Here is a 1,153,433-nt window from a genome sequence, read left to right on the forward strand (position 1 = left end):
GAGTCACAATGCACCAGATTTGGGGGAAAAAGGGGGACAATAGCATGTTTAAGGAGGATGTTGAGCAATGGGAACTCTCATCCACATCTGGTAGGGATTTAAATGTGTACTATTACTTTGGAAAACACTTTGGAATTGCCTAGAAATTTGAACACTCATAGTTTATGACCTCGCCATTCCATTTCTAGGTGGAATTCTAGTTCAGAGACTCTTACATACAGTCACCAGGAGACAGGTTCCCCCAAAATTATACCAGTGCTCTTTGCAGTAGTCCCAAACTAGAAAAAATAAGCGTGTTGATCAAAATTAGAATGAATAAAGCAGAGTGGACAAGTTCAAATGGTTGTCAAAAGCAGAATAAATGAATTCATATGCTGAAACACTACACAACAGTGCAAATAGTGAGCTACAGACACAAGCATCAACGTGGATGAATTCTTAAAATATAATTTTGAGCAAAAGGATTAAATTCTAAGCAAATATAAATATAATAATTTATTTATATAAATTCCCCCCAAAGGCAAAATTAAACTATAGTTTGCTTAGGGATGTATGCATGCATGTGAAAACTAAGAAGAAAAGCAGGGAATGATTAACAGAAAAGTCCGGAGAGTGGTTACCTCTGATGAGGGCTTGGGGAAGAAATTGTTGAGGTTCATGTAGGAGGATTTAAACTACAGGTTATGTTCTAGTTTTAAAGCTGGGTGGTAGGTAGGCAGATATTCATTTTATTGTTATCCTCTATAGTACAGATGTATTTTAGACAGTTTTGTGTATGTACGGTACACTGCACACTAAAAATAAATAAATCTATGTTTACTTCAGCTTGTTCACTTCCAAAGGCTCCCCAAATACCTTATTCTTTGCCACTGGACCACTATGGTAGGAAATGTTTAAAAGCCGTGTCTTAAAGTTAATCAGTGCAAATGATTTAAGGTTTGGAATGATGAGATGATACATACTGAGAGAGGGCACTGGCTGCCCAGGGTAACAGGAGGCAGCCAGTAGGGTAACAGGACAAGAATTTAGTGGGTGCCACTGTCGACATGCTTCACATGGTTAGTAATTTCGCCAAGCCCTGTCCTTGCCTGAAGAATTGCCACAGGTTGGAAATTCCACATCAGTCACCACTTCCCTGGTGATATTAGTTGTTCATGTAAATTCTGAATAATGGAAGGCTGTATTTTAATCACAAAATAGAAGGAAATGGAAAACAAAGACAGCCTGGGAAGGGGAAGGCAAGTACTGGGGTTTCTCCCTAAACTTCTTTCCTTACACTTCTGTTGATGTTCTCCTTGGTTAAGTATTTGGAAAGCACATCATATTTCGTTTGTCCCCCCTAAAAAGAACAGTTTGTTCCCATACTAGGAAGAATGACAGTGTTTTCTTTCCTTATGACATGAAAGTACCATCTGACACCAACAAGCAGTAATTTTGTTTAGGGATGCATACATATGTGTAAAACTATAAGGGGAAGCTGGAAATAATTAACAGGAAAGTAAAGAGAGCAGTTACCTCTGACAAGGGGATGGGGGAGGACATGATCACTGAGATATACTGGGTGAAGGGAGTGGTTTTAAAATACTGGTGATATTTTATTTCTTACTATAGTTGATAGGTACTCAGCCATTCCTTTTATTGTTATTCTTTAAACTGTACTAAAGCTTTTATAGCCCCTTTTGTACATATGTTTCACAATACAGTTTTATTAGTTTTATTTTACCTGAAGTCATGTCTAGATACACAAAAAAAGCAGAGAGGACCCTCCAAATTCAGATGACCACCCCCCCCCCAAAAAAAGGTCCCAGAATCAAGCAGGCAGGTGTGAGACTTTTTATGCACACTTGTACTTTTTTTCAGATTTCAGTCTTTCTGCATACACACCTTTCAGGAGAGACATTTTAAATGCTTTCCCCCTGACCTGAACAAATAACACACCTTGGCTGAGATGCTGTGAGTTCAGTGAGAAGGGAGAGGAATACTAGCAGAAGAGAAGCCAGAGTTTGCTACCCAGCTGGCCCGCAAGAAGCAGCTTGAGAAAGATTCCAAAAGCAGCATGTCAAACAAATGCAAAACAACACGCTGTCAACTAAATAGCTACCTGAAAGAAGGGTGACTATTTGTACCACTTCACCCGCTAGAGCCCCATCAATGTCTTCCGTTTCAGAATAAGTATTAACAGCACCCCCCTTTTGCTCTCAAAAGTGTCCCAATTTGACAATAAAATAGGTGGTCATTCCATACATAAAGGAAAAGATATAATGGTGCAGTGGGAGTTGAAGGGCTCATCCAGCAACACACTGTAAAAAGGAAGAATCTGGAGCTTAGATGTTACGGCTCTAATTGGCAAAGATGAATGGAGGAAAAAAATTAAATCATCAGAGAGAGAGAAAGAAGAGGAAGAAGAAGGGGAAGGGGAAAGGAGAGAGGGAGGATGAGAAGGAGGAGAATTATTTGTGTTTGTTTAGATCAAAAAAAGAAATACAATGGGAGGAGCAATTATTTCCTTAACCAACTTTTCTTCGGTTTTGAGCTTCTGAAGGGTGTACCTGGCATTTCTTTCACCTCAATTCCCTTTTCATCCAAGATGAGTAAAAGAAAGAGAGTTGGGAACTGGAATTATCAGAGTTGATTTAGACAGCACAGAGGGGTTCGTTTTGAGCCTTCCATCTCATCTGCGGAGAAAAGGATGGAAGCTTCCCCTCTCATCACAGGCCGACCTTCTGACCTGCAGTTCTTGCTATTTCCCAATATGCATTCTTGTGGCTTTGTTAGTTCATGGAACTAACACTATGGCGTTCATGGAACGCTATAATTCCTGACCTGTCCTCTTTTGACTCTTTCAATGAATTCATCAACATTCTCCAATTTTATTAACAAAAGGAAACTATTTTTAGGTGTGATGACCACATAAGGCTAAACCAGGACCACCCCAAGCATGTTGCGATGTTGCAAAGTGGTTCTGTGAGGCTCTTTCTCCTACATGGTCTCAGCTCTGAAGTCATTGTTTCGTAAACCTTGTCCTAAGACGACCAAATCACAAAGCTTCTGTTTATTTTTTTCCTTCCAAAATCTCAATTTCCACATAACCATCTAGTGAATAAGAGCTTATAGAAAAAGAGGGAAGGGACAGAGAGATAACACAGAGGAAGAAGGATCACACAGAAACTGGAAAACTACAAATTATTAAGGTGGTTCTTCCATTTTTCTTCTTGTATTTTTTTTTTTCTAAACAGTGCCTGAATTGGGATGGGCAAAATCTGATTGGGATCCCAGACGCAGTATCTCTGTGGATTTGTGGATGAGGAAGGTGAGGCATGAGACCAGGTAGGAAACTCTTGGGAAAAAATGGGATTCAAATGATCTGATTTCAGTATTGCTCAGGCAAACCCAGCCTTAAGATCTTAAGAAAAGCATGAATGGTGGAGTCACTAGGAGATGAGCAGTCTAATTTGACTCAAGAGAATGAGTAGGAAGAAATGCCCAGGTTCCCAGCTTTGGAATCAGGACAGTCCTAGGAGGGAAAAAAATGCCATTTGCTAATTTATTCATGGTAGTCAAAGTGAATAAATACAATCAAATTATGGTTTAGCTACAAGGGGAAAACTTTATTTACTGGTTCCAGGTATTCTAAGCTCTGGGTGTAGAAGGATCACTGAGAAATATTCAAAAATTATGCACTGTATCCAAGAAATATCCTCCACAGCAAAAAGACTCACACCACCCAAGATTAAACATATTAATGCCAACTCTAATGGCTCAGTAAACATTATCAGTGATGTCTTCATTTTGTTTGGTTTTAAGGCTGCCTTTTTTCTACATAGGGAATTCAGTTCTCCTTTTTAGTCTCAGCTTAGCAAGAGATGGGAGTCATGAAGTCATATATTTAAGTATCCCTGGCCATTTCATGGCCAAACGGATATTTACCCAGTATTCAAACTTATGAACATAAAGGAGAATGACAGGGAAACCTACAAGAATTTCTCCCTGTCAATACAGACTCCAATAAATGTCACAGTAATTAACTTGGGAAGTAGACACTTTTCAGTAAGGAAAGATACTGACAGAGTTCAGCCTGGAGCAGGGAAGAGAGGTAGACAATTTGTGTTTTAGAGCATGGAGGTCCACCATATACATACTTGTTCAATCCTCATTAAGGCAGTGTGCCAAGTGTCTATTTTTCCCAACTCCTTTTCCAAATAATGGGCGAGGTCAGTTCTTTTCCAGAATGGAAAAGGTGGTGATGGCAACTCCCCCCTCAAGAAACTAGCTGAGCCTATTAACAGAGATGCCAAAGGGAAGCCACCCAGAGAGCAGGCTTCCAAGTATTGGGACAGGATCTTCTCTTTCATATTCAAGCTCATTTGCTTCTCTAGACAACGGTCAGTGTTTCCCCTTTTTAAAACAAATACACTTGGGAGGAGTACTCATTTTAAGTGTTGTTGACATTTGAATTAATTTTGAAGGGGTGTCTTGGTAGAAATTAGAACATAGTCAGTGAGAACAAGCATGACTCTTTCAGGAGAGTAGACAACTACTGCTGGGTGTGGGATGCAGAGGAAGAAGAGAGATGGCAAAGACATCAGGAGACAGAAAATGACAGAAGAGAAACAGGGAGACGAGGAAGATGAAGATGAATTTCACTGATTTAAAACTTTGATCTGAACTGGTTCTGGCCATTCTAGGAATTAACACGTGCAATGCCATGCAATACCCATTCATCTGGCAAACCTGTGTTGAACACCTGGTATGTTCCAGACACTCAACTAAAATCTAGGGATTCCAAACTGAACAAGACATATGGATGGCTTTTAACATGGATTATATCCCAGAGGAAATTACATCTAAATTGAGCTTTGAGGAATAAATGAGAATTCAGAAGAGAGGCAGTAGTGTGTAGTAGGATATGGTCATTTGTGGTTAATCCAGTCCAAGTGGACCCTCAAGTATTGCTTGCAGTTCTTTCACTCTTCCTCAGATTAACTCTACATTTGGTCTCCTGGAGGCTTCAACACTGCACCATATCTACTTACTGTCAGGAGATGACCTAGTCCTAGTTTCTCAGAAGAAGGACAGGCCACCATTCATAAAATTCTTCAATTTCTCTCTATCACCCATCAATTTCTTCCCACTCCCACCCCCTCACATTGTCTTACAGGAAAATGTATCCATCTCTCCAAATCTTTCTTTAAATCACTGAGACTTGGACCTTTCATATTTCATCTGGAACCTGTGATACCATTCTCTCATGGGTCTGCATCTTCTTCCTTTGCCCTAGTTTAGCATGAAAGCAGCTCAGCTCTTCTCCCTCTTAAAAAGCAAACACACACACACACACACACACACACACACAGACTCACACAAACTTTTATTAAAACAATTCCAGTCTGTTGTTCCTCTACTTGTTCTTAAATTGCTTTATTAATCTCCTCACTGACAAATCAATGAACTCTTCTCAAAATACAATCATTTCTTCCTTCTTGCAATGGTCTGTCTTCTAAAATATTAACTCCGTACCCGTTCTCTTATCCATCTCAATATTCCTTCTAGATATATTATCATTCTTTATCCTTTACAAGTTTGTAGTCCCCCGAGTTCAGGCGTTGGCCTGTTTCTAATTCCATTAGCTATCCCAAGTAATTTTATTTACTTTTAGGACTTACTGTCTCTGAATTCCCATGCCCAACCAACAGAAATTTCTGTTAGATCTTCCTTCTTTGTATTTTTCAATTCTAACCTCCTCTCTACATTCCAACTTCCTATCATTATTCAGTGTACGCCGCCCTTGTCTCTCACCTGGGTTAGAATAAAAGCCTCCCAATGCATCTCTTTGCCTCTATTCTGATGACCCTCTAATTCTCCTACGCTTTGCCAGAGTGATCTTTCAAAGTGATGAATCTTATTTTGCTCCGCTGATTAAAAATTCTCATTGTGACATAGAAAATCATTTAAGATCTGCCCCCAATCTATTTTTCTCATGTCTCTTCCTCTTCTTTATCTTCCAAGCATAAACTTGGTGAAAACTTTCAACCATGCCATGATTTTCACACCTCATGTTTTTGCTCCTGCTTAAATTTGAACCTGGAATATCTGTCCTGAATTTCTCAACCTGGATAAATTATAATGATTCTGCAAAATACAGAAAAATAATTACATCCTCTCTAAAGCATTTCTTCTTTCTTTTTTTAACATCTTTATTGGAGTATGATTGCTTTACAATGGTGTGTTAGTTTCTGCTTTTTAACAAAGTGAATCAGCTATACGTATACATATATCCCCATATCCCCTCCCTCTTGCATCTCCCTCCCACCCTCCCTATCCCACCCCTCTAGGTGGTCACAAAACACTGAGCTGATCTCCCTGTGCTATGCAGCTGCTTCCCACTGGCTAGCTGTTTTATATTTGGTAGTGTATATATGTCCATGCCACTCTCTCACTTAGTCCCAGCTTCCCCTTCCCCCTCCCCGTGACCTCAAGTCCATTCTCTACATTAAAGAATTTCTTGATATTCCTCCCTCCACCCTATACAAACCCATCTCCCAGGCAAATTGAATTAGATTCCTTCTTCACTCCTACAATACTTAATTCATTCCACTACCTGTAGCCCTTGCCAGATTGTTTCACGGTCGTATGATAGCTGTGTTCCTCCTGGGAAATTAAGGTCCTAACCCAGCATGGCATGGATAGTTCATGTCACTATTGGAACAACAATGACCTAGAACACTTAAAGCCAGTGAGCCATCTCCTATGCCATGTTGTAAGAATTGGCATCATCCTGCCAGAAGGGAAAGAAGTAGATTTGATAACCTCTGAAAGTCTCTGCCTGTACTACCATGACTCGGAATAATTTCTTTCACTATTGCTTCACCACAGAATCCACGCAGCTGATGCCTTTGTTTTCTAAAAGCCACCCTGGGAACAGCAGTAGGAAAACCAGCATCTCTCTTACCACATCATAGGCACCGTTACTGAAGGTGACTTCTTGAGAGTGTTCAGGCTTGCTGGCATTCCCAAAGCTGGATAAACAGAGTGACATTTTTAGAGCTGTCCCATAAACTGAATCATTCTGAAACGGGCCACAGTTATCTGAGTGGTTGGCTTTCTGAGTGGTGATTTACTGTGGCATACAGAGTAGCAGAAATGAATTTATTGTGCTTAAATGACTTGTTAGATCAAAAGGTCTTTCTGAAGATCAATCCAGATATGAAGGTGCTTTTGAGATCTAAAGAACTTTTTCTTTTCTAAAAATGGGAATTGTGGGACTTCCCTGGTGGTGCAGTGGTTAGGAATCTGCCTGCCAATGCAGGGGACATGGGTTCGAGCCCTGGTCCGGGAAGATCCCACATGCCACGGAGCAACTAAGCCCGCGCGCCTAGAGCCTGTGCTCCGCAACAAAAGAAGCCACCACAATGAGAAGCCCACGCACCGCAACAAAGAGTAGCCCCAGCTCGCCGCAACTAGAGAAAGCCCACGTGCAGCAACGAAGACCCAAAGCAGCCAAAAATAAAAATAAATTTATAAATTAAAAAATAAAATGGGAATTGAAATGAAGATACAGCTACCAACCTAGTGAGATTATACATTGGGATATTGGGTTAGCCAGAAAGGTCTTCCGGGTTTTTCATTCACAGCTTTCATTCACAACCCTGAACGAACTTTTTGGCCAAGCCAATATGTTGGTTTAATTGCAGGTATCAGAAAACCCAACCGAGCATTTACTGCGTGTCAGTTAAGTAAAATATAAAAAGACGCATGCCTGTGCAAATAGCAGTGTTTGTAAAGAATTTAAACTCCCTGGATAAATTCTTGGTTAAACTCTTTTAAGCAACGGTTTTATAATACAGAATGGAAGCTGTAGACTTCATGTGAAAAATACGTGATGCACACAAAATTGTACCAGCCCCACTTTGAAACTTTACCTTGTCCTTTTGGGGAGGTGGTGGAGTAAAGGATGTGGAAAAAATTGGGTCTGAAAGTTGAAAGGAGCTTTAGGTCTCTTATTACAGTTCTTCTCTAACTGCTCATATGACTTAGAGGAAGACAGCCATCTGGTGCTTAACATTCTCCAGTAAAGTACAGGTAAAAACATCTGCCTCACAAAGAGACTGTGCATTAAGTCTGAAGAGTGAAATGGTAGTTACCTTGGCTCTTAGGAGAAGTCACCCCACTATAAGGCCAAGGTATGTGTATCTCTATTGTATTATTCATTCATTCAGCAAATAATGATTGAACGTCTACTATGGGTGGAGCACTGTTCTAAGCGTGAGGATGAGCAGAGAACCAAGAGGAAAAAAGTCCCGTCCTTTTAAGAGCTAACATCTAGTGGGGGGGAGAGAAAAGCAAGCAAACAAAAGAAAGAAGTAAAGAGTATATTAGAAGATGAGAAGATGGTAGGTAGCATGGAAGAGAAATAAAACAGGGAAGAAGGTCAGGAAAGTCTGGGGTTAGAGGTGGATTTCAATTCTGAATATGATTCTCAGAGAAGACCTCACAGAGAGAGTGACATCTGAAAAGCACTTGAGGAGGTGAATGAGATGATGTGTGAATGTGAGGATACATGGGGGAAGAACATCTGGGCAGAGGGCTCCCAGTCGTGAAGGACTTGAGGTGGGAGCACAGCTGTGTATTCAAGGAAGAGCAAAAGTCCAGGGTGGCCAGTGGGTAGAAGGAGGTCATAGCGTTAGCAGGAAGCCAGATGCACAGAGCCTTGTAACCAACACACTGAAAGGATCTGTTTCTCTGAGGGTGATGGGGAGCTCCTGGGGACCCCAAGCAGAGGAGGAAAGTGATCAGACTTGCATCTTAAAGGTATCCCTCTGGCTGTTGTTTTGAGAATAGATCTGTAAGGGCATGTCCAGGTAGAAGCACTTAGAACCAATGGTGGCAGTAACGTACCAAGGGTAATCTCTTGGTTTGGATGGTTGTATTGTGGTTACATAGGAGAATGTATGGTTTGTAGAAAGGACACACTAAAATATTCTAGGGTTGTAGGGCAACAGGTCAGCAACAGATTCTCAGGTAGCATCAGGGAAAAAAGTCTCTGCAACGCCCTTGTGACTTTTCTGTAGGTTTGAGATTATGATTTAAAAGATGCAGTAATGCAGGTAGTGGTTCAGGCAGGTAGCAGTGGAGGCACCGAGAGGTGGTCAGACTCTGCGTACATTTTGTAGGGAGGGACCATAGGACTTCTTACCGGAATGAACTTGGGTGGTGAGAGAAAGAAAGGAGTCAAGGTTGACAGCATGGCTTTTGTCCTGGGGAATGGAAGAATGCACTGGTCATTATAATTCCACTGGTGTGACAGTTGCGGGGAACTTAAGGCAAATAATTTAACATGACCTCTTCTTCTGCATTTGAATATATCTTTCCAAATGGTAAAGTAAATATACACAACAGAGAATTTTTAAAGATTTTCATTGAAGGATGCTATATAATAAAAAAATTTCCATCTATATATTAATTTGGGTTTTAAATAAATTTATTTATTTATTTACTTATATTTTTGGCTGTGTTGCGTCTTCGTTGCCACGCATGGGCTTTCTCTAGTTGCGGGGCTACTCTTCGTTGCGGTGCATGGGCTTCTCATTGTGGTGGTTTCTCTTGTTGCAGAGCACGGACTCGAGGCAGGCGGGCTCAGTAGTTGTGGCTCGCGGGCTCAGTAGTTGTGGCACACGGGCTTAGCTGCTCTGTGGCACGTGGGATCTTCCCAGAACAGGGCTCGAACCTGTGTCCCTGGCATTGGCAGGCGGATTCTTAACCAATGTGCCACCAGGAAAGCCCCTATATATTACTTTAAACGGCTCACTTGATCCCAACAGAATAGCTATGATATAAAATGTTTTATGAAGAAGATCCATGAGGGCTTCCCTGGTGGCGCAGTGGTTGAGAGTCCGCCTGCCGATGCAGGGGACGCGGGTTCGTGCCCCGGTCCGGGAAGATCCCACATGCCGCGGAACGGCTGGGCCCGTGAGCCATGGCCGCTGAGCCTGTGCATCCGGAGCCTGTGCTCCGCAAACGGGAGAGGCCACAACACTGCGAGGCCCGCGTACCGCAAAAAAAAAAAAAAAAAAAAAAAAGAAGATCTATGAGAAAGGAACAATCAATAAGGTATTATTACCCAGGTTTTACAAAGGAGGAAGTCAAGGCCCAGAGAAATCGTCATGCAGCTAAGTCCAGGTTCTTCTGATTTGTTCTCCAGAGAAATTTCTACCACAAACACTGCCTCTCTGACCACGTTAAGCCCCATGCGTTGTACTTTCATAATAAGGGTAGTGATTTTCTATAGACAGCCTCTTGAGTTTTAACAACTAATAAACACCTCATCTAGAGAATACAGATGACTATTACAAGACACAATATATTACCAGGTTTCTTTTCCCTTAAATCTTATTTCCCCATCCTTCAAGTTAGAAAGTTTTTAACCTGCTACTTTTACTGTCCCTTATGTATCAAAGCTAAAATGTGAAGGTTGACCTGAAATGCAAATGCTGTTTCAACATATTTCCAGAAAAAAACACTTTTCAGACAAATGATGAAGGGTGTGAGATACACAGATTGGAGTTCAGTTATTTTTCTCCTTTTCGACTCTCTGCTTGCTATTCTAGCATGTTTTGAAAGGCAGCAAGAAGAGAAAGTTTATAATGATTTGTATTTCCTCAGCTGTAGGGCAAAAAAAGCTCAAATGTCGGTTTTATAGTCTTCTCTGCTCTCAAGGGAATTTAAGTATGCAGAGCTTTGGCTGAGATAGGAAAGAAACAGCTCAGAGGTGGGGACTGATGCTTAAAATGTTCCTTTGTTTAATTTTTTTCCTGTTATTGTATATGGAACTTTGAAACCATCCTGACTTTCCATTCCAAAGGCACATGCCAGTACAGGTGCCAACTGTGGCGACTGCTTGGATGAGAAGTATTCGTGATTACTGATTTTTGTGGGGCTCAGAGTGAAAGCAGAGGGGGTTTTCATGAAGATTCATTATGAGGTTAAGGTATTTGCCTTGTTAGGGTAAGCTGGCACCCTCTGTCACCTTTGGGTGAAAGGTGTCCTGTAAGAAAATTCAACAGGGAAGATCTCCAAGTTCAGTACAAACAAGCATTAAGCAGGGTCCCGGGAGCCCAAGAATTGAGTGGAAACTCAAAGGCTGTGGATTCTAAACTCAGTGTGTGTTCACTTGCTTGGCGAGCTGGGGAAAGTGTCTTTAAACTACCCCTGCCTCCGTTTCTTCAACTATTGAGTTGGATATGCCATAGGGACAGGTATTAAGTAAATACACACATATCATTATTTCTTGACAAATAAATGCTTTGTTTTACCAACAGAGCTCTCTTTTGTGTAGAATAGGGTGTAAATCAGAGTCCTGGGTCTCACTCCAAATTGTTAAAGATATTCTGAAGATGTTCTGGAAAAGGTACTTTCTTTTTAATGCATTACCCAACTGCAGCTCAGAACCAAGGAATATCTCTTTAATGGCAGGGTTGGGAAGACCTGTTTTATTTTTCTTTTTGATAAATCCCTCTGAAGTGATGAACTTATAGATCTGCTGGCCTGCCTTTTCTGCTCTGTAGAACAGCAAATCCCACCATTATCTTGCTAAATTCATTTCCCATACTTTCCCCTAAACCAACTCCCCTCCCAAACACACACACACACACACACACACACACACACACACACACACACACATGATACCTCCCCACACTGGTCATTTGCAGGACCTATACAATATCATTTAAGGGATGCCAAAATACTTCCTGCCGCCACATATATGCACCCCTAAACTTTTCTCCTGTTATGACATTGAAACGTGTTATTTAAATGGAAAGAGAGTCAAACAAACTCCATTGTTGCTAATCGTATCAGATTAGTGTTAAAAGTGTGGGCACTGGGTTTGAATCCCAGCTCTATCCCTCACTAGATATGTGACATGTCTCATCCTCAATTTCGTTTTCTGTAAAGTGGTAACAGTAACAGTACGGACCTCTGGGGATGGCTGTAAAGTGCTGCAACATGCTTAAAATATTGCCTGACACATAATAAGCACACAATAAACAACATGATTATTATTGGCTAGCCAATCTCCAGCTAGAGCCAAAAGGAACGATACAGAGGAAGGGAAACCGTGATGGTGAAGAGAGGCAGAACAAATTGTATATTTGCCCTGACCGTTTATGAGTTTTTAGTCTTTATTCTGCTCCTGCTGATAGTAAAATTTTAAGGGCTTGCAAGAGCTGCCTTATCCTGTAGACAGAATATTCTAATCATGTTGTTGCTAATGACTGGAGTGACCTCTAGTGGTACTGAATTTTCCATCCTGGGGGGGGGAAAAAAAGACAACCAAATTCAAGGTCACTGCTAGCATCATCTTACTATTCTGCTCGTAAACTCAAAATTCAGAAGTTGATTAAATGGGAACAAATGTATAGTTTAATTGAATTGGCTAATTTATTAATGGGAACTTTACCTCCAGATAATTTCAATAATCCCTCGTGAATACCACTACATCCTCACTTTTGACCGGGTTTCTGTCCATTACTACTGAGCCATGGGGGTCATTCATTCACATTCAATTAAAAGGTTTTGGGTGTCAGACACTGTGCTAGACAGAAGGAGACATAGTAAGATGAAAAATGGCCAGGTTCCTGCCCTCAAAGAGCTCCTTATTTGGTTGGGAGTTTGAGGAGGGACGAATGTACTAAAGAAACAAACAAAAACCAAAACACTAAAGTAGATGTCAGTACAAAGAATTTTCACCATTTGATGCTTTCTGGCTTTATAGATAACCTTTCCTTTCCTGATAGGAGAAGAAACAGACCCTCTTACACTAAAGCAGAATAAAGCATGTGTATCCTTTGACATCTAAGAGAATTCTCTCTCATGGGCTGGAAGATATTAGCCAAGAATAGATCCAGGTATCAAAAGAGAAAAGTACTCTCCTATGGTTAAAGAAAATCAATGTTAAAGCGAAATTCAAACTTCAGAAGTCTTCTAAAGCAGTCATTTAAAATTTGTCTTGTTTATTGAGCAGCCGTATCTCACTTATTTTCTGGGTAATTCTACTCTCAAATAAACTTACTCCTTTCTAGAAAGCAAGGCATTAAATAAGCAAATCAAAAGGATAATTTTTATGACTTTACATAAATTTTCATAGAACTAAGTTCACAAGTCAGAAAAATATTTTGTCAGATTCTATTTTATCTCGTAGAAGATTGGCAATGTAAGCCTAAAGAAGTAAGATTCCCAAAGAGAATGTTAGTGCTCTGATATAACACCCATACTTTGAGCATTTTTATTTCATGGCCATATGAAGCTCAAGAATATTTTTAGCTACCCATGCAGAGTATGACTGTGTCTTGTTTCTCTTCTCATGAAGACCTTTAATGATGTCTAGTTGACAAGCTAATGGCCTTACCACAAAGAGCTGTTTATACTTGGCAGAAATTTAGAAATTCCTCAAGCCTAATTCTATCGAAAAGCCTCAAAATGAATTCACAAACCTTCAAATTTCCTTTTATAACAACTTTCCTTGGTCACAGTACATAGAGGATTTACTATGCATACAATGTCACTGGAATTTTCCTGAAACATTAGGCTCCATCACTGGGAATTTTGTTTCTTTTTAGGGTTTATATTTAGCATCATTTATGTCTATTCTTATGTCCTGGGAGTATAGAATGGATCATTAAAAGCCAATTAGGAGCATAGAAAATAGGATGGGACAAACATTTTATAAAGAAATATTTCGAAAAAGATTTATAGGGAAAAACACAAGTTGAAAATTAGAATGTTGTCTGCTTCTGTAGAGTCTGATTTCTCATTGTCAAATTGTACTGATTCAATTTTTATTTGCTTTACATTTAAAACTCCATTGACTTCACTTTGCTGTACACCTGAAACTAATACAACATTGTAAATAAACTATACTCCAATAAAAATTTTAAAATAAATTAAAAATAAGTAAATAAATAAATAAATAAAACTCTATTGACAATCTAATAATCTTTCATAGGCGGTTATATTCTGAGCCACTATTGAGTGGTTTGTACACAGTTAAACAGCCTATACTTTTTTAAGCATTTGTACTAAGCAGTGGGCTGATATGTCAATATATTTTTTTTTCTGTATTGCTGTTAATTATTTGAATTTAAGTATTACCACTTAAAACAACTATAAGCACAGTTCTAAAATAAATAAAAGAGATTAACTGGCAACACAGGTTTAAAGACAACCTTTCATGATGACAGACAGAAGCTATGATATCTGGATACCTATTTTTGACTCCTGAGAAATAATGAAACTGGAGGTGGCCTTCATTAGGGTTAGGGTCTGTTCGGTGTGTAACTGCTCTCTACAGTGTGAAGGTCAGAAGATGTAGCTTCAAGAAGCTTCAGAAAATATTGGGAGATATGGTAAGTATAGTTATGCCTTTGAAACTGGCAACCAAGTGTGTTCTTTCTTATCGTTCAGTTTTATCCACACCCATATGCACCATCTCCCTTTGAGAATCATGAAGAGGTTTGAGCTTCTTTGTCCTTTGGCTAATTGTTTATCTCAGCAGTTTGCTGCCACCTAGTGTCCAGGAAAGACTGTCTTCTAGTAAGGTTTGGTGCCCCAAGGACAAACTGGACACTCCTTACCGGAGGGCACACAATGCAAAAACCAGCATGCATGGGTCGTATGATAATGGTTCCCACATTGATCCAAAAATGCCATCACAGGAGATTCAACTCTCCTTGATACATGTCTCACAGTAGGAACTGGGGTTGGGGGGTCAGTTCCAGTTTCAAATTAAGTTAGAAAACCACCTTACACATTTCCAAGCCTCCAAGTTGCAAAGTGCACGAAGTCAATTATGAGAATTCTCATAGCCCCAGCCCTATCACATGAGTTTAATTAACAGAATTACAAAAGTTTTGGTAGAATTTCAGAGGGATTTGCATTTTCCCATTGTCTTCTATTTTTAGGGATACTTTCTGATACGAGGTCCTTGTACAAAGGCAATTTCTCCCTATTTTGTCTACAGAATTTTAGACTTCCTCCACTTAAATCTTCCATTTACATCCGGCTACCACTGGATCCTGTATTCCTTCTGAAAGTCTACTTGTTACTAGACTTTCAGCATTTGACATCCAGTTTCTTTCTGAGCCTGATCCACTTAGAGCTGTTCTGAAGAACAGATTTCATTTTGGGAAGAGAACACAGTGATGTTACATAAAGTCTGATTGATGGGCGTTAAGGTGGGCAGAAGTTATCCAAATCTGAAGATGAAGTGTGTTTGAAGGGGAAGGCATGTATTATCAGTAAAAAGGTGGGAGGACAGAATTGCCTGCTCTGACTGAATGATGGATTGCAAGCACCAGCCTCTATTGTAGATCCCAAGAACTGAGCCCAGTGTCCTTGAGAACTTGGGCTGCGCTGACCTTCTCAGAATACTTGAAAGCTGCTTGTCAGAAAAATCTTCTTCAGCAATCCATCTAGTCACAAGCAAAGACTTGTTTGTCATATGTCACACTGGACTAAAATATTATAATATTAGAACTTACAAAAGAAGCAACTCAGATCCAAAAATGAATTAAGGCAATGAGAAAGGGAAAGAAAAAATTCAGCTTCACTGTTACAGTCACGCTAATCTCTCTCTCCCTTCTCATCTGGCCCCTTCCTCCCTCCTGAGCCCCTCAAAATTCTTACACTTATCCATGCTTGGTCTCCCTCATATACAGATACAGGCAGTCACAACTTTATCTCTCCTCTTTCTTTTCTGCAAGAAGTATGTGCCCCAGAATCACTCTCCTGGTAGCAGAACAACTATTGAATTATTTCAAACCTACAGTTATAAATTTTATTTCTATTCATTAAATTTCCAAATTGACTGCCCATCTTCCTCATCCATTTCCTACATGGATATAGACTTAAAATGCCGGAGCATAACACAGAGGATCTGTGAATAGAGCAAACATAAAATTTATCTTTACTTTTATAATTCTGAATATTTTTATTTTAACAGTCTCATTTACCAAGTTTCACTCCTAGCAAAGTTGAGACTCTTTCTGTGTTTGGATCATTGAAGTACTTGCCTAGCTGAAGGTAGACTGGATTTTGGATGAAGAATTCATCTGATCTACTGGCTTTTTGTGTCACTATGTGTCTGATGACATTCTTAATGAAGATAGCTCACTAAACCTATGATATTGATGAAAAATACTTAGATGATAAACAATAATGTAAATTCCATGTGTGGGGGGATATACATATTACAGAGGTGCTGAAGCCAGGAACAAGAATCTTGATTTAAATATTAAGCAAATAAAAACTTTTGTGAGAGAATCATCCTGAAATATACTTTTCTGGTGCAGAACTTGAGTTACCAATTGCTAGTATTCATAATAAGCCTGATGATAATGAAACGTCTATTTCTTGCTTTAAAAAATATCTGTTGACACCTGCAGTGTTACATAAAGAAGGCGGAGATTTTTTGGCACACTGGTCTGTCAATATAACAGAAAATATCCACCAGATGTGATGGTGATTCTATTGATGTGTCCCTGGTAGGATGTTAAGAACAATCCTTTTTGTAAAAGGATGAAAAACAAAAACTTTGAGCAGTGAAAGATTGCACATTCCAAGAAGATTAGCTAATTTCCTGCAACGGGGCATAATGAAAGGGCATGCAGACAGTGTGTGTTGTTGTGATTTATCTGTAAAAAATTAAAATAAAAAAGAAACAAAAGCATCACCACGTCTTCTGGTATCTCGATATAAAATTCCCTGACTTACACAGTGATTCTGAGCAACTTTGAAGAGGTCATCAATATTGTATGCTATTTTAAACAACAAAACCTTTCTCTTTGTACCTCAAGCAAGCTTATATTTTAATGAAACGGACTCAAAATAGCACAACGCATATTTCTAGGTTTTGATCATTAAAATTCTTCATCTGTAGATTGCCAGCCACAAATAACCGACTTGAGAAAATAAACCAAACTAGATGACTTTCTTGTTTCTTCTAACCATTTGTTTTTTTCTTTTAACCTTCTGTTCCTACTTGCTCAAACAAAGATAGCCTAAACAAAGAAAATCCAGCCATTTGCCCAATCTTTTCAATCCAACCCTGCCTAAATCAAACTAGAAGTGACCTTATTCCTTGTTTCACCAAAAAGGACTTAGTGACATATCGAAACCTCCCCCTGGAGAAGAGAAATGGTATTGTCCAGAAAGATAAATTATAAACCTGTAAGTCAAAATTTACCATTGAGAAACAACAGGAAATATCTACAAAGCTGTTTACAGCTTGTCAAGATGACTAATATGACTACGTAAGTGACTTACCTTGACAATAGTTGGAACTCTGGAATTTCCTTCCACTGCAGTCAATTTTATGGTGCCCTTGAGCCAGGGAAATAGCATGCTGTGCAGTGAGAGACACTCATTTTGCTGACAGACAAACCGAAGTGTGTATCCCCAAACAGCCACTTACCAGCTGGGTGGCTTTGGCATTTTTTTTTTTAATTTTTATTTTATATTGTAGTTGATTAAAAATGTTGTGTTAGTTTCAGGTGTACAGCAAAGTGATTCAGTTATACATATATAGGTATCTATTCTTTTTCAAATTCTTTTCCCATTTAGGTTATTACAGAATGTTGAATCTGGACTTCTTAATTGAAATGGGTATAAGAATCTATACCTATCGTTACTGCGTGGGAAACTAGAGATAATTTACGAAAAGTACTGAGACTACATCTTTAACCATTATTGAGAGCATTATGGGAGTTGACTACAGGAGAAGATTCTGCTGAGAACACAAGTAGAAAAAGGCTGGGAATTAGGATAAATCAATACTTGTGGAGCAAAAAGTTTCTGTAAAACCCAGCTGGCACAAGGAGGCAAGGAAGCTATATGACAGAGAGTTTGTAAAGGTATTGCACTGCTCTAAACCAGAACTGTTCTGCTATAGCCTATCACATCGCAGATACATTTCCAAATGACCCTTGTAGAGTAGGCACTGTAAAAAGCAGTGCTCATGGGGAAATGTCATTCTGCAATAATCATGCTTAAAATCAGCCTTATGAACTACAATACCATCTTGGCAAACACTAATTTTCATCACCCATTAGGCATATCCCAAGTTGACATATTCAGAATTTCATCTGTTATTCCATCTACACAAGGTACTTTTATTTGGACATTGTTTTGCTACTTTATTGAGTTAAGAGACTAAGCATTCAGCAAGAATATAAAGTTAGGGACTTTTATTTTAATTTGACACTGTGGTCATTGATGCAAAAGTGTTGCTATCTTTTAAGCAAGAGCTGAAGTGAGGTGCCTCTCCATACGTTTTGGCAGAATTGCTGTGTCTGTAAGATTCGGTGCTGAGCCCTGCATGCCTTCGCACAACAGCTGCACAAATCAGTGCTCTTGGATTGATCACCACATAACTTTGCAGCAATAAGTCAGAAATTTTAAATCCACTGGATGAGGCTGGTACTGGAAGTGTAAAAGCTGATTTACTTTTGCAAACATCTATTAAGTATCTTTTCGTGCAAGTCACTGCATAAACATCATTTAATTTTTCAGCTATCTTACCCAGAACTCTAAAAATCTGCAAAAAATATTTTATTTTACCTCAAAAAACCATTTCCACTGGTTAAAAAAACAACATACAAAGTTTCAAAGCTTCAAAAAAGGAAAAACTATTTCAGAAGCCTACCAATATTCAGTGGTATGATTGGAATTGGATAGGCAAGGTTTTTTGAACAGAATTTAAAAAGCACTACCACAAAAAACTGATAAACTGGACTTTATTAAAATTAAAAATATATTATTGTTTAAAAACTCCATTATGAAAATGACTAGACATATCACAGACTGAAAGAAAAATGTTTATAATACCTATCTGACCAAGGACACATACCCAGAATATATAAAGAATGACTACAAATCTCTGATTTTAAAAATGCAATTAACATCGGCAAAAGTTTTGAACAGACACCTTCCACAAGAAGATACACAAGTAGCCAATAAGCACATGAAAAAGTTGTAATCATCATTATCCATTAGTAAAATGTAGTTTAAAATCAATAGAGCATCACTTTACACTCATTAGAATAGTTAAAATTAAACTCTGACAATATGAGAAGTTGGCAAGGATGTGGAGCATCTGGAATGCTCATCCACTGCTGGTGGGAGTGTAAAATGGTAAACTACTTTGAAAAACAGCAATTCCTGTCCTACATATTTACATAAGAGAAATGATAACTATGCCCAGAAAAAGACTGACTTGTACTAGAATAATCATAGCAGTTTTATTCATAACAGCCAAAAACTGAAAACAGCCCAAGTGTTCCTTAACAGGAAAATGGATACACAGATTGTGGCATATTCATATAATAGAGGAGTGATCAATAACAAAAAGGAAAGAACTACTGATACACACAACAACCTGGATGAATCTCAAGTGTCATACTGAATGATAGAAGCTGGGCAGAAATAACAGTGTTATGGTGTGACTCCATGTACATGAAATTCAAACTCAGACATAACTAACCAACGGCTATAGAAATCACTTAGTGGTTGAGAGGAAAGGTGGACTTGAATGGAACAGAAAGAAAAGTTCTGTGGAGATGGAAATGCTCTCTATCTTGTTTTGGATGAACACAACGGAAGTGTAAACAATGTGAAAACTCAGGGACTGAGAGGGTTCCACCTTTGGTAATAGCCAAGTTGCTCCTACCAGAACATTCCATGCACGGACAAGAACTATAAACGCTGGACAAAATGTAAACTGCAACTACCAGAAGGCATCAGAGAGCAGCTAAGTCAGACACTGGAAGATGGGTGACACTCGGACAAAGAAAACAAAACTGAGTACATTTCATGAAGGGCAAGCCATGGTCTGCACCATTCAGAGCAGCTAAAACTCAAATATAAATGTGCTGTGCTATTAGCTTGAAGAACAAGATGGCAGGCGTTGGGTTGACCACTATAGCTGGGGAGTGAAGGGAAAACACAGAAGAAACGGACAGAGAGAGTGAGTCTCAAATACTGTGTATACACTTTGCCCAAACCTTTCATTGGTTCCAAAACATGGATGCAGCAAACTTCTAGCTGTTCAGCTGAGTCTAAAGGAACTGAACTGAAATTTCAGTTACCAATCAGTTTGCTGTTTGAGTCCGGTCAAGTTATCTGCCTAACACTGAAAATCAGTATTTTGGCTGAAACATTACAGAATTCAAAGTGTCTATAACAACATATCATTTGTCCAGAATATAATCCAGAATTATTCAATAAAGAAAGAGGAAACTATTATCCACACTCCAGAGAAAGGTAATCCATGGAGACTGGTCCCAAGATGATCCATATATTGGAATTAGCAGGCAAAGAATTTAAAGCTGCTATTACAGCTATTGCTAACGTATGTAAGAGAACTCATAATAAAAGAAAAGACAGGAAATACAGAAGAGAAGTTGAAACTAGAAAAAAGAACAGAATGGAAATTCTATAACTGAAAATTTAAATATCTGAAATTAAAAATTCAATGAATGAGCTTAATAGCAGATTGGGAATTGGGGAAGAAAGAGTTATTAACCTCTAAGACAAAGAAACAGAAATTTTCCAATCTGTAGAAGAGAGAGAAAAATATAGTTAAAAATAGTGAATAAGGGGCTATTGGGGTCATATCAAGAGGTTTAACAGAAATTTTGGAGCCCAACAACAAGAGGAAAGAGAGAATGAGTCCCCCTAAAAATTAGTTGAAGAAATAATGGCTGAAATTTTTCCACATTTGGTGAAAAGACAAAACCTGTAGATTCAAGAATAAGCCAACCCTGAGTCTGAGTGGCAGGACATGGGTGTTCACTATACATGTATCTCAATTTTCCTCTGTGTTTGAATTTTCCTAATAAAATGTTGAAAATAATATTAAAAACTCATCAAAATGAACACAGGTCTGTATTACATTGTATATTAATTATATCAATTTTAAAGTAATCTAATTCTAGGCTATATCAGGTGGGTATTCAAACTTCTAGCTTAAGAAAGATACAATATTCAACACTTTGATGATTCCTGCTAAGAGAGGTAAAGTGTGGACCATGGAAAAAGGGGTGGATGGTTCACATTATCTGATATAGGGTCTACTCCCAAATAATCTGTTAACACATCAATCCTCCTGTTAGTAAAAGTTCTTCGTCGCATCTCATGGATAAATATGGACATCTGATGAAAAGATTTTCTTTAAAAAGACAATGAAAGGAGAGATGGGAGAAAACACTATGACATACACAACAAATTCCTTCCCCCTTTTGTGTTGGTGATCTGTGTTTCATTAGCAAGAGTGTACATTAAAAGGATATAGCAATGCACCCAATCTTTCAGGTACTCGGGCATATGATGACAGAGAACACTGGTCAGAAGGTTAGTGTTCTAATTCTGTCATTAACTAGTTGTGTGACTGTAAGTAACCCCTAAATGTACTCAATATTCAGCTTCTTCTCTACAACATAAATAGTTTAAGAATTGCTCTCGCCAACCCCTTTTGTGTCTAATATTTGCTGTCATCACTGGGCTCTTTTGAAAAGAATAGTAATTCTGTATTTCTGAGAATTCTCTCATGATGCAAGATGTACCAAGTCTGTCTGAGATGATCTCTTTGGCTAAAGTCTAGGACCAAGTTTCAGTTGTCCCCATATGAACCTAGCAGATTTGAACATTTTCAAGTAAGCATCACAAACTCTTAACAATTGTTCTTTTTTAAAAAAGGGAACTGACATTAGCAAGCAGGTGGGTTTTAAAAGATATGAAAACCCTCGAAGAAAAGGTAATGTGCTATGATTAATTTCGTACAGAACTGACATCATGAAGGGGAAAAGGGAAAAAACCACCTACAATCAAATGTTATGCGTGTCCCTGTTTTCAATTTCCTCCCATGCATCCACTGCTTCTGTTGAAACCTGTTATTCCTAAAGTACTTTTTTTAAATCATAAAAAGAGCTACAGTTCTAAAAGAGACTATTGGCCCCCAAATTCAGCTTTGGTGTTAGAGGCAATTAAATTGTGTTTGGTAATTGCTTTCCTGGGCATTTAATATGATTACTGTTGTCAACGTGCCCAGGAGAGCAGTGCTTTCTATTAATCATAAATAGTGTAACAGATATTATACTAATTTTTGAGTATTTCTTTTTGAAGACAAAGAGCTAGATTATATCAAGCTATAATGGTAGAAATAAAAGCAAAGATCCAGATACTGGTAAAAACATATATGCTCAATTGCTAATCAAACATATAAGTAACTATAAGAGGCTCTCATTTCCTAAGTCAAGGTGATAGAAATGCAGAAGGCTGCTTGCAGAGTAAATCTAAAATATAACCTAAATCCCCATTTTAAAAATATAACACCTAATTTAGACTAATTTTCTGATTAAGTATAGATGAGCTGATGATCAGTTACTTAACCTTTTGGAAATTTACCATCATTGTGGCTCTGATCTAAACTATTCTCCCTTTCATTCTTTCTCTCCATAGGTATAAATAACACCAAAGCAATTTGAGGAAATGCTGAAATCTGTTTATTTCATAATTAATACACTGGGACAGCCTTTTCTGAAGCTTTTGTCTTGAGCACTCAGAATCTCTGGCCTATAACTCTTTTTTTTTAGGTAATAATTCTATCAGCTCATAAATATAATTCAGAAATCATTTTTATGCTAGGACTGAAAAAGACAGTGGTTTCCAAACTCTGCTCCTAGAAGCCCCTTAAGTTTTAAAGAGATGTATCAAGGGCCCAGCCCAATTCAAGCAAACAGTCCCACATTCTGTTTCTTTTAAAAAATAAAATGGATGGAAAGCATGGGTTTAATCCAACTCCCTCATTTTAAAGTTAAGAAAATTGAAGCCCAAAGACATGCAGTTGCCTTTTATAAGGTAGTTCAGCTAGAGGACTTAGAGGACTTAGACAATGACTTCACCAACAAATATGAGAGAAATAGAGACAGAGACAGAGAGAGAGAGAGAGAGGGAGGGAGGGAAGGAGGGAGGGAGGGAGCGCGAGCGAGCGCTGGAAACAGTATCCCACACTGTACATCATTTTTCTTAGTTATCGTGGGTTAATTTCACTCCCATGAAGTATCTCATGCCGATTTTGTCCTTTTTGTTTGTTCCCTTCACCTTAGTTTAGCCTTATTTGCTCACGCTGGGACTAGACCTGGTCCCCCTCATCCAGGATCTCCTTCCCGCATCCTTCTAGCATCCTGCTACCAGACTTCCAACTGAGCATGTTCCTGCCCTGAGGAGAGACCTCCAACGGCTCCCCATGCCCTCAGCACTGCTTCCCAGGGTGCAGTCCCCGGACAAGCAGCTCAACACTACCTGAGAACTTGTTAGAAACGCAATTTCTCAGGTCCCACTTTAGACCTACTGAATCCAACGCTCATGGACTTGGAGCCCAGGAATCTGTTTTTTAACAAGCTCTGCAGGGGATTCTGATGCACCCTAACATGTGAGAACCCTGGTCTGCAGAATAAACTGCAAACTCTTTGTACAAGTATTCAAGGTTGTGCATTATTCCTTTCCAACCTGCCTCTCCATCTTATCTCCTATTGCTTCCTAAAGTGTAACCCATGTTCCACATAAGCTGCACCATTCCTTTGACCCATGACTGAAGTTTTCCTGCTTCCAGGCCTTTCCTCACTCTGCTGCATTATCTAGAAGTCTCTTTTGTTCTCTTTCATCTTATTTTGAAAACCCACCCATCTTTCAAAGGCAACCTCAACTGCTCTTTCTAGGGTACTTCACTGGGTACAAACTATTAGGTATAAAACAAGCTACAAGGATACATTGTACAGCATGGGGAATATAGCCAATATTTTATAATAACTATAAACAGAGTACAACCTTTAAAAATTGTGTATGCCCGTAACTTATATAATATTGTACAGCAACTATACTTTAATTTAAAAAAAAAAAGTACTTCATGGTATCCCTGGTGATGTAACTTCTCCATATTCTAAATACCTACAATACTTTGCCCCACCCCCTTTGGTTTTCTCTATCCTCACTGAATTATAATTCTTTGTGTATATGTCTTATCAAGGCTACTAGATGCTTTAAGCCCTCAAGGTCAAAGGCTGTGTTTGTTTTATCATTTTGTCCCTCGCAGTGCTTTATACACTATATATATTCAATAAATATTTGGTAGATAAAAGACTGAAGACTTCTTTAGGCCAAGAACCATATCCTCCTTGGCATCAAGCATAAGATATTACAACTAACAGGTGCTTAATATGTTTATCACTTGAATGAAAACTGAAGAATAGCAGTTTGCTTCAAAGGTCTGGTTCTGATTTGTGGTAACACTCTGCATGATGTCCTCTCTATGTGTATTATGGGCAAAGTACTAATAATGGAGAAGTTAAGAAATCTGAATTCTAGACCAGCTCTTGGCTAGTATATGACTTTACCTAAGTCACTTAGCTGGGTTTCAATCTCCTTATTTTTAAACTGACATTTTTAGACAACATGTTTTTTAAAGCTATTCTACTGTTTAAAATCTATAATTTTACAAATTAGCATAACTGCAATGAAAAGAACCTCTAATCAACAGATACTGAGGACCATTTCTTTGTTAACCATTCTGTTAGGCACTAGAAATAAATTTCAGTAGAGGTTCAGCTCTGTCATGGACTAGCTTTTTGTTAATCAAGCTCCTTAACTGGTCTGGGACTTCAATTTTTTCATTTATAAAATCAGGAGATTTTACTATATGTCCTTTACTGTGAAAGAGCATCTCTTCTTTTGTACTTTTTCTAACTGTATCATACTGCCTTGTATTGTAGCCATTTGAGCAGTCTTGTCTAAAAATGTCTTAGAAAGACAAATACTCTATGATATCACTTACATGTGAAATCTAAAAAATAAAATAAATGATTTATATAGCAAAATAGAGACTCACAAACATGCCTTCTATCATTCCCCCAAGGATCTGCAGTAAAGAAAACCTTTAAATTTATTTTCTCAGAATTATTGGATAAACCTGTGGGGATGAATGTCAAAAGGAACACAATTCAGGGTGATTCCACACAGTAAATCATGGTGATTTTAGAATAGCTCTACCTGGGAAAAGGTAACAGGGAACTTGTCACTGTGTATGACGGCACCTGTACTTGCTTATATAAAGAGTTAGAATTTTTTGTTGGGAAACACAGCATTCATAAGAAAAGTACATACAGCCAAAGAATGCTTTGCACTCCAGTCTAGTCTGAATAGCATCCTGTTCTGGAAACTTTGGACACGGTCTTTGTACCTTTGGCCTAGATGAACTTCCAAGCCCAGAGCACTGGTAGACCTCTCAACCCTTGTAACTTTGTTTGAACCACCAGTGAGATCATTGCCAAAAACTCATAGGATTGAGCCAGAGGGATATGCCTAGATTGACTGAATATTTAATTGAGTTCCCTCTACTCCAAATATTAGTAATGAATGTATGTTTTGTTTTCTTTCTTATCTTATACCTCCAAGGAATTATACCTTCCTTATACCTTCAAGGAATTATCACAACAAACACCCATATTACTACCTCCTAATTCAAAATAGAGATTTTTACACCCTGGAAAGCACCTTCATACCACTTTTCAATCCTTACCCACTTTCTCCTCTGCAAAGGAAAACATCAACATGGGTTTTATGATAATCACTTTCCTGCCTTTTCATCATAGCCTAACCATCTAAGTATGCATTACAAAAATGTTTTTTGAATTTTATATAAGTAGAATCATCAGTATGTGTTATTTTGTGTCTGGATTCTTTGACTCAACATCACATGTTAGAGATTCATGCATGTTTTTCGCATAGTAGAAGTTCATTCATTTTCATTGCAATAGCAGTCAATTATAAAAATATACCATTATCCATTCTACTGTTGATTAATATGAATATTTTTCACTTTTTTTCAGTTTTTAAAAAATACGTGTTTTAGGGCTTCCCTGGTGGCACAGTGGTTGAGAGTCCACCTGCCGATGCAGGGGACACGGGTTCGTGCCCCGGTCCGGGAAGATCCCACATGCCGCAGAGCGGCTGGGCCCATGAGCCATGGCCGCTGAGCCTGCGCGTCCGGAACCTGTGCTCTGCAACGGGAGAGGCCACAACAGTGAGAGCCCTGCATACCGCAAAAAAAAAAAAAAAAAAAAGTGTTTTGAATAAACAAAGTTTGGAAAAGATTGAAATTTATTCTGGATAGGCCAAAAACCTATCAAAATCATTCTTTCCAAATGCCTAGTTTCTCATAAAACTAATGCCATGTATTTTGGTGTTAAAAACAAAAATGGGGAAAAAAAAAGTAGTCCCAAAAATGATGCTTAAAACTCTCTGGATTTGGATCAACTTTCCTAGCCCCATTTCCCATCTTTTACCTTAACTCTGACTTTCTCAAGTGACCAGACACCTTGAAGCAATGACCCAGGGAGGCTGCTGGGCGATAGGAGAGGGAAGGGTTGGAAGCAAAGAAGGTGAGACTCATATAAAGCATGAAAATCAAGAGTGAGCCAATCCGGGGTAAGCACAGCACATGGGCAATGGGGTGGAATCCTCTTCAACATTCTTCTCTCAAGTCCCCCATCTGCCACTTCTTTTTACCAAGAGGGTGTGTGTGTGTGTGTGTCTGTGTGTGTGTCTGTAAAAGATAGGGAAGCATTAAGGCTTTGATAAATGTGATAGTGAGAACAACTCATTGTCTTCTTATTAGAGTGATAGGCAAGCTATCACTTAGGCAATGCCTGGGACATATATGGGACAAGAAAAGCAACCCCCAGGCTCCCTAAAAAGATGGACTATTTCTGAGCACAAGAGAAGGAAAAGGCATATTGTACAAAATGTGTACATTTTTAGGCATGAGGACATCAATTTATGCCACTAACTAAGCATAATTTTTTAACAGGAATCTGTCTAACCACTTTTCCACATCCTCTTCTATTAAGTATAGGTTCTATTACATTTCTACTTATCTCCATTTTAATAAGAAATTGAAAAATATTTAAGTGCAATTGAAGAACAGAAAGCGTGAGGGAAACCCCTGGGTGAAGACAGCTTTCAATTAAGAGGAAAAAATAAGAAAGGCATGAGTAGTGCATATGTTTGCCACGTTTTGCTGTGACCTGCGATATAGCCACTAGGTGATGTGAACAAAGGAGATATTACACGTGGATATTTTTTTTTTAACATACCAAGAGTTTCTTTGTTGCAGGGCATGTCTTAATATGTCAATATGCTTGTCAACCTCCCAGGGAGAGGGAAGGGTAGAGTACATAGCCCTTCCCAAAGTTTTTTTTTTTTTTTTTTTTTGCGGTACGCAGGCCTCTCACTGTTGTGGCCTCTCCCGTTGCGGAGCACAGGCTCCGGACATGCAGGCTCAGCGGCCATGGCTCACAGGCCGAGCTGCTCCGCAGCATGCGGGATCTTCCCGGACCGGGGCACGAACCCGTGCCCCCTGCATTGGCAGGCAGACTCTCAACCACTGCACCACCAGGGAAGCCCTTCCCAAAGTCTTTTGATCATCAAGTCCTTGTTTTGTGAAACATCTTGTAGGACTAGTGTTCCATGGAATCCACTTTGGGAAACACTTATCTAGGCACAGCCCCTTGAAAACTTTCATGAAGATTCTTTCCCCTCCATAAATATGTTTTAAAAATTTTTGACATTTCCTCATGAAAACATAAGACTCTTCTTGAATAGTCCCTTCTTAGAGATAGTTACTACATATTCAGTTGTATTCATAAAATGTTCTTGTTTCTTTGTAGTTAAAGAAAGTTTCCTTAGATTAAAAAAAGTAGCCTTGCAAATCCAATTTTTATCTGCATTTCTTAGAAAGTAGAAGAGTCTGTTTAACTAGCAAGGCTGTGTTTTATGCATAGATATTCACTTAGTTCTTTTTAATAGTCATTTATCACTGCTTTATAAAGATGACAAGAATATAATTTTTTTCTTTCTGTCTGACATAACTTTTAATTATTCCTAAAGGCAACAAGGGAGTATTTTTATTTGTTATGTTGACCTAGTACTTTTGGATTTTGGCTTAAATTTTAACTAAAACTAATTCCAGGCCACTATTACATTAGATTTTTTTGAATACCTGCATTGCAAGCTGACCTTTGAAATAAGGGCCCAACCACTTATGTACAAGAAAGCAGAGGTGAAGTCCTTTCCTCCAGGGTATGTGCCTTGTTAGTGCCTGAACTGGGAGGATGCCGCGGTCTCCTGACAGACTCCTAGTCAATGCACTTTCCACTCCGCCTAAAATTCTCCCACCATTTCTTCTAGTACATAAATGGATATGGGATTTGTTTCATTTGTTTTGTTTTGTGGATTTATAAATATGCCCTTCCACTCCTAGGTGAGAAAGTAAACATATGTCCACACAAAACTCACACACTAATGTTCACAGCAGCATTATTTACTACGATAGCCAAAAAGTGGAAACAATCCAAATGTCCATCAATGGATGAATGGATAAACAAAATGTGGCATATTCGTACAATGGAAATATTATTCATCGATAAAAAGAAATGAAGTGCTGACACATGCTGCCACAGGGATGGACCCTGAGAATATTATGCTAAGTAGAAGAAGTCAGGCACGGACTGATTCCATTTATATGAAATGTCCAGAATAGGCAAATCTATAGGTACAGAAAGTAGATTCATGGATGTGTAGAGCTGGCGGCAACGGGCAGGGGGCTTGAGGTGGCGGTTTAGAGGAATGCGATTTCTCTTACGGAGTGACGGCAGTGTTTTACAATTGACCGTGGTGACGGTTACAGAATGCCTTAAAGATACTAAAAGACATTGAATTGTGCACAATAAATGTGTAAATGGTATGGAATATGAATTATATCTCAATAAATCTGTTAACAATATGCCTCTGTTGGTGCTCACTTTAAAGAAAATTCAGATTTATATCAACATTAAAAAGAGATGAAATATCCATCAGCAACCACAGACATAAACCATTACGAAAAAATAATAACAGACGGCCCAGAACTAAAAGAAATTCATAGAATATGCTTTCCTGCGCTTTACCTTATTTATTAGACCCTCAGTGTAAGCTGTGCTAAGAAATCATTCGAATGTCCGTTTACCGCTGTGTGATAGGCTCACTCAGTCTGCAAATATTACGGACCATCTACTTGTTGCCAGAAATTGTGCTGGACTTTGGAGGTAGAATGATAAAAAAAAAAAAAGAATATAAGATCTGCTCAGGGAGCTCATGGCAAAGATTCGAATGTTTTAGTAGAAACCGAAGAAGTTAGCATTTATTGAACACAATCTATGTGCCAAGCACCATAGAAAGCATTGCACATAGGTTTAAAGTTGTACTAATGGCCAATTGAAAAACCATTTCTCACGCTGCAGTTAATATTGCTTGGCTGTGAAGATAACTGAAGTCGTTAAACCGTTCAGTTGATTATTTATTTCATAAATGAAGTCATTCACTGTTTTATTCATCTCTATCTCAGGAACCTATGCAATGAATGGTAATAAAAATATAGTTCATGATAAAAATGTGTTGAACTCTCAAAGTGGTTAATGATTTAGTGATATGATGGTCTTGTGACTGTGGTTCATTAAAATCCAAAGAGCAGTTGAACAGTTATCTTATTGATTCTTTTAATCTCCAGTTCAAGAGAGCAGAGAAAGGAAAAATATTTGCAAAGGTAGAACATGGAGAATTATGGGCATACTTTGTAAGCCTGGGTAAGGCCAATGCAATTTATGGCCTTATGAATATTGTGGTCTGATGATTTTTTTCAAACAATTTGTAAGGCTAACCACCGCTTTCTGCTTTATTTCACATGGCTCCCAAGGCTCCCTCAGGCACAAGAGTTGCTTTATTCTTTTGTATTTGAGCTTGAAAAGTGAGTTTCTCTTTATTACATATGCCTTTGGTACATGGCATGTGAAGGCCGAAGAAAGCTTGGCCGGTGACGACATTTGCCCCTACTGCAGTCAGGTGGATAATACTTATCCTTCTAAGTGTGACCTTTCTTCTGAGCACAAAGTGCTTTACAACTATTATCTGACCAAGTTCAGAACCCCAGCAGGGAGACAGGAGCTGGGGACTAGTAGTAAACTATTTCACATCTGAGGAAATCAAAGAAAAAGAGGTTTTCCAACTGAGATGTAAGGACATTTTAACCTTTTAAATACTCAAGGCAAATGGTCCAAGAAGTAATGTGAGAACGAGTTTGACTTTTGCATCCTGACAATGGCAACACAGCCTGCAGACTTTGGGAGGATTCTGCTTAAACTGCAGCCAGCCAACCTGCACAGATCCTGGCATTGCAAATGCATCTGGCACAAGGAGGTGCCTGACAGCAGTTCCTGAGCCCAGTGGGCTCTTAACAAATGAAGGTTGAGTTGATTTTGGAAAATGTGGAAGTGATTCTGTAGCATAAATATAGAACATTAGCTATAAGCATATGCTGCATAAGACAATCTGCAATAATTGTCACTGTGACCATAATAGGGAGATGTTAGCAGGATGAGGTCACTTCCAATGGACTTGGATTGCATCTACCCATAAACGATTTTAAAAATTTACATATATACACATATATGTCAATTAAATATACACATATTTAATTCAGTCAATCAATAATGAAAGAAAAGTTACAAACAACCAGGGTTTGAATTAAAGCAATTTTTAAATTAATTGATCTCCATGTGTGGACATTTTTACCAGGTTGTTCTTTGGAATCATAAGAAACTAAGAAATAATATCACTTCAGCCTGGGAAGGTTAAGGTTTCAGCTGAACAACTGATTTTCATTTGATAAAACTGAGAATCTGGCTCTTGCATTTACTAATTGAATCTCTCTCTGCCTCAGTTGCCTCATTTGCAAAAGGGCAACATTGGGTTATTACAAAGACTAAATGAGTTAATACAGTAAAGTAGGCGTAACAGTGCCCAGTACAGCACATGCTATATAAATGCTAGTTATCTCTGTTGTTACTATTGTTGTTGTTATCGCTCTTATTACTATTATTTCATTCATGTAACAGTACTTAGAGTCCAACAGTAAAACATACATTAAGTAATTACTATAAAGTGTGATGAGTATTAGTATGGGGAATTATAGGATGTTCCTTGTTCCTGAGTAAGTACCAATACCTTCTCCAGCTATTTAGTTTTCCTTCCTCATTGCTATAGCGGGGTACTGGGGTTCAGATTCTGGTGAAAAACCCAGGAGGGAATATCCCACCCTTAAATTCCCGGCAGACAACTTTGACTCATGGATAATGGGGAAAGAATTCTACGTGGGAGATTTTCTCCCAACTCTGTTCCCTTAGAACAAACGGACTGAAGTGGAAAGAGCAATAAAACCCAAGAGAACTATTGCAGCAAAATTTCCCTAAAACTTGAAGAAGAAACTTACCAGCAGTATTGGAACCAGCGATGGCAGAGAAACAAGACACGCAAGGACCAGATGGTGGCCATCGGTGGCCTCTGCTGTCAGGCATCAACAGTCTTGAGAAAAGGCAGCTGTAGGGCTCGGGGTGGACACCTTGGGCAGGTATCAACAACCCAGCAGGATCTTGAATTGGCATCTATGGCACAGGTGTCCTCTTTGTCACTGGCAGCAAGATAGCAAGAAATGAGGGAACTGAAGGATGCCAGCTGGTATCCAGGAAGGTCTGTGTCCTGTCTCACTCTTCACGAACCAGACAAGTCTTAGGGTGGGTCATCAGATACGCTTGCATTTGAGGGCTTACCATTGCTCTGGGGACTCCCAGAACAACTGGAGTTATTAGAGAGGAGAGGTGACCTGTGCGGAGCAAAAGGGACAGTGTTTTGTTACAAAAATGGTGGCACTATTTTTGCCCCAGATCACTGTTGTCAGAAAAAAAATACATTCACTTTTCAAAGGATAATATTTTTAGTACTTTTAAAACCCAAATATGAAAATCCATGTGTAATTATAAAATAATGTTGTATTTTTCTAATCCTATAGTACTAACATGAAAAATAAACCCCAAAATTAACTGCAATAACGTTTCCTATAGGCTTCTAAGTGATACTGGGACTGTAATTTTTTTAAAATAGCCTTTATACGGTAGAAGTCTAAACGGTCTGATTTTTGTTTTGGCTGTCAGGATTATTTCAAAGATGTTATCATAACCAGTCTCAGTCAAGGGAAGATTTATGGTACAAATTATGAAATAATATACGCCTGTCCCTTATAACTGTTACTACAGATAATGTAGTCACTGTTTCTATGTATCTTGAAACTATCATTTCTTTTCAATGCTTGAGGATATGATTTTTTTTTTCATTTTTCTTTAACTTGTTGGTAAATTTACTTTTACATTGACCAACGTGTCTAAATGCCTTTGTCCTAAGTCATGCTTACCAGGATATATACTCAGGGTTGGTTTTAGATAAACTCATGAGTCTGGTTACCCAGTCTGTTTCCTAGCATTCTCCAATCCCCACCTCCCATCTTCTCTCCGGTCCTCCAGAGAGAACTGCGTCTGTACCACCTACCTGATTTAACCTATCCACGTCTGTCTTGGAAATAACTACTGAAACTGATGTACCATTACTTCCTTTTATCTAAATGTATGTCACCACAAAGTGATAGCTGTATTTTAACAAGAAACAATGCCTGAGCTTCTCATGTCAGGGTACCTTTAATCCTACAAGTACATTTGGTCTGCCAGAGTATGCAGTCTTGGGGAAAAAATATGGTAATCTTCTGGAATGTAAATATGAATTTGTATATTAAAACAAGCATGGTTTTATAAATCCAGATTGCAAAGAACCTAAGAATTGTAAAGACAAAACACAAACGTGTAAAGAAATCTTATATTTGTGATAGGCTATTTGAGCTAAAGCCCCCACAGCATCTCATTCCTCTGTTATTTGTTATCATGTCCCTCTGCAATCATCTAGGCATCTGTAGAAAAATTTAAGTAGCATAGGTTCCAGCTAAAGGGATGAAGTCCTAATGTGAAATTTCAGTACCATGCAGATGGAGAGATACCAGAAATAAGCAAGAGAATGATGATTCTTAGGTAACAGAAAGAAGTTGAAGTTCCAACATTTACTGTGTGACTTTGGGCAAGTCACTTAACTTCTCAGAGTAAATTTCCATTAAGTGTGAATTGGGAATGAAGACTCCCAGTTTGGCATTCTTCACAAGAACTGGTGGAGCTGAAGGAAGACATCTGTGAAATATTATGAATTATAAAATAGCTACATAAATGTTAAGTTACTCTTGTTTCTGTTTTTGCTCAATGATTGGTTTTGTGGAAATGGTCACAGCCCTTCTCTGAACACTGGAATTTTGTCCCAACAGCAGGGCCCCTTCCTTCCAGCTGCTGATTGATAACTGATCTCCTGTTCTGGTCGGATGCACGTCTGGACTTCCGAATGTAAGCTGAGAATTGCCTAGGGTAGAGTGTCAGAATTTGATCATAAATAATTATACTTGTTGTATATTAAGATTTTACACAGAAATAGAAGAAAACTGGTACATTTTAAAGAATCTGTGCATGATTTTTGCTCACATCCCTCCTCCATCTGAAGGATCTGTAGGAGCTTGTGAGGGATGCAGAACTGGTTCTAGTAATGCTTGCTGCAGAAATGGAAGTAGCTCAAGAAATCACATTTCCTTCTTTGGGACTAAGATACATCTATCTTTGGCTTACATGCCATCTGTGCTGGTAAATCTTTGGAGGAGAGATAGATATACAGCTCTAGATTTGAGGCCCTCAATTAGGTATTTATAAAAACAGAAAAATGTCTTAATGTGAACTTGGAATTCCTGGTAGTGGGTTTGGATATAGAGAATCCCACTTCCCATGGAGCAAGGCATGTACACACAAAGAAGGGTCATGCAGGGTCTTCCACTCCTAAGAGGTAGAGTCCAAAAGCAACTGTTTAATAGGAACAATTTTCCTTCCAATTGCTACTTCATTCTCCTCAGTGTGTGGACACCTGAGAACTTCAGTCAGCCCTAGGGAGAGACGCAGATGACAATGTTGTCTCTGAATAAATACAGTTTCACTTATAAAAAAAAATTTACAATAAAGCGAGATGCACAATGCATGACCATTTTAAAGCTCCAAGAATAGCACCTCTCAGGAAAAGTTATATTAGTCATCAGAAATTGAGTGTGGCTTCCTAGAGATTCTTCCAAATAACATGATCTGATCTATTCTGCTTAAATTTGAGAGCACATCTGTCCTCTAATCTCACTTCTACCACTAATTGTTCAACTGGTAGATGGAGCCAGGCTCCTGCCCAGCTGGCATGCAAGGAGACTTTGGCTGAGATGGGAAAGGCGGACGAACATTCTAAGCGGATGGGAGCAATCCCAGATCTAATCTTTCCTCTAGCTTTGAGCAAGTTTGTTCAAATTCCACAAACTTACTTTCGGTTCTAGGACACATGGCTCTTAACTTTTTTTTTCTTTTCCTTTGAGAGATTATTTTCTTTCACATTATTTTATTATTATACAGATAATACATGCTCATTTCCAGAGAACACAGATAGATACAAAGAGGATAATTAGAAGGCTTCCGGGAAGATGGCGGAAGAGTAAGACGTGGAGATCACCTTCGTCCCCACAGATACACCAAAAATACATCTACACGTGGAACAACTCCTACAGAACACCTACTGAAGGCTGGCAGAAGACCTCAGACCTCCCAAATGGTAAGAAATCCCCCACGTACCTGGGTAGGGCAAAAGAAAAAAGAATAAACAGAGACAAAAGAATAGGGACGGGACCTGCACCAGCGGGAGGGAGCTGTGAAGGAGGAAAGGTTTACACACACTAGGAAGCCCCTTCGCGGGCGGAGACTGCGGGTGGCGGAGGGGGAAGCTTCGAAGCCGCGGAGGAAGGAGAGCGTAGCAACAGGGGTGCGGAGGGCAAAGCGGGGAGATTCCCGCACAGAGGATCAGGGCCGACCGGCACTCACCTGCCCCAGAGGCTTGTCTGCTCCCCCGCCGGGGCGGGCGGGGCTGCGAGCTGAGGCCCAGGCTTCGGTCGGAGGCAAGGAGAGGACTGGCGGCGTGAACACAGCCTGAAGGGGGTTAGTGCGCCACGGTAAGCCGGGAGGGAGTCCAGGGAAAAGTCTGGAGCTGCCCAAGAGGCAAGAGACTTTTTCTTACCTCTTTGTTTCCTGGTGCGCGAGGAGAGGGGATTCAGAGCGCTGCTTAAAGGAGCTCCAGAGACGGGCGCAAGTCGCGGCTAACAGCGCGGACCCCAGAGACAGACATGAGACGCTAAGGCCGCTGCTGCCGCCACCAAGAAGCCTGTGTGCGAGCACAGGTCACTCTCCACACTCCCCTTCCGGGCAGCCTGTGCAGCCCGCCACTGCCAGGGTCCCGGGATCCAGGGGCAACTTCCCCGGGAGAACGCACGGCGCGCCTCAGGCTGGTGCAACGTCACGCCGGCCTCTGCAACGTCACGCCGGCCTCTGCCGCCGCAGGCCCGCCCCGCACGCAGTGCCCCTCCCTCCCCCGGCCTGAGTGAGCCAGAGCCCCCGAATCAGCGGCTCCTTTAACCCCATCCTGTCTGAGCGAAGAACAGACGCCTTCCGGCAGAGGCGGGGCCAAATCCAAAACTGAAACCTGGGAGCTGTGAGAACAAAGACAAGAAAGGGAAATCTCTCCCAGCAGCCTCAGAAGCAGCGGATTAAAGCTCCACAATCAACTTGATGTACCTGCATCTGTGGAATACCTGAATAGACAACGAGTCATCCCAAATTGAGGAGGTGGACTTTGAGAGCAAGATTTATTATTTTAGAGATTTATTACTTTGAGAGCAAGATTTATTATTTTTTTTATTATTTTTTCCCCTTTTCCTCTTTTTGTGAGTGTGTATGTGTATGCTTCTGTGTGAGATTTTGTCTGTATAGCTTTGCTTCCACCATTTGTCCGAGGGCTCTATCCATCCGTTTTTTTTTCTCTTAATAATTATTTTTTCATTTTTATAACTTTATTATATTTTACTTTACTTTATCTTCTTTCTTTTTTTCCTTCCTTTCCTCTCTCCTTCCTTCCTCCCTCCCTCCCTCCTTTCTTTCTTTCTTTCTTTCTTTCTACTTCTACTAATTCTTTCTTTCTACTTTTTCTCCCTTTTATTCTGAGCCGTGTGGATGAAAGGCTGTTGGTGCTGCAGCCAGGAGTCAGTGCTGTGCCTCTGAGGGGGGAGAGCCAACTTCAGGACACTGGTCCACAAGAGACCTCCCAGCTCCACATAATATCAAACGGCGAAAATCTTCCAGAGATCTCCATCTCAACACCAGCACCCAGCTTCACTCAACAACCAGCAAGATACAGTGCTGAACATCCTATGCCAAACAACTAGCAAGACAGGAAAATATTCACACCCATAGCAGAGAAGGTGCCTAAAATCATAATAAGTCCACAGACACCCCAAAACACACCACCAGACGTGGACCTGCCCACCAGAAAGACAAGAGCCAGCCTCATCCACCAGAACACAGGCACTAGTCCCCTCCACCAGGAAGCCTACACAACCCACTGAACCAACCTTAGCCACTGGGGACAGACATCAAAAACAACGGGAACTATGAACCTGCAGCCTGCAAAAAGGAGACCCCAAACACAGTAAGATAAGCAAAATGAGAAGACAGAAAAACACACAACAGATGAAGGAGCAAGATAAAAACCCACCAGACCTAACAAATGAAGAGGAAATATTCAGTCTACCTGAAAATGAATTCAGAATAATGATAGTAAAGATGATCCAAAATCTTGGAAATAGAATGGACAAAATGCAAGAAACATTTAACAAGGACCTAAAAGAACTAAAGATGAAACAAACAATGATGAACAACACAATAAATGAAATGAAAAATACTCTAGATGGGATCAATAGCAGAATAAGTGACGCAGAAGAACGGATAAGTGACCTGGAAGATAAAATAGTGGAAATAACTACTGCAGAGCAGAATAAAGAAAAAAGAATGAAAAGAACTGAGGGCAGTCTCAGAGACCTCTGGGACAACATTAAACACACCAACATTCGAATTATAGGGGTTCCAGAAGAGGAAGAGAAAAAGAAAGGGACTGAGAAAATATTTGAAGAGATTATAGTTGAAAACTTCCCTAATATGGGAAAGGAAATAGTTAATCAAATCCAGGAAGCACAGAGAGTCCCATACAGGATAAATCCAAGGAGAAAAATGCCAAGACACATATTAATCAAACTATCAAAAATTAAATACAAAGAAAACATATTAAAAGCAGCAAGGGAAAAACAACAAATAACACACAAGGGAATCCCCATAAGGTTAAGAGCTGATCTTTCAGCAGAAACTCTGCAAGCCAGAAGGCACTGGCAGGACATATTTAAAGTGATGAAGGAGAAAAACCTGCAACCAAGATTACACTACCCAGCAAAGATCTCATTCAGATTTGATGGAGAAATTAAAACCTTTACAGACAAGCAAAAGCTGAAAGAGTTCAGCACCACCAAACCAGCTCTACAACAACTGCTAAATGAACTTCTCTAGGCAAGAAACACAAGAGAAGGAAAAGACCTACAATAACGAACTCAAAACAATTAAGAAAATGGGAATAGGAACGTACATATCAATAATTACCTTAAATGTAAATAGACTAAATGCTCCCACCAAAAGACACAGATTGGCTGAATGGATACAAAAACAAGACCCATATATTTGCTGTCTACAAGAGACCCACTTCAGACCTAGAGACAGATACAGACTGAAAGTAAGGGGATGGAAAAAGATATTTCATGCAAGTGGAAATCAAAAGAAAGCTGGAGTAGCAATTCTCATATCAGACAAAGTAGACTTTAAAATAAAGACTATAAGAAGAGGCAAAGAAGGACACTACATAATGATCAAGGGATCGATCCAAGAAGAAGATATAACAATTTTAAATATTTATGCACCCGACATAGGAGCACCTCAATACATAAGGCAAATACTAACAGCCATAAAAGGGGAAATCGACAGTAACACATTTATAGTAGGGGACTTTAACACCCCACTTTCACCAATGGACAGATCATCCAAAATGAAAATAAATAAGGAAACACAAGCTTTAAATTATACATTAAAAAAGATGGACTTAATTGATATTTATAGGACATTCCATCCAAAAACAACAGAATACACATTTTTCTCTAGTGCTCATGGAACATTCTCCAGGATAGATCATACCTTGGGTCACAAATCAAGCCTTGGTAAATCTAAGAAAATTGAAATTGTATCAAGTATCTTTTCCGACCACAACGCTATGAGACTAGATATCAATTACAGGAAAAGATCTGTAAAAAATACAAACACATGGAGGCTAAACAATACTTAATAACGAAGTGATCACTGAAGAAATCAAAGAGGAAATTTAAAAATACATAGAAACAAATGATAATGGAGACACGACGACCCAAAGTCTATGGGATGCAGCAAAAGCAGTTCTAAGAGGGAAGTTTATAGCAATACAATCCTACCTTAAGAAACAGGAAACATCTCGAATAAACAACCTAACCTTGCACCTCAAGCAATTAGAGAAAGAAGAACAGAAAAACCCCAAAGTTAGCAGAAGGAAAGAAATCATAAAAATCAGATCAGAAATAAATGAAAAAGAAATGAAGAAAATGATAGCAAAGATCAATAAAACTAAAAGCTGGTTCTTTGAGAAGATAAACAAAATTGATAAACCATTAGCCAGACTCATCAAGAAAAAAGGGAGAAGCCTGAAATCAATAGAATTAGAAATGAAAAAGGAGAAGTAACAACTGACACTGCAGAAATCTCATGAGAGATTACTACAAGCAACTCTATGCCAATAAAATGGACAACCTGGAAGAAATGGACAAATTCTTAGAAATGCACAACCTGCCAAAACTGAATCAGGAAGAAATAGAAAATATGAACAGACCAATCACAAGCACTGAAATTGAAACTGTGATTAAAAATCTTCCAACAAACAAAAGCCCAGGACCAGATGGCTTCACAGCCGAATTCTATCAAACATTTAGGGAAGAGCTAACACCTATCCTTCTCAAACTCTTCCAAAATATAGCAGAGGGAGGAACACTCCCAAACTCATGCTATGAGGCCACCATCACCCTGATACCAAAACCAGACAAGGATGTCACAAAGAAAGAAAACTACAGGCCAATATCACTGATGAACATAGATGCAAAAATCCTCAACAAAATACTAGCAAACAGAATCCAACAGCACATTAAACGGATCATACACCATGATCAAGTGGGGTTTATTCCAGGAATGCAAGGATTCTTCAATATATGCAAATCAATCAACGTGATACACCATATTAACAAATTGAAGGAGAAAAACCATATGATCATCTCAATAGATGCAGAGAAAGCTTTCGACAAAATTCAACACCCATTTATGATAAAAACCCTGCAGAAAGTAGGCATCGAGGGAACTTTCCTCAACATAATAAAGGCCATATATGACAAACCCACAGCCAACATCGTCCTCAATGGTGAAAAACTGAAAGCATTTCCACTAAGATCAGGAACAAGACAAGGTTGCCCACTCTCACCACTCTTATTCAACATAGTTTTGGAAGTTTTAGCCACAGCAATCAGAGAAGAAAAGGAAATAAAAGGAATCCAAATCGGAAAAAAAAGTAAAGCTGTTACTGTTTGCAGATGACATGATACTATACATAGAGAATCCTAAAGATGCTACCAGAAAACTACTAGAGCTAATCAATGAATTTGGTAAAGTAGCAGGATACAAAATTAATGCACAGAAATCTCTGGCGTTCCTATACACTAATGATGAAAAATCTGAAAGTGAAATCAAGAAAACACTCCCATTTACCATTGCAACAAAAAGAATAAAATATCTAGGAATAAACCTACCTAAGGAGACAAAAGACCTGTATGCAGAAAATTATAAGACACTGATGAAAGAAATTAAAGTTGATACAAACAGATGGAGAGATATACTATGTTCTTGGATTGGAAGAATCAACATTGTGAAAATGACTCTACTACCCAAAGCAATCTACAGATTCAATGCAATCCCTGTCAAATTACCACTGGCATTTTTCACAGAACTAGAACAAAAAATTTCACAATCTATATGGAAACACAAAAGACCCCAAATAGCTAAAGCAATCTTGAGAACGAAAAACAGAGCTGGAGGAATCAGGCTCCCTGACTTCAGACTATACTACAAAGCTACAGTAATCAAGACAGTATGGTACTGGCACAAAAACAAAAATATAGATCAATGGAACAGGATAGAAAGCCCAGAGATAAACCCATGCACATATGGTCACCTTATCTTTGATAAAGGAGGCAAGAATACACAGTGGAGAAAGGACAGCCTCTTCAATAAGTGGTGCTGGGAAAACTGGACAGGTACATGTAAAAGTAGGAGATTAGATCACTCCCTAACACCATACACAAAAATAATCTCAAAATGGATTAAAGACCTAAATGTAAGGCCAGAAACTATCAAACTCTTAGAGGAAAACATAGGCAGGACACTCTATGACATAAATCACAGCAAGATCCTTTTTGACCCACCTCCTAGAAAAATGGAAATAAAAACAAAAATAAACAAATGGGACCTAATGAAACTTCAAAGCTTTTGCACAGCAAAGGAAACCATAAACAAGACCAAAAGACAACCCTCAGAATGGGAGAAAATATTTGCAAATTAATCAACTGACAAAGGATTAATCTCCAAAATTTATAAGCAGCTCATGCAGCTTAATAACAAAAAAACAAACAACCCAATCCAAAATGGGCAGAAGAGCTAAGTAGACATTTCTCCAAAGAAGATATACAGACTGCCAACAAACACATGAAAGAATGCTCAACATCACTAATCATTAGAGAAATGCAAATCAAAACTACAATGAGATATCATCTCACACCAGTCAGAATGGCCATGATGAAAAAATCTACAAACAATAAATGCTGGAGAGGGTGTGGAGAAAAGGGAACCCTCTTGCACTGTTGGTGGCAATGTAAATTGATACAGCCACTGTGGAGAACAGTATGGAGGTTCCTTATAAAACTACAAATAGAACTACCATATGACCCAGCAATCCCACTACTGGGCATATACCCTGAGAAAACCATAATTCAAAAAGAGTCAGGTACCAAAATGTTCATTGCAGCTCTATTTACAATAGCCCGGAGATAGAAACAACCTAAGTGTCTAACATCGGATGAATGGATAAAGAAGATGTGGCACATATATACAATGGAATATTACTCAGCCATAAAAAGAAACGAAATTGAGCTCTTTGTAATGAGGTGGATAGACCTAGAATCTGTCATACAGAGTGAAGTAAGTCAGAAAGAGAGAGACAAATACTGTATGCTAACACACATATATAGAATTTAAGAAAAAAAATGTGATGAAGAACCTAGGGGTAAGACAGGAATAAAGACACAGACCTACTAGAGAACGGACTTGAGGATATGGGGGGGGAAGGGTAAGCTGTGACAAAGTGAGAGAGAGGCATGGACATATATACACTACCAAACGTAAGGTAGATAGCTAGTGGGAAGCAGCCACATAGTACAGGGAGATCAGCTCGGTGCTTTGTGATCGCCTGGAGGGGTGGGATAGGGAGGGTGGGAGGGAGGGAGACACAAGAGGGAAGAGATATGGGAACATATGTATATATATAACTGATCCATTGTGTTGTAAAGCAGAAACTAACACACAATTGTAAAGCAATTATACTCCAATAAAGATGTTAAAAAAAAAGAGGATAATTAAAAGAACCACTGTGAACATGTTAAAATATTCCTTTCAAGATTTCTAGCAGTGTATATGCATGTGTTTAAAAACTTAAATCATAACACACAGAGTCACTGAACATTTGCATTTCTGCTTTACATTTGCCCCAATTTTTGAGGAAGCTTCATATTTTTCTGATTGATGTGAAAACATTTATATATATATTAAAGATTGTAACCTCTTATAAATGTAGCAATGTTGAGACTGGTTTATTCTTATTCTTTAAACTCATTAATTTTTTAAGTAAATGTAACCATAATTGTTTTGAATGATAAAAGAAAATATGTCACTGTGGAAAAAAATCAGCAAATATCAGTAAGTAAAAAGAAAAAATGTTGCGGAAGAAAAGCCCACATTAATCTACACCCTGAGATAACCTCTATTAATACCTGGCTTGTGTCTTTCCTGTTACATGTATCTATATGTGCATATATTTCTTTTGACCGTATTTACCTGAAAATTATTGCCCCTTACTTTTATTTTTGACTTAGCTGTGCACTATTACTTTAAATCTGTGGCTTCAAAGCTCCACATAATTGGATTCTGGATTTATTTTTCTCTAATTTGAGAGGCTTAATACAGCAGTTAAAACCCCTAACTCTTCTGCCATGTTTCCCCCTTGCTATTTCTTTCTGTTTTAGTCTTTTACCAAATGAACTGTTTCCATCCCTCTCTCTTTTTCCTGTACTTTATTTTTTTATATAGCTTGTTTGTGCTTTATTGGTAATCACATTTTATTTTTAAATTTATTTTTCTCTACTCCACAAAGTCAAAAATGAAAAAAGGACTTCCCTGGTGGTGCAGTGGTTAAGAATCCACCTGCCAATGCTGGGAACACGGGTTTGAGCCCTGGTCCAGGAAGATCCCACATGCCGCAGAGCAACTAAGCCTGTGTGCCACAACTACTGAGCCTGCACTCTAGATCCTGCGGGCCACAACTACTGAGCCTGCGGGCCACAACTGCTGAGCCCGTGGGCCACAACTGCTGAGCCCGTGTGCCTAAAGCCTGTGCTCCACAACAAGAGAAGCCACCACAATGAGAAGCCCACGCACCACCATGAAGAGTAGCCCCCTTTCACTGCAACTAGAGAAAGCCTGCGCAGCAATGAAGACCCAACACAGCCCAAAATAAATAGATAAATTTATGGAATAGAAAAAAATCTCTCAATTCCTCCTGTGTGAGATGAAAAATACGAGTGTTACCTCCTCCTATCCTTGATATAATCTGGAATTTTAGACCCATATTATTTTTATGTAATTATTATTCAATTAGCTATTATTAGTGTTTTAATATTATATAGTTTCCCTGAAAGGAACTTCCGACATTTTTATTATGTTGTATGTGCATATTTATGTAAGTTAGATGTATCTCTACTTGTTTTCCACATTTTCCAGTTCTCTATTTTGATTTCTTGCTCAGTTAGCTAGACTAACTGAGAGAGACCCAAGTCATCTTTCATCACCTTTGCACACAAAATACCGATAAGTGGTCTTCACTCTTTATCATCAGTACGTGGTGAGCCCTCCTCATCTGCAGGCTCCAGTGCTCAGGAAAATGTTCTTCTCTCTTCTTTGATCACTGATTTGGGATCATCAACAGCACTGTCTCCCTCTGAAATGCAGATCTACATCAATGTGAGCTCCTAACTGTGCTCTGCATTGTTCCCGTTTTCTTTCTAATTCTCTCCCCCATTTTTATCTCTGTACTTTCTGCCTTAATTTCAGGAAAAATTCTTGAGTTTCTCTTCTGGTTCAGAAATTTTATTTTTTCAGTATCCAATCTACTATTAATTGTAGACATCGTGGTTTTTATTAAACACTTGTGTTTTTCATCTCTATATATACCACTCTGATTTTAGAATGTCATGACTACTTATTTAGGATTCATATATGCAAACTCTCTTAAGGCACGCTGAAAGCACACTCGGAATCATTGAACTTTTTTCCCTACTGTCTCCTGAGGCAAGTCTGTTTCGGAGGGTAGCATTTGCACTGATTCTTCAGAGCTGTTCCTTTTATTAGGTTGAAGCATTTAAAATTGCTAGGATTCTAGCCATTTTTAAATTTATAAACATGGCGATTTTATATGGTTTAACCTAAAATGAATGTTTAATCTTTTCCAGGATATGTGATGTACTAAACCTTCTAGAAACAAGTTATTGCTGCCCATCTGACTTATAGTCAAGTCAAAGTGAAGATGAGTTTGTGAGAGATAATGTGTCCTTGTTACTAATTCTTTGGGTCCAGGTAAATAGGGAGAGTAAGTATTGTTAGGACAAATTTACACTGTCAGTTGAGCTGTCCTGAATTCTGGGTGGTGGGGAAAATATCGGCACCACAAACAGTCCCAGCAGTCAATTTTGTCCAAGTCATTTCTCCATGTGATTGTGGAGGATGAACGGTAGAAAAACCCTACATCTCCTTAGGAGTGCTTAGTTCCCACTTTTCTTTTCAGTAACTATGGCAGACAAAACCAATGGTCAGTGTGTTCTTTGCTGCTACACATGGTTGCCAGGTATGGCAATTAAAAATAGAAGATGCCCAGTTAAATTTGAATAAACCACACAATTTTGCAATATTAGTGTTAATATGTCCTGTGTACCTTTGGAACCGACTTATACTAAACAATTATTCATTGTTTATCTGAAATTCAAATTTAATTCTGTCTCCTGTATTTTACCTGGCAACCCTAATGCTCATCCCAGTCATAGCACTAAATTCTTCTCAACACAAAGAGGCAGTCAGTATAACTCAACTGGAGTTGATGTGTGAGTAGATGTCCATTTGACATCTCACAATGGAACTCAACTGGTGAGGTGCAAATCTTGCCAAATAGGTCGTGCTTGTCTCCAACCCTTGCTTCTCTGAGTTTTTGGAGGCTAGCCAGTGTTTGCCAGGATCTCCTCCACTCACGTCCGGGAACACTGGTCTTTTACAGGAGGGATGGTGTGGATCCCTCTCTAGAACTCTCTCACCAATCTGGGTCCATCTCACTACCTCTCCCATAAATTTTTCAGATGTTATGCAAGACCCACAGTGCCCTTCTCTAGTTCCCAGTGGCCATGCAGCTTCCTATTCATTATTTCAAAGGGATTGGGGGAAGGAGAATAGTAGATGACTGTGATAAGTCATTTTACCACCTAACTTGGATAGTCAGGATAATTTGCTTGATCTGAAACAAAATGGATTATTGCACAGGGTCAAACGGGCAAGTTCATGTTCCACCATGAACTTTAATAATCATAGAAGCCTAATTGTGATGCTGATCGATAAAATGGTCAATATTTTTATGAATGGATTGTTCTTCTGGTTGTAAAAACACAGACTTTTTGGAAAGGGTAATCTCAAAAGAAATTGCTTCTTGCTCCCAAGTTGGAGTGTGAGGCAAAGTGCAGACCCTAAGATTTGCTAAATGAGTATTGTGAAATAGGACCCTTTAGAGAAATACACATGAAACTTTGGGAATTTCACATTAAGATAATTTCTTATTTCAACACTCTGACATCAAAATTCAAATGAGATAACATTGAGAATAAAAATCAAATCATTTAGGCAGAACCTCTAGAATGATCACACATTACCTTTCCTTCTCTTCCTTTGTCCCTTCCTCTCCATAGATGACATATGACAGAAGAATAACAATATGTAGCATTCAATCTGATTTCATCATTATTATAATCACATGCATATCAACATGTCCTACTCTTGCTTTAAAGCATACAGATCACAAGGAGAGTATTCCTTTGGAGAATTCAATTTGTTTCCCCAACTTTTATGGATATTTCAGGCTAGAAAAATAAGATTTTCAGTAGAAAAATAAGATTTTCAGTAAATACTAACGCCATTGGCCAAACCTATTATGACATCCTAAACACAATATGAAATTTGCAATTAGATCATTTTCAGGTAAAAAAGCATGCTGTTAATAACGTCCTACTGTTCCTACACTATAAGAAGGTTACTTTTCTTTCTTGGTATAGAAATAGCTTTGATTTTTTTTATTTTAAGTTTTATATGTAATTCATATTCAAAGTAAAAAAATCAGAAGGTATAAAATGGTATAAAGAAAACATGAAAAAGTTACCTGTAATTCCAACATTATGAAATAAACTTTACCATTATGTTGGTATATCCTTCTGAGCTGCTAGCTGTTCACGGTTAGAAATGTAAATGTGAACATATATATGAATACAAAAGTACAATGAGAATAATTGACTTTATTTTAGGTGCAGTGTGCTTCAGAACTTTATATGAATTCCTTTCTAATTTTAAATGCCACCCAAAAAGTAGGTACTGTTATTATTCCCAATTTAGAGATGAAGAAATTTTGAGGACAAAAAAACTCAGCTTTCCCAAAGCCAAATGCTAAGAGCTGGCGAAGCCAGCATATAAAATGAGGGAGTCTGTCTGACTCCAAGTCCACAGTACATTAGGCATTGTTCATGATCTCCATTGTTCACCTAGTGAAAAATCATAGGTATCTTTTCACATTAACACATGTCAAACTGCATACATCTTCTTATGGCTGCATAGTATCCCATTAGATGATATAAATGATCTCTTCATGGAGATGGAGTTTAGTTTGGTTTTTTCCCCCTCATCATTTTTTATTTCTAAATGTTCTGAAGAAGACCCCTGCAATATATCTCTGTTAAATTTTCTGATTACTTATTTAGGATAAATTCCTAACAACAGAATTTGGGAGTTCGATTTTTGAGATACGTTGTTAAAATTGGTTTAATCCTAAAGATTAAACCAATCTATGCTTTTGCAAACAGTTCATGAGAATAACTTTTCTCTACATCTGCTCCACTTAGAAGAATGATTCTTAAAACTTCACATTCCAAGACACTTTGAAAGCAAAAATCTCTTTCCTTAGTGAGTCATCACTGTAATATGCAGAAAGCCCAATTACTTTAAGTACTATGATATTTTATCTTTGGACCAATGCTTTCGTATGTGACACTTTTCCAGTGTCCAGTTGTCCCATCGTGGCCAGCAGGCGGTGCTCACACACATCAGAAAGATCCCTGTGGTCACATTCACTCTAACGCACTAGGCACCATTCATGTCATCTCAAGCTCTTGAACCATCATGGGCTGCTTGCTGGAAACCTAGGTCATGGTTTGTTCAATAATCTGTGAAATTCAAGTTCATTGTTATTCTTCTTATATCAGTGTCTTGGCAATGTTAGCAATGTCCAAATACCACTCTGACTACGAGGTCCATATTTACTGGCAATAGCTCCCTAGGACCAGGTGAGTTTTCAAGCATTTGATCTTAAACAGGTACCAGCCAAACTTAACCTCCCACCTCCTTATCTGTACTTCTTGTCTATAAGGAGTGGCATATGCCAAAACACCATCTAATGCTTTTTCTTTTCCATACTTCACTTTTTTGAAACTATCACTCATTTCTTATTCAAAAGGTGGCTTAAGTATTTGTCATTGCAAGCCTGAGGCAGGTGACAGTTTCTCAATGTTTTCCTTCCTACCACAGCCCAGTTTTTTTTAATATCTTCATATTTGTCTTCATAATTATCATACCCTGCGCTTAATATAAGAACATTTCTGACTCCTGTATGGTTTGGTTGCTGACACCTTGAAACTCAGAATTCAAATGGAAAGATTGAAAAATGTGACTACACAAAATTTAAACGTTTGAAAATCCAAAATATCAGAAAATTTGGGGGGAAAAATATTTACAACAAATGTGATTTACAAAAGGTGATGTTCTTAAGAGATAAAGAGCTCGTTGTGTCTATTAAAAATGTTAAAACCCTAACAGAAAAAAACAGTCAAGGGGCTTGAACAGAACTTACAGAAGCACAACTAAAGATGTACTTTAAGTGAATATTTAATTTCATTAGTTATGAAAAATACAAATTAAAATAACCTTTTTTCAAATTAGCAGAGTAATTCAATGTTAGCAATGGTGGTTAGGACACGGCAAAGGCCAAAGTCACACCTCACACATGCTTAGTAGAAATATATAGCCATTCTAGAAAGGAATTTCACAATGTATAGCAAGACCATTAAAAATTTTTATACCCTTTGACCAGTAATATGTCTCTGAAAATTATTGGAAACTTAGTCAAAGAATTTGTATGAAAAGTTCATTCTGGCATTATTTACTCCAGCCAAATATTATATACCACAAATTATCCAATATTGCATTATTGGATAATGCAATTATCCAATAATGTAATATAATTTAAATATACATGTATTTTAATATACCTATGCAGAAAAAAGAAAGGAAGAAAAATTTATCTAATTTGATATTGTTTTCTCTGGATGTAGAATAATAGTTTTATTTTTAATTGGTTCTTTTTTGTTTCTCACACTTTGTAGAGGAGATTGCATTATTTTTACAATTTAAAAAAACTACAGAGTTAAAAAATCAATTTGATTGAGGTTTAATTCCTATACAAGAAAATGTAGACAATTTAAGTGTGGAATTCAGTGAGTTTTGGCAAATGGTACCCTAATATAACACCCATTACAACTGAGAGAGAGAATATTTGCCGTCAGATCTGTCCACCTCTACCCCAGCAACCCCACCGGTCAGCATTCCATCCCTATAGGTCATTTTAGCCTTTTTGAAAATTTCATGTAATTTAATCATACAATATGCAGCGTTTTATGTTCACCTTCTTTCCCTCAACATAATGTCTTTGAGATTTAAACATGATGATGCGTATGTCCATAGTTTGTTCCTTTTAACTACTTAGTATTGAGATTAAAGACAAACGACAATTTATCAAACCAAATAATGATGGACATTTGGGTTGTTTCCAGCCTTTGGTTATTATAAATAAAGCTACTACTTACATTTGTGCAAAAGTCTTTCTGTGAACATACGCTTTAGGTTTTTTTAGGGAAATAGCTTGGAATGGATTTTCTATATAGCATTGTAAGTGAATATTTAACTTTATAAAAAAAACTACCAAACTGCATTCCAAAGTAGTTACACCAATTTTTTTTTTTTTTTTTTTTTTTTTTTTTTTTTTTTTTTTGCTGTACGCGGGCCTCTCACTGTTGTGGCCTCTCCCGTTGCAGAACACAGGCTCTGGATAAGCAGGCTCAGCGGCCATGGCTCACGGGCCCAGCCGCTCCGCAGCATGTGGGATCTTCCCGGACCGGGGCACGAACCCCTGTCCCCTGCATCGGCAGGCGGACTCTCAACCACTGCGCCACCAGGGAAGCCCAGTTATACCAATTTATCTCCATAACAGCAATGTATGAAAGTTTCAGATGTTCTGCCCTCTCACCAACATTTGGTATTATCAGTCTTTTTCAGTTTAGCCATCCTAGTGGTAAGGAGTGGCATCTCTTATTTTATTTCCCTGATTACTAATGATTTTTAGTATTTGTCCATGTGCTTATTGACCATCTGTACATCTTATAAGTTAGAAAACTTATTACTGAGATATAAGAGTTCTTTGTATGTTCTAAATAAGATTCTTTCTGATATGCATATTGGGAATATTTTTCCCAGTTATGTGACATGCCTCCTAAACAGTGTCTTTTGAAAAGCACTTCAGGATTTTAGTGAAATACAATTTATCGATATTTTTTTCTTTTATGATTTATGTTTTTTAAGTCATATCAAAGAAATATTTACCTCCCATGGGGGAAGAAAATGTTACTATGCTATCTTTTTAACGTATTGTACTTTTGGCTCTTGTATTTATATCAATGATCCATTTCTAGTTAATTTTTTTATTATATTGTTTATATAGATTATATATATTTAAAATATTAACTACTTTACAATATATTGTGAGGTAATTTGGAGATTCATTTTTCATATGAATATCTAATTGTCCTGACATCATTTGTTAAAAAGACTATTTTCTCCCTAATGAATTACCCTGAAATGTTTGTTGAAAATCAACCAACTTTTTTGAAATATAGTTGATTTACAATGTTGTGCTAATTTCTGTTGACTTTAACAGTCCATGTCTTGATCTGCTATTCTGTTGCACTATCCTTATAGTCCTTATAGTCCTATATCCTTATAGGACTATCCTTACACCAGGAATCATCAGCTTTAACTTTTCTTTCATCTGCATATGGATCCTTTGTTGGACACTAAAACCACCTAATACCATGCATTTTATAATGGGAAGAAATTTCTCTTGAACCTCAGCTACTCCTCTAACTACCAAGAACACGAGCAAGTCATTAAATGTCTCCAAACCTTAATTTCTTCACCCATAAAACAGGTTTATGAGTACTCACTTGCAAGGACTGTTTTGATAATTTAATGTGATGATAGCTTAAAATGCCTAGAGCAGCACCTGATACCGATGAGGAAACCAAGATAGGTCAGTGTCTCTTCAGTGATCTTGGTCAGTCATGACCCTTACGTGAATGTCAACGAGGGGTAGAGTAAGATGCATTTACCATTGGAAAATATTATTCAGCCATTAAAAAGAATGAAATATTGCCATTTGCAGCAACATGGATGGACCCAGAGATTATCATACTAAGTGAAGTAAGTCAGACAGAGAAAGATAAATACTTTAACAATATCACATTTGCAGAATCTAAAAAAAATGATACAAATGAAAACTTACTGACACAACAGAAACAGACTCACAGACACAGAAAACCAACTTATAGTTACCAAAGGGGAAGGGAAGGGGGAGGAATAAATTAGGAATTTGGGATTAACAGATACACACTACTATATATAAAATAGATAAACAACAAGGACCTACTTATAGCACATGGAACTATATTCAATATCTTGCAATAACCTATAATGGAAACGAATCTGAAAAGGGATATATATATATATATATATATATATATATATATATATATATGAATCACTTTGCTGTACACCTGAAACTAACACAACGTTGTAAATCAATTGTACTTCAATTTAAAAAAATGCATTTACCATTGCGATTTCTAGGCCTTATTTTGCATTTCCAGTCAACTCATCATCACTTTGATTCTGCCACTTAATTATGTGATGACCCTTTGGCAAGTTATAAACTTTCTCTGGTTCTCAGTCTCTTCCTCTGAAACATTAGGTCACTAATCGTTCTCAATAGTTACTTCCATCTTCCACATCTAACCATTAGGATTCTAGAGGAGGTTCTGTTATTACAAGATTCCATGCTCTTTAAGTTGTGTCTGGGGGCTTGGGGTTCAAAATAGGATAGTTCTCTATAAGAGGACATTAACAAACTGGAGTGCATATAGAGTATCATTGCCACAATAGCAGTCTGGAAGCCAGAGCACATGAGGAACGATAGAACAAGCTTAACCTGGGAAAGGGAAGACTGAATGGATACATGATAATGAGCTTCAAAACTCTGACCATCTGTCATGTTGGAAGAGTGAACAGATTAGTTGTTCCAGAGGATAATATTAGTATCAAGCAAAGAATATTACAGGAAGGAGAAATAAATTGCTGTAATGTACATTTATCCATATTTATGAAACAGTCTGCTTTTAGTTGAAGTGAGCTCCCCATCATGAGAGGTGTTCAAGCCAAGGTCAGATTATCATCTAACAGTGATGTTCTATCCATATAAAGGATTTTTGCAATGGGTAAAGAATTTTTGTAGAGAGACTGTAAAAACCCTTCTAGCTCTGCAAAGCTGTGATTCTGTAGAAACCTTGCAAGAACTCAGCAGATACTTGAAAACTTACATAATAAAAAATTCACAGCTTCTAAAGCCAAAATAGCCTATGAATAGCCATCTTTATCACAATTATACCAAAATAAAAAAAGAATCAAACTTTACTTTTTTTGTTATCTCTGTAAGTAAAAAGACAGTGTCTCAGACCCTGAAGTACTGAGTGCCTTCCCCATCCTCCCCTGGTCCAACATAATAAAAATAAAAAGATAAAACACGTTGAAGAAAAGAGGTCTATCTTTTTGCTCTGAAAATTGAGTTAACTAGGTCCTACTAAGACTGGAGGGAAATTAGGCCACGAATATAGGAAATTAGACTACAAACAGGAACTTTAGAATACAAAGAACCATAGAATCACTATATTTATTACTTTGTAGCCTGTACATATTCATTAGCATCAAATGTATCCATTGCACACAAAATCTCTACAATGAAGTTCAACTTTCGTAATGTTTTTTAATTAATTTTATATTTTGAATTTTTTGATTAATATAACTCTGAATATTAAATATTAATTTATTATTGCATGTTGTAATCATCAAAGACTTTTGTAAGCAATGGTCAGTGCTTTTGATTATCCTGAGAAAGCCGGGTTAACCTAATAGAACTCCTGCAAAGGATGTACTGTGGTAGATGAATTTCATTATGGACCCAATTCTTTACCCCTTCTTGTTTGCACACCTTTTTTCAAGTGACTTTAGCATTCCTCCTCTAAAGATGGTGTGTTTCTCCAACCCATGTGCCTTGTTTTGACCTGTAGAATGAGAAGTGATGGTGCTCTAGTTCTGGACCTGGGCCTTAAGGAGCCTTGCAAGTACCTGCTTGCTCTTGCTTTCCTGCCGTCCCCATGAGAACATGCCCAGGCTAGTCTGCCAGAAGGTGAGAGACATATTGACAAAGCTGAGTTGCCCATCATCTCGGTCATGGCCAACCCAGATCAGCCAATTCCCAACAGGTGAGTGAACTCAAACAAGATCAGCAGAGACTCCTGGTTAACTCAAAGCTGATCCCACATGATAAACACACATCACTGTTTACTATAAATCTTTGCAGAGCTTTATAGTTGCTTGTTATGATGGCAATAAGTAACTGAGATAATTATCTTGTGAGCTTTCTTGCATATGGTGTAATGTTACCTCTTACACTTTTAAACACATTGAAAGTAATCCCCAAAATGCTTTGTTTCCTTGAATATCATCAGAACCTTGGGTATTCCAGCTTGCAAACAAATCTCTTCCGTATGTGTGATCACAACCATTGTTACAAATCTGTCAGATGTGAGTCCATAAAACACAAAGCAGGAATGGCTGCCTTCAAACGTTGTCTTGCTTACTTTTAGTCTCAAAAAACAATTTCTAAGTGAAATACAGCCAATAAACTTGGATTCAATATAGATGTGTGTAGGTATATGCATATATGTGTGTACGTGCTTGTATTTCATATTCCTATTTTTTAATGTCCTTGAAATATTTTTAAAGGATCATACACTAGTCCAGAAAGAAAACTTTAATAAATTCTGAGAAATATAGTTATATAGACTATTTTCTCCTATCTTATTACATTAACACCAGAAATTTATAAAAAGTTTAAACCAAAATATCAAATTAAACTCTCCTAAAATATTTTCATGCCAAACAGAATACAGTCCTCTTAAATTATTAGTTAACTAGGGATAACAGTATATTTTTTAAACATAATAATTTAGCCTAGAACCAGAAACTACACCGCACTTAATGAAATACTTGATTTGTCACATCACTAGCAGAAAAAATTAACAAAATATATCATGGCACCACAACTATTTATCAGTATTCTGACGTGACAGGTCATATATTAAAATAAAGAAAATATATCAATATTAGAAAAAATTATCATTATTTGAAAGTAATAACTTTTTCAATATAAGATACTCAAGAATATTGATAAAAATATTTAAAGTCATAAAAAGTTAAATAAGTTTGACATCAGACAATCCAGCACAGCATTTCAATTCAATTATCATTGGGAACTGATTGAAATCATCTGGAAAAAGTATGCCGTCTCCCAAACAGCAATTTCCTATTCAGAATACTAAGAAATGGAACTTAATATGAGAATTTTTAAGGACTTGAATATAAGGTAATACCCTTTTTATTGGAGGATAATTTGGCGGAATACTATCTCAGGTTTTGATATGTGTGTGTGTGTGTGTGTGTGTATATATATGTGTGTGTATCTATATCTATATATCAGCAGATAGATATTTATATAACTTAAAATAACCAAATACTTATATATAATAGGAAAAAAGAATCTATATATCTCAATAGATGATATATTAGGTAAGAACAGTGATGATAGATAGAGAAAGATTTTTTTACAAATAGAATTAATTTCTATAATATGCTAACATTGTTGAGAGAATGTTGAAAAATGACCATGGAGGAAATCTTGGAATAAATTAAGACTTGATTGAGGGCGAGTTTTACCATCAGTTAATGCAAGGAAGACTAGCAGGATTTAGGCAGGGCACAGAAAAAGTACTATGAAGTAAAAAATAGTTAAATCCTTATTGTATTTTTTTCCTATGCATATTATACCATGCACATTATCAACTAATAGAAAACAAAAAGAGCTAAAAATGTATAATGGTTATCAATATTTCAATTTATACTGCAAAGTCATTTGTATCTGTGATGGTGAATATCCACATTTGTATAATTATTTCAAAGTCAGCAGTACTAGAAAACAGCAAAAAAGTGAAAAATATTTATTGTTTTTAACCATGCCTGTAGCTATAACAAGCATACACATACACTCTTTGTTTACTCTGTATGAGGGGTATGTTATTTTCCTTTTGATCTCTATTTTTTTCACATGAGCATTACGCTTGGGTTGCATAAGAATCATTTTTCAGTAAGAAGCAATTCTACTTTGCACTATGAATTCAAAAAGTTCTCTAGCAGTGCATGCGAGGGTGGTGAGATTCATGCAACAAGACCACAGATGGACGGATTGGAGTTCATCTTCTCTTCCTCCTTCAACCTACTGTCTGGTAGAGGTGTTAATGAACACTGAAATGACCATATGCTTGGTACAGCCAGGAGAAACACAAAAAAAGAAAAAGAACCAATATAGTCTGCTCCTGAAAATTCAAGTGTTTGCTAGGACCTAAAGACAATCTAATAGATATTAATCATTAAATAGAAAACAAAAAATGATATAAGTATGTGGAAAGCAGATCAACCTTACCAACAATGAAAAATTAAAACAATGAGATATAATTTTTGTCCACTAGATTGGAAAAAATCTTAAAGACTGAAAATATTCAGTGTCAGCAATAGTGTGGGAAAATGGGCACTCTCATAAAATGCTGGTGGGTAGATAAATTGATACAACCTTGTATAGGACAGTTTTGTCTGTGCGTAATAGAAAAACCCAACTAACAATGGATTCGAGAAACGGTGGTTATGTTTAAAACATAACTGTCTGGGAGGTTGAAAGCTGTTGGCCTTGGTTTAACTGCTGTCTTTCAATCTTACTGCCTCATCATTTCAGAGTTGTGCCTCTTTATTTCCATGCTTATCATCCCATGATGGAGAGGTGGCTACTGCAGCTCTAGGCTGCTACATGGGAATATCAAGCAGGAAGAAAGGTCTAGGGCCAAAGACCCAGGTTTCTGAGGCTCTGTCCTCTTTAAGGAGAAATATCATTTGGCAGTCTTCCCCTTGAGTCTCATTGACCAGAACTGACATACATGTCCACTCCTAGACCAAAAACTACTGAAGAACTATTAAAGATACACAAGGCCTATCCTTCCTGACAGAAAATAACTCTTTATTGGGTCATGAATTTGCATCAATTATAAATTTTTGTGACATTTTGGTAGTATCTACCAAATGCATAATTAAATGCATAAATGAATGCAGAAATCTATCACAGTATAATATTTCTTCTAGAAAATTAGGCCATAGATACTTCCAGAAATACTGTGCAAAAATATATCCATCTGTGTATGTTCTTCTGGAAGTATTTCCATGTGTGTATATGTATGTCCATCTGTATATCTTGGCATACTGCTTCTGGAAATACATATATTCATATGAGCATAATTAATTAAAAAATGGAAATAACTTATTACTTAAATGTCAGTTAATGCATGTTAAACAGTACAGTACCATGTACAATAAGAGCTAAATTAATATTCAACATTCTTTTTGGTTTCAGTGTAAATTTTTGTTCTGTTTACTTTATCTCCTTCAATAGATTAGTTAAATCAATTGTAGACATCCACATATTGAAATACCTTGCAGCAATCAAAAAGAATAATCTAGGTTTATATTTGCTGACATTGAAAGATATACAATATATGTTATTCAGAAAAGAATAATGCAAGTTTCCTAATAGTGTGTGTATATCATCTTATTCTTCATTAAAAAAGCAAAGAAAAATAAAACTTAGGAATATAATTGGGAAAGAGAGTTTACACTTCAATATTGTCATAATTTTTAAACAAGTAAGCATTACGTTTTTATCCCTCTGAATGATTTTATATTCCTCTTCATTTTCAATAGCTTTAATACGATAAGTGTAAATATGATGTGTTTTGTATTTAAGCTGTTTAGAGTTCTTATCACTTCTTGAATATGTAGCTTGATGTCTTTCATCAATTACATTTCTCCAAAGAATATATACAAATGATCAAAACATACATGAAGAGTCAACATTATTGGCCATCAGGCTGACACAAATAAAAGCCATGAGATATCACTTCATACTCAGTAGGATGGACATAATCAAACAGACAATAACAGGTATTGGCAAGGATGTGGAGAAATTGGAGCCCCCATACATTGCTAGAAGGAACATAAAATAATGTAGCTTTGGAAAATAGTCTAGCAGTTCCTCAAAAGTTGAAGCATAGAGTTATCACATGACACATCTATTCCACTCCTAGGTATTTACACAAGAGAACTGAAAATATATGTTTACACAAAAACTTGTGAATTATACAATATTCTCGATAGCCAAAATGTGGGAAAACCCTAATGTCCATTAATTGAATGGATGAACTAAAGTAGCATATCCATACAATGGAATATTATTCAGCAATAAAAATGAATGAAATACTGATACAAGCTACAAGATGGATGTATCTTGAAAACATTATGCTAAGTGAAAAAAGCCAGTCACAAAAGGTCACATAATGTATGATTTCTTTTATATGAATTGTACAGAAAAGGCAAGTCCACAAATCATAAAGTGGATTAGTGGGTGACTAGCACTGGGAGTTCAGGTTGAAGAAATGGGAATTTAGTAGTAATAAGTATGAGGTTTCTTTCGGGGTTATTGAAAGTATTCTAAATTTGATTGTGATAACAATTGCACGATACTTTGGATAAACTGAAAACCATTTAGTTGTATACCTTAAGTGAGTGAATTGTATGGTAGTAGATTATATCTCATTAAAGTGGTTTGCATGTGAACTATATTTCATTAAAGCATTTTCTAAATGATTGGCTAGGTTTTCCAGTATAATGGGTAAAAATAGGTGCAAACAAGGCACATTGCTGCCACATTTCAGAATACCAAGGAAAGAGAAGACTCTATAGACTTCTAAAGGAGGAAAAACTGGTTAAATACCAAGAATCAGAAACCTGAATGGCCTCAGACTTCTCAATAGCACCCACACCATTAAAAAAATGCAGCAATGCTTTCAATGTTCTGAAGGAAAATATCTCCAATCTAGAATTCTATAGTTAGCCAAACTGTAACCAAGTATGAGGGTAAGATGATGACATTTTCAACATGCAAGATCTCAAAAAATTAGCCTTAAGAACCCTTTGAATAAGAAGCTACTGGAGGATGCGCTCCTTTGAAATGAGCATATAAACCAAGACAGAGGAAGCATGGATACAGGAAATGGGTCATCCAATGCAGGAGAGAGGCAAAGAGAATTCTCAGGGAATTCCCAAGGAAAAGGGAAATCTCAGAATGATAGTTATACTCTAGAAGACAACGGTCCAGTCTGAAGTAATGTGCCTCAAGCAATAAATATGTAGAAAGTAATCTTGATCAAGATCCCTACAATTTAATCCAACCCAGAATGCCTGGATGTGCCCACTCCAGATTCTTATGTGTCTTGGATTGCTTAGCTACATGCTGCAGAAATTTTTGCTCTCCCATCCATGCCCCAGTATTAGATCATCTAAAGACACTCATTTCAAACCAGAAGTGTGCTTGATTCACCTTTACCTGGAGGCTAAAAGTAGGCAAGATGACAAGATGTATTAATCAGCGTATCCATGGTTATGCTGTGTAACAAACTAACTCTCAAATTTGGGTGACCTATCTCTCTCACACTACATGTCCACTGTAGCTTACGATGGATATTCTGCTATACACAGTCACTGAGCACCCAGGCTGATAAACACACTGATTCCTAACATCTTGTTTCCACAGTTGCTGTGAAGGGTTAAAAGAGAGTTGGCCTATTACTTGCTCTTTAATCTGCCACCCAGAAGTAACATACATCTCCTACACTCCCTGCACATTGGCAAGAACTGGAAACATGACCCACCTAACTGCACTGGTTCTAGGAAATGTGTCAGACCACATGAATATACGGTAAGCAATAAATATGTCTGCTTATAAATAAATACATATAAATAAATAAATATAAATAAATAAACTGGTAAGCACAAAATGCAAAGCAGCCCAATCTCTCTGACCATATTTTTGTCAGGTATCCAGAACCTGGCCAATCGTTCGTATCTGCCAGATGCCCCGTCTTGGTAGGCCCTGTATTTCCCAGGATTCAGTTGTGACCTTGTCCACTTATTTCCCCAAAGGAGGCAGCTGTTATTTCTAAGGGAAGCTGAAGGCAGAATATGACACGGGATGTTCAGCTTATGTTTTCTTCATCCAATGAGTCCTTTCCTAATGTAAGTAGGTTTGTACTTGCTACTCAGATTTTCAAAACTAAGAGCAAGTTGATAAGAGAAAGAGAGAGAAAGGAAATGCTCAAGTCAAGAATAGTGGTTATCTCTGGCAGAGAGAAATGGTAATACATCTGGGAAAACTAAAAAGGACATAATATAGTCTATTGCTTAATCTGGGTGGTGAGCACGGGCAACACAGTTCTTTGTTTTATGAAAATTCTTAAATCTATCTATCTATCTAGTCTACTTATATGTAGTATATCCAATTTCCTGTTGTGCACTAAAGATTAACTTGGACCACAGAAAGTTTTGGCCCTTAACTAGCTCTAAGAGGTAACCCCTAAGCCCTTAGAATGCCCTGCCTGGTAAAAGTGTGTTTATCATCTAGAGGCTTTGTGCCATGCAATATCAGCTTGAACTCTGGAGAGGCTGGAGATGAAGGTCAGCCATGTGAGCAGTCAGTCATGCCCATGCGTCTGGCTCCCATGAAACCCTGGACACCAGGGCATGGTTGAGTTTTCCCGTTTGGCACTATTCCATGCACGTGGAATTGACACACATCGTTGCTGGAATAGGAAAGCCCTGTCCATAAGACTGCCCTGGAGAGGACAACAGGAAGCTGACACCTGGTTTCCAGGATGCTGCCCTATGCGCCTCTTCCCTTTGCTGACTTTAGTCTGTATCCTTTTGCTGTAATAAACTGTAATTGTTAGCACAACAGCTTTGCTGCATTCTGTGGCCCTGGGGAGCCCAGAACTGCACCTGTATGTAGATATCTTTCACAATTAATTTTTATAAACTATAATAGAAGAAAATTTCCCTAAGTATAGGAAGAACTAAATCTGTGAGACACAGAGACATTTTGTGTTCTGTGGAAGGTGTATTTTAATAGAAGATCTACATTAAGACATGTCACAAAGAAGTTACTAAACGTTAAGTATAGTGAGAGAAAAGAAATCTTTAGTCATCCAAAGGAAATGCAATTTACTTACAAAAGGAAAAATCACTGCTGTTAAATTCCAGGAGATCATATAAAAACATTTATAAAAATCAGAGGAAAATCAATAATTTATTATTGATTTATAAATAATAAATGTTATTTATTTATACTCAGCTTACATTTTTGCTCAAGTATTAAACTAAGAGACAGGCATTGTTAATCTGGAAATTATCAGAGGGTAGTATACCTGTAGGTCTTTGCTGAAAGCAGTGACTCCAAAGTGAAATGCATGCAGTCAGAAGATGAATCAAAATAAAGTTCTCAGAAAGGGAGACAACTATTGGAATTATGGGTGTAGAACAGAATGTAGATGTTAAAACTCTTAGTTAAATAAATATAATAAAATAGAAATCAGGATGTGATTGGGAAGGAGGTGGGAGGGAGGAGGGAGAAAAACATGATACATTTCTCCACCTTTCATAGGAGGAAGCTATGAGTTTTTTTCAAAAATGGACCTAACCCAAAAACATGACTACTATCTCTGATATTTTTCATAACCAGTTTTCCATAAAATAAATCTGTATAATTGAGCTAATACAAAAACCCCTGACATTTATGAATATATATTCTAGGCTCCATTCTAAATGTTTTGTTTATATTATCTCTTTTTACCCTCAGAACACCCTATGATTGAGGTACTGTAAGTCCTGTTTTACAGATCAGAAATCTGAGACACAGAAATATTAAGTAAATTGCCCAAGTTCCCATAGAAAGTTAAGTGGTAGATCCTGGATGTATGGAACCAATTCTATAAACTTTGAGTTCCGTTTGTTTCCCCCTCCCCATTATATTATAATTCAATGTGAAACATTTTAATTAAAATTATATATATACCATATGTCTGTAGATTAGGATTGACATATGTACACTACTATGTATGAAGTAGATGGCTGCTAAGGGCCTACTGTATAGCACAGGGGGAAAAAAAATAAAGAAGGTACAATCTGTTTGCAGGACATATATTAAGTTAACCTTACAAATGCACTCCAATATATTATACATTAGATGCAGACAAATACTGTTTGATTCCACTTATACAAGGTACCTTGAATAGTCAGATTCCTAGAGTCAGAAAGTACATTGGTAGATGTACCAATGGGGGGCAGTGGGAAGGGGAGTGGGGAGTTAGTGTTTCATGGGGACAGAGTTTCAGTTTAGGAAGGTGAAAAATTCGGGTGATGGACGATGGTGAGAGTTGCATAACAATGTGAATGCACTTAGTGCCACTGGACTGGACTGTTAAATATGGTTAAAATAGTATGTTTTATATTATGTGACTTTTACCACCATAAAAAAAATTTAAAAATAATATATATATACCATAGTCTCATTTTTATAAAAATTTTTGATTTGGCTATATTTTAAACTGTATATATATGCATAGAAAAATGTTCAGGAATGCTGCTCACCTAACATTAGAGAAAGTACTCCAAGTAGTTAAATTTGGGGTGATATTGTGCTCTCTGCTCTATAATTATCTATATTGTTTGAACTTACATAATTAGTAAGGTATGTAAAATTAATAAAATATTCTTTAAAAGCATCTCCTAATTAAAAACAAACAAACAAACATGCTTCTCTTGCACCAATACCAGGAATTTTTAAGCAGCTATTTAAAGTACTAGTGTTGACTGTTAGGATGGCTATTACCAAGAAGACCAGAGACAATAGGTGTTGTCGAGGATGTGATGAAACAGACACCCTTGTACATTGTTGGTGGGAATGTAAATTGCCACTATGGGGGTTTCTCAAAAAATAAAAAGAGGTCTACCATACTATTCAGCAATTCCACTTCTGGGGATACACGCAAAGCAAATGGAAACAGGATTTTGAGGAGATGTATGTACTCGTATGTTTATCACAGCATTATTCACAATAGGCAAGATATGGAAACAACCCACATGCCCATCAGTGAATGAATGGATAAAAATGATGTGGTAGGGGACTTCCCTGGTGGCATAGTGGTTAAGAATCCACCTGCCAATGCAGGGGACATGGGTTCAAGCCCTGGTCTGGGAAGATCCCACATGACTCGGAACAACTAAGCCTGTGTGCCACAACTACTGAAGCCCGCGCACCTAGAGCCCATGCTCCGCAACAAGAGAAGCCACCGCAATGAGAAGCCCGTGCACCGCAACCAAGAGTAGCCCCTGCTCGCTGCAACTAGAGAAAGCCTGTGAGCAGTAATGAAGACCAAATGCAGCCAAAAATAAATTAATTACTTTAAAAAAAAAAGCTTTAAAAAAAAAAAGATGTGGTAGGTATACACAATGGAATATGACTTGGTCATGAGAAAGGAAGATATCCTCCCATTTACAACAACATAGATGGACCTTGCGCATATCATGCTAACCAAGATAACTCAGACAGAGAAAGAAAAGCACTGTACGATATCACTTATAGGTGGGATCTCAAAAAGTTAAACCTGTAAAACACAGAGAGTAAAATGGTGGTTACAAGTGGCTGGCGACTGGAGTGGGGTGGCGGTAAGAGAGATGGTATTTAAGGGTACAAACTTTTATTGAGTGGTAAACAAGCCATAGAGATCTAATGCACACTCTAATGAATATAGACAATAATATTGTACTGTAATTATGTAATATGATAAATATTGCTACATCAGCAATCATATTATAATATATAAATGTATCAGAGTAACAGGCTGTACACCTTAAACTTACCCAATGTTACATTTCAAATGTATTCAATAAAAATAAAGTACTAGTGTTAAGACTTATTAATAGGTAAACTTATTTTGTAAAAATAGCCAATTTCCAATATAACATGAAAAATGCATTTAATTATGTAAAATTAAATAGGGTGTGTGGGTGTGTGTGTCCGACTGACATAGAAGTATGTTTTCCAAGGTATTAGCAGTGGTTATATGTGAATATAAGGATTTTAGGTAATTTTTACTCTATTGTTTATTGTTTTCAGTGCTGGTCAAATTATTAATGATAAGCATGTTACTAATTCAATTAAAACTGAGGGGAAATTAAAAAATTAAAATTTGGGGAGTGGTAAAGGTAAAGGATACATTTTTATTTGTCCCTCAGAGAGGTTGCCTGATTTCTCTATTCTCACTGTTCAGCAAATGTGTGGGTGTTTGGATTTTTTTCCACTATTTTTCCCTCTGCTGCTGATTACTTAAAACCTCATTCTTGATAACACAGTTTGAGATTTAAGACAGCAGGAGTCTTTCAGTATTGAGTCATTTTGCCTTGGAGGGGAAAAAATGCTCCAGGGCAAGGTGAAGGACAGGAAAGGAATTGATTATATTTTTGACTTGTTGCTGCTCTATTAGTTGAATTTGACCAGCTTTGGCAAGACTGCCCAGGTACGCTATTCTGCTCAGGGAACACCTTGTTCTCACTCCTTTTCTAGACTGACTTAGCCCCTTGCTACTTAAAATGTGGTTTATAAAACAGCAGACTCGTTCTCACCTGTAGCTTATTAGAAACGCAGAACTGTGGGTCCCACCTCAGACCTGCTAAGTGTTATCAACATCCCAGGTGATTCTGAGATTCATTAAAGCATGAGAATCACCGACCTGGAGAATGCCATGCTCCTGATTCTCTCTGCTGGTTGATCAATGTGAAACCGCACGGAGGTTAGAGAATCATAGAAGGTTAAATGGGAAAGCTCCACATTCAGGAGGAGAAACTGGGAGCTGAGAAGGAACTGACTTAGAGGAAGAACTAACCCAGGCTCCTTGCTGCAAACCATGCCCTGGACAAATCCACTCTCGAGAACCTACAAAGTCACAATTCAGAGATGTAAACTGACAGCTCTAGTTAGGACATCTGAAGGCTGTAACATTTACATGAGAAATTGGAAACTAAAGACCACCTTACTTAAATGTTCTGTGTTGCCTCTTCAGGGTGGGGATTTCCAAGCAGTGCCAAGCACATTAAATAAATACATAAATATAAACAACCAAAAAAACCCACTCAAGAATTTATAAATACATGAATCCTAGGTTTTTAACTAACCCAATAGAGAATTAGAGGATCTTAAAACAGAAAGAAAACTGAGACACAGAGTGTGACAAACCAGCCCAAGCTCAATGCTAGTTAAAGGTAAATCCAGGATTTGCATTTAGGTCTTTTGATTCCTGTTCATGCTTTTTCTACCTCCCTGACCTGATCTTGCTTTTCTACTTGATTTCCTTTTATCTGCTCCTCTACCATCAAAGTAATAAAACAGATCCAATGGGAAGTTGTGATTATCACAAGAGCGGCCGAAATAACTGTTAAAAAGCCCCCATCTTTTCCTGCTCCTTAAAATTATCAGATTAATGAATGCTTAACAAGATTAGATTATGTCAAGTATGCCTGGTGCTGAAACACCATATTTAGGAAAAACACAAGGAAAATTAAAAAATAAAAACATTCACCATGAGCAACAACAAAACTAAAAATTATAGACTACCTGGGAATAAATTTAATAAATTCAGTGTACTTCTAGTTAAAACTGATGCCGAATCTGGCCTCTGTACCCCAATACCGACTTAAACCTCAGAGACAGAGTTTTGGGTGAAATAGAAAAGAAGAGCTTTATTGCTTTGCCAGGCAAAGGGGGCCACAGTGGGCTAATGCCCTCAGAACTGTGTGTGCCCATCCACATTGCAGGGGGGTGGGGTGGGGGGTGGGTTGTGAGGAGACATAGCCCAGGGGCAGGGTTGCTGATAAGGATCCAGGCGCCTGCAGGGCCCACATTCCTTCAATACAGAGATCATCTGGCCTTAGGTGGTCATGGGTGAACTGTGACCCTCTCTGGAATGAAGAATGCTTCATCAAGTAGTTAAGTCTTCCATTTGTTGGGGGGTTTAGTTCTGCAGAAGAGCTCAAAGATATTGTTATGTGTATCCCTTGATGGAAAACCAGGACCCTGCCCTAAGGCTGCACTATTGTTTCTTGACTGCTCCTCCCGTGTCTCTGCATCGCCTCCCTTTCCTGATTAGCAACTGTTTGAACCTGCCCTTTGGAACTCAGGGAAGGGGACCCAGAAAGACTTTTGTGGCCAGGAGCCCCACAGGGTCTCTGTTTCAAAACTCCAACAAAATGTTTTTAGGAGTTGAAAAAAAAGCCTAAATTTAACCTGGAAGAAAAAACAAGGGAAAACAGTAAAATTCTGAAAGAGAAGAGTAATTGAGACTTACCCCCAAGATGTCAAGCATTTATGATAAAGCTACTGTGAATAAAACAGTATCTTACTGGTGAATTTAATTTGTAGTTTAAATTACATATTAATGACATTTTTATAACTGAGTCTTTCTAGCTAAGAAAAAGCATGTATCTTCCTTTATTAATCTGTTAATACATGTCACTCAGTAGAGTTTCATAACATTTTTGTGTATTTGAATCTTATTAAATTTATTTCTAGCTATTTCATGTGCATTACAGTAGCTGTCTTGTTGCTGTCACAATTTGTGTTGGGCTATTATGAATGGCTCTTTTCCAACTTTATACTTTTCACATCTCATAAAAAAGCAATTCAATGTTTAGGAATTAAACCTGTAGGAATACCTGCAGAAGTTAAAGATATGTATACATAATGTTTCACTGCAGCGTGGCTTGAAATAGTGATAGTAGGGTTCTGATAAGTAAATTGTGTTCCACACGTACAATGACAAGACTATGAAGTCATTTTTTTAAATGACACGTATATAATGAATTGACATGAATTACTGTCCAAGATATATAGGAAAAGAGGGTTAAAAAAAAGCACATAAAATATACGATCTCTGTTAAAATATGGATATATGTACATGAACGGTAATTTTTATTGAATAAATAATGTTAGGCACTTTATGCAATGTCTAACTATCATTGACTTTATTTCACAAACGACATAAATGAAATGAGGCCTAAAGAGATTATGTAATTTTCCTAAGACCACACAACATAGTTGGAATCAAACTCAGGTATGACTAATTCCATGCTCTTAACATTTATGTGATATGGTGTGTGTGGCCGGTGTGTGTATAAAAAACATAGTAATTTTCTCTAAAATATCAGATAAGAATTTTTATTTTCTAATTATGAATGTCTATAATGTTTGTATCTTTAAATAAAAGCTCATAGTTTAATTAAGAAAAAATAACAACGGAATATTTCTAGTACAATGCACAGTCTATTGCAAGCATTATAGTTAACTTGAGAGAAATAAATAAAAGTAGTTTAAGAAATTTGGGGGCTTCACTGGTGGTGCAGTGGTTGAGAGTCCGCCTGCTGATGCAAGGGACGCGGGTTCGTGCCCCGGTCCGGGAAGATCCCACATGCCGGGGAGCGGCTGGGCGCATGAGCCATGGCCGCCGAGCCTGCGCGTCCGGAGCCTGTACCCCGCAATGGGAGAGGCCACAACAGTGAGAGGCCCGGCCGCGTACCGCAAAAAAAAAAAAAAAAAAAAAGGAATTTGATCATGAAATATTTTAAAACACTGTAATCCCATGATCCTGCCCCAACCAGTATTAATATTATGATGCATATATCCTTATTTTTTTCTATGCTAACTTGTGAGCAAACTACACATAGGTCTGCAACTATGAACGTGCTGGCAATATAATATCCTCTTGTGTGATTTGCCATTAATTACTTAACCTTTCTCCTATGGTTGGATACTTAGGTTGTTTTCAAGTTTCTCCATCCTAAAGAAAATATGATCTTCAAGCAAACAGTAAAATTTATTAAGTTTTCATTTCAGTTGACTTTCATATTGAAAATCTCAAGATTGAAGTCACTGCTGTAGAATTCATAACTATACATAGATATGTGCCACCAGGCGAGTATTCACTGGGGAAATGAAACGTTCATCAAAGCTATTCAGATACTTACATAAAATGGCTATATGACTCAGTTTCGAACTGACTTTTATCTGAAATGCTTTATGTGCTTGATACCCAGAATAATTTAGCAGGTGGCAATTGCTTTGAATCACAAAGATCAGCTGTCAGTTCTTTTTGTTGACTTTGAAGCAAGAATTCAAAAATGACCTACAACTAGTATATAGGGAAAAGGCCTTAATGTTCTTGTATTTTATTCTTAAATCTCCACGTAATTAACAATAAAAAATAAATAAACAAAATTGATTTGAATAGTAGAGTCCACTAAAAATAAGCATATTATTATTAAAGGCCACTGCCGAAAACAGTGATTTCACATGTTTCGGCAGTACGAGAATTTGAATGTCTTTAATGAGAAAAATGGAACTATAGCACACTGAGCCAATTATGTGATTGTACCAAATTTTCCTGGAAATCAAGCTCAGAATGTTTATTTAGGAAAGTAGGTGATCTCCAAGGCTGCACCTGCAACTTGCCTGATTACACAAATAAGGAGAATATTGTACATTTCTACGGAAGTTTTAACTGCTTCTTCTTCTTCTCACCTTCACAACAGTCCTGAGGTGAGTATAGAGTTGGTATTTATATCTCCATTTTACAAATGAAAAACCGACCCCCAAAGAGGTGAACTCTCACCCAAAGTGACGTTAAATGCGACCCAGATATGTTCTATCTAAAGATCAATGACTCTCCATGGAATGTGGGCTCTGATTTGTCTAGAAAGCAGAATACTCATTAGACAGATTACTTTTAAAAATTAAAAGGATTATGTAAATTTCCAACTACTTTAAAATGATATAAGCAGTCAAGAAGTCCTTAAGTGACATTTAAATGTGAATTTTAAATCTAAGGTGGGTGAAAAGCTAAAGTCTGCCTTTGTGGAGAGGGGGCAGGATTTATAGGAAAAAGTATAAGGGGACGGTGATATTCTAGACAGAAGGGCGGATAGATAGATAGGTGACAAAGGGAATATAGTAAAATTTAATGGTGGAATCTTGGCGCACATTTAATGTTGTAAAATTCTTTCAATTTTTCTGCATGTTCGAATATGTTCTGCATGTTATAAAAATATAATAAAATGTGTCCAAAAAGGCAAATTCTTTTCAATGGCGTTTTAAGCTAATTTATGTTAGAAACCCATGTCTACACATACAAATTACCTCTATCTGCTTGAGAAACAATTTGAAAGATTGTACATAAAAATTATATTCTAGTGAGGCATCTGGGACCTTACTGTGTATCTTGGGAAAATGCTGATTTGTCCAAATTGCACTTTAACCTTACTAAAATGAAAGCTGAGATTTGTTTTTTCTGGAAATTTGAGAAGTATACTTTGTGTTTGGGATAATTGATTATTAATGAATTTTATTACTCTCCTTGTTGTCAACAACCGAATGTACATGTCTAAATTATTTTATTTTCAAATACTTATAGAAATTTAATTTCTCTTTCATTCTCTTTTCAAATGATCTCATTATTCTTAGGACAATCTGGAAAGGGAGCAAAGCAAAAAGGTTTCCTTTTTTAGTAATTTCGTATGTCTGGGATAGCCTTTCCATCAAGTGTGTTTGCACTGCTCTTTTTCTGGAGCAATGGAAAAAAAAAAAAACTTCCTCTTTCAAGGCGACAAGCGCCAGTGACAGACAGCTGCCAGTGCTGGGTGAATTAGCTTGCATTGGCTTCCTCCATTCCACTTGTCTTCTGAATTCACAGTTCAAGGACAGAAGGCAAAAACAGACCAAAAAAATCCTTAAATAGTCCAAGTGTAACTCTCAAAGGAAACTGTTTGGAACAGTCTCTTTAAAATAATAGGTAACAATTTTTTTTAAATGACCTTAATTATGTAGTATTTTTGCTTTTCTAAAAATAATGGACTGAAGAAAGATGTGTGTTTTCTCACTTTTGTTCTATCAGACACATGTATGTACTCGGGGATAAGTATCATGTAGGCATGCAGATGTAGGCATATATCATGCAGATGTAGGCATATATCATGCAGATGTAGGCATATATCAGATGTGACTCCTGGATTTAGCATACTAGCCTCCTGTGGGAGATATCACAGTTTCATTAGTTACCACAATATATTTTGAAAGATAAATGGCACAAGAAGAGTCCTGATAATGTTCTAAGATGGCTCAAAGGAAAAGTTCACATACCCAGGTGAGGAGATAAGAAAGGTTTAATTGAGGAAGTGATGTTTGTCTTTGCCCTGAATAGCATTTTATCTCTAAACACTCTATGGAATGCATTCCTGGCACAGACACTGTGCTCAGGGAAGAAGCAGGAACACTGAAATATAGTTTGCTTTAGAGCGAGAGATGGATAGAAAAATAAGATGATACTATATTACAGAATCCCTTGGAAACCAGAGATTTTACTTTGCTGTTGCTTTTGTTTTCTGGGGCTTATTTTTTTCTTTTTTCTTTATTTGGTGTCAATAGAGAGCCACTGAATGTTTTTGAGAAGAATATCATTCTGGCAGCAGTGTGTATGCAACGTTGGGAAGGTGGATCGGCAGGAGATGCTGCTTTAATATCTAAGCCAAGGAGAAATAAGGACCTAAAGCCTCATGATGTCTATGAGAATAGGAAGGAGGAAAGTGATTGGAGGGCTATTACAAAAGTGGAAGAAAATAACCTGGCAAGTGATTGTATTGAGAGACACGTTGGAAGAAGTCAGGGGGCTTGAGTAATCAGCAGGCCAGTAAAAATGGTCATGAAAATAGAGTCAAGAGGAAGACAGACAACAGATGAACGGATGAAAATGTGATACATATATACAATGGCATAGTACCCAGCCATAAAAAGGAACGAAATAATGCCATTTGCAGCAACATGGATGCAACTAGAGATTGTCATACTAAGTGAAGCAAGTCAGAAAGAGAAAGACAAATACCATATGATTATCACTTATATGTGGAATCTAAAATATGATACCAATGAACCTATATATGAAACAGAAACACAGACATAGAGACTAGACTGGTGGTTGCCAAGGGGGAAGGGGTGGGAGAGGAATGGATTGGGAGTTTGGGATTAGCAGATGCAAACTGGTACATATAGAATGGATAAACAACAAGGTCCTACTGTAGAGCACAGGGAACTATATTCAATATCCTGTGGTCAACCATAATGGAAAAGAATATGAAAAGGAATGTATATATGTGTGTAACTGAGTCACTTTGCTGAACAGCAGTAATTAACACAACATGGTAATTCAACTACACTTCAATCAAAAAAAAATTATAAGAGTAAGATAGAAACTGGTTTTGTAAGGGTTTGAGGTTGAAATTTTGACACATTGAAATTTAGAACCCCCAAATAAAGATATCAGACAGTAAAACAGAGGTGTGGAGTGCAGTCTCAGACTTTTCTACAGTGTTAGAACATGGAGCTCTGCTCCAAAATCCTCAAAGAACGAGAGCATGACCCAAGAATTACAGACTCACCCAAGCCATCTTTTCTGTATAATGACAACAAATATTTTGGAACATGCAAAGAACTTGGGGACTATAGTCCCAGACACACTGCATACAATGAATTAAGAAGCTATTGGAGGGACTTCCCTGGTGGTCCAGTGGCTCAGACTCTGTGCTCCCAGTGCAGGGGGACCAGATTCGATCTCTGGTCAGGGAACTAGATCCCACATGCCACAACTGAAAGATCCCACATGCCACAACTAAGACGGGGCACAGCCAAATAAATATATATATTTTTAAAGAAGCTATTGGAAAAAGAGAGTGAAACGTGCATTTGAAAAAGCAATAAATACATAAGCAGACATCCCTTCCTTTTCTATTACCCTTGATACATTTGGAGTTAAACTGAAGTTTGTTTCCTGCCCAGAAAACTAACTACACGTGAAAAACATTATTTCTTTGGGGGAAAAAAAAAGAGTTCCAAACTAATTTTCAAGAGAAATTTGTGAAACAAATTCATTCTGAGGTTGGAGATTGCCTTGACTGTAAAATCAAAATTAGCTTGTACTATTACTGATGTATAACTGACACAATATATTACTTCCAATTCTAACCTTACTTTAGTAAGGAAATGAATGATTACAGCTTAAAAGTTCAACTTCAATAACGGTATGTTGGAATTTCTCTCAAAAAAAATTGTTTTAAGCTGCCTAGTCTCTTCTGTGTTTGAGGAAACCACCTTATAAGTTCTCAGAGAGGCAGTCACCTCCCAGTGAACACCGAAAACAGCAAATGCTTGTTTCGCCAGGCTCCCTTAGAGACAGCTTGGGCACCTACCCAAGGCTTGAACCATCAAATGTACCCACGCAAGATGGAATGAGGTGCTCCAGATGAAAAGCTGTCCCTACCAGGAACTTCTGGTGATGGGCAGCAGCCGCATTACATTTTCAGGGACCACACTGGCTAAAGTGCAGAGGACCCACCCAATAGTAGTGCTGGCGTAGCAGGGACCCAACCTGTGGCATAGATTGTTTAGGGGTGACGGTAGCAGTGTCCCCGCTTAACTCAACTGCAGTGAGATTGCAGCAGTGGTCCCAGTTCTGACCTTTTACCCACAGCCACCCTTTTATCTACCACGGTGATCCCTGGAAATTCCCAGGTCAGCAGAACACACATATATATACACATAACATAGGAGGAAAAATCCAGAGTTCAAATATCGTACCAGCTCACTTAACATAAACTTTCAGGGGCTTCCCAGGTGGAGCAGTGGTTAAGAATCCGCCTGCCAATGCAGGGGACACAGGTTTGATCCCTGGTCCCGTAAGATCCCACATGCTGCGGAGCAACTAAGCCCGTGCGCCGCAACTACTGAACCTGCGCTCTAGAGCCCGTGAGCCACAACGACTGAGTCCGTGTGCCACAACTACTGAAGCCCACACACCTAGAGCCTGTGCTCCACAACAAAAGAAGCCACCACAATGAAAAGCCTGTGCGGCACAACTAGAGAAAACCCGCGCACAGCAACGAAGACCCAACACAGCCAAAAATAAAAACAAATAAGTACATTTAGAAACAAATATTCAGTTGCATCTCCCATTATTCCTACACTCTACCGGCTAGATGACGTTACTCGCACTTTTCCACTTTCAAGCCCCTGGTATTCCTGGCCTGGGGTAAAGTTTCCCTTTCTTTCCGATGACTTCTGCTTTTGGAAAACTTCTCCTCCTTAACAAAAGCAAACCAGAGGACCCGATGGTCTCAACATCCATAGACTGTAAGAGGACTGCACAGCTTACCTGGAGAGAATCCCGTTTTGTACTTTTGGTGGGTGGTGGCTCCCTGCTGATTCCAAGGTGCTGGGTCACTGACATCGTCCAGAGAGCAAGCACGAGTGGCTTATGGCTTGAAGCAAGTGAGCTTGTTCCCTACCTAGTAATGAGTGGTAGGGGACACCCTCCCATCTAAGCGGGTGAATCTCTTCCTAGGGCGCTTTCCTACCACTTTTCTCTCTCCTCTCATGGCGGTTCCCTCTGCAAAGTGCTGGCCCTAATAAAGAACCCGGTACTTCACTCGCTGGTACACTACCACTGCAGGAATGAGCAAAGAAATTAGTCTTTTTTAAAAAAAAAAAAACTACATTTGTAACTGCTGTTTATTTTTTGCTGTATTAAAAATAAAAGAGAACCCACATTAGATGATACTCCAGAGCCCATGTCTACCAGCGAGACCTCTCCTCAAGTTCCTGCTTAAACGCCAGGTCCTCCTCTTGCTTTTCCTGACCTCTCTCCTGCCTATCTCCCATCCCTACTACCTTCAATCCCTCCCGTTGCATCACCCCGTCAGTTAGGGCTTCTATTAAGCAATTACAATTACAATCAGGTGTAACAATTACAAATGATGAGTTCTTGAAACCTTGGTGGGTAATTAGTCAAATCCATTTCACCTGCCTTCACTAATCAAGGTCATTTTAAGGCTCGCATGACCTTCAAACAGCATCCTTTTGCCTGAGTTATTTTCCAGGAACTTGGAGTCAGCTGCGTCTAGTTCAAGCTGAGCCAGTTAAGACCGGATAGGACCACGGGCTGTCCAAAATGGGCATGCGCAAACGTCACCTTTTGTTATCCGAAGGCTGAAAACTCCACCTTCAGAATGTGGAGAGGCCCGTGGCCTAGTTACACCTGCGTAGAACTACAATTATCTCACCTGATTCCAATCACACTTGCCCATGCTTCCCAGGCTCTTCACGCTGCCCACGCCTCAGACCGCCATGCTTCTTTATTCTTTATCCCATACCTTCAGGGAAGTGGATTTGAGATGTGTTCTCCCATCTCCTAGCTCGGTTGCCTTGTGAATCAAACTTTCTTTGCTGCAGACCTCGGCGTCTCAGCGTTTTGGCTTAGTGTGTGTCGGGCAAAACAAACCTGTTTCAGTGACGTTCTCCTTTTCTAACTTTCCTATTCTTACCTCTTTCCTACATCTTAAGTTACCAAAGGAAACTAAAAGCTAGAGATGTTCACAGTCAGTGAGTCATTCAACAATCACTAGCGGAGCGCGCCCTCTTGCAGGCACTCTGCCTGGCTCTAGTCGTGCCAAGATGAAAGTAATAGATTCTGACCTCAAGGAACTCAAATCCTAGTGGGAGAGAGACGTAAACATTGCCAGCCATTATTGTTAGTTCAAGTAGAGGGAAAACTACAAGTTATGGGATCCTAAGAGATCCTGTAACCTACCAGAGAGGGCTTGGGGAGCAGGAGGATGGAACTGTGAAGACTTCCTAGGGAGGTAGGATTTGAAGCCTTTCTTAAAGGATGAGAAGAATATCAAAATGGGGCGGAGGGTAGAAGAAAACTTTCCAAACAGACGAATAGCGTGAGTAAAAACAAGAAAGCAAAACGTGGTCTGTGTGTTCAGAAACCGCTAGGAGTTCAGTGTCGTTTCAGTACAAAATACAGAAAGTGAAGCTGGAGGGGATACAGGAGCCAGACACGGTGGGACACATGCTCCACGTTAAGGAGTTTGGGATTCATCCTGCAGGTACCTGGAAAGCCAGCGAAGGATTCCAAGGTGTGGAATGACATAGTTGGCTTAATATTTTGGATAGATCACCCTGCTGGCATTGCACAAGATGAATTTGAGACGGAAAATGCCAAAGGCTGGTGAAGTGATCGCGGGCTGGTACGATATTCCTCACCAGAGGGTATCTGTTCTAGGATAGGGCTGGTAAGGTGAGAGAAGACATGATGGCTTGAAGAGACAATTAGAAAGTGAAAAACCGATTGGGTTTAGAGGTTTATTTTCTGTGGGAGATTAAGAGGGATGGAGCAGTTAAGGATGCTCCCACGTTCTGTTGCCTAGGAGATGTTGTCAACCTAGAGAAAATGCAGGGTACCAAAGAAGATGATGTCAGTATGGGACCAGTTGAGTTTAGCTGTAGTGGAGCTATACCTGGGTGGAGCTTAGGTCCATCAGGAGTTAAATGCCTGAAAATTCTGTGCTAGATAGATCTGGGACTCATCAGCATCTAGGAGTTGGTTGTGCACATGAGAATGGGATGAGAGAAAAACATTGGGCTGAGGGCAAACAAAGGGCCCTATACAGGATCCCGAGATAAAATGTTCAGAAATGCATGAGGGGAACTGAGAAAGTAGAGGTTTACAGTGAGGGAGTATGTGATAGTGGCCAATCAGAAGAACAGAAAACGTTCACTAAGATGACAACATGTCAGTGCGTGGGGCAGGAAGCTAGCAGCAAAGCTTCAGAGAGCTGAGCAGTGCCTGTGTGTTTGAAGTCAATCCTTTCAAAGAACCACGCTGGTGCGGGTGGAGAGCACGTGGACGATAGAGCAAGACCAGAAGACTTGGGAGGTGATATAAAATTAGCTTTGCAGACTTGAAAATGTCCTGTCTCCAATCGTCTGCAGCCCCATGAGAGCCATCCCTTGATCCCTGACCTTTGGCCATCCCTCAGATAATGAGACACAGCCAGCAGCAGGTGTTCTTAGGATGGAGCAAGGTGGCTCACCGATGCGGATGGTGAAGCAAGTGCCTCACAAGGTTGATTAGAATGGACAGGCCAGGGCTTCCCTGGTGGCGCAGTGGTTGAGAGTCCGCCTGCCGATGCAGGGGACACGGGTTCGTGCCCCGGTCCAGGAGGATCCCACATGCCACGGAGCGGCTAGGCCCATGAGCCATGGCCGCTGAGCCTGCGCGTCCGAGCCTGCGCTCCGCAACGGGAGAGGCCACAACAGTGAGAGGCCCGCGTACCGCAAAAAAAAAAAAAAAAAAAATAGACAGGCCAGCCATGTGTCCACTTTAAGTTTGCTTCAGTCAGCATTGCTATAAAGCTGAATCATTAGGCCAGTGGCCTTGGTTCTCTGCTAAGGCATTTCGCAGAGACAGTTTTCCAAGAAACCCAGGCAAAGAGGCAGTTTAAGAAAACCCAGGGCATATCAAAAGGCTTTTAGGTCTATATTTTGGTCTCTGCATATCCTGCTGTGTTTACTGCCTTCTCATACCCTCGCCTACCTGAGAGCATGACCCAAGAATTATAGACACACCCAAGCTGTCTTTCGTGTTTAATGACAACAAATATTTTGGAACATGCAAAGACCTCAGACTATAGTCCCAGATATACTGCATAAATGTGAATTAAGAAGCTATAGTGGGACTTCCGTGGTGGTCCAGTGGTTAAGAATCCACCTTCCAATGCCGGGAACACGGGTTTGATCCCTGGTTGGGGAACAAAGATCCCACATGCTGCTGGCCAAATAAGCCCACGTGCTCTAGAGCCCCTGCGCCACAGCTAGAGAGAAGCTGGGGCACCACAACGAAAGATCCCACATGCCACACCGAAGACCCAATGCAGCCAAATAAATAAGTAAATAAATAAATATTAAGCGTCCTTCCCTAAAGAGTTTAAAAAGTAGAAGAAGAAGAAGCAATAGTAAATGGGAGGAGAGATAAGTGTGTTTGACAAGCAATTAACAGAAGCAAACATCCCTTTTTGTATTACACTTAAGATACACATGGACGAGAGGGAAGAGATATGGGAACATATGTATATGTATAACTGATTCACTTTGTTATAAAGCAGAAACTAACACACCATTGTAAAGCAATTATACTCCAATAAAGATGTTTAAAAAAAAAAAAGATACAAATGGATGCCTCACACTCCTGTACATTTTCTTCACTTTCCTATTTTGAGACAGATTTACAGATGCTCTCACACCAACTGATGTTCGACGGTAGAAGTCATTTTCTCTGCTTCAGTGCAGCTTTTTCTGACCAGCATTCATAATAAACATTTGGATCTCTAGTGAAAAAGGCAGAGAGAAATGCTAAATGCCTGAAGGCACCAGTCACAGGAGACTGATTTTTTTTTGAATTGCCAGATTTGCAACATGTTAGGGTTCACTGGGACTGTTATTATATTGACCTTGAAATCCAGGCTTTTAAAATTCTGAAATGATGGCCAAGACCCTTTTTGAGGAATTCACTGAGCCAAAGTGTTCTCTCTCCCCTCCTTGGACAACTGGGCAACCTGGGGTGAACTCTGAGGACTGCATCTGACTGTCCAGCAAGGATCCCACTTGGTGGCTTTCTGAGGGTCGTGAGAAACTAGCGAGAAGCGTGAAGGGGGTGAAAGGCTGTGCCTCTACTCAAAGCACAAGGAGTTTCTCAGTCTTTTGCTCCTATGTCAAAATTTACTTTCTTAATGCTCAGCACACCCTCTGGCTTCAGGTATGCATCCTCTGATCTCTCCATTTCATTCGTAGACTTAACTTTCTCTGCTACCAGGGATTGGCTGGGGTCTCAAACTGAGCAAGTGGCAACTCTGAATGGGCATCACGTGCTACCCAGTTAAGGAATACAGAAAAATTTATATACGAAATGAATATCCCAAAGGAGAAAAGACGCCTTGAAATTTGGGTTTTCTTTTTCCCCACTTGCTTGGTTCAGGTCCTTATGTGTTAAGAAGGAGAAGAAACGTCAATCCCTCTCGTTTTCTTTGCTGGAGCAGCGAACAGCAGCATGGTGTCCGGCAGGGTTTCCTGGTACAGCAAGACCAAGCTGTGTAGAGACCCATCACCAGGCAAACACCAGAGCCAACCCCACCACCAATGAGGTGTTCCAGGCAGCAATTAAAACATGATATTCCCCCACACACACACACCCCTCCCCACTTCCACCCCAAATCCCAGCTCTCTTCCAAGTGTGGGAAGCCCAGATAGGATTACTAGGTGCCAGGAGGCCATGTCAACCCACAATGCCAGCAGTTAACAGGACCCTGGATCTCAGTGTTGAGTTTAGGAAAGGGGGAGAGGTCTCCTGCTCAACAGTGAATTCAGGTACTGGTCCAAGTCATGGTTTAAAAAAAGTTGGAAACAATGTGCAGAAGAAAGATGAACAAGGAGAATAGAGCAGAATATCATTCTCCACAAAGATTTTAGAGGAGTGTGACTTTCCCTTCAATCGTAGAAGTGGAAGCATAGCCCTGTTTTGAAGACCATCTTCCTTTCCTGGCACACAAGCATAACAAGGCAGCTGGAATGCTGGAAGGAGGTGGTCAGGTATGATAAAGGCCCTCGTGTGAGTGTCCCATCAGATGAAGCAGCAATAGCAGTAGCAGCCACCCTAGAATAGCCCCCAAATGGAGTAGAAGTGCGAGAGGGTCAAAGCTGACCATCAAGTGGTCAAGCCATCGATAACGCTTCTAGGGAGATTTTAATCAGGAAGACTTGAGTGGAATATGAGGCAGGGGAGAGAATAGGAGCTGGGCAGTAAGTGGGAAAGGGCTGTGAACTGTGAAGATTTTTTAAATATGAGAAGAGCAAGTACTCTGGAGAGAAGTTGAAAAGATCAAGAAATACATAGTGAAGAATGTGAGGTGAAAGAGAGCTCAGGTGAGAGAACAGAAGAGCAGAAATGGATGAAACAAGGACAGGAAGAGGGAGAGAAATACAAGAAAGGTGGGGGTAGTCATGGAAGAAGTGCAAGAGCTGGTAGGAAATAGGCAGAGGACAGCTTTGAAAAGAAAGTCCCTGATTTATGATAGTCAGATCTCTTGGACACGGTTAATGAATTAATGATGGAGAGTAGTTTGCTAATTGTAACTTTGCCTTTTAAAAACACTTAAAATGCAGCAGTAACTGGCAGAAAAAAAAACAATGTAAATTCAAATTATTGAAAGTGATCAGAAAAAGGCAGTAATGGGAAATAGGAGGTCTTATCTTGCTCTAAGCTCTTGTGACCTGAATGTCACCCAGCTCTGCAAGTCTACTGCTGTTGCTGTTTCTATGTCATCAGTTAATATATTTGAACAGATTTAATTACAGTCATAAGAGCCAACTAGGCCAACATATAATACAGCCCATCTGTATTTTTTTTTTCTCCACAGCTTCTGAACACAGAGATAGATTTTTTTTTTTTTTTTTGAGTTAAGTTGATTTACCTAGATGTTCCCCTTTGGTGACATCATTTCATAGGGCCCCAGCTCCACCTGCTTATTAAATTTCCTTCCAACCCTGATCTAGTCCTAGGCCTCAGAGGGCAAGAGTAAGAGGGAGGAAAGGGAGAAACTGGAGGAAATGCTTCTATCTTACCCATCACAACTCAATACATGTCCCTAGAGAGCAATTCTAGGGGCCAGGGTATCACCAGGGGAAGATATTTCAATATTCCAGGAAATAGATGATTATGGTCTGTGTTAGGGTGGAGGATGAAGCAGAGAGAGACTGCCAAACTGAGAAATACTTACGGGGTAACTGGAAGGACTAGCTGGTTTTGGATGAGAAAGAGGAAACAAGAGACTTACGGCTTTGAGCAAACTGAGGAATATGGTGCTTGTTACTGACCAAGGAACAAGGAAAAGGAAGTTGTTTGTGGAGTGAGATGATTAATTCCATTCTTGATACTGAGCAGGACCCTGTGGGGCTCCTGGGCACAAAAGCCTTTCAGTGTCCCCCATTTCTTGATTACAGGAAATAGGCTTCATTCGGCCTCCATGACCTTCCCTGAGTTCCAACAGCAGGTTCAAACAGCTGCTAATCAGAGAAGGGAGGGGATGCAGAGACAAGCAGGAACAGTCAAAAGAAACAATAGTGTAGCCTTGGGGCAGAGTCCTAGTTCCCCCTCAGGGGATACACATAATAATATATTTGAGCTGTTTTGCAGACACTGAAACCCCAGCCAGTTGGGAGAAGGTAACTGTATGCTGCCCACAAGCAGGTAGACCCCAGACCGGTTGGAACCAGAAGGTTGATGATGCCAACTCCCACTTACCTCATCACAACCAGTCAGAAGAATGTCCACGAGCTGATCATGCCCTCTTTGAACCATTACTCTAAAACTTCTCACTACCCCTTCCAGGTCGGAACACACAGTTTTGAGAGCATTAGCCTTCTGTGGCCCCCTTTCCCTGGCAAAGCCATAAAGTTATTCTTTTCTACTTCACCCAAAACCCTGTCTCCGAGATTGAATTTGGTGTCGGGGTACAAAGGCCGGATTAGGCTTCATCCTGAATCCATTGAATGTGAGGGGCCTGAAAGATGCCCCAAGGGGACTACCAGTAGGAAATTGGATATATATACATCTGAGGCTCAGCAGGCAGGTCATAGCTGGAAATACAGAAGCTAGGTGGCAATGAAAGCTGTGAGACTGTATACCAAGTCCTTCAGGGACCATAGAGAATCCACAGAGTTAGAAGAGCAAAGGGCTATAAGAAACTCCAACATTTAAGGGACTGGTAGAAAAAGGAGCCTAGAAAACTGAAAAGGTGCAGTAAGAGAAGTAGGGGAAAAAACTAGAAGGAGTTTTTGGAATGCAAACTGAGATAATAGTGTTTCAAGAGAGTCCAGAAGATGGTGGCAGGACGCACAGCAGGTTAGTTTTTAGATCTTCCTGAATTCCCAATATAAAAGGAGATAGAGAACCTAAATAATGAAGCCAGAACATGTGGACAACATGTAGAAGAAGCCTCAGTGACAAGATATCCTTAAGAACTCCAAAATAGGGAATTCCCTGGCCGTCCAGTGGGTAGGACTCTGCACTCTCACTGCCCTGGGCCCAGGTTCAATCCCTGGTCAGGGAACTAAGATCCCACAAGCTGCATGGTTTGGCCAAAAAAGAAAAGAAACAAAAAAAGAACTCCAAAATACAAGGATGTGACAACAAATCATCAACAGTGACAAAAATGCATGTGATTTCGGCATCTGTGTGGGAGAAACAGATGGAAGCAGCAGGGCACCCAACAGACCTGAGAATAGCAGAACCCAGATAGAGCCAGAAATTCACTGGAAAGTACGATGGGCCAATTTGAGAACAGCAGTTGAAATGGGCAGGGATTTCCTTACTCTGAATAGTCTTCATTTCTCAACTGGAAATACCCACAGTAAGAAGGTCTTAAGGAGTTGGAGTAGCCTAGCCCCTCTGAACTCCTGAAACATAGGACAGAGCCCCACACTGGAGAAGTGAAATCAAAATTGAGCATATGAAGAAGTCTAGTTCAACGTAGGGGAGAAGAACAGAGACAGGAAATCTTAGAATACAAATCACTCTGTGAGAATGACAGAGGGGTTCTAAAAGTTAGAAAAGCTATCAGAACCAAGCTCCTTTTAAAAGTTCAGAAAAATTAGGTTGCTATGAAAATGAGCAAGAGAATTATCAAGTTCAAATATTTTACAAAGTTTCTATAAGAGAATAAGGAGCAGAATAACATTCTATAAAGAATAAAAACAAGCCAAAAGTATGTTCAAAATAGATCAAAATGGTTACATATGTAAAATGTGCTGAAAGACATTAAGAAAATTACACAGGTCAACATATATCAGAATTAGAAAACCTCACATGAGGTGACAGCATTCAAAAATGATTAGAAATAAAAGAAAAAGTCATTTTAGAAATGAGAACTAAACTGGAAGAAACACAAGAGTGAATAAACACAACAGACACTGCCTTAAGATAAATAAAGTGAAAAGGCAGAAATTTTTTAACTCTAAAAGAAAGACATTTTTAAAAGAACTCAAGAGAAAGTGACAAATATTGAAGATAAACAAAGATGATCTAATAAACAGAAAATACCAAAGAAGAAAAAGAGAACCAATAGCAAAGGAACAGAGCAAATACTTAGAACAAAAATTCAAGAGATTTCTAAAATTCAAAAAAAATATGAGGTTAGATATCGAAGGAGCACAAGAGGGCTTCCCTGGTGGTGCAGTGGTTGAGAGTCCGCCTACCAATGCAGGGGACACGGGTTTGTGCCCCGGTCCGGGAGGATCCCACATCCCACATGCTGCAGAGCGGCTGGGCCCGTGAGCCATGGCCGCTGAGCCTGCGCGTCTGGAGCCTGTGCTCCGCAACAGGAGAGGCCACAACAGTGAGAGGCCCACGTACCGCAAAAAAAAAAAGAAAGCACAAGAACATCTGCAAATATAGATCCAAAACAACCAACAGTAAGACATATTCAAGGAAAATTGATGCACTTTAAGGAGACTTATAAGGGAAAGAAAATTAGTCTTCAGACTTTTTGACCTCAAAGCTTTGTACTTATAAATATAAAGCATAAATATGGAATAAAATACTTTAAATATTCAAAGGAAGTGATTGTGAACTAAGGATTTTATACCCAGAGAAACAGACCACCAAGTACAAAGGGCATGGAAGATATGTTTTCACTAGGAAACAACTAAGGAACGCCTATGATCCCTTCCAAAAGAATCCACAAGAGAGCAAGTTTTGATCAAATAACTAGAGAGCCAATGACATGAAGACAGGTGATGAGCATTCAACATAGAGCAACTTGTAGAACTAACACCAAAAGGGGGTTAAAAGGAAGGGAATTTAGTGTGTAATGGCTATATGATCTGACAATGTAGATTTGATAGTCATTATTAAGAAACAACCAGATATAATGTGCCTCCTGAAAAAAAGAACACACTACCACCCATAGCCTTGCCAAAGAAATCAAACCCGAGTCGTATCAAGTGTCTGAGCCCAGCTGCCAATTTACAAGAAATAGAGCAGACAGAGCAACACACCACCCTGCACCAGGAGTGTGCAATCAGCAAAATTCAGACTGTGGAGCAATCTGCAGTGAAATGGCCAGGGTTCTTCCACAGTCAAACTGTAGCGGAAAGAAAGGAATGGAAGAGGAAGGTAGATGAAAAGAACTTAAATGCTGCATCCAATATTTTGAAAGAGCAAGACTCAGGTATAGTGTCTAGGAATGCGCATGAGTAATAAAACCATACAGAAATGCAAGGAAATTATTATTATAAGAGTTAAAAGATAGAGGTTACTTATGGAAGGAAGGACTGCTGGGCAGTAGGCATAGTTCTGTTTCTTGGCCTGTGTGATGTGTACCAGGGTGTTCAACCTATAATAATGCACTAAGTTATACATTTATTCTCTGTGATTTTTCTGCATCTATTTAACTTTATAATGAAGAAGTTAAAAGGGAGAAATAGAGAGGGGAGGAGTCGTTATCAAAAATGAATATTTCTCAATTTTCTCAATTTAGTCATTTTTCACCTTAATGAGTTTCAGTGGAATGGTATATGGTTGGCCAAAAAGATCTTTCGGGTTTCCGTAAGATGTTATGACAAAACCTGAATGAAGGTTTCGGCTAAGCCAATAGATGAAAAATAGACCGAGGTAGGGTGAAGAGTGAATGAGAGAGAAGAAATGGGAAAAGCAAATATAGACAACTTTTCCAATAAATGTAGCTTTGAAGGAGAAATAAGAGATGTGGTAAAAGAGAATTGTGTCTAGAAAGGAGAGTTAAGCATGTTTAAATGCTGGTGGAAAGCAGTAAGCAGAAGGGGAGAGGTTAAAGATATAGGAGAGACTGCCAATGACCAAATCTTGAAAATTTGAGCATTAAAATAAATCATGATAGAAATAGTAACCCATTTTTTAAAAGTAAAATCCATAAGTCCATAGTAATGTAATAAATTAATTACCTAATGGAGGAGAAAGGAGAGTTCTTCCTTTCAGTTAAATGTCAGCTAATAAATATGGAAGGAATGATAGAGATAGAAAATAGGCAATTTTCTATGGAATAGAAATAATAGGATGCTAAAATTCATGAGTGAGATACTGATGAAGAGCAGGGTATTAATATAGTCTCAAATTGTCTCCCCACAGATAACTTATAAATTACAAAGGGAAAAGTAATAACTTTACAGTGGAGAAATATGGCAGATACCCCTCTGACCAAGTTAATATTACCCATACTGGGACAAACCGACATCATGAACCTCCTGACAAAGTGCACTGAAAAAGATACAACATCCTGTCTGTTCCATTCCAGCCAAAAATGAATAAGCTGATTTCAAATCATATGGAAATAACCAACAAATCCAAATTAAAGGACATTCTAAAATTTAACTGACGTTTATTTGATAAAACTGTCAAGCTCAAGAAAGATAAAAAAAAATGCGTGAGGAACTGTTCCAGATTAAGAGATATGACAATTAAATCCGAGAGTCATCTGAGATTGGATCCCAGGAGAGGAAAAGAATATAGCTATAAAGGACATTATTAGGAAAGCTGATGGAATGTGAATGCAGACCATGGATTAAATAATGGTATTGTTTTCAATGTTAAACTTCATGATTTTGATCACTGAACTGTGGTTAAGTCAGAGTGTCTTCGGAAATACACCCTGCAGTATTTAGGCGATAAGAAGCATGCTATCTCTCCAATGTATCTGAAATGATTCCTTCTGAATTGAGAAAGAGAGAGAGAAGCAGATGGGACAAAATGTAAACAATTGGTGAATCTGGATATAGAGTACATGGATCTTCTTGTACTATTCTAATCACATTTCTCTGAGTTTGAAATTATATCCAAATAGAAGTTTGAGGAGAGAGGAGGAATGCTTGACAGACTGAGGTCACTTGTAAAAGGAGGGAAGGGGGAAAAGATGGGTTCTGACATCCACCAGATGAGTGGAGGGAGGAAAGGATTGGTTTTTATAATCTTATTAGCAAGGACATAAATGTTTATATTACTCTCTTCCACTTTTGAAAATTGATGAAGGAAGGAGAAAACAGGAGCCTGAAGTGGAAGGACCATTACTTAGCAGAGGGTTTTAATGAATCTTTGGGTATCCGAAGGAAGATTTGAGGCTGACCCTGTGAGCTCACGGCACAAGCCCACTCCTGTGTATGTGGGGGAGAGATTGGGAGAAGGAGAGATCAAAGAACGGAGGAGAGCCTCATTCTCACTGTAACTGGAGAGAGAGTAGCTCAGAAGATAGTAAGGCAGTTACCATCCATCAGTGCCCCAGCTAAGCTGCCGGGCCCGATCCTCCTTATCATGGCCGCTTAAGCCAGTTTTCATAGAATGAGCCTTTAGGCTATTTTTAAACTAAGGCATAAAATGTGTTTTACCTGCAAATTCTTCATATAACTATTTGCCTTAGTCACTGCTCAAGTCTAAAACCTATTTGTGGAAAGATGAAAGTTTACAACAAATAGTGCAATGTTCTAGTTATAAACCCATATCTGTAAGTAAGCAGCATTACTTACATGGTCTTCTACGAAAATGCCCCAAAGAGACCAATAGCCAGGATAGATGCAATGCAATTTCACTGAAAATAGTGCTTTTCTTCCCTTGAGCCATAAGCTCAAAATTTTCACCATTACCTCTTTTCAGCTTGTTAGAGCAATGATATGATCAATTGGAAGATGCACTATAAAGACTTAACAATAAAAATTTGGGCTCCAGAGGTATATTTTGCCCTTATAATGGTGAGACTATTCAAGTACACAGTTTTTTTTTTCCTCCTGATTTTTCAAAAAAATTATTTATTATTTATTTTTGGCTGCGTTGGGTCTTTGTTGCTGCATGTGGGCTTTCTCTAGTTGTGGCGAGCAGGGGCTACTCTTCGTTGCGGTGCGTGGGCTTCTCATTGCAGCGGCTCCTCTTGTTGCAGAGCATAGGCTGTAGGCACGTGGGCTTCAGTAGTTGTGGCTTGTGGTCTCAGTAGTTGTGGCTCACGGGCTCTACAGCACAGGCTCAGTAGTTGTGGTGCACGGGCTTAGTTGCTCCACAGCATGTGGGATCTTCCCGGACCAGGGCTTGAACCCGTGTCCCCTGCATTGGCAGGTGGATTCTTAACCACCGTGCCACCAGGGAAGTCCCAAGTACAAAGTTTAAGTGTAGTGTTCTTTACCCATGGGAGAATATTAGGCCATCAGAATTTTTTTTCCAAAAATAAGAATTTACCCGTTCAAATGAAGGAAAAACCTCTTTGTATAATTTTGTAAATTGGACATTTTATTGACTGGATGTTTCTAGGTCCTGATCCTCTCAAAAAAATTTACTGAATCAAATGTGTAGATTCACCCTAGATTCTACCAGAGAAAGAGGCTCAGTAAGGTCCTTCTTAGGCAGTTTAATGTTCTCAAAATTTCTTATTGTCTGGGTCTTTCTAATGGGAAAATAGAGTGGCCTTCTCTCTTATGAACACAATAATTGCCCCGTTGCTCAAAGAATTGCTGTGATGTCTATAAAGTAACCCTACTGAAAAAAACAAATATAACAAATGACAATACTAGAGTATTTGACTATATAAAATGAAAACTTTTATAAATAGGAAACATCATAAATAGAGAGGGGCTGAAAAGGATTAGCACCTTTACTATACAAGACCCATTATAACTCAGAAAAAAATCATCAAAAGTCATGAAGCAGACTGGAAAAATGGCTCATAAACGTGTAGAGATATTCAAGCTTAGTATCTAGAAGTGAATACGTAACAAATGGAACGCTCTACTATATGTCTCTCAGTAGGAAAATTGTGTGCGTGACCCCTCTCAGTCATTGACTGACAATGTAGAGAAACACAATTGAGTAAGGTTACTTACGGAATTAACAAGTAAAGAATTCACACCATCTTATTTTAAACTTTCAAACATAAAATCATTTAGTCACGTTACCAAAAATATTTCCTACTATTTATGGGACATATAAAGTAAAATTCAAAACAAAATGAAATAAATCCCTCACCAAAAGTTTTTCAGTTTCCTACTGATGTTTCTTAGTACTTAAAAAAAAATTTTTTTTAATAAGAATTGATTTTATGACTTAAAATGTCTGAAAAAAATGGATCATAATGATTGTATCTCTCATTACCTTGCCCTCCAAGGAGATTTTCACTCTGTTTTTTGTTTGTTTGCTTGTTTTTAATTGCTACAAAGATTGTTTAGGCTTCAGATGCGGAGGTGAATAGGGGAGGGTGCTTAGTGAAGCCCAGAGGGAAGCAGGCTACATCTCCCCTCTGGGAAGCTCTGGTTTATTGTGTGATGCTACAACTGCGAATATGTTTCTTACTTTCTGTTAAAAGTTAAAAACAACCAGCTTTAAAAAACACATTGTTGTACAGTAATCTATAAATAACTACTGCATCACTGCAGCACAGCTATTTTCCTTTTTGTATATATTCTTCTTCTTGCAAAGATTTTTCCATATAGTTCTAATGACAATTTATGCATCACTATTTTCTATTTTTTCTGATTATATAAGTTATATCAGGTCAGAGGAATCTGGGAATCCTGGCTTGGGTGGCAGTCCACGAGTCCTTCTTATTTCCTCTGATGAAATTTGCCCAAAAGTTTGACAAATGACACCTACTTCTAGAAACAGGAGAGCTGTCCCCACACAGCTGGACCTGGGTTTCCCCAGAGATGGTTGAGTGCGTGGCTGTTGAGGGAGAGGCATCTCTGCACTATTGTGTACAATGCCGGTGGAGAGGTGGAGAAGGAGGGAAGAAACCACGGGAGAATTTGTACTGTGGAGGGCTGGGACAAATACATTTCTGGGTTTTTTTAAGAGTAGATAAACAGATGTTTTTATTTTGTTTTTATTTTTTTGACCACACCCAGTGGCATGTGGGATCTCAGTTCCCGGACCAGGGATCCAACCCATGCCATGCTGCCTGAAGTGGAAGCGCGGAGTCCTAACCACTGGACCTCTTGGGAATTCCCCAAACACATTTGTATTTGAACAGGCTAAAGACAAATGGTTTAAACATGACAGTTAAAACTATTAAGACAGTTTTAATATTTCTCACTGGAAAGAGAGACATATAGTATAGCTTTCCATTTGTTACGTATTCATTCATTACGTATTCTAGATACTAAGCTTGAATATCTCTACGTGTGTATGAGCCATTTTTCCTGTCTGCTTCATGACTTTTGATGATTTTTTTTCTGAGTTATAATTGGTCTTGTATAGTAAAGGTGCTAATCCTTTTCAGCCTCTCTCTATTTATGATGTTTCCTATTTATAAAAGTTTTCCTTTTATATAGTCAAATATTCTAGTATGGTCATTTGTTATTATTTCTGTTATTTTGATGGATTGAAAGTTTCCCCCACCCAAATATTTATTAAATATTCACATAAAATTTTCTCTTGTTTTTGATTGTTTCATTTTTTTACATTTATTTTTAAAGTCCATGTGGAATTTCTTGTTATATAGAATAAAATAAAGATATAAATAGAGAAATGGTACATAAAACTCATACTAAAAAATAGAGCATATATTTTCACTACTGTTGAACTATTTCCTTATGATAAATTCTTAGTATCACTAGGTCAAACTTGTCTTTGGCTTTTAGATATGTTCCTTTTTAAAAGGACTGTATTAACCAAAATGTAAAATGAATGCTGTTGGCACTTAGTTCTGTAAGACTTTGTTTCACACATCTGCACACCACCCACCCTCAGAAATGTCGTGCCACAGGTGAATATAATATGTTTTGTTGGAAACAAAACTGTTTTGATATGGCCTTGATGTTATGTGAAATATTCTATATGTCAGTTTCCTGATGGGAGCAACACAAAATTAACAGAAAGCATGAACTCATCTCTCCAGGGGCTCTACAAATGCTATAGGAGTCTAAATTTTGTGGACAGAACAGTGATAAGTAAAAAGAGGTAACTAGTCAACTGAGTATAATAATACGGAAAATATTATGGAAATAATAATACGGAAAATAATTTAGGAAAGCAGGATGCTTTGTTAATAAAAATTAAAATGATAGGGCTTCCCTGGTGGCACAGTGGTTGAGAGTCCACCTGCCGATGCAGGGGACACGGGTTCGTGCCCCGGTCTGGGAAGATCCCACATGCTGGGCCCGTGAGCCATGGCCGCTGAGCCTGCGCGACTGGAGCCTGTGCTCCGCAACGGGAGAGGCCACAACAGTGAGAGGCCCGCGTACTGCAAAAGAAAAAAAAAAGATAAAAATATACATAGACATACATATTAGAAAGATAGTAAGGTAATGAGGGTTTCCACATAGGACAACTCTAGGGGACACAATTCACATTGAATTCTGTGTAAATGGTGTATCCTAGTGCTTTGCAAAACTGGATCTGCAGGTGATACTTTCATTGAAACTGAAACATTGCTTATGGACAATAGGATTAAGAATTATTTTTACTTTTTCTGTATACTGTACGTATTTTGAACTACATTTGAAAACAAAGTTCTAGTACTTTAAACATATATTTGAAAACTACTGACGTAATCATGGCATTTTATAATCCCAAAGAAAGCATGAACAGGGAGCATCTGAACTGGAAAATATACCTAAGCCACTTATTCTGTTTGATAATTAAGTCTGGAATTTAAACTACACGGTGACTGGATAAAAAAACAAATTTAGCCATTGGGTCATGTATTCATCAATCCAGTTATTCACCTATCATATATTAAATGTCTGTTTCAGGAACTGTATCAGCTGAGCAAAAGCAACCACATTCACTCATAACTATAAGAGAACACCATAGTGTAATGCAACATGCAATAGGAGTACAACTGATTTTAGAATCGGTCCTGCCACCTAGCAAGAGCCCAATAGATATGTATAAATGAATGATGGATGGTGAATGAATGGACATAATACCACCTCAGATGTCAAAGCCAAAGTGACATTGGGATCTCATATACAGTTCATTTTATCCACCAGGAACGAGCTTAAAGGAAGGAGGATGGTAGGAGACTCAAATACGGGAATCAAGCATAAATTGTGCACAACAGCGACAAGACAATGCGTCAGACATGCTGTAAAAGTGTATTTGGATTTATGACCATTATAATCAGATGACACCTGAAAGCCAACCATATATCTTAAAGACAAAATTCTTAATATAGGCCATCTAAAAGGCAAATATCTAGCAAATGCTGCGATGCTTTACTCATTCATTCTATAGACAGTATTATGTTTGAGGCCCTGAGTTAGAAACTGAGGATAAAGAATGGAAGAGTTCTTTTCTCAGAAAGCTCACAGCCTAGAATGAAATACTTGCTATCATCACCGTCATCTTCATCACCATTGCCATACAGTGCATATGTACAACAGAAACATGGGCTAGTATTATGTGAGTATCAGAGAGGGCTACATAAGCAGGGGCTTAACTCAATCTTTAGGAATCGGTGTCAGAGTACTAAAGGATGAAAGAGACTTATTCAGGGAGAGAAGAGTACCCTGGGCAGAAGAAAAGCATGTACAAGGGCAAAGAGGCACGAAAAAGCAATATGCCTTTAGAAACCAGCAATTTTGGTCTGACTCGAGGGGTGATGTTTGTGGAGTTGCAATGACATGGGACAACTGCTGAAAGAAAAATATCTAGAGGTCCTTTCTGTCTTACTGGAGGGTTTGAACTGTATCCTGAAGAAGGAAGGACTCACCAAAGATCACTGCTCCTAAGCAAGGAGCAAATCTCTCTGTTTTGAGGGCTTCAGACTGACTTCTTAATTTAGGGTTGTTTAAGATAGAAGATTCTGAAAGGAAATGGATTTTGAATGACCTAAGTTTACAGTCAGAAGCTGTGTATGAAAAGACAGGTTGACCCAGCAAAGATGACCTGTTATTGAATTTTTGCATGTAGAATATTTATCTCAACCACTTACTGGAATGCTTAGCACTTTGCTTCTTTTCTTCTGTGAAATTTTTATTGTAACCACACTTTTCCGGATTTTTTAAACAATTTTTCTTTGTTTGCTGTTGATGTGTTAACTGCCGTTTTTCTTAATTGTCTTCTTCAGGATCAAATCCAAGTGGTCCCTCTGTAGGGACCAGGGATAATTTTCTAGGACAGTGGTTCATAGAGGCTCATGTAGTTTGAATCAGTGCCAGTGACCAGTGTAAAAGCTAGCATCAGCTTCTGCAAGACACCTAGGCAATAAGGAGAGACTGACATATTTCAATTATACATGAATCTCTCGCCCTCACGGCGGTAGTGGCACCAGTGTAACGGTTAAAGTTTGGGTTTGTCTCACGTTCATAATTCTTTGACAAAGAGACTTTGTCTGATTATATTGATAGTTTTCTCAGCATCCAAAAGATTATACCAGTTTCTACTTAGGAAGCCATTAGTAATAACATTTGCTATACCCACTGTATTGGCAAATCTTTAACCCCCCCAAAAGAGTCATTATATTGAATTTGATTTCATATACTTAAATTTTAAAAATGTATTCAGATTAACACTGTGTTCCCCAAACTTTTGGATGAAAATATTTGTTTACAGCAATGAGGAGAGCTCAGTCTAGGTTTGGAAAACAACATTTGCAATGGCCCTCGGGAGTGAGAGTGTACAGAAGATTTCAGAAGACCATGTGGCTACAACCTCTGGCACATCTGAGAAGCGAGGCTGGAACAGAATGTGGCTTTGTTTACCATGGTAAACAAAGAAAGGAGTGAGAGACACATCCTGTGGGCTGGAAACATATTAGTGAAGGATTTCAGGCAAGTTTATGACATGCTCAATTTGAATTTTAAGGATTGATTCTATCATTGTTGAGGGAGACATGCCTTAGATCCCAGAGACCATTAGAAACCTATTCAAATAACTGAAGCGGGGCTTCTCTGGTGGTGCAGTGGTTGAGAGTCCGCCTGCCGATGCAGGGGACACAGGCTCGTGCCCCGTCTGGGAAGATCCCACATGCCACGGAGCAGCTGGGCCCGTGAGCCATGGCCGCTGAGCCTGTGCGTCTGGAGCCTGTGCTCCACAACGGGAGAGGCCACAACAGTGAGAGGCCCGCATATCACAAAAAAAAAAAAAAAAAAAAAAAAAAACTGAAGTGAAAAAGATGAGGCATTGGGAACCGACGGTATAAAAGATACTTATGAATAGGAAAAATTGATTGTACGTAGTGATTGTCTGGATCTTTCCGGAAGGAAAAAATTCAGACATTTAGGATGCCTCTCAGCTTTCTGGATGAGATTCCCTGGACGATGATGTGCCCTTTACAGAGAGAAGAATACAGGAGAAAGAATAGGTCGGGAATACATAGTGATAACCACGATTTATTCAGCGTTTATTCACCGCTCACTGTGACAACCTCTTTGAATTACCTTATGTCAAATGTGAGTTCTCTTTTGGACATGATGAGTTTGAGAGGTCTGTGACTCTCCAGGAAAATATCCTGACCAGCAGCATCAGGAGGATATATGAGTCTGCAGCCTCGGAGACCTAGTTGGTTTGGAGATCAAAATTTGAGAATCGTGAGAATAATAACAGCTAACATTTATCGTTTGCCACATGCCTGGTACTGTTCTAAGCACTTTATGTGCTTCACCCACTTAATTCTCACAACATCCATATGACGTTGGAGCTATCATTAACTCTTTTCATAGAAAAGGAAAAAGAGGTCTAATAAGAAATGTGATTTGACTTGCCCAAGGTCACAGAACTAATAAATGGCTGAGCCAAAATCTGAATCAGGGACCATGTTCATAATTCCTAAACCTTGAGATTGAAGACCCAAAGAAAGTTGCTAAGATGAGAACCGTGAACCATACTTGGGCTCCTTTGAAAGTAGATTCACTCTTTTGCATTTCCATCATGTAGCAAAGTTCTACAACCCAGGGAGCCAATGTCCTGTCCTATAGAGAATTTAGGTTAAAACACTGCATTTGAAATTCTTTGTGTGATTTTAGGCAAGTAACTTCATCTCTATGAGCTTCCATTTCTTTTTTCAAACTGTCAAAGTCTGATCTGTCAACCACCTAAAAGGATTTTTCTGAGAATGAAATGAAGTGGATGTATTTGAAAGTGGAGCACACAGTGAGCATACACTAAAAGTCTATCATACATTCAACTCTCTGCAATCTGCAATAGCCTGTTCACTTCTAAATGTAGCCACCCTGCTCAGGGAACAGGAGTGGGAACAGACGGGGCACAGGGTGGATATTACAGAATGGGCTCCGTTTTCATCTTGGCAAAATTAACCTGTTCAGGTGAGAAAAGCAACAATGCTTGTATCTAACCTATTACAAGAATTGGGGTGAGCGGGTAATTATGCCTATTTTCTAAAGAGAATTCTGGGATAATACAACTTCTCAGGCCAGTATTCTGTGTCTTTAAGCTGATATAATGATTTCTTTAAAATATTGCAGCAGATATTAAGCCATGTGTAGCTGTTTTGCATTCCCAGTATTAACTGTTGTCATTCAATTTTTAGAACCTTGAACTTTATGACTACAGATTCTCTCAATTTTTAAGTGCAATATTATTGTATCTTGAAAATAAAACATTTTCCCTAGATGCACAACTCTAATTGTTTTTATTGAATGTTTAAGCTCTTCAAGGACAGAGAGAGAGATTCTTGCAATTCTTTCATACCATCCAAAGGTACCCAGGGTAATTTGAAGGATTTAACAAGCAGCTATTGATACAAAAATGCAGGCATGATATAGAACATTTCATAGGGCTTCCCTGGTGGTGCAGTGGTTGGGAGTCCGCCTGCAGATGCAGGGAACACGGGTTCGTGCCCCGGTCCAGGAAGATCCCACATGCCGCGGGAGCGGCTGGGCCCGTGAGCCATGGCCGCTGAGCCTGCGCGTCCAGAGCCTGCGCTCCGCTACGGGAGAGGCCACAACAGTGAGAGACCCGCGTACCTCAACAAAACAAAAGAAAACCAAAAAAAAATTTCATAAAGAATCATTCTGCTGGTAGGTCACTTTTGAAATTACCACTTTTTTTTTTTGGGGGGGCTCCACCTCATGGCATATGGGATTTTATTTCCCCGACCAGGGATGGAACCAACGCCCCCTGCAATGGAAGCGCAGAGTCTTAATCACTGTACTGCCAGGGAAGTGCCTGAAATTACCACTTTAATTATAACATGATTCGGGCATTTGGAAAAATCTTATCACAATCAGTGAGTAATGCATTCTGAGATAAAGAACTTCTAAACTTTTGGGATCTTTTTGCATAGTTGGAGCTAGCCTGACAATGGATAAGCTATACGCTTGACATAATTTGCAGAACTATTTAAAAATACATGGCTTAAGCCTTTCTCCATTCTTGGAATTGAGCATAATCTATCTGATTAAATTATAACCCAATATAAGTAGTACTTTCGAATCAGTCAATACTTCCTTCTCCCCAGCTTGATCTCCACGGCAGAGGCATAAAGTGCCCATCATGCTCTGTAATTTAGGTATTAATCTTTGACTCATCCTTGACATCCTACTTACACCTACACAAAGTCTTTCAGTCTTACAAAATGCCATCATTTCAAGGTTTAGCAAATCGAGGCATACAGCTCTTTACCACTGGGAGAAAAATAGCCCTCCTGACTCCTTGCTCCCTCCCTCTCTCCCAAACTACTTCAACATAAAACAAGTTTTTATCCTGTCTCTGCTGACTTTAAAAAAGTGTTGTGTAAGTTTTCTAACAGAAATTCTTGCAAGTTAAGCTTAATAAGAACTCAAAGTTTTCTTAAAGAATATGCCATCTTTTATGTCATCACTGATACCTTCCAGAAATTAAAATTACCTTCACACCATCCACTGCACAGCAACTAAGGCTTCTATTGATAATACAGCCCGGGCTTCCCTCGTGGCGCAGTGGTTGAGAGTCCGCCTGCCGATGTAGGGGACACGGGTTCGTGTCCCGGTCCGGGAAGATCCCACATGCCGCGGAGCGGCTGGGCCCGTGAGCCATGGCCTTTGAGCCTGCGCGTCCGTGAGCTTGTGCTCCGCAACGGGAGAGGCCACAACAGTGAGAGGCCCGCGTACCACAAAAAATAAAAATAAAATAATAATAATAATACATCCCTAGCATTATACTCTCATTATTTTAAAAAATCCTCTTATATTTCATTGAATTTAGATTTCTGCTTCCCCTTAAGACTTCTTAGCATGATGATACTTTTCCCTAGTTATACATTACAATCACCTTGGGGAGCTTTTAAATTACTAATGCCTGGGCCTCGCCCCAGAACAAATAAATCAGAATCTCGAGGGGTAAAGTCCGAGCTTCAGTATACTTTTAAGTTATGAAGTTTCTTTCAATGTGCAGCCAGGATTTAAACTACTGCTTGAGCAATTCAGGGGATACTGGGGCTGGGTTTGGCCAGGTCTGCCCAATTATCTTCTAAGAATAACCCATGATCTGTGCGATGGTTAGACCCTGGTCAACTAACATATGAAGCAGGGTTTAAACGTTAATGTGCATGGATCTCACATGTGAACCTAAGTCAAATGCAGATTATGATGCAGTTCGTCTGGGGTGGGGCCTGGTTCTGCATTTCAACAAGCTGCCGTGGGTGACACCAAGGCTGCTCTGTGGAACGCTGTATCTCCTAAGTGAACCCACTCGTTTTCACTGTTTCAACTTCCAAATATGCTGAGTGAGAATCCATATCTATAGGTGTGACCTCTCCCTTTAGACCCAAATTTCTTTTTCTGGTTTAAACACCTACGCTTGAATGTTTCTGAGACATTAGAAATTCAAAGTATCTCCAACTAAATTTCACTGTTGTAAGTCAGGTCCTTATCACAGTTTGCCTGGACTTTGTCAGTTGCCTCTTAGCAAGAGTCCCTGCCTCTAGTCTGGAGAATGAAGCCAGAGTAGGATAGCCTTCACGATGTGGCCCCAGCTTACCTTTGCATATCCTCCTCTTCCAAGACCTGAGCCTGTCTGGAGGAGGCTCTCCATCTTTTATTCCTCTTGAAGTAAGCTAGGCTCTTCCGCGTTTCCATGCCTTACTAAGGCCGCGCCCTCTGCCTTAAGACCCGCTTCTTCACTTGATTTTCCTGCTTGCCTGCGACGTAGGTCAAACAACACCCGTCCTCTTAAGCCCAAGATGAGTTGATCAAATCCCCACTTCCAAGTCTCTGCTAAATCACCTTAAACTTTGAATTGCAATTGTTGTTTGAGGACACTTTCTTTAATGAACTCTGCACTGAGAAAGGAACTCTGTGGTTTCTTTGTTATTTAGCACCAATCCTTGAGTCAACTAAAGAAATTGCAAAATGAGTAGGTAGCCTTAAATGGTCACTCATGTTGCCTTCTTTGACTCTCTAAAAGAATTCAGGTTTTGTTTGCTTCATTCTTTTGTTCAAGAAACATTTATTTGTTTAAACTCAAATTGATTGCTTGGCTGCCCTAGAGAGCAACAGAGTTAAGAGAATGTCAGTTTAGCAAATAGAAAAAACAAATACTCATGCATTAGGATGAATTCAGGTGCATAAGTTGTGGGTTTTTTATTAAGTAATGTGGTTGCTTGTCTCTGTATCCTTCATTCCACTGTTAGCTCCAGATAAAAGTGCCGTGCTTATCATCATAAGAGCAACTCAAGATCTGTCCACAAAAGGTTAAGTGGCTTCAAGGGTATTTTTATTGTATTATGCTTTAAACGCCTTTTCAGCCACCACAGTTTGAACAAAGCCCAATTTCCAAGCTAAATTCTATAAGTGGAAATCGGAGGCTATGGTTAAGTGAACAGAAATAGAATTGACAACCTAAATGCGTCAACATTCATGAAAAATGACATCAGCAGGTTTGCTGGGCAATTGCTTTCTTTTTTTTAAAGGTGAGTAGGTGTTTGAAACTTTTCAATGTTTAGAAAATGTCCTCTTCAGCTTATTTTTCTTTATGTAATTCTTTTTAACAAGAAGGAAGTTCTTTGCAAGGATTAGAAGACCTGTCAGCACCAACAAATGTAAAATCGTGTATATGGCTAAGAAAGGGGTGTCAAGAAAGACTATGGCCATCTCCCAAGAAATATAATTTGGGGATTATTATAATAATCCCAGGTAATTAGAAGAGACCTCTGCACCTTTGATCTGAGAGTGATTCTACAGAGCTGACTGCCATGGAACAACATCATCGCTTGGTCCTGCAAGAACCATTGGACGACAGACTCCTTACTGATATCCGAAGGACTTTTGAGTGAATTTTTTTAAGAGGACAGAAAAACAGTTTAAAGTTTTTGAGCACAAAAAGATGAAAACGTTCCCAGGCGATTCTCCTCTATCATTCTGCATAATGTTGTTGATGCTATCACCTTCAAAATGAATATGTGAGCCCAGGAAAGAAAATGTAGATTTGTTTATCAAAATATTTACCCTTGGAAATTCCCTGGTGGTCCAGTGGTTAAGACTCCACATTTTCATTGCCAGGGGCATGGGTTCGATCCCTGGTGGGGGAACTAATATCCCACAAGCCGTGCAGGCAAAAAATAAAAATTTTACCCCTATTGGTGAATAGCAGTAAGTAAAATTCCTGTTGAAATAAAGTTAATCCCTCCATTCTCTTTGCCCCCAAAGTACCACGTACCTGTCTCTATTATAGAACATTCACGTTAATCACATTTTGAGTCTGTTCACTTCAGTAGGCTGTGAATTCTTTGAATGCAGAGATCTTATTTTTAATCATTTCTGAATGTTAAGCACCTCACCAATGCCTGATGCTTTTACAGACCAAAAGTGGTTCAATACCAGCAATTTCATATTGTTTAACAAATAATTGTTCAGTATTTAATGAGTGAATACTCAATTACTTTATATTAACATTCCATTTAACAGTGTTGGATTTTCAAAAAGAAAGCCAGTATTTATTCCATGAATTTCATGTTTTACAATTATGAAATGACACAATTATCAAATAGTCAATTTCTCCCTTAATACAACAAGGATTTGCCCAGTTTTTATGGCATAAAAAAATTGAGCCCTAATAAAGACCAAATAAGCCCTTTGTGCCTCATTATATTCTGATAAATTAATTAAAATTTTGTAGGGAATTCCTTGGTGGTCCAGTGGTTAGGACTTCACACTCTCACTGCCGAGAGTGTGAGTTCAATCCCTGGTCGGGGAACTAAGATCCCACAAGCCTCATGGTGTGGAAAAAAATTTTTTTAATTAAAAAAGAAGAAGAAGAAGAAGAGGAAGAAACAAATAAAAAATAAAATAAAATTTTGTAGCTCCTTTGAGTTCGAGAATATTTGTTCCTAGGAAGAGTTTTTCATTTAGTATGTGCATGTTTGAGAGATAGACAGATAGATATAACCTTTTCTCAACATTTCTTAAGAGCAAACAAGAAACTAAAATGGAAAAAAAAGTGAACCCTGGAAGATGTGAAATGTTCTCCAATGAATGTTCTATGTTTAAATGAGCTTTTGGGAAAGATGCTTCCTCTGATGACAGCTTCAGAGAAATTCAGACCAGCTGGTAGCTAAAGGACACCAGAGTCAAAATCAAACAGGATAGAGCCATGTTTCTGTTAATTGCCTTGCCCAAGTGATGATATGAGAAATCCTTTACACCATTTAACAATCTATTTCAACAGTTGCTCATCCTATGAAACAAAATAACCACCTAACCATCCCAAAGTACCATTTTTTACTTTTCGATATACGTTTATATCTAATTCAATGACATTTTGACTCTGAAACCACTATGATTTAGCCTAATATCTCAAAACTACACCTTCCTTGATATAGTTACCTCTTTTAAGACCAGTTTACTTCTAGCATTAGTGTTCAAAATGACTTGCTGCTATGAAAAATTATTACAGGAAGAATTGCTACTTGTCGAATGTAGGAGCTTCACAATGGGTTATACATGTTTAAGAGTAAGAAAGATATGCTATAATCCCTTTCTGAGCAATGAAAATACTGTTGGGCTGGATTAAGTCTCTAGAAGTCAGCCTTTCAATTTCCCAGATCATTAACTATAAGGAAGAAGATAGAAAAATGAACATTAAAATCAATTATGGTATTAAATTTTCCTTCAATTAAAAAAGAATTTTTTTGCACTGTTGATGGGAATGTAAAATGGTGCAAACAGTATGGAAAACGGTATGGCAGTTCCTCGACAAAATTAAAAATTGAGTTACCATGTGACCTAGCAATTCCACTTGTGGGATAAGACCCAAAGCAGGATCTTACAGAGATAATTGTGTACCTATGCTCTTACCAGCATTATTCACAATGGCCAAAAGGTAGAAGCAATCCATGTGTCCACCAATGTATGAATGGATAAACAAAATGTGGTATACACATACATTAGAATATTATTTAGTCTTCAAAAAGAAGGAAATTCTGATACGTACTCTAACATGGATGAACCTAGAAAACATTACGCTAAATGAAATAGGCCAGTCACAATAACACAAATACCGTATGATTCCACTTACATGAGGGACCTAGAGCAGTCAAAATCCATAGAGACAGGAAGTAGAATGGGGCTGGAGGGAGGGGGAATGGGGAGTTATTCTTTAGTGGGTAGAGATCTAGTTGTGTAAGATGAAGGAGTTCTGGAGACAGATGGTGGTGACGGTTTCACAACAGTGTGAATGAATTCAATACCACCGAACTCTATGCTTCAAAATGGTTAAGATGGTAAATTTTATGTTATGCATATTGTACCACAATTAACATTTAATTTAAAAAGAGCACCCCCAAGAAGGCACTATCCATTGTTCTGATCTTTGACGTCAACACGGACACACAGATCAGCAAGTGGGCAGCACGGTAAATATTCTAAATCAAACACAATATGAAGGCAATGATCTAATACTGGGTATGGCTCCCAAATGTCCAGGCTTTTCTTGGGCTCTGTGACTCATGAGCTCAAACAAGTCAATTTAATTCTCTAGGCTTTGAATCTGATCCCTTCTGTAAAATTAAGTAATAATTCCACCCCGGATTTCCATGTGATGCTGTCATGAAAATCATCAGTGATGATTTTTAAACTGAAAAATGCTATGTCAAGTTGGGAGGTGGGTAAGGTCTGAGAAAGGGTTTCTATGCCAGAAGACTCTATCTGTTAATAAACAAGGGATGGGCTTCCCTGGTGGCGCACTGGTTAAGAATCTGCCTGCCAATGCAGGGGACACGGGTTCGAGACCTGGTCAGGGAAATTCCCACATGCCACGGAGCAACTAGAGCCCGCGAGCCACAACTACTGAGCCCATGTGCCACAGCTACTGAAGCCTACACGCCTAGAGCCCGTGCTCCGCAACAAGAGAAGCCACGGCAATGAGAAGCCCATGCACCGCAAGGAAAAGCAGCCCCCGCTTGACGCAACTAGAGAAAGCCTGCGTGCAGCAACAAAGACCCAACGCAGTCAAAAATAAATAAATAAATTTATTTTAAAAAATAATAAAAAAACAAAGGAGGTTTAATGTAGAGAGTCTGAAGAAGGCCTCGTGGACAGTCCTTCCCCCTCTTAGCTGACTAGCTATACAGGGCAAGTCTACTTTAAATCTGCCTCGGTTTCACCACTAAATAACCTACCTGTTGTGTGACTATAGGCAAGTTACCTAATCTCTTTGCACCTTGGTTTCCTCATCTGTTAAATGGGAATAATAATCAGGGTGAGAGGAAGGTGAACCATGGTGCTGAACACAGTTCACCTTGCCGCCAACGTATTTATCACTAGAAATACAGCCTCTGTAAGTACTTTACGGCAGTGGTTCTCAATTTCCCAAAGAGCTGGTTAAAATACAGATTCTGAAGCAGTGGGTCTGGAGTGGAGCCCAAGATTCTACAGTTCCCAGGGACCCAGGTACTGCTGAAGCTACTCATCCAAAGACACATGTTGAGCAGTAAGACTTACCGTGTGTCCCCACTTCTATATGTTCTGGTCCCACTTTATTGAAAGAAAAAGTCAGAAAGCTTTCATCAGACCCCGATTCTACTGATTTCAGCTCTGGAAATTCTAGACTTTTTGAGCAATACGATACCTGAGACTTAGAGACTAAATAGTTTAACATCTCCAGCTTACAAGTGAGGGAAAGGAAAGCCCGGAGCTGATAAGCACCACATCTTACATCACAGAGCAACAGATCTGGTACCAGCATCTGGGTTTCCCAGCTCGCAATCCTTACACTTACCAGGAATACAGTGATTGAGGACGAAGTCTTAACAAAACACCCCCCTAAACAAACATCCTCATTGAGGAAGCATGGCGGACAGACAGACAATGGCGGCCTCTAGAGAGAAGCCAATAGGGGTATGGTGCTTCATTCTGATCCAGAATGTTCCTCTGAACCTTCCCCAAGGAACAGAGGTGAGTGACTCGTCCATATTTTGTCAATATATCTTAGAATCTAAGCAAGATTAAATGCAAAATATCCCAGGCCATTTTCAACTGAAAATGATTTTTCTTTCCCTTGGAAATTTTAAAAGCACTCAGCCAGGATTCAGCCTGTCTTTACTTGGCCTTTGCATCTTTGAATGCCAGGCTTCAGGTTCTTGCTCTTTCAAAGAACAAGCCCTTCAGGAGAACAAAACCACTGGAGTCCTCCTTGAAGAACAGGCAGTAATGATGACAGCCAGCTCCCAGCGCTATGAGACAGTCGACACAGAGGGGGTCTTTCTCCATATCCATGACTAACCACTCCAGCTTCCTGTGAACGTGTTATAAATGTTCCCGGAGATGCACTGCAGCCCAGTGGGTGCGTTTTGGCTCTGTCTCTCCACATATGTTATCTTCATGGTAGCTGCTCCCAAAAAGGGTTGTAACTCAGAGGAATCTCTTCACAGATTCATGTCTGGCTTTAAAACAAGGAGCTCTCAAACCTGTCAAATCAGGGAAACAGACGGTGTCTCTATTTTGGGGTACCTTTCCCCTCTGGGTTTGTAAAGGTTTCCTCTGGGAGGACTCGTCCCTTTTACATGTATTTGATTGCTTGCATGTTGGAAAGCAACCGTGAGTCTGGAAAAGAGCCTTTTTCAAGGTGTACAGTTTAGGGAAGTTCAGGTTGAATCCATAGGGACGGAGGTAGCAGAAGGTGGGAGAGGAACACAGCGCACGGCTTAATGTACACAGCATGTAGCATCAGTTGAACACTTCTGTGGTTGCCATAGGAATGAGAAGACTTTTGATTTTAAATCATCGCTCCTCTGGAACTACGTTAAAAATGTGACAGTGGGTTCTTGCTGTTTACCACTACCAGCTTTTTAAATGGGGGCTCTTTTAAAAATGCAGCCCACATGTTTACTCTACCGAAGGAGGTCACACTAACCTGAAACAAAAATGTCACTCTCAAGGCCCAAAAAACTAAAGAACATGGACTTCTCCCAGGTACCTTGGGCTCCACAACTTCCAAGCTGATGAAACACAATGTAGTTCCGATATTTTCTTCCCCAGACGGGATTTGTGAAATACACAAAAGAGCCCGTGGTGGTAACTCAACCAAGTTAATTATCATTCAATTGTTGTGGGAGAATATTTTAAAACCAAACAATTGGTTTAAAACCAATAGCTCTTGAAACCGTTCTAGAGATTATCTGTTTAAAACATGATGGCGCACATGCTCCACCCTCACCCCCTGTATGTTTGCCCCACCAGTTAGCCCTCTAATCCTTTTCTTTGCTAATTCAAAGTTCTGACACCCAGTACCAACCTGCAAACTCAGCTTAACACACTGCACTAAGTTTCATTAGTAGCTGCTCCTCCCTTCTCCCCACTGCCAACTAGACACTGTGTTGTATTATTCATCTAATCTGAAAAGTTATGGAGAAATTAAATACATTAAGAATTGAGCACCTTACATAAAGCTTCCCGACTGGCACGCCAGGTTGGGTCCCTGAAGCTGACTGCCTCTGGACACATCTGCTGAATCATGAACTAATGTGATCATTTTCAAATACATGCCTTAATATGAAAAAAGTTGGGAGAATCTAAGTTCAGCTAATTTGTAATCTCCTTGAGAAGAGGAGTTGGTCTAGTTTATTATTTTAACCCTAGCAGCTCGTGCAATGTCTGGCATGTAATGAATGATAAACAATTATGTGCCAATAAAGAGTTATAAACTGGGCTTCCCTGGTGGCGCAGTGGTTAAGAATCCACCTGTCAATGCAGGGGACATGGATTTGAGCCCCGGTCGGGGAAGATACCACATGCCGCGGAGCAACTAAGCCTGTGCGCCACAACTACTGAGCCTGCGCTCTAGAGCTCGTGCTCCGCACCAAGAGAAGCCACCGCAATGAGAAACCCGTGCACCGCAACGAAGAGTAGCCCCCGCTCGCCGCAACTAGAGAAAGCCCGCGTGCAGCAACAAAGGCCCAACGCAGCCATAAATAAATAAATTAAATTAAATAAAAATATATTTAAAAATACTTATAAATAAACACATAGTGACTGAACGCTTGGATTAGACAATATCTGTGACACAGGCCTGGAAGAACAGAAACATTTGTTGACTCTCTCAGTACTCAGTGGATAAAGTTCCTACTCTGTGCCCGGCATCTACACTTAACTCGGCTGAGGAAAGAGAAGATGAGCTTATGAAAAATAGTGGACAAAATTCTGCTCTAGTTTGTAATTCCCTGTTGCAAACTTCTCTCAGGAAAGCAGAGTGGTAAAAAGAACAACAAAGGCCCTTTTGGTGGAGCTATCTTGACATGGGTCCTCAATGCTCCTTACTTTGCATGACTGTCCAGAAAAAGCACACACATTAAAGAGCTCACTAAGGGCCACCAGCTCTCTGTGAGGGAAAATAATTATAATAACTTACACTCTTGGAGTACTTACTATGAGCCAGGAACCATTCTAGATGTGTTACACCTAATAATCCTCATGTATACATGATTAACTGTAACACAAGTTAGAAATATAGACCAAATACCATGGGACTTCAGAGGACCAAGAGCTTATTTGCAGTGAAAATGATGGAGGTAATATTTTGACTGATATGGTGGACAGATGCAGCTGCGGTGGGGTTGTCTCACCCCCTGCAACTCCTTGCATTTGTAAGCTGTTAAAAATATTTCAAAATAATACCTAACCTCAATACTTCCTGTGTGTCAAGTGCTGTGTTGTCTACGTAGATGATCCCTTTTGATTCTTATTTTTATTCCTGTACTACAGAGCTGGAAACTGAGGTCTAAAGAGGTTAGCTTGCTCAGCTAAGAAGCTGCAGAACCGGGAGTCCCAAGCTCGTACTTTTAGCTATTTTACTACATTGTCTCCTGGATAACATTTCTTTGGTGTTTATTATACAGCAGTGAGTGCTGTGAGGCTGAATATTACATTTTTCCCCATATACTAATAATGCTTGTGAGAAATTAAAACTCAATGAATACCAATAAGGTTCTCTTTGTTTCAGAAGCAAGTGCTCACCTACCATCACCCCCATTTTACGAGCATCAGGGAGGGGGTGTTTTCTGTTATCTTCAATCCACTAGGAGCAGAGAATGCTGATTTGGAAACTTGGTACCTAGGATATGATGCTCCTCGGTACCTTCAGGTGATATATCCTAAAGACATTTAACTCTGAAATTAAACCAGAGACTGTATCGTGAATAATAATATTTGTTATGCAAAGATATGCCTCAAATACCCTTGCACAATATGCATAAGGAAAACATTTAGTATCACTATTTAAGCACATAAACCCTTGCTATAGAATTTGTTAGTGTATTCAAAACCTAAAAGGAATGAAACAGTTCCCAAAGTTCCTTTGACTTACACTGCTTTGGTTTTTGACCTTGGCATTTGGGAACACAAAAAAGGTAGTTCAAAGTCACTACTATGCCTAAATTCATCTTGATCATTTTCTTCTATGAATCTCTACCTCTATCCTTGTCTCCATCTCTATCTCTTTCTAATCTCTACATCTACCTCAATATTTACCTATCGAATTTGTCTATCATCCATCCTCACTGTGCATAGTAATGTGAGATTGTAAAAATGACCTCACAACGACCTAAAATTGACTTTTACTCTTTTGATACAATTCACTCTCTGGGGGCTCCCACTGGTATAGCCAAACCTCTTTTCCTAATGTGTTCTGGAAGTTCAGGGGTCATATCTTCTGTGTAAGGTCTGTAGGACTCATGGCACATAGAAATCATTATTCTTTCTTTCTTCAACATGTTTTTAGTTACTTTTCAGGTTGCCATCTGGATTTTTAGGAGGACTAGGAAAACACAGTTGAACTTGTGATTAATTTTTTCAGCTTCCTCTGGGAAAGTTGAACCAAATTACACACATACACACACATCAAGAATTGAGGGCAATGTGATTTTCTCGCCAGAGGGAATGAAGTCAAATTTCACTCTTACGTACCCTCGAAGTGGTGCTTAAAGAAAGAAAAAAAAAAAGAGTTGCTACTGTCAACACATTTCTCCAACATTAGTTGGCCATTTTCATGTGTTCATATTTAGGGTTTTGAGAGTTATGGTAAGTAGAGAGTTGCTCGAGAATTCCTCATTTCCCTACTCAACATTTCTTCATTTCCCTATATCCAGATCAGTAGATAAACACTGAGATAGAGATATAATTCATGAGTATTCTTTCTGACAAGCCAAGAAATTTCCACATTATAAGCAAGATGGGCTTACTAGAATCCAGTTGGCAGAGGGCAAGATGAGATTTTGAACTTTTGTTCTTCACTCTGTGAATTGACCCTTCTACAAAGTATTAAAAGAGAGGAAAGGATATTTTTAGAAGTGGGCAGCAAGTGGAACCAAAGGCTTTGCTGCTCTTGGCTCTGACCTTTGCCATTTTGGCCAATGCAGCCTCTCTCCTAGTGTGGATCTCTCGAATGCAGTTTCAAGAACAGAAGCCTGCATGATTTTGTTGTGAAGAATTTTCCTGCTAGCTGAGGATGGGCCAAAGGTGAAACTCCTTTGACATAATGTTCTTGAAATAGGATTTAGGAGTCTGTCTCTGGTCCTTTAAGGGAGTTTCAAGCCCTGGTCCAAACTAAGATGTTTACAGATTTAACGTCCTTATTTGCCAGCTGAATACTTGGTACCTTATATGTAAGTAAGCCCTCAAAACATGACTACATGCTTACATGGAATAAAATTAGGTTCCTCCTCCCTGTGAGACTTTTTTTTTTTTCTCAGTCCATCTTTCCAACCCTCCCAGCTTTCTTTAGCTTTCTGACTATCATCAAAATCTTTTCACAAGGAAAGATTGGAAATTAATTTATACTAAAGTAAAAGTAATTGATGATGGTTTAACATGTTTCCTTTCCCAGGGAGATTTCAATAAAAATAAAGCCCCAGATAAAGTGTCTGCAGTTCCCCTACCATCTAAGGACAAGCTTTACTGAGGAGAGAAGGAAAGATTCTTTTCGAGTGTTGGATCAAGAGATAAGAGAGTGACTTGCCAAGCAGAGAGAACCGGCTGCTGTTGAAGCATATCATTCTCAGGTCAACTATTTGCAAAAATAAATGAATATATTATTTTCTATACTTGTTTAGTGAGCTAGCAGTTAACCAAAGATCTTCAGTCTAGGTACCACCCCCCGCTCCCCGCCAAGGGGTCCAAAATATCCTCACACTTTGAGATCTCCTAATATTTTTAAAGTTAGTTGAGTCTTTTGGGGAAAAAGGAACTTCCCCAAGATTTCATGCAGGTAGAAGGCAGAACTTCACGTAGTCCAACACAAATAAAAACATGGTCTTCTAGAGATCTCTGGAATATAGTAAAGCAATTAAACAAAAAAAAATATGAATTGTAAAATTGTCAATAACACAAACTTCTTTATCTCTTAGCAAACAGAGTAAACCCAGACTGACTCTGATGGAAGTTGTTTGGATGATATTAAAAGAGCAAATTGTCTAACTGCAAATCACGTGAACCTCTCTCTCGGATCGTCTGGGTCTTATGCCATCCAATTGTATAAATAAGTACACCTCAAAGATAAATTAATACAAGCTGTTATCTTTACTGATCTCCAGATTCCATCTTGAAATATGCCTTCATTTTTTAATTAATCAAACGCTTCTTCCTTTTGTATATAGAACGCTCACACACATATTCTCTTACCACCAAACTGGACAGAAAAGTATAAACATTTCTGCCAAGTCATGTATTTTAAATAATACGAGATTATTGATTTCATCCTTACAGCGCTAAACTTCCATATTGTAATGCCATCGATGTAAAAGACGTAACTCTGGCTTTTTAAAAATGATTGTTTATCTCTAGCTCACTGAGCTATGTTAACACTGTCTGAGTGAGTAAGGAGACAAAAAATTTTGGATTACTATTATTTTTCATTTATATACCACGTGTTTGGGTTGTTTTTGTTTTTTGTTTTTTTGCGGTACGCGGGCCTCTCACTGTTGTGGCCTCTCCTGCTGTTCCGCACAGGCTCCGGACGCGCAGGCTCAGCGGCCATGGCTCACGGGCCCAGCCGCTCCGCAGTATGTGGGATCTTCCCGGACCGGGGCACGAACCCGCGTCCCCTGCATTGGAAGGCGGACTCTCAACCACTGCACCACCAGGGAAGCCGTGAGTTAACTTTTAGAGCTGATGTCTCAAGGATGTTTTGGGCTGAATCGTTCAGTGACGCATAAGAGTTATTCTGAATACTTGCTGTAACCTTGCCTTCTTCTCTGTCTGGTTCTATTATATCTCAGAACAATGGGCCATTATAAATGCTGCTTTTGAGTAGATTAAAGTTATAAAACAGAGCTGAGCTGATCAGATCTTGACATTGGGTTTTGAACATTACAATACTTCCCCACCTTTAAAAGTAATGCCTCACACAGATATTGCTATATGTGGTCTACAGCTATGCTCCCCAGAGAATAAAATCATCTTTTGTATCTATTTCGGAACCTGGTCATATCATGTTAAAGAACTCAGCCGTTAATTACTTAGTAAAATAAAGTCACTTCTTGCAAGTGAATAATCATCCCCTTCCCAAATACATTTCTTTAAGTTGAAATTTTCCTCTCCAAGTTTTCTTTAAAGCATTGCCCTTTCACATTATATGTTCATTTTGTAAGACTTCAAATTCCCTTTCTTGGTCAACTCTCCAGAAATGACTGACTTCCAAAGTCATCCCCCAACCCCTGGGGATCAACTCTATTTTTCGCATTTCCAATTTAGCATCTCCTTTTCAATCACACATTCATCTGGGCTCACCAACAGTAGATGGTGCACTCTCTCTCTCTCACCTCTGAGTCATTACAATTTCAGTAGAAGCACAATAGAGAGTTCAGAACCTGTCACCCACACCTTAAGCTAAAGGAACCAGAAGACAGCTTTCTCCTTTTGTAAATGTCAAGTGTTCAGCATGTCTCCACTGGGGGCTGAACAGAAATGTAACCTTAGAGAAGTCAGTCCTTGGGTCTGGGCACAGCTCTGAGTATTCTGAGTCCAAAGTTGGCTCTTCCTACAAGGGCATGTGATTGGTAGTTTCAGCTTCCTCTTTCATCAGGCTTAACTCTGTAGCACCAGCTTGGTGTCTGATTTGTTCTGACTGGGTGGGAGAGCCCATAAGATAAACAGAAGGAGATGTTCAGGTTTGTCTCAAGAGTAGTCCACAAAGCTGTGTATATGGGAGAAGGGAGTCTGGTAGTTTTCCTTCCAAGGCTTCTTAAATTCAGCTTCTCTTTTCTTAACAATACAACATGCCACACACCACACCACACTTATTACTAATTCTGCTTGGTCAACAAAGGGTGCAAGAGGGTCATGGAAAACCTACTACAGATCTTGTATTTGGCTATCATTATGCCTTTCATGAGTGGATCTCAAAGTATTATGCCTAAAAGTCCTTACTGAGGTTTGGTAAGGAGGCTATTCTACCAGAATAAGCTCAGGTATCAAACCAAAGTTTCTTTTTGCTGTGAGGTTTTACTTTGTTACATTCAGACAGAGTGAAACTCATTTAGACAAATTGGCATGATTGAGGCTGACGATTTGACCAAGCAATCAGAGGCTGGAAGAGGACGAAAGGCCAGAGAAGAGGGAGGGGGTGAAATCCAATGTTCACTCTGTATTTCACTCCAGAAAACAGCTCGCAATTATAATTCCCCACCTTGTTTTGCAGCTCAGAATAAAAGTGGCATTGCACCAAACCCTGCCCAAGCAGCCATTGTGATTAGAAAGTACTCCACACCTTGGAGAACCAAGGAGCCACGAGCCTAATTTTAAATGCAAATTAAATTGAGGGGGTAGCAGAGAGAACACATAAAAGACAGTAAAACAGAACCTTTCAATTTTCTTAAATTAGCAGTCTAATGTGTTCTAAAGAACAGCTCCCCTCAGATCTCTTCTTAGGGGTTGTATTTCATCACAATATAAAATGGGCAAAACCATCACTTGCCTCTGCTTGGTGCTCTTGAACTGAGATTGAAGGAAAAATTAGAAGCTGTTCATTTGGGCTTGTGGGCTCAGCGGCGTGAGGCAGCTTCGTTTTATGCTCTACGGGGTCCTATTGAAAGGGGCCAACAAGTGCTGGTGAGTATCTGCTAACTGCAAGACTCTTTCATATATATCTTTTTGGGTTATCTTTCCTTTACCGGGGGGGAAATCTCCCAAAAGATTTATGTTATAATGCAGCTTTCAAAACCTAGGAAATTCCAGACAGTTTTCTAAGCTTCTTCCAGGGACTGATTTACGCAAGGGGAGAGAGTTATTTTCAGCCCAGATGCTGGTGACTGATCCGTGTATTAATTATAACAGGGGAATGTGTAACTGATGCTAGCTAAAACAGCCTTTCCCCACCCCCCTTAGCCTGCGTTAGGGTAGGAACTGGTGCCCCGACAACTTTTCTACCATATTAACTGCATAATCGTGTAATTGTGTTATAATTGCAAATAAAACTGGGACTTGGAGCTATATAAATAATTAAACCCAAAGCATTTTTTTAAATGACTATGACAGTACTCTGCCTAAGAGATGGGCGGCGGCAGCGGGGGGATGGAGGTAGGGGTAGGGGTCGGGGGCGGGATGGGGCATCGGACCCGCGTGATGGTGACATGTAGATTTTGACGGTGATGGTTTTCTGCCAAAGTTTTACCCGAGAACCTGGTCATTTCCTTCTTTCGCAGTGGAGGATACAAAGAGACTGAGGCTGGCGTCACCTTCCGTTGCTAAGGTAACGTGCTCTGGCCATTTTATCTGATAAAGGAAGTCCAGCGGACGGTATACATTATTCATCGCCGATCTAATCAAACAATCAAAATTGTTTACTTTCACCGGGAATGTTTAGTGAGATCAAAGACACGGTGGCTGAAATTGCTCCTGCTCTTAACTGCCGGCAGTTAACCCTTGATTTTATTTATTTTTCTTTTCTTTTTTGCAGTAAGTATGACTTGCCGTTGGGGTAGCTTTGGATATTTTTTAAAGTTTCCGCCTACCAGACTTGGTTTCTTAAATTAAAATAAGCACTGTTAGAAAGAAAAACCAATTGGATTATCCTTCTGAGTTTGATTTTAATGACTTTGTCTTGTTAACTCTTTCCAAAAACATCCTGCAGAAATAGAGATACTTCATTTGTGCAAGTATGGGGGAAAGGCTACAAATGCTAGAAAGAACCTAACAGGCTGAATGTTTTTTAATGAAGCGTATTAGCTTCCTGACAAGCTAGTGCACGATAATATCCCGGGGATCATTGCAATTCTGAAATAATTGTCGTTGCTCTACAAACCAGAGTTCTTTCTCAAAAGCAGCCTGTCAGAGGCAAGCAGGTGATGATCCTTAGCACTTTATAAAACGTGCTAGAGGAAATCGCTAAAAGGAAGGAGTGCGAGGCATTTTTACAGCAAACATGTCAGCCTGTGTCATAAACGCAAGGCATCTAGAGGTGGAGGCTCTGGTTCCCGGGAGATGCTCGCTGCTCCGGGGGAATTAGAACTCCCTGGATCAACTGAGGATCCATACTCAGAATGGCTGATACTTAATGATGTCATTTATCAGACAGACCTTTTGAAAACAGAGAGCATGTAAATTTAAAAGTTTATTTTCCGGTTAATACACAGCAAGGAAAGACTGGTATGTTATCTCTCTTTAGCCTGGATCATCTGTATTTTCTGTGTAGCATATATTACTTTTAATAAATGTTGGTGAAAGGCTGCATTTTCTCCTACAGTAGGAAAGCTCTGTTGAGGGATGGACTTAAAACGGGGAATGTCAATCAAATAATGGGCTATTATAATGGGGTATCTCTTCTTCCAAAATCATATTTGACAGTCTAAAATACTGTGTATTTTCTTCCTCTTCCATAGGCAATACAAGCGACTATTTTGTCTTAAAACTGTTTCTGGAACATCGAAGATGGATTATCCCAAAATGGATTATTTTCTGGATGTCGAGTCTGCGCATAGACTCTTGGATGTTGAGGCAGCTCAAAGATTCTTCTTCAGCCAAGGAGCTCAAGGTAATTAAATGGGAGAAAGAGAGGAAACTCCTCTCATTTGCATGTTGGTTTTATATGAACAGTGCAGTGTGGACTGTAGCAGTGTAAGCTCTACTGCAGAAGTAGATTGGGATTTCCCAATCGGTAACCTCTACCGAACTGTTTCTGGAACCGAGGCAGGCATGCAGTAGAATGAATACATCTAAACTTCTTGATGTAGTTAAAAAGCAACCTACCCAGCTTTCACACAAACAACCCTTGGAAAGCTATGTTAGAAAATTATTCCAACTCCTTGCAACCAAAGTCTAGGTTTGAAAGGCTTCGAGGATGCTTTCAGCCACAGGAAAAGGTTGAGTGCGCAGCTACTGCACTAGAGAAGTAGGTCTAGGGCACCCTGACCTATCGATGGAAATCCAGCCGGAGGAGGGGCTCCTGAGATAAGGTTTGAGCTTCTACAGCTGTCTTATCTAGTTTAGATGAAATCAATTACTGCCTCAAGGAATTAACAGTGTGCTTGGGAAGCACTAAGGAACACGCCTGTTGTGAAGTGTGGCTGATAGGTACCTTTTTATTACAGATTTCAAGATGGTCAGTTAGGCTCCAGTTGGCTTGTTCTTCTGTTCCAGGGTGCACTTAGAATGTTCTGCCAGCATATTAGAGTACAGGAAGAAGATGGCGAATTTACTGGGCTCTCCTGACAGGCAGGAGATATTTTTAAAGCCTATTTTCTCTTCTCCATAGAATATTTAGGGTATACAGTCAAAGCAACCTGATGATGGGCATATCCCAAATGGTACAAGTAATGCACTGAGAAGAAAGGCAACTTTCATTTTCTTAGAGAAGTAGTTCAATTCTTCAAAGCCACGAGGCAGGACAGAAAAGGAAATGCTGTTTTGGTAATCCTGGCACCTTTCACTGTTATGTGGTAATGGGTACTTCACACAGGGGTGCTTCACAGAGGGCGCTTATGATATTCTGCCTCGGCTTCCCCAGTTGTCTTGTCTGAAGTGGTTTTTCCCTAGCTCTTAAGCCAATTTCTCATGGCAAACTCAAGGGCTTGCAAGCCTCCTTCTCTGCTTCCATTTTCCTGGGCAGGATCCCGTCTTCTTCAAGTCAAGAGGGGCTGGTAATCATCTGGTTGATTGGCTGGGGTCAGTATGCTCATCAGCAGAGCCTCCATTAGCAAAAGTGAGACAATAGCTAATTCTCCTCATTCCTGTGGGTGTGTGTAGTCAGCGTTCTCCTTTCAGCCACTTAAAGGGACATGAAAATGTTACTGAGGTAGAAGAAGGGTGAGAGACTGGTCAGAACTTCCAGCCCCTTCTGGGTCTGCAAGTCAGAAGGTGCTGGGAACAGATGGAGAACGGAGGCCAGAAGGAGAAGGGGGCTGAGGCAGGGCTCAATCCCATCTCTGGCTCTGAGTTTAAACATTGCTGCATCTGTCCATTTCCATTTGAACAGGAGAATAACATCTGGTGCTGGGGTCAGACACCCGAGCCGTGTCTCTGTTGGCAGAGCAGAGAAGGGGAGTGGCAGTGAATTATAGATAATAAAGATGCCCATTTTGCCTTGCAGTAGACACAGTTTAAGCCTTTAAGAGGACTGTGGGCTCCAGGCATTTATGGAAGGCAAACAGTCAGGGTGTGGGAGACTCAGAGGACGCAAGGCAGTCTGGTGGTTGCCGCCAGATGGAGTTTGGGGTGGAGTGGACAGAATTGTCGCCATCAGTGACTATGGTTTAGACACCAGAGCTGGAAGGACTGGAAAATGCATGGGAGGTGGCAGCATAAGCTACTGACTGTGGCTCGTTCATTTTAGGGTAATCAGAATGATGTTGCAATCAGGGAATCTTGGATCTGTAGTGAGAGTGAGGGTTTCCTAAACAACCCCCAGGCCTCCTGAATCAGAAATCCAGGTATAAGTCTTAGAGGTTTGCCTTTTAAGCAAGAGCTCCAATGACAATTCCCCAGCTCTCACACTCTTCTGGGGACCAGCATTTAAGAACCAGTCCATCCTGTCTGATTTCTCTCCTTCCACCCCAGAATGGGATGTCCCCAGCCTCAGAGGCAGGATAGTACAGTGGTTACAACCAAATCCTTACTGCCTAGGTTCAAACCCTGGGTCTGCCACCGTCAACCTGGGAAAATTAACCTTTGAATTTTTAATTTCCTCCTCTGAAAAATGGAAACAATAATAGTGCCCAATTCATAAGTTGTTAAGAGCAATAACGAGGTAAGAATTGAAAGTGCTTTAAACTGCCACATGGGAGATGCCATACATAAGCAAATCAATGAAATAAACACCTTTGCAAAAGGCCATCTCTCCTCTGTTGGAGATTTCACTGCCTTGCAAACAAGAATGTTACCTGATAGGAGTGAACCTCCTATTTTTAGCAAAAAAAAAAAAAAAGAAAAATTAATTTTAAAACTAAAATTTAAAAACTAAATTTTTAAAAATTAAAAATTAATTTTAAAAAATTAATTTGAAAAAAACAGTGATTGTTTTATTGTCACATCAAAAGCTAACTCGGGGCAAAACTGAAAAATAGGGAGAACCAAGACCAACTTCTACCATCTACCTAGTCCTACACGTCACTTGAAAACTGAAAGCCCCTCTCCCACCAACACCTTCCCCAGAACCCCACCACCTAGGACCAATCACCCCCAGGGTCTCCTTGCTGGAGTTTTGCTGCCACTATGATGGGAGGCTTGTCACTGCGTTATTCCACCTCCTTCACAGCAGCTCCCTTCCGCTCAGCACCGACGCCATAGTCTTTCCTGGATAACAAGCCCCTCGGCCTGATAAAGGGCTCCCAGTGAATGGGCAGAGGGCCGAGGACCATGGCTTACACCCCTCCCTTTCTGAACCAAATGTGCATGTAGGTGACTAAAGCCCGTATCTCACCACTGGCAAGATCCCAAGAACCAGTGGAAGGAGGGCAGCATGGCGGCTGGCTCTTGAGAAGGGCATGTGAGGCAATTAGGGCCTTGTGCTGCTGTTAAATCATAGCACATGGCAGCTTTCTACTTGGCCAGCCCAGCCCAGGTTCAAAGAGATATTACTGAGGTCAAGGAGCCTCCACTGGATACCCTCTTCTATGAAAAAGGCCCAAATGGAAATACAGTATTAAGTACCTGGAATGTGGATGTCCTAGGATTGATTCCCTTGGCTAAACTGGTGTGTGGTTATTGCATTCTTGAGATGTCCATTCTCGAGGGAATGCAGACATTTCTATAGACTGATCAAGGACAGGTGTAAATACTTTTAAAGGGGAAAGGAAGAAAATAAGACTTTCATTTTCCACATTACTATCCTTGCATCAGTTGATTTACAAATTCATATACTTTTGGGGATCCAGCACCTTCTATATTAATTAATGCAAAATGGTTATCCAAAGCAACAGTATCAGAATTAACAATGTTTCTGACCCCATCATGGTTGTTTTTCAATTATTCTTGGAAAGTGGCAAAAAGCCTGTCGCTAGGTAGAGGATGTTTTGAGCTAGTAAAAGCAAGAGGAATCCAGGAGGATAAGAAAAAGAAAAAGAAGGAAAATGATCTAATATCTATCCTGGGACAGATTCTGCTGAAATTCCCAGAGATTTTCAAGTCAGTCCTCTGCTCTGCTGAATAAAACAGCTTGTTATTTTCTCCCATCTCCATTTTTCCTTGGAGGTAAGGAAGGTGAGCCCAATTCTCTGGGGATTCTGCTTAGAAAGCATGATGTGTTGCGAAGAGCAGAAAAAAGTCCAGGGTCATTCTGTTCATCTCCTGTCAGTGAAGGGTGCTCTCCCAGTTCATCTGGGAGTGCTTCGCCAACAATAAGCCCTGCTCACACGGAGAGTCCGTGAAAAGTCGCCATGAACTCAAAGGGAGAATTTTGGAGGTTGAAGGTGCACGTGATATAAAGATCAACCATGTCTTGACATCACATACCTTGAGTTCACCCATCTTTCATGTTTCTGACAATGATATTCCACACGCTCAACTACAGACGCTGTAATTTTTTTTTACAGAGCCGTTAAACTGGGAGAGAAATCATATTATAAAATCACAAAATTGGCATCATAGGATTTTCAGGTTGAAATGGACACTATAGTTCCATGACTTTTCTTGCCCCTCCCTAAACCAAGTAAAACAGAATTTGTGAGGGCCAGACCCAGGTCCCAGGGCTACATTTGCCACAAGCCGCTGGGTTATCCTGCTGGACACTGAAGGTTGAGAATTGTTATGGAACACTAATTACTCAGTTTGATTCCGGACTAGCAGCATCAGCTTCATCTGGGAGCTTGTTAAAAATGCAGAACGCAGACACCCCAGACCTAGAGAATTAGAATCTACGTTTAACAAGATTGCCGGGTACTTTATGGCAAAGCTTGAGAAGCAATGATTGAATCTAGTGCACATTAGAAACACCTGGTGAGCCTTTATGCCCTCGAGGCTGGAGTCCCAGGGCAAAAGCAATTAAGTCAGAATCACTGGCGGTTAAGTCCCATACTTGGGAATCTTTTAAATTGTCCCCGGTGATTCAAATGTGCAACCAGGGCTATGAACTACTGACCTCCCGTTTTATGGTAAAGGACATTTTAGCACATCACGCAGCTATTCTTGCCTGAGTTTCTTTACCTAGGTCTTTCCCTTTAAATAAGTCCAAACCATTGGAAAGGTGCAAATGGACTGTTTTTTTTTAAAAAAAGGACTGGACTCTGTATCAGGTGCTGCCTTCTGTGTATTCACTGTATCTGTTAGTCCTCAAGGAACCTGGGGAAACAGGAATTATAATGCTCATTTCAAAGATTAGAAAGGACTCCACATTTAGATAGTAGCATAGCCAGGGTTTGAATTCAAGTATATCTGACTCCAACAGCCCCCCACGTAGTAAGGGTAACATTTGTGACCAAATCACACTTCCGGAGATGGTGAAGCTCAGAGTGGTTCAGCCACATGCCCAAATCACACAGCTTCTAGTGAGAAGGTGGAGACTAGAAGTAGATCTCTTCTTACCAACGAGTGCCCATTCTACTGCTTTAGATTTCTTTTCTCCAAGACCATCAATGTCTTTGGGTGTTTTAAGTTATATGCAAGGGGATCCCACTACTGGGCATATACCCTGAGGAAACCATAATTCAAAAAGAGTCCTGTACCACAATGTTCATTGCAGCACTATTTACAATAGCCAGGACATGGAAGCAACCTAAGTGTCCACTGACAGATGAATGGATAAAGAAGATGTGGCACATATACACAGTGGAATATTACTCAGCCATAAAAAAATGAAATTGAGTTATTACAAATAATAAGGTGGATGGACCTAGAGACTGTCATACACAGTGAAGTAAGTCAGAAAGAGAAAAGCAAATACCGTATGCTAACACATACATATGGAATCTAAAGAAAAAAATGGTTCTGAAGAACCTAGGGGCAGGACAGGAATAAAGACGCAGATGTAGAGAATGGACTTGAGGACACAGGGCGGGGGAAGGGTAAGCTGGGACTGAGAGAGTGGCATGGACATATATACACTACCAAATGTAAAACAGATAGCTAGCGGGAAGCAGCCGCATAGCACAGGGAGATCAGCTCTGTGCTTTGTGACCACCTAGAGGGGTGGGATAGGGAAGGTGGGAGGGAGGGAGACGCAAGAGGGAAGAGATATGGGAACATATGTATATGTATAGCTGATTCACTTTGTTATGAAGCAGAAACTAACGCACCATTGTAAAGCAATTATACTCCAATAAAGATGTTAAAAAATAAATAAATAAAATAAATTATATGTAAAGGGGAAAACACATTAAAAGGCAGCCATTTGACTAACGTTACTAGACAATCAAATTTATGACTCCTGCCCACAATTTCCCCTCTTTGTCATTTTAAATAAGTCTGGGCGTTGGAACCAGGTGCTGTAGTCATTGTTACTTCGTCATAATGCATCTTTTCTGTCGTCTACATTGTCTTGTTCAACAAAGGGAAATGCGGTTTTGACCACTGACGAATGCCACAGTGAGCAGCCAAGAGTCTCTCCAAGTTGTATTTGGAAATAGAAATTCACCTACAATCCCCTCTCAACCACTTCCTCCCTGCCCCTCCCTCAACCACCTTCCAGCTCTGCCTTTCCTCCACCCTGGGAGATCTGTCAGAACAGCTGGTTTTTCAATCTTTAGCTTTGAGTTAAATGTACTCTAAACTTAAACTCTAAACCTCTGGGACTTCTTCACACGGCCCCCGGAGACAAAGACATTTGGTTGCACTCAGTTATTTGCAAATCGTTGACAGTAGTCATCTGCACAGAATGTGTTTGTGCTTTTTTTTTTTGCTTTTTTTGTTTGCTTGTTTGTTTGTGGGATCTTAGTTCCCCAACCAGGGATTGAACCCACGCCCTCGGCAGTGAAAGCACGGAATCCTAACCGCCGGACCGCCAGGGAATTCCCCAGTTCATGCTATTTTGTTTCCTGCGTTTAAGACCCAGCCCCAATGTCACCTCCTCTGTGAAATCTTGCCTGACTTTTCCAGGACTCTCTCCCATAATCTGTTCAGCCTACATTCTAGCCACTAGCATGCTGTATTATTTTGCTTCCACCGCTTAGTAGATGCGTGAGCTCACGTACATGGCTTCACTTCTCTAAGCCTCAGGGTCCTAATCAAAATGCATGTAACACTGGCTCCAAATTCATAGGGGATTTTGAGCATGAAAGCAAGTCTGCCTATGCAGTGTTTAGTACATTGTTATTATTGATTAGCTACTGATGCTATTGTTTTGTTATTAGGTGCCTGTTGCCTACCTAGATCATGGTGATCTCCTTAAATACCATTTTCTGGGTGCCTAGTACCATCCTCGGTACACAGTAGAAGTATTGAAGTACACAGTAGAAGTATTAAAGGTCTCTGTTGAACTGAAGGAATGAAAATGCTTAAATCTGCATTATGAAGAGAAACTTGGGATTCAGGGAAAGGACTTCTGACAATTCATGATTGAGAAAATAGAACTTCCTACGACCTTTAAAGAATTAAAATCTTCAGTTGGAAATACAGACTCTGCTTAAGGCTGAAGGGAGGGACAGATAAAAATAATTTTCAAATACATGGAGATGCAGGAAATGGAAGAAAGTCATCAACTCTAATATATCTTCTATAAACCAGAAAAAAAAAGCAGAAGAAAAAAAATGCAGCAGGAGGGAGTTGGTGTACTATTGAAGAGAATTAACCTTTTAAAATAGATTTCCAAGGGTTCCTGAATAGTACCCTTCTTAGAAGGACTTTTTAGTGTACAACAGTCTGTGAGGCTGAGTTCTTACTCTGCCTAAAAGTAGAATTCTGGAAGAGGGGAACTCTTCAACGTAACTCTGATGAACTTAATTGAGATCAATTCAAAAGTTGCTCTGAACATCTTCTGGAAACTAGCTCTGAGCTGTACCTTGGTTAAGATTCCTTTCCCCTTCCTTCTTTAGACCTTTACTGCCTAGTCTATTCCTTATACTTTGGGGTTGATTAATCCTCAAACCAGCTACCATTCCCACTCCTGCTTCCGACCAGACTCAATGAAAGGTGACCGTAGATACCCACCTAAGCCCCATACAGGAGGCACACGCCTTGAGAACCACTCGTTGAAAGCCTGGCCACAGTGTTTCTAGGAGTCTTGCCGAGTGGGAGCCAAGTTGTCTTCCTTCTCCTGGCCTGTCCCCCCAAAACTTTAATGTCATGGTCTTACATGTGACTCATATCTGGACCTTAGGTATCAGGACCTCATATCTAATTTGCTCCTTAAGGATTGAGGCAAAAACAGTGATCGTAAAGCAACTGTATCCTCATTTGGGGCACAGTTGCCAGTTGGATTGTCATCTTTTCCATTCACTGATCTGCCCTTCAGAGTCCTGCTAGGCTCAGCACAGCAAAACTGGCCACATCCCCTCACTGTGATGTCCTAACCAAGTAGTTTACATGTCGTCGTACTATTTTTCGGACCCTTGTCTCTGAGATGTGCTTCAGATGACGCTTTTCTTATATAGTTTCCAGCCTTGTGTTTATGGTGCTCAAGCATCACCTGCAACAAATACTTGCTTTGGGTTTTTTTTTTTTGGTTGCTTTTTCTTTCTATAACTCTAGCCAGGAAGCAGCCCACTGTACTTCAGTCATGGATGACAAGCTAACTACCAAGCCTTATCCTCCTAACTTCCCACACACTCCATTTTCGACCTCTAATTGCTCACATTCAGGCTCTCCAAACCTGTGTTTAATGCAGGGAACATTGTGAAGGAGAGGATGAAGGCAGATCAAGAGAAAAGATACTGTGGAGCTAGCCAGGCTGCCAATTCTATCCATATACAGATGACCGTGAAATCCAACCTTCCATTTCTGGAGTGTGCCCTTGAACGGGACATTTCTCTGTACACAGAGGAGCATTCTTGGTGTTGACCGTTTACTCACACACGGCCTTCCAATGCTCTTTGTGCTTTTGCCCCCAGCAAGCATCTGCTTTGTCACATATTGCGATTCAGGGCTCATAAGAAGGGCATGAGGACAAGAGACAAACAAGAGAGAGGAGACGAGAGGATGACAGAGGAAGAAAGTCAGATGAAAATACAATAAAATAATTCCGCTCAATTAATAACTCCTCCTTTCACATACAGCATAGAGAGTGGATTAAAGATGCAGCCCACACACGGTCAGCATCAGCTATGACCCAATTAGCATAAACAATTCACAGGTGCTTGGAAAAATTCTCACTCCTCATCGCTCGAACAAATCTGTTTTCCTAAAAACTTTCAGTACCACCCTCTGTGACTGAGCCGGCAGAGGCAAGGATGGGGCGCCTAGCACATCAAAATCAGCTCATGGCTGATACCATTCTTAATATGTTTAAGAATATTTTAATAGCAGTTAGATTCACACAATTTTACAAAACCACTGAATGAATAGTGGTATTAAATTGAACTTCTGAAATGTTGGGACTGAACAGAGAGATTATCTTAGAGATCTCTGTAACTTTTTCTTTCAATCAGAGCAAAACAAGAGTAACATTAATGTCTTTGGGGAAAAAATGGAAAGGAAAGTCAACCCCACACATCTATTTTAATTTTTTATTTTACTTTCAGTCAATTTCAGGCACATTCATATTTTTACGGTTACAATTACAGCATATACAAAATTGGAGGTATGAGTGAAATCTTTCCCAGGGCTGGCTGAAGAATGTCATCATATTTTAGGGCTTGGGTTTTGGAATACTACAGATCTGAGTTCAAACTGTGAGTTTGAGTTTGAGTTCAAACTTCTCAGCTTATAACATTAGGCAAGTTATTCAATCTCTTTTTGCCTCACTTTTCCCTTTTGAATGCAAATGATAATAAGCATTCTTAACCCAAAGGGTTATTTTGAGGATTTAAATGAAACCAAGTGTCTCACAAACTATGGTCCAATATATGATTTTCAGGTAATAATTGAACTCTTTTATAATAATAATGTATTTATTTTATTATGTTTTAGAAAAATGTAAAGTGAGAAATATTTAATTGAAATATAAAAATATATAACTAGACTTCATACTTACGGACTACTGCTTAGAACAAGAAGAAAAAAGAAGGATGACTAAAGTCCATTTAAGGAAAAACATTAAGTAATTAATAGTGTGGATGACACTTAGAGGTAACAAAATCCATAAAAGTGATACAGGAATGACTAACATTTGGAAACACTGAACAAATAAGTATGAAAGCAAGCAAAATGTCAAGTACCTAATATGCATTTAGTAAATATTAGCTCTTATGTTCATTAGTTTGTTTGTTTGGTTGGTTTTTTTTTTTTTTTTTGGCTGCCTTGGATCTTTGTGGCTGCACGCCGGCTTTCTCTAGTTGCAGCGAGCGAGGGCTATGGTGCGTGGGCTTCTCATTATGGTGGCTTCTCTTGTTGCAGAGCATGGGCTCTAGGTGCACAGGCTCAGTAGTTGTGGCACACGGGCCTAGTTGCTCCATGGCATGTGGGATCTTCCTGGACCAGGGCTCGAACTCGTGTCCCCTGCATTGGCAGGTGGATTCTTAACCACTGCACCACCAGGGAAGTCCCTTAATTGGCTTTTAATCTTGTCAAGCCTCAGAGGAAAGTGGCAGGGCCTCTAGCTCCCCAAGAGAAACCTCTATCCTGTCCCATCTCTGGCCTTCTCTACAACCATTTATTCCTAATTCAAATTTCCAAGCCCTTGGAAAGGTGAGCCTGTCTTAAAACACAAGAACAAGAAAAAGCAAAAAAACTTTGATTTTTAAATTAAATTGCTAACAAATCCCAAAGCAATCCTCTTTATGGTTTTACTACTGGGAATTTTCTTCCTGCAAACTCTCTTAAAACAAGGGCTAAACTGTACTGATTTCATCTGAATTTACAGCAAACTCTAGTTTATCGGAATGTGGCTTCCAAGAAGTGATTTAAATCAGCTTTAGGGAGGTTGAAATGTGTAAAGGGGGTCAACTGTATGGTGATGGATGGAAACTAAACTTTTGGTGGTGAGCACATTGGAGTGTATACAGAAGTCAAAATACAATGCCATGCCCATGAAACTTATATAATGTTATGGATCAATGTTGCCTCAGTTTTTAAAAGTGAGTCACCACTTACCCAGGAATGAGGAAATAGGTTTGGGAGAATCCACTTTAAATCATATTTCTCTTTATTTTTAAAATTTTTTTCCCTTAAGAAAAACATGGTAGTGTGAAGAAAGTGACATCAGAAACTCCTGGACGCTAATTCTGTTCCAACAATTAAACAGCAATGTGGCTGGCTATTCAAGTGGTGAACCTCTATAAGCCTTTGTTTTCTCGTTTGCAAAATGGTAACAATGCTTGCAATATTATTAGTAGAAGGACAAAATGGCATAAATTTAGATTGGTGGGTTCTCAATTTAGATAGCAGATTCTCAATAAATATTTGTTTAAGGAGTAAGTAAATTGCGACAATAAAGAATTGAAAGAGCACTCATTGAATAATTGTTCTGTGTCTTCAAGAAGCTCAAAGACGATGGGGGCTTCCCCGGTGGCTCAGTGGTTAAGAATCCGCCCGCCAATGCAGGGGACACCAGGTTCGATCCCTGGTCCGGGAAGATCCCACATGCTGTGGAGCAACTAAGCCCGTGCACCACAACTACTGAGCCTGTGCTCTAGAGCTAGTGAGCCACAACTACTGAGTCGTCATGCCACAACTACTGAAGCCCGCGTGCCTAGCGCCTGTGCTCCGCAATAAGAGAAGTCACCGCAACGAGAAGCCCGTGCACTGCAACGAAGAGTAGCGCCCGCTCGCCGCAACCAGAGAAAGCCCGCGTGCAGCAACAAAGACCCAACGCAGCCAAAAATTAAAAAAAAAATAGAAGAATAAATTGAAAAGAAAAAGAAGCTCAAGGATGATATAATACAATACCAAATACCATTATAGAAGCAAAAAACAGATCTAAAAGGGGGAAAGGAAGAAGCAGAGACTTACTCATGGAAGTGTTGTTACCTAAGCTTCATCCTGGAGTTTGCACAATAGTGGGGCTTTCCTTGCAGAAAAAGCCAGCATGTATAGTTCTTTCTATAAGCAATTCAGCATGACTGGATCAGAAAATGCAAGCAGGTGAAAGTGACACCCGAAACTGGAGGGAAAAAAAAGGGTTCAGGGAAAGAGACCTTGAACAGCAGACTAAGAAATGTGGCATCTCTTCTGTAGGAAACACAGAACATTTGAATGATTTCTAGAGCTCAGAGAGCTTCTAGACCAGGTGATTCCAAACCTGGTTACATATCGGAAACAAATTCTACAGCCCTTCCCCGGGTATACTGGTCAGAATCTTTGAGAGTCAGGTGTGGTAATATGGGTTTTTCCTAGTTTTTTGGTCATGCCACATGGCATGGAAGATCTTAGTTCCCCGACCAGGGATCTAACCCATGCCCCCTGCAGTGGAAGTGTGGAGTCCTAACCACTGGACCGCCAGGGAATAGGTTTTTCCTATTTTTAAGGGGTTGTTTTATTTTTGTAGCTCTCAGATGCTTTAATGCAAATAGTGTGAGATGTAGAATTTGAGACCCATTGACTAGTCTACTCTTCACTTTCATAAATGAGGAAAATGGAGCCCAGAAAGGTAAATGAATGAAATGCAGTAAAAATTCGATTATATTCATTGAAAATTCACTGTTTTTTTGAACACTATCTATAGGCTGGGGATTCAAACTCAAAACAGATAAAACCCCTGGCCTCATGGAGTTAACTATCTAATGTAGAGACAGATAAAGCAATGATTTCAGTTGCAAAAGATACATGCTAGGAGAATCTGCACACTGGGAGTTTTGTAAGCACGGATGAGGGCATCCAAATGAGAGAGAAGTGTGTGTGTGTCTGTGTGTGTGTGTCTGTGTGTCTGTTGGGGAGAAAGTTAGATGTGATTCCAAGTTAGTGTCCAAAAGGAGATGACAGTTAACCTACGTTTGAGTTAGATTTAGGTAGAAGGAAGAAAAAAAAAAAAGAATGTTTCGGGCAGTGTGAACTGGCATGTGATAAGGCCTGGACATATTGAGTATAATATCTTAGGGGAGCTGTACATGTTACAGAATGAGAGGTATATTGTAGATATCTAGACTGGCAAGAAAAAAAGACTAGAATAGTAGGCAGAAGCAAAGACATGTAAGGCTCTGCATGCTTAATTAAGGAATTCCAAACCTGACATTGAATCCACTAGGGAATCTAAAGCAGAGGAGGTCTGTCGTCAGATCTGTTGCAGTAAAATCCCAGCAAGAAGTATAGACAGTCAGAAAAGGGAATTGACAGAGTGAATCCAGCAGGAAAGAGGGATTTTTGAAATATTAGGACGGTTCTTTCCAGATTACCTGACGGTAAGATGAATACACTGAGTGTGAGGAAGGGGTACATGCCATGATCCCCAGATGTTTTACATGGACTCATTGGATGGATAATGAAGCTGTTCACTGAGAAAGAAGATAAAGGAGAGAGTAAAGATGGAGGGGGAGGGACTTCCCTGGCAGTCCATGGTTAAGAAGACTCCGCTCTTCCACTGCAGAGGGCATGGGTTCCATTCCCGGTCGGGGAGCTAAGATCCCACATGTCGCAGCCCAAAAAAAAAAAAAAAAAGATGGAGGGGGAACATAAATTGAATGTAGAATATATTGAATTCGGACCCTATAAAATATCCAAACATAGATTACCAGCAGGGAGTAAGCTCTACAGATATAAAGCTTGGAAAACTATTCAAAATATTCTATGTGCCTAGGTAATTCCTAAGATAATTTCACTAACATGTTTTACAACTGCCTCTGAATATGTGGTTCCTCTGGGCCTTTAATTTTCCTTTCCTATTTATTCGAAGGGAGATTATTTAACGGAAACATTTATTTTCTAAATTAAAAGTTGTTCCTGTAAATACAGTATTTTCTCCCCAGAACTAGTACTTAAAATTAATAGTCCATTTGAAATATTTATAGCAACCAAATGTCTGAAGTTACCAATATTACTCAAATTCTGGCCTGTGTTTTCATAAGAAGAAAATTCCAAGTTAACGCTTATAAGAACATCTAAAAAAACAAGTTTAAAGAAAAGAAATCTCAGTGCAACTCAATCGCTTTAGAGAACTATAGGCTGTCTCAGAACGTTGCAAAGGAAGAAAAAAAGAGATTCAGCTATAGCTGGTTAAAGATAGACCTTACTTTTCTTTTGAACCTACGCAGTAAGATCTGTTCCATTTAGTTGATTATGCACTATTTGGTGACTAAATTTGATAGGTGACAGGTGGAGAAAAAGTTACTTGGCTTGGTCCCAGTTTAATCCTTGTCTCTGGAAAGCAAGAGCACACTTCACACATCATACTGGAAGGCTGATTTTTCACATTAGTCCCACATCCTATGCTTGCTTAATAATCTGGACATGCACACAGAAGTTGCAAAAGGAAATGACAGCGAGAAGAAGACCCACGTTTTCAGTGCCAGGGGCTTGGTATTTATTGTCTCATTTAGTCCTAGAATGGGACATTTGTGACATACTTGCTATTATCCCCATTTTACAGATGAAGTAATCCATGTTTCCAATCATCAAGTAACTTCCCAAATTCACAGAGCTGTTAGGAATGGAGCCAGAATTATAATCCTGAACCTTGTGACTCTTCCTACTACATCTTGCCGTCCTGTAGGATACTGGTGTCCGTGGCAATACTAAGAAACACTTCCAGGAACAGAGATGCAAGGATGCGAAGAAGTTTATGTATTTCCACACATTCAAATGGCAGAATGTCTCAATGTCGTAAGATATAAATGGGGCAACTGAGTCATTCTATGTAACTAGATCCTTAGATTCAGTTTCTTAAAGTGAATTTTTACCTTATTTACTTGGGAAACTGTCTGTAGGGGGTGGTGAGACCTCTGTCCTCTAGGTTGAATTGCAGGAATGGGTGATGGAGAGGGAGGCAAGTTGCCTACATCCCCATGGGAGTTTCTTATTATACTCAGAACTCGTTTTTCCCTCTCACTACCAAGGTAGCACATAACAATTACAGAAAATTTAGAAAATATAGACGAACAACAAAACACACACACACAAACTCAACTAGCCCCATCATCTAAAAATAGATACTCTTTACAACTTTGTGAATATCCTTACATCCTTTTTACACACATGGGCACACACTCATGCACACACATATTTTTTCAACCTAAATCAAGCTCTTCAGATTTATTACTTTTAGTTTACTCTGTCTTAATTTAAAATAAATGAATAATTTGTATCTTGGGGTAGTTGATTCTAACTGACATAGAAAATAATTGGGACATGGTTTAGTAGAAAAGAGGAAAAGGTCAACCAACCCACGCATTGTTTTTGCCTCAAGGGTGACTTTACCAGCTGGGTTGATGTTACTGGGTCTGTTCTGCTATTATTAACTAGACAGAGTCTCTGACTAATACCCTGTGATTTGATTGCTATCACTGGCGCATCTGTAGACACAACAGAATGCAAATTAAATAACTGCTGAATCTGTACTGGGCAGGCCTTCTTCTTAGACACATACATTTAGGAATTTTTGTATTTTCCCTTCTCCACCACCAAAAATATGCTTTTATTCTTATTATGGCCAAATATAGCACTTCATTGAGTTCCAATATCGAGTGCCATTTAACAGTGTAGTTCCTATAGTAACAAGACATTAGAACCAGCAGTAACTTAATTCAACTGGCCCATTTTACAGGTGAAAAACTGAGGCTCAGGGAAGAAAAGAAAAGCAATAAAGTGGTTATGAAATACCTACCATATACTAGAAGCTATTCATATTTATTTCATTCAAAATCACAAAACCATGAGTTAGATATGACTGCCCCCAATTTCTAGGAAACTAAAACTCAGCAGAATCACAGAACTCTGAAGAGGCAGAGCCAGGATTCAAACATGAATGCTGACTCAGCTTTCCCCTGCAACATCCTGCCTTTCTGGAAAGAGGTGATTTATCTAAAAGAGACAGCAAGAATGATGGCAGACCTGGAGTTAGAACCTCGTCTCCTACTGTCTAGTCTGATGCCCGTATCTCTACATCCTGTTATTGTACGTGGGGCTCAAATGGAATTCAAGCCCATAGTCTTTGCCCCTAAGATCACTTTGCAAGTGACCAAGCCCAGCAGTTTGCCATACAAAGATATGTCCAAGTATTTGTCACCCTTTCGTTCACTGAACAAGAATTAGAAATATTAGAATCTTTAGATTTCAAATGATGTCATTAATTACAGCAACTATATTGAAAACTGACCATGCAGAAAATACAAATAAATGAAAATAAAATAAATAAGGTTTAACATTACCTGTACTATTAAGCAAGACTGGAAAAGTGACTTGTGTATCTTAACCAGGCATGTTCAACAATAAAAAGCTGTTTAGGTTTATGTCCAACTCAATTCAACACACCAAGCCTGAAACACATTTTCTTTTTTGCATCTAGCATGTTTTAGCAGCCAGCCCCCAGCCACTCTGCACGGTATCTACTTTAAGAAGCTGAGAGCAAAGGAAGCAACGAACATTTGTTGCCCGCCTACCATTTGTCAGGCTCTGTGTTCGGTGTTTTACATTTATTATGTAATGTTTTATCCTCCCAAGGCCCAGTGAGAGAGTTTATTTTATTTCTAGTTTACATATAAGGAAACTAAAGCTTGGAGAGCTCACTAACTTTTTTCCAACATCTAATAAGCATTAAGCTTGGGAATTATGCCAAGGTTTAATTTCACAGTGACAGCTTTACTTGGAGCTGGCTAGGAATAATAGTTTTAAAATAATAAATGTTTATTGGGAATTTCCTTTGCTAAAGACTTTACATAGATTACATGTTTGAATCCTCACAGCAACCCTAAGAAGTACCCTTACGTACCCTAAGCAACCCTTACTATGTAAGGCCCATCTTATAGATGTATAAGGGGTAAGTGACTTGCATGAAATCATTCAACTCTTAAGTATGGAATTGGAGTACAAACTCAGGAAGGCTAACCTCAAAGCCTGTGTAGTTAACTTTTATTTCATATTGTCTGGAAGGAAAATAACATCCATATTATTTATATATTCATACAAAGGGAAAGTTACAAAGTGCCACAGGTAGAGACAAAGTGGAAAATACCACATTCTCACATTGGTGCTGGATTGGGGGTGGGAATAAAAACATTTCAGCCGTAAAAGATGGGCAGGGTTTAGACAGGCAGTGATTGGCGAGGAGAAAGAATAGAGAGGTTTTCCAGCAGAAACACTGGTACTGTCATTTGATAATGTTTTCTTAATTTTTGTTTGGACCTTCTGTCTTAGAACTTGCCAAGCAATCTATCAAACTGGTTAAGATTTGGGTTTCGTGGTAGACATAGATGGCATGTAAGCATTCATATTGATGATCTCAGCCCATTGAGAACCCATGCGTATTACTTACCTAGTGCTGCATGTCAAATTACCCCATGGCTTAGTGGCTGAAAACAACAAACATTTATTATCTCACAGCTTCTATAGGTCAGAAATTCAAGAAGGTCTTAGTTAAGCAGTTCTGGCTCAGAGTCTGGGTGGCTCACAGTCAGGATGCTGGCTAGGGCTGCAGTCATACAGAGGCTTAGCCTCATACAAACGGCACCTGACAGGAGACCTCAGTTTCTTGCCACATGAGCCTCTTCATAGGCTTCTTGGGTGTCCCTGTGACATTGTAGCTGGCTTCTCCCAAGACCCAAACAGAAAGCAAGGCAGAAGCTGCAATGTATTTTATGATACACCATCACTTCCACCATATTCTAATGGTCACAGAGACCAACACTGATTGAATGTGGGATGGGACGACACAAGGGCGTGAATACCAAGTGTTGGGGATCACTGGGCATCATCTTGGAGGCTGGCTATCACAACATACAAGTTTTTATGGAAGCAGAAAAATCTCCAGAAACATAGAGAACAGGGTCCCCATACTTGAACAGGTATTGCTAATAGATCTCATATCAGTTAAGTAGTTTTAAAATTAGGCACAATTTTACATAAACCACAATAGTAGTCCTTCTGGGGGAGAAGCCACTATGCATTGTTATGGTAGCTATCCAATAGTATTAAATAGTATTGAATTCATCTTTACCCAGGTATCAATTCAAGGAGAGCTAGGTATTCAAGTCTTAAAAGAAGAGTCAGTACAAAGTCAATGTTAGACCCAGATGGTTATAGGAAACAGGGCTGGCCTGAATGCCCACGCATGGAACCATCTCTTGGGGAAGCCACCACCTTTGGGGTATGACTGCACAAGTTGTGGCCTTCACAATTCCATAATTCTATTTACATGGACTGTGGCGTGAACGGTGCACAGCTACCCGAAGTTGCACAACGCTAAAGACCCAAACTGGGGCCAGTAGGAACACTGAGGGGCTGGGATGTTGGGGAGCAGCGGTCAAAACTAGACAGCCATTCCCGCTCCTTTGTGGACCCTGCAAAATTAGCCGATAGAAAAAGGAATCAATACCACAACTGTGTAGGATGGACAGCTCCCTTAATTACAAGTTTAAGCAGAAAGAACTAAGATGTACCAATAACAATTCCTCAGATTCTTGGTTCTCTAGCAAAGCATGCATATGTATAGAAAAGAAAAAATATCTCAGCAGCTACATACTAAATTCAGTTATAATAAAAAGCACAAAAGACTTTTTGGTACATTTGTGTTAAACCTGTTTAAGATATGCAGGCTACTGCTGCAATCTTGCTGGCTTCATATTGTAACTAATAACACTCATCTTCGTTATTTGCATTTTGTATTTTCTACATGAATGATTTTCAGTAACATCACTCTAATTAATGACATCATACTGGGTTTAATTGCAAGGTGTAAAGGTTCTTATATTTCTAACTCACGTTAGATATGCAAACAGTAACATATACACTTCATCTATACAGCCCAGATTCTTAAGGTGTTTGACAATACTATACCAGAATCAATTTTTTAACAAAAATTCAAACACCTCTAGCATAAATGCAGAATCAATTACCCTTAAGATCAATACTGTATTTATCCGCAGCCTGTGGGGATGCCAGACAATGACAATTTTTCAGAAGGATTTAAAGCAAGATGGGACATCGTCTCTAGCGCTTGGAAAATTTGTCAATAGAAAGAAATAAACATGTTTTTACTAGTACTTTTAAACTTTTATTGGAAATAATTTAAAACTTATGGAAAAGTTGCAAAAATAAAATAGTGCAAAATACTTATGTACCCTTTACTCAGATTTGCCTGTTGATAACATTTGACCTCATTTGATTAGCATTTGCTGTTTCGTCTCTAATGTCTCTTTATCTATCTATCTATCGATAGATGGATCAATTGATCTATCCAGAGAGGAGTATAAAACTGTATACATAAAGATAGGGAGGGAGGGAGGGAGAGAGAGAGAGAGAGAGAGGAAGGGAGAGACAGAGACAGAGGAACAAGAGAGGAAGAGAGAGAATATCTGTGTATTATAATAATGGTTTATCATTCATTAGTGAACTTAATTGTTTTTGTGCTCAAACTGTCCCAATGCAAGACCCTTCAAGCTGGCTCCTTTGTCTTTGTGACATACCTCCTTTATTTGGGGGGAATGCTGCCTTGTTTCTGGCATAACAAGAAGTCCACTGTCAACATTCTTTCTTTATTCCTTATATACATTTCCAATCTGGTTATTTTTCATTGGTTTTAATGCAGCACACAATGATGCCGGGAGCAGAATATCTAAAAGATTATGGTTGTAAGAGATAAATATGATGATAGGCTAAAAATAAGGCTGAAACAGAAACAAAACTTATAGAATTTCAACACAGTGGAAGGTTGGTATTCACAAAGATGGCCCAAGACATTAAGAAATTATTTTAATTAATCAAATCAAGTCAAATTAAATTAAATTGTTATTAGTAGTGTGGTTTTATAACTGTTTGGTATTTAAATGCAATAATTCTCAAATTTATTTTGTATCTTAATAAGTTGGAAGCTTTTTTCACTGTCAAAAAAGAACTTGATAATTTATTTTTAAATTGATAATGGTTGATATCCAATAAGTATGATATTCCACATACTATTATTTTCACCAGGATGTATTTGTTTATAAGAAGCATGTAACTATTTTATTCCCAAACGTGTAGCTGATGGTAGCTTGCAAATTTTTGTTAAAGTAAGCATAATTCTGTGAGCTGGAAGCTTTCTAAAATTTACTTTTAATGATATAAACATATGTAGAATGATGTACACAAATATAAAATGTATAACTTGATGAACTTTTACAAAAGTACCCACCTTTTCTAAAAGGTATAACCACCACCCAGATGAAGATATAGAATATTTCCAACATTCCACATGGTTCCTTTGTGCCCCTCCAAAACAATGTCTCTGTAGTCAATCTTCTGTCATTATGTTAGCTTTGTTTTCTCTGTCACTATATGTTAGCTTTGTCACTATATGTTAGCTTTGTTTTTTCTTGAACTTCATAAATGGAATATATACATATTCTTACAGTATATACTCTCTCAGGTCTGATATCATGCCCATGAGATTCATCCATGTTGTTGCATATAGTGATAGTTTGTTCCTTTTCACTTTTATGTACTATGACACTGTATGAAGATATTACATTTTTGTACATTTTCCTATTGATGGTCATTTGCTTTGGTTCCAGTTTGGGGACATTATAAATAAATCTGCTGTGGACATGCTTGTCCATGTCCTAGGGTATATATAAGTTTACCTATGTATAAACATAGGTGTACCATGTATATAAACAGTTTTCCAGAGTGATTTTACAACTTTACATTGTTGTAATGTACGAGAGCTGCAATTCCTCCACATCTGAACCAAAACTTGGCACTGAAGGATTTTTAAGGTTTAGCCAGACAGGTGGATGTGAAGTGATATCTCATTGAGGTTTTTATTTGAATTTACGTTTAGGTAATGATGCTAGGCATCTTTTCTTATGCTTATTGGATATTTGGATATCAACTTTTTCTGCAGTGTCTATTCAAGTCTTTTGTCCATTTATTAGAAACTTGAGTGGAATTGTCTTTTCATTATTGACTTAGAAGTTCTTTATAGATTCTGGTTACAATTTCTTTGTCATATATAAAATTGAAAATATTTTCTCCCAGTCTTTGGCTTGCCTTCCCACTCTCCTAGTGATGTTTTTATTTTAAAGAGTGTATGTTGTTGAATATATGAGCATACAGATTTTTGTAGTGTTCTCTTGTTATCCTTTTAATGGATATGAGATCTATAGTGATTATCCCTCTTTGATTCCTGATATTGGTGATTTGTACCTTCTCTATTTTTAACTTTGTTAGCCTTGCTAGAATTTAATCAATATTATTGGTTTTGTTTTTCTAATAATGAGTTTTTTTTTTCCTTTAACATCTTTATTGGAGTATAACTGCTTTACAATGGTGTGTTTAGTTTTTGCTTTATAACAAAGTGAATCAGTTATACATATACATATATCCCCATATCTCTTCCCTCTTGCATCTCCCTCCCTCCCGCTCTCCCTATCCCACCCCTCTAGGTGGTCACAAAGCACCGAGCTGATCTCCCTGTGCTATGCAGCTGCTTCCCACTAGCTATCTATTTTATGTTTGGTAGTGTATATATGTCCATGCCACTCTCTCACTTTGTCCCATCTTACCCTTCCCTCTCCCCATATCCTCAAGTCTATTTTCTAGTAGATCTGTGTCTTAATTCCCATCTTACCCCTAGGTACTTCATGACCTTTTTTTTTTTAGATTCCATACATATGTGTTAGCATATGGTATTGCTTTTTCTCTTTCTGACTTCCTTCACTCTGTATGACAGACTCTAGGTCCATCCACCTCACTACAAATAACTCAATTTCGTTCCTTTTTATGGCTGAGTAATATTCCATTGTATATATGTGCTGCATCTTCATTATCCATTCATCTGCTGATGGACACTTAGCTTGCTTCCATGTCCTGGCTATTGTAAATAGAGCTGCAATGAACATTGTGGTACCTGACTCTTTTTGAATTATGGTTTTCTCAGGGTACATGCCCAGTAGTGGGATTGCTGGGTCTATGGTAGTTCTATTTTTAGTTTTTTAAGGGACCTCCATACTGTTCTCCATAGTGGCTGTAGCAATTTACATTCCCACCAACAGTGCAAGAGGGTTCCCTTTTCTCCACACCCTCTCCAACATTTATTGTTTGTAGATTTTTTGATGATGGCCATTCTGACCAGTGTGAGACGATATCTCATTGTAGATTTGATTTGCATTTCTCTAATGATTAATGATGTTGAGCATTCTTTCATGTGTTTGTTGGCAGTCTGTATATCTTCTTTGGAGAAATGTCTATTTAGGTCTTCTGCGCATTTTTGGATTGGGTTGTTTTTTTTTATATTGAGCTGCATGAGTTGCTTGTAAATTTTGGAGATTAATCCTTTTGTCAGTTGCTTCATTTGCAAATATTTTCTCCCATTCTGAGGGTTGTCTTTTCATCTTGTTTATGGTTTCGTTTGCTGTGCAAAAGCTTTGTAGTTTCATTAGGTCCCATTTGTTTATTTTTGTTTTTATTTCCATTTCTCTAGGAGATGGGTCAAAAAGGATCTTGCTGTGATTTATGTCATAGAGTGTTTGCCTATGTTTTCCTCTAAGAGTTTTATAGTGTCTAGTCTTACATTTAGGTCTTTAATCCATTTTGAGTTTATTTTTGTGTATGGTGTTAGGGGGTGTCCTAATTTCATTCTTTTACATGTTGCTTTCCAGTTTTCCCAGCACCACTTACTGAAGAGGATGTCTTTTCTCCACTGTATATTCTTGCCTCCTTTATCAAAGATGAGGTGACCATATGTGCGTGCACTTATCTCTGGGCTTTCTGTCGTGTTCCATTGATCTATATTTCTGTTTTTGTGCCAGTATCATACTGCCTGGATTACTGTAGCTTTGTAGTATAGTCTGAAGTCCAGGAGCCTGATTCCTCCAGCTCCATTTTGCTTTCTCAAGATTGCTTTGGCTATTCAGGGTCTTTCGTGTTTCCACACAAATTGTGAAATTTTTTGTTCAAGTTCTATCAAAAATGCCAGCGGTAGTTTTATAGGGATTGCATTGAATCCTTAGATTGCTTTGGGTAGTATAATCATTTCCACATTGTTGATTCTTCCAATCCAATAACATGGTATATCTCTCCATCTATTTGTGTCATCTTTAATTTCTTTCATCAGTGTCTTATATTTTCTGCATACAGGTCTTTTGTCTCCTTAGGTAGGTTTATTCCTAGATATTTTATTCTTTTTGTTGCAATGGCAAATGGGAGTGTTTTCTTAATTTCACTTTCAGATTTTTCATCATTAGGGTATAGGAATGCAAGAGATTTCTGTGTATTTATTTTGTATCCTGCTACTTTACCAAATGCATTGATGACCTCTAATAGTTTTCTGGTAGCATCTTTAGGATTCGCTTTTTATAGTATCATGTCATCTGCAAACAGTGACAGCTTTACTTCTTCTTTTCCGATTTGGATTCCTTTTATTTCTTTTTCTTCTCTGATTTCTGTGGCTAAAACTTCCAAAACTACGTTGAATAATAGTGGTGAGAGTGGGCAACCTTGTCTTGTGCCTGATCTTAGTGGAAATGATTTCAGTTTTTCACCATTGAGGACGATGTTGGCTGTGGGTTTGTCATATATGGCCTTTATTATGTTGAGGAAAGTTCCCTCTATGCCTACTTTCTGGAGAGTTATTATCATAAATGGGTGTTGAATTTTGTGGAAAGCTTTCTCTGCATCTATTGAGATGATCACATCGTTTCTCTCCTTCAATTTGTTAATATGGTGTATCACACTGACTGATTTGCGTATATTGAAGAATCCTTGCATTCCTGGGATAAACCCCACTTGATCATGGTGTATGATTCTTTTAATGTGCTGTTGGATTCTGTTTGCTAGTATTTTGTTGACGATTTTTACATCTGTTTTCATCAGTGATATTGGCCTGTAGTTTTCTTTCCTTGTGACATCTTTGTCTGGTTTTGGTATCAGGGTGATGGTGGCCTCGTAGAAATAGTTTGGGAGTGTTCCTCCCTCTGCTATATTTTGGAAGAGTTTGAGAAGAATAGGTGTTAGCTCTTCTCTAAATGTTTGATAGAATTCACCTGTGAAGCCATCTGGTCCTGGGCTTTTGTTCATTGGAAGATTTTTAATCACAGTTTCAATTTCAGTGCTTGTGATTGGTCTGTTCATATTTTCTATTTCTTCCTGGTTCAGTCTCAGAAGGTTGTGCATTTCTAAGAATTTGTCCATTTCTTCCAGGTTGTCCATTTTATTGGCATAGAGTTGCTTGTAGTAATCTCTCATGATCCTTTGTATTTCTGCAGTGTCAGTTGTTACTTCTCCTTTTGCATTTCTAATTCTGTTGATTTGAGTCTTCTCCCTTTTTTCTTGATGAGTCCAGCTAATGGTTTATCAATTTTGTTTATCTTCTCAAAGAACCACCGTTTAGTTTTGTTGATCTTTGCTATCATTTCCTTCATTTCCTCTTCATTTATTTCTGATCTGATCTTTATGATTTCTTTCCTTCCGCTAACTTTGGGGTTTTTTTGTTCTTCTTTCTCTAATTGCTTTAGGTGTAAGGTTAGGTCGTTTATTTGAGATGTTTCTTGTTTCTTAAGGTAGGATTGTACTGCTATAAACTTCCTTCTTAGAACTGCTTTTGCTGCATCCCATAGGTTTTGGCTCTTCGTGTTTTCATTGTCATTTGTTTCTAGGTATTTTTTGATTTCCTCTTTGATTTCTTCAGTGATCTCTTGGTTACTAAGTAGTGTATTGTTCAGCCTTCATGTGTTTGTAGTTTTTACAGATTTTTTCCTGTAATTGATATCTAGTCTCATAGTGTGGTGGTCAGAAAAGATACTTGATATGATTTCAATTTTCTTAAATTTACCAAGGCTTGCCTTGTGACTCAAGATATGATCTATCCTGGAGAGTGTTCCATGAGCACTTGACAAGAAAGTGTATTCTGTTGTTTCTGGATGGAATGTCCTATAAATATCAATTAAGTCCATCTTTTTTAATGTATCATTTAAACCTTGTGTTTCCTTATTTATTTTCATTTTGGATGATCTATCCATTGGAGAAAGTGGGGTGTTAAAGTCTCCTACTATGATTGTGTTACTGTCAATTTCCCCTTTTATGGCTGTTAGTGTTTACCTTATGTATTGCTGTTCTCCTATGTTGGGTGCATAAATATTTACAATTGTTATATCTTCTTGGATTGATCCCTTGATCATTATTTACTGTCCTTCTTTGTCTGTTGTAATAGTCTTTGTTTTAAAGTCTATTTTGTCTGATATGAGAATTGCTACTCCAGCTTTCTTTTGATTTCCATTTGCATGGAATATCTTTTTCCATCCCCTTGCTTTCAGTCTGTATGTGTCCCTAGGTCTGAAGTGGGTCTCTCATAGGCAGCATATATACGGGTCTTGTTTTTATATCCATTCAGCCAGTCTATGTCTTTTGGTTGGAGCATTTAATCCATTTTTATTTAAGGTAATTATCGATATGTATGTTCCTATTACCATTTTCTTAACTGTTTTGGGTTTGTTATTGTAGGGCTTTTCCTTCTCTTGTGTTTCCTGCCTAGAGAAGTTCCTTTAGCATTTGTTGTAAAGCTGGTTGGGTTCTGCTGAATTCCCTTAGCTTTTGCTTGTCTGTAAAGGTTTTAATTTCTCCACCAAATCTGAATGAGATCCTTGCTGGGTAGAGTAATCTTGGTTGTAGGTTTTTCCACTTCATCACTTTAAGTAAGTCCTGCCACTCCCTTCTGGCTTGCAGAGTTTCTGCTGAAAGATCAGCTGTTAACCTATGGGGATTCCCTTGTATGTTATTTGTTGTTTTTCCCTTGCTGCTTTTAATATGTTTTCTTTGTATTTAATTTTTGATAGTTTGATTAGCATGTGTCTTGACATGTTTCTCCTTGGATTTTTCCTGTTGGGACTCTCTGTGCTTCCTGGACTTGATTAACTATTTCCTTTCCCATATTAGGGAAGTTTTCAACTATAATCTCTTCAAATATTTTCTCAGTCCCTGTCTTTTTCTCTTCTTCTTCTTGGATTCCTATAATTCGAATGTTGGTGCATTTAATGTTGTCCCAGAGGTCTCTGAGACTGTCCTCAGTTCTTTTCATTTTTTTCTCTTTATTCTGCTCTGCAGTAGTTATTTCCCCTATTTTATCTTCCAGGTCACTTATCCGTTCTTCTGCATCAGTTATTCTGCTATTGATCCTTTCTCCGTCCCAGAGATGGAGATCTCTGGGAGATTTTTGCCATTTGATATTACATGGAGCTGGGAGGTTGGTCCACAAGAGTGAGGACTAATATCCTGAACTTGGCTCTCCCACCTCATTGCACAGCCCTGATTACTGGCTGGAGCACCAAGAGCCTGTCATCCACATGGCTCAGAATAAGAGGGAGAAAAAAAGAGAAGGAAAGAAAGAAGAAGATAAAATAAAATTAAATTAAAAAGTTATTAAAATAAAAAATAATTATTTAAAAAATTTTTTTAAGTAATAAAAAAAAAGACGAGAGCAACCAAACTAAAAATCAAATCCACCAATGATAATAAGCTCTAAAAACTATACCCAAAGAAAAAAAAAGGGGGGGACAGATGGAACCCTAGGACAAATGGTAAAAGCAAAGCTATACAGACAAAATCACACACAGAAGCATACGCATACACACTCAGAAAAAGAGAAAAAGGAAAAAAAAAAATATATCCTTGCTCCCAAAGTCCACCTCCTCAATTTGGGGCGATTCGTTGTCTATTCAGGTATTCCGCAGATGCAGTGTGCATCTTAGTTGACTGGAGATTTAATCTGCTGCTTCTGAGGCTGCTGGGAGAAATTTCCTTTTCTCTTCTTTGTTTGCACAGCTCCCAGGGTTCAGCTTTGGATGTGGCCCCGCCTCTGCCTGTAGGTCGCCTGAGGGCATCTGTTCATGCTCAAACAGGATGGGGTTAAAGGAGCAGCTGATTCGGGGGCTCTGGGTCACTGAGGACGGGGAGAGGGAGGGGTATGGATGCGGAGCGAGCCTGTAGTGGCAGAGGCCGACGTGATATTGCACCAGCCCGGGGCGCGCCATGCGTTCTCCCAGGGAAGTTGTCCCTGGATCCCGGGACCCTGGCAGTGGTGGGCTGCACAGGCTCCCTGGAAGGGGGGTGTGGAGAGTGACCTGTGCTTGCACACAGGCTTCTTGGTGGCGGCAGCAGCAGCCCTAGAGTCTCATGCCCGTCTCTGGGGTCTGCGCTTTTAGCCACGGCTCGCGCCCATCTCTGGAGCTCCTTTAAGCAGCGCTCTTAATCCCCTCTCCTCGCGCACCAGGAAACAAAGAGGGAAGAAAAAGTCTCTTGCCTCTTCAGCATCTCCAGACTTTTCCCGGACTCCCTCCCGGCCAGCCGCGGCGCACTTACGCCCTGCAGGCTGTGTTCACGCAGCCAACCCCAGTCCTCTCCCTGCGCTCCAACCGAAGCCCGAACCTCAGCTCCCAGCCCCTCCCGCCCTGGCGGGTGAGCAGACAAGTCCCTCGGGCTGGTGAGGAGCCATTATACTACTCTTGCATTTTGGGGCCATTATAAAGTAAAATAGGTTGGTCCTGATCCTCTGTGCGGGAATCTCTCTGCTTTGCTCCCCGCGCCCCCTGCACCCCTGTTGCTGTGCTCTCCTCCGTGGCACCGAAGCTCCCCCCTCTGCCACCCGCAGTCTCCACCCGCGAAGGGGCTTCCTAGTGTGTGGAAACCTTTCCTCCTTCACGGCTCCCTCCCACTGGTGCAGGTCCCGTCCCTATCCTTTTGTCTCTGTTTATTCTTTTTTCTTTTGCCCTATCCAGGTACCTGGGGGGTTTCTTGCCGTTTGGGAGGTCTGAGGTCTTCTGCCAGCGTTTAGTAGGTGTTCTGTAGGAGTTGTTCCACGTGTAGATGTATTTCTGATGTATTTGTGGGGAGGAAGGTGATCTCCGCGTGTTACTCTTCCTCCATCTTGAAGCTCCTCAATAATGAGCTTTTTGTTTTACTTAGTTTTCTGTTGTCTTTATGTTTTCAATTTCATTGACTTCTGCTTTTATCTTTATTAGTTCCTTCCTTCTCCTTGCTTTAGATTATTTTTCCCTTCTTTTTCTAAGTTCCTGAGTTAGGAAATTAGATAATTGATTTGAGACCTTTACTCTTCTCTAATATAAATGCTTAGAACTATAAACTACCCTATTAACACTGTTTTAGCTGCATCCCGCATATTTTGGTATGTTGTATTTTTAATTGTCTAGTGATGAAAAGAAGTTTTTAATTTTAATGGCACCAAAATACCTATTTATCCTTTTATGGTTAGTGCTTTTCATGTCCTGTTTGAAAATCTTTGCTGATGTGATAAAATATTTTTCTCTTAAAAATTTTTCTTCTAGAAACTTTATTGTTTACCTCTTACATTTAGGTCCATGATCCATTTGGAATTGATATTTGTGTATGCTGTGAGGTAGGGATCAAAGTTTATTTTCTTCCATTACATGTATATTCAAGTGTTCGAGCATTATTTATTGAAAAGTCCATCTTTTCCCCCACAATACTGCAGTGGGACTCTTGTCACAGTCAGGTGACTATTTATATGTTGGTCTATTTTTAGATTCTCTTCCATTGGCCCATTTACAGTAGTCCACGCTTATCTGTGGGAGATATATTCCAAACCCCCCAGTGGATGCCTGAAACCTTGGATAGTATTGAACCCTATATATACTATTTTTTCCTATATATTCATACCTATATTAAAGTTCAATTTATAAATTAGGCACAGTAAGAGATTTAAAACATTAACTAATAATAAAAGAGAGCAATTTTAACAGTAGAATGTAATAAAGTTTATGTGAATGTGATCTATCCCTCTGTATTTCAGAGTATCTTATTGTACAAATTTAATGCCTTTTCCATCTTAACTAAGCGTTTATCACACACTATGGCTGGAACTTATTCAGTCTAAGGTAAAACAGCAAAACTATCACAAATTGTTTTTTCCTTCTTCACAATTTAAAGGATGGAAGATTTGTTCTTTCTGTCAATCTTAGCAACCTCAGCATATAATCTTTTTCCTTCCTTATTAAGTCAAGAACATTCACCTTTTCACTTAAAGGAAGCACTTTATGGCTCCTCTTCGGTATATCCAAATTGCCAGCAACACTACTCTTGCATTTTGGGGCCATTATAAAGTAGAATAGGGGTTACCTGAACACAAGCACTGCTGTGCTGCAACAGTAGATCTGATAACTGAGGTGGCTACTAGGTGACTAAGATTGGGATATGCTGGACAACGGGATGTTTCACATCCTGGCCTGGACAGAATGGGTGGGCACGAGATTTCATCATGCTACTCAGAACAGCATGCGATTTAAAACTTATGAATTGTTTATTTCTGGAATTTTTCATTTAATATTTTCAGCCTGCAATTGGCCACAGGTAACTAAAATCCAGAAAGCAAAACCATAGATAAGGGGGGACTACTGTATCTTACTTTGTTTTTGAATTCTATACCTTTATAATGTCTTGGTATCTTCTACTATAAATAGTCCAGTTATTTTTTAATTTGTCAAGATTTTCCTGACTAGTCTTGGCCCTTTGCATTTTCATATATATTTTAAAATCAGCTTGTCAAATTGAAAGAAAAAAAAAAGGATGGGGGTTTCCCTGGTGGCACAGTGGTTCAGAGTCTGCCTGCCGATGCAGGGGACACGGGTTCGTGCCCTGGTCCGGGAAGATCCCACATGCCGCGGAGCGGCTGGGCCCGTGAGCCATGGCCGCTGAGCCTGCGCATCCGGAGCCTGTGCTCCGCAACGGGAGAGGCCACAACAGTGAGAAGCCCGCATACCGCAAAAAAAAAAAAAAAAGCTGGGATTTTGATTGGAGTTTCGTTGACTCTATAGATCAATTTGAAGAGACTGATGCCTTAACACTAGTGGGTCTTTCAGTCCGTGAGCATGAGCATGGTATATTCACCCCACTCCCCACTTACTTAGGTCTTGTTAATTTCCTTCAGGAATTTTTTTGTAGGTTTTCATGTAGAAGTCTTGCTCACCAACTGTTAGATTTATTCACAGATATTTGATGGTTTTGATGCTATTGTAAATGGTCCTTTTAAAATTACATGTTCTATTTTGCTAGTATATAGAAACAAATCATTATTTTATACTGCTATTATATCCAGTGATGCTGTCAAATTCACTATTTATAATAGTCTAGATCCTTATGGATTATGTACATATACAATCATAACATAGATGTCTAATCACAATTTTATTGTATTTTTGCTCTCCAGTTATGATACTTTTTAATTTCTTTTACTTACTTTATTGCCCTGGCCAAGACCTCCAGTATAATATTGAACACAAGTGATGAGAGTGGACATAGTTAAGAATATTTTGAAAATCTAGGTACCCGGGTCTTATCCCCTCAGAATTCCATAGATCCAGGTTGGGAGCCTGAAAAATGTACATTTTAACAAGTATTCCAAGTGATATTGATGTAGAGGTATCCTAGAAGCACACTTTCAGTAACATTTTTATTTTTATTTTTTATTTTTTTGTGGTACACGGGCCTCTCAGTGCTGTGGCCTCTCCCGTTGCAGAGCACAGGCTCCGGACGCACAGGCTCAGCGGCCATGGCTTACGGGCCCAGCCGCTCCGCGGCATGTTGGATCTTCCCGGACCAGGGCACGAACCCATGTCCCCTGCATTGGCAGGCGGACTCTCAACCACTGTGCCACCAGGGAAGCCCTGAGTAATATTTTTAAAGGATAAGCTTCTCACCTGAAGAGTTAGTCAGGATGAAATATTACACTCTTCTTTCTTCCTCCCCTCCCCATCTCCATCCTCTTCCATGCCGGTGATGGATGTATAAAATGTTATTTTTTGAGCCCCTTATTGTGCTGCCTCTCTTTTTCTGACTCTAGCTCTGGATATAACATGCATATAAGTGTCTTTAGTGTTAAAATATTGACTGGCTTTAGGAAAAAAAAGAAAACAGAAAGAAACAAAAATGGCCCTTATCCTGAGTCAGCAATCACATTCAAAAAGAGCAATCTTAGAAAATAAAAACAAACAAACAAAAAAACCCACTGTATTTGGAAGTTGTTGAGGTCATGGTTGAATTCAATCCCTTCTATACACACACCCACATCCACACATCCATACACACGCAAACCACCAACAATCATATGGGTGTTGCCACCTGATGCAAACAGTATGAGGAAAAAGAAACAGATTCTAAAGGATGTATAGTTACATAAAACAGAGTTGAACAATATGAAATCACTTGAGAGAAGTATGGATACCATGTGGTTTCCTAAATATAATTGGTTACAAATCAAAGGAACAATGTATTTTCTTAGATTAAGAGACAAAATATGCCATGGATATTTATGGAAAGAAGTAGAGATACAAGAATAGCTGTAAATACTTATAGAGTATTAGAGTTCGGTAGGGCCTTAAGGTCACGTTGTCTGATGCTCACATTTTTTTCCTACCAGTTTTATTGAGATATATACAGCACTGTATAAGTTTAAGGTGCACAGCATAATGATTTGACTTACATACATCATGAAACGATGACCACAATAAGTTTAGTGAACATCCATCATCTCATATGGATACAAAGTAAAAAGAAATATATTTTACCTTGTGATGAGAACTCTTAGCACATACTTCTTAACAACTTTCATATATGAGATACAGCAGTGTTAATCATATTTATCCTGTTGTATATTACATCCCTAGTACTTATTTATCTTATAACCTGAAGTGTGTACCATTTGACCACCTTCATCCAATTCCCCATCCCACTCCCACCTCTGGTAACCACAAATCTGATCTCTTTTTCTATGAGTTCATTTGTTTGTTTATTTTTGAAGTATAATTAACCTACAACACTATGTTAGTTCCTGGTGCATGACATAGTGATTCCATATTTCTATACATTTCAAATTGGTCACCGTTGATAAGTCTAGTTACAATATGTCACCATACAAAGATATTACATACTTACTATAATCCCCACAATGTACATATCTTACCCATGATTCATTTATTTTGTGACTGGAAGTTTATACCTCTTAATATCCCTCACCCATTTCTCTCACTCCCCAATCCCTTCTCCCAGCAACCACCAGTCTATTCTCAGCATCTACAACTCCACTTCCATTTTGTTATGTTTGTTCATTTGTTCTTCATATAAGTGTGATCACATGGTATCTGTCCTCCATCCCATCCAGGTCCATCCACGTTGTCACAAATGGCAAGACCTCATTCTTTTTTTATGGTTGAGTAATATTCCACTGAATATATATACCACATTTTCTCTATCCATTCATCCATTGATGGGCACCCAGGTTGTTTCCACATCCTTGACACTGTAAACAGTGCTGCAGTGAACATAAAGTTGGACATTTCTCAGATCCACATTTTTGTTTACTTTGGACAAATACCCAGGAGTAGAATTGCTGTATTGCACGGTAGTTCTATTTCCAACTTTCTGAGGAACCTCCACACTGTTTTCCGCATCCTTGACAACACCTGCTATTTGTTATCTCCCCAATAAAAGCCATTCTGACAGGCATGAAGTGACGTCCCACTGTGGTTTCAACTTGCATTTCCCTAATGACTGGTAATATTGGGCATCTTTTTATGGGCCTGCTGGACATTTGTCTTCTTTGAAAGAATGTCTGTTTTACATCCTCTGCTCATTTTTTAATCGAGTTGATTATTTTTTTATGTTGAGTTGTATGAGTGCTTTGTATATTTGGGATATTAACTCTTTATCAGGTATATCATTTGCAAATATCTTCTCCCATTCAGTAGGCAGCCTTTTCATTTTGTTGATAGTTTCCTTCACTGTGCAAAAGCTTTTCAGTTTGGTGCTGTCCCATATGTTTATTTTTGCTTTTGTTTCCCTTGCCTCAGGAGACATACCAAAAAAATATTGCTAAGACTGTTGTCAGTGGGCATACTTCCTATGTTTTCTTCTAGGAGTTTTATGGTTTCAGGTCTTACATTTAAGTCCATTTGGAGTTTTTTGGGTTTTGCTTTTTGTTTTTGTATATGGTGTGAGAAAGTAGTCCAGTTTGATTCTTTTGCAGGTAGCTGTCCAGTTTTCCCAACACCACTGATTAAAGAGGCTGTCTTTTCCCCATTGTGTATTCTTGCCTCTGCTGTCATGGATTCATTGACCGTATAAGCGTGGGTTCATTTCTGGGTGCTCTATTCTGTTCCTACAACCTATGTGTCTGCTTTTGTGCCAGAGGTTGCACTTCTCTAGCTGAGGGGACAGGGTGACTTACCCAGTGGTACTTGGTGAGGTAGTGGTAGGACTGGAAGCAGCCTCCACCAGCCCTGATTCCCACCCCAGGGCTCTTCCCCTGATGTTACTTAGTCCGATATTTTATGATGAAAGGTCATATATATGAAAGGAATCCAAGAATAAAGAATGTGGAAACATTGGGACAAGCCCACAAGAGTAAGAACTTCATAAAGGAGTGAATCCTTCATACAGGATAAGAGTGAGATACATGATCTGGGACTGACTGTGTAGGGGAATTATAAAAAACTAAGAAATATGGGAGAGAAAAAGAGAGGCAAAGTGAAAAGATAATGGGAAAACTTAGGTGAGACAAAGAAGACAGTAAATTATGGAAGCCAAAAAACTGGAAGGTAATAGAAATGAAAATATCACAAGATAATTCAAGAACATGGGGATAAATGTAGTATTTTTATGTCTCTTTTGAAAAAATATATCTAGAATTATTTCAATAGTAATAGTCCATATGAAAGAGATAATATGAAAGTACATTTAAACTCTTTTGAAGAGAGGTAAACCTAAAATTGTAGCATTATTAGTTCCTAATCCTCTAAAATGTTGAATGAATAAGAAACAGAAATTCAAATATTTATTTCTCTATGTGAAGAACCATTATTATGTAACATCAAAGAAACAGAGAAAGCTAAGACTAGGTATTCCTTCAGATGACTTTATTGTTTTTTTTTTTTTAAAGACATGGCTGATGAATGAAAATACAACGGGTTGGGGAATCCCAGACAATTTGAACAATCAGATAGCACTGCATTAATTCAAAGAGAGGTATAGTTTATACAGTATGCAGAACTGTTGGAGTTTATTTCCCTACTTTTGCACGTCCTTAAGAGCTTGCACCTAAATGTTAAAATCACATTGGTTTGCAGCCTGATTAATCATCGAAAAGCATTAACCTTCATGGTTCATTTGATGAGCCAAATACCCCTGTTGTTCCTCCTGGGATAGGAGGCATCCATTTTTAATCTATGTTTAACAGAGATAAATGGGAAATAATAAGGAGGCAAGTATCATAGAAAATGAATTTAAAATATGGATAGTCAACCAAATATATCTACTTAGCAAATCAATGTACTGGTTAAAGACAGGATTTGAGGTCAGGCATGGATTTGGTCCCCAATTTAGCTACTCATTTACTCATTAGTTACATAACCCTCCTTCACTCCTTTTTTCCCATTCTCTCCTTCCTTGCTCCCTTGCTTTCTCCCTCTCCTCTCTTTTTTGTATTAAAAGAATATCTATTGAGCATTTACTATGTACTGGATTCATGCCACAGACTAGTGGGTCAGTTATCTCACATTCCTGAGGGAGAACATGGAAAGTTGATGGGGAAGAAATTCGTGGTGTACAAAACAAGGAAATGTACAGATGCAGAAATGAGTCAGCCTTGTTTGGACAACTCTGAACAGACTGTAGGGAAATAATGAGATGAATTTGGAAAGCCAGATGGAAGTCAGGTCATAAAGGGCCCTGAATGCCAGGATATGCATTTTCAAATTAACACGCAGGGAACCGGCTATTAGAAATCTAGTGATTAGGAAGTTAGTCTAGTACAGGGAGGCCAAAGGAGGAGATTATTTCAAGAAGGATAGATTACTCAAGAAAGAAATGGACTTAACTGTTGAGAGGATGTTGATGACCTTTAAAGTAACTTTGACTGAGTGGTGGGGATAAAAAGTAGTGGTAGGGATGCAAGGAGGGGATTAAGAGTGAAAAAATGAAGCCTATGGGGCCAAGCGTTCCACAGGAAGGGTAAACAGAATGGGAGAGAAATAGTATGGTAGAGATTGAGGAAGCGGCAAGGCTAGGGCAGTTGGAGAGTTACTACCTATGTGTGAAGTAAGAGACCAGCGTAAAGAGACTGAAGATTCTAGGGCGGGCGCAAGGATACAGGGTGAGAATTAGAAACGACAGGTGAAATGGAGAGGGAAGTCTTGCAGAGCTGAAGCAGTACTTCATCCTCTGAGATTGAAGGGCATGAATTGACACTGAGATTTCCTTTGCAGCAGGGAGGGAATCAAGGTAACATTTATCTGTGTACTCCAGGTGGGCTCTCATTAGAAAGAAATGTGGCAACATCGGGCCACAAGAAGACGTGACTGAAGCTGCCGGAAGACAGACATCAAAGAGTTGAGCCCATCAATAGGTTCAGTAGGGGCAGCGAACCATTGTGACTCACACTCCAGAAACCTTTCTAGGTTTGGCTGCTGTGTAACATGGGAAGGTTGCAGTGCAAACATTCAAAGAAATGTAAGGTGCCCTTGATCTTCACCCTCTCCTTCAGAAACAATGGTAGAGAGTTATAGAGATTACAGGTCCAATCCAAAGACTATTATTCATGCTCTAAATAGCCAAATAAAAAGCCGAATGGGTACTTCCGTAGAGATAAACATATCCTAGAAACCCGTGGTGGTAAGAAAGCCACTCAATTCTGCATGAATATGTCTAGTCTACATTCAGAATATCAACTCTAGAAACTTTACTGCCAAACTGCCCCCAAAGTTATATACACTTTCCCTCTGTCCTCCACCTCTAGGGCTCAACGGGGGCCTGCAAGAGAGCTTCCAGGGAGTCCAGATCTGGTTCCATCTCTATTTGAGCTCCAGGTTGGGGAAGAGGGAGCAGAGGGGTACTCGATATAGCGTGCTCTCTTCCATGACCAGCTGGGCCTAGGCTCGCACCCCAGGAATAATAACTCACGCAAGGAAAGCTGAAGCTGGGCTATCTGGTCGGGCATCCTCAGCCCAGAGAATCCTGTGGGTTAAGGAGACCCTCGTGTGCACTTGAAAAGCAAGCGGAGTAAGTGCATTTGGCGGGAGAGGGCACAGTGCTGACTGGGCATCCTTGCTTTGGAGTCCTCCCTTTCGCATTAGCCTACCTGTGCCAAGAGCTGAGAACTGGGGCTGCAGGCAGGAGGCGGGGTGTCCGTCCGGGGCACTGGCCCGTTGGCCCTGTGGCTGAGTGCAATGAGGGGGAGCCCTGAGCACAAGCCGGGCCGGGGCCGATCCCTGCTCCAGTCCATAAATCCTTAACGGGTTTTCTTTCTCTCCCCTCACCCTTTTCTCTCCTTTGCTCTCTTTCTTTCTCTCTCCCTCTTCTCTCCTTTCCCCTCTCTTCCCCCTCCCTCCCCGCCCCCTTTCCCTTCCTCTCCCATCCCCCTCTGCCCTCCCCCTTGCCCTGCGGGTGAGCCTCTTCCTTCCCCTCCCCCCCTTTTTCCGCCTCCCTCCGTCTCTCTCCATCTCCTCCCTCAGCTCGCCGGGCGACCCTGCTTCTGCCTCCCACATTAATGGCGGCATCTTCGGAGGACGATATAGACCGGCGGCCCATCAGAAGAGTCCGCTCCAAGAGCGACACTCCGTACCTCGCGGAGGCCAGGATCTCCTTCACCCTGGGGGCAGGTGAGGACGAAGCTCTTGCCTTGCTCTCTCCGCCACGCCGCTTCCTTCCCTCCTCCCCGGCTGGCTCGGCCCCCAGCCCCTCCTGTGGTCCCCCTCCCCCTCCCGGCCGTGCCCTCCCCTGCGCCCCACTTCCTACCCAGCCGGGTCCCTGGCGCTCGCTCGCTCGCTCTTTGTGTGCCGAGTAAGGAGGTGTGTGTGTATGTGTGTATTTGTGTGTGTCTGTGTGTGTGTGTCTGTGTGTGTGTGTGTGTTGAGCAGGTGGGGGAGGGTAGTGCGTGGAGCCCTGCCTCCGCTGGGGAGTCGCACGCGGGCTTTCCCCTTCCTTGAAGCGAAGGATGTGTTGTCACTGATAACAATGATCGTAGGCGTAGCCGAGAGCTGGGTCGGGATGCTCCACCTGCTGTGGGCAGAGGGTTTGGCAAGGCTCCGCTGGTGTGGTTTGCTGGTGGGGCTACTACAGGGTGGAACTTGTTGGTGACGTTCAGACTCTGGTGATTTCGCCGGGTTGATACACGCCTGCTGCGGTTTTGGAGTGAGGAGGGGCCGGGCGGGGATCACAGCTGGGAACGGGACCAAGCACTTGGCAAGCAACCGTAGTGATGATAATAATAGGATGGTCTATAGGATGCATATGGGGTGATGATAGGAAGCTGTCACTGGAACTGGTGCCCAAAGTGGCCCAGATGGAATTAAGTGAAAAGGGTAACTGACGTGGAGGAGGGAGGGAAAGAAGGGGGAAGGAGGAGAGAGGAGGACAGAGGAAGGAAGGGAAGGAGAGAGGGCCGGAGAGAGGGAGGAAGGAAAAGGAAGGGAGGAAGGAAGAAAGAAGGAAGAAATGAACCACAGAGAAGACTGAGGGATTCAGGGAGTCAAACTGAGAGCTGTCAGGGTTACCTGAAAGGAAGCACCCAGTGTCCGCTGTCTCCACTGCTGCTGCAGCTCCGGATTCACAGGCAGACCTCACCTCCTGTTACTAGTAGATGGTCACTATCACCCAGAGGAAGTTGTTCGCTACTAACTTCACTGGGCTGCCTTTTCTGAAAGACTGCTAAGTCTCTCCCTCCAAGCTTGTGTCTCTTCCTTTCTAGAATCCCTTGGTATTCTCGCAACTCCAGTGCAAAAAGAGTGAGGGCATTTCCTGAAGATCCTCCTTCAAAATAAGTTTAAAAAGAACATGATATCAATACCTTTTTCTTTAGGAAACTCAGCACTTGAAAATGGAACTGAATCAAACAAAGTGTGTGTGTGTGTGTGTGTGTGCTGGAACAAAGAGAAACTTCAGATAATGACTATTTTACACATTATTGAGAAGTTTGAACAAAAGAGAAAACTCTGCATAAAGAAACAAGATGTGTTGGCTAAGGAACCATATTTTATGACCGATAGGATGGTAACTGACTGTGCCAAAGTAGCCAAGTTCTTTGGAGTGTAATTTTCCTGTCTCAATGATTTTGATTTTTTTAACCCTGTGTTTTCTCGTCACCCCTGAAATGTTTGCCTCTGGATTTGGCACTGGAGAAAGAGGACTTTATTGGAGGAGGCTTTGACAGTTTTTGTGGCAGGCTGTAGCAGCCTATGGTCTTCGTTTGGAACTATTAATCCTTCACTTGTATGTTCCAGGTTCAGAATATGATGTGAGGGGTCTTGGAAAGGACTGAGAAGAGTTCCTTTTAGGATTGAGATTGTTTTCTGACCCAGAGAAATTAAGAATTATTCCTTTGCTATCAAACTCTGGTATATCCCCTTGGTGTCTTTGGCTTGGCAGAGAAGGAAGGGGGCTTAAGAGGCAGTTAATAAGGTTGTTTACCTACTACTGGTGCTTTTACAACAAAACAATAAAATAAAGCACTAAAAAAGAGTTTCAAGTTTCTGCTCCTGTTGAGTTGGGCTGAACCCTTTTGCCACCAGATTAAAGCCAGTGACTTGCAGTCTTTTATCCTGCGTAAATTGCTCTGGAGGCCAATGAAAAGATTGGACTTTTCAGACAAGACTTGTCTCCCTTCCATCTGGAAATAAACAAGCCAAACGAGCTCCCAGTCCCTTATGAATATGTTCCTTAGAGTAGCCTTAAAAGCACAGTGTCAAGAAAGACAGCAGCAAGAAAGAGGAATGTGGTGGGAGAGGATGTTTCTCAAGGACGGAGGAGGGCAGTTGTTGAGGGTTCTGCTCTGCGACTAGGGGAGCTGTCCTCTCGGTGGTGCTGAAGCCAAGGGCTGGGTGAGAGGCGTGACTGTGAGCCCGACAGCAGAGGGAGGGGTGCTCAGTCCCTCTCTGTGATGGAATCCCAGGGAAAACGCGCACGGTCTGGCCACCGAAAACTTTTCTATCCCTGCCCACCTACGTTTGCCGCCTGTTTACTACGCCTCACGCCCACTGCTCCACTGCTCACATGGGAGGTTTTGCTCTAATTTTGTGCCGGCAGCTCACTCCTGGGGCTTTGTTGATTTTCCAGCTGGCTTCGGGCTGCTTTTCTGACATAGTAAGATCTACTCGCAGATGTGCCTTTCCCTCGCGTTTAAAAGTAATTGTAACCCCCGGTTTAAAAAGCAAACAGCCTTGTTTATCTCCGTGAGCAGCAACTTGCAATTAAACTATTAGCGTCGTTATCAGCATTGCTGAAGAGAGGAGCCTGCATACTCTGGATAAATTACATAATTTGGGCATAGAGAGAATTTTGTTTGTCTCTTAACAACAATTTATAAACGATTAAGCAAGGAAGCGTTCATCTGCCCTTTCTTCCCGCTCCTCTCCTACCCCTAGTCACTTACTCTTTATTCTTTCCAGAGAAATTCTTTATTGGTTTAAACTATTTATGCTTAGCATTCCCTTTCTCACACCCACTCATTTTATATAAGCCCATGTTTAATATTTGAGAGGTTTAGTAATGCTTCAAGGAAATAAATATACACATATTCATTTTACTTGGAAATCATGATATCATGAAATCATCTGGGGACCAACTCCCTTAAAACTAATGTGTACACTTGCCAGATAAAGTGGACTGAGCATTTTGAATATTGATTCAATACTTAAGCATTCCTTCAACTACACCCTGTCCCTGATGGTACTTATTAATATCATTTCAGAAATAACTCCACAGCTTGAGTGAAGCATATAATCCTACAGTCCCAAGTCCGTCAAAGAATAGCAGCAAAATGTGGGTCTTCCATCACTTTATGAAGATGCTAATTTCAAGTTCAGTCTAAATTGAGAGAGTAGAGAACACAATTTTTTTCTGAACCATGACTTCATTTTTCGAAACGAGCCTCTTTTGTAGGCTTTTTACCTTCTATTTAGCATTTAGTATATGCAAACATTGATAGTTGATTGTTTGCTGAAGATAGTATACATGCTAGAGAGAATGAAGCCAACGTATTTGCTGGAAGTTACTCAGACACGTTAGATCTCATTTAAAACACTGGAAGAAGTTTTTTTTTCCTGAGAAATTCAAATGTGTTAAAAGGACATCGTGTAACAGAAGAGTGTGTGCACACTATTCGTAGCAAGTGTTTCTAATTGTGTTCTCACTCCGTAATGAACATCACTGGCATTTAGCTCGTAAGACCTTACCCTGCCTCATGAGGTCGTTCATTCACCGTATTGAAGTGAATGCAATGTAGATTTGCAGCTCATCTAGCAAATATTTCCCCATGGGCTAGTTTATTCTATTTATTTTTACTTTAACAGTATATAGAAGAATATTTGATACATAGAAGGTACTGAAACAGAAAGGTTCTCCATAATTACACACCAAAACGAATGAAAGTGTTGTGATACATAGAAGATTTAAGCACATCTAAAAGTTCTTAAAGGGATGTCAAAAGGAGGAAAGCTAGTCCTAGGATGATATAGGATTGTTTAAAACACAAAACCAATATTTTGCACTGTTGAGAAGAGTAAGTACTTCTCTAATCGTATGTATGTTTAACCTTTGTTGACATCTCAGAATTGCTTTGTATGTATGGAGGAGACTTTAAATTAATAGCGTCGTCAACCCCAGAATACTTATCCTCTTCGGAAGGCTGAGATCTGTCTTTGTCCCTGATGTTAGCCAGAGGTATTTGTTTCTGACTCCCATTGGTCTCCTCCACTCTTTCAGGCCTAGAAGAAAATTGCAGTCAGAAGTGGCTTTCCTCTGGCTACTTTTTTTTTTGCGGTACGCAGGCGTCTCACTGTTGTGGCCGCTCCGTGGCATGTGGGATCTTCCCGGACCGGGGCACGAACCCGTGTCCCGTGCATCGGCAGGCGGACTCTCAACCACCGCGCCACCAGGGAAGCCCCCTCTCTGGCTACTTTTAAGAATGGCTGGGTCAGTCATATTAAGTTTTAAACTGAGATCCCTTTTCTACCTCTCTTGAGGAGGAAGACCTTTATCCCTTAGCTAAATTATAAAAGTTCTGATATTGAGAAGTGACATCTCAGAATGCGCTATTGTCATTTAGCAATGAGGACTGTCTCTAGAAGAAATTGTGAATATTGTCATGCTGAACCAATCTGAAGGTCTTGGTAAACATTCTCCTTCACTCTTTCGCTGAGGAATGCCTATGCATGTATCCCTCACAATATTTTTGTTACTGATTTCAAATTGAAGGCAGAGCATGTGGGTCTGGCTTTTATATGGTGGACCCCAAATCTCCTTTAAAGTATTGCTTCTAGCTTTCAGTAGCCAGAATCCAAGTAGCTGACCATGTAGCTGACCAGGAGCCTCTATTGTGGGGCTCTCTGAAGGTTTGTCCTCCTTCTGTGTCACTGGAAAAGTTAGCTAACCCAATAATCTCACTATGTCATGCATTAAGGTGGTACTAATGAAGACCACTCCAGATAACATAAATAATATACACGAGGTACAGAAAAGTGAGTAATTAACACCAAGAGAAAACAGGAAACCCTTTGTCGTGAATGTTTAACTTGTCTGCTTACGATGTCATCGTTTCAACAACAATTCATACATTTATGAGATAACTAAAACATGAAATCTGAGTTGCATGGTTCAATTTTCTTAGGATCTTTTGATCTGGGCGCTGTTAAAAAAATTTTTTTTAACATCTAAGTATTGTATTTACTATTATCACTAAATGCTAAGTTTCTTGTTTGGTTTGTCTGTATATGCCCATATATTCTAATTTCATGGAAGACGATGGAGGTGTGTCTTATATAAAAAATAAGATACAGGAGTCAGAAGAACTGATTCTAATCTCTTCCTCTAAGACCGTAGGCAAGTCATTTAACCTTTGTGGGTTTGATTCACTCAGCTCTAGATTTTTAAATCTCGAAAGTCCCATCCAATCTAAAAAAATTGTGTGAATAATCGGCCCTTCTAACTCTGGCTGTGCTAATGGATACATACTATGCCACTGATTTTATGTATAGTCTAATTTATGGTATAAAACATATAGACTAGCATAATTACAATAAGAATTAAAATATTTGATCAAAGAAAAGTTATAAAAATAAGTTTGATTAAAAGAATAATTAATATATATTATAGTAATTTAAAATAAATTATTAATAATGAATAAGAATTGCCAGAAGGCACATTTATATGTACCATATTAATCAAAATGTTTTAAATTTGAATATTCAGGGATTAGAGTCTTGAACGCAGTTGATGCTCCGTAAGTGTTTGTTGTGTGGTTGAATATGGTATTAGAGAAAGCTTAGCAATAAATGGAAAGTCAGGAAACTAAATATTAATCCAGTTCCCAATTGGCATTTTAAGTCTCGTAGCCTGTTCTTTCATAATTAAAATGAAATGAGTATACCTATAAGATCTATAGTTTCCCTTTATCCTTTTAAATTACCAGGGAAGGGAAATATGTGTGCAGACTAGCTAAATGGCAAGATTCAATCACGCTGCAATGTACCCTTTCGGAATTCACAAATAGAAGAATCCTAACTTCTAGGCACTGTCTGCGAAACTTGACCATGAACTACCAAGAACTTTGTGTCCTTTTTCTTGGCAGGCATATAAGCTGACAGGAGCAAACAAACTGTTGGTCAGAATAAGTGCACATTAATAGATTTACATACATACATTTTAATACTAACCAAAACTATTTTGAAGTTCCTTACAGAGTTATTCTTTGATATATGCAACTTCAATTCGTCATAATTTATTGCGCAAGTAAAATAATTAAAATTCAAGTGGGAAGAGAAGATAACTTGTAGAGCTATTTTTCTCTTTGATTAATAAAGTGACATAGGGAACATACATTATAGCCAGTGTTACGTATAAACTGAAGAGGGCCTGAAGGGACAAATAATAGATATAAGTTTTTCCTCATTGTATGATACAAGAAAAACTCTAGAATTTTCATATTTTGTTTCATATCCCCTCCATCCACTTTAGTAGGTGATAAAGTGGATATGATTTCCGGGGTGTGGGGGGGAAATGTGGGCCATGTTGACATTTTAATTGCTTTAATTTATAAGTCTTTTATATAGTGAAGGATAGTTAAAATAAAAGGCAAAATCGATTTTGTGGCCCTTTTGAATGATGATGGATTCAGTTGCATGACTTTCACACAGGTTATCAAAGGACAAGAGGAATAATCTCATGATAGTAGTTATTTAATATTTATGAAGGCAAGTATTGTGTAAAAGCCTGTAGATTTCCTATTGATCTTTTCACATTTGTATACCTTATACTAACAATTCAGTAGCAGAATCTTTGAACATTAAATACCTGGGCTGTAATTGCAGACATGAGGATTCAATATACAGTCAACCCTTTGTATCCATGGTTCTGAATCTACGGATTCAACCAACTGCGGGTTGAGAGCACATTATTTCTGGATGTTTATCAATCAAAGGGCAACAAGTTGGTTTAATACTCCATCATGGTTTATTCAAAAATACAGAAAAAGCCTTGCTATGTTTGAATTTATCCCTTATTCCATCTGGGCCTGTTTTGGAGATGAGGGGAGGATGGAGGAAGGTGAGAAGAAATAATAATATAGAATATTCATTCATTCAACAAATATTAATTTAGAAGTTGAGACAACTTTTTAGACCCTTGGGATACATTCGTGATGAAAACAAAAACATCTTACCCTCATGAATTTTAACTTCTAAAAGTGGGTTATGGACAGTAGACAATACCATAGTTAAGTAAGTTGTATAGTATTTCATAGGTTAAGTGTTAAGGCAAAAATAAAGCAAACTAAGAGTATAAGGCATATGGGGCAAAGAAAGGGATGGATTGCAGGATAGGCAACACTGAGAAGAGGGAATCTGAACAAAGTTCTCCGCAGTAGAGGAGGGAATGAGCACTGTCAATATGGGGCGGAAGAGAAGGCGGAGAGAACGGAGGGGAAGCAAGTGTAAAGGCCCTAAATCAGGAGCGTTCCCGGTGTGTTTAGGACCTGGCAAGGAGCCCAGCTTGGTTGGAGAGGAGTGAATCAAGTGGTAGGAGGGAACGGGGACTAGTAACAGAGGATCCGGTGGGCCATTGCCCACTCATGGTGAAATGTGGTACAAGGCAGGGATTTGAGCACAAGAGAACATGATCTGAAATAGATTTTAAAAGGATCACTTGGGCTGCTGTGTTAAGGACAGACGATAGTGGGGCAAGGAGGAAGCAGGGCAGCTGGGTTGGAAGCTATTACAGTAATCCAGAAAGATGGTGCTGGCTCAGCAGCAGGGTACAGCGGAAGCAGTGAGCAGTGGTCAGATTCTATAGGTATTTGAAGGTAGAGCGAACAGGCTTTTATGGTGGATTGAATGTGGGTTGTGAGAGCAGGAGAGGAGCAAGGAGTACCTCAAGGTTCAGCCTGAGCAACTGAAAGGATAGAAAGGGCCATTTAGGGGCGTGGGGTATGGTCAGGAGTGCAAATACAGACATAGCAAGTGTGAGATGTCTACTATACATCCGAGTGGAGGTATCCAACAAGCAGTTATACAGGTCTAAGGTTAAACTGAAGTCTGGCTCAGAAATGAATATTTGAGTTGTCAGCATATATAGAGGGAGCCCTTACAGAGGGCTTCATCAACATTTCCTCACTTATTTTTCGTAATGACCCTATGAGATTGGCATTATTATTACTCTCCTTATTTCATCCATGTGAAAACTAAGCCACAAAGAGGTTAAATAACTTAAGCTAATAAGGGGAGTAAGAGGAAGAATTAGAATTCAGACCCTGTTTTATATGACTTCAAAAACTGTATTTTTAATGGGGATGATTTATTATAAGAGAGCAAGCTTACGTTATCAGCTTTGCTTTGAGGTTACATTTGAAGCTGAACATGTCTAAGGGAAAGAAAGAGATGGAACTAGGGGTGCATCCTAGCTCAGTATTTTATAAAATGTTTGGCTAGGATTCACTGTAAGAAGTGCATTTTAGATCACCTCACATACATATTGAGAATTGGAATAAAATGTTTCTCAAAATACCCTTATAAGTCACAAATGTACTCTGATGTTTTCTATATTATCCTATCCCATCCCTTCCCACTCTGTTTTATGCTAACATATTTTAGTTATAAGAATGCTAGTTTTAACTCATCTAAATGATTTTATAACCCCCAGTTTAAAAAACATTACTTGATAGTTTTCTTGGAGTGATTTCTGAACTCGGAAAAAGCTTTTGCAAGGAAATCCCTCTTTAGGACTTCCACTATCCCTGTAAGAGTGTGGTCAATTCATTCTCTTATTGTGAATGTGGTAAAAGAGAAAAACCCTAAGGTCTGGGCCAACTTAGCTACCGGACACAGTAGACACAGAGCCCAGGTTCACAATACATTTAGAGGTCCACAAAAGTGTTTTAAGTTTTTAAAGTCAGAAGAAAAAATAAATATAATTCAGCCTGTTTTACATATGTCTTTATACCAACACATAATATTTTGTAATACTTATAAAGTATAGTTTAAAAATGTTTTGTGGTAAAAGACAAATGTGCATAGGACCCACAAAAGTCATAATGAATCTCTACAAAGGGTGGAAAGAGAAGCAGTGAGAAAAAAATTGTTTTTCAACGTAGGATAGTGTCTATAAGAATATACTCTGGAGCTAGACTTTTTTGGGTTCAACTCCCTACTTTATCACTTACTAGCTGTGTGGCCTTGGGCAAGGCATTTAACCCCACCCTGCCTCAGTTTTCTCACCTGTAAAATGGGACAAATAATGGAGACCACCTTAGAGGTTTGTTAAACTTGGAGCCGGGGAGGGATAAATTGGGAGATTGGGATTGACATATACACACTACTATACATAAATAGATAACTAGTAAGAACCTGCTGTATAGCACATGGAACTCTACTAAATACTCTGTAATGACCTATAGGGAATAGAATCTAAAAAAGCGTGGATATATGTATATGTATAACTGATTCACTTTGCTGTACGGCAGAAACTAACACAACATTGTAAATCAACTATACTCCAATAAAAATTAATTTAAAAAATGTGGAAAAACTTAGAATAATTCCTGCCACATAGTGAGTATTCACTACACAAAGTGAAGAATGAACTCCATTATTCCTTTATGTTTCTGTGTTCTGCCTCACCTTTATTCTATTCTTCTAACATACTACCAAAAAAAAAATTGCCTCTCTAGGTACCACATCTTACAAGACCAAATGAGCTGCAGATTCAGAAAGTCTCATATAAGGAAAAAATTTTCTTTACTACATTTTACCCCTATTCAATCCTTCTTGCTTACACTACAGAATGAATAGAACCTGCCCAAAATGAGAAAGTCACCCTCAAACTCTGAAAGTTAAGGAAATTTACATTAAAGATAGTCTATTGTCCAACTAGAGTTAAATGGATCATCTTTGAAATGTCTTTCACAAATGGCCACATGGAAATGGCCACCTGAGGAAAAACCTACTGGACTTCCCAACAATCCTCTAAACTTGGAGGAGGTGGTGTGAGGGGAGAAGGAAAAAAGAAGAGCAAACGAAGAAATACAGGGAGAGAAGAGGAGGGAGACAGAAAAACAAAACTTCTCAGTTTGAGAAAGGCATCCATATAGGTCAGGAGAGCACATCAAAAATCATAGAATCTTGGCTTTTGAGCGTGAAGGGGAATATCTTCTCTTCCTTGAGTAATCAACACAAGGGTTCTGTGCTGTGGTTGGAGATATGCTTGTTCCCAAATCTGAGTCTGCTGCTTATGAGCTGAATCGTCTCTGAATCCTTGAACCCTGGGAGATGGGGTAACACTCTCTGTCTAATCCCCACTGTTACTTTGAGGACCAAATGTGAAAATGCTTTGCCAATAGCTAAGTGCCCTAAAAAGGCAAGAAACAGATGTAGTCTGGGTGAATGGGACAGCTTAAATGCCTAGCTCTGACACAGATAAAGCACAAGAATAAAAATGTGAAAAATAGACTAATTCTACTTAAAATAATGCCTCTGCCGTGGCCAAAAATTTAATATAGCCTAACAGTCCAGAAAGACTGAATCCAGCATCTACCGATTTATAAATGTAGGCTCTGTTCATGCCTCCACTGTCAATCTCATTATTGTATGAAATGCAGTCACTCTAGGATACTATTATCCATCCATAAGAAACAAAGGGCTTGAATTTTTACAAGTGTTGGTGAATTGCAGAAGTTTTTCACTTCTTAGTGTAGTCCCAGGCTCACTTCAACTTTCCACTTGATAGTAGTTCTCGAGAAGGTACCTGTCGTATTCAAGCTATAAGTAACTGTACTGCACAGTAGAACTGCCAGCCAGTGCCGTGTGGGGTATTAGGTCACCTTGGCCTTCTGCAGACTCTCAGACAAATGGCTCTTCTTTCACAATCTCCTCTCCCCTTTTCTTCACCCTCTCCCTCTTCCCCCAACTGAATGTCCTGCTTATTTGTTTTGACCTTAAAAAATACAACCAGCGGTTTCAAGGCAAAACCTTCATTCCTAAGAGAGAGAGAGGGGGTTAAATGTCCTCAGTGTTCTCCGTGGAAGTCTAGGTCTGTTCCTTACCTCCCCCTCCAACCACAGAATTATAGTTTGCACAGCTGTGGGACCAGCTGCTCTGTATTCACTCCAGACCTCGCACCAGGCGGCCTTCCAGCAACATCCTTGCTATATCTGGTCATGACGCTGGCAGTCATCAGCTAAGAGGCAACTATTTCAGTAAGAAAAGTGACTTCTACCAGCAGTTTTGGCATCGGGCTCAGAGCTGCCCTACATGCAAGGAAACTTCTCAGTTCTAGAAACAATTTCCCCATGTTCAGTTTGTTCAATAGAAATAGAACAGGCGGAAACAAAATTAGGAGTGACAAAGTTTTTATTTTTATTCTTTTTTGTCTTTGACTTTTACCGTTTGGAGGCTCCTTCTAATCTATGGATTTCATTCATATAAAAGCAGAATTTTTCAGCCGATATCTGGGTCTGGAGCTATGATGGGTAATGCAGACCACACCAAATTTTGGTTAGCCATAGATTTCCCTTTATGCATAATTTATGATGCCCCATGACTTTCATGAGTGTATTTTACTGCATTTTGACATGTAAAGATATTTAGCTAATAGACTTAAAGCACATTGAACGCTTGATACGTTATTACAGTTTTGTGAAACTTCACAGTGACTAAATCTTTCTTCAGGTTGTGCAGTGCCTGAGGTAGTTTTCTTTTATCCATTCACATAAGTAGTTCATTCTCATTATTCAGGAATAAATCATTAGTGTGGTTTCTGACCTTTTAGCCAAAGATGGCCCTTATAACCCCATGTACCACTCAATTCTCACCACAAAAATCCTCCCCATTTTATGAAGCAAACAGATAACATGGGCAATGGTCACTGTAAATAATGTTTGGTTTGCTTGTTTAATTGATTTGAAAATTTGTCTTTGTTTATCAAAGTTTATTCATGTGTTTGCACCTGTAGTTCAGATCATATCCTTTCAGGGATCTTAAGAACACACGTATTTCTCAAAATAGAAGATATGCTTATTTTTCTTGTCTACCAGGTCTGAGTCAAACCGTGTCACCACTTGTCTCAGAGGATGGCAACCACATAGACGGAAGTGGGTATTAAGTCTCAGACCAACTAGAACCATCCATAAAAATAATACCAGGTCAACCCAAAGTAAGCTCAGATCAGCCTTAAAGTCACTTCATTGGCCTCTCGGTTACAGCTCATATAATATGATCTGCATGAAAGATTTCTGCTGTAACGTTACCTCATAAAGAAATACATCATCTACAGACTCCTTTTATAAACCCAATTACAGGAACAATTCAGCAGAGTTATAGCTACTAGGATCTGCATTCCATCTCCTCCTTGATTCCACTTATTAAAGACACTGAACTGGAAATATTGTAGAGGAAAGAAACAATGACTGAATTTAGCCAACACAGAAAAGACTGGTATAATCACTCAATCAGGCATAACTTTAGTTCTCTCTTATTGCCATGTCATCAGCTTCATTTATAATAGGTGATTTGTCTAAAGAAAAACTATAAGCAGGCCCTTTGTACACCAATATGAATATATTTTCAATATCTCACTGACTTATTTGCAAAAAATTGTACTTGATTAATTCAAAAGTATTAGTTGGGTATTTCATTTCAATTCGACCATCATAGTACTTTGATAACTAAGATCTTTGGTGGCAAGTGGCAGAGAGCAAAATAAGAATAACAATTAATAAACCATATCATTAATTAAAAATTGATAAAAAGATATTGTTGGGGAAAAAAGTCCAATTGTGAAAGATGTGATTCCTTTTAACTTCATACCAAGGCTTAGACCAGCAGGGACTCATATTCAGTTTGTTATCTCAAACAGAGCTGAAATGGTGATACTGGTTTTGGGAAGAAATCACATGTTATAATAAAGCCTAGAAAGGGATCAAGTAGAGAAGCAGATGTCATGTTCAAGTGAAATCTTTCCTGCAGCACGACTCATCATTCAGAACTGGGGAAAAATGAGAAGCATGTTACGGCTACTCGTACATTGAATCCAATATTTGGTGCATTCGCTGCAACTGGACAGAAACACTCAACACTGGTGTATGTTAAAGCTGGTGTAAATCTCTTTCCAGTTGCTGCTTCTCAGTGGACTTTGTCCTCTGTCAATCTCTAGAAAGCTCAACTACGGTCGAGTAACCACAATGAATCCTGAGGGCATGCTAGTGTCTTTTTAAGATTATAACTCCTTTCATCTCTCTCATGCTTGCTCTTTAGTGACCTAAGGAAAAACAATTGTATTATTTATGTGAGTTCATGAAAATATAGATTTTTTCCTGTAAGGCCTCAGTTTCCATAAATCTGTTGCTGGAGTTCATTATTTTCTTCCCCTAAGTGGGAAAACAGTTTCAGGCCTTAGGTCCACATAATTTCTCCCATTACATTCCTATCTCTGCCTAGTGTTAGAATAAAATGCCTCACTGTCATGAAGGTCTAGAGGCCGTACAGTTAGGAGCAGATAAAGAAAGTACAGTGGCAAGTAAAAGAGAGCTCTGGTTTTCCCAGGGGTGAACTGCCTAGAGTGCCTACAGATTTGTAATATATCATCATACATAGAAGGAGAAAAATGTCTAGTGAGTATTGGTCCCCGTGGGAACCTAAGGTCAGGTAAGATGTAACAACGCTTCTGACAGCTCTTGAAACATTGCGGGTAGAGGAATGACCATGGCCTTGTGTCAGACAGACCTAGGTATGAATTCTGACTCTGTTGGGCAAGTTTAGGGCAAGTTGATTATATTTATGAACTTCAGCTTGCTTACCTATAAAATGAGAATACTAATTTCTCAGAATTGCTGTGAGAATTACATGAAAGGGGGATATAAAGCAAAGTACCTGGCATAGTAGGTGCTCAATAAACACTATTCAAACATTTCAAGCCAGAAACATGCTCAGTTTAGTTTATTAACCTAAAATCTTGATGTTGTATCACAGTGATAAATATTTTATTAGATTACCAAAGACCCCTTCTCAAACCTGGACAAAATTTTAGAAAAAGAAAGGATGACTTGTTATAGTTTATTGTGACTTATTTCATTAAATAACAAAAAAACAAACATTCATCAAAGGCTCAACATGGATTTAATGTTTCATCAGCAACTAAATCCGGGACTTTCCTGGTGGTGCAGTGGTTAAGAATCCGCCTGCCAAAGCAGGGGACGTGGGTTCGAGCCCTGGTCCGGGAAGATCCCACATGCCGCGGAGCAACTGAGCCTGTGCGCCACAACTACTGAGCCTGCGCTCTAGAGCCTGTGAGCCACAACTACTTAAGCCCACGCTCTTAGAGCCCATGCTCTGCAACAAGAGAAGCCCCTGCTCACCGCAACCAGAGAAAGCCCGCGTGCAGTAACGAAGACCCAACGCAGTCAAAAATAAATAAGTAAATTTATTAAAAAAGGAAAAAAACCCTAAATCCATCAGTAGGAACATTAACATCCACTGGACTCCAAGCTTTCTGAGGGAAGGAACTGTGTCGCCTGATTTGCTCCTGAATCTTTGGTGCCTAGCATTGGCCGTGGCCCATAAGAGGTGCTCAAAAAGTACTTGTCATGAAGAAATGCATCAGGGTAATGGCCACTTTGCTATCAGTCAGTCATCTTTATACCAAACTAGTTGGATTTCTTCTACATATTTTTTAAAAGGACATTATTTTTTTCATTTTTTGTTGAGACATAATTGACATATAACATCATGTAAGTTTAAGGTGTACAAGGTGTTGATAAAAGGACTTTATTTTTTTAAGAGCAGTTTTAGGTTCCCAGAAAAATTGAAAGGAAGGTACAGAGATTTCCCCTATGGCCCCTGCGTCGACACATACAGACACCCCATCACCTACATCCCCCACCAGGGTGGTGCATTTGTTACAACTGATGAACCTACTTGGATGCGTCCTGTTCACCCAAAGTCCATAGTTGACCTCAGGGTTCACTCTTGGTGTTGCACTTTCTATGGATTCGGTCAAATGTATAATGATAACTGTCCACCATTATCGTATCATATAGAGTATTTTCACTGCCCTAAAAATTCTTTGTGATCAGCTTATTCATCTCTCTCCCTCCCCCCGAAACCCCTGGCAACCACTGATCTCTTTACTGCCCTCAGAGGTTTGCTGTTTCCAGAATGTCATATAATTGGAATAATAGTGTGTAGCCTTTCCAGAATGGCTCCTTTCACTTCCATGCATTTAACGTTCCCCTATGGCTCTTCATGGCTTGATAGCTCATTTGCTTTTAGTGCTGAGGAGCGTTCCACTGTCTGTAGGTACCACAGTTTATCTATCCATCCACCTGCTGAAGGACATCTTGGTGGCTTCCACGTTTTGGCAACTATGAATAAAGCTGCTATAAACATCTGTGTGCAGGTTTTTGTGTGGACATATTTTTCAACTCCTCTGGGCAAACACCAAGGGATGCGATTGCTGGATCATATGGTGAAAGTATGTTTAGTTTTATAAGAAACTTCCAAACTGTCCTCAAAAGTGGCTGTACCATTTTGCATTCCCATCCGCAATGAATGAAGTTTCTTTTCCTTTTTTAGGAACATCTATACACATCTTCAAATATCGTATCCTTATTTCCTTCTCACAATTTCTGGAAGCAGAAGCAGAGGGAGGAGACAAACTTACCCCCAGAGCTGCCTCCAAACCAGTCAGGCCTCTCAGACTTGCTGTATCCAACTCTTCAGCCCCTCCTCCTCTGGGGAAAGGTCCAGAGGCCTGATGTTCTCTATAGTTTTTGTCTGGCTTCTGAAAAATGTGGGAAAAAGGGTTATGTTGATTGTTACTCCCGCTCCATTGTCATTGCAGTAGTACTTGTGATGATACCACTAACTTTCTCATCAATATTCAGTTCATGGTCCCCGCTCAAGTAATCCCCTAGACAGGAAGAAAGGTTTAAAGTGCAGTTCTTGCGAAGGAAATGAGCTGTTTCTTCTCCCATGCATCAGAAATAGGAATGCCTTTGATTTTGCCAATTTTGAAAATGCGGAAGTAGAAATGAAGCGGGCACAGCCAGTCTTAATGTGTTTCTCCTCTCTGACCCAGCATTTTATTTTCTTTTTGAGCCATACTATAGGAACTGACATCATTGTGACAAGATCATAGGATCCTCCCTTTTTACATATTTCTGAAAACTATACCTAAATTTTATAAAATAAACCTTACTAAAATAGGAATAACATGTTCTGTGTTGGAGGTCATCCTTCATCTCCAAGTTCTTAGAGAATAAACTTGGACTCAACAGAATTTTTTTTTTTAATTTTGGAGTCAGATTCAGGCTGCCTTTAAATTCAGAGCAGGGAAATTATTGAAATATTTAACGAATTGAGCTTAAAGGAAGTTTAGAGGTTATCTGTTCCAATTAACATATCTTGCAGGTAAGGAAATTACATCCCAGAGAACTCTGTGGTCCCCAAGAAGAGAAAGAAAAGACAGTGAAAGTGAAATTCCCCAGAATCTAGACATTTAAAAATAACTTAGTCCCAGGGGTGAGCTGAAGCCAGCTCATATAAGGTCATGAGAGCCAACTAGGCACATGTCTTCCCAAGTCCACATTCAGTGACATCATATCAGTAGTTTGAAATCAGCCTTGGAGGGAGTATTTACAGCCATGGAAATCAGCAAGCACTACTACAAATCAGAACTTTCTTTAGAGAGCTGGTTGTTAAACATTTACCAGCACACCACTGCTCAACTCACAGAACTGAGCCTAATATTTGACAGGCATAATTTAAGCACCATCTGAGTATAATACATAAGTGGTTTAGGCATGGTTTATTAGATGCTGAGAATATCAAAGGAAAAGTAGCAGACGGGTTTTGCTTGATCAATTTAATTTGACAACTTTAACATTCAAGTGTTTATTTACTTCAGTGGCTCTAGGAACATGCTGATAGGTCAAATTACTATATTATTGCTTTACTGTTATTTAAATATGGAATAATCAATATGGCTACGGTGACGGCTATAAGCATGTCTATTGAAAATATGCTTTCATCTTTAAACTAGACATAAATACGTATGATACAATTTAACAGTTTTTCATAGAAAATATTTTATCTTGTTACCCTGTCATTTGGCCACTTATGAAGAGGAAAGTGGATTTTTTTTTGCAGTTCATTTCATAAGATCACGTGGTCAGCATTCCAACATTTTATGCAGCATTTCCGTATTTCCCAGCTAATGTAATACATTAACTCGGTTTGGAATCCAGTTTCAATCAAACTAATGGTGAATCAGTTATAATGTCCCCATACCAGCCTTACCAACTGGAAAGGTGCATCTTGAAGCAGGAGTCAACAGCTATTTAGAATTCTCCTAGCCTTTCTGTCCTTAGCACAATTACTAGATGTATCAGATTTTTTTTTTTTTAAGTCATCACACGTAGGCTTTCCAAAGAGACACTTCTAAAAATAGATTTCGGTTTCTGCAGGTCACATGTATTTTTCAAGCAGTGGAGGGAAAGCTTTTTTGTTGTCTTCTGAATACTTGTTAATGGATCGTAAATGCAGCTATAGATGAAATGAGCGTCCCAGAGGAACACCTGTCTTGCGGTAGGGAATTTGAACCACCCCCTTTACACCCTTCTTTCTTTTTAAAATGTGACTCAGGGACAATCATAAAGAGGTACGCGTGCATACACTAAGAAACCAGACTAGAACCTTGCAATTTATGCATCAGGGTGGTATATGGTATTAAATGAGAATGTTTGCGCTCTTGGTGAATTTTAAAGCTCTCTGGGTCATTTCCAAGCATTCTGACATCTAGAAGAAAACGTGTAAAGGGATTCAGAAGGAGAGGTCATTAATTAGGAAAATGGCCAAAGGATGGAGAATTCCAGGAAAAAAGACAAACTTAAAAGGCGTTAATAAATCCTGTTTGAATTACTTTAACATATTCTAGCCGAATACATAAATCAAGCAGAAAACGTTAGTGTCACGTGGACTAAAATGATCTCATAATGGGCTTGGCATCTTACTTTGATATAAAGAGGGAGACCTGGTGGATTGGAACTATAGATACGTCAACTGGGACCTGTAATTACCTGATTTTGACAAGTTTGATGTGACTTGGTACAACAGTGTTTCTATAGGGACAGTTGCTTTGAATGCTGTCAAACCCCTTTTAGGGAACAGATCCTGGGAAGAATGATTATCACCATCAAACCCTGTCAGGCAAAAGAACCTGAGAAGAGATTGAATTTTTCCTTGGTTAAGGTCTTGGTAGGATGAATTCATATGGATGGCCAGAGAATTTCTTTTCACCTTTTGAAAAAATTTCTTTTCTCTTTGAGAAAGCAGTGAGTTCCAATCTTGGTCTTGGTTGGCGTCTGTGGGTTAGACCATGGGCTGTGGAGTGGGACCCCCTGGGTGTGCATCCCATTCCGGCCCTCACCAAGTATGGGACCTTGAGTTAGCTGCTGAACCCCTCTACGCCTTCCTTCCTTTTCAATACATCAGGGATAATAATAATAATACCTATTTTACAGTTGTGAGGATTAGATAAGGCAACAGGTGTAAAGTTCTTAAAGAGTTTCTGATACACAGTAAGCACTTGGCAGGTGTTTACTAGTATTATTAGTAGGAACTGCTGGCCCAGGATGCTAATCAGCTTTAGAGCCTCAGCACCTGCTGGGGGCGGAGCACAGACAGACTTGGGGCGGGCGCAGGGAGCTGGCTCAGCTGTGGGATCCCTCTGTGAGTCGCTGCTTTTGCATGGCTCCCAGTTCTGCACGGATCTGCTCAGAGGAAAACCTCTTTAACCCCCTAGTTTGAGTGTTGGCCGAGGCAAGCTGTCCCAGGCCATTCAGGCTGTGACTAAGCAGGTTCAAGATTACAGCCTCTTTTAGGTAATTTGGGTAATTTGTGGGGCTACGTAGTTAACTCAGTAGGCAGGTCAAAGATGTGATATACCAGTGTTTAGTCACTTCTGACTGCTTGAGATGATTATGCAGTTTGAAATGCCACGAGACGTGGGAAGCAGGGTATGAGTCGGTGAAGACTTAATCCTTTTGCCCTTTCATTTGGAAAGCCTCCTCCTTGGTGTGTCCTCCCACTGTGCAGACTCTTAAACTTGGTTTCACAATTATCCCGGAGGGGTGATAGTGGAGCCAGTGTTCTAGGTGTCTATAGAGCTATCTTACATCCTACCTCTGTTTAGCATCCCCAACACCCAGACCCTGGGCTAGGCACTTGGAACAAAAAGATAGGTAGGCAGACCCCTAGTTCTTAGGAGCTTGAGTCTGCTTGGGTAGAGGAAGAGTAAACAGACGGTTCCAATGGAAAGGGACGGTGTCATAGTCTGGGCACAGACAAAGCATCACTGGACATAGACAATGAAGAGACCAGCCCTGCCAGGGAGAGTTGGGAAATCCTCATTGAGGAGAACACTTGAGCTGATCCTCAGAGGATGAGTAGGATTTTTCTCATGGATGAAACCAGGTGTGGAGGCACGTTGGGGCGGGGGGGAAGAGTTTCAAGAATTGAAGAGCATTCTAATCAGAGGAAACAGTCTGCACAAAATACATTTGGCCTTTAGGTTTCACACGTATTCCTTAAAATATGCACATATGATCTGCAGTGCGTTGAACTGGGTATCTCTGCCATTATGGAGCACAGACGAGAGAGAAGATGGCTATGGAAGGAGACTGTGACATAACGTAAGTGCTCCAACTGTCAGCAGGAAATAGGGATATCAGCCGGCAGAGCACTTGGGATCCAGTGGAAACTCACAGTGAAGGTGTTACTTGAGTAGGGCTTATGGAATGAGTGGTGTCCCCCAGGAAGGCAGAGGAAAGAATGTGTGTGAAGGTAAGAAGGCAGTTCGTGTGCACACACCACAGACAGAAAGAAGATGGGTGGGACTGGAGCACATTGCGTGAGTTTGAAATTGTAGAGGGGAGACTGGGTAGGATCAGAGGATGCAGGGCTCCCTGTGATATCAACAGCAATGAGGACGATGCATTGGCCAAGGCCGGAGCTGGAGGCAGGGAGAGACTTAGTTCACCTTTAGGGTTTGGCAAAACGCGATAGAGGCCTGAGCTGGGGCAGTAATAGCAGGGATGGAAAATCGATTTACAATCCAGATATCTTAAAATGTGGACTAGCCACGACCTAGTAACCAACTGATTATGGAACTATAGGAAGGGGAATGGAGGCCCTCTAAGTTTCCCCCTTGACCTACTAAGTTCTATTCACCAGTTCAGGGGACAGAGGCTGGGGCAGATACTCATGGGACAGGTTAAGGGGCTTATACATACGCAGGTGTGTTTTAGGGTGTCTGTGTGGCATCCTGGTGGAGGATGCCTCAAGAAGTGAGCACATGGGTCAGGAACTAGGGAGAAGTGTTCATATTTACTAAATTCATACATGGGTAAGATTTCCCAGGTCACAGATTTTTGTTCAGTGGCTCATCAATGATTGTATTGTGCCAAAGTATGGATACCCTCAACATCGTATTAGTTTTAGGTGTACAACATAATGATTCGACACATGAACATGTGGTGAAATGAACAGCACCATAGGTTTAGTCCGTCACCATTCTTTTCTGTATTTGCCATGACCTAGCAGAACATTAGGAAGCCTTATGCTAGGGAAACCGTGGTGAGAGACAGAAGAGAATTGGCAACACCCCGCACAAGGAACATCCATTTTAAAGGGGTTCAGAGAGAAGAGGAGGCAGCGCTAGCATCTGAGGAGGACAGAAAGACAGAGGGGAATCAAGAGGAAGCCAGGGGCTTCCCTGGTGGCGCAGTGGTTGAGCGTCCGCCTACTGATGTAGCAGACACGGGTTCGTGTCCCAGTCCAGGAAGATCCCACATCTTCCGCGGAGTGGCTGGGCCCGTGAGCCATGGCCGCTGAGCCTGCGCGTCCGGAGCCTGTGCTCCGCAATGGAAGAGGCCACAACAGTGAGAGGCCCGCGTACTGCAAAAAAAAAAAAAAAAACAACAACAGAGGAAGCCAGGGGAGAAAGGGGTTTTCTAGCAAAATGCAATGGCCAGCAGGTTCACATGCAGCAGAGACCCAGGGAGGGCTGACTGTGGTCCTTTCCTTTGGTGCCTTTATCAAAGGTTGTTTATCAAGTGATAGAAGCCCGGTTGCTGTGCACGGAAGAGTGAACAGGGGTTAGAACCTGGAGTTACTGAACATTGATTCGTGGTTCAAAGGTGTTGGCTAAGAAAGAAAGGTGAGAGCAAGTACCCTAGCTAGCGAGAGTGGGACAAACGTCAAAGAGGTCTGGTTCTGTTTTTCAGTTATGCACAGAACTGTAGCTAATCTGATTTCCCTGGTTAGGTTACAGGGAAGCAACCGCGTTGCCCACAGTGCTGGGCATGGTCCAGACGCTAATTCAGGATATGCAGATTTACGTGCTGATTTTTGTCACAGAATTATTCAAACAACATTAATTATGTGTGCATCAATTTAAATGTAATTTCTGAATACATTTACAAATATATGTATAGAAACATTTCATAAGGCGAGAAAGCAGGTTTTGGGAAGTTAACTAACAATAATGAAGCTATCAAAAGTATTGTGGTTCAACAGATAATTATGTTCTTTCTCTTCTTTTATCTGGACTTACTTGAAGGTGTAACAAGATATTTTGTGCCCACTTTTCTCTACACACTGGCCTTTCTCCTACATTCATCTGTTAAGTAACATTTTCTCTACCATAGTGCTTGGACCATATGTTCCCCTTCTGTAGTGTTTTGACTTATTTTTGGTGGGGTAAATGGTACTTGGGGGTGGGTTTCATCATTCTCAGATACCAAGTAACTCTACTAATTAGTCTTAAGCACGAAATCAACTCTTCCTGGGCAACAATTTGTTGATCAAAAATAACACCCTATCTTCGCTCTTAAATTGAAAGCTATATATTGGTTTATATTGGGTAAAGCATGCCCCCCAAAACATGTTTAAAGTTTCTGTTTGTACTAGGATGTGTCATTTAAGCTCAGGAAAGTGTTAGAACTGATTACAGATCATAGTAAATGGACTCTATTTTCAAGTCCCATTTTTTTTTTTTTTTTTTTTTTTTTTTTTTTTTGCGGTACGCGGGCCTCTCACTGTTGTGGCCTCTCCCGTTGCGGAGCACAGGCTCCAGACGCGCAGGCTCAGCGGCCATGGCTCACGGGCCCAGCCGCTCCGCGGCATGTGGGATCCTCCCGGACCGGGGCACGAACACGCGTCCCCTGCATCGGCAGGCGGACCCTCAACCACTGCGCCACCAGGGAAGCCCTCAAGTCCCATTTTTAATTTAAGCTTGTACCAAATCTAGTAGGATTTCCAGACATTCATACAAAGATACAATATGGACGTGAGAAGAAAGAGACCTTTAAGTAAGAAAAGATGCCCTTTAAAATAATAAAAAGAACTTTAAAATCCGGTGAACTGATTGAACACATAGCAGAAGCCTCTCATTAGTAGAAGTTTGAAAGTACATAGTTATTAGTGTGTGGTGGTTTCTGTTTGCATTTTCCTGAAATGAAATTGGTGGTAGATATTAAATAAAAAGACTGGTTATCTCAGTCAAATTCCATTTTATGCCGAGGTTTCTTAACGGTGTTTTGTATCTGGAAGTTGCCCCTTGTATATGTGCTTGTATACTCTGCGTCGGCTAATATTTTGAGTGCTGTGACGACTGGTTCTACGTTCCCCAATTAACTTCCAGTTAATATAACTTGTACCATTTAGTCTCATTTGAAACACTAGTGTATTTTTCAGACGTACACAATTTTGTCACCTTTTTAGAGGGACGGGAAATGCAATTTTATTAATTCTATTACCTTGTTTTAAATCAGATGCTTGAAAAACACCCCATTTCAAACTAGCCCTAAGAACCATGTGCAACAGAACCAGAAGGCTGTCAGTTAAAGCCGCATCTCAATTCTAATATCAAACCTCAGATTTCACAGATCTCGTAATATCTGAGCTGTGAATATTTGCTTCAGACATCAACTTGGCATTTAAAAAAAATCTTTAAGACCACATGGACATTTCACTTTGCCAGAATATCTACTTCTCATATAATGCTCACAAATATAACAGTTTAACTAAAACATCCAATTTTATCACATTCCGAGAGTCAGACATCTCTTTTTGTTTGTTTTTCTTCTTTCCATTTCTAGGCTAGAGCATACTTGTCATCCATTTTATATTGATTGGGTAATTGATTAGGTAATCAAAATGACTGCTCAAAAATGCATTCTAAACACAAAAACCATTTTTCTCTTAGAATTTTTGCTCAAGACTTTCACTCTAGGAAATTAAAGAGTATAGATGGAAGTAAAGGACAGAGAAAGCTGTGGTGGGGAAAAAGAAAGAGGTTCAACTGGAAGGTGAGAGAATTAATAAAATGTAATATTTGAGACAGTAGCGTTTCTTCCAGATGAGATGGATACTTTTTTTTTTTTTTTTGCGGTACGCAGACCTCTCACTGTTGTGGCCTCTCACGTTGCGGAGCACAGGCCCCGGACGCGCACGCTCAGCGGCCATGGCTCACGGGCCCAGCCGCTCCGCGGCATGTGGGATCTTCCCAGACCGGGGCACGAACCTGTGTCCCCTGCATCGGCAGGCGGACTCTCAACCACTGCGCCACCAGGGAAGCCCGGATACATATTTTTGTACTGGGAATACTCTGTGTTTTATATTTACCTATATTTTTGGTATTATATGTAATACCACAAATATGTATGTAATACATATTTGTATGTAATATTCATGATGAATGTTTGCATAACCCCCTACACTTTATAAAGCCGCTCTCAGATCTTATCCTATTTTATCCTATCATCTTACCTACTGCAGTGGCAACGCCTGACAACCCCGAGGCATGTCTGTATTTCCCTGACACATCACAGAGATTTGAATGTAACCAAACTGATAATTCTTTGAGCAGTTAGGTATCTGCGGGGTATTTAAGTGCAATATCTCACCCACAAACACAGACATATTATAGTCAGTGTTCAGTGGAGGCTGCAAGAAAGAGGTGCTGACCTTGACATCAAATCCAGTTTAGTTCAAAAACAAAGTCATTTCCAAATAAAGTAAGAACAGATGTTGCTGAGAAGTTCCTGAGTCACTGTTACAGTGTGTGTCTGCAGCTGAAGGACCCATGAGTTTTTATTGTCTCTCCAAGAAGACTTTCCACTTAGGAAGTGCTGAAGGGATGAGCATGTCAGGCAAGAGCCTCCCAGGGCCTCAGCAGCCCGAGTAGCCTGTTAAAAAGATGAGCAAGGGATTTTACTGTCCTTCTCCCCAGGAACAAACCTAGTCTCTTAAACTTTTTGACACATTAATTACTCAGGAACTCCCATACTATATCACATCTTATTCAATTTTTCAAATAACCAGTATCCTAGTATTTGTAATCCTACGGTAAACCAATGTTCTTCTCCCAAAAAACACCCCTAATGAAATGACATCTACTATTTTTAAAAAGTTACAATAAACATCTTAAATTTTAAAATATTTTAATTTTTATTTTTATACAATGTTAAACGTTACTTTCCATTTACAGTTATCACAAAATATTGACTGTATTCCCCGTGTTAGACAGTACATCCTTGAGCTTATCTTATACCCGATTTTTTGTACCTCCACTCCCCTACCTCTATATCATTCCCCCACCCCCCAACTGGTAACCACTAGTTTGTTCTCCATATCTGTGAGTTTGCTTCTTTTTTGTTATATTCACTAGTTTGTTGTATTTTTTAGATTCTACGTATAAGTGATATGACACCGTATTTATCTTTCTCTGTCTGACTTATTTCACGTAGCATAATGCCCTCCAAGTCCAACCATGTTGCTGTAAATGACAAAATTTCATTCTGTTTTATGGCTGGGTAGTATTCCATTGTATAAATATACCACATCATCTTTATCCATTCATCTGTTGATGGACACTTAGGTTGTTTCTGTATCTTGGTAATTGTAAATAATGCTGCTATGAGCATCGGGGTGCATGAATCTTTTCAAATTAGTGGTTTTGTTTTAAATTTTTAAAAAAACGTTTATTTAGAGGAAGTTGGATCTGGCCATCTGTTGCCACATAGTTAACTCGTAATGTAGTAAATGCAATATGAGGACATAAATCTATTTCTGTTCACTAATTCATTAATCATGGGCCCTAATGTAACTGCACAGCACCGCTCGCAGTTTAAACTTGGATTATGATGGTAAAGGCTAGTTCTGGGATACATCATTTATTTGTGATTGCCAAGTAACAAATTAAAATAAAATTCAATGTTTTGGGGTTTTTGAATCTCTCGTGTTGGAGAAAATATGCAAATTCATGTGAGATGCAAAACAGGATGAAATGCAGTTTGTACATATGGGAATCCAGGAGCAGGTGGTTTTCTTTTGCTCTTACTCTAGCAAATTTTTTAGAAGCTTGGTATTTTAAGATCTCAGAGTCTAAGAGTTTCTCCTGCCAATAGTTTTGACTAGAATATACTGTATCACCAGGCTTACCTACTTCCAGATCTAATAGAAGACAGGAGATTCTCAACTATTTTCATAGATTCTTGGGACAAGAAACCATTCATCAATTTTTACGTTAAAATCAATTAAAATTAAATAATTAAAAATAATTACTTCAACAGTTATTTATTACATGCTCAGCCTATGCCAGGCGTTATTCTAGGAGGTAGAAAGACAGTGATGAACATTATCCCCATATTCCCTGTTCTAATTAATGGCTCTTACAATCTTAAAGGTCACCTTAGTCAAATTTTACTCAAGTGATGTATGAAAATTGTTTTAAAAAAGAGCTGTTTTCTAAAGATTTCTTTTCTTAAAAATGCATATACACTATTTTAACCAAACATGAGTATTTTTCTCCATCTTTTGGCCATTTTTTTTCTTTTAACTATTCATATCCCCGTCAACAGAAGAAAGTATTGGTTATGTAGCCAACACTGTCTTTATTTTCCTTTTCCTGTTTACTTATAGATTGAAGGAAAAAGTGAGAATTTCTTCTGTTGTCTTAACAAATGCCTCATTACAATTTACAGATTTAAGTTAGTCCAAAATAAGAAAACAATCTTTCTACTTCTGCTGAAAAACTTACTCCGTAAAACCGGAATCACTGCTTTCAGCAGCCTCTGTTGAACTAGGTGCTGGATCATGTCCACCAGCTGACACTCCCAGTGTTGCATAGCCCCATCCTGCAAAGGTTTCCACTCAGCTTTGAAAAGCATTAAACAGTAGTTGTCATTGGGCAGATGTGGGCTCCGGTTCTAGGGAAAATCAGAAATGCCTTGTGTATAGTATAACCAGTTCTTTTACTCCATTTTCACATAGTCTGAATAAAATCCTGCCCAACCATTAAATAGTTATTTAAACAAAATGAACATATTATTTTAAAGTTTGTTTTTATTTTCATTAATCATTCATACTGTCTTCTCTAACTTAAGAACAGAAGAAACTTCAAGTACTAGTTATGTAATCAAATTGGTCTTTACCTCCTTCTTCCTGCTCACTCATAGATTGAGGAAATATGATGCTGGACTGTAGATTCTTTAGAAAAGGAAGAAAACCAGGTAGGGTCCTTTACATGATACAGCCTGGTGCAAAGTATCATCTTTATTGGAAATAAGAAGTTATGACCCATACTTTTCCCACAAAATAGCCAATGGGCTCACAGAGTAATAATTTTCATTCATTTTTAAGTAAAAATGCTCACTTTTGAGGTTAGAAAATTTCAAATACTCTCCCCTGCTCCCACTGTAAAGATGTGCATGGTATGCATATAGCATTTGTATTTAATATCCATTGATCTGTGGAAATGATGAAGAATTGAGTAATACTCAAACATTTTTGTGCTTCATTCAATACAAGAGTATTTGTGTACATCTGAAGAATAATAGCATGGACGTCTTGGAGATTTATTCAGACTACAGTTAATGAATGGTACCTACTCATGGATGGGATGACTGCCCGTAATAACTCTGTGGTCCCACAGCACTTCAAAAGGCCCAGGTGTAGTATGGAAGGTATAAGGGAGTTCTCAAGGTTGAGTAATGTATGGATCCTTTCAAAAGAAAAAAATTACTGGACCAAAATTACTGGAATTGACTTAAATTATTTTTGACATGTACACATGCAACATAATAACCGTGTTCAACCTGTACATATGCAAACCTGATTGTAAACTCCTTATACTCGGAGCCCTTGTCCAACCGTAATATCAAAACAAATTAACAATCAAATAGAGAATATAAAATCAATTAAGATCAAATTAACAAAACTAATTTAATGTGGCAAAACATGTTGTTGGGCTGAAATTAAATTACCACTCAAAACGTGACTATGGTATTAACTATTATGGCAACAGGGATTTTGATTTCAGAATGAGTATGGATTTCAAGGGCCAGGTGATAGTTTTCTGGTAGAACATAGTGAAGTCTTCATTTCTTCTTTGGATTTACTTGGTGCAGATAAATCATTGACTTATTAGGTTCATCTTATAGTCCTCTTTAGTATTACCTTTTACTATTGCAGAAGAGATTATGTTATTTTTTTAGACTATCATCTGAATAAAAGCATCAAATCTAATCAATTCCTATAGAAAATTTGCAGAATCTTAAAAACATGTCCAAGAACTCCTGCATCCCCTTTCTCCATGACCACAGACACCTGTTTGAAACCAGTGCCCTAGAAGATAGTGTTCAAAAGCAAAATTCAGCTAAGTTTGAAAATCTAATTGGCTTTATTCAACAATACATGAGTTGAGCAGCATCCCATATAGCAAACAGAAAGAAGCTCTAGAGAGCTACATAGAAAGGGAGACTTTTATAGGCAGAAAGGGACAAGGAAAGAGTGTATTACCTCATCTTTCTTTGGGGGATAAAAGGGGTCTATCAGGCAGGTTACCTCACTAGTGCTGACCAAGAAATTCCAGATTGTCCAGTTAAAGGTTACATTCCTGGGAGAGGTTGAAACTGCAGTTAGGTTAGGTGTTAAGTCTTGGTTTGCTGACGTGGAGCTTAGCACAAGTGACTCCATTTTGGTCCTGTAGTCCTTTTTTTAAAAACAATAGTAAACTTGTTCTGAACCTGTACTGTGTGAAAGGGTAGTCTCTGTAAGAATAGCACAAAAGTTTGAAATTCAGTGTCACGTTACAAAGCATTTAAATGCAGTGTGATTTTTCTACATAGTATATTGCAGGTTCACTACTAACCCGTATTGTTCTTTGTGAAAATTAGAACCGGGTGCCCCTCCCAGCTGCCATAGTCCCAGGCAGGGCCTTAGCTACAGGGCCCAGGCAGGGTTTCAACAGGATCTGCCCTCTGGCTCTGCCCCCTGGCTCCATGCCTTCATGCTATGACAACCTGCACAGCTGTACATGGCAGACCAGTATATTAAAAAGCTAAGGAAGCAAGAATCCTCTTCTTCTTTTTATTTTCCAAAGAAAGAAATCCCGACTCTCAAACTGACTCATTAGCTAAGATAAACCTCTTTGTAATGTCATATTTACTTCAGTTAATTAAAGCAAATGCACTGGGAGATACTCCATGCAGTTTCCTTCAGGAAATTATTCTTGGTAACCTCATCTTAAATAAAAGACACCTCTACCCATGAGTTCCATTTCTACTAATTTCCCTAATTTCATTGCATGCTCCCCATTCTTTTCCATTTGATATAATTGACCAAAGTCCAACCCTAATTTCAAGCTCCCCACACCTTCTTGGTTGCTTTTTATTTATTGAAGATACTATTTCCTTGCTATCTGTTACATTGTGGTTTATAAGAAATATATATTTGGCCATTCAGACAGCCAAAATATATTTCTCATTTATATTTGGTCTTTGTTCAGGATTCCTGGCTGGTAGCTCCTAAAACCCTTGGAATATCCTGTGATAAAAGCAATAAAGGTATCTTTTGTTATGTTAATCAGGTGACTTTTGGAAAGTCTTTAGGTAACTTAAGGCTGGGGGCTGGTTGCCAAGAGAACCAGCCATGTCATTAGAGGGTTGGAACTTTCAGTCCCACTTCTGGGAAGGGTTTGGAGATCAAATGAATCCATCAATGGCCAATGATTTAGTCAAGCAAGCCTATGTAATGAAGCCTCCAGAAAAACTCAAAAGGATAGGGTTCAGAGAGCTTCCAGGTTGAAGGAGACTTGGGGAGAATGGAGATTTGGGGAGAGTGGCACCCTCAGAGAGAGCAGGAAGATCCACACCCTTTCCCACATACCTTGCCCTTCCATCTCTTCCATCTGAATGTTCACCTGTATCCTTTATCATGTCCTTTTATAATAAACTGGTAATCCAGGAAGTAAAGTATTTCTGAGTTCTGTGAACTGCTCTGGCAAATAAATTGAACCCAAGGAGTGGGTTGTGGACTCTCCAATCTATAGCCAGTCAGTCAGTCAGACACACAGGTGACAACCTGGGCTTGCGACACCCTCTGAAGTTGGTGGCAAACAGGGGTGGAGGGGCAGTTTTGTAGAATTGAGCCCTTAACCTGTGGGATCTGATGCTATCTCCAGGGTAGATAATATCAACATGGAATTGAATTGTAGGACACCCAGCTGGTGTCCAAGCATCGCTTGTTGGTGTGGGGAACCCCATTCCACACACTGGAATTGGTCATGAGACCGCTGATTTATTATATGATAGGGGCTAGAAAGAAATGTTTTTACTATCTTCTATGACAGTGTTTCTCAGTAGCAATACAGGGATATGTATTTTTTCTCTCTTTTGCTCAATATATATATAGCTTAATTTAAGTAAAGTGTCCTTTTCATACAGATAGAGCATTTCGAACAGGAATGCATCGTGGAGAGTTATGTAACACTGTTATCTTGACTATTACTCACTGAGCTTTCAAGTGCTATTTACAGGTCATTTCTCAATGGGCAAGCCCACTTGTGTTCCCACTCTACTCTAGCCCAGAAAAGAGGAGGGAAGAGAGAAACATATCAAGAAACTGAGGCAGGGATCCCTCAAATGACACCTTGGGGATAGAAATCAGGAAGTTTAGCAGGATTTAGGATTTCAAGAAGCTGACTGTGGAAAAAAAAAAATATATATATATATATTTTTTTGCGGTACGCGGGCCTCTCACTGTTGTGGCCTCTCCCGTTGCGGAGCACAGGCTCCGGACGCGCAGGCTCAGCGGCCACGGCCCACGGGCGCAGCCGCTCCGCGGCACGTGGGATCCTCCCGGAACAGGGCACGAACCCGCGTCCCCCGCATCGGCAGGCGGACTCCCAACCACTGCGCCACCAAGGAAGCCCGAAAATATTTTAAAAATATTAAAAATAATAAAAATGATTGTTACTGTTGCTTAAGTATTTAAAATCTTTGACAGGTATATGCCTAATAAAAGCCCAGTATCTAGAAGACAGAGCAATGGAAGCATTCCATTTTGCATGGGGAAGGGGGTTTGGGGACAGAGAGAAGCCATTCCATTTTGTGTGTGTGTGCATGCACATACTTAGACATTCTGCAGTGGCAACTTTATATATGAGCATCAGGGCCTGATACACAGAAACAGATAATTGCTGTTATGTGATTGTGAGTTTGTATAGTAAATCCTTTCTTCTCTAAGCTTCAGACCCAGCAGAATTATGCAGAGGCAATTCTACTTAGTCGATTAGAGCCATTATCACAGAGTAAGTCTTGCCAGAGCCCTTCCAAGGCATAGAGCACACGGAGCTGCCTTCTATGTACAGTCAAAGCCTTGCATCTACCCCAAATACCTTCATTCGCGCACATAATGACCTCCTTGGGTCAAGCAAATAAGCAGCTGCGCACTCCTGCACGCTCAAGGCAGGTACTTTGACATGCTGCTTTCCTGGTGTTTTCATACATTCGTTCAAGGTACCTTAAGGTCATCTAAACACACCTAAGCAAAAGTTATAGAAAGGGATCTCCAAAACTTTTAAAAGCTATAGAAATCTCAAATGGCTAATTTCTGAAATACTAGAGTGCAAACCGACTCCAAACTTCATCCTTGTCGTCCCCTATGGGATAGATGGTTTTGGAGGACAGATAAACTGGGGAAAGGGTCAGGGAAAGGCATAGTTTTGCTCTCTTTCCCCCTCAGCTACAGAAGGACCTTTAGCACAGTTTGACACTCACACTATTCCCAGGCAATTGCTGGAAGTCACTCATGAAAAACTGAAATTCTTCATTCCAACTAGGGATGTAGAGGCCTCCCATTCCTTGTAACTCTTCTCAGGAAGACTGGGATACTTGAAGAAAGGAGATTATTTTTTGACGAATTCTCCAAATATTTTGGAGTCCCCCCTACTATGTTCTGTACACGGAACTTAGAGGCTGGTGGCTCTAAGTCTTCCCCTTGTCTCCCACATTCTGCATCTGGGATGATTCTGGCGTCACTGTGAGTCCCATGATAATTTTCGGGTGGAGAATCCAGACCCCTTGTGCACCTGCTGTTGATGATCAAGTTTGTGATTGTTCCTTCACTGCTAAATATTCATTCCACCCAGCATATGAGCCTCTAATGACAACACCATTTTCAAATCAATTCTCGCTCATAAAGAACTGTTGGCTGCCTTCAGATGTTTGGCAGGCTTTTTCCCAAACAGGTCCACAAAGGTTCTAGGGTTGCCCTGATCAAAAGAACACTTTCATCAAGCCTGTCCGCTGTTAGCTAGGGTATTCATTCGGAAGGAACAGAAAAGCTCAAAATGGTAATGTCAATTCATGGGAGATTATTTTAACGAAAAGCATAGCTATCGGGAGGCAGGCAGACCAAGATCAATCACTGTCTATGCATCTTCATGGTGGGTCCTCCAGGACAGAGCAGTTCTTTCCCATCTCATTGCCACTTCAGCTGCAAGAGCATTCATGAACCTTTTCTCCGGTGCCCTGCTTCTGGCCATCTCTACTTCTTCCTGGAGGGAGCTAGGCAATACATTCTTATTATTCTCTCATTACCAATTGGCTGTTTATTTCAAATTTTTTCTTTTCAAAATCCCAGGAGAAAGAACGTGTTTGTCCTAACATGTGAATATTGACTCTACTGGGGCTGGGCTTCGGTACTAGGTCATCTCCTAGGTTTCTGGTCAACCTAAGGTTTGGCAGTCAGCCTCCCCTACTTGGTCAAATTCATTAGATCTAGAGGTTTAAAACATGGCACAGAACGTGAGCCCCTGCACAGCGTACTGCCTAAGGCTGCTTTCTCCAGCAGGGCATGTGGGCAACCGATGTCCTCAGAAAGCGCATTAGATGTGGCAAGTACCATGACTGACCCTTCTGGTATAATGTCAGACCATAAGAAGACTGTATTCATGAGGAAGAAATACAATCCAGCCTGTGTTTCTAATCCAGTTTCTAAGGTTTTCATAAAGATTTGTAATATTGAGGACGTGGCTAAGGTTTTTCGTAAAAATATTGAGTGGCATAAATTTTTTTCCACCTAAGTCTATAAATGTAGCATTTTACTTTTGATAAACTTGGATTGTGGTGCACATGGGATAATTACAGGAAAAGAAGTAATAACAGTTTGCTAGAACTGAAAGGAGATGTATTTAGCCTTTAGGGAATGTTAGGTAAGGCTGGAGAGTGAACAGCAATAGAATTTAAAAAGAGAATTACTATTAATTAGGCAGAGTAACAGAAAAACAGAAAATAACGATTCTGGATAGCACCCTGATGATAGGAAATGAGGGGCCGTGTAGCTGTCAAAAAGAAGAATTATTCAATAGACATAGTAATTATCTTAGTGCCTATTCTTTTATGAGATATATAGCCAGCTGGAAACTCAATTGGGAGATAGAGAGGAGAAAAATAAATATTTGTTCTCAACTTGTTTCATTTTGGAGTCAAATCATTGTAAATATTTGAAAAAAATCAGCTTTGAATATTTCGTATGAACTGTGGCCTCCTTTACTTAGCCATGTTTTAGGCAAGGTAGATGAAACACTTTGAGTTTACATGAGTTATGAGAATGTCTGAGCTGTGGACTGAAAAGTGAAGGCTGTCAAAACCTATTGCTCTTCTTGTGTATTACATGTTTAATGTCAGGAACCCTGGTTTCAAGTCATCGAATTGTCTTGTCATCTCTTTGCCTCCATTGCCCTGGTGGATGGCACCAAACGCACAGATTCTTTTGTGTTGTGCATCCTGGCAGGTAACTAGGAAGACACTGGTCAGAATCTGTGAGGGTCTAATGCCTCACATTTATGGAAATCAGATCTGCCTTGGATGAGAGTTGGTTCAAAATATGAGAATTATATGTAATAACAATAATTTTTCAATGTGCTTATTTAAAGACATATTTCTTTGCTCTCTTTGTGCTCAGAAATACATGGGACACAACCACGACTAAGGTGCAAAGGTGAGGTAAGAAAGGCATAGAGGATGTGAGCAGGCTTTGCCTGTGGTCTTAGGACAGTGGATAACTTTTTACTTTATTTTTAAACTTATTTTGCTATAGTTCAATGTAATAAACACATATTTATAGAGTGCCATCATGTGCTTGCTGCTTTGATAAACAAATCTGTGGTGGATTTTAAAATAGCATTTTTTAGCCTCAAAGAGCTTTTGATCAAATCGTGGAGAAAGGCAACCATAAAAATCTGTCATTGCAGTGAACGTTCATTGCATGCTAAATGCTTTACATGTATTTCTAACCATATACAAACATATAAATTACTATCTCATTTTCACAGAGGAAGAAATGAAGAGTTAGCAGGGTTAAATGGCAAGCCTAAGAACCGGATATAGGATTCAGATTCAGGTTATCTGACTTTAAGTCCACCTTTTTATACCATATCATGTTAAATAAAATTGTCTAATAATAAATGGCAATTGTATGGGTAATTACTCTAGAAATTCAGAGAAAGGGAAGATCAACACAAGAGATCAATTAGTCCTATAGTACTTGTTTGATAGCTTTTATAGGAGATAAAGCTAGAATGCATGACACACATATATGCATATACATATATTCACATAGATGCATACACATATACATGATATATACATGGATATACATGTGCATATATACGTACAAACATGATATATATGTGTACACATACATGATGATATAAACACATACACATACAGAGAAAGAGAAGACAAAAATTAAATTCCTCCTAGAAGTTTATGTTCTAAGAAGAAATATAGTACATACCCATGAAAACAATGGGTTTTGCAAGAGCTGACACACAGACAAGTACTGAACCTCACCAACTGTAATTGAATATGTTGCCTTTGGATAGAAGAGGCTGCTGGATCCACCCCCTGCCTTTGTCTCGATTGCTATTCCACAGAGAGCTGTTACATAGGGTAGCAAATGCAAGTGTGTGTATTAGGTTGACATGTAATGGTAGAGAGTTTTTTTTTATATTTTGCCCAGATGGCAGATATGTCTTATTCCTGGATGTCTCAAAACAATGTACAGGAGCAGTTCAGGGTTAACCAGCTCACTGCAGACCTGCTAGGCTAGTCACTACACACAGCGGAAAAACAGAAGGAAGATTCAAATTTCTTCCCTTGTGTTTGAAGCAAGAGTGCTTTTACAATGTGTTGAGTCTAGACTCTGACTCAACACATTAATTATATATTAATATATATTATAATATATAATGTAATAACATATATATAAATTATATATATATTATTTATATATTATTATATACATTTTCATATATGTTTTTTACACATTAATCATTCCTCATGGTTTTATTTATTTACTCATTCATTCAACAAGTATCTATTGAGTTTCTACTTTGTGCAAGGTAGTGGGGAGTACATTTCACTGATTGTACCCACCCTATTGCTGCTGTCTATTCTCACATCCCTGACAAAACAGCCCTTCAAAGGTCAAGGGTTGTGTTGTGCTCATAACAGCATAGTAGTTTTGAGATTTTAAAACCATGAATTGAAGGGAAAAGAAAACCTTTTCTTCTTAATGCAATTTTCCCCTCTTCCTTTGGTACTCAAAATATATCAACATGGTGATGAGAGAGTGCATCTTCTTCCAACAAATGGGACCTTTGTTATAATGGTCTGGGCACAGAACCTTTAGTGGCTTAACTATAACAAAAGGTTCGACCATAAAGGAATGTGACCGACTTGCTTATGCTACCCATAAACTTGATGGTAGTCCAAAACCGGGAGCTCAAATTTTTCGTGTGTGTGTGTGTGTGTGTGTGTGTGTCTGAGCAGTGTCAGCATTACAATTTATAGCTTTCTAAGGTGTCTCTTTTTTTTTGTTCTACAAGTGTATTTTATTATTATTTTTTAATCAAAGTATAGTTGATGTACAGTATTATATAAGTTACATGTTAAGGTGACTCCTTTGAATAGGAAAATAATTCTTAATACAAATTCTGGGGTTTGTTAATAATCAATTTCAAAGCATCAAATATAAGGCTTGAGACAGTCCAGAGTGTGATGTTTGCTACATGATTGGGTCTAAGGCTCAGAAGTGTCCCTCATCGGATGAATGGATAAAGAAGATGCGGCACATATATACAATGGAATATTACTCAGCCATAAAAAGAAACGAAATTGAGCTATTTGTAATGAGGTGGATAGACCTAGAGTCTGTCATACAGAGTGAAGTAAGTCAGAAAGAGAAAGATAAATACCGTATGCTAACACATATATATGGAATTTAAGAAAAAAATAGGTCATGAAGAACGTAGGGGTAAGGCAGGAATAAAGACACAGACCTACTGGAGAACGGACTTGAGGATATGGGGAGGGGGAAGGGTGAGCTGTGACAAAACGAGATAGAGGCATGGACACATATACACTAACAAACGTAAGGTAGATAGCTAGTGGGAAGCAGCCGCATGGCACAGGGAGATCAGCTCGGTGGTTTGTGACCACCTAGAGGGGTGGGATAGGGAGGTTGGGAGGGAGACACAAGAGGGAGGAGATATGGGGATATATGTATATGTATAGCTGATTCACTTTGTTATAAAGCAGAAACTAACACACGATTGTAAAGCAATTATGCTCTAATAAAGATGTAAAAAAAAAACCTCTAAATAAAAAAAAAGAGAAATCAGTGTTCAAGTAAGGAGAGTAGAAAAGGGAAAATAAACTGAACTCCTTGTTTCTGGAAAGTGTCGATCGTTAGTCACTGTACATATATGCTTCAGGTTGCTTGGGATCAGTATTAACGGACAGATTCCCTCACCACAGTATTTGGAGTATTGAAGTGTCAAGGAAGCTACCAATCTGGAAATTGCTGTTCTGAAGCTGAGTTCAAAGTGACAGCTGTTTCCAGAGCACACGAGCAAACCTCTCAGTGCCCTGCCATCATCAGTCTTGATAAAAGTAGTCATTTTGTTTGTTTTTTCTCCTATTTTAGAAGCACTTAGCTAAGCCCCAGTGACAGGAGAAGGCATACTTGAAATGATGGTCATGTATAAAAAGATTCCATCTGTTAAATGACATGTTTTAAAACTCCCAAGTTAAATCACCTATGGGAGTGAGTTTTGAGAAACAGAGGGTGGGACAGACATCCCAACTATCCTAACTTCTATAACGGAGGGAAAATGATAAGTTTTATATAAATTCAGAGAAGTTAGGAAATAAGCTGTTCAGGCATGAGCAAAGTACTACTACCAAGGAACATATTTCAATTAGTGAAGCCACTGAAAATCAGGATGATTTTCCAATTGACTGAAAAAGAGGTAATTTGAATGGACAGTTCTTGCAGAAGATAAAAGGGAGCTTGGAGATCACTCCCTCATTTTACAGTTGAGGAGATCGTGACACGAGAAAGCAGGAGGCTGAATCAAGGGTTCATGCCAACCCTAGGTGTAAGGCTGGGACAACTTGTTAGTTTCATTCTACTAATGATGTCTTTTTAAGTTAGAATAGTTTAGAACTCAGGTATGAGATTAAAAGCAAGTGTAAAGCATGAGAATTTTGAATTTTTACTTCATCTCAACACAGTTAAACTTTCTCTGTAGAAAAAGACTGGTTTGTTTTTGGGTTTTTTTTGGCTGCATTGGGTCTTCGTTGCCGCACACGGGCTTTCTCTAGTTGCGGCGAGCGGGGGCTACTATTTGTTGCAGTGCGCGGGCTTCTCGTTGTGGTGGCTTCTCTTGTTGAGGAGCATGGGCTCTAGGCACGCGGGCTCAGCAGTTGTGGCTCGCAGGCTCTAGAGCGCAGGCTCAGTAGTTGTGGCGCACGGGCTTAGTTTCTCCGCGGCTTGTGGGATCTTCCCGGACCAGGGCTCAGACCTGTGTCCCCTGCATTGGCAGAAGGATTCTCAACCACTGCACCACCAGGGAAGCCCTCTTTTTTTGGGGGGGGAGGGGGGCACACGGCTTGAAGGATCTTAGTTCCCTGACCAGGGATCAAACCCACACCCTCGGCAGTGAAAGCATGGAGTTCTGACCACTGTACCACTTCCTTTGAAAAAGACAACAGTATCCTCCCATGACTTGAATGTGAAAGGCAAAAGGGTCTTTTGTGGAGCAAATCTTAAATATTCAAGGCCAAGATGGAAAAGGTCTGATGCATCCTGAATAAATGGTTTCCCAAAATACTGGTGCAAAGAACAAAGATATATTGGGGGAGTTTATACCAACTTGCCTTTACACAAAGGTTAAGAAGGCAGTGAGAAAAAGTTCAATTTGGTTCTAATTTATAGTCAGGCTCCCATAACAGGCCAGCAGATGCTACTCAAAACCCATCACACGTCAGGCTGGGGCCAGATGCTAAATCATAGCACCACTCCTCGAGGGATTTTAGCAGGAACAAGGCTGGTATGTTGCCACTTCTGGTTCCAGGGCTTTTTTTTTTTTTTTTTTTTTGGCGGTACGCGGGCCTCTCACTGTTGTGGCCTCTGCCGTTGCGGAGCACAGGCTCTGGACGCGCAGGCTCAGGGGCCGTGGCTCACGGGCCCAGCCGCTCCGCGGCATGTGGGATCTTCGCGGACCGGGGCACGAACCCGTGTCCCCTGCATCGGCAGGCGGACTCTCAACCACTGCGCCACCAGGGAAGCCCAGGTTCCGGGGTTTTTATCATTGCACTTCTCTACCCAGAGTGACCTTTCTAGACCGGAACCAGCACCTCAGGATGAGTAAGGGAGCAAACTGCAGAGCCCATGTCTGCACTGGCCTAGGCGTGGGGTTTCAGGAGGGTATTTGGGTCCATTAACAGCAGGTTCAGGCAAAAACTAAAGGAGAGAAACTCAACACCACTACAGCCAAGGCTTTCCTCCCCAAGTTCCCCACTACATCCGCTGGTGTGAGTTACCAGTGAAATTTTTAATTTGCACCATTTAGCAAAATGTGGACTTTGCAGGAATGAAGCCCCTTCTCTTGTTTACAGAAGAAAAACCTAGAAAGGATGGGCAGGAGAGGAATATTATCTTGTCAGAGTTATTTTTAGGGATTTTGAATGACCTATCAAAGACGTATGAAATTTCATATTTTTAATGAGGACTTCATGGGGCAAAGGAGAGGAAGGAAATATAACAAATGAGAGAATTTCATCAGGACATTGAGGATATGTCGGTCTCTGATTTTCTATGAAATTTTATTTCATGTTGATATACTGTTGTGATTTTGACATGGAATAAGATACCAATATTAATTTTGTACTTGTTATTTATTCTTATCTATCAAAATATTAATAAAGTGAGGAATTGGTTAATTTATCAGAGAATATATATTAATCTGACAGAGAACAGCAGCTAAGACCTTGTCGGGTGCCCATTTTGTGGGTAATATTCTAGTACTCATTTATAAGAACACCAAAAATATTTAAAACATCATCTCTGCCTTCTAGGAGCTAATAATTTTGGAGACAGATAAGACACATAAGAGACGAGTAGAGTAACAATGTGAGGTGGAATTTGATTAAATACTGAATTGAGGGTATAGGAAATAAATGCAAAAACACATCTTCAGGGACAAGAGGGGTAACATGAGTTGGACTTTGAAAAAAAGAAACTGGAGAAGCAAGAGTATTGGGAGAGGGAAGAAGTTAAGAACTAAACAGCTGTGTTACGTTTCTATCTGTTGAGGTTCTCTAGATGATGCAATCATTTCTTTGTTCTTCTTCGTTCACACTCACAGTCCCCAATTCCTCTGTTCTCATTTCCTTTGAAATCACCTGGGTTCACATTTTTGCCTTCATACGTCCCTGATACTGGTTTTGCTGAGACCACTAAGGCCTACCATCCTATTAAATCTAAACAAAGGTCAATTCCTATATTGCATTTTTCTAGACCTGTCTGCATCATCTGGGACCACTGATCCTTGTCTGTTTTGTTCAGTGCTAAAGACCACCTAGTAGGTGCTCAGGAAATATTTGCCGAGTGAATGAACAGAGACTGAACATGGCTATAGCTTTTGGAAAAGGGGATATTATTGGAAGCACATGGGATGGATCAAAGAATCTAAGTGATGAACTAGGCTTCGAGAAAGACAGGAACCCATCTCCTCAGGTCCCTACCATCGGGGTAAATTGTGAGCTCCATTTGGATCAAGGTTGAAATTCCAGAAAGAGAACTTCTGATTGGCCTAGATTGGTCACCTGCCTGACCCTTGGCCAGGGGAGGGTGGGGCAACTCGATGGACTGTTCTATCAATACTGGATCAAATAGGGAAAGACCCATTCCTACCTTTAAAATTAGAATGTTGTTATTCTATTTAATTTTATTTGTTTATTTTTTTAAACATCTTTATTGAAATATAATTGCTTTACAATGGTGTGTTAATTTCTGCTGTATAACAAAGTAAATCAGCTATACGTATACATATATCCCCATATCTCTTCCTTCTTGTGTCTCCCTCCCTCCCACCCTCCCCATCCACCCCTCTAGGTGGTCACAAAGCACTGAGCTGATCTCCCCGTGCTATGCAACTGCTTCTCACTAGCTATCTATTTTACATTTGGTAGTGTATATATGTCCATGCCTCTCTCTCACTTCATCCCAGCTTACCTTTCCCTCTCCCAGTGTCCTCAAGTCCATTCTCTACGTCTGCGTCTTTATTCCTGTCCTGCCCCTAGGTTCTTCATAACCATTTCCTTTTTTTTTAGAGTCCATATATATGTGTTAGCATAGGGTATTTGTTTTTCTCTTTCTGACTTACTTCACTCTGTATGACAGACTCTAGGTCCATCCACCTCACTACAAATAACTCAATTTCATTTCTTTTTATGGCTGAGTAACATTCCATTGTATATATGGTTATTTTAAAAGGGAGAATGAATAATAAGCAGACAAATAAAATAGAAGTCTATTCAGTAGTCATTCAACAAACACTGGTTGACCACTAACTATGTGTCATACATGGGGCTTCACAGAGGGGGGTCCAGGGGAGGAGCAAACAGTCATGTGAGTAATTATGTGTAAAAAATAGGCTAAGCTTCAATGGGGACGTAGAAAAGCAAGTGACTGATTCTTTCTGCAGAAAGGGAGGAGAGAAGTAGGTGAAAGTTTTTAGAAGATGGGGAGATATTTTACTAGAGAGGATCTCAGCAGTCTCATCCTTCATCCCTCTCATGGCATTTTGAGGTGCATGCTTTTGTTCTCTGCCTGGAATTGGAGGAATCTGTTTAAGGAATTAGATCAGCCCAAATATCTGGAGATGGATAAGACCCCAGGAACTTGTCACTGATCTCACTTCCTCCACAAATGAAGTGACCTGGGCAAAGCTTTACAGTGACCATGAGCATGGCGTCCTCGGGGAGAAGTGAAGAAACCAAACCTTTGGCAAAAGAAGGTGCATGCCCAGTGACCTTAGCAAAGGGACAGAGGAAGGAGGGAGCAGAGTTGAGTGGTTGAACGCACTGGCCGACGGGGATGTGCTTGGGAGAGTTCCTTCACCTCTTTAAGGCTCACCTCTAGAAAGGCAATAATAATATGCCAAGGTCATCATCTTTTCAGAAGATTAAATGAGACCATAAGTTGCTGTGTGCAGAACGACTAGCGTGAGGTCGCACACAAAATAAGCAGTGTTCCATATTCATTCTTTCAATGAATGTTTGTTGAAGACCGCTATGTCCAGCTTCTGCTCTGGGTGTAGCAATGACCAAGAAGAAAAACTGCTTCTCTCCTGGGCGTTACACCATAGTAGGAAAAGCATAATATGTTTCATATTATGGCAGTGGTGATAAGTGTCATGAAAGAATAAATAAATAAATAAATAAATAAATAGGCAAAAGGGATAGAAAGTCATGGGTTAGATATATGTATAACATATTTTTATATGTTTTACATTTTTTACATTAACATTACATTAATTTTACATTAACATATTTTTATATGTTTTACATTTACAATATACATTTTTGCTGTACAGCAGAAACTAACACAACGTTGTTTGTCAACTATACTCCAATAAAAATTAATTTAAAAAAGACAAACACAAAATGTACTTTTCTACTAAGTAAATATTTTTTCTGCTGCAACAAAAAAAAGAAAAAAGAAGGAAAGAAACGGGGTAGAAATGGGTAATATTTCATGAAGTGGGGGGATCAAAGAGGACCTCTCTGATAATGTGACATTTGAACAGAGATCCAAAGGAGGTATTAATATATACACATGTAAATGTACATATGTATATGAAAGTAGATGTAGGCATATACATAAATGTGTATATTTACTATGTAACTACAAATATGAATATATTTTCATCATAGGTTATGATTAGAAATAAAAGAATGAAGTGTTCTTCCATCATCCTGAATAAATTTAAATCTACAGAATCATTTTTATTACTGAGAAAACTCAAATACAATGCCGCAGACATCACATTTATGCCCATGTATTTCATGCTATATCTATGGTTGGGAAAATGTCAGTGTTTTTGTGTCCTAGAAATTAGTCTCTTGTGCTCATATTCTTCCAATTTCTGTTCAGAATCCTGAAAATGTAAACTCAGGCTAGGATTCTTTTGGACTGTGAGGCTTTTTAGACTCCATTAAGATGGAATTCAAGAATTAGAGATATTGGGACTTCCCTGGCGGTCCAGTGGTTAGGACTCCATGCTTCCAATGCAGGGGGCATGGGTTTGATCCCTGGTCGGGGAGCTAGGATCCCACCTGCCACACGGCCAGAAAATTAAAAAAAAAAGGGGGGGGGATTAGGGATATTAAATAAAGCTGTGCATTCATGAAGCTTGATATCCCCACTATATTTGTATCTTAAAGTTTTTTTCAAGGAGTAATCAAAGGAATTCTGAAGCTTTTCTATCTTTACACCTACATGTTTGCTATTATTGGCAATCTCCCTCCTAGTTAAAGCCGTTGCTTAGATTTTAGATTTGTCTTGCTTCCAGTCAAGTTGGTGAGATTTGTCATTTTCATTTTATTTTCAAAGTTGTATTTCTCCCCTGAGATAATTATCAAGGTCATTACCAATTCTTGCCCCATGTTAACAAAAAGAAAAGAAAAAAGAAAAGGACAATTACTAGGTATCGTTCACATTAGGTGTTTCATTCTTTGCTGACCTATTTCTCAAGTGCTCTGATAAACGATTATAAAGTCTGTATTTCATGAGTGTTTTAGAGTCAAAGTTGAATATATGTCAAGTGTTTCCTTATGTGAGAGTTGGCAACTGTTCCCACCAGTACTGATTCTAGAGTTTTGTTGGGTTATAAAATCTTGTAACTGAAAAGCTTTGTATATAGTTTTTCCATTATTCAGATTTGTTATTTTTTTCCCTCATTGGCATTTTTTAAAGAAAGCTATTTGGTAAGGGATAAGGCTTGACTAAATAGGATATTGCAGGATTTCAGTTCCTGTATCTTTTTCTCCATCCTTTTTGTATATCAAGTGAACACAAGGAGAATTCAATATAATGTCATTTTTATGCTTCAAGATTCAAAAGAAATGCAAAATCACAGAGAAAATTAAATTTTTATGAACCTTTGAGGTGGAAGACACATAGTGCTCCAAACTCTGATTGTATCACATAAGAACCCAAACCCAGAAGGTGGATGGCTTTTTAAAGTTGGGTTAGTGGTAGAAGCCACATCAGAATCCAGGATTTGTGATTACCAACTTAGTGGTGTTTCAGCCATAACACTCTATTTCCAAAGGCAAAGGAAAAAAATAAATGAATAGTGTAAATCAGCTTTTCTGAGATACACTCACATTTCTGTTTTCTCTGATGAATAGTCATATTTCCCATATAATCAATATCACTTTCCCAAAGCTTCCTCCAAAACTAACCTATGGCTGTTAGTAATTCAAGTGAGAGTATAAAGTGTGAACTAGAAATAAACTTAATCTAAAAAGAACTTACTGTGCACCAACAGGATGCCAGGTACTGTGCTAACTCCTAGAGATACAAAGAGAAATAAGATGGAAAGGGCACGGTTCAAAGTTCGAGAGCCTTGGATTTGGATCCTGGTTCAGCCACTTAGCAGCTGTGTGGCCTTAGAAAAATAACTTAACCTCTCTGAACCTCAGTCCACTTATCCTACTTGTGAGGACAAAGTGGAACACGACACTTTGTAAAATGCCTAGATCACTTCACAGATATTAGACCCTCAGATGTGAGACACCACTCTCCTTTAATTCACAGATTAATCAATCTGGTAAGAGAGACCAAACTGTGAAGAGATGACAGTGATACAATTTGATAAACCTACAGTGAGTTACTCCTGAAGTGCTGAGGGCGTCCTTGCTTTATCCTGAAATGAAGTGTCAGTGAACTCAGAGGAGGTATTTGAACAGGGAAGACATTTTCCTGGCAGACAGGGTAAGGGGGAAAATTCCAAACCAGGAGCATTGCCTGAGCAGATCACAAGCCTGAATGTGTTGGGTATAGAGCAGCGCTGTTCAGTAGAAATAAGTGAAACTCTAGATTTTCCAGAAGCCACATTTAAAAAAAGCAAAAGGAACAGTGAAATTAATTTTGATACTGTATTTTATGTAGATATGTGTCTAAAATAGTATCACGTCAACGTCATCAATGTAACATAATAGAGATTTTACGTTGTTTTGCCCATACTAAGCTTTTGAAATCAGTGCGTATTTCCCACTTAGAGCACCTCTCACTTTACACTATTGCTCAATAACCACATGTGGCTGGTGGCTACTGCAGTGGACGCCTGGAGTAGTGGGTGTGTGGGTGTGAAAGAGATCAGTGGTGAGAGAGAGAGAGAGAGCAGAGATGAGAGAGAGGAAGGCAGGAACCCGAAGACAAAGTGTAGCCAGGTTATAGAAATGGACGTGGCATGTTTAAGTAGGAGAATTATGTACCAGATCTGTAATTTACAAAGATCACAGTGTAGGAGGAGGTTTGCGAAAGACCATCGCTTAGGAGGCTCTCACAAATGATCTAGATAGACTATTGCTTCTCAAACTTTGATGAGCACACCGATAATCTGAGGGTCTTGTTAAAATGCAGATTCTGACTTTCTAGGTGTGAGGTGGAGGCCTGAGATTCTGCATTTCTCATAAGGTCCTACAAGATGCTGATCCCACTGGTCCATTAACTGCACTTTGAGTAGCAAGGATTGAGAATAAAAACTAAAAAATAGGGCTTCCCTGGTGGCGCAGTGGTTGAGAGTCTGCCTGCCGATGCAGGGGACACGGGTTCGTGCCCCGGTCCGGGAAGATCCCACATGCCGCGGAGCGGCTGGGCCCATGAGCCATGGCCACTGAGCCTGCGCGTCCGGAGCCTGTGCTCCTCAACGGGAGAGGCCACAACAGTGAGAGGCCCTCGTACCGAAAAAAACCAAAAAAACCAAAAAAAAACCAAAAAAATAATGTAAAGGATTATTCTACTTAGAGAGAAGGGAGAAACCCTGGTTAATAATCAAAATGTAAACAAATGACACTAGTACTTTACAGTCCAGAACTAACTACTTAGCACTGGTCTCCTTTTGAAGTCACCCTTCCCGGGTAACTAGCTGTGTCAAGTAAGGTTGCGAATGACAACCATTATCTTGCATTTCAATTTTCTTAACCTTTCCAGGAAACTCATTAATTCATGTTAAAAGGATAAAGACATTCTGAGCACAAACGGCCTGTGATTTAATGCTCCTGGGGAAGAACATTTTGATTCACAGATGAGTTGGAAACCACGGGACTGCAACAAAATTGCCCAAGTAAAGGTGAAGCGTGATTAATGGCTGCTAATACCTGACGTATGTAATGGGAGGTGGCGTGGCAGCAAAACTGGTACATTTTTCATTGTGTCCATATAGGTTAAGTAATTTGGGAGGTCAGTTGATCTATATGGAGAGTAACATCATGATTTTTGAAGTTTATTTTATATACGTTTTTATTCCTCCATTTTTAAAAGGGCAAAGTAAATTAGTCCACTGTATTGACTTTTTTTAGGGGGGGTAAAAATGTGAGAATTTTCTTCAGGGAGAATTCTTGACAGAAAACTCGTCTTCCCTTAACCAGAACTTATATTTTAGGAAAATGAATCTTCAAGTTTATGAAGGAACATAAATTATTGTTTTCATTTTTATTATTAGTATTGGGGTATAGTTGTTTTACAATGTTGTGTTAGTTTCTACTGTACAGCTAGGTGGAGTTCCCTGTTCTATACAGCAGGTTCTTATTAGTTATCTATTTTATACGTATTAGTGTAATTATTGTTTTCAAAATTCATTAAAGATTTCCAAATGCTTCTTGGCCATTCTGTGAAGTTAAGTAAATAAAGAATTAATATTTTAAATTAGAAGAATTCCAACATATATGTCTGTTCCTTGGGAATCCGAAGATTTAAACTGTATCATTTACTTAAACTTTGCCAAGGCCAGAAAGCTGGTTTTCTTTTTCTCAAATAAGTTGAAAGACCTTGGGAAAGAAGGAAAAAACCCAGCATTTTGGGGATGTATGGGGTGGGGGGATTTCATTGCTATCATTTCTAAATACTTGCATTTTCTTGTACAATACTTTGAGTACCCTCTGACTCAAATAAGCATGTATGCTTTTTGGTTTATAGCAATTATATATAAAACTCAATTTGGATCAAAACAATTTGGGCAAGAAAGCATTTTCTTTTTCCCAGGACAAGCTGCTTGCAAGATTGCTTATGCCTGGGACTGTCTGTTATGTTGTTATCTCACGAGACCTGGTGCTCAGCACAGACTGAACTGGCAGCAGTGTCTACCCAGGTCGTATCTTTGATTTCTAGGTCAGATTCCCAGCATACGTGCTAGGCATGGGCACCCAAAATTTCCACAAACATCTAAGGAGAGAAAAGAGGTGGGAGGGGTAGTTCAGCGTCAATGGAGGTAACATCATGGAAGAGACTTTCACGGGGCCTTATGGCACGTGAACAGCAGGACACTCCAAGGCTAGAGTCCATGGGCAGGTTGAAGCAGGAGCAGAAGGAGGCAACTAACATCTCTCTTGGCCTGTTGTATTCCAGAAGCTGGGCTGGGCACTTCTAAAACATTCTCACATACGCTGCACACCAACACGGAAGAGCAGTTATTATCACTTCCGTTTTACGGAAGAGAAAATTGAGACACAGAAATACTAACTCACTCACTCAAGGGCACAGAGTTTTTCAGTGGAAGAGCCAGAACTTAGGTTTGGTATATCAAACTCAGGAAAGCCTAGAAAAAGCCTAGCACTGTGTGTGTGTGTGTGTGTGTGTGTGTGTGTGTGTGTGTGTGTGTGTGTGAAAGAGAGAGAGAGAGAGAGAGATTTATAGGAGGGTGTCTAATGACAGAACTCCAGCTGGAGACAAGAGAATTGATCTTACAATACCTGAGAGCCTCCAGGAGTAATGGAGATGGCTAGTCTAGGGTGTGCACAATAGATGCAGTGAGACAGATTGATGGGGTGAAAACCCGCTGGTAATTCACTAGTATCCAATACAAATGAATTTAGTTATAAAACAGAAATAGAGTCACAGATGTAGAAAGCAAATTTATGGTTACCAGGGGCGAAGGGGGAGGGATAAATTGAGAGACTGGGATTGACATATACACACTACTGTATATAAAATAGATAACTAATAGGGACCTACTGTATAGCACAGGGAACTCTTCTCAGTACTCTGTAATGACCTATATGGGAAAAGAATCTAAAAAAGAGTGGATATATGTATATGTATAACTGAGTCACTTTGCTCTATAGCAGAAACTAACACCACATTGTAAATCAGCTGTACTCCAATAAAAATTAAAATAATAATAATAATTCTGTAGCATCCAGTTTGCAAGCAGCTAAGGGGTAACTGGGTACTTCCACAAGCCCCTGGGAAAAGGGTGTTTAGCAGAGATGAACAACCAAAAACATACATTAATAGACTGCTATTGTGTCGTGATTTAAGAACGAGTACTTTCATTGAATTTTCAATCTGGTAACCAGTAAATTTGTCACCCACTGGCCCTTCGGTTAGATAATGGCAGTGGCTCTAACTATGGGACACATGAGCAAAAGGTAACTCATTCATTACTTCTCTCAATAAATAATTCTTTGAGCATCTTCTTCATAATATTTTGGGGCTTGTAGACTAGAAGGAAAAGGGAATAAGCATTAATAATGCAAAATAACAATTTAATTGCTTTGATGGAGGAAATATCAAGGGCAGTGGGAGTGGAAGTCCAGGCAGGTGTAAGTTTTACTTGTCCCATGGCCAGTGGAGATGCTGTTCCGTTTCAGCCCAGCTATGGTCCCAATCCTTCCTTAGACTCCATTTTCCCTCCCTCACCACACTCCAGCCACACTGACCTTTTTGTCAACACATCAAACTCATTCTTATCTTGGGGCTTTTCACCACCTGTTCTCTCTACCTGGGACTCTCCCTCCTTAGATGATCATAGGGAATTTAGATCTCAGCTCAAATGTCACTTCATCTAAAGATCTTTCCAGACGACCATATTTAAAGTAACCTCCCTCTACTCTCAGTTTTTATTACATTTTTATGATACCACCATTTAACATAATACCATTTCTATTTGTTTCCATGGTTCTTTTCTTGGGCTTCCCCCCCCTTTCTCAAATGTGCACGTGTGCACACACACACACATACACACACACAACTATACAAGTGCCAGAAACAAGGTGTTTGGGTTAATTACTGTATCTGTCCTCTGTCTTCTGTGCCTGGCACTGTGTTTATTACAGAGTCACCAGTCAATGAACATTCATTGAATAAGTGAGAGAAGGAAAGAGGGAGGAAGGGAGAGGAGGAAGGAAGGAAAAGGAAGAGAAGCTTTCACTGAAGGGAACTGAGAGGTTTGAGTGGATGTTTTTTGAATAAAACAAGCAAAGGGGTAGGGGGAGAGCAGCCATATATAATGGATCTCAGTGTTATAATGATATAGACGAAGTGAAGTTTCTACCTCTGCCTGAGGTGGGAGGGACAACCTAGGAAAGAACTGATTTGAGATTCCAAAAGATTGATGTGATTCAAAAAGTTAGTGAATATTGGAAGGGCATTCTAGGCCTTCTTAACTCTTTTTTTTTTTAAAGGTTTGTTTATTTATTCATTTATTTATGGCTGCGTTGGGTCTCAGTTGTGGCACGTTGGATCTTTCATTGCAGCGCAAGGCTTCTCTCTAGTTGTGCTGTGTGGGTTTTCTCTTCTGTAGCTGTGGCGCACGGGTTCCAGGGCGCGCGGGCTCTCTAGTTTGTGGCACTGTGGGCCCTAGTTGAGGAGCACAGTCTCAGTAGTTGTGGCGCGTGGGCTTAGTTGCCCTGCAGCATGTGGGATCTTAGTTTCCTGACCAGGGATCGAACCCGCGTCCCCTGCATTGGCAAGTGGATTCTTAACCACTGGACCACCAGGGAAGTCCCTCACTCCTTAACTCTTAAGTAAATAAAGCTTTATATCACAAATGACTTTGAGTAACAAATGACCAATTTAAAGCGAGTGCTTGGGTGACAGCACCAACTGTTTACTTCTCAAGGTTTTTCATAAAGAGCACACATCCTGCCTTTTAATTAAGGGAGTGGTGACTTGTCCTGTATACTTTGGATGGTCACCTAAAAGGTCAGAGTATTGCAAAGGAAAATGTGTGTTTTTTTTTTTTTTTTTTTGCGGTATGCGGGCCTCTCACTGTTGTGGCCTCTCCTGTTGCGGAGCACAGGCTCCGGACGCGCAGGCTCAGCGGCCATGGCTCACGGGCCCAGCCGCTCCGCGGCACGTGGGATCTTCCCGGACCGGGGCACGAACCCACGTCCCCTGCATCGGCAGGCGGACTCTCAACCACTGTGCCACCAGGGAAGCCCAAGGAAAATGTTTTTAATTCTGGACTAATTTTCAGAGCGTACCTTCGTACTGTTATTTTTTGATGCATAATTAGCATATGTACCATGGTACAGTGTTTAGAACAAATTCATATGATTTCAAAACGTCAACAGTTTATGGGCCTTCCCTGAATCTGTACAGTGGCAGTGGACAGTCTCTTTATTCTTTTATTCTGGTTGGTTCCTCTTTCCAAAAAAAAATTCCACCAGTCCCACTCAAAAGAATATTCAGATTCTTTCACTCTAAAATTGTTCTCCTTTCTTTCCTTCGTGAAGATCTCCAGGTAGCAACTTGAAGCATTTCATTGACTGAAGATTATGTCAAATTGTGAAAAGGCTGAGTGACACCTTCTAAATGTCATATTCTACCAGAGTTACTTTGGGAAAAGCAATATCCATTTTTAAATTTGACCTTTCTTGGGAACATGTTTGGTACATGTGATTCACTTCATTAAGGCATTTGCATAAAAGATTTATAAAAGGATCTCTACAAGAGTGATGTTTCATCATGATGCATGGAAAGGATGTTTTCCAAATGCTGGCGTGTGATGAAAGGTGAGGCCAAGCATTAAGCTGGAGCCAGCCACACTGTAGATGACACTCATTTGGAGAGAATTCACCTTCACATCTTTTCGTGCAATATCTCGTGTAATACCACCAAAATCAAAACACAGATGTAAATGGGACATCATTAGCTTTCAAAGCTAGAACCAGTTACTAGGTATACAAAATATTAGATTTTTTCATAATTATTTTTCTGGGTGAAAAATAACTGTGTTGTCTTCTTGCCGTAATAAAAAAGGCATCTCATAATGCTAGATGCCCTAATACCAATATTTGGTGGGATTCCACAGGAAGTGAAATTTCTTTGGGGAGTGGAAAAGAGACCCATGAAGAAGGCACCTACATCTTGTAACTCAGATTCATTGCTAGAAACTGACATGTTACAAATTTATGATGTGTCAGTTATCTTGATGGTCCTGGCCAAGCTGTATGGCTGTGTAGGTAGACTTTCTGACCATCTAGTGTCAATGATTTCGTCATCAGGTAACCTGAGTTTAATATGACCTTGAAAATAATAAAGGAAAAGGGATTTGGATAGAATGCTCATGGGCAAACTTTCGTCCTAGTGGCCACGTATACTCAAAGACATAGAAGAAAGGTAGCTGAAGATGATAATAATAGTAATAATAACTCAGAACTCATTATGCTCTACTGCTATAGACCATGGTATACAATTTTGCAGTTGACCAAAATTTTTCACATACGTTATTTCCTTTAATTTTTCCATCAACTCTGTGTGCAAGTTTTAAAATATTCTTATTATTTCCATTTAATTGTTGAAAACATTAGTGCCAAAATAAATAAACCACAGACACAGCACTCGAACTCAGGTCTTCTGACCTTCAACCCCATGTTCATTCTATTACTCCATCAAGAAGGAACAAAGAAGCAAGAAGCAGTGACAAAGAAAAAATTTAAACTCCTTAACTTGACCGTCTCCAGGCGGGATGTTTATTCTTTTCTTTGGTTAGAATGAGTTTTAGGGGATATAAATCCCTGGAGTTAATTTTGTAAATCCATGGGTTATCATTCAATGCATGCAAGAGAAAAATCTCATAGTCTGCGCATCTCACCAAAAGGTTACAACCTAAGAAGAAGACTATTGAGTGGGTAACACATTCAGGCATACTGACTTGACCCTTTTGGTATTTTGCGCAAACATTTCCTAGGCTCGAGAGAAACAAATTGATTTTGTCTTATTGTATGCCATTGTTTTTTCTCTTAAAGTCAACAGAGTGATTCCTAATTTTAATACGTGTAGTTCATTAGGGCAGTCGTAACAAAGAGAGGGAGTTTTGTTTTGTTTTTTTGCGGTACGCGGGCCTCTCACTGCTGTGGCCTCTCCCGTCGCGGAGCACAGGCTCCGGACGCGCAGGCTCAGCGGCCATGGCTCACAGGCCCAGCCGCTCCGCAGCATGTGGGATCTTCCCGGACCAGGGCACGAACCCGTGTCCCCTGCATCGGCAGGCGGACTCCCAACCACTGCGCCACCAGGGAAGCCCGAGAGGGAGTTTTTTGGTCTAGAAAATATTGAGTTAAAGTTTAAAAGTCAATTTGAGTAATTCATTTCCCTGGGTCCCTTCCAGTTCTCAGTTTCTAAGCAGTGGATTGTGCCAGTAAATTTTTTAGTATAATAGTTTTAAAAAATTAGGTGAAACTACTGGCAAGATAATGTACAGTAATTATATATTGGAATACGTTAGGGCCTTTGAACTCTGTGTTCAAGATACTGAAGCTAACGACAAGTGTAACTGTGTGACTTAAATTAATAATTTGTACTGGTAAAGTAATTTGGAGAAAGATTTTGAGCATGTTAATATATTCTGATAATAGTCTAGAGGGGAGAATGTACAAAAGACTGAAAAGATGGGTACAGATGAATCCCGGGAAAACACAGTCTACTCTGGTGATAAAGCTCAGTTGTGCATGTCATATTAGTGACATGGTCAGCATGGCCACAGGACTGATTGTCTAGGCTGCAGGATTGAGGCCACATGCCCTCTTGGACGAGATGTTGGCAGATTTCACCTACCCAGGAGCGTATGGCTTGGGCATTTCCTTCTCATAAGGAACGTAGGCAAAGGAGAACGAGTTCAGAATGAGGCCGCAAAAGGAATTATAGGGGTTCACACCTAAGAATAAAAATAAAAAAGAACAGGGTATCCTCTCTGCTTGGCAGACAGCTGTGCCAGGGCATGGATGGCAGAAGTGGAAGGAATTAATTGCAAAAAAGGAGCTAAGAAGTCCGTAGAAGTTTAGGAAGGAAGCATTTAGCAGAATCCTGGAATTTTAAAACTGTAAGGCATCTTAGAGTTCATCTGGAGATTTGGTTGGACTTAATGAGGCTAAATTAAGCTGGGCAAGCTTGAGATCAAAAGCAAGAAAAACCTTCTGTGAATGAGAACTATTTAATAAAGCTTTATTGAGCGAAGTAGAAACTCTGCCGCAGTTCTTTCCCAATATCCCAGAATCCTAAAATATCAGATTCTTCTGCAACATTTAAGCCAATATCTTTACTTATACGAATCAAGGATTAAGCCCCTGAGAAGTTAATAAATTGTCGGATCTAACCTTTTGATATCCTAGTTTAGCATTACTTGTACCATATTGGTAGCCTCATGGGATTCAAATTAATGGACTTGCATAGAGACAACATAACTTCTAGTTTCTGGTGTGATTATTTAATCTCATATAACCCCTTGGATTCATATACCCCTTAAAATCATGGGAACAATGAGCTATGTGTTATTTTATGTAATTATGGTAAAAGTTACCTAGCCAGTTAATGCCCAAGTTGATGAGTATTGATAGATACTAACTTCTACCTATACTTTTCTATTTCCAGCCTAACTTATTTACTGAAAGAAATAAATATTTTTAGTGCTCATTAGTTTATAGTCCTCATTAGCAATTTATGATAATGTAAAAGAAATAAGCAATCTTAGGAACAAAAAGTACAAAAGAATTAATCATTTTTATGTGCTGGCGAATGGAATACACAACTAAGCTAAAATAGAAGCAGAACAAGAAACAAATTTTAAAAAGGAGCAGTATTAGAGCTGACCTGCCTGATGCAGTGATTCTAGGAAATTTAGAAATCGTATACTTTGTTTCACTGAATCTACAATGCCATCAGTTGTAGGATGTACCATGATTTTCTCTGCCACCCAAAAGAAAACCAGTTAAACCGTGATACAGTGCCTTTTAATCAGATCAATTATAAGATGCATCCTACTTTCTTAAGTGTTAAAATGGTTTTTTTTAAACTATGTATAGTAAAATCAGTGAAATGTGATATCTTAAACTTGACCACAAAGGAATTGATTGCCTCTCTAAACTTGATGACCTTCCCCATGCAAAGCCCCATCCCACCCGAGGGCTTCATCTCTACCATTTTATTCTGAGAGGAGAAGTTTTTAAAGTGACCACAAGTTTGGGGTATTTTTTTCCCTTTTTAAAAAGAAAATCAATTAAATCCATTCTCTGCTTTTGGGTGATAAGAGCGGCCAAATAAAAACCTTACGTGAAGATGTCATATCTGCGGCATTTTTAGGGAGGAGACATTCTATAATGTTATCAAGATGAGCACACATGTTAAAACATCAGGCTGCCCTTTCGAAGCTTGTGTATTAAATTGTGATCTGTTGACAAGCTGCACTGTCTTATCTGTGCTCTGCTGAGCTTGACTCTGTTTGGTCCCATTATTTGATCACTTCTCTGTGTGTTCTCTTATTTGAAAGTTGTATGTGTCAACACGGCTGCACTCAGTAATTCACGGAACTCTGGAGCCAGGAGTGGAACTTAAGGGCTGGGAGGGCTGTGGCGGGATTTTCAGGGCTGGCCTGTCTCTCCCGTCTCTTCCCTTCCTCCCTCACACCTGCGCTGCTCACTCTGACCGGGCCCACCAACCTTCACAGGGAATTTATTCAAAAATGTTATCCTAATTTACATGGTTCTTGCTACAGAATTGGACAGTAGCAACAATCACTACTTCACATGCCATTCAGAATCTCACCCCTCTTGTCCTCAACATATGTATAGAGAAAGAATTTTTCTTTTTGGTTATACATGGATGGTTCAGGATTTGGCTTGTTAAGATTTTTTTGTAAAGTTTGGGTGTAAATCTATTGTTATCTTGTTAGCTAAGTCAGAAAATTTTATCTTGGAGGAAATGACTCATTTGTGCCTTGAAAATATCACACTTGGCATTCATCATTTACTGTGTTATATGGAAGTTATTTAACAGTGCTTTGGGGGGTGTCAAACTCTTCAACTTCTTTTTAAAATAAATCTCTTCTTAAATGATCTGGTCTGCTTGAGGTCAAAGGGCCTCAAATATTTCACTTTTCTAAAAGCATGAAACACTTGTGTCACTTGAAATTCTGGCTCACATTCTCTTAAAACAACCCTCTTCAGCCCTTCGAACCCTCCCCTTGGTCACCTCCTATTCATACCTCAGCCCCCACAATGTCATTCTCTGAAAGACACTGATAACTTACTAGTTGTCAGCGTGAATGGCCTCTCATTTGCTTCCCTCTGAGTTTTAGTAGCATTTGCCACTGTTGACTACAGTTGCATCCCTTGGCTTCATAATGCTGTTCTTCTCCATCTCCTGCTTCCCAAATCCCAAGTTCCCAATCTCCTATTCCCCTTACTAAATACATCTCCATGTTGTATATTAGTCCCAATTCTCCCTATATATTTTCTTCATTAGCAATATTGTCCAGTCTCAAGGCTTTAGTACCAAATACACATCTTTTGAGTTCCCAGTCTGCATTTTGTAACCTACGTGGGCCTCCATCTTCTACATCTGTACGACTAAGTCTGCCGTCCTCTCTCTCGGATATGCTCCTGTTCTAGTCTCACGAGAGCAGCGTTGTCTTTGCTTTAAATCCAGAAGAAAGTTTTAATGCCCCTTTTTCTTTCATGCCACATATTGTATCAATTACCAGTCAAGTAGGAGGCATTCGTGGCGTCTCTGATACCCCTTCCCTTCCTCTTCAGTCTCCAGATCCTAGTTCAGGCCCTTGGCCCCTGCCTTAGGGACTAAGCACCTCTCTGACTTCCTCCCTTTAAACCAACCCTACAAGCTTTTACTGGAACCCACTACTTTATAAAGAATGGCTCTTTCCTCAGTTATAAAATGGGAAATGGCCATACCTACCCCACGCTCAGAAACCTTCGTGGTCCCTCCGAGCATTCAATGCCTTCTACTTTCTGACCTCAACTACCTGTATCTACTATGTCCCACACTCCAGCTAGCGCAGATGATGCGTGACTCCCTGAATATATTCCACCTGGGCCATCCCTGTGCTTCTGCTTGTGGTCCTTCAAGTGTTGTGTCAGAAGCATCAGGAGCACCTGAGAACTTGTTAGAGATGCAGATTCTCAGGCCAACCTGTCACCTGCTGGATCGGAAACTCTGAAGGTAAAGCCAGCAATCTGTGCTTTAATATACCCTCCAGGTGATTCTGGTGTGTGCTAACATTTTCGAACATGAAATGCCTTTTCCTCCTCTCCCGGCTAAAATGTTCTCCATCTTTCGAAGACTGCTTAAATAGGACCTTTTCTATGAGGTTGTCTCTGATTCTCTGCTCTGCTCCCACAGCCACCTCTTGTGTCTTTCTCGTATCATTTTCAATGTCCTTCCTTGTTCGTCAGTCACATGCATACGTTCGATCTCCTCTGGTAGATTCTAAGCTCAAGGATAGGGAGCTTAGGTATGTGCCTCTGTGTGTGTGTGTTTTCTACTTTGCCTTGTCTTATTATTTTGTCATTTGTTTTCTATTTTTTAAAAATAGAATTGAAAGCAGTGAATAAAACTTTTCTAATTTGTGAGTGATGTAATCCACCAGAATCCAGAAGGTTATCAGGAGAAATGAAATACCACTTAAGGACTTCCCTGATGGCTCAGTGGTTAAGAATCTGCCTGCCAATGCAGGAGACATGGGCTTGAGCCCTGGTCCGGGAAGATCCCACATGCCATGGAGCAACTAAGCCCGCGAGCCACAACTACTGAGCCCGTGCGCCGCAACTACTGAAGCCTGCGTGCCTACAGCCCGTGCTCTGCGAGAAGAGAAGGCACTGCAATGAGAAACCCGTGCGCCGCAACGAAAAGTAGCCCCCGCTCACCACAACTAGAGAAAGCCTGCACACAGCAACGAAGACCCAACACAGCCAAAAATAAATAAATACATTTATTTTTTAAAAAAAGAAATACCACTTAAAATTTGGCACAGTAGCTTTAATTTTCTAATAAAATAAACCCACTCTTTAACCTCATATGCTTATTCAACTGTGTCAGGCCTGTTTGATACTGTGGTATTGACTTCAGATCATTTGGACTGTTTGATCTCTGGAAAAAAATTCCACTGCACAGTATTATCAGAGAGACAAGAAGTTGTGTTTTCAGGATGTGCCTTATTCCACACAAAGCCCACAGCTACCGTTGCTGTTTTCACAATCGTTTTATCCAAAGGGGTGTCTGGAGACAAAGAACGTTTTCCCAGACATGCATGAAATTTAAATATTAAAACTAATACATCTAAATTAACCCAACTGACCTACATTTGTGATTCAAACTCTTATTCCATTTTGTTCAGTTCATATTTATTGATTCACTTAAAGTATTATTCAGTTATAAGACTAAGTCACTATGACTGTGCATGTATGATTAATATAAAATAATGTTTACAGGCCTAGGTAGGGAGAAGAATGGGTGGCGGAGGGAACAGAAACAGAAAAGGCCGAAGGGAGTAAGATCTAATGGTGTCACACAGGTGGTGGTAACCAGTCCATATCTTCTTTTTTTTAATATAAATTTAGTTATTTAATATATTTTAGTTTTGGCTGCGTTGGGTCTTCGTTGTGGTGCACGGGCTTCTCACTGCGGTGGCTTCTCTTGTTGCAGAGCATGGGCTCCAGGCACATGGGCTTCAGTAGTTGCGGCACGTGGGCTCAGGAGTTGCAGCACACGGGCTTAGTTGCTCTACGGCACGTGGGATCCTCCGGGACCAGGGCTCGAACCCGTGTCCTCTGCATTGGCAGGCGGATTCCCAACCACTGCACCACCACCAGGGAAGCCCCCATTCCACATTTTCAGAAGTAGTCATAAACTGCTGAAAATCTTGCTTTGGTTTGTTTCTTTATTTGAGATTGGCTGGGCAGTTAATGTAGCGGCACAGTTGCTCTTCTAATGATTGATCAAAAAGAATTCAAGGTAATGCTATCTAAGTTGTAGAGTATTTACTCTGTATCCAGCACTTCCAAAATGGCACTTTAATTCTTAAAAGCCCCAAGAAAGGAGAAGCAACATCCCCATATGACAAATGAAGATGCCCAGGCGAAGGGAGGTTAAGACCCTCATGCCGGGTCTGCAGGCTGCACCCGGACTTCAACCTAAGCACTACTGTGACCCCCTTAAAAGATTAACTCCGGTCATGCTCAGCCTTCTTGTGCTTGCAGCCCTTTGGAATTCTAGACATGTTGGCCGTGCATTTAAAGTAATTCAGAGACTCAGAACGACCCAAGTCAACCCTAACTACGGAGTAAACTCATCTCCAGTAAGCAATGGCTGAGTGTCCACGCAAGCAGCCTCAGCTGTCCTCCTCTTATCCATGAGTTGCTCCCCTCTGGGTCCTGTGGGTAGTGAATAGAGCTATGTGTGGTGCCCCCCCCGCACTCTTAGATCCAAGAGTCTCAGCGCTGCAGTGAGAGCACTTTTCTTCGACGCAGCTTGAAGTTGACTGCACCTTTCCCCTCTACACTTTGTCATAGATCCTCTCAGCTCAAAACTGATCCTCAACACCGAGGGCTCCTGGAAGACATCATCTCACATCTTTTGAACGTTTATGGAATAGAATATAGAGGTTTGGTCTGTTATATAACAGAAATGTGGCTCACGGAATATTTTAACCGATGCTCATTGGATTTTTTAATGTCTTTTTAAAAACATGGCTTGTGCTATATACACCATGGTTTACTACTAGAAATTGTTTTTATAGAGCATTATTTAGTCAACAAATTTTATAAATCAGGTCTGCATTATACATTTGCACTAGTAATAGCTATAAATTCAATCTTTAGGATGATTCACATACCATACATCAGATTCCCTGGGCAAAATGACTATCCTTAAAAAACACAGCCAGTAGGACATATATTTTCAGAACTGTGAATTTGTTTGCATGATAACTGCAATTACACTGTAGTTTTTAATCTAGCAATCAGATGACAAGTTGAGTAATTACCATTCCATACTTAACTATTTTTATGATGACTTTTTTTTTCAAAACAGCTGTTGTGGTTAAAAACACAAAGATTCTTATTTTTTCTTCGCATGCTACAGTATTTTGGCAAACAAATCTCTTTTTCTCAAAACATGAAGAGTCTGCTTCTTCAAGATGGTGTTGTAGCACATGTGTGCTCTCAGATTTTCCAGCGCTTAATTATCTTGTAAAGATGGGCTTTTTAAAAAAAACCTCACACAGTGCTTAGGACAGAGTGGGTACCCAATGAGTAGGTCATGAATGGATGAGTGAATGATTAATATTTGGATTATTTAACCATATCTTTCTAAAAGCAGTTGTGTATGTATGATAGTAACTAGAAAAGAAAAATCAGAATATTTATTGATGCCGGTTTCTTTTCTTCTCCCAGGCTGATGACCTTAAAGAGGTAGACAGTGTTTCTCTGGAGAATTTCAAACCAGGAGAGAGACTAGTGTGCATTGGATAGTTTGATTCTCCACGATAATGATAATTCACAATGTTAATTATTGTGTCAACCCATGGAAGCACGAGGAACTGAGGAAAGATGGACAGTGGGTAGATGCAGGCTGTTGATCAGTGTGGTTTCAGGTATTTCAGTTTGTCAGTAGACTGGTTAGAAGAGAGGCGTGTGAAATCCTTACAAAAAACAGGCAGAAACTCTGATCAAAAATCTCACACCAGGGCTTCCCTGGTGGTGCAGTGGTTGAGAGTCCGCCTGCCGATGCAGGAGACACGGGTTCGTGCCCCAGTCCGGGAAGATCCCACATGCCGCGGAGTGGCTGGGCCCGTGAGCCATGGCCGCTGAGCCTGTGCGTCCGGAGCCTGTGCTCCGCAACGGGAGAGGCCACAGCAGTGAGAGGCTCGCGTACCGCAAAAAAAAAAAAAAAATCTCACACCAACACAGTCTTCCTAGTGAATCTGTCTTAAAATATTCATCCTTTATAAAGCCTTCAGTCATGTTCCACAGGCATAGCGTGTTGCTTCCACTCATCCCTGTGTCTTGCACTTACTTACATGTATCCTAGTACTTGTTACTCTGATCCCCCAAATATTTATGTGATGTTCTCCCAATAGCCTTGTGATAAGCTTTAATGGGTGAGACCATGTCTGAATAGTATTTTCATCCACTGTGTTTGGCATAATTTTGTTGCCCAGTGAAGTTTGTTGAATTGTTCGAGTGAGGGTAAATATATTAGATATTCACACTTCAACCTCAGTTATTTTACGGAGATTTACAGTTTACAAGTATAATCTTCAGAGATTGAATTTTCCATTTAGGCTACAGAATTGCTTCCATAATTTTAACAGGTTTGGTTTGGTTTGAATTTATATACCAGGTCATATTGGAAGCAGGGATCTCACTGTAGAATTCTGCTTTTCCTATTTGGGGGAATTTCTTCTTATTTTCTCTGCGACATCTCAAAGTAGAGTTCAGTACCAAGTCCTGACCCACCTAATGAGTCAAAATATTCATGACAAGCAGGTAACTCTTCCATTATACCTTTGTGTTTTAAAAAAACGTACTTTGTTACCCATATAGTTCCAGACATGACATAAAAATGATTCATTGTAATCACGTGTGCAGAAACCAGTTTTTAGAGAACTAATTGCTAATCTATACAACAGAATTCTTTATCAGTCTCTTAAATCTTAGTATTCTTCAGTCTTTGGGCACGTTTAAAAATATACTTTCAACTTTTAAAATGTTGATGAGAATAAATTTTTATAGCATTTCAGGAGGGCTATTCATCAATACACATCAAAACCAATTTGCACTCACTTTGATCTAGCAATTCCACTCATGAAAATTTATCCTGAAGTAATAATCGTGTAGGTGCCAAAAGATGTAGCTATACAAATTTCATGGAATTGGGGTTATTAAAATAGTAAAAGTTAGAGACCATCATAGTATACAGGAAGAGTGGTTAACTACATAAAACTGGTACAATAGAAAACAAGGAAGATATTTTAAATGACATAGATTTTCATGAGATATGATCAAGGCTAAAGCATCAGGTTACAGAATTACACGAGCACAACCCCTTTTATAGAAAATAATACGTGGACAGAAAAAGGGGAAAGGATATCTATCAGTGTTGTCATCTCTCTAGGTGATAGAATGGTGATGACTTCTGCTGTCTTATTTGTACTTATCTGTATTTTCTAACTTTCTACAGTGAACAGGGATTGCTTTAGCAATAGGGAAAATAAAAGCTATCATTGATATTTACTTAGAGTCTTTCACATGAAAAGAAGGGAACCCCTCCCAGTGCAGCAATAGCCAATACTCCCCACCCAGGCAGGCACCACTCACCAATCTCGGCACTTTGCCCTGAGCAACCTTGATGAAACCCCAAGTTTTCTCCACACAATACTTCTGGCAGCCGTTATGCATTAACCCAAGTTGGCATGAGACGTGAAACCTATGTGCCAACTCTACTCAAAACAAAACAAAACTGTTCCCAAGAATTGAGATTGATTTTTTCATACAATGGAATGTTTTAATCTCTCCATTTGTATAAACTTCTCTTTCCTTCCAGAGAACTAATATAGACTAATCAAATGGTAGATGTGAAGACAGATGTCTTTCTTGGAGGAAAAAAAAAGAAAAGATGCTTTAAATAAGTGTTATAGTTCAATTGCTCTTACAAGATCAGATACAGATGGAAAGGCCTATGGCTTAGAACTTTTTCTCCATCCCTCCCCGCAAATATAAAGTTTATCAAACATTGTCTTTCGTGGGTAGCAAACCTTATGATTTGCTTATTCTTCTGACTAATGGTAAGAACAATAAATATAGTTTAAAATAATTCTTATCTTCTTGGTGTTCAAGTCCAAGGCCTCACCCTTGGAAAGACCCTAATACTAAAAGATGAAAATATGGACTAAATGAACTGGATTTACTTAAAACCTGTATCTAGACAGCCTACTTCCATCACCTGGCTAGTCATATTTGCTTCTCAAGAATTCTCCTAAGTCTTATATAGATTTGGTTTTGAAGGCTGTGGAACAGAGCTAATCAAATGAAATCTATCTGGGTTAAAAATGAAATGTTCCCTCGGATTATTTCTCTCTTCATAAGGTACACACATTTCAAAATCTAGGTATTTTAAACTCATTTTTTCTCACTGATAATTAATTTTTAAAAGAGGGCTAAAATTGCTCCCTAATTTGTGACAATTTAGCCTTGTTCCTGCATTATTTTTTTCCCTAAAATAATTCATAGTGCTTTTCCTGAAGACCTGACACCCACTCCGTATCCCCGGGCATTTATAAAGATGCTGTCAGTGAATTTCATGTAAGACGGAATTTGTGTGAAGCTCCTTCATGTTTCAAGAAATGGGGAGGCACTTAGATGCTCTCAGTGGATGGAGTTTCTGGTACAGATCCCTGAGAGGTGTCGGCAGCTGCAGAACTGGAAGGCTATTTCCTCTGTCGGGAGGTGACGATGGCTTCAATTCCAACGTCTTCTCCAGAGAGACCCAATAGTATCTGTCTTGGAGTGCACTGCTCATACCTCTATGCTGTCGACTCTGCCTCTTTCACTGACTGCATCTTCTTCCCCCTCTACCTTCAGCTACCTCCTTGCTGCCTCCTTTCCCTGTTATGGTTTTTGCTTACTTCCTTCTCTCTGTGCTTCTTTGCTCCTGTCCCACTCTATTGTGTGCCCCTTCTCTCTGTGAGTCTCACTCAGACTCCTCAAGAAAGAGCACGTGTGGCTGTCCAGTCACCCTCGGGTAGCAGACAGAGAATTCCCATGAAGCAGCAGGCTTCTGGGGTTGCTGCCCAGACTATACATGGCTGGCTCAGTGTCAGTTGTCCATCTTCTTGCCTATTAGGTGCTCCTCTGCCTAAGAAACACTTGAAATGGCTGTGGATTCAGCAAGACTGCTTCCATAGCATGTCCAGTACAAGACTGATTTCCTAGATTATTTTGTGAGTTGTAAGATGTCCTGGGATTTAGCATGATAGGAAGATGCCTCATCACTTGTTTTACTGTCAATCCTAGATTGCATAAGGGAGCTCCCGAAATCATAGGAGGAAGGAAGTGTAAGAGTTTGGGAAAATGTTGAAAAATGTAGTGGGTTACAGTTTGCCTGGTCACATAAACCTTCAAAATAGATGCACGACAAGTTCTAGCCCTGGGTTTATTTAAAACCATTACATAAATTACATCCCTGATTATATAAGGCTATGCTAGAGAGTATAGTTTCATTACTGAAAAGAACTGGTAGGTTTTAATAATTTGACTTGTTTAAAGGTTACATGTTTTCTTACAGGAGACATTCTATGTCTTGACATGGGTGGGGATTACAAGGATATATACAAATATAAAAGTCATTGAATTATGCAGTTAAGATTAATGTACTTGATGCATTTTGTCTGCTATCCTTCAATCTGGAAGGATATCACATAAGTTATTTCTAACTTCTCATCCTTATCTTGACCAAATCGTCTCCAGTTTGGGGCTCTAGCCTAAATACACCCCACAGTGCCCTCCCTTCTCTTCCTGTCGTCCTACCCTATACGCATCACCTCCTCTGAAGCAGCCCTGGTGTGGTTCTGACTTTATTTGACTTGTTCAAATAACTCATGGGTCTGTCTCTTCCTGCCTACTTAGCAGTACACTTTCTAAAGGCAGGAACCATCTTTTATTTTTTCTCTATGTCTCTCTGGCCACCAGTACAGGACTTAATACATAGAAGGATTTCATTAAGGACATACCGTGTCAGAAAATGCCAGAACTGCAAGGAACCATAGAGGTTCGTGGCCCTTCCTTTTTTTCTGAAAGAGAAAGCTGGTCTGTAGCGTGTGGGGAAACAGATGAGCAAGCGCTATTTTTTTTTTATTAACAAAAAATTTATAATTTTTATTTTTTTCACGTATGCACAGAAGATCAAGTGACCGTTTTAAAGTATACAACTCAGTGGTGCCTAGTACCTTCACGGGGCTGTGCAACCACCACCCCTATCCAGTTCCAAGACATTTTCGTGGCCCCCCAAAAAACCCTGCGCCCTGTAAGCAGTCCCCCCAGCCCCCAACAAACACTCATCTGCTTTCTGTCTCTATGGCTTTGCCTGTTCTGGACATTTCATATAAATGGAATCATACAATAGGCAACCTTTTGTGTCTGGTTTCTTTCATTTAGTATAATGTCTTCACGTTTCATCCACAAGGTATTAGTGCTTTATTCCCTTGTATGGCTAAATTGCTACCATTTTTGAGCACCAGATACCGTGCCAGGTATACTTTACGCATGTGATCTTATGGAGTCCTTGTAACAGCTCTAAGATTTAGGTATCATTATCCCTATTTTATAGATCTGGAAACTAAGGTTCAAAGAAGTCAAGGGTCTAGCCCAAGTTTATAAAGCAAGCAAACCAGCCAACCAGGTCTAGGACCCAACTTCCTGACCCCAAGTGCAGTGTCCCTTCACTACAGCTGTCCCTCTTGCCAGTTCCTGAATGTCTGTAGCTCGTCCAGCCCCGGTATCTGTAGGATCCTTACTTCACATCCACATCTGTCTCTCCTTTACCTGCTGACATATTAGTGATACAGCCCCACATTGCAGAGTGGGCTAAACAGACCCTTGCTTATGCTTTCGCTTGTTTGAAATCACATGCATTAGGTCTCAATATGGATACCTAAAAGATGATAGAAATTCCCATTGCACTCCCGTGCTGTGTAATTGGAGTTTCATGCAGTTGAAGCCTGAAAGCAATTTTCTGTCATCACCTGGCGATCATCAGAGATGAAGGCCTCTTCAGGTTCTGTTTTAGACTGTTGGATGAGGCGTTGGGGGGTGCTTTAAATATGCATGGGCTTCACCAATCACCCACAGCAGAGGTGGATTTTAATAATTAATTCATTAGGCCGATTTATTTCTCTAATTGGTTGTGAAGCTTTGTCAAGTAGGAGACACTAAAAAACAATTACACATTTTTTTAAACGTAAAACTTGGTGGAGTTTGGGTAATAACAATGCACAGAGAGATGAAAACAGACAGGAGGGCCCTGACTATTTCTTAAATAGGTGGTTAAAGATTTACAAATTGCACTTCAATGAAACTTGTTTTTATTTTTATAGATGTGTGCTCTCTGTATTTCTTCTGGGATGTGGGGTTCCAAACACAAGTTCTGAGAGTCGAAGGGCAGCATTCTTAACCTTGGGGTCATGAACCAGCTTCATGGGGTCTGTTCATACCTTGCAATTATCTGGAAAATGTTATGTGTATGTGCATTTTTCTGGGATGAATATGCAGAGTTTTTGTCAGATTTTCATAATTTAGGAACTACTGCGTCACAACTTTCTCTCTGACTCTCTGAGGCATCAGCCAGGTCTGTGGTCTACCAGTCTAGGGACCCGAACTCCTCTACAGCATGAGGAGGTGTATCTGCACCGTGTGAGGGGTACTCTACCATCCCAGAGTCCCTGATGGCCAACTGACCTCTTGGCCGGGGTTCGGAACCCTTCCTCTTGCTCTGACCTTGGAATGGTCACTCTCCACTTTCCACCTGCCCCTTTGTTAACAGTAAACCAACTCATACAACCAGTTCAGAGACTGCAGCAACCACTGGCAGCAGCTGGATGAAGGTGAACACTAGAAGCAAGTGAGCTACTGGCGGCAGTTTTCTGGAGGCGCCGAAAAAGAACGATCAGAGCCTTGGATCTCAAAGTGTGGTCTGCAGACCCGCAGCATCAACATCCCCCCAGGATGTGTTAGAAATGGAGAATCTCAGACCCCACCCAGACCTACTAGGTCAGAATCTGCATTTTAACAAGACGCCCAGGGGATTCCTAAACATGGCAGAGTTTGAGAAACACGTGTGCTTTGTTCTGGATACCGCTGTCCATTTCCAGCAAGCGCCTTCGATTTCATCTCCCCTGTGAAGCCTCATCCTCTTCCATCTCCATGCTGATTCTAGCTCCTCTGTGTCACATGGAATTCCTATTGTTCTCTCACGTCACCTAAGGAAACAGCAGTTTCTAGCACTTGTGGTGTGAGCTCTAGCCCCTTTCTGGTGCGCAAATGCCCGGGACTGCCCTCTCTTGATGGTGCTGTGATAAGAAGAGAGAAAGGAATCAGAAGATTAAGTTCTCCAGGCACTTTCTCCATGAGTGATATAGTCATAAGCAAATCACAACCTCCCATGCCTCAGCTTCCTCATCTTCATAGGGTTGTGATAAGGATCAAAGAGACTTATGCGGCTTCCCTGGTGGCGCAGTGGTTGAGAGTCTGCCTGCCGATGCAGGGGACACGGGTTCGTGCCCTGGTCCGGGAGGATCCCACATGCCGCGGAGCGGCTGGGCCCGTGAGCCATGGCCACTGAGCCTGCGCGTCCGGAGCCTGTGCTCCACAACGGGAGAGGCCACAACAGTGAGAGGCCTGTGTACCGAAAAAAAAAAAAAAAAGAGAGATTTATGAAAAGTACTTTGTGTTTCGCACAGAGTAGATGTTCCAAAAATGTTCCTTTTCTATAAAAAAAAAAAACCCACCTTATTAAGATATGTTTGACAGTAAAAAGGTATACATATTTAATGTGTATAACTCGACAAGTTTACACTCATAATTATACAGTGTGAACCCATTACCACCATCACCTCCCCAAAACATAGCCATCACTTCCCAAAGTTTCCTCCCGCCCCCTTTATCATCATCATTGTTATTTCGGTGGTAAGAACACTTAACATGAGGCCTATCTCCTTAGCAAATTTTAAGTATACAAAGTATGCTTAATATGTACTTATCTATTACTTTTTTTGCATTTTTTACCACAGTTTAAAAAGAGAAAAAAATGTACCGTCTTTGGAACAAAAGAATCATGGTAGATGTTTAAAGGAAGGATATATAATCAAAGAACACAGTGTGGTATAAAAAGTATTCTCTGTTTATTTTATGTTTTATTTGTATGTTTGTTTCTCTTCTTCATCTCGTTACAGTTCCTCTACTAATAAATATGCAAAGTATACATACATATGTATACATACATACATTGTACGTATACATACATACAGTGTAGCTGTACATTGATAGCTATAGGTACTAGTCTGTACAGTAGATCTCTAGAACTTATGTGTCTTATTTATTTTGTGTAACTGAAATTTTGTATCCTTATTCAACTCCAGAAAGGGAGCTGAATTGAGAGCTAGTGGACCTGGGTGTTTTGGTACCTAATCAGGCTTTGACTAGTTTTGTGTGAACTTAGCTAAGTCCCTTCACCCTCAATTTCCCAACCTATAAAATGAGGCTTTGACCACAATGTTCCTTTTTGACTTTGTCATTCTATGTATTGCCTCCCAGAGGAAGCCATCACCCACCAGATGTTCTACAAATAGTGAAAAAAAGCTGTACTGTGTAGAATTCGTCAGACTCTTGAAGGGTATCCCTTGAGACAAATATACTTTCATTGTTCCACTTCCGCAGATATTAATCCCCCTCCATTAGTGATTCTGAGTTGCTGTGATTGCTTTATGTAACCCAGAGCCCAAATCCTTGGTCCTTTTTGAGATATCCTCCATTAAGTTTGTCTCAAAGCACAGCACACTTAACATGCATTGAGCACAGTTGCAAATTCCTCTGTGACAACATGAAAAGATTAATTTTGAGCTTCAATACTTTGTGTTTATCCGTCATGGTACCAACTGTCATTGTAATGATAGTCTCCCGTGCAGACAATTAAAAATCATGCTCAAGGATTCTGTTCTAATTGCCTTTTGCTTTGAATTCTAATTCGATGTAGACACGTCGCCCATGCAATAGGAGGGCCACCATGCTTTGTTTGCCGTTTCAGAAAAATTTTAACAACCTATAGATACTGTTTTTTCTCTCCAAAGCATCTCAAGGAGCCCCAAACCAGGGAAATTTGAAGAGCAGCTTTGAGTAGTGACCAGCATTCCTTTTTTCTCTATCCATAGGCCTCCGTGCTGCCTCTCCCCCGAGGCTATCCAAGATTCTTTTCTCTACTGAGAACCACACATTTGGAATTTTTTCTTCTTGAATCTCCCTACACCAAACTTACCTGTTCTGATCATTCTCTCTGAGGCCAGGTCACTGCTAATAAACAGCGAATGTGGCAAATCAATCTGTTCCCAGGTGTTTAGTGAGTGCTAGTGAAATTGCTCTTACTTCCTTGTGCTTTAGAATAGAAAAGGAAGAAAATAATCATCTCCTTTTTATTGGGTGTAGGTTGGCAGTTGCATGGGAAGGAGGAAGTGGAGCTGCAGAAACAGTCTACTTAACTTTACTTTCTCCCAAATTAAGTCAAATTCCAGAGACCCCAGCTCACATCCAAAACAGGAGGCCAAATACCAGTCTTTGGGGAAAGTAATTAAGGAGGGATCTCTTTAATTGTCCTTCATTTATTTTTTCTCCTCTCTATTGTCTTTTTGTCTCTTTTGTCCCTTTGTCTCTTTTCTGGCCTAGCCTACTTCTATTACCTAACAGTATGTAGAGCCTTTTCACAAGAAACGAAGAGTTTCTATGGAGTAAAGTTAGTTCCCTTCTCCTTGTGCATGACCATCTTCTAGGCGAACGAGGCAGGTTGTCATGGGCCAATGCTCAGTTTCCGAGGGGAAGAATCTCTCCAGTGTGGATAGGACAAAAGAAAGTTAAGTGAGCACAGCTCTTCACCCCTGAGAATGGACCCTATTAGATATGTGAACAAGAGCTGTACATGAATATTATTATATTCTAGAACCTTCCACCAATGCTACCGTAAATGACTCCATGTCAACTCAGAACTGGAACTGAGTAAATGGTTTCTAATTTAGAGATTCATGAACTTTGGCATTTACATGAAGAAGCTGTCAACTTATCTTCTTAATATACCTGATAATACTTGCTATATTCAAAAGAGCAATGAACCACGTACGCTCTTATGAGAGATGTCTCAACAGACCCATTCTTTTTGAGTTTCAAAGAATGGATGTCATCTCTTAAACATTTTATCCCTCTATTAATTTGAAGTTCTCTCCAAGGTAAATTCAGTCATTCTCTTTAGTCTTCTAGACTTATGTAATTGAACTCTCTGGATGTGTGCCTTGGGTTTCCTGTCAAGGAGAGATAAAGCCTGTTTAGGCTCACTCCCCAGGGGAAAGTGATTACTCTGAGACAGGACACTTTTTGTTCTTGGGGCCTTGCATTATATTACATCATGGTTCAGAGACATCTGTCTCTGTGTGATTGTCTGTCAGAAATCATGTCTGACAGCTTTCTTCTATCCTCACAACTTTAAAGTATTGTACAGTTTTTCAGAAGTGGTAAACTTGTTTTTGTCTTTATAAATCGCGATAGCCACAGCTCAAAAAAGAGGCTTTGATTTGTTGTGTTGTTGCTGTTTTTAAAAATCTTCCCAATGCTATTAACAAACCAGGGTTGTCAGAAGGATATGTTCACAAAGTGTCAAAAGACTTCAGGAGTCTTACTTCAAAAGAATTCCAAATTATGGCTTGTCTTAACTGTGAGGGTTCCCACTGGGTTTATCCATGAGAAAGAAAAAAAAAACATGCATTGACTCAAAAGAATACTCATAATTTATATTGAAGAAGGGAGAGAAAGAAGAAGTGGGGCAGTGTGTGTGTGTGTGTGTGTGTGTGTGTGTATGCATGAAACAATCAGATTTTTTCGGTGGTAATATGGTTTCCTTGATTGGCAGAGAAGTACAAGTTTGGTCATACTTGTATAGTGGTCTAAAGACGATAATTTTTCATACGCCATCACTGCCTTTTGGTATTTTCAGGGAGTAGTAGGAGAATAGACTCTTTAACAAAGGGGACTTTAACCAAGAAACAGTTATAGAAGTAAAATTATGAAGCAGGTAAAGTTTATCATCATATCTTCTGTCTCCTTTTTCTGCAAACTTTTTACTGCTTTTTATACCTCTCTAGACTTTTCCATTCATTAAATTCCAGGAAAATTGTTTTCAACTTATTCATAGCAGTAATAAATGGCTTGGGAAGCCATAAATTAAAATGGTTAGGAATCAGATCTGGGATTGACTCTTTGCTCTGCCACTTACTATAGGATCTTGGATAAGTTTATCTTTCTGAGCCTCAGTTTCTTAAACTAGAAAATGGGAAGAATAAAGTCTTCCTGGCTCCGATTGAGATAATGCATCTAAAGCACTGAGTACAGTAGCTGGGATACAGTAAGTGCCTAATAAATGATAGCTTTTGTTATTGTTATATTACACTGTCCAGAAGTGAGAAAAGAGATTTCAAATCTTTGGGATCTTTCTAACAGTAAGTTGGAAGACTGGTTATATTTTTCAGGAAAGGTGAGTACTGAAATCAAACCACCAGGATATCTCTTCAATATCCTGTTCTCATTTCCTCTGGATATAAACCCAGAAGTGGGATTTCTGGACCATATGGTAGATCTATTTTTAATTTTTTGAGGACCCTCCATACTGTTTTCCATAGGAGCTGCACCAATTTACATTCTCACCAACAGTGCACAAAGGCTTCCTTTCTCCCTTTTCTCCATATCCTTGCCAACACTTATCTCTTGTCTTTTGGATGATGACCATGCTAAGAGGTGTGAGGTGATATCTCATTGTGGTTTTGATTTGCATTTCCCTGTTGATTAATGATGTTGAGCATCTTTTCATGTACCTGTTGGTCTTCTTTAGAAAAATGTGTATTCAGTTCCTCTGCTTATTTTTTAATTGGATTATTTGGATTTTTGGAATTGAGCTGTATGAATTCTTTATATATTTTAGATATAAACCCCTTATCAACTATACGATTTGCAAATATTTTCTCCTATTCAGTATGTTGCCTTTTTATTTTGTTGATGGTTTCCTTCGCTGTAGAGAAACTTTTTAGTTTGATGCAGTTCCACTTGTTTATTTTTGCTTTTGTTGCCTGTGTTTTTGGTGTCACATCCAAAAAATCATTACCAAGACCAATGTCAAGGAACTTGTCTTCTGTGTTTTCTTCTAGGAGTCTTACATTCAAGTCCTTAATCCATTTTGAGCTGATTTTGTGTGTGTGGTATAAGATAGGGGTCAATGTTCATTCTTTTGCATGTGGCTGTCCAATTTTCCCAGTACCATTTATTGAAAAGTCTATCCATTCCTGGTTGTATATTCTTGGTTCCTTTGTTGTAAATTAATTGACCATATTGTGTAGGTTTATTTCTGGGCTGTCTATTCTGTTCTATTGATCTATATGTCTGTTTTTATGTCAGTACCATACAGTTTTGATTACTCTAGCTTTGTAATATATTTTGAAATCAGGAAGTGTGATGCTTCCAGCTTTGTTGTTCTTTCTCAAGATTGCTTTGGCTAGTCAAGTTCTTTCATGAGTCCATACAATTTTGGGATTTTTTTTCTATTTCTGCGAAAAATACCATTAGAATTTCAATAGGGATTGCATTGAATCTGTGGATTGTTTTGTATGGACATTTTAAGCAAATGCTTACTTTTAAATTATTTTCCTTTTGGGATGTGTGTGAATATTTATCAGTTAGCATTTACTATGCAAAAAACTGTGCAAAAACTTAGCCTAAAACAACATTTATTATTTCTCATGATTCTGTGAGTTGCCTGCATTCTTCTTCTGATCTGGACCAGCCCTGCTGGAGCTGGGTAGTCAAGGATGGTCTCACTCACATGTCTGGAGCTTTAACTGGGACAGCTGAGATTGCTGGACTGCCTGGAGCCTGTGTCCAAGTGGTTTCTCATCCTATAGGAGGCTAGCCTGGGCTTGTTCATTTAATGGCAAAAGGTTTCCAACAGCTAGAAAGGGCAACCCCCAATAGGCAAGCACTTTTTAAGCCTCTGTTTGCTGATCAGCCAAAGTAAGTCACATAGCTAACCCAGATTGAAAGAGTACAGCCTCTACCACTTGGTGGGGGTTACTGCAAAGAACTTTTGGCCATTCATACTCCATGATACAGGGGTTTTAGGTTAACCAGTCCTTCTAATCTCCTTACACAGCTATAATGAGAGTTCTTTAGAATATTCTATAGTCTACAACTTTGCTCTGATAAAAAAATCAAAACCTTTAGAAAAAAGTGAAACACTTCTTAGGATACAGAATCATTATCTACATCTACGTCTTGGCTTTTTGACCACTACAAATGTAGGTATAAAATTTGCAGGGTGATCGTAGCCAAAACAGATTGGTCCAGAACTTTCTACACAAGGCAGACTCCCCTTTACTCTTTGAAAAACATGTTGAGAAGTGGAGTGATTCTGCATCTCCACATTCATTCAAGAAAATACAGGCAGAGGAAATGTCAGAGATGTTTTTGCAGGGGACATTAACTAGAAAAATCAGAGCTTGGAAAACATTTGAACTAAGTAAACAACACTGCAGCTGCACCTTTCACAGCGTCTCAGCCAAAACACTAAATCGTGGTGGCTTGAAGACTATGAACATCAAGTATTCCATGAAAACACCTTGACCTCCTGAGATTGATCAGTGTGTCTAGTCTTCAGCTCTATTTCCATATCAGGAAATTATTTTCTTTTATTGGATTGTATGGATTTTTATAGGTTTTTTATGACTCATCATTTAATATCTGAGAGTGGTGATGAGAAAAGAGACATATGTCTGTGTCACGTGAATGGCAAATTCTCTGCAGTTACAACTTATAGCTATACTTTCTGTAAACAGAATATTCCATGGAGTCACTAGATTTTCTCTTTTGCTCTGTAGTAGCTCTTGTGGGGAATACTAGGGCAATTCAAACAGCCAGTTTCCCGGTCCCTCGTGTATTTCAACCACACAGGACAGAGTATTTGAAATATATGATAATTTCCCACTTATGGAATAAGATGAGAATCTGGAAAAAACTTGGGTACTAATTTAAATTCATCCCTTCTTAGTTGTGTGAATTTGGGCATTACAAACTACATCACTGTGTCTCAATTGCTTCTTCTGCTAATTGGCAGCATAAATTCTTGCCTATCCCAAGAGGTATTGTTGAGATGATCAATGAAGTCATGTATGGAAAAGTTATTTGTAAATAATAAAAATATTTAGAGAGATGACATTGTTGTTACTATTATTATCATTATTAGCTCCAAAAGGTCTGTAATCATTCAAAGCAGTAAGTGACTCAGTAAGCAGTAATGTTGGTTTCACCATTTTCAGATTAGGATAAATGATAAATCTAAACTGAAGAGAGGAGCAAAAAAGCCATCTCAGTTTCAACTCAGTCATCATCCTCATTCTGGCGTATTCTTGGGATTATCAAAGTACCAGAATTTAATTATCCAGATCATGGATTACTTGCTTTCAGTTGCTGCCTAAATTTTCAGCAACTCCTTTCGTAGGAAACCACTCTACACATTAGCAGCACTGATTCAGCAATTGGAAGGAAAGTAAACAATAAGAACTCAGATATTTGAGGAGATGGAGTAGGGGTGAGTGTTTCATATGAGGGTAAATTTCCTATTATTTCCCTAACCTTTTGCCCACGGGATTGAATGTTCACTCTGTCAGGACGTCATCAGCGAAAAAGTATTCTTAATGTTTCTGAAAACAATAAAAACGTGTTTCAGAGCGAAGAGATGCCTTATACAATATCCCTGTAATCCTCACTTGTATGTTTTTCCTCTCCTCCATTCCTTTCTCTCACTTCCACTCTGATCTCTTATCTTTGGGTACCGTATCCTTACAGCAGTGTTACTCGCCAGACAGATTTACAAAGGCACAGCTTCCACTTTGGCAAGGGAAAATGGAAACTAATTTGAGATCAAAGAGCTAAACATTTCATTTAAAATTTGAATTCTTTATTTTTTCAAACTTAAAAATATATTCCGGGAGTTCCCTGGCGGTCCAGTGGTTAAGACTTCACGTTCTAATGCAGGGGGTACGGGTTCGATCCCTGCTTGGGGAGCTAAAATCCCACATGCCTCGCAGCCAAAAAGAAAAAAAACAGAAGCACTATTGTAACAGATTGAATAAAGACTTTAAAAATGGTCCACATCAAAAAAATCTTTAAAAAATATATATATATTCCAATGTACTTCTTCTGATTAAGAATAGAAACTGAAATGCTAAAATATGAGAACTACCTGTATAAACTCTCTATAAAAATAATGGTTATCATCACCAAAAACCAAGCCAAAAAATAAAAGAAAAAAATATACAAAAGGAAACCTCCCATCGCTCTTGAGTGATGACAATAATGCCTTATTTAATTTTTCCCTTCCACCTTTTCAAACCACTTTCAAATATTTTCTCATTGGAAAACCTAGTATGGAGATCTCAACTTTTCAGGAAAGACTTTTAATTTGTGAGCAATTATATAAGCTAGACAATCTTTCTGAGGTCTACCAATGTGGTTGTGTCTTAAATACTCAAATGAAAAAGGACAAATGCATGAGAAGTTAAGCATCAATGGACATGACTCGGATCTTAAACCACATACCAGAAATCCCAGGGCATTTCTCACCTCTAACTTTTCCAGACTCCAATCTGCAGCCAATCACTTAGTCTTTCAATGACTATATATAAATGGAAGCGGCTCAAAGGATATTTTGTGGAAAAAATTTAAGGATTTTTTTTTAACGATAATACCTATAGTTTATTGAGTGCCTTCTATGTGCCAAGATATTGGGTTAAACGCTTTACACACGTTTTTGTCAATGTTTAAAACATCTCTAGATATTATTATCACATTTTACAAATCAGCAAGGGAGGTTAAATAAGTTGCCAAATTCATCCAAGTTGGTCCATATCTGAACACAGAGCTGTGAGTAAATGAACTCAGCCATCAGATTTTACTGTCTTTGTAAATAGTGTTCGGTAATCTGAAAATTCCTTGAAAGAAACTTTGGGGGAAACTGATTTTAATTGTTAGCCACACAAGGAGACCATAGTTGATGTGCATCCCCCTGACTTCAAACCAAATAAGAAAAGCTTAAAAAAAAAAAATCACAAGAGTTTGTTATGTGTCCTATGGTGCTGCGGGACACAGTGGGCTGTTGTAGAATTTCATCCTGAAAAAACATAAAGGACAAGAACCTGACTATGGCCACAGAATAGAGGTCTGCAGTTTTATAAGTCATTGGACTCTTATGAAATAAAAATCAAAGGGGTGTGTTTCCAGAGGACAAGATGTGGGCAGAAATAGAAAACTAGTCTGGAGCTCTCCTAAATGGATTTTGCCATAAAGGACCTCCCAGAGGGGCAGTGAGACCCCAACAGGGAAAGCCTGTGTGATGACAGACTCCTGAGAACCAGAGACCTAAGGGGCAGCCACAAGGAACCAGCCAGACAAGGCAGAGAAACCAAGTGATGAGAGCTGGGGGACAGCTGGGTGATGAAGACCTCCCAACAAGCCACAGAGTTCCGCGTGAGAGAGAATGAACTTTAAAACTCTGCCATGGCCAGGGGAAACCAATGCCAGCTCACAACACTTCTAAACAGCTACGAAATTCCCTGCTCTTCCTGTCTCTCTTCTTTCCCTACCTTTCTCACACCCTGGAAGAGCAAGGGCATCTGGTGAGTGTGTGGCTAGAGGTCAGCGGCAAGGGCAGTAAGGCGGACAGAAGCTCAAATCAGAAAAGAAAGGAAGCAGATTGGCCTTTTTTCCCCAGGATAGGCTTCTGGTCTGCAGTAGTCCTGGCCCACAGCTTTGACTTCAGCTAATGGTCAGCATGTGGATAATAGCCCAGGCTGGACATATTAATTATTGAATGGAGACTGTTTCAAGGTTTTAGTGAGAAAAGTATTTTTTGCTTTGTTTGAGTCCACAGAGAGAGTTTTCAAGAGAGTTTATGGGATGGAGAGGGGAATGCCTTTTGATTTTACCCTCAAGTCCTCCTTTAATGGTAACATTTAGGTCAGGGATAGGAGTGGCTTAGCAGTGACAACAAATAAACCTCATGGTGCCTTGATAGTGGATTTACTGAACAGTATATAATGGGCATCTCGATGTCCTATCAGGAAGGGTTGTATAATATATCAAGGCGAAGTCATAGCATCTAACCATCTGTGGACACCACCTAATTGCAGAGGCTCTGTCATCTACTATCACCCAGATGACCTTGAACAAGTTACACACGTTCTCTATGCTTAGATTTCTAATTCTGCAAAATGGAAGGAATAATGTCACTGTTTCATAAGATTTGGGGAGAGGAACAAATAAGTTCCTGTATTTAAAGTGCTTAGAAGAGTGAATGACACATGGGGAGCATTTAATTTGGAATTTTAAGTGAACTTAATGAAAATCAGCACAGTGAAGCCAAGAAGTTAAGTGAGAGATGAGTTTAAAAATAATAAAATAGGGCTTTTCTGGTGGTGCAGTGGTTAAGAATCGCCTGCCATGGCAGGGGACACGGGTTTGTGCCCTGGTCCGGGAAGATCCCACATGCTGCAGAGCAGCTGGGCCCGTGTGCCACAACTACTGAGCCTGCGCTCTAGAGCCTGTGCTCTGCAACAAGAGAAGCCATCGCAATGAGAAGCCCGCACACCACAACAAAGAGTAGCCCCTGCTCGCCACAACTAGAGAAAACCCACGCACAGCAACTAAGACTCAACGCAGCTGAAAATAAATAAATAAAATAAAATATAAGAAATGTTCCACTAATTCAAATACCAATAAGAGGCATGGAATTTCTTGAGTAAAGTGGAAAAAAATTGTTTACTGTACTTTGTTGGTTATTATGGGCATAGCAAGCGTGCCTATGGATTTGGACGGATCTGTCCTGCTGGTTTTTGAACAGATTGGAGATCTGTGTGGATGTCCTAGAAGCAAGCTGACCCCCTTTCATGTTCAGATCACAGTGTTGTATTGAATTACAGTAATTGATTTTTTAAAATTTATTTACTTATTTGTTTTTGTTCTTGGCTGTGTTGGGTCTCCATTGCTATGCGTGGGCTTTCTCTAGTTGCCGTGAGCGGGGGCTACTCTTCGTTGCGGTGCGCGGGCTTCTCATTGTGGTGGCTTCTCTTGTGGCAGAGCACGGGCTCTAGGGGCACGGGCTTCAGTAGTTGTGGCACGCGGGCTCAGTAGTTGTGGCTTTCAGGCCCTAGAGCGCAGGCTTAGTAGTTGTGGCTCACGGACTTAGTTGCTCCGCGACATGTAGGGTCTTCCCGGACAAGGGATCCAACCTGTGTACCCTGCATTCGCAGGCGGATTCTTAACCACTGCACCACCAGGGAAGCCCACAATAATCGATTTTTAGAAGATCTCTTTCTCAGTTGGAACTTCAAGGTTCAGTCTCTATTTTGATTCTGACCAGGGTTTCGACTGTTATTATAATACAGCAGAAATCGTTTCCTAACACTTTAGAAGCTTCTACTTAGTGCTCATCATATCCATCTTCTTTCCTTATTTTGCAGACAAATACAAGCTAAAATTCACGAGCTATTAGGGGTCATTTGCTGCTTCGTTGGGTGTGACTATATATTGATCTGATGCATTCCTGAAATAACTTTGTCATGATTTTCTTTCCAAGGAAAAGGAAGTGAAAAGTTACCTGCCCAACATAACTTGAGCAAAAGTTACTCATTTTTCCTTCCAAGGAAAGGAAAATTCTGTTGCCTGCCTGATGTCCCTAATGGGATTATACCTCTGCATACTATTAAAGAAGAGAGAAGCCATATAAATTCTTTCCATCCTCAATCTACTTCTCTGGAGGAAGGTTTATGGATGGAATTCAGAAAGTTTGAAGGGGATAGTGAAGGCAGACATGGAGGCTGGAAAGGAAATAGATAACGCTGTCCTATTTCCTAGCACTATTTTCATTGCACACTTAATCCCTTCTTGTTCTTGTAATAATGGAGCCTGTTAATGTATTTGGGTTTTGAAATTTCCGAGCATTAACATTAATATACATGTTCTGACAATGTGTGTTTCAATCTGACACATACTGTAGTGGTTAAGAAAGCACAGGTTCTGGAACCAGGGTACCTGGGCTTGAATCTGGGCTCCATCCTCATTTACCACCCCCGTGGCCTCGAACAGGTGACTTTTGCTGAGTTCATATATTTGGCTAGAAAAATGGAAAATTGATCAGATTTAGTAACATTCCCAATGTATTCTCTGCCTCAGCTTATAGGACAGAGGGACCCAACTGTAGCCAGTTTGCTATTTATTCTCTCTGCCACTCAAGAGGAAAATACATGGGAATTCAAATGACTGTGACATAGTCATAGGATAGCCTTAAATCTTCTCTAATTCCTTAAGTACATAATTTATAAACTTCATTACATTAATATTAATAATCAAAATCACTTGCAATATGTCTTAAACATACTGTGCTAGAGAACTTCCAGGTTTGCACAATTCTCAGTGTTCATAAATCAATATGAAGGAAATGATGACTCAGTTAAGGACAATTAATCTTGAAATCAAGGTCAAGTAGGAATTTCTCCTGGGACTCTTCATGAAAATGAGCTCACTCATTGCATCATATTGATGCAATGAATAGCTTTCTCCATGACATCTTGACATAAGTATCAAGAAGTTCCATTGGACTAATTCTTTTAACAGCCTTAAAAATGGGATGCTATGGAATCTAAAAAAAACAAAACAAAAACAAACTTATAGATACAGAGAACAGATTGGTGGTTGCCATTGGTGGGGATGGGAGGTGGACAAAATTGGTGAAGGTAGTCACAAGGTAAAATCTTCCAGTTATAAAATAAATATGTCCTGGAGATGTCATGTACATAACGGTGACTATAGTTAACAATACTGTATTGTTTATTTGAAAGTTGCTAAGAATGTAGGTCTTAAAATTTCTTATCCCAAGAAAAAAAATTTGTAGCTATGACTGGTGGTGGAGATTAACTAGACTTACTGTGGTGATCATTTCACTATAGATATATGTATATACATATATATGCATATATATATTCCTTATACACCTGAAACTAATACAATGTTATATGTTGATTACATCTCAGTTTAAAAATGGGCTGCTAATAATATCCTCATAAGCACCTATATAAAGGCAATTCTGTGGGACACCTACATTTCATCACTTGTCATCCTCCTTAACTGTTTACGGTCATATAGCTGATTGTCATTAAGCTATCAATTATGTAGGCAACCAGCACATCTTGAAATTATGTTACTGACTAAAATTCCTACACTTTTCTTGAAAAACTTTTCCTATCTTTTACTAGCCAAATAGCTGCTGTAACTTTACTCCGTAAACATGAAAGCAAATTCACTGTTGTATTTAATGTAATGCAAGGGTTCTTAGACATTTTGGGGTTACAAACTCTCGAGAAAGTGATGAAAGCTATAGACCCCTTCCCCAGAACAATGCACAAAGATTCTTAATATTAGATTTTACATATGATTTCAGAGATTTTGTAGACCTCCTAGAGCCCTCACAAAGGCCCTCTAACTCAAAGATGCCACTTGTTCTGACTTAACTCTGATTATTTTAAGATATGTACACATAAATGAAAGCCTGTATATGGAAAATCTTGCTCTGGGACTTAATTGGAAATGACCACACGTCAGCGTCAATAGTCAGATTGCAAAGGTATTTTCATTCACGTGAAAGGCAACGTAAATACCCAACACAGGTGAAGATCCGATTTACCAGAATTAACAGAACCTGATTTTTATGACTACGATATTCCTGGAGCTGCCAAAATATAATATTTTATGGAAGCAAAAGCCAGCTTAGAATTGTCCACCCCTCCTGAGAAGACTAGCCCTCAGCAAGCATACCAGTGATACGAAAGAGGCGGAAATGGATTCTAATATAACCTTGCGTCCACACTGTATGACAATATAAGAGTGAATAGAAGAGATCCATTTTTTGTCTTCTGTGAAGGAGGGGGTCCTGCAATAAATAGAATAGTTAGGATATATTATGATGTAATAGTGGACCTTTTTGATACTCATTAGTCACTTTGGTTCTCAACAATTGTGTGATGTCTCTCTTTTTCAGCAGAAAACTTAATTTTGGAATGTGATTGTCAGGTTAATCAGCGCTAGCAGTATCTATACAAAGAAGTAGCTGTGGGCTTTGATTATTTCTTAACAAATCACAGTTGACCGAGTGGGTAGGTAATAGAGTTGTCATTCTGTGATTTTGCAGCATATGATGCCAATGAGCCCAAAAGATTTATTTATAGACAGTCATGAAATTCTCAATTTAGAGTGGAACATTATGCCTCTCTATTCTCCTACTAATTAGGATTTGCCACTGAACTTCTGCAGTTACCTACTTAAATATTAGAACGGATACTGTACATTTTCTGTAGCATATCTATATGTATTCAGTACAAAACCATTGCACGTGAGAAAACCCGGAGATTGAGATTGAAGTAAATTTAGATTGTATAAAATAATGGGGATGGGTGTGTTCTTTTTATAAGAAAATGACTATGAGAAGTAGACAATCAAGGGTATTCTATTATATTTGTAATAATTGGTGTCTTAGTATTACTTTAAATCCACATTTGGGAACTTTGAAAAGAGTAATATTCTTATAAAAGGAGAAGGAAATACGTGAGAATTCGACTGTAGTTATCTCTAGACAAGTAGGATTATGGGTGATTTCTATATCCCACTGTTTCTTTATCTTTCTTTTCCAATTTTTCTGAAATGGAAATGTATTGCTTTTGTAATGAGCAAAAAAGCAACAAAAGAAACTTCACTTTGGGGGTAAAATAATGCTCTATTGTAAAAGATGCAGGTCCTTTTAAAAAGCAACTTGGAATAGAGGTAAGATCTACACAGCAGCCTTTGGTCAAGGGGAGTCATGACAGAGGCCAGGCCAGGCAATGCCTGATATAAAGGGGTGTGAGTGCGGTTTCTAAAAAAAAGACAGAGAGAGAAAAATACAGTAAAAAACACCCATTTAGAAGTTAGAGAAAAAGCTCTTCTAATAGTGTCTTTCTTGTAGTGGAAGGAAATATTTACATGAAGTTGAATCTCAGCCTAATATAGCCTTAGGCTATAGAAGAGTTTGGGACCACATTATAGCTTTAAGTACAAGACCAAGGAGTTTTGCACTTGATTTAGGAGGTAATGAGAATTAATTTGGAAGCATTTGAGTAGATGGGTGATAATATTCGTGCTATACTTTAGAAAAATTAATCTGCAACCCTGGGTTAATGGCTTGGGGAATGGAGTAAAAAGAAGAATGAGCTTAATAAGGTGTTGAGACTCTTTAAAATGGCCCAGATGAGATCTTGAATTGGGCTCTAGTTTTATGAATGTTATGGGTGAGATGAATAACAGATTATAAAAGAAAAGTAAAGGTGTCCTTAGTTCACTTAATCTAAGACACACCATTTATTTATTTCACAGCTGACTGAATCTAAAAACTGGAAATAAAGTAAAAACTCTAATCGAGTTTGATACCCAGCTGACCTGGTTTCCTAGAATCTTACTCTATTCTCTTTGTAGATTGCCATCAGAAAAGGATTCAAGGGTCTTAGGAAAAAGAAAAGGTATTGATAGTAAGATATTTGCTTAAGTTTCTGCTTTATGCAATCAACATATTTAAAGCTCACATTGATCATTTCTATATTGAATATGTAAATTAAGATGATGAACTGATGGAGAAACAGAGACAGAGACACACAGAGAGAGAGAGAGATGAAAAAAACTAAAAAATGAAGAACATGGAGTTTAGGCCACCAATCTGTTATCACCTAGTAGCAGCATATACTAATTGATGACTCAGTTCTTCTAAGACATAAACAACATTTTAAAAAGTTATGCAATCCTAAGCTTATGAAGATAGAAAAGAACTATTATATATCAGTTTCCCCCAGAGAAAGAAAATAAAGTTGAAATGTTTCTCTGTATTTTCTGATTGAAAATCCATTACAATGCACACAGTAGGTGCTCAGCAAATATCCACTGAATAACTAGATAAATGAGCAAATAAATGAATAAACATTGAGTTGTGGTGCATTTTTTAAAGCTATGTGAACACTTAGGGATACAATCTTTGTTGTTCATAGACATGAGGTTTGTTAGGAAATAGGGAGTGTCATGGTACCAAAATGAGGAGAATCATCCAGAAAAGAACCCTTCACTCAGGAGCTCAGGTACATATTAATTGTGGCTTGCACCTTGGTGACCTAGAGCAAGGGATGACATCCTTAAAATAGGAGGAAGTTTCATCTATCATTTCAAAACTAACTTTGTATCCATAATTGGGTACAAAGACATAGATCGGATGTCTGCCCCTTGTTTGAATTCACATTGGATGCTCCAGATGTGGTCTGAAGTGTTTTTTGTCTCTTAGGAGACTTTGGCCGGACTGGAATTATTCTCTGTTCTATCACGTTCCTTGACGTAACAAGAATGGCAACCACCATATGATTCAGAACCATCAGTGTTTAATGCTCTCACAGTAATTGCATTTACTCCTCTTAGCAAATTGGACAACCTAGAAGAAATGGGTAAATTCTTAGAAACATGCAACCTACCAAGACCAGGTCATGAAGAGATTAAAAAATCTGAACAGATCATTAATGATTAAGGAGATTGAATCAGTAATTAAAAACTTCCCAACAAAGAAAAGCCCAGGACTAGATGGTTTCACTGGTGAGTTCTACCAAACATTTAAGGAAGAATTAATACCAGTCCTTCTCAAACACTTCCAAAAAGTTGAAGAGGAGAGAACACTCACAAACTCATTTTATTAGACAGCAGAAATTCTCTTGTTGTCAGGCACACAGTAGTACCAATAATAGACTCAGGGATGTAGAAAGATAGGCAAATCTCTGACGATGCTAAATGCTAAAATACTTTCTCTCTCCGAGCAAAGATATTTGACTTCTTTTCCATCACAACCAAAGTCTTAGAACATGTGAGGTGCTTATATGTAAACGGTCTTTCTGAGATTTTCTTTAAGTAACCTGCGGCTTTAGAGTACCGACTATAGTGTGGTCCAAATGTCAAATTCCAAATTAGTAATGAGCCTCAACATGGTGAGAAAGACAGGCGATGAGGAGATGTAGTCTTTGCTCTGAAGCCAGTTAATTGTATGTCTTTGAGGACGTTATCCTACCTATAAGGATCAACGTCTTCTGAGACCCCTTGTGAGTAACGTCTGAGACCCCCTTCTACCTCGGAAATGCTATGATGTAAAGTAACGATCCGCATGCTCTTTGGCCTTTTACTTCCTTTTCTGTGTTAAAGCTGGGTACATCTAAGATATCGTTTGATATACCAGATAATCACTTTTCTAGGAACCTCTGTTACTCGAATAACATAATCTGAATGTATCTACTTCTCTCCATCTTCACCACTATCATTGTGTTTGAAAACACTATGTCTCATCTGAGTTATTTATTTATTTATTAACATCTTTATTGGAGTATAATTGCTTTAAAATGGTGTGTTAGTTTCTGCTGTATAACAAAATGAATCAACTATACATATACATATGTCCCCATATCCCTCCCTCTTGCGTCTCCCTCCCGCCCTCCCTATCCCACCCCTCTAGGTGATCACAAAGCACCGAGCTGATCTTCCTGTGCTATGCGGCTGCTTCCCACTAGCTATCTATTTTACATATGGTAGTGTATATATGTCCATGCCACTCTCTCACTTCATCCCAGCTTACCCTTCCCCCTCCCCATGTCCTCAAGTCCATTCTCTGTGTCTGCATCTTTATTCCTGTCCTGCTCCTAGGTTCTTCACATATATACAATGGAATATTACTCAGCCATAAAAAGAAACAAAATTGAGTTATTTGCAGTGAGGTGGATGGACCTAGAGACTGTCATACAGAGTGAAGTAAGTCAGAAAGAGAAAAACCAATACCGTATGCTAACGCATATATATGGAATCATCTGTGTTATTTAGTGGTCTTCTGCTTCCATTTTTTCTTTCTTTTTTTTTTTTAAAGAAGATGTTGGGGGTAGGAGTTTATTAGTTTATTTTTGCTGTGTTGGGTCTTCGTTTCTGTGCGAGGGCTTTCTCTAGTTGTGGCGAGCGGGGGCCACTCTTCATCGCAGTGCGCGGGCCTCTCATTATCGCGGCCTCCCTTGTTGCGGAACACAGGCTCCAGACGCGCAGGCTCAGTAGTTGTGGCTCACGGGCCTAGTTGCTCCGCGGCATGTGGGATCCTCCCAGACCAGGGCTCGAACCCATGTCCCCTGCATTGGCAGGCAGATTCTCAACCACTGCGCCACCAGGGAAACCCCCCTGCTTCCATTCTTGCACGTGTGCGTGCGCACACACACAGAGACAACTTCACACACGATCTGTTCTCTGTGGCAGCGAGAGTGAGCCCTTTTATGTATAAATCCTCTGATGGCCTCTTACTAACTTGAAATAAAATCCCAGCCCCTTAACCTGCCTAGAAAACCCTGCGTGATCTGCTCCCTGCCTTCTCATCTTGCTCCTGCCTTTTTCACCAGGCGCACTTGCTCTGGCTTTTGTTCTGCTTCTCACACATGTTGAGCTCATTCTCAGCTTAGGGCTTTTGCGCTAATGGCTCCCTCTATCTGGAATCTTCCCTGATCACCACGTGGCTGGGTCCTTCTTGTGATTCAGGTCACAGCCTGGATGCTGCCCACCCGCCTCAAAGAGCCTTTCCTACCCACCCCCATCCTGGCAGTATCCTCTAGTCACTTTCCACTTGGTCATCTGGCTTTAGTTCTGCCATAGCATTAGTATCTAAAATCATATTCGTTTTGTATGTGTCCACTCATTTGCCACTTTTATTCCCACCCACCCCAAAATAAAGAGATTTGCTTCTTCTCTCCATCAGTGGAACACTGCCTAGCACATAGTGGTTGCTCTATTTCTATTTTTTGAAGACTTTAGAGAATAAAATATGTTCCATTTGGGTGAATTAATTTAGTTTAGTCAACTCTGGGGCCTGATGGGCACAATAGATCTATAGATAGTAGAAGAAACGTCTCAATCTTCTTCCCTGGAGAGGCCTGAGCTGGTGATGTCTGGTTCTATAAGTTGAAATTTCTGCAGATTGGGCAGAGTTAAACAAGTTTAAATTCATGGAGAGACATGACAGTTTTAACTCAGAAGTTAAAATACAGGGTACAAGGTGTCTTCATGTAACTTACACTTTTAAATCACATTTAGCTATCTGCAAATTAAGCACCCAAGAATAGACCCGATGCAAAAGGTGTCTGTTTCAGACAGAGAATTCACACAGATGCAAAAAATATGGTCAGTACATACTTAAGTCCAGATACCTATAACAGTGGATGGAAACAAAACCATTAATGATTCAAGCAAAACATGATACTAACACAGATTATCCTTCCTTTAGGAATATGATGGTCAGAGCCATCAATTTAGGAAATGAGAGTGTGAAATCGGGAGTCAGAATGTATACATCCAAATAAATGGTTCTCTTAATATTGTCTTCAGAATGAGTCAGAACATCATAGTCATAAAGGTTTTTCCACTTGTAGGCAAGTAGATTGAATCAGGCTCCTGATGGTGACTTGTTTCTGATGAGTTGCTAGAACAGCGTAGAACATCCTAGAACAGAATGATGGATTACCAACAGAGGAAGCACCTCCACTTCTTCAAATACCCCCTTTCCAAAGATCTTGATCCCCAGAAAGGTGAAATGATTTGCTGTTGCCTCATAACCGGTTAGCAGTCAAGGGAATTCAGAAAAAGTGAGTGATGAGTTCGGGTGAAAAGCTTTGCAGATGATAGGAAGCCTGGGCCTGGAGGACATGTGAAGAGCTGGGCGAGTCGGGGGTAGGTGGGCAAACCCAGAGGAGAGAATCTGTGGACAGAGGAGAACTCGACTGGAATGTGTGCTGAGAGTGAGAGTATACCTGTCAGAGGAGTGAGAAGTCAGGTTGGGTATAGTGGGTCAGGCCAAATTATGAAGACATTTCTTCTTTTCAACCCATCAAAGGGATCTGGCCAAAGGAAAATGAGACATTTCTGGGGATGCCTGTGTCAGAGCATGAGACATGAGACTCTGGGGACAGGCAAGTATAAGAGAGAGGAGGTCTGAACTGCTGGCTTATCTAATCCTCTGTCTGGAAGGTGACTGTTTCAGTGTGCCACGCCTAAAGGAAGGTCAAATAGAGGAAGCATTCTTTTTCAACATTTATTGGCTTTAGTTTTATTTACTTATGTTTGGATAGACCATACATTATATCATTCAAAATTCAAAAGTTTCAAAAGACTATGCAAATGAAAAAAGTCTCTTCCCACCAACTAATGTTATACAAATTTTATAGACCCCTTTTGGGAGATATATGATGGGGGACAGATTGAATATTTAAAATGTGCTATGTTTTCTATAGTGGTTTATCCTTTACCATAGTTTCGTGTTATTCTATCAACACCCTGTAAGGTAGACAGGACAAATATTATTTCTATTCTACTGACTGCTTCTGTTCCTATTCCACTTTCTTCCATTGGCTAGACAATTTATCTGAATTCTGCTGGTGGCACAGTTTGGTGAATTTTAAAAAGCAAAGTCAAAAACTAGATTTCTTTTGAGTCTTAGTTTTCAGGGCTTTATCCCTTTCAGAATGAACCAATAACATTAGTCCAACATGCAGGATTTTAGGCTGAATATAAGGGTAGAAAGTCTCCAGCAATATTTAGAGAACCGAAAGGTAGAGAGGCATCCCTGAGTACTAATCGAACTATCATCCTTGCAAATTTTTGAGAACAAATGCAATAAAGAATGATAAAAAGAAATACTGTGTATTTCAGAGAAGGACTCATTTGCCTTTGGTGTCCATTTCTGGGAATGATAATTGAAATACGTTCTGTGTAATATTGCTAGAGTCTAAATTACATACTTGTGTCTTTTAGTTACAAAGAAGAAAGACTTGTTCTAAGAAAGCAGTAATTACTTCCTCAGTCATTCATTTATAATTTAAAATCTTTAAAATTATTTCAAATGTTAACTGCATTTACAAGTTTTTCTCCAGGGGGCAAGGAGTTTCTTAAAGGCATTATCTCATCAGTCCTATTAGTTCTAATGTGATGAAAAAATGGAGCAGATATTTTAAAATCTTTTTCATACTACTTATGGAGAATAAAAGATAAGCAAGAGACACCCTTTATTTACCCAACTTAGCATATTTTGACTAAAACAAAAGATAAGACAAACCACAAGAATTGCTTTCTAAGAATTACAACCCTACCTCAATATAGCTGAATAGCCCTAGGCAAGTTACTCAATATCCCCAAGCATCAGCTTTCTCTCTGGAAAAATATGAATAAAGCCTTCTTCCTAGAATTGCTGGGAGTCTTGTAAAGCTATATATGTGAAAGTAACAATCCAGTGAATGACAGTAATAGATGTCAGTGTTACTTATCTGGAGCTGCATAACAATATTATCTCAAACTTAGTGGCTTAGAACAGCACACATTTATTATCTCACAGTTTCTGTAGTTAGGACTCCAGGCATAGCTTAGCTGGGTCCTCTGCTGCAGGGTTTCACAAAGCTACAATCAAGGTTTTGGCCAGGGCCACAGTCTCATCTGAAGGCTTGACTGTGGAAGGATCCACTTCCAAGCTCACATGATTGTTGGCAGAATCCAATTCCTTGCAGTTGCAGGATTGAAAGGCTTGGATCTTTATGAGCTGATGGCTGAAGGATCCTCAGTTCCTAGAGGGCACCCTCGGTTCTTTGCTATGTGGGCCACCCCAACAAGGGTCACGTAATTTATCAAACCAGCAAGGGAGAGAGTCTCCCTAGGTTACCTAATCACAGATGTGACATCCCATTACCTCAACTATATTCTATTGAGTAAAAGCAAGTCATAGTGCCTGCCCACACTCAAGAGGAAGGGATCACACAAGGGTGTGAAAACAAGAAGTGATGGATCAGGGCCCACCTTGGGTCTGCCCACCACAGTGTCCAATACCCAATTCCTTCTTTCCTATCTTACCATCCCTTCCTTTTTTTTAATTCTTAGGTCAGAAGACCATGACCTCTGCTGCCTATAAAATTCTTCTTTGTCTAAGCAAAGACAGTACTTTAGAACTTCATAGAAATAAAATAGGAAAAGACAGCCTGCGGTGGAAAATATTAAAATTAGTGTTTTCTAACAAGTTAAATTGTATTCAGTAAAATGAATAGTTAAGTAAAATGTCATAAAACAGAAGGCTTTTTGTTTTCTCCTGTTTGTTTATGCTTTTGATGCCATTTTGTTGGAGTGTGTTCAGAAAATAATTGTGACTCTAAATCAATGAGTACCAAAGCACTCATGAAACACAGGCACTCGAAGAGAATTCCACTAAATAGCTGAGAAATGGCTGTGGGTTTTGTTCCCCTAAATGTGGTTAAAAGTAGCCACAAGACCCAACATGAGGCAGAACGGCATCAGTGCAGGAATTGATCACCCTGGGTAGTTTGACCGTGTTTGGTATGCCCTACCTGCATCTCTGGTCTTTGCAGTCTCTGGGGACTAGGGTCTTCCAAAGATGGTGGGGATTTTAATGATCATAAGACTGTTGCTGCTTCTACTGATGATGATGATTATAGTGACAGCTAACTTTTGGTATGTGTTTATCACATGCCAATTATTCTAAAATGCTTTGTATATGCAATCCAATACAACCCTGTGAGAAAGGAACTGTCATTACCCCTGTTTCACAAATGCAGAAACTGAGTCTTAGAGAGATTAATGTCACATAGCTAGTAAGTGGCAGGGCCTGGATTCTAACCATAGAAAGGTCCAGTCTCAGAACCTCAGAACTTGCTGTGAAAAACCAAGAACTTTAAGACACAAACAAGAAGACTAAAGGTGGGCCCAAATATTCTCTTCAAAATGTTATAGGACTATCTTGTTGAAGATGGATAAGAGTTGTACCTATGGCCAAGGAATAGTGTCGGCCCTTGCTCTGACTCTCACCCCATGCTAGCTGCTGTGAACGTACACCCTGACATCAACAAGCTGGTACCCCTTCTCTCAGAGTCAGTCAGTGGGGAGTGGAGCAGGATATCCACAAACCCCTCCACCCCCTACCATGTCCTTAGTGGGATTCAGTAAGAGTCGGGCCTGTACTATGGCAGGAAGCAGAGTAGCCAGGGTACTTTTTGGCCCTTCTCAATACTTCACAGGTCCTATGGGCCCTTCTACCTGGTCCCAGTGGCCCAAAGTATGTGTACCCAGGATACCCTTAGCCTTTCAGGCCTTAGCCTCCCAACTTGATCCCAAAGTCGGATGCAGTTAATAAAAGCAGAATACCAGTCACGAACAGATCAAAATATACACAGTTTGAAGGACGGTGAGTTCATCTATATCACATGATACACATCTCATTAAATTGAAATGAAAGAAATAAGACCAGCTGGCAATACTCCAGGTGCTTCACCTCAGTCAGATGTAGTGAGAGTAGGCTGTGCAAAAGGAGACATTAAAGGTCCGTGGCAAGAAGGCGAGAGTGTACCACCAAGCAAGAACAAGGGATCGTTACCTTATTCCTCTGTTACCAGAGATCACTCCCAGCCCCAAAGTAGAGGAGTTACATATATTGATGAGAAATCACGCACTGAGTTTTGAGGTGGGCGTCCTGTAGGAGACTTCAGGGAGATCCAGTTCTGTCTCACTAACTTTAAAAATTATTTTTAAACATGGGTATTCTGTTCTTTTTGATGTTAATTCCTCAAGAATGCATGGTATAGATCTTTATAGAAATTGATCTAAAACTGCAGAATAACTGATTTTAGTCAAACTGGTATTTTGGCATGTCTAGTCTGTTTTCTTTACATACTGGCTGTTCATTCCATGAACTTGCTCCATTATGCTCACAGTCTAAGCATAACAGAGAAGAAGCTTTTGTGCATGAGAAAGGGGCCAGGGAAGCTTATGTCCTGGGATTGCTTTGTAGAAGCAGACTTCCAGACAGCTGAACATGCAGAGACCTTCTCTGCACTGCTGCTTGGACCTGCTTCCTCATCCACAGAGAGAAACACCAGTGCGTCAGCAGTAGGGGAACTTCCTGGGCTACCTTATAATGCATATTTGAGTGAAATCCTCTGTATTAATGAGTAATATGGGCATGGATTTTCTATACCTATGCCTATATTGTCCATATCACTATCTCTGCCAGAAAAAAAATGCATAACTCCATACCCTCCACTCACCAACTTATGTGTCTTCAAAGGTAGTGACCATTTCTTCTTGCCTTTTTAAAAACATTTCCGGAGGTGTTATCAATGCTTTGAAAAGAGCACTGTGTGTGAAGGAAGCATTCAGTAAATGCTGTTGCATTGAATTGGTAAAGGAAGTAACGCTGCAGACTCTGAAGCTGAGCTGACTTAGTGGATGACATGGTCCTTCTCTCAGCCATGCTCAGACAAGACCTTAAACAGGTGACACTGTAGGTGAGCGTACCCTGGCTGCATTAGAGTGAATTACACTGAGAAATATGATGAGAACTTTGTTGTTTTACTGTTTTTTGCATAGTAGGCTCTGTGTTAAGCTCTTCAAATGTGTTGATAGTTACATCATTTCATCCTTACCGCAAGTCTTTGAGGTGTGAGAGAGGGAAACTGAGATTTGGAGAAGTTAAGTGACACAGTCAAGGTCAGACTTTAATGTTGACAGACAAGGCACTGACCCCACCTTCCATTAGACCAGCGTGCTGCTTCCTTCTCGTTCTCATTTGCTGCACAGGCTCATCCTACTGAAGATCAAAAGTGCTCCCCTGCAATATTTGCCTAGGGTGAAATGAGCGGGCCACTACCTTGAACTTGCCAACTTCTAGGAGACTATCATTAAGATTAAAGCAGGCAGGACTTCAAGCTCCACAGCTCTGCACACTTTTACTTACAAGGAAAAGAGCATGATATATATGAATTGAGCATCAGATATCAAGATTTTCTATTTTGTTATATGACTAGGCAAATAAGATTAATTTTGATCTGCTCATGACTAGATTAAAATCAAATTTCCATCATGCTTGGGAAGAAATGTTAGCCAAATGGAATAATTTAGTATTTCATTGTTTACTGTAGCCATCCAGCGCCCAAAAAGGGAGACTAGAAATGATGGTTTTAAAAATAAGTACTCGGGCTTCCCTGGTGGCGCAGTGGTTGAGAGTCCGCCTGCCGATGCAGAGGACACGGGTTCGTAAGCAAAGTTCCCTTTGTCTTTCATTGAGAACAAGTCAATTTAATATTTACATTTGAATAAAATTTTATATGGTCATAAAAGCCCTTTCTTTCTTTCTTTGAATAAGTATATTGTAGTAGAAATTAAATATATTTTAAAGTCAAACAGATGTGGGTCTGAATTTCAGTTCTGTTCTCACTAGGTGTGTGACCTTGTGCAAAGCTGTTGATGTCTCTGAATCCCAGATTCCTTATATGTAAAATTAGATTAAAAATCTGACTATAAGAATCAACTCTGCATCTATGAGGATCAGTGAGGTAAATGCACAGGTCTTGGTGTCCTTTGCAATGCTCCAGGCATTGTTCTAAGCATTGAGGACGGAGACTAAGCATACAGACCAAGCCCTTACTCTTAGGAGTTTATAGATTGGTAAGCAGGTTCAATAAATTATAGAATTTATTAATATAAGCAAAACACTACTATAGAGTGAAGTGAAATGCTAGATGGGATATCTGCCTTCTAGAGCCTGAAACTGTTCAATAAATATTTGAGAAAAGAAGTAAATGTGAAAGAGAAGAAAAACAGCAGCAGAAGGTACTCCTGGAAAAATCAGGAAAGAAGTGGCTTGGGGATGAAATCACGACCACAATTAAAGCAATCTGTAGGCTTAGTAGGGGAAACATGGTTAGCCCTCTACTGGTGGAAACAAATAACTACACTCAAGATTTGAGCCCCCCAGGTAACCACAAATGAACTGGTTGCAGAAAGGGACACCTATGTTGTCTCAGTTCTCCCCTGGGATAACATTTTGAAGAAAAAGAAATTAAATAAAACTATAATGGTGCACATGTGGCGTGTGTGTTTTTATGTGCATGTTTACGTACAGCTGCGACTAGGAGTCTGTATTTTTCAAAACCATGCTTTTTTTATTTACAGTTTGATTATGTGCTTAGACATCTTTGCATGATCTATATAAAGGAAAGTGCAGACATGCCCTAAGTTATTTTGGTCTCTTTTCTTCTTCCCCAGCTCTTGTGATGCATATCCCATCACATATGCTACCAGATCTTTTGTGAATCCTTCCCCACTCCCTCCTGTGCATTAGAGGCTCTGCTGCCAGGTCCTTGCTCATCCTTTTGCAGGGCAAAAGGAACGGAGTGCAAAGCTATCATTGTGAAAAATCCCCCTTAACGCTGAGCATCTCTTCTGCTGCTCTGCAGCGTCAGATGGCAGTACTAGCACCCACAGCACAGTAGATATTTCACCTCGGCGGATTACTATTTCTGTTCAGCATGGAGACTGTCTAATGTGCTGAGATTATTATCATATATATGGCTTTTGTGTACTGTTTACCAAAAAATACTCCTGAAAAGAAGATAACTGCTGGGATTAATGCATCTGTTTAGCATGCTCCCCACATGCCTGAGTACTAGATCTTTACAATTTATTAAGTTCTTTCTATGGGCTCTGATAGGGAATTTTTCACATGCATCCTTGCCATGCACGTTATCTTATTCCTTTTAAAAGGCCATTTGTTTCACCAGAAGACAGCATTCTCTTAAGAGTCTGTAGGACTGACTTTGACCTCTTTGTTTAAAAGCGCTCTTGTGGGCTTCCCTGGGGGCGCAGTGGTTGAGAGTCCGCCTGCCGATGCAGGGGATGCGGGTTCGTGCCCCGGTCCGTGAAGATCCCACATGCCGCGGAGCGGCTGGGCCCGTGAGCCATGGCCGCTGAGCCTGCGCGTCCGGAGCCTGTTGCTCCGCAACGGGAGAGGCCACAACGGTGAGAGGCCTGCGTATTGCAAAAAATAAATAAATAAATGAAAGAGCTCTTGTATTGAGCTTAAAATTTCTTCTAACAAAGTAAGCAATTGTGAGCAGACCTCATGTGTCGGCGGAATGTGTCTCTCTTCCTTACCCTATTCCAAAATCAAGCCAAAGAGGTGAATAGTTTAAACGTAATTTGTCTGCAGATAGCAAAAGTGAGGACTGTGGAAAGGAGAGGACTTTATGCCCATTCTGAGGTTATTTTTTTTACAAAACAAAACGACACCGAAGCCTAAACGCTGTGGAACGCAGGCTTCTATTCAGAAGGATGAGTTTTGCCCCATGTTGATACTTTGTTGTTCAGTGTGTGTGCTGTACCGCCTGGCAGACAGTAAGAGTTTAATAAATATCTCCTGAGGGATTGCATTGATGGATAAACATTCACGACTGAGGTGGAGATCTTAAATATTAAATGCAATCTTAAATGTCGAAAATTTAAATTTGATGCCATATATCAAATACTCGTCTTGAGATTATATTGCACATTTTCTTCAAAAACAGTGACAGTTCTAAGGACCCTGTACTCTAATAAGTCCAATTTCCTTTCACGTTTTAAGGATCCCCGCTGCTGGATTAGTGAACCTTATGGGAGGATGCTCTTTTCCTAACAAAGCCTTGAGTCCAAGATTCAGAGCTGCATGGCAGGCATGATGTTGCTTACTAATCAAAATCAGATTTCTAAAGAGTAGAGTGTGGCGGGAACTTTGGGCTCTTTACTGGGCTTTTTGGTTATACATTTGCTTGTTAACTTTTTTTTTTTTTGACATCTTTATTGGAGTATAATTGCTTTACAATGGTGTGTTACTTTCTGCTTTATAACAAAGTGAATCAGTTATACATATATCCCCATATCTCCTTGCTTGTTAACTTTTGAAGTGATATTCTTGAATGATAAACTGAGGACTATGAAAAATTTTAAGAGTTTCTTTTGAGCAAAACTTGATTCACATTGGGCAATGCAAGCTGGAAGTGGTTAGGAACAGTCCGCAGACAGGAGGTAGGGGCGAGATGTTTACAGAGAATACGTGGTAGCCAAGCAAGGAAATTATTTGATTGGCTACAGGTTTAGCAGTAGCGTTATTTGACAGAGCCCTGTTGGCTGCTTGTGACTGGTCGTCCTTGGGTTTTGATTTCTTAACCTCGATGCATTTTGGGCTTAGGTTTTGGTTTGCTTAGGTAGGTTGCTAAGGTATTAGAACCACCTCAGGCTGATGGCCTCCTTCTTTAATTAATTTAACATTATTAACCCTGTGGAAAATTTCAAAATATAGAAATGTATAATGCCATCATCTTAACCCAATAATGAATGCTTCTTTTCACGTATTTCTCGTTGGCCTTTTTCCACAACTTTAGAGAATTTGTGATAATTCTAATTATAGTTTATATACCACTCAGCATCTTGCTTTTTTTTTTTTAGATAATGTTCCATCATAAGCCTTTTATGTTGCTGCATAATCATCACAGTTGTAGGTAATTCTACAACAGCTGGTATAATCACATTTGGTGATGTCATTTTTAACATCAGCTATATACATCTATCTATATATATATGTGTATGCATCTATTAACAGATATAAATAGATATGAAAAAATAATCTCCCCTCAACTGTTTGGAAATCAGATATTCAGCAACCTCATATATGGCAAATTGATGAGTCAAAAGACAAGAAGGGAACAAATTAAAAAGAGCTTTCAATAGCCAAACTAGACGACACAGAGCTTATGAATCTTAATCATATTAAGTACTTTTCTGTTCTCAGTCATAATCTATTACTCTTATTGTTTGTGCAATTCTAACACACTTAGTTATTTGTATTCATGTTAATATTAATATTGATATTGATAATGGCCAGGATTTATCAGCTTAGAGAGAAAGAAACAGTAAAACTATGAAAATAAGCATGAAACCTCAATGAGAACAGCAATCCGAGAGCATGTAACATGAGAGAAAAAATTACAAAGCACGTCCCAGGATGTTTCAGTGGCAGAATATCAAGGCAAGAAACATAATTTTTTATTTTAAAATATTAAAAATGCTACTTTATATTCAGGATGTGTATTCTATTTCCAAAGGCAAGGAAATAGCTGATATATTTTCATCTAAAATTGATTTTAAATAATTAAAGTGAGATTTTAAAGGAACAAAGCAACATTCCTCAAAATTTACTTCTTTAAAACAATGTATTCCTCAATGATACCATTTAGCTGAGGTTTTAAAAATAGTGTTCGCTATTTCCTATACATTACCTTTTTTGTGTATGTGGACGCGGGCCTCTCACTGCTGTGGCCTCTGCCGTTGCGGAGCACAGGCTCCGTTTCTGCTTCTGAACTTGTTTTCAAATGGCTTTCTGCTATCAGAGAACACTTACATGAACTCCCCTGAGAAAGAAATCCACCTCAACTTAAAGGAAGCAAAAAAAAATTTCTTTAAAGAAAGTGCAGTGAGATTCTGGATTAATAGCTGAAAAAAAAGAATCAAAAGACATTCATTAAAACCACTAAAATGCCACTAAACGTATGTCTCAAAGCATATTTAATCTGACTGCCTCTAATTATCAATGTCTGTTCTAGCTAGGATTTCTAAGACAGGGAATATTCTCCTTTGCTGCAAGTCAAATCACTTTGCAGACGGTGCCTAATTCACTGTCCACAGTGCAACTCCCTGTAAAGGTGAGCTGGATGCCACTCCTCCCCGGCAGGAAGTCCCAGCGGTGGTATTGAGGAGACCGCTGAGTTAGATGCTACAGTTCCTCCAGCTTGTGGGCAATAAGAGAAGCTCCCTGGGAGCGTATGAGAGAACGAACCAGTTAGGAAAGCCCTGCCCCATTGTTGGTGGTTCTGGGAGACTTAATAGCAAAGCCCCCGAAGACAGTGACAGATGGTCTGTGACCCCTGTGGAGAAGGGCTGCAGGCAAAACCCAGTGGGCACATGGATTATTGGTCGGCTCTGCAGAGAAAGAATACAGGAGAGGTAGTCTGTGCACTCCTAGAAATAACCGCGTGGACCTTAGGAAGCGGCCAATGACTCCATATGAGGAGGACGGGCAAAAGCCGGGGAGTTTTGAGATGTTGCTGTTACTATGATTCCATTGCTATACTGGTGCCGGTGAGGCCTGGGATAGGTCGGATTTCACCAGCTCTGACACCAACATTATGTTCGTAACTATTATATTCTGTGCAATATTTAATGATATCCCCAAACTCCAAATAATCAGAAAATCATGGTGAACAAGTCTCCCTTCCTCTATCCCCAGGACTCCTAGGAAAAATTAAAATACAAAACATACTTACACAATTCCTGGCCACAGAGTTATGTTAAGAGGTTTAAATTTCCAGAAAATAAAGACACAAGTTTATTCAAAATGAAGTGAACAGATTGCTTAGGGCCACTGAGGTTTCCTGGGCAACTTCATTCTATAAACATCAGTGTCTGCTTCTCTTTCCTGGACTGGCTTTGAGATCCAGGCGGTTTCTTGTCTTCTATGGCCCTTCTCCCAGCAGGTCACGGGATTTGACTGCCTGGGCTGAGATCTGGAACAATCAAGGGTCCTTTTTCCTTTTGCCTCAGTCCAGTTTTACCTCTTCATCGCTACTCCGCACTCTTACCCCCAAGCCTACCCCGTATGGGATCTCCTTGCCCCTTTACAACCGCCAGGAAAGAACTAGAGTAACAACAGTTGCTGCTGCCCTAGCCTGGTACCTACCCCTCCATCCTCTGCCTTCCCTTCACTGCAGGTTCTCCTAAGGGATGTCTGCAAAGTTTCCCACCAAGCCTGGATACAGATGCAAAATCCCTCTCAACGTGTGCTCCCAGCAGCCACTACTAGTAGATCAACTTTGCAGACAAGACAGAATCGATTTGCCATTCCTCCTGTAAGACATTACCTGGAGAAGGAAACTTTACCTCATCATTTGTCTTCACATTAGCAGAACATCACTTTTTAACCCAATTGGGTCTCCCAGGGGGCTTGGACCTCACTCAGTATTTGTATTAGTTTCCATGAGCTGCTATAACAAAGCACCAAAAACCGAGTGCCTTGAAACAATAGAAACTTATTGTCGCACAGTTCTGGAGGCTAGAAGTACAAAATCAAGGTGTCAGCAGGGCCATACTGTCTCTGACAGCTCTAGAGGAGGGTCATTCCTTGCCTCTTTCAGCTTCTGGTGTGTGCCAGCAGCCCTTGGTGTTCCGTAGCTTATAGATACATCACTACTGTCACATGGTCGTCTTTCCTCTGTGTGTCTTCTCATCAGCTTCCCTCTGTGCTAGTCTGTGTCCCAATTTCCCCTTCTTATAAGGACCCCAGTCACATTGGATTAGAGCCCACCCTAATGACCTCAACTTAACTTTCTTGAATCTGCAAAGATTCTATTTCCAAATAAGATCACATTCTGAGGTACTGGAATTTAGGGCTTCACTATATTTGGAGGGGGGCATAATTAAACCCATGTCAGTATTCCAGTGCCCTGTTTTAATACATCCATAAGGTATATATTATTCTTCCCAATTTTATAAAAGTTCTTGTGTTCACACATTTAAAAAAATTCTACCTCACCCAGATTCCAAAGACTGGATATGATCATTCCACACTCATACATAGACAACAGATTCATGGAAACTCAACATGCCCCTGCGTGGACGGATCAACAAGAATACTTACCACATACCAGGGAAGTGGGTACTGAGCAGGAGATGCAAAGAGCATAAGACAGAGCTTTGGACCTTAAATCCCTACTTACAGAGATGCTTAGGAGATAAAGCATGGATGAAGATTTAAATAACAATCTAGGACATTAATAAAGTAATACAGTACTGTTGAGAATAGGAGTGGGTTGTGATGGCATTAGAAAATATTATTGCAAGGGAATCCAAGGATACTCAAATCTTTCCTTTTCAATTAATCAACCCCCCGTAAGTTTCCTAAAGAAGATGAATATAAGTAATAGTAGTATAATGCAATAAAAATACGCTTTTATCATTCATTACACAAGTACCCAATAACTCAGAAGGCAGAGCAATGGTAAACCTAAGTTAGAACACAGAATCCAGCATCTGAGTAATAATACGTATTTCACATTCCTCTGCTTTGATTTTTCAAATCACTTTAATAATCTGAAGATTTCACCTACTTATTCTAAAGCATTTTAACTTTAAACTCTGAATTTTCTTTTTTTAAAAAGGAAAATTTTAAACAGTTAGACACTGCTGTCCTGAAGGTTTTTCTCTCTTGCCATGTATATCATGAGCTTTGGTACTACTGCTTGAGAACAGCATTTATTAATATGTTCTAAGATGTGGTAAGGAGTATTGAGTTCCTAAAGAGAAATTCCTGAAAAGCCAGTTTAAAGTGTCAGTGACCCAACTATGGCCAAGCAGTGGCCCAGAGCTGGGATGACTCATGTCTTCCTCCCTTCCTTCCACCCTAACCTATTAAATACACACACACACACACACACACAAAACACACACACACACACACACACACATACATACATACATAAAAAAACTAACAAAAGAAAACAATGAAAATCTTACAAAGGAAAGCTATAAACTCAATCAGAAGAGTCTGACTTAATATATCTATGATGTGCAAAGCTTCTAGAACTTGTTTTGAAATACAAACTCCTTATCCATCCATGCTAAGATAGCAAGAATCTCTAGGAATCATTGGCTCTTGGATCTGAAGAGTGCCCAAGAGATGACTAAATATATCACCCTTGCTTCAACAGAACTGGACATAAAGCATCCTGCACACAAGGGTTGTAACCTGTGTCCTAAAATCTCTAGGCAGGAAATCCCTGGCCTCTGTCAGAAACCCTTCCATCATATCACAACCTGAATAAGCAATAATCCATCCTTAGTTCTAACCTAAGTCTCCAGCATTGCCCCTTATAATGCAATTTATCCAGAGAATGTATATTAAGCACCTGCTAAATGTAAAGAAACAAGACATTGTAGAACATATAAAATCAAATAAGAAATAGTCCCAGAAATGGCAAACCTATGGCAAGTGTGCCACCACTGCCCTGTGTCCCTTGCATACATTATTAACTGATCACTGTATTTGTTTTTTCCCACTGGTGGACACAGTTTCAGAATCCTCAACACAACACCTAGGTAGGCAAAAGACATTGATCAGATTTGCCATAAGAGGTAAGATCTATTTGTTAACCACTGTCGCATATCACCAGTAATGACTCAAGATAATTTTTTTTAATGTTTCAAAGTTTAGCGCCTCTTTTATTGATTGAATAAGAACCAAAACAGAGCTATAATATATGACAGTTTATCTGTTTTTTTAACATCTTTATTGGAGTATAATTGCTTTACAGTCAAGATGATTTTTTTAATGCTAAATAGAGATTCAAGTAACGTGCTGTGAGAGTGAAGAGAAAGAACAATTTATTCTAAATCGTTGGCGCAAAGAAGGCTTCATGGAGGAGAATGTATTTAAATAGACTTTACAGAATGAATAGGATGTCAGTGGACAGATGTTTGGGACATGAACATTCGTGACTAGGACAACACCAGGAACAAAAGCATATGGGGCATGTATATGCAACTAGATGTATTGACAGCTCCATAGGACTGGGTGTATATAAGGATATAGTGACAACCAAAAAGTAACTTAAGAGTCAGGCCATGGAAGACCTTCAGTGTCTTAGGAAAGTTAACTTTTTTTTTGTCTGAAATAATAAAAGTGTTTTGAGGGGACAATAACGACATATTACTGTAATCAATTCATTTAAAATAGAACCATAAATATCGGAAGAACCCATTTCTCCAAAGAGTGGCCAACTGCAAGCGTCCTCCAAAATCTACTTAAAGTTTTGTCATGGAAATGTGTATGTTTCTTTTTTTATTTCATTTCCTCAGATGTAGGGTAGTAGGTCAGGCTAATAGGATGTGTTTTGGGTTGACCTGTTTGTCTCAAAGGATATTTGTACCTTGTTTTCATTTTCCTTGTTTCTATCAAATCTTGATAGAATGCTTCTTTGTGTACCTATGGAAATGTCACTGGGTGATGGATGGCTTCTGTCCAAGGGCTTCCTGAATACCTAATTTTTAAAAATGTGGCTCAGAATCTGAAAGGGACATGAGAACAATGGTGACATGAGAATACAGGTTATAAATGTATCACTTTGGCTACTTCCTGGCAGAGTGGCTTATAACGAATTCCCGATTTCTCCTAATTCCAGAGCCTTACAGCCCAGCACATAGTAAACCTTGAAATTAATAGTCACAATCAAAAGCTGCTACACTGGATTAAGAGTGTGCTAAAGATAATATATATTCTTAATGATGAAGGTTCTATGTGAAGGTATCAGTGGAAAAGCTAATCTGAGTTCAACTACTGCCCTATCTTCTTGGGTCCCCAGGGGAGTATAATTGTTTAGTCTTTTCAAATCATTAAGTCACCATCTACTTACGTTTAATTCCAAAAGTTCACTCTTTCTTGAATTATCTAAAAAAAAATAACTGCACAACCAAATGCCAATCTTCCTTTATGATTAGCCAAATATATGAGACCTGCCTGTGATTACGAAGAATCCCGCTTCCTGCTGGATTTTTGTTGTAACGATCCCGTTTGCCACCGGCTTTGGCTGTTTGCCTCAACCCGTTGACAGAAGCATCCAGGAAAGGGCAGTGACACACCATTGGACAAGCTCTCAACAGAATGCTGTGTTTACATGAGAAATAAGCCAGAAGGACCTGAGCATACTCCTCTTAACTAATGACCAGAGAACGTGCTCTCCTGAGCAGTGGGACCACAGAATAGGGCCCCGTGAGAGTAATAGAACCTCAGAATTCTTCTCAGTCTATGAAAATGGAGGCCTCAGTCGTTTTTGTTCTCTGTTGAAACTGGGGGTTAGTCTGTTTGGGGAATATTGTGTTTCAAACAGACCAAGCAGACAACTGAGAAAAGTATGATTCTGAAACACAGAACCTGAAAACAATCTCCTGTTCTCAATAAGTAGCTCTGTGTTTGAGGTGGACCAAATGCTGATTTTATTTATAGGATATTTGTATTTCTTTTTCCTATCAGCTATTTCCTGCTTATCGGCCACAGTTAGATGGGAATTTATTGCTTAGATAAAAATTAGGTCAAATGTCATCATAAGAAAAAGATCTGTAAATTACACATAAAGCACTTAGAGCCAGATTAATGTAGTTACAGGCATGCACATTCGTACCAATCAGCATTCTCCTAGGCAGGGATAGTGCTCAACGGGTGATAAAAATAATCAAGTGAATCAGCTAACAATATGAGTTTGGGGTTTGGGGTTTTTATATCACTGAAGCTTTATGCTATATCTTTCAGTCCTTTACCAGGATTAATGCCTATCAGGACTAGGTATAATTTTCCTACTCTTAAGATGAGATTCAATCAGCCTTCTTTAGCTAAAGTCTGTGGAAACCAAATAAGGGATTTGTATTTATAAGATCTAGGTTTAGGTCCTGAATTCACCATTTATTCACTGTAATCTTGGTCAGGTCATTTCAATCATTCAACAGACAGGTATTGAATTCTTCCATGCCGGTTACTGTGCTAGGCATTTGGGAGGCAAAGATTAAAAGATAGAGCCTATTCTCAATACATTTACAGTAGAGTGGAGAAGCAGATATAAAATTACCCTGCAATGTGAGAGTTAAAATAACGGAGGTTATAGAAGCTGGCATGGAAAGTACACAGTGAGTTTGGGAAAAGACTGGGAGGGGCTTCTGAAGGGACCTTAGAAGGTGACAGTAATATTGATAAATTCCCCAACAATCCGCATGTCACTCATCATTTCAGACTTAGAAATTCTCTCTGGTCAGGGTCCCAGTGCCCATCAGGTTCCGGAAGACCAACACATGCTCTTCGTACTCTGAGAAAGCTGAAGTATTTATATATAAATCATAAAACCAACTTGTTACTTTACAGATAAACATACAACTGCCCAGAGGATTGGATAATCGCACCTGACACCTTAATTTCTTATCTGTCAACATGGCAATAATAATAAAGACAATACAGTCCCTATATACCTCTTAAGTATGTGGCTAAGTTTGGAGATGAAAGTCTAGCTATCAAAATATCTAACATTCATTGAGTGTTTCAACCAGGTGCTGTGCTAAGTGCTTGACATGTGTCCTTTTATGCAGTGACGTTATGTAGTCCATTCTTTTCCTCCGTGTTAAGATGTAGACATTGTTCTGCCAGTTTTACAATGGAGGAAACCAAGGGTTAGAGAATTTAAATAATTCTCCAAGGTCACATAACAAATTCAAGGTCACATAACAAATCAGCCTCACAGCCACCTTTTGAGGCTGGCTTATTCTAAAACCTGTGGTGTTAGACAGGAAGCAAACAATTTCCCATGAAGTAATAAAAACATATCTGCAAGAACTTTATTAACTGCAGACACTTTTACAAGAATGACTCAATAAGATGTGACAAGAAACAAGGGAAAGCTAAGGAAAATAATAGCTTCACAAGTTACTGGCTATTCTTTATTTTTACCCCTTACACGTACTTTTTTGTCTATGGAAATATATAGCACTTGGGATATAACCATGAAAAAGCTGTCCCAAGCCTGCTTTATATCAATAAATAGTATGTACAGCCAATATATGTATTATATATGGTAAATCTATACTATTTATGTAGTAATTTAGAGCTTTTCCTTCCTGTTCTATACAAATTGGTGAGACTTTGCCATGGCTTGTATATTTCATGAATTCAGTGTTGTACCATTAATGTTGTACTAACTGATATCTAAATCTGATACTATGGTGCAATGAGAGAAGATAGCAATCTAGGGGTTTTTTTTGTTTGTTTGTTTTTGCAGCAGTGGCAAGCACACTTCAAAAACCATGTGTGCAGAGTTCATTCTTAGGGATCAGGGCTATGAATTAGAGCATCACGCAAGTAGCCTGCTTGTCCCACGAATGACTGAGCTCTCCTCTTGCTTATGGATGGTGCCTTACCAACCATTTTTCTGTACCCTTGCCCAGAACCAATGCGTTCACCATCATTAACTAACATGGACTCTAATACATGAGGACAACAGATGGTAATTCCAGAGAGAACCTTTTAAAAGTTGCTGGTATTATTAGACACAGCTTTCAGAGCTGAGAAACATCAACATCACTAAGGCGCCACATGGGTTAACAGTGGTATCTTAAGTGCACCGTTCTCCCAAGTTTATGACATAAGGATTGCTTAACAGTTAGAAGATAAGTTGTTGGTGTATTACATAAACGATACCAATTTTGTTGGACAAGGAAGGTAGCATTATAAAGTAGATTTGTAGTCTCAGATCACTCACATAATGTCATTGCCCAGCACATGTGGTCCACAGAAGTCTATCACAGGGGGCCATGCCTCTCTTCCCAAAACATCACACACACTTTTGATATGCTGGTGACTGAAAACTATTTCCTTAATATATTAGAAATGAATTTCCAAAACATAACATTTTTGATCATGTAGGAGTTTAAAAGTAAAGTCAGTGGGCACACTCTGTCTCACATGGAACTTCTTGAGCATCAGGAACGTGCCTGCTGGGCAAATGTCATGGCCCTGACTTCCTAAGAGACAGGTCCCAGGCAGAGGCTTGAAAACGGTCACCCAGCACTCCTGTGCAAGAGAGGAAAAGCAGCGTGCGTTGTGATCTGCCAATCTGGTTCTCATTTGGACTGCCCACAGGTCCTGGTAAACCAACACATGCAAATAATGGTGATAAGGCCAACTCCCAGTCTTCCTGAGACTAGAACAGTTGATGCAGGAACCTCAAGTTGAAACAAGCCTTTTAGCCTCTTGTAGTGAAATATACATGGAGATGAAAAGAAGAAACAGAAGCTGAGGAAATGCTTCACCCAGTGACCTTCCATCACTGTGCTGTTCTAGACAAATGAGTTACTTGGCTGTGAGAGAAAAGCGTATTGAAAGAGTATAGGGGATCCGTGCTGTATGCAAAGGACATGCATATAATTGTCCTCTTTGTTTTATTGTCAGTTGTGACAATGCAGTTTACACAAGTTTTCCTTCTCAGTTGTTTTCTTTACCTTGTCTTTAAACCTGTAATTAACCATACTCTCCAATGTAGACATAATCAGTGCAAGATCTAATATCATCTCTTCTGGCAAGCTAGAATTCAAATGCACATTTTGACCAAAGCCAGAAACTGGCCCTATACCACAATAGAAAATTTTGATTAATCTATTTAATTAACATGTGAAGTAAATATGTAATATGTACATATAAGCACACATTTGTAAATATATATGAATTTATATATATATAATTATGCTTTACATAAACGTTACATATATATATATATATATATATATACACATAGTACTTTACACACTCATATCAATACTAGTATGTAGCAGACACTAATAGATAGTTTATAACCTGTGCAATTGGAACAACTCTGTTGCAGTGGACGGAACAATGACCTCTGCTTAGGAAGACATGGGTTCCACCCTAGTGCTTCCCCTTGCCAGCTGTGTCCTTGAGCAAGTCATTCAGCTCCCAGAACCCCAGTTTTTCACCATTAAATGGGGACTCCCAATAATCCATGAAAGGGCTTTATGAACTCTGAAATGATATCATTGTCAACAGCATTTACTAACCAGCAGTGTAGATAGAGAAGCTATGAATGTGGAACCTTTACAGTATGTGTTACCCAGCAAGGGCTTGCAGCCCGAAGTGCATAGAAGCCAATACTATTGCACCGGCTTTTAGGAGAAGAAAGAGTTTTATTGCAAGGTCGCCTGGCAAGGAGACAGGAGGCGGGGCTCAAATCTGTCTCTTGGATCTGGGATTCAGTCAAACTTTTATGAGTTAGGGAGGACAGGCTGGTATGAGGAAGTGCTGGTGGGGCAGGATTTGAACGAAGGGCTTTATACTTGGCCCTTGAGGTATGGGATGGTGAATTTCAGCACCGGACCTTCCTGGACCACGGACCCCTTGTTTCTGAAAGGGTTCGGGTCATGTTCTAGTTTTCTTGGTTCCTCGGGGATGAAACATGGGTTCTGAGTGTTATTTGAGGAAGGCTTTCCTCCTCTGGGCATGCCCAGATTACGACTTGCAGTTTTGGCTCTGCTGTCTCTGCAAGACAACTAGACATCCTGTTATCCACAGAGTAGGACCAGTGTGAGCTGGTCCTGCAGTTGCGTATGTATCCATCCATCATCTTGGGCTGCTATAATAAAATACCACAGAGTTGGTGGCTCAAACAACAGACATGTATTGCTTACAGTTCTGGAGGCTGGGAAGTCCAAGATCAAGGTGCTGATAGATTCAGTGCCTGGTGAGCGCTCTCTTTTTGGCTTGCACACGACCACCTTCTGTCTGTGTTCTTACATGGTTGATAAAGCAAGGTCTCTGGTCTTTCTTCCTCTACTTATAAGGCACTAATCCCATCATTAGAGTCCCCCCCCAATCATCTCATCTAAACCTGATGATCTCAGCATAGGCCTTCACCTCAAATACCATTATATTGGGGGTTAGGCCTTCAATATATGAATTTTGGAGGGATACAGTCTATAACACCATCATGTTGAGATAATCATTGTTTTGTTAACCCAAAAGAAAAAAGATAATGACTTGAGGTTATGAAATGTCTGGAATGAGTTCTTTCCATTCAAAGCACAAGCCAAGAGCCCCAGGCAGGATCTGACCGGAGGAAGACAGCCTGGTAAGGCATCCTCAGGAAATAAATGTGCCCTTTAAATTGATGTTAAGAAAATCAGGTTTGGGTAATCATGATTTCGTCTTGCAATATAGGATGATAATTGATTTGGTATTTATCTTTTTCATAAAATATACTTGTTATGTTTTTCCAGATTTTAAAATAATAAAATATCTTCCATGTGATGCTAAAATAAATGAAAAGCCCAGTTAACTCTTTGCAGAATTGCAGGAACAACCATGAGCTAAGTGGCAGTTCAGGGAAGGCTGGCTCTATAGCAGTTCATTATTTATGAGATTAACTTGTGAGCAAACATAGGAAAGGTAAGTTAGGAGCAGAGAGGATAGCATTAAGTTTCATGCATAGATGCTAAGGTGTGATGAATTTGGTACCATGAAAAATACTTACTTTTCTGTCTACACTACTGGTTAGTAAATGACGTTGACAGTGATATTACTTTAGAGTTCATAAAACCCTTTCATGGATTATTGGGAGTCCCCATCTAATGGTGAAAAACTGGGGTTCTTGGTGATGATATCCAAGATCTTTAATCACCTGTCCTTGACATAGAGTAGTAATGTAAAAGCTGGACTCAACACTGGAATTCTGTGGGTGTCTCACTAATCCACTGAGTATCAATTACAAGTAAGGAAGATAGGTTATAGGTACATTAATTCAGTGTTTCTCAAATTTTTGCTGCATGCATGAGAGTCACCTGAAGGGGTCATACAAACCCAGATTGCTGAGTCCCATCCCCAGAGTATCTGATTCAGTTGGTCTGGGGTAGGGCCTGAGAATTTGCCCCCTATGTTCCCAGGTGATACCAACGTTGCTGGTTCAAAAAGGGTGATGCTCTTTCAAACTCCACGTAATTAAGATAGAAATTACACCCCAATACTGAGTGTTAAATTCTAAGAAAGAACTCCTTAAGCTAATTAGTGCTTTTGAAGAGATCAGATGAAAAATCATGAGAAACATGGAGCTCTCCACAGATTAGCACAGGACTTAGTTTCCATTGTGGGTTTCTTCAGTAGGTTAAAGGATTTCAAGTTTCATTTGTATAGCCCAGCACTTTATAATCAACTGCATTCTTTGTTCTTGATTCTCTATTTTGTGTCATTGATTGAATATTCGTCCTCTCTGTCCACACAACTAAATATGGTGTGTGGGTGCTAATGTGGTAGAGCTAGGTAGAGCTAGCCTAGGGCAAGAAGCAGAGGGTAGAGGGAGAACAGGTGGAAGGTTGGGTCAATGACACATCCCAATTTGGCCAGGTACCATCCCAGCTCTTAAAACTGAAAGCTCCCCATCCCAGGAAATACCCCAGCCCCGGCAAACTAGGATGGTTGATCACACTAACAGAAGGTTGCCAATGACCTTGGGGGAAAGTGGAGAGAAGGGAGGATAATAACTACGGATCACATCATTATACTAGCATCGCTGCTGCACACTGGTGAAATCCTTTGACAATTATGGCATCCTAGGAGCAAAAAATATCCTTCAGAAATGACGAATTGATCTGACAAATACCAGCAAGGTCATGCCTGCTGCCTTCTGTCTAGATTCCAGGGGGAAGCTATTGTTGAAATACCGTGCAGCTGCTTAATGGGTCCACATGTGTACAGACAGTCCTCCTCCCTAAGCTCTTCTCATCTCCAGCTCCCTGGTCTTTTCTTTCTCTCTAGTGGGCACCTATGTACACCCTTTCCGCAGTTACTGCACTAGTCTTTGGGTAGTCTAGAGCTGTCATAATGTGCCGTTGTGAAAGCTTCCTCGTTCTCAGTGCTATTCAAATGTAGCTTGCAAAGCTATAAAATTAAAGGTTTAACTCCTTGATTTCCCAGGACAGTCCCACTTTCAGAGAGCTTGTTACATTGTCCCCACAAATATCCATGGCCTTTTTGGATTGGGGGGAGCAATTCTTGGCATGGGAAGTTTGATATTATGTTTTCCCACAGCTCTGAAACCTTATGATTCTATTCGCCAAGGAATGCAAATGACCCAGTAATGAAGCTCAATGGGAGAACTTGAACCTTTGTGCCCTTCCTTCCATCCTTTAGTTTTCGCCCTTTCTCTCCTCTACCCTCACCCTAAGAAAGGCGCTCTCGGGAACAATTGAAGGGGCCCTGAGTTACTGTCTTTCTGACTGAAAGAAGGAGATACACAGCTTTTTCAATTATGTTTGATGTCACCTGTGAATAGGCACCATACCCAGCAAATTTCAGCCTGAGCTACCATTTGGGGGAAGAAACATTGTGATAAATACACCAAGAGTGTGTACTTTTGCTGTGTCTAAGTCATTCAAGCTGAGGGTGGGGTTTGTGACTTGCAGAATTAAAGCTTTTCACTTCCTCTCATCCAGAACAAATGGTGTATCAAGCCAGCAGATTTCATGTGTTACAGGACCTGAGCTTTTCCTGGTAAAGGAAAGAAGTTCGAAAAGTATTCTGGTTACCTTTCAACGTTCACTCGTGGGCTATTTTAACCTCTTCCTCTCTCCCTCCACCCACATCCCTGGTGAAGGACTGATTCCACGCAACTCTGAAGTTCTCTCATCTGTTCCTTTCTCCCCAAGAGACAATGGAAAAGTTTCAAGAATTCTCCCCTCCAGCCCAATGCTGCTATTCTGTTTCTTGGAAAGAACTTCTGCCTAAAAGGCTGAGCCTGTTCAGTCCTCTCTGCCCACAAACATGCCATGTTTCTGCAGGTTGAGCTGGGGTAACTGAAAAGGCACATTCAGAAGGTTCCATTTGTGTTCACGAAGGTTAAGGAGCCCCTGCAGGGCACCTAACTTCCCTCTGCAAATAAAACATTCTGCAAGTTGCCTTGTTGAGAAGAGACTGTGTTTTGGTGACAGAAAAGAACTACCAGCAATAGATGGAGGTGTTTTCCGCAGCCTTGTATGCTAGGGAGTCAAGTCACCGTAGGTGCCAAGCTAGTCTTTCTGGTTTTCACTGCTGTTGAGCTAAAGTAAAGCTTTCGAAAGAAACACGTGGTCCCTCATGGGTTCCTGAGCTCGAGTCCCACTTTGCAGAATGCTGTTATTTCTCCTCTTATCCCCTCCTCTCAATTGCCTGTTGTGTTTACAACATCTTGAGTGTAGCAGATCGTTAGGAACTGGTAGTGGGGAAAGAGAGAGAGATAGGGGGAGAGGGAGAGAGAGAGAGAGGGAACATAGGAGACGTAGATATAGAGATAGAGAGAAAAGGAGAGAGAGGGCATAGAAGGCACAGATACAGAGAGAGAGAAGAGAAACATAGAGATAGAGAAAACAGAAAAAGAGAAAGATATATACAGAGATCCAGAGAGAGAGAGAAAGAAAAACGTAGAGAGAGACAGAGACAGAGAAGAGAAGATACAGAGAGAGAGAAAGAGGGAGACATAGGGAGAGAGATAGGAGAAAGGGGAGAGACAGAGAGAACTGGACACAAATGTCCTCTGTTCTGGGAATGACAGATGACCTCTACGTGGACAGCTCTTCTGGGCAGGGTAGACAGGATGTAAGCCAGAAGGAGGTATGAACCTGACTCATGTAAGTCACAGTCTGGAGAATCACAGAATTTAAGGAGGAGGTAATCTATCAATAGTTTAACCACCAGCCTTTGTAGGTGAAGTGAGAGGAGAGTCTAGGAGAGATTTCATGGCTTGTGTGGACTCAGGTAGTTAATTACCAACAGTACAATTTGCAAGACTACTAAGCTGCTTCAGGCACTGGTGGAAAAACAATAAGACCCCCAGCAGAGGGGGATTTGCAACATGTTTGGTCCAGGGCTCCCTTTGACCACCAGCTTGGTCATTTGGTGGCCCTCTGGCCTTCAGTTTAGAGGACAAGACCCAAAGCCAGGTCACGTCACCCATGTGCAGCTCTCTGATCATATCGGCAGACTCCACCCTGTGTGTCTCCTGGGGTCTTTGGCTGCTTTGAGGGACCGGAGGAGAGCCGAACCTCACTAGGCTCACTGCATACTGGAAATAAAAATACCTAACTGGCCAGGCTCTTCCAAGGATTAAATGAGAAGTCATTTAGCAGATACTTGTTGAGCCCTTCCTCTTTGCCATGCTCTCCTGAGTGCTTAACATGTATTAATTCACTTATCCTCATAGGTACAATAATGATTCCAGCTCAGTCATCGTCCCCACTTCATTGATGAAGACATCGAGGTACAAAGAGGGCAACTGACTGGAGCTAGAGGTTAATTAATGTGATGTTGAACAAGCTACTAGAAAATGGGGGAGTTAGGATTTTAACCCCAGCAATGTCACTCAAGAGGCCCAGCCTAGTAGCTCATCCCTATTCCCACACCTGGCACAGAGCAGCTCCTCATGAAACCTGAAGTCGCTGTCATTGTCAACAGTAAGAGTTTTGGAATCATATTGACCTGGAATGCCAATAGGGAAAAATAGAGCTATACAGGTTGCTTTTTTTTCACTCCTTTTGTTTCTTGCTTGATTTAGCTAGATTACTGGAAGAATGAAGGAAGGAGAAGGAAGAACTGGCCCACGATTCACGTGGGGTTGAAGAGTCTGTGTGCCAAGCCCTCTTGTTTTCAGACTAACGTTGCCACACAATTCACAGCAATTAATGTTCCCATTTCAAATGGCAGATTTGGTTGGACTGAGTTTATATGCTGACCGGGTGCATGAGAGGACCCCTCGAACACTTATCTCTTCAATTCCTTAAAGAGCGATAACCATCTTTTTTTAATTAATTTTTATTGGAGTATAGTTGTCCTACAATGCTGTGTTAGTTTCTACTGTACAGCAAAATGAATCAGCTATACATATACATATACCCCATCTTTTTTGGACTTCCTTCCCATTTAGGTCACCACAGAGCATTAAATAGAGTTCCCTGTGCTATAGAGTAGGTTCTTATTGGTTGTCTATTTTTTTTAATTTATTTATTTTATTTTTGGCTGCACTGGGTCTTTGTTGCTGTGTGCGGGCTTTTCTCTAGTTGAGGCAAGTGTGGGCTACTCTTTGTTGCAGTTCACGGGCTTCTCATTGCGGTGTCTTCTCTTGCTGCGGAGCAGGGCTCTAGGTGCGCAGGCTCAGTAGTTGCGGTTCGCAGGCTCTAGAGCCCAGGCTCAATAGTTGTGGCACACGGGCTTAGTTGCTCTGCGGCATGTGGGATCTTCCTGGACTAGGGCTTGAACCCGTCCATGTCCCCTGTATTGGCAGGCAGATTCTTAACCACTGCACCACCAGGAAAGCCCTAGTTGTCTATTTTAAGCCATCTTTTTAAATTGTTTTTCAGGATGCTATCTGAACCTACACTCTAAAGATGTATTCTGTATAAAAAGACATTTCTGGAGATGGCAAACTCAATAGGGAGGTGGAGGAGAGGATGCATGAAAGACAGAGGGGGTGGGAGAAAGTCTATAGTCTATCAAGACATATGGATGAAGACTTTCTCATCAAATTTCACCAAAATAGCACCAGGGGCAGATAACGGACACACTGAATAGAAATACAACTTGGAAGAGAGAGAAAGAAGCCGGGGAGGGAAAAGAGAAGAAAGCTATCAAATTCTTTCTTACCATCCTGGTCTTTTCCCAGAGGATCATGCAGAGATTTAGAAAGAGGGTATGAAAACTTAAGGACAGTTTAAGACATGCCCAGGATCCAGACCCCAGGCAGTCATCCCGTTCATTTAGAACGATGAGAAATTAATATCTTTGAGTAGTCCCTTCACCAAAAGTCAGGAACCTCAATCCTATCCATAGAGTATCTAGAACCTCTTAACAGTGAGAGTAACCTAGAACATGCCCCCTGTTAAGATCCAGGTCTTGAGTAACTTGTCCTCATGAATTCATTACATAATCAATAGCAACGGTCCAGCATCCTCTCTTCTTCATCCAAGCCCCTTCCCACTGCCACCCACATCCTCCTTCAGATCTGCATCCACCTCCTTCAAATCTGAAGCCATGATTGCACTTCAGCAATAATCGCTCTGAGCCAGGAGAGAGACTCACAAGGCAGTGATATATTCCCAGCCTGGAGCTGACAGTGCTTCCCCAGGGCATACAGAATGAGGAGCAAATTTACTATGACATTCAGGTCTTTCTCTCATCTATCTCCGCCTAACAGCCCAGCCCTATTTCCCACCCTTGCACCATCCTCCTAATAACCCAGGCCAATCTCATATTCCCTGGACCTCTACCTAATAGTCTAGTCCTATTTCCCACCCCCTGAACCTCTACCTGATATGCAGCCTTATCTCCACTCCCTAATATTATAGCCCCATCTCAACCTCTTGTACCTCTCCCTGGTGGTCCAGCACTATCTCCCATCCTTTGTACTTCTCCCTAATGATCCAGCCCTATCCCCACCCCCCCTACACCTCTACCTAATAGTCCAACCCACCTCCCACTCCTGTACCACAGTGATGGTCCTACTGTAAGCCCACCTGCTGGTCCAGCCCTATCTCACATCCCCTGAAACTCTGCCTGAGTTTCAGCCCTATGCCCTTCATTTCAACTAAACTGGACCCTTTGCTGTATAGCAAGCCCATCCTCCTCTTTCCTGCCAACCATGGTGCCTATGTTAATAATGTTTTCTCTGCCTAAATGCCCTTCATACTCTCTATTCTTGAAATTTTACCACCTGTGTGAGATTCCTTTGGATTGGAATCTCTCCTTCTGTGTTCTCTGTCTATGGCTCTTCTTAGTTACCCTGCTTGAAGTATTTAGCACATTCTATTTTAATAATTATACGCATTCGTGTATATCTTTCGCACACACACAAGATCGTAAAGGCGAACTTGGGTGCAATGCCTTAGATCCTTTTAACGAAAAGTCCCTGAGCTCCTCCTCTGTGCCAAGGATTGTCCTAGGTGCTAGGGTTATAGGGTGACTAAGACATGGCCATATATGACCTTATGTCATAGTCTGAGAATTTATATGGCCCTAGAGCATCTGACAAAGTGCCGGTAACAGATCCTCAGTACCTTTTGTTGGATAGAATGAAAGGGGAAAAACAGATGAGCTGGCTGAATGATCACTGTAGCTGAAGAGGGGCGCAGCAGAAAACTCCAGCGCTTCCCATGCATCAAGAGCATCCCTAATTGGCTCAGAGAAAACATACACATTTTCTTCAATACGTTGTCAGAGACTGTGGCAGCACCTGTAGGTGTAATAACACGTTGCTCTGTCAATTCAAAGAGATTCTTTGACACACTGATTTCGGGGAAATGTGTATCTTGTTTGGAACACTTTTCTTTTCCTTTTTTCCCCTTTTTTCAGAATGTTGCTCTACAACCTAATTCCATTCATCTAAGTGGAAGATTCATTAATGTATGATTACGTGTTTCATCAAGGGGATTTTATGAATCCCCTGTTTGGAGAGGGAGTTGGTACAATGATTTTTATTAGAAAATGCCAGCCTCTGAAAAGTTTAAAATGATCATCCTCCGGAAAACACAATGGAGCCTGATCCCTCGGGAATTTTACCTGGAGGGTCTACAACAGGTACATGCATCATTGCACACGTCACACACATGCATTCTTCTCTTTCTCTTCTGAAGAACATGAGATCTCCCCTTCTGAGTATGTCAAAGCTTCACAACCCCATCCTCATAACACATACCTTCCCTTCCATCTGAAAGTAAAGAGCCACACGTGTTCCTTTTATGATGGGGATCCTTGGCCTGGTAAGAGTTGGAAGCTAGCTTTTATCAGCTTCTAAAGGTCTTCACTGAAGTGATTTTTTTTTTATCAACTTGCTCTCAAAACCAAGTGCTAATATCATTCCCTGAGGAAAAGTAGTTCTCAAAGCCAGGAAATAAAATCACCATCTTGGGACTAGAACTATAATTATCATCTATAAGGAATGAACTTAGGTTCGTGGAGAAGTCACAGGAGTCACAGGAGACTGTCAGTAAATATGTGACTGAAACACAGAGACCCAAATCTAGTCAATCCAGGGAGGAATCAAAGGCATATGATGGTCACTATGAAAGTTGAAGGCTAAAGAAGAAGAAAGGCTTCCTAACAGAATAGGAAGCCAAATTCAAGCAAAAGGGGACAGATAAAGAATTTGCCAACATTCACTCAGCTCTGGGAGCCGTTGACCTTGGCACGTGAGTCTGTAGATCTGACACCTGATTCACTAGGCTTTGACATGTCTCACATGTACCCCCCCCAAAATGCCTCAAAACTCTTCACTGTGTTTAAATGTCCTATCTCACAATTTTTTTTTTACAGTTGGTTTGTTCTAATCAAGATCCAAAAAAAATCTCACATTGCATTTGGTTCGTACACCCCTTTTCATTCATAAGTCTCCCCCCTTTATCATTCCATTTATTGTGGAAGTAACAGTAGAATTTTTTTTCTTTCATCTGTAGAATTCCCCACATTCTAGATTGAGTTCACTTCATCCCTGTGGTGTCATTGAACATGTGATTCCATTCCCCATATTTCCTGTAAACTGGCTCAGTTAGATTCAGGTTCAGTCCTTTGCCATAAGTGGGTAGTCACTTCATGGGTAGTCATGGACTATCTGCTTGTCCCACTTTTAGTGATGTTAAGATGGATTAATGGGTTTAGGTATCATCAGCCAGAAGTTGTCAAGTATTGTTAGGTATTCTCATCCATTCTGAAGTTCTTCATCAAATTTACATCTAAATATTTTAACAGCCATTAATGATTCTTGCTGAGATTCACTATTTTATTTCAGGTTGAAATGGTCTTTTATAATGCGTTCATTTCTTCTGCATTTATTAGCTGAATTTCTTTTTTAAAGAAAAATGTTCCCTCATCCAACTTCTGGTTACCTCGAAATACAATTTCAGGATGTGTGAAAGGCAGGCTGTATGATTCATTATATTTTTCCTTTTGTTTATAAATAGTCAGAATAATGAGTTGGTGACCAGTGAGTCACCACGGGTTTTTGTACCATTATGAACACATGGGTTTTAAAATACCAAATGTGTTTTAATCCATTGCTGTCATCATTCCTTTTGATGCTCAAACTGTGTCATGTTTGGCCAGTAGGAGCCCCTTCAAGTTAGCTCCTGTGCCTTTTGAAATGGTTCCAGTAGTCTCTGATAGCATCCTTGCTTTCTGGCCTAATAAGATGTCCGGAGCTCGTTTTGTGCATTTCCTATCCTATTCCCAGTGTCATCCATCTCTCCAAGGAGCCCTCATTCCTTTTTAATGGAAAGTGACATTTTAAAACCACAATTGAGATGCTAGGGGTGCTTATTACTACTGGATCTTCAGTGCTTCTTAGCTTTATCATTGGACAGAACTAGGAAATACATAAGGGTATGGTGACTACAATAGAAAGAAAACTTATCTGTTAAAGGTGTGCACTGTAGTATTTATTAGTGATATATTATAACACGATGGCTTGGATTTGTTTGAAAAATCCTAACGTTTTAAAAGCAGAGGGGTGGAAAAAAGGTTTGGAAAATGTTATTGGAAGTGAATGATGGGCATGTTTTTCAAACTATTTACTCCACTTTTACTGGATGTTTGAACATCTCCATGATAAAAAGTTTTGAAAAGGGGTTATATCACACACACACACACACACACACACACACACACACACTCCTACCTTTTCACTTTTCTTTCTGATTTCATGTACATAGAGCAACATCTTAATCACTCAGTTCTCTTAGTATCTTGATACAAGGAAGAAAGTAGGGGGATACACAGCGTGAATATTTTAGACCCTAAAAAGGAGAATCCCCTATTATACATTAATGAATTGTGAACCTGGTTTGTTTCAATCCTGTGACTTGTTTAGTTCAACCTTCCCTCATGTTGTGAGGATGCCCCTGAAGTTCTTCATCATTCTTGTTCTTTGCTATAGTGCTTTAGATGTGCTGGATCCAGGTATACCCTCCTCAAGGTGGGCAGGGGCCACATCTTTGTATTTTCAGTGCCTGGTACTCCCATGTTGTGCGATTCTTCTAGTCCATTTTTCTCTTGAATTCTAAATGTATTTCTTAAAGTAAGACCAGTTTAGATCAGAGATGAAAAAGTAATACATGTTTATTTGGTACACACTGTATCACCGTGCTGGGCACCAGATGTGCAAACATAACTAAAACACAGTGCCTGTTCAAGGAGATTACATTTTCAGGGGAAGGAAAGACATGGAAACCAGTAGATGCCCACAGAGGCTTTAAGTAGCTTGGAAGTTAGTGGAAGAGAAAAACTTTCCGTGTGAAGTACAAGCACTGCATTAGATGCTCCTGTAAAGGGTTTTTGAAACATAAAGGAGGACCAGTTAATTCTGAGGAAGCACAGGAAGCCTAGAAAAGAGGTAGTATGTGAAATAAGCCTTTAAACATAAGTAGCAATTACCCAGACAGTGAAAGGAAATGGAATCAAGGGAAGAGGAGAGGATTATTTAGGGAGGGGGAGGTGAATGTCCACAGGCAGAGGAGTATGAACCAAGAAGGACATAAGGCAAGGGACTTTGTTTTCTGCTTTGTTCAGGAACAACATATGGCTGTGACTCTCAGCCCCACAGGCGAAATCCAGCCCCCCAGCCCCCTGTGTTGTAAATAACAGTTATGGGAACACAGACGCCACAATCCAGCCCCCCACCCCCCCGTGTTGTAAATAACAGTTATGGGAACACAGACACACCAGTTTGTTTACAGAGAGTTGATGGCTGCTTTCGTACGACAATGGCAGAGTTGAGTATTTGCAACAGAGACCTTCTGGTGTGCAAAGCCTGAAATGTTTACTATCTGGTCCTTTGCAGAAATAGTTTCCCCACCTCTTCTCCAGAACCGTATTTCACAAACTTTAATGTGCATGTAAATCACTTGGGAATCTTGTCTAAAGGCAGATTCTGATTCAGTAGGACTAAGTGGACCTAAAACTCTGAATTTCTAAGAAGCTTCCAGGTGATGCCAACGTTGCTAGACAGTTGGGGACACTCTGAGTAACAAAGGTCTAGAGAGACTCTGGATTCTCAGAGCTTGTTCTTCTGGAAGGACAATCTGTCAGAAAGCACCTGAGAGTTGTGGATATAGACAGAGCTGACCTTATTTCTGGATACAACCTGACTCACTGCAGTTCACTGAGATGCAGAGCCCTGTTTCAGTAACTACAGCTTAAGCTATTAGAAGAACAGTTTCAGAAACCAAATGGTCATTCATCATGTCTTTCTTCATCCTCAAAAGAGGGCTATACCATAGTACCATATGCCTGCATCCATTCTCTCCACTTCTATTCCTTTTCAGCTAAAGCTCTCCTCATTGGTGGGCTACACAAGGCTCCCTCCCATTTACTTCATCCCCACTGGACCACCCATCTACATGCCTTTCTTAGCCACAATAATATGGTGCCCAAACATTTTTCCAAATGTAGTATCAAACTAAAAGGACCTCTCGTAAAACGTAAGAAGAACAAATCCAGTGGGTCTCTACCTTGAACCATAACACATAGAATAGCAATCCTGATTTCCACCTACCCCGTTAACAAAATCCTTATAAACATTACAGAAAAATAAGAACGCATATTCGAATGACTTAAGATATGCTTTGCTTATTTCAGCTTGCTGTTCTGAGAGTTGAAGTTGGGACAAGCCCCTACTCTCCTCTTCTTTTAAAATAGAGCATTAGGGACTTCCCTGGTGGTGCAGTGGTTAAGAATCTGCCTGCCAGTGCAGGGAACACGGGTTCGAGCCCTGGTCCAGGAAGATCCCACATGCCACAGAGCATGCCCGTGCACTGCAACTACTGAGCCAGCGCTCTAGAGCCCGCAAACCACAACTACTGAGCCTGTGCGCCGCAACTACTGAAGCCCGTGCGCCTAGAGGCCGTGCTCTGCAACAAGAGAAGCCACTGCAATGAGAAGCCCGCGCACCACAATGAAGAGTAGCCCCCGCTCGCTGCAACTAGAAAGAGCCCATGCACAGCAACAAAGACCCAATTCAGCCAAAAATAAATAAATAAGTAAATAAATTTATAAAAAAAATAGAGCATTAGAACTAACTCAGATCTGGCAGATATTGAGTCTGAAAGAAAATTTTAAAGCATCTGGCATTCAAATGTGTTTATTCCTGGCAAAGAATTTCCTATTTTTTCATCAAAAAAAAAAAAAAAAAGAACGAAAGAAAAAAGACTTATGTAAAGAAGCAAGCTTTAAGGGCACTTTGGACATCAATAGCTCTCAAAAGAATAACATTTAGATGAGTTAACTCCAAATGACTCAGAAACATAAGGACTGAATTCCCACAGAAACTTTACATGTGGACTTTATACTTAGTGTGTTCAATAGAGTGCATGTTACAATTTATCTGGAAAATTTTTTTATCCCTTATCATGACAGCAAAGGTTTCTTGGTTCTCCAAGAGCCCTGGGCCAGGAGCCAAGAGTGAGAGTCTCCACTCTGTCACTCACTCAGTTATGTTTGGCAAGTCACTTAAACTCACCAGCTCAATATCATGACCGCTGAGGCCCATTCTAGCTCTAAGAGCGGAATTGTTGGATTTGCCCAAGGTCACTGAGAGCCAAGTAGGGCCAATACTCAAGCTCAGCCTTCTGATATCAAGTCAAGGGCTTTCTTCAATGTTCTGTGCTGCCTCTAGGAATAAAAATCATCCATTTATTACCTTGTACTTGACAGACCAGTAAACGGAAGCTGCCTAGTCCCATTTGACCTGTAAGTATAACCCCTCGTGTTATTCAGCTGTTCTTCTGTTTTCTGGGCTAACACTGGAAATCTGGGCTAACACTGGATATTTATGTCCGCTCCCATGCAGCAATGGAGACTTTCAGTTAGTTCAGATCAATGGGGAAATTGCTAAATAAGCTTGGCTTGCATTGTCGTGTGTTTCAAGCTTTTTGGAGAGGAACTGAAGAAACCAGTGTGACCACATGATAACAGGTGCCTTAAGTGTCGCTTGTGAGGTGGCAGCATTCTGTGTACAAGCGCAGAGGAAGACCAGAGACCATGCATGGAATGATGATGGTGGTCTGGTCCACCGTGTGTTTCTTGGCTACCTGTTACGATAAAGCTGTGCAGGTTAGAAACATGACAGGAGATTGTGGACACTTCATAACCAATCTAATAAAGCTTTCCAGTGTGTCTGTTTCACAAATATTTCTCGATGAACAGAAAAGAAAGAGAGCAAAGAAGTGCAGGTGAATAAGGACAAATTCATCGCCTCTACAAGCAGGGCTGCTGCTGGTCCATCCAGTGCCTCTGTGCCAGTCAGGAAAAGGCGCCCCTCTGCACACACAGGGCTGCGTGAGCAGAGCAAAGACTGGATTTCACGCATACTGTCTGTAGGGCCTCCTATACAAAGAACAAATATTTAAATGCTGCTTACAATGTGCCTGGTGTTGTCCTAAGTGAAAGCATATGTTAATTTTGTAACCTTCATAATAATCCAACGATGTGTTATTTACAGTTGCAACAATACTCATATTAGCATCATTATTATGCCCATTTCACAGATGAGGTAACTGAGGCAAGAAGCAGGTAGGAGACTTACCCAAGGTCACACAGTTAGTGAACTTCAGAGTTAGAATTCAGCTCTGGTGAGAAAATGATCCTCTGAGCTTCAGCGTATCCCTGCCTGTAGGAATGAAAACACTTCACTGTCTTGTCAAGAAAGACGTCTCCTGTAAGGCTGAGCATGAAGATACTTACTCTGTACAGTCAGATTAAAGAGACTCCACCCAGGCTCAGAAATATTGATTCCAAAATTTACATCATGGGATAAAGTGCCCCAAACGTGCCGCACCCTTAGCCTAAGCTCATAGAAAAGCCATCTGTGTGGACATCGAAAGCCACCAACCACCTGCAGTAAAATGACTTGCAGGTGTGCTTGTGCTGTTGTCAAGCTGATGATGTGTGTGTTTTGGGGAATAGGAGGCTGTTTCCTTCTGAAGTTCAGCAAATGATCCTCAAAGGCTTGGGTGTTGATTTAGAGTAAAAGTAGAGTAGTTTTTGAGACAATGCATCACCTGGAAGAAAATACTAAGAAACACTGCATAATGGAAGGAGGCACATGATCCAGTCCTAATTAACCAACTGAGAACAGAGAACGCCTGCTGTATATCAGACCATCCAGTATACAGAGGAACCAAACGCATAGAGTCCTAGAGTCTGGTCCCTTATCTACCCCTCAGCCTTGCTTCACAGCCATCATCCTGTTTAGCACACAGCACTCCGGACGTGCCCTGAGTGTGCTCTGGGCCTTCACACTCATGGCTTTGCATTTGCTCTCACTCCTTGGAATCAGCTTGTCTACCTGGCAAACTGTTCCTCAGTCATTGGGTGACTCTTACATCACCACCCTGTGACACCTTTCCTGTCTCCCTCCAAACGTTCACCAGAGTAGTTTGGGTTTGGTGTCAAGAATTCAGGCTTTGGAGTCAGATGCTGTTTTCTCCCACCCAGGCTCGTTCACTCTCCAGCATCAGCTGATTCTTGGGCAAATGAGGATGATCCGTGTACCCATGTTACAGGGGGGAAAGTGCAAGCGAACTTCTCATGTAAAATTGCAGAAAGTCTCCAACTGTGTTTCCTACTCCTATCGTGTTGGGCATAGTTGTCTCTTTAATGTCTGTCACTCCGTAAGGTCAAAATCATACCTTTTCCCCTTGATTCCAGAGCACTTAGCAGAGTTCACGGAAGAAGTCTTCAATGAATATTTAGTAAATAAAGGGATGAATAAACCTTAGGATCTCAGGGAGGATCTTATCTAATGCTCTGCCATGTGTATAAGGAACCCCTTTATAAATCATAATTCGATGATGCCCACAAAATCATAAATACTTGAACTATCTGCAGATTGAGAAAATAATAAGGTACTATGAATGTATTGATCCAAATGCATGAATGGATGAACTTTTTTATGGAAGAACTTTTGAAAGACCTCTGCTGTTTGCCAGGGGCTTATAGATATAATTCAACCCGTATAATTGAAAGATAGAAGGAAATTGGGATTGAAATTATTACCGGGGTCATAGAATCACTGGGCAATTGAGATTGAGTCCCTGATTCCAGTCCTCGAGGAACTGACCATCTTGCAGGGACGGGATGCCGAGCTAACTTACACATGGAATACTGTGGATAACCAAGGGCTGAGTGAGGAGCCCACAAGTACAAGTGCAGCTGGAGCTCAGCCTGGTAACGTGGTTGCCCTGAGGATGTTAGAGGAGTCCCTTGAGAATTAAATCACTTCTGCAATATTTAGAGCACCTGTGCAAACTCAGCCTCATCAAGTTGTCTTCCCTCTCTTTTAACTTCCCTTGGAAGTATTAGATATTATCCTTTGGAACCATTGTCTAAAACGGGAGGAGGTGGATAAAGAGCCTGGGACAGATTCAGACGCACTGTTTTCAGTGGACTCATTTGGAATTTATGGCTCCGTGCAATCAATCTTTCATCCACTTAAAATTTCACCTCTGCCTCTTCTCAGGTCAACAGCATTGCGATGGCATGTGTAGCACCAGGGGGTTGTTGATACTCTGGAGATGCCGTGCGGTGGTTCACAGTTTCAATATTTTAATACGGTTCTTGCTTGCAGTCATGTTTTTCAAGCAGGTTAACTTTGCTCAAGTGCAGAGAGGATGACAGAGGTGTGGCTGGAGGCTATGGCGAGTTTGGGGGGCTGGAGCAATCATCTGAGCAGGAAACTTGCACAATGAGTTGGAAACAAGGCCGAGGCGGTGGGGCAGATGGGGAGGGGAGAGACCTGGGAGAGGGTTAAGCTCTCTGGGGAGAGAGCCTGGGTCTGTTTCGCCCAGTTGAATGTGGAAATTGAGCAGGAGGGTGGAGTCAAGAGGAATGTCATTGTCCAGGGCCACTCAACCAATTTAAATGTAACCCGTGCAGGGAAGCCTCTGAATCAGGCGACTGGGAGGGAGGCTCCTTTCTGCATCCTCCCCTCACTTTTCTCAGGTGCCCAGAATCCTCTGGAATCTTCCAGAAGCTTCCAGAAGTTTCAAAGCTCCTGTTCTAATTCTTTCCTTCCTCGTGATTTCCTTCAAATCTGATCTGTGCCCCTTCCCTCAGGACCTTTGTGCCCATGTCAGAGCCATATGCAGGGCCGGATCAACAACAAAACATAATGATATCAAAAGCCAACAATCACTGAGTACTAAGTATTTTACAGTTATCTTTATTGGGTCCTCATAAGAACTCTCGGAAGCAGATAATATTATCATCCCCACTTTTCAGATGGTAAAACCAAGCAACACAGAGGCAAAGCATCAGGATTTGAACCCACAACGCGCACTTTACTACCCCACTTCATACATGAATAGCAGGTGATGAATCTGGTCCGCTGTGTCAGTTCTTCTGTTCTTATGTGGGTACTTCTATCCATCTTCATAGTAGTTAGAAGACTGCTATGCATATATTTATTGATTTGAATGAATCAATATTGAAAGGATATTAATGGAGACCACATTATTCCCCAAATACCATGCTAGGCTGGGACGCGAACAGCTGACGATCACTGAATGTGCACACTCTGCACTAGACTGACGACATGCGCTAGACTGACGACATGCTTATGTGCACTCGCTCATTTGACTTCATCACAACCCTGTGAGGTAATGACTATTAGCATCAGCTCTCGCTTATAGACAAGGAAATGGACAGATCACATGACTGCCACGGACAGGTCTGGGATTCGAACTGAGATTGTCCACAGAGTTCACACTTTCAGGCATCATCCTCTCCTGCAAGACAGGTTTGCTCACGGTTACGTTGAGGAAACTTACGCACGATCAAGAGCCACCCCCCAAAAATTGACCCTATTTTTTGTGGGTTTTCATGACCTAAGTGAATGGAGAACACGTCATTGAGGAGAGGAGAGAAGGTGAGGCGAGATCTGAACGAGCAAAGTGAAAAGGGCAAGGAGGTCAGGGTGAGAAAACATGACGGGAGGAAGTGAAATGGATTTACTGATTAGGAGAGTCAGAGATCTGATGCTGAGAGGAACGGGTGAGTTGCAGTTCAAAAGAGAGTTGGGGGCCTTTGTTTATTAAGCTGAGAAACGTGGTCTTTTTCATGACAATCTTTTCAAAAGAAAAGACAAGACATAGTGAAGGCCATGATCTAGGGATATACCAAGCCTCAGTTTCTTCATCTGTAAAACAGAGCTATTCGCACTACCCTGTGAGTGGTGTGAGCTGATGTGTGCAAAGTGCCAAGCACATGCCTGGAATAATGTTAGGTTCCCAGTAGATGGTAGTTACTCATCTGACTGTGGGTCACAGGCTGAATTGTGTACATAGCAACCTAGCCACGGGGGCTGCACGAAAGGGCGGAGGGTTAGGAAGCAAAGGGCGCTAAGGACTCTTACTGACACTGAATATTAGAAAAGAGGCCAGTGGTAGGTGGTAGGTGACTCCTCAGTTTCCAGCCAAACTGGCACTAACAGAAGAGGCAGAGAAATCAGGAAAGAGAGAGCGAGCCAGTGTTTGTGAAGCACTGAGTTTAGCTGCAGACAAGCAGTACCTGCAGTGACAGTGAGTGTAGCCAGGAGGCAGGGGGCGGCGGGAGGGGGGAAGGAACGCTCTTTTTAGGAGCCATGAATTGTGGCCCTGAGTTCAGGGTCATCTGTACAGATGTCATCTGTCCTCGCTCCGCTTCCTGAATACTCTTCCCCCAGAGATGCCACGGCTTCTTTATCATTCATAGCTCAGCTCAAATGTGACCTCCTAAGAGGAGCCCTCCCTGACCCTCAGATAGGATAGCAGCCCCCTGCACTCTCTCTATCCCATTACCCTGCTTTACTTAGTTCATGACACTTAACCACTCTCGGCAGCTGTGATGTGTCTGTTGTTCACAGTCTTTGGCCCCCAGGAGGCTTGGTTCTGTCCCCACTGGATCCAGGACCTAGAGAGGTCTCGGGGACATAGCAGGACTCAGGATTCCTAGTAAATAGTATTAAGCACTGTTAAACTCAATAAATATAAACATATTTGAATAAACAAATAAATGAAACTATAATGTTGGATGTAGGCAGAGGGAAGAGAGGGAAGACCAGAAGGTTACGATCCAATCCCTTGGAAATATTCACTGTGCAGGAGGCAGGGACGAGATAAAGAGAGTCAAAGATCAGAGAGGTAGGAAAAGAAGCAAGATACAGAAGTGTCCCGAAGACCAAGGGCTGAGTATATCCAAAGAAAATAATAATAATACAAAATTCAACATAGTCGAATACTGCAGAGATGGCAAGGAAAGTGAACTGCAAGAACGAGGCTTTCCTGGGGGCTTAGGCTCCACTGGACGGTGCACACACACCTGAGCACAGGGGGAGACAAGTGTGATGGAGAGAGGCAGGTACTGCTACCTGCCCATCCCTGGGCATCTCTGAATGGGAAACAGGGTGGAAAAGTTAAGATAGTAGCTTGAGGGGAGAAAAATGTAAGAGAAAGCAATTCCTAGACAGGAGAGGATTAAGCATGAAAAGGGAGAGATTGAGGATGCTTAAGAGAAAGGGACAATGGTAACAAGGCAAGGACATCTCCCCACAGGAGAGGCAGACGTGAAACTGACAACCGAAATCCACATCATGACCTTTTGATGACTTGTGGAGATCTGTCTTGTTACCATATAGTCAGACCTCTGAAGACAAATATAAAAAGACATAAAAGCAATACTAACGATGCCATTGCCGTATGGAAAGAAATGTTTTCACCTGCTTAAAATCAATTTAGGGGCAAAATAGAGCATCAGAAACAAAATGAGAAAATAATTTGAGAAAGAAAAAACTAGTTAAAGTAAAGGAAGGAAAGAGAAGTACCAGGACTCTCGCCAGCATGTTGGCTATAGCTCCCTGGTAGAAGCAAACTCCTCGCCCTTCTGGAACTGTGACCATCCGTTCTGGGAAACGAGATGGTTCCTGGTCTCTTACCTTCTTTGACAGGTTTTTGCATAGGTTCAACAGAAAAATAATGTGCTGTAAGGCAGTAACCGTAAGGCTCTTAGAAATATGTTATAAATGAACGCGAGTGGTGCGGTAATGCTTAACAGTGATTTCGTTATCCCAGATGTAACAAGATAGCTTTGTGAACACCCTTTGAGAGGTAATTGATGGGTCTCCAGCAACCTCCTGCAAAGAACTTTGAAAGCACCTGTTCAGAGGAAACGTTGGACCAACAGGAGGCTTAATGGCTCTAGTGGGATGTTCCTGCCCCCGGGGGCAGGAATCCAGCGTTGCCAGCAGTGGGGTCCTCCCCGCTATTTATTCACCCCAGTGATAAATCCAAGTTATGGAGAGGGAACCTGACGAGAGGACACCCACTGCAGCCTGCCCGAGGGAGAGCCAGGGAGAGCCAGCTCCGGAGCACGCATACTTAGGTAACTCAAAACAAGAATGTCAAGTTTCTTTTTAAAGGTATAAGATGATTTTTTAAAATGTGCACGGTGGAGAAAAAGAAATGCCCCAAAACTCTAGGCCCCCAGGGATTTGAGTTCTCAGAGTTCCAGGCTCTCCAGGGATGGTCTATTTCCTGCTGTCCCCTCCTCCCCTACAGGGTCAGAGCTGGCACAGGTGGCTGAAGCGGGGGCTTTAGGGCTGATGGATGATGGCAACTTGATGGTGGTCCCATCCCACTCTCTCTCTGGTTTCATGTCTTCTCCTAGCCCTTTTTCTTTCCTCCTAAATATCATCTTTTTCTCTTGTACTAGTCCTTTGGCCTCATCATGTCCTGTCTTATAAGATCACAGTCTATATATGTTTTCATCTGCATGCATTCTCACAGCTGATCGTAAGCTTTTAAGGCAAGGACCTATGCCACACATCTTTATCTTCCAGGACCTGGCACAGTTCTGTGCCCAGAAAATCTATATGAATTTTACTTCCATTTTCATTTCTTTTTATACATTCATCAATTAGCACAACATTCGTTAAAGGGATCATAGACACACAGAGATGAGCCTCATGACTCATTCCAGAAAACTGCAGAATTAGATGGTTGAAATTTTGGAATTTCTTACACCTCAAAGTGGCACCAATACATCATCTATTCATTCATTCATTCATTCATTCAACACCACCGAGTGCCTGTTATCTCCAGGCACTATGCACAGTACACACATTACACACACACACACACACACACACACACACAAATCCCTCCTCTCTAGTAACTCAGTTTTGTTTAAAATAAATAAATAAAATGACTAATCATAAATAGTTACAGGATGGCTTAACATATGCTAAAAAAAAGTGGTGGATAAAGGAGCCACTGAATTTGCCTTGATAATTAAGCATTAGGCATAGGGGAGTAGGGTCCTGAGGGGTGAATAGGAGCATCCTTTGACTCACATGAAGACAGTGCAAGTCTGCAGTCACCGCTGATGTCACAGGCTGGAGCGAGGTTACCACACATCCCTGTGGAGTACAGGGAGCTTCCTTGGAATCCCCTTGCATCAGGGCCAGACAGCCCCATGGTAAAGAAATGCTTTCATCCATCTCCAGAGTAGCCTTTCTGCTTCATCTGGTGCTGTTTGGGAAAGTATTTTGGGGATGGTTGCCTGCAAGCTGTCCAGATCCCTGCAGGCTCCCAGAATGCTGAAGAATTTATGAGCTTGGGTGTTTAATGTAGGCAGTTTGAACTATTTGATGGGAAATACCTGTTTGCCTTTGATCAGAGAATTCCTATTATCTGGAAAATTGGTTTTCTAGTAAGCTGGGGTGGGGTGTTTGAGGCTTTGCCTTTTTGTTTCACTTTGAGGTTTAAAATTATAGTCTGGCTTTAAAAATGGCAAAGATGCATTTTCCTTCTCTCTTTGCCTCTCCTGCAGGTTTTGTTTTGTGAATCACTTCCCCAGGATTGTTGTTTGAAAGTTTCCCTGACAATGACACGGCCACTTGTCAATGGTGTTCCTAGGAGAAGATACTGTTCACTTTCTACATACATTCTTACAAGCATGGAAAACTAGGGGGGATCTCGTCTAATGACAGGGACACAGGGAATAAGGTCTGGGGACACAATTGACCGCTAAAACCCTGTCTGGGGAAGCAAAATGCAATGGAAAAGTGTTCTCTGATTCTATGACCTTAAGATACAGGCTCATTGTAGTCTTGTGATAAAGCAAATCACAAGTGCATGTACCCTCACGTTAAAATCGTTGTCTTATTGCTAAAAAAAGCATCTTAAAAAAAACATATTCAAATGTCACAGATTTACATTCCTGAAAATGAAGGAACATTTTTGCAAGTTAAAAGGTCACTCTCGGGTTTCCCTGGTGGCGCAGTGGTTGAGAGTCCGCCTGCCGATGCAGGGGACGCGGGTTCGTGCCCCGGTCGGGGAAGATCCCACATGCCGCGGAACGGCTGGGCCCGTGAGCCATGGCCGCTGAGCCTGCGCGTCCGGAGCCTGTGCTCCGCAACGGGAGAGGCCACAACAGTGAGAGGCCCGCGTACCGCAAAAAAAAAAAAAAAAAAAAAAGAGTCTGAGGCAGGTGGAAACTTAACGAATGCAGATCCGTATTATGCTTTAGCTACCACTTCAAAAAACAGTAGAGGGAAGAATAGAGGATGGAGATCATGAGGCATGAAAGTTGGGTTCCAAGCATGGGATCCCAACGGAAGTGGCTGGTTGCCTTCAGACCAGTGTTCAGCTCCACGTGATGAGATGTTTCCTCTCCTCTACCTTCATCTTCTCACTTTCTCTTTTTCATGAGCTGGAGACTTTCTCAGTCAGCCATGCACAAGGGGGCTTCCTTTTCCTCTGGTTTAGCAGGTGCCTCCCTCCCAAGTTTGAGAGATCAAGCCATCTCCTGAGCTCCCCAAGCCCTCATGTCCACCTGTCCCTCTCCTCTTGGGCTTCTGGGCTCTTTTGAACATGCACCAACAGGAAGAAGGAAGGGACTTCCATGCCGGAACAGCCAGTGCCTGCAGACAGTGAAGGGGAGTTTTGATGTTATAATAAGCTTAATACATTGCAGCTTTCTGCTGAGTCCTTAGAACTGTGCAGCGCAGCTCAAGGCTTCTGTTCTTCCTCTCTCCGAGTCGTCCTGGCTAATCCAAAACCCACCAGCAAGGCTAAGCACTCAGGCCCTCTCTCCTCCGCTGCATCACTGACCCTCATCATCCGGTCTGCCCATCCTTGTGATGTTTCCTTTCTAGTCCAAAGAGCAGCAATTCTCCAGCACTGAAGACGTGATATTAGCGCTTTATTATTACTTCATTCATTTGCCACGTGCTTTTAACAAACATTTATGCGTTCTGGTATGTGCCAGGCATTTTTCTAGGTGCTGGAGATACAAAGATGTCTATTACACAACTCCTAATCTCAAGAAATCTCTCATTTAATAGAAAAGTTTTGAACAGAAATCCAAATTTTAATCAACTATATCTAGGGTAGCACTTTATAATTAATCATAAAGTTTAAAAATCCAAAGTTATCCAAAAAAGGAGTTTTATTTAACTCAGCCATTTGACTCTTTTTAAAGACCATGAATTGAGTAACCCATTTCTGGTAAATAAAACGTGTGTTTTTAATTAGATTTGCACTCTAAGAAATAAACCCTTTAGCTATCTAGAAAATGCACTTCTCCAGAATGACTTTATGTTAGTCAGTTTGGCTGTAGTAACAAACAGCTCCAAGAGCTCAGTGGCTTGTAACATTTATGTCTCACTCGTGGTACATGTGGGCTCTCTTAGAAGCTGTGGCTCTGTTCCATGTCTCTTCTGATTTCAGAACCCGTGCCAACGGTATCTGGGCTCTGCTGAGCTTTTGAGAGAGAAAGAGTAAGGGAGCTAGTAGAAACATACAGTGCCCCTCAAAGTGCCTTCACGGGGTGCATGTCATCCTCAATCACATTTCAGTGTCCAAAGCAGGTCACAACATCCAGGTCAAAATCAGTGGGGTGGGGATGTATTCTTCCCACAGGCAAGGGGTGGAGGAGGAAGGCTAACGTTTACTGAATTCCCAGGGCTTCCGTAAGCCTGTTTTGCTGGATAGATGGGGCTGCACCTGTATTTATATCTATGTCTATTTCAAAGATATACAATGATCAAACTTGTACTAGTCAGTGCACGCTGGGAGAATCACAAACGTCAAGAAAGCAGGATACTTGAGAATGTATGCTAATCTGACACCAGCGTGCTAACGTGCTTCCACCTTGCACTTTGGAGGCCCGGAAAGGAGCTGAAATGATTTTGTCAGCCTTCCCTTCGATGTCTGTGTCGTTTGGGGGCAGACGGCAGCGAGAAGGATCCACTCATGAGCCAAACGATCTTCCTTTAGCCAGTATTTCATCGCCATTTTGATGCATTTCTAGTGTTAATTTTCACAGATCCATTCATTTAATAAATGAGATAACTCCAAGTTAGACTTGACACCTGATGACAGCGAAAATCTTCCATGGTTCCGTTTTTCTTTTTAAGTCTCTCCCCAAACTAGCAGAGCTTGACCGGAGTCAAGCTACCGGGATCCCACTTTTGGAGCTCTGGCCTGTCGGGTTCTCTGGCTTCTCTGCTGCCGCCTGGTCCAGGGCACCTTCAGGTCACCTGGGCTCTTGCCTCATTCCCCTGGTACCTCTCCTGCTTACCTCCTTGCCCCCTGCAGTTCTCAGCATGGCAGCCGGAGTGAGCCTTTGAAATCAGAAGTCAGAGCAGGCCTCCTGTGCTAACACCCTAAAAGGGCTGCTGTTTCATTCAGAGCAAACGCCAACCCCTCCAATCATTTCCGGGGTCATACTTGACCTGGGCCTTGACCCCTGCCATTTCCTTCCCTCTGTCCCCACTCACTCTGCTCCAGCCTCTTTGGCCTTCTTTCTCCTGGAACCAAATATGTCCCCATCTTAGGGCCTTTGCTCTAGGCATTCCTTCTCCTTTTGCCTGCAGTGATCTCCCCCTAGGTATCTGCTTGGTTAATTCCCTTACTCGAACATGCGGGTCACCAACTTTGATTATGAAAACTGCCCCACTCCTTCAGGTCTTCCTGACACTCCTCTGCTTGTTCTTTTTTCAATAGCAACCTTATCACCTTTTAACCTTCTTAGTAGTTTGCCTACGATGTTTACTCTTAAATACCTGCCTTCCCTCTCTCATATAAACTTGATGAGACCAGGCGTCTTTATTTTGTTCACTGAAAAATCTCCCAATTGCCAACGTTCATGCTCGGCACAGAGTAGATGTTCCACAGCTTTTCAAACAAAAATTATAAAAACTTACTTTGCACCTGAAATATTCTAACATAAGCCTTTATTTATCATGGCTGAGTAAGGAGCAATTTCCAAAGTGGTGTCAATTTCCCCTGGGGGAAAAAAGCCCCAGCATGTGAACATTATCGTGTAACATTCGGGTGATGAATGTGAAAAACTAGACTTTACTCCTCCCATCTTGCAGATCATACCCTTGAGCGCAAGGGGTAGCTGTAAAGTCCCCTGTAATTGAATCCATATGAAAACCCTAATCTTTTTAAACTACCCTCTTCCCAGTGGTTTACTCAAACGTGAGTTGAACGCCAAATAGAGGAAGGAAAACTCCCTCGTGCTTTGACTTTGTTACGAAAAGTCAAAACCAGGCATGCTGTCACTGCCTGGTTTGGGAAATATCTGCATTTTTTCATGAAGAAAGAAAGAACTGGAATTGGAGGGTGCAAGCGGAGCCTTCCAATGGGTAAATCTGACCAATGGCTGCTCCAAATAACTCCCATTTTTTCAGGACCTAACCTACCCTGCTACCAAATAGCTTTCCTGATCCCCCTGCTCCTTCCACAAAGTTCCATAATGCCTGGTGCTTCTGTTAGAGCATTTGTGCCCCCTGTTGACAGCATTTTTCAGAGTCTGTATTTTACAAACATACAACCCAACCTTGATTAGATCATGAACAATGAACCAAAGAGAGTCTGGTTTTACTAAGTCTTACAAGGTTTGCACGTATAACAGTTCACTCTGAATCAAACTGGGCTTGAATTCCATCCACCTGCTGGGTGTGTAACCCTCAGCAAGTCATTTCAGCTCCCCAAGCCTCAGTTTCCTCATCTGTAGAATGGGCATACTTTAGGGTTGGTGGACGATTGAATGAGATAATACACTTACGGCTTCTGTTAGTTCTTCCACCAATCTTGTCCAAGTAGAACGTAAATAGTCTACATGAGAGAGATGCATTTTCCCTATAAAGCGACCAGCTTATTAAATGGGGATATGCTAAAAGTCCATATTGGGTACATGAGCGATAGAGCACTCCCCTCGAACTCTCAGCCTCTCCAAACAAAGTACTGAAAAATCGAGCCCCTCTTGTTTGCTAGACCCAATGATAGGAGCAGGCAAGCAGTTTCACTGAGTTTGAAGTCTCTCGTCAAAGTTAGTAGTCTTTGCCGAAGGAGCGCACTAGAGAACATTGTCCTCTTTGTAAAAAGAACTGAAAGGCTCAGGGCAGTGTTCAGATCACTTTAATGCATTTAATGTGGGCTGCACCTCATGCAAATAATAGACTCCGCACGCGTAACTTCTTTTGCCTGGATAGTGGCTCTTCACATCTGGATCAGATTAAGATAGAGCTGCATCTGGACCTGTTCGAGGGAAGTGGTGAAACATACACACCCATATGGATTTATAGCTGTGTTGGGGGTATTTTGGACTTAGTTGCAAAATCTTAAAGTATAAGATCCAGTTTGGTTGTTAAAATAATAGTGTCTATTAAAATGTTTCCTTTTCTTTGCATCTTGAGCTGACGGTAAAGCAGAGCGGCAGCAATGGCAGGTAGCATTTCAGACACATTGACAAACACGTCTTTCCTTTCCACGGAGACAGAACAGTATGAGTGATCAAAGTTCATCCTTCTACTTATCCAGAGATACGAGAACCTGTAAGACATTGTCATGCATATAGGCATTACCATGTGTAAAACAGATAGCTAGTGGGAACCTGCTGTACAGCACACGGAGCTCAGCTCTGTGCTCTGCGGTGACCTAGGCGGGTGGGATGGGGGTGTGTGTGTGGGAGGGAGGCCCAAGAAGGAGGGGATGTATGTATGCATGTAGCTGATTTGCTTTGTTGTACAGCAGAAACTAACACAACACTGTAAAGCAAATATACCCCAGTTTTTAAAAAATGGAAAAAAAAACAACATTGTCATGATCTTGTCCTCAAGAAATACAAAATGTGGAGTAAGGGAGGGTAGGATTACTGAGTAGGACAATTCTACAGGTGATGTGACTAATGCTAGGAAAGGATTATAGGTTTTATTGGAAGGCTGTTCAGGGATGGGGTGATAGGTCTCTGAGGAAGAGTCAGACCTACCTGCACCAGGCTTTCAGGTAAGGCTGGGATTTCTTAAGGCAAAGGAGGGAGGCTTCCAGAGAGGGAAGAGGAACTGGAAAAGTACACAGTCTTGACAGTATAAAGAGCATCCAGGCAAAACTTAAAGTATAAAGAGCAAACGCCAACCCAGCATCCAGGCATCCAGGCATCCAGGCTGAAAATGAGGTTGGAAAGGAAGGAAAATCCCATTATTTGAGCCCATACTATGGGCTGGGCTGAGGTGGGCACTTTATAAACATGATTTCCTGACTCTGCCTGTAAACCCCAGTGTACAGGTGAGAAACCAGGGCTCTGAGAGGTCAAAAAGGGTCACGTGGCCACTCAGGTACAAAGTTGAAGCCAAATCCATGTCCGTCTGACTCCAGAGCCTATGCTCTTTGCATCAGATACACAAATGCTAGGTAGGCTGGGAAACTGAAATCCAAAACTAGAGTCGAGGGGAGCTCAAGACTTTGCTGTTATCTTTCAATGAACTTGGATTTGTCAACGGTAGAAAATTGCTGCTTTAAGGTTCTGCTGTCCCTACCTCTCCAGATTCTCCATAGGAGTTGCTACCAGGATAATATAAACAACAGAATGGCTTAAAAGTTAGCAAGTAGAGAGATAAGTCACAAACTGGCCAGCTGCTCCCAGGACAGGTTGTAGATATGTCAAGATGGCCCTGGGAGCCCTTCATTGTTATATATATGATTTTTTAAATGTTTTGGGGTCCCTCTCATCCCTCCTCCTTGTGACCCGCTGTGCCTGGGGCCTCTGCAGCCTGCGTGATGATAACACCAATAGCTTTCAACCCAAGTGACAGCCCCGGGTTTCCAGCCTCAGGCTGATCAAAGAAACCGATTTCATCTTCTCCCCTCTTGGGGACAAACAGCTGAGGTCCTCTCTACACAGGCAGCTCACTCAAAACCAAAACCCCTTTCTGCATCAGGAGTCACATGGGCCTCCAGATTCCTCAAAGCAGCCCCATTGCTCCAGGCAGAGAAGATTCAAGAACCTGCATCCCTAGTTACTTGAGGCCGGTTTTGCCCTCCACCCAGCAGGGGTAAGGGAGGGAAGACCCCAGGCAGAAAGATAGCACGTGTGACAGTTAGCTCACATTAATGGCAATTTGCATGGGAACACGTCTTCCACTCCTGACCTGTGGAATTTTTACTGAAAAAAAAAAAAATCCTTTAACTTTCACTTTTTAAACGTTATCGCCATCTCGTGGCTTCTTTCAATATTGCATGTGAATGATTCGGCGCAGGTTAACCCGATGTTGCAAATCAATTCACTCCTTTATTCAAGTACTTTTTATGCCCCTGATATCTCAGGCATTGCACAGAAAAGCAAGCTGATAAAAGGAAAGAGTAAGAAAGACTATGATTATTACTGAAATTAGTACTTAATTCTCTTTAATCCTCGCAGTCAGGTTTGTATGGCCAGGTCTGAAGAGACATTGAACTTCCGCAGCCTCCAGCTGCCGGTTCAGCCCCTACAGAGCTAGACAAGTCCTGCTATGTGACAGGTCACTTAACATGTTCCCATTAGAGTTGTGGGGTATCTGAGAAGCAGAATGGAGTATACCTTATATACATAAATTACATAAGTGATAAATGCCCAGCATAGAGAAAAAATCCAGAACATGAAAGAAAATTAAAATCGTCTTTAATCCCATCACACAGAGATAACTGTCTCGATTAACATTTTAATATAAATCTCCCATATTTTTATGGACATGTGTTATAAAAGTAGTATCATAACACGCATTCTGTTTTTAAACTTCTTTTTAAAAATTGTTAATGCTTCTTTCTTGCTCACTGCTATATAGCTAGAGCCTAGAACGATATTTGGTACCCAAGGGGTTCTCTAAAAGCCGTTGTTAAATAAGTGACTGAATAAACAGTTTGCATAATTGCTTTTAATACTTGTATAATATTCCACTTTGGGGCTACCCCATATTTATTTAACTAATCTATTCTCATCTGATAATACATTTATTTTTATTTTTATTATTAACAAAACTATGATAAGCAAGGGCAGTGGAGTTTTGAGTTTTACTGCATAGCGGCAAAGGGGTCCCTCAGCCAACCTTGTGATTATAAGATCAACGGCGATCATGGTGGTGATTGCTTTCTAAATAAAATGCAAGTTCTGGTGCAGATTTACCCATCAACGTGCAACCAAAGTGACATCATCTTGTTCTGAACCTTAATCCATGATTTTTAAGTCTGTCTGCAAATTAAAATTACTGGGGAAATTTTAGCACTAAGCATGCCTGGGTCCCAGCCCCTGGAGATTTGTGATTTAATTGGTCTCAGGTGGATCTCACTAGGGTGTATTTACCAGAACTTCAGGGTAATTCTAATATGCAGCCAGGGTAGAGAAACTCTACTTTAAATGGAGTTACCCACAGAGTTCATGTCAGGGAGACCTCACAAGAGGGGAGACAGCCTAATCAAGAAGCCCTCGGTGAGTGCGTGTCTGAAGATGAATCCAGAACACCCAGCGTGACGTATTTCTCAGAGACAACAAAGCAAGTTCTGTATCCTCACGCTAATTGGAACCACTCAGAGCTATTGTAGGGAATTAACAGAGTAATGCAAGTAGGTAAATATCTGTTAGGTAACCTCCAATACCACAATGACTTTACATGCATCAATCATAACCCTTGTGTGCATAAAGATGTGGACTGCATCTCTCCATTGTAGTATAGTAAGCCCTTCAGCAGGCATTACCTTATAACTCAACATGAGTACTAACACAGGCTTCAGTTGCAAGGCAGAGGAAATTAACCTGGGAACTGCAGACGGCACATATGTTGTAATTGGTTTAGAACCATTTGGTAGATTTATGAGGGAGTTTCTCTTCCCTTTTCTTTTGAAATATAGACCACATATTCCTTTGACAATTCTCTCAGCCTGATTACTGGTTGCTCTCGTTTTACATACACCAGACTTCTGAGCATCCTTTTCTGAACTGAGCATGCCCAGATCACCTGCCCCCTCCCACCCCACCCCAAGGTACAGTGAACGCTTCACATGGGACCAAAATGCCAGACAGTCCCATGGGACAAAAACCAGATAAAGGCATTGGTGTAGTCTGTACTCCCTGGGAGACTGTAGTTAAAAATAAACGTAAACAGCAGAGAAACATTCTTCAGTGCCGAAAAGAGTTCTAACCATAATTCTTTAGGGAATAAAAGTCTCGTTTTTAAAACTCCAGCGAACTGACTGTTCCTTATATGTTTTTCTTCCTACGCAGTTGGTTTTGATCTCTGTAATTCTATCTTGTCTTTTAAGTACCACTCCTTTGTTTTAGGGGAGTGATGGGAAGATCTCTCTAGAGAATTGGCAAGGTCAGTTTTGTATATATCACCTGTGGGCTAAGGGTAGAATTCAAAGGGAAGTAGCCGAAAGTTCTATTGATCCCTTCTTGACATTGGACTGTAAGGTCCCAAGATGCCATCTTGAGCAGTGTGCTGTCACAATGAATTCCACCTAAATCCAGTCACTTGGGTCAGCAGCAGATGTGGAAAAGTTGGATTCAAATACAAGTCCTCAAGTCAACATGATCATGTCCTTAAAGGAGCCGTTTCTGAACACAGCACCTAACTGAACTGAATAATAAATGAAAGTCATCGTCAGCCTTGGTTTCTGTGTCCCTTTGCTACATAGTGGACACAGAAAATATTTCACAACCTCGCCTTCTACTCCCTTCTTCTAGAAGATTTCCATTTGCATGAAACATGCCCAATCCCTCCCACGCTAAAAAATAAAGCCCCCTTCAATCCCACATCTTCTTATTATTGCCACAGGCTCTCAGCCTAACTCCCCCTACCCATGACACACACACACACACACACACACACACACACACACACACACACACACACACACTTCACCTAATTTATAGTGTCCACTTCCTCCCCTTACATCCTTCATCACTTACATCCTCAATCTGGCTTTGGCCTTTATCACTCCACTAAGTCCTCTCCACCCCAATGACCCCTTATGTCTTGTTCCAAAGTGTAAGGGGCACTTTGGTGTCTTTACTACTTGACTTTCCAGGCAGCATGAGGCACCGTGGACCATTCTCTCCTGGAAACACCATTTTCCTTAACTTCGGGCCACCACATTCTCTGGGGATTTTTTCTCACTTCTCTGGCCATTCCTGGGGTCCTGTGTTGCCCCCTGTGCTTCCTTCTGCTCCCCTACATCTTGTGGTTACACACTGCCCGGCCCTCTACCCTTCTCTCTCCTCTCTGCAGGGTCTCTGCCTGGGGCTCCATCCAGCCCCATGTCTCCAAATACCAGCTGTGAGCTGATGTCTCTCAAACTCCACTTTAGCCCTGATTGCATTCCTGTGCCCTAAAACCATATATCCACTGGACCCCACAATCTCAGCGTGTCCCAAACTCGGCTCTCCCACTCACTTCCATATTCCATGTCTCTGTGAGTGGTGACCCCAAAAGCCCATTTGTCAAACCAGAAACCCAGCAATCATCCTTGATGACCAAAACACCCTATCCTGTCAAGCCTACCTTCTAAATGTCTCAGACACGACCCCTCTCTTCATTTGAGCTACTGTCTTAGTCCATTCATCCCACTATAACAGAATACCAAGACTGGGTGGCTTATAAAACAACAGAAGTTTATTTCTCACCATTTTGGAGGCTGGGAGTTTCAAGGATAAGGTGCTGGCAGATTCCATATCTGGTGGAAGTCTACTTCCAAGTCCCCAGATGGCCGTCTTTTCACTACAACCTTACATGATGGAAGGGATGAGGGAGCTTTCCAGGGTCTCTTTCATAAGGGCACTAATCCCATTCATGAGGGCTCCACCCTCATAACCTGATCACCTCCGAACACCATCACATTGGGAATTAGGCTTCAGCATGTGAACTTGGGGGAGGGGGTTTGCAAACATTCAGTCTGTAGCGTTACTACCGCTTTAATCTAGGCAGCTAGTGTTGTCTTGCACTGGGATCATCTCAGTCACCTGCTGGCAGGACATACCGCTTCCATTCTCTTTTTTGCTTTTTGCAAGTTGCTATAGCTATTTCTTTTTTTTTGAAGTTGCTATAGCTATTATTTTTAACGTCTTTATTGGAGTATAATTGCTTTACAATGGTGTGTTCATTTCTGCTTTATAACAAAGTGTATCAGCTATACCTATACATATATCCCCATATCTCCTCCCTCTTGCATCTCCCTCCCACCCTCCCTATCCCACCCCTCAAGGTGGTCACAAAGCACCAAGCTGATCTCCCTGTGCTGTGCGGCTGCTTCCCACTAGCTATCTATTTTACATCTGGTAGTGTATATATGTCCGTGCCACTCTTTCACTTCGTCCCAGCTTCCCCTTCCCCCTCCACGTGTCCTCAAGTCCATTCTCTACGTCTGTACCTTTATTCCTCTCCTGCCCCTAAGTTCTTCATAACCATTTTCTTTTTTTTTTTTTAGAGTCCATATATATGCGTTAGCACGCGGTATTTGTTTTTCTCTTTCTGACTTCCTTCACTCTGTATGACAGACTCTAGGTCCATCCACCTCACTACAAATCACTCAGTTTCATTTCCTTTTATGGCTGAGTAATATTCCATTGTATGTATGTGCCACATCTTCTCTATCCATTCATCTGTCAATGGACACTTAGGTTGCTTCCAATGTCCTGGCTATTGTAAATAGAGCTGCAGTGAACATTATGGTACATGACTCTTTTTGAATTATGGTTTTCTCAGGGTATATGCCCAGTAGTGGGATTGCTGGGTCATATGGTAGTTCTATTTTTAGTTTTTTAAGGAACTTCCATACTGTTCTCCATAGTGGCTGTAACCCGCTTCCATTCTTGCTGATCCAGTCGCCATGGTGCAGCCAGAACGCGCTCTCTATAGCACAATCCATCCTAGTTATCAGGACCTCCCCATTGCTTGTAGAATACAAACCTCTTGGCATGTGCTCTGCAAGATTCTCTCTGACCTCCCTCCGACTTGTCTTTCCAGCCCTCTGTGTCACCCAGCACCACTGCACTGAGGACTCAGGCACTTGCCTTACTGTGTGTCCCCTCAAGTCCTTTGCATATGCTGTTCCCTGGATCTGAAACACCCCCTCCAACAGAGCTCCCCATCCACTCCTCTGCTTTGCCTACTTCCCATCTACATATCCTCACATACGGCCTCCCCAGTAAAAACCTCCTGCATCCCCCAAGGCTGTGGTCTTTGCCTTCTGTGTTCACCCAGAGCATGTATGTGTCATTCCATCATATCATCTATTATACTGGACTGAAATGGCCTCTTTTTGTGTCTTCTCGCTTTAAGAAGCCTGTAAATTCCATAAAGGCAGAGTCTGAATCTTATTCATCACACAAATCTATCACCTGCCTGATGTACAGTAAGTGATGGATAAATATCAATGAATAAAGGCAGCATGATTTTACTTTCCTAGTGCAGGGTGGTATATGGAATCCTGATGGAAACAATCATTTTAAAGACATAAAAATAGTAAAACTAGAATAAAGATGACAAATCAGTCCTTTACCTGTTACATCCCCAGAAGAAAGATGACTGGGCTTCCCTGGTGGCTCAGTGGTTGAGAGTCCGCCTGCCAATGCAAGGGACACGGGTTCGTGCCCCAGTCCAGGAAGGTCCCACGTGCCGCGGAGCGGCTGGGCCCGTGAGCCGTGGCCGCTGAGGCTGCGCGTCCGGAGCCTGTGCTCCACAACGGGAGAGGCCACAACGGTGAGAGGCCCACGTATCGCAAAAAATAAATAAATAAATAAAAAGAAAGATGACAAATCAGCCCTTTATCTGTTACTCTAGTTAATGCATTGATAATTTTTAGTCATGTCTGTATGCCATAAACTGTTAAAATTACCCAACGAATATGTTTCATTTAATTTGTCCAAGTGAATGAAATTATAAATGAAGGTGTTTCTCTATGAAGATACTTGCAGCCATTCACAAAATTCTGACAATAAATTAAGCAGCCAAGTGGAGGAGGCAAGCTAACATTTCTTAGGGATCAACGTGTGTTTGCCTGCGCCCTCTGCTGGATGGACTGAGAACAGCTTAAGTGTGGAAAAGACTCCATAAGGAACGTTTAGGACCCACCTAAAAGCATGGCTCTAGGTTCTCAGCAACTCAGACTTTGATGCGTAGCGGACAACCCGGGGAGGAAAGTGTGCGACATTACCCTTAGTCAGCAGACTGTGCTGTCCTGCGGCATCCTGTGAGCTCATTCTGCAGGAAGCCCCGCTCCCTGGTCTGCACCCCCAGAGCTCTGCCTTCTTCCCTCCAGCTGAGAGGTGTGGGCTTCAAGGGGGCCCCACGGAGACCTCGCCCCTGGGCACGCACACCGGCCCTTTCACCGCCAGTGGCCTCTGCGCTGGCAGCTGAAAAACCCAGTCTGGGGATCCCCTCTGCCCGGCTGGCCTTCTTAGAGGCCTGGTTGCCAGATTTAGCAAATCTCTGGCAAATGTTTTATTTTATCTGGCTGCCCCGTCTCCAACATACCCATCTATACCACCTCCTAGTCCCCTGTTGGTGCCTCGCTTCAGTTTTTCAACCCACTTGAGTTTTTCTCTTTTTTTTTTTTTTTTTTTTTTTTTTGTGGTACACGGGCCTCTCACTGCTGTGGCCTCTCCCGTTGCGGAGCACAGGCTACGGACGCGCAGGCTCAGCGGCCATGGCTCACGGGCCCAGCCGCTCCGCGGCATGTGGGATCTTCCCGGACCGGGGCACGAACCCGCGTCCCCTGCATCGGCAGGCGGACTCTCAACCACTGTGCCACCAGGGAAGCCCTCACTAGTCTCTTAAAGTGCTTGAACTTCAAAAAAAAAAGTTGTCTTAATCCCTTCCCCATTCTTTGTTTTTAGTTTATTGTTTTACTTTCTATTCATGTGTTTGGCTGTTTCTTTTCCCTCGTTCTTTCGTTCTTTTTTTCTGATCGCTTTAGCGATTTGTTCTTATTTTAACCTTACTTTTACTTCTCATCTTTTCACTGAGAGGTCTTCAGGCTTTAGATTTCCTGGTTGCTTACATGATGATCGCTTTTATATGGTCTTTGCTTATTGTAGTATTTTATCCTTTTTTTTTTTTTCACTTGAAGCCCAGTTTCTCTGTTTGACTCCATAAATAAATGTCTCTGCCTTGTGCGTACTTTATCTACTTTTCATTCATCATCCCTAATTCTTGTGTGTGTGTTTTTCATTTTAACTCAACACTTTGCTTGCCAGCTTGACGTGTAAGCCTCCTTTGCTTTGTTTTTCTTATACTGTTCAGACAAGTGTTATCTTCTATTTTTATTTTTAAATTGGTATTTTTTCCTCTGACTTTGCCAGGGGCAATTCAAGAGGCATGCTGATGAAGGAGACAGTCAGAAGGCTGCCCTGTGTTTTGAGGGAGAGCAGACAAGATGCTTGTCCTCCCCCAGCCAGAGGGGAGGGGCTGCAGGAGCCCATGCCGGTGGCTCCCCTTCGCTTAGCTTTTTGTGTGGATAAAGAAAGAAAGAACGCTGAGTCAGGAGTGAGGCAAAGAATGGGTTCTTGGGTGCCCTGACACTCTGAGTTGGGAAGCTAGCTAAGGAGGATTCTCTTTTCTGCTTATAAGAGCAGTTTTGCAACAATGTCTACACAGTACTGCCAAGAACATGATCACAGGTAATTTTGGTTTAGACGCAGGCACCTTGGCCTTCATAGGAAGTGAAGAAAGTTGAGGAGACCTGAGAACAAGAGGATCCTCTTATAATCTTCCCCAAAGGTGGTAATATATGTTAAAAAAAAAAAAGAAGAAGAAGAGGGGGAGGACAGCTAATGCAAAGGAAGGAAGAGAGGGATGAAGGGAGGGAAGAAAATGAAAATGAAATTTCAGGAGTTTTTCTACCAACCTTCTTATTGTACAGCCTAAGAGAGGAAAGAGAGTCGGCACCTTAGATAGACCCAGGCCCTGAAAATTCAACTCCAGTGTCTAAGCCTGAACGAAGTGGTTTTCAACAGGTGGTGGAGGGGGGCAGATTTTGCTCCCCAGGGGACATTTGACAACGTCTGGCAACGTTTTTGGTTGTCACATCTAGTGGGAGAATCCAGGGTGCTGTTAAGCCCCCTACATTGCACAGAACAGTCCCCCACTCAGCAAAAATCACCGCCCCCGCCCCCCCCCCCCCCCCCCGCCACCAAATGCCAGTAGAGCCAAGGCTGAGAAAACTTTGCTCTAAGGACAGTTTTCCTAACAATCTTCCTCCCGTCTTACAGCCTCTTCTATTCACTCCCATTTGAAGACTTCTTTCCCCCAAACCCCCTCTAGTGAACACAGCATCAGCTCCATCAGCCAACCATGTCTCAGGTATCCCAGTGTGTCTCTTATTTCTCTGCAAATTATTTCTCCACACACCTGCCCAGGCCGAGGAGCTTAGACCGGGACTTGCTCTGCCCAGCATCCGTTTCTTCCTCTTGAGCTGTAGTTTAATCAGCCCACTCGCACGGAGAAGGCATATCTGCCCCAGGGAACATGCAGCTTCTCTCACCACACAGAATGGACTATCTGTGCTTTGACGAGAGCCCAATACACCCCACTGGCCATCTCAACAGGTCACTCCCCAGCAGCCCAGCCCCGGAGAACCCTGAGCTTCCCAAGGACGACAGCTTGGGAAGTGACTGCTTTCTTCCACCAGCTCTGAAGCTTCCCAGCGGTTCCCACCCACTCAGTTCACAGGTCTGAGGCAAAGGGGAATGAGGAGTGATGCACGAAGGGAAGCAGACATCCACGTGGGAGGGGAGGGGAGGGAGGGGAGGGGAGGGAGGGGAGGGGACGGAGGGGAGGGAGGGGAGGGAGGGGAGGGGAGGGAGGGGAGGGGAGGGGGGAGGGGAGGGGAGGGAGGGGAGGGGAGGGAGGGGAGGGGGGGAGGGAGGGGAGGGGAGGGAGGGGAGGGGAGGGGAGGGGAGGGAGGGGGGGTGAAGCACATGGGCTCTGGGGCCACAGCACCTGCAGTCCACGCCCAGCTCTTGGGCACATTCCTTCACCTGTCTGTGCCTCAGGGTCCTCAGGTGTAAAGTGGGGATAACTTACGGGGCTGTTGTGAGGCTCGAGTGAGTCAGGACCAGGGCAGCACTTAGAACAGGGTCAGGCACAACCACTGCCTGGTAAAGGTAGAGGTGACTCAAGGGAGGCTGTGCCGTGAATCAGTAGCCAAGAAGTGAATGTCCTTGTCGCCAATACCACCCTTAGACAGCGTGTTGCAAATACCTCAACCAGATGGTCAGCAGGACCAAAGGTTGCCGCTCTCCAAGGTTAAGTGAAAAGCTGAAGGAGTTTCACCTCCTTACAAGGGCAACGGGACTGGACTTGTCCTACTCCCTGATTCTGTTTCCTCTTTGCTATTTAAGAATGAGTACACGGTGTACAGTTCTCTCAGCTTCCCACCGCCTTCTTCCCAGCACCTTCTCCTTGGCCCCAGGGGAGTTCATGGCTTCCCCCTCATAACGCAGAAACACAAATGAAATGGGATTTTAATTATTTTATGAAAGGGCAGAAATACGGCAATCCCCAAAGGTCGTATAAAACAAAATAGTTTTAAAATCATTGGCCGTAGTGATATTTTTCCACCAGTTGCGTTTTAAAATATGTGAAAAGCCTGGGGTAAGTGAAGAGAGATTTCAGCCTATTAACATTCCTAAACAGTTCTAAATAGGTCAAGAATTCAGTTCTGATAGCTATGACTTTTTGGTTTCTTCTCATTTCTTCATGATACCACATTTTCATAATTTAACATCTTTTGAAGGAGGTAACTGCCTTAAAACTTTCAAGGATAAAATCTTGCTTTGAACCTTCAAATATATATTTTTTAAATGGAAAGTTTGTTGATTAACAGAATACCTACATTTATTTTAGGATTTAGGGGGTAATCAAGCTATTCTTTTTTATATTCCCAGTGTGTAATACTGGAACATCTGGAACAACAAACATTGATGTTTGTTGAATGAATAAAACATACATAGGGATTAACAAGTCAACGAGAAAAGCCATAGCTAGGGTTTTTTTTTTTTTTTTTTTTTTTTTTTGGTGGTGCTGTATTTTTTTAGCTAGCTTCTTTTATAGAAACTGCCTATCACAGTAGTTTCCCTGGCATGAGAATCACATTAAACATCAAACCGTCCATGTTATTTTTCTGACACCTCTTTGACCCAGGGAAGGATAAATAGCTCAATACCTATAGGGTGAACCAATTATATACCCCGAGGTCACTGACCAGTTCTCAGTCTAGCATAATCAGAATCCCATCCAACCCGCACAGTATACCATTATGTAAAGGACATGGTCTGGCTTCTGAGAAAAGGGGATCCTAACCCAGGCTCTGTTCCTTCTTAACCCCCAAGGCTCATTTCCTTAGCATAGAAGGAAACAATTGTGGTTTTGTGGAGATGATGTATGTAAAGTGCCTGGCACATGGTAAGCCTTCAGTATTTATTTTATTTATTAGGCCATTATCCCAACCACCTCCACAGAAATAACAGGAAAGTCATAGGAAAGCAGATCTGATAGTAGGGAGCCTTCTCACCCATTGGCTAATTCGGTGTTTCTCAACCCTTGACTAAATGTTGACATCACCTACTGAACTTTTGAAAACTTCTGATGCCTGGTACTCACCCCCAGGGAGGCTGATTTAAATGGGCACAAGGGATCTATATGTTTCTCAAGTTTCCCCAGGGGATTCTTTTTTTTTTTTAATATTTTATTTATTTATCTGGTTGTGCTGGATTTTAGCTGTGGCTCTCGGGCTCCTTAGTCGCGGCTCGCCAGCTCCCTAGTTGCAGCATGTGAACTCTTAGTTGCAGCATGCATGTAGGATCTAGTTTCCTGACCAGGGATCAAACCCAGGCCCCCTGCATTGGGAGCTCGGAGTCTTACCCACTGCGCCGCCAGGGAAGTCCCTCCCCAGGGGATTCTAATGGCCATCCAAGGCTAAGAACTACAGAATTAACAGGTGATCAGGACCTAGGGTACCCGCACTCTGGTAAAGCAGAGGTTTGGTGGTAAGCAACCATTCAAGCACCTTTTCATGGTGAGATCCATTTGAATGTAGTGTGTTGCATATCTTTTAAGAAAGGTCTTCAATGCTGATTCTAGAGCTGGAATCCGCATTCGTGTGTTCATGTAAACACATAATTCATTGAACGTATGTGCCAGGAACTGTGCTATTCTTGTGGGATCTTTGCCTGACACAATCTTTGCCTCATGTGGCTCCCAGTCTAGCGGAGAAAACAAAGGACAGTGACAGTTGTGTGTGATATGTCCCCACATCGGTGTGCACTGGAGAAGGACCACTAACCCAGGGTTAGGGAAGGGGAGGGCCTGAGAGCAAATTCAGAGAAGGTGATGATAAGGATGAATAGGAATTACCTGAACAGAGAAGAGAGGTCCAAAGACAGGATGTTGGTGGCACGAGTGGGAAGGAGAGTTTGCCAATTTCATATAACAAGCATGATTTATCTTAATTTGTCTTAAAATTATTAGTGTAAGTCTGTGGACACCTATCATACATTTGGGATAGTATTTGGATAACAGGGGTTTAGAGTATCACTACACAGCAACATCCCATTAGTTACATTTCCTGGAAAATATATATGTGTCAACATCCTGACAGTATGTTTTTAAAAGTTGAATAAATGACTTCTAATATTGTTTCTAACTTTTAAAGTTCTAGAATACAGGTAGAATTACTTTGCAAATTTTTTTTTCTTACTTCATTCCCACCTTTCTGTTTATCTGATAGGCTAATGAAGACAGCTTTTATGTGCCTATCGTTGTCTGTATATGAGACAGAAGAGTGGAAAGGTTAGTTGTGCTCTGAGTATAAAATCAATTCCCAGATAGTTGGCCTGTTGACAGCTCTGATTTTAACCATTTAGTCAGAATGGTTTAAAAATATATTACTTCCTATGTTCAGTGGTATTCGACCATAAATAATTGAATTTAGGAATTGGGAGGGACATCAAAGCATTGCAGAATTGACACTCGACTTAAACTCCACATACATTATGCTTCCATGTTCTCATTTCCTATTATCATATAGTTAGATGACTCAGGGGTCAATTTTTTCCCTTTTCCAAAACCTCCTGCTTAAAGACGCTTCCAAATCTGTAACTGAAAAGCGCTATTGATAATAAACTAGGATATTTCCTTCCCTCAGATAATCTGTATGTTATAGCTTTGAGAGCTAAAAAACACAATTCAGTGCAGGATATATAAGGAGTCAGTATGCTTTCCTTTGAAATTCAAACTTAACTAAAAAATGGGAGAATTTGTTGGCTCAGGAGATAGTAATAGTTCAGGCAAAGATGGATGCAGAGACTCAACCGATGTCATTAAGACTCTGTCTGTGTCTCTTCATCTCTCAGTTTTGCTTTTATTCTCTAGCAATTTCCCTCTACGCAGAGGGAAAGCTAGACCCTGACAGGTCCAAGGCCTGAATATGAATACACTTCGTGGTAGCTGAAAGAGAAACTCTCTCCAGGAACCTTCCAAATCCCCAAAAGAACTCTGATTGGCCCTGGTTGGGCCATGTGCCTACTCTGGACCAATCACAGTGTCTAGGAAAATGATGTTTTCTGATTGACCCTTGGCTCCACCACTGTGGTGAGACAGCATCCTTGATGGACCAGCCCACCAGAACCATAGGAGGGGAAAAGAGTAGTTCCCTTGAGAAAGGACATGGGGGCAGACAAGTTAAGAGATGACCATTACTGGTAGCCTTCCTCCTTATTATAGTGTTTCTCTTGTTCTGCCTTCAAAATTTTAATATTTCCACTAAGTAAAAAATAAAGATCCAATAGAAAAATTTACTACATTTAGTGGGACTTCTTCCCTTTTGAAAATCCTTTCAGCTACTGACACATTTGTTTTCAGCCTATTGTTTCAGAACAATAGGCTTTTTCTGTAACATCACAAACTCTTTTGTTATTCAATTGCTGAGAAAATTCTTAGTAGTTCATATAACTAGTATATCAGAAAAAAGAATTATGGTTTTATAAATTAAAAATAAATAAACCAAACCTAATTACCTGAGTTTATTATTTCTCCAGAGAAGTAGATGGGGGTTGGGGAGGAAAGAGATAAGGTTGAAAATGATAAGCAATTTTATTTTTGTGCTCTTCATTGTGTAAAACTTCTATGAAAAGTTGTTAATGTAGGGACTTCCCTGCCCGTCCAGTGGTTAAGACTCCGCGGTTCCATTGCAGGGGGCATGGGTTCGATTCCTGGTCGGTGAACTAAGATTCCCACATGCTGCACAGCGTGGTCAAAAAATGTTAAAAAAAAAAAGTTGTTAATGTATTTGTATTTCTGTATAGTTATTGCAGTGTGAAAATCATTGGTTTCTAACAGGATAGAACTACCTTGGGAAGGTCAACTTTGGTCTAAGGATGGTCTTCAGCTTTGAAGATCCAGAAATTTTGTTTTCCCCCAATACACTCAAGCATTATCAGTATCTCCAAATCTGGCTAATACCAAACTCACAGAAGAAACCTGAGAATTTTCTGGAAACGTCCCTTCATGTATATATCTACAGTGATCAAGCCCTCCTAATTCTGTCTTCTTAATAACCCCTCTCCCCATTCTCATCCTCTCTTTTTTGCCTCTACCACATACAGACCCTCATAATCTCTAATCTAGGCTATGGTTCTACTCTTCTGATATCCCAACTCAATCCTTCATCCTTATTAAATCCACTCTTCACACTAAAGTCAATATCCACATTCAAAATGTAAATCTGAAATGAACTTCCTACCCTGGAACACTGGGACAAAGTAAGCAGGTCCTCAATTAATACTTGAAATGGTACTACTATTTGCAGTGGCTCTTCAAAGAGGGGATAATCAACGATTTCTCTCCGTCAGAGGAAATTTCTAGGAGAAGCCAAATTTTAATCTCAATGTTGCTTGGCGAACATGAAACATTAGCGAGATCTATTACTAGGATAATCTTAACGGCTAGTGGTGACCATCTATGCCAGTTTGATGCATGCCTACCCTCTTTGTGGGTAGACTGGATCATTAAGCCAGCTAGTTAGAGAATCTTCTCAGGCCTTAAACTCTGAATTTCTCCTTTTCTTAATTCTACTTTTTTAAGATTCACATTTACCATATCCCTTCTGCTGGTGTATTTTTCTTTAGAAATGGTAATGGAACCAGTTGGACACTATTTTTCCAATTTTAGCCTTAAAAGATAATTTTAAGGAGATTATAATATAGATTAGATAGGAAGATAGGTGATAGATGCTAGACAGATAGATAATAACCTTTAAAATATTATATATGTATCTGATTCCATTCTTCATGCATGGATTTCAACTAGTTTAACTAATTGACCCAGTGAGACCTTTATGTTATACTGTCTAAAATAGTATCTGGACGCTGCTGCATAAATCTTTGTTAATGATGGTATGATGAAGAAGCAAGTACAAAGAAGTACAAATCACCATAAGAGAAAACAGATTTACGAATAGCACATAGAACCTTACAGAAATTGGGCAGCAGGAGAAAAGGATTTAACACTTCAAATATCTACCAAAATCCCGAACTATCCTAACCCATCTTTGCAGTAACTTCTAAAGATAAGCCTTAACATACTGTCATTTCCATAGACCCTTCTGTTGACTGATTGCCCTGAACATGAGGTGGGCATCTGTCTAGCTGGTTGGACTGTGGTCAGACTTATAGGTGGTGGCACAAAGGAGTCATGTGTCCCTAGGTGACAACAGATGTGAAGTGAATATGAAATGCCACCATTTGGCTGGCGCCTGCTTGGTGATCCGGAAGATTCATTATCTTGAAGGGTGTTTCTCCAATACTGTGGTGTATCACTAGAATGACTGGGAGAGTGAGAAAGCACTATTAGTGTTCTGTTCAATAATGCAACAGACTTCACTCAGAAAGCCAGTTTCTCTGTCCAGAGCGTAATTTGAAGGACTTTGCCTAATTTGCAGGCAAAATGGATTTTCAGGCACATCACATTTCAAGTAGCCATAGACATCCTTCTTTTCTTTTTTTTTAACGTCTTTATTGGAGTATAATTGCTTTACAATGGTGTGTTAGTTTCTGCTTTATAACATAGTGAATCAGTTATACATATACATATGTTCCCATATCTCTTCCCTCTTGGTCTCCTTCCCTTCCACCCTCCCTATCCCACCCCTCTAGTGGTCACAAAGCACCGAGCTGATCTCCCTGTGCCATGCGGCTGCTTCCCACTAGCTATCTATTTTACATTTTGTAGTATATATATGTCCATGCCACTCTCTCACTTTATCCCAGCTTACCCTTCCCCCTCCCCGTATCCTCAAGTCCATTCTCTAGAAGGTCTGTGTATTTATTCCCATCTTGCCCCTAGGTTCTTTTTTTTTTTTTTAACATCTTTATTGGAGTATAATTGCTTTACAATGGTTTGTTAGTTTCTGCCTTATAACAAAGTGTATCAGCTATACCTATACATATATCCCCATATCTCCTCCCTCTTGCATCTCCCTCCCTCCAACACTCCCTATCCCACCCTTCTAGGTGGTCACAAACCACCTAGCTGATCTCCCTGTGCTATGCAGCTGCTTCCCACTAGCTATCTATTTTACGTTTGGTAGTGTATGTATGTCCATGCCTCTCTCTCACTTTGTCACAGCTTACCCTTCCCCCTCCCCATATCCTCAAGTCCATGCTCTAGTAGGTCTGTGTCTTTATTCCCGTCTTACCCCTAGGTACTTCATGAACTTTTTTTATTTCTCCCTAAGATTCCATATATATGTGTTAGCATGCGGTATTTGTTTTTCTCTTTCTGACTTACTTCACTCTGTATGACAGACTCTAGGTCCATCCACCTCACTACAAATAACTCAATTTCGTTTCTTTTTATGGCTGAGTAATATTCCATTGTATATATTTGCCACATCTTCTTTATCCATTCATCTGTTGATGGACACTTAGGTTGCTTCCATGTCCTGGCTATTGTAAATAGTGCTGCAATGACACATTTCGGTACATGCCTCTTTTGAATTATGGTTTTCTCCAGGTATATGCCCAGTAGTGGGATTGCTGGGTCTATGGTAGTTCTATTTTTAGTTTTTTAAGGAAACTCCATACTGTTCTTCATAGTGGCTGTATCAATTTACATTCCAACCAACAGTGCAAGAGGGTTCCCTTTTCTCCACACCCTCTCCAGCACTTACTGTTCATAGATTTTTTCATCACGGCCATTCGGATCGGTATGAGATGATATCGCGTGGTAGTTTTGATTTGCATTTCTCTAATGATTAATGATGTTGAGCATTCTTTCATGTGTTTGTTGGCAGTCTGTGTATCTTCTTCGGAGAAATGTCTATTTAGGTCTTCTGCCCATTTTTGGATTGGGCTGTTTGTTTTTTGATATTGAGCTGCATGAGCTGCTTGTAAATTTTGGATATTAATCCTTTGTCAGTTACTTCACTGGCAAATATTTTCTCCCATTCTGAGGGCTGTCTTTTCGTCTTGTCTATGGTTTCCTTTCCTTTGCTTAAAAAGCTTTTAAGTTTCATTAGGTCCCATTTGTTTATTTTTGTTTTTATTTCCATTTCTCTAGGAGGTGGGTCATAAAGGATCTTGCTGTGATTTATGTCATAGAGTGTTCTGCCTATGGTTTCCTCTAAGAGTTTGATAGTGTCTAGTCTTATATTTAGGCCTTTAATCCATTTTGGGTTTATGTTTGTGTATGGTGTTAGAGAGTGTTCTAATTTCCTTCTTTTATATGTAGCTGTCCAGTTTTCCCAGCGCCACTTATTAAAGAGGCTGTCTTTTCTCCACTGTGTGTTCTTGCCTCCTTTATCAAAGATAAGGTGACCATATGTGCATGGGTTTATCTCTGGGCTTTCTATCCTGTTCCACTGATCTATATTTCTGTTTTTGTGCCAGTACCATACTCTCTTGATTACTGTAGCTTTGTAGTATAGTCTGGAGTCCAGGAGCCTGATTCCTCCAGCTCCGTTTTTCTTTCTCAAGATTGCTTTGGCTATTCGGGATCTTTAGTGTTTCCATACAACTTGTCAATTGTTTTGTTCTAGTTCTGTGAAAAATGCCAGTGGTAGTTTGCATTGAATCTGTAGATTGCTTTGGGTAGTATAGTCATTTTCACCATGTTGATTCTGCCAGTCCAAGAACATGGTATATCTCTCCATCTGTTTGTATCATCTTTAATTTCTTTCATCAGTGTCTTATAATTTTCTGCATGCAGGTCTTTTGTTTCCTTAGGTAGATTTATCCTAGATATTTTATTCTTTTTGTTGCAATGGTAAATGGGAGTGTTTTCATAATTTCACTTTCAGATTTTTCATCATTAGTGTATAGGAATGCAAGAGATTTCTCTGCATTAATACTGTATCCTGCTACTTTCCCAAATTCATTGATTAGCTCTAGCAGTTTTCTAGTAGCATCTTTAGGAATCTCTAAGTATAGTATCATGTCACCTGCAAACAGTGACAGCTTTACTTCTTCTTTTCCGATTTGGATTCCTTTTATTTCTTTTTCTTCTCTGATTGCTGTGGCTAAAGTTTCCAAAACTATGTTGAATAATAGTGGTGAGAGTGGGCAACATTGTCTTGTTCCTGATCTTAGTGGCAATGGTTTCAGTTTTTCACCATTGAGAATGATGTTGGCATGTTGGCCATATATGGCCTTTACTATGTTGAGGTAAGTTCCCTCTATGCCTACTTTCTGGAGGGTTTTTATCATAAATAGGTGTTGAATTTTGTCAAAAGCGTTCTCTGCATCTATTGAGATGATCATATGGTTTTTCTCCTTCAATTTGTTAATATGGTGTATCACGTTGATTGATTTGCGTATATTGAAGAATCCTTGCATTCCTGGGATAAACCCCACTTGATCATGGTGTATGATCCTTTTAATGTGCTGTTGGATTCTGTTTGCTAGTATTTTGTTGAGGATTTTTGCATCTATGTTCATCAGTGATATTGGCCTGTAGTTTTCTTTCTTTGTGACATCCTTGTCTGGTTTTGGTATCAGGGTGATGGTGGGCTCGTAGAATGAGTTTGGGAGTGTTCCTCCCTCTGCTATATTTTGGAAGAGTTTGAGAAGGATAGGTGTTAGCTCTTCTCTAAATGTTTGATAGAATTCGCCTGTCAAGCCATGTGGTCCTGGGCTTTTGTTTGTTGGAAGATTTTTAATCACAGTTTCAATTTCAGTGCTTGTGATTGGTCTGTTTATATTTTCTGTTTCTTCCTGGTTCAGTCTCGGAAGGTTGTGCTTTTCTAAGAATTTGTCCATTTCTTCCAGGTTGTCCATTTTATTGGCATAGAGTTGCTTGTAGCAATCTCTCATGATCCTTTGTGTTTCTGCAGTGTCAGTTGTTACTTCTCCTTTTTCATTTCTAATTCTATTGATTTGAGTCTTCTCCCTTTTTTCTTGATCAGTCTGGCTAATGGTTTATCAATTTTGTTTATCTTCTCTAGAACCAGCTTTTAGTTTTATTGATCTTAGCTATCGTTTTCTTCATTTCTTTTTATTTCTGATCTGATCTTTATGATTTCTTTCCTTCGCTAACCTTGGGTTTTTTTGTTCTTCTTTCTCTAATTGCTTTAGGTGTAAGGTTAGGTTCTTTATTTGAGATGTTTCTTGTTTCTTAAGGTAGGATTGTATTGCTATAAACTTCCCTCTTAGAACTGCTCTTGCTGCATCCCATAGGTTTTGGGTCGTTGTGTTTTCATTGTCATTTGTTTCTAGGTATTTTTTGATTTCCTCTTTGATTTCTTCAGTGATCTCTTGGTTATTAAGTAGTGTATTGTTTAGCCTCCATGTGTTTGTATATTTTACAGATTTTTTTCCTGTAATTGATATAGCGTTGTGGTCGGAAAAGATACTTGATATGATTTCAATTTTCTTAAATTTACCAAGGCTTGATTTGTGACCCCAGATATGATCTATCCTGGAGAATGTTCCATGAGCACTTGAGAAGAAAGTGTATTCTGTTGTTTTTGTATGGAATGTCCTATGTCCTATAAATATCAATTAAGTCCATCTTGTTTAATGTATCATTCAAAACTTGTGTTTGTTTATTTATTTTCACTTTGGATGATCTGTCCATTGGTGAAAGTGGGGTGTTAAAGTCTCCTACTATGATTGTGTTACTGTTGATTTCCCCTTTTATGGCTGTTAGTATTTGACTTATGTATTGAGGTGCTCCTATGGTGGGTGTATAAATATTTACAATTGTTATATCTTCTTCTTGGATTGATCCCTTGATCATTATGTAGTGTCCTTCTTTGTCTCTTGTATTAGTCCTTACATTAAAGCATATTTTGTCTGATATGAGAATTGCTACTCCAGCTTTCTTTTGATATCCATTTGCATGGAATATCTTTTTCCATCCCCTCACTTTCAGTCTGTTTGTGTCCCTAGGTCTGAACTTGGTCTCTTGTAGACAGCATGTATACGATCTTTTTTGTATCCATTCAGCCAGTCCATGTCTTTTGGTTGGAGCATTTAATCCATTTACATTTAAGGTAATTATTGATATTTATATTCCTATTACCATTTTCTTAATTGTTTGGTGTTTGTTATTGTAGGTCTTTTCCTTCTCTTGTGTTTCCTGCCTAGAGAAGTTTCTTTAGCATTTATTGTATAGCTGGTTTGGTGGTGCTGAGTTCTCTTAGCTTTTGCTTGTCTGTAAAGGTTTTAATATCTCCATCAAATCTGAATGAGATCCTTGCTGGGTAGAGTAGTCTTGGTTGTAGGTTCTTCCCCTTCATCACTTTAAATATGTCCTGCCACTCCCTTCTGGCTTGCAGAGTTTCTGCTGAAAGATCAGCTGTTAACCTTATGGGGATTCCCTTGTATGTTATTTGTTGCTTTTCCCTTGCTGCTTTTAATATTTTTTCTTTATGTTTAATTTTTGATAGTTTGATTAATATGTGTCTTGGCATGTTTCTCCTTGGATTTATCCTGCTGGGACTCTCTGTGCTTCCTGGACTTGATTAACTATTTCCTTTCCCATATTAGGGAAGTTTTCAACTATAATCTCTTCAAATATTTTCTCAGTCCCTATCTCTTTCTCTTGTTCTTCTGGGACCGCTGTAATTCGAATGTTGGTGCATTTAATATTGTCCCAGAGGTCTCTGAGACTGTCCTCAATTCTTTTCATTCTTTTTTCTTTATTTTGCTCTGCAGTAGTTATTTCCTCTATTTTATCTTCCAGGTCACTTATGCGTTCTTTTGCCTCAGTTATTCTGCTACTGATCCCTTCTAGAGAATTTTTAATTTCATTTATTGTGTTGTTCATCACTGTTTGTTTGCTCTTTAGTTCTTCTAGGCCCTTGTTAAACGTTTTTTGTATCTTCTCCATTCTATTTCCAAGATTTTGCATCATCTTTACCATCATTATTCTGAATTCTTTTTCAGGTAGACTGCCTATTTCCTCTTCATTTGGTTGGTCTGGTGGGTTTTTACCTTGCTCCTTCATCTGCTGTGTGTTTCTCTGTCTTCTCATTTTGCTTAACTTACTGTTTTTGGGGTCTCCTTTACAGGCTGCAGGCTCGTACTTCCTGTTGTTTTTGGTGTCTGCCCCCAGTGGCTAAGGTTGGTTCAGTTGATTGTGTAGGCTTCCTGGTGGAGGGGACTAGTGCCTGTGTTCTGGTGGATGAGGCTGGATCTTGTCTTTCTGGTGGGCAGGACCACATCTGGTGGTGTGTTTTTGGGTGTCTGTGACCTTATTATGATTTTTGGCAGCCTCTCTGCTAATGGGTGGGGTTGTGTTCCTGTCTTGCTAGTTGTTTGGCATGGGGTGTCCAGCTCTGTATCTTGCTGGTCGTTGAGTGAAGCTGGGTCTTGGCGTTGAGATGGAGGTCTCTGGGAGATTTTCGCCATTTGATATTATGTGGAGCTGGGAGGTCTCTTGTGGACCAATGTCCTGAACGTGGCTCTCCCACCTCAGAGGCACAGCCCTGATGCCTGTCTGGAGCACCAGGAGCCTGTCATCCACACGGCTCAGAATAAAAGGGAGAAAAAAAGAAGGAAAGAAAGAAGAAGATAAAATAAAATAACGTAATTAAAATAAAAAATAAAGGTATTAAAATAAAAAATAATTATTAAGAAAAAAATTTTTAAGTAATAAAAAAAAGAAAGAAATAAGAGAGCAACCAAACCAAAAAACAAATCCACCAATGATAACAAGTGCTAAAAACTATAGCAAAACCCCCCCCAAAGAAAACAAAACAATAAAAATGGACAGACAGAACCCTAGGACTAATGGTAAAAGCAAGCTATACAGACAAAATCACACAGAGAAGCATACGCATACACACTCACAAAAAGAGAAAAAGGGAAAAAAAAATATATATATCCTTGCTCCCAAAGTCCACCTTGTTAATTTGGGATGATTCGTTGTCTATTCAGGTATTCCAGGGATGGAGGGTACATCAAGTTGATTGTAGCGATTTAATCCTCTGCTCCTGAGCCTGCTGGGAGAGATTTCCCTTTCTCTTCTTTGTTCGCACAGCTCCCGGGGCTCAGCTTAGGATTCGGCCCCGCCTCTGCGTGTATGTCGCCTGAGGGCGTCTGTTCTTCGCTCAGACAGGACCAGGTTAAAGGAGCAGCTGATTCGGGGGCTCTGGCTCACTCAGGCTGGGGGGGAGGGAGGGGCACGGAGTTCGGGGCGAGCCTGCGGCGGCAGTGGCTGGCGTAACGTTGCACCAGCCTGAGGCGCGCCGTGCGTTCTCCCGGGGAAGTTGTCCCTGGATCCCGGGACCCTGGTGGTGGCAGGCTGCACAGGCCCCCCGGAAGGGGGGTGTGGAGAGTGACCTGTGCTCGCACACAGGCTTCTTGGTGGCGGCAGCAGCGGCCTTAGCATCTCATGCCCGTCTCTGGGGTCCGCGCTGTTGGCCGCGGCTCGCGCCCGTCTCTGGAGCTCCTTTAAGCAGCGCTCTTAATCCCCTCTCCTCGCGCACCAGGAAACAAAGAGGGAAGAAAAAGTCTCTTGCCTCTTTGGCAGCTCCAGACTTTTCCCCAGACTCCCTCCCGGCCAGCCGTGGCGCACTAACGCCCTGCAGGCTGTGTTCACGCCGCCAACCCCAGTCCTCTCCCTGCGCTCCAACCGAAGCCCGAGCCTCAGCTCGCAGCCCCGCCCGCCCCGGCGGGTGAGCAGACAAGCCTCTCGCCTGGTGAGTGCCGGTCGGCACTGATCCTCTGTGCGGGAATCTCTCCGCTTTGCCCTCCGCACCCCTGTTGCTGCGCTCTCCTCCGTGGCTCCGAAGCTTTCCCCCTCCGCCGCCCGCAGTCTCTGCCCGCGAAGGGGCTTCTAGTGTGTGGAAACCTTTCCTCCTTCACAGCTCCCTCCCACTGGTGCTGGCCCCGTCCCTATTCTTTTGTCTCTGTTTTTTCTTTTTTCTTTTGCCCTACCCAGGTATGTGGGGGAGTTTCTTGCCTTTTGGGAGGTCTGAGGTCTTCTGCCAGCATTCAGGAGGTGTTCTGTAGGAGTTGTTCCACATGTAGATGTATTTCTAATGTATCTGTGGGGAGGAAGGTGATCTCCACATCTTAGTCTTCCGCCATCTTGAAGCCCCCCCCCCCCCCAATAGACGTCTTTAAGAGGACACTTTCCAACTAGTGTGAGTCAAATTTCCTCTGGGGCTTAATTTAGATAACAGAAATTTGTTCTTATGTGGCTTTAATAATATAAAGAAGCTAAATTAGGGACTATATAAGGTTTGGCTGCTGCAATAAAACTGGAGTTTATAAAGAGAGGAAAAATGATCAGTTAGCTTTGTACTACCATTATGGTCCAGCATCTAAAATTCACTGTAATCATTTTGTCCATCCCATACTACTGCAGAAAAAATAAAAGCAGCATAAAATGATGTAATATATGAAATCTTGTATAGTGATGGGTCTTTCACAACTGTAATGAAGTCTTTGGAAACTTTATGGTATGAATTCCTGTTGTTTCTCAAAATGTACAGGTAACTCAGCAAAAGCAAAAGTCTCAATCAAACATTTGAATGAATTCAAACTATTAATTGAAAATAAAAACTGTAACCACAGTCTTGATGCCATCTCAGGATCAAGTTAGGAAAGTGAAAACTTTCTTTTCACTTCCATCTTCAAGGATCATTAGACCACACCCCAGTAAACATGAAACATCATTTGAAAAAAAAATCAAAATCTTAAATGTTAAAGTATGTTACAAATCTTTCTGAACTACATCATATATTCAGTAACTATCCTGGTAAAAACAAGTACTGATATCCTTAATATTCAATAATTATTATCAAGCATCTGAAGGGAATGACATAGGCAGATTCGATTCCCAACAATTTCATGTATGGGTTTATTTTCTTTGAGATATAGACAGCTATGATAATGGAACATCCGTGCCATGTTTTAATCATTATATCACAAGATAGACAAGTGTGGTCATCCACTTGATACTGGAATAATTCCTACAAAATTTTCAGCTTAGCCTAAATACCTCAGTTATCACACACTCAGTACCTGTCTCAAGAGACAGCTGATTCTGTCTTTGAACAGGTGACATTTAGGATGCTCCTTATATTGATCCACTGTCTGTCTCACTGTATCTTCCATGCATCGACCAAGCTTCACACGCTGGACCAGGTAGAACGAGCCCAAATCCTTCTCCGTATGACAACCTTCAAATACTGCAAGACAGTTATCCAGTCCTCGTATATCTGTTCTTTGTTTTGTTTTGGTTTTTTGGCTGTGTTGGGTCTTCATTGCTGTGTGCGGGCTTTTCTCTAGTTGTGGTGAGTGGGGGCTACTCTTTGTTGTGGTACAGTGACTTCTCTTGCAGAGCACGGGCTCTAGGTATGCGGGCTTCAGTAGTTGTGGTGCATGGGCTTAATTGCTCCGCGGCACGTGGGAGCTTCCCAGACCAAGGTTCAAACCCGTGTCCCCTGCATTGGCAGGCGGATTCATAACGACTGCGCCACCAGGGAAGCCCCATCTGTTCTTTAGACCAAAGTTTTTCTTTATCAAAAATAGAATTTCTGATCATATAGAGACTGCCTATAGATCAAGCAGTGAGCTAAGTTCTGGTGTAAAGATTGGTGGCAGGACTTCCCTGGTGGTCCAGTGGCTGGGACTCTGTGCTCCCAATGCTGGGGGGGGGGGGCGGGTTCAATCCCTGGTCCAGGAACTGGATCCCACATGCCACAACTAGGAGTCCGCACGCTGCAACTGAGGATCCCACATGCCCACAGCTAGGGATCCTGAGTGCCGCAAGTGGGACCCGATGCAGCCAAATAAATAAATAAATAAATATTAAAAATAAATTAAAAAGTAAAAAGAAAGGAGTCACTATCCAAAAAAAAAAAAAAGATTGGTGGCTATCTTCAACAGTTTAGAGTTTAGCATAGGACACAATGCATAATCAAAACGAATTAAAAATATGATAAGTGCAGTTGCAGAGATTAAAAGCAAGATGCTGTGTGGCAGTAAGATGGAGGAGATAACCCTTCCTGGAGGAGTCAAGAGAGGCATCACCAAGGAGATGAGTTTGAACTGAGTCTTGAAAGGCAGATAGGAATTGGGCAGGTGCCTATGGGATGGAGCTTGGCAGGGAGAAGAGCCTGGCTGCCTCTCCATGTAGAGGGAGCGCAGGCAAAGGCAGTCACAGGTTGGGGCAGGGGGTGGGGTTAAGAGCAGTGTTTTCATGGAACTGCGAGTCAGCATCTGGGCGGTAGGGGGAAAGGGAGAGAAGAAATGGTACATGATACAAAGGAAACAGCATCCCCAAGGTACTTACAGGTTTGCTTGGCAACATGATAATCACTTATCCTACAAGTCATGAAGAGCCACTGGGTGACTTTTAGCAGAGAAATGACACTGTCAGATTTTCACTTTAGGAAAATATGTCAGATGTTTGTGTAGAGAGGAGAAGAAGGGATGGTGGGACAAGGGGAAAGGCAGAAAGATTGGTGTGTAACGTACCTGGGCAATGGGGATGGAGGGGCGACATGGGGGCCCAAATTATCAAGCAGGTAAAATCCTCGGGACCCAGTACCTGACTGGGTGTCAATAAAATGCATGTTCAGGAAGGTTTTTTTTTTGTTAGACTCCAGCCTTTTCAACCATTCCATATCACACTGTTTCCCATCTCCTCACCATTTTGGTTACTGTCTTGTTACTGATGGAACCTGATGACCCTTCTACCATAGCTTAATTGCAACCTATTCTTCCTCACAGTGTAATGATCCTGAAATACTAGCAATGTCACTGTTTATATCACAGTGTCAACTTAAACTGCAATTAAGTCACATTTCTGGGCTATTAGGAACTGTTCTCATAATAGCTATGAGTGCCTGTAACTGCAAATGCTGGGTTGTGAGATATGGAATTATATGCAGATTATATACAGAATTATATTACGATTAGTTTTAAATTTATTTTTGTAATCATGTTAATTGAACACGGAAGTGAATCAAAAAATTTGAAAGGCAGGACATTGAGCCTGTTGCAGTGTCTTCAGAATCAGTAGATTAAAGAAATGAGTATTACCAGTAGCTGAAAACAAACCTTGCTCATCTGTAATAGGGCCATGTCGATACAATGACCCATGCACCCCTTCCAAGTTCAGTGCCTGTTCAGTGCATTTGCCACGTGGAGTCTTCACGAGAGTCACTTTGAAAATGGACCCATGTCCAAAGCAACAGGAGGGCATCCTGGTTGTCCTGCTGAGGCCTGGGAGCGTTCCCTCAGACATCACCAATGAACACTTGAAATTTCCCCAGGAGTTATGCTCAGTAACTCCTGAGCTAGACTCACCACTCACACATGCCCATCGTCTGGCCCCACGACGCCCCGCACTTCTAACAAAACAAACAACCATTTGTGATCCTTCCCAGTCCCTCATCCTAAGAACCCAGTTGTCCTCAGTAGCCATCCAGCCCTGTCCTGGCAAGCTGTGCAGCCCTTCTACTGGTCATAGCAGTGAGATCTGTGGAATGGCGCTGCTTAATCTCACTTGGCCTGGTACCTTAACGTGTGCCCATCTGCTCTTCAATTCTGCATAGATTAGAGCCCAGTCCAGCCTTTGTAAACACTTAGGGGACCCAGGCCGGCCTAGAGAGAAGACTGGGCAGGTTCTTTTCTGCATGTCTTCTTAAGACCAGCTCTAGGTCGATAATATAGGCATAATAATATATATGCCAGAGAGCTGGTAAGGAAAAACTTTCTGAATAAAATGCTTGCAATACTGAATCATCTGCTAGAGGGCAACCCCTGGTAAATAATAACGTGACTGTTTTTCTGGGGGATGTGACACAAGTTTGTTTTTGTTTGTTTCATTGCTTTTCTGTGTGTTTGTTTTGTTTTGTTTTGTTTTAGTTCAAAAGCAAGGTCCAGAGTCTATAGGATACTCAAATGGGTCTTTGTTTAAAAATCAAAATCCACAAAGCCCATAGGCGTCTCACTGGAAAAACAGCAGCATTTGAGTTTTTGCTGTTTCTCAAAGGGTTTAGAGTGGACACCTTTATCATTGCTTTTGTCCCCTTTCCAAACAGATTCACACAATAACCTCCACATGATTCAGGGCAGCTAACCTTCTCCACCACCAACTGTGAAATGCTCAGCTGAAAGCTCTATTAACTTAACTACCTGAAAACCAACAGATGAGATAGGAAGATTGAAGGAAAATACATAATTGAGGACAAAGAGACATTTTATGTCTTGTCCTTCCCCCAAAGCGTTTAATCTCAGGAGTTGACAAGGGCAGGCTTTTACGGGACCCCATTTCTAAAACTAATCAGAGGGTCCGTGTGAGTGGTTTTATTTCATTCTATGTGGGGCATGCACAGATTGTGTTATCCAAAGAGAGAATCCGTTGTTTGGTTTTACTTTTGTTTTTTTATTTTTTTATTTTACTTATTTATTTTTGGCTGCGTTGGGTCTTCATTGCTGGGCGCGGGCTCTGTCTAGTTGTGGCGAGCGGGGGCTACTCCTCGTTGTGGTGTGCGGGCTTCTCACGGCGGTGGCCTCTCTTGCTGCGGAGCACGGGGTCTAGGCGCGCAGGCTTCAGTAGTTGCAGCTTGCAGGCTCAGTAGTTGTGGTGCACGGGCCTAGTTGCTCTGCGGCATGTGGGATCTTCCCGGACCAGGGATCGAACCCGTGTCCCCTGCATTGGCAGGCGGGTTCTTAACCACGGCGCCACCAGGGAAGTCCCCGTTGTTTGGTTTTAAAAAGGTTTTGTCGGCTGGTAGTATTTACACGTGTCTGTAAAGCCAGGATATGCCCGTGTAAGAAAGGAGATGCTAGGGAAGCAGCCACTGTCCATGCCCAGGTCATCTTGGCCACACCCTCCACCTCCCTGACCCCAATAGCTGGCCTTCTCTAATACACAGTTTCTGTTTAGTCTTTGTGTCTCAAGAAATGACAATTTTTTAAACTGGCATTTAGAGCCGTCATAAGTACATTTCATAGGATGGCTTCATCCTATTACAAAAGGCTTCGTATCTGTCCCCCCAATCCCTAGGATGCATAGGTGAGCATATCAGGTGAGAAACCAAGTATCCTACAGAAAAACCCAATGTAGACATATGACCAAAACAGAAAAGTCAAATGACCCCATCTAATAAGGGCACAGAAGATGATGTCCTAGGTGTCAATGGAGAGACCATACAGAATACGGAACAGCACTGGATCCGGAGATTTGTCAAGTGACTTGTCTATGCAGCTATGCTGCCAGGCAAATTGACCGTGAGTTCTCACTGTGTCCCACGGGCACATAACGTGTCAAAAACTGCATGCAAATTTCAGCACTCAAAGTCCCAAGACCCTCTTGTTTCAAATCCAAGAGCTGTGTGCCAATTAGGCACTGGGCAGCTTGGTATTTGGTACGACTGATCAAATGCCAACAGCTTGCGTCTGAGACCAGATCTCCCCGGGAAATGTCTGAGTGATGAGACAGCTCTTCAGTTCACACCAGCGGCGTCCAACTGACTCCAGATCCACTCTGCACGCCCCTGAGTCCAAGGAGACTCCTAAGGGGTGGAGTTATTTTTCCGGTATCCTTGCTAAGCTCCACCGCTGGAGTGGCAAAAGGCATCGCACTCTTGTTCCCATTGCCTTCTCAGTGTCAGAGAGGATCTCAGGGCCTCATATCCCAAGGGACGTGAGTGCTTTTTATAGTCCAGAGGCACCATGAGCTGTGGGCCTGTGGATGTATTTCACAGTGAAGCAAAGACCATCATACAGCAGCTATCCCTTAATAATCGTTCACTCTTAGCAAACGGGAAGTGTTTGTGGAGGTGACGAGTTTACATTGGGGATGTTGTTCCTGAGAACATCGTGAACTTCCAAGCAAACTCTGAAGATGAACTGCTTCTGTTGAGTGATCTGAGACGTTGTCTCCTTCCTTGGCCTCTGTTGGCATGTAGCAAGAGGAGAAAAAGCACAACTCAACGTTCGACACCAGGAAGAGAAGCTTCCTTCTTCCTGCAGTGTCCCTCCAGCACCCTCTACTCACAGGGTAAAGGAGAAATACTGACAGAGGCCAGTTCCTTCTGGCAGAGCAGGTACTGAAGGGTGACTCTGGAGCTGAACAGTAATAAATTGATGGCTGGGGTGGTTGCCCGAACTAAACTCCTCCCTCCCACTCCCTCCCTCACCTTCAGCTATCAAATCTTGCGAACACTTAGCAGATAAATGTCTCCAGAATAGAATCCTCTCTCTTACCCCCAACACCTCTGCTGTGGTTTGTCCTCTCCTCAGCCGTCACATGGACCTTGGCCATGGCCTTGTGACTGGTCTTCCTGCCACTAGGATATCCCGACTCCAGTCCTATCGGCACACAAATACCAGGAATCTTCCTAAAATAACCAAAGCATCCTTATTATGCTCTTGCTTACAAACCTCTGCTGCCTAATTGGCTGAAGTCAGATGTTAATAACAGGAAGGACCGTTGGGCTGGGAATATGAGGATTCGCCGTACTTTCTGCTCAGTTTCCTAAAACGACTGTAGAAAACCAAGCAAGTCTATTAACTTAAAAAACCCACCTCGGGCTTCCCTGGTGGCGCAATGTTTGAGAGTCTGCCTGCCAATGCAGGGGACACGGGTTCGAGCCCTGGTCTGGGAAGATCCTGCATGCCGCGGAGCGACTTGGCCCGTGAGCCACAACTACTGAGCCTGCGCGTCTGGAGCCTGTGCTCCACAACAAGAGAGGCCACAGCAGTGAGAGGCCCGCGCACCGCGATGAAGAGTGGCCCCCGCTTGCCGCAACTAGAGAAAGCCCTCGCACAGAAACAAAGACCCAACACTGCCAAAAATAAATAAATAAATAAAATTCAAAAACAAAAACAACAAAAAAAACACCTCTGTGGTCCTCCTTTGCCAAACTCCTTCTCCTGGCATCAGGTCATTCCCAACCTTCATGTCATGCAGCCTCATCTTTCCATTCTCACCAGACTGAGTTTCCCATACCAAGTTTCCCATACCAAGCTCTGAATTCCCACGGCTCTCCTTCAGAACAGGGCCTTCCCTTTGTGTGGAATACCTTTCCTCGCTTCCTTCCTCTGGAAAACTTCTACTCATGTTTCAAGTTCCAGCTCAGATGTTAACTCTCAGCAAAACCTTTCCAGCAACCAGGACAATCCAGTTGTTCATCTCCCTCTGCTCTCATTTTATTTCTTCACAGGCAATATTTTAAATTACCTGTTTACATGTCAGACTTTGTCATCGGCTTACAAACTAGAGGGCAGGGACTGTTTCTTATTCAACTCTTTATCTCCAGCACCTATTACACTGTCTGGGGTAGAGTAGCCACTCAATAAACGTTTGCTGAATGATGAATGGGGAATGAATGGGCGATCAGAGGAGCATCAAGAGTCTGGGTGACACGGTTATTGCCACGTCTGTGCAGCTGGGAGAACAGTATCATTTAGGGAGTCAGCATACGTGTCTTGTGGGGTTGGGGGAATAATAGATCAAAGTAAAAATGCTAGACATTCCTACCTATGCACCCTTAAAAGTATAATGTGGATAATCTGGAAATTTACAATTGCTAACTCAAAATGATTAATAACTGCTAACTCTCAGGAGAATTGGATGCTTCTGGGCCTGGGCTCCTGCGTAGAATAAGTTGTCAGTGATACAGTGATTAATGGTTTCTACTTTCAACATATCAGCATTAGAGGCTGTTGTAGCACTTCACGCACAGTAACTCAGAAATCGGGTTGTTTCTAGTTCTATGACGTTTTAAACTTTAGTTGGAAAATGAGCAGCACGGGTAAGCAGAGTGCACATATGTGATTATAATTCTGGCTTCCGCTAATGAGTAAGTGTACCAGCTATTTACAGTAGCCAGGACATGGAGGCAACCTAAGTGTCCATCAACCGATGAATGGTTAAAGACGATGTAGTGTATGTATGTGTACATATATATATATACATACACACATAATGGAATATTACTCAGCCATTAAAAAATGAAATAATGCCATTTGCAGAAACATGGATGGACCTAGAGATTATCATACTGAGTGAAGTAAGTCAGATAAGGACAAATATTATATGATATCACTTACATGTGGAATCTAAAAAATAGTACAAATGAACTTGTTTACAAAACAGAAACAGACTCACAGACATAGAAAACGAACTTATGGTTACCGAAGCAGAAGGGAGAGGGGAGGGATAAATTGGCAGTATGGGATTAATAGATGCACACTGCTATATCTAAAATAGACCAACAACAAGGATTTACTGTATAGCACAGGAAACTATATTCAATATCTTGTAATAACCTATAATGAAAAAGAATAGAAAAAAGGAATATGGATCTATACATATGTGTATATGTATAACCAAGTCACTTTGCTGTACACCTGAAACTAACACAATATTGTAAATCAACTATACGTCAATTAAAAAAAAAAATTAGTGTGCCCGGAACTCAGTGCTGCACGTGGATTCTCTCCCTTAATCCTCACGTTGGTTTAATCAATCCCTTTTTCCATGACTAGGGACAGCTCTTCAAGTAGCACGCCAGTGTATTATTTTCAGATCAGCCTTCCTGTGAGTGAGAATGCTGATAAGTATTCTTGAATGAATTTGTCTCAAGGAGACGGGCAGCAGAGCCGGGGTTTTTCTTGTTTCATGCCATTGCACAGGACAGGTTGGAGCCCAGCTAAGACCTACAGCTTCTCAGGTTGACCCTAAGGAGGGACTTGGCAGAAGAATCATCCGTGTTCCTTGTGAACTTGCTGCCTTTGGTCAACTCCAAGGACAGACCCACAAATAAAAGGCAGTTCAGGGCTTCCCTGGTGGCGCAGTGGTTGAGAGTCCACCTGCCGATGCAGGGGGTTCGTGCCCCGGTCCGGGAAGATTCCCACATGCCGCGGAGCTGCTGGGCCCGTGAGCCATGGCTGCTGAGCCTGCGCGTCCGGAGCCTGTGCTCCGCAATGGGAGAGGCCACGGCAGTGAGAGGCCCGCGTACCGCAGAAAAAAAAAAAAAAGAAAAAAAAAAGGCAGTTCAAACAGAGAGCTGGATGTTGCCTCTCATTTCAACACCGACCCTCATGCACTGAGCTGTGCTCAGGAACCCGGAACGCGGGGATGCAGAGGTGACTGGCATCCAGGCATTGCTATTCTGATGGTAGCACTAAAAATAGAATTTTGTGCTTGATGCGAAGCAAAAATAACTACAAAAACATGATCCTGTCTTCTAGGGCATGAAGCTTAGCACCCCCCATCGTGATAGGTACAAGAAGAGCATACCGGCTCAGAGCTTTCATCCCATGCTCTCCCTACGTGCCCTGTTAACTCCTTGCCAAACAATAGCACTGCACGATGGACCACCTTTATAAGTCAGTCCAGGAAAAATCACTCCTACCAGAAGCCACAGATTGGTCTCCACCAGACAACACTTGTTCAGGGTCTTAGTTGGAGGGCTGTCCATTTGGCCCAGTCCCAAATCGCCTCCAAGTTTTCCTCCTTTATCTAGGAGTTGTTGACAATTCCAATCTAGGGACTGTCAGCCAGCTCTAAGGAAACATGGCGCTGACATTTAAAAACGCCCATTACTCCTTCTGAGCAGCCAGAATTAATTACTTTTCATACTGTAGCCATTGTCATCACGCACACAGATCCATAACCTCAGATTGCAAACACAAATTGTTTTATACATAATTACACCTCATTTAGTGAAAGAAGTTGAGCACAGATTTTGACAGCGCGTTTATAACTGTGTTTGTTGACATTGAGCTGCCATGTACATAAAATTAGCCGTGTTTTGTGAGAGCTGTCACAGCTATTATTATTTCGTGTTGCGTGTCCTCGGTAAGCAAGCGCCCTAAACTTGCCTGGCCAGTGCCTGAACCATGTTGGACATGTCATTAAATCTAAAGAGGGGAGCTTTATGCCTTCAAGTCCAGGGAACCTGAAAACAGTACCCCTAATACTAATTGTTCCCAATTTGGGGTAATGAGCTATGTTTCAAACACTGTGCAAAACACCTCATTTATCCTTGAAACAATCTTTGGAGCTTGACACTGAGTTTGGCATTTTGAGTTTGGTACTAACTAGCTCATTTTATAGAAGAGTCTTAGAGAAATGAAGGAACTTGTCCAAGGTCCAGACCAGGACTAAACAGAGGCAGATGAGGTGCTTAGGGTGCAAAATTTAAGGAGGCATTACTTCTCAGGTTTGTGCAAGTTGCCATTGGAAAGTGAGTGCCTCCTTAAATTTTGCACCCCAGGTACCTCGCTGGCTTCACTCTGGTCCCCACTCTGCCAGGATCACACAATTAAAAAGAAAATGGTCAAAGGAGATTTTTTTTCTCCAATTAATCTTTTTTTCTCATCTTTATTGAGGTATAATTGCTTTACAATGCTGTGTGAGTTTCTGCTGTACAACAAAGTGAATCAGCTATATGTATACATATATCCCCATGTCAAAGAAGATTTTAGATCTGACCCAAAGTTCATGTTTTTGACCACTCTGTTAGGTACCTGCTCAGGTAATCGTGCTCTGCTTTCTGGAAAGTACATTCAGTAAATAAGGAGCACCTCTTTAATTTATTAATTCAATCTTGAAAAATGTGATCACCAAATACAAATTGTGGTTTTTATTTTTTTGAAAGTATTTTAGAATATATAAAAGATTTGTCCTTCAAGCTAAACTGACCTATAGTATAGATTATAGAGACTATGAATTCCGGGTAATGTGTGTATGTATATAAACACATATATACACACATATTTTTATGGATATGTATAGATATAGATAAATGTGTTTATGAGTGTACACACATATATACCAGCATGTGTAGATTCATAATTATTTAGGTTATTTAAACCATATACAAATAAAAATACAAGTTTATTATTGGTTTTATTTTGTGTTTCTATAAGCAGCCACGCTAAACTTGTTAAATTTCTCATTAACACTGATTTGCCAAGCTTTTGACAATGCGCTAATTTCCATGAATTCTTAATGAGATATAATGTGAGATGAAAATCGTTAAATTACAGTAAGTAATCATGTTCAGCAGTTGCTTACACTCGTTTGGACCCATCTTAAAAATGCATAAGTGCTTTTTATTATGCATTTATATTACAAGCTGATGATCACAATGGAAATAGACATTTTCAAGTCATTTCTTTTTGCATTACCCTTCAATACATACCATTTATGATGGAAATCATCTGTGAGAAGCTCATTATGCCAGCATGGATTGTTTCTGTGGCTTTGATTCTCTTTCAGATATATCACCTAAGTTGCTTATTTATCTTGGCATATGTTTCCTAGCGGTAGTTGCTAATACAGATGCACAGATGTCATTTTTATTTTATATACAATCAAATATCTCATAGGAAATTTGTGATGCAGATCTCAAGCACAAATAGCTCCCAACAATTTTATCACCTTTTTATTGAGGGCTCAACTAACCTGTTGATATAAGAGGTTAAGTTGCGATATCAGCTATAGGTTGAAAGTGAAATTTTCTCTTTTTCTTCCAGATTATAAATATATTTGAGTAAAGACAAGAGCCTATTAATTAATCAATAAGTACTGAGAGCCTATTAGTTGCTCAAGACTATGGAGCCTGGGATAAAGAAGGGGTATAAGATGTAGTAACTACTCCAGAAGAATATAAAAGTAAACAAAAAGAAATAATGCTCATTACTATGTTATACTATCTGGGGGATGAACAGTCATTCAAGTCAACACTTTCTAGTTTGTTGGACACTGTTGGTCATCTCATTAATGCTATGAACACTCTCCCAAGTGCCACATATACATATACAGAGAGTTTAAGAAAATATCAAGAGCTTCATGTATTCCTAGGTTAAGAACCCCTGTTCTGAGACAAAAATTCCTACATCATAGAGTGATTCTAAAGATTATGTTAGATGATGTACGTAAAACTTCTAGTCCATGGAGTGGAATTTCGCATATGTACAATAAATATTGGTATATTTTCCCTATTCTCCTTAGTATTTGGAATTCATATTTTATTTCAGCAGTCCTAGATTTGGCTGATGACTATTCCTATTAGAAAAACACATGAAAATAGCATCCCATCTTGCAATTACATGGAAATTATAGAAGCCTAGACTTAAAATCCAAAGGTAAACAAAAATGACATATTTCTCTACTATCCAATAAAGGCTCTCTCATTTCTCTGCCACCCACAGCAGAAATATATAATCCATTTCTAGGAGACTCTCTCTTATATATCTTCAAAGTCATACTAATAAACCCTGCCTTCCCCTCGAGCTATTATCATATGTCTCTTTTTCCTTTCTTCACTAATATCTTTGAAAAGATAGTCTATATTCCTTCCTTCACTTTCTTCCCTTAAATTCACATATCATTCCCTCTGCAGTGTGGCTTCTGACTTTACCTCACTACTGAAGCATCTTTAGTTAGGTTCCCGTGAATTCCTAAATGCTACCTCTCAGATCTCATACTGCTAGAACTCTGCAGCTGTTAGCCCTACTGGCCTAACTTCTTCTTCTTCTAGAATTATGGTTGCCCTGATGTCTTTCACTCCTTCCGTTCTCTCTCCTGGATCTTCTCTACCATTTTGGATCCATTTTCTCCCAAACTTTGTCTCATCTTCCCTTCTATTCCTTTATTTGTGTTTCCAAAATATTGTCTTGGATCATCTCTTTTCATTGCATACTTTCCCTGGTGAATCTCATTTATTCCCATTGCTTCAGTTCTGCCCCATGAACTGATGACTTCCAAATCTATGCCCTGATCCTCACCTGAATTCCAGATCCATATCTGTATTTGGATTTTCTACAGGTACCTCAAACTTTATGTTCCTCCAAACCCAGGTCCTTGGCTACCCCCAATCCCTGCCCCACCTGCTTCCTTCTCTGTCTTGCAACATCAGTATCCATCAAGCCTCCCAGGTTAGATGACTTAGACTCACCTTAGACTCATATTCCTTATCTCCATAGAAAGTTGCCCGTCAAGTCCTGAAGCTTCTTCCTTTGTAGCATTTCTTGCTGTGGCTGCTTCTCCATCACAACCTGCTTTGGGCCCTCATTCCTCTTATCAGGATTTGTAGAGTGGCCTTCTCTCTCTACTGTCTGTTTACAAATCCATAACACAAATACCTCGCAGGCACTGAGCTCAAACAGAGCTGATCATGAGCTCACAGTGCTTATAGACAAAAGACCAACCTCTTCTGTGTGACATTCAAGGCTCTTCACACTCTGGTGCCACCAGGCTTTCTAGCCTAGAAAGTCACCAACCTCTTCCATGCCGCTGTGCCTTTGTTTCACTGCTCTTTCTGGCAAATCTTACAAGGCTTGTTAAATCTACTCGTTGCTTAAGATACAGCTCAGATGCCACCATCCCTTTGAAAATTTATTTTATTTTTACCACCCCAAATATAATGATCAGAGTTTTGCTAATGCTACTGGCGAAGCCCATAACATATGGTCATTATGTACGGTTGTTCAGGTTGTTCACTGAGCGAGGATACCTGGCCAAGAAAGCAAGCATCTAAAATCCAGTCCACTGGCAGGAGGAAGCATTGATTTTTCTTTTTATTTTATTTTATTGTCTTTATTTTTTTGCTGTCCATTGCATTTATTTATTCTTTAATTTAATTTAATTAATTTATTTTTTAAACAGCAGGTTCTTATTAGTAATCTATTTTATACATATTAATGTATACACGTCAATCCCAACCTCCCAACTCATACCACCACCACCACTACCACTTTCCCCCCTGGGTGTCCATACGTTTGTTCTCTACATCTGTGTCTCTATTTCTGCCCTGCAAACTGGTTCATCTGTACCATTTTTCTAGATTCCACATATATGCGTTAATATATGATATTTGTTTTTCTCTTTCTGACTTACTTCACTCTGTATGACAGTCTCTAGGTCCATCCACATCTCTATTTCATTCCTTTTTATGGCTGAGTAATATTCCATTGTATATATGTGCCACATCTTCTTTATCCATTTGTCTGTCAATGGACATTTAGGTTGCTTCCATGACCTGGCTATTGTAAATAGTGCTGCAATGACCATTGGGGTGCCTGTGTCTTTTTGAATTATGGTTTTCTCTGGGTATATGCCCAGTAGTGAGATTTCTGGGTCATATGGTAATTCTATTTTTAGTTCTTTAAGGAACCTCCATACTGTTCTCCATAGTAGCTGTGCCAGTTTACATTCCCACCAACAGTGCAAGAGGGTCCCCTTTTCTCCACGCCCTCTCCAGCATTTGTTGTTTGTAGATTTTCTGATGATGCCCATTCTAACTGGTGTCAGGTGATACCTCATTGTAGTTTTGATTTGCATTTCTCTAATAATTAGTGATGTTGAGCAACTTTTCATGTGCCTCTTGGCCATCTGTATGTCTTCTTTGGAGAAATGTCTATTTAGGTCTTCTGCCCGTTTTTTGATTGGGTTGTTTGTTTTTTTTAATATAGAACTGCATGAGCTGTTTATATATTTTGAAGATTAATCCTTTGTCCATTGATTCGTTTGCAAATATTTTCTCCCATTTGGAGGGTTGTCTTTTCATCTTGTTTATGGTTTCCTTTGCTGGGCAAAAGCTTTTAAGTTTCATTAGGTCCCACTTGTTTATTTTTGTTTTTATTTCCATTGCTCTAGGAGGTGGGTCAAAAAAGATCTTGCTGTGATTTATGTCAAAGAGTGTTCTTCCTACATTTTGCTCTAAGAGTTTTATAGTGTCTGGTCTTACATTTAGGTCTTTAATCCATCTTGAGTTTATTTTTGTGTATGGTGTTAGGGAGTGTTCTAATTTCATTCTTTTACATGTAGCTGTCCATTTTTCCCAGCACCACTTATTGAAGAAGTTGTCTTTTCTCCCTTGTATATTCTTGCCTCCTTTGTCATAGATTAGTTGACCATAGGTGCATGGGTTCATCTCTGGGCTTTCTATCCTTTTCCATTGATCTATATTTCTGTTTTTGTGCCGGTACCATATTGTCTTTATTGCTGTAGCTTTGTAGTATAGTCTGAAGTCAGGGAGTCTGATTCCTCCAGCTCCATTTTTTTCCCCTCAAGATTGCTTTGACTCTTCAGGGTCTTTTGTGTCTCCATACAAATTTTAAGATTTTTTTGTTCTAGTTCTGTAAAAAATGCCGTTTGTAGTTTAATAGGGATTGCATTGAATCTGTAGATTGTTTTGGGTAGTATAGTCATTTTCACAATATTGATTCTTCCAATCCAAGAACGTGGTATATCTGTCCATATGTTTGTGTCATCTTTGATTTCTTTCATTGGTGTCTTATGGTTTTCTGAGTACAGATCTTTTACCTCCTTAGGTAGGTTTATTCCTAGGTATTTTATTCTTTTTGTTGGAATGGTGAATGGGCTTGTTTCCTTAATTTCTCTTTCTGATCTTTCTTTGTTAGTGTACGGGAATGCAAGAGATTTCTGTGCATTAATTTTGTATCCTACAACTTTACCAAATTCATTGATTAGCTCTAGTAGTTTTCTAGTGGCATCTGTAGGATTCTCTATATATAGTATATGTCATCTACAAACAGTGACAGATTTACTTCTTCTTTTCCATTTTGGATTCCTTTTATCTCTCTTTCTTCTCTGATTGCAGTGGCTAGGACTTCTAAAACAATTTTGAATAATAGTGGTGAGAGTGGACATCTTTGTCTTGTTCCTGATCTTAGAGGAAATGCTTTCAGTTTATCACTATTGAGAATGATGTTTGGGACTTCCCTGGTGGTATAGTGGTTAAGAATCGGCCTGCCAATACAGGGGACATGGTTTTGAGCCCTGGTTCGGGAGGATCCCACTTGCCATGGAGCAACTAAGCCTGTGCACCACAACTACTGAACTTGCGCTCTAGAACCCACAAGCCACAACTATGGAGTCCGAGTGCTACAACTACTGAAGTCTGTGCACCTAGAGCCCGTGCTTGACAATAAAGAGAAGCCACCACAATGAGAAGCCTGCAAACCACAATGAAGAGTTGCCCCCGCTCACTGCAACTAGAGAAAGCTCACGTGCAGCAACAAAGGCCCAATGCAGCCAAAAATAAAAATAAATAAATAAAATATAAATTATATTAAAAAAAAATAAGAGAATGGTGTTTGCTGTGGCCTTTATTATGTTGAGGTAGGTTCCCTCTATGCCCACTTTCTGGAGAGTTTTATCATAAATGGGTGTTGAATTTTGTCAAAAGCTTTTTCTGCATCTATTGAGATGATCATATGGTTTTTTTTCTTCAGTTTGTTAATATGGTGTATCACATTGATTTGCATATATTGAAGAATCCTTGCATCCCTGGGATAAATCCCACTTGATCATGGTGTATGATCCTTTTAATGTGTTGTTGGATTCTGTTTGCTAGTATTTTGTTGAGGATTTTGTATCTATATTCATCAGTGTTATTGGTCTGTAATTTTCTTTTTTTGTAGTATCTCTGTCTGGTTTTGGTATCAGGGTGATGGTGGCTTTGTAGAATGAGTTTGGGAGTGTTCCTTCCTCTGCAATTTTTTGGAACAGTTTGAGAAGGATGGGTGTTAGCTCTTGTCTAAATGTTTGGTAGAATTCACCAGTGAAGCCATCTGGTCCTGGGCTTTTTGTTTGTTGGAAGATTTTTAATCACAGTTTCAGTTTCATTACTTGTGATTGGTCTGTTCATATTTTCTATTTCTTCCTGGTTCAGTCTTGGAAAGTTATACCTTTCTAAAAACTTGTCGATTTCTTCCAGGTTATCCATTTTATTGGCATAGATTTGCTTGTAGTACTTTCTTAGGATGCTTTGTATTTCTGCAGTGTCCATTGTAACTTCTTTTTCATTTCTAATTTTATTGATTTGAGTCTCTCCCTCTTTTTCTTGATGAGTCTGGCTAAAGGTTTATCAATTTTGTTTATCTTCTCAAAGAACCAGCTTTTAGTTTTATTGATCTTTGCTATTGTTTTCTTTGTTTCTATTTCATATATTTCTGCTCTGATCTATGATTTCTTTCCTTCTAATAACTGGGTTTTCTTTGTTCTTTTTCTAGTTGCTTTAGGTGTAAGGTTAGATTGCTTATTTGAAATTTTTTTGTTTCTTGAGATAGGATTGTATTGCTATAAACTTCCCTCTTAGAACTATTTTTGCTGCATCCCATAGGCTTTGGATCATCATGTTTTCATTGTCATTTGTCTCCAGGTATTTTTTGATTTCCTCTTTGATCTCTTTGGTGATCTCTTGGTTATTTAGTAACGTGTTGTGTGGCCTCCATGTGTTTGTGTTTTTTATGTTTTTTCCCTGTAATTGATTTCTATTCTCATAGCCTTGTGGTCAGAAAAGATGCTTGATATGGTTTCAATTTTCTTAAATTTACTGAGGCTTGATTTGTGACCCAAGATATGATCTATCTTGGAGAGTGTTCCGTGTACACTTGAGAAGAAAGTGTAATCTGCTGTTTTCAGATGGAATGTCCTATAAAGATCAATTAAATCTGTCTGGTCTATTCTGTCATTTAAAGCTTGTCTTTCCTTATTAATTTTCTGTCTGGATGATCTGTCCTTTGGTGTAAGTGAGGTGTTAAAATCCCCCACTACTATTGTGTTACTGTCGATTTCCTCTTTTAGAGCTGTTAGCATTTGCCTTATGTATTAAGGTGCTCCTATGTTGGGTGCATATGTATTTATAATTTTTAAATCTTCTTGGATTGATCCCTTGATCATTATGTGTTGTCCTTCCTTGTCTCTTCTAACATTCTTTATTTTAAGGTCTATTTTATCTGATATGAGTATTGCTACTCCAGCTTTCTTCTGATTTCCATTTGCATGGAATGTCTTTTTCCATCCCCTCACTTTCAGTCTGTATGTGTCCCTAGGTCTGAAGTGGGTCTCTTGTAGACAGCATATATGTGGGTCTTATTTTTGTATCCTGTGTCTTTTGATTGGAGCATTTAATCCATTCACATTTAAGGCAGTTATCGATATGTATGTTTCTATTACCATTTTCTTAATTGTTCTGGGTTTGTTTTTGTAGGTCCTTTTCTTCTCTTGTGTTTCCCATTTAGAGGAGTTCCTTTAGCATTTGTTGTATAGCTGGTTTGGTGGTGCTGAATTCTCTTAGCTTTTGCTTGTCTATAAAGCTTTTGATTTCTCTGTCAAATCTGAATGATATCCTTGCCGGGTAGAGTAATCTTGGTTGTAGGTTCTTCCCTTTCATCACTTTAAATATATTGTGCCACTCCCTTCTGGCTTGTAGAGTTTCTGCTGAGAAATCAGCTGTTAACCTTATAGGAGTTCCCTTGTATATTATTTGTCATTTTTCCCTTGCTGCTTTTAATAATTTCTCTTTGTCTTTAATTTTTGTCATTTTGATTACTGTGTGTCTCAGTGTGTTTCTCCTTGGGTTTATCCTGCCTGGGACTCTCTGCACCTCCTGGACTTATGTGGCTATTACATTTCCCATGTTAGGAAAGTTTTCAACTATAATCTCTTCAAGTATTTTCTCGGATCCTTTCTCTCTCTCTTCTCCTTCTGGGACTCCTATAATGTGAATATTGTTGCATTTAGTGTTGTCCCAGAGGTCTCTTAATCTGCCTTTATTTCTTTTTATCCTTTTTTCTTTACTCTGTTCCACAGCAGTGAATTCCACTATTCTGTCTTCCAGATCACTTATCTGTTCTTCTGCCTCAGTTATTCTGCTATTGATTCCTTCTATTGTGTTTTTCATTTCAGTTATTGTATTGTTCATCTATGTTTGCTTGTTCTTTAATTCTTCTAGGAGTTTGTTTTTTAATTCTTCTAGGTCTTTGTTAAACATTTCTTGCATCTTCTCAATCTTTGCCTCCATTCTTTTTCCGAGGTCCTGGATCATCTTCACTATCATTATTCTGAATTCTTTTTCTGGAAGGTTGCCTATCTCCACTTCATTTAGTTGTTTTCCTGGGGTTTTATCTTGTTCCTTCAACTGGTACATATTCCTCTGCCTTTTCATTTTGTCTCTCTTTCTGTGAATGTGGTTTTCGTTCCACAGGCTGCAGGACTGTAGTTCTTCTTGCTTCTGCTGTCTGCCCTCTGGTGGATGAGGCTATCTAAGAGGCTTGTGCAAGCTTCCTGATGGGAGGACTGGTGGTGGGTAGAGCTGGGTGTTGCTCTGGTGAGCAGAGCTCAGTAAAACTTTAATCTGCTTGGCTGCTGATGGTTGGGGCTGGGTTCTCTCCCTTTTGGTTGTTTGGCCTGAGGCGACCCAGCACTGGAGCCTACCTGGCTCTTTGTTGGGGCTAATTGTGGACTCTGGGAGGGGTCACACCAAGGAGTACTTCCCAGAAGTTCTGCTGCCAGTGTCCTTGTCCCCGCAGTGAGACACAGCCACAGTCTCCTCTGCAGGAGACCCTCCAGCACTAGCAGGTACGTCCGGTTCAGTCTCCCATGGAGTCACCACTCCCCCCACTGGGTCCTGATGTGCACACTACTTTGTGTGTGCCCTCCAAGAGTGGAGTCTCTGTTTCCCCCAGTCTTGTCGAAGTCCTGCAATCAAATCCCAGTGGCCGGGCTTCTCTGGTGGCACAGTGGTCGAGAGTCCACCTGCTGATGCAGGAGACACAGGTTCGTGCCCCGGTCTGGAAAGATCCCACATGCCACGGAGCGGCTGGGCCCGTGAGCCATGGCCACTGAACCTGCGCATCCAGAGCCTGTGCTCCACAACGGGAGAGGCCACAACAGTGAGAGGCCCACATACCACACACACACACACAAAAATCAAATCCCACTGGCCTTCAAAGTCTGATTCTCTAGGAATTCCTCCTCCCGTTGCCAGACCCCCAGGTTGGGAAGCCTGATGTGGGGCTCAGAATCTTCACTCCAGTGGGTGGACCTCTGTGGTATAAGTGTCCTCCAGTTTGTGAGTCACCCACCCACCCAGGGGCCATGGGATTTGATTTTATTGTGATTGCCCCCCTCCTACCGTCTCATTGCAGCTTCTCCCCTGTCCTTGGATGTGGGGCATCCTTTTTGGTGAGTTCCAGTGTCTTCCTATCAATGATTGTTCAGCAGTTAGTTGTGATTTCCGTGCTTTCACAAGAGGGAGTGAATGCATGTCCTTCTACTCTACCATCTTCTGTTTTTCTAATTCACATAAAGGTTCGGTATAGGCTAGTGGTGACCCAGTGTCAAAAGGGACATCTGTTTAGTGCTCTTGAATACATCTGCCACTCTAGACTATGACTTCTTTAGAACTAGATCTCCTTCGCCTTTTTCCTCAATGTACAGTCTCTCGCATAGACTTGCAAAGATTGTCAATTTTGTAAGATTAATAATAGTAACAACAACAAAAATACTGTCAACACTTTAAATCCCTTATAATGCTGTAGGAAAAACTCTAAATGTTTTTGCATGGATAATCTCACGTAGTTAACACAATAAGCCGATGAAGAAGGTACTCTTATTACTTCCATTATAGAGAGCATAAAACTGGGGCTCAGAGAAGCTCAGTTATTTGCTTAAAGTCACACAGCCAGGATTTGAACCTTTTTTTAAAATTTATTTATTTATTTAATTTATTTTGGCTGTGCGGTTCTTAGTTGAGGCACACGGGATCTTTTAGTTGCAGCACGCAGGCTTCTTAGTTGCGGCACGCGGGATCTAGTTCCCCGACCAGGTATCTAACCCGGGCCCCTTGCATTGGGAGCACGGAGTCTTACCCACTGCACCACCAGGGAAGTCCCGAAGCCTGGTCCCTTATACACCATGGGGAATAGAATAGGTACGTGCATGCCTACACCAAATGCCCATGATGACAAAGCCTGGGGCTCAGGACCATTGGAGAATCTGAAGTGTTTTTGTAGAAAGCAGTCTGATGAAGGGCAAACCCAGGAACGTCCTGAAGCCCACCTGTAAGCAGGTAGATGTAACCTTTCTGCACAGGAAAAGGGTGAGTTTAGCCCCTGCTCTCCTGGGAGTCTAAGCGGAATCATCCTCCCGGCAGACTAGCACATCTCTGAGTTACGAGGGCGAGGCCTCCGGTGCTGCCTGCGGGTGTCTCTTGCTCTGCCTCTTGCCACTGGCAACATCTCACTCTTACCAGCAATGAACCTCAGCTGGGTTGTTGGCTCTCATCCAAGTCATGGTCACATGCAGGCTCTGTGTAAGCTTTGGAGCCCCTCTGTCAGGCTCAGATGAGGAGGGACAGTAGAGCCATTGATAATTACCAGCTGGCTGGCTCCGTTCCCACATGCCCCACTCTTTCACCCGGGATTCATTAACAAGTTGAGGGGGAGAAGGACAGATACCTCCTGAGAGGAAGGCCCACTGATGGGTGAGTGATCATCTTCAGACAGCCACAGGGGAATGGCAGGATCTCTTTCCAAAGCAGTTTTCACTACGTGTGTTAAAAACCACAGTTAGTCCTTCTGGCAGGCTGCTGAGAGCAGCACTAAAAAACACCTGGTTCATCCAGCTTCCATCCTGCAACCCACCCCCCAAACTGGCTTGAAATTAACCTCCAAGATTCTAGAATGACGGAGAAACTAGAACAGTACAGGAATTTGTTTATCTTTTTCCTTCAGAGTCCTGGTTTAATTTACACCTTTCCCTCAAAGTCTGCTCCAGCCCTGAAGGACTGCTTCCTGCTCAGAGGCCCTGGAGAATTTGTGTCTGTACCACTCATCTGAAACACTGCAGTTCCACTCATCCGTTCATTCACATAACAAACCCTGACATTGTCCTCTGTGCTAGGCACTGGGATAGGGGCCAAGAGAGAGACAAATGAAAACTGTCCGTATCCTCAAGGGAGAGCCCAGTCCAGTGGGCACGGTGGATGGGTAGAAAGACCACTTCCATAGAGGGTGATGGATTCTACAACAAAGAGAGGCGAAAGTGCTAAAAGAGAGCAGAGCTGATGTGTCCACCCACCCCGAGGCAGGGATACAGAAAAGCTGCACGGAGGAAGGGTGCATAGGTCTTGAAGGAGCAGAGGGGGATGCCTGAGGATTGAAGAAGTACAGTGGTATTTGTTAAAGCTCTCCAGGAGGTCCTGCCCTAAGCAAAGTAGAACTGCTCCATCTGGGAAGTTATGCCCACGCACTCACCCTCCACTCATGCCCCAGCCAGGGCAGCTGGCAGCAATGAATGCATGACTAGCACAGAGGGACAAAGGGCTGGCCCCCCGGACTAAAGGTGGGACCAACTCTGTGGAGCTGTTCGTGCTTCAGAGCTTCCCCGTGGGTCAGGATGGTGCCACAATCCTTCCGAGGTCATATCCTTGCCTTTAGCCCCTAATCTGCCCCTACTCACTCTCTCTCCTGAGAGCATTCACCTAGCAAGTCACACACACCTGAAACGCCATCTAGGCTCTGCTGATCCCCCAGTCCTTCAAACTATCCACAGTAACACTCGACGTGGATTTATTGGTAGTGAGGGTGGTAAAATTTCCCAGACAGAGGATGTATGGACTCTAAAATATGATCTGCAAATGATGCATTGTCCCTTTATTGGAAGAGCGTAGAGGGCAGTGGTTCCATCCAAGGAAGACTGAGGCAACACAGTGACTCTCAGGTGTGACACAGACAAATCTGAAGAAGCAATGACTCATGGTTCTTCCGTCACACCACATGAGCAGCGCCAGGCTCACCTCTTTTGAGGACTGTTTATTCACAGCCAGAGCCTTCAACTTCTTCACTATATTACCTTAGTTTAGAAAAACACATCCAGGATCCCCAGATAATATTCTTGAATAGTTTCTAACTGATCAGCCTCTACTGAGATTGCTCCTTCATTCAAGCTTGTCGGAAGTGATCATTTTAATTTTCTGTAAATGCCTCCGTGGCGCTCCTTGACTGAGTGATCATTGTTTTAAAATGTTGATGCAAATGACAATATCTTTTGAGTCACCAGCGTGGCTATGGCTGCCCTTTAAATATTTGTGCACTACTTTTTTTAAAATAAATATTTTATCTCTAAAATGCTGCAAGCAAAAGACTTTCTCTCTATTGATGAAACCTCCAAACACTCCCTTCAAACAGAGCTTTTTTGTGTGTCTGGAGGACTTCTTTGAGGATGATACAAAAAGAAAGAGAACTGTCAGAGAGCTGATGATCGGTTCTCAAACAATTACTCAGGTATTTGGTAATCACTGTCTTTGCTTGGATTGTTATAACAGCTTGTGTATATCAGGATTACCAGCCACATCTGTCCTTCAATATTTATTTGTCCCTTGGACAAGTACTCTAGGTTATAAGTCACTACAGAGGAGGGCACGGGGGACTCAATCTGGAACTCTGATTGGAAGGGGTGGAAACAAATACCAGTTCAAGGCCAGTTCTAGGCATAAGAAAGAATGTATCAGTACCATGATTCTAAAAGTTTGAGGTGACTAACACAACATTGTAAAACAATTATACCTCAATTAAAAAAAAGAAAAAGAAAAGTTTGAGCTGAATCTTGAGTCCAAACGAATGCAAAAGACAGCAATGTAGGCAATTGTATTAGTTAAGGTAGAGGCTAAGCTGCTATAACAAAGAGGCCCCAAAATACGGTGGCTTAAGCAAGATAGAAATTTGTTTTCCTCTAACGTAACAGCCTAGGAAGGAGTGGTCCAGGGCTGGTGGAGCGGCTCTGCCATCTTCAACATGTGGCTTCCAGGATTGTTCCAGCCACTCTCACTTCTCAGACAGTGGGACAGGAGAGAGGAAGTTTGGGGAAGCACGTTTCTCTTTAAAGTAGGTAACCCCAAAGCCATACACATTACTTTGATTCATCCCCTTTTAGCCTGAATTTAGTCTCATGGTCAAACCTAGCTGCATGGAGGGTTGGCAAACTTACCCACAATTTGAGCACAATTGCTATATGTCCTACTAAATTGAGGGGGTTCTCTTACTAAAAGAAAGGGGTCAGTAGTCTCTACCATGGTAAGTTAATATCAATGCCCAGGGACCCAAAATAAATCCAGGAGAAGACTGGAAGTAGAGTCTAAGTAAGCACACACCATAGTACATAGTTTATGTACTCATAAACACTGAGCACGTATTTAAAGCCTGGCTTGATGGGTGAATGAGTTAAGGGATGAATGAAATGAAAATGTTCATGTCAGCATCCCGAGACTCCAGCTAAATAGAGGTGCTATTCACAAAGCAGAATCCCGCACAAACGGATTCACATAAGCACAAAGGCCTAGGAGTGTGCACTCTGGCTTGCCCTTGTATACTTCCTGCAAAGTGCAGACCAGCAGAGGTTGGCAGGGGTGTGCTGAGGACAGAGAGGAAAGGGTTTATCACTCATTTCGTTGGTGATCTCAGCGTCTCATCACTGGGAGATTCAGTCAGCTGGGACCAAGGCCACCACTCTGGCATTCAGACATCACTCAGACAGTAGGACTCTTCCCCTCTCAGCATCCCTTTCTCTACAGATCAGTGGTTCTCAGAGTATGGTCTCCAGATCACTATATCAGCATCCTCTGGAAACTTTTAGAAAAGCAAATCCCAGGTCCCACACCTCAGAACTATTGAATCACACATTCTGGGGGTGGGGCCCAGAAATCTGTGTTAAATTAGCCTTCCAGATAATTCTGATGTCTATTCAAGTCTGAGGACCACAACTCTAGATAACTGCTTTCCTTTGATTACCTGTATTCTCCTGCCTGTGACTGAGCCATTACTGCGTGATGTCTTCTGAGAACAACAGTGTAGCCCAGGATGTAGCTTGGCTTGGCCTGGATCTCACAGGAAGAGAGTGACGGATCCTGTTCTGGAATCCTAGTTTAGTATGGAATTTCAAAAAGCTCTCTTATTCATCTGCCTGTCTCTATAGTAAATATGCAGACCATCCAAGATAGCAATAGTGACCAGCAGTATTCCTGGATATCCCCAAGGATGGGAATCATAAGTTCTCCTTGTTAGCTAGTTCCAGTGTAATCAGTATTTAGGCAATATATCTTTTCTTTCTTTCTTTCTTTTGTTTTCTTTATAACCAAACCTCTTCTCATTATAATGGAAGCCCATGTATTCTTTAATCTTTTCAAGAGATCTCCAAATCTTTTGTCATTCTAGTTATCATTTGTATACTCAAAGACATTTGTGAAATCATTGTTTATTCTTCTCTCTTCTAAGCTAAACAATTCCAATTCCTCAAATAATAAACTTCTTTCAATGATCCTGATGGTTCCTCTAGGGTCTGAATGTTTGTGTTCTACCTCCCCTGCCAAAATTCATATGTTGAAATCCTAACTCCTCAAAGATGATGGTATTAGAAGATGGGGCCTTTGGGAATCATTAAAGCAAAATTCTCATGAATGAGATTAGTGCTTTAGAAAAGAGACCCCACAGAGATCCCTAGCATCTTCCACCTTGTGTAGATACAATGAGAAGTCTGTGATCTGGAAGAGGGCCCTCACCTGACCATGCTGGTACCCTGATCTTGGACTTCCAACCTCCAGAACTGTGATAAATAAATTTCTATTCTCTATAAACCACCCAGGCTGTGGTATTTCATTATAGTAGCCCAAATGGGCTAAGACAGTTCCTTAATCCTTCATCAGCATTATCTCATTAATCCTCATAATAACCCTAAGAAATGGGCACTGTTATTTTATCCCATTTTACACATAAAGAAACTGAGGTTCAGTAAGGTTCAACTGCTTGCCTGGGCTTACAGAGTTTGGAAATGGCGGGGCAGGGGGGCTGAAATTCACAAGTCATTACCCTTGATCTTACATGTCTATCTGTATGTCTAGCATTCATTCCAAATCTTAATGAGGTATTGACTTCATATTTTTCTTACGGTTGGCAATTCAATCGTAAGTTATAAGCTGTAAATGTCCCACAAATATCTGCATACTCAAGAATGAGTATATGAATTAAAATGTTCATGGGAAAAGACATTTCACTTAATAAAACTAGTTGTTCTAAAGGGATACTTCAAAAAATGATGGTCAGATCATAATCTGAGAATCTAAATGCCATGGAAACTAGGAGAAAAGAGGAGACAAAGGTAGCAAAGAGATCTGTTAGAATCCATGACACGAATGGACGTCTCCAAGCTGATTCTTTCTGTTATCTTCATTGAGATGAGCACCAACAGTATCAACTGAATCAAAGTACTTTTTTCTTTTCAAACTACTTCATGGACAATTCCCTGCTATGTCCCCAGCTCTAGAAGAGGGCCATGCTATTAGCATGTGTTCACCATGTACTTGTAGAAAAAATAAACATGGAGTTGACTCTTCATCTTCAAAGAGGACTTCCAAAAAAAAAATCAGAGTCAGGTGGCCCTCAACATCTGCTTGTTGGGATGAGAATTATCTCTAGAGACCTGCTAGTCCATCCTCTTTGTTTTCAGATGAGCAAACTTTACATAACATGTTCAATGTCCTATAGGTGAATAGGAGTAGAGCTGGAATTAAAAGTCAAGTTTTCCTACATGGGTTCTGCCCTTGTCAAAACTCAACAAAATGACTCTTAAAATGTGTGCATTTCTCTGTATGTAAATTATATGTAAAGAAACCCCTCAGTTTTCTCAGTTCTTTTTTCTGTCATCTCTCTTCCATTATATTTCCCTGCTAAACAGTAGATCAGGAAGAAGGTAGCCGATACAGCTCTGGGCTACAAACAGCCTAACTGAGAAGGTCAGACTTTGAACTTCCATGGAACAGATTATAAAATTTCAATAAACAATCAGGGATTGGCATAGGAATACCAACTTTGTTTATTTTGTCCAGGAAGGCTATTAAAAGAAAAAAAACTTACTATTTAGAATCACCTTCATTTCACAAAACAAAGGACATGTTAACATTTTAAAAATAGAAAAGCATAATCTCAGAATAAAAACAATATATCCCCCAAAAGGACTGTTTTTGTTAAAGATCTGCGAAGATTCTTGATGGGCCAACACAGGACAGAGTCTGGAACTCCAGCGCCAAATCAGAAAGAGCCAACAAATGAGGTTCATGCCAGGATATTAGATACCTGACTACACCTCAGGATAGCTTTTCTCCTTCTGATCTGGAGGCACATCTTAATGTCTTCATATTCCCAAAAGGTCCAGACTTTTCCCTTTTGGGGAATATGGATGAAGCAAGAGTGGGACTGAAGCTGAATCCGGCCCCTGTACCCTGACACCGAATTAAATCTCGGAGACAGAGTTTTGGGTGAAGTAGAAAAGAATAGCTTTGTTGCTTTGCCAGGCAAAGGTGACCACAGGGGGCTTATGCCCTCAAAACTGTGTGTCCCCATCTGGAAGGGGTAGTGAGAAGTTTTATAGCAATGGTGTTCAAAGAGGTCGTGATCAGCTCGTGGACATTCTTCTGGTTGGTTGGTGATGAGGTAATTGGGGGTCAACATCATCAACCTTCTGGTTCCAACTGGTCTGGGATCTACATGCTTGTGGGCAGCAGAGAGTTAACTTCTCCCACCTGGTGGGGTTTCAGTATCTGCAAAACATTGGAAAGATATTGTTTTGTGTATCCCTTGAGGGGGAAGCAGGACCCTGCCCCAAGGCTGCTTTATTGTTTCTTGACTGTTCCTCCATTGTCTCTGCATCCCCTCCCTTCCCGAATTAGCAACTGTTTGATCTTGCTCACTGGAACTCAGGGAAGGTCATGGAGGCTGAATGAAGCCTATTTCCTGTAATTTCCAAGAAATGGGGGATACAGAACGGTTTTTGTGCCCAGGAACCCCACAGGATCCTGCTCAGTTTCAGGACCAGCAGTGCCAAACCTTGAGTGGACCCTTCGACTAGAGTTGCATTCCCTAGAAACCATGGACTCCTCAAGAGAGCTCCTACATAAACTACATTAGCCCATACCTACTGGGGTCCCAACTGCAGCTGGGCAATTCTTTACTCAGCATGAGCCTTGTTTAAGGAGCCTGTAGAAGTCAGAGAGTATCAAACTCTTAGAGGAAAACATAGGCAGAACACTCTATGACATAAACCACAGCAAGATCCTTTTTGACCCACCTCCTAGAGAAATGGAAATAAAAACAAAAGTAAACAAATGGGACCTAATGAAACTTAAAAGCTTTTGCGCAGCAAAGGAAACCATAAAGAAGACCAAAAGACAACCCTCAGAATGGGAGAAAATATTTGCAAATGAAGCAACTGACAAAGGATTAATCTCCAAAATTTATAAGCAGCTCATGCAGCTTAATAACAAAAGAACAAACAACCCAATCCAAAAATGGGCAGAAGACCTAAATAGACATTTCTCCAAAGAAGATATACAGAGTGCCAACAAACACATGAAAGAATGCTCAACATCACTAATCATTAGAGAAATGCAAATCAAAACTACAATGAGATATCATCTCACACCAGTCAGAATGGCCATCATCAAAAAATCTAGAAACAATAAATGCTGGAGAGGGTGTGGAGAAAAGGGAACCCTCTTACACTGTTGGTGGGAATGTAAATTGATACAGCCACTGTGGAGAACAGTATGGAGGTTCCTTAAAAAGCTACAAATAGAACTACCATATGACCCAGCAATCCCACTACTGGGCATATACCCTGAGAAAACCATAATTCAAAAAGAGTCATGTACCAAAATGTTCATTGCAGCTCTATTTACAATAGCCCAGAGATGGAAACAACCTAAGTGTCCATCATCGGATGAATGGATAAAGAAGATGTGGCACATATATACAATGGAGTATTACTCAGCCATAAAAAGAGACGAAATTGAGCTATTTGTAATGAGGCGGATAGACCTAGAGTCTGTCATACAGAGTGAAGTAAGTCAGAAAGAGAGAGACAAATACCGTATGCTAACACATATATATGGAATTTAAGAAAAAAAAAATGTCATGAAAAACCTAGGGGTGAAACAGGAATAAAGACACAGACTTACTAGAGAATGGACTTGAGGCTATGGGGAGGGGGAAGGGTAAACGGTGACAAAGCAATAAAGAGGCATGGACATGTATACATTACCAAACGTAAGGTAGATAGCTAGTGGGAAGCAGCCGCATAGCACAGGGAGATCAGCTCGGTGCTGTGTGACCGCCTGGAGGGGTGGGATAGGGAGGGTGGGAGGGAGGGTGACGCAAGCGGGAAGAGATATGGGAACATATGTATATATATAACTGATTCATTTTGTTGTGAAGCTGAAACTAACATACCATTGTAAAGCAATTATGCTCCAATAAAGATGTTAAAAAAAAAAAAAAAAGAAGTCAGAGAGGACATTTATTCTTTGATCTTGTATAAAAAGGGAAAATACGGGTTGGTGTGTATATTGGTTTCCCAGGGCTGCTGCAACAGTGTACCACAAACTAGGTGGCTTAAAACAACAGAAGTTGATTCTCTCACAGTTCTGGAGGATTGAAGTTCAAAATCGAGGTGTCAGCAAGGCCACGTTCTCTGTCTGAAGAATTTACGGAAGGAACTTTTCTTGCCTCTTCTAGCTTCTGGAGGCAGACTGCAACCCTTGGTGTTCCTTGGTTTGTAGAGGCATTACTCCAACCCCTGACTCCATTGTCACATGGCCTTCTCCCCTGTGGGTCTCACATTATCTTTCCTATGTACACATCTGTCTTTGGCTTTCTTCTCTTCCCATTAGGACACCAGTCACATTGGATTAGGACCCACCCTAATGACCTCATCTTAACTCGATTATATCTGCAAAGACCTTGTTTTCAAATAAGGTCACATTCACAGGTTCTGGGGCTTAGAATTTCATATATTTGGGGGGGGGCACAATTCAACCTGTGACAGTCCATAAGACTTACTCCATGGCTCTGATGAGCCATGGTTTTGAGGATCATTTCAGATTTGCATCAACTCCCAAGGACCCTGGCAAAGCATGCATTTACTCACCAGATGGGTTAAACGCTAATAGTTTTCTGCTAGCCACCTTGTATGTGTTTGTACTGCTCTTTGAGGGACACTCAAGATGTACAAAACCCTGTCTCTACCTCACCAGGTTATGTACCCCTCTTGTGCCTCAGTTTCCCTATCTGTGGCATCCTCCTCACAGGGTTGCTACAAGGATTAAATGAGATAATAGTCACTGTGTGGACCATAGCAAAGACTCAATAAATGTTACGGATGGCTTCAAACCAACGTGTGAACAAAATGCACCCATGGTTTAGAGAACAAATAACGAAAAGCACAATATACTACATATTGATGTTACAGTATAGAAGTTCAGATAAAGGGAAAAGAGCGTCTCAGATATTGATTTATTATTTATGGCATGCACGTGTTTGCATGTGAATATGTAGATGTTGGTAACTCTGTATGTGTGTGTGTTTTGGTTTGGGGGTAGTCTGATAGGGGAGAAGTAATCTGGAGGATGAATATCTTTCTTGGGACTGAAAAAGACCTTAGGACCCTGTCTTCCTCATTTTATTTCCATCTAACCATAGGGTTCCTTCAAAGCTGCAAGAACGAACTCAGTTCTGTGTTGGGCCCTGCCCTCATGGTGGCTGCCAGCCTGTGTGTCTTGTGTGAGAGGCAGTGGGCTTCTGGAAGATCTCTTAGACTTGTGCCCTGAACAGGGAGGTCACCCCGTGGCTGAGATATGTCTCCTTATTTTGCCTGAACCCTAATGCCCTGACAACCGGCTCAAACTCCCTGTTCATTGAGAGCCATTGATCAAGGCCTCTGCTGTGAGATTTCAGACTAAGGGTTGTAGAAAAGAAGATAAAGAGAGTCGTGTTGTTCCTTAAAGAGCTATGCATGCTTGCATCAAAAAAAAAAAAAAAAAAAGTATTGACTTAGCACCAAAACAAAACCGAAAAAAAAAAAATCCAAGCCCGTTATGTGCCTTTAGGATTTGAGGAAGAATCTCGTTTTTTTTTTTTTAACTTCAAACTAGTCTGAAAGAATTTTCCACAGCCAGACTCCTATTCAGAATTAAAGTAATGGATCTGGAGCTACTGTAACCACCTATCTACTTATATTTCTATTGCTATCATAGTAATTGTAATATTAATTGATTCATCTAGCCCAGGGCACTCAAGTGTCTGCACTCAAAATTAGAATGTAATTGCAACAATAAAGAGATCAAATGAGATAATTAAAACATAAAAGATGACAAATGCTAATTCAGGAAGTCTTTTGTATACATTGCAACATGTGCTACTTATTTATAAGGCATTGTTTGGAGATTCCTAAGGAGAGAGTTCAAGGCAGAATAAATTCTGTGATCTGCACATACAAAGATATCAAATAAACGGACTCACACAAGGATTGATTGCAATACGATTGCAGGTCCAAGCGTACCTTCCACAGAGTGTTGTTTAGATGCATCTTTTTAGAAGATGTAACACTGAACTGACCTTAATGCCATGTCCACATTTCTCCTAAAGCTTCAAACTTGCAGAAATAGCATCTACAGGACATGGCAGGAGGAGGACAGGACAGGCACATGGAAGCAAGTCAACAATTAACTTCTTTGAGGCTTAGACATGTAACCTGCATTCATAGAATTCAAAAGAAGGAAAAAAGACAGTCTGGGCAGGTCTTGAGTTACCCAAGCCAAAACCAATTGGTTTCACTTTACAGGGCCCCTGGAGGGCAAGGGTAACTTTGTACCCTGGACCCAATTTTTAATCCAATTTCCCTTCGTATTGACTGTCAAAAGAAAGAGTCTAGGGATGCGTTCCACCAAAGCCTACATGTTCACAACTTTCTAAAACTTTAGATTTCTATTCTTCATCAGTTTAGTAACAGTCCCAGGCCCTGATCTTATTTTTTCAAATACATTATTCAGGCTATGCAGTCTCTAACTCCTGCAGAGCCAGGAATGAAGTGAGATTAGGACTCACTGATCTGACCAATTTCCGGTCTTCTTTTTGCCCAGCTATCTATGGGGTTAGGCCAGCTGCAGCGATCGCAGGGGACCATGGACATATACACGCTACCAGTATGCACAGTGCCATGGTGATGGCCAGCTACCACCATACTGCCACCACCACCAAGGAAGGTTCTTGGAGATAATGCAGTCATTCATTTATTCAACACTCAACCCACACTTCTTGAGTGACTTTTATGTCAGTGAACCCAACAGACCAAGTTCCCTAGTCTCAGGGAGCTTATGTTCCAGTGAAGGGAGACAGAGTAAACAAATAAGGAGATGTATACAGTAGCGTCAGACGGCGATAAGTGTCAGGGAGGAAAATAAATCATAAAGTGTCTCACGAGTGACTGGGGAAGGGGCGCTGTTTTAGAGTGTGGTCAGGAAAAAGCTCCCAAAAGGGTTGCTGAGTAGAGATCTGAAAAACCTGCGTGAATGAGCCTTACTTTAATATGGCTTAAATAGACTAATGAATTCAAATCTTATGGGAATGAGATGCAAAAGATAAAACAGAATCCTTTCTCTGTGGTTCTGGGAAAATAATAATAAGAGCTAGTTTGTATTAAGAACCTTACAAGGATTAACTCATTTAATCCTCACAGCAACACTGTGAGACAGAAATGAGTATCGTCCTCCTGGAGACGAGGTTAGTAACTCACCAAGGGTTACATAGCTAGGAGATCGTGAGGCTGGGTTTCAACTCCAGGCCCCTTGAGGTTTGGGGGAGGGTTGTTTTTTGGAACAGCTGTATTGAGGTATAATTGCTATGCAATAAACTGCACGTATTTGAAGTGTAAATCTGAGAAGTTTTAGCATATGTATATACTCATGAAACCATCATATCATCAAGATAATGAATCTGCCTCACTCCCAAAAGTTTCCTCACGCCTCCTTTTCACCACCTCTTCCCCAATCCATCCCTTTTCACACTCCCGTTTCTAAGCAACCACTGGCCTGCTTTCTGTCATTATAAATGAGCTTGCATTTCCCACAGTCTTATACAAATGGAATCATATAGTATGAACTCTTTTTTCGTCTGGCTTCTTTCACTCAGCATAATTAGCTTGGGATTCATCCACATCACAGGTATCGACAGTTCACTTCTATTGCTGAGTAGTGTTCCATTGTATTGGATATACCCCAGTTCGTCTCTCCATTCACCTGTTAGTGGACATTGGGCTATATTAATAGCCATTTGGGGGCTATTACAAATTAAACTGCTATGAACATTCACATACAAATCTTTGTGTTAGACCCACACTGTTGATCACTACATAATACAGCTTCTCTTAAAAAAAGGTTAAAATAGGACACATAGAGGCTGCATCGTGTGGCAAAATCACGATGAACCAGAACCGAGAATTCTCGATTCCAAAAGCTGTGATCTTTTGCTAGTCCGAGGTTAGTGAGTAGCACTGAGAAGTGCAGGTGTGAAGCCTTCCATTCAGATGGCGCCTGGTTTCTCTGTAATCTGAGGAGAGATGGCCCTAGATGACCTAGCACAGAAATCCCTGGTTTGCACCCTCTCCCACATTTACTAACCGTGTGACTGTCGACAAGACACTTGTCCTCTCCAGAACTATTTCCTCATCTGTGAAATCCCATCCAAGTCTAAGGCTTACTCATGGCAGGTACTAATTAGAGGAAAGCAGTAGATTAGCCAAGGCCAATCTTCATGCCACCCCACTGCTGTGTATTGCTGTACCCTCCTGATCACAGGGTCCTAGTATCTCAGAAATGCATGCAACCTAAGAAAGCACCGAAGAGAACCAAGGCCCAGGGAGTGAGGGGCGTGCCCGAGGTGGCAGGGGGACCTCAAATCCAGGTGTCCTGACATTGTGTCCAAAACTTTTTCTTCTACACCAAACTGCTGCTTGTTGGTTGCTCAAGTTTTATATCAAGCAAGGGGGCTGAATTAAATGAGTGCCGTTTCTTTTCCCATTTTATCATGAATTAGGGTGGCAATCATCTGTCTCAGTTTGTTTACTATACAATTTGTGATCAAACCGCAGACGCTTCAGTCCTTAGGACACAGAGTAACACCTCGCTAGCTAGGTAAATGCTACAAAAAAGGAAACATTTTGCAGCAGAGGTGTAATAAGAGAGACAGATAAATGATTCCTTTCCCCTCTGCTATTGGTTTAAGTTGTAGTCACCCAAACTTCAAAAATAAAACCTGAAAAGCATCGCGGTCTCTACCCCACATGGCTAGAGCACACCCTGTTGTGTCAGCTCAAGTCTCACTTTTAACAACTGCTGTTTTAGGTTTAGACTAATTAAGGAATGTTTCTTGGTACATGTATTCCTACCGCAATTAAATAACTCACAGTGTAGGATGGAATTGTTCAGGCTTCTTAAAATTGCCTTTCATCTTTCAGTGTTAAAAGATGAATTTCTCATACAGAGTGCAGTTGTGAGAGGTTTGCGTTCTAACTCATGGAAGCCTCAATATATTTGTTTTAGAATGACTTTTCTTTAGTAACAATTTAAATAACAGAGTAATAGGCTGGAAGAGTTTCTATTTAGGATGGTGAAATATTCAGTGGAGATAAAATTGCTTTATAGATGGCTGGCCAGAATTCAGTTTAGAATTCAAACACTTTAGAATTTCAATACAGTTCAAACCTTGAATGGAAGAAGAGATGAGTTCTCACAGAGCTTTGGGGACCATGTGGCTGCCAGAAGGGACTGAAATGCCCACTCCCAGCCTCCCTGTGTCATGTCCTGCATACAGCTCGTCCTCGCTTTGCCATGTAAAAAGCAAACAGTTTGGAAATGTTTACGATGATAGCCGTGTTTAATGAAACTCTTAAGTGTTATGCTCGTTTATACCATCTACGTTTCTCAGCCTTTTACGAATAGATGAATTCCAATGTTTGGACACACTTGCCCCCAATATGTATCATTTGGACAGAGACACTTGCTGTCCTATCATTGCAGGTGCTGGGACAGAAAAATAAGGGCAGACCGAAATGACTCTTGCTACCTTCACCCAAGACAGTGGTGGCTTCCGGATATTTATATAGATGGGCCTTGGGAATTTCAGTATGGTTTAAAGTAGAGGCTCGTTGGGGATTTGGTTTTTCAGAGGTGTTCGCATTAACAAGCATATTGTTTTCACTTGGATGTTATGCTTCCTGGGGTCCCTATGGTACCAATTCCATGTGAGCCATCATTTGCTACTGGCGAGGGTTACGGCCAAGGTCACTCACCCATGCCAGTCCACCTACGGAAAATCCTTGGGCCCCTGGTACATTTGGATAAACCTTCAGTTGGTGAAACGCTAAACCAGACCAGCAGTAAACATCCCTTTAAGGAGTATCCCCAGAGTGGCAGCAAATTCGTGACAAGTAAGTGATGGTTAACCAGCCTCCTATATGGTGTCCATCACTTGGCCCATTGCATGCGGTGCTCTTAATAACCATTTGTTATGGCATAAATCTCCCCTGTAAAGTAAAGGAAGCGTCTTCCTTGCACAGTATAACTGTGAACAGAAGCATGTAGAAAACCCTGGTGCAGGAGGGCTGACTGAAAGGAAAGAAGAGATAAGCAGTCTTGACACCCAGCTCAGGACCCTTGGGGAGCTTGCAGCTGGACGCCACTCCTGCCCTCTCACCGCTTCCTGCCTCTCTGCTTGAATCTCATCTAAAGCAGGTGGGAGCTAAAAATCCTTAAAGTGTAACCCTGGGATTCCGGGGAGCTGCAGAGCTGTGAATTATGTTGAGACGGGTGAGCCATTGCAACGTGAGTCAGGGACGTAGTATTGTGAAAATGGGGAGTGAGTGCTTCTTGGCTACACGGTCTCCTTTTTGGTTGATTAAAATATTACTGAACTAGAAAGTGGTGCTGGTTGCACAACATTGTGAATGTACTAAATGGCGCTGAATTATACTCCTGAAAATGGTGAATTTTATGTTATGTGTATTTTACCCTAATTTTTTAAAAAGGTATTATGGGGCTGGAGTAAGATGTTCCATGAGATACTTTTTAGGGGTTCATGGATGTGCATGACACACTCATTCTCTATCCTTGAAGGATTTAGAAATGCAATGTCTGATGGAATGAAAAGGTCTTTCCTGCTCTTCCATGACCATGAAGATGCCTTTGCTTTGGTGACAAATGATGTAAACAGTCAAATAACTGCTCCACTGGTGGTTGAAGTGACACCTGTCAATACATGATGAATTATAGAGGTTGTAGAACATGTGGGAATTCATAAGCTCTGAATGGCACATGTAAATTTCTTTTCTATTTAAGATTATAGTCAGGAACTTATGATACTGTAAGTCTGTAGACCTTCTATGCATCTGGCCTTGGACTTTTCTTGCTTTCGCTGGGAAGATAGAAAAATGACCGATAAAAGATTATTGTTCTCCGTATTTAGATCCTAGGTCATTTTATGGATTAGTAACTTTGCCAAACTGCATGTGGAATTAATTGGAAACAATTGCAATGTTCTCACTACATTGCACCACTTCCTTTCTTTAATTAAGAGACATTACCCTCTGTTCTACAGATGACAAAACGGACAGCTCTTCTTTTATTACCAGACAGCTGCCACAGAAAGAAAAGCAGAAATCACAGTGTGTCTGGGCATTAAGGTAGTGATAGCAGAAATCCCAGTGTAGTGCGTACAGGGAGAGAGGCTGATTCCAACTTCTGGGCTCTTAGGTACGCTCAATTCTAAGCATCTAGTTCAATCTGCCCAGTTACAGTTTTACCTCTCTATTTGCTTGATGACAAAAGCCAGCTGCCTGGGAATGGAAAACATGTTAAAGAGGATTAAACAGCAATGGAGTTAATTAAGAAAAATCACCTCACCATTCACAATGACATATCTATAGTTAATTTTTTAATTAAAAAATAAATTGGAAATAAAATTAATTAAACGTCTATAAACATAAACTTTTTAAAAAAACATAAACTGAAAATAACTCCCTTATTTTGAATTTATTAAAAGTGTTGGGGGTTTGTGTATGTATGTGTGTGTGTAGCTGTGTGCTTCAAACAAACCATATCTGTCCCCTTAAAATAATAGTGCCATCAGATTATTATAAGGCAAACAGCAGTTCCATGAGCATTTATTAAACATGCACTTTGTAAGCCAGAAAAAGTAGAAAGGACAAAGGCAAATTCTGGGAGTGGAGATCAAAGGGGTATTGAAGACTTCCTGGTGACCTTTGGGTTGAGATTTTTTTTCTAGTTCCTCAGTTATTCCCACACTTGCTCTGGTTTCAGGACCTTCACACAAGCAGTTGACCCTGCCTACATCACTCTCCCTTTCTGCCCACCTTCCATCTGGCTAACTCCCACTTCTCTTTCAGTCCCCATATAAAGCCACTTCCTCCAGGAAGCCCTCTTTCACCATTCCTCCAGACTAAGTCCTATTACTAAGCACAAATCTCTGTTTCCCCTTCAATAGCTCTTTACCATTGTTGTATGTTTAATTATCTGCCCTTGAGCAAAACTACAAGCTTCATAACAGTAGAGACTATGGAAAAAAACACATGGAAAAACAGAATGTTTATTTTTGAATGAGTGATGTATTGAATTAATGACTTGGGGGAAAATCAAAATCAAAAGTAGTGAGACTGGGGCTTCCCTAGTGGTGCAGTGGTTGAGAGTCCGCCTGCCGATTCAGGGGACACGGGTTCGTGCCCCGGGCCGGGAAGATCCCACATGCCGCGGAACAGCTGGGCCCGTGAGCCATGGCCGCTGAGCCTGCGCGTCCGGAGCCTGTGCTCCGCAACGGAAGAGGCCACAGCAGTGAGAGGCCCGCATACCGCAAAAAAAAAAAAAAAAAAAAGTAATGAGACTGTTCATGTTTGTATGTCCACAGCCTGGCAGAGAGAAAGCTGTTAATAGCTATTTGTTGAATGATCGAATGAATATACAAAGGAGTTAGTGAATGAACAATGAAACTCTAATGCTGTTTCCAATCTTTCTGAGCCTTAATTTTCTCCTCTGTTGGCTCAGTGTAGGTACTGGATGGGCCCTTCCACATCACGGAAGGAAATGCTGAGTTGAGTGGTCCAACAGACATAGATAGATGGGTCTGCATCCTTAGTCAAAACAGACTTCCTGCTCCAGAATATTTGCGTTTCCTAGGTAATGATGACTAAGACAGTCAAAAACATTGAGGGCAAAGTGATGGCTGATTCCGGGTGAGCAGGATGAAGGAGTTAAGACTGATTGGATTTTTTAAAACAATTCCTCATGATTGCGACATTAGCGTGAAGGCTGAGAAACGCAATTGTACAGATTATGGGTTGAAGGGCACATGTCTAAATAGAAGAAAGTGTGATTAAAGGAAAAGGGGGTATATTCTCGCCAGCTCTAAGGCCTTAGAAACAAAACTCATTGTAATGATTAGAAGAGTTAGTGGTAGTGATGACGGTGATGACAAACAATATCTAAGATGTGTGTCTGCTCTGTGCCCGTCACGATACTAAGAATTTAACATGGACCACCTCATTTGCCCTGACAATAATCCTATGACCTAGGCATTATTATTATTATTATTTTATTTTTATGCCTGCATCGGGTCTTAGCCATGGCATGCAGGATCTTTTGTTGCAGTGCACGGGCTCTGCATTGCGGCATGCGGGTTTTGTCTCTTCAGTTGAGGCGCACGGGCTCAGCAGTTGTGGCGCATGGGCTTAGCTGCCCCGCGGCACGTGGGATCTTAGTTCCCCAACCAGGGATCGACCCTGCATTGGAAGGCGGATTCTTTACCACTGGACCACCAGGGAAGTCCCTAGGCATTATTTTTATCACCTTTTTAGACATGTGCACTTGTTAAGGGTCACAAGCTGAAGTAGTAGGGTCAATTTAAACCCTGGCTCTTCCCAGTTCCCAGGTCTGATCCTTGAACCCTATGTTACATTGCTCTAGGAGAGTGTAACGGAGGCCATGATTCTCTTCCAATCATGGTTGTTTTGGGGTTGTTTTTTTTTTTGTTTTTTTTTGGCTGCACTGCATGGCATGTGGGATCTTAGCTCCCCGACCAGGGATCGAACCCGCACCCCCTGCAGTGGAAGCGCACAGCCTTAACCGCTGGACCGCTGGGGATGTTCCCCAGTTGGGTTTTGTTGTGTGTTATCATCTACATTCCATCAACATGGATCGAGAGCTCAGGAAGGGCTCAGATGTGTGATTTTTGGCTCTGGTCTCTCTTGAGGTTGCCGTCAGTCAGTGATGTGGGGTTGGGGGGAGAGAGTGGGGCTTCTGGAAATTCTCTCCATGGTCTCTGCACATGGGCCAGGTTGGGCTTCCTCATAGCATGGTGGCCCCAATGCAGTCACCTGCTTACCCGCCAGCTGAAGGCTTCAAGAGCAAGTATTCCAACTAATAAGGTGGAAGCTGCCTTGCCTTTTATGACGTAGCCTCTGTGGTCCCACAGGAAGACTTCTACTGCACAGGCTACAAGCACGATCCAAGCGCCCCTCCCCTCCCCCGGATTCAGAGGGAGAGGAATTCGATCCCACCACTTGACAGGGGAGTGGCGAGGTTCTAGACCAGTATGTGGGATGGGAGATACAGTTGTGTCCATCTGTGGAAAATATAATCTGCAGCATGGAGATCTGGGGCCGGGGCAGGGGGGCAGGGGTGTAAGAGGGAAGACACACACATGTGGTCTTTACCCTTCGCTGGAGGTTTCATTTAACTTCCGCCAAAGAACTTTACAGAAGGAACGTGGCAGTCTCTTTACACTTTAGACATGAAGAATGGAGGCTCTACCCACCTGGCTGGGTCATTCTGCACCTGCTCTCCACCAGGCCACCTGATATATGCTTTACAGACGTCACCCCAGACTTCCCCCCAGTTTATTATCATTAGCATCTCATACGGGAAGAACGGAGGCCAATTACTTTGCCTCCAGTGAGCAGGGGGCAGGACTAGAGTTCAATCCCAGAGCTCTCTCCACCGCATTCTCCGCCTTTCAAAACCTCACTCGCCCCATTTTTAAGGCCACTGTGTGTCCCCTCTCCCCTCTTGTGTCTTTCTTGGGTCTTTAGTCCTTTTTGGACACAGGTCATCACATAAATCCCACATGGTGCTTTGGAGAGAATTAAAGGGTATTTATCTTGTAGAAAGAAAAGGGAACTGCCTACCCCTCCGGGAAACTGCTTTTTTCTCTTGTTCGCACAAAGTAGAGCTGTCACATGGACACTATGCTGGGCTGGCCAAAAAGCAATTTGAAAGATGGCTTTTGAGATTGGCAAGTCGCCTTGACTTGGCAGGGAGTGAGGTATTAACTGCTCTCTTATAGATTATGCCTGAGGCCTGAGATCTTCCTCCTGTCAGGCTCTGTCTTCCTTCTGGGAAGCTCTGTGTGAAGCAGCCCCCTTAGCTGTGAACAAGAATCTTTTGACCTGCTACCTCTCTTATTTATGGTATTGCAGATCTTCCGAGAGAACAGAAACAGGCTGGTCTAAGTTTAGTAACCTGGTGAGCTTAACGTGGCTTTGGCAAGAAGATCTCAACACAAAGAGTCTTAGTTGGTTGGCCAAGAATAGCAAGGGACAAAATAAGCTCATTTAAAAAATAATAACTGGAAAGAGAGAGAGAAAGAGAAGAGGTGGGGGAGGAAAAAAGAAAATGAAGAAGGGAGGGATGGACGAAGGAAGGAAGGAAAGAGGGAGGGAGGGAGGGAGGGAAGGAAGACAGAGGTCATGGAAGTCGATAAATTCACCATCTCAATATGTGCCAACAGCAAACTGAGTAGAAAGAAAGCGTGGTGAGATAGCAGAAGGGGGGTTCACACAGGCACTGCCATCATTTGAGCTCCCTAACGGCATCTCCAGTGCTTTATTATCATCATGTAATATCTAATAATACGTAATACTAAGAGTGAACATTGTCCATCAGTTAACACTGTCGCTGCGTCAGAGTGATTATAGACATGATCTCGTGGAACACTCACCGTAACCCACAGTACCCTCGTCCCTTTTTACACATGAAGAAACTGAGGGCTGCAGGGCAAGTACTTTGCTCAGCAGTTAGCCCCGCTCTGGGCAACGTATTGTAAATCCGCCAGGTGGTGACCAAGGGCTGGTCCCCGAGGGCACAGAGAGCATGTCCAGGCTTGAGTCAAAGAGAGAGTTAAATTTTCTCAACTTAGCTGCTCTTCTAGCTGCCCCCCCCCCACAACCGCCAGACCTTCCAGGGCAACCCCTCCTCCAAGCCTGAGGCCGTCCCAGGCTCCAGAGTCTCCAGAAACAGCCTCAGTAAGAGGTTTTCTGTTGACACTAAAGCCATTATGCTGTGTCTGTGGGTGGAAATACGTATTTATTATTCGAAGCACTAAGTGTGTTTTCCCTTCATTTCATTTAAACAAGAATTTATTAATCCCTGAGCATATGCCGTTTATTTAGTGGTGTTGTGGAAACAAAGTGGAGAAAGCAATTAATAAATTTGAGCAACTGACAACCTAGCAGGAAAACAACGTGTACATCAAGCCAGAAGCCAGTGAGCGCAGTCCCTGGGCACCCATGGACAAGCCATTCTCTGGTCCCTCCACTTTTTTAAAAATAGATTTTATTTTTTAGAGCAGTTTTGGCTCACAGCAAAATTGAACAGAAAGTACAGAGAGTTCCCGTATACCCCACCCCCACCCATGCGCTGGCCTTCCTCGCTGTCAGCTTCAGGCACCAGAGTGCTACGTGTGTTACAACTGAAGCATCTACACTGACACAGTACTACAAGGACTACCCTGACACATCTCTATCACCCAAAGTCCTTAGGTGACATAAGGTTTCATCCTTGGTGCTGTCCATTCAATGAGTTGGGACAAATGTACAATGACATACATTATCGTATCATATAGAGTAGCTTCATTGCCCTAAAAATCTCTCTGTGCTCCACTTATCCCTCCCGTCCTCCCAACTCCTGGCAACCACTGATCTTTTTACTGTCAGCATTGTTTTGTCTTTCCCAGAATGTCATGTAACTGGAATCGTGCCTTACGGAGCCTTTTTGGATTGACTTCTTTCACTTAGGAACGGACATTTAAGGCTCCTCTGTGTCTTTTCATGGCTTCATAGCTCATCCTTTTTAGCGTGAATAACATGCCATCGCCTGGATGCACCACAGTTTATTTATTCATTCACCTGCTGAAGGACATCTTGGTTGCTTTCAAGTTTTGACAATTATGAATAAAGTTACTCTAAACATCTGTGTGCAGGTTTTTGAGTGGATATAAGTTTTCAGTCCGTTTGGGTAAATGCCAAGGAGTGCAATTGCTGGATTGCAAGGCAAGAGTATGTTTAGTTTTGAAAGAAAGCACCACACTGTCTTCCAAAGTGACTGCGCCATGTCTCATTCCCACCAGCGATGAATGAGAGTTCTTGTTGCTCCACATTCTCACCAGCATTTGGTGTCGATCCCCCTACTTTTTAAAGCACGACTAAACTGAATTATGTGGAAATGACTCAAGAGCCAGATGTAAACCCCAAAATGACTGAGCAACAAAACTAAATGTCACATCCTGTGATATCGATGGGGCAGGGTTTCTCATGCCCTTACTCAAAGCCACCATACTCTTATTCTGCGCAAAATATTACTAAGTTAGGTTTTCTGTTTTCTCAGCCCGCTAAGAATTGGAAGCTTTGAAGGGATGGAGAGACTAAAACTGTAAAACAAGACACATGCAGTAGCCTGTTGACAAATGAGTTAACGATCAAATATGCAATCTTGTGTTCTTTAGAAGCATACCTGCATATCTACTTGTCATAACCAGTGTTTCTAAGAATGACCTTAAAACACCTCTTGAAAGAATGAAATGGCATTCAAGATACCACCGCTTTTAAAAATCAAGGCTAAGTTCCTACCTCGTAGATTTGTTGTTGGAATTAAATGAAATTTATGTAAAATGCTTAACACAGTGTCTGGTACACAGTAGTACAAATAAATATTGGCTGCTATGTAATGATGGTGATGATGTACCATGTGGTTAGACAATTAGAAGAAGGAGAAATGGAAAGAAAAGAGTATTGGAATCCCTTAGGCATTTATTGAGATCCTGTTATGTCCCTAGGTGAATTCAAAAGTAAGTGGTCTGTGGTTTCCCTTCTTGAGGAAATCTTTGTCTAGCATAGCATATAATTATAATAGAACGTGATAAATGTTATAACACATCTGTTTATAAAAGTGCCATGATAACATAGATGAGTTGGCTGTTAATTTTGCAAGATCAAGGAAAGCTACAGTAAATATTGGAGCTAGGCTGGATGGATTTTGCTGTTTGGTGAGGGGTAGGCATTTTAAGGAAGGACGTTCCAGGCAGAAGGAACAGACTTTAAACAAAGTCATGGAGTCATGGAAATCATGGCACAGCCAAGAATGTAGACCTGGGTAAAATTAAAGAATGGTTAGCCAGGAGATGGGCCAGAAAGTTCCCAGAAGGCCAGTTGATGATTGCCTTATATCGTGACAAGGAGTATGGATTTTATTTGAAGTTAGCAGGTTGCTATTAAAGGCTTTAAGCTGAGAAGCTCCATGAATTTTTTGTTTAATACTTATTTTGGCTGTGCCAGGTCTTAGTCGCGGCACACGGGATCTTCGTTGCAGCATACGGACTTCTTAGTTTTGGCATGCATGCGGGATCTAGTTCCCTGAACAGGGGTCGACCCTGGGCCCCCCTGCATTGGCAGCATGGAGTCTTACCCACTGGACCAGAAGGGAAGTCCTGAGAAGCTCCATGATTAATGTCTGCTTTCAGTGCATGTTTACGCTGAAGGCAGGATAGAATATGAACTTGAATGGGTGGAGAGTGGAGGCAGGGAGACCAGGCACGAGTTCTTGGGTTCATCTAGATTATCGCAGAAGTCCTCAGACTTGAAAAACAATGAGGGGCTGATAGAAGAGGGCAGAGAGAGGGGGTACATAGAAAGGACAGTCAGCATGACTCTGAGGTCCCTAACTTGGGCGATTGGGACAACCCAAGGAAGGAACTTTTTATAAACCTGAGGTTTATTGTTTTTAATCTTCACGATCCTCTGGTGGCACAAAAGAAGCTGAATCTTTAATACTATTTCAATTCCCAGTTATTTGATATTTTCTTGCTCCACCCAAGAGAACACCACTTGAATTATGCCATAAAGCTAGAACCAAATGAATGCAATTCATTTTTCTAAAAGTTCCAAGTAAAGATAGACAAATGTGTACTCACAGAACAAATTTGAAGCCAAAATGACCAAATATAGCGTGAAGCTGGTCCATCTGATGTGGTAGCCACTGGCCGCTTGTGGCCATTGAACACTTGAGATGTAGCTACTCTTAACTGAGATGTGATGTGAGTGTAAAACACACACAGTTCATAGCAGATTTCAGAGATTTAGTACGAAGAAAAGAATATAAAATACTCTGTTAATAATTTTATATTATTACATGTTGAAACAATATTTTTTAAAAATTTTTAAAAATTTAATTAATTTATATATTTTTGTCCGTGTTGGGTCTTCGTTGCTGTGCGTGGGCTTCCTCTAGTTGCGGTGAGCGGGGGCTACTCTTCGTTGTGGTGCGCGGGCTTCTCATTGAGGTGGCTTCTCTAGTTGCGGAGCACAGGCTGTAGGCGCGTGGACTTCAGTAGTTGTGGCACGTGGGCTCAGTAGTTGCGGCTCCCAAGCTCTAGAGTGCAGCCTCAGTAGTTGTGGTGCACGGGCTTAGTTGCTCTGCGGCATGTGGGATCTTCCTGGACCAGGGCTCGAACCTGTGTCCCCTGCATTGGCAGGTAGACTCTTAACCACTGCGCCACCAGGGAAGTCTGAAACAATATTTTGAATAGATTGGATTTGAGGTAAGAGGTAGATGGGCCCCTGGGCTGGACAGCTGGTGTTTGTCAAGCAGATATATTACCAAAATTAAGTTCACCAGTTTTTTTTCTTTTTTAACGCAACAGCTAGAAAATTTTAAATTACATACGTGGTTCATACTGTATTTCTGTTGGACAACACTGGTCTAGGAAATTTGATTTTTGCAGTGTCAATATTGAAGGACTATATTCAGACCAAAGGTATATTTTGCGTTATTGCTTTTCTTCCCATGACTAGTATGGGTCTCACTGTTGTGGTCCGAACGTGGGTTGGAAAAGAATTTCCAGACACTAGGCAGAATGTAAAGAAGATCGAATTTATTAGAGGGAAGGGTCCCTGTCAGATCAGCAGGCCGACTTCCTAGTAGTCTGGGAGGGACAAGCCTGAACATGTGCTATTGATCAGTTTTTATAGCCAGAAAACAAAGGAATGGTCTGAGATGAAATTTTCGTTTACTCATTGGTCGAGGCACATATATCTTCCTTCTATAGGGTGGGAGTGGGACAGGGCAGATGCCTTTCCTTATTTGGGACAGGTCCCATCACCCAGGTGGGCTCAGGAATTTTGTAACCATCACAACATGGCAGGGAGTCCGGTATGGGGTGTGAGACGCTGACATTTTTTCAGGCAGCGTTGTCCTTTGTCCTTAAAGCACCATTGTCCCTGGAGCACCACACTCACCACCTGATGTTTTCTAATATTTTACTATGTAGCCTTATTCTCATTAAGAAAGAAGTGGTTACCATAGCAACTGCCACAATACATTGTATTTACCACACCTGGAGAGAAAGGTATAAACAGACATCAATCTGTCATTCAGGTTTACACATTCATGTGTTTTTGTTTTTGCTTTTTCATGTGTATCTTGGTCTTCCTTTGTAAAATAGAGCTCTGAGAGTAGGAAACTTGACTTCTAATTCTCACCTATATTACTGGCTTTCTTTGGGTCTGGACAAAGAGAATAATAATTATCCCATGCCCACTTCAGAGGGATATGTGGATAGATAGTTACAAAGTATTTTGCAAGCTATTCTTTGGGCACAGTATCAGTCTAATGTCACACAGTTTAATATAGCAATGGTATCTACTGTTAGTACACTGCTGGAGTCTGGCGGGAAAGACAGGGTAATTTCCTTGGGTAGATATGAGTGAGGAAATGCAGAAGGGAGAAAAGAGCTCAGACCAGGAAAAACCCAAAGAAGGTGACCAATATTAGCATTTGTTCCCCTAGACTTTAACAGCCATTTTGGAGTATATCCCATATTCAGCAATGTCTCCACTGGCTGGGAGGAGACTGGGAGCCCAGATCCTCCAAGGCATACAGTTCATCTAGCTTTGACATGGAAAAAGCAAACAGGTTGGAGTTTTTTAACGTTGATTATTTCATGGTGCTTTAAATGTTATGCTTATTTATGCCACCTAAATTTCTCAAAGATCTCATTCGTGGGTCAATTCTGTTTTAACATACTTGCTCCTCAATATATATCATCTGAACAGAGATGACAGATGCTAAGAAGGGGAAAATGGGACTGAAATAATTTTTTTACTTTCACCCAAGTGCTGGCTTCAAAGTATCCATCTAGATTGGCCTTAAGGATTTCCACATTGTTGATAGTAGAGAATGGGGCTTGGCCATTAAGTGGTGTTTGCATAGCAAGCATGCAATTTTCAGTTGGATGTTATGTTATTTGAGGTGGCTGGAGAGGGTCTAGGAAGATTAAGGTCAGGGCAGGGGGTTGGCTAAAGACCTCTCAACCCAATCTACCCCTTTGACATTTCAGGGAACTTAGATACTGTGGCTAAAGTAATAAACATTCTAGGCTTTGCAGTTCATTTGCACAGGTGCTATAAATCTACTTGAGGCTGTTCAACTGATGATAAGCTCTGTCATTTGCAAACCCACTGGCTGATTTACCTCATCTGCAGACAGCCACCCTAAATGAAAGTCAAGGAAACTGCTACAGTTACATCTTGAGATGTTACATCTTGAGAAATCCCTGCTAACTCAGCATTGGCATTTAGGAAGTCCTCTGCCAGAGAAAAATCAAACCAAAGGGAAATAAAAATACACTGCAAAAATGCAGCAGCTCCACTGAAATTTCTTCTCTTTTTAAACATTTTTTTTGATGTGGACCATTTTTAAAGTCTTTAATTTGTTACAATATTGCTTCTGTTTTTTTATGGGTTTTTTTTGGTTTTTTGGCTGCCGGTCATGTGGGATCTTAGCTCCCTGACCAGGGATCGAACCCACAGCCCCTGCATTGGAAGGCGAAGTCTTAACCACTGGACTGCCAGAGAAAGCCCTCCACTGAAGTTTCAAGAAAGATTAATTTTCATTGTTTGGTGTTTTGAGTGCCTCTCCCTCCACGCCAAGGAAGCGGGAGAGGGGAGACGGGGGAAGGGGAGTGTGGTTTTCTGATCAGAACTCAAGTAACACAGTTTGAATTATATAATGGAGCTGCTGTGAGTCAGGTGACAGACTCACTGAGTAATTCCCTGCAGAAGGAGACAAACTGCATGTTAAAAAGCTCAACAAATACTAAAAAAAAAAAAAAAAAAAAGCAAAGCCCAGGCCGTGAGTTCCAGACTTGCAAGCTGCAGTTTCCTCTGAATTCTCTCCGGGCTGAAACAGCTGGGCGGGCTGGCTGAGTCCCAGGACTCATAGAGGCTACGGAGAGCCAAAGCCAAGTGCAGGTCGGGGGTCTGGCCTGGGTTCCCGGGTTACTTTCTGTTTCATTTAGAAATGTGCCCTGTTTCTGAAACTGGTGGCTTCCAATGTCAAGGAAAACGCAGAACTCCTTGGAGGCTCCAGCCAGGCTTTTAAGAACCGGGGCTTTGTAAAGGTAAGAAGCTATCCGCGTCCTGCAGGCTGGGGGTTGCCGCCTTGGAGGGGTCTGGGTGCGAGCCGGGGACGCCAGGAGGAGTCTGCCAACTTGTTCTGGGATCTGAACGAGGCTGGAGAAACCTTCTGTGGAGGGGTTTTAAGGTTAGGAAAGGGATAAGATGGACCCTTCCCGCCTGGATGGGTGGCCCCCCGGTCCTTGGTGACTTAAATTGATCCCCAACTCCTGTCTGCGCTCTTCCCTTCCCCAGTTCCATCCCATGGAGGAGTTGCTCTCCTGTCGGGGAATTGGCATGGGCTGGCCCGGGGCTGGGAAGGAAGGAGAAGGGGCTACCTGGCACGAAGAGGCTGTCTGAGCGTGTGTAGCATGTGTATTTCAGAGCCTGACACTTGAGAAGACTGTTGCTCAGGCTAAGAAAACATAGTTTTTGGGGAGCCAGAGAGCAGAGGCAGCGGAGGATGCCTGTGTGAGCGGAGAGCTTTGGGAAATCTGTGAGGTAGGCATTTGAATCTTAAAGCATTTCACTGCTGTTTGTGTGCCCTTTAGTTGGATTTTATATTGCTTTTGTATTTTGTTCAGTTTGGGGACTTTTCCCTTTTTGGAGCTGCCGCTATCAATTGATTTGGTTTTTCAGTCCTCGGACTTGGTTCACTGGATGTCTTGAAACCCACTGGTGCCCTTGTAGATGTCTGGAAGTCAGAGATCGCTTAGGAAACTGGTGCTATTTTTTCAGATCAGGGAGATTCACTTGCAAATCTCACTGCCATGGAGACTTGCTGGGAGTCCTGAACGCCTGCGGAGGCCGCCAGCGCTTAGGAACCTAGGGAAGTTTCTGACTTAAAGAGACAGGAGAGGGAAAATTGAATGGGCGATTGTTAATTCCCGGAAGGTGGGTGCAGGGAGAAGTTGTCAAGGATCAAAAAGAAAGACGACTGGGAAAATGAAAGGATAAGTAAAGGAATGGGTTTGGTGGGATCCCAGCTGGGGCTGTGGCATTTTGAGGTTTACAGCATGGGAATAAAAATCAATAAGCAAACTGATAACAGCTCACTTGGCATGAATAAGATTCTTTTTTTCTTTTTCCCCCACTGGGTCCTAGAGAACCGGAGAAATAGGCAGGATGTGAGTTTGGAAGAGTTCTTTTTATTTTTTTAATCTCTTTATTGGAGTATAACTGCTTTACAATGGTGTTTTAGTTTCTGTTGTATAACAAGGTGAATCAGCTGTACATACACATATATCCCCATATCTCCTCCCTCTTGCATCTCCCTCCCACCCTCCCTATCCCACCCCTCTAGGTGGTCACAAAGCACCGAGCTGATCTCCCTGTGCTATGCGGCTGCTTCCCACTATCTATTGATTTTACGTTTGGTAGTGTATATATGTCCATGCTACTCTCTCACTTCATCCCAGCTTACCCTTCCCCCTCCCCGTGTCCTCAAGTCCATTCTCTACATCTGCGTCTTTATTCCTGTCCTGCCCCTAGGTTCTTCAGAACCTTTTTTTTTTTTTTAGATTCCATATATATGTGTTAGCATATGGTATTTGTTTTTCTCTTTCTGACTTCACTCTGTATGACAGACTCTAGGCTGGAGAGGGTGTAGAGAAAAGGGAACCCTCTTGCACTGTTGGTGGGAATGTAAATTGATACAGCCACTATGGAGAACAGTATGGAGGTTCCTTAAAAAACTAAAAATAGAACTACCATATGACCCAGCAATCCCACTACTGGGCATATACCCTGAGAAAACCATAATTCAAAAAGAGTCATGTACCACAATGTTCACTGCAGCTCTATTTACAATAGCAAGCTAAATGTCCATCGACAGATGAATGGATGAAGAAGATGTGGCACATATATACAATGGAATATTACTCAGCCATAAAAGGAAACGAAATTCAGTTATTTGTAATGAGCTGGATGGAAGAGTGCATTTCTAATTGCTATTCTTCTTGACTACAGAAGATGCTCTAAACAAAATATGGGGATGTTAGAACCAGAGGGAAAATGTGCTTAGAATGATGCCTACAAAGATGTGTTCAAGTTCCTGCTGCCCTTCCCTTCCCCTCTTTCCCATCCTACTCCCAGTTTTGGGCAAATTATGTGATTTGAATATGTCTGGTATAAACAACTCCTTAGACTGATACAGTTATCACTGCGAGAGGATATTTGGATACTAGAATAAAAATGATCTTGAGTCAGTGGTTCTTAAATCTTTTAGATCATGGACCGTATTTGGGAATTGAAAAAACTTAGCTGATGGTGAATTTCTAGAGTCCTCTCTGTACTGTGGCCCTGACACCCCCATCTTCTGATGCTGAACAAACAAAACTAAACAATGACAGCAAAACCAAAAGGCGTAGCATAGCGAGGTTTCTAATTAAAGCCCACTTTTGAAATATCGACAGCATAACATTATAAATATTCATAATATAAGAAAACAGTTCATGGAGCCCCTTTTGCAAGCCATGGTAGTCCCTCAAGAAAGCACCGCTTAAATAATTAATGTCAGCACAGTGAGTTCCTTTCATCCAGATTTCTATCTGTTGAAACTTGCTGGAAATCTGCATTTCTGCACTTCAATAATATAATGAGGATAGAAATTCATAAGGGTGACTTCCAGACACCACAAGATCCAGCAGTGCCTTCTAAATCACAGAAGAGTACGTGATGCTCTGAACACTTTGTGTTGAGTGCGCTTTCTTCCTCTCTAATTCTCGAAAATTTGGTAATCTGCTTAAATTGTGGTGCCCATATATTTCACACCAAGACTCAGGACTTGTGGTCTTACGGAGGATTTTTATGTTACGTTACTTTCAGTGTGAGGGACAGTTTGGGAAATGCAGTTCAGATGCCAGGTTGCAGTTTAGATGTCCGTCTCGGGGACAGTTAAATAGTTTATGGGACAACTGGTCAGAAGGTATGAAATTGAGAAGCTCTTGAAAATCCAGTTCTCATAGAAATATAGATGCTTTGGTTAAGAGCATAAGTTTTTTGGTGTTCCGATTGACTTAGGTTCGAATTCCAATTCTGCCACCTATTCAGTGAGTGACATTGGGCAAGTTTCCTGACCTTTCTAAGGCTCAGTTTCTTCCTCTGTAAAATTGGATAGCGATAGTACTTACCTCAGAGGTTATATGGGGGTAAATAAAATACCGTGTGAATACAACAGCACCTAGTATGGTATCTGGCACTGTTAGCGTCTAATAATCAGTATCTGCTGTTACTATTGTTATCACTTATGGTACCTTTTGATATGCCAGAGACAAAGCATATACTGTGCAACTTTATTTATTTATTTATTACATCTTTATTGGAGTATAATTGCTTCACGATGTTGTGTTTCTACTGTACAACCAAGTGAATCAGCTATATGTATACATATGTCCCCATATCCTTTCCCTCTTGTGGCTCCCTCCCACCCTCCCTATCCCACCCCTCTAGGTGGTCACAAAGCACCGAGCTGATCTCCCTGTGCTATGAGGCTGCTTCCCACTAGCTATCTGTTTTACATTTAGTAGTGTATATATGTCCATGCCACTCTCTCACTTCATCCCCGCCTCCCCTTTGCTGTGCAACTTTAGATCAACATTGGTGATCCTCAGAATGTTCTGGAATTAAGTCATTAGCACGTCTATTCCTCTCTATGAGGAGGCATCGTTATCCCCATGTTTTACACAGAAGAATCCATTGAAGTAGTTGAAGGCACCCAGGACATCAGTGGCAGCATCAGATGGGGGATATTTGTCCCCAGACTCTGTGCCCCACCCCTGGATCACACCCCTCCTGATCGTCCTGCTGGGCGTCCACATCAGGGGTGGTTTAACAAGGGCAAAGTAGCCCTTGTCTCTAGAAAGCCTCAGATAACCTTCCCAGGGAAGTATTGTAGTTTGGTGCTGAAGGCTTGGTTTTCCCTGCTTCAGCCCTGCTATTAGTTGTGGCTCTTCCCTTTTCTCCTCCTGAACTTGCTGAGTGCAGAGTCCCTACAGGTGTCTCCTACTTGGCCAGCTCATGCCGATGGGTGGTCGTGACCATGAGTACCCAGTTCCAAGTGTCCACTGGGGACAATACAGAATCTGCTGCCCTTGTCCAACTCCTTAAAGACTGTGTTTCTGTTTTCTCTTTGAAGACTTCTAACATAGGGATTTAATGCCTCCCATAAAACAAACTCCCCATCATATACTATAAAGTCCAAAGACAGTCATGTAATTAATCTAAAGGGTAAAGATGCCAAAAGACCTTTACTTTTGCCTTCCATAGGTATTCAGTTTCCTGCAAAATTCAGAATCCACTGGTACAGGGAAGGGGTTAAGAGAAGGGATTTCATAAAAGGTCTTCTAGGTATCACCTGGGTTTCTCAAGGAAACTAACTGAATAAAAAATCCCACTTGGGATAGGTCATAAAATGGCAGAGTGAAGAATAGCATAGAGTGACTTCTTCTAAGAAATCTACCACAAGGACAATACCAACGTCTAAAATTAAGAGAAACAGAAAAAAATCCAATAGAATTTCAGAAAAATAAGATTCTAGATTCAAAAATAACAAAGCAAATTTTGAAATGTAAAAGCCCCCCAAATTTGGAAATATTATAATGCTAAGGAAAAAGGGGAAAAAAAGAGTGGAACGTGAGAGAAACAGCAGAGAGAGTGGGATTGAAAGAATTGGTTATGAGTTCAGTCCTGGGTCAATCACTCAGTTGAATCTGTTTCCTCATTTATGAAAAGATGACAATAATTCCTACCCTACACTCAAGGCTACTGAGAGGAACAGATGAGATACTGTGTCAAAACTAGAGAGATAACAGACCCTTAGAACATTCCCCTCCACAATGCTGAGAACTTGAACTCCATCTGGCCCTATCAGGCAGGTGTCCATAACTATACAGTATTAAGGAAAATTGACCCAAAAGGAAAGAATGTGTGTATGACTAAGAAACAGAATTTTCTTCTTAATAATGCAGAAGAAAATCCCTTTGGATAATCCATAGCTAATGAATAACCAATTACTGTTATACTAGGGCTTCCATAACAAAATACCACTAGCTGGGGTGGCTTAAAAAACAAAAATTTATTTTCTCGCATCTCTGGAGGCTGGAAGTCCAAGATCAAGATGTTGGAAGAGTTGATGTCTGCCGAAGCCTCTCTTGAGGATGGTCACCTTCTTGCTGTGTCCTCACATGGCTTTTCCTCTGTGTGTGCAAATCCATGTGTCTTTTCCTCTTCTTATAAGGACACCAGTCCTATTGGATTTGGACCCCACCCATATGACCTCATTTAACTTTGATTATCTCTTTCTAGGCTCTATCTCCAAATACAGTCACATTCTGAGGTACTGGGGGTTAGGGCTTCAACTTATGAATTTGGGGGAAACACAGTTCATCCTATAATAGCTATTAATTAAAAGGTATATTCTTGTTCTAGGAATTTAGAAGGTTTATAAAAGAAAATGGCATCTGTCTAAAGGAAAATGATATCTCTGAATAACCATAGGGAGACCATGCCTTGGAAGGTAGCCTGGTAGACCTGGGCCAAGATTCAGGAGTAACTTGACTTTCAGGCATATTTCAACTAAGAGGAAAAGTGAGGACCTTGTGTTTTTCACTTCCACCTGGGTGTTCTGTCAAAGAACCAGCAGATTGTCCCTAGCAAGTTTGCATCTCTATGGTGAAAGCTATTCTTGGAGGATGAATTTAACATTGTTTGGGATTAGATGCTCCTCTGAGGTCAAAAGGATTATGGCATTTCATGGGCTAGTTTCCCACTTCCTTTCCATATTCTGTCTCTTAAAGGAAGTCAAAAATTGATCCTACAACCTGGGTTCCTGCCGTGCGCAGCGTGGTCATGCATACTTTCCACAATTTCCTCAGTCAGTCCCCAACTTTCCCAGTTCCCTTTCAGTAGGAACCATGATATTCAGTGATATGGTTACCTGAAATACACACACACATACACACGTACACACACGTGCACACACGCACCTTTATTTATTCCACGAACAGAATTTGTGGATAGAGAGGAAGATGATTTGTAAGTGATACGTACACATCACTTTCTTCCTAAATTTCAGATCTTTGATTTCAGAGAAAGGGATATGGGGCCCAGCTCGTGGCTGAGATGACCCCACAAATATGGGAAGTGAGGGGAGCTGATGCCTATTCTAAATTCACAGGCGTGAAAAGGCATGAAGGAGAAAGTGATGTCAGGGGAGGAGCAGGTGATTCGCAGGTGTACACGGATAAGGGTGGGTGTGCCCCTCCCTTCCTCTCCCCCTCCCCACTCGCAGCTGCCCCTTTGGTTGGACCACTTGCGTCCTCTGGTGGGGCACATTGTAGCTCCCTATTAGCAGTGTGGCGGCTAGAGCCACACAGGACACATGAGGACATCGTGCAAGCAAGACACGTACCTTGAGTTTCCTTTTTAAACAACTGATGGTGGTGAAAAATTATACTGGGAGGAACAAAGAAGCACATATTTAGTAACTTGTAAAAACCCCATTGTGTCCTTTTTCCTTAAAAATAAGGTGTGCTTCCAATGCCCAAGAGGAAAGAATCAGTTCCCCAAGCATCATGATCATACCTCCTGATCCTTCCCAGTACCATTTCAGCACAAACAAGAACTCACTCCATTACTAGTAGCTTTCCTCTTTCACCAGGATCCATTCCAGAGGCAGGGGAAGTCATGGGTTAGTGCACCAAATCAGTCTGCCCAACTTTCAAACTATTTGGATGCAATGTGCTCTCTAAGTGTCAAGTACTCTCGTTTGGGTTATTAGAAAGGAACTGTTGAAAGGAACTATGATGTAATTCAGAATATATCAGTGCCTGTATTATTTAGCCCTGATTTTAAGGTTCATGACTTGCCAGAAAAAGGACCTAAAGGCTAAAAAGGATAAGAATGCAGACTCAGGAACAAACCATCAGATTTTAAGAAAACCAGTATTGGTTCCCTTTGGCTTTCATGTAAACCAATAACATAGATTAGGAACTCTTATTTAAGTTGGTTTGTTCATATGTAGACTTTCTCAAACAAAAATGTGTTTGGTAAAGCACAAAATAAAACATAACTACCTTGGAGTTTTTTTTTTTTTTAATTTTTTTTTTCGGTACGCAGGCCTCTCACTGTTGTGGCCTCTCCTGCTGCGGAGCGCAGGCTCCAGACGCGCAGGCTCAGCGGCCAATGGCTCACAGGCCCAGCCGCTCACACGACATGTGGGATCTTCCCGGACCGGGGCACGAACCCGTATCCCTTGCATCGGCAGGCGGACTCTCAACCACTGCGCCACCAGGGAAGCCCTACCTTGGAGTTTTTGTTGTTGTTGCTGTTATTATATTTAATCAGTAAGCACTTACTATCTACTGCAGCTAAGGACAGGGTGTTATGCCAAGAGTTTTGCAAGGTAAGATGAATCAGATCTACCCACATCTATCTAGAGAAATAAAACATGTCCATACAAGTTTTAACAAAGTATAGAAAATGACAACTTCACGAGAACAGAAAAAAATGGTTATTGAGGTTGAAAAGAGGGAAATATTAATTCCAGCTAGAAAAGCTTTTAGAAATGTTTCTAACTAGAGTCTTGAGGGCTGAATAGGTATATTTCAGCGTGAAGGGTGAGGGGGCAGAGGACATTTCCAAGAGAGGAGAGGGAGTAATAAGCGGGAAGCAAAATTGTAGAAGAAGGCACACCTGGATTGCACGTGAGGCCAGGAGGCCAGGTCAGTTCTTTTGGAGGAGAGGGTGAAGAAAACAACCAGTTGTAGAAACATTGGAAAAAACCTGAATATCCAGCAGAGAATGGCAGGGTCGGAGCTTGAAACTAGATGCAGGGCGGGGTGAATGGAGAGAGATGGTGAGTGCACCCTGCGGTTACATCGCAGCTGTGGTGGTGGAGAACATGGTAAAGGTTAACAGTAATGATCATGATCATAAATAGGTCTCACTTGTTGAGTGCCTAGTAGCTGCTGAGCCTTTTCTTTAGATTATTGCCTTTAATCTGCACAGCAAACCTCGAGACAGGTACAAATACAGTCAGTTCTCATTCTGCACAGATTCTGTATTTGCAAATCTGGCTTATTCGCTAAAATTTATTTGTGACCCCAAAATCAATACTCTTGGTACATTCTCAGTCATCCATGGACGTGTGCAGAGTTGCCCCACATGTACATTCCCAGTGAAGTTAAAGAAGGTGATACTCTGCCTTTTTGTTTCAGCTCATACTGTAAACAAGTGTCATTTTTGTGGTCTATTTAGTCTCATGCTTTTCACTTTTTTTTTGCTTCTTGTTGGTGATCTCTCTGTTTAAAATGGTCCCCATGTGTAGTGCTGAAGTGCTGTCTAGTGTCCCTCCATGCAAGAAGGCTGTGATGTGCTTTAGGGAGACAATACGTGTGTTAGATATGCCTGTTCAGACATGTCATAGTGCCGTCGGCCATGAGTTCAAGGTTAATGGATGAACAATATATACTAAACAAGGTGTCTTTAAACAGAACCACACATAAGACACAATACATTGATCAGTTGATGAAAACACTGTGACCAGAGGCTCCCAGGAACCTAACCCTATATTTCTCCTAGGAACAATGGTTCAGTGTTCACTAATTCCGTTTTCACAGTGACTTCATAGAACAAGGCTACTTTGAATATCAAGAAGACTCTGGTTGGGCTTCCCTGGTGGTGCAGTGGTTAAGAACCCACCTGCCAAAGCAGGGGACACAGGTTCGAGCCCTGGTCCGGGAAGATCCCACATGCTGCAGAGCAATTGGGCCCGTGCACCACAACTACTGAGCCTGCGCTCTAGAGCCTGAGAGCCACAACTACTGAAGCTCGCGTGCCTAGAGCCTGTTCTCTGCAACAAGAGAAGCCACCGCAATGAGAAGCCTGCACACTGCAATGGAGAGTAGCCCCCGCTCGCTGCAACTAGAGAAAGCCCACGCGCAACAACAAAGTCCCAATGCAGCCAAAAATAAATTAAAAATAAATAAATAAGACAATGGTAACACCCTCTCCCCAGAGATGTAAACTGGGGTCGGGAGGGAGGGATAAGGACCTTGCCTGAGGCCACACAACAGGCACAAACCCAGTCTGTCAGATTCGAATGTCATATTGTGATGATATAGATTTGTAATAACTTAACAAAGGCCTGGACCAGGTGTAGCAATGAAGAATGGAGGGGAGGAGGTGAATTACAAATGGTTTAGGAAGTAGAATCAACAGGACTTGGCCACTGATTGCACATGGAGGGCAAAGAGCAGGAAGAGGTCTGAGAGGAGTCTGAAGTCAGGTGGAGGTGATAACCTATTGGAATCTGGAGAGCCTGAGGGTGGATGGTTGCAGGAAGGGTAAACAGCAGGTTCAACTGGGATTAAGGGCTGGGGCTTGAGAACAGAAATGCCAGTTTTAATTTTTGAGCACTCACTGTACTCCAGGTATTGTTAAGTGGCTCTAGCTAAATGATCTCAGGAACTATTATGCCCATTTTACAGATGAAAAGAGTGAGGCTCAAAGAAGTAAAGTGACTTGCTCAAGGACACCCTGCTTATAAACAACAGAACAGGATTCAAACCCAGGCAGAGTGACCCTGGAGGTTGTAATACCAAAGAGAAGTTTTGGAATTTGGGATCTTAGAGGAAGAGAAGCATTAATGTTAATAATACCGTATCTTGTTCTCTAGTTTCTTCTTTTTAATGTTATTTTTTCCAATATTCTGTCTTTACACTGCATATTTTCCTACTTTCATGTTTTTGTTCAAATTCTTCTCTCCCACAAGAATGTTGTTCTTCTCTCCTAGCTTTTAGCTTTTATTCTTTTTTGTCTTTTTATGTTGCAGAGGGGTAAACTTACTTGGTAGCTTCAGAAATGGGACACTTTATGTTATATTGTGCTGTCTAATTTAAAAAGTTTGAACGTTTCAAGGATTCCTAGAACGTAATACATGTTACTTAAGAAAAATTATTCTCTGAATATTACTCAGCCATAAAGAAGAATTAAATGTTGCCATCTGTAACAAGATGGATAGATCTAGAGGGTATTATGCCGAGTGAAATAAGGCAGACAGACAAAGACAAATATCCTATGATTTCACTCATATATGGAGTCTAAAAAAACAAATAAACATAACAAAACAGAAACAGACTCATAGATACAGAGAGCAAAACTGGTGGTTGCCATGGGGCGATGAGTGAAATAGGTGAGGGAGAATAAAAGGTACAAACTTCCGGTTACAAAATAAATGAGTCCTGGGGACTATAGTCAATAACATTGTAATAACATTGCATGGTGACAGATGGTAACTATACTTATCGTGGTGATTATTTTGCAATGTATTAAAATATTGAATCACTATGTTGTACACGTGAAGCTAATATAATAAGTCAATTATACTTCAATTTAAAAAAGAATTGTTCTCATAATCATTCTTACAATTCACATTAATAATGTTATGGTTTATTTACAGATGTTCTCATTAACAGAGGAAACATGATTATGCTATTTGTGTATTAGATTTGGAAAACCTGGCATAAAATAACATGATCCTTGTTTTGTGTTTCCTCTTGGATATCAGTTACCTTTGAACTTTTGTAAAGATATAAAGTCTCTCATTGTTTCCCAAATCTGTATCATCGAGACTTATTTGCCTATGTCCTTGAGACACTAAGAAATTAAACATTCCCTCAACACTTAGGTATTAAGGGTTATTTCCACAGGACTCCTAGTAGTACTGTGCCTGGAGATATAATAGTATCCAAAAACAGAGGGTGTTTCGTTTAAGAAATGCCAGAGCTGTTTATTATATTAAAAAACTTTTAAACAGTATGTAATAGGAAAAAAAAAAGACTCCTGTCGGAATCTTGAGTTCCTTCTTTCTTTCTAAATGCCCCCCCCAAGATGTCCAGAAGGTGAGCATTCTTTCTGGCCACAGGGAAAGTGCCCTCCAGAACTGTGAACTCCATCAAAAATGCTTCTGCCCAAAGAGCTCAAAGGCCAGACATTTTGAGAACAGATAGCTTGGATCTCTGTAGGTACGTGGGAAAGAGTTCACCTACAAGGGAGTTTCTATTCTTTGAAATAACCCAAGTCTGAAACCCTTCCTTTGTAAATTAAAAAGAAATCTCTTGAACTATTCTGAAACCAAAAGAGAGAGAGTTGCAATGCTGCTGGCAACTGTACTAGATAGTCAACTGTGACTCTTAGGTGAACAAATTCTGCATTTGTATAGAGATCTGGTAATTTAGGAACAAAGGCGAAGACAAAGGAACCTTAAGGAATCTTTGTCTTGTTCTTAAACTGCCACGGCCTGAAAGGGAACTAGGGAAAATGAAGCCATGTTTGATTCGACAAACACTTGAAACCATCCTTCAAATATTCTGGACGGAAAACAGTCCAAAGTGTGTTTTTGCCAAACCCAAGGGAAATTAGCTCCATATGTTTCTGATTTATTTACAGTTTAATCATCAAAATATTGCTTTGCAAGGACTGGTTATGTCCAAAAAACCTTTTATGAGCCATTTTAAACAGTATCTTGAGAACAGGAAGCCCTGTTTTGCCAAGAGCCAACAGATGCCTGAGCAGAGGTTCTGGAGTTGGTAGCAGGGGCAGAGCCCTGGGCGCTGCGATTTCCAAATCTGACAGAGCAGACTTCATACTGGTTTTGGGGAATCTGTGCTCCACGCACTAGAATTACAGAAATCCTTCAGGGAGGATAACCTGAGGGGAAGGTGGCTGCTGGCTTCCATGATTTCCACTCAAACTCATTATCTTTTATGGAATTTCATATTCCTTTCACCACATTCCATTTGCTAAATGATTATTCAGGAGATAACTTCTCTACTGAAATTATAATGTTAGTATCTGAGCCCTTACAAACCTGAGGTAGAATTTCTTAGAAAACAGCGGCTTCGAAGGAGCCATTGTCTGAACGAATAGGACAAAAATTTTTTCTCTTTATTTTCGAGTTTTTTCCTTTTTGGGTTTTTTTGGGGGTTTTTTTGCTTCTCTTTCTTTTTATTCTACTTTTCCTTTTCTTTCCCTGGGAAGTTCACCATACAGTATCAATCATCCAGAAGACATTTAATAATAAATTGGTGATTATCAACATTATGTACATATATATGTACTGTACAAGCCTGGGTTTACTAGTTGAGGGGGAAGGCCTTTATTGAAAATACGCGTTTGTAAGGGATTACCCACTTTTTTCTCATTCTCCCGAAACTTTACCTAAAACCAAGCATTCTTTCTCTAGACTTTATTTTTTTAACATCTTTATTGGAATATAATTGCTTTACAGTGTTGTGTTAGTTTCTGCTGTATAACAAAGTGAATCAGCTATACATATACATATATCCCTTCCTTCTTGCGTCTCCCTCCCACCCTCCCTATCCCACCCCTCTAGGTGGTCACAAAGCACAGAGCTGATCTCTCTGTGCTATGCAGCTACTTCCCACTAACTACCTATTTTATATTTGGTAGTGTATATATGTCAGTGCCACTCTCTCACTTCGTCCCAGCTTACCCATTTCCCTCCCCGTGTCCTCAACTCCATTCTCTATGTCTGTGTCTTTATTCCTGTCCTGCCCCTAGGTTCTTCAGAACCATTTTTTTAAATTCCATATATATGTGTTAGCATATGGTATTTTTCTCTTTCTGACTTACTTCACTCTGTATGGCAGAATCTAGGTCCATCCACCTCACTACAAATAACTCAGTTTCATTCTTTTTATGGCTGAGTAATATTCCATTGTATATACGTGCCACTACTTCTTCATCCATTCATCTGTCAATGGGCACTTAGGTTGCTTCCACGTCCTGGCTATTGTAAATAGAGCTGCAATGAACACTGTGCTACATGACTCTTTTTGAATTTTGGTTTTCTCAGGGTATATGCCCAGTAATGGGATTGCTGCATCATGTGGTAGTTTTATTTTTAGTTTTTTAAGGAACCTCCATACTGTTCTCCATAGTGGCTGTATCAATTTACGTTCCCACTAACAGCACAAGAGGTTTCCTTTTCTCCACACCCTCTCCAGCATTTATTGTTTGTAGATTTTTTGATGATGGCCATTCTGACTGGTGTGAGGTGATAACCTCACTGTAATTTTGATTTGCATTTCTCTAATGATTAGTGATGTTGAGCATCCTTTCATGTGTTTGTTGGCAATCTGTATATCTTCTTTGGAGAAATGTCTACTTAGGTCTTCTGCCCATTTTTGGATTGGGTTGTTTGCTTTTTGATATTGAATTGCATGAGCTGCTTGTATATTTTGGAGATTAATTCTTTGTCACTTGCTTCGTTTGCAAATATTTTCTCCCATTCTGAGGGTTGTCTTTTTGTCTTGTTTATGGTTTCCTTTGCTGTGCAAAAGCTTTGAAGTTTCATTAGGTCCCGTTTGTTTATTTTTGTCTTTATTTCCATTTCTCTAGGAGGTGGGTCAAAAAGGATCTTGCTGTGATTTATGTCATAGAGTGTTCTGCCTATGTTTTCCTCTAAGAGTTTGATAGTGTCTGGCCTTACATTTAGGTGTTTAATCCATTTTGAGTTTATTTTTGTGTATGGTGTTAGGGAGTGTTCTAATTTCATTCCTTTACATGTAGCTGTCCAGTTTTCTCAGCACCACTTATTGAAGAGGCTGTCTTTTCTCCATTGTATATTCTTGCCTCCTTTATCAAAGATAAGGTGACCATATGTGTGTGGGTTTATCTCTGGGCTTTCTATCGTACTCCATTGATCTGTATTTCTGTTTTTCTGCCAGTACCATACTGTCTTGATGGCTGTAGCTTTGTAGTATAGTCTGAAGTCAGGGAGCCTGATTCCTCCAGCTCCGTTTTTCTTTCTCAAGATTGCTTTGGCTATTCGGGGTCTTTTGTGTTAACATACAAATTGTGAAAATTTTTGTTCTAGTTCTGTGAAAAATGCCATTGGTAGTTTGATAGAGATTGCATTGAATCTATAGATTGCTTTGGATAGTGTAGTCATTTTCACAATGTTGATTCTTCCAATCCAAGAACATGGTATATCTCTGCATCTGTTTGTATCATCTTTAATTTCTTTCATCAGTATCATATAGTTTTCTGCATACAGGTCTTTTGTCTCCTTAGGTGGGTTTATTCCTAGGTATTTTATTCTTTTAGTTGCAGTGGTAAATGGGAGTGTTTCCTTAATTTCTCTTTCAGATTTTTCATCATTAGTGTATAGGGATGCAAGAGATTTCTGTGCATTAATTTTGTATTCTGCTACTTTACCAAATTAGTTGATTAGCTCTAGTAGTTTTCTGGTAGCATCTTTAGGATTCCCTATGTATAGTAACATGTCATCTGTAAACAGTGACAGTTTTACTTCTACTTTTCCGACTTGGATTCCTTTTATTTCTTTTACTTTTCTGATTGCTATGGCTAAAACTTCCAAAACTATGTTGAATAATAGCAGTGAGGGTGGGCAACCTTGTCCTGTTCCTGATATTAGTGGCAATGGTTTCAGTTTTTCACCATTGACGATGATGTTGGCTGTGGGTTTGTCATATATGGCCTTTGTTATGTTGAGGTAAGTTTCCTCTATGACTACTTTCTGGAGAGTTTTTAATCATAAATTGGTGTTGAATTTTGTTGAAAGCTTTTTGCGCATCTATTGAAATTATCATTTGTTTTAATCCTTCAATTTGTTAATATGGTGTATCACATTGATTGATTTGTGTATATTGAAGAATCCTTGCATTCCTGGGATAAACCCCACTTGATCATGGTGTATGATCCTTTTAATGTGCTGTTGGATTCTGTTTGCTAGTATTTTGTTGACGATTTTTGCATGTATGTTCATCAGTGATATTAGCCTGTAGTTTTCTTTTCTTTTGACATCGTTGTCTGGTTTTGGTATCAGGGTGATGGTGGCCTCGTAGAATGAGTTCGGGATTGTTTCTCCCTCTGCTGTATTTTGGAAGAGTTTGAGAAGGATAGGTGTTAGCTCTTCTCTAAATGTTTGAATAAATTAACCTGTGAAGCCATCTGGTCCTGGGCTTTTGTTTGTTGGAAGATTTTAATCACAGTTTCAATTTTAGTGCTGGTGATTGGTCTGTTCATATTTTCTATTTCTTCCTGGTTCAGTCTTGGAAGGTTGTGCATTTCTAAGAATTTGTCCATTTCTTCCAGGTTGTCCATTTTATTGGCATATAGTAGCTTGTAGTAATCTTTCATGTTACTTTGTATTTCTGCAGTGTCAGTTGTTACTTCTCCTTTTTCATTTCTAATTCTGTTGATTGGAGTCTTCTCCCTTTTTTTCTTGATGAGTCTGGCTAATAGTTTATCAATTTTGTTTATCTTCTCAAAGAACTAGCGTTTATTTTTATTGATCTTTGAGATCGTTTCCTTTATTTCTTTTTCATTTATTTCTGATCTGATCTTTATGATTTCTTTCCTTCTGCTAACTTCAGCGTTTTTTTGTTCTTCTTTCTCTAATTGCTTTAGGTGTAAGTTTAGGTTGTTTATTTGAGATTTTTCTTGTTTCTTGAGGTAGGATTGTATTGCTATAAACTTCCCTCTTAGAACTGCTTTTGCTGCATCCCATAGGTTTTGGGTCGTCGTGTTTTCATTCTCACTTGTTTCTAGGTATTTTTTTATTTCCTCTTTGATTTCTTCAGTGATGTCTTGATTATTTAGTAGCATATTGTTTAGCCTCCATGTGTTTGTATTTTTTGGTTCTTTTTTTTTCCCTGTAATTGATATCTAGTCTCTTAGCATTGTGGTCGGAAAAGATACTTGGTACTATTTCAATTTTCTTAAATTTACCAAGGCTTGATTTGTGACCCAAGATATGGTGTATCCTGGAGAATGTTCCATGAGCACTTGAGAAGAAAGTGTCTTCTGTTGTTTTGGGATGGAATGTCCTGTAAATATCAATTAAGTCCATCTTGTTTAATGTTTCATTTAAAGCTTGTGTTTCCTTATTTATTTTCATTTTGGATGATCTGTCCATTGGTGCAAGTGAGGTGTTAACGTCCCCTACTATGATTGTGTTACTGTTGATTTCCCCTTTTATGGCTGTTAGCATTTGCCTTATGTATTGGGGTGCTCCTATGTTGGGTGCATAAATATTTAAAGTTGTTATATCTTCTTCTTGGGTTGATCCCTTGATCATTATGTAGTGTCCTTCTTTGTCTCTTGTATTAGTCTTTATATTAAAGTCTATTTTGTCTGATATGAGAGTTGCTACTCCAGCTTTTTTTGATTTCCATTTGCATGGAATGTCTTTTTCCATCCCCTTGCTTTCAGTCTGTATGTGTCCCGAGGTCTGAAGTGGGTCTCTTGTAGACAGCATATATATGGGTCTTGTTTTTGAATCCATTCAGCCAGTCTCTGTCTTTTGGTTGGAGCATTTAATCCATTTACACTTAAGATAATTATTGATATGTATGTTCCTATTACCATTTTCTTAATTATTTGGGTTTGTTATTGTAGGTGTTTTCCTTTTCTTGTGTTTCCTGCCTAGAGAAGTTCCTTCAGCATTTGTTGTGAAGCTGATTTGGTGGTGCTGAATTCTCTTAGCTTTTGCTTGTCTGTAAAGGTTTTAATATGTCTGTTGTATCTGAATGAGATCCTTGCTGAGCAGAGTAATTTTGGTTGTAGGTTTTTCCCTTTCGTCACTTCAAATATGTCCTGCCACTCCCTTCTGGCCTGCAGAGTTTCTGCTGAAAGATCAGCTGTTAACCTTATGGGGATTCCCTTGTATGTTATTTGTTGCTTTTCCCTTGCTGCTTTTAATATTTTTTCTCTGTATTTAATTTTTGATACTTTGATTATTATGTGTCTTGGTGTGTTTCTCCTTGGATTTATCCTGTTGGGACTCTCTGCACTTCCTGGACTTGATTGACTATTTCCTTTCCCATATTAGGGAAGTTTTCAACTATAATCTCTTCGAATATTTTCTCAGTACCTTTCTTTTTCTCTTCTTCTTCTGGGACCCCTATAATATGAATGTTGGTGCGTTTAGTGTTGTCCCAGAGGTCTCTGAGACTGTCCTCAGTTCTTTTCATCAATTTTTCTTTATTCTGCTCTGTGGTAGTTATTTCCACCATTTTGTCTTCCAGGTCACTTATCCGTTCTTCTGCCTCAGTTATTCTGCTATTGATTCCTTCTAGAGAATTTTTAATTTTATTTATTGTGCTGTTCATCATAGTTTGTTTGCTCTTTAGTTCTTCTAGGTCCTTGTTAAATGTTTCTTGTATTTTCTCCATTCTATTTCCAAGATTTTGTATATTTACTATCATTATTCTGAATTCTTTTTCAGGTAAACTGCCTATTTCCTCTTCATTTGGTTGGTCTGGTGAGTTTTTACCTTGCTGCTTCACCTGTTGTGTGTTTCTCTGTCTTGTTGTGCTTAACTTAACTGTGTTTGGGGTCTCCTTTTCACAGGCTGCAGGTTTGTAGTTTGCATTGTTTTTGGTGTCTGTCCCCAGTGGCTATGGTTGGTTCTGTGGGTTGTATAGGCTTCCTGGTTAAAGGGACTGGTGCCTGTGGTCTGGTGGATGAGGCTGGATCTTGTCTTTCTGGTGGGCAGGACTGCATTTGGTGGTGTGCTTTGGGGTGTCTGTGAACTTAGTATGATTTTAGGCAGCCTCTCTGCTAATGGGTGAGTATATTTTCCTGTCTCGCTAGTTGTTTGGCATGGGGTGTCCAGCACTGGAGCTTGCTGGTCATTGAGTGGAGCTGGGTCTTAGGGTTGAGACGGAGATCTCTGGGAGAGTTCTTGCCAATTGATAATACATGGGGCTGGGAGGTCTCTGGTGGTCCACTGTCCTGAACTCGGCTCTCCCACCCCAGAGGCTCAGGCTTGACACCCGGCTGGAGCACCAAGACGCTGTCAGCCACACGGCTCCTGTTGCTAGAGAATCCACATTTCATCTGGAAAGTACATAAATCTGGTAATCTCACTTCAGGCCTAGCCCTTCCAACTTTTTTCGCTTTGTGCTTAGTCTGTTTCTGTTGCTCATAGCGGGCCCCATGCAGAGGCCTTGCCCCAGCCCTTCAGACCAGAGTCCCTTGTGAAACGGCTGAGCCAACACCTCAGCTCAGAACATGCGCTGAAGCTCCTCACAGGACACTGAACCCAAGACGGCCTATTTTTGAGTTTTTGAAAAATAAACTAAAATTCTTAGAATTTTTAAAAAGTCTCCTAAAATGGCTTTGAATAATGTTTATTCTGTTTTCCCTCTCAATGCTCTTCAACAGTGGTTTTGTAGTTTACTGATCAGCTTCACCTGGGAAATTGTTAGAAATGAAAATTCTGTGAGCTCCCCTCACACTGAATGCTCCCAGTGGTTTTCAAATCACACATCCATCGGAATCACTTAGGGTCTTGTTAAAATATATACTGCTGAATTCCACCCCTAGAGTTTCTGATTCAGTAGGTCTGGGTGTGACCTGACAACTTGTACTTCTAACAAGTTCCCAGGTGATGTTGCTAGTCCTGGAGCCCTACTTGAAGAACCATTCGTCTATACTGTTCCCACTTCTCACCGCTGACTTGCAGTTGAGTGGCAGGGAGATGGGTATTAAAGCAAGTGGAGAGCACTCCAGGTGCATCCACTAATGGTTACTTGGGGACGTGTTTTAATGACTTAACAATGATGCCACCTCTCGAAATTCCTGTGGACTGTTATTGATGGCCAAAGAAATGAAGTAGTTTACATAATTATTGGAATGATTGTGTAACTCTGTGGCCTCCACAGAGATTTAGTTTATGAAATAAGAGTACCGCCAAGCCCATTTATATAGAACACCTACAATTTTCAGAGATTTTTGTGAATTAGATTCTCTACAGGCTTTAAAATTATATGTAAGTAGGAACTAAATGCATGTGGTGACATGAGCTTTTTCTGTCATTAAAGTGTAAGAGGACTTTCATTGCATGGGTTCTTGATTAAGGAATATTGGGCGTATCATGGGGAAAATGTCTTTGGTGAGAGTTGTATAGTTGACACCAATGGACTATACTGATCTTCAGGCACATCATGAAGCTGGGGCTCAGTTAAGGCATTTCACCAGAGAGATCTGCTGACGGGCTGCTTTGTCATGAGCTGACAATATGAGGAGCTCCTAGAACCTTCTTTTAAAAAGTGATTCTCGAACTTGCAAATGCATTATAATCACCTGAGAACCTTTTTAATAGCAGATGCTGATTCAGCCGGCCTGGAGTGGGGCTCAAAAGCACTTCATTTCTAACAGTCTCCCCAGAGATGCTAATGCTGCTGGTCCCTGAGCCACACTTGGAGAAGCAAGGTTCTAGAATAGTGGTTCCCGACCCCAGGAAACCCTTAAAACATTCTAAATCAAATGTTCAGGGTAGGACTCTGGCGTAAGTATTTTTAAAGCACCCCAGGTGATCCTAGTGTGCAGCCAGCATTGAGATGCTCTGACCTGGAAAAGCAGAGTTCGTTTTTCTAGGCTGCCTCTCTCAAAGTCAGGTGTCTCACCTGAGTCTTTGGTGAGTATTAGATTGCAGGGCATTCATACTTGACTTTTCTAATAAGAGCCTGAGTGCCTATTTCTATGTTGCTGATAAAAGAAAGAGCCAGATGCTTTAGATTCCTGATGTGCTGACTGCAGAGTTGACATTCAGCTATGAAAATTTAGCAACTGGTCTTGTATTCTCTCCTCTATGGAGGGTCTCCCTATTTACTCTCATAAGTGAGCTACAGATACAACTAGGGGGTACAACCAACATTTTGATACTCAACAAAAAAATGTGTATATGCTTGAGTACTTAGACATATATTTGAGAACTCAGAACCCTGCACAAAAAAAAATCAAGTCAAAAATTTGCTTTAAAAACGTCAAGAGCAGATGTTACAATCCACTTGTCTCCAGCATAAAATAAACATAATATTACTTCTGTGGAACATCGGATTCTGGTTATAACTGCACCCCAGTGGACCTTATTGGATGACTCACTTACCAAGCGCACCCATAAGTATCTGAAGGTGCTATCTGTGGTTGGGTAATTAAATATTGTACACTTAAACATGAGGGACCGGCTGCCAAATACAATTATTTCAGTTGTAGCCTGGTTGAAGCTGAACTTCTCTTTCTCACAATAATTGGCCAACAGGGGCAGTTACTACTTTTTTTTTAAAATAAATTTATTTATTTTTGGCTGTGTTGGGTCTTCGTTGCTGCGTGTGGGCTTTCTCTAGTCGCGGCAGGCAGGGACTACTCTTTGTTGCAGTGTGCGGGCTTCTCATTGCGGTGGCTTCTCTTGTTGCAGAGCACAGGCTCTAGGAGTGCCAGCTTCAGTAGTTGTGGCACACAGGCTCAGTAGTTGTGGCTCGTGGGCTCTAGAGTGCAGGCTCAGTAGTTGTGGTGTACCGGCTTAGTTGCTCTGTGACATGTGGGATCTTCCCAGACCAGAGCTCAAACCCGTGTCCCCTGCATTGGCAGGTAGATTCTTAACGACTGTGCCACCAGGGGAGTCCCAGGTGCAGTTACTTCTTAAGTTCACTCCTCATTTCTGATTAAAAAAAAGAAAATCCAAACTATGGCAAGGTAGAAAAGGATGTACCCTTATTTATCCTGGTAGATGTTTACAGACCCAAGTTGTCTAATAACTGTATCAAGTTATTTAAATATTAAATCCAAAAGAAGAGGACCTAAGTGCCCAGCATATTTTAGAAGTTGAATTAATCCTCCCCAAAGCCATTCTTCTCCCATCCCATATTTTGGCCAGTTGTATTATGATGACAGGTGGTAAAGCATTAAGATTTTGGATGCCATATAAATGTTTCCCATTTTATGCTATGGGTAGTTCATGGGCATGAATCTAAGAATGACAAAAACAACCATCATTGCAAAAGTTGTCTTCGAAACCATATCTCCGTGAATTGAAACTGTATAGAGATGATCGGTAGAATGATCGGTAATAGAATGGACATGGCTGGGACAGTCGGGAAGAGATATTTCTTCTTCAGTGCAGTCCATCCACTATTTTGAGCCCGTGTGCTCTGCCCTGGCCCTTGCAGTTAACTTAATGCATTCACGTACCAGAGCGAGCAGCACAAACCAGCTAGTGCTGAAGGCAATATTTTGGGATCCCTTTTGTTACCAAGCAGGGTTCTTTGGCCTCCTCAGTCAACAGAAAGTGATCAGGAGGGAACAAGTAACAGGTTCCCTGGCTTGCGTACTCAGGGAGCTGGACGGGGCGAGCTGGTTCCTTACCTGCTTTTGCTCCGGGCTCTTCAGAAGTGGCAGTTGAGTTCTTAGTCTTTTTGTATCTTGTTGTTTATAATTTGCCCCAACTGCTGCATGCGCACAGCTATTTTTAGTCCCTTATAGTTTCTTTGTATTTTATTGCTGGAGGAGTTGTTTATCCAGGTGCAAGCACTGCAGCAAAGGGTACCAGCCTGTCTCACTTTCACTTGTTTCTTCTCTGATTTCATCTTCTCTCAATGCTGGCCTGGTGCGCCTGGTATTCCAGGGCCTGAAACTCATCTCTTGACCTCTTTGGACATCATACTTTACCTGTGTTCTTGTCAGTACTTAGACTTCAGATTCTCTCACAGATGCAGGCTTGGCCACCCTGTGGCTTATGACATCCCCTACTGCCCCGGTTAGAAATTTCCTGCCCAAACTTATCCCCAGGGAACCCGTTCCCATGGTGACAAAAGCCAGGCCCCCCCAGCAACAGTACAACAGACCACCTAGAAGCCTGGGGTAAGCAAAATGGAAAGGATCTGGCCCTCAGATTACTGAAGACACCTATGTGGTATGGAGGGAAGGGGAAAGGGGATGGGAACCACCTTCCATGCACTAGGGAGCTGATGGGTCCCCGGGGACTTTGGGTCCATGTATATTCATCTCTAGAACAGTGGGCCTTCTCACCACTGAGACCAGAGTTTTGGAGTGGGGCTGGGGAGGAGAAGTGAGAAGGGGAGCATTTAAATTTGTACATTCTTGAAAAATCATGATTTGAAAGTGTACCCTTTAAATTTCAGTTCCCTGTAATACTGGAAGTTCTAACCAATAAAACCCAGGTCCCTTCAGGGATACTGAAAAAAGACCCTGTTTTTCAGTTTTGAGAAAAGCTGATATAGAATTTTGAAGTGATGGCCAGTAAGCTTATGAGTGTCTATTTGCTTAAATAGTGAAAGTTTCTTCTTGAGGCAAGGGTGAACTGCATTTGGAATCCACCTGAGGGAATAGAGATTGTGGTTGTGTAGGGCTAGGGTGAGAATAAGGAGTGATGGTAAATGGGCACTTGTTTTCTTTTTAGACTGTTGGAAGTGTTCAAAAATTAGATTGTGATGATGGTTGTACAACTCTGTAAATATACTGAAATTCATTGAATTGTACACAAAGTGGGTGAATTTTATGGTATGTAAATTATGTCTCAATAATGCCATTAAAAATCGAAAGGCATCTTATAAACCCTGATAAGAAGTTTTGATGTTCTCCCAGTTGAGGCAGGAAGGTATTGATGATGAGATTCATACACCTGCATTTTAGAAAGCTCCCTGTGGGATCAACCTCTGCTGTGCGAGGTTGAGGTGAAGTAAAGAGACCTGGCCTCTGTGGAGCATCTGCTGTAAAATAAACACTGCAGAGACCCCTTATACACATCATCTCATTTAAACCTCACGACAACCTACTGGTACCTTTATTCTAGCTGGATGATTTATTGCTGTTGCCATAGAGATGTAATTCTACTGGATCTGAAATGCAGACAACCACTGCTCTACCTATGAGATAGTTAAGGCTCAAGGAGGTGAAATAACCAGCCCCAAAGCACACAGACAGTAAGGGGCAGAGCCAGGATTGGAACTCAGAGGATGTCTGATTGATCTAAGGCTTTGCTTTTTCTGCTCCACCCTGCTGCCCTGAGATTGGGCAAATTAGAGTGCACGGCATGGGTTGAAGGAGCCCCTTGGTAGATTGTTCAGCATTAATTCTTTCACATACCCCTTGTATTAGTTTCCTGTTGCTCATGTAAAAAATTACCACAAATTTAGTGGCTTAAAGAAACACAAATTTATGCTTTCCAGTTCTGGAGATCAGAAGACCAAAATCAGTCTCAACGGGATAAAGGCAGAGTTGGTTCCTTCTAGAGGTTCTTGGGGAGAATCCATGTCCTTGCCTTTTCCAGCCTCTGGAGACCAGCGTTCCTCGGATCCTGGTTCTTCCTTTGCAATGGGATCACTGCAACTTCTGCTTCTGTCATCGCATCTCCTTCCTCTCTGACTTGACCTTCTCACTTCCCTCTTATAAGTACCCTTGTGATTACATTGGAGCATCTGGATAATCCAGGATAATCTCTTCATCTTAAGAGCCCTAATTTAATCACAACTGCAAAGTCCCTTCTACCGTGTAAAGTAACATATTCACAGGTTAGGGGACTAGGATGTGAATATCATTGGGGGGGGCATTATTCTGCCTACCCCACACCCACCCTAGAAACCTATGTTTGAAAGGAGTCTCGGAATAAATGTAATCTTCCGTATTTTGACCTTGAACATAAACTCAAAAGCTGCTCTTTATTCATAACAACCAAGATCAAGACTTGAATCAAATAATACTAATTATTTGTCTCCAATTTGTCTCTTGAAACTTTAGAGGAATAAAATAAATTAAAACCTTGATGAGGTGCCACTAAGTATATTACTTTCCTTTGAAGGTGTTATTATTAGTCGATAAATTGCAGGCTTGCTTTAATATGTCAAGCCCTCAGAGAGATCTCACATCAAAGGAACGAGGATGTTTGGACAAATGAGGACGAATGCACAGGTAGAATAGTATTTATATTTGCTCGTAAACTGTTTTGAGGCACGCTTTCTCTTCTACAGTGTCATTTAAGATGACTGTGTGCTTCATAAGGTACTTTTTAAATAGGTCAGGGTCTTATTTTTGAAAGGTTCTCTGGTGCCTGTTTGGCTCCAGGTTTACTTCCTACAGCAACAGCTGAAATTGTCAAAGTCAAGGGCCAAATTCCAACAGAAGATGAAGAGCAAAACCTTGACCCTGCTGACCAAAAGCAGAGTACAGAGAAAGGGGTTTTTCTACTATTATTCCAAGGGTCTGGGGCTTGAAAGGGTTGTTCTCCCAAAGGTGGGAAGACTTACCATATTTTTCATATACATTCAAAATATTGAGTGGTAGGAGTTTGAGAGTTGAAGACGATGCAGATGTTCCCTTAGCTCTTATGAAGATTTTCCCGTATATTCTCAGCACTCCTTAACTAATAATGATACCTTTCTCTATAACTCCTGTCACCCTCACAGAATATATCATCCTCTTAATTTTTTGTTCTCTTACACTCAGCATATCACCATGGACTTTTTCTAGTCTTCTATTCAAATCCTGCCACAGACTTCTGCTAAAAGTAGTATTTTGGTTCAAAAATGTCCTTGGTCCTTAGCCAGATTTAAGTCTTACTCTCCAAATAGAATCCTGGGGGGCTCAAGGTGTTTGATCTTTGCCACTGATTGCTTATGTGACCTTGGGGTCAGTCTGTCTGGATCTCAGTGTTTCCATATGAAAATCAAACCTATCAGGGTTGTGTCATAGGACTGTGAGGTGCCTTTCAGTTCCAATGTCTTAGAAGCTGAGAACATTTAGTGGTTATGGGAACCATGTGTTAGATTTTGGTTTGGGGTTTCCAAGAAGTTGACGCAGAGATAAGATTTTGAGTACAAGTAGTTTGTCTGGGAGGTGCACTCAGGAAGTACTGGCAGAAGTTTGGGGAAATAAGACAGAAAAGAGAAGGAGAAAAGAGAAGGCAATAAAAGGTGTGTTGTCAAGCCAGTTACCATCGTATGCAACACACGTTCAAGTTATTCCAATTGAGAGATGTGGAAACTGGGTATTATTCACTCACTCTTTCTCCATCATTGGTTGAATGCTGCTTTGAGGGTCATTGTCTCTCCAGCACTTCTTGCTCCTTTTCTCCTATAGTCAGAAAAAAGCCCTCTGTGTAGACTTGCAGGCTTTCCCAGTAAGTTTTCTAATTACCAGTAGGATATGGGCAGGGTGCTGACTACATCCGCTACAATGTGTGTGAGACCTGTGGGGGAAGTATGGGAAAGAAATGGTCAATTGGGAAATGAGAAAGCAGTGGTCTGATGTTTTGGTTTCTTTTAAACTTGCCATGAATGTACCAGAAATTCCAAGCCATTGTTCTATAATGTTTAGCAGTGTGTGCATGCTACCTTCACAGTGGGCACAGACAAGAGAATAAATTTGTAGCTAAACATTAAAGAAGAGCTCACCAAAATCCTGACCAGAGTGAAGAGGGTGTATGTTAGTAAATTACGGATGCTTTATATAATTTACATAGAAATACTCTTAAAAAACGACGTTGCAGGGACTTCCCTGGTCCAGTGGTAAAGAATCCGCCTTCCCATGCAGGCGACGTGGTTCAATCCCTGGTCGGAGAACTAAGATCCTACATGCCACAGGGCAACTAAGCCCTCACGCCACAACTACTGAGCTCGCGCACCTCAATGAGAGAGAGGAAAAAAACCTCATGCCACAACTAGAGAGAAGCCCGCATGCTGCAATGAAGACCCGATGCAGCCTCCCCCCAAAAAAAGATAGAAAATAAATAAATAAAATATTTTTAAAAACCCACTACGTTGCAAAAATCTGCGATGAAATTTCCTCTCACTACCCATTCTTCAGGATATCACATAAAAATGTTATGACGCTGTGACATTTTAACTAACAAGGAACTCATTTTTAATTGCTTAGTATCGAAGGTTCAGTTTGGCCAAGAGCCTTCTCTCATGTTTTATGGGTCTTTCCTCTAATGCATAGCCAATGCTTTGTGTGAAATGGGCCAGTTGGTTCTATGATCATCCATTCCTCCTTAAAATGCTTCAGCATTCAGATATGCTCTTAGAAATAGGATAATTCAATTCATTCTTCCCCTTCTGAACTTTCTGAGAACCCGACTTGCCAACATCTATGAAATATAGAAGAGGCTTAGCAGTCAATCACGAGGGAGGAGGTGATGGAAGAGGAAGGCTGGCCAAGCAACTCTAAGCTTCAATCATTTTGTATTTCAGGACAAGAGAGCAGGATTGCTGACTGTTAGATTTCCTTTGAGAGGTGGTATGTGAAGGGCATATTGAATATGCCGATAAAGCCAAGTATAGGTGTAACTTCTTTAGGAAACAGTCAATCTGGTAAAAAAGTGAAACTCCTTGGGTGAATATTAAATAAGATTTGACTTACATGATACTTGGACTCTTAGAATACGAACAGAGTTTCTAGAGCATCTAATTCGACTCTCTTACTTGACTCAAGAAGAAACCAAGACCTTCAAAGGTTCAGAGATTCATCCATCAGGACCCCAGAGCTTATGGATTCAAGTATTCTGACACCTTATCCAGTGTTCTTTCTACTCCACCACATGGCTCTATATCTCCCCCCCTTCCTTCTCCTCCCCCATCACCCTTCCTTCACCCCCACCCCTCTCACACAGACACACACACACACACACACACACACACACACACACACACACACACACACACACACACACACACACACACACACACGAAGTTCATTTAAACAGCAAAACACCTAACTTGAAAGGACAAGGATCTAGGATTTCTTTCTTTCACCTTATCCCTACATGTAACAGCTTCGTACAAAACCCCCCAAGAAAGTTATGAAGTTGCCCTTGGCTTTACAATGATAAATGTAAAATGTTGAAATCCTCCAGTCAAATAAGGTCTGCAAGGATTTGTGCTGTGGAATCTGTTTAACACTAAGAACAAAATAACTGACAGTTACGGAAGGACAGAGGTTGAAGGAGCACGCCGCTAATAGAGAAAGGGACTGGGGGCTGATGTCACAGAAAGTCTTTTCCAGACCTTGTCTCTGTTTGATCTCTACAACATACCATAGAACATTTAGTTTAAAAAAGCAATATTTCTGTATTGTCTGTCTTGCTTCTCTCAGCTTCTCTTTCCCTGACCCACTCCAATGTCATTGTCATTTAACATCTCTGAACCTCAGCTTCCCTGTGTCTGAATCATACATCTTGTTTTGGAGGGGTCTTTCTAAGAAAACATACAAAAATGTCTGACGTTGGAAATTTAGTAAATGCCTGGGAACACCTTGCTAGGTCCCCTCCCAGGACCATGGAAGGGGCCCTTGCCTAATTTAAGCATCATAACCTTCACGATAAATCTGCCCCTATGTCCCATTGTCCTCCACCATGTTTCCTTCCATCCCAAGAAATCTGGCCGTATCTTGTCTGGCTGGGTTGAGGGCAGCAGCCCTGGCTTGTCCCCTGCCTGCCTGGAGTCCACTGCATGGGTCCACCCCGCACTGGCTGCCCAAGTAAGTGTTCAAAGTCTAAATCTAATCATGTCACAGCCTCATGTAAATTTCCCGATTCCCCAATATCTTAAGGATAAGCCCAAATTCCTTAAAGGCGTCCGAGGCCCTCCGGAAGGAGCCAGTCCTTGCGTTACTGACCCAGGTTCTTGGACCCTTTAATCAATAGAAATTGAGAAGAGGCCAGATGAGAAATTCAGGCAAGGCTTTACTGGGACTCGTGCTGCAGCACAAGAGAGTGAAAAACCAGTAACAGGTTCCCTTGCTCGCTCCCAGAGAAGGGGGCAAGCTCGTTACTTAATGGGGTGAGCGTAGGGGCTGACCCGTGGGTCGGGCCAGAAGGGAGGCTTAGTTGGTCTGCCCACTCACTTGGTGGTGCTGTGTGCAGGGATCATGTGTAAGACCCTGATTTTGCTCCCAGCACCTCAGAAGTGGCAGTTGGATTTTTGGTCTTTTTTGTGTTTTTTTTTTTTTAAATAAGTTTATTTATTTATTTTTGGCTGCGTTGGGTCTTGGTTACTGTGCACAGGCTTTCTCTAGTTGCGGCGAGCAGGGGCTACTCTTTGTTGTGGTACGCAGGCTTCTCATCGCGGAGGCTTCTCTTGTTGCAGAGCAGGGGTTCCAGGCCCGCGGGCTTCAGTAGTTGTGGCATGCGGGCTCAGTAGTTGTGGCTCGCGGGCTCCAGAGCACAGGCTCAGTAGTTGTGGCACAGGGGCTTAGTTGCTCCACGGCATGTGGGATCTTCCTGGTCCAGGGCTCGAACCCGTGTCCCTTGCATTGGCAGGCAGATTCTTAACCAGTGTGCCACCAGGGAAGTCCTTCTGTATCTTACTGTTCATAATTTGCCCCAACTGTGCATGTGTGCAGTTATCTTTAGCCCCTTGTAATTTCTTTGTATTGTGTTGCCGGAGGAGACGTTTTTCCAGGCGCAAACCCTGCAGCAAAGGGCCCCAGGCGCCACCCTGTCTCACTTGCTCCTCCAGTACTTTTTTTTGCCAGCCTCACCTCCACACTCCAGCCATCCACAGTGGCTGCTGTTCCTGAAGCAGGTCGGGCTCTCCTGCCTACGTGCCTGCCTGTCCCACTCTCAAATCATCTGATGGTGAGGTCTCTCCAGGATCCCCAGTAGAGATGGGTCCTCCTTCCCTCACTGCGCCCACCTTCACATACCTGTGTCTTAACTCCTGGGACACTTGATTGTTCTGATGAACTTCTCTATCTCTCCCCCTACAAAGCTTGAGGACAGAAGTTAATAAGCTGAAGAAGAGGGCTTCCCTGGTGGCACAGTGGTTGAGAGTCCGCCTGCCGATGCAGGGGACATGGGTTCATGCCCCGGTCCGGGAAGATCCCACATGCCGCGGAGCGGCTGGGCCGGTGAGCCATGGACGCTGGGCCTGCGCGTCCGGAGCCTGTGCTCCACAGCGGGAGAGGCCACAACAGTGAGAGGCCTGCGTACCGCAAAAAAAAAAAAAAAAAAAAAAAAGCTGAAGAAGAGAGTGGCCTGGAGACCTCTCACCTGAAAGGTGAGGCCAGATGGCTGTCTCCCCTCTCCACCTCCAACCCAGCCACCGAGCACATTGTTCCTGAGGGATCAGGGGCTGCCATGGCCAGGAACTGTTGTATTTCTCTTTCTTCAGGTGGGGGAAGAAGGAGAGTGAGCCCTCCTTTTCTTTTTGCTGCTTGAGAAATTCCACCTGCTCCCGACTTTCTCCCTTTGCACTGATTCCTTCTAATCATTATGATAATCATCAGATGTGTTTCTGAATCTATTAAGTGCCTCTCTCAATGTGGCAATGCTGTTCTAGGCACAAACTAAGAACATAGAGCAGCTAGTGGATCTTACTTTCAGGAGCTCATAGTGCAAATATGCTTAAGAGAGAAAAGTCGTTGAGGTCCAGGGGGCCCTCCTGAGCTCTGCTTTGCAGTTGGCGGTGGGTTCTCAGATGTGGGGAGAGACTCCGCCCCGCCTCCCCCAAAGACTGGCAGTGTATCCAGCCTGCGTACCCCTGCAAGCCTTCCTTGCTTGCACTGTGTGGTGCTGGCATAAGTTGGGTAGCATTGTGAGCTTCACACACAGGCATCATTGTTTCAAGAAACATTCCCTTTCTATGTTTGCGCTGGAGGAGATCCAAGACAGTGAGTTTTCCTTTCAAGTCAATGACCCCCACCAAAAAACCTCCATGCAACCAATGTTAGAGTGTATTCTCGGAATTCTGTAAGACACTGTGAGTCTCTCCAAAACAAAATCAAAGGATGAAAGTTTGCCCATCCTTTAGCTGTCAAATGCTTGCTAAATAACACAGCTGATCTGGAATGAGTGATTTAAGACTTGTTTCTCTTTCCGAGGATGGCTCTCCAAATGGTTCCTTTCTGTTTGCACAGGAATGAAATCATTTTCACAGTTAGCATGATTTCTTAGCCATGAGTGGAGAGAATACTCTTCACGATAGATAGAAACGTTCAGTCGACTGCTGGTAAAATGATGACATAATTATGATAGCCTGGTCAAATTATGGAGGGTTGTTTTGTGTCGCAGCACAAGGAAGGTGGGAGAAGTCCTTGATGTAACAGAGTTTCTCATCTACAGTGTGAAAATGCTGGGGCCTCTAAACGCTTACAGAAAAAAAATCATAAATCATGTGTGTGTGCGTGTACACGCGTGCACCCGCGTGTGCGACAAATGCTAGAAGGGTTTATCACTTTGCCTCTTTCACTTGCTTTGCTCCTACACATCCATCCCCTCAGAGGCCTTAAGGTGACCAGGTTGAGAGGATGATTCATTATCTCCCACCCCTCACCCTGCCCTCAACCCCAGCACTGCCCAGCAGCACATGTGATGCGCTCCCCGTAGAGGGGCGATGTGCTTTGTGCCTGGTGACCTCTCTGCTTTTGCTCACACTTTGCTCCGTGCTAAAAATATTCCTTTTCCCTCTTCCCCAAGGCTGCCGGCCCACGTCTAAGTGTGACCTTCCCCAGGATTACGTACTGATCCACCAAGCCAGATGTTCCCCCTCTAGTAACAGTTGGTTTGGGTCTTTCTTCATAGTCATTCTTTGCACTGCTATTATTCTGCTATTTGTGTTCTCGTTTTCATACTGTACGTTCTGGAAGGGAATGAGCTTTCCTTGGGTTCTGCCACCAGAACGGCACAGTACAGTGCCTGGCACGTGCTTAGCAGTGTCCAATAAGCACTGGATTGAGTGCGTAGGAGAGTTAGGGGCTGAAACTGTGGAGAGTTTGGATTCATGATTCCTGAGTCCTAAGCAGAAAGACCTCTATGTGTGGTCGTTGCAGGGAGGATAGGATGAAGTGGGCAGGTTTTTTAAAAAAATGCCCACTGTGTGTCCATGAAAACTGTCACTTGAGACGCCCATCTCCTAAGTCTTACACAAATTCTTTTTACGGTTTCCTAGAGACATGGGTGCAGACCAAAGATAAAGATGGCCGGGAGATAGTCTTGCTGTTACTTATATGGTTGAAAATAGTTTTCCTTAGTCTTATTTTAATTTTTCAGAAATTCCCAGGTAGGACTGAATCTGCCTACACAATTGCTTTAAACTTAAATTTGGGCATCAGTATTCATAGCTCCACCTACTCTTCCTGCCATTTCTGAGCTGTGCGCAGGTTACACAGATGTCTGGGGATGTGCTGCCATTCTGTCTGACGTAAACCTGACCAGCTTCCCCCGAGTTTACTGGTGGGAACGCTCTCGAACAGGGTTACAAATTGGAAGTCCTTTAGCCATGCAGCCGGCAATGGTGAGACCCGCATAGTGCTACATTTTTGGGAGATGGTGTGAATACTGGCATTTTCCATGGCTAATTTTGGAATTGCCAAGAACTTTGTGATTTTTTAGGGCAGGTTTTGTGACTATACCTGTATAAAGTACTCATGCAAAAAGTAACCTGAATGAAGATGCTAAAGACAATACCATCAAGACTGTTCCCGACGTCTGCCTTCCTTGCAAAGTGAACTAATGGGAGCTGCTCAGCCACACGTCTTCTTATTGTTGCATGACTCGGCTCTTCCTGGTTTCTCCCATGAATAGCAGAAAAACCTCTAGACTGAAAGAAATGGCATACAAGTCCCTTCTGCTGTTAGAATGTAAGCTATCTGAGAAAAACGCACCTTGGAAAGATTTCTATTTTGGTTATTTAGGAAAAATTCTGCAAAGCATCCCCGAGCATAGGTACTTTTCTTTACATATTATTTAAATTGTAGACATTTTCACCCTAGTTAAAGGGTTAGGAGTTCTCCAGTTCAGAATCTTAACTGTGGGATAGCTGTCTTAACCCATGTTCATTTCCAGTCCTCACTCGGCCATCTCATGATCAGTCGACCAGAAAGTTCCTGAGCTACAGAAGGAGGAAACGTCAGGGTACAAACCACAGAGAAGTGGACTGTTGTAGTAACTTAATCATGGGCCTCAGCTTGTCTTGACATATATATTTATATACATATTTTTTTTAGTCCTTTGTGTTTTATCCCCAGGGTCTTGTTCAGGTCAGAAAAATTAAGCAGTTACTTGACCCACATCAAGTTGTTTGCATCCCCCGAATTCATGTTCCTATATCTAGTTGGCCTCTCTTCTTTCTTTCCAAATCTCAACAGGCCTCTTTTCCTGATTGTCTTTGGAAGGAGATTAAGCGATAGCATATTGACTTGAAATTGAGTAAACTGTAAAGTCACATTTCATCTAAGTGGCGGGTCCCAACATCCCTATTCTTTTTTTTTTTCTTTTCTTAATTGAAGTACAGTTGATTTACAACGTTGTGTTAGTTTCAGGTGTATAGCAAAGTGATTCAGTTATACATACATATCTATCTATTTTTTTTTCAGATTCTTTCCCCTTGTAGGTTATTACAGAATATTGAGTAGAGTTCCCTGTTATACAGTAGGTCCTTGTTGGTTATCTATTTTGTGTATAGTAGTGTGTACGTGTTAATCCCAACATCCCAATTCTTAAACCTTTTCATCGTGCCACTTACCCTGAATAATCCGGCCTCTTCTTGCTACGTGCTGCTGCTTTTGCAACACCACGCACCTTATATTCTTCCACCGGGAACTGCCCAAATTTCATTCCCCAACACAACTTTTTCAACCACTGCTTAAATCTATTTTTAGTTCTTTTCTCTGGGACATGAGTGATGACTTTTCTACTGCCTGTCAGCTATTTACTTACTGTAACGATTAACCTATCTAAAGCTCCCTTTCTAGGTTTGCTCTCAAGGGATAGTTTACCTGCATAAAAAAACACTAGACTTGGACTTCCCTGGTGGCGCAGTGGTTGAGAGTCCGCCTGCCGATGCAGGGGACATGGGTTCGTGCCCCGGTCTGGGAAGATCCCACATGCCGCAGAGCGGCTAGGCCCGTGAGCCATGGCCGCTGAGCCTGCGCGTCCGGAGCCTGTGCTCCGCAACGGGAGAGGCCACAGCAGTGAGAGGCCCGCATATCGCAAAAAACAAAACAACAAAAAAACCCCCACTAGACTTGAAATCAATCATCTTGGGTCCAAGCTCCAGATTTTACCGCTATTAGAACCTCTATTTTCTCGTCTGTCCAGTGCATCAATTCTTGACCTTCAAAAGTTCTTCCTTTGTAGCTGCAATAAATGAGGTGTACATTCACAATAAGTGTGTAAGTAAAGATCTTATATTCAAGGTAAATGAGAGAGTTTTAAATTTCTTCTTTGATCATGAAAGCTAGGAGCCCCTAAAGATAATGAAGACCGATTTCTTGATTTTTACAAGTGAGGAAAGTGATGTCCCAAGATCCCACAATCAAATCAGACACTTACTAGTGAAGCTGAGAACAAAACCCATGCCCCGAGATTTCCAGTCCGTTGGGTTTTTTCCTATATAATATTCTGAGTTTGTGGATTCAAATCAATATAAATTAATTTAGTGCTTGCTGCAAGGAACAGTTTTAAGCACTGAATAGAAAGAAAGAAAGCCTAGTTTCCACTCTCAAAAAGATTATGAACAAGTAGGGGAGACAAATATGTCACCTGCTAACTAATACAAGGCAGGTTGAAGGAAATGCTAAATAAAGGCAAAATATGTTTGTAATTTTTTTAAATCAAAGAGGAGATGGCATAATGGCATCTTGATGGTTATGAAAAGTTTGGATACATGGAGAAGTAGGGGGTAGGAAGCACATCCCAGGCAGAGAAAATTACAGAAGTAGAACTGGAGACTTGAGGGCGTCCCTGGTGGCGCAGTGGTTGAGAGTCCGCCTGCCAATGCAGGGGACACGGGTTCGTGCCTCGGTCTGGGAAGATCCCACATGCCGCGGAGCAGCTGGACCCGTGAGCCATGGCCGCTGGGCCTGCACGTCCGGAGGCTGTGCTCCGCAACGGGAGAGGCCGCGATGGTGAGAGGCCCGCGTACCCCCCCAAAAATCCAAAAAAACTGGAGACTTGAAAGTGCTTGGTGTGGACTGGAACATAGACTACTGTTAAGTAGAGTATAGGATTTCTAAGGAGATATATTTAGAATTTAGATTAAAAACATAAACAGTTCGGGGCTGTATCATCAAGAGCTTTGGTCCTTTAGGTAAATGGACAGGCATTGTGGGTATTTGAAGAGAATGGGGTATGAGATAATTTAACACCTAAAAATTTAGTCCAGGTTGGGTTGGAATGGCCAAAGGGCATGGATGGTGGTAATGGAGAGAAGAGGGTAGATTGTAGAAACATGCCATGTCAGGCCTGAATGGAAATTCACAATTCTAAACTTAGGAACATATATCATTGCTCACTTCTAATCTGTTCCCCCCTGGTGTTCCAAAAAAGAGTATCTTTCAATATACTATTCACCTCCATGGAGATATAGATATGTACAGACATATGTAGAAACTAGTTTTATCCAATATTCTATAAATGAAAGGTATAACCTGGTTAGTGTCTGTGAGATGACAGAATCAAAAGTAGTGATCATATTAAAGTCAATATGCAAACATTTAATCTCCTTCCAAAGACAGTCAAGAAAAGAGGCTTACTGAGATTTGGGGCAAAAAAAAAAAAAAAAAAAGAGAGGCCAAATAGATGTAGGAAAATGAATTCTGGGGATGCAGACAATTTCATGGGGTTCCAGTAACCGCCAAGTCACTTTGACCTGAACAATATGATGCCAGTATATTAGAAACCCAGGGAAGATTGGGGTTGGGGAGCAGGATTGGTCTTACCTGTGAGGATAGGATTTAAGGAGAGCTTCACAGGTGAGGTGGTATTTGGACAGCTCTTGTGTCATGCTCATTTGAGAGGACCTAGCAGCGCCATAACATTCAGAGGGAACGATGTGAGTAAAGGCCAAAGGATGCGAAAGCGGTAGTGGGAGACACATGTGAAGGACACCTACCAAGATGCTAAACGGGGCTGCCTCAGAGGGGTAGGTTTTTTCCTACTTCTTTATATAAGACTATCCTTTGCATATTTTCTACAACAAGAATGTACTGTATTCACAATCAGAAAAAATCTCTATATATGCTTTTAAAAGAAATGTAGTTTGGAATATTAGCTCACTGTCAGTGATCTATTGTGACTGGGTTAAGAAGGATCCAGAATCCTAAAGACTTGGATTTTATTCTATAGGGAAATAAGAAATGAGAAAGGCCTTTTTACAGAAGAGTAAATTACCAACCGAAACACATGGAGAACAATTAAAAACAGTATTTGGTTCAGCTCCAAAATGTGTTATATCAACATATGCTATAGGTCAGAAAAGAAAATAGCATTGCAGACCAGAATGTGAATGATAGACTTTATGGAAAGACATGGAATCAGAGCTCATCTTGAAAAGATTTGTGACGTGTAGATAGAGGTTAAAAACAGGGAAGAGGATATTTTAGGCAGAAGCGAAGTGTGAGTAAAAGCAAAGTGATGAGAACAAATGTTTCTGTTTGGAAATAATGAGATCTGGGCTGCATAGGTGGAATCATGGCAGTTTAAGACAGCTTCTAGTTCCAGAAGAGAGGTTTTGGACTTGACTGTGTAAGCCAGGGGAGATTTTCGAGCAGGAGAATGATGGGATAAAAATAGTTCTTGAACAAATAGGGCTCATTCGGCAGCAGTGTTCCAGGAGATGTGGTGGGAGAAGCACTAATAATCTCCATGTGGGTGATGACAGTGGCAGCAGTAGGAATGGAGCAGCAGAGGTAGCACATTTTAAAATTAAAAATCAGTTGAATGGATGAAGATAAGCTAGAGATCGAACGAGAGCAAAGAGCTCGTGGTGCTTCCACTGTAGAACAGAATTCTGGAGTCCTGAAGATGACTCTAAATTGCCGTAGTATCCCAGTCACGTGAAAGGGGCAACACACATCCCCGTCATGTGGGCCTGAATGTCATGGATGTTTTCAGCAATTGTGCTGGATTGGATTAACCACTCCCTTGGTGGCCCATGGTGGGGCATTTATAAAAGGGTCATTTAGCCTATGACCATGGGAAAGTGCAAACCTACCTGATAATAGGGCATATCTCCAACTCTAATCTTATGCATACCATGTGACAGCCAAAAAAGGTAGTTAATGTGAATTAATATTGGAAATTAAATGGTTTGGGCTCCATTTGCAGTGCATATTTGTGGGCAAAAGACACAGGGAATAAAGGCACCCTTTCCTTCAGAGCTTCTTAAAAGATGGAGGAATTATCGTAAGTGGTTACAAATTAAATAGTCTTCATCCAGGCTGATTGTTGTAGATGACCTGGAAATCATCTCAGAGTATTTTGTGCCACAAGGTCACATCACACAGATAACCAGCTACCATGGGTAGGTAGCAAAAGGGTGTAAAAAGTGCTTGGATGCCATGTTAAATATTCATAATGAAGTCTTGAAGCAGAAGGTTCCCCTTCAATCCTCAGCTACAAAATTGCAACAGTGCTCATGGGGGTGATGTATTATGAATGCACGTAAATGACATGTCCATGAGACAGTTGTGGAAAACTACCACCAAGATACAAAATGATAATATCTTCAAAGTATTTATGTATCCTTTTAATTCCTTGATCTTACCTCCTGACTGTGTAGAGTACATTTTCCCTCTTTTCAGACAAGAAATCTAAAAAGATTGATGACGGGGTGGGGGGTGGTGGTGGGTGATTGGGATTGACATGTATACACTAATATGTATAAAATAGACAACTCGGGCTTCCCTGGTGGCGCAGTGGTTGAGAGTCCGCCTGCCGATGCAGGGGACATGGGTTCATGCCTCGGTCCGGGGAGATCCCACATGCCGCGGAGCGGCTGGGCCCGTGAGCCATGGTCGCTGAACCTGCGCGTCCAGAGCCTGTGCTCTGCAACGGGAGAGGCCACAACAGTGAGAGGCCCGTGTATAGCAAAAAAAAAAAAAGATAACTAATAAGAACCTGCCGTATAAAAATAAATAAATAAAATAAAATTCAAACAGAAAAGAAACCAAAAAAAACAAAACCAAACAATAAATAAATAAAAATAAAAAGATTGATGAGAGGTTAAACAACTTGGCCAACATCAGGACAGCAAATGTATAGTGGGAAAAAAATCCAAGTTGGCCAAGAAGGTCATGTTCGAAATTTTGGGGACCAGGGATGCATCAATTAATCTGTCTTGTTTTATTTTGCTATAAAATAAAAGAGCCTACCCATCTCACAGGGTTTTGAGAGGATCAGAGAGATGATGGATGTGAAAGCAGGGTTCAAATGCAAGACAGCATCAGTGTGACTAGAATGGAAAGCTCTCATATACATGTTTGAACTTCACACAGCCCACTAAGAGACATTGATCCCCTAGAACAGTGTGCTTCTTGATCAACCTGCTGCTACAATAAAGGCTTTAAAGGAAACTCATGTTTTTAACAGCTCAGTATGAATATTTAACATGGCATCACAATGCCTGCCATAGAGCTTTGTGTCCTATACATGGTAATTAGCAATCAGCATATGGAATTCTACTACGTGAGGTGACTACCAGGTGGACAAACCATTCGTTCATTTTCCAAACATCACTGCTATTCCAGGCATCCAGGCACTGGAGATATAAAGAAACACAATACGTAATTATTCTCCGTAGAGTCTCCAAGCCTACAAGGGGAGAGGGAGAGAGAACCACATATTCGCAAAGCCAAGTGAGAGCTGAGGCACAGAGGGAAGAATGAATAATTGTCCACATGGGCAAGAAAATCTCATCTGGGAGATGACCTCTGAGCTGCCGGTCATACCAATATCCAGGAGACCAGCTAGATAGGATATTAAGACGTTGGGCTGTTTACAGCAATATAATTCCGGGTGCCTGACTCAGGCCCACCATCCTAGGATAATCCCTTCAGTCCTCTACCTCATTGACCCCCACTTTGGAGCATTTTTCTTGACATTTTCTAAGACCTCATTAGGCGCCTGGGACTGGAGAGGTATCTGAATGGGGAGCCCTGGACCTGGACCAGAACCCATGTGGACCTTGGATGCCTGTTTCTCCTTTTTGGGATATTCTCCAACCCTCAAACTCCATGCCACCCCATGCCTGGCATGTGAGGTTGACCAGATGTCCTAAGGAGCTCAAAGCTCCCACTTATGGGTGGGTGGTGGGCCCTGTGGCCTGTTCCTTGTTCCAGAAGGGTGGCCTGCCTAGCAGTTTCCTCCCACTGGCCAGCTATTTCTTTCATAAATCAGGTGAGATCAGTGCTAATGTGCTGATTTGGAGTGACTCAAATAGTTTCTATAGGCAAGGACTGTGCACGCTCTAGGGATGGCTGTGGTTTGCAAAGCAGTAGCATGGGTCTCCACAGGCTTGCCCCACATGGGAAAATTTTCCACTTACAGAGCTGACCAATAAGTCAATGCTCAGTAATTACAACAGCTCATTCCATTATGACGAAAATACTTGCCCAACAGAATGCTTTCTGAAGAGGCCAGCAATACAGAAAAGTTGGCTTTTGCCGTTTCTCTGATTTCATTACAAATATTCGGTTCAGCTCTTTGGTTTATTCTCTGACACAGTCCTGTTTGTACATCTTTTTCTTCCTCTAAAAAAAACAAAAGCAAAAAAAACAACTATAACTAAAGAACTCAAACTACTTCGTCAGCATTGTGTTGCTGTACAGAGCTGGCCAGCCTTGGAGGAATAATACGAGACTTGGATGACAAGGCACGTTATCCAAAGTGGCCAGCACACTATGGTGAGCTCAAGAAGGAAATGGACTTAGTTTAATTAGAGTAAACTATCATATCTGAGCCAAGGAGCTCAGATAATGAAAATGTCAAGTACTAACGCGATAAACCTGCAAATTTCACATCAGAATACATGGCCTTTCTCAGTTGTGGCATTGACATAACTATGTTTGCGCGCACGCGCATGCGTGTGTGTGTGTGTGTGTGTGTGTTACTATCATTAAAGGTCTTTCAGTAGCGATTAGTATTGCTATTTTTTTGCATCCAAAATTCACTGACAACACATGCATTTTTATTTACCATGTTCAAAAGGTAAACAACTAACTTAAAGTTCAAGAAAAGGGCGTGTTCTAGGTTAATAAAGGACAAGGCTCTTCTTCCCTCTTTCTCCCTCCTCCAATTCCCCGCCCCGATCCCCTATGACAGATGTTGAAGGACAAATCAGAGTGCCTTCCTCTTGCACTGTAAGCGATTTGAAAATGAAGCACCCCGGTATTTTTAAGAAATTGAAGATCTGGAAAGATGTTAATTAAATCGCCAAAAAGCTTCTTGCCTCGTTTCAGTGTACTGCATAACTAGGTAGCCAGAAGATATATGTAGCACCTGAGTGCTGTTCTTGGGTTTTAATACAGTTTTAATTATTTAATTTCAACAATGTTTCAAACAGTGAGGAAGAAAACTAGTTGAATACCCGGTCAGAACAGTCAGGTACCACATACGTCTCCAAGTGTCTTTTTCCAGTCCTCTGAATTCTCAGACACATCTCTTACCTGTGTCTTGGAAATATTCTACTTTGTGCTGCAAGTGACAAGTTGTAGAAGACTTTTACGTAGATGTCAAACTCACCTAAATTAAAGCCATTCATTCATTCATTCACTCATTCATCCATCTAATATTTACCAAGCTTCTGTTTACGAAGTTTCAGGACTATGCTAGAAGCTACGAGAGCAGAGCAGAGCCAAAGGATGGGTAATAAACTGTGGTCCTTGCCTTAGAGATGCTTAGTGACCAGTGAGGGAGACAAACATGTAGAGACTCAATTAGAAGGACTTTTAGCAGCACAGCCGGCTCAACTGATGTTCCATTGGGGTGCCTGGCCTGCATATACACCCTAGACACTGAGGGCTGGAGTTTCAATGCCCAATTCAGGGACAGGAGAAGTGTCCTTGGCCTTGCTTGAGGCCATGAGATAAGACCCTGCTTCAGGGAAGGTTCCTCAAGGGTCTGCCCAAACTTAAACCAGGAAATAGGAAAATGAAGGCAAGAAAACTGGCTGTAAGGGCAGGGAGGTAGTGAGGAACTTTAAGCTCTGGGAATGTGAGTAGAGGCAGGAAGGCCCCTGAGAGAAATTCAAACTGCAAGCCCGTGCCACTCTTTATGTGGTATTCAAATATATCCTGCTGATAGGATTCGGGAACCCCAGCACCAAAAATGAACATAACTTTTTGTCCTGGGCCATTGGAATCACTGGGATACTGATAGAAGCAAATGAAAAATTATAGGGAATTAAAAACCATCCTGTTGAGCATAAATTCACAGTGACAAATTCCAAATCACATGAAGAAATAGACCACAATAAGGAGAGTCAGCAGATACAACGAAGGAAGAGCTAGAAATAGGAGAAAAATCTATTTCTAAAGGTTATTGTAAAATGTAGATACTTACAATAGGAAAATTAAAGAGGTACTAGAAGTCATCATGAAAGAATAGACCCCTAGGAAAAAACAAGCAAACAAAAGACAGACTAGAAAAGGAAAAAAAATACAACATCTAGAAATGAATAAACAATGTAGTCTTTGAAATTAAGCATGAAGTGTTTGGATTAAATAGCAGAGTGGACACAGCCAAAGAGAGAATTAGTAAACTGAAGGATCTGAGGAAATCACTCAGAAGGAAACTTAGAGTAATAAGAAGAAAACTATGATGTATTAAGAGACCTGGAAAATAATAGTAATAAGGATACCTAACTGTTGTTAAGTCCTTACTGTATACCAGGCTCTGTTCACATTGCTTCTCTAATAATTAATAATTCATTCAAGCTTCATAATGACCCTCTGGGGTAGGTACTATTACTAGCCCCAATTTTACAGATGAGAAAACTCATGCAGAGTAAAGTTAAGAGATGGGAATTAGGGTCAAGGAGGGAACCAGGCATCTTCTTCCCAATGAACTGCTCCAAAGTCCCATTTCCCCATACTCACCTGGGATCCACCTGCATTGTCTCCTTTTGGCTCATTGTGAAGCAGTAGCCAGTGCAGCAATGCATTATTTAACATCACTTCCCATCCTTCTTTGCTTTGCTTCTCCCTTTTATCACTCTTATAGCCCTGGCTTTGTACTTTTGAGATAAATTGTTAGCACTTAATTGATGTCTACCATAATAGATCATTGATAAAAAATATTATAAATTAGTGAATTAAGAGAGTATTATAAGCACACTATTTAAAACCATGGAGGTAAATACCGTAAGGAATAATTCTCCCCCAAAAGTTGAAAATTGTTATTTCTGGGGAAGTGAGACTACTACATTTAGCCGTATTAAAAATTTTAAGCTATTTACATATACTTCATGGATAATTATGATTCAGTTATACAAGATTGATGCTGAGCTAAAGATGTTTTCAGACAGACCCTGAGTTTACTATTCATAGACCTGCACTAAACAAACTAACCACATATTATTCAGAAAGAAAGAAATTGAACCAACAAAGAAAGAGTGGAATTCAAGGAGCAGATATGAAGTTGGCAAGTATGTTTGTAAAAGTGAAACAAAACCAAAAATGCTGGAATGTTGGAATGTTTTTTAAATAAGGGGGATTATAAACAAGGTAAGATCAAGGCCATAATAACATGGAAGGTGGAGAGGGGTGATTGGATTCAAGCATTCTGGGGTTATTCAGGATATATTGGCCTGATAGATAAGTCCAGAATATGTTAAATATTTAATGGTTACTCTAAAGAAAATAGAAATAAAACATATAACTTCCAAACCAAAGGAAGGGTGAAGAGGAAGAAAGAAAACTCTATCAATCAGAGACCAAGAGGTGCAGAAAGCCCAAATAATACAGGTTTAATTATTTGATTAATAATTAAAGCAGAAAGCCCAAATAATATGAATTTTCAAACAGAACATAGGCGACAAATGTATATAACCTCATCGCGGGAAAGAATTTCTTTAAAAGTCCGAGAACAGAACAAATCATAAACAAGTGATCGAAATGGACAAAAATATGAGCAAGCAATTTACAGACCAAGAAATGTGAATAAGAGATTATCAGGATATAGAGATTAAATCATACTCAGCATGCTGAAAAATTAAAATATTGGTAATACCCAGTGGCAGTGACGTGGAAATGGAAACTCTCATATGCTATTGATGAGATGGTAACTGTTACAATCACCTCGAGAGCTATCTGTCAGTATCTAGTTGAACTAACGATGTGCATATCCTATGACACAGCTATTCCAATTCTAGTTATATTCCTTAGAGAAACTATTGCATAAGAAGAGCACAAAAGAGAACTTCATCAGGATGCCCACTGGAGGATTGTTTGCAATTGCCAGAAACGTAGATACCAGCTAAATAATCTTCCATGAAGGAATTCATAAATAAATTGTGATATAATCCTATATTGGAATACTAATACAGCAGGAAATACGGATGACTACATTTACATGAATCCACGTGCAATAATCCTAAAACATAATGTTGAATTAAAGAATATTACAAAATGATTCTTAAAATGTGATACCCCTTATGTATATTTGAACCCACAAAGCGATATTACATAATGCTTGCAAATGTATCACATATGGTAAAAATATAAAAATAGATGGGATACACAAACATCAACTTCAGGATAGTAGTTGCCTCTGGGAAAGAGGGTGGGAAAAGGGAAGATTGACGGTCTTTGGCTATACCTGTAATTTTTTTTTTTTTTTTTTTTTTGCGGTATGCGGGCCTCTCACTGTTGTGGCCTCTCCCGCTGCGGAGCACAGGCTCCGGACGCGCAGGCTCAGTGGCCATAGCTCACGGGCCCAGCCGCTCCGCGGCACGTGGGATCTTCCCGGACCGGGGCACAGACCCGCGTCCCCTGCATCGGCAGGCGGACTCTCAACCACGGCGCCACCAGGGAAGCCCCAATATACCTGTAATTTTTAACCCTTTATATTTTTAAAGCCTAGAACACAATGTCAGCATTTTAAAAACTGAATAATGCACACGCGGATAGTATAGAATTCACTATCTTTTTCTGTATCTGTGACATACATCATAATTAAGAGTTTAATATTTACAGGATGTTACAGTAAGCTTTCGATCAGCAGTCGGTGCCAAGGTGGCGCTGAGGAGAGAGCTGGTAGCTCTGTCTGCCCGAGTGTGCTGAGCACTCAGCGCTGTGATAAGAATGAGAAAGAAGCTCCTGGGAGCGGGAAGGGGAAGCTCGAGGAGGAGATAGCATGTGGGATAAGGCATGGCATTGTGGGAACTGTGAGTGCCCTGGAGTAGCTAACCGCGAAGTGGTAGGAGATACACAAGGTGGTGGAAGATGTGGCTGCAGAGGAAGATCAGACCTGGCTTAGCTGTTGGTTGAGATTTGATATCTTAGAAAGGTTAAACGTTCACTGTAAGCTCTTACTTAGAGTGTCATTTTCCTTTTCCAACACAATCGATTCTTTATGTTTCTTTCCTCCTGGACACTTCCAATCGTTGCAGTTTAACATCTCCTAGAGTCAAAGAACTGCATTTTTGGAAAGACCTTAGCAAATCATCTACTGGTCCAATCCCTTCATTTTATCCACCAAAGAACGTATTGGTCACTTTGAGGGCAAACCACTCTGAAAGTTTTTAATCTTTGCAATCCAAGTTAACTCAGTTGGCTTTTTGGAAGAACTGATTCCTAGGAAAGAGTCAGGGAAAGACTGTGTCCAGAGAAGTTGTTCACTGGTAGAGGATTTCATGAAAGTAATATTGTGATATATACAGATGGGTGCTTAATAAATTACAAATTATTTTGATGGATTCTTAATTATGAAAATTAATAAAAGAAGTTGTCTCTAATTCATTTTCTGAAGAATGAGATAGGGTACCATCTCATTCTACCCCTAATTTGGGGATTTTTATCATAAGTGAGAGAATTAAGGTAAAGAACGCATAAGGCTTGGTCACTGTATGCAGAAGATGAAGACCATAGATAACACAGAGGATTCCAGTCCAGGTGACTGGGAGGAATGGGGGACCTGGGAAGGAGCAGTGGTTTGCACAAGGAGACAATGAGAATGGTTTGCGTTCAGACTGTTGAATTTCAGGATATGACTACACACTCCAATTTGATGCATGCCCCTTCCACAGCACCACAGCTTGCGGTGGCTCAGATAACCATACTCAAGTCCTTCTCAAGCATTCTCTGTAATGTTCTGAAATATGGTTTCTACCAGAAAAGGACAATCTCTTCCTTTTCTTGATTCAAACTCCATCTCTCAAGAAAAATTTGGCAGCCTGAAAAGCGAAATCTAGTAAATAGAATGCCCTCGCTTTAGGGAAGTGCTCTCTTGTTTCTGGTCTTTTTTCCTCTCACTTTGGTCAGAAATCCTTGTTTCGCGATCCTCCATGTCATGCCTAGGCCATAGGTAAATCAGAATGTCCGTGAAGAATTCCTCTAGTTTATCAAACCACCATAATGGAAGACTCGGTCCAGGTGAAAACTGACAGGTGATTAGGGTAGAGAGTAGCAGTAATCTGGGTTTGAAGATGAAGATTTTATTGACTCATTCCTTCTTTGCTCCAACAATTAGTGATCTCAACAGTTCTGGGCAGTCTCTTCATGTTATCAAACGTTGGCTTGTATTTATACGTAACACCCAAAACCATCCATTTGCAGTTAATGGACCCATTCTTTCCTGGGTTACGGATCTCTCTCCTCTTTATACAATTTTGCGCTAAGGTCATTTTGGAAAACACAACAGCACACTGCTCATCTTTAGCAAACTACAGTGTCTCAGGTAAAGGCAAAAATGCCCACTGCTTTAGTTCAGCTGTCCAATTTCTTTCTTGACTTGGCAGGATGCCAGCATTCACTGCAAAGCATTTTATACATTTTTGCTCATTTTCCTTCTTAGTTGCCAATATTTGTTCGAAGGAAAATAGCTCAGCTCTCTCTTTATTCCAATATTACTTGTGGAAATATCTGTATCTATCCTTATTTGCATGTTAATGAAATATTTAAGCAAAAAGCATTTCCTATGAGTCTTGTGTGTTTCCCGTATTACTCTCGTGCTTAAAAGCACGGCAACACGAATTACAAAGCCTGTTACTGACGGAAGGTATCCCTAAGATTGAAGCAATCAATGTTCAGCTATTGGTTCATGCTGTGCAACTGTCAAAATCTAAGCTTAGTGTTGCCAATACCTGTCTTGGGAGTGCAGTCTAAATGAATTGAATGATGGGTAATAGTTCCCAAACTATGTGCAAAATGTTCGGAACAACTCAAGTTGACTTAATAGTCTCCATTTAAAAAAAAACATAAGCAAAAAATAAATAAATTAAAAACAAAGAAACATAAGCAGATGCTAATCTACAAACATGCTAGTGTGTCCTGTATGGGCCCAGGAGCATATTAGCAGGAAAGCTTTATGACTGATGCTTGTAATTCATATGCATTAATACCTCTGTGCATGTCTGAGAACTCTGGAACGTCAGGCAGGCTATAGGGCAATGCCTACACCATTCTCTTGCAAGCAAAGCGGGAGTGTTTAATTTTTTTTTTTTTTTTTTTTTTTTTTGCGGTACGCGGGCCTCTCCCATTGCGGAGCGCACAGCCTCAGCGGCCAGGGCTCACTGGCCCAGCTGCTCCGCAGCATGTGGGATCTTCCCGGACCGGGGCACGAACCTGTGTCCCCTGCATCGGCAGGCGGACTCTCAACCACTGCGCCACCAGGGAAGCCCAGGAGTGTTTAATTTTTAACGTAAAGTTGAGATTAGGATTTAGGAGAATAAAAGGCTTCTTTGCCTTTAAGGACTTGATAGATTTGGGGGACGGGCACTAGCCTGAGAAGGCATGGTTGTTTCCTTGAAATCAGGGGAGCTTAACCTGGCTCTCCAGGGCTCCCCTGACATATTGTCAATTTTGGAAAAGAAAGAGAAAGGGAGTGTGGAAAAAAGGAATTCGCATACTTAAAATTTTTGAAAAGTTTATTTTAAATAGTTTCTATTCATTAGGTTTGATAAAATATAACAATATATTGATTTAATATCCATGGATTCTGAAAGTCTCCTTCATTTTTATCATAACTCACACATTTTCTAAAAATTGATCATTTTTGTCAAGGTTTAATAATTTTGTTTTTTTTCACCTGCTGAATTTCAAGGGAAAAAAATGATTTTAAATGGTCTTAAAAATAATTTACAGATTGGGAAATGAAAGAATGTTCATTTCAGTAATTTTTCTTAATCCATAAAATGGAAAGATGGATTTGCTTCCAGTGTAACTGGGTAGATCCCAGTGAATGTGAACAGGTTTGCCCTTCATCTTTAAGGAAGTCCTGCAGGAATTTCTTCCAAGGTTGGCTTGGAAAGGTATTTTTACCTTCAATATACCCTCTTTCCTATGTGCACATTTCTGGACAGCAGCATGAAATCGTGGAGAGTGACTGGTCTCTGAATGGGAAAATCTGCGTTCATTTCAGGTCTGGGGCCCAACCTTGTCCGCATTGGACAGCTTTGAGCAACTTCTTTCATCTCTCTGCCTTCTTCACTGTCAGGTGGTGGTCAGAACACCTCAACTCTTGGAATTGTTATGAGGATTCAATGCTAATTTTTTAGTTAAAATATTAAAAAATAAATAATTTTATGACATTTAGTGTTCATATATAGTATTTACTATATTTATTATCATGTAAATATATTTTATAAATGAATGCATACATTAAAATATTTAATATATACATCAGGAAAAAGCCCAGTAGAGTTTTTTAAACGTACTAGAAGCCCAGCCAAGCGCTATGTCTCTCTCTGCCTGCCTGCTACAATGGACTGTCTTCCCCTGCAAACGAACCCTTGTGATCCTTTGTGAATAGCTTTGAAAGCATATCTTTATCTACGTATGCTGTGGATCTGTTCTTTTACTCTTAAGTTCCAATTACTCGCTCTAATATGATCTCTCTTTAGACTCTTCTTAGCTTTTTAATTTCCCCTTCCATTCCTGTAAATAACATGTCCTTTTACATGTAAGATGGCAACAAACTATTACAATAATTTGTGTGGATAAAATATGTTATCACAGAGGAAAAAAGCTCTGTTGACATAAGATGTATAAACATAAATAGAATTCCTCTTCAGCATGCTTCTCTATTATAAAAAACTGTTTTGGAAGCTCATGAGATCACAGGATCCTGGCTTGTTGGGAAGATGAGTACAACCTGGCTTGTTAGAAGCAGAGATATTCCTTTGATCATTCACTTCACAAGTCTTAGTGCATATCGTAATGCTTCCCTCAGTGAATTAGACCATCTTATTTTCCGAGAGAGAAATAATTTGCATGTCACACATTTGCACACCCGCAATACCCACTTAGAAGCTCCCTGTAGCGGGCTACTGACAGCAACCCCGCACGCTCAGTTGTGTTTCGTGTATAACCGAAGTTCTGCCACTTGGAAAAAGGGCCAATCTGCATTTCTTGCCAGTGTTACATTATCCTAGTACCTGTTCCTGCACCTGCTCTGTACGAACAAAATTGTGATTCTGTCCTAATGGCCAGTTATCATTAGCTGATCATGAGCTTTTGTTAAACAGCCCTGAGGTGCCCAACACACTGTTGATACCATCCCGCCCTAAAAGGATAACAGTGAGCATTAGCTGCTGTCTGTTTTAAAGATGGAAAGGGCACAAATCTGCCAATAGAGATGATAGGTAAGAACCTGTGTGTCCTATTTTTACCCCTGTTCTCTTTACTACCAGCAGCTAGGCTCTGCATGGCAGGCAAGGTTTCTGTGTCCCGTGCCTGCCGTCTCATACCCTTTCTTGGTTGGGTTTCATGATGCCATGTGCGTCTGCCCTAAAATAGTGTTGAGGGTCCTCTGAAGAAAAACTACCTAGCAGTTCTCTGTGTGCCAGCGGGATGGTTGGAGAAGGAAAGGTGTGCTTGGCTGTTACACATATTTTGTATCAGATTTCTACTTGGCAGAATGCTAATTGTGTAACCTGGGGAATTTATTTCACGGTATTGAGATTCTGTTTCATGAAGCATAAAATGGAAATGATGGTTCCATCTTACAGTGTTGGTGTGATGATTAAATGAGGTGATCTATAATATACAAATGCATCCCCACACATCCACACACACATTTGTCATTGATGTATTAGTCTTGATAGGCTAGATTAATCTTCAGTAAAAACAACTCCAAAATTTCAGTGGCTTAAAGCAACACAAGTTCATTTTGCATACTACATGTCCCTTGCCTGTCAGCAGGCAGGCTCGTTTCACTCCATAACCCAAAATGTAGCAGCAGCCATCGCCTTGAACTTCAGCTCATCACACATAGGTCAGAACTGGTCACCTGGTTCCACCCACCCCCAAGGGGATCTAGATGTACAGACTACAATCCAACCATGTACCTGAAGCCTGAAGATAGTAAATCAGAAATATCTGGAGGACAGTCTTAATGCCTACAATATTTGTCTTACAAAAATGAGATAGTATTGTAGTCAGTTCTCTGGACATTAATTTCCTTATTAACAATGCATTGTGGAAATCCTTCCAAGCCAACTTGTTCAAATATAACTCATTATTTTTAGTGACATCATGCTATAAACATACTATAATCTATGCAGCCATTTCTTTATTGGTGGACTTTGTTTTATCCATTGCAATATAAACACACCTATGTTATATTTATAACATCTTTATACTCTGGGGCTTTTCTTTCTGTAAGCTAAATATCCAGAAGGATCTAAATCTGCCAAAATTAACCTGGTTCGGAAAGGAAAGCATAAGGCTATGTGTATAAGCCTGTAAGTCTCCGTTTAAATGGGATTTGTCATTTGCGGCAAAATGTAAAGAAACTAAATAGTTCAGAACAACAGACCCCTCACTTAACTACACTTCAACAATCCACAACCTGTACCTATCTATCCTCTCTTTTACCCTGGGAATAAGCAGAAATATCCGATCCCAAATTTTAAAATTTAGACTAAGAGTCTTCTTTGGACACTGGCAATACAGCCTTTAAAGATGCTTGACTTGAACAAGACTTTGCAGAAAATGTCCTGCCTTCTTTGATCAGTCACAGAGATTCTGTTCACTCTGAAAGCATGGCCCATTATGGAGAAGGTCCTCTTATTTGGACTAAAGAACTAGACCACTCCAGTCCTCTTCCCACCCACGGCAATGCAGAAAAAGAAAGAAACATTCCAAAATAACACTGTAATCAAGAAACTACAGGAGTTCACTCTGATGATTTCCCCTTGATCACCTTTTTCTACCTGTTTTGTGTAACTGCTTCCAATCTCCCCTTCTCATTAGGTTGCTATCTGCTAAGTATTTGCCGAACAATTTGCACAGAACAATCCCTTAGTAAGCATAATTATCACAAACCTAGAAGGAAAATTGCTTTCTATTCAGAGTTTTAGGAGAAAAATAGAAAAAACAAATCCTTAGCTAAAATTAAAAAAAACACACGCACACCAAAAGACTGCTCACATCATTTAGATGTCTTTATATTTTTAAGAGCTTACGTTCTAAAAACAGAGATATGAAATTGTTTCTTCAAACCTACTGTCCACTGACCTCTTCCTGGCTCTTATACCAAAAACCCATCAGGTTGGATTAAGAAATAATAAGGGAAAAGCTTGGGCCAAAAGAATTTTTGCTATAGGCTCTTAAACACAGTTTAAAGAAAAACATTGGGGTAGAAAGCCTTCTTTTAGGAGAATCAAGGCTTGCCAATTGTACAGATGGTTTCTAACCTCTATCTGCAGGAGTGATATACAAAATATTTAATAACTAGACTTGGCAAGAGTCAAAGAGACTATTAGAAAAAGATATCAGCCGTAAGCAATCCATACAGCTGTACCAGTGCACAAGGGCTGAATGTGAGCTCTACTGATACATCACTGAATTGCCTGAAGAATTTTTACCAGTCTCCCACAGCAAGCTCTGATCACGTCTCCTTGCTCAGAATATAAATGCCGTCTACTAAGTGTGAAAAGGCCTGGAAGCTGTATGCCCGTCTTCAATGACAGTCTACTTCCATTGCATTTCATACTTCCATTCCAGCATCAGCAAAAATAGAAACAAAACACTAAAACAAAAACAACACGCGCACACACACACACAGACGTAGCAGTAATGTTGCACAATTCTGTGTTCGTGATCCGTTTGGAAGTAATTTTTAAAGCTGCTCTTAAATTTGTACTTCGTAGATTAGCTTACAGCTCTGGCTTTAACACAGTACACATTTAGATCAAACTTAGAAAAGAATAGATGCTATTCCTCTGTGAGAAATAGAATAGATGCTCTTCTTGTATGAGTTAAGAATCAGGGAGTGTGTTAGTTCTCTAGGACTGCGGTAACAAACTGCCGCAAAGCTGGTGGCTTAAAGCAACAGGCATTTATCTTCTCGCAGTTCTGGAGACCAGTTCTGTCTCTCCTCTGTGTGTCTTTAATAAGGACGCTTGCCATTGGATTTAGGGTCCACCCAGACGATCCAGGAAGATCTCCTTACCATGAGATCCTTAACTAAATTACATCTGCAAAGAACCTTTTTTCCAAATAAAGTCATATTCATGGATTCCAGGGATTTGACATGGACATATCTTTGGGGGGCCACCATTCAACCCACTGTAGGGAAGATAGGAACAAGAAAGGAGACGGACAGATGGACAGAAGCAGGAAGAAAATTTATCAGATAGCTTGAGTTTAAATCAAAGAAAAAAAATTAAGGAAGAAAAGAAATGTTGAATCTTTTCTTCCATCAGATGTGTATAGTGATATTCTTCTAAGTACATCTCTCTTTGAGTGGTTCCGCTGCTTTGTCTTGTATTGACACTATTTTGTATTTTGACTCTTTTTCATAAGAGTTAAAGCGCTATATGAGCATTTCCAAATTTCTACGCTTAACTTTGATTCTGACTTCCTTTGAGCCTAGTAACTGTTGAGCATTAAAAGTAGGATGGAGCACAGACAAGCAGATAAGCGGAACAACATCTCAGTCTGCAGTTGCCTTCCCATCCTCATAACGGTGGCGTCTTCTGGAGAGCTCAGTTTTCACCCCCTGCCTTGCTGAGTGTAACTCTCCTGCCAGACTAATGACCATCCTTGACTATCCCCTCCCCCACTATGAACTCCTTCTAGCCAATGAGCTTGTCTTCACCCCACTGCCACCACCACTCCCACCATTCTGACCCCAACTGGTGCTGATGAACTTTCCCGGGGAAATTCTCCTTCATCAACTCCATCTCGTCCACATTAAATCACTGCAGAACTCCCTTTACACACGCTCACACTCAGATAGTAACTGTACTTTTCTCCATGGCTGCTCCTAATTATAAGTTTACACACATGTTTTCAGTTGGGTGTGTTGTGTTATATGTCCTTGCATTGAGTGCGTCCTCTCTCCTCTTAAATTTTAAGCTCTGCAAGATCAGGGGTCCTATCTGCTACTTTCTTCAGAATCAAAAAATGTGCTCCACTGGTAGGCAGTTCATACTATTACCGGGCTTGATTCCTAGCAGGTGCTTGTCAAACCTTAATGTGCCTCTGAATCACCAGGATGATCTGTTAAAATGCAAATTCTGGGGTAGAGCTTGAGATGCTGCGTTTCTTCCATCCCATGTAGATCATCTGGGTAAAACAGCACATGCAAGTTACACAGGCTCTGTGTTGAGAACCCCTGAGGTAGGTGATAGAAACGCTCTGGACTGTCTTTCCCTTCAATGTTTCCCTCCTTTCTCTTAAAAGTCAAAAAAAAAAAGCCACAATACCATCTATATTTTCCAAGAATGCCGTAGGATGACCATTTATTTTCTCCCACTGTCAATGCAGGGAGATGATTATCAAAGGCAGCAATAGAGCTGAGCCGTAATTACAAGGATCATAATTAAACACAGGTTTGTCTTATGGGATGCGATGAACACAGACTCTGTGTGACATGTCTTGGCATCGAGAGCTATAGGGACATTAGGGTAATGGGTGGCAGGAGGCAGCTTTGCTGAGGCAGCATTCAGGGTACAGAGCAGGATCAAGAAAAAAATGTCAGGTGTGTGCACACCTGTTCTGCCTGCTGCGGGTCAGAGGAAAGGGGGTGCTGGCAGCCACCAGACACAGGCATCTTCTTCCAAACTGCAGCCAGCACTAAGGTATATTCCCCTCTCCACCCACTTTCTGTTGTAACAATAGAAGACTGGGCTTCTCAGCTTTTTAATTCAGGCCGAGACACTAACATTCATACCTTCTAAGAGGAGCAAGGTCTTATAGAACTTGCAGCGCTGATGGAAATGTTCTACCACCTGGCCCGCCTAATACAGTGGCCACTACGTACATGTGACTATTGGGCACTTGAAGTGTGCCAGTGCAACTGAGGCACTGAGACTGAATCTCATTTAATTTTAATTTACTGAAGTGTACATATCCACATGAGGCTCGTGGATACCATTACTGGCCAGCATAGTTAGAAGCTGCAGATTCAGGGAAGACTGTTGAGGAAGATGAACCACCGAACAAGGGGACAGCTCTCTGAGGTTCACCTTAGGCCACTACACGCTAAACCTGAATAAAGAGCCCCCGAGCTGCAGGGCATCACCATCAATATTTGAGACTAAGCTGGTGGTCATGTCAGTGTTCTCTCTACTACATCATAACTTGGCCAGTTAAGACAGAGACACCTGAGCTCTCAGGTGTGGTTTAGTATTCAGCAAGCGAATAAGACTGCTTTGGGCTCCGTTGATTTAATAAGACCCTGCGGGGTTTCTGCAGGTCTGTTGTTCTCATCTGTGGGCAGAGAGGTGGGAAAGGCATGCAATTTTAAAAACCTCGTTTAAGAAAAAGATGTATGTATATTTTTTCTTTTCAGAAGGTAGTTAAGAGGTGATACAATTTGGGAGAGGGATCTACGATTTGAAAAAGAGAATAAGAAATATTTGCCCAAAACACAATGCAATAAATTCCCTCATACACTTCTCCAGCAGAGCAAGTGCGTCCTTGGCCACCTCTAAGAGGAGGCTTATAATCAGGCAGGGACCAACTGATGTGAATGTGACATGAGAAAAAACAGATTTATCTGTGGCTGCTTTGGCTGGTAATCCAGGCGAGAAGGGAGGGGTCCCTGAAGGCCCCGCTGGGCACAGGGAGAGACTGGGTTGTGATGTAATTAAAGGCAGCAGAACTCTAACCCTAGGATCCCCTGACTTCTCCTTCTAGAGCAGGCCATGGCAGCTGGACACCTGGTGTTCCAAACTACAGCATGCAAATGAAGCTTGGAATGTGCTGATTTGGGCAGAATGCTTTGCAGATGAGAAGTAATGTAAATGACCGGGTGGGAGAATTGTGGTGATCAGAGCATATTATAACACAGTAATTTAATACCCCCAGTGGGTGGTTGACTCACTTCTCTATGAGGTGAGTTGTACGTGTAGAATTTGCCCAGTGGGAGGAGAGAGTAGCAATGACCTGCCTTTTGTGGTAGTGGAAGACACAGGGTATTATGAAATTCACTTTGGAGAAGTTCCTGGAAACAGTTGGTGGTGATATCTCATCCTTTAACTGACACTGTTTCAATGTCTGGAAAGGAGGACAAGCGTTCACAGGGAATGGGGCGTGGAGGGAATAACAGGCACACCTGGCTGTAAACACCTGTTTCCCCACTTAGGCTTTGCATCAAGATCACCTGGGGAGCTTGTTAAAACTACAGGTTCCTGAGCCCTGCACTGACCTACTAAGCCAGGATCTCAGGCCTTGAGGCCCCCAAAGTCTCTTTTTAAAATAAGCACACAAGGTGATTGTGCTGCGAGGATTCTCTAAGCCTTAGCTCTCCAAAAGGTGATGTAGGATTCACAATACCGGAGTCAGGATTAATTGTGTAAATATAGCGTCATTAAAAAAAAAAAAAAACAGGAAACGTGCAGATCAAACAAAGGCTCGATAACTTGTAGCTGTTATTATTATTGAGCCATGGGTTTGCCTTAAGACACTCTTCTTTCTTTAGAGCTTTCAATTGATGTCATTTGCCTTGCTAAGCCTTATTCACGGTGTTAAGACAGCGGGGAATCTTCAGCCAAATTAGCTGGGATCGCAAAGTTGCAAGTTGTCGTTCCTGAGGATTGACGAAAGCAGCCTTTTCTGTCCCTTTTCGCTCTAAGTTTTAATGATACTGGTGTAAGGCCGCCCTTCAGGTCGGGGAATCTCTATTGAACGTGAAAACATCAATTGTGTTGTAACAGGTTGTCGGCTCCAGTGAAAGTCAAGGGCTGTGGGTTGGACCCACCCGAGAATGGTAATCTGGTCCCAGAGAGGCGCTTGCACCCCGAGGGCTCCCAGCGTAGCAGCCTTCTGTGTGGTGTATCTTGCTTTCATTTGGCAGCGGGAGGCTCGAGGAAAAGGGGGAGGGGAGGCTAGCGTTCTGCCCTGCAGCTCGAAGAGAGCGAAGGTAGCTGCAAACCCCGGCAGGCTCAGGTCGCTGGCGCTGAGACTTACGGAGGGTGGGGCTGCCGGTGGAGGATGCGTGCGTGAGACCACGGGGGAGGCGGGAGTGGAGCATCCCAGGTGGGACCACTGAGTGCCTTCCGGAAACCCTACTCGGGCCTCGGGATCCGGATTGGCTCGGGCAGGGAGGTCGGCGAGGTCAAGCCCCTTTCGGCGCCTTCTTCTGACCCGCCCCGCCGCGGTCGCGCCGCTGTAGAGACGCGGGTGCGGGGCGTGGCAGGGGCATGCTGGCCAGGCGGCGGGGCACGAGTGGCAGCGCGCGGGGGCCGGAGCAGCGTCCGGCCCGGGACGCCCGGGGGCCGGATGGCGGAGCCCACGCGCACCGCGGAGCCGGGGAGGTTTGCGCTCCGCTCGCCGCGCTGCAGGGAGGGCGCGGTGCCAGGCGCGAGCTCCCAGAGACCCAAAAAGAAAGCTTTTTATTTGCTGAGTTTGAAGCCCCTGAAGGAGCCCGCCCCCAACGACAACAACAACAACGTGTCCTTTGTGATCCATTGTCAACTAGGCAAGGAAATCAAACACATTTGCAGCAACTGCAGTCGTGGGGAGGACGCCCGGGACGGTGAGTGCCGGGGCGCGTCGGGGCGGCGGCGAGCGCGGGAGGCGGCTGTGCCGGTCCCCGGTTTGGGGGCGCCGCCGGCGTCTCTGCCCCGAGAACTGCGGGGACATCCGCCTTCTACCCAGGCGTGACGCCCGCCCGTCCGGCACTTTGCAGAGTGCCGCCCGGAGCCAAACCCGGACCGTATCCGTGCACAGACCATTGATGGAAATGCTCCCCTACAGGAGGTGTTTGAAACACTTAAAGCGGCAACTCTGGGATTTTTCTCTTGGGGAAGGTGGGGCTTTAGGGGCTTCACAAGGGGCAAGATTATTAGCTTTAAGAAGATGCTTCCGCCAGTTTTCTTAGCTTTCTGGGCTTCTTAGCTGTTCTCCCATTGTTGCGTTAGGATAGGATATAAGCTTTGCTGGGCTGCGTTACATATGTGGCCTTCGGGTGGATTCACTTTGGAGCGGTGGTTGGGCCTCGGCCACAGCGCCCTGGAGACTAGACTTGTGGAGTTGTTGAATGATGTCCGCTCCGAGTGGAACATGGCCGGGATTTTGGGAGCGCCGCCGCTGGTCCCTCTTGCGCTGGTGCCTAAGGGCCAAAATGTGGGAGGTGGGGGAGGAGCGGCGGCGGCTTCCTCCAGGTGTGCCCTGCGAGCCCAAGAGCCCCCTCCGAACGGTCCGGAGCGGGGCGGTGAAAGGGGGCCGGGCTGCCGGCGGCTCTGGGCAGAAGGCGCCACGGAGGAGGGACCGCGTTGCGCGGACCGGGCAGAAGCCTCCGCAGACGTGGACGCGGCTGTGGGGCGGTGCATTTCCCAGACGGTTCGAAGCAGCTCAAAGAGCAGACTCCGGAGGGCCACTGGAGGTCTTGGAAAAGTTTTAGGCAGCAGGTTTTGCAGGGAAAGCATTAGCTACTGGCCAGCCTGAAGCTCATCGCCTTCCTTGACACTCACACCTGCTTAGACAGGCAGATTTTTCCTATCCACCAGGCCGCTTCGCTTGTTGCCTTCGGAAGAACGCGTTATCACTTAGAATTTCTCCGGTTCCTGCTGGCCTCTGAGGTGCAGCGTAATGAAGCGACTGGTTTGGCTAATGTCTTTTCAGAATTAGAGTCCTGCTAGCGTAATTATACTTTTCTTTGATTAAACAGCCAGAGAGGCTGTGCACGATGGTACCAGGCATCCGAGGGGAAAATCGTGCACAAGGAAGGAAGGCACACAAAACACGCTGAGGCAGCTCCGGTTAGGTTTGGGGGAGGATATCTGTTTATGAGAAGCACACACTGACATGTGTTTGGTCCTTTGGTTACTCTATAAGCTGCGGACGCCTAGGGAATCTGAATGGATTAATGGGGCGATCTAAAGCCAGACTTTTTACCATTTAATGTAATAGAGCATGAGATGCAGGCTAAAATATTTCTTAAATGAGTCACTCTGATGACTGAATTGCTTCCCACATGGGCTACTTCCACAACCTTGGGGGGTTATTTAAATCAGGATCTCTGAACATTGCTACAGTAAGGAAAGGTTTGTATCTACACTCAAGGATGTGTGTTCATGTGTGTAATTATGAACACCATGCTTCCGCTTCCAACACGCCTCATCTCTACCACCTCAGACACTCCAGAATGTCTTACGGGGCTACTTATGGATGTTCACATATTACCTGATAGGACTAAAGCATTTGATTTCAAAGGATTCTTGTTTAGGGGAGACCTCATGTTGTGGCACCTAATTTTTGCTGAATTCTACACTTGCTAATCCTGCCTTCCAGTGTGGGGTGTGCTTCGTCAGTCACTGAAATAAAATGAGGTCAGGAGCTTAACCCTGCCAGGGCCCAAAGCAGCACTGCCCACTGTGAAAGGAAAGGAAGTTCGCATGAATTTCACTTTCTGCAGAGATTGACCTTGAATGATAGTTTGCCATGAGTGGATGTTCTGTGAGCTAAGCTCTCCAGAAGCTGTTTTCAATTTGAGTCATCTTGTCTGCATGCCAGCTCTTTTAAAGGAAGTGTGTAGTAAAGATTGTAGTAATGCTCACAGATTCGGTAGGGCTCCATAGAGGAGGACGTTTCTTGCGGTGGGGTGTACCTGCATTGTGTCCAGCGCCATAAATGTGTTAGGTTTCTCCTCAGCACCACTGAGGTCATTTAGTAGCCATCAAGGACAATACTGGTCCGGCTGGAAAGCCCTTTCTTGAAGTTTTATGCAGGGAAAATTTTATAGAGGCGTTGCTCACTGAGTCTCATTCTTAATTTCCTCATATATAAAATATATTGAAACCTATTTAAAGCATATTTTAATAACTTTCAGCCTGAAGACGATCTATAACTAAAAGTATTTGGCTGATATAGAATAAATTTTAAAAGAAAGAGTATCCCTGGCTCAGTGGACATATGAAAGTTGAAATTACATTTTGGCATTTGCCATTTTACTTCAGAGTAGTTTTTTAAGTTCCGGGTGTCCACTAACTAGTACCAGGGATGCTTTGCTGACCTTAGTTTTAAGTAGAAAATTACTTAAAAAAATTGTAGAACACAGTTCACCATTAATGGCCAAAGACAGTTTGTGTTTGCTTCACCTTTGCCGTTTTGGTTCAATACCGAAGCCTTTTTCAGATGAGGAAACAAGCTTATGTAGCACTTTGGTGTAAAGGCCACAAACAAGTGAAGGGTAGAAAAAACACTGAAATCTTTCTCTGTTCGTCTTTGAAACTAAGGTGCTTTCCAGTGCGCCTCAAGTTGATTATTTTTTTATATGGCACCTATACTGAATGTAGAAAATTAAGTACTGTTTTGTGTGTGTGTGTCTGTGTTATATACATGTGCAGTCTTGATAAGCCAGGTTTATTAAGCTATAGAACTAGAAGGAACTACGCAATTTCCTAGTACCTTTAATTTTATCTGCCTTACATACTTGATAGAGAGGCTGGCATTGGTAGGAATAGAGAGAGAGAGAAATTTTTAGCTAAATAGATTAGAAGTTATGAACATAATAAAGCTGCAAGAGGGCTTCCCTGGTGGCGCAGTGGTTACGAATCCGCCTGCCAATGCGGGGGACACGGGTTTGAGCCCTGGTCCGGGAAGATCCCACATGCCGTGGAGCAACTAAGTCCGTGCACCACAACTACTGAGCCTGTGCTCTAAAGCCCGGGAGCCACAACTACTGAGCCTGCGTGCAACAACTACTGAAGCCTGGCTGCCTAGAGCCCGTGCTCCACAACAAGAGAAGCCACCACAATGAGAGGACCGCGCACCGCAACGAAGAGTAGCCGCTGCTCGCTGCAACTAGAGAAAGCCTGCACGCAGCAACGAAGATCCAATGCAGCCAAAAATTAATTAATTAATTAAAAAAAAAAGCTGCAAGAGACATAGCTAAAGTATCACCTAACTTATATTGGAAGTCAATAGGAGAATATGATTTAATTTACAAATAGTTAAAAATCAACTCTAGGGAGAAATCTATTCTAGAAAACAAGGTATTTCTCTATATAATTTCATATATATTTTCTATTCTTATTTGAATTCCTTCTGAGTCTATTAGTAGTGAGGAATTATTGTAGGAATTACAGTGTTATTAATTGTGTATTAAAATGTAATTTCAAGTAATTTTAATAGAAATGAAACATTTTAAAAACAGTTTTTAGAAATATTTTGAAGCCTCTGTCTTATAGTGGCCTGTTTAAAAAGTAATCGAATGATAGATTTAGAAACAAGACATATATATATATTTTTTAACATCTTTATTGGAGTATAATTGCTTCACGATGTTGTGTTAGTTTCTGCTTTATAACAAAGTGAATCAGCTTTACATATATCCCCATATCTCCTCCCTCTTGCGTCTCCCTCCCACCCTCCCTATCCCACCCCTCTAGGTGGTCACAAAGCACTGAGCTGATCTCCCTGTGCTGTGCAGCTGCTTCCCACTAGCTATCTATTTTACATTTGGTAGTGTATATATGTCAGTGCCACTCTCTCACTTGGTCCCAGCTTCTCCTTCTCCCTCCCTGCATCCTCAAGTCCATTCTCTACATCTGCGTCTTTATTCCTGTCCTGCCCCTAGGTTCTTCATGACCATTTTTTTTCCTTTTTCTTAGATTCCATGTATATGTGTTAGCATACGGTATTTGTTTTTCTCTTTCTGACTTACTTCACTCTGTATGACAGACTCTAGGTCCATCCACCTCACTACAAATAACTCAATTTCGTTTCTTTTTAGGGCTGAGTAATATTCCATTGTATATATGTGCCACATCTTCTTTATCCATTCATCTGTCGATGGACACTTAGGTTTCTTCCATGTCCTGGCTATTGTAAATAGTGCTGCAATGAACAGTGTGGTACATGTTTCTTCTTGAATTATGATTTTCTCAGGGTATATGCCCAGCAGTGAGATTGCTGCGTCGTGTGCTAGTTCTACTTTTAGTTTTTTAAGGAAACTCCATACTGTTCCCCATAGTGTCTGTATTAATTTACATTCCCACCAGCAGTGCTAGAGGGTTCCCTTTTCTCCACATCCTCTCCAGCATTTATTGTTTGTAGATTTTTTGATGATGGCCATTCTGACTGGTGTGAGGTGATACCTCATTGTAGATTTGATTTGCATTTCTCTAATGATTAGTGATGTTGAGCATCCTTTCATGTGTTTGTTGGCAATCTGTATGTCTTCTTTGGAGAAATGTCTACTTAGGTCTTCTGCCCATTTTTGGATTGGGTTGTTTGTTTTTTTGATATTGAGTTGCATAAGCTGCTTGTATATTTTGGAGATTAATCCTTTGTTAGTTGCTTCGTTTGCAAATATTTTCTCCCATTCTGAGGTCTGTCTTTTCGTCTTGTTTATGGTTTCCTTTGCTGTGCAAAAGCTTGTAAGTTTGATTAGGTCCCACTTGTTTCTTTTTGTTTTTATTTCCATTTCTCTAGGAGGTGGGTCAAAAAGGATCTTGCTGTGATTTATGTCATAGAGTGTTCTGCCTATATTTTCCTCTGAGTTTTATAGTGTCTGGCCTTACATTTAGGTCTTTAATCCATTTTGAGTTTATTCTTGTGTATGGTGTTGAAACAAGACATATTGATTGTAGCTGCTACTCAGTGCCTTTTACATGTGATTAATCAATATTTCAAGGTTGTTTTCATTTCACTAAATATGATTTCTATTCTTCAAATATTCGTAGACAAATTCGCTAATCCGTTGACTCACTAGATGCATTTCCAAATTTTGTTTTCGGAGTTTGAAATATTTCACACGTTATTCTAATGGATTCCAATGTGAACTTTTAGAACAAAAACAATTTGCCACAATACTTCTCTGTTACTCTGTAGGGTTCATTCCACAAGACAGCTTTTTAGAAAAGAATGCCTTATGAGTTTCTGTGGGTCAAATCCTTCTTTTTGCAGATGAGAAAACAGAGGTGCATCAAGATTAGGTGAGCAGTCCTCCAAAATTCAGCCACCATTTGGTGTCAGGGCTACTCACAGAACTGTTCCTTCATGAAGAAGTTTCTAGTGGTGGTCCAGAGGGGGCTCCTGGAACCTCACTGCCTGTTTTCAAATAATGGCTCCTCCACTTGCTAGCTGGGTGACTTTAGGACACCACGGTATTATCTACTGCGTGGCGTTGTGAGGATTAAATGAGATAATTAGCACAAAGCACTTAGCATGGTGCCTGGCAAGAGAAAGTGCTGGAGAAATATTAGCTGTGATTACTGTCGTCTGTATTGTTACTGCCAAGTTCAATTTCGTCTTGGATTTTTCCTCCCGCTATTGTGTGCTCTTTGGTCTCTTCCGTAATTAAACATCCCTGGATTGGGTCCGAGATGAACGCACCAATTCTACTCTGAATTTAACAGTGAAAACATATTTTTAATAAAAGCAAGTAAAAGTGAGGTTGGGGAAGAGCCCCTTCAACATTGTGCATGTCAAAAGTATTTTGTTGTGCTGGTTTTAGAATTTTAACAATCATGACCAGTTCATTCTAGGTAAAAGGGCTCACGTGTGTCTAAATTTACAATGACTAAGCACTTTTTGGTCAGTCGGGTATTCCAGAAAATAGGCAAGGTGAGATCCAGTTGTTTCTCCGGAAGAGGAAAAGTGAACAACTGGATGAAGTATTGTTACTGTTGTACTGTATTGTTCTCCAGAACAATAATTACTGGAGAATTCTATCGACATGGGCCCAATGGACACTGAGAGTAAGAGGGACAGCTAGGGAAGATGTGACCTGAAGCAAGGGGGAGAGGCGGGAAACTGCTTGCATGAAGTCAGGAGAGCTTAGGAAAGGCTCCAACTTGGGCAGGGTGTAAAGGTTCTTTGGAACCCTGAAAAGAAAAGCATGTGCTCAGACAGTAGTGAAGAGAGTGGAGAAGGGCTTAGTGGGGTGTTAGGAAGAGGTGTAAAAAGGGGGGGAATTCTAATGAAGGTGGGCTCTTAAAATTCTGCTGAAGTATCCACGTACAATTGTCCCTCAGTATCTGTTGGGGATCGGTTTCAGGCACCCTCTGCAGGTACCAAAATCCAGGGATGCTTACGTCCCTTATATAAAATGGCCAGTACAATGAATACAGTCCGCCCTCCACATCTGTGGGTTTTGCATCTGCGGATACAGAGGGCAGACTGTACTCACACAACTGACCTATTGATTGATTCTCTTATGTTTGCTTATAAAATTAGCAGGTTGTGTGTGCAGGGCCCCCTCAGATACCAAGAGGTACAATAACCAGTTGTTGCCTTTGAAGAATCGACCTTAGAGCAGCAGGAAAGTAAACTGCTAAATTATTGGAGGAAGCCATTAACACTGAGTAAGGTAGGAGGGCTTCCCAGAGGAGGTGATATTTGCACTAGGGCCTAATGGAGGAGTTTTCTCAGATAAATAAGGAAGGGCATTTTGGTAAGAAAAAAAAAAAAGCAAATGGTTTAAATTGCAAAAGAGCATAGCTTGCCCAGAAAAGGGGAGAAGTTCAGCAGGTAGAATTGGTGGAATGTAGGGAAAAATGACATGAGGTAGTCTAGAAACATATGTAGGGGCAATTCTTCATTTTTTTTCCGATGATACATTTCTGCAGCAATTTTATGTGCCAGGTTAAGCATTGGGAATATAAAAATCAGTAAGATAGCATGGTCTTTGTGTTCAAAGATCTTAAATGTAGCACAGGGACATAGGTAGACCGATACATGCACAGTTTTAAAAGTGTTTGAGAGTCCGCCTGCCGATGCAGGGGATGCGGGTTCGTGACCCGGTCCGGGAAGATCAGCCATGGCTGCTGAGCCTGTGCGTCCGGAGCCCGTGCTCCGCCACGGGAGAGGCCACAACAGTGAGAGGCCCGCGTACCACCAAAAAAAAAAAAAAAAAAAAAAAAAAAAAGTTTGAGAGAGGTAGGTGTGTGGTTTTTTTTAAAATAAAATTTATTTATTTATGGCTGCATTGGGTCTCATTGCTGCGCACGGGCTTTCTCTAGTTGCGGTGAGTGGGGGCTACTCTTCGTTGCGGTGCGTGGGCTTCTCATTATGGTGGCTTCTCTTGTAGCAGAGCATGGGCTCTAGGCGTGTGGGCTTCAGTAGTTGTGGCACATGGGCTCAGTAGCTGTGGCTCGCGGGCTTTAGAGCACAGGCCCAGTAGTTGTGGCTCATGGGCTTAGTTGCTCCACGGCATGTGGGATCTTCCCGGACCAGGGCTTGATCCTGTGTCCCCTGCACTGGCAGGTGGATTCTTAACCACTGCACCACCAGGGAAGCCCGAGGCAGGTGTTTTGGAGGCAGAAAGTAGAGAGTGTCAGGCCCGACTTGGGCAAGAGGGAAATCAGGAAAATCCTGGTACAGTTTATGAAGGAGTTCATATTTCATTCAGCGAGCACTGTAAAAATATTAATAAACAGAAGTCTCAACTAAGTAGAGTTGGGAGACCGGACAGGGGAGCTTTCATGCCCTGGGAGGATAGCAGAGCCCAACAGGAAAAAGAAAGTCTCCTCTTCTTGCCTGGCAAGGATTCAGCCAATGAAAAGCCAGGGACTCTGTTTACTAAGCCCTCCCAACTTCCTTTTCCCTTCTATAAAAGCATCCTCCTTTCCTTGCTGTTTGGGGACCTTCACAGGTTGTAGACTCCCAGTTGCATTTCTCTGCTGATCCTGAATAAATCCACCTTTTTGCTGGAGAAGTGACTGGCAGTCTGTCTGTTTTAGGTCAGCTACACTGAAGGTAGCACAGGGATTTTTAAGCAGAGGTAGCATGATTAAATTACCTAAAAAAAGAAAAAAAAACTAAACTTATAAAAAATTATGAAAAACATATACAAAAGTATACAGGAGAGAGAATGATCTCTATAGATTCATCAGCTACGTCCCCCCACTCCTATATTATATTGGAGCAAATTTGAGTAGGTTTTTGTGATGGTGTTGCTGGTAGAGCTTAAGCAGGGACCAGACGAGAAAGGGCCTGGGTCCAACACTCATAGCCAAGAAAGGTCATTTCAAGACCTTAAGCGGTAAGTGTCAAAAGACCAAGAGTCTGCTATTCTGTTACAGACTCATAAAAAGGCCCAGTAACACTTTCAAGCACCAGCAATTCAAAGTCAGTTTGCCTTATTTTCAGCATAACTTTGAGCTCATATGTAATTTTGCAAATAATTTCCCCTTCTGCTCTAATATCTTTCTGACTTATAGACATCTATAAATATTCACTCAGTTTAGGAGAAGAAATGTTTAAAATATTTGTAAAATCTATAGCTTCAAATATACCCGTATGTCTAAAGGAAATTTAAAACGATCAGTAGATAAAATATACACATACAACTGTATTGAGAGGGGAAGGATCAAAACTTGTTTGCTAGCCCCCAATAGTCATTTCTGTAGTTTGCTAGTTAATCCAAATGGTAAGAACTTTTCGGACGTGAATAGGTGTTTATAGAGTTTGAAGACATGGCTGAAAGGAGGGGGCCTGATGATTTGATTTTTGTGTAGGTTGTAAAATAGGGGTCCAGTTTAATTTCTTTTGCTTGTAGCTGTTCAGTTTTCCATTTATGAAGAGTGTCCTTTCCTCCTTGTACACTCTTGGCTATACTGTGACACATTCTGCTTACCCACTGATCAGTTGATGGTGATTTGTGTTGTTTCCATTTTTTGGCTATTATGAATAATTCTTCTTTGAGCATTTATGCTCAAAGAAGAATTTATACACAAGTTTTAGTGTAGATGTATGTTTTCATTTCTTTTGGGTATATACCTAGGGGTAGAATTGCTGGATCATCTGGTAACACCGTGTTTAACCATTTGAGGAGCTGCCAGGTTCTTTTTCAAAGTGGCTGCACCATTGTATGTTCCCAACAGCAATGAAGATAAAGTCCCATTTCCAATGATTTTCATTATCTGTGTTTTGGATTTTTGTCGCCCTGGAGGATTAAGAGAGAGAGTGAGAAGGTTCTGAGTTGATGGTCAAGAAGAGAGCTGATTCAGTCTGTTTAAGAAAACCGATAAGTTTAGAAAACGTAGACACATAACTCTATTTATGTTACACTTTATAATTTGCACCTATTATTTCCTTGTAATCGTCAAATTTCCTTTTAAGGTTGGAAATACTATTGTGACCGTTTTAGGGAGGAGGGAACAGAGGATCAGTGGTCATGGCTTCCTCCGTGTCATCTGCTGTTGCTACTGTACCTGGGCCATCCCTCTGCTTCCATCTCTGCGGCCATGGCTGTGTGCTTCTGAGATGTGAACCTCTAAGAAGAGACTACTTGTTTTGGCCAATGAGGTTTAACATCTTAAAGTGATTAATTACATACGAAAGTGATTCTTGCAGGAAAATTCAGGTAAAAAGGAACACCAAAAGAAAACTGTCAGTTCATTAAAAAGCGCAAGAGGAAATTATATGGCGGAGAGTGCGTTTGGTTAGAATTGGGAAGCCTCAGGGGCCGCTGATACCCTCTATCTGCTCTCAAGACACCTCTGTCCTGAGTTTCTTCCACATGTGAGATATTTCTCTTCCCTGAAGATGTTGCGATGCCTAAAACCCATCTAGATCAGGGGTTGGTAAGCAGTGATCCCTGAGCCCTCCCTCTGTTTTTGTAGTGGAGAATGTTTTTTTTTTTTCCGATTACAAACGGCTGACAGAAATCGAAAGAAGAAGAATATTTCATGACACAAGACACTCATATGAAATTCAGATGTCAGTGTCCATAAATAAAATTTTGTTGGAGCACAGCCATGCGTAATCGTTTGCGTACAGTCTATGGTGGCTTTTGCACCACAGCTGCAGAGTTGAGGGGCTGCAGCAAAGAGCCGCACACCCTCAAATATTTCGTTTCTGGCTTTTATCAGAAAAATTTTGCTGACCCCTGATACATCACAGTTCCTATAATTAGGAGATACCGATACCGACCATTTTAACACCACATCTAATCTTAGGATTGAAAGGGACTCAATCACATCTCAGTGTCATTCACCAGAACTGCAGTTTTAGTCCTTTTCAAACGCTATAAATGATGTCCTAGTGTACGCAGAGGGACAGATTTAAAATGCAAATCAAGCTAAAAAGAAACGACTCCTCCGAATGGGGTTTGTGGAGATCTTTCCTTTCCCCACTCCTACTCTGACCTTTATGTGGGTTTCAGGCTGGCACATGTGACAAAAGGGGATGGATTTCTAATCCCCACCTAAGAGCTAACCATCCTGACTCTGCTTTTGTTTCGGTGTGAACTTTAGAACAATCGCCTCTGCTATTTGGGCAGATGGAGATTTGCCTCCATAGTAATTATTTTGCAACCCACAAAAGTAATTATAAAATCAAATTATTAGCTTCTAAACAAGCTGTAACCCCAGCAGTGACTCTTGGGAGGGGAACAAAGTTCCTGTTCTTTAATTTTCTTTCTTTTTTTTTTGCGCTACGCGGGCCTCTCACTGTTGTGGCCTCTGCTGTTGCGGAGCACAGGCTCCGGACGCGCAGGCTCAGCGGCCATGGCCCATGGGCCCAGCCGCTAGGCGGCATGTGGGATCTTCCCGGACCAGGACACGAACCCGTGTCCCCTGCATCGGCAGGCGGACTCCCAACCACTGCGCCACCAGGGAAGCCCTCTAATTTTCATTTTCAGGACTGTCACCTTCTGCTTCCCTTGCCCCCTTACCTCAGTTCTCGAGTTATTTTAAGTCGAGTAGCAGTCTTCAATGAAGCATTAGCTGCTTTTGAGGCAACCATCTTAAAGAGTAGGACTGCTCCAAGGTTATGAGTGGAAAGACAGAGAAGCAAGCAAGAAAAAGGAAAAGCAAAGCCTGATTTGATTCTTCCAGTAATAGGAAATCAACTTTAGAAAAGGAAGAACCGCCCACCAGACTCGGTGCCTGGCGGGTTGGAATTATCGGGAGCTGCACTGTAGTGAAGCCTCCAGATGCTGAAGGTGTTCTCAGGAAGAGTTGGCACTGCGATTTCCTGGCACTAAGTGAGGAATGCAATCTGCCGCACAGTTAGCGACCATCCATCACTGACGACTGGGCACATACCAGCACTGCCTATTTCTTGAGAGACTTAGAGTCTGTTTACGGGCAAATGTTTGTCTAACGCGTGCAGCAGATACTGTAGATAATGTTTATATGTTTGGAAACGTACTTGTCTGATGAACCGGGCTGCTCCACATGATGGAAGTGTGTCCAGAAGTAGATCTTGGCTACGGGCACCGTGATAGATTTGCTGCATATTCAAGAAACGCCGCTTCCAGGGACTTCCCTGGTGGCGCAGTGGTTAAGAATCTGCCTGCCAGGGCTTCCCTGGTGGCGCAGTGGTTGGGAGTCCGCCTGCCGATGCAGGGGACACGGGTTCGTGCCGCTGACTGGGAAGATCCCACATGCCGCGGAGCGGCTGGGCCCGTGAGCCATGGCCGCTGAGCCTGCGCGTCTGGAGCCTGTGCTCTGCAACGGGAGAGGCCACAACAGTGAGAGGCCCGCGTACCGCAAAAAAAAAAAAAAGAACCTGCCTGTCAGTGCAGGGGATACGGGTTCGAGCCCTGGTCCACGAGGATCCCACATGCCGCAGAGCAACTAAGCCAGTGTGCCACAATCACCGCAACGAGAAGCCCCTGCTCGCCACAACTAGAGGAAGCCTGTGCGCAGTAACGAAGACCCACGGCAGCCCAAAATAAATAAAATTAAAAAAAAAAAAAAAAAGAATCGCCCCTCCAAATCTCAGTAACTCACTGATTGATGGGTCCCTTCCCCAGCTCACTAAAAAGCCAAACAAGCCACCGACAGGAGCTTATCATCCCCCAAATGAACACGCAGTGAACCTTTTTGCTTGCCCAAAGCCCTAATGTTTTCATAGCCAGAATGAATAGTATGCTGCAGTTTCCAACTAGCCATGATATGAATTTTTCAGGCACTATTAAGCAGGCTGTGGTCAGAACGCCACCACCCAAAGTAAAACTGAAGACAAAGGAACAGATTTTAATACATGCAGCTGAAGGAGCCCTTTGCAGTGGAAGTAGAAATGATGCGCTATTGGACCCCTCCCATCCTTGTCCCGGTCTTTGAGGTGGCATCAGGAACGTAAACATAGATTTCTTGTGGTAAGACAATAGAAGTAGCTTGGAATACTGGTGCGTGTGGTAGTCGTTGGGCTGTGTGCCTAGGTTAATGTTTCAAGTTTTTCTAGAAGGCAGAAGAGGGAATACATAGAAAAAGAAGCATCTATGTTCAAGAAATAAAAGTAAAGACGAGGCATAACCAAAGACAAGAGTTACTCTTTGGAAGAGGAAACTTATGAGTATCTTGGAAGACCCCCATATATAAACCAGATAAAAGAGGGAATGCTGGTTTAGGCCGGGGGAGGGCCTGTCCTCACAGAGTGCCATAGAGTCCTAGAGCTTTCCAGAACCACAGGTTTAAAGTTGTTCTTTGCTCTACTCCATTTAGATGAGATACAGTGTAGAATGATTAATTACATTTCTACAAGGTAAACATCAGCTCATAACTGGGGACATTATATCCCCAATTTTTATCCTGTGAAGATGATGAACATCTCATAGAGCAGCTTGTGACCTAAATCAGGTATAACCAAATAAGGTGTAGGTTTTTCATGTGTCTGTAGACGGTACAACCTAGAATAGAGCTAATTTGGGGGAAAGTGTATATATTGGCTGCAGATTTGCATGACATCACATATAAACGGGTAGTAACATAACATCTTTAGCTTCAAATTATTTCACGAGGAATGTTTAATCTCGTGCCAACATTAATAATCACCTCTTTTAAAAATGGCAACTGCTCAACATACAATTGGATGAGGTGTACAGTCCTTTTTGCTTCCTCCTTAACATTGTTGATGGAACGTTGTTGAATTCACCACTGGATTTATGAGCAAGTGTTGAGGACCAAACAGGAATGACACTTAGCATTTAAACCATAAGTAGATGGGTCAGTGTGTGTTACTAGCTCAAAGTACATAATTCGCCATGAATGAAATAACACAAATTTACTTTGAAAATATCATAGCCTAAATTATAGTAAGATTTAACTGGGAGGATTTCCACCATGCTTTTAGAAAGCAAACATAGCTTATTTTTTGTTTGTTTTTGTTTTTTTTTTTGGCGGTACGCGGGCCTCTCACTGTTGTGGCCTCTCCCATTGCGGAGCGCAGGCTCAGCGGCCATGGCGCACGGGCTTAGTTGCTCCGCAGCGTGTGGGATCTTCCCGGACCGGGGCACGAACCCGCGTCCCCTGCATCGGCAGGTGGACTCTCAACCACTGCGCCACCAGGGGAGCCCCAACATGGCTTATTTTTATTGCACAATCCTAAGAGTGCAATTCCTGGCAATGTTTACCAGAGAGAAGGAATTAGCAGCCTCCAGGGGAGGGTTAGGGAAACAAAGCATCCTCTGGGAATCCGGCCCCTAAGTCTTGGTGCCAGTAACCTTGGTACAAACTGGCCTCAGACAAATTTCAGTCTTGGCCTTTGTTTTCCTTCTTGCGAAAAGGGGTGAAGGAGAGGAGGATCGTGCTTGTTTTTCCAGAGGGTGTTGAGAAGATTCAGGAGGCTTCTGGAAGGTTTTCAAAAATAGAAAACACAGGGGGTTTTGTGCTTTTAAATCCGTGGTGCTAGCTTCCACATTCTAAAGGGATGAAGGAACTAGGCTTCCCTTTTCTCCTTGTATTCTCCTCTCTGTTCGTGGTGATGGTTGGTGGAAGGATGGAGGACCGAAAAGGCTTCCTGGCTTGCGGGACTGGGAAAACAATAGTCCCTTTCTCTCAAGGTCAAAGAGCAGAGGGACCCCCTGAGCTAGATGAACAGATGACTCTGCCATCTGCTTCTGCCTGCGTGTGGCCTCCCCCCATGCCCAGCCGAGCCCTTTTCAGACTTGCAGGTCACAGAGCTGTGAGCTCTGAAGAGCAGTCTCCTGAAGCCTATTCCAGAAACCCAAGTACCTTTGCCCATGGCCGGCCCCCCTGCCCAAAAGACGGCAGCTGCCCAGTCAAGCCAGAGCGGGTGGGCTGAGGCCCCTAAGGAATTACAGATCCTCTTCAGAATTCAGTCCTCTGCCGTCTGACTAAATCCATAGATATCACAGCATTTTTTTAAGTGTACAAATACGTCCGTGACTTAGGCATAAAAGATGTTAGAGTGGATTATGGACTAGTTAGGAAGCGGGTGGGAAAATCGGGGTACTTTGTACCTTCACCTTTGCTTTTAATTTACTCCTTTTGCTTCCTTATGGACATGCAGGGTCCTATTTTGATGGGTTCCCCCGGCACAGAGAAGTTTAAATTAGCCGTATTGCTTGTGGGAAAATAATAATTTTCTGCCTGGCATCTACCTATATTGAGGTCTGTACTCTTAGAACCAGTCCAAGGTAGCAAGGCAAAAAAGTTCTCCCATGCCATTTGGAAATATGGCCTCTGCCCGAATTCCAGGGTCTGTGCCATTCCAACAGAGACCTGCGGAAGCACTGATCTTCCTGCCAAAGACGTCTTACGGTAAAGGAGGCTGTGTCACGCTTCTCTGCTACTGAGCTTCCCAAAGCAGCTCTGATTACAGAGTGAGAAATTTTAAAACTCAAGTTCTGAAGTTCAGCATTGGGAATTGTTGTCAACTTTAATGAGATGTTTTCCAAAATGTGTTCCGTAGAACACGTGCTCCATGGGATGGTAATAGATGGTATGTGGAAAATGTCAAGATCAAACTAACTTGGAAAACTGAGCTAAAAAACAAAGTTAAGTAGATTGTTTTAATTTCTGAGCCCTCGGTATGCCCGTGTGCCTAGTGAAACGTCAGGAACAGAGTGTTTATACCTCTTTACCCAAATGTATTTTATCATACACAGTGGTTTTTTTTCGAGGAGTGGGGAGCCTCACAGGTGATGAACGCCCTAGAAAAAAATTAATGTATGGCTTCAGAATCCTCCCGTAGAAAATACTCCATTGATTGACTCCTTCCCACTTGTGAAAGATACAGAATCACACAGAGGTTTGTTCATGAATTCTTCTTTCTGACCAGAAGCTCTTGGCATGAAACTTCATAGTACTTGGGAAGAAATACTTCCACTTTTGCTGAACATGTTTAGTGATTTTTGGTTAAAAGAGTTATGAATGCAAATTATTATACCTTTGTTTCAGTCAATCCAGGAATTAGGTACTTTCTCTATTTCCCTAGTTAGGCGATGTGATAGAACCGTATGGCAGGTCTGGGGTTTCTAGAGACCTGTGATCTCAGTGTGGAATGTTTTAGGTCAGTGTTGCTTAGTCTCATGACTGTTGACATTTTGGACTAGATAATTCTTTGTTTGGGGTGGGAAGTGGTATTCTGTGGATTGTAGAACGTTTAGCAGCATCCCTGGCCTCTATCCACTAAGTTCCAGTAGCACCTACTGTCTTAAAATGTACCTGGGGTTTGTTCTAATCAGGTATGGTAAGGGGACAGACAGGGAGATAACTGCCTTTGAGAGAAGAGTTCATTACAACTCCTAAGGGGAAGGGGCACCCCATCCATGCAGCACCCCCTGGGGAAGTACCAGGGTTGGTCAGGAGGCAGAAGGACTCAGGAGAGAACATAGCCCAGAGTTTTATTTGGATTGCTTGGTTTGCATAGGACAGGTGCCCTGGCAGGCAAGTTGTTTACTGTCTCTAGGAATTAGCTAGTTCTGGGAGGCGCAGCCTCTCCAGGCTCCAGGATGTCAGCGCCTCATCAAGTACAGAAAATATTTTAAAACATGCTTCATACACCCACCTCCCACTTGTGACAACCAAAACTGTCTCCAGACAGTGCCAGATGTCCCCTGGGGGCAAAGTTGCTCCTGGGTTAAGAATCACTGATTACCGGCCAGAGTGGGCAGTGCCAACCATGAGTGGGTTCACCAAAGCAAGAGATCAGTGTGGACTAAATCCCAGGAGGGGGGTTTGTGTGAAGGGGCTGATGTGGGTTGGCAGAAGTCAGGAAGGAAGAGATCCTAAGTGGAAGGGTTCACAAGAACAGGAGCCAGGAGGGGGAGGAAGCGTAAGTGTATCATTGTTAGATAATAACAACAGTAATGTCTTAGTCACTTGCCCAATGCCAAGCCCTGTGTCAGTGATGGGAAATATGGGCTTAATCTTCCCAAGAGCCCCATGAGATAGGTACTGTTTATTTCAGCTTGGCAGAAAAGAAAACTGAGCCTCCGAGGGATTAAGCAACACGCTGGTCTCACCGGTAATAAGTGCTGGGGTTAGGATTTGAAATCAGGTCTCTTTTTAATACAAGGTAAAGTTAAAAGATATTAAATTATAGGCAGAAGTGCCTAGACTTAAAGCGATGTGCTACACGAAGTGGTGGTAGGTTCTTCAGCAGAGGAGGGATAACGTGCAAAGCGTATTTTGGTTCAGCTCGTGGCATCAGCTCTGCAGCAGGCACCAGGAATTGGTTGCGGGTGGGCTGAGGCAGGGTGGTGCCGAGAAGGATCAAAGCCGTAGAGCTGTGATCGGCGCTTAGCCAAGGGTAGTGGCAATAGGATTGGAGCAGAAAGGGGTGTCAGAGATGTTTCTTGACAATAGGAACTAAAGGCTGAAGAGATGAAGAAGGGAAGAAGAACGGTGGTCCTCTCCCATCCCCTTCTCCCCAGTGGGAAGGGTGCAGGTGTAATAGAAAGGCAGGCTGGGATCTCAGGAACAGGGTAGAATATGGGCTCCCTTAAAGATTTTGGTTTTAGTTCATTTCTATGCCTCATTTTTACTTTTCATAGTAGTGTACACTTGTTCTACTTTCTGAGTTGGGCACTGCTCTTTGTACTTTCCATATGTGAACGCACTTACTCCTCACGATGACCTCTGCATGCAGTCTCCATTTGGCACGTGAGGAAGCCAAGGCTCAGAAGGGTTTAACAGCTCGCCCCAAATCTGGCTCCAGAGTCTTGCCCTTTACGTTCTCAGCTTTGCAGCTTCTGGAGCACGTTATTAATGCCCAGCTGCTAGGCATTTTGGCAATGTTATCTCCTATCATCACTGGGTCCACTTACGTACTTCTCGGTTTTCCCAACTACAGAATGAAGGGGCTGAGCTTGTAAATCCCTTTTAGCTCTGTCGTTCCATGTCTGAATAATAGTTCTACTTATTAAACAAGTCAGACTGAATTCTGTTATTTATTATAATGGAGACCTTTTTCTTAAAAAGAAATGTCTTCCTTTTCAAAAGTCTTCCTTTTGAGGCCTTGGTTGGCCCAGGAAGAGATACCCCTTCCCTGGATTCCCAGGCCTCTGAGCATAGTTCATGGAAAGCCATTCTGCTTTCTGTGCACCGGTTTCTCGTACTCACCTGTGAGCTCCTTGAAGGCAAGATGGTGTTTTACTCATTTTTGTATTCCTGGCTCATAACGTGTTCCCAGTAGAAGATCAGTAATTTTGTGTTTTGTTTTTGCTTTTTAACGATTTCAGACCAAGGAAATCAGATTTCATACATTGCACTTGGTGTATAACGTTACCATGATTCAAGTAAACTCTTTCCTGAAGAAAAGAATAGTATTAGCCCTCAGGATGGCTACAAAAATAGATGACACAGGAGGTCACATTGAGAGGAAAGGAAGCTTCTTACCTAGGAAGTAGAAAGCAAAGGGCTTCAATGTCTAATAGTATGAGCACAAGCGTCGAGTTGATGTTACTTACTATTGAAGAGTTTAGACAGTGTCAGCAAATGTCTTCTGTAAAGGGCCAGGCAGTAAACGTTTTAGGTTTTCACCGTAAGATATCCGTGGCAGCTCTGCTGTTGTAGCCCAAAAGCAGCCACAGGCAATAAAGAAATGAAAGAGTGTGACTGTGTTCCAAGAACATTTTATTTACAAAGACAGGCAGCAAGCTGAATTTAAACTGGGGGTTATAGTTTGCCAGCCCCTGGTATAGACTCTCAAGTGTGAGAGAGGGTGCAGATCCCAGCTGTGCCACTTGCTAACTGAGTGGTTTTAATTCAGAGTACGCCTCAGTTTCTGCATCTGTAAAATGGTGACTCTTTTTTGAAAAAACTAAAATTTATTTATTTTGGCTGCGTTGGGTCTTCGTTGCTGCGCGCAGGCTTTCTCTAGTTGCGGCGAGTGGAGGCTACTCTTGTTTGCGGTGCGCAGGCTTCTCATTGTGGTGGCTTCTCTTATTGCAGAGCATGGGCTCTAGGCGTGAGGGCTCAGTAGTTGTGGCTCATGGGCTCTAGAGTGCAGGCTCAGTCGTTGTGGCGCACGAGCTTAGTTGCTCTGCAGCATGCGGGATCTTCCCGGACGAGGGCTCGAACCCATGTCGCCTGCATTGGCAGGCGGATTCTTAACCACTGCGCCACCAGGGAAGCCCCTGTAAAATGGTGACTTAACAGCATCCACACTTGGGGCTGGGATCAAATGAGATAATATAAATAAAGCACTTGGCACTGACCCTGGAATACAGTAAGCGCTCAGTAGGTTGTGGCCATTACTGTAATTATCCTAAGTGTTCTTTATATCCTCCCGGCTTTTTTCCTTCTTGCTTTGCATTGTAGTAAATGAATTCACATTGAACTCGTGCTTGTGAGTGCTATGGTCAGATGTTTTCTTTGCAGCCCTCTTTTTCTATCTGCAGATTTTTGAGTTTAAAGAATAATAAGAAAAATGGTATCTGTAGTTCCTACCTGTGAGGATTGTTGTAAATATAAAATTCACGTGTCGTAATGCACGCAGTGCCTGGGACATGGCACTCGATATGTCGTAGCTAATAGGAAGAGGAAGAAAAGAAGTTGACAATGTAAGTTTTTTAAAATGAAGACTGTAAAGAAATTCACTAATTAGAAATCTGGAATTTCAATTAAATAGGAATTCTGATGGGGAAGATTTTAGCGTTCATGGTGCATAAATGACTTAGTTTTACATTTGGAATCAATTAATTGCTTGGCTCTGTTAATCAGTGATTTCCTAAAGTGGAATCCAGTGCTCATAAACTAGGAACTTTAAAACGAGTTGAGATATTTGCTTTTCAAAACGATTTGTTCATATTATAGCAAAAACAGGACAAATCACACAAGCAAAACAGCTGTCTGTTGGTCGTGAAGCACAGTCTGTGTTACATGTTGGGAGCACCCACTGTGAACAGTCACGTATGTGCTGAGCCAATGATCCAGCAGTAATATATGCAAGAGGTGAAAGCAGAGCTTGTTGATCGGGTCCTGGCTTCTTCTGAGTCATGTGTTGTAAGTTATAGGGAACAGGATTTCTCACCCTTGGCACTATTGATATTTTGGGCCACATAATTCTTTATTATGGGAGGTTGTCCTGTGCATTGTAGGATGTTTAGCAACATCCTGGCCGCTACTCTTAACTGGAAACTACATTTATAAGGAGAAAAATCTGTGGAGAACAGCAGCTGATTAACCAAATGAGCTAAAACTTCTGCGCAGTTGTATAAATACAGCATTGGTGCATTTTCTTGTCATCAAAAGGACCTGTGGCTTCGTTACTCAATGTCCCCCTCCATCCACCAGATCCCCCCAAATTAGGACTAACTCAAAATCATCTTCAGACTCTGAAACATTAGATTTTTAATGTCAGCAAAATATTTACCGTTGCTTTTTGGCAGGGAACTGATAATAGAGGATATTTTTTCTTTTTTGTGGCCCCAAATAAATTGCAGACATGTAACTGAACTCATTTTTCACTTTCAGGATACACTTGACCTATTATAGTTACTGTTAACATGATAGCACTGTATCATGATGTCAGGCTAGCATAATAGCACAAAAGTATTATTGCCAGAGTTTTATGGACAAGTTGTCTTGTATGGGTACATTCTGTTAAAATGTACCATTATATCATTGATTCTTTCTATAAACAGCCATACATAGCATGTATTGACAATTAGACAAAAAAAAATTTTAGGACCAACACATAATGTTGTTTATTTCCAGCTGTTTATCCTCATTGGTCAAGCTCAGAACCAGACAGGAAAACCCTGTATATGGTATTGATTCAATCTGTCAGAATTTTTGAAGCTTAATTCATGCAAATCTGACTACTGTCATTCTGCTTCAACTTTTGCAGTTTGAACTGTTCTAGAAAAGAACTTTCTTGGTGCTATAAAGATAGAGCTCACTTGCCTACTCCTGTCCCCTTAGCTCGCTAAGTGCTAGTTTATGGGGGTTTTTTTGTGTTTTTTTTGCGGTACACGGTCCTCTCACTGTTGCGGCCTCTCCCGCTGCGGAGCACAGGCTCCGGACGCGCAGGCTCAGCGGCCATGGCTCACGGGCCCAGCTGCTCCGCGGCATGTGGAATCTTCCCGGACCCGGGCATGAACCCGTGTCCCCTGCATCAGCAGGCGGACTCTCAACTACTGCGCCACCAGGGGAGCCCTAGTTTATGATTTTTAATAAAATTGTCTATACTAAATATGATAGAGCAAAACTGTCTCAAGAAATATTTCTGCTAAAATTTCTGTACAACCTACCTTCAAGAAAATCTGAAAATTGTTTTCTCCATGTCTTATCGAAGCTATTAGATGACTGTGTGTGTGTCTCACAATATTGTGAGTACTTCTGCAGAGCTGAGGCTTATCTTTTTCTAATTTACAAAGCTGCACAGAGTACAGATGCTCAGTAAATGTTGAACTGAATTCATAAAAGGTGGTTTGATAGGGAAACCAATTTTTGTTCAAGTACTTAATATAGAAATTTTTTCCCTCCAAACCACTTCCCCTCATATTTTATCTTAGAGGTTCAGTTATTGCTCTCTTGGTGAGCTGAGAAAGAGCTAAAAATAAACAGCTGTTTTTTTTCCCCCAGTGGGTGTGTAGCTGAGTTCTCCAGATAATATTTTTTAAAAATCCTGTTATTGGTTTTGGGGTCGTGGTTATGAGTATCTGAGTGTTACAGAGAGGACTTTTTTGTGAGACTTAAATTTCCTGTGTCTTCTCCATTTGCAAATAAGGATTCTTTTGACCGGGTTTGTTCTCCTGAGTTGAGTCTTCTCGAATACATTCAATTATGTTACTGCATCTAATTTTTTTTTTTTTTTTTTTTTTGCGGTATGTGGGCCTCTCACTGTTGTGGCCTCTGCTGTTGCGGAGCACAGGCTCCGGACGCGCAGGCTCAGCGGCCGTGGCTCACGGGCCCAGCCGCTCCGCGACATGTGGGATCTTCCCGGACGGGGGCACGAACCCGTGTCCCCTGCATCGGCAGGCGGACTCTCAACCACTGCGCCACCAGGGAAGCCCCTGCATCTAATTTTTAAGTAAACGTAAAAGGAAACAGTTATATTTGCATTTGAGCCAGTATGCATGGCAAAAATTTACTTTTCTGGGGAGCAGAGAGCCAGGAAATAGATGAAGAAATTACCTTCAATGTTCCTTGAAGGATAGTTCAACAAATATCAAATACTGTTGGAAAACCTCTGAAAATACTGACTTTATGGTGTCGTATTTCCTTCTCCTTAGTGGATCTACCCCAGATCTCGGGCAATTCCTATTTACATACACGCCCCCGAAGCCTTCATAGGATGCGTGGAGTGTCTGCTTTGTGCACTGCATGGTAACGGTGTGAATATATTTGAATTACTCTTTGCTTTTGTAGTCAACTTAGCGCTAAGATTAAAATCCAAATTATTTTCCCCAAGACAAAAATTAATTTTAACTATGTCTTATTAACCTAGTGGGTTAATAAGCTAGTGGGGTTTTAGCTAGTGGATTTTTTTGTTGTTTATTAATCTATAAAGACTATACTTCTTTTTTTTCAGTAGAGTGCCATTTTCATGTAAATTAAATCCTATAGAATAAAGATGAATTTGGCATCTAACTAAATTTGAACTTATAAAGAGCCCCTTCCCTCCCCCATCCACTTTTTAGAAAGGAGTTGATTATCTCCTTTCAAAATATTAATATTTCAGAAAAGTTTAATGTGGCAGATTTTTTTTTTCTTTTAACCCAGGAAACCATTTTAGTGCACTGTTCCAGTTTTTGGTTAAACTACAACTCTTTTTTAAAATGCAATAAATTTGCTAGGTAAGAATTATAATTAGTGGAATGTCAAGGTAATATTTTTACATTTAAAATATAATTTTATGATGAATTTGTAATAATAATAGTAATATTTGTTGGGGTCTTAACTATGGCCAGGAACTGTATTCCACATGTAAGTACATTATCTTATGTAATACAAAAACCTGTAAAGAAGATGATATTATTCCCAATTTAAAGTGGAGAAACTTGCTTTAGTTCATGAGGCACATGTCTATTCACTCCAAAGTCAGGCTTTTAAATGCTGCATCACACCTACCCCAGTGATAGCCTCTGGCAGGAGAGGTGACATTCAGTTATCAGTAATTCCTTTATGCCCCATACACTCAACCACACCTCCACTAAGTACCACTTGTAGATTTCTGTTACACTTAACCACAAATGCAATATTCACGTTACAATAATGGCAATAAACTTTTCATAATTGAATAATCACAATGGCTGATACGCTAGATATAAATGCTTCAAATATATTCATTCTTCATAACAATTTAAGAGACAGGTTCTCTTACTTCCTCTCTTGTACAAAAGAATATATTGGGGCTTTGTATGTGGTTTGTAGATGGCAGAGATGGGATTACATCTAATCTACCCCCCATCAGAAAATAGAATTATAGAGAAATTTGAGATCATCTCTGACTTTATGACCCAAATAGAACCACTGTTTAGCCAAGTTTCTTCTTCCAGATTCTATGCTTATGCATAGATAGATAGGTAAGTAAACCTCTTTTAGAAAAATCAAATTATACCATATATAATACTTGACAACTTACTTTCCACTGAATAAGAAATCATGGCAGCTTTCATGTCAATAATTAGAGGTGTCCATCATCATTTTTAATGGCCACATAGTTTATGTTCAGTGCTTGTCCCTTAATTAATCCCTAGTGATTGGACCATTTGGGTCACTGTCTTTTTATGCTAATAAAATACACAGGGAGTTTAGTTTGTGATGTTACCCTTCAATAATATATCAAACGTGACCCAGGTCAACAGATCTCTTGTGGCATGTGGGACAAACTTTTGTGAAAAGCCAGTGACTGAGGTGAAGCAAAATGCCCAGTTCAGTTAGATTTGGGATAACACTTACAACTAAGACAACTCTTCTAAGAAACAGGAAAATGTGAGCGAAATCTCCCTGTGTCATTTCTTCCCTGTGGCTTTTAGAGGTAGACACTGTCTCCTCTGCCGCAGCCCCACATCCTGCCATGGCTCTGCCTGCAAGTAAATAAAGAATGAATCTCAACTACAATTGTTTGTCCTCACCATGCGCATTCCAGGGGATAGGCTCTGGTTTGCATATATATAATATTTCCTATCGTGTCTTTTTCTGAGAAACATTCATGCATTTATTCACTCAAAAAATATTCACTGATCATTTCCTAGGTGCCATAAATGGCCCTTGCTCTCCAGCGTCATCAGTCTAGTAGGGGAAGGTCAGTTAGGATGCTTTTGGCTACAGTAAGGGAAGAAAGACCCTGGACATCTTGGCCTTAAACAATTAGATCATCTATTGTCTAACATAATAAATTCCTAAGTGGGACAGGCTTGAGCGTGATCCCATTGCCCTGTGATTCTCTCCTCTGCCCTCTTTGGCTTCAGGACTCCATCCCCAGGCTGGTTGCAAGATGCTTATAACCGTTCAGACCTTACATCCTGATGCCACAGCAATCAGAGTAGAAATAGGACTGTCTCTTGGTGCCTTTCTCTAAGAGGAAAGAAGCCATTCTTAGAAGCCCGACCGCCTATATAGGCACCCCTTACAGATCTCAATGGCCAGGTCTACGTGGGCTACCCACCTTCCGTCAATCACTGATCAGAGATCCACCCACTAGTGCTGGGGGCGGGGCCTCCAGGAAGCTTGTGGTCCTGTGGAGAAGGGATAGACAGGTGAGCGTGATGATGTGGGTTCTGTTAGAAGGGAAGATGGGCAGAAAAGAGTGCAACATTCTCTGTTAAGGAGGAAAGTGGTGTTCAGAAGTGAAACAAATAATCATCCAGGCAGAGGGAATGGCAGGTGTGAAGGCCTTCTTGCAGAAATGATGTGTTTCTTGTTGTGTCTGAGGAAAACAAAGATGAGCTGGGTCGGAGTCAGTGAGTGGGGCAGCTCGTGTCCCTCGGTCATTAGGAAAAAAAGTAAGAATTTAAATAAACTCTAAATTCTTTGTGAATTCAGAACTTCTTATGGGGAAAAATGAACCAAAGACTTTCCTTGCTGAGACCTCTTTGGAAATTGAACATCTTTCATGGAGAAGAATAATCAAAGGTCCTCAAAGGAATTATTGACAGGACAAAAAGAATAGGCCATTTACCTCTGAAAAAAGACTAATGGAATTTAATTTCTGTGTTCTGAAACAAGTGAAATTAAGAATTCCTTATGAAAGAGGCAAAAAATATATATATAAGCAGTTTCTTACTTTTTGAGTAAGGGTCAAGGCGAGGCCCGAGTTAGAGCTACTTATGGTAATTACTCACACATGGAAAAGGGAAAGAAAACAGGGATGTTTATCAAGGACCTTCATTCCTGCTAAAATATTTTTTTTCCAGAAGTACTATTTAGATTTCACACAGTCACTACACAGATGACAAATGGCACTGAAGAACTGGTCTATGAGCTAATGGGAGGTAAATAAGAAAACGGTGTAATGTCGTCAGTGGAAGAAAATGAGAAGTCTGAGCTTAAGAGGAAGCAGACTCAAGAAATGATTCTTCAGGGGAACGTAAGGCTTCATAAGGTTCTCTGTCACGCTATATTCAATAGGTAACTGAGTGACTCTTATTATGAGATCTCGGAATGAGCTCAAGGGAGGAAAAATGCTGAGAAGTGTATGAACCTTGATGGTATTACTGGAGGGAAAGACTGTTGGAAAAGGGTCGAATCCAGTAACCTACACACCCTGGTCTTAAGCATTCTCAAGCCATCCAAGAGATCCGAGGTGTGCCTGACAATTGACCCATCTCTAGACTCAGAGCCCTGGACCACTTTAATTCCTGTGTGAGCTGGCATATTCCGGGCAAATCAGTTGACCCCTCTGTGTCTAACTTCCTGCATCTGTAAAAAGGGACAAAAAAGACACTGCCTTGGCATTTTCCAAATTTTGTTCTGTGGAACACTAGTCTATGATGAGACCTCAATCGTGTCCCACAAGGAAACACCAAACAACCATATTTGCGATTAACTTAAGTTTGGGAAACAAAGGGTTAAACAAAAGGTTTATCCCGGACCTTCTCCAAGTCTTAAAAAGGCTAAATTGTGGTGTGATTCTTTGCGATGAGAAAATAGTGTGTCAATCATAATTGTAAGGAAACAAAGTTAGGAAATTTGATACCCTACCTACATAACGGGGAGGTTATGAAAATCTAATGAGCTAACAGATGTAAAAACACTTGGAAATAAAGCACTCCACGAGCATTAGACATCTTGAAAGAATTCTCAGTGATCTGAGGATTTGGGGGCCGGCTGATGGCACTGAAGTATGACCTAATTTTCTGCACTAGGGATCATTCTCCTTAGCCAGCCACTCAAAGGCTATGGATTCAACTGGGAGTAGGAGTCTAGGCTTCTGTAGGAATGCTCTATCTAGTATGTTTCTCCAAGTGCGATTCTTGGAATGCTGGCATCAGAATTACCTGGGCTACGTATTATACATTCACATTCTGGTTCAGCAGGTTTAAGATGGAGCCCAGCGATCAAAAGTTTCATAGGTACTTACTTCGGTTGGTTGTTACATCAGTCTGGAGGGTCTCAGCATAGTTCAGAGATTCCAAAATTTTAAAAATTCATGTAATTCCTTAAGGGACATCCTAGGGTGAAGAGGTAAGGGACTGTAGCCCTAGAGGAACCCTCATTGGCCAGGTGGTCTGCCTGGTACCAGAGGAGACTTCATTTTTAGATAACTTTTATTGAGCTCCTCTTCTATGCCCCCAAAGAGTGTTTTTAAGTACATACCTGTTAATCCTTACAAGTCAGTATTGTCTTTATTTTACGGGAGAGCAGACTGGTGGTCACACAGTTAATTTGTTAGAACTCTTTTGGTTGCAAGTGAAAGCGAACCCAACCCATGCTCGCTTAAGTAAAAAAGAGAATTTATTGGTTCATGTAAGGCAGATGTCCAGGGTTAGAATGGTTCCAGGCATGGCTGGATCCAGGGGCCCAAATGATATAATGAGGTCTCATTCTCACCTGAGCCATCCCTCCCTCAGCCTTTTTTTTTTTTTTCTCTGTTGGCTCAATTCTGAGGCAGCCTCTCTCCTCCAGATGGCAGAAAGATTGCCAGCAGCTCCATGCTATAGGGCAAGTTTTGGCAAACTGTAGTCCCAAAGGCTGGCTGCTTGGGTAAAGAAAAATTTTTTGGAACACAGCCATGTTCATTTGTATGTGATTGTCTGAAGCCGCACTCACGTAGCAACAGCAGAATCGAGGATTTGTAGCAGCGGTGTATGGCCCATAAAGCCCAAAGGATTTGATTTGCCTTTATGGAAAAAGTTTTGCTGACCCCTGCAGGAGAAACCACATTTCATTGCGGTTTGATTTGAATCTGAGAGGCACTGTTTATTTACTTCGAGACCCAGGGTCTGAGGTTTTAAGACGAACAAAGAATTTACATTATTTAAAGATTATTACTTTGTATTAACAAAAGACTTGAGAGTTCGTTTACAATTTAAATACACAAGTTCCATTCCCAGCACAAGTATGTAGATTAAAGGAACGATAGAATGTTTTATAAGTTTTTTTAGTCATTACATGCTTTGGTGGTTGAAGGTTAGATTCCTGGGACGTGAAACAGAAATTTTGTTTTGAATATCTCAGGAAGAACTTCGCAGATAACATACACTATCTCAATAAATACACCACAGACCTGTGTAAATGTAAATAAGACATTTCCCCACCTGTCTAGTCTGTTAGCAACGTGCTTTGTCCCTTGACTGTGTTCGTGGAATGTGAATATCCTCTCAGCACAGTTCTTAGAAAATAGAAAGTATTTGATGTAATAGAATTGTTTCCTTTCAAAGCATATGAATTACCATTGTGCCCTAGAAATTATTTTAACATTAACCAGGTCTGAGGGAAGGTTTTAAAGTTTATGGGCCCTGCTTCGAACAGACTTAGAGCCTAATATACAGTCCCAGTTGAAAGAGCACGTCTATCAGTAGCCCCAACAAAATCTGTAATGGAGTCTCATTGCCTGGAGGGACTCAATTGCTCATCCCTGAATGGATTACTAGGGGTGGGAGGGTGGGTGGAGAATGAAATGTTCTGATTCGCTGACACTGGGTCCCATGCCCACCTCTGGTGTCAGGAGTGAGATCATCCTTTACTGAGCTGCCAGGACTGGAAATGGAGGAGAGGTCCAGGACTGGAAATGGAGGAGAGATCCTCTGGAGGAAAATCAGGAAGCCCAGGCCTCCTGCCTGGAAGGCAGAAAGAACCCTTATCCACCAACAGCTATTAGGCAGTAGATTGTAGATCTGAGCCCACATCCTCCTGGTTTCAAAACTAAGATTCTTGCCACCACCATACACAATGTATAGCCTTTTCCAGGCCAAACTGGTACCTGCTGAGTTGCTAATTGTAGCCTGTGGCATAAGTGCTTAATAGAGAACTTCCTACACATGGTTCCGAATGTGCTAGTGACCTCGGGTGGGTATCGTCCAGGGCATATATGCTTGTATTTTATGCATATGCATTTTATATATGCGTATATTTTATGACATTTTAGGATAAGACTGGTGACACCACTTTTCTGTTGCTAGAGTGGGATCCATTTATATTGGCATCTGTTTTGTAGCCTTTGCAAAATGGAGCTCATTTTCTCCCTGTCCCTGAAGCCCTCCTATTACTTTAGTCACTAACACAGGGATTTGAAAAGCAAGCCTTTCATAGTGTAAGAAGGGATTTTTGAAAATAGACAAGTCTTCATTTAAAGCCTGGGTTTCTCTTTCCTGAGAATCACATCTTCCTGTTCATTAAGTTTCTCCTCAGTTTCCCCACCTGTAAAATGGAGATAATAATAGCACTACCTCATAAGCTTAACGTGAGGATGACATAAGGTAATACGTATCGAGGGTGGAGGTCAAGTGCCTGGCAGACTTAAGTGACTAAAAATGGCCGCTATTATTGATACGGTTACCATCATCATGATTACTGTCATCATTGACGTGAATGCCCACGGAAGCACCATCCTGTTCAGAATCTCTCTTCCTGTTACAAGGAACTGATACCCTGTTCACAGTCTGCAGAGTTCTGTAGACCATGTTAGTCATAGCTGCTTATACAGTGGCCTACACTTTCAGAACCAGGGGAGCTACCCTCTTCAAAAATCAGTACATCTTAGGGCACAGGATTTAGGGACAGTCTCATATTCCTCTTGGATTTCAACTACTGCTTCAAGAGCAGATTAACAGAAACATGACTTGGGCCGTCTTTGGTCCCATGGGATTCATGAATTCCCCTCTCTTCCCTCCATTCCGTGCTGTCATAGCATCCTTTTGCCAAGGTGCCAATAAAGGATGGCTGTCCCTGGCGTGGAAGGCAGTGGCAAGCCTGGGAAAGCCCTTTGGGGCTCGCTTCCAGCAGTGGGTGGACTACCCCCTACCAGGCAGAAATCTCTGGAGCCAGAAAGAAAGGAGGAAGTTGGCCGGTGCCTGAGCAGATATGCTGAGAAGTATGGGCCCAGGCACATGCAGCCTCAGTTTCTTTTTCTCCCTGCTCCCAGCCCTCAGGACTGTGTTGTCCTGGGCCATTAAGACACACCCCTTAATGGTTCTTCCTCCGTGAAGAATACCCTTCCTGTAACAGGACTGATTAGCAACCGTCTCAATATAAACATTTTCCTGTCCCTCCAGAGGTGCAGTGGCTAAGACTCAAGTGTCCTAATGGTGTGTGATGGTTGCATCTGGAGTGTGGGTACTGTTTTGAGGGGCATGTGATTGGTTTTTCCTTTGGGGAGACCCAAGTAGAGAAGGCAGCCACCTGTGTGTCCAGGTAGCCGAGGGCCTCCAGAGCTTCTTCCCCTCCTCGTTGGGGCCAGCACTACTCAAGTTAGCCAGCCTTTAGATTAAGACGGACAGAAGCCTTTGGTTAATGCAGCTGTGTTCTCATTAACATTGTGCTACTCCAGTATCAGTGTCTGTACCTTAATTCTAATATGCAGATGGGATCCATCTTTGACTTGGTGGTGAGGGATATAGGGCGGTGGTGAGGGATATAGGGCGGAAGAGGGTGGCACGCAGAGGGTGGAGAATGTGTAAGGACAGTGAAGGTCACGGGAAGGCCAGAGTGAGAAGAGAAGGTGTGAACACTATACGTCCTTGCCCTCAGCAGCGTTAACGCTGGTGTGTTTTCAGGCACTGCACTGAGCCCTTCAGTAGCTCCATGGGCAACGTGGCAGTGTTGCTTTACCTCTCAGCCCTTTTAGGCTTACATGTGTTCTCTAAACCGGGCAACCTTCTTTGGACAAAGGAGCCTCCATTTGCCCCCCTGGCCACCACCTCTAATGCCCAGTCTCCTCCCCTCTGCACCCCCATCTCCATCCCATTCCTTACCTCCTGGGACTAGGCAGTCTCAGGATTTTTAGAATAAAAATGCATCACTGGGCTTCCCTGGTGGCGCAGTGGTTGAGAGTCCGCCTGCCGATGCAGGGGACGTGGGTTCGTGCCCCGGTCTGGGAAGATCCCACATGCCGCGGAGCGGCTGGGCCCGTGAACCATGGCCGCTGAGCCTGCGCGTCCGGAGCCTGTGCTCCGCAATGGGAGAGGCCACAACAGTGAGAGTCCCGCGTACCGCAAAAAAAAAAAAAAAAAAAAAAAAAAGCATCACTCTTCTGTTTTTTAAAGACACCTCGTAGTTAGCACAGATGAGTCCTAGGTTAGACAGAAACTCTTCAAAGAGGTCTGACCTCTGTAGGAGAGCGTGCCATGACTTCTTTTGGAGTGAAAAAGGGAAACTACTGCCCTCTTATGCCTGTTCATTCATAGCAATTCTCCATTTCCCTGTGATAAGGTGTCTCTGTAGAACTGAAAGTGCATTTTAAAAGGGGAAAGCCATAGTCCTTGAGAACTTTCTAAATGGCTAGGGACTTGTGTGACATCGTTTTGCAGCTGTAAGCAAAGGTAATGCTGCTTGAGGCAGAAAGGTGACAGTTTCAGGCTCCGGGCAGCTCAGTGTAGTTAACTGACAGCTATCCTCACCTCCACCCCCATCTTGGGCTGCCATTCCTAGGCTGGTGAGATATGATGAAAACATAACCCCTTCCCATGAGATTGGAAGGAAAGTGAATGTTATCAGATCCTGCTACATAAGCACTCTGTTTGGGGCATTGCTTTGGGTTGAGAAGCACATGTCCAACCTGGGAGCATCTCACGTCCCCCCAAAATCCTAAGAGCACTTGGCATATGGGGAGATCTAGAGCAGGGGCCCCAGATGTCCTGGCCCTTCTGCCTCTTCTGTTGACTAGACATCAGATAGCCCAGACACTGCGACTTCCTTTTTTCCAAACTTCTCTGGGGGGCACTGGATGACTAACACATTCTAGACCAGCAGGACACCAAAGTTGGCGCTTTCTTTGGATAAGCCTTTTGAAAACTAAGCCACCGTGAGAAATACCATGGTAAGGTAAAGCCGGCTAAAGTGCCCCTTGCCCACTCCTCCCCACTGCATCCGCTAAGAGCCCGCCAGGAGCAACCCCGGGCCGCCACGACGGGTGGCTTCAGAACACACCCAGACACAGCTACTTGGCTTCTCGGTAATTACAACAGTGCATCCATCAGGAATTTTGTCTCCTGCTTTTCTAAAGAGAAAGAAAAATCACCTCCCAGCCACTACCCTCCCTATGATAAAGCCACCCCCAGTCATGTCATGAAAGGGAGCCCAGACCGTCTGGTCTGTTAGGAGGGTGTTTGTTTGGATGGAAGCACTATGAAGACCCCAGAGGTCATCTGGTCCAGGCTTCGCCTGCCCCCCTCAGCTCTCTGAATGAGCTCAGCTGCTAGCTTCCTACCTCTGGGGGTCAGCATTCTCAGTCCTGGCGGTGGACACTCGAGCTGACTCGTGTCTAAGTGAGCATTTTCTCCAGACCGCCGTCTTCTCTCTCGGCAGCAGGAGGAAGCCACCTTTGAGAGCAGTGGGCTTGGGCCAAGCAGCTTTTTCTTGATCTGTTTCGACAGAAAGCTGATTTCATAAACACACCTTGGCTCTGCTCACCTTCACGCTGTCCTCTCTCATGTCCCTGCGGTTGGTCGGATAGAGACCACTTGATTCTCAGCCCTGTTCTGTTTTCTTACTTTTCTTCCTCTTCAAACTGTATTTGCAGTTGGTCTCTTTCCTCACTGTCAAGCCTTCCACATTCGTTATGTGGTGGCAAAAAAGTTTGAGGTCTAGGCCCTCTCATCAGATGGACTGGGGGAAGAAGTCACGTGGATGATTAAACATCAGCCAGTTAAAGTAATCCAGTCTGTTCAAAAATCTGGACTTAAGGGCTAAGCATCTTGAATTTACTAATATACTTCTTAAGGCTTCATTTAATGATAGAGTTACAGTTAGGCCTTTATAATGTTTGTGAGCTCTTTGCCACTCTAAATTTCTTAAAAGGCACTCCTAATTTCTTATAATTGTTTTCTGTTTGTTTTTAAAAAATTTTTATTGGCGTATAATTGCTTTACAATAGGGTGTTAGTTTCTGCTTTATAACAAAGTGAATCAGCTGTACATATACATATATCCCCATAGCTCCTCCCTCTTGCATCTCCCTCACACCCTTCCTATCCCACCCCTCTAGGTCACACAGCACCGAGCTGATCTCCCTGTGCTATATGGCTGCTTCCCACTAGCTATCTATTTTACATTTGGTAGTGTATATATGTCAGTGCCACTCTCTCACTTTGTCCCAGCTTCCCCTTCCCCCGCCCCGTGTCCTCAAGTCCATTCTCTACATCTGCATCTTTATTCCTTTCCAGCCCCTAGGTTCTTCAGAACCATTTTCTTTTTTTTTTTTTTTTTAGATTCCATATATATGTGTTAGCATACGGTATTTGTTTTTCTCTTTCTGACTTACTTCACTCTGTATGACAGACTCTAGGTCCATCCACCTCACTACAAATAACTAAATTTCATTTCTTTTTAAGGCTGAGTTATATTCCATTGTATATATGAGCCACATCTTCTTTATCCATTCATTTGTTGATGGACACTTAAGTTGCTTCCATGTCCTGGCTATTGTAAATAGAGCTGCAGTGAACATTATGGTACATGACTCTTTTTGAATTATGGTTTTCTCAGGGTATATGCCCAGGAGTGGGAGTGCTGGGTCGTATGGTAGTTCTACTTTTGTTTTTTTAAGGAACCTCCGTATTGTTCTCCATAGTGGCTGTATCAGTTTACATTCCCACCAACAGTGCAAGAGGGTTCCCTTTTCTCCACACCCACTCCAGCATTTATTGTTTGTAGATTTTTTGTTGATGACCATTCTGACTAGTGTGAGGTGATACCTCATTGTGGTTTTGGTTTGCATTTCTCTGATGATTAGTGATGTTGAGCATCCTTTCATGTGTTTGTGGGCAATCTGTATATCTTCTTTGGAGAAATATCCATTTAGGTCTTCTGCCCAATTTTGGATTGGGTTGTTTGTTTTTTTAATATTGAGCTGCATGAGCTGCTTGTAAATTTTGGAGATTAATCCTTTGTCAGTTGCTTCATTTGCAAATATTTTCTCCCATTCTGAGGGTTGTCTTTTTGTCTTGTTTATGGTTTCCTTTGCTGTGCAAAAGCTGTTGTTTCATTAGGTCCCATTTGTTTCTTTTTGTTTTTATTTCCATTTCTCTAGGAGGTGGGTCAAAAAGGATCTTGCTGTGATTTATGTCATAGAGTGTTCTGCCTATGTTTTCCTCTAAGAGTTTGATAGTGTTTGGCCTTACATTTAGGTGTTTAATCCATTTTGAGTTTATTTTTGTGTATGGTGTTAGGGAGTGTTCTAATTTCATTCTTTTACATGTAGTTATCAAGTTTTCCCAGCACCAATTATTGAAGAGGCTGTCTTTTCTCCATTATATATTCTTGCCTGGTTTATCAAAGATAAGATGATCGTATGTGTGTGGGTTTATCCCTGGGCTTTCTATCCTGTTCCATTTATCTATATTTCTGTTTTTGTGCCAGTACCATACTGTCTTGATCACTGTAGCTTTGTAGTTTAGTCTGAAATCCGGGAGCCTGATTCCTCCAGCTCCATTTTTCTTTCCCAAGATGGCTTTGGCTATTCGGGGTCTTTTGTGTTTCCATACATATTGTGCAATGTTTTGTTCTAGTTCTGTGAAAAATGCCATTGGTAGTTTGATAGGGATTGCACTGAATCTGTAGATTGCTTTGGGTAGTACAGTCATTTTCACAATGTTGATTCTTCCAATCCAAGAACATGGTATACCTCTGCATCTGTTTGTATCATCTTTAATTTCTTTCATCAGTATCATAGTTTTCTGCATATAGGTCTTTTGTTTCCTTAGGTAGGTTTAGTCCTAGGTATTTTATTCTTTTTGTTGCAGTAGTAAATGGGAGTGTTTCCTTATTTCTCTTTCAGATTTTTCATTATTAGTGTATAGGAATGCAAGAGATTTCTGTGCCTTAATTTTGTATCCTGCTACTTTACCAAATTCATTGATTAGCTCTAGTAGTCTTTTAGTAGCATCTTTAGGATTCTCTGTGTATAGTATCATGTCACCTGCAAACAGTGACAGCTTTACTTCTTCTTTTCTGATTTGGATTCATTTTATTTCTTTTTCGTCCCTGATTGCTGTAGCTAAAACTTCCAAAACTATGTTGAATAATAGTGGTGAGAGTGGACAACCTTGTCTTGTTCCTGATCTTAGAGGAAATGGTTTCAGTTTTTCACCATTGAGAATGATGTTGGCTGTGGGTGTGACATATATGACCTTTATTATGTTGAGTTAAGTTCCTTTTGTGCCTACACTCTGCAGGGTTTTTATCATAAATGGGTGTTGAATTTTGTCACGAGCTTTTTCTGCATTTATTGAGATGATCATATGGTTTTTGTCCTTCAATTTGTTATTATGGTTTATCACATTGATTGATTTGCATATACTGAAGAATCCTTGCATTCCTTGGATAAACCCCACTTGTTCATGTTGTATGATCCTTTTAATGTGCTGTTGGATTCTGTTTGGTAGTATTTTGTTGAGGATTTTTGCATCTTTGTTCATCAGTGATAATGGTCTGTAGTTTTCTTTCTTTGTGACATCTTTGTCTGGTTTGGGTATCAGGGTGATGTTGGCCTCGTAGAATGAGTTTGGGAGTGTTCCTCCCTCTGCTATGTTTTGAAGAGTTTGAGAAGGACAGGTGTTAGCTCTTCTCTAAATGTTTGATAGAATTGGCCTGTGAAGCCATCTGGTCCTGGGCTTGTGTTTGTTGGAAGATTTTTAATCACAGTTTCAATTTCAGTGCTTGTGATTGCTCTGTTTATGTTTTCTATTTCTTCCTGGTTCAGTGTTGGAAGGTTATACTTTTCTAAGAATTTGTCCATTTCTTCCAGGTTGTCCATTTTATTGGCATAGAGTTGCTTGTAGTAATCTCTCATGATCCTTTGTATTTCTGCAGTGTCAGTTGTTACTTCTCCTTTTTCGTTTCTAATTCTATTGATTTGAGTCTTCTTCCTCTTTTTCGTGATGAGTCTGGCTAATGGTTTATCAATTTTTATCTTCTCAAAGAACCAGTTTTTAGTTTTATTGATCTTTCCTATTGTTTCCTTCATTTCTTTTTCATTTATTTCTTATCTGATCTTTATGATTTCTTTCCTTCTGCTAACTTTGCGGGTTTTTTGTTCTTCTTTATCTAATCGCTTTAGATGTATGGTTAGGTTGTTTATTTGAGATTTTTCTTGTTTCTTAAGGTAGGATTGTATTGCTTTAAACTTCCCTCTTAGAACTGCTCTTGCTGCATCCCATAGGTTTTGGGTCGTTGTGTTTTCATTGTCATTTGTTTCTAGGTATTTTTTGATTTCCTCTTTGATTTCTTCAGTGATCTCTTGGTTATTAAGTAGTGTATTGTTTAGCCTCCAATGTGTTTGTATTTTTTACAGATTTTTTCCTGTAATTGATATCTAGTCTCATAGTGTTGTGTCGAAAAGATATTTGATACAATTTCAATATTCTTAAATTTGCCAAGCCTTGATTTGTGACCCAAGGTATGATCTATCCTGGTGAATGTTCTATGAGCAGTTGTGAAGAAAGTGTCTTGTGTTGTTCTGGGATGGAATGTCCTATACATATCAGTTAAGTCCATCTTGTTTAATGTGTTGTTTAAAACTTGTGTTTCCTTATTTATTTTCATTTTGGCTCATTTGTCCATTGGTGAAAGTGGGGTGTTAACGTCACCTACCATGATTGTGTTACTGTCGATTTCCCCTTTTACGGCTGTTAGCATTTGCCTTATGTATTGAGGTGCTCCTATGTTGGGTGCATAAATATTTACAATTGTTATATCTTCTTCTTGGATCGACCCCTTGATCATTATGTAGTGTCCTTCTTTGTCTCTTGTAATAGTCTTTATATTAAAGTCTATTTTGTCTGATATGAGAATTGCTACTCCAGCTTTATTTTGATTTCCTTTTGCATGGAATGTCTTTTTCCATCCCCTCACTTTCAGTCTGTATGTGTCCCTAGGTCTGAAGTGGGTCTCTTGTAGACAGCATATATGAGGGTCTTGTTTTTGTATCCATTCATCCAGTCTCTGTCTTTTGGTTGGAGCATTTAATCCATTCACGTTTAAGTAATTATCGATATGTATGTTCCTATTACCATTTTTTTAAAATTGTTTTGGGTTTGTTATTGTAGGTCTTTTCCTTCTCTTGTCTTTCCTGCCTAGAGAAGTTACTTTAGCATTTGTTGTAAAGCTGGTTTGGTGGTGCTGAATTCTCTTAGCTTTTGCTTGTCTGTAAAGGTTTTCATTTCTCTGTCAAATCTGAATGAGCTCCTTGCTGGGTAGAGTAATCTTGGTTGTAGGTTTTTCCCTTTCATCACTTCAGATATGTCCTGCCACTCCCTTCTGGCTTGCAGAGTTTCTGCTGAAAGATCAGCTGTTAACCTTATGGGGATTCCCTTATATGTTCTTTGTTGCTTTTCCCTTGCTGCTTTTAATATTTTTTCTCTGTATTTAATTTTTGTTACTTTGATTATTATGTGTCTTGGTGTGTTTCTCCTTGGATTTATCCTGTATGGGACTCCCTGCACTTCCTGGACTTGACTATTTCCTTTTCCATATTAGGAAAGTTTTCAACTATAATCCCTTCAAATATTTACTCAGTCTGTTTCTTTTTCTCTTCTTCTTCTGGGACCCCTATATATAATTCGATTGTTTTGTGTTTAATGTTGTCCCAGAGGTCTCTGAGACTGTCCTCAATTCTTTTCATCCTTTTTTCTTTATTCTGCTCTGTGGTAGTTATTTCCACTATTTTATCTTCCAGGTCACTTATCCGTTCTTCTGCCTCAGTTATTCTGTTATTGACTCCTTCTAGAGAATTTTTAATTTCATTTATTGTGTTGTTCATCGTTGTTTGTTTCATCTTTAGTTCTTTTAGGTCCTTGTTAAATGTTTCTTTCATTATGTCTATTCTATTTCCAAGATTTTGGATCGTCTTTACTACCGTTACTCTGAATTCTTTTCCAGGTAGACTGCCTATTTCCTCTAAAGTTGTTCGGTCTGGTGGGTTTTTACCTTGCTCCTTCATCTACTGTGTATTTCTCTGTCTTCTTGTTGTGCTTAACTTACTGTATTTAGGGTCTCCTTTTCACAGGCTGGAGGTTCGTAGTTTGCATTGTTTTTGGTGTCCACCTCCAGTGGCTAAGGTTGGTTCAGTGGGTTTTGTGGGCTTCCTGGTAGAGGGAACTGGTGACTGTGTTCTGGTGGATGAGGCTGGACCTTGTCTTTCTGCCGGGCAGGACCATGTCCAGTGGTGTGTTTTGGGGTGTCTGTGACCTTATTATGATTTTAGGTAGCCTCTGTGCTAATGGGTGGGGTTATGTTCCTGTCTTGCTAGTTTTTTGGCACAGGGTGTCCAGCACTGTAGGTTGCTGGTCGTTGAGTGGACCTTAGCGTTGAGATGGAGATCTCTGAGAGAGCTTTGGCCGTTTTATATTGCATGGAGCCCAGAGGTGTCTGGTGGACCAGTGTCCTGAAGTCGGCTCTCCTACCTCAGAGGCACAGGTCTGACACCTGGCCGGAGCACCAAGACCCTGTCAGCCATATGACTCAGTAGAAAATGGAGAAAGAAAGAATAAAATAAAATAAATTATTAAAAATTAAAAAGTCATTAAAAAAAAGAAATGAAGAGAGCAACCAAATGTAAAAAGAAATCCACCAATGATAACAAGCGCTAAAAACTGTGCTAAAAAAAAATGGACAGACAGAACCCTAGGGCAAATGGTAAAAGCAAAGCTATCCAGACAAAATCACACACAGAAGCATATGCATACACACTCACAAAAAGAAAAAGGAAAAAAATCTATCTATCTATCTATCTATATATAAAGAGGGCAACCAAATCAATAAACAAATCTACCAATGAGAATAAACTCTAAAATACTAAATTAAGATAAACATAAAACCAGAAACAAATTAGATGCAGAAAGCAACCCCGAAGTCTACAGTTGCTCTCAAAGTCCACGGCCTCAATTTGGGATGATTCATTGTCTATTCAGGTGTTCCACAGATGCAGGTACATCAAGTTGACTGGGGATTTAATCCTCTGCTCCTGAGGCTGCTGGAGAGATCTCCCTTTCTCTTCTTTGTTCTCACAGCTCCCAGGGGCTCAGCTTTGGATTGGGCCCCGCCTCTGCGTGTAGGTCGCTGGAGGGCGTCTGTTCTTCGCTCAGACAGGACGGAGTTAAAGTAGCCGCTGATTGGGGGCTCTGGCTCACTCAGGCCGGGGGAGGGAGGGGCACTGCGTGCGGGGCGGGCCTGAGGCGGCAGAGGCCGGCGTGACGTTGCACCAGGCGCGCCGTGCGTTCTCCCGGGGGAGTTGTCCCTGGATCCCGGGACCCTGGCAGTGGCGGGCTGCACAGGCTCCCCGGAAGGGCGTGTGGCTAGTGACCTGTGTTCGCACACAGGCCTCCTGGTGGTGGCAGCAGCGCCCTTAGCGTCTCATTCCCGTCTCTGTGGCCCGCGCTTTTAGCCACAGCTCGCGCCCGTCTCTGGAGCTCCTTTAAGCAGCGCTCTTAATCTTACCCTCTTCTCGCGCACCCCGAAACAATGGTCTCTTGCCTCTTCGGCAGCTCCAGACTTTTTCCCAGACTCCCTCCCAGCTATCTGTGGTGCACTAGCTCCCTTCAGGCTGTGTTCAGGCCGCCAACCCCAGTCCTCTCCCTGCGCTCCGACCGAAACCCGAGCCTCAGCTCGCAGCCCCGCCCGCCCCGGCGGGTGAGCAGACAAGCCTCTCGGGCAGGTGAGTGCCGGTCGGCCCTGATTCTCTGTGCGGGAATCTCTCCGCTTTTCCCTCCGCACCCCTGTTGCTGCGCTCTCCTCTGCGGCCCCGAAACTACCCCCTCCGCCACCCGCCGTCTCCGCCCGCGAAGGGTCTCCTAGTGTGTGAAAACCTTTCCTCCTTCACACCTCCCTCCCACTGGTGCAGGTCCATCCCTATTTTTGTCTCTTTTTTCTTTTTTCTTTTGCCCTACCCAGGTATGTGGGGCATTTCTTGCCTTTTGGGAGGTCTGAGGTCTTCTGCCAGCATTCAGTAGGTGTTCTGTAGGAGTTGTTCCACATGTAGATGTATTTCTGATGTATTTGTGGGGAGGAAGGTGATCTCCACGTCTTACTCCTCTGCCCATCTTGAAGGTCTCTCCCTTATAATTGTTTTAACATGGTAATTTCAGAATAATTTTTACTCATTTTTGGAAAATGTGATTATGAAGCAGGTTTTTGGTCCTTGTGGTACATTTTTCTTAAGTCGAAGAGTGATGCTGATTTTCATACCTCAAGATGGTGTGAAGGAGCTGCATCAGATGCTCTCATTCATTTACTTATTAAACAAACCATTAGGGAGTGCCAACGATGAGAGCAAACTCGTGTCAATCCTGAATAACTTGTATCTTGGTTTTGTTTTTCATTGTTTATCTTTTTCTGGCTTTAGTATATACTCCCTCCCTTTAATCCGTAGCAGAGGATGTTTTAAGTTGGCTGAACTCATATAAAGCCTCAACTGGGATGCTTTAAATTTTTTACGTTTTGTGTCTTAGTCTGTTTGGAGACTCAAAGATGGGAACTCTTCCAACCAAATGTAGATACTCAGATAGACATGAAATTTTGTGTATTTTTTCGGGGGTTTGATCCCCACCCCCAAAGCCCACTGGGACCCAGACAGTGTTTCATTTGGGCCGCAGCATATGTTTAGAGAGGTACTGGAAGATCATTCTGGGCAGGAGCTCAGGCAGAGTTTCCTGAAGGGCAAAGCAAGAAACGAGAACTTTCTACTGTAAGTTGTGTGGACTCCTTGAAAGTCTCTGAGAAGAGTGGGCTTCTGGAAGAGTAAGCTAGCAGCAGTTCAAAATACAAGTTTGAAGGCAGGAGATTAGGGTTGGGAAGGTAGGTTTGGAGACTTGCAAAATGTGGACAGGTAACAATGAGATTAGCAACTGAAGCAAGAAAATTTTAAAAGGTGATGCGTAGAAAAGAGAAAGGGATCTTGTGGGAATCAGATCACCAGACTCTCTTGAGTTGGTTTGCATCCTGGACTCAAAACCTCCCTGCTGTGGTTTCCCACAATTGTCGCTGTGTGGCTCTTCCCAGCTACTGAGCGTTGTTGAGGGAGCACCAACTCCAGCAGCTGATACCCTTTAAAGAGAATAATTTCCAAATTCAGTGTTGCTCCAGAGGCTGTTCACTTCCTCCGTTTGGCTTCTGTTTACTCATTGCAGTTCGTTCTTTAAAACAGTCTCCTCAGCCTCTCTGTAACCCAAACTTACTTAAAGTCACCTCAGTCTTTATCTTCTTCCCATCAGGCTCCAATAATCCATTTTATCCACTGCTACCACATTAATCCTTCTGAGGCTCCCATCTGATCTGTGCCATTTGTGACCAGATATCTCAGTTCAGATGTTCAGTGACTCAGAGTAAAGTCCTCCGATGACGAATTTCTATAAGCACTTGTCATCCCACCTCTTCTCCTCCCTAAGAACCTTGTTTCACAAAGTTCTCAATCTCTTCCCTACATCTTCAGCCTCTTACTCTGCACTGGCTCTTGCAGCTCAGCCTACTGACGTGATCCCGTCTCCCCATCCTGACACATTTCCTTCAGTTGTGCTCCGTTACCTTAAGAAATAAAGTCCGACTCCCTAAAGAGGTATGCAAAAAACAAAAACAAAAACTGCATTATCTGGTTCCAAACCCCTTGTCCTTGAGCAACCATCCTGTTCGGCTGGCTTCTTCCCTTTATACTCAGAGTTCGTTAAAAAATGTAAAGTCTTCGTTATCTCCCCAGTCATGGAAAGCAAAAACTTAATTCTTGCTTCTTTGTCCTCCCCCATGTGTATCCGGAAAATTACCAAGATAATTCTTCCCCGTGCTGGATTGCATCTTTTTCTCTGTGTCCCTTCTGTCCCTCCAGACGAGTGCAGTAGCCTCCTCATTACTTCCTCTGCCACCTGTTTCTTCACACTCCAGTTAAGATGCCATTGCTGTGAAAATGATTCTCCTAAGAAGCACATCTGGTTGTGTCCTGGTGGTAGGTCTTCTCGGTCAGGCTGATTAAAATTGAGCCCCTCCTCCACCAAGGCACTCTTGATCTCATTTAACTTGTATCATAGTCACTTTTTTTTTCTCCCCCAAGCAAGTATCTTTTTTTTTTTTTTTTTTTTTTTTTTTTTGCGGTACGCGGGCCTCTCACTGTTGTGGCCTCTCCCGTTGCGGAGCACAGGCTCCGGACGCGCAGGCTCAGCGGCCATGGCTCACGGGCCCAGCCGCTCTGCGGCATGTGGGATCTTCCCGGACCGGGGCACGAACCCGTGTCCCCTGCATCGGCAGGCGGACTCTCAACCGCTGCGCCACCAGGGAAGCCCAAGCGAGTATCTTCTACCATACTCTGCAGTTGATTTAGCTTGACTGTGGAATGTCTGCTGCTCACCCTACCTCCCAGGGTAGGCTCCCTGAGTTGGCATTTTTATCTATTTTGCTTACGGACATAGCCTAAGTGTCTGGTACAGAGTGAGCTTTCCATACATATTTGTTGAATGTCATAATGTCAATCCCCATTTTCGAATTCTCTTCCTTCTCCCTCTGGGTATAGGATAAAACCCAAACACCTAATAAACTTCCCCCAGGCTTGCAGGATCTGGCTCCAGCCCCCTCTCGCACCTCTCACCTCTGGTTCCCCATCTTGGCTGACACTCCGGGTTTCTCTGGGTTTCTTGAAGCTCCCAGACATGCCATGTTCTTTCAGGCCTCTCTGTTCCTTTTGGGTCTCTTCCTCTTTCCAGGAATCCACTCCTCTTTCTTCCTCACGTGGGGAGAACAGTTCCTTTTCTTTCAAAATCTAGCCCCAAATGGTACGTGGCACGCCCGGGGGGTGTTTTCCAACTCTGTGAAGCAGAGTCAGCTTCTCTTTGCCTCCGTTGAATTTGGCGGAGTTCCCCGTCACAGCAGTTTTCCACACTGATGTCTCTGACTCTTCCGCTAGGGTCTGCTCAGCCGTGTCCAGATCTTCTGTGCATCTGCTCCAGAAATAATCAGTGTCTGGCGCACTATTAAGTGGTCACTTAAGACAGTGATTGAAAAGAGGGGATTACCCATTCATTGAACCACGTCAAGTCAAAAGTTCAAAGCGGGCGTCCCTGGTGGCGCAGTGGTTAAGAATCCGCCTGCCAATGCAGGGGACACGGGTTCGAGCCCTGGTCCAGGAAGATCCCACATGCCGCAGAGCAACTAAGCCTGTGCACCACAACTACTGAGCCTGTGCTCTAGAGCCCGCGAGTCACAACCACTGAGCCCGTGTGCCACAACTACTGAAGCCCGTGCACCTACAGCTCGTGCTCCACAACAAGAAAAGCCACCGCAATTAGAAGCCCGCGCACCACAACGAAGAGTAGCCCCCGCTCGCCGCAACTAGGGAAATCCCGTGCGCAGCAATGAAGACCCAACGCAGCCAAAAATAAATAAATAATTAATTACTTTAAAAAAAGTTCAAAGTGCCTTCGCCATGCAATACGTCCAAATCGTTACTGCCTTCCCCCGCCCAATTTATGTCCCCCATGTTCCCAGCTTCCATGAATGAAGGGGGCCACTCCGCCGATGTGAATGTGGCCATCAGGAATGGCCTGCCTCCTCTCCCTCAGCCACCCAGTCAGTCCCAGGTCCTGTTGACTCCTGGCTTCCCAGATGTCACTCAGATTCAGCTACTTCCTTTCCGTCTTGCCCGGGAGCCTTTGCCAACCTGTCGTCATCTGTCACCATTGCACACGGCCCGGCATGTGGTTGAGGGTTCCATATGTATCTGTTGAATGATTGAATCTCCTGGTTAAAACCATATTGGATGGTGGCAGGTAGAACATCAGGCTGTAAGATCGAGATTCCAAGAACAGCCTGTGTTGCAAAGTCCAGGAAATTTTTCTGAAGGATGGTGTCAAGAGGCCCAGCAGAGTGGTTCTGGATTGGCCGCAGCTCTAGATGTAATTGGACTTTCTGGAACGGCAGGTCCCTCCCACCTGCCTTGATTTCGCCAAGGAGGTTATTTTCTCAGATTATGCCTGTCATAAAAATTCAAGTCGGGGCCTCTTTACCTCACTGAGATCTATAGATGCTCATGTACGTTGGAAAAGAGTTTTATTCCAAGTGATAAGCGGTCAGAGTGCTTGTGGCCCTTAAGAAAGGGTCCCCTGGGCATTATGAGTTTGAAGGTCTTCATGTCCTCAAAACGTCAAGCTGTTGGGATTAGGCTAGATGGTACCTAATGTCACGCTCAACTCTCAATTTACAGGAATTTTTTTTTTATTAAAGCAAAGCACCAGGAACAAAAAGACCTAAACGAATTGTGGCAATTGTAAAATCTTATGAAGTGTAAGTGTTTCTAAACACGGTCAGTGGATTTTAAGGCGGAGGCACTCGTTCAGTAGATGCTAGTACTTCTGCAGGTCTGGGTGAAGCATGGTTGTAGGAAAGAGCATTGTGGGTGGTGGAGATGTTGGCGCTGGAATAGGCGGTTGATAAATGTTTTCTCCCTCCTCTTTTCTCAGCTGACGGTGTTATAGTGATGGCATCTGTCAAGTCTTATTTGAGAAAGTGCTGGGCCAGTAGCTACACTGTCATTTGACTCTTTGGATGCCCTGTCCCTGCCTCGTAGGGGAGGCTCCGATGGGTCAGGGGCGCTCTGTTCCTCCTCCAACACCTCATCCTTTTGCTCAAGCCTAGGTGAAGGCTGGGCAAATTTGGTTGGGGTGCTCCAGATTCCTAGGGTTGGGCTGACTGTCACCAGCCTTTAGAACACGTTGGTAGGACTTCCATTCCAAAAGGCAGAAAGAGAAACGGAAGTTGGGTCATGTGGTTTCTGTCATCTGTAACCATGGCAAGCATTGGCCATCTGTGAGGCTCCCATTTTAACACTTTTCCTTCTCTCGCTCTTTTCCATCTCTTTCTCGGGAAAACAAGCTGAGGAAGTGGAGAGGCTGGCGGCAATGCGATCTGACTCCCTTGTCCCGGGTACCCACACCCCACCCATCCGGAGGAGGAGTAAGTTTGCCAACCTGGGAAGGATTTTCAAGCCTTGGAAATGGAGGAAGAAGAAGAGTGAAAAGTTCAAACACACGTCTGCAGGTAAGGTTATGTTTTCCTTTGTTTCTCATCGGGCGTTTGTTTTCTTCAGCTCTGTACGTTCATTCGTAGAATTTAATTACCCTAGGCTGTCGGAACCAAAGGAAGAGAATCCAGCCTTAGGCTTGCTCTTGTGTTCAGTGATCCTTCAGAATGATGGAGATTGGCTTTTAGGTCCTATGTGTGTTCTCATGGCTCAGGTTGTTGGTTGTTGCTTTGCAATTTATAAAACCACCACTTCTATTTGATCTATAAATAGCTGAACTTAGAACTCCACCTTTCCCATACCTGTATGCTTTCATTCTAGCGTCGACAGTCCATTTCTCATTTTTCATCCTTATTTTCCCTGCTCCCATAAAAATCAACACAGGAGCAGAAAGTAAGTTATATATGGTTATTGGCAGATAGGAATAGGTTATTTCATGGAGACAAAAGCTTGAGTAAGCGAAGCATCATTGTAATGACAAAGATAACTATATAGTTCATAGCCGAGTGGACGGCAAAGGAATCTGGGTAAAGTCAGCGTGGCAGGGGTGTGAAGAGCACAGACTCTGGAGTCAGACTGTATGAGTTCAAGTCCCAGCTCTGAAACTTGGTGGCTGCATGACCTTGCTCAATTTAACTCTGTACCTGTTTCCCACCTGTAAGATAGGGGTGAAAATAGTACCTTACATGACTTAGTGTTTGTGGGGTGTTTATGGCGGCACGTTATGTGGGTATTTTTTAATAAGTAAGAGTATTGCAGAGGGAGATGTATAGGGAAAGAAACGTGAAGAGTTCTGATTTGACCCTGTCGGGTTTGACATGAGGTGATGGAGGAGCCGTGCAGATTCTTTTTGTTTGTTTTGTCCTGATTTTGGTACCCGGGTCATTCCAGGGATACTCTGGGGCTTTTATTTCCTTCGTCCTCTGTGTCCTCAAAAATTCAGCCTGTTCTCCCTCTTCCTCAGAATCATCACCTCCTCTGTTTCTTGGTCCTCTCCCCGCTTTGGCTCACGTCTAAACTGTGAAATAGGCGATGATCTGCTTCTTGTACATGAATACTCGTCCACAAATCTGAGAATTTTCATGCTAGCTGCTTTGGGGAATGAAAGAGAAGAACAAACATAGGAAAGTTGGAATCTGAAACAGTTCTCATGGTAGACATCCCCAGTTTCGTGCTTTCTGACTGTTTCTGAGATGGAAACCTCAGTGCCCTGTGGCTGTATATAATTTGTTCATTCCTGAGATTACAGTGAACCTCCGAATTCCATGAATTTCTAAATTGTCACGCCGCTGACATTTACCTGACTACACCCCACTCTTCACCTGACTGCATTCTCCCTTTTGGTCATTGTACAGACTTGTTAAGGTGGCATAAAATGTGTACGTCGCTTACGTATTTGTAAACACTACTGAGAGATTTACGTGCAAGGGAAACTCTAATGGATGACTCCTCTGTGTCCCCTAAGAGTGAAACAGAATAGGGCACTTACATCATGGCCTTGGAGAGGAGAAATCTAAATGAAATATATTTTCAGGCAGAGTGAGGGGTAAGACATGTGAACAGGAAAGAAGAAGGGAATGTTCTGTAAGCACTGGAAAAAATAACAATAAAGATTCCACAAGTTCCAGGCTTCCCTGGTGGCGCAGTGGTTGAGAGTCCGCCTGCCGATGCAGGGGACGCGGGTTCGTGCCCCGGTCCGGGAAGATCCCACATGCCGCGGTGCGGCTAGGCCCGTGAGCCATGGCCGCTGAGCCTGCGCGTCCGGAGCCTGTGCTCCGCAACGGGAGAGGCCACAACAGTGAGAGGCCCGCGTACCGCAAAAAAAAAAAAAAAAGATTCCACAAGTTCCTTTACGATGGTCTTCCTGACTCTGCTATGAAAATGGTTTGTAATAATACACACATCCATTTAAATAGTTGCCATTTGTCAGCATGAATTCCCGCATGACGGTGGCAGATGCATTTCCTCCTGGCATTCCAGAGCTTTGCGTAGTCCATTTGGCAAGACCACAGGGCGAAGGTCTGGTGCTTCTCATGTGAAATGGCACCTGAACCGTCGTGCAGACTTTTTAAGGTGTCGGAGGGCTTCCTTGGTGATGCAGTGGTTAAGAATCCGCCTGCCAATGCAGGGGACACAGGTTCAAGCCCTGGTCCGGGAAGATCCCACGTGCCACAGAGTAACTAAGCCTGTGCGCCACAACTACTGAGCCTGTGCTCTAGAGCCCACGAGCCACAACTACTGAGCCCGCCTGCCACAACTACTGAAGCCCACGCACCTAGAACCCGTGCTCTACAACAAGAGAAGCCACTGCAATGAGTAGCCCCGCACGCAGCAACGAAGACCCAATGCAGCCAAAAAAAAAAAAAAAAGATGTTGGAGAACTTGTCCTTTGATGGATGCAAGTACAGTGGCATCAAACCACTCATGAACCATTAAAAGTCTGAAAATGTTTTCATTTAAAACTTTTGAGGGAAAGAATTAAAACATGAGACAGGCAAAGTTGCAGCTTTAATCCTTATTATTAACTATTCTTAGCAAGTTCTTGTGATCTCGAGGGCCAAACTGATTAATTTGGCAACCGAATGCCATATTTGTATGTGGTTTTATTGTATTTTATTTTTTTGTATGTGATTTTATTTTAAAGAGACATATTCAGCTCCTGAATTAGAGAAAATAGAGGATAGACTAGAGCATATCCGTATATTGTGATGGATGGTTATATGATATAACAAGCTATTCTAGGTTTTTTAAAACCAGTGGTTTACACTGTAGTATCCTTTGTTCTTAACTGGATTCAGAAATATTATTCCTTATTTTTGGAAATAAGGAGAGACTTTCTGTGCTAGTTTTTAGCTCCAAGGAGAAAAATACTGACAATTTAAGGATGTTTAGCATGATAAATTATATATATGTTCAAATAGTACTTTGAAGTGCAGACTTTCCTATGTGTGGATAAGAGTCAAATATTAAATATACAAGAGGGTTGACTGTGGGAATATTAATTGGTTGGCCAATTTTAGCTGTTATGCATTTACTTGTCTTATATGTGTGTGTCTGTAATGTCCTTTCATATGTACAATAATTTCCACAATTTTAAATACAAAGAATAAGTCCAGATATTACATTTATATTATGTATTTGTATTTAAAGTTGTGTGCTTTCTTGATTACATGAAAGGTTACATGATTACAATGCATACTTGGCCTGTTATTATTTCCACAGTGAGTTAGTTACCTTTATAATTTGCCGCAATTAGCTATACTGTAGTTTTACTGTAACTCAAGTTACAGGATGTATGTGCCTGTGTATGCAGCATTTTCAAAGGTGCACCCAGAAATCTTGCTTTGTAAGTCATGGTAGCAATAAGAAAACTACATTGGAAAATTATGATGTCAACATTTTCCTTAACTTTGGCATCAACAATTACATGAATTTTTCAAAGACCGATCTCCACGTCCCATGCTGCTCAGACATCTTCCTATTGTAAGCTGGAGGCTGGTGTCCTTAAACGGCCTTCAGCACTGAACTCTGGTGGAGAAAACACTACAGGACAAAAAGCTTCTCTCAGAAGCATCCCCGCATCACACGACAGTAGGAGTAAAACAGTAATGGATAGAACATAAAATAATGGGTCCTCGGGAGATCTCAACATGCCTTTCAGCCTGTCCTCAGAGGCTCTGTCCAGGGCCTGTGAAGCAATTAGCCTGACATGTCCAACTTCTTCTGTAGAATCAGCGACAGGGGTCCACGACACATTCCACACCTGCCCCAGGAGCAAAGACAGATGACAACATCCCCTCTGAAATAGAATCGACAGGGCCTCCCCAAAATAGTCAGCTGCAGCCATCTTATCCAGATTCCTTGGAAATGAGGATTGTATTTATAGAAAAGCAGAACTGGCAGGAATAAGCTGTGAAGACGCCACCGAGTTATGCTTTTATTTCCTCTTGAAAGAAAATCATAAGCTGCGAGAGTTGGCCCTGGAAGCCTACAACGTGCCAGAATTCGCTTTGTGCTTCTAAGCGTTCCTGCACCCCTAGGGCCTTGAGCAAAAAAATTAAAAATAAAAACCTCTTCCGGAGTGCCTATCACTTACTGAAACTGGCCGTGGGAGTATGACTGCGAGCGGAAACTGGACCTTGTCGGTGAGCTCATGGCATGCACGGTGTCTCTGGAGAGACAGTCAAATTACAAGAGTAAAGGTTAAGATCACAGCTGTGATAAGGACAGTGAAGGGAAGCTACTTGAAAGAATGAGGGGGGCGGGGCTTGGGGGAGTAGGGAAACTTTCCTAAGAAAGAGAAGTTTGAGCTGGGATGTGAAGGAGGCGTAGGAATTTAGAAAATTAGCCTTCCAGGTAGCAGAAACAGCATGTGCAAAGGCCCTGTGGTGGAAGAAGCAGGGGTCAGCCAGCTAGGAAAGCAAGGATGACCAGTGGCTGGAGAATGGAAAGCAAGGAGTGTGGGGTGGGCTGAGGATATCTACCTGGCCAGAGGTTAGGATTTCAGACTTCTGTAAACCGTAGGGAGTTCAGAAACGATACCCACTTGGCATGTTGCGCTTATGTATTTGCCAAGCACTGCCACCTTCGCTAAAAAAAGGTAACAGTGCAGACAGACATCTCCCAAAGGTTATGGTCTTGAGGAAAAACAGGTAGTTAAGCCAATACTCACAACAAAGTATAAGCAACAGGAGACGCGCAGGGGCTTCAGGAACTCAAAGGAGACAAACCCAACTGAGCTGTAACTTACTAGGAAAGGTTTCCTAGAGAAATGAATGTTTAACCAAGGAATTAGGCAGTGAACGTGTGGAAGTGTTCTCTCCCAGTGGAAAGAACAGGATGTAAGAAAACCTGGAAAAGAGAGGAGGAGAGATTGACAATCTATAGCTTGGAAAGAGGTTGTGGTTTGGAAAGGACTGTTGGGCAGGGAGGAGTACAGAGTACTGAGAGATGGGGTTGAAGAGGTGGGCAAGGGTCTGCTCATAAAGGTTCTTAGTAGAACGTCGTGGAGTCTGGGCTTTATCCTGATGCATTACCCTAATGAAGCTATCAGAAGACTTGCCTTTCTGAAAGATCATTCTCTATGCTATGGGAAGAGTTTGGAGTGGTACCCAATGTTATTTTCAAGTTGTTAACATAACTTCTTCCATATATTTGTGTCTGTAATGAGAGAAAATTTACTTGTGAGAGAATTAAGAAGATACCTCGTTGCTGTCACATCCAACGGAATATTAAGTGTGTCTGTTGATTCTGGCAACAAGGAAACTGGTTAGCAGGTGGTTAATTATTACTGTTGGGGAGAGATGAAGATAACCTAGGCTAAAAGAGTGGCATTAGGAGCTACAGGCTGTGAACAGTTGCAAGGGATATTTAGGAGATAGAATGAGCAGGACGTGATTACAGGTTGGATGTGGAGGATAAAGGAAGAATAAGAACCACGCTCTTGTTTCTCTCTGAGCAGTGACCTGCCGTTAGATGGATGGAGGTACCACATACTACATCGGGTTTATGGGCAAAATGAGCTTTTATTTGGGGGCATGCTGGCTTTCATGTGGTTCCAAGATACCCCAGTTGGAGGGATATTTGTTGAAGCCATGGGATGAAAACTCCAAAGGAGAATTTGACATGGGAAGCAAAGAGGGGTTGTGGCAGCCCCCTGAGGACCACTGACCTGCAAGTTATGAACACAGGCAGCAGCAGAGTCTACAGGGAAGGCAGATAAGGCCCGCCAGAGAATTAGGAGGAAAACCAGGAGGGGGCCATTGGTATCTCCTGACCGGAGCAGGAGAGAGTTCAAGAAAGGAGGAGGGTCCACTCTGCCAGGTCCCGGCAAGATGGTCAGGACTGAGAAGTGTCTGGAGCGTTCAGTGACAACTCATTACTGGTGCCCTTGGGGAGAACAGTTTCGGGAAGCTGCATGGCTGGGAGTTTAGAAAGCATATGGTTATGGTGTGAGTGAGACTTGAGGAAGCAGACTACTTCTTTTAAGGAGTTCGTCTGGGAGGGAGAAGGAGAAGTATAGAGTAATCACCAGAAGGGGGTAGAGCTTGAGGGAGGTGTTTTTTTGTTTGAGATTGGTTGGATTGTGTCAAGATGCAGAGTTCACCTTAACATGGCTTTGGCATTCCAAGGGGAATAGAAACACCAGCGCAGCAACTGTGAGGCCAAATAACTGTATTTCCACGCATTTTTCAGTGATGACAAGTCTCATGACTAGGAGAAAGACATGCAAATAATCAGAGCACTGTTGAGCATCTGATCTTAATAAGAAATCATCAAGTTGTGTAGCTTTCAGCACCTGGCTGGATCACAGTTCTCTTTGTACGATTGGAAAACTCAGTTTCTTTAAAAAAAAAAAGAATGAGCATGGACAGGCACAGAATCTTCTTACCTGCGTATCCATCATGACTCACAAAGGGAACATCTAGAGGTTAGAAGGCAAAGTAGACTTAGAGGCCCTATTTTTTTTTAAGAGTTTTTTTCTTCTGTTTTTATTATTTTTTTAATGAATTTATTTTATTTGTTTATTTTTGGCTGCGTTGTGTCTTTGTTGCTGCGCACGGGCTTTCTCTAGTTATGGCGAGCGCGGCTACTCTTCATGTTGGTGCGTGAGCTTCTCACTGCGGTGGCTTCTCTTGCCACTCAACATGGGCTCTAGGCACGTGGGCTTCAGTAGTTGTGGCACGAGCGCTCAGTAGTTGTGGCACGAGCGCTCAGTAGTTGTGGCTCTCAGGCTCTAGAGCACAGGCTCAGTAGTTGCGGCGCATGGGCTTAGTTGCTCTGTGGCATGTGGGATCTTTCCGGACCAGGGCTCAAACCCATGTCCCCTGCATTAGCAGGTGGATTCTTAACCACTGAGCCACCAGGGAAGTGTAGAGGCCCTATTTTTAAAGGACATCTCTAGGAGGTACAGGCTAAAGGTTGTGGGAATCGGCACCCTCCCGGAGTGGGGATTGTAAAGATATCATTGTTACCTCTCAAAGTGCATGTTATCCAACACTCTTTGCTTGCATGTCAAGACTATATGGTCCTTGATGATAGCGATCCTGCCTTTGCCTCTCTGTCCCCCAGCATTAAGTAGAGCACCTGATGTAGCGGGTACCCGAATGCGGTGGCCAGCCAACCGTACTGTTGAGGTCCTCTGTTTAATAGGTCTGAAAGGGGAGAGGTAAGGACAGTGATTGAAGCATAAGCTGGAAGGTCCCGGCCTTGGAAGAACTTGCCATCATCCACGAATGCTTTTCAGTTTCTCAGAGCTGTTCACAGGTCAGGTTATTTGGGCAGCACTGTTGCTTGGGTTATCTGTTGCTATGGGACCAAACACCCCCAAACTTAGTGGCTTAAAGCGACAAACTCAGTTGTATTATGTTCTGTGACTGGGCTCAGCTGGGTGGTTGCTCAGCTGGTGTCGCTTGGGGTCTCTCACGTGTTTGCAGGCAGATGGGATTGGAGTCATTTGGAGACTAACCAGGCCATGGGGAGAGCTGTAGGCCTCTCTCCTCCAGGCATTCTCAGTGCCAGTCCGTGTGGTCTTTTCCCGTGGTCTCTCCAGCAGGATGACTCAGGGCCCCCAAGAATGTGAAAGTAGAAGCTGCCAGGCCCGTTAAGACTCAAGTCCAGAATTGGCGCAGTATCCCATTTGCAGTATTCGGTTGCTTAAAACAAGTCACAGGAGCAGCCCAGACTCATTGTTGGAGCAAACGAAACAAGGGTGTGAGTGCCAGGAGCATGGTTCATTGGGTGCCAGTATTGGAAGCCAGCTACCTCCATTGTTGAGGTCTAAGAAAACTGCAGGTGCTCCTTATTCCCTTCTTTCCAGGTAGACTGCTTTTACAATTTTATACTGACAACAACAACAGCAGTTGCTGTAATCTGTTGGGTTTTCTGTGAATGTGACACGTGCATGACCCTGTCCAGGCGTTATTACTTTACTTTCACAACAGACCTACATAGTGTTATTAAGCCCATTTGGCAGGTGAAGAAACTGAGGCTTAGCGCAGCTAAATACTTTCCAGTTAGAAATGGAAGAGTTGGAACTTGAACTTAACCTGGAATCTTATCACTTACATTGTGTTTTGGGTCCATGAGTGTGGGAACTCATAATTCAGATGCTTTAAAACGTATCATTCATCTGCACTGAACAGTGATGTGACAGGACACTTTCCTTTTCTGACTTATCTCTAGAAAGCTGAAATGTGAAGGAAGAGAATCGCATCAATAGGCACCAACCCTGGAGGTCCTAACGTCTTTCTTGAATGCCCTTAGAGGCAGGGGTTAACAGCTTACCCATCTTCGTATCATACAGTATCTAGTTCAATGCCATGTATACCACAGGCACTTCCTGTTTGTTGAATGGCTAAGAAAGAATAAATTGACACTGGCTGCAAACAAATACCATTCAAAACCATTACATTTATGTTTGCAGTAGAACAAGATGTCTTTCTGCTATTTGGTACATAGAAACAAAAGATGCATGGATTAGGTAAGCAGACAGTGACCACGCAGACCTCTGGAGCAGGTGCTAGATTTAGGGCTAGACATTTGCAGAACTGATTCTGAAAGGACACAGGCCTTACAGCATTTGTCATAAGGTGTCTGCTTGGCCACTGACTTCCAAGATAATCTGGAGTTCTATGTGAGGAGGTCGTGTGGACCACTGGTTAGGGCACAGACCCCACAGCCTGACTGCTGAGCTCTCTCAGGCAGGTTATTTGTACTGTCTGAGTTCAGTTCCCTCAGCTAAAATAGGAATAAAACTGACACTTCCTAAAGCTGTGAGGGTGGAAAAAAAAATTAGTTGTGGAAGCTCTTAGAATCACACCTCGCATGTAGTAAATTTTTTGTAAGTTTTATCTACCATTATTTCTTTTTTAGAAATGCATTAAAAAGTAAGCAAACATCCAAGAGGAACAAAAGACTTCTTATTTCATAGTTTCAGTTTTTGGATGGTGTGTGTGTCTCTCAGATGACAATTCTCATGAGCTCCTCTTAGATTTTGGGAATGTTTGTTCAGGTACTGGGTGTAGGAGTTTGCTTTTAGACACATCGTACAATCCCACCAAGCTGGAGTTTACGCCGTGTTTTCCTAGGTACCAACAAGTTAGGTCACTAAAGTATTTCCTCTTCTCTAAGAATTTACAATTAAGTGGACACACACAGTGGCCCCTGAGGAAGTGCTTCATCCTGTTTTTCCTTTGCTGCATCGTAGGCAAAAATACTGATGTATGAAGAGGTGTTCTGGGGGGAAAAAACAACGAGCATGTAATCTGAAAATCAGATCTCTGTGGCAAGTCAGAATGCTCAAAAGTAGAGAAAGACGTAGGCAGGATACCGTGTGCTTTATTTTCCAGACCTGGGCATCTTTGACAGTAAAATGAGATGCCATTACTATTTCTGCCAGGATAATAAGCGCGAGGTGGGCCCGTGCCAGGCAAGGCGGGGAGAATGGAGACGCTAAAGCCACATGGACATAAGTTGCAGACCCTGAGGCCAGTTCTGTTCTGCAAACACAGTAGAAGTACCAGTTAACTTGCAAGGCGTAGTGGAAAGAGCCGTCGGGACTGAGACTCATAAAAACATTCAGACAGCCCTCAACTGCCTGCCATTTCAGTGGAATCCATTAATGGTGGTTGAGTCCCTTAGCATAGTTACAGAAGTAAATTTCTTTGTTCCCAGCCCTCATATTGTGTGTCTCTCTCCTCTCCCGCACTTCTGCTGGGTGTCTTGATCGGAAATTTTGTCCCAGGGCCAGTTTCTTTGGCTAATCATGGATTCTGTCTTCCTTCGACACCTCTCCCCGCGGTTCTTGTCTGTGACCCTGGTCAGCTCCCAGGCCAGCAAGCACGATGCCTTCCCCACCTCCAGGCCCTCCAGGAGCACACCTCACGCTCTGCTGCCACCTCTCCCTGGACCAGCCCTGACGGCCATGCTCCACTGGCCCTGAGCGCTTCCCGGCTGGGCTCACCACATTCTTCTTTCTTTATGCTTCTTCCTCGCGTCCTTTCCCTTCTCATTCTTCCCCTCCCCTTTCCTTCTGGGAGCACTCATGTGTCCCATCTGAAGCTCTGATGTCTCCTGAGTCCATTACATTCTTAGTCATTTGCTGGCTCCATCGATATGGTGGCAGTGGACTCAGATCTCTGGTGGCAGGTTCAGCCTCTGCCCTGACGCTAGCCCTTGGCTGGACCTTCCCACCATCACCTAAATAAGCATGTGTGCACCAAATGCCTCATTTCTGCCCTAACAGGCTTCCAGTCCGGAAGCACCCTGACTCTCTGAATCATCATTCACTTTGGGGACACTGGAAATCAAGCATCTATTGTAGTTCCTTATTCAGTCCAATTGCAGTGTGCACTCTTCTCTCACGACTGTCGCTTTAATATATAACCACGCCTCGTTTCATCTTGCTTCGCCTTATTGTGTGTTGAAGATGATGCATTTTCTGCAGGTTGAAGGTTTGTGGCTACCCTGTGTCCAGCAAGTCTATCGGCACCATTTTTAAACAGCATTTGCTCACTTCCTGTCTCTGTGTCACACTTGGGTCATTTGTGCAATATTTCAAACTTTTTTATTATTTGTTATGGTGATCAGGGATCGACTCGCTGAAGGCTCAGATGACGGTTAGCGATAAAGTATCTTTAAATTAAAGTATGTATGTTGTTTCTTAGAATGCTATTGCACACTTCATAGACTACAGTATAATGTAAACGGAACTTCTATTTGCCCTTGGAAACCAAAAAAATGTACGTGGCTTGCTTGACTGTGATATTTGCTTGATTGTAGAGATCTGGAACCGAACCACAGTGTCTCTGAAGTCTGCCTGTAGAGATTCACCTTCTGTGTTTCCCCGGAATTCTTTGACCTTTTCCCTTGGACTTTATTCACTGTAAACACAATAATAACATATTACCACTAGTAATAACAGTGGTAGTAGGGGATAGCTGGGTGCCCACTGCATGGCAGATACTGAATGAACTTCGATATAGTTCTCACAGCCTTAACAGTCCTGGGCAGTTACTCCGAATATCTGTTTTATACATAAAGATAATAAGGCTTAGGGCTAGTAACTTCCCAGGGTCCCTTGGCTGGTCAGTGGTAAAGCCCTAAACGATATGAATGCAAGCCCGTCTCACACCGAAGTCTTCTAGGCTTTGCTCGGAAATTTCACCGTTACACGTGACTTGGAAGCAGAAAGAGTGAAAAGGTTACGATGTATGTATATCTAGGTAGACAGATATTAAACACACTTGAATTCAGAAAGCAGATCCCATTAAGAAGACAAAATAATATTGGAAATAAGACTTGGTGTTCAGTGATTAATGCTGGCATTTCTCAGGCAGAGAACAATACCTCTATGATGTATATGAACGTGTCTTTTAAAAAAATGATTTCTTTTATGTGTTGGTTGATTTGTGGTGGTGTTGGTTTCCTCGTAAAGTTGTAGGAGATAGAGGAATGACATTAGGCAGTGAATCAATTATGATTTGGGGCTTGTTTGCCTAAAACAAATATCAAGTAACCTTAATAAGAGAATACACAGCCCACACATGATTCAAATTGTTTCTGAAGGTCAGTTTTAAAGGTCTTCCTTCTTCTTTTGGTTAGCCCAGGGGTGAGTTAGAGTGGGGGCAATGCGTGAATAGAATATAAACTGGGTGAGGTATTCATGAAATCATATGAATGAAAGAAAGCATTGTGTACCGAGAACCGGCCTTGAGTGGCAGTCTGACCTGGGGAGGGAGGACCTGGGTGATAACCTCAAATACCACAGAGGACTTTCCTGTCTCGTCCCAGTGAGTTATAATGAAGCGATGCTCTGAGAGGTCTTTGTGGAGTAGAAGAGAGGAGGGCTGATGATGTTCAGATGCAGATGTGATTTCGGCATAGAAGACTGTTGTAACATTTAGTCTATTTTTGTCCTCCAATAACCAAGCGTGAGTTTCTAAAGAGAATGAATGTCTCTTCTGTGGCATAGCAACGTCTTCGTGTCCTTGGAAAGGCTGCTTTGTTCCATAGTACCAGGATTTATGTTCTCTGGCTTCTTGGGAGCCGTGAAAGGCTCTGAAATTGTAGGAAGCTGCCTCCTACCACTGCACCTGGTTGTCAAGGGCGCACGTGAAAAGGGCCTTTAAATGCTTCCCAGCCTCCGGGAAGGGGTTGTTTAATGAGGTAGTTTGAGCAGCATGGTAATTACAGTTCCAGGTGTTTCTATGAAGATTCTGTGAAGCAACTATGAACTGTCATTTTACAACATCATTTTATAATAATATATTCCTAAGTGAAAAAAAGTTATACAGTTTCTCCACTGTAGCACAAAACTCTGTTTCGTGCATGGACAACTGGAAAGATTTATTAACAGAAAATTTGCCATTACAATGAGGATCATTCTTGCCTGCCTCATGAATGACTGAAACTTGATAGATTTGGGTCAGGTCGATATTTACAGAGATACTCATGATAATGGGCCTTCCATGATGGCTGTAGTCACATCAGTTTCTGGTTGTTTTGTAAAGACAACTGGGCTCTTGTGTGTTGAATGCTAACCGTAGATATATAAATATCTCTAAAAAGAGAAAGAGTCATGTTATGGTATTACCACAAACTGCCTCCCCGTGTAAGGTAATTAGTGTCATAATTTTGTATCTAGATTCTAAATAAGAAAACTTGAGATTTTTTTTTTAAATAAAAGATTCCATTAAAGCTTGAAAATAGAAAATTCACCCTTCATCCTTGCATGCTGACAAATTATGATCATTATACATATCTGCTTACATTCATTCATAGTGACTTCACATAGATGAAATCAAAACATAACTCAGCTTCGTGTGCCCGACACACAGTGAGGCCAAACAAACTGAAAAGTCAGAGTTTGGAGCACAGAAAGGTTTATTGCAGGGCCATGCAAGGAGAATGGGTGGCTCGTGCCTCCCCAAACCCTGAACTCCTTTAGGGTTTCAGCAAAACATTTTTAAAGGCAAGGTGAGGGAGGGGTGTGGCTGGTTGTTGCAAAATTCCTGGTGTAAAATCCTTTGTTCTTTTAGCTGTCTAAGTAGGTCCTGTAAACTTCCAACAAGACAAATACTATTCTCTGTTCTGCAACTTTTTATCTCTATGTGAATGGAAAAGTGTTATATCCTTAAAGGTCACAGCCTTGAGAATGGGCTCTCCTGTATATTTCAGGCTATAAGCAACATTCTTAACTCAAAGCAAAAGCAATAGAATACAAAGGTTAAAGTAAAAGAAACATCTAATATGGAGTCAGATTTGTTCTTCCCTATTACATAAATATAATTTGATCTCGCTCTCATTTTAATTTTTTAACTTAATGTTACGTTGGAGTAGAACTCTTGCTCATAGCCAAGTCACCTTCCTAATGACTGTAAAATATTCCCTTGGGTGTGTGTTGTTATAAATAACCCTGCCACAGACATCTGTGTTTGTAGCATTTCTTTCCTTTGTACTTTTGTCTTTAGGGTAGAAAATTGGTTCTGGAGCACATTGAGGGTAAATATTTTTTGGCCCTTGCATTCCAGAAAGGTTGTAATGTGATGTGGAGGGTAATGACTTCACCCTCAGCAGGGCTGGAATATAGGGATGTGTAGTGGTTAGTTCTAAGTGTGGTCAGTGAGAAATCAAGCAGGGAGGAGTAGGCTGGGATGTCTAGGATATTCCAGCATCGGACAGTCTGTGCAGAGTGGCCCTCGGGGAAGCTCTTGTGATCTTTGGCCTCTATTTGGACTAATTTCTTCTTTTATGGTTAACTTTAAACTCCTGGTGTGAATGTTGCAATCCACTTGTAGTTGAACATTTTCCCCATCAAACGATTGAACTTTAGTGAGCATTTAGTGAGAGCCAGCTGGAAGATATCTAGATATCATTACCAGTGTAAACCAGCAGAAACCATGACAGACGTATTATTTATAAATGGCCTCTGATAATAGGATTAATAAGAAACAGAAAATACGCCAAGAAATTGTTGGAAGTTTCATAATAGTTCTTTATCTAAGGTGAATTGTATGAAAATTGGAATTCCTTCAACCAGTCACCCCGTGAGTCTTGACTGAAGTTGAAATGATGCAGACTCGGAACCACAAGCAACTGGGTGTTACTAGACCGTCAATTTTGAGGCATGGGTAACAAGTACATGAGAGAGGAGGCTTAGAAGGGACCAGACCATATGTTAGGGATTCCAGACCTTATCCTATAGGCAGTGGGTCACCATTAAAGGTTTTAAGCAGGGTTTTAAGCACAGTTCATATTTTCAATTTAAAACAAATTGGCAAAGGAAATAACTAGCAAATCAAAGAAAAGTATAAATGCCCCATAAATATAAAAATATATCACTCGCACTCATAAATAAACACAAATTGACATGAGTGAGATACTGCCATTTTTCGCTTATGATTTTGGCAAAGATAAAAGAAATTGATGACCACACTGTGTCAGCAGGTGCAAGAGTAGGTTGGGAAACAGCCACTCCCATACACTGTTGGTGGAAGGATGAATCAGTCAGTGCAAGCTTTCTAGAGGACAGTTCGGTAAAAGTAATCAAAAAAAAAATTTGTTTTAAGATGTTGGGGGTAGGAGTTTATTAATTAATTTTATTTTTTTTGCTGTGTTGGGTCTTTGTTTCTGTGCGAGGGCTTTCTCTAGTTGTGGCAAGCGGGGGCCACTCTTCATTGTGGTGCGCGGGCCTCTCACTATCATGGCCTCTTTTGTTGCGGAGCACAGGCTGCAAACACGCAGGCTCAGTAGTTGTGGCTCACGGGCCTAGTTGCTCTGCGGCATGTGGGATCTTCCCGGACCAGGGCTTGAACTCGTGTCCTCTGCATTGGCAGGCAGACTCTCAACCACTGTGCCACCAGGGAAGCCCAAGTAATCAAAATTTTAAATGCACTTACCCTTGACCTTACAATTCATCCTCCGAACAGAGGATGGTGAGGCAGGAAGAACATTCCAGACAGAAGATGCCGCAAAGTTACAGATTTGAGGAGGAGCATGCCCAGAAGGAGTCACACGTTTCCAGGGATTTAACCTACATGTGTGCTTGCAGTAAGATGGATGTGCAAGGCTGTTCATTACAGATTGTGCATTGTATCAGAAAACTGGAAACAAGACAAATGTCGTCGGTGGAGGGCTGGTTATATAAATCATGGTCTTTCTACACAAAGTGCCAGTGAGCCACAAAAAAAGCCTAAGGTACATATCTTCAGATACGGGGAGAACCTTAAGATGGACGGTTAAGTGTAAAAAGCCAGGTGAGGTGCAGAACAGTAGGTGTGTTGTGATCTTATTCATGATAATTTTATTTTTTTACTTCTGTATTTCATCTTTTTAATTTTATTTTTAAATAGAAGTTATATATATTTAAGTTGTACAACATGATTTGATACACATGTAATGAAATGATTATTTCAGTCAAGCTAATTAACATATCACCTACTCATACAGTTACCATTTTTCTGTGTGTGTGATGAGAGCACCTAAAACTTACTCTTAGCAAATTTCCCTTAATAATACTGTACTGAATACTGGACAGATTATACGTAGACATGTTGGTTTCTGAATAAAATTTTTTTCTGCAAAAATATGGAAGAAACATTTAGGAGTGTAGTGGGCTTTGGGGAACAGAACTGAGTATTGTAGTTAGATGAAGGAGGAGGGCTTGCATTTCATCGTATTCCTTTCTTTGCATTTGAATGATTGCCCTAAGTATATGTTACTCTTATGCAAAATAATTATAAAAGATACATTCTTAGTGAATTTTAAACAGACATCATCTTTGCCTGATTTAATCTTAGTTCATCGACACATATATCACTTATGTGCCATTTACTTATCTAAGCTCTTCACATGTATTAACTCATATTAATAATCACAGACCCATATAAGACCAGAACTATTTTTATTCCCATTTTGCAGATGAGGGAACAAAGGTGCAGACAGGTTAAGCAGCAACTTGCCCACAGGTCACACAGCTCTTAAAGAGTAGAAACAGAACTCGAACTCCAGTAGCCCGGCACCCCAGCCCACTATGCCTTCGTTCAGTCATTTTAATTGGTCGACATTGAAACAGGAAGCTGTTCCTAGAGTAAGGTCTTGGTAATATATACGATTACTTGTTACTAAGTTGAAGTACTTTTTGTTTAGTCTCTAAACAGTTTTATTTATTAAGCGACTGAGGTTGTTTCTGGCCTCTGTTCCAACAAGTGCCTCTTTTTCAGGTGCAGAATTTGTTCAGCCTTCATCTGCCCACAATGAGGCCATTATATAAGGTGGGAAGCCCCTCCTTCGTCTTTATCAACCCTGGTTTTGCTTTCCAAAAGGGAAATGCACAGAGTTATCCCTTCCAGGCATGCTGTGAGTCCCCACCAATGGGTTGGCTAGGACACACTCACATCTGTCTTCTATCATCTCAAGCTGCAGGCTTCCAGCCTCAGCTTCCTGACTACCCCAATGCAGAAAGCTTTATAAGCTCAAGGTCGTATGCCAAGGGGTCTTTTGGCTTTCTGTCTACCTACATCAAGCTTGGAAAACAACATAGTGTAACTTAAGCTGGATCTGAAGCCAGGGTGATAAGATGAATGCAGCTAAAACTTTCACTCTTTTCAAACTTACGTCATGGAAATGACAGTAATATCTGATCAGGTAAACCTTCATAGCAGTGGAGTATTTGAAAAAACAATGCAAGGGAACATCTTTCTTTTTCTGACTGTCTGATGCTACTTAATGGCTCACGGTGCCCCATTGTCGTGTAGCTGAGGTTTCTCCTCCAAATTCCTTTGTTCAACAAATACCTACCCAAGATCTCCTAAATGCCAGGCATAGAAAATTGAGAGCTAAATAAGACAAAAGTCTGCCTACACTGAACACACCCTAACGGAAGAAAGAGAACTGGCAACCAGTAATTCCAAGGCTGCCAAATTAGTGATCATGAAGTATACAGAGTGTCTGGAAGCACAAAAGAAGTAGTTCCCTGATTGTCTTAATTTAGTTCCAATTGAGAATGACTGCATGGGGAAATGACCGGAAGTCTCCATTGGGAAATACTTGGGTTTTTTCAGTGCCTGTGCGTGCATGCACGCAACAGACACTTATGTAGCACCTAGAAATGCAAGCACTGGCAGCTATATGAAGACAATATGATAGTTATTGCCCGTTGAGAAGTTAAACCTTCTAGTGGCTCACCATTTGGTCTTCTGTTTGTTCTGTGAGCATTCGTTTTGTACTTACTAAATGTTAAGCACTGAGTTAGGCCCTCGGACAGAAAGATGAAAAAATCCAGTTCCTACCCTTAGGAACTTGAGCCTGGCCCCACTGGTGCAGGAGGAGAGACTGTAGTAGAGCACGGAGGAGCGAAGAAGACCGAGTAAGGTTCTATAAGGACTTTGGAATGGGCGTTGAAGTTCTGTAAGAGAGACGAGATATTCCAGGTACAGGAAAAATGCTGCAAAGTTATAGAGAGACAGGTCCAAAAGAAATGAAAGAAGAAACTTGGGTCTTTTTTTCTCAAAGAGTTTTTTTTTTTTTTAATTCATTTTTGGCTGTGTAGGGTCTTCATTGCTGTGCACGGTCTTTCTCTAGTTGTGGCGAGCGGTGGCTTCTCTTGTTGCGGAGCATGGGCTCTAGGTGCGTAGGCTTCAGTAGTTGCAGCATACGGGCTCAGTAGTTGTGGCACACGTAGGATCTTCCCGGACCAGGACTTGACCCTGTGTCCCCTGTATTGGCAGGAGGATTCTTTTTTTTTTTTAAACATCTTTATTGGAGTATAATTGCTTTACAGTGTTGTGTTTCTGCTGTATAACAAAGTGAATCAGCTATATGTATACATATATCCCCATATCCCCTCCCACCCCTCTATCCCACCCCTCTAGGTGGTCACACAGCACCAAGCTGATCTCCCTGTGCTATGCAGCTGCTTCCCACTAGCCATCTATTTTACGTTTGGTGGTGTATAAATGTCCATGCTACTCTCTCACTTCATCCCAGCTTACCCTTCCCTCTCCTAGCGTCCTCAAGTCCATTCTCTACATCTGTGTCCTTATTCCTGTCCTGCCCCTAGGTTCATCAGAACCATTTTTTAAAAAATATATTCCATATATATGTGTCAGCATACGGTATTTGTTTTTCTCATTCTGACTTACTTCACTCTGTATGACAGACTCTAGGTCCATCCACCTCACTACAAATAACTCAGTTTTGTTTCTTTTTAGGGATGAGTAATATTCCATTGTCTATATGTCCCACATCTTCTTTATCCATCCATCTGTCGATGGACACTTAGGTTTCTTCCATGTCCAGGCTATTGTAAATAGTGCTGTAATGAACAGTGTGGTACATGTTTCTTCTTGAATTATGGTTTTCGCAGGGTATGTGTGGCAGGCGGATCTTAACCACTCTACAACCAGGGAAGTCCCAGAAAGTTAAGTGTCTTAAGAGCAAATTAGTTGGAATGCTATTCAAGGTCAGGGGAGAAAGCTGTTACCTTCAACTCCCACAGAAGTGTTTGTGAATAATAGATGAAATTTAGTGAGTACTTAATCTGCCAGGTACTATTATTCTAGATGTGGTCCATGCATGTTCTTATTTAATTCTCACCGTAGCCCCACAAGGTATTATTATCCTCCTTTTGCATTTGTAGAAAGTAAAATGCAGGGAAGTTCAGTATCTTGTTGAGGTCACGTCTTCGTGAGTAGGGGGGCCAGGATCGAGCTGGTTCTTTGCCCTCCAAAGCCTGCAGACTTAACCATGGCACCACAGCCACAGTCCTTAAACAATGGCTAGACTTTGGACAGAGAGAACGAGGGGGGAGGCGATTCAAAACAGAGCACATGGGATAAGCAGAGACACAGCGGTGGAAAGTCAGAAGCGTGTTTTACAAGTTTGACTTAGTTGGAGCGAGGGTTCATAATAGACAGGTGCTGGGACATATGTTAGGATTAGATCGTGGAAAATAGTAAAGACTGTGGAGCTGGGCTTTTATTCTCTTGCCAACTTTTGAGCAAGGAGGTGACGTAATCACAGCTGGCCTGTGGGTGACTCACTGGCAGTTACAGATGTAACCGACGGGGACAGTAGAGAGCCTGGCAGGGGGAGGCCAGTTAGTAACAGTCTAGGCAAGAGATAATTGGAGCCTGCCTGGGGTGGTGTCATCCCGAAGGAAAAGGAGAAGAGAGATTTGAGAGACACGGAGGAAGTCGAAATGACAAGACTTGGGAGACAGATATGGGGGCGAGGGAGAATGAGAAATCAAAGATAGCGTTGGAGCTTTGACCCTGGGTACCTCATGATTGGTGGTACTTTTTTTTAACAGGAATAGGTGAGGGTTGAATTCAGGCGATGAGAAGAGAAAGGGCATTTCATTTTTGACAAGGAATCCTCGTGGCCAGAGAGGGCCTAGAAGGCCCCCATCACACAAGGAAGGAGAGGCCATCTCCTGGGAATGCCAGGTGCCCAGGCTGGGTTCCGTTGTGTCTTGAGAGAACAGCTTTAACTGCATGAGGCAGGGGTGTGTGTTTTCTAGGGCTCCCACAACAAAGCACCACAAACTGACTGGCTTGAACGACAGAAATTTATGGTCTTAGAGTCCTGGAGGTTGGAAGACCAAGATCGAGGGAAGCAGCAGGCTTGGTTTGTAGGTTGTGGAAAGAAGATCTGTCCGTGCCTGTCTCCTAGGTTCTGATGGTTTGCTGACGACCTTTGTCATTCCTTGGCTTGTGGGTACGTCACCCTGGTCTCTGCTTTCATCTTCACTGTGTGTGTGTCTGTGTCCAAATTTCCCCTTAGTATAAGGATTCCGGTTAGACTGGATTAGAGGCCCATCCTACCTCGAACACCCACTCATCTTAGTCTGACTCATCACATCTCTAATGGATTTATTGCCAAGTAAGGTCACATTCTGAGATACTGAGTAGGACCACGACGTGTGAATGTGGGGGGAATACAATTCAGCCCACACCAACAGTGAAAGAGATGAAGGCCTTCTTGCTCTCAGGTTTCTCTTCTTCTTAGGCATCTTCTGGAGGTTTGTGAGCAAGTCATCATTGGCTTAACATGTTTTATCATGTCAGTAAGAGCTGAGGTCTGGTGGCGACTCCTTACTGGACTTGCAAATATTTTTAATTAGCAAAGGAATGTCAGTACCTCACTTATTCCCATGAACGGCATCCTCCTGGCTTCTCAGCTCTAGAGCACTTCTAAGCAATGGCAGTCCTTCTCCCAAGAAGGACTTTTCCTCCAGGAAAAGTAGTGCATAGCCAGGAGCACATGCCTAATAGCTAGAGTACTCTCACTTGGGAATAAACTGCTTGAGAGAAAGGACAGGTGAAAACCAGAGCCCCAGCTGGGGGGACCCAGGGTGTTCAGGTGCAAAGAGAGTCCCACAGTCAGTACCCAGTAGAAATGGATTTGTGCCCATATTTTTTCTGCTTCGGACATCAAGCTTTGTCCATAAAATCGTTTACAGCTTTTAACTCAAATTGGTTTTCTTCTTCTTGGAAAATGAATTATTTCACCTTGTTGAAAAAAAAAATAATATCCTCCCCCAAATTTTGTTAAGGTATCTGGTTTTTCCAGATTCACACTCATCCTCATAAGGCTTCTAGGCTGGTGTGTCCAAGCAGGATCAGAGGAAAACACATTTGGATCATGATACGTGGCCCTTCCTCATGAAATGCCAACCCAAGGAGACCTTGGCTGTGCTCTGTATATCAGATGGCTATAAGTTTGGGCATCTCAGATGGATGGGCACGCATGAGTGAATCATGAAGAGCTCTGCCCTGGGTGTTTATAATTCAGATCCAGTCCTTCCCTAAATAGCTCTTTGGTGGTTTTCCATTTTTCTGTTGGTATATTTACATTTATACCCCATTTATATGATTTTCCAAAGCTTGAGGCTGATAGCTTAAACCTTTCCCTTCACTTCCAATTTCATTGCTCTTCCAATCTCTATAGCCCTGAAAATGAGCTTTTCTGAGCTCCTCATTAATTTTTCACTTCTCTCCCTGAGGGAGATGCAGATATGCAGTACTAGGATTGCAGGCCAAAGAATGTTTGGCAAGCCACTTCTGTGCCCAGTGATAGGTTTCAGAAACATATCTCCAGGGATTTTGACAAGGGATATGCCCAGAATCTGCTCACACTCTATTTATGGGGTTCCTATTAGTCCTTGAGAAAGTTGCACTATATCCCAATATCAGGGTGTGCAGTGATTTGCTCTTTCTTTTTTTAGTTGGGTGTTACGAGTAGCAGTGCCGTATCTTAGCAAGGTCACTGGTCTAGCTCTTACTAGCTGTATGACCATGGACAAGTGAGTTCACCTCTCTGAACCTTATCTCTTCATCTTTAAAATGTGAGGCTTAAATTGGACCATGTCCGAAGGTCGGTCACATCTAAGCCTTCTCTCATTTTGACAGCAGCCGGGCATTCTTCTCTACGAGTATAGAGAAAATCATTTAACCAGTTTCTCTCACTGTCACTATTGCTGTAGCCAAGAACAGATTCTATGTGTTGGAAGGCTAAAAAATTCACTGGCATCCAGCTTTATGTGAGAAACATGCCCCAGAGAAATCCTCCTGTTAGAACAGCTCCGTTGCCAGCACTCTTGACATTGAATACTGTCTCCAGACCTTCCCTGCCCTCCTTCCCACCAGACCCACACAACCTTCACTCCTGATTTAGAAGACTGAACACTTTTCTTTAGGGATATTTTAAAAAGTTAAGTCAGATGCTGGAGTTTCACGTTCTATAGGACAAGAGTGGGCCAGAGACTTCTGAAATAAGCCTAGAGGCTCTGTGAGCACGAACGTGCTTCATTGGTAAAATTAACCTTATTGAAATCCTTACCCAGTTGCCTAAATTGGAACTGGGATGTGTACAGCGTCCAAATGGATAAGGCTTTCAGGATGCTAAAGTAACCAAATCAATGGTGCACGTGATTTCCTTCTGCAAAGTCCTCTAAAATGAGATAACCTTCCGAATATATAGATGGTCTTCCAAGACCTAATAATTCAAATGCTCAGTGAACAAAATAGGATAAATGCTTTTTTTTTTTTTATTTCCCCTATTTTCAGCACTGTGCACTGCCTGTGTCTGATGTCTAGAAGTAGTAATCTTGGGAATAAACTTTGATCAGGAGCCAGAAATGCTGTCTGTGAAAATGAAATTCCCTTACATTGTCCTTGAGGACAATAAACAATGTCACAGGAAGGAAAATATCAAAAGAAAACCTGGTGGAAAAGAGGATAAAGAGGTGTTAGGGATTAGGTAGTACAGCAATGTTAGTTTTGTAAAAGTTTTTTTTGCGGTACACGGGCCTCTCACTGTTGTGGCCTCTCCCGCTGCGGAGCACAGGCTCCGGACGCGCAGGCTCAGCGGCCATGGCTCACGGGCCCAGCCGCTTCGCGGCACGTGGGATCTTCCCGGACCGGGGCACGAGCCTGTGTCCCCTGCATCGGCAGGCTGACTCTCAACCACTGCGCCACTAGGGAAGCCCTTTGTAAAAGTTTTTAATGGCTTGCTTCCTTAATAGAAAACCAGAGGATTTTTCAAGCTGAGCTAAAAATGAGAATATTTTTAGAAAAATACAGCAAGCGCTCGGAGTACAGACAATTTGTTACATCAACATTAAATCAAAATGTGTTGGATAGCAATGGATTATTTCCCCACATAAGGAGAGAGTAGGATAGAGTGCAATATTTAAAATACTGGGTGAGAAAATCCTGAGTGTCACTCTTTTCATGTACCCAAAAAGTGTTGAAAATAAAAAAATTAGAGCAGTAATTATTATGAGTGAAGCTCTGCCTGATGTCTTGGTGTATCCCCATTTTCCTTCCGGAATTGGGTTGTTCTCCTAGATTAACTCCCCTGCTGTTCTGTTTCTCATGCATAAAGTGAAGGGTTTGGAATAGATAGTCTCTGAGGCCCTGGCCAGCCCTAACACTCTTTGGTTTTAAATTAACACATACGGGAAAAACATGTCAAATTTTATTAAGTTTTCTGTTACATTCAAATATAGTAACAGCAGAAAAGATAGACAAAATATTTGCAAATGTTAGCAAAATATCTCTTTGCACAACAACTTCCCCAGCTGCTGTTCCAGGTTATAACTATTTGAAAAGGCTGTATGATGTTATCTGAAGACTTATGTAAATAAGAAGCCAAAAAGAAGTGTGGTTTGGCCCTTTAAATGCTATAGCAGTAGGCTACCCTTACAGGGAATTTAGGAATATGATAACAAATGATGGCCCACTTGTCATTTCTTGTTCCTTTCCTAGTTTGACTAACAAGTCACAAAGAATTGCAGGTAAGATAATTCTTGCCACCCTTTCTCTTGAGCCAGAGCAGATGTTAATACTTAAACAGAAAGAACACTGTGAGCCAAGAAGGGATAGTTTAAGGTCTAGGCACAGACTTTTGGGGATACCACTGATGGCCCTCTATCATCCACTCCACATTATTCTACCTCCTACCTCTGTTTATCATAATGTTGCCATCCTTTTTCTTCCTTCCTTCCTCCTCGTCTGGTGCCCTCTCCATGCTTTCCTTCTCCTCCACCCAGTCACCAGTGGCCCTCATAAGGCATCACTTCGCTCCAAGTCAGCATACTAGAGATGTCTGACTATTGAAGATTATATCATTAGAGTCCTGAGGGGGAATACTGTTAACCAGCAATTCTGTGCTTGGATAACCTATCATTCCAGTGAAATAAAAACATTTTTAGCAATAAAAATCTAGAAGAGTTTACTATAAACAGATAATCACAAAAAGAAATGAAAAAATATAATTCAGGAAGAAGAAAGTAGAATGCATAAAAAAGGAGTAGAATGTAGGAAGCAATAATGAGCAAATAAGTTGGTAAAACCTTATAAATAAGCACTGATTGTTTAAGAATAAACATGATTATTATGAGCAATTGGAGGGTTAATTAAATAAAGGCAGAACTAGTATACTAGATAACAACATATAAAAAAGGAGGGCAAGACCTGAGTAAAGACATTCTAAGTTTACAGTATTATATGGGAGGTGAGGATAGAGATTCATTTTGAACTTTCAAAGTCAAGTAAGCATATTAAATATTTAAGGCTGGGCTTCCCTGGTGGCACAGTGGTTGAGAGTCCGCCTGCCGATGCAGGGGACACGGGTTCGTGCCCCAGTCCAGGAAGATCCCACATGCCGCAGAGTGGCTGGGCCCCTGAGCCCCACTGAGCCTGCACGTCCAGAGCCTGTTCTCCGCAGCAGGAGAGGCCACGGCAGTGAGAGGCCCGCGTACCAAAAAAAAAAAAAAAAAAAAAATTTAAGGCTAACCACTAAAAGAACAGAAGCAGATATATAACTTAAACTAGTGAAGAGAGAAAAGGAAAAAGAAAAGAAACCTCATCTCTCTAAAAGAAGGAAAAATAGAAAGAAAAATCATGATAGCATGAATAAGAGTAGAAATAAATCCAAGTATATCAGTGATTATAATAAAAGTAAATGGTCTATATATACCAGTTAAAAGATAGAGGGTGCTAAAAAGTATATAACAAAATTAGGATATAAGTTCTTTATGAAATATACCTAAAACATAAGAAAAGTTTAGAATAAAAGGACATAAAAGATATACAAAGCAATATTTTTTTAAAAGTATGCTAGTTTATCTACATTAATATCAGGTAAAAATAATTTAAGTCAAGAAACATAAAGTTGGATCATTGTGTATTGATAAAAGGACCATTCAGTAGGAAGATGTAACAATTCAAAATATGTATGTATCTAACCTCGTAGTCACAAATATATACAGCAAAAGTTGGTCAAACACAAAGATAAATGAATAAACCTATTAATATATGTCGATCATTGATAGGTCAGGCCGACAAAAAGAAGTAAGGATAAAGAAAACAAAAATACACAATTAAGCTGTAAGATGGCCAAAGGCCGTCGTAAGTTTAGAAATTAAAAATTAACATCTTTCATGGATTATTTTATGGATTAAATGTGTTATGAGTTATATTTTATGGATTAAATACAAATTTACTTTATGGATGAAAGAATAAATTATACTCAATATTAAATATTTAGAACTGACTGAAAATATATTACATGTCAGATATATGTGAAATATAGTTAAAGCAGTAAAGGGAAGTTTATGACCTTAAATGCATACCTTAGAAAAGAAGAAAGATTGAAAAGAGCCAAAGTTAATGAATCAGAAAACAATGAAACAGGGACTTCCCTGGTGGCGCGGTGGTTAAGAATCCACCTGCCAATTCAGGGGACACAGGTTTGAGCCCTGGTCTGGGAAGATCCCACATGCTGCTGAGCAACGAAGCCTGTGTGCCACAACTACTGAGCCTGCGCTCTAGAGCCTGCATGCCACAACTACTGAGCCCGCATGCCACAACTACTGAAGCCTGTGCACCTAGACCCTGTGCTATGCAACAAGAGAAGCCACCACAGTGAGAAGCCTGTGCACCACAATGAAGAGTAGCCCCCGCTTGCGGCAGGTAGAGAAGGCCCGTGTGCAGCAATGAAGACTCAACACAGCCAAAAATAAAATAAATAAATAAAATTTAAAAAAAGAAAATGAAACAATAAATAAGATCTATAGACAAAAATACAGATGTACAGAACAAACGTATGGACACCAAGGGGGGAAAGTGGCGGGGGGATGGGGGTGGTGGTGGTGGGATGAACAGGGAGATTGGCATTTACATGTATACACTAATATGTATAAAATAGATAACTAATAAGAACCTGCTGTATAAAAAAATAAATAGGGCTTCCCTGGTGGTGCAGCGGTTGAGAGTCCGCCTGCCGATGCAGGGGACACGGGTTCGTGCCCTGGTCCGGGAAGATCCCACGTGCCGCAAAGCGGTTGGCCCATGAGCCATGGCCGCTGAGCCTGTGCTCCGCAACGGGAGAGGCCACAACAGTGAGAGGCCCACATACTGCAAAAATAAATAAATAAATAAATAAATAAATAAAACTAAAAAAAAATCCAATTCTAAATGATTACTGAATTAAAGAAAACTTTATAATAAAAACTAGAGAATACTAAGAAATAAATGATAAATAAATTATTACATATTAAAAAAGATCTATAAAACCTAAAAACAGTTATTTGAAAAGACCTCTGAATTAGATAAAAATCTAGCAAAAGTAATTACATAAAAATGAAGATGACACAAATTTTAAAAATACTAGAAATGAACGTAACTACAGAGTGCAGGTTTTTATTCAGAAGAAAAAGCTGAACTATTTTATGCCAGAAATTTAAAACCTAAATTAAAGACTTCCTAGAAAATAATATAAGTTGCCAAAATAGGAGCTAGTAGAAATAGAGAACCTGAATAAACGATAACCAGTATCCCAATTAAATGAGTCGTTTAAAAATCATCCTTTTCTAAAACTTTTTTTATTGAGGTATAGTTGACATGCAGTAAATTTCGCCCTTTTTCATGTACAGTTCTATGAGTTTTGATAATTAAGTATAGAAATGTAAACCCCACCACAATTAATTCATAATGCAGTTTTATTGCTCTTAAAAACTTCCCTCATGCCCTTTTGTAGACAACTCTTTCTCCTACCCTAGGCCCCAGTAACAGCTGATTTGTCTTCTGTCCTCATAGTTTTGTCCTTTCCAGAATGATACATAAATAGGATCAGAAAGTTTGTAGCCTTTTGAGAATGTATTCAGATTCATCCCTGTTATGATGTGTGCCAGCAATTCGTTCTTTTTTCCTGTGAGCAATATTCCATTGCGTGGATACGCCGCCGTGTATTCATCAAACCAGTGGGAGGGCTTTTGGGTTTTTTTTCTAGTTTTTGACAGTTACGTATAAACATATTTTTGTTTCACCCAGGTGAATAACTGGGAGTGAGGTTGCTGAGTCATATGGTAAGGGTATACTTAATTTTATAAGGTATTGCCACACTGGTTTCCAAAGTGGCTGTACCATTTTGCATTCCTGTTAACAAAGTAATGAGTTCTAGTTGCTTTGCCTTCTCAGCAACACTTGGTATTGTCCATTCTTTTCCTTTAGCCATTCTACTAGGTATGAGTGGCATCTCACTGTGGTTTAAATTTGCATTTCCCTAATGATTAATGATGTTGAGAGTCTTCTCATGTATTTACTTGCATTTTTATATCTTTTTAAAGATCTTTTGACCATTTTTTTAAACTGGATTGTTTGTTTTTCTGTTCTGAGTTTTCAGACTGCTTTATATATTCTGGATAAAAATTACAGTAGTTTAAAATCACCCTTCTTTAAAAAAAAAAAAGAAAAGAAAGAAATAAAATATAGGCCTGGGTGATCATTTAGATGAATGCTACCCAACTGTCAAGGAACAACTGCAAATTACATATTCCAGACCACAGAAAATGAGAGAAAGCTTCCCAATCATTTTATGGTATAATCACAATGCCAAAAACACATTGTGAGAAAGGAAAATTTGTAGATCAGTTTTACTTGCGAACATAGAATAAATACTATCAAACTAAATCCAGTAAGTGGGGAAAATACGTCCAGTTGGGGTTTATCCATCCAAGTATGGGTTAACATTAGAACATGTATTCATGTAATTTACCATATGACCATGTTAAGGAGAAAATCCTATAATTATCTCAAAAGAAGCAAAAGCATTTGATGAAATTTAATATCCATTTATGATATTAAAGAGAGAAAAAAAGGTAGCACATTACAAATAAAAGCAGGCTTCTTTAACCTGGTAAAGTGTACCTACAAAACACGCCACACTAATGGTGAAATATTGGAAACATTTTTTCTGCTGATAGCTCAAAGAGAAGAATGTTCACTCTCACTACTTCCATTTAACCTAGTCTGGAGGTCCTACCTAGAGAAATGAGATATGATGATTTCTACATAGAGAATCTATGTGCAAGAGAATCTATAGAGAACTTAGAACTAATATGGAAGATTTGGCAAGATTGCTGAATATAAGATTAATATATGTGTGTTTATATATTAATATATATTGATATGTATATGTGTATATATATATAGATATGTATATGTGTATATATAATCAATAGAGGTCATATATATCAGCTAAAAGTAATAACAAAACATAATGATAATTTTTAGAGATTCTATTCTTGACAGCCCAAAAAAACCACTGGGAGCTGGGATTCTGGTTTATATAGTTGATTCTCCATTTCACCCCTAAAGGACCTAAATCTTCTGACTTCTTTACAAATATCTGTTTCCCGGTTCTGTCCTCTGTATGTGTATATCTTGGTTCTTTTAATTTTATTCCCAAATCTTTATAAATAATTACTATGTTTCAGGCACTCACTTTTATCCAGCACCTATGTAGCAGGTTTGCTTTTTTAGATCTGGAAAAATTCCTCCCTATGTCTGCTCTCCAGTGCCTTCTAAACATGGATCAAAGAGTCTTTGGTTCGCCCCTACTCTCTGTATATGACATTCTTTCCTCCCAAACTTTGCCCACCTTTGATTCTGAGCCTTTTGGATATCATAAAATTGTCCCCCCAGTAATCCTGAAAAAGGCCTTCTAAAGTCAACTTCAACATTTTAAATGACTCCCTCGTCTGCAGGAGGACAGAGGATACAATGTAATACACAGTAAAACAGCTCCTCATGTGCTCTCAGGGCTGGGACAGTGTGACACTATTCAACCCTGTATCCTCTGAGCCTAACAGGGACTCTGGCAAAAACAGGGTGCCAATTATATTTTTTAATATACAGAACTTCAGAGGACCAGAAAACAGTGATTGGTTTTAGATTTTCCACAAGCAGGTAGGAAGGTGCTGCTTCATCCGCCCTCTCTCCTTTACCTTTGCTGTCATTGTTCAGTCATAAAGTGACCTCCAATTAGAGTCCTCCACTGTGAGTTGTCAGGTCTGGACAAGAGTACAAACGCAGTCGCCCTCCCCCTTGGCCCTTGGGTTGACTCCTCTTCCCACATTAGGCCCATCCCCCCACCACGAGGAGCCTCTGGGGCACAGGTGTGGACACCCACCAGAACACCTGCCCAAGATCCATCTTCTTGAAGGTCTTGGCCATCTAGGCAAAGAATTAAATGGTCCCAAGTACCCAATACCCAGAATATGGTTTAAAAGGGGATGCATACTTCAGGTGGGCAGACTCCCTTGGCCCAGACATCTTACCTGTATGGAGGGGCAGAGTTGAGGGCAGGTGTCCTTGGGTACCAGGCTTAGGACAGGTTTTTCTCTGCTTCCTGCATCAGGCATAGATCAGCTTGTTTCCTGAAGAATTCTGGCTCAACATACTGTCATCTTTTTAGGAATAATCATAACATGTAAGAGCTTGAAAAGACCTTTGAAGTCATCTTATCTGAACTTTTCATCAACTGAGGAAACCAAGGCCAGAGAAATGAACTGACTTGCCAACAACAGTCATACAATGGGGTCAGCACTAAATAAGTAATAGAAAACCAGGTCTCCAGATTCCAGATGGTATTTCTCATTCCTGTCCTTCTAGCTGTGTGTTCAGTGCCTATCACTGTAGTTCCAGAATGCTTTGGCAAGCTATGTTGCTAGAGAATAAAACTGGCAAATTGTAACCACAGTGGAATGAACGCATGTGGGGAGGGCAGGGGAAAATCAACCCACATGCCCTGCAGCATCTACATAATTTAGGTTTCTCCTAATTGTGAAATATGTGATGAATGGGATATGTCTTTTAGAATCAGAAGTGGGCACCAGTGGACTTTCAGATAGGTTGTAATGTCGGAAGCCAAGTAATACAACAGAAGGGAGTAGCACTGCATTGTTGGCTTCTTTTTAAATCCATTTTTATCCCTTCAAAGGTCCCTCCGGAGTAGCATCCCCAAGACAACTATGCTGGATCCAACTTGGCATCATAGGTCAGCCATTGCTCAGCCTTGAACGCTATAGCTGTGGTTCACTGAGTGTATTCTTTAGTCAAGTGAGATAAGAAGGAGGAACATAGCTTGGGTCTCTTTTCATTTTTATATTATTTGTTCTTTCAACAAATATTTATTGAATACTTTGTATGTACTAGATCGTGTGTTAGGTAATAGGAATGTAGAGGTGAGCAACGCAGATATAGTCCCTGCTCTTAAGTAACTTCCAGTCTAATGAGGAGGATTATATGAGATCTTCAAGAGGGAAAGGAAGTGTGTGAAAAAGCTAAACCAAGATTTAAGAAGCGCCTGGTAGAGCAAGAAACAAAAAGGAATTCTACGTCTGTGAGTCTGTGTCTGTTTTGTAAATAAATTGATTTGTATTATTTTTTTAGATTCCCCATATAAGTGATATCATATGATATCTGTCTTTCTCTGTCTGACTTACTTCACTTAGTATGATAATCTGTAGGTCTATCCATGTTGCTGCAAATGGCAATATTTCATCCTTCTTTATGGCCGAGTAATATTCCACTCTCTCTATATATGACATCTTTATCCATTCATCTGTAGATAGACATTTAGGTTGCTTGCATGTCTTGTGGTTACCAAAGGGGAAAGGGGAGGGGGAGGGATAAATTGGAGTGTGGGATTAATAGATACACACCACCATATGTAAAATAAACAAGGATTTACTTTATAGCACATAGGACTGTATTCAGTAACCTGTAATAACCTATAATGGAAAAGAATCTGAAGCTGTATACCTGAAACTAACACAATACTGTAAATCAACTGTAGCTTAATAAATAAAATACAATTATAAGGAGAGAGAGAGAAAAGGAAGGAAGGAAGGAACAGTTGAATGAACGAACGAACTCTGCCTGTTAGCAAGCGGTGGTGGGATGCTAGGTGCTTTGCCGCTGAACGTGGCAAATGCTTTTCACCTTCATTGAGAACATGGTGAACTACAGCCTGACAGACTCACAGGGAGAATAACATTTCCATATTTCACAAGGTTTTAGAATAGGAAACAGACTAGAGGAGATTATGGAATCTTCTTATCTGACGAACTTTAAAATAGACCCAGTAGCCTAGAGTGGTTTAGCCAGGATCTTGTTTGTGTCTCTGAGTGATGAATTTGGGAAACCCCTCAGGGTCAGTCCAAGCTTGATTTACCTTTGTATGGTTGACAGAGTGATTGATGATAACAAGCAATAGGTATCTACTTTGTTATTTAGACACTGGTGTTAGGGGTGCTGGAAACTGCTGTGAGATTTCTGTGAGCTCTGGTGAGGTATAAATGAATCAGAAGCACCTGGTTTTTTATTGTGCTTACTTCTTAGTGCATTAATATGAATTACAAAGAGGAGGTGTCTTCTGAGCCAGCCACGTGGTTTTATGTGTATATATTTTTTACAATAGTTTAAAAATATGTTAGTATTTAGCTGTGTTTAGCCAGAAGAATACCACATGTATCCAAGTCCATAAATGAAGAGTGAAGTTAAAAGTTACGTGAAAAAACAATGTTTCCAATTATTAGAAATGTTCAATACCTAATTGTTATCATCATTCCTTCACCTTATCACTATTATTGCTATTCCAGCCAGCACGCCACACCAAGCACTATGGCAGGAAAATTGCAGCCATGTTCCATATTTTAGGCCAATTTCGTTAGTAACTATACCCTCAGCACTGATTTGTCCAGCTTAGCGCAAATAAGACACTAAGATAACAAACTGAAAACAGGAGCTTCCATGCCTTCAATTAATTCGGTTGTGACTAAAATTGGTGTTTCAGTCTGTATCATCTGTGTTGGGTTTTAGTCAGGTTCTTTTGTTAATATTACATTGATGAAAAGCATTAGGCAAAGACAAAAAAAAAAACAAAAACAAAAACCATGGACTGAAAACCAGAATGGAAGTTAAAATAGTCCAGTAAATAGGCTTGGGGGCAGGGCTGAATCTGTTAGTGAAGAGCCATTCTTCCAACAGGGTCTGCTGTTTTTATTTTAGGTTAAAGTTAGCTGAGCAAACTTTCCATTTTAAAATTAAAACATATTATCTGCTTCCTACTTTTTTCCATAATTGTATTTTTTTTAAATGGTAATGCGTCTTCATGGTTTAGAGGAGGGAGCCAGGATATAGGTAAGGAACCCAGAAAAAAGGCTAAAGATAAGAGAGATGGAAGCACCAAACTGATAAGCGTTTTTGAGAACACAAATCAACTACAAAGTTTTGACACAGATGGGAGGATAAAATTCTGTACATTTGGTTACACTCCTGTACCACAGAGGTCTGCAGCATTATTTCATCCCTTCTTTCTCCTTGGTATGGACTAAATGTTGTGTCCCCCAAATTCATATGTTGAAGTCCTAAAACAAGAAAATAAAGGACAGAACATGTTATCTTTCAGTGTGAGTGATTTAAATTGTGTGTTGATGGTAGATCTCATCACCATCCTTGACTCTCTCTGGCTCACTTTTCGGGTTGCTCTGCTAGGTCTACAGGATGGAAGTAGAACAGGCATGGTCTCTGCCTTCCTTGGGTTTTGGTTTATTTTAGTCATTGAATAAAGAGAATGTGTGTTATAGGATCTCCAGAATATCCTGACTCTAGAGTGGCATTCCTATGCAGGGATAAAGAGACTGAAAAAATAAACCTACCCACAATGGGAAGGCCATCCAAAGATTTATGTGCATGAAGGTGAAGAGTGGATGGAGAGAGATGACCTTGAACTTAATTTGGAAATGTACTTGATACTAAACTTTAACAGTTCAAGTGGATTATTTTGAAGCTTTCTGTTAGATCAAAGACTCGTAAAACTAACTGGATGACTTGGGTTCAAAAAGAAGACTTGGGTTTTGATCTATTGGCTTATCTCATTTCATGTCTGTGTGTTAAGTCATGTAAGTAGAAGAAATTGAGTGGATAGGAACAATTAGTTTTTGAAACTCAGAAGGTAGAAGGGAGATCTCTTTTGATCTATGTGTCTTTTTTTTTCTAACTACATGCCTTCCAACAGCTAGAGTCTGAAATAATCACAACTGGGAATGACATTCTTTTCCTTTGTGCTCCCTACTTTTTCAAACTCATCCCCACAAATGATGGGAACTTTTGAGTTTTTTATGCCACTCCACAGTCAGCCAGTGTATTAGGCCACCTACAGAGGTTCAAATGAGAGTCTTTTGAACCCACACTTTTATCTCCCTCTTTATCCCAACATGCTTTCCTGGATGGAAATCAAGTTGATAAATTAAAGAAATAAATGTGACCGTGTCTTCTCCACTCCCCTGGTATTAATTCTGTTATCCTAAGAGTAAATAAGTGATGGGCTCATTCACAAGACTCTAAAGGTAAAAGAGAAATTCCTCTTCTGATTAGAGATTAAACTAACGCCTCAGATCCTTCAAGTACACAGCCTAATTAGAAACAGTTGGACAGCCCTTAGAAAGCAGAGCATGGGGAGGGAAGGCTGCTTACGTATGCGTCATCATTCTTACTCTTCAAACAGAGGGAAATCCTATTTGGGGAAAGCAAATCAAATGACACTGGGTGCAAATTAATAAGTAGTTAGACTTGTGAGGTTGCAGACATTATAAAAAAAGATACGCACTGCAAGAAAAAGAGCAAGTGAAAGACCGAGGACATGACAAAACCCAGAGAACTGAAGCTAGTGCAGAAACGTCAGTGATCTTCATTTTTCATTTGTTTCTAAAATATTTGGATTTGAGGTATAAGTCAGTGTTTTGACAGATTTGTTTATTAAGCGTAGCTTTTTGTATTACTTTTAGGGAAGGGCTCCGGATATACAGGTGCCAGGAGACGTAACAAGCAGATTGGATATATTCTGTGAATAGTTTCACGAGGCATGTAGTTTCTCTCTGCTGGCGTGCACGACTTCTCAAATAGTGAAAAGCTCTTTTATTTATTTTTTAAATCTATGCTTGAATTTCTGTTTTCTTTGGATAGATTTCTAGATGGTAATTATTGGATCAAAGGCCATACAGTTTTTAAAAAGATTTTTCCTTCATTTGCACTTTTCCAGTCTATTTTATTTTAATTAATTGATTAATTCATTCATTCATTCATTTTGGCCACAACACGAGGCATGTGGGATCTTAGTTCTCCGACCAGGGAGCGAACCTATGCTCCCTGCATTGGAAGCATGGAGTCTGTTAACCACTGGACCACTAGGGAGGTCTCGTGAAAAGGTCTTTTATTTATTTTTAAAATTTTTAAAAAATATTTTAGACATTCAAATAAAGTATTTGGGTTTTAAAAAATATAAATTTATTTATTTTTGGCTGCGTTGGGTCTTCATTGTGGTGCGCGGGCTTCTCATTGCCGTGGCTTCTCTTGTTGCAGAGCATGGGCTCTAGGCACGCGGGCTTCGGTAGTTGTGGCGCACAGGCTTAGTTGCTCCGCGGCATGTGAGATCTTCCCGGACCAGGGCTCGAACCCGTGTCTCCTGCATTGGCAGGTGGATTCTTAACCACTGTGCCACCAGGGAAGCCCGAAAAGGTCTTTCATTGCATCTGTGCTCCACAGGAAAAAAACAAAGGTGGTAGAGAAAGGCAGGGTAGTATAAGTTTTAGATGCATGGGGAAGAGCTAATCTGATGTTTCTAAGACTCAGCTTGTTGGTTGCCATAAGCATTCATAATTGGAAACTGTGTTTCCCATCAATGCAAATTTAGACAAGTCAGGCATACACTAATTTTCCAGAACAAAGTGAGCTCCTTGCAACCCACAGGCTGCAGATAGGGTCAGTTTGAGTTTCCTTGAGTTCTGCTGGTATTCTGGTTAAGGAATGCTGTTTCTAAGTCTCCAAATGGTCTACTGGATTTCATGTTATGTTTTCCATGCAGAATGGGAAGCATTGCACCAGTTAAAGAGGGGTTTGTTTCTAAGAAAATATTATCCAGGCTGAGGCAAATTAATCTATGGCTTGCCCTCCGTGATCCTTTCCCCCGTCCTTACCACTCCCAGACCCTGCAACCTTCTTCACCTCCTGCCCAGCTGCCACCAGGAACAATGTAAAGCAGTGATTGTACTCTAAGATAATTCATTGAGGGCTAATTTATTGTTATTTTTATGCTTTATCATGAGTCACTTGTAGTAAAATTCTGAGATTTTATTTCCTTGGTTGTAGAGCAACAGAAAGTTATTTTACTTTTGAGCCGTACAAAACGGGAAAGCTATAAGGCAACTGGCTTAAAACTGAAGAATGTCCCTCATGCCCTGGCTAGCTGGCTAGAATGGGCACTGAGTAGTTCATAATCAGTTTCATATCCAACCACGGCAGAACGCCTCCCTGTAAGCCCAGCAGCCTCACTGTGGCTTCAGTGCCACTCGGCAACCCTATTGCGTTTCTCTAGTATGTCCATGGTCCCATTGTCCTCAGTGACTCATCCTTCCGCAAGTATCTCAGTGCCTCCCTGCTCGTATTCCCATCCCTGCTTCTAGCCCCCTACTCTCGCCTCCTGGATGCAATTTTACCTTCTGAGCCTAATACAGAGGATGGTAGCCCTCGGGGGGGATGCTCCCAACTTCCCACTGTCTAATCTACCTGTTCTCTGCGTTGTCCTGTTGTGATAAAAGAAACATCCCTTTACCTTTTAAATTTCTTTTCTTCTTCTTATTTTTTGACTATGCCGTGCGGCATGCAGGATCTTAGGTCCCTGCCTAGGGATCAAACCTGCGCCCCCTGCATGGGAAGCGTGGAGTCTTAACCACTGGGCTGCCAGGGAAGTTCCCCTTTACCTTTTAAAGAACTCTCTGGATACTAGTCTCCCATCTAGTCAGTATCTTCCTTCCTCTCCTTTCTCTCCTAGAACTCACGTTTCATTTATTACTGGATCTTTCCCTCAGCCGGTCAAAGATGCTTCGGCACCTCACCTTTGGAATGCTCTCCCTCGACCCTGTAGCTACCAGTGCAGGCATTTTCCCTCTCATGGCTGAACTTCTGGAGTTGCTCCCTGCTTTTCTGAAGCTGCTCTTTAAAGGGTTCACACCATCCATGTTGCTCCTTCTAAGCTTTCCTCTACCTTAACATCCCAAAGACATTTGTCCAGTTGACCCATCCCTCCTTTTTAATGTCCTTTTCTCTTGGCTTCTGTTTCATTGCATTTTCTTGCTTTTCCTTCTCTCTCTCTGACCACTCCTCCATGTGTTCCCAGTCCTTCACTGCTACAGCCCCTGTGGGTTTGGTTCTGAGCCATCACCTCTTGCACTTCCTCTCTAGAGGGTTTTGATCACACATGTGGCTGCAGGTACATGCTGACAAAACCCAAGTTTATATTTCCAGATTTTTTTCTAAGCTCCAGACTCATACTTGATATCTCCTCTGTGTCTCATGAGGGCCTCGAATTTGTTACCGAGTCTGAGCTCATACTGCTTGCCACAGGACAGGTCAATAAGTTGGGAGATCAGGTGTTGGGGCAAGGAGTAGCGACTTTATTCAGAAAGCCAGGAGACCGAGAGGATGGCGGACTAGTGTCCCAAAGAACCATTTTCCCTGAATTCGGGCTGCTTCTTATACTAAAAGGAGAGGGGGTGTGGTTAGTTGCTGCAAACTTCTTGGTGCTGGAAACCTTTGTTCTTGCAGCTGTCCATGTGGGTCCGGTCACAATGTTCCTATAAACCTCCAAGACAAATGTTCTCTGTTCTGCAACTTTTAATCTCTATATGAATGGAAAAGTGTTATACATTTAAAGGTCAGAGCCTTGAGAATGGGTTGTCCTGTATATTTCAAGCTATAGGCAACATTCTTAATTGTAGCAAAAGTAATAGAATATAAAGGTTAAAGTAAAAGAAACAGATCCAGTATGGAATTAGAATTAGATTTGTTCTTCCCTATTACAAATTCAGTATGACCACAATCACCTTCATCATGCCTCTCCCAAACCTGATCTTCCTTCTGTGTTTCTGTCCTCCATTGACTCTTACTCAGGGTATACACAGAGAGCGATTCTGAACACCTACTTGTCTACCACCTCTCACATTGTCAATCTCTAAATCCTGTTAATTTCAGCTCCTATTTATTTAAAGGTCATGTTCACTTTTTTCTAGTTCCAATTACTCCTTCCTAGGTCAACTACTATGTTATCTGTCTGGAATTTCACAATAGCCTCCTATGGTCTTTCTACATACGCTTTGGCATTCTGCAATCATGTCTCTGCCCTCTAGCAACAGTGATGACATAAAAGTGAAAACCTCGTCATATTCCCTCTTTAAGACATTTTGGTAGCTTCCAGTACACTTATAGAGTCCAGAGTTCTTGGCGTGGCCAGAAGGCCCTGCTTGAGCTAGCCGTACCTGCAAGCCTTCTGCACTCCCTGCCACCCTTCCCTGGCCCCATTGCTCCAGCCACACAGCCTACCCTGTGCTCATTGTCCCTACTCCACTGCCTTGGCACACACCTTCCCAGTCTTCATCTGAATGAATCTTACGTATTCCTTCAGTCTTGTCTCACGTCCCTTGTTCAGATATCCTCCAATTCAAATCAGGCACCACTGTCACAGCTCTTCATCATACATTTTTGTTTTCATAGAACTTTTTCAATTTACAGTCACATGTCTCCTCTTCTGATGACCTAACATTTGTAACCCCCAGTAAACTGCAAGCTATAGGCCCTCTGACTCTTCAGTCCTAGATGCTCCTGGCATAGGGTAGGTGCCCAATGAGAGTTGTTGAATGAATCAGTGAGTGAGTGATGAATAGAAACGCACCCCCACCCCCCGGAACTGAACTAGACGCCGGGGGCTCACACTGGCGCCTTTGGTGCTGCTGGTGATGGGACGAGCCCGGTTCCCATGGTGCTGCATCTGAGGCATATTAATGAGTGTTCCTGCTTCCCATCAAAACTCACTCCTAATGGAGATATTCTGTTTTTATAAACATGTGAGCCCTTTTACCTTCTGCCTGTGAAGAGTGTTTAACCTTTAAGAATTTCTAAATAGACATGAAAGATAACCTATCTGCTAAAATCCAAACATAGTTATATGGGCCCAGTAAAATGGCATTAACTTGGAATGTTTCAACAAGAGCTATTCATGCTTAAACACATTTTTCAGCTTTAACTTTACCACGATAGTACATAGGGGTTTTTTTTTAATTGGGAAAAGAAATACGCATTTGAAAATTAGCACCTGCCCCAAAGAAAGTCCTCTATAATTTCTAAGTGTTATGGAAGAGGGTAAATCAGGAAGGGTGGCTGATTTAATGTCACAGCCAGGGTTAGTTCTACTTTACTTGACTGCATAATAATCAGGAATATTTAAACAAGCAAACACTGTGCTGTAAAATCCTGGTGGTGAGGGAAGGAATAATATAAATAAAATTAAGAAAAGGAAGCTGTACACAAATGCAAAAGACTGAAGCCCCTGGCAATAGCACTACACCCAAGGCCGCTCACCAGCAGAGTATTTCATATTCTCTTGATTAAGCAAGGTTGTGAAACTTTCACATTGTTTCTGTTCTGAATCTTTTTTTTACCTGTCTCGTTTAATACAAACAATTCAGTCAAGATACCGCTTGAAACATCTGAACAGTCACGTTATTCCAAGAGCCTAAGATTTCTAAAATATTTTTCTAGGATTTGCAAAAAAAAGAACTACTAGCCTCAGAGACCTGGCCAACAGTTTAATTCTCAACCCTGAAACCTAATGAATTGTCTGCCTATGGTGGATACATCACAAAACTATGGAGACACGCTATTCTGTAACTAATTGGAGAAAAATTCTCTTTTCAGCTCTGCCTACTTACCTTCAAAATTCTGTGTCCCTGTACCCTAGCCCCACATTTATGCACTTTGTATATATTTATTGATTCCTCTTCTACCCTATAATGGCACTCTTGATGTTCTTATTTCTCAGCTTCTTAAATCCCAAATTGTGAACTGGCTGGTTGCTTGGTATTTTAACGTCACGGTCCTTACCACAGTATGTGATTATCAGCTTCGGGAAACCCTCTGTAGGTTGAACTCATAAATTGACAAGCACTTACTGTGCAGCTATGAGCTTTAAATGAGGACTCTGCAGGTGATAAGATGCTTGAGCCCTGTTCTTACCTCCCCAGATACTTAACAAGGCTCAGGTCACTGGGGTAAAGAAAAGGGTAGAGGGGCTTCCCTGGTGGCGCAGTGGTTGAGAGTCCGCCTGCCGATGCAGGGGACGCAGGTTCGTGCCCCGGTCCGGGAAGATCCCACATGCTGCCGAGCGGCTGGGCCCATGCAGTTCCTCTCAAACTTTAATGTTCATCTGAATCTTTTGAAGATCTTGTTAAAACTCACGTTCCTGGACTTCACCACCCCGCAACCCTCCAAAGACTCTAACTCAGTAAAGCCCACATAAGGGCCCATATATTGTCATCTTTAAAAGCTTCCAGGTGATGCTGCTACCGGTGCTCTGATCACACTTTGAGTAGAACTGGTTTAGTCTGGCCAACAGCAGCAGCAGCTGACACATGATTTTCCTCCCTCCATTCTTTTGCCACTTTTGCAATCCATCTGTGCTCACAAAGGAGGAGTAATAGCTGAGAAAACATAGGAGAACCTCTGGTTATGTAACTCCCAGAGCTGTGTGGTCAGAATATGGTGGGCATGGAACTTCAAACAATGTATTGAGTAGTGACGGTATTTCACCATTGGTCCAAGCAGCACCCACACTGACCATGTGGAAACTACATTGTACATCCAGATGCAGAAAGTACATTGCCAGAATCTGAATATGTGGGAAAGGACAAGACAGCTCTGAAGAGATTAAAACAGGAGCTTAACTTTTGCAATAGGAATGCCAGTCACAAACTTAATGGTAAGGCTCAACTGTGCTGCTTAAAATCAACACAGAGGGCTTCCCTGGTGGCGCAGTGGTTGAGAGTCCGCCTGCCGATGCAGGGGACACGGGTTCGTGCCCCGGTCGGGGAAGATCCCACATGCCGTGGAGCAGCTGGGCCCGTGAGTCATGGCCGCTGAGCCTGCGCGTCCGGAGCCTGTGCTCCGCAACGGGAGAGGCCACAACAGTGAGAGGCCCACGTACTGCAAAAAAAAAAAAAAAAATCAACACAGAGCTCTCGACCCAGTGGAGGCCCACGCTATCCTTGGAGGAGCTTCTCTGGGGGAGACAGATGCTTAGATTGCTGAGTTTCCCTGGAGGGTTCTTGCTGCCCATGGGTTAATACCCCCACTTTCAAAGAGGTCCCACTGGACATCCACTTTCTAGATATCCCGGAGAGCCTCTGAAAAGGCTTTCCTTACCAGCTTGTCAAAATTGGGCTAACTGGGAAAACATTGGTATTGCTCGTTGACCCAGAGCTGCACCTCTGCAATTAGAATAGCGCTTTCTTTTGTTTTCCCTGAGGGTGAAGCAGTTGCCAGGTAATTAACAGGCAGCTTCTAATAAGCCGCATGCAAGGAGCTATCGATTGGGCTGGGGGAGAGGCAAGTACAATTAAGTTTCAGACTAATCATCAGAATTCAACATTGACTGACTTGTTCCAGAGATTCATTAAAACCGCTCTCCTTGGCCTGGAGTATGGGAGTTTCTGGGTTTGTTGGAACGGGTCATCTACAGTGTGAAAAACCATGGTTCAGCAGTTTGGAATATTTTCTTATTCTCAAAGATCAAAAATGAAATGAACAAAAATCGTAGATCGCCATAGTAGGTTTTGTAATTAGAACTGAAAGACAGGGAGAATATTAGTATTTAACAGCATTGTTTGTGAATTCACAGCAGTTACACTGAGAAGTATATTTATTTTTTGTCTTTTTTTATTTTTTTGTCTTGGAAACATTGCAGAGCAACCAGAGCTGTTGCCACATCAGTTGTAGATGTCTGGATAGATTGAGTGCAAACTTGAGGATGTACAGAATTGGGTTGGAGGGGGAAAAATTGTTTCCATATGTATACTTGCATTTAGCAGCAAAAACTTATTTTGAAAAGTTCACAAAACATCCTGGGGTGATTGCAGTGTATACAACCTGGAAAATGTAATTGATGTTTCATTATATATTACTCATAAGCAAACCATGCCTTTCAAAGTAATCTCTAAAGTGACAGATGGACGGACACCCACTGCCTAGTTTTTGGCCAGTCAGCCTCTATCCAGGAAGGTTGCTCACTAAAGGAGCTCACGACCTTAACTTCACTCTGCAGCGTAAGGCAGTCCAAACTGTGCTATTTTATTTCTTCATGGAGTGGCTCAGCCTGCCCAAGCTCAGATGTGATTGGAATTCATTTTATGATACTATCAAAACAAAAAAACATAAATTTCTACTTACTTCTACCTACTAAGGTTTATCATACATATGGCTTGGAAACATTCGAAATAAATTACTTTGCCCTGTTGGAAAAAGTGCCATGCTGTTCATTTTATTGCTTTTCTGGCAAGTATATTAGTGTTAAGCACTCGGTCTGATTGGAGGCATAGTAGAAATTAGATGTGACCACTGCAGAATACGAGCTCTGTACCAGCTTTAGATACAGGATAGCATCTGAGTTCTTTTCCAAGGAAAAACAGGAGAGATGCAGACACAACCCTACCAGCGGTTGGTTCATTGTTGCGAGAATTTGCAAATACTTTCCACAAAGTTTGAAGGGTGATCATATTACTTTTATAATAAGAAATTGTAGTAAAAATAACAAGTGATACAATTTGTAGGACTACCATTATTTCACCGACACCCCAGTACCTGTAGTAGCTTCTTAAAATGAACTTTTCTCTTTCTAGAACCAGCTGAACTTGTAAAAAATGTCAGAATGTTAATATGGGGTAGAAATGTTTCTTTGTTTTGAACTCTTTATTTTGAACTAATTTTAGGCTTGCAGAAAAGTTGCAAAAATAGCACACCTACAGAGCTTCCTCATATCCTGAACTTTGCTTTACTTAATGTTGGCATCTTATATAACCATAGTCCACGATCCAGGACAGGGTATTAACATTGGTATCATATTATCAACCAAACTACAGTTTATTCAAATTCCATCTGTTCTTCCATTAATTTATTTTTTCTTTTATGGATTTTTTCTTTTCTAGGCCCTCAAGTTGAATTGAGCTGCTGTTTCTCCTTAGCCTCCTGTAACCTATAACACTTCATTCGTCTTTCTCATAAAAATGTTTCGTAGATTTTTTTGTGCATTTGGTGAAATATATGTGGGAAGATCATGTGTGAGTTTTGGGGGGTGGGTATGATAGTTGAATAGGAAACACTTGAACTCCTTGTTTGCTTGAACAAAAATATTCCAGAGGCCTTTCCAATACATTAATGATATATGATGACTTAGTGTTATTCAATAAACTTTACTAATTCAGATTAATATTTTAAAAGCCACCAAGATTTGGTTAAAAAACAAAGGTTGAATTTGAATTTTAAAATATATTAAAAATAGATTGGGTTTCATTTCATTAGTTTTAGAAAACTCTAAATTGATATAGATTTTTCATTCTAACTGTGGTCTAGGAGATATTATTACCTGTAAGGCCAGTTTATAATTAGCATAAGTATTATTTGTATATAGTAGATTATTTCAGCTTCAAAAAATAATTTTATTCCTTAAATATTCTCCCTGAGAAGGATCTTACCTTTTTTTTTAATTATAAAAAAATGTTGGCTAAGCAGAGATGAACCACAATCAGAATCTTGCCCATATACTATAAATTTCAAATTAGTGATTCAAATGAATAGGTTTTTATAATATAAAAACTTAAAGTTGTTTACTAAAATATGATTTTGGTGAGCAGTTGAACCATTTATAAACTCATCTATTCATCTTAGTACCTTGGTCCTCAGCCTGTTTTCTCCCAGCACACAGTATACACGAGGGTTATGAACGTAGTCCAGTGGGTAAAAATTTCAGGAATTCTCGATGCTGCACCTCTTCTTGTACATGACTGTTGAATGGATATACACACATGCCCCAGTTCCACAAACATTGTTTTATGCTTCCATTCTGTTCCAACTATTCTGACACCAACTGGGTATACTGCAATTCAGGTCTGAACTAACCACCCAGAGTTAGCTCAGACCCCACACGTTAAAGGACACAATCCACAAGGTTGCCCCGACTTCAGAGACCAGCAACAAGTGGGACCCCCAGGCCACGTGCACTTTTGACTGACTCCTTACAAATCCAGGGGAGCCCCTTTCCAGTTCAATAATTTCCTTAACGGAGTCACAGAACTCAGGAAAGCACTTACACTTGTGACTATGGTTTTATTATAAGGGATACAGATGAGGAATCATCAAATGAAGAGAAGCATAGGGTTGGATCTGGGAGGGTCCTGAATGAAGAGTTCCCATGCCCTCTCCTCCTGGAATTAGGGTGTGTCATCCTTGCAGCACATCCATGTGTTCACCAACCAGAAAGCTCCACTGAGTGGTGTTTTTATTAGGGTTTCATTAGGAGGGAACATTGACCACTTAATTGAACTTAATCTCTAACCCCATTTTCCTTCCCTGGAAGTTGGAAGGTCAGGCTGATACCATGTGGCTCAAAGCTTCAATCCTCTAATCATATGGTCTTTCTAGCATGACTATCCTGAAAGTATCCGGAGGCCCACTGTGGGTCACCTCTTTAGCATAAACTATCAGGGCCAACCATGAATAACAAAGATACTCCTGTCACTCAGAAAATTGCAAGGATTCAGAGGCTCTCTCCCAGGACAAAGGCCAAATTCTGTTTTGTTTTTGTTTTTCTTAATTTTTTTTTTTCCTGAGAGTAAAATATGTGATATAGCATACTGTTTGGAAAATACAAAAACTATCGGTGCCAAAAACTCAGCCCCTGTGCACCAGTGCTGAATCAAATCTTAGAGGCAGAGTTTCAGGTAAAGTAGAAAAGAATAGCTTTATTGCTTTGCCAGGCAAAGGGGGACACAGCAGCCTCATGCCCTTCAAAGCTGTGTGTCCCAAACATGGGGATGGGGGGGATTTGGTGAGGAGTTTTATAGGAATGGTTCAAGGGCGGAGTTGCTGATAAGGACCAGGGTGTGTGCAGGGCCTGCCTTCCTTTAATCTGGCCTCAGGTGGTCTCCGGAGGTGGATCTTCTCTCTGGAATGAAGAAGTGCTGAATCATGTTAACATCTTAAGATGTAGTTAACATCTGCCATTTGTTGGGGGTTTTAGTTCTGCAGATCCTGTCCCAAGACTGCACTGCAGTTTCTTGTCTCCGCATCCCCTCCCTTCCCTGATTAGCAACTGTTTGAACCTGCCCTTTGGAACTCAGGGAAGGTCATGGAGGCTGAAGCCTGTTCCCTACAAATAAGGAACGGGGGACACAGAAAGGCTTGCATGCCCAGGAGCCCCACAGGGTCCTGCTCGGTTTCAGTATTAAGAAAAAAATAAAAAGCACCCATAATCCTACACAGTGATAACACCACTGAATATTCTCATATACATTTTTATCATTTTTTTTCTCTGCATTATTGGGGCTTAGTTTATAGATTTTTTACAGTTTGTTAAATTATTCCCAAGTATTTAATGTTTGATGCTGTTGCAAACGGTGTTTTTGAAAACTTCATTTCCCAACCATTTACTTTTAGTATATAGGAATGCAAATCATTTCTGTACGTTGACCTTGTCCTTAGGATATTCTAAACATACAATCATATTGCCTGCAAATAAAGTTTATTTCTTCCTTTCCAATCTGTACTTATTTTAATTTTTTGTCCTGTTCCATTGTGCTGGCTACCTAGTATATTTTAAAACACATTTTATAATACAGTACAATGTTAAATAGAAATTGTGACAGTGGACATCCTTAGAGGAGATATTGTTCAGTCTTTCACCATTAAGTATGATGTTAGCTGTAGGTTATTCATAGATGCCCTTTATTAAGGAAGTTTCCTTCTATCCCTAGTTTTCTGTGAGTTTTTTTCAAATCATAAATGGATGTTGCATATTGTCAAACCCCCCCCCCCTTTTTTTTTTTTTGCGGTACGCGGGCCTCTCACCGCTGTGGCCTCTCCTGTTGCGGAGCACAGGCTCCAGACGCGCAGGCTCAGCGGCCATGGCTCACGCGCCCAGCCGCTCTGCGGCATGTGGGATCTTGCCAGACCGGGGCACTAACGCGCGTCTCCTGCATTGGCAGGCGGACTCTCAACCACTGCGCCACCAGGGAAACCCTGTCAAACACTTTTTTTTTCATCTTTTGAGATGATCATTTGATTTTTCTCCTTTGTTCTGTTAATGCAATAGATTGCAATTTAAAGACTTTGGAATGTTACACAACCTTGCATTTCCTGGGATAAACATCATTTGGTCATGCTGTATTGTACTGTTTAGATACTGTGGGACTTACTAAAGATTTTCATATTTATGTTCTGGAGAGATGTTAGTCTGTAATTTTCCTGAAATGTCTTTGTTTGGTTTTGTTATCAGGGTAAACCTGACCTTGTAAAATGAGTTGAAAATGGTTTCCTTCTCCTCTGTTTTATGAATGAATTTTTAAAAATTGTGATTATTTTCTTTTTAAACATTTTATAGAATTCATCAGTGAAGCCACTTGAACCAGAGTTTTCTTTGTGGGAAAGATTTCAGTTTCAAATTCAATATCTTTAATACATATAGGACTATTTGCATTTTTTTCTTTCTTATATAAGTTATGATAATTTGTCTTTCAAGCAGTCTGTTTCATGTAAGTCGTTGAATTTTTTGGCCTAAAATTTTTCACAATATACTTTAGTTATTCTTTAGTATCTAATGATATTCCTTAGTTTTTCCTTCATTCCTGATATTGATAACTTTTAAAATTCTCTTTTATTCTTGATCAGTTTTACTAGAGGCTTATCAATTTTACTGATCTGTTCAAAGAATCAGATTTTATTTTGATTTTTGTTTATTGTCATTTTCTTTCTCATTGATTTCCAGTCTTTATTATTTTCTTTCCTCTACTTACTTTTTCAATTCAATTTTGCTTCCCCAGTTCCTTTAAAATGGGAAGCTTATATTATTGATTTTTTTCTGTAATTTAAGTATTTAAAGTTTTATTCTTTTCCCTTTAAGCACTGTGTCAGCTGCATCCCACAAGCTTGATAGGTTATATTTTCATTGTTATCCAGTTTCAAATATTTTCTGAATTTCCTTATGATTTCTTCTTGGACCTATCCGTTATGTATATTGGTATTAATTTTGTAATACGTAACTATTTTAAAATAATTTTGCTTTTGACTTCAAATTTAATTTCATTATAATCACAGAACACATTTTGTAGGATTTCAGCTCATTTACATTTATTGAGACTTATGTTATAGACCAGTATATAGAATATCTTGGTGAATGTTTCACGTGCCCTTGAAAAGAATGTTCACTTTGCAGTGTGGGGTAAGGTATCTTATAAATGACAATTAGGTCAAGCTGGTTGACAGTGTTGTTCAAATTTTGTTTTTTTTTGTAAATCTACTTTTCTAGCAAACATGGCAAAAGGAGTTTTGAAATTTTCAAATAAAATTATGAATTTGTCTATTTCCCTTTTCCATACTGTCAATTTTTTTTAGATTTATTTATTATTTAATTAATTAATTAATTTTTGGCTGCGTCAGGTCTTAGTTGCAGCACGCATGGTCTTCATTGAGGCATGCAGGATCTTTTCATTGCGGTGCACGGGCTCTTCGTTGTGGTGCGCAGGCTTCTCTCTAGTTGTGTGCTGGTTTTCTCTTCTCTAGTTGTGATGTGTGGGTTCCAGAGTGTGTGGGCTCTGTAGTTTGCAGCTTGCAGGCTCTAGTTGAGGTACATCAGTAGTTGTGGCATGCAGGCTTAGTTGCCCTGAGGCATGTGGGATCTTAGTTCCCTGACCAGTGATTGAACCTGCGTCCCTTCCATTGCAAGGCAGATTCTTTACCACTGGACCACCAGAGAAGTCCCTGTCAATTTTTTAAATTTTTATTTATTTATTTTTTTGGTAAGCAGGCCTCTCGCTGTTGCGGCCTCTCCCGTTGTGGAGCACAGGCTCCGGACGCGCAGGGTCAGCAGCCATGGCTCACGGTCCCAGCCGCTCCGCGGCATGTGGGATCCTCCCAGACAGGGGCACGAACCCATGTCCCCTGCATCGGCAGGCAGACTGTCAACCACTGTGCCACCAGGGAAGCCCCCTGTCAATTTTTGATGACTGTATTTTGAAACTCTGCTGTTTAAGATTGTTATATATGTCTTCTTCAAAAGTTGACTTGTATCATAATGTAATGGCATTCTTTATATCTGGCACTATTCCTTGTCATGAATGTTAGTTATTTTGTCTGATACAGTGTAGCCATTCCAGCTTCCTACTATTTGTGTCTGAATAGTGTATCTTTCTTCCATCCTTTTACTGTTAACCAATCTTTGTATTTATATTTAAAGTGTGTTTTGTTTGTAGTAGGTAGTGTGTAGTGGGTCTCTGCATTTTAATTTGGGTGTTATTTTAGTGGAATTATCAGTATGGTTGGATTTAATCTACCATTCTTGCTTAGTTCCCATTTGTCCCATCTGTTCTGTGTACCACTTTTTATGCTTTCTTTTGGATTGAGTTTTTTTTGGACATTTATTTTGCTTATTAGCTATATTCCCTTGTTTTATTACTTTTGGTTGCTCTAGGATTCACTGTATTTACAGACGACCTTTATGTAATATTATGGCACTTTGTGTGTAATATAAGAACCTCAAAACAGTAAACAATACCATTTCTCTTCTCAATCCTCACGTTACTGTTGAAATACATTTTATTTCTACCTACATTATAAACCCCACAGTGTATCTTTATTACTTTTTCATACAGTTATTTATCTTTTAAGTAAATTAAAAACTGAGAAAAAAGTTACTATTTTGCTACTCTGGTCTTTTGTGTAAATCTGAGTTTTATCTGATATAATTTTCTTCAGCCTAAATGACTTCCTTTAATATGCTTTAGAGTGGAGGCCTACTAGCAATGAATTCATACAACTTTTACTTATCTGAAAATTTCTTTATTTTACCTTCAATTTTGTGGGATATTTTCTCTGGGTATAGATTTATAGGTGATGGACTTATTTTTTTCCTTTTGCAATTTAAAGGTATTATACCATTTTCTTCTGGGTTGCATTATTTCTGATGAGAAGTTAGAGATTATTCTTATTTTTGTTTACCTGTATGTGGGATATCTCCTTAACTGTCTACTTTTTAAAAGACTTTCTCCTGATTATTAATTTTGAATAATTTGTGATGTATCTTGGTGTTACTTTATTTTAACGTGCTTGGGTTTGTTGAGCTTTTTGGATCTGTGAATTTATACTTTTATAGTTTTTTAAATCAAATTTGGAAGAATTTAACCATTATTTTTACAAAAATGTTCGGCACCTTCTCCTTTCGTTTTGTCGTTTAGAACTCAAATTATGTGTGTACTAGGACATTTAAAATCGTCCCATAGGACTTCTAGGCTCTGTTCAAATTTTTTGTCTCTTTTCTGTTTTTCAGTTTGGATAGTTTCTATTCGTATGTCTTCAAGTACACTGATCTTCTGCATTTGTTTAATCGTCTATTAAACCCATTCAGTGAAACTTAATTCAGATATAGTATTTTTTAGCTTTCCAAGTTTTGGGTTCTTTTTTAGATCTTAAATTTTTCTCAGTTTCTCTTATGTTCATGCTTACTTTTCAAGCCTTGGGTATAAATAAAATAGTTGTTTTTAAGTATCTGTCTGCAAATCTCCATTATTTCTAGGTCTGCTTCTGTTGATTGATTCTTCTCCTGTTTATAGTTTACATTTTCCCACTTTTTCATTTGCCTAGTAATTTTTGATTGAATACTGAGCATTGTCCTGTCACATTGTTGACTCTCTGTGTTTTGTTTTACTCCACTGTAGAGTACTGAGTTTTGTTCTGGCTAGCAGTTATTTGCACAGTCCTTCCAAAGCTTGTTTTCAAATTTGTTTTGGATGGGTCTAGGGTGTTTTTTTCCTCCAGGGCTAGTTTAGCCCTTCGAGTACAGCCTTCTGGAGTCTGTACAGAATGCTACAGGTGTTCAGTGAATTTTCTCTCTTCTTAATGATCAGAATTTAAATGAATCTGCCTTTCCAGTAATTTTTCTTTCCCCAGAGGTTGTAGTTTGCTCAAAGCTTTGAATATCAGCTGAAAACTCAAGAGAATTTCTGCACCTCTGCTCTGTGTAGCTCTCTCATCTCTGGTACTCTAATTCTCATATTCCAGCTTCCTCAATTTCTGTCTCTTCAACTCGACAGGACCGCTAAGCTCTACTTGATATCCAGGTATCAGTACCAAATCTGTAAAGTGCTTCGAGACAGGAATCTGGGGAGATCTTAGGGCTCAGGTCTTTTTTTTTTTTTCCTTTTCTCATAGATCCCAGCCTTGTTCAGTGTGTTTTAACTATTTGAAAACAGTTGATTTTTAAGTTTTGTCCAGATTTCTGGTTTTTTACAGTCACAGGTCAAGTTAGATTTCTCTGTCATGTCTGAAAGCTGAAATTCTGCCCTTCCTGCAGAGTTTTGTTCTCTAATTTTTTCTTTCTTTCTCTCTTCATATTCTAACCCTTTTCCATGCTTTTCAGAAATTCTCTTGTGAATGACTGGAGAGCAGTCTTTCGAGTGGATATACCATCATTTACAGAAGACTCGCCCATAATTTACACAAGAACATTGACCCCAGTTGTAGTGCGTTAATATTAATGTACATTTAAAAAATTATTTCCATAGGATAAAGTGAAATTATGTCAAAGGAAGTAGACATTTGCATGGCTCTTTGCACAGATTACCGAATTGCCATCCAGAAAGATGACTTTAGCTTAAACCCAACATCACTATATGAGGTTGTGCATATCACCATGACCTTGCTAGTGCTGGATATTAAAATGATTTTAAAAGAATCTTCAGTTTAAGCAAAACTTGCTGTCTTATTGTTGGAACATCGTTCATCTGGACATTCATTATTTTATTATTGCTATGCTTGAATTTGCATAACACCTCTTGGCCTTTTATTGAAGCCCCATCCAGTTAAATTATGTACATGTTGTAAAGTATCAAATAGTGCAGGAGGTCTTACGAGGAAAACAGCATCTCCCATCCCAGACTTCATTATTCCAGCCCTGTTGCTCAAAGGAAACCAGTTTTAACTCTGGATTTCTAAATTAGATCTTATAATGCTACTGTAATATAATGCTACTATTAGTATTAATATTTACTCTTTACTTCTTATTCTTTTAGGTTAGACTCTTACTCCAGTCTTCTATCTTTCTTCCCCAGTCTTCTCAATATACTTGTGTAGTTAAATCAGTAAACACTGTTTACATTATTGTGTCTGTGTAATGATGTTCTCTGCAGAGGTGATACGTTACTACAATTCTCATCTCAGAAAACTTTTTGCCTTCCTGGAGTTTTAAATTGTTTTTCTTTTCTTCTTACAATGTCTTCCTTAAAATAATTTTATTTTTTAGCTCTAGCGTATTTATATTTATTGAGTGCTTCCCTTTTTCTGAAATGTTAAAAAGGCATTTAAAATCAGGAAAAGAGCAAGGATGCCCACTCTTCAGCCTTCTGTTTCATCATTGTACTAGTGGCCTCAGTCAGTGTAGTAAGAACATTGCATTAAAATTATGAGGATTGGAAGCGCGGTAACAAACTGTCATTGTTTGCAGATTAAGTGATAGTTTAGGTAAACACACACAGCTCTTAGACTAGTTATTAGAAGTAATAAAAGTATTGAGCAAGAGAAGCGACAACTAATCAGGTTTCAACTGTATAAAAAGCAATAAAACTTTATTAACTTTAGAAAAACAAAAATACTAGGAAAATCCAAAATGGAAACAGAAAGATCTGCAAAAACATTTCACTCACAGCCATGCACAGCACAGATTTCTGATGCTGAAAGGAGCCGAGCGCCAGGCACAGGTTGCTGGTGCCACTCAAGCTTAGCTTTCATGCCCTCTAGTTCCATAAGCAGAGTCATCCCGGTGGCTTCATTTTCTCTTCCCTCTGCCAGGCACTGTTCCCGCTGCTCTCGTGGGTTAGCGCAAGAGCAGGAAAGACTAGTTCTTTTCTTTCCAAAACCTCTCTGTTACCTTGAGACCACTGAGAGAGGTCTCCAGAGTAGGGAAAGCAACTGGTCTGAGTTCATCCCTAGAGCTCCTGGTCTTGGTACCTACATAAGAATAATTGCTTGGTCCTCACAGGCTCAGGTGCTCCTTTCTAACTTGATGTGGGGCATCTAGTGACATCTAATTCCCCCTGGGAAATGTTATTCTATTAGAGGATGAGAGGATCAAGATACCGTAAGTATTAAGATGTATTATAAATATTAAACTTGCTAAGAGACTGATCTTAGTTGTTGCCACCTCAAGAACAAATGATGTGACTGGATAGGGGTGTTAGCCAAGTGGCAGTCCTATTGCAGTATAAGTGATCAAATCCATGTGTTGTATACCTTAAACTTAAACAATGTTATATGTCAACTATATTTCAATAAAACATTATGACATATATGCTGCATTTGGAAAGTTGAATACTAAAAAAAGTGTTAAGAAACCAATATATAAATATATATACAGCAGGAAGACAATTTGTCGCATGATACATTTCAGAATCAGTAATCAACAGGTTTAGAGTTAGAATCTAATTTCTCGAGCACCGTAGTTCACAACTGAGGCAAATGTCCCGGGGTCATTTGGCAATGTCTGGAAAACTGTTAGTTGTTACGGTATGAGGGTTTGGTGGTGGCAGGTGTTGGTGCGACTGGAATCTGATGGGTAGAGCCAGGAATCTTGTTAAACATCCTACAATACAAGCCCCACAACAAAGAATTTTCTTCCTCAAGGTATCAGTTAGTGCTGAGGTTTGAGAAACTCTGCTGTAATCCAACAACTCCCAGAAAGGTTATAAATTTAAACCACCATCACAATAATAACAACGAACATTTATTAAACACTTACTATATCCCATGCACAGTGCTAAATAAATCGCATACATATTTTCATGGAACCTCCACAGCTATTCCTAGGAGGAAGGTACTATTCTTATACCTGTGAGAAAACTGAAGCTTAAAGAGGTGTAAAAACTTTTGTAAGATTACCTTACAAAAAGTTTACAAAGTTTACAAAAGCTTTGTAAGATGATCACTTACTAAATGCTAAAGCTGGAATTCAAACTGATCTGTCTGACCCCAGAGCCAGAAATTTTAACTAGGCTTACCTGCCTCCCAAGTTAGGGCCAGTGCCCTCATTTCGTAGAAGACAGAACTGTGTGCGATCCTAATGTAAGCTTGTTCCTCTGTCCTTATAGTTAAATGCTCTAATGATGTGGGGCAAGTTTAGCCCAGAGTTATTTTTATGCTCCCAGAAAGCTGTTTGGTTGAAGATCTTGTTTTACTAATACATGACTTAACATACAGTGACCTCTGTGGCTGGTTAAAGGTAGAACTGAGAAAAGCCCTCCCCCAACCCCTTCACACACTCCCAGGTATCAGTCTTTACGGCACTTGATTCTGTCCCCCACAAAGGAATGCCTTCCAGAGCTGCTACTCCTTTTCCCTGACATCCATGTCTTAGTTTGCGATAGCCTGAAAGCAGGGCCTGGACAAGGGTTTCGGTGCAGGCATTCTATTTGGCACATGAGCTCAGGAAATGGGAATGAGGCAGAGTAAGTCAGGGAGAGAGAAAAGCAAGTATAAAGGTGCGTTATTAGATTACCAGCATGTGCACTGGGAGCTCCTGTATGTATTGCTTTAGATCCACCCATTTCAGGCTCCTCTTGCACTGGGGTTGAACATTAAAGGGCTTGGGACAGATAGTGGGATGACGCAGATAAGCGTTGTATCCTTGAGAAGGGATGATTTCAGTGAAGTTGGGTCTGAGTTCATGTGGAACCATGCTCTGAAGCTACAGCTGAATTCAGAATTAGACCAGAGGATATGAACCTGTTTCTTCTGAAAGGTTCACTAAGCCCAGGGACAGAACAGCAGATGCGCAGTGATCTCTCCACTAAGTCCTCAGAATATTCTTCTGCTTCAGACAAATAGAAAAAGATCTGCTGGTGTGACGTGGAGCTGTTGGGGTATGGGATCAGGTGGGTCCCTGTGTATAGACTTTCTTCCTGACACATTCTCTCTTCACTTTTTTTTTTTTTTTCAAAATGCTGCTGGAAGTATCTTGTTTTTCTATAAAAGTGTTGGACAAATCCAGCGAACAAGAGGCAATATTAAGGCTACATTTCCTCATGGCTGCTCTCGAGGGTGCTTACGATAGTAGTTAACTAGACTGAAATTGGAAGGATGTGCCTTAAATTAATACAGTTTTACAAACCCGGTGCGCTGTGGGGTCTGAAAACCATATTCAGAATGGCAAATGCAACCTGGTGATGCCCTGAGACAGGCTGAGTGAGAGACGTTACATGTAAGTGCAGTTACGGAATGAGATAGAAGGAAGCAGAAAACTGCTTGAGTGTACCTTGTATTTTCCTTAAAAACCAGTAACCAACATTTATCGAGCACTTGTCGTGCATTAAGTCTTTTAAGGCCACCTTGAGAGAATATGGTAGTCTGTTAGAAGACAGAACAGTGTTTATTTTCAGGAAGAATAGAGGCACTTGGAGTGGAGAAGAGCCATGTGAGGGTCCTTCGTGGAGCCGACAAGGTTCTATTTCTTATTTCTAAGTGGTGCTCACACACATGTGTGAGCATAATATACAATACATCCATGTTTTATATACCTTTTTTTTTAAGTGCATGACCTTTTGCAATTGAAATAAAGTTAAAATATTAAACATGTGTTTAATGACTAGATAGAAAAGCTATAGCTTCTGAGGAGGAGAGAAATAGTGAGAAACTTGTAAGGCTTCTATTTGCATTATCTCATTTCATACTTACAGCACCCTATGAAGTAGATGACAATGTTATACCTGTTGTCAGATAAGGAAGCTGAGGGACAGGGAGATTAAATGACTCGTCCCAAGTCACACTATTGTTTACCAAATGCAAGTTCATGTGCCTGAAGCACAGTGAGGCCAAATGAGCTGAAACAGAGTTTGGAGCAGAGAAAGGTTTATTGCAGGGCCGAGCGAGGAAAACAGGGGGCTTGTGGTCAAAATACCCCAGACTCCCCAGTGGGCTTCAGCAAAGCATTTTTTAAACACCAGGTAAGGAGGGGCTGGTCACAGGGTATCTGATCAGCTCATGCACAGTTCTCTGATTGGCTGATGGTGAGGTGACAGGGTGGTGTCACAGGTGTTAACACGATCAATCCTTAGGCACAGCTAGGTCTGGGGGCTCATGGTCATCAAGTAGTTCATTTCTTCCGTTTGATGGTGGTTTTAGCATCTGTAAAACAACTCAGCAAGTGTGCACCAGGTACTGTTACCCAGGTACTTCAGAGTGGAGCTACTGCAGAGGATATGGGGGAGGTGTCTGTCCCGGGAAGGCCCCATAGGGTCCTGCTCAGTTACACTATTTTCAGCTGGTGAGTTTTGTTATTTAGACATGATGCTTTCACTCTTTAAAGTGTCACAGCTGTCCCATTGAAGAGGTGCTCAGCAGCTTTTTGGTTTATTCTCAACCTGAGCCAACCTGCACTAACGTAGCCACTCACTGATGGAGCCTTGTGGCCCAACATGACAGGAGCAAAGTGGCCCAGTGCCCCATGGGAAGAACTTGGCCACCATGTTGTTTCAGAGCAGCTGACATTTTTCTGCAGAAACCAGCCACTCTCCTCATCTCTTGGATTTTCCTTTACACTAAAAGCCACCAGTTAATTGTAGCTACAAAGGCAAGAGACCCCTTAATCTAGTTTCTGTAGGCTTGACCCCCCAGCAGGGTGCCATGTTGATTGGGTTTGGGATTTGGTTTCAGTTGATAACCTTTCCATCCTGTCAGGTCTGGTCGCTTTCTGGAAACAGTCTTTTCTTCAGTACCAATGTCATGGGGATGTGTTTGTGAAATGGGTGTCTGAATAATCTCAGGTGACTGTTCATAAAGGGCAGTTTAAATATCAAATTAAGATACATCCTTAGCTCTTAAAGGGCTAAAATTTGAATCCCAGTCACCACCTGACTTGCTTGATACAATCAAGCAAGTGTTTATTTGGCATCTGTTTTATGACAAGTCGGTACGTGTTGTAAGTTTCACAGAAATGTGGTCTTTGGTCAGGAAGATGGGGTATGTGTGAATGTGTGTACGTATTTTAAATCCTGCCAAGGTGGGCTTTGAAATTGACATATAACATAATTTTCAGTAATTCACCTGGTAATCTCAGCTCATGCACATCACATTTCTCCATTCTGTTCATCGGTGATCGTAGCACTCTCTCCTTCTGTCACCCTTTGGGTATTGTAATCATTTTTAGCTACCTTCTTTTTTCTGCCTTTTCTCCTCACCCTTTTAGCACCTCACACAGAGCTCTGCACCTGGTAAGTACTCAACAGATGTCTCAAATAAATTAATGCACACCAGAGCCTCTCCACTGAATGCTTGATTTCTATGAGCAGGAGAATTTTAAATATTCACGTTGCATGTAGAATCTCACATTACTCTCTTACTTAAACCAGGATGCCGGCCTCACTGCTGGTCCTCGAAGCTAGATGGAATCAAACGACAGACTCAATTTTCAGTCAGTTTCTACCTAGGAATCAAAACTTCAGAGAAATATTTTAAACTTTTCTAAAATGGAAAAGTGAAATGATGGTGTTGATCGATCTTCTTCTTTGTCCATTTTTACTGCTGGGAAGCACCTAGGCTTCCTGGATGTACATGAAGAGTTGCGTGTTCTCCATCCGTTGCACCCAGGCACTGTGGCTCCCTCTATCCTTCTGAAAGGCCAGAACAGAGGCATTGGCCTCAGGAAAGCAAGAACCCAAGAAGCCGGTTTCCTGGGACTTTTACCCAAGTCCTGGGGGCTTTTGTACCTCTCCACGAGGTCACTGCTCTGATGCATGCTCCAGCAGGGCCCTTTCTCACAGGGCAGTATGGTAGGGAGGAAAGAACCTCCACACTGGAGCTAGAACCACCAGGGTTGCACCTCTGCTCAGCCACATTCTAGACTCAGTCTTTTGTCACTGTTCCTGCAATGCTGAGCCTCAGGTGCCCCATCTGTAAAGTGGAAACTAGAGTTCTTATAATGCCGGTTGGTAGTGAGGGTACCTATGGGTTAAAAGCTCCTAACACGTAATAGGCCCTGAACAAATACTTCTTCTCCCTTTATTGGAGAGTTTGTAAGAAACCTCCTTTCCCTGTTTTCCCTTTTCAGGCTTTCTCTCTGTTTTTTCTAACTCATAAGGAACAGAGTGAGGTACTTTTTTTCAACATCCCCTCTTTTCCTTCCCAACCATATTATGCATATGGCGGAAGATATAATAGCAAATTGGGCCTTGTGCATGGGAGGAAGAGCATCTCTTCTAGTGAAATCCCGGTGGCGTGCAGTGTGTCTGTGAGAACCCAAGGGGATTAGTTTAAGCTCGGGATACTGGTTGGAAAACACCCGTTGGCTTTGGAACTGGCTTGAGCTTTTTCAGTGATCAAGATGAGCAGTTTCCTGATCATAGGTCACTTTTCTCATGACATTGGAAGGCCACCATAGAGCCCTGCACGTATTATGAACCTTTTTTTAAAAAAAATAAATAAATAAAATAAATTTATTTTCGGCTCTGTTGGGTCTTCGTTGCTGCGCGCGGGCTTTCTCTAGTTGCTGTGAGCAGGGGCTACTCTTCATTGCGGTGTGCGGGCTTCTCATTGCAGTGGCTTCTCTTTGTTGCGGAGCACAGGCTCTAGGCGCGCGGGCTTCAGTCGTTGTGGCACACGGGCTCAGTAGTTGTGGCTCGTGGGTTCTAGAGCGCAGGCTCAGTAGTTGTGGCACGTGGGCTCAGTAGTTGTGGCTCGTGGGCTCAGTAGTTGTGGCTTGCGGGCTCTAGAGCACAGGCTCAGTAGTTGTGGCGCACGGGCTCAGTAGTTGTGGCTCGCGGGCTCTAGAGCGCAGGCTCAGTAGTTGTGGCGCATAGGCTTGGTTGATCCACGGCATGTGGGGTCTTCCCGGACCAGGGCTCGAACCCATGTCCCCTGCCTTGGCAGGTGGATTCTTAACCACTGCGCCACCAGGGAAGCCCCTATGAACCTTTTTAGTTTAATTATGAACCCCAAATTAGAGGAAGTCGATGCTGTCTGATGCACAGGGAGTGCCGAGGGCTCCCCACACACACATCTCCGCCTACGGTGGCCTCCCTGGGCCGCTGGATCAGGACAGGAGCTACAGCTACAGCACGTGGTTGAGTGTGTTCCCTTCTCCGCTTCCCACCAAGGAGAAGTCTCAGGTGGCTGCGCGTGCGGAAGCATTAGCCCCTGTGATCTCGAACACCACACCTTCAGCTACAGGAACGCTTCCAGCAATACTGACATGTGCCTGAAAAGCTGACCCCTCTTTTTCTTTTTCCCATTCACTATTGCCCGTGTCATCTCTGAGGAATCTAAACTTGTAGAGAGAAGCCCGGAGTATGCTGAAGGATCTTTCTTGCATGGAGGCACCCAAGTCAACCCCACCTCTATTTGATGACGAGGTGGCTTAGTGAAGATGCACCCTGTCAACAGCAAACACCAGCTTGGGGCCACGGTCACGTGACCCATCTCTGATCCTAGCTTCTGCTTAGTCTTAGTTCTGGAAATTCCTTTCTCTTGTTCCCCAGGGGAACAGTGCTTCAGGGGCATACAGAGCTTTTATGACTTGTTCCCACACATAAAGGATAAATACAGAAATAGAATAAAGAGCTTCTCTCCTGGTCTACAGTCTAGTGTTTTAAAATAACCTCTTCCTCCCTCCCTCCATTCTGTCCTCCTTTCCGAAAAGGAAAAGAATCCCTTTAAACGAACTAGGAAAACAGAAGGCCCAGTAAAGTTGAGTGATGAGGCGTCCTGTTGGGGCATCGTACACCCACACTGCTGAGATGCTGAGATGCACCTTCTTGGCGTGCAGGGTTGATAGGAAAATGATGGCTCGAAATGAGCTCAGCAGAGTCAGGACGGTCTAACTGTTGAAGTGTGTCGCTGGCCCGCTTCTGTCCCCATTGGCGTGAGAGGGGGTGGGAGGGTGGCGATTTGAAGGAGACACGTGGGGAGAGCTGGTTTCCTTTCTTCTTCATCCTGAGCACGCAGCACGGGGCGTCGCTTCCTCTTCCGCAGACTGCTGTGTGCATGTCTCGGTTAATTCTGCAGGACAGGGATGGAGATGGTGGTGCAGGACAGGGATGGAGATGGTGGTCCAGGACGTGTTGCCCTTCCTCTCCTCCCTGCCATCACCCAGTCATTTGTAGGAAAAGCAGAGTTTGAGGAAAGACCAGACGTAGTTTGTCAGGACTGATGTAGTTCTTGTTATGGATGTTATTTTAAAGTCTGTGTTTGCTGCTGTTAACGAAAACGTACCCAACATTGTGGCCTGTGGGGTCACCCTATTCCTTCCCATTTTTATAATTCAAATCAGTAACCAGTAGTTGAGAGCCAGCTTCAGCCCTCCGGGTGATAAAGAACAAGTCGTGCTCCCCAGACTAAAGAGCGAATCGTTTGTGTGGTGTCCAGACAGGTGTGCAGTGGATGGCAACACCGCGCAGACCCGGAGAAGGTGCAGAGGCGCTGGAGGAGTGCTTAGTGGAAGACGATGATGTTAACTCAGGTCTGGGCAGTCCGGAGAAAGAAATTTTACTCCCTGGCATTGGAGGTTTTCCAGGTGAGGGAGACAGTGCCAGCCCAGAAGCACCGTGTGCCTGGAGGGGGTGACTGGCGTGCTGGAGGGGTTAGGGGTAGAGGCACCAAGAGGGAGGCCTGTCAGGGGAGACAGGAGAGCATAGTGGTTAGCGTCCAGACTCCTGAGCCGGATGGCCTGGGCTCAGCTCCCAATTCTGCCACTTAATAGCTGGGTGACCTTTGGAAAGTTACTTAACCACTCTGTGCTTCAGTTTCCCCCTCAGTAAGATGGAAATAATAGTACCTCCTTCATAGGGTTGTTGTGTAGTAAGCACTCTAATATATCAGAGATCTTATATTATTGATCATATAATATGTAATAATTGTATAATTTTATGTAATACTATACATATAGTATAGTGTAATAGTTGACTATTATAATTTGAGGTTCTGTGGCATAGGGCCTAATATGCCAATCTGATGAACGTCAATTTATTCTGTAAGTGATGGGGAGTCTCAAAAGGGGCTCGAGGTGCATTTTATATGGTCTGATGTGGTTTCTAGAAAATAACTCTGGCAGCAGTGTGAGGGAGAGGGGGAAATGGGTGAGACTGGGTGCAGGAAGATACATGTCAGATGCCTCTCTCCCTCGAGACAGGGTTTCAGAAGGTCCGTAACCAGGGCTGCAGCCGTCCACCTGAACAGGACTGTGGATGAAGTGACAGAGAGCATATGAACAAGATTCCCCCCTGAGTGGATGAGGGAAGCAGGTGGAGGGGGACTTATTGGATTCAGTTTGTATTCTGTAACACGAAGTTCAGGGCTACTCTGGGCTTTAAATATATATATTTACATGCATGTATATATGTGTGTGTGCATATATAACTGTGTCTCTGTATCTATGTGTGTGTGTGTGTGTATATCCATATACACAGAGTCTTGTAAGAGAAGTTATAGGCAGTATTATGACCTGCCGTGTGTTTATGGTGTGATTGTGTGTTTGCCTCTGTGTAATACCGGAGCAGTCTGTCCCTGAGCCCTCCGGCCACCCCTCGCTCATCATGTGTTGAAATGTTTGCCGGCATTTTGTAAGTAGTAAAAAAAAAAAAAAAAAAGATCCAATGACAATTAAAACATTGAAAAAAATGTTTGAAGAGTTTAAAAAATTACTTTGAAGAGTTTCAGTGCACTTTTTTCTTTCATTTTGAAGGAGAATTACACTTTGGGGAGTTGGAAGATGCTATTAGGAACCATTCCTGAGAGAGGATATGGGATGATTTTAGGGCCACTGGAAAGACCCCTTATCCTTCAGCCTGATGTTCCCACCAGGCTGATACTGACTCCATCAGTTCACATCATGCCTTGAGCCCTTTTGAAGATGAACAGGGGTTACCACCTGTGAGTTTACACAGTGCTCCGCAGATATTCATCAGACAGCAGCAGTTTGCTCTGGTTTATTTGTTTAATGAACAGGCTCCTTTAGAAGCCAGAGGTGTGACATTTAGGCTTCCCAGGAAATGACTCATGGGATGAATTCTGAAGAAGTAACATAAAGATCGAGAACAGAGCAAACTGTCCAAGGAGGGTGGCTCCCAGCACTTGGAAGGAGAAAAAAGGACCTAAAAAAGTGAAAAAGTAGTTTCTATGCTGAAGACAAATGTTTCTTTCTTAATTTCTACTAAAGCTAGCTCAGCTTGTCTCCAGCTCCTGGGTGCCGGTAATGATTTAGAAGGGAGTTTTATTGCCTTTTCCTTGAGTGGCCAGATTACAGCTAAGCTCCCAAGGGATCAGACTGAAGTAGTGGGAACATTTCAGAGATGTTGGGAGAATCCAAATCTGCATATTCTTTTTTAAAAAATAAATTTAATTATTTAATTTTGGCTGTGTCGGGTCTTCGTTGCTGTGCCCGGGCTTTCTCTAGTTGCAGCGAGCCAGGGCTTCTTCCCGTTGCGGTGCGCGGGCCTCTCACTGCGGTGGCCCCTCTTGTTGCAGAGCACGGGCTCTAGGCACTCGGGCTTCAGTAGTTGAGGCTCGTGGGCTCGGTAGTTGTGGCTCATGGGCTCTAGAGCGCAGGCTCAGTAGTTGTGGTGCACAGGCCCAGCCTCTCCGCAGCATGCGGGATCCTCCCGGACCAGGGCTCGAACCCGTGTCCCCTGCTTTGGCAGGTGGACTCCCAACCACTGCACCACCAGGGAAGTCCTGCATATTCTTATAATTGGAAAAATAGGGAGCACTGAATGGGGTTGTCACCAGAATATAAATGAAGGACAGGGAGGGAGAAGCTTAACAGCGTGTGTCTCTCTCTCTCCCCCCAGGTGCAAAGCATTAAACATTTAAAGGCTTATAATGAGTGTGTGTCTCTCAAAATGAGAGCTGGAAGGCCACTTAAATTCAGATCCTACAGCCAGCTCTGGTTGGGGAACATGAAAGTTGTTAATATCTTCCATCACATTGGCAGACCTCTGTCTGTCCTTGCTGGTTTGAGGCAGGGTTGGGCACAGATAAAAGAATGTCAAGTTGAAATCAAGAAAACGCTCATGAACTGCATTTGCATACATTGCTAGAAATGCTGGCCCTTATCATATCCCTTTCATTACCTGCATCTCACGCTGGGTAGATGTCACTTGCATTCAGGACATCGCAGTAGCCTGTGGTCAGGGGTTGGGGGCTCAGACAGCCCTGAGGGGCAGTGTTTCAAATTGCTGCTTTGCAGATGAAGGCATTGAACCCTGCTCAGAGGTCAGACAGCCCAAGTCTCAAAGGGGCAAGGGAGCTTGCTATCTCGAGTTTAAGAGGGGGACAGGTTCCCCCATATTCAAATAACCCAAGGAGATGCCCCAGCATTTAAAAGGCTGAGTAAGATCTTCATCAAAGGGTCTGGGGGGAGTTGAGCCACAAAGAGCTCATTTGTGAGCAGTGCTCCAGCGTCTGTGTGGGTCTCTCTCTGCCCAGTGTTTTAACCAGATGCATACCATTGGGATCGTGAGGTGTGGATCCTGGGGCAGGGCTGCATCTCCAACCAACTTGGAAGAACCACAGAGCATGTCTTCCAGTACCATGGGATTCCCCAACCAGTGGTGTTCACCAAGGTTCAGTTCACTAAAAGCAGTTGTAACGTCTATTTCCATTTATTTTCTTAACGAAATAATTATGTGTGTTCCCTATGAGATGAAACCACTTGCGAGCATTCAAGCAAGCATGTCAGTGGTAGTCCAGTGTGCAGGCTCGTTATGACTCAATTACTTGGTCAGTTTATTGTCAGTGGTACCCCACTCACCTCTGTGCCTTGTGGCCACTAGTGCAATTCAAATTTGTTTTGATTCTTAGTCAAATATTGTTTCATTTATATCCATAAAGGCTTTTTGATTAAAGACAGCATCTTGTGTTAGGCATCTCAGGCTGCCATAACAAAATACACAGACTGGGTGGCTCAGACTGAAATGTATTTTCTTGCATTTCTGGAGGCTGGAAGTCCAAGATAAGGGTACCAGCACGGTCGGGTTCGGGTGAGGACTCTCTTCCGGGCTTGCAGATGGCCGCCTTCTTGGTGTGTCCTCACGTGGCAGAGAGAGAGAGACAGAAAGTTCTTATGAGGACATTAATCCCATCATGGGGACCCCACCCTCATTACCTCATCTCCCAAAGGCCCACCTCCAAATACCATCACACTGGGGCTTCAACATATGAATTTGAGGAGGGGACACTAATTTTTAATCTGTGACAAGACCCAAATCTTGAAGTGCAAGTTAAGGGCATCCAGGTAACATGATGGACTGAACACATGACTTTGTCCCCACGCCCTCGTGAAACACCAGTAAATGATATTAAAGGGCAGCAGAGACATGAACCTACTAAGACAAACAAAATAGTGGAGGACAGAATAGCAGAGGGAAAATCCAACAAAGTTTCAAAGTTGAAAAGCAGATGAATGTACTCAGCAGACCAGAGAAAGGCGAAAACTAACTCCTGGCAGTGGGGAAGCCACGGGCCAGACCGTCCTTCCTGCAGAACCCCAGAAAGGTTCAGGAGCTGGAGGCTTCAGGCACCTCTAAAGACAGGGGTGCAGGTGGGGTTAGAAAAGGTAGATTCTTTGAAAGATCATATAAGAAGCGATTAGATCTCTGGATCCCGTCATTCACCCCATGCAGAGAAACAACTGCTCCCCTGCAGTCCTGGTAAAAGAAATGACACTCAGTCATTGTGGAGCTTGAACCAGTGATTATGGACATAGGGGCCATGCCCACTAGGGTAGAGGAGCTCCGTAATGAATAAGCATGACTGCATACTGACCTGTGATGGGGCTCATCTTTTCTCCCACCCCCAAGGGCTAGGATACCAGCAGCCAAGGCTTGTGTTTTCTAAGAAGGCTAGAGGACCCAACCAGGGGGTGTGTTCAGGCCACAGGAAAGTCTTCCAGATGTGGACAGTCTGGGCTCCTTCACTAAACAAAGGGGTCTCTGCCTGAAGCCCTTCACCTGACACCCACCTCACTCTGTACCATTCAGTACATTGACCCTAGCTACAGAGCACTTGAAAAGTGGCTAGTAGGATTGAGGAACTGGATTTTATTTCTGTTTCATTTTTAATGAACTTAAATTTAAATAGTCACAGGTGGGTAGGGGCTACCATACTGGACAGCACAGGTCAGGACAACTGAGAATTTGACTTAGTTTTTTTTAAAAGTTCTGACCTCAATTTTGACTGAAGCAGTGGTATTAAGTTTTATACCCACCAAACAATTCCTGAGGAATTTCCCCTCTGCCAGGCGAACACACTTACTGTGTAAGTCAGTGATCTCGTTCTGATTCCTTCTTTTCAAACCCTTTCCACCACTGCTGGATTTCCATATTTCTGCGTCAGTGTAACATCATCTATTTATGAGTGAGTAATCCTTCATCTGGGTTCGAGATTCCATGTGTTAATGTTTATGTGGTTGTAGATTTGGGCCTCATCTTACAAAAAAGGCATGATTCCTTCCAAATCATGTTCCTGTAATCAAGTATTATACTTAAGGCACTAGGGCAATTTAATGATCACCCTATTGTGGCTTCTTTTGTAATGAGAATAGAGTTGAGAATTATTCACAGATTTGATGTTTGTGAATTCACCTACTCACTAACATTTATTTGTAACCCCAAGATCAGTACTCGGGACACTTTTGCAATCATCTGCAGACATCTGCAGAGCAGTGAAAAATTTGATGTCCTCAACACACACATTCCCAGCTGAGGCCAACAAGGCGATCATCTGACTTCTTGTTTCGGCTCTCGTATGGTGAATGTGTCCTTCTCGCAGTCTGTTTAGTGCCATGTTTTTGTGTTTTAATGCTTTTTGTTGGTGGTTTCTCTGATTAAGATGGCCCCTAAGCGTACTGCTGAAGTGCTGTCTAGTGTTCCTCAATGCAGGAGGGTTGTGATATGTCTTATGGGGGAAATACGTGTGTTTGTAAGATTTTTTTCAGGTATGAGTTATAGTGCTGTTGTCAGAGTTCAAGGTTAATGTGCCAACAACATGTATTAAAGAAATATGTGAGGTGATGGCTGTGTTAATGTAATGGAGTCCTTTCACTATGTATGCATATAGCAAATAATCATTTTGTACTCGTTAACTATCTTAGAATTTTGTCAATTATACCTCAGTAAAGCTGAAAAAAAAATAAAGAAAACCCAGAAACACACGTGAAACACAATCATGTATTGATCCCTTGACAAAAACGTTGTGACAGAGGCTCGCAGGAACTAACCCTGTATTTCGCCTAGGACCAATGGTTCACTGTTCATTAATCCAGTGTTCTTACAGAACATAACAAATAATGGGCATTGGCTGTAATTACTTCCTGCTATATGTGTAGATTTATGGTGGTTTTAGGAGGAATCTTTTTTGAACATTCTTGTGTACTTGCTCTGCTCTAATTTTGATTTGTATTCTTAGGTTGTAACTAGTAAACTCAGTGACACTCTTTCTATTACAATTATTTATTTATTTAATTTTTATTTATTTTTTTAACATCTTTATTGGAGTATAATTGCTTTACAATGTTAATTTAGTTGCAACTGTATAACAAAGTGAATCAGCTATACGTATACATATATCCCTATATCCCCTCCGTCTTGCGTCTCCCTCCCACCCTCCCTATCCTACCCCTCTAGGTGGATGCAAAGCACCGAGCTGATCTCCCTGTGCTATGCGGCTGCTTCCCACTAGCTATGTATTTGACCTTTGGTAGTGTATATATGTCAGTGCCACTCTCTCACTTCTTCTCAGCTTACCCTTCTCCCTCCCTGCATCCTCAAGTCCATTCTCTACATCTGCGTCTTTATTCCTGTCCTGCCCCTAGGTTCTTCAGAACCATTTTTTTTTTAGATTCCATATATATGTGTTAGCATATGGTATTTGTTTTTCTTTTTCTGACTTATTTCACTCTGTATGACAGACTCTAGGTCCATCCACCTCACTACAAATAACTCAGTTTCGTTTCTTTTTATGGCTGAATAATATTCCACTGTATATATGTGCCACATCTTCTTTGTGCATTCATCTGTCGATGGACACTTAGGTTGCTTCCATGTCCTGGCTATTGTAAACAATGCTACAATGAACATTGTGGTACATGACTCTTTTTGAAATATGGTTTTCTTGGGGTATATGCCCAGCAGTGGGATTGCTCGGTTGTATGGTAGTTCTATTTTTAGTTTTCTAAGAAACCTCCATACTGTTCTCCATAGTGGATGTATTAATTTACATTCCCACCAAGAGTGCAAGAGAGTTCCCTTTTCTCTACACCCTCTCCAGCATTTATTGTTTGTAGATTTTTTGATGATGGCCATTCTGACCGGTGTGAGGTGATACCTCACTGTAATTTTGATTTGCATTTCTCTAATGATTTAGTGATGTTGAACATCCTTTCATGTGTTTGTTGGCAATCTGTATATCTTCTTTGGAGAAATGTCTATTTAGTTCTTCTGCGCATTTTTGGATTGGGTTGTTTTTTTGATATTGAATTGCATGAGCTGCTTGTATATTTTGGAGTTTAATCCTTTGTCAGTTGCTTCGTTTGCAAATATTTTCTCCCATTCTGAGGGTTGTCTTTTTGTCTTGTTTATGGTTTCCTTTGCTGTGCAAAAGCTTTGAAGTTTCATTAGGTCCTGTTTGTTTATTTTTGTCTTTATTTCCATTTCTCTAGGAGGTGGGTAAAAAGAATCTTGCTGTGATTTATGTCATAGAGTGTTCTACCTATGTTTTCCTCTTAGAGTTTTATAGTGTCTGGCTTTACATTTAGGTCTTTAATCCATTTTGAGTTTATTTTTGTGTATGGTGTTAGGGAGTGTTCTAATTTCATTCTTTTACATGTAGCTGTCCAGTTTTCCCAGCACTACTTATTGAAGAGGCTGTCTTTTCTCATTGTATATTCTTGCCGGCTTTATCAAAGATAAGGTGACCATATGTGCATGGGTTTATCTCTGGGCTTTCTATCCTGTTCCATTGATCTATCTTTCTGTTTTGGTGCCAGTACCATACTACCTTGATTACTGTAGCTTTGTAGTATAGTCTGAAATCCGGGAGCCTGATTCCTCCAGCTCCATTTTTCTTTCTCAAGATTGCTCTGGCTATTTGGGGTGTTTTGTATTTCCATACAAATTGTGAACTTTTTTGTCCTAGTTCTGTGAAAAATGCCATTGGTAGTTTGATAGGGATTGCATTGAATCTGTAGATTGCTTTGGGTAGTATAGTCATTTTTCACAGTGTTAATTCTTTCAGTCCAAGAACATCTCTCTCCATCTGTTTGTATCATCTTTAATTTCTTTCATCAGTGTCTTATAGTTTTCTGCATACAGGTCTTTTGTCTCCTTAGGTAGGTTTATTCCTAGGTATTTTGTTCTTTTTTTTGCAACGGTGAATAGGATTGTTTCCTTAATTTCTCTTTCTGATCTTTTGTTGTTAGTGTACAGGAATGCCAGAGATTTCTGTGCATTAATTTTGTATCCTGCAGCTTTACGAAATTCATTGATTAGTTCTAGTAGTTTTCTGGTGGCATCTGTAGGATTCTCTATGTATAGTATCATGTCATATGCAAACAGTGACAGCTTTACTTCTTCTTTTCCAATTTGGATTCCTTTTATTTCTTTTTCTTCCCTGATTGCTGTGGATAAAATTCCAAAACTATGTTGAATAATAGTGGTGAGAGTGGACAACCTTGTCTTGTTCCTGATCTTAGAGGAAATGGTTTCAGTTTTTCACCATTGAGAACGATGTTGGCTGTGGGTTTGTCATATATGGCCTTTATTATGTTGAGGTAAGTTCCCTCTATGCCTATTTTCTACAGAGTTTTTATTATAAATGGGTGTTGAAATTTGTTGAAAGATTTTTCTGCATCTATTGAGATGATCATATGGTTTTTGTCCTTCAATTTGTTAATATGGTGTATCATATTAATTGATTTGTATATACAGAAGAGTCCTTGCATTCCTGGGATAAACCCCACTCGATCATGATGTATGATCATTTTAATGTGCTGTTGGATTCTGTTTGCTAGTATTTTGTTGAGGATTTTTGCATCTATGTTCATCAGTGATACGGGCCTGTAGTTTTCTTTCTTTGTGACATCTTTGTCTGATTTTGGTATCAGGGTGATGGTGGCCTCATACAATGAGTTAGGGAGTGTTCCTCCCTCTGCTGTATTTTGTAAGAGTTTGAGAAGGATAGGTGTTAGCTCTTCTTTAAATGTTCGATAGAATTCGCCTGTGAAGCCATCTGGTCCTGGGCTTTTGTTTGTTGGAAGATTTTTCATCACAGTTTCAACTTCAGTGCTTGTGATTGGTCTGTTTATATTTCTGTTTCTTCCTGGTTCAGTCTCACAGGTTGTGCTTTTCCAAGAATTTGTCCATTTCTTCCAGGTTGTCCATTTTATTGGCATACAGTTGCTTGTAGTAATCTCTCATGATCCTTTGTATTTCTGCAGTGTCAGTTGTTACTTCTTTTTCATTTCTAATTCTGTTGATTTGAGGCTTCTCCCTCTTTTTCTTGATGAGGCTGGCTAATGGTTTATCAATTTTGTTTATCTTCTCAGAGAACCAGCTTTTAGTTTTACTGATCTTTGTAATCATTTCCTTCATTTCTTTTTCATTTATTTCTGATCTGATCTGATCTTTATGATTTCTTTCCTTCTGCTAACTTTGGAATTTTATTGTTCTTCTTTCTCTCATTGCTTTAGGTGTAAGTTGAGGTTGTTTAGAGATTTTTCTTGTTTCTTGAGGTAAGATTGTATTGCTATAAACTTCCCTCTTAGCACTGCTCTTGCTGCATCCCATAGGTTTTGGGCCATCGTGTTTTCAATGTCATTTGTTTCTAGGTATTTTCTGATTTCCACTTTGATTTCTTCAGTGACCTTTTGGTTATTTGGTAGCGTATTGTTTAGCCTCCATGTGTTTGTATTTTTTACATATTTTTTCCTGTAATTGATATCTACTCTCATAGCATTGTGGTTGGAAAAGATACTTGATATGATTTCAATTTTCTTAAATTTACCAAGGGTTGATTTGTGACCCCAGATATGATCTATCCTGGAGAATGTTCCATGAGCAGTTGAGAAGAAAGTGTATTCTGTTGTTTTTGGATGGAATGTCCTATACATATCAATTAAGTCCATCTTGTTTAATGTATCATTTAAAGCTTGTGTTTCCTTATTTATTTTCATTTTGGATGATCTGTCCATTGTTGAAAGTGGGGTGTTAACATCCCCTACTATGATTGTGTTACTGTCGATTTCCCCTTTTATGGCTGTTAGCATTTGCCTTATATATTGAGGTGTTAGGTGCACAAATATTTACAATTGTTATATCTTCTTCTTGGATTGATCCCTTGATCATTTTTAGTGGCCTTCTTTGTCTCTTGTAATAGTCTTTATTTTAAAGTCATTTTGTCTGATATAAGAATTGCTGCTCCAGGTTTCTTTTGATTTCCATTTGCATGGAATATCTTTTTCCATCCCCTCACTTTCAGTCTGCATGTGTCCCTAGGTCTGAAGTGGGTCTCTTGTAGACAGCACGTATATATGGGTCTTGTTTTTGTATCCATTCAGCCAGTCTATGTATTTTGGTTGGAGCATTTAATCCATTTACATTTAAGGTAATACTATGTATGTTCCTATTATCATTTTCTTAACTGTTTTGACTTGTTATTGTAGGTCTTTTCCTTCTCTTCTGTTTCCTGCCTAGAGAAATTCCTTTAGCATTTGTTGTAAAACTGGTTTGGTGATACTGAATTCTCTTAGTTTTTGCTTGTCTTAAAGGTTTTCATTTCTCCGTCGAATGTGAATGAGATCCTTACTGGGTAGAGTAATCTTGGTTGTAGGTTTTTCCATTTCATCACTGCCACTCCCTTCTGGTTTGCAGAGTTTCTGCTGAAAGATCAGCTGTTAACCTTATGGAGATTCCCTTGTGTGTTATTTGTTGCTTTTCCCTTGCTGCTTTTAATATTTTTTCTTTGTATTTAAGTTTTGATAGTTTGATTAATATGTTTCTTGGTGTGTTTCTCCTTGGATTTATCCTGTATGGGACTCTCTGTGCTTCCTGGACTTGATTGACTATTTCCTTTCCCATAATAGGGAAGTTTTCAACTATAATCCCTTCAAGTATTTACTGATTCCCTTTCTTTTTCTCTTCTTCTTCTGGGACCCCTATAATTTGAATGTCGGTGCATTTAATGTTGTCCCAGAGGTCTCTGAGACTGTCCTCAATTCTTTTCATCCTTTTTTCTTTATTCTGCTCTGTGGTAGTTATTTCCACTATTTTATCTTCCAGGTCACTTATCTGTTCTTCTGCCTCCGTTATTCTGCTATTGATCCCTTCTAGAGAATTTTTAATTTCATTTATTGTGTTCTTCATCATTGTTTGTTGGCTCTTTAGTTCTTCTAGTTCCTTGTTAAACGTTTCTTGTATTTTCTCCATTCTCTTTCCAAGATTTTGGATCATCTTTACTATCATTACTCTGAATTCTTTTTCAGGTAGACTGCCTATTTCCTCTTCAGTTGTTAGGTCTGGTGCGTTTTTATCTTGCTCCTTCATCTGCTGTGTGTTTTTCTGTCTTCTCATTTTGCTTATCTTACTGTGTTTGGGGTCTCCTTTTTTGCAGGCTGTGGGTTCGTAGTTCCCATTGTTTTTGGTGTCTGCCTCCAGTGGGTAAGGTTGGTTCAGTGGGTTGTGTAGGCTTCCTGGTGGAGGGGACTAGTGCCTGTGTTCTGGTGGATGAGGCTGGATCTTGTCTTTCTGGTGGGCAGGACTGTGTCCGGTGGTGTGTTTTGGGGTGCCTGGATCTTATTATGATTTTAGGCAGCCCGTCTGCTAATGGGTGGGGTTGTGTTACTGTCTTGCCGGTCGTTTGTCATGGGGTGTCCAGTACTGTAGCTTGCTGGTTGTTGAGTGGAGCTGGGTCTCAGCATTGAGATGGAGGTCTCTGGGAGAGCTCTCAGCGATTGATATTACGTGGGGCTGCGAGGTCTCTGGTGGACCAATGTCCTGGACTTGGCTCTGCCACCTCAGAGGCTCAGGCCTGGTCCCCAGCTGGAGTTCCCACACCCTGCCAGCCGCATAACAGTGAATGTGGCAGTCTCCATCATGACGTCAGATTATAAGGTTCTACAATAGCTGTTCAGCTAGAACAGGCTGACTTGGGAGCCCTTTGTCTATGAGGCTGTCTTCAGCAGCTGGTGGATAAGAGTAGGTCTCTGCATGTGCTGCCAGTATCTTAAACGTTTATATAGATGTCTTCACTGTGTTCAGTCACAGATTTGGTACAGGTGGTCTCAAGAACACCTTACTCTCTCAAGGTTGTGTGCTTGAAACAGCTCCTAAGCCTGAGGGTCTACTAGCTGCAAGAAGACGAGACCACCTCGGGTGGCCTGCAAGCCGTGATTCTTGTCGCGAACCCTGCCGTTGCTGTCATGGCATCTGGCTTCCCCTGCCGCTCTGCAATGAGTTTTCAGTGAAGCTTTCTGTCTGTGCTGAGGAGATTCATGCTGCCTGAGTTGCCCAAAGCCATAGAGCACATAAAACAATAGAGCACGTATACAAACCCAGCAAATCTGTCTCCAAAGTCTTTGTTAACTCATCCTGTCTGAAGCAAGGTCCTGGCGCAACACCCCACTATATGTGGCAGATGGTGGGCAGGACATGGCCCACAATTATTTTTATAACTTGATTTTATCTTGTTTTCAAGGCCAGCAGCTTTTTGAGGGTGTTCTAGTTTACCTTTCAGTTATTTTTAATGTTACAATCCACGGAAGAAACCCACTGAAAAATCAGTTAGTCCTAGGACTTCATCTTCTATCTCCCGCCAACGGAGGAAGAAATACATCATTCCTAAAAGTCCATTAAAATTTCACTCTGTAGTAAAGGATTTAAATGAGAAATTCCCAACATTTAGAGCCGTAGTTCTTGTGTCTTAAAAAAATATTACATTGAACATAGTCCAGGTTAAATAAATGCCTTTTGTGTGAAGATATTTCCACATGGAAGATGTCCAGATCATGCATCTGTGCCTGGTTAATATTTAATACTAAGAATTTGATAATATTTAGTAACATTTCTTTTATGCAAATAAGACTTCTTCTTGGGGTTCAGACCACCATATAACCATGCAAGAAGAAGAGAAAAAGACACAAAAGTAACATAAATGATATGACTGAGTTAGCTCTATTTATGTGTGTATGTGAAGTAGAAATTATCTCAGTCTACTAAATCGTGAAGATGCATTATTGCATGTATGTTTAAGTAATAATAAACATCAAAGCATCTTGAATCTGGTAAGTACCAGATCAGTGTTTGGGGTGGGGGAGGAAAAAAGGGGAAAGGGAGAGAATGAAAGAGAAGGAATTTAGCTACTTGATTCTTCAGATGGGCAGGAAAGAAAATAACCACAGATGCCTTTATAATACTGCTTGCTAATGGAAGAGTGCTAAATGCTGGATACACCTCTTCAAGTCAGGAGAATGGGTGACTGGTTTCTACCAAGAGATGGAGGCCTGGTTCCCACTAAGGATTGGGATGGCCTTGAATAAGCCTCTTAGCCCTAGAACCAAAACGTGTAACCCACCACAGTATCCAAGCTAAATGTCCAGCATGTGTTCAGTGTCTGCCTGCTCGTTTAAACATCAGAGTCACCTTACGTGGCAAACATCATCATTTCTAATCTACAAACAAGGAAACTGAGGCTCAGAGAGGCTCAGTAACTTGTCCAGGGTCAATGGAATTTGAACTCAGGTCTGTTGGACTCCAGAATCTGTGTTCCTCACCTCAATCTGTGTATGTCAGAACTTTCCCATACACCTCCACCCATTTTTCTGGATTTGCGTTTGAATTGTTGGAGATAAGCATCAATATATTTTTTAAAATATTGATTTATCTTTGGCTGCGTCGGGTCTTAGTTGCAGCATGCAGGATCTTCCGTTGCAGTGCACGGGCTCTTTGTTGCGGCACGTGGGCTTCTCTCTAGTTGTGGTGTGTGGGCTCCAGAGCGCATGTGCTCGGTAGTTGCAACATGGACTTAGTTGCCCTGTTGCATGTGGGATCCTAGTTCCCTGACCAGGGATCAAACCTGCATCCCCTGCATTGGAACGTGGATTCTTAAGCACTGGACCACCAGGGAAGTCCCAGCATCAACATTCTTATTTGCCTTTTCTCTCTGTAGTAGGCGCTGAAAGTCGGGGGCATAAATTAATGTATTTTAAAATGCTCTGTACAATGCAGACAATTGCCGCTATTTCTGAAGAATCATATAGAAGTAGAAGTTGTCTGAACAGAAGTTTTTTTAACTTTGGCAGATACTGACTACCTCAAGAAAACTATTAACCTTTGGGAAATCCTTCTTCCTTTTCCATTTCCCCCACCTGACTTCTTAGTACAAGGTCCATATGAAATGCCTGTCTGGTTGTTTTGAGGGAATAAGAAGACTCGAAGGATGAAAATGGAAAGTAAGAGAGATTTGTGTAGTCCATGCATCTGACCTTCCTGAGACTGATTCTTGGTGTGGTTGAAAAGTATCCTAGAGTTTTAGCTTTTGGTCATAGTTGCTTGGTGTTAAACTTGAGCATGTACATCATTGGAATCTCTCTCAGCATCTGTTTTTCAGAAGATTGGAATAGAAAGTCCTTGACTTCTCATCCATTCGTAAAATATATGATTTCATATCTCTTTGATATTTGTCATGTATTAGTATAATGTGAAGACATGTACACTAGCTTATAACTTATAGAAAAAATTTAAAATGACTTATGTGTATGAAAATACAAACGTATATCTATCTCTGATGTTGTATTGCATATAGATGATTCACTATGCTTGAAGGCCATGGTTTTTGTTGTTGTTGTTTTGTGGTCCGTGGGCCTCTCACTGCTGTGGCCTCTCCCGTTGCGGAGCACAGGCTCCGGACGCGCAGGCTCAGCGGCCATGGCTCACGGGCCCAGCCGCTCCACGGCATGTGGGATCTTCCCGGACCAGGGCACGAACCCGTGTCCCCTGCATCGGCAGGCGGACTCTCAACCACTGCGCCACCAGGGAAGCCTGCCATGGTTTTTGTTGCTTTTTCTGTGCTAGTCTTTGTCTCGTTTTGGGGTTGAGTGGCTTATACAAAAAAATGGCTTATTTTGAGCCATACTTGCATTCTGTCATGTTTGACCAAAGAGGATATTACTCACAATCAGAGACCGGTAGGACCCCCAAGGTATCCTCTTACTCTCTAAAGGGTAGATGGCTTTAGTGACAGCTCCCAGAAATTTTAACTGCCACCGGCCTTCAGGAAGCTCAATGTAAATGAACTAGGCTTGATGGTCATGATGTTGTAGAATTAGAACTGTGTCCTGGCTTCGTCACTTTGAGTGATTACTCTGAACTTCAGAAATACGTACTAAAGTTGTTGACGTGCTTAGAAAATAGTAACATCAGCGTGCCTGTATTAAATTGTTCATTTCTTTGATGTTTTCAATCAAGCGCAGGCACGGTGTTACATCGCTGTAGACATAATCCTGTCTCCATGTGATTTATGTCAATTTACATCATTACGGAAATATCATAATGCTTCATTAAGCATTAGGGAATTAGGGGTTGTGCGTTAGTGATTTTACCAAAAGATTATCTCTCTTAAACGCCTTAAAGAATTAAAATAATCTTCAATAGTAGTCTTTTTGAAGTATGTGTTTTCCCATTTCTCCTTAGAGTACAGTAAACCTAATTTTATATTTTCTTCATGCTTCAAGGTCTTTATTAATACACTTATTACTATGCGTGCCCTGAATAATGATGCTCTCGGGCTATTAAGGGTGTAGGACAGTTCGGTCTTTTTTGCTTTAAAATCCCCTCCCCCATCTCTATGTCTCTGAGATGCTACTTCTCCTATCAGGCTGCCTCTCGCTTTGTAATTTACGTTTCTATGGTCTAGAAAACCAGACAACCAAGCCCATTTAACTTGTAACTAAAATTAAAGTAAACTAGCTAGGAGTGGGAGCTTGGGGAGCCCTCAGAATGATTTAACTGCATGAGTTTTAATGCATGGATTTGTGCCATCCATACTGCTGGCTGCGTTGCTTTTTTGGCTTCTTGCTAGCTAGAAACTTGACTCTGATTTAGATTCGTGACTTAAAACTCTGGAAAGTATTTTAAAGTAATGCCTGGATTCATACAGAGGAAGACAATTTGTTGAATCTATTTCAAATCATTAATAAAGGTGAAAGCCCTCTGAATTAAAATACATCAATATGAAGAAAAAATATTATCTGAGTTTCAGAATCATATTCTCATGTAACTGGCTTACCAGCTATTCCAGTGGTTTCTTTAAACTGAGAAGAAATGGACACGTATGGAAGATTTTTCTTCCTTTAGCTTCAGCTCACAATCTGAGAGGACTTTTTTTCTTTCTTGCGTAGTTTTGCTAAGCAACTATGAGCCCATTATAAATTTTGCAATTCCATTGAGGCAAATTAAAATTTTAACTGAACCTTCTCGTAAACTGGCAACGTGAGGTTTGAAAATAGTTTAATGACTTCATTAGAAAATTCATCCAACCTGTGATTTTAGACAGATGCATTTGAAAATAACCTTTTAGGTGTATTCTAAACGAACAAAACCTGGTATGCTCTAAAGGGAGCTAGTCCTGTAAAATTTCCACCTCAAATTTGTAAGCTGAGACTTAGATTTGAAGAGGAAAAAAGGGTTAGAAAAATCTCTCTCTTATCTTTGGGGTCTTGATAGGAGAATATGACTGGATTTTCTCTATATCTGAATAAGTCAATTGTAGGCTAGTGTTCATAGGCAGATACATACGAGTTTTGAATGTGTAATTTCCTTATTTAGACAGTTAAAGTGTCTTTTCTCAGCTATGCAAGTTAGGAAATGACAGTAACTTTAACATGAGCATTTAAGAAGGTAAAAATTCTACTTTGAATATGAACGACACAGTAAATCCTTAAGGTGCTGTTCAAACAATAGTTCAAACAACCCTCATATGAAATAGAGGACCTCTAGGAAATAGAGTAGTAGTACTCCTTAACATTCAAAACACCTAGAATTTGTTACAGCCCACTTTCCAACAACTTTACTTTTCCCCTCTCACTTTTTTTTTTTTTTTTGCGGTACGCGGGCCTCTCACTGTTGTGGCCTCTCCCGCTGCGGAGCACAGGCTCCGGACGCGCAGGCTCAGCGGCCGTGGCTCACGGGCCCAGCCGCTCCGCGGCATGTGGGATATTCCCGGACCAGGGCACGAACCCGTGTCCCCTGCATCGGCAGGCGGACTCTCAGCCACTGCGCCACCAGGGAAGCCCTCCCCTCTCACTTTCGGTGAATATTTTTCTTCCAGTTTCATCACTGTGATAGTCTCTAAGGCTCAGTCATTGTCTTTCTGTTGTTTCTCGTCCACTTTCCCTAGGAAGCCCGTTCTCTCCCTTAATTTTATACTGAGACCTCTTTGGTTGTCCCTTTGCTTCTGATTTCTTGTCAGTTCTCCAATTACATATATTCAGTTTGACCGTAAGACATTTTCATTGGGATATCCCAACTCATTCAAAAGATGAATCGATCCCACCCCCAGCCCAAAGCAGACCCCTTCCTAACCTCCCCATCAGGGTTGGGGCATCACTGAAGTTCAGTGCAGAAAGGGATATGATATAAGAAATGAGGTGCTTACATCACTAGGAGAATGAAAAGGTAATGGAAAGTTATCTGAATCCATTTAGGTAGGTGGGTCATCAGAGTCAGGAAAGAACACAACAGAAACTCAGACACAGGCCTGAGGATTCAAGTACATGATTGCATTCCCTAGCAAATATCCTCAGGAAAAAAATCCCTAGCAAAAGTGAAAGAAACAGGAGAATCTTAGTCCTTAAGAATAGAGTTCAAGGATGAAACTGAGAAAAGGACTCAGTTACTGCAACTGGGGTTCCAGGATCAGAATACTTGGGCACAGCAGGATTAGCCACAGGTTTTAATACCAGAGCCTACCTGTGTGCCTAGGACATAGGATGTGGTAAAATCAACACATACCAAGTAGTTTTTTTGGAAGAAAGAATGAATGAAATCCACAGATAAAATATTCAAAATTGGGCTTCCCTGGTGGCGCAGTGGTTGAGAGTCCGCCTGCCAATGCAGGGGATACGGGTTCGTGCCCCGGTCCGGGAAGATCCCACATGCCGCGGAGCGGCTGGGCCCGTGAGCCATGGCCGCTGAGCCTGCGTGTCCGGAGCCTGTGCTCCACAACGGGAGAGGCCACAGCAGTGAGAGGCCCGCGTACCACAAAAAAAAAAAAAAAAATTTCAAAATTTGCTCATTGACTTGAAGCAGAGCAGACAGTTGAGGTTTGGTTGTCCTTCCTGTTAGTGTAAAATCCTATGATGACTCAGGGCACTGGAAGGCAAGCAGAATCAGCCTCTGGTTGGGAGGAATCTTCCATTGAGATTGAGCACATCTGGTGGGACCTGTCCCTGGTATTTCTCTAAAAATAACTTTAGTCACAAGCTATGTAGATGCTACAATTCCTATTACTCTCAATTAAGTCAAGAGCAAGGTTTATTTTTAAATCCTTTCCATTACTATTACCCTGTTTTAAAAGCCTATTCAATTTTTTATGAAATTTTAACTTCATTTTGTTTGACAACATGTAGCATTGTGCTTTTTAAAATAATAATTAAAATATTTTAAAAGCTTCCTTAGCTTGTTAGATCTGTTGGGTAGACCTGTTAAATATTTTTAAGGATTCATTTCAATGATTTGATTAAACCTCAAACACAAACATGTAATCCTCTCATGTTCTTTTAATAATGTAGAAAGGAGCTTTCGCAAAGCCAGAAGTTTAGAAAAAGGAGCTTAAACTCAGATGTCATTCAAAATTTGACTTCCGTGAAATTCCCTAATCTCTTTTCTTTCCATATCCTTTCCAAGAACCATTGTAAGTAAAACAGTGCACTAGACTTTTCTTTAAGAAAAGAAATTAATGTAAAATAGTTATCAAAGGGCTTCCCTGGTGGCGCAGTGGTTGAGAGTCCACCTGCCGATGCAGGGGACACGGGTTCGTGCCCCGGTCCGGGAAGATCCCACATGCCGCGGAGCGGCTAGGCCTGTGAGCCATGGCCGCTGAGCCTGCGCGTCCGGAGCCTGTGCTCCGCAATGGGAGAGGCCACAACAGTGAGAGGCCCGCGTACCGCAAAAAAAACAGTTATCAAGGATCTACTGTATATCACAGGGAACTATACTCAATATTTTGTAATAACCTATAAGGGAAAAGAATCTGAAAAAATAGATACATATATCTATGTATAACTGAATCACTTTGCTGTACACCCGAAATCAACACAACGTTGTAAATCAACTACACTTCAATTAAAAAATAGAACTAAAAAAAAAAAAATGAAATTATCAAAAAGAAAAGAAATTCGCCTGGCCCCTCACCACATGACTGAAATGGATGTGAAACTGAAGATTGACTCACATCTCAGGCATCAGTTTCTTCTATTAAAGTAGAGGTTCATGTACTAATCCTCTCAAAAGAACCTTTCAGAATCATTAACTCAGAAGAGGTTACAATAATAACTTCCTGGCAGAACTGGTTGAGGCCTTTGTTCTAGTTCTGATTAACCAGTGGAACTTTCCTGGCTCAGTTTATCACACAGCTGACTTCTGCCTTCCCTTCCGATCCCAGCTGAAGTCCCACCTGGCTGCACCTACTAGATGACTCGTCCCTCCCCTGAACTCACAGCAGCCCCACCACCTGGCCCTGAGCTGGAAAGCCTTCCCCAGAGACCTGTGCCCTCATCTACACTGCACATCCTGCAAACACGGAGGCCTCCTACCACCCTCCACGTCCGGCTCATACACAGTGATGCCTAGCAGGTGTCCATGACATTGTGGTCGATGATGTAGTGGTGATGATTACTATTTATTTCATTAAAGGAGAATAACCGTCTTTGGGAGGCAGTACAGAAAATTAGCAGTTAAGGCTGCTGAATTAAGCAGTGGACAGTCTTTTGGGCCCCGGAAGCCTGGAAGTATGAGGCATTAGATTTGGGATCGGTTCGGTTCTGTTCTGTTTGTACAGAAGATAAAAATTAATTTTTCAAGATGTACCAAAAAATCAAGTTAATGAAATGTGCCAACCACCTAAAACTAGTTCAGTGTCTTAACTATAAAGATACTCAGTTTTTGGTGACCGAATAAGTGAATGACTGAATGTGTGAACTAGAGTTGGACACAAGCCATCTGAATTCAGAGGTTCTGCGTACAATGGTACTTTCAAAAGTTGCCTCATGGGCTTCCCTGGTGGCGCAGTGGTTGAGAGTCCGCCTGCCGATGCAGGGGACACGGGTTCGTGCCCCGGTCCGGGAGGATCCCACATGCCGCGGAGCGGCTAGGCCCGTGAGCCATGGCCGCTGAGCCTGTGCGTCCAGAGCCTGTGCTCCACAGTGGGAGAGGCCACAACAGGGTGAGAGCCCCGCATACTGCAAAAAAAAAAAAAAAAAAAAAAAAGTTGCCTCACTGGAAGGTTTAAATTATTGGGATTAAGTCATCCATATACCTTTTCCCCCACCCTCTTTTGTCCAAAGTAAAAATAAAGTAATAGTCTGGTTTCTATATTTGGTAATGCCTGTGGTTTGAATCCTGTGCTATTGTATTGTACTAAGATGTGGTTATAATACACAGGTGGCCCGTGCACGTGGTGACGGGGAATGAGGATGAGAATGGGTGGGTCTGTTCCTGTTGTCATTCACCTGGACAGAGAGGCCCATGGCTCTAGAAATCCGAAAGTGAGAGAGCAGGCTGCAGGTGGTGGGAGAGGAAAACATGTCTCTTGGGCTCACCTGTGAAGCATCAGTCAGAGAGTCTGCTTGGGCCTCTTGGGATTGGAAGGGGTGATGTGTGTAAAGACATGCTAAGGAAGATAAGAGGAGGGAGTTTTGTTCCTCTTGGGGCCTCAGCATTAAAGACTGAGCAGTGTCTCCTGAAGGCGGTGTGGAGAAGTAACTGTCAAAGAGAAAGCTGGACATTAGTTTCAGGCCCTAAGACAGTTTTTATTCCTAATTACTGCAATAGTAAATAGAACCCCGTGTAACACTGGGTAGCTAAAGGAAAAGCCCTGAAGGCCAGTAAGGGGTGTGATCGGCCGTCTGTGTCTGTTCACTGGCTCTTGCTGAAGTTCAGCTCCTACCCTCCCACAGAGACCGGAAGACAGGGGCTCGGTCCTTTTTGATGATTATGTTTCAAAGGAATGGCTTCCATATCCTTGAGAAGGACACTCCTGGGTTGTAGAAGATATGTATACATCTGCCTCTGTCTCAAAGGCACAGAGAAAGGATTTACTATTGTCAGTTTTCTAAAGTAAATGCCCAAAGAAAAGGGAGCCCAGGGGCCTGTGTCAGGTTTCGGCTGGAACAAACAGTAGGTTCTTTGGGCAGTACTCAGCTTTCTCAGGCAGGTACTTTCGGGAGCTATCGTCATCGTCCAGGGGATGCAGCCTTGAGCTGCTAGAAACTATGTGTTGCTTCAAGTCTCGTAGTGTCAGGGGTGGACAAAATCGTTAGTGTTGAAAATTGAGTTCTTAGAGGCCAGGTCAAGAAGAGGCTTAGAGGAGTCTCTGGACTAGAGTTTGGCCAAGTAGAGAGCCTTTCTCACCACTTTGGGAGAAACTCCAAGGGGAAAACGAGGCGGATGTCAGAGGGATTGGTCCAGCGTTTCCTTCCGGTGGTTACCTTGCAGCCTCCATTTGTAGTTAGTGAGGAAAACGTCGTTTCCTCACACTGACAACAAGAATTTGTTAAGTGACTTAGGATGAAACGTGCCATTTCTACCCGAGATTTTCTTCTTTGTAAAGTTAAACTTTAGCTTTTGAAGAAGTTAGGATTTCAAGGTTCGACATCCGAGGTTCTGTTGATTCTCATGTATCATAAGCTTCTTCAGCTCAAGGATCAAAAGTATGAACATGACATGGAGCCCGGAAATGCATTTTTTTATATGAAAGCCACAGTTTTATACTTAGTTTTGAAAGCAATGATGTCAAGAAGGTTTCTTTTGCCGTTTGTCTTTTTTTTTTTTTGCCACACAGCTTGAAGGTTTGTTCTTCCTCCTTCAACTTATGGGAGAACTCTATAAAGTTCTTTCTCTTGGGTTTTCTACAACAGGGATTAGCAAACTATGACCCACAGGCCAAATCCGTCTCCCACCCTGTTTTTGTAAATAAAGTTTTATTGGAACACAGCCACCTTATTCACTTGTGTACTGTCTAGAGCTGCTATGACGGAATTGAGTAGTTTCTTAAAGACTGGTGGCTGTCTGTCCTTTACAGAAAAAGTTTGCCAACACCTGCTCTACATATTCACAAACTAATTCTTTTTTTCATTATAAATATATTCTCTGCCTGTTTGAAACATAGAGTTGAAATGCTTACAGAATCCATACTTACTACCTTTGAACGCAGTTGTATTTCCCCCAAAATTTTCATTTGAGGAACTCAAGGTGAATGGACAGCATTGTTTCAAGCCCCATGGAAGTTTCAAAGAAAGCAACCATGTGCATACCACGTAGCCAGGTTTCCTCATAAACTAGAAACTTTGGCTCATATAATTAAAGACTTTCATCACGCACAATGCAGAGAGGTACAAATATTTGCAGTGTAGCTACTGTCCTTCATGAATTATAAAGACACTTGTGGATAAGTTTCTATTTTGGAAATAAAAATGACAATAACAACAAAACTTTTTCTCTGAAAAATGTGAACTTTCCTCTTAACTTATTCATCCTTTCCATTAAATTTATCCCCACTTTTCCTCTATAAAGAAATCAAGTCTTATAATCCCAGAGGGTCAAAGGAGACCTTTAGCTTGTGATATTATTTCTGTGATCCGAGGTGAAGAAATGGCAACTTTTAAAAGCATTTAAGCTCATGGCCAAACATTAGTCATTAGAGTCTCATAATTTTCCTCTCCCTGAGTTTTGACATCTTAAAACTAACTTCATCCCATCACACCCATTAGGATAGCTATTTAAAACCAAACAAAAAAAAAGATATAATAAGTGTTATGAGGATGTGGAAAATTGGAGCTTTTGTGCACTTTTGGTGGGAATGTAAAACGGTGCAGCCACTAAGGAAAACAGTATGGTGGTTCCTCAAAAAATTAAGCATAGAACTGCTGCATACATGATCCAGCCATCCCACTTCTGAAGCAGGATCTCAAAGAGATATTTGCACACACATGTTCATAGCAGCATTATTCACAATAGCCAAGAGGTGGGAGCAACCCTAAGTGCCCATCGACAGATGAATGGATAAACAAAATGTGATATATACACATACAATTGAATATTTATCCAGCTTTAAAAAGGAAGTCCTGTCACATGCTACAACATAGATGTACCTTGCTAAGTGAAATAAGACAGTCACAAAAAAAGACAGATATTGTATGATTTCATTTATATGAGGTACCCAGAGGAGTCAGATTCATAGATACAGAACGTAGAATGGTGGTTGCCAGGGGCTGGCAGGGGAGAAGAATGGGGAGTTATTGTTTAATAGGCATAGAGCTTCAGTTTTTCAAGATGAAAATATTGGTTACACAATAATATGAATATACTGAACTACTGAAGTGTACCCTTGGGAGTGGTTACAATGGTAAATTTTATGTCACGTGTATTTTATCACCATTTAAAAAATGCTAAGCTGATCGCATCCCTGAGCCAGTAGCTTTGACAGAACGTGTGACAAAGTCCAGACAGTTTCTGTTTTGTCTCTGTCTTCACGCTTTCACAGCGGTTAGCTTATCTAGTTATAGCGCTGCCAGGTGACAGGATGTTTTGATAGGAAAAGAAATCAAATCAAGCTGATTGATCTGTTTTCATGGCTCATTCCTGTAACATTGTATAGACACAGCCTCGGGCAAGGTTTTTCTATTAACTTGTCGATGAGGCCAGCAAAGCCACTTTTGTGGGTTTGTGAGGAAGAAAGAAAATGGGTTGATGGTTTACTTCGCCTCTGAACACCATTGAGATCAGCTAGATTCCCATCAGGACCACGGCCATCAAATCCTTCATCCCCTCCCTCACTCAAGCCCAGATGGTACTAAGAATCAACATCTGAATTCTAAGTTGCTGCCCTGGCCCAGACATTTCCTCAAATCAGAGTCAATCCCTAGAATTAAGAGACTGCTGGGTAATTTTATGGAGGAAAAAAAAGTTCCATTCATGATGTCATAAAGAATCAGTGTCAAGCAAATGAAAGACATTGAGTTCTGCTATTTCCATGGGTGAATTAAGCGTTGCACATTTGTTACCTTTCACTCTGCACGCGACAGTTACTTCAAAAGGAGCACAGAAATACCCATCAGAAACAAAACTCGGAAGTTGCGATCACAAAGGAGGAACAGAGAAGGCTGCGTGTTCATTTAAGGGAGCAACGTGCTGCTTGTCATGTCTCGCTGCTTTGTCATAAAGGGAGGGGGTATTGATGGCATCTGTGAGAACAAGCAGAGCCTCAAGGAAAGCTTTGAGCAGCCTGTGCTTCTGGACCTTTGTTCTTCGTTTCATACGTTAAGAGATTTCTGCTTCTTTTGGCAGTGGTTATGTTTTTCAGTTTTTCCAATTGCTGCTTGGGTAAATGTTTGATTCACACACCTGCTATTCAAATATTCTGGGATTTTCAGGGAATAATATCTAGGTACTAATGGTTGAGTTTTTCCCCCTATTACAGATTAATAACTCTCTTCACCTATTTGTAGATCATGGCTATTTGGCCATATTGGGTTTTTTTGTTTTGTTTTGTTTTGTTTTGCGGTATGCGGGCCTCTCACTGCTGCGGCCTCTCCCGCTGCGGAGCACAGGCTCCGGACGCGCAGACCCAGCGGCCGTGGCTCACGGGCCCAGCCGCTCCGCGGCATGTGGGATCCTCCCGGACCGGGGCACGAACCCACGCCCACCGCATCGGCAGGCGGACCCCCAACCGCTGCGCCACCAGGGAAGCCCGGCCATGTTGTTTTATCATTAGCTGGCGGATGCTTAGATAAAGAATAGCCAAACCCGGTCTGTTTCTGGGTGAAGCATCTTATCATGCAAGAGGAGAAGGTTGAGACAGAAATGAAAAAACGTGTTTGGTATGCAGAGTAGGAAAGGATGTTTCTAAATTACTTGGACTTTCTCTTAGATTGGAAGGTTTTGTTATTTAATTATATGCAGTTATGCATTTCTTCTTCGTGAGCATTTCTGTTCTGCTTTGGTATAAAAGGCTCGATGCAGCTCAGTGTTTCAAGGACATAGCAAATGTGCACATTTCTTACCTTTATAAGTCTCTCCATCGCAAATGACTGATGGGAAGTAACCGGGTGGATATTTACCTTCCAAAACATGGATGTTACTTAACATACGCATATAAAAGAAGAGAGTGAAATTATAAATTTCTGTGTGACTCTGTATTTCCTTTGGCCAGTTTAACTTTTTCCTAAAGTACAGCGTGATCATAAAAACAATCGCACAACTTATTGAGTTTTATGCGTGAGGCAGGATGCTTTGTCTTCATTTGTGAAACCTCATTTGGTGACAATTAAGTCACTGCTAAACTTTAATAAGATGATTTAAGAAATGATCAGAGTTTACAGGCTACAAAATTTGGCCCAGAAAATAGCAAAAGGCATATCTTTCGTTCTTCTGTATATGCACTGTAGCCTATCTGTACGTGTTTGTTTATTTACGGATAGTCTCGATGAGTTGTCGGGCGACGGGCAGTATAATGTCATGCTTAAGTTTTCACACACTGGAATCACACGGCTTGGGTTCAAGTCCAATTTTGCACCTTGGGCAAGTTACTTAACATCTTGTTTATCTGCAAAATGGTGATAAGCCTCTGGAGTTGTTGTGAAACTTACAATAAAGTACTACGTGGAAAGCGCAGTAAGTAGTTCCTAATGCAGTGTGAGTGTTACCATGGCAACGGAAGGGAGAAATCAAGTCTTCACACAAAAATGTCCCTTTCAGACAAAATATTTGTCTGAGTAAACATTTGACGTAACTGTATATAGTTATGGTTTTTAAAATTTTTGTTCAAAATCATTAGTTGACTTTAATCTGACTAGATACTAAGAGCAAATAAATTCCCTCAGTCTAACACTGCTGTCTTTCTCTGTCTTATAAAGAATCAGAGAAGTAAGATTTTAAAGCCTAAACATCTTAACACCACCTTCTAAAGACTTCATTGCAGCAGAGTTGATTGGACCATTAGAGGAAAAACAAGCAGTGAAAGAGGCAAACCTATTTCCATTAACTTGACAGCACAAAACCCTTTGAACAACGGCCCTATTATCTTTGGGGTAACAGGTGGTACCTGGGCTATTAAGCTGTTCTGGGCAGGATTTCAGATTTCCTTCTTCAGTGCTTTGGGCGATACCTTTCTGTCATAAAGCAATCAGTAATAATTAGGTGTCTAGAATGAAATACAGTACAGCATTATGCTTCCTACATCTGGAAGAGAAAGTCACTTAACTAGCTCTAAATCAATGAATTTTCTTTTTTATTCCTGACCGGAGTGTTAGAGGTAGCAGAGAATATGATGGAAATGTGAATTGTAGCTTGGTACACAATCACAAAAAAAATTAGATGTTAGGACACACTTCCCTGCAAGTAAAAGAAGCAAACACCAAAACATCAAACCTTTATTTCTAACATAAATACTTTCATTACATTGCATTCTCTATCACCGTAGGGCCACCTGTTCCACATTTAATGAAATAAAGTCCCTTGTAATAGGTGATATATAGGTGAAAAGACAAAATGAAGGTTGTAAACAGGGCTTAACCTACATTACTTTTCAGATCTTAGTTTTATTAAATCATTGTTCTACCATGTTCCCATAAGAGGGGACCAATAAATGGAGAAGGAATTATTTCTACCGTGTCTTGTAAATCTCCGAAGAGAAAACTGATAGTTATTCTGTTCGAATTTGGTCTGAGTTTTCCTGTGCAGATTGGGGTAGAGAGAGAGAAGATGGAATCTGCCAATTGTAACATAAGCTTTCCTCGGTGCCCTCCCAAGAGTGTTGAGCCTGATCCTTGCAAAACTAATTCCCCGAAGTTGCTTCTTACATGCGACTTCAAGGATGGACTCCAAGAACAGTTCAACCTATTTTCAAAAATCAGAATACTTACTTCTGCAAAATTACTCACCTCGAAAACTTTCTGCCAGCTTTCTCCCCCTCAAACTTCAGGTCCCTCTTCTGCTGCCCAGATACCTGCAGGCATTAAGAGCAACCATTCTGTGCTCGTATCTGAACTATTTGAAGAAATGACCAGGAAAGAACTTGTGGCTTTTATTGCCTATGATCACCCTTTCTTTCATCAGCAAGAGTTGTCTGCTGGCCAGCTGTATAATTTCATTCTGTGGTGGCTGAGTTTTTTACTCCCCTTCAGAGGCTAATACATCAGTGAAAAGAGAAGCAGAATTAGTAAGGAGGTCCTTTGAATGCTTTTGCTTTGGAAAATAAAACATACATTGAGAAAATGCATTAAGCATCAATGTACAGTTTAACAGATGGTTATAAAGTGCATATAACTGCTGCCACATCAAAAAAAAAGAAAAAGAAAAAATTGACGGTATCTGGGAGCCCCTTAATGTGCCTCTGTGATTGCAATTTCCCTCCCCACCAAAGGTGGCCGCTGTCCTGATTTTTTATTGTCATCATATCCTTTTCTTTGTAGTTTTAAAGTTTAGAGAGATGCATCTCTAAACCATATATTTAGTTTTGCCAGTTTTGAACTTTATATAAATGGAATCAGTGTGTGTGTTCTTTTTCTTGCTCTTTTCACTCAGCATTACTTGTAAGATTCATTCATTTTGCGCGTTTACATTTTGAGAATTTTCAAACATGAGAGAATTGTGTATAATGTGTATAATGATATCATTGCACAGTTTAATTGTAGAGTTATATAGCCATCACCTAACAGTTACTAAGATGTGGCCATATTCATTGCTTTTTTTTTTTTCTGAAGTGTTTTGAAGTAAATGACAGACATCTCTAATCATTCATCTCTAAAAACTCAAGAAAATGTCCTCTGTAACCCCAATTCCATTATCATAGGTAGCAAAACTAATAGTAATTCCCTAAAATATCATCTAATACCCAGTTCATATTCATATTTTCCCAACTGACCCCCAAATGCTTTGATAGCTAGTTTGTTCAAACCAGGATCCAATCAAGATCCATGAAAAAGGTGCTTTTAACAGCACAACTTACAGCTTGAAATGAGTCTGTGATCCTTTTTCTCCTACACTTCATCAGTGGATAAGGCTCCTGTGGGACCTGACTGCAGGCATTTCTCCCACAGTAAGAGGGAAATAAATCGCCTTGTCTATGCTAATGACATGTCCAACTCTCATGCTCTCCGACTCCAGAGGAAATTATACTGTCTGCATTACTGTCAGAAAGAAGTACCTAATACCAATTATGTCAAAACCCAGATTGTTGTTTTGGACAGATACTCTGAAGTATTGAGCTGATCAAGGTTAAGTCTAGTCTTTACTTATCTGGAGAATGGATGGGGGACTGCCCATCCGGGGAGGTCACTGGAATGCAGATGTCTACCAGCTGAAGTCTCTACCAGGACCGCAGGAGGACTGGTAGATGGATGGCTGGTCACTTTGCTCTATTAGGATCTTTCTGGATCTTTCAGTCATGCCTTTGCTCATTTAATATTGCAGGACTTTAGGTTTTCTGTTGTGTTTGATTCAAACATTGACCAGAAAACTCCTTATGAAAGATCTTGGCCCCCCTGTGTCCCTGCTGAGTTAGAAAAGCTGACCTCCCTGGTTCCTTTTTACAACAGAACAACCACATTTGCTTCCTGCAAGCTGTAATATAGATCATTGTTTCGCAGAAGATTTTCCTCGGAATGAAAGACCCATGGTACTCCATGAAAGGGTCATACTGTCAAATGAATTTGGGAGAAACACTGGGTTAAACTGAGTTAAACTGGTTTCTTTAGGTCCTCTCCTGCTAACGAACACTGTGATTCTCCAGTGGTACATGGCATTTCCCAAAACTATTGTCCTCCAACCCTTTCCTCAGAGCATCTCTGGGGGTTACTATTCTGCAGAACAGACTGTGGAAAGTGCTGATCTAGATGACTTGGATGTAATCACAAACAACAGTAAATAAACAATCTCATCTCCTACCTCATGGGCCGGGAAGAGTTTATGTAAGCTGGCTACTCAGTGTTGCACGAGTACATTGGGTAGGTTACCATGTTAGAGATGAGGAACCTTATTCATGCACCCCATCCACTTGGACCATCGCTGGAGTTCACGCTGTAACAATGTGAATCAGGATCTATGCTTATTATGTGATGAGGACAATTACACCTTAGATTCAACCTTTTAGATGAAATTTCCACATGGTTTAGATTTTTAGAGGAGAAAATAGTTCTAAACTGGTCAATCTCTCTGGTTTTTAAAAAAATTTTTATTAAAGTGTAGTTGATTTCAATGTGTTAATTTCTGCTGTACAGCAAAGTGATTCTGTTTATATATTCTTTATATATTCTTTTCCATTATGGTTTATCCCAAGATATTGAATATAGTTCTCTGTGCTATACAGTTGGACGTTGTTCAGTCTTTCTGATTTTGAGGCTCACTCGGCCTTAATTGCCAAATATGTTAAAAGCGATTTTTCATTTTGAATTAGTAATTCAATAAGCTTTCTTTGGATAATCGAGTAATCAAAAACCTTCTTGCCTAGTGAGTCTACGTTTAGCAAAATGTTTAGCTGTTCATAGGACCCCTCAACATCATCTGTTGGTAAAAGTCGGTGCTCATACAGATTGCTTCTAGATTAACAGGACTTCTTGAATGTGTTCATCATACCATTCTGTCTGAAACTAGACGTTTAAAATTGCATTCTTTTCTACTTCTTTCTTCAACACAGCATTTAGATTGACAACCTTGTTGCTTTTCTCCTTAATTTCCTTATGAAATAGAAGATCAACTGGTATTTGTCATCTGATCTTTTGAAATGGAAGACCTCTGGATTTATCCCTTCCTCCAAATCCTTGCTCTCCTTTCCCCTCTTTTATATATTGTATGTATACATTTAATTTTTTTTTTTTTTTTTTTGCGGTACACGGGCCTTTCACTGTTGTGGCCTCTCCCATTGCAGAGCACAGGCTCTGAACGCGCAGGCCCAGCGGCCACGGCTCACGGGCCTAGCAGCTGCGCGGCATGTGGGATCTTCCCGGACCGGGGCACGAACCCGTGTCCCCTGCATCAGCAGGCGGACTCTCAACCACTGCACCACCAGGGAAGCCCGTTTACATTTAATTTTGAAAGAGAGTCTCTTCATCTTAAGGAAAATGGATGCATTTTCTCTGGAGATAGTGTAAATGTGGGTTGGTTGTTTCATGTTGGGTCCTTCTAGGATGTAGTGGCATCATATTAATAATTTTCCGTATTGATGATGTCAGCTGGGAAGTGGAGGTAGGTTCCTGGTTCTGCAGGCTCACTCCATTTGCTACTTGTAGATCTCTAGCATAAATTCACTTTCACTGGAGTTGTCAAATTTTAAAGGGATAAAAGCTACGGACTTTACTTGCAAGTTGACTATTCTAACCACTGAAAGCATACGACTCTGCAGTAAGCTACTGCAGACTTCATCATTTCTCCATTGTTTTCCCCCCTTCAAACTTCTATCCCATACAGAATGTAATTTGAAGGCAGTTGAGCCGAGAATTCAAGAGAGAGATTATCCTAGAGAAAAATATGAACAACTCCCTGCTCTGGTACTCTGAGAACCAGATGACTGAAAAAGCATCAATATTACTTTTATTCCCCATTTCCTCATTTTATGAAATACAAGAGTTTCTTTCTTCCGTCAGTATGGGGAGCACAGCGAAAATACCCTGCCCAGTAAGCCTAGTGATATATTTTAGAAAAATTCGTTTACCTGTTCACATGGGTGCCTGAACAGGCATAGTCACAGTAGCAATATTTGTAGGCCAAAAATGCAAAGCAACTTAAATTTTCTTCAGCTGCAGATGGTGAAATAAGTTCTGGCGCTTATATCCCATGTCATGGTATGTGGTACTCAAAAAGAATGAGGTGCTTCTGTATGTACTGATGGGAAGATCTCTAAAACATATTTATAAATGAGAGGAGAAAAAAGAGTTTTAAAAACTGTATTTATATAGTTTTAAAAACTGTATTTATATAGTGTTGGGTGTGTGTGGGAAAGAGGGAGAGAGAGAGAGGGAGGAAGGAAAAGAGAGAATGAAAATATCAAAGAAGGGCAGTAGTGAGACTTGATGAGTTGGGTCTATGGAAGGAGGGACAATGAAAAAGGAGTTTGTTTTCTGTTTCTTGAATTATTTACAGTGAAAAGGTTTCATGTATTTTTATAAATAAAAAAATTAAAGAACACGTGTATGTGAGCACATGAAAAAAATAAAAAGAGAATGTCCTAGTTATTTTTAACAAAGTCATCCATCGCAGGCATTCACTAAGCAGAACAAGCCCATCCAAGATGCCTGTTTTAAATTCACTGATGTTAAAGAGCATAGGATTCCGTGGCTTAGCACGTACCATGTGGATAGGGAGACTGAAGAAAAAATAATTAGGGGGAGGTGATGGGGAACGGGCTTTTAGTAAATATGGCATCTACTGCAGTGGTGGCTCAAAAGAGGTTTACGGTAGTGATTAGAACTGCTGTCACTCCATTACCAGAGTTAGTCTCTGTGCTTTGGTGGAAGTTACTGCTGAGAATCGGTCCTTCACCAGACTTTCTGTGACTAAAGCACTCGCTCAAATGTAAACAGACTTCAGAGCAATAGAATGGAACATAAAGCTGTGAAAACCAAAACCCTCATTAGTTTTTCCCTTTGTTTACAAACCAGTGCAAGAATAGATGTGTGTTAAAATGTAGGCTTTATTATTATTCAGGTATGGTGAAGCCCACAGGTCAAGAGACAATTGCCATTGAAAAGAGAGTCTGTTACATTCACAGATCCCGAAGAGAACGGGTCATGCCAGGCCATGGAGAGCCACGTGGAGAAGCCCCAGGGTTGTTCAGGAAGCAGAAAGGGAGGAGAACGTGGGCAAGAGCCTTTATTGCCGTTTCCACAGAAAGGAATGTGCGGGACAGGGTTAGCAGGTGTGCCTGGCTAGGGTGAATCATTTTAGTGGCTCTGGGGCATGAGGACTGTCTCTAGTTGTCTGGTACCTGGCCCTGGGGTGATGAGGGCAGGAGAACCTTGGCCTGTAGTGCAAGGACTCCGTAAAGGAGATGATTGAGGATAGGGGCTCTGGAGTGGTCGCTTTGCATATGAAAGGCAGGCTCACAGGCAAGTCACTTACTATCCGTAGGAATCTGTTAGCCCTGGGAGGGGCTGTCTGTCTCTAGGATCAGCATGGCTCCTAGATGTCAACGTATCAGAAGTACGAAAAATAAAAAGGCACGGTCAATAGATGGTGATAAAATGCAAGAATACCTGTGCCAGCAGCCGCATAGCACAGGGAGATTAGCTCGGTGCTTTGTGACCACCTAGAGGGGTGGGAGGGAGACACAAGAGGGAGGAGATACGGGGATATATGTATATGTAGGGCTGATTCACTTTGTTATAAAGCAGAAACACACCATTGTAAAGCAATTATACTCCAATAAAGATATTAAAAAGGCCTTTCAAGGTTTTCTGCATGGTTTTTATATGAATATTTTGTTTAATGACAAGCTTCGAGAGCCTTCCTTGGACATGCCAACCTTTTAATATCATTTTGGGGGGCCATTTGGGGCCATTTTTGGTACAGTAATTGAGAAGTACTTCTCGCACTCATTTCAGGAGAGAAAGAGGGGTATGTGAAGCTTTTTAAGATGCGTTTGGACCTACTCAACTAATTCTTTGTCTTTGTTTGCCTCTAAAAGCCAGCCAGTCATTTTTAGCCTTTTCCTCTTCGGGCTGTCTCACATGCTGGCATAGAATTTTAGACCGGGTGTCCCTGCAGTAGCCTTGCACATTTGCTGGTTTATGCAATTTGGTTTTGATGTTTCAGTCACCACAGGCCCATCCCAAAAGCCTATTACAGGGCTTCGCTGGTGGCGCAGTGGTTGAGAGTCCGCCTGTCGATGCAGGGGGGACACGGGTTCGTGCCCCGGTCCAGGAAGATCCCACATGCTGCAGAGCGGCTGGGCCCGTGAGCCGTGGCCGCTGAGCCTGCGCGTCCAGAGCCTGTGCTCCGCAATGGGAGAGGCCACAACAGTGAGAGGCCCGCGTACCGCAAAAAAAAAAAAAAGAGCCTATTACAGTGTTCTGCACCTCCTACCGCCTGGAGATTTGGTTCTTTTCTAAAGATCCAAGGAGTTGCGTTGTTGTGCTCTGAGCTGTATTTTCATTTTGGGGGGAAACCAGCTTCCTGCTTTTTCTGTTTTGTTTCTATCCTGTTAGAGGTTAAAATAATTGTTTTTAGAAAGTTACTTTTGTATGCTACGTATCTAATCCTTGTATTTTACTGTTGTCCTCTTGCTGACGGTGGCCTAAAGTTTAATTTAATCGTCTGCTTAGATTTACTATTTTTGTTTTTAACTCATGTTTTTGCCCTGGTGGTCACTATTTTTTTTTTTCATAACAGCTTGATTGAGGTATAATTTACACAACATAAAATTAATGCTTTGGACGAGTACAGCTCAGTGATTTTAGTAAAACGGAAGAGTCGTGCAACAATCACTACGTTCCAGTTTCATAACCAAAACGTTTACACCAGCACATGCCCATGTGTGGTCACTCAGATTTTATTTGCCCTGTGCTTTAATAACTGAATAATATTGGAGTGATCCTTATATAGTAGATCTTCTTATTTTAAACTAAGTCCTTACTTTATTTTTTTATATAAAAATGTTACCTACTTGTGTGCTTTTTGCCACCAGTTTAACGAAGTAGCTTTTCAGTTTTATTTTCCTTTTAAGAGATAAATGATGTTGTTCTGTTAACTTCCATTTCCCATCTCCCAGAGACCAACATCCCCCAGTTAATCAGCTCCCTATCACACCTCGGTGCGCACTTAACCTGATTTCTTCCTCCTATCCTTTGGACAGATGCAGTACACGTTATACTTTCTCTTCTCCGATGCATCGTTCCTCGTCTTCTGACTTCCTTAACTTTTCATAATCTCTTCTCTTCTCTTCTTTTTTTGTCTTTGTTTTACCCAAAGCCAGAATTGTTGGAGAGGGAGGATCGGACCTAGCCTTGGTCGCTGAAAAGGAAACCGTTATATTTTCTTTCTCCCCACATGGAATCCTCTTCCCCCGGGGGTTTATGGCTTAGTAGTAGCCCAGGGCAGGTGATTTGAGTTGTCCTCCTGCCCCAAGAGCCCATTTTATTTCACTCCCTCGGGCAGTGGGTGAGCTTGTCTTTGACCCCAGTTACACTTAGCTGGAACTTTGGAGGAACTGCTGAAAATAAGATTAGCAGAGAGGCATCACGTATACCTTGTTAAGAGAGAGAGTGAAGAGTGCCTTAGAAGAAGCTCCTGAACCAAAGTGTAATTATGTTATTTTACTGTGATGCTCAGCCCCAGATAAACTAGTAATAAAATTGCCTTCTATTTTTAAAAACTTATTCCCTTGAAGTATAGTTGGTTTACAGTGTGTTAATTTCTGCTGTACAGCAAAGTGATTCAGTTATACGTATATATATTCTTTTTCATATTCTTCTCCATTATGGTTTATCACAGGATATTGAATATAGTATCCCGTGCAATAGGACCTTGTTGTTTATTCTTGCCTTCCATTTTTAAAGCAGTATACATTAGATTATATTTAGAGCCTATATACATAATAACAATCTCCATAATAAAGTGGTATTGTGGAGGCAAAAAAAACCCCCACAGGCTTTAAAGTCTCTTTCTGCTCTTCTACTTACTGCTCTGTGACCCTGAGCAAGTTAATTTTGCTGGGCCTCAGGTGCCACATCTGTATAATGGGAATAATAGCACTTCGCAGGACTGTGGTGAAGATTAAATGAAGTGACATGACATCCACCCTTCTCACAATGATCTGTGTATCCTCTCTGGGCACAGGGTTCTGCACAGGAAATGGACAAAGCCAAGGTATAAATAAGCCACCTCTTCCCGGAATGTCAGTTAAAGGTGGAAATTGGTGTGCATGTGGGAGAGGGTGGAGGGGGGGTACTTTCTTATTTAAATAAGAGCAGATATATTTTGTGAGCTCCACCTTCGTTCTTAAGGAAAAACTCAATACATTAAAGAAATGGCATGCTTGGGACAGGCAACTTCAGTCATACCCTTGGAGCCCCTGGCCTTACTCCTTTACCATTAGGAGTAATCACATGGAAAAGTTTGAGAAACACTGCCACGTACAGGACAGTCTCATCATCCCTGTTTCATGATGTATCCCACTACATTTCCCGAGCACATACCTGATAGCTCCTTCTGGGTGTTGATGACATTGAGCTCACCATCCTCCCTCCATGCCTGATTCTCCTTCTGTGTCCCCTACCGTAGTCATTGACACCACTGTCCATTTAGTTACTCAAGTCAAGAACCAAGGAGTCCTTGTTGACCCCTCTCTCCCCCGCACACCCCATGGCCAATCCTTACCTTTGGGTCGTGGCAACATTGCCACCTTCACGTGTCTTGAGTGTGTCCCTTGTCTCTGTCTTCAGCATCTTAGGGTAGCTGCCATCGTCTTCTGCCCAGACTTCTGTAATCACCTGGTAACTGGCCTCCCTCCAACCCATCCTCCACACTAAAATGGGCGTTGGTCTTTCAGATACTTAAATCTGATCACTTCTTCCCATTTCCCTTCGAATAACATGGTCAATAAGGCCTTTGCATGGCCCAGGCCCCCTGCCCCTTTGGCCACATCTTAAAGCATCATTCTACACCTGGTGCTGGTGGTACAGTCATACCAGATTGCTTTCTGCTTGTCCACGGCACCCTGATTCCTCCGTCAGGAGCCGTTGCCAAGCTTGCTCTATCTGGAGTGTTTCTGTCAGCTCCTACCCAACTGCCCTGGGCTAAGATAAGGTATATTTATCTTTCAAACTCAGCTCTGGGGTTTCTTCCTCAGAAAAGCCTTTTCTAACTCCCCAGTGGAGGAGGTTATTTATCATATGCTCTGATGGAACCATGTCTTCTTCTTTTTTAAAAAAAAATTATTTTATTTTTGGCTGCATTAGGTCTTTGTTGCTGCATGCGGGCTTTCTCTAGTTGCGGTGAGTGGAGGCTACTCTTCCTTGCGGTGCGTGGACTTCTTATTGCGGTGGCTTCTCTTGTTGCGGAGCACGCGCTCTAGGCGTGCAGGCTTCAGTAGTTGTGGCGCACGGGCTCAGTAGTTGTGGCTTGTGGGCTCTAGAGCACAGGCTCAGTAGTTGTGGTGCACGGGCTTAGTTGCTCCACGGCATGTGGGATCTTCCCCGACCAGGGCTTGAACCCATGTCCCCTGCATTGGCAGGCGGATTCTTAACCACTGTGCCACCAGGGAAGCCCCAAGGAACCATGTCTTCTTTTATGAGGCCCATCTCAATTTGCAGTCACACATTAGGCGATATCATCATTTGATGACTGAATCACACATTAGTCTATAATCCCTGTGAGGGAGGGGCTGTCCCTTTGGTCACCATCATCTCCAGTCCCTGACAGAGTAGCTTTGCACTCTAGGCAGCTGGTCCTCAGTTGTTGAATGAGTGCGGAGAGACAGCAGAGGTCCGGATACCTAAGTGGTTGGCCTGACAGTGACCGTATTCTGCTGGTACTTGAGATCTCGGACCTCTGCGTCTAGGCTCTGTCCGCCTCGCTGCAGATCCTTCCCTGAGTGCCGTGGGTCAGGTTCATCCTCTTTACTCCACGATTTTGAAAAGCCCCTGGGAATCCTCATTTTGTTGAAGAGAAATCTGTTCATTTACATGGTTCAGTACAGGATGGCAAAGCACCTGTTTATTCACCCAAAAGATCGCTAACAAACTTTTTACTTAAAAACCCCCGCTTCATCTTGCCTGTTCCGTCTTTCCCACCGTGCTGCTGAGCAAATCTTTTTTAAAATCAGGCAGAACTTTCTAACCGAGCTGCACGCACCTCTCTTCCCCTTCCCCGGGCATCCCTCTTCTGCACGAGAACCCCGTCTGCCCTCTTCCCACCATATCTTGCTATTTGGGTTGGGACATAAAACTCCTTCACCTCCCAAAACGAACACCGCTCCATTGATTCTCCCGCTCACCTTTAACCCTTGCCCTTCCGTACAACCTTCCTGCCCTCACGTCTGTGGGTAAATCGTGGTGGCTGGGGTGGGGGCACCAGTGTCTTCCCAGACTGGCACAGTGACTTGATTAAGGGCACACAGCTAGTGGGTAACATAGTTGCAATCACAATTCTTGTTTCCTTGCTTTCTTTCTAGTTCTTACTCCTATTCTTTGCATGAAATTCTCTTGAGGGGTGTGTGTGTGTATGTGTAATCTGCATCTAAATTTGTGTGCATAAAATTGTTTCCTTATTTTATAACTGGTATTTTCCCCCCTCGAATAATTGTGTATCCAAAGGATATAAAGAATCTCAAGTTGACAAAAGTGATTGCTGTCACCTCTCCCCTCCTCCATTCCGTGTTTACTGAAATGTCAGCTGCTGGAATAGCTTTCTTTCCTCTACAGGTTCTGCTGGTTTCCCCTTCCCTACCTGGGGCCACAGGCCTGCCCTTTCGTGCTGCCCTCACTTCCCCACTCTGGGGCTCTGTTTCCACTTGCCTTGCCCTCCATCATACCCACTGATCGGAGAGGAAGCGCTCCCTCTTCCCCCCTGCAGCTCCCACCTGCCCGAACGGTTGGCTCAGGTGAATGGCTGGTCAAGTGGAAGTGTGTTTGGGAACTGAACAGTCCGTTCCTTGTTTGGAGCCAAGAGAGGAGAGCAGTGGGTGGGTGTCGCATGGAGGTCTCCCACCGCCCCCTTGGCTCTCCTCGGGAACCTGGGTGCCAATCCAGGGAGCTTTTTAGGAGATATTTTCAAATGACTTTTAAAATAGTTGGGAAGCAACAAAATCCTCGATGAGACATGATCTGTATGCACTAGGTAATTAAAAAAGAAATCCCACCTGTGAGGAAAGGCCACACTCAGGAAGATGTGTGATGCAGAGGTTAAGCTGAGCGCAGAGGTAGTGTTTTCTGGCTTTGAATCCTGGATGCTCTTCTCAGTATGACTCTGATAGGTTGTTGAGCTGCTCTATGGTACAGTTTCCTCAACCATATATCACGGTTAAATAAAATGAGATTAAAAGTGCCTACCTCATAGGTAATTTGATTGTCTTGATGATTAAATAATTGGATTAAAATGCTGATCATAGTATCAAAACGTATTAACTGGTATCATTAGCTTACATTAGTAAAGTATAACTTACGGAAGCTTTCCCATATATGACATTTCAATACATCTTAAAATACGATGCTTTTTAGAAACGTCTTTGTTACCTACTCACCCCTGCTTCTCTGTGTTTTGCTCGCAGCCCTGGAAAGGAAAATATCGATGAGGCAAAGCAGAGAGGAGCTAATAAAACGAGGGGTCTTGAAGGAAATCTATGATAAAGGTAAGGGGACCACTCCAGTCTCCATGAGCCAGAAAAAAGCCGTGCATGGAATCTGTGTGCATAGTTCTTGGAGTTGGATTCCGTTTTCTGTATCACTTTATCAGAGTTTGAACCTTTAAAACTCCAGACACTTCTGGAGAGATCAGAGGGTGTAGCAGACAGCGTTGAAGTGATTGCTATTATAGAGGGAACGAAAGCTCCCTTTTTCTCAGCACTGGAATCAAACCATAGGATGCTGAGACAAATGATGTGGCCCAAGGAATGGTGTCAGTACTGGTGGTGAGCCTGTTGGTGTCTGAACACACACAGCTGGGGTGAATTTAATTGCTCAGGCTCTTTCAGGCACTAGGGGTTCCCAGGACAAATGTTAAAATCCACAAGCACCTAGAATTTCTCTAACAGATTTTTTGGGGCCGTCCATCTCCCAACAATAGGAGAAATCAAAGTGGAGAAAATTATATATAATTTTATATAAATGTACACATGTTTCAAATGATAATATTTCCAGTGATTACAAATGCACTGTGAATGTGTCCAAAAGTGTCTGCTGGTGAACTTATCCCGTGTCTTTTGCTGATTGAACTACTGCCTTTAAATACGAAGGTATGCAGTGGTTTACCCATTAACTATTCTTCCCTCCCCTCCCCTTCCTCTCACCATCCTTCATTTAAGGCTTTAAGAGACATGATGAACTGTTATTCCAGTCTTGTTACAGTCATCAGTAATAATTGTCTGTTCTAGATCTTATTATTTGAGGCCAGTATTATTTGTTGGGCCAAATTATTAAATCGCATGTTCCGCTTTAAAGGTCCACCCTGATCATCAACGTGATCCTGTAATTCTGACCGTGCAGTCAGTTTTCCATGTTTTTGTAGGTCTTCTACATGCCTAGTTTGTGTTCTGATACAGAAAGGCAGGCTGTGTTTCTAACTTGGGCGCTTCTGTCTGATTCCACTGTCTTCAGTGAGTTGGTCCTTACTCCTCTGGTGGTACAGTTCACCCCATGCATTCCTGCCATGGAGCCTCCTGACGGCACTTTGGAAGTATTTTGTCTTAGCACACGTTGCCACCCTGAAACGCTGCAAGTAGGAGGTGGCGCTGCTCTCGCCCTAGTGGCAGGGGATGCAGCAGGTAGGGTGTGAAGCTGTACTGTTTCAAACCGCCTTCGTTCATTAGCAGAGCCTCCTGGCCCCAAGGCATCCCTTGGCGAGTCACATCGTCCTTCTACTTCTGGGCGAGACATACCAAGATACAGTTTCTTTGGTTGATTAAGCTCTCCAGAGAAAAAAGAATGCATCATTTTGTCACTTTTCTCCAATGTCTTATTTCTGTACAGGCCCCCCAAACCCTCCCTTGTACTGACCTTAAGTTTCCATGTTTCATCTCAAAATCCTTTCTCTATATTCCCTCCCCGGTGAAGATGGGAAGTGTCTGACCACAGGTATGGTATTACACGGTCAGCATCCCAGGGCTTAAATAAAGATTACTGTCCTAGCGAAAGCCTGTTCAGATCCAGTTAAATGATCCCTCCCCCTCCCTCCTTTCTTCCTGCAAACTTTATGTCTCTTACAGGAAAATTTCAGGAATCCTTTAAAGGAGAGGATACATTTAAGTATAGTATTTATTATTTCCATCATACCTAATAACTGAGTTAGGGTAAATATTGCCGGAGTAACTTCCTGACTTAATCAAAGAAGCCATAGACTGTTAGAGCAAAAGCCCATTTTATAGGGGAAGAAACAGGGGACATTGAGTCTGGGGCCTGCCAGCCCCCATTAGGAGTTGCCCGAGGATTCGGAGCTGTGTCCTGTTTGTGGTCTCAGTAACTGGCTGTGGAGGAAAGGACCAGGCTGGCCGCCGCCTGTCACCACAACTTCCGGTTTTATTTTTGTCTTTGCATTATCGCTGTCTGCTTTTTTCTGTTCTGTTGTTGGCCGGCTTTCCTCACTAGCACGTTAACTCCAGGAGAACATGGACTTCATAAGGCTTGATGCCAGACCCCCTCAGAAAGTGGCTGAGATAGATTGGCTCAAAAAATGCTTATTGTTTGTATGATGGGAATGGGAGTAGAGGGAAACTAAAATTGCACATCGTAGATATAGAAGTTTGTATTTGCTGTGGGTTTTTCTGATAAAAGCATCCATTTTGTATCACTATGGATATTAATCACATTACCTTGTATTATGTTACATCAGCTGTTCAGAACGTGAGTCCTGTAATCATTGCTTGGATTCAATTCCAGTTCCACTACTGAGTAGCTGTGCAACTTTAGTGAAGTTGCATAACTTCTCTGTGCTTCTATTCCCGTATTTGAAAGTGTGGATAATATTGTAATGAGGATTACATCAGATAACATATCTGTATTAGTTTGCCAGGGCTACCATAACAAAATACCACAGACTGAGTGACTTAAACAACAGAAATGTATTTCCTCACAGTTTTGGAGGCTAGAAGTCCAAGATTCAGGTGCTAGCAGGATCGGTTCCTGGTGAGGCCTCCTCCTCGACTTGCAGACGGCTGCCATCTTGCTGTGTCCTCACACGGCCTTCCCTCTGTGTGTGCACACTCCTGGTGTCTCTTCCTCTTTTCATAAGAAACACAATCCTGGGGCTTCCCTGGTGGCGCAGTGGTTGAGGGTCCGCCTGCCGTTGCAGCGGACACGGGTTCATGCCCCGGTCCAGGAAGATCCCACATGCCACGGAGCGGCTGGGCCTGTGAGCCACGGCCGCTAAGCCTGCGCGTCCGGAGCCTGTGCTCCGCAACGGGAGAGGCCACAACAGTGAGAGGCCTGCGTACCGCGAAAAAAAAAAAAAAGAAACGCAGTCCTGTTGGATCAGGGCCCACCCTTAGGACCTCATTTAACCTCATTACTTCCGTAAAGGTCCATGTCCAAATACAGTCACACTGGGGGTTTGGATTTCACATATAAATTTGGGCAGGGGGGAGAGGGGGTAACACAGTTCCGTCCATAACAACATGTAGAGTAAAATATTGGCTATCATCCCATAAGTTCTCAAGAAATTGTTGACACCCCGTTATTAGTAGTAGTATCATCATCATCCTTTATATTTTTTAAAACCCTTTATGTTCCTTAGCCTAGTTCAGGCCCACGAGTTAGGAAGGGACATCATTGTCAGCTCTTAAGTGCAAGGATCTTCAACCCCCCCTCACAATGGCCTTACCAACGTGGGTGGCCGAGAACCTAACCCCTTGGTATCTGATTTAATTACATTCTCACCCCTCCACCCTGTCTCCTCTTTAGTCTCTAAACATGTCGTTTTCCTGTCATTCATCCTTCCCTTTTCTACAGCATCATTCAACTTGCTGTGTCTGGGATTCTAGTGAGTAAAACAAATGAACTTTTATTGCCACATCCTGAGTGAACAGCAAGAGGCAAAGAACCTTTCATCATTTTCCAAGTTGTTTGCTGCAAAGATAAATTTCTTAGATTTTCGACAGTCCTTCCACATTGCCCGGCTTGGTCATTCCTCATTTTGCACCCATGAGTCTGGTCTCCTGGCAGCAAAACGGTTTCCACCAGAGATGTATGGTCCCTAATGTGCAGTTACTGTGTCAGCCCATCCACGAGGGCCGGCCCCTGTTCATGCTGCAGTTACACTGTTTTGTATATGATATTGCTAAGGTGGTGGGAAGCAGTTTATCTTTAGTAGATGAGCTTTTCTCTTCCAACTCTTTATGTTATTGATTTTGCTTAATAATGCCGTACTCGTTTGTAGGAAGCATTAAGATAAACTGTAGGGATATGAGATTTGTAACTGGGCACGGCAGACTTAGAACGAATGAGGTTTTATTATTATGAGAGTTCTCCTCGAAATTCTTTATGTTTTTCTTAGCAGGTTAAAATCCCACACTAGTCAATAAATTTAAATCAGGCAAAATGAGAGCTTGGATTGAAGAGGGGAAATGTTCTCAGTATCTCTAGAAACTAGTTCAGGAATCCTTCATTTAATGGAATGTAGATATAAAGAGCTTCAGTTACCGGATGGCTTGTATTTTCTTATTGGTTTCCATATACAACCACATGCATTTAAAGTTCAGAAGAGGACTTCCCTGGTGGCACGGTGGTTACGAATCCGCCTGCCAATGCGGGGGACACGGGTTTGAGCCCTGGTCCGGGAAGATCCCACATGCCGTGGAGCAACTAAGCCTGTGTGCCACAACTACTGAGCCTGTGCTCTAAAGCCCGGGAGCCACAACTACTGAGCCCGCGTGCCACAACTACTGAAGCCTGGGTGCCTAGAGCCCGTGCTCCGCAACAAGAGAAGCCACCACAATGAGAAGCCCTTGCACCGCAACGAAGACTAGCCCCCACTCACCACAACTAGAGAAAGCCCGGGCACAGCAACGAAGACCCAATGCAGTCAAAAATAAAAATAAATACATAAGTAAATAAATTTATAGAAAAAAATAAAGTTCAGAAGAAAGTTTAGATAAAACTTTAAAGATCAGAGAAAATCGTTTGATCTCTGGATATATCAAGGCCATGTAAAAATGCAGCAAACTTTAAAAACTACAAAGAAGACTTTAAATTGTTAATCACGATGTAGAGGAACATAAAATTTTAAATTCTTTTTCTCCCATTTTCCACAATATGGATATAACAATTTCGTGAAAAACACAATGAAACATTACAGTGAACCGTCATCACTCTAAAGAGTAAAAATGTGAAACCAACTACTGATGGAAAATGGTCTATAATTTTGTAGACAGCTTATTTTTAACTATTTAATCCCCGGTTCCGTAGTCTGTTTTTTTAAATTAGAACTTAAGGGTTCTCCTAGACTCCTGGAACATTTGTTCATTCATTCAACAAATTGGTACTGAATCCCCCCTCTGAGCCAGGTGCTCTAGTGTTGAGCTACAGTGATAACCAAAAAAGCAAGATTCTCACCTTCTCAGAGTTTACATTCTACTAAAGGAGATAGGAAATAATTAAATAAGCCTATGATATATTGCCAAGGAGTGATGAGCACTACGAAGATAAACAAAGCATCAGGGTAAGGAGATAAATTCAGAGGGGGAGCCATGATTTTATATAAATGCAATGGAGGACCTCTGGAGGAGGTGATATTTGCACAGAGACCTAAATGCAGTGCTTGGGTGGCTGAAACAGGAGCATTGGTCTTACTACTACTTCTAAACAACCTGTAACCTAATTCGTGAGCCCTTAAGTTCCTTAAATTGACTCAGTATGTTTCTTTTAAATTAAAGCCTCTGTATTGCACTTGCCTCTCTCTCAGTTCTCTGTAAATCAGAGCACAACACCTCCTGTTCAGAGCCTACAGTGGCTCCCCACTTCACTCAGAGAAGTTTCAAGCTCCTCCGACAGCCTACGAAGCCCTCCACGATCTGCCCTCCAACCCCTAAGTTTGCTTCAACTCCCTGGCGGTACTTCCTCATAACGTCCTCTCTGTGGCATCTTGCTAACCCTGCTTTCCAGCCCCTGATGTTGGCATTGGCTTCACTCTCCTCCTAGAACCCTCTTCCCCCAGATATCCATCCACGTGGTTCACTCCTTTTTCAAGTCTTTGCTCAGATTCCACCTTCTCAATGGAGCTTCCCTGGGACCTCCAGGTTTTAAAGTGTCACCTCCTTCCATAGGTCTGTAATCCCCTGACCCTGCTCTACTGTGTTCTTTCTTTCTCTCTTTTTTTCCTTCTGTCTCTTATCACCTGCAATCTATACATTACATATGTGTTGTATTAGCCTTTTTCTCATCGGTCTCTCCTTACTGAAAGGTGAGCTCCACCAGGCAGGGCAGGATCTCTGTCTGGTTTGTTCACAGACGTTGTGGCATCCGACTGCCTACAGTAGCACTATGTCCTATTGGGACATAGTCAATGCTCAGTATGTTTATTGAAAAACAACAAATGCCAGGCTGAGGCTATCTGCATGTACACACGACTTGGTCTGTACACCTGTGTTGGCAAAATCCAGAGCACACTAGAACTCTGATCCCTCTTGTTTATTCATTTGTTGGTTCGTGAAACGTTGTTGCCAGTTGTTTAAATAGGCGGTATTATATTGGGCGTATATTCATGTATATGGATGCCACATACTCTACTTATAAACAGTGGTTATTAGGTGTTATGGAGAAAAATATCCTGAAAGCAGTGGACTGTTTGGCCATCAGTAAAATCTTGATGGTATTTCTCAGGCTTAGCAAGGATCTCAGGAGGTCACCTGACCTGGCTTCTGTTATTTTTCCAAAGTAGAGTAGAAGCAGCTGCAGCCCAGCGAGGTTATAGACTTGCCTGAGGGTTCACGGCCAGCGAGCGTGGACTCTGAAAACCCCTGCTAAGACCTTCTGTCCTTTGTTTGGAATTTATAGGAACACAAAAAACCTTTGTAATATATTGCCTGTTGGTCATCAGAGGATATTAATAAATAATGCTGTTAGTGGTTATTGCAAAAGAGCTCTACAAATAAGCATGATGTTGTATATAAAGGATGTTAGGGATGACAATGGCGGTTGTTCCGTATTTTTCAACACTGGATCTTCCAGTGAAACCTCAGTTCTATCACAGTCCTGTCACGTGCTTTGTACAGTATGGGTGTGTTTAATTCACATGAGTGGATATATCACTTATGAGGAGGGAAAAGAGGGAAAGGAGACCATCTCTCTGCGTGGAAGGACACGCTGTCGCCCCTGTATATTACACACCGCCACACCCCAGATGGGGGCAGGGAGCTGGGAGGTGTGGCCACCTGCAGGGATGGAGTTGAGGCCGCTGCGGCTCCCCTGGTCGCCAGGTGGTTGCTCACTGCAGTCCCACGAAGACCTGACGGGAGAGCTAGCCCCACCGGAGCAGGAAGACCAGGGGTCACGGAAGAACAGAACTGACTGTGTGCAAATGAGCAACTTCCCTTTTCACTGTGCGCTGGGAATTAGCGATAACATTTCACAGCAAATAATAAAGTGCACCGAGGTGTGCTTTTTTCCGTCATCAAGTTAGAGCAACGTTTTGGAAGGTGTTATTTTTAATTATCAACGCAAATAGCAGCTCCCTGAAATGGATAACTCTCTTATGCAGAGGCTACAGTTCCCCCCTTCTCAGGCATTCATGAGAAAAAAGGCTGGTATTTAAATTAAAAGGCCATCATCTTTTAAAAATAAAAATAACAACTCTCCCCTATATCAGAGGAGACGAATTCTTAGACTTGAGCCTTTTAAGTCCCGTTGTTTATCTGGTGTCCCAGTTGTGTAGACTTTTCAAGTCTTGCAGTTTGTGGGACATGCTTTTCACAGCCTTGACCGGACATTGTTATTTTGTCACATTTTTAGCTGTTTCTCATGTCTCACCTAGAAATGGCATCTTCTGGAAGCTGTGATTCGGAGTAACTGTGTGAAAATGGAAAGAGTGTTTACTTTCAGACTCAGTGACGTAGAATCATTTATGTAGCGTCTCAGCGCCTAATGCAGTGGATTGCCCTAGTGGGGTAAATGGAAAGCAGATTAAATGAAAACGGATAAAGAGAAATTGTGGTCCACATTCTCTTAAGCAACAGTGTTCTTTCAGAAAATCACTATCCCAAGGCAAAAAATTAATGAAGTTATTATTATATCAGTGAGCAAATGTTCCCAACAAAGGTATTTGTCTCTTGCGTGTTTGTTGAATACCTGTTATGTTGCAGGTGTCGTTCTGGGCGCCAGGGATGCTAGGAGGGTCAAGGTGGACTCCCCTAACAGCACTTACGGTCCCGTAACGGGTTCAGGTGCTTGGCAGTTATGATGAGGAAAGTACAGGAAGTTCGGGGGTGCGTGGAAGCGTCACCCACCAGGCCTGGAGACTCAGGGAAGGCATCCTGGAAGGAACAGTGTCTGAGAGGAAACCTGAAGGGTGATGAGAATTATCCTGGAGAAGGTGGGCTGGGTTGGGAAAATGTTAGAAATAGAAGGACTAGCACATGGGGAGGCACCACGTTGGGGATAATGAAAGATAGAGGGTGTCCAGCTTGTGTATATGGTGAGGGGAAGTCAGGGCAGATCTTGCAGGCAGGAATATGATATTAGTTGCTTATCCTTTGTCCTGAGAGCATTGATGAGGATTTCTGGAAGGGTTTTTTGCACAATCGGACTTGCAGCCTCATCCCTCTGCCCGTGGGAGAGAAAGACTTGGAGGGACACCAAGGCATGAGTCGGGGAGACCAGGTGGCGGACTGTTGCTGGGATTCAGATGATGTGACGGTAAATGGCAGGAATGAGGGTAGTAGGAATGGGGGGAGGGGGAGAGGAGAGACTGGAGAATTGTAGGAGGTAGAGTCAGGAAGGCCTGTGACTGCTTAGATTTGGGGAGAGGAGGGGAGGTTGAAGGCATGGCTGACATTCAGGATTCTGGCTTGGAGACTTGGTGGACAGATACGGGGGACGGGTACAGGTCCCCTGAGCTGGGGACCTAAGAGAAGCAATTACAGAGCACAGAATATCGCGATGGTTTGACCACATTGCGTTTGAGATATCCAAATGGCTAAGCAGAGCACTACATGTACAGATTTAAAACTCAAGAGGGAGATGTGGGTTGGAGATGCAGGTTTGGAATTGTGCGTGTGTAAATGGTCATGAAGTCGTATAGATTGATGATATTTCTCAAAGAAGATGTAAAATGAGAAAATAAGTGGCACTGATAGAAAACACCTTGGCACCCCAGCATTGAGTGATCTGGAAGTTAGAAAAAAAAATGATCTGGGAATAAGAAAACCCTCAAAAACTGAGAAGTGGACAGAAAAATAGGAAGTAACCCAGAAATGTATAGCATTATGGAAGTCCAAGGACAGTGGCGTAGTGTGGAAAAAATTCCCCGAAGTGTCAAATACAGACACATCAAACGAGATAGGAAGCGTCCTTTTGATAATGTTTATGCTGTTTAATTATAGGCTCCTTAGTTACCTGTGAAGCCAGTGTGCAGTCAGCAGGGTGTAAGTTAAAAGGCCTATAGTTTCAGGTAACTAAAAACTTAACTCAAGGAGGCTGCAGCAATAAGCAAATTTAGACCAATGATCTTCCTGTGTTTTGTCCTCTGCAGCAGTCCCCAGCCTTTTTGGCACCAGGGACCGGTTTCGTGGAAGACAATTTTTCCACGGACCTGGGGGAAGGGGGATGGTTTTGGGATGATTCAAGTGCATTACACTTATTGTGCGCTTTATTTGTATTATTATTATGTCAGCTGCATCTCAGATCATCAGGCATTAGATCCCGGAGGTTGGGGACCCCTGCTATTAGTGTATCCCAAATGCCTTGAGCAATGCTTGGCATTTGTCAGCGCTTATTAATTTTTATTGAATCAGTGAGTGAGTGAGTGAATGAATGAATCTCACGTCATAAAATCCAGTGGTAGGGCAGCTCCAGAGTTGGTGAATTCATCAGCTCAGTAACGTGGTGAAGGGATGCCATTCTCAAGCTATCACCCCTCATGGTAACAAGATGGCTGCAGTAGTTCCAGCATTACATGCAGATACAACATCCAGATGGGAGAGAGAGGGCTATCCCCCTTCTTGGTACCTCTTTCTAAGAGCAAGAAAACCTTTCCCCAAAGGTTCTCCAGAATTACCCTCATTTCTCATTGACCAGAATTTTTAGAGATAACCCCTGGATATCTTTTTCCCTAATTTTGACAGATGTTTCCATAAACCAAAGTGTTGCAGGTACAGTCAGCTCCTGAGAGCTGCTACCTAGTGTAATTTGTCCTTGGAAGACCCACCACGGTATCACCCTTCCAGCTGCCTGTCCCTGGACCCTGCCGATGAAATCAGGGCAGGGCAGGTTACCTCAGGCACGGTGAGCATCCCTGCCCACGTCTGATGCTTGATTCCACAGCCACTGACCTGCACTGGTGTTTGTCATGAGAAGGCAAGCCAAACTCTGGAAGGTAATAGCTAATAAAAGGAAAGCTAGTTGTACTTAAAAATTTTTTTCCTGATTTCATACGTTTGCCTAGGACTCAGATAAAGTCAAATAAGTCAGGGGGGCATTCAAGCCTTAACCCCACATAAATATCTGTAAAACAACTGAGCTCTCTTAGGAGCCCCAAGCCCAGGATTCTGGTCCCAGCTCCCTCATCTTCTGTCTGTAGAAGGTACAGGGCAGCCTCTTATCTCCCTGGACTCTGCTTTTTGTTTGAACGTAACCCCAGGATCTTACTGTGCTCCAACCAGCAAAGCCATGCTTTCCTTTGATCCTCTCTCACTACTCCCAGCCCCCAGCCTGCTTGATTGAAGACAGCCTGTTACCAAGCAGCTGGTCCTCCTAGATCTGGGTACACCCCTGGAGGCATACTCTTCAACTCCATTCTGCCCTTGCTCGTCTTCTCATGGGGTTGTTGGAGGATCAAGGGACATAATTCAATCTGGGCTTTTAGACCGTTGCCTGCCCAGAGTACGTGCTCAATAAATGTCAGCAATGGTCTCCACCAGACATGTGACCTGGGCTGCGCCTCTGCTCTTCTTAGATGCCTGTCTCCCCTTCCCGGTTCCCCTTCACCCAAGCCTAGACTCTCTCTGCTTCCACCCGCCAGAGCTGAGATTCTATCCTGAGACTTCGGGACTTCTCCAAAGGCCACGCCCACCTCTGTAGCTGTGTGTTGCTACTCTCAGGGCCCCGACATGCACACGTGCCCTAGAGCACGTCTTTCCTCCCTGTGGTGCAGCCTTCCCACCACTGCAGCTTCTCTAAAGGAAATAGTATCCACTGAACTGACCATTCATTGTGATGTGGACCAGTTTAGCAACATCATTTTAATCTCCCAGTTCCAGAAATGGGTTCACTTTCGCATATTCATAGGCCCATTATCGTGATGTTTCAGTCTGTCTTGAGCAGTGCTGTCCTGTAGACTTTTCAGCAATAACAGGAATGTTCCATCGTCTTTGCCAGGCAGCACAGCAGCCAGCAGCCACATGTGGTTGTTGAGCACTTCAGATATGCCTAGTCTGACTGAGGAACTGCATTTTAAATTTTAACTAAAACAGTAACTGTACGTGGCAAGTGGGTACGCTATTGGAGAGCTCAGCTAAAGAAACAGAGCTGCTTACATTTTGAAACGCCCAGCCCGTATCACTTTCCTTCTCCAACTCTAGCCATTAAAGTTTTCTTAAAAAATCTTGGATTCCCTATTAACTCTGAAGGGCCCCTTGCACAACGAGGTATGATTCTGTGAGATTCACACTCTCATAAAATAGCATAGGAGAGAAACTGTGTCATTCCATCCATTTTATATTCAGTCTGTGCCCCAGTTGCATTTTTGATATCAAAATGCCCAGGAATAGCAAGATGGTAAATCCTCTTTCAGCTACAAACCTTGGAGACGAGTAATTATTTGGAAATAGTGGTCGGAACCATCGTACTTCATCAGGATAGATGATGTAAGAACCGATGGGCTTGGCGTGAAGACTGGTGAGGAGGTATAACTGTACCCAGAAAGATGAAAGAAACACCTCTGGGAAACAGACACCACGGTTTGATGGGATGAGGTGTTTGTGATCGAGGAAGCAGCTGAGAATTCACATGAGCTGTGGTTTGCTGACCATGAGGTCCAGTAAAAGGCAGAAAATGCTGATAAATCCAGCAGGGTACAGCCACAAGGAAGTGCAACTGAAAGAAGCTACCCAAGGTCAATACCGCATCTGTGATAGGAAGTCACTGCAACTCACATACTTAAGGGTTTTAGGCAAAGACCTCTGAACAAGAAGGGAAATATTATTAACATCAAAATAGGATATTAAATCCAGAACAATAGCAACTATTAAAAAAAAGTAAGTTGATTCCCCAAGCAAAAAAACATGTACCATTCCATTCTGTGTTTAAAATCATCCAATCAGAGTAGCACGCAATTGATTACATTCTGAGATTGAAATCCATCTTGCATAGATTTTCAAGGTATTAGGTTCAGAAGGGTTCTCTGAGTTGCCAAGGTGCCTGTGTGAAGACACAAAGGAACCTCATGGCTCTTGCAAAATTGTTCTTCCGTGTAAACTGGTCAGAATAATCCAGAGACTTCTGGCTGCAAACAGACATGAAAGATAAACTGGAAGATAACTTACGGATTCCGGAAATATAGGTTCAGCGATCCTACAGAATCCTGCAGTGTCTGCCCTAAATCCTAGGTGGCACAGAGATACTTTTAGACACACAGACACACACTTATAGTGACTTTTCCTCATTCAGAAAGAAAATACACCAGAAGAGACACAGACAGAGAGACACACACTGTAGTTTTTGTTTGTGCAAATAAGACTCTCAGTTTGTCTTTTTATTTTTATTTTATTTATTTTTTATTTTTTTGCTGTATGCAGGCCTCTCACTGTTGTGGCCTCTCCCGTTGTGGAGCACAGGCTCCAGACGCGCAGGCTCAGCAGCCATGGCAGCCGCTCTGCGGCATGTGGGATCTTCCCGGACCGGGGCACAAACCCGTGTCCCCTGCATCGGCAGGCGGACTCTCAACCACTGCGCCACCAGGGAAGCCCAGTTTGCCTTTTTAAATGCTCAAGATTCAAATACATTAAGTAGTAAATATGCAGTGTTACTAGAAATGTGTGGCTTTCGATGTATGTTTAAAATTCTACACAGTGATATCTGTAGCACCATTTAGTTTAATGACATCACCTCCCTGAACTCAGGCAAACTGAAGAAAATACTTCCAACGGCCAGGGAGCCATTTCCAACTTCTTAGGTTCAAAGCTTTTAATCTTTCAATGAAATCCTTAGATAAATTATTTCTTAGCTAAGTGTTGCTCCGCACATCATTTCACTGACAATGAGAGCAGCTAGTGGCTTTGATTGCAGTGATTTAAAAGGTCATTGGGATTAACAGAAGCTTTTCAAAACTCTGTATATTGTTGCAAAAATGACACCTCTGTGGGTTACAAAACAATGGCTGTGCTCCCTTAATGGGTGAATTTTTTTGTACTGTAATGGAAAAAGTATATCAGTGTCAAAAACAAAAAAAAAAGACATTGAATGAAGTCTTTGTTTCATAGCTCACCACCACCAGAGTGACACTTCTTGGGAAAACACCTTCAGCTCTGTGGGGTAACCCTTCGGCCACTCAGTGGAGATGCCCTTTTTGGTCAAAGAGCACGTCTGGGGGCTTCCCTGGTGGTGCAGTGGTTGAGAGTCCACCTGCCGGTGCAAGGGACGCGGGTTTGTGCCCCGGTCCGGGAAGATCCCACATGCCGCGGAGCGGCTGGGCCCGTGAGCCATGGCCGCTGAGCCTGCGCGTCCGGAGCCTGTGCTCTGCAACGGGAGAGGCCACAACAGTGAGAGGCCCGCGTACCGCAAAAAAAAAAAAAAAAGAGTATGTCTGGGAAGCTACAACAGCAGCTCTTGTCTCAAAGGGAAAAAAACAATTAGCAAACACTTGCATTAGGGCTCTTGTTCCCTGTCCTCACAAGATGGTGGTTTGCTTTAACATAGGTAGCTTCACTTTTTGATTTTGCTGTAATTATAGCCATTGGTGATCGCCAGTCAATTAAAATGTGTTTGAATTTTCACAGGCCCGCATGTGTGAATTCTACACATTTGAGTTAACAGCAGAGATGCAGCACAGCGAACACTTCCCAGTGTTTTCAGTCTAAAATTCTCACATGGCGCTTCACGTACATAGTCATTTTTCTTTATAATGGAAGCACCAGTGTGACCATGATTTCATTTCATTATTCTCCTCTACTGCAAGTTTGCTAACAGTCTTTCATGCAGAAGTTGCATCCTAGCAATGAGGTAACTGTGGAGAAGGGGTAGGAAGCCAGGCTCAGGGAAAATACCTCCTCAAGAAACCAGAGGAGTGAGGAAGGCTTTCTCCTCCAACAAAACTATTATGTTTTCATTTAACTTAACAAGGTAGCATGCCATTTTTTGTTTTATTTTTTTATGTATGTAAGCATCTCCACAGGAAAAAAGTTAATGATCATTAAGCTCTATTCATATCAAAGCCAAAATCACTTCAGAACTCTGCCAGCACGCCTGCATATTTCATCTTGAGGGCATTGTAATCAACATGTCCATTTTGTTCTCTGTTCCTGCTTTTGTACTTGACATTGTTTCAAGCACATTTGCAGGGTTCAGCATCACCCACAGGGTCATTTCACTCGCATTTCTTTCATTGCCAGCCAGGCTGTGCATGTCACAAGTGGCCCCTGGGACTTGATTTTTATTTATTTGTACAAATGCTCTGCATACTGGGAATAGCCATTATTTTATTAGCTATGTTCATATTTCCCCATTATGCTGCCTTTTTTTTCTTACATTGGGTGTACAGCATTTTATTTTGTAAATTAAAAATGTAAACGTTTATGAGTAAGTTAAAACTATCCATCTGGCTTCCTTCTTATGCAACCTAAATCAATAAATATGTATGTGAGTATATATGCGTGTGTATGTATGTACATGTATTTATTTAAACAATTTATCCTGGTTTTTTGTTTGTTTGTTTTTTTATACTGCAGGTTCTTATTAATCATCAATTTTATACACATCAGTGTATACATGTCAATCCCAATCGCCCAATTCGGCACACCACCATCCCCACCCCACCGTGGTTTTCCCCTCTTGGTGTCCATACGTTTGTGTCTCAACTGTGTCTGTGTCTCAACTTCTGCCCTGCAAACCGGTTCATCTGTACCATTTTCCTAGGTTCCACATACATGCGTTAATATGCGATATTTGTTTTTCTCCTTCTGACTTACTTCACTGTATGACAGTCTCTAGATCCATCTGCATCTCAACAAATGACTCAATTTCGTTCCTTTTTATGGCTGAGTAATATTCCATTGTATATATGTATCACAACTTCTTTATCCATTCGTCTGTTAATGGGCATTTAGGTTGCTTCTATGACCTGGCTATTGTAAATAGTGCTGCAATGAACACTGGGGTGCATGTGTCTTTTTTTTTTTTTTTGCGGTACGCGGGCCTCTCACTCTTGTGGCCTCTCCTGTTGCGGAGCACAGGCTCCGGACGCGCAGGCTCAGCGGCCATGGCTTACGGGCCCAGCCACTCCACAGCATGTGGGATACTCCCGGACCGGGGCACAAACCTGTGTCCCCTGCATCGGCAGGTGGACTCTCAATCACTGCGCCACCAGGGAAGCCCTCATGTCTTTTTGAATTATGGTTTTCTCTGGGTTTATGCCCAGTAGTGGGATTGCTGGATCATATGGTAATTCTATTTTTAGTTTTTTAAGGAGCCTCCATACTGTTCTCCATAGTGGCTGTACCAATTTACATTTCCACCAACAGTGCAAGAGGGTTCCCTTTTCTCCACACCCTCTCTGGTATTTGTTGTTTGTAGATTTTCTGATGATGCCCATTCTAACTGGTGTGAGGTGATACCTCATTGTAGTTTTGATTTGCATTTCTCTAATAATTAGTGATGTTGAGCAGCTTCTCATGTGCCTCTTGGCCATCTGTATGTCTTCTTTGGAGAGATGTCTGTTTAGGTCTTCTGCCCATTTTTGGATTGGATTGTTTGTTTCTTTAATATTGAGCTGCATGAGCTGTTTATATATTTTGGAGATTAATCCTTTGTCCATTGATTCGTTTGCAAATATTTTCTCCCATTCTGAGGGTTGTCTTTTCATCTTGTTTATGGTTTCCTTTGCTGTGCAAAAGCTTTGAAGTTTCATTAGGTCTCATTTGTTTATTTTTGTATTTATTTCCATTACTCTAGCAGGTGGATCAAAAAAGATCTTGCTGTGATTTATGTCAAAGAGTGTTCTTTCTATGTTTTCCTCTAAGAGTTTTATAGTGTCCGGTCTTACATTTAGGTCTTGAATCCATTTTGGGTTTATTTTTGTGTATGGTGTTAGGGAGTGTTCTAATTTCATTCTTTTACATGTAGCTGTCCAGTTTTCCCAACACCATTTATTGAAGAGACTGTCTTTTCTGCATTGTATATCCTTGCCTCCTTTGTCACAGATTAGTTGACCATAGGTGCGTGGGTTTATCCCTGGGCTTTCTATCTTGTTCCATTGATCTATGTTTCTGTTTTTGTGCGAGTACCATATTTTCTTGATTACTGTAGCTTTGTTAGTATAGTCTGAAATCAGGGAGTCTGATTCCTCCAGCTCCGTTTTTTTCCCTCAAGACTGCTTTGGCTATTCAGGGTCTTATGTGTCTCCATACAAATTTTTTTTTTTTTTTTTTTTTTTTGTGGTACGCGGGCCTCTCACTGTTGCGGCCTCTCCCGTTGCAGAGCACAGGCTCTGGACGTGCAGGCTCAGTGGCCATGGCTCATGGGATCTTCCCGGACCGGGGCACGAACCCATGTCCCCTGCATCGGCAGGCAGACTCTCAACCACTGCGCCACCAGGGAAGCCCTCCATACAAATTTTAAGATGATTTGTTCTATTTCCATAAAAAATGCCATTGGTAATTTGATAAGGATTGCATTGTATCTGTAGATTGCTTTGGGTAGTATAGTCATTTTCACAACATTGAGTCCTCCGATCCAGGAACATGGTATATCTCTACATCTTTTTGTATCATCTTTATTTTCTTTCTTTAATAGTTTTCTGCATACAGGTCTTTTGTTTCCCTAGGTAGGTTTATTCCTAGGTATCTTATTCTTACTGTTGCAATGGGAAATGGAAGTGTTTCCATAATTTCTCTTCCAGAGTTTTCATCATTAGTGTATAGGAATGCAAGAGATTTCTGTGCATTAATTTTGTATCCTGCAACTTTACCAAATTCATTGATTAACTCTAGTAGTTTTCTGGTGCATTTTTAGGATTCTCTATGTATAGTATCATGTCATCCGCAAACAGTGACAGTTTTACTTCTTCTTTTCCAATTTGTATTCCTTTTATTTCTTTTTCTTGTCTGATTGCTGTGGCTAGGACTTCCAAAACTTTGTTGAATAGTAGTGGCGAGAGTGGACATCCTTGTCTTGTTCCTGATCTTAGAGGAAGTGCTTTCAGTTTTTCACCATTGACAGTGATGTTGGCTGTGGGTTTGTCATATATGGCCTTTATTATGTTGAGGTAGGTTCCCTCTGTGCCCACTTTCGGAGAGTTTTTTATCATAAATGGGTGTTGAATTTTGTCAAAAGCTTTTTCTGCATCTAGTGAGATGATCATATGGTTTTCCTTCTTCAATTTGTTAATATGGTGTATCACATTAATTGATTTGCGTATATTGAAGAATCCTTGCATCCCTGGGATAAATCCCACTTGATTATGGTGTATGATCCTTTTAATGTGTTGTTGGATTCTGTTTGCTAGTATTTTGTTGAGGATTTTTGCATCTATATTCATCAGTGATATTGGTCTGTAGTTTTCTTTTTTTGTAGTATCATTGTTTGGTTTTGGTGTCAGGGTGATGGTGGCCTCATAGAATGAGTTTGGGAGTGTTCCTTCCTCTGCAATTTTTTGGAAGAGTTTGAGAAGGATGGATGTTAGCTCTTGTCTAAATGTTTGATAGAATTCACCAGTGAAGCCATCTGGTCCTGGACTTTTCTTTGTTGGAAGATTTTAAATCACAGTTTCAATTTCATTACTTGTGATTGGTCTTTTCATATTTTCTGTTTCTTCCTGGTTCAGTCTTGGAAGCTTATACCTTTCTAAGAATTTGTCCATTTCTTCCAGGTTGTCCATTTTATTGGCATAGAGTTGCTTAGGATGCTGTGTATTTCTGCAGTGTCTGTTGTAACTTCTCTTTCATTTCTAATTTTATTGATTTGAGTCCTCTCCCTCTTTTTCTTGATGAGTCTGGCTAGTGGTTTATCAATTTTGTTTATCTTCTCATAGAACCAGCTTTTAGTTTTATTGATCTTTGCTGTTGTTTTCTTTTTCATTTATTTCTGCTCTGATCTTTATGATTTCTTTCCTTCTGCTAACTTTGTGTTTTGTTTGTTCTTCTTTCTCTAGTTCCTTTAGGCATAAGGTTAGATTGTTTACTTGAGATTTTTCTTATTTCTTGAGGTAGGCTTGTATAGCTATAAACTTGCCTCTTAGAACTGCTTTTGCTGCATCCCATAGGTTTTGGATTGTCGTGTTTTCATTGTCATTTGTCTCTAGGTATTTTTTGATTTCCTCTTTGATTTCTTCAGTGATCTCTTGGTTATTTCGTAACATATTGTTTAGCCTCCATGTGTTTGTGTTTTTTACGGTTTTTTTCCCTGTAATTCATTTCTACTCTCATAGCGTTGTGGTCATAAAAGGTGCTTGATATGATTTCAGATATTTTAATTTACTGAGGCTTGATTTGTGACCCCAGATATGATCTATCCTGGAGAATATTCCATGCGCACTTGAGAAGAAAGTGTAATCTGCTGTTTTTGGATGGAATGTCCTATAAATATCAGTTAACTCTATCTGGTCCATTGTGTCATTTAAAGTTTCTGTTCCCTTATTTATTTTCATTTTGGATGATCTGTCCATTGGTGTAAGTGAGGTGTTAAAGTCCCCCACTATTATTGTGTTACTGTTGATTTCCTCTTTTAAAGCTGTTAGCAGTTGCCTTATGTATTGAGGTGCTCCTGTGTTGGGTGAATATATATTTATAATTGTTATATATTCTTCTTGGATTGATCCCTTGATCATTATGTACTGTCCTTCCTTGTCTCTTGTAACATTCTTACTTTAAAGTCTATTTTATCTGATATGATTATAGCTACTCCAGCTTTCTTTTGATTTCCATTTGCATGGAATATCTTTTTCCATCCCCTCACTTTCAGTCTGTATGTGTCCCTAGGTCTGAAGTGGGTCTCTTGTAGACAGCATATATATGGGTCTTGTTTTTATATCCATTCAGCAAGCCTGTGTCTTTTGGTTGGAGCATTTAATCGATTCACATTTAAGGTAATTATCGATATGTATGTTCCTGTTACCATTTTGTTAATTGTTTTGGGTTTGTTTTTGTGGGTCCTTTTCTTCTCTTGTGTTTCCCACTTAGAGAAGTTCCTTTAGCATTTGTTGTAGAGCTGGTTTGGTGGTGCTGAATTCTCTTAGCTTTTGTTTCTCTGTAAAGCTTTTGATTTCTCCATCAAATCTGAATGATATCCTTGCCGGGTAGAGTAATCTTGGTTGTAGGTTCTTCCCTTTCATCACTTTAAGTATATCATGCCACTCCCTTCTGGGTTGTAGAGTTTCTGCTGAGAAATCAGCTGTTAACCTTATGGGAGTTCCCTTGTATGTTATTTTTCATTTATCCCTTGCTGCTTTCAATAATTTCTCTGTCTTTAATTTTTGCTAATTTGATTATTATGTGTCTCGGCATGTTTCTCCTTGGGTTTATCCTGTATGCGACTCTCTGCCCTTCCTCGACTTGGGTGGCTATTTCCTTTCCCATGTTCGGGATGTTTTCGACTATAATCTCTTAAAATATTTTCTCTGGTCCTTTCTCTCTCTCTTCTCCTTCTGGGACCCCTATAATGCGAATGTTGTTGCGTTTAATGTTGTCCTAGAGGTCTCTTAGGCTGTCTTCATTTCTTTTCATTCTTTTTTTTCATTCTGTTCCGCAGCAGTGAATTCCACCATTCTGTTTTCCAAGTCACTTATCCGTTCTTCTACCTCAGTTAATCTGTTATTGATTCCTTCTAGTGTATTTTTCATTTCATTTATTGTATTGTTCATCTCTGTTTGTTTGTTCTTTAATTCTTCTAGTTTTTTGTTAAACATTTCTTGCATCTTCTCGATCTTTGCCTCCATTGTTTTTCCGAGGTCCTGGATCATCTTCACTATCATTATTCTGAATTCTTTTTCTGGAAGGTTGCCTATCTCCACTCCATTTAGTTGTTTTTCTGGTGTTTTATCTTGTTCCTTCATCTGGTACATAGCCCTCTGCCTTTTCATCTTGTCTATCTTTCTGTGAATATGGTTTTTGTTCCACAGGCTGCAGGATTGTAGTTCTTCTTGCTCCTGCTCTCTGCCATCTGCTATCCTACTTTTAAAGTTTGAGTTTTTTGATCTGTGTGAAATTTATTGCAATAATCGTTCAATATACAGCTGTAAAGCAATTCTTTATACTCATATTCAACTATTGTTTATCAAGTAAGCAATTCTTATCCAACTAGAAATACACTTCTAAGCATAGGATTTTATATAAACCATAGTGCATATCCTAAAAAATCAAATTCGGTGGTGAGCTTATTACTGAGTCCAAGCTTGTACCGCTCGCTATACAACAGGCCAATAAATTGAGAGACAAGTTGTTAGGGCAAGGAATAGCAACTTTATTTAGGAAGCCAGCAGACTGAGAAGATGGTGGACTCGTGTCCCAAAGAACATCTTCCCCAAGTTGGAATTCAGGCTTCTTTCCTACTCAAAGGGGGGAGGGTGTGTAGTTGGTTGGTGCAAACTCCTTGGTGCCAGAATCCTTTGTTCTTGCAACTATCCACATAGGTCCACATCCTATTACAATGTTCCTGTAAACCTCCAAGACAAATGTTGTTCTCTGTTCTGAAACTTTTTAGCTCTTTATGATTGGAAGAATGTTACACCTTTAATGGTCAGAGTCTTGAGAATGGGCTCTCCTGTGTATCTCCTTACACCTTTAAAGGTCAGGGTCTTGAGAATGGGCTGTCTTGTATATTTCAGGTGCTAGGCGACATTCTTAACTTGTAGCAAAAGCAATGGAATACAAAGGTTAATTTAAAAGAAACAGATCCAGTATGGAGTCAGATTTGTTCTTCCCTATTACAGGCTTAAGTTTATATTAAAGTATTTTTGGTTTTCAGAATTAAAATTGAGACTCTTTTGTCTTAAGCTTCAAAGGGCCATGATCCCTGAGCTCTCTCAGAACAAAATGTCTAACTTTCATGCAATTTTTCAGAGTAGAAACCATTATCATGGAGGTATCCAGGAGAACCCGAAAGGATTCCTGTTGCCCATTCCCCATGGCAACATTCATCTACTTATTAGGAAAAAAACACAACTTATGAACCTTAAGCTTTGAGAAATTAAATTGATCAGTAGTTGATGTCAGTCGCCCTAAAACCGAGAGTATTCCTAAAGCAAAACAATAACAATAACAAAACAAAACTTTTTTGGAATATAGTCACGAAGGTGACATCCAGTGATAGGTGGATGTAATTCCTCAATAAACTGAATTAGAGCAAAAACAATATTTTGAAATATATCTTTTGAGCCAATCCTCTGGAACACAACTTTTATATAGACTGTATTTTTAGAACGTTAAGAGAACTTTATGCAAGAGAAGATCCTCTGTGTGATCTCCATCTATTCTGAGCACACACATCTTCTACCTTCCTTCACCTCTTATTTTTCTTCATCCGTATCTCAGGGCTTAACTTCTCACTCTTGCTTCTTTTTCTCAACTCTCACACCAGCTAACTTGCACAAATTCCTCCCTGTCTGCCTTTCTGCATCATGTCTTGGCCCACTCTTTCCCCAAGGCATGTCTGTTTTCTCCTTAGCATTTGGCACAATGCCTGGCTTGTGGGAGGAGAGGCAGGGCGGGGTGTGGCTCACCTCCAGGGTTTGGAGCCAGCAGACCTGGCATTAGTTTCTCCATGTATATCCTAAGGAGCTAATAGCAAATCTATTTCTGACGGTTGGCGGTTTCTGGTATGTGATCCCTGTTGTTAATGATCAGATCTCAACAGGTGTTCGTCAGTTGAATGAATTCATTCACTCTCACCTTTCCCTTCACTCTTCTTGATTTGGTGTCAGCCTGATTGTACCAGAGTCTTCATTTCTTGTGCCCCACAAGAAAGAGAAGACAATGGCCATGGCCAGTTCTCTGTCGTAATCCATTGCCTTCTACCGCTCATCATTTAAGTCATGACATTGACCCGCACTCACTTCTGCATTCTTTTCTCTACCAGTTCTGTGACCTGATTTTACCTTTTTAGATATGTCTGCATCTGCCTTACATTTCACTTTTCTTCTCCACCATATTGCTCTCTCCAGTCCCATTGTCCTTTGTGACAAGTTCATAATCCATGGTTAGACAATACAACCTCCTGCTTTCTCTTTGAGATTTAAACCAACCATCTTTTTTTTTTTTTTTTTTTTTTTTTTTGTGGTACACGGGCCTCTCACTGTTGTGGCCTCTCCCGTTGCGGAGCACAGGCTCCAGACGTGCAGGCTCAGCGGCCATGGCTCACGGGCCCAGCCGCTCCACGGCATGTGGGATCTTCCTGGAGCGGGACATGAACCCGTGTCCCCTGCATCGGCAGGCGGACTCTCAACCACTGCGCCACCAGGGAAGCCCTAAACCAACCATCTTTGTTCCATGTTAGCCACGTGAACAACATTCCCTGCCCTAAACCTCATCGTGAAAAGGCACTGTTGCTATTCCAGGTTCTCCTGCCTGTCCGATCCTTACCTCCAGTCCAGTGGTTCTCTGAGTGTGGAACCCTAAGCAGCAAAAGCAGCTTTGGCATCACGCAAGAAGTTATTAGACATGCACACTCTCAGTCCCATCCCCAAACCTACTGGGTCAGAAACTCTGGGGATGAGGCCCAGTCATCTGTGTTTACTGCCCTCCCGGAAACTGTGATGCCCACTAAAGTTTGAGAACCATTGCCTTAACCCATCTAGTCTCCTGCCTTCTCCCTTCCTCCTATTCACACTTAATTCATTCTAGCAGGAAACGTTTTATGCTTGGAGGTAATTGCACCATTTTGAAAACCATTATTCCAGATAATTTTAGAAGACCATGTAAAACATCAAAATAATTTCCAATACTCAGTGAGCTCTTTCTCGTTCATCACAGCAAGAGGTGGTGATGCTCTAGATAGATGAAAGTACAAATAGTCCGTAAGACTCATTTTATTCAGGAGGGTTAAATTCTTCCTGGGGGGAAAACACAGTTTTTCTCATGATGCTGGTAAACAGAGCTGGCAATAGTAAAAAGACACGGAGAGCCTAAACAGTCTTAGAGATGCAAACTATTTTATATAGAATGGGTAAGCAACAAGGTCCTACTGTGTAGTACAGGGAGCTATATTCAGTATCCTGTGATAAACCATAATGGAGAAGAGTATGTAAAAGGATGTGTATATATATGTAAAAGTGAATCACTTTGCTGTACAGTAGAAATTAACACAGCATTGTCAATCAACTATATGCCAATTAAATAAATAGTCTTCAGATTAATCAAACTTGGAATTACCAAGCATTAGGAATTCCCAGCTAATTCCTTAGCTTGGTGATGAGTATAAGGAGTCCATTACATTAATGCTTCTACTTTTGTGGACATTTGAAAATGTCATAAGAATTTTAAAATAACAGTTGCTTCACAGTAGCAGCGTCATTTTATCTCCGTGTTATATGAATCCAGTTCAGATTTCAGTTTTGTCACTTCCATCTTAGTTAGTCATAAATGATATTAATAATAAATTTGTACCTATTGCATGGTTTTAATTTATTTCTGCTAGATATGTATATACATATATTTATGTAAGTAGGTAGGTCAATAGGTAAAACATGGTTATCAATGTAAATGTTGAGGAGATGACCAAAAGCTAAGAAATTTGTGTGGTCTGTATATTGCTGCTGTGTAAATCGACCAACCCTGTAGGAAAACAATTTCACAAGATCTAGGTATGTGTCACTAGACATTAAAATAGTAATACACATAAATTTCATTTACTGGAATCTCTCCTAAAGGGGGAGAATTCTAATTGCAGAAAAGATTTTATACAGGAAGGTAGTCAGCAGAGATTTCTGCTTTCATAATAGTATAAAACACTGGAAATCCCTTTGTGACCAACCACAGAGAGATAACTAAATAAACATGTATATTCATTCAGTATAATTTATTAAATGATAACTATACAAATTATAATGCTTATAAAAGTTTTAAAAAACAAAACACAAAATAAAATTTGTTACAACTATGGAAAATATTGAAAAACAAATTTTCTGTTAGGGTAGAGATATGATCAGTGTCTTATTTCTTCTTTTTTTCTCCTGTTTTCATTTTTTTAATGAAAATGTGTATTTAGAAATTATGACAGTGGAATTAGCAAGATTGTTTCCTCTCCGAAGTGGTTTGAGCCTTTGTGATTTAGTAAAGGCACTTTTAATCCATAGGGAGCTAAATTTTTTAAGAGTTAATCAGTCCCAAGAGGAGTGAGTAATATTCCTTCTGTTACCACCAAAACTTCTAGCACTAAGCTAACTGCCTTGATGAAACAGAGGTTCATAGAATCTAACGTAATGCAACTTCTGTTGTATCTTTTTTTCCCTGATATTGCATCTATGGTACTTTTAACAGTTAAAATGTATAGCAATCATTCCATCACATCTTTGCCCCAAAGAAGCAGAACATGGCAACAGCCCTGAAACCCCTTCCTCCTCTGGTGGTCTTATCCAAGACTACACTTGGAACATCAAAAATCAAAGTGGCTTCCCAGAGATGTATTAAACCTAATGGCAGCTACATCATTATTCCACCAACTGGGAATTTGAAGTAGAGCTACTTCCCACGGTGTTAGTTTGAACAAGCTAAACCAAAGCATGTTAAGAGGACCAGGGACCATCCATTATGGGACGCTGATGCACTAACGCTCACACCCACAGCCCTTCCCATCCTGCGTACGCTCAGTTCAGCTGTGTACTTTCCATAGCATTGGCCTGAGAGTCTGCACTGCTCTTCTCCTATTAAGAAGTCGTCATATTGTTAATCACAATTATCGTGACTGCTATTACCATTTGAGACACATAAAAAGGCCAAGTGAAAAGAAGGGAAAAAAACCCACAATCTTCAAGAATCAGTGCTTTATATTGTCTGCTTCAGATGATTTTTTGGTGTCCATTATATATATATTTTTTCTATGTTTATAAAAAATTCAGATCAAATATCATATGTCCTTGAACCATATGCTATCTAAAGCCTGTTGTTTTGTAAATTGCTCTGTTGAACATACATTTCATCAGGCCAATTCTAATTGGGGGCAAAGGGGGTGGGCAGAGGAATCTTTTGCGGCCATATTATCACTGTGTATAAAATTAAAGCCTTGGGAGGAACATAGCGAAAGGAAAGGATTATTTATCCAAGATTAACCTTGGAGTCATTTTACTGTTTTATTTCTACAAGTAAATGATCCATCTTCCCATTTTAAGGCAGGTAATTGCTTTGCTGGCTTCTGTGTTTCTACCGAAACATAACTTAGAGTCTTTCGTCTGGATATTTATTCATCTGACTGGAATAGCTTTCAGTCCTCTTTAAAAATTAATTTGACTTTAATGTCTAGTTATCTAGGACTCCCCGGGGCTAGGATGAAATCACACTGGGGGAATTTTGATTTGACAAACAGCCATTGTGCGGGAGCCTTTGATCCTCCACCATGGTGTTAACTAGCTGCCCCTCGTCTTGCTGAGCTTTGAGCAAGGTCAAAGTCTGCACCCCGCCTGGCAGGATCACTGGTGGGCACTGGGAGAATCCTGGCACCTCCCAGAGTCTTTGAGCTGCTGCAGCCCTTCAGCTGGAGCTTAGAGCGCTCCTAAACATTTAGAGAAATTGGATGTGCGCGGAGATAAAGAGAAGACAGGGTGAGTTTTTCCTGGGGCCTTGGTGTAGCGTGTCCTGGTGCTTGTTGAGTGCTTGAAGCCCTTTGCTCTTCGAAGTAGGAATTCCTGACCTGGTTTTCCAATCTCTGAGTCCTGCTCAGGTTTTCCAGGTTTTCAAAAAATTATGAAGAAAAATTTATTTTCATTTCCATTTAAAAAACACATAGAAAATATAGTAGATAATGATTTTTACAAATTTTTAAAAATTGGAGTAGAGTTGATTTACGATATCATGTTAGTTTCAGGTGTGTACAGCACGGTGATTCAATTATACATATATATGTGTGTTTGTGTGTGTGTGTGTATATATACACACACACACATTCTTATATATGTGTGTACACATATATATGTGTACACACATTTTTATATATGTATGTACACATATATACACGCACACATATATATTCTTTTTCAGATTCTTTTCCCTTATAGGTTATTACAGAATATTGAGACTAGTTCCCTGTGCTATACAGTAGGTCCTTGTTGTCTATTTACTTTATATATGGTAGTGTGTATGTGTAAATCCTAATTTATCCCTCCCCACCCCCTTTCCCCTTTGGTAACCATAAGTTTATGTTCTGTGTCTGTGAGTCTCTGTAAATAAGTTCATTCATATCTTTTTTTTTAGATTTCACATATAAGCAGTATCATATTTGTCTTTCTCTGTTTGGCTTACTTCACTTAGTATGATAATCTCTAGGTCCATCCATGTTGCTGCAAATGGCATTATTTCATTCTTTTTTATGCTTGAGTAATATTGCATTGTATGTATGTACCATATCTTCTTTATCCATTCATCTGTCGATAATTAGAAGAATGGAGAGAAAACAGGCATATTGCTGAAGATCACTGGAAATTGTCGCCCTGGTGGTTAGATCTTAAAAGCAAAAGAACAAGTGTAGACTTTCCATACTGGCCTTGATACAGATTGTTCAAAAGCATCTAGACTCATGTAGCAGGCTGTAAGTGTCACCCTTGCCTGGAAGGCAGGCGTGGTCTAACTCTGCGCTCTCCTCGCTCTGACAGACGGGGAGCTCTCCATATCGAATGAAGATGACTCCCTGGAAAACGGGCAGTCCCTGAGCTCCAGCCAGCTGTCTCTGCCCGCCCTGTCCGAGATGGAGCCAATCCCGATGCCCAGGGATCCCTGCTCATACGAGGTGCTCCAGCCTTCCGACATCATGGATGGGACAGGTAATGCCCCTGGTAGACATGGAACTGGTCCCCGGCGTGCGGTGTTAGGGGGCTTCAGCCTGGCTGGACTTTGGCTTCTATCTTGAACCACCCTGAACATAAGGATCTCCTGGAAATGGGGATGAAGGTGACCAGTTAGTACGCGCTGAGTGTAAAAATATGGAGGATGTGTCCATTTATTTTTCTACAGTCTTTAAAAACACTTTTATAATCTTAATCTCTTTAAAGAAGATATGTCTTGTTTTGTAATACTGATGATTTAAAATGTCTGTTTTCTAACCCTCGTTTCTGTTAAGGTAAAGCTAGAGAGTCCTGTGCTTCTGTAGGGCACCCGTCTAAGTCCACCTGGTCACAAGGCCCTGGTATTCCTTTGAATCCTAATCCCAATATACCAGTTAATAGTTATATCGATTTAGTAAATTGTGCCAATTTACTATATAAAATCAATTAATGTGTTAATCGTCTACAATTTACCGGTATCCTGCTGACAGATCATTTTGATGCCGTCTGTCACTCCCTCTTTGGTCCAAAGCCCTCTGAGTGGCCGGTCCTCACTCCCTCGCAAGGTTTGCACAGTGGTCCTCATTAGCCAGAAGACGGTACCCTCCCAGCAGCCAGTAAGGAGAGGTCCTTGCTGTCAGGAGACAAGCCTGGGGGATGGGGCCTCTGGGAATATCTGGAGTCTGGGGAGGAGGCCACGGCCTCCCCCACACCGTGTGCAAAGTCTGCGTCACGGAACTCAGACGGGAGGCGAGCAGGATGGCGTTTCAGAGTCAGCGCCATGCTTCACTTTGGGACCCAGCGAGTCGCTGCTCCATCGGTGTGTCCAGCGCTGATGACAACAGTGACCCCTGAGACAGGGGAGAACCTGGTTCCCCTGAGGATTGTGTACAGGGCTTTGACTGCCGGAAACACTGCTACCCAGAGTGGGGAGAGGGGGGAGGGCCAGAGAGGCTTTCTCCCCGTAGCAGTGATGGGGGTGGGGGGGAGAGAGATGCATCTGAGTTGCATTTCCCTCCTCCTCCCCAAGCTGGGGAGATCGTTCCAGCTAAAGCAGTATATTGAGACTTCTTCCCAGCCTTCCTTGTGACATTGGGATCGGATGGATGTGATGGCTGTAGTGAGATCTGTCATCCCAGGGAAGTCGTAGAGTCTCATTCTGTCATTGGCTGGGTTGCCAGCATGGTAGGAGAGCCTGTGCTACCACCCGTGACAGCTCTTAACTGGAGCCGGTCCTGGTCCCCCCGCCCTCCGCCCGCCCCACCATGGGGGAGAGGAAGAAGCAGGCCCGGGGCAGAGCAATGAGAAGTGGGCAGAATCAAAACCAGAAAACCGTGCTTCTGGCGAGTGCAGGAGAAAGGAAGGTGGAAAATGAAAAGGGTGTTGAGTTGGAGCATCCTTCACCTTACCCAGGTGTATCGGAGCTGGCAGGAGCCCTTAAAACTGCAGAGCACTCCCTGGATGCTGCTGCCCAGCTCGGATGGCCCCAAACCTGGAGGAGCAGCCGCTGCCCCAGGCATGTGGGGATCACCTGCCCAGTGTCAGCCTCTAGGCTGTCCTCAGACCCGGGGAGCAGGGACACAAGGAGACCCAGCAGGCAAAAACAAGACCCCGGAATGCATTCTCTCTTCCTTCCCAGCAAAGGGCAAACAGGCCCGAAGGAAGATGCCGGCGTTTGGTGCTGGTGTGGTTCAGAGGGGGCTCCTGGTCCTTGATCCGCTACACCTGCCGTCTGTCGGTTGTCGCTATGGTCCCATGAGTCACATTTTGGAGCACCCGTAGAATTTGCATTATAAACACCAAGGTTGAAGGGATGAAGCCTTGGATGGTTTGAGGAAGTGTCCTCTTCCTTCTTCTCCCTCTTCATCCTTCCAGCTCTCTCCGTTTTCTGTCTCTCCCTCCCCGCTACTTCCCCCACCCTCACCATGGCTTTATTGGATTTCTGGCGTCCTCCCTTTAACACCCCACTTTGACAGCCTGGGGCAGTCGGTGCTCTGCTGTGTCGCTAACCCTGTCCTGTGTGCCCTCCGGCTTCTGCCGGCCGCACCTGCACTGCGTTTGTGTAATGTCGCTGTGTGTCATGTGGTTGTCCCCTCAGTGTCTGAAGAGAGTCCCTCTGCCAGTGAGTCTGGAGTCCTGCCCCAAGATCCTTCAGCCAAATCCGTCCTGCTCCTGCCCCCCAAAAAACCTGCTGCTTTCCCTGGAGACCATGCGGAGACCCCAGTGAAGCAGCTCTCTCTCCTCAAGCAGCCCCCTGCCCTGCCTCCCAAACCCACTACCAGGATTGCCAACCACTTAACAGGTGAGTCAAGATGTCTTCTGGGGACCCGCAGCCGTGCCTTCCCTTCAAGGGATCCTTTCTTGTGCTTTTTTTCTTTTTCTCTGGGGCCCGATGCACCTCTTTGGTCAGGTCACTCTGTGGGACATTTGAGGGTTTCTGTGTGTGTCTTGGTACATGCCGTCGTGACCTGGGTTTGTGTGTTCGTGTCCAGAAGCATGCGATGTGCACCTGCCAGTCGTAGGCTACGAGGCTGCAGTCCTGTGCATTTGTAAACATGTACATTGGCGTTTATGTGGCTAAGTAAAGATTACCTGCCCATGTAGGTGAATTAGATTCACCGTCAAAATCTTTGCAGAGATCAAGAGTAGCGCCTGCTCCCTTCATAATGAGTTTGCCAAACTTTAAATTTTTTGTCTTTAAATAATTCGTCTGAAGCCCAGTGTATTTCTTCTATTAAAATTTATGTCTGTGCTGTTCTCTTTGGGGTGGGGGAGAGAAAGGCAAAGACAGTAATTTGCAGAGTATTGTGGGAAATACTTTTAGAGAAGAGCAAGCTGAGGAATGTTGTCCTAAAATAACTTTTTAAAAATTGAAATATAGTTGATTTACAATATTGTGTTAGTTTCAGATATACAGCAAAGTGACTCAGTTATATATATCTTTCAGATTATAATCGGGATTAACAGATACAAACGACTATATGCAAAATAGATACATGACAAAGATTTACTGTATAGCACAGGGGACTATATTCAGTATCTTGTAATAACCTGAAATGATTTTATATTTTCATTGTTCGAGTGTTATTTAACAAATGCACCCACAGTTATTAAATTGAGCATTTAGTGAAATTGCACTTCACGGCACATTAGCACATGAATCGGTCATGACTCTGTGATTTAAGGTTGTGGTGTAATCAGAGATTCAAGATTTCAGAGGGGTGTTTCTCCAACCTTGATAATAATCCCACCTGATACTGATCGACTTACAATATGTTTGCTATTTTTATAAATAGTCTCTATTGATCTCTATATACTTTTGTAAGATGGGATGGGGATGAAAGAATAGTCACCTGTCTTATCATTAAAAACCTGAGGTTCAAGAAAATAAGTGACTTTTCCAGGGCTGGCAGGAATTCTGCAGTAGAGCCGCCGTTAGACCCTGTGTTTCCCTACTCCTAGTTCAATGAATGTTGTTTCCACGGTGGCAGGATGTCTCTCACATGGCACTGAGTTTTATTAGGTTACAATTTAAATTTAAGTTTGTGTCAAGCTCCTCTATCAATGTACACATCCAACCAAGTCAGGATTTGTGGTTCAAAAGAGCAAATTTCCTTCAACACATTAGTAACACTTTAGTGCCCCCAAATTTAAATGCATAGAAAACCACAAAGGAAAAAAAGCCCTTGTAAGCCCCCCTCTAAGGCATAACCACCGTCCATCTATCATTTATCTCATAAAAATCAAATACTGCTGCACATTTTCTTTTATCACCTGCTTTTTGCTCTGAGTGATGACTTATGAACTGGTTCTCACGTTAGTGAATATCCCACAACGTGATTTTGTTAGCTACGTGGCGGGGATCCCGATTGACATGATGGACCCCTCAAGAGGTTTCCATCTTCCTTGTTGTAAAAAACGCAACATCTCAACAGTGTGCATGTATTTTTATAAGCATCTCTGAGTTTTTCCTCACTTATTCCTGGTACAAGAATTGCTAATTCTAATTCTAGAAATAAATGATGTACGTTTTAAGGGCTGTGTACCTTTTAAGACTTAGATGCCAGATTTCCCTTGAGAAAGATTAAATGTTGAAAAACAAACTCCTGCATATAGTACCTATTTATTCAGCACATCTAACTCTAGGCAGAATACTGTGCTAGGTATCAAAGTGGGTACAAATACATGAGGGTTCAATGTATAAGTATATGGTATATATATATGGGTATGAATATATATTTTAAATATCCAGAAATAGAGCCCCAGAATAACTACCGTTGGGTATAATACTTGTGGTTCAGCACAATCTGATAGAAGGGTTCTAGGAGAGCCTGAAACTTGAGCTCACCCTTAAAGCATGAAGGACTTTTATAGAGAATGAGGAAAGCACATTCCAGAAAAGAAGACCTGCACGAAGGCTCAGAGGTGGCCATGCTTCGGGCCGGTGACAAGGAGGCTGAGCTGGGCTGGCGGGTCCGTCTTGGGGTCTATTGAGAGAGAGCGTTCACCAGGTAGGGCATGCGAGGATTTAGATTTTATTCCCGTGGCGCTGGAGAGCCTTCGGAGGTTTCTGAGCTGGGGAGTGGGTGGTATGATGAAAACTAGACTTTAAGGTCTACTCCTGGGTCACTGTGTAGAATGAACAGGAAGAGGGGAAGGTTGAAGGCCCAACAGAGAAGCCGCCGAGGCCTGCCCTGTGTCTCGTTCTCCGAAATCACTGGTTGAATTAAATCGAACAACCTGAGGCAGGGAGACACTTTAAGAGGCCGCTGCAGTTGTTGAAATAGAAACTCAAAGCATCTGACTGATGGCAGTGGGAAGAGAGGGAATGGACCAGTAGACAAGGCATTTTCAAAGAAGAATTGACAGCATTTTTTTAAACTAACATTAAATCTAATGTATCTAGTTACCTAATTAATAGACGCACGTGTCACCTTCAGCCATGAGCCCAGAACTTGGGTGGCCTGGTATCCGCAGGCCTCTCTTGCTCTGTCAGCCCAGTCTCTCCAGCTTCCGTTGTTCTTTCCCCAAGAGAGCGGGTTTTATCTGTTATCTGTACATCTCACCTCCATAGAGCTTGGGTCAAATGGATAAAAATACATAAAAGCTGACGGTCTTTGCCATATTGTACCTGGTAGCCTCTTAAATATGCGGAAGGCAAGACAGGCACAGGGGTGTGTGGACTGCGAGTCTGGTGCTTCCCTTTTGGGTTTAAACTCCATTAGACTTGCTTCATTTTTGTAAGACAGCAATCAGTCATAATGAATCTGCCTCACCATGAGGCAGCCCCGTTAACCCTGTTCTCTTACTCATTAGAGGCACCTGGGCCATGTGAGCAGGAATTAATAAGCTGAGAATTCTAGAACTCTTAAGTTGAGAGTTTTAGCATGTTCTCAGTGTCCGTCGTTCTGTTGACATTTTTGAAAGGAAACAGTCAACAACTTGAAAGGAACCGAGCATGGCTGGTAAAGAGTGACAGTGGTTACTGGTCCAGTAGATACTGGAGGAAGCGTGAGCCTGGGCGGAGGCTATCTCTGGGCGCACGATCAGGGAAGGGTATGCAGAAATATCTCTGCTTTGGCATTTGCTTCCATTTGATCAGGAAAATCATAATTAACTTGGAGACTATTTGCCTTATACGTTTTCTCTGTTCTTTAGCCGGATAGAGGGAAGCCCTCTTGCTGTCCCAAACTCCTCTTGTTGTCATCTTCATCCTTCTTATCTCCAACATCAGTATGCACAGCGGCCTGTATCACAGGGTCAGGAGTTGTTGGGTGTCAGCTTCCCTTCCATTCCGGAAGGACAGTGCCCAGCAGAGCTGGTTGTATAACGAATATGATCTGAGATAATGATTCTCAAAACGCATCCTTCTTGGAATAATGGCTGACCCCAGAGGAGAAGGGTAGCGGAAGCAAAAAATACTGTCTCCTACTTTTCTAAGTCTCCATCAGTCACCTCTCCAGCCATCCTGGCTCCAGGAGTCAAATGTTAAACATTGCGTGAATAATCCAGTCCTTCTGCATAAGGTACCTGTGATTAGGTAGCCCACAGGTGCCATTGGAAGGAAGGATAATCAACTTCTGTGATAGCTGAGCTTCACAGTCTGACAGTCACACTTGGGTAATAATGGCAGGTGCCATTTTTGGAGAAATTTACAACGTACCATTTAGTCCTATGAGGTAGATACTATTTTCTTTATTCCTTCCTTTTCACAGAGGAGGAAAATGAAATTCAGAGAAGTTAGATTACTCAGTCATGGTGACGTAGCTAGTAAGTCCAGAGACAGACTCTACCCATTTGGTTTTACCCCAGAGCCCTCCTCTTAACCGTTAGTTTATACCATCTCTACTAAGATACCTATTCTTAAAATTCGTAACAATGGAATCTCTACTAAGAGATCTCCGTTGTGAGATGCTCTAACATCTCTACTAAGATACCTATTCTTGAAATTCGTAACAACGGAGTCATTAGTTTTCTTTGGGTTTTGTTTATTTATTTTTTGTTTTGGTTTGCTTTTTTATTTTCTCTTTGGTTTTTAATCTGTTTAAGAAATTAGAAAATCTGCTTTGTTTGTATAACTCAAAGACAAAAAAACTGCCCAGTCTTTCGAAAATAAGTAATGTTCTTAAGGCACTCGATTATAAAGAGTTTCAAAGAACATGCTAGAAAGAGACAGTCTAAGAATCAAGAACGGGGCCGATCACATGGGAAGCACCTGACCACAGTTAGAAACCGACAGCTCAGCAAAGAAAGGGAACTCTTGCTGATCCTTAGAAACAAGTCCTTCTGCTAATGTGGACGGGCCCAGGGTATAGTTGCACTGTCTTTAGAACCTGAAATACAGGGAAGCTTACTGTATTATCAGAACTGGTTGATTGCTAGTTTCAACGTTATGAAGTATTTGCAACTGCAAATTTCCCTGCCAGACAGCAGCCATGCCCCGTGGTATTTTTTCAGCCCCAGCATGTGTCTAATGAGAATCCTCTGTGCAGAGCTTGTCAAGGTAAAACCAGTATTTCTATTTAGAGCTGTCTCTCTAGTTTTGAGGACAGTGTCTACAGTGAGCTGTTCTATACCCACATTCTGATCTGTAATTTCATTAGGTTTCTCTGTCCCCATTTCTCCTCAATATATCCCAGCCCACCCTCTTTGTTCTCCTCTTTCAGCTTCCTCTCCAACCCTCCAAAATCATCTAACTACTTTTGTCTCTGTCCTTGCCTTCCCTCCTGGTATTCTACTCAGAAAGTGCAAGAAAACTGATGATTAGACCATTGAGACCCTGGACCTCATCTGTGCTTTTAAACGGACAAAATGAATCGTAACCCAGAGGCCTCATAAAGAGGTTTAAGGTTCACAGTCTCTCGATAACTGCGATTCTGAAGGAATGGGAAATTTGCCTGAATTTACTCTTTATACCCATTTCTCCATAGTATTCTGGTCTTGATTTTCTTTTCTCAAAATGCAGAAATTCTTTTCTTAGTGCCTCTAAGGGCTATCTATGGATTAAAACATGATTAAAAGGATGCTTTCTGCTCTGACATCTATGATCAAGGCAAAGATTGCAACAAAATACCTTTCTTTTTTTGGAGCGCTGTTAGGTTGGAGATTTAATTCACTTGGCACTTTTTGTGGTGAAAACACATAATATAAAATCTGCCACCTTAACCATTTTTAAATGTACAGTCAGTAATGTTATGTATAATCACATTGTGCAGCAGATTTCCAGAACTTTTTCATCTTGCAAAATTGAAATTCTGCCTATTAAAAACACCCCTTTCTCTTTCATCTCCCCTTAGCCCCTGGGAACCTCCATTTTACTCTTTGTTCCTATGAATTTGACGGCTCTGGGTACCTCATATAAATGGCATCGTACAGTGTTTGTCTTTTCGTGGCTGGCTTTTTTCACCTAGCGTAACGTCCTTCAGGCTCACGCGTGTTGTGGCATGTGGCAGGATTTCCTTCCTTTGTAAGGCTGAATGGCGCTTATATTTTGTGTATTTTTTGCACCATGAGCAAAGTGCTCTTCCAGCCCTGGTATCATTTACAAAAAGTGTTTTCTTCTCAGAGTTGTAGGTGGTTGTAAGCTACAGAAAATGTTTAATGTGAAGACGTATAAACATGGTTCTAAAGAAATTCAAATAGTAACAGATCAAATCCTTTGGGAGGAATCAGGAAAAGCATCATGGAGGAGGATGTATGTTTAAGACAGGCCATAAAGATAAGCAAAACTAGTAGGGATGTGGGTAAGGAGCTTTCCAGGAAGTGGGAAGCAGGGCTCACAGAGGCACATGCATGCAAGGCATAGCATGTTCAAGGCATAGCAAATAGCGCAGCTTGGCAGGGATGTGGGATTCCTGTAGGGAAGTCGAGAAAGATCAGGCCAGCAGTGGGTTGAGGGTAACTGTGGAGAACCTTGAAAGCCACAACGAGGTATTTAACTTCGGAGGAGGAAGAGGGCATCTCTTGTGGACGTTTAGCAGCATTTGCTTGATGTCAACCAAGCCTGTCTCCTTGATGTTCGGATAAGATGGATGCTACTGCTGCTGGATGGATTTACAACTGGATGGATGAATGTAACTGGGGCTGCCCTTGGCTCTTCCTCGTGGACGTTGTTTCAGTGTCCGAGGGGGAAGTGTCCCCGGGGGTGGGGATTTAGTCTGCCTTGTTCCCTGCTGTGTCCTTAGCTAGTGCTGTTCTGCAGGAGGACAGGAGGCCATGAGAGGCATAGAGCCCCGCTGCAGAGGCATTGGAGGAGGAGCTGGGTGGTCATTTGCCCATGAGTTCTTGGCAGGACACTTGCTTCTTTAGGAGAAGCTGGGCACATTGTTCTCCGGCTCTGAGTGCTGCTAAAAATGAAATCTGATTCTCGTGGGTTCTGTGGTGTCTGAAGGAAGCATGATAACCCAGGTAGAAAAGCAACTTCCCGTAAGGGTAGCAGTTAGAACATGACAGTCATCCATCGGGCAAACTTGTGGTCAAGCCTTAGGTGTCAGGGAGGACACTCGGAATTTCATGGGGATATGGGGATACCCTGCAGATGGTTAGACCAGCTACCACCATCAGTATAAATGCAAGAAATCTGAGTGTGACCTCTGACAGTGAATAAATATCGTGCATCAGATGGGTGTAGGGTTAGAGATGAACTGTAGTTGCCCTCATTTGCCTTTATAAGATTTATGGATCTAGGGAATTCCCTGGTGGTGCAGTGGTGAAGAATCTGCCTTCCAGTGCAGGGGACGCGGGTTCGATTCGTGGTCGGGGAACTAAAATCCCACATGCCGTGGGGCAACTAAGCCCACGCACCACAACTACTGAGCTTGTGCGCCTCAACTAGAGCCCGTGTGCCACAAACTACAGAGCCCAGGTGCTCTGGAGCCCACGTGCCACAACTAGAGAAGAGAAAAGCCTGCATGCCACAACTAGAGAGAAGTCTGTGCGCCACAACTAGAGAGCCCACATGCTCTGGAGCCCATGCACCACAACTAGAGAAGAGAAAAACCCGCACGCCACAACTAGAGAGAAGCCCGCGCACTGCAACGAAGACCCGACGCAGCCAAAAACATAAAATAAAATAACATAAAACATTTTAAAAAAAGAAAAAAGAAAGAATCCTCTCTAGGGCCCACATGCTGCAGCTACTGAGCCCGAGTACTGCAACTACTGAAACTCGTGTGCCTAGAGCCCGTGCTTCGCAACAAGAGAAGCCACCGCAATGAGAAGCCCACGCATCGCAAGGAAGAGTAGCCCCTGCTCGCCACAATGAAGACTCAATACAGCCAAAAATAAATTAAGACTTAAAAAAAAAAGATTTATGGATCTAGCTTGAACTTCTTGATACCTTCACCATGAATGTACTAACTCTTAATCGGGATATGCTCTAAGTAGTATTTCATTGTATGTGATCTAAATTTACTGCTTAAAACTTCATAGATAGATCCCCTGGTTCCCATGTTCTGAGACCAGGCGAGCATGTGTATGTTTGCCTCCATGACTTTGTGACTTTGATTTGACTCGCTCTCAGCTTTTGCTGGATGCTCAAGATAGCAGTCCTCCCTGGTGGGCACCGTCCAGTCCAGGCTCCTCTCCATTGCCCATTGTGGACCTTCTTGCCTGCCTTCACACCTGTCTCGTGGAAGGCTCGGGTTCAGCCACCCAGTTGTCAATTGCCTGGCCATCTCCTTGCCTGGTCTCCCTGGGAGCACTGACACTAGTCTGCATTGCTGCAAAAATAAACGATAGAATGTGTTTTTATCAATGACTTACAATTTCTAACAAAATACCGATCTTATGAACAGGTGTTTGTTCTTGTGATTATAGAGACATCTGCAGTTTTGACTCTTTGAGAGCAGTTTCCCGACAATGAATAAGGTGTAGTTTGACTTTTACAAAATCGAATGTAGTTGTGGCAGAGCTGACATGCCCAAGTGACCCAGTTAGCTGGTGAGCCACGCCTCCACTGCCCCATGTCACCATCTCAGGGAGGCACTCACTTCCCTACTTGCTGTCATCTCCCCAGGTGGCCTTGGGAAGGGTCCAAAGACACACAAAAATGTGTCTTTGTGGAAAGTGGCTCTGAAACAGTCAGGTGCTGGTGATGCGAATATGATCACGGCCCTCATTTTAAGAGTCTGGAAGGTCTCAGGACACAATCCCCACAACGTCAGGTGTTTGCTGAGGTTTCCGTGTGCTGGGCTGGCTTAGGAGAGCAAGCCAGGCTGAGGGCATTGAACACAAATCACTTGATACTCTTCTAGCACTTTCACCACGAGGGGTCAGTCAACATATTTTTGCCTTTCCAGGCATCTGGCCAAAAAATAAAAAAGGCCAGACTACCTTAAAATCCCCAGGATGGCCCAAAGTGATTGGTGGGGCTCCTATAAGTACCTTTCTTATAGCCAGGGGAATCTGATTCTGTGGTTTCGTGGTACTGGACTCTTATTTAAGTTCTAAGTACACTTCTTACAGACTCTTCATGTCCTTGGATGGATGCCTGTATCTATGAAAGGAGATCAGAGATTCTAACCCACTAGAACCAGGTGGCAAATGACTGAGAAATTCTTACAACACTTTTGTTCATTAAGACATTAAGTGCTACTATCATTGACAAGTGTATCTGAATCGTCTATTATAAAGTGATAAATGCGTCTCCAGCTTCTCCAGCTGTTGTTAATTTAAAAAGTGAGGAGAGAGGCTAGGGGCGTATTCATTTAGCCCAGACTCATTCAGTGTATAGACTACAGTCCTCTGGCACCAGTCTCAACTACAAAAGTAATCGGGGGTTTTCACTTTCTTGTGTGAAGTCCTAAGCCAGAGGTGTGTCAGTCTTGGAAATATAGCCGCCTTGGCTTTTCTGGCTCTGTGACGTAGTTTGGGTTTATTTTTCTTGTTCTCTGGAACTGGTTGTTTTTGCTCTTTCCACTCTATCAGCAGAGACAGTTTTATGAATATACTGCATTCTCGATCAGTCTGGCTGCCAAAGACTCATCCATTTCTTTTTTTTTTTCTTTTTTTTTTTTAACATCTTTATTGGAGTATAATTGCTTTACAATGGTATGTTAGTTTCAGCTTCACAACAAAATGAATCAGTTATATATATACATATATTCCCATATCTCTTCCCGCTTACGTCTCCCTCCCTCCCACCCTCCCTATCCCACCCCTCCAGGCGGTCACAAAGCACCGAGCTGATCTCCCTGTGCTATGCGGCTGCTTCCCGCTAGCTATCTACCTTACGTTTGGTAGTGTATATATGTCCATGCCTCTCTCTCGCTTTGTCACAGCTTACCCTTCCCCCTCCCCATAGCCTCAAGTCCATTCTCTAGTAAGTCTGTGTCTTTATTCCTGTTTCACCCCTAGGTTTTTCATGACATTTTTTTTTCTTAAATTCCATATATATGTGTTAGCATACGGTATTTGTCTCTCTCTTTCTGACTTACTTCACTCTGTATGACAGACTCTAGGCAAAGACTCATCCATTTCTAAGTCAGCAAGCAGAGAGCTTTGTGTGTGCCCCAGCAGGAGCAGCCACTATCGTTAAAAATGCAAGAGGTAGTGTGTGTCCTCCCATAATCCGTACACGTCGTGCGTCAGAGCGAGGCAAAGTATTGTATTCAGGGAGGTGCTATCAAGGTAAAGAAGGCTTTTTTTTTTTTTTTTTTTTTTTGCGGTACGCGGGCCTCTCACCCCTGTGGCCTCTCCCGTTGCGGAGCACAGGCTCCGGACGCACAGGCTCAGTGGCCGTGGCTCACGGGCCCAGTCGCTCCACGGCATGTGGGATCTTCCCGGACCACGGCACGAACCCGCGTCCCCTGCATCGGCAGGCGGGCTCTCAACCACTGCGCCACCAGGGAAGCCCGAAGAGTTGGAGTTTAATCTCAGCTCTAAGACCAAGAAGCCCTGTAGCTCTGCCTAAGACATTTATCCTCCCTGAGCTTCAGTTTTCCCGTGTATGTAACAGGAGTTCAACAAATGTAGTCTTAATTCATTCTGAAATAATAATAATATGATATGTTGCAGGCTTCTCCCACAGGTCATTGTGAGGGTCAGACAAGATAATGCGGACATGCTTTGTAAACTTCATGCCCCGGTCCGGGAAGATCCCACATGCCGCGGAGCGGCTGGGCCCGTGAGCCATGGCCACTGAGCCTGCGCGTCCGGAGCCTGTGCTCCGCAACGGGAGAGGCCGCAACAGTGAGAGGCCCGCGTACCGCAAAAAAAAAAAAAAGATGTCATAAGAATATAAAAATAGGTCTTGCCAAGGTACTGCCAATCTGAGCTTCCCAGGCTCTCCTCAGTTATCCACATGTTATAGAACGATGGGGGCTGCAGAGCTAATTCACTGAAAGTAGACAGTTTCACTTGACTTTAACCTTTTTCTTCATTTCCTCTGTTTGTACCACATCCACTGAGCCAAAAATTATTTGACATGATTCACTTTCCTTCTCTACCCTTATTTAATTGGTGACCATGTGCAGTGAAACAACCGGAAGAGAGATGCAGGTAGGAAAGGAGAAAAAGGGGTTCTCCATGGGCCCTGGCATGTGTTTCTTAGATCAATGAAAGGAACCACCTCCACTAAATTGATCCTGTTGGTCATGTCTTCCTTGCCTGTTTTGTTAGAATTCCTGGCATCCACTTGGTCCATTTTTCTGGTGATGAAGCCAAGTAAGTTTTGCTGTGGAAGTAGTGGCAAGAAATACTGTGTGTGCAGAAAGTTGTAGCTTAGCAAGATGGGTGGAATCCATCGTGTATCACTGACCCTTCTTAGGCAGACAGTTCCATGCTGCCCTTCTGCCCAAGCAAATGAGTCCCTACTGCCTTAGACAACCAGACCCACAAATGAAGGAGTCGTGGGTTAAGGGTCCCTGGATGAAAACCCTAACACTTCAGGACACATTGTACGTGCTGGGTCTACGCTATGGCTTCCATAGGAAGCCTTCAGTGTACCCTTCAGTAACAGGACCCAGACAGGGGTGCTGAGTTTCTGCATCTCAGCCACTTTGGAATTAGCACTGCCTGCTTTGGTCCTGAACATGCTGACCTTGTGTCCTGTGCTTGGAGGCTCACAGGAACAGGATGAGCTGTCCAAGTTTCTATTTCTGAACAACATGTAAATTTATCCCATAGCAGAGCATCACAGCTTTGGCTCATTCTGTAAACGTGTTGAGCCTCCTGCTAGGTGAGCTGGGCACTGTACGAGATGCTGAGGCTATAATGACAAATTATTCACGGTCCTTGCTCTGTGTGGGAGGAGATAGCTGCGTAAACAGGAAGAACGGTGCAGTGTCTGCAGAGTCCAGGGCTATCATCTGTAAAAAGTGAGAAGATCATAGTGTGTACGTCACTGGCTTGTTGAGGGGATTAAGCTGGTGAGATAAGAAAAGCACTTAGAACACTGTCTGGCTCATGGTGGGAGGGTTGGCAGTATCTATCACTGTCATCGTCATCGTCACCATGGTTGTTGGCACTGACCTACCACCTGCCCACAGTGGGTCCAATGGCTGCAGAATAGGGGGAGTGATGTAACCCATCAGGAAGGTTCTCAGTGGAGGTAACGTTTGAGCTGAATCTTGAAGGGAGAGTAGGGATTGACCCAGAAGACAAACCAGAGAACTGAGGGCAGGTAACCAAGGCTCTGGGGTTTGAAACATCAGGTGGTTTGGGGAACCCAGCAGTTCAGGAGTGAGGGTGGTTACCTGGGGTGATGGGGAGAAAAGAAGGCCGATCCAAAGAGAAGGAGGGGCCTGAAGCGCCCTCCTTGGGCTTCTCTGTGAAATAGGAGAGGTAATCTGTGGAGGTGAAGAGCCTCGAGGCCACCAGTGGAGACACAGCAGCCCTTCTGAGCATGTGTGGGACAAAGGCCAGCCAGGGACTTAGCTGAGGAGGGAGACTGAGCGTGGGTCAGCAAGGAAGTCAAACCCACAGGAGGAAAGCAGGCCGTGTCCCAGGAGAAAAGGAGCTTTTCAGGTGCAACAGGCAAGGTTATTTCTAGCCGGAGGAACTAGCACAGACTCTATAGAGATAAGGTGGGGACACAAAGAGGCCTTGATGATGTGTCAGGAAGTTGGGCTTTATTTCCAGGCCATTGGTAGGTTTCAAACTGGAGGGCAACAGGATCAGATTTGTGCCAAAAGAATGTCATTCTGGCAGGACTGAGGCTGTCAAACTGGAGAAGGCCACACTCAGGCAGATAGTTGGAAAAAAATCGAAGGCCTCAGAGACCAAGAGGCAGGAGCCTGCAGTGCTCCCGGCATGGACAGCGGGTGTGAGGTCACACACACGCCCCGCCTGCCACTGCCCTCTGGCCCGGCTTCTCCCAGGTGGCCTGCAGCCCACAGGACTCAGCCATGGACCCGCAGTCCCCAGGGCTAGGTGATTTTTAGGAATGTGAAGTCCAGACAGGGGACTACAAGGTCAGCCCAAAGACACCCTGAGGGCTGATCTGTCTGACCTGGAGCCCCCCTTAAGTTGGAGCATCTCTGGGAAGTTTCAGTGCCACCGTCACGGAACCAAGGGGTGGGGTGGGTGCAGGTACCATCAGGCCCCCAGAGTGCCTGTCGGAGCCTCCCGACAGTGGGAAGAGCCCACCGTGGATGCCACGGGAGTGGTCAGCCCAGCCAGCGTGCTCACACTGAGGCCCGGCACGGGGCACCTGAGCCCTCTCTGTGACCACAAATCCTAGAAAGCCTCCTCTCCGGTGGGACGAGCATCCCCACATGAGGGAATTAAGGTTGGTGGCATTAAAGTCACCGCTGGAGGAAGACACTCTTCGTGGACTTGAACCCAGGGCTGGCTGCTAATCCTGTGCCTGTTAGAAAGCGCCAGCCGAGAGGGTGTGTCCACGTTACGGTGGCGCAGTTGTCGGCGTCGCACATGTCCTAGCAAAGGTCTCTTTGAAGGTGCTTGGGTTTCCATGAGCAGAAGAGCGCATTCCCCCTTTCTGCTGGTGAGCTCCAGCCTGGCAGCTGTGTGACACACGCCACCGACACCTGGGTCCCTGAGGGCCCTGGGGGGCAGCGTGCTTCGAGCAGGAAGTGAGAGCTGCTGGGTGCTTGTGGAGTAGCGCTCACCTGCCGGTTCTTCGGTTGAAGCGTTTCATCTCAGGGGCCCGCCTCCAGGACCACGGTCCCCGGGTGGGCACCTGTGGTGTGCTACGTTTTTTCTGATGCCCCCAAACTCACATCTGCCTCTCGCCCTCCTTCTGCCGCAGATCCTGGCGCCCCTGTGAAATTGCCTTGTCTGCCAGTGAAGCTGTCGCCTCCGCTACCTCCAAAGAAAGTCATGATCTGTATGCCCATGGGGGGGCCAGACCTCTCGCTGGCGTCCTACGCGGCCCAGAAGAGCGGCCAGCAGGGCGGGGCCCAGCACCACCACACCGTCCTGCCCTCCCAGATCCAGCACCAGCTGCAGTACGGCAGCCTCAGCCAGCACCTCCCTGCCACCACCGGCTCCCTCCCCATGCACCCCTCGGGCTGCAGGATGATAGATGAGCTGAACAAAACGCTGGCCATGACCATGCAGAGGCTGGAAAGGTAACGGAGGGAAGGGGTGAGGGCAGGAGAGGAGGGCTTGGCGCTCCAACCATGACCAAGGAGCGAGAAGACCAGCGCAAGCAAGGGCTCACACCCACTTGGGCGGGGTGGGATTCGGGAGGGGGGGTGAAGGTAAAATCAGACCGGAATCTGAATGTCAAGGACAGTATGGAAGAAAAAACTGTTGACAGTTGCCAAACTATAGAACAGTCACGTTTATCAAAAAGAAAAAGTAGTGCGTATGTATACATCTGAGTATGCGTGAGTGGGCGGGTGGATAGATAGATCGTACCTATCGTGCTTCTGTAGACCTTAACGTGGTTTGGAAGCAGGTGCACGTCATCATTAATGTGGTAACCCCTAGGGCAGGGAGATGGGGAGAAAATCTTTTGTTTTTGTATCTTTCTGTACTGCTTAATTTTTTACTTTGTGTATATTACTTTTATGATGTAAAAAACAATGTGAATGTAGAATAAGAAGAGATGAGAGCTGGCGGGGCGGTGGTGGAATAACAGAGGGAAAGGTGGAGAGGTACGCCCTCGTTCTTGCCGATGGAGGAAGCGGCAGACGTAGTCTGATTATACGAGTTTGAGCCTCAGATATTTACCAACAACTGGTGAAGTCCCCTCTTTCATCAGAATCTGCCTCCAGTAGCATTGCAGGGAGAACTGCCAAGGGTATTCCAAGGGCAGGCCTGCAGCGGAGACCGTGACTCCCCACCACCCAGGGAGATCTCTCGTGCTGGTTCTGGATCGCTTGCGTGTGTGTGTGTGTGTGCGCGCGTGCGCACGCGTTCAAATACCACCTCGCTTGTGCCCAGGAGGTGGCTGAGATTTCCCAATGTGATTCCAACCCAGTCTAGTTAACTGGGTCCTGCAGACCAGATAGGAAAACTGCAGCCTGGAAAGCATGCAGCCGGTCACCGGGCGGAGAGCCAGGGGCGAGATGGACACAGCCGAGAGCTTTCTGTTGTAGTTTCCTGACTCTCAGTGGCTTTTCCCTCCGTCTGTGTCAGCCAAGTATTCTATGTTTGGAAAATTAATGACTCCAAGAGAAGTTATCACTAAGAATTCTGACTTGATAGGTTCACGTTAATATCTCCCTTCACTGAAAAACAAAATGTATTTGGCCGCTGCCATCATTTCCAACTACTGTTACTGTTAATGAGGACAGTCGTAATTTACAATCTGGATGGCAGTTCGTAGTCTATTATGAATACATACCTTTGTTATTATCTTAATCCTCACACCACCTAGGGAGACCTGAGTCAGCCAAGAAACTAAGGAAGGCTGAGTTCCCCAATGCCAGCCACTCAAACTTGGTGCCCATCTGCAGAAATTGTACAGAAATTGAGAACAAGCTTTTAGATACCTTCATAGCAATTTGACAGGATAATTTTTTGTCTTACGATAAAAAGGGGTTTTATTTGTTGTGCATTTTTATTATATTTTTGAAAGCATCAGTTTGTGATGGATTAAAAATTAAAGTATGTAAATCAACCAACCGACCAACAAAACTGGTCCCTCCCCATAGACATTTTTTTTTTAACATCTTTATTGGAGTAGAATTGCTTTACAGTGGTGTGTTAGTTTCTGCTATATAACAAAATGAGTCAGTTATACATATACATATGTTCCCATATCTCCTCCCTCTTGCATCTCCCTCCCTCCCACCCTCCCTATCCCACCCCTCTAAGTGGTCACAAACCACGGAGCTGATCTCCCTGTGCTATGCGGCTGCTTCCCACTAGCCATCTATTTTACGTTTGGTAGTGTATATATGCCCATGCCACTCTCTTTGTCACAGCTTACCCTTCCCTCTCCCCATATCCTCAAGTCCATTTTCTAGTAGGTCTGTGTCTATTCCCATCTTACCCCTAGGTTCTTCATGACCTTTTTTTTTTTCCTTAGATTCCATATATATGTGTTAGCATATGGTATTTGTTTTTCTCTTTCTGACTTACTTCACTCTGTATGACAGACTCTGGGTCCATCCACCTCACTACAAATATCTCAATTTCATTTCTTTTTATGGCTGAGTAATATTCCATTGTATATATGTGCCACATCTTCTTTATCCATTCATCTGATGATGGACACTTAGGTTGCTTCCATGTCCTGGCTATTGTAAATAGTGCTGCAGTGAACATTTTGGTACATGACTCTTTTTGAATTATGGCTTTCTCAGGGTATATGCCCAGTAGTGGGATTGCTGGGTCATATGGTAGTTCTATTTTTAGTTTTTTAAGGAACCTCCATACTGTTCTCCATAGTGACTGTATCAATTTACATTCCCACCAACGGTGCAAGAGTGTTCCCTTTTCTCCACACCCTCTCCAGCATTTATTGTTTGTAGACCTTTTGATGATGGCCATTCTGACTGGTGTGAGATGATATCTCATTGTAGTTTTGATTTGCATTTCTCTAATGATTAATGATGTTGAGCATTCTTTCATGTGTTTGTTGGCAATCTGTATATCTTCTTCCGAGAAATGTCTATTTAGGTCTTCAGCCCATTTTTTGGATTGGGTTGTTTGTTTTTTTGTTATTGGGCTGCATGAGCTGCTTGTAAATTTTGGAGATTAATCCTTTGTCAGTTGCTTCATTTGCAAATATTTTCTCCCATTCTGAGGGTTGTCTTTTGGTCTTGTTTATGGTTTCCTTTGCTGTGCAAAAGCTGTTAAGTTTCATTAGGTCCCATTTGTTTCTTTTTGTTTTTATTTCCATTTATCTAGGAGTTGGGTCAAAAAGGATCTCGCTGTGATTTATGTCATAGAGTGTTCTGCCTATGTTTTCCTCTAAGAGTTTGATAGTGCTGGCCTTACCCCCATAGACATTTTGCCAAGCACTGTCCTAGGTAGTAAGTCAAGTGGCCGAGCCTTCAAGCCTGGATCGTCCTCCTGCAAATCCAGAACTCCTTTGACTATAGCATAACCGCTTTCCAAAAGACAGCTAGCAGTGAATGTCATTTACTGCCCTCACGTCTCCTGTAACCCCCAGTATATTTTTGTATCTCTTCCGGAGATAATAAGCATCTGAAAAAGATACTCATGAGAGCATATTAGTAGGATATTGCTAAATACATTTGCATCTAAAACATGCCATTTAAAGCTTCCATTGAAAGTACTAACCAATAAGTTATGTGATATTCCTCAGTTCAGTAATTTCCGTGTGTATTTATAGAATATTTCAGTCGAGTGTAAACCAATGCATAGGTCTGTTGGACCTACACTGGGTCAGGTTCTTTATTGAAATGAATCAAAGACAGCAAATGGGCAAGGAAAGGAAGGCGATATCGGGATATTGCAGGTGGAGGAGGTTGGAAGAAGGGCAGCATGGTCTCGGCAGCTGAGCCAAGGCAACCTCCTGTGCTTTGTGTCACCCCCAGACCCTCCTTACCTCCTGTCTCCCTCCCCACCAACCATAGGCCAAGGCATAGTGTTGTTCTGGTGAACCAGCCAGGACACAGGGAATTAATGCCTACATCATCAGGATAGCCCTACAGAGGGCTTCCCTGGTGGCGCAGTGGTTGAGAGTCCGCCTGCCGATGCAGGGGACACAGGTTCGTGCCCCGGTCCGGGAAGATCCCACATGCCGCGGAGCGGCTGGGCCCGTGAGCCATGGCCGCTGAGCCTGCGCGTCCGGAGCCTGTGCTCCGCAACGGGAGAGGCCCGTATACCAGGAAAAAAAAAAAAAAAGATAGCCCTACAGAGAAAGCGAGGTCTTCTTGCCAGACAAAGACTGAGAATGTTTCTGAGGACCCACGTCGTCTTCCAGGAGTCCTGGAAGGATCTGGGAGCAGAACAGGTCATGGGCCACCTTTCAGTTTCGTGCAGGAACTGCCGCTGTCTCCAGTGATGTCACCTTTCTTTTTACGACCTGGAAATTCTCCCTCCTACCTGTCAACATGATTTCACTCTTGTTCTGGCCAAGTTTCATCCAGAAAGGATGATTTCCTTTTTCTCCTGACAATTTCCAGTGACCCCAAAAAGCACTGCAAGAAGGAAGGAACATTACTGAATGCATAGGCATTCTGCCCGCAAAGAACCTGAGATCTCATAGAACGTTCGTGCCCTACGGGGTGTTAGTCCAGACCCATGGTCTGATCCTGGTGAAACATTGTGGGTAATGCAAAAATCGAATGATGAATTTAACAGCATGAATGCCTGACTTAGGACTATAAATTTGAATAAATAGTCATCTTGTAATTGAAAGGGACCTTTAAGACCAAGGCAGCCAGCCTGCTGCCTGTTGTAGCATTTCTGACGATTTGTCCTCTGGTCTCTGTGGGAATGGGACCCTCCCTAGGTACCAAGATAGCCTGCCCCACTGTCCAGAAGGTCTGATTACTACGAAGTTCTTTCTTATGTTAAGTGAAAAGTGTTACTTACTGTAATCCCTTGTCCCAGTCTTATTTCTAATCTTCCTTTCCTGTGAGAGGCTTTCAAGTCTTTAAAAATAATTACTGTTCCCTTTATCTAGTGGCTTCTCTCTTTCAGGCTGATAATCCCAAATTCATGGAATCATCTGTTGAGACGGTTTCTAGATCCTTTACCATCTTGTTCCTGCTCTCCCAAGATTACTCTAAATCTGTTTGGATTTGTATGAAGACGTTCTTAACTGTTAACCTAACCTGACCCTACTTAATGACATTGAAAGATCACATTAGTTAGTTACAGCGCTGGCCCGCCAGATTTGGGGGGAAGGAGGGAACTAGAGACCAGCTTCCGTGTTTATCAAAGTCACGAGGCAGCATGGCCAATCTGGAGGCAGCCCCTGCATCATGGCTCTAATTGCCAGGGTTTCAGTCTCAGAGATACCGCTTCCTTTTTGCCTTTGATTCCTCATCTTTAAAACAGGGATAGTAATAACACCACCATCCTCGTCGGGGTTGTTTGTGAGGAACAGGTGACAGTCTACATCAGTCGTCTTATTACATGGCATATAGTAAGTGTCCAGTAAATGACAGTGAATGTTGAGCAGAATTCAACACACAGAATTGACCTTCAGTTCCCCTAAAAGGCATATTGCAAACAGATTGGATCCAATCTTGTTGGAAATTTCGTGTCGGTTTCCTGGAATTCGATCATCTTCATTTATTTTCTCTTCACTGATGAGTCACATCTTCTTTGGAGGTGACTCCACAGGGGTGGCCCTAGGGCCTCCTTCCACAGCAGCGTGGTTGCCTCGCAGGGCCACCCCTTCTGCCCTGGTCCTCATTCTTCAACAGGGACTCGGGCTTGAGCCAGGCGAGGACCCTCACTCTTAGCTGCTGCTTCTCCACCAAGGAGAGAGATTGAGCCCATCCCAGAAGAAGAGCTGGGAGGCATGGGGGTGTGATATGAGAGCCCTGCCTCCTGCTGCTGCAAACCAGTGTTCTCTTCCCTTGCCCGTTTGGTGATGGAGAGATGATGCTGCGATATGTAATGTCCGTGCCCAGTAAGTCGGGGAAAGAGGACAGTCAATAAGCACGGCTCTGCTCAGAGCTCCTAATGTGGCCCTTGGGAGCCAGGAGCAGGTCAAAGCCTCTAGGAATCCAGGCACTGCTGGAGGTGGGAGGGAGCCAGCCTTCTGTGTCCCTTTCCCTCCCCTCCCTGCCAAGCGTTCTGCGACCTCCTTATACTCAGAATCTTCTGAGCTTGCTGCTCTACTGGGTGGAGACAGGGTCCAAAGAAGAAAGGAGGATGTGTAAGAGGCAACCCTTCTTCGTCCTCTGGGGTAAATGAGCTTGACTTGCTACAAATGGAGAGAACAAAGGCCTCTGATTTTTAGTTTCCATTAAACTATTAGAGAAATATACATATATTTCTATAAATTTTTACGTCTTCGATATGTCTGTGCAATCCATTCCCTCTGCCCTGAAGCCTGAGCGAGCACATGAAAAAGCTCTGAATGTGTCCCGTTCAAAGGCATTAGTCAATTAAATGATTCCAACTTGAAAAGAAATGTATTATTCGATGTTTACTTTTAATATCTGCAGTCAGCTCTGTGATCTAGGTGGCGTCCATCCTGGAATTCAGACTGAAAGTCCTGATCAGACACTAACTTTCTTTCCCGTCTTAGTTCAGTTGATCAGTTCTGTGTGCTCTGGTTTCCGTCTTAGTAAAATGAAGGCGGGATGTGTACACGTGTGGACCCTGAAAGAATTCCAGGAAGAGTCTTAAGGGAACGCACTTCAGACAAGTCCTTCCCTTCTCAATGACAGGAGACTTCATGCTTGCAGCGGCTCCTGCCAGAAATCTCGGGGTCACCCTTGACACCTTTCTTTCTCTCATACCCTGTGGCTGAGGGGTCAGCAGGTCCTAAGAGGTCTGAGAACCTGTCTAGGCTGGGCAACCTCCTACGTGCTCCTGCCGCCCCACGGTCTCAGCCCCCGTGGTCCCTCACCTGGTTTGCTGGGTCCCTGCTACCTGGTCTGCTGCTTCCGCTCCTGCCCCCTCGGTCTGTCCTTAACATGACAGTCAAAGAGATGAGGTTTAACGAAAATCTGATCATGACTCTATTCATTCGCTAGGGTCGCCATAGCAAAGTACCGCAGACTGTGGGGCTTAAACAGCAGGAATTTACTGTCTCACAGTTCTGGGGGCTGGAAGTGCACAGTCAAGGTGCTGTCAGGGCTGGTTTCTCCTGAGGCCGCTGTCCTGGGCTTGCAGACGGCCGTCTTCTCCCTGTGTCCTCACACGGTCTCTCCTCTGCGGGTCTGTGTCCTCATCTCCTGCTCTGATAAAAACACTAGTCATTTGGTTAGAACCCACCCTGCTGACCTCATTTTAACCGAATTACTCCTTTAACATAGTCACCTCTGAATAAGTCACATGTTGAGGTGCTGGGGATTAGCATTTAAGCACGAATTGGGTGGGAGTGGAGTTCAGTCCATAACAACGTGCACAAGCGCTCCTTGGCTTTCCGGCTCACAGAGAGTAAAAAGCAAAGTCCTCGCCTCAGCCCAGAAGCCCACCACGGCCTGGGCCCCTGTCAGCCCTATGACTACATCTGCTGTCCTCCACGTTGCTACTCTCTCCTACCACAAGGCCTGGACATGCTAGGCATCCTCCTGACAAAGGGCCTTTGCGTTGGCTGTTCCCTCAGTTGAGACTGCTCTTCCCTCCTGTATCCTAAAGTCTCCCTCCCTCACCTTCTTTGAGTCTCTAGTCACCTCCTCAGTGAAGCCCTCCCTGATTGCTCTGTTTCAAATCACAACTCTCCTCCCAACACAGCCTATTCCCCAGTCCCCCTTTGTTCTTTCGTACATTTTTCACCATCTAACATTCTACGTTTGCCTTTTACTTTCCTTGTTGCTCTTTCTTACCTAGTAGAACGTGCAGTCTGCAAGGGTGAGAACCACTTTGAATGAATGAATGAACGAATGAATGAAGAATGAATGTAGAGCCCCTAGTAGCTGCTATGGTATTTCCTTATTATTAACCCACTTTGTCCTGATGGATATTTAGGTTGCTTCTGCTGTTCTTTTTCATTTTTGAGCTTTGAGTTCTCACAAGACACACATTATGTAAATACTAAGTGGTGTTGATCGTGCGGCAACCGTGTCTTTAACCTTTTGTATTAATTTTGCTCATGATCCTAAAATTTTTGAATGAATCCCTCTGTCTGGAATTCACCCCATTTTGCAAAGAAAAGTTCTGCTTATTTTTCAAGACTTTATTAAAATACCACATCCTCTTGTGATCGCTTCTCAGATTCCCAGAGGAAGCTCTGCCTGCACATCCTCCTCTTGCACCCACTGCGTCCTGTTGTGCGTTTCTTGGTGTATTCTCTGTTAGATGTGGGCAGGAGCCATCCTTGCCTTCCCACTCGACTCCCGCCCCCCCAGTTCATCACAGGACCCATGATACAGGAAATATTCAGTAAACATTTCTTAAATGTATTTTATCAAAAGTTCTTATGGGGCTTCCCTGGTGGCGCAGTGGTTGAGAGTCCGCCTGCCGATGCAGGGGACACGGGTTCGTGCCCCAGTCTGGGAAGATCCCACATGCCGCGGAGCAGCTGGGCCCGTGAGCCATGGCCGCTGAGCCTGCACGTCCGGAGCCTGTGCTCCGCAGCGGGAGAGGCCACAACAGTGAGAGGCCCGCGTACAGCAAAAAAAAAGTTCTTATGATCTTTGAAATAGAAAGGTATTTTAATCTGTGAGCATAATTAATGCTTTTTTTGGTCCAGTTCTATTGAGATATAATTGACATACAGCACTGTATAGGTTTAAGGTGCACAGCCTAATGATTTGACTTACATACATCAAGAAACGATGACCGCAGTAAAAGTATAGGGAACATCCATCATCTCATATGGGTACAAAATAAAAGAAGGAGAGAAAAGATTATTTTCCTTGTGATGAGGACTCTTAGGATTTACTCTCTTAAGAAACTTTTATGCAGAACAGACAGCAGTGTTCATTATATTAATCATGTGGTACATGACATCCCTAGTACTTGTTTATCTTATAACTGGAAGTTTGTACCTGTTGACCGTATAAAGATATGATATGATTATCGACTGTATTCCCCACGATGTACATTTCATCTCCATGACCCATTTATTTCGTTACTGGAAGTTTGTACCCCTTAATTTCCCTCACCTGTTTCACTCATTCCCCCACCCCTTCCTCTCTGATGTTTTATTGGAAACTCCCTTAATGATGCAAATAGGCTCTAGCAGTGGGTACGCTCCTCAGCCCGTTGCTCAGTTGTGCCCATTTTGTTTTGCTTTTGCAGATGTTAGAAGCAAAGAAAAAAGTTCATCCTTTAAAGTTAACCCTAGGTCTTTGCTTGTGGTCATGTCAAACTAGAGTTGAAGATGCTGTAACTTTGATTACGAACTCTTCCCACTGAAGTTCACTGTTCCTTCATTTTCTTGGAGCATAGCCAGCATATATGATAAAGTTGGGGAAAACGATCGTCTGTAGCTCCTCCAGCAAATTGTTGAGTTGTAGAGATTTATCATTGACCGTTCAGCATCCTTGGACTGAAACTAAAATTAACTTTCAGGTTTTTACAGCAAGGTCTGGAAGATGGGAACAGCCAGGTGAAGGGGCAGGAGAATGAGTGGGACACCCTAGGCAGAGCTGTGCGTATTAGGAGGATGTGTATTAGATAGTAAAGCAGGTAAGGCCACATGGAAAGAATAATTGAAATCTCCGGGTTTAAACTAAAAAAGCCAGATATTGAGTTTGTGTCACTATTATCATTTAGGTATATCAACAGCCAATTGATATTTTTAATGTGTTTTATTTTCACTCACTGGGTTTTGGTTTAAGTATCATACATTTAATCCTAGAGAGAGAAATTTACTTCCTACATATGAGCCTTAAAAGTGGACAAATAGGGCTTCCCTGGTGGCGCAGTGGTTGAGAGTCCACCTGCCGATGCAGGGGACGTGGGTTCGTGCCCCGGTCTGGGAAGATCCCACATGCCGCGGAACAGCTGGGCCCATGAGCCATGGCCACTGAGCCTGCGCGTCCGGAGCCTGTGCTCCGCAACGGGAGAGGCCACAACAGTGAGAGGCCCGCGTACCGCAAAAAAAAAAAGAAAAAAAAGTGGACAAATAAATTACAGTTCTGATAAACTCATGCTGCTTCTACCTTTTCCTCTCCCAGAATCCCTGAACAGTTAGATTAGAAAAGCTGGGACATTTGCCAGCAGAAAATTTAATCCCAGGAGAAAATTTTCATGCAGTCGCTGAGGCTAAGGATTTATACACCTTGAGTGAAAAACAGGCCCAGCGAAGAAAAAGGAAAGTATCGGTGTTTCCTTAGCAACCGGAAGGTCCATCAACAATTTTTTATCGAGCACCTTTTCTGAATGGGGCTCTGTGCTCGGCACTGGGGATACAGCGGTGAACAAAATATAGAGGGCGGCTGCCCTCGGCGTGGCCTAGAGTCTGCTGGGAGTGTGACCTGGGCGAGTCAGTGCCAGCGAGGGAGCTGGGGGGAGGGGAGAGCACAGCAGGGGGTCAGCTGGTAGGTGGGCTTCTCTGGAGAGCTGCATTTAAACTGAAATCTCAAAGATAGAAAGAACCAGGAGAAGACGGAGAAAAGGGATGAGAGAATATTCTAGGCAGATTAGAGGAAAGAATGATACACTGTCTCCAAACGGGTGATGAGATTTTTAGGAAGAAAAGGCAGGAAGTTGACAGTTACTCTCCAGCTTTTTAGAGGGACAATTATAGAGAATGAGAGAAATGACAGAAGATTGTGATCTGATGTAAGGAAGAGCCTGGGAACCATTGGAGAGAATACAAAAGATCTTTTGAAAAGATCAGGCTAGCAGCTGTCCCAAATGGTTTACTTGTAGGCTTCCTAAAGAAAAACCCTACAGGTGAGATTGTCTGCTAATGTCCTGTCCAACCCTGTAACTCCATGTCAGTAATACTGAAGTTATCTCTAATGTGAATGTTTATAGAAATAGAGTGGTTTTACCTCTCCTGGGAAGTTAGCTATACATTGGTGTTAATACAGATAGTCCAGACCAACAATGGTCAACCAGAACCAGAAAGGCTTCCAGAACCATCTTGAACTCTTGCCAACACTTACTGAGTACTGCTTACATTAGCTAGGGATTAAATTACTACCTGTCAAGATTATTGAAAAAGGAACAATTTCAGCATTGGACAGAAGAAATTGAAATCAGTAGCCCCGCAAACCCCTTCAGTCTTTAATAATTCTGTTATTCCATAATTAGACTTTTCAAAGATGACAGTTCATTTATAATCTTAGTATAAAAACATTTTGGGGTGACAGTTACTTTATGTGGCCTTCAGGGTCACAGGAAAGTCTAAAGAAGGATTCTCGGTCCTGAACTAGATGGTCCCTGGGGTTTCTTCTAGCTTTAACAGTCTGACGTAATTACCGCATTGGTTTATGTCAGTGTTTCCACCTGCAAATCAGTGTTCATGATGATGAGTAGCTGTGCCTTGGTACCGGAGGAAAAATGAACCTCTGAATAGCTAAATGTTGTTTGCTTGTGAAATGACATTTATTTGAGGAAGTTCGGTATTTTGTTCATCGTAGAGCAAATGGCATGTATTTTCGAATGAACTGTGTTTCCAGGGAAAGATTCTCTTTCTTATACTGATGACCGTCTCTTCAACATCTCCTCCAATTCTGGTGAGACATTTGTCCCTGACCCTTTGAGGCCAGAGTTATCAATGTCTTACTTTAGGTCAGTACTTGGATTTTACAGCAGGTATTTATCATCTGTAAGTGGCTGCCTGTAGCTGTTGTTTTGCAATTTAACTGCTGCTTTAAGAGGCAGAATGAGATTTCAGAACAAGGTAATGTCACCCTGAGCAAGACAGGTCCTCCCCTGCAAGGCTGGTGAGCCACCTGGTCAGAAGAAGGTTACAATGAGACTAGATGAACCACTGACATCTTTCAAAGTCTTAAGAGGATAAAAAAGGAAATGTATTTTTATAAGAGAGAATCTGCCCCTGAATTCCTATGTGTACATGAGTAGAAACCCTGCCCTTGCTTAATGAATAAGTATAGATGCTTCGATCTTCTTGGAAACCCTTGTCCAAAAAGATTTTGCAGGCCACAGATATTTAAAAAGCTAGGGAATTCCCTGGCGGTCCAGTGGTTAAGACTTGTTGCTTCCACTGCAGGGGGCCTGGGCTTGATCCCCGGTCGAGGAACTAAGATCCTGCATGCCACGTGGCACGGCCAAAAAAAAGTTAAAAAGCGAAAGGAAGTGTTTCGCAATGTGGCATCAATGTTAACTTCTCGGTTTTGACAAATATACCATGGTCATGAAGGATGTTGACATGAGGGGAAGCTGGCTTAAAGGTATATGGGAATTATCTGTGCTTTCTTTGCAACTCTTCTGTAAAGCTAAACTTATTACAAAATAAAAAATTATTACAAAACAACCCCCCCAAAAAGAACCAAAAATAAAATCCTGGCATCACATCCAGCCAAGCATGACCTAGGACATTGGCTGAGGTCTAGGGACAAAGGCCTGTGGAAAAGCCACCAGTTTGGTTCCTCCATCAGAAATGGAGGTTGCTGTTGGTGAGATTCTGGGTGTCTTACGGTTTTATTCATCACATCCTGACCCCAGACACTGTTTCAGAAGTGTGGGTCATTGGTCCCTGGAAGGACAGACAAAGGGATGTGAGTGACCTAATTTACATTCATTACCGTGGCTGGAAAAAAAGCAGCTCAAAACACATCCTCCACTCAGGGAAGCTCAGTCCCCTGGTCTATATATAGAATGGCATCATTTCCTGCTGACTAAGGTCCAACAAAAAAAAACACAAAGGCTCCAATGTTGAGTTTCTTATCTCAGAAGGCTGTGATAGAGCGTACAATGTGTGCCTGCTTTCCTAAAATGAAGCTGATTAACTGTTTTCTTGGGTGTCAGAGGTTACTTCCGTCATTCTCCAGCCGCAGGCGCTGCAATTTGTAGCATAATTTCTCACACGTTTTTGGGCTCCGAGGAGAAAACGTCTGACTGTTCCCTCTCCTTTCTGAAAACTCTCTTTATAACTCTGTGCAGTCAGAAGGACGAAAGCTGTCCCTGTTGACTTTCATTTTCAGCATCATATTGGAGGGTAATAAATGTTCTCTGTCCTTTCAAGAGATTATTGTCTTTTTTTTTTTTAACAATAGGTGCAGTTGAAATCATGTGTGGGAAAGCAGTATCCCTTTATGACACGTTTTTCTTTAAAAATGGTGGTGAAATGGTTCCCATGTATTTTCAAGGAAGAGGAAGGATTTAAAATAGGAATTTTTCATTTCAGAACCTGCCCCTGATTTCCTAGCAGAGTATCAAAGGTGCTTGATCGTGGGTAATCCCGTGCCCAGGGATGGGTCACGATGCTCCACTATGCATCTACCTGTTATCATGTGATGGAGACGCAGTGATGGTTATAAAGCTCCCTTGGAAGGGAGCCAGCTGTTTACTGACCCTGAGTTGTTGTAGATGTCTTGCATTCATCTCTTGATGAATTATTAAAAATAAGCTGCCTCTCCCTCACCAGTAACGAACAGGAAAGGTAAAACAGTCTCTTAATGTTCAAAGTCTAGGGATTTCTTAGAAACATGTGACTGTTTAGATGATAGGAAAATGCGGTGAAGGGGGAGGGAACCTGAGGCGTGCCGTTGTGTTCTCAATTTATGTCTCTCCTACTTGGTTTAGTAGAGTCAAAAAGGAGAGTTGAATTTTAAAAAAAAAAAAGAGTTTTCCAAAAAGGAGACGCATTAAACGTTATTCTTGTTGGAGACAGGACCAAGGAGAGAGGACACGGCTTTTCACTTCCCTGGCATGGCGTGGGGACATAGTGAAGGCAAAGAGAGTTTGAAATGAGTGCTTTTTACTGATTTAGGACTGGTGTTTTACTCTCAAACTTTCTGAATCCTGTTTTCGTGTGTCTCTTGTAAATGGCAGGCGTCCTGTTTTAGGTACACTTCTGTCTGTTCTTCCTGGTTTATTCACTTTTTTCATGAAGGAAGACATTCAGGCACTTCCATCCTCTGGGGAGAAAGCGGGACAGAACAAAGTTGACATCCTCACACACTTACCTTTCAGTGGAGGAGACAGGTGATACACTAATGAATATCTTATATGCTGTGTATATACATCTATACACTGAAGAAAATATAAAGCAGGGGAGTGGGCATCACCTATGATGGTGATACCTTTCTGTCCTCGAGGAACTGCGTCACTGATGTGGCCACAGTAAACCCACTGCATCCCTTCTTCTTGTTGGTGACGCACCATTACGCAAGACTAGACTATCCAGCCTCGTGATTATTCTGCCCCACTCTCTCTTGTATCCTGTTCTCTCTGCAGCCTACTCGCCCCCAGCCACGGGCTACTCACACAAACACGGATGTACCACCCACGTCAGGAGTTCAAACCTGTCTCTGTGTCCCATCAGAGTCTCCAACCTTGGGGCTCTTCCCAGCAAAATTCATAGCAAAAAAGGAGCTGAGTTCTGTGAACATCTGTTGTCCTTGCTTTTTGTTATACGATAATTAGTATATTCCCATGTTTTTTTTTTTTAAATTTGTGGTACCAATTGCATTTCATAGTCAGCATGTCCATATACAAGAAAATAACGGCCCTGAGGGTTCTTTGGGAGAAGACAGTGTGGTTAATGGAAAGAACACAGGCCCTGGAGGGAGAAAACCCACATCCATATCCCTGTTGTGATCACAACTGAGTGATCACTTATTTCCTCAGAAATGTAACATCCTCATCCATAAAATCAGGATAATAACAATACCCTTCCTAACTTTGCAAGTTTTGGGAAGATTAAATGAGATAACGAACATTTACGAAGTACTTTGATAGGACCCATACAGGACCCTATGTGTTAACTGTTGTTGCTGTTTTGAAAGATGGCCTGCTCCTTTGTCCTGATTTGTGGAGCCCCCTGGTGTATTTAATTACTAGAATGGAAATATTCCAACATGGTGCGACTGACCAACATCTTGCAAATGTTACGGAGCGCTCTCAGGTTTTTGCATGTTCATCCCTATTTCATTTCTCAGGAAAATTACATCATTTGGAGCGACCCAGATGGGGAACAGAATCTCATCTTCCCCCCCGCCCCCTCGCCGGACAATAATTTAGGACCTTTGGTGTTAATTTAAATTTATCATAGAATGTCATACAAGAAGAAACCTTCTAGATCTTATCTAGCCCAACTGCCTCACCTTACAAAGCAGCCTAACTCTGGACAGCCTTAACTGAAGTGGCCTGAGAGCGTAGAGTTAGGAAGTGTGCTGACGTTAAGCTGTCTCTGTTACGTCTATACTCACACCGTCCTGGGATGGAAGGCACGCGGGTACCCTGGCATTCTTCCTTGCACAGATCTGTGCCTTATCTCTTTGGATTATCTTCTTGGGAAGAACTCTAGATCACTATTTCCACAGCTTTAATTCTCCTTTCATAGGATATTTTCCCTACACAGCAAGACTATCTAAGGGTCAGGGATAATTATTTTAGTGAATTAAAAAGATGCTAAGTATATTATGGCCTACTCTGATTACTAGAGACTTCAAATATTTGATTGACTTTTCCATCAGTTCCCAAAACGTGCACAAAAACAGGGCTGAGATATGAAGAGAATTAATAATCAGGCTCTGTCTTTGACAGGCTTACAGTCCATGGGGGCAGGGGGTAAATGCTTAGATGTGTGATTGTAACATAATGCGACAGATGCTGTAACAGGTGGGAATGGAAGCTGTGGAAGCACAGAGAAGGGACTGTTTTCCGCTGAAAAATCAGAAAAGGCTGCTCCAAAGAAATGGCATTGGAGCTCTCGTTGAGGGTGGGTGGACTGCTCCAGTCAAACTCTGAGGGGCTATTTCTGAGGTGGGGGGATGGCAGGAAAGCTCACAACGTGCTCGGGAGGCGACAGGTGGCCTGGTGGCTGGAACACTGGGTGCGCGGTAAAGAATGGCAACAGATCAGATGGGGAGGAATTATGGGGCCAGGTGGTGAGGTGCTCCCTAGGCCATTCCAAAGAGGGTGATGAGGTTTATCCAATTGACAATGAGACCCTTCAAAGGTCTTTTCATTGGAATTATATGACCGGAACTGTTTGACAGCAGTAGAGAGAGGACTGGGTGGTGGTGAGGAAGAGAGAAGGTTCTGGAAAAAGAGTAAGTTTTGAAGCCATTTCAGGGCTCTGCTTCTGTCCAGATGACACCAGTACGAGCTCAGGCTCTACAGCCCCTACTGCCCGAGTTCAGTAATGCCTGCACCCCTCTCGCTGTGACCGTGGCTGCGTGCCTCATTTTTCCTCTCTGAAGTGGAGGGTAACAGTAGTACCTGTCTAATAGGGTGGTGGTCGTTAGGCTTAAGTGAACCCATCCCTGGCACTATGTGAGCATTTAAAGTGTTAGCTCTTTTCACCATTATGTGCAGCGATCCAGGAAGAGCTAGGGAGGCGCCGCCTAGGAGGTCAGGATGAGGGTCTCCACGTTTACCTGCAGTTTTAATTCCTGCTCACCCACCTGGAAGAGGTACAGTGACCACAACCCCCACGCGATGAGATCCGTTTGAATTCCAAGCAAACTCAGTGCTTAATCTCTGAAGAGTTTTGACGTGAATGGTCCAGAATAGATCTGATTATGTGAGTCATCTTTTCCCTGGGGACTTGGACAGGTACTCTGGAAGATGTGGTGACTCTTTCGGGCCACCGGAGTGTCATTTTGTACATCACTGATCTGGGCCACATAATGAGAAAAGCTGCTTCCCTCGAATTGGTTTGGAGCTCTCGCATTAATGGGGTAGCTGCTCAGGGACTAGAGCAGCGGCACAGATAACATGCTCAGCGGAACTGTCATGGTGTCAGATCGTTGGTACCGCCCCCAGAGCAGCAACCTGAGCTACAGCAGGTCAGGAACTTAGGAGATGAGATCTGGGCAGTTCATCCTTCAGCAAATACTGCACATTCCTGAGAGTTAATACCCAAGTTGCATGAGAAGAGACTCAGGTGGTACAACTCTGAAGATGCAGCAGGTGGCAAAGCTGTCATGCATACTCCAGGCCAGTGGTTCCCAAATGGGCAGTTTTGCCCCTCAGAGGACATTGGGCAATATCTGGTGATATTTTGGGTTGTCACCACTGGAGGAGATGCCACTAGCATCTAGTGAGTAGAGACCAGGTTTGCTGCTAAACAGCCTACGATGCACAAGACAAGCCCCCCCTACAAGGAAGGGTCCGGTCCAAAATGTCAGCCATGCCGAGGCTGAGAGACTCTGGCCTAGCCCGACATTTAACCAGAATGTGATATATACGTCATTGGTGGTACCCAAAGTGAGTTTAAGACGAGCTTTTTTAAGTTTTAATGGACACGTACTTATTTTAATGTAAGTTGTAAACACACACTTAACATAAAACCAGTGATTACAAAGATATTGTTGCTTAAGATGAGGCTAAATTAGTATTTGAGTTTTTTTTAAGTGTTGACTTAAAAATACGAAGTAAATAATAGCGTAAGTGGACATCAAATATGGCTAAGGAGTGTGGGATGATGCAGGTTAGAAGCCGTTGGTTTGGACGAGGAGTCAGAAAACTTTTTCTGTAAAATAACTGGGTAGTGAATATTTGAGGCTCTGCTGCAACCTCTCAACCATTTTGGTACAAAAGTCACCATGACAATAGGTAAACAGCTGAGTTCTTTTCCCATCCTGACTTTTCTAAACCCAGTGTCTGATGCATCCTTTAAACTCAGTGCCCCAGGTATGGCCTGACTGTGGCAGGAGAAGACACTCTAACTTACCCTGGTTAGTAAGATTTAAAATATTTATAAAGTCATGATACCCGTTTTGTACACATGTTGTGGACAAAGTGTGATGTGTTCCTCACTTTGCATGTGTACAGTTAGTGCGGTTTGTGTTTAACCAAAGTACACAATCTTACAAGTATCACAATTCAGTGTTTGGATACAGCATATTGAAATAGAGTGGGTTCAAATTCCAGCTCCTCCCTTTACTACCTACGCCCTCATGGGCCTATTACCCTCTCACAGCCTCCATTTCCTGCTTAATAAAACGAGGATAGTGACACCTCTCCTGCAGGGTTGTTATAACAATGTAATGAGATGTGGAAGTCTCCAGAACAGTGGGCAGCACATTCAGTAAATGTTTACTGTTTTCCTTTTCTGCCTTAGTTCTTCCACATATTTGATTCTGTTACTAAGCCATTAATAAAAGTGTCAGTCAAGTCAGGGGCACCTATACAATACACTGAATATACACTGAAAATACAATACACTGAAAATACTCCCTGAAAATTAAAGAATGATCTCTGCACTAATACCCTTTGAGTATGACTCGTCAACCACTTAAAATGCACCTAGATGTCAGTGATTCCAGCCCATCTTTGTTTCAGCAAAAACAATAAACAATAACTGAGTGTCCACTTAGTGTCAGCCATGGTGTCAGGCCCCTGCTACAGACATGAAGAAGATATGGTCCCTGCCCCTGGAGGCATCAACTGCTTGGTTGGGGAGAGGAAGCTAGTAAGCAAACAGATGTTCCCAATTTCCACAATTGTGGAATCTCCTGAGAACCTAGGCAAAGTGTTGCCCAAGACAAGTATTGAAAGATAAATAGAAATTAACCAGGTGAAGGTGAGATCCCTTCACATCCCAGGCCAAGAGTGTGCAGTGCATTGTTGCATGTGAACGAAGGGTGAGTTGTATGGGGACAGAGGCGTGGAGGGGTTGCAAGGCTGGGTGAATAATACAGGTCAGATTATGCGAGGCGTTGCATGGCAGGCTGTGTCTGAATTACTGCTTCCAGGCTAACGGTTCTCCCTCTAGCAGTGACACCTTTTATTTAGAGCAGGTCTTCTAAGTGACAACTCCATTCTAGAAAACCAGCGTTACTAAGACTGTTGGACTGGTGTCCCCCTTCCTGCCCATTACCACCAGCGGTGGAGGCCAGATGTAAGACGCGGCTACATTTCAGTTGATTTAGTTCTTTGCTGTGAATAATATAGCTTGTAATGTGGATTTTTTTGAATTTTCCATGTGTGTCACTCTTGAAGCACTGGTTTTGTAGCCGAGGCAGGCATTCAGGGTTCTAACAGATGAGATGGCTACATCTGAGTTTCCGAAAGTTGCTTTGACGACAGTCTGGAGGATAGACTGAAACGGAGAATGTTTGGAAACCACTTGAAGGGCCCTTTCTATAAATAACAAGTGAGGGGCTCCCTTGAGGCCATGCCAGTGGGACACACGTGCACCAGACCTACTAAAAAGATACCGTTGACCCAATTTCACCCAAGGAAACTGAGGCTCAGAAAAGTTAATAATCTGCCCAGTGTCATGAGAGAGTCAGTGACGGAACTTGGACTTGGAGCTATGTCTTGACTGCTCACACCGAGGCCCCATCAGAACCTTTCCGGCCTCCTTCCCAGCCAACTCTTCTATCCCCTTGTGTCTTTGCTTGCTACCCTGTGGTCCTCCAGAGCTACCAGATGTGTGGAATCATCTGGTATTTGTCTTCCTCCTTCTCAGCATTTTTCCTAACACAGAGTTGGCATATATTTATCAATAGAATATTTGTTAAGACCCTTTTGGTGGATTCACCCAGCTTGCTGGAAAACACTTTCTTCGTCCTTATGGAAACTGGACATTCTGTCACATGCTAGACTGGCCGGATCGGCCAGGCAAGGTCTTCAGCTGTTGCTGTGATGCCCCAACCAGGCAGTCGCTGGTCTCTATGACTGGTCCCTATTTTCCAAGGCGGGCAGTCTTATATGTAGGACCTGCCCCAGGGGCTGAGGGATCTGCCTTATAAGCCCCTTCTTCTCACGGTTTCACACTTCCCGTAGATCATTTTTTTCTTTTAATACATTTATTTATTTTTATTTTTTTTATTTTTGGCTGCGTTGGGTCTTCATTGCTGCACGTGGGCTTTCTCTAGTTGTGGCGAGCGGGGCTACTCTTCATTGCGGTGCGCGGGCTTCTCATTGAGGTGGCTTCTCGTTGCGGAGCACGGGCTCTAGGCACGCGGGCTTCAGTAGTTGTGGCACGTGGGCTTCAGTAGTTGTGGCTCGTGGGCTCTAGCGCGCAGGCTCAGTAGTTGTAGTGCATGGGCTTCGTTGCTTCGCGGCATGTGGGATCCTCCCGGACCAGGGCTTGAACCGTGGCTCCTGCATTGGCAGGCAGATTCTTAACCACTGTGCCACCAGGGAAGCCCCTCCTGGTAGATCTTTGAGAGAGGAGAAATCACAGTCTCCTCTTTATCATAGACTACTTGGGAAGCTGAGTTTCTTATCTTTCTTTGCATAGTATTTCTCCTTTCTCTGTCCTCTCGGGCAGGTTGGAGCTGTCACCTTAAGGAATTCTTGTGCTTTCTAGTTTCCAACTTTTATTTCCTCAAAAGACTTTTCCCACCAGACATGAACAGCTATTGGCTTCTTTTCATTCTTGCTCTTGTCGTATCCCCAGCGCCCTGCCTTCACTGGAGCCAATAATTAAACTAGAACTGGCAGGGAGGGGAGAGAGCAGGGGTGGGGCAAAACAGGGGCCATGGAGTTACAGTTTTGCTTCTTCCACACCAACTTCCCTTAATACCCAGTGTAGAAACCCAAGCGCGGTTGGAGCCCGGTGTCGTTGTCTGATGGAAGGGCCGCCTCGGGAGGTGGTGTAGTCCGTCACCTTTCAGCCAGCTCTTGGATTTGTCATGCGAGACCATCCATTCTGTACTCCACCTTCTTGTTCTCACTGCCATTCCTATTAAACTAGGTGGCAAATGGGCCCCCTAACCTGCTAATGTCTAATTAAGATGCTGCATTTTTATAAACATGTGATTGATTTAATCTTATTCAGTGGTTGAAGTTTTTTTTTTAAGTTGATTTAGTTCATTTCCTTGAACACCATAGCTCATGATGTGTCAACTAGATTTGCCATTTGTGTCACTAAAGACTTACGAGAAAAATACAAAGAGAAAAACAGCCCTTTGGAAACAATGGAAGGAAGAAAGTGAATTGAATTTAAATTAGACATAGCAATCAAGTGTAATGAGGGATTTCCCTGGTGGCGCAGGGGTTAAGAATCTGCCTGCCTGTGCTGGGGACTCGGGTTTGAGCCCTCATCTGGGAAGATCCCACATGCCACGGAGCAACTAAGCCCATGTGCCACAACTACTGAGCCTGCACTCTAGAGCCCATGCGCCACAACTACTGAGCCCGTGTGCCACAACTACTGAGCCCATGCGCCTAGAGCCCGTGCTCCACAACAAGAGAAGCCACTGCAGTGAGCAGCCCACGCACTGCAACGAAGAGTAGCCCCCGCTCACCGCCACTAGAGAAAGCCTGTGCACAGCAACAAAGCCCCAAACACAGCCAAAAATAAATAAATAATTTTAAAAAAAGAAATAAAAAGCTGAGATTTAGAAATTAGACACATTTTTAAAAAAATAAAATGTAAGGAAAGTTTTAAAGGAGACCTAGCATGCATTCACATGTCCTTAAGAGTTTTCTTTTAGATAAGATGTTCTAACGTAAAATTATTGCTAGACAGCATAGCCTCACATTCCGTTTCTTAACACGTCAAACACTGTTGGATGGTAAAATGCATTCAGTTTCCTATGTTTAGAAATTCCTTAAATGAAAGACATAAATTCCACTTGAAGTTCATCTGAAAAAAAAGTTATAAAATTTAACTGTGGGTTTCAGGCTCCATTATTCTTGCTGGACTTCATTCAGAGCCGGTCATAAAAAGGATTCTAACTTGCTGTAGGAACCTTGGATAGACTCTAATAAGAAAATAACTAATTTTCTTTATTTTTGATAATACACATTTCCTGATTTTCTTACAATGAAACTCATGTGGCTTTTATTAAGAAGCAGATCATTTTTAATTAAAAAATATTTTTTATCTGAGTTGGCTCAATTAAAGAGGTAAAACCAAAAATACGATCATCATTGCTGCTGGGAACACTGACCTGCTGAAAAACCAGACTGGCGTTGCCTGTGTCTGCTGAGGGTCTGACATGGTCCTTGGGAGAGAACTTGGTCTGAGTCGCCCTTGCCCATGTCCACCCCGATGTCATGCGTGGGTCTCCAGCCTGATGGTCCCACCTCTTCTGTTTCTCTGCATCTCCATCCGTGACATTTCAGTCAGCCCCTACCAGTCATGCTGTATAGCTTTGAAAGCTGGAGCTTCATGTATTGTCTCTTTCTTTCCTGGGTCTCTCACTTCACCATCAAATTAACCCTTTTACTCCTTTAAGACATGTGGGTTGCAAATGAACCTTCCTTTGACCATTGGGGTTGTTGCTCTTAACCAGAAATAAAAAGAGTCAAATTTATTTTTAAAATTTTTTATTTTTTAAATTGCAGTAAATACACAGGACATGAAATTCACCATCTTCCCCACTCTAAAGTATACAGTTCAGTGGCATTCTCGTACATTCGCATTACTGTGCTACCGTCACCACCGTCCATCCGCAGGGCAGTAGAATTCTCATTTCCTATTCTGTGCTGCTACCACCATCCAGTAACTCAGCTGCCCCTAAACAGTTAGCTGTTAGGTGAGAAATGAGACTTGAATTGCCCAGTAGACCTTTTGTCTCTTAGGACATAATGGCTAAGTTTTTAAAAGGTTCTGATGCATTTAATATGACACGTTAGACAGAATAAATGTGCTCTTTTCTCTTTAAACAGCTCTGAGCAGCGGGTACCCTGTTCTACTTCTTACCACAGCTCTGGTTTGCACTCGGGTGACAGTGTCACAAAAGCAGGACCTCTGGGCCTTCCGGAAATAAGACAAGTGCCAACTGTTGTGATTGAATGTGATGACAATAAAGAAAATGTGCCTCATGAATCAGACTACGAAGACTCTTCTTGCCTGTACACAAGAGAAGGGGAAGAGGATGAGGACGACGACAGCTCGCTGTATACCAGTGGGTGCATCTAAACTCTTCGCTGAGGGTGGGAGGGGCGTGGCTGGCGGGAAGAGCTGCCCACCTCTGTGGGTTCTAATCTGAGGTCCGAGGTTACTGTTTCTTCATTAGTAAGACGAAAGGGTAACTGTCCTCTGAACAGCCTCAGAGCTCTAAAAATGACAGCATCGTGCTACCATCTCTCGCCTCTTTTCGATGTCTCTTTTTTTCTTTGATGGCTTCCCTTGGGCTGCAACACCCCATCAATTAAAAAAAAAAAAAAAGCAAGGAGGGGAGGCACCTTAAAATTCAATTCCAGTCTACAAAATATATAAAAATTACTAACCATTGTATATGGAACCAATTCATTTTTAAGCATACCTCAACCACTGAACTTAAATTTCAGTGATCAACTTTTTAATGCGTGAACTTATATGATAGCAACCTTTTACCGACTGTGTGCCTGACGATATGCTAAGGTTTTATTCTCATCTACATCTGACAACACTCAGGGGCATAAACTACTGCCCCATTTTACAGGTGAGGGGAGAAAATGGAGAGGTAAGGGACTTGCCCAGAGACTCACGTCTACTAAGTGGCAGTGCTGAGAGTTGAAGCTGCCTGTGTCTCATTCCAAAACCCACGTTCTAAAAGCAGTGGCAAAAGAAGGAAGATAAGTACTTACTATATAAGGTCCAAAGGAGCCCCCCAGACTTGCTGCTTCCCGGTCTCTTCCTCTTGCCTCACAACTCACCAGGCCTCAGACAGCTCGCTAAACCTGAGTGATGGAAATAGTCCTGGTGTTGAGGAGAGAACCCTGGAGGGGCAGCCGAAGGCCCACATGGGCCGTGAGGGAAGGAGCTGTTGCCCAGCCTCTGCTCACTGTTTCCTGCCCGGAGAATGGAACGCTTTATACCAGGGTTTCTCAACCTTGGCACAAGTGACATCTTGGGCCAGATAATTCTTTGTCATGGCGGCTGCCCTGTGCACTGTAGGATGTTTGGTAGCATCCCTGGCCTCTACCCACTGGGTGCCGGTAGCACCCTCCCCAGCAAACTCGAGTTTGACAACCAAAAATGTCTCTAGACCTTGCCAAATGTCCCTGGTGGGGGCAGAACTCACTCCTGATTGAGAATCATGGATTTATTCCAGATGTGAGGAAATAAAAGGAAAAGCAGACCCAGAATATTGCCTGTTTCCATGAGCTTGCCCCCTCTCCCACCCCACACGGACCCCACTTTGCCCAACTTTACTTGCCTGTACCCTCCAGCCCCACTGTAGCTGATCTCTTTTGTTTCCTGTGATTCCCCCGCCTATCCTTCACCTCTGAGCGTCCACACACGCAGATGCCCACCGGCCTGCTGCCTGTTGGCCTCACTTACCCTGCACGTGGCGGCCGCGCCTCCTCCGCCCTTTGCATTCTGTTCTGCACTCCGCAGTCTGTCCTCCCCTCCTTTGTGATGTTGCCCACATTGGGGGGGGGGAGTTCCTGGGGAGCAGAGATCCAATCACAGGCTCTCCATGTGCCCCGCACGTGCCCAGCGTACCGCGAGGTAGAAGGGACATGCTGATTGCAGGAACGGTATGAAAGTCACATACTGCAGCTTTCCTCCTTTGACCGAGGTCTTGACCGCGCTCAGGTGTTGGGCTCTTATATCTGTCTCCCCGCCTCTCACCTTGTGGTCCACGGCTGTCCCTGGGGGGAGCCCGAGCAGGTTGGTGACAGCCTTATTACCTCATGTCTCCCTTCCTGCAGGCTCCCTGGCCATGAAGGTGTGCAGGAAGGACTCCTTAGCCATCAAACTCAGCAACAGGCCCTCCAAGCGAGAGCTGGAAGAAAAGAACATCCTTCCGAGGCAGACGGACGAGGAACGGCTGGAGCTGAGGCAGCAGATCGGCACCAAGCTCACCAGGTAGGACAGCGCAGCCCCCGGCTGCACGGATTTCCGTGCAAGAATTCAGTCTCCATCCTCAGATCTGTTTTGAGTGTCTCTGAAGAGCTCCCTGTAGAAAAAGTCCGTGGAAAATATTCCATTTCTTCTGCAGGATTGCTTTTATGGTCCCCTCTTTTTCACTCATCAAAGTCTTAGAAATTTCACTCGACTAAAGGTTCAAGCTGAGAGGAAGATTTCTAGGGAGAATAAGCACCTGTAGAACAATTCCCATCATCCAGTAGAATTGAGGACCTATATACCTAGGCACTGTGGTTTGCTTAAGCACAAAGCAATCGAATAAGTGGACTTTTCTACTAGACTGTGCAACTAGAAGACATCAGTGGTGGGTAAAGTTGCCTCATTACTGAGCTGGGACTCTTCTTGAGTGATTGCCCCTATGAGTGGGTATTACAGACACAGGCAAAGCAGTATGTCATATTAATACGTTAAACACTTACGTGTGTGTTCATAACCTAGTGCATCTTTATGTGGTGTTAGCTAACATCTGTGACACACTTATTAGCCAGGCATTCTTCTAAACATTTTATGTGCGTTCGTTCATTTAATCTTTGAGTTTCCCTATGAAATGGACATTTCTATGCCCATTTCACAGATGAGAACACGAGAGAGAACTTGAGTTACCTGCGTAACGTCAGACAGAATGGCTGTGGAGAGCTCCCTCTTGGCCATATATGATGCTGCCTCTGTAATGATAGTCACCAGGTGAACCTTCACTTTGGCCCAGGCACCGTGCTCGCTGTTTGGATGCAGTGTGTAGAGGTCTCCCAGGGTTTCCTCCTGACTTTCCCACTTACTGCCCCATAGCCTCGTGTAAGTCACTTATTCTCTTCCCCTGTGTTTTCTGCCTTTATAAGATGGGGAGTTGTAAGAATTAAACAATATAAGTAAAGCACTTAAAACAGTCTCTCTAACTTCCTCTAGGGAGCCTGTCCCATGGTGGAAGAGCCTGACTTTAAACACTGTTCCTTCTGTTGAAGTGAAATCTCTGTCCATGCATTTCCCACCCATTGGTCATATTCTTTTCTTTCTGCAGCTACCTCACTCCTCTTAACACACATGCTTTCGGGCACTTGGAGGCAACGGTACTGGCTCCCCAAGTCTCCTTTCCTACACTGCATATAGCCGCATTCTCTCTCTGGGGTTCAGTGGATTGGGTGGATATAGTTCTAGGCTGCTTCCTGAACCAGCTTGTTCAATTTTACACCTGATACAAATAGGGCTCTCCATTGGGGGACTAGAAATAAGAGAAGAAGCAGATCCTTGACCCCAGCCCCTCTTCCCAAAAGTTCATTTCCATTATCCTTTGACTAGGACAAAGGAGCATGGGTATCCTTTATTCTAGTTCTTTCCCTCACTTCCATTTTCCCAGCTTTGTGACAGTATAAGCAGAGCCCCAGGATTGTGGGGAAAATTGAAAACTTCTCTGCAGATGTATGTGAGATGCCAACACATCTAGCTGCCCAAGGTGGCATCTTCTGTGGAGAGAGAGACAAAGGTGGGAGATATGGAAAGCAGATGTGTGCAGCCGGCCACTCTGCTTGTCCACCACAGAGCACCATCCACCTGGAGGAAACTGACAAAGCGAAAAAGGCCATTGTCCCAGAACACGCTCCTAAAAAGACACAGCCCAGCTTCTCATGCCTGAATCCATACCAGCATCCCACCACGATTAGCACGTGGCTATGGCAGTGACACAACCAGAGGTGGGAAGAGACACAGGCCACCATGCACTGCAGGAAGGTCTCTGCATTTGAGGATTTATCCTTGGAAATCATCCCTTTCCCAACCTTTCCTCTTCTGGATTCATAAAATCCACTGAGCGTTCACCATAGTGATGTCTATTCCCAGCCCTCGTTCACCCTGGTCAGTAGAAGAAGACACACTGACCAGGGAGAGAACGATGGAGGTAGAGAGAACAGCATTGGGCATATTCCAAGTGTTGAGCTCTGACTCCATTTCTTCTTTGTTCACTCTTTCAACTAGGGAGTTTATTTCCTTCTGGTCTAACCCTTGGCATCTCAGCCAGATTACAGGAACTGGGCATCAGGAAAGGACATCAGGAGTGTTGAGCAAGTCAACAAAGTTGTACAGAGTTCAGCAAATCTGGTGGGGAGGCCTAATCCACGTCTCAAGGTCTTCTTTAGAAAGGAATTTTAAGGACGATTCGCTTTTGAATGAGAACCCAGCTTGGTGCTTCCAGCCACTCATTTATCCTGAAGCCAGGGGAGAACGAAGGAGAAATCTGAGAACCGGAAGGTGACCATGGTAGAGAGAGAACTAATCTGAGGCCCAGGGCCTTGGCTTCTAGCTCTGGTTCTGAGGGTTTCCTAAGCAGATGTTTGCTCACTCTGGGTCTGCATTTCCTAATCTGAGGGGATTAGGTCATCTGATCACTTTGTGCAAACCGTGAACTTCATTATCATCAAAAGTAACTAAAAGTCTGCAGGAATCCGTTGTAGAGTTTGCATCTCCGAAGCTACAAGGCTGCGGCTTTCTTTGGCTGTTATGTGAGGTAGTGAGATGTACTGGAAATATCAAGCTCTTCGAAAAGCCTACGGCCAGGCCTGCGGTCCTCGCGCAGTGAGCAAGATAGAAAACATAATTTTAGTCTGACAGTTTTAATAGCATAAAAGAATAATGTAGCACTCCAAGGATAATCCCAAACTGGGGGAAGGGAGCAGAAACATCAAGTAAAATGATGTCAAGTGTTAAGGGAGAGTTTCTACCTAAGAATTCCAAAATATCGTTCTTCCAAAAACGTTTTCTCATTGATGCTATTGGGCAGACTCTCCTAAACCTCGGTCGTCAAGTCATCTGGGTGCTTTGATGGTAAATAACTGTTTCAACCAACCGCCATTTGAGAAGTGAGGGCTGCCCTTGAGACATGAACGTTGTCAGCTGGGTGTGCGTTTCTCTGCTCCTCGTGTATTACAGACTCAGGCCGGTTGCAGAGAACCAAGGGGTCAACACGTCCGTCCGCTGGGGTGTCCGAGGGATGAAATAGTAGAACTTCGACTTAAATTTATTTTATGTCATTCTTTTTAAGTCGATTGTGTCTGTGTTATAATGCACATATATATCAATGCAGTAGTATCAGTACTTGTATATAACTTATAAATAAAGAAATGGCATGTGTGGGGATACGTGCTTAAAAAATTAAATTGATGGAGTTCTCAAGAAGCTTCGAGCCCACAGGTCTGAGGGTCCCTTCTTAGGGCTGCGTGAGCAGGTCCTTTCCTCTCCAAGGACCTCTCTAGTCAGTGGAAAGGTAGAGACCTCAGGGCCATCCCTCACCCCTGCAAAGCCCCCAAATTCAGGATGCTGCTGCTTTCTCTCTGAGTCTCTTCTCTGGGCCCTTCAACCTGAACCCTAGGAGGTGGTCAGCCTGTGTGATCTTAGCTCTCCAGTCCACTTTCAGCTCCCTTCATTTACCAAGCTTTTTACTCCCCTAAGATTAATATTCATCCCACATGACTCCATGTTATTTATTTGAAATACATCTTACTACCCCCTCCTCCCCCCCAAAAAAAAATCATTATTTAAAAAATTAGACATGGAGACATACTTCTCAGTGTTCATAGTGAGGATGACCTCTTTCTTGATCAGTCAGGGGACAGCTGATATGGCCTAAGCCACTTACTTTCCAGCTTGGGGCATTGATTGAAGAAATGACCCCCCACACACAACTAAAGGATGGCGCTCAAGACCATTGGGAATGGAGTTTTGAGGGACTAAATAGAAGTCTGATGCCTAAAGGAGTTGTCCTTTTGCTTCTGAAACATCCTTTAGAAAGTGAATCATCCTGTAAGTCACTAAGACTACTTATTTTTTTAAAAAGGAGCTAAGACCCTGAAACGTGATCTGTTCTTGGTTACTCAACAGCCAGTGCGCCTAAGCCTTCTCTTGGGAACAGCCAGCCTTTCAGACCCAGCTGTCCAGTCCTCTCCAACTGAGGCCCCTCCCTCAGTCCCCTCCAATACCTTCTGTAAGGTTTGGATCAGACAGGGGGAGAGAAAGCCTGGGAAGGACAATAGAATGGGAGGTGCCTTGCAGTATACGTAAGAGTATATTAATCTAAATTAAGCTCAGGAATAAATAAGGATTCGGGCAATTTGCCTCCGTGACATACTTGTTCCCCTAAAATATCTCTTCACCCTTAAGATATCCATGTCCCACTCGGGTGAACTGTCATCATCTTTTTTTTTCCTTTTTTTAAACTTTATTTCTATTATTTTATTTTTTATACAGCAGGTTGTCATCATCTTTTTTGCAGTCATGGTTGACCACGATGTTTTCAGCCTCCCTCTGAGCTGGAGCAGGCATAGCCCTGCCTTAAAATGGGAAGCATCCCTACGGGGAAACTCTTTGGAAACCGTGCTGGGTTTTGGAAAGGATGTTTCTCCTGTGATGTCCTTTTCCTAGGCCAGACATAGCTGGTGGTTCAGGCCACTCACCTATGATTCTTGCCAACAATCAAAGGAGATGCTGACTTAATTTCAGCTGCTGGGAGTATTCATTTTCTAGGGCTACCATAACTGAGTACCACAAACTGAGTGGCTTCCACAACAAAACTGTATGGTCTCACAGTTCTGGAGCCTGGAAGTCTGAAATCAAGGTGTCGGCAGGGTTGGTTCCTTCTAAGGGCAGTGAGGGAGAATCTGTTCCAGGCCCCTCCCCTGGCTTCTGGTGGTTCACTGACAGTCTTTGGCCTTCCTGGTCTCTGCTTTCATCTTCTCCCAGCGTGTGTATCTCTGTGTCCAAATTTCCCCTTTTTATAAGGAAAGCAGTCATCTTAGATTAAGGTCCAACCCTCATCCTCTTGTTTTAACTTGATGACCTCTGTAAAGACCCTATCTCCAAATAAGGTCACACTCTGAGATGCTGGGGGTTAGGACTTCGACATTTGTATTTTGGGGGGATACAATTCAGCCCATACCATTTGGGGAAGCATAAAGTGGGTCTACCTAGAAAAGGAGCCACAAACTCAAATGCACACCTGGGGCCAGGCAGGTATTGAACATAAGGGAAGCAGGCAGTTCTAAGATTGTTAACAGGGAGTGCTGGGAACTGGGGTGAGATGGAAAGTCCATCCTTTATCAAAAGGGGTCACCACTCTTCAGCTTCAGTCCCCTCTTGTTTTGGAGAAATGAAAGACCAGTTTGTCAGATCTTATTTTAAAAAAAATCTGGATTTTTTTAAAATGAAAATTCCGAATTTTTTAAACATTGGACAGACCAAGCAGAATATAATTATGGGTTACGTTTAGCCCCGGGATCATGTCTCAGCCTGTGCCCCCTGGATATAATCTCTGACCTAGAAACCATAGGTTTTCCTATCTACCGTATAGTCCTAAATTCTATGGGCGTGCACTGTGCACTTTGATGACATGAGATAGAACTCTTCCGTGTGTGATAAATGTCAATGTGAGCATGTGCATGTGTCTCTCTGTAGCAGTTGGGAATTCACATCTTCTAGGGTCCAAGTTAATTTGAATGTGGTTATGTGGATTAATCACTAAAGCAATATATACTCTATTCCTAGAAAGAACTTTGACCCAGCTTTCAGGGGTTTAGTCAGTTGGTTTTCAGAGTGTTTGTGACTATGGAAAAACACATTAAGTTGAATGAAGAAGTTGGTTGAAATAGCTGTCACTGCTTTCTTTTCCTTAATGCGTGTTGAGTCTGGGAATCAGAAGGGTTTAAGGTTAAAGCACTGGTAATTGTTGATAGTTGGAATCTATACATACAGCATGAGACCCACACCAAGCATCATAGGGCAGATGAGATGTAGGACCCGCCTTTGAAAATTACCAATATTCTCCCTCTTCTTTCCTCCTTGGTATTTATGATGGCCGCCTCTTAAATAGCTGTTGTCTTTGCGGTGGCAGGGGGGTGGGGAATGAGATAGGGGAGGTGGAAAAGTGGAAAATTGATGACCTGATCATCCCCATGAAACCTAATGTGTTATTCTCTCTTATTCAGAATTTAATATGCTAGAAAGAAAGAGTATTCTAAACCTGTATTTTATGCTCCTAAGTAGTTCACACTATAGGCAGAATATAAAATAATATGGGGCTTCCCTGGTGGTGCAGTGGTTGAGAGTCCGCCTGCCGATGCAGGGGACGCGGGTTCGTGCCCCGGTCCGGGAAGATCCCACATGCCGCGGAGCGGCTGGGCCCGTGAGCCACGGCCGCTGAGCCTGCGCGTCCGGAGCCTGTGCTCCGCAATGGGAGAGACTACAACAGTGAGAGGCCCGCGTACTGCAAAAATAAAAATAAAAAAAATAATAATATGTACAGAGGATTATGTGCTGCTTTAAATCATAATACAGTGTTCAAGGGAGAAACTTGAAATCCATTTTTCATGCTTATAGCACAGGCAATAAAATGCAGTAGTCCTGACTTCTGACTGTAGCTTGCATACTGTTGGTGGTTTGGGAAAATCAGTGTTATGAGTCTCGATACACCGAAGCCTAGTTCCAAGGTGGCAAATAGTATCTCCCCCCAAATCTAAGGGCTGATGGCTAAGTGTGAGCTGGTACCTTCCCAGGCTAGGTAATTTCTTCTGCTGCAAAAGCACTTTCTAAAAAACGGAATAACAATCAAAGGCTCTATGAATTCAGTTCAACTTTGGCTGACTGAGGGTGCCCTGGACGTGTGTCCCTGTGAATCACTTGAGAGAAAGAAGGGAGGAAAATAGACCTGAGTGAAGTTTAGGAGGAGCTTCCTTGTCCGCCTGGCTTTTGCAGCCTTGCAGCAGCATCTGCACCCTCCTCACCTTTGACTGTGATGAAGGATGGAGTGGAGAGGGGACCAGAGAGGAGAGCAGAGAGGGAAGAGGGCACTTGTGGGCTTCCCTGGTGGCGCAGTGGTTGAGTGTCCGCCTGCCGATGCAGGGGACACGGGTTCGTGCCCCGGTCCGAGAAGATCCCACATGCCGTGGAGCGGCTGGGCCCGTGAGCCATGGCCGCTGAGCCTGCGCGTCTGGAGCCTGTGCTCCGCAACGGGAGAGGCCACAACAGTGAGAGGCTCGTGTACCGCCAAAAAAAAAAAAAAAAGAGGGCACTTGTGTCCGCTCATCTTCACATCCGCAAAGCCTGGGAGGGAATGGCTCAGGTCAGTGGGCTTTTTCTGTGGATTCTGAACCCTCCCATAAAGAAAACTGAAATTAAGTAGCAGTCACCAAGCTGAACTGAGTGATCAGAACAAGCTAAATCGGGTGAAATAGGACGAGAATGGAGTTATTGAATCCTGCAGCATTTGCATAACTGACATGTGGAATCTTCGAGCAGCTCAGTGGCTTTCAGATCATTTGACATCTCCCATTAACTCACTGGGCAAAATAGAAAATCCTCTCTTAAAAGCCCTCCAGAAAGGCTGACATCTTCTAAAAGGTGCTGAGTTGAGTGGAGGCTACAGTGTGACCTGACTGATAGAAAGTTAAGGGCAGCTACACATCTGTTTCTGTTTGTTTGTCTGTTATTACTGATTGCCATTCTTTTTTTTTTTTTTTGAATTTTATTTATTTATTTTTTATACAGCAGGTTCTTATTAGTTATCTGTTTTCTACATATTAGTGTATACATGTCAATCCCAGTCTCCCAATTCATCCCACCACCACTACCACCCCCTTCCCCCCCACTTGGTGTCCATACGTTTGTTCTCTACATCTGTGTCTCTATTTCTGCCCTGCAAACTGGTTCATCTGTACCATTTTTCTAGGTTCCACATATATGCATTAATATACGATATTTGTTTTTCTCTTTCTGACTTACTTCACTCTGTATGACAGTCTCTAGGTCCATCCACTTCTCTACAAATGACCCAATTTCGTTCCTTTTTATGGCTGAGTAATATTCCATTGTATATATGCACCACATCTTCTTTATCCATTCATCTGTCGATGGGCATTTAGGTTGCTTCCATGACCTGCCTATTGTAAATAGTGCTGCAGTGAACTCGGGTGCATGTGTCTTTTTGAATTATGGTTTTCTCTGGGTATATGCCCAGTAATGGGATTGCTGGGTCGTATGGTGATTCTGTTTTTAGTTTTTTAAGGAACCTGCATACTGTTCTCCATAGTGACTGTATCAATTTGCATTCCCACCAACAGTGCAAGAGGGTTCCCTTTTCTCCACACCCTCTCCAGCATTTTGTTGTTTGTAGATTTTCTGATGATGCCCATTCTAACTGGTGTGAGGTGATACCTCATTGTAGTTTTGATTTGCATTTCTCTAATAATTAGTGATGTTGAGCATCCTTTCATGTGTTTTTTGGCCATCTGTATGTCTTCTTTGGAGAAATGTCTATTTAGGTCTTCTGCCCATTTTTTGATTGGGTTGTTTGTTTTTTTAATGTTGAGCTGCATGAGCTGTTTATATATTTTGGAGATTAATCCTTTGTCCATTGATTCGTTTGCAAAGACTTTCTCCCGTTCGGAGGTAGAATGAGATGCTAATTAATTTGTTTGTGGTCATCATTTCACAATATAGACATTTATGAAAACACCACATCGTACACCTTAAATATATACAATTTTCATTTGGCAAAAACAACAATAAATAAAAGGCTTTTCACATTGGCTGAAGGAAGAAGGTAGCCAGTTGGTGGTTGCTGTGCACAGTCATGGTTCATCTGAAGGGAGCAGATCATGTGGAAAGTTTGTGAGGGCCTGTGCTGGGGCCGACATCACTACATGCCCATGAGCTGTGTCAGTGAATGGACTGCTCCTGAGGGCCAGGAGATCAAAATAATCTCCATTAGAGAAAAATGAGGCCCAAAATAAATACTGCTCATGTTTAAAGAAAAAACTAGCTTAAGTACAACTGGGAGATCTCAGAAAGGAACAGTGTACCTTGAGCTGAATAAGTTTGTTTTCTGTGGGTTTAAGGTTAACTTTTCAGGGAAACAAGTTACTAAGGGAGACCATGGAACCTCGACAAATTGATTCTGTTGGAATTCTTTTAGAATTGATGGTGCCCAACACTGTATGAGGTATCATTTAAAAGGTAGCTGGAGGGAGCTCCCTGGCGGTCCAGTGGTTAGGGCTCAGTGCTTCCATTGCAGGGGACATGGGTTCGATCCCTGGTTGGGGAACGCAGATCCCACAAGCCCTGCAATGTGACCAGAAAAAAAAAAAAAAAGGTAGCTGGATAATCCTCCTTCAAAGAGATTAGTCAAGGTTACCCATCGTTCTCTGTTTTAGCCTGGGAAAGAGATACTGATGGCAGGTTCTGTGGGGAAAGTGGGGGTCCTTCTGGGCCACATCCTTTTATTGGTGGGAATGTATTTTAGACTATTTCTCTTTCCATTTTTTTTTCCTTTCAATGTTCCTGGGAGAATGCGGATGGGACAGGGCTCTGGATAACTTAATCACTGAATAATCTAAACATTTATGTGTTAATAGGAACAACTTCAACTTGAGTTGTCAGACCATTTTTCTTGTAACATATTTTTTTTCTTTCCTACAATCTTTTGATCCCTCTATAAACTAAAACAGTCATAAGGATGTGTCATTGCTATCAAACTTTTATTCATGAAAGGAGCTCTCAAAGCCATTTGTGAATCTGCTGGGAGGCAATGAATAAACAGTGAGTTAAATCATCTTACGAAGCACCAGACTTTGGTTGAAAGATGCTTCTGTCACCTGGAATAGTACTTCAGAATCTGGTCTAGTGCTTTCAGATTAGCTTATTTGGAGGTTTTTTTTCCCACAGTGAGCTTTGTACCTATATCACAAGGAGTCTATTTGTGAGTTTCTTTACCTCCTTCACAATTGCATCTCCTGAATGACTGCCTCTAGCACCCTTAATTTTACAGTTAAAGAAACTGAGGCCAAAAGAAATTAAGCTGCTAGCCAAGTTCATACAGTTATCTGGCTACACTGGGATCTGAAACCAAGACCTCTGACCCCAGCCAGTGCTAAAAATTAATATCCCCCAGAAAGGGGAGAGATGTATTCCCTTCTCACTGGAAGAAACAGGCCAGTTATTTGTTAGAAAGTATGACAAGTCATAGATCTCAGTTGATTTTCTCAATTCATGTCTGAAAGAGAGAGAAATGACTCAAAGGTTTTGAATTAAATCTTTAAGAAACATTTTCAGAAGTTAAAAAGCCCATGAATAAGGAATCTGTGAATCCTCTCATAGGTAGTTTCTTTCCTGGGCACTGTTTCCTCCTCAATCCCACATAGCTAAAAGAACATTTAAATGAAGTGCCCAAGTGAGAGACATTTCCCCATCTTAATAGTTAATCACAGCTGAGAAAATCTCGTTAATAATTTTTGAAGACTGATCAGGTACTTTTGAAGATTCTGTATCTGATGCCTTAGTTTGGAGTTGGCCTGTTCTAGTGATTCTGTCATTCAGATGATAAGTGAAGCTCTAATCCGTTATACTTAGGAAGATTTCTTTGTTCTTTGTTTCAACGGTGAAGTTGGCATTTCTCGTCTCCAGGATAATTTCCATGGTATGTAGAGTACTTTCTCCCTCATCCACCAACTTTGGCTGCAGGTTTGATTGAAGGTGATTTTTCGACAGCTCTCCTTAGACCTTGCACACAGTCCTGAATATTTAAATAGCAGAACTGGATTACAGCTGAGACATTTGCACAACAGTTGTTTTTCATAGGTCTCCTCACATCTTTGTTGACTGGCAAAAAAAAACCTAACTCTCATGCAAAATGCTAATAAGAGTAATTCATTTTATTTATCTTCATTATATTCATTTCACTCTTCTTGGTTTAGAATGCAAAGATTTTTAGAATAGCCTTGAAAATTGCATATATGCTAACTAAACAGTGATTTTTTTGACAGAATATAAGCAAGGGAAGTCATCCAAAGATACAAACCCTGGAAAATCGCTTTTCCCTCTGATTCCGAAGGCAGTTCCTTTGAAATATAAGTGAATACGCTTCTATTTTAGGAAGTGTGATCATGAAAATTTTATGTTCTGTGCCCAATGAACCACTAAAACAATAGTTCTTCAAAACGGGCAGCCTTATTAGTGCCTTGGGAAAAAACAGCAGGCAGACAGATAAATACTGGGTACTGACAGGTGATCAGTGTGTTGAGAAGAGCTTTACCTACGGTCAGTCCAAGCCTCCTTTGGACTCTTATGATTTTCCTCGTGTTGCTCGTCTGCGTATTGTAACTTATCAAGCTCCCCCTTGAAAGATGCTGAGAGAGGTCATTACCTCTTCCTGTGAGTTAAAATGAGAGCTGCCCTCCCCAAATTTGATTGAACCAATGAGTCTGCCACCTGCACATTCCACCCCAAGCTGCCCAGGCAGTGTCCCATCCACGGGAAGCCTTCAGCTCACCCTCCCTGAGTGACCTGGTACTTCCTTTAGATTCGCGGAAGCTGAGTGAGGCTGAGCAGGTACCTTCTGCCTGGAGCCTGCTGTGTCTGCGCAGCACATCCTCGGAGCATTTCTCCATCTCATTTCTCTCGCGCGTTACCCTCTCTCCTCACAGTCTTTAACCACATGTAGCCATTTGGGGCCACAGCCTATGAAATCTGATTCTCACCCCACAGTCAACAGCAGCACCTGGGTAATACTCAGGCGTTTCCCACGAAGGAGCTGTAAATTCATACAACTTTGTCCAGGCAGAAATAAAATAAGCTTATTCATTAAAAAAAAAAAAGCCTATATATAATGTCAGGTTTAGCCTACCTAAGAAAGTAGCTTAAATTTGTCCTGCATTTACATTGTGTGTTACATGGTATGTTTCCTAATTGATTAATAATAGAATGCTGATGTATGTATGCATGCGCGCGCACACACACACACACACACACACACACACACGAGAGAAAAGGATATGGCCTACTGTCCACCACGCTGGGAGCTAAGGATCCTATGTTAGACATGTGCTACGAATTCATGGTCTCTTTTTGGGAACATCCTTGAGGGGATACAGTCTCTTCTTACAAGCTACCTGTCTCCCAATCCATTGTACAGATAAGGCCAAGAAATTAGTAAACGCGTTTATATTTGTTTCCTGTATAGTCAAGGTAAAGTCGGTTGAAGCAGCCGTATCACGCTCCATTTTTACATTCTTTTTCTTCTTTGCCTTTCCCATATTATAGATCCTTTCCCAGACAAATAGACCCATTCCATTATTAGAACTCCATTTTTCCTGATTCTTTTAGAATTAACAAACAGATTTTCAAAAAATGCAAAAGTGCAAATCCAAACTGGTTAGACATTCCTAAAATCCACCATGCTGCTGGGGGAAAAAGATGTATGTGTGTGTGTGTATATATACACACATACATACATATATATGTGTATATATGTACGTATATATGATGTCTGTTACATACATATATATGTGTATATATATACGTATATATGATGTCTGTTACATACATATATATGTGTATATATATACGTATATATGATGTCTGTTACATACATATATATGTGTATATATATACGTATATATGATGTCTGTTACATCATATATATGTATTTTATGGAATTTTATCATGGTTAAGCACTTCTACTTTAATGAGGATACCTATATTCTTTACCACTCTTTTGTTCTACAGGACTAATGGTTTTAAAATGAAGCTTTATGTTAAAATTGTGGCGTCACAGATGAGGAAACAGTATGGAAATGAGACTTCTAACAAAGGAGAATTATAGAAAACCTTGCAAAGTCAGATGATCAAAATTCCCTCTACTGGAGCCTCTGGGACTCTTTGGGGGTTTTTTGTGTTTTCATCTCCAGGTTTCTAAACAGCGTGAAATCTCATCTGAGCTGGAGTTGTGATTTGTTCCAGAAATAGGAGCTCAGAAGAGGCCCTGAGAGGCAGCTGTAGGCAAATAGCTGTAGTCCTGTTGAATGAAGAGGAGAGAAGGGGCTGGGGATGCTTGACGGCTGTCTCCCAGCCTCTGTCTCACATAAGACCCTTCAGCCTCTCCTTGGGAGGTGCTGATGGCCCCAAGATGACAGATTGGCCTTTGGGGGGAACAGGAAAAGAGCGTGAGCTGCACAGACCCTGTAGGTCCTGGCGTCGCCCAGGTGTCATAGTCAGAGCAGGCACAAGAGGAGGCATCAGGGGACCTACTTCCAACTCTCCATCCCTTGCCTTGCTTTGGAAAGTAGTCAAGCGTTTTATACATTGTTTATTGACGCCCAACAAAGCAAGGCATTGGGGAAATCTGGAACCACAGTATTTTGTGGATGAATGAGTGGATGAATAAGTATATATTCTTATGACATTTCTGTATTGTCTAGACTGCACAAGTCATCCTAACCATGATACTGTCCAGGACAGTCACTCAACAGTGAACCCCGGAGTTTCCTCTTTTCATTTGAATCACTTTTTGTCCTTGTTCCAGAGATCTGTTCATCAGAAGCAATATTCTTTAAAGAAGTAAGGACAAGAAGTACAGGGGTACCTGGGGGAAGGCTCAAGTTAAGAAAGGAATATCCAGGTGCCGGTGCCCTTGTTCTCACACTTGAATATGCATGCAGATCTCCTGAAGATCCGTATGTCATCATGTCCTGTGTTCAAACAACACAGCCTGCTGGGTTCCACCCAAACGTTCCTAATTCAGTAGGTCTGGCGCCCAGGAATTTGCCACAGTTAAGGAGTTCCCAGCTACTGCTGAAAAATGACCTAGGAAGCTTTAAAAAGTATATTAACAGTGCTTTACCCTCAGATATTCTGACTTAATTGGTCCAGAGCGTGGCCCAGCCATCGGTCTTTTTTAAGGTAATATGGGTTATTCTAATGTGCTACAAGATTGAGAACCACTGACTCAGAAACGGCAGAGATCAGGAGAACAGACAAAACGCTATAGGAAGAGGACCAAGGATGAGCTTGAGTTGACAACTTGAGGATATTTTTTGTTCCCACTTGACTGGTGAGGTGTGTGGTGCTTAGGGGCTGTACTGATGCACTTGTTTTGCCTCACTCTTAATCTTTTTTTTTTTTTTTTTTTTGCGATACACGGGCCTCTCACTGTTGTGGCCTCTCCCGTTGCGGAGCACAGGCTCCGGACGCGCAGGCTCAGCAGCCATGGCTCACGGGCCCAGCCGCTCCGCAGCATGTGGGATCTTCCCGGACTGGGACACAAACCCGTGTCCCCTGCATCGGCAGGCGGACTCGCAACCACTGCGCCACCAGGGAAGCCCTCACTCTTAGTCTTTTGCCTTGACCTCTCACCAGATCATACTAAACTTGTTGAAGATTCTGATGGAAGTTTATTTAAAAATGCTTTGTGTTCCTAGGGAGAATGTTAACTTTTACAGTAGAGCTATCTATTGAAGGATTAAAAACAAAACAAAACAAAAATAAAGGCTAAATTTCAGTTTTTAATGTTTTGGGAAGAGGCTAAGGACAAAAGATAAAACACAGTATATATCTGATGGCAGAACTTTATCATATCATCCATACCCAGTCATTCTTGTTAATATTGTTAGTTGTTATGCTTAGCTCTGATTGAAGGCCTAGACCAATGTCTGGTATGTAATGGACAGATGGACAGATGGATGAATGGACAGACTCACTCATGAACAGGCAGATGCATGGGTGCATGGACAAATGGACGGGTGGATGGACAGACAGATAAGATAAAGCTAAAGGTGACCAAGTCTCCTCAGTCGCTTTCAAGTAGAATAGAGGACATTTATTTTTAGTCCCACATTCCTTATCCTTTGACATCACATTGATTTAGCATTTCTTTCGGTTGATTCTTCGTGTAAACATGACCTTATTAAGATGAGTATAGTCTTAGGTTAACTTCTTTAACTATCTAATTTCTATAGTAACAGCTCATATACTCTTTCAAAGTGAAATCTTCCTGATTGCTCATTGGGGCTTATATCTAATAATCTTAAGAACACTAAAAGTATTCAGGCTGTAGGCTCTCAGTTTTTGTGCTGTTTGTTTTTTTGTTTTGTTTTGTTTTTGTTTTTGTGGTACGCAGGCCTCTCACTGTTGTGGCCTCTCCCGTTGCGGAGCACAGGCTCCGGACGCGCAGGCTCAGTGGCCATGGCTCACGGGCCCAGCCGCTCCGCAGCATGTGGGATCCTCCCGGACCGGGGCATGAACCCGTGTCCCCTGCATCAGCAGGCGGACTCTCAACCACTGGGCCACCAGGGAAGCCCTGCTGTTTGTTTTTTTTAGTTTGATGCTATGCAACACACACAGTCCCATTGTTTTCCCCAAACTGATTTCATCTCAACACGACCAGCATTATTCCAATGTTTTTTCTGATTTGATTCCTTACAATATTTTATCTTTGCCACGGGGCTTCACACCGGGGCCACAGCCTCCAGTGAATAAAGCCAAAACCATTTCTCTCTTAAGAGTAACGTGTTTAGCTAGTTGAGGTGAGAGGCTTTTTTTCAAGTTACCAGAAATAATATTTCATGCTTTATACTTAATCTTAAAGGCGACTCTCACATCTTCTTCTCATTCAGTTCTCTCAGATTGTTGTTATGGCTGTTTGTCATTTGGCGAAACTCGGGTGCAGGGAGAGGTAAAGCACTGTGATGTACCCAGGGGGCCTTCTGGCTAATGGTGGACATAGGCCAGGAGGGCAGGGCTCCAAATCCCAGTGCATTTTCCCCAGCCTGTGCTCTTTCTTATGCTGTAGCCAGGCTATTTGTTAACAGCTTGAGGGCAATGAGGAGGAGGGGATAAAAGGGGGAAAATTATGGACTCAGATTCCTGGAAATCGGGCTTCCCTGGTGGCGCAGTGGTTGAGAGTCCGCCTGCCGATGCAGGGGACGTGGGTTCGTGCCCCGGTCCGGGAGGATCCCGCATGCCGCGGAGCGGCTGGGCCCGTGAGCCATGGCCGTTGAGCCTGTGCATCCGGAGCCTGTGCTCCGCAATGGGAGAGGCCACAGCAGTGAGAGGCCCGCGTATGGCAAAAAAAAAAAAAAAAAAGTCATGCTGCCTCATTTACAGAGAAGAAAGGTAGAGGGCAGAGTACTGAGGTGTAAAAGCAAAGTGCTGCCCAGCTTCCCCGAGGAGCCCCTCCGGGAGCAAGGGGTTCTGGTCATCCCCACGGGCACAACAAGGCTGCAGTATTATGACTTGTCCCTTCCACGCACCAGGCGCTCTACTAAGTCTAGAAGCACAGAGGTAAATAAGACATAACTTGTGCCTTTGAAGCATTCGCGGTCTGATTGAGGAGGTCTTTGTGTAAGTGGATGTTATCAGTGTGGTGGATGAGGCGTGCTCAAGATGGAAGGACACGGCAGAGGGAGTGACCAGTTGTGCCTGGTGGAATCAGAAAAGGCATCCTCCCCCATCATGACAAATGTCCCCAGACATTTCCAAATGCACCCTGGGGGGCACAGTTGTCCCTGGTTGAAAACCAGCACAATAGAGTGGTGTGGACAGAAGCCAGATTGTGATGGGCGGTTGAGACCTCAAGAACATTCAGCTCCAGGCACGGGACCCTTCTGAGTGGGGGGTTTCTCTGCAACTGCCCAGGTCGTACACTCATGAACCAGCCCTGGTGGTGGATGGGCAGACATGGCCGCACCTCACAGAGCTTCAGCTCTGGGCTCCAGTGGACGAGATGAGCAGTAGGAAGAATAAGAAGCACCAGGATACAAGAGACACAGGACTATTGTCATAGACTGTGAAAGCACCTTAACCAAAGGCTGAACAGAGGAAGTGATATTTGAGGTTTAAGCTGCAATCTTGGGGATTATTGTCAGTTCGCCAGATAAAGAGGAAGAGAAAGGATATTTAGATGTAAGGAAGGGCATGCAAATCTGGAAGGAACCAAGAGGAGGTGGGTACGACTAAAGAATAGGGCGGGGTGATGCTTGGCAGGCGGCCAGATCACAAAGAAACTTAGAGGACATTTGGGTATTTTGACTCCTCCCTGCAGGCATCGGGAAGGTGTGCATAGCTTTCAAGCCGGGAGTGCAGGGATCAGATGTGCCCCTTAGAAAGACCATTCTGTCTGGGGTGGAAGAGGATAGGGTGGCAGCATGGGGGAGATGCTGGAGGCCTGTTTTCTGGAGGAGGTGGTGATGGGATGGAAGGAAAGATGGTTGGGACTTGGTGGTTGAGTGACCCCCGGGGGTGAAGTACACAGGGGATAATTCCCAGTTTCCTGGGCAGCTCCCTGGGGGTCAGAATATTATTGGTAGACAAAATAATGTGTCCAGTTGGCAAAACTACCTTCATAGGAGGGGAAGAAGGTAAATTAATTCCTTTGGGACCCTTTAAGTTTGATGGCCTGTAAGAGTCTAAGAAGGCAGTTGGAAAGGTGTCTGGAACTCAAAAGTACGATTAGGGATATGGAATCTGGAGTCCCTGGCATGCAGATGCTAACTGAAGTCGTGAGTGTCATGACGTCATCCAGGGAACATGTGTGGCATCAGAACTCGTAGGATCTGGGTTAGATAATTACTAAATGAGCACCTGTGATGGTCTCGGTGGTCTCCTAGGAACTGGCGATGTAGTGATGACCAGGACCAGACAGAAATGCCCCAGGCTTCATGGCACTGACAGGTCCTAGGGAAAGATGCCAAAGGAGGTGCAGGGGATGGAATTCAGTGCTTCCCCCCTTTACGTGGCCCCAGCGTGCTTGTCTTATATGGGAGGGAACCCCCATCTTCTCCTGCCTTAGGAAAGAGGACCTGGCTTTCTGTCAATCTCCACGAGCACCTTTGCCTTTTCTCTTTCCAACTGTCTGAAAAGGCAGTTACCTCCCTCTGAGATGCAGCAAACAAACCGAAGTCAATTCTGCTTTTCTTTTTTCCTGAAACGCAGATACAGCTTCAGAGATCCAGGCTTTGAAATCAGGGCCCTCCAAACCATAAGCAGTTGTAAATACTAGTGAAAGCTGTGACCTTGCTGTTCCGAAGCCTGGAGAAGGCTCGTTAGATCCGTGCCGCAGAACGAATCCTTGTCGGCGTCAAGTCAAACCAGCAAAACCTACAAGGGTCGTGTCACTTCTCTGGGGAGATGCTGTAATGCTCGAAGACAGCTCTCCGCTGCTCTGCATATATTTAAAGCATCTTCCTGCTGCATTTGCTAGCAGTCTCCTCCTTCCAAGGCCAACACACCTGAGTGCCATTTGTTTGGGGTTGGTTGGTTGGTTTCACAGAAAAATGTTAGCTTGTTTGCTTTTCTCTTATGGTCAGTGGTGTCGATGGAGTTGTTCAGACTGATAAAGAATAAGATCCATTCTTACATTTTGAAAGAAAATAAAAGGCTCGTGTGTGGCAGTGGATGGCAAGTGGCACTTAAATGGGAGCCAGTGATTTTCAAGTTCACGGTGAGTGGAAATCACTTAGCCGTGATCCACGGTAAAGGAGAAATCATTTGAGGCGTGCAAACTGTTTTGCTGCTCAGAGATGTTGTGTAAACCAGGGTCACATATATAATAGCAGAGCTAGTTAAACACATCACTTGAAAGGACATTAAACCTTTACTTTCGGGTAATTCACTCTATATAAATGTTTAGCTCCCAAAAAAGGAGTTTCCTGTGTCATCTAGCATGTGAACGGTCATGTCTAAATATCTAATCAGGAAAAATTTTAATTTAATGTTAGCCTAAATCGGATACAATTACTTAAATCTACTGTCAAGGTGAGGATAGCGTAAGAGATTCAGTGCATTCAGAAGGCATCTCTGCTTTTCTTCTCGGAATTATTAGCTCCTCGGGATTATTCATAAAACTGCCCATTTCATTAATACGGTCATCGTGCCCTTCTGCTCAGCTTTCTATTAACCAAAGCTTGCACACAAGGTAGATCTTAAAAGGAACCAAGCAGGGCTTTCCTGGTGGCGCAGTGGTTGAGAGTCCACCTGCTGATGCAGGGGACACGGGTTCGTGCCCCGGTCCGGGAAGATCCCACATGCCATGGAGCAGCTGGGCCCGTGGGCCATGGCCGCTGAGCCTGCGCGTCCGGAGCCTGTGCTCCGCGACGGGAGAGGCCACAACAGTGAGAGGCCCGCGTAATGCAAAAACAAAAAAACAAACAAAAGGAACCAAGCAGATGGCTGCTTCACTGGTGAAGATGGCAGGCTGCCCCGGGCGTGCCCCTAAAATTCTGGTGACTGAAGCTAGAGCTTTACCCGTTTGCTTCGTGAACTTGGCTCTGTTCAAAGACAAATCCCTCAAGGAAAGGTAATATTTTAAACTAGTGTAAGTCATCTTTATTACAGTCCAACTTGAAAGAATAAGTACAAGCCATCAGTTGGGAGCACCCTTTTTTCTTCCGATACCAAACAGACAAACCTCCATACGGCGCACTTTCTCCTGCAGCCTCCTGTCACGGTGAAGGGCTGTCCCTCCTCCAGTTGAAAGATAAGGTCTTCTCTGCCCCTAAAACCCCAACCCCTCCTGCCTTCTCAGGACTCCTGCACTGTCCGTGGAGCCTCCGCCCTCCTTATATATTTAGCTTCTCACCGGCACCACCACCACTTAATCTGGGTTCTTTCTGTTAAACATGTCAGTCTCCTCCCATTAAAAAACTATAAACCTCACCTGAGCCTCCTTCACCTCCAACTCTCTGGTCCCTTCAAAACCAGGCTTCACGGAGGAGGCCTTCCTACTTGTTGTGTCCATTTTCTCACCTCTGTTCTCAACCCACTGCAGCCTGGCTTCTGTCCCCACCACCCCCTGGAAGAGTTCTAGGTGAGCTCGCTGAGAACCTCCCCGGTGCTAAACCCAGTGGGCAGTCTTTCCAGACCTCGTCTGCCCACTTCATTGGCCGCACGCGTCTTCCTCTGCCTCCAGGATGCCATGTTCTAATTTTCATCCTGTCTCCGTGCCCTGCCCCTCCTCTAACTCCCTGGCAGGTGTGTCTTCCTTAGTCTGAGAATTAAATATTGGAATTTTGTAAGGCTCCATCCTAAGCCCTCTCCTCTTCTCTTTCTATGCTCTCTCCATACCCCTGACTTCAAATATTATCTAATTGCAAACTAGCCACAGATTTCTGTCACTGGCCTAGCCATCTCCTCTCCACCGAGCTCTGTATATCCAACTGCCTACTGGATGCGTCCACTTTGACGTCGCACAATCACTCTGACTCAACAGATCTAAACTCAGACTCATGGTTCCCTTCCACCCTTCCCTTGTCCTCCCCCAAAATGCCCCAGTTCCCTTCCAGTGTTTCCCGCCTTCTGGGTGAGTAGCATATAACCATCTGTCCAGCTGCGTAAGTTATGGAACCTAAGAGATATCCAATATACCTCCTCCTTCCCCCTCTGTCCGTAGGCGCTGTGTCTCCATGGTCTGTCAGCTGGACGCCCTAAGAACTTGCACATCGACCATCATAGCCTAGCCCAGGTGTCCGTCATCCTCTACCAGGTGTGCAGTAGCCTCTGAGGCTCCTGTTTAAACTGCCTCTCGCGTCTCCCAACCCATTCTCTGTACAGCAGACAATGTGATCTGTTGTAAACCTGAAATGTTCATTTGTTCCTCCCCTCTCCTATCCTTAAATGTAAACTCTTCAGTGACTTCACTTTGCTCCTTGGGAGATCAGATTCCTTAACATAGCCTCCATGGGCACATGGCCTGGCTCCTGGCTTGTTTCCCACCATCCTTCTTCCCATTGCTTTGTCCATTCCAGGAACCTGGCTTCCTCCATCCTCCAGATCTGCACCCAGACACAGTATCACTTCCTCTGGGAAGCCTTTCCTGACCTCCTAATTTTGTCAGGTCCCAGTATCACTGCCCCAGATGCCTCACCATGGAACCTCTTACTAGAGTTTTATACTTCTTTCTATGACCATGTGAATTTTTTTTTAATTTTTAAAAAATTTTTTTGAAATATAGTTGAAATAGATAATCAACAAGGACCTACCGTATAGTACAGGGAACTCCACTCAATATTCTGTAATAACCTATATGGGAAAAGAATCTGAGAAAGAATAGATATATGTATATGTATAACTGAACCACTTTTCTGTACTAACTAACACTGAAACTAACACAACATTGTAAATCAACTGTACTCCAGTATAAACTAAAAAATTAAATTAAAGAAATATAGTTGAATTACAATATTGTGTTAGTTTCAGGTACACAGCAAAATGATTCCGTTATACACATATATATTCTTTTTTTAGATTCTTTTCCATTATAGGTTATTACAAGATGTTGAGTATAGTTCCCTGTGCTATACAGTAGGTCCCTGTTGGTTATCTGTTTTATGTATAGTACTGTGCATATGTTAATCCCAAACTCCTAATTTATCCCCCTGTCACTATGTGATTAATGACTGCCTCTCCCAGCCTCTTCCAGTCTCTAAGTTCCCGAAGGGCAGGACCTTGATCTGTTTCTGCCAGTCCCCGATGCCCAGCACAGAGCCGGCACTCAATAAATAATTTGTGAAACGAATGAATGAATTTACATTTGAATGTGGCTAAGTATATAGCATCTGTTTTAAGAACCGGTCTTGACAGGAAGGACATAGAAAGAGTGATGATGTAATTCCAAGAACCTGAGAGGGGAAGGGTCCAGGAGACAGAACCCTGACAAAAACATGATCCCCTTCACAATTTTGCCTGGCGCCCAGCCCGCCTCGCACACATCTGCTGATCTGTTTTTGGCTAACCCTCTTGCTAGCCAAGCTGAGACACTGAGAGAGTCTGTAGCGTCTTCTAAACTGCCATGAGGGTCTAAATCACGTCCAAGTTGCCGGCCGTTTCGAGGGCATTCTATTGCAGTCTAGCTCCTGAAAAGTATAGCTCCAGTTTCAACCTGCAAATTTTCATCACTAACGCGCACCTCTAGGCTTTGAGCTCCTAAGAGCTATCAGTGCTCAGTCCTCAGTGAGGTTCTTAGTCAGCGTTGGGTAGATGGGTGGATGAAAGAAGGAAAACAAAAGTGAGGATTCTTACGACTTGATGATCTTATCCAGGGATCTCAAACTCAGGGCCAGGAATGATTGGAAAGGAAGAAAGCAGGACAGGTATTATCTGAGAGAGGGTTGGGGACCGGGCTAACTAGAACAAACATACCCTCTCTAAAGGCATTCAGGGGGGCAAAAACTGTAACCTCTGAGCAAGGAGAAGAACTTGCAGAGTCAAATGCAACCCACTGGACATCAGTTTGCAATTTCTGACGCGTAGGGTACTATGGTTGTGGTAGACAGAATATCTCCCCCTCCCAAAGACATCCGTGTCCTAATCCCCAAGCCTAGGAGCCTATAACCTTTCATAGCAAAAGGGACTTTGAGGCTGTGGTTAAGAATCTTGAGTTGAACAGATTATCCTGGATTATCTGGGTGGGTCCAGTGTTATCACAAGAACGCTTGCAGTCAGTCTGAGATTGGAAAATACGACACTGCGGGCTTGGAAGAGGCACAGGGAAGGCAGGGCACTTCCGGAAGCTGAAGAAGGCAAGTGAATAGATTCTTCCCTTCCTCCAGAAGGGGTGCAGCTCTGTTGACTCCTTGGTTTTAGCCCATAGACACGCATTCCAAACTTCCGACCTCCAGAACTGTAACATAATAAATTTGTGTTGTTTTAAATCACTATATCTGTGGTACGTTGTTACAGCAGCAATAGGGAACTAGTACACTGGTTAAGAGTGTTGAGACTGTTAGAGCCCAGGTGCCTGGGTTTAAGTCTTGGCTCTGCCCTGTGCTAGTTCTGTGACCCGGGGCAAGGTATGCAACTTCCTGTGCCTCCCTTTTCCCCTTTGTGCAATGGAGATGCTGATAGTACCACCTCCAGGGGCTGACCTGAAGATTAAATGAATTAATATGCGTGCAGTTCTTAGAACCACGCCTGTACTTCTTAGGCATTAAATCAGCATTAGCTTATTCAATTACTCTTGTTATTTGCAGAGAAAAGAACATAGGGCTGAGCGGGTCCAATACCTTGTCCAGGTGGGTTCAGGGCAGAGCCAGGAGTGGAACCCAGGTCCCCTAACTCCTGAGCTGTTTAGCACTTTGTCATTAAGCCACAATATCATTTTCCTACCGAATCTCATTTTCAAAGTCAAAACAACTAGTTATAATACGTGCCCTTCGGGAGGGCTTAGCTACATTTTATATCTGTGATTAGCCTGGATGTCCTCAGACCCTTTCGAGAGAAGTGAAACGTAAATAGAAGGACTCATGTGAAATCATGTGTGTTTAATGATAAGGCTGCCTAGTTAGTAGCAGCATTTTCTCTGGTTAGATTTCAGTTACGCATTGTTTTGTCCCCTTCAAACATGTCACATAAGAAGAACAAAAACAGAAAAAGGCCAGAATAGAAGCAGGCAACGCATCTGGTCGTGGGAGCCACGGGCTGCTTAGCACAAGCCAGTGAGGGAACCTTCTGCAGACACTTCAGGGCATAAGATTCCAAAACGCTGCCCCCCCCCCACCTTCTGAGATGCAAACTCCGCCTTGAGTCTGGAGGGCTTCTTCAAAACATACGGCCCCCAAACCCAAGCTTCATGTAAAAACCTGGGTTTTACTAAATGGTCCCAGAAAGGTGGCTGTGCGTCCCTACCAAAGAAACCAGTTTTCTCAGGGAAAATAAATTGAAAGGTGAGGCAGAGCCTCTAAGGAACTCATTCTAAGTGGAGTCAGGAGTTGCATTCCAGACCTATGACACCAGCTTGCCCAGCTGGGTAATCTCAAGTTGCTTCCTACAGTCTGAGAATGCTGTTTTAGAAAGGACAGGAAGACTGCTGAGTCCAAATTTGGAACCTCCAGCATTGTGAATTTCCAGATACCCAGAGGGCCCTTATCAGGGTGGATAAGTAATCCCTTCATGGGATGTTTTGAGAAGAAAATGAAGAATAGACGTGAAAATGTTCTTACAGACTTAAAAACACTTTGGAATACCATTTCCAGCAGTTTCCAGGGTGCTAAGGGGTTTGCAGACAGGTATCTGATCACAACTCCTTTCTCTGGCATTGAGGCCCATTCCCTGTCTACAGCCTAAGTGGTGATGATATTGGGGAATCACAGAATCAGCTGTCAGTGAGCACTGGGTTTAAAATAGTTACACTTGGCAACTCCGTGGACTTCTTATCTTCACTCTGGGTCTCCAGAGTCCATGGTGTAAACATCTTGCCAACAGTACACGCCAGTTGCCACTGTTTCGGGAGGGGCTGTAGTCTCTGCTGCCGGGACAGCACTCTTTTTTACCCCTTAGTCCCGTCGGAGGACTCAGAGGGGCCTCAAACGCCTTCCACAGTTTTCTCGTCTCACACACACCTCATCCCAATGGGGGAAGCAGAATGCTGAGTAATTAGCTGCAGGATTGTTAAATAATTTTCAAGAGCCTCAGAAACACAAACATCTCTGTGATGCTGAGGCCCGTTGTGTGATCATTCCTGGAACTTTATCCGGGCATGTGGTTCTCTTTTTCTTTTTTTTAAATATAAGTTTCAGGTCTACAGCATTATAATTCAACAGCTGTATACACTGCAACGTGATCACCACCACAAGTCTAGTTACCATCCGTCACCATACAGTGACCCCCTTCACCCATTTCACCCCCCCCCAGGTCCCCTTCCCCTCTGGTAACCACTGATCTGATCTCTGTGAGTTTGTTTCTGTTTTATTGTGTTTGTTCGTTTCTTTGGGGTTTTTTTAGATTCTAATAGGAGTGAAATCATATGGGATTTGTCTTTCTATGTGTGACTTATTTCACTTAGAATAATACCTTCAAGGTCCATCCATGTTGTTGCAAATGGCGAGATTTCGTTCTTTTTCATGGCTGAGTAATATTCCATTGTGTGTATGTACCACATCTTCTTTATCTATCAGTGGACCCTTAGGTTGCTTCCATATCTTAGCTATTGTATATAATGGTGTAGTGAACATGGAGGTGCAGATATCTTTGCAAATGAGGATTTTCCTCTTCTTCAGATAAATACCCAGAAGTGGAATAGCTGGGTCCTATGGTAATTCTAGTCTTAATTTTTTGAGGAACCTCCATACTGTTCTCCATAGTGGCTGCACCAGTTTACATTCCCACCAACAGTGCACGAGGGCTCCCTTTCCTCCACATGCTTGCCAACATTTGTTTTGTGTGGTCTCTTTGATGATAGCCATTCTGACGTGTGAAGTGATATCTCATTGTGGTTTTGATTTACGTTTCCCTGGTGATTAGTGATGTTGAGCATCTTTTCATGTGCCTGTTGGCCATCTGTTTGTCTTCTTTGGAAAAATGTCTATTCAGATCCTCTGCCAGTTTCTTTTTGTTGTTGTTGTTTAGCCTTTTTTTCTTGTAAAGCAACATATTATGTTTATTTATTTATTTAACATCTTTATTGGAGTGTAATTGCTTTACAATGGTGTGTTAGTTTCTGCTTTATAACAAAGTGAATCAGCTATACATATACATATACCCCCATACCTCCTCCCTCTTGCGTCTTCACCTTCCCTATCCCACCCCTCTAGGTGGTCACAAAGCACTGAGCTGATCTCCCTGTGCCATGCGGCTGCTTCCCACTAGCTATCTATTTTACATCTGGTAGTATATATATGTCCATGCCACTCTCACTTCGTCCCAGCTTACCCTTCTCCCTCCCCATGTCCACAAGTCCATTCTCTATGTCTGCGTCTTTATTCCCGTCCTGCCCCTAGGTTCTTCATGACCTTTTTTTTTTTTAAGATTCCATATATATGTGTTAGCATACGGTATTTGTTTTTCTCTTTCTGACTTACTTCACTCTGTATGACAGACTCTAGGTCCATCCACCTCACTACAAATAACTCAATTTCATTTTTTTTTATGGCTGAGTAATATTCTATTGTATGTATGTGCCACATCTTCTTTATCCATTCATCTGTCTATGGACACTTAGATCCTCTGCCCATTTCTTTCTTTTTTTTTTTTTTTTTGTGTTACGCGGGCCTCTCACTGCTGCGGCCTCTCCCATCGCGGAGCACAGGCTCCGGACGCGCAGGCCCAGCGGCCATGGCTCACGGGCCCAGCCGCTCCGTGGCATGCGGGATCCTCCCGGACCAGGGCACGAACCCATGTCCCCTGCACCGACAGGCGGACTCCCAACCACTGCGCCACCAGGGAAGCCCCTCTGCCCATTTCTTAATCGGGTTGTTTGCTTTTTGTTATTGTTGAGTTGTATTAGCACTTTATATACCTTGTATTTTAACCCCTTATCAGATATGTGGTTTGCAATTATCTTCTTCCATCTGTAGGTTGCCTTTTTGTTTTGATGATAATTTCCTTGGCTGTGCAGAAGCTTTTTAGTATGATGTAGTCACACTTGTTTTTGCTCATTTCCCTTGCCTTTGGAGTCAGATCCGTCAAAGCATCTCTAAGAACGTGTAGTCTCCTCTTCGGTGCCCTTCCCATTCTCTGGCAACTTCTGCCCCTACCTGGTGCCGCCCATTGTCTGCCCCCGGCCCCTGCTGTTGCACCATAGCAAGTTCACATCCTGGCTGTGATGTTTCACTTGTTGTGGCTAAATTACGTGCCAGCACCAAGTGTCATTTCTGTTCCTGTTCATTTGCCACCTTGTGTCTAATAAGGCTCTGGTGGCGATGGGTGGGGACCAAAAGAGCAGCTATTGTTCTCTGCAGACAGACGTGCTCTCTCCCGTCTCCATGGGGCCGTGAGCCTCTTTGTGTTCTGAGTCTGCACAAACGTGGCAAGAGGCAAGCTCTAGCCTCGGGGCCGGGGGGAGAAAAGCAGAGGCCATGCTCCCGAAGTTGGGAGGCCACACGAAAGAAAGGGACTTCTGTGAGAAGAGTCCATGCGCCTGGAGGCCCGGAGGAGCAGGGCTGGGGAGGGGCCGATGGAGGGAGGGGGTTCGGCTCCACGTGACATCACGTCGGTGCCTTTCCTGGGGTTGAAAACGAGGAACTCAGGAGGCATTGGTGGTGAGCGCCAGTCTTTCAGGGCACAGGATGGAACAGGGCCTCCAGCCACTGACCCTACCCCATGTATCTGCGACGGCCGGGGAGATTAACGACCCAAGGAGGCTATGATATGGTCCAAAAACTTTTCCTGGATTTCTTCCGCAGGCGACTGAGCCAGAGGCCAACTGCAGAGGAGTTGGAGCAGAGGAACATTTTGAAACGTAAGTGACCGAGCCCGTGGCGAGCGCTGCTGTTTCGTGGTGGCTTTGGTTATTGTTTGATGGCAGGCCACAGGGTTTCTCCTGTGTGGTGGTGTGGAAACGATCGAAACCCTCTCTGGTGGTGGAGGCTTCGCCCTTGTGTGTTCGAACATCTGAGAGAGCATCCCCACAGAGCAGGCAAATTCGAATGCACTTGGTTCGCGAGGACCTCAGGGTCTACAAGAACCTGCCCTTTAGCGGGCTGCCAAGTCAGAGAAGCTGAAAGGTTTGAGTGAGAGAACTTACTAGTAAGTGAGAGTTGGGGTCACCTTTAAAGCCAGACTGGCTGAAAAACTGCAAATATGATACGGATGGCTAAAATAGGGCAAGTAGCCATTTGAAAATGAAGACCAGAAAGTGTGACTTTCCACTGCAGCCAGCTGCTGGGGATAAAATCCCCCCTCCCTCTGAGCATTAAACCTGAAGTCTAAGAGAGCATTTTCAAGGGGAAATCCTTCCTGGCCTCCTCTCAGGCCTCCTCCAACTGGCCGCTGGTATAGCTGCCCAGGCTGTCATTGAAGAAAACTCGCTGTCACTGTGTCTGTGGACAGAAAAGGCCGACGAGCCTCTTGTTTGGTTCAGGACACAGAGATATTTGCCTAAGTACAGAGAGTCCATGTGGTGCTTAAAATACCTATTTTTAAAATGCTGAAAGAAACCAAGCATCTCATGGGCACCAGCCAGTATGCCTCAATTTAGGGGGAGATATGCAGCAATTAAAAACTAAAACCTCTCCGCTTCATCATGCTACACTCTCACCGACACTGCCCTCTAGATGGTCAACAGATATTTTTAGTTTAATTTCAGACCCTTTCTCCCCACACGTCTATCCCTTTCTGATTTGCTCCAGAAAAGAGAAATACATGCTACGCAGAGTTTTACAGAACTTCTGTGCTATGCACGCGCACGCACGCACGCACGCACGCACGCACACACCCACGCCCCGGTCGCGTGAGGCCCCTGCGTGAGTAGCTGGGAATTTCCACTTCGACCAAACGAAAGTGTTCCTGATTTTGCTTTTCTCGCCTTGCTCGTTGTGGCCTTGCGACTGGGTCCGCGCCCAATGGTTTGCTGTTGAATGTCACGGGCGAGGGCTGTGATGGGGGGGCCGGTGTCGTGACCCACAGCACCCGTGCCCCAGGGCACCCACCTGCGTGCCCTGTGCCTCCACCGTCATCCTGCCGCGCTGCTCCGGCTTCGGCCACGCCCTCGCCTCGCGGTGGCTGTTCCTTTCAGCCTTGACCTTCCTCAGTCCTGAGGCCACCTCCCCCATTTCCCAGATCTCTAGGAAGTTGTACGTATGATTACATTCTTCGTAACGAAGGGGGTGCCTTTAAAAGTTTCTAAGTTTACTTTGCCGTGAAACAGAATTCGAATGCTTTCAGATGATTTTCCTGGTTGGGGAAGCATTTGGCCGGCGTGTCTCCCTTTCTGCCCCAACTTGATAGCTGATCCATTATAAATTGTCTGCCTTAGAGAGAAAGAAAAATAAAAAGGTGTCCGTTTGTTCCTAAAGCCAGAAATCTGGTGAACGGGCTTTCTTCTTCTCCTTTTAAACGTCTCCCCCAGATGTGCCTCACACGCATCTGTGGTCCTGCCGAAGGAATCTCTGTACAACTTTCTTACAGGGCCACACGGTACCTGGGGTCCCCAGCCTAACTCCTAAATGTGAAGGGGCTAAAAACGTCTGTGGAATTGTTCATGTTTCAGAAGACAGCACTTCTCTTGGCGAGGGCACAGGTTTTGGAAAGAGAAGGCAGAGAATCCCCAGCTCACCTGCTTCCCAAAGGCACCAGCTTCCACGCCTCGTCTGCCCAGATGGGAGGCGGCGGGCAGGCCCCTCGAGTTAGGTTTTTCTCACCCTCCAGAAAGACACTCGGGTCTTAGAGACAGTTACTTGCGTCCAGTGAGCCTGGGGGCTCAGGTTCAGGGGAGCCAGGGGCTTACAAGTTGTTCCCACAGTTCCCTTTCGTTGTTGCCTCTTGCGTGTTTGTCCATTTGAGTAGTTGCAAATTGAAGGATCACTTGACCACATTCAAACAGGGTCATCATGTCGCAGTTTCAGAACTTTCCGGAAAGGAGCTTATTTTTCCTGTTGGTATTTTTTTTTTTTCCTCCTGCATTCTGAAATTTTGTTTTCCGAAATAGCTTTTTCTTTCTCTTTTTAAAATCTTGTGTGATTGTTAAACAAGAAATGTTTCGTGGTATCAGAGGACAACCCTCAAACAGTGTATTCTGAGAATTATCATCTGGGCTGTAAGTCAAGGGATGAACCACATCTCTAAGTGTGCAGGAGAGAGGCCCAGAGCAGTGGCTTTGCTGGGCGGTGGAGCTCTGCAAGCCGACTTCCACCCCAGGCCGCCCGGCCCTGTGGGCAGTACTGGCTCCACTGGGCAGCCAGTGAGACCCTGGGCACATCTGAGCACACAGTGCACTCTCTGATGGTGGCAGCAGGCCGTGACCTCGAGGGCTTTTCCTGGTCTCCCTTCCCACTTGCCCAGTGGGGCTGTCTTGGTCCCCGCTGCCTGAGAATTCATGACCCTGGGTTTGTAAATGGCTTTGAACTAAAGGTATAGATTCCGTAGGTGGTAGCTTGGGGCCCCTAGCCCTCAGAGGGACCTCAGAAACACCTGTAGGCGATGAGGGCTCGGTGCTCTGGGCAGGATGTCGACCTTCACGGCTCGGGAGGGGGCCTGTAGGAGGAGGCAGCTCCGAGTGGAGTCTGAGGCCAGTAACCAGTGAGGAGGAGAGGGCTGGCCCTGAGCAAAATGGGATAGGCGGAGGCAGCGTAGCCAAGCAAGAAAAGGAGCTGGACTGTTTGTTAGCCACGGAGTGTGTGGCCAGCCGCTCAACCCCCCTGGACCTTCCTATCCTCATTTCCAGACCACGAGCAGTGGCCTAGGCGGTCTCGTGAGCCCCCCCTGGCCCTGACATGGCTACAAGTCTGTACATTCCAACCCAGTGCCCTCGAGCTGCCCCCCGGCCGCTCACCATCCACTCTAGACCTTTCCTTCCGTCCTCCCTCCCACCTGCAAATGCAGCTCTTGGGGGCTTCCCTTCTCCTGCGGCTGGCAGTCTGCCTCCCAGTTTCTCTCTGATACATTAGTTCATACTAAGATAGTGATGGCTGACTAGTTGAACAGGCTTCTATCCAAGAGAAATTCTCATTTTTAAAAGGAACCCTGGGGCGGGGTGGGGGGAGGAGGACCTTTCAATTCAAAGGAAGGAGCTCTCGCGTGGGGTTTGGGGCAGCGGGGACCCCTGGGGACTTTGGCCCACGGCAGGATGTGGCCATTTCTGGAGCTGCCCTCGTCCAAGATCCTGGTCACCACAGGCAGTCACACTGGCCAAACCGTGCCCCCGGGGGTATCGCTCAAGGACGTGAGTTGTGCTCTGAGCCACCGCCGTTCCTTCTGGCGGGAGGTGTTGCCACCTGCGGTGTGAGTTAGCTGAGGCTGTAGTTGCTGCCATCAGGCTGGCAGGAGGGGCGAGGGCACCGCCCTTCTAGGCACAAGGGGGTCCCTGTTTTAAAGCCCTGTCCTGTACTGAGACCACTCAAGGGTGAGTGCGCACTGCGTGGCAAGTTAATGGAGTTATGGAACCATAATTTCCAACGGTGACTTCAAAATGAGGGAACAAGGGCCCTTTTGATGCAGCCGGTGCAAAATCAAGTGGCAATGGTGGTCTCTCTCTGATGCCACCCTCAGTTCAGTAGACAGGAAGCAGAGGCATGGGAGCCAGGCTGACGTTCGTGATTTTTCTTCAAATTAGACAGTATTATGCTGTGATCCGTGCTTCCATCGCAAGGCCTGGGAGGAAAGTGAGGTACCCAAGGTCACTGCGTTACTTAGATACTCCCGCGTTCTGTGTCCTCCGAATCTCTGCTCCCTTCGGCGCTTTACACACCTGATGCTAGGTCACCCCACATGTTGAGCTGAGAAGGTTTAAGCTCTGGGGTCTGCTCTCCTAAGACGCTCCTTAGAAGTCTAAATGTAGGCAGTTGTATCCCACACTGTGGCCTCACACGTGCTCTGTGGACTTCTTGGAAGAGTCAAAGAATTCATGGAATCAGGGCTTGTGAAAGGTGAGCATTTTGAAATTCCAGCCTTGCGTTTGGCATCAGCCGTGCCTCGTTTTGTTTCTGTGGCAGGTGGCAGGCGCCCCCGCGGGGCCTGGCTTCTGTTCCATCCACGCAGGGCACCGGGCACCAGGGCCACATCACAGCGAGTCCCCTTCGGTCGCTGTGAGGCTTGAGGCAGAGCTGCGTGAGGCCCAGGTCTTGTCCAAAGAAGGGAGCCTTACCTCTCCCCGGATGCCTGTGTCACTGCAGACAGTACCCCACTCTTTCAGGACCTACCTCCTTGCCTCGTAGCCCCTCTTCTTGGCCCAGCGTTTCGGCCTGCAGACTTGAAACCCCGTGTGACGTAAAACAAAATAAGGTCAACCCACTCACCACCCATTTGAAACAGTACAGGCAGTTTGGAAAGTGTCCCCACAAGCAGAAAGGGTGGCCAGGGTAGGGGATGGGAACTCTCTCCTCCTTTTCAAACTGAGCTGCTTGGGGCTTCCCTGGTGGCGCAGTGGTTGAGAGTCCGCCTGCCGATGCAGGGGATGCGGGGTTCGTGCCCCAGTATGGGAGGATCCCACATGCCGCGGAGCGGCTGGGCCCGTGAGCCATGGCCGCTGAGCCTGCGCGTCCGGAGCCTGTGCTCTGCAACGGGAGAGGCCACAACAGTGAGAGGCCTGCGTACCACAAAAAAAAAAAAAAAAAAAAACTGAGCTGCTTGGCCTAGAACCTGCAGAGCTTGCACCTTTGTGCGACACTGCTACCAAAATCTAAAGCGTCTTAAATGTTTCTTTCAGCTCGGAATGAACAAGAGGAACAAGAGGAGAAACGGGAGATCAAGAGGAGATTAACTCGGAAGGTGAGACGATTCTCCATGCTGAGCTGGGGCGGGACAGGGGGCCACCCTCCCCTGCTGTGCCCTGTGTTGGCCTTGCAGCTGCCTGGCCCATTGGAAGTGACATTAATGGTTCCATTCCTTGGATGTCAGGGCATGCAGCTCTCTGGACTCTCTAGGACCTCTCCAGGGGCCAGTGGTCCACTCAGCTTCATGACCCTCAGTCCTTTTGGCTGGTGACACTGGCCTACCCCCAAGCAACTTGATGTCAGGTGCATTCTATCTGCAGGTACAGTGAATATTTTGTTTTTAAAAATTCACCGTAACCCCATGAGGCAACTGGAAATTCATTATCAAAATCACAAGTTCAAATGTATCAGTTATTTGCTATGACCCTGGGAAAGTGCGAGTTTTCCTTGTCTCCACTGGTACTCTTCCTGACCTGTTACCTAAGAACTATTTGAGTTTATTATGCTAAATCCGATTTGAATTACTGAGTTAGGAAAATGCCAAAAGTATTGATAAATCTAATGAAGATGTTTGAAAAGCACTTAGATAAAAGTCAGAAAGCTAGAATTTTTATATGTTTTTAACCCCCAAAGTAGATGGCTTGGCAATGTCATGGAGACCCAAGTGGATCTAATTCTCCGAGTGGCCTCTTTGATAATAAACTCTTATTTGAGGCTCCTCTTTGATAATAAACTCTTATTTGAGGCTACTCTTGGAGGATGTTGACAGCTTTAATTAATGACACAGAAGGTGTACTACTATATTCTGTCTGACTAAAGTGTTTTTCATCAGCCTCCTACAGTGACCATCTTGAGAGAAAGATACTCAAAGCTTAGAGACAGTTAAGAGACCCATTAAAATTAATTCTCTAAAGGTTTGTTCATGGATTTTTCTCCCTAGAAATATTATGCAAAGGAAGAAATTCAGAGATCCTGAAATATCGTACCAATTATCAAGGTGATGATTTGTGTTTCTCAACACGCTCTTGCCCTTAGAGCATCCCAAACATACGGTGACAAGCCAGACACCATCCCAATTAAAGGGAGTAGGATAAGCAAGGGCCTGACAAGCCGCTGACGGGCTGGTGTCCCCTGGTGGGAAACTCGAACAAGAGCTAAGGGCCCTCACTTCATCCAGGTGCCCTCACTCCAGTCAAGGTCTGACTCTTAACATCCTTAAGACCACCCAGCCTTTGGACGCAGGGCATCCCTTTTCCTGAGACTGAGTAGTGAGGGGGACCGGGGGAGATGCATTATTCTAAGTGTGTCTTTGAAATGATGAGGTTATCAAGGGGAGACTGGTGATGGCCCCTCATTTCTGATAGAGAAAGGTCTAGACATTCAGAAAAAATGTTTAATCAGATTTTCATAAAGTTCATTGGACTTGATTGCTGGGACCCCAAAATTCTCCTAAACTGTAGGGTTTCTTGCTAAAAACTAGTAATAGGGAAAGATCTGGACATGCACCTAATTCTCATCTCTTTAAAAAGAGCATTCGATTTTGCAAGGGAAAGCTTGACTAATTGCATAGTTTGGCAGGACGGGGCGAGAGAAGAGGGTCTCCTCCCACACCCATCTGCCCCGGGAGGGGTAATACTAGGGGTGGGGTTTCTGCAGGTCCTCAAGTCTATCGATAAATGCCTCTTCCTCCCCCTGGTTACCTCTCTTTCCTTCTCCCAGGAAAACTGCCTTGTAATTTCAGCATTTGCCTCCCCTGGGACTGGCTTGGGGAATTAGAAATAATGAGCCTGAGTGAAGGGATAAACTGTTTATGGGGGAGAGACCAGAAGCAGCGTTCACATCTGGTTTTGTGAACAGAGATGTGGAGCGTGCCAGCAGGTAGGGAATCCATATCGCCTCCTGGCTCTGGGCACGTTCTGTTCCTCGGGAGCCTGTATCACACCAAGACCAGAAGCCAGTGGTGGGGGATGCTTTGCACTTACCCTCAGCCCGAGGATTTCCTCAGTATCGTTCTATTTAAGACACTGAGAAAAATAAAACACAGTAGCAGATGCTGAGAGCCACAGACCAGGCATTTTCTTCAGCCAAATTGAAACTAACCTAAAATTTCCATGCTTTATCTTGGGATAAATGCCTGCTTCCCACTTCCAAAAACTCGCTAGCTGGCTGGCTGGATGGATGAATGGGAAGAAGTATTGGAGGGAGGATGGCTGGAAGGGAGGAAGGAATGGAGGGAAGGAAGGGAAGAAATGTACCTGGGTCAGGTTGTGTTAATAGTGGAATTGGGGTCTCAGCGTACCCTTTTGTTGAGTAATTGGTTGCAAACGATATTATTGCTGCCATAGATGGAAACATAACGCTACCCACCTCTGCACCCCACCCCTTCTTCCAGCCCAGCATCCGCAGAAAACCAACTTTGGCTGCAAAGATAATTTCCTTAGTGTCCAGGCAAGGAAGTTGGGTGCACGCACCCCAAGGGCTAGAGCCATCCAGGAGCCAAAGGCACCTCTCCTGAGCCCCGTGTGGCCAGGGGTGTGAGCCCTGGCTCACAGCAGAGTCCGGGCAGTGGTTCTCCCGGCAGGAGAACTCGGCGTCCTCCTCACTCACTCCCTGGTGGCACTGGGGCCCGGTCTCTTACTGATCTGGAGAGGGTCGTGTCCAATCCCCACCAGACTCAGGCATGAAGAAGAGCCCCTCACCTTCAGAGCCAGCCTCTAGGTTTCTGTTCACTCCAGACTCTACATAGACAGGCTATTAATAGAATCCACATCATGACTGTGAGAAACTGAAATTAGAAATTCCGACTTTAACAACCTTTCTCCTGTCATGGCGTACTGAGAAAATAGTACTGTTTGTCTAACACCCCAGGGCGAGCTAGTAAGTCCTTAGAAACACAAACTGGGGCTTGGAGTAGAAGTCTTCATGCCTTGTGGTATTACGGTAAATGCCTACGTACTCTAATGACAGTACAGAGCGCCCTGCACTCACATCTTGGAGTCAGGATAGGCCACCAGTTTTGTTTACAGCACCCCTAACCATAGAGCGTGGGAGACCTCTGGTTTCCTGTGACGGGTCACAGCTGATGCCAAAATGCCCTGTCCCGGGAAAACCAGGGCCACCTCGGGACAGACTGCAGCCACTCTGAGTGGGGGAGCTACACAGCGTCTAGACAGGTGACCAGTGCCACAGCCCAGTAGGCCTCTGAGCCCCAGGTTTTTCCTCCCTTGGCCAAGGGGGACCCACAGGCTGCTTTGGTCCTGTCCGGAGCCTCGCAGTAGCTGTCACCGTTCTGCTCGGCACCAGCCAGGCAGTCATCTAACGATGCTCTTCCATCGTAGGCCGGTTGGTAGCAAGCTGGGACACTCTGGCACCAGCCAAGGTGTATGGCAGCTGCGTGGTATACAGTCAAAACAGCCGGGGTGGTTTGGATTCACTTGCGTGTGTTTGTTTTGTAGGCCTTTGTGGTAAGATTCTATTTGACTGGATCTTCTGTGAATAGAATTAAATACAGTCTAGGGTTTAGAGAAAAATTGCTTTTAACTAACATTGGTTGAACATGAATTGACAGCATCCTAAAGAGAGAGCAACTGTGTTGCTCCAGAAGAAATAAATCTGGTGACAGGAAGAGATAATAGAAATGTCAGCCTTATGTTGTTAAAGTACAAAGGAAGGATGCTAGCGGGTAACACTGGGAGATGGTTGAATAATTCACTTGTTTCCTTCCTTCACCACAGACCTATCCAAAGAGCCCGTCTGAGTCTTCTTTGGCATCAACGCGGGCTAGCTCTGCCTTTGTGGACTCGCCTTTCATTTGAGCTATTGAGGGGTAGGGTCTCCCTGACTTCATAAATCAACATACTCTCATTCCTGCACACCCCGGAGTTTGCATACCGTTTGCACATACACTTTCTTTGTGTCTAAGACACATACACAGAAAGTATTACAAACCCATCTTGCAGAGAGCACTAAGTTTAACACACAGATGTGGATTCACAAATCGAGAATATAAAACTGTTGTGTGTTGGGCTTCCCTGGTGGCGCAGTGGTTGAGAGTCCGCCTGCCGATGCAGGGGACGTGGGTTCGTGCCCCGGTCCGGGAAGATCCCATATGCTGCGGAGCAGCTGGGCCCGTGAGCCGTGGCCGCTGAGCCTGCGCGTCCGGAGCCTGTGCTCCGCAACGATAGAGGCCACAACAGTGAGAGGCCCGTGTATCGAAAAAAAAAAAAAAAAACTGTTGTGTAAGATTTCTGTCCCCTGATGGGAAAGGTAGGACAGACGTGGGAAGACCCACAGCCATGCACAGACACCCCGCGTGTACAGACCGGGACGCTGCAGTGTTATTAAGAGACAGCCTGGCTGGCTGGCTGAATAGGCCTGGAGGCAGCTCATGAGTTAGTAAACTCCTTCACAGAGTCCTGGAGAAGTCCAGGAATCAGGAGCCCTGTGTCCCCTGGGCCCTGCCCCTCACGTGTGTGTGATGCGTCAGCTGCCTCTCTGGACCTCGTCTTCCCACCTATAAATTCACGGATGGACCAAGTGATCTAAACGTCATAGGCTGACCACATCCATCTCTCCGTCCCGCAGCTCAGCCAGAGGCCCACAGTGGAAGAGCTGAGAGAACGGAAGATCCTCATCCGCTTCAGCGATTACGTGGAGGTGGCCGACGCTCAGGACTATGACCGCAGGGCCGACAAGCCCTGGACCCGCCTCACCGCTGCCGACAAAGTAAGAGGGGCGGGGAGGGGGCGGGGCCACACGGCCAGCCGGATGCTGGGTCTCCAGCTTGCCGCCCGGAGACTGCGTGGAGCCTGCGCGCAGAGCCAGGGTGCCGGTGCCTGGGTCGGTACTGGGGGCTGAGTGGCTGCCGGGCAGGCTGCGGTGCTGCTCCCAGCACCTTTCCCCAAGGGCTCCAGACAGCGTGCAGAGAGGGCGCTGAGCTGGTCCTCCCCTGCTCTGGAGAAGGCTCAAGACAGATGCCTTTCATCCATACACGTATCTAAGGGGACCTCTGCTTGGGGATCCTTTGTGATTCTTATCCAGGCACCATGAGGAACTGGAGGGTAAGGGCCTTTTAAAAAAAAAGTGTAAGACAATAACGCGGTACAGTGTGCAAGTGACAATAAGGGGACTCGGGTACACCGGGGACCTTCTCCTAGAGTCCTGCCTTTGCCCCATCCCTTCCCGGGGCAGGTGGCTTCCTCACAGGCCATGCAGGAGGTCACCCGGAGCCTGGCCTCTGGCTGGAGTGTGAGCCCAGGGAAGCCGCTGCACTTGGGAGGCGGGGAGGGGGAGGAAACTGACGAGGCCAGAGGCACCTCCCAGAAACCGTCCCCCTCCCCCCGCCCCGCCCGGGGCAGGCCAGCCCCCAGGTCCTGACGAGTGGAAACCTCACCTCTCCCCTCTATAGGAATCATGGTGAGCAGCCCCAAGAACCGGCACCCCTCACCTCGGGCAGCAGACAGGCCCCTCCGTCCCACCCCAGGCAGTTGTGTCACATAGATGTGACCTCGCTCTGTTGTTCACACTCTCACTGCAGCGTGCTTGCTGACCAAGGCTGAGGGAACTGGCAAACGTCAAGGGAAGGTACCAGCTAGAATCCTAAGCAGCTGTGAGGGAGCCTATCCAGTTCCTCCGGGGCTGCTGGGAAGCAGTGCCCACACCTCCCACCCCCGCAGCCAGGCACTTTAACCGAGTGCCTTCCTAACTTGGGAGGAGCCATTCTGATCCTATGTAAAGACTTTTCCAGGGGGTGGTGGGGGGATGAATTGGGCGATTGGGATTGACAGGTATACACTGATGTGTATAAAACTGATGACTACTAAGAACCTGCTGTATAAAAAAAATTTTAAAAACGAAAACAAAAACAAATACAGGTCAGGAGAGAGGTGAGACAGGCACTCACTCTACACTAAAACTAGTAATTGTAAGACAAAGATAAATTTTTGGAGAGTAGAGCAATGTATTTTTTTGTTTGGGATATTTACCAATTGCTGGTATAGTCTTCTGGTCCCATATCAAGGGCTACATCTGGAGGACTCAGACCATAGCGTTCCTTCCATGGCATAGAAGACATTCCCATTGGTCTCTCTTAGACCATGTGGTTTTACTGCCTTAAGGAAGAGGAGCTTCCTTGGAAGGAACGAAGAGGGAAGCCCCCAGCCAAGAAGCGGGAACGTCAAGTTAGCTCCTTCCTGCCTGGGGGATAGTGGGAAGGAAAAAAAGAAAAGGAAGCTTATGGAAGTACCTTGTCAGGGTTCTTAAGCTCCTGTCTTCAGTCACATTTTTGAGGCAGAATTGTGAGAGTAAGAGTGAGATGATACGGTTGAAATTTTCAGAAAGGAATAGATAAACTGGAGGACAGCCACACCAGCAGCAAGTGTGGTACCACGTCCGCATTGCTCTGGTAGACGGAATTGGCTAGGCCAGTGGGCCTGAGGTAGTGGCCCTCGTTGCTAACGGTTTGATAAGGAGATAAAAACGCTTTGAGGACTAGCGGACCAGCAGCCTCAGAAGCAGATTGCCTGGACTTCAGCCGTAGGTGAGGACATGAAACGATGATTGTGCTGGAGCATAGCGCTCTGGGATCAGGCTGGATAGAGAATACAAAGTACTGAACACAGTGCTTGGCACACAGTGCACGTTAATGATCACAGTAACAAGAATACGGTCAACTATCGTGTGACCATTAAAATGTTTACAAATAACTTTATCTTAGGAAGAAACACTTGTGTTATTACATTTTTATTGGAAGGGTACAGAGTGTGTATCTTTAATATAAAATACGCACAAAGAGGACTGTAAAGAGAAATACCATAGTATTTAGAGTTACGAGTCTTCCAGAATGTATCCACCTGCTTTACTGTTGCTGGACAGCGCTGCTGTGATGAAAATGCTGCTATGAACGTTCTTTTTCCATGTCTTTTCATTCACGAGTGCACACGTTTCTGCTGAGGTTGAATCTAGAAGCAGAATATGTGTGTCCTGCAGTGTGGAGAGGGTTCGCTGCTTTAGTAGTAATGCCAAAGAGTGTCCCAAAGTGATTGTATGAATTTACATGCTCACCAGCAGCTTATGAGAGTTCTCATCGTTGCCTATTTCGGTGAACACGTGGTATCATCTTAGCCCTTTTGGGTGGGTGTGTAGTGGTTTCTCAGGACGGTTAGTTGCATTTCCCTGTTTTCTGATGAGCTCAAGCCCCTTTGCATATGTTGACTGGCCTTTTGTGAATGTCTGTTCAAGTACCTTGCCCATTTTCTCACGCATTACTTTTATAATCATAAAAATTCTCACATACACAAAAACAAGAAGTATTAAATTGCTTTCTGCCTTGCCCTTAATCTTACTTATACAAGCAGTCTGACTGAGGGGTGGCATCTTAACTGGCTCTCCAAAAATGGACGACCAACTTGAAGTAGAAATTGTTTTATCTGTTCCTTTCTAGAGATGCCTATCATTTTATAAATTATTATTTATGCACTTATGTCTTCTGTTAGACTGTTAACTCTCAAACAGTGGCAACTTTTCTGATTCCTCTTTGCATAATACACCTAGCACAGTACAACTGCACACAATAGAAGTTTTTTGGATGAATGGAAAAAAAAGACTTTTCCATCCTCAGACTCTCCGTGCCCTGATTATCTTCCCATCAAAGCACGTATCAACCTTAGAAAGAGCTATGGGAATGGGCCCACGTTTAAATTTTCAGCCCCGAGGAAGAGGTAAGGTTTTCTCCAACCCCAGACGTTCTTTTGCTCCGGTCCTCCTTCCGCCTTCTCGGTGGCCCCAGACGATGGCCACATCTGTGACTGTGAGGACGAGGTCATTCAGGTTTATCTCATGCGTGTTTGAGGTTATTCAAAACACATTCCATACCCTCCATGGTGAAATATATCACCTCAGAGTCAACAGACTTGTAAAGGAGCCAAGGCTTCATGAGTCAAAGGGAAAGGGGGCAGCTGGCCGTCACCCCTTCGTTTGGTTGGGGAATTTCACACACCTCCTCTAGAAGTATCCATCCTGAGGCGTCGCTGTGCCTCTGATGAGCTTAGATTCACCAAAGAAAGATATGTGCACTCAGGACCCAGGAGTGTGGGCCAGGTGGAAGGGCCCTCGCGCTGCCCAGGTGGAACAGCTCTGGGCAGGATCCCAAATCGGAGTGCTCGCAACTTAGATTTAGGGGGACGGGACTCTGCATAGGCTCTAAAGGAGACCTCAGGTGATTTTGTTTCTCCCGGTGGAAGAATCCGTTTTGTGCACGTGTATGTCTTTGTCGAAGAAAGAAAGCATAGGAATAAAAGAAGGTGAGCTGCTTTCCATCCTCTGCACTCTCATGGGCTTCTCTTCCTTGCAGGCTGCCATTCGGAAGGAGCTCAATGAATTTAAAAGCACTGAAATGGAAGTTCACGAATTGAGTAGACATTTAACAAGGTTAGTATCAAGTGGGTTTGTTTTCCCCTCCAATTATAACATTTACCCGCAAACTGAGCTATCCTAGCTGCTTCTGGAGGACAAGTGGTGAGGTGGGTGCAGTGGGGGGAGAAGATAAAAGAAAGAGCTACGTGAGGATCCACGTGTTCCACTGTGGTTTCTCAAAGTAAGGGAAGGAGCAGGAAAGGCCCAGGCTGAACGCAGCCTTCTCAAAGCCTAGTTTTTAACTCATTCAAACTGAAGATCTGCTAAATGCCAGACCACCAACATGGTGGGTAGTTATGAGAACATAAGCTGAGGAGAAAAGATCACTTGCCAATGTACAGCCAGTCAGCGGAGACCAAACTAGGATAAAGTACCGAATCCACATGGGACTTGGGAAGCGGGATCACGCCTGATTCCATGTCGTTCTCCCAGACAGTCGTGTGTGATGCTACCTGGGGAAACTGAAGCACAGAGAGATAGGAGGGGCTTATACAAGGTCACAGGGCTAGTCAGCGACGGAGCCGCTGACTGAGTTCTTCTGACCCTCTCCTTGGGCGAACATCTGGAGAAACAGTGCCTGACTCGGAGACGCGAGGCTGGGGTCCCCACCTTGCTGCTGAGTCCTTGCCTGGGCTGAGGGCCGGGAGCTCCAGGCTAAACTTCTCCAAAACCAGAGGTGAACTCGGTGGGCCTACAGTTCTTGAGGGGTCCTGTGGAGAGTTAAGCCTCCCCGTGGCTGTCAGAAACAAGGAATTCGAGGATGGAGATCTGGAGTGTCCAATCCGACACCTTTCGCAGCCCCCGGGTCTTGATTGAATTATTTGTTTTCCTAGGTTTCACCGACCTTAACAGTCGAATTCCTCTTGAGTGCTATGCTGTCTTCAAAACATAAGTTTATAAGAACCATAAGTGCTGGTATTTATTCACTTCCCCATTACGATGTAAATCTTCTGAACGACCTTTTTTTAAAAGAAGAAAAGGAAAAGGAAACACAAGCAGGATGGCGATGGTTACGGCTCCGTGGTCAGAGGTGCTGGTGCCACTGCTGATAAGGGACTGTGCCCTGCCCCGGGCAGGGCCGAGGACACCGGAGACTTTCCAGCACTAGGAGAAGCCCTGGGCCTCTCCGGCCAGGCTGGCAGGTACCACGTTTGTTCAGGCTCCGGCAAGCCTTAGGCGACAGACACTTTGGAGGCAGAGTCCAAGGAAAGCCGAGGCGGTGGATCTGGCCTGGGATGACTGTGCAAAGCGGGCGAGCCGGCTGGCCTTCTAGACTTGGCCAGATACACTGGCTCCAGGTGTGCCATGTGGTTTGGGGGGCCCTGAGGCGGCGGCTGCTGAGGGAGCAGCGTCCTCCTCTCCCTCCAGCTATCACCCAGGCCGTGAACTGAAGGGAGAGCCCTTTTCTGGGGGAGCCTGTGGCTGACAGTGCGTGCTCCAGGCCTGGAAGGCTGGCACGAGCGCCTGTCCTGTCCCCTCAGGCTGAGCCGGGCTGCCTTCCAGGAAGCTCTGGTTTAGAAGGGGAAAGTTGTCAGTAGCAAAGCCCGGTGTCACGGGTGATCTTACGCATACCAACAGCCACGGGCGGCGTGGTGGGATCACACGTGTGAGCATGAGCCCCCTTTTGAGGGCATAAAGGCTGGGGTGACAAACTGCTTGGCCCATGTTCTTCATTTTCTCTGCGTGCCCCAGGGCTGGTGACCGGGTGGCTTGGCTGTTAATGGCCCTTGAGTCGAGGACCGATGCCTGCAGGCCAGAAACCATTCCTGAAAGGCTGAATTTCCAGCCGCTGGTGGACTGGTCCTCCAGAACCACCTGAGGGCCTTCCAGGCTTGCTTTGCACTGAAGAGTCTGTGCAGAAGCCCCAGCGCTGGGCAGACGCCAGCCATACCTGCTGTGCTGGACCTTCCATGCCTGCTTCTCCGGGGAGCAGCCTTCCTCTCCCCCTTGATGCTGGTGAGGGTGACTGGAGATGTATCTCTGACCACCCTCCTCTCTCGGGACCACAGGAAAGCAGCGGTGACAGGGTAGGTGAGGGTAGGATGTGCAGTGGAGGAGGGGCCTCTCCAAACCCTGACTGCGCTCTGAAGGAGGCCGCTTGAGCTGCTTCCGGTTTCCTTCCTGATGGAGCCTGTAGGGCCCTCAGCCGTGCAGCTCTGCCTGGCGTCCTGCCGTGATCCTGTAGGTCCTACCAGCTCTCCCAGTGACGGCTTGCTCCCCGCCACAGAGGCCCAGGCTTTAGAAAGATGCCAAGCTTGGGCTTCACAAAAAAAGAGTTAACTGGTCCCCACCCCAAAACGCGTGGGATCAATTTACTCTTGGGCCCCACAGCCATGGGTGAGGCCAGTTCCTTTTCCGCTGGCGCTCACGGCCCCTGTGGCCGGCATCACCGTGCACTTGGCAGGGAGCTTGGGGCAGCGTTCCAGGCAGTGCCCGCCGGCTCGTGCCAAGCTGGTGCACGCTTTCCTCGCAGCGCCTGGCGCCCAGCCCCAGGAGGACGTGTCACCCCATCCTTTTTTCTCTGAATGGTGAATCCGCATAGCTACGGCCGTGGGTGGGGTGACTGATTCAGGGAAGATGCGGCCAGGGCTGTAGCGTGGCTGTAAATGGCGTCTTCCCGAAAGGCTTACTGACCTTTGAAAGTGCAGGTGGCACGCCGAGGGACGTGGGGCTCTGCCGTGTACCTCCTCCGCGGTGGGCGCGTCTTCCAGGCTGAGGTGCCCGCCGGGCCAGGATCTGAGTCTGGGCTTCCTGTGGCTCGCGGTGGCCTGGAGCGACAGTCAGCCTGCCCCTGGCCCAGGAGCGAGTCCTAAGGGACCTCACTCCGCTGCCTGGACGCCTCGCAGAGGCCAGTGGCTTCTCTGCTGGCCTTGGTTCCGGACCTTTCAGATTCCCCGGGAACACGATGCCTAAATCGAGTTCCCCGCAGCTAGCCAGCGGTCCCGGGTTCCCGCCCAAAGTGCCCTACGGTTGTAGCCACTTTGTGCATGGAAGAAACTGAACGCAGTTTCCACTTCTCCTCCTGCAGGGCAGCCTTGTCCCGAAGTAACTCCCTGCAAGTGGAAGGGTGCCCCTCCCGTGTCACCACCCGCGAGCTGGGCTCTTCCAAGCCCGCTGTAAGCAGCTCAGCAACTTCCGTAGGTCACAGGATGAGCCCTCTGCTGTCTTTCCTTCCTTGAAATCTTGAGGTCTTTATAGAAATCTATCCAAATTTCCTTTTTGCCACATTGTTATGACAATTGAAAAATGTGTTTCTTTCTTTCCAAGATGACGATTCCATATTAAGGGGGAAAGAGAAGATGGGCTGGCTGGTTTACAAAGCATCCCTTTTCTGGAAAAGCTGCAGTTAGAGCCTTTTTCATTTGCATTAGCATCAGAAGAAAAACGTTGAGATTTCTCAAAACGTTCCCCTCTCGAAATCAAATCGCCCAAAGTCCCCACCCCATCCATGACGGAAGAGACGGCCATCAGCCTACTTACTGTTTCGAAATTGTTGATATTTTCCTCCCCAAAGGCCCTCAAAGCTCTGTAAAACTTTAGCCTTTATGTCAGATTAGAGAAACCAAACGACGTGACGGTTGATGTGATGAAAACCTCCGAGCTTATTTTTCTCCTGCTTATCAACGTGTATTTATATTTGCCGAATGAAAATCATGGTGTGTGCTTCGGTGAATGGAATTTCAGGCTCTCCCTGTGCACAGCCAGTGGGCGAAGGTCACCTTAAACAACTTTTTCTTCCCAGTTGTCTGTTGATCCCCAAACCGGTTGCTTTTTTCCAGTTGCTTCCCGGGTGTCTGTACATAGTTTGTCTTTGTATCAGAGCACTCTCCTGTGTTCTGCTGTAACAGCCACCGGCTGTACGAGGAAGACAGTGTGAATAGAACACAAATTAAACTGGATCTCTATGGCCTAGGTTTTGTACATACAGAAACTGCATGGTATTTAAATTATTGTTTGTCTCTAATGATGTATGCAGTTTCTTTAAAAACAAACCAAAAAAAAAAAGTCTTAAAAACAAATCATTTCCTTGACTCCTGTGTTGTTTTATCGACCACCAGCAGGAACCACCGAAAATTCTTGGTTTGGCTGGGGTAGGGGTCGGGGGAAGGGGTAGGTCAGCGCATCGGCACAACAGCAAGTTATGAGGACACAGAACCAGCTCATGTTATTTGGTGTTATCGGTGAAGGAAGGACTGTTGGACACAAATAACTTTCTAGATGAGTCCTAGCGTACCAAAGTTTTTTTCTTCCGAACTTCTAAAGAATATCTAAATGTATTTACCAACTTTCTGTCCTTTAGTAACCTGGGAATGATGAATATAAGTTACTGCCCCGAGGGAAGGCCCCAGGCAGCTTTGTTCTTTGAGTACTTACGTCTGCCCCCTTTCTTGAGCAACCTGAGAATTTGCTTTATAGGACAAAGACCTTCTCTGCTCAACCTTTTGGTCCTGTCTTGTCTTTTTGAAGGTTTTAGGGGAAGCAAGAAGGGCTGCAGTGCTTGCTGGCTGCGTTTTAGGTGGTGGGATTGTTGATAATATGCCCTTGGTCTGGTAACCTAGGAAGGTGGCTCTGGGAAAGAGGACCTGGCACAGCGCCGTTCCCCTGCGCCACTGCCAGGAAGCACCTGGGCGTCCTTTCAAAGCGCAGATGCTGACTCCGAGGTCTAGGTGGGCCTGGGATTCTGCATTTCCAACTAGCTCCCGGGCCATGCTGATGGCCCTGGTCCAGGAATCACACTTCTGAGCAGCAAGGGCGTGGGAGATCAATCCAATGGGAACCACCTTCCCTGTGCCTGGGAATCACCAGCCTCAGAAGATCGGCGTGACCACTCCTTGTAACAAGCGGGGTGCACTGTTTTCTTTGCTGAGCAGCAGCGGCAAAGCCCTATTGGGGGGTCCGTGTGACTGCATCACAGTCTGCGCAAGCTCTCACCTGTGCAGGAAGAGGGACGCCAAGCTGGCGGGGCCACAGCAGAGGGCGGCAGCAAGCGGTTTACAGAAAGGATTGCAGGTTGCAGGCTAAGAGCTTCTTCATCATTCTGCCGTCTCCTCACTCCAGAATTCTCGACCTTAAGTCAGAACTTGACTGCAGCTGCCTAGGGGAGTGAAAGGACTAGAATAAGAACAGCTCCAACAGGCTCTGGCCTGCAACACAGAAGGAAACTGGCCATCATCCTAAGAGAAAGCTCTTTACGAAGAAGGTCATGGCTACACGTTCTCAACAGGTAGAGGACCTGGTGTGTCCACCCTTGGATCATCGTATGACGAAGTGGTGGCCCTGCCACGACATCTAACTGGACAATTTTGGCCAAGTCACTTAATTTCTCTGGGCATCAATGTCCTCCTCTGGAAAGTGGGGACACTGAACTAGGTGTCCTGTAGTGTCCTTTAGGACATCAGCTTTCTAAGATTTGGGTTTATCTGAATTTTTCAAACACTAAACTTAGTCTTTAGCAAAGAGTAAGCTTTGGGTAAGTCCTGCTGGGGAAGGCTCTCGGAGAACAGCTTGGATGCCACACCTGCCACCCCTCCCTGCCTTGGGCTGGCCTCCTGGAGGGCTGCTTGGCACTGGGACCTGCGCTGTCTCACGTGTCTTCGTGGGGGCTTGTCCCAAAGCTGCTGTCAACCCGATTATGCCGTCCCGCCTCCCCCTTCCTCTGGGCAAAGCATCCTGGAGGGGCTTGTAGGCTTGAGCAGTGATGCTTAAGAAACGGCCCACTGTCCCCTACAGTGCCCCCAAGTTCAAGGGCACCTCAGATGTGGGTACTTACCCCTGATTATTAATGCAAAGGACGAGTTTGATGCTGGGAACGTTTCCTGGCTGGCTCCACGGGGCCTAAGTGCTGTCCTGGCCTCAGATGACTCCATGTCTACAGCTACCACTCAGATCCACCCTGAGCTCCTGACCCAGGTGTCCAAATGTCACAGAGCAGCAGTGTGGGTCAAATCGATGCCCTGGGCTCAAATTCTGGCTCTTCCACCCCTTACTAGCTGTGCAGCTTTGGACAAGTTACTTAATCTCACTGTGCCTCGGCTTCCTCATCTGTAAAATGGGAATAATGGCACCTGTTTCTAGCCTGGCAGGATTAAATATGCGTAAGGTGCTCAGCACAGGGTCTGACACAGAGTTAGGCCTCACTGCATGTTAGCTCTCGAGGACTTGGCCGAATGGCAGAGCGGGAAGACGCTGAGCTCACCTCCTCTCGTGGGCACAACAAAATTACAACTGTTTGCAGAGCCACTGCTGATGAGAGAGACTGGAATCTAGCAGAAAAGATCTTCTACCACTAAAGATATAAAGAAAGAACCACAAAAAGACGGTTAGGAGGGGCAGGGGCAGGTTTAGCCAAGACCCACACCCCAGGGTGGGCAGCCCACAGAAGGAAGGATACTTATAATGGCAGAGGTTCTCCCCGAGAAGTGAGGGGTCCGAGCCCTACATCAGGCTTCCCACCCTGGGAGTCCTGCACCAGGAAGACAAGCCCCCAGAACGTTTGGCTTTGAAGGCCAGCACGCTGACTTTGAGGAGAGCCAGGGGGCCATGGGAAATAGACTCCAATTGTAAAGGGTGCTCACAGAATCTCACACGTCAGGACCCAGGGAAGAAGCGGTAATTTGAAAGCAGCCTGAGTCAGACCCACCTGCTGATCTTGGAGAGCCTTCCAGAAAGGCAGGAGGCAACTGGAACTCACACTGGGGTCACAGACACTGTGGCAGCCATTTTTGGGAGCTTGTCTACCAGGAGAACACCAGAGCTGGCAAGCACCATTTTGGAATCCTCTCTAGCTTCTTAGCACCAGCTTCTTAGCACCAGCTTCTTAGCACCAGCTTCTTAGCTGCTCTGCCAGTCAGCCTGTCAGGAATAGCACTGGGACACCTCAGGCCACGCAACTAACAGCGTGGGGATACAGACCCACCCACCAGCAGGGCTGCTGCCTTAGGACCCCCTGAGCCCACAGCTGCCCAGGGACACAGCCCTGTCCAGAGGGCCCAAGAACTAACCCCATACACAGTGTGCCAACACTAGCCCTGGGACCCACCCACCAGTGGGCCAGCACCAGCTCCAGGACCCCCAATCCCTGCAGCCGGACACCAGGATCCAGCTCTGCCCACCAGACTGCCAACACTAACCCCAGGACCAGCCCCACACACCAGGACCCCCTGGGGCATGGCCCTGCCCACCAGCAGGTCAACACTAGATCTGGGAACCCCAGTCCCCACCCCCAGAACGCAGCTCTGCCCACCAGTGGGCCAGCCCTAGCCCCAGGACACTCTGAGATTCCACAGCCAACTGTCTCAGGACCCAGCCCTACCAACCAGCAGCCTGGCAACGAACTGGACCAGGGGCCAGCCGTACCTACTAGACTGCCAGCAGCAGTCAGCTGACCACAACAGGAGAACCCAGGCAGCCCACATAGGGGGCACCCCTACAGCATACATACAGCTCTGCTGACCAGAGGTGAGTGCACTGCTGGGATGCACAGGACGTCTCCTACAAAAGGCCACTTCTCCAGGGTCAGAAAATGTAACCAACCTACCAGATACATAGAAATAAAAACAGCAAATTAGGCAAAATGAGGAAACAGAGGAATGTGTTACAAGTGAAGGAACAAGATAAAACCACAGAAGAAGTAAGTGAAGTGGAGACAGACAGTCTAGCCAATAAAGGTTCAAGGTAATGATCACAAGGACGATCAAACAGCTCAGGAGAAGAACGGATGAAAACAGATACAGAAGTTAGAAGTTTCGAACAAAGAGTCAGAAAATACAGAGAAGAGCCAAACAGATGAATACAATAACTGAACCTAAAAATACAGTAGAAGGAATCAACAGCAGATTAAACGATAGAGAGGAACAAATTAGTGACCCACAAGACAATAGTGGAAATCACCGAGGTGGAACAGAAAAAAAGAGTAAAAAGAAACGAGGACAATTTCAGAGACCTCTGGGACAACATCAAGCATGCTAACATTTGCATTATAGGACTCCCAGAAGGAGGGGGGGGAGAGAGAGAGAAAGGGGCGGAGAACATATCTGAAGACATAGTAGCTAAAAACTTGCTTAACTTGGGAAAGGAAATAGACGTCCACCTTCAAGAAGCACAGGACCAAACCAAAGAGGATCATACCAAGACACATTGTGATTAAAATGGTAAAAATTAAAAATAAAGAGAATATTAAAAGGAAAATGAAACAACTTATGTACCAGGGAACTCCCATAAGGCTATCAGCTGACTTTTCAGCAGAAACTCTGCATGCCAGAAGGGAGTGGCATAATATATTTAAAAGGATGAAAGGGAAAAAACCTATAATGAAGAGCACTCTACCCAGCAAGGCTTTCATTCAGATTTGATGTAGAGATCAAAAGTTACACAGACAAGCAGGGCTTCCCTGGTGGCACAGTGGTTGAGAGTCCGCCTGCCAATGCAGGGGACACAGGTTCGTGCCCCGGTCCGGGAAGATCCCACATGCCGTGGTGCGGCTGGGCCCGTGAGCCATGGCTGCTGAGCCTGTGCGTCCAGAGCCTGTGCTCCACCATGGGAGAGGCCACAACAGCGAGAGGCCCGCGTACCGCCAAAAAAAAAAAAAAAAAGTTAACACAGACAAGCAAAAGATAAAAAGAGTTCAGCAAAAGATAAAAAGAGTTCAGCACCACCAAACCAACTTTACAAGAAATGTTAAGGGACTTCTCTAAGCGAAAAAGAAAAAGCCACAACTAGAAACATGAAAATTATGAATGGTAAAAGCTGATTGGTAAAGGCAGTACAGTAAAGGTAGTGAATCAACCACATGTAAAGCTAGTAGGAAGGTTAAAAGACAAAAGTAGTAAAATCATCTATATCTGTGATAAGTAGTTAGGGGGATACAAAAAGTTGTAAAATATGATGCCAAAAAAAAGTAAGTGTGGGAGGAGGGGAGTAAAAATGCAGGGTTGTTAAAATGTATTTGAAATTAAGAGATCAGCAATGTAATTACATATATACATATAGATTGCTATATATAAACCACATGGTAACCACAAACCAAAAATCTATAATAGATACACACAAAAGAGACAGGAATCCAAACATAACACTATAGGTAGTCATCAAATCACAAGGGAAGAGAATAAAACAAAAAAGAACTACAAGAACAGCCCCAAAACAATTAAGAGAACGGCAATAAGTACATACCTATCAATAATTACTTTTAACTGTAAATGGATTAAATGCTCCAATTAAAAGACAGAGTGTTTCAATGGATACAAAAACAATACCTGTATATATGCTGCCTACAGAGACTGACTTCAGATCTAAAGACACACAGACTGAAAGTGAGGGGATGGGAAGAGATATTCCATGCAAATGGAAATGAGAAGAAAGCCAGGTAAACAATCCTTATATCAAAGTACTGCACCAGTTTACATAGTGACATGCTAGGCCACAAAACAAGTTTCAGTAAATTTAAGAAAAATGAAATTCGTATCAAGCATCTTTTCTGACCACAATGCTATGAGGTTAGAAATCAAGAAAAGAACTGCAAAAAAAACCACAAACACTTGGAGTCTAAAACAATATTCTACTAAACTAACAGTGGATTACTGAAGGAAAAAAAATCAAAAAATACCCAGAGACAAATCAAAATGTAACACAGCAATCCAAAAATCTATGGGATGCAGCAAAAGCGGTTATAAAAGGGATGTTTATAGTGATACACGTCTACCTCAGGAAACAAAAATCTCAAACAACCTAGCCTTACACATAAAGGAACTAGAAAAAGAACAAACTAAACCCAAAGTTAGTAGAATGAAAAAAATCAAAGATCAGAGCAGAAATAAATGAAATAGAGACTAAAAAACAATAGAAGAGATCAATGAACCTAAGAGCCAATTCTTTGAAAAGATAAAATTGATAAACCTTTAGCCAAACTCATCAAGAAAGAGGGCCCAAATCAATAAAATCAGAAATGAAAAAGAAGTTACAACCTATAAACAGAAATACAAATGATCATAAGAGATTACTATGAACAACTATACACCAATAAAGTGAACAATCTAGAAGCAATTGACAAATTCCTAGAAATGTACACTCTCCTAAGAATGAACAAAAAATAAAAAATATGAACAGACCAATTACCAGAAATGAAATTAATAAAAAACTCCCAATAAACAAAAGTCCAGGACCAGATGGCTTCACAAACACTTAGAGAAGAGTTAACACCTGTCCTTCTCAAACTATACCAAAAAATTGCAGAGGAAGGAATGCTTCTGAACTCATTCTGTTAGGCCAGCATTGCCCTGATTCCAAAGCCAGAAAAGATATCACAAGCAAAAAAAATTACAGGCCAGTATCACTGATGAACCTAGATGCAAAAAAATCCTCAACAAAGTATATTAGCAAACTGAATTCAATATTGCATTAAAAGGATCATACATCATGATCAAGTGGGAGTTATCCCAGGGATGCAAGTATGGCTCAACATCTGAAAATCAATACGATACACGTTAACAAACTGAATAAAAATCACATGATCATCTCAACAGATGCATAAAATTCAACATTCATTTATGATTAAAAACTCTCAAAGTGGGTATAGAGGGAACATACCTCAACTTAATAAAGGCCATATATGACAAACCCACAGCTAACATCATACTCAACAGTGAAAAGCTGAAAGCATTTCCTCTAAGATCAAGGATGCCCACTCTAACTACTTTTATTCAACATAGTATTGGAAGTCCTAGCCACAGCAATTAGACCAAAAAAAATAAAAGGAATCCAGATTGGAAAGGAAGTAGTAAAACTGTCATGTTTACAGAAGACATGATACTATTACTTAGAAAATCCTAAAGATGCCACCAAAAAATAACTACAGCTCATCAATGAATTTGGCAAAGCTGCAGGATACAAGATTAATATACAGAAATCTGCTGAATTTCTATACACTAACAACAAACTGTCAAAGAGAAATTAAGAAAACAATCCCATTTATCATTGCATCAAAAAGAATAAAATACCTAGTAATAAACTGACCTAAGGAGGTAAAAAAATCTGTACTTGGGGAACTATAAAACACTGATGAAAGAAACTGAAGACAACCCAAATAGATAGATATATCGCATTCATGGATTGGAAGAACGTTGTTAAAATAATCAAAATACCCAAGGCAATCTACAGATCAAATGCAAATCCTATCAAGATACCAAGGACATTTTTCACAGAACCAGAAAAAATCTAAAATTTGAGTGGAAACATGAGAGACCCTGAATAACCAAAGAAATCTTGAGAAAGAAGAACAGAGCTGGAGGTATCACACTCCCTGATTTCAAGATATACTACAGGGACAAAGTGAGAGAGTGGCATGGACATACATATACACTACCAAATGTAAAATCGATAGCTAGTGGGAAGCAGCCGCGTAGCACAGGGAGATCAGCCCAGTGCTTTGTGACCACCTAGAGGGGTGGGATAGGGAGGGTGGGAGATCCAAGAGGGAAGAGATGTGGGGATATATGTATATGTATAGCTGATTCACTTTGTTATAAAGCAGAAACTAACACACCATTGTAAAGCAATTATAGTCCAATAAAGATGTTAACAACAAAAAAGATATACTACAAAGCTACAGTAAGCAAAACAGTATGGTACTGGCACAAAAACAGACACAGAACAGAGAGTCCAGAAATAAACCCAAGCACTTATGGTCAATCTACGACAAAGGAGGTAAGAATGTACAGTGGGGAAAAGACAGTCTCTTCAGTAAGTGTTGCTGGGAAAATAGAACAGCTACATGTAAAAGAATGAAATGAGAACATTTTCTCACACTATTTACAAAAATAAACTCAAAATGGGTTAAAAACCTAAATGTAAAACCAGAAACCATAAAACTCCTAGAAGAAAACACAGGTAGAACGCTCTTTAACATAAATTGTAGCAGTATCTTTTGGATCTGTCTCCTAAGGCAAAGGAAACAAAAGCAAAAATAAACAAATGAGACCTAATTAAACTTAAAAGCTTTTGCACAACAAAGGAAACTACTGACCAAACAAAAGGCAACCTAAGGAAGGAATGGGAGAAAATATTTGCAAATGATATGACCAGTAAGGGGTTAATATCCAAAATATATAAACAGCTCATACAGCTCAATATCAATAAAACAACCTGATTAAAAATGGGCAGAAGACCTGAATAGACATTTTTCTAAATAAGACATACAGATGGCCAACAGGCACATGAAAAGATTCTCAGTATCGCTAATCCTCAGAGTAATGCAAGTCAAAAACACAATGAGATATCACCTCACACGTGTCAGAATGACTATCATCAAAAAGATCACAAATAACAAAAGCTGGCAAGCATATAGAGGAAAGGGAACCCTAGAACAGTGTTGGTAGGAATGTAAATTGGTGTAGCCATTGTGGAAAACAGTATGGAGGTTCTTCAAAAACCTAAAAACAGAATACCATATGATCCATTAGTTCCACTCCTGGGTGTATATATGAAGAAAATGAAAACACTAATTTGAAAAGATACATGCACCCCAATCAATGTTTATAGCAGCATTATTAACAATAGCAAAGATATGGAAGCAACCTAAGTATCCATCAATAGATGAATGGATAAAGATGATATAGTATATATCTACAATGGACTGCTACTCAGCCATAAAAAAAGAATGAAATGTTGCTATTTGTAACAACATGGATGGATATGGAGGGTAACATGAAGTAAGACAGAGAAAGTCAAATGCTGTATGTTATGACTTATATGTGGAATCTAAACTTAAAAAGAAAACAAATGAATATAACAAAACAGAAAGAGACTCAGATATAGAGAACTAGTAGTTACCAGTGGGGAGAGGGAAGGGAGAAGGGGCAAGATATAGGGAGGGGATTAAGAGGTACCAAAAGTTAATTAATCTTCAAAAACATGATTCTCTTGACTACAGAAAGAAAACAGTGTCTTTAGATTTTAAACTTCAAGCTTTGCTATCGTGTTTAGCAACTATGGTTTATGACTTCCTTACAAAATAATGTAAAATTTGCAACACTAAGCAAACCTACCAAGAAACAATTATCCGTAGTTCCCCCACTGGATTTTCATATCTGAGTTATCTACCAAGTTTTATCATTTGTACTTTTCACAAAATGTTAATTTCATATGTGCTTACACTTATATTCTACTTTTTCAATTACCTTTCTTATGTGAAGTTTTTTAGTCTTTAATTTTTTTCATCTTCTATAATCCAATAAAAACTGATATTCCATAAAAAAAATTTTAAATAAATGTTAGCTCTTATGCTTGACACACGTTTCACAAGCACCTCAAACTCTGTGTCCCAGACTACCGTTTTCCTATGTTCAGACCCCACCCCTCTGCCCCAGTCCCATTCTCCTCTTATTTCCTTTTTCAGTGAATGGCATTACCTAGAAGTCACCTCCCTCCTTTCCGCTTCCAGCTGATCGTGAACACTTGCCAGTTAGTTCTAGAAGCTCTTTCACTGCTCTAATTAAGGTCCTCATCTGCCTGCATGTTCACACTCGTGGTTCTCCATACCTGTGGCTGTAGCCAGTCCAATCCTGCTGCCAGTCCTCTGGCCAAACACGAGCTTCCGCGCACCCCTCTCCTGCTTGACATCTGCAGCGGGCCCCACTATCTGACCAATAACATCCCAATCTCCAGTCCACCATCCTCGGAACCAGTGTGGCCGGTCCTCCTGCCTAGGGGTCCCGGAGCAGACCCCCATGGTGTGTGTGGCCCGGGAGCCCTGAGAGGGGGCTGGCCACGTGACCATGCTGCAGTGACCCCCTCAGGGACAGCCAGCACTAACTAGGGGCTTTGTGGACTTAAGCTTCCCTGAATAGAGTCCAAGAGAGCCTTCACTTTGATGACCTCAGAACTCTATTGAGGAGTCAGAACACTCATACATACCAAAAAAAAAAAAAAGCCACGGTATGAATGCCTAGTTGTACCCTGTGGTACCTGACTGTGGCACCCCAGTTTCCAACTGCAGCTGTCTGGGCACTTGATTCCTGTTGCCGCCACCGTCTGCAGCTCCCAAATATTAAACACTCACTGTGTACCTGGCACCGCGCTGTACCATTTTCATGCACAATTTTATTTAATCCTCACAAGGCCTCACAGCTTCCAAAGCCGAGTGTGTTCAGCTCTAAAGCATTGCTCTTAACCTCCCTGCTAGGCCGATGCATGCGTTGCTTCGCCTCCATTTTGCTGAGTTCACACTTTCTCAGCTTCCGTCCAGTTATCCCAGTTCCCTGTCTTAGGTGATACCATCACCTTCCGACACCGAGAACCACAGATCAGGAAAGATACCCACCTGCCTCCCAGCCTCCAGGTAGGGAGACGCTGTTTCCTTAACCTAGCTCTTCCTCCCCGCTCCTGTGCACTGCCTGCCTGTGTGCCCGCCAGTGGGGACCTCCCACCACCGGCCTGTCAGCCAATACTTATGACTTCCTGCGAGGAAAATGATGTCGAACGAGGCTCTTGCACAGCGTGGGTCCACCTAGCACTGTGGCAGAGACAGGAAGAGAGCAGCATGCCGCTGGGTCCACAGAGGAAGAACACATCTGACACTTAATCAGTCGTGGGTGGGCAGCCAGGCCGTTTCCTAAGTGCTGTTTTTGGTTTTAAAAATAAGTTCTGCTCTTTATGTGCCATTAATCAAAAAATGCTCTCATTTCATAATAGGAAGCCATGATCATCCAATCATGAGGTTTAACGCGAAGCAGTCTTGTTACGTGAACTCATGAATCCGTTTGCAGAGGAAGGAAAAAGTAAACCACAAAAGCAAAATTTAACTGATTCTCCTCCCAGGCTGTGACATTCAGCTAAGACGCATGCTACTCTGAGCTGGACTTGCACACACCCATTTCTTTTCTCCTCCGTAAGAGATTGCAACTTTGCATCTTGTAATTGCAGAGGTTCAGTGTTTCCTACGTGGTGAGATCATTGCTGTTTTTTTAAATTTCTTTAATTAAGCGCGCACACACACACACATGCGCACACACGAGACAAAATGATGGAAGACAGTACAAAAAATTCCATCTGTTCCTTAATTACCAGCCTGGAGCAGGATGGTTGTCATTGACACCTTGTCCAGGGCGGGTCTCACAGGGGGTCCCACGCGAGACTACATCCTTATGAGGACTGTGATTTCAGAGTCTCCACCCAGGAGGCGGCAAGCCCCGTCCCTTCAGCTACACAAATAAAGGTATTTTACACATGAGTTGGGCTTATCTCAAACTCCCCCCACCAAAGAATTAGGGTAAAGGCCTTGGCCCCGCTCCCTAGGGGGCTGGCCTCGTTCACACTATGTGCTGCCTTGACGTCTGTTCCAAGCCAGCATTAAAATGCTTCCCGTCACCCCCGCCAGCCTCAGCCCCCGCTCCAAACCCTCCCAGCCGGGGCAACACAAGAAAAGCCCCTGGTCGCAGTTTAACTGTCTTGGGTTTTCCTCAGTTCTCTCCCACTGACCTGGTTGCGACAGCCCCAGAGCGGGCAGGGCACGCCCCTGTGCTGTCCCTTCTTTCGTCCTAGAAGGTATGCACAATACCCTGCTCACGTCTCAGCTGACAGAAGCTGCTTGTGAGGAAGGGACTGGGGTGGAGGGACAGGGGCCGTGCAACGCATACTCTCCTGTCCTGGTTGCCTTTTATTCCCACGTGCACATAGCCCTTTCCCATTAAAAAGTTTAGTTACAACTATTTTTTTAAAAAGGTGGGCAGGGGATTGAAAGTACATACCTGTGCTGGTTGCCTCTGTCATCCCTGAGCAAGGAAACTGACCCATGTGGACCATGTCCACTCAGACGGACCTTGTTTCAATCATATCAAAAAATCTAGGAAGAGGCTGCAGTAAGGAAATGGCATTTTCAGACCATCTAGCGGCTGGTCGGAAAGATGGAGCCCCACATGGCCCAGCTGTGAGAGGTCCCCTCCCCAACTGCCAGCAGTCCTATTTCGGCCTCTGCTCTCCATTCTCTGTGTGCAAGGAGACAAGATGCCTCTTGATAGTTGCAGCTCATCGTAGGGATATGGTTTTTGCCCTCCAGGGACCAGCTGGCACCGTGTGAGTGGAAATAGTGCAGGTGCCCAACGTAAGGAATTGGGGTGGGCAAGAGAGGAAGATGGAGAGAGATGGCTTCAGGTCTGGAAGACGGTTGAGAGAAAGTGGCAGCAAAAAGGTGCTCTGGTTTGGATGAAGGAGGTGTGGACAGCTGTGCTGTGGTTGAAGACATCTCACTGCAGGTTCCAGGCAGCAGGAGAGTATGCACACTCACTGCTGACCCCCCAGCCCATCCGGCTGCTCCAAAGTTAGGAGCTGGGGCGCAGTCCTGTGGGTTTCAGCAGCAAAGCAGTGCTGGAGCCGAGATGCTGCCAGCCACCTCGCAGGCCTCGGCTTAAAGCTCAGGGCTGGCGGAGGAGGCCTGAGGCAGGCTTCCCAAGGGCCAGCTGAAGGCTACTCGTGCCACCCCACTTCCTCTGGGCAAAACCAGCCTCTCACTCATGCAGACGGGGCACTCAGTCCAAGCCCTTTCGGTTCCAGCAGAGGCTGCAGTGCTCCGTGGCCCTCGGGGCACCAAGGTGGGCACCTCTAATGGAAGCACTGAAAGGTGCATCAGTGCCTGCCCCCGAGCTGCACCCCTGCACGGCCCCTCGCTGCTCACATCAGCATCGGCCACTGCGGCCAGCTGGTCTTTGCATCCTCTCCTTCATCCTGAGACCCACCCCTCACCCAACACCGGCAGAGTGAGTTCTGCACCTTGCACTATGTTGGACTCTGTCATCCATCGCCCCCATTTTACAGGAGTGGGTACTGAGGTTAAAGGAACAGGATCCTACCACTAGGAAATGGCAAAGCTGAGCTGAGCACCCTGGGCTCCTGACCCTCAATCCAGTTCCCCTGCCTCTACGTGACTAGGGGATCCCACAAAGGATGCTCAGAAGAATGACAGTTTTAGACACAGATTTCAACCCGTGTCTGCCCTGCTAAACTGCACCTGCTCTGGTGGGGTCAGTTACCACTGGGTTTAGCACCCTTCACGTAATAGGAAACCTGTCAAATACTGGCTGAAACAACCGGATTTGTTTGTTTTAATGTAAAGGAAGTCTGGAGTTAAGTAGGGAAGGGCTTGTGGTACCATCAATGTGCCACAGCTCTGTTTTTTTGCCCCACCATCCTCACCATGCGACTTCCATCCTTGAGGTTGCCTCATGTCCTAAGATGGCTGCTGGAGTTCCAGTCATTCTGTATGTGTTCCAGGCAGGAAGTAAGAGGAACGGTTACCTGACCGTGGAGTAAATCCTCCGTGAATAAAAAACTTTTCTGTAAGCCCTACCTAATGACTTTGCTTCTATCACATTGTCCATTCCTCTGCATCAAGACTGGGAAATAAAGTTTTGTTAACACACTCCTGCCTCAAATAAAATTGAGGTTTGGTTAGTAAGGAAGGGGAGGATAGATATGGGTGGTTGGCTGCCACAGAGCTACTCTCAGTAACGAGCTGACTCGTGATAAGGTGAGAGTGAAACCACCTCCAGTGACCCAGAGAGGAGAGCAAATAATTCATAGGACATCTGTGTCTCACTACTGAGATTATAAGGTACTTCATCACATCCTGAATATAAACTTTTAGCAATATCCCCAACATCCCCTAGAAATGAAGCCAGACTAATTTAAAAATGAGAAAATGGCACAGGTAGGTAGCATTCTCTGTAGCTTTTCTTTCTTTAGCAACCCGGGTTAAAGCTCTGACAAGGTACAATCTGAAATGTACAGTCCCTGCCTCCTTGCTATGCAAACTCTGGTCCCCAAGGACCAACATCATCAGGGAGCATATTAGAAATGCAGAACCCCAGGCCCCACCCCCGAGCTACTAAATCAGAATCCGAATTTTAACAGGGGCCCTAGGGGATTGCCATGTATGTAAGTTTTACAAATGGAAGACTTAAAGCACCTGCAATGGGCCTCTGATCTCCTAGAACACTTCTCAGGAAGCATCCTCTCTAAGATGCTGAGTGAGACTGTAAGTCACAGTGTCGCCTCTTGGAAGAGAACACACATTTTACCCGTTATCGCTGCGACTCAGTAACACCTAATGTTTACTGAGTGCTTACACGCGCCAGGCACTGACACGAGGGTACTGTGTGTCCTGCTGCATTCAACGCTCCTAGCAATCCTGTAAGGTGGCTACCATCACTATCATGTTACACAGGAGGACACCGTGCCAAGGTGCCCAGCCAGCAAGCTCCTCAGGGGTGTTAAGGCTCAGAGGACAGATAAGGGCAGTGTTTCAGGATGAGGGAGAAGCTTGGCATGGTGAAGCACGCTCTAGCCAGGGATGGGAGCCAGGAGGCCTGCGTTCCAAAGGCTTCTCAGCTACCAGTGGGTGACCTGGTACAACCCCCGTCACCACCCAGAACCTCGCTTTTCTCTTCTGAGTACTGGGGAGGGGAGTGTCGACCAGGTGACTAGCACGCCTTCCTCCAGCGGACGCTCAAGTCCAGGTGTGCCTCCCTTCTGATCCCGAAGTCAGTCAGCCTTGGCAGCGGCCAACCCCGACTTTATCCAGATCCACCCGACTGCCACCGGGGCTGGCCAGAGCCCAACTCAGTCTACAGACGCAGATGTTGGACACCCCAGGGGACGCATACATCTTTCCAAGCTATCAGAGGCGAATACACACAGCTGCTCCAGCCGCCCCCTGCCCCCCCCACCAGCCTTCTCACTAGACTCAGGTGCAGGGGAAGGAGCCGGGCAAAGCCCACTTCCCGTCAACTTCCAGAATTAGACTTGATCGGAAATGTTCCTAAGGAAACACCTGGCCATGCCAGACGCTGCTTGCCAAAGCTGCCAGTGGGGCATTCCCACTCTGCCCACCTCATTGCAAAGGGCCGGCCATACCATGCTCAGACCGGCCGGCAGAAACCAGAAATAAGCAGTGAAGGGAGACCACTCAGATGCAGTCCACGATGGAGGGCGCCTGGTACCCCTCCTGGCACCTGTGCAGGGCATGTCCAGTCACCAGGTTTGTCAGATGGAGTGGGAGCTTCTGAGAGTATCTCCCTGTTCACAGTGGCCCCTGTACAGTGTCCCTTGCTCACCGGCCCTGCGCTGCCATGGACACAGGGAGGCTCCTGGGGGCCATGAGTCTGTCTCCATGGGGATGGATGATCGATCCACAGGCAGCTCCAGACCCAAGATGGACCACAGGCTCTTTCCCATGGATTTAGGAAACGGGGCCAAGAGACTGTCTCCAGAGGCTGGACCTGTAGCAGATAAACTTAGGACCTCAGGGTAAGGCATCTTCCACCAGAGCAACCTGGACAGCAGAGAGAGAAACAGCAGACACACAGAGCAGGTCAAAGATAAAGGGGGCCAGTCTCTTTAGTCCTGTCCCAGATTCTAGCCCTACCCCCAGTGGGTTCTGAACCTCACCCCCTGTATCCTGTGATCAAGTCTCCTTGAGCAAGCCAGCGCCAGAACAATTCTGTTACTTGTCACCAGAGGAGTGAGGCATTCATGTATTCACCTAATACTCAGGGAGAGCCCAGGCAGGCTGAGATGTCCTTGGCACCGAGGGAAAAGAAAAGAATAAGACATGATCTATACCCTCGAGGGGCTCACATGCTAGTGTTCAATATAAACAGGTCATTCTAAACCAATGTATTAAATGTGGTAAAAAAAGACACAGAGTACCATGGAAGGAAACAAGCCTAGGGCAGAAGCCAAGGGGCAGAGAGTCGGGAGGGCTTCCTGGAGGAGGGGATGCTTGAGCTGAATAGAGATAGGAGGATGTAGCCCTGCAGTGGGGAGACAGTGTTCCTGACCAAGATGATACCAGCATGCCCAAAGATGGGTGGGGGACAGCACGGTTTCAGGGAGAAAACACATATGAGGAACTATACTAGGTAAAGCAGAAGTGTGCAAAAGGGACCAAGACACAGCCTGGACGCAAGAAGCCTGCTTTTTAGAGGGAAAGCACATGGAGTTTAATTAAAGTTCGAGACCACCAAACCAAAGACTCCTGAACCATTATGCATGAAACATTACAGAAGCTCAGAAGCAGGAGAAGGCACGTGCGTGCAGCTTGGAAATTAACAAGGGGCAGTTTCAGATAGGCCTTGAAGCCCAGGGCAGATTCAAACAGAGGCAGAGCCTGGCCACAGGCTTGCAAACCACGCTATTCGAAATTGTTCAACATTCCTCAGAGCTCTGTACTTTTTTTTTTCTTTTTTTTTTTGCGGTACGCGGGCCTCTCACTGTTGTGGCCTCTCCCGTTGCGGAGCACAGGCTCCGGACGCGCAGGCTCAGTGGCCATGGCTCACGGGCCCAGCCGCTCCGCGGCATGTGGGATCTTCCCAGACGGGGCACGAACCCGTGTCCCCTGCATCGGCAGGTGGACTCTCAACCACTGCGCCACCAGGGAAGCCCTGTACTTCTTAAAGTGCTTTCACATTAAGCTCACCTGATGCTCACAGCAAGTTGAGGAGTAAGCAATTCCAGTACCTTCCTGAAGGTAATGGGGAAACAGCTGCAGACTGAGTGATCTTGGGTCACAGAACTAACGGGTCAGCGCAGAGGCTCAGACCCTCCCCAGCACCCACGCCTTCCAAGGCTCTTTGTCACTCTTGCATGAATAAGAGAAGGGGACAAAGACCCATGCATTGCAGAGTAACTAACTTTCCTCCAGAGCTTCTGGGCAAGCCCAGGTCACCTCCACCCTGTGTGGCAGCTCAGGAGTGAGAGGTCCTCTTAAAGACTGAGAAAACAAAATACATACCTGTTTAATATGTCTTCCCTGCATGATTACAAGCTCCAACAGGGCAAATACAACTTAGCAATTAAACTCAGTACCTGGGCCATTAATGGGAGTGTGTTCAAATCTATTTCATGATTGAATGAGAATGAAGACGAGAACAAGTGAACCACAGAGTGGAAAGGGGAGAGAGGAGGTGGGGACGCAGGCCTGCCGGGGCATGGACACAGCCTCTGACAGAAGCGAATCATCCAAAGCTCTCCTCACTGCCACCCTCACAAGCCTTCATGGCATTAAGCCCAGAGGGCCGGGGGGGGGGGTGCGGGCAGGGAAGAGATGCCAACATTTCCAACAAGTACCCGGTTGCTACTTGGTAAAACTCTAGGGAAAGAAGGGTGACGGGAGACAAGCAGAAAGAGACCAAACAGGAGGGTCAGAGGTTAGCGTGAGCTCCAGCAGGCCCGAGCACCCCTGTATGAGTTCCTAGTAAACAACCAAGTAATCCCTAGGCTTTAGGTGTGATGCTGAGGTCTGAACCCCGATCGCCTGCTGTGCTATTCTGCTGGGGGTTCTGCTCGGTCGGGACAAGCTTCTTGAAGGATTTTTTCCTTGTCCTCTGATCACGTTCTCCAACCCCCCTCTGGGTGGTGGCCCTACAGTGAGACCAGCCCCGAGTGAGGAACTGTCACCTCACCTAGCAAGGAACCGCCCACTCACTTTTTAACCTCCATAGGGCAAGGCTGGCAGACCAAAAAGGAAAGGGAGTGACTGGTGAGGAAGGCAGTGAGGGGCCGGCACCCCAGCCTGCCCTGCAGGCCTCCGGGAAAGTTCCTCCCCTCTCTGTTCACATCGCCCTCCTCCTCCATCCACCCCTCCCCGGCCTCTTCAATCTGGCCTCCTGCCAGGAGCCACGAGCGGTTTCACTTGGCACAGATTCTAAAGGAGAAACAGCTCTTTGTTCCATCCACCAGAGGAAAAGGTCCCCAACTCCTGCTACAAAGACACCTTTTCACCTGTCAAGGCAAAGAAAAGCAGCCTCTAGGCCTTCCAAACCCAGAACACCCAGCTGAAGACAAAAGCTGCTTCTCCTCTGGGACCACTGGAGGATGCAAAAGGCAGAGGCAGAGGCAGAGGCCCTGCCAGCCATCCACACCCCTAACCCCTCCCAGAGGCTGCCTCGGGCTGCAGCGCTGCTCACAGAGGCTGTCACTTAGGCAGGAGATTGGACATAGTCCTGGGCACACGTGCTCTATTTTTACCCTCCCCACCCTCAGAGACTTCACTCCACATTCTGCATTTTCAGGGAGGAAAACTAAACCCCCAGTCACAGTGGGGAGCTGACGACCACAGGGCCCAGGGTGATGCTGCAGCAATTCAAGACGAGGCCGTCTTGTCTCACACCCAGAACAAAAGAGGATGGAGGCCTTTAGAGCTCTTTCCACACATCGCGGGATTTGAGGGTTGCCCACAGTTTTCAGGCAAACTTTCCATTAACAACAAAAAAAAGCACTTCATGCTAATGAACCCTGACCTCATTTCCTGAAGTGGCCTCACACACACACACAAGCCTGCGTGTGTACAATCTGTCAGTTTGATTTGTCATCAGGCAAAAGCCACACACACACACCCCAACCTTCCCTGCCCTCAGATCTAGAGCTTCTCACATCTATGTTTAAGGCGACGCTGTAAGAAGGAAGAACTAGAAACTCAACTTAGTAACGTTAAATCCCAGTTTTCCAAGGCAGGGGGAGAACCCCACAATTAGCCACCACAGTTTTGGCCACAACCGAAACCCTGGGTTTCTGCAGTATCCGGACAAAACGTCTCGAATAAAGGGAACGTGGGGCTATTTTCATCAGGAGCTGTGCTTCTCACAGCAGGCAGTGAGCAGAAACATCTTCAAAATACTGCACTCTCAGTAAAATAAAATTCTGATACTGAAATGGAATTGGATCCTCACCTCCTCTGTGTCCCTAGAGTGGGCCTTAAATTCTACCCAGATGGAGCCCTTTCGTTGTCTAAGGAAAACGCATGATAATCAGATTGACAAAACAAAACAAGACCCAAGACCCACACCCTATAGCAGACAAGGTTTTGCCAAACAGGGTTTGACAGCATATACTGTACTTGCAGAATATTTAATTTTCTATCCCTCAGCAGTAGGGCAATAGTCTTCCGTTTTGGCTCATCTGGACCCTCACCAGAATTTTAAGCGGAACTCCAGCCCCTTCGGCCCCCTCCCCGCCAGGTGCACTCCCTCCCTCTCCCCCCACCTCCCCCCTGCTCTGTGAGGCCTGCCCCTGCTTCTCCCAGTGCCGAGGTGGGAGCCAGCAGTTGGGATTCACTAACAGCACTTGACCTTATAATCTTTACCAAAAAGTTGTGCAAACTTTTATGGTTTGTAACCGTATGTGGCTCATAAATTAGATAGAAGTAAAGCGCTTATGACTTCTGTGAATTTCACATAAACCCCACGTTCACTCACTAGGTAGCGGACAAGTGCAGCAGGAACTCCTCGCGCGCTTTTGCTCACATCTCCTACTGGATTCAAAGTTCTTCGGGGCAGAGGCGATCACTGGATAAATGTAAAGTATTAACTGTAAGCACAGTTTGCTTTAAGAAGTTTTCTTATGAGTGTATTTTTGATTAAAAAAAATTAAATACTCTTGGATATGTTACTTTACACACGGGCCAGCTGGTTTCAACAACTCCGTGTGCTCTGAACTCTCTCTACAGCTATTTTCCACATTAGGCAGGGACTGAACTCTCAGGAGTGAGAGCTCCATAATTCCATGTCTCCTCTTTTTTGGGCAGAGGGATGGGGGCGTGGAGAATCCAACTCACCACTCGGGCTCCTGCAGGTCTGACAGGTGCATGAATCAGTTTCAAACAAAGGGCCCCGTCTCACTCGCCCAGCTCAAAGCCTGCAACTGTTCAACCAATAGTTACCATCAGGGGACGACATGGCCGGGGGTGGGGGGTGGGGGGGCATTAGATATTAACCTGAACCTGCCCTTTCACCCATTCCTATTCCAGGTGGCAGAGTCCTCCCCAGATGCTCACCCAACATTTAACGGCCCATCAAGAAAAAGCATGAGTCCAGCAAAATAAGTCCTCTCTTAGCAGGTAAATTTAGACACATTTTGTTCAGTAATATTTCACTCCAACTGGCACAAAGAGAAAAAAAAAAAGTAAGGCCTTTATTTAAACCTATTTAGCAAGACAAAGTCTCAGAAAACAGATTTAGATTTCAGAAGATTTAGAAAGTCTGCTTAGATTTCAACAGGTACTGTATCAACAAAAGCCGATTCTGAGTTGTCAACGTAAGGAAGCTGTTTGTCATTCCAGAAATAGACCTTAGAAAGTAACTAGCTTGGTGCTAAGTAGAGAGGAGCAGGGCAAGCTTGGTTACACCCTGCTTCCTGAAGCACCCACCCACCCTGACTCAACTGCTGTACAAGCTGGGAGCTATTTTCAAACAACGCTTTCAAAATGCTGTTCAGAACAAGTTCCTATTGTATAAGCACAGGGGACTATATTCAATACCCTGTGATCAACCATAACGGAAAGGAATATGAAAAAGAATGTATATGTATGTATAACTGAATCATTGCTGTACAGAAATTAACACATTGTAAATCACCTATATACTTCAATAAAATATTTTTTTTTAAATGCTATTCAGAGTTGAACTCTGTAGTTCTGTGTAATCAGAAGATGCCATTCCACAACACAGTGACTCCACGTATCTTAAATAAATTTTGCTGGGAAAACAATTACACTTTGAGTACCAAAGTGAGAACCCTATTATCAGTTTAGTAGATCATGTCCCAAAAAAGCCCTCTGGGCAGGCCTGGCAGACTGTCCACAATGTCAGGAATGTTCAGGCGGAGTGGACCGGGGTCCCGCAGTGTTTGTGCCATAAGTCGATGGCCTTGCTCACAATCGCATCCGAGCTGTCCTGGGGGATCTGTAAACAAGCAAACCAATCTCTGAAATGTGTTTCCGACTTCAGTATCTCCCTCATTTTCACTCTGGTACAAATCTCATTTCCACTGGAGTTTTCAGCATTTTTCAGAAAGTGATCGCACAGGAGGCTAGTGCCAGGATCTGTTTCATGCGCCACCTGAGGCCGCAGCAAGGAGCAGTCGTGTCATACCGCCTAGGGTCGAATCCTGCACTGCCCACTACTTGTGGACTCCTGGGCAGGTTATCTGAGCTCCCTGGGTTCAGATCTCCGTCTCTAAAATGAGGCAAATGATAGCCGCAATTCACAGGGCTCTTTACCGGGTTACATGACATAATTCACAAAAAATACTTAGCAGTGGCCCTGGCACTGTGAGCCACTAATTATTACAACGATGACGGTTCTTTGATCCAACATACCTTCACTTAGTACTTATTTACTGGGCCACTGTTCAACTGTTAACGTTGACTGATTAAAATATATAGATTTGGGGTCCAGTGACATTCATTCACACCTAAGTCTCTTTACTTCCACCTCTTCTTGCCTGGTTAAGGGTATTCTAAGATACAAAGACGGGGAAAAACAGATTCATTTTGACCCTTTTCAACATGCTCTAAGTTTACATTTCAGCACATTAACAAATCCAACTGGGACTCTACCAGAGATAGCAACAGAAATGAAAGGACTTACAAAATCCCTCAAAACATCAGGTTTCCTTTTCCAGCAACAAAGATCAGTCACCCTAAAGTAAAGATCTCACCTCGTCCTCTTCTTGACAAACCTCCTAGGGGTCACATCAGGGGATGAGACTCCAGTCCCAGGCGCATACACTCATGGAGACTTGCTGCTCAGACCACTGACCCCAAAGGACAGCACTACATCCACAGACCAACTTGAAACTTCCCGGGGAAAATTGTTTCTTATGATGTAAAAGTATACTATGTCTCTGAAATAATTTAATGCAATAGAAAAATCTGGCTTGCTAAACTGACTTCCCTTCTAGATTCAAAATTAAAACAAAACAAAGTACACTTACATTTTCCAGAAACTTTGTTATCTTCTCTGCACCGTTCAGTGCCATTACTTTTATTTTAAAGGTTAAGAGAATTTCCACAGCTACAAAAACTAGTATCTTACAGGATCCACTTATGACTTTATCCCAAACCCTGCAAAATAAAGATATAATCAAATTACGAGTTTGACGTTTATGTTTATCTAAACAGCTCAAATTTCAAAATTAAATCAAATTACATTTTCTTTTAAGTACCGTCGTCCCTCAGTATCCCCAGGGAATTGGTTCCAGGACTCACTTGCTGTGGATACCAAGATCCGTGGAGGCTCAAGTCCCTTGTGTAAAATGAGGTGGTACAGTCAGCCTTCTATATCTGCAGATTCCACATCCAAGGATTCAACCAACCACAAATTATAAACACAGCACAGGATCAGCTGAATCTGCAGATGCGCATCTGCGGATACAGAGGGCTGAGTTCATGAGCTTCAGAGAAGAGCTACGAAGAAATCATCACCAAGGAACACAACACAGATCAGCCGTTTGAAATCTATTTCAGACGCAATCAGCAGTGGAAGGAAAGAAGGAACCGTGGCTAGAAAGTATCAATATTTGCTCTGCTAGGAACTGACCAGTATGCCAATTCCCTAATGTTTCGAAACTGACATTTTCGGGCAGGAAAGTCCTAAACCAAAGCTTAGATTTTACTAACATTTTGTAATGTTCATATAATCATTACATGGTAAGGAACAACAAAAGCAGCAAATGAAATGATAAATTCGATTTCATTTTCCAGTGGTTTAAATTCCTTAATTAAGGAGCCAACGGGAGCCAACTGAATATACTCTAAAATAACTATTCTGATAACTCCTATAAACTCTTACAGTTGGTATTATTCTATACATGCCAAGTGCATTGTCTTGTAATGTCCTCTGTACATTCACCTTTCTCAACGGCAAAGCTGTGGATGGGGTGATCCAGGCACCGAAATACCCGTAGCACGTCTGAAGTTGATGGAAGAGCTGAGTTTGAGTCTCAAGCCTCTCACTGCCTTCAGCTACTTTCGAAATACACATTTTCTCTAGGACCTGCTCCATTTCTGGAAAAGGCCACATATACCCCTAGAGACTCTTTCACACGGGAATACTGAACAGCATCGAACACATTGAGGGCCTTCAATTTCTCTAACTGTATGTTGTAACATTTTTAATATTTATATTAATGAGATATTTCTAATGTTTCTAACTTTATATATAATAAGCAGAATCGTGTGTTGTTATGTTAGCTGCTGGAGAAGTCAGCATCAAATTATTGTATTGTTCTAAAGCAAATTCATATTCCAAGATGATCACGTTAAAAAAAAAAAAAAGAACACAGGAATTTTCTGCCTCTGAGCCTGCAGTCCGTATTTGAAAGAAATACTTGCCTCTGTAAGCTGGATTCAGGCAAGCAGCCGGCGAAACATCTCTTGAACCAGAGATCATAGGGAAGTTTGGACACTGCAGAACTCGTCTTCAGATGACTCAGCAGTCGGCTATCTTCCAGGTTCAAGTATTGTTCAAAAGCCTTTGGCTAATGATTAAACAGGAAGAGATTACTCAGTTCCTGTGACATAATGTTACCTGATCTTACAGCCTGTGATGGAAAAGTTTACATGCTGAACGCAGGAAATGCTAGAAGACAAAGCTTCAGGCGCATTTAAGTCACTGGTGAAGCAGCAGTTTCCCAGGTCAGAACTAACCAGAGGAACCAAGCGTCCAGGACTAAGGGGTTTCCTGGGACAGTCCCAGGCTAAAAGGAACCGTTAGTCACCCTAGTTAGTCCCAATTGTGCTAGCCAGATTCGACAACCTAAGACAAAAGTCCAAACCAAAACTCAGTTGCTCTGGGGAGCTAAGAAAGGCCCGCGTTCTGGCTGCTCTAGGGCAGCAGGTTATACGTTCAGGGAAAGGACAAGGGTTAAGACCCAAGAAACAGAGCAGGACTAAAGCGGGGACAGGGAACTAGGAAGAATGGAGATGAAAAGGCCCAGCAGTCACTGATGCCACCTACGCTGACCCACGTGGAGCACACTCTGCACTTGGCAGCTACAACAGGGGTAGCTCTGTCCCCAGCAAGATGTGCACAAGAATTCCGGAGAGGTACAGGAATAACACAGGGGGACAATGCTCCAGGGTTCCGTCTGGCAGCCTCTCCCATGTACGGTTACACAGCAGCCAGCACTAGAAGACTGGGGTGGGAGCTAACAAAGCCGGCTCCCAGACGGGTCTGCTGTATTTACAGGGTTCTCTGGCAAAGCACAGATCCTAAGGTCAAACCCTCAAGTCTGTACTCTCTATCCAGAAGGGCACAACCAGATCCCATATCACCTGGCCAAATGCAATTTTTTTTTTCTTAACTAAATATCTGCACCACTGTACTTCTGCCAAAGAGGCAATTCATAACCTTTACAATGTCCACCGTAGCCAGACACTGCTACATATATAGGGAAGGGAGTAAAAAGCAAGATAGCTTTATTATAGTGTGTTATAGTTAGCTCTTTGCCGCTCTCTCAACCAGGTTGGAAGCTCCTTGAAGGCAGAGATGCTATGATGGGAATAAGCAGAGACGATGGGTACATCCAGGTGGGAATCCTAACCTATAAACTTAAGAAGCCAGAAAGAGTTTCCCAGGACAGCTGACGTTTCAGCTGGCCCACGAAGAAGGGATGGGACTTGGCCAGACAAAGAGGGCCACAAATTGATATCTGGTCCAGCTTAAAGGATAAATATCCCTAAATAAAGAGAGCTTCTAAAAAAGGAAAAGGCCAAAACCTCTATAGGAAAAAAATGCACATGGCTCTAACCCATATGAAAAGATGCTCAACCTGGCTATAATAAAAGAAATGCAACCTGAAACTATAGTAAGGTATCCTTTCTCACCGATCATGCTGGCAAGAACACATACCAGGTTGGCGAGGCTATAGGGAAACTGGTGTTCTCATCTGTTGATCATGAGTACGCAAAAGGGTATGAGCTCTACAAAGAGGAATTTGAAAAAAACCTAGCTGAGTAACATATGCCTTTACCCCTTGATCTAGGTCAATTCATTTCTAGGAAATCTATCCCCCATATATACTGGCAAATATACAAAAAGATACATGCACAAAGCTATTCACCTGTTATAACAGCAAGAGACTGGAAACATCTCAATTAGCCAACAATAGAGGATGGGTTGAATAAACTAGGATGGAGTGGTATGCAGCTGTGAAAAGGAATAAGGAATGTCTCTATATACTGCTCATGGCATAATCCCCAGCATACATTAGGTTAAAAAAAAAATAAAGCAGGGTGAAGAAAAACGTGTATCAGATACTACTGCTAAATCTAAGAGGGTGAATATAAATACATATCCATGTGTGCTTTTTTTTTCTTTTTAGTGGAAGATGACATTTATACTGCCTGAAATTTTTAGGACACAGCAAATGGTAGAAATGGTAGATGTGATGATTTTATTTGTATTTTACTGTAAAACATTTAGGTTATTTCCAATATTTCCATGACTCTCATATACTTACTTTTAAGGAAATAAAGCATACCTCAACAGAAGGCAAAACCTGGCAAGAGATTTAACCACCTTGAGAGGAATTTATATTAAACTTAAGAAGAGGCTGCTAATAGTGTTCATTAAAAGAAAAAAACCCTCTCTTTAGGACAGCTTTTAAAAATTATATCAATGGCAAGGAAAGAAAAGTCACTTACTTTAATGACTAAACACAGTTAAGACTGAGATGGCTTAAAGGCAGTCTGATCTGAAGAGAACAACAGAGACCTTCCATGTCACACCACTGAAGCTGGCCTCTACTCTCCTTGGCAATCAGAGGCCTCATCAAAGAGAATTTCCAAAAGCTTGTATGGAGAGGAAAGCTGTGATGTAATCCTATAGATCAGAACACTACAACATAGAGGCATCATCACCAGAAATATTCTTTTCTTTGGATGTCAAAAGCCCATCACCGTCTATCATGTGCACATTTCCCCAGGATTATGAAACAACCTATGCTCTGTGATAACAAATTTGGTAAAACCACAAAAATTTGAAAAGATGACAGACAAGATTTTAGAAACTAACAAAAAGCTGGGCAGAAGAGATCTAGTATACAACAATAAAAAATTTTAAGCAGGACTAAACAAGGTTTAACTAAAGACAACTTTTTTTTAAAACTTGACTTTAAAAGTTTAAGTCACACACACAAAAAAAGTTTAAGTCACTTGATGGTGAAATCAAATAGCAACACAAAGGAAATTTAGCTTTTCTTACACATTCTGAACCTTAAAAAAAAATTTGCAACTATAAAAATCCTATGTGCTAGGCACTATAATGTACATGCGAAAATAAACCCCCTTTTCTGAAGATGGGGAAATTAAGGTTCAGGGGACATAGGGACATTAAGTATCTTGTCGATTCTAAAATGCATTTCTTTAAAAAAATAAAAAGCTCAAGGCATTTTTGAAAAAGAACAATAAGAGGGAAATTTCCCTACCAGCTATGAAAATATGCTAGGAAGTTAAGGTAAGTCATATGGTACTGGCCAGGAAACAGACAAATACCTTGATAGAAAAAAAAAAAAAGGAGCCCAGAAAGAGATAAATATATATATAAACCTAGTACATTATAAAGAGGGCGTTACAAATCTGTGAAGAAAAGAATGAACTGACCAACAGCGTAAGTGGTAGTTCTACTGCTTATTAACTGTGTGGCCTTGGACAAGTTACTTAACTGCTCTGTGCTTCAGTGTCCTCATCTGTAAAAACAGATGTGTTAAGATGAAATAATTCATCAGCAAAGCAAATTTAGTCTTGGTTGGCATGAATCATGTTCTCAAACTTGACCAGAGCGAGGAGGAAGAGGGCGGTGGGGTGCTGGCTGAAGCTGTGCTGCAGTTATAACCACAAAAGAAACAGTCACGTCTGCGTCTGATGCCAGTCACAAAGGTAAGTCCTTCACCAATTAAAGAACTAAATTTTTAAATGTTCAAATATTTTTAAAAGTTAGAAGCTTTTTAAAAACTCGTTTTTAAATCTTGGGATTAGAAAGGGCTTTCTAACTGAGATACAAAACAGCAAAAGAAATACCGATAAATCCAATGGTATCAAACCTTTACATCTTTATACAACAGGGAGAAATATTTTCAGAAAAAATATTTAACTTATTTAACAAAGAATATCCAGCATCCAGCATATAGCAATAACTCTCACCAAAAAAAAAGGAAAGACGGAAACAAAATAGAAAGGTAGACAAATATGATGACCAATAAACATACCCAAAGCTGCTTAACTTCACTCAAAAATGAGGCAATGGAAATTAAAATGGGCTACCATTTCACTATCAGATTGGAAAAATTTTAAGAGAGTGATACTATCAAGTACTGGCAATGGGGTGGAAAACAGGAAATCTCATAAACTGTTGGGGGAAGCAAAACTGGTACAACTTCTGGGTAAGTAACCTGGTAGTTAACAAATTTAAGTACGTCTCTTGCAATTGAGCATCTGTTGTATAGGTAACCCACCCTAGACACACGCACACATACACACATGGGAACACATCACGTACACGGAGTGGGACTGTCAGCATGGAGCCTTTACATTAAATTGGGGCAAATTCTTAACAGAAAATACTATGAGAATTTTTTAAAGTGGTTCCAAATGAGCGACTCTCAATCCTAGCCTCATTTCAGAATCACTTGGAGTTTTAAAAAAGTAGAATTCTGGGGCCTCACCCCTCTGAAGATTCTGATTTCATTGGTTTGGTCATTTTTAAGAGCTCACAGGTGGTACTAATAGGAAGTCAGAACTGAAAACTACCTATGTGTATTGACATGGAAAAGCTCCCAGACATTAATCTTTAAAAAGAATTGTAGGGCCGTATGAACAGTATGATAATACTTACATCTTAAAATTATATATATATATGTTATATACATATACACACACACGTGTTCATGGGAACGCACTCGCAACCTCATCCATTCCAATGCACATAGAATAGTCTAGACAAATACACACCAAGCCGATGACAATGCCCACGTCTTAGAAAGTGGGGGAGGGGAGGCGCTGGTGCAGGTCTGTGACAACACTGGATTCATTTGGATTACTTAATACTTCGAGAATGTATCTGTTACTTATGTTATTAAAAATAATGAATTTTTAAACAAACTATCAAAATGCTACTGCATTTACTCCAATAATAAGAAAAGCGAATCAGTATGGTTCGCACCTCTTGATTTAATCAGGCAGCTAACATTTCATTTCCATATGCTCCAATGGCATGCTTTTATTGAAATTAAGTGAATTAAATTTCAAAATTCTAAAATCAAATTTTACTTAATGCAAGTACATAAAAACACTCCTGTTCAGTGCCCTGGGAAACGGAGGGCCGAAGTCTTGCCGACCACCCTAACGGACACAGCAGGGATGGATCTCCAGGGCCTGGCTGACCTGTGTCCCGCCCCTGACCCTGCGTCCTGTACACGGTTACTGCTTTCTACAGAATTTCCAAGTAAAACAATTCAATGACTTAAGAGAAAAGACTCGTTTTTATAACATGAGGGAAAACACTGGGCAGAGAGAATGGCAAAGGACCCCTGGCTTGTGCTGATGCCAGATTCCCAAGTCAGAGTGTACAGGCCACCGGCTGCCTTCCTCACAGAGTCCCGACTCTAATGTGAGATCACAGTGTGCCCAGCTAAAACGAACCGACCACATTTCCCAGGCTCCACTGCAAACTGGGGTGGCCTAGTGACACAGCCCTGCCCGCCAATAGTCATGCAGAAGGCAAGTCTGTTAAAGGGTGACAGGCTGGCCTGGCTTGTCACTTCTCCTCCTTTACTTTCATCTTTGCTTTTCCCTTCCTGCCTAGAACAGGGACGTCATGGCTGTCACTCCAGCATCTGTCATGGGATCACGAGGGGAAGGATCACACCTAAGAAGGCTAGTACAGGAGGACACGAGCCTGGGTTCCTGGCCATACAATGGCTGTGGCACCAGCCCTGGGCTGCCTCCCCTCCAGACTTCTGCTTACATGAGAGAAGACAAAGCCTCTGTTACTTGGGCTTCCCATTCTACACAGCCAAACTTAAACCTTAGTACAGACGGTAATTCTAGCTAAAGTCAGGGGATTCTGGATCAAGATAAGGAACACCATAGAGCGGGGGGTGGGCAAGCTACAGCCTGCAGAGGCCAAATCCGGCCACAACCATGCTTGTATGTATTTTGTGTGACAACAGCAGAGCTGAGACATACACACCCAGCCCACCAAGCTGGAAATATTTACCATCTGGCCTTTTACAGAAGGTATCTGCTGATTCCCACCACAGAGGGTCCACGCATAATTGTAGCAGCACCAGGAGATAAGGGTCATTTCCTGAGGACCCCCATCACCATTGCTCACGCCCACCCCAAAATAGCCATAACATCATCCCTCACCAGCTGGGGTAGAAAATCCCGGTACTTGTTATTCAGTTGGTTCACAAAGCATCGGGTGAGCCAGTAACAGTCAATGCTATCTTCCACCATCTCTTCCATGGCTTTAGCAATGGCAAGAAATACTTCATCTTCTGGCTCCTGCAAGATTAATAATAACTCTCAAGAGGGAGGTAGAAGAGAGAAATACAGAATTCTTTAATAATAATGAAGCCTTGCTCCCTAGATTCTGAAGGACCTGCAATAAATCAAAGTGGGACCAAAAGAGCACAGTCCCTCACTAAAAAGATGACCAAGGGGAGATGAGGATGAGTAACCAGAGGAATCCGAGTCAGCGCTGCTTCTGAACACTCAGCTTTCAAGCTGAACGTTCAGAGATTTTCCAACTTCTAACAGTAAGGCCAAAGAGTCAACACAAACCCTAAGCAAGGGCTGACTCTACACCCAAGAGTATTCTCTGCGCTGGAGGAGAATTCCTTTCAAACAGAAGTGATAAACAGCAAACAACTGGAGACCTCTGTCAATAATTTGCAAACATTAAATGACCCCAAAAGGACTAATAAGCATTTTATTTCAAAGCATTCATACATAGCTTTAAATTTTTGTTCTATCTTTAAGCACCTAAAAACCTAAAAATGACCCTAGAATCAGAATTTTAGGACTTTGAAGAATGGCATTTCTCAAACCCTGTGTCAATACTCAGAGCATGAAAGCAAACCCTCAAGTAAGTTTTGAAAGAAATCTCATAAAAACTGGAATCCACTTGAAAAACCTGTTTTCTAACACCATATCTTACACCAAAAGCTTTACATTTTCATCTAGGATTTAACAGCTGAAAGATTTTAAACATTGAAAAGAAACTAAAAAGTTTCCTTCTACTCCCCTAAGAAGTCCCAAGTTAAAACCAAAATACCTATTTTAACAGAAGTATTGCATTTTAGGCCTCCTATCCACTTATGAACATTCTACAAAATGTCAAGAACAGCAGAAAGTCTCCTTTCGTGGACTCCCACCCGGCCCTGGCGCTGTGCTGGGTGCTCCTGAACCTGGCATCTCAGCGCTGCTCCCAGTTACTCTGAGACACAGCCAAGAGGACCAGCGCCCTCCAGCTGAAGGCAGCTTCTATGTGCCCAGCCCTGTGCCGAGCACTGTCACACAAGTCTCATTAAAAGTTAAGGAAAATACAGCTTCTAGGGCTTGGTGACCAAGGAGCCTTGAGCCCAGAACAAAACTTGGACAGCACGTCAGCCTGAGGCCACGGTACAGGTGCCTGGACCTCAAGCCTGGAAAGCTGAACAGGGGTGAGGTGGAAACGATAACCTACCATCTAGATCTCTTGAGCTAATGGATAATCTAACCTAACTTCATATACAGTTTAGGAACTTGTGTAGTACTATCAGCTAACTGCATTCTGCCGATGGGAAATAAAATTTAAAGTTTGAGGGTTCCAACTATTTTCAGGAATGTTCTCTCTTGATAAACTTCATCAAAGTGGACGACCTAAGATTTGCCCATGGGACCCAAAGCAGCCTCAAAAACAAAGCACAAGTCGAAGTCCAAACTGCTGTGCTAGCACACTGCAATCTTCAACAGCCACCAAAAAAATTACAGAACAGCACAGTTTGCAGGCAAATCCCTCTTCCAAACAATTCACTCTGTTTTAGCCAAAAGTTAAAATGCTTAGAGTGAACTGCAAGTTGTATTAAAATAGCCAAAGCCCAAGAGCTATAGTCATTACTTTGCCTGCCCTCCTCCACTCCCCCTGTCTTCCCTTTATAAACAATAAGCAGTCCAAGAAACTAGAGTGAGCGGTTTGTCAAAGGTGAAATCTATAAAGCAGGCTGGAGCCTGTGGGCCTGAGGCCAAGGAGGGGTCAGGGCCAAGGAGGCAGCCAGTGACTACAAGGCCTGTGCGGTCTGCAGGCCAGGGCCAGAGAGGTGGCCGGCCGTGTTGGTCACAGACAGAGGAACGAGCAAAGAAATAAATACAAATAAGAGGCGGCTTCCATTAGCCTCACTGTCACTGCCAGAGAAGGAAGTTGCAAATATAAAAAGGGTGAGGGCTGAAATGAACTTGGGATATTAGAAAGGAATTGGCACTTCTGGCATTAACTCAGGGTCTTCAATATAGAAATAAATAGATATGTAAACATATAGGTGTGTGTATATTTCCTAGCTGTCTGCTGAGAGGGCCTAGAGGCAATGACACACCAGGGACAATGAATATACCTAGCACCCTGTTCTTGGTTTCTAACTATAGTACTCCAAAAAAAAAAAAAAGCCTGATTCCAAGCCTGGGGTAGGGAAAGTATAAAATGAGCCTGGAATATCTTTTTGTGCCAGAAAGTAAGAAAGTGCTCAAAATGATGGGAACTTGTCAAAAAGACACAGAAGTCACAGGGCTTCCCTGGTGGCACAGTGGTTGAGAGCCCGCCTGCCGATGCAGGGGACACGGGTTCGTGCCCTGGTCCGGGAAGATCCCACGTGCCGCGGAGCAGCTGGGCCCGTGAGCCATGGCCGCTGGGCCTGCGTGTCCGGAGCCTGTGCTCCGCAACGGGAGAGGCCGCAACAGTGGGAGGCCCGCGTACTGCAAGAAAAATAAAAAATAAAAAAAATAAAAGACAAAGAAGTCACCTTGAAGGGGCTCCCGCTGGCTAAATATGGGACAATTTTAACATCAAAATAATGGTAGTAATGAATTATAGGCCATTGAATAAAAGAGGAATCTATAAATTCATACTGATATACATAAATGAGGGAGAAGGGAAAACTCTTCCTTACAGAAAAGTCAACGAATAAATGCAGAAGGAACGAAGGAGTTAGAAGATCACCATTTGGCAATCAGCACAGTAAAAATTGTTTCAGGCCAGAGTCAGTGGATTGATAATTACATAGTTTCAAAGTACCTCCCCACACGTTACTTATTAATTACAAAGGGAAAACAGCAACCTCACCTTGAAGAAACCTGGCAGACACCACCTTAACCAAGTGATCAAAGTTAGCAGCAAGAGTAATAAGTATCATATTTCTGTGGAATTCCTGCCAGAAACGCAAAACTAGATTTTAATCATGAGTAAACACACAAACCCAAATTGAGAAATGTTCTACTGGCCAGCACTCTTCAAAACTGTCAGTCATGAAAGACAGAGGAAGACTGAGGGACTGTTCCAGATTAAAGGCAACTAAGACATGGTAAACGTAATGCATGATCACAGATTGGATCCTGGACCAGAAAAAGAACATCGGTGGGACAGTCAGTAAAATTTCAATAACACCTACAGATTAGTTCATGGTATTGTATCACTGCTAATTTTCTGGTTTTGATAAGTAACCAGAGTATAATTAAGATGTAACATCTGAGGATGCTAGGTGAAGGTATATGGGAACACTTAACTCTTTATGCAACTTTTTCCTACTATCTTAAAATGAAGAATTAAAACAGAAAAAAAAATTTTTTAATCGTCAACAAATGGTAAAACTAGTAGTTGAAAGTTTGATAAGTTCTGAACCACAACTTTTATTGTTTAGATAAAGGGCATTATTGGGACAATTGGTCAGACGGGAATGGAGTCTGAAGATTAGATGTTAATACTGTATCAATGTCAACTTCTTGGTGTTGATGACAGAACTATGGTCACCTAGGGGAGTGTTCTCATCTTTAGCAAGTATACACTGCAGGAATCTGAAGGAACGGGATGCCACATCTACGTCTTATTCTCAACTGGTTTGGGAAAAAAAATATGTATACATATATAGGAAAAATAACAAGGCAAACACGGTAAAATGTTAATGACTAGGGAACCGGGATAGAGGGTATATGGGATTTCTTGATAGTATTCTTGCAACTTTTCTGTAACTTTGAAATTACTTCAAAACAAAATTTTAAAACATCAGGGAGATTGGGTCAAAATGTACAGGGCTATGAATGTCTGGGAAAGATGTGTTGCTTTTATTCTACAAAGAGGAGCCATTGAAAGTTCCTAAGGTGAAACATAACGCAAACAAAGGCTGGCAGACGGAGCAGGTCTAAAGCTGAACCAAGGGCCAGACAAAAGCACCACTGACCAGTGCAAAGGAGGGGCTTCGAGGCAACTTCCCAGACTCCAGCCGATGCATGTAGAGATAGACTTCAACCTGAGGGGTGGCATCACTGATAAAGCGAATGACCTCCAGGGCGTGAAGGACATCAGAGTACTGCTCCTTGCGATACATCATCACCTGGGCATGGGACTCATGGTGTGGAGGCAAGATGCCTACAGAGACCCGGGGCAGGGGAAAAAAAAAAAAAAAGGGCAAAATACTGAGGCACCAATCCAAATTCCTCTTCTATGAAAGAGAATCCTGTGCAAAGCTGCCTACCACAATTAGACTAGAACTCACACAAATATTTAGTTACCGTATAGATTATCTTTTAGAAATTCACACTATAAATCAAATTTTAAATACTATCAATATCAAATGGCAATTACATCATTGATATTAAAGAGAAATGAAACACCATAAAGCCTTTGAATAAATGTGCCACATAAATTCAAGATAAATCACACCAGTTACAATAATGATGTCATTCAAGTTTACGGCTGTCAGCCTTGGGCCACCCTTAGCTGCTAAAGGCCTATCTCCAGTTGCTGTGCTTGGCCCCTAATATGGAATTGTTCCCATCCCCCAACCTCCACAATTCATATGTTGAAGCCCTAACCCCCAATGTGACTCTATTTGGCAACAGGGCCTTTAGGAGGTAATTAAGGTTAAAAGAAGTCATAAGGTGGGGCCCTAATCCAACAGGGCTAGTGCCCTTGTAAGAAAAGGAGTAGCCACCAGAGCTGGTGTGGTTTCTCTCTCTGCCGTGTGAGGACACAGCACACCAGGAGGTGATACTTCACCAGGAACAAAATCGGCCAGCACCTTGATCTTGGACTTCCCAGCCTCCAGAACAGTGAGGATATAAATTGTTATTTAAGCCACCCAGTCTGTGGTATTTTGTTAAGGGAGTTGTAGCTGACAACACAGCCCCCTTCATCTTAGAACCACCACCAAGTGGTCAAATCCTTTTCTTCCCCAACAACTAAAACTTGCTCAAAGTCCTAAAGTCTCTTTAGAAGGAAAAAAAATCTCTAATTTTCACTGCCAAAGTGACCTTATATTACATTTCAATGCCATTTTATGCTCATTAATATATTTAAACATGATGTCTACTCATTAGACTTTGGGGCAAGAACCACATTTTTTAAAATACAAACAAATGGCATGGAGAAAACACACTGGAAAGAGCACTGGATGGGCCTTCAGTCAACTAGTCCCAGAGGTGTTAACACCAAGATGCTCACAAATGTCTCTCCGGGGACTTGTTTCCTTATCTTCCAGAGGCAGGAAATGGCATGGGTAAGCATTTCACCAAATGTTCTCGGCAGAACATGACCCCCAAGGGTCTTCATGAGAAAAAGAGTACCAGAGTCAAATAGATTTGGGGAGTGGTGACAATGAAATTAAGGCTTTAAGTTTTGCTATAAAGAAAAACATCTTCCTTTATTTACCCCAGCCTCATTAAACTTCATGAAACTGTATCGTAGCCCAAGCTCCAGAGTCAAAGTTCCTGGGTCTGAAGTCTAGCTCTACAGTTAACCAGCAGGTGACCCTCAGCAACTTACTTGATCTTCCTGTGCCTTAGTTTCTCCATCTGAAGAATGGGAAGAATAATACCCATCTCACACAACTGGAATGCTGACTAAACAAATTAACATACATAAAACACTAAAAGTACATGGCACATACTAAGCTAGTGTAAGTGTTATTAGCTAGTACACTTGACTATGGCTCTCTCTTTGGTGCAAACTACCACAGATCCAGTATTCTAAAGAACATTCTGGGAAACGTAACTTGGATGAGCTCTGAAGACTAACACGGTGGGAGGTTAATGTTGGAACCAAACTCCCAACATAGCGTGGCAGCTCTAAATCTCGAGTGCCTTTTTAAAAAATTTTAAATTAATTTTTGGCTGCCTTGGGTCTTCATTGCTGTGCGTGGGCTTTCTCTAGTTGTGGTGAGCGAGGTCTACTCTTCATTGTGGTGGGCGGGCTTCTCATTGCAGTGGCTTCTTGTTGCAGAGCACGGGCTCTAGGCACACGGGCTTCAGTAGCTGTGGCACACGGGCTCAGCAGTTGTGGCGCACGGGCTTAGTTGCCCTGAAGCATGTGGGATCTTCCCAGACCAGGGCTCAAACCCGTGTCCCCTGCATTGGCAGGCGGATTCTTAACCACTGCGCCACCAGGGAAGTCCCTCGAGTGCCTTTAATGGCAAAAACAAGGGAGACTCACCTGATAAAGCAAGCCACGAAGAAGGGAGGTGATGGACAGCCTGACAGGCCTTGGCGCTCAGCTGCAAAGGACAACTGTCCATCTCATACTAACCCACTGGCATTATCAGTTAATAAGACACACAGTCTTTCTCAGCAGATACAAATATGATCGACATTCCCACCTAAAAGGCATTTACTTTGATGGGCGCTGGAAACACTAAGATTTTTTAGATGCTCAGGGAAAAACTGAGGTCGTTTTCACACACTCTCTATATTTTAACCGCACGGTGACCTATTAGAAAAGTAAGTGTACAAAGGCTGGCAAGAGGCACAACAAAAAAGGCAAAGCACAGTGCTTTCTAGCACGGCTTGCATGCCCTCGCTGGCTCCACATTACACAATCAGATTCGGGACTCCAGATTTTTCAGGTCCTGAAAATATAGTACATCTTGGAAAGAAAACAAGGTCTAGAAATCTAGCCTAACTTCAAATGGGCTCTACAAACCTGAGCTCAAATCCTAGCTCTGCCACTCACAGGCTATAAGGCTTCAGGCAAGTTATTTCGCTTCAGTCTTTTTTCCCCATTGGTAAAATTGCAACATTGATACCTGCCTCATAAGGGAATTCTAGGATCATCCTAACTTCTGTTTTTTTTAAAGGAAGAAAAGGAGGGTAGTAATGGATGGGTATTTTCTACATCAGCAGGCTCAGCAATAACAGAAAAAATAAATCCTTAGCTCAAAAGGCATACTGCCAGTCACTTGGGGCACCTAATACACGTTTTCTTCCACAGAAACTGAGCGAGACTGTTTTTCCTTCTCCTTCAGCCACTCTTCACTGTAAGTTATTCATTTGTGCTTCTAGGAAGTAAAAACTCTTCAATTCCTTTTTTGATTCTGACAGCACTTCTTAGGAAGTTATACCTCTACAGCTGGGAGTCACAGACTAACAAATCCAGAGCTAAACCCTAGGAGTTAATTTAGCTCAATATCCTCATTTTACAGATGAAAGAAAAAAAGGAAAAAAAAAAAAAAAAGAGGCCTACTGGCATCTTCTGGAAGGTTACTAAGCTGACAGTAAAGCCCAGACCAGTTTGCCTTTCTCCCGGGCCCAATGCTCTTCCCACACCTTGTCTCAGGAAGGTGCATCACTGTCTCTTCTAATGTCACCGGACACTCAAGAGTGACACGCAGTGGACTGCCTCTGAAGGTCACCTTCTTCCAGGCTTCCAAAGTGAGTGGTGATTCCGGCTCCCGAGGTTAGACCCAGTACACCCAGTAAAAGGCCTAAAGAAATCCTTTTTCTGACTGATAAGATGCCAATGATCCCATCATTCAATATTTTTGAAGATAAAGTTTCCAAATCTTGGAAATCATACCTAGAAGCACCTTCCAGACCAATGCACGGTACATGGATGGGAGCGGGAACCTCTGACTAAAAGTACAAAGTTTCTCAATATCTAGAGGAAGAAAAAGAAAAAACAAAAAAGATTAGATGCTTTTCATGCTGATCACAATAGGTAAAGATGCATTTCATGTCTGAAAACCAAAAGTATAGTAAGACATCTCTTCGGAGGCAGGCTGCTATATAATCAGCAAATCTAGGAAAGGTAACAGTAGACTGACTTCCAGCCCAGGTGTTCCAACTAGCTATGTATTTTTTTTTCCAACTAGCTATTTAAAAACAATTCGTGTTTCACGGTGTAGGAGACGCATTTTGCATATATTACTACATTCACTATAACATCAGCAGTAGTTACTATTTATAGAACTTATTTCATTTATCCACATCGCAAGCCTGTTGGGTAGTTATTGTTTCAAAGATGCAGAAACTGAAGCTCAGAGCAGTTTGCGACTTTAAGTTTACATCGCCGGTGAGTGGCACAGTCAGCCTGCAAATCCCCACATTCACCAGTAAGCCACATTCAACCATCTTGGGCCTCAGTTTCCCTACTTGTCAAGTGAGAATTAGAATACTTAAAATACAGACTGCCTAGTGAGGATCAAAGGTCAGGTGGGAAATGTTTTTGAAACTTTAAAACACTCTATGCATTTAAACTACTGTTTTTAACTATGGCTCAGTTTATTCTATAGCAATAGAACAGGCCTTATTATGACTGGCTTAGAATAAAAATGTCAATATATAATGCAGTTTCAGTATTTCCATAAAAGAAAATCATGGCAAGGGTTGCTGCAAATTTACCCAGAAGCTATGATGACACCTCTGAAAATTGAGAAAAGAAAATACATGGGTCTAATAAGAGAAAAAAATATTACTGACTACTAAAGAGGCCTTTCAAAAAGGTCTGGCTCTGACTCAGTGAAATATAAACTTGAAAAATCCTTAACTTCTCCCAAAATATACCATTCTGCTGCCATCCTATCATTAAAAAAATACGGCAGGTAACCAATACCTCTGGACATCTTTAAAGGTAACATTTAATTTCAGAAGATCTGGGAATGACTGAGAACCAATAAGGTAAATTTAACTTATCAAACTCACCCAGACAGTCATCTTTTAGGAGAATTTCTAATGATTTCTTTTCTTCCACTCCACGAAACCCCACTTTTTCATAATATACTGAACGGAAGTTTCTCTGGGAGTCCTCAGTCATGTTTCATTCTTGGAGAGACAGAATAGGGAGCAGAAAAGAGTGAGCCTAAAAACAAATGAAGAATTGATGAAAAATTGAATGATTTTCTCCAACTTTTCCATGAATCTGATACACTATGATAAATGGCCTGCCCTTGCATAGGACTCAGTATTAAACCTTCCCTTTTACACACCCTAACATCACCTCACCTTTGCACCTTGGCCAAAAACCAAGATATAAAACAAAAGTCCTCTGAGCTGCTGTAACAGATGGCACAAGGTTCATGCCTTAGCACTATTAGGAGAGAACCTAGCACAATGGTATATTCTGCAGCTGTTACACACGTTCAAAGAAAAAAGTTACTGAAATAGGAAGACAGACAAAATGTCATGCAAAAGGGATTACCAAATATACATGATGACTGTTTAAAAAAATTTTAATTAAGAGTATTCCGAAATGTTAACAATGGTTATCTTTAGGCAGGATTCCAGATAATTTTAATTTTCTTTCTTTGGCTTAGCTGTCTTTTCTAAAATGGGCATTTTGTAAAACAAAAAACTAAGTTATAAAAAGAGTAAAAAAAAACCCCACAAACCCAAGTTCCTCACTTAGTTTTCCTTTAAACACAATTCTATCAAATGTAATTATCAATTCAAAACCCACAACAGATTAAACATTAAATTATAAACCAGAAGAGGGGCAGGAATGTAGCCGGTTGACAAGTGATATCACAGAGTTGGAGACAAAATAATGACTTAGAATCTGGCATCAGAACTCAAAAAGTTCGCTGGTCTCTCTGGTTCTTTCACAATAACCTTCAGTAGGACTGAAGGCAAGTCGTCAGGAAAAGGTCAAATTAGGTCTGTGTTTTAAGAACAGAATGGATGTAATGCATTTTCCAAAAAATATACCACTGCCTGCCCCAAACGCTTAAAGCGTCGGTGCAGAGTATAACCCTCAGGTTTTAGAAATTCCGAGATGTCCCCAGGGGCTAGGGGAGGGTTGAGTTCTAGACAGCCAAGGTGTTCCTTATTGACAAGATCCTCACTGAGACGCTTCGGGCACAGGAAAGAATAGAATTCGTTTAGATTGAGGAATTCTACAGGGTACTGAGCTCTTAGGACCAAACGTTTTTTAAAAGCAGGATTCCAAAGCATTAAAACACTAAATAAGGTGGGATTTATTTAAAAGCAGCATCCAAACAGCTGCAAGGCGATTCGGTGGCTGCCATCTAAGGACACCATCCTCTGACTGCAATGCAACAGCAAACGCGTCCTCCGGGAGGAAATAAAGTAAGTTTCCTTGCTGCCCAGCAGCACCCACCTGACGGGAAAAGTAAACACACCCTGATCCAAGACCCCAGGTCCCACTCTCCCTATTATGCTTCACCTCTAGTGGTGGAAACCACACCCGGGTTCAGACTAAGTGCTCCAGGGAGGCAGCGGAAACCTGACCCGGTGCGCGGACCTGCCGACCGCCCAAGGCCCGCCGGGCGGAGGGAGACGGCTGAACACCCGCGCCCAGAAGATAATACCCAGCAGCCGCGGCGTCCGCCGGACGTGACGTCAGCTCCGCTCCACGGGGCGGTGCCGAGAGTGCGCGTGCGCCGAGAGCCTGCGCGGAAGCTCCACCCCACCCCACCCCCACACGCTGTGGGGTTGGAGACTCTGCAACCCAGACACGTGAAGTAACGGGATGCAAGTCAATCTAGCATCAAGCTCCCCGCCCATTTCCCGCACCCGTCTCCCTGCTCCCCCTACTCATTCCTGGTCTGGAGAATCTCGCGACTACCTTACTCCCGCTGTCCCGGGCGGCGAGTGCCCGGGATGCTCTCTCCAACCCTACCCTGGAGGTGATCGCAGACCCCAGGATGGTGCTCCTTAATCTGTCTGCGGTGGCAGACCCCTGCTTTGTTTTTATTTCCTTTTTCCTGGTATGTGGAAATAAATGACCAACCAAATGAGAAGTGTAGAGCAACTTATTGAGAATTTGCTGTACGAGAGAGTCAGCCCCACTATCACTTCTATTTGGGCAGAAACTCAAAGGCAGGCAGAGGAGGGGAAAGGTTGATAGTGGAAAAAAAGGGAAGGTTTCAGGTGTGCCCTCGTGGGAGGCTGTTGGCATGGGGAAGCGGCAGGTAGAGGAAAAGCCGGGTGTCCTATGTGATCCGTTAGCCACATCTGGCTTTCTCTGGCTGGTCCAAAGTTGAAAAGCAGGGATACAAATTAGGGAAGCTGTAAGTTACTAATCAAGTCCAGGCCAGTTGCTACAGTAGTTATTGTTCCACTTCCTGGGTTGTTTCTACAGCTAGCAGTCAGGCTGGCTTCCTAGGCTGGTTTTTGTGGATAAGGGGTTGTTTTTCTAGGCAGGTTGTGGGTCCGTTCTATTTTCATGTATGGTCGACTACTGTCTGTATATTCAGCCTCTCAATTAAAACACTATAAATTCTTTGAAAACTGAAGTTTAAAAACAAGATATACAAGCCCCAAGTTTTTAGACTCAGCAGACAAAATTACTCTTTAAAATAGCTATTAAAGTTTATAAACACTTTCTCTGCTTACCTTGTCACAGACCAGCACTGGTCTCAGGGACAGCCCTCCAAGCAGCACCAGATGAGTGGGTTTTTAAACCACTTGGGTTTACGAGGAACTGTTACCGAGCCAGGTTTGTTTTGTCCGATGCATAGCAAGCCAAACGCTGAGACGCCAAGGTTTGCAGCAAAGAGAGGGAGAACCGTCTCAAAGCGGCTTCCCTGAAAGAGGCTTGGGATACTTATGGGCTAAAAAAGAAGCAGGAAGATCAGAGTCATGGGAAAGGTGATTGGGAAAAGGTGTGGGAAGGTCATTCTACACAGGTGTAACTAAGCTACAGGCCTTCGCACGTTCAAAAGATCACCAAGCAGAAACTCACGCATGCCCAGTTGGAGGGTCGGTGGTCCCATCTAGTCTTAACCAGCTCAGCTCAAACTAGACACAGCTGATTCCAAGTTCCTGCAAAACAACTTGGGCAAACATCTTACTGTTACCAAACGCGAGTCCCTGTGCCCAACGCACAGCGAGCCCAGCAATACAGAAATGTCAGAGTTTGAAGCAGAGAAAGGTTTATTGCAGGGCCAAGCAAGGAGGCAGGAGGTTTAAAAACCTCTTTTACAGGAAAGGTGAGGGAGGGCTGTGGTTAGTTGTTGAAAACTTCTTGGTGTCCGATCCTTTGTTCTTGCCCTGTCCATGTAGATCAGGTCATGGTCAGGTCACTATGTTCCTGTAAACCTCCATCAAAACAAATGTTATTCTCTGTTCTACAACTTTTTATCTAAAGGTGTAATACTCCTAAAGGTAACAAATCCCGTAAGCAAAGTAACATCAGTACCCCTCATTTTACTTGGTCAAAGTCCTAAGGCTCAACTTTCGTCCTCTGAGGCCCAGGTCCTAAGAAGAGAGGGTCGCTGTGTGGGCCGGGTACCCTGGCCGGGTGCATTCGTCCAGCACCGGGTGTGGGTCCTCTGGCCTTCATCCAGACTCGGCTGAAGAGGCAGGTCTCAGCCGGCAGCGCCTTCAGGGCCGGGTCCCCAGACCCAGCCCTGCCGTCATCACTGAGGGAGCCAGGCACCCAGCACCCAGCCGGCCCTCAGGCCCCCCAAACAGAGCTGGGCCCCACAGACTGTGACCCAGGGCGACCGCCACCACCAGGACCACTGCGATGCTGACCGTCGGCAGAGCAGGACCACTAACAGTCATGCACTAAGGCCTCGGCCTTGCACTGATGGCTGCGCACCCGCCCCATCCCCGTTACTTTATAGCTTAGGCCACGGGCCACCTGGAGGACATGCAGCCTTAAAACGACCTTGATGAGTAAAGGCAGGTGAAATGGATTTGACCCATGGTCTCAGTACCACCTAAAGAGAAGTCAGTTCAGTGATGGGAGCGGCTTCCCTAAGAGCCCAAATGTGTACAGAGCAGACCACACAGGGGCCAAGCTCTAGAGACTCTTAGAAATCAACACCAAAGTCAGTCCAGTTACGGTGTCAGTAGGTTTGTGGTGTAACGGCTACACGGAACTTTAAAAAAGAAGCGCGTGATGGTTGAAGGCAAACACCTGTGCTTCTCTCCCCGACCCGCAAACACCATCTTTAGCTCTTCAGCACTGGGGTTCTAAGCCTTGCTTAGGCAGTGTTTCTTCACATTAGCAAGTAGAGTTTTTCAAGTTTTAGCTTTCAAGAATTCCATTTACTTCATCTAAACTTTGGACCGGTCACTAAGTCTTACAATCTTCTTTTTCTTACCTTTACAGTAGAACTAATAGTGGTGATGATCTCACAGAGGTATTGGAAGGATGAAGTGAGAAACTGTGTAAAGTTCTTGGCGATGCCTGGCACCTGACACAGTGAGGTTATGTGTGAATTGGCTGCTATTATTAGCTAAATGGTGACAGAACGTGGTTGCCTTTAACTGTCATTCACTGTGCTTTTTGATGAGCTGACAGACAATATTTGGAAGCTTCTACGGGAAATAAGTCTCTTGGAGACGATTCTTAACACTGCAGCCCGAGTGACCATTTAAAAATGTCCTTCCTCTGCTCAAACTCCTGCAGTGGCTCCCCATTTCACCCAGAGTAAAAACCAGTGTCTGCATCGAGTGCCTCCTCTTAGCTTATCAAATACCAGGGTCCTTCTCATGTCTGTCCTCCGCGCCTGAAATGCTGTTTCCCCAGAGAACCACGTGGCCTATTCCCTCACCTCAATTTTGAACAAATGTTCCCTCCAAAGTCCTATTCCAAGCACCTTACCTAAAACGGCAAACCCATTACCTGAATCTCAACCTTCCCATACTCACCTCCACTTTTCCTTTCTTCCACGGTGCTTATCATAATCTTAGCAGGCAATAAAATTTTGTGAAACTGAATGGAAATAAGAATTTTAAACGTCACAGGTGCCCCTTGTTTGAATGTATCCCTTGCTACCTTCACCCCTTAACGCCCTGTAACCTGACTATCCTCTGGTGGTTAATTATTCTCACTAAAATTATGGGAATAACTGCCCTGCTAGTCAACTCACTTTCAAGATTGAAAGGGACTCAAAGGTCAGCCCGTTCCATTCGATGCGATGGGGCTGAGAGCTAGATTTCAGGGTATGAAAACAGCACAAAGTGTTTAGGAACGGCATCACGTCTTTTTAAATTCACCTGTGGTAGGATAGCAATTATCAAATACCAGAAACCTCCGCCGCCCGCCCCTCTTTTTTTAAGAGATAAGGCAATGGAGACCCAGTGAGGTTACAGCTCTAAGGCAACTGTCTTCATTTTGAGCAGCAAGCAAAATTAACATGGTAAAAAAAATCCATTAAAACATGATTGGGGAAATATATAAATTCATGTGACTGACATATAAAATCATACCTCCAAAACATCTGAAGAGGGACAAATCCTGGAGGCTCCTTCATTTCGGTCATTTGGTGGAGAACTTGTTCAGCAGGTCTGAGTTGGCTAATCATAGGCAGACACCAGGTGCAGGCCCCCAGAGTCTCCCCTTTCTGACCAGGGAGCTTCCCTTAGTGTCATAGCAGATCTGTGCTTCACCCAACCCCATCACTGTAAATATGTGAAAAATTAAGGGGAAGGGGCTCCCCTTGATTGTGATGTTTGTCTGCAGTGCATGGACCCTCTATGCCCTGCCTAAGCTGTGGAATAGAATCGAAGGATTGCATACGCTCCGCTATTTTCTACTTGTAAATTTTCCCTCTAATAAAGCCTACTTTATACTTGCCTCATTTGGCACTAGTGGTGTGTTTTCATGACCCTTTTTCAGGATACATGATTGTACACAGAGCTGTCCTGTTAGAGGGAGGAAATATTACTTTACCTGTCAGAACTGGTAGGATATGTATTACGTGGATGTGATTACAGCCTTCCAATACTGTCCTGGGATATGGAAACCTCTGGTCAGAGGTCAGAGGTTGCCTCGTGCACGTGGGGTCATTTAGCTAATAATGAATCCATTAGCCACTGGTAATTATTTGACCTTTGCCCTGTTTTATATTTTGCGTGAATCTTTGGCCCTTTTAGTGTCAAGATGGCAGGTAAAGTCATCAAAGTTAAAATGAAAACTCCATTTCAGTTTCAGTGAAACTAGAAAAAAATATAAAGTGGCTGAAGAATTTCCAGAAGCAGTAGAGAGCAAGCAGGGCACATGTAGGAGAAAGTAGAGAGAGACCCCAAAGCGGCGACCTCAGAGCCAGCAAAACACATCTCCCAAAGGCATTCTTATCAGGAGCAGATGTGAGAATTTGCCAAATGCTTTTTCCGCATGGAGATAATCACGTGGTTTTTCATAAGTACTTTGTTAATATGGTGAATTACACGGATTGATTTTCAAAGGTAAACAAATTGTGCATTGCTGGGATAAACATCACTTGATCATGATGTATTACCGTTTTTATATATTGTTGGATTTGATTTACTAGAACTTTGTTTATAAATTTTGCATCTATTTTCATGAGGGATGATGTTCTTTAGTGTTCTTTTTCCTGTAAAGTCTTTATTTGGTTTTACTATCAGGCTAATGCTGACCTCATGGAACAAGTTGGGAAGTGTTCCTTCTTCCACTTCTATTTTTTGGAAGAGTTTGTGTACAACTGGTGTTAGTTCTTCCTTGAATGTTTGGTAGGATACACTAAGGAAACCATCCAGGCCTAGAGATTTTTTTGTGAGAAGGTTTTAAGCTATGTATGCAATGTCTTTAAAAGATAGAGGGCTATGCAGGACATCTATTTCTTCTTGATTAAGCTTTGGTAGTTTAGGTCTTTCTAGAAATTTCTCCATTTCATTTAAGTTTTAAAATTGATTGCCGTAAAGTTTTCCATAATGTATCTTTATTATCCTTTTAGTGGCTGTGGGATTTGCAGTTCCATGTCCTATAGTGAGATCACCTCTCTCACTCAATGATCTTGGTAATTTGTATCTTCTCTCTTTTTTTCCTGATCAGTCTGGCAGGAGGTTTATCAATTTAGTTGATCTTCTCAAAGAACCAGTTTTAGGTTTTATTGATTTTTCTCTATTATTTTTCTGTTTTCTACTTCACTGATTTCCATTCTGATTTTTATTCTTACCTTTCTTCTCTTTTCTGTAGTTTAATTTGCTCTTTTTTTCTAGATTCTTAAGGTGGAAACTGCTTGGAGACTTTTTTTTATAATACATGCATTTATTACTATAATTTCTCCCTGAGTATTACTTTAACAGCATCCCACAAATTTAAATAACTCAGTTCATAAACCTTCCTAATTCCCTTTGATTTCTTCATTGAACCATGGATTATTTAGAAGTAGGTTATTTAGTTTCCAAAGATTTGAGGAATTTTCCAGAGATCCTCCTATTTCTGATTTTTAATTTAATTCTGTTGTGGTCAGATAATATACTTGTTATGACTTGAATTCTTTTAAAACTATAGGGAATTATTTAATGGTTTATCTCAGTAAATGTTCGATATACTCTTACTATGTATCTTGCTGTTGTTGGGTGGAGAATCTTAGGCGCATCAATTTTTTCCCTCTGCTTGGCCTATTTCAGTTAGCAGAATGTCCTCTAGATTCATCCATGTTGTCACAAATAGCAGGATGAGTTGGCATCCTTGTCTTGTTCCTGATCTTAGAGGACAAGCTTTCAGCTTTTCGTTGTTGAGTATGATGTTAGCTATGAGTTTGTCTTGTACAGCCTTTACTATGTTGAGGTATATTCCTTATATACCAAATTTATTGAGAGTTTTTTTAATCATGAAATGATGTTGAATTTTATCAAATGCTGTTTCTATTGAGATGATTGTGATCTTTATGCTTTATTCTGTTAAAGTAGTATACCCATTTGTTGATTTGTGGTTTTGTTTTTTTTTTTGCGGTACACGGGCCTCTCACTGTTGCGGCCTCTCCCGTTGCGGAGCACAGGCTCCGGACGCGCAGGCTCAGTGGCCATGGCTCACAGGCCCAGCCGCTCTGCGGCACGTGGGATCCTCCTGGCCCGGGGCACGAACCCGTGTCCCTTGCATCCGCAGGCGGACTCTCAACCACTGCGCCACCAGGGAAGCCCCTCAAGATATTTCTTGAGCTCCCTTTTGATTCCTTCTTGCACTCGTTGTTTATTAAGGAGTGTGTTGTTTAATTTCCATATATCTGTGCATTTTTTTCAGTTTTCTTCCTATTATTGATTTCTAGTTTCATACCATTGTGGTCAGAAAAGATAGTTGGTGGGAGATAAACCTGTCGTTCTTATTCCACACCTTCATTGGAGACAGAGGGCCAAAAATCATTTTTAATCTTACCATTTTCTTTATTCATTCACCAAACTTCAACAAAAGTTTCATCAGAAAAATAATTTAAGAAGAAATTTACCCAAGTAACAATACATTTGATAAGGGCAACCTAAGTAGCACATAAGAAAGGCCACGGAAATTGAGGTACTGTTGCCTGGAGTGGTAGGTGAAGACACCGTGGAGGAAAGAGAATTTGAGCTGAGTATTGAGAATTTGAGCCCTTCCCCTCCTTCCGTTGCCTCTGAGGCCAAACCAAGTGCTTCCAGATTCTTCTGGTGCAATTTAGGAAACATGCCAGATGCTTAAACACATTTAATCGCTGTCAGATTAATTCCACGATCACTAAAGAGTTGCTCTTTTTTCATATTTATTTTTGTAATGATCACGAGCAGGCATTTTTTGTATAAATGGTGGTATTTTTGACAAAAGAAACAGCACCCACTAACCACAAAGGAAATGATAATGTGTATGTGGAAATGGGACTTGGCCAATGGCAGCTGTGTGGGTATCGCAAGAGATAAGGCTTGAGAGCAGGAAGGGTCAGATGGAGAAGGTCAAAGGAGCTGGACCAAGTGCGGGCAGCGGACAGGTGACTCAGATCAGGAAGACTTTGTAACCATGGGTCTCAAAGACCTGTAAAGGGAAGAGACTTGGAGGCAGGAGGGCCTCTCTGGAGGTACAGAGGGAAGGAGGGATGGGTTTGGGCATCTGATAGGCTATGAGAGGTCACAGCTAACTTGGGACTCAAGACTGGATATCTGGGATATGGGGCATGAAAAATCAAGACGAGGGCGTCAGCAAGGTTTGAGAACTGGCCTCATATCCTTGCAAATAGGCCGAGCTTGAGGCAACAAAAGTCTGCATTTGATGGCAAAGTCCAGAAGCAGTTATAGACCGTATGCCCATGTGAACGTGCAAAGCTGTGCTGTTAAAGGCACCGTGAAGAGCAAAGTCTAAGACATTCAATCAAGTCTGGAACAAAGTACATGCTGATAACTCCCTCCACTTGGGGTGAGATGTTGCTAGCCTTCCGCAGTACAAACTCTGCTCGGTGTAATTCTCAATGGAAGCAGCAGAGGGCAGCAACGGTAGGCGGTTGGGATGTTCCTCGCACTGAGCTAGGGAGAACTTCATGCCTAAGGGGGTGTTGGGATTCTGCCTCCACCAAGATCTAGCAGCTATTTCCAGATGCTTGGGAAGGGAAGATGGACCCTGGCTTGTCAGGTAGACCACAGATCCATCTTCTTGCAGATGGAAATGCTGAGCAAAGTAACAAAGACCTCTTTATTCTCAAGTAAAAAGTATAACGGCTAAATTTATTGAGTGCCTTGTGTTCTAAGAGCTGTATGCATATCACGCCTGTTAACTATTTTAACAAATGGAAGCAACTGGTGCTACTATTTCCACCACATTTTATAGGAGATGAGTTCAAGTGGATGCAACTTGTAGATGGTTGATATCTGGCTCCCATACTTAACCTACATTATGTGACCTCTCTGTGCAGTGGTACTGTTATTGGGGTGTGTGTGTGTGTGTGTGTGTGTGTGTGTCTGTGTGCGTGTGCGTGTTTGTGCTTTGGTGCATAGTTTTTGTCAGTCGTTTAGATTTAGGGTAAGATGGAGAATTTGCAGGTGTTTTGGATCTTCCTTATAAACCAAAACACTGTAAGGCAGTAGTAACAAGACTGCTGGAGTAGAGCTGCTTAAAGTGTAGTCCTCTGACTAGTGGTGGTCCACGGACTGTGTGGGATGGGTGTGCAGCCCAGGAAGTACAGAAATTCAGAGCACACCCTTAGACGCTCTGAGAGCAACTTGGGAGAGTAGTTTTATGCCTATTGAATCTAATAATAAAAATTGAGGGCTTGAATTTGTATCTTTTTAATTTCATTTTCTAGTAATTCATATTGATTATATTTGAGAAAAGTTAAGTCCACAACAGATTGGAATTTTTTTTTAAAGCTGGTTCTTTGTCACAAGATTGCATGAGAAGCACTGCAGTGGAGTTCATAACACAGACATAAAAGTCTGTAGGATTTTAGATCTGTTCCTTTTACCAGGGAAATGAACGCCCCACACAAGGATTAAAACATGGAGGAGCTACTCCTGTAAACCCTTCAACAGCTCCACTGATGGTCATGATTAAAATAGAACGAAGGGCTTCCCTGGTGGCGCAGTGGTTGAGAGTCCGCCTGCCGATGCAGGGGACGCGGGTTTGTGCCCCGGTCCGGGAGGATCCCACATGCCGCGGAGCGGCTGGGCCCGTGAGCCATGGCCGCTGAGCCTGCGCGTCCGGAGCCTGTGCTCCGCAACGGGAGAGGCCACAACAGTGAGAGGCCCGCGTACCACAAAAAAATATATATATAACGAAGAGGGATGAGGTGGAAGCAGAGGAAGGAGGGCAATGGAGACGGAGAGAAGGGAAGGAGAAATCTTGATAAGACTTCAGAAGGAGCAGGACCCTTTTCACTTCTTGTAATGACTCAGGAAAAGCACAAAATTATAAAGAAACAGATGGTGTATGGAATCATTTTGTTTAACATCTGCCCTTAGGTATTGCTGAGGCATCTTTTGCACGTACATTTGACACAGCAAAAGATCCCAAGATCCATGAAATAACCAGGCTTTCACAAGGATTTATTCCTAGTCACCTATCATGAAAAATACCTAATTTTCAGTTGAAAGATGAGCCCTTGGCCTTATTCTAGCTTCGGCATCAAAAAGCTGCTATCTAGGAATGTCGGGGGAGAAAGGTTCTAGGAGAAGCGGCATTTCTCAGAGGAAAACAAAAACATAAACAAAAAGGAACTTGTCAAGGCATAAGTAACATTTTTAAATGCAGCAGTGGAGTTTGTTACAGGAAAAGAGTAATAAAATGCAGTGTCCTTTGTTCACTTGCAGATGTTTTCCTCCTTTGAGGAAATAAAGGGGAAAATGCTCAGCTCTGCCTTGATTCAGAAGCACCTGACCAGCATTGCACAGAAAGACGTCCACCCACATAATAGGATTTGCTAGGATGTGAGAGTCAGCAATGACTTGGAGAGTTGGGCCTGAGCAACTGCAAGAATGGGGAAGACAGCAGGTAGACGTCTGGGAGGAGAATTTGGGCACTAGTTCAGTTTTGGACGTAGTAAGTCTGAGATGTCTATCAGACATCCACGTGGAAATGTCATGTAGATGATTGATCACAAGTCCAGAGATGTCAGTTAAATGCCTCTCAGCTCCAAATCCACCTTTCCGTGCCTGCTCTGTGATAATGGAGCTAAACCCTGTAAACGTTTTTCCTCTGCCCTCTGGCATGATATTAAGTTTTCTCGGCAGAGTGCCCTGCCAGGACACTGCAAGAAGAGAGGGTTTCTTTTCCTGACTCTGGTGAGCTCTTCTTGGCAGTCACTTGCACTGTGCACGGCATCTGCAGAGCTTGACTCTTGCAGTGGGTGACAGCCAAAGCCAGCTCCTGGCAGGTTCAGCAGCAGACACCCCATCACGGATGGCTTCCTTCAGGACCTTTTTGTGCGGCTTTGCCACAGTTTCCAAGCAGCCGACAGCTTGCCCAGCACCCAAAAGGGCCATTTCTCAGCAAGTCCCACCAGAGCAGCTGCTGAGCAAACTTCTCCACCATCCCATGAACCACAGCTGTTCCCTCTCCAACCAGGTCTGGATCTCAGCCCTAGGGTGTGCATGGGGGTCCCCTCTTCCAGATTTGTTCCCTCCTTGGGCTCTCTATCTCAGCCCTAGGAGTCATGGCTATTCCCCTAGCTGCTATTCCTGTATTCTTCAGAGCCGTCTTTATTCCCGGCTAGCCAACCCTCCATTACTCCAGTCTGCTGTGATAATTATATGAAACTGTCCCGGCTCAAATTACTGTGTGGTGTCTGTCTCCTGATTGGTCCAGACTGATGGGGATCGGTGGAGAGGTCCAGGAAGGAGATAAAAATTTGTGAGCTGTCAGCATATAAGGGCTACTGAAGAGCCATGAGATCACCATGGCAGTGGGAAGATGAAGGAGAGAAGGAAAGAGAGGACACTTCAGCACCAAAAGGTCATGAGAAAAGGAGGAATTCACGTGAGAGACCAGGAAGGAGCAATCAGTGAGGTAAGAAGAAAATCAGGAGATTTTCCTGGAAACCAAATTTTAAAAGGATATTGAGGGACTTCCCTGGTGGCGCAGTGGTTAAGAACCCACCTGCCAATGCAGGAGACACGGGTTCGAGCCCTGGTCTGACAAGATCCCACGTGCCGTGGAGCAACTAAGCCCGTGCGCCACAACTACTGAGCCTGTGCTCTAGAGCCTGTGAGCCACGACTACTGAGCCCACATGTCACAACTACTGAAGCCCGCGGGCCTAGAGCCCGTGCTCGTCAACGAGAAGCCACCACAATGAGAAGCCCGCGCACCGCAGTAAAGAGTAGCGCCCGCTTGCCACAACTAGAGAAAGCCCGCACGCAGCAACGAAGAACCAATGCAGCCAAATAAATAAAACAAATATATAAATAAAAATTTTAAAAGTATGTCGAGGAGGGATCGATCAGCTGTATCAAATACTGCTGATACATCAAGTAAAAAAGGAGACTGAGAATTGAGCACAGGAGGTCGTTGTTGACCTTAAGATCATTGAGAGCAAAAGCCTGATTGGAGTGGTTTTAGGAGAAAATGGGAGGAGAATTGGAGACAGAGCACATCAGCGGCTCTTTTGAGAAGTTTTGCTGCAAAGAGAAGCAAAGAAATGGATGGCAGCTGGGGTTGGGGTGATAAGGAAGTGAAGTCCAGAGTAAGAAATAGCATGTACGTATGGTTATGAAATGGTACGGTAGCAAAGGAAGAATTGCTGATCTGGCCAGAACGGGGAGGATTTACTGGAACCACATTCTTGAGGTGGGGAGACGGGCTAGGAACTGGAGCACAAGTGGGAAGATAGCTGAAGCTGAGTCTTTAGGGGGTGACCTCAATTGAAAATCAAGGGTGAACATGGAAATTAGGTCTAGGTGGGTCAGAGTGGGAAAACGTCAGGTGTGAATGTAATAGGGCCGTCAGAGTCAAGGCTGCGTTTCTAAGCCTTGCCTGCAGGTAAGTGTGGTCAGTAGGCTAAGCCCTGGCCAAAATATGTGAGGGGGACGTTTGTGTGAAACTTCGGGTCATGCGCTTAAAGAGAAGGAACGCGTTCTCCTGCCGGCTGGAATGCAGACACAGTTGTGAGCCATCTAGAACCCTCCAGACAGAGACAACTTCCTAGGGAAGATGGAGCAACCGGGTAAAGAGACCAGGCCCTGACTACTGGCTGAGAACACCCACCATCCCAGCTTCAGCTGTTACGGAGAGAGAAAGCTACTCTTACCTTGTTTAAACCTCTGTTATTTTGAGCCTCTGTTTTATACACCTAAACATATCCAAATGAATACAGAATTCCAAATATGCCCCAAAGCAAGGAGAAGTTGTCTTGGAGGCTAGCTGGGTCTCATCAGGATTTAACAACAGTTAGAAGCTAAAACAGCCCCTCAATTAGTTTTTTTAAAAGTGAATCAAAGATGCAACCAGAAAATTAAACAATGTACAAAAATCTCTTTAGTCATAAAAGCAGTAGGAACTATCAGAATTAGTGTGTACAATCTACACATCTAAACCCTTACTAACTTCCCTGAGAAACTTCTAGGTGGCGTGATAGGACTGCAGACCTGGGATCCAGAAGACAGATCTCTTCAGCAGTGAGGGGAGCATATGGAAAAGAGAATAAAAGTGGTCACTGGGGCTTCCCTGGTGGCGCAGTTGTTGAGAGTCCGCCTGCCGATGCAGGGGACACGGGTTCGTGCCCCGGTCTGGGAAGATCCCACATGCCGTGGAGCGGCTGGGCCGGTGAGCCATGGTTGCTGAGTCTGCGCGTCCGGAGCCTGTGCTCCGCAACGGGAGAGGCCACCACAGTGAGAGGCCCACGTACCGCAAAAAAAAAAAAAAAAAAAAAGTGGTCACTGACCTTGATCAGAACACTTAGTAAAATGTACGGCTCGTGGATGGCTCTAGAGACTGTCATACAGAGAGAAGTAAGTCAGAAAGAGAAAAACAAATATCGTATATTAATGCATATATGTGGAATCTAGAAAAATGGTACAGATGAGCTGGTTTGCAAAGCAGAAACAGACACAGATGTAGAGAACAAACATGGACACCAAGGGGGGAAGTGGGGGTGGGGGGTGATGATGATGGGATGAATTGGGAGATTGGGATTGACATATATACATTGATATGTATAAAATAGATAACTAATAAGAACCTGCTGTATAAAAAATAAATTAAAAAAAAGCATAGCTATAGGTCTTGGCCAGCTGCACTTGAGTCTCCCAAATTCAAGCCTAGAAAGGGGTTGGGGGTTTGCAGCTGGCTGTCCAAGTCCCCCTTCCTGTACATCTCCTCAGGAAAAGGCAAGTTCTTGGATTATAGAAGTGGAGTAGGATGTAGACAAAGAATGGAAGGTGGATTCATATACGTTGAACACATCCAGAACTGTGCTGTCCCCAGGGTGACCCGGGCCACGGCTGGGAAGGCGTGACTGTATGTTCTGGCCACGTTCCTGGGTTCCTTTTTTAGTTTTTCTTTTTCCTCTCTGAAGGAATTCCTAGACATTACAGGTTTACTTGGCTAATTACATAGTACTGTTGATACAGTACCACCTGGAAACCATTTACCATCTTCCCTCAGCCTCCTAATTGCATCACTTACTGTTGGGGCCAGGGGTGGGAGGAGAGGAAACAAGTTATCTTGTTTTCTGGGAAGAAGAAAGTGAACATACCAGAAAAATTAAGGAAACACTTGACCGATTCATTTTCTCCAATCTGGCCCACTCTAGTTGTTTTTACAGGAGTGTGTATGTTGTCATGGGGGGTGGACAAGCTCCATGAAGATTCATCACAGGCGGATTATTGTAAAAATGTTTGCAGAGGCAGAAAAAAAAAGCGGGGGATAGGGGGAGAAGTTGGGAGGAAAGGTGGGCGGCTGAGTAGAAGTGAAAAGAATCAGATGTCCATGAACATGGGGGAACTGGAATGAACATGAAAGTGGGCTGCCCTCCAGATACACTGCTGAGTGCCCACTGGAACATTCTAGGGCAGAGTAAGAATACAAACCATTGTAATGGCTTCCTTTTTGGCATCTGTTTGTCTGAGTACCAACTCCTTTTAGACTCAACTACAAAAACACAAAACTGACCAGCTCACAATATTTTCTGCCCATCCTGGAGGGAGTAAAACCAAATATTAGCAATTCTATGCTGAAGACCAGTTCTGACCTTTTAAAAGCTCTTAGAAGCTAAGATTCATTTTTCTGTTTGTTTCTTTTTTTTCTGGAAAAGACTTTGAGACTATCAACTAGCTCACTGACTTGAAGAAAGGAAGGAATTATTCATCTAGTTTCTGTTTTAGGGATGAGGCAACTAGAGCCCTAGAAAGGCGCGAGGATTTAATTCTCCTGAAGTCCAGCAGGAAATAAGATAGAGCAGGGTTTAGAAATCCAAGTTTCCCCTTCTGGCAATGCTGTGTTCCCTCCTGTTGTCTCTCTGGCTGATGAGTGATCGTGATGAGTTACAAGCAGTAAATTCCTTCTGTGCTGGGAGGAGGGAGCAGGGAACAAACAGGTGGTCACCTACAAGGCTGCTGAAATCTACAAAGAGAACAGTAGAAGCAGTTCTGGAACCCTGGCTGTCCATTAGAGTCACCTGAAGAGTTATGATTGGGTCCTCCGGCAGGTGAGTTAAAGCAGAGCCTGGGGCTTATGGGAGGAGCCAGGGTATCTATTTTGCGAAAGCTCCCCAGGTGATTCTAAGATGCAGCCAGGGCTGAGAGCTGCTGTCTAGAGCTGTGATTCTTAATGGGGGTAGATGGAAGACAGCCTCACCTAGGGCCGTGATACAGTGAGCGTGCCTCACACGGGTCTAGAGGGCTCGCTGGGCTTAGGCCCTGTGTATCCAGGGTCTGGGGTGGGACCGAGGATTTGTGTTTCTAACAAGCTCCCTGCGTGATGCAGCTGAGCCAGGGAACACACTTTGAGAATCGCTGCTCTGCAGGTAACTTTTCAAAGTTCTATGTATGTATATATGTAAAATTCATATATATGTAAAATATATATAAAGTATATATGTAGGTATGTGTGTATATATATACACATCTGTCCCTAGCCCAAGAGTCGGCTGTACCCCCTAGAATGGACTTGGGGAGCACGGGAGGGGTAGAGGACAGGTCTGACTAAAAATCCAAGCAAAAATGATCACAGAGCACAGAACTCCCATTGTAGCTGGTACCATCTCTCAGGTGTCCTGCAGGAAAACGTTGCCAACGAGGAGCCCAGAGCATAAAAGGCAAAATTGAATGCTGATTCTATTTCTTTGCTCAGCTGAAAGTCAAGTCTCTTGAAGCTCACCCTAGACTAGAACTAGTTAACTTTTGGGAAACCGTTCTAAAAAGGCTATACATGGTCTATTATCAGACATCAAGGGAAGCCAGCAACCGGGAGCAAGGGCTTTATCTAAAAAAACCCATCTTGCCAGGAGATTTGGGGCCTTTTGACCTCCGTGGGGCTTGTCCTGGCTCCTTTTCTTCACCTTATAGGGTAATTGCCAGGACCTCAGTCACAGAATGAGGTCTGAGAGCAATCTGATCTCAGAGGAAAGGCAGCAGTGAAATGAAAACACAGTGGATGTGTTTTCACAGTTCTCTGAATATAACAGCCAGGCCTCTGCACTCACTGCTTGCTCCAGCTCAAAGACGAACCATGCCGGGGCTGGGCAAGGCCCCGATGCCTCAAAGAAATGATGTGTGAGCTGGTAAAAATCTGATCGAGGGGACATGCAATAGAGTTCGTGAATGGATGGACAGACAGTCCTGGCAATGGCGCGGGCAGGGGAAGGGCAGGGGCTGCACCAGGAGACCTTCCAGAGAAGCAGCCGTTAGTAACTCAGTAAGAAGTCGAAAACTGAAAAGAAATCTCCAATGAACTTGAACGTTCAGAGCCGTGCCTCACCAAACCAAAGCCTCCTTCCGTGAAGTGTTGGAATGCGGATGTATGCAATGACACGGCGAAACCCTCCAGGGAGGGACAGGACATGGGAAAATCCTTATCTCCAGTACAGTCACGTCACAGGCAGGACCCAACTCATGAGGCTTGGACAAACTCCCAGAGCCAAGCTACTTGAATGTGGCAGGTACGTATGGAGGCTTTTAAAACAGAGTTTAAGTGACTCCTTCACAGGGAGAGACAAGAATTTGGTGTCACAGTAACTTTTCCAGGTGACTAAGGTAAGTGTCTGACTCAGTGCCCTGAGTCCGTCTGTAGCCAAGGCAATACATCCCATGGACTTGATGTGACGCGATGGCCCAAGGCTCTGGGAGCATCTGCCTGGGGTGACAGTTCCAGGATGCTGTACTCTGGACGAGCTTCTGTTCTCTCTGATCTGAACTGCTTCAGAGTCCACAGACCAATGGAAGTACATTAAACCCTAGGGATACCCCACACGGTGCTGAATTTCAGGGGATTTAACTTATCTGAACAGGCCACTGGTGAAAAGGCTTTTTCCGAGCCCTTTATCTGGTCAAGGACGTCAAAATGCCAGTGAAAAACAGTCCAAGGAGGCATTAGCATAGACTTTTGGGGTTGTTTGTGACCGGGCTTGAATTGTTTGGCGAGCCCTGGCCCAATTTCCACAAAGCTTTCAACACTGAGGATGAAAGACATTCCAGAGCTGAAAAGGATTCTGTCCTCACCAGAGCTGGGACTGTCAGTGGTGTTGCAGCTGTCTGCTGACTCCTGACAGGCTTAGGAAAGAACCTTTCATCCACTTACATTCTGGTAACACCCACCCGTGGAAAGGAGAGCTTTTGTTTCTGAAAAGAAATATGAACGAGAGAGCCCTGAATGGCAGCAAAGAGGGAAAAAGGACTAGGGGTTTCCAAGATGTCAGGCTGGCCGACCTGAAGGGAGGTGGGGGGAGGAGGTAGGGTCCGGGTCTGCAGCTCAATTACTTGGGGAGCTTAACATTTATTTTAAATTGTGGTAAAATATACAAAACATAACATTTACCATCTTAACCATCTTTAAGTGTATGGTTCAGTGGTCCTCAGAAATTCACATGATTATGCAATCATTACCACCATCTATCTCCAGAGCTTAAAAAAATTTCAGTTAGAATTTTTCATGCAGATTTTTTTCGATACAGCCATGAAAAAGAATGAGGTCAGGGCTTCCCTGGCGGCGCAGTGGTTGAGAGTCTGCCTGTCGATGCAGGGGACACGGGTTCGTGCCCCGTTCCGGGAAGATCCCACATGCCGCGGAGCAGCTGGGCCCGTGAGCCATGGCCGCTGAGCCTGCGCGTCCGGAGCCTGTTGCTCTGCAACGGGAGAGGCCACAACAGTGTGAGGCCCGCGTACCGAAAAAAAAAAAAAAAAAAAAGAATGAGGTCAATGTTACATGCTGATGTGGAAAGAGGTTAAAAATACATTACGAAAAAAACAGCAAGACCGCGCCGTGTGTACAGTGTATGTATAATACTTGTGCGGATGCTGGGATACTTTCAGGGAGAGGATACAAATTGTGGGTGGCAGTTGCCTCTAGGGAGTGGAAATGAGGGTCTGGGATGGAAGGGATTTGAACTTTCATTGTATAATTACAGTGCGGGCTGTTTAATAGATGCCCGTGTTGTTCGCATTTTAAAATTTTCCAGCTACCTCTTCTGCCCCCAAATCAATGCAGGTGGTGAGGTGCAGAGCCCCCAGATCTGCTTCTATTAAGGCGGCCCTTTTGGTACTGCTGCTCAGCTTTCTTTGGGAAACGGGGCTTTGGAGTGAGAACTTCCTCCAAAGGAAGACATGGGTTCGGACGCCCAGAAGGGGTCTTCGGATTTCAGAGTATCTCTTTTAAACGAATTGTGTCATTATTTAAATCATATTCAATCACCATGGAAGAAGTTTATAGTTGAGAGTAAGGACCATGCTAAGGCTATTTCTGCCATACTCGGAGGTTCTCAACTTTTTTGTGCCTTGTATATCTTTGGCAATCTGGTGGAGCCGATGGACCCCTTTTTGGAGTAATGTGTTTAACCCCATGGAATACTGTTTTGAACGTATAAAATAAGACACATATGACTATAAAGTAACAAATTATATTGTTATATGTACCCCCCAAATTTTTAAAATTGTGATAGGGCAATGTATGGGCTTTTAACTGCAGTATTAAATTAAAAGATCTGGTTATAGTATAATGATTTCCATAATTTTAGAGCAGTGATGAGTATGAATGATATTTCAAGATACCTGTAAAACCAGTGATAAGATCTGAAGATACATGTGATTCTTACTGGTGATAAAGTCACAGATACTGCTAATCCAACTGTAACTTGATGATACAATTGAAGAAAATGATAATTTCAGGTAGAGTTAGTGAAAATTAAGACGTACTTTTTTGGTTTTTGGTTTTTTCTTTCCATCCAAGTTCAAAGACTCCCTGAATCTATACTCTGGCCCAGCTGAAGGATGAAGGGAGAGTTCAGTGGACAGGGAGAGATTCCGGGTGGGGAATGAGAGCAGGCTGGGAAGGGATGAGATGCAGCCTTAGAAGGGAAAGATGTCTGCCTTTGCTTCCCCAGGCCAGGATGAGGAAGCGGGTCAGATACAACACGTGCTGGGTGATCAGGAAAACAGGTGGAGAGGCTCTCGTCACATGACCTCCGCTCGGATGAATGGATAAATGAAAGCAAGAGGATGTTGTGAACAAGGAAGGGAAGAGCCTGGATGTCACAGGCAACCTGACAAGACCCAGGACAGATCCAAGGACTGAGCCAGGGGACTCAAGACAGCAGAAGCCAGGGCTGGATGTAGCTGACAAGCATCCGCTCCTGCTGGGCCGGGCCTGCTCCCTCGGAGACTTTCTTCAGAAAAGCTCCGGTGCAAAAGGAGAAAACAGGTTGTAGCAATGGCCTGGTGGGCAGGGTCTCTGAAAGCTGAGGAGGGATGAGAGATTCTGTGTGTGCAGAAAAAAAGAAAAAGGCTACCTGGAAGATTCCTGAATGTGTCCAAGAGTCCCTGGAGGGGGCTAAGGGACAGGGCAAAGTGGCAGCTGGTGAATCCTTGGAAACTTCAGGTTTGGGGGCAGGGATTGCAAATAAGAAAAGCAACGAGAAAGGAGGATGGGCTCAGGGTGCACTTGGGGTCTGGTGGTGCTTATTTAACACAGAGGTTGGTATGGAAGTTTTTCTAGCAAATGCCGACAGTTGGATCGCTTTGAACAGCTCCCAGAGTGAGTCAGCCAGACTGTGCCAAGTTCTACAGGAATTCCTCCCTCGTGCCTTCTCATCCGCTCTCCTCCTCTCTCAAGCTGTCCTCAGAGCACAGATTAGGCCTGTCGGCCACAGAGGAACGGCGTTTCAGTTATCTCGTGTAACATTTGCTTATCTACAGAAACTTCCATATCTCAAACGCATGCCTCTGCCCTTTCTCCACGTTTTCTCCCTTCATCTCTTTTTTCCCCTTGGCACGAATTTCCACTCCTGCTTCTGCTCTGTGTCTCCCCTGCCCTGCCTTTACCCCAGTTCCCTCTTCTCTTCTTTTCCCCATCTCTTCCCGCTCACTTCTTTCTTAGTGATACATGCGTGTCAGCATCTCACAGCTGTACTGATACGCAGCTGCTGGTCCCAGGCTGACTCTCTCTTCTGCTTCATGGTGGAAACCTGAGTGCCAAGTCAGATGCCTAAGCCCAGCACACTGAAGGGTGACTGATGCTCCAGCCTCCCTGTTAGCCACCACATCCCAGACAGGCAGCCTCAGAAGGCCTAGAAAGACAGCGGGGGCTCTGGCCTTGCCTCCCTCCCTGTAGTTTCACTAGCTATTATGCCTGCTTGGTCTTTGCTTTTTTATTTCTTTTTTTGCGGTATGCGGGCCTCTCACGTTGTGGCCTCCCCCGCCGCGGAGCACAGGCTCCGGACGCGCAGGCTCAGCAGCCATGGCTCACGGGCGGCATGTGGGATCCTCCCGGACTGGGGCACGAACCCGTATCCCCTGCATCGGCAGGCGGAATCTCAACCACTGAGCCACCAAGGGAAGCCCTGGTCTTTGGTTTTGAGGGGTCTGGAGTGAGTCACCATCCCCAAGACAGCCTCAAGCAGCTTGGGTCTGGCTTCAGCCTGATTTAGATCCCTCAGGGCTCTTTAAAAGGGAGGTAGTGACTTGGATAGGGGGTGTTTCAAGACTGGGGACTCCCTAGGGCCTCGTGTGCTTTGTGGACGTGAACTCCACATCTGTCGCAGCCACTCACAGCCCTCTTAGGGTTCCTCCTCCCCAGGGTGTCCTGCTTCCAAGGTGCCGGTGGCCAATGATGAATGGGTCAGAGACGATGGGACTTCGGTACATGTACACCCCAGATGGTAATTCTGGGATTGAGCTCTGTCAATATACAAATCATTCACCAAGAAAGGAATGAATCTGCAATTGCCCAAGAAGTTGCTTCTGAAGTTAGTCTTTCCTTTTCACTTGTGGCTAAAGGGAGAGTTTGGTTTGACCCAAGGTGATCGCAATCTATGTAACATTAGGAGAGAAAGGTGTTCCCTTCGTTAGGATATTTTTGGAGGAAGTCCAACAGCCAACTTAGATATGACTTCATCTTGTAGAGCTGTGGTTGGAGCACAGCAATGCTGCAAAGGCTGTCCTAGCTCAAGTCATCTCTCAGGAATTTACCCAGCAGATGGAGACTCAGAGATAGGATTCCAAAGGAAGCCTGAACCTGAATGAACAAGGTGAAGAATTTTGAATGTTTTGCATCAGCTTCTTTGTAGAGGTTTTGGCTGAAGTAAGCTGTCGCGCTGTCTAGTTGGTTGTGACATGGCTCAGCTCTGTGAAGTGGCGTCTGTTCCATTTCTGTTCTCTACACTTCCTGGCCAGCCTTCCAGCAGGGGGCACTGCTACTGACGAGTGCATGTAGGGACTGTCGAGGAATATCTAGGCAGAGGGATCTTTTCTTCTCAGGCAAGATTAAGGTAAATGTGTGTTGATAAAATGGGAGCATACAACTTAGAGTGAGGTGAAATTATTATTCTTTCGTTTGTATACAAAACTGTGCACACTTTGTAGATGCGTATTTCATTCTCATAACAATTGTAGCAGTCATTGTATCCTTCACGTTGTATCACCCAGACTTGTCAAAATAGGTGCTAAAAATGCACAAGATAAAAGGTGAAACTGGAAAATGGTCCTGTGTATGTGTGTGTGTGTACGTGTGTGGTGGGGTGGGAGTGGCGAGAGGGTAGATCGGCATAGGAGGAGACATAGATTCTTCGTTTGACCTGTAAACTATTGATACAGTCTGAATGACTTGCAATGTAATTGCAACTGTTCTTTTTAAACAACAGTTCAGAGACTACGAAAGCAATGTGATCATATCCTGTAATTTAGTAGGACAAGGCACAGTCCCCGGTTTACGTAACAAGAAATGAGCCTAAATTGAGAGAAACCAGCATCACGAGGAGATTCCAAATCTGTGAAGAAACAACTGGGTTGAAAATGTACATAAACGCTCAGGAGTGTGGTGTCTTCCATCAGGGGTTGGCTCGCAGGCCACTTGGCTGGAAGAAACTAGAGAAATGGACCTCATCGCAACCATATCTTACATTTGGGCAAGTGGGGCTTTCAGCTCTGACGAAGCACTCTCTCTCACGGCCTTCTTCAGAACCGACCTTAAGGTGTGAGAATGTTATGTGTGCATTGTCAAAATCCATGTGAATGCAGGGATTTGCTGCAACTTTGTCTGAATGGGCGGGCTGCGTTCTGAATGCACTAACATCACGATCTGCTCATGGAGGAATGAACCATGCGATCTCAGCTTTTGTATTTTTCTTCCCAATTCGTAACTGTTTTTAAGTGAAGGGAAAGCATGGACCAGAAGAATTACCTGTGTGTTGCCTAAGACAGCAGAGGGTGGAAAGGAAAGACCAGCCCACACTAGGCACACACGCCCCCCAGATGCACCACCATCATTCCCACCCCCATTCTTAATTCAGATCCCCCAAACTGGCCAGCTACCTAACTCATCAGGTAGAGCACCCAGGTGTAATAAACAGGGAAACAGCTGCAATTATATCTTCTCTTCAGTCTTTATTTGCTACTTCCATTCCTTTATCCCACCAACACCAACTGGGGAGGACAGCAGGAAGCCACATTTGAAGCGGCACATGCCAGCTGGCGGGGTGATGGTGACCATGGCCCCCTGAGCATTGCAGAGGTAACACGAGGCATCAGCAGCTCCGGGCCTGGAGCACAGACTGTACAGCCCGAGGGCCTGGTAGGGAAGGCCACCTCCCACAGCAGTTTAGCTTTTAAAACACTAAGAACAGGTGCGTTCATTGTCTTTTTTTTTTTTTTTTTTGCTTTAATAATAAAAAAAAAGAAAACCCAAACCTTCTATAATTTATAAGCTATTTTTTGCTATCTACATTATATATAAAATATAGACTCTGTTTACTTTATAACACACATCTTTTTCCCTTGATAAATAACTTTAAAATATCTAGTATACATGCCTTGACTTTTTATATGTTATGTTTGTTTTTATACATATACATACATATATATACTCATGTTTGTAGAACAATAAACACACACTCGACATTGACAACCAAACAAATGCAATTTTTGGTTAAAAACAACAACACAATAAAATAACAGTAGAAGCACCAGGCAACCAACAGAAAACCATAAGTACTAGAAACTTCTCCCTCCCCTGGGCAAGGCACAGGGCAAGAATACTAAATATGGTTGGATGCCTGATGGGGAAGGAGGGGAGCAAAGGAGCAGGCAGGTCGCTTCCTTGGGTTCTGTTTCTTAGCCTGGGACTAGGATCAAATCAGTCATGGAGTTGCTGGGGAGAAACCATGGGGCTCATTCAACAACGTAGCCCTTATGATGGCTGCAGGGGACAGCAGAGACCTGGACCTGGGTCAGTCTGCGGGCCCCGCTCACACCACCCAGGCAAGCATGATTGCCACGCCAAGCACGGAGCCACTGCATGTGCCAGGGCCTTGTTATTTGTCTACTCACTGCTGGTGTAAACAGAAAGGGGCAACAGATTCAGGAGTATTCAGTAGCGCAACACTTGAGGAGCCTGACAGAGCCAGACGCTTGGTGCCCCTCTCAAGAGCTCCAGCAAATAGGGACCGTGACATGGGGAAGAAAAGGTCAGGAGGCCACTGCCTTTCATTGCTAACTGGTGTGGAACTCAGGTACACGGTACTTACCGGCTGCACCAGCACACTCTGATGAGACCACCGAGCCCAACACCTCTTAAAGAAGCACAGCAGGTCTACACTCCTCTTGGGAAAAGTTCTGAAGCCCAACTCAGGGCTCTTCCCTCAAACTTGGGGTACCCCCAACCGCCCGCTTCTCTGCCCAGGATGCGACAGGCTGGGGTGGGCCCATGGGCTGCAGACAAGCACAGCTTTTATTTTATTACGCGTCTCCCTGTCCCCGAAAGGGAATTGAAAGGCAGGGCTCGGAGAGTCGATTTAAAAAAAAACAAAACAAAAACCTCCCCAGGGTCGTGACCTCTGCCCTATAAACTTCAGGATTTGGATGGCCAAAGACGGAGGCGGTAGGTGGGGCAGGAATCCTAAGCTAGTCAAGACCTAGATCTGTACGCAGAGGGCAGGGTAGAGCCCAGAAGTAGAGCTGGCCTCAGGAAATCCCAAAGGTGAGCATCTGAATGTATATCCCCCATCCTTGCCAATAGAATACAAATTAGAGATAACTGTTCACATTACAGTCACAATGGGAAATTTTAAACAGCTAGTTTTCTGAGTACATTCAAGACATAATTGAGTTTTTAAAAAACTGATTCAGCTGCAACAGCTCAGGGAATACTGTCAGTTGCAGGTCTGAGTTCTAACTGCAACTCTTGCCCCAACTAGCCCTGCGACCTGAGACAAGTCATTTCACCTCTCTGGGCCTCCCTCTCCCCATCTGAGGCTCTGAAGATGCAGGATGGGACTTAGAGTCAGAAAACTGGGATTTTAGTTCTGGCTCTACCACTAGGAAGCGGTGTGACCTTGGTCATCACTTAACCTCTTGGGGATGTAAAAATAAAGGAACTGAATATATTGGGCTCTGAAGTCCCTCCAGATGCAACTGGCTTTACTTTCTCCCCAGGGTACCCTTATCAATGCTGAATTCCTCCCCCGCCCCAAACCCACCAGAATAAAAGTGATGCAATCAGAAACCTACTTTGTGACCACAGGTCGTATTCAACAGCTGCGGCTCTGAGACAAGATGAAGAGTTAAGAGGGTCTAAAGGTACACATGCAACGCACAGCTAAAATCTGAGTCACACACAAATGAACTGTCAAAGCCCCACTCCCTGAGAAAAGACATTTTCCTATGCTATATACTGCGAGAGCAAAACCCAAGGCCATCCATGATAATCGGCTAACGTTCTGAAAATCCCCAACTCTGTGGCTTGCCGCATCGCTTACAGTCAGAATCAACTTAGGACGTTGATTTGAAAAGAAGCTGAGTGCTATTTCCATTTTGGAAGAGGAAGAAAGATCGACTCTTTCTATTTGCAGCTCTACAAGGAACCTTCTGGCAGAACATCAAACATGGCATCCTGCTCCACAGGCAGGTGTCGACAGCAGCAGAGGGGCACCCACACACAGGTCACATGGAACTCTAAACGCTGTTGCTCCACAGACCCCGACAGGGTTCGACAAGAAGCGCTTTCCTGCCCGGGAGGAATAGCAGAGGCTCAAACCTTTCTTCGTGGGAGGCAACGTGGTTTGGAGGAGAAGAAAGGTTTGGATTCAGGTGACCCCACTTCAACTTAATAGTTTTGTGACTCTGGGCAAGTTACTCTTCCTCTCAGCCTCAATTTTCTCATGTGTAAAATGGGCCCGACAATACCCAATACTACAGGGCTGTTTTTATGGATTAAGCGAGATAACGTACTTAAAATACCCTGCACACAGTAGATGATCAAGGAATGTGGGAGCGCAGAGAGTACTGGCGTGGCTCTCTGAGGATGGAGAAAGGGTCTGGGAGAAGTCCCCCTTGAGCTGGAGTCAGCCAAGCTGCCCTTAGAGTCCCGAGGTATCTGCTGCCTGGTGGGCTAAGGAGCATCTGTGGTCCCCTGCCACTCCTCTCCATTGCGGGGAGAAGTCGTAGGGGAGCTGACAGTGGTCATGAACTCTCTCTCCGGGAGAAAACTCAGAGAATCCAACCCTTCCAAATAAGCCCAGAGCATTCCCAAGCACTTGTGGTTACCCTGACTGATCCCCCCTCTCAGAATTTGGAATTTGGAACACTCTGCAGAGGACGCCAGTGGCGTGAGCCCAAATGTTCAGCATCAGAGGCCCCCTCACAATAACGGGAACAAATCAGGCAAGTGGGGACTAAATGTGATGACCCTAAAATGGAGCCTCCATTACTCTGGGTCCTTGAAACACATTAAACAAGGCAGAGAGGGCTGGGTTACCCCAGAGACTTCGTCTGAGCTCGAACCCAGCTGATGGTACCCAGTCCCCTGAGGGGACTACTGGGGGTGCTGGGCTGGGACAAAGTCCTTCCATAGAATGTTGAAAGCTGCAGATTTCAGCTTTATATTGTGACTCCTAATCAAGCCTTTGCAAGCGATAGGCCTGGGGCCCAAGGAGCACTGAAGACCCCATTTACTGTAGATTTTACACTAAGAAAATGAACTATGCCTTTTCTTCCACTTGTTCCTGCATCTACCTACTACATGCATTTCAGTAGACAGAATTTAAGAACACTTACTAAAATATTTTTCATGCTTCTTTTTAAGAATGTATATTCTTTCCATATACCCCAGCCTCAAATGAGAATTTCTGTTTTAGACACTAAATATTTATCACGGACCGCAGTGATCTTTGGGGGGAAAGTAGTCCCAAGTATTTTAAGTACAGAAACAAAACTGAAACCCCAGGAACAGCCCTACTTAGATTATAAATGACTTAGAAAAATGAGACTCATAGAGTCACTGGTTTCCTTTCTCCACATCTTTGATCACAGCCTTTCGGGGCCAACTAGAAAAAGAAAATATTCTTTCCACTCAGTGTCCACAAAAGCTATGTATCCAGAGGGGAATTTAGGAGAATCTGAACCAAAACAGTCCATGGCATGGCCCTCTGCTCAAATTCTTACTGGGAGACTTCCATTCTACCAAACCTCTAGTTTTGAACTGGTAGCTAGGAAAGCTGGCAGGCTGATTCTGTGAACGGAGCAGGGACCAATCGTGCGACGGAGAGTTTTAGCTCACTAACCTTCCCGCATTGTGGTAAGGGACCAGGAAGCAGGGTAATTCTTTCTAGGGAGGCGATCCCTACCCCTCCGTGCTAGAAAATACCACATTCCCGTGGTGTTTGGACACGGCCACGCAGGACCCACGGGCAGCCTGGGATTCAGTGTACTGCCCCTGGGAGGAGGAAGGAGGGAGCAACTGAGCGCACGGTTCCTTCTGGGACTTTGCCCACTCAGAGCCTGGGGTTCACCCTCAGCCCCTTAAATTCCCTTCCAGCTCCAGTGCGGGGCCATCTGAAAAGATGTCTAGACGTCACTTGTGTGCCAAAGACAACGGCTGGATTTCTGTGACTGTGAACAAACGCCGTGTACGTTTACAAGCGACAGTCTCCACAGCCAAGCTCGACAAATGTCCGATGTGGGGTTAAGGATTAAGAAAAGATAACAAAAGGATAATTCCCCATTTTCAAAATGTATTTGACCTGGGCTTTCTTTCAAGACTAGGTCTGAATTTTTAAGAGCGATTTTAGTGACAATGGTGGTAGCGAGCATTTATAAATCCGTGTGTGTGTGTGTGTGCGTGTGCGTGTGTGTGTGTGTCTGGTTGTTCCCTTCGGGCACTGCCTGCTCCAAGCCTGCAGTTTGCCATCTCCAGTAAAGGCCCTCCCTGTAAGCAGAGGATGACAAGACAAGAGAGACAGGAGACCAAGAGGAAGAAGATGCTTTTTCCTACATTAGCCTTCTTCAGCCTATGGGAACTATACACCTCAGAGGGTTCTCAAACCCCATTTAGAGACGCCGAAAAGTGTGTTGCTTGCTGTCCTTTTGTTTAATACCTATTCAAAATTTTTCTTTTTTTGATGCGTGAAAGCGAAGGTCCAAGCTAAGGAAAAGAGCCTTGACTATTTTTTTTTTCTTTTAAAGGGGAGAGGATTATATCTGAGTGAACCTGAAGGCCCCCCTTTTAAAATCTACAAAGCTGGGGAGTCTCCTAAGAGCCCTTCCCCAGCTCGCTAGGAGAGATGGGTCCAGGGCTCACTTGCCCTCCTGCTGGGAAATGCCACTGTGACCCTGGGGCGCAAGGCTGCCCCCGGTCCTGGAGGATAGCACAGGAGCCTGTGGTCAGACGCACACCTCCTTCCTGCTGTCTCCTCGGCCCCGTGCAAGGACAACCTCAACGCTTCAGTACCGAATCCCTCCTTCCAGGCCATTCCACTCCACCGGAAATGGGCTTTTAATTGCTGGCAAATCCGAAGGGATATTTTCTTCTCTGCCTCATCTGTCTCAGTGCAGGCTGTGCCCCTGCTCGCTCCTTTTGGCTCAAGGGAACCCGATTCTCTGCTTGCTGTTCCTGGCCCTCCCTTACCCTACACCTCAGGCCAGGAAAAGGGCACTGAGCCAGTTAGGAAGACACTCCCTCCCTCGGGCTTCCTGGGAGGAAGACAAATCCATCCAGAAAGCTGTACACTTTGCTACCAAGTACTTTTTCCTTCAGACACTTGAAGTGGCTTCCTGGAATCTGAACTTTCTCTTTAGCCACTGGCGCCCCCCCCCCACCCCCGCACACACACCTGCAGGCTTGCGTGGGCACGTGAAGATGTACCGTCTCCCGCCAGCCGAGCTCGCCCCTGGAAACAGGGCTCAGAGCACGCAGGAGTATTTGGCTTGCCAAGGAGGCCAAGGTGTGGGGGGCGATGGATGAGGGGCGGAGGCCGGCAACCCCTCCCGGCTTCTCACAGTAAAGGGCAGCTGAAGCGGCCGACCGCCTCCGTCTCAGCCGACGCCAGCAAGGACGACCTCAGGGACCGCGGGTCACCGTCCCAACAGTCTCGTTTGGGGCCCCTCACCGGGACAGGGGCTCAGCCTCCCAGATGCCATTTTCTCACCCTGCCTTTCCACTTCCCCACCCCTACACTACTCGAGGCCACCTCTCCCCCAGCCTTTCCCCCTCTCTGGGCCCCAGGCGGGAGCCCTAGGTCGCGCTGGGTCCCCAATCCGGGCTAACAGTACAGGGACATCCGGCTCCGGCGCATGGCCTCGCTGATCAGGTAGGCGGGGCTCAGCTCGGGCTCCTCAGTCATCACCGCGATGTTCTGCCACTCGCCCGTCTGGCTGGACCGCTTGATGGTGTCCACCACGCACAGGGCGTACAGGCAGTCGTCGAAGGTGGCGGCCATGGTGAGCGGTCGCCCGTCCCATGTGCGCCGGTCGTCCTGGTCCTGGAAGGCCTGGCGCACGGCCTGCATCATCTTGATGGTGCCGCGCAGGTAGGGCGAGGGGATGTCGCTGAAGGCCTTCTCGGGCAGCAGGGAGTTGCTGACGGGCGTGGCGTCCTGCACCAGCAGCTCCTGCGCCGGGGCGCTGTTGCGCTGTCCGTACAGGTCGGTGCCCACCGCCAGCAGGCGCCCGGCTGAGCCCACCACGGTCACGTCCTGCTTGAACTCGCCGGGCACGTTGAAGTTGAGGGTGACGGTGCAGCACACGCCGCCCTCCAGCACCATCTGGAAGGTGCAGAAGTCGTCGCTGGTGATCTGGCGGATGCCCTTGATGTGGTCGGTCTGCTTCACGAAGGTCTTGAGCAGCCCGTGGACCTTAACAGCCTTCTGGCCGGTGAGGAAGGTGAGCAGGTCGATGATGTAGGTGCCCACTGAGTGCAGGCCGCCGCCGCCCATCAGGTCGTCGCAGCTCCAGTTGTACTTCTTGCCCAGCAGGCTGCCGCCGTGCACCTGCACCTCGCACACCAGCAGCTCGCCCACGTAGCCCTCCTCGATGAGCTGCTTCATGCGCACGAAGGCCGGCAGGAAGCGCAGCACGTTGCCCATGATGCTCATGAGCTTGGGGTAGTAGTGGGCGGCCGACATCATGCGGAAGGCATCCAGCGGCGTGGCCGTGCGGTCGCAGATGACGTTCTTGCCGATGCCTGCGGGCGGGAGGACAAACAGCACGTCAGGGCGCTGGCGCCGAGCGAGCGACAGGGGCCGCTGTGGCCCCCAAATCGTAATTTATGGACCGGGAACCAGACCCGACCGGCTACCCTTACTACACTTTTAAAACATCTTATAACACCTTTTACTTATACAAAAATAACATATTCTATACATTTCAGTGTTACTTTAAATATTTATGTCGAATTACTTTAGTATTAAACCATCACATTGATTTAAATATTAAGATTTATTTTCATACATTTAAATAGTCTATATTTTAGCAATTTTTAAAATGTTCACCAATATAATATCAAATGCTTCATTTAATATTTTATTTATATGAATCTATAACATTTTATATACAAATATATTTTGTAAAGTTAAAATATTTAAATACAAAATGTAAGTTCTATTAAGGTGTACAATATGTTCTACATATATTTTATTGAAAGTTATCTTACATGTGAAATGTTTTATATGTTTTATTTTATTTGTAAAATAAAATTTTTATTAAAAATATCACACGTAGAGAAGAGAACAATGTCTTTATCTGGACAGAACCTGAACACATAAGCTGAAATCACGGCAACGCGAGTCTGATTAAGGATGAGGAAGAATTTCTTAACCATATACTTCAAAAGTCTAAGCTTTTAGCTGTCTCTCCCACAACCAGCAAGCTTGTTTACTGCAATAATGAAGCAAGAAAACACCAAGGATTATGTTTTGAGTGTTTTCTTGCTTGTTTATTTTGCATTATGGATTAGAGCTGGCTGTGCTCACAGACGTGTTCGTTTAATGTTTTCCTGTTCCTTACGGGAAGAGCGGATAGTCCTTATATCTGAGGGATGGTCAGTGACTCGACCCTCATCTGTCTCACGGCCTGGGAGGGTGGGGACGTTGGTGCCTTTGGCAATGGAGCTGAGGCCAAATAAGAATTAAGCTTATGTGATGACTCTACCGAGTGCCTAAGTTATAGGTCGGTGGAAGCCCTTTAGGAAACTAAGTGGTTCCGGGTCAGGAGAAAACCACAGATCCAAGGATAGGAGAGTGATAGGGAATAAGAAAAGGATTTATTCCAAGATAAAGCTAAGAGGGAAGAAAGACAACTCAGCTGAACCTGGAGAAACAGCCAGTTGGAACTCAAAAAAATAATCATTTTTTAAAAAGTATACCGATTTGTTAGCAAGCCAGATTGAAGGATGCCAGATTGGGAAGCTTCAGAGTCAAGGCATATGCCTGCCTATGAGTTCTCTGCTGTCCAGTCCTGTTCTGCACGTAGACCCTCCTATGGAGAGCTGAACACTCCAGCCACAGACAAGGGACATGCCACAAGGGAGATGGGGTGACGAGACTCGCACCCATCCCAGTTGTCCTGACCACAGGCACCTGACTTGACAAAATCCATGAACACCCCCAGCAAGCCCAGCTAAGAGGGTCCCGTGGAAGCCCTACAACTGTAGGAGTCTGTCCAGTGGAGATGCCTGGGCAAGGCCACAGGCACGTGGTGCTCTAATTTTCCCATCGGAAGAGCTCGCCGGGCAATAGAAGTGGCCAGAACAGACTGGAGAAAATAAATACAATCGATGGCTGTCAGTTTCCAGGTGCACATCGAACTCCAGCCCCGAGTGAAAGGCCTGGAGCCACACAACGACCCCACCTCCTGGCCTCCTCCACACTGGCAGAGCTGGGCTGGTTTTCCTGACGACCCTGAATGAACAGTAAGAAGCTTCTTTACCTCTGAGTAACCAGGTGAGGACTGAGGCTCTGGAAGAGGGGTGAGGAAACATTGGTTTGTGTTACCAAAAGTGCCGCGCACCTGTGTGACATCGTGTTCTGATAATATGGTCCTATCGGCATTAGGCTCACGTAACACGGGATAATGCCGGCAGGAGCAGATTTCTATGTAAACAGATGGGTAGGTCACTACAGGTCCAGGTGACAAACGTTGCCAAAATCTGCCTCACACCTGTTGGGTATAGGCTGTGGCCTCTCCTATACCCTATCTCAGGGTCCACAACACCAAGACCCCTGACGGCCATCTTCTGAGTACATGCTATTGTCATATTAATGACACATGAAAAAACAAGTTTATCCTGTTTTTTCTATTCTAAGAACTATCAGATAAAACAGTAAAAGAAAAAATAAATTGAGAAAAATAATTCACTCCCCTCCACATACCCAAAGCAACCATCGCATGGGTAATTCTTTGAAGCTCTGTAGATGAAAAGATACTGGTGAAAGCTATAGACTCCGTTTCCAGAAGAATGCAGGCCTGCCTCCCCCAAGATTCTGAGATACAGGCATCTCTTCCTTTGGGCTATTTAAGTGTGCTGTGGTCCCACACTAGACAGCAGCTTCCTCAAGGATCAAGCCTGGGCCTTCTGCTTTCTTAAGTCTCCTCTATGCCCACGGCACCTAGAGGCACGCGATGTGTGTGCAGGAAGCCAGAGGTCGTTGCCGCCTGTCACCACCACTCTGTCCACAGTCCTCTGCACCGTCCACACTTTACAGATGGGTCTTGGCAACGTCTTAACACACAACATCTTAAAAGTCAAAAGACACTTCTAGGAATCGAGCATAAAGAAATCCTCTAAAATGTAAGCACAGCTTCTCGCCCAAAGATGCCGTCACTGCGTGATTTATTAAAGCAAAAAGCTAAGAACAATGCAAATGCCCAACAGGAGAATGGGTGAGTAGGCTGTAACACATCCACATAATGGTGTATTGTGCAGCCATTGAAAATGATGTTTATAAAGAGTTTTTAATGGCAAGCAAGATGATTATGAGGTCATGTTAAGTGAAAAGGGCTCTATTCACAGACATGCTATGATCTCAACTCTCTCTTAAAAGGACAAAAGAAAAAAACCTGGAAGGGAATACCTCAAACTGTTTACAGTGGTTCATTGATTAGTAGGACTAAGACTAATTTTTATTTTCTTCACTACCTTTTTCCATATTTTATGAGTTTTAACTTTTACGGTCAGAAAAACATTTGTTTTTCTTTTTTAGGTCCAAAGGAGACACGAAGACTTAACATGAAGGCAGAAGGGCCCTCCAAAGCCATGGAAGGCCAGGTAGGTTCCAGAGCTCATGGACCTGCCCCAGTTCCTGTGCCCAGGGAGCTGATGAAAGCCCCTCTGACCCTGAACTTGTGATGCTTCCAGGGCTCAGGTCTTCCTGTTCCAGTTCCGCAGGACTTCTTCATGATTCTGGCGAAGGCTACGGACTCTCTTCAGAAGGTCAATTCACACGTACACGTAAAACTTGACCCACATCCCCAGCTTGTGCAGGGCCCCCTGGGGTTCTGAAGAACAGGCAACTCCACTGTAAGTTGTAAGAGAACTCCTAGAAGCCCCTATAACGTATTGTTCAAAATAAGATCATGCTTCCAGCTTCAGAGGAATGCACAGCTAGCAGACCGCTCACAGATTCATAAAGCAGCTTGTTTTCTCTGTCTTACACAATCTTCCCTCAACGCTACCTCTTGGTAGGGCTTCTGCAAAGTGCCCTCTGGGACCATCCCCCGACCACCAAGATCCTTAGGTTCTCTTGGCCCGCTTTTCCCCACCAAAATCTGCCCTTCCAAAACGCTCAGAACCTGGAACTCCAACGTTCTTAGCAGTTTAACAAGAACCAAGGGCTTAGGCTAAAGAATACCATTCTAATTGTGGACTTTCAGTCGTTGGATACTGGTGTGTGTGTGTGTGTGGACTTTCAGTCGTTGGATACTGGTGTGTGTGTGTGTGTGTGTGTGTGCGCGTGCGCGCGCGCGCGCGTGTGTGTGTGTGGCATCAGCGTGGCACAGAGCATTCCCCTCACCCCTAAAATCACATGCCATATAAAGGGAGCTTGTGTTGTCTGCGCAGAGGGGTGACACAGCCCACAATCTGGGTGTGTCCGATGCCACTGAATGTATGTGGGGATTTTTCCCGAAGAAAGCAGACAGATCCCTGCCTTCCAAATTGCCCCTGTCGGCCTGGGTCTGGTTCTCCAGAAATATCATAGGTCTTTGGTGTCTTCAGGATTTGCATATGTCTTAGCACCATGCCTTTCTCGCCACCTCCAGAGAAAGTGCTGGAATGGGCTCTTCAGAGAAAAGCCCACTCCATTTTGTGCTGGAAAGGAAATAATAAGTAGGGGCATCCTCCCCAAGCCCATGGCTCTGACACTCCTTTGCTATGAAGATAAGTCGATTCTCCCAAGGAGACAGGAACTGAAGAGCTCAGGGAGAGGCAGAGCCCGCCCTCAAAGCAGCCATGGCTGACCCCTAACAGGAAAATTACCACCCTGGTCTCTGCTCTGCAAACCCTAAGAGGACAGCCTATGCCCTGTCACTCCTGCGTGTACAACTTTGCCAAAAGTACAGCAGCGCCATCTGCGCTGCCCTGCATCCACACGTCTCTCAGGCAGACAGACAGACACAGACACAGACACACACACACACACACACACTCCCTTTAGGTTGGGGGCTCACATCGTCTTGTGGCAAGATGTGTCTTCCTTCTAAGGCAAGAGATCCAAAACTTTAGCGAAAATCGTGCGGCAGAGAATCAAGCAAAGGGACTTGAAACATACGGACCTGATTTCACTCCAAATCCACAGGCAGTGCGAAATGGACCGGGGGAAAGTCCCGAGTGCCCGAGGGAAAGCTGGAGGCTGTGCCGAACCCCAAACATTTCCCGAGCAGCTGGACGGCGTCAGCAAAGCCCACTGGCTCTCACAGGGATGCAGAAGAACAGCGGGAGCTTTCTTGGTTCTCTGGGCTCCGGCGGCCGGTGGTCACCCTGCCGCTCCCTGCGGGGACGCCACCGCCCCACGCTCAGCTGGCTCCACCCAGGGGCCCGTGGCTGCACCAGAAATGGCTGTCTCGGGACCTTGCTGCATTTGTCAAGGGGGTACAACGTGACTCTGCTGGGTGGCAGAGGACGTGTGGAGACTGGTCTGCGTGTCCTGGGGAGTCTTCCTAACCCACCTCCATGCACACCGTCTGCCCGTTTGTGTGAGAACAAAGAACGTAAGTTGGGTCTTGGGGGAGCCTCTGGGCTGGAACGAACTTACTTTATCAAGACAAGAAGCCCCTGTCAGCAAATAAAGTGAGAGCTCTCTGTCCGGAGGATGGTGGGGTTAATGCCTTCTCACCTATGTCACGGAGCTGAAGTCGGGGAGAAAATGAGATCGTGGGAAATTTCTGGAAGGTGAAAGTGTCATGTGCAAGGCAGTATGCCTGTTCTTTGTCAGGAGTTTTTCCATGAAATCATTTCAGAAGGAGTTTTACTGCCCTCCTGAGATTCCCTCGTAGGGAGATGGAGAACATGTTTCCTCCAGAGCCTGCTGAGTGTGTGCTCTCGAGTCCAAATGTCCACGGCCCTCCGAGGACTCAGTGCCACAGGGAAGGAGTTTCCAACCAACAGACCCCACAGTCGCTTTCAGGCAGCTGTGCCCCTCACGCCCTCCAAGCTCAGGGTCTCCAAGCTGTGGCTGAGGACCCACCCATCTCTCTCTCCAGAGACTGGAGCTTTTAGGATGGCTGATACTCCAACCCAGGGACCCCAGGAGCAGGGCAAGGGGCTTCCCACTGACACCTCCGGGGAAAGACACATGCTCTCTGCTGTCCCAAAGAGCTGCCGTCCTCTCCTGCCCTTGATCAGGTAGGTGGTACCTAGAAATATGGATGCCACCCAGCCACCCAGAGTCATTCTTTAGCATAATCAGCCTGGAACTTCAAAGCATCCCTCCCTGCCGGCACAAACCCAATTACACACTCCCTCATCTAATCGACAGTGGCGATCTAGGAGGCCGATGCTACTTTCCCACCAGTTCTTCCCGATCATTCCACTTGTGTTGACAGCCCCTTATCTTCTGAAAGCCAAAACGGATGCTGGTCCCGGAGGCTGGCTTGCGCTGTCCCGGCGGGTTGGCCGAGCCCCACAAGAAGTCCCATCAGATACAGCTTCCTAGTTCCCCACCCCCACCCCATTCACCCAAGGCAGAAAGGGCTTTCCCTGCATTTCAAGCAGGGAACGCATTATCTTCCTTTATAGTCCATTCCTGCAACATTTCTGTGCTAGGCACTGGGACCCAATAAATGAGTAAGAAAGATGAAAAGGAGCCCACAGTTTAGTAGAAGAAACCAACCAGGAAATGAGTGATTATGGGATCTAACAGATATAGGATCTAATAGAAGGATCTAATAGAAGGATAAACGATGAGAGCACAAAGGAGGGGCTGCCCAACTGACTTGGGCGTGGTAGGGAGCTCTGCTGAAGAGGTGACATTTGGGCAGGGTTCTGAAGCACGTGTAAGAGTTCACCTCTTCATTCAGAAGCTTTGGGTCCCATTTAGAAAATGGTCTAAAACAAGGGTGTTTAAAAAAAAAAATCCTTTATTTGAAATGCAATTTGAATGTAAAAAGATTTGCACTGTTCAAAAAATAAAATAAAACAAGGGTGTTTAACCTGGGTCTGAGAAACCACTAAAATTGGACTATTTAAAAAAAATTGTGTGAAACCTGATGTTCATTTTCTGAGGAAGAAGATCATTAGAGTCTTAAAAGTGTCTCTAATTCAAAGGAAATGAAGCAGAACTACAGTTAAGAGTGAAGAAAAAAAACATTTTAAAGGCCAAGATAGACCTCTGGTTTCAACAGAACTAAGTATCTGAACAGACAGGGCTGTTCGTGATCGTTCCTTCTCTGCTCCCGGAGACATGGGACATGTGGTCAGTTTCACCCCCTCACTGTAACACTCCACTCAGTCCAGCTCGGTCCCTTCCTTCCTTTCTTCCCATCCTACCCCTGTTATCTCCTTCCCCTGCTCCCTGCCCCTCTGGCCACAACACACACACACGTGTTTTCTTTCAGCTGAGAAAAGCATCAGCAGAAATGACCTGTCTCAACCCTGCTCTCTGCCCTCTGGCCCTTCTTCCATGTAAGTTGGGAGAAGAGCCCCTTTGGAGAGATTAAATCCCTCGTCTTCAATCCCCATGACAGTTCCTGACAAACAACTTCGTGACTCACAGCCCTAATCTGATGTGTTCACTATAATCCTGACATAATTTAAAATAGCAATCACCACCGCCCCCGGAGCACCAACTCTGTGCCAGAAGAGGCTGCATATCTTACATTCCCTTCCATTTTTGTGTGTGTACACAACCCCACAAGGCAGGTACTAACCCTGTCCCCATCTCACAGACACGGAAACCGAGCCTCTGAGAGGGGAAGCTATTTGCCCATGGTGCCACAAAACTCAATGACCAGGACAGCTGGGATTTGAACCCAGACACATGCTCCCATTCTGGCCAGCCCCACGTGTCAATGCACACACGTGCAATGCCCATGGCACCACAGGAGGGCTCCCAGGAGGTGGTGTAATGGGCTGGGGTGAGCACCAGAAACCGGGCCAGTGGTGGGCAGGTGTGCCCAGCGCTCAGCTGAATGACCGCCCGCAGTCCCACAGCAACTTCTAATTTCAAACCTGAGATGGAAATGGGTCAGCGTGACCCATATTCAGCCCCTTTTGTCAAGGATGCCCTCTGTGGGCTCTGAAAGAGGGGGGACAGCCAAACAAAGGAAGTCAGCACGGCTAACGTGGACAGGACCTGATCTTGAACTGACTGAGATGTTCAAGTGCTTTTCTGTATACAGCCCGCCCTTAAAGGCCGGCCCCCATCCCACCAACCCTTTTTATGGACTTTCCTCCGCTACTCGGGCCTGTCATCAGAGCCCTCCTTTTGCACAGGAATCCCTGTTGGTGGCTAGATTTTCTCAGATGGTTTCATGTATAGTAGTATCATCTAATCATTGAGCCTGTAACACCCATAACGGGGACGGCACTCCTGAAACACTCTTCATTTGCGGTTTCCTTATCGGTCGATCGCACACATCTCCACCGCTATGGCTCATACAGGTTGAGGTTGAGGATATAATGCTGGGAAGTTTCTAACCAGCTCCTTCCAGCCTAGGCATCCCCAGGAGAGAAGAGAAAAGCTCGCCACGTCTAGCCCCGGGAAACCAAGAGGAGAGGTTTAGCAACAGCAGTGGGTATGTGGATGCCAGCTTCCCAACCTCCGTGCCTAGAGGTGGCCCACGCAGAGCCGAGTGTGGAGAGGGGCAGGGAGGTGGTGGGAGGGCGCCTTGGAGGACAGAGGTCTGGGGCTGGCTGCAGTGGCTGCAATGATCGGGACGGGACAGAGGAAAATGGCCAGGACCATCAGTCCCTCTTTGTTGGGCCCCAATGGCCAGATGACGCCTACCGCACCTCAGTTATTCTGGGGAGTGGCCTGCACTGCCACCGCACACCTGGACAAGCCAGAGTCAGAGGCACCACCTGGATCCAGGGAACACAACCAGTCACTCAAGCCTCACTTTCCCCATAGAAGCCGCCACCTTCTGCAGCAGAGGCGGGCAAAGGGTAGAGTCCTGAACAACTGGGCCACCAGACTCATCCAAAAGAGACCGAGCTGCTTACAAGAAAATGTAAGCGATGGCGTTGGTGAGATGACCAGATTGCACGATGACTCCGTTTCCTACCTACCCCCTAAAGATGGAGCTTAGAATGGGGATCGGGGTGGCTACAGAGAAATAAGGAAATCTGTACTTCCTTTTCCTATTTATAGTGGGAATTCTCATCACACATCCCAAAGGGTGGGAGACTCGTGGTAGCTCCCAGAGCCTCCCCGGAGGCCCCGACAAAACCTCAGTCCCTGTCAATGGCACGTTAACACGCTTCAGAGAAGCACTCTCCTCACTGTACACCTAATATGAATGTAAGACAAGACTTAAAACTAGGCAACTTCTCAAAAAAAAAAAAAAAAAAGTAGGAAACTCTTTCCATTCAAGAGGGGTTATGCTTTAGTGAAGGGACCTTAGGTATATTCACCAAGCAGGTGTTTTGTGGTTTTTTTAATCACTATATTTCACACAGTCTAGCTTCTTATAAAAAATAGAAAAATGCAGAAGTATTGGGTTTCTTCCTCCAGAGCCTCCCACACAACAAGAATCAGCTGGAGCTGAATAGTGCCCTCTGTAGACCACAGTCCCCACCAATCCCTATTGCTTGACTATATCAGTTTTCTACTGCTACCCTAACAAACTACCATGAATGTGGCAGCTTAACACAACACCCATTATCTTCCACTTTTCTGGATCAGAAATCCAGGCGGGCACAGCTGGATCTCTGCTCAGGGTTTCACAAGGCTCCCGCCGGAAAGAATGTGCTTCCCAGCTCATAAGGTTGTCTGCAGAATTCAGTTCCTTAGGGCTGCAGGCCTGAGGTCCCCTGCTGCTTTCCGTGCTGGCTGTGCAGCCTCTAGAAGCACTTGCATCTCTCAGGAGTGGCACCATCTCCGGGACAGTATCAGCATCATGGGGAAGGCAGTCCTTTCCACGCTTGGAATCTCTCTGACTTGCCCCTTGGCCAGCAGCTAGAGAGAACTCTGTCCTTAAAGGGCTCCTGTGATTAGATTAGGTCCACCCAGATCATCTCCCTTTGGCCACACAACTAATCACAGGAGTGACAGCAGGGGGCGAAGGTCATCTTAAAATTACTCCAGCCCAGTCCCTTCATTTGCCTGTGAGCCCTAGAAAACTCTGCCAAGAGGAAGATTCTCGAGTATTCTCCCAAGTAAAGCACTTCAGACACGTGTCAACATCCCTTCCAGACCTCCCTTTGCTTCTATGTTCTTGCAGTAGTTTTTACTCCATCAAGCAGGACTCGATGAGGTACTCTAGGCTTTTTAAAACCTATTATTAGTCTCCTCATCACCACGGAGATTGTGTCCTCAATTCGGGGCTCCCTGTAGGCAGTGGTAATAGGAACAGGGCCAGGAAGGTGGCAGACTTGGCCTCTGGGCGCTAGAATGAACACAAGGAAGGGAAGGGAAGCTGAAATTGTTATGAACCCACCAGGTGCCCAGGTTTCCCGTTGGTTCAGTTAAGCATCATACAGGCATCGTTATCCCCATTTGTCCAGAAGAGCGAATGGAGGCCGAGAGAGACCACGATTGCCCAAGATCATAGACATACACAGGTCCAGCTGCAAATTCAGTTCTGTGATCCCAGAGCTCTATGTCTTCCATTTTCCGTGTAGGGAGTTGCTACCGGTGGGAGGGTGGGAGTAGCGTTAGGTAACTGAGCCTCAGAGCACCAGGCGGGTTAATAAAAGAAGCCCAAACCCTTTGGGCCCCGCTGGACCTCAGCACTGAGTTGAGAAGTGATTCAGGAAGGTGACGGAGGGAGGGCGGAGGCCGGTTACTGCTTGGAGGGGGAAGAGCTGAAAACCAAGAAGGGCTGGAGCTCCACATGGGAGAACCACAGCCACTGCTGTCCTTGACAGGTCGACGTCGTTGCTCTACGCCTGTGGCAGTGAACTGGCCAGAGCAACTGAAAGATTATCATCAGGAAGGAGAGTGGCCGTGGAAACATGGTGGTGACTGCGTTCCCACATTGAATAAAGGAAGCCCTTAAGGGTCTGGCCTTCTGCACGCAGGCACCTGCTACCTCGGCAGAAGGAACTAGGTAGCAATGCTCTTGCCCCACACTTCACCCCTAAGAAACAGTGTGGCAGCAGGAAAACGACGGCGGGGCCACACTCCTACCCCACCATGACCCTTGGGGGAATAAGTACCTCGGTGTGGCCAGAAAGCAGCCTGATGCTCTAAGCTTCCTCACGTAGAAACAAGGGATCTTGCCCCCATCCAGAAGCAAAGGGAACAGAAGTGCAACGTTTCTGCCGATGTGACCAGACAACAGTAACGAACCCTTCCCACAGCCAGGAGGCAAACCGGATCCAGGGCTGTGGAATATCAGGTCGGGATAATCGTTAACAAACCACTTCCCAGAGCACCTTCACCTACAGCACCTCCACGTGTTAGAGCAAACCTGTGACGAGGGGAGGGGAGGGAGTGGTGGGAAGGTGGTGATGATGAGAAACAGAGAAGTAACCTAGAATTAACTCGGTGTTTGTGTATGTCTGGGCGGGGGGTGGGGGTGCTGGAGATCTGTAATGTTCAGGGGCTGCCCAGCACCCGCATCTCCCTGCTCCATGTGGGAATTTCCCGTGTGGGCATCTTGGTGGGAAGCAGAGCTTCTTCCCATTATGGAAGCCAAGCCAGGGGTTGCTTTCCCAGCAGCCTTTGCAGTGAAGGCACACCTGGGTTTGGCCAGCCAGGGACACTGCCTGGGCCTGGAACCCGAGGAAGCAGAAAGGCTGGCAGTGGGGATAGCAACATCGGTCTCCAAGGGCTGCGGTGGCAGTGATGCCAAAGAGGGCACCTGCGGCCCAGGGCCAGCATCATCGCAAGCAACAGCGTCCCCGTCCACACTGGCTGGGTTTCTCTGTGTGATCTGGACCGATTCCAGCTGCCAAGCCTTTCTTTGTTCTTCTTGTTTTCCGAGCCTGCTTCCCCAGGCGGCCGAACATTTCTGTGACGAATTAATGTCCTTTCAAAAAATTCCATTCTGCTAAAATCGGCCGGGCCATTTCTGTTGTCGGCAGTTAAAATGCTTCTCTAGTACAACAGGTTTACAAGCTTTCTGGACGCCTTTCTGAAAAGATTGATTTGGGGACAGAGGAACCACTGAGGACCCATAAGTAAAGCAGCCCAAGATCCGGCGTGATTTATTGGAAAGGGAAGCGGAGTGGGGGTCGGGGGGACGTGGATTGAAGTTCTGATTCTGGCCTTTGGAACTGTGTGACCCAAGCCATTTGATGTTGAGGGAGCTCAGTTCCCTTATTATAAAATCGGAAGAATAACGGCTTCTTCAAAAGGCTGCCTTGAGGATGAAATGACAACAGGTACTGTCCCGACACATGAAAAGTGCTCATGAATGTCTGCTGAATTCAATAACACATCCAGATAAAAACAGCTCATGTCAGCTCTGAGAGAGACAAAAATTCAAAAGAGATCAGGGGCAGGGAGGTAAGTGCATCGCAGCAAGGGGTGGGCGTGGTGGTGTGTGGTTCTGGCAGTGGTCAAGGTACCAAGACTTGAAATCGAAATGGGTTCTAAGTCTGGCTTTGCCACTGATGCGTGTGCAAAAGCCATCTGTGAAATGGGGCTGATACCCGGCCCCGCCAGCTTGACGGGACTGCTGAGAATACGAAATGAATAGTTTTGAGGAACGGCTGCTGGAAGGAATAAGCCTATTGCAAGAATGAAGTTACTGCTGAGATGCAGTAGCAAAAAAGTCCCCCGAAAGAACAAATCTGCTGCAGCGTGCTCTGCCTGGAATCCCCGGGCTGGATGCTAGATGCACCGGCCGGGGTGCTGAGTCACTTGACATGGGGCACACCCCGGCAGGGACTTCCGTTGGCATCACTGGCTATGTGGGGTGGCCCGGGAGGCGAGGCCGGGCAGGCAGAAGGGCAAAGGCAGCATGAGACATTTGGCCGGGCACCTTATCAGCTGTTCCTGTAAATAACTGAAGCTCAGCTAGTGCCCGAGGCTGCAGACTAGAATCCCTTTTCTGAGAACCACCCCTCACCCTAGGCTGCAGCTGATATCTGCACGGATCTGTGCTACCGTCATCACCAGGACGAGGGCCCTGTCCACAGAACTCAGAACCTCAGAAATGGGCAAGGCTCGGGGAGGGTGGGGTTGGCAGGGGGACGTTACAAAGCCCCTAACTGAACACAGAGATCCGTCATCCTCCCCGGAGCAGCGGCGCAGAAGCCAGCTACATCCTCCCTCCACCAACCTTTTCTCTTAAAGAGACAGTGTTCAGTTTTTCCTCTCTGGACCAGATGACAATCCCCTGCACTGAGCAGATGAAGATTCAGCAAATTTAGCCAACCGTGGCTGAAAGGCCCAGGTGCTGGTTAGGGTGAGTCACAGCGCTTTGGCGCTTTTGTTGCTGTTGTTTTCTTTGGGCAACAATTTGCAAACAATGCAAGTTCTTTGTAAAGGCCAAAACCTAGCTGGCAGGAGCTCCCAGAACACTGGGCGTACCTGGGTCTGTGTTTGCCTGAGCAATGCTAGCTGAAAGCCTGAAAAGCGAGACAGCTCATGGGCTGCCTGGTGATGTCGGCGGGGAAGCAGCCCCATTGTGCAGATGAGGAGACGGGCTGAGTCAAGTCTTAATGCTTTCTCTTCCACATAGTACTACTGTGAGGCTCTGAAGGAGGTGGGATACAGGCATACAGGTGATAACGGCTCTTTATATATCCGGAGGAGCTCCTGCACGGAAGGGGCTCTGACTCCCAGAGGAGGGCTGTACATGGGCACAGCGCTGGAATAAGCCTGGCCTGGGGCTCGTGAACACCCGGTCACACGTCAGACTTGCACAGAACTGTGGGGAGATGTCCAGATATCTTAGACACAGCAGAGCCCTAAAGGTGTGCCAGAAACAGAGAACAAGGACAGAGACCCAGGCTTGGTTTGCTCTGTTCCCCAGTGGGGCGGGTGTCATTAAGGGCCCTGGAGAGCAGGCAGGTGTGGCTTGTCCCCGTTCCTCCTCCACGACAGCCCTCACCCACCCACCTCTCATCAACCCCTCCTCCTGAGAAAAGCCTGTCGTGCTCAACCGCAGAAAGTCTAAATGTCCACTCCAGGAGGAAGGGTTATGGAAACAACTACCATGTAGTGACTGACAAGTGCACTAGGTACAAAGCACCCGGCAAAGCGCAGCTGCGCTCATCAGATCCTCCCAACACCCTGGAGAGTCACTGTCACCCCCATTTCACGAACCATGAAGCCAAACCCTCGAGAGTCAATGCCCAAATTCACATCCTAGGAAGTGGTAGAGCCGGGATTCAAACCCACATATTCTGGTTCCCTCCGCGTACCCGTGACTCACCTTGAAAAGTACATCGTGATTCTAAATACAACTTGACAGGCAGTAAAACATGACTGCCGAGGAACCCAGCTGTAATCATGGATTTTCATGTAATTATTCGCTCATCCCACAAACACTTAGTAAGGGCCTCCCGGGGAAGCAGTGGGAGGGGGGTGCCCAGCCTCTACATGGTCTTGTATTTTCCTACTACTGTGTTCTCTACTAGTTTCTGTGCTTTAGAACCACAGTTCCCAGCCTGAACGTCTCGGCACCCAAGGCATCCAGGGACTCCATACCGAACTCGCAGGGGCACTGCAGTGTATTTTTCATTTCTGAGGGAAACATAGTGGTACTCGACGTCTATCGGATGCTGCGGGAGATACTCGCTCTGAAAAGTTCACAGTTTCAATACTGATTTGCACTACACTCCTTTCGATAACGTGCCCTCTCTGTGAAGCTCGGTTTTCGGCAGTTGCTGTGATGAAAAGCAAATAAACTAATCGAGGCAGGACGGGAAATGAGGGCGGTGTGTCCTCTCTGATTCTGTGGTTTGAGAAGTTGTGCGGTGCCCAATGGGCACACATATCCCAGTGTAACTCATTCTGATCATTTAAGAATGCAATACAAATATTTTTATTCCTTCCATGTATGTGTTATTTTTTCAAGTATCTGTTATGTTGTTGAGACACAGTATATATGTCTATTGGATACTACTTGGATCTTATTATTTGGACTTACTAAATGGAATTGCCAGGTCTTTCTTGTGGCCTAGGAGCACCATGAAAAAATTACTGAGACATTAAGAGCACCATGAATGAAGAATGTTTGGGAACCTTTGTTCTAGAACATTCTATGTACTCTCTCCCCTAAGCTACGGTTAGAAGTTCTTTAAAGGCAGGAGCCATCTTATACTGGTCAATACTTTGGTTTCCCCTTGGCATAGTTCTTGGCTTGCTGTAGATACTCTTTAGTACCTGTTCACAATTTACAATAGAAGTCTGAACTTGAAAAAAAAGTCTGAATCTGGCCTGAAGAAGCCCTTACAGAGGTCCAGCGAGGTGTGAGGGATACAGGGGCTGCTGATACTCCAAGCTCACAGGTCCCACCAGCTAGGGGGCAGAGACGTGTAGGGCACCTTCCTGACCTTAGAGAATAAATAAACTTTTCTGAGCTTTCTGATGCAAAGTAACACCATCAACTGCCTCTGAAGGGTTTTAAGGACTCATGGAGATATAACCTTTAGGTATACATCACTTTAAACTGCTGAGATTCTGTTTAATTTAAGCTGAATCTATGATCATGTCAACGATCTAGGTTATTTTCTCTAGTCTCGAAAGGCAAACCCACACCTCTGGGAAGACGGGCCCCTCAGCGCAGAGGGGAGGGTCAGCAGCAGAGTTAAAGTCCAGCCCTTGGGTAGCTCCCAGCTGGAACTCTCCAGCAGGAGTTGCAGGGCTGCTTCTGTATCTGCTGACCAGGAGAGCACAGAGTAAACTGGTTGCTTAGCAACAGCTGCAGCCACTTCCCTGGTTGGGGTGGGGGGAGAGCAGAGGAGGTATATGTCCACAGGGAGGCTGACGTTCTCATCTCAGGCCTGTGTCAGCATCTCCAGACAGGGCTGGCAGGAGAGGACCCACCCAGGCACCTGCTCCCACAGGGCTCTGGTCCCAACCAACGAGAGACGACATCAGCAAGCTAAAAATGCCGATGGAGCTCATGGAACGGTCTTTAAAACTGGCAAGTGATGATGGTGGGAACCTTCTGTAAAAACCGATCGTTCTGCAACAAGGAAGCGTTGCTGTCCTGCTTGGGGCTGGGGAGAGGAAGATAGCGGTCTGGGACCGAGAGAAGATTCCTCTCGTGCATTTCTGCCAGGCTGGGAAAAGAAAGAACAGAATCATTTCTCTTTTCTTTCGGTGCATTAAGGTGAAGCAGTCATCGAGGGGTTTTTGAGCTCACTGAAGAGCTGAGTGCCTTTTTTATGCAGGTCAATTTCTGTTGAGGGGGTGGGAGAGTGAGAGAAGAGAGCTAAGTGTTAGTGGAGTAGTGTGGGTGAGGGGCAGGTAAAGCACCACGCCTGAAACAGAGCCGTTCACCCATTTTTCGGGTGTAAGGCCTAAAGAATGTCCTCTGTGAAAGTTAAAGCACTCGTAGAGCAGAATAATAATAACAAATATAACAATAAATAATAATATATAAGAATAAAGTCATGAACTATTCCCTCCTCAGTCATGCCTGCTCTGTCTATGCAGCTCACTTCTCCTTTAGGTTTCTTGTCATACCTCGTTTCCATCAAACACCAGTTTGTAAGACCCTCTGTCCTTATCGGTTGGTTACCTGACGGTAGTGAGTTTGGACAATTATCCTTATTTTTTCAAACAGCTTTGTGTTTGTGGACCTCTGTTCTCCTTTTATTCCCAGGCCCTAAAGGGTCCCTACATTGATGTCCCAGAGAGTCTCTAGCTCACCCCAGTCCCCCTTGTTAAATCCAGGCCAACAAACCTGCCCTGTGTTGACGCTGGACACACGCCAATGAATCAGCAGTTCTAGGGCCACGGCCTGGAAAGCTCCGCCCACCCTGAGGAGGAGCCTTGCTCTGCTTGGAGGACACTGGGCTGTCCCCTGCTATCCAGAGCCAGCAGAAGAGTCATTCACCTGGCAGAACCTGCTCTCCAGGGCCGTCATCCACTCCCCCACCAGTGCGTTGGCAGCACAAAGCTCCCCTCTCCAAACACCCTTTATCCTGCTGCTCTGCCTGGTGGTTTGTTTTTGGTTTTTTTTTTGCGGTACGCGGGGCTCTCACTGTTGCGGCCTCTCCCGCTGCGAAGCACAGGCTCCAGACGCGCAGGCTCAGCGGCCATGGCTCACGGGCCCAGCCGCTCCGCGGCATGTGGGATCTTCCCGGACCGGGGCACGAACCCGTGTCCCCTGCATCGGCTGGCAGACTCTCAACCACTGCGCCACCAGGGAAGCCCCTGCCTGGTGGTTTTTAACAGGCAGTGTCCCGCTCCACACACACCTCGCTATCAGAGGTTGAGTAATCAGTATCTGTGGGCACGAGGCCGGGGACAGGCGGTGGAGACTTCCTGCGGATCCTGTACCCATGGCCCGGCCCCCACTCTGACCCCGTGCATTCCCTCATCCACAAAGTGAGGGGCTGGGCTGAAGCCCCTCTTCCGAGGAACACTCGCCCCACAGGGTGTTCATCGCCCTGCCATGCACGAGAAAAGGATTCTAGGGTTAAGAAGTATGGGAAGTGCTTGTTAAAAATGCAAACTAGTTGCAATTCTGTTTTCCAGCCCCAGCCCCAGCCTAGATCTCATTCCTCACTGCCCCAGCAGAGAGATTCGACTTGCCAATCACCACCCTCGCCCCGTATGCTTCTGTGTGTTCCTGTCTTGATGGTTTTTAAAGCAACGTTAAGCACCCTGTTACACAGGCACACACACAATAAATACAAGTTGCAAGCACCCTCTCCATCAGCAAAAGGTTTCTCTAATATAGTACTTCTTTGAGCCATTAATGACTGCGCGCATCTCCAAGGAATCAACGACACTGGAACAAACCCCCAGCGATCCAACCTTTCCCCCTTTATAGTGAAGCATGTTGGAGAGAAGAGAGACAGCTAGTGTCTGGACTAGATGTTCCACAGGGGGGCTCCAAGTGTAACATCCACGATTTATATTCTTTATACCGTGATTTGCTAAGTGAATCACAAATCTGCATTTATTTGGGGGGCATAGAGAGAAGATGGGGGGCCAGAGGGGCTGTGGTGCTAAGTCAGGGCTACCTGTGGTGCTGCAGCTGGCCCTCCACACGGCCTCAAGGGAGGAGAGCGCTTTAGTCCTTCTAGAAGCTACAATTCAGGGGTGCGAAAGCACCCAAGGACACGTTGCAGAGCACATGCTGCCCAACCTCCATTGCACACACACCTTTAGGCTGAATGAGTTGAAAAGAAAGAGGTTTGGTAAACTGTTTAGAAAAATTCTCAGCAACTGGACATCTAAACGACCCACTGCAAAATTCAAATAGAGGAGCTTCTGCCAACTGTTGATATGCAATCCATTTTTTAAAGGTCTATACTGTGTCGATACAGTGGCTTTAAAAAATGTTTAACATCCCTTTTCCAATCTATCTTACTATTAGTCTTTTCCAAACAATGATACGCATATCACACACACACACACACACACACACACACACACACACGCCCCTCCTGTTTAGAAACTTAATCTTTGCCATCGCCCATCCCCATCATATGGCCTTTGAGGCTTCCCATGCCTTGGCCATAATTTATCCCTCTAAAGGGATTCTCAAGTTCAAACAGGTTCAGCCTCACCGTACACTTTCCCACCCTCAGATCTTTGCCCCCTTCCTCTCCAGTCTCCACTGTGCCAACCCCCCCTCCAAGGTCTAACTTAAGTGCTGTCTCCTCTGAGACATCTTTCCTGAGGACTCCAAGCCTCAGGTATCTCTCCATCTCTAATTTGCTGCCTGCATCAGGTATATCTTTCTGAACCTTCATTATATAACATCTGGGATTCTTAGCCATATTTTCACGTGTAATATTGAAGCTGCCAACCATCTGTGAATTCTACAACTGTAAGCAAGATTCCCCCAAACCTTCTGGGCTTCAGTTTATATAAAATGTGGGTAACAATAGTATCTACCTTAAAAGATTGTTATGAGGATTAAACGAGATAATGCATGTAAGCTACTTCACACAGTGGCTGGCACAGTAAGTGCTTAATAAGTGCTATTATTAACCAACCAGTGAAACCTTTGGAACAACCAGGAACCACCTCTATTTCCTGGTGTCCTCCAATGGCCTAGCACAATGACCATCTTCAATAAATCCTTACTCCTTGAAATTAACCCAAGGGGGAAGGAGGAAAGAATTCAGAGGAAGTAAGTTTGAAAGGATACTTAATTATGGTTTTCAAGGATATAAAGGGTTATTTTTACAGAGGATGATGAACATTAGATTTTCTTTTTGTTTGTCTCCTTGAAGGCAAAAGATGACAATTGGACTTAAATTTTAGTAATCTTGGCTGAAACTTCCTGATGACACCAGTGAAGCTGCAGCAAAGAATACTGATGAAGGTCACATGTAGGGGAGCCAGACCAAGGACTGAGTCTGACCTCAGAGCTCTACCACTTATTTGGACAAGTAACTTTATGCCTGTAAGCCTCAACTTCTTTGTCTGTAAAATGGGACTAAAAAGAGTACCAGCTTCATTGGAGAGTTGTAAGAATCATCTTAAAAACTTAGCACAGGGTCTGGAACATAGTAAGTGCTCAATAAACAGTAATGATGGTCATGTTATTGTACCAAGGGATGTTGTGGAATTTCTTTAAAATGGTTATAAACAGTTACTTTTAGTAGATAGCTGGGGAACCGGCTGGCCCATTGCTCACGTCTTGTAGATAAGGAACTTGAGGTTCTGAAATTTGTTAGACCAGAAACAACTCTGGGGTGGGAGGCTGGGGGGGGTGGGAGGCAAAACAACTCTGCTGACCAGGTATGCAGCATACTTCCATCCTCATTATGAACTGCTTCTTCTGACATGGAAGCAACCTAAATGTCCATCGACAGATGAATGGGTAAAGAAGATGTGGTATATATATTCACAATGGAATACTACTCAAAAAGAATGAAATAATGCCATGTGCAGCAACATGGATGGACCTAGAGATCATCAAATGAAGTCAGAGAAAGACAAATATCATATGACATCACTTCTATGCAAAATCTAAAAGATGGCACAAATGAACTTATTTACAGAACGGAAACAGGCTCACAGACATAGAGAACAAATTTATGGTTACCAAAGGGGAGGGAGGGGGGCATAAATTAGGAGCTTGGGATTAGCTGACACAAACTACTATTTATAAAACAGGTAAACAACAAGGTCCTACTATATAGGACAAGGAACTATATTCAATATCTTGTAATAAATTATAATGGAAAAGAATATGAAAAAGGATATATGTATGTATATGTGCGTGTGCGTGTGCGTGTGTGTGTATAACCGAATCACTGTGCTGTACACCTGAAACTAACACAACATTGTAAATCAATTACACTTCAATTAAAAAAAAAAATTGCTTCAGTGTGTTTTGCCCCTGGGTCCTCGCAGATAATTGACTCATTTCATATCGGGGAGACAGGGTAAGTAGATGAGGTGGATAGATAGGAGAAATGAAGTCAGGGAGCTTTCTAGGGAAGAAAAGAGGTGACACGGGCTTTCTGTGGCCATACTCCCTGGCTCACCATCTTTGCGGAAAGGCCCCCATGGACCAGTCCCATGCAGCCCTGCAGGAACACAGTGGCATCAAGGCTCTCCATCCAGGTGGAGCAATGGGGTTCCCCCAAAACACGTCTCTCGTTTCTCTGGAATCTGGTGACACCAAAACTTACTGAAGCATTTCTTTATAATAATGCCAACTCGTGCTCCTTGAGTTTCAAAATTTTTTTAAAAATTGATTCAAAACAACTTTTTTTTGTGTGTAGGCATCATGACCTATTCAATTAATTTAGACTCTACAAGAATAGTACATTATTTTCCTTGGACAGTTTCTTAAAGGAATAATGTATAGGTATTTTGCTAGCTAGCTAACTGATAAATAAGTATATAAACTGTTTTTAAAAGATTTACTTTATCATTAAACATGATCTTTTTCATGATTCTATGTAAATTTTGTTTTCACATAAAAATGAGAAAGCTCTTTATATATGATATGGAAAGTCATACAAAAAGGGCAAGGGGCAGAAAAACGTGCCTGCTATATTACCATCTGTATAGAAGGCAAAGAATAAATGTATATTTGCTTGTATTTACGTAAAATATCTCTGGAAGGGAACACTGATAACCAGTAACGCTGGGTGCCTCTGGGTAGGAAATGGGTGGCTCAGAGCAAGAAATGGGAGGGGGGCTTTTCAGCATGTTTGCTTTTGTTCTCTTTGAATTTTAAACCCAGTGAGCGCATTACAAATTTTAAAATGAATAGATAAAATTACAATTTTTGTTTGAAAATCAAAAAAAATAAAAAACCCTTACAATGTCCTTTGGATGGAGGTAGGGGCCTAAGCTTCAGGAGGGAGGGTCATGGGCACATCCAGCAGTGTGACAGCTGGGCCTTGGACAGGGCCCTCTACCAAGAGGCACTGGGTACACGATAACGAGCCTATAAATCACTCGATAAAACTCTCATATCATGGCTGGCCTCTGACAGGAGAATCTTGTTTTTCCTTTCCTGTAATACAAGAGATTCATGAGTTATCCAGAGATTCAGAGACTGCGGTGTCACGGGCTGGTTGGCTTAGAAGTTGGGCAGAAGCCAGGCCTGGCCCTTAGCTGCTGTGCGAACTCAGATAAGAGTGTTAGCCTCTCAGCAGCAAAAGGCAGGCAGTCATATCCTGAGGAGCAAATAAAGATAACTTACGTAAAGTGCCCAGCTAGCAGTCCTCACTCATAAATGAGCAATAAAGGATCCAGAAGCTACCGTCACTGGGATAGCCTTCCTGAGCTCCCTGGTCTTTGCTCCCCACTAAAAAGAAACTTCTTGGGCATAAATACCAGCCAGCATCTCTCCCACCTGAGTGAGTCCTCAGCCATGAGCAGGGGAAGCTGGGGGCCTTCCCTTGGGAGCGCCCACTCTGGCTTGTGTTATCCCTGGTCTGGGGGGCTGGGACAATTCCAGGCCCAGCTTGGGGTTCATTCATTCCAAAAAGATCTGATCCTGGGACTAAACGCGCTGGTCACTGAGCCTGGGGTGGGAAGGGCAGGCGGAGGGGAACGCAGGAAGGTAATCCTAGGAGGTCACCATTGCCTGCCCTTTTCAAACTTGCAGAAGAGGATTTAGAATTTGGGAGCCTGGGGAACAGCATTTGTATGTTTAGTATGTTTTTCACAACCACAGACGTATCTAGGAAACCACCCGACGTGCAAACTAAGCTAGGGAACTGTATCAGTCCCACTTCTAGGTAGTTCACTAGAAATTCTCCAAATAATTATAGGCATCATTTATTGAGCACCTACTCTTTGCAGCCACAGTGCTAGATGCTTTATCTTTGATCTTTCCTGCAAAGTTAGGTTACCGCCTACATTTTACAGATGAGGAAACGAGCCCCAGAGGTAGTATATTTCACCTGCCAGAGGTCACAACTTCACTACAACAACAAGAGGGTCAGAATTTGAACTCTGGTCTGAGTGGCCACCCTCTTTCAAATGCGCCTCTCAACGTGAGTGCCACGCTGAGTATCTGCTAGCTGTACCAGCAGCACTGTCCCCTACAGGACAGGTGGCCTTTCCCAAGAGTGGGTTCTAAAGATTCCATGCCCCCTGTGGTGGTAGGTTGAAGGTCAACATCCCAATTCCCAGAATCTGTGAACGTTCTCTTATATGATGGCAAAACGGACTCGGCAGATATGACGAAGTTAAGGATCTAGAGGTGGGAGATTAGCTTGGATATCTAGGTGGGCCTGATGTAATCACAGGGTCCTTATCAGAAGGAGGAAAGAGATCAGAATGGGTGGTAGGGGACGTGTCACAAAAGCAAGAGGTTGGAGTGATGTGAGAACATCATCAACAAGAAACACAGCCAAGGCAGCTTCTAGAAGCCGGAAAACATAAGGAAAAGGATTCTCCCCTGAAGCTTCTAGAAGGAGCGCAGCCCTGCCAGCACCTTGAATTCACATTTCTCACCTCTGAGAATAACTCTGTATTATTTTAAGCCACTAGGACTGTCATCATTTATTACAGCAGCCATAGGAAACTCACACACCAGATGTTTCATGTCAGTGGGAGGGATATTTACCTCCCAGAAGGAGGGAGAAAGTTCTGGAGTGGCAGTGATCACAGGAGTGCAGTGAGCCACTGGAAGACCCACAGCTTCAGAGCACGGAGAGGCCTGGTGAGGAAAGTGCTCAGGGAAAGACAAGGGCACCCACGACCGTCACTTCGCAAGCTCGCAGCAGTGACCGGGGAGACTTCCTCAGGGGAGAATCCAGCAGTGACTGGGGACTGTGGAGCCCCGCGGAAGCTGGCCTCAAAGGGAAAAGGGGTGTCTGGCTTCAGGTCCCTCTGCTCTCCATCGGAGGACAGCCAGCCTGCTGCGAGAAATTCATCTGCACTGCCACTACCTGCTTTCACTTCCTCACTTCCCAGGCCCTCCCTCATCTCGGGGGCAGCCCCAGCCATACCCAGAAGGATGGGAGACAGAACATATCATAAACCCCAGAGGGGGACCACGGGAGAGACCGAGGGCCCTGACAGCACCTGGCAGGGCAAACGTTTGCCTCTATCCGCCAGGTCAGAAGCCAACGCAAAACAGGAGAGCAGGTGGGGAATAGGAAATATACTTGGTCAGACAGCAATTCAGCCCTAGCAGTCGTGAGAAGACGGTGGTGTCCTGCAGTAGGTGTGTCAGGACACACCAGCCCACGTGCATCCCCCTGGAGTGTTTTGACTTGACCATTGGGTGGTGGTGGTGGGGGGGGTGAACTTTTTTTTTTTTAATACAGGGAATCTTTTTAAAATTTATTTATTTATTTATTTTTGGCTGCGTTGGGTCTTCGTTGCTGTGCACAGGCTTTCCCTAGTTGTGGTGAGCAGGAGTTACTCTTCTTTGCGGTGCGCGGGCTTCTCATTGCAGTGGCTTCTCTTGTTGCAGAGCATGGGCTCTAGGCGTGTGGGCTTCAGTAGTTGTGGCGCACGGGCTCAGTAGTTGTGGCTCGCGGGCTCTAGAGAGCAGGCTCAGTAGCTGTGGCGCACGGGCTTAGTTGCTCCACAGCGTGTGGGATCTTCCCGGACCAGGGCTTGAACCTGCATCCCTTGCACTGGCAAGCAGATTCCTTACCGCTGCACCACCAGGGAAGTCCCAAGGGGTGAACATTTTTATATTAAGTATATTTTATATTAAAAGAAACACAGACACATGTGGAACCAAATACAAATTCTGCATTAATTTTTAGAAGAAGAAATTTCCGACTATAGGCCATGTCCCCAGATACTATGTCTCCTTAAGTCTGTACTCCCTTTTCTTAACAAATAACTCAGAAGAAAGTCTGAGAAGCTGGGTTTAGGGAAAAGTGCAAACACTGGAGCCTTCATAGCTGTGTTTGACTCCTGGCACAGCTAGCCACTAGTTGTATCATGTTAGTCACTGTATTGTGATAAATTACGTGATATAATATTTATTATACATATTATATATAGTATATATAACATATATGATGTTATATAACACCATATACAATATATATAACACGTGTTATATAATATTATGTATTATATATAATATACAGTATATATATGTTATATACTATTATATATTATATAATGTTATGTGTGTATGTGTATATATATACACATATATACATATACATACATATACACACACACAGCTATCTATCTATCTATGTATATATAAAACTTAGCCCTCCTGTGCTTCTCAATCAATGGCGCCTTCTCTCTTTCCTGCCAGCCAGAGTTCAGGCCAGCCAGGGTTCAGAGCGGCACCCCAGAACAGGAACCATCGAGGGCCATTCAGGGGCTCAGGGTCTTTGCAAAAAGCCTCTCTATTGACAAATATGCTACGGACACCAGTTGACTCTGCTCGTTCTCTTTATTTCTTCTAGCACAAAACATGAGCTAGTTAATAATAATGTTGGGCATTTAAAAGAAAAGGGCTATACAGGCACTTTGGAAAACAGGCAGATTTTTAAGAATGTAAAACATATATCGAGGGCTTCCCTGGTGGCACAGTGGTTAAGAATCCACCTGCCAGTGCACAGTACACGGGTTCAAGCCCTGGTCCGGGAGGATCCCACATGCCGCGGAGCAAATAAGCCCGTGCGCCACAGCTACTGAGGCTGCGTGCCACAACTACTGAGCCTGCGCTCTGCAATGGGAGAAGCCGCCACAATGAGAAGCCCGCGCACCGCAACGAAGAGTGGCTCCCGCTCGATGCAACTAGAGAAAGCCCGCGTGCAGCAACGAAGACTTAACGCAGCCAAAAATAATAAATATAAATAAAATAAATTTTTAAAATATATATTTAAAACCCCCCACATATATCGACCCTAAAGCCCAGCAACTCCATTCCTAGAAATGTACTGAAGAGAAATAAAAACAAAAACCCCTGAATATGGAGCTTCCCTGGTGGTGTAGTGGTTGAGAATCTGCCTGCCAATGCAGGGGACACGGGTTCGAGCCCTGGTCTGGGAGGATCCCACATGCCGCGGAGCAACTGGGCCCGTGAGCCACAATTACTGAGCCTGCGCGTCTGGAGCCTGTGCTCCGCAAGAAGAGAGGCCGCGATAGTGAGAGGCCCGCGCACCGCGATGAAGTGTGGTCCCCGCTTGCCACAACTAGAGAAAGCCCTCGCACAGAAACGAAGACCCAACACAGCCAGAAATAAATAAATAAATAAAAATTTAAAATCATATGGGCTTCTAAGAAGACCTCTGCTTAAAAAAACAAAGAAAAAAAACCGAACATGAACGTTCATAGCAGTTTTATTTATGAAAGCCCCAAACTGGAAACAACCCAAATGTCCATTAGCAGCTGAAGGGTTAAAGGAATTGTGGTACATCCAGAAAATGGAATCTACTCGGCAAGAAAAACAAATGCGCTGCTGAGACGTGCAGCAAAGTGGAGAAACCTGAGACACGCTACGCTGAGTGCAAGAAGCCAGGTGGAAAAAGGCCCACACTCTATGACTCTATTCCTATGAGATTTGTTCAATAGGCAAAGTAAGCTATCACAACAGAAAGCACAGCAGTGGGTACCGGGCTGAGGCTGGGAGGGTAGAGTGTGGACCCCAAGGTAAACTCAGGGAACTTTCCGGAATGATGGAAATATTCTACACCCTGAGGCTGGGGTGGTGTTACACAGGTATATACATTTATTAAAACTCATCAAACTAGACACGTAAAACGAGTGCATTTTATTGTATATAAAGTATACCTCCGTGAAGTAAAGAGAGAGAGAAACAGAAAGGGACAGAGAGAGAGAGAGAGAGAGAGAGAGAGAGAGAGAAAGAGAGAGAGAGAGAGAGAGGTGTCTGACGTCTTTGATGGCATGTTCCCTTTCGAGGAGGCCAATGCATTGTTTCTCTTTCTCCTAAAATCCTCCACAGTAAATCACTAAGAAGCTGAGTTCCACCCTAAAGGGATTATTATCTATGAAACCATGAGAATGCTGATTTTTGTTTTTAAAAGGAGAGACCTCTGCTCTTCTGATATATTGGGGAGAGAGTAAAGATTTGATGGAAGGCGGAAGCTCTAGAATGGACACGGCACAGGCTATTACACAGAAACGTGCACCATGCTGGGGCCGGGATTTAGCCAGTACTCAACCAATTAGAGGTGGAAAAAAATGAAAACGTGTATTTATCAGTTGGTCAATAGCCTCTGCCCTGAGATTTCTGAGCATCTCCCCACCATCCGGGACGCCTTCCCACCTCCCCAAGGTCCAGCAACTTGAAGGTTGGCAGCTACACAGACAAAACCCTATTCCAGTTGTAAGGTGGCTTCTGGGCTGAGGGGCTGGTGTCTGGCCACCCTGGAGGGGAAATATTTTTAATGCCTCCCCTGCAAGAACAATATGAATTAAGAGTAATCCACAAGCATAGAGTGATCAAAAGAGCACACTCTGTCAGAATGAACTGCTGCCAATGGAAAAAACACAAAAGTGGGATTTTTTTTTTAGGCACACGCCATGTAAAAACTCTTAAGGGGTGTTTCCACTTGGAAGCCCAGCTTTGACCCTAATTGCAGACTTGTGTCTCGCTTCCAGATAAACATTTTAAACGATGAGAAGAGGGAGGAATCTTGGAAGAACAGAGAGAAAACCACATCTGATGACTGGAGGCCAGGGATGAGAAATGGGAACACAAGGGGCCCTGAGTGAGCAACTCTCCCGCAGGGCTGGGGGAATCTAGCTCTCCACCCTACTAAATAAACTGAGAAGAGTGAGAGCCTTCTTTGTCACTCCTTAGAACAATTAGTCTTTGTTGCTCAAGTATGGGGGGCCTGGGGGGGGATAGGAAACAATGGTGTTGTGTCCAGTATCTTCAGCAGAGATTATTTCTCCTCAGCAGGTGCTTGGAGAGTTAACAACTGCATCATACACTGTGTAGACCAATGGACCTACTGCCAGAGGAAGTAATTCTACGTTTCAAATTTTTTTATCTGAAATGAAGCAGGAGGATTCTGATTCCAGTTAATGAGGATTATCTGACTGTAGATGTTAGCTTTGTATGAGGTCAGAGACTCACTGTGCCTGAATTATATAAATTTAAATCCTCAGTGCACGAAAAAGAGAACAGAGGAGCCATTAGAAAATGAAGGGGACTTGAAAGATATCATTGCCAGGTTTAAGGGGAGGGCTTGTTTGGATCCTGATTTGAGGAGGCCAACCATGAGAAGACACTCGAGCGACAATCCAAGAGATGTGACTCTGGGTTGTGTAATGAATGAGAGCAAGGAATTCTTGTTAATTGTTATGGGTCCAATAGTGGTCTGGTGGCTAACTGGAAAGAGAGGGAGGGAGGAAGGAAGAAAGAAAGTGAAGGGAACTAACACATGCTAACTTAGGTATTTACAACACGTGGAATGTCGTATCAGTATTTTGGATGGTATTTAAATAGTTAAAGTTTTGCAGAAAAATGAATAATCTGAAACTTAAATTAGGAAAACAAGTCCGTTAATAACAGCACCAAAAAGGATAAAATATTGGGTTGGCCCGAAAGTCGTTCGGGTTTTTCGTTACTTAGAAATATATTTAACAAATGCAAAACTTGTACTCTGAAAACTCAAAAAAATTGCTGAAAGAAATTAGAGAAGACTTACATAATTGGAAAGATATCCTATGTTCATGGATCAGAAGATCTAATATTGTTAAGATGTGATACTACCCAATCTGTTGATCTACAGATTCAACACAATTTCTATCAAAACTCCAGCTAACAACCCCCCCTTTTATTTTTTACATATTGATAAGCTGATCCTAAAATTCATATGGAAATGCACCCAGAAGAGCAAAAACAATCTTGAAAGAAAACAAAGTTAGAAGATGAACACCTCATGATTTCAAACTTAAGGCTACAGTAATCAGGATGGTGTGGTGCTGGCATGAGGATAGACAAATAGATCAATGAAATATTTTGAGTTGAGAATTCAGAAATAAACCCTCACACTTATGGCTAATTGGTTTTCAACAATGGTGCCAAGACCATTCAATGGGGAAAGAATAGTCTTTTCAACAAGTGATGTCCGAAACTGGATATCCATATGCAAAAGAATGAAGTTGGACCTTCACTTCATGCCATATGCAAAAATTAACTCAAAATGAATCAAAGCCCTAAGTGTAAAAGCTAAAATTATAAAACTTTTAGAAGAAAACATAGGAGTAAAACTTTGAGACCTTGTGTTAGTAGGTTACGACTGTGGCATCCAAACTCCATGGACTTGAACCTCAGTCTGCCACTTCCTTGTTATGGCCAAGTGGGCGGCTTAATTTTGCTTAGTTTCAGCGAAAACGAAGATACAATCAGCCTCACGAGGCTGTTACAAGAACTATATGAGACAACACTGGCATCTCCCAGAATGTGAACTCAGTCTATGTGAGTTCATTGTTAGCCATGCTCTTAGTGAAAGAACATGTAAGCTACAGAGTGAAGCCTATGTATGGACTTGGGTGCAAAATGTAAAATGCCATTTCCAGATTTAAAAAAGAAATTCCAGTTTACAAAGCTTGGTGTGAATTCTCTACAATGGGTAATTTTCATGGGATCTGTAGTGTAAAAACAGTTTGTTTCAAAGGTCCCAAGAGTAGCATGCTGGAGTCCTCTGGGTCAAATTCCACCTGAAGACATTGCTTATGGAGGAACCAGCATTTACAAGTTTTGAATCTGGATGCCTTTATATGGGGCACCTCCTTCCAGCGACCCACAAGCCCAACCATTCCTTATTGTATAACCTCAGGCATATCTCACTTGTTTACATCCTAGTCTGGTTCCTGAAGATGACTGTTTCTACACCCTATCTCAAATGTTGTGAAATCTTTGTTGGTTAACTTTCTTCTTACAAATGTTTGGAGAGCCTCTTCTTTTTTTAAATTTTTTTCTTAAAAAAGACTTAAAATTTTGGAAGGTTTTAAGGCTCTTTTTAATATTTTCAATAACTTAAAAAATATGGCGCTAAAATATTTTAAAACATAGACCAGCACTGTCCCAACAGAAGTAGCACGCAAGCTACAAATGCAAGTCACTTGCATAATTTTAAATTTTCTAATAGTCACATGAAAAAAGTTAAAAAAACACATATTTTATATGCTTCCTTCAAGCTAAGTGCTTGAAATCCGTGTGTATTTTACATTCAGAGCACATCTCAATTTGGAACGGCTACATTTCAAGTGGTCAATAGCCACGGTTGGCCAGCAGCTTGCGAACTGGATGGCGCAGATATAGAAAACCAATGACAAACCATGTGCGGTAAGACCTTACAGGAAGAGGTGGGGGTCTACAGGAAAAGAACACTGACATTAGAAACTACTGAAGGGGCAGATTCTGGGGCTTTGGCGGTCACGGTGGTGACAGTGGTCACGTTGAAGTTTGAGATGGAGTGAAACTGAGATCATGTGATTCCAGTGCAGGAGTGGGAGAAGATATTCAGGGCTTCCTTTTCTGCTGTGGGTTCTACTTCCATCCTCCCTACTCCAGGCATATTGGGGGTGGGATAGGACAGGGTTGAAGAAAAAGCAAGGAAGAGTAGATGGGGTTGAGAGAGGACCACTCCTAATATTTAAATCTGCTTCAAGCTCAGGCCCCCACCCAGCGGTGGCCCGAAGGGTCCTGGGGAGAGGATTTTCCAGCTACTCCTGACTTCCCCTCCCCAGCTTCTGAGGCAGCTTCTCTAGCTCCAAAGAACAGGCGTTCTGCCTCTGCTCTTCAAGGAATATTATGTTCTCCCAACTGTGATATTTTGGGTCTTTTTGGCAGGAGGTGGGATGGGCAGGGGTGGAAATAACTCACGAATGTTCTCTGAACAAGAAACCAGGAAAGTACAGCCACCTGGCCTCAGGATTTTGCTGGCTCCAGGGACATCACTGTAAACCCACTAACACTAATTGCTTTCACATCTGCTCCCATTTCTAGTGGAAATAAAATGCCTCTCCGGCTAATGGGAGACAGAACGCCCGCGTGCTGTTTGTTGACCTCCTTACGAAAGAGCTCTGGCTCCCACCACTCCTCCCCCGGCCCCCAGCCTGAAACCCTTGAAAGGGCATCTTGCGCAAAGCTGGCAGGAGCCTCACATGCACAGAAAGGACGCCTGCGTTCCTGCTAGGGCTGCAGAACTCCCTAATCCTAGACTAAACAAATGTGGGGTGTTGGGGGAGGCAGAAAGGAGAGAGAGAGAAAAGGGAAGGAATCCTACTTGCTTTTAATTCATGCTTCCTGGGATATTCTGGATCTCTTTGTTTGACATGAAGTACCAAGATCTGAACCTCAACTTCTGAATTCAGACTTCTGACTGCCAAAGATGGGAAAAATACAAGTCCAGCTGAGATTGGGGTTTAAGCAAATGGACTCTCAACCCACTGGGCCTAACACAGTTGCCCTTTAAAATGATTTACGGCAGCTCACTGGGGAGCCATCTTTGACAGTCCTGTTCTAGCTGGGCTGCAGGCGTTTACCCCTGTGGTAGGACTTGTTACACAACATGGTCTGTCTCCCCACTGACCGCTGGCAGGACAGCATCTTACACACCCCTCTATCTTCGATGCCGAGCATGGGTCTCGGCAAAGCACAGGTGTAGCTCAGAGCCCTGGCCGTCCCTCCCCTCTCCCCAAAGATTCTGGTAACAGAACCATTCATTTTTAGCTGGACCCACAGTTGCTAAGAATTAAAACTACATTTCCCAGTCTCCCTTGCAGTAAAGTGTGGCCATGTGACTAAGTTCTAGCTAATAGGATATGAGTAGAAGTGATTTTATATATATAATATATATAATACAAAGTTCCCATGGTGTAATTCTCCATCTCCCTTCTTCCTGTGTGAATACCGACCAGGGTGAGGTCATCTTGGGCCATGTAGTCAAGGACAACACCCTAGGGATGGTGGTGTGATAAGACAGGTTCCTGGAGCCTAGACAGTGTGGAGTGGCAGACTGCTTTTGGAGGGGCTGCTGTGTGAGAACGAAATTTATTTTGGAACTGGGTTACGGTAGCTGAAATTACATGCTTAGGATTTATTTGTTGAAGAAAAGAAAGGACGATACCCCTATAACAGAGAACCCCACTGTGGTAGTTATTTTATGTGACTGGGCCACAGGGCGCCCTGACATTAGGTCAAACTTTATTCTGCAGTATCTGGAAGGGTGTTTCTGGATGAGATTAACATTTGAACTGATAGACTGAGTAAGCAGATTGCCCTCCCTAATGTGGGTGGGCCCCATGCAATTAACTGAAGACCTCAGTCTGAAGGCTAACAGGACCTCCTGCTGCCCAACTGTCTGAGCTATCAGTCTTTTCCTGCCTTTGAACTAAAACTGAAACATCAGCTCTTCTTGAGTCTCAAGGCTGTTGGCTTACAGACTAGAACTTACCATTGGCTTCCCTGGTTCTCAGGCCTTTGGACTTGGACTGGAACTACATACACCATTGGCTCTAGTGGGTTTCCAGCTTACCGACTACAGCTTTGGGACTTCCCGGCCTCCATCATTGTATGACCTATTCCCTTATGATAAATCTCTTTCTTTATTCTTGGCAAACATGGGTTCAGCTGAAAGTTAATGGTTCTGTTACTAGAGAAGAGGAGAACTGATTTGGGGGAGGAGAGGGGCAGCCGGGGGTCTGTGCTACATCTGTAATTTGCTGAGACCTGTGCTAGGCGCTGGAGGTAAAGTGGTGTATAAGATGCGATCCTGCCAGTGGTCAGTGGGGAGACAGACAAGGCGTTGTCTAATTACACCATACTGTGAGCTACAGAGAGATAGATATAGACATAGATCTAGATATATCTCCAATTGGTTCTGTTTCTCCAGAGAGCCCTGAACTAATACACTCACTCTTTGGCTCTCCTTCTGGACAGCCAGCCTCTGGTTCTTCCTACCTCTTACTGATGAAGAATCTTACATCCCTGACTACATTACATGCTCCTGGGCTACAGAGATTCATCTTTCTCATCACCTTCTTTTGTCTCCATCTCCCTCTATATGCTGCCTACTCTAGGCTGGAACAAAGCAGCACTCCATGACCAGACACTTGAATAAAGGATGATATTAAAAACAAAGCCCTTGGGGACTTCCCTGGTGGCGCAGTGGTTAAAAATCTGCCTGCCAATGCAGGGGATACGGGTTTGAGCCCTGGTCCGGGAAGATCCCACATGCCGCGGAGCAACGAAGCCCGTGAGCCACAACTACTGAACCCACGTGCCACAACTACTGAAGCCCGTGTGCCTAGAGCCCGTGCTCCACAAGAGAAGCCACCGCAATGAGAAGCCCGTGCACCGCAACGAAGAGTAGCCCCCGCTCGCCACACTAGAGAAAGCCAGCGCGCAGCAATGAAGACACAATGCAGCCAAAAATAAACTAATTAATTTTTTTAAAAAAAAGAAAACAAAGCCCTTTGTCTTGTGTCTTTGGAGTGCTTTTGAAACACCCTGTTACAACGGCCAAGAAAACTGTCCAAGATGGCCCAGTTCAAATGGCTTATCTTAGCATCAAAACCTTCTTCAAAGCAGAGACTGGGTTTTTGTATAAACATCTTCTGTGTAGCCATGATGTTCTAGGTAGTAAAATGAAAGTGGAAAATTGGGGGGAAATTAATTTGGGGGGAAATTACGATCAAATGGGGCTCAGAGAATAAACTGTTGCAACCGAATTTAGTCAGATGTCTTTTCCTGAGTCACTGAATTTCATCAGGAGAGAACTGCAAACACAAACCCTCTGTTTAACGTAGCTGGTGATGAAATAAATAGGGTGACTCCGACTCGACCCCCTCGTCTCCTCACACCCTTCCAACCGACCTTCCCCGATTGCCCAAACAAAGAGCAGAAGTTCAAAGACTTGGGTCAGCTTCCAGAGGATGCAAGCACTTGCCTTTGCTCCCAGGAAAACCGTGATCGGGTGAAGGTATGTGAGAAGCGTGCCCTTTCCTACGTGACACTGCAGAAGGGAGAGTGGCCCGGGGCCTGTCACCGGACTGTTTGTCTCCATGTGGAGAATGTTTATGAACTGACACATTCGCTCTCCAGCTCAGGAAATAGCAGCCTGGTCAGAACACAATTGAACCTGACCTTGGGCCCCAGCTGTGGCAGGCAGAGGTTAATTTCCCTTCCTCCTCCGGCAGGACCCAGGGTTGATTGTCTTCTTGTGCCTAATTACATTTTCTGCACAGTACCGCATGCCCCTTATCTCGGGCAGCAGGCAGCTAGACCAAAGCTTCCCCTGGTTCCTCCCTATGGTTTGAAGCAGAAGTTTGATAAGGGGCACATTTCACTTTAAAAAAAAAAAACAACACCCTGTTAATTGTGAGGAGAAAGTACTATTTCTAGGGTACTTTCTTCTCCAGTAAAAATGTACATGTGCCTGTGAGAACCTCCCCATGTGACCTGGCAGGGAGAAAGCAGCCATGAAAAGGAGCTCAGGTGAACAACTTAGGACCTGAAGAAAAGTAGGCCAGTGGGTTGAAATAAAATCCTGCCACAAGCAAGCAAAAGATTTAATAAGCAGGAGACAGAGTGGCGCTGGCACAGGCCTTGGGCCCCCTACTTTCAGTGTGTTCCTGGCCATCGGTGCGCAATGGCCATCTCGGTCGGGATGATACACTTGTTTATGTAAATGTTCATTTATTTGGGGGTGACTTTATAGCCTTTTGGAGAAATCACATATATCCCTTTGTTTGCTTTTTTACTTAACTCAGAAAACTCTGAAGAGGAAAATGTAACTTCCAAATCCCACCAGCCATCCAGCAACCATCCTCAAGTCAGGTGACCACGGTCCAGTTAGACCTTTATGTACATGTACGGTTAGGAAGACGGGTAGATTTATAGGTAAGAAATCATTTTAAAGGGACTTTACCACATACTGTCCTTTCAGTATTTGAACTTGACAGATAAGAAAGAAACTGAAATGAAACACAATCTGCTGAATTTCTGAAAAGATACAGATTTCAAGCCTGGCAGGATTCTGAAGGTAGGGTGAACGTCCAAGGCCAACCGAGGTAAATGACGTCAGAAAGGCAGGTAGCACGGGGAAATAAAACCCCAGGCCCTAAGAGATTTGAACTGTTTTCCTTGGCCCTCTGGAGAGATGCGATCAGTCGAGATAGGGTGGCCTGCTCTGGACTCAGTTCTCTGGAAGCCCAGGGCCTGGCTCTAACACCACAGCTGGCTCACGCTACATTTGCGTAGATGATCTGACCTCTACGCAAGGGAGCATCTGCCTAGTGCTGGTAAATTCTGACAGTTAACAATGAAGGTGGAAAGGAGGTTGCTAGTCAGGGTATGCTGGCAGGAGAAAAGCAGGGAACAATGTGAAAGGTCAGAATTCATATCAGGGGACTCCCAGGATAGAGGTCTGACCAGTTTGGATGAAAGATGAAAAAGAGAAGAGAAAGAGTGAGGGGGGGGTGGTGGTGGGAGAAAAAGACACATCTGGCAACCCTGACGCTGAAGACCAAAACCTTATCTACCCCCAACCCCACCCCTTATGCTCTGTCTGGGCAGCGGAGGGCACATCATTATTCACACAGCGAAGCAGTTTAACCTCACGGAGACAGTGGGAAATGCTTTCAAAGTAACCAGGGCCTCGTACCCAGGTGTATGATAAAGCCTCAAGCTCAGGAAGAGCCAGGGCCCTACAAAAAGCCACGTTCACGTGTAGCCCTGGCGGCCACTGTCCTTCCCCCCAGCACTGCCAGAAGGAAGGAGGGGCAACAGAAGGAAGGTTCCAGGCAAGCGGACACCTTAAGTCAGAGACGCCAGCTGTGAAAACAGAGGCTCCAGGCCCTGCAGGAATCAAACCTCTGGCTGTCGGCCAGAGGCCACTACGAGGGGAGGACCCAGAGAGACTCCAGCTGTCCGTTCTTATCCAGTTGCAACGGGCGGCCTGTTCTCCTCAGATGCAGGGACAGTGTCACCTGGGAGACATCCTGCCCCCCACACAGAGGTCAGCGGTTGGCCCCCAAGAGGAAGGCCTGTCCTCCCAGCCTGTGACAGGAACCAGGCCTGAGGGTAAAAGAGCACATCGGCACTTTCTTCTCTCAACGAATTGAGATTAGACGTCTCCTCAGCTGACGCTAGCACAGTGTCCGGTGAGAGACCTGGGCTAAGTCTTTGCTTCCAAGGCTGCGTACAGAGGCTCAGCGCATGGGCTTTGGAACCAGGATGCCCAGTTCTGGCTCTGCTGCTTTCTCAAGTTCTTTGTGCCTCTGTTTCCTCATCTGTAAAATGGGGGGAACATTCATAGCTACCTTAGAGCTACTGCAGGGATTAGAGGAGTTGGCCCACGCAGAGCTCTGAGCACAGTTCCAGGACACAGGAAGGGCCGTGAGGACCATTACTACCACTGAGCCCTTAATAAGTGTTAGGGGCTAAACTGTGTCCCTGGAAATTCGTATGTTGAAGTCCTTACCCCCAGTACCTCAGAATGTGACTGTACTTGGAGAGAGGGTCTTTCAAGAGGTCATTAAGGTAAAGGAAGTCACGAGGGTGGGCCCTGATCCAGTATGACTGGTGTCCTTATAAGAAGGAGAGAGATTAGGACACAGATGTGTATAGAAGGAAAGGACCACGTGCAGACACAGGGAAAAGGCGGCCGTCTACAAGGCAAGGGAGGGGCCTCAGAAGACACCAACCCTGCCAACACCTTGATCTCAGACTTCTGGCCTCCAGAACGTGAGGACATAAATTTTGTTGTTGAAGCCACCCGGTCTATGGTACTGTGTTATGGCATCCCCAGCAAACTAAAACACATACAGGTTGACTCTTATTTTAGCAGAACTGACATTCAGCCAGTGTGAACCCATGGGGAAGTAGAGCCAGTGTCACATCTGATTGGTGATATCAGTTATAAACTATTTTTAACATCCACCCCCTCCCCACTTCCTGTTGGTCTTAGCCCAGTGGTGCTCAGCCTTGTGTGAGAGAATCAGCCTTTTGCTACAGAATCAGTGAGAATGAGTCTGCTTCCTACCCCCCTCATCTTGCCTCCCCTTCTGGGCTCACACAGTCCAGGGCCCTGCATCGTCTGAGCATCTCTGCCTCCCTTCTTTGAAGCATGAAAGTTGCAACAGTGAAGGGGTGAAGGGGGCTCCTCTGAGCAAGGCCATCACCAAATCCTCATCTGAGGAGCCCTTGGGCTCAGGAGCGCCTGAGGGATGTGACAGGGTTGCTATGACAACAAGCACGCACGCACGCTGTTTGCTCAGCACCTTTCACAGTATTCCAGGCAGTGTCGGTGCCACCCACTATACACGCAAGCAGCCCAGGGAAATCTGAACTGGGAAGGAAGTTGTAACAGAGCACTGAGTACACCCAGGCTGACGGCCCCCCTTGCTCTGTCATCAAGTGAGCCTTGGCCATCACGTCCCCCAGAAGGTCTGCACCTGAGACTACGTTCTGCTGTCACCTGGCATTCTCCTCTTGTAAGGTTGCTGGCCACACGATTTGGTGGAGCATTTGCCCACAGTGCCCTGACCCTTTCACACTCTCTCGGGCAGCAGGAGAAAGGAGCAGAGGAGAACTTTCAGTCTCACAAATCTGTCTGGGGTTGGGTGGCGTGGGGAGTAGGTCACCACTTGCTAGGGACTGTTTAGCTGTTACTGGTCTCCACTCTCTCCTGCCACCACGGTACGTGAGTCCAGGCAGAGTCGGCAAGGATGATGAGAAGTGACAAGCACGCGTTCCTCATTCAAGGTAATCAAAAGAGGAGGTCTGGTCCACGGAAAACGAATGCAATCTTCTTCTAATCGAAGGTACCCACAGGGGCATTCGGTCCAGAAGGGCAGGGAGCTCCCACATGGCTGGAATTTAGCTCTCTATTCTCCTCATCTAAAGTAAGCCAAGGGTGAGGAAACCTGAAAAGAATGTCTGAGCATTCTTTGGCCAAATTGGGAGTGGGACGAAGCACCGCTCTGAAGCATGCATTGCCCCCCGCACCAGGGCCACACCAGCTACCACCGCCTGGCACGTCAAGCAGCCTGTGCTGCCCTCACACTAGCACGTGTGTGAACCAACCCACAGCAAAAGCAAACAAGCAACCTGGCAGATCAGCCCCCAAGACTCTGCTGAGCGAACCAGGTTCAATCTCATAGTTCAATCTGGTTCTGTCTCTTGAACAGATAACTGAGAACAGCAATGCCTTCGGGAATTACACAGCACAAAGATGTTCGCTATAAAGAGGCCAACAGAAAATGCATGAGATGGCTAAGCCCCTAAAACCATCACAGAAATCAGGTTCTGGAGTTTACAGGTGATGTTTTCCTCTGCTTTACAGTTGCCAAAGCAAACCCCGTGTGTTATACAGAGAAGGGCTTCTTAATACCAGTCCAATGCAAGTTGTATCCACCTGTAGAAGGCTGCCACTTACGAGGAGGTTACTCTGTCCCCTAGTCAGGCTAAGTGTTATTAAACCACTTCTAAGCACCCACTGATATGCCACGTGCTCTGGGGAGACCACGGGAGAAGCACACAGCACGGCCCCTGTCCATTAGCATCTTGCCATCTGGATGGGGAGAAAAGATGTGCATCTTTGGAAATGACTGGAGATGGCAGTGCGGTCACACAGGATGGAGGCAGATCGCGTGACACAGGTGTCAGTGCTTAAGAATTTGGAGAGTGCCAGAGTCACCCAGCCCCACTGCACATCCAACCAACTACACAAAACTAGTCGGCCAAGACTGGAGAGGCCGAAGAGCCGAGCTGCGGGTCGGAAATGGGGCAGGTGGTGTATCTGGTGGCTCAGGGCGGGCAGGGCCGTCTCTGGCCGGACACGCTGCCCAGCACAGAGTCGGGGAGAGTGAGTCTGTGGGCAACTTCTGGCGCCACCGCTTGCTACGTGTATGATCTTGGGCCCCTCACAGGATGCCCCCGGGCCTCCAGAGCTCCAGCTGCAAGTGGAGACTGATAAACAGCACTCGCATCACTGTCGTAGAAAGGGCTTCTGCACGGTGCCTGGCACACAGGAAGTGCCTGATCAGTGTCAGCGGTCACTACCACGGGTCTGGACTTCTAAAGGGCTTCCCTCCAGCTAGTGGCAGGAGTCAGCACATTCAGTCTAAGGTAAAAGACAGGTTCGTTAAGAGAAAGCGATTTTAATTTTAAACAAGACAAGGGAGGGAGATTATTTACGAAAGAGAAACAGACTCACGGTCATAGAAAACCAAGACAAGAAAATAAGCTATGGTGACCAAAGGGGAAAGGGAGTGGGGGAGGGATAAATGAGGAGCTTGGGATTAACAGATACACAGCACTAGGTATAAAATAAACAACAAGGGTTTACTGTAGAGCACAGGGAACCATATTCAGTCTCTTATAATAACCTACAACGGAAAAGAATTTTTAAAAATGCACACACATATATATATAACTGAATCACTTTGCTGGACACCAGAAACTAAGATAATATTGTAAGTCAACTATACTTCAATGAAAGAAAAAAAAAAAAGGGGGGAGGGAGAGGCCCTAGAGTGCCATGAATATGGCGTTAGTGAGAACAGGCTGTAAGTCAGAGTGAAGGCCACTGTCACCCCAGCTCGTGGTTAGGAGCAGAAGGCTGCCTGCTGTTCCTGTGGGTGACCAGCAGCTGCAGCGTCCGAGCAGGGAACTGAAGCCAACCCTGAAGGCAAGGGGCATCACGACGACGTCCCAGAACACCTAGCGGCAGGGAACGAGCCCAGCTGCCTGCCGCAAGGACTCACTCTTCACTGCCTGGATTCAGGTCCGTCCCCAGTGCTGTCACCCTCCTCGGTGAGAACACACAGCATATTCCTCAGAGGCTAGACCCAGACACCGTCCCTTTCTTATGTGCTCTTAAAAGTCAGTCCCCTCCCCTCTTCCACCTTTTCCAGAACTTGAACATACAAATCTCCTCATGAGATCATTCTAAAACATGCCTGATCACAGGAAACATGACCTTTCTCTGCCCTGCCCTTCCGCCCACTGAGCCCCTTCAACACTGACATCCCCTGAGGGAGGGCATTCTCTCTCCTGAAATGAACGCAGTATGGTTGAGTCGCCTCCTCCCCCCACCCACCTTGTCTCAGCCACCCAAGCTCAGTACACAAAACACAGCTCTCAGAACGTGGATGCTACAGGGCGTGGTGCAGCCCCGAAGGCAGCTACAGATCTGGGATGCCTTCCTACCCTCACGTTTCCTCAAGGTGAGGCATCTGTCCAAGTCCTGGACCAGGGCGGACTGGGGGTGGTGAGGTTCCGGCTTCACCTCTGCAGGGCATCAAGTAACAGACCGGAACCTGTGTGGGTTTGGCTTCAATATCTGGGCAAGTGGACTTATTGGATGGCTCACGAAGATCTGTTTTGGACCGTGGAAAGGGCTAAATGAGATAATGAACACAAGGCACGCAGTTTAGCGTTTGGCACGCGATGGCCACTCGCCTACCCGATCATTAGCGTTATTATCTGTACGTTTATTATGATTAGTGTTCAGTTTTCTATTCATTCACTCAACAAACATTGACCATGCTTTTTTAGCATCAACCATGTGCCAGGCACACATGGTCCCAGCCCTCCTGGAATTTAGAATCTAGTTGGGGAGACAGCCAGTAAACAAGTAAACAGAGAGAGACATCATTTCAGGTCGCGGAAGGGCTCGGAAGGAATCAAATGGAGTTTGTGACAGAGAATAACAAGAGGGAACTTACTGTCGGTAGTGTCACCAGGGAAGGCCTCAGTGAAGTGACATTTAAGCTAAAATCTTAAGGATGAGAAAAAGCAAGAGAGGAGAGACCGGGCGCTCTGAGTGGAGGGAAAAGCGCACATGATGGCCCTGGGGTGGGCGGAAGCTTGGCAGGTCCAAAAAATGGCAGAAAGTCAGTATGGCTGGCATGCCATCACAAGGGAAAGTGTCACTGGGTGAGGTGGGAGAGCCGGGCGGGGGCTAGAGCCATCGGCCTCGAAAGGACGTTTGATTTCTATCCTAAGGGACTGGGAGTCTCTGAAAGGTGTTAGCAGATGTATTACACTTTCTTCACTTATTCACAGCAAACCTTCATATCTGTCCATTATTGAGTACTCAGTGTGTGCCAGCCTCTGTGATAAGAATTTTACTTGCGTTATCTAAGCAACATAGCAGTGATGGGTACTGGGGTGATGGAGACAGGGACAGAGAAGTGGACAGATTTGAGATGTACATAAGAGCAAAGACAGCAGTTAGGCTTTGCTGGTAGAATGAATGGGGCTCAGGGAAGAAACTAGCTCAGACATGGCCACTGGCTTCTCCAGCTACGGCATCATCATCATCTCCCAGGCACGATTATCATTTAACCAAAGGACAAGATTAACTCAACTTATTTATAGAGCACCAACTATCAACGTGGCACTTTGAAGGGCAGTGTGTTCCATTAGAAGCACGTGCTAGGTTATCCTGCACTCCAGCGTACTCCAGTACTCCGTGCTTTACTTACTGCCAATGGCTGAGTCTAGAAATAATTTCCAGAACAACCTGACAACTGCTCAGATCAACTGTCCAGTTGATTTAAGTCAGCTCCAAGAGCAAAGCCAGGGGACAGACCTAAAGACACAAAGTACCAGTGCTGTTACCAACGCAACGGTACCGCGAGTACAGATGGTGTCACTTAGCGTGAAAGGCTTCTTATTGCGTCAAGCAGCCTGTCAGACAAAGACCCAGAACAATGTCAGCTCAAAACAGCAACAAAGCCCTCAGCCCAGGGATAGCTTCTCAAAAAGGCAGCAGTAGAGAATCGCTGGGACACAGGGTTCTTTCAACCACAGCATGAATAACGCCATCAGTAGCCACATCCTCACTGAAACAATAATCCATGTCTGGACTTGAGAACCTGCTGAGAAATGATTAAGTTGAAAGAGTATAAACCACCCTCAGTGGGGTGAATCACACACACTCATTTTAGCAAGACTGCATTTGGGAAGACGTGGACCACGTTCATCAATGTACGTCAATGTACAATGTACAATGTACACCACAATATGCAGCAGGTGTACTGAGGACACGAAAACAAAGTGAGAAGAGAAAGGGACTTTCTAAAGGTGAATGCCCGAGCCTGGAAGGATGGGTTAACTTGTAGGTAAGGAGAGAGAAAGGCATCAATCAGACTTACTTGACCTGGCTTCCACCCCACACCTTGACTAAGGCTGTCATTGTTAGAAGCCAGCCACTCCCCTACTCTAAAGTCTAAACCAAAGCCACTGCAGGGGACAGGCAAGACTATATAAATCATAACAAAATAGGGAATGCGTCTTCCAAAAAATGAAGGCTGGAATTGCAGTAAACAGTCATCTCTTGGGTGGGTAATTGTCCCTCCCTCGTTAATTTCTCTTCTGAGATGCAAAAGTCCAACCCAGACGCGCAGTCTGATTGACACACAGCTCATCAAACCAGAGTCCGCTGCAGAACATGCAGCCCGCTGGATGACTGCCCTTGCATGGGAGAAGTTTTATTTTTTTATTCCAGCCTTCAGTTTGTTCATCCTTCCTTTAACAGAATAAGGCAAGTCATGCAGCCCCTGACATCTTGAAAATTATGAATGTGGAGGCCATAAAAAGTGGCACAGAGAAGTCTGCCCTAAATTCAAACCCAGACCACCACGTGGAATTTCTCTCTAGAAGCCCAGAGTATTGGTTTCATCAGTCACTGCTGCTCCTTATTTCTTATTCAACTCTTCCTTGGAACTGTAAGATGTTAAAGCTGAAAGGCGTCTTGAAACCAAGCTGTCTAGGGCTCACATTCAAGATTAAGCAACAGGGGACTTCCCCGGTGGCACAGTGGTTAAGAATCTGCCTGCCAGTGCAGGGGACACGGGTTTGCGCCCTGGTCCGGGAAGATCCCACATGCCGCGGAGCAACTAAGCCCATGCGCCACAACTACTGAGCCTGCTCTCCGGAGACCGCGAGCCACAACTACCAAGCCCATGTGCTGCACCTACTATAGCCTGTGCACCTAGAGCCCATGGTCCGCAAGAAGAGAAGTCACCACAATGAGAAGCCCACGTACCGCAACGAAGCGTAGCCCCAGCTCGCCGCAACGAAGACCCAATGTAGCTAAAAAAATTTTAAAAAAAGATTAAGCAACAGACCTAGCAAGGATGATGCTCCCAGGCACACATCTAGTAGAGCCAGAAGGAAAAGTAAGGTCTCCTGAGCCCTGGTCTAGTGAGCGCCTTCCTGTTATACTGGGAAGTGTTTCTCAGCCCTTCTTACTAAACTTATCAATAAAAGTAATAAACTTATCAAAGCCCTAGAAGGAAGTCCAACAGGTGTCGAAGCTGATGAGACATTCAGGATGCATCCTGGCGATTGTCTGTTCAGTGCTTCCTGGCTGGATTGTATAGTTGCAGAGCTCTGGCAGGTGGTTCCTGGTTTTGTGGGGTTTTTTCTTAAGTTCCCATCCAGCAGAAGGCTTGGCATGGACGGAAAGAAACAGATGGCTCCGGCTCAAGTGTGGGCTGCCATGTTGGACTTCTACTGCATTTCCTGTTGAAGAAAACTTGGGAAGAAAGATTCGTGCCCATTTGAGAGGAAAGCATCTTTCCAAAAAGAGACGGATGTGATTGAGGCTTGGAGAGCACGATTTCAAAGAGGAACAGACTGTTTTAGAAGTTCCTGCTCTTCCCTGGGGGAGGGAAAGCTTTCAGAGCCCTACTCCAAGGAATGGAGGGAAGGCAAATGATGTCTGACCTCCCTGCACTGTGTGCTCCCGGGGACCACTCCTCACGCTGCGCTCTGCCACCATCTCCTGCCCCCGGACTGTGGCAGGACCTGCTGTTCCCCTTCCTTCCCGCCCCTGTCTTCTGCTAAACCAGAGCCAGAGCCAGTCGTGGGAAGCAGAACCTCAGGTCACATCGTCATCCTGCTACCAACACTCCGGTGGCTCTGCAGTACATCTAACGCAGAATCTGAGTCCTCGCTGTGGCTTCCCGAGCGTCCACGGTGCCTCCCTGCCCTGACTCTCTCCCTGCTCTGCCCTTCATGGTCCCCTGGCCTCCCCCCGTCACAGAACACATCCAACTCGCTCCAACCCCTTTGTGCTGGCTTCCCCTCCACCCGGAGCATCCAACCTGTGAATGTCCCCAGATGGTCACCGCTTCCTGAAAATCTCTGCTCAAACGTCAGAGGACCCTTCTCTGGCCACCTGAGGGGAGCCAGCCCCTCCCGCATCCCTACCTGCCCCATCCCTCTCTGTCCCCTCCCGACTCTGCTCCTGGACGACACGCTCACCCCAGCTGCGGGGCTGCAATCACTCCTTCGGTGTTTCTCTTCCCCGCACTGGAAGCTCTGAGCACCATGTGGGCAGGACTTGGTCTGTCTGTTTGCTTTCCTGTCTGGGTCAACGGCAGGCACACAGAAGGAACTTAATACATACTTGTTGGCTTGCATGGAACTGAACCCACGCCTTTAAACTTGGTCTGGATGGAGAAAACACCACTTCCGCTGGAAAACCCAAGGCCAGTTGGACCCTCTGGTTTCTTTGTACACATAGATTTGTTTCTGAATATATACCCTTCCATCTGTCCATGTAGCCCTGCTTTTGAAGAGTGACAACCAAGCCTCAGGGAGGCCTGGCAGGGAGGCTGAGAGAGCGGCATCAGCTGACGACTTCCCAGAGGGACGGGGCCACCCCGGGCTCAGATCTCAAGCACAGCCCCAACTCTGAGGCATCTCTCAGTGGAAGATCCCATCCCATCTTGTTCTGAGACACAGCTAACTTATGTGTGGAAAGCAGAGGAAGTTAAGAGCAGCAGAGAAGAGCAGAGGACAGCCAGAAGCTGCCATAAACCAAGACGACCCCAGAGCCCTCCTGCAGACATCCCAACTCTGCGAGAACAAAGGTGTGTGTTTCCTCTTTCCAATACGATGCCTCTGATTTGCATCACATGGAAACGCAATGAAAGCGCTGCTGTCTTTTTTTCTAAGTCTCTGGAATAAACTTGGTCAGGTGTCTATCTTAACTTCTGGGGCTTCTATTTATGCAGCTGGCTGATGCCTCTATTCAACAAAGGACTGATTTTCCAAGTCTAGGGAGAAGTAGGCAGGGGCCGCCCTCCTCTGTGTGGGAGCGTGACGTGGCACTAAAGTTACGCTGCAATGTGTTTTAAGAGTGGTGGTTTTAAATTCCACGCTCGGTAATTGTGTTTAGAAGAATTCACTCTAAACAGGATGTCACAAATCAGGCAAAAAGTTACTTGCAAAGATATTCATCTCAGCACGATAATAGAAAAAAGCTGGAAACAACCTAAATATCTCAAAATAAGACTGATAATGCATGTAAAATTCTTAGCCCAACAGGGAACTCTGCTCAATATTCTGTAATAACCTAATGGGAAAAGAATTTGAAAAAGAATACATACATGTTTATGTACAACTGAATTACTTTGCTGTACCTGAAACTAACACAACATTGTTAATCAGTGATACTCCAATATAAAATAAAAATTTTTTTTTAAAACCATAAAAACAAAACAAAAATTCTTAGCCCAGTGCCTGTCACACAGTGAGTGCTCGGTAAGGAGTAGATATAACATTTTATTGTGAGTAATTAAAGAAAGTGTGGTACACTGTAGGATGGATACTTTTGAAAGCTTTTTTTCCCCTGTTGTATAGTCACATGCCTATAAAAATCTAAGGAAAAGAAAAATTACCCTTCAGCAGGAGACCATCTATCCACCTGTATTTTCAGAAAAGCCCCATCTATCTTTTCCTACCACCCCAAGCCCTGTATTTGACAACTGCACAAAAGGCTATGCCACCCACAAGCTCTGTTCCTTCTACCTGAACTGCTGCATTATCAGTCTTTTTCAGCCTTCCCTCTGAGAGACAGATGGGGGAAAGAAAAAAAACACCATTCTGTAATTCAATCAGCATTTTTCGCATCTACCACGTTTTGTGCTTTCACTGAGATGAATGTCACAGGAGGGACTATGTAGGTTATTGGGTCAGAAGCCCTTCCTGTCTAAGGAGGTTCTCCCGTGAGCGTCCAGAAGGTTTGCTGGGCAAGTACGGCCTTTCTCCACAGCTGTCAACCAAACAGACACAGAAACCTGTGATGGATACATCAATGACTGGTTTCTTCCTCTGGGGAGCACCAAGGGGCAAAATCTGAAATGATAAGCTATACTTCCTTCGAGGAGAAATAGTTCTAAGGAAGGAAGAACGCAACTCAGTAGGCTTTCAGAAAACTAGGGACTGGTGGGGACCCCTCTCCTTCACCTCTCTATATACACAATACAGGAACACACACACTCACACACACAGACCTACTCACCTACGTAGCAATCACACACTTGCAAACATACACACAAACACATGTGAATACACAATGCACACATATACACACGCACATGATCTCCCTTTCCTCTAATCATACCCTTCTGCAATTAAGGCTGCGATTCAGTCCTTAGGTTCTAATGACAACAAAAAGAACAAGAAGTTCACTTTTACGGTTTGTGATGCTGTGAAAACCCCAGGTGGAACCAGAGGCCCGTGGAACTCATACCACCCAGCTAGGTGCTCCGAAGAGTAAAAGAGAGCAGGTGCGGAGAACGTGACGGCTGGAAGGGACATAAGAGAACCCCCCCTGCCGCCCACAGAGGAGGAAGCTGAGGCTTACCAAGTGACGCTTAGTGTCGCCATGCCATGCCCTCCCCAGCTCCAACCCCAGTCGCCACCCAATAAATCCCCTCCTTCATCCTCCCGCTTCCCCACTTGCTCCGGACTTGGTTTAAATAATGCCTCTGTTGGACAGAAGAAGACACTTCCCAAAAAGCAGACGTGCTTCCACATCTACACTGGGACCCTTCCCAAGTAAGTCACTAGCTGTTTCAGGTGGATGTGAACACAGAAAAAGACAGAATAAAGAAATCCACCTTCCTTTTGACTCAGATCATTTCCATCTCAGTAGGAAGCATGTGTTCACCCAGATACCAGCGGGCTGGTTCCTTTGTTTAAACAAAGGCTTTCCTGAAAGCTACAGGGAACCAGAGGCCGAGGCTTCTTAGCAAGAATTTTTCTCTTAGCGAAAGCAGGAGGTGCTCTGGTGGGAACGCCTTACCCTGGTCTGACGATTCTGGACTTCCAGCTAGCCGGGTAAGTTGTGTGAATGTGTGTGACTAGCGGTTTTACCCGAGGAACTAGTTTACATCCAGCTTGCTTTGGCTGCCTATTTCCTCTACATCTAATGCCCTTTTAAATGCAGATCCTCCCAGATGAAGCACATGCGTGGGAACAGATGTGATTCTCACACAGAAGTGGTGTCTGAGGGGCCACGATACCCGTCACAGCTGATCTACTGAAACAGTCTTGAAAACCAACCAAGAGAATGCCTTTGAACGTCTATTTCACTCCCAAAAGAAAATAATGCAAGGAAACCCCAGACAGCATTACACCTGAGAATAAATCTAGAGCCCAGCATAGTACCTGCCAGACAGAAAGTGACATAAATCTCAGTGTTCGGTTGAGAACATATTCCCATCAACACCTGAAATTCACGCACGGTGACAGTGACACTCCTAAGAGGACAGGTTCCTTTACTGAGAACCTGTTCCCATCAACACCTGAAATTCACGCACGGTGACAGTGACACTCCTAAGAGGACAGGTTCCTTTACTGAGAACCTGTTATGTGCAAAGCACTAGTCCAGCTATAAGTGTCCTTGTAAGTGTCGCATGTCTCCCCGACAAGGCAGTCAGACCCACTTTACCATACAGAAGAGGATGCCAATGTTATTCAATAAGTAAGTAGCAGAGCCACTTGGATCCAGGATGCACTCTCTTCCCGCCCCGTTCCACTGCCTCACGTGAAGGACCTTCTGAAAGTATCTCAGGGATGGCTCCTTCCTTGGAGATCCTTTACGACTTACCTCCCACCCAAAGCAGGAATGTCCCCAGCAGACGGTCATTCACCCTTTGCTTAAATAATTACAGTGACAGTGGGCTCAGCGAGTTGCCACTCCATGGCTGAGTTGTGAACCGACTGTCAAAAGCTCTGTCTCTACACTGGGCTGAAAGCTGCCCTCACATAGCTTGGATCCATTGGTCCTGAGTGTGCTCAATTCTGTAGCAGATTCTGCAAACATCAGGAAGATGATGTTGACAATGATGATGGCATCCATGTTCATCTTAAATCCTCATTACACAGAGAAGCCAGACGTCAAGGGGTTCCCTTTCAAACCTAACACCCTATCCAGTACATATGGGATATATTTGGATGTGAACAAAAGAGAAAACTTAATACATTATGTCATCTGAATGGTGGAATATCATAATACCATTAAAATCAGGTTTCAAAGGACACTCCAAACCATAAGAAAATGCCCACCACATACAGTTAATGAGAACATTATAAAAGCAGTATAATCACAATTCTGTAAAAAACAAACAAAAATAAAACTGTAGGGGCTTCCCTGGTGGCGCAGTGGTTGAGAGTCCGCCTGCTGATGCAGGGGACACGGGTTCGAGTCCTGGCCCGGGAAGATCCCACGTGCCACGGAGCAACTAAGCCCGTGCGCCACAACTACTGAGCCTGCGTGCTGCATCTACTGATGCCCACGCACCTGGAGCCCGTGCTCCGCAACAAGAGAAGCCACCGCAATGAGAAGCCTGTGCACCACAACGAAGAGTAGCCCCCGCTCGCCGCAACTAGAGAAAGCCTGCGTGCAGCAATGAAGATCCAACACGGCCAAAAAAAATACATACATACATACCACTGAACTGTACACTTAAAATGGTTGAGATGGTACCTTTCATGTTATGTATATCTTACCACAAAAAACTTCTGGGAGAAAAGTTCAAAATGAATGAAAACCATCTGAAGATTGTGAGCTTGTGGGGCTACTCAGAGACAGAAACGAGGGTCACAGTCCTCATTCAGGTCTGAAAGCTTCTGGGTCTCCACTCCATGCATCTTCCTGACCAGTACACGTGGCCTGAGCGCTCCCACCCTGGCCCCTGCCAAGACAAAGCCAACCAGAAGTAGGCTCCATGTGGTTCTTCTGGAAATTAAGCTGAAAAGGACAGCCATGTTCACCACTTCTTCCCAGAAAAGAGGAAAAGGGTCTGAGATGTCCGGCTCACATAGCTGTGGGCACAGGCACCTGTCACCAAGTTTGATGGGCGCCATCCGATGGGGGAAGCAGGTGAGTCAGGCTGAGGCTGGGTCTCCAGCTCCCTCCCTCCTACCTGCCTCCACTGCGCCTCCTACGTGAGGGTTCTGGGCCGAGAAGGCAAGCCTCAGGTCCAGCCTGCCTGCTCCCACAAGGCAGAAGACACAAGTAGCCGGAAGCCACAGAAACAGCCAAGGAGGGGGCTCAATGTCCCACAAACAACCTCAGGTCCGTCCTCCCCCAGCCCCTACTGCGTCCTCTGGGTGACAAGGTGGGATGGGAGCTCAAGGTGTGCTCCCGGGTGCCTCACAAATGAAACGTGGAGAAAGACCCAGAAGAAATCAAGGCGGGTGGGGGATCTGTTCATTCCAGGAATGCAAGAAAGGCAGAGGTACCTCCATGCAGGATGCAAGCCTCCGGCCAGACACACCCCACCTCCCAGTCACCGGCCTCGGCTGCCCGGGCCGGGAAGCGACACAACAGGCTGCAGGGCAGAGCTGGTCCCCACGCGCCAGGCACGGCACTGTCAAAGGGCTGAGTGGCCCCAACACGAAAGGGTGGCTACATTTGGGAGCTGGTTCCTTCACATACCATCAGCCAGGACATTCCGCCAGTTTCCGCCAGAAACTGCCCGACTGCCTATTTGATTCGAAGGAGGAAGATTTCAGAGACTATGAGGGGTGAGTTCCATGGTCCTCGCAGGCAGAAAAGTATGTGTTTCCTGCTGGTCAAGATCTTGGAGTCACTTAGGTACTGCTGATACAAAAAGCTTGGCCAGAAACTTTGGTGCTGCCTGGGGACCCTGGGCATAACTCAGACACTGGGCTTCTTAGAAACAGCTCTCTGCCCAGGAGTTTCTGGAAGAACCAGACCAGGGCACAACACAAGAGTGTGCCATGAAATTGACTGAGTGGGTGGGTAAAGAGCATCTTTCTTAAAAGAACAGAACAGAAAATAGACTGCTATCCTGTATAATAAGTTCATTCATTTTATATATTCACGTATTATATGCATGTAATATACATGTCACTATGAATATGCTATTATACCTATATTAGACATACACATCCATGTATATATTGGTGTGGCAAATTGTATTTTTCAAACGTGACGGCAGTATTTATGATCTCACATATTCCTCTAGAATCTTGTCACTTCCTGATGAAGAGGCAGAATCTATGACCCTCCCCTTAGATTTGGGTTAGTTTTTGTAACTGGCGCAGTGAGAAAAAAAAAAAAATGCAGTGGAAGTGACGCTATGTGACTTCCAATTATAAAAGGCGATATGGCTTCCAGAAGACTCACGCTCTCTCCGGATGCTCACTTTTGGAATTCAGCCACCATGCTGTGAGGAAGCCCAAGCCGCACACTGGTGTTTGTGCCAACAGCCCAGCTGAGATCCCAGTGAAGAGCCATGTCAGTTACCAGACAAATGAGTAAACGAGCCTTCAGCTGACTCTAGCCTCTCTCCATCTTTAGAGCCACCCAGATGATCAACGTAGAGCAGAGATGAGCTTCCCTACCAACCTGCCCAAATTACAGATTCAAGAGCTAAATACATGACTGCTATGGTTTCAAGCTGCTAGATTTTGGGGTGACTCATTATGCAGCAACAGAGAAGCAGAATCATTGAGTTGCAATATAAAATGTAGCTCCTACATCTATCTCACACCAAAAAAGTCTGGGAAACACTGAACTAGACCATCACTCACTTTATATTCATTCATTCACTTATTTACTCTACAAATATTTACGGAGCCTGGTACGATGCTGGACATGTTACATGCTATTCCTTCAGTCTTCCCAGCAACCCTGGGACAGCCCACCTCATTATCATTCCTATTGAACAGAGAGAGAACAAGTGAGGCCCCTGACCCCAGACAACAGGTGAATTCTCAATCCTGCTCAGAGCAACAGGAAGGCAAGGGGAGACGAGGAAGAAGAGCCGACCTTTCCATGGGGAGATGCAACAGAGAAGGCTGCTTCCTGGAGAAGCTCTGTCATAAAAGGCAAGCTTTCAAGACCTCATACAACTTATGAGAGTTTAGAGTTGGCTTGAAAAATCATCCAACCCAAACCCTCCTTCTACAGATGAGAAATCGGATTCCAGAAAACACAAATTTACGGAGCTAATACACAGCCAAGTTGGGACCAAAATCCCAGTAACCCCAGTCAGCAGCCTGGTCCTCTTTCCAGCCCACCACACTCCAACAGCCCTGTCTGGGATTCAGTAACAGACCAAAATAAGTTTATTCTGAAAGGAATGGGAACCACAGTATGGGATGGTGGCCTTCAAGAACAAGCAGAGGGAAGGGATTTGCCGAGCTGTTATCTGCATTGTCATCCGTATTCCCAATGCTCCTATACAGGGCTCCCAGGGAGACTGGCAAATGGTGAGCAATAGAGAGGACACCAGTAATGAGAGGAAATGAAAGGAGCTCTTGGAGCCCACGTGCTGCAGGATCGGTGGGGCAGCAGGTGGGGAAGGAGTGGTCCTTCTGCCCATCAGCCTTGCAGCCTCCAGCACAACCTCCAGACGGCGGAAACCAGGGCCACTTGCCAGTCTCAGGAGTGCTCGCCCCACCTCCACCTTCCAGGATCGCTACCAAACGCCACCCTCCCACCTTCTCCTGCCTCTCCAGCAGGACCCCTCCCTCCCTAAGGAGTCTCAATATCCAACTTTTTCAAACCCTTACTTCTGGTCATTGTGCTAAAACCTTGTATATGCTTTACCTGTTTAATATTCACAACCCAACTTATATACTTAAGGAAGCTGAAGCATGGAGAAAGAGGTTAAGACATTCGCCTAAGGTCAAACCGCTAAGTGATGGAGTTGGGACCGAACTGGGGCCGTTGGGTTTTGCATTGCTTGTTTTGCATCACTGTGTGAAAAACTACTCCACAAAGGAAAGTGAGCTGGAGGAGGGAACTGACACCTTCAGTTCCCAGGGGTGGTGACGGTGGTGACAATGGTGGGAGGACCAAACTCTGTGGTGAGGCTATTTGGTCATGGTTTCCAATCTTCACCACTCTAGCCAAGGAAGAGGAAACCGAGGCTCAGAAACTTGAAGCAGTTTTTCCAAGTCCCCTTAGCCAGACCTCCTTTTCTTTCCACATTTCTGCTCACATCCTCCTATGACTCAAGAAGAGTACGGTCTGACCCCACCTTGAGGAGCTGCACTTTCACGTTGCTTGTTCAGACTTTCATGTCCTCTGTGCTCTTTCTTTAATGTCACATGTCTAACCTCATCTCCTGCCTTCTCGTGGGCTGCCAGACCTCTAAACCACATGGCGAATGGACCTGCCCAGCCTCAACTCCAGACTTCCTGAATCCCAGTCCTACGCAGAAAGAGCCCTCCCCCTCCTTCCAGGCGATTCCCACCCACATCAAGAGGGCCACATGCCTTTTAACCACAAAGCTAGGTGGCACTTTTCTGGTGGTACGAGAAGACCCTGCAGTCCCTCTTTTCTCCATACGACCCTACTCTAAGTAGCAACATGCAAACCCCATCTTAAGAATAAAGCATATCATTAATAATGGGGAACATCCCCAAGCAATAACCCAGCATCTCAATACAAACTTGAATGACCATTTATATTTCGTTCCAAGGTTGCCACCAAGTATGGAACGTCGCCAGCTAAGAACCTCTAATTAAACTCCTTTCCCCCAGGGTCCGCCTCCCTTTTGCCTGCCTTCAAAACCCAGAGCTTGCCAGAAACAGGTGATCATTCAGAATCTGTGCTTCCAATAGCAGATTTCATGGAAAGAGCAGCTCTCTCCACACTCAATATTCACAATCACCAAGACAAAAGTTGTTTCCCCCAGTAGCATCCTCTCTCTGCTCTCTTAATGTAGCGCAGGGAAGAGAGGTCCTCACCCCTCAATGACTCAGCCCCAGCCAAGCCCCCCTGCACACCCGATGGCTTCAGAACCCACCCTGAGTAGCCAGTGTCAAAACAGCAAGCTACAGGTGCAACCACAACGATCAGTCCAAAAACAGAAGACAGCCAGCGCCACACAACGGGTAACCAGGTTTCATCCTGGCTGAATGTTGTCCAAAAGAAATAAGAATCTTGGGAAGAAAACAGATGAGGGAGACAAGGCAGAACTCCTATTTCCATGTCCACAATGACACTTCTGCCAAAGGGAAACTCAGGGAAGGCAGGGTCATAAAGTGTCCCCATCCAGTCCTTTCACCTTCTGTCAGTTTGGGCTGCTACTACAAGAAACCATACACTGGGTAGCTTAAATGACAAACATTTACTTTCTCACAGTTCTAGAGGCTGAAAGTCTGAGATTAGGGTGCCAGCATGGTCGGGTTCCTGGTGAGGCCCCTCCTCCTGGTTTGCAGATGGCTGCCTTCTCCCTACATCCTCACACAGGGGAGAGAGATCATCCCTCTCCTGTCTCTTCTTTGAAGGGCACTAATCCCATCATGGGGCCCCACCCTAATGGCCTATCTCAACCTGATTACCTCCCAAAGGGCCCATCTCCAAATACCATCACAATGGCGGTTAGGGCTTCAACATAAGAATTCTGGTGGGGCACAACAGGCTGTCCATAGCGCCTTCCTCTTATCAGGACACCCTCCTACATGGTCCCCCTTGTGCATCCACTCCTGTCAAAGGCCTGTGCATGATGGGACCGAGCCACCATGGTTGTTTCGGGAGTGGGCAGCACAGAGGACTTGCAGGCTGTGCCTCCTAGGCATCTCCCTCATCCCACCCTCTAACCATTTATCCCACCAAACCTGGGTCCTCATAATGAGAGAGGCAGAAAGCTTCAATGAACAAAGCAGCCATGTGCCCCCAAACCCACTTCCTCTCAGGATCGCTGGTCATAAAACACTCCCTGTACCACAGCACTGGTCAGATGGACAAGTTAACTAGAAACATTTAACACTTACTCACCTTGCCCGAGTCCACGTAATCAACATGTCCCTAAGCCATGGTCCACTTAACTAGTCAACCTCCCCAGCTGGGACAAACAAAACTGTCCCCAGACACTGCCAAATGTTCCCTGGGGACGAAATCTCCCCCAGTCGGAGACCTGGGCTGACCTGCTGGAGGGCCTCCACGGGGGAAAGCCCACAGGGGAGTTTTCATACCGTGCCTACACTTCTCTCTCCCCCAGCTCCACCACACATCACCTTCTCTCTCTCTTCAGTGCGTTTCCACCACCTTCACCCAGGTGCCTGTGGCTTCCTTCTCACCCTCCCTCGAGGGTCAGCAGAGAACAGATGCCTCCCTTAGAATCGTACAGGTCCCTCCAGTCCACAGAGCATCACCTGCTCTGGTTCCTAAAGCTGCCTGTCTGTGAACCATTCACTCAACAAGCATCCCTGGAGACTTCTTGTATGGCCACTCCAGGCCTTGAACGCCAAGAGGAAGCATGTGCAGCCCTGAGAAGTACCACGTCCTGGGAGAGCATGGAAGTCACAGGCAGCCGGCCTCACAGAATCGCGCAGGGCAAGTGCAGGGCACCATGGAAACACAGAAGTCAAATGCCCAACTCAGCTTGGGGGAGAAAGGGGAGGAGTCAGCATCCCCCAGAGAGGCGATGTTCAAGTCAAACCTTAAAAGACCAGTGGGAATCAGCTAGGCAGGTGGAGCGGGATGGGATTCCTTAAGACAGGGCGGAGGGAAGTGCAGTGGGTTCTGGGAAGAGCAAGCTGGAGGCTAGTGCGCATCAGAAGCACCAGATGCAAACAAACAACGCAAAGCGTGGCCGGAAATCCAGAGGCCTGGAGAATTTGCCGCACGTTCACCAGCATCTGATTCACTTCAACAGGCCCCTTGTAACAGCAAAAGGTCTCTGTATAAACGCATACATCCTGAGGGAGGGGCACATGTCTCCAACCAAACACCCCCCAGGGCAACCTCAGAGCTGCCCCTTTCTAGGGCTTTCTCTCTGGGGCACCTCCAAGCACATGCTATGCTACACTCATGACCCCCCTCCCCGTTCATCTAAGGGGCTGGGGGCCTGCAGCCTTGGGCTACAATCTCTATTTACCTACCTGGGAGGACAGAGCTGGTAAAGAAAACCAAGGACTAAACTTGAACGTAGAGGAACAGATGGCCCTTGGAGAATGTAATCTTGATTTGTAAAACGATGGTTGTGCTAAGGGTGCTATAAATCTTCTCGTTGCATCATGAGAAAGTTACCTTTGCACATGCTGTTCCCTCTGCCTGGAATGCCGGTTGCCCCCCTCCCCCCATCCTCACTTCTTGAGTTATTAGCAGGTACAAAAGAAGTTCCTTAAAGTAACTTTCTAGGGTGTTTCTAGTTATTCAATATTATAATGTTGCAATAAATAATTATGCTAATATAGCTAAATAAATCCCCAGAAGTGGAATTGTAGGGGTGAAGGGTGGGCATGTTTTGAACTTTGATTACCATTGCTGAATTGCTGGGCACATCACCATTCTGTGGCTTTATTTTCTCCATCTGTAAATCAGGAAAATATTAATGGGCTATCAACTCAAAGGGCATGAGTTGAGCTTTCACCTCCATCCAGAGTGGAATCCTGTAGATGCAGTACTGACCTCCCAGTGCCGGATACCCCTGCACCTCCCCACCCCTGTCCCACGTTGCGCCTGTTCCATTAAAGCCCAGGATAAAGAAACTGCGCACACAGTGTTCACATAAGAAGGGGCAGAAAAGAAAGTTCATTTCAACACGAAGGCGAGGCAGCGAAAATGTTGAGGAACGAGGATGCAATAACCTTCTTCCCAAGGAAAACCGCTTGCAATCACACATGGACTTTTACTGTATCTTGTAACCATCCGAGACCAGTTCACAAGCCTCTGAGAAAATTCAGTGCCACCTATGAATATAAAATTACATCTTCTGGGGCTTCCCTGGTGGCGCAGTGGTTGAGAGTCCACCTGCCGATGCAGGGGACACGGGTTCATGCCCCGGTCTGGGAGGATCCCACATGCCGCGGAGCAGCTGGGCCCGTGAGCCATGGCTGCTGAGCCTGCACGTCCGGAGCCTGTGCTCCGCAACGGGAGAGGCCACAACAGTGAGAGGCCCGCGTACCGCAAAAATAAATAAATAAATAAAAATTACATCTTTTCAAAAATGAATAGGACATAATACATTTAAATGTAAAAACAGGTATGACTTGTTGCAATGAGTAATATATTAATTATAATATATTAGAACAAAATATATGAAATATATATTTATTATATATATTAATAGATTTGCCTACACTACTGAGCATTTATTATGGACCTGACATATATAATTCATATAGTTTCTAATCTGTATCGCCAGCCGTCCTGCGATATGGGCACCACGGTCACCCTTTTACAGATGAAACCGAGTCTCAGTGGCCCAGTTCTGACCTAGGATCCTTACCCAGACGTCCTGAGGCCTGAAGCCCACGCTCTCCACACTCCTCATGGCCTCACTGACGTGCTGTCCACTCTATTTCACTTGAGGAGGGAGCCCTCGTCTCTGCAGCATCCCACACACACCCCAGTACCACGCAGGTGCCAGTTAAACCCCCTGAACCAGTGAATCTGTGTCAGAGCCAGTACTAAGGTGAAGGCAGGAGCTGGTCATGTTCTGAGAGCAGAATTAACCCAGACATGATGTATTAATTTTATAATTAATACTTATGGAGGTGATAAAGACACAGATTAATATTCCATAAGTAGATGGAATTTTTACTTAAGTAGAAATAAGTACATCACATAAGTAGATGTGATTTTCTATCAGTGAGTGAGAACGACATCACAGAAACAGAGGGTGATTTGGATTCTTGACTTCTAGAGACATCCATCCCTGCAGTCCCAGTACTTGGGAATTAACTGTTCCAGACGTGCCAGGCAGAAGCTTTGAGATACGGGACCCAAACTTCCCTCACATTTGGCTTTCTGGAGACCGCCGCTGGTCGAGCACATCGCAGGATTGGTTTTTAAGCAGCCATGGCAATGCCGAGGCAGAGGAGAGCAGAGCATAAACCACTGAGAATAAAAGAAGAACGTGTGTTTCTGTGATTTCCAATGGACTCGGTGTGCCTGCAGGTCTGAGAAAGTGAGACCACAGCAGCACAGCCACCCTGTGCAGACCTAACCCGGAGGGGCTCCGACGCTCAACAGTCCTCTGCTGCCGGCGCCAGCTTAGAGCACGCCTGTCTGTCTGTCTCAAATAAGTGCAAGACCTGTCATCCGAGCCTTCCTTTGTGGATGTGAGAAGTGTCACATCTGCATTTCAAGAGTTCTCTTTGCAAGGAGAACAGCTGAGCTAGTGATGTAGGCTGTCCTTTACTGAGCTCTGACTACGTCCCGGGCGCTGGGCTCAGCACCTGGCTTGCGTGTGTTCTCTCCTTTTATCTTCCCAGGAACCATATACGTTAGATAACGTTATCCCCACTTCACAGGCAAGGAAACACAGCTATTGAGCTGGTAAACTTCTCCATGGTCTTACTTGAGCCGTGGTTCTCAACACAGTTATCCATGATGGGGGGAGAGGGCGAATACTTTAAAAAATACCCGTGCCTGTTTTCCACTCCCAGAGATGCCTATACACCTGCTCTAGGATGCAGCCTGGGCATCCAGAGTTTTAAGAGCTCCCTGGGCGATTCTAACGTGCAGTCAAGATTGAGAACCACAGCACCAGGGCGAGTGAGCAGAGGAGGCAGGATACGAACCCAAGTCTCTCCAATTCCTGAGCCTGCAATCCTAACTGCTTACCTAGACAACACTCCATGGTGAAATGAAGACCATTAGGTGCTAGCAATCAGTAATAATTGTTACAGGAAATCCAAACGAGACCAACTCCACCATTCCAGGCTGTCCAGGTCTTCCATGCCGTTTCAGGTCTTTCAACTGCAGGGTTAGCACGAGTTCTCTGTGAACTGTGCCCACCTCCTGGACTGTATTTCAATCAGTCTTCGACGTCTGCTCTCAGAGTTCCCTCTGGGCAGCTCTCCTCATTTCTAGAAAACCAAGAGCTCAGACTTCCTCCCAACCCCGGACTGGTTTGGACTTCTGGCAGCAATTTTACCAACACATGTTTTCAAAAGTCAAAACCAGATCTGTTTCCTATTAAATCAGAGAACAGCCTTCTATGTAAATAGTCCTCGGGTTATTACCCAAACAGCCCTGGTTCGTTTTAAGAAATAAAGAGCCCTTTAAATACTTTAAAATAAGTGCTTATGTTGTTATCCTCCAAAAAAGCTGCAGCTTTGTCGAAACGGCCCGGGTGTATGTCTGCCCGACTCTTGAAACACTCTCTCCTCTTTTCTCCTCTCTACTGCACCTCCCCACGTGACAGACGGGAACCACTGCAAACCTTTGGGTTTTCACATGGACAGGAATAAAAAGAATACGGCTTGGCCCAGTCCACTGACTACTGCATCAGCTAATCAGAAAGTAATCAGACCATCGTGAAGAAGTCATTCCAGGATCCACGACAGCCAACGTTGATATCATTACATGATAAGCATTTAGCATTAAGTCCTCCTCCCAGAGCCCTCCCTACAGAGGCGAGGGCCGCGATGTGCGCACAGTGGCGTCCTCAACATCAGAGAGCAACACGTTTGATGTCAGCTCCCAGGACAGAGAGGTGAGCAGGCATGTGTCTGTAGCCCAGACCAATACTGCCCGTCCCTGGGTTCACATGTTGTGCCCTGTTCACCGAGAACCGGCCAAGTCCACGGTGTCACAGACTCTACTGGGCTGTGAAGCCAGGAGGCTTATCTCACGACCATTGTGGTTTTCAACCAGCTGTGACCTCAGGCAAGCGACCTAAGACCTAAAGACTCCCGGGGCCCTCATTTCCTTAGGTACCGAGACCCCCGCCAGCTCTGCGGGTCCATGGGTGCCAGCGCGGGCATCTGCTCTCCCCCTGTGTCCGCTCACAGGCGTGCTGCCACCACACCCCTACGTGTTTTGATCTCCCTTGTTCCTGAACTGGTGGGACTTTTGGTGAAAAGCTTCCTGGAAAACGACAAATCTGAGATCACTGCCAACGATAGGTCTCTTTCAAATGAAATGCGGCCCTCATCACGGACACATCCCACAGAAACACTTACCCAACGGCAAAGGGGCAAATACTTGAATTTAGAGTTCTCCTCAATTTCATACTTTGTGCAAAGAACTTATCTTTCAATCTTCTCAGCTCCACTATAAAAATCACTCCGATTATTGAGTGAACCCCCCTAAAAGGTAACTAAATTAATAATACAAGTAACAGTCCTCCTAGAACAGCACGTTTATCACCGGTAATGCGGTGACATCCTGTCTTACGCACACAGCGAGGGCTCTAAACAGGCAAAGAAGCAGTTCAGCCTCTGGCGGAGGGTGAAGTGGAGGAAGATAGGGAGGGGAGTAGAGTTCTGGTAAAGGCGACAGCTGGCAGCCATCCAAGCCTGAGGACGCTTCATAGCTCCTGTCTCTATAAAGGGCCAGATTCCCTGATGTTCATGGAGCACCACTTCTTATATTCATATGTGAATACTGAGGAGCTAATACACATTTCAATGAGATCCAAGACCGCCTGATCATAATCTCCTATTTGACCACAGTCATCTAAAAGCAGCAGCTCCAAACCCACCTTTCCTATCCGATTAACCGTAGAATTCAAATGATTTAGGAAAACAAACTCGCTTGACATTTTTCAGAGGCAAAGACGAGCAGATCTTGTCCTTCGGCAAAGCCTGGATTCTATCCTCTCAAAACCACAGTCTGAAGCGGAGAGAAGATTCCTCCGCCCACAGAACAAGCAGGAATGACAGGTGGGTCTGGCATCTCTGTTCCTCCTAACAAGCTTGCTTTCAAAAGAAAGCTTTCTCCCTTATTCCTTTGAAATCAAGAGATGTACTCAATACGAGACATCCTACTGCTGCAGCTCAGAGGATGCACCAACATAATAAAGTGCACATCTCATCTTTAAGAGGCCAGTAGCCTTAGGCCACGTGTGGCACAGCCCATCCTGCTGGATTGCACGGTGCACACGTCCAACCTGCGGCCATCCTAAGCCTCTCGGGCTGGACACCACAGTGAGGTCTGGTCTCTTAATACAGCATCACGCCAAGGACCCAGCCAAGTATGGCAGCCTTGATTAAAAGAAATGCACAGGGTGGCAGAGGGAAGGTTGGAGAAGGTCTGTTCAATTGCTGGCAGACCAAAAAAGACTAGCAGAGGGAGAGGGGACCACAAGCCATCATGCTGGAGTTTGAACCTCCCACTTTGCCCACTTTGCTACCAAGCACAGCCCCATTCCTAGCATAATGATGAGGCCAAGAACGGAGAGTTAATGAAGCCACAGCTCTGGGGACTGTGACACAACAGGGGGCAGGCTTTATAAGTATCCATATCATTAAACAGGATTTATGTCAAATCATCTTGAAAACCTCCAAACACAGATCTATTCACCTATGACTCCCCAAGCTGCATCCCAAAATCCAGCACTCCCAGGCCACCCCAGGAGGAGGAGGCTAAGGCATCCAACTAGAGGCTGTATTTGTTAGAACTCTGAGGACCACTGGTCGGGTGATGAGTTACATCACCTGGTAGCCTTGATCTCTAAATTGGGGGCAACACTGTGAGGAGGACCATCCTTCTGGAAAAACCACTCAAAAGGAAGAGTCTGGGTGCGCAGCCCCGGGCGAGGAGGAAGATGAAGCTGGGAGAGTGTGCATGACAGGCGACGGTCAAACCAGGCCTGTTGTGGGCCCTTGTTAATCCCGGAGTGACGTTCTCAAGCAGCGTCAGCAGACACGCCCCTGAGATTGGCTGTGACTCACACGTGCAGGCTGCATCCACTCCCCCAACACAGCTATCCAGGTGGCGGCCGGTTACAGCAAGCCTTGCGAGGACCGGGGGTCCTAAGAAAGAGGAAGAGGCCAACACGATCCCACTAACCGGCCTGCTGACGGTGAAAAGGGCTTTCAGAGGCTGGAGGTACACATTTGAGTTCTTCCTCTCTTGACCAGCCCTCATCCTCACCGGACCCCTACCTCCTAGCGGCCCAAAGCAGAGGCGGCATCCCAAATTCTGGGTCCATCCACACTGGGTGTCAAAGTTTTTTGGTAAAAATTTGCTCATCAGGAAGGGAGTGTTTAAGGGATGTTTCTGGAACCTCTATGCCTTCCTGGATGTTAAAGTAAATAAACCGCTCTTTCACCATCACTGCAAAAGGTCAAAGATTCAGGCTGGAGGGTGTACGCGTTTGCTAGGGTTGCACCACTAAGTACTCCAGACTGGGGTGACTCAAATGACAGAAATGTACTGTCTCGCGGTTCTGGAGGCTGGAAGTCAGAGACCGAGATATTAACGAAGCTGGTTCCTTCCGAGGCCGTGACGGAGGATCTGTCCCCTGCCTCTCCCTGGGCTTCTGGGGGTTTGTGGGCAACTGCTGGCCTTCCTCGGCTTGTAGATATATCCCCCCGATCTCTGCCTTTATCTCACATGATGCTCTCCCTGTGTACGTGTTTCCAAAGTTCCTCTTTTTATAAGGACACCAGTCATACTAGATTAGGGGCCACAGAATGACCTCATTTTAACTGGGTGACCCTATTTCCAAATAAGGTAACATTCTGAAGTACTGGGGGTCTTATGGGACACCAGCTTTTAAAACTGCTCTGCAAAAAGAGAATCCTTCTGCAGGTATATCGTTATCCCCAAACTCATTGAGTTGTATACATTAAATATTATAGATTTTTACACGTCAGTAATAAGTCAATAAAATGCTTTAAAAGATAAAATATATTTAATATATGTGGATATATATATGTGTGTGTGTGTGTGTGTGTGTGTATAAAAGAGAAAGGATGAATCCTCTGGTCCAGTATGTTTGAGAAATGCTCCAACCCTATCCTAAAGATTCATTATTACAAGACACATTTAGGAAGTGCCTCCTCCACGTCAGGTACTGACTATGGCTCTGAGACTCCAAAAATACATAAGAGCTGAGGAATCAGGTTTGGGGGGTGATGGAGAGTGGATGGGAGGGCACTGTGATAAGTGTTATGACAGAGCCCAGAGGAGAGAAACTTACCTGAGCCTTGGAGGAGAAGGGGAAGGTGTAAGAGAAGGCCTACCAGAGGGGAAACCCAGCTGGGTTTTTTTTTTTTTGCGGTACGCAGGCCTCTCACTCTTGTGGCCTCTCCCGTTGCGGAGCACAGGCTCCGGACGCACAGGCTCAGCGGCCATGGCTCACGGACCCAGCCGCTCCGCGGCATGTGGGATCTTCCCAGACCGGGGCACGAACCCGTGTCCCCTGCATCGGCAGGCAGACTCTCAACCACTGCGCCACCAGGGAAGCCCTGGCATTCTGGTCAAGAAAGCAAATAACAGTAATAAGCCAGCACACATTTGAGGCAACATCACAAGCCGAGTACTCCTAGATGATAAAGGACAAGGCGAGTGAGGTGAAGAGGAAGAGGTAAAGCGGGCTAAAGGGGGCTTGAGGATTACCCTGAGGGTGAGAGAAGCCACTGGAAGCACTTACGCATGGGAGTGATGGAACCAGAACAGACAAGGGGTGAATGAGTGAGAATAAAGATGGGGCTGCCCGTCAGGAGGGCATCTGTCTATTTCACTGATCCAGGCAAAAGACGACAGTAACGCTGGAGTCAGAAAATCATCATTTTGCAGCCATCATAACACAGACTGGATGAGGTCCACACCATTGATGGATGCGGGATCCCGGGAGAAATGTTGATGGTAGGCCAAATGGTCTTCAAGAATCTCCCCCAGATCACTGCTCAGTTGCAGCGGAAAAAAGTAGTCACACACAGAAGAGAAATCGGGCACGCCTTTACCAGGTGGTCAAAACTAACACCGCCAATGCTGGACAGATGGGCATCAGGCGTCTCCAGACGTGATCCTGCTGAGAATTGGAACCTGAATTTACCCATTGGGAGACCCAGATAAACCTCAAATGAGGGACATTCTATTTTAAAAAAACAACAAAAAAGAAGAAACCGTATTCTTCTAAAATATCATATCATAAAAGAAAGGCCTGACCATGTTCCAGACATTGACATTGGCTAAAGAGACATGACCACCCAATACAATGCCTGACCCTAGACTGGATCCTGTTTAGAGGAGGAAATGCCATAGAAGACATTATCAGGTCAGCTGGCAGAACTGGAATATGGAAGGTAGATTAAAGCATTGTATCAATAATTAAAGTCACTGAAGTTGATAAATGTATTGATAAATGTATTGTGGTTACATAAGAGAACACCCCAGTTCTTAGGAAATACACACTGAAATGTTTAGGAAGTTAAGGGCCATGATGTATGCAACTTATCCTCAAATGGTTAAAAAGAAGATGAGAGGGGTGGGTGTCTGTGCAGAGAGAGAGAGTACAAGCAAGAGAACACAAAAGGGATGTTAACAGTTGGTGAATCTGGGTGAAGGGTCGATGCTCTTCTTTGCACTATTATTCTTACAACCCTTCTGTAAGCTTGAAATTAATTCCAAATAAAAACTCGGGGAAAAAGATGAGGGCCTGAACTGGGGCAGCTCTGGCAGCAATGAGGAGAGGAGGGGGTAAAGTCTGGGGTGATGGGTAGGCGGGCACGAGGGAGAGGGACAGCTAGAATGCCTTCCAAGTCTCCGGTGTGTGAGCCTGGGGGGCCTCGTGGTGCCCTGAACAGCGCCAGGGAAGGGATTAGAGCCAGCTGGCCTGGCAGGAAAAAGGAGACGGTTCTGAATAAATGTCTGGCTTTAACGATTCCTTCGAAAACCTCTTTCTTAATAACATCTCTAGTTGGCCACGCCTGACTCTGGCTACAAGCCATCCTACGTAAGGGAATGTGCTCACGTACACAGGTATTTTCCATTAATTTATACTTTTGCTTTGCAAGTGCCCATCAATCATTCCTCCCAGGTAATGGTAGGAGCTGCAGGGCTGCCCCCTTACCCAGCCCAAAGGGAAGTCCTGGAAGGGAGAGAAGCCTGGTCTGCCCGGTGCCCATCCCCAGCCCTGTCAGGCACGTGGCACAGCGTGTTCTCTGCTCAAAGGAGATGCTCAATAAAAGCACTGGCAACAGTTTCTTTTTTTGTCATTTTAGCCCCAAGGAGAGGGTGTTCTTATTGGTCTTCCACCAAATAGGGATCATGTGAACAATTCTGAAAAGAAAATGAAAGTTTCCAAATGCCATAGCAACATCCAGCCTTCCTCACCAAAGCCAAGAGGAGCAGAAGATCTGCCTCCTCCTCGCATGTCATTTGCAGTAGCTTTTTGCATGATTCAATGCCTTGAATCCGCTAAGGATAAGGAGAAACGTGCTTACGCCGCATGCGGGTAAAGTCAGTGTCTCACCCCACTGAACTGCCAGGGGATCTACAGACTCTAAGTACTGCTTCTGACAGCCATGCTTCTAGCCACCACGCTCCAGTGGGCGGAGGCCTGGAGCGCCTCCTGAGAGGCGCTACAGCTGCTGACTTCCAACGCTGCCTCTAGAGACCAGGCCAAAAGCATCTCTGAAGCAGGGGCTTATTTTAAATGCTGGAATATGAGATGTGGTCAAGTGATCTTCTGCCCTTAGAGGGCCAAATACTCAACTACCCAGGCTACCTGCAAGCAGAAAAGAGAGCTGCTTAGAGGATAAAATCTGCGATTTGGGTTCTCACGGTCCATGAAAGATATGACAGCCAAACACAAGAGTTCATACTCTCCTCCATTTGCTTACAGACTCACAGTTCTTGCCATTAAGAGTGCAACACTTGACTTCCCCGGAACAGAACTCTATTCTAAACAGAATGCTTTCCGAAAGCGTTCAGGAAAAGCGATGTGGTTTCCATTCAAAGTTCACATAAACAGTCTAAATATGCTAAGGTTAAGACCTTGCATTTCCTCTCCAATGATCTTTCCCCCATCCAGGAATTTTCCCTAACACATCAGACGCACTGGCTTTCCTGACTTGGCTCTAGAGAATCTATAACCTCATTTGATGAAGAATCTTGCTGCCAGAGTCGCCCTGATAAGCCGGCATGCCAGCCAAATCCTGTTTCAGAGAATTCCCTCCTTGTCCTGGAATGTCTGGCTGAGCCAGAGGTCCTGGCTGACTTTTTACACCTGGGCCACGCATGATCCGGCCTCTCAGTGGACAGTGCAACATCTGGGTTCTCCGTGTGGCTGGAGGCGACCTTAGTGCTTAAGGAGGCAATATTTACGGATTTTAACGAAGTGAAGCTCCTCTTAGAGCAGGTAGAGGAACCAGAACCGGTGTGCCATGAGTTAGCACTGGGGGGCTACACTGCAGTGTCAGGCTTGTCTCTACTTGTTTTCAGTCATTTTAAAGTCCATGAGTATAGGGGTCCCCAAGGCCGCCCCCAGGCTTGGAAAGAGGTGAATTGGTAGGAAGATTCCCAGAACTCAGCATATAGTTATACCCACATCTACAGTGAAGGAATACGGAGCAAAACCAGCAACAGGAAAAGGCACATGGGGTGAAGTCTGGGGGAACCTGGCACAAGTTTCCAAGAGTCCTCTCCCTGTGGAGTGTCACGGGATGTGCTTAATTCCTCCAGCAGCGAACGGTGACCACAGGCAGGGACACCCATCAGAGACTCAGTGTCCAGGGTTTTATTGGAGGTTGGCCACAGAGGCATCCTCTTGCCTGGCACGTGCCAACATTCCAGACTCCCAGAAGGCAAGCTGGTGTTCAGTATAAACCATACTGTTTGCACAAACAGGCACAATGCGCCACGATTATTCCTTAGGGAAAGTTTTTTTTTTTTTTTTTTTGCGGTACGCGGGCCTCTCACTGTTGTGGCCTCTCCCGTTGCGGAGCACAGGCTCCGGACGCGCAGGCTCAGCGGCCATGGCTCACGGGCCCAGCCGCCCCGCGGCATGTGGGATCTCCCCGGACCGGGGCACGAACCCGTGTCCCCTGCATCGGCAGGCGGACTCTCAACCACTGCGCCACCAGGGAAGCCCAAGGGAAAGTTTTATATCGGCGTAGGGAACTGTTTACCAGTCAAGCTCCCAGACACCGGCCAAGGGTCAGCCTTGCGAGCCGGCCTCTCTAAGCGGAGCAGACTCAGGCCTGCATAGTGAGTAAACTGAGACTCAGGCCGAGGTATGTGAATCCCAGACCACAGCTGCCCGGGCTGCTCCTTGTTAAGGCTCCTCCCAGCCTTGGCGTTAGCAGGGCTCTCACCTGAGGGCCAGCCCGCCTCCACGCGCATGCCTTCCTCTCCATCAGCTGTGATGTCCGTTCTTTGCACAGCCTTGGCAACTCCAGAGTCCCTGATAGACATCGCAGAATTTCTCAGAACAAGAAGGGCCCTGGAAGAACATTGGTTCATTCCCCTCAGGATACAGATGAGGAAAGAGACCCTTAGGGAGCATAAGTGACTTGCCCAGAATAAGTCTGCATTTGAAAGCCTTTCTTCCCCTGCCAGACTCTCCCGGCCTCTGACGCTGAGCCGGCCCTGATCCATGGCCCTCAGCCATGACCCATGGGCCTACATGGGTAGGTGAGAAACAGATGGGCAATGTGGAGGCCTGAGCCCAGGGAGCGGCCTGGCTGTGTGACCAGGCCTGGTGAGGTCTGGGAGGGGTGCCTAGCAGTTCAGTCCTGGTGAACAAGAGGCCACGGAGCATGCAGCTCAAGCCCAGTGTATCCACATCAACATGGGGCCCGCCGGCAGATGTCTTGAGACTTCATCAGCAAAGCCCTCCAAGCAGTGGTGGTGTGACAGCTCCAGAGGCCGCTCAATTTGAAGCCAGGAGCTTGGGGGTCAAGGGTGGCCAAGGCCAAGCAGCTCCCCCCGGCCCCAAGCAAACGGGCGGGACTGTCATCCCAAAGCAGCAGAAATGCGAATCAGCAACAGGACAGATGGCATCAGACCCGAGCAGTGAGGACCAAGGTCAGGGGGATGGTCCCCCAAAGTCGCTGATAAGAATCCCAGATCAAATCCACCTGGAAGGAGGGCGCCGACGTGCTGTGTTTTCTTAAAGAGACCCCACCTCCCCCATACTTCATTCTCACACATGGAAGGGAAGCAGGCACGTGGGGATGTGAGTAGGATTGAAGAGACTAGCTCTGCCCGGCTACTGCCTTCAATGGACGAGGAATAAAGGCAGGTTTGGGTGGTGGTCGCTGCTTTCTAACGTGCGTATCGGGAAACAGGAAAAGTCAACGGTACAGAAAGCAGCTCTGATGGGAAACAAGAAAGCTCCCTGGTTCCTAGGCCCCTGGTTGGGCCCCTCCCCCAGGCTGGGCCACAGCTCCGTCTGGGGCTCCGGGAGACACCGTGTACCCGAATCATAACTCACCCAGCCTGGCCCCTGGAGGCCTGCTCCCGGAGCTGCTTCTGGGACCTGCAAGCAACACAGGCTTAAGGAATCTGGGCAGCAACAGCTGACCCAAGCTTGCAGAGTTCACTATGATAAAGAAAGGCTGTGGGAATGTTCCAGATGAAAGGAGTCTAGAGATGGGGGCCGGGGACGGCAGGGCCCATCAGGTCAGACGTTAGCCCTCAGCGCTTCCCCAGTCCTGATTCTCCCGCTCAGAATCACGCAGGACCCAGCTCAGGGCCCTGGAGCCGGGCCATGCGGCTCTCAAGGCCGACTCCATCCCTTCGAAGCTTGAGACCTGACCACACAGTTTAACCGCAGCGTTCCTTGTCCATAACACATCTAGTCGTACAGGCCCACCAGCCCTTTTCCAAAATCCCTGGCCCCAGATTCCAGGTTTTAAAAAGGTAATATGGTGCATCTGCTGGACGTTACATATCACCCCCACGCTTTCCTGTAGAGAAACGTGTGAATGTTCACGTGATGTGGGAAAATAATTAAACAACAAATTGCCTCACAGCAGTTCAGCTCAGGTACTGTAATCGAATGAGTTTGCACCAAAGCAAGGACAAAATTCAATTTTCAGAGTTGAGGTTTTTGGTTTTGTTCTTTTTCCCCCAGAATTGAGGATCGGGGACCATAGCCCTGTATCCACTTCATCAGGTCCCTGTACGGATTACACGGGTTAATCCAGGCGCAGCTCTATGCAGGACGTCCGTTCCTGCCTGAACGCCTTGCTTTATGTCTCTCTCACTGGCTGCAAGTTCCTGAAAACCCAGAAACAGCACCCTAGTCTTTTTTTTTTTAAATCCACCTTAGCACATAGCAAAGTATTCAGTGCATAGCAAGGCTTGAATAAATGTTAAGTGAATAAACCTAGTTTCAAAGATGAATTTTTTTCAGTATTCGAAGTACAATGGATCCTAGCAAATTCCCTGGAGGGGACAATTACTTCGTCATCTGAAGATGTATGAATCTAGAAATTCAGGGGCTAACATCCGTAACTCTTTCAATTCACCCTTTTGAAAGCATCTTCAGTAACACAAAAGGCTCATAACTTTAAACAAGCAAGTGAATAGTAGAGGTAATAGCAGAAGCAACTTACATAAGTGAGAGCTAAATGTGCCATGTGCTGTTTAAAGAACCTTATGTGTATTAACTTATTTGATCCGTCAACCACCTTTTTCTAATTTGCCCAATTTACTGTATGGAAACAAGGCAACAACTTGCCCAAAGACACACTGCTACTTAGTGGCAGCTTTCAATCCCAGGCCATCAGACCCCATAACTCACACTCCCGTGGCCTCTCATGTAAGGTGAGCACAAAACCCCTTTTGCCCCTCTTATGGGTTGAACTGTGTCCCCCTCACCCCGCAAAAGATGTTGAAGTCCCAACCCCTTGTACCTGTGAAGGTGACTTTATTGAAAGGAGGTCTTCCCAGACCATCAGGTTAAAATGGGGTAATTGAATGGGCCCTAGTCCAACATGACTGGTGTCCTGGTAAAAAGGGGGACATTTAGACACAGAGACACACATGCAGGGAGAACACCATTGAACGTGGGATTCTCTACGAGCCGAGGAATGACAAGGATGGCCAGCGACCCCCTAGAAGCTGGGGGAGAGGCCTGGAATGGATTCTCCCTCCCGGGCCCCAGAAGGAACCAGCCCTGCCGACACCTTAATCTCAGCCTTCCCGCCTCCAGGACTGTGAGAAAATTAATTTCTGTTGTTTAAGCCGCCCAGTTGGTGGTACCTTGTTAGGGCAGGCTCAGGAAACTAACAGAAGCCCATCAAGCTAATAAAAGGAGGAGGCTGGAGCCAGCAAGGCTGACGTCTCCTTCTCAGGGACAGTCCTGCAGTAACAAAGTGACTGACACGGTGACGCATGCTTGTGGGACCGGAGAGCGAGAGATGCTGGATGCTAGCGGGCTTCTTGCTCGCTGGTACATCCCCTAATCCTACTTCCTGGCCTTTTCAGTGGCTACATCTTTTCAAACCAACCAAACAGAAACCAAAAGAAGACATTTCCATGCTACCCACTGGCTCCCTGGAATGAGTAATAGCGCACGCGCCCCCTTCCAGGAGCACACATGCTGTCACACCCACATCACACCCGCAAAGCAGCACTTCCCTCTCCGCTGTGCAAGGCCACTGCTGAGCTCTCCACCTCCCACAGACCACAGCCTGCGGTGATTCAGAGGTGACAGCTGACAGCCGGGGACGGATGCCAATGCCTCGCAGGCCCAATGGGGGCTGCAGGGAGACAGAGGTGGCTCCCGACAGAGGACACCTGAGCAGTGCTGGGGAAGAGCGAGAGGGGTACCTCAGCCCTCAGGACCTGGCTTCATCCTCTGGCTGTCACTCACAGCAAACCTCCTATCGGCTGCCCCGATATGAAAAACCTCAAGTAGATTATAAATGCACTTGGGTGAGATTTTATACCATCTGATACTGTGGCTCCCACTAGAGTCTACGGTTTAGTCACGTGAGGCCCTCTGATCTGAATCTCTGTTCACGTGTGCCCGTCACACGGGGGTTCTGCACACACACATCCCCCCCGCCTTCCCCCCAGGCCCCTGCCAGCATCCTAGCCGAAGCACGCGCCTCCTTAGGCATTCTGGAAGCTTGGCAGCGAGCGGGTACACCCCGAGAGGTGCCCGGGGGGTCAGGTTTCTGACCTCATCTGGACTGAGTTTTACGCTAAGGGTTAGTTCTTTCAGAAGTTCCTATCGTTAAATCACCTTGGTAATTCCAGACGCCCATCAGGGTTTTGTTTCCTGAGCAGGAAGCCAGGCCCAGCTCACAGAAGCTGTGGGGAATCGTCCCAGGCAGGGAGGCAGCCGTGTGTGGGAAAGCAACCTTGTCTCTGGTCTGAATTTGGTTGTAGAAACGCCCGAGATGCAAACACGTGTTATTTCTAAAGGGAAAACCCTCAGGACACCGCACCACAGGTTGACAGGGACATTTCTGAAATTGCAGGCAAAGGGCTATCCTCAAGCCCAAACAGGAGGAAACCAGAGGCCCTGCTGACGGCCCATCAGCAGTGCCCCGCCCGGGCCGCCTCGCCTCCTGTTTGGACCAAGGAAGCCCGTGCAGAAGAGAAACGTCTCGGCCACATTCAGCACAGATACCCACATTAGATCAGGAAGAACACAGAAGGTCAAAGTGCCCCATAGCCTTCCTGCGCACCTTTGTCTGTACACCCTCCTGCTGGAACCTGCTCTCACGGCGAAGGGATTACCCCAAGCCCCCTCACCTGATCCCCCAGTTGGTCGTGGTGTAACGTCTGCCTCATCGGCCCTCTGCGGACGGCACTGCCAACCAGACTCCACGCGAGCCCCATAGGACCGTTCTTCTAGCTTGACTACTGCTTACTCCTAAAGCAGGGCCAGGCGAGATTTGGGCAGAGCAGGACTGAAGGCTGGTGACTCCCGTGGCTCAGTCCGGGGAGGCCCTCATGCCACAACAGACAGGGGTGTCAGCGGTGGCCCAAAGTGCAGCCTCCCTGCCTCGCAGCAAGATCCCAAAGGGTCAAGAGGAAGCGAGGCTTCTTATAGGATGTTGTAGCTTCTAAAACACTGTAATGAATAGCGCCATGACAGAGGAGGCTTATTCCACGTTCTCTTGCCCATTTAAACACATGCTAACTTTTAAACTACATACTGCAGTCACCTCTCATCCTTTCTAGAATAAGCAAGACTCGAAATAAATATGTAGAAAGAGCACAATGGCTCTCTTGCTGCCCGTGATCAATCCTGAACAGAATGTGAGGTCCCGTGCCTGCACCCCTCTCCTACCCCCACCCCCACCCCCCACACACACACCAGGCAGATGGTAGCCTCCTGGGAATAAAAGCTTTCATATTCAATCACCGGGACACTACTGAATAGAATGAAAAGTTTCCATGGATTTTTCAAGTAAGGACAAGAGACCTCAAAGAGACTTGACTGTCCCAGCAGAAGGTGCTGAGCTCTGCCCCTCCCCCTACCCTGGGGGACCCAAGCCAAGGAGTTTGGGGAGCGCCGTGCAGGGTACTCGGCCTGCGGACACATGGGGGAACCTTCCCACTCCTCCCTGTTCCCATGACTAATAGGTGACTTTAGTGACCCACATGGCAAAGTCAAAGATGGGTCTTTCCAACATAACCACGAGGCAGAGGGGCAACACTGCCTACAGCACACAGCTGTGCAGACAAAAGACACAGCTGCCCGAATGGAAAGTGGGAAGGACCAAGGGGGGCTTAACCTCCCACAACATGCTCCCTCCCATGGATCCTGAGTCAGACTTCCCAGAAGCAAGTGGGCACCTGCTAGGGATGTGAGAGGTGACCTGGAAGTCCCGTAATTTTCCCGAGCCTAAAATGGAGAACGGTTTCTAGAAAGTTCTACCGCATGTAAAACTACGCCCAACAGGTAGCAGGTGCTCAGTCAGTGTTTGGAGATGATGATTAAGAACCTGCCGCCAGCAAAGAGCCAACCAAGGAACTCGGCCCTCCCTGACACCAGTCCCCATTACAGCAGAGTAGGGGCCAAGGGTCTCTGTTTTTAACAAGCCCCTCATCCACCCCCAACCCAGGATCCTCAGAAACACTTTGAGAAACTGATGCAGAAAAAAAAGAGTCACATGCCCGGGGAATGACAGAGCTGGGACTAGAGCCTGTGTCTGGATAACATTACACTTGATACTTCTCCTATGCCAGGAACATTATTGATTATTGATGGAGAGCAGGTATTTCCCACTAAGTGTTAGCAACCATCTGTAACAAATGCCTGCAGCTGGATGTGATTCAGAGTAAGCAAGACAACCTCAACATAGTTCTGAACTGGACGGTATAACTTATGTTCTTCGGAAGTGGCCGCTGGCCTGTTATCGCGAGAAAAATGGACACAGGGCTTTCACTGGCTCCGTCCTCAGTGCTCTTACATCATTCGCTTGGGCTCCTTCCATGACGACCTTCAGTGGAAAGCAAGAAGTATTTTCTATCCAGGCAACAGCAGAGGTTCCAGACACAATTCCTGGAGGTCACACTGGGGGTCAGTGGTTCAAAGGGATGATTTCACTGCTTCCCAGCAGCCTATCCCATCCTACAAGCCGAGGGACTGTGAGTTCTTTGGGGGCAGGGACCCCAACTCACTCTGTTTCCAACAGATTCGAAATAAACCATTTGCTGAGCCCAACTTGAGTAATTCCAGTGGGTCTCCCCCAAGGCCACAGATGGCTGGTATTGGATGGAGAGAAAAAGGGAATTCCATCACTCCTCTGGCCGGCCCCAGAATCTGCCTTAGGTTTCTGTTTCCTGCCTCTGGGTGGTGGGCACCAGCGACGCCCATGTCTACGGGTTCCAGGGATGTCAAAGGTACACAGTGAGTCACAAATACCTGAGGCACAGCGGGTCACCTTGAACTTGTCATGCCTGAAGTTGAGAGACAGCTCAGCAGAGCAACCTAAGAGGCCAAATGGCAGCTTCAAATGTCGACTCTGACAGTTGCTCTTTTGTTCTGGTCTCTTCTGTTCTGTTGTTGTATAACGTCTATTTCTGATCTCCCAGCTTGATTCTTTGTTAGCAGGGTCTCCATCTCATCACGTTCTGGGTCTCCTCTGCAGCCACTGGCCGAGTGTCTTGAACATGGTGGGCCCCCCCCCACCCAGCCCATCAATGCTGCTCCCGTGGCAAAGATGTCACAAGGAAAGAAAAGTACAGGCCAGTATCACTGATGAACATAGATGCAAAACTCCCCCTCGTGTTTTTCCATCCGCTGTCAGCTCACACCTTGCACCCTCCAGAGCAGGGTGGTGCCACTCGGCCCTGGCATTGCCGTTCCTCCTTCAGCTGCTTCCTGTCAGCTGGATCTGCTAGGGGTGTGCTGCTGCTTTCCCCTTCGTCTGGTATGCACGAGGTACACTCTCTCCTTTACCAGGAGCTCCCTCCCTCCGCCTTCAGAGAGAAAGAAGGCTCCTGCCTCCATCGCTCCACCTCGCCCCAGACTCAGCTCTTCCCAGAAAACACACGAGCCAGGCTCAGTCTCCACCAAGAAAGCCAACGAGTGGAGGACTGGCATTCCCAGCTCCGGAGTGATGTTCACCAAGGACGCCATCGTGTGCCTCACGCACCATCTGCATGTACCATGCACGGTGCAGTGAGTCATCAGTGTTCTAGGGCACAGCAGGCCACCTGCAGCCTGTCAGGCCTGAAGCTTAAAGCCCCAGCAGCAGATCTGGGTTCTGCGTCTGCCGATTCCTAGCTGTGTAACATTGGGCAAGTTACTTAACCTCTCTGTTTCTCCATCTATGAATGAAGACCACCACTTCGTCAGCATGTGGTGGTAAGAATTAAGTGAGATGCCTGGCACATGACAAATATTGTACTTTTAACAAAAGGGGATGCATTTATGTGTAGTGGCATTTGATATGGCTCACCCTCCCTGCGGTCACTGCACCCTTTTAAAACCCCTCTCATTACCTATCCACAGAGAAAACAAGCAAACAAGATGACTGCTCCTAGCAGCTGCACCATGTAATTCCAATCACGGGCCGGTTCTTTGGATCCCAGTTTCTGAATGTCACGAGTTAGGGCTCTTCCGAGAATTTCTGTCCCTCTTTTGACCCACCCATCGGAGCCGAAATGAACTGGCAGAACATCTCAGCTCAAATCCGGGCTCAACACAGAGCAACAGGCTTGAGCTGCTCGCTCAGTTCACCTTCAGTCTGGTCAGCTGTGGGGGGACCTGCCTGGGAGAAGAACCCGCTTTCTGCCGAGTAAAATAAGCTGACTTAGGTGCCCTGCAGAGTCCCCCCTCAGTCAAGGTTGACTCTTAATTACCGGAACTTTCTGGAGAGTGAGGAAGACATCACTCCTCCCCCCACCCTTTCCCAGATCCCTTCATCTTTTCTAGCAGTGCCCTGAGGTCAGTGAAGTAAAGGGTCTTTTCCAATCGCAACTGCTTGAATTTAAACAAATTCTGTCCACCAAACCTCAACTGTAATCACTAGCTTTGCAAACCACATACAACAAAAAAGAACACAGCCTGAGGGTTAACCTCTGCACCCCAATTCCCACAGTCCTCTTGCTTTGGGCCGTTACACCTGTCCGGGGAGAGGTTTCCTCCACTCGAGAAGAAAGCCAAGAAAGCAACCAGTGGAAGAAAAGCACCTCGTGTTCAGGTAGCAAATGCCACCCGGAGCCCAGCAAGTCGGTGAAGATGGGTGGCTAAGATTTCATTAAGCAAAAAGCATCTCTCTTTTCAAACTGCCAAGTCACACAGGTGAGCAATTAAGCAACTGAAAGGGAAGAAGGGAAAGGTTTCCTAAGGACCATTTAAAAATGCAAAGCACGTTATCTGTAACACTGTGCAGGGCACTTAATTAACTACGTGCCCCAAGTAAGCATCTAGCCTGGCTTTCCTGACCACCAAGACTCCAGAGAGGTGGAGCTGGCCAGCCTTTGGGTGTGGGTGTCCCAGGGGTGTGGGTGAAGGTGGGCGCTCACTGCCATAGAGCTAGTTAGAAGCAGGGGCAGGGCAGTCCCCCAGATCTGGGCTGTCCACCACTGGGGCCACCAGCCACCGGCGGAGACTTTTTCAATTTATTAAAATGGAATAACATGTAAAATTCAGTTCCTCATTTGCACTGGCTGCATCTCACGGACACAATAGCCACATGGGGCCAGTGGCTTCCGCATTGGACAGCGCAAAACTGAATGTTTCTGTCAGCACAGAAAGTTCTACTGGACAGCACCCCTTCTGATCACGAGACTCCCCAAGTTCTTTCCAGTCCATCGGGGTTTGGGTCTCACTTTCACCGCAGGTATGCATCCATCGAGCACCGTGAAACTGGGTCAGTGGGACAGACCAGCTCTTCTTCTTAATGCAACAGCAGAGAATAGAAAATATCATGCCAGTATCATGTGCTGATGACATAAGGGGAAGTGTCAGGTGATAAAACATTTTCAATTTGATTCCATTTCATTTACATACACACACAAGCGCATGTATGCTCCGCATATCAATATATTTATAGTTTTATATCTACTGGGCCACTATGTAAAATATATTTCTTCCTGTGGTCAGGGTCAGAAAAAGTTAGACCCTCTGCACCAGAGCGTGCTCCTCGTCCGTAGGTATTTGGGTGCTTTTATCCCCACTCCCCTTCCCCTTTTTCTGGATGACTCAAATCACGAGACAGTGAGGTCGAGTGTCTGCTGCAGAGCGACACACATGAGTTTTCCTCCAGACCTGATTTACCCTGTGTGCTCTTCCCTGTTAATCCATTGCCCCTGGGCACCGAGCCAAGAAGCTGGAAGGCCCAGGCACTTGTCTGGGCTCCAGGGCCCACACACGGGCAGGGGCAGAGGGCAGGGCGGGCAGACAGACCCACAGCGAAGCCAATGCCGATTCTGTGGCTTGTGAAGTCCGGCTCTGCGACATTTACAGCCGAACAAAGAACTGTCAGATCGTCAACAGCGAAGCTTAAGAAATGCCCAGAAATCATTCTAGCTCCATTAGGCCACACATTCCTCCCACTCCAGCTGTAGTTCTATTGTTCACAGAGGCCAAAAGAAACTAGAATACCCTTTCCCTCGTTGAGGTGGTTAATTTTATGCATCAACTTGGCTAGGAAATGATACCCAGATATTTGAGCAAACATTATTCTAGATGTTTCCGTGAAAGTGTTTTTTAGATGAGATTAACATTTAAATCAGCAGACTCTAAGTGCATTATTCTCCATAATGTGGGTGGGCCTCATCTAATCAGTTGAAGACCCTTACTAGAAAAAGACTGATTTCCCCTTAAGAAGAGGGAATTTTGCCAGCAGACTGCCTTCAGACTTGAACTGCAAAACTCGCTCTTCTCTGGGTCTCCAGCCTGCCGTCCTGCCCTGCTGGTTTCAGACTTGCCAGTGTCTACAACTGCATAAACCAATTTCTTAAATCTTTCTCTCTCCCTCATTCATACACACACACACACACACACACACACACACACACACACACACATACACACATACAGTTGACCCTTGATCAATACAGGTTAGAATTGCATGGGTGCCCTTACAGGCAGATTTTTTTCAATAGTAAATACTACAGTCCTACACAATCCACGGTTGGTTGAATCCATGCAGGCTGCAGATACAGAGGAACTGTGGAGATGGGCAGCCGACTATGTGTTACATGCAGATTTTCAACTCTGCGGAGAGTTGGCACCCCTAACCCTCATGTTGTTCAAGGGGCAACCGCATACAAACACACGAACACACATCCTGTTGGTCTGCTTCTCTGGAGAAAGAGAAGTTTCCCGAACTAATACACACTCAATATTCTGCCCCAAAGAAAAAACCCTCCTCACTGTTCAAGGCATTCTCTCAAATGCCACCTCCTCTGTGCAGCAACCCCTGATTTCCTCTGCCAGCATAACTGCTGCTTCTTTTGTGCTCATTTCTGTAGTATACTCCTTGTGCACATTTTTGCAAACATAATTCTTAACTAGCCTGGTACCAACGTTAAGATTTAGAATCTAAATCCTGTTATTCAAAGCTTGGTCCATGAACCAGTGGCATCACCATCCCCTGGAAACTTGTCAGAAACGCAGAATCCCCATCCCAGACCTAGGGAACCAGAATCTGCCATTTTAACAAGATGCTCAGGTGGTTTATATCACATTAAAGTTTGAGAAGCCCTGTTTTAAACAAAGCTTCCTAACTTGGAGGAGCTTTTAAAAATACCAATTGCTACCATCAGAGGCTCTGATGTAATTGGTCTGGGACGCAGGCTGGGTACCCAGGATGCTGAAAACCTTCCCAGGGGTTCCTACTGTGTTAGCCAAGCTTGAGAACCATCATATAAAAGAAACCCCTCATTTTATAAGAGGAATTGAGACCGGAAAAGTCAAGAGACGGTCAGGCTGCAAAGTGAGTTACCATCAGGAACCGGCCCCCCGCAAGGTTTCCTATCTCCCTAAAAACGTAAAGGAAAGAGGAAAAGATCCATGTGCACTGTCAGCAAAGTTAAAACGAAACCTGGATCATACAACGCCCAGCGGACGCAAGTCACTGTCATGACACCAAGCAACTCCTCCGTAAAGAGGCACCAGCAGGATCCTCTATGAACACAAAGAACCACTCGGTTTAGGCTGGATCTCAGGAACCCTTCCCATTTTTAATGACTGTCAAACATTGAAACCAAGTGTAAAATTAATGCTGGGAAAGGTGGAGTCACCCTGCTCTAGGATGACCCAAAAATGTCCTACGTAGACACAGATCCTTTCTCTATTGGCGCCTTTATCTTCCCCGGCCCCTGATTCTTTGCTTATGTAATTCCTGTGGAAGGTACAAGATGATATGATTGCACTGCTTAGTGTTCCCATACGGCACGGATTTTTCATCTGAGTTGGGAGATGACAGGAAGAAAAGATGGGAGGAGTAAACAGAGTGATTTTCCTTTCAAACCCTCTCTGCGCTTATCTTTACGCCGACCAGGTGAAGCCCACTAATTCCTCTGCCAGGGTTATGATCAGTAACACCAGGTTTTCCACCAGTTTATTCCCATCATGTGCTCTACCTTTTAGGAAGGGTGACTGAGGTGCAGGGGGAGCCCGTCTTGGGCGGACACCAGCATGAAAAGTGGCTGCACCCAGACACCTGCTCACGAATGACAGGGTGACATTCTCTATAACCACCTCCTATAAACTGTCCCCAGAACAAGTTCTGGCCTGGAGTTGCTTGGAGGGAATATGCCTTTGATCTGCTGCTGACAGTGCAGTAGTTCTTCTTGGGCAAAACTACATCTTCCCTTCGTGCTGTGGACGACGATCTGCTTCACGAGGCACCTGCAGACAAAGCTAACCCAACCTCCTGCGCTGATACACTTGTGCCCAGAAATCACACCAAACCCACTGAATTACTAGCTTGGCAGCCGGTAGGAGCAGCTACCCCTACAGATGTGCTCTCAGCCGTGATAATAAAGGAAAAAAAAGAAACCCACACCATCAAGGGCACAATGCGCACAGGCGGGTGTGCGTGAGCGCACACGCACGCGCACGCACGCACACACACACACACACACACAGAGAGGTGCGTACACAACTTAGGCTAACAGTCTTCCCACCAAGCCACACCAGTCAGGCCGCTTTGCCCCCAGAACACATCTCCCTCGCAGATAAAGGGAAACTTTATCTTCCCGGTATAAAGGAGAGCTGTGTGTATTTGTGTAACAGATTAAAAAACAACAGGTCAGAGTAATCAACCATGACAGCGGTAGTAATGAAACAGCACTTAAAAATATTGACCAAACCAAATCACTTTGCCCAATCAGTGCCATGCTTTTAAAGCGAGTTGTTGGAATAGATCTACCAGGTGGGAACTCTTATACACTTGACTCCGGCGCCTGCATTTTACAGTGAAGGTAATGAAACGTCTAGAGAGGTGAGGTCACTCACCCAAGGTCACAGCTAACTAATCGTGCTGTCGGGATAAGAATGGCCTGTCCAGGCCCCCAGGCCAACACCCTCTGGCTGCACCACATCCCCACCAAAGCCCAGGAAGGAGTTCCAGAAGACGGTGGTGCGATGCGTTTCCCAGGACAATGGTTCTGAAGCTGCTCACCGGCTACACCAGCACAGGTCTGGCTAAAGCGAAAACTTCCTGCAGAGAAAAGGGTGAGTGAAAACTGCAAATACTTCCACTGCACCATCCCTATATTTCTTCGGAGGGCTGAAGCCAATAAGAGCTTCACTTCCCATCCCGGGGCAAAGTCAGGAGGCAGCAGAAAAGGATGGGGCTGCCCCAGCTCCTTCCAGCAGCGTTTGGCCTTTGTCTGCACAAGGTTAGAATTACAAATAAATCACCCTAGAACCAAGAGCCTATGGCTTCTCCCCAGATTCATTCACCCCCAATTATGAACAACAGCAGAGCTTCTATACGTTCATACATCCACTTCCACTTCCTGGAAGACTGCCCTTCCCCTTTACACATCACAAACGTCTGCACGTGCCTGGAGACAGCTGTCCCAGATTCAAGGGATCTCAGAATATAAGAACCGGAGGGTCATTCCAACCAAACATTTTTCCCCATGTTACTGTCTCTTTCTGTTGAAAAAAAAAAAAGAAATCAATGTATTTTTTCCATTAAGACCATATTTTTAAAAACTGAAAATCCAGAGAAGAAATAAAAATCCATATTCCCACAGCCCCATGATAACCAGCGTTAGAATTCTGGCTGGTTACCTACCAGGCTTTAATCTTCTGGGCCTGTGTGTTCTGAACAAGGCTCTCACCATCATATACAAATACTTCTGTATCCTTTTTCTTTACCTACCATTATATCATAAAAATTCCCCACATGGCTACAGTCTTTCTCTACATAATTCCAATGGCTATTTAGCATTTAATCAACTATATTTACCATATTTACCTAACTGCTTCCCTACTGTGGAACATTTATGTTTGTTTCTAGTGTTTCATAACGTAAACAAGACTTCACTGAACACTATTGTGTGTGCGCGCTTTTTCATCGTTATTATTCGAGGTTATTTCCTCGGGAGAGCTTCCCAGAAGTCAACCTCCCATTTTTTTCATTGTTGGAGAAACACAGGCCCCGAGTGACTAAATGTCTGTTAAGGTAAAAAAGAACGGCCTCTAGGGACCCGGGTTCCGTCCTGACTCAGCTGTCAACGATTAGCTGTGTGAACACCAACGAGCCAGTCAACTCCTCTGAGACTCAGTTTCCCTTGGGTGTTAGGGGATAGGTCCCTCCAAGACATGTCAGGGTGTCTCTGTCCACCATTCCACACAGCCTCCCCTGAGACACCAAATCACCAAATCTCCCTTCTATCTGTCTGCTTTTCACACCAGCTGCTCAGGAGAAGGACTTGGTCGAAGCCCATCGTGGGACCAGACTCGTTTAAGCAGACGGGGCCATGCAGGCCAAGCCTACGACTTGCAAACCGCGGCAGCCACACTGGCTGTTTCTCCCCCGGCCCCGGTCCTCGGCGCGCTTGCTGAATCCAGGTCAGCTGTGGAATTCAACAGCCCTCCCTTCATACCTGAGTGAGCTGACCAGAGGGCAGTGTGACGACAATAAACACACCCAGGCCCGCGCTTGGGGACTTCCCAGAATTCAGCCATGCAGGGGAGAGAGCTGGCCTGAGTCTCCTATCAGGGTTCTCCAGGACACTAAAGAGGCCGCTGTGCCTGCGACCGTTAGTCACATCCCCCATGGGTCCCTGCAGGTGAAAACATGGCCCTCGGCCCAGAACACACGGAACCAAGGGAGGACTACCTCGCTCCTGTTTCCACCTCGTCCACACAAGAGTTGGCCATTTATTTTTGGCCTCTTTCAACAATGAGTTATAATCGGTAGAGAAGGGGAGACAATGAGACAACATTTTCTCAATCTCTCAACATCCTGTTTGACACGTGCAGTTCCCCAGCTACTGTCCCCACAGTGATGGAATAGATGACGTGAGCTCCAATTTAGTCACCATTTCCCCCTTTTCATGCCACGTCTGCGAAAGCCCTATGGACTCTGCATATGGCGCACGGACTTTGCAGCATATTGTGCTGGAAAAAACGCAAGCTTCCGAGTCAGGCAGTCCTACGCCGAATTCTGATTCCACTTCTCCTTAGCTGGGTGAACCTGACAAAATACCCTGTTTCACAGAATCTAAGCCACCAGTGCCAAGACCTATGATGATTTTACTTCCTACCAAGAAAGAAAAGCCACTGCCAATGAAACTACGACCTGACATCGATGACAAGTCAGGTCCCTATTTTAGATGTGGAAGTGTGGGAAAAAATGTGTCTTAGAATCAATGATTGTGACATTTAACCTCTCTCCAATTAAACTTCTCACTTGTCAGATGGAGACGCTAAATGCCCACCGTGAAGCTTGGTTGTGAGGTGGGAGTGAGGTGACACTTGTGTGACTCTGGACCTGGTATGAAGTACTCGATAAAGTGTTAGTTCCTCATCTCATTCCAAAAGGGATGGGTAGGTTCTAGATAGATGATAAGCTCTTTTCAGAATAGTTATCATATCTTATATGTCTTTGACCTCTTCTCACCCCCAATGACCAAGAACAATGCCATACACATTGTAGGCACTTAAATGGATTGTGAATACAAGTATTGAACTAGTTTGAAAACTGAGAAATGCCCCTGTTGGAGGGTGTGACCCCTGCAATCCCACTGGCTCCCCCAGCACCTGGAGGTGATGAGCACACCTGGCAGTGTCATCCTGGGTCACAGGGGCCGGAAAGGAGAAAAGCAAATGCCAGGTGCTTGGGTGCACATCCCCCGTGGAACCCCCCATGGGCAGGCTGTGGACGGCGGCCCACTGCACTGGGGTCAGCACCCGTGGCTACGTCTCAGGTCCACAGACAAACGCGGCACTGTGGTACCCACAGGCCTCGCGGGGAAAGCCGGGCTGCCTCTGTGCCCTCGATATGAACGGCTGTGCATATTAAGTCAGACAGGCTATGTCCGCAGGGGCTCTAAACCTGTCCCCAGGACTCCCTGAGAGCAACACTGTGCTGTGTAAACAAATGTCCCATGTGGGTGGTGCTGGAAGGAACAAAAGTTCAAACAAGCAGAATCGTGTGGCATTGGGTTTTTTCCCCAAAATGTTTACACCTGCTGCTTTTTTCTCCTCTGGTGCCCCAGCTCTATTGGAAAAGGAGGAGAGACAGAGCAGGGAAAAACAATCTCATTTTCCACCACCCACTTTCGATTATTCATAGTCTTGTAGGAGATGAGAGCGCTGCCAGTGACAAATTTAAATGACAAGTCTTCTAAAATCCTGACGTTGCGTGTGCGCTCACACCCTCACAAAGGCACTCACCGCTCCCTCCAAGCTCCAATTAGCTGGAATTTCACAGACCCGATTCCCTAAGGAACACTCACACAGATGGGTATTGCTTTCACAAAGTTAGTGGGACTTGAAGGGGAAAAAAAGCAATAATAATTACCAAAATAGTAATTACCTATTCGCTGAGGCTTCGCGCTTGAGTGCCTGTATAGCCTCTCCCCTCGCGGGAACGGAGGACGGAGGGAGCGGCGAGAGGAGGAATTGAGTGAGAACGTTCATTTCGCCCAGAGCTGCAGAGTGTTGGCCGTGGAGAGGAGAGGGAGGCAGTATTCTCCCCCATGCCCAGGCCCCAGAACCGGCAGGAAGTGTTCTCTTGGGTTCTCTCGGGATTAAGGGGCCTGAATCTAGTCCCTTCCCCCACTACCCCCAGGTGCAGACTCTACGTCCTTTGGGCTCTACATCGGCCAAAAGCAAGGAAAACCTCAGGGGGTTGCTGAGAGGCTAAGGAAGCGTCTCTAGCGAGAGAAGCTGCATTCCTGGCCTGGCATCACTCAGCCTCATCTGTGCCACCTGCTACCCGAAGCCCCTGGGAGGACCCCAAGGTGGGGCATAGTGTCACTTATCTGGTTGCACACTCCCGACAGTGAAAGGGGATTTTAGGAGGCTTTCCACAGCACTTCTCCTTCTTATTATAAGTCCTTACTAATAAATAGGGAAAGTGGTACCTACACGTCATTAAACATCCACTAATTACTTATGAGACTTCAATAACCCACACTATGGACTCCCCAACATCCCAATCCTGGAAAAAAAAGGAAACACACCCAAAAGTTTGGATTTCTCAAAACTCCCTGTTTACATCAAGCATCAATGGCTGCTTTGTTCACAGCCGAATCCCCAGCCTAGGGATGAGGGCTGTCCAATAAAAGTTTCTACAATGATGGAAACGTTCTATGCTGCGGCCTCCAATATGGTAGCCTCCAGCTAGCCACATGTGGTTTTCGAGCGCTTGAAATGTGGCTAGGGCAACTGAGGACCCGGATTCTTTATTTTATTTAGTTTTAATTTATGTAAATGCATACAGCCATGTAGGGTGAGTCACTACTGTATTGCAAAGCATAGATCCAGAGAGTGCCTGGTATACAGCTGGTGCTCAATGAAGATTTGTTCAAGGGAAGAATGAATGGACAGTAGCTCACCATAATGTCCTGATTAAGCAGGATGCCCATGTTTTTTGAGCACTCACTTTAAACAAATCCCTGTTTATGTCTACAACCTTCTGAGTTAGGTATGTTTATTATCTCTGTTTTACACATAAAGAAGCAGAGGCTCAGAAGAGTTAAGTGGAGAACTGCCAGCCACGTAGAACGTGGCAAGGAAGGACTCAACGCCAGGCCATATGCAGGATGGGGCAGCCTCTTAAAACTAGTCAACTTTTCCCCTGATGACAGAAGCATCCGGATACCTCACTTTACTCTCTACAGATGACACCAAATTCAACATTTTTTTTGGAAACCTGGAAAAGGAAAGAACTTTTTCTTATGAAATACAGCAATGGCTATGCAGAGTGTCAAGGGTGGGGATCTTCTGAGAGCCTAGCCAGCGCGCTCACCTAGCAAGGCCCTGTTAACTGACTCTGGGTCCCAAGCCAAGAACTAACTACACATGCCATCACTGGGGCCGTTCCCTAAAACCATCGCCCACGCAGCAGACTCCTCTGCCGTGGCTTCCTGGTCATCACCTCCACAAGTTCTCACCTCCTAATGCTGCCAAGCATGTCCACCTCTCATGCACTGAGTGTCCTTCTCCAAGGAGAGTCCTTCATCCCTTCTCACACGGTGACTCACAGCCCCAGCCCGCCTTGCCCCTTGGACCACAAGGGCCTCGACCGTGTAACAGAAAGACGCCCACCATCCGACACAGCACAAAACCAGAAACCGAGCACGACCTGTAGTGGTCGACTACAGGAAACATAATTTTTCCTGAGTGCTGCTACAGAGCCAGGTGGTTCCCTGAAGAGGATTTTACATCACAGAGGCTTCTACAACTCCCTTTCAGTTATTTAAATCCGACCCGCTGGTCCCATATGAGCCCCACCTCCTCCAAAGGTTCTTCCCAAACCCTTCAGCCCTCAGGAATTCCTCTGTCCTCAGCTCTGAGGCAACATTCATTATCTGCAAGGGACCCAGGCTGCCTGAGGGGATGGGCGCTGGGGACCAGTGTGGTCTTTTCTCACAGGCGATGTGCATTTTAGCTCTAACCTCAAACTCCTCCCTCATCAAAACAAAAGCTCATCAATGAACCTGGGCCAGCCCTTCTAGAGAACAACATGGCAATACTTCACCCCCTGTCAGAGGAAGCCCCTTCCAAGTCTCACTCTGTTGCATCTCCCATTCCATCCACACAGAACTTTTTTTTTTTTTTCTTTTGCGGTACGCGGGCCTCTCACTGTTGTGCCCTCTCCCGTTGCGGAGCACAGGCTCCGGACGCGCAGGCTCAGCGGCCATGGCTCACGGGCCCAGCCGCTCCGCGGCATGTGGGATCTTCCCGGACCGGGGCACGAACCCATGTCCCCTGCATCAGCAGGCGGACTCTCAACCACTGCGCCCCCAGGGAAACCCCATACAGCACTTTTTATGAAGAGAATTCTGTTCAAACATTTTTCTCTACTTTTCCTCTTTGTTGTAGCACCCTTTACAGACTGGCACTGTCAGGCTGCCCGGGTAGCCAACCCTTAATCCAATACTGATATTTTGGGGTTACTCAACTGCCTTAAGCAAACACTTCCTGCCATTGCAGTATAACGATTCATACTGTACTTAATCACATGTTTTGTTGCACTGCTGTGTGCTTGTGTACGCTTATCTTCTCTCAAGAACAAAGGCCATATCTTTAAAGAACATTAAAGAAAAATAAATGAAAAAAAAAAGAGAGAGAAACACTCTCCAGACACTGGACAAAATAAGTAACTGTAACTGAAAGGTCCTAGAGCACTTCTGAAAATCTTCAAATTGGGAATGTCCCTCAAAGGGTGTTCTGTATCTCATCAGGGCCCAGGGCAATGCGGGAGCGATAGTGTCAGCATCCGTTCACATGATTGTCTCGCTCTCTTAAATAGTGAACCATTCCAATGAATATTTGGCAAAGCTAATTTCACTTGGGATGGAGAATTAGTTCAGCTGTATCTAGTTCCAAAATCAAAAATAGAGAGAAGTCTTTCAAAGCCCCCAGAAACCTACCCCTAACTTAACAACATAACAAAATCGTAAAACCATTGCTACTAACTCAATAACAAGATGACAAACAACCCCATTTAAAAATGGTCAAGAGATTTGAATAGACATTTCACCAAGGAAGATATATGACTGGCTAATAAGCACATGAAAAGGTGCCCGACATTATTAGTCATTAGGAAATTCAAATCAAAATCATCATGAGATACCCCTATGCACTATCTATAATGGCTATAAGCAGGAAGACTGACAGGATCAAGTGTGGGTGATGATGTAGAGAAATCAGAATTCCCTACCTAGCAAGCAGGAATACGAAGTGGGATGGCTGCTTTGGAAAAGTCGGGCAGTTTCTTAAAAAATTAAATATACATACCATATAACCCATCAATTTCACTCCTAGATATCTGTTCAAAAGAAATGAAAACACGGGTCTACCAAGACTTGTATGCAAATGTTCACAGCAGCATTATTCACAATAGCTAAAAACTGGAAACAATACAAATACCCATTGAATGGTGAACGGTTAAACAAAATGTGTTCTGTCCATACAATGGAATATCACTTGGCAATAAAAAAAAGAATAAACTTCTGATACATGCAACAACACAGGCTAACATCGAAAACATGCTAGGTGAAAGAAGCCAGACTTAAAAGACTACATATCGTATGACTCCATTTATACAAAATTGCTAGGAAAGGCAAAATGTTAGAAACAGAAAGCAGGTCAGTGCTTGCCTGGGGCTACGAGTGAGCGCAGGAATTGTCCAAAAACAAGCATGAGGAAACTTTTGGAGATGTTGGAAGTATTCTAAACCTTCTTGTGATGACAGTTTCACAATCATATACGTTTACTGAAAATCATGAGATCACTTCCAGTGGGTGACTTTAAGACATATAAATCATATCTCAGTGAAGCTGGGGTTTTCGTTTGTTTTTCTAAAAAGCAATGCTAAAGCTGCAACTTAATCTGGGGCTTCAAAACTCCAGTTTCAGTTTATGGATATTACGCTAACGACAAGAGCATCTCAATAGCCTAAGGGCTATTATCGTTGGAAATTGGAAATTGAAAAAACAGTTCATATCATTTTAATGTAAAGTCATTTTTCCACGTTTTTTTCATACTCATTAACAATTCTCAAGGAAAGTCTAAACCCCAAGGCATCCCAGACTTGCCCAAACCTGACTGATAAACTCCCCCAAAGCCCTGTTGACAGGTGTAGAACCATCAGGGCGAGGGGTCAGCGTGGCTCTCAGTGGTGCGTGTGGCCAAGTCTCTTCCCAACATTCCCTTTGGCTTGAGTCTGAAATAAAAAGAACCCTCCACCCCCAAGGTCTTCTGGCTTAGAGAACGATGTTCAGTGAGTGCTCTCCTAGGGGCCCACACCCATCAGCTGAGCTCCCCAGAGCTGCTTCTCCACCAACAAGTCTCTCCAAGCCCACGTCTGTGTGACACGTCTGCTGGGTGTCTCATGGCCCAGCTCGCCTGGCCAGGTGGCATTGATCCAGCCACAATCTGTACTCATCAGGATTCCCCAGAGAAACAGAACCAATAGGATATGTATACATGGGGGGGGGTTACTTTTAAGGAATTGGCTCATGCCATGATGGGGCTCATGCCATGATGGGGCTCATGCCATGATGGGGATTGGCACTTTGCAGGACAGGCCAGCAGGCTGGAGACCCGGGAAGAGCTGATGTCGCAGTTCCCAGCAGGAAAGCAGCCTGAAAGCAGAAATCCTTCTTCCTCCGGGACCTCAGTCTTTCCTGGCTCCTTAGAGGTCCTAAGCTAATACTTGAACTCAAAGGGTCTCTGTCTCCTGGTGGTCCTCTGCTGGCACATGCCACACGGGAGGTGGCACTCAATAAGGCTTGCAAACCTACAGACGACCATTAAACTCCATGGAGTGGGTCACGTTTACCTGCTCTCCCATCACCGACTTTCAATATATGCACACCCTACATTTAATAATCCTAACAAGGTTGGCATCATCTCATCATGACATATATTTTTCTCTCTGCCGTTTTACTACGGTCATTAGAAGAGCAGCAAAATGCCAAATGTGTATTTCACAAAGCAGGTAAAGAACCTACGTAATGAAGAAATGTCTACATCTGTAAAGTCTTCACCCAAGTCTATGTTCTCATAATCAGCACCTTTGTGGAGTGTGGCCCAGCTCAGAATGACCACTCAATGCCTCCACCTCCCCTGCCCTCCAGGAGAGTGGTCCTCCACATTGCGAGCTAATCTCCAAAAAGACTGAGCCGGGAGATAGCATCAGGCACAAGCAGGGACACCTGGGGTGGGGAGCAAGGCGAGGACTGCACTTTTCAGGTGGCTGAACTGGTAATATTTCTGTTTGGGAGCTACATGTGGACAGTGTTCTGCCCATCACACGAGCCCAGGAAGCAGAGGAGTCTGCTCGAAAGACGGATGGGTGATGAAGGCGACACATGGAGAGAAGCAGAGCACAAAATGGTAAAATTCCAGGAGTTCATGGTTTCCAGGAACCTACTGAGACCCAGCTACATCCCTGCCCCGAGTTCCATGAGACAGCCCTGCATCCTTCCCACGGTGACGATAAAGCTTCCCAGGAGGATGGTGAGTTCCTGGTAACACCATCGGCACTTTCTAGATCACGTATCTGGGAAGCAAGGACTAGATTTTCAGCCAAGACAGCACCTGAAGTTGGCTTATGCATATTTCCTTTTTAAAATAAAAAAACGTTTAACTGTATTTTCTGAGTCTAGCAGAAAGGAATCGTCTCATGAGAAAAATGAGGGAAAATAAATCTTCAGAAGCACCGTTTGGAATAGGCTAAGTCACTGACCACAGTGAGAAGAAAGAGAACTAACGTTTATTGAGTCTATGCAGACAGCTAGGGGGGGCCATGGACTAGGTCTTTATCTACCCCCCTCATTTTAATTGTCATATCAACTCTATATGATAGTATCTTTAGCTCCATTTTATTGATGAAAAAAATGAGGCTCAGGAAGGACATTACCTCTTCCCAAAGCCACACAGTGCCACACTGCCAAGTTTTCCCAGTTAGTTTTGTGTATCACCACATCTTAAATCATGATGCTCTTTGCTGGACCATGATTTCCCTGAATCAAAATGTAGAACGAATTGCCTGTATATTACGTTCTCAGCGAAACCCTAAAAACATGCTATTTACTTTCACTTTGGTTGTTGTTCTTTCCCAGTTTCAGGTATCAAAATGTCCAACTTCTTCATTTGGCTTCTCCCTGCTCCAATATAAACTTCTGCAGAACTGTACGTTTGCAAAGCCAGATACCATCAACAAAATAATCACTCACCCAAGCCTAATTTCAATTAGATAAAATGAGGCTGGTGATGCTTGACTTTTCCTAACAGTAAATAGAGTCATTTCTGTCATTTACATAATGCCCCAGAGCTTCCTCAACTCTAAACCAAATCAGTAGAGCGAAATCATTTCTCTCCACGTTCAGGGGCGGAAACTTGGAGAAAAATGCAATCACATTTACTCGTCTTCAGACAGGCATAGATAGAGAACAGACTTGAAGGAAGAACAGGAAATGCAGGGTTTGCTGGAGTTTCAGATGGTGACTGTCAAGTCCAAATACACAATTTCATTATCTGCAGCCCTATCTCTGCTAGTGTGGCAACCATGACCAGTGCAGCCCCGTTTCCTTCCCGCTCTCTCAGGCCTGTCCCAGCAGCCCTTCTCAACCTTGAGCAATTTGCTGACACTGTGAAGTAGGGCAGAAAAGGACATAGTGCTCCCAGTCTGCGGCTAATGATGCCAAACAAGTTGGGGCAAGACCAGTGTGCAGCAAGGTCAGGGCTCAATGAAACTCTGCAGCCTTATTCACTATCCCCAAAGCGCCATCCATCCCCCAGAGAGACTTTCCCCAGGGAGCCTGCACTACTATCTCCAAAAACCAGGGCAGGGACCATGAAAACAGACGTCGCCACATGACACACAAAGGCAACAGGTGTTTTAACACAGCTCCCCTGCCAGGTGAACGACTCAAGGCCGTGGATGTCTTCTTTTCCCAAAGGCAGAGAGCCATCACGCCTCTGTGTCTGGCTGTGGCAGCATCCAAACCACCTGGGAGCTGGATGGAAATTCTGAATCTCAGGTCCCATGCTGGAATCTGCATTTTGACAAGATCCCCAGGTAATGCAACCGCAAATTAAAGTTTGAGAGGTACTGTGCTATTGCATGCAGGACAAAAACGTTCTGTATTGATCGACAGATCCTCTTGATAAGCCAAACATTCGTTCATTCGATGAAAAGCATTCGTTTGGCGTTCAAGAAATATTTACAGTGTGCCTATGAGGTGACTCAGTGCCTGGCACTGTCTAGGGGAGATAAGGCAACTGGGTGAGCCAAGCAGACAAAGGCTCTACCCCCTCAAAGAACTTACATTCTAACTGGGGAGACAAATAACAAAGAGAAGAACAAGCAAACAAATGAAAGAGATTACCGCCAACTGTGATAAAGAGTTCATGTAGTCATTCTACGAGCACACTGGCGTGTGCAAAATGACATCTGCTCTCGATTATTCATTACAAGTTGCAAAAGGTTGGAAACAGGAGAAAATACTTGCAAATGAATCAACGGACAAAGGATTCATCTCCAAAATATATAAACAGCTCATGCAGCTCAATATTAAAAAAAACAAACAACCAAGTCAAAAAATGGGCAGAAGACCTAAACAGACATTTCTCCAAAGAAGACATACAGATGGCCAAGAGGCACAGGAAAAGCTGCTCAACATCACTAATTATTAGAGAAATGCAAATCAAAACTACAATGAGGTATCACCTCACACCAGTTAGAATGGGCATCATCAGAAAATCTACAAACAACAAATGCTAGCTAGAGAGGGTGTGGAGAAAAGGGGACCCTCTTACACTGTTGGTGGGAAAGTAAATTGATACAGCCACTATGGAGAACAGTATGGAGGTTCCTTAAAAAACTAAAAATAGAATTACCTTACGACCCAGCAATCCCACTACTGGGCATATACCCTGAGAAAACCATAATTCAAAAAGACACCTGCATCCCAATGTTCATTGCAGCACTATTTACAATAGCCAGGACATGGAAGCAACCTAAATGCCCATCAACAGATGAATGGATAAAGAAGATGTGGTACATATATACGATGGAATATTACTCAGCCATAAAAAGGAACAAAATCGGGTCATTTGTAGAGACGTGGATGGACCTAGAGGCTGTCGTACAGAGTGAAGTGAGTCAGAAAGAGAGAAACAAATACCGTATATTAACACATATATGTGGACTCTAGAAAAATGGTACAGATGAACTGGTTTGCAAGGCAGAAATAGAGACACGGATGTAGAGAACAAATGTATGGACACCAAGCGGGGAAAGGGGGAGGGGACGTGGTGGGATGAACTGGGAGATTAGGATTGACATATATACACTAATATGTATAAAATAGATAATAAGAGCCTGCTGTATAAAAAAATAAAATAAAACAAAAACAAGTTTGGAAACAACCTAAATGTTGAATAATAGGGAACTGCTTAAGTAAACTTTGGTTTATCCCATACAGTGAAATACTACGCAGCCAGAAACAGAAGCGAGAATACTTTTACCTTCTGAGTTTTAAATATACATCTATGTGTATATATACACAAATTTTCAAGATCATATTGTTGCATGGTGAAAGCAAAGTATATAACAGTGAGTATAAGATGTTACTAATTGTGTGAAAAATATTTTTCAAATTCTCGACACACATATTCACCAGTCCATACTTAGAAAAGTCATCAAAAGGAGACAACAAAACTTATAACCGTGATTGCCTCCAGTTGAAGGATGGGGCTGGGGAACACCTCCTCTTCACTGTGTACTATTTCAAGTGTGTTAGAGCACTTGAAACTTGTACCACATGAACCTATAACCTATTGATAATAACTAAATAAAAGCTACTTTTTAAGCAAATGCATTAAAGTAAGTGCAAGAAAAGGTGGAGGCACGCAGTGCTGAGCCTACAGAAGGGTATGGGTGGGGGGCGGGATGGAGGAAGGGGAAGGATACCGGGAGGAGATACCACTGGGGCTGAGGCTGGATGAACAGGCATCCACCACACACACGAGGCAGAAGGGTATTCCTGACAGAGGCAGGGACACATGAAGGAACAAGGGCCTTTCCGGGAAACACCTGCAGTTTGGTTTAGCTGAAGCGCGTGGGGTTCCAGAACCACCAGCAGGACAGGAGGCTGGGCAGGCTCGTCAGGGGCCAGGTCTTGCCTGTCATGCCGAGAAGCTGGGGCTTTGCCTAGAAGTGATGAAATGGGGGAGCAGTAACGTGATCAGGTCTGCAGTTCTTCAAAATAATTCTGGCAGCAGAGTGGAAGGTGGACAGAGGCAAGGGTGGCGAGGGGCAGACTGCAGCCTAATTCAGATGCAGTCAGGGCCTAGCTCCTTCTACGGAGGAAGCAATGATGCAGAAGAGGGAACAGATACAAGAGGGACGGGGGGTTGGCATCAACCAGATTTGGGAACTGATTCCGTGAGTGGGGTAGACACACAACAAAGGATCCCTCCAACCATCTCACCTGGGCTGCCACTCTCTGACAGAAGTAAGTGCAAAAGGAGCAAGTTTAGGGGATGGGAGAGGAAGCAATGACTTGGGGGGAGACACATGTCCTTGAGCAACTCAACTCCAGCCTCATCTGTAAGATGGGGCAAACAGCTACCTTCGAGGATTATTTTAGTCAAGAAATGAAACATTTCATATAGAGCACTTACCACGTTGCACACAGTAGGTACATAAGAAGAGGCAGCCTGGATGCTGCAGAGATTATACGTTGCAGAAACGTCTCTCCAACAGAGAAATGCCTAGTTCGCTTAGGAAGGGACTTCAAGGAAATTTTTAGAAATCAAAGGAGGATGTTGTGATTCAACTGACTGCAAGTTTTATGCCTCCATACTGGTCGCAGCCCCTCACCTCGACAGGCCCATGACCAGTAATGGATCCAGGGCCACAGATCTCTCACCACTGCCGGGCAAGCAACTTAAAGGAGGACAGGACGACAAGGCCAGGACTAGTCAAGGTTGGCTTGTTTCAACATTAGGCAACCACTGATATCTACAAACCTCCAACGGCCAGACCGGCCCAATAACTGTTCGGGGGTTTTTCACTTCCTGTGTCGTATGTGTTGAACCTCTAACTGTGACAGTACACAGCACACCAAGATGACCGCCCCACCGGGTACTCGCAGGTACAATGGGAAGAAGAGCCACGTCTGGGGATTTTCCACTGAAGATGAAGCCCTGGGACAAGCCTACGGTCCAGCCACATGTAAACCCAAAGCCTCCGCGTTTCCTACAAGCAGAGACTACCTGAGAATCAGGTAGTCTGATCACCTGTGAAATCAGGAATTAAAAGAAAAGTAAAAAGCCCAAGACTTAGCACGAAAATATAAACAAACCCCTATTCCTCAGTCATGATGATTAAACCAAGGCTATTTCTTACGCCTGACACTTGGTTTTGAAAAGGTAACCCACCTCAGTCTTGTCAAAGAAAAAAAAATAATCATAGGGGTTTTTGAAAATAAGAACAGAAGAAGTATCCAGTAATGTATAATTTGTGCCACTTCCCAAAGCCAGAGCCCCCAAATGCTTTCATGGCTAAAGTACCAGAGATGGTCAGAAAACAGGAACATCCCTGCTTCCCAAATTGTCACCCTCCAGAAGACATGCTCTAGGGCTGCTCTGCGGGTCTGACCTGGAGGGCTGTGCTGGGGTGGGGATGGGAGGGGGAGGGCGGTGAGGGGGGGGATGTGACAACAAGGTCTTTCTGATGTGATAGGTCGTAAGCCCTCTAGCAGAGACGGGGCTCTAGATGGACCCATCTTACATGAATTGCCCTCCTAGATTTATGCTATAAGATAGTGATCATTTACTGAATATGTACAGATCCACTGTGAGCACAGACGTAAGCTACCCAACGTATATATTCGATCAAACAGAAAAGAAATATTGGCCAGAACCTAATGACATTCCATTCAAGGCCAAAGAAAACAGGCAACAAAGGTCAGAAGCTTAATAAAATTAACATGAAAACGGACAGCCTTGGACGGTCTCCTTAGGAATCTTCAGATGTCCCATCCGAGTCAACAACAGAATGGAATGGCCTGATGAAAGTGCTTTTCTAGGGAGAAAGAGTTCTACATTCTGGTCATAATTCTCGGAAGATAGAATTAAAATATATGTACATGTCACCTACCCTAAATCCATGCCTGTTTTTAAAAATAAAACATTCTTTCCAAGATTGCATAAATTACCCTTGGTTTCTGTTCCTTCCCAGTTCTTGCCTTCTAACTCTTTTGCCTTCTAAGCTTTGTCTCTTTCCTGGCCAACAAAAAATTCCAACTTTCAAGGGTGGGCAATAACATTTTCTCGGGACCTAAGGAGTGAGCAGCCTTCCTGGTTCGTGTGAGGACTGCTGATGGACAAAAAAACATGCACTTCTTCCTCTGGGCACGGCAGGGACTCTGATACTCTGCCCTGAGATGGTCCAGTCGGCCTGGGTTAGGTGGGGGAACCCGACGGTGAAGGCTGGTAAGCTCACCCCCAACCTGCCTGTCACCAGGCCTAGGAACTACTCCAGCGGGGAATTAAGGTGGGACTATTGCATGCTTCCACGTGAAACTGGCAGCATGGGGCCTTTCCCCACACAAAGCATCCGTGCCTCTGGAACTACTGCGCTCATCCCCTAAAATTCTAAGATCCTACTCCAAATCTGCGCGGAAGACAATTCTCGAGCTGCCGCACTCGAAAGTTAACTCCCTCTGCTTTTATCAAATTAGTCTTTACTAACCTATGACCACCACCACCCGCCACGAAGACGTCCTAATAGATCCCCCGCCCCCATCCAACCACTCTCACCATCCTTGCTTTCAGCGAAGAGGAAATAATTCCAGCTAACTGTCACATCTCTATAATCTCCCACTAAACTAACTCCCAGCAGGAAGAAAGAAACTATCCTAGCAGGGCGCCACAGCTGCTGACTGTCAGGCAGTCGATCGCCCCCAGGAAAACCCGAGACACGTGTGGGCCCTTTATTCCGGCGTTCCAGGGCGCGCACTCGGCTCTCGCAGGCGCGCACGCACGCACGCACACACTCGGGCACTGCACACTCAGCCGGCGACTTAGTTTTGTCTCCCTCAGAGCAGCCCGTCCCCAACCTTAAGAATTTCCTCAGCCTGGTCGACTTCCCCGGAACACACGCGCCTCCTGCAGCCTGGGCGCCACGCGCGTGTGAAAGCGCGCCCGGGTGGTGCCAGAAGGGAGAAGGGAAGCGTAGGTGTGGGGAAGGCCAGGGATAAGGAAGGAGAAAGCTCCGAGTGGGATATGGGATCTCAGGTGCCCGGGTCGGCGTAGATGCCATGTAAGCTTCCGGGATGAAGAGAGGGCAAGAGGAGAAAAGAAGCAGGGGATGAAAGGAGCGAGGCTGGGGATGGGGTGGCGGAGGGGGAGGGGTCGCTCACCCAAGGTCTTGACTGCGATCTGCCTGGTGAGGGGCGGCGGCAGGTTGATGCACACCAAGTCCACGTCCTGATGCAGCAGCACCTCGTCAATGCGGCTGGTGTAGAAGGGGACGCTCATCTCCTTGGCCAGCTCCTCCGCTTCCTCCTGCGTGCGGCCCCAGAGCGCCTTCACCGCGAAGCCCTCGTCTTTCAGCAGCGGGATGATGACACGGGCCGTGAGGCTGGTGCCGAACACGCCCACCCCGGGAAGCATGGCTGCTCCGGCCCGCCTGGTTCTGCTTTCAGCTCGGATCTCCGGTCGAACACGCGCATGCACAGCCCTCTAGCCAGTCCCGCAGCCGGCTCGCCGCGGTGCGCCAGCCGCCGTGCACCGGGCCAGGCGCCCGGGTGCCCAGAGCGCACCGAGCCGCAGGCGGAGCAGGCTCGGCCGCCTCAGTACGGTGACTGCTGCAGTGTCCGCCACGCGGGGCTCCAGTCCTTCCCGGAGGCAGCGGCAGGGACCCCCCGAGGCGCGCCTGCGGCCCCGAAGCCCCGCGGAGCCCGGGCTCAGGCGGCGTCCCCGCCACAGCGCGGGCCGGCTGCGTGCGCCCCGCCGAGGTCGCTCCATGGCCGGCTCATCCCCGCGCCCGTGCCGCCGCAGCCGGGACCGGCTCTCCCCCGCGTCGTTTCCGCAGCCTGCGAGTCGCACGCAGGAGCCTCGACACACTGCCACAGACCGGACCGGCCGGGCTGCGGGGGTCCCCTTCCTCCCCGCCCGCTGCTCCGAATGAAATGCACTGGCGACCAGCAGGAGGCCGGCTAAGCTGGAGGCTCGGAGGGCGCCGGGCGTGGATATGGAGCTGCAGCGCGGCGGCGGCGGCGGCGGCCACGACCTGGGGCCAGCCTTCTCATTCTGCTGCCATGTTCGCTCGCCGCGCGGCTCGGGCGGCCTCGGCCCGGGGGCAGGCTAGGGCTCCGGGATCCCGCGGGAGGGCGGAGTTGGCGAGTTTGGCTGTCAGCGGCCGGGGGTTCCTGCCCCGCCCCCGCCGCAGCGCCGCGCGCCATTGGCCGCCGCGCACCGCCCCCGCCCCCGCCGCCGCGGGCTCGGGGTGCGCGCTGCGCTCGGGCCCAGAACACGCCCGGCTCCTTCCCCGCCCCACCTAGCTCGCCTCCTGCCCTTCGCGTCTTCCCTTTCTTCGCTGTCCACCACCTCCTTCTTCCCCTCGCCTCATTCCAAGCCCCGCCCCAAACAAGCCAATACATCTATCGAGTCAGGGCGCGCCCTAATAGGCTAGTCATCTGTGCCTTGCAAGAGAGTAGCGGGCGCCCGGGCCCAGAGAAGGCCGGGGCACGCGGCCAGGTGTGAGCAGCGGGTAATTACCACCTCCGCTCCGAGAGCGTTTCCTCCGTGCCGGGCATCACGCTAAAGAAGCTTTCCTTGCATTCTCTCTTATTCCTCGCATTCTCCCTTATTCCTCGCACCAACCTTAAGGTTATAGGAAACCCATATAACCGATGATGTAACTGAGTCCTGGGAAGGTTCAGGGACTTGCGCATGGTCGCGTTAACAGGTAAGCAACAGGCCTGGGATCGGAATCCAGGCTCCAGAGTTTGGGTGGCGAGCGGGGGAGTTCTCCCCTCTCCTTCTAAGAGAGCCTCCAATCGTGCGCCACCCTCTCCGGCCGCGCACGCACCGTCCAGCCGCCTTCACACCAGACGGTGTTGTCTTGCTAAGCTCTCCTTCCCCGGGAGGTCGGCACGCGCCTAGACTTTGCTGTGCTGGGCGGCCCCAGTGGCGTAGGGGTCACCGAAGCGGCTGCGGCACGTGTGTGTCACGTCTGGGTTTGGAGACGGAGGGGTCGCTGGGCCAGAAGCCAAGCCAGCCTCTGGCCTCGGGCTTTGGTTCCTTCGCTGCCCCTTTCCGCGGCCTCCACTCTCCTGTTCCCCCACCTCAACCCTCTGCTCCCTTCCTCAGCCCTGGCGGAAGAGCTGCCGGGCCAGGCCGAGGCTCGCCCAGCGCCCCTGGAGCGGTGGAAACTCTGTGCACGTCTGGGTTCCTGCCATATCATCGGCACCTCTCATCCTGCCTGCCTGGCTCGTAGTAAGCGCTCAATAAATATTTGCTAAATAAATGAATGAATGTTCACTGAATGCCTGTTTTGCCCCCACTTGGTGGTAGGAGGGGGACTCACGCTGAAAGGCAGGGGACCTGGCCTCTAGTCCAAAGTCTCTGGAGATGTCAGACGTCCTGTCATGAGCATCTCTCGTCTTCAGCACTCAGCGCAATGTGGCACACGTCGGCCTGAACACAAGAGTGAAAAGTGTGATACTTGGAAGCTTTTAAAACAACAAAAGTAAACAAATGGGACCTAATGAAACTTAAAAGCTTTTGCACAGCAAAGGCAACCATAAACAAGACGAAAAGACAATCCTCAGAATGGGAGAAAATATTTGCAATGAAGCAACTGACAAAGGATTAATCTCCAATTACAAGCAGCTCATGCAGCTCCATATCAAAAAATGAACAACCCAATCCAGAAATGGGCAGAAGACCTACATAGACACTTCTCCAAAGAGGACATACAGACTGCCAACAAACACATGAAAGGATGCTCAACATCACTAATCATTAGAGAAATGCAAATCAAAACTACAATGAGGTATCACCTCACACCAGTCAGAATGGCCATCATCAAAAAATCTACAAACAGTAAATGCTGGAGAGGGTGTGGAGAAAAGGGAACCCTCTTGCACTGTTGGTGGGAACGTACATTGATACAGCCACTATGGAGAACAGTATGGAGGTTCCTTAAAAAACTAAAAATAGAACTACTATATGACCCAGCAATCCCACTACTGGGCATATACCCTGAGAAAACCATAATTCAAAACGAGTCATGTACCACAATATTCATTGAAGCACTGTTTACAATAGCCAGGACATGGAAGCAACCTAAGTGTCCACTGACAGATGAATAGATAAAGAAGATGTGGCACATATATACAATGGAATATTAGCCATAAAAAGAAACGAAATTGAGTTATTTGTAGTGAGGTGGATGGACCTAGAGTCTGTCATACAGAGTGAAGTAAATCAGAAAGAGAAAAACAAATACCGTATGCTAACACATATATATGGAATCTAAAAAAACAAAAACAAAAATGGTTCTGAAGAACCTAGGGGCAGGACAGGAATAAAGACGCAGATGTAGAGAATGGACTTGAGGACACGGGGAGGGGAAGGGTAAGCTAGAACGAAGTGAGAGAGTGGCGTGGACATATATACACTACCAGATGTAAAATAGATAGCTAGTGGGAAGCAGCCGCATAGCACAGGGAGATCAGCTCGGTGCTTTGTGACCACCTAGAGGGGTGGCATAGGGAGGGTGGGAGGGAGATTGCAAGAGGGAGGAGATATGGGGATATATGTATACATATAGCTGATTCACGTTGTTACACAGCAGAAACTAACACACCACTGTAAAGCAATTATACTCCAATAAAGATGTTAAAAAAATACAAATACAAATAAATAAAATAAAACAACTTGTAACAGCTGGCAATGAGGTGGGGCGTGTGGAGAGAGCAGGTTACCAAAAAAGCATGTGTATAACAGTACAGGGATGAGGCTGACCTCAGGGCCTTAGAAGAAAGGCACAGAGGACACAGTGCTGGGGTGGCTGAGACAGAAGGGGTGTTGCCATCAATACCGACAGCCTTCTTTAGAGCAGAGGTTTTCGAAGAACTGAGGCAGGAACGCCCACAGGGGCAGGGGTGCAGGCAATGAAGTTAGACAAGAGGCACCTTCTCAGTACCCAGAGGCCAGGTCACATGTCAATGATGGTACCGCTTACATGGAGCAGAGGATGTAGAATGTGGCATTGGGGCTGGAAGCAGAGCTGGAGCATGTGGGGTTGACTCCTGGCTGTGGTACTTACTAGCTGTAGGCTCTTAAGCAAATTACTTCACTTCTGGGCCAGTTTCATCTGTAAAATTGGAGGAATGGTGGCGTATACCGCCAAGGATTTGGGAGGAGTATATGAGTTAGTTTTATAAAGTCCTTAGTATGGTGTCTGGCACATAGTCAGCTCTACATAAATGTTAAATAATTATGGAGACTGGGTCTGTTACCAACATCATTCCCTGATGGGAGAGACAATTGTACAAGGGCAGCAACATCTAGACACTAAGAGGAAGTTGTTTCTGTTCTTTTAAAGGGAACTCTATCCCTAACTGCAGTGTGAATAAAAATAAACCTTCCATCTACATAATATGAAAAGAAAATGATCACATTTAATTCACATAAGAAACGCATAAAATAAACATGATCCCCATTTCACAGAAGGTAAAACTGAATCCTGGCAGCAACTCAAGCTTACAGGTCTAAAACAGAACGCTTCATTTCCAACCCATCTCCCAAACCATTGCTCCCTCGATTATCCCCATCTCAACAAATGGTACCACCAACCCACCAGTTGGCCCAAAACCTTGGAAACATTCAGGACTCCCCTCTCTCTTATACACCCTACAACCAAGCATCAGCAGGTCCTGTCTGCCCTGCTTTCACAGTACATCCGGAGTTTGACTGCTTCGCTGCCGTGGTGGGGAACCCGAGTCACCATCATCACTACCTGGACCACAGCATCCGTCTTCTCACCGCTCTACCTGCTTCCACTCTTGGTCACCATAGTGTGTATTCTCCACTCACATCACAGTGATCTTTTAAAAGGCAAGTCAGATCCTGTCCCACCAGGCTTGACACCTACCAGTGTCAAAGGCCTCAGGATGGCCTGAAGAGCTCTACCTGACCTACCCACCCCACCCCTGCCTTGTGTATGTCCTACCACTTTCCTCCCCCCACCCCACCTACCAGCACACTGGCCTCCTCACGACGCACTATACAGACTGAGCCTGGGCCTTTGAACTCACTGTTTCCTCTGCCCACTCCCACCACCACCCCCTCACGTATCCACGTGGCCCATTCACTTTACTCAGGCCTCTGCTCAGATGTCCCCTCCTCAGGTCTCCTTGCCTGACCATCCTATCTAAAATGACCTCTGACCACATTTCATCCCTTTGTCTGGCTTTATTTTTCTTTATAGCTCCTCTCACCGCCTCACATTGTATTAGATACCTGTTTATCTATTTATCATCCATTTGCCTCAATAAACTATAAACTTATTGAGATCAGAAGTTTGTGTGTCTTGTTCATTGCTGAATCCCCAGTGCCTGAAATTGTATCTGGCACCTGCTAGATGATATACATTTGTTGGACAAATGTTTATACATTCTTCTAATAACCATGTACTATTATGAGGATTGTATAAGTTAATATTTATGAACTCCTTAGAACTGTGCCACATGCCACATAACGGTTTAGGCCCTGGAAAAGTAAGGTTGAGGACAGCAGAGCCCTTGCCCCTGGTGGCCTGTTGACTGGGGACATGAATTACGGTGGCAATACGGCAACTCAGGCCAAGTAGGGGCCTGCAGGGGATGATCTGGGAGCAGAGAAAGGCTTTGAAATCAGAATGGGAAGCCTTTGAAGGCTTTCAGAGAGAGGAGTGAGCTGGACCCAGGCTTTGAAAAGCCTTGCTGGAGTTAGCTAGAAGAAAGAGGGGAGGGAGGCTGAAAACAAGCTAACTCAAGGTGGGAGGGTCTGTGTGAAGGAGGCCAGGATGTGATGGGGAATCACTGAGAGACTTAAAGCAGACAGTGCACTATCAGATTGGCATTTTAGAACCATCGCTCAGGCTCTGTTATGGAGGATGGATTGCACCCATCACAGCCGCAAGGAGACCACTGCAGTAACCCGAGCGTGAAGGAAGGAGACTGAGCAAAGGCGGCAGGCAGGGGACTGAGGATGTGGGCACAGGTGCCTGTGATAAAACAGGGCACTTTGGGCTTCCCTGGTGGCGCAGTGGTTGAGAGTCTGCCTGCCGATGCAGGGGACACGGGTTCGTGCCCCGGTCCGGGAAGATCCCACATGCCGCGGAGCGGCTGGGCCCGTGAGCCATGGCCGCTGAGCCTGCGCATCCGGAGCCTGTGCTCCGCAACGGGAGAGGCCACAACGGTGAGAGGCCCGCGTACCGCAAAAAAAAAAAAAAAACAAACAAAACAGGGCACTTTGTGCTACAGCAAGAGGATGAAATCTCCGGGGCCTCCGGCCCCGGGAGTTGGGGCAACTTCCCAGCCTGGGGCTAACAGAGAAGCTGGGTGGACATTTGTTTCTCACCGGCTCGGCAGGACTTGCTTGATCAGCGCTGAGCTGGGGAGGATTACACATCAATTCTGAGCTTCTGATAACACAGACCTCTGAACCATAGCGCTTATACACACGATACCCTCCGACACATCTTACGGTTATTCCTCACGTTCTGCCTGTGAAACCTCCTTTAACCTGGATCCTGAATCCCAGCACAACCTGACATTTTGATATTTTAAAACAGTTCTGAAAATAGGCCTAGAATTTTCTTTCCCCTCAATCCATGGATTAGCTGCCAACCTCTACTGTTTGCATTTGGGTGAAGATTTCAGGCCCTATTTTAATTTCAGATAATTGTCATGTGACTCCCCAAAAAACATTGTAAACCTTCTTTTAGAAATGAAAAGAGAAAGGATTTATTTTTTATTCACAGCCCTAGCATGATGATGAAATGGAATTTTTCTCATATTAATTTAGCTTTAATGATAATTTAAAATATTTTTCATTATAAAAGTCACTTATACATATTACAGAAATTTCAGAAAACAGGATGACTCCTACCTTAATCTCTCTATCGTTACATAGCTGCTGTAAATAACTTGGTTTATTTGCTTCCACAATTTTGGAACTATTTTAATGAAAACGAGAAAGTCTTGCTATTTAGATTTGTTTATTCCTCTGATATAGAGTAGAAACAGGCTTTGGATATTTTTAGGTGAGTGTCCATAAATACCCAATATCCTTATAAATCTTAGCATTTGTGGAATGAAATCCGTTTGCTCTTTGTAGAAATAGAGCTTTGCCAAGTTGAAAAACTAGCATAGTTATGACTGCCGAAGATTCTAGAGCAATTCTACTAAACAGTTCTAATATGCATCATGCTGAAATTTATACCCAAATTTGTTTCCATCAGTCGAGTTTTTTTAAAGTACCTATTTATCATTATACTTTCAATTCTGGGTTTTTGTTGTTGTTGTTAATAGCTACCATTTATTGGGTGCTGCTATACATGAGGCAGAAGCTAAGCACGTTTATGCTTTTACTTCTCAGAGCTTTTTCAGGTAAGTACAATTATCCCCATTATTCCAAATAAAGAAACTGCTACGTAAAAAATGTGCGATACCACGGCCCCTATTTTGCCCTGACAGTGGGGCACTTGGCCCTCTAGAGAAGATGGAGACGGACACACACTTGCCTTTCTCTTCTTTGTCCCCTTCCCCTAACAAAGGGCAACTGACCCCCAGAGGAGGGCTTCACTAGAGCTGCCATCCAGGTCAGGAGAGAGGTGCCCCGCTGTGCCGCTGCTCCCGGGGAACAGGGGCAGGGACAGTACTGCCCACTGTCATCCCCAGGACGCCCGCAGTAGCCTCCTAACAGCACTGACCCTTACACTCGACACCTCTGATCTGTAAGTAATCAGAGAGAACTTTGCAAAGCATGTCACTGACTTGTTTCAAACCCTCTGCTGCTTTCCTCCTGCCCTTGCAGCACAATCTAAACCCCTCTATGTGTCCCGGGAGGCTCTCTGCTCTGTCCCTCCCCTCCGTGTCTGATACCACTCGCTCTCCAGCTGAGTGTCAGTCACACTCGCCTCCTCTTGATTCTGCATTCTTGCCTGGTTCTCTCCTGCCTTAAGACCTTTGCACTTTCTGTTCCCTCTGCTGTCAGTGCAGCTCCTTGGCCCTCCATTCACCTGCTGGCTTATTCTCAGCCTTTTGGACTCAACTCACATGTGGCATCCTCCCCACTGCAATGATGGTAGATTCTTTCCAACCCGCTTTGGGCTGCTTTCCAACACCACCCTTCTTAATTCCATTCAGCCATGTACACAATCTTCTGGAGTTTGCTTCCTTGACCACTGCCTGTCTCTCCTGGCTGGAATATCAGCTCTTTGCACCCAAAACTCTTGTTGGCCTCATTTATTGCTATATTTCCATGGCCTAAAACAGTACTTGGTACCTTACTGATACATAATAAACCTTTGTTGAATAATTAATCACACAGTAAAATGTTCTAATACCACACAATGGCATGGAAAAATGATTATAGCATAATGTTATATTTAAAAAGCCAAGAAGACAACACTGCATATATATATTATTGCAACTCTATATTTTTTTAATTGGGGTAAAATATTCATAAAATTTTCCATTTTCATAATCTTACTGTACAGTTCAATGGCATTAAGTCCATTCGCATTGTTGTGCATTCAACTACATATTTTTTCACCATCTTTATTGGAGTGTAATTGCTTTACAATGTCGTGTTAGTTTCTGCTGTATAACAAGGTCAATCAGCTATATGCATACATATATCCCCATATCCCCTCCCTCTTGCGTCTCCCTCCCACCCTCCCTATCCCACCCCTCTAGGTGGTCACAAAGCACGGAGCTGATCTCCCTGTGCTATGCAGCTGCTTCCCACTAGCTATCTATTTTACATTTGGTAGTGTATATATGTCCATGCCACTCTCTCACTTCGTCCCAGCTTACCCTTCCCTCCCCGCGTGTCCCCCGTGTCTGCGTCTTTATTCCTGTCCCACCCCTAGGTTCATCAGAACCATTTTATTCTTTTGGATTCCATATATATGATGAACTACATATTTTTAAGAAGAAATAACCTACGAAATAAAAACTGCTTCTTTCTACATGACTGTATTTTCCTTTTTTTCTTACATTTGAAATAAAGGAAAAAAAAACATGTAAAGGTATAAATGAACTAACAGCTCTGGTCCCGTGCTCAGAAATTTCTTTCATCTCCAGGTCCAACTCTGAGTAAATGAACTCGTTGAGGCAGGGAGCCTAAATACGTCTAGCTAGTTACCAGTCCTCTGAAATACAAAAAGAATAGTTGACTCAACTAGGTGGTTTAACGACAGATCTCTTATGTGTTGCTCGCCAGGCCAAGAGAAACTCAGATGCCCTTTAGCACCACCACTAAACCTGTGGCTCTCGGAGGGTGGAAATGGGTTTAAAGTAAGTACGCAGGTGCTTGGGCATCGCAAGGTTAAGTGGAAAATACAGAACTTTTCTTCTTGATGTGTGAAAATCCTCAGGGCACTTAGCCTCTTCAGGCCCATGATTCTCTGGAATAATGCTTTTCTGTGTAACTTCCGGCTACTTCTGTCAGCATGTGAAGGCATGGGGGCAGATGGTAGAATTGCTCCATAAATAAACAAAGTATGTAGGGTGCTTTTCTCTGACAGATCAGTAAGTACATAGGAAAGCTCTTAAGCATCCCAAATCATTAACACACTGCTTACATATACAGATTAGCACACTAGAAGAGTAACCCTTGTAACAGTCTGGCAGAAAGTAACTACTACTGGGGAGAGAATGATGTGGCCTTTGCAATTCAGATTTTAGGAACAGTTTCTGGTTTAAAGGGTAAGCACATAAAACAATATATGCTCCATTTTAAAGAAGTCACTATTTACTCGCCAAGGCAACATACAGAACCCAAAAGTCAATCACTTGAGCTATACGTATCGGGGCAGAGATACCATAATGTAGACTGTGGCCCTGTAGTTACGCGGTCCAAAGGGCTGAGAGACACAGGGCTTGTTCTTACACAGAGGGAATCAGGGGCAAATTGTGGCCTGGGACAATAATAGCAGAAAGGACATGGCATGCAACTCAAGCACAATGGGAGTAGAAGGAAACCAAGGCCATTCATTCATTCATTCATTCACTCAGGCAGGGATGATAGTAAAACTATTTAATATCTGGTATATCATGGGCACAAACCAATGCAAACAAACGCCGGTACCCCTGGAGCAGAGTCTCGGAGGCCCCCTGCTAGATCAAACAGCAACAGGTTAGCTGCTGAGTCCTGGTCAGGCCCGGGAGACCTGGTGGAGAGGTCAGGGCTGTGGGGTGACAGCACTCAAAGCTCAGGGCAGCCGCTGACCATTTCCACGAGCCATACAACCAGGCTGGGTACGTGCGTGCCAGCTGACCAGCGGCCCTACATTCAATGTAGGGTCATTTCCCGCCTGCTCTGTGTGGGTCCCCTAAATGCTCACTGGGAATACAGAGCTGAAAGATGCCATTGTGTCCCTCAGGGAGCTCACGGCCTTGGGCATCAGACAGACAAGCAAACAGGCACTTGCAATGTAGTATGTGGGGAGCATAAAACTACAGTTTGTGACACACACACAAACCACGGGGGAGGGAGGCAGAGGCAGAGGAGAGGTGGTGGTCAAGTTAGTAGAAAGGAATAGGAAATGCTCCTTGCCTCAATAAAATGAATTTAGACCCTCTCTAGTAAGCAATGGAGGGGCAGTCCACACAGGGGCGGGGGAGCAGCCCTGATTCTTCTGGAATTCTCTTTGCCTTTGAAGTCTCTCACCAGCTACTGCTACCACCACAATAACCCGGCTGTCTTTTCCCACCCCTGGAACCCCAGGCCGCTCGCGCACACCTTTTGTCCTTCCTCTTCACACACAGCGAAGACATGACTACAACTTTTCAACAAAACTTTGCAGAGGGCTGGGAGCTAAATCATATCAGGTATAACATGGAACTTGAAAATGCGGCTTACAAGTTAAAGCATATTTACCTTCAGCTCACAGAGCTTGCCTACCTCTGCCACTTCGTGGTACACAGATCAACGCTGTTTGACGGCACACTGGGGTAAACCAAGGAAGGCCTCATGGGGGTGGGGGTGACTGCCTGTGGGCCCTCGGGTCCCCTGGGGGAGGAGAGACCATCTCTCAAGCAGAAATTTAACTCACTGGGCCCTCTGCCTGCAGGTTGGGAAGCTTGCTTGTGCCCCAGCTAGAATGTCATCTAGCAGTGGAGTGGCGCTCATGAATGTGCAAGACCACAGTCAGAGAGATGACAGGAAGAGGAAGCAAGGGAACCCCTGGCTGCTGAAGAGCACAGAAAGGAGAAAAGCCTGGCTAAGAGAGGCCAGCTCTAGAAAGTTGGAGAGAAGTCCTGTTCCTGTTGCTGAATTTCTGGTGACAATTCTACCAGCTGAAAGAAAGAACCAGCCCCACAAGGACTCACACGGAGCTAAAGGAAGGACTAGTTATAGGATAGAGACCTTCCCTAGCTGGAACACCAACCCTCGGGCCAAGCTAAATGAATATACAATTCCCCTTAATTTAATTCATGTCAACCCACTCTGATCTAATCAGATCATACGCCAAGTTAAGGAACCCCTATCAGGTATCGGCAAAGGAGAAATAACCGAAAGAGGAAGGGCTCGATTAACCATGGGTCCTACCTGTGCTGTTTGAGCAGAGACCACTTCTGCATCAACCCTTCTGGTTGTTAGGAGCGGGTCACAGTGGCGGTGACACAGCTGACATTCACACCATCCTAACGTGCTCTGGCATGTCCAAGGGCAGGAGCGTTACACTAGACCTGGGGTGGAGTGGGGTGCAGCCTGCGGTGGCAGGGCTGGTTTCTCCAGGACTAGGTGATGCCTTTGGTTTCCCAGGCTCTTCCTCAGGTTCTGCTTCTGGAACCCTTCCTCCCTTTCTGATGAGAGGAGGTTCCTGAAAGACAGACTCTTTTTTAATCCTATTTTCCAAACAAAGTATATATTTATTATGAAAACAATACCTCATATTTAGAAATAATAATAGTTATTTAGAAAGAATCTTCACCCAACAAATAAAGAGTACACATCCTTTGTAAGCCCACCCAGAGCATTTACACATTTGACTATTGGTTAGGGCACAAAGGAAATCACAACGAATTCCAGAGGAATGATCTCATGCAGGATATGTTCTTTTACCACAATGCGCTGAAAATAGAAACCAACAGTAGACACGTATTCTCCCATCCCATAAATTTGACAATAAAAAAATACTGTTCTAAATAATCTCTGGATGAAAAAAGAAACCGTAATGAAAATGAAAAACATTTAGAAATAATACACAACGAAAACATGCACATAAAAACATTTGAGATACAGCTAAAATTATACTCAAGGGACAACTGAGAGCTTAAACGTATTTTTTTTTTTTTAGAAAACAAGAGAGTTGAAAATTAATGAATAAGCACTCAACTGAATGATTTAGAAAGAGAAAATAATAATCTAGAAAGAAAGAATCGAAGGAAAATTAATGTAAAGCACAAATAATAGAATCTAAAACCAAGAATATAAAAATTATCAATAAAACCAAAAGATCATGAATTAAAATAATAAAATACTCTTCCAGAAAGTGATTAGAAAGAGGAGAAATAGCAAAATAAACAATATTAGGACAAAAAAATACTACAGCAAAATTTTGCCTACAATTTAAAAAACTTTCATGAAATGATCAACTCTACAAAAAAATATAAATTACAAAAGTGACCCAAGAAGAAACAGAAAGTCTGAATATACCAATAACTATTAAAATAATTGAATGGCTAGTCAAATCTCTCTTCTCAAAAAAGGTAACAGATTCATCAACTTGACAGGCAAATTTAACCAGACCTTTAGGGGACAGATAATTCCTATCGTAGCCAAACAGTTCCAGACAGTAGGAAAAAGGGAAAAGCTACCTAATTCATTTTATTAGGTTAATATATGTAAAAAGAACAGCATTTTTTGAAAAAGAAACAAAAGTATAGACCAATATCATTTATCAATATAAATGCAAGAATTTTACATAAAAAACTAACAAATCTAATTTATCAGTAATAAAAGTAATCATAACTAAGTAGATTTTATCCTGTAAAAATATATGACTCAACATTAGAAAATGTACCATATTACTATAAAATATGAAGATATAAAAAGGATAAAAACCATACGATAATCAATAAATACAGAAAAATATATAAAATGTAAGCAATAAAATTCAGTTAAAATTCATTAAAAAATAATAAAACTTTTAAAAATCAGTAGGAACTTAACTTGATAAAATATTTCCCCCAAAAAACCCTATAATAATATCATACTAAGTGATGAAACTTTAAACAAAGTCTTTTTAAGTTCAGGTACAAGTCAGGGTGCCCATTTTCACCCTGACTTTGCAACATTGGACAGGAAGTCCTTGCCAATGAAAGGAGACAAGAAAAGAAGAGGCAAAAGAATAAGGGAGAAAGAGATAGAATGCTCATTATTTGCAATTTGTCTTCATTGAAAATCCAAGAGAATTTTCAGACAAACCATAAGAAAAACCAAGAGGGTTTAGCACGATTGCTGCAAATAAGATCAACATAAAAAATTAGCATCCCTTTATACCTTCAATAACCAATTAGAAAAGGTAGTAGAAAAGCTTCTCATTCATGATGGCAATAGAAATATTAAATCTAAGAAAAAGTTAAGCAAATGATATTCAGGACTTTATAGGGAAAATATTCAATATAAAAAGGTGTTTAGAGCTTCCCTGGTGGCGCAGTGGTTGGGAATCCACGTGCCAATGCAGGTACACGGGTTCGAGGCCTGGTCTGGGAAGATTCCACATGCCGCAGAGCAACTCGGCCCATGTGCCACAACTACTGAGCCTGTTCTCTAGAGCCTGCAAGCCACAACTACGGAGCCTGCGCGCCTAGAGCCCATGCTCTGCAACAAGAGAAGCCCCCATTCGTCACAACTAGAGAAAGCCTGCGCACAGCAACAAAGACCCAACGCAGCCAAAAATAATAAATAAAAAAAAGTGTTTAAAAAAGAAAAGCTGGCGGCTTCCCTGGTGGCTCAGTGGTTGAGAATCTGCCTGCTAATGCAGGGGACACGGGTTCGAGCCTTGGTCTGGGAGGATCCCACATGCCGCGGAGCAACTAGGCTCGTGAGCCACAACTACTGAGCCTGCGCGTCTGGAGCCTGTGCTCCGCAACAAGAGAGGCCGCGATAGTGAGAGGCCCGCGCACCATGATGAAGAGCAACCCCCGCTTGCCACAACTAGAGAAAGCCCTCGCACAGAAACAAAGACCCAACACAGCAAAAATTAATTAATTAATTAATAATAAACTCCTACCCGCAACGTCTTCTTAAAAAAAGAAAAGCTGAATACATTGACAAAAAGAAAGACTTAATATTCTTTCTCCAAATGAATCTATAAGTTCAATATAATGCAATTTTGAAAAAGAAGTGTAAGGATGGGGAAAGAGAAGTATCAGTAATCTACTGACTTACAACAAACCTCTGCAACACTTAGTGGCTCAGAACAACTACCGTGACTGAAGCCTGGGATGAGCTCAGCTGGGCAGTTCTGCTGCCCTTGCAGGTGGTCACTTAGGTGGCTACGTTCAGCTGGGGGCTCAGCACAGGGCTAGGCCCCGCTGGCTTGCTAAGAGAACTAGTCTTCTCTCTTTCTCTAGGGAGTCTCTGAGTTTCTCCCTCTCTGGATGATATCTCCCTGTGGTGTCTCTCCAGCAAGGTAGCCAGACTACTTACACGAGTCACTAGTCTGGCTCCCGAGAGCACAAGACAAAAGCTTACAGGACTAAGGTTTAGGCCAGGAACTGGCATAGTACTACCTCTATCCCATGCTAAGATAAAAGCAAGTCACAAGGCCAATCTATCAATAGATTGAAGAGTTGGGGACTACACAGGTCTGTACACAGGTAGTATGGTTCATCGGGTACGTACCACAAATGACCTATCATGCATGGAGATTTGTAAAGTTAAAAAGTGTAGTGTTGGTGTAGGACCAGATAAATAAATCAACGGATTAGAACAGAAGACCCAGAAACAAATGTCTACTTATGTGGAAAACTGATAAATTATAGAAGTGTCATTACAGATTAGAAGGGCTTCTACAAGTTAGTAGGGTCGGCACAAACGACTCTTTACACTTATGGTGGGTTTCAACTGCCACACAATCTCTGATATGCCTCCCTGTAAGATGTGGAGTATAAATTCCCCTCCCACTGAGTGTGGGCTTACCTTAGTGAATAGAAGTGGGCTCACTTCTGATGAACAAAGTAGAAGTGACAATGTGTGGCTTTAGAAATTATGTCATAAAAGGCATTGCAGCTTCCTGCTTACTCACGCTTTCTCTCTCTTTCTCGAATGGATCTTGGGCTCTGTGGGAAGCTAGCTTCCGTGTCATGAGGACTCTCAGGCAGCCTCGAGGAGAGTCTCTATGGGGAGGAACTGAGGCCTTCTGCCAACAGCCATGTGGCTGAGCCATCCTGGAAGCACAGCCTTCAGATGACTGCACCCCACCTGCAACTTCTGAAGAGACCCTGAACAAGAACCACCAGCTAAACTACTCCCAGATTCCTGACCCTCAGAAACTGTGAGGTAATAAATGTTTGTGGTTCTAAGCTGCTAAGTTTTGGAGTAATTGGTGATGTAGCAATAGGTAACTGACAAAATCTCTTACCTGCAAAAAGAAATAAAATTGGATCCCTCCTCACACAAAACTTTAGATTTTTTTAGAAGATAATATGGGACAATATCTATGATTATAGAAAAGATTTCATAAATCAGGCACAGACATGCAGACACATGCCATAAAGGAAAAAACACCATAACCAAGGTTAAAAGATAAATGACCATCAGGGAGAAGATATCTGCAACCTCTAGTATCCCGAACAAACAGAGAACCCCATTAAATAAGTAACTAAAAGACACACAGTCCAGTAGAAAAATAGGTAAAAGTAATAAATAGGTAATTCATGGAAGAGGCAACCTAAGTGACCTTTAAACCATCTCACTGGTAACCAGAACAATGCAACTTAAACCAGGATGAGATTCTATTTCTCAACCATCAGACTGACAAAAATTAACAAATCTAAAATTATCAAGGGTTGACCAGGATGTGGGTAAATGGGAATTCTCATACATTGCTGGTGGGATTATAAATTGTTAGAGCCATTGTGGACACAATATGGCAGCCTGTAGTAAAAGTAAACATGTACATACACTGTGATCTGACAACCCCAGGTATAGCAATTGTAGACTTTCCAGAGAGAATTTCTGGCACCATTGCACAAGAAGACCCATACAAGGGTAGTTATTACTGAATTGATTATGGTAGAGAAATATTTGAAGCAACCTAAATGTTCATTAATAAAATGAATAAATAAAAGATGGTATATGTAAGCCAAACATTACACTAAACTACAGTTATAGGTATATATTTCAAGAATGGATGAAGATGTATCAAGTTAATACCACCTATATATATTTATATATAAATATTTAGGGCTGCCCTCAGATCCCATTTCCCCTTAGCCTAATGGAATTTCCTCTTGTTTTGGGAGCCACGTATTTTAAATTCAAACATTCTTTGAAGGCACCCAGAATTGCTAACCAAATTCTGGTTCCTTTATGAAATGAGACCTGCATTCATGGAAGTCACGGGATGGACAAGGTATCAAAGGTGGCATCTGTGTTAGTTACCAGGACCTGCTGCTGCTGGGTTCGTCAATCAGTGAGCACCTAAACTAAAGGCATGTCCCAGTGGTGGCATTACCAAGTTACTCAAGAGTCTCAGAGGCAGAAGCGCCAGTTTCATTTTTAATTATTTGGCAGTCACCTGCTCAGGATTTCTTCCTTCTATGGCTAACTCTCATTTTCAGTCATTTTCCACTTGCAAAGGACTCTGCTTGGGCTGAGTGCTGAGCAGGTGACCTGCCTCTTTTTGCTTACATAAATGGGGGCATATTTTTGTTTAGTGTTGTAAAGAGAATCAGTAGAATAGTTCAGAGTAGCCACTGAAGCATCTTGGGACCCGTCCAACACTGGGGAGAAAACTCTCACTAGAATGGAGACAAGTAAGCAGTCAAATGGAAATCCCAAAGTTTATTTAGAACTCCCAGGAGAGAGATGAGTGTGGGCCTTTTATGGCAACATCTGAGAGGGCAACTTGAAAGCCAAGCTTTGGAAATAGAGGTTTAGGTAGAGCCCTTGGGATGGAAGGATGAGGTAACAGGTTTCTAACGCCAGCTATACCATGGACAAGTGGGCAGCGGGGTGACAAGAATTGAGAAACCTGTTGCTATGGCCTCCGATTCTCAGATCAGCTTCCCTACCCAAAGTTCTGCTACATAGAGCCGCAGACAGCAGCCCTATTCTAGCAGCCAGAGGGTAAGAGAGAGTAGACAAGACAAAGAAGGACCCACAGCCATTCTCTACCTCAACAGTTGGTCACTGTTGGCTCCGCTGGACTGGAGCCTCCTTCCCTGAAAAGTGAGAGGACTGTGTGAGTAAGTGACCAAGGTCCTACCCGGTTTGCATAAACTAGTGTCCATTATCTTGTACCCATTCATTCCATGAACCTGTTCATCCCCGTCAGGTACTGCGCTGGACTGTTCTAGACGTACTTGTGCCATAGGGGAAAAGAGAAGAGAAACTGAAAAATAACTGCTCCAATAGATTTGTTTACAATGTGCACACAAATAAGTAGACTGTGGTATAACTACAGACCAGTCCGAGTCTGGATGTAGAAGGCAGAACGCTACCTTTACTTTTCTTCCCTGTGACTCTCATTAACCATAGCATAGTCGTTATAATACACGTGGGCAGGTTTTGTGGTTAAAGTAGAACACTCCTTGAAAACTGGCTCCAAAACTCAGTAACCACATTTTTCTCTGAGAACAATGGAAGTACTTATTACTATATCCATTGCATGAAGATCTAATACCCAAATACGCCCATACTAGATGGTATGCCAACCCCATTAACATTCATAAGATGTTAAAGACACAGGGGCTTTGAAAGGAAAAGTTGGGTGGTTCGTTTTAATCCTTCAAGAACTCAAACAAATTAACACCACACTGTAAATCAACCAAACTTGAATAAAATAAAATTTTAAAAAAGAACTCAAGTAGTTACTCTTCGCAGGAGCACGTAGCTCACCAGTAGGCAAATTGAAATACACAGAAAACATTTTTTATCATTTGAAGACTTGGAAATTTTCTATTCATATGTTTGAGCTCCGATCCCATGTCAAGATTGTGTCAGGATTCAGAAAGCCATATTGCACTAGAAAAGAGTTGAGCTCTCTAAAGGTGAATTCTTTTTTGTTTTTTTCTTTTTAGCGAATAGAGACATGGATATTTTTAATGAATTATAAGAAAACTGCAGTTTACCTGTAAAGAGAGCTATGAGAATCTTTATCTACTCTGTAATCAGAAAACCAACTGATTATTTTTCTTCTAACCTAAACTGTTATACTGATGTCCATTCTGGATTTTCCAAATGATTCAGATATACAACTGTGTACTGCATAATGGAGGCTACCTTCTAATTAGGTGAAGCAATGGGAATAAGAATTGGGGAAAAAGAATATATTTTCTCAGATTTAGATTGCTCTCCTAAAATATTAAAATTTATGAGGTTTATAATGCATTTTTTACTTTAAAAAACTCGTTTATTAAAAAGTTCATTAATCAAAAGTGGGTAGTGAATTATCCCAAGGTGCTCACATCTGTGTAACACCTGCCAGGTCAATAAGTAGAACATTACCAGCACCCCAGAAAGGCTCCTCTAACCCCCTCTATTGCTATCCCCTCCCCACTCCCCAAAGTTAACCACTGTTCTCACCTCTAACAACAAAGATTAGTTTTGCTAGTTTTAAATTTTTTACATAAATGGAGTAATATAATATATATATTTTGGTAGGACTTCCTTTATTCAACATATTGTTTTGGAGAGTCACCCAGGGTGTTCTGTAAAGCTGTAATCCCTTCATTTGATTGCTATGTAATATTCCATCATGTGACTATACAACAATTTATTCGCTCTTGCTACTGTTCATGGATATTTGGGTTTGTTTACAATTTGGAGTTGCTAGAAATTGTGCTGGTATGAACAGTCTGGTACGTGTCTTTTAATGCATATCTCTGCAGGGATTTCTGTTGGGTATACACCCAAGAATGAAACTGCCGGGTCATAGGTTATATGAATGTTTGATTTTGAGAAATAATGCCAAACCGTTTTCCAAAGTGGTTGTGAAGTTTCATTTATTCTTGGCAGTCACTCTTTTTCTACTTCTGGCAACAGAAAGTAGAGTGAGAAGGATTTTTAATGTCTTACAGGTTTCTTGGAACAAAGTATCTTTTTATAAACACTATTTGAATGAGTCAAGTTTAAAGTAATTAAGGATTCAGAGATTAAATTTATTTCTACACTACAAATATTTTTTTAAAAAGAAGTGCAGAAGTGCTTGGGGCAAAATACATTCGGGATTTCCTTGTTGTCAAAATATCTGAAAAGTGATTCCAGCTGCCCAGCTCAAATCATCCACAGCTGGGCTGGCCAGTTTCTGACTTGATATTAACCTGGGGTTTTCAATAAAAGAAACAAAACAGAAGGTAGGATCCCCAGTATAAAAGCAATATCACGCCCATGAACTTAAGCAAATAAGCAAACATTTTCACTATAGCCATAGCTCCACCAAGAAGTGAGGCAGCTTTGAAGATTTTTTTTTTTTCAGGTTTCTGAGGTTGGAAATCTCCTTCTCCCTGATATGGATGACAGGCAGAAACAAACAATTGTAGTTGGAAACAGAAGTTGTTTTTCAAAGGACACTGCAACGCCCATTGGGCTGTCCTCTACCAACTTGATCATTCAGTGTAGAGCTGTCTTTCTTCTGGGTAAGAAGTTTGTATTCTCTCTGGCAGGACTGTGAGAGAACGGGTTCGCCAGCACACCCGCTGGGTTCCTTAATCAATTTCTTGCCAAGATCAGCAAGGTCCCAGTGTAACAAATTAACATTTTTGTGTGTACAAGTTCATAAAGGCTAAGTAGCCAGTTAAGAAAATTGTCCAGATATCCTGCACTAAAAATTGTTCAAGAATTTACGATTAAAACAGGTAAGTTGTGAATATTCACACAATGGAATACTATGTAGCGATGAGAATGAAAGGACTACAGTTACACAGAACAATACCGGCAAGTCTCACGGACCTCATGTGGAGTGGAAGAAGTCAGACACAAAAGTTCACAAACGGGCAAATTTATGGCGACAGAAGGGAGAATAACATGACGTTGGTAGCGGCTGGCTGGGAGGAGGACCAAGGCGGGATGCTGGTGGGCTGGTCGCGTTCTATCTCTTGATTGGACTGTTGTTTACATGGATGTGTTCATTTCGTAAAAGGTTAACAAGGTGTGTAATTACGATGTATGTGTGCACTTTTTTGTTATGTTTGTGTATTTCAGAATTTTTTTAAAATAAAGTTGAGAGAAAAGGTAGGCTGACCTTAATTGTGATTTATTTTTTTGAGCAGTCCAGCAGTTTATGGTAATGTTAAATAGGCCACTCCCTGCTCAGGAGCACAAAGCCTTCCTAAATCTTTAGTAGTAATGTTTTAAATTTTTAAATTTTAAATTTTAATTTTTTAATCTTTAGCAGAAATGATTACCAATTTATGGAATAACAGCTACGTATTAAGCTTTGTGTAAGGTCTTGTACATACGTTATTTCCAGGCGTTCAAACAAACATTCAAAATAGGTAACATTGTCCCCAGAGCACAGATAAGAAAACAAAGTTCAGAGACGTTTAACCATTTCCCTAGGTCACGCAGCTAGTCGGTGCCAGGGCCAGATCTGAATGCTACCTTTTTCCTCATCATCCAGCCATTTAGGAAGGCCCCCTGACTCACCGTTGCTGCAGGGCAGAGGAAGTAGGGTCTAGGGCAAAATTAGGGTGCACCGTGCAGTAGAGGCTTGCCCACCTGTGAGCTCACGAGGGGCCACATCAGACAGTGTCCAAAACGAGAGGTAAATTCAACTCGGGGTCACTTTAGTGATTAAACCCTGATGAACCGCAACCTTCTACCCAGCTGCTATGATCACAGCTTGGAGCATCCACTCCTCTTCAAACCAAGCACACACATCTCCTCCTCCATGAAGCCTTCCCAGATACACGAGGCCACAGGCTCTCACTCTTTCATCTTAGGGAATTCCTTCCACACACACCGTTTAATTTCATCATCACAATAAGTTGCCAGTAAGTGCTCTCCCCTTTCCTCAAACGAGGAAACCAAGGTTTAGAGAAGCTAAGTGGTTTTCTCAAGGTCAAAACAGTAGTAAGAGGGCTTCCCTGGTGGCGCAGTGGTTGAGAGTCCGCCTGCCGATGCAGGGGACACGGGTTCGTGTCCCGGTCCGGGAGGATCCCACATGCCGCGGAGCGGCTGGGCCCATAAGCCATGGCCGCTGAGCCTGCGCGTCCGGAGCCTGTGCTCCGCAACGGGAGAGGCCACAGCAGTGAGAGGCCCGCGTACCGCAAAACAAACAAACAAACAAAAAACAAAGCATGCAATTTAAAACAGTAGTAAGAGGTCAAGCTGGACTTCAAAGTTGGGTTCAAATTCTCCTAACCCCTCCCCTCCCCCTCTGACCCACAGCCCTCCTCTGCTACCCCATTGCTCCCTGTGGGATGGCATCTTTGGCTTTATCACACTTTCCTGTGATCAATGACTTCTTTGCATGTCTCCCTGACTAGATGGTGAAGAGAATTTGCAGAGACTTTTTGATTGTATATCCCCATTCCTTAGCAAAGTGCCTGATAGAGATGAATCAATGCATACTAATCCTGCATCCCTCCTAGCTAAATGTTAAATAACCAACTGTGATTGAAAGGCAGGGAAGTTAAGAGGGGTCAAAGCAAAGAAGCCAGGTTCAAATCCCAACTCATCTTACTAGTTGCGTGCCCGTGGGTAGAACATGCAATTTCTCTGTTTCCGTATTCGTTAAAAGAATGTAAAAACCGGGCTTCTCTGGTGGCGCAGGGGTTGAGAGTCCGCCTGCCGATGCAGGGAACACCGGTTCGTGCCCCGGTCTGGGAGGATCCTGCCTGCCGCGGAGCGACTGGGCCCATGAGCCATGGCCGCTGAGCCTGCGCGTCCGGAGCCTGTGCTCTGCAACGGGAGAGGCCACAGCAGTGAGAGGCCCTCATACCACAGAAAAAAAAAGGTATGTAAAAACCATCCCTGTTTCATAAGGTTGTTCTCTTAGTTCAGGCTACTACGGTATGGACTGAGTGGCTTAAACAAGAAACATTAATTTCTTACTGTTCTGGAGGCTGGAAGTCCCAGATCAAGGTGCCAGCAGATTCAGAACCTGGTGAGGCTTGCAAGTGACCAGCCACCTTCTCGCTGCATCCTAACTTGGTGAAGAGAGAGGGAGCTCTGGCGTCTCTTCTTATAAGGGCAGTAATCCCATCATGGCGGCTCTAGCCTCGTGACCTCTTCTGAACCTAATTACCTTCCGGTGGTCACATCTAATAACATCACATTAAGCATTAGGGCTTCAACATACGATGTGGGTGGACACTAATATTCAGCCTATAATGGCTGTTATGAGAATTAAATGAATTGAAATATATTAAGTGCTTAGAGCCATGCCTGGTACAGAGTAAAAGCAAACATACCTAGTACAAGGTGAAATTAGCCAGGTTACCTGGGCAGCTTACAAAGAAAACCACTGTGGGAATACAAGGCAGAATTGTCACCTATTCTTGGATGTGCACCAGGTGCCAGGTACTGTGTTCTACATGTCTGTTCACCACCTCGATACTGTGTGGCAGGGATATTATCTCTGTTTTACAGATGAGAAAGCAAAAGCTTAGTGAGGTGAGAACACTCACCCCAAGACACCCAGCCAATCAGCCTGCAGCAGGCTGTGAACTCAGGTGTACCTGCCTTTGCAGTCCGTGCTCTTAAACGATGGGCTATAGTAAGGCTGGCTCGGGGCACCTGGGGATGGCTTTAAGGGTGAGATACGATGTGAGATGAATCTTGAAAAATAAGTCAGATTTTAAGAAGTGGAAATATCTGTAGCCCTCATTTGGGCACCTGATGTTCAGCACGGCGTCCTGGATAATGGCTTTGGTGGGGTCAAACCAGAAACTCAGCACCATGAACGTTGGCCGCGGTGGCGGTCCCGTGCAGTGTAGGCTATTTAGCAGCACCCTTGACCTCTACCTACTAGATCCAGTAGCACACCCCTCTCTCCCAGTGATGACAAGCAGAAGTATCTCCAGATTGTTCCCCCTACGGGGACAAAATCTGTAGTTGAGAACCACGGGTCTGTGTGTATGTGTGGTGTCGATAACACAGCTGTAAGCAGCATGAAGCCAGCAACATACCGTGCCTTTTTGCATTCTCCAAACTAATAACCCAATTCTGGAAACAGAGCAATTGCTCCCCAAAATACTCACTGAAATGAATTCAGTTGTCATTACAGCCACCGTACATCTTTCAGAGTAGCTCCCATCTGTCCTTCAGATCTCACCTCAAATGTCTCCTCTTCAGGGATGCTTTCCCCACATCTGGACTTGTTGTCAGGTTCTCTTTTTTGTTTTACTCTCGGTGAGGAGGTATTGTTATCTGTATTCTCTAATTCGTTCCTCCAGCACCCTGGCGTGGCAGTAGCAGACAGGGCTGTGGCCCACTATTTTCATTAAGGAAACTAAGGCTCAGAAAGCGAATGAGGCATGTTCAAGATCACACAGCCAGTAAATGATAGACTAAAACCTCAGTCACGTGACAGTGGGCGGGTCCCCTAGACGGACGGAACAGTAGATGCTGAGCGGAGCATCAGGGGGGCTGGCGTTTGAGGCAGAGCACCCACCACAGAAGAAAACTGGAGTTTAAGGAGGGAAGTTGGTCAGAAACCAAGGACCAATACTGTGTGAGTACAAGACTGCGTGGGGATGGGTACCTCTAAAACACACTTGACACCAGCCTACAGCACCTGACTAACCCAGGATGAAGGGTTACGCTCCATGGTTAAGCCAACCGGTGAATCTGAGAATAAATGTCTGGCCTTGGTTCAGGTTTGAGGGATGCTGAGCTGCAGGTGGAGAAAGGAGGAGTCTGGGTGAGGCAGTTGATCCATCGCGTGTGCCCAAATGTGTTGGATTCCTAGTGTGCTGAATTCACTGTCCTCTCCTGGGGAGATGCCAGTCATTCATGCAGTCACTGATGTCAGTAATTGGCACCTACTGTTGTGCTGGGCCTGTGATGGGCACAGAAGATATGAAGGTGAGCACAATACAGGTGGTCCCTATCTCTCAACCTTAATCTAATTATTACACAAATAAATGTTTAATTACAAACTGTGACAGGTCTTAGGAAGGAAAGGCACTGCATGCCATGACAACATGTGACAGAAGGACATCTCACCCAGTCTGAGGGCTGGGGAAGTGTTCCCTGAGAAGGTGATACTTGAGCTGAGATCTAAAAAATGAATAGAAGGTAATTATTTTTGTGTATGTTGAGGGGGGAGATGGCTGAAGAAACAGCAGGGCAGTATCTCTGAGGCAGAACCATGGAGGGATGAGGTTGAAGAATGCAAGGTACAGAACATACGGTTGAGCCCAATGGGGGGGAAAAAGTTAAAGTGTTTAGAATCAAAGAAAATAAGGCTAATGCCCCATTCAATCTTCTTGATGGTGAAAGGTTCCCTTCCCAAGAGGACAAAAAATAAAATAAAATAAAATAAAATGCTACTTCAAAAGGAGAGGTAGCCTGGCTTTGCAGGCAGGGTTTCCCTCAGTGATGGGATTTTGGTGGGGTTGTTAGTCCAGAGTTTGATCTGAGAATGTCCAGCAATTCCGTTTTTTCAGTTTATCCAGTCAATCAGATTCTGGGGATTGACTCACATTGACCAAAGTCATGGAAAACAGATGTGTAAATCAAAATGCCTATATATAATTTTGTCATAAGAAATGCAACTGCCTAGCTAATTGAAATATTCAAGTCTATTGGTCAGTGAACGCTCCCTTCCCTATAAAGTGGTCCACGGAGGAGGGCAAATACCCATCAGGTTAACGGGGGAGAAGGGATTGGAACAAAGCCTCCTGGTCAAATAATGCAGCTGACCATTGGACACATCATTCTCCACTAGAGATGAGCATATATTCTGAGCCCAAATTCAAGATGCAGGGCTTAACAAAGAACTCTAACCTGATTTATGAGTGTCATTCATCTATTTAGCTGTCTCTACTGGACTTTACTAATTAAGTAATGATATTATTAAATAATGATATAATGATATGATTAAATAATTGTATAATGTTATATTATTGTATAGTAATATAATTTTAAAATTATATAATTAATGTTATGTTATTATGTAATGATATAATTAAATAATATTTTTATATTGAATAAGCCACCATTATTAGAAAGAATTAAATAACATGAAAAGAAATACAACCAATATAAATTCAATATTTGTCATCATTTTTATAAAACATTTATCTATCCAAGTTGATAGTTTGATTTTCCACTAACACTTATTTTCTACTAATATTCAGTTTTCTCAATTATTATTTTTTCTCTTAATTAAAAAAAATCTCTGAAGAAGCCTTTGAGTAACTTAATTTAAGAAATGTTTACAGTTTCATTCATTATTGAAGATATTTTCAATATAATATTATTCATCAGAGATGGAAGCAATGACAATTCAGTGGCAATGAGCAATTCTAGCACCAGATATGGTTTCTGAAAACCATTTCTCACTAAAAGAAACCAGGGCTCCTTGGAGAAACAACTGATTCAAGATGTGGGGCAGGAATTGTTCAAGATAGGGCTGGAACATGTTGTTATACCTGAGAGCAAAGCCACTATCAAAGACTCCTGGCAAAAGGATATTGAAACTAACTTGAAGGGGCTCTTGCCATCCATAGTTGGGTCAATTTGAACACCAAAGAAGGTAATAATCATAAAAGGTTGAAATACATCAAATATAAAAAAATCCTATAGCTTATACAATGATAATTTAAAAACAAATTAGTATCTCCTTTGAAGGTTGTCAAGGCACCAACTCCCTGACATGATGTGAAATAAAAGGATCTTATTTTGCCTTTTCTGTATAAATTGTATTTCAGGGTAACCTAGTTGTTGATATGGGAAATTCTTTCTTTATAGCACAATCCCAGCTAATAAAAGCAAAACAAATGACAGATTTAGAAAATCATCACTTTCAAATACCTATTGAATTAATGGATCTAGGCCATAGACATCAATGGTTGCTAAAACCATTAGGTGAAAGATCCATAGGGATCTGTGTTATGAATAGGTCAGGCTGACAATTTCTAGAACCACCAGTCAACTTAAAATCATGAAAAATGGAAATGCAGGATCATATTTTTCGTGATATGACGTAATAGGAATACACACTGAACTACCTTTCCTTTAAAGGATTCTAGCCAAATGAAGTTGACTCTAAGACTCTAGGTTTCACTACCTGTTTACAAGAAACACAGGGATAGAGGAACACGTTAAATGACATCAAGAGAAGACAATCAGTGAAATCTGGAATGTGAGAATTACTACGGGACAAATGACTTAGTTTCTTTGACAAGTGAATTGCATAAAAAAGGCTGATAGCAGGGAAGTGTAAGAAACTTTAGAAGTATATTATATGAGTCATCTCAGGCTGCCATAACAAAATACCATAGATTGGGTAGCTTAAATAACAGAAATTTATTTTCTCACAGTTCTGGAGGCTAGAAGTCTGAGATCAGGGTTCTCATGAGAACACTCTTCCTGGTTTGCAGACGGCTGCCCTTTTGCTCTGTATTCATATGGCCTTTCCTCACTGTGTGCACATGGAAAGAAAGAGAAATCTCTTTTCCTGTTCTTACAAGGCCACCAATCCTATTGGATTAGGATCCCCACACTTATGACCTCACTTAACCTTAATTACTCCGAGAAGTCTTATTTCCAAATACAGCCACACAGGGTTAGGGCTTCACCATATGAATTTGGAGGGGAGACACATTCAGCCAATAGCACATAAGGTAAGCACAATAGAGGTGGTTCTGGTCTGAATCCTGATTGCAACAACCCTACACCATGTGTGGACCTTGTTTGAATCCTGATTGCAACAAACCAACTATAAAAAGACATTTATGGGACAATCAGGGAAATTTTAACATTACCTATTAGTTACAAGATGATGTTAAGAAATCATTTTTAACTTTTGTAGATGTCATACTTTTTAAAAATATTCCTTATTTCTTGGATATATATACAGAGGTATTTACCTTTGAAATTATATAAAGTCTGAGACTTGTTTTAAAATAATATATAGGGGTGGGATGGAGGTGGGAAGGGGGTATAGATGAAATAAGATCCCCCATATATCAATAACTATTGAGACTGGGGCATGTGCAGTTGGGGCTTTACCACTCTATTCTTTCTACATTTGTGTATGTTTGAAATTTTTCATAATAATCAAAATATTTTTACTGCAAAAGAGAGAGGGAGAGAGACTCAAGAAATCTATCAGCCACATACAGTGTGTAGCTCTTGTTAAATCCTGATTCAAATGCACCAAATGATAAGAAGCCATTCTTGAGACAGCTGAAGCAAATGGATCATGAAATGTGTGATGTATGATATTACAAATTGTTAATTTTGTTTGATGTGATTGAGAGTTTTTTAAATTTTTTGAGGTCCTCCTTGTTAGAGATACATAGGTACACATTGAAGTCTTTACAAGATCTGTCGCCAGGGTTCTCCTGAGAAACAGAGCCAATAGGAGATTAGATATAGATATAGATACAGGAGATATATAGAGATATAGATATGAAAGAGAGAGATTTATTTTAAGATACTGACTCACATGATCTTGGAGGATGTTAAGTTCAAAATCTGCAGAGTTGGATGGTAGAAGAGCTGCAGTTTGAGTCCAAAGGCAGTCTGCTAGGAGAATTCCCTCTTGCTTGGTCTTTGTTCTATTAAAGCCTTCAACGAATTGGATGCCGCCCATCCACATTACGAAGGGCAATCTCCTTTACTCTGAGTCTGCAGATTTAAATGTTATTCTCATCTAGGAAAACACCTTCACAGAAACATCCAGAATATTTGACCAAATTGCTGGGCACAGTGGCTGCTATGGACTGAATTGTGTCCCCCACCCCCACCCCCAAATTCATATGTTGAAACTCTAATCCCCAATGCAACTGTATTTGGAGATAGTGCCTATAGGAGGTAATTAAGGTTAAATGAGGTCATAAGGGTGGGGCCCAGATCAGTAGGATAATTGACCTTAGTAAGTGCACATGAAGTAGAGGTCACATGAGCATCCACAAGACGGTTGTTGCCTACAAGCCAAGAGAAGAGCCCTCAGAATCAAACCCATGCTGCTGGCACCTTGATCTTGGACTTGGCCCTCACAGCTGTGAGAAATAAGCTTTTGTTGTTTAAGCCACTCTGGTATTTTCTTACGGCAGCGCTAGCAGACTAATACAGTGACCCAGCCAAATGGACACATAAAATTAATCATCACACAAGCACTTGTATTACCTGGAGTTTGCTTTAAAATACTCAAAAACAATTGTTTTTAATTTAAAAACTAATCCAGGGCTTCCCTGGTGGCGCAGTGGTTGAGAGTCCGCCTGCTGATGCAGGGGACACGGGTTCGTGCCCCGGCCCGGGAAGATCCCACATGCTGCGGAGCGGCTGGGCCCGTGAGCCATGGCCGCTGAGCCTGCACGCCCGGAGCCTGTGCTCCGCAACAGGAGAGGCCACAACAGTGAGAGGCCCACGTACCACAAAAAAAAAAAAAAAAAAAACTAATCCGGAGAAGGTAGATGAAACATGGTTGGCAAAATGTTGACAATTGTTAAAACTGGGTGCTGCAGAAGTGGAATTTCATTATATTATTGTCTGAAACTTTCTATCATGAGCCATTTAAAAGAAATATTCATGAGACTACCATGTCCCAACCCAATAATGACAGGAAGAATTCACACACCTTCTTTACACTTTGGAAGATGAAGGTTTTAATAATGAAATTCTTTAAGTACTTTTGTCCTGCTCTGATCCGTAGCTTCCTTTTCTATTCAGCCAGCAAGTTCTTATTAAGATATGACTCAAGGACATGGAGTTCATTAAAATGATCGTCATATCACATGGTGGGAAGAACACTGTCAAAAAAAATTCCCTATCTCCACCAGAGCATGTCATTCAGGGTTTCCTGCAATTGAAACCACAGTAGCTGATGAGGGTTTTTGTTTTTTTTTTTTAAGTTTTTGGCCACACCCCACGGCATGTGGGATCTTAGTTCTCCGACCAGGGATCAAACCCACGCCTCCTGCATTGGAAGGCGGAGTCTTAACCACTGGACCACCGGAGAAGTCCCCTGATGAGGATTTTTGAGATTTGCCTTCCAAAGATCTAGATGATATACCACATTATCATATAAATCCCTGTTACTAGCTTCAAAATGCATTAATTACCATTGTTATGCTTCTGTAGTTCTCCCACTTTGTCCGGGAAAAGCTTAGAATATTTTCTACTAAAATCATATATAAATGCAAATATTTGCCTCCAGCTTCCTCTGACTACATTTCTGTTTAGCTAAGGAATGCTAAGTGGTTTCATCTGTAAAAAAGAAAAAAAAAAGAGCCAGAACCAAGGTTGTTACTTAGGATATTTGATTTTTTTTTCTGAAGAATAACAGGAGATTTTTCACCTAATAATAAATGCACTTTTGAAGGTTGAAGCATTTTAATTATTTTAAGAATAGGCGTTTTCAGAAAACTCATACTCTGTATTGGAATCTGCAAACAAAAAAAATCATTAAATTTTTTCAGCACCGGCAGAACTGGGTCAGAGAACTTGTTGAAATGGACACAAAGGAAGAAATTCCCATCTGCTCTGTTCCCCAAATAATTCATCAGTGGGGCCCAAGCAGGCGTGAAGGACGGGACTCAGCATAATGGTTTCTAAGTGAAAGTAGAAATCAGGTTTTTAGGGAAGTTGTTTGGTGCGAAATCTTGACCAGTATAATGAGAGCCTTGTCAAATGGGTGCCCTGATTTGACGTTTCAGTCCAGGATTCCAGACCTCTGACTGTCCTTTTCTGTTCTGAGAGGAGTGAGCTGGACAAGGAGAGAGCCAAGCTTCCCCTGAGATGCCAGGTCCCTTGTCAGTCTGTCCAGGCTGCTGGGAGGGGCCCGGGTGCTCTGGGCCCCCCCGGGTCTGACAGCAGTGAATCCCAAACAGTGTGGACTCACTGGGGCTGAGTGATAGGCGAGGCAGACAGGACACCAGTGCCTGCAAGTGTCTCTGCAAACTGAAGAAAACAAAACCAAACCTTCAGCAAAGGGGGAGTGGGTCAGTCTGTCAGCATCTACAAATACCCAAGCCGGGGCAGAGAAACACCCCATCACCGCAGGGTGACCAAGTCAAAGTCACGGAGGAGTAATTTGCTGGGAAAAGAGGGCAACGGGAGAGGGAAGGAGAGTCTGGAGACAGAGAAACGTGGGTCCCTCAAAGGCTGGCACAGTTGCCCTTGGACACAGATGCTGGGAGGGCCTCAGAAAGAGCCTTTGGGTCACTGCCAGGGGAGCGTTTGCATCAGGCCGAGGAGGCTGGCTGGGAACACTGGAGTCTGCTGGGCCTCAGGCCGGGCCACAAGGAGCAGCGAGGTCAGAGGGGAGACACGCGGGCTCTGCCGACGCTGAGCCAACAGGATTTTCCAGAAACCGCCTAGAGCAAGGAGCGCTGGGCATATTACATGGGGATGGTCGGGGTCCAGGTAATCTGAAACAAAGTAACAGCAATCATCATTCTGCACTTTTTAACCAGAAATGCCTAGGGACAAAGAAAGGACCACCCTGGAGAGGAGGGACCATCTACCAGACGGGCAGCGTCCAAAATACTGGCTGGTATAGATGGGCCCAGGTAAGCGGAAACACAAACACAAGTGTCATGTGACAGCCTCAGGCTCCCATAGGCTTTCAGGGTCCACTGGGCTGGGCCCTTTGGTAACCAGCAGTGATCTCTGCAGCCCCCTCCATCCCAGCCAGGCTGTGCCCTCTCTATCCTGATGGCCAAATATTCCAGGTCTTTTCTGGGCCTTGTCCTTCCTAGTCACCCAGGTTCCCAGGCACACCCTCACCCTTAGCCAAGGAGAGCTGGCCTTGGGCTCCTGCAGAACATGGCTCCTCTGAAAGCTGAACAAGTACCACACACACACACACACACATACGCGCGCATGCACGCGCACACACACACAACGCACACGCACGCACACACACACACACATGCACACACACACGCACACCCCACCATACCCCTCACAGATTCCCTCCGTAACCATCACCCTGCCTTTCTCTTCTCTTCCCTGGATAAAAATTCATTCCCCACAGATATCAGATGGGGAACAATGCCATTTCTCTCTTGGGAATCCCTCCTAGCAAGATGGTAACTCATGAACCAGAGCAAAGACCCACATACGACATCAGGGAATCTTCTGCCACCATGTGGTTAGACTACCTCGTATTTGTATAGCGCTTGCAAGTTTACAAAAACATTTCGCACTGAGTGAGGCAATTATGAATCCCATGCTAGGAACGTCGAAACTTTGACTTGAAGAGCTTAAGGGATCATTCCAAAGTCACCCACTTACTCAGTGACAGAACTGGAATCCAACCCTTGTCATTTAATTCCAAGTAAGATCCTTTCTCTAATAAGGTAATAAAAATAGCTCCCATTTACTGAGCACTTACTCTGTGCCATGCCCCATCCTATGTACTTACACACGTAAATTTAGTTAACTCTCATGAAAACCCTGTAAGATAAGATGCTAATATTATTACCCATTTTAGTAATGAGGAAAACTGAGGCACAAGGAGGTTGTGTCATTGCCCAAGGTCACACACTATACCACACTATCCTATAGCTGCCTACAATTTTCCTATTCCTACTTCCTTACAGATCATGAACTCAGGCTAGGAAGCAAAGTAATAAACGGATAATGGCCCAAATAGAAAGCTTGGGAAAGGCAGAGCCAACACTTAGGACCCTGACGGGGCTGCACAACCAAGAGCTCAGCCCACAAGCAGTCAGCCGCTACAGGTGTTTGCTACTAACTCTGGATAGACAGGCAGCACCAACTTGTTTTAAGCCTAAAGGAAAAGAAGGTTTACTGGCAGTATCAGCCAGGCCTGGCAGGAAACAGATGGCACAATCCAAAGTGTTTAACTGAAAAGAATTTAATGAAGGGACTGTTTACAGAGGGTAGGCAGGATTAAAGGAAGCAGCAAGGGGGTGGTGAGGCCCTGGAAACAACAAATGCCGGAAGTTGTCACCACCTCTCGGACTGTGGGGTTGATGGAGGGACCGGGTCACCAGAACTCAGGGAGCGCTGGAGCCACCCATGGGACGGCCCCGCCCCTTCCATCTCCTGCAGGTGCCCACCATTAGCAGGAAGCCCCGGGGCCGAGGGACCTTGGTGAAGCTGCCTATAGATGCTACGGACCACAGTCAGGGCGGAGGAGGGCAGAGGATGAAGAGGCAGCGGAAGCAAGGGGGCGCATCAGCCAGTGACCCACCCTTCTCATCCTGACCCCGCCCACGCCCGGACGGTTGGATGCCTCCTGCCTCTCCAACCCAGCTAACGGGGAGTGGCTCGTGCTTCCTCCAAAAACACAACTGTTTTAAGCAGACCCGACCATCACCAGCTCCTGTGTTTATTCTTCCAGGGACGGGCCCCGGGGTTCAATCAGCAGAGCCTTCCAGCCTAGCCTCCCCTAACAAAGGAGAATTCTTTCCCGACTCCCCAACCTTATCAAGAACGAGCAGAATCAATACCCAAGGGCTGTTTTTCTTCTCTGAGCCAGTCTTTTAACCCTTGGCATCTCTCTCTCTCTCTCTTTTTTTTTCTTTTTAATTCATTCAGGAGGAAAGCAGCGACAGAGAGCAGATCAGTTGCCAGACATGGTCCTGGAGCAGACAGCGCCGTAGTTGTCTCTGTGGCAGAGGTGACAGGGGGTGGTGCACGTGTTGGCCAAGGATTTCTGCTGAGGAAGGAGGGGAGGAAGGCGGGTGGCGCCCGGGAGCTCAATCTGTTACCAAGGAAAGAGGAGAGGCAGGACTTTCTCCTGATAACCAGGAAAACACGGAGAGAAGGAGGATGCTTCAAAGCAGAGAGCAACTTCCGAGGCCTGAATACAAAACACCTTCATTAGAGGGACTTCCTGGGGCCAGATCGTAAGGCCCTCCCAGCACTTGGCCGGCTGTTTTGAAGACCCACAATCGCAAAGCTTGAGTGACAACTGCTTTGAAAACTTTGTGTGGTGATGGGAGTGAGCAGGTTGGAAGGGGAGTTTTTATATTGTATCTTTTTTATTAGCGATGAGATGGATTTTATTTAAATTGTGGGAAGGGGGGGGTTTCTTACCCCTGTTAGACCTGTCACTCAGCTTCGTCTCCCACGGCACCTGGAAGATCAGAATCCTGATGAGTTTTGACAAGAACTTCTCTCAAGTGGAGAATGATTATACAAAACGGCACGTTAGGAGGAGACCCACACTGAAAGATATCCGAGTCCCAAATACGCTGGGGTGTGGGGAAAAGAAGGGGTGAGGAACAGTAAGTGGCCCAGCCCATGTTTCTTAATCTTGGTCTTGGGGGTCCCACCCATTTTCCCTTACTCACTGTTTTCACAAAGGGTCCATGGTAGCAACCAGGGATGTGGTGGAGACAGAGGTCCAAAAAGTCACTATAAAAATGCCCAGTGGTGTCATGAGTCTGGGCTGTTCCACTTCCGGTATTGCTCTATTGATGGCAGGCCTGTTAACATGTCACTTGGGCCCCAAACCAGGATGTCATCTTGGACTCTTCCCTTTTCCCCAACATCCCATATTCCAACAGTCACCAGGCCCGATTGAAAAGTCAAATAAAACATATTTATCGCACACCTCTGACGTACAAAGCACCATCGAGGTAGCTGGGGGGAGGCAGTTCTACAGGCATACAGACCTCATCCTCAAGAAACTTACAAGCTTATCAGGTGAGATAGGAATCAACATATAAACAAAGTCATCTCAGATTCGGTGTTAAACTGTTTTTGTCTGTTGGGTATAAGAAACTGGCTTAATTCCCATTCTGGCAAAGACTTCGGAGATGTATGATCAGGGGTTCAAAAATGTCATCAAGGACCCAGGATTTTTCCTATCTTTCTGCTCCACCATCTTGTTTTGCTTTAGCCTAAAGCCAGAAGCAAGAGGGCTGCAGCAGCAACGGACATCCCATTCCGATATTACCAAAGCCAGAGGGAGAAGAGAGGTCTTCTCCTCCTGTGGCAATCCAAGGAGAGAGGGACCCTTCACTAGAACCCCCCGTAGACTTCTCCTCAAGTCTCATTAGTTATAATTGGGTCACCTGCCTATTCCAGAACCAAGACTGGCAGAGGGAATGGGATTCCCTTTAGATCAAAGAGGACGGAGTCTCTGCCCCAAGGGGCTGTGTGGGAGGGCACTAAGGGACCAACGTTAGGGTTCCTTTTAGGAAGGAAGAAGAGGGGGACACATTCTGGGTTGCAGCCAACAGTGTTGACACAATATTAAAAGGGCATTTCAAAATTAAATGGGGTAACAACAGAGGGGTCAGGAAAGGCGGGCTTAGATCTCACCCCGTTGCCACCGACTGGGGTTATGGCCGTAGCCTCCTAACTGGTCTTCCAGCCACCGGCCTGCTTCACCTCCACCCTCACTCCATGAACCCATCCTTCACGTGGCCCCGTTGGATCTGCCTAAAATGCAAATCTGCTTATGTCATTTTCTTGATTACAATGCTCCTGTAGCTCCTTATTTCATGGAATAAAAAACCTTTCAGCATGAGGAGGTAAGTGAATACTTGCCACATACAAGGCAGTGCTCTAAGCACTTTCTATTGTGTTATCTAACTCAACTCTCAGGAAGTGCTTTCATAACCCCATTATGTAAGCGAGGTCATCAGGCACTGGGATGTTAACTGACTAGTCTCTGTGTTAGTTTCCTATGACTGCCGTAAAACATTACCACAAACCTAGTGGTTTAAAACAACGCAAATTCACTACCCTCACTTCTAGAGGACAGACGTGCAGAATCAGTTTCAAAATCAAGATGCCGGCAGTGCTGCGTTTCTTCCCGAGGAGCTGTGTTTTCTTGCCTCTTCCGCCTTTTAGAGACTCTGCCTGTATTCCTTGCCTCGTGGCCACAGCGCTTGACCAGCTTCCATCGTCGCATTGCCTTCTCTCCTTTCTGATTTCCTGCCTCCCCTTAGAAGGACCCTTGTGATTACATGGGGTTCACCCAGATAATGCAGGATACTCACCCATCACAAGATCCTGAACTTAATACATCTGCAAAGTCTCTTTGGCCGTGTAAGATGACATGGTCACAGGATACTGATATTAGGACAGGGGTATCTTTAGGGAGCCATTATTCTACCCACCACTCTCAAGGTCCCATGGCAAGGAAGTCGTGGAACCAGTGTTTGAACTCAGGCTCCGCTGCCCCGGGAAGAAGCCTTGTCTCCCTCCCAATCTAGCTGTTTTGTGTCTAACCTAGAAGATGTCTTGCATACCCCAGCCTCTCATGTGGCGCACTGTCACTTAACCTTGGGACCCAGCTCACAGGGACCTCTTTTGGAAAGACTCCTTCCCTACCACTCTACCCATGGACCCCTCAGCTGGGCTAGATGTCCCTCTGCTGTGCTCCCACATACCAGAGCTCACTACTAAGGTATCACTTATAACTCTCCAGGGCAACTGGCTTCCACACAGCACGTGGAGCTAGGGTAAACTTGTTCATTTGTTGGTTGGTTGGTAGGTTGGTTGAATAAATGAATTGGCTGAGGATAAGACATTTGAAAGGAGAGAAATAATCATAAGAGTTAATAGATATTAGGAAGGCGCTTTGGGGCAATGGTCTTTTGAAATCTGTTTTGGGGTTGGGGTACGTTTGGGGGTTTGCAGTGCCTTATACTTTAAGAACCCAAAGGGGTCCATGTGGGGCTAGAGAAAGAAGCAGGTAAGTGGCCAGCCCAGGCTGATCTAGTTTCCCAGCTCTGTCACCAGGTGGGATAGCGTACCAAGCACAATGGAGGTAGCTGGGGGGAGGCAGCTACCCCCAGGGCTAGCTGGGTTTCAGGGCAGAAGCTGGGTTCCGGAATAAAAGGTGAGCATGTGGTCGTAGCGCGTCGTTTGCAGATGGGGTGTGATAGACGGCACAGGAGGAAAGATTTTGGGAACCAGAATGACAAGCCTTTAACCACACCCTGACTTAGACTTTGAAGCCTGCATTACACACACACACACACACACACACACACACACACACAGGGGCAAAAGGAAATGAAATGTGTAGCTATAGTCACAAACCTAGTAAGTTCTAGAACTAGTAAGGCTTGGAGCCCACATCGTCTGGCTCCGCTCTGTGGGCTCACCCCTGGGCCGTGCTGCCTCTCGCACTCCGACTCTGTTCTATTTTTAAAAGCAATATCTGGAGGCTTTGGAGCCTGGCCTAGTGAGCAGAGAGGTCACAGATAGAAATAAAGGCTAGGAGAGGAGAGGGAGGAAGAAGGGGTGAGGGCTAACTTCAAAGGACGAGTCTCAAAACCAGAGCCACAGGCGACTCAGCACCTGCGCACACCCCCGTGTCAGGCCAGTCCTTTGTTTCCTAAATGACTTTCCTTCTCAGAATCTGCAATGGTCATTCTTTGAATATTAGCATTTTTACAAGATAGAAAGGAATCTTAGATGTGAAAGGCGTTGTGTGATATAATTCTAGTTAATTCAGTCCTGTAAACAAGAGGCAGAATGATTTCTCACCCAAAAAGGACATATTTATTCCAACTATGTAATTGACCAATGAGTTAGATCACTCAGAGGTTCCTAAAAAGCTCTGCCTACTATTCTGAGTTATGTTTTTATCAAATAAAATCAGTATAAAACCCTCCTGTGCTAGGAAAGCTAAAATGCCAACAGAGGTTGATACAAACCAGGCGTCCCCTAAGCAAACCTGTGTACACTTCTGTTGAATAATAGAGGGACCAGGGCTTTAATTCTTATTTCCCCCAAAGAGGTATCAATATGTACCAACAGGCACGTGTGAATGCATCATACATGTGCATGCACTTCAACCCTGCTTACCCGGCCATAGGCAGGTCTCTAATATAAGCCAAAAAGCTTAGCATGGCGGAGCTCTGACAATTTTCCAAGGTTAGACTTTTTCTACCTTAGGAAGCTCTGCATCCGTAAGAATCATGCTATGGTTGCCTAAACACAACAGTTAACACCTTAAAACATTGAGGGTCAGATGTTAGGCATCGTCCAGCCCACCATTTTGCAGATAAGGAAGTCAGGGCAAGGGAGATGCATGACTTACTCAAGGTCCTGGAGAAAGGGGCAGAGACCCAGGCTGGAGGTATGGGTTTGATGGGCTCCAAGAGAACCAAGAGAGGAGGTAACCGGAAATGGCATCCCTGAAGGGTGAGCAGAGGAGAAAACAGCAAAGCCACCTGAGAAGGGCTCCTGTAGGTGGAAGGAAAACCAAGAGGGTCCAGGGTCTTGGAAACAAGGGGAAGAAGATACTCAAAGCAACAGTAGTCAGTACTGCCATGTGCTGCAGAGAGGGCAAACAAGAGAAGCACTGAGAAAATCCCACTGGATGCGGCAACAAGAAGACATTGGTGACCCTTGGGCAAAGCTTTCCACTGAGTTGTGGGGACAGAATCAGATCTTAAGGGCTCAATGAGCGGGTAGGAGGTGAGCTAGCGGGGGCTTCCTTTCAGAAGTTGGGCTGTAAGAAAAGACGAGAGGTTGTGCCTGGGCTGGAGGGGTCTCAGGGTGGAGAGAGACATGTCTTCATGCTCCTGACCTATGGAGAAAGGCATTAAAGAAGGAAGACTAGGAAGTATGGGAGAGAGGGGGACTCAGCTACAGAGCCACCATGAAGGAGACGGGCAGAGCTTCATCCTCACCGGAAACCCAGCTGGGGCTCGGCAGCCAGGGGAGCCTGGTGAGATGTTCGGCTTCCGATGACGTTAGGAGAATTCACCGAAATCTTGATTAACTGAAGTGCTTCGAGAGGACTGACTCATCGATGGGGAGCCCCCAGCTTGTGATTTGAAAGACTTTGGGATCTGGCCGAGATCTCCCCAAACCACCTTCCCCGGCCGAGGTGCCCCGGAGCTGGCAAGTTTCGTTTCTCTGTGGCAGGAAAACACTACAGGTATGAAGGGAATTTTTTCTAAACCAAGCCTATCAAAGAGCGCTTTCTGAACCTAACAAATGACTTCAGAGGAGTCCATGATGGTCCTAACTTGGCATTTTGACCCAACCACTAATCTATCTGGGGGATTCATTTATTCTCTCTAGAAACCGGCTGAAAACATTGACTCAACCGGTTTTCAATGATTGTTATTGTTGTTTTAGATGAAGATAGTTAACAGGCCCTGCCTGTTACCCAAAACCCACGATGCGCGACTGTTCTTTATTGGTCCAGAGGGAATAAAATCCAGTGCCTTTGGGGGGAGGTCAGGGGATGCCACACGAATGCAGTAGTGTTTGTCTTCTCAGGAGTAACAGAGGGGGGTCTGGGAGGAAGCCCAGCCCACACTGGAGTGTGCCAGGTGTATAACCAGCGATTGGGCACTTTGTGTCTCAGATCCCGCAACCAGTGATCATAACTACATACATCAGATGTTACTACACGCCAGGGGCTTTCCTAAACAGTTTATACGTTTCCTCTTTCCTACGACCTGTGAGCTGGATGGCACGTCTGGATCTGACAAGGAAACCAAGGTTCAAAGAGATAAAGGAACTTATCAAGGGTCACACGCTAGAATGTTCCAGAACCAAGATTATCAACCAGACCTGCCTGACTTGAAATTCCCACACTTAACTACTCCGTGACCTCAACAAGATAGGGATTAAACAAGTCTGGTCTAGCTGATCATTCTGAAGATGAAACAAGATAATGACTAAAACTGCTGTGAAAACTCAGAAGAGGAAGAGACAAGCCTTGTTGTTGGTGTCCTTTGCACACTTACAGCAAGTATAAGTCCACAACTTGGGGAGCGGCATGCATGCAGTCAGGGGATCCTGGGGAGGCGGGTGTTTTCAGGCTATTACCCAAGTGTGGGAAGGTTGAGTGGAGGAAACATCCTGTGGCCTCTCTGGGCTAGCACATCTTCATCTCCTCACCTCAGCTGGGGAAGAGTAATCGTGAGGGTGAAGCCACAGTTAGACAATGGGGATGTCTGTGGACTAGGGCTCCCCCAGCTGTGTGCTCGGGAATGCAGCTGAGGGAGAAGGCACGTGTAGATGTTTTGACCCAGCCCTCTACAAAAGTTCTAGAATCAATCCCAGAGCTTTCTCGCCCCAGATCTTCATTTGCGGACTACTTCCTCAGGTCTCTCAGCTCAAATGTGTCTCCACATAGCAGCCCCTGCCATTACTCTGTTTTGTTTTCTTTATCTGTATTCTTAGAAATTATCTTTTAAATTTTTGTTTTGTGTACTATTTCCCACACTCAATCTTCTCAACCCCCAAATGAAAATAGAGGTCTGCTGTATCTCCCATACCTACAATACTATCTTGTATTGAATAGGTCACAGGCACTTAATATGTATTTGCTAAACGGATGGATGAATGAACGCATGAAATTTTAAAATGTTCTCCCTCTATTTGGGCAGCTCCTCTGTCCACAGACCCAGGGAACATTCTCTCTCACTGATGATATGGCTGGTCCAGTAGTTAAGAAGCTAAACTATTCTGAGAGTGAAACTGTGGGTAATAATTAGTCAAATTCATTTCACCTGTCTTCACTCATCAAGATTGTTTTCATTGTTGCTACAAAAGACTAGCCTGTCCCCCAGGCAGCACTTAGCAGTAAACAATAAGATGTTTGCCTGAGTTATTCTCCAGGAACTTGGAGTCAGCTGTGTCTAGTTCAAGCTGAACTGGTTAAGAATGGGTAGGGCCAACAACCCTCCAACTGGGTGAGTGTCCTCTTGGTGACCTTTTGACATCGGAGGGCTGAAAACTCCACTCTCAGATCACGCTAAGCACCTCCATTTTTGAACGGGCAGAGGCCGTAGCTTAGTTACACCTGCGCAGAAAGACGACTACCGAAACTTCTTCCAATCAGCTTTCCCCATGCTCCCCACGCCTCAGACCACGCTGCTTCTTTATTCTTTATCCCACAAATAACCCAGGCCCTCGCCTGTAGGGAGGTGGATCTGAGACCTGTTCTTCCGGCTCCTCTCCTGGCTGCCTTGTGAATAACTCTCTCTGCTGCATCCTCAGCCTGCTGCTCATCGGGCAAAAGGAACCTGACTCAGTAAAAGGAGCATGGTAGGAGAGAGGGGTTCTGCTCCCCAAAGCTTCACAAAGGGGGTGATATTTGATGGTAAAAGGTACTTCAGTGTGCCAGGTGGAGAATGGCAAAGGTCAGGGGTCAGGTGACCTGGCGGAATAGTGAGCTGCCCACTGCAGCCTCCTTGCATGGTAAGGGCTGGGCAGAAGAAGAGGCTGGAAGGGGGTGAGGGTCAGGTGGGGAAAGGCCCTGGATGCCCAGATAAAGCGTTTGGACAGTATCTCATAGGAAATGGGGAGCCCTTGAAGGTCAGGGCAATGAAAGCACCCTTGGCCCTTCTGGCTACCGACAGTGGGTGTGAAACAAAGTCGAAGAATTATTCAAAGGGCGATGAAGCAGGATCGTTAGCCGTGAGTTCAGTCTCCACTGCTCATCTCTGAGAAGCCAGGCTTGTCACCCTCATTCTGGAGTCTCATGTGCTGGGTAAAGTGCCATGAAGGCAGCGACGTTGGTAGACTATATGGCTGCTGGTGAAAAACAAAACATTTCTCAGTTACCAAACATACAGTAGATTGTGAAAATATATCGTGCTTGTGATATATACCAACTTCATAGATAAAACATTTTAAGTTATTCTCACTGCATGTTCTATATTCCCCAGTTCTTTCCATTCCTTCTCAGTGTCAGGGTATTAATTCATCTGATAACAGAGATTCTTAGCAACAGGAAATATACCCAGCCAGGTAGTCAATTCAGTTGATTCAATTCAATGGCTGTGAGTTATGCTTTCCATTCTCACTAAAATGTGCCCAACTTATTTTAGGCTTTTCAAAAATGGAATCGTCTCCTGAAAATGTGAATTTTCAGTAAAGAGCCAAATAAGCATTTAAATTGTATTATCTGAACATTATTGCTACACTATCTGAAGTTCTTAATAAAAATTCTAGGAAACCTAGTTGAAAGGAGCGAGGAATACTGCACATCTGAAGAACACCTGGGTTACCCAGGCAATGCTTCTCACTATTCCAATCAGTTTTTAAGAATCCTGATGCCCCAGCTGCCCCTGATGGGGCAGAGCAATTATATTCCAGGCCAGTTGGATCAGAATCTCTGGGGGCAGCACCTGAGTATCAATATTTTAAAGCTCTCAAGTGTTTCCAACGAATTTCACAAGCCTAAGGCAGGCCTGAATATAGCATCACTTGGAGAGACTTTTTAAAACACTGACGCCTGGGCCCCCCTCCTCACAGATGCTGCCCCAGCTGATCTGCAGAGGACCTGGGCATTCTTTTAAGGTGCCCAGATGAATCTATTGTGCAGCCAGAATTGAGAATGTCTAGCCTAAAGCTGCTCCCTTAATTAACTCTGTCCAGGCCATGAACCATCCTTGAATCTTGCCTCTCACACGTCCTGCAATTTTCTACTGCTGCTTTCTGCAGCCAACAATGATAGGAGGAGGTGAAACTCCACTCTTCCCCCCTTCTAGTCTATATGTGAATTAAAACCGACGCCACCTTAAGCTGTGAGCCATTTATACCTTTACGCGTGTATACACTTCTTTGGGTCAGCAACCGTTTGGGAAGTTAACTCATCCACTGCTAGTGGCAGAAGGTCAGTGAGAGGCAAATAGGAAAAGACCCACAAATCAAACCAACCCCTTCATCCGAACCATTCTCTTAATTCTTGAAATTCCATAGATCTTTCTCACTTGGCTCCTATGCACCCACCTGTGATTCAGTTGGTGAGGTGCGCAGGGGGAGGGTGGCCTTAAACAGCCCAGGCATGCAACAGTCTCCAAAGATGGGCTGTCACTGAGGATGAATGAAGAGAAAGATACATTTGGCGGTGGGGCAGCGCAGGAATTCGAGGAGGTTCACATCCTGTGTATTAAAAGGAATTATCCAGACCCACCGCCTAAAGAAAATGAAAACAAAAATAAACAAACGGGACCTAATGAAACTTAAAATCTTTTGCACAGCAAAGGAAACCATAAACAGGTTTATGAAAAGGATGAAAAGACAACCCTCAGAATGGGAGGATGAAAAGACAACCCTCAGAATGGGAGACAATATCTGCAAAGGAAGCAACGGACAAGGGATTAAATCTCCAAAATATAAAAACAGTTCATGCAGCTCAATATCAAAAAAACAAACAACCCAATTCAAAAATGGGCAGAAGACCTAAATAGACATTTCTCCAAGGAAGACATACAGATGACCAAAAAATACACGAAAAGGTGCTCAACCTCGCTAATTATTAGAGAAATGCACATCAAAACTACAATGAGGTGTCACCTCACACCAGTCAGAATGGCCATCATCAAAAAATCTACAAATGAGAGATGCTGGAGAGGGTGTGGAGAAAAGGGAGCCCTCTTCCTGCACTGTTGGTGGGAATGTAAATTGATACAGCCACTATGGAGAACAGTATGGAGGTTCCTTAAAAGACTAAAAATAGAACTACCATATGACCCAGCAATCCCACTACTGGGCATTTACCCAGAGAAAACCATAACTCAAAAAGACACATGCACCCCAGTGTTCACTACAGCACTATTTACCATGGCCAGGTAATGGAAGCAACCTAAATGCCCATCAACAGAGGAATGGATAAAGAAGATGTGGCACATATATACAATGGAATATTACTCAGCCATAAAAAGGAATGAAATAATGCCATTTGCAGCAACATGAGTAGACCTAGACATTGTCATACAGAGTGAAGTAAGTCAAAAAGAGAAAGACAAATATCATATAATATCACTTATATGTGGAATCTAGAAAAATGGTTCAGATGGACTTTTTTGCAAAGCAGAAATAGAGTCACAGATGTAGAAAACAAACTTATGGTTACCAAGGGGAGAAGAGGGGGAAGGGGGTGAATTGGGAGACTGGGATTGACATCTATACATTACTATATATAAAACAGATAACTAATGAGAACCTACTACGTAGCACAGGGAACTCTACTCAGTGCTCTGTGGTGACCTAAATGGGAAGTAAATCTAAAAAAGAGTGGATATATGTATATGTAAATATAACTGATTCACTTTGCTGTGCAGCAGAAGCTAACACAACATTGTAAAGCAACTATAATCCAATAAAAGATAAATAAATATAAATAAAAAGATAAAAGGAATTATCTATCAAACAACCAACCGCTTGAGCCTCTAGAGAAGTTAAGTAGCTTTCCCGAGGATGCAGAGTGATGACCAGGCCTGGATTCAAAGCCAGGTGTGTGAATCCGAAGTTAGTTGGTTTTTCTCTGAGTTGTATTGGCATCGTGTTGAAATAGGCCCATGATCAGTTACTTGAAACGTCTGGGGCCTGAGTGGCTTGGAATTTAGAAATTTTCAGATTTTAGAAAGGTATAGACATTAATATTTCTGTGGCAAAACATATTAATATTTTCACTAAACGGGTCAACCTTTTACCAATTCAGGTAAGGTTGTACCACTAAATTTGGGGTTTTCAGAGCTTTGGGGGGTTTAGAGTTGCAGATAAGGGATTGTGGAGCTGAACGTCAAAGGAAATAAATGTACGTACATAATAACGAACAATTACTGAATAGTGAGCATTTGCCAGACATTCTGCAAAGCTCTGGGCGTGCGTAACCCTCACAATAACCTCGCAAGATAAGTAGTATTACTATTCTCAGGCTCAAAATCAGAGAATAGGCATGGGTGAGCTAAGTAACTTATCTAAAATCACCTAAGTCCATTCATTCGTTCAGCCCCTGTTTTAATTAAAACCTTATAGTTAAATCCTTAGAGAATAACCTTTTCTTATTGAATGGTGGAACATTTCCAGAATAACTGGCTGGACACTGGGCTTTGAGCTGAAAGTCCATGGTCTGTAGCTTTAAATTTGCGTCCACTTTGTATTATCCATCTTGCCTTAGCAGCAGCCAATCCACACAAAACGGTAGGTCTTCCCCTTTGAGCACAGCTAGAAGTCTTGGGAAGTTCAAGGGAAAACTTGTGGTTGATTCAGTTCATTCACTTGCTGCTTGTTGGACACCCACAAAGTCCTGGCACTTTCCCAGAATTAGATCCACTTCTGATAAAGCAGCAGAGTGTGAACTTCTACTAAAGCAGTATTGTCAAATGAAACTTGGACGACTGAGGAAGGCTTTTCCTTGGTAATGAGACTCCACGTGTAGATGCTGAACTTGGCCATAAACGGTGTGTTCTCCCTTCCACGTAACTCAATTTCCTCTGGAATGATAACCTTTGCCTTTTAAAGTAAGCTAATCAAACTCACAGGAGTGGTTTCCTTCTACTGTGCCTAATATTTTTTAGAATAGACTTTAAATACTCGCAAGGATTTATCAGAAAAGCATCACTGTTCTAATAATTCTTGAAATAGAAATCCTTGAACTCTACACAACCATTCAAAATTCTGGAAGAACAATGTGCTTTGTTTAGTTAATCTCTCATTTTTCCCTGTAGAACTCAAAACTATTGTGTAAAATGTAAGTATCCCTGGCTACCATGCATCTGTTTTGTGATTAACTGAATATTATTATTTCAGGAAATTGTATAATTGTTTTTCTGTAAATGTGTTTTTTAAAGACTTGTAGCGATCTTAAGTGATTTTATTATGTCTAAGTAATGAAAATATCCAGTTAATAAAGTCTAGTGAGGAAAAGGGGTTTATCTATAAAAAATTCAGTCTATGGGCATCTTTGAACACGTTTTTTCTTAAAAATAATAAGCGCCTTATGTTGAGATGGCTTGCCCTACAATATGGTCTGCTACTTACTTCACAAAGCTCCCCCTGGTGTTTAATAAAGTCCAACTTTTCCCCAATTCTTTTTGGACTCTAACTGCTTCTAATTATCTTAAAAAGCTATCCATTGATGCCTCACAAGTTATTACCAAAGCTGGAATATTTGGACAAATTTTGAAAAATGTTGAATAGATAGTAATTCCTCAACAGGTGCTGTTGAATGTACTAGGATATTCTTACCAACCTCACACCATAAACCAGGCAACCAGGGCAAAAAGAGGTAACTTACTTCTAAACTTTCACCTCCTGGCTGTGTGACCTTGGGCAAGTCACATCATTTCTTTATTCAACAAACATTCACTGATCGTTAATCCATGCTTGGCACCACTACCCCGCCTGTCTTGGTGCTAGGGACACAATAGTGGGGAGACAAGTATTGTTCCTGCCTTCACAGACTTTACTGATACAGAGAATCTCAACTTGCTGTGCATCCGAATCACCCGGAGGACTTGTATAAAAAAAGTTGCTGTATCCCCCAGAATTTTGATTCAGTAGGTCCGGGGTTGGGGGGTTGATAATTTGCATTTCTAACAAGTTCTCAGGTGATGGTGATGCTGCTAGCCTGGGACCCTACTTTGAGAACCACTGTTCTAAGATGATTACAGCCACAATAGTATAAGTGCTAGCATAAGCACATATACTATAGAGATAGTTTCTATCTCTATAGTGAGAGTTTCCCCAGATGCAGCATACTTAATCAGTTCTAAGACTTTAGTATCTCTGAAATTGGATTACAATAAACACTGACCATTCTTTTTTACATTTTAATAGCTCCAAAATAAAAATTCATTTGATGAAATACTGTAACAACACTTGAGCAGAAACAGTAACAAAGACAATGTAGTACTGGCAAAGGATAGACATGTATCTATGTATGGAATAGATCCCGAGAGTTAAGAAATAAATCCACACATCTATGGTCAAATGATTTTTGACAAGAGTATGAGAACCATTCAGTGGGAGAAGGAATAGTCTTTTCAACAAAGGGTGCTGGGATAAAATATGGAAAAGATGAAGTTGGATGCCCTGTCTCATACCATATATAAAAAATTAACGCAAACTCGATCAAAGATCTAAATGTAAGAGCAAAACCAATAAAACTCTCAGAAGAAAACATAGGGGTAAGTCTTCATGACCTTGGATTTGACAAAGGATTCTTATATTGATGTAATACCAAAAGCATGAGCAACAAAAGAAAAACATAGATTTCACCTAAATTAAAAACTTTTGTGCTTTAAAGGACATCATCAGTGAAGTGAAAAGATAACCCACAGGGCTTCCCTGGCGGCGCAGTGGTTGAGAGTCCGCCTGCCGATGCAGGGGACACGGGTTCGTGCCCTGGTCCGGGAAGATCCCACATGCCGCGGAGCGGCTGGGCCCGTGAGCCATGGCCGCTGAGCCTGCACGTCCGGAGCCTGTGCTCCACAACGGGAGAGGCCACAGCAGTGAGAGGCCCGCGTACCACCAAAAAAAAGAAAAACAAAAACAAAAAAAACAGAACCCACTGCGGGCTCTGCAGAATACGGTGGGTGAGCCCCCGGAGAGGCCTGCACAACTGACAGGCCCTGGAGCTTAGATCTCATTAGCTTCAAGGTCAACCCACCTCTGGGCTTCTGAGCACTTGGGAAGTTTTCTGAGGACAAAATCAATGCTGTTCGCCAACATTGCTCAGAGGAGCTACAGAAGAGTAGGGATTGGTCTTGAAGGAAGGTGGGAGCAGGACTTCCCTGATCAATTTGGTCTTCTCCCCGAAGGGGGCCAAGCCCACTCTTTTTGACCACAGATTTAATGGTTAAGCCCAACCGGTTACAGCAACAAAAAGCTGGGGGAGGGAAGAGAGAACACTCGTTACATCACCGCCATTTTTCTGGTTCTATGAGGAGGGATTTTTCCCTAAACGGTCTTCACCCACCCACCCCTGCATCCTCGGGGAGGAGCAGTCACTCATCAGATTGGTGATTTTGGAAGAAGTCATCCTTTTGCGCCTTTCTCTTTGGGAAGCTGAGTTCTGCAGAAAGCACTCACCTTTTTAGATACGTTTTAAGGTCAAGCTCTACTTCTTCAGGTGAACCTTCACTGCCGAGGAAAAATGTGCAATTGAGGAAAAGTTAATTAACCAGATTATCTTTCTAATCTTTCTACATAAAATGATATTAGAAAGCATTGTTGTGAAGAGATAACCAAAGAGTAGGCAGAAAAAAAAAATGTAGAGGAGGATCAAGCAATTTATTTAAAATAATATTAATGGTACTTTCTGGATTTGTGATATTTGTGGTACCTGTCAGCTTTATAAAATTGTAACTTGTTGTGATTTCTTTTCTCATTCTAAATAGATACTTTCACATATAATTTCATATTCATAATTTTGTTCTTTTTCTTAAAAGGGTCACCGTAGTGTATAAGCATCAGGCCTCGTAAAACCTAAATCCATTCCCTCCTTCCCTTTCCAATTAACTCCAAAGTACTGGAAAGCTAAAAAATCCTCTCCCTAGTCGATTTCCCATCCCAAATCATCAGTCGGGTTGTTCAGTGTAGTCTATTATAGAGGTTCTGCCATGAGCTCAAATGGTATCATAATGGTAGTAAAACGCCAACAACACATTCCTCCTATCATGATGTCCACCACGGCTTTAAAGTTCAAAGATTAAAATCCCAAAGAAGTTGAAGTCCAGAATTTTTAAGTTCAGTTTCAAAGGAATTAATCAAATATGTTTGCCCTTGTAAGTTAAGTGTGAAGTCCAAATTCCTTGGGTTAATTTTAAAATAAATTACAGTCTTTCCCCAATTTCTTCTACTCAGTTCCAACCAAAGGGAATCTTGGTGCCTTGGGTAGATGGAGAGACTCCATCTAGGAGCGCCGGCCCGGAGTGGTTGTGTTCCTTCAGGATATCTGAAACGTCACCCATCACAGCACTTTTCAGAGAGTCCAGAGTGTCCACAAGAGGCAAGGCTGTGGGTGGCCCTGGCCCCATACCTACTCATTGGCAAAACAAAAACAAGCACACACAGAAAACAAGCCAAACTGTGGTCCTTAGGGCAGCCATCCAGGCAAAACATATGTTTGAGAAACCAATACGTCGATGTTGCCAAAGGGGTTGATAGCTGAGAGTTGAGAGAGGAAAGAGACAGTCTTGATGTCAACCTTGCCAGGGAAAAACCAGTTGATCCCAATTATCTCGAATCTGTGAGTTGTGCACTCGTTTCTCTGAGAGACTCTTTCTACTGAGAAATTAATTTTGCAAGAAATGTAGGGATGTCTTTAATGCTACTCCTTGAAAAGAAAGAGTTGGACATACAGTGGCATTCTCCCCTATCTCCTGGCATAGTAAACAGAGTGCCACGGTAATTAATTTCTCTTCCCTTCCCAGGCTCTCAGATTGATTAGGTAATTGATCCCCTGATGACAACCCCAAGCCTCAAGACTATGCCTCCAGTTTCTGGTATCTTCAAGGCAGTGGGTTTCAACTGGGAGCGATTTTGTTCCCCCGCTAGGGTTGCCAGATTTGGCAAATAAATACACAGGGTGCCCAGTTAAATGTGAATTTCAAATAAACAACAAATAATTTGTCAGTTTAAGTATGTTCCAAATACTGCATTATTTATCTGAAATTCACATGTGCCTGGGCATCCTATATTTTATCTGGTAACCTGGTGGTACCCAGGGGATAGTGTTGGCAAAGTCTGGAGACATTTTCGGTTGTTACAATTCCAGGGGTGGGTAGAGGCCGGGGATGACGCTTAAACATCTTGCAATGCCCAGGAAAGTCTCCCACCACAAAAAATTATCTGGTCCAAAATGTCAGTGGTGCCAAAGCTGAGAAATCCTGCTTTAAGGCAAAGGCTTTTCTTTTCAGCTTCTCCAGAGAATAAAGCACCAGACTCCTGCCTGACATTTTGTGGTCGGAGTGGGGCACATTCATTTATTTTTAAAATCTCGGCATGACCTATTACCCACGTTCACAGCAAAAACTCCAGGCACTCTTTCCTCTTAGTTTTCTTCTGTAGCTAATAAGGAGACCAAGGAAGAGCTGGCCAAGATAAGACAGCATTTATGTTAAGTTCAGGGCATGAGGGCCAGCCTCGCAAAGCAGCCCTGAAGAGCTGGGGGTGGGGATGGAGGGGGCCTGGCCCATCTCATTCAGGCGAGACTTCCACCTTCCTGCCTGGGAGGAGAGCGCTGTGAGCTGCACAGCTGCACTTCTCATGAAGAGACGCTTTCTTCGCGGGCCCTGGGCTGGGAGGGGAGCCAGTGGCAAGAAGGTGGGGATGGCGTGACACAGCTGTTAATCAAACGACTTTTAAAAGAACAAGAGAGTAAGGAAGCACAGGGGTAGGGAAGGTTCTGAATGTTTTCTGGTCATGAGACGTGTATAAATTCAAGGGAGGTTATCTGAGGATATTTTCCCCAAGCCCTATTCACAGTTGGCCCTGAAATGAATACCAGAACATTAGAATTCAGGGGTCATCGCTCCTTTCTGCAACATCCGGCCCCCATTTCCTTCCCTCCCAGCAGACCCGTGTGTCACACGTGTCGGTGTATGTGCAAAAGAATGAACGTGCACCCTTAGCCACCCAATTTGCAGAACTTGATGGCCCCAGGACAAAAATTGCTGGTAGGTTTTTTCCTTTATTTGATTAATTTTTTGCATAAGAATTCTAAAAACTTTATTTTAAGAGCCACTAACTGCTTACTCAAGGTGAGAGACTAGGGTTTTGGAGAATTCAAACATTAAACTCCATTCAGGCATTCATTAAGTCAAGCAAGATGAAGCAGGCTTTTGGTTATATAAAAGCTTGACTACTTATGGAAAATCTGCCTTTGCAGTTCTCTGCTTGCTGGAGAAAAGAATGCAAGAAGCATAAGAAGAGGGGCCGTGCAGACAGCTTTATAAACACCGGAAAAGCCCCATTTAGGCTCAGTTGTGGCCTAGCATGGCCTAGACAACAAAATGGTGAGAGTGAGGCATGGGCGCTGGGAGGAAGGTGACGGCAACCCCTCTGTCCTCGATGACCAGGACATCATGTTTTGGTCCAGTAAAGTCATTGACTTTACTGTCAAATTTAATGTTTGTAATTTCTGTCTGAACTTTAGTGACTTACTCTATTTCTCTTTGGAAAGTATTCTAAACTAAACTGTTTATTTAATCGAAGTATAGTTGAGTTACAATATCGTGTTAGTTTTAGGTGAACAGCAAAGTGATTCAGTTATAAATGTATATATATGTACGTCTATACATATATATTAGATTATTTTCTTTATATGTCATGGCAAGATATTGAATATAGTTCCCTGTGCAACAAGTTCCTTGTTGCTTATCTATTTTCTGTATAGTAGTTTGTATCTGTTAATCCCATACTCCCAATTTATCCCACCCCCTGACCCTTTCCCCTTTGGTAACCAGAAGTTTGTTTTCTATGTCTGTGAGTCTGTTTCTGTTTTGTATATAGATTCATTTGCATTATTTTTTAGATTCCACATATAAGTGACATTGTATAGTATTTGTCTTTGTCTGACTTACTTCACTTAGTGTAATATTCTCTAGGTCCATCCATTGTGCTGCAAGTGGCAATATTTCGTTCTTTTTTATGGTTGAGTAATAAGCATTCTATTAAACTAAATTTTTGTTTTAAAACTTGGTCTTTTCATCCATTATAAAAGTAGTAGAAATAGCCAAGGGAAAAACTCAGAATATACAAAGAAAGGAAAATGTAGAGAAAATAATAATTGAACCATATTTGACCCATAGTTGAATACTCACAGAGACAACCCCTGCCATTGACCTATTTCTTTCCAAGGATCACTCTAAGCTTAGCTTTTGGCTTAAAATCTCGTGATGATGACTCTTTAAAAATTTTAATTGCTGTCCAGTATTATGAGTTGTTGCATCATAATTTAGGAAACATTCACCTACCATTGGACATTTGGGTTACGTCCAGTCTCTTGTGGTTGCAGGTGATGTTAAACATTTTTATTCTGGACTATGGATGATGCAATGAACATTTTTGAGCAAAGCTATTTTTGGATTTAAATATTTTTAGGGATAGATTTCCAAAAACAAAAATGGAATTACTAAAAATGTTTTTAAAGGAGTTTTACCTATAAAACAGTCACATTGATATCCAGATAGGCTCCTTTTTCAGTGTCTTCATCAGCAACGGAAATTATTATTGAAAAAAAAATTAGGTGATTTTTTGAGAAAAGAATTTAGTACATTGTTTAAATTGAATTTTGCTTTATAAGTAGGTCAAAATTTTGTTTCATTCATTTTTGGCCAAATATAAATTTTTTATGAGTTTTTTTTTAATCCAGTTATCTATTGGGATTTTAATGTTTCCTAACCAACTGCAATGAACAGTTAGATAGCAAATATTTTGTCAATGGTCATAGTTTCAGTATTGTCCTCAGGTTGCTATCTTCCTTTAAGGTTTCCGTGCTTTTCTTTACAACATTTGAAAATGTTTATTTAAACCTCTGGGTGTTTTCCATTGTAACGTCCTTCATGTAGAGTTCAGATACTCACTTCTCTTTTCTCCAAATAACCTGTTTTTAACACTTCTGAGAAGTTTCTCGGTAGTATTTATTAAAGTGAGGGTTCAAAATAACACAGAGGAAAACGACATCATCGTATCTCAACCCCAGCCCTATGTGGACAATTGATTGCTGTAAACTACACATCTCAAACCAGCCAGAACTGATTTGTGCAAGCCTGCCCCAGGCACGCTTTGGGCTCGGCATCCGCCTGGCGAGCCAGCCCTGTATTTAAAAGACTCTCATTATGTGATGTGGAAAATTCTCCATTACAGCTACTTTGAAGCTCTTATGCCACACAGATCCATTTCCTTTGTTCCATCCTCAGCAGAGACAGAACAGCGAGGCATTGTTCCCCAGGCAAGTATTCCTCGTGGGTAGTCCTGGCCCAGTGCATGGTGGGCTCAATAAATATGTCTTGATTAAAGTTGATATTTAACATCTCTAATCAGAACTATGCTCAGGCTTCCTTTCTCCGAGTTAAATGAGCTAACTACTTCTTTTTTTAACCCCTTGGATCATCTCTATGTGTCTCTCTAACTTACTTCCGGGAGTTCCTGGCCCTCTTGAAGCACAGTTTCCAAGCTGAGACAGAAGAGTCTGTGTCCTCTGGTCACTCCTGCCCCAGAGCTCTCAGGGGTGTGCTGAGAGCCACTAGCACCCTCACCGGCAGTTTGTCTCACCCGGAGATGTGGTGTAGACGGTCCTTAAGCATCTCTTTCTCCCTGTTATAGATGCAGGCTGAGTCAAAGATGTAAGGCCAGAAGGGACAGGGCTGGCTGGGGACAGAACTGAGTCCTCAGGTCCAGGAATGCTAGGCATGAGCAGTAACTAACTGTGGCTCACAAGCTGACATTGGATTGAATTTTCGCCAGTTTCAACACTAACAGATTGTCATTAGCAGTGAAAATACTTATCATGGATGCAAGATGATAAAGTCAACAGAGTCCTAGTGACTATATGTAACTCTCAAAATGATTAAGATATTTTCTGAGAATGGGATGCATTCCCTATATTTTCCTTAAAATATCCTTAGGAAAAGAAATCAGACTAATAAAAATAATAGTGCCACAAGCCTGGTTGGACCACTAGCTACATGGCCTCAACTAAGTTTCTTAAACATTCTGAGCCTTATTTTCCTCATATATAAGATGGACTTCTGTAGTGCCACCTGTTGCTTTTGCCTGCCCAGCATCTGTTTCTCCTTTGTCTTCTAATAGCATCTTAATTTTCTCTTGGGTGATCATCCTCTTTTTTCTTTTTTTTTTTTGCAGTACGCGGGCTTTTCACTGCTGCGGCCTCTCCCGTCACGGAGCACAGGCTCCGGACGCGCAGACCCAGCCGCTCTCGCGGCATTTCGGGATCCTCCCGGACCGAGGCACGAACCCGTGTCTCCTGCATTGGCAGGCGTACTCTCAACCACTGCGCCACCAGGGAAGCCCCCTCTTCTGTTCTTATTTAGCACATGTGGCTCAGATGGAGCTGACCCACCTCTCTAGTCCATAGGAGGGCATGTGACCCAAGTCTGGCCAATCACCATCTTCCAGCCTCCTGGCCCCAGTGATTCACTCCTCAGGCTCCATTTCCACCTGCTCTGGCTCAAATAATCATATACTTGCCTTCTCTAGAAATACTGCTTCATGCTGCCTCACAAACAAACAACTCACAGCGAAGAGCTGAGAAGACACGTAGGTGCCGAGAAAACAGAATGCAAGAGTGAACAAAGAAGTTGGTTTAGGCAGAAGCTTTTTCTACTGAGACTGAATCCTTCTTCTTAGATTCTTTCATTAAATCACTGTTGCTTAATTACAGCGATCTCTGGAAAGCCAAGGAAACTGAGCTTGAATTCCCTTCTGGAGCTTTTCTTCAGCCTCTCTGAGGAACGTAAGAAGGGGAATTGGAAGACAGGCAAGCTTCTGATGCTGCAGCCCAGAGGTAGCAACTATTGATTTTGCATGGCAATGCCCGAGGAGTCCTCTTACTGCTTTTAACCTTCCCCTGCTGGAGAGTCCTACAAAAAAAGTATCATATTTTTTGCCAAATATATTTTAACTTGAGCCTACTATTAAGAAAAGAATAATAGAATATTAGCTACTGAGCGTGTTTAAGAAATGACTACTGCATTAAAGCTAAAATTCTTTCTTTTATTATCAATTTTAGTGACTCTGGGTCTAAATCACCTCTTCCATTAATCCCTTAGAAGGTCATTTTTAGAACATGAGTGTGAATATATAAAAACACAGGGAGAGACATCTCAAGGGACAGTTTTAGTTTCGGTGGTCAAGATGCTGAACTGGATTGATTTAGAAGTCCTATCACAGCAAAGTAATTGACCCTTCCTCGGCTGGTACCCCCCTAAGCAAACTTTGAAACACACCAGCTCAGCACTTAATTCATCTTTCCTTTGACTTTTAAAGTGGCCTGGGTCAAGAGTAGCCTCTTCTTCCGATGAATGACATAGTGTTGGATTCTTTCTCTATAAAATCATGCAATCCCAGGTTTGACAGTGCCTCACCCCCTGACCTTGGGCCAGGCGCTTAACCTCTACGTCCAGGTGGCTGCACTTCAAACAGAAGATGTTAACATTGACCAGAAGATTCAGGGATGAATAACTTATTAATGATTTGAGAGCACTTAGGACCTATAAAGCACTATAAAAATCCTTCCTGCAATAATATACGGATAGCATAAGTATAGCATGATAGCCAGTTCCAGAGCGGAAATGAACCACTTAGGTGCCATTTTGGTGTTCTGTGAAATTTAAGCAAAGGAGGATAGCCTTCTTCCACCACAGAGGTTTTGCCAAAGGGCAAATGCATCAAAGTAAGGGGACGCTTGTAAACTTGACTTCTACTTATGTCCCTGTGGCTGTTCTGTAACGATTTGATGTGACCCAAAGTTGTCTTTATGTGTCAAACAGTCTGGGGTCTCCTCATTGCCTTTGGTTTTTTTGGACCAAGAATGTAGAATACAAAGCTTGTGTTATTAAACATGTTGGAGCAGAAAATGCTAAGAGGTTTGGAGCGTGTAAGGGTCTGTCTAGAAACTGCGGTGGAGCATGTGGAAGGAGAGATGGACAGACAAGTGGATACTTTGTCAACCGTCTTAGTGTTTCGGAAAACGTGTAGTAAACGTTTGTGCAGTAAATTTGGAGAATTTACTGTACTGGAATATGAAGCATTTCTAGACCAAAAGAGGCCAATTTAAGTCAAGACTTCAAAGAGATGGTGCTGACTGTCACAGTGGGCGTGTCCTTCTTTTTGCAAGCTCAGCATCTGTAACCCATTCCCATGGTTGGGGAATCCTCCCACCTTAGGAGTTTTGGTGAGAGGCAGAGTCTGCCTTTCACTCTAGCAGGTGGAAATGCAAGATACTCACTTTCCCAAGGCACAGCCAGAGGACGGAGGCCTGGCAGGCAGAGGTACCTACTCCGGACTCTGAAAACAGAACTAGTGACACAAAGAAAGAATCAGACGTAACTCTGTCTGACATTGGCAAAGGATGCAGAAGCCCATGTTCTTGGGCAGCAGAGAGAGTGGTGCTGTGGCCGCACCCGTATCCACGATGACCAGAGTCCATGGTCCAAGTTCAGATGTGGTTCTCGATGGTGGTGTCTGTAGACGTTCTTTCTACAGCAGACCTGCCGTGGGATTTTGAGTTTTGCTCCTGCCTGGAGGTCCCCGTCCCAGTGATACTCTGAGATACCCAGTGCCCCTTTGTTGTTATTACCTTTTTAATATGAATATTTCCAAACATATACAAATCCTCCATCTGCCCACCGTCTACTCCGCCTGGTATAATTCACTTACTAGAGTATTCGAACATCGTAGTTGAATAACTCAATGTGTGTTAGTAAACGTATAGAGCTATATAACCATCCCCCCCATCTCATGACATGTTCGTTTTGTTTTAGTATACAGTTCTAGGAATTCTGACCCATATAGATTTGTTCAGCCACAGCCACACTCAGGATACAGAATAGTTTTCATCACCCCAAAGTACTCCCCTCTGCTATCTATGGTCATACCCTCCCTGCTTCCGACCCTGAGACCACTGCTCTGTTCCCCATCTCTACAGTTTTGTCTTTTCTAGAATGTCATATAAATGGAATCATACGATAGATACTTTTATGTCTTTGCACAACGCCTCTGAGAGTCATCCAAGCTGCTGCATGTGCTAATAGTCTACTCCTTTCTATTAACTATTTTGTTGTATGGATATACCACAGCTGGTTTATCCATTCACCTCTTGATGGTCATTTGCATTGTTTCTATTTCCTTTTGTTTTGTTTGTGGGGTATTGGTGTGGGGTGGTGACAATTGTGAATAGAGCTGCTACCCAATATCCTTTTTTTTTTTTTTTTGCGGTACGCGGGCCTCTCACTGTTGTGGCCTCTCCCATTGCGGAGCACAGGCTCCGGACACGCAGGCCCAGCGGCCATGGCTCACGGGCCCAGCCGCTCCACGGCATGTGGGATCCTCCCGGACCGGGGCACGAACCAGTGTCCCCTGCATCAGCAGGCGGACTCTCAACCACTGCCCCACCAGGGAAGCCCCCAATATCCTTTTTATGTTCTAAAAAATATTTTTCATTTTGAAACAAACTTACAGAAAAGTTGGGACAAATAAAAGTTATACAAATAAGTTTTTCTCTAAACCATTTGAGAGTAATTGCTAATCTGATGTCCCATGATCTCCCAATACTTTGTATTTTCTACAAACGAGAATATTCTACTATATAACCACAGCACAACAATCAAAATCAGAAAATTGGGCTTCCCTGGTGGCGCAGTGGTTGAGAGTCTGCCTGCCGATGCAGGGGACGTGGGTTCATGCCCCGGTCCGGGAAGATCCCACGTGCCGTGGAGCAGCTGGGCCCGTGAGCCATGGCCGCTGAGCCTGCGCGTCCGGAGCCTGTGCTCCGCAGTGGGAGAGGCCACAACAGTGAGAGGCCCGCGTACCGCAAAAAAAAAAAAAAAAAAAAAATCAGAAAATTAACCTTAATGCGGCACTACCACCTAATCCTCAGACCCATTCAAGTTTATTCAGTTGACACAATAATGAATTTTATAGTGAAAATATCCAGGTCACAATCACGAGGAGCATTTAGCTGTCATGTTTCTTTAGTCCCCTTCTGTGTGGAGCAGTGCCTCGGTCTTTCAGTGGCTTTCATGACCTTGACACTTTAAAAATCAACAGTCCAGTCCTTTTGTAGAATGTCCTTCAGTTGGGTTTGCCTGATGTTTCCTCTTGATTAAATTAAGCTTTATCATTTTTGGAAGTGATTGTATCCTATCATTTTTTTGGTCCCATTACTGGTGACGTTCACTTTGATCCCTTGATTTAGGTGGTATATACCAGGCTTAAAAAGTATTTTGTGGGGTGATACTTGGAAACTATCTAGATATCCTGTTCTGCATCAAAGTTTAGATCTAGGTCTAGATCTTGATCTAGATGTCCCACAATATCCGTGGAAGATGGGCTCCAGGACCCCCATGGATACCAAAATCTACAGATGCTCAAGTCGCTTATAGAAAATGGTGTAGTATTTGCATATAACCAATATATAACCAATGCACATCTCCCTGTATACTTTAAGTCACCTTCAGATTACTTTGAATACCGAATACAATGTAAAGGCTATGTAAATAGTTGCCCACGAGTGGCATGAATTTGTTTTGTGTTTTGAAACGTTCTGGAACTTGGGGGGGCAGGTTTAGAATATTTTCAATCTGCTGTTGGTTGAATCTGAGAATACAGAACCTGTGGATATGGAGAGCCGACTGTTTATCTTTTCAGGTATCTACATTCCCATGGTTTTCTGTTTTACTTAATAGTTTATCATCCTTTATTCTCATTGCATATTTTGATGCTCAAATTGTCCCAGATTTGGCCAGCTGGGAGCCCCTTCACACTGGCTCCTGTGTCCTTTGATGTCCGCATGATTCTTGGGGCACGTTCTTGCTTTCTGGTCCTACAAGATGTTCCAGTATCATCTTGTTCTTTCCTTGTGCCAGGCGTGTTAATTGATATCAGGACACTGCAGCTCTCAGTCTTTCAGGGAAAAATATATACGTATATACACATACACATCATTACATCTATCTCTTTTCTTTTCTTCCGTCCTTCCTTCCTTCCTTCCTTCCTTTCTCCCTCTCTCTCTCTGTTCCTTCCTTCCTGTGTCATCTATCATCATCTATTTATCTCTCTAATGAATATTATTAGTTTATACCAATACCTCCAATTCCAAACCAACACTACAGAGTTTATTTTAGTTTTTTCCCCTTTCTTGTGACTCCCTTGCCTGCCAGTGAGAAATATGACTTACACCATTGCTGGATCAATTGCTGGATCATATGTAAGTCTATTTTTAATTTTTTGAGAAACCTCCATACTCTTTTCCACAGTGGCTGCACCAGATTACATTCCTACCAACAGTGCACAAGGGTCTCCTTTTCTCCACACCTGCAACAGCACTTGTTATTCCTTGTGTGCTTTTCTAAAACAATAGCCATTCTAACAGGTGTGAGGTGATATCTCACTGTGGCTTGGCTTTGCATTTCCCTGATGATTAGTGATGTTGAGCACCTTTTCACGTATCAGGTGGACATTTGTGTATCTTCTTTGGAAAAATGTCTATTCAGTTCCTCTGCCCATTTTTTAATCAGATTTTCTTTCGCTAGTGAGTTGTATGAGTTCTTTTTGTATTTTAGATATTAATCCCTTATCACAAATATGATTTAGAAATATTTTCTCTCATTCCGTAGATTACATTTTCATTTTGTTAATGGTTTCCTTTGCTGTACAGAAGCTGTTTACTTTGATGTAGCCCCATTTGTTTATTTTTGTTTTTGTTGCCTTTGCTTTAGGTGTAAGCCTCAAAAGTCATCACCAAGACCTATGTCAAGGAGCTTATCACCTATGTTTTCTTCAAGGAGATTTATGGTTCCAGGTCTTACATTCAAGTCTGTAATCCATTTTGAGTTGATTTTCGTGTACAGTGTAAGATAGGGGTCCAGTTTCATTCTTTTGTATGTGGCTGTCCAGTTTTCCCAGCACCATTTATTGAAGAGATTATCCTTTCCCAACTGTATATTCTTGACTCCTTTGTTGTATATAATGGACCACACATGCATGGGTTTATTTCTGGGCTCTTTATTTTGTTCCATTGATGTATGTATCTGTTTTCATACCAATACTATAATATTTTGATTACTGTAGCTTTGTAATGTAGTTTTAAATCAGAAAGTGTGATGCCCCTAACTTTGTTCTTTCTCAAGCTTGCTTTAGCTATTTGGGGTCTTTTGTGGTCCATACAAATTTTAGGACTGCTTGTTGTAGTTCTATGAAAAATGCCATTGGAATTTTGATAGGGATTACACTGTTTCTATAGATTGCTTTGGGTAGTATGGACATTTTAACAATATTCTTCCAGTCCCTGAGCATGGAGTATCTTTCCATTTATTTGTGTCTTCCTCAATTTCTTTCATCAGTGTACAGGTCTTTCACCTCCTTGGTTAAATTTATTCCTACGTATTTTATTCTTTATGATGCTTTTGTGAATGTGATGTTTTAATTTCATTTTCAGATATTTTGTTTTCAGTGTATGCAGAAGCAACTGATTTCTGTATGTTGCTATAAGCATAGATACTCCAGCTTTCTTTTGGTTTCCACTTGAATGGAATATCTTTTTCCTTCCCTTCACTTTCAGTTTGTGTGTGTCCTTAAAGCTGAAGCAGGTCACTTATAGGCAGCATAGAGTTGGGTTTGTTGTTTTATCCATTCAGCCATTCTATTTTTTTATTGGAGAATTTAGTCCATTTATATTTAAAGTAATTATTGAGAGGTATAGATTTATTACAACTTTGTTAAGGATTTTCTGCCTGTTCTGTAATTCCTTTTTTCCTTTCTTCCTCTCTTGCTCTCTTCCTTTGTGATGACTTTCTGTAGTGGTTTGCTTAGGTTCCTTTCTCTTTATCTTTTATGTACCTACTATAGATTTTTGCTTTGTGGTTACCATGAGGCTTACATAAAACAAATTATATTTATAACAGTCTATTTTAAATTAATAACAACTTTTTCAAATGCATTCTAAAGCTCTACATTTTTATGCTTCCCCACTCCACATTTTATGTTTTCTTATGGTGTTTGTTTCTTTTTCACAGTTGATTTACAATATTATATTAGTTTTGGGTATACAACATAGTGATTCAAATTTTTTATAGATTATACTCCTTTTAAAGTTATTGTAAAATATTGGCTATGTTATCTGTGCTGTACAATATATCCTTGTAGCATATTTTATACATAGTAATTTGTGCCTCTTACACATTTCATGTTTTTGATGTCACAATTTATATCAAACTATCCATTAACAAATTATTGTAGTAACAGTTATTTATACAATATCTGTTTAATAAGATAAATTTTCTTATTAAACAAGCCAGAATTGGTTTCTGTTGCTTGCAATTAAGAACCAAGCTACTATTCTTCTATACCTGGAATGTCCCCAGACCTCACCAGCTGAGGGTACAAAAAAGCTGAGGTCAGTTTACTAGTTAGACACTTATTTTGTTAGTCAAACAGCTTGTGTAACTACAGTATCCCAAGGTTGTTGTATCCCAGCCCCAATCCAGCCTTCAGATGACAGCAGTTCAGCTGACATATTAGCTGCAACTTCATGAAAGATCCCGAGCCAGAACTACACAGCTAAGCTGTTCCCAAATTCCTGACCTACAGAAACTGTGAGATAATAAATGTTGTTTAGAGCTGCTAAGTTCTGTCATAATTTGTTACACAGCAATAGATAGCTAATATAAAACTGTGTCCTCATTCTTTGCTTATAAAGTACTGAGAGCTCTTATTTTTTAAAGTCAGTTTTACTGAGTTATAATTTATATACACCAAAACTCATCCTTCTTTCATGTACAGTCTTATGAGTTTCAACAAATATATGTAGTCATATAATCCTCACTACAGTGAAGATACAGACTTTCTCTCCCCCAAATTTTCTCATGACCATTTGTAGTCAATCCCTTGCTCTACCCCATTACCTGGCAACTGATCTGAGTTTTGTGTCTACAGATTTGCTTTTTCCAGAATGTGATATATATGGAATCATATAGTTTGTTGCCTTTTGAGTTTGGCTATTTTCACTTAACATAAGGCTTTTGACATTCATCCATATTGTGGCATATGTTATTCATTTGTCCTTTTTTATTGCTGAGTAGTATCTCATTGTAAGGTTGTGCCACAATATGATTATCCATTCACAGTTGACGGACATTTGGGTTGTTTCCAGGTTTTGACAATATAGAATACAGCATGATAGGTCCCTCACCCACCCTTGGGTGTATAAAAGGAAAAATATTCTTTGGGTATAGTTGTTAAAATGTAGGTGTCTTTCCTGTACCTTCATGGGGGAACAGAGGGGAGCTTTTGCTCTCACTTCATGCCAAGTGAGGAGGGCTTCAGTAAACCCCCCAGAGAGCTTGACCTGTGTCCCCCTGAAGCTGGAGGGACTCAGGGATTGATATCCAGCACGTACCTGAAAAAGCCCAAAGGTGGGATGGTGCAGCTAGAAGCACCTAAGGGGCAGAGCAAAGAGAGTTAGGGTTGTGTTGGGAATGGCTTCATTTCCAGAGTTCGGCAGGGAAAGTTTTTCATGCACGTTTTTTGTAAGCTGAATGTGGCCCCGTGGAAGGGGAGTTGGCTGGTAGTTTTCATAGAAATGATCCTGTCCCACAGGCTTTCTGCCAGGGTAGAGATGGCCTCAGCCAGAAAAGGTTCAAACACACCAAGATGCAGAGGCTGAGGAGGCTTGGCCTATGTCAAGGGAACTGTGGATAAACGAACCCTCCCAAACTACAGAGGTTGCCCACAACAGGATGAATCAGGATTTGGAAGCTCCTGGGACTTTGGTCCTTATCTCTGAAGTACCCTGGAGACCAAGTAGCAAGGTGGAGAGGTCTCCGAAGAGAGATGTCCTCAAGCATGGACCTTCCCACTTAGCCCTCTCCTCCCCCTACTCAATAAGTGTGAACAGCCTTCCATCTGGTGGCAAACACTCGTTAAGTGTGGAGAACGCAGACATCTTATTGGAGATGGATGGGGGCATGAAAGGAGAGCTGTATCTTCAGATAAAGGTGGAATGGAAGAGACCCAGTGGGGAAATTCTCTTTGGGAGGGGGTGTGGTCATTCTTCCAATATCTTTAAAAAGATGAAGGTATTGCATCCACCAAAAAAACCAACAACAAACTGGATGTTTTAAACATGAAAAGAAAGGATAGGGCTCTCAGACATTAAGAATACAGGTATGGGCTCCTCCACAGCTCACCATCCAACCCTGAAAGACTGTTTCCTTCTCATTGCTCCAGACTGTCTGATGTAGCCTTGTCCTCACAACCTTACACTCCTCATTGCAGATACTGCAAACATCTGCAACCCCATTTCCTGTCCACCACCACTCAGTTCACCTATTCGTGTCAATGTTACTTCTTCAGCTTGGGCTGTGTGCATGGTTGCTATAATATATGTAGCCATATCCTAGGCACATGCACTGACCAGCTGCAGGGGGTAAGAGCCACAAGCCTTGGGTGCTGTGTATGTGGATCCCTCTTAGGGCAGGGTCACGCTTAGTGTTAGCCACCCCTCAGGACTCACACTGGAGCCTAAAGAACCTGAGGGCCTGTGCGGAGAGGGCCTTGCTCTCTTGCCTTCCTCCATGAAAGACCCAACACACACGGGGTGGGGAGTGGCCTCGTAGTGTTGATGTTACGTTGGCACGATCTCATGGAAGCAGGTTGGAGCTGGGAAATATAGAATCGAGTGGGGCTGGGATTTTGCACAATTTCTGGATTGTGTTTATCTCTTGCAGTTTTGTGATCTTGATGGTTATTTTCTTGTTGTTCTCCCTTAGAAAGTTTTAGCCTTCTCCTAGTGTGTCAAAATCAATCAGTGAAAGACACCAAGCCTAGGGGTTTATGTCCAAGTTTATATTTGTACCAGAGGCTTAAAGAGGACAGTCCACGCCTGAGGGGCAGCATGGTAATCAGCAAAGTGAATGGCCCCAAGAGGACATAAAAGTCAGGGTGGGGGAAGATTGTCTTTCCAGAGATAAAGCTTGGCACGTCTGAATTTCACTAAAGGAAGGAGGCAGAACCAACTCCCAGTATATGTGCTCCTAAACTCTTACATCACCTACCTGGTTATCCCAGAAAAACCTCTGTAGATAGGGTGAGTTATCAATAAACTGTTTTTTGCTTATTTATTTTCTAATTGTTTTGTGCTGCTAGGGACCCACAAGCAACATGAAAGAAAAAGTAATTTGCTTCGTCTTCAATTTAGTAAAGATAGCCAAGCCATTATCCTCTGAGTTCTGGGCTGCTTTTCCTGCAAGGTTGTTCATTCATTCATTTAATACATATTAAATGCATTCATAAATTGAGTATCTTCTATCAGGCACTGTGAGGGACTGGAAATATCACGGTGAGCAAACAGAGACAAAAGGGTCATCTTCAGGGAAACTTACAGCCTGGTGGGGAGAGAAAATTTCATCAAATGAACAGAAATCTATTTGAAGTTTTCATTGGGCTAACTGCTATGGTGCTGTAAGAGCCTGCATCTCACCTAGTAGAGGCAAGGGGAGCTGGGGTCAGAGAAGGCTCCTTGAGGAAGTGACAACTGAGCTAGGCTGGAAGGATGAGAGGAGTTACTATGGAAGGAATGAAAAATGAACATTCCAGGAAGAGGGACCAGCCTTTGTTTTAGAACAAGGCCATCAAGAAATTAAGCTGGAGTTGCTCTAAGGATGGAAAAGATGGTGGTTGATGCTTCAAGAAGAGGAAGTAGCCTGACACTGATGGAAGAGTCAGCTTTTGTAAGCCTGGAAGAAGGGATGTGGTTGAGGGATGTGTGGTGGGTAGCTGTGGGTGGTGACCCCTGGGGCTTGATGGAATGCGATGCCTCAGAGGGGGCCTAGCCTGTGGGAGGTGGCAGAGGGCTACATATTGGGCCTTTGGACCACAGAAGGTTGCAGTGAGGGGCACTGGGCCTTCCCCACAGCCTGCCTTCCCTCCTCCCCCAATGTCTGAATGAAGGAAAGGATTAACACTTGATGGCTAACATCATAAGCAGGAAAAGCAATGAAACAACAACACTTTAATGAGTAGCAGTATATGTGGTGGCATGGACCCTTGTGTCTGGAGCCAAAGCACTTACAAATCCCAGTTCTACTATTCAACAGTCTTTCCATCTTGGGCAGTTACTTGACCTCCCTGGGTCTCATCCCCACTGAGGGGAAAGTGGGGATAACCCTATATGTTTTATCGAGTGGTGGGGAAGATTTCAATTGGTTAATACATGTGAAGTTCTTAGAGGTGGCTGGTGCAAAGTGCTATGTACATGTTAGGAAAATATAGCAGCCAGAGGTGAGGCCCTTCTCCAATTTTCTTGGACTCCATAGGGCCGTGAAGGCTGGTACAGCTTGCAGGAGCAAGAGAGGCCGCAAAGTGGGCTGAATTTCCAGCCAGACTGAGGGAAGTGGTTGAGGTCTGAGCTGGGAAAACAAATGTTACCCATAACATTCTATGCAACCAAGTTCTCAGACCGCTTGCCTTTAGGATTACTGGCGCAGCCAGAAGCAATTCTATTCTGAGAAAATTAGCACTGGTGGTAACGCTAAATCAAGGACAAAGAAAGATGAGTGATTTTATGGGCAATCAGACACGTGCAGCCACGTGGGTCACAGAGTCCTCGAGGACCTGAAACTGTTCCCTTCAGACAAGGGGTCAGGATCTCAGCACCGGCACTCAGCTTTGGTGGGCTGGCCTGGGAGCCCCGCTGACCATCATTGCAAATAGCGTCTCAGAGGAAGCCCACCTATAATTCCAAGTGCTCTGTCGCAAAGTTGTGCGATCGGCTGCAGGCTCAAGGAGGAAAGCAGCTCGTCGTTCACAACACATCTGGGAAGCTCACAAAGGCGAAGTAAGATCCTGTCCCCTCCCCCGGGCCGGTCGGCCCCCAAAGAAAGAAATGCAAAAGAACAATCTTGTTCGACGATGAACAGGCCCAAAGAATGCCCCCCCAAGGCTCGGGAACCCGGCCAGGTGTGGGTCTCCGGCAGGGGCCGCGGAAGCCCGGCCACGTGGGTCAAGCCGCTCCGCCCCCGGCCTCGTCGTCCCGCCCCCCGGCCTCGTCGTCCAGTCCCCGCGCCAGAGCCGCCGCCGCTGCCGCCGCCGCTCGGGCCTGCTGCAGGTGCGTCTGCGCCGGGGCCAGGCCGGCATCTGCGCGGCCTTCCTGGGCTCCAGCCTGGGGTCCGGCAGAGCACGCGTTCCCGCGGGGCCGAGCTCAGCGGCTGGGTGTGGACCGGGGGCTCACCGGGCCGGACGCGGAGGCGGGGCCAGCCGGCCAGCGGCGCGCCTGCGCGGCTTGAAAGCACCCGCCGATTCCGGGGTCCAAGATGGTGGCAGAGGAGGGGGAGGAGCGCGAGGGGGAGGGGAGTGCGCCCAACTTCTGCGGGTGGACCCGGGAGGCAGCCCCGGCCGCAGCCGCACGTGCGGAGGCCCGAGGCCCTGTGTCTTCCCGGCACAGCGCGGCCGAGAGACGAGGGAGGGGAGGAAACGAGGTCGGAAAGTCATGTGGCCAGGGCAGGTGGGCCTGGTAGGCTGCTGTGAAGGGGGAGACCCCGGGGGCCCCAGGCAGGACGTCCCCTTGGAGTAGAGTCACTCTGGGCACTGCAGCAGCCCGGGTGGCAGATGTGGGGTGGCCTAGGCCGGCTGGTGGGCCTGGGAGGAACGGCCAGATCCGCACGTAGTGTAAAGCTGCAGCCTTCGGGATTTGCTGAGCTGTGGGTGCGAGATGCTGAAGGAAAGGAGAAGTGGGCATCAAGGAGGATGGTGCCCTAAGGCTTTGTAGGAAGAAGTTTTGGGGAAAGTTCCGGAGTTCGGGCTTGGCTGTGTGAGGTGGGAGCGCCATCTTGAAGCCTTGGGAGGTTGGGAGATCCAGCGAGGTAGGAGAAAAACCAGGAGAGGATGGCGCCTGGAAGCCGGGAGGAGGAAGTGGTTTCCGGAGACGTGATCCAGTAGGAGCCTTGGGTTTAGCAAGGCTGGTGACCTTGACAAGAGCAGGTGGTAGTAGGGGAGAGGGAGTGAGTCTGCCAGTGTCGATACCAGGGGGCTAGAGCATTGCATTTATTTAGCTCATAGGTGTTCAAAAAGTATTTAGTGAACAGCTGTGTAAGTTTTTGCAGTTCCTTTGCAATGTACTTACTGTGTATTTTATTTTTTAATAAATTTATTTATTTTTGGCTGCGACGGGTCTTCATTGCTGCCACGTGGGCTTTCTCTAGTTGCGGTATGCGGACTTCTCACTGCGGTGGCTTCTCCTGTTGCAGAGCACGGGCTGTAGGCGCAGAGCTTCAGTAGTTGTGTCTCGCGGGCTCTAGAGCACAGGCTCAGTAGTTGTGGTGCACGGGCTCAGTTGCTCCGCGGCATGTGGAAACTTCCCGGACCAGGGCTCAAACCCGTATCCCGTGCATTGGCAGGCGGATTCTTATCCACTGCGCCACCAGGGAAGCCCATTATCATGTATTTTAAATTAATGTTCTGTAAATTTTTTTTCTCGAATTCCTAATATAACCTTACATTTATTGTGTTTTTCAGAATTGGTGGGGTGCCCCCTTTCTCAACAGGGAACCTGAGACATTTTTCTTTTTTTCTAATTGGGTAGGTGAGTTTCCAGTTTCACAAGAAAGCCTGGTTAAGTAGGTACTGCCATTCACCCAGAGTAATATCAGTGTTTGGGCACCTATCCTGCACCCAGAAAGCTCCCAATGACTGTGATGAATGAGTTTTTGTCTCCTGAGGCCTTTCTTCCCACCTGAAGGTAAAAGCAAGGCAGGATAATTGGTGGCTTCACCCAGGGCATTTTTCACCCCTGAGGGCTTTTGGACCAGATAACCTGAGTTCTTCCTCCTCTGACTCAGCACAGTGGGGACCTTCTACCCTACCACCGCACCACCCAGGTATTTGCTTTTGCACTTGAATCGGGATGTGAGCTTGCAGAAGCTAGAACCACTGCCCACCCTGATCCCTCAGAAACGCAGATAAGTGTTGGCACAGAGGATGCTTCTGATGAATACTTTGAGGTAGCATCTTGAAAATAGACTTATGTTCTGAGCGTTTACAATCATGGAGATAAACTTCAGGTGGCACTGTTCTAAAACGTGTAAAAGTTTTGTTCTTAATCTCTCCTTTGTTTTCACATTTACTGAGAGACTTGGAGAACATCTTGTAAGTTAATGGAAAATTTAGCAAAACAATTCCTACATTCATTTAAAAAAAAAAATCTTGTGATGACTAATAAAACAGGCAGTAGACCTGTTTAGTTTTTGTAACCCACAAGACCAAAATTATCTCACTGATGCATTACTTCGGATAGACATGAAAAACTTAGACTCCACTAATAAATTAGTATGATAAAAGATTTGAAATAAAAAGAATATACATATTTAGAAGTATTTTAATTGTATACAGTTCATGAGTATGTTTATATGCATATATATGTTTTTATATATATATAAGATATATGTGTATGTCAGTAGACATTATAATTCACATAAGATGAGAACTAAAGCTGTCTTCCCCCAAAGTACTTGCTCATTGCATTTCCTAGACAAACAATCTAGATACTAGTGGTTTTTGGAAATATTGAAACATGAGCAAGGAAAACTTTTTTCCATTTTATTATTTTGAGTTCAGTATTATGGTGAAAGTAATTATTATTACTCAATAATGAGAACATTTGAATAGAAAAACTTAGATGAAAAATTAATAACATTTTACCCAGATAATACAAGTCTTAATTTTGTCAATTCTAATTAAAAACTCCTTCTTAATAATCTCAAATTTTTGAAAACTCTTTATAATTAGCAACAAATTCAGTACTTAAGTTCAGAGTAGAATGAAGATTTGCCTTCATTTCACAGCTGTCCAGCAGAAGACCCACTATTTAGACGCTCATGCAGAAGAGCTGTACATATAGCAGTATAGTCAATTGCTTTATGTTGATGCCTTTGTTGATTGGATTTTAAATCCTTAAATCCTTTTAAATGCTTAATGACTTTAAAAATCCTACCTCATGTCTAAGAAAAAACATGACAGTTTACTCAGGAGTTGGTCTAGAATTCTTTGAAAATAAGTGGGAATGTTTTCTAACATTTAAAAACTTAACAGAGGAAGAAAATAATTTTCTGGATCAAATTGATGTCTCCAGATTTAAATATTAGAAAGCAACAGTGCAATCAAACATCTTTGAGAGAAATAACGGAACATATTAAGCACAAAATAGCATAAGTAACTTCATGCAACATAGAAGGAGCTTTTAGTAAAGTGAAGCAGTTTTGGGAACATTAATCTTTACAGTGTTCATCAAGATGGGCAAGTTTAACATTTATCAGCTATGACAACATCTTAAAGCCTCAGCTGGATGTGAGAAAAACCCCTTTTCTTGATAATTATTGAAGCTGAGTGATGGGAACATACATACGAGTTAGTAATACTATTCTATTTTTGTATATGTTTAAATTTTTCCATAGTTAAAAAAATAAAGCATAAACTGTAGATAGTTACACCGTTATTGAGGTGTTCAAGTAGTTAGCTTTTCCAAATCAATTGAAGTTTGTCAGAAGCTTACGCCCGTGCTGGTGGAAAATCCTGCCAAGTTGTTTTCCTCATGCTTCCTTTAAATAAAGCACTGGGGGGCTTTCCAGGATAGTCGGGCATCCCCATTGTTGTAGTCTGCAGGCTGCCCACCAGAGTGGCCCTCCTTGGCCACTGGGCATCTGAGCCTGCCCACCTTCTCCCCCTGGCAGCCTGTCAGCCAGGGGCCTTTTTTGGCACTATCTTTGCCTCTGACCTCATGACTGAAGAGGGTCTTGTCCCCTGAGGTTGTTCTGGAAACCAACACTACACTATTTTTCTCTAACCTACTCTCTTTTTCAGAATTCCAAGCTACTTGTCCAGTCTTTTTGATTAAAGCAGAGACAGGTTACAGTGAAAATTTGTTGATATTTTGTTTGCTTGAAAGTTTGTTTGCTTCTTGTTGTTTTTAAGTGAGGTTTATTGAAATGCAACTTATATACTGTAAAATTCACCCTTTTGTTACACAGTCTATGAGTTTTGTAAAAACACCACAAAATAAAGACATAGAATTTTCCCTGGTCCTACCTGCCTTCCCTTCCCTCAGTCCCTGGGTACCACGGAGGTGATTTCTGTACCTGTAGTTTTGCCCTTTCAGAACATCATATAAATGGTCTCAAACAGTAGGCAGCCTTTTAGGTCTGGCTTCCTTCACTAAGCATAATGCTTTCCTTTTTTCAAAAGAAAGCACCTTTATTTTTATTTTATTTTTTTGCTGTAGGCAGGCCTCTCACTGTTGTGGCCTCTCCCATTGCGGAGCACAGGCTCTGGACGCACAGGCTCAGCGGCTATGGCTCACGGGCCCAGCCGCTCCGCGGCATGTGGGATCTTCCCGGACCGAGGCACGAACCCGCGTCCCCTGCATCGGCAGGCGGACTCTCAACCACTGCACCACCAGGGAAGCCCAGCAACTTTATTTTTGAAATAATTTTAGGTTAATAGAAATGTTGCAGACATAGTATACAGAGTTCCCATATACCATTTACCCTGTTTCCCCTAAGGTTAACACCTTACTCAGTTTAGTACAATGATCTAAACTAGGACGTTTACATTGATATAGTACCGTTAACTAATTGGCTCACTTCATATGTTGCCACTAATGTCCCTTTTCATGTCTCGAATCCAGTCCGGGATCCCACAGTGCATTTAATTGTCATGCTTCCTTAGTCTACAAACTGGGACATGTCCCCAGTCTTTATCCTTCATGACTTTGATAGCTTTGTTGAAGAGTACTGGCCACTTTGCCATAGAATGCTTGCTCAGTTGGGGTCTGTCTGATATTCTCTTACAATTAAATTGAACTAATGCATTTTGGGGAAAAATACCACCCAAGTGACGTTTTGCTCTTCTCATGGCATCATATGATAGACGAAGATGAAGTAGTATGAGGGAGGTAGATGACGTCAGTATGTCTTAGAACTGGTGATGTTAACTTTGGTTACTTGGTTAAGGTCGTATCTGCCAGGCATCTCCACTGTCGTATTACTATTGTGTAATACTTTGAAAATGCATCCGTGTTGCACGTATTACCAGTTTTTTCTTTTTATTGCTGAATAAGATTTCATTGTATGGATGAATCACAATTTGTGTACCCTTTTAAGAGTTGATAGACATTTGGTTTGCTTCCAGATTTAGACCGGGCACTATCTGCTAGGCCTGTTGAACATCAATAATTTCACAGAACACCAACATCAGGCAAGGCTACCCTGTGATCACGATGAATCCGGACAAAAATAAGACAACTCCATAATTAGGTCTGAACCCAGACATAAATGAGAACTTTGTCTAAACCACTAAAATGGCAAAACACCCTCCTACCCTGGCTAATAGGAGGGCTGCTGCCTCTTGACCAATCCCAGCTCAAGCCTCACTTCTCTCCTTCCTCCTAGATCACACTCACTGAATTATCCAATTAAAGTATACTTTTTCCTGACAGCATCCAATCCAGATCAAAGCCTCCTTCCTGACCCTCCCCAGCTTTACCCAACACAAGCCCAAATCCTGTAATAAATCCTTCCCAGCACATCACCGGGACACCTGCAGTTCCTCACCGTGAGCTGCTCCGTCCCTGCACTTGCTCAGCTGCAGGTGTGTTCTAGACTTCTGCTGGAGAGCACTGACAATGCAAACAATATATAAACAAAATATATAAACAATATATAAATATATAAAGTGAGGTTGAAAATCCTCACTTCCACTCTTGTCGCCATACATCCTACTTCTCACCCCAGTTCTTGTTACTAATTTCTTGGGAATTCTTCCATTTATTTTTTAAACACAAATGCAAGTAAGTACTATGGTATAACTTGTATCCCCCTTCCTTCCTCTTACAAGGCGCTATTTACACCTGACTTTTGTCCCCTATTCTGGAAATCTCTATCAGATTAGAGGGGACAGCTCATTCTGTTTTTTATTTTTAACATGTGAAATCTGAACATTGGAAAGATTTATGGAATGAAATAATCTGATTTGGCACTAACAGAGTTTGGAGGCTCATCTTCCAGACATTTATTTTTAACCTCTCTGAATACCCTCTGCTCTACTGATAGCAACACTCACTTCTGAAGCCAGCGAGCTGTCTGCTTATAAATACTGGGTCAGCCAGCAAATCACATTTAATCAGACTTTGAATTAGACTTTGTTCATTTGGGTCGTTGTTGTTGTTTAATTGTAGTAAAATACATATAATGTAAAATTTACTATCTTAACTGTTACTTGGGGTGCGATTCAGTCGTGTTAAGTACATTCACATTGTTGTGCATCCATTCTCCAGAACTCTTTTTTATCTTGCAAAACTGAAACCCATTATTTTTATTTTTAAACCATTTTATAGTTTACATGCAGTAAAATTAACCTTTTTAGTGCAGAATCCTATGGGTTGTGACAACACAATCATGTAACCACCACCACAATCATGATGTAGGACAATTCTGTCACTCCCCCATATCCCTTCGTGCCCTTTTGTGTATTCACTCCTCCCTGGTCCGGCAGCCACTAATATGTTTTCTGTCCCCATAGTTTTATCTAGTCCAGAATATCATATACGTAGAGTCATACGTGCATTCTTTTTTTATAGCAGCCATGTTGCATACTGTGAATGTGTCATTGTTTATTGAACTCATCCCCTGCAGATGGACATGTAGGTTGTTTCTAGTCTCTTGCTGTTAATCACAGTAGTCTAAAGAACAGCCCTGTAGATGTGTCATTTTGGATGTGTGCAAGTGTCACTGTTGTAAAACTACCCAGACTTGGGAGTGCTAAGTCAAAGGGAAAATGCATTTGTTTTTGATAGGTTGTCCTCCAAGGGGATTGGAAAGTTTTGGGAAATGTGTTATTTTTCTATTTTTCCTGTATATACAGACCTTTAATCCTGAGTTTTGCCAACAGTGTGATCCACTAGATAGAAGTCAGCTATGTCAGTTACCCTTTTGATGTCATGGATCTGAATATTGCCTTTCTCTGTGTCTGTTTTTCTTTTATATAACTCCTCGGATAGGTAAAGATTTACTAAATGTGCTTGAAGACTCGCAAGTTTCTTTGAGACGATGTCATCTTAACCCTATTTGTTGTCATAGCGCATATCTTCCCTGCCTAGTTCAGTTCTCAGAATTTACATTCTCATAGAAGCTATATTTTGATGCAAAGTTGAGAAGCCAGTGGTTTTCATACCTTTTTGAAAGCATCAGAAGCTGTGTTTCAAATGAGTTCTCCCATCTGACCCCTTCCCAAGTCTCTGAGGCTGTGGTTCTCAAACTCGCACACTCATCAGAATCACCCGGAGACAGAGATGGGCCCCACTGCCAGAGTTCCTGATTCAGTGGATCTGGGGTGGAGCCCATGACTTTGCATTTCTAACAGGATCTCAGGGGATGCTGCTGCTGCTGGTCTGGGGACCATACTTTGTAAACCACTATTCTGGGCACCTAGGAGCGCTTGAGAACACACAATGAAAACAGCTGGTTTAGAGGATGAACACCCTGAAAATTTACAGAAGATTTCTGTTAAGGGCATTCTTTTGCATATATGTGTGTATGTGTATATTTGCAGAAATACCAGTATTTTCTGATTGTTTCTCTTTGTTTTGTGATTTTTCTAAATCCCGTCTCAATAATTAGTGCGACGCAGAGAACCTGATGCCACCTCTCCGGATTGTCCCAAGCCGTTTACTTTCCCAGCTGCATTGTGGATTGAAACCTCCAGCCTCTATACAAACCAAGATTTGCCTAACAATGGCTCGTCCAAGTTCAAGTAGGTCTTCGCAGCCTGCCCTCTCATCTCCAGTGGAATTTGAGATACCTGAAAGTTCCAGCCCGTGAGGGGGAACGTCTGTATTGAAGTGGGTACGGGGCAGGATGGCGGAGAAGGTCGCTCTGTCCTGTTGTCCTTAGGGAAGCCCTTTCTAGGACAGGGTCAGAATTATCTCTCAGTAGCCAAGTTAAGTCCATTTAAGACATTCTGTTGCTTCTTCAGAATGTTTGCATTTAAGCTTTTCACACATGATTTGTATTTTAAACCCCTCACCTCTCGGCCGGGCAAGAAAGCTAGTGATCGTGCTGTGGGTACTATGGGGTTAAATTTTCTACCAGACAGAAATGATTTGTATCTCTACCTGACAAAAACCTGCAGGTCAACTCTGACCTACGAATCTATTCATCAGTAGGATGACAGAGTTTACATTTGAGGTAGAAAAGACCTCTAGGGTAAAGTTCTATGGGTGAACTTTAGGTCCGTAAGGATGTTTGTAGGTTTTGAATCCAGGAGTCATGTAAATAGTTCCTAGAAAAGTACTGATGTATTTTCTTATTAAGCATCTTGTTCTTTCAGGAGATTAGATCGGATTACAACCTCTAACCCACCCAGACTGGGTTTCTTTTTCTGAATTCTTCCTGGTTGGACAGCTTTCGTGGGCCCTGCTTTTCACACTGGTCTGTCTCTGAAAGGCGTGCGAATTCAGGCAGCGCTAGTGTGGTTGGCAGGCCACCGGGCTGGTTGCACGCAGGGGCACCGTGTGCCTAGACCGTCTTCATCCCGTTGAGCTTGTGCTGCTGAAAGCATGGTCCCAGAGCTCCAGGACCGAGCGGGAGAGGGGGCCGGAGCCTCTGCATCTTCTGTTTCTGAGGCTCTGCTTTTATTCTTTGTTTATTCTTGCCAGTCGTCAGGGAGGAAGGGAAGGGGAGGAGAGATTTGGAGCCTCTTTTGAGATTCTCTGTCCTGGGCTAGCCATAGAGGCAGCTCTGAGCTTACAAGGGGGAGGAGGTCCCCGCCCTGCCTGGAGGAGCCACCAGGTATGAGAAACTGGTAAGATGCACATCACCAGCCTAGGGTGCGCAATGACGTCGCCTTCCGTTTAACGTTCACTTTGTTGTCTGTGAGCCCCCATCCCACTGTCTTCCTTCCCTTCCTCCTTCGCCTGTTCCACGTCTCAGGGGCGCTCGATCAGTCCGAGGGTTGATGAGCCTCGGTTGCCATTCCTCCCGAGGGAGACCAGAGAGCCTGTTCCAGCAGCCAAGCAGCCTGCTTCCACTGCAGGTTGAGCGCAGGTTGGCCACTCCTGGAAGATACCTGTGCCCGGCAGACCCTGCCCTGGTGGCCCAGGCCAGCCGCAGGCCGCGCTGGTCCACACTCGCTTCTCCGGGTAGGGGCACTGGAGGAAGTCTCTTCCCCCGCAGCTTATGCTCGGCTCTGCGGCACTGCTTAGGCCTGGCCTGCGGGGCCGTGGCGTTTCCTCACCCCAGGCACGAGGGCCACAGAGCCGCGGCGCCTGGGAGAGAGGGCGTTGCTCTCGGCCTCATCTCTGCCGCCCGGAGAAACGACGGCAGTTCCAAGCCTGGCGATGGATGACATTTCGTTTCAGGACCAAAGTCCACCTTTGGCGGCGATGCTCATCGAGTGCTTGGTGCGGCGCCTGGGCACCGTGAGCCCTCACGGCAGGAGGGCTGCTGCCCCTGTTGGTCTGAGGTCAGGCGGGAGGATGCCCGGAGGTGCAGGGTTAGGCCTTGCATCCTGGAGCGCAAGCCACAGGCTGTGACCACGACTCCCTGCTGTCGTGTTATTCTCTGTGTTCAGTTCCCTTCTGTTACCCCAAGTCTCTGGGGACGTCTTGTTGTAAAGACCAGCTCTGACTCGAGCTATAAAGGAGAAGGTCATGGATCCAGATTGGGACAGAGCGTTTATTCACAGAGGAGGGGCCCTCACCTTCACCCCGGTGGTGATGCCGAGCGAAGCTGGGATTAGCAAGATCCTCAAAGGGAAGTGAAATTGGAAAGGAAGGGAATGCTTTGGGGTCCCGCGGGCCTGAGGTCAGTCCTCACACACACACAAGCTTGTTTTTACTTTTAAGAAGGAAGGTGCAACCCCGTCCATTAGCGTTTTTTTAAATTTTTAAATTTTTAAATTTATTTATTTATTTTGCGGTACGCGGGCCTCTCACTGTTGTGGCCTCTCCCGTTGCAGAGCACAGGCTCCGGACGCACAGGCTCAGCGGCCATGGCTCACGGGCCCAGCCGCTCTGCGGCATGTGGGATCTTCCCGGACCGGGGCACGAACCCGTGTCCCCTGCATCGGCAGGCGGACTCTCAAACACTGCGCCACCAGGGAAGCCCCCATTAGCGTTTTTTAATCCTCATAGTAGCCACCCTTTACGGAAGGCACTATTGTGCACATGAAACAGCCAAGGAAACCCAGGATAGCAGAGGGTCAGTCATTCACATAAGATCTCGCTTGCGGGAGATGGGGTGGGATGCAGGGCCAGTGCTGTGCGCCCCAAGCCCCTATCTCTTTCTTAGACGTTGAACACTCACACATCAGGTGCCTGGGGCCGTCTTCATGGTACGAGAAGGATTTTCATTTGCTCATCTTAAAGTATAATTTCACGCAAGGTCAAGTTTCAAAATACAGGCAGTTGATTTGGGATGTAAATGTCCAAATGGTGCACTGAATTGACCAAGGTTTTATTCCCTCTAGGTATGGCTGACTTCCGGAAGTGTTTTGCAAAAGCCAAGCACATAGTCATCATTTCAGGGGCTGGCGTCAGTGCTGAGAGTGGGGTACCGACTTTCAGAGGAGCGGGAGGTTATTGGAGAAGATGGAAGGCTCAGGTTAGTCATGTCTCCACAACAGCGAGAGGCTCTTCTGCATGAAGCCATAATAGTGTTTGACTCGCAACCTATACCTACTCCTGACACCCAGAGAGGAAAGTTTTGAAATTTACCATGACCCTTTTGTCCCATTTGTTTTGGCATCGACACACGGTCCGTATGATTAAGATCTCAGATTTAAGCAAAGCAGCCTCTTTCCTTTCTTTCTAGGCATGTATTGACTGCACTTATTCAGATAACAATTGGGTTTCTTCCAGTAACTAAAGTGGAACCAGAAAACTTTGGTTAGCATAATTCATTACTTTTCTATCGATGTTGAAATTAAGAATTACACATTTTTAAAAAGTTTCTCTGAACTTTTCATGTGAAAAACAGTGTTGAATTGTTAAAGGCTTAGGCCTTGATGCTCAAAACTTTACATGAAGGTCATTAGGATGTAAGTTCTCTGGGGGCATGCAGTTTTTTTTTTTGTTTTTTTTTTTGTTTTTTTTTTTTTTGTGACCTAGGTCGCATGCAGTTTTTTTAATTCAGTTTTTATTGAGGTATAATATATTGGGAAAAACCCAAACTTTTTGGCCAACCCCATACATGCAATAAAATTCGCCAATATAAGTGTACAATTCAGTGAGTTTTAATAAATGTATACAGTGGTGCAGCCACCACCAGGATCACGGTGTGGAACATTTCTGTGCCCCAGAATATTCCCTCAAGGCCCCTGTAGGCAGTCTCCTCCCCTCCCCCTGGCCCAGGAGATCCCTAGTTTTGGAGGGCAGGGAAATGTGCCTATTTTCTTCATCGCTCTATCCCCAGCTCCCAGAACTCTGGCACATGTAGATGCTTAGCAGATTTCTGTTGGTCGAAAGAAGGCAATCATGAGTAATTACTTCAATGCATGACTTCCAGATTTCATAGGTAGTTTCTTACCGAGGGAAGGGTTAATGAATCTGCCCTTCCTTCCCGATTAAATGTCTCAGGCTGGCACATGTTTAGGATGTCTTGTCACCTCTCTGCTGCCCTCCGGGCGAGTCTGGGGATCATCACCTTAAAGGTGAGGGAGGGGAGAAAGGAGAGCAGAGGGCCCTTAGGGTCCCACAAGAAGGAGCAGCTGTGGAGGGCAGTCCCTGGGTCTGAGAAGCAGGGCGGGGTGGGGGCGGACGGGGGTGCTCAGCGGGCATCAGGAGGGCCTTCCAGAGGGGTGGTCGGTGGTGTCAAAGCAGCTCAGGGTCTGTGGGGACCCAAAGAAGTCAGTCGACGGTTTGAGTCCACCTGTGTTCCAGGGCTGCAGCTTCATGGGCTGCCTGTGACCGCTTCGGGCCACCGGAGGTCTAAGTGGGGACAGGAAGGAAGGAGGTACAGGGCTGATGTAGATGACGATCTGCTCCTCCGATGCAGGCTGACTTTACCACCAGGTCGAAGGGTGACCTTCATAGTAAAATACATAATCCCAACCCTGCCTCAATCCGTTTATGGAACATTTCAGTCATTGCCAAGGGTTCCCCTCCCCCGAGCTTCCAGCCCCAGACAGCTGCGGACCACACTGCTCTTCCACCGTCGATGAGATCTGCCTCTCCTAGAAGAGGAATCGCACTTTAAAAATATGTATTTTATACATATCCTGTTACTATAATGTATATACTATTTTTTATATGTCTAGTTGTGTGTGTGTGTGTGTGTGTGTGTGTGTGTGTGTACCTATCATTATAGTTATAAAAACCGAGGTTTTCAACTATGGCCATTATACCTCAGTTGGGCATTTTGCATTTTACTTTTCTTCCTGGATAAATGAGCTTGGCATCCTGTAACGTGGAGCTCCATGGAAAACTGGATTCCAGACTCAATTACCTTCCCGCTGGTTACTCGACTTCACGTTCGTAACTTACTCGAGTGGAAGATGAGGCAGGTTGCAGTCTCCCTGCGTCATCACTGGGGAAGTTAAACCGATTTCTCCAAGGTCCCTCGTGAGCCCCAGGCCCCGCCCTGTGGCTGCCACGCCACATGTACCTACACGGACGTGTCCCTGTGGGCACCTCCCGAAGCTGCCACTCTGCTTAGAACAAAGGGGCCCTGGGAGTGTCCCGCCGGCTGCAGCAGCCTTGCCGCCCAGCTTCTGAAGCATCAGAGCTTCTTTCCCTCCCTGACCCCTGCCTTCTTTCTGCCCCCCAGGACCTGGCCACCCCTCAGGCCTTTGCCCGAAACCCATCCCAGGTGTGGGAGTTCTACCACTACCGGCGGGAGGTGGTGCAGAGCAAGGAGCCCAACGCCGGTCATCTGGCCATCGCTGAGTGTGAGGCCCGGCTGGGCAGGCAGGGCCGACGGGTCACGGTCATCACGCAGAACATCGACGAGCTGCACCGCAAGGCTGGCACCAAGAACCTTCTGGAAATCCATGGTGAGGGACCCTCGGTCTTCCGTGGGAGGGGGGAACCAGACCTGAAAACACAGGTGCTGCCATGTCCCAGCTGGGCCCACTGCATCTTAACAAGACCCCAGGTGTCTGGAATGTGGACCACCCTGCCTGGAGAAGCCCCGCCTGCTCTGCTATGTGCTCTCCCCTCCCTGGGTGTCCTGTTGAGGGGCCTTATGTTCCCAGACAGCCCCCCAAGCTGGGCTGACGGAAGCAGGAGGCTTGGGCCATTGAACCGCTGTGGCTTCAGCAGGATCCAGCTCCGGAAAGGCCTGGCATCCCCGGGGGAACCATTTACTGTCCCTGTGTCCCCGATGGGCAGCGTCCGCCGAGGCTGTGCTTCTGCTCAGCCCTCGAGCCTTTAGGGAGCTTCCAGCTCAGTGACCTTCGCTGCAATGAGCCCAGCAGGTCTGTGACACCGCGGAGCTTGTCTTGGATCCCTCTGGCTTCCCTTCTCTGCGCTTAATGACACCCTTCTCTTTCCTCTTCTTAATCCTCTCCCCTTTTTGCTCTCGCCGAAAATCTGATCAGTTCATTCATACAAGAGCATAAATGGGTATGCAGGAATTTCTCCCCAAGGGCATTCAATAGTCTACAAAAGTTCAATCCCAAGAAACGCATTTCAAATTGTGGAATTCCCAGAAGCAGTGACCCAGTGGGGCTCCAGGCTCCCTCTAGTGTAGCTGTCTCCTCAGAAAATAAGTCTCTGGATGGCCTTGCTTGGGTCACATACCTCCCTTTTGACCAGACACTGCTGCTAGAAGGATAGGCTGCTACGATGGGACCGGTCTGGAACTCGTGCCCAAGCTCGTATCTGGGGATGTGACTGACAGCTCCGTCAGCTTGGCCTGGGATAGAGGAGAGGTGGCTCCCCAAAGAAGGAGTCCTGGCCAGAATGGCACAGTGTGTGTCCACCGCAGTGTGACGTGCTCAACACTGGGCGTGGGGTGACTGTTTAGTGAATTGAGATCACCTTTTATTGGTTAAGCTCAATAAGTCATTGCTAGTTTTAACAGTTACTTTCTTCGTTTGTTAGTTGATTATTTATTGAGCTGCTTTTGTAGAAAAGATTCAAGCTTTATTAAGTCAAAATTAAGATTCTGTAAAGCACGTCCCAAGCTATTGAGCCTTTATCAGTCATACACTTAGTAAATCCTGCCCTTAGGGTTAGATTGGCTTCTTCTGCCCAACTGACTATTTCAGTTCCACCGGAACATCAGGGCAATCAGAGAGCTCCTTAGTCACGCAGTGAGTTATTTCATCCGCCTCTCTCTCCTACAGGTTATGCGGTCCAGGAGGGCAGATGTTCTGGCTTGTTCAGTAGTACTGCATGCCTTTATTATGTTCCCTGCGATGCCTGGGGTAGGCCCATTTGTTAAAACGATGTATAAAACAAAATTATTTCGTACCCTTTTAGACGTGGAGACAATTGCGCCTGATTATACTAAATTCCAGTCTTGTTTAACTTCTGTTTTTCAGGTAGCTTATTTAAAACTCGATGTACCTCTTGTGGAGTTGTGGCTGAGAATTACAAGAGTCCAATTTGTCCAGCTTTATCAGGAAAAGGGTAATTATATTGCACTTCAGAATAGCCGTGTGTCGTTTTGTCTTAAGTTGAATATAAATGCAAAGAAATTGAACATTCATCTAAGATGCCCGTGGATATTTATGCGAAATGAAACCGGGTACAGTACAGCTATATGATCAAAGAGGTGTTTTGCTCACAATTTACAATGTGAAGTGAAAACAACGGAATCTAACTCTATACAGTATGATCCCAACTTTGTATTTAAACACACACACACACACACACACACACACACACACACACACACACACACACACACACACACACACACACACCATGTTGACGTATCTTTATATAGATAAAAGTCCAGAAGAAAATACAACAAAATATTAACAGGAGTGGTAAGATTATGGACAATTTTGATTTCTTCTTTATATATATCTTTCTGAATTTTCCAACATTTCTATGATGAACGTTTACTATTATTATAATTAGGGCAAAAAATTAAGAGTAGACTCAGAATATTGAGAAAAATTCTACCTGGCTACTTTAAATCAGTATAAATTATCCATGTAACTTATTAACATAATGTCATTGCAGATGATTCCAACTAGGATGACATATACCATGCAAATCATGAAACTCTCCTTAGCATAACAGGTACTCCACCCGCTTCCCACATACAAATTCCCTCTCCTGAGGTAGAACCAGTGGTAATCAACTGTTTGGTGTCCATCCTCCTAGTACCCTTCTAAGTCAGTGTGTATTCATTAGGAGTTTTGTACCATATACTGCGAGGCAAAGAGGCAGTCTCATTGGGTTATCTTATTTCATTGTTCTTCGATTACACCAGTGACGTTCTTTCTTTTCTGATACTATTTACTTCAGGGCTCCAGAACCTGAAACTCAAGATGCCAGAATCCCAGTGGAGGAACTTCCCCGGTGGGTAAAAATCTTTGATCTGTATTTGGTGTTCCAGATTGCAAAAAAAAGAAAATTAGGAGTCAAAATCCAAGTTCACTTGGTGAGATGCCTCTTAGATGTGCAAATGCCGAAAACAGCCCTAATCTATGAGGCCAAGGGCGAAAGGACAAAAGGTGAACCAAGCCAGGCTTAAGAGAAGTGCTTCTGTCTCGTCTCCCTTTCTCCTGTGTGTTATGGCGGGATCATTTCAGGTGTGAAAGTTTCAGCAGCTGTTATGTGGTAGACACTTAGCAGTGTACACGAGGCGTAGAGGCTGGCATCCCGGGACTAACTGGTCCATAAGCCTCGGCTGCTACCCTCTCTGTCCTCCTCCTAATCTTCAGAGTTATCAATCCAGGGTCACGGAGGCAGGAGGAGGTCTTGCAAAGGTGAAGTTGTAGGGCCAAATAGAATTTTTGTAGAGTAACAACAACAAAAAACTTGTATGTCAGTTTTTCAAAACTAGACATTAAAATAGCGCTTCCAAAAGTGTTTCTCAGAGCACTAGATCCATGTGAAGTTATAGGCATTACTTGAAAAAAAAGATGTCATGTGCTCAAATAAATATGGAAGCGCTAGATTGAACGAAGTTAAAGTATGTTTCCTTTACTGCAGGACTAATCAGAGCACTGAATATGTGAAAGTACACTGTTACTCTCTAAAAAGCGATTATGTTAGTATTTCCCTGGTTGACTTAACCTTTTTTATTTTTCTTAATGAGGGTTTCCATTACTAAATTCAAAGTTTTGCTCTAAAAGAATGTTTTCATTACTAAATTTTGAAGTTTTGATCTGAAAGTTTTGATCTAAAAGAATCTTGAGTAGGAGATTAATATGATGAAAACGGTGTTTGGGGGAGATTATTTTAGAAGGTAAATTATAAGATGACCTGGGGTAGTAGCGAGTGAAAGATGAGAGATTTTTAGGAATTGACGCTGGAGAACTTGGCTAGAGACAGGGCAAGAGAGAGGTGAATCTGAGAGAAGAAAGAAGGAGGTCACTGATGAAATTAGCAAGCAGTTGACGTGTTAGAGGCAAACCTCAGCCCAGTACATTCCTCCTGGGCCTGGCTGACCGTGAGCACGACCGTGCCCATGACCGTGGGGAAGCGGCTGGGGAAGAGACAGCTGCTTAGAAGGAGAAGAGCGAGCCTGGCTGAAACGCCTCCACCAGCACGTCAACCCGGTGCATCCAGACAGAATAGAAACTTCATAAGGGCAGGTAGAACTACACCTTCAGGACAAGCTCATGTGGGCTGGAGGGAAGGGATGGGGGATAGGAAGGCTCAGAATGACCTACCTGGACAGACTGGCCCTGGTGCAGCTCCTGGCTGTCCCCGATCCACTTGGGCAGATCTTCCTGAGAGCAGGTCTTGGGGTTGGCTTAAGGATGACACTCTTCCAGGTGTGAAGAGGCAGCATGCGGGGGCCTGCTGCGACCTCACGTGGTGTGGTTTGGAGAAAACCTGGACCCTGCCATCCTGGAGGAGGCTGGCAGGGAGCTGGCCCTCTGTGACTTGTGTCTCGTGGTAGGTCATGCCCGTCCCTGATCCTCGGGAGGCTCTGAAACACCAGGCGGGGGGGTGGGGGTGGGGGTTGCTTCCTCGCTCCCTCCCCCTCTTTTCCTTCCTCCCTCTTCCCCTCCTTCTCCCTCTCTCCCCCTCCGCCCTCCCTTCCTTCCTTTTCTTAAGGGTGTGTTGAGAGTCGGGGGGTGCCCTACAGAAAAACTAAGAAACGGTGAATAAGATACGATCTCAAAATATGAAACTAGGGAAGACCATGTCTGGGGCTTCTCAAAGCCTTTCCCCCCAGAAGAGAAATAATGAAAAGAGCATGTTATTGGTTCTGATTTTGAAAGTAACACATGCTCGTTATTAAATTTGAGAAAATACAAAAAAGTATAAAATTATAAAGAAGACATTAGAGATCACCAATAATTCCACAATCCAAAAATAGTCCCTGTTAGCATTTTGGTGTGATCTCTTCTAGACCAGAGGGGAGCAAACTATGATGTACATTGTCTTGGGAACAAAGTTGTATTGGAGCATAGCCGTACCCTTCCTTCTATGTATTGCCTGTGGCTGCTGTCACACTATAATAGCAGAGTTGAGTCTTTGTGACAGACTGCATGGCCTGCAAAGCCTAAAAAATTTACTATCTGGCCCTTTACACAGAGTTGACCCACCCTGGTCTAGACCTCTGCTTATGTAGATGTAGACATATTCAAATTTGAAAGTGGGTTCATACTGTATGTCCTGCTTGGAAGCTGCTTTGTTCACATAGCAGTTCACTTAGCCTATTTCATGCCCGTACGTCCAAATCCACGTCACCTTTTAACAGGCTGCGTGGTGGTGTTCCTTTGTATGGATGTAAAAGGACATAGTTAACCAATCCTCTGCTGTTGGACACTTAGGCTGTTTCAGATTTTGATATTTTAAAACAATGCTATGATGAATGTCCTTAGATGTAACTCTTAGCAGGCTCTTCAAGTTATTTCCTGAGGGCAGATTTCCTGGAAGTGGAATTAATGGGACAAAGGGCATGCACATTTCAGATTCTCCTAACACATCTCTAAAAGCAGAAGCGGCCTCTCACGGGTGTGTGTTCATTCAGCCGGTATTTCTTGAGTGCGTCCCACTGTTGAATCTAGTATCAATGTGCTCGATAGACGGTTAAGCAAGGAAAGCTGGCTTGTAAAACTTGGTCTGGTCTCCCTGCTCTTGTAAAGAATGTTTATAAATATATATTCGTAGGGAAAAGCCTGAAAGAATATACATCAGAATGCGAACAGCGATAATCTTGGTAGAAGTAGGATTATGAATGACGTGTATGTGTTTTCTCTTTGTATTTTCTAACTTAAAAGGAACCTGGATTATTTGCATCTCTTCAAAGAGCAGAAGCAAAACTAAAACGAACCCCCTTTGGGTGACGATCGAGTCATTTCTTTGCCATTCTCTCCGTGTGTGCAGCTCTTGTCTTCGTATCGCGTGTCCTTCCCGAATTCTAGGGGTCAGCCAGAGGGGCGCCTCCTGCCTCCCTGTTTGTCCCTCAGACGCTCTCCACTTATCCCATTCAGCTTAGCTGTCCTCACACCCGCCACCACAAACTGGCCCAGGTTTCTGGTAGGTTTTCTGAAAAGCTGTTTCCTCTCCACGGTGTGGTCATTTGTCCGTTTCTGTTTGTTTGCTCTGTAGGTGGGAACTTCCTCCGTGGTCTACCCCGCCGCCATGTTTGCCCCCGAGGTGTCTGCCCGGGGGGTACCGGTGGCCGAATTTAACATAGAAGCCACCGTTGCAGCGAACAGATTCAGGTACCGGGATCACCAGGGTGGGAATGCACGCTATTGAGCGGGTTTGGACGTGCTCATCCAAGCAGATTTTGCTACTATTCTAATTTAAAAACACGGAGTTTGTGTTTTCTTATTTGGCCTATAGTTGCTTTGATGGAAGAAAACAAAGTATTAAACCTAGATGAAGGTAGCTGTGTCTTTTTACGGGAAGTTTGCCATAGGGCTTTTGTTTTTCACATTTTGAAAGTTCTTCCTTGATTCTTCAGACTTGATTTTTATTTGTATTTTTAAGCTAGATTTAGTGATGGCATTTAGAGGTAGGTCAGCCGAAGACTCGGCATGTCAGCCCAGGAGATACCCATGCGGAACTGCATCTCCCACGCTTCTCACCGTGGGGCTCCCTGGGCAAATTCCCCTTTGGTCTCACTGTCAAGAATATTTGTACTTGTGGCCGTATGGTGATACTGATCCTGTTTCCCAAATTTGTGTGCAAAGTGTAGATTATCGCAGTATTCGTTTGTCGTCTCATTCTAGGTTCCATTTTATGTCTTCACCTTTGTTCTGCTTTTTTTCACCCCTGCTTTTCTCTCTTCATTTTTAATGTACTTTATATATTCTTGTCAGTCTGTTTAATTCCTTTCCAGAATAAGGTAGACTATAAACTAATAAATAAATATGAATAAATAAAAGAAAACTTCACTGAAGCTTCTTGTCACTACTTTAGTCAGTGGTTTTTACCTCAGGTTTTAAAAATCTGATGACCCAGGAGATTCTGGTGTAATTGGTGTGAGGTGTAGCCTGAGCCCCATGACTTTTATAAGCTTTCTAGGTAATTCTAATGTGCAGCCAGGATGAGAACCAATGCTCTTTTTCATTGGAATAAAATTGTGTCACAGACAGTATGGAAACACTCAGATATAATCCTCTTCAGGTGAGTGAGCTGACTTTCTTCCTAGACTTCTCCAGGTCTTTTTAGTCAGCTACAGCCTATGTGCTTAGACCATAGTTCTTCATTTGTGTGTAAGAGGTGGGAACTAGGAAGGCGCCTTTTAAGTTTATTTATTTAATTTATTTATTTTTGGCTGTGTTGGGTCTTTGTTGTTGTAGGCAGTCTTTCTCTAATTGTGTCGACGGGCTTCTCATTGAGGTGGCCTCTCCCGTTGTGGAGCACAGGCTCCAGGCACACAGGCTTCAGCAGCTGTGGCACGCGGGCTCAGCAGTTGTGGCTCACGGGCTCCAGAGCGCGGGCTCAGCAGCCGTGGCACACGGCCTAGCCACTCCGCGGCATGTGGGATCCTCCCGGACCAGGGCTCGAACCCGTGTCCCCTGCACTGGCAGGTGGACTCCCAACCACTGCACCACCAGGGAAACCCCAGGAAGGCACCTTTTAAAACATTGCCTTCTGTGTGAAACTTATACTCTGAAAATGACAGAATGCTGCTGGAAGAAATACAGAAGACCTAAGTATATGGAAGGACAAAGCTGAAAAGAGTCCAGAAAATAAACCTCATGTTTATAGTCAATTGATTTTTGAAAAGGGTATGAAGACAAATCAGAAAGGGAAAGAAGAATCTTTTTAACAAGTGGTGCTGGAACAGCTGGATAGCCACCTGCAAAAGAATGAAATTGGACCCCTTAATTACACCATAAACAAAAGTGGATCACAGACCTAAATGTAAGAGCTAAAACTATAAATTTCTTAAAATGTAGGAGTAAATCTTTGTGACCTTAAGTTAGTCAAAGCCTCCTTGATATGACATCAAAAGCACAAGTAGCATAAGAAAAATGGAGAAATTGAACTTCATCAAAGTTAAAGCTTCTGTGCTTCAGTGGACACCACCACTAAAATGAAAAAGACAGTCCACAGAGTGGGAGAAAATATTGGCAAGTCTAATATTTTAAAGGAACTGGTATCCAGAGTATATAAAGAACGCTCACAACTCAATAATGAAAAGACGAATAACCCAATTAAAAAGTGGGCCAAAGATTTGAACAGATACTTCTCCAGATATATATATACATGGTCAATAGGCATATTGAAAAGATGCTGAGCATCATTAATCATTAGGGAAATGCAAAACCACAACCAGATACCACTTAACCACTAGCATGGCTATAATTTAAAGAATGGAGAATCCCAAGTGTTGGCGAAGAAACTGGACCCCTCCTACATCGCTGGTGGGAATGTAAAATGATTCAGCTGCTTTGGAAAAGAGTATGGTGGTTCCTCAAAAGAGTACATACACAGTTGACATATAACCCAGCATTCTACTCCTAGGTATGTGGTGAAGAGAAATGAAAATACATGTCTACACAGAAATGTGTACATGAATGTTTATAGTAGCATGGATCATAATAAAAAATGGAAACAACCCACATGTCCTTTAACTGATGAATGGATAAACAAAACTTGTTATCTATACAGTGGAACGTTATTCAGCCGTAAAAAGAATGAAGTACTGATACATGCTACAACATGGATGACGCTTGGAAACATTGTATTTAGTGAAAGAAGCCAGGCACACAAGATCACATATTGTATGATTCTGTTTTATACGAAATATCCGGAATAGGCAAATCAGCAGAGACGGAAGGTAGATTAGTGGTTGTCTAGGGTTGGGGTAGGGAGGAATGGGGAGTAACCAACTGCTAATGGGTGCAGGTTTACTTTGGGATGATGAAAAGGTTCTAAAGATGCTTGTGGCGATGGTTGTACAGTTCTGTGAATATACTAAAAAACCTGTTAAATTATACCTTTTAAATGAGTGGATTGTATGCGAATTACATCTCAATAAAGTTGTTCTATTAAAAAAGTTATTGTCTTCTAACCTATCCACTAAAATATTGGTACATTGTGGCACTTACGTGTAGCACCTGGGCCACTTAGCATCATCAAAAGTAACATCGCAGCCAGGTAACCCAAGCCTCTTGTCTGCTTGGAAGAGCATCAGAACGCTCCCAGGTGGGGACAGGGTAAATTTTCTGAAGCAGGAAATGTGGTTCATCCCCAAATTCTATTTTTATTCTAATGTGGCTTATTTTCAGTCAGTTGCTCTCCAGCTCATCTCTAATAAGTGCACAGAAAAGTACACGTCATTGTAGAAAAGTAAAATGCAGATAGGGAAAAAGAAGAAAATAAAACTCGAGTGTTTCCACAGCCCAAGATAAGAGTTGGCCTCTGCCTTTCACGCTCAGGACTGACCAGCAAGGACTGGGCATCCATCGTGTTGGTCTTCATGTGAAAGGAAATGGAACTTGGTGGTTTTCCACGCAAGTTAAGAAGAGGTTCTTGGCACGTACCAATGATATCACTTCATAAGTTGGGCCTCCTCAAGCCGCAGACCTGCTGCAGCTGCTACTCTTCTTCAACCAGAATTCTTCAGCGTCACGTCCTGAAAACCTGCCGTGTCTCTGTTTAGACAAACAGGCTACTTGCTAGTCAGAGACTTGGATCGGATTTGGACAGCACCGACCACAAGCACCACGAGAACAGATGCTCGTGGGCTCCTTTGGGAGCCGAGACTCTCTGTACCACGGAGTCTGGGAATTTTCCCAGATGAATATAACTGACCAGTGAAGCCAGCAATGCTTTTGTCTAGGCGTCACCGAAGCTGACATTTAGAAGAGGCCTGGGTGATCATCTTCTCATCCTACTCAGTGTTTCAAATGGGGAACCAAGCCCAGGGTGATTAAGAGGCTTGTTTAAACACGCAGCTCAACAAAAGCAGAAATTTCTCACATCTTATGTGTAACAGATGTTGGCTGAACTTTAGTTAGGTCAAGGGGTGGGCAAACTGCTGCCTGTAGGCCAAATGCACCCACCATGCTTTTTGTAAATAAAGTTTTATTGGAACCTAGCCACCGCCACATGTTCCTGTATTGTCTGTGGCTGCCGTTGAACTTCAACAGCGGAAGTGAGGAGTTGCAGCAGAGACCGTCAGGCCTGCAAAGGTGAAAAGATTTACTCTCTGGCTCTTTACAGAAAGCAAATTGCCAACCCCTGCTCTAGGTTAATAAGAAAAATGAAAATTGGAATGATACCTCCTTTTAACCTGATTTTCTTCGTTATCTAAATAGATAGTGGGAATGCTGCCTCTGTTTTAAACTTGGATCTCACAAGACTCCTTCGACCTTGTACAAGTTGTTTGGATTCTTTGCCCCAATTCTAATTTAGAGTCTAAGTCGAGTAGAATTTACCTCCCACTGAAATGTATTAATATTTTCAAGGTGTTAATTTAATTAGTTCCAGTTTTTTTTGTTTTCTTTCCCTGTCCCAGATGGTTGTCTTAGATGATTTCTGAAAAACCGTTACACTAGGCATTTTCAGATTTAGGCTTCAAGCTGTTACTCATTCCCAGAGGTCCTTGGCAAGTAAGGGTCTGCGTGCATTTGTTGAGGCGGAAGTGGGATTTGTGCTCCCGAGACGCTGGTGTGCAGGGCTCTCCAAGCACCCTGGCCCTCCACGCCCTGCGACCACCTGTTGTTCCTCTTTGCATTTCTCTAAACTTTGGAATTTAGTCAAAGCCCATAATTGTTTATTTAGCACCTACTATGTACTAGGCACTGCTCTGGGTGCTTAGGGTAGGATATATTAGTAAACGATACACAAACCCTACCGTGTGAAGATGGCATTCTAGCGGTGGAGGCAAACAGTACACAATAGGGATAATAAGTGCGCAGATTCTGTGGCCTATGACAAGTGGGGATTAGGCCGTGGGAAAAGCAGAGGTAGAGCTGGGGGGAGCAGGTGGGTCGCAGGACTCAGTGGGTGGGTGGGGGGAGCCTCACTGAGAAGAGGCCTGAGCAGACTTGGAGGAGGGGAAGGAGTTAGCTAAAGAGGTGTCTGGGCTGAGAGCTTTCCAGATGCCGGGACCAGCTGGAGCAAAGGCCCCAAGGGGAAAGCAAGCCTGGGCGGTTTGAGGGGCAGCAGGGAGGCCAGCATGCTTGGAGAGGAAGGAGCAGGGAGGCGCTCCAGGAGAGGTAGAGGGGTCGGTACGGTGAGGAAGTGACCTGTGTGCTGGGCAGGTGCTCCCAGAAGAAGCTCACTGCAGGTGGAGTTGAGAAGTCTCAGGAATTCTTAGCTAGAAGATGGTTTTATCGCTTGTCTTATTTATGTATTTACTCCTCAAGAGTATAAAGAGGTTAGTTCTTTTAATTTACAGCTGATCACATTTGATAGGGAAGGCCCGTGCTCTCCCAGGCAAAGGGGCCCTGTGGTCTGTTAACCAAAAAAGTCACTTAAAGCAAGAATATAATAAAAAAGGACACGTAAGTATTTCATTTTCATTTAAAGCATAAATGTGCATTCATTTGCCTTTTTTTTTCTGATAGAGCCAAAGGCCTTTTCGTTAGTGGGAATCTACTGACTGGAGCTCACCTTTCTTGCATAAATCATATTCATAATCCTCCTGGTGTTCCCCAAATTTCCCTGAGGAGAAAAATCACCTGAGCCTTTATTTTATAAAACAAAACAGATAACCAAGAAAATCAGACCCCAAGGCGCCGGTCTGGACTTTCTGAGTCAGAATAGCCAGCGCAAGAGGGCTGTTTATTTGTATATTTAACGAGTGACCTAGGTGATTCTTATCATCAGGAAATCTTGGAAAACACTGGAATACAACTCCTGGTTTAGATATTTTTCTGTTTATTTGTGTTTTTGGGGGGGCCACGCTGCGAGGCTTGCAGGAACTTAGTTCCCCCACCAGGGGTTGAACCCATGCCCTCGGCAGTGAAAGCACAGCGTCCTAACCACTGGACCACCAGAGAATTCCCTGTTTTTTCTTTTTTTAAGTGGAGAAATAACATACAAAAAAACTTTGAAGCATTTTACCCTCATCTTGTCCACCTACATCTAATTTGACAGAATTGTTTTTAATAACATGTTATGTCTTTCCAAAGCATTCAGCTCATTTTCCTAGAAATAATCCTCTTTTAATAGCTATATTTTTGCATTAATTAAATTTTTAATTAAATTGGATCATTACATTAACCAATAAAAGTGGCATGAACATATTCTGGGCGAAACACAGTGGTCTTGGTTATCCTACAATGGGAGGGATGAGGGGAGAGGCACCGGGCTGCTAGAACAGGGGTCTTCAAACACCTTTGTTCTTGTACCCCATTTACACTTTTTTTTTTTTTTTTTGCGGCACGTGGGCCTGTCACTGCCGTGGCCTCTCCCGTTGCGGAGCACGGGCTCCGGACGCACAGGTTCAGTGGCCATGGTTCACGGGCCCAGCCGCTCCGCGGCATGTGGGATCTTCCCGGACCGGGGCACGAACCCGTGTCCCCTGCATCGGCAGGCGGACTCTCAACCACTGCACCACCAGGAAGCCCCCCCGTTTACATGTTTAAACTTGACATCTAAAATTTATCAAAATCATTGAAAAAGATGTGATTCCGAATTACTGGAAATAAAATACCGACATTTAAAAATAAAACTGCCATTATCCTAAACTGCCATTTAAATGTATCCAGTCAAATCGAAATGTCACAACTGCTTGATACCCACGTCATCCATTTACAGAATAAATATACAAGCCCTTTTTAACAATGAGAACCTTCACATTTTTTCTTTTTCTCTTTGAACTGGTATTCCCATCCTACTTCTACCTTAGAAATTTATATTAATGTATTTTTATGCTTGAAAATCTTTTGTTGACTATCCTATTATATTCTGCTGTAAAATATATGAGTTACTGAACTATTTTCAAGTTAAAACTTAAAAATTGTTCCATTGAAAAATTCTTGTAGATGGAATTATCACTGCAGTAATTTATAGTACTAAGTTGTTGAAAACAACAAATGATACATTTTGATTAATAATTCCATAAAAGTAGAACTATGGGAAATGCATCTCTTAATAGATGCATGGGGCATGAGTTTTTTGAATTAGTTCGGGTATCCATGGCTGAGTATTACGCATTGTTAGAAGGAGACGGAGTTCATGTTGTTGTAGCCCAGTCGGCCTGTGGTCACAGGAAACCTGTATTCTGAGAAGATCAGGTTTCCTGACCCACTGCAGTGAGCGAGACCCCAGAGGAGCCGCGGGGCATGTCCCCAAACAAAGGAAAAGATGGAGTTATTATAGGATTTGGAAGGAGGGTTGAGTTCAGGTAAAGTTTAAATGAAGCAGTTTTTGATAGACTCAGCAACTAGCAGGGCTGTGGGTGTGGAGAGGGGTCAGATCTTCTCTGGCTGCAAAGTGGCCGCAAGGTCCTGTTTCCTTGAAGGTAGATGTGGAACCCTGGTCCCAGACATCCCTTACCTGGAGCTCTGCACCTGGGTTGGAAGTAAGGCTGCTTCTCGGAGGCTTAGGTCCTCCAGATGCAGGATATTTCATTCTTTACTGCCGTCATACTGGTAGTGTATGATTTTAGAGGACAGAATTCCTACTCAGTGAGTAACAAAGCAGTGGTCGCTCAAAGAAGGGAGTTGTTATGATACTGTGCAGCTTGTCCTGGGGGAAAAAAATTGTGTTTCTTGCTAGCTTTGCAGCTGGCTGTATCTGTGTCTCTAACTCCAGTCTGAGGGATGGCAGGGAAGATTTTTACTGGCCGAGCTAAATTTTGCCTTTTCAATGTCCAATGTCAATTGTAATTCTTTGTTTTTGCTTTTTTAAAAAAATATTTATTTACTTGGTTGCACCGGGCCTTAGTTGCAGCAGGCGGGCTCCTTAGTTGTGGCACATGGTCTCCTTAGTTGTGGCAGGCAGGCTCCTTAGTTGCAGCTTGTGGGCTCCTTAGTTGCAGCATGCATGTGGGATTTAGTTCCCTGATGAGGGATCGAACCCAGGCCCCATGAATTGGGAGCGCAGGGTCTTATCCACAGGGAAGTCCCAGTTTTTGCTTTTTATAGATGAAAGTACTGAGAAACCTGGGCTTCATAAACCCTGGGCGTGAAAGGAATTTCATTATGGCATCGCCACTCAGATTTTGGACCTCCTTCCAAGTTATATGCTGAAATACCCATAGTAATCTTGAATCACGTTTAGTGATCTGTTCATTGACAACTCTATAAGACCCTCTTTCAATTTTACTGAAAGCAAGGATGAAACGGCCCTGCTCGCATGTGTTAGCCGGCCTTTAGAAACCGTTTGTTTTCTCAGATCCACACCGATATTTCAGACATCCCTTTCTTTTCACGTTCTGGGATAAGGCGCCATTGTAAGGTTTGGGATGGATGAGGTGAGCTGCAGCTTGCTTTGGTAAATAGGGAGGAGGGTGAATGTGGAAAGGGGCACAAGGAAGAACATGTGGAAGCTGAGGCTCTCCGTGCCTGGCTGTGCTTCTCGGAAAGTCCTCAAGGGACTGTGCTGGGGCGGAGCTTTTTAGTGGCCAGTGTTCCACATGCTGCCAGTGGTAGAAGGATCAGAGAGGCCGTTTGGTCGGGGATGTCCGTTCGTGGCACAGAGAACAGAGTATTCAAGGGCTAAGGCACTCATGATTTGTGTTGTATCAAGAATAAGTAATATGACCAAATGCTTTTTTCATTTTTAACTGCGCTCAGTTGATTTTCTTATTAACGATACACTAGAATTAGTTGGGTATTTTTTCCCCCTGTCCTAAGTGTTTTCCCTTGAAGGAAGCAGAAGTCGTTGGTTTTTCTTCTTTTCTCTCCCTCCTCTTTCGTGATCTTTCTCTTTTTCCTACTTTCTGAGTGCAAGTCAGGGCTAGTCGCGAGTTCCAGTGGACGGCTGCAGAGGCCTGTGGCCTCAGGTAAGGTCCTTACGGTCCACATGGCGCATGAGGCTCTTTTTTTCTCGTCCTTATTACCCGTCAGTAAGATTTTGTAAAACTTACAATATGTCAGTTATGAGTTTGGCAAAGCAATCACAAAATACAACCATGTCTCCCCTTCTTCCTTAAAAGAAAATCCTTATTTATAGCACCTAAATTCTAAGCAATTGCTTTCCCAAATTCCCTTGGTGACAGGGGCCAACCCATAGTGAAGTGTCTGCATTTGGAGTTTTCAGAAACTAGATGAAAAAACTGGGCACAGAAACGCATAAGACCGCATTTGTGAGAATGTGAATTTTACTCTGGTTGTAACTAAGAAAGTTGACTTGCTGAAGCAGAATGTTCATCTTGCTCCTAACTCTGCTGTGTTCGTCCTGCTATTTCAGGTTTCATTTCCAGGGGCCATGTGGGACGACGCTTCCTGAAGCCCTTGCGCCTCATGAAACTGAAACTGTTTCTTAATTGCCCTGAGGAAGGAAGAAATCACAGTGCATCTATAAGTACCAGGCCACCAACAGGAGAAACAGTCTTGTGGATGGTGAGCTGAATACTGAAAGGTCTGAATGTATCTTCTGGAAGCCAAACTGCTGATAAGTGATGGGACTTAGAGGAAATAGTAGTAAACGTGTTTAGAAGGAGAAGTCACAGAACTTCTCAAGTCAATTCACGTTATCTGGTTTGAACTAAACATAAGATACCTCTGATGTGCTTGGTTGGTTACCGGGAGGGAAACAACTTTGTAATTAGATTGTCTAAAAAAAGTAATTTTTTTTTTTGCTATTTGGGTAGAGGGGTAAAACCCTGGTATTTCTGATTTTTGTGCAAGGTTTGGTGGAAAATAAAATCCCTTTCTACAGCAGGTAATTGACTGTATAAAGGTGTTACCCCAAGAGATATCTTTGTTGGGGACTTTCTCTTGTCAATGTTTATCTTGTTTGGCTGCCTAACCTCAGTTCCAGGGGGATAGCTTTCAACAAGAATTCAGGCAAGGAAGGAAGAGAAATTAGCAGTAAGGTAGAAAATCAGGATGAGAAAAAAGAATAATGCAAATATATGGACTCCAAGGACAAACACAGCTGCCTAAAATTTAGCACTGGGCTTCCGAGCGGACAAGGAGGAAAGGGAGAGGTGATGGTTGGTCGTTCCTCAATATTATAAACACAGAAGGACATTTCTCACTATCATCAACACACGCTTCCCCCGACGCTGAATTTTGAAGGGAGTTTTTCCCGTGGGACTTGAAAGTTTTATGCTCATACTACCTCTGCGTAAAGTAGGAAGAATACAGCCCTCTCCTCAAGTCCCACCATCTCATGCAGCTCCCAGGGATGCCTGCTACCGGCAAGGCAAGCATCAGAGGCCTGACGGAGGAGCGGCCGTCAGTAAACAGCGCATGAAGGTCGTACATAACTAGCTCCCTTGGATCAGGTGGGCTCCCTGGGTGATTATGCAGCTGGTCCATATCATCCCCACCCACCCCTTACAAAATTGCATTTAATATTACACCCTTGGCGTTTGTAGAAGTAGATGACAAGATGCCGTGACATAAAACTTTGTACTGCATTTGCAAGTCACGCCTTTTAATAAATCCCAAGTATCCTTTGCATGGGCAAGAGGGGCGCCCATAACCCACAGGGAGTCTGAAAGATCAGCCAGGCACCCTGAGGGCTCCCATCAGATGCTTTTACGTGGGTGGGTCAAAGCACGCACACTGACGGGACTTGTAATACTTATAATGCAGGTTTTGTACATAAAATACCATCATTCACTTCTAGCAGGTTTGTTGTAGGGCTTCTCAAAAGTGTACTGTATACAATTCCCTAGTGTTAGCAGTGATGGAAGTCAGAACACTGTTTCAGGGAGTCGGACTATATTTTTAATTCGTAATTTCTGTCTGACCAAGATCCAGATATTTCAGAACTGTTCTTTGCAACTCCCTTCCTACTAGGTTGTTGGTACCAGTAGCTGTTTTTGTTTCTGTTTTGTCAATTTTGTTCATGTTTTGGTCTTGTTTTTAAACTAGGAATTGCTTCCAAATCAGAGCAGAGGAAAAGCGAATTGAAAATACTCCACAGTTTATGTGCGGTAGGATTATTCAATTCAATTCAATATTTACTGAACATCTGCCGTATGACAGACATTAGAAATACAGTGCTTAGAGAGAGATGGACCGTCCCTCAAGGAGTTCACAAAGACTGGGTTGGGACAATTGTCATATGAACTGGTAAACAGCGTGGAAGCTATAGTTACAGAAATTTGTTCAAGATTCAGAGAATGCAATTAGAGATGAGCAGAGTGGGGATGGGGTCGATCTTAAGGTGCTTGAAGTCTTTAAGAGGAAGTCAGCCTGGGTGGGAGTTTCTGAAGGTATAAATAGGAGTTCCAAGGGCAGAGTGTGTGTCACTAGAGCATGTCCAAATGCAAGGTAAATAAGAAATAGCTTGGTTTGTTCAGAGAAAGATGAATCTTTTGCTATCGTATAATGGGTGGGAGAAGATAAACACAAAGGTCATGAAGGGCCACGTATGCTAGGAAATGAAATAAGTATACTTGGGGCGGGGGCGGGGGCATAAATATACACAGTAGGGGGGGTTGCGTCACTAAGTGACGGTAGGATGGGCAGACACCATGCAAGGTCCTGGGGTTACAGCAGGGAACCGGGGAGGGGGGTCCCCGCTCTCAGTGAGCTCACGTTCTAACGGGAGAGTCAGACAACAAGCTGTTAAGGCGAGGAGTCAGTGATGGACACAGAACAGGCAGTGGCCGAGGGCTGGTGGTCAGGGATGCCCGTGAGAGGGCGGCCGAGGTCGCCACGCCCACGTTTGGTGCTGAGGATCGATTTAAATCCGAGTCTGTCGACCTTGTCTCTCGTCGGCGACAACAGGGCTGAAAGGCATGGGGTCCTGCCGCTATAGCGCACTTCTTCCTTTTGAAACTGCACTGCTGTGGGGAGTGCGGAAAGCCGAATTATCGACCAAGCGGATCTCGGAGCTAAAAAAGGCGGAGATAGGGCGACTGGGGCTTGTGGTCACCGGAGGCGGGACCTGCGAGCCCACCCCAAGGAGCGCGAGGACCCAGCCAACCCTGCACCCGGCATCCCCGCCAAGGAGGCAGCAGGATGTATCTTTCCTGCCTAGAAACCACGGCCACCTGCCCTCGCAGTCGTGAGCGAGGAGGGAGCCGCGAGGCCTCCTGCGCGCAGCCCCGGAGCCGGGCGGAAGGGAAGGGCCCCCAGCTTTCCTCAGGCCACGCCCGTCCCCGCTCTGCGCATGCGCCTCTGCATAGCTCAATGGGGCCTCGGAACCTGCAGAGGGCGACAGAACCCGCGGCGCCTGCCTTTTACGTCACGCTCCGCTTGCGTGCTGATTCCGGGTCAGAGGTCGGGCGCAGCTTGGGTCATGGTGCAGCTCAGACCGCGCGCGTCCCGCGCTCCGGTTTCGGCGTCGGCGATGGTGGACGAGGGCCAGCCCGCCTCGGAGGAGGAGGCGGAGCACGGCCTGTTGCTCGGGCAGCCGAGCAGCGGCGCGGCTGCCGAGCCGCTGGAGGAAGACGAGGAAGGGGACGATGAGCTTGACGACGAGGCCCCGGAGGAGCTGACTTTCGCCAGCGCTCAGGCGGAAGCGAAAGAAGAGGAGCGGCGAGTTCGCGAGACCGTGCGCAGGTTCGGAGCCCGCGGCCGGGCGGGGAGAAGCGCCCCTTCCCATCCCGCTCGTCCCTGCCCGCACTGACTTGTCGCCTTTTCTCCCAGGGATAAAACGCTTCTGAAGGAGAAGAGGAAGCGACGCGAGGAGTTGTTCATCGAACAGAAGGTTGGAGGGGAGGGCGGCGTTTCACAACACGGCTCGGGGTAGAATTCAAAGTTGCTAGGATGTGGGGTAGAGGAAAGTCGCTAATATTTTCTTCTGACTACAGTGACAAGGTGCTTGTGCTCTTTGCTGTCCACCGATTGAAAAAGGGAGTGGGAAGAAGTGGGAACCTGAAATCGTAGGGTCAGCCCCACCTCTGACGCTCGGCGGAAGTAGTTTATTTGAAACTGGGTCGCCGTGAGAATTAAGTGCATTGGAAACTAAGGGCCGTTCCAACATGGAGGATGATTGACGTGCTCTCTGCTGTTTAGCAGATTGGCCACAGAACTGACTCCATATGGACGTGATATTAACTGCTTCCAGTGTATGATAGTGACCTGAGGGTTCCAGCCTTCACATCTTCCAAAGAATGTGGAATAGTTTCTGAGATGCTTGGTCCCAGTCTTCCCACAGCTTAGAGATAGTGGAGGGCGGTGTTCAGCCCAATTCATTTATTTGCCTAGAGGTAGGGCTGTCCTTAAAATGGTAACTTTTAAAAGCAATCCAGGGCATACTGTCGTGTACCTCACTTTTAATTGATTTTTAAAACGTTTTTAAGAAAAGAAAACTTCTTCCAGATACTATTCTAGAGAAGTTAACTACAGCTTCACAAACTAGGTAAGTAATGGATCTCGTTTTATTACTTGCCTGCATACAGTCTTTGAATTACATATTGGTACATTTATTTGAACTCAAATAACTGAAGAAATTGTAAAGTCTAAATTAAAAAGCTACACAGTATTTGAATTTGGCGAGACAGGTTGAGGGAAATATTCCACTTCTTTTCAGTCTTCTGGTTTTTATAATGTTTGTTGTTTTCCCCATAGGTAACTAGTTTCTGAGTTGCTGATCCCAGTGTGTTCATTCAATAAGTTGTGGGCCACTGTCATTGTACTAGGGGTAGGATAGATGGTGTGAATAAAACAGTGTTTTGAAATTTATCCTTTAGTGGAGTAGCAGGCAATTATCCATAGGCTTCTAAAACTCAAGCTTGTCCCATACTTGCCCTATCTGCTGCTAACCTGGCCTCCCTCCTCGTTCCCCATTTCACTTAGCAGCTCTGACATCCACTGCACGTTTAAAGCTACTTTTCCTCATCTGTGCCAGGGAATCAATCAAACCATACTTAATTTACATTTCTAAATATTTGCTTTCCCCCCTCCCCATTCCCCCTTATCTCCTCTTACTGCTTTCAGTTTAGAAGTTTAGCCCTGCATCTTTGACTTAGGACAGTGGTTCTCAAATTTTCAGTAAAAGAACTTTTTCCAGAGTTACTCGGTTTCTGGATACATCACGGTGACAAAGTCCTTTTCACCTTTCAAAACCAAGTCCAGATGTCACCTGTCTTCTCTCACTCCCTCTACCCCATCGCTCGCCCCACCATCGAGCTTTTCCAGTGTGCAAGTGCTTCTGTGTAGATATCTCATTGTATTTTGCCATTTGTCTTTCTCTCCATTAGACCGCACTTCTTGAGGCTATAAATTCTTGTCTCTATCCTCGTTTGTGTCTAAATTGTTCAATTAATGCTTCGAGATCTCTCCAAATAAAGTGAGGCAGGCCTACCACCTTTCACTTTGTATTTCAAATACTGTACTATATAATTCTTAAATATTTCACTTTAACTCTGTTAACCACAACAGTCTGCTTTGGAAGCCTGCTAATATATTTTCAGATTTTAAATTCTGAGAAGATATTCCCAACCTAGTATAGTTTGTTGATTTTGAGTTGTCAGTTCACTGGGGAGAGACTCTTTCTTTCTAAAGAGCCTAAGTAAAAACTGAGAATGGTGGTAGTAAAGGGGGGGGGAGGGGTATCTTATTTGTAAAACCAGATGAAATTTTGTAACAGGTTGAGTCACCTTTGCTCTCTGCCATCCCAATTAGTGTTCTTCTTGTTCTTCCTTAGTGTGAAGAAATCACCCGCAAAGTTGAAAGAAGGTATGAACTATTCTAATTTAAATAACTTCTCATTAAGTGTCAACTGCATTTGCAGATATTTGCAGTCAAATGTTACTGACCCTTAGAAAGAGCATGGGAACAGGCCTGCCAGTTGTAGCTTATTTCTTACAAATAAAAACCACACACTGGTGTGCAGTGGGTATTTAAAGTGAACTCCAGTATGTGTTCCTGATTTATTTTTACACCAATGCTAATTAGAAATATAACTCAATGTTTTAGTGAATTTGCAAAAGAAAAATGAAGAATGTGAGAAAGGAAGTGACTCAAAGAAAGCTAAAGAAAAAGTGCAAAAAGTACAGACTGTTGGGTAAGAAGAGTCTTCTTTTTTTGTGTGTAGGATGTAAAGACCTTTGGAGGAGAGTATTGGCTTAATTAGTAGCAGTTTCAGATTGGATCCTCTGTGGAAAGTTTTTGGTATTTATATTTAAAAAAATATTTATTTGCTCTACTAAGATGTAAACATTACTTGTAAAATAGTCCTGTAATTCAGTTTTATCATCTTACCCGTGCATATACAAAATTAGGACTTGGGATATTGTTTTCCACTATTTGAGTCAACTAACAAAAATACTTTATTTTGAAAATAAGCACTGCCTCATTTTGACCTTTCGTATTGATTACCAGCCAGAATAAAAGCTACTTGGCTGTAAGGCTGAAAGACCAAGATTTGAGAGATTCAAGGCAAGAAGCGGCCAAAGCCTTCATACAAAATTGTTTATATGGTCCTGGAACCAACAGAACTACTGGTAATTTCTTTATGGACTATTTTTCTCCCTTTTAACTGCAAGTTAAACAAAGCAATGATAAATAATTCTCTTTCCTAGTAAACAAGTTCCTGTCTCTTGACAACAAGAGGTTACCGGTGAAAAAGGCCGCAGCCCAGTTTTTGAATAATGCTTGGGGTAAGATTCAGCTTTATTCTCTGAATCTGATAGTTTTATATATTGAATAATGTTCTTTAAAAAAAAAAATTTTTGTTTATTTGGCTGTGCTGGGTCTTAGTTGCGTGCGGCACGTGGGATCTTCACTGCCACGTGTGGGATCTTTAGTTGCGCGTGCAGGCTCTAGTTCCCTGACCAGGGATCGATCCCGGGCCCCCTGCATTGGGAGCACAGTCTTAACCACTGGACCACCAGGGAAGTCCCTGAAAGATGTTCTTTTTTAAGGAGATAGTAAATACTCATGCAGTATCGATGTTTTTCTTACAATGGCTTCTATTACTATTTTAAACTTGCTTCTGAAGAATAGGTCAGTGTAGTATGTATGCACATGTACCTAATTTTAATATTTACACTCATGTGTTAACTAGAAAATTTGGAATTGTTTCTTGGGGATTTTATCTCTTTATTATTCTTAACTGCACAAAACCTTCTATTCTAGCATCCCAGAAAAAACAAAATGCCAAGAGGTTTAAAAGACGTTGGATGGTCATAAAGATGAAAACTTCTAAGAAGTAAATCAAAGCTAAATGAAGAACGAGGACTTTGTATGTACAGAACTTATAAATTTTTAGTTTAGAGCATTTAATTTTTCTGAAAAGATTAATAAAAGACTTACAAATCATTTTAGAGGGTCATTATAAAAATCGTAAGTCTGTTTGGGGTAGTACCCAGTCACATGTCATCCATGGAGTATAAGTAATTGTGCCTTATAGTCTTTGAGCATCCTGGAAGAAAAAGCAGTTTAAAAGGACTTGTTTTCCTTTCTTTTTATAATTGTTTACCCATTTTACTGAACACAAGCAGTGCCCACACCAGTAGGGCTCCTCTGCTACCCCTCCCCCCTCCCCTGCAGGGTGTGTGGCAGGAAAAGTCTTCCACTACAGCTCTCAGATGCTTTAGTTTCTTGGATATTTTTGTGCTATTGATGAGAATTTCACAGAATACGAGGAAGAGTGCAGTATCTAAGTGTAGCTAGATAATCTGTTCTTTTTTAAAAGAAGGTTTACCAAACCAAAGGACATGGTTGGTTGGTATCCTGTTGAACAGCTTGTTTTTATGTTTTACTTTTAACCAGTTTGGGAGTTAGTTTGCTGTAAAAATGGCAAGTCACATGCCATATTATGATTGTGAAAACAAGAAGATTCATTTCCTGCTTTCTTTCTGTATCACCCGTAGTATCGGGTTTGACCCTAATCCACAGAGGCCAGTAAACTCAAGGCAGTCTGAGGTTGCAGAACTCAGATTTATAGTAGCAACCACTCATTTTAGTTGTTCTAACTTTATATTAATCGTGAGAAGTATGCCAGTACCTAATATAAATTCAATTGACACTCTAGTATCTGTAGAAGTAAATTTTTAATGGCTGGTTAATTATATCACTACATTTTTATTGCAATATAGTACTCATTTAAGCACTTAAAAATGGAAGGTGTACAAAGATTAAATTAAGACACGGTAAATTGACTAAATATTTGGTTTTTATATAAATAAAGGTCATGACCACACTGTTGACATGTAATACTGTTATAATACAACAGTTAAACTTGTGAGTCTACAACAGAAGTCTCTGTAGTTAAACAGGAAACAAAGTTGAAAAAGACCATGTTAAAACAAAACTACTGGGACTTAACAGGTCGGGATTGTAAGTAGCAACAAACATATTCACTCAGCTCCTGAGTATTTCAAGTTTTACAGTACACATTAAAAATGATTTCTTCCATCAACACTATAAATTCAAACTGTCAGATGTTTATGCATTTTGCAAGTTACACTGATTGAATTGCTTACATGGGAGCGGGGGTCAGAACACCTCCCAATTTGAAGTTTACATCACCCACATGCTAACACAAACACAACTTGTTCCGTTTCCTTCCCCCCTCTCTCCCCCCAACAAAGAAGGCAGGATTTTTTGGTTTCTTTTAGGTAATTGTTTTAAAGGATTTGTGATGATCAATTTGAACGTCTGAAATTCAGTAATATTTAACTCTTAGACAACTAAGAGGTTAAAGATGGAAAATAATTTCTCCTAACACTAAGTTAGAAAATCATTTGCATCATGCTGTAAACTAGGAAGCAATGTAAAGCAACAAAAACCTGTCCCCAGTACATAATTTAAAAAATCTAAATTTCAAATCAGCAGAACTGGTCTACTTCCATGTTGACTATATGCCACAATATAAGTGTGAGCTCCGTGAATGCATAGCTAATGTAGGTAGTCTTCCACTGTGGCAAAAGCACAGGATCCAATTCCTGATCGAGCCATCAGTCCTAGACACTGTGTGGCCTGTCCCATGGCTAGGGCAAGTGGAGGTTGCTTTGGCAGATTGTGGGTTTCTGAGGAAAAATGATTAAAAATGGAAATAGCAATTAGCAATACATTTCAAACAACGTCTCTCAATCAGGAAAATACAGCATTACTTACAAAATTACCGATGTCTATACTGCTCTTAACTACCTAGCTAGCAAAGGTGGTTTTTAAGCAAACAGCACATGCCTTGGACATCTACGCTGACAAGGTAATATGGTTACTGGGTATTCAAGTAATAAGAAAAAATTCTTGCAGAATTAGACTTTCAAGGTGTTAGACACTCAAAAACTTCCACATTTACTATGATGGAAACGATGTAATTATCTAATGTTTGCAGTGGGGAGTAAGGAGTATTTAGTATTTCCCTTCTGTTTTTCCAAGGTCAATTGACATTACCAAAGAAAACGGCACCAGGTTTTCGGTACAAGTTTCACTGATGGATTCTTCCCCTTCTGGGAACAGGACCCAACAGAGGCTGCCGAATCCTTTCCACGGCATGTTGGTGAATGTCATTTGGGTTGGTAAGGGAGCAGGTGGTGATGGTGACCACGAGAGACAACTGAGCCCAACGACCCTATAGTCTGAGGAGTTAATTTACAATTGATAGGATAAACATCTGTAAAAATCACCATTAAATGGAATTTTCAGGGTCCTACCTACCAGACATTTGTCAGACAGCTGTAGTACAAATGTAACCATCAGCAAAATTCATTCTTTGCCAGAAATGAAAAACTGGACTAATGATAAAAGTGACCAAACCCATAGAAGCTGATAACTTTTCCTTGTGTGCAGGTGTCCAAATTTTAATTTTAGGCAGATTCCCAGTTAGTAAAATTACTAATCAGTCCTTGTAGGCACAGCTGACAGCAGGGCAAGAACAGTGATCCAGGGCTGGTTAAGGCTCCATGTGGTTGGTTCTGAGGCTGCACATAGCGGTGGGAGAAAGAGAAGTTCCGGAAGGGATGAGGCAGAAATAAAGGGAGCAGGTTCCGGACTTAAGGTGTAAGGGGAAGTAACACAGGATGAAGAATATTAGAATACAGATAACGCAAGAAAAGATGCACACGCTGGTGAAAAGTGGTCTGTGGGTTAAGATTATTCAAGTACTAGCTCTTCTCTGGCAAGATGCTCTTCAGCTAAATTCTGATGGTGATACATTTTTTGGTCAACTCTAAGCAGGAATGACTTTATAAACTAACTCTGCCTCAGGAACAATTTAATTTTTACACAAAATCAACATAACAATAAACAATGAAAAGGAAACCATCCTTTCAAAAATATCTCTTGAAGGTTCACAGGGAAGTAACCTTGCTCAGAGGTAAGCACATTACAGTTTTATTTTGGCCGAGGGAGGCACATCTGTAAGCATCTTTAAATTTCTTTAGCATGTGAAACTCACAGGAATTACAGATCCTATAACTTGAAGCACTATTTAGAGGTGAAGCTGTGTAATACAGCACAGTTTATAAATGTGCACACACACACCCACAGCAATTTAGGTCTCATTACTTTTGCAAGAATTATATACATTTAATATAGTTTAAGCACTGTTTACAGCTGAACTGCATAATACATGGCACAACATGTAAGAATACACATGTCCTGGATAATGGTCCTAAGCAATTTACTACTGAAAATTTTAATTCCCCTGGAGAACCCAAGATTTTTAACTGTCTTAAGAAAACTGTTCACTTTTCAAAAATTCTTTTGAAGTCTGAGTGTTTACCTAGATACAAAGCAATTTAGGGCTTCATGATTACCTATAATGTAGTCATTTCAAAAAGACAATTATAGTAAACCATTATTTGCCCTACGATCCCAGCACTGCTACTAAGTACACTTATTTTTACCAATAAAGCTAAATGAATTTCGTATAACCAAAGAAAATACACATTACCCAAAGAAAATTCACATTGAATTTGTATAACAAAAAACACTACTACTATTCCAGAACTTCAGTGTTAGACCATAACACCATGAATTAATAATGAATTTCAGAAGGACAAAGAAGCAGATTAAGGCCCAAACGTGCATACTTTTAAACTGCTTCCTTTACATTCCAGCCACATGAGCCCTGGCCTTCACTCCAACAAGTCTCTCTGTGTGACACTGATCCTATCTAAGATAGTTTCAGACATAAACCTAACAGGGCCAAACAGCACAGAACAGACTTCTAAACTGGTAGTCCCCATTTTTCTTGAGGAATTACATTCTAAAAAGGTGAAAAATCGCTCTCATCTGAACTACCTCTGAGAAAAACTGCCCAGATATGAAAAGTTTTATGTGAACAATCAACCCTGTAGTTTATATATAAACGCACAAAATGTGCAGTTACTGAATTCACATAGAAAGTATTTGTTCAGGGGACTCCCTGGTGGCTCAGTGGTTAAGAATCCACCTGCCAATGCAGGGGACACGGGTTCGATCCCTGGTCCGGGAAGATCCCACATGCCGCGGAGCAACTAAGCCCGCACGCCACAACTACTGAGCCTGTGCTCTAGAGCCCGCAAGCCACAACTACTGAAGCCTGCGTGCCTAGAGGCCATGCTCTGCAACAAGAGAAGCCACTGCAGTGAGAAGCCCGCGCACCGCAACGAAGAGTAGCCCCTGCTCGCCACAACTAGAGAAAGCCCGCGTGCAGCAACGAAGACCCAACACGGCCAAGGATAAATAAAGATTAAAAAAAAAAATTGTCCTCTGTTTAAAAAAAAAAAAAAGTATTTGTTCAGTACATAAATACCACACTCCTACTTTGCAATGAGTTGCTCACAGGAATGGCAACCAACCAGGGGACAGCAAATCCCAGTTTCTCACTTCGTGCTCCCCCTGCCTAAGCCTGCTGTTCTCCCCTTCCCTCCCTTTTTTACTTGGTAAGGGCATGTAGTTAAATATGCTGAACTTCAATGAGAATGTCACGTGTCTCCAAGGGTTGATGCTGACAGCACTCACTCGAGCCCCGTGGGAGCTGTGACACAGGTGGCTCGGGCCAGATATGCTTATGTACACGTTCACACAAAAACTTCTGTCTTCCAGAATTACAAGATGCACCCCAATATACCTGTTTTTACTCCATTTGAATCTATTTAATCTGGGATTGAGATACCAGAGGAAGTTTTCTATACTTTAAGGTAATTTTAATTTTTTAAATGTAGAAAACATTTCCCTTATGATTTTACCAAAACATAAATGCCAGCACAAATACCATCTCAAATACCCCAGAGACTAGCTAAAGTGCTTTCTGGCTTCACTTACCTAATATTGCACTGTTAAGAGCTGAGCACACAGGTTCTCTCTGAATTGGGTCAAGTTGATTTCCAACTGGGCTGTTCCAAGGATCTGAATAGGCTAGTAAACTGAATGCATCCTGTTGAAAACACAGCAATTTGGTTTTTAATTCAAACAGTTCAGCGACTGTGCTCACCATGATTACACGTTGAGAGAAAGGTAAAAATATGGCTTTAAGGCACTAGACTAACACAAGCCCATTTACCCCTATGACTAGGAGGCTATGTATTTTTTAACAATTAGATTATGCAGCAAAGCCTAATTTGTTTTCATTTTTCTTGTAAACAGCCATTTTCATCATCTACCCCTTATCCCTACAACACATGCAGAACAGAATAGAATAAAAATGGAAAAAACTTAATTCCTGTGGAATGGGCTATATTACTGGTTAAAGTAAAGAGAAAGAGAAAACATTTATGACCACTAATATGAATTTGACATTAAAAGGTTAGGACCAGCCCATGTATTTTTTTAAACACACGTGGGAACTGGGCATATCTCACTGGACGTCATCTTCTCAAACTCAGTAATCAACAACATTAAACTGGCTCCGCTTCAGGAACATTCAGTAGTTCCAGCCATCCTCAAGCTGCCCCTCCTGAAGTAACTGACACACAGTCTTCTTTTCAGACGGTGGCTCTGTCTTCCTGTCATCTTTCTGTGGGAAGCACATAACTACAGTGGTTTCAGACATTGGCTTCAAGTTAAGCTGCATCACCAGAGTGGCCTTTGGCAAGAACAACCTTCCTAAGTATCAGTATCATCATTTGTATAATGGGGATTATGAAAGGTCCTATTTCACAGAGTTTATGAGGACTAACTGAGCTAAACAAAATTAGTAATGTCAGCTCACTCTTTCAGTAAAAGATATATTATCGTTTTGCCAGAAGCCAATGCCCTAATCCAGAGTAACATTATGATACAGATACAGATACAGGTAGACACAGCACACCTTCCCAGTTCAGACGGCACGTGGAAAGGCGCTGGGGAAACCAAACCAGTGAATTCAGTAGCGCGACACTCAAACTGCTGCTCGTTCAAACGTGGAAGACAAATTCCTAAAGAATAGCACCTCCCAACGTGAAGCTGCTCCGGCACCCCTCTAGCCATCTTATTAGTGGGGGTGAGGCTTCCTGGTCAAGCCTGCTCTTGCCCTTTCTTATCTGAATTGGCCTCTACGTTGTGATGACTGGAGAAGAACTGCCCGTAAAGCAGAGCTGTGCGGCCTGAGGCTACAGACAGGGATACACGGGGCACCTCCACTGTCCTACACTGCTGAGTATCTCATTCACATGAAACTTCTGGCCACAGTTATTAATGAAAGTTCTTTGAAGAACTTACACTAGTTGGAATCCCCTGCAGCTACTCACAGGTGCTAGTAGATACAAGGAGAAGAAAAAAAACTTCATATACCTGCTGATTGCAAGATCTGCTTCTTAACAGTATTTAAGATATTTTATGCATCTCACAGAGCTACTAGATTCTACTTCTGGTTCCCCCCAATCCAAATTTATTGATGGAGAAAGATTAATATCTGATATCCTGTGAAGCTAACTCTAATCACGCTATTTCTAAAGACTGAGCTTTGCTCAAGACTTAATTCACCCCACAACCATCTAATGAGGTACCATCCCTATAGCGCACATGAATTTTAAAAGACAGACTAAAGAATCTGTCCAAGGAATAACTGCTACATCATTATTTTAAGCACAGAACTATCCTCTTGCGTCTACATCCTGACATGCTACCAAAAAGGTGAAATGCTGTAGTCCCAAAAGTCAAATCAAGACCATTCTGTCAAATACACCTTCTAGCATTTAAAACAAAATTCACAGAAAAAGATAATGATGGTAGTAATTTACTGTGCGCTAATGTTGTGTGAGGCAATGTTTCAAGCGCTAATGTGTATCATCTCATTTAATCCTCACAATAACCTTAGGAGGTGGTTACTACTATGCCCATCTTAGACGCGAACTGAGGCAGTGAGAGATTACCACCACACGGTACTGTACTTCTTTTAGTAGGATACAGTTTCTTTCTTTTAATTACCAATCTAAATATTAAGAGGAAAAAAGTCTAAAATTTTGCCCCCATATTTTCAGTATAGCTGAACAAATATTTATTGGACACAGACGGGGACCACCAGGACCTCATCACTGTTTCGAGGACTCACACAGTCCTATGGGGAAGGCAGACATGTAAATGATGTACCGTGTATTGCTTATTAACAGAGTGTACTGTGTCACAAGAAGCAATCACAGATATAGGCTCAAGCTACATGGAAACTGAGGCTGGAAAGAAGAAAAGGCATGGCTGGAACCATGGGTAAGGGCTTAGATCCTAAAACACCCTAAAAATCACACTAAAAAGCTTCCATTTTTTCCAATAAGGCAACAGAGTTTTACATAACGGAGTGATATGAATTAGACTTGATTTTAGATGGATCACACAACACTATGAAGCACAGCTTGCAAGTAGAGTGAAGCTTTAAGCAAGAAAACTGAAAAAACCCTTAAAAAAACAACAACCGGTTTATGCCATCAAGTTCCCAGGAGTAAATATCTAGAACTTCATCTTTCTTTACAAGGGGAATGAAATCAGCAAAGCAACCTTAATGTTTTAAATTCTGCTGTAAGACTAATTGGTGAGAGTAACCAAAGAAATGCAAATAAGCAATTTTGAGATACATGTTAAACCCACTAAAGTAGAATTAAGGTATCAGTGCCACCGGCACATCCCTTTATTACTGCTGCTAAGTTGGTAGACGTTTCTGGAAAGCAACGCAGCAACACGTAGCAAGAGCCACAATAATTGTATCCTTTGACTCAATAATTCTATTTCTAGGACTTTATTCCAGTGGAATAATTTTAAGGAAGAAACAAAGATACATGTATAAAGGTGTTCAAAGCATTTTTTAAAAGGCAAATAGAAAATCTAAAAATAGAGCAATGCTTAAATAAACTGATATAGCAACACACTAGAATATCATGTAGCCATTTAAAAATAATTGTCAGTAACGCATAGAAACTGGAAATACATTTTTTATGATAATAAGAACAATACAAATAGGATAACTACACTTACCAACCAGATAAAATATATGCCCATGCGATTGAAGGCACAAAACTGAAAATACCTGTTAAATATCATGGTATTATGGGTTACTTTTTATTTTAGAAAAAACATTACCTCAGTGGGAAAATTTCTGACAAAGTGTGACATTTAGGTAGGATTCTCAAACTGTACTTACACTTGGCTTAAACTCTGTAGCAGTTTCTAAACAGAGTGCATCTAAAGTTACTAGATTGAGAGCTACCTGCAGCTGGGGCTGCTCGCTCTAACCTGACTCTCCCGGCCCTCCAGCAGGTGCCCTGCTGCTCTGCGCAAGCGCAGTAAACAGCTGTTGAACAATTCGGGTGGCTCTCCCGGGAGCCACTGGCAGATTCAGGCAGGTAAGCAACAAAAACAAAGACAACAGGAAAACAGGAAAGGAAGACCAAGAAAGTCAGAAAAAGGTCAAGAGAACCACGGCTGCAGCAGGCCGCCCAGCCCGTGTTTAGCACAGGTGGGCTACCCCAAGGTCTGCGGTGCGCCTGCTACTCCGCGACTGAGGGGAAGCACAACACGTGTGTACCTTACGGCAACTTCGGTAAGTCTCAAGCCGGCCTTAACCAAATCCTGTCTCTCTACACATGTATGCATGCTTCAGAAGTCTGTGCAAATTCAAACAAAACTAAAGATAAAAAAACCCATTTCAACCACCCATGACCTGAAGTGAAGAATAAAAGAAAACAGTAATTTCTAAACCTTCTCAAGCAGGGCAAAAAAAAAAGTTCTCTTCGTGTTACCCTCAATCCTCCAGCATTGTTCTTTAGGTGCTTAGAAGCTGGATCAGCCACCCATCTTATCTCTTACCTGGATCAAGATAAGTTTGGGGAATGGGAGAGAAGCAGCTCAGAATGTTAAGACAATCTCTTGAAGTAGGTGGCATTTGCTCAGAAGTCATAGGTACAAAATCAAAGCCATCCACATTCTTTAGATGATGAATCACATCTTCACTTAATTCAATATATAATCAAGGAGTATCTTTGAGGACAGGCCATGTAATGCCACTTCCTGTGCTTCACGCAAATTAGAATCAAAGAATAAGCAATGGAGTGAAATTTTCAAAGGGACTACATAAAATCATACTCCATCAGCATAAAGTATTAACAAGAAAACAGAGTCAGATGACCCAGGGTAAAAAAGCCTATGATTTCTTTTTTAAAAACATTTCACATCCCCAAGTATCTCCTAAAACATCAGTTCTCAAAGCACGATCCAGGAACAACTGGGTTGAAGACCCTTTCAGGGTCTCTTGTGAGGGCAAAACTATTTTCATAGTAATACTAACATATTACTTGCTCGTTTCTCACTCTCATTCTTTCAAAACTATACAGTGGGGTTTCCCAGAGGCTACACGTGTGTTATATCACAACAGACTGAATACAGAAGCAGGTATGAGAATCCAGCTTATCATTTACTAAACCTAGCATTAAAGAGATTTACAAAAATGTAAAGCAGGGCCACTCTTCTATTTTTGTTTGTTTATTTTAGGAAGATAAAATAACACTTATGAAAAATAACGACTTATTTTAAAATGAATTAATAATTTTAGTATTAATTTCTAGTAGAGTAAAATCAATAAATATAACTTATACAAACAAGAGCCCTTTGGGAATCTTTAATAGTTTTTAAAGTGTTTAGATACCAAAAAGGTTGAGAACCACTGCCCTAAAACAACCCCAGTACCTAGCAAAGAAGTTTCCCAAATGGACAGCTTTGGATATGTGAAATAATAATAAAGCCTGAGAAGTTTCTTAGCACTGTTGATATCAGAAAAGATTCTCAAAGTTGTATAATGATGAAAATTCCCAGTCTGGAAAAATCAAGTTATGCATGCCTTTTTATCTGGAGGTGTATATACGTGGCTTCTTAACCCATCCTAGACTAGACAGGTGCTCTACTGAGGCTACAGTGCATGCAGCTGGGATGGGTTTCTTTTGGGGGGACTGATTTTATGCCATATTTAGCACTACTACGTGTTGCTCGCTGGCCCTCTCTCAGTTTAGGTCAGGAAGGGATGGCAGGAGTCTTGAGTCTCGCCCTCTCCTATACCCAAGCATCAGTGTAAAGGCCTACGTGCATCTCCCCTTCGTTTTTTGGGCTTATTTCAAAACATTCAGGAGAAGATATTTGTAACAAACCAACTTTGAGCCCAGCCTCGTGCAGGACAAACAAAAAACTACAATGGCTAGGTTCATGTTTCACAGGTGTACAGGGCTGGTGGGACTTCTATGAACATGAAAAAAACCTCATCTCTACCACTAACTGCAATGCTGACTTAAGGTAGGCAAAACTCCATCTTTAACTGCTACACAGAACTGTGGCTAACTTAATGAACTGTTTCCATTTTCTCCATCTCACTATATCCAGCGCAGACATCAATCCAGAAGAGACTTGAAGACGTGTTTTATCTCTTCCCTGTGAAAGATGACCCAACCCTTCACCAATCTCAAAAGAAAAGCCACACGTTATACATTCAATTTGCTGCAACCCTGAACAATCTCTACTAAAGTAAAAATATCTCAAATTTATAGTTTTATCAGCACACCCACATTTCTCCTAATAACTCTGCCAATTTTATAGCCGAGAAAACTAAGAAAGCAAGTTGACAAGGGGCACACAACACTGGTAAGTGGCAGAACTGAGATTTAATCTGTATGTTGTACAGAAGTCCAGCGCCTGTCCAGTAGAGCCGGGCTGCCGAACCCTGCCGCGTGTCCGCACCCTCAGCCGGGCTGGAAGCCAGGGAGGGGCGCGCGTCCAAGTTCCCAACAGGAATTCCAGTGTTGCTCAATGTGTTACAAAACTACATTTTAGTTCCTTTGACACATTTATAAGTTTTCAAGGAAAAACAAACTTACCTTCAACATTTTTTTATTTGCTGTGTTCTTGCCACACTCTCTCCTCAGCTGCTCACTCATCGCTTGTAGCTCTCTTCCGAAGTGAATCATTCTTTCTATGGCGGCTTGACTTCCTCCACACAGCTGGCGTCTTAACTGGCTTGAATCAACTTCTGTAAGCAAAACAAACAGGTATTTTACTACCTTACATCTGGAGTACAATGGAGAAATGAACATAAACTGCTTACAACATTTTGGACGTTTCATTTAGTAATTACTTCCTAATATTTTACCTAAATATGCAGATTTTTAATTTAATGTGGAACTTTGTAGCTAAAAGGTATACTTTATCTAGGCCTCAAGAGTCTAGGATCCAATACCCAGCTTTCAGTTGAAAGTCAGGTGACAAACCTTTCAGTGTTAGCATGTACATATGTCTCAGGGAAAATTTTATGAAAGGTTAATAATAAGCACGATTTTCTAAAACTACAGCAACATGAAAAAAAGAAAAAGAAAAAAGTAGTGCTTCTCAGGCTACTTTAACTGACAAAGAACAGAGATAGAAGGTAAGAAAGACTAAATGACTCCAATAAAAACACAGAAGACACCACATACTCATCAAAAGGGTTAATTATACTACTTTTAGAAAAATACTACTTTTAGGAAAAAATTTTACAGTGTATATATCTTGACTGACAATAATCACTGATCAATAACAAACAGTATAAGTCACTAATAACAACATCATAAATCACTAATGATAATGATAATAGTTACTGTTTACGAAGCACTTACTTTGTGCTATTAGCTTTTTACAGATCAGCTATGAGGCAGTTATTATTATACCCATTTTACAGATGAAGAAACTGAGGCAAAGAGCTCCTAAGTAATTTGTCCAAGGTTACACAGCTAGTAAGTGGCAGTTGCAGAATTCAAATCCAGGTGATCCGGCTCTAGAGCTCCTGCTCTTAATCACTATGCTCAAATGACTCTTGGAATGTTGAGGTTGCTTGCTGATACCTGATAGAGTGAAGCTAGGCTGCCTTTTCAATCATACTCCTTGCTTGAAAGAGTGAATTATGCATTGGACACACAATCCTCAACAACAAGGTGGTTGTGTAATAAGTTTGCATTTATAAAGTAGTTTCTAGCAATCTGAATCAATACCTTTAATCTCAAAATACTAAGAAATCTAACGTTCTGACAAATCAGAATGTATAAGCTTCAATAATTTTCACTCTCCAATTGATGGGAAAGTTTGCTGATGGTTGAACTTTTCGGTACAATTTACTGCACAAGTTGTCAACAAAGTAAACTTATGTGTGCGAACGTATCTGTCAGCCACATGTTCTGAGGGGGCAGGAGCCAGGGGGTGTCAAATGCAGGCGCCTACTATCTGCCAGGCGCTGGGCTGCGCAGAGTCACATATATTCACATTGAATGAATTTAAGAAAGTTTGATTAGAACTTACAAAATCATCTCTACCCATTTGGCCTTTATTGGCTATACTGAAATAGGTAGAAAAACTTTTCATATCTCCAACCTTAGCTGTCCTAAAGGATATTTAACACTAATAAGTTAGTACTCCTACATTAATGAAAGCACTACAGTTGCGCAGAAACAGTTCAGCAAAGAAGATACTAAAAAATTAAACTCTACCCTCTCTGGCAACCCACTCTCACAAGAAATTTTACGAGAAGTAATACGTATCACTGTAAAATCCAATGGCACATACATCTTTAAATTTGATTTGTGCTCATCAGCTGTGAATCAGTACAAGTAAAAACATAACCTTGTAGTCATCATTTTTTATTAAAAATGTAAGAAATATCACTGCAGACCCATTTCGGTGTCACAATCTTCCATTTCGTGGTCATGTTTAGAGCTACCATTTAGGAAACCATTGGATGAAGTTTCTCCAACTCCATTGGAGTAGTGATCTGTTTCCATGTCTACATCATTACTGAAAATGAAAAAACAAACCTAATTTTAGAAATAGCATACTTGCAGCTTAGTTTAAAATAAATTACTACTCAACTACAGAGCCTACGTATAAACTGACTTCACAAGGCAACAGCAATCTGGAATAAAGGTATTTAGTTACATCCTGAATGTATTCAAAGCCCAATCTGTAGCTGACCTTTAACAACTCTGTACTCCTGGAGATAAAGTACGTGGACTAAAATGTAGTGGTTTGATGACTTCCGATCAATATGGAGAAATCGTTTTTCAGCACGTATTTCCCACTATTTTTCAAACTCAGATCTGCTCTCCATTCTTTGTTAATCAACTCCTGCCCCAGAATCCCTGGCCCTCACCCCAGCATGCACTTGCAGCGTGTAAGGGAAACCCTCCCTCTCAAACTACTCCTGGAACCCACCTCTCTTCAGCTCTTTCCCCACCCTCATACTCGACTCGCTTCTAGACTATCTTTTTTCACTAACAGCCTTGATGTTTTGGCATTTGTCCTCACTACTCAAAAATATACTCTTTCTCAATGGCAAGTAATAACCTGCAAAACTACTCAGTCTCATCCCTTCATACCTTCCCAGCGCCCAACACTATTTTTCTCTCACAGGCTTTCTTATTGGTGAAGATTCTCAAGTATTTTTGCTGCATCTTAATTTTTAAAAGACTGCTCTGGAGATACTTAGGGCATTGCCAATTCTCACCTACGTCACGCTGCCTGAACGAATAGCATGTGCCGACAGTTCCATGCTGAGCTCGTCAATATTTGCCCTTCAGATCCTTCCACACCCCAAGCAACAATATCTAACCATCCAAATTTCTCCTATGAAGATCTAGGTTATGATTATACAGCTCAGAAGGAAACGTTTGATGAAAATTTAGAGAATATTTAAATAAAAATGATCTTTTCTCATTAAAAAGGCAATGTTTGTAGGAAAAAAAGAACATCGAATGCAGATAAGCAAAAAGCACCTTATGCGTAATAATGCCAGCAAAGGTAACCAATGGTTAACAGCTTGGGTGTGTGGGCGCGCGTGGGTGCATACATACTTCTATCCGTAAGACCTATCAGGGTAAAAAGGCCCATAGAGATCTAGGAAGAAGAGGGCCATGGCCCCAGGACATTCCTGTCAGTCAGAAAAGCTTGTTTAGTATCCTGATGAAATTTGAGAATTGATAAGAAAAATCAAACTTTGAAAATAATGTTTAATTTAAGGGAAATCCTTAAGATCGTAGCTTTTAGTGATCTTATTAATATACTAAAGTGCATTTTTCATAATCCAATATAATATTTGAGAGGGATACTTTCATTCAACACACATTTAAGAGCTTCTGGGCCATGCTCTGTGTTAGGTGCTAAGGATTTAATGAAACAGCCCCTGCCCTCCAGGAGTGAACAGCCTAGAAAAAGCTAATAAAGTTATTATAGTACAGAGACTCAGTTCTGTGACGAAAGCTCCACAAGGAGTGACACAACATTTGGCGGGGATATGAATCAAAGAAAACATCCTGGAAGAGGTAACATCTGAAGTTGAGTTTTACAGCTTGAACAGAAGTTAGGATGGGGGAGAAGAAGGAGGGCGGGGAGAAGAGCATTTCTGATGGGGGGTAATGGAGAAGGCACAAGTCTAGAAGTCAGACATCCCAGGAAGTAGTCACAGCTCTGCAACTTACTAGTTACTAATTATGGACCTTAAAAAAAAAAAGTCATTTACTTCTCTGGTACTCAGCTCTACATCTGTAAAATGGTTTTCACAGTTAATACCATCTTTGCCTACTTCACAATACCGTTGGTAAGGAAAGCCATTACCAACTAGAAAGTAACTGTTACTGCTTAACAGTTTAAGACAGTTTAAAAGCTTACTTTCTTCTATACTGCACACAAAAGAGGATGCTGTGTCATCAACCCCTTCCGTTAAGCTTGCTTCCCTCAACTCAGGTAATAATAGGTCTCTTTAGCAACTTCCTGCCATGAAGATAGTATTTAAGAGAAAAACTCACGAAGAAACTGCAATCCTACCCTCAAACTATGGTAGAACCCTCTAACAATGATAAAGTACTAATATACTATAAAGTACAATGATGTACTAAAGGCTTAATCTTTTAAATTTCCATACAAAATTTTCAGAATATTCTAATCTTATATTTTCTAGTTATGTCATCTCTACTGACTACCCTGACCTCCTCTGCAAGAGAGTCTGTTTTCCTACTGTTCTTCTCATACCATTTTTGTGGACTTCATTATCACCTGTACCACACAATACCATTACTTCAGTACATTTTTGTCATTTGTGACAGATAACCTGGAAATTCTGATTAATCTCCAAATTTGTGAAAACAGATTTTTACACATACTTCTTTCCCCAGAGTCATATTTCCATTAAGAGTCATGGTAAACATTAGGTTCTCTCTCCTTCAATGGGAGAATTTTGCACTGATAAACATTCCCCCAAAACGCAGTGTGACCAATCAATTCACGTTCTAAGACCAAACCAACATCAAATTGATAAAATCCATAAGAACTTGCTGTCACACACTAGCATTCAATTCAAATGAAACCTTCAGGTTTCATGAATAGTAAACCTGAGTATGTCATAGTATGCTGAGAGAGACATCTCTTCTCTCAAAGCTCTTCGAGTGGAGACCATGCCCAGCAGTGTCTGACACCCAACAGGTTCTCAATACTCTCCTCGCACTGTATATTTTTACTAAATGACTTAACCGTCTGTTATACGCAAGCTACTTAAAGATAGGTTCTCATCAACAAATATTTTTTGTAAAGTTAGTTATTTGGAACTCAGGAAACACTTCACACACTTACACCAAAAAAACCACACACAAAGAAAAAAAATAGTTGTAACTGTATCAAATGTTAACTGCAGAGGTTAAATATACTAATGGAAACATAACAAGTGGCATGTACGTAACCACCTGTACGGGTCTGCGGTGGCAGGAAGATGAAATGCAGAACCATAACAAGTGGCATGTACGTAACCACCTGTACGGGTCTGCGGTGGCAGGAAGATGAAATGCAGAACCTGGATGTGTCCCTATCACCCCACTAGAGGGAAGAGTGACGTAGAGGAAGGGGAAGGAACAGAAGGATGAGCCTCCATGAACTCTAGGAGAACAGAAAGCTTTGGAGAACTTACTCCCCACCCCTTTAACCTCTGGGGGCTTGGGAACTCTCAGAGCCCCACTATGGACCATCTAACTCAATTTCTCCAAATTATTAAAAATGATGACATCTATAATTAAGGTTGCTTATAGTAACACGAAAGCTAGGGATATCGTTACCTGGTGAAGTTGTTAACTTGCTGTGACCTTGACATGTTTATACTGTTCAGTTCTGGTACATTCAAACTGGACGACTGGTGTTTACTATGGCAGTATGACTGATGTGCTTTATTTGATATTACACCATTACTACAACTTTCAAAACCTGGGAAAAAAGAAAGAGAAACTTTATAAAAATAGAAACAAACACATAAGGTTGTAACAGATGTACCATATTCTGATCATGTATTTAAGACTTTTATAATGCAGGAAAGTCAATGGACTACTTAAATAGAAAACAAATGGATAACTTCTTTGAAAGAACATAAGGTTACTTAATTGTGAGCTGTCATCTCCTCCTGTATTTATTGAAGGCTTAATTATAGGTCTCATTTAATCCTCACAACCCCCCAGCCCCCGCCCACGAAGCCCAGTTATCATAACCCCATTTTACATATGAGTACACCGAGGCTAAGAATCTGTCCAAGCCTGACGTGACACATGGTGTCGGAGGGGTGGTGCCTAAGGACACAAACGTGAGAATCACGCACACTGTACAGGATGGTGATGTAAACAGGCTGAGAGGCAGCAACGTAGAAAGGTATATGCTGAGTGAGAAAACGCAAAGGTGTTGCTCTACTCTTTGAAAGGACAGGAAACAGTATTTGATTTCTGCTTTAGAACGTTAAATGTACAGAGGAAACATAATACCTTGGGAAAAACAGAATTAAAGAGACAAGCAAAGAAAAAGGACTGAGAAGGATCAGAAATAAACCTGCAGAAGTGATGTCATAAAAGCCAAGAAAGGAGAGAATTTTAATTAAGAGAACATCAAAGGCCTTGGTGAGTCCAGAAAAGGATAGGAGGAAATGAACAGGCAGAGCTGACTCCTGCTGGCAGCTTGGCTGGGAAAGAGTGAGCAAGAGGCAGCCGGGCTAGGTGGCTGGGTATGGTGATCGGTGGCTCCAGACACCACAGCCACGTCACCGCCTTTACAGTTATCCTTTCCTAAAACACACAATTACCTTCTCATGACCAAATATCTCCGCTTTAATTTCTAGAGACAACTTGAATGTTGCCCTTCATTTATGGAGATCTGTTAATAAACTGTTTTTAGAAACAGCTCATCTTTAAGTCACTTCCTGGTACTAAAAACACGTGAATCTGACCCACCCACAATTTTTCCTCCAGAACATCTTGAGATCAAGTATACAAATGTGGAGATCGTCATTTATGGAGATCTGTTAATAACCTGTTCTTAGAAACAGCTCATCTTTAAGTCACTTCCTGGTACTAAAAACACATGAATCTGACCCACCCACAATTTTTCCTCCAGAACATCTTGAGATCAAGTATACAAATGTACCAAACGCCTAGCAGAAATGTCTAGATTTTTGAAAAAATTTTATTTTGGTTCAAAACCACGAAGAAGGGTAAAAATTTTAAGATAACGTCATAAGACTGAACCTCACCAGAAAAATGTGCAGCACTTCCTTTGCCTGATGCTAAACTGTGGACACTCATTCCGTGGCTGGGGCTCATACTTGGACTACTAAAAGGTCGAGGACTCACAGGGTAACTGTCTTGAGATTTTGGACTTCGGCCTCCCAAACATCGTACTTCACTATCTGTACCATTCACCATTTCTATAAACTGACGCACTCTAAAAAGAGAAAAGAAAAATTTACTTACATGATCTTCAAATTACTGTTTGTTTATTTAATAGCAACAGATTTCTGAAAGGAAATATTTTAAGAACTTGTATTTTTATCAGTAAATGTGGGCTTTAGATAGTATGCTAAAAACACTAAACATGGTTCCATATACTGTACTGCTTAGAATCAATTTAAAATTTTCCAGAAAAATGAGAGTATAATGCAAAAGACATTTTATCGCCTTTAATCAAGATTTACTAAGAAAATGAAAATCTATCTGTAGCTATAATAAACAAACCAAAATGGACCTCATTTTTTTTAGCTAAAATAATCAAAATAATATTTGCACTTGGAAGCAAACCAAACAGTACATAAGAACATCATGTACCTTTTTTTTAACATCTTTATTGGAGTATAATTGCTTTATAAACATGTACTTTTATATACATACTTACCTACATACAAAATAAGAGCCTAAGTCCCCAAGTTTCCTCATCCCTCTTAACCAAAACAGGCCACATTTAAACTTTGATTCTAAAGCAAGACAATTTTGACACTGGGCTTAGAATTTCTGGTGCTTAAAGAGTTTAAATCTTAAACCTAATAACACCTGAATTTTAAAATAACGAAGATTCATACGACCAATTAAAAAATGCCAAGTTAGGGTGGCTATTATTTATGAAAAAAACAAAAACAAAAAAAGAAACAGAAAACAAGTGTTGGTGAGGATGTGGAGAAACTGGAACTCTTGTGCACTGTTGGTGGGAATGTAAAACAGTGCAGGGCTACGGAACTGTGAGGACTAATTTTCAAAAAATTAAACACAAAATTATCATATGGTCAACAATTCCCCTTCTGACTGTATATGCAAAAGAAGTGAAAGCAGGGACTCTAACATATATTTGTACACCCGTTATGCTAAGTGAGACAAAGCAGTTACCAAGGACAAATATTTTATGATTCTATTTATATGAGGTATTTAGAGCAGTCAAATTCAAATTTATAGAGACAGAAAGTAGAACGGTGGTTGCCAGGAACTGGGGGGAGAGAGAGGAATGGGGAGGCAGTGTTTAATGCGTACCAAGTTTCAGTCTCGGATAATGAAAAAAGTTCTAGAAAGGGATGGTTGAAAAACAATGTGAATGTACCAGAAACAATGTAAATACCAGAAAACTGTACATGCAAAAATTGCAAATTTTGTGTATATTTTTACCACAGTTTTTTAAAATGCCCCAAACTTACTATAAGGCACTTTACAGGAGGAAAAATAGACATCCATCTTCTAAGTCAGACTTTCACATTCTTAGACACAGGACAGAATGACAGAGTGCAAACACGAAGCAACAGCTGCCTTCTGCCCACAGTCCTCGACACAGAAGCACATTCTATAACCTGTCACTTAAAGGGGCTACATTACAAAATTATATCCAAATATCTGAAAGTATGAAAATAATTTTGATTATATAATACACACATGTATCATTAATATAACATTTTATTAAACTCACTTTAATGTGAAAAGGAGATTGGGATTTCTTTCAAGTAAACTTGGGTATAACTGTTGTGTTGTTTCAATGGCTTCTCCCATTCTTCCTGCTAACACCAATTTCTGAATTCCTATTTAGAAAAAGAAAGCAAAAGATAAATTTTTTTTTAAAAGAATAGAAACAGAAACTTAGTGGATCCTCAAAAAAAATTTAGTAAAAAATCTTTAAATAAATTATCATGATTACTTTCCACTTCTTTTTCTAACTCAGTTTCTACTTCAACGAAAATTTTCAGACAAATTAAAAAATTAGAAAAACAAGTACTTTATTAAACTACTAAAAAACCCCACAAACTCGCATACAAGTAGCATAGGAAAAATACCTGTTGAGCAATACTGATGTACTAAACACTAAAATGAAAAAGATGGGTACGTTATGGCATACACTGTGGTGATGATTTCATGGATATATACTTATCTCCAAACTCAGCCAGGTGTATATGCTAAGTATGTACAGTTTTTAACATGTCAACCATACCTCAATAAAAGTGGTTTTTTTTTTTAAAAAAAGACCATAGGAAACATTAAAGAAATAATATTCCAAGTGTCTTATCAAATACTATAACCTTTTGCACCCAGTACTAAACGAATGCTAGCCTTTGAGTAAGACCTGAATCCAATAGCTACTCAGTGAGCAGTCCCTGTGGGTTAGATGATGGGGATACGAAGAGTAAGCGGTCACCTCCTGCTTGCCAGAGCTTACAACGCCGTGAGAAAGACAGGCAAGCATACGATTAGCTACAACGCAGTGTCATCAGTGCTATCACAGCAGTCTGACCTATAAAAAATTTGTTTTCATCCATCATGATCTTACCCGTAATGTCTTGTTTTTATCCCTATACTTTCATCAAGCCATGCCCTCCCTGATGGCCTAACCGCACCAATCTTTGGATGGCTACTGTGAACCAGCTGTTATGCTGACCTGCCCTGGTCAGAACAGACTCCACAGCTCTGGCCACAAGCACCAGGACCTAAGCCATAAATACTTAAGATCAATACTATCTTAAATTTAGACAGCAATTTAAATGCAAAGATACTTAAATTTATTTTACATGTTATCTCCACTAACATCTAATCGTGGACTACTTTACCAACTTAAAAAAACACTGTTTAGTAAATGTTTACTTCCTGAAAGCTCAAGAAAACGTATGTTAAGAAAAAATGGCAAATATTTTTACAAAAATTTCTCCAAAATTGTATCTTTCTACATCCAGAATGCTAATAAGTGAATTTTTAATGTAATCTTCAAAAATGTCAATAAAAATTAATTTCAGAGGCATAATTTCAAGTTAATATATTTGAAAAAATTTTAATTTAAAAAATAAAATTTCTAAAAATCAATGTAACCAAACCTATAATCTGAAAACAAGTGTTAGCCATGCACCACAGGGTCCTTACTTTGTCTATTCTTAATGGAAGCTAATTCTTCTAGAACGGTCTGGTCTGTAGATCTGGCAAAGGCCTCTGCTGTGGCACAGTACCCATGGTGGACTAAATAAGATGAAACCATTCTTAAAATAAAAAGAAGAAACACACATCTTTTAGTCAAGAGAATACATGCTTCATACTACAATTTATATAAACAAGGACTACTCTGATATCACAAGACCAACCTATGCCGTTGGAACAATTAAGGCTTTAAGTACCTCAACTTTAAAATAAGTTAAAAAAGATCATTTTGTCTTATTCATGTAATATTTCCAAAAAGATAACTGCAAATGCTGAGGTGAGACTACTCTCCCTAGAAATAAGTATTACCAGAGAATCAAGGACATTAAATGACTTTGACTCTTGGTACTCCATTATCCCCAGGTCCTTTCCTATTATTTCCCATCCTTATTCAATCGTACTAACCATAATTTCTATTTTACCTTTATCATATGAATTATCCTAGCAAAGTGCTGCCATTTTGTAAAATAAAACAATTTTAAAACAACAGATTAACTCTTTGTGTTCTGTAGTTGAACCATTTTCTTTATCCATCAGTTACATAAGATGGGATCACAAGGTGTGAACACAAAAAATACTAAGGTGAACCCAGAGAGAGAATCTTCCAGAACAAAGTCTATGAGGGTGATAATATTAATCAATGAGGAGTCAGCCTTCTAATCTAAATCAGTTAGTATGGTCGTGCACAGGACATTAATTCCTCAAATATGATTTACATGTAAGTGACACTGCCAAAGGGAAAGTTTCTTTTTTTAAAAAGCTACCAAGTGGTGTTGGCATTTACATCTAACCACAAAACCTTAGAAAAACTGTTGACTACACGATATTAACTCGAATACCCAATATCTCTCTAAACACCCAACTTTTAAACCTGCCTCCATCCAGCACAACTAAGGGGTCCATGAGAAAATGGTGTGAAGCAGTGGTTCAGGAAAAGGGGACTGAGGTGGCAGAGGGGAAGATCTCTAAGAACCAGATTTTTTTCATTTTATTTCATCTAATTATTCAAATTAATTTAAGAGGGTAGGGGAGAACCTCTTAAAATGGACTTCCCAGGAGGTCATGGTGAGTATCAATTTTCTGAAGCATGGGGTAGGGGAGGGTGCCCTCACTGAACCCTGGCTATAGGATTAAGATAAACAATGCTTCCTCTACAACTATCCTGCCATGTTGCTCAGTGGTAACCATTTTCAAAGCATTAAGAGATGTGACCCCCAGAGAGCAGTCTATCCTAGCTCCAACTCTAACTCATGACAACTATGGGATTCTGAGTCAGTTTCACTATTCTTTCAACTGTGCAAGACAAAATACTAGTGTTGAGGCTCTGATAACAGCTCTAGGGAAAAAGCTTGTTTTCAGAATCATCATCATGTCCAAAATTATCTCCTCAAAAAAATATGCAAAGTTTTATTAGATTTGTAAATTTAAGACTGTTCAAAGCAATTATAGAGACATTTAAGATGAACTGTGTCAAGCTGATGGTATCTTTAATTTTCTCAGGTTAGATTACAGTAGGGAGAATGACAATTTAAACTTACTGGTATTTATTTTAAAGTCTACACTATTTCAAGTTCTAAGAGCTACTATTCAGTACTACTGACATTCATGTGTCATGGCTAGCCTTTCAAGCAAAGGCACAGTCTAAAAAGTTGACTGTCACAGGAGTTACATTTTCCTGCTGACTTCCATATTGGAATTCTACCTTTTCATAAAAGGCTGCCTAAAAAAACAAGTTGAAAATTTTGGGTAAAAAATGAGTTGAGATAAGCAGTACTTTTATTGACACCCACTGTTTGCTCTGCTGCTGCCCATCCTCTACCACTGTTACTACTAACTCCTAAATATTTAACCCGCATTGAGGCATCTTAACCCCATACTCACTGTTCCTTGGTCTTTATTCCCTTTAGCTCCTCTTAAATGTCTAATTACAGAACACACAATAAGTAAATGGAGTTTTAAAAATTCCTTAAGCTGGAGGCTTTTAGTCAGGAAAAAAAAAAGGGATCCTAGTAAACACAAATAGCTGATATTATTCTTACATAGCAACCCATTCACTGGAAAAATTTAGCCAAATCCTGAAACATGAAATGTACACATCAAGTCTGTATTCCAGTATGTAAATTACACCATTATTCTGATGCTTATTCTTACTGAGCAATAGTTTATTCTTCATAAATATTTACATTACTGCTGAACAACACAGCCAAGTTCATGTCCAAATACCACAATGCTGAATTATACAATCTAGATTATCTTTCTGAATTTATCTTTTGCATTGGCACTATTAATAGTTGAATCATGTAACCTATGGAAACCGTTAAATCCTGTTACTAAGGATAGCAAATGAATTAACCTAAGAGATCTAGTGTCACTTTATTTCTTCCAGCAAATTAATAAATCAGACTAAAATACAAATTTGGTATGTGTGTCACCAAATCAAACATTAAAATCATTAGGATATATATTAAGAGATTTAAAAGCTTCAATAAATAGTCTTTCCTACCAAAAGGATGAGATGTTTTATAAAAAATGTACTTCTGAACATGTCAATACATATTTCTTCACTTACTTTTGTATCATGGTCTGCCACTCTCCTTCTCGATCTCCAACAGGAAACCGGTCTATCTGTGCCTGTATTTTGGTTCTCCACTCTCGCATGTAATCTTCTATATCAAACACGAAAGGATGCTGCCCAAAATTAGCATCGACGACTTCTCCTGGTGTCTGGAGCCCCACAGTAGGATATAAATTGGGCTGTAAGACAAACACATTTTACTAAACATCTATCCCTTTTATGTTAAAAACATATTCTTTCAAATGCTACAGAACTACAAATTTACTTCATGAATATTTTAAAATCTCAATCAAAAACTAGTAGAGGAAGACTACAGCAAATCATCTAAAATACATTATATGCTGGATGAAAACTATCACTTCCTGTAGTCTAATCATCAAAAAAAATTCGCAGCAACCTAAGCTACTTATTTATTCAGAGACCATGTGGCATTATACTTCTAATAAATGAAGACACCATTCTTGCTCTTAAGAATATGTCATACAATAGCTGTAGAGACTCAAGTATAACGCAGGTTTATCCTTCTATGTATGATATAAGCGATGCATTTCTAGAAACTGCACGTGAAGCTAGTTACTATGAAAGTACATCCTAACTGGGCACGTACTATTCTATAATTTCACTTATCTGTACATCTGGGATGCTTTTATTAAGGGATCGTGATAAGAACTTAATTATAAGCAAAACAGTGCCATTAAGAATAGAGATTCTTTACGTAAAAATAAAACGCGCACATTTCAAGAAAAGGAAAGGATGGATTTAAATATTCAGATTCATGAAGAAATACATTTACTCCAAGATATACTCCAAGATTTCGAGGTAAAACAATCAAGTTTAATAGCTTCAAAAATTTCGTACAAAAATACAGGAGTCCTTCTTTTGGCTCTATCCCTAGTTGTTACATCTAAACGGAGAATAAGTTACTGAATGTCTACTAAACGGTCAGGTTTAATCATAATTATCCTGTTAAATCATTATTATTATTATTTGCATTATAAAGATACAGAAACTGAGGATTAGGGGTAAATTAACTTGCTCACAGTTGTTCTACACTATGGCAGAGGTGGGATTAGAACACAGGTTTATTTAACACCAAATCTTAAGTTCAATTTTTCTTTCTGTAACTCCAAATCCTACTTCATCTTCAGTCTCTGTATTCATGCCTTATCTCTTTGCTTTAATGGTTATCACAAGTATTTTCAGTACAAAATTAGGTAAAGATTGAGTATAATTCGTGTGTACATATAAGGTGCTTAGACAGATTTCACTGCAAAAAGCTAAGAGGGTGTTTTTTTTTTTTTTTTTAAAGAGGGTGTTTTTAAAATCAGCTGACCAACCAAGCAACCAAAACCAGAAACAGAAGGAGTACTGTGTCAAAATATTGAGAAATATATTCACACTGGATTAGGGAAATAAATGGTAACACAATGCACACAAAGATACTGAACAAATGTACTGATTCTTAACAATCAACAAAACTTGCAAGTTAATAGAATTTTAAGCCGAAGACAAGTGAGATACTTATTACAACCTTCTCATTTCATCAATGAGAAAACTGAGACCTAAAGAGCTTAAGGGGTGTCTCCAAAAGCACACAGCTTGTTAATGACACACATAAAGGAAAAAACTCATGGCTCTCTACTCGTAGCACAGTATTCTTTTCATGAAACCCCATTACAAAATTGTGACATACTTTAAAACAAAAATATATAAAGCCAAAGACTCTTATGTCAAGAAAACTAGACTTTATAGAAAACAATCTGCCACACATATAAGCATCAATGTTCCAAATATTTAAAAAATATTCTCACAATATAGGAAGACAAAGATTACTAGTTCAAAAAAATTTAATTGGCAATAGGCAATTTGAAGAAATATAAGATGATAAAAATATGAAGAGACATAGTGAACTTTTTAAAATGCAAATTAAAACAAACAGATGTTTTTGCACAGCAGATTAAGATTTTAAAGATTGAGAATAATACCCAGTGCTGATGAACGTTGGGAAAATAAGCCCTCTCATCCACTGTACATACCAATGTGAACCCACAGAACCTTTTAAGAAAGAAATTCAGCAAAATCTATTAAAACTGACAAGGCAATTTCACTTGTAAGAAATTAATCCCACAGAAAAACAAACATGTGCAAATATATATGTCCCACAGCATGATTTGTAATAGCAAATAAAAAATTAAAAAGAATGTCTATTCACAGGTGGTATTATATACCACAATCACTGAAGCTCAGACCCCACTAACTACAAGATTTACCATTATTTTATGTCTAAGCAAAAACACTGCCCATTAAACTCTGACAGGCCATGGATTCTAAGATGCACCCCATATCATAAATGTTAAAATATGCAAAAATGTACATCTTCAAATTGCGGTAGTACATCACAGTAAGATATTATAAAAACAAGCAAAAAGAAGAGTTAAAAATGTGTATACTGACACAGAAAGAGGCCCAAGATACATTCCTAAATGAAGAACGCAAGCTATAGAACAGTGCCTCAGCTATGACCCCGTCTTCTTCCATCCTACATTCAATTATGGAGATACTGGCTAACGTAAGTTTAAAACAGATGTAGAAGGGTATACACTCAACACAATCATTGTATCTACAGAGTCTGGGATTATAAGGAACTCCTCTGTTATACATTCCTGTATTTATAAATATTTACCATTTGACTAACACTCTATATTACCTTCTGTAATCAGAAAGTGATAAAAAACTAAAAATGACAAAGTCAGTTTAAGCTCAATGAAAAGTAACTAACTGTACCTTTTATTCCACTTACTCAACCTTAAAACTTGAGGGAGAGATTAAGGACACAGCCCTTAACTGACTAAACTACAAATTTTTAAAAATATAATAGACTTCTAAATTGCTAAATTATAGATTTCTAAAAGCACAGTACAACAATGCAATGGGTCTTAGTATAGTCACAGAGCTGTGCAGCCATCGCCATCTAATTTTACAACATTTGCATCACTCCGAAAAAACCTCCATACCTATTAGCAGTCCCTCTCTGCAGACCACCAGTTCCTAACCACTGCCAACCACGGATCTACTTTCTGACTCCACAGATCTGCCTATTCTGGATATTTCATATCAGTGTAATTATACAATAGGTGGTCTTTTCTGTCTGGCTTCTTTCACTTCGCATAATGTTTTCAAGGTGCATCCACGCTGTAGCATCTATCTAGAGTATGGATATATGTAAAACAATGTTTTCAGGGAAACTGATTTTAAATTAAAAAAAAAAAGCACTCCTGTCTATGTAGAATTAGAAGTGAGAATAATTTAAGTCTCTATGAAAAGAACAGAAAAATACATCGGTCTCATTTCTATTAACCCATGAAAGATGAAGACAGCTACTAAAAATGCTATTCAAAAGCTAAGTATACACAATAAAATTATATCCTCAATATCATAGTTTTGTTCTTTTATATATAAAAGATTTTTTTCTAAAGAAAATTGAAGCAAATAATGCTTTCTATAAAAGGTAGATTTCAAATCAGGCCAAGGAACTAGAAAGCAGCATCATGTTAAACGTGAATAGCTTCTATAACAAAAGAATTTATCTAATCCCAACTGAATTAGTCAGCTTATACATGGACATTTCTCAAACTGGTGAGGTGAGCTGGGGAAGAAAGATCATTTTGAAAAACATCTAAGGTTTTCTGAGATGTAAAGCACCCTATGTTCCGTAATAGGTACACTTTTTTTCTGTGAACATACTCTCCACTGGGATTGAATGCTACAACTGGCTAGTGAAGGATCACAGGTACACAACATAGAAACACTTGTTTGGTGGTGCCTTTAAGAGAAAGACTAACTTCTTCTTTCCTTTTTAAGTAGAAGAATGATATGTTACATGTGGAAGTCCCAGATCTCACAGTCATAAAAAAACAAAAGAGCTCTCAGAACCACTGTATCTTAAAAGAAAACTTACAACTACCACCATAACCACCACTTTACCCACTGCTACAGAGCTGAGTAACAACCTTGGTTAATCACAGACAAGGCAAAAAGTAGAACTGGCGATTCTAAAGCAGGACAAAAAATAATCAGAAGGCAACACAAAAATAGTCAACATGTCGGGCTTCCCTGGTGGCGGAGTGGTTGAGAGTCCGCCTGCCGATGCAGGGGACACGGGTTCGTGCCCCGGTCCGGGAAGATCCCACATGCCGTGGAGAGGCTGGGCCCGTGAGCCATGGCCACTGAGCCTGTGCGTCCGGAGCCTGTGCTCCACAAGCGGAGAGGCCACAACAGTGAGTGGCCCGCGTACCGCCAAAAAAAAAAAAAAAAAAAAAAGTCAACATGTCTACAACTAGCTAAGCCTTTTTCAAATGATCCCCACTAGCTATCAGTGAGGAACAAAACCTGCTAACTGACAAGTTGGTTTTACTTGCTCAGTGCCACAAAAAGAGGGGGAAGAAAGGAAAAGCAAACCAGCTACGTAGGCCCTTTAACGCAGCGGTGCCCAACCTTTCTGGCACCAGGGACTGGTTTTGTGGAAGACAATTTTTTCACAGACTGGAGGGGGGCGGGGATCAGGCGGTAATGCAAGCGATGGGGAGAGGTGGGGAGCGACATGTGGAAATCCCAGATCTCACAGTCATAAAAAAAAAAGGGCAGTGACAGGGAGCAGTGGGGAGTGACAGGGAGAGATGGGGAGTGACGGGGAGTGATGGCAAGTGACGGGGAGTGGTGGGGAGTGATGGGGAGCGGTGGGGAGCAGTGGGGAGTGACGGGGAGCGGTGGGGAGTGACGGCAAGTGACGGGGAGTGGTGGGGAGCGATGGGGAGCAGTGGGGAGCGATGCGGAGTGACGGGGAGCGGTGGGGAGCAGTGGGGAGTGACGGGGAGCAGTGGGGAGTGACGGGGAGCGATGGGGAGTGACTGTGAGTGACGGGGAGTGGTGGGGAGCGATGGGGAGTGACGGGGAGCGGTGGGGAGCGATGGGGAGTGATGGGGAGCGGTGGGGAGTGATGGGGAGCAGTGGGGAGTGACGGGGAGCGGTGGGGAGCAGTGGGGAGTGACGGGGAGCAGTGGGGAGCGATGGGGAGTGACGGGGAGCGATGGGGAGAGCTGGGGAGTGACGGGGAGCGATGGTTAGCGACTGGGAGCGGTGGGGAGGGACGGGGAGCGATGGGGAGTGACGGGGAGCGGTGGGGAGCAGTGGGGAGTGACGGGGAGCGATGGAGAGTGACGGGGAGCGATGGAGAGTGACGGGGAGTGATGGGGAGCGGTAGGGAGCAATGGGGAGTGATGGGGAGCGATGGGGAGTGATGGGGAGCGGTGTGGAGTGATGAGAAGTGGTGGGGAGCAACGGGGAGCGGTGGGCAACGGCAGATGAAGCTTCACCGATCGCCCGCCGCTCACCTCCTGCTGTGCGGCCCGGTTCCCAACAGGCCACGGCCCGCCACCAGTCCGCAGCCCAGGGTTTGGGGATCCCTGCTTTAACCAACTCCATTCGGAATGGAGCCTTAGCAAAACCCCTGCAACAACACTGAGCCACATGAACCTGCCTACCTGCGCCCACACCTACACCCCGCCCCTCCACCACAGCCGCTCTTCTCTAAAGCCTCCTCTTTCCACTTAACACACTGGATCACTTCCCTTGTCCAGTCGAGGGTACGATCATTGCTACTTTTCCTCTCTGTATACAACATCAACTGTGTTTCTCGCTACTGAATCGTTCTCATCAGCAAACACCCTGCTGAATCTAACAAAAAATCTCCTACTGTTCCCCATTCTACCACCAGCTACCACATCCCACTTCTTTACTCCTTACTGTGGTCAAAATCCTCCAAAGCTATCCATAATCTATAATAGCTTCTCTCTTCCGATTCTCTCTTAAACCTGTCCCAGTCAGGACTTCTCCGTCACTCTGCTGAAACTCTCTCGACAAGGTCACCAGTGACCTCCACTCTGCTAAACCCACTGATCAACAGCCCTGTCTTATGTGGTATGTTGCAGTGGCATTTGGCACAGTTAATTTCTCCTTCCTTCTGGATATATTTTCTTTAGTTGGCTTTTTGAGGACACCCAGCTCTTAGTCTTCCTCCTACCTCTCTGATCTCTGCTCCTCACTTTCCTGGTGCGGGTTCCTTCTCTTCTCCCCAGTATGGCACGCCCCAGAACTCAGTCCTTGCTCCATTTCTCTACAAGCACATACTCCCTTGTTGACTTCAAACAGTCTCATGACTTTAAATTTAAACACTGAAATGCCAGTGACTCCCAAATTTTCATCTCCAGCCCAGATCACTCTCTTGAATTCCAGGCTTGTATAGCCAACTGCATGCTTGACAAGTCCACTTAACTTATCCAAAATGAACTCCAGATTCCCCCCCTCAAAAAAGTGCTCCAGCTAAAACACAGCCTTCTCCATATCAGTAAGTGGCATCTCCGTTCTTTCAACTCTTCAGGCCAAAAATCTTGAAGTCAAATCCTCTTTCTTACATTTTCACATCCAATCCATCAGAAAATTCTCTTGGCTCTCAGATTTCTAAAAAAATCTTATTTATTTATCAATCATTTAACTCTTTAATCCATTTGGAACCTACTGTAGTATACAGACAAAATCCTAACACTATATATTTTTTCAAAAAGATAAACACTTCTTCCATCACCGCTTATCAAATAACACCTCTTGATGAGCAATTCTGATCTGTAAGACTCCATATTTTCCCTTGCTTGTTTTCTATTATAACTTGGATTTCTTCTGGTTTTTCTAGGATTTTTCTTCAGGAAGATTAATAACCTATAGATAGGGTGTCTATTCTCTGCCTTTGAGTCTCCTGTCATCTCTCTCAAAACATTTCTAGAGCTGGAATATATCTTATAATCACTGGCACCTTACGTCTGTTCCGGCAGCTGTCGTGAGGCAGCAGTGGTCACCACCTGCATAGGTGTGAATTTGCTGAAGGATGAGCTCACCAGAAACTCTTGAGTCTTGACTGTTTTTCCTGGTCAAACAGCTGGATAAATGCAATTCCTAAGACATTTTAGTCAACAAGCCACTATGGACCAACTGAGAAAGGAATGTCAGAGTCCTTGTTGTGTCAGAAAACCTTTAGTTAATACCTTCTGGTCACATGAAAAAAGTGAGCATATGAAACCCTGTACAATGCGGTCAGGAGCTTGGAAGAAAGTGCCAGAGATATAATGGAGAACTCTTAAGAAATGTTCTTAATGGCAGAGAAGACAATATCATGTAGAAAACCACAGACATTAACTCTGAGCAAGTGTTTTAAAAGGTTGGACTATGAACATGAAGAAGTTTGGGGAAAACTTTAATCAATTTATATCGTTTACTGTAACATTTTTAGGTGTGTAATGTGATACTGATTAAAAAGTTAAATACCTGAAGAGATCATTCAGTGAATATAAAATATAAATTCTAAATGATATGAAAGCACTTTATCATAGTTTATTAGTTTGTTCGTTTCCACCACCACCACCACGCTGCCCTTAGGGCTACGTATGACGCATGTTACACTGATAGAGCCTTAGATTTGGGGCATAAGGTATGTAGAATCAAACTGCTTCTTACATCTCTAGTGATGCTGAGTCACCATCATCTCCCGCCTGAATTTCTGCAATAGCCCTTCACATGTCGGCTTGCTTCTACCCTTCCTCCCCCTGCAGTCTATTTTTCATCCCAGTATACCATAATAACTAACACTCTGCAGTGTCTTTGTATTTCATTCAGAGTAAATGCCCAAGCTCTTACAATGTCCCTCAAGGTCTAGATGATCTCCTCATCCTCCCTGTCATCATCTCTGACTCACCTCCTACTTTCATGTCTCTCTACCTCCCTTCATGCTATTCTTCAAACATGCCAGATGTGCTACTGCCTTAGTACCATTCCCCTAACTATTCCCTCTTCCTGGAACATTCTTGTTCTCTGTATCCGTTTAGTTAACTCCCTCACTTCCTCAAAAGTCTCTGCTCAAGAATTACCTTGAACAAAGGTGAGCAAATTATACCACGTGTGTTCTGTCTTTGGTACTCCCAAGCTCTACTGTTTCTTTTTCTTTAAAAAGTATTTAAATCCTTTAAAAATATTTTTAATGCATTATTTATTCTCTAAGTTGCTCAGCCTGAATACTCCAAGGGGACAGAGCTCTTTATCTGCTTTGTTGAACAGTGTAGCCCAGGCACAGAACCTGCAGCACAGCGGCACTCAACATACACTGAATTAGTGAATGACTAGAAGTGTTGCACAGCCACTTACTAAAAAGTCCAGCAATACCAGAGACATATTTCGAATGAATCCACAGTGACACCAAAAAGTGTATTTTAAATAATCATTTCCCATTGAGTTTTTAGCTACAGCTAAGTTCCCTTGGACAATGGTGTCCAGTGCAATTTGGAGGTTAATTTCTGATGGTCCAGACCAACGGTAGCTTGAGAAAGGAGCTCTAGCTTATGCATGGCATGGCATATAAACTTAATTACCAATAAGACTGCATTTTAAACATGATTAGTACTAGTTCTTATATACTTTTAATTAAAAATACAAAACTACTTTTACAAGAAATTATGTCTTACCGGTAAGTCAGTGAAAGCAATACCTAAAAAGAAAAAAAAAAGTGGCATTAGAAGCTGTTTTTCAAAGGCAGAGTATGGCGACAAGCTGAATTTCTAACTAAAAAGAAGGGGAAAAATAGCAAAGGAAGAAAAAACTTAAAAAGCTAAATATAAAATAATAAGACTAATTTTTTTCTCACTAACACCTAAGCTGCTTTATCCAACCTTACTATTTAATTTTCCTTACCTATATTTATCTTTTAAATAACTTTGAGGGGAAAGGAAAGATTTTCTGTTAAAAATGGGGGTGGGGGGTGAATAGAAAATATAGTACTTTTGTTTCCTTTAAAAAAATCTTATAAAAGTACATTCTCAGAGCTCTTACTCTGGACAAAAAATTTTAATTCCTCCTTCAAAGGACAATGATTTATACAGTTGAGAATTTCTCTTAAATGTCCGGTGACAGTAATTTCAACAGTCATGTACCAAATACACTTGCACAATGGCAATATCACCGGAATACATCTACTGACATCCCAAAGTGATGGTGTAATCTCCCTCCAAATATTCAAATATATTACTTAGCTGAAAATAAGGTAATAAGCAAACCAAATATTTCTGCAGGACCTCATTCATAGGTTTACAAAGACTGAGCTCTAGAAGAATGGGAGGGGCAGTGTTGGTGAGCCAGCTAAGCAAAGCTCTTCCAGTGTAAACACACATTGACACAAAATACAGCCACGCCAGCACCACTGCCTCTGCAGTGCTGATCGCCTTCTAAAAATGGAGGGCCCTCCTGTTATATTATGTTTAAGGTCTCCTCCCACTTGAGAGTCTATGGCTCTGTAATTGTGCTGTATCACCAGAAAACACAACTATCTAACTCTATTTATTAAAGTAATAAAGTTAAAAGGCAAAGTGACTAAATCTCTATTGTACATGTTTTTAAATAAACAGTAAAAACAGTGCTTTGTAATTAAAGTACTGTTTTTATGACTTTTAAAAACTAGTGAACTCATGTTAGCTTGTCAAAAGGAAAAGCGAAGCTGGAGATCCCCCCACCCTCCATAAAACATTCGGATTACCTTCAGCTTCATTAGTAAGTAGAAAGCAAACTGACTATGGGCCAAACGAATATGAGAATTTATTCTAAAAATTTCAGAAAACTAAAAAGAACACAGAAAGCAGCAAGAATAAATATGACCATACATATTTCTACCATTTTTCATAAAACAGCAGTCTAATCAATTATTTTCCTCAAAAATGTCTATTGATAAAGATTGTCTAAATTCATATTGTTTTAGCAAAAATTCCCTTCTGTCAGTAATTACTGAAATCCTTACTTTACCAAAACCTCTAATGAAAAACCCAACTTAATTCTATAGATGAATACTTTTGAATATTGCCAAATACAGCATCCACAACCTATGCATGTTCAGACCACAAAGACGGCACTTTAACAAGCTGTGTAATTATTTAAATTTTACACAGAAAATAATTTTCCCCTATTTCCTAATCTGATTATCAAGAGGCTTTTTGAAAAGTTATCTTCAATTGATGAATGATAATCAATAAAACAAAATTTTAAAATTTCAAGTAAATTAACTTGCATACTGAAATGTTTCTCCTTTAATTATTTTCTCAAAAATCTTTCCATTTCTCTTTATATGGTAAGTAAATATATATTTTGAAAACCTTCATGAGACAGAAACTAAGGATGTATCAGCCTTGGGGCAGAAATTATCTACTTTGGGAAATACAAGGGAAGCATAACTGAGTAATTTCTTATCTTCTAGATGCTAGAATCTGGATCAGAGATAAGCACACTACTCTATAAAGGGCCAGCAAGTAAATATTTTCTGCTCTCTAGGCCACGTGGTCTCTGTTTCAACTACTCAATTCTGCTACAGTAGCAGAAAAGCAGCCATATACAGTACATAAATGAATGGGTGTAGCTGTGTTCCAATGAAACTTTACTTAGAAAACAGAGAGGAGACCGATTTGGCCCATGGGCCACCACAGCTTGCTGGCCTCTGTTCCAGTGGAACACTTTCTGCTCACCAATGTTTTACCACTGCACCCCCAGCACCTGGCCAACGATAATAAATAACCTTTAGTGAGTACTCACTATGTGTCGGGCAATCACTTGAGAACTTCACATGCATCACTTTGGCTTGCTCTAACAACTTTAATAAGGTAGGTAATATAGTGATCTGATTTTATGATCTGAGGCACAGAAATGTTAAGTAACTTGCATAAGGTCACACAGCCAAACCAGGAGATAATCTCAGGCAACTAAAGAACCCATACTGACCACTGTTATACTGCCTCTGTATGTGCTTAATAAATATTTACTAAATTTATGAATGAATAATGCCAAATATTTCAAAGCGACTTAATTCTAGAATGTGATCCTATCATTAGGCACCCTTTTCTTAAACAGCATCTCACATTTTAAAAACAGCTTCCTTGCTCAAAAGAAAATTTCAAGGTAAATACTTGTGAAAATCTAACAGGAAAAAAATAATATCACATCACCTATGATCTTCTCATCTCCTAAAATAAAATTTCTTCTCTGAAATAAAGTTTGAAAACTGTAAAAAGATTAATTTTGGTTTTAAAAATGTCACCTTTTGCATTTTTGAAGGTCATACCTAAAAGCAGATTTCTCCTGGTTTACTTTAAGATCGCAAATATCTTAAGCAGCCAAGCCAACGAAGACTATGCCGGTGAACTGCTCTGCTAAGTCAGAGCTGAGCACTAACAACAAATACACTACAATGCCTGTATCCTTCTGGAAACCAGTTTGCCACAGCAATCAAATCACAAATACATATAATCTGCATGGCGACCTTTATCAACATTCTTGCACCAAAAAGAATGTAAGAATCTTTGTGACAGCCTTTAAATTAGATAGCACAGGACTTCAGAATCAATATTAATAATCAGAAGGAAAAGTTTTAAGCTGAATGTAAATACGAAGAAGACAGTAACTTTATATAAGGAGTATGTTGAGACACTAAAAAAAAAAAAAATACTATTACCAATGTAGCCAAAAATTTAGAATCTTCTACTATGAAATTACAGAATAGTTTTTGTATTATATTCAAGAACATTTACCGTATGTCTAAGCATACTATCTGCAGCTTACTTTTTAAATACTATTAATAAGCAAACTGAATTTTCTGCCTTCTGGAGTTACTTAGTTTTTGCCTTTTTTCACTTTACTTCAACAGAAATAATTTGCCATAAATCAAGGATGTTTCAAACAGTAAAGTAATGTGAAACTTTTTTACTTTTAAAGCATCAGTTTTGCTATCCTTTATACTTTCTTTAATACAAAACAAAAACAAGCAACTTCTAAGAAAAGGGAGCATAACAATTATACACAATTTAAAATCTGAAGTATTATGCATATTCAACTAAAACCCCTGATTTCCTATTAGTCTTACAATGGATAGATTTCCTCATGTTTTCATTAATCTACTTATTTGCCACCTGTCTTTTACAAGTTTTGCTGTTATTTGCTCATTTAATTCTGCTCACTTTTGCAGAACTAACTTGTAGTCACCATCCTTTATCAACCTTTGTGAGCAGGCCTGATTTTTCAGTATGTCAACGCCCTTCATTTGGTTGGGGGCATCAAGCTTTTTCTCGCTTTGTCATTACCCCCGTACTATACTAAAAACTGACAGCTCTTTCTTCTAAGCAACTGTTACCTAGAGAACTGGATCATACTGGGACAGGCTTTATTCAAAGCAAAGCAGAAAACAATTAGCATTTCTACTACTAGAATAAATATCTGAGTACGAGGTTATTTCTAGTTAGTCCTATATATGGGATACAATGTGGCCTTCATTGTAAAAAATAAGGGTTTTTAGTTGAATACGTGTCCATTATACTTCGGATTTAAATTGTCACCATTTCCTCAGCTTCTACCTAGAAGGGGCAAAGAAATAATTTCCAGAGGCAACTACTCATAAAGGAGAATTACACAAAAATATTACTACCATGATGTAAGTACAATAATCATAACATCTGGTTATTTAACATGCAATTCATTATCTTAGTACCTAAACTATGTCCATTCTTGGTGTAGAAGCAGGTATTGTTGATAAGGTTAACACAACAGCCAATGACATCACCAGTCGTAAAAGTTGGTCCATAAGGTTGTCCCGTTCCAGAAGAACAAAATGAATGTCCATCATCACCATGATAACCATATGAATGTTTATCCCAGCCTAAAGAGAAAGTTCCAGTATATTTACAGTGAAAAGTAAGGTTACTCTATACTAGAGCTATTCACTAAGATTATAACAAGCTAAGCAAGAATAGTACAACAGATAGTACAAAGATAAAATTCCCAAAAGTACATTTAAATTCTCAACAATTACAGTACATAACTTCTATATAAAACACTGCTTACCACATTAAGGAAAATAAATCCACCACACGGAATGCTAAAATATATCTTAAACAGAGAGAACTCCTATCAGAAAACACAAACAAACATAGCAAGACACATTTTCCATGCATATTTCCTTTGCTAACAGACCAAAGGAATTTTGCTTTGATTTGGTTTAAGCACACACACACACACACACACAGATACACACACACACACACACACACACACACACACACACACTTTAATATAACAAAAGATTTTTCTTTCAATTTTCAAAAAATTTCCTCCAAGGTTAATTTTTAACATTAGTAAATAGAATACCAGAAAATATAATCGAAGAATCACTTCCATATGATTAATGGTTTTAGGAAACAGTTCTCCTACCTCAATTCACACCTTTCTTAGTTTACTTTTAATATCAGCCTACATTCCCAGAATATTAAAACAACTAAAAATGGTTTAAAACCTAGGAATGTGTTGGGTAGGAAACAGAACCAACCACATTAAAACATTTAAAGTAGTTGATATGACTATGTACTGGAAGTTAAAAATACCAACAAACAAAACAAAAACAAGCAAAACAAAACAAAACAAAACAATGCATGGTATACTTGTTATGTTTTGCTAAATAGCATAAAATTTATTAAAACCATTCAGCTCGACTTTGAACTCATAAGTGATTAAAAATATAGAAGATTAATGTACTTAACTATCTCCAAGTTATTACTTGACATTTTTAGCCAGAGTTAGCCATAAGACTGTACTGTAATTCAATTACAAGTGTACCTGGTAGTCTATTCATGTTCACACCTTGAGCAGAAAGACCAATTCCCATGTAACTGTTTAAAAAAAAAAAGGAAGGAAGGAAGAAAAGCTGGTTATTATAATCATATATGTATAAATTACCAAACACTCTCAAACATTATTGAACCAAGCCCAAGATGAAACTCACAGGGTAGCTACAAAAAAGTTACTAGAATTCATGAAATAGCAAAAAGGGCAATATTAAGCAACAATAAAATCCAGATTCACAGCAAATTCCTATAGCAATCATTCATAAATATACCCAAAGTATTATTAATACTTAAATACTCTAAAAACTATAAAAATCTTTCCAACGTATCTACACAAATATTTAGAATTAAGACTTCTAACAAAAAGTATAGAGGGACTTGTGGAAGAAAAACGAAATACTAAATAAGAAACAAATGTGTTTTCAAAAGGATACAGTAAAAATCTAGTTCCACACACATACACACACAGACATGGAGACATACTGAAAAGATATCCAATTCATATAAAAACATCTGAAATACTTAACAGAATTATACTAAAAAGTATATGCTATGGGGTATCTATATATTCGTTTTCCAAAAGTATTTTGGCAAATTGATAATATGGACTTAAATATGAGACTCAATTATTAATTTATGAAACACTAGAACAAAATTATCTCCACAAAAGAAATACAAGAGGAAAAGGTAATTATTAGGGTATGCAATTTATTTTAAAAGCTTATAAGATATTAATAAAAACTGATAAAGACAGTTCAAAAGGGGGAAAGCATAAAGAAATATATTTATAAGTATCGACGCAAAAAAAGAAAAACTAAATAAAAAAGCAAACTGAATCCATTTGTTAGAAGGCTAATTGTCGGTGATTGTATCATGATTTAAAATGGTATCTGACGCATTTCAGCTACCACTCCTAATAAAAACTCAAATAAAAATAAAAGGAAACTACTTAAATATAACACACCTTTTTCCAAATCTAATACAGCAAGCAAGGCATTCAACAGTGAGACAATGAAGTCATTTCCATTAAAATCAGGAACATAGAGACGCCAACCACTGTTAAACATTGTTTTGAAGGTTTTAGTTTAATAAAATAAGAAAACAGGAAGCTTAATAAGAGAACTAAATAACCAGTATAAATATTACAAGACATAAAATTATCTTAATTGTAGTTGCTCTGATTATATACATAGGAAACTATGGAACATACTAAAAGCTTTTAGAATTAACTAGTTATTTTGGAAAAATGACTGAATTTAAGAAAAACATTTTAACTTCTTTTCTAGTAATAACCAGCTAGAGAAAGGAAGTGGAATATATAGACATATCAGTCATAATAACTACAGAAATTATAAAACAAGAGTAAAGAGCTCAAGTAAAGCTCCAGAATGATATCTTAAAAGTGGTAAATAAATGAGTATTTTAGGTATCTGGATAACTTGACAGCACAAAAATAGCAATCTTTCTAAAATGAATATATACATGTAATGAGATTCACGATATACTCCAAATGAATATTTAAAACTAGAGAAAGTGATTTTAAAAGTTCATATGTAAAAACAGAATTTTGATCAAGACAAAATTTTTAAAAAAAACTTAGTGTTTGTCCTACTAGATATTAAAACTCAGAAAATGGAATTCACAAGTGCAATATTACTAATAAGAGTAAGAGTCAAGTGACACAAGAATAACAAAACATTAAGAAACAGCATTTTGGATGTCTAGTCAAGACTCTATAAGTTGGTATTTTGACTCAGCCCCTTTGTTCCAAATACAGTATACAACGTAATTACTTATTTTTTTAAAAAGTAGTAAGTCACAAGATAATCTTTGAGAAGAAACACAAAACTGTGCTCTGGCCCTGTAAAGCTCTGCGTCCTTGAGCACCCATTAATGGGTAGGAGTTTCTCCTGAGGAAACAAAGACTAAAAAGGCTCCACAAGGGGATCATTAGCTATGCTCACTGCTTAAAGCCAACAACTGGAATAGGCTTCCCCTCCTGAAGGGGAAGAAAACACTGATACCACCTGCTGCCTTGGTTAAAATTCATTTGACATTGTTGCCTAGTTGAAGGGAAGGGGGAAGGAATAGCCTCTTAAGATCTGAACAAAGTTACTGAATGGATTTGTTACTGAATCTGCAATACTCCCAATACCACTTTGAAGAAAGAACCTGGAAACTCTAACGTACACCTGGTTTTAGATTGGGGACCCAGGAGTTAGAAAGCAACTATAAAGTATAATAAAGGGAATAAGTATAGAACTAGATAGATAAACAAAATGGAGAAAAATGTTAAACTTTCTAATTAAAATGAGGTCACAAAAACAAAATTCTAAAATATACCAAATATATATATAAGACCAACAAAATACACAACTGGAACATGAATTCATTCTAGATGACATCAAACAATGGAGAGTATGACAAAAAAGTTTTTTTAATACATTTAGGATTATGTGAAAGAAAAAAAGGAATCACCATCACTAAAATATACAGTGGAGCACCAATATTTACTGAGATAATTTAGCTAGTGATTTTCCACAACTCAACTGAAAAATACGTTGGTAAGTTGAAAGTGCACACCACAAACAGAGAAAGATAAAAACACATCACAAACTATCAATGCAAACAAAACCCTAAAAGCTTCCAAAAAGAAAGGCAGATTACCTCAGAAGGAATGACGATTAAAATGACAGCTGACTTCTCCCCAGCAACAGGTGATGACTGTAAACAATGGCACGAAGTACTGAAAGTAAAGAACTGTCAACCTAGAACTTAATTCCCAGGTAAAGCATCATCCAAGAATGAGGGCAAAATAAGATATTTTATGGCATAAGAAAGCTAACACTTTACTATCCACAAGTGTTCACAAAAGAACTATTTGAGAATAGACTTTAGCAGGAAGACAAGTGAAAACAGAAGGAATGCATGGGACAAAGAAATGACAGCTAGAAAAGAAAATGATGAAATGTAATTAAAATTAATTACTGAAAAAAACGCTATTAAGAATTTTAAAAATCTATAATCCAGTTATAATGTGCTAGAATACAATTCAAAATTACTTGACATATAAAGATATAGTAAAACATGACCCATATTCAAGAGAAAAGACAAACAAGACAATGACCGGGAGAGCCTCAAGTCATTGGAATTAAAGCTAAAGTATTTAAGGCAGCTGCTGTTACTATGCTTAGGGATGTAAAGGGAAATATGCTTGTAATGAATGAAATAGGAAATTTCAACAAAGAAAAAGAAACAATAAAAAAATGAAATTCTGGAGCTTCCCTGGTGGCGCAGTGGTTGAAAGTCCGCCTGTCGATGCAGGGGACACGGGTTCGTGCCCCGGTACGGGAAGATCCCACATGCCGTGGAGCGGCTGGGCCCGTGAGCCATGGCCGCTGAGCCTGCGCGTCCGGAGCCTGTGCTCCGCAACGGGAGAGGCCACAATAGTGAGAGGCCCGCGTATCTCACACACACACACACACACAAAAGAAATTCTGGAGCTGAAATATATTTGAAATAAATATTTACTAATGTACCTAATGGCACACTGGAAATAGCAAAATGAGTAAGTAAACAATGACAGAACTGATCTGAAGAACAGAGAAAAAATACTGATGGAATAAAAAGAGAGTCCCTTGGGCAGTAGCAAAATGTCTAACATAAATGTAACCGAACTCCCACAAGGAGAAAGAGAACGGAACAAAAAAACTGAGAAAAATTCCCCAAATTGGGTAAAAGAAAAAAATTTACACATTTAAAAAGCATAGAAACCTCAGCAGGTTAAGTACAAAGAAAAGCACACATAGGCACGCATCACAGCCAAAGAGCTAAAAACTAAGAATGAAGAGAAAATACTGAAAGCAGCCAGAAAAACATGATGCATTACTTTCAACAGGAGCGCTAAGCTGAATATCTCCTGACTTCTCAGAAGAAAATACGAAGAGGCCAGAAGATGGCTGAGCAAAACATTCACAAGAGCAGAAAAGGGGAAGGGGAACCCATGCCAACACAGGGTGTTATATTAAGGAAATATCCTTCAAGAATGAAAGTGAAATAAAAATATTTCTCAGATAAGAGAAAAAGAATGTGTTGCCAGTAGACCTGCACTAAGAAAAATACTAAAGTAAATCTGCCAAACTGAAAGGAATCAGATATATATATATAAAGGTATACCAGATATAACATATACAGGTACATCAGATAGATACCTCGATTTTCAGGAAGGAAAGAAGAGCATTGCAAATGGCACACACATGGGTACATAATAAAAGACTGTTTTCACTCTTGATTTCCTTAAAAACATGTATGACTCCTTAAAGCAAAAATAACATGTATTGCCCAGTTGATAAGATAAGTAGATGTAATACATATGGGTAACTACAGCAAAAAGTACAGGAAGAGGCAGTAAATGGACCTATATGGTTGCAAGTTTCTGTATTTTATGTGAAATAGTAAAACATTCTTAGTAAGTTATGAAAATAGGGATATATACTAAAATCTTTAGAGTAGCCACTAAAAAACTACAGAGATATTAGTTAAAAAGCCAACAGGTAAATTAAGACAGAATTCTAGCAATATATCAAAATGATAATATATCAAGACCAGGTGGTGTTAATCCAGGAACACAACACTGGTTTAACATTCAAAACACCGATCAATATATTTTATCAAATTAGGAGAAAACTCTTATGATCATGTAATTAGCTGTAGAAAAACATTTGACAAAATTCAACACCTATTCACAATAAAAACTCTCAGCAAACCAGAAATACGAGGGAACTTCACCAACCTACATTTACAAAAAACCTACAGCTAGCATTCGTAATAGTGAAATATTGAAAGCTATTCCCGTGAGATCAAGAACAAGGTAAGAATGCCAGCTCTCACCATTTCTATTCAACACTGTACTGAAAACCCTAAGCATTTCAATAAGGCAATAAAGAGAAATAAAAGGCATAAATAAAAAAGGAAGAAATAACTTGTCCAATGTCACACAGCTAATAAGTGGCAGAACTTATTGGGCAAGTTACTCATCTGAACAATGTGCTGATAATAACGGAACCTACCTCACTGGCTTGTTGTGCGGGCTAAGTATATTTGCAAATGCAAGGAACTCAGAGATGTGCCAAATTTATAACAAGAACTGTGTTACTGTGACTGTTAGCATTTTATTCTCTGTGCCCAGTGGAGGCCTGGCACATAGAAGGTGCTCAATGCACAGTTTTGAAGGAATGAATAAATGAATGAATGATTAGTTTGATTTAAAAAAAAAATCTCACAAAGTAATGGTATGACATATTTTTAGAGTTTAACATAGCTTGCTTATTTATTTATTTATTGGGCTGCGTTGGGTCTTCATTGCTGTGCACGGGCTTTCTCTAACCATGGCAAGTGGGGGCTACTCTTCCTTGAGGTGCACGGGCTTCTCATTGCAGTGGCTTCTCTTATGGCGTAGCACGGGCCCTAGAGCACGTGGGTGTCAGTAGTTGCAGTGTGCGGGCTCAGTAGTTGTGGCTCACGAGCTCTAGAGCGCAGGCTCAGTTGTTGTGGCGCATGGGCTTAGTTGCTCCAAGGCATGTGGGATCTTCCTGGGCCAGGGATCGAACCCGTGTCCCCTGAATTGGCAGGCGGATTCTCAACCACCGCACCACCAGGGAAGTCCCAACACATCTTATTGTTAAAGCTGAATACAGACATATAAATATATTCATCTAATAAAAACATCTTATTTGGGGGAAAAAAAGGATGAAATAAATCTGACTTTACTTGTAGATAACATTAATTTAACAAGAGATAATCTTAAAGAAACATAAAATAATCAGAATAAGTGAACTTAACATGGCTGCAGGATATAAAGTTATTGTATAAAAAAATCTATTGTATTTGTATATACTGGCAGTAAACACTAAGAAGATAAAAGTTAAAAAACAATTATGTCTACAATAGCATTAGAAAGCATAAAACATTTTAAGAACTGAAAAAAAGGCATGAAGAATTTCTCTGCTGAAAATTACCAAACACTGACGGGGGGAATTAAAGAAGATGTAAATAAATGGAGGGATATATCACATTTATGGACTAGAAGACTCAATACTATTAAGGCTGCAATTCTCTCCAAATTGATCTCTAGAGTCAATGCAATCCATATTATACTCACGCTAGGAGGTTTCTGTAAAAACTGACAGGCTGATTCTAACGTTTATACAGAAATAAACAGGATCTAAAATATCCAAAGAAAGTTTGAAAAAGAATACAGATGTAGGACTTACACCATCTGACCTCAAGATTTACCATAAACCTGAGTAAGCAAGACAGTATGGTACCAGAATTAAGGATCAACAAATAAATCAATGGAATGGATTCAAAAAGAGCTCAAAAAGAGATCCACACTTATACAATCATTTAATACTTTACAAGGGTGCCAAAACAATCCAAAAGAGTAAGGAAAGTTTTTCTAACAAACAGTGATAGAACTGATACCCATTTGGAAAAGTAAACATTAATCTCTACCTCACACAATATATAAAACTCAACTGAAGACGGATCATAGTCCTAAACACGAAAGTTAAAACTATAAAGCTTCTAAAAAAAAAAACACGTGAAAATGTCTTAATGACTTTGGGATAAAGCAAATACCTATCAGGACACAGAAAGCAAGAACCATAAAATAACAAACTCATAAATCAGACATCAGCAAAATTAAAATCTTCTGCTCAAAAGACATAAGACTATCCAATTTTTATAAATGGACAAAAGATCTGAATAGACACTTCACAAAATAATACTGCAAATAACCAAGAAGCACATGAAACTGCTACACAGCACTAGTCAGTCACTAGAGAAACACAAATTAGAACCACACTGAGATACTACCATGCACCCAGCAGAACGGTTAAAATGTAAGACTGGCCACACCAGTACTGCCACAGATTTGGCACAGTGAGAGCTTTCATACACTGTTGGTGGGAATGTAAAACGGGACAACTGCTTTGGAACTATGGCTGGCAGTGTCTCAAAAGACCGAACATGTACTTATCCCAAGACCCAGCAATTCCACTCAAAAGATAAATGAAGGCACTACGTGCACCTAGAGACTTGTACAAATACATTCATAAGAGCTCTTCACAATGGAGGAAAAACTGAAACAGTCTGGGTATCTATCAACAAATGAATGGATACACAGACTGTGGTATGTTCTACTCAGAAATAAAATGGAAAATGAATTACCGATATACACAACATGGATGATCCAAAAGATGTTTCCGTGAATCAAAGAAATCGTACTAAGATTTCTCATATGATTCTCTTTACAGACATACCTCATTTTATTGAGCTTCACAGATGCTGTGTTTGTTTACAAAGTGAAGGTCTGTGGCAGTCCTGCATCCAGCAAGTGTATCAGCACCAATTTTCCAACAGCACTTGCTCACTGCATGTCTCTGTCACATTTTGGTAATTCTTTATAATATTTCAAACTTTTTCTTTATTATTAGCATTTTTTAGTAGTAAAGTATTTAATGTAAATACTTTTTCTGACATAATGCTATTGCACAATTAACAGACTACAGTATAATGTAAACATAATTTATATGCACTGGGAAACCAAAAAATTCATGTGACTCACTTTCTTGTTGCATTTGATTTATTGTGGCGGTCTGAAACTGAACCTGCAATTTCTCCAAGGTATGCCTGTATATGAAGTTCCGAACGGACAAAATGAAAATAACAGTCACCTCTGAGAGGGTGAGGACAGGGCCTAACCGGGAAAGAGTATGAGGGAACACTTCTAAGGATGATGGTCCAGTTCTATGTTTTGATGGGAGCTTGCATTTCACAGGTGTATGCATCTGCAAAACTCACCAAATGGTACACTTCAGACTTCACTGTATGTAACTTTTATGATGATTAAAAAAAGAACAATAAGCAAGTATCAAATTCTACTTAGTGATATGCATGGTGTAGTAATTAGGAGTTAAGTCTACTTATTTCGAAATGCATCAAAAAATAAGATGGATCATTGGGTGGACAAAGTAATGGGCACATATGGGATAGAGCAATTACAGTCAGTTCTACCATAGCATGACATTTGAGTTCCTTAAAATCACTGCACTATACAACATGATGCAATAAAAACCACAGAGTTTATGGGGGAAGTGGGGTTAAGAGCAAAACAGTCATAAACTTCATTAGTAACATATTTTTAAAAATATAAGAATCCAAAAAAAACCACCAAAATTCAATAAAAATGGTTTTACACATGTTGAATTGTCAAGAAATACATAAATACTACAATAAATATGGTACCTTACACTGAAAAAGACCTGAAGTTTACTTGGGGAAGTAGGTGAAGCAGGGCTGCAGCTTGTGAGTTATTGTGAAGTGGTGGAAGGAGTTGACAGGGGAAATATGCAACACCAGATGTGGATGGGTGTGGCTCCCAACAAACAGTGAACCAAGAAAGCTGGTAGATGCTTGAGGTGTTGCATGACATATAAAAACACACTCAAATTCAGTAGCAGTGAGGGAGTGGAAAGAATTGACGGACAAGAAACTTACTGTGGTATTATGTGCAGTAAGTCCCCTACATATGAACCTTCAAGTTGCGAACTTTCAAAGATGCCAACGTGCGTTCGCATGTCCAGTCACATAAGTTAGTTCATGTGTCTGGTGTACGTTGTCATGTGAGTGCATCCTCTATGAGTGGTAGTGCTTTTGGTACTTTACTGTACAGTACTGTACAGAGTACAGGATCTTCATTTCAAGCCCAGGATGTCCACAAGCAAGCGTAAAAGCAGTGGTGACGTAGCTGGTACTGCTAAGAAGTGCCAAGTGAGAACAATGGAAACAAAAGTGAAAACAATTGAGAGAGTGGAAAGAGGCGAAAAGATGGGAGACATCACTCGTTCTTATAACATGAATCGTCCGACCATCAGCACGATTCTGAAGAATAAGGACAAGATCATGGAACATGTGAAGTCTGCTGTGCCGATGGTGTCAACAATAATATCGAAGAAGTGTGGGAAAGTGATGGAGGAGATGGAGAAACTTGTGTGGATGCAGGATCAGCATGTGTCGAGGTGCTCAGCTTAATGCTGATTCAAGAGAAAGCCAGAAGCCTTTATGAAGACTTGAAGAAGAAACACGGCAAAGAATCAGAGGGCACATCTTTTAATGCCAGCCATTGCTGGTTTCACTGGTTCAAGGCTAGAACCAACCTTCGCAATGTAAAAGTAAGTGGTGAGGCAGCAAGGGCAGATACGGTAGCTGCCCAGGAATTTCCTGAAACACTTCAAGAAGTTATTGATGAAGGCTCATATTTACCCGAGCAGGTTTTTAATGTAAATGAGACAGGACTGTACTGGAAGAGGATGCCAGACTGAAGTTACATCAGTAAGGAGGAAGGAAAAGTTGATGCCAGGTTATATATAAAGCAGCAAAGGTTAGGCTAACTCAGCTGTTTGGTGGCAATGCTTCCGGTGATATGAAGCTGAAGCCTCTCTTGGTTTATCATTCAGAGAACCCAAGAGCCCTTAAACACATAGCCAAGGGCTCTCTCTTCCTGTTGTGTGGAAGAGTAACCCCAAAGCCTGTGTTACAAAGGCCATTTTCCAGGACTGGTTTTTCCACCACTTTAGCCCAGAGGTAGAGAAATACTGCTTGGAGAAGGACGTCCCATTCAACATTCTTTTGCTGCTCCACAGTGCTCCGGGCCACCCCCCATTCATGGACGACTTTCATCCCAATGTCAAAGTAGTGCATCTGCCACTGAATACTGTGTCCCTCATCCAACCTATGGACCAGGGAGTTATAGCGACTTTCAGGAAATACTATTTACGTCACACTTTTCATCAGACAGTAAAGGCAAGTGACGAATCAGGAACAACCCTGTGACAATTTTGGAAGGACTAGAACATCTACAAGGCCATAAAAAACACTGACTTTGCTTGGCGTGAGGTTATGGCCATCACCCTGAACGGGATTTGGAAGAACCTTTGCCAGCAGTGTGTTCACAATTTTCGTGGATTTGAGAAGGTGGATGAGGAGTCCAAAGAGGTCTCCAGCAAGAAGACCAAGTGGCCCTCAGCAAGAAGCTGGAGCTAGATCTGCAAGAGGACGACTTCACTGAACTCCTTGCTGTGCAACACAAGGAGCTGACTAATGAAGACCTGATGGAACTGGAGGCCCAGAGAAAGGACGAAGAGAGACAAGAGGAAGAAAAAGTAACTGAAAAACCGAAGAGATTCACGATGCAGGAAACGGCAAGGGGGTTTTCTTTATTTGAGGAGGCACTGTTAGTTTTTGAGGCACAGGACCCAAACACAGAACAGTACACGAAAGTACTGTTCACGAAGCAGCCGTTCAGAATGTAATCAAGTGCTACTGTGTCATCTATGATGAGAAAAAAAGAGCTACTATCTAGACATCACTGGATCGTTTTTTCAAAAGGGTAGATAAAATTGAATCCAGCAAGGAACCAGAACCTGTGCCATCGACGTCAGGCGTGAGTGAAATGGCAGCTTGCCCTCCGCCTCCTACTGCTGACGATCCTTCAGCTCTACCGTCTCCCACCTCCTCTCCCTCCTCCAGTCAGTAACTCTTCTTGCCTGTTCACTCGATGACAGCCCCTGTGTGCCAGCTGTTGTACTGTACTACTGTACTTTTCAAGGTACTGTACTGTAAGATTAAAAACGTTTTATTTTTTGTTTTTTATGTATTATTTGTGTGAAAAGTACTATAAACCTATTACAGTATGGTACTATATAGCCGACTGTGCTAGTTGGGTACCTAGGCTAACTTTGTTGGACTTATGAACAAACTGGACTTACAAATGCACTCTCGGAATGGAACTCATTCATATGTAGAGGACTTCTTGTGTTTAAAAAGGGAAATGGACATGAAGTTTTTTTAGATCAATATATCAATACAAATAATTTCAAATTATACATTATTAGCATTGTTAATAATAGTGTGCCAAATATCAAAGAAGAGAGACTAAGAGGACTAGTTTAGTTTAATTCCTATTATAGATAGATTTAAGTTTACTAACTTATTATTCGTCCTACCTGTTCTCTCGCTTTGTCCTTTTCTGTGCTCTTTGTATTTTATGACCTTTGTTAGCTTTTTGCTATATATTTTGGCATTGCATTAATGAGTACCACATAAGTTTAAAAAACTGCACCTTTAATATGTCATATTCTTGATTGAATTAGTATATTTATCAAATGCTGGCAATGCAACACACAACTTTTAAAAACCTTTTTACCTCTTCCCACATGTTCTGATACTGTGGTCATGTTTTGCTTCATTATATGTCACAAACTCCACAAAAGCAAGTTACTATTATTGCTTTATATAACTAATGCTATGTAACCCAGATAGATCAACAACAGACTTCTCATGAGAAACCATGGAAGCCTGAACGCAGTGGGATAATATTCTGCAACTGCTGAAAGAAAAAAAAACTATAAACCAAGAATTCTATATCCACTAAAACTATATTTCAAAAGAGAAATTAAGACGCTCCTAAATAACAAAAACAGAGAATCTGTCACTAGCAGACCTGTGCTATAAGAAATAAGGTGGGAAAAAAAAGAAATAAGGTGGAAAAGAAACTAGTCAGTTACTCAAATGTATACAAAGAAATAAAGAACATCAGTAAAGATAACTGCACAGGTAAGCATAAAAGGCAGTGTAAGTGTATTTTTCTTTGTAACTCTTTTCTTCTCCTATCTAACTTAAAAGACATAAAGCAATAATTATAACTGTCTCGGCCTAAACTGTATAAAGGTATAATTTATGACAATAATAGCAAAAAGAAGAGGGGAGACAATGAAAATATTATGAAGCTAGGTTTAACACACTGTTGGAATTAAGTTGATATTAATCCAATTTATATTGTTTTGAGTTAGGATATTATATGAGTAATCCTCCAGAGCAACCATTAAGAAAATAACTCAAAAACTACAGAAAAGAAACCACAATAAAATTATTAAAAGGTACACTAAAAAGTCTACTTCAAACAAAAGAAAGCAACAGAAAAACAAAAAGACATGAGACCAAAATAGCAGACATAAGTCCTCCCTTATCAGTAATTGCAATAACTGCAAATGGATAAAATCATTCAAAGGCAGAGACTCACAGAACACATTTTTCTTTTTTTAAAGATCCAAAGCGATGTTGTCTACAGAGACATTTCAGATCTGAACACACAAATAGGTTGAAATTAAAAGGAAGGAAAAAGAAATACTATGCAAACAGTAATCAAATGAGAGCTGAAATAGTTATACTTGCATCAGACAAAATAGACTTTAAGACAAAATTTGTTACTAGAAACAAAACAATATATTTATTATGATAAAAAGGGTCAATACATCAAGAAGACATAAAAATTATATACAAATATGAACCTAACAACAGAGCCCTAAAATATTTAAAGCAAAAACCCACAGAATTAGGGAGAAATACACAATTCATGATAATGGTTGGAGACTTCAATAACCTACTTTCAATAATGGATGCAACAACTGATAGAAAATCAACAAGAAATGTAAAACTTCAACATAACTATAAATCAACCAGAACCAACAGTCGTTTACACAACACTCCACCAACCATGGTAGAATACACATGCTCCTCAAGTGCACACAGATTTTCCAAGACATATTAGGCCATAAAACAAGCCTCAATAAATTAAAAAAAAATTGAAACCATACATGGTATACTCTCCAACTACAAGAAAATCAAGTTAGAAATCACAAACAGAAGGAAATTTGGAATGTACACAAATATATGGATACTAAACATGCTCCTAAAAAACCAATACAAAAAAAGAAATAATAGGGGAAATTTTTAAACACTTAGAAATGAATGAGAATGAAAACACAATACACCAAAACTTATAAGATGCAGCTAAAGTAGTTCTTAGAGGGAAGTTTATAGCTGCAATTGCCTAAAATAAAAAAGAAAGATCTCTAATGAATAATCCAACTCTCAACCTCAAGAAACTAGAAAAAGAACAACAAACTATTAAACCCAAAGCAAGCAACAGGAAGGAAATAATAAAGATTAGAGCAGAAATAAAAGAGACCAGAAAAACAACAGAATCAATCAGCCAAAAAATTGGTTCCACTAAGCAAGAAAAAAAGACTCCAATTATCAGAAATCAGAAATGAAAGAAAAAATATTAACACCAAACTAAAAAAGATTAAAAAATTAAAAGGATTATAAGAAAATACTATGAACTATATAGCAACAAATTAAACAACCTACTTAAAAATGAACAAATTCCTAGAAAGTCATAAACTACCAAAACTGATAAGCAATCTTAAAACTTCCCGCAAGGAAAAGCCCATGCTCAGATGGCTTCCCTGATGAATTCTACGAAACATATAGAGAACAATGACCACCAATCCTTCTCAGACTCTTCTTCCCCCCGAAGTTAGAAACACTTCCTAACTAATACTACAAGGCCAGTGTTACCCTGCTGCCAAAATCAGATAAAGATATCACAAGAAAACAACAGAAAAATATCCTTTATGGACACGGACACACAAATCCTCAACAAATTACTAGTAAATGAAGCCCAGTAACACACAAAAAGGATTATACATCATGACCACGGAGGACTTATGCCAGGAATAAAGGCTGGTTTAGAAACAAAATCAATGTAATATTAATAATTAATATAATATTAATATAATAAAGGATAAAAGCCACAAGATCATCTCAACAGACACAGAAAAAGAATTAGGCAAAATTCATCACCTTTCTTGATAAAGACACTCAACTAATTAGAAATAAAAGGGAAACTCCCAACCTGATAAAGGGCACCTATGAAAAAACATCTGTAGCTAACATCAGACTTAATGGTAAGAGACTGCTTTTCCCTTAAAATCATGAACAAGAAAAAGATACCCTCTTTTACCACTTCTATTCAACATGGTACTGGAGGTTCCAGCTTGGGCAGTAAGGCATGAAAAATAAAAGATACCAGCTTGTTAAGGAAGGAGTAAACATCCTCTATTCACATACAACATAAATTTGTACATAAAAAATCCTTGCCAAAATACTATTAAAATTAATCAACAAAATCAGCATGACTGCAGGATACAAGTTCAATATGAAAATCCAATTTTATTTCTACACACGAGCAATGAACAATTTAAAAATAAATTTAAGAAAACAATTCCATTTACAACAGAATCAAAAAGAATAAAATATCTACAAATAAACTTAACAGGACAGTACAAGACTTGAACACGAAAAACTACAAAACACTGTTGAAAGAAATTAAAGAACACCTAAATAAGTGGAAAGGCTACCACGTTTATGGATTGGAAGAATTAATACTGTTAAGAGAGCAATATATAAAAATAAAAAAAAAGATAGCAATATTCCCCTAACTAATCTAGAGATTCAAGGCAATCTCTATCAAAAGTCGAACTTGCTTTTCTGCAGGAAGTGACAAACTGATCCTGAAACTCGTATGGAAATGTAATAGGGCCCAGGAGAGCCAAAGTAATCTTGAAAAAGAACAAAATTGGAGGACTCACAGTTCCCAATTTTAAAACTCACTGTAAAGTTACAGTAATCAAGAGAGTACATTACTGGCTTAAGAATAGACATAAATATTAATGCAATAAAATTTAGAATCTAGAAATTAACCCTTACATTTACGATCAGTTGATTTTGACAAGCTGGACAAGACAATTCAAAGGAGGAGAAAATAGTTTTTACAACAAACTGTGCTGGGACAACTGGATATATCTATGCAAACCAAGGAAAGTGAATCAATACCTCACATCATATACAAAAATTAATTTAAAAATGGAATCAGAAACTAAGAGGGAGTGCTAAAACCACATACTCTTAGACAAAAACACTGGAGTAAATCTTCATGACCCTGGATCAGGCAATGGTTTCTTAGATATGACAGCAAAAGCACAAGCAATGAAAGAAAAATAAACTAGACTTCATAAAAATTTAAAACTTTTGTGCTTCAAAGGATACTGTCAAGGAAATTAAAAGACAAACCACAGAATAGGAGAAAATATATACAAATCTACATAGGTGATATGTGATTTCTATCCGGAACATATATACAATTCTTAGAACTCAACAATAAAAAGAAAACCCAACTAAAAAAATGGGCAAAGGATCTGAATAGACATTTCTCCAAAAAAGATATACAAATGACCAATAAGCACATGAAAAGATGCTCAATATCATTAGTCATTAGAAAATGCAAATCAAAACCACTATCACTTCACACACATTAGGATGGCTAAAATCAAGAAGACGTGTTGGCAAGGATGTGGAGAACTTAGAACTTTCATAGTTGGTGGCAATGTAAAATAGTGCACTCACTTTGGAAAACAGTTTAGCAGTTCCTTGAAATGGTAATCACAGTTTCCTTATGAACCATTAATTCAACTCCTAGGTATCTATTCAGGAGAAATGAAAACATATCCACTCATAAAAATGTTACACAAATGTTCCTAACAGCATTCTTCCTAATAGCCAAAAAAGTGTTTCTACCTACTAATGAATGGATAAACAAATGTAATATCTTTACAATGGAATATTATTTGACCTCAAAAAGAAATGTGAGTACTGATAAATGCTACAGCATGAGGAACCTTGAAAACACTACACTAAGACAAACCAGAAACAAAAGATCACACATTATATGATTCCATTTACATAAAATGTGCAGTATAGGCAAATCCAAAAAAACAAAATAGTTAAGTGGTTGCCTAGGACTGGGAAGAGTGGCTGCTAATAGATATAATAGGATTTCTTTTTCAGGTGATACGAATGTTCTGAAGTTAGACAGCGGTAAGGGTTGCACAATTCTGTAAATATACTAGAAACTACCAAACCATGCTTCTAAGGGTAAATTTTGATGGGTATATGAATTACGTCTCCATAAAACTCTCATTAAAACATAAACAAGAGGACTTCTGGCTTCAACTCTGATATGTAAAGAGACTGAAATTTATCACTCCCTCACAACCGGAAAAAAAAGGTGATCAAATTGAAAAGCAACCACCCCTCTTAGATTCGTCAGAAAACTGAGTTCACAGGGCAAAGTGCCTCCAGGAAAATTGAAGAGACAAGTGAACACAGAGAATGAGATCTTACCAGGAGTAGGAGTCTCTGGAGACTTTAACTGGTAGAAATACTTTAAAGGTGAATGACTTGCTGGAGGCTGAGTGTGAACTAGCTTGAGCTTTAAACCTCTTAGGGTCCCGCTCTTAGAGAACCTTCCATATGCTCATGAGTTTTACCTTCAGGAGCTCCACCATGTTATCATTAAACAAACAAAGAAAACCCTTCCAGTTTTGTGCTGGGGAGAGGAAAAGTAACCATTCTGAGATATGCCCAGAGCAATCTGGTCTCTTTAACAAAGACCTGCCTTCAAGGGTAACTACTTTCCAGAGCCTTTTTGACCTAAAGGGAGGGTAATTAGACAACTCCAGTACCAGCTAGCCTTCCCAATTGAAGTAAGGGGAGAAGGAAAAAAGGGTAAAACTCTTCCAAGTAAGGGGAGAAGGAAAAAAGGATCACAGCCCAGGAACTCTGGTCAACTACAACTGGTTTTTTTTTTTGTTTGTTCGTTTTTTTGGCGGTACGCGGGCCTCTCACTGTTGTGGCCTCTCCCGTTTACGAGCACAGGCTCCAGACGCGCAGGCTCAGCGGCCATGGCTCACGGGCCCAGCCGCTCCACGGCATGTGGGATCCTCCCAGACCGGGGCACGAACCCGTGTCCCCTGCATCGGCAGGCGGACTCTCAACCACTGCGCCACCAGGGAAGGCCACAACTGGTATTTAATCATAAGTTACAGAACACTTCCCTTTCCAGTACCTAGCACCACATCAACAAGGCTCCAGTATAAAAACAAATTACAAGTGAGACAGCTGAAAGACAGACTCTATTTAAGGAGTTTCTAGGGAAACCCAAAACAGCAGGGAAAACAAAAGCAAGGAAACTAGAGGTAAATTAAGCTTCTGACACCTAAAAATAATACAAACAAATTGGCAAACGTTAAACACAGCCTAACTCTTAGCCAGATAATTATAAAACCTCACACTAAAGACCTATTTACCTGAGTTCCTGCTATCCAATAAATCATGTAGTTTTCAACAACAAAAAAATTCACTACATGCTAAAAAGAAAAATTACATTCTGAAGAGACAAAGCAAGCATCACAACTAAACCAGATATGGCAGAATTTTGGAGTTATCAAACTAAAAATTTAAGATAACTGTGATTAACCTGCTATGGACTACAAAAAAGAATCAAAACAAATGCTAGAAATCAAAAACACTAACACAAATGAAGAATGCTTTCAACAGGCTCATCATTAGACTAAACACAACCGAGGAAACAATCTGTGAGCTTGAAGGTATGTCAATAGACACTTCCCAAACTTACATGGCAAGAGAAAAAAGGGATGAAAAAACCAGAGAAGAATATACAAGAACTGAGGGACAACAATAAAAGGTGCAACACGTAATGAGGATACGGCAAGGAGAAGTGAGAAACTTAAGTATTTTAAGTAATACTGGCCGAGAATTTTTTCCAACCCAAAATTCCAGAAAGCTCAGAGAACACCAATAGGACAAATACCCAACATCAATGCCTAATTTATCATATTCAAATTGCAGAAAGTCAAAAAGAAAATATTAAAATAAGCTAAAGAACCAAAAAAAACAAAAACAGAAAACCAAAACTCAAACCAAACACCTTACCTATACGAAAGAAAAATAAGAATTACATCAGACTTCAGAAACCATACAAGCAAGAAGAGACTGGAGTGAAATATTTGAGTGAGAAAGAAAAAAAATCTACCAACCAGAATTTGATATCCAGTGAAATTTATCCTTCAAAAAAGGACAGACAGACTTCATCAGACAAAAACTGAGACTATTTATTGCCACAGACCTGTCTTGCAAGAAGTTCTTCAGAAAGAAGGAAATATAGGTAAGAAACTCAGATTTACATAAAGAAAGAAAGAGAGTCAGGATAAATGAAGATAAAATATTTTATTTTTCTGATTTTGAATTGATCTTGGATAACTGTTCAAAATAATAACAGCAACAATGAATTATGTGACCACATTTTATAGATAAGTGAAAGGAGTGACAGCAATATTATAAGGGACAGGAGGGAGGAATTGGTTATAATCTGTTACAAAGCACCTGCATTACCTGTAAAGTGGTAAAGTGTTACTTGAAAATGGACTTTTATTAGCTGAAAATGTCTACTGCAAACTCTACCAATAAAATTTTTAAAAGAAGTGTAATTGATATCTTAAGATAGAAGAGAAAATGCAATCATAAAAAAATGCTCAATTAAAACCAAATGGGTGGCTTCCCTGGTGGTGCAGTGGTTGAGAGTCCGCCTGCCGATGCAGGGGACACGGGTTCGTGCTCCGGCCCGGGAAGATCCCACATGCTGCGGAGTGGCTGGGCCCGTGAGCCATGGCCGCTGAGCCTGCGCGTCTGGAACCTGTGCTCCACAACGGGAGAGGCCGCAGCAGTGAGAGGCCCGCGTACCGCAAACAAAACAAAAAAAAAAAACAAATGGGGGAGAGATTTTTAAGAAAGCAACAAGGAACAAACGCAATGAATAGAAAAGTTATAATCAAGGTTGATATCACCCCAACTATAACAATACTCACTTTCAATGTGAAAGGTCTAAATACACCAATTAAAAGAAACTGACAGACTGAATAAGAAAACAAGGCCCATGTATCTGCTGTCTACAAGAAACCCACTTTAAATATAAAGACACAGGTAGATTAAAAGGAAAGGATGGAGAAAGGTATACCATGCTAATACTAATCAAAAGAAAGCTGGACTAGCTATATTAGTTCCAAACAAAGCAAATTTCAGAACAAGGAAAATTATCAGGGGTAAAGAGGAGCACTATGTAAAGTGTCAACTCTTGAAGAAGGCATAACAATTCTTAATGTTTATGCACCTAATAACAAAGTATCAAAAGATATGAGGCAAAAACTGACAGAACTGCAAAGAAAAACAGTTAAATCCACTCGTATAACTGAAGACATCTACAAACCTGCATCAGTAACTGGCAGACACAGCAGGTAGAAAACCAGTAAGGATACAGTCAAAGTCAACAGCATCATCAATCAACTGGATTTCACCGACATTTACATCCAATAACATAAGAATACACGTTCTTCTCAAGTTCACAGAAACATTCACCAAGAAAGGCCAGATTCCGTGTTAAGACATACCTTAACACATTTTAAAAACTGAAATAATACAACGTACACTCTCAGACCACAATAAAATTAAACTAGAAACCAATAAAAGTTGAAAAATCTCAAATATTTAGAGATTAAACATTACACTTCTAAATAACAAATGGGTCACAGAAGAAGATTCTCAGGAGAAATTTTAAAATTATTTTGGATTAAATGAAAATGAAAACATAACTTATCAAAATTTGTGGGATGCAGCTTTAAAAAAAGGTACTTAGAGGAAAATTTATAGCACTGATTATAATAATCTAAAATCAATAATTTAAGCTTCTACCTTAGGAAACCAGTAATTAAGAAAAATATTAATTTTTCTTAATATTTTAGATTTTAGGAAGAAAAGAAATAATAAAAATCAGAGCAGAAATCAATGAAATTGAAAATAGGAAAACCGAGAAAATCAACAAAACTAAAAGCTTGTTCTTTATATATTGCTAGTCATCAGGGAAATGCAAATCAAAACCACAATGAGATATCACCTCACACCTGTCAGAATGGCTATCATCAAACAGACCACAAATAACAAATGCTGGCAAAGATGTGGGCAAAAGGGAACCTTTATATACTGTTCATGGGAATGTAATTTGGGGTAGCCAATTAAAAAACAGTTCTAAAAATAGAACTACCATATGATCCAGCAATTCCACTCCTGAAGAAAATGAAAACACTAATTTGAAAAGATACATGTACCTCAGTGTTCATAGTCACATTATTTCCAATAGTCAACATATGGAAGCAACTTAAGTGTCCATCAACAGATAAATGGATAAAGAAGGTGTGATACACACACACACACACACACACACACTCTCTCTCTCTCACACACACACACACACACACACACACACACACGAGTGCTATGCAGCCATAAAAAAGAATTCTGCCATTTGCAACAACATGGATGGACCTGAAAAGTATTAAGCTTAGTGAAATAAGTCAGACAGAGAAAGGCAAATACTGTATGTTACCACTTATATGAGGAATCTAAAAAATAAAACGAATGAATATAACAGAACAGAAACAGACTCACAGATACAGAGAACAAACTAGTGTTTACCAGTGGAGAGAGAGATGGGAGAGGGGCAAGGTAGGAGTAGGGGATTAAGAGGTATAACCTACTATGTATAAAATACATATTTTATACATATACTATGGATAAAATAAATAAGCTATGTGGATATATTGTACGGCACAGGAAATATAGCCAGTATTTTATAATAACTTTAAATGGGGTATAATCCATAAAAATATTCAATCACTATGTTGTACACCTGAAACTAACATAATATTGTGAAGCAACTATACTTCAATCAACCAATGAAAGGAGGACAGAATGATTCTTCCCACCAAAAGAAACCTAAAAGCTGGTTCTCTGAAAAGCTCAATAAAATTAATAAACCTCTAGCCAAACTAACAAATTATTAATATCAGAACTGAAAGAAATCAGCAATTACTGTTGTCAGTAATAATATCACTAGTGATCTCATGGACATTAAAAGGAAAAAAATTTAATAATAACTTAATAATATAGATAAAATGGACCAATTCATAATAACTTAGATAATAATTTAATAATTTTGATTAAATGGACCAATTCCTTAAAAGACATAATCTACCAAGACTAACAACAGAAGAAACAGATAATCTGAATATGCTTCTATATTAAAGAAACGATTAAAGAAATTCAATCAATAATTAACAACCTTCCAAAAAGGAAAACACTACACTCAAGTAGTTTAATTGTTGAATCCTACAAAACATTTAAGGAAGAAATGATACAACTGTCTACAAATCCCTTCCAGAAAATACAAGCAGAGGGAAGACTTCCTAAGTCATTTTTTGAGGCCAGCATTACCTTAATATGAAAACCAGATAAAGAGATTACAAGAAAGGAAAAGCACAGACCTATTTCTCAGGAACATAGATGTAAAAAATCCACAACAAACTATCAGCATATGAATCCAACAATGTATACAAAAGAATTAAACACTACAACCAAGTGCAGTTTATTCCAGGTATGCAAAGCTGGTTCAGCCTTTGAAAATTAATATAATCTTTCATCAATAATTTAGAAGAAAAATCATATGATCATAATAGAAAAGCACTTGACAAAATGTAACACACTCATTCATGATTAAAACTCTCAGTAAACAAGAATATAGGTAAACTACACAAAAACCTGTTTGCAAATACTTATTACACCTATACTCATAACTGACATAACCTGGAAACAACCCAAAGTCCTTCAACTGGTAAAGGGATGATGAAACGTGGTACCTCTTGACAATGGACGACTACCCAGTAATTAAAAGCACTGAACTATTGGTTCAAGCACCAGCATGGTTTTAATCTTGAATGTGCTATGTGGTCACTATAAATGCTGTTATAAAAATAGTATTAAATAAAATGTAAAGACATTAAACAATAATGGGGGAAGTATGTTATAAACAGCTTGTACTGTGTGCAAAGAAACAATGCTTTCCAAAAGGGTAAATATGGGGTAGATATGGCCCTTTCGAGTGAAGTAATTCAATGTCAAAAAGACTGGTGAAAAGACATTTCTGTCCTATAGGATTGGAATTAGATTTTAATTTACAAAGTAATTTATTGAATCAGTGTGTTATTTGAAACTCAAAAGCAATTTTACAAACATAATTTCTTAACACAAGTGTTTAGGAATTTCAGAAATAAAGTTTCAAATTATATGAATCTGAATAACTTAGCTGCTCAGTAAGCATTCCTCTAATGGGCCTAACGGTCATCTATCAAATTTCTTGCTTGATGTTTAATTTTTAAATTTCAAATTCTGAATAGTATTTTCACGTTACTCAAGGTACAAGAGGGATCTTTTTGTCTTACAGGATTTTAAAATTACTTAATACCTTTTGAAATAAAATATTTTATTTCTGTCAAATGGCATCATAAATATAATGAAATAAGACTCCAAATAAGAGCACCAAAAGATAAGTATTGCTGCAAGATTCACTGCTGTATGTATATCTAGGTAATATTTCTACATAGAAACTCAGGGACACTTATCTGCAACTCACAAGCTATCAATCTTAAACATTTCAAAAAGATATGAACATACATCTATCTCTTCTTTATGAAGAAAAAGAAGAAACGTATGTCTACTCTCAACCATTAAAAGTGAACTGCTGACATATATCCAACTGGTGATTCATTCAGTAGTGCTATAAAATTAAATCAAAATCATTTCATCAAAAGTTGCAGATAGGGCTTCCCTGGTGGCGCAGTGGTTGAGAGTCCGCCTGCCGATGCGGGGGACACAGGTTCGTGCCCCGGTCCGGGAGGATCCCACATGCCGCAGAGTGGCTGGGCCCGTGAGCCATGGCCGCTGAGCCTGCGTGTCTGGAGCCTGTGCTCCGCAACGGGAGAGGCCACAGAAGTGAGAGCCCCGCGTACCGCAAAAAAAGAAAAAAAAAAGTTGCAGATGCTCCTGTGAAAATACATTAATCAAATTTTTAAAAGATGCATATTTCAGGGGTAAAAGAAAAAAAAGCAATCACGAACCAAAAGGTTTAAAAAGTATGAAAAAGCAAACAAACAAAAAGAAAGCAATTGTCTAGAAAGCTAAGATTATGAATATATCAGATATTGTATGACAGAGTAAACAGGTAAACTTCACTGGGCGGCTGCACTAGTCATGTTTCTTATCTCCCGTAACTTATGTGAAGTTTTGACATCTTAAAGAGCTTGCTGGTCAGAGACTGCTCCTTCCCCATCTCTGACCAGCCCCTTCCAAGGCAAGCCTTTTCTTAAGAGATAACAAAGGGCCTGGCCAGGAATATGCCTCTCATATACAAACCAACTGATTCTGAGTCTATAGCCCCCATCATCTCCTTATTTTACTCTCACACGCAAGCCAATTTTTCCTGCCCTAAATCATCTCAGGTCAAGTCCCAAACAACTAGAGATCAGCCCTATAGCGCAAGGCCCGCCAATATTATTCAAACCAGCCAATCCTAAACTGTTTACCCTGGCTCGGCCTTGCCTTCCCCCACTATCTTCTGCCACCTGACTGAAACCTGGTGCTTCTCCTGTGACCCTGCATGGCATGCGTAACTCCCCTCTGGGTCCTGTGAGTATAATAAACTTCCTGCCAAGCCTCTGCTGTCCCAACAACTTTACCATACCATATCCAACATGCACATTCTTAGATATGCACTATTAATATACAAAAAAAATTCAAGAATATGCATATCTAAAATACTACAAATTAAGTAGTAATCTCTAAATGATATCTGAGCCAACAGAATTGAGGTAAAAATTTTACAACTGAAATTAGAGAAAACAGAAATTCTTTTTCTCAGTATTACTATTCAAACCTAGAGCATTTGTCTGTGGTAAAAAAATTTTTATTCTAATTCTACACGGACAGTAAAGCAGCTACTTCTTTCTATATATACCATACTAACCCCTCCCCCATTTCTCCCAAAGCAAAAGGATCACAGAAAACAAAAATTAACAGGCTCTACTTCTTGCCTTTGGAAAGTCCACAATAATATACATCAACCCCTGAGTTGCATATTTCTTCCACTACCTCTCAAATAGCTATATAAATACAAAATACCTTAAATTAAGGCCTGGCTATGTTTCCTAAGATGGACTTCAAGTACCTTTTCATTTTTCCGGCCTTTTAAATAATAATTAAGACAATAAACTCTAGGATCAACAAAAGCAGAACACTATTTTTAGAGTTTCTCTAATAACTATCAAAGAATCTGATCTGTAGTTAATTACAAGAGCAACAAATCAATTTTTTAAAGTAGCGTGTTATAGTGTTAAATGTAGGGTAATGAAAATAATTGATCACATAATAGGTATAAAACACATCCTACTTTCACCTCATAGGCACTAAATTATTTACAACTCCAATAAAGTGAAGTTTTTGGTTAATAAAATTAATTCTTTATATTATAACCCATATTTAAAATCTTCTTACTTCTCATCATCTCCCTAAAAAATTGATGAAGAATGAAGAGCAGTAATTCCAAATCATGCAAAGAAGTTAGTAAGAAACTGCCTCACTTCAATTTTATAAACTTTACAGATACTATCCATCATACCAAGTGAGGTGTACCTATAACTCTGGAGATTGGGGTGTACTTTACTGTTTTTCAGCAATAGCGTTTCTCTCCACCAGTGTTCTAACTTAACTTTTTCATTGGAAGTCTCCATTTTTTAATATAAATAAGTAGGAAAATGGTGTTTTTATTAGCATTATATGAGAATTAGGAAAAAAATTACATCAGAAATGAAGAAAAACTAAATGGAACACAAGAGTGAATAGACACCAGAAGAAAAGGTGAAACAGAATGCAGGAAATTTTTAAAATAACAAAGGAGGAAAGAAAAAAATTTTGTGAGTAAATGATACAGAAGTTAGGCAAAGAAGATCCAACATACTCAAAATTGGAGTCCCCAAAAATGAAACCTGTGTAATTGAAAAGAGCAAATATTGAAAATTATCATAGAAGAAAACATTTCTGAAATAAAAGAAGACTTGAACCTATTATTTAAGGTCATACATGAAGGTTAACACCAAGACATATTCAATACTGGTTTCTTAAAGAAAAATCTTTTGGGCATCCAAGCAAAAGACCGAATCTCTTGCAAGGAAAAAAAATGGCATAAGACTTTGACAGTGATACTTCATATCCAAGTCCACAAAGCTCAAGAAAATGTAAACCAGGGATTTTATATCCAACCAAACCTTCAAATATAATGGGTGTAATGGTCACAAACAAGTTATGAACCAGAAAGGACTTAAATAATATTGTTCCCATGAGCTCTCCCTGAGCTCTCTAGTAAAGAATGAGCTTCAGACAACCAAAAAACCCTAAGAGAAGCTTTGAAATAAGATCTGGTGGTAAGTATTAAATATACTGAATTTAGAACTAACACTAATGATGAGGCAACAGAGCTGTGTATGCAAATGTTATGTACTTTTAGTGTGTGTGTGTGTGTGTGTGTGTGTGTGTGTGTGTGTGTGTGTGTGTGTGTATAGAGAGAGAGAGAGAGAGAATTAATTAACAAAATGGAGAAGGGGAGAGTTTACCAAAAAGGGAATGTTCTACGGATACACTAGACTACCTAGATGAATCTCAAATGCATCATGCTAAGTGGGAAAAAAGCCATATTCTAAAGGTTACATTTATATGACATTTCCATTTATATGACAAAATACACTCTGGTTTCAAAAGGAAAAACTATAGGAATAGAAAACAGATCAGCAGTTGCCAAGAGTTAGGGTATGGGGGAGGATTTGATTATAAAGAGATATCAAGAGGGAATTTTGGGAGGTGAATTGTTCTAGATCTTATTATGGTGGTTGTTACATGGTTCTATGCATTTGTCAAAACTCACAGACCTACGTCATCACCCTCAAAAAAGTGAGTTTTACTGCATGTGAATCAGTAACAAGTTTTTAAATACCAAAAAAAAAAACAAAAAAAAGATTCTAGGGAAGAGGGAAGGGAAGGTCAAGAAGAGATTAGTAGCTAATTCCATCACTGCTCACAACAGAGGATATCTTTAAAAGAGGAGACTACAGGTATTAGTATAATTTTCTAAATGTAAAAATATACTAACCCCCCCAAAAAAGCAAACAGACCACATCATTAAAAAAAAAAATTCAAAAGTGACAAAAATGTTTAAAGTTTCCTTTCACTCCTATCTCCAGCTAACCACTTCCCCTGTCTAGAAGCAACTAATGTCTGTCACCAGTTACTTGTGAGATCTGTTCACACTTTTCTATGGCATATTTGTTTATATTTTCAAAAGGAAATAATACAAAGAAAATACAAGAACTAGTAAAAATGGTTACCTATGGGAGGAAGACCAGGATGAAGTGAGCCTTCTGTGAAGTGCCTTCTTGCACAGTTTTTATTGGGGAACAATGTAAATGTTCAAATGTTTTATTTAATTAAAACAAAAATCAAAAAGAAAAAAGCAATCCCTATAAACGGAAGATAAACTTAAATATGTGAAATAATATGTCAAGTTGGTGTAAAACTGTATAAAAAAAGGGCTTCCCTGGTGGCACAGTGGTTGAGAGTCCGCCTGCCAATGCAGGGGACACAGGTTCGTACCCCAGTCTGGGAAGATCCCAAATGCCGCGGAGCGGCTGGGCCTGTGAGCCATGGCTGCTGAGCCTGCGCGTCCGGAGCCTGTGCTCCGCAACAGGAGAGGTCACAACAGTGAGAGGCCCGCGTACCGCAAAAAAAAAAAAAAAAAAAAAGTACTAAAAAAAAATACGGTATTCAATATTTTTTTAGTAATAATATTGGTATGCTAATTTAGAAACGTATAGTTATGTTCTAGGACAAAGCAAATAAAAAATTATGTCAAAAGCATTAGAAACAAAGATTTTCAGAGTAAGAAAAAAGAGGTACAAGTGTAAAATTAGAGAATTTAAATAAAACTAATTTGGAAACTCTGACTTTGAAATGTATTAAAAAATAAGATGTGTTCATGGATGGACAGATCTGTGATAAAGCAAACAGAGCAAAATCCTAACTCTAAAATCAAGGTGGTATATGGCTGTTCACTGTATTAACTCGTCTTTATGCTTGAAAATGTTGGGGAGGAAAACTGCTGAGATTCCACACCATCTAAATCACAGAGAAAGCAGCACTGGGATGAAGCACAACTCCTCACCAGCCTGTGTTTCTGTTCCAAAACAGTTACTACTCTGTAATCATTTTAAACATCTCAGCCACTCCTCCTGAAAAACCTACCCAACTGCCAAATCATCCACAGAAAATCAAAAGGTCCAGGACTAACAGACCATGTCTCCTTATTTTGGAACATTTACTTTCATATAAGTGATTCCAGAAGAAGGCAAACAGCAAGCACTCAATGTATCTGAGATAAAAATAAATAGATTGGTTACAAACTTTTTCTGGTTCTGCAAAACTGAAATACGATTTCAAGTAATATATTCATTATGACAAAGCTATACAACCTCAACAACATATTGAAAGATTATGGGTATCTTCAAGACATCATTAAAATGGGATTTTTCTCTCTGAATTTTTAATTAAACTCATATTAAGTATAGGTAGTGGTACACATAAGCATAATATATTTTTTAAATCTCTTTTACGTGATTCACATACATCTTAAACCAATTTTTCTTTCTCGGACTAATGTTAAAATTTGTTTGAATAGAGGGAAAAAAAAGGCAGGGAGAATATACCCCAAAATGTCAACTGTACCTTAGTATGAGTGGTAGGACTGCACATGCTTTTAAAAATAGTTATGCTTTTCTTCTATTTCACAGGATCTGTTTGATTTTCCCTTTTGCATTAAGAATACATTACCTTACAGCTGGAGAAAAGGTTCTTAAAAAAATTCCACATGCATTTACTGGGTATAAAATAAGTGATGGAGTAAGGGGTAAAGGTGATTTCGGATTTCCGCTACAATGAAGATGGATAACCAACTCGAGAATAATTTAAGAAACGTGATGGTTATATATCTCTAGGGCACTTTTCCCACATTCACTGGGCACTTTGTTAAACATTTTCCTCACCAACAGAAATGCAGCTCCCAATCATCTTTGCTGGTTTCAAAATGTCAGTAAAGAAACGTCCAAAATCCAAGGCTCACTTTGTTCACTCTATAAACACCAACACCTATACTCTGTACAAGGCACAGAGCTGGGGGTACGCAGAGGCAAAGCTGTTACCCCATCGCCTCCACTCAGGCACCTGTTTTGTGCCTGGCATTGTTCTATGCACTGAGGAGACAGTAGCGAAGAACATCAACCCAAAATCCCTCCTGCTTCTCTTCACATAAGCTGTCTTTCATTGGTACCTCCTACCTGGCAGCTCCAGAAACCCCACCTCAGAAATCCCACCACACCTCTTCTTAAACCTCACTAGAAACAGCAACATACAAATTTCTCCATTTTGTCTGCATTTACCCACTCTACTGATTTCATTTCCTCCTTATCCAGCCTGAACTAAAAAACTGTCCATTTAAACATTCCCTCACCAGTAACCTCAACTACAACTGTCCTTCTAACTTACCTAAACTATGATTTCCCATCCTGTATCAATCATACAATTCAACTTTCCTCCCCAACCAGCTGAGTACATACAGAAAAATGATTTTACATATGTAAACTGCTGTCACTACATGATTTTAAATTCATGGTTTAAAATCTCACAGTTTCTCAATACTTTTACTTCTCTGATCAATAAATATTTACTAAGTAGCTATGTGTGGGCCAACACAGACTAAACTGTGAAAAAGACAGAAGTCTGTGCTCCCGTGGAGCTGACACTCTAACAAGGAAGACAGATCTTACATAAATAATTATGAATATGACGAAATCCTATAAAGGGGGAGTAAAAGTGCTATGAAAGCACATAACAGAGGAGTCTAACCCAGTTTGGAGGTGGAAAGGTTGTCAAGACAGGCTTCCCAAAGTAGAGATGTTTCTGTTTTAATCAATTCCGTATTCCAGCCCACATTCCAAACTTATATTTAACCCCTCAACCCCACTCCCTCAGCAAAGGAACTAGCCTCCTCAACTTGCCTTGGATTCCCTAGTGATTTCCTCTCCTCAATTTACACATATGACCAAGTTTCTCCCGCCCACACGGAAATTGGACTCATCTTTCTAGAGAGTAATTTGGCCAGTGCCTCATGCACCTTAAAAGTGTACATACTTTCTCTTTTGATCCAATAATTCTACTTCAAGAAATCTTTCCTAAAGAAATACAGATACCATGCATAAAAATTATTTATAATAGTGAAAAGAGTTAGAAACAACTTAAATAACGATAGGAGAATAGCTATGGATGTGCCTTAATACACCTGCAACAGACTATGCTGCAGCAAAAAAAAATAAAACAAAAAGAAAAAAGATGGTCAGAGCTTTTAATCTCATAGTAAAGTACTTATACCTGTAACTAGGTTAAAAAATACATAGTAATAAATATGTCTTGGCAAATCAATAATAAAAACAGGATGTAAAAATGTGTAAGAAGGGCTTCCCTGGTGGCGCAGTGGTTGAGAATCTGCCTGCCAATGCAGGGGACACGGGTTGGAGCCCTGGTCTGGGAAGATCCCACATGCTGCGGAGCAACTAGGCCCGTGAGTCACAACTACTGAGCCTGCGCGTCTGGAGCCTGTGCTCTGCAATAAGAGAGGCCACGATAGTGAGAGGCCTGCGCACCACGATGAAGAGGGGCCCCTGCTCGCCGCAACTAGAGAAAGCCCTCGCACAAAAACAAAGACCGAACACAGCCAAAAATAAATAAATAAATACATTTTAAAAAAATGTGTAAGAAGAGTACAGCTGTGTAAAAAAGGTGTATATATAAAAACTGGAAGAAAACAAGTTGAATTATTAATAGAATTTATACAAGATATAATTTTCTTAGGCCGATTTTTCTGAATGGATGGAGAAATACTGTTTCCCACAAGTGCTGCACAGCTAGGCAGTCCTCCAGCTCCACCAACTCCATCCCTTACCTCTAACTCTCTGATGCACTGCACTCATTCCCACCCCAACTTTAAGGAAACTGCCAGAATAAAGATTAACAACCTCCTAAGTGACAAACCAGCGGACACTTCAGTTCTCCTTTTAATTGACTTCCTTGGCTTCTAACACACAGTACTCTCTAGAATCTTCCTTCTAACTCGGACCATTCCTTCTCAGAATCCTTAGCTAGATTCTTCCCTCCTACATTTCTAGTAAATATGGTGTTTCAGATGTCCATTCTCAGACCTCTTCTTTTTTTACACCACATACTTGGGTGATCATATCAATCCTCATGGCTTCAACAAGTTACATTCTGATGACTCCAAAATCCACCTACAACTTTTCTCTCTCCTAAATCCCATTTATTTTCAGTCAAAGCTCCTACTATTAATTCATCATCTGGATGTCTCACAGCAGTTCAAACAATGTCCCCATCATCTGCAATTTCAAAGTTCTACTTCTCTCCAGTATTTTTTATTATGTTCATTCACAGCACCATCTATCTAATCGACTGTCCCAGCCAGAACAGTGGAAGTCACCCTTCATTCTTTCCCTTTCAACAGCTACCCTTACCATTCCCACCTCCTAATCAAGTTTTTTCTTTTTCTTTAAAGTCCTAAATAGCTAATAAATCTATCTACTTTCCTCACTAACTCCACTACACAGATTAAGCCAATGCAAAATCATAATGGCCCAACTGGACCTCTTGCGTCGCTCAGACCTCTCTTTTCTGTATCAGCGTAACCTCCCCAAAATGCAAATCCAATCGTTATCATTCCCTTTTAAAGCTAGCACCTAGAAGATAAAGATTATCCATTAGAAGTCCCTTCATGATCACCTCCAGACACATTCATGCCACAAACCTTTGTGTTGCTCCTTCTCCATCAGCAACAGAAGCATCAAGGCTGTGCACCAGGCAGGCACTCTAATGGGTACTTTAAGTGAACTATTTAATCTCATCCTATGAGGCTGGCACTACTGTTTCCATTTTACAGAAAAGGAAACAAAGAGTTTGTCGAAAAGTACAAGGCCACAGAACTAGTAAGTGGCAAAGCCAATATTCAAATCTCCATCTTTCTTGTCCCAAAGTATTTCACTGTATTTCTTAGCAAAAGTAACTAAATCAGCTTCTAAAACAACTATTCATCTTTGAAAACTCTGCTCATAGAGTATCTCTGGAGTAATTCCTAGGAAATCAGTCTAAGGAGGGTAAATAGGTAGCTGAAGGACAGGGAAGTGAGAGAGACTTATGTTTAACTTTCTTCCTCTTCCATAACTCTTTGCAAGCTTTCTAGAGGCTTCCTTGATTGCCACCCCATCTTCCAACAGAGTTGGTCACTTCCTCCACCATACTGCTTCTCTACTTTGTTCATATAGCTATTACTATACATTTTTTATGCTATATTTAATTATTTATTGACATGTTCATTTCTATTCTTACCTACAAACTTCTGGAGGGCAGAGACCCTGTCCTGGCCAATCCCTCCTTGTAAACCCTAGGTTCCTAGCACAGTATCTGGTACATAATAGGTACCACCCAACAAGTTAAACTACCTTCTCCTCCTCTATTTTTTTAACCTCTATCACAATTCAACCCTAGGCAATAGCCTCGTAGCCTAACTCCTATCTCTAGCCATCTTTCACACTGCCATCACACACTGCATCCCCTCCCCACCCAGTACTCTTTTCCTAAAACAGATACCCTATCACTGCCCTACTCAAAAAGACTGAAGGCTCCCTACTACCTATAGAGCATTTGCCCTTAGAACTATCATCAAGGCTCTCTAATATGATTCCAATTCCACTCTTACTTCTGTAAACTCTTCACTATAAGCCCTCAAGTCTCCAGCAATATTGAGTCATCTACCTCAGCCAAAGACACCATACAGTTCCATTCCTCCCATGAGACAAGTCCAGCCATTTGTCACAGTCTGGAATATTTTTCCCCATCGAAGTGTCTCAAATTTTTACTCATTTTCTAAGGCCTTTCAAACACTACTTCCTTTATAAATCTATTTCCTTGAGCTAGAATTAATCATCATCTCCTCAGTTCTCCCATATACTCTCTCATTCTAAGTACTTAGTATATTATGTCTTAATCTAGAGTTATTTGCATATGTCTGCTCCCTGCTCTGCCCCACCGTACCCTCCAAATACTGAATTCAATATTCCCTGAGAACAAGAAAGCACATTCAGTTCACTCAATGCATTTATTGAGTTTCTGCTAAGTGTCAGGTCCTCTACTAGAAACTATGGATAAGACAGAGATAAATAAAATAATTTCTTATACTCGCTCAGCTGCTGCCAATGCCAGATACACCATACCCGTTCAATATATATTCATTAAGTTAATAAATATATAGTTTATTTGATATCTTTGTTCACATTTTCCATCTGTGTTTCCACTTACTGCTTACCACCAATAGAAACTAGAAGGAAAGACCTTTTAAAGCCTTTTAAACCTAGATGGAAAGAAAGGCCTTTATTTCTCTTCCACTCCCCCAAGAAATAATCCAGAAAGTCAGGAAGCATAGAAGGAATGTTCTATGCTTTTATTATCAGCAGAATTTAGGAACAGAACAGAGACTGGATTACTTGCTGATTTCTCCTGAATCACACTGGCAGAATGGCATCAATATTTTGTTTGAAGAGTTAAAAATATCACACTCATAATAAATTATAATTCTAAAAATTTCCAAATAAAAATTTTATTATCTCTCACATTTATAATTAACTGTATCTCCATTGCCTCTATCAGTATACATAATTTAAAACCTGAATAAAATTCCTGAACTGAAAGTACGTTCAAAAGACACTTTTAGAGACTACTTTTAGAAATTCATCTTGACAGTCAACAAGAATTAACAAGAACATAAAGTAAATATATACCCTTTAAATATGTCTCCTGAAGAAAATGATTTCATGCAGATAAGGTGATTTAATTTTTGGGGTGCAAAAGGTGTTAGGAATTCATTTTCAAATTAATCAAAAAATTGAGACAGGCTATTTTGTCCTAATAAAGTAAGCTTATTTTGCTGAACATACACAAAAATTATGTTTAGTTTAAATGAAAATCCAAGGCAGAAAACAGAACATATTATTTGTTTCATTCAATAAAAGGAACTTCCTTCAAGCCTCACTTCTTAGGTAATGAAGAAAACAAGTACCAATCAACACAGTCATATTCCTACTTTTCCAAGGCAGACCTAGAAATCATGCATTTTACAAAAAAACTGAGAAGCAATTCATACCCAACTCTTGCCATTTCATGAGAAAACTTGCTACAAAGACAATTTCTCGTAATAAAACTGACATCTTGGATCCAAATATTTATTTACCTGTCCTAATCTTGGATAAACACACTGTTTAAAAGAAAATTCAATTTTAAATTAAGTATAATAAACTCTCAGATGAGCATGTATCACTGCAAATGAAAGGTAACTAACAGCTGCTCTTTCTGGTCAAGTCTTTACAATGACATTAGGATTTTAGGAAGGAATTTTTATATCTCTTGATACAGTTCAATATATCTCCAGAAAGACAATACTTGGCCAAAATAAGCTACATGACTTGCTTTTCTTCCATAAATGAACTGTTTGCTCTTTCCTTCCAAAAGCATTGGGTTGGACCTAAAACTGTGTTCAAAAAGATTACAATAAAAAAAAAAAAAAAGATTACCAGAAATAAACAAAATCAGACCAAAAAAACACAACAGTTTTCTCCAAGAATATACAGGAGGTGGGTACTGTTTCTCATCCATCCATTTGTTCATTCATATGAGTGCTAGCTAAAAAGTAAGTACTAGAATTACAGAAATATAAAATAGTCCCTCACCCTTGAATCTGTACTGTTTTACATCACCAATAAGCAGACAGTTAGCTGTATAAATATTATAATTACAGTCTGCCCAAAAAGCAAAGGAAGCATAATAAAGGCACAATCTTATTTTGGGGAGGAGAAAGTGCCACCAAAAAAAAGTAACTGTAAACTACGACTTGAAGAGTAACTAGTTAAGCTTGGCAAATGGGAAAAGAGACAAGAGAAGGTGAATATAAGGAGGAAGGAAAGAACCTGCACACAACTAGAAACATGAGCCAGCAAGTACCATCAGAGAACTACAGAGAGTATCTTACGGCACTACATACCTGCCATCTACTTTCCACAGATGCCAACTCTGATTAGAAAAAGGTCTTTGGGGGTATTTTTGAAACCAAGTCCCCCTGCCAGGTTTATGGTTAACCTCTCTATCCAAAACTTTATTCCCTTTCTTGTCGCACCCTTGTTCCCCTCAGGATTGAGAAGTATCAAAGAAAAAGGGAGACTGAAACCCAGTAGGCCCCTGCGAGACCTTCCCGGGTACAAAAGCCCCTCCGTGCTTCTTGTTTGTAGGAAAAAGGCTTTAGTCCCTAGGCCTTTCCTGACTTCCAAAGAGCAGACTCAAGCAGTTACTAATTGGGGAAGCGAGGGAATGCAGAAACCAAGGAAAAGCAGTCAAGCAAGAGAAGTGATGACAGCTTTAAACAACAGCAGCCACAGAACAGGGTCCTACTTCCTCCTCAAGGCGTATACATAACAATCGGACAAATATCTTTGAGTAGTTCTGCAGAAACTAAGTCTCCCTCCCAAGAGGCGGATGGTGACTTCGTGCTGACCACAAGCATGTACACCCTGGACAGGATGGAACCAGGAGGCTGATGATTAAGATTCCCAAAACAACACCCTGTTACCTCACCACCAACCAATCAGAAGGAAGTCCACAAGCTGATCACACACCCTACAACCCTCACCCCTAATGCTGCCTTTAAAAACCCTTCCCAGAAAGCCACTGGGGAGTTTGGGTCTTTTTAGCATGGGCTGCCCATCCTCCTTGCTTGGTTCCTGCAATAAACACTGTACTTTACCACAACCCAGTGTCAGTAGATTGGCTTTGCTGGGTGCCGGGCAAGTGGACCCCAGTTTGGTTAGGTAGTATTTTCTAACCTATCCCTCTCCTTTGGGGTTCCATCCCTCTCCTTTGGGGTCACTTTATGTTGATTCAACTCTGTTTAACATCCTACTTTCTATTTTCTGGGGCTTATTTCTCCAAGCCTAAGCTGGCAGAAAAATGGAAATGGAGATTAACTGGATGCCCCAGTTAGAGCTCCCATAGCTCAGAAAAGAGATGAGGAATAAGGACCTTAAATTTAATCAGGGTGAATGCCAAAATGAGAACTGCCCTAAGAAGCATTCCGTTCAATTGAGCTGTCAATTCAGTATTTTTAAGTATATCTCTGTTAAGTCATTTCTTAACCATGTCCACAGTGGTTGACAAGTAATTAATTTAAAAGCAAAATAGGGGACTTCCCTGACAGTCCAGTGGTTAAAGAATTCACCTTCCAATGCAGGAGTCTGATCCCTGGTTGGGGAGCTAAGATCCCACATGCCTCATGGCAAAAAACCAAAACATAAAACAGAAGCAATACTGTAACAAATTCAATAAAGACTTTAAAAATGGTCCATATTAAAAAAAAAATCTTAAAAATAAAATAAAATAAAATCGAAATAAAGGAACTATTGAGTTTGTTTAAAAAAAACAGGACAGGGCTTCCCTGGTGGCCCAGTGGTTGAGAGTCCACCTGCCAATGCAGGGGACGTGGGTTTGTGCCCCAGTCCGGGAAGATCCCACATGCCGTGGAGCGGCTGGGCCCGTGAGCCATGGCCGCTGAGCCTGCGCATCTGGAGCCTGTGCTTCGCAACGGGAGAGGCCAAAACAGTGAGAGGCCCTCGTACCGCAAAAAAAAAAAAAAAAAAAAACAGGACAGATAAGAATTAATGAAGACATTAATGATGTCTTCAACATCATTAGTCATTAGGGAAAAGTAAATTAAAGCCACAACAAGAAAACCACTAGATACCTATTAGAATGGCTACAAATTTAAAACAAAACAAAACCCCTGACAACAGCAAGTGCTACTGAGGAGGCAGAGCCCCAGGAAGTCTCACACGCTGCTCCTGGGATCGTAACTAGTACAGCCATGCTGCAAAACGATTTGGCAGTTTCCTATAAAGTTAAAAATACATTTAACAAAGGACCCAGCAATCGCACTCCTTTGTATTTACCCGAGTTAAATGAAAACTCATGTTTACGAAAAAACCTATACATAAATGTTTAGAGTGGTATATTCCTAATTTCCAAAAACTGGAAATAATCTGATGTCCTTCAACTGAAGAGTGAGTAAGCAAACTGTGGTTGGTTCATCCACATAATCAGCAATAACAAGGAATGAACTACCAATACATACAAAAATAGAGATGAACCTCAAATGCATTACACTCAGTGAAAGATGCCAGACTTAAAAGGCTACTCTACTCAACATACTCTATGATTCCATTTATACACCATCCTAGAAACAGCAAAACTATAAAGGAAGAAAACCTATCAGTGGTTACCCGCGGCTGGAGATGGGGAAAGGTTGCCTAAAAAGGGGTATGGAGGAATTCTGCAGGGTGATGGAACTGTTCTATATATTGATTGTGGTGATGGTTACAAGACTGTACACATCTGTCAAAACTCACAGGCCTGCACACTAAAAACGGTAAGTTTTACTACATGTAAAATATACCTAATTTAAAAAAAAATAATGAGGGATTCTGGCAACAAAAAGATGAGACTGAAAAATTACAAAGGTCACATCATGAAGGACCCTGCTAAGAAGCTTTAGATTTTAATCTCAAAGCAACAGGTGTACCAAATAATCTCAAGAAAGGACAGACACAACTGAGTTCTGTATTAGAAAGACATGAGCAATAGTTATACTGCTCTCTCACTGCAGTGAGAGCAAAATAGGGAGCAACTGGGAGACCTCAGTAATTTAGGGGACAAATTACCAAGACCTGACTCAGGCAGAAACTGTAGAAATGGACAGAGAAAGTTTAAGGCAAGAAATTCTCAAGTTTCTAGCAACAGTGTAACCATTAACCAAGCTAGGGCTGAGAAAAAGATTTTAAACAAGCTAAATTTAAATGCCTGTGGGACATTCAAATACAAACATCTGGGCAGATATATTGGTCTAGAGCTCAAGGGAATGACCTGAGATGTAGCTTTAGATTTGAGACTCGTCAGGGAATGTGCAGTCATGAAAATATAAGGTCAAGCTCATGCAAAGATACAATATGCAGAGTGAAAGGTAAAGAGAATCCTGGGAATTATCCTGAGCAACACCAGCATTATGGAGTTGGTGATATAACTTGAAGTATAAAAGAACTGGCTTACTGAGTATACAGCAGTAGAGTTAGAAATGGTTACAATCATGTGCCTATTTCAATTTGGGGGTCTCTCAACCACTTTATCGTTGGCTTCTCTGATTTTACCTTTGGCTCGATCACCCTGGGAAAACTAAGGTAGTTAAAAAGTTATCGTTGAACCCAAGGTTTCACTTTGTACTTTCCGTATTGTTGACATTGAGAATATTCAGCAAATAAAGAGGAATGATCTACTGAACATACTTATTTTGTCAATTAAACACAGAAGAAGCACCAAGAGGGGTTAAATGACTCACTTCAAGTACAGGTAAACTTACACAGCCCCATAAATTTACCTTGGTAGCTGCACAAATGACTCTATAGATGCTTTAAAGGATCTCTGATACCACAATGAAGTTATCAGGAAATACCACAGGATAGATCCAATGATTCTACGTAATTAGCTCTCAATCAGAGGGATGCACCGAAATTCCCTGTGGAGCTTTCTCGAAATGCCTATCTTCCAAACTCTACATCTGAAAATACTGATTAAGGAACTTTTGGGGTAAGACCCAAACTACTATATTTTTAATAGTCCCCTAAGTGACTCTGATGTGTACACACACACACACACACACACACACCCAGTGATCTCAAGTTGAAAAGCAATGATATAAAAGTTGGTTCTAGCACCTACATGAAGTTCTCATTTGGAAGCTTCTAAACTACATCCTAATACTTGGGAATGGCCTCCAACTGAGAGCATACAAACATACAATTCCCTGATCTAAACCTAAAATTCTGAGGCCCCATCCCTGTAAAATATCTATGAATCACCTTTTGGTTTTGGTTAATTACCTTTGAGAAGATTTAATTTCTCAGCAGAATTCAGAAAATGGCAGTGTAAGAAAGGCATGGAAAATGAGTCATTATCTCTCTACTGTTTTATTCCAATTCTCCACTTTAACGACAAACCTACCAGAAAAACCTGGTAATTTCACCAACTCAAGTGTTAACTTCAACTAGTATTTAAGCAGAGCCAGGTACAACATGCTATACTAGAATATTCATATTCCACTTTTCCAATTACCAAAATTTCCCAAAAATTCCAATTTTCCAAATACATCATAAACGGTTATGAATCAAAGCAAAAATAATTACCCGTAAGCAAACGATTTTCCCATCAAAATGTACACTTACCCATCTCTTCCCTTACTGACGATTTTTACTTCAAAATAATAAATCCCACAGGCTGCTGGTATTGGATGCGTGGCACGAACTGAAGCTGCATCTTTTGGGGTTTTGCCATGACCTGCATAAGGAACAGGAAGGAAAAAAAAAAAATCAAGAGAGATAATCAAATGAAAATCTTAACAAATAATTCAGGAACCAATATGGTTTTTGAATGAGATACACATTTCTGCTTTCATCAGTACAAATAATCAAAGACTTAATAACACATTTATCATCACAATTAATCCAATATGCAAAACAGCCCAAGTTAAACATGGAACTCTTCACACTATTACTAGTTTTGATAAAATTTCAGAATCTAAGCACAGTGAACCTAGCAGTCCTTTATGCAAATTAAATAAAGTATTTTAAGGTAGCCGGTATTTTTAAGAGACAAAAGGATACACTTTAAGAACAAGATGAGAATATGATTAATTTTATTAGATCTAAATTTGCATATAATCTATCAAATTCCTAAACAACACTTTTTTGCCAAATGGCCTAACTTTTTAAACGAGAAGCACCTGTATCATACACTATTTTTTTTAATTTATTTATTTTGTTCTTGGCTGCGTTGGGTCTTCATTGCTGTGCACAGGCTTTCCCTAGTTGCAGTGAGCAGGGCTTCAATAGTTGCGGCACGCAGGCTCAGTAGTTGTGGCACACGGGCTTAGCTGCTCCGCGGCATGTGGGATCTTCCCAGACCAGGGCTTGAACCCGTGTCCACTGCATTGGCAGATGGATTCTTTACCACCCCACCACCAGGGAAGCCCTCATACACTATTTTTTTAAGTGAAATTTTTATAATTAGATTGAATTGGCAAAACAGCTTTCTTACTTTAAGAATTTACAATTTTGTTGGTTAGATCCAAACTTTGGATAGATTTTGATGGTTTCACTCATTTCATCATCCACATTTCAACTACCTGAACTTAACAGTTAGATGGGGAACAACGTAAAAGGAAAGCATTTGGTAATATTTATTGTAATATAATTCGACATAAAAATATTTAAGGGCTTCCCTGGTGGCGCAGTGGTTGAGAGTCTGCCTGCCAATGCAGGGGACACAGGTTCGAGTCCTGGTCTGGGAAGATCCCACATGCCGCAGAGCACTAGGCCCGTGAGCCATAACTACTGAGCCTGCACTCTGCAACAAGAGAGGCCGCGATAATGAGAGGCCCGCGCACCCCGATGAAGAGCGGCCCCTGCTTGCCGCAACTGGAGAAAGCCCTCGCACAGAAACAAAGACCCAACACAGCAATCAATCAATCAATAAATAGTTTTTAAAAATATTTAATTTCCTCTGGAAAATCAAACCTCCCAGATACCAAACCTGAGGAAGGCAAAAGAGAGCTTGGGAGACAAGGGCAGAGAGAGGTTACTATACACAGCATTCAAGGAGCCCAGGGCCTCACTTAGGACTCTCCTGGGCTCTATACTCCAGGAGACCTTTAGAAAATCTTCTCTACCCACCTTTACTCCACCCCAAGTCCTGGGAGAAATGCACACAGCCCTGAGATGGTAGAGACCAGATACACAGACAGATACACTTGACAGAAAGCCTGGGAGTGGTCTTGAGGCCAGTCAATTTTCCAAAATTGTAACTTTAGCAAAATTGCATTGTTGGTGTTTAGAAAAATTAAAAATTTTAATATGTAAAAAAAAAATCATTAATCTTTGATCATTAATTCTATCCAAAGGCTGATCCATAAAATTTCTTTGGTCAATTACAGCCTTCTGAGAAACATATCTAACCTCTCGTTGTCTTTTCTTTCTTTTTTAAGAAAGCAATATAATAACCATACTAATGCTGACATCTTTAGGGAATCTGTTAGATAAAGGCTTTTAAAATTGTTAAATTAGCTATTCCTCAATCTAACCCAGAGTTTTATTCACTAAGATCACCTCCCCTGTCCATCACCCAAGACACAAATTACGTTGAAAGCTAGCATGTGAATAAAACCACGTGAGCAAGAGAAAATATGCCCATAAAACCACCAGAAGAATAAAGCTGAAGTAGCATGTCAGAAAGTATTCAGAGAGAGTGAGTGAGACAGACTCCACAATCCCGAAAAGGGCCGTATGAGCAACAATGCTCCAAATCATTACTCAGGTGTTCTAGTTAGATATGCTTCACCCAATACAAACTTATGTCATTAATCTTTCAGTCAGACTATACCATTACCTTCATGGGTAGCAGAACTCCCCTTCTCAAATTTACCATGACTGTTTTAAAACTAAACACCTCTTATCAGTCAAAAATTATATCCTGTTTATACAAGAACCATCAAACACCAATGAGATCACATCTTCCCTTACCATACACTGTCAAATTATCAATGCGTATCCTACCATTAAACAGTTAAGTTTACACTTGCAATGCAAATTAGCACATGTTCACATGGCCTAAAAGGAACTAAATGAACTCAGCCACTCTATTACCATTCATAGATGTCTTAAGTATATGTCTCAGCAGGATGAACACTGAGAGGTGATAAACTTGGCTAGAAAGATAAAAATGGAAGCAGCAATGTACAAATGCTGATAAAACTGCTTTAATATATGTAGGTAGTATTTACATGGAGCTAAGCAGAAGAAAGTAATGGCATAAATCTGCAGAATGATACACTAATCACTTTTTAAAAACAGACATTTAATAAATTATGGTTTCAGCAAAATATATTTTTCGGTAACATTATGTTCAAATAATTGGCTGCCTGGGAAAAGGTCATGTAAACTAAAAGCATTTTTAAAATTTAGACAGTTAAAAATAAATCTAAAGAAAACCCCAATTAACCCAGGAATCCTAAATCAACTAGCCCTTATTTTTGGTTTTGGTTTTTCTGAAGAGAAGTGACCAAAACTTTTAGGGATAAGGGAATCTCAAAGTATACTTAATAATAGTAAGTGATAACAGTTGACATACATTTAATACTATGTGAAAGGCACCATTCTAAAAGCACTGTACTGACAGAGAAAACAAACTTATGGTTACCAAAGGGTGATGGGGGGGTGGGCAGGGTGGACAAATTAGGAGTTTGGGATTAACATATACACACTACTATACAAAAAACAGATAAGGGCTTCCCTGGTGGCACAGTGGTTGAGAATCTGCCTGCCAATGCAGGGGACACGGGTTCGAGCCCTGCTCTGGGAAGATCCCACATGCCGCGGAGCAACTGGGCCCGTGAGCCACAACTACTGAGCCTGCGCGTCTGGAACCTGTGCTCTGCAACGAGAGGCCACGATAGTGAGAGGCCCGCGCACCGCGATGAAGAGTGGCCTCTGCTTGCCACAACTAGAGAAAGCCCTCGCACAGAAACGAAGACCCAACACAGCCAAGGATAAATAAATAAATTAATTATTAATTAAAAAAAAGAAGAGGTTCAGAAGTTAATGATAATATGCTCTGAAAGTAGCTGGTATTCATAGAAATAGAAAAATAAGAATGCTATATGGATCATTAAAAAAAAAAAAAAACAGATAAATAACAAGGACCTACTATATAGCACAGGAAACTATATTCAATATCTTGTAATAACCTACAATGGAAAAGAATCTGAAAAAAATGTATATGTATGTATGTATAACTGAATCACTATGCTGTACATCTGACACTAACACAACATTGTAAATTAACTGTACTTCAATTTTTAAAATGATAAATAAAAGCACTGTATTTATTAACTCATTTCACATTCAAAACAACTTATGAAGTAGGTACTATTTATTATCATTTCATAGTTGAGGAAGCCAAGGGCAGATAAAGAAACTCAGGTCGTACTGCTGGGTGAGAATCCCAAACCAGGATTTGTGCTGGGATTTAAATTCAAGAAGCCTGATCCAGTGCGAGCTCTGAACCCACAGGAAAGATATAGTTACATGGAACGTTCTGGGATCACTTCACATGTATTCCCACCTCCTATTCTAGCTACTTTTGTGGGAAAAGAGAAAGAAAACTAATATTTGAGAGTAAACAATCTCTCAAAGTACTAGGTGCTTCTGTATAGATTTTTCTCATTCGACATCTGTGAAATAGGTATAATTTAACCTCATTTCTAAAAATGGAGAAATTCTTACAGAGATTATATAACTTGCCCAAAATTGGTAGAATCGTGCATTTAATCTATGTCTGATTTAAAATCCCCTACATCTTACCACTATGCAAAAATAACTGTAAAGAACTACAGAGTCATAAATCTTCAAGGTTTTAGTATATTCATTATGCTCTACCAAGACACTATAGAAAAATTCTGTAAATGTTAAAAGGATTTGTTCCATTTTAAAATTAACCTTAAGATGTAAAGACTCAAGAAAAAGTTGAGATATAAGATATTAATATCAGAGTGAAGAGCCTATTTCTAATAATGTTCATCAGCAGGAAGTTTATTACCTTCAATTCTGTGGTGACCAAAGTACAACCCTCACACTACCAAAGTGTACATTTTTAAAACCACAGTCTTCAATGTTAAGTGTTTTCTAGATGGTTCAAGAAGAAAATACATGTACTGCTTCAGGACTCTAAGACTAGCAAGGTCACCTCCTCCTATTCAGTCTGTTGACTGCATTTAACTGAAACAGAACGGGTTTGAATAAAGCCTTCCCCCAGACCCCTCCACTCTCCAACCTGCAGCCAAGTGCCGTTCTGAAAATATAAATCAGCCTTCCTTGTACCACTAGCCCTCAAGACAACTAACACTCCTTCCCATTCAGCCTAGAAAAAGATAAACTTCCAGAAAACCTTGTTTGATCTTGCCCTCCCTCTGCATTTTCCACCTCCTCCTTTCTGCTCCAGCCACACTGGCCAGGCCAGGCCGTGCCCAAGCTACTCCCTCTAACTGGAAAGCTGTGTACCCTTCCTTCTCAGACTGGCCAGGTCCTCCTCAGCCCTTCTATCTTAGTTCAAGTTTTACTTCCTCAATTATTCTTTCTCTAGTCTCTCTGACTCGGTCTAACCTTTTTTATATGCCCGCCACACAACATTAACACATGTTAACACTTAATTTTGATTATTTTATTGTTTCCGCATTTTAATTCCCAGACCTCTTTATTCCCACTGACTTCCATTCTAATTTCAATCATTCTTCCTGGAGCCACACTCTGGATGCTGACATCACCTGAAACTACTCCACCTCAGAAATATTAAATTGCAGTAAAGTCTGTTTTGCTACAAAGCACATTTCTTGAATACAAATTAGCCCACATGCACTTGATAAACATGGCAATGATATCAGCATAATAAAGAAGTCACTCAGCTCATAACATAGCTTTTCCCAGTACATTAATGAATTAAAGAGAAAATTTTAGCAATAAACAGAGGCCCTAAGTCAAAAAAGCTGGGATTCCTCCAGAAGTGCATTCCTATTGTGCCCAGTGTTTGGTGGCTTCAGGAACTGCTATACCTGCCACTGTATTAACCCATCTGGGGAAAATTCAAGTGCAGTACAGATCAAAAAAAGCTAAGATACTTCCTCTTTGTTTATATCAGTATGGACTCATGCATCTCATGCATATTTATTTTATACTTTGGGTTATAATTCAAGACTAGTTCATTTCTTTTGTTGCTCAAACTGTTCCCCGTTTAGCCACTGGGAGCTTTTTCAGTTGCCTGCTCTGGCGCTCTGACATACCTCCATTATGTGTTTCTTGTTTTCGTTACTTTCTGGCACTACAAGATGCTGGAAGCTCATTTTGTGCATTTCCTACCCTAGTCCTAGAATCAGCCATTTCTCCAAGGGGTCCTGGCTCCTTTTATGGGCAAATGGCATTAGAATCCAAGATCTAGGTACTAGGTATGCTCACAGTTACTGGGGTGTCATTGCTTTTAGGCCCTCTCATTGACAAGAGCGAAGAAATATATGTGTGTACACTAAACCCCTGTATATACACACATCTGTGCTTTTTATTTAATCATCTGTGTACATATTAAACTGAACATGAGTTCATACTACTGTCTCCGGCTCTAATCCATTACCATGTGGATCATTCTAACCACTCCAGTGGTGAGAAACCCAGCTCCCACTGTGCACCATCCACTGATTTAACTGTTAAGTTCTAGTATACATGGACAGCAGTATCAGAATTGTTAACTCATATCCCCCTGGGATGCAACTTATCAACAAGAATTCAGTGCTTATATAGTTTCTTTTACCTTTAGTTTTACAGACTCCACTGATTTCCAGTTACTTATTTAGGTCAGTGCCTTTTCCCTCCTCTTCTGAGATTGCTTCATATATTTGTAATATAGTTACACTGTTTTGTCACATGCTACATTCTACACTGGGATTCCCCCCCACCAAGTGACTTTCTAAAAAATATGTACCTATTAAGGTTCACTCTTTATGTCCTAAAATTCTGAGGGTTTGATGAGCACACAGTGTCATGCAGCCACAATTACAGCATCATACAGAATACTTTCATTGACCTAAAACATCCTGTTCTTCGCCTCACTCGCCCTCTCTCCATCCCCTCAAGCCCCTGACAACCACTCATCTTTTTCCTAGCTCTATAGTTTTGCTTTTCCAGAATATCATATCACTGAGATCATACAGTATGTTATCTTTTCAGACTGGAGTCTTTCACTCAGCAATATGCATTTAAGATCCATATGTGTCTCTGTGTGGATAGATAGCTCATTTCTTTTTTATCACTGAATAATATTCTATTGTATGGATGTACTGCAGTTTATCCATTCACCTACTGAGAGACATCTTGGTTGTTTCCTGTTTTGGTGATTATGAGAAAAGCCGTTATGAACATTTACATGCAGGTTTTTGTATGGGCGTAAGTTTTCAAACCAGTTGGGTAAACACCTAGGAACTCAACTGCTGGATCATATGGTAAACTATGTTTAGCTTTGGTAGAGACTGCCAAACCATCTTCCAAAGTGGCTGTATCATTTTGCACCCCCACCAGCAGAGTATGAGAGTTCCTGTTGCTCTCTGCACCCTCACCAGCAGTTGTCGTGGCCAGGCTTTCTTTGGATTTTAGCCATTCTAATAGCTAAAGCTAAGCATTTCCAATTGCTTTAAAAAAAAAAAAAAAAGGTGAAAAGAGCTAAACCCTGAATCAGATTTTTATTTTTGATTAAACAGCTGTCAAGAACTTACATCTCTAACAAGGAAGACCAAACCCCAGGGTTGAAGGCTGTGAAGGATCAGCAGCCTGTGATGTTGGGCACACATGGGAGTGGAAATTTAACTGGGCTTGTATTTTATTAGGACTGTTATTTCTGTAGTGCTCTGGTTACAAAGTTCCATAGGTTTTAAGTGGTCTGCCCCAGCCCTATTTTTCCCATAAGCCCTGTTACTTTTAGTGCGCAATTCTGTGAAAAACATTAAGTTTTTCCAGCAACACAATTTTGGCATTACAGTGGAAATACCGACATCTTCCCCTAGGACACACCCCCCTATCCTCTCCCCTGTCTAAAGAATTCACTCTGCACTTCAAAATTCAAGGAACTCCAGGGCTTCCCTGGTGGCGCAGTGGTTGAGGGTCCACCTGCTGATGCAGGGAACGCAGGTTCGTGCCCCGGTCCGGGAAGATCCCACATGCCGCAGAGTGGCTGGGCCCGTGAGCCATGGCCGCTGGGCCTGCGCGTCCGGGGCCTGTGCTCCGCGGCGGGAGAGGCCACAACGGTGAGAGGCCCGAGTACCGCAAAAAAAAAAAAAGTCAAGGAACTCCAGTGCACTGAACCCTTTCTTGTTTGTTTGTTCTTCTCTTTCCTCTTCCAGGATGGTATACATGGTAATTATTTAAAAGCTCCCAAATATCTTGATTTCCCTCATATGCCTATCCTTCCATCAAACCCAGCCAGCAAAACCACAGCCTTAAATCAACATTATAATCCACCTTCCCTATTCCTGCACTGGGCAGCTGGCCTTTGCGGAATAAAGTCCAACCGTCCTGCAAACAGTCACCACTGTGAACTAATGATGTCAGCTGGCATTCTCCACTGTTATCAATACCACACAGCAATCTTTAGAAAGATGAAGATGGTCCACATCTCCATCATTCACTTTAGGCTTTAAGTCCTCTACCTGAATTCAGTGAGCAAACTACCTCACCTCCTCTATCACAAAACGGGACTGAAATGGGACTCCAACATTATACCATATACCAGCCATATATATATGGTTACGTTCTACTCTCCTCTCACGCATTACTAACTCGTCTGTCTACACCAGTCCACCTCTTCCACTGTTATCGAAGGAACAGTACGTACTCCTCTCCTCTTCAAGGGCAAGCATCTTAAGCTTCTGAACCACCTTCCTCCCTCCAAGTCCTTACTCTGTCAGCCTCCCAAGCTTGTATTTTCATCCTTTCCCTCTTTACTCTCCTTCCCTTCGATCTATAAGGGCACAGTGTCCCAAAAATGTATATCCTTCTCACAAAATTATATGTCTCTGTGTTATAAATCATTGTCAATAATGCACTGGAGTTGGTGGTTAGTATAATGAACTTTTTTTTTTAACTTTAAGGTAATAAAACCAAGTATTGGTACTATTTATCTTATTTGTTAAAACACATTAAATTCTGTAGACACTTATTGAGACTCCATACCTTGCACTAACATCATACTGTCATCTAACTTACGTCACTTCAGTTTTACCCACGCAGCCAAACTAAAACTAGGCCTACTTAGAAATGATACAATAGTTTCTAACACAGTACCTTCCAAAGGGTTTTCTAGGGATAATTTTAAGTATGTGGATTTTCATCTTACATGCTGATGTTATAAGCTAATCTCCAGATACAACATAACTCCAATATCAATCATTAAAAAAAAACCAAAAACCCACAGCTGCCCTAACCTCCATTCTCCTCCAGGTATTGACTAATCTCTTTCCTCATCTATATTTCTCAAGAATAACATATATTCACTATACTTTCTGCCTGGTCCCTTCTACTGACCCTGATTTCTGCCCCCATCACTCAATTCACACTGTTCTACCTAAGGTCACAACAAACTACTTTCCAAATCCAGTGGAAATTTTTCTGTGCCTAAGTCACTAAACCTATATGTTGCATTTGACACGAAAGTTCACTTCCTCATTTCTGACACTCCTCTGCTCAGCTTCTGTGACACCACCCTCCCCGCTGTCCAGGTGCCTCTTAACTACTCCTTCTTGGGCTCCCTGCAGTCTTTTAATGTTGGTCTTGCTCAAGGTTCCATCTTTGGCCCACTGCTCTTCTCACTTTACTCACTCTCTCTCACACTCTGAGTTTCAACTACCAGCTACAGGCGACTCCCAGGTCAGTCATGACCTCAGCCTCTCCTCCAGGTTCAGCCCCTCCTAGGAGAAACTGACCCCCACACTGTCCCTACTGAGAGGAGTGGGGTCCACACTGTCCTTCCACCAGGAGGACATTTTGTATTTCATAACAACCCTCACACCCCTACAGCTGATTCAACACAGGTCAGCATCTATGGGAAGGCCACCAATTCACTCCACAGCACAGAATGAAAAGCTCTGCCCAACTAAGAAAGACGGCAACTAGCTAGGCCAATCTGCTGAGTCTCTTGGGAGTTTAAAATAGGAAAAAGGATAAACCAGTTAGTAGGGAAAAGAACAGAAAACCACCAGAAACTAGCACTGTAGCTGAATCATCTGAACATTAGAATAAAGTGACAAATCAGGAACTCCAGCTGTGGTGATGACACAGAGCCACCCTAACTCCAGAAGACCTCTTTCTGTTCTTTCTCCAACGCTATTTCTTTGGCTTCTTCTGGTTTACATGGTCAGATCACATGGCTAAGATTGCCATTTTCACTTACCTCTAAGTGTACTGTAATACTTCCTTGCGATAATTATTTGCTTCACGGTTCACTGCAAAAACCTAACAGGGCTGGAAACCCAGCATCAGCCTTGATTTCTCCATCATTCCATCATATCCAGTCAGATTTACTTCAGCACAGATCACAGATATGTCTGCTCTTCTCTGCCCCCACCACTGACCAGTTCAGGTCCTTATTTCTTATGTGGTTTGCAACAGCCTTCTAAATGAGTCTGCTATTTCCAGGCTTGTGTCCTTGAGTCCACCTCCCAATTAGTTGTATAATCCGACAAAGATGAAAATGAGCCAGTCACTTCCTACTTAAAATCCTTAGATGATTCTTTGTCTCCTACAGAATAAGATCCAAGCTCGATAAAATATTCTATAAGGCCCCGCATGATCTTTTCCCAGCTGTACCTTGTCACACACTTAAATTCCAACAACCCCATATTGCTTGTAGATCCAAACATATAGAATAATTCTCTCCTCTATGCTTTTGTTTATGCTTTTTCCCTTGTAATGCCCAGCCCCTCCTCCCCTATATCATACTCATCTTTCAAGACTGACCGCTGGCCTCATCCCCTTCAAGAAGCTTTCCCTGTCCCACCAACTTCACCCCTGACAAGGGCAGCCTGCAGCAGATGCTCCCCCATCTTCCACAGTACTCTATGACACTTCCCTACTACACACACTGCTTGATGTCCTTTGAGCTCTTCGAATTCAAAAACAGTGTCTTATTCACCTTTGAGTATCCAGAACCTGGCACAAAGTAAACACTCACTAAAAGCTTGCTGAATAAACAAAATGAATAAATAGAGAGTAAGGTATATATACAAATTGTCTAGAAGAATATCTGCCCTACAGCAATTGCTCAATAAATCATTACCAAAAAAAAATCATTACTATTGTCTACTTCTGTTCAATATGATTATTAGAATCACTTAATCCTTGCAGTTATAACTAGCATTCTTAAAGCTCAATTTTGGCAAAGGGATCCCTGGGAAAGCTTGGTTTTTAAATTCCTTGATTTTGAAGCACATTTTTGTATCACCTCCCATAAATCTCTAAAGACATTTCTATTGGTAAGCAAGCAAATATGTGTTGAGATACTTATTCTACATGCAAGAAATTAGATAAGCAGTTAAACTGAGGACACGTTAAAGGCCTAGTGACTGGTGATACGGAGGGGGAGGGGAGCTGGGCATACCAAAAGTTCAACCGATTTGGTCACTGTTAATAATACTTCAGTTAGAAGGTGCAGTTCACTATTCATTTCTTCCTATCATTCCCAACTTTCACTTATCTTACATTTCTTCTAAGCTGCCCTAAATCAGTATAATCAAAGCGTCTGGACTTTTCCATGGCATTAGTGTGCTCCAGGTAGCACTTTCCCCAGAGGAAGTACTTTCAACATCAACTATTCTTCAAAGTCAACTATTCTTCAAAAAGTTATAAATGTGATCACTGGATTTTAACTACTTGAGATAATTAAGTCTCATACAAATTAAAATAGGCAATACAGTGTGGTGGAAAGAACACTAAATCTAAAATCAATGAAAATTAGTTTCCAATCCTGGCTTACTTGTGACTGGGAAGCTCTAACTTCCAGGTGCTCCCACTTTTTCTCGTCTTAAATGAGAATTCCACCATCTTATGCAAATTCACTAACATGCTCCTGAGTGTATGTATCAAAACGCTTGGCAAAGTAAACAAATCGTGGTAATTTCACAAATATAAAAATGCAACCTGTAACTGAAACATTTAGACTAATCAAACCCATTGTCACATTCATTAAAATGCTTTAAATTGGAATAAAGTGATCATTATAACTAGGTCTAAACTTGTCACATTTATACTTATTCAAAGCTGACAAGAATTTCAAAAACAATAGGGGCCATGCTTGAGGATTTCAACAGTTGGTGTGTGACTGCTAAGCAAAAAGACTTCTAAAAATTTTTAACAGGTAGTAAACACACCCAATTCCTCTGCAATCCAATCAACTTGGTCTGTATGGCTGACACTGTTTAACATTAATCCCTTCAAATCATTTAAGGAACCCCACTGTTTCCAAAAGAGTAACTCCAATTTAGAAGAATAACATCTTCAAAACAGAATACGTTCAGACCAAAAGAAATTTATATTTCAAAGGTAAGAAAAATCCTCATCATATGGAAAATAATTATCATCAATCTTTTGAAATTCTGTAATATGCAAAAATACTTTAAGAACAATAGTTTTTAATGTTATTTTCTGACTTCAAATTTGCTTACCACTACCTAAGACACTTCCCCCTTGCTTAGATGCCCAGTAACTTCTGGTGTGGTCCACTCTGAAGGCACACAGAAAAACAACAGGAAAAACACACAGGCACATATTAAAATAACAAGACGAGGAAGAGGCAGTAGAAGGGGAAAAAGGGCCCGTGTTTGTGACAAGGGGGAAGGGAGAGACAAAGGGGAGATAGAAAAAAGCGAGAGGAAAGAAAAAGAATGACAAACAGCAAAATCTGTTCTTCCAGAAATAATGGTTTATGTTTACAAAAGAGTGAAGTTTCCAGAAAGTGAATCTTAGTATTACACAACAGAAAGTAATAAAGAGGCCAAGAGGAAAAATAACTGAGACAGCAGTGTCATAAATATTCCAAACTCCAACCAATTTCACATAAGCTGCACTTTTGCGTGACCCAAATCATCAATTTTATGTAAAAGTAGTTAGTAAAACTAGTCAAGGCATGTTACAGTGCTAAATAGACTATAATCACAGATCTTAGATATGGAAATTCAGAGCTGGAAATCTCCTTACCAACACCCAGCTCAACTCCCTCATCACTCAGAGGAAGAAACTGAGACCCTGTCTGGTAACATGCCTAAAATCACAAATGATGGCAGGACTCGGAAAGCTAGAATTCTTTGTTCAATAATCTCTTATATCTACTCCCTCTGATTTTATAAGCCAACTATCAACCATCAACCATAAAATTTAAAGTAAAGTTTTGTGGAGTCTGACAAAAAGCATTCTGGTAGCCAGATCAGAAGTAAACACTTCATACATAGCACTGTTCACACAAATTAAAACACAAAATTAAACAACAGCCTTCACAGGATATTAACAAAATGTCCTAACTTAAGAAAAACCAAAGGTCCAATATTTGGAAAATTTCAGCCACTTAGATTAAGAAGCATAACATTTAAAATTGAAAGTACTTCTCTGGATCTATGGATAAAAGGAAGGAATATTCAACAAGGCCTATTTTTGTGCGTTATTCTTTGCAGCCAAATCATTTGGAAGACTTCGGTGGCCATTCTCGTTCCTGATTAAATAGTAACTTATTTATCAAGGTTCTTCTCAAATTTCAGTCCAGTAAACTTTAAGAATTTCACCACAATGGTTGTTTATACCCTCTATATCCATGTCACTAGGATCTGATAAAGACCCTCCCTTTGAAGCCAATCAAAATGAGGCTGCTCTGAATGTAAAAGCAGCAGGTTTGGGGCCTAAAAAACTGGATTTGTTTCCAGATAGACTGACACATTGGATTGATTTTTTTCCCCCAGATAAGTAAATTTGATGCGTGTTATTAATGTGGGCTACATTTCAAAAACTCCCAGAGCAATTTATAATTTTATATACAACTGATCTGCTTAAAGCTTTGTTTTAACATAGGAGAGGTAGGTGAGGGAGGAGGAGGAGAGCACTAGCCTAAGGCTTTTTTTTTTAACTGCAGGTGGAAAATAGGAGCCAATTTTCTTTAAAATGCTAAATAACGTTTTTAACAAATCCCTGTTTTCAACGAGACTTTCATAATGCCAACATATAAATACAGGGCATATCCAATCAGTCGTGGTAGGTTACTGCTCCCCTAAGAAAACACGTACTCCTGAGGTTTCACCTCTCGCACCCTCCAGTTGCTTTTAGCAAGATACACTGACGGCAAACTTGGGGCCCCGGCCCGTGTGTTCCCCTAGACAATCTCTAGCTTAATTTGGGGCAAAATCCTCCACTGATTACTCCTCCCCCTATACATCCCTGATCTCCCTTAATTAGAAATTATCCCTCAGAATCGTGCCTCTCTTCCCCCCACGTAAGAGGAGAGCGCCTGACCCAACACCACCTGGAGAACAATGTAACCCAACTCCGAGCCCATAGATTCCTCCATCCCAGCCCTACGATTTATCTCAAAGGGAAATCAGAAAGCGAGTTATGTCCTGTCATCCTGGATTCCCCCGAGGTGTCCTGCTCCTGGCCTGGGATTACCAGCTCCATTCTACCCAGGACCATTATACTCACCTTTCCCTTCCCAGAATCGCCTGCTTTCCCTCGCACCTCTCCCCGCGACCCCAATCCCACCCTGGGAGCACCAGAGCCGGCGGCGAGTCCCCTCCGAGGACACCCGGCCCCGGGAGGGCGGGGGCGGCCCGAGGGTCTGCGGCCCCACTCCCACCGCAGGACACACGCCCAGTACCTTTGTAGTGCACCCGCAGGTTATTCTGAGACAGGCCGATGTAGCTGAACTTGTCCTTCGGGCTCCAGGACCGAGGCAGCGGCGTCTCCTGCTCGTCCACGGCCGGGTAGAGGCGCTTCAGCCGCCGCTGCAGCTCCTTCTCCTGCTCGTTCAGGGCCGAGTCCCCGTGCGGGAAGGGGGCCGCAGCACTGCTGCCCGCCGCCACGGCCGGGGCCGGGCCGCCTCCGGCCGGGCCGGGGCCCGCGGCAAGACCCGGGGGCGCAGGGGGCGCGGTGGCGGGGGCGGCCGCCGAGGCGGGCTGCGGGGGCGGGGGCGGCGGCGGCGGGGGCGGCGGCGGCGGCGGCGGCGGGGCCGCGGTGGCCGGGGGCGGCGGCGGCGGCGGCGGCGGGTGGAGGAGCAGGGCGGCCGCCGCGGCCCCTAAGCCGCCACCGCCGCCCGCGCCGCCGGGCGAGCCGGCCGGAGAGGAGCCAGCGCTGACGGCCGGGGGCGCCGGCAGGACGACTCCGGACACTGGGGCCACGGCCGCCGGCGGTGGCGCCGGCAGCTGCTGCTGCTGTTGTTGCTGCTGCGGCGGCGGCTGCCCGGACATCCCGGCCGCGACTCAGCCTGCGGCCACCTCCACCTCTTCTCTCCTTCCTCCTCCGCTTCCCGGGGGCGCTGTCGCTGCGGCCGCCGGCACCAGGCGCCCAGTCCGCCCGCCCCGGAAGCAGGCGGCGGGCCGCGCGCCGAGAGGGAGAAAGCACGACGGTTGGGGGGCTCGGAGCCGGGGGAGTGGGCGCCAGGCCCGGGGAGGTCCCGAGAGAACGCTGGCCGGAGCGCGGGCGCTGGCCCGGGACGAGGCGCTGAGGGCGGGGGCGAGGCGGGGGCGCGGGAAGAGAAGGCGCGGTGGCAGCAGCCGCGGCCGCTACTCTCGCGGCTGTTTCCCGGCGGGCGGGCCGGGCCGGCGCGAGACGCTGCGCGCGGGCGGTGCTGGGCGAAGGGGCGGGGCCGGAGGGGCGAGCTCGGCGCGAGGGGCGGGGCCGAGCGGGGGGCGGGGCCGTGCGGGCGGCGGAGGGCGGGCCCGTGGGGGTCCCGGCGCCGGGAGACCGCACTAGGGAGGCGGGTGGCCCCGCGCGGACTCCGCCTTTGCCCAGGTCCGCCAGCCGTTCGCGGACCGGATGCTGGGGTCCCCGCCTCTGCCGGGAGCCCGCCGCCTCGCCCCGCTCGCCCGGGCCCTCCCCGGGAGAATCTCCTCCTACTTTACTTCTTTTTGTTGTCGTCGCCCCACCTCCCCAACCGTAGGGTTCCCGCTGGCGCGGCGGGGCCCGCTTCTCGCCCAGGCGAAAGTAATCGAGCCCCGTTGGGGCCGCCGCGAGTCCGGTCTGCGGGCCCCAGGGACGAGCGGGGCGGCTCCGGCTCCCGGCTCCCAAATTGGGTCCCCGGGGCGAGCTGTCCGGGCGGCGCCCACGGGCTGCTCGGGCTCCAGCTCCTGCACCAGTACAGGTCCCTGTTTGCCGTCTCCCTCTTAAGGAACCAACTGCTCTGCATACTTCATAACCATTTCTGAAGGGAAAGTCTCCCACTTAAAACAGGGAGCATTTTGTTAAGTAATTTTATGAGGACTTAAAGTGAACCCAGGGTGGCAGAAGGTGTCACTAATTTATTAGGAATGCTAATAAAGACTGGCATCTCATCAAAGAGCAGGAACACGAACCGTACGAATACAAGGTGTATTTACGCAGGGCTTCTGGAGGCGTCAAAACATTTTAGAGACTCCTTCGTTTTCGTAACAGGCCTCTTTGTTACGTAGCAAAGAATTATGACCATTTTGAAAACAAGGAAATATTCACTGAGGTCAGCAGAGTCAAAAATAGGACTTCCTACTTTGCAATTCCCAACAGTGCTTTGCTTGGTCGACTAATTGGGCACAACTCGCCAAGTGTTGCTCTCTGACCCGTCCTAACATTACTATTTTGTTTTCATCACATCTCTTTGTTTAGGTTATCGTTTCCTTAGCTGGCAAAATCGAGCTTTACACGTGTAATCTACACCATACAAATTGGTATTTTGTTTGCTTCCAAAGATATTATGGTGCTAATTGTTTGGCCAAATAAGCAAGGAGTGTTCTTTGCTGAATAGAGAATTATTTTGTCTTGAAGAGGGTAGGTAAATGGTGATTTAATTGAAGGCCCTCAACGGCTGGCCAGAGCTAATAGTCATTTAGTCTAATTTCTCCCTCAATTACCCAGCAACTAGATGCCCTGTTGTTCTTTAATAAAAATGTCCGATAATTCTAACCTGCTGCTTGATGACTTTTTTCAAGCCACTGCACTTTAAATTACATGATGTCATTGTATGTAAATTGTTCTAAGCCTGTCATTTATATTACAGTAACGAGTTAAATGTAAACCAAGCTCTATTTAAATGTTGGCTAGCCAAGGTAGAATAAATGGGCTCCAAGTCTCATCAAACTTTCTTGAAATAGTCACCAAGGTTTTATTTATGACGGTGTACTTTCTTCTGTCAGCACACTGAAAAACCATTTAGAACTTTACATATCCTAGGAAAGGCAGAGAGAATAAAAGTATCTTGACATTGGGCTTCCCTGGTGGCGCAGTGGTTTAGAATCCACCTGCCAATGCAGGGGACATGGGTTTGAGCCCCGATCCGGGAAGATCCCACATGCTGTGGAGCAACTAAGCCGTCCGTATGCCACAACTACTGAGCCTGTGCTCTAGAGCCCGTGAGCCACAACTACTGAGCCCACGAGCCACAACTACAAATCTGAAGTGTCGAAGAAATTTAGGCCTAAAAAGCTTCAACAGATAGTACTGATAGATGAAATATGGAAGCAAACTAAGTGCCCAGCATGAAGGGACTAGTTGACGAAATTCCACTCAACGGAATCAGGAGCACACAGAGGAAATTTGTTTGAATTTTTTTTAAATGCATCCCCTCTGGGCAGTGGAATCCCCAAAAGACAGGGCCAACTAATTAGAGAAAAGGCACTCCTTTCTCTTCACTTAGTGGATATTGGGCCCAGTTTCTTACCCACTCCTTCCAGGCCTCCTGCACAAGCACAGCCTGAAATAAATATTATATACCCTCTTGAAAATGAAGACATGGAAAAATGATTCTGATGTTCTAACTGGAAAAAGGCTATACAATAATTTACACTGCCAAAGCTGTTAGCAAAAGGCATGAAGGAAAATCACAAAATGTTTCTATAATGGGCAATTATAATACATAATTAAAATTTTATTACCAATATATTAGACTTTTACATAGAGATGTAAATGATAAAAATCCACCAGCCTTGAACTTGTCCACAACATTTTTGCACCTATATTTTCAGTCCTTCCCATGTATTGCTGTAATATTGATACACACATATCTGCTGAGGTTCTCAGTAGTGAACAGTTAGGAGCCAATTCTGGCTCTCTTAAGTGGAAGCAACTTATTGGAATGATATTTGGTGGGTCTCAGAATTGACCAGAAGGCTAGACAACCAGGCCTAAAACAAAGACCAAAAGGGTTCAGGCAGCACAAATAGACTGGCCCCACCACTGGTCTCATCAGCCACCATCAGATGCCACCTCCACCACCTAGACTGTCACCTTTCCGACCTCCAGTCTTTTTACTACTCACTCATGTTTCAAAGTTGGCCAAGCCTAGGTTGCATGTTCATGCCAGGGGCCGCCAGTGAGCAGATATCCCCAGCTTATAGAGGTACTGAGTTATTGAGACCTTCAGCTCAGGGTGGGCCTGGAGTGGCTAGAGCCTGTGGTCCCTTCTGGCAGTGAGCAGCCCCGTGCGTTCATAGAGCGCTTTACACGTCTCATTCATTTTCTATGCTTGGCGTGACATGAAGAAGTTAGAACACACTGCCCTAATGGGACAGTGGCCACTGATGCTCTCAGTCAAGGATTTTCCAGTACTAGGAAAGAGGTGCAGACACTGGCCAGCCAGTTTCAGTAAGTGTCCATGAGAGTATCCTCCTAGGTACTGGAAAATGGGATGGCAGAGTGTGCCGTCTGTAGTGTGCCGTCTGTAGTACTGTCTATATCCATTGCTGCTGAACAAATTACCCCCAAACTAAGTGGTTTAAAATAACAACATTTATTATCATACAGTTTCTGTGACTCAGAAACCTCATGGGCATTCAAGGTGTCAGCTGGGGCTAAAGTTATCTCCAGACTTGACTGAGGAAGGATCCACTTCTAAGCTCACTTACGTGGTTGTTTCTGGAGGATTGGATTCTGTTTCTGGAGACCATTGGTCTAAGGGCCTCGGTTCCTTGCTGGCTATTGGCCGGAAGTGGCCCTCAGTTCTTTGCCACATAGGCCTCTCCAACATGGCAGCTTGCTTCGTCAAAATGTGCAGGCCAAGAAAGCACTAGCAGCGGAACAGAGGTCCCAGTCTTTTGTAACCGCATCACAGAAGTGACGTCCCAACGCTTTTGCCATAATCTGTTTGTTCAGAGTAAGTCACTAGGTCCAGCCCACATTCAAGGGGAGGGGATGACACAAGGGCATGAATACCAGAAGGCAGGGATCTTGCAGGCCACCTTTGAAAAGTGCCTATCACAGGGTTGTTGCAACTTCCGGTGATCCAGGGGGACTGCACTTGCCACACACACACATCAAATATAGCTTCTAGACCAGGAATTGGCCAACTTTTTCTGTAACGGGTCAGATAGTAAATATTTTAGGCTCTGTGTGCCTGTTGAAACTATTCAACTTTGCCTTCGTGGATGAAAAGGAGCCATAAACAATACATAAAGCAATGGGCATGGCTGCATTCCAACAAAACTTCATTTACAAGAAAAGAGGCAGCAGGCTGTACTTGGTCTACAGGCTGTACTGGCTGATCCCAGTTCTAGACCCTTCTATTGACATCTCTTATAAAACATTCTCAACACTAAATGGCAAGACCAAGTCATTAGCAATGAAATCCCAGAAGATAACAAGTTCACTCTGTGACCAATAAAGTATGATTTACCCTAGGGTCCTGGACAGGCTGTATACCATACGTGAACAGAGTCAGGATATTTCTGCCCCTAACATGTGGCAAATTGAACTGGATGGCAAATGGCTGAACAATGCTAGGAAACTGCAACAGGAAGAGGTCCAAATTGGGAGTAATGCTCAGTGAGCATTTATGAAGCACCTATTGTGTATGGAACCCCGTGTTATGTTCTGGGCACAGAGTAAGGAAAAGAATGAAGGATTACAAAGATGAAAAAGGCGGTATGGAAACTATTCCTTCAGTGAATAGAATCTAGTTGGAGAGGCAAGAGTACACATGAATGACAACAGGGCTTCTCAAACCTGGATGTGGGCATTTGCTGAACAGGACCTGAGATTCTGCATTTCTAGCAGGCTTCCAGGGGATGCCACTGCTGCTGGTCCACAGGCCATCCTTTGAATAACAAGGACTTAGAGAAATAGCTGATGCTCTTTAGAGACAAAAGCTGTAACTTGCCTACCCTCTGTGAGTTAGCCACCTATTTTCGTGAGATGTGGGCTGCCTTTCAGTCATAATTTATTGAATGCCTATTATATGCAATACACAGTGCCAGGCAGCAGCACGTGGAAATTTTTTCAAAAACAGAGAGAGAAAGAGAAAGGGAGAGAACTTAAGGTCCTTAAGTTTTGTGGGAGAGAACATTACTTATATAACCAATTTTTCAGGGTAGAGTATGAAAAGTGCTACAGTATTGACAAAGAGCACCAGGGCTATTTTTCTAATATCCCAGAAAAAGTAATTCTGCAGACTAACCCATTGTTGTCACCAAAATGAATTTTTTCAGTGTAAGTTTCTTTGTACCTAGGTTACAGCGTGGAGGTAACTAACATGTATACATATTTTACCATGACGATCCCCAATGAAGGTACAAGGCCTAATTTGTTATCTAAGTAAATATAAGAAGAAAGCAATTTAGTGAAGTGATTTATTTCACAATTTACTATTTCTTTCATCATGGCTCTATATAATTTTATGCTTGGTAATTAATTTTTTAAGCATCTTTGCTTGTTTTCCTTAAGTGCCTTTAAAGATATGCAAAAAATATGCCCGGCAATATGTGAGGCTTTTAAAATTTTTAATATTTCAAAGCTGTCAGAACATCTGTATCTTAAAAACTGTCTCAGAGACTTCTTTAGTATTTTTCTGTTTCAGCTGCAATTGTCCGAAGAATATTTAACTTAGAAATAGATGTCAGTCATTCAAAGAGGAGTGGCATTTGCTGTGGAATTACAGGTCTGTCTCCTAATGTCACCAACAGTCTCAGTCCTTCATATGCGCCTTATGCCACTGTCCATCTGACAATTGCACATAGGTAATTTATCTTTGGCATTCCTTTTTTTGGCTGCATGCCTTTGGGGACCTTAGTTCTCCGACCAGGGATGAACTTGCTCCTTTGACAGTGAAAGCACAAAGTCCTAACCACTGGACTGCCAGGGAATTCCCAATCTTTGGCATTTTTAAGAGGCCCAAGAGCTTTCGAAATCCTTAAACTCCAAATTCTACTATAGCATGTTATGCCACTCCATAAAATTCAATAAGTATAATGAGAATAATCTACATGATTAGAGAATGTCAAAGTCACACTGACATGTGGGTGTTGGGTAGTTGGTTAGGCCACTCAGTGATCAAGTGCATATTTTCATGTCGTGCAATAACCTCATCACACATGCGATACAGTTTGTGCTTGGCAGAATTATGAACCAGAACTATGTCAAGAACTTTCTGGACTGCTTCTAAAGACTGTGGGTGTTCAATATGAGTATAAGTGTGCAAGCGGTGCCCTGATCAGATTCTTCCCATGTGCATGTCTCTCTTTATCTTGCTGTGGTTGTGTCTGTACACACATGTACATACTGTGGTAGACCCGAAAATGGCCCCCCAAAAGATATCCACCTATGAACCTGTGCATGTGACCTTATTGGGAAAGAGGGTCTTTGCAAATGTGATTAAGGATCTTGAAACAAGATGATCCTGGGTTATCCCATTGTGCCCTGAATCCGATGGCAAATGTCCTTATGAAGAGAAGCATAGGGAGATTTGAGACAGACAGATGAGGAGACACGTACAGAGGAAAAGGCCACGTAAAGATGGAGCAGAGAGCTGCTGCGCAAGCCAAGGAATGCCAACAGCCACCAGAAGCTGGAAGAGGTAAAGAACGGATCTGCCCCTACAGCAGTGGGGGGCGTGCAGCCCTGTCAACACCTGGACTTCTGGCCCCTAGAACTGTGAGAGGATAAGCTTCTGCTGGTTTACACCACCAAGTTTGCGGTCATTTGTTACAGAGGCCACACGTGCAGCTCAAACATTTTAGGTCCTGGGTAAAAGAGTTGTACAAAGTCGTTGAAAAGATTAAGTATACTGTGGATGGTGGAAGCTAGAGTGATACGGTAACACATCTCTCCCTCATCAAAACTGCAGTGCTTTTTATTTGAATGTACTTTTCCATCAGATGCAGAACTCACGTGTTATGTAAATTTTATACATCAATAAAGCAAGTCTAGATTCACGACTTGTCTTCATAATTTTATAGCTTACTCTCTCTCTCCCTCTGGGTTCCAACCACACTTCAGTAAAAAAAGAAGGGGGGCGCTATAAGCACTCTGGTTTGATGGAAAAGTAATTTTATAATTAGGGTATGAATTGAAATCGCTCTTCCACTGAGCAGAAGCATAAATGCCATAAAGCTGCCTTAAGGACACTATTAGAGGGTCACCTTGGCTGCCACAGTTCAGGGCTGTTACTTTTTAACCATTACATGCCTAATGTCACGTGTATTATACTTTAACAACCATTTAAAAATCTGACTCCATGAGGATAACTTTGTGGGATAGGTCAGGGGTCTTATATCAGGTTTCCTAGAAGCAGACCCTGAGATGGGGTTTCTGATGCAGGTGACTTTTGGGGGGAGAGTGCTCTCAAGTGAAATCTGTTAGGGAATAAGGGAAGCAGGACAGTGCAGGGGAAGAAGCCAGGAAAAAATGAAGGTTCCATGAAGTCTGGCTTCAGCTTGGGGAGCTGGAGAGTATGTAGCACGACAGAATTGCCCTCTCCTTAGGCAAGAGTCCAGGACTTTTAGAACCTGTATTAATCACTCATTAGCCACAGACCACCTTCCTCCCTGGGGGAGCATAACATCCTGGGCATCTCTGGGCAAGGAGGCTCCCTTCAGGCGAGGGTAGTTCTCTGGAGAAGGGTGTGGAGGGAGCCCTTGGTAACCAACGCTCATGGCAGCCTGAGATGGGCACACCGGCAGGTAAGGAGAACTGGTCAGGGCACCAGTAGCATCTAAGGATGCATGGACTTTGCTTCAAACTACATTCTAATCACACAGCTGATCATTTTAGTGGCTACACCTGCCGTTAGAGAACTCTGAAAGAAAAAAACATGCTTGCATTACCGAAGAGTGTTGGAATTTCACAAGTCTTGCAAATCATATTATGGAGTTATAACCAGCAAATACTTTCAAATCTTGATAGGAATAATCTGGGAAGAGTATCTTTTGTAAGGAAGTCCGTTTTTAGAATGCACATGTAAGCAGGAGCCCTGTCACAGGTTTGGCTGTGCTGTCGGGCCCAGGGCTGACCTCCATCATGTCTATTTTCATGGTCCGTATGTATTTTTCCATTCTCTGTCGGCCACATGAATGTCTGTCTGTGTCAGTGGGGTTTATTTTAGTCTCTAAGGTCCAAGTAGGTACAGGTCCCATCTATGTATTGTTCTCTACGTAATATGTTGCACAATTATCTGCTTAGTTACTGCTTCTTGTTGACAGTGAAGTGTAGATATGTGACTATTTGCTTTGGAGTGATGGCAATGATGTTCTACTTAATAATTGCCCAGGCATTAACCATCTGACTAAGACATCATCCGAAGCAGGATGTGCACATTCAAATACTCCCAGGAGACAGATGATAATGTAAAAGAGTGAAGACAATGCGGTATAAAACAATAGAGATCAGTGGGAGTTGTAACACACTAGAGACTGTAAAGGAATTCAAATCAGAATGCTTGAAACACGACACGGGCCGAACAAAACACTTCTGTGGGTCAGATCTGGCTAATGAGTGACCATTTGGTGGCCCAAAGGCTGATCTGGACTCAGAGCTGAAAATTCAGGCCAATTACAGATGTCCTGGATGGGCCTTGCTGTCTTACTTCTGTCTGGCTCCCTGAGAAGCGGAAAACTGTTATTATTTCAGAACCACAATGTGAGGATGTGGAGAAAAGGGAACCCCCAGGCACTGTTGCTGGGTGCAAATTGGTGCAGCCACTGTGGAACACAGTATGGAGGTCTCTTAAAAAACTAAAAATAGAACTACCATATGACCTAGCAATTCTACTCCTATGTATATATCTGGAAAAAACAAAAACATTAGTTCAAAAAGATACATGCACCCCAATGTTCATAGCAGCATTATTTACGATTGCCAAGACATGAAAACAACCTAAGTGTCCATCCATAGATGAATGGATAAAGATGTGCTACATATATACAATGGAATACTACTCAGCCACAAAAAAGAACAAAATTTTGCCATTTGCAGCAACAAGGATGGACCTGGAGGGTATTATGCTAAGTGAAATAAGTCAGACAGAGAAAGACAAATACTGTATCATATCACTTATATGTGGAATCTAAAAAATACAACAAACTAGCGAATATAACATAAAAGAAGCAGGCTCACAGATACGGAGAACAAACTAGTGGTTACCAGTGGGAGGGGGGAATAAAGGGAGGGAAGAGGGAGGTACAAACTATTGGGTATAAAATAGGCTCACGGATGTATTGTACAACACAGGAACATAGCCAATATTTTGTAATAACTGTAAATGGAAAGTAACCTTTAAAAATTGTATAAAAATTTAAAAAATTTTAAAACTGTTACATTTGCCCCTGCCCACTGCCCACAGTGGGTGATTGGAAGCACCAGTTTTTTCAGTCACGCTGCTCTGCCTGTAGAACCAGATGTAGAGATCTTGAGATACTTCCTGACTTGCCAGGGAAATCTGAGTCATAGGTGTCCCATTTGCTTAACAAGCCAAGATAAACACCTCAGAAGAGCCCACTTCCTATTACAATGCCCTACACCTAGTAGGCACTCCTTTGAACCTTCCTGATGCTACGAACAAGCTAGCTTCATAATACTTGATTCCAGGTCTTTCTAACCCACCCCATGGCTTTTATCTTAAGAATGAATTTTTTCAGTTTGATTATGATGCAAAGACTACATGTACGGGTAGTGTGTTGCTGAGGATGTGGAAAGATTGAAACCCTCATACGCTGCTGGTGGGAATGCAAAATGGGGCAGACACTGTGAAAAAGAGTATGGTGGGTTCTCAAGTTAAACATAAACACTGTAAATCAACTATACTCCAATAAAAAAAATTAATTATAAATAAATAAATGAGGCCAGTTATACAGCAAAAAAAAAAAGTTAAACATGGAGTTATCATATGACCCAGCAATTCTACTCCTAGGTATATTACCAAAATGAATGAATGAAAACATATGTTCACATAAAAACTTGTTCACAAATGTCATAGCAGCATTATTCATAACAGTCGAAAGTTGGAAACAATCCAAATGTCCACCAGTGGTCGAGTGGATAAAGGTAGCATAGCCATACGATGGAATGGCATTCAGCAATAAAAGGGAGTGAAATTCTGACACATGCCACACCATGTATGAACCTTGAAAACATTATGCTAAGGGAAGGAAGCCAGTCACAAAAGACCACATATTTTATGATTCTATTTATATGAAACGTCCAAAGTAGGGCAATCCACAGAGACAGAAAGTAGATTAGTGGTTGCCAGGGGCTGGGAGGAGGGAATGGGGAGTGGCTACTAATAGTATAGGGTTTCTTTCTGAGGTGATGAAGATGTTCTAAAATTGATTGTGGTGATGGTTGTACAACTTTTGAATATACTAAAAACAATTGAATTGTACACTTTGAATAGGTGAATTATGTGGTGTGTGAAATATAGCTCAGTAAAGCTGTGATTTAAAAGAAGATTATATGTACTGTGAAGGTTTGGGTCCTAGACACCAAATACTGTGGGTATGAATCTACTGCAGTATAACTTCCAGTGCTTTCCTCACTGTATGGTATATGGTAGGTGATCAATAGATGTTTATTGAATGAATGTTGAATAGATTTCTAAAAACCTAGAATATTCATTGAATTGGGATGGGGAATTCTGGTCAATTTAATTTTCTAAATTTCTGGAGGCTATCCTGAAAATCTATGGATTTTCTTTCCTATGGGAAAGAACCTAGCATGAAACCCGGCATAGGACATACTCTCGATAAATAGTAGTTCCTTTCTTCTTTTTCCAAAACAGCTTTAAAATCTATTATTCCACTTTCTTTACTTAGTATCAAGTTTGTCACCTTTATAATGGATCATCAACAGAAAGAGAGGTAGGAATTCAAAAAGACCAATCTTACTTGCATTCAGTAGTTCAAGTTACACTCAGCTAAAAAACAACGGCTTTTTGAATGATATTTTGAATAAATGGATTAGTACAGTGGTTCTCAAACTTTAAGAGTGCTTCAGAATCACCTAAAGGATGGAGTCAGGGTGGGACCCAAGAATTTTGCATTTCCAACAAGTTCCCAAGTAGTGATGCTGCTTCTATTTGGGGGACCACACTCTGAGATCAATCACTGGACTGGAATTTCTTCTTCATTTAATGTATTTTTAAAATTTTTGAAACAATCACAAAGTTTCAAAGAAGTTGGAAATACAGTACAAAAACCTTTTTTTTTTATTGAGCTATTTGAAAATAAGTTGCCAACATCATAGCCCATCATCTTCTAATACTTTAGTGTGGAATTCCTACAAACAAAGATATTCTGCTACATCACCAGAGTATGACCATTGGAACTCCAATACATTGCTACCATCTAATCCTCACATGCTCTTCAAAATTTGCATACTGCCCCATAACATTGTTCACAGCCAAAGGATCCAGTTCAAAATCATGCATTGCATTGACTTGTCACGTACCCATAGCCAGTTCCTAGTATATCCTCGACTTCCATGACACTGACACTTTTGAAGTTCACAGTCAAGTTATTTTTAGAGCGTCCCCCAATTTGGATTTGTCTGATATTTCCTCATGAGTAGGCTCAAGTTATGCATCTTGGGCAGGAATCTCATATAAGTATCTCTGTGTTCCTCTCAGTGCATACCATCAGGCTACATGGTTTCAATCTTTCCCATTAATGATGAGGTGAACTTCAATCATTTAATAAAGGTCGTATCTGTCAGGCTTCTCTGATATAAAGTCACTCTTTTCCTCTTTATAATTAGTAACTGTTATATGACGAAGTATTTTGAAATGATCTAAATATCTCACTTACCAAACTTTCAATTTATTCATGAGCTTATTTACTGATAACTCTATGGACTCATGGCTTCTTATTTTATTCAATAGGCTCCTAATCTGCTACTACGATCATTCATCCTGCTGCTCAAATTATCCCTGATTTCGTTCGTGGGAGCTCTTTCAGGCTGGCTTCTATATCCTTTTGACATGTCCCCATCATTCTCTGAGCACTTTCTTACTTTCTGGCACAAGAAAATGTTCCAGATTCATTTTGTACCTTCTCTGCTGCAGTCCTGGAATCAGCCATTTCTCTAAAGAGCCGTGGTTCCTTTTAGTTGAAAATGGCCTTGAAGCCCAAATGTGGGCACGAGGTGTGATCACTTCTGCTGGAGTGCTGCTGCCTTAGGCGTCCTCAGGGAGAGCTAAGGTACATATACTACTAGTACTAGTATATGTACTAGCTCTCTATAGCTGCATAACAAATGACCGCAAATTTAGCAGCGTATGACAACACACAGTTATTACCTTATGGTTTCTGAGGTCAGGAGCCCTGCCAGGCTTAGCTGCTCCTCTGCATCACAGACCCCCAAATTGTCACCTGGGGCTGTGCTTTTGTCTCCAGGCTCAACTGGGGAAGGACCCACTTTCAAGCCCTTGTGAAGACTGAATTCAGCTCTCTGTGGGTTTGTGGGACAGAGAGCCTCAGTTTCTTGGAGGCTGCTGGCTAGAGGTTGCACCCACTTTTTTTTTTTTTGCCATGTGGGCCTCTCCACAGGGCAAGTCACTAAACACAGCAGCTTCCTTCATCAAAGCCAGCAAGGGAGAGAGTCTCCAAGCAAGATAGACATAATCTTATAGAGCATAATTGTATAAATGATATCTTATTAGTTTTGTATTCTACTGGTTGAAGGCAAGTCATAGGTCATGTCACACACAAGGGGAGAGAATTACACAAGGGCATGAGTAGTACCAGGAGTTGTGGACCATTGGGGACCATCTTAGGATCTTTTACTGTAATCACCTGACTAAGAGGCAAAGGCAAGGGGAGACCCAGGCCTCCCAAAGTGAAGAACTGGGGAGTCTGTACGCTGCAGTACATATGTGCACATGCACATTATGCCTATATTTCTATCTATCATCTGTCTAGTCTCTCTATGTCTCTATAACTTATCCTTCCATCTTGAAAATTGTGCTAATACATCCAATTCCAACCCAACATCACCGTGTTCATTCTAGTTTTCTCCCTTTCCATATTTGTAATTCCTTTCTCTGAGAGTGAGAAACCTTCATATATTTATTTATCTGATCAATTCCCTATGCTTACCTCCACCCCTCCCCTCTTATGAATGCTTTCCTCTCTGTTCAGGCTCTGATACCGTCACACAAGGATGCCTTGGTCATCGTGCTCAGACTCTGACACACACACGGAGCCACCCCATATGTGGACGCTCCCACCCTCATGGGCTCTGACCCCCACGGCAGGCTTCCCTCTTGCATGGAGACCTTCTTTACCTTGCTTGGGTGCCGACACACCACACCTAACCCTCTCTCCCACACCATGGATGTCCACTTTGCTCTGCCCCATCTAATACTTTAGGATGACTGGATCATTTGGGAAGAAAGGGAAGGGCCAGGCAGGAAAAGAGCCACTTCTCTTTAATGATTCCATCTTTTCCTCATTGAATATGATGCACCTCCCCTGCCCCCAAAGATGGGAGAGTATGTACAAAATATTCCCTGAACAGATGGTGTAAAATACAGGTGGCTATTCTATAAAATTGCAGCCTATTAGCTGCAGCTGGAGGAACTCTGATGTGTGAAGCAGCAGAAAAAAATATGAAGGAAGGGCAAAGGGAAACAAGGATGCACAGTCCTTTCATTCTAGCTCTATGCTTTGCTTGAGCTCATCTGTTTTCCAGTCAGAAAAGCCCACTTTGCTGTCCTTTACATTAGTTCAATTCCTCACTTCATTCAAGGGCCAGTTCGCAAGCCTCCATCTTCCACAGAAGACCCTCACTAACCTGAGACCAGACATTTTATCCCCTTTTAAAATTCCAGTCCATGCTCCATCTTTGTCACGACATTCTAGCGCTTAATTCTATATGACCTTGCATTGATCTCTAGCTCTTTTATGTATACACATCTTTTCTCCTGAACTAGATAGTAAGTTCCTTAAAGATATACCTCATTGTGTCTTTCACATGTTTGTTGAGCCACCCTGGGTAGGCACACGTTATTGGGGTGAAGAGAGAAAGGTGAGAATATTTTCAGAAGGGTGGGCCACTAGCTATTTCATCTCGTGCCCTTGTTTAGTTCTGTCTCTTGGCTGAAGGCAAGCACAGCCTCAAAAAAGTTCAGTAAATATGGACTGAATTAGAATTTAGCACATACAGTAACAGTCTCTGCAGAATATGTGGACCTCAGAAGCCACGTACATCATATTTCACCTACCCCAGTGGTTGGTAGGTGATGGTCAGTGACACGCATATAAAACTGGAGGGATGGCTCTATTTATATCCCTGGTTTTCTGGACCCTGTATGTAACATGAATGCCATAATTTAAAGAGTCTCACTGAACATGGATGCACGATTATATTTACAAACCATTGAAAGAGAGGGATCAAACATTCAGATCCTCTTCTGACACGAAGTCTGAGTTAAGAAAGGCAGCAGCTTTGATTGCAATAAAAAAAAAAAAAAAAAGAACAACTTCCTAGCGTGACACGTACCCTCAGTCTTTGATTGTGTCACAGCCATGGTGTTTAAGGCACTTGCTTCTTGTGGATCCTTCAAAACTATTCAGTAGATGGAGCTGCATGTGATTTGAATTTCAGACTTATTTATAATAACAAACCAGAAGTTTTTCTTATAATAAAATCTGTAGTAACTGTGTAGGGGGGTGGATATTAGTCATCACCACAGAAATGTTAACTAGCTTGACCCAAGTCACCAGAAAGCATCAGACGTGGAAAATCTTGACCTTCTGACCAGCACACCTTCCAAGAGGCCTTGTGGATATTATTTTTCTTTCTTAGTGTTCATCATGAATAAGATAGTGGCTTTGGGTAGTACTTCATATTCAAGCGATATTATCAAGCCTTCCCTCATCACCCTGGTTTAACACCCAGCTAGTCAAAACAGACCCAAAGCATAGCATCCCGCAATCACAACATGCAGTACACCCTTCCTACCGCTGCCGCTGCCGGGGGACAGCCCTGGCTCCACACATATGCACAAGGTTCCTTTAAGGGGTCGGAGCAGCAGAGAAGGCCTGCGGCTGCCAAAACCCATGAGCCTGGGGAAGAGGATCCCGAACTCGTGAAGAGGGTTTTGCAAAATGTAAACAGAGCTCTTCTTGGCAAAAACAAGACATAAAAGACATCTCTGAGGAGAAAGAAACAGAATTTTTAGATGTGATAGTTATGGCCATTTTTAAAGGATTTTTCCAGCAAATTCAGAAGTAGGTTTTTAAAAAACTAGAACATTTGATTCTAGTTCTGTAAAGTAATTGAATACACACACACACACACCCCACTTGCCCATTTAGCTGGGCGCGAAATATCTGAAGAAATGAAACCAGCATTTTGATTCTGTTCTGTATTCCAGAGATCGCAGTGGTTGCCTCTGTGTTCTCGTTCCTTCAGAAGCACGAAGGGAAAGGCTGCAGTGTTTTAGGAGAGGGTTAGCTCTACAGGGAACTGTTTGTTGAGGTTCTCTGAGTCCTTTGTTTGCTTAACTACCATTTTATTTATTTATTAACATCTTTATTGGGGTATAATTGCTTTACAACGGTGTGTTAGTTTCTGCTTTATAACAAAGTGAATCAGTTACACATATACATATGTTCCCATATCTCTTTCCGCTTGCGTCTCCCTCCCTCCCACCCTCCCTATCCCACCCCTCCAGGCCGTCACAAAGCACCGAGCTGATCTCCCTGTGCTATGCGGCTGCTTCCCACTAGCTATCTACCTTACGTTTGGTAGTGTATATATGTCCATGCCTCTCTCTTGCTTTGTCACAGCTCACCCTTCCCCCTCCCCATATCCTCAAGTCCATTCTCTAGTAGGTCTGTGGCTTCATTCCTGTCTTACCCCTAGGTTCTTCATGACATTTTTTTCCCTTAAATTCCATATATATGTGTTAGCATACGGTATTTGTCTTTCTCTTTCTGACTTACTTCACTCTGTATGACAGACTCTAGGTCTATCCACCTCATTACAAATAGCTCAATTTCATTTCTTTTTATGGCTGAGTAATATTCCATTGTATATATGTGCCACATCTTCTTTACCCATTCATCCGAAGATGGGCACTTAGGTTGTTTCCATCTCCGGGCTATTGTAAATAGAGCTGCAATGGACATTGTGGTACATGACTCTTTTTGAATTATGGTTTTCTCAGGGTATATGCCCAGTAGTGGGATTGCTGGGTCATATGGTAGGCTCTATTTGTAGTTTTTTAAGGAACCTCCATACTGTTCTCCATAGTGGCTGTACCAATTCACATTCCCACAAGCAGTGCAAGAGTGTTCCCTTTTGTCCACACCCTCTCCAGCATTTACTGTTTCTAGATTTTTTGATGATGGCCATTCTGACTGGTGTGAGATGATATCTCATTGTAGTTTTGATTTGCATTTCTCTAATGATTAATGATGTTAAGCATTCTTTCATGTGTTTGTTGGCAGTCTGTATATCTTCTTTGGAGAAATGTCTATTTAGGTCTTCTGCCCATTTTTGGATTGGGTTGTTTGTTTTTTTGTTATTGAGCTGCATGAGCTGCTTGTAAATTTTGGAAATTAATCCTTTGTCAGTTGCTTCATTTGCAAATATTTTCTCCCATTCTGAGGGTTGTCTTTTGGTCTTGTTTATGGTTTCCTTTGCTGTTCAAAAGCTTTGAAGTTTCATTAGGTCCCATTTGTTTATTTTTGTTTTTATTGCCGTTTCTCTAGGAGGTGGGTCAAAAAGGATCTTGCTGTGATTTATGTCATAGAGTGTTCTGCCTATGTTTTCCTCTAAGAGTTTGATAGTTTCTGGCCTTACATTTAGGTCTTTAATCCATTTTGAGTTTATTTTTGTGTATGGTGTTAGGGAGTGATCTAATCTCATACTTTTACATGTACCTGTCCAGTTTTCCCAGCACCACTTATTGAAGAGGCTGTCTTTTCTCCACTGTACATTCCTGCCTCCTTTATCAAAGATAAGGTGACCATATGTGCGTGGGTTTATCTCTGGGCTTTCTATCCTGTTCCATTGATCTATGTTTCTGTTTCTGTGCCAGTACCATACTGTCTTGATTACTGTAGCTTTGTAGTATAGTCTGAAGTCAGGGAGCCTGATTCCTCCAGATCCGTTTTTCGTTCCCAAGATTGCTTTGGCTATTCGGGGTCTTTTGTGTTAACATACAAATTGTGAAATTTTTTATTCTAGTTCTGTGAAAAATGCCAGTGGTAGTTTGATAGGGATTGCATTGAATCTGTAGATTGCTTTGGGTAGTAGAGTCGTTTTCACAATGTTGATTCTTCCAATCCAAGAACATGGTATATCTCTCCATCTATTTGTATCATCTTTAATTTCTTTCATCAGTGTCTTATACTTTTCTGCATACAGGTCTTTTGTCTCCTTAGGTAGGTTTATTCCTAGATATTTTATTCTTTTTGTTGCAATGGTAAATGGGAATGTTTTCTTGATTTTATTTTCAGATTTTTCATCATTAGTGTATAGGAATGCCAGAGATTTCTGTGCATTAATTTTGTATCCTGCTACTTTACCAAATTCATTGATTAGCTCTAGTAGTTTTCTGGTAGCATCTTTAGGATTCTCTATGTATAGTATCATGTCATCTGCAAACAGTGACAGCTTTACTTCTTTTCCGATTTGGATTCCTTTTATTTCCTTTTCCTCTCTGATTGCTGTGGCTAAAACTTCCAAAACTCTGTTGAATAAGAGCAGTGAGAGTGGGCAACCTTGTCTTGTTCCTGATCTTAGTGGAAATACTTTCATTAACTACCATTTTAAATTAACATACTCTCATGATGAGAATGAGACCCCTTGAAAAAGGAGGCTGCACAGCAGCAGGCAGCATAAACCTACTCAGACACACGTGCAGTTGAAATGTTCTCTGTCTGGGAAGCTGAGGAAGAAATGAGAAGCTTTTGCTCAAGAGAGCTTCTGTGATGAGTTCTTTTGCTTAGCCAGTACCCCAGGTATTTTGGCTATATATCAGTCTCCACTTATGAGGTTTATTTAAGTTCTATCTATATTAATCAGAATATTGTTGAAAAACACTGGAAATGCTTGCTTTTTCGTTTGCCAGACTAGTAGGTGGTAGAAAGGGCATGAGCTTTGGAGCCAGCCCTGACTATAACCGACATCTGTCCCTAACTAATAGCGGGCAGGTCATTTAGCCTCTCTGATCCTCAGCGTCTGCAGCTGTAAAATGAGGTTGCATTTCCCAACCTCAGAGAACACCCTGCAAAACCAGGTACAGCGCTGTCCCAGGGTAGCTGCTCAGGGAATGAAAGCAACGATGGGTTTTGTTAATTACAGAGTCAGAAGCCTGCCGAGGTTGCCTGTCATAAAAGGTCAGCAGTTGGACCTACGTCTCGCCTAGGCCACAAAGAGGGGCAACTACCATCTCCTCAGAGGTTTCAAAATTGAGAGTGTGGATTCTGCAGGAAGGGCCATTGAGAAAACATGTCCTTCAAAATCCACTGGAGACACGAAAGGATAAACATTGGATGATTCCACTTATTCGAGGGACCTAGAATAGGCAAATTCATAGAGACAGAAAGTATATAGAATAGAGGTTACCAGGGGCTGGGGGATATTGGGGAGTTATTGTTTAATGGGTATAGGGCTTCAGTTTGGGATGATGAAGAAAATTCTTGAGATGGATAATGGTAATGGTTACATAACAGTGTGCATGTACTTAATACCACTGAAATATACATTTAAAATGGTCCAAATGGTCAATTTTATGTTATGTATATTCTACCACAGTTTAAAAAAATAGAAAAAAAAATCTACTGGAATGAAGCAGATCAACATATATCCAACCGTGGAAGCTGTTAGAAAAATGAGGTAGATTTTATTCTACTGACATAGAAAGATGCCCAGATACATTGCTAGATGACAAAGGCAAATTACAACTGCATGTGTAGTATAATGCCAGTTTTTTTCTGCTTGAATTGCTTTACATTTATTAACTAATCTTACCTTGCAACACCCCTATGATGTATAGAATATTATAATTACCCCCATTTTGCAGATGAGGAAACTAAGGCACAGAGAGGTTAACTTCCTTGCCCAAGGACACAGATCTGATAAGTGTTAGAGCTAGAATTCTGATCTAGCTCCAACTATCTGGCTTCCGAAGACTGAGTTCCACTAAACTCTTCAGCATCGGCTTCACCTGGGAGCATTTTAGAAATTCAGATTCTCAGGCCCCACCCCAGACCTACTGGATCAGCATCTGCACAGTAACAAGATCCCCAGGTGATTCTGTGTATATCGGAGGCTGGGAAGACTGAAGCCCAAACTGCTATGCAACACTTAATGCCACTTTTGTAAGAATAATAATAAATACAGTTGACCCACGATCAACATGGGGGTAAAGGCACCCACCTTCCTCACGGTGGAAAGTCCACATAGAGCTTAGAGTTGGCCCTCCGCCTCGTCTACCTGGTTCAACATCCAGGCATTCAATCAACCACAGATCATGCAACATAAAACTGTAGCATTTCCTATTGAAAAAATCTGCATATAAGTGGATCTGCGCAGTTCAAAACTGTGTTGTTAAAGGGTCAACTCATTAATGTGTGCATTAAAAAAACTTTATTTGGAATTCTGTAGACTTTTTTTTTTTTAACTGAGCAGTTTATTTTAGAAAGTAGACCAAAAAAAAAAAAACTTTTAGGTTTAAGATAGGCTCAAGGATGTCTTGTATAACACAGGGAATAGAGCCAATATTTTGCAATAACTGTAAATGGAGAGTAACCTTTAAAAATTGTATAAAAAATTAAAAATTAAAATAAAAAAGAATTGCTATTAAAAAATGTTATTCTGTCAAAAGTTTAGAAATGCTTTTCTCTGGAACTCCTGCCTAGGGCCTTCCAAACTCAATCTTTAACAATATAATAAAACCTTACTGGGCTTCCCTGGTGGCACAGTGGTTAAGAATCTGCCTGCCAATGCAGGGGACACGGGTTCAAGCCCTGGTCCGGGAAGATCGCACATGCCGCGGAGCAGTGAAGCCCATGCGCTACAACTACTGAGCCTGCGCTCTAGAGCCCGCGAGCCACAACTAATGAAGCCTGCAAGCCACAACTACTGAAGCCCGCGTGCCTAGAGCCCGTGCTCCGCAACAAGAGAAGCCACCGCAACGAGAAGCCCGCGCACCACAACGAAGAGTAGCCTGTGCTCATTGCAACTAGAGAAAGCCCGCGTGCAGCAACGAAGACCCAACACAGCAAAAAATAAATAAAATAAAATACATAAATTTAAAATATATAAATAAATAAATAAATTTAAGGAAAGAATGCTTAATCCTATTAAAAAAAAACCTCATTAACTTGAACTCAGTTCTGAATTGTAATGCCTTTATTTGGAATACGGTGAAGTCTTTGAGGAATTTAAGTAGAAATTGTTTAGTAAACAAATTGCCAAGCTAGCCAACTGACTTGCAAGGGGGCGTATTTAACTGACTAAATAAAGCTAGCTCCTTTTTTAATTTTGAGATTAGTTTATTAATTGTTCCTGACTGTAAATGAGATATCAGCTTTCATTAAAGGAACATGACTGTAATTTTCGATAGACATTCTGATAGTATTTAACAAACTGGTTAAATGTAGTTTAATGTACTAGAACTAAATTCTTAGAAATGAGTCTACTATTTATACACTTTTCAAGTAAATGCTACCAGTTTTCCCACTCACCTTCACAACTGGGCTGAATTAATGTGGTTTTATCTTACCAAGTTTTAAATAGTTTTAGGTAGTTAGCATGAGTTTCATTAAAACTTGAACTAAGAAAGTTTCACTGGACATCTCTATGCCTCAGTTTCTCCATCTGTAAAATGGGTATATTGAGGGTTGCAGGCAGGGCACCACATGAACTTGTGCAGGCTGAAAACGGCACAGTTTTAGGGGGCACCGGTCACAACCTGCATGGCTGGAGGCTGCTGCCCTGCTTAGAGGGCTCCTGGGAGGATCATGTGAGTTAATATACAGAGATCAAGTGAAATTGTGCCTGGCACAGAATAAATGCTAAGTGTTTGATAATTCTAACTGAATAGGTCTTGATTCAATGAGTTACCACCCTCAAGTAAATATTATGCTGAATAACAAGAAAAATGAATTTGGGGAGTATGATGCGCTTTCCTGAATCAAAATCAACTGATTTGGCAAGCCATTGTTATATTCTCCCATTAAAAAAAAAAAAAATTAGAAAACCTACCTGCAAGATGCACATAAAACGTCTGCCTTCAAGGGGCCTGTAGCGCAGTGACAGACAGACGAGTACAACGTGCTGAGAGGAAGTGGTAGTTAAGAGTGTGGGCCCTGGGGCCACACGAACTCCAAATCCCAGCTGTGCCATCACCAGCTGTAAGACCTTCACCTTAACCTCAGCTTAACCTCTTTAAACCCAAGTTTCTGTATCAGTAGAGTCGGGAGAAGGATAAGTACATCACAGAGCTGTTGCAGGAGTGAAAGGAGACAAGGCACTTACCGCTGCGTTGGGCGCTTGGTGGCTGGCCTGCTCTGATCTCATCAGGAGCAGCATTGCACAGGCAGCGACCTGCTTCTCTTCCACTTTGCCTCCTGCTTCCCGACATGCCCACTTCTTTCCAGAGGCCACTCGCTTCCATCACTATGATCTCGATGTTTTTTTCCTCCACAGACTTTTTTTTCTCTAGCATGTATTCTTTTTTTTGGCTACCCTGAGTGGCTTGTGGGATCTTAGTTCCCCGACCAGGGATCGAATCCGTGCCCCCCTTATTATAAGCACCAAGTCCTAACCACTGGATAGCCAGGGAGTTCCCTCAAACACTTATTTTAAACCCTTAAATTGAACCCAGTGCAAGACTCACCTCCTTGAACCAAGGCCAAGAGGAAAGGTCAAGAGATAGGGAAGTTCAGTGAGATTCCTTACCAACAATTAGCATCTACTGCTCAGGGTTAGCCAAGTGACAATGATTTTGTCTTCATAATATACATGTCCTCAAATGTAAAAAATGTGTCCTGGCTTTTTCTTTGTTTTGAGCTTAGCAATCCTTGCATCTAAGTTTTAGAGTAGAAATATTAATTGTTGCCACACTTAGTAATTTTTAAAAGTGGAATTTGTAAAAAAAAATTGTTCATTTGTTCATTAACACCATTGCATGTTAGACATTGTGCTGGGTGGGATACAAAGAGAAATTAAAGGTAGAATTGTGGAATAGTAAATGAAGTAAGCTAGTCAACCTCAGTATCTATACTTCAATGTTTTGTGAAGGTAGATGGTTAATCAGGCATTAGGAAAAAAACTGAAAGGATTTTTCTGTGTCTGTTTCCTTCATTACCCTCCAGGTACCTTTGGGGCAGGAACACTATTGTTTCTATATCCTGTATCATACCTGTAGCCCACAGCTAAATACCATGCTCAGTAGTTCAGTAAATACTAAACTAACTGAAGGCCAGAGACATAACCCTCCCTGCCCCGGGCCTGTTCTAGGGTGGGTGTCCTGTGGTGCCCAGGAGGGGGCACTGTGGACACAGTTTCAAGCCCCCAGGGCTCGGCATTATAAGCCTTTCTCCCACCAAGGAGTTAATAGCCTATAATAATGCCCAGGAGGCCCAGATCATTCCAGAAAAAAAGCCCATGATATGCCGCAAACCCAGAAGCAGCCCTGCTCTAAATAGAAAAGCCAAATGTGCATCAGAAATCCTGAACAAAAACTATCCTAAAAAGACACAATCCAGAAGCCACAAGAAAAAAAAAAAAAAAAGGACAAGATTTGACTACATTAAACAAACAAAAAAAAAGACATTTAAAAAGTTTAAAAAAATGGGACTTCCTTGGTGGCACAGTGGTTAAGAATCCACCTGCCAATACAGGCGACACGGGTTTGAACCCTGGTCGGGGAAGATCCCACATGCCGTGGAGCAACTAAGCCTGTGCTCCATAACTACTGAGCCTGTGCTCTAGAGCCCACGCGCCACAACTACTGAGCCTGCACGCCACAGCCACTGCAGCCCACGCACCTACAGCCCCAGCTCCGCAATAAGAGAAGCCACCGCAATGAGAAGCCCGCACACCGCTAATAAAGAGTAGCCCCTGCTCGCTGTAACTAGAGAAAACCCACGCACAGCAACGAAGACCCAACACAGCCAAAAATTAAAATTAAAAAAAAAGTTAAAAGACATATGACAGGCTACACTAAAATATTTACATTACAAATATTAGACTAAGGTTTAGTATCCTCAGTGCACACAAAGAGCTAGAAAGAAAAATACAAATTCAAGGAACAGGAGGCAATGGAGATGAACAAGCGATTTGCGTATTAGCAAAACAAGTGGCTGACAAACAATCAGAGGGCTTACCTGTGATCTAAGAAATGCAAATTAAAATGGCAATGAGTGACTTTTTTTTGCCTCCTGGATTAGCAAAAATGAAAAAGATCTAGCGTTGGTAATGGTGGAGGTTAAAGGGCGCTCTGAGGGAAAGTGTAACTTGGTTTATTTCTGGAGGGCAATTGGCAGCTTCTATTAAAATTTCAAAGGTAAACATGTTTGTGCCCAGAGAGTCCAATTTTAGGAACTGATTCCAGGGAAAGTAACAGCCGCTTACCTTAACTGAGTGCAGTGAGCTAGATCCCACGCCAGGTACGTTACGTGGACCTCCTCGCTTTCTGCACAAGACGGCCTGCTGAACGTAGGTCTATAATTACCTTCGTTTTCCAGAAGAAGGAACTGAGGCTTAGGGTAGTTAAGTTTTCACAGCAAATCATTAGTGAAGCCAGGATATAAGTCTGATTCCAGAGCCCACAGGTATAATCGCTCCCTGTCTCACAGCATTATTATAATATAGAGATTAAATCTAAATTGGAAGGACAGTTTGATAAACGTTACAGCCACACCCTGGGATACTATGCAGCAAGTAGGTAGCTTTGTTTGTATTGACTGGGAATCTACCCATGTCACATTATTGAGTAGGTGAAACACAGGTTGTAAAAGAATGTGAGTAGAATTGATTCTTAAAAAAATTATACATAAGTGTATGTAAAAAAGGACACACACCAAATCATTTATAGTAGTTATTCTTTAGACATGGTGGAAGTGGGAGGACTTGCACGTCTTTACTTTAAATATGTATCATTTAGGTCTCTTCATGGAGAAGTAACAAAACCTGACTCAAATTAGCTCTAATACAAATGGGGGACTTTTGCTCATGTAATTGGAAGGTTCAGAGGTCTGGTGTGATTCGGCAGCTTAATAATGTCTTCAAGGAGTTGGTTTCTTTCTACCTCTCTACTCTGCCTTCTGGCGTGTCAGCTGAATTCTTAGACAAGGTTCTCTCATGGTAGCAAAAACGCTGCAGCAGTTCCAAGCTTCTCATATGTACCCCATGGAACCCAGAGGCAGCACGTGTTTGTGTCCCATAATTCTCAGCAAAAGTTTTCAGGTTTGACACTGATTGGATCAATCCCGAATGAACCTCTGTGGCCAGGGGAATGGCAAATGCTGATTGGCTAAGGCCTATATACTCTAAATAAATGACTGTAGCAAGGAGGCCTGCTTGGATCAATCAGGGTGTCCCCTGGAATTGGGAGTGGGATCTGTCCCATGCAAATCACTCATGGCTGCCACATGATGGAGAGGGGTGGAATGTTTGTTGAGGAAACAACACTACAATACACTTCTGCATTATTTAAATTTTCTACCAGTTCTCTAGATACCAAATCATCTAATACAGCCATAACTCGGTGATATGACATGTTCATTTCCAGACCACCGCAGTAAAGCAAATACCGCAATAAAGCGAGTCACATGGACTTTTGGTTTCCCAGTGCATATAAAAGTTATGTTTACACTACAGTGTAGTCTGTTAAGTGTGCACTAGCATTATGTCTTAAAAAAATGTACATACCTTAATTTAAAAATACCTTATTGCTAAATAATGCTATCCACCACCTGAGCCTTCAGCAAGTCATAATTTTTTCACGAGTACAAGATTACTGATCACAGATCACCAACACAAATATAACAGTAAAATAGTTTGAAATATTGTGAAAATTACTAAAATGTGACACAGAGCCATGAAGCGAGCAAATGCTGTTGGAAAAACGGCACCGATAGGTTTGCTCGATGCAGGGTTTCCACAAACCTTCAATTTGCTAGAAAAAAAAAAAAAAGCACAGTATCTGTAAAGCACAAGAAAGAAAAGCGCAATAGAATGAGGTATGCCTGTACTTTGGTAATTTTAAAAATACAAGAAAGGACTTTTTTTTTTAAAGAAAATACATTGCAAATGTTCAATTTTATAAATGCCTCATTTCTTCCGCAAGTTCAAATTATGTAGATGAACTTCCTGAATCAAGGGGGTCAGCTTAGCGAGGTGATGTAGTGTGTACACAGGGACCAGTGCTGGACTGGAACTTGGAGGCCTGGACTCAAGTAACAGTAACAGTAAGATCTTAGAAAAGAACTGCTCTGGGCTCGGTTTCCTCATCTGCAAAAGGTGGTGTTGGGTACAATGGCCCTTATGGACCCTTCTACCTCAACTATTTCTCTCTTTTTGTTTATAAGATTTTCTATCTATCAATCTATCTATCTATCTATCTATCCACTCATTTACTTATGTTAATTTTTTGGTAAAAATACTATATGCATAAGACAAAAATATTCTAACAATACAAAAAGTTACACAGTGAAAAAAGTCAGTTTCTCCCCCACCCTTGACTTCTACCACTCCAGTTTCTGCCCCGCCCTAACCACTTGTAACAAGCTGTTGTTTATGCATATATTCTCCCCGTACCTTCTGTATACAAGTAGTAACATGCCACACATGTATTCTCCATTCTGCCTTTCTCATATAACTACTTAAAAATGGACCTCCCGGGTCAGAAGATATGTGCATTTTATATTTTGATAGATAATGCTGAATCACCCACCAAAAAGGACGATGCTTGTTTCTCCAATACCCCAACAACACTTTTGGTTATCACTCTTTCATTTTTGTTAGCCTGCAAGATTGAAAAACAACATCTCATTGTGGTTCAACTTTGCCTTTCTTCTATCGTGTAGGTTGAGAATCTTCATATGCGTTAAAGCCGTTGACATTTATTATTTTGTAAATCGTCTGTTCGTGTACTTTGCCCTTTTCTCTTTTGCACAGCTATAATTTTTCTTGGAATGCAGAAAATGGGGCATCCTTACACCCCTCGATGGGAAGATGGAACTTAAAGGGCATCACTATTGAGGCTGTTGGGTTACAGATGGGCGTTGGAGCAATGGCAGTGGGTGGAGTGGCCCAGGAAGAACCCCCAGAGTGAGTGGGGGACCCTGTGGCCCATGAAGCCTAAAATATTAACCATCTGGCCTTTTACAGAAAACATCTGTCAAACCCTGGAATCTGGGATGAAGAGAATAAGAGGAGGCTGAGACGGAGCCGTCTAGGACACAGGAGGAGATTCAGACAGACTGGCAGCTCAGAAGACAAGAGTCGAAAATTTTAGTAGATTGGAGGAGTTATCAGCATTTGGCCAAGAATTCAGGTAAGATGAAGATTTAAGAGTGCTTTGGAACTGGCAATGAGGAAGCAGGTCACTGTGACCTTTGGTAGAACAGGTTTGGGGGAAGGTTGATACACAGGCTTTTGAGTCACAAGAAAGAAAAAAACAGAGAGGGAGGGAGGGCAGGAGAGAGAGAGACAAACAGACAGACAAAGAGAGAAAGAGAGAGATAAGCCTGGGTGCAAACCATGAGTGCTTAGTAACAATTAACTGAAAATAAACAAACTGGCATGACTTCTTTAAGACAAATCATTATTTTCATGAATGCAAATGTTCACTTCTTTAAAGCACGCCTTAGGTCTGTCTGCCCCAAGCTTTGGATCTTCCCTTTTCCACCTCTCACTCTATAAGGAAGTAAACCCCAAATGGACATAAAAGCAGAGAGTGTTAGCAGTGCTGGAGGGCCCTTGGGTGGAAGCCAGTCCATCACCCACGTGTTACTGGTGAGGCAGCTGAAGCTCAAAGAGGAAAAGTGACATGACCAGGCCACACAGGGAACTGTGCAGGTGCTAGAACTCCGGCTTTGAATTCCAACTGTTTTTCTACTCTATGGCTGCCATTTTTGTCTTCTTTGACAGAGTCTAACATCTTGCTAACATTTAGTAGATCCTCCATAGATATTTCCAAATATTATATATTCATTTCCAGACATTGTATTTCATTCTCTTTCAAACTTATATTTTGGACACCCTCTTTTCATTTTTGCAAAATCAACATTATTGAGGTATAATTCTTTTTATTGTGGTAAATATATATATATATAATAAATATATATATATATTTGGTAAATATATTGTGGTAAATATATATATAATATGAACTTTATATTAAGTTATATTAAATAAATTTATATTAAATTATATTAAATATATATATAATATGAAATCTACCATTTTAGCCATGTTTTAAGTGTATAGTTCTATGGCATTAAGTACATTCACATTGTTGTTTAGAAATTCACATTAAGTACCATTTATCACCACAAGAAAAAGACGAACCTTTTCATCTTCCCCAACTGAAACTATAATCGTTAAACAGCAACTCCCCATTCCCCTGGTTGATGGATAATTTACTTAAAATAAAATCCACTTTAAGTGTACATTTTGTTGGATTTTGACAAATGTATACTCTTGGGTATTGACCACCATAATCAAAATATTCTCTCATGGTCCTCTGCAGTCAGTTCCCAGACTCCAGCTCTGACCTCTGCTGCAGATTTGTGCTTTATTCAAAGCACATACTTTGGCGATCCTACAGATTGAAAAACCACATCTAGTTGTGGTTTTACTTTGCCTTTTAAAAAATGTGTATGAGATTGAGAATGTTTCTGTCATTGTAGGTTGCTTTCTTCTTTTCTAGAATTTCATAAAAATGGGATCACAGAGTGTATACTCTTTGGTATTTGTCTTCTCTCACCCAGTATAATGTTTTTGAAATTCATCCCTGTTGGGTATACCAATAGTTTGTTCCTTTTTATTGCTGAGTAGTATTCCATTATATGGACATACCAAAATGTGTCTATCAATTCACTTGCTGACAGCCATTTTGGTTAATTTCAGTTTTGTTTTGCTTTTAAACACGCATGTGCAAGTCTTTGGGTGGACAAATGCTTTCATTTCTCTTGGGTAAAGTAAAAGGGGTAGAATTGCTGGGTCATATGATTAGTGTAACTTTATAAAAAATGGCCCAACTATTTTCCAATGTGGTTGTTCCATTTTATATTTCCACCAGCTCTACATCTTTGCCAACACTTACTTGGTGGTGTTGTCAGTTTTTAAAATTTTGGTCATTCTAGTGGATTTAATTTGTGGTTTTAGTTTGCATTTCTCTGGTTAATAAAAATGATGAGCATTTTTCAAGTGCTTAATCCGAGATTGCGAAGACTTTTTTCTATCTTTTCTTCTAGAAGTGTTATAGTTTTAGCTTTTAGGTCTAGGTCTTTGGTTATTTCAAGTTAATCCTGGGGTTTGGGGAGAGGTAAAAGTCAAAGCTCATTTTTTCCATGTGGTTATCCAGTTTTTCCAGCACATTTTATTGAAAAGATATCCTTAGCTCATTGAATTATTTTGGTACTTTTGTCAAAAATCAATTGGCTATATATGTGAAGATCTGTTTCTGGACTCTACCATATTCCATTAATTGATATGCTTGTTCGTACACCAGTACAACACTGTCTTAATTACTGTAGCTTTATAGCTAGTATTGAAATCAGTTAGTGTAATTCCTTTCTTTTTTTTTTTTTCAAAAGTTCTTGACTTTTCTATGCCCTTTGCAATTCCATATAGATTTTGGAATGAGCTTGTCAATTTTTTCAAAACAATGTGCTGAGATTTTGACAGGGATTGCACTGAATCTCTGGATCAATATTTTTTCACTTAAAAAATTTCATTCTGATTTTGCTAACTCTTGTGCCTGAGGGCTTGTTTCCTTGTATGTTCTGAGATATATTTATTGTGTGCTCATATTCCTTGGAAATCTATCTCTGATAATTTTTTGAGGCTTGGATTTAAAATACATTTATCAGAGAAGAGTTGTACTTATTTTTCCCAGGTATAATTTACTACCCTGGCCTACATTAGACCAAAATTTCAGGTAGGATTTTTTTGGAGGACCAGGTAAAGTGAATTCATCAGTAAGTCCAATTTATCCCCTATCTTAGGTCTGGTTTCCCCAGAAACAGACCCTGAGATGTGATCTGAGTGCAAGTAGTTTATTTTGGAGGTGATTTCAGGTAGCCCCAGTAGGGGAGGGTGGGATTAGACAAGAAAAGGAAGTGGATAAGGTGCATTAATGAGGATGAGTTACCCTTGGACAACTGGGGCCCAATTCCACTAAGGTCCTCTGGGAGGCAGTATAGAATATACGTTAGATTTGCTTGATGAGAGAGGTGAGGAAATTGGGGTATTTCTCTACCAACTTGCAATCATCATTGGTTGAGGACTGCTCCCCCTGGGGCGGTAGGTCCCTACCTTCCAGCTATTCAGAGGGAGTGTGCTCCGGCAGCCAGGGAAAGTCCTCAGGGAGATAGTCACACTCCTTTGTACAAGAGGGAGTTTCCCTCTTAGGTTCCTTTCCATCCAGAAAACTCAAGTATTGATAGAACCTCCAACATGAACATGCTTCTTTGTCTCATCGTTAGTCTGTGATCCTGTGATGATTAATTTTGTGTGCCAACTTGACTGGGCCCTGGGGGCCCAGATATTTGGTCAAACATTATTCTGGGTGTGTTTCTGTGAGGGTGTTTTGGAATGAGATCCACATTTGAATCAGTGGACTGAGCAAAGTAGGTTGCCCTCCACAATGTGGGTGGGCCTCATCCAATCAGTGGAAAACCTGAATAGAACAAAAAGGCTGACCCTTCTGCCAGTGAAAGGGAACTCTCTGTCTAACTGTTTTGTGTTTGGACATTGGTCTTTTCCTGCCTCCAGACTCAAACTGAAACTTGGCTCTTCCTGGGTCTACGTCTGCCAGCTTTCAGACTGGAATTTATGCTATTGGCTTTCCTGAGTCTCCAGCCTGCTGACTACAGATCTTGGGACTTCTCAACTGCCATCACCTTGTGAATTGATTCCTTATAATAAATCTCTCTCTCTCTCTCTCTCTCTCTCTCTCCCTCTGATTCTGTCTCTCTGGAGAACCCTGACTAATACAGCTCCCGTGACAGAAGCCGAACATGAGCTCCCTAATTTTGATTTATTTCCCTACCTGGTAAGAGCTATGTTCTTTAAGTTATCTATGAAGTAAACACATTACAGAGACAATGTTCCTCAGGGTCCAAGGTCAGTCCGATCATAAATCAAGAAAAGGATGTTCCTCCTTTGAGCACAGCTCTGGTTTTACTCTTTAGGAAGTCTAAGCTCCCCTCTTACTGTACAGAGAAGCAGTGGGCCCTCTGCCGTCCTTCAGATCCTGCAGGCAGGTTCAAAGAAGCATTTAAAAGTTTCTCTTTTTTGTCATTGTATCATGATGGTGCCCAGTCTGATCATTTTGTTCTTTCCAGTTTTCCCGTGGACATCAGGGTGAGGAAGATTGCCCCGTTTAAGCCATAATAAATGTGTGAAAAATGCAGGAGTTAGAATTGTCTTAAATTAGGCCAACTCAGAGAGGACAGTCCTCTTGAACTAAAATCGGGACTTCTTCAGAATTATAGAGCCATTGAGTTTGTTTCTTTTATGTAAAAATTGGAGCCAATCAGTGGCGGATTTATTTTAATCCATTTTTATTACAAATGAGCCATAAAATGTGAAAATAGATAAAGAGGTGTACAATATTCAGCACTGGCGGGATGGAGCCAGAGGGGAGCTGCTGGAGAACAGTAGTGCATGAACAGGCCGCCAGAGCCTTGCTTTAATCCAAGAGGTACGGGGAAATCAGGGCCAGGACAAGGTGAGAACCAAAGCAAGAAATGGAGAAGAGGCCAGGAGACCACCTCCATGCTGCAGAAGAAGCAACAAAAGGAGGTGAGGGGGAGTCTGGAGGATTTTCCTTACCTGGAGGCCTGGGGACTGTGCTAGGGGCTGGGGTGTGATGGGCAGGTCAGTATCTGGGCAGTCTGCCCTCCCCGTTGTCTGACATTGACTAATCCACTCATTCATTCAACAGATATTTATCAAGCACTTGTTCCTCGCCAGGCCCTGGGGATACAACAGTGCACAAGACACTCCCTGCCCTCATGGGAAGGGGGAAGTTGGCCAATAAACAGACACGTGAAAATGCCAGCAGAAGCTGTGAAGAACCACAAAACAAGGTTAGAGGGATGGGAATGCGGTGGAGAGAACCACAAACTCTCTTTGTGGAGAGTTCAGGAATGCGGACTCTGATGGTGCTTAGCAGAGACTTAGAGAAAAAAGGGAGCAGGCTCTCTAGACCTTTGTAGGAAGAGTGCTTCAGGCAGAAACATTATGGACCTTAACTCTGAGAACTGGAAGGGGCCCAGAATCTTATATTGGGCTCCAGCGTCTACACAATTGGCCTAGCTCACAAAGCATTGGTCATGGCCTCAACGATACCTGATTAGAATGAGATGCTTACCTTCTTTAAAACAGTTTTTAAAAATTTTATTCTAAGGTTGGGATAGAAAAAATATTTGTAGCTTTCAAATTAATTGGCCCTGCAAATGGATTCAGGTGGAATGAGGCTGGCTGGCTGGGGCACTCAGAAAAGGCTTTCCTGACCAAGTGACATTTCAGATGAGACCTAAAGGATGAGGGAGAGTCAGCCAGGGGTGCAGGGAAGGGCTGAGTCGGCAGTGCAGAGGGAACAGTGCGTCAAAGGCCCTGAGGAGGCCGGCTGATTTTGTTTTTTAAATTAATTTTTATTGGAGTATAGTTGCTTTACAATGTTGTGTTAGTTTCTACTGTACAGCAAAATGAATCAGCCATATATATACTCATATCCCCTCCCTTTTGGACTTCCTTCCCATTTAGTTCACCATAGTGCATTAAGTAGAGTTCCCTGTGCTATACAGTGGGTTCTCATTAGTTATCTATTTTATACATAGTATCAATAATGTATATGCGTCAATCCTAATCTCCCAATTCCTCCCACCCCCCCCTTTCCCCCTTGGTATCCATACATTTGTTCTCTACGTCTGTGTCTCTATTTCTGCTTTGCAAACAGGATCATCTATACCATTTTTCTAGATTCCACATATATGCATTAATATACAATATTTGTTTTTCTCTTTCTGACTTACTACACTCTGTATGACAGTCTCTAGGTCCATCCATGTCTCCACAAATGACCAAATTTCATTCCTTTTTATGGCTGAGTAATATTCCATTGTATATATGCGCCACATCTTCTTTGTCCGTTCCTCTGAGGATGGGCATTTAGGTTGCTTCCATGACCTGGCTACTGTAAACAGTGCTGCTGTGGACATTGGGGTGCATGTGTCTTTTTGAATGATGGTTTTCTCTGGGTGTATCGGGATGATTTTGAAGATCTCATTTCCAAGGTGATACTCTATAGCCTTGAGTCTCCAAGCACGGGTGGGGGGCACCATCTCCTTAGTGTAAACCAAAGCTGTTAGCCTGGCCGCGCTGCAGGCATTCTGGGGTGTCTTCTGTCCCCATGCCCCAGGCTGCTATCCAGGTCCTGTTTATATATTAGACTCTGGTCCTTGAATTTTTAACCCCACACCCACCCCCCTTATGGCTCCTAATGTGCGTCTATCTCCCTTGGGTCCTGAGGGCAACTGGCCTGCTGGCCCTGAATTCCTGTTCTCTTGCTTCACTGCCAGGCTTGGCCAGGTTTATTCAGTGACATCTGGAAAATGACTTTCCTGCCCCGTGTTTTAGCTTTTTCAAACTACGTGCTATTCTGTCATCTCACAACTGCACTGTGATCTCCTCGGTTGCAAAAATAAAAAAGTTTAAGATCCATCCTTTGAAGAAAATATTATATAATCATATTTCCTTTCATATTAGATGTTGGTGGGGAACTAAAAGTGTAATGAGAGGTGTATGCAGTTTTTGGGAAAACTGATACACGGACATTCTCATAATAGTTACATTTGGAAAGGATTTTCCACATTAAAACATCACCCCTGTGTCCTCTAAATAATTTCCTGTGTAGTTAAAGTAAGATCAAATTTTCCAAAAGCCTCCGTCCATACCCAGCTTCTCAGCATCTGTAGGAAGATAGTCATTGTACAGAGAGGCACATCTGTATTAGTGTTTCCTTGCTCCTGTCACTCATTACAGCAGGATTTACTTGGCCCCTCCTCTCCTCTCCAAGCTTCAGTTGGGCCCCCTTTGCGCTCACCCCCAGACTTCGCCCAGTCCAGACTCTGGAACTGGAGCTGTCCTTGGAAGACCCTAGGCTCATCAGCCTTCTCTTGACCCCAAAGTCACTCCAGCTACTGACCCATTTCTTTGCTCTTCTTTCCAACAAAACTCTCAGAAGGTTGTTGATACCAGTTGTCTCCAATTCCTTTCCTCCCTTTATCTCTTGAACCTGTTCTAGTCAGGCTTTCATCCCACCACGGCCTTGAACTGCTCACGTCAAGGTCACCAGCCAAGTCTGATGGGTGCTGCGCAGTCCTCATCTTACTTGGCCTCTCAGCAGCTGACTGTTCTCTCTGCTGTGAACCCCTTTCCTGGCTTGGCCTCTGGACCACCATTCTCTCAGGCTTCTCCTCCTGCCGCCCTTGTCCCTCTCTGCTGGTTCCTCCTCTTCTATGGATCCCCAACCAATGGAATATATTCCAAGACTCAGTCCTAGGACTTCTCCTCTCCTCCTTCTGCATTCAGTCCCTAAGTAATATCTTTGGTCATGTGGTTTTAAATATACTGTGAAAACTACCGAATTCATATTTCAGTTGGGACCTCTCCTCTGAACTCCAGACTCATTTATCCAACTGCTGACTTGATGTTTCCACTTGGATATTACAAGATATCTCAAATTTAACATAGGCACAGCTAAGCTCTGATTCCACCTTGCAAATCCAGCTCTTTCTGCAGTGTGAATAATGGCCCCCCAAGTAGGTCCATGTCCGAATCCCTAGAATTCTGAACATGTCACCTTACATAGCAAAAGGGACTTTGCAGATGTGATCAAGTTACGAATCTTGAGATGGTGAGATTATCCTGGATTATGTGGGTGGGGCTAATGTCATCACAAGAGTCCTATAAGATAGAGGCAGGAGGATCAGAGTTACAGAGAGAAAAAGGAGATATGACAGCAGAACGAGAGGTTGGAATGATGTGCTTTGAAGATGCAGGAAAGGACCATGAGCAAAGGAAGGCAGGCAGCCTCTAGAACCTGGAAAAGGCCAAGAAATGTATTCTCCCCAAAGCCTCCAGAAGGAACATAACCCACCCAACACCTTGACCTTAGACTTCTGATCTCAAGAACGGTAAGGGAGTAAATTTATGTTGTTTGAAGCCACTAAGTCTGTGGCGATTTGTTACAGCAGCAACAGGAAACTAATACATACAGGCTTCTCCATGCCAGGAAAGGGCGGCTCCATCCTCTCTAGTGTCCTAGACTCCAGGGGACAGTAGAGTTGTCTCTGTTTTTCCTCTCACTCACTCACACCCCACATCCAATCCAGCAGCAAATGCTATTGCCTCTACCTTCAAAATATATCCAAAGTCCAACAACTTTTCACAACCACCACCAGTACCATTTTGATCTAAACCATCATCACCTCTTTATCGCAAGTATCTCTGAATGAGTCTTCCTAACCCTTCCCCCGCTACCCCCTTTGCTCATCTATGGTCGATTCCACTTAGCTGCTAGAGCCAGCAGGTTAAAACATAAGCTAGAGTTTAGGATTACTTTCAAAAAACCTTCAATGGCTTCCCACCTCCAGTGGAACAAAAGTCCAAGTCTTCACCAAGCCCTGTAAGGGCCTTCGCAATCTGGCCCCTGGACACCTCTCTGAGCTCATTTTCTGTCACTAATTCCTTGCTCACTCTGCTCCAATCACACCAGCAGGCAGTGGATGGTGGGAGGAGCCACCCAGAACCATCAAGAACTGAGGACTTAGCGCTGGGTGTGCTGCTGGCTGACAGCCCACAGGCACTGAGGATGCCTCGGAGGAGGAGAGATGGCCCCCCCATCCCATCTTGCCCCTTTCCCATGGCAGCCACGGCTGATGGACACCAGGGTGTGAGAGCTCAGCCCCTTCTGCTCAATGTGAGGCAGCTCTGAAGGGCCATCGTATCTCCAGAACTCCCCGTTGGTGGTCTGAGGCATTTGTTGAGACCATCACAGCTCTTCCTCTTCTTCTGCCCAGGCTTGCTTCCTGGCCCTCCCTTCCCTTCTACAGGTTGACCCCAAGAGCGTTCCCTAATAAACAACCTGTGTGCTAATCCCCAACTCAGACACTGTTCCCTGGGGAACCCGACCTGGGAAACCCATCTCTGCTATTCCTCCAACGCCCCAAGTACCTTTTTGCCTCAGGGCTTTTGCAGTTACTGTTCCTTCTGCTTGTAAATCTCTTCTCCCAGATATTTGCACAGCCTGCTCCCTCACTGCTTTCAAGTCTCAGCTCACGTGTCCCGTAGCGAGCGGCCCTTCCTGACTCCCTTATGGAAAATAGCAGGCACCACCACCATCAACATTTCTATCCCCCTGAGTCGGCTGAACTGTTTTCTATGTTATTTATCAGTATTTGTTAACTACTTGTTTATTTGTTTTCTCTCTTTATACTCTGCCTCCATAAGGGCAAGGACTTCATCTGTCTTGTTCATGGCTATTTCGGTGCTAACGAGAATAGTGGCCGCCACACAGCAGGCCAGTGCTGGTCTTGCTCTGACCTGGCTCTAGTCATTGGCCATTGTCACATTCCCTGTGGGTTTCCATCTTGAACCCTTTGATCCCTTGATTCTGAGTCAAGGACATAGGCCATGAAGCTGTTTGGTTTTTTTTTTCCTAACTTTTTTAAAAAATTAATTGATTTATTTTTGGCTGAGTTGGGTCTCTGTTGCTGCGCGCGGGCTTTCTCTAGTTGCGGCGAGCGGGGGCTACTCTTCATTGCGGTGCGCGGGCTTCTCGTTGCGGTGGCTTCTCTTGTTTCGGAGCACAGGCTCTAGGTGCGTGGCTTCAGTAGTTGTGGTGTGTGAGCTCAGTAGTTGTGGCTCGCGGGCTCTAGGGCGCAGGCTCAGTAGTTGTGGTGCACGGGCTTAGTTGCTCTGTGGCATGTGGGATCTTCCCGGACCAGAGCTCGAACCAGTGTCCCCTGCATTGGCAGGCGGATTGTTAACCACTGTGCCACCAGGGAAGTCCAGCCATGAAACCTTATATCCTGGAGAGTTAGAGCGGGAATCCCACCTCTAACTCTCCGGATGCCATTGTATTATCAATTAGTGGACCGCCCCCCCAAAAAAAAATCCAAGTTCTCATTCTCATCAATGTCCCGTCCATGGTCTGGGCATCCTCCCTGAAAGCCATGTCCAAACTATGAGCACAGCCTGATCTTCAGCCTCAGAGAGGCACTGGAAGTCAGCATCACTGCTACAGGAAAAGAAGTTTGCATTTGGACCAGGAGGGCCTGGGTTTGCAGCAGCCCAACTCTGTCACTTACAGTGGAAAACACTCGGCAAGGCACCCACTTCCCTGTGCTCCAGCTTCCGCCCTCGGATAGCAGTCAGTGACGTCAGCCTTAGAGAGTGGTTGTCAGCAACACATGAAGACGTGAAAAACTCATGGAAGGGTCTGGCACATGGCTGGCAGTCAGCAAATTTCTCTCAACTGTACTGAAATCCTCTGAAACATCTGCCCCATTGTGTTCAGTGGAGTAGCACAACGTCCCCAGCAGGGAACTTTCAGACCGGGTGGCTCTATGTGCAACATAAAGTGTTTCCCAAGGGAACACGTTCAGCATTATGTGAAATTCCATGATCACTTCAAACATATTGGAACAATACAACAATAATCTGTGCAGCAAAATTACGTTGTCAGCCAAGTATACGAGGTCCAGGCATTGTCTCAGGTACAGGAAAGCATGGCTTCAACCTCCAGAAGGTAGCCTTTAATGAACAGGTGACACTAAAGCACTATGAATAGACGGATTTCCCTCTGCCATCCTCACCTTTGCCATATTGACTGGAAACAGCTACCCCAACACTTGCCAAATTCACAGAAGTTTTTCTAGTTCCCACTACTTTGCTACTCAAAAGGAAAGGAATGATGGCTTCCGCGGTAGGGTGTGGTATATTTAACAGAGTGCTGAAAGCAAGTTCAACACAAATGACCGATGTTGGCAGACTGCACAGTTCTTGAGTTATTTTTGTGATGGGCAATGTTTTTCTTTTTCATTCCATTTTCCTCCCTCTTGAGCTGGCTAATGATTTCCAGTGAACAGAACTGCATCCAGCACAAGCCAGTTAGCCCACATTGACTACCTACCGTCCATGAGAGGTGCTGTGCTGACACTCTTTATTTTCATGGACTCCCAGTCTAGTGAGGCTGGAACATGAAATGCAGTTGGGATGTTCATCTGTAATTTGTACTCTTGGTTTGGAAGTGGGTCATCCGTTCAGCACAGAGAATATGGAAATACACAATAAGGTTACCACAACTTCTGAAGTCAGAGCCATCGTCTGCTGGGGAATCGAAACATGTGTAGACACGTTGTGAAAGTGTTTATGAAAGTGCTCATTCTTCAACATGACCAGGTGTGGAGTTTCCCTGTCCAACCTGGATGAGCCGTTTTATGCTGGCTTGACAGAATCTCAGGCATCATGTATATTTTCACTCCCTGCAGTCGGTGGGCTGTTACATTCACCACCAGCTACGTGTTCTTTGTGATACTGTCAGGAAGAATGTGTTTAAAGCCATTATTGATTACTGTTGAATCTGACAGACATGGTATCTCCACTCAACCCCCTTTATCCATCCCAATGGACGGGGGTGAGGAGTAGCCTTGAAGATGTGTTATGTGCACCCAAGAAGGCAGTCAGATCCCACCTTCAATATTCAGCCCATGATTGTTCAGAGAGTCCCAAATTCTTCCCAGGGAGCTGAGTACAGGAGTCAAAGGGAACATGTGAGTCAGTGAATATTTTCCAAAAGAAGCCTTGGCACTGAATCTCCAGATTTCATTTTTAAAAAGTATTACATGCTCATGGTAAAAAAAATTAAATAATACACAGTGAAGAGTGAGTCTCCCTCAGCCACTGGCCCCCTAGTTCTCTGCCCCAGAGGCAGCTACTCTTACCACTTTTTCACGTGTCCTTCCAGGCAGAGTCTATGCATATAAGAGGAGCTTCGATTTCTGAAATGCAGTTTTATACGTCAGCTGAAGTGGTTCATAAGACGCCTTTTCCAAATAACTCTCCATGGTAACATAACTTTGGAAAACACACAACACACATTCGCACAGACATGCACAAGCATACACGCAGTCATTCTCTTAAGCATAAAATGGAGGGGAAATGATGCAACAGAAAGTGACTAGAAAATATATTACAGTAAACTACAGTGGTTAGTGACTCTCAGATGGTTCCAGACAGCTTTTTGCACAGAAATAGCCCAGCGAGAAAACTCCAGCCTACTCAGACTACAGAACAAATCCCAGGAACTTGCTTTTATGCGACCTTCCCCGTGAAGTTCAAGTCTAAACACATCAGAGCTTGGCAGGGCTGCAGGGGGTACATTAGCTGACAGACGAAACATTCTAGTTCCTGAGGCTCCCCTTGCTTCTTCCCTCTGAACCTGTAGATTCTTCTAGATTGCACCTGTTCCCCCCACCCCCCGACTCCCAACAACACGCAGAAACGGAGAGCCCCTCAAGTTTCTCTGGGTCATACAGTTGAATAAAAACCCAACTCACTCTCACGCTCTGAAGGAAAGGGGGAAAACAACCTGGTAAGTAGAAAGTTAAGATATATAGGTACATGTTTGGCAGAAATAAGAAAAATTGTTCTATCTACCAGACTATTCTGGAGCTAAGTGATGGGAAGTGTTGTTCAAACTGGGAAGGTGTATTTGTCTTCCGAGTGGAGGTGCCTGACTGGGAGTGATACAGAGTAACTGTATAAGATGTTGTTCCAGAGACTTTCCGTACTGAAATGTGAATAAGGACATCGGTGGGCTAGCTTTTACCAAAGTACTAAACAGAATAAAAGAGCTGCCATAATTACCAGTAAAATCAGCCAGTCTATAGGGGCCTCATCAGAAGCCAACATTCTAGTATAGGAGCCATGTGGAAGCCAACAGAAAAGGTACCTTTCCACTGTATTGTGGAAATACTTGGGAGTGCAGGGGCTTACTCCTGGTTAAGGAAATAGTTACTTGTGGGTATGGTTTTGGGGGACCCTGGAAAGATCACTCGCTGAGAAAATAGTACCTCACCTGCTGGCTAGCACCTGAAAATCCTTTGCTAGTTGAGAAAGCCTTAAATTCCTAAATTAACAGAGCAAGGGTAACAAGCAAAGTCCCCTGAGAAGAACAGCAATCATAATAATACTCATTTCCTGAGCACTGACTTATGGTAAGTGCTTCACTTACATTCATATTCAGGACTTTATATGAATGATCTCCTTTAATCCCTGGGGTAGCTGGTCCCTAAGATGGCCTCTCAATGACCCTTGCCTCTGCATATTCATGCCCTTGTGCAGTGCCCTTCCCTTGAACCTGGGCTGGCCCTGTGACTCACATGTAACTAGTAGAATAGGACAGAAGTGACACTCTGTGGCTTCCAAGCCTAGATTAGGCGAAGCCTTACAGATTCTGCCTCAGTCTCTTGGGACGGTCACTCTGGGGAAAGTCAACCATCATGTGAGAAATCCAATTCTTGGTGGGGAGGGGGGATAAATTAGGAGTTTGGGATTAACATACACACACTACTATATATAAAATAGGTAAAGAACAAGGACCTACTGTATAGCACAGGGAACTCTATTCAATATCTTATAATAACCTATAATGGAAAAGAATCTGAAAAAGAACATATATATATATATATATGTAAAACTGAATCACTGCTGTACACTTCAAACTAACACAACATTGTAAATAATCTACACTTCAATTTAAAAAAAAAAGAAATTCAATTCTGCTAAAACTGCCATGTTTTGAGGAAGCCCAAGCTAACTATGTGGGGTGGCTGAATGGAGAAAGAGATGCCCAGCCAGCCCTCAGCTATTCCAGCCACCCCATGCCAGGTACCAGGCATGTGAATGAAGAAGCCATCTTGGGCATCCAGCTCAAAGTAGCCATTGGGTGATTCCAGCCCCATCCAACATCTGACTACAACTATATGTGAGACCCTAAGTGACAATTGCCCAGCTGAGCCCAGCCAATCCACAGAACTATTAGAAATAGTAATAAATTGGTGTTTTAAACCACTACATTTTGGAGCATTTTGTTACACAGCAACAGATTACTGTAACAATCTCCGCATTTACTCCACAAGATTTGGAATATCACAGTTAACTCTGTAACATCCATTTCGCTCTTTCTTCACTGTGCAACTTGAAGAACTGACCCCAGTCCAGGGGTAGCCCTGATTAGTCTATGTTAGTGGTTCTCAAAGACAGGTCCAGCAGCTTCAGTGTTATCTCAGAACTTGTCAGAAAGGCAAATTCTCAGGCTCTTCTCTGGACCTATTGAATCAGAAACTCTGGCACTGAGTTTCTGTAGTTTAATAAATCCTCAGGTAATTCTGATGATGTTCAAGTTTGAGAACCACTGGTACGTATACCAATCATGGTAATCATGTCCCTACCTTGCTGGTAATTGGTTTAAGAACCCAGGCCTAAACCAATCAGCACATAGCATTCCCTTGGTATCAGTTATCAGTTCTTGGTCGAGGGCATTGCCCTCTCTATCCTGCTGGCAGCCACCCTGATTGTGAAAGAAGCCAGTCTTAAGGTGCAGCTGACACTGAGGATGGAAGGCAGAGATGCAGAAGAAACCTGGGCCCCTGACACCAGGGTTCAGTCAGCCTGTCCCACCTCTGAACTTCCGATTATGTGGGTCAATATATCTCCTTTTGGTTAAACGTACTTGAGTTTGCTTTTTGGCCACTTGCAGCTGAAAACACACTACCACGTACGGTGAGTGTTATGACCTGTATTGTACATAGGAGAGGTCAGGCAATTTGCAATAGTTTAGACAACTAGGAAGCAGAAGAGCGAGGATTCGAACCCAGGTCTCTTGGTTTTTTGTCAAAGCCCACCCTTATAATGAAGCCATGAAAGGGTGAGATTTGCACTTTTCCTGAGAGTAGAGGGGTTTAAGGTTTGGTTTTGGTGGGTTAGGGTCTTGAGAATACATGAAGGGAGTGGGCGTCTGACAGAAGAATGGAGACCATGGGATGAGGAAAAGGCCCAGAGAGCAGAGAGGGAGATGCATAAAAGAGAGTTCCTGCTGAATTCTATTCAGGGCTGGCCTGTGCTCCGGTATTTCTTCATGTCCCTAAGTTGGAAGATGCCCTTTCTCTTCTCCTTTCCTCCCAAACAGACTGACGTATCATGTTGTTTTGCAAGAAAGAGCCTGGAAGACTGTAAAGCGAGCGTTCCTTTGAGGAGTAGGCCGAGTCGTCCAAGTAGTTCTATAAACTGCAGCCGCCCACATCATGCTACTCCAGAGACAGTTTATAATCACAAAAGAACAATCTGCAGGATTCTAGCGGTCAATGCTGCGAAAACGTAGCAGCAGCAGACCTTTGCAAAGACGCATGAGCCATGACACGAATTCAGGATTTTTATAACCTTGGGGATCCCTGGGCCCCGTGCCCCCTCCGTGGATGCCAACATTGGCGGGGGGCTCTCCCCTCTAGCCCACCACCCCGTCCACTCCCACTGTATTCCTGCCTCCTCTGGGCCCCCTCGGAGAGTGAGCAGGCTTTCACCTGTAATCTGAAGCCCAGTACAGAGCAGTCCCGAGGTGCCAGGCTGGCGCAGCTACAGGACAGTTTCAGGCCAAATATGAAACAAGGCTTCAGAGGAACAAGGCAAACAAGTAGGTGACAAGTCTCCAACAAACATCTGAGTTGACAATAAGGGCGGACCATCCTTGATAAAAATTCTGATGGAGGACTTTGTTCTCTAACTGGTGTCCTTTCCCAGTGCCAAAATAATGCCCTGCACACACAGAGTCTTTGGTAAATGCCTGCTGCTTCCCAGAGCAATCTGTTTCAAATTAGGAGAAAGTCCTCCATCAGAATTTTTACATCAGTTAGAGGACAGTTCTTCCAAAGATGTTTGGAAGCAACTATAAAACATGTCAACATGTGGAAAATACACTCAATTCTGTGCTAACACAAATTGTTTCTAGGTAGTGGGTGCTTATGTATTGATACATAAACTAATTGAATCCTCACGATGGCCCTGTGAAGTAGGTTATTATCCCTTTTTACTGAGAAGGAAACTGAGGCACTCCCTTAAGTCATTTGCCCAAGGTCACACAGGATTCAAACCGCAGCAGCCTGGCTCTGGAGGCCACGTTCCTAACCAAGCCACAGGGAGGAACACAGACAGCAGTGGAGTTGATCCAGGCAGCTTCTTGGAGGCGGTAAGTTTTAACAAAGAATGATAGAGATTCAGGGCAATGTTGGCGGTAAATGAGAATGAGTTAGAGTTGAAAAAAGAAGAAAAATGCTCCCCTTTTTGCTATCCTATGTTACTTTTAGTGTTTGTAATGGGTACTCTTTAATGGAAGGTCTCTTCCTTAAACACTTACATTTTATTGTTCCATGAGTCCTGGGTCCTGGGGTGCCCGCATTCCAAGACTGAAGTGCTTTAGAAGCAGAGTTACGGTCTGGAAAGGACAATAAAAGCACCAGGTTCACCCTCCTTATTTTATGCACAAAGAAACTAAAGCTCAAAGTGATTCTGCAGTGCCCAGACCAGCACGCCCAGCCTCCTGGCTCTCCGTGGAGGTCCTCACACCCTCCCTCACGGGACCACCTGGATGCCGCTGCCTGAGACAGGAGGATGAGGGGGAGGGGAGGGAGAGGGGGAGGGGGAGGGGGAGGGGAGGGGGAGGGGGAAGGAAGGACGAGGAGGGGAGGAGGGGGATGGGCATCTCTCGGAGGAAACCGGAGCCTAAGAAGCCGGTCCACAGCTGGGGAATTGTGAAACACAGTTACCTGCCTACCCAGGCCTGGGTAAGTCCAAGTTGGGGGCATGGGGATGAATCACCAAAGTCCACTCAGAGTGGGGAGATGAGGGTCCTGGGATGGCTGACCTCTGGGCTTTGCTGCCTTTTACAGCGCCCCCTTCTGGCCCCATGCTGACTCGCTCCCTAGAAGAGGCCTCTGTCCCCTCGCGCCCCACCCTGGCTGCCACACGCATCTTGCTGGCCACTGGGGATGAGAGAGGAGCAAGTCCCGACTCTGCCCCGGGGCGGGGGGCCTACGGTGTCTTTGGAGAGACAAACTCATAAATGGACGAGTTCTGATTCTCTCCCTTTGCTGATCAGGAGTCGACTCTGCCCCTCATAAAACGCTGCAAACATAAGGTGGACGACTAGGTTATGTCATTTAGTCCTCACTGAACCCTAATAAAAAGTAATTTAGGATTTAACAGCTACCAAAGCATCATCTCGGGAGACTAGTCAGGAGTCACGGGGCCACTGGAGGAGCTGGCCCCTCAGGTCCCAGCCTGGGTCCCCGGTCACTGCTGTGTGACCCGTGCAGTCGAATGTACAATTCTCAGGCTTCAGTGCTTCATCTGTAAACTGGAGGTGTAGAGTGGACATTTTTTTTTTTAAAACAGCTTTATTGAGATAGAGTTCAATGTAAAATTTACCCATTTAAAATATGCCATCCAGTGGTTCTCATTACATTCACCAAGTTGTACAACCATAACCCAAATTGGTTTTTAGAATATTTTCATCACTCCAAAAAGAAACCCTGTAGAAATAGTAGAATTAGCTTTCACTCTTCATTTTCCCACACTCCCCAGCCCCAGGCAACTATCAGTCCCCTTTCTGTCTCTGTGGAGTTGCCTATTCTTGTGCAGTTGTGTATGTGTGTGTATAGTATATACCAACATTTGGGGTGAAAGCATGGTGTGCCCTGTGTGTCTATTCTTATGCAGTTGTGTGTGTGTGTGTATAATATATACAAACATTTGGGGTGGAAGCGTGGTGTGCCCTGTGTGCCTATTCTTGTGCAGTTGTGTGTGTGTATAGTATATACAAACATTTGGGGTGAAAGTATGGTGTGCCCTGTGTGTCTATTCTCGTGCAGTTGTGTGTGTGTGTGTATAATATATACAAACATTTGGGGTGGAAGCATGGTGTGCCCTGTGTGCCTACTCTTCCTCCCACCTCCTTGAGATCTGAAGTCTTGCTTTGCTTGAGAAGAGGACGAGACACAAGGTTTCCATGGAAAGCTGAGAGGAGGCAAGAAAGGTTTTACACAAATAAAGCAGAATTTGGAAGGGATGTGAGCGTTCCCAAGGGCCTGGTCAGCATTTGGGTAGCCCAGCTTCCTGGGAAACCTGAAAAGCGGCTGAAATTTTTGAAAAGTGCTGCAGATGGTTGACTTGGTTGATTAAGAGTGAAATATCCTAATGATCATGTCACAGAAAGAAGGGTGCAGAACTAAGCAGTAAGGAATTAGTTAAGGCCTAAACTTTTAGATGAATCTAAGGCTTGGACAGTGGGCTCCATGCCAGCACCAATCCTTTTATAGAAAGACCTCCAAAGAAAAATGTGAACAGTCACCATCACCCTGGGATTTACATGAAGGGCTGCTGTGGTATAACACTTATCTCCACTAGGTCCTCTATATTTCTCTAATACCTACTCTAATCTATACAGCAGCCATTCAGAGGATTATGTTCTTTTGCTGGGATACTGCATCATCTGTGTTGGTGCTCTGGGGCTGCTAGGGAGCAAGCTAAGGGAAATGGACTTGTTTGGGTGGTGGTGTAAGTAGGATTCCAGTTATTACACATGGACTACATTATGTTTCCATGCACGTATGGGTTTACAGTTTACAAAACATGTTCACATGTTTGGCCTCACTTGATCCTTACCAAGTGCTCTCAGTTGGGTAGGGTCTCTATTCTTTGGAGTCAGAACCCTTGGGCTTGAATCTGGAGTCACCACTTGGTAGCTGGGTACTCTCGGGCAAGTTATTTCAACTCTCTCTGCCTTCATTTCCTCATCTGTAAAACAGAGATCATTACAGTTCGTACTTCCTAGGGATGCGATTAAGATTCAGTGAGCATGTAAAGGCTTTAGTGTAAGACAGTAAACAAATGCTCTATAATTATTCCCATTATCATTATTATTGCTGTTATTATTATTTTAGAAATGTGGCACTCAGGATTGGCAAGGTTAAATGACTTTCCAAGAAGCAAGTGGTAAGGCTGGTAAGGGGGCTAAGCCCAGGACTCCTGACTCATCATATTAGTGGTTGTGAAACTATCTGCCTGTAAAAACTGGTCTTTAGCAACCAGACCAAGATATTGTGCTGTCCAAACAAAATAATCATGGTTTTATTAATTGGCAGGAAGAAGTTAATAGACTTTTCTCCATCTTTCACTTTTTCTCTTAGAGTTTTCTTAAACTTTGTGGACTTGCTACTGATTTGCCTCCTACCACTTGCTGGTGTTCATAGCCAAGCAAAGGCATTCACATAAATATTAATGCAGAAAACTCAGATCTCACTGGCCATGCTTGGTTCAACAGCTACATTCTTTTTCCATGAACCCCTGACCTTTTGATTTAATTGCATACATGCATCAGAAGCAGACTTTCTGCAGGTACACCTCTCCTGGGTTGTAGGAAGCAAGTAGATAAGTCAGTAATTTGCAGCATTTCACAAAAAACATATTGTTCAGTAGAGAACACGATGCCTTCTAGGTCCACCCACCCTGAACAAGCCTGAGGGCCACCGCCTGTGCCCCAGACATCCCTTCTCGACCTCGAATTCTACCAAATGTAGACTTACTTTTTGCACTTCCTGCAACCACTCAAATTTCAGATCAAGCTAGTATATAGCTCTGTTTAGTCTGTAGCCTGTGTTTTATTTTCACAAACATTGTAACCAACACTGTTGAATGCCAACCAACAACCATTTCCAGACTCCTTCTTCCTTGCTGGCCTCCTACCAGAGGGGCTGAAACAGTTAAACATTCCCTTTTGCAACCTCTTGCTACCATGTGACCTAGTCCTGGCCTATGAGACATAAGAGGATTTCTGTGGGAAGGGTGGAAGATCTTTCTCCCCGATTAAAAAGAGACAGACATATGAGAAGAGCCCTTTTTGTGCATCTCTTTTTGCTTTGGATGCTGCTGTGTGAGGATGTGATGCCTGGAGCTGTGGCAGCCACGTTGTGATCAGGGTGATCCCAAGGGTGAAGTTGGGGGCTAACACACAGAGGAAGGTAAGAGTGAAAAGATGAAGGGTTAAGCTGCCAACCAATCCTGAGAATCACCTATTTCTAGACTTCAGTAATAAAAGTCATGAGGTATAAGTCACTGTTAGTTTTATGTTACTTGCAGTTGAAAGCATCCAACTGATACAAATGTAAAAAAAAAAATTCTAAGTGCTCTCATGGGTTCACTGAATATCTTGATTCCCCCAGGCTTCCATCTTTTCCCCACAAAGTCTTACCACTGAGATTTTCAAGATAGCAATTCTTCAGGTTTGAGAGAGACACTGCCTGTTACAGTGCCTCTGGGAATGCTGTGAGGTTCATGCAAACCATAAACTAGTATAAAAGTAAAAGAGAACTAGTGGAAAATACTTCTGTGCTAGGCAGACACTGACTTTCAGGCTGAGGGACAAGAGGTCGCTAAGCAGTTTTTCTCCTGGGGGAATGTGTATTGTGGAGTCTGAGTCTGAGACGGCTGAGGAGGAAAGTTTTAAAAAAACTTTTCCTGAAAGACAGTAAGTGCAGAAACCACACACTGAGCTGAGGTTGTGAGTGCAGCTCCTGGGCTTAATAAGCTGACTTGAAACTTCAGAATCATGTACAACGGATCCGGGTTTACCAAAGCACAGACTGCATGCAAAAAAAAAAAAAAAAAAAAAAAGATTAAACTGAAAGGAATAGTTAGGATCTTGCAAAATGTGAGCATGTATCAACTTCTTACTCCTGCGTGTTGGCCTAAAAATAGTTCTCTACATACCTGCGAAATGTGAAAGAGCAGCAGCTCACTGCTGCTCCCTATGTGTTAGAAATGCCTGGGCTCAGACTCTGTGGGTGACGGTGGCCACCATGATCCCTTGCCGGTGTCTTAGTCTGATCCTCCAGTGGAAACTGCAGAACTAAGGTAGAGACATGGCTGCCAGCACACTGAACGGTGGTGAGATTCTGCTGTGGAATGCCAGGGGTTTAGATTCCAGAGACAAAGCTGTTCCTAAAAATGTCTTTCTTTGAAACAATTTTCTTACTTTTAAAGAAATCAAAGACCCATGGCAAAGAACAGGTTTTTAGTTTGTCTGCACATCACAGATGCGAAAGTGGGATTGAGGTGAGAAGGCAGATGGGTGACCAGCATCTGGGACACCATTTTCACACGAAGACTGGGTTTGCAGATCATGCAGGGCCTTTGAGAAACTTTACGGCTCCCCCTCAAACCTAGGCAGTTTTTATGTGACTCTCTAACTTGAGTTAAGATTCACGAGAAAATGGTATCTAAAATTAATTTCCAGGCTTTCATTTACCCACTTTCCCAACACGTTCCTTTGCTTTCCTCTCGAGCAGACGTCTGTCCCGTGGAAGGTCAGCTTCTGCAGGAAACTCAGAAGAGCCCAACTTTTCAGAGGTGGCACGTTTGCTGAACAGGTCCGGGGGCAGAAGCGTGGAGGACCCGCCCAGGACCCTTCCTCTGGCTGCTACCTTAGGTGCTTGCTCTGGAGTCTTCCTTCCAGGCTTTTCCAAAGTGGAACTCTCCCATCCTAAGACTTAGGGCATGTGCTGGCTGCTCTTCCACACGTGAAGTTGGTTTGAGAGAAAAAGCAGAGGTGTGAGGCGCCGGAAGGTGAGTTCTGATGGCATTTTCGTTTTGCTCTTCTACCTTAGGTGCTTGCTCTGGAGTCTTCCTTCCAGGCTTTTCCAAAGTGGAACTCTCCCATCCTAAGACTTAGGGCATGTGCTGGCTGCTCTTCCACACGTGAAGTTGGTTTGAGAGAAAAAGCAGAGGTGTGAGGCGCCGGAAGGTGAGTTCTGATGGCATTTTCGTTTTGCTCTTCCTGAACTTTGATCATGTAAGCCAAGAAAAGCAAATTCTTTGCTCAAGCTAGTCTGATTTGGATTTTGTCACCTGTAACCTGAATCTTCAGCAGTTTTTAAAAACTTGCGTATAAACCTCATTTCCCCTCAAGCAAGGAGTTAAAGCACTTTACACGAGCATGCAAAAAGAATTCTTTTGAATAGTAAAAAAAATTTATTTTGTAAATCAAACGATCACTTTCAAACGTATCCTCTATGCAAATCCAAATGTTTAGGTATTAGATTTTTTAAAATAATACAGCAATGTTACCATTCACAATTGGAGGGAATAATAGTTGAAATACAGCGTAGGCAGAAGTTCTAGTTTTCACATTCAATTGGAACAGATAGAAAAGTATATCAGTCACATATAGAGAATTAAATATTTTATTTTACATCATAAAAATATGCCCACTCTATTATATAGTAAAATGTAATTGAATATTTGCTTAAGTAACGAAAGGGATAAGAAATGGTTTGGGTTATAATCAGAGGAACGTAGGTTATAAATCTGTAGAAAGACTGATATTTTCCAAATGAAATTCCGATAAAAGGCTAAACAGTCTCAAACATTTTATATAAAGAATAAATTATTCCTGATTAACATGTTTTTGCTTTAGTGTCAGAAAAGTCACAACACATTTGATAAACATATGTTAAGAGCCACTTTTCTAGACATGAGCTCCATAGTGCCATCTATATGACATTTGTTCAGAAATGACGCCAAAATTCTTAAGAACACGGCATAGCAGGGGGGAGGAAGAGAGGTGCCTGCCAACGCTGACACAGCTAATTAACAGGAGGAGAGGCTGCAAAGGAGGAGCCTGGAGCAGAGGGAAGAGCCCGTAGCTCCATGCGGCGGCCAAGGGACACCACCCAGGCAGCGACATAGACACCGCAGCTCAGGATTTTGGTTTTTAAAGAGTTCAGAGACAAATTCCAGTAAGATGGCTGCTTTGAGTCAAGCCTTTCTTCCTGAACTTGTGACTTCTCAGCTGAGGTACTTGGCATACTTAAGGGAAAAGATGAAGACCTTCAGACTGAGTTTTGTTAGATACTGAGCTGGAAAACCAGCGGAGGACTAAGACCAGCACAGAAATCAAAATTCAGGTTTCTTGGGGCTTCTTCCCTGGTGGCGCAGTGGTTGAGAGTCCGCCTGCCGATGCAGGGGACACGGGTTCGTGCCCTGGTCCGGGAAGGATCCCACATGCCGCGGAGCGGCTGGGTCCGTGAGCCATGGCCGCTGAGCCTGCGCGTCCGGAGCCTGTGCTCCGCAATGGGAGAGGCCACAAGAGTGAGAAGCCCGCATACCGCCAAAAAAAGAAAAAAAAAAAATTCAGGTTTCTTGTAAAGAACCGTACACACAAACAGGCTCGCTTATTAAGGGTCCAGGAAAGGAGTGGGGTTGGAGTTTAAGTGCTTTAAAAAAAGATAAAGAGTAGGGGAGGGGAGAGAAAGCAGGAGGGCGGAGGAACCTCCTAAGTGATTTGTGCATGAACAGGAAATACAGATTCTGTCCACCTGACATTCTGCTTTAGGCACCTGTGCCTGGAGGGGTAATTTTCAGGACCTTGCTATGGCTAATTTCCCCGTGTGCTTAGACGCAGGGTATCTGGGAATTTTGCCAGGCATCTTCCCCCTTATGAGTGCTAATGCCGAATTTCCTAAAGTGACCTGCATCCTCTAAGCCAGGTGAGCTCAGGAGCCATCACACTGTGTCCAGTCCCAGTCACTTACGTGCTCACAGACGTCTGGGTCCACACCAGGAAGGGTACACTTGTATTTCTGGCTCTTATGCTTTTCAAATACAATACACGTGACTAAAGAAAGGGAATATGGTCCTGAACCGTCCCAGCCTCCGTATACGCATGCAATCCAGGTCACCAAAAGGAAAGTGCACTGTTCCCAAGGCAGGGAAGGTGGGGGGGCTGTTCCGTACTGCAGAGAACTCTGCAGCAAAATCAGTGGTCCAAATTAACTGACAGACTGATGTGGCCCCCAGCATCACCAGTAGGAATGTCATCTGGAATACTTCTGACAGAGGACAGAAAGTCACCCAACTGAAATGTTATTTAAAAAATATCTTGTCAGGATATAAGGTCACTTCACTTTCTGTTTTTAACCTGTAAAAGTTATTTGCTTTGAAACAAAATTGCATACAGTACTCTTTCCTCTTGGGGATTCTTTTTTTTGGAGGAGTGTCTGTGCTCCAAGCTCCTTCAGGCTCCTACTAGCCAAAGTTATATCGCAAAGGTGGTCTGAATGGTATGTCATTTATTTAACTCTTTAATACTTAGCGCAGTTGTAAAATGTACAGTATTTTCTGGGGCTCCTTCTCTGAAAGGGGAAGAATATATCTATAAAATGTTTTATGAACCAGTTAAGATAATTTTGGATCTAGTTGAAAAAAGATTAAATTATTATTCACTTTGAAACTTACACCACTCATGCCAAAGTACTTGATGTTTATACTTATCTGGAGCTCGGAATCTTTATGCTACACAAATGTTTCAAACAAGGCAATGGCTTACACTTTACAAAGTTTAGAAATGACACCCAAAGGACAGAGGGTAACTTTTCACCAGTGTGGATGGAACAATGACGATGGGCACTTGTACCAGTCTGATCCAGAAGTCTCTGTGGTTTCTCCACTGGACCAGGTTATATGCACATGCGTGCATGTGGAGAAAGACAGGAAGGTGCCATTCAGTGTCATCGTTTCTCAAATGCTATTCTCTCTACGTGCAGGTCATTCAAGTAAGATGAGAATGTGCGTTTCCAAAATGCCCCCAGTTGTATCTTGGAATTTGTTTTAAATACAGAGGTAAGGTTGGTATGAGAATGTCTTTAACAACCAAAGAAATCAACCTAGATTAGGATACCTGGCATGAAAATTATCTAATTTTCAAAGCCTATGACCTGAGCTTGTAATGGGCAAAGGTGTATTCATTAAAGACATTTCTGGAAAGTACGTGCACTATCTACACATCTAGATATTGCTACAGAAGTTACACCTTGTGCCTCCCTTGGAAGACCAGAAGGAAGAAAGCCTGTCCCACAGACTGAAGTAGACTTCCACGCCGAGGGCGAGCCTGTTCTCTAGGGAGGCAGTGCCACACCTGAGGCGTTGTAACAACTCTCACACCAAGAGGGAGGAGAGGAGAAGGGGCCAAGTGAGAGGGAGGGAGGGAGGGAGGGAGAGGAAGTTACCACTCTAGGAGGCTGAGAGAGTCTGCATCCCAATCACAGTGCTTCATCAGGCAACAAGATTTTCTAGCTGGAAGGCACACAGAAAATGAACAGAACCATAACTAAGACAGTGGAAATTACAAGAAAAAAATCTCTTTTGGGCGTAAAGTACAATGTAGCATGAGGCTACCAACCAAGCGGACTTGAAACAACCTCTAACACAACCTCTAACAACCTTGAAACACAACCGGCTGACATTAGGGTCTGGGTCAGCAGGTGAAGAGGATTCAGTTACAATGATTCTTCAGCACTTAGTAAAGCTCCTGTGCCTTTTAAATGGAGACCCCCAATCCTCGATTAAAACAAAAGATTTAAAATTGTGGAGAGTTATACAAATATTTACTGTTGGTATGTCCCAAAGGTTAGACCAAGTTCACTGGCCCAGCTGAGTGGAGTCTTCCTTGCTTCATCCACCACCACTCAGAGTTATAAAGTCAACTAAACAGAAAAGATGGAAGAAGCAGTTATGAAATTTCTCACTTCTCTGCCTTGGTTATATGTCCATAATTTGCATACAATAAATAATATGCATTAAATTAAAAATCAGCATTAAAATTGGAAATGAGGAAAAAAAAGCACAGCAATCTGGTATTTTAAGGCAAAACAATAAAATGCTCTTTAAATATATACTTTATTATATCCACAGACGATAAAATCCCAGAGCTACTGTTAGGCACGTAAATACAGATCCTGTAAGAAAAAAAACAATTGTGCATAGTATTAGTTCTATGAACGATTACTTGCGGGAACATCTTTTTATTAAGAAAACAGACACTTTTCCACCAAGAAAGTAAAACCAAACCCAAGAAACTTGGCTTGCTCACTGATGTGCCACATCCCATGAAACACCTGCCTATTAGAAAACCCGACACCTGAGACCATCATCTTGAAAGTACAAATGCATCCAATATCCAAGAAAACTTTTCAGTAAAAGTACAGAATCACAACAATTCTGTGGTCACAAAGTATATGCACATGTAACACACAGGGACACACCTTTTAACTTGATGAGCAAATCCTACTTCTAAATACTATTAGACTTCAAAATATTGATTGATCCAAAATGTTAAATCTGAGTTAAAATAATGGCTAAGTAATATTTTTTGGTACATGAATCTTCCTTCCCTCTTTTGGCTCAAAAACTGCAAAAGGAAAATAACACCTTATAAGGAGTGTCACCCATTGAAGCAGAAAAGATCACAACTCAACTATCTGTAAAATATTCCATCTCGAATGTTACGAAAAATAACTCCAAATAACTATAGTTCAATGCCAGCATCTCATGAAATTTAAGATTCCATCAATAGTAGTAAATAAAATCATGTACTTTACAAAGAAAGAAAAAATGCCAATTATTGTATGATATTCCATCTATTGGAAATTGTAAGATGCCTTCCAATTTCAGAGATGTTAAAACATGAAAAAAAATTGTGTTAGAATCAACCAAATGCAATATCTGTCTTTGACTTAATTTATAAATTTTATTTATTTTGGGACTTCCCTGGCAGTCCAGTGGTTAGGACTCTATGCTTCCACTGCAGAGGGCACATGTTCGATCCCTGGTCGGGGAACTAAGATCCCACATGCCACGTGGCATGGCCAAAAAATTAAAAAAAAATTTTTTTTTGTTTAAATTTATTTTCAGCTTGTTTTAACTAATCTAGATAAAAAATGGCTTACCTGCTAAATATTTAATATTATCAAGCTTGTGTGACTCAAGCATGGTTTTGAGGCCAGCAACCTCGGTATCTATCTTCCTGTCTGTCTGCGTGATGGCCCGATCTTGCTGGGCGTGCTTTTAAAAGAAAGATTCACAGCATTAAACCACTTTGGATGCATCCCCTCTGCTGTTAGTCCTAGAGTCCCTTCCCAGCAGGGTCAGATTAAGGAGACCTGGGCTTTAGTCTGAGTTCTACTAGCCTCATGCTGTATTGTACTGGTCAGGGCTGTAGCTATCTCTAGGCCTGTTTCCTTCTGTTTGAGACAAAGAAAAAGGTAACACTGGCCCTGCCTTCACATAAGCTGTTTAGAGAATCAAGTGTGATAACTGATGGATGGAAGCTTTTTAAATTATAGACTGCTCTGCAAATAAGATTAAGATTATGAAGCTGGTCTGTTCTCAATGGCAATGACTAAGCCTCATCCTTCTGAATTCCTCTTAGTGAAAGGTATACAGAAAGTGCTTTAACAAAATGAATGGAATCTCAGGCAATCTAAAAGCAACAGCGCTCGCCTTGATGCTATTTCTGTTCAGTTTTAAAAAGTTTTCTTCCTTTATAGTTCGAATGCCAAGTGTTTTATTATTATGAGGCTTGGCTATACCAAGGACCTATATGCCTTCTTTCCCAAATATAATACAGTTAAACCAGATACACAATTAACTCCCAAAGGGTGGTAAGTTTGGTTGATGTTATAAAGGGTTTGTAACATTTCATTAATGCATAAAAGCATTGGAAATACTTCACTAAAAGTCCTAGGGCAAGTAAGTGGTTCCCTGTGATGAATAATTCAGGTAATGAATAAGGAAATAAATGCCTGGATGAGTAAAATATTCCAGAGGAATAGTTTAGTGTTCTCTCATGGAAGTCTCTTGCAGGTTTCAAAGGTCCCAGGAAATATAGGATGGTAAATAAGTTATGCATGCCATAAGCTAAAAATATAATAATACATCTCCATTCCTTATTATTCTTCAATCACTGAGATTTAAAGTTTCATTAAGATAATTAAGTATTTTGTGTTCCAAAAAATCCTATGATATTCCACTTCTCGGTATATATACCCAAAATAATTGAAAACAGGAACTCCAATATATATCTGTATGCCCATGTTCATAGCATTATTCACAATGGCCACAAGGATAATCAAAATGTACTACATCCATACAATGGAATATTATTTAGCCTTAAAAAGGAAAGAAATTCTGACATATGCTACAACATGGAGGAATCTTGAGGACATTATGCTAAGTGAAATACACCAGTCACAAAACGACAAATACTGTATGATTCCACTTACATGAGGGACCTAGAATAGTCAGACTCATAAACAGAAAGTAGAATGGTGGCAGCCAGGGGAGGAAGAAAGGAGGGGTTGGTGCTTCAAGGGTAGAGTTTCAGTTCTGCAAGATGCAAAGTGAATCTTTTCTTACCAATGACACCATTTCTGTTTTTACTTCCAGCAGCTTCCTTTCGTTTAATGAATACTGAAACAAACACGTAACACAGGTCAGATTCTGATTTATTCCCCTCTCCCTCCTCCTCCTCTGGTGCCTTAAATATTCTGGTCTCAGTAATTCCAAGAATATGTACCACTAGAAGCCACCCCTAGGGTAAAGTAGCCTACTTGCCTTCTCCTTTTGATCTGTGTTTTGGGGTTTCTTATTTATATTCACTCATCGCTCCAACATCTGGATTCCCTTTTGTCATCCTCCACCACTCTCTGCTGGTTTTCTCTTTTCATCTCTTCGCTGGGATGTCTGTCTCTAGGTCCCTCCCACTATTATAACAGCATTCCCTGGGACCAATTTAGATGGACATATGCTTTTTGGCTTTGAGAGGGTTGAAGTAAGTGGGGTAACAATTCAATTTAGGAGCTATCCCATTGTAACCACAAACAAAATTGGTCACTATTTGAGGCTTAGACAGAAGAGAGAAAAGATATAAAGTTGGGGAAAAAAAAGTTTCAAGGAATATTATTCTGTGACATAGATGTCGCCTTGTGATTATAAAACACTATGTAAATATACAGATACAAGAAATACACTAAACCGTCACATGTTGGTTTTAATTGAAAAAAACAAAAAACAAACCCACATGGGCATTGTCACAATCCAGTGTTACTAAGGGAACTGACTAGTTCTACCCAGAATTAAAATGGTATCTTGCCTTTGGCTATTAAAATCTATGCAAAGATATTGTGCAATTTTGTTGACACTGAGCCCAAAATCAGACACATCTCCTTAGTGGTGGGCGTTAGGATTTAACTGAGCAAATGAAAATCTATAATTTAAGTGAAGAATTAAAAAACTTCAATAAATTAACGTTGTTATAGGGGAAAAAATTAATGGTTTTGAAGTATCTAGAAACTTTATAGCTATACAGTGTTCCCCTGTGACTACTAGGGGGATAAAGTATAGAAACAGCATTGCTTAGGAGCAAAAAAAAAAAAAGAAAAAAACCCAAAACCCCAAACCAAGAACTAGCTGCAGGACCAAAGAATGCTCAACTCCAGGGAGGGAGGGAGGGAGGGCGGGGGGGGGGAGGGAGGGAGGGAGGGAGGGAGAAAAAGAGAGAGAGAGAGAGAGAGAGAGAGAGAGAGAGAGAGAAAGAGAGAAAGAGAGCTCTATGCACCAGATCACCACCAGAGGGCAGGGTGGAATGGGATTTTCTGCACCTCTTAAAACTCCAGTTTTCACTAAGTCAGTATTGACTCAACCACAAGAGAAAGGAAAAACCTAAGTCTTGATAGTGCCATGATTTTTTTTTAAACATCTTTATTGGAGTATAATTGCTTTACAATGTTGTGTTAGTTTCTGCTGTATAACAAAGTGAATCAGCTATACATATACATACATCCCCATATCCCCTCCCTCTTGTGTCTCCCTCCCACCCTCCCTATCCCACCCCTCTAGGTGGTCACAAAGCAGAGAGCTGATCTCCCTGTGCCTGCTTCCCACTAGCTATCCATTTTATGTTTGGTAGTGTATATATGTCCATGCCACTCTCTCACTTCGTCCCAGCTTACCCTTCCCCCTCCCCGTGTCCTCAAGTCCACTCTCTACGTCTGTGTCTTTATTCCTGTCTTGCCCCTAGGTTCTTCAGAACCATTTTTTTCCCTTTAGATTCCATATATATATGTGTTAGCATATGGTATTTGTTTTTCTCTTTCTGACTTACTTCACTCTGTAGGACAGACTGCCATGATTTTTAAAATAACATCTATATAGCTCCATCTCCCTGCACCCCAAAGCAGTTTACGGGCTACATTGCTTTTGAAACTGGCTGTAAATATCACCACAGTTAATTTTGTTGAAACAGTATTATAACTTTATTAAACAAGAGAATGAGAGGTTTGAATAGCTTATCTTCCTCAGTGCAGTTAAATTCATGCTAGCTACATACTAATATACTACTGTCCTGCACTTCAGAGTAATCTGAATTTAGGATTACCAAGAACGACTTCTCAGCTAGGTTAGTAAGTCACATAAATTCACTGGCTTTAATCCATGTTCACATCCCCTATCTCCCAATCTCCTAAATGAAGTTCTTCCTGGCTCGGTTAGCTACAGGAATCTTCCTAAATCAAGTGAATAAGGAATTCCTGCTAAGTCTACAACCCTGAGGACAAAGGTAACCAAAAGAGTTCTTCCTCTTCTAGATACTAGTCATATGCTAGTGATCATCACATATTTTAGTAATACTAAGTGATTTAATCTTCAAGGTTAAAAGTGTTTCAAGACTAGAAAGACAGGTAACACGGACATAATAATTATTCTGTATAACAAAGCTCAACTTAACTCTTGAAATCCAGAGGCAGTTTCAAAATACACTTAAGTACTTGTTTGAATTTCAATATTAGCTTCATTTATCATTGTAGCACAGTTTGGTTAAAAGTAAATTGTGAAAAATGAGGAGACAATGAAAAACTGTGAATACTCAGTTTCTGCATGTGCATCCAGTTCTTTGTTAGTAAGAAATGCTGTATATGCCCTATTTCTTTTTATGCTGAGAATAAAAAAGGTATCTAACTAATAAATAAAGAAATGCAAATACAGCCTGAACAAGAAGACAGACGGGTTAAAAGTCACTAGAGGCAACCCAACACATATAAAACATCCAACTTATCGTACCCCATGTTCATTGCAGCACTACTTACAATAGCGAAAACGTGGGAGGAACCTAAGTGTCCATAGATGGATGAATGAATAAAGAAAACGCAGTGCGTACATATATATGCAATGGAGTATTACTCAGTTATAAAATTTAAAAAAATCTTGCCATCTGCAAGAACACGGATGGACCTGGAGGGTGTTACACTCAGTGAACTAAGTCAGACAGGGAAAGACATATGCCATGTGATCTCACTTATATTTGGAATCTAAAAGAACCCAAAAAAACCCGAGCTCACAGGTACAGAGAACAGATTGGTGGCTGCCAGAGGTGGGCGGGGAGGGGGTGAAATGGGAGAAGGGGGGTCAAAGAGTACAAACGTCCAGTTACAGAATAACTGTGTTCTGGGGATGTAATGCACAGCATGGTGCCTAGAGTTAATAATACTGTACTGTACCGCTGAAAGTTTCTAAGGGGATCTTAAAAATTCTCATTATAAGAAAAAAAGTTTTGTAACTATGTGGGTGATGGATGTTAACCAGACTTACTGTGGTGATCATTTCACGATATATAAAAATATTGAATCATTACACTGTACACCTGAAATGTAATGTTGTATGTCAATTATATCTCATTAAAATTAAAAAAATTTACAAGAAGTTACTGTGAAAGCCCTGAGGGAAAAACATTGTATTTATAGGTATTACCTTTGAAATGCACATAAACAGGCATTTCAAAGGGAAGCGGAGCAATATTTCCACAGTTTTCTTAGGTCTTGGGCATGGATCCCACAAGTTGTTGTACTGACATATATATATGACATATATATATATATATATATGTCATATATATATATATATATATATATCCCTTCCACTTATTTACAACCCACATTTTGTGATATCTTTTTGGTAACAATTATATAGCACTACTTTCCCTAATAGAAAATTTCAATTTGATATAACTTCAAGAATCATTTAGAATTTGCACTTTAAAACAATGCAGTAAAGTCATTAAGATTTCTCTATTAAAAAAAATATGGAAATATTTTTTAAATCTTGAATTTTTAACATAGAATTTAATGTTATTTAATATTAATAATTTAATATTATTCAAATCAGATAATCAACTTAACTTTTGAAAAATCGGGACGAGGTTTAAGTCAATATCAAATAGATCAAGATTGAATTTAATTTCTTTATTCATGCCTAAGTGACACATAATTTAGTATCTCTGAAACATACAAGATTCAAACTTGCTTTGACCAAGATTTTAATTTTAGTGTTACTTTTGAAAGCATCAAATTTAAGCCTTAATTCAAAATATAGTCAAAATAAAGAAAAAACTGTGTCTAACAATGATATACAGGTAAATATTTAACAATACTTCTGAATGGTATGTAAACAGACTTGACCAAATGTTCCATCCTGCAAAGAAATTAATTCATACTATATTTTTAGTAAAGAAACATACCAATTCTTTTACTCTGCTCTTTTCTAGACTGAAATCTAATTTGGTATCTGTTCGGACTTTGATCACTTCATCCTAGTGGGAGGGCAAACAACAAAGAAAGAAAGAAATCCAAAGTAAGAGATCCAAACTCTGAGGATGTGCGCCTTCCCTGCTGCTTCCACTGCTCCACCCAAAGGGGCTAAGGGGAAGGGGGAAAGGGCGGGGCCAGGGGCGCGCACAGGAACGGAGCTGGAGACGAGCGGGGTCGGGAGACTGGCTAAGCGATGTCTGCAGTCAGCCCTGCTGGGACTTCCCAATTATATATACAAATAGTCCCCCTTTGATGTTTAAGTCAGTCTAGAGCGGGTTATTGTTGCTTTTAACCTCAAGATTCCCAATGCAATCACCTTGTGAAATTTATGAATCAAGCTGTTCCTTGGACAACTTTGGAAAGCAGAGATGGACTCAAAAAAGTAAAATATTAAATTCTGGTTTAAGTAAAGTCTTCCTACTGACACTCATCAAAATTTTTTCTTCTTTAACATCAATGTCCTTTCGACTTAAAAAAAAATCAAACAGCTGGCACAGTCAGCAGTTTAAAATCACGTGTAGTTCTCTAAAGACAGTCTCTCCTAAGATAATCTAAGGGTTCCAGGTGGCTATTTTAGAAAATTTTTAATTTAAAAATGACTTCATTCCTTCTAGATCGCAATTTTTTTAATGAATTTGGTTACAGACATCAGTAACTTATTCATTGGCTATGTTCTTGGTTAAATCTTCCAATGTGCACTTTCGAGACACATCACACCAATATTTAACACAGAATTAAGTTTTTAAGAACATATAAGTATTTCGGACATTATATTTATTACTAAGCTTATGTAATTATAAACAAGCAAGCAAACAGGAATGAAGATCTTACCATTACTTGTTGTTTTAACTGATGTAGTTCAAGTTTTATTTTCTAAAAACACATTAACAAGAAATGTCAAGGATATATTTAGAAGATTATGAAAAACATAACAAACAACTATTAGAACATGTATTTGTGAACAAGTTCTTTCCTCATTCAACACAAATTCGGCCACGTTCAGAATACAAGCATAATTGAATAGTCTCAGTGGCAGAAATGACTGTCGTGCCAGGATGGTACTACAATCATGGTGTGTCTTGAGATACGTCTTAATCCATCTTGAAGGCCACATAAAATTAGTAACACAACGGTTTTCAATATATTCATCTCCCTTCAGAGCAGGGGCTCTTAATTCCTCCTTCAATTTTTCTTTGAACTAATTCTGCCCTCAAATAACTGAGTTCCAGACAACTTTGACAGTTTCACAGTTTACCTTTTCCTAGCAAAAGAAGGATCTTTTGCTAGGCGGTTTCTTATAAGATTAAGACCAACAGATAATAAATGAACTTCCTTCATGGGACTTTAAATAGGGCTGAAAATAAAGGAAGACACGAAGATAGCACTTATTTAAACGCTGATCCCAAACACCACACTTGAAGAAACGAAGCGATATTTTACAGCAGCACTTATTCATAATAACCTCAAACTGGAAACAACTCTAATATACGTCGCAGTAGAATAACGCGGCATATTCCTATAATACTATGAACAATGCAAAAGAATGACCTATCACTGCAAGACACGCTGTGATTCCATCTGATAAAGTTCTGGAACAGCCAAACCACTCAATAGCCATGTTAGCCAGGATAATGGTTTCCGCTGCGGGAGGTGTGACCAGAAGGGGGCGTCCGCAGCACTTCTGGGGCACTGGTCTATTTTTTTTTTAATATATATATTTTTTTATTTCTTGATTTGACTGATAGTCTATACTGAAAATTCATCGAGATGTACACTTGTTTGTACACTTCTGTGTGTGTAAATCATATCTCAATGTCTTAATATAAAGCATTTGGTAAATATGAGTGGTTCTTTAGTTTTACCTCATTTTCTGATCTGAGGGCTGAAAATTCACTCTTCTCCAAAATAATCATATCTTTTTTCACATTGGCAATCTGAGACATTATTTCCTGAAGAGTGATCTCCTGGGAAAAGAAAAACAAAACATATAACCTAGTCTGGCCTAGGAACTCTACCTCCTACTGTCTCTACCCAGTATCATCTTATTGAGAAACTAGAAGGACATGGGAACAAAGAAAGAGGTTCAGCAAGGTCCTCCTCTGTCTGAAAATGAGAAAAGAATAAGAACTCATTTCCAGTGTCGGCATCAAGTGAATCACAGTTAAAAGGGTGGCAGTCAGAGGACCAGCTGCTGTAATTCTAGCCACATCTCCATTTATTAAAGCACGGTTGACTAGAATAGTCAGTTTTCAAACCTAAGTGATTCTGTAACAGCTGACTAAATAGCTTTGAATAAATATTTTTTATGCCACTGTAACCATCTGTCTCTCGTTTATGTTAAAATTACTATATGCTTTTCAACAGAATATTATCCCAAAACATATATTACAAATAATACTCATTAGATTTCAAATTTGCTCAAGTGCCCCAGCAAAGCTACCTGCTGCATCTTGGTGACCATATCTTTGTAGACGATATCCATGTTGGCCTCCATGATCTTGACCAAGGCAGAGACAATGATTTCTGCTTGTTGAGTAGTAAACCCTAGGCAAACACACAAAGACAGTCACTCAGGAGACTCTAGTTGCCAGAATTAAAAAATCCTTCATAGAAAGGGGGAGAATGCAAACTGACACATGCAAGTGGATGTCTGAATTCAGAAGCAGGTGGAAAGCCTAGTGTAGCAGGAGGGTAGAGTCTAGCCACAGGCTGTGATGTGTCTGTCACTTGGAACAAGTAGGACACATCGGAGTGTTTCCTCGTGTAAAATGAGGGATTGGGATGACTGAGCTCTGATGTCCCTCCTAGCCATCAAAAACCATGTTTTCAAAAAGAGAATGCATAATGACACAGGGGATGCCTGCAGTGCAAGGTCAAGTGAAAAGATGCAAGACTCAAAACTATAGATACAATTTATTTCTTCTGTAATTTAACAAAGATTCTAGGTAATTGTGTTGTCTAAATTTTCTATAATGGATGTGACTTCCTTAATTTCAAAATGTATATGTTAGTAAAAAATAATTTACTTAAGTAGAGAAAGCTTATTTTATTTCCAGCACAAATCAGTCAAATCAGTGGCTATATAAATAATAATTCAGCTGTTAATTTACTTAATGTTAAAAGACAAAATTGGCTCTTATATTTTTCTTCCATAATTTTCCTCAATCACGAGTGGGGGGGGCTCAAACTGGAAAAAATATATTCTTTTATACTCAATAAATGCTGCTGAACTGAATTACCTAAAGACTCAACTCAGCAGTGCTACTGTTTTTAATAACTTTAGGTAGTAACATATTTCACATTGAAAATTGTAATTAAAATGCTTAATTTTAAATGCTTAAGATGCATAAGTCCCTGGAATACAATTCTTTCCGTTAAATACTTCCAGCTACGGGCTTCCCTGGTGACGCAGTGGTTGGGAGTCCGCCTGCCAATGCAGGGGACACGGGTTCGTGCCCCGGTCCGGGAAGATCCCACATGCCGCAGGGCGGCTGGGCCCGTGAGCCATGGCCGCTGAGCCTGCGCGTCCAGAGCCTGTGCTCCGCCACGGGAGAGGCCACAGCAGTGAGAGGCCCACGTACCGCAAAAAAAAAAAAAAAAATACTTCCAGCTGTAAAAACTTCAGAAGAATTTACTGATTCTTGTAATTAATCCATGGCACATTTGTTTGGATAAAGTTATAACTGATTCAATTTGGATGAGATTAAGCATATTTTATAATAAAAAAAAGAAAGCAACAAATTTAAAGGAGACAAAAAGACCTCCAAAGACCTACTCTTTTCACTTTATTCAAAATCCTTTAATTTTCAATGTGTGGGTCATGAACAGCTAGAAAAAAATCACCCAAATGTGAACACTGTTTAACTCTGGTACTGGGAATCAGAGTAGCTTTTCTTGTTTCTTTTCTGTCTTCCTAATTTTTTAAAAATGAACATGTCTTTTGAAAATTTTAAAACTTATTAATAAGAGTTCATAGTTAAACATAATTAGGTTTGGGAATTATGAAGAACAGAAAGAGGGAGACCAAAGAGAACTTACACTGATAAGAAAAGAAACTTTAAAGCCTTATAATTTAGAACCACCTATAGGAGGAGAAAGGATAAGAAAAAGGAGAAGCCTGAAAACCTCCTGGGTTGCCATATGCAAATTAATTTTTGGTAGGAATGAGAGAACGGGACAGAATCAGGGCTAGTGAGATTACAGACACAGAGAAAGTTTTGTGAATCAAGGGACATAACTCTGGAGAGAAAAAGGGATAAAGGATGGAGCATTCCTTGAGGGGTCCTTCCTGGCCTTATCCTAACCCAGCCATCGCAGACACCCATCATTCATGTAAGCACCTTCACACCCTACATCCAGTGGGGTCTTCACATCACTGGTCTTGAAATATGCAAATATTCATGGGCCAGGGTTTGAAAATCAAGAAAAGCAGGCAGTACATATATTGAAACATCATATTTTAAACATTCAACATCTGCTATTTCTAATTTGTCAAAAATAAATAAATAAATGGATTTTGAAAGGGGGGAGGGGAAACAAATACCACCTCGCACTGGGAAACAGGATTTGCGACCACTGCAGCTACCTGGCCATAGTTACACGTAACTAAATTAATGATGTTCCTTTAATATCATCAAACATCTAGTGTATGTTGAGATGCCCCTATTATCTCTAAGATGTCTTTTTACAGTTGGTTACTTTGAATACAAGAACACAGGTCCATCAAAAAGAAAAAAGAAAAAGAAACAGAACGAAAGAAAAAGAAAAGTAGAAAGACTTCTGCTTAACAAGATAATTTTAGATGCCCCTCTTCTCACTTTTACTTTTCTTTTTTAAATTCTGAGCTGAAAGCAGTCTTGGTGAAAAAGACTAACTGTTTCAAGTTTGAGAAGAAAAGGTGTAAAAATTATCACAGGGCATGTGACAGTTTTCCCAAAGTGCATTCAAGTACATTACTTAACACTCAAAGGGCTCTTTGGAATTCTTACCAAGGGAGAAATGGGAACTGAGAAGGCAGAAAGGACTGTGAGACCAAGCAGCTGGAACGTGGCAGAGCTCGAATCCAGAGCTGCTAACCATCCCACATAAGCACAGAGAGATCCACCCCAACACAGTGTCCTGGGCATGTAAAGCACGTCTACACAGGGCAGCTTTTCAGATATGAACACACACAACAGGATGAATAACTATACAATAAAGTCAAAACACAGATTTATTTCAGACATAAGCTATGATATCTGAGATTCTGATTTTGAGAATATATGTGTCACAGTAGAGAGAATTATAATGTGTATTAAATTGCATATTTGTCTAGATAAGATTAAATATGAGAATGCTACCTATATATTAAGTGCACTTTCAATAACTCATACATGTCACAGCAATCTTTTACATTAGTTAACTCAACAGCAGTAAGAGAAAAAGTCTGAATATTTTTAAAAAATCACAAGCTGGAATTATCAATAATTGTTGCTCAGCAACATTTTAATTTCATAAAAATTTTAAAGCACACAAGATGCACAGGAATAAAACCATCACTTTGGTGCTTAGACAGCTGTCACAGGAATCATTCCTGAGCTTTACTGGTTTATGTCTAATTTTTCACCTATAATACCATACTTCCAGAGTAATATTATAAACATACGCTTCACTTGGACAAAGAGAGTATGTGGGAGAAAAGTCTCAATTGTATGGATGAAGCAAAAATGTCCTTAAACAAAAAACAAGAACTTAAAAAATGGAGACTGACCAAAAGATTTCCTACAGACTTAAAAGTCAAAGAGAAATATGAGAAATTCGATAAGATCATAAGGGAAGTCCTAATTTATAGTGTTTTTCTATGGCACTGAGTAACCAAATGAGAGAGGATTACCATTTTCTTCGAGTAAACACACGAAGGCATGGGTGTCAAAGTAGAGCTTCCTACTCCGAGAAGAGGTGAAATCTCTCCTTTTGCTCTCCAGATGCAGGCTCCCAGCACAGACGCTAAGCTCTAGAATGGAAAGGACAATACAGTTCAAAACAGGTGGATGGTAAACAGGTGGATGTTTGATGGTAAACAAAAGCAACTCAGCACCATGAAAAAACAGGGCATACCTCAAAAGTCTATCTGGTTTTTTACAACAGCTTTATTGAGACATAACTTAGATACATATGCTTCACCCATTTCAAATGTATACTCCAGTTGTTTTCAGTATATTTACAGTGCTGTGCAACCATCCCACAATAAACTTCAGAACATTTTCATCATCTCCAAAGAAACCCTATACCCTCTAGCTATGCTCTAGCTATCACCCCCTCATCTTCCTACTTCCCCCCAGCAATCACTTATTTTCTGTCTCTATGAATTTGCCTACTCTGGACATTTCATTTGAATAGAATCATTAGGATATGTGATATTTTGTGACTGGTTTCTTTTACATACAGTGATATTTTCAAGGTTCACCCACCAGTGTAGTATGTCGGCATATTTCCTTTTATTGCCAAATAATATTTCATTGTATAGATATGCCAATTATTTTTTACCTCGTCATCAGTTGAAGGACTAACTGTATGAGGGTTCCAATTTCTCCCCATCCTCAACATTGTTATTATCTGTCTTTTTTATTACAATTATCCTATTGGGTGTAAAGTGGTATCTCATTGTAGTTTTGATTTGCATTTCCTGGATGGTTAATGACGTACATCTTTTCATGCACTTATTGGCCATTTGTATATCTTCTTTGGAGAAATATCCATTCAGACCCTTTGCCCATTTAAAAAATTTGGGTAATCTTTTTATTACTGAATTAAGAGCATTCTTTATGCATTTTAGATACATGTTCCTTATCACATGTATGATTTGCAAATATTCCCGTTCTGTGTGTTGGCTTTTACTTTCTTGATGGTGCCTTTTGAAGCACAAAACTTTTTAATTAAGTCCAATTTATCTTTTTCTTTTGTTCCTTATGCTTTTGGTGTCATATCTAAGAAACCACTGGCTGATCTGGGCACACAGAGATTTACATCTGTTTTCTCCTAAGAGTTTTGTAGTTTTAGGTCTCACATTTAGGTCTTTGATCCTTTTGAGTTGATTTCTGTATATGGTGTGAGATGGGGGTTCAACTTCATCCTTTTGCATGTGGAGGTCCAGTTGTCCCACACTATTTTCTCCCTTAAATTGTCTTGTGACTCTCATCAAAAATCAACTGACTATAAGTGGGAGGATTTATCTGTGGATTCTCCATTCTATGCCATTGATTTATATGTCTGCCCTTCTGCCAGTGCCACATGTTCTTGATTACTTGTAACTCTGTAGTAAGTTTTGACATCAGGAAGTGAGTCCTCCAACTTTGTTCTTTTTCAAGATTGTTTTGGCTATTCTGAGTCCCTTGCATTTCCATGTGAATTTTAGGATCAGTTTATCAATTTCTGCAAAGAAGCCACTTGAAACTTTGATAGAGATTGCGTTGAATCTGTAGGTCAGTTTGGGGGAGTACTGCCATCTTAACAATACTAAATTCTTCCAACCATGAACTTGGGATGTCTCTCCATTTATTTAGGTCTTTAATTTCTTTAATAATGTTATATATATTTCAGAGTATAACTTTTGTGCTTTTTTTGGGTGAAATTTAAGTATTTTATTCCTTTTGATGCTACTGTAAAGGGAATTGTTTTTTAGATTTTTCGTTGCTAATACATAGAAATACAACTGACTTTTGTTTTTGTACAATTTGTATATTGATCTTGTATCCTGCAATCTTGCTAAATTTGTTCATAAGCTTTAATAGTTTTTTTTAGTGAATTCCTTAGAGTTTTCTATGTACCAGGTCATGTCATCTGTGAACAGTGATAATTTACTTCTTTTACAATCTGGATGCCTTTTCATTTTCTTGCCTAACTGCCCCGGCTAGAACTTCTAGTAGAGTGTTGAACGGAATGGTGACAGCAGACATCCTTGCTCCGGACTTTGGAGGGAAAACACTCCTTCTTTCACCATTAAGTATGATGGTAGCTGTGGGTATTTCAGATGCCCTTTATAAGGTGAGGCGGGTTCCTTCTGTTCCAAACTTGTCAAGTGTTCTTTAACACGAAGAGGTATGGAATTCTGTCAAATTCTTTGTCTTTTGTGATGATCATGTAGTTTCTCTCCTGTATGCTGTGGATGTGGCGTACTACATGAATAGATTTTTCAGATGTTAAGTGAACCTGCTATTCCTGAGACAGAATCCCACTTGGTCATGGTATATACTCCTTTTTACATATTGCTGGATTTGGTTTGCTAGTGTTTTCATAAAGATATTGGTCTGTAGTTTTCTTTCCTTGTCTTTGCAAAAGCCTACCTTTGGAGAGATGTGTTCTAACAATTTATATATTACCTTTGCTATGGATTTCTGTGCGTTTAACCACAGATCCAACCTGTTTTGTAAACCTGTTTCAAGGTGCTCATTTGAAAGAGGTAGATAGTAATGGTTTCCTGGCTTTTGTATTCCACAAACCACAAAAAACAGCTTTAAAAAAACAGAACAATTGCAATGCGAACTTGTAATTTTGTCAAGAAAGGACATTTAAACATAATACCTCCTTACAATCACACTAAAAAAGGCATTTTGACAGAAAATGAGAGATGGACGATATAAAATAAAAAAATCTTTCATTTAAATGTAATAAACATAGCTATATAAAAATCTTGCTTCATACTTGTTCTTATTTTTCCATGATGCCAGGTGTTGTAGAAGAGAGGGAGAAGACAAAATAGTCATTTACTAACTCAAAGTTCAAAGGTTTTCTCAGTACCTGTCCTAAATGACCAGAAAAATACTTCAGCTAATCAACTCTTATTCTCAACCCGTAAACACTCAAAGGAAATTCCAAGTAAGCAAAAAATGTGACATGGACAGGACCCTACAGACCTGCTGCTTTTCTGTAAGACGACAGCAGTGGTTCCCAAATTACTAGCAACGTGGAAGGAGTGGGGTGGCTGTGGTCACAGTCTGCACCAAGGTAAGTACCAGAGAGCCAGGAATCACTCTGTACCAAACACGGTTTGCAGACTGACAAAATATAAAATGCAACAACTCGTGTATGCATGTGTGTGTTTAATGGTTAAAAAAAAAGGTGGGCCGGATGGTGTTTAGATTCAAAGAAGCACTAGCCTATAGTGTAAGGCCCTTGGCAAGGCATACAAAGCCTGTCCTAATTTAGCCACTTATCGTTTCAGCTTTTGTTCTAGCCACCTAAACTATTCTGTTTACTGCACGTGCAGACCTTGGTACTCCATCCTTAAGGTTGGCTTGCTCCCCTTTCTCAACTGGTAAGTTTTAAGCATCCTTTTTACCCTTCCTCATCCAATGTGACAACATGGTAAGCATCCATTATGTTCCGGGCAGGGCACTATGCTACCCTGCAAGGTTCTTTCTGCTCCCTCCTCCCAGGTCAGGGAGCAACCTTTATTGCTTCCTTATCTGTGTTCTCAGCCCGGTACAGATAGCTCTACCACAGCACTTACGTTTATTCCCATGTCTGTATATTAGTCCAAGCTCCCCCAGAGCGGCCAGTTACTTTTGTGTCACTAGGAGAGGGCCTGGTATACTGCAGGCCAGAAATAACTTAAAAGAAAATTCAATTGTAAGAATTCTAAGATCCAAATCTAGAGACTATATAGAAAGAGAGTTTGAGATGAACCCCCTTCTGCTCCTCACCTATGGTCTTCCCTTTTCACGTTAAGGGCGCTCACTTAAATCTGGCACCTCTTTTTCCATCCTTTATCTCCAGCCCTGGGCCTCCATGAGAAGAGACCCTGACACAGAACAGCCCGAGCTGGATGGTAGATAGATGAATGAATGAATGATTGTACCTCTTACAGGTGCAATGTATAATATATATACATATATATAAATATATATGTATATGTATAAGTCTCTTTACAAGCTACCCTGCCCACTTCAGAACCGTGCTGGACTGTCCCGTGGGTCAGGGAGCTTGAGAACATCTGGGTCTCGAACTGGCTTGGGAAAATTGATGGGATTATTCTAGTCCCAAATTCCTTTTTTCTAATAACAATAATCATTCATGTGATTTAAAACAAAACTGCAGGCAAGCTTATTTCAAAGATATATTGTGGGCTGAAAAGAGGAGAAAGGGCCTAGTCACTCGTCACTTGGCCCTCAACTCTGGCTGATGGAGGGTGAATTCCGTCTTGCCTCTATCACAGGGCAGCGCCTGGGACAGAGCAGTACTCTGGCACTGGGAACACCTCTGACTCACTTTTCCTCCTTTATTGTGACAACAAAACGAGGCCCAAGAACTATGAATTCCCACTAATAACCGGGAAACAAGTAAAGAGAGCTATGTTAAAGTGTAATATGTAATTCTCCTTTTGGGGGGCCATCAGCATATCAAAAGGATGTGAAAACACACACACTATTTGAGCCCAGAGCTAGCCCTGGACAGGGGAGGAAACTGAGCACAAATTTCCTATTCATAAACATCCTTAAGTCTAAGTAGCTCTACTGAGAACCCTGGACACCAAACAGACCACTAGCCTGAAGACAAAGGGTCAAAATTCTCATTAGCTGATGGAATTATGGGAGGAAACCAAATCACAAATTACCAGTTTGTCAAAAAAAGAGCAACAAAAGGCAAAGTACAGAAATAAAGACTCACAGGTACTGCAGGACACTGACAGAGTTCACCACTCATTTCCCAGCCTCTGGACATAAAGCTGCTTTCACTCTTTGCACTACCAACCAGTTTCTCCCCCAGCCAAAGGTATTTTTTTTTTCGGTACGCGGGCCTCTCACAGCTGTGGCCTCTCCCGTTGCGGAGCACAGGCTCCGGACGCGCAGGCTCAGCGGCCATGGCTCACGGGCCCAGCCGCTCCGCGGCATGTGGGATCCTCCCGGACCGGGGCACGAACCCGCGTCCCCTGCATCGGCAGGCGGACTCTCAACCACTGCGCCACCAGGGAAGCCCCGCCAAAGGTATTCTTAAATTTTAGATGCAACTAACATTTACCGACCATGTCTGTTGAGAAAAACGTTTTCTTAAATAGCCATCAGTGTAGTTACTGAGAGCCACTGATGGATATGCATAGACTATCCAAAGTTAGATTTTTGCCAAGTTTGCTAATTAATAAGGATTCTCCCGGATGATTTTTTAATCGGCAATTTGTAATCTAGTAAACTGAGTCTAATCTCATGCAGGCCGTGACTGCTCTCACCTCCTTAAAGTATTTAATGAAATGCCAACTTCTCAATGAAGCAAACTTATTCCGAGGACTCCATTTAAATTAGCAACTGAAGGCCCACTCCACCTCCTAACCTTTACCTCCTCTATTTTTTCCGACAACATTTACCAAATATTATTATATATGTATATATATTAATCTCCTCTGCTACAATTAAGCGCCAAGAAGGAAAAGAGTTTGTTGACTGATAACCATTCCGAGTTCCCAGAAAAGTGCCAGGCAGAGTAATGAACCCACGAGAGTTTGCAATTAAATTGTGAAACAATCCCTTCGTCTCCCAGAGCTTCGAGCCTCAACTTGCCAGCTTCCTGCACACCCCTTCACCCGAGCCCCCAAACGCTGTGCACCTGACAAAACGGCTCTACAAACGCGCGTGCGCTGTGCCCGCACGCACCGCCCCCAACCCCACCCCGCCGCAGCCCACCACGCTTTGCGCCAGACACCTGGTGCCCGCATTCTGAATAATTCGGGTCTTTTCACCCGAGGAAGCCCAGGTTTGCGTGGCCCAGAGGGCGGGACCAGACAGACCTTCATCCCCACACCCGGAGGAGCCCGGCGACCTCGGCTGACCCGCCCAGCTCCCGCCGCCCCGGCCCTCACCTCTCCTGGAGGAAGCGAGGGCAGCCACCTGGCCGAGGCACAGGTGGAGCGCGCCCGCCGCCCAGGTGACGCCCGGGGCCAGGCCCGGCTGGCACCTCCTCGCGCAGCCGCGCCCCGCCGGGGCAGCCGAGGGCCCGGCGCGCGAGCGCTCCCAGTCCGCCAGCGGCCGGCGCGGGGAGGCAGCAGCCAGGCGCGGGGAGGGCAGCAGCAGGAGGAGGAGCAGCGGGGAGGCACGTGACGCGCCGCCGCGGGCCGCCGGGGCGCGGGGGCGCAGCGCCCCCAGACCGCCGAGGAGCCCGGGCAGGAGGTGGCGCGTGGGGACGCCGCGGCCTCCGGGGCCTCCACCGCGGCCGGCGACCAGGGAGAGCAGAAGCCGCCGGCGGCGCTTCGACCTCTCGTTCGTGACGGAGCCGCAGTCCATCCCTGACGCGGTCACTGGCCCGCGAACGCGCTCATGCCGGTCACGCGCGGCCCCAGCCAGACACCGACGGCAGGAGCGAGCGTGGGCGGTAGTACCGAGCCTGCGCTTTCCTGCCGGATGGGCGGGGCTCCGGGCATTCTCCGGGGGCGGAGCTGAGCGGCTAGGCGGGGCTCCGGGCTCGCGCCGGGGGCGGGACTGGGCTCCCAGTGCGCGCTGGGGGAGGGGCTGGGCGGCGGGCGCCCGGGGCGGTGCAGAGATCATCCCGCGGAGCAGGCACCCCGGGAGAGGCGAGTCTGGTCCAGAGCGAGCACCCGGCCCGCTCGGTGTAGGCGACTGGGAAGACCAGGAGGTGGGTGTGGACCGAGAGCGGAACTGGAATGAGCTCGGCGCTGCCACGATTTGCATATTTATAAGGACATACACGGATGTCCTTATAAAGACATAGTTACCCTGGCGCCCTTCAGAAGCCCATGAAAAGTCCGTGCACCACCGGGCTGCCCTGGGTTTTCCAGACTTTCCCCGTCCGAAGTCCCCCAGTGTGTTATCTCTGGGGTGCATTTTAAGGAATTATTAACAGGGCCGAGGGAACAGCGCTTATATAGTCCACACATTTAAATCTAAACTTTAAGAGCTTGTTTCCGGATTAGTGTATCATAGGATTAAAAAATCTCAATCTTGGAATTTCAAACGTAGGGCCTTGAGTTTTAAATGAGACCTACTGGTATAAAAAGATATCTGAGACTAGCGGCGTTCAGTTCAGTGAGCTTTTTGAATGCCTACTGCACCTGTCTCAGTTACTGGTCCTTTGTGTGAACTCTGTACTGTTTCTTGAATGAAGGAATGAAATGCACAAGGCACCAGCCTAGAAGATACAAAGAAAAATGAGATTGTCCTTGTCCTCTAGGAGTGGTTTTCTTATCCACCCATATGTGTACAATACATGAGGGAAGAAGAATGTGTTATGAGCCATAAGAGAGCTACAAAGTGCTGGTAAGAGAGAAGAGAGGGCATATGGCTGTGGAAATGGCTATCAACATATAAAAAATTAAAAATATTAAGGTGCAAGTAGACACTTTCATAAAAGGTTAGTAGGAATTATACATTTGTAGAACTGGTAGGGAAAGCAATTTAGCAATATGTACAAAAGTGTTTTATGGTTGTAAATTTTGCTCAAGTCACCCAACTCTGAAAATTTAACCTAAGAGAATAGTCCAAAATATTAAAAATCTACTAGATTGGACCATAGGAACTTGCCATTTTTATAGGTCGAAATGTTGAAGATTGGTAATTTCATTTGGATCAACCTAATATATGCACAAAGATATTCATTGTATCATAGTTTATGATTGTGAAAAAAATGGAAAAAAACAAATGTCCAACGTTAGAGGACTGGTTAAATAAACAGTGGCACAAACTTTATTTAATGAAAGCCCTTTGTAAGTTTTTGAGGTTGAGGTATAATTTGCATGTAATAAACATCCACAGATCTTACTTCGATTTGATGATTTTTAACAATTATATACCTCATGTAACCACCACCCAAACAAGATATAGAACATGTTTGTTTTGCCACGCTGCATGGCTTGTGGGATCTTCCTTCCTCGACCAGGGATTGAACCCCGGCCCTCGGCAGTGAGGGCATGGAGTCCTAATCACTGGCCCACCAGGGAATTGCCTAATTTGGTCTGTTCTTGAACTTCATATAAATGGGATCATACAATAAGCATTGCCTTTCATCTGACTTCCTTCTGTCTTGTGTCTGTCTTCAGTGTAATAGCTGGGAGATTCATCTATGTTGTTTTATCAGTAATTAGTTCCTTTCTGTTGTTGAGTAGTATTCCTTTCTGTTGTTGAATAGTAGTCCACAGTTTGGTCATCCACTCTCCTATTGACAGCATTTATTTTGTTTCCAGTTTTTGGGTGTTATGAATAAGGCCATTACGAACATTTTTGCATAAGTCTTTGTGTGGACATATGTAATTTATCCCTTGTTAAAGAAAAAATTAGTCAACTACACTTTTTTTGTGGGTTTTTTTGTTGTTTTTTTTTTTAAGAAGATGTTGGGGGTAGGAGTTTATTAATTAATTTATTTATTTTTGCTGTGTTGGGTCTTCGTTTCTGTGCGAGGGCTTTCTCTAGTTGTGGCAAGCGAGGGCCACTCTTCATCGCAGTGCGCGGGCCTCTGACTATCACGATCTCTCTTTTTGCACAGCACAGGCTCCAGACGTGCAGGCTCAGTGGTTGTGGCTCACGGGCCTAGTTGCTCTGTGGCATGTGGGATCCTCCCAGACCAGGGCTCGAACCCGTGTCCCTTGCATTAGCAGGCAGATTCTCAACCACTGCACCACCAGGGAAGCCCTCAACTACACTTTTTAAAGGAAGGCTTTATTTAAGGGAGGTGGACTGTCTCATTAGGTACGGGGACCACTGTGCTGGAATGTTGTAGTGGCAGGGAGAGAGAATGGGGTCAACTTGGAAATCAGCTGGGGCAGGTGGGAATTTATAGCCAAGGAGCAGTGTGGGGAGCAGTGGATGGGAAATTACTAAGAGGAAACATCGGGAGTAAGGGGGATTTTGGCTAAACCAGCTAACAGGACTCTTGCTGAAGAGGGGCCAGTGTGATGGGACATCGCACAGAGGATGGTAGAGGATGAGGAACCCGACCAAATATGGAGGGTGATCAGACACCTTCTTTCCTTTGGTTCCAGCGCTCCAGTTTCCCGTGGGGAGCCATTCTTCCCCGCTCTTAGCCCATGTGGTTTGGGCGGGCCAGTCTTCCTCCAGGCCCCAGGCGTGAGCATGTCACCCAGTCAGAGTTGATGAGCTTCAATTCTAGGATTTTTCTAGGAGTTATTGGAAAAAGAAGGTCACATTTTATTGTGATACAGATTTTGAACCTTGAGCCGTTGGGGCTACTACATGGCCTGAGACTGAAGCTATTATGGAGAAAGCAGATCTGAAAGACGACAAGAAATGCTCCTGGCTCTAGCTCAGCCTGAAATCGATGTTTTTATTTATATAACCAATAAACTGCTTTTGTTTAGAATAGCTAGAGAAGGGTTTCTGCCTCTTATCCTGACTAATACTAGGTACAGAAATCTAAAGCCCACATGGAAAAGAAGTATCAACAAATTAAGCCTTCAGGCAGGGGCCAAACAACCCCCAGGGCTCAGGACTTCCTGACAAAGTTGGACTGGAGAATATGCTTGGACATGGGGCCAAAGTGGGGCCCTCCTACTGTCTCCCCACGTCTGGACCTGGGGACCTGCCATGAGCAGAGTTGGGTTCACAGAGCAGACCCTCTGACGTCCACCAGCTGTGAGGTCTCTAGGTGGGCCTCACACACTCTGAGGTCACCAGGAGAAAGGAGAGGAAGGATGACAGAGCTGCCGCTGGAAGCTCTGGGCCTGCCCAGTGTGTACTTACCAGGAGGTGGCAGAAAGGTGACAAATATAACATAACTACAAAGTAAAGGGGCAGGGATAAAGAGACCTCTATGGTAGTGAGGTTTCTATATTGCACCTGAAGTGCTAAAATACTGATTCTAAATAGGTTTAGAAAAGTTAAATATGTACATTGTAATCCCTAGAGTAATCAATAAACATATTATCCAAAGAGATATAGTCCAAACACACAATAGATAAAATGTAATAATAAAAAATGTTCAAATAACCCAAAAGGAGACAGGAAAGGAAAAAATGGAAGATCCAAAAACAGAGGGAACAAATTGAAAGCAAATAGTAAAATGGTAGACCTAAATCCAAACATAGTAATAATTATATGCAATGTAAATGATCTATACCAGAGAAAATCAAGCTAAAATACTGTTAAATAAAATATGTTCTATCCTTCTTCCTCGTGAAGAGTAGCAGACTATGCCACCCCCAAATATACCACTTTGGCATGAAGATTATTTTGAGCTGAAGGCAATTGAGAAAAAGTAGATACAAGAAAATCTCTCTACTCTTCCCCTGTTGGCCTAAAAGCAGGACGTAAATTTGTAAAGTTGTCCCCCCTCCTCTCTCTACTAGGAAGGACAGAAGGTAATCACCGGAGAGAACCCTTACCAGCCCAGAGACAGAATCAGAGGAATCTATATAGTAAACTCACTCAGACTAGCCCTTATCTACCATTATTCCCCAATGTATTTGCCTTCCCACAATTTGCTGCCCTAGGAACTCAAAGTCCTTTCCCTTTGTGTTGCCATTTCTCTACAAAATTATTGTTCTTTGCTAAGATACTATGTGAGCCCAAGTTCTAACCACTCCTCTGTGTTACTCCTCTCTGAGTACTCCCCGGTGAATGCGCTTTGTACATGTTAATAAGCTTCTGTTTGTTTCTCTCTTGTAAATCTATCTTTTTTAATCAGCCTAATATATGGGGCCCCAGCCAATGAATCTAAGATGGGAAGAGGGAAAACTGTTTTTCTTCCCTTACACTTGACAAATATACTTTCAAACTGGAAAAATAGAAAATATGTGTAAAAGTCATGATTTTTCATGGTTTTGTATGGTTTTTACATGACTGAAACTTGGCAAGATAGTAAAGATGATGAATGCAATTATCATTGGGCACATTTGAGTGTTCTGTTCTTTGGCCATCAATGCTTAGATGAGTACTGAAATAAAGACTCTCCTAGATCATCTATTTTTGTCTACTCTATGAAATTGATTTCAGCAAAATCACTAATTATCTCAGTATAATGAAGATTTTCACATAGTTTGTTTTCTTAGGATAGGAAAGATCTAAAGGATTAAAACGTAAAATGTACTCAAATTGAACAAAAGTTGAATGATTTACATCAAAAACATAAGGTAAATGTAAAAAATTTTAAAACAAATTGCTTTGATGATTTTTATTTTCTTCTAAAATATAGAAATTTCTCTTTTATTTTATTTTATTTTTTATTTGTTCTTTTTTTTTTAATAGGGATCTTCCCGGACTGGGGCACGAACCCGCGTCCCCTGCATCGGCAGGCAGACTCTCAACCACTGCACCACCAGGGAAGCCCAGAAATTTCTCTTTTAAAAGACAAAAATAGGGATTCCCTGGTGGCGCAGTGATTGAGAGTCCGCCTGCCGATGCAGCGGACACGGGTTCGTGCCCCGGTCCGCGAAGATCCCACATGCCGCGGAGCGGCTAGGCCCGTGAGCCATGCGCGTCCGGAGCCTGTGCTCCGCAACGGGAGAGGCCACAACAGTGAGAGGCCCGCGTACCGCAAAAAAAAAAAAACCAAAAAAAACCCCAACAAAACAAAGACAAAAATAATTACAATTAACAAAAATCAAAATTAAAGTTGACATTTTAATTTAATATTTACAAATTTTAATATAATCATAGTAAATCTTGTATTGAAAAACTATTTGCAGTTTTAGTTTTTCATGTCCACATAGTTACCAATGTAAAGAATTAGAACCATGCTTCACATATGTCATGTCTTGAGTGTATGTATGTACACACTTAAGAATAATATATAATTGTTTAATACTGCAGAATGTTCTTTGGATGCCATGTGCAACAGCTGTGAATAATGTCAACCAAAAAAGAAAAAAAAAAACAACACAGAAGGCCTACATCTGACACCATGTAATGTCAACCAAGAAAACCTGCAGAAGGCTGCAAATAAAAAAAGAGTTTATTTATGGTCTTAAAAATTGCAATTTGGGAGACACAGATTTGGGTAAAACCAAAAGAGTGTTCCAAGGAAGAGAAAGAGTCAGGGGCTTCTAAAGGCAAAATCAATGAGACTGTACTCTAATACAGGAAAGGAAATATTTGTCCTTAAGGGATGGCTGTCAGAAGTTACTTTAGGGGAAGGGTTCATGAGTATCCCGAGTTTCTAGCAGATGTTCTGGACGCCTTTGTTAGGACAATAAATGGTCAAAAGACTGGATTCCATCCAGGCTGAGATGTGCATAGGTCACACGTCCTCAGTGGCCTCCTGGCTCCATTTTAGGGAGCTCTTTTAGCAATATTGACTCCATTTTGATTTTCCTTTCATATTAATCCCCTGATTTTTTAGTATCTCCCAAACCAATGAATTAGATACAAAGAGAAATGACAAAATGGAAGCTTGGCCTACTGGGAAGCAGTATTTTGTTAGACAAGAATCTAATGGATTCATGATATCTGAGACTATTTGATATGCTAATTAATTGGTCCTTTATTTTTCCTAAACACATCAGCTCAAATCCTGCTCATATTCTCAACCAGTGGCCATCTCTGAGGTTGGCAGAGGCACACGAACCTTCATGGCATTTGACATTCTTTAATGCATTTGAAGAAATGTTTCCTTGGGGCCTGAGAAGTATTACTTATGAAGCAGAGTTTAAGGCTATGGATTTCACGGTGCCAGAACAGAGCACCGGAGGTGCCTGTGTGTTCTTTAAAGTTTATTTTCCTGGATGTTTGGAACATTTGTGAGATCACCAGCACTCTAAAGATCAGGGTCCCGGGCAGGGATCTCTTTTGCTTGTGTGTAAGGGTGTATATAAGAAACAGAATTTATTCAGCTATACTTCAAAAAAAAAAAAAGAAAAGAAAGGAAACAATTTATTAGTTAGGTATTCTTTCTGTCTTTATTTTGTTTTTGTAGAATTACAGATCTCTCTTTTCATATAATTGCTTTGTGTTTCATCTTGTCTTTGAGTTCGTGGGGTTTTAAAAAATTAATTAATTAATTAATTTTTGGCTGCGTTGGGTCTTCGTTGCTGTGCACGGGCTTTCTCTGGTTGCGGCGAGCGGAGGCTGCTCTGCGGTGCGCGGGCTTCTCACTGCGGTGGCTTCTCTTGTTGCGGAGCACAGGCTCTAGGCGCCCGGGCTTCAGTACTTGTGACTCGGGGCTCCAGAGCGCAGGCTCAGTAGTTGTGGCGCACGGGCTTAGTTGCTCTGCGGCATGTGGGATCTTCACGGACCAGGGCTCAAACCCGTGTCCCCTGCAGGCGGATTCTTAACCACTGCGCCACCAGGGAAGCCCTCGTGTTTTATAGAATTCATATTTTTATTGAGTTGTTTTATAGCAAAGGCATTATAGATAATTCTCTTCTTGAGTTATATTTTCTTTGATACTGGGTTCTGTGTCTTTATTTCTAATCTTGTTTGTTTCCTAATCCTTTAAAAAATATATTTTCATAACACATAGTGTGTTTTCACCTTCTTAATACTTAAGGTAGGCAACTCTATCCAGACCTTCAATTTGCTTCAATGTGGATGAACTCGTCACAAATCTTTTCTCATTTTGATGTGAGACCTGTTTTTCTCACTGTCTGAACTTCAGCATGAGGGTGTGGTTCTTGTGCTCTATCCACTTTTCCATAGCCTAAAGCTGTAACATTGATGGGAGAGAGCTCAGATGTAATTGCCTCCGGCCTTTCTTGGAGAGATTGCACTCTAAAATCTTTTTGAGGTTTTATTAAGTATCTTGCTATAGACTTTGCTTCACCACAATGGGTTGGGTGTTGAGGAAGAGGTAATGGAGGAGTAATTCTATTTCCATTAGAAGGAAAAATTTCCTCAAGTGTATGTTTCTGTTAGAGTCAAACCTGCCTATTCAAGCCCTCATTTTACTTGCCTTCCCCCAGTAGCTGGAAAATAGCATTTTTGGAAGATTAGTCTTGCATCAGTTGTCAACGTGGATTGAAATGGAGGAGATTGGAGTCAGGGAGAGCAAAGAGGTAACTCTTATGGTAATGTTGGTGAGAAATGAATTAGGTTGAAACTGAGTATGAAGGGCAAAAAGTAAAACATTTGAGGGGAAAAAACCGCCACAAATCTATGGTGACAGAAGAGACAAGATAACTAAGGATTGAAAATATTCAAAGTTTATATATTTAAACTTGGAGACTGAAAGACTGATAATGCTATCTGCTGAAAACTGTATTGATTTTTTTTAAATGTGCAGGAAAAGATTAGCTCAGTTTGGGTATACAACTATTCAAAAGTGAAAAAGAAAGCAATGTGTTATTACATATAATCAATAATAATAAACATAGCATTATATATAATCAATGTATTATTAATATAATAATAGTGTGTGTTACTATCATGTAGTAGAATATATATATACTATATATTATTATATATAGAGAGTAATATATATGTTATTCTAGAAGCATGTATTAAAATATTTAACACATACTTCGCAGGGGGGTTTATAGATGGATTTATTTATTTTTCTTTGTACTTTCCTTTATTTTTCAACTTTTCTACAAATGAACATGTATTCCTTTTATAATACAGAAGAAGTTGCAAAAAAGGGAGATATTAAAGTGTATAGTACTATATTTTATGCAACTTGCCATGAAAAATTATTAAACAGTTTTTTAAAAAAAACCTTGACCAGAGAAGCTTCAGTGCTACTGAGCATTTCAAATGCGGCTGGTCCAAACTGAGAAGAGCTGTAAGTGTAAAATACAAAATGAGGGACTTCCCTGGTGGCACAGTGGTTAAGAATCTGCCTACCAATGCAGGGGACACGGGTTCGACCCCTGGTCTGGGAAGATCCCACATGCTGCAGAGCAACTAAGCCCGTATGCCACAACTACTGAGCCTGAGCTCTAGAGCCCTCGAGCCACAACTATTGAGCCCGCGTGCCACAACTACTGAAACCCACGCACCTAGAGCCCGTGCTCTGCAACAAGAGAAGCCACCGCAATGAGAAGCCCACGCACTGCAATGAAGAGTCTCCCCGGCTCGTCGCAACTAGAGAAAGCCCGCACGCAGCAACGAAAACCCCAATGCAACCAAAAATAAAATAAATTAATTAAAAAACAAAATGAGCTTCAAAGATTTACCGCAAAAAAAAAAAAAAGAATACAAAATATCGCCTGCATTCTAAAAATGCAGCGTCTAAAACGTTGGTTACACATTGAAATGATAATTTTGGATATATTAGATTAAATGAAATACATTATTAATATTAACTCCATGTATTTCTTTTTATCTTTTTTAAACATGCATATTAAAAGAAACCTTTAAATTACATGTGTGGTTTGCATTTGTGACTATGCTTTTATGAGGCAGTGCTGGTCTGTGTTTCATCCAACTTATTTATTTATTTATATTTTTATTATTTATTTATATTGATTTTATTTATCTATTTATTTTTTATTTTATTTATTTATATTTTGGGCCACGCCTTGCGGCATATGAGATCTTAGTTCCCTGACCAGGGATTGAGCCCATGCCCTCTGCATTGAGAGCTCGGAGTCTTAACCACTGGACCGACAGGGAAGTCCCCATCATCCAATTTTTAATAAACCAGTGAAAACCAAGTGACTTCAAGTGCTCTATTTTCCAGTGTCAACTATTTCTGTATCATTCGATAAAAGACGTTACCCTCTCTGAGCCATTTTTACTCACACTTCTGACATCAGATGTGTGGGGAGTTTTTCCACACTGACTTTCTCCAACTCTCCAGGCACCAACTAGGTGTCTTATAATTCAGTTCAGCAACTCTGGGAGTTAGTGTCAGACTACACGTATTTAAGAGCTCAGTCCCACAAGACGGTCCCCACTTCAGATACCAATTACAAATCTCAGATTGTACCTGTCTGTACTGCTCTTTTATATAAGAGACTTGAGCATCCGTGGATTTTGGTATCCACAAAGTCCCAGAACCAATCCCCTGTGGATACCAAGGGATGGCTGTACTTCTGCCTAAATAAATGGCTCTCTTCACCAACCCAGATGCCGTCTGGATTCTGCTATTTCGGGGGTTTTATGGAGCTTTCATTACTTAGGCATGATTGATTAATTTCATTGGCCATTGGTGATTGTCTCAACCTCTAGCCCCTCTCGTCTTCCATGCCTTGGTCTTTCTGGAGACCAGCTCCCATCCTGAAGCTATCCAGGGGCCCCCAGCCACCAGTCAGCTCAGCCCACAAAAGGCACTCATCACTTTGGATATCCCAAGGGCTTTATGTGCCAGGAATTGGGGACAAAGACCAAAGGTATGTATTTCTTATTGTATCACACCCTCCATCCTATCTACTGACAGCATCTAGTTCCTCTTTCTGCTTCTTCCCAGAATGTACTGGATTTGGGACAAACCCAGAATGAATCCACAGAGCAGGGGGGCTCGCTGCTGGAACTTGTCATCTCATCATTCTTGGGAATGGTATTCATTTTGCTGTTGGTCACTACTCCCCCACCCCTTTCCATTCCTTCTCCACAACAGTGCTAATGTGAGGCTTTTTTGACTAACAGATGTTTATGAAGTTTCAGAGGATAACTACAGCAAAAGCAGAAAATGACCTCAAATGATAACACTCTCCCTGTACGTTTTCCCGTCACCCTCGTGAGAGGGAGTTTCTCCCTCCATCAACAAGCTCTGCCCGCACTGTGCACCACCCTGCCACCCCTACCTTCTTTCTTCTGGAGTCCATTTCCCTTCCTCATAGCCCTGCCTGACAACTTCAGACTTTCTTGAGACTTTATCGTGTAGAGTATTTTGTCTAAACATTTTCCATATAGACTCTGCCCAGGCAACTTTGCATTTCAAAACCAGATGGACCCCTTCTGGGTTTTTCTAGAAGGTTAAACTCTGCAAATTTCCGTGAGATCTTTACAATAATCGCAATTCATTAGGTTATGCTAGTTTTATTTATGGAGAGACAGGTGGTGTAAGTCTCATTACGAGCCAAGCTCTGTTGTATTAACAATTCTCAGGTAACAGACAGACTTTTGTCCTGGAATGTTGTCTATCTTCCAACAATTATGATCTAACAGCTATTATTCCAAAAATTAAGATCTATTTGCAGAATAGCATAGTGGTTAAGATCATGGGTGCCCACTCTGACATTTACTGTGTGACCTAAGGTGAATTTCTTTCTTGTTCTCACACTGAATTATCCCATTCTTAAAGAGAATTCTGTCATAATAATACCATCTACCTCTTAGGTAGGATTAAAATGAACGGTCAAAAGTTACTAATGTGCATGGTCTATAGTATGTGATCAATAAATAGCACTTATTTTGTTTATTAATATTGTATAAGAATCCAAGGAATCTGAGGTAATAAGAGATTTATACCTCTGTAATGTAGTGTATCTTTTAGAAATGCTTTTGGTTGTAGATAACAGAAAATTTGACCTATGGTAGCTCCCAACGGTTAAGAGTTTATTTAACTTACAGAATCCAATTGGAGATTGGCAATTTGGGGTTGATACTGTTCTTCAATGTCATGAAGGACCCAGACTCCTTCCTACTCTGCCCTGCTCAGGGTGAGGTTTCACTCTCAGGCTTGTTGGATTCGTGGTTACAGGATGACTGCTGTGCCACTAGACCTCACAACCACATTCCAGGCCTGAAGAAAAGCAAAAGATGAAGGGTTAAAAGCTTTTTCATACTAAGGGTTTGCCTTTTATTTCAGGAAGGGATGCCCTTCCCAGGGAAGTCAAGTATTTACCTTCTCTGCCTTCATAGAAAAGCAAAGCAAGGCAAAAGTAGGGAATGAATGTTGATCCAACCTCTATCATCTGGACAGGGAGCTAGTATAATTTGGAGGGCTTCTGTGGAGGTCAGCTTCTATGGAGGTGGCATCCTTTCCCCCACCTCAGGGACCTAGGAAAACCAGAGCAGCAGGATGTGGGCACATGCGGAAGCATTTTACTTCCAGCCAAGCCCTTGGGAGAGAAAGAGAGGCTCTTCTTTTTTCTTTCATAACACTTATCAAATGGCTGCTGTGTAGCTGCAACTACACAGTTGAATAATATTGGCACAGCCATTGCCCTCAAGGCTGGAGGAACACCTACTTCTCACACCCGTTCCATCCATAGAGAGAGGCACAGGATGCTACGGGGGAAACACAGAGGAGGGGGTGTTTGGCTCAGATTGGAGAATTAGGGAAAGCTGCCCAGAGGAGGTGACACTGGAGCTATGTTATGAAAGGTGACAAAGACTTGAGAAGGTGAACAAGGAGGTGGCACAGCATTATGGGTAGAGAAAACATGTGCAAAGACCTGGAGTAGAAAGACCACACGGATGACTCAAAGTACCCTGGGAGTTTGTTAGGACTGGAGCTTAGGGTCTATGTTGGGGCCTAAAGAGAATAGGACTAGAGAGCTAGGCAGAGGCAGGCTCAAGGAAACCTTGTTTGCCAAATGAAGAAATTTACCGAGGGACTTCAAGTAGGGGAATACCTTTAAATTGGCTTTCACAGGCAATGTGCAGGATGACTGCAGGAAGGCAGATGAGATCAGAGGCAGAAGAATTAGAAGGTAAGTGAAAGGTTCAGGGAGAAACAATGACTAAGCCAGTGTGGTTTTTGGAGGGCATCTGGTGGTCTGGGAGATGCTGAGGAAGTAAAATCAATAGGACTTGATAACTGATTGGATCTGTGTGTTAATGAGAAACCGAGGATGACCCCATGTTTCTGTCTCAGACAACCGGGTGGCTCATGATGAGATGGGGGATACTGGAGAGGAGCGAGGGAATTTTTTAGGAAAGATGATGGGTTTGACTTTGGACTAGTTGAGTTTGAGGTGTTTGTGGAACAATTAAATTCTTTATGCCCATTCCAATGCTTGCTTGCTTTAGTATTTTATTTTCTATAGAAATGGCCTTAAATATGACACCCTGTCTTTTGACATAGTAGACGTTTAGTAGGTTTTAAATAAAATTTAATTTTGAGGAGCTATATTCTCCAGTCAAGAGAAATAATTTAATAACTTAGCATCTTAGGTTAGAATTTATAACATTTAAAAGTAATATATCATAACAAGCTGCTAAATTTTAATAACAGTTAAATTTTTGTACTGAGGACAAATTTCGTAACTAAACAATTGCTACAAAACAATTAGTAGATTCTAGTTTATTTCCATACAATAGTTATGTTTGTGAATTATAAATGTTAAATAACTATTAGTTGTTATACAACGATTGTGGATGTAAATTGTGAACTCAGCAATATCATTCTGATATGATAAAATGACAAATGATATGAACTCAATATAAAATACCAAATGTAACCGGTATACTAATATCAAGAGAGGATTGGTTATTAATTTTAAGATAATAACTGATTAGTCCATCATTCATGAAAGGAACAGCTCATGCAGAAACTCAGGTTACTTCAGTTATTGATAGATCAACAAGGTCATTTCTCCTCTTTAATAAGTTAAAGTGGTATCATTTATATTTACCCTGTTAGAACAAGACACTTCACTTCCATTTTCTGGAAAAATTTTATACTGAATGTACAAAAATGCCCACATTTGGAAGAAAAAAGGTATCATAAAAACACACATACACAAAAATCAGAAGAATACAGCTGTCTGATGCCAATGTTGTGTGGTGATCTCACGAAGTACACAACCTAAACACACTTGCATGGCGGCCCTGAGCATGTGGATATTGAGGAAACGTGGAAGACTAGGTGATGTGAGGGAGGGTAGGGAAGACCAACCACAGCCTGCAGGAGTGCCCTGAGTTGGCATCATGAGCTTTACTCAGGAGGTTATTTTCACTTACTCCCTAAGGCAGCCACAAAGGACATTTTAGCCTCCCTTTCACCAAATTCTTTTTTTTTTTTTTTTTTTTGCGGTACGCGGGCCTCTCACTGCTGTGGCCTCTCCCGTTGCGGAGCACAGGCTCCGGACGCGCAGGCTCAGCGGCCACGTCTCACGGGCCCAGCCGCTCCGCGGCATGTGGGATCCTCCCGGACCGGGGCACGAACCCGTGTCCCCTGCACCGGCAGGTGGACTCTCAACCACTGCGCCACCAGGGAAGCCCTCACCAAATTCTTTAAAGGGACAAGTTGAGGGGCTTCAGTAAGAATGCTTAGTGTAGACATCTGCGTGGCTCGGGTGCACCCAATAGGAACAATGCTACCAGGAGCCCTGCCAGGCACTTTGGGGGCAGCAGGTTTGCAGAAGTACCGCTTGTAGGCCCACCCTGCAGGGAGCAGCTAGGAAGGGACCTGGTGGTTAAGGAAAGGGGCACGCCAGTCCAAACTCCTGGAAGACTCCTGGGTAGATGGGTGAGAACATCCTGTGGGCTCTGATCCAGCCCGACCATATGAGTCATTCAGGAAAGCAGCTCTGGGGATGAGTCCAGAGGTAAAAAGGAGGAGGAGATATTCTGAAGGTCGAAGAATAGGCTTTCCTGTCTTCCTCTTTTTCTTCTTCTTCTTCTTTTTTTTTTTTTTCATTTTCCCTTGCATTATTTCCTTTAAAGGAAATCTAGGAAATGGGAGTTTAATGTGCAGATTTTGTGCAGATCGAAGTGGAAAAGTCCTATCCCAGAAGAAGTTTATCAGGGCTAAAAGACATACAGGATGTGGCTTTTATACGTGTAGGGATTTGTCCTGGGGATGTCAGGTCTTGGCACGTATACCCACTCGGGGTGACTGAGCCAGTGAGTAGTTCCTACTTGCAAAGAACAATTCTGGGGAACTGCATGGAAGAACTTTCTATAACAAGGACATGAAATGACAGGATGGCTGAATTGAGTGAATTTGCAGCATTCAACACCCAGGGAGAATTGGATGGAGGCTTGTGATTGGTTTAAGATTGATGAGAACACTGGGGGGACTTCTGCCATTTTCCTTTTATGTCTCAACCCTGAGTGTATCAGACTGTTCAATAAAACTCAAGGGACCATGGATTTAGAGCTAGGCTTAATCACGGTCCTTGGAAGGTGAGCAACGTTGTAGAAGCTAATGTCTCCGATGCCTTTCGGGTACTGCTTCGCGTCCTCTTAGCTTCAACTCTGGTTTCAGTAATGGCTGAAACAGATAGTTTTCTGTGGGCTTGGACTCATTTCTTGCTGACAGCATCTCACCCTGAGCATAAACTCTGTGTCTTTTATTTTCTGCCTAAGGCTTCTCCAGTGTAATAGTACAGGATGACAGTAGGTCTTTGCCCTGCACGCATGACTGTGAAACCCACTGGATGGAAGGAGCAGGCTTCTTGAATTGCCTCGTGGATGACTGCCTGCTGAATGTATGATTGGTCTGTGATATGAGTGGGAAACACCACCTCTAATATGATAAGCCTCTGGGACTTGGGGGATCTTGGGATAAGTGTCAGCATACCCTGAATAATACACTAACTGTACAGCTCTGAGGAGAGCCACTCACATAACTAGGACCTTGTGCAGTGTGCAGCCTGCATGTCTGCACAGTGACCCTACTTGCCCCTACAAGAGAGAAGCCACTTTCCCTACATCTCTTGCAGTTAGATATGCGACTGAATCTCTACCCATCAGACACATGTGTCAGAGTGGGACTTTGATTGGGAAGTGAGCAATGGGAGGTGCAAGCACCATTTCTCTGGTAATAATGGTGGTTGAGACATCTAGTACAGGGGCAATAGTGGCAGCAGCTTTGGCATCTCATGCACAGGACAAATGTGATCTGCAGGGTCTTTGCTGGTGTAGTACCGTAGCATGGTTTGGGCATTGTTCCTGGCTGTGTACCCTCCAAGCCTGACTCTGATACTCCCTCAAATTTTGTAACCTACCTAAGACTCTTCATTAAATTAATTTTCTGCTTGAATAAGGCAAGAATTTTATAGGACAAATATCTGTGTCCCCTCCCCCCAAATTCTTATTTTGAATCCCTAAACCCAATGTGATGGTATTAGGGAATGGGGTTTGGGGGGAAGTAATTAGGTTTAGATCAGATCATGAGGGTGGGGCCCCCATGATGGGATTAGTGCCCTTGTAAGAAGAGGAAGAGGCATCAGAGCTCCCTCCCTGATATGTGAAGACACAGTGAGAAGGTGGCCATCTGTAAGCCAGGAAGAGAGTATTCATCAGGAACCAAATAGGCTGGCACTTTGATCTTATACTTCCCAGCCTCCAGAGCTGTGAGGAAATGTCTGTTGTTTAATTGCCATGCATGGCATTTTGTTTTGGCAGCCCAAGCTGTCTAATGCACTAGGTAAATTGGCATATTAATTAGGATATAGGATTAATTCAGCATCTAAAACAAAGACCTCATCTCTTCCAGTGAACTTCAGGAACAGTGGAGTCTGTGGGAAGGAGAAGGAAGAAAGGGCACCAGCCCTTTTCCCAGATGGAAGGTTTGACTGTGGCCAGTATTGCCGTCACGGCACTGGTGGTTGGAGAAGGTGCCATCTGTGGTGGCAGTTCAGCTCTGGCCTTTTCCCAAGAAAGCTACATCAGTGCCATAGCTCCCTCTGAAACTAGAAAAGATAATGTCACTTTAAAACCCTTTTTTCTGTTCTCCCCAAAACAATGACTTTGATTTTATATGAAAAGATATACATTTATAAAACTGAGGAATTTGGGGATGAATTTTCACTTGAGCATAAGGGTTAAAACTCTAAGTTCTAGAGATAGACTCCCTGAGTTTGAGGCTTGGTTCTATCACTTCCTAGTCTTGTGACTCTGGGTAGGTCATCCTATCCCTCTGTGCCTCAGTTTCCCTATCTGCAACATGGGGATGATAACAGTGTTTATCTCAAGGCCATGCAAACAAAATGAATTGTGTAGATAAAGCATTTAAAGCGGAGTAAGCATCCATAAGTACTATTATCATTGTCATTTAAGTAATGGGCTCCTTTATTATGTTTGAAATATTTTATTATGGGGTATAAATGAAGGATCCCTGGACTTGGGTTCAGAATCAATGAGTTTTGATCCCAGTTTTCCGTTATTCCCACAAGATGCCTTGAACATGTTGCTTAACCTCTCTGGGCCTGAGCTTCCGCACTTATAAAATGGGATAAGGGAATTCCCTGGTGGTCCAGTGGTTAAAACTCTGTGCTTCCACTGCAGGGGACAGCGGCTCAAACCCTGGTCGGGGAACAAAGATCCTGCGAGCCGCACTCAGTGTGGCCAAAAAAAAGGCATAAGATGATATCTAAGTACTCTTTCAATGCAAATAGTATTTGCCCATTTTTATGACTTCTGCTAAAACTTAGAGCTACCTTAAGAAACTTGTCCTAGTACTGGACCTACAGTAGTAGTATCTACACACACACTCGCACACACCTTATTGAGGGATCTACTTTACACACCCCTAGGCTGATGCAGAACCATTGAGCAAAGTGGGAATTGTATGTACTCTTCTTCAGCTCACAGGGATACCACGCTGCAGAAAATAACTAGAGTTGTGTGGCTTAAGACACACAGGCACAAACAAACAAACCCAACATCTTACAAAGAAGACGTTCCAATATGAGTCCATAATATTTTGACAAATCTTCCAGGCTGACCATTTTGATATCGATTCATTTTGAAAAGCTAACACTGTGAAGAAGAAGAAGAAGGAAGAGAAGGAGGAGGGGAAGAAGGAGAAGAAAAAGTTGATATGAAACATACACGTTTTGAAAAAAATTACCATCATAGTTTGAATACTTCTTGAGAGGTAAGCCTGAATCAAATACTTGAAGGAAGGGTGATTCCAGGAAAAAGAAAGGAAGAAGTGGAGAGAAGTAGACCAGGAAAGAGGGAAAGCTGATATATGGGTGAGTTATCCAGGTGATGGGGGTTCAATTCCACTTGCCCCTGAGTAGGGTACCTCCCAGAATTATCTCTCCACAGGTTAACACTTGGGGCATCATCCACCACCAGCTCTGTCAACCTCCATGGGTTGGGGATCACCCTAGGAGTGTTAATTGCCCTGTGTGTCCAGGCCCTGTCTTCATGAGGTCCAAGTGGGCTCCTTAGAGTTCAAAGAAATACTTGAGGCAGGTCATGGAGACAGGAGGTGAAGGCTCGGAGTGGGCTCCTTAGGTGTGGGTCTAAACTAGTAGGAACTGCCTACTGCAGGTGTGACCAAAATCAGAGCTGAGTCAAGGGGGGTGGAACACAGGACACCCAAAGAGGTTCTACAATTTCCTGTTAATATGGGCATCTAATGTCTCACTCTGCCTGGACACGAATTTTTCTTGAGCTTCTTTCCATCATTGTTGGGCCTCTTACTGAGCTTTTGTAGCTCTTTGAATCAGAGGCTCTTCAGTGTCAGTATATGAAGGAAGTTGTAGGTTAGGTAACATCCCCGAAGGGTCTAGCACAGTGCCTGGCTTATAGCTGGCAGTGTAACAAAGTTAATTATTTACATTTGATATTTTCAAGTCCAAAAGATTTAAGTACCTTTCATGACTCCTTTTATCATTTACAGAGATTCAGAATTGCTCCTTTGATAGTGAAAGCTCCCTTTGGGGCACATATGGTTAAAAATACTTTTGGCTGCAAGTAATATAATATTGATACCAACAAATAGTAGTTCAAGCTAGAAAGCATGTAATTATAGCACTAAACAAGAAGTTGGGATAGGCATTTCCATGTTTGGTGCAGCAGCTCAACAGTGTCTTCAAGGACACTTCCTACTGTCATTTTGCTCTAGCCTAAGCGTGTTACTTTTTCATGCTAAGCTGTGCTGCTTCATGGTTGCCAGGTGACATAACAGCTCCAGATACTGTGATTACATTTGAAGATAGGAAACAAGTGGAAGAGGTGAGGGCAGAATGACAGTCTTTCTTTTTCTTTTTAGGGAGTTAAAATATATTTCCTATAGTCCCTGTTCCCCCAAGGAGATTTCTGTCACAAACCTTTGGCCAGAACTGGGTTTTTAGCTACCCTGCCTTCAAGGTATGTTGGCAAAACAAGTTTCTGAGGTTTTCATCCTCTCTAGTTTATAGTAGGTGAAGGACAAACAGGCAGGGGATGCTTTGGAACTATACAACCAACAGCATCTGTTACAGCATGGATACTGGACAGAGGGAAAAAAAAAAGTACCTTTCCACTTGTCTGAACATTTCCACCAGTTAAATGGCTGGTGATATGAGGAATTCTTTTAAATTGCATTTTGGGTTATGCTTTTAGGACTGAAATGTTTATATTTATTATATTTTAGGCATATGCTATAAGGAAATCACACATACATTCCCCTGATAATAAAAAATATTAACAGCAACATCTCATTTGTTTTCTTCCTGGTGTTTATGCTACTGAAAGTCAACTTCCAGGCAGGGTGCAAGTTGGGAAATCTAGCCACCTCATGACCTTCACGTCTGACCTCCTATCCCATTCTCCTAAGTGCTGTCCAGGTATGAACAACATCTTGAGAAAAGGGGGTGCTGAGTTTCACCTTCTTCCGAGAATGATAAGCACACTTCAGGGTGGCCACGCTCGTTAGGGCTGCATATTTTGGGAGAAGTGTTTCCCTCTTCACATGAACGGGGGTGGGATATTCAGTCACGTCATGTCATGTCAACATGTCAATGTAGGGTCAACAGGAGAAGACCTACAAAATCTTAAAGAGAAGGAGTCAGACGGCCTGGGACTGAATCCTCGATCAGTCACTACCCTGGTCAACTTTCGTACCCTCTTTATATATTCATTTCTTTATTTGTCAAATAAAGGTGATATCTATCATGTTCCTGGCACACATTAGGTACTTCCTATTCCCTTCATTTTAGGAAAATTCTATGTCTAAAATTCAGATTCTAGTTCAACACAGTTATTTTACAAGCAAAAATGTTGAAGAAAAATGTAGCCATTAGCTAACTGGCAGGAAGAGTATTCACTAAGTGTCCGAATTGTGACTGGAGCTCAACTGTCCTGACATTGGACTGTCAATCCTTCCAGGAATCACTGGTTGATCGCTTGTGATGCTAAGCTTAATCATTAGAATAACAGACTTTCTTTTGCGGGAATTTCATCTTTCATAAATTATTCAGTTTCTCATTTAGTCCGATGACATGGTCTAATTTCACAGCTATGGAGTGAAGAGGTTGGTGGTTTGCTCCAGAGCATAGAACTCGCTTTCCCTTCGAATGAACCTGAGGATCGAGTAAAAGAAAACATGGGAGTAAATTTCTATACCAGGCCAGTAATAAGAATGCTGCTGTCTATAATATCCCATCAACGGCATTGATGGCATTATTTTCCATTATACATGTAGCAAGTGGTAATTAGAAAATTGGAAACTATGAAAATGTGTAAGGAAGAAAAATAAACAAGAACGCCACCATCAAAATAACATGATTCTCAGCTCTGGTAAGTTTCTTTCTGTTCCATTTTCCATGGAAAGATCTGACCGCACACATTTGAAAATATAATTTTATATCTTGCCATTTACCCTTGATATTATAACGTAAGCATTTCATGTTATTTTATAGTCTTCTTGACGCTTCTTATGGAAAGGCTGCATAATATTTTATTGAGAATGGCCGTTTATTTAACCGTTCTTTCTGGTAACCACTTGGGTCATTTCCAACTTTCTGCCATTACAACAGAATTGTAATAAACAGCTTTCTGGGTAAAGGTTTTCTGTATTAAAGATTACTGGACTAAAGAATATGAGCAATGCTTGTGACACACAGTAACTCTCTAGAAGGATCACGCTCTATTTAGATATAAGCTGTCATTTAAAACTTCTGGTTTATTAATTTTAAATTTATTATACCTATTTATATTTAAAATGAGACAGAAGCATTAAAAAATTACAGAAGTAATATGTGATGCTTGTAAAAATCTACATGATGCAGAGATACATACGGTTGAAAATGAAATTACCCCATAATGTCATTTCCTAGAGTAATTACTGTCTATAGTTTGTTGTACATTCTTCCAGATTTTGTGATATGCACATACTGACATTTACTGCTGTTATTAGTATTAGAAACACACACAGCGTTTTGCATCTTTCTTTTTTCATTTATTGGTAGACGTTAAAAATCTTGTCACATTGGCACGTGTAGATCTACTTCATTCTTTTTCATAGCTTCATGGTAGGAACATAACACAGTTTCTGTAACTCCGCGCCTTTGATAGACTTTTGGTTTAGCTTCAAGTTTTCTCCTCTGGCAAACAAAGCTGCCATGAGAGTTCTTGACTCTATGGTTTATTTTTAATGAGCATTTACTGCTGTGAAAATGTGACTTTGAAAATAATTGTTGGCAAGATCATTCTCTCTCTGTGTGCTGAAACATACAATATTTAAATGTCATTTAAATTTTAAAACTTGAATTGAGTCATTTCCATGAAAACCAGGTTAAAATCACAGTGATCTTTTTCTGTCATAGAGGAATGAATCCTCTTGCTCCAGATGGGACATAAAGCTCCTTAAATTGAAATTCATTGCACGGGGGCTCTGATGGCCCTTAACAGATGGAAGTACAATCTCATTTGGATGCTTATGTAATTCAGTGATGATCATGGAAGCTGTCGGATAGCCTCAGACAGGAGGGCAGAGTCAGGCTCTGTGGCAAAGGCAGGTGAAGAGGCCGTGTGTATTTATTTGCCAGTGTGTCAGTAAGACTAGAATCTGAGATCTGAGCAGCATAACATGGTCTGGTCGAACGACTAACCTTGGGATCTCAGAAATCGAGCATTTGGATACCAGTGGGAATTCAAAGTTTCTTGTTAAACGACCTTGGGAGGATCATTCCATCTCTCTGAAGGCCTCATTTTCACTAGTATGCCAGATAAGGCCTCTAGGAGGAGGGTATGATATTAATATTTATTCATAGATATTTATTGAGCTGTATGTGCCAAGAACTTAGTGCCAGGGATAGAGTTGCAAACAAAAGAGATAATCTATTTTCTTTTTCCCCTAAAGGTGGGGCTGTTGCCTTCCTCAGCTGCAAGTAATCAACGAATCTACTTGAAGTTAGTCAACATACCCCACCAAAGTTTAGCCTTTATGCATTACATCTTCTTGGTAATGTAGGCTAAACCACAGCAAACTTACTAGCTAAAACAAACGACCTCATCTGCACTCATCCATCCAACAAGACACCATTTCTCCTGCCTTGTCTCATGCCTGCATTGCTAAAGTTAGTACTCATATTTTCAACACACACTAAAATCCCTCCCTCCCTCCCTCCATCCCTCCTTCCTTCCTGCCTTCCTTCTTTCCTCCCTCCCTCCCTCCCTCCCTTCCTTTGTCCTTCCTTTTACCTGTAACGGTGCCTAGAATAAGACCTAGAACAGTGATTGGTACATAGAAGTTGCAAAATAAATTTTTGTTGGCTAGGTATCTAAAAATATTTATGGTCTAAACTTTAGGCATTTGGAATACCTTTGGAGGATACATGTATAAAATACTACTTCTGCTTTCAAATTTCTCATATCTACTTAGGAGATGGCACATCAACCAGTAATATGGTGGATGCTTCAGGAATTGTGTGCGCAGCGTGTCTTCCTCCATCACCCAATTAAAGTCGCCATTTCCCATTTTCTTGTTCTAGTCACCTACCCTAGACTTTTTAATTTGCCTAAAATCAGCAGACCAGACAAGCCAAAACTTTTTTTGTTTCTGTTTTTGGTGAATCAGAGGTTACATTTCCTGTCCTTTTCAAGGATGGCTTTGGAGGCAGAACTGGTAAATGTTTTATACTTATTTGAAAAGCTGGTATAAATATTTTGGGTCACAAGTGAGCTTTTCACGTTAAAGCCCATTCTTCTGTTTCTGTATGCATAAGTTTTTAGCTGTGGAGTGAAAGTACGATTTTAAAATAATTGTGTGTCAGGCGAATGGGTTGGGAGAGTGGGATTGACATATACATACTACTGTATGTAAGGGTAGATAACTAATAGGGACCTCCTGTGTAGCTCGGGGAGCTCTTCTCAGTACTCTATAGTGACCTGTATGGGAGGGGAATGTGAAGAAGAGTGGATATATGTGTGTGTGTGACGAATTCACTTTGCTGTACAGTAGAAACTAACACAACATTGTGGATGAACTACGCTCCAATAAAAATTATAAAAAAAAAGAAGCCTGACTAATACGATGGCATATAAAATCATCCATTCTAGCACTTGGAATTTCAGATCATTCTGATCTTAACCTAGTGTCTTTCCAAACTGAATATTGGCTAAGACTGGGCCATACTAATGAATAACACTTTCTCCTTATCTAGAAGTGAGTTGCAAGAACCAGTGCAATCGTGCTGTTCCACCCACATGCATGCTTATCCCATAGTTCCTGCACAATATTTTTTTTCAAAAGACATGGAGAATGTTGTAGTATAATAGAGAAAATAGAGCATTCTCAAGTGACCGGTTTATTCATTTTAGGAGAGAGTATGTATAATGGAATGGATTTTTGCTCAGAAATGAAAAGGGTCCTCTCTGCTATTGTCAAACATGTTTTTATAAACTCCTATTTTACATTTTATTTTGGTACTTTTGGTATTTCGAGTACTTTATTGTCAGGTCTTCATTGGTAAACCCCTTCCCTATGACAGTACAGTGTGTACTCAATTTTGGAGCATGGAAAATACATGTACTTGTTTTGTACCTGTAGTTTGGATATATAATTGACATCTTTGTGCTTTGGTGTTTCAACAATTCTAAGGCTGTGATGAGGAGTCATATTTACAATCATCAATATATTCTCTACAATGAATATGCTCCCTTAATTAAATCATGATGCTGGAAAAACACGCGCACACACACACACACACACACACACACACACAATAATTGTGAAGAGCCTAATTCCATGGTAACCATGACAAATGGACTTTTGCTCTAATAGGTTTTGATGAGCTTATTTTCCATTAGAACAATGACATTTTGTTATTAAAAAATCCCTTAACCTAATTTGATCTCTGCTTTTCAGCTTGCTCTCTGTTAAAGGCTGTGGTGGGCTAGAGAAATCAGAATCAATTTATTTTTCAAACCGATAGCATAACCTGTGAATCACTGTTCTCAGGAAGGCTTGGTGATATTTGTTGTAGAGTTGGTAGATATCTTAAATCTTCCTTCTTTTGTTTCTGCATAAGAGAAAAATCAACAAATAAGCAAAAAAATCTTTGGTACTTTCCATAGAATTTCATTCGAATGTGCAGTAATGGATATGAGAAATTTTCATTTCCCCTTAAGTCACTTTTAATGTCCTACCCATAGATGGCAGCAAGTGACTAGACTGCTGGGCCTTCTAGCCCCTTCTATCAGACCCCTGGGTTGTAAAACCCTGGTAAAGGAAAGAACGTGGAAGATGACAGATTACCTCTCTGATGGATGTTTCATTTAGTTGTCTGAGATGCAGTTCTTCTCTTCAGAGGTGGAGAACTCTGTTCTGCTTTGATTCTTCTTCTGAGGCTTCGGAGAAAAACCCCAGCAGCATCGAAGCAGCGGTCATGGCCAAATAAGGAGGATCAAGGCTGAACAGGGAGGGCCGAGGCCATGCAGGGAGGGCACGTGGTTGAGGGCTTCCCTGGATTGCCCAGTGCCTCCGCCTCCTGCCTTGACTCATTCAAATCAAGCCTTACAAATTGGAGGTGCTCTGACAATTCAGCCTTGTCCATTTGGTCTCTGCGGGTCTGGAGTCCCTCTTTCTAATTTCCCAACCTCTCAGCAAATTGTATTCTTAGGCAGCGCCTATCTGAGTCCTGATGTGCACTGCTGGCCCCAGGAGGTTGGAGAGTCAACATGCAGATGATTTTAGGCAGAATAATTGAAAGTCAGCATAAACCGATTGGTAGGTATATGCCTTTTATTCCATGCTTATTATTTGTCTAGTACTATATATACAACTTCTCATTTACTACTCATAAGGGCTCTATAAATTAGAGATTGTGAATTTCATTTGACCAATGCAGGAGTGGAAGTAAATTAACTTGTCCAAGTTTGTAAATCTGGTTTAAACTGCTTTGGCTAGTTTAAGGAGGCCCCTTCTTGAGATGTGGGAAGACTTTGACCTTCTCAGTTAGTATGTACAGATTACTTCCATGTGCATCGTGAAAGATATAAATGTTCCATATCTTTGAAGACTTTACAGTGGGAAGGCTTACACACATCAAAATGACATCAAGGCAACAGAATTTGAGAAAACCCAAATTATGGTAAGTGGGGTCTTTGGAAGATACTGGAATAAAAGAGTTTTCATAGATACGAAAGAGGCCTGGGTAGAAATGTAAGCTAAGTAGAAGGCATATTGAACTCAAGATGAGCTATCCTATTCTTTCAGTTTCCCTTGATTGGCATAACATTAAACACATGGCTAGTGTCCTCACCTGGCAAGGGTCAAATTGTATGAACTGGATCTTCTCAAACTCTCTTGGGAACCTAGGACCTGGATCTGCTCTCAGAATATCTCTGGTGATATGTTTCCTGAAGCATGAGCGAGAGGTATTTTATAAAAATCCAAGGCTTGCAAATGGCCAATAAGCACATACAAAGATGTCAACAACATTAGTTATTAGAGAAATGCAAATCAAGACCACAATGAAATACTACTTCCCACCCATTAAGGATGGCTAGAATCAAAAAGTCAGAAAACAACAAATGTTGGTAGAGATGAGAAGAAATTGGAATGCTTATGCACCGCTGGTGGGAGTGAAAAATGGTGCAGCCCCTGTGGAAAACAGTCTGGCGGTTCTGATTAAACACAGAGTTACAAAAGGACCTAGCAATTCCACCCAAGGGAAATGAAAATGTATGTCCACACAAAAACTTGTACGTGATTGTTCATAGAAGCATTGCTCATAATAGTGAAAATGTGGAAACAACCCAAATGTCCATTAATTGATACATGGATATAGACATACAATGGGATATTACTCAGCAATAACAAGGAACGAAGCACTGATATATGTTACAACATAGATGGACCTTGAAAACACTGCGTGCCAAGTGAAAGAAGCCAGTCACAAAAGACAACGTATTGTATGCTTCCATTTATATGAGATGGCAGAGTAGGCAAATCTATGGAGACAGAAGTAGATTAGTGGTTGCCTAGGGTTGGGGGGTGGGATGTGAGGGGATAGGATGATAGCTAAAGAGCATGGGGTTTCTTTCTGGGGTCATAAAAATGTTCTAAAATTGAGTGTCATGGAGATTGCACAACTCTAAGTATACTGAATCATACATTTGAAGTGGGTGAATTGTGTGTATGTGAATTATATCTCAATAAAACTGTTAAAGCAAAAAAAGAATACGTAGTCTGCTACAGCTACTTCCTTAGAACTTTGTCAGGTACTCTGCTAAGCGCTTTACATATGTTAATTTTTGTGATCTTCACAACAATCTCATGAGGTGGGGACTTTAATCTTCCCTATTTTACAGGCAGGGAAACCTAACCGTAGACACGGGGGGATTGAAAGATGCTGCCCAAGGTTATTTAGCTTTCAAGAGGCTGAGTTAGAGTCTTTTGGGTAGAACTAGGAATCTCTGCTCTTAATCATAGGTCATGCTGCCTGTGAAAGAGGATATCACCTGGTTAAACCCCTCCTCATTTAATATACAGGAAGAAAGAGCACACGTAGGGTGGAGCTGATACAGATGCCTCATCTACTGTTCCCCATCTGGGACTCTTCATTGAATCCTGTCACCGACGCGCAGAAGGTTTAGCAAGGACAAAGTCCTAGCCATTGGCGGACACAGGAAGACAGTTTTTTCTTAAACTCTATTTTTATTATTTTTGAATCTGGGAGGAGAGGTAGGTCAGAATGCATGGATGGTGTTGGAGGAGTATTAAAAAGAACATGATGGAGCAGGCAATAAAATTGGTTGGGGATTTGGGATTTATGAGTGGTAAAGTGAAATAATATGCAAGCATGTCCATGAAATAGTGTCTGTTTCTCTTCAATATGTATTATCAGAGGATTTCAAGGCAACTAAATTTGCAGAAAGATCTTGCCTGAAGTTAGAGTATTCTTTTTTGTAGGAGAAACTATTAGGTATTCCACTTCTGCTTCACAGTTAAATCTAGTGAGAAAGTGGGTGGCTAGCAGCAGGCTATGGAGAAAGATGAGGGAGCAGAGACAAACCTTGACATCCTAGTAAGTGACTTAAAGTCAGAGTACCAATGAAAGCCTTCAGAATTAGCGTATGATCGAATTCCCCATCACTGTTGCTCCTCCTAGCCATCTTTCATGCATCATTCTCTTATTTACCTAAATCAGCCTTCTATAGCAGACCTCCGACAGCTCTCGTGCTCCTCCTGTCTCTTTACAATATGGGCAGTCATTTGGTTCAAGGTCTTCTGAGCTTTCTTTGAGCCTGAACTACCTTTCTGTTCCCTGGCATTTTCATCTGCCTTCTTGAATTGTTCAATTGCTCTGTTTGTTCCCATTGCTGTCTCCTGAACTGCTCAAAATGGAGCTGAGCTTCAAAGAACACTCTATTTGTAGTCTTACATTAGATTTGTAACGGTGAAGGTTTCCCTTGGGGGGAATTTCTATGTCTGTGGGCAGCATTAGATTGCAACACGGTCAGAAGAACACGGCAGTGGATCTGTGAATCCAAGACACGAGGGAAGAGCCATCCCTGCAAGAATAAAGGAAATAAATTTGAGGTGAGCCAGAACAACCATAAAAGGAAGGCTGTACGGAAGCATCCTGAGAAGCAGTGATAGAAGATAAATGGCAGCTGTAGTCAGGCTAGCAGGAAGTGACAAAGGTTGGGTGACTCAGTTTGAATGAAAGCTCTCAGTTATGGACAGATGGAGAGGAATTTCCCCACAGGTCGGGATAAGCCTCCGGGGCCCAGTAATTATACACAGCCACTATTTAATTTAGCAATGAGCGTGAAAAGAATAAATAGTGATAGCCTTTCGGCTTAATTTAAGTAAACATAAGATAAATGTTTTCAGTAACCCCGTATAAACATATCCAGGACAATGAAACGAACTATAGCTTAAATCAAGAAGACAGCCTTGGTCTTTAAATTCAGCCCTTTATCATCATCCTTTTTGATGATGATGATAATAATAACAACAATAACAGTGGGCTATTATTATTATTTGATTTGGTTTGGACTAACCTGTATGGAAAGTCCTTCATTCACTCTTATCCGTACTGATTTATTGCCCATAAAGTACCTTCTCAATACTGAACTAGATGAAGAGCAGTGTACAGCACTTAGCAGGTACAGTGGGCTGCCTGCCCAATAACCCTGTCCCCTTTTTCTTGCTCTCAGAACGTATTTCTTTTTTTTACCTGACGAAGTGCCCAGCTCCAGCGAATGATGTCATTGGTCTACAGCGATCATGGCTTCAGAATTTCTCTTCAATGGTGATTGGCCCAGGGTGAGCATGTGACCCAATTCAGTCCACCAAAACTAAGGCTGCTGAGAAATTCTGGGAAAAAAATATTCCTCCCTGATTAAAGGGAGGAACATGATGAAAAAGGCCTTTTGTCACATCCCATTTCTACCTATTGGAGGTAGTTGTGTGAAGACGTGACGTTTGCAGCCATGCTAGCCATTTGGGGACACTGGCACTTACTGGGAGAGGACAGCAAGGAGACAGCAAGAGCCCATCCTTTGCAGATGTCATGAGAATTGCCTTCCTGCAGAACTGCCTTCCTCTAGACGTCTTGTTTTATGAAATAAACACAATTATTGGTACTACTTTGGGTCAGTTATTTCCTTCCTAGTAGTTGAAGGCATCCTTCCTGCTCTAAGTTGCTATGGTCTGAATGTTTGTGTCCCCCCCAAATTCCTATATTGAAACCTACTTCCCAATGTGATGGTATTAGGAGGTGGGGCCTTTGGGAGATGCTGAGGTCATGAGGGTGGCCCCTTCACGAACGGGATTCATGCTCTTATAGAAGAAACCCCAGAGAGATCCTTTCTCCTTCTGCCATGTGAGGTTAGAGCAAACAGATGGCTGTCTATGAACTGGGAAGTTGGCCCTCACCAAGATGACTCTGCTGGCACCTTGATCTTGGACCTTCCAGCTTCCAGAACTGTAAGCAATACATGTTTGTTGTTGAAGCCACTCAGTATGTGGTATTTTTGTTATAGCAGCCCGAAAGGACTAAGACACAGGTACTTTAATGCAATTGATCATTTTGTTGCCACAAACGTGAAAACAGTCAAGACGAGTATCTGGGACGTATGCCGTTTGTTTGGCCCAGTGTCCCCCGAGGCTGAACTGTCTTTCTGCTCCCTGGCATTTCAATCACTTTAATCCTCTGATTTTGCACACACGCATTCCAGTTTTACAAATAAAGTCCCTAAAGAGAAAACAAAACCAAATTAAAAGTTTGCTTAAGCAAATTGATCCTATAAAATCCTTTCCGAGGAAAAGCTGATGAAACAAATGTGTCTCCAGCGCTAGGGTGTTCAGGGCTAAGCGGGGCAAAAGTCCAAGAAGGAAAAAAACCTCCAACAAAAGAAGCCCACGTGAGTAATTAGGGACGCAGGGAAGGAAGCTCAGATTGCAACTCCAAAGCTGGGCTTTTGTGCCTTCAGAGCAGTGGGATGAGTTAATTTCCAGGCCACGTTTTACAAATGGGCACCTCTTCAGTTTGCCCTCACTCAAAACCCCCAACAACAAACCACCACTTCCCACACGAAAGAGAAAAAACAAATCGTTGATGTGCACTCTTGTCTGACAACTAAACAAGATGCCACAGCAATGACCCTGATGGAAGTTATACCTAGGCTGGGAGTTCTGTGTGGGAAGAAATACTTACCTAATTAATTCAACAAACAAACTGCCTATGGAGGGCAAGACACCAGGCTAGGGGGAAAGAAGCCATGCTAGGGGCTATGAGGGATTCAAAGAGAAGACACCAAGCTTTGTGGTTCAGGAGTTTTTATTCCTGACATATGCAAATACCACCCTAGCACAAAATGCAAGGTAGTAAGCCCAACAAGAGAGATGCAAGGTCATGTGCTATGGGAGCTACTGGGTGACTCTATCCCACCAAAAGGATGAGAGATTGCTTCAGTGAAGGATGGGCATCTGAAGTGAGCTTTTGAAGGGTGGGTAATATTTGAACCCAGGGAAAGTTGGAGAAAAGGGCACTCTGAGCTGAATAAACCTGTCACTACAGATGGACAGTATGTTTTAGTTCAGCTGTGGCCCGAAGACAATGTAGTAGGCATTACAGTGGGAAAAGTAAGTTAGTGCCGGATCGCAGAGAGCAAAAGAGTTGGGCAACGTTGTCTTTCTGTAGGCAATTGGGGGGTTAACAGAGAGTCCGGGAGCATAGCATGGCCCGTTCGAAGCTGTGCTTTAGGAAGATGAGGCCAGAAACAATGAGTCACATGACACAACGTGAGGGGAGACTGAAGGTCACATGACCAGTTCAAAAGCTATTATGATATTTCACATAAAATATAGTAAAGTCCTTACTAGAATTATGAGAATGAAAGTGAGGAGAGTGGGTTTGAAATTTAAGTAAAAGCATGAAATTGACAGAATGTGGCACATTGCCAGAAAGCAGAGAAAAAACGTTCACTGGGGGTTTCCTCTATAATGTGAGTTTCTGAAAGGACAGAGTACCTCTCAGCCAACAGGTTTTGTTTTCGTGAAAATCAAACTGTTCTGATGAATGTCTTTCCTGTTAAATGAGTTAACTGAAGCCCCTTGTGGTTCTGCGATCTCCCTGGGCCTACACAACAGGCAGCTTTGGAGGATTGCTGGCTCGCTGCCTTTCTCCGGCAAGCTGTCATTGAGGATGTTGACAATGGCGCTGGTCTTGGCGACACTGGATATCCATCCATGGGAACCTGGACTGGGACCAGCCAGCCTCTTAACTTCCAATACACTTCATTATTAATCACATTCTGCTTTAATATTTGCTCAGCTCTTTTGAAGGCAGTCTCAAAGAGAATGTCAAACAGCATTCCAGAAAGGATGTGTGTGTGGGGGAGGGGTGTGTGTGGGGGGTGTGTGTTCACCTAGAAAATAAAGTCCCAGCTCTTCAGCTGGAAGAACTAGGGTCCCCTGAGGCTGTTAGTATTGAGAGTCACCAGGAAGTGGGAAATTCCATGAGGGAGGCGAGTTAGGCTCTGTGAGGTCCTGTTCACCAGGACAGAATTTTTCCAGGGCTAGATTTTACTATCCTGAGTTTTAATTTTACTAAAGAAAAGGACTCTTCCTTACAAAAGTCCATACAATCTGGTCTTTGCTACTGTCCCAGTATCATTCCTGCCACTGGCCCATAAATACCTTGAATTTTGGCCACACTGAATCAAGGTCTCAGAATATGATACACTGGCTCAGCATCTTAGCGCCTTGCAGCTGTTGTTTCCCCTACCTGGAATGACCCCCTTCCTTTATTCAAGAGCCAATGGGAAAATTACCTTCTTGATGGCCATCAAGACCCGAAGCCTGATCTGCAGACTGCTACAGAAGGCTCACCACCTGTGCTACGGTTACTCTCACCCTTATCTGCCCTGCGGGCTGCCTTGCCTCAGGGCTGGGCTGCCCCTTCTTTGTCTCTGGATCTCTGGCCTAGCCCGGAGACTGCACGTGGAAGGAATAAAACCTTTGAATTCGCTAACGTTCATCAACAGTGAAACAGGCTAGTGTCTTACTAGTGGATTATTCTTCTCTTGGTATATCTGTTCTCATTTGTTAAAATGTCTGTGGCTTTTCTTTTTATTAGAGGTTGACCTATTTGGTGCATTCCCTGGTCTTCATCCAGCCCCTCTGCTGAATTAGATTTCTCCGTGTAGAAATCTAATTCAGCGGCAAGTATGGCCTTTTGCTGGTAAGGTCAAGAAGCCACTCGAATGAGATCAAGGAAGAGAAAAGGTTATTATAAGGACATGGCTATTTTACGGCATCCAAGGGTAGAAAACAATTTATGGCCGGCTCCCTGCGAGCTAGAACCTGGAGCTGGGAAACCATCCGGTTCAGAACCCCTTCACCAGGCCTTTACTGAGTGCCCACCATGCCAGCTGCTGTTCTGGGGGTGGGGGCATCAGCATGAAAGGGCCAGAAAAGTCCCTCTGGTCTGGAAGCCTGCATCCTAGAAGCAGGGGTGGTGGACAACGCACATGTAAGCGAATGACAATTTTAGAAGATGGTGTTTTGAAAACAATAAAGGAGGATTATGATGTGATAATGAGAAACTGGGTGCTCTTGCAGATTGGACGGCTGGGAAAGTTTTCTTTGAGTGGGTGACATTTGAGGGGGTATTGGAAAGATACAAGGGAGGCAGATCTGGGCAGGGGACTCGGACAGGAACGTACTTGATGTATTCAGAGAACAGAAAGCAAACCCGTGAGGCTTTAGGCCTCTTAGAGAGTCACACAACTCTGGTCTCTGTTTCTCTCTTTGCAGTTGCTTGTCCTCCTTGTGCCCTGGGATGAGCATGGTGGTCAGCATTGGCCGTGTATCATACGTTCCAGCTCCGTCCACTTCTACCCACTCTTCTTTCAGGAGAGAGAATCTCACTGGCCCAGGTAATCTCCCTCAGCACGGAATCCTTCACGGCAGGCCAGAAACCTAGAAGGCATTCTTGGTGCAATCCTCTCCTTCTTGTGCTGGAGGAAACCCCTTCCTAAGACTTCTCTGTTCTTCCTCTAAATGCCTCCTTAATCTTTTCACTTGTCTCCATCTCCTCTGCCATCACCCACCCAGCCCAACTCAAAATCATCTCCCACCTGATCTACTGCATTGATACACGCATGAGTCTTCCTGTTTTCATCTTGCTCTCCCCAAATCCGTTCTCCATAAACTACACAGATCTTCAAAACATTGCTAACTGGGGAGACAGCCTCATTCATGTGGTCATGCCTGTTAGAAGCTTTGGGATGGATTTTTTCAGACTCTAGTATCTCCTTGCTGGGAAATTTGATGCACTTCCGGGTTCTCAGGGTTCTTTGGTTCTGGGAATGGTTTGGAGGCAGAAACATTGAGAACCACCCTTCTAGCCCAATATTTTAAGACTCACTGTCAGCTCCCTCTTGTCACTGAAGCCTTGATCTTGTCCCCTGTTCTAAGAACAGCATTCTTCCTCTCCCAGAGCTTCCTCACATCTGCCCTCACTTCCTTTGTGGACCATTCACTGGCACTGCCATTATTAGCCATTGACCATGAGGGTGTTGACGAGAGATCTTGTTCTGCCCACTAGCATAGGTTCTTCCCAGGAGCTGCATCTGTACCTGATGTTGCCTGATTTAGCAAATAAAGATAGAGGATGCCCAGTTAATTTGAATTTTAGATAAACACAAAGAATAAATGTTTTGGTATTGGTATGTCCCATATATTTCACGTCCTGTATTTTATCCGGTAACTCTACCCTGCCCTTTGCCTGGAGTCCTCTCCACCCCACTGAGCAGAGTTTTTCTCCCACCTCTACCCCTGCCTAAGCTGCCCTGTCTGGCCACTGTAAACGAGCCTACGTCTGGGTATTTCCTGTCATCTGTGCCTGTCCAGCAAAGCAAGGTATGCTCTCAGAGTGATGGTGAGGCAACAGTGGGAGGCTGCTGGGCATCTTTGCCTCGATGTGCTGTGTGCCTCGTCCACGAAGAGCCTGTCTGGTCACAACACCCATGGCTTTGATGGCGCAGAGCTCTTCATTTTTAACCTTCAAAAGACCTGGTCACAAGGAGGGCCCTTCAAATCGTTTTACTATTGTAACGATGTGTACAGCACGTGGTTTCCCTTTGATACCAATTCTAGTCTCTCACTCCCAAAGTATTTCAGCATTAGAATCACTCAGAACCTTTGATCAATGAGCTTTACTGAACGATCTAATTCAAACTTATGACATTCTTTACTGGGAATAAGGGCAGCCTTCAATATCCTCATTTTATGGATGAGGAAACTAGAAACAAATCATTTCCATTCTGCTAAGAGCTAATTTGCAGCTCTGTCAGGGATCAATAAGTAAATGAACTATGAATTTAAAACATAATGTTGGAACTGGTTTATATTCGGACACATTTTTGCTGCTGGAATGAGGTAAGCTGTGAGTGTGGAGAAGGTCTGATGCCAGGGAGCCCTGAAAAGAGGTGTGAGCCTCTGTCAATGACCCGAGAAAAGGAAGCAACTTTTTTTTTTTTTTTTTGCGGTACGCGGGCCTCTCACTGCTGTGGCCTCCCCCGTTGCGGAGCACAGGCTCCGGACGCGCAGGCTCAGCGGCCATGGCTCACGGACCCAGCCGCTCCGCGGCATGTGGGATCTTCCCGGACTGGGGCACGAACCCACGTCCCCTGCATCAGCAGGCGGACTCTCTACCACTGCACCACCAGGGAAGCCTGAAAGCAACATCTTTACACTGCCTCTGAATACAACATTTTTGAACACAGCCCCAAATTAATTTATTTAAAACAAAACTTGTTTAAACCAGATTAAAGCACATCAAAAAGTTTAATAGAATCTGGTCGATATCAAATTATACTTTTGGCTGAGGTATCATGTCGGATCTCTCCATAGAGACCTCTTGGCAAGGAACTGTGATGTATTTGCTTGTTTAACTCTCTGTTTCCCTGCCGTTTTTCCCACTGGCAAATAATATGTATATATTTTTAATTGGGCTGCACAATAAACACCAGGGGCTAAGAAATGTTCAATAGGACAGTGCTTCTCAATCCTGTCTACTTTTGCCTGTATTCTCCAGGATTCCTACAGGATACACTACTCTAATTAGCAGCAAGTTTCTCACACTGATGTTGATACGTCAGATAGCTCAGTGGTTAAATACATCGCCACTTCCAATTATTGACAATAATTTTTGCAATACCTGGATAAAGAGCAAGGTAATTTCAAAATTCATCTTATCTTTGTGGAATGGATTGCAGTGAAAAGTTAGTCCTCCTTCAGCCCTATCAACAATAATGGATCTGTTTGGCCTTGGTAAGAAAGCTAGCTAGAGCCATTTGGGAATCCATAGTCTTTTGTCAACCAACACATTACACAAAGTGCTCATTTCAAGTTAGGTGACATTCTTGTCATTTGGTTGGATCTTTATCTCTCTAAGAGATTCACTCTGATGAAGGAATTGAGAATGTTAATTGGGCATCTCTTGGAGCCTTTGAAACAAATATGATTTAAACTGTCCTGTATGGCCACAGGTTTTTTAGTCCAAGGGACCCAAATACCTTCTTCGAGCAAGGATGTCCATACCACTTACGGGCAGTGCGTAAAGGAGTGTGTTTTTCTCTACTTGCGAGGATACGATAGTCAATATTTGCCTTTAAGAACAGATTTGCCTAGTGTCCTGGTTGACGGGGGTGGTATTGGGAGGAGAGGAATTTGTGACTTCTGAATTTTTAGCTTCTGTAGCCTCTGCAGGATGTTTGGTTTTTTGTTGTTGTTGTTTTTATTTTTCCCCAAGACTTCTAAATGGCTGGAACTGGGCTTTTCCAATAATTTTGAAACTATCCATGAAGAAAATTAATTTAAAAATAGACCACAGAAGTATTTTTTTACATGTGTTTCGAATGTGTCGATATTACCTCATTAAACAATGTCAGAACATGACTAGGAGGCAGGGGTCAAAGGAGATATACTTAATGAGGTTGTAACTGGAGAAGACTGAAGTTTGTTTTTTTTTCTCTGTTTATTCCTAAACTCATAGCTTCATGGGATAAAACATATTTGAGCTCAAGCTCTCAAATAATTTAAGGAAATTTCTTAGTGTGTAGTGCTTAAGAGTCTAGGAATTTGGCTACTAAATAACTGTGTGTAATAAAGATTAGCTATTATTATGATTTATAATTGAAGAAGAAATAAGGACTCGGGTAGGGTCAAATTCCAAATTATAGAACAGGAAAATTTTTATATAAATGCTTCAGTCGAGATATCGTGTTTATTTTACATATTAGGGATTTGATGATAATATACAGAATGTATATTACCTTGAGGGTATTTGTTGCGTTTTGTTAAACCTGGAAATCTTATCTTTTATCAAAATGAAATTATTATGAATGCTGATGTAATGGAAAATTTTCATTTATTTTGCTATTTTAAAATGGATCAAAATATCTCTTTGATTTTGATAATAATTTTATAACCAGTTCAGGGGTGAGGAGAATTAAAATTGGATGGCTCAGCCACAGTGCCAATCAGTTTATTTAAAGGAAGATGGAAAGATTTGTTATGACTAACCAGACAAATAAAGACTAACCAGAATTGAAAGTTAAGAGAATAAGTGACAGATTTGACAAAGTATAATAAAAATAATAGTTAAAATTTATTCAGCATTGTATATGATCAGGCATCATAATTAGAATTTTTCATACATTTTTCATACATTTTTCATACATTCATTTATCTCATTCTCAGAACAACTCAACGAGGTAAGTACCATTACGATGCCCATTTAGCAGATGTGGAAACTGAGGACCAGATGTATTAAACTGCTTGCCTGGGTCATGTAGCTAATAAACAGAGCTGGGATTCAGGCCCAGGTAATCTAACTTTGGTGTCTGTGGTAAAATCATTCTAAACTATAAGCAAATGAGCTACTATTTGTCTACGACATTTTGCTATAAGTTTAACATTTTCAATAGGTTGAAAACATTGAACATAAATTGCTATATTATGGCACATGTATGAATTGGAAAGCATTAATGAGGTAATTATATTTTGTTTTAACCAAAAGTTAACTTTGGGTTTCTTGATGATTTTTAGCATAAACACTAGTAAAATTCATTACTTTACATATTTCAAAAATGGTGAGAATAAGAAAGGCCAGTCATGCATCCATACAATAATTTTCTCAGCTGTACTACCTTCATTTCCAACTTAACTCATTGGATTAATGGCTGCCACTTAACTTGTTCAAATGATATGTCCTGGCAGGTAAGGTGACAAATTTTAAATGGATGGTTTCCTTACAATCTTGTAATTTTGTCTGAGAGCTAGAATGGGGTAGACCTTAAGATAAAACTAAATCTCCTTGAGAAAAGCGAATGTCTACAAGAATACCTCACAGAATAAGGGAGAACCAGGTCACGAAGGAATTCACTACGTGTGGGCCCAACGTGGGCTTTCCCAAGCCTTCAGCATCCGGGGTTAGGGGTGGCCAACTCAAAAGCTATTCCCTGTTCTGTATTTAGTTCTCAAGCAGGCAGCAATGCATAGGTCAACAAACACTTATTAAGGGTCTTTTGAGTCTTCATTGAAAAATTACTAATACTTGCTCACTGAAAAAAAAAATCAGACCAAATCGAATTGCATATAATTCTTCAATTCTTAAACGGTAGTTTCAGAGGTAACCACTATTAACAATTAGGTGTGTATTTCCCCAGACCTTTATCTATATGTCTATGTTTCTATCTACCTAGAAATTTCTTGTACAGAAATGGGATTACCCCATTTACATTGTTCTGAAGCCCCTCTTTTTTATTTAATAAGAAATCAGTATCTTTTTATGTATTTTATATATTTTGTTCTTTTTTAATGGCTGCATAGTGTTACACTGTGTAAGTGTGCCAAACGTATTTAAGCACATCACTACTGATGGACATACAAGTTGTTTCAAATTCTTGCTATTACATAATTGCTGCAATGCACACCATTGTACATCTATCATTATACACTTGTGTATTTCTGTATGACAAATTTCTGAGAATCGAGATAGCTGGGTGAAAGGGATGTACATTGAACACTTTGACAAATACTATCAAACTGCTTTTCAGCCTGTGGGAAAGACCTCGTCGCTTGACTTCATCTGGAAGTACCAATGTTCCCAGTACAGGAAAATGGCCAACCGTTCTGAGGAACAAGATGTTTCTATTCTCCACCATAAAATGAATCTTCTATTTTCATTAATTAATATGTGTAGCTTCAATTGGTAATAACATTGTTCTGCTTTATGGCTTCTCAGATAGGTAGCAAGCCCAGAAAACATCAGCGACCCTGGGGTTTTGTTATAAGTAATTGACATTCCTTTGGTGATTCACAAGTGCCAGAAAATAAAGGCCATGCTCCCTGGGGTCTAAACGAAGACGTTGTACGTTTTGGGTTCAGTAACTGATGTTTCAAGAAAACATAGTATGGGGTGATGACTCACCCCGTGGTAGCTGTCCTCCAGCTCTGTCCTTTGGAGGAAGCATTACTGTGGATGTGCTAGTACTTTTCCCTCCTTCACCAAGAATTTCCTTAGGAGAGGATGCCTAGCATGTGCCATGGTTGGCCTCACCCTTATCTTCTATGGAGCACGGTGGCCTGCAGTGCGCGGTCCGGGCTTGGCACAGAGAAAGCCAGCGCTCAAGGTAGGCGCTTAGCAGTCACCGCCAGTAGCTGAGCAGTGGAAGCAGCAGAGATTCACAATGCAGCCTCAAAGTTGAGTTTTAGCGTGTAAGGTTACAAGCGTATCCTGTGTTTACGATAAAAACTGAAGCCCCCTTCCCCCTCTTTCCTACTGGGGCCCTCCACCCGATTCGGGTGGAGTGAGCGCAGACCCGCTGAGGCGAAGCTTGGTAAGAGAGGGAGGTGGCGGCGGCGGCACGTGCGTCTTGGCAGCTCCGAGGTTGCGGCGGCAGCGGCCGCAGGAGCCCCAGGACCAGTTGCTGCACGCTTCATCAGTTTGCACTGCTTTCTTCTCTCTTCAGTGAATTTCCATTTTGAGGGTACAGCTCCAAAGGAGAAAGGTGTGGAGGGGGCTTTGGAATGTCCAGTGTGGGAAGCCAAAGGGGGTGCCCACTACGAGGCAAAGAGGAATTGGCTCTGGCCCCCCTTCCCCTCTTGCTAGGGCGAGACCGACGCTTTGGCAACGGAGCCTGAGAGAGGGGTGTGTTTGTGGTGCTGGCGGCTCCTTAGGGGTCCTTGTCTCCTCGGAGAAGCCAGACTGCTGAGGAGAAGGGCAGGGGTTCCGGCGGCGGCCCGGCGGGTCCCTGACCCCGGGCGCCGGGGGGTCCCCACTGGGCCTGGGGGCCCCGGCGGTTGCCATGGTGACGCAGGGTCGGTGGCTCCGCGCAGTGGAAACAAAGCCGCTCGCCTGCCCGCCAGCTCCTCGCCCGAGCTCCTCCTCCGCCGGCGCCGCCCTCCCCTCCCAGGCGCCGCCGCCGCCGCCGCCGCCGCCGCCGCCGCCGCCGCCGCCGGAGCGGCTCCCGGCCCCGTTCCCGCCGCCGCCGCCGCCGCCGCCGCCGCCGCCGCCACGGCCGCCGCCGCCGCCGCGGGCCAGGTAAGGCGAGCGCGCCCGCCGCGCGGAGGGCTCCGGACGGGCGCCGGGGGTGGGGGTCCGTCCGCACGCTGCGGGGAGCGGGCGCCGGGGCCCGGCTGCACCGGAGTCCCCGAGGGGCGCGTCCCCACCGGTGACGGTCTCCCCGGCCGCCCCGCAACCTCGGAGGCGCCCGGGGCACGGCGGCGGCGGCGGGCGGCAAACTTCGCGGTCGGCGCAGGGCCCGAGCCTCCTCCCGGCGCGACGGCCCTGCCAGTCCCGGCTCGACGGCGTACGGGGCGTGGAGCTGCCCGGAGACGGCCCGGCGCGCGGGTGAGGCTGTGCGGAGAGGCGGGGGTGGTACCTGCCTGCGTTATCCTTTCTCTCTCTCCCTCTCGGCGTGTTACCGAGGCTTATAGAAAGAAAAAAAAAAGATACGAAAATATTTACCTCTGGACTTTAATGTTTCCTAGTTGATTCTCTTTGAGGACGGGATGATGCTAAGGTCTCCGAGGGAACAAACGAGACTTTTTTTTAAAACAGTCTCTGAAAAGTGAGCCCAGGCTTACATGCCTGGGACGGGAGCATTTTGAGGTGCTTCTGAAGTTCGTTTGGATTTTGAACATAACCGCCTTTATCTTTGGAAGGTGTAACTAAATGGGAAAGGTAGCCCGGTTTTCCCATCCGGCAATACCAGCGTTAATAGGATCAATACTTTGTAGATTAGATACTTGGTACCGATGTCATTGCTGCTGTTTCTGGAAGGTATTGTGTTCGTGCTTTAAGGAACTGGAAAATGCCTTGCGTTTCTATGTGTGAACCAGGTGCAAACCAAAGCACCTCTGAGGGCAGGTATCTGGGCGGTGTTTGCATCTGTTTATGAGTGTGATGCAGAGGGTTTCGATGGCGTTGCTAAGGGCATTCGGGTACTGGATGGGGAATTGCTCAAGTTATGGGTAACCTCCTCTTTTCTCAACGGCCCCAAGCCTCGCCATCATTTCGTGATATTTAGTTTGTTGCAGACACAAAGAATGGATTAAAAATAGGATTGTGAAGACTGTTTTGTAGCTACTTAGGTATCATCTTAGGTGTACTCATGTGAAAGACGGAAAACAGTTTTCATTTTTAGAAATATAGCTGATCAATTCAGAAGGAAATAATGTATTTGTTAATATTTTTTAAATTGGGGAGAAATGTCACATTGATAACTGGAAGATAATTCAACTTATTAAATTGTGTACCCAACTTAGTAAAATAATTTATAAGTTGGAAGAGGTCAGTTAGAGAACATTATATGGAAAGCAAGAAATTATATTTTTGCTAAAAGGTAGTTAACGAGAAGAAATCATTGGCAGTGATCATTTTGAATTGCAGTTAAGTTGATTAGCATTACGGATGTTAAAGCTACTTGAGGTGTTAGACATAAAGTGATATTCCTCTTCCCTCTTTTGGGATTTCAGCACCTGTTAGCTAGCTGATTACTAGGTTTCTAAGTCTGTTCATATTTGCTAGTAATTAAAATTTTTTTTTAATTTATTTATTATTTTTGGTTGCGTTGGGTCTTTGTTGCTGCGAGCGGGCTTTCTCTAGTTACAGCAAGCGAGGGCTGCTCTTCGTTGTGGTGCAAGGGCTTCTCACTGCAGTGGCTTCTCTTGTTGTGGAGCATGGGCTCTAGGCACGCGGGCTTCAGCAGTGTGGCACGCGAGCTCAGTAGTTGTGGCTCTAGAGCTCAGTAGTTGTGCTCTAGAGCGCAGGCTCAGTAGTTGTGGCACACGGGTTTAGTTGCTCCACGGCACGTGGGATCTTCCCGGACCAGGGGTCGAACCCGTGTCCCCTGCATTGGCAGGTGGATTCTTAATCACTGCGCCACCAGGGAAGCCCTTTGCTAGTAATTTTAAGTCATGTCACTTCATTAGAAGATTGTATTGGAAACTAAAGAATTGAGTTGCCGCAACAATTTGCAGATTATTTCACAATTGGGTTTGTTGTTCAACTGAATTTTACCTGTAGAGTGATTCACAGATATTCTGCTAAATACTCTTTGATGATGGTAATGAAATGGGACATTGATTAAAATGAAGTCTATCTGTTTTCAGAAGATAACCAGGAGAGAAAAATAAGTATTTTCTCATTTAAGCATGAAAGGCAACCAGGATATTGAATCCTGGTCCTGTTATATAGACAGAATATAGTTTCATGTTTTGTAACAAAAATAATCGTTTTTGTGTTCTTTTTAAGGCACCAAGAGTACAGCTTTATTCACATCCCTGTTAGCAAATCCAACATTCAAGTGAAAGTATTCTGGACCTGCTTTTCAGCCACATGGGCCCCTCACTATGAGTTCTAGCCTGTGGCCCTTAGTTTGTGTTCTGAAGAAAGGAGATAGCCAATGTTAGTTCAGCACAATAAGGACTCATGTTTTGCCTTTGCTGCTAGCTCACACAAGGCACAGGATTCAAGACAGTTTGGCATCTTTAAAGCCGTATCGCTTTCTGCCAAAAAACTAAAGTCAGTAAACATCAGCAATAAACAGGCATGTATTGCAAGCCCCGCTTTGTTCTAGTGGTTTATTTACACAGGCTCTGAAGCAGGAAATGAAGCTTTTGTCAGTGAAGTGAAAAACAACAATTTGGCATGCTTATATATGTTACTAGCATCATGAGGTAGGTGCATAACCAAATAACGAAAGCAAAAAGTGCTGTGATATCCACAGTACCTTCTTAGGAAATGCCAATGGGAGTGTGGTGTACGTCCATGGTTGAGACTGGCCACCTGGTGGAAGTAGGGAACAGCACACAGCATCCTCAGGTGTAGAATACCAGTTGTCACTCTCGCTCATTCACAGTAATAGGAGTCTTCTGCGATTCTAGGCTTCAGAGTCTTAAAATTAGAAAAGTCTTAATTTTGTAAAATTATTTTATAATTTTGGAAAGTCATAGTTTTATAAAGTCTTAATTTAATGATTAAAAAAAAAAACCTGGTCCTAATTTTTGGTTTACGTTGTAAAATTTGGTCTGATAATTAAAACCACAGCCATTGTTCTACCTGAAGAAGTATGTAACTTGACTTACCAAGCAGGTCCAAAGAGATAAAAAGAGCCAAGGCATGTTCTTGTTTAAGTAGGATTAACCTTGTACTTGTGCCATTGAAAGTCATTTGTTTGTAACCGTATGAACCTGCATGGACAGTATTAGGCCACAGAAGCCTTTGTTGGCTGTTTCTGGGTCAGTGTTCTCTAGCAGTTTCTAGCACTGTGGTAACGTGATGACTGCTTGGTAATTTAGCATGTTGTACAATGTGTTGTAGCATTTGTAAAAGCACATTTCTGAAAAAGTGATAGTTTTTTTAAAAAATGATTTCTTCATTACCAAAACACTTAGGTTTGGATTTGTGGCTGGGGAGAATAATGTTAGCCCCGTGACCTCGAGGAAAAAATGCTATAAATGTAAGGTATTGTCAACTGACCTGCTGTGCGTGGTGGGTATTGATTATAACCACTGTGCTGAGAAAAGGCATGGGAAACCCATGCTGGTGGTGATATGAAGGGGTGTTTTGTGCCGTGAATTATTAGCAGAGATTGACGGAGGCTGAAAAACATTTGTGGGCCCATACTTCATTTTTTTTGTGCCCTCAGTTAAAATGAGGATAAGCTCTCTTAAGCCATTTTATAAACCACTTTACAAAATGGGAAACACATATTTATACAGTCTAGCACAGAATTGGAGTGTTATAAACATAGTTCGAGGTCAGTGATTGATTTCCATATGTGCCAGTTCTTTGTAGCAATTATATAGTTTTGGACATCAGTCAGCAAATGTTTATCATGGGATTCCTTCTCTTTATTCCATATCACTTGATAAAGTCACCTGAGCTCTTATGGTTGAGGACTTACTTGTTTTCCAACTATTATGATTATTCTTTTATTGTATGTGTAACTCATTACATACAATACCCAAATATTCTCCATTGGCCTAGTTTTCAGCCTTCCTTTTCTTATGGGGAAAAGTTACCAGTTAATTCTTAATGCTATTTAAGTAATTTTATATCCCCAGGGCTTTTAGAAAATATGATTTGGTTAATTTCTTATTCAATCAGAAAAATATTAGAAACTTAGTTTATAATGGTGTGTAATTAAAAAAAAACCCACAACACATGTTATAATCCTTAATTTCACATTTCAGACATGTACAGAGGTTGTGTGGTGGATAGGAAAATTTGGGATCCTGTTAGGTGACCCAGTGCTCATTTCCCTAACTGCCTGGATCTAGATCTCTGCTTCTTTACCTCATCATCAGTTGAAATGAAAGCCAAAGAACCTCAAAGTGGAGGCTTCAGTGAGTTAAAAAGTCTTAGAAAGGGAGATTAATACACACTGAGACCCCGCCTGGCTTGGAGTGAAGGGGAGGGGAGGAAAAAGATGGAGGGCACTGATCATCTCTTCAGCACCTTATGGTTCAAGGTCCTGAAGCAACTCCCCACGGGCTGTTTACATGGTTTCCAGAGACTCCTGCAACAGAGATGCGGTTCTCGTCACTTAGCCCCGCTTTTTCTCCCAACTGAGTAAAAAGTGACTCCCCTGAATTGTGGTGCAAGTGCACTTTGAATATTATAAACCACAAATTAGGAAATAAGAATAAAGATTTTCGACGCAGATATATTATATAATCTAATTGGTCAGGGAGAACAGTTAGATAATCAAGACAGTAATGGAGCTATAAAATAAAACTATGTGTTTGTCCCACATATTTGGTGTGTTCAAACGAGAAATTGTTGCTCTGAGTATCAGTCCATTGTGAACTGTCTTCCCTCTATGATAACCAAAGTCGTTCAAGGGAGACATGGCGTTTTACACAATTTTATCACTACGTGTCGTGTCAGGCATAGTTGTATTGAAGAATAGATGCTTACTCAGACTCTTGAATGGTAAACCTCTAATGAAAGGTTTCTGTGTGGTCTTATCTGGCATTTCGTCTTGTTTCATATAGTTTCCTCTGACCCTGGTTAGTATGATTGCAGTTCCATCTTTTTTCTATCAATCAAACCCTTGCTAGCGCTTCCTAATAGAAGCTGTGTTCTAAACACTTTACAAAGATTAATTTATTTAATCCTCTTAAGAACTCTGCGAAGTAGGTACTACTGTGATTCCCTATTTTCAGAAGGAGGAAACTGATGTGATCTTTCTCTGTTATATTAACCTACAGATACACAAAACGTACCAGATTCCTGGCTTCTTTATGTCAAGGAATGCAGCAAGCTTTGCTTTTTAATTCACTGAAATAAAGGCACTTGGGCTTTTTTCTTATTTTAATGAAAAGAAACGAAACCTAAAGTCATAAAATGAGAATCATTTCTTCATAGTGTATTGTGACATATGCCAGTGTGTTCTATACTTTAAAGAACTAGAATAAGCTAATTTATACAAGAGATACTTTTGAAGGTAGTTGTTCTTTTCACTTCTTATTTGTATTCATATATTGAAAGAATATATATTCCCTATGGTGTTAGCCTTGCTATATACATGTAAATATATCTTTTATATGTGTCTATTTTTTATTGCCTTATGTAGACTATCATCAGTCTAGGCTCACCTTTTAAAAAAATTGAAGTACAGTTGATTTAAAATATTATATTAGTTTCAGGAAGACAGCATAGTGATTCCATATTTTTGCAGATTATACTCCAATATAAGTTATAATTCCCTGTGCTATAAGCTCACCTGTTCTTTTCTCAGTAGCTCTAACCTGTCCTGAGGACCAGGTGATACTCCCTTCTCACTCATTCTCTTCCAAGAGAACTCTGTGTATACCATTTTTTTTTTTTAACAATTTAGCATGTTGTTGGAAAATACATGTATCTGTTTTTTGTGCTAGACTGTAAACTTCTTAAGAACAAGAACTTACTCATTTCCAAAGATAAGATAGGTACAAATGTGCTTTTCTTATTTGAATACTTAAAAGATTTTTTATGTGATATTAGATTATTATTTTTAAATCTAGTTCCAAAGTCAGTATTGAGGGCCTTAAAAATGTCAATTTTAGGGTCTTAGGAAAGTGACTCAAATTTCTTAGAGTAGTATTACTTCAGTTATCCAAGTTTCAAAAGGTATCATTAGGGCACTATAAAATTACTTTGAGCTTTTAGTTGTTTGAAGTACAACATTAGAAATCAAATACCACAATTTCATTTTCAAATTATTTGGGTTCCTGAAGGTCTTTTCTTAAAAGGTTATATGTAAAAAGCATAAAAAACACTAGCTAGCTTAATTTTATACGAGCAGTTATGCATAAACTTTCGATTATTCTAGTCAAAGAGAGCAAAAAATGGATCTTTAAAAATCATTTACGTTTGTCTTTATAATGCTTTTAGTATTTTACCTTCTAACCTCTCTCCCCTTTATAAGCTCATGTTCTCACTGTCTCCATAAAAGAGTGATTAAGTGTTTTAATTTCAGGGGGCTTTTCTTATTTAAGCTGTATGAAAAGTAAGATTAAATAAGAGACAGGTGTCCATAAAAGCAAGTAATGAAATATAGTTCTGTAGGTTCTTTTAATAATAAATATTGTAATAGCTATCATTAGTCTATTAAGTATGCTACACAAAATATCTTTCTGAACTTCACAATAACTCGTTTCCTCATGTGTAAAATGCTAATAAATAGCTTATCCAGGATCGCACAGAGTTGGTACATTTAAAAACATGATTTGCGTGATAAATCACAATCTGAAGTTGACTATGACTGCTTTGTTAATTACCAGCCAACAAAGAAGGCCTTCCTGCTGCAGTGAAGATGCTTCTTGACTATGTATGTTTTGGAAAGAGTGCAGTTGAGGACTGCCTGGTGGGGCAGATTCAGGATGGTGGGTGTGGTCAATTTCGAGAGGGGAGATGGTTCTCAGGAGGTAACCAAAACCATATGTCCTTGTTTATGTTCATTGATGCAGACTCTAGGTGGGGTTTTGGTGTAGAAGGAGGGGGAGAACGTTTCCCCTGAAACCTATTTTTAGAATTAAAAACAAAATGAAAAGGAATTATCTTCTCTCTCCTGTATTTGTTTTATTTGGTACTGTGCCCTGGATTCAGAATTAACCCCCAAAAGGGCCATATGAGATGTTACAGGATGAAAAGAAATGCAATGAAAAGTAACTCAATAAATGTCACATCCCTCAGGCTGGACTTCTTTGTGGGTCAGAGCAATATGTTCTTTGACACTGCGGGAGAGTTCCTTGTCTCAGGAATCCCGAGGCCTGGAGTATGGGGATCAGAATGAAGTCAGAAGCCTTGAAAACTGTTCTCATTTGGGTCACTCCCTTTTGTACATCATGGTTTTTTCCTGGAATTCCTACTGCAGACCTTTCTTGGTAGCTACTGGGAAAAAAGAGGAATGAGAGACTTTTAGTTAAAATCTTAACAGCATGTAAAAGCTCACTTTTTTGAACAATTAGTTATTTTTGTCGATGTGAGCCTTTTTTCAGGTTCAAGGGCAATCTGAGAGTCAGTAAAGCACAGTGGTTAAGAGCATGCATTTTGAAGCCAGGCGGCCTGTATTTGAATGCTGGCTGTCCTACCATCTAGCTGCATGACCTTGGGGCAGCTCCTTCATCGTGCTGTGTCATCATTTCTTGACTGTGAAATGGGGAGAATATTTACTTACTTCATTGGGTTGTGAGGATTAAGCGAATAAATATGTGTAAAGTCTTAATTATTAGCAATTAAGAGTACGTTTTGTCTACAGAAAGAACAACTGATATTTGATGTTTTTACAGGTAAAAATAAAAATCGAGTTTCCTTTAGGCCTCTAAGTTCCAACTTACTTATCTTCTTATTCTGCTTATAGAACTGGTAAATGTGAGCCATCACCTTCACTTTTTCTTCAATGAAACTTTAGTTCAAATCGAACAGATTGAGCGCCTTAAACTGTCAGTCTCATTGATAAACTTAGTTAAATTTCAACCCTTAAACATTTTCAATTGTGTATATAAATTTCATATAGTTGATTTTCTTTTTAAACAAATCAGATGCTTAGTGGGCAAATGTACGACTCACATGAGTGAAACCTTTCCAAATACTTAGCTCAAGTTCCTTTGACTGTTCCATCACTTACAAAATTAATATTTTATAGACATAGCCAAATCCTAAATAAATCATATGCCTAAATATAGCACACATTTTAAACGAGAATCACGGGGCTAATCTGTCAGTTTATGTCAGATTCTTTTAAACATTAAAAACATAATAATTATGCACAAACTGTTCCAATTAATATAAAACATATTTCTAAACTTTTCTAAAAAGTATTAACGTGAGTCTGATTTTCTTCATCATGTCTATACACTCTAAACCTTCTCTAGATTGGAAAGGCACTTACCCATTGGAAAGAAGTTTATTATCTCGGGTAAGCTGGAGGTACCGTCTTAGGTGAACTTTCGTTATCATACCATTCCACATTGATTTCGAGTTACTGCTTGACTGTTTTTCATTAAAACATGGCTCCTTATTGATCATAGATTTAAGGCTTAGATGCTGCACTTGGGCTACATACATCCTGGATAATTCTTCCTGTGACCTTGAATGACAGGCTTCACCCTCTTTTGTAGTCACCATGACAACAGGTGACTCCAAATTGTGCTCTTCAGATAGTACTGGTGTTTTAATCCTTAGACCAGTGCTGTCCAATATGTCATTTTAAGTTTCAGGTAGCCATATTAAAAAAGTAAAAAGTGATTTTAATAAGAGATTTTACTTAACCCAACATGTGCAAAATATCATTGTAATTTCAACGTGTAACAATATAAAAATTACTAACAAGATTTTTGACATGCTTTTTAATTTTTTCATGAAGTCTGGCATGTATTTTACACTTACACAATTTCTCAATTTAGATGCGAAATTTCCACCAGTTACAATGAAGTGTAGTCCTGCGCAAATGGTAAAGTTGTCGTTGATGGAAAAATATTGGACATTGCTTCAATTTCTAAATTTAAATTAATTAAAATTAAATAAAATTAAATTATCTTTTCCATAGTTGCACTAGCCGTATTTCACATGCTCAGTAGCCAGATGTGGTTTGTGGCTACCATATGGACGAGTGCAGCCCCAAACTGGATTCAGATTTGCTTCTCACCTAATTTTTCTGTCAGCTCCAGGCTAAGCCCCGCTGCTGTTTCAGATATCTTCTTCTACTCAGTTGGGTTCTTCATTTCTCCAGCTCACAGTAATTTTAATGGCATCCCATTGGCTTGAAAGGCATTTTAGTGTCATTTCATTAAAGCCCAATTTCAACTCTTTTCTACTTTTACAACTGGTTTCTCAGACAGTTTTCTCATTTGTTCATTTACAGCAGTAGTAGTTTCAAAGGAGATGCACTGTTTCATCATACGTGGTTTGCCACGTAGAGAGAAATGTTAAGACTTCAATGTAACCCGTGTGTGAGCCCAAGCGGCTGATTCTGGCAACCCTCCTCCTTTTCCCTGTCTGCTCACTATCCTGCCATCCTCAACAACCGTCTCTCGTCTTCTTCTCTCCCCTCAAACATGTGCCCCCTCTTGCCTCCTTGCCCTCTGCCGATGACCTTGCTTCTAGAGAACTTGCACAGGCTTCTACCACTGCGTCTTCAGTCTCACCTGCTTCTGAACGCACACCTACTACCGTCTCCCCGAGGGACCCCAAGTGGCTGGGCTCCTTTCTAAACCCTCCCCCTCCACTTGTGCGTTTGTACCTTCCCCTCTTGCCCACTCACAGATAATGGTCTTTTTCTCTATCATCAGTTTCCCCCCACTATTGGATAATTTCCATCAGTTTATATACTGTAATATTATAAACTTTTTTTTTTTTTTTTTTTTTTTTTTTGCGGTACGCGGGCCTCTCACTGTTGTGGCCTCTCCCGTTGCGGAGCACAGGCTCCAGACGCACAGGCCCAGCGGCTATGGCTCACAGGCCCAGTGGCTCCGCGGCATGTGGGATCTTCCCAGACCGGGGCACGAACCCGCGTCCCCTGCATCGGCAGGCGGACTCCCAACCACTGCGCCACCAGGGAAGCCTTATAAACTTTAATAATTTAAGCTCACCTTAAAAAACCCCACAAACACAATACTTCCTTAACCCCTACATTTTTCTTCAGCTTCAACACCATTTCTCTGCTCTCCTTTATAGCAAAATGTCCTGTAAGAGTTGATCTTTGCTTTTTCTCTCCTCCCATCCTTGAATCTATCCCAGTTAGATGTGCACACCCACCATTCCACTGAAAGTGCTTCAAAATGACCTTGCCAAATCCGGAATCAGTTCCCAATCTTCATCTTACCCAGCCTTTCAGTAGCATTTGAGAGTTGATCAATGCCTTCTTCTTGAAAGACTTCCTTCACTTGGTGTATGCATTCACTGGTGCTTTAGTCATGCTGCATTACAAACCACCCTAAAACTCACATTTAATTTTTCGTTCATAGGTCTCCTAGGTAGGCTGCATTTCAACTGATCTAGGTTGGGCTGAGTTGGGTGGCCCTGCTCCAGGCTGTGGATTGGGTTCAGATCTGCTCCTTGTGTATCTGTGCTGGGATTTAGGCTGAGGAGACTACGCAGGGTCTGCGCTTGTCATGGCAGATCATTAGGGTCCCACAGTGAAGTCGAGCCACACAAGCACACCGAAGGCCTTTTCTTTCGTCTTGTCCACTAATGTTCCTGTTAGCCAAAGAAACTCACATAGCCAGGCCTGACATTGGTGGGCAGGGACGCCACTCCATCCACAGTTGGGAAGGGAAGGGGAGTGAATATGTGCTGAACAGTCATTCAGCACATCACACGTGGCCTCCAGAACACCTTGCTTTCTTGCTTCTCTGCCCATCTCACTGGCTTTACAGCTGAGCGTCCTTTGACGGTTTCTGCAGATTTCTCTAAGCATTGCACGGCCTTCAGATCTAGTCTTTGGAGTCCTTCCTTTCTTTGTCTACCCCAGTTTTCTAGGTATCTCATCTTATCGCACAGCGTTAATATCATCTTACCTGCTGATGAATCCCAAATTCTTATCTTCAGTAGAAAATTCTTCCCTTCATTTCACGCTCGTGTGTCCACTTGACATTTCGACTTGGATGGCTAACTAGGCATCTCAGACTCAACAGGTCCAGGGATGTACTCCTGAGTCCCTGTACCAATACTGCCCCAACCTGCTCCTCCCACAGCGTTTCCCAACGTAGTAAATGGCATCTTCGTTCTTTCAGTGGCCCTGACCCTAACTTTGGAGTCATCCTTGACTTCTCCCTTTTCCCTTCATGTGTTAAGTTGAATCCATTAGTGAATTTGTTGACCTTGCCTTCAGATTTGATCATTTGTCACCACTTCCACCACCCCCAGTAAGTACAGTCTGCTACCATTACTCTTGTTTTACCTCAGGTACCTTCTAATTGGTTTCCCAGCCTCTGCCCTGAATACCTTACAGTCTGTTTCCTTTGTAACAATGAGAACAATCTTTTGGAACTTGGAATCAGCTACAATCATTTCCTTGCTCAAAGGACTGTGATGCCAAGAGAAAACAAAATACAACCCCCCCCCCCACCGGCCCCCAGGTTCCCTTCTCACTTAGAATGAATGGCAAAGTCAGTTCAGGGGCCTCTGAGGCCTCCCCACATGCTCTGGCCCCTGCTAGCCCCCACCCCGCCCCCTGCTGGCTCATTGCACTCCAGGCTTGCTGTTCTCTGAACGTACCAAGCCTGCTCTGGCCTCCAGATCTTAGCACTGCTGTCCCCTTTGCTGGGACTCTTCTTTCGCCAGATATTTGTATGACTTACTTCCTTGTTCCTTTCAGGTCTGTACTTGAGTGTTATCAGAGTGACTTCCCCCAAACACTGTAAAAATGTAATCTTTTTGTCTCTCAAACTCTCTGTCCCCCTTACCTGTTTGTCTCAACAGCACTGTTACCACCTAGCACATCGTGCAAACAAACAAAAAGTATATATCTCTTTGTCCTCCTCTTTCTTCTACTGTATAAAACCCATAAAGACAGTGGCTCTGTTTTTTTTTCCTGCTGTATTTTCAGCTTCAATGCCTAGAACATAGTAGGTGTTCAATAAATATTTCTTGACTGAATAGAAGAATTTTATCGGATGCCTGATTCCAGCACAGGGGATCAATCTTAGAAAAACTCCAGAATATTATAGAAGAGTTTTAGATTCCCATAGTCACACCTTAGTGTTGTCAAGTGGTTGTCTCTGTAACTTACTAAATGATTCCAGAGAAGAGCACAGAAGATGCCATCCTCTGTGCTGGTAAACAGATCAGAATTACTTATGTGGTAGAACTTGAGACATCTGTAATCATCGAGACGCGAGCATCTCCACGGCAGAGACTTTTTCTATTAGATGAGGGCTTATAATAGTTCCTTTATACGTTAACTGTTTTGTTGAAGTCTTAAAAAAAAAAAAAGGTATAGTTCTGTCTAATCAAGTCTTTGTCAAAATGGATATAAACCATTTGAAGATCATTTTTGAACTCTTGCCGATGTAAATATGAACTAGAATTTCTTATGTGCAACTTTAGGTCTAAGAAATAAAAGGAGAACACCTAAAACCCACTTCTCTATAAGCTTGAATTAGCAGTTTGCTTGCAGATATTCAAATATTAATGATAATAACAAGCACTTTAAAAAACATAGTGTCCCAAGAGCTAGAGGCTGCAAAATCAAGTAAGTCTAATAGATTTATCTCTTTTTCAAACTGAAGTAAATGTATTTTGGGGAGGAGAGGGGTTGGAAAGTTGCACTTTAGCAGAGCTTTTAATTATCTCATAATCACTGAAATGTGAACAGGACTATAGAAAATACAAAATATATCCCCACTCTCAACCTATGAATTAAAAAACAATTTTGCTATTAATTGTAGCTGATGTGTGGGTGTCATTTATGAACTTTCTCCTTTTGAGCTTGCGTCCATGTGTCCTGAGAAAGTGAAGAGACTTATCGGAGATGATTAAGTTAGCGCCTAGGTACTAAAAGATGGAAGTTATTCATTGGTGCATGGTCTACCTTGCTGGCTCACTGTGCCTGCATTGCACAGACATGAAGAGCATGGGCTTCCTGGTGGTCCGATCTGGTCCGAGTCCTGGCTTTGCCACCTAGTGACCTGCATGACCTAGAGTAAGTGGAGCGCTAATGGTACCTATCATGGTGAGCTGTCTGGAGGGTTAAAAGATTAAATGAGGGAATTCCTTGGCAGTCCAGTGGTTGGGACTCCAGGCTTTCACTGCCGAGGGCCCGGGTTCGATTCCTGGATGGGGAACAGAGATCCTGCAAGCTGTGCTGCACTGCCCAAAAAAACAAAAAAAAATTTTTAATGAGGTAATATATGTATTTATTGTTATTTATTATCAGCTTATTTATTATGTTTCTCATTAGCTATACAACATTATTAATTTGGGGAGATTATAATATAAGTGGATAGTAGTAATTACAGTTTTATATGGGAAGATGGTATAACTATCTTGAACATAACCTTTTCTAGTGCTGGGAATTGATTTGTGTAGATTTAAAGACGTTTTTGTCATTTAGCTCCTTTGTAAGTGATGGTAGTTTCATTGGAGTTACAGAGCACCAGGTTTAGAGTGTGTGTCCTCGTAACTGATATCCGTCTGCAGGTGGGAAGTAATTAGATTTAGCTCTTCCTCTGAAGAGAGGGCTGTTAATGAATGATTTGGAGAATGTTGGGAATCAATAAATCTGTTAGGATAAGGCAGGAAGTTCAAATTTTAAAGAGTACTCTTTTTGTTAAAGCTCTTATTATGTATAGTTCTGGTGTCAATCCTATACTTAGCCCATGAATTTTTTGTTTCATAAGAGAATATATTAATTTACATAGCGCATTTACACAGGTAAGATAAATGACACATATTACTATTAAGTAGTTTAACATTAAAATATCAGACATACTTACTATAGTATCAATAGTATCTCAACGAATAGAACCAGTGTTTCTTATTAAACTAGATCTACAAATAAATTTTCATCAGTTGATGTGTTTTATAAAACATCTTTCATATAGCAGGTTTTTTTTGATTTTTAGTTGGAGCAATCAGTTGAAATCAGGATAGAAAAATAAGAATAGAGACGATTAAATTATGGGATTTAGGTTAAATTTATTGTAGTAATGCCTTTTAAAAAAGTATTATGTATTGAATACATTTTAATCTTTTTTATATGCCACATTTGGTTTTATTATTATGAAATAATTATGTAGTGTTTTTTACATAGAGCTCTTGTTTTTGCTCAGACTTGACAGGCGTATTAATCTCATTCTGTGAGAATTGCCTTTATACCCTTCAAACAGCTAACAGATCTCTCCTAACATCTTTCTCAGCTATTACTTTCTTTTGGACTCTGACCTCCAGTCTCATGCATCTTCTTTTAAGCCCTCATTTGTGCAGTGTTTCCTTCTGCCCCTGGGCCTTTGCACTGGCTGTTCCTTCTGTGTGGATGTCCTTCCCTTCCTTCTTCCCTCAGTAACTCCTGCTTGTTTTCCTGATTTCAGCTCAGTTGTTACTTCCTTAGGGAAATCTTCCCTTACACTCCTGACCAGGTCAGACACCACTATTCATTCAACAAATATTTATTGAGTGGCTGCCGTGGGTCAGGCAGAGTTCTAAGCTCTGGGAATATAAACAGACAGGGTTTCCCTATATCTTATAGACAATGATGGAAGAGTTTGAGACCTTTAAAAATATTTACTGCAACAGTGAGACACATAATTAGGAGGAGCTTAAAGCATTTTAGAACTCAAAATTATATCTGGACTGAGGTTCGTTTATTCTTTGGTCTGCAGTAAATTTAAATGGTTTGATTATTAACCTCTAGGTCACGGCTGATTGGTCTATAAGTGGTAGACTTTTCTGCCAGGGAAAGTCCACTTAAAAAAAGAGACACTGGCTGAGATTTGGATTAGGATTTCATTGAATTTGTAGATCAATTTGGGAGAGTTAACATCTTCACAATATTGGGCCCTCTAGTCAATGAACTTCATATAGCTGTCTGTCTAGGCTGTCTTTAATTTCTCTAACTAATGTTTTCAAGTTCTGTTTGTAGCATTCTTACATATCTTTCATTAAGTTGTATTCTTTTCATCGTTACTGCAAATTACATGTTTTAACATTTCACCATCTAATTTTTGTTGCCTGTATAAATCTACTGCAATACGATAGATTTTGGTGTGTTGACCTCAATTCCAAGGATTTTGCTACATTCATTTCTTGGTCTTAATAGTTTATCCATAGGTTCATTTGGATTTTCTGTGTGCATGATCATTTTATGTGGTAAAGAGTTTTATTTTTTATTGTCCAGTTCTTATACTTTCCTTTTTTTTTTTTTATTGCCTCATTGTACTAGCTGGGACATTGTTTATAATTTTGAGTAGTAGTGATGATAGCATATGTTTGTCTTACTCTCATTCTCAATTTCAGGGGAGAAAGTTTTCAATATTTAAAGTAGGCATTTACTTAGTGTTGTTGAAACCTTTTTGCTAAATTAAGAAAATTCTCTTATTTCTAATTTGATAGGCATTTAAATCATGAACATGTGTTGACTTTTCTCAAAAGCTTTTTCTACATTTATTGAGATTATCATATAATTTGTTTTTCCCTTATTTTGTCAACGTGGTAATCATATTAAAAAACGTTAAAACAATCTTGCATTCCTGTCGTAAACCCAACAGATGTGCTATCATTTTTCTGTTTTGTTGGATTCAATTTTGTTGGATTCAGTGCTAATATTTTGCTTAAGAATTTTGTATCTATGTTTAGGGAAGAGATTAGCTTGTAATTTTCATTTTGTGTAATGAACTTGCCTTGTTTTGGTATCGAGGATATGCTGGTCTTATAAAATCAATTGTGAAGTGTTTCCCTTTTTCATCCAATTCTCTGGAAGAGATTGGTATTACTTCTTCCTTCAATGTTTGAAAGAAAATTCATTAGTGACGCCATCTGAGACTGGGATTTTCTTTGTAGTAAAGTTTTAAATTATGGATACAGTTATATTAAGTATAGACCTATACATATTTGCCATTTCTTCTTATGTCAAGTTTGCTATTTTTTGGCTATAATTAGCTGTTCTTTTTCTAACTTTTTGTGAGACAGATACTTAGATAATTGATTTTCAGCCTGCTTTTCTAATATATGCATTCAAAGGTCTGCATTTTCCTTTAAACCATGGTTTTAATAGCATCCTATAGGTTTTGATGTCATATTTAAATTTTTCTGCTCAAGAAGTTTTAAAATGGCCATTGTAGTTTTTTTTCTATGACCTATGGGTTACTTAGACACTTAATGCTTAATTTTCAGTTATTTGGGATATTCTAATGATCTTCGAAAACTGATTTCTAGCTTAATCCCATTATTACCAAATAACATGCTGTAAAGATTTTAGTCTTCTGATATTTTTGAGACTTGTTTTATAGCCTGGTTGTGGTTACTCTTGGTAAATGATACATGTACACTTGAATAGACTGTATAGTATATTCTGTAGTTATTGGTGTAGCAGTCTATATCTGTAGATGAGATCAGATTTATTAATTGAATTGATCAAACTTCCTATCCATAGGGTTTTTTTGTCAATTCTGTCAATTACTGAGATAGATAAGCTAAATCTCTCACTGTAATGATGAATTTTTATGTCTCCTTTTAACTCTGTTAGCTGTTTCAAATATATTTTGAGGATATGTTATTAGATACATACAAATGTATAATTGTTATATATTCTTGTTGTATTGGATCCTTTTATTATAATTAAATGCCTTTAGTTCTAGTAATGGTTCTTGACTTATAGTCTGCCTGTCTGATATTAGTATAGCTTTCCTTTGGTTAGTGTTTACATGGTGTATCTTTTTTATACTTTAACTTTTCAGACTTATTTTTGAGTTGTTTCTTTTATGAGCAGCATGTAGTTGGATTTTGCTTTCTTTCTCTCACCTTACAAATCTTTGGAGTATCTAATAGTCCATTTACATTTAAAGTAATTGATAATATATTTAGGTTTAAATTTACCATTTTACTCTTTGTTTTCTAATGATCTGATCTGTTTTCTTTTTTTCTTGCATTTTTAAACTAATCAAGTACTTAACATTCAGTTTTCTTCTCTGTTGGCTTGTTAATGATATACTCTGTTGTTATTCTTTTAGCCATTATCCTAGAGAGGACAGCATCTGTCCTTCACTTGAGAATTTAAATTGTTACTTTAACCACTTTCCTCACAATGCATGGCTCTGAGAATAATTCAACTAAATAAATCCCCTGCTCCCTTCTGTGCTGTTGCTGTCATTTATTTTAATTTCACATATGAATAAAACCTCATGACATATTGTTATTGCTGTTTTATGCAGTTAGTATTCATTTATATTTACCATTTCTTTTCATTCCTTCATGTGAGTCTTTAGTTCCCTCTGGGATTATTTGCCTTCTGTTGGAAGAACTCCCTTTAGTATTTCTTTGTATTTTTGTTTGTTTGAAACTTTATTTTTTCTTAATTCTTAAAGTATATTTTTGCTGCATGTAGAATTCTCAGTTGTCAGTTTCTTTCATTGCTTTAAGGATGTAACTTCATCATCCTCTGTCTTCTGTCTTCATCATCCTCCATCTTCCTCTGTCATCCCTCTGGTGGATGAGGCTATCTAAGAGGCTTGTGCAGGTCTCCTGATGTGAGGGACTGGTGGTGGGTAGAGCTGGGTGTTGCTCTGGTGGGCAGAGCTCAGTAAAACTTTAATCCGCTTGTCTGCTGATGGTTGGGGCTGGGTTCCCTCCCTGTTGGTTGTTTGGCCTGAAGCAACCCAACACTGGAGCATACCTGGGCTTTTGGTGGGGCTAATGGCAGATTCTGGGAGGGCTCACGCCAAGGAGTACTTCCCAGAACTTCTGCTGCCAGTGTCCTTGTCCCCGCAGTGAGACACAGCCACCCCCCGCCTCTGCAGGAGACCCTCCAACACTAGCTGGTAGGTCTGGTTCAGTCTTCCCTGGGGTCACTGCTCCTTCCCCTGGGTCCTGACGCGCACACTACTTCGTGTGTGCCCTCCAAGAGTGCAGTCTCTGTTTCCCCCAGTCCTGTCGAAGTCCTGCAATCAAATCCCACTAACCTTCAAAGTCTGATCCTCTAGGAATTCCTCCTCCCGTTTCCAGACCCCTGGCTTGGGAAGCCTGACGTGGGGCTGAGAACCTTCACTCCAGTGGGTGGACTTCTGTGATATAAGTGTTCTCCAGTCTGTGAGTCACCCACCCAGCAGTTATGGGATTTGATTTTGCTGTGATTGTGCCCCTCCTAACATCTCATTGCGGCTTCTCCTTTGTCTTTGGATGTGGGGTATCTTTTTTGGTGAGTTCCAGTGTCTTCCTGTTGATGATTGTCCCTCAGCTAGTTGTGATTCTGGTGTTCTCACAAGAGGGGGTGAGAGCATGTCCTTCTACTCCACCATCTTGACTGCTCTCTTACCTAATAATTTTTAAAAGCCATTTTCAAAACAGATTTTTACTTTCCATAATACAGTGAAAAGTATTAAATTCAAAATAAACTAAAATGAAAAATTAAGCATTCTGTGTCATTTTTCTAAAAATTATTTTTTTAAAAAATTGACAATAATAAGTTAAATATTTGTGTTTTCCAAATAATAAACTCAAATAACATGGTTCTTAATATTCCACAAATTACAAATAAAGATCTACACTAAAAGTCATATCATTTTTTTATAAAATTGCCTTATATATTTACAAGTGATTTTACTGTAAGAAATAATAAAGAACTGATTCAAAAGAAAGTATTCAAGACACCAAAATTATAACAACACTGCAGGTCAGTTTAGGCAAAACAGTTTAGTCTCTTAGCTATTGATATATATTGAGTAAAATTTCTCTAGTTCAAATTTTGCAAGATGATTTTTTAGCCTTTCCTGTCTAGTTATTATATCTTCAAGAGGCTCCTGATTATTCCAAGATTCTAATCTAGAGGAAAAAAAATTGCATGATCATACATCTCTTTGTCAACTTAGATCAAATAAAGTAATAACCCTAAGAATGCTTTTGGAGTTCCACTTCCATAAAGAGTGAAGCAGTCTGTATAAGACCAACGATCCCATGAAGAAAGAGGGGACAAAATTTACAAAAGCGAAAAACTGTTTAATTTCTTAAACAGCAACCAAAGCAACCAGGACTTGAGGGACCAAGTTGCTGGAAAGAAAGGAAATGCACTAAAGTGGGCCTGACATTCTCTGCCACTTCAGTGTTCAAGGCATTTGCCAATTTTTGGCACAACTGGGGGCCAGGAGGCCAAGAAGAAAGTGGCAGCTCAAGTATTTTGGTTCACTGCAGTATGTGCTCAAAAATTAGAGTTCAGGTTTACCAAAGTGAGTAGGACTGGACGAGCCAAGACCCCAAAGGAAAGAGAAGTGCCGAGAGCAAGACCGATATTCTACATAACGTTTCCCTTCAAGATTCCTAAGCTGCGAAACATGAAACACCAGAAAACCAGAGAAAGTGGCATACATGAGGTTAAAGTACTAAGTAGAGCTTTTGGTAGATTTGTAGGACTGAGGAAAAAGAAAGTGGAGCTCAGTCTAACCAAGGAGGAGGACCCCAGTAAACACTTCAGGTTTTCAGTTGGTATCTCTAAAAGGCTATGCCCTAGGAATAAAAGAAAACCAAAGTACAATATTCCTCAAAAAGAATGAAACTCAGAATCAAATCTTTTCAATTCGTGACTGAATCAAAACAGGCGGGCCCTAACTCTGTCTTCCAGAAGAAAACTAACTGCACTCTGAAGAAAGATAACATCATTCTGAGCATCTACAAGTTTTTCAAATACACTGTCTGACATTCTGTCAAAAATATCATGCTAGGGGACAAGACCAAATGACTAAAATTGGGACAGAGGAGTTGGGGGTGGGGGGAGACATAAGACAAAGTGACACACTGGTGATCCAAATACTGAACTTATCAGGCATGGACATTAAAAGAACTATGACTAATATGTTCAAAAGAATAAAATGACACGTGAAGAATTTCACCAGAGAACTGGAATCTTTTAAAAAGAAAAAAGAAAGGTAAGAATCAAATAAAGATTGTAAATCTCAAAAATACAATAACTAGAACAGATTCACTTTGGCATGATGGAGTGAAGAGGTTGATAAACCCTCTCCCCACAAAGCAACTATAAAGCCAGTTAGAACAGTCAAATACAATCATTTCAGGATTCTGGAAATTCCGGCGCACAAGAAACTGAGAAGGTGAACTTTGGGTGAGATTAACATAAGTATTGTAGTACTCTTGCCTGGGGCCCCTCCCATCACCCCATGCCCCCCTTCAGCATGCTAGTTGAACCAGGGCAGAACCAATTGTGAGAAATAGCCACTTTGCTGCCACGTTCAAGGAAGCTCACTTGATATGAAACAATGTTGTTCAAAGTGGTGATCTCAGTCACAAGCTAATAGAGACAGAAGTTCCACGAGCCTAAGAAAACAGTTGTTTGAGACAAGCCACAGATATGGTGTTCCAGAAGTTAAGACAGCAAAGGGAGGCTTGAAAAAGTTTCCACGTAGCCTGGGTTAACCAGAGGCTGAGCGCTTACATGGTAGAGACTAATGTCTAACACATTAACATATTCACAGCAAATAGAGTCTGAATACATGCACAGAGAAGATATGAGTGCCCATGGAAGTAAAAACAAGGGCAGACTTGAAAATGCCCTGAACTTTGAATGGACTCCCCAGGCCACATGCAGATCTCTCCATAGACAGTGGAAGCCTTACTGGCTTGAGACATTTGAGCACAACCTCTATCTCTGGCTGAACCTTCAGCTATGCAGACACAGAAAAGATCCCTAGGAAGCCAAGCTTTAAAAATAAACAATGAGGAAAAAAACCTGAGCAAAGACATCAGCTACACATCATGCAGGGACTTCACAAATTTAGGCCAATTATTAATCACAAACAAAATAAAACAACAACCACCACCCTTAGGAGGAAATAAATCACAATCCACAGTTGCTGTGATATATTATTAAAAATGTCCAGTATTCCACAAAAAAAAGATAAGATATGCAAACAAACAAGAACGTGACCTACACTCAGGGGGGAAAAAGTAGTCAATAAAAACTATCTGAGTGCCCCCAGATATTGAGTTTAGCAAAGACCTCAAGCCACTACTATAAATACATTTACAGAACTTTAAAGAGAAAAAAAAGGTTGAAAAACTTACAGGAAAGTATGATAACAATGACTCAACAAATAAAGAACCTCAATAAAGAAATATTATTTTTTAAAGAACAAATAGAAACTCAAGAGTTGAAAATTACAATAACTGAAATGAAAAATTCAGCAGAGGGGCTCAATGCTACATTTCAGATGGCAAAATAAAGATTAATATTAAGATAGATGAGGTGATATTATCTGGTCTGAAGAACAAGAAAAAAAGATCATGAATTAATGAGTAATTAATAAATAGCTCCATAGACCTTTGCGATAACATCAAGTATACCAACATACATGTAATGGGAGACTCTGATGGAAAGGAGAAAGAGAAGGGGGAAGAAAAAAATATTTGAAGATATACTCCAAAAAAATCCCAAATTTGATGTAACAAAGAGATCTGTACAAAGACACACCACAAACTGTTGAAAGACAAAGACAAAGATTAAATCTTGAAAGCAGCACGAGAAAAACCATCACATACAAAGGAATAATGAGATTAACAACTGACTTCTCAATAGAAACAACAGAGGCACTGGATGACAAAGTTTTGGGAAAAAAAACAGTCTATCAATCAACTGAGCATAACTGTGATTCAAAAACCAAGGTGGAAAAACAGATATTCCTAGATAAACAAGGACTGAGAGAATTTCTTCCTACCAGACCTGGCTTACAAGAAATACTAAAGGAAGTCCTTCAAGCTTTAAGAAAATGACATCAGACATTAACTTAAATTGACATGGAGAAATGAAAAGTGTTCCAAACGCTAAATATGTAGTAAATACAAAATGTTCTATAAATAAATATATTTTTTCATTTCTTCTCTTCCTTAAAACACATAAAATTGTAGAAAGCAATAATTATATATTGTTGAGTTTGAAGTATATATAGAGGCAATTTTTCAGTTTTTAATATATGTAAAGAACCCAAAGGAAGGGGGAGGAAAAGGATATATATTTGAACAAAGTTTCTATTTTCACAGAATTAAGTTACTGTTAATCTGCAGTACACTTCTATAAATTACAACACATTGTAATCCCTAGAGCAACCACTAAGAAAATAACTACAATGACAACAACAAAAAAAGCATATTTAAAAATCAACAAATTAAAATGTCCCACTAAAAACTAGTTAATACAAAAAAGTCAAGGAGGAAGAGAGGCATGAAACAGAGAGCAGAATGGCAGACACAAAATCATATCAATAATTACATTAAAAGTGAATGGATTAAACATTCCAATCAATAAACAGAGATTGTCCAACTGATTAAAAAAGCACAACTGATGCCCTGAGAAAACCATAAAGAGTCATGTACCACAATGTTCACTGCAGCACTATTTACAATAGCCAGGACATGGAAGCAACTTAAGTGTCCATCAACAGATGAATGGATAAGGAAGATGTGGCACATATATACAATGGAATATTACTCAGCCATAAAAAGAAACGAAATTGAGTTATTTGTAATGAGGTGGATGGACCTAGAGTCTGTCATACAGAGTGAAGTAAGTCAGAAAGAGAAAAACAAATACTGTGTGCTAACGCATATATATGGAATCTAAAAAATAAAATAAAATGGTTCTGAAGAATCTAGGGGCAGGACAGGAATAAAGACACAGACAGAGAGAGTGGACTTGAGGACACAGGGAGGGGGAAGGGGAAGCTGGGATGAAGTGAGAGAGTGGCATGGACATATATACACTACCAAATGTAAAATAGATAGCTAATGGGAAGCAGCTGCATGGCATAGGGAGATCAGCTCAGTGCTTTGTGACCACCTAGAGGGGTGGGATAAGGAGGGTGGGAGGGAGATGCAAGAGGCAGGGAATATGGGGATATATGTATGCATATAGCTGATTCACTTTGTTATATAGCAGAAACTAACACAACACTGTAAAGCAATTATACTCCAATAAAGATGTTAAAAAAAAAAGCACAACTGAACTAGATGCTATCTAGAAGAGAAACATTTCAGGTTCTAACATACAAATAGATTGGACAAAGGAGAGAAAGATCGATACTGTAAATAAAGATTAGAAAGAAAATCAATGAGCCAGAAAACAATAGAGAAAATCACTGAAACTAAAAGTTGGTTTGTAAAGGAATACCCAACAAAACTGACAAACCAACTAAGCTAGTTAAGCTAAGTTAGTTAAGCTTCTGTTAGTAAAACAGAAGATGTGAGTTGTCAGGTTATCAAGTTATATACAGAGAGAACATCACTATGGACCCTACAGAAATGGAAAGGCTTATACAAGAATATTATAAACACTTTATGTCCACAAATTAGACAACTTAGATGAAATAAGCAAATTTCCCACCAAAAATACCAAAATGAACTCAAAAGAGAAACTCTGAATAGAACTATACAAGGAAAACAATTGCATTGGTAAATAAAAATCTTCCTGCAAAGAAAAACCCAAGGCCAGATGGTTTTTATCAAAAATGTTAAAAAGAAATGAAGCCCATTCTTCACAAACTCTTTCAGAAAATAAAGGAAGGGAAGAGTTCCCAGCTCATTCTATAACACCAGCATTGCCTTGATTGCAAAGCCAGATAAAGCTATAACAAGAAAACCATAGAGCATAACTCCTCATGAATACAGACACAAAAATCCTTTTAAAAAGCAGACTGAATTCCAGAGGGCAGACAGCAGAAGCAAGAAGAACTACAATCCTGCAGCCTGTGGAACAAAAACCACATTCACAGAAAGACAGACAAGATGAAAGGCAGAGGGCTATGTACCAGATGAAGGAACATGATAAAACCCCAGAAAAACAACTAAATGAAATGGAGATAGGCAATCTTCCAGAAAAAGAATTCAGAATAATGATAGTGAAGATGATCCAGGACCTCAGGAAAAGAATGGAGGCAAAGATCGAGAAGATGCAAGAAATGTTTAACAAAGATCCAGAAGAATTAAAGGACAAACAAACAGACATGAACAATACAATAACTGAAATGAAAAATACACTAGAAGGAATCAATAGCAGAATAACTCAGGCAGAAGAATGGATAAGTGACCTGGAAGACAGAATGGTGGAATTCACTGCTGTGGAACAGAATAAAGAAAAAAGAATGAAAAGGAATAAAGGCAGCCTAAGAGACCTCTGGGACAACATTAAATGCAACAACATTTGCATTATAGGGGTCCCAGAAGGAGGAGAGAGAGAAAGGACTCGAGAAAATATTTGAAGAGATTATAGTTGAAAACTTCCCTAACATGGGAAAGGAAATAGCCACCCAAGTCCAGGAAGCGCAGAGAGTCCCATGCAGGATAAACCCAAGGAGAAACACGCCGAGACACATAGTAATCAAATTGGCAAAAATTAAAGACAAACAAAAATTATTGAAAGCAGCAAGGGAAAAATGACAAATAACGTACAAGAGAACTCCCATAAGGTTAACAGCTGATTTCTTAGCAGAAACTCTACAAGCCAGAAGGGAGTGGCATGATATACTTAAAGTGATGAAAGGGAAGAACCTACAACCAAGATTACTCTAGCCAGCAAGGATCTCATTCAGATTTGATGGAGAAATCAAAAGCTTTACAGAGAAACAAAAGCTAAGAGAATTCAGCACCACCAAACCAGCTCTACAACAAATGCTAAAGGAACTTCTCTAAGTGGGAAACACAAGAGAAGAAAAGGACCTACAAAAACAAACCCAAAACAATTAAGAAAATGGTCATAGGAACATACATATCAATAATTACCTTAAACGTGAATGGATTAAATGCTCCAACCAAAAGACACAGGCTTGCGGAATGGATACAAAAACAAGACCTATATAGATGCTGTCTACAAGAGACCCACTTCAGACGTAGTGACACATACAGACTGAAAGTGAGGGTATGGAAAAAGATATTCCATGCAAATGGAAATCAAAAGAAAGCTGGAGTAACAATACTCATATCAGATAAAATAGACTTTAAAATAAAGAATGTTACAAGAGACAAGGAAGGATACTACATAATGATCAAGGGATCAATCCAAGAAGAAGATATAACAATTATAAATATATATGCACCCAACATAGGAGCACCTCAATACATAAGGCAACTGCTAACAGCTGTAAAAGAGGAAATGGACAGTAACACAATAATAATGGGGGACTTTAACACCTCACTTACACCAATGGACAGATCATCCAAAATGAAAATAAATAAGGAAACAGAAGCTTTAAATGACAAAATAGACCAGATAGATTTAATTGATATGTGTAGGACATTCCATCCAAAAACAGCAGATTACACTTTCTTCTCAAGTGTGCACAGAACATTCTCCAGGATAGATCACATCTTGGGTCACAGATCAAGCCTCAGTAAATTTAAGAAAATTGAAATCATATCAAGCATCTTTTCTGACCACAACGCTATGAGATTAGAAATGAATTACAGGGGAAAAAATGTAAAAAACCCAAACACATGGAGGCTAGAGAAGAGCTAACACCCATCCTTCTCAAACTCTTCCAAAAAATTGCAGAGGAAGGATCACTCCCAAACTCATTCTATGAGGCCACCATCACCCTGATACCAAAACCAGACAAAGATACTACAAAAAAAAGAAAATTACAGACCAATATCACTGATAAATATAGATGCAAAAATCCTAAACAAAATACTAGCAAACAGAATCCAACAACACATTAAAAGGATCATACACCATGATCAAGTGGGATTTATCCCAGGGATGCAAGGATTCTTCAATATATGCAAATCAATCAATGTGATACACCATATTAGCAAATTGAAGAATGAAAACCATATGATCATTTCAATAGATGCAGAAAAATCTTTTGACAAAATTCAACACCCATTTATGATAAAAACTCTCCAGAAAGTGGGCATAGAGGGAACCTACCTCAAAATAATAAAGGCCATATATGTCAAACCCACAGTAAACATCATTCTCAATGGTGAGAAACTGAAAGCATTTCCTCTAAGATCAGGAACAAGACAAGGATGTCCACTCTCACTGCTATTATTCAACATAGTTTTGGAAGTCCTAGCCTCGGCAATCAGAGAAGAAAAAGAAATAAAAGGAATACAAATTGGAAAAGAAGAAGTAAAACTGTCACTGTTTGCAGATGATATGATACTATACATAGAGAATCCTAAAGATGCCACCAGAAAAAAAAAAAAAAAGATGCCACCAGAAAACTACTAGAGCTAATCAATGAATTTGGTAAAGTTGCAGGATACAAAATTAATGCACAGAAATCTCTGGCATTCCTATACACTAATGATGAAAAATCTGAAAGAGAAATTAAGGAAACACTCCCATTTACCATTGCAAAAAGAATAAAATACCTTGGAATAAACCTACCTAGGGAGACAAAATACCTGTATGCAGAAAACTATAAGACACTGATGAAAGAAATTAAAGATGATACTGACAGATGGAGAGATATACTATGTTCTTGGATTGGAAGAATCAATATTGTGAAAATGACTATACTACCAAAGCAATCTACAGATTCAATGCAATCCCTATCAAATTACCAATGGCATTTTTTACAGAACTAGAACAAAAAAATCTTAAAATTTGTTTGGAGACACAAAAGACTCCGAATAGCCAAAGCAGTCTTGAGGGAAAAAAATGGAGCTGGAGGAATCAGACTCCCTGACTTCAGACTATTCTACAAAGCTACAGCAATCAAGACAATATGGTACTGGCACAAAAACATAGACATAGGTCAATGGAACAAGATAGAAAGCCCAGAGATAAACCCATGCACCTATGGTCAGCTAATCTATGACAAAGGAGGCAAGGATATACAATGGAGAAAAGACAGTCTCTTCAATAAGTAGTGCTGGGAAAACTGGACAGCTACATGTAAAAGAATGAAATTAGAACACTCCCTAACACCATACACAAAAACAAACTCAAAATGGATGAGAGACCTAAATGTAAGACTGGACACTATAAAGGTCTTAGAGGAAAACATAGGAAGAACACTCTTTGACATAAATCACAGCAAGATCCTTTTTGATCCACCTCCTAGAGTAATGGAAATAAAAACAAAAATAAACAAATGGGACCTAATGAAACTTCAAAGCTTTTGAACAGCAAAGGAAACCATAAACAAGACCAAAAGACAACCCTCAGAATGGGAGAAAATATTTGCAAATGAATCATCAGACAAAGGATTAATCTCCAAAATATATAAACAGCTCAGGAAGCTCAATATTAAAAAAACAAACAACCCAATCCAAAAATGTGCAGAAGACCTAAATAGACATTTCTCCAAAGAAGAGATACAGATGGCCAAGAAGCACATGAAGAGCTGCTCAGCATCACTAATTATTAGAGAAATGCAAATCAAAACTACAATGAGGTTATCACCTCACACCAGTTAGAATGGGCTTCATCAGAAAATCTACAAACAACAAATGCTGGAGAGGGTGTGGAGAAAAGGGAACCCTCTTGCACTGTTGGTGGGAATGTAAATTGATACCGCCACTATGGAGAACAGTATGGAGGTTCCTTAAAGAACTAAAAATAGAATTACCATATGACCCAGCAATCCCACTACTGGGCATATACCCAGCGAAAACCACAATTCAAAAAGACACTTGCACCCCAGTGTTCATTGCAGCACTATTTACAATAGCCAGGTCATGGAAGCAACCTAAATGCCCATCGACAGACGAATGGATAAAGAAGATGTGGTACATATATACAATGGAATATTACTCAGCTATAAAAAGGAACAAAATTGGGTCATTTATTGAGACATGGATGGATCTAGAGACTGTCATACAGAGTGAAGTAAGTCAGAAATAGAAAAACAAATATCGTATATTAATGCATATATGTGGAACGTAAAAAAATGGTACAGATGAACTGGTTTTCAGGGCAGAAATTGTAACACAGATGTAGAGAACAAACGTATGGACCCCAAGGGGGGAAAGCCGCAGGGGGGTGGTGGTGGTGGTGTGATGAATTGGGCAATTGGGATTGACATGTATACAGTGATGTGTATAAAATTGATGACTAATAAGAACCTGCTGTATAAAAAAAAATAGAGAAAATCTATTTATTAGGTTTATAGACATGTGTGCAATTTAAAAGAAAACAACAGTACTGTTATCTTGAAAAAAAAAAAGACTATACATTTTCCTGTAAGCACAGCTTTAGTCACCTCCACACTTTGGTATGTAATATTTTTATTATCATTCAGTTCACATTATTTTCTAACTCCAATTGTGATTTGTTTTTTTGGGGGTTACTTAGAAATAGTGTATTTCATAACTTCCAGTTACTTTTTTGTTACTGATTTGTAGCTTAACTACAAGTCAAGAAACACACTTTGTATAATTTTAATACTTTGAAATTTGTTAAAATTTGCCTTATAGCACTATATGGTCAGTTTTAAAAATGTTCCAAGTGTGCTTGAAAATAATTTGTAATTTAAAGTTTTGGAGTATTGTGACTATATATCTGCTTGTTGAATCAAATTTGCTGCTCACATTATTTAAGTTTTTTATATCCTTACTAATTTTTTTAGGGGGGGTCTACTGGTTCTGAAAGAGGTATGTTAAATCTCCTATTATATAGTGAATTTGTCTATTTTTTCCTTGTAGCTCTGTTGCTCTATATAATTTGAAGTTAAGTGCATACAAATTTAAAACTTCCTGGTAAATTGGTCTTGTTGATATGAAGTGCCCTTGTTTATTTCTAGTAACGCTTTTGCTTTCAAGTCTACCGTATCTGTTATTATATAATTTCCTTTTGGTTTATATTTGCACAATATATCTTTTCCACTCTTACTTTCAGCCTTTTTGTACCATTATGTTTTGTTTTTTTAATAAATTTTTAAAAACTAAAAAAAAAATTATTAGGTAAGAGTCATCAATTGTAACATGTACTGCTCAGATGAATGATGTTGATAATGTGGGGGGCAATGGGTATGTGGGAAATCTTTGTACGTTACTCTCAATTTTGTTGTGAATCTTAAACTGCTCAAAAAAAAAATAAAATCTTCGAAAATATTGTTAGATACACAGAAATCACATTCACCTATTCTGATATACCAGTGTTACCCTGATATATTGCTGGAGAAACCTTTTTATTATTAACCCTAATTTATTTTTATATATACCACTGTGGTAGACAACCAATATTGTGATGAACTATAATGTCCTTATGTTTGTGTTTTTGATACACATTGATTTTGAATTAATAGAAGCTCAAAAGTGGAGCCTGTAACATTTTAAAATAAATGTTTTTGTTCAATATATTAAGTTTATAAATATTTATAGTACACTGCAGAACAAAAAAGGAGAAATCAGTGACTTTACAGGAACATATGAAAGAAAACCTTTCCCTGTTTTGTGTCTCTTTCTGACATTCCTATTTGGTAGATTAGTAGATATGAAATAAGGCTTGATAGAGTTATAAGTATTTAATTACACATAGGGGACACGAATGGCTACCTTATAGACATCTAGATAGTGAAAGTTGTTTCTAAATTGTAAAGTGCTATATACTTTCATTCATCCAGATAAGAAAGTATAACAAATAACAGTATGTATATCAAAACCCTTGATGAAATTACGAAATGCTACACAATGTAAGGCATTCTTACTAGAACCCTGGAGCTGGCTCCTGCTTTGGAGTTCATGGTTTTTCAAAGGAAATACAGAAATAGCAAATAAGTTTGCAGCAAATAAGTTAGACTACTTGGTAAATGAACATCGAGATGCCACCAGCATGTATCTCGCTGCCTTGTAACTCCTGTGTTTTACGTACATGCTAGTCCCTGTCACTAGATTGTGAGCTCTGTGAGGAGGGTGACAGCGCCTTCCTTGCTCCTTATTAGGTATATGGTACCTGGAGGTGCTCTATAAATGTTGGCTGGGCTTCCCTGGTGGCGCAGTGGTTGAGAGTCCGCCTGCCGATGCAGGGGACGTGGGTTCATGCCCCGGTCCGGGAAGATCCCACATGTCACGGAGCGGCTGGGCCCGTGAGCCATGGCCGCTGAGCCTGCACGTCCGGAGCCTGTGCTCCGCAGCGGGAGGGGCCACAACAGTGAGAGGCCCGCGTTCCGCAAAAAAAAAAAAAAAAAAAAAAAAAGTTGGCTAAGTAAGTATGTTAAAGAAAAAATTTATATTGGACACTTGTTAAAAATGGCAAGGGAGATTTTCTTCAGTACTTCTGCAGTAGGGGAGAGAGACTTCAGTGAAAACTGAGCCACAGATACAAAAGGCAGGAAGCCTAGGAAGTCCTGGGGTGTGCTAACAGAAGGGCACTAAAGGTCTCTAAGGGGAGTTGGTCCAGATGGTTAGGCCATCTGGGTTTGTTCATTGTCCCTTATCTGGAGGAGAAACAAACCTCTCCTATCTTTAGGAAGTGAAGTAGTTTTGCAGCTTGGAGCAAGGTGCCCACTGAAGTTAGGCTCCTATCCTCCCATAGGAACTGGGAGACAGGAGCGCTCTCTCCCTGGGTGTTTGCATTTCAGAGAGGTAGCTCCCAGCTCACTGGGGACATGTTTCTGGGTGGTAGAAGAGTTACATCTCAAAGGGGCAGGAAAAGTTGATAATTGCAAGCTTTTTAAAGCTCTAAGAAAAGGGAGGTCAGGGGTCGGTAGTCAGGTGTTGGCTGGAACAAACTGAATTCTTTCGGCAGTTCTGAGCTTTCTAAGGCAGGCATTTCAGGGAGCTGGGGTCATCATGCTAGGAATATGGCCTTGAGCTGATAGAAACTATGCTAGTGTTTGCTTAAGTCTCTTAGTGTACTTAAGCGTGGATGAAATCCATTTGTGCTGAAAGTTGTAGGTCTCATAGGCCAAGGTGAGGCCCAGTTGAGTAGAGGTCACAGGGGAGCCTGATGAACGTTTGGTCAAGGAGAGAGTCTTTGTCAGTAACACAGGGCGAGCCAAGGGTATTTTTTGAATGGAAATCCAGGACGAAACCAGAAGTGGCATAGAGATCAGGGATGTTTAGAAGAATAATGTCCAGTAATTGCTGGGGGGAGAGGGGACTAATGTTTGTTTACTTGGGCATGTTACATCTGTTATTTTTACTTAATCTTTCTAATAACCCTTGTGAGGTCAGTACTATCTTCATATTAAATCAAGAGACAGAGATTCAGACATTTTAAATAACATAACCAGGGTCATAGAGTTAATGACTGGCGGAGTTGGGATTCAAATCCACATTGTTTTGACTTCAAGTACCAATATGTGATCTGTGCATGGTCATCAGGATGTATTTTAATATTGTGATACAGCAATTTGCTTTTCTTAGAAGTAGTTTACATTAGTAACAGTTAATACTGATAAGCTGTTTACTAAGTGTCAGATCCTAAGAGGTAAATTCAGTGAGATCTAATAAACTTTGTTTTCTTTTTGTTTTAATCCAGCATGTTTTTTATTTTTATTTTTTTAGGATTTTTTTGATGTGGACCATTTTTAAAGTCTTTATTGAATTTGTTACAACAGTGCTTCCACTTCATGTCTTGGTCCCTTGGCAGCCACATGCAGGATGCAAGCTCCCCAACCAGGGATCAGATCGGCACCCCCTGTACTGGAAGGCCAAGTCCCAACCACTGGACCGCCAGGGAACCCTGTAAGGTCTAATAAACTTTGATTAGTGAGAAAGTAAGAGTATTACTAGTAATTTGCTTTGTCCAGATGTAGATGCTCTCAGCTGTCATTTGAATGACTGCTGACACCCCCATACATATGGAAAGGCCACTCCTAATCCTAGATCCCTGTAATGTTGGAACAGGAAGGTCTTTAGCCATCAAGTCCAGAATCTTAATTTCTCAGGAGAAACAGCCATGACCCAGAAAGGTTAAGTGATTTTCCCGAGTGATTTACTCAAGATCCCAGAGCCTCCTCATTAGGAAACGCTGGGATTGGTTTAACCAAAAATGATTGCAGCCCAATTTGGGGATTTACCTAAGATGTCCTCATCACAGAATATATTTACTATATGTCAAACTGCCACAGCCTTGCCACTGCATTGTCTTAGCAAATAACCTTAAAAGGTGAAGTTGCCCGTGGGTGGAGACGGCAGTGACTCAGCAGTGTCCCTGTAGCCCTGTCAGTGATTGAGCAGAGCTCTCTGTGTCAGACACTTCTGCCTGAATCTGCTAAACCTCTTTTGAGTGACCCTCCGCTTCTCTGCCCCCGCCCCCAGCCCCAAGACTATAGTTTAGGCAGAAATAAAGTAACAGCAACTTGACAACAATAAGAAAGCAACCAACGCAGATCTAAAAACAAAAACAAACCTTAAAATTTTTTTTTGCCTAAATGTGACCGTTAGAGTGTTTTAAAAATTTCAAAGATCGAAATACATCATTTCTCTTAACTTATGTCAAAACCTATTCATTTATGCTGTTTTAGGTGTTAAACAGTAAGCTGGTTTCCCCCTTGTTATTTTCCCTCTGTATTCCTATGCCTAAATTTCATCTTTGCCTCTGCATTTTTTTTCAGTACTAAAATAACCCATTTTAAAAAACTGCAGTAAGAGCACTTAAGGTGAGATCTACCTTCTTAATGAGTTTTTGAGTGTACAATACATTGCTGTTGACCATAGATTCAATGTTGTTCAGCAGATCTCTGAAACTTACTTTTTGCTTAGCTGAAACTTTTTGCCGGTTGATGAGTAATTCATTTCCCCCTCCCCTCAAACCCTGGCAACCTCCATTCCACTCTTTGGTTCTGTGAATTTGACTACTTTGGCTACTTCATGTAAGTACTGGGGGGGGCCAAAAAGTTCCTTCGGGTTTTCCATAAGATGTGGTGGAGAAACCCAAATGAACTTTTTGGCCAACCCAGTAGGATCATGCAGTGTTTGTCTTTATGTGATTGGCTTATTTCACGTAACATAATGTCTTCAAGGTTCATCCATGTTGCTGAAAATGGCAGGATTTTCTTCTTTTTTATGGCTGAATAGTATTGCATTGTATGTATACCACACTTTTTTTCATCCGTTTACCCATCGATGGACATTTAGGTGGTTTCTACATACTGGCTGTTATGAATAGTGCTGCAGTGAACATGGAGTGCTAATGTCTCTTTGAGATCTTGATTTCAGTTCTTTTGGATAAATACCCAGAAGTGGGATTGCTGGACCATACAGTGTTTCCTCCGTCATGTTTTCCATAGTGGCTGCACCATTTTGCATTTCTACCAAGTGGGTTCCAGTTTCTCCACATCCTTGCCAACACTTGATATTTTCTGATTTTTTGGATAGTAGCCATCCTAACAGGTATGAAGTGATGTCTCATTGTGATTTTGATTTGCACATCCCTGATTGACATTGAACAGTTTTTTGTTTTTTTTGTTTTTTACCTTTTAGCCATTTGTATGTCTTCTTTGGAGAGATGTCTCTTCAAGTCCTTAGCCTATCTTTAAATCAGATTATTAGTTTTTTGCTGTTGAGTTGAAGGAGTTCCTGATATATTTTGGCTGTTAACCCCTTATCAGATATACGGTCTGCCAATATTTTCTCCCATTATGTAGGTTGCCCTTTCACTCTGTGGATTGTTTCCTTTGCTGTGCAGAAGCTTTTTAGCCTGATGTGGTCTCACTTTCCCCCTTGCCTTCTGGACCCCTGGGTGTGGAAACATCGCATGGCTCTTCGTTCTGTTGGGTCACACGGGGGGATAGGTGGAGTTACTAGCAAAGCCGTAGAACAGGGGGTTAGCGCTGCGGTGGACGTGAGTGAGCGGGGAGTTGTTAACGACCAACGAGCATGGATAAGTAGGAGAGCAGGGGGCGAGGATGGGAGTTGGGGGCTGTCAGATTAAGTCACTGCAAAAGTGACTTAAAAGTGGCCCGTGGGGAATAGAGTGGAGGCAGAGAACGGTGTTTCATTTTCATGGAGTCATGGAATAGGCAATGGGAATCCTGGGCTATAAGATGGGGTCAGTCAGGGCCACTTAGAGAAAGGAAATCTACTCCTTAAGAGAGAAAAGTAGAAAATCAGGGTATGTTAACTATAATATAAAAGAATATTAAGGTGTGGAAACAAGGAAGGCAGGAGGTGTAGCTCCCCCTTCCCTGCATCCCCTCAGCATCCTTTGACTCTTCCTCTCGCAGCGTTTATCATCAGGTGCTGTCATAGCCGAGTTACTTGGGCTCCACCTCAAATTGTACTTTCCTTGAGGGTTAGATCATCATCAACACCAAGCACGAGGTCCAATAAATATTTGGTTTATGAACAGATACACATGGTGGATGGGCAGCAGGAGAAACTCAACATCCCTGAACACAAACATTGGAAAGCAGAGACAGGAAGCTTTGCTACTGGTTTTTATTTTTGTCTTTTTATTATAGAAGAACTTTAAACATATTCAAAAGTAGAGAAAATGGTAGAATGAATCCCTTTTTACTAATCATGAAGCCTTAACAATGGTCAACATATGGCCAATCTAGCTTCCTTTATCTGCCCCCTCCCCATTGGATTATTTCAAACAAAGCCCAGATGTTGTACTATTTCATCTGTGAAAACGCCAGGGTGTATATTTAAAACAACAAAGAGACTTGCCTTTTTAAAAAATATAACCACAATGCTATTAGCACACCAGAAAACAGCATTCTTTGCGGTCATCAAATATCTGATCAGTGTTCAGATTTCCCTGATTGTCTTGTAAATTTTTTCCCAGTTGGTGTGTTAGAGTCGGAATCCAAATAAGGACTACACATGCATTTAGCTGATAAATGTCTTAGGACACTGTTAATCTATAGGTTCACCCTTTTTCCCCCCCCTGGCAATTTATTGAAAAAAAAAAAAAAAACAGATCCTTTGCCTGTAGAGTTTCCCACAGTGTGGAGTTTTGCTAATTATACCCCCTGGTGTAGCTTAATTTTTCTGTCCCCTATATTTCCTGTAAATTGGTAATTAGAACCAAAGCTTTGACAGATTTTCCATTTTTTGGCAAGATTTCAGGAAGGGATGGTATATACTTTCTACTGTAGGACATCAGGGAGCACATACTACCTGGTCCCCCTGTCTGTGAGGTTAAGTTTGACCTGTGAACAGGTGTTGTCAGCCTGATCCATCCATCATAAACTTCCCCATCTGCTTTGTGCCCAGTGGTTTTAGCAACCATTGATAATTATTGTCTAGATCAGGGGCTGGCAAACATTTTCTGTAAAGGGCTGGATACTGAATATTTTGGGCTTTGAGAGCCATATGGTCTCTGTCATTGCAGACAGCAGCCTGATGCAATATGTAAATGAGTGGGTATAAGTGTGTTCCTATAAAACTTTATTTACCAGATTAGATCTGGCCTGCTGGCCCTTATTTGCCAACTCCTGACCTACATCAGTTATTTCATTAGGGGTTGCAAAATAATATTATGATTCTGTCATTCTTTCTTTGTTTATGAAACGCTTCTATAAAGAAGAACTTTGCCCCATCAGTTATTTGGCTACCCTAAGGAACTGTTTGCCAAGGAAAGGCAGGGTAAATGCTTGAGTCTTTCCCTTTATTTATTATACATCTTCAGAATAAGGTGTTGGGTTCCTAGCATCTTCCAAAGGTGATCATTTTGTTTTATTAAATATCATCATGAAATTATTGATTTTTTAAAAAAATTTTTTTATGTGTTTATTTTATTTTATTTTTGGCTGTGTTGTGTCTTTGTTGCTGTGCACGTGCGGGCTTTCTCTAACTGTGGCGAGCGGGGGCTACTCTTCATTGCAGTGCGTAGGCTTCAGTAGTTGCAGCACACGGACTCAGTAGTTGTGGTGCATGGGCTCAGTTGCCCCAAAGTATGTGGGATCTTCCTGGACCAGGGATTGAACCTGTGTCCCCTGCATTGGCAGGCAGATTCTTAACCACTGCGCCACCAGGGAAGTCCCGAAATTACTGATTTTTTACATATTTGATGTTTCAGTCGTGCTAGACTTAGGCCCTGTAGATGCACAGGAGAGCCTAGTGGCTAGTGTCTTAATAGTCACACTGCAGCCATGTGGCACTTCCTAGGCGTTTTTAGCTGTCCGGCAGAATGCCTTTGATGTACACTTGTCATACAATAAATGTGGTCTCCACCTGCAGCTATAGAATCCATGATGCTCTAGTTTTCAGTTTTATTAGGTAAGAAAAACAGTGTTTTTCAAATTCATTCAAATTCAGCAATTAGATTCCTTCTCGAAGTTTTACATGGTTTTTAATCTATGTTAAAACACTTGTTTTTAATCATGACTGGGTCACTGCTATTAAAAGCAAAATTGACATTTAAATGTTCATAATGGAGTATTATTTAGTTAGCCTACAATCTGAAATTTGATTTAATACCCTTTGGTTTTTCATTAGTGCCTAGTGGGGAAAAAAATGGACAGTTTTAAAGAGCTTAATTTTTTTTTTTTTTTGCGGTACGCGGGCCTCTCACTGTTGTGGCCTCTACCGTTGCGGAGCACAGGCTCCGGACGTGCAGGCTTAGCGGCCATGGCTCACAGGCCCAGCCGCTCCGCGGCATGTGGGATCTTCCCGGACCGGGGCACGAACTCGCGTCCCCTGCATCAGCAGGCGGACTCTCACCACTGCGCCACCAGGGAAGCCCCTTACATACTTTTATAGTTAAAGATTTCTTGGGGAGTTCAGATAATCAGATTCAATATTTCTTTACAGAAATGGTGGGGTGTTAGATTTATAATTTAAAAATCTGGATTAAAAATGTATAGTATTCAAGAATATTTACCAAGACAACGTGCTGACTTCACCACACTTTGAAGGGTGTGTTGTACCATCATCACACATTGGTAGAGATAGGAGGAGTCTTGGAGACAACGCAGTCTATTTATTTACGTGGCAAGTATTTAATGAGTATTTACTCTGTGCTGGCTTCTGATGGGCGCTTGTGCTACAGTGGTAAACAGTGGATCGATGGCTCTTGTATTCTTAGAGTTGACGTTTTAGTTGTGGACATCAAGAGTAGACAAACGAATTTTTAGTCAAATTGGGCTTGTAGAGGTCTGTTGAAGAACGTAAACGGGGTGCTGTAATAGAAGATAAAGGGTAAGGAATTAAAAAAATAAGGTACAGGTTTTCCTCGCTATCTGAAGGTAGAGTGTTCCTATAAAACCTTTCGTTAAGCCGAAATGGTGTAAAGCGAAGAAGCAATGACCTTAGGACACATCTTGCTAACAGCTGCACAAAGTAAATTGAGGAAAAGTACAGATGCTCACAGACACAGTTCAAAGCTATGGCGGCTGGATGCTGAGATGTTGAGATGCTGAGCGCGGTCCCTAGGAAGGAGCTTGGTGGGGCCCCTCTTGCTGCTGGGGTGCGCGCTGCCTCTGTAACGGTTGCTGCAAAACCAACACTGAACTCTGTTTTCGCTTGTC

The 1,153,433-nt window shown here is 42.5% G+C and overlaps 7 protein-coding genes and 1 long non-coding RNA gene across 24 annotated transcripts; 3 read left to right on the forward strand and 5 right to left on the reverse strand.

Annotated features, from left to right (window-relative positions):
- Window positions 1-109,416: 109,416 nt before the first annotated feature.
- PHACTR1 (phosphatase and actin regulator 1) lies at window positions 109,417-650,924 on the forward strand (the record flags this gene model as incomplete). 4 transcript variants are annotated; one of them, XM_082662612.1, is made up of 13 exons in its annotated part: window positions 109,417-109,519; window positions 145,599-145,745; window positions 445,955-446,119; window positions 542,543-542,623; window positions 569,140-569,307; window positions 571,406-571,609; window positions 585,017-585,338; window positions 607,483-607,721; window positions 609,457-609,613; window positions 636,592-636,647; window positions 641,550-641,611; window positions 646,141-646,281; window positions 649,907-650,071. In XM_082662612.1, 13 exons carry the CDS (start codon window positions 109,417-109,419, stop codon window positions 650,048-650,050), a joined length of 1,989 nt encoding a protein of 662 aa, XP_082518738.1. In that variant the 3' UTR covers window positions 650,051-650,071. The 4 variants fall into 4 exon arrangements, with proteins under 4 accessions (XP_082518738.1, XP_082518740.1, XP_082518739.1 ...); XM_082662613.1 differs by lacking the exons at window positions 109,417-109,519; window positions 145,599-145,745 and adding exons at window positions 401,641-401,896; window positions 650,802-650,924 and having other exon boundaries at window positions 649,907-649,983; XM_082662614.1 differs by lacking the exon at window positions 571,406-571,609.
- A 2,778-nt stretch (window positions 650,925-653,702) lies between these two features.
- On the reverse strand, window positions 653,703-656,784 carry LOC309827792. The gene is made up of 4 exons (XR_014297249.1): window positions 656,609-656,784; window positions 656,165-656,254; window positions 654,901-655,063; window positions 653,703-653,823 (listed from the first exon to the last, which is right to left on the reverse strand). It is a non-coding gene; the product is annotated as an uncharacterized lncRNA (long non-coding RNA).
- Window positions 656,785-669,149: 12,365 nt separating this feature from the next.
- Window positions 669,150-693,568, reverse strand: TBC1D7 (TBC1 domain family member 7). Of its 3 annotated transcripts, none has more exons than XM_082663735.1 (11): window positions 693,435-693,568; window positions 691,955-692,074; window positions 690,831-690,911; window positions 687,223-687,410; window positions 683,162-683,299; window positions 677,126-677,271; window positions 675,727-675,856; window positions 673,787-674,693; window positions 673,568-673,653; window positions 673,209-673,298; window positions 669,150-669,286 (listed from the first exon to the last, which is right to left on the reverse strand). In XM_082663735.1, exons 2-8 carry the CDS (start codon window positions 692,064-692,066, stop codon window positions 674,607-674,609), a joined length of 882 nt encoding a protein of 293 aa, XP_082519861.1. In that variant the 5' UTR covers window positions 692,067-692,074; window positions 693,435-693,568; the 3' UTR covers window positions 669,150-669,286; window positions 673,209-673,298; window positions 673,568-673,653; window positions 673,787-674,606. The 3 variants fall into 3 exon arrangements, with proteins under 3 accessions (XP_082519861.1, XP_082519860.1, XP_082519862.1); XM_082663734.1 differs by having other exon boundaries at window positions 691,955-692,111; XM_082663736.1 differs by lacking the exons at window positions 669,150-669,286; window positions 673,209-673,298; window positions 673,568-673,653; window positions 673,787-674,693 and adding an exon at window positions 674,731-675,249 and having other exon boundaries at window positions 691,955-692,111.
- Window positions 693,569-718,105: 24,537 nt separating this feature from the next.
- Window positions 718,106-816,853, reverse strand: GFOD1 (Gfo/Idh/MocA-like oxidoreductase domain containing 1). The gene is made up of 2 exons (XM_082662892.1): window positions 816,440-816,853; window positions 718,106-722,518 (listed from the first exon to the last, which is right to left on the reverse strand). Exons 1-2 carry the CDS (start codon window positions 816,690-816,692, stop codon window positions 721,599-721,601), a joined length of 1,173 nt encoding a protein of 390 aa, XP_082519018.1. The 5' UTR covers window positions 816,693-816,853; the 3' UTR covers window positions 718,106-721,598.
- Window positions 816,854-881,083: 64,230 nt separating this feature from the next.
- On the forward strand, window positions 881,084-909,457 carry SIRT5 (sirtuin 5). Of its 9 annotated transcripts, XM_082664830.1 has the most exons (11): window positions 882,638-882,774; window positions 882,875-882,913; window positions 888,704-888,836; window positions 891,552-891,685; window positions 893,849-894,074; window positions 895,371-895,451; window positions 895,569-895,656; window positions 896,506-896,559; window positions 897,984-898,107; window positions 899,773-899,888; window positions 908,992-909,457. In XM_082664830.1, exons 3-11 carry the CDS (start codon window positions 888,722-888,724, stop codon window positions 909,065-909,067), a joined length of 1,014 nt encoding a protein of 337 aa, XP_082520956.1. In that variant the 5' UTR covers window positions 882,638-882,774; window positions 882,875-882,913; window positions 888,704-888,721; the 3' UTR covers window positions 909,068-909,457. The 9 variants fall into 9 exon arrangements, with proteins under 9 accessions (XP_082520955.1, XP_082520959.1, XP_082520957.1 ...); XM_082664829.1 differs by lacking the exons at window positions 882,638-882,774; window positions 882,875-882,913 and adding an exon at window positions 881,084-881,145; XM_082664831.1 differs by lacking the exons at window positions 882,638-882,774; window positions 882,875-882,913 and adding an exon at window positions 882,575-882,618.
- A 2,510-nt stretch (window positions 909,458-911,967) lies between these two features.
- On the forward strand, window positions 911,968-920,501 carry NOL7 (nucleolar protein 7). 2 transcript variants are annotated; one of them, XM_082664143.1, is made up of 9 exons: window positions 911,968-912,266; window positions 912,354-912,414; window positions 913,010-913,068; window positions 914,356-914,387; window positions 914,628-914,715; window positions 915,033-915,154; window positions 915,233-915,310; window positions 915,789-915,894; window positions 918,039-920,501. In XM_082664143.1, the coding sequence occupies exons 1-8, from the start codon at window positions 912,004-912,006 to the stop codon at window positions 915,863-915,865; spliced, it is 780 nt and encodes a 259-aa protein (XP_082520269.1). In that variant the 5' UTR covers window positions 911,968-912,003; the 3' UTR covers window positions 915,866-915,894; window positions 918,039-920,501. The 2 variants fall into 2 exon arrangements, with proteins under 2 accessions (XP_082520269.1, XP_082520268.1); XM_082664142.1 differs by lacking the exon at window positions 918,039-920,501 and having other exon boundaries at window positions 911,969-912,266; window positions 915,789-915,971.
- RANBP9 (RAN binding protein 9) lies at window positions 916,039-1,006,196 on the reverse strand (the record flags this gene model as incomplete). The annotated part of the gene is made up of 14 exons (XM_082664141.1): window positions 916,039-917,683; window positions 920,910-921,021; window positions 926,909-927,060; window positions 928,729-928,850; window positions 932,153-932,297; window positions 933,604-933,794; window positions 935,295-935,403; window positions 936,731-936,843; window positions 939,351-939,535; window positions 947,921-947,943; window positions 951,973-952,140; window positions 953,094-953,146; window positions 991,336-991,447; window positions 1,005,608-1,006,196. The coding sequence occupies 14 exons, from the start codon at window positions 1,006,194-1,006,196 to the stop codon at window positions 917,553-917,555; spliced, it is 2,205 nt and encodes a 734-aa protein (XP_082520267.1). The 3' UTR covers window positions 916,039-917,552.
- Window positions 1,006,197-1,057,889: 51,693 nt separating this feature from the next.
- Window positions 1,057,890-1,077,322, reverse strand: MCUR1 (mitochondrial calcium uniporter regulator 1). Of its 3 annotated transcripts, XM_082664377.1 has the most exons (10): window positions 1,076,797-1,077,322; window positions 1,070,842-1,070,961; window positions 1,067,410-1,067,513; window positions 1,066,832-1,066,933; window positions 1,065,801-1,065,842; window positions 1,064,900-1,064,971; window positions 1,060,747-1,060,800; window positions 1,059,279-1,059,393; window positions 1,058,229-1,058,288; window positions 1,057,890-1,058,036 (listed from the first exon to the last, which is right to left on the reverse strand). In XM_082664377.1, exons 1-9 carry the CDS (start codon window positions 1,077,215-1,077,217, stop codon window positions 1,058,233-1,058,235), a joined length of 1,086 nt encoding a protein of 361 aa, XP_082520503.1. In that variant the 5' UTR covers window positions 1,077,218-1,077,322; the 3' UTR covers window positions 1,057,890-1,058,036; window positions 1,058,229-1,058,232. The 3 variants fall into 3 exon arrangements, with proteins under 3 accessions (XP_082520503.1, XP_082520502.1, XP_082520504.1); XM_082664376.1 differs by having other exon boundaries at window positions 1,057,890-1,058,288; XM_082664378.1 differs by lacking the exon at window positions 1,065,801-1,065,842 and having other exon boundaries at window positions 1,057,890-1,058,288.
- Window positions 1,077,323-1,153,433: the final 76,111 nt, after the last annotated feature.

This window comes from Grampus griseus, assembly GCF_964374135.1.
Source record: "Grampus griseus genome assembly, chromosome: 10".
In the NCBI taxonomy this organism is placed as follows: domain Eukaryota; kingdom Metazoa; phylum Chordata; class Mammalia; order Artiodactyla; family Delphinidae; genus Grampus; species Grampus griseus.

Bases quoted from the DNA above. Each gene is read 5' to 3' on its own strand.
- NOL7 (XM_082664143.1), top strand. From the start codon at position 912,004: ATGGTGCAGCTCAGACCGCGCGCGTCCCGCGCTCCGGTTTCGGCGTCG. The intron at 914,716-915,032 runs GTAAGAAGAGTC...ATTGATTACCAG, and splicing joins CAAAAAGTACAGACTGTTGG to CCAGAATAAAAGCTACTTGG. The intron at 915,155-915,232 runs GTAATTTCTTTA...TCTCTTTCCTAG, and splicing joins TGGAACCAACAGAACTACTG to TAAACAAGTTCCTGTCTCTT.
- GFOD1 (XM_082662892.1), bottom strand. From the start codon at position 816,692: ATGCTTCCCGGGGTGGGCGTGTTCGGCACCAGCCTCACGGCCCGTGTC. The intron at 722,519-816,439 runs GTGAGCGACCCC...TCCCGCCCGCAG, and splicing joins GATCGCAGTCAAGACCTTGG to GCATCGGCAAGAACGTCATC.
- SIRT5 (XM_082664826.1), top strand. From the start codon at position 890,040: ATGAGCCTCGGTTGCCATTCCTCCCGAGGGAGACCAGAGAGCCTGTTC. The intron at 898,108-899,772 runs GTAGGTCATGCC...TTTGCTCTGTAG, and splicing joins TCTGTGACTTGTGTCTCGTG to GTGGGAACTTCCTCCGTGGT. The intron at 899,889-908,991 runs GTACCGGGATCA...CTGCTATTTCAG, and splicing joins GTTGCAGCGAACAGATTCAG to GTTTCATTTCCAGGGGCCAT.
- TBC1D7 (XM_082663735.1), bottom strand. From the start codon at position 692,066: ATGACTGAGGACTCCCAGAGAAACTTCCGTTCAGTATATTATGAAAAA. The intron at 683,300-687,222 runs GTCAGTGGTGCT...TTAATCTTGCAG, and splicing joins GAAGCCCCTCCTTTGCACTG to GAGCCAGAAGATGAAGTATT. The intron at 675,857-677,125 runs GCAAGTATTTCT...TTTATTTTGCAG, and splicing joins CCTGAATCCAGCTTACAGAG to GGTTTGGGATAAAGTCATAA.
- MCUR1 (XM_082664377.1), bottom strand. From the start codon at position 1,077,217: ATGGACTGCGGCTCCGTCACGAACGAGAGGTCGAAGCGCCGCCGGCGG. The intron at 1,064,972-1,065,800 runs GTAAGATCTTCA...CCCTCCCACTAG, and splicing joins AGTTAAAACAACAAGTAATG to GATGAAGTGATCAAAGTCCG. The intron at 1,058,289-1,059,278 runs GTAAGCCATTTT...TTTTTCTTACAG, and splicing joins TAATATTAAATATTTAGCAG to GATCTGTATTTACGTGCCTA.